General features: G+C 40.8%; 3 protein-coding genes, 2 long non-coding RNA genes and 1 other non-coding gene across 12 annotated transcripts; 3 read left to right on the forward strand and 3 right to left on the reverse strand.

The window, feature by feature from the left end:
* SAMD12 (sterile alpha motif domain containing 12) lies at positions 74,730-521,595 on the reverse strand. Of its 6 annotated transcripts, XM_018058373.1 has the most exons (7): positions 521,444-521,574; positions 501,175-501,378; positions 472,178-472,356; positions 326,418-326,547; positions 269,690-269,830; positions 243,027-243,115; positions 74,730-83,162 (listed from the first exon to the last, which is right to left on the reverse strand). In XM_018058373.1, the coding sequence occupies exons 1-7, from the start codon at positions 521,454-521,456 to the stop codon at positions 83,130-83,132; spliced, it is 789 nt and encodes a 262-aa protein (XP_017913862.1). In that variant the 5' UTR covers positions 521,457-521,574; the 3' UTR covers positions 74,730-83,129. The 6 variants fall into 6 exon arrangements, with proteins under 6 accessions (XP_017913862.1, XP_017913864.1, XP_005689191.1 ...); XM_018058375.1 differs by lacking the exon at positions 501,175-501,378; XM_005689134.3 differs by lacking the exon at positions 243,027-243,115.
* Positions 253,758-253,830, reverse strand: TRNAG-CCC. The gene has a single exon. It is a non-coding gene; the product is annotated as a tRNA-Gly (tRNA).
* On the forward strand, positions 281,684-291,185 carry LOC102182150. 2 transcript variants are annotated; one of them, XR_001296523.2, is made up of 3 exons: positions 281,684-281,771; positions 284,760-284,918; positions 290,038-291,185. It is a non-coding gene; the product is annotated as an uncharacterized LOC102182150 (long non-coding RNA). The 2 variants fall into 2 exon arrangements; XR_001296522.2 differs by lacking the exon at positions 290,038-291,185 and adding an exon at positions 285,675-285,714.
* Positions 521,770-844,882, forward strand: LOC106502867. Its single transcript, XR_001919135.1, has 4 exons — positions 521,770-521,903; positions 696,673-696,818; positions 819,493-819,608; positions 844,789-844,882. It is a non-coding gene; the product is annotated as an uncharacterized LOC106502867 (long non-coding RNA).
* TNFRSF11B (TNF receptor superfamily member 11b) lies at positions 838,124-867,659 on the reverse strand. The gene is made up of 5 exons (XM_005689133.3): positions 867,421-867,659; positions 848,691-849,060; positions 844,670-844,864; positions 841,076-841,300; positions 838,124-839,346 (listed from the first exon to the last, which is right to left on the reverse strand). The coding sequence occupies exons 1-5, from the start codon at positions 867,448-867,450 to the stop codon at positions 838,958-838,960; spliced, it is 1,209 nt and encodes a 402-aa protein (XP_005689190.2). The 5' UTR covers positions 867,451-867,659; the 3' UTR covers positions 838,124-838,957.
* On the forward strand, positions 962,471-1,039,573 carry COLEC10 (collectin subfamily member 10). Its single transcript, XM_005689132.3, has 7 exons — positions 962,471-962,567; positions 996,036-996,303; positions 1,024,353-1,024,424; positions 1,026,078-1,026,149; positions 1,034,755-1,034,808; positions 1,036,529-1,036,624; positions 1,039,043-1,039,573. Exons 2-7 carry the CDS (start codon positions 996,156-996,158, stop codon positions 1,039,432-1,039,434), a joined length of 834 nt encoding a protein of 277 aa, XP_005689189.1. The 5' UTR covers positions 962,471-962,567; positions 996,036-996,155; the 3' UTR covers positions 1,039,435-1,039,573.

Consider the following 1,125,109-nt stretch of genomic DNA (forward strand, 5'->3'; position numbering starts at 1 on the left):
GAATCCACAGTATAAAAATAGGGTGTCAGATCTCCTTCTAATGGGGGAGATAATAAAATAACAAGTAAATAAATAAGCAAGACAATTTGAGATAGTTCTACAGAGAACATAGAGGATAATTAAATGGCATAGATCAAGATGAGGAGAGGCAAACAGGCTCACTTTAAATAAGATGCTTAAGAGGGATAAATCAGAAGCTTGGGATGAAAACACACACTGTTATATATATAAGATAGATAACTAACAGGGACCTACTGGATAACATAGGGAACTCTACTCAAAATTCTGTGATAACCTATATAAGAAAAGAATCTTAAAAAGAATGAATATATGTCTATGTGGTGGCTCAGTTGATAAAGATTCTGCAATGCAGAGAAGCAGATCTGATCCCTGGTCCGGAAGATCCCCTGGAGGAGAGCATGGCAACCCATTCCAGTATTCTTGCCTGGAGAATTCCATGGACAGAGGAGCCTGGCAGGCTCCAGCCCACAGGGTTAAAGTCAGACACGACTGAGCAGCTAACACTTCACTGCATCACTTTGCTGTACACCTTAAACTAACAAAACACTGTAAATCAACTTTACTCAGATAAAATAGGAACTTCCCTGGCGGTTCAGTGGTTAAGACTTTGCCTTCCTATGTAGGGAGTGCTGGTCCAAAAAGATCCTACATGCCTTGTGGCCAAAAAAAAAAAAAAAAAAACGCAAAACAGAAAACAGAAAAAATATTGTAACAAATTCAATAAACACTTTAAAAATTTAACACCACTACAGAAAAATAAACTTGTGCACATTCTCCCTAAACAAATACATAGAATTGTGCATACACTCCTTTAAATAAAAAAGACTTTAAATAAAATAAAATATAGGATGATTGGTGAGGTGCTAACATTTCAGCTGATGTCCAGCTGATGAGGAAAGAGCCCTGGGAAGAGCATACCAGGAAAAGGGTCTGACCAGTACATCGTCCTGAGGCAGAAGTGAGTCTGAGGAGCTACACCAGAGGTTTTCAAACTTCAGCAGGCAACAGAATCCCTAGATGGTCTGGTTCAAACACAGATCGCTGGGGCCCTCCCGCAGAACTTATGATTCAGTAGAGTTTGGGTATGGCCCAAGAATTTGCATTTCTAGCCACTACGCAGAAGATGCTGATGCTGCTGGTTTAGGAACCACACTTTGAGAACCATTGAGTTAGAGCATCAGGTGAAAGGCTACTGTTTCTGGAGTATGCTGAGTGCAAGGAAGAGGACAGGAGGGAGAGAGAGAAGATGCAGGCACTTTTACACGCCCTGGTGCTGCAGGTCGGGCAAAGTACTGGGATTTTCTTTTCGGTGGAATGGATAAGTCCTGGAGGATTTTAAGCAGGGGCGTGATATGATCTGATTTCCATTTTTAACAGCTCCCTCTCACTGATAGTAGAGCAAAAATGGAAGCAGGAAGTCAAGTTTATACTGTTGTCTTCAGTTGCTAAGTTGTGTCCCATTCTTTGCAACCCCATGATCTGCAGCATGCCAGACTTCCCTGGCCTTCACTATCTCCTGGAGTTTGCTCAGATTCATGTCCATTTTTCTCAACTCTTTATTCCTTACAGTAACAACTGGAAGCCAGGATGGCAAGCCAGGAGAGAAGGGAAACTTAAGTCCTGTCTTCATAGTACAGAAACAATGACAAGAGTCAAGCCAATAAGCCAAGTTGGTGGATACTTGGCCTGCGATTGCTTATGAGGCAAGATAGTCTGTATTAGTGTTTATCAGAACTGCACATTTAAATTGAGAATTTCCTCTATGATCTTAACTCTAGTGCTTGACATGGTTCAAGTCATTTACATTTATACTTATCTGTGTCGTCCATGTGTATTTCACAGCGTGAAACTGTCAGCTGTTTTCCGTGACAGGACATCCTCCCGTTGGTGAGTGTTTTCTGAGGAAGAAATGGTGACAAAGAAGTTACCCTTACCTCAGTTAGCCTTCCCTCAGTCTGGATGCCATTCTAGGGGCCTTGTGAAAGTTTTACTGACCCCTGGTGGAAGCACAAGCTCCACCCTGCTGGCTTGTCTTGGTAGCTTCTGTTTTCCTTCCCAAGGAATTGTTTCATTCCTCTAACAATTCATGCTCCACACAGCCCAAACTCCAGGAGGAGAAACAGACATGGAAAGAAAGAATCACAATAAAACCGGCTGCATGGTATAATTTACCAGAGGAGGAAGTTGCTACATTTGTGTGGGTCCCTATTAACATTTGAACATCCATTTATAGATGAGTAACTGAGAGAAAATGAGAAATGGAAATGTCAACTATCGAAGGTGATGAAATCAGGAAGACACCCACAATTCAAGCCAATTTTCCCCACTAGATTGTACTATTCTTTGTTATGCAATAGTCTGTCAACGTTCCCTTCACTTAGGGGAAAAAAAATATTAAACTTCTGATAGCCAGTGGAATCAAGTTTGTCTTCTATCTATCAACTGAAAAATGTGTATCCTCTTGCACTTATATACGACCCTTGGTGCATAATTATTGATGACTGCAGTGATAACTGAGAGACTCTGCAGGATCTTAAAAGTACGTGCTAACTCACTCGAGGGAGGCTAGATTATGTCTAGTCCTATTTCAGTGATTCAAATGCAGTTCATGACTATCAAAATCATTTAAAGTTGGTGGTCCATGTATCGTGTATGGGTAACTAGTTATTAGCATGGTGATAATATGGACTGAAGTTGGTGGTCCATGTATCATGTATGGGTAACTAGTTATTAGCATGGTGATAATATGGACTGTAAAGCTAGTTATTTGAGTGATGCTTCAAGGTCGTTATTTGATCAAATTTGCTCTATTTCCATGAATCGTACTTCTTGAGGTCTGAGGAGGAAACCTCTAAGCCTGTAGCCTTTCAGGAAGCCTGTAGCCTTTCTAAATAGATTAAAATACCCACATACATCTACCAAAGTCTGCATGGCTGGGGACTGACCTCTCGCCTGGATAAACTGTCACTCTGAAAAGTTGTAATCTAAACAAACAAAGTGAAAGTGAAGTCGCTCAGTCGTGTCTGACTCTTTGCAACCCCATGAACTGTAGCCTACCAGGCTTCTCAGTCCATGGGGTTTTCCAGGCAAGAATACTGGAGTGGGCTGCCATTTTCTTCTCCAGGGGATCTTCCCCACCCAGGTCTCCTGCATTGCAGGCAGATGCTTTACCCTCTGAGCCATCAGAGAAGCGGAAACAAACAAAAATCATTCCTCAAATTGTAAACTGTCCACCTAGTTAAAGCTATGGTTTTTTCAGTAGTCAGGTACGGATGTGAGAGTTGACTATAAAGAAAGCTGAGTGTCAAAGAATTGATGCTTTTGAACTTTGGTGTTGGAGAAGACTCTTGAGAGTCCCTTGGACAGCAAGGAGATCCAGCCAGTCAGTCCTAAAGGAAATCAGTCCTGAATATTCTTTGGAAGTACTGATGCTGAAGCTGAAACTCCAATACTTTGGCCACTTGATGCGAAGAACTGACTCATTTGAAAAGACTCTGATGCTGGGAAAGATTGAAGGCGGGAGGAGAAGGGGATGACAGGATGAGATGGTTAGTTGGCATCATCGACTCAATGGACACAAGTTTAAGTAAGCTCTGGGAGTTGGTGATGGACAGGGAGGCCTGGTATGCTGCAGTCCATGGGGTCACAAAGAGTTGGACACGACTGAGCGACTGACTGATACATAGTGTTCGGTCTACCCAAGTACATCAACTTCCCAACAAATCTCTCTCTACTTCTCTCTTTAGACACCTTTATTCTTCATTTCCCAAAGACATCCCCTTGTGGAAGTGCAGACAGCTTGGGAACACTAAGAAAAAAGGTATGAAGAAGACTCGTATTTAAATATATTTCAATATATTTATATGTAAATTTCAGCATAGGCTTTGTCTCATTGAAAATCTGAATATTTAAATGTCACAAATGCAAAAGCAGACTAAAAATATACATTCTGGCTTTAATTAAGCCTTGAGAAGGGAATTGCCTACAGAAGCATTCTCACTTTTCCTAACTGTTCTCTTCTACCCAAGAAGGAGCCTGCCCTCATTGAAGGCCCAATAATTCCTTATCACACAGGAAAAATGCAGACTTTAGTCCTGTTTAAGACTGGATAAGCCTGACTCCTATCTTGTTCTTTGAGGCCTGTGGAGGCTTGTTGTTAATAGGAACCCCTGGTCAAAGATTGCTCCAGGTGCAATGCAAACAGGCCCCAGTGCTTTGTAAAACTGCTCCCCATCTCAGTTATTGTCCCTCCCACCCTGACAACTTGTCCATCTAAGTTCAGATATGACCTGTCACCTGCTCCTTGGCTTGTCTGATCTTAGAATCCCTTGCAACAGGAGTTGCCAATGGCTACAAATTATAAGCCATCCTGGGGAGGATGATGCTTATCCTTTAGGGGCTTAGGAAGAGACCAACAAACAGGTTTTGGAGAATGAGAACACTCACATCAATTGGAGGGGGTGGGACACTTTGTGGCTGTCCTGACCACCTGGCTTCTGAACAACACACCCCAGGGTGCGGGAGAAGGGCCCCCATGAATGACCTACCACTGTCTATTACCAGCAGGGTTGTCATTTCGTGGCTATCAGAGACCTTTCTGATATTTCCCGGTCTGGTTATGGTGTCATATAGCTGTTCAGCTGTGTACACTTCCATCTGTGCAGAATATTTACCTAATGAGCTGCATTCCATTGGGGGCAAGAGAGTTGAGTGGTTAAACCCAGGAGGTTCAGAGACTGACCATCTGAGTTCCATCATAATACTTTTACTTCACACTGGCTGCGACTTGAGGCAAGTTGATTACGGGCTCTAAGCCTCAGTCTCCCCCTCTGCTCTCCCCAATGACAATAACTACTTCAGATGTATATGAAGTAATGCATATAAAACATTTAATAGAGCAACCAGCACCTAGGAGGAGGTGCTTAGTAAATGCCTAATAATATAATGGCCTCCTACTCTCCATCTCTTCCGGGCTCTCCAGCAACCCCTTAGAATTAAAGTGACTTGGTTTCACAATCGGTGTTTCAGCAGTTCTGTCTTCCAGAATTTGAATTAATGCCCTTTGTGATTAAGATTGGCATTTCAGCAAATCATGCTGAAGTGTTACAGTGGCTGCAAAGGGACATGTCCATTCATTCATTTATCCATCAATAACAAATATTTATTGAAAGCCTACTATGTCTCAGGGAGGGCACTGGGCATGGGCCATGTGAATACAACAGACCAAATGTTACCTGGGAGAGACCGTGGAGTCTACTCAGGGAGACTCACAAATAAATAAACCAATGAAGCAAGGGCCAGATTCTAGTGGTGCTCAGGGTATGAAAAGCATGTTGAAACGGAGGCATTATTTAAATAGAGTGACCAGGCAGTGAGAGCAGAGACAGGGAGACATGTGAGCAGAGACATGAAGGCTAAGAAGGAGCCTGTGTTGCAAGGAGGTGGGGTAGGAAGCTTTCAGAGCAAAGGAAGAGCAGATGCTGACACCCGAAGGTCAGATGAACTGGGCTGCCTTATTGGGAGCAGAAAACCGGACGGAGTGGCTACAGCCTTGTGAGTAAGACACCAGGCCCTGCATTTAAGCAGCTGCTATCTAAGGAGGCTGTTGGTGATGATAGGTTTGCCAGTTCTCCACATAGAAAGGAAGCTGGAGAGACTCAGAAAAACTGAGACAAGGCATTGGGGGCAATCAAGCCCATATCCCTCCAGGTACCCCATTTATCAAGTTTCTCCTTAATCCCTCCATCCACTGATGGGCTCCAGAATCAAGCCCAACATTTTTATTTATTTTAAATTATTTTTGGCTGTACTCGGTCTTTGCTGTTGCTCGCAGACTTAGTTGCTTCACGGCATGTAGGATTTTCCCAGACCAGGAATCAAACCTGTGTCCCATGCATTGCAAGGCAGATTCTTAACCTCTGGACCACATGGGAAGCCCAAGCCCAGCATTTTAACTTTACATTGTGTTTATTTTTTTCTATGCCTATCTCCTGGGACAAGAGTCCCAAGAAAAGTCAACCTATGTCTTATTCATCTTCGTAACTCCAGCATCTAGCACAATGCCTCACTCTTGGTTGGTGCCTTATGAATATTTGTTGATGAGTCACCACTAAATGTATTGTACTTGATGTTGCCAGGCAATGTACTAGGTGCTTTAAATATATTAATTCAACTAATCCTCTTTACACCACCTAAAGGTATATACTATCGTTAGTAACAGTTTACAGAAGAAATGAAGACACAGAGAGGTTAAGTAAGCCGCTCACGCTCTTACAGCTAGGATGGAGTTGAGCTAGGATTTGAATCCAAGTAGTCTGGCTCCAAAGCCTCTACTCTTAGTCACATGCAGTGCTTCTCAAACTACCTTGTGTGAACGTCACCTGGAAAATATGTGAAAATAGACATTCCAGGGCCCCACTTGCAGAGTTTTTAATTCAATAGTTCTATTAGTTATCTATTGCTGTGTAACAAATTACCCCAAGATTAGAGGCTTATAACAACAAATATTTATCATCTCCAGTTTCTGTGAACCAGCAGTCTAGGCTCAGCTTAATCAGGTTCTCTGGCTCAGGGACTTTCAAAGTCTCCTCTAATCAGGGTGTCAGGGAGAGCTGATGCTATTTCAAGGCTTGACTAAGGCAGATCCTGTTCTCTGCTCACTCATGCGGCTGTTGGTGGACCTTCAGTCATTACTGGCTGTTAACCTGAGATATTAGTTTCTTGCCCCAGAGCCCTCCCCAAAAGGATGTTTAAAATAGGGCAGCTGGCTTCCCTCACAGCAAGTGAGAGAGTGAGAGAATATCTAAGACCATCCCCATGTCTTTCTATATCTTCATCTAGGAATTGACATCTTTCTGCCTAGTCTTAGAGATTACCTCCTGTGTGAATATGGGGTGGGACCCAAGAATTTATATTTCTATCAAGTTCTCAAGTGATGATGACAGTGATGCTGCCAGTAGGGGACCACACTTTGAGTAACACCATTACACTATAGTAGAAGGAAGGGAGGGATGGAAGAAGGAAGGAAGGAAAGAAGGGAAGGAGGGAGGGAAGAGAGAGAGGAGGAAGAAGGAAACCCAGGAAACAGTCCTTGACTGGATCACATATTGTATTTACACAGGGCCTTTCTCCACCCTGGCCCATCCTGACCACCACCTGTACACCCGAGGCTCCTATCAAAAACTGTCAAGAAGGTAACTGTGAACCTAGAAAACCAGACGTCCCCTCTGTCACTCCTTGGAAAAGCATGACTTGACCCCAGGTTGATACATCCTGTCTTCCACTTCCCGTAAGTCTACCCTCTAGGCAATACAGAATAGTTCCCTGATGGCCCCTAACCCTGCCTAGTGACTTATAACCTCATGGAGCAAAGCGGGGGGTTAATTTCAGGAGATTCTCTTTCCTGCCCCCTGCTTTTGAGAAGGATTGAACTTGAAGTGCTCCTGCTGCTGCGGTTAGACAGGACTTTCTGGTTGGTCTTCCCTCTGAGCATCTTCTTCCCCTTCCTGACCATGGTGGTGCTGGACCCCCTGCTGCCTAGTAGTGGAGAGAGGGAAGGGTGGCTCTGGAAGGCTGGCCCCAGCTCTCTCTCTTGCTGGCAACTCCAGAAGCTTCGTGCAGCACGCTTCTCCTTCCCCAGCAGGAAGGAGGAGTGTTTGTTGGAGCTGAACAGCTGCTCAGGGTGCAGGGAGGCGAATGTTACTAAATATATGTTCTCGTTGTACATTGGTGTGTCAAGAAAAATTATATCTCCATGTTCTCCACTTGGGTGTTCTTTAAAAAAATAAAAAAACAAACTCCTTACCACGAGCACAGTGTACCTCTTAACTCCTGCCCAACAACCTGACTGAATAATTCAGTTGCTGTCTAATTTATTTTTTCCCCCACACCCTTCAATTAAAGTCCCCTTGTCACATTCTGGGAGCTTCTGGTACATTCTACCAGTCCCACTCCACATGCCACTTGGCTCTTTGGGTGTCTTCTCCTTCCAGGCTTGTTTCCAAGCATTTCTCAGGGTGGAATTCAGAGTAACATGCTTGAGATTGCCAGGGAAGAAGGATCTTTAAAATGTGGGCAAGTTATCATGGTGTTGGGCTTCCCTGGTGACTCAGGTGGTAAAGAATCTGTTTGCAGTGTGGGAGACTGGGGTTCAATCCCTGGGTGGGGAGGATGCCCTGGAGAAGGAAATGGCAACCCACTCCAGTATTCTTGCCTGGAGGATCCCATGAGCAGAAGAGCCTGGTGGGCTACAGTCCATGGGGTCGCAAAGAGTGCAACATGACTGAGTGACTAACATTTTCACTTTCATACTTATCATGGTATTAGTGCTGTCTGTCCTTTTTGTCTAAATCATAAATCAATTTCTAGAAAGCTACAAATGTATCATATGTACTACATATATGTGCATGTGTAGCATATGTGTGTGTGCAGAAGTAGGGCCTTAAGTCAAATCATTACTATTAAGCTGTGTGTGGGTGTGTTAGTCACTCAGTTGTGTCCAACTCTTTGCAACTCCATGAACTATAGCCCACCAGGCTTCCCTGTCCATGGGATTCTTCAGGCCAGAATACTGGAGTGGGTTGCCATTTCCTCCTCCAGGGGATCTTCCCAACCCAGGGATCAAACCCAGGTCTCCTGCATTGCAGGGGATGCTTAATTATCTGAACCACAAGGGAAGCAATATTATGTTGACTGTGCTGTTTTTATGAGTAAGTTCAGTTACTGATTTGAATGCAGCACTGAGATCCTCCCTTTAATTGGAAAGAAACTGATGTGCACCAGTTGGTCTTATTAATCTAAGGTGGGAAATTGCTTTTTAAATGTATGAGGCCCAGGCTCCTAAATATTCTCTTAGTCACCAATATGGAATTGACCTAGACTCACAATTATTCCTGTTATTCCCTTTATTCCCTTCAAACCAATCTTTACCTCTTCTTTCCTTTACTTACACTGAAAGCCAGAATTCTCCAACCTACCCAGCATCTAATTGTGTGCAATAAACTTTTGTTGAATGAATGGCTAAGAGATAAACCCATATTCTCAAGACAAGCTAATTAAAATAAAATGGAGTAGATATATGGTTTAAATCAAGTCTTGCTTTAAGACCAACTACTTTACTGAAATCTGAAAATGGATCACTTCGGCTTGCTAAAGCTGTGGAAGAGAACTGCATGGAATGAAAGGCTCCCTTTACTGAATCCCCTCTGTGTGAAGTTGATCATTTCATCTGGCGTCAAGCATTGCTGTCCATGTCTCTATAGTTTTGCTGCTCCTATCTTATTGCATCTGTTGACTGAGACACTAGAAGTTTCAGAAGGACTGTTAACTTCATAAGGACAAGGATGATCTATTTTTCGCCTCTGTTTCCTGCACACCTCACACAGTACCTGCCACACTGTTAAGTGTGCATAAAATTCATATGGAATGAATGAGGGAAAGAGTGAATGAATCCCTAACTTAATGTAATTTTACCAAGAGGGTTGGAAAGATAAAATAAAATTTTAGGTCAAAGGTTTGGAAACAAGTACGTCTTAGAAATCAATCATCAGCCTGGTAAATCATCTTTGAAATGATACAGGCCACTAGCAGGATGGGATTTTCTTTATGATAAATTGATTTTCATTCACTTTTCAGTGCTTATAATCAGTGAAATGAGGCACACATCTAGAATTGCTGTCTTATTTCTCTAAGCCTATTGAGTCTTATTCTCAGTAGGTTTACTACTGTCTAGGTCAGAGATCCAACCAGTCCATTCTGAAGGAGATCAGCCTTGGGTGTTCTTTGTAAGGAATGATGCTAAAGCTGCAACTCCAGTACTTTGGCCACCTCATGCAAAGAGTTGACTCATTGGAAAAGACTCTGATACTGGGAGGGATTGGGGGAAGGAGGAGAAGGGGACGACAGAGGATGAGATGGCTGGTTGGCATCACTGACTCGATGGGCGCGAGCCTGAGTGAACTCTGGGAGTTGGTGATGGACAGAGAGGCCTGGCGTGCTGCAATTTATAGGGTCACAAATAGTCAGACACGACTAAGCAACTGAACTGAACTGAGGTCTTGTTTTCAAGACTGCACCCAAGTATTCATTTGGCTCTATGGAGTGGTCATTAACTGTCCCAGAATGAATGTCCCTAGAGTAATGAAGTGGCCCCATGGCCAAGCAGCCAACATCAAGTTTTGCAACTCAGCCATCTTCTTGGCCCCTTCCCAAGTCTCCTGTGGGGGAAGGGCTTGGAGGCAAGCTGCCAAGACCCAAGGCTGAGTCCTTGGGAACCTGTGTGCCTCTTCTGGCTTCACGGCCAGTGTCGTCAATAAACTGTTTCCCACTCTAAACCTTTTAAAATAAAGGTTTCCCTTGCTGGAGACATGATGAGATGAAATTTACTATAAAACCATGCTGCCAGAGAAAACCAGTTTTACCCTTTAAAAGCTGGAATGATTGCTTCCCCAAGGAACTCTGAAGTCTGAGAGTGATTCAGTGGCATTGATATCACTCATGAAAGAAAAGGGAGCCTTTTTTCCACTTCCCCTTTCTCTTCCAACAACAGGTATGTGTCCGGCCCCTCACAATGTGAGCACAATGTCATTGGCAGAAGGGATCTCATTCTAGGTATTTGTCTTTCTGCAGGGGCTACTCCAGGGACCGACAGGCAAACAATCAATGATTTATCTTTTAAAGTTTCTCACTTTGTGGCTGAAATGATTATAAAGAGCAAATTTTTGCAAAGATTAACAGAATATAATAAACGTGGGGGAGGGGTTATACTTTTTCTTTCTTTGGCTAGTTTCTTTTTAAATTTATTTACTTTTAATTGGAGGATAATTGCTTTACAATATTGTGTTGGTTTCTGCCATCCATCAACAAGAATCAGGCTCAGATATACATATGCCACCTCCGTCTTGAACCTCCCTCCAAACTCCCACCCCATCCCACCCCTCTAAGTGGTCACAGAGCACCAGTTCAAGTTCCCTGCATCATACAACCAATTCCCACGGGCTGTCTGTTTTACATATGGTAATGTATATGCTTCCCCGCTCCTCTCTCAATTTGTCCCTCTCCTTGCGCCACTATGTCCTCAAGTTTGTTCCTTGGCTAGTTTCTGATATAAGAAACAGCACAGGCAAACTCAAAAGTGCTTTAAATAAAATGTCTTTCCCTTAGCTTCTCACTTAACTGGTGGTCTAGAAATTGGCTTTGGTTGGTGATGCAGGTTAATAGTGTCAGTAAGAATCCAGGGGGCAGAAAGAGGAAAACAACCAATCACACGAAAGGAAACCCCATAGGTGCTTCAGCTGATTTTTCAGCAGAAACTTTACAGGCCAGAGGGAGTGGAAGGATATATTTAAAGTATTACAAGGGAAAAATCTTACAACCTAAATTCCTCTACCAGGCAAGGTTACCACTCAGAATTGAAAGATCAAGAGTTCCCCAGAAACAGAAAACCTAAAGGAGTTCAACACCACTAAACTGGCCCTCCAAGAAATGCTAGAGTCTTCTTTTAGTAGAATAAAAAGGCCACAACTAAATAAGAGAACATATAAAAGGAAAAATCATGCTGGTAGAGGCAAATAGCGAAAGTAGTGGATCAGCTTCTTAAAAAACCTACAATGCGGGTTAAAAGACAAAAGTAGTGTAGTCAATTATAACTACAGTGAGTAATTAAGGGTACACAAAATATAAAGTATGATATTAAAAATATGAAACATTGGGAGGAGGAGTGAAAATATAGTGCTTTTAAAATGTCTTCAAACTTAAGCAACTGGTAGCTTAAAATTGCAGACTACACATACAGGTTGCCATAGAAGAACCTCATGGTAACCACAAACCAAAAACTTACAATGGATACACAAAAAGTAAAGGCCTTCATCCATGGCTCAATGGTAAAGAATCTGCCTGCCAAAGCAGGAGATGCAGGTTTGATCCCTGGCTCAGGAAGATCTCCTAGAGGAGGAAAAGGTGACCCACTTTCCAGTATTTTCATCTGGGAAATCCCATGGACAGAGGAGCCTGAAGGGCTACAATCCATAGGGTCACAAAGAGTTGGACACAACTGAGCACACACACACAAAGAAAAAACAATCCCCCCAGGCTCCTCAGTCCATAGGATTCTCCAGGCCAGAAATACTGGAGCAGGTTGCTATTCTCTTCTCTAGGGGCCCTTCCCAACCCAGGGCTCCAACCTTCATCTCTCCCATCTCCTGCACTGGCAGGCAGGCTCTTTGTCTCTAGTGCTGCCTGGGAAGCCCAGTAATACTAAAGGGATCCACCAAACCACAGGGAAAGGAACCAAGAACAGTACGTGTGTGTTACCATATATACAGTCATACACACACAAAATGAAATATTACTCAGTCATAAAAATAATGAAATCTTGCTGTTTGCAGCAACGTTGATGGAACTGGAGGGTGTCATGCCAAGTGAAAAATGTCAGAGAAAAGAAAATACCTATGATTTCACTTATGCATGGAATGTTAAAAACAAAACAAACAAAACATAACAAAAACAGACTCATAGATACAGAGAACAAACTGGTAGTTGCCACAGGGGAGGGAGGTCGGGCTGCGGGGGTGGCAGATGACAGAGGCGAAAGAGATTAAGAAGTATGGACTCACCGTTAATAAAAATAAATAAGTTGTGGGGATATCACATACACACGTGGAATACTGCCTGTATTGTGGTGATCATTTCATAACATATAAAAATATTCAATCACTATGTTGTGTACCTGAAAGGATTATAATGCTGTATGTTAATTATAACTCAATTTTAAAAAAGAACTCAGGGTTCCCATTTTTCCATCTACTTTTCTATCAGTAAAGTCAGCAATAACGCTATAATATGGCTACACCTGGTGGCTCAGATGGTAAAGAATCTGCCTGTAATGCACAAGACCCAGGTTCAATCCCTGGGTCAGGAAGATCCCCTGGAGAAGAGAATGACTACCCACTGCAGTATTCTTGCCTAGAGAATTCCACAGACAGAGGAACATGGCGGGCTACAGTCCATGGGGTCACAAAGAGTTGGACACGACTAACTAACACATGGCTACACCAGCTCTAGGCATCTGTCCTCACATAACCCCACCGAAAGCAGGAAGAAAGAGGAGCCACACCAGCTTTTGGCCATGCCACTCTCCTTCTAATTAAAGAGGAAAAGTACCACGGAACACCCCTTCCCCAGCATCTTTTTACATTTCATTGACCAGACGTGAGTCAGTGCTATAAATCACCAGCAAAAGAGAATGCAATGACCGCGACTGGCTGCATTAGTCTGGGTTCTCCCAAGAAAGGGAATCAGTAGAGGAAAAATATGTTCATATGTATACGTCTGTGTGATATAATTATATGTATATAAAGAGATTTATTATAAGGTACTGGTTCATGTGCCGATGGAAGCTGACAAGTCCTAAGCTCCACCGTCGGCAAGCTGGAGGCTCAGGCTCAGAAGAACTGATGCTGTAAGGTCCAGTCTCAGCACAAGTGTGAGTTAGAAACAGAAGAACACTGATGTCCTAGCTCTGCAACACTCAGGAAAGAGATCTTCGTAGTCTAGGCAGGCTACTGGATTGGATGAAACTCATCCACACTGAGGGGGGCAATCTGCTTCACGAAATCAACTGATTCAAGTGTTAAATCTCATCCAGAAGCACCCTCACAGACACATTCAGTTTAACCAAACATCTGGGCACCCCATGGCCGAGTCGACACAAAATTAGCCACCGCTGTGGCTTAGATTAAGAGTAATCCATCAGGGCTGAGCCTACTCTTCCTAGCAAGTCACTGCTCAATAGACAGACAATATTTGGAGTGTGTTAGCAAGACAAAAGATGGGATATTGGCTAGGCCACAGGTTGTTTCTTTGCAGGTGTTTATGTGTTTATGAAAATTAAGCTTTTAAAAGTGGGTTAACAACAAACTCCAAAAAAATGTGGGTGATAGTCATATGACTGTCTCTCTGGGGCAGTACAAAACTATATATATATATATATATATATATATATATACACACAGACACATATATATATAATTCTACACACATATTATTGTAGAAAATCCTAAAAGTGTAGATAAGTGAAGAAGTGATAAAAATGATCTGAAATCCCATTATCAAGTGACAACCAGTGTTAAAATTTCCATATACATATACTTCTAACATTTTCCTATTCATATTAACACATTTTTAGAGAAAAGCGAGATCATACTGAACAACACTATTTTGCAATGGAAATTCTCTCCTGCAATATACTTCGCACATATTGACTTATTCCATATTGACTTACACAGTTCTACTGCATGATTTTTTTTTGGTTATACAGTTGTTCCACATTTTGCTTAAGCAATCCCCTATTGGACATTTAACTTATAAAGATATTTCTATATAAAAAGGGGTCCTGTTCAGAATGTTGCAATACTCAGAGTTTTCCCATCCTTCAGTGAGGGCTTCCATATATAGCAGTGCCCCTGGTGCCAGCAACTGGGGAATGCACAGTCCTAGAGTGTACTTCTCATTTCTTTGAATCCCTTCTTCTTTAGTGTGATATTAGTTGTGTGTGAATTGCTCCTGTCCTCAACTAGCGTTTTCAGAGCATTAAGAGGATTCAAGACCCATTCTCCATACTGCTCCATACTAACTTTGGAGGCAATGGCAGCGGAACCTGGAAAATGTGACACTGTTAGCAGGGTTCACAGAGCGTTTCTAAAACATGTACTTTCAGAAATCTGGATGGCATCCTCTAAGACCTGAATGACAAATGTCTGTTCCAAAGCCAGAGCAATATTTGCTACATTCAACAGCTCGTTGGACTTCTTTCTGGAACCAGCCTAAATTCTCCTCTTCGGTCACAACCACTGGAGCCAAATGTTATTAATCTTAGGAGCTTTTCGTGGGTAGATTTACTTACATGTATTTTCATTACCAAAACTATAGTTAATGTGTGGGTGATTTTACAATGTGACCAGGTGGTGGTGAGTATGTGGCTTCCCCGATGGCTCAGTGGTAAAGAATCCACCTGCCAATGCAGGAAACTTGGGTTTGATCCTTAGGTAGGGAAGATCCCCTGGAGGAGGAAATGGCAACCCATTCCAGAATGCTTGCCTGGACAATTCCATGGACAGAGGAGCCTGGCACCTTACAGTCTATGGGTCACAAAGAGTCAGACACAACTGAGCATGGCTGCATGTTGGCCAGTATGCATTTATTATGTGTTTTGGGGTGAGAGAGATTACATAACCATGAATAATATTGTATATATCACATTAATTAATCAGAACTATATAATTTTATCTGAATAATTTCCACATTGACAAAATTGGCATTTTCATCACCTATTTATTACATTCTCTCATTTTCTAATGTTATTTTTCTTCCTAAGATTTCTTATGAATATTAAAATAGGGTCCTAGAAGTCAAGACCCAGCTCAGTGCCCCATGTAGAAAGCACGTGATAAAGGACTTTTCCCTTTTCACTTTTGTATGATGTTCTAGTTTACAAAGCATTTTGATGTACATTATTCATTTGGTTTTCTTGACCCTGAGAGGGAGGTGACACAGTCTACATCCATTCTGCTTATGAGAAAGCATTTAAATCTAGCTATCAGTCCTACTTCCTTTTATAGATCACAAATTATTTCAAGACAAATGACTTCTCTGTGCTTCTTTCTCTCAAATAGCTCAACAAGTCAGGGTTCAATGAATGACACAAGGAAACAATGAGAATGTTTCTTTCCCATCGAAATCCACCTTAAAACAGGGTGGTCATTTTTTTTGCCTCCAGAAATTTTGCTGCTGATAGAGAAAGACAAAATACCTTTTCTAATGTGAATTTATGGAATGATTGTCTGTCCCATAAAAAATTATTCTCCAGCTTGGAGCAATTAAAGTGGTCTCTCTCCTCTCCAAATTAATGTAATTAATACTACAGTCTTTGTTGTTTATCATGTCTTGATAATATCACAAGGGAATGAAAATATTGGCTCTTTTATCCCTTTAAATAGCTGAGATGAAACTGTTGGAGCTCTAATGTTACAACAGCTGTTTCTCATGTCCGGGAATATAATTGGTTGGTACTGAGGCTATTTAAATTGTAAGAAATTGACTTTGGTTTTATGCTTACCTACTTCTGGTGAAGGGAGAGATGGGAAATGTTAGCTTTCTCCTGTAAAGAAAAGACAAAACCTTCCCCTCAATGAGATGGAAGCTTCCAGGTCTCATCTCTGTAATTTTCTTTACAAGTGCACCGTCTCCGGGTTTGCTGGATAACACGGCTGGGAAAGCAGGACCATTCTAGCTTTCCTCCTAATTAGCTCCCAGCCCAACACAGCTGGTCGAAACGCATCAGGGCTTTCCCACGAGGGCCTCTTTCTGGAAGTAACTGTAAAGTGGTCTGGTCTCCCGTGGCAAATTCAGTGTGGGATTGGAGACCATGATGATTCCAAATGATCTGCAGAAGGGAGATTCTTTTGATCTGAATACCCTTATTGCTTGGGAACGTGGTTCTTAAAGCGTTGTCCCGGATCAGCACCATCAGCATCACCTAGGAACTGGATGTCCACGCAGATTCCCAAGCCCACCCTAGTCCTACTGAATCAGAAATCTGAGAGAGAGTGGACACAGAAATCTATGACTTAACAAGTTTTCCAGGTGATTTTGATATACACTAAACTGAGGCCCACTGGCTCAGAGGACAACCAAGGTTTCCTCGTGTGCATCAGTCTACTCCTAGCTTATTTATTGCTTAACCTCCATCGATATGTTAAAGAATAGAGCCTCTGGCAAGTACACACTCCTATATACCAGCCCCCAGAGAGTAAGCTCACCCCCTCACTGTTGCTCTTTTCCGCATTTGTTTCTGGAGTTGTAGGGCCCTGCCTCTCAATCTGTACTGGACACACGAATCACACAGAGATCTTGTTAAAATGCAGATTCCAATTCAGCATGTCTATAGAGTGGGGCCCGAGAGTCTGCATTTCTAACAAGCTCCCTAGTGATGGTGCTGCTGGTCCAGAGACCACACAGGTATGACTGGAGAAGTGACTGGAGGACCTGGCAGTCTAATCGTGAAATCAAGTGCACCCTGGCACAAATGACAAAGGACCCTACAGGACCTGCCAGTTGGTCTGTACAAAGTGAGAGACCCAAACAGTATTATAAGAGGTTACCAGGTTGGATCTTTTTAAAAATAATTTTTCAATTAAAAAAAATTTCTTTTGGCTGCGCTGGGTCTTCGTTGCTGCCCGAAGGCTTTCTCTAGTTGCAGTGTTCAGGGCTTCTCATTGTGGTGGCTTCTCTTGTCGCGAAGCACAGGCTCTAGGGCTTGTGGGCTTAGTAGTTGCACGTGCTCAGTTGCTTCGTGGCATGTGGGATCTTCCTACACCAGGTGACCCCTGCAGTACAAGGAGGATTCCTAACCATTGGACCACGAGGGAAGCCCCAGGTTCCATCTTGAAGGGGCTTAGACAAAGATCTTTCTTACTATTGGAGAAAAGTTGTTTGTATCTACTTTCTTCCTCTTTGTGTTCTCAGAACCCTCACGTTTTCTTCCCCCTGGCCTCCTACAGAATACCTTCCTCCCTCCTTTCCCTCCCACTCCCCACAACCTTTGTTCACCTGCCCAATATTCTCACTCTGAAGCTGCTTTCAGAGTGTTGATGCTCCCATCAATTCTCATGAACCAAAAGGCTAGAACCAGTACCAAAACCACAGAATGAGATCTAGCGGGAAAGTCACAAGGGGACTCTAAGCGGAAGATGGAACTTCACTACTGAGAGAACTTTTCCAGTTGCAAAACCAGATATTCGCCACTGCGTTCTGATTTCCCTGGTGTTCTCTAACCAATGAGCTATAGCCTCTCCATCCTTTAGGCTTTCTCCTTAGACTGGAAAGAAATCAAGTACGTGTTGGATATTTCCAGCAGCTTCCAGACTGGTTAAAGTTTCCTTTAACCTTTGAAAATGACTTCGAAGTTTCCCCTTGAGAAAACCTGGTGGGATGCACAGCTGGTATCTTCACTCCTGGAGCTGGGTCCCTAGCCCAGCTGCAGCTATGTAAATTGGGGGAGGGGGAGCCACTTTGACGTCTGCTGTGAAATAATGTCAGGAGACCTGAGATGTGAAATTTAGAATAAAACTGTGATCAAGTCGGCAAAGAAGACAACCTAGGGCTTCCTGTTTGGACAAATTCCAAGGCAGTTTCTTTCTGCCTCCTCTTCCCTGTCCATTTCTTTGGTAATAGGGGTTCTTCCTCCACTAGAATGTGCACCCCCATTTCCCAATAGTGCTTGTCACTGCACTACAGACACTGGGTTATGCAGACAGTAGGAGCAGTATCAGCTTAAACTGAAGAAGAGTGCTGTGTTCTTACGCTCTACAAGTTAGCACAGGGCCCTCCAACAAATACAAATACACCGGAGGGAATTAAAACGACACCAAGGCTTACACTGATCAGAATGGCCATCATTAAAAAGCCTACAAATAACAAATGCTGGAGAGGATGTGGTGAAAAGGGAACCCACCTACACTGTAGGTGCCCACTGTTGGTGGGCATTAAACTGGTGCAGCCCCTATGGGAACAGTACGGAAATGCCTCAAAAAATTAAAACTAGAGATTCATGTGATCCAGCCATCCCACTCCTGGGTGTATATATACAGACAAAATTATAATTCAGAAAGACACATGCATTGCAGCACTATGCACAACAGCCAGGGCATGGAAGCACCTAAATGCCCATCAACAGAGCAGTGGATAAAGATGTGGTGCATATATTCAATGGAATATCACTCAGCCATAAAAAGGAACGAACCAATGCCACTTGCAATAGCATAGATGGACCTAGAGGTTATCACACTGAATGAAGTAGTCAGAAAGACAAATACCATATAATGTCACGTGTGGAATCTTATATGCAGAATCTAAATATGACACAAACTCTTGAAGCAGAAAGAGACATATAGACATAGAAGACAGACTTGTTGCCTAGGGGTGACGGGGAAGGGATGGACTGGGAGTTTGGGACTGGTGGATACAACTATTATATATAGAATGAATAAACAACAAGCTCCTACTGTAGAGCACAAGGAACTATATCCAGTATCCTGTGATAAATCATAATGGAAAATTGCAAGAATGTATATATATATTTTTTTACATATGTAAAATGTATGTATATGTGGAGCTTTTTTTTCCATTTTGTGAAGATTAGAGAGGAAAATTAAGTATCAATATTAGGCAGAATGAATCAACATGAAGAGGTATGGGATAGACATCTGCTTGGAATGGAGGAAACAGAAATAGGGTGAGGATGGAAGTCAAACTTGATTTGAGCCTTAAATGATAAGGAAGGAGGCAGCCTGGAGTGGGGATAAGAACATGGATCTTAGAGTGTGTTTCCTGATTACCCAATGGCAGGTAAGTGACTTGGGCCAGGTGTAGTCAGTGAACATCCAAGTGAAACAGTGTATAGCCGCACCATGAGGGTCAGAAAATAAGCACAAGGAACAGTAACGTTTCTAGATATTTCAAGCAGAATAGGACTTAAAGTAGTGAGGAAAGTGGTTACAAAATTGCAGGAAGACAGGCAGGAACTTGAAACAGGGGCCACCTCTAGGCCTCAAGGCTTCTCTTCCATCTGCCACCTCCAATTCAGGAGCTGCAGAAGAGCACGCTCACATCCCAGCTACTCCACAGCCTCAAATCTCATTCCCAGACCAGCTTCCCTGGTCACAGCACAAGCTCCCATGTGATGATCGTGTGCATCAACCAACGCCAGCCCTGGAGAGAATGGTACTTCTCCCTTCCACTTTCTAATCTCATGAGAGGACATCTCCTGGAAGAATCCCCCACTGCATCTAGACTTAACAGCAAGGAGAGACTGGGGAATGTGAAGTGAAGTCTCTCAGTCTTGTCCAACTCTGCGAACGCATGGACTGTAGCCTACCAGGCTCCTCCATCCATGGGATTCTCCAGGCAAGAATACTGGAGTGGGTTGCCATTTCCTTTTCCAGGGGATCTTCCCGATCCAGGGATCGAAACCGGGTCTCCCACGTTGCAGGCAGACGCTTTAACCTCTGAGCCACCAGGGAAGCCCTTTAGCTTTCTGCATGTGTGACAGAAGGTGAACTGGAGACAGAGGTGGTAGACATGGATGCTAACAATATCTAGCACAGCTATCAAGCGCAGTGCAGAGAATCAAGAAATGCCAGTCTGCATTAGAGGAACAAGTCAGGGTGGGTGAAGTCGACCTAGAGACTGGTGTCAGGGTTTTGGCCGATGAGGAAAAAAGTATTTTCTTTAAGCTGAAGGGAACTCCAGTGATGGAAGGGAAGGACTGTCACAAGGACCTAGCCGAGAAAGGAAACATAACTGTGTATTTCTTCCATTCAGCCAATGAAAACTAACAGTAGTTTTCCTTTCTCTCTGGCTATGATTGTGAAAATAATATCACAGCTTGCTCATTCCCCAAGGCTGAGCCCCACATCTTCCTCCTGCTTATCCACCAAAAGGCTGAAGCCAGTTTTCCATTAGCTCTCTTTCAAGTTCTATCAGCTGGGACCTTCCCCTTCCTGCTCAGCCCCCTAGGGTGATAAGCACATTTTCCAGCAGCTCTGGAGTCATGGTTGCTTACAGAGACGGTGCCAATCTAAACAAGGCAGCTGGAAGGCGCTGCCTCCAAGCTTTCCTTCCCTCCTTCCAGCTGAAACCACAGGGGCTTCTGACCCTCATGACCAGCAGACATGAGCTGAAGCAAGACAAGTAAGTGTCATTTCTCCAGGGAGGAGCACAGAGTGATCAGAATAGGCCTGGTTCTATTCTTCCAAGAACTTGGACACCCTCGAAAAAGACACACGTGAAGTACAGGGATAAACGATAACGGAAGTGGAAGTACAGACAGGACAATGTACTGTAACATCAGAGTGCAGCCAGAATGTTTTCAACCTTTCACTGCAACATATCCTCCCCCAAATCAGGGAATTTGCCTGCCTGACGTATTGCTCCGTTTCCCTGTGCTAGGACAGCACTTGGAATGGAATAGGCAAGACCCTTGCTGAGATGGAGGGCCATGTTGTGTTGCAGAGAAGTTGTTTTTAGTTGCTAACTCATCTCCAGCTCTTTGCGACCCCATGGACTGCAGCATTGCACGTTCCCCTGTCCATCACCAACTCCCAGAGCTTGCTCAAATTCATGTCCATCGCGTCAGTGATGCCATCCAACTATCTCTTCCTCTGTCATCCCTTTCTCCTCCTGCTCTCAATCTTTCCCAGAACAGGATCTTTTCCAATGAGCTAGCTCTTCACAGGCAGAGAAGTTAGCACTCAGCAAATAGTCTGGCACTCAGCATTTGCTCCCCTGCATTCTGTAGCCTCTTTTGCAGTCTGGTTGGTCTCTATAGTTAGTTCTGGCCAATAGGCTGTGGCCACCTGATGCAAACAGCTGACGCATTTGAAAAGACTCTGATGCTGTGAAAGATTGAAGGCAGGAGGAGAAGGGGATGACAGAGGATGAGATGGTTGGGTGGCATCACCGACTCAATGGACATGAGTTTGAGCAAACTCTGGGAGACGGTGAAGGACAGGGAAGCCTGGCATGCTGCAGTCCATGGGGTTACAAAGAGTTGGACATGATTTGGCCACTCAACAACAACAACAAAATAGGCTGTGAGTGGAAAAGACACCTGTCATGTCCAAGTCAGGGCAATTAAAAGTTCTGAGCTTTCTCCATTTTTCATTTCCTTCCCTGTGGCAATCTTGGAAACCAAGTCTTGATTCCAGTGCAGAAAAAACTCTGACCCTCTGAGTCTCTGGAGACCTCCCCCAGCCTCACTGGTCTGCATCAGATTTTACATGAGTGAGAAATAAAGTTCTATGAGATTAACTTACTGAGGTTTCACACCTTTTCTGTTACTGAAGCATAGCCTAGACTATCCTGGCTAATAGACATTGAGTCACTCATATATTAATTCAGCAGATATAACTGAGCACGCCAGTGTTTGCCACAGGGGCAAGAATAAATTTAGATATTGGCATAAAATATAGGAAGCTATAGAATCAAATTCTAAGAGATTGTGAAATTCAACAGACATTGTCAACACTCACCTGTCTCAGGTTTTATGGAAGTCTTGGGATTTCAATAGCTACTTGTATAATGGAACAGAAATAGTAATTTGAGACTGCCATATGCTTAGAGAAGACTCAAAAAGAAAAACAACTTTTTAACATATTTATGTGTCTTACATTCTACAAAGGCTGTCACATTATCCTATTAGGTTCTTCTCCATAATCCTGGCAGAGTAACAGGTTAAGTACTGTTGTTCCTTTTTTGCCATGGTTTTGGAAAATGAAGTGTAGGCATGGGGAGGGCCAGATAGCTCATTTGTAACAGAATCTAGTCTCAAGCCAAGGTTGTCAGTTTTGAAGTCAATATTCTATACACCAAACTGCCTTCCAACAGTCTGATATTGAACTTTCCATGATGCAAAAATACAAGTGCAGAAACTGAGATGTAGCTTAAAGGGACAAGAATGAGGTCCAAAGAACCCTGGTGAATGGTTTTTATATACAAAGTCAGAATGTTAGTTCTGATTCACTGGGTAATAGGAACCATATGGATCCTAAATGGAGCATCATCACAGTTAATTTATCTCTGCTAAGCCACCTGACTCCATGACAATTACTAAGGATGTGAGCAAGAACGAAAAGACCAGAAAGACAGTCAGATGTAGAGAGCCAAGCCCACAGAGAAGAATAAAGGAGGCTGAGGAGGAGTCCTGGTCCTGGTCATCCTTTGTGACTAGTTTCTGGAAATTTGGGGGAAATATCCTGTCTCTGGGACAATTCTCAATGGCATATGTCCTAGGACGACACCCCAGCTTGTCTTACCATGAAGCAACACCTCTTTAGGCTCAGCTGCTGATAGTCACACAAATCTTGTGGTAGTGGTTGTGGTGGTTTAGTTGCTAAATCACGACTGACTTTTGTGACCCCATGGACTGTAGCCAACCAGGCGCCTCTGACCATGGGATTTCCCAGGCAAGAATACTGGAGTGGGTTGCCATTTCTTTCTCCAGGGGATTTTCCTGACCCAAGGATTGAACCCAGGTCTCCTGCACTGCAGGCAGATTCCTTACCGACTGAGCCACTAGGAAGTCCCAACTGTACATTGATTCTCACTGTACACTTGGAAGTTTTAGAAACACATGAAAACCTTGGCATCTGCTTAGGAAAGTGTGTGCAGGTCAGCTGCAGAGGGAGGCCATGCCTCTCTCCCAGGTCTTTGGATTTCTCGTTTCTGCTGCCAAAATTAAGAAATGCTAGAAGCATTTGTTAGAATGCTAGAAGCAGACTCTGACTATTCAACAATGTATAAGCCATGGACTGAAATGGCATTAACCTTTACAGAATCAACCTCAGCATTAATTCTCCATTCAAATCCTAATTGTATTTCTAGGCACAGTCTATTTTGGCAACATTGCTTATATTCCTCTAGAACTTTCCTCTTGCCTTATGTCATCTCATGTCTCTCAATCCTTTACATCCTAACTCAAGTTTCTCTTCTGGAGACCTCCTGACCACCCTTACCCACTTTCAACCTTACATTTATCCATTCAATTCACATCTACCGGGCTCTCGCTTTATTGGATAAATTGTGCTAGACTCTAGGATCCCTATGGGGGACTTATATTCATGGACTAGATTTCAGACCACAGTGTCTGCTTCCTGCTCTTTGTTTCTACAACAAATTCAAGTACTCCTATATAGGTTCTTACTGCTGACACGAGTGTTTGGCTATCTTTGCACAGGTAAGTTCTTTGATGGCACAGACCACTCATGTCTTGTGCATTTCTGATTCCTGCAGTGTCAGGCAAAGAAGTGGGCTACAGGATGAAAATATCGATTGATGTATATGAGTGACCTAACCAGTCCATCCTAAAGGAAATCAGTCCCAAATAATCAGTGGAAGGACTGATGCTGAAGCTGAAGCTCCAATACTTTGGCCACCTGATGCAAATAACTGACTCATTTGAAAAGACCCTGATGCTGGAAAGATTGAGGGCAGGAGGAGAAGGAGACAACAGAGGATGAGATGGCTGGATGGCATCACCGACTCAATGGACATGAGTTTGAGTAGATTCTGGGAGTTGGCAATGGACAGGGAGGCGTGGTGTGCTGTAGTCCGTGGGGTTGCAAAGAGTTGGACACAACTGAGCGACTGAACTGAACTGAAGTAATTAATATTATCCAGGGTCATCTAGTTTGCAGGAGAGAGACAAGAGAGAGGAGAGTGAGGGAAGAGCAGGCATGTCTCAGCCCAGTCTGCCTAAAGCACAGATCCAGAGATTTGTTTGAATCATGAATAATCCAACACAGGCATGGCCCAGCACCTGTTAATTGTCAGTCTTATTAAGGAAGTATGACAGAGAACCTCTTTTGGTTGAATAATTTACCTTATACTACTTGCTTAAGTTTACCCCTGGACATGACACTGTGAAACACAGGACACTTTAAAAAAATTAATTCTCAAAGGTTGACTTGAGTTGTGTGTTTTGGGAGAACAGTCAAGACCAGTGACTACCTGTGTATCTGATATGGGGAATTACCCGGGCTGGGAAGAACCAACGGACACATAGTACCTAAGTGTTCAGATCGCCTTCCTTTCAGATAATGTGTGTTGCAGAACTTATTTACAAAGTTAGTTATATAGGCTCCCAAGTCAATTTGCATAAAATATTATCCCACAAAAGTGAAAAATCTTTGACTATGAAATGAGGATTCTTTTTAAAGCCAGATGAGAACTTCTCAGTGGGTAAAGAATCTGCCCGCAATGCAGGAGACTCGGGTTTAATCTCTGGGTCAAGAAGATCCCCTGGAGGAGGAAATGGCAACCCACTCCAGTATTCTTGCCTGGGAAATCCCATGGCCAGAGGAGCCTGGTGGGCTACAGCAGAAGGGGTCACAAAGAGTCAGACATGACTGAGCACGGGCACAAAACAAGAGAACTTTAGGGTTGAACCCATCCCAAATGCTCACTTCACACATAAGGAAACTGAAGCATAGATAACCTAAATGACTTGCCAAAGACCATACAATCTGAAGTGGAATTAAAGTGTAGTGCCTGTGATGCCCTGGTGGAATTCCCTGGTGGACTTCCCTGGTGGTTCAGACGGTAAAGTGTCTGCCTGCAATGCGGGAGACCGAGGTTCAATCCCTGGGTCAGGAACATCTCCTGGAGTAGGAAATGGCAACCCAGTCCAGTATTCTTGCCTGGAAAATCCCATGGACGGAGAACACTGGTAGGTTACAGTCCATGGTGTCACAAAGATTCAGACACAACTGAGCGACTTCACTTTCACTTTGTGATGCCCAGGGCTTCCCTGATAGCTCAGTTGGTAAAGAATCTGCCTGCAATTCAGGAGATCCCGGTTTGATTCCTGGGTTGGGAAGATCCACTGGAGAAGGGATAGGCCACCCACCCCAGCATTCTTGGGCTTCCCTGGTGGCTCAGCTGGTAAAGAATCCGCCTGCAATGCAGGAGGCCTGGGTTTGATACCTGAGTTGGGAAGATCCCCTGGAGAAGGGAAAGGCTACCCACTCCAGTATTCTGACCTAGAGAATTCCATGGACTATATAGTTCATGGGGTCACAAAGAATCCGACACAACTGAGCACCTTTCACTTTCACTTTTGTGATGCTAATCTGGGTCTTTTATGCCGGTGAGTCACAGAGTCCTGTTAGGAAGTAGCATCTGCTGGCAAAGTGGGCCCTAGCTGCCTCCTTCTCTCTGTCATTATCACTACCCAGGCTGAGGGAGGTCAGTGGTGCTCTTTTAGTGTGGAGTGTAGACCTAAGAATCTTTAGCAAGGAGGGTCTAAAGCAAACCTACAAGAATTCATCTCCAACTTTCCAGACAAGAGAGGCAAGACGGGATCAAACAGAGAGGAAAGGATGTAGAGTCCAGAACTGGAGACAATACCCTCAAGTGCGAGGCAGGCAGAAGGCAGGAAAGCATGGGAGGACCGAGGTCTCTGCACAGACATTTCCCAGATCCCCTGACCTAGATTAAAGCCCCTAGCTTTATGTTCCCTTATGTTTGTTTCCCATGGCTGATAAAAAAAATTTATCACCAACTTGCTGGCTGAAAACAACAGCAACGAGTTCTCACAGTTCTAGAGGCCAGAATAATCTCCAGACTGTTGGCAGGGTCCATTCAGGGCCCAATCAGATAAACCAGAGCTGTCTTTTCATTTCAAGATCCTGGGCCTAAGCACATTAGCAAAGACCCCCTCCTTTTGTCCCCCTCAAGCAAAGTCACATTCACAGACACCAGGGATTTGACACGGATGTCTCGGGGCGGGGGCAGTTTCTGGCCCACCACAGTCCTTCACCCAGTTTCTTGTTTTTTATAATCTCCACCCCCCACTGTGAAGGTCCAGAAGGACATAAGCCTTGTCTGCTTTATTCACCACTGCCGCCAAAGCACCTGCCATAGTAGATACTTAATAAATGTTTGGAAAATACAAGAAAGGAAAGAAGGAAGGGGGAGGGGAAGAAAGGGAGAGAGGGAGGAAAAATCAGAAGAGGAAAGGGTGAGTAAAGAAGAGAAGCAGAGAATCAGAGAGAGAGCAGAGAGAAAGCAGAAGAGAGGAAACAGGATCTCCAAATCTCACTACTAATTCTTATACGATGGAAAATAAGGAAGAGTTTTTAGATGATGAAGGTCAAAATTAGTAAGTGATGAAGCTTGCATTTCATTTGAAATGCACTGCTTTCCAATACAAAGCAGCTCCTACAGATGCTGGGGGTTAAGTTAGGGTCAATTCAGTTCAGTCGCTCAGTCATGTCCGACTCTTTGCGACCCCATGGACAGCAGCATTCCAGGTTTCCCTGTCCATCACCAACTCCCAGAGCTTGCTCAAACTCATGTCCACTGAGTCAGTGATGCCATCCGACCACCTCATCCTCTGTCATCCCCTTCTCCTCCTGCCTTCAATCTTTCCCAGCATCAGGGTCTTTTCCAGTGAGTCAGTTTTTCACATCAGATGGCCAAAGTACTGGAGTTTCAGCTTCAGTTTAGGTTAGGGTGGGAGGGATGAGATACAAAGAAGTGCCTGGTGTGCTGTCCTCAAGCAGTTCATAGTCTACGAGGGAGCTGCTTCCTGGATACAGATTGCAGTGTGCCAGGCGCCAGGAAAAGAGGGTCCAGGTTTTGAAAAATGTTTAGTGCTTTTGGATTTTATTTTACAGATTAACACTGAGACAGGGTTTCCAGGCATATTATTTAAAATTAGCTATTTTTATAGTAAATAATAATTTTATAGCTATTGTGTAATTTCAAATACAAATATCTATTATGACTCATACTCCACTACTGCAGACCATGAGATCCTCTTAAGGAGTAATTTACATTTAGCATTAATCCAATCGTTGGAAAATGTCCACTTCAAAAGGCACAATTATGCCATTCCTACAATGCATTTCATGAATGAATTGGGGTCTTCAAATCAGAATGTTCTTGACTGTTTACTGGCATTTGTGAATTACATAAGATCAAGATATCATTTAAAGTTAACCATTATCTTGAGCATTCATTCATTCATTCAATTCTTCCCAAATTATTTACTGAGACCCTATTGTGAGTTGTTATGGAAGCTGGAGATACAACTTGAATAAGAATATGGCCCTTCCCTTTAAAAAGTTCATCATCTCTCTTAGGTTCCCCAGAAAACAGATGCATTGATCAATTGAGGAGTGCAAGAGGTTTATTGGAGAGCAACACCATAAAAGTGAGGGTGAGGAGGTGAGGTTGCGGAGGGAACATTTTCAGCCCCAAAGCAGACATGACATGTGTGAGAGGAAAGATGAAAGAAGTATGATGAGGCAGCGAGCACCTCAGACCACCATGCAGATCTGACAAAGTTGGCCAACTCAGAGCTTTCCCACTGAAGGAGCTCGGAGTTGGCCTCAGTGCCGCTATTATGCTCAGTCATTGGCTGGGGCTGCCGGAAAAGATCATGGTCTCAGCTTGAAAGCTGGGGCAGATCCTGAAGGCATTAACAGCTGGAGGCTGTCAGCTAACTGCACTCCTTGCAGTTAAATAGCAAGCTCTTTCTTGAAGGGAGATCAAAGTGATGCAACCCCACGGCTGCCACATAATGTGACTGGGGAGAAGGCAAATAAACAGGCAATTTAAATCCAGTAAGGGTAATGACAGGGTGCCATGGGAGCTTAAAGAGGGGGCATCAAACTTGGGCTTGGGAACAGAACCACTTCCAAGAAGATGTAGTTTAAAAGGCGATGCCGGCATTATAAGTGGGAGTAGCCAAACAAAGGGAGTAGGGATGGGTACAGAGTGTTCAACGCAGGGAATCATGGTGTGCAGAGCTTTGTGGGGGAGAAAGCCTGACATATTTGGGGAAATGGCAAGACCTTCTACTGTATGATTTTAGTATCACATTGGAGGGACAGTGAAGCAAGAGATAAAGCTGAAGAAGTAAACAAGGGGTAAATAATTAATGACCCTGCCTACCATGCTAAGGAATTTGGGCAGGACAACAACATGCAAAGTGGTCTGTGATTTGAACACTCAGTGACCAACAATTTTCCCCATTAACCTTCCTAGAGAATCTTGAAGACTCCATGCTTCAATTCTCTAGATTTAGGCTCTAGTGAGCCTTATGAAAAGGCAACTATGTTACCAGTGAAGAAGCATATAATTCATTGTCACCCATGGTCATTTTTGTTCCACGTTTTTATCCAAGGCCACTTAGTCCATGCCCCATGAGGAGAGAAAGCACAGGCTGATGGGGGTGTGATTAAAGAAATAAAAAGTTTATAGCCACATAACTCTTCATGGCATCAGAGCAAGAATGCAAAGAATCATTTTGGGTTCCCAGATTCAGAAAGGGGGACAGAGGAGAGCCAAGAATGTGTTTTGCCTACTTCTAATTTAGAAAGCTATGTTTTGTTGTTGTTGTTGTTTTTTAAATAAGCCCTGAGATTTCACTGCTGTGATTCTATTCTGAGGAATAATCATAAATTTAAAGTTTTATAAAGTTTTCTAATGGCAGTAATAATGGCTAATATCTACATGGTTTCTGTCATTACCATGCTGTTTCACAGTTGATTTTATATAATATTCAGAATAACCATTTTGTCTTTAAGAAGTCAGAACTCTTAATTATGCTTGTTTCCTATCAGATAATTAAAGTTCTGAGTGGTGAACATGTCTGTGGTTACATAGTTATTGTATACGAAGAGGTTAAACAAATTATTTTTTTAAAATAATAAATAGTCTATAGGAAACTATTAAATAAATCTTGGGTATGTGTATAAAAAGAAATAGTAAGTAGTTATTAAAAAGATAATTTCAAATTATCTTTCATGACATTAACAAATACTTACGGTATCAGTTCAGTTCAGTTGTTCAGTCATGTCCGACTCTTTGCATCCCCATGAACTGAAACACACCAAGCCTCCCTGTCCATCACCAGCTCCCTTGAGTTCACTCAGGCTCACGTCCATCGAGTCAGTGATACCATTCAGCCATCTCATCCTCTGTCATCCCCTTCTCCTCCTGCCCCCAACCCCTCCCAGCATCACAGTCTTTTCCAATGAGTCAACTCTTCGCATGAGGTGGCCAAAGTTTTAGAGTTTCAGCTTTATCATCATTCCTTCCAAAGAAATCCCAGGGCTGATCTCCAGAATGGACTGGCTGGATCTCCTTGCAGTCCAAGGGACTCTCAAGAGTCTTCTCCAACACCACAGTTCAAAAGCATCAATTCATCGGCACTCAGCCTTCTTCACAGTCCAACTCTCACATCCATACATGACCCCTGGAAAAACCATAGCTTTGCCTAGACGGACCTTTGTTGGCAAAGTAATGTCTCTGCTTTTGAATATGCTGTCTAGGTTGGTCATAACTTTTCTTCCAAGGAGTAAGCGTCTTTTAGTTTCATGGCTGCAGTCACCATCTGCAGTGATTTTGGAGCCCCCAAAAATAAAGTCTGACACTGTTTCCACTGTTTCCCCATCTATTTGTCATGAAGTGATGGGACCAGATGCCATGATCTTCGTTTTCTGAATGTTGAGCTTTAAGCCAACTTTTTCATTCTCTTCTTTCACTTTCATCAAGAGGCTTTTCAGTTCCTCTTCACTTTCTGCCATAAGGGTGGTGTCATCTGCATATCTGAGGTTATTGATATTTCTCCTGGCAATCTTGATTCCAGCTTGTGCTCCTTCCAGCCCAGCATTTCTCATGATGTGCTCTGCATATAAGTTAAATAAGCAGGGTGACAATATACAGCCTTGACGTACTCCTTTTCCTATTTGGAACCAGTCTGTTGTTCCATGTCCAGTTCTAACTGTTGCTTCCTGACCTGCATACAGATTTCTCAGGAGGCAGGTCAGGTGGTCTGGTATTCTCATCTCTTGAAGAATTTTCCACAGTTTCTTGTGATCCACATAGTCAAAGGCTTTGACATAGTCAATAAAGCACAAGTAGATGTTTTTCTGGAACTCTCTTGCTTTTTCAGTGATCCAGCAGATGTTGGCAATTTGATCTCTGGTTCTTCTGCCTTTTCTAAAACCAGCTTGAACATGTGAAAGTTCTCTATTCATGTACTGTTGAAGCCTGACTTGGAGAATTTTGAGCATCACTTTGCTAGTGTGTGAGATGAGTACAATTGTGCATTAATTTGAGCATTCTTTGGCATTGCCTTTCTTTGGGATTGGAATGAAAACTGACCTTTTCCAGTTCTGTGGCCACTGCTGAGTTTTCCAGATTTGCTGGCATATTGAGTGCAGCACTTTCACAGCATCATCTTCCAGGATTGGAAATAGCTCAATTGGAATTCCATCACCTCCACTAGCTTTGTTTGTAGTGATGCTTTCTAAGGCCCACTTGACTTCACATTCCAGGATGTCTGGCTCTAGATTAGTGATCACACCACCACATCGTGATTATCTTTTTTTTGTACATTTCTGTGTATTCTTGCCACCTCTTCTTAATATCTTCTGCTTCTGTTAGGTCCATACCATTTCTGTCCTTTATCGAGCCCATCTTTGCATGAAATGTTCCCTTGGTATCTGTGATTTTCTTGAAGAGATCTCTGTTTTTTCCTACTCTGTTGTTTTCCTCTATTTCTTTGCATTGATCACTGAAGAAGGCTTTCTTATCTCTTCTTGCTGTTCTTTGAAACTCTGCATTCAGGTGCTTATATCTTTCCTTTTCTCCTTTGCTTTTTGCTTCTCTTCTTTTCACAACTATTTGTAAGGCCTCCCCAGACAGCCATTTTGCTTTTTTGCCTTTCTTTTCCATGGGGATGGTCTTGATCCCTGCCTCCTGTACAATGTCATGAACCTCCATCCCTAGTTCATCAGGCACTCTATCTATCAGATCTAGTCCCTTAAATCCATTTCTCACTTCCACTGTATAATCATAAGGGATTTGATTAGGTCATACCTGAATGGTTTAGTGGTTTTCCCTACTTTCTTCAATTTAAGTCTGAATTTGGCAATAAGGAGTTAATGATTTGAGCTACAGTCAGCTCCCAGTCTTGTTTTTGTTGACTATATAGAGCTTCTCCATCTTTGGCTGCAAAGAATATAATCAGTCTGATTTCTGTGTTGACCATCTGGTGATGTCCACGTGTAGAGTCCTCTCTTGTGTTGTTGGAAGAGGGTGTTTGCTATGACCAGTGCACATAGCGCGGCCGAGAGGAGCTGCCCCACATCCGAGGTCAGGGGCAGAAGCTGGGAGGACCCCATACCCGAAGGGCTGTGGCCAAGAGGAGTTACCCCACGTCCGAGGCCAGGGATGGCGGCCGGGAGGAGCAACCCCTTGTCCAAGGAGCGGTGGCTGCCCGGGTGCAGGAGGGCCTAGAGGAGCTACTCCACGTTCAAGGTCAGGAGGGGAGGTGGTGAGGTGTTACCCCTCGTCCAAGGTAAGAAGCAGCGGCTGCGCTTTGCTGGAGCAGCCTTAAAGAGATACCCCATGTCCAAGGTAAGAGAAACCCAAGTAAGACGGTAGGTGTTGCAAGAGGGCATCAGAGGACAGACACACTGAAACCATACCCACAGAAATCTAGTCAATCTAATCACACTAGGACCATAGCCTTGTCTAACTCAATGAAACTAAGCCATGCCCATGGGACCACCCAAGATGGGTGGGTCATGGTGGAGAGGTCTGACAGAATGTGGTCCACTGGAGAAGGGAATGGCAAACCACTTCAGTATTCTTGCCTTGAGAAATCCATGAACAGTATGAAAAGGCAAAATGATAGGTTACTGAAAGAGGAACTCCCCAGGTCAGTAGGTGCTCAATATGCTACTGGAGATCAGTGGAGAAATAACTCCAGAAAGAATGAAGGGATCGAGCCAAAGCAAAAACAATACCCAGTTGTGGATATGACTGGTGATAGAATCAAGGTCTGATGCTGTAAAGAGCAATATTGCACAGGAACCTGGAATGTCAGGTCCATGAATCAAGGCAAATTGGAAGTGGTCAAACAAGAGATGGCAAGAGTGAACATTGACATTCTAGGAATCAGCGAACTAAAATGGACTGGAATGGGTGAATTTAACTCAGATGACCATTATACCTACTGCTGTGGCCAGGAATCCCTCAGAAGAAATGAAGTAGCCATCATGGTCAACAAAAGAGTCCGAAATGCAGTACTTGGATGCAATCTCAAAAATGACAGAATGATCTCTGTTTGTTTCCAAGGCAAACCATTCAATACCACAGTAATCCAAGTCTATGCCCCAACCAGTAATGCTGAAGAAGCTGAAGTTGAACAGTTCTATGAAGACCTACAAGACCTTTTAGAACTAACACCCAAAAAAGATGTCCTTTTCATTATAGGGGACTGGAATGCAAAAGTAGGAAGTCAAGAAACAGCTGGAGTAACAGGCAAATTTGGCCTTGGAATACAGAATGAAGCAGGGCAAAGACTAAAAGAGTTTTGCCAAGAAAATGCACTTATGGTATAGTTTTTAGTGAAAAAAAGTGGAACACAAAATTGTACATACAATACGATTTTCCTAGGAAACCACAAACAAAATGGAAAAACCCACAGAATGGAAGAAAATATTTGTAAATGATGTTACCAACAAGGGCTTAATTTCCAAGATACAAAAATAGCACATACAACTCAACAACAACAAAAAATCAAAACAGTAACAACAGAAAAACAATGAAAAAAAAATGGACAGAAGACCTAAATAGACAACTCTCCAAAGAAAAAATACAGATGGTCAATAGGTACATGAAAAGATGCTCGACATTGCTAAATATTAGAGAAATGCAAATCAAAACTACAAAGAACCACCATATACCAGTCAGGATGGCCATCGTTGAAAGGTTTACAAATAATAAATGCTGGAGAGAGTATGGAGGAAAGGGAACCTTTCTACACTGTTGGTGGGGTAAGCTGGTGCAGCCACTAGGGAAAATAGCATGGATGTTCCTCAGAAAACTAAAAATAGAATTACCAGATGATCCAGCAATCCCACTCCTGAACATATACCTGGACAATACTATAATTCAAAAACATATATGCACCACTACATTCAACACTGTAAATACAACACTATAAATGAATTATACATCAATAAAAATATTAAAACAATATGATCTTTTTAGAAAACAGCTTTGCTGAGGTGTAATTTATACACTGCAAAATTAACCAATTTAAGTGTACAATTTAATGATTTTTAGAAAATCTTCAGAGTTATGCAAACATTACCACAATCTACTTTTAGAATATGTCCATCATTCTCTGCAAACCTCTGCATAAAAAAATCCCTATGCTTGCTGGCACTTAATCCCTATTCCTACCCTGAGTCATAGTCAAGTTTAATATATTTTCTTCTCTACAGATCTGTCATTTTTGAACACTTCATATAGAAATTAAATCATATAATACATTGCACCAAGCTTTTACTTAGCATAAGGTTTTTGAGGTTTAGCCATGTTGTAACACGAATTAGAATTTATTTTTATGTCCCAAATAGCATCCCATTGTATGGTTATAACACATTTTATTTATCCACTCACCAGTTGGTGGACATTTCTTTATTTAAATTTTTATTGGCGTATAGCTGCTTTATACTGTTGCGTTAGTTTCTGCTGTACAGCAAAGTGAACCAGCTACACATTTACATATATCCCCTTTCTTTTGGATTTCCTTCCCATTTAGGTCACCACAGAGCACTGAATAGAGTCCTCTGTGCTATACAGCAGGGGCTTCCCAGGTGGCTCAGTGGTGAAGAATCCGTTTGCCAAGTAAGAGTCACAGGTTCGATCCCTGGGTCAAGAAGATGTCAAGAAGCGTGGAACGGCAACCCACCCCAGTCTTCTTGCCTGGGAAATCCCATGGACAGTGGAGCCTGGCAGGCTACAGTCCATGCGGTTGCACAGAGTCTGATGTGACTTAGCAACTCAACAGCAGCATCAGTGCTATAGAGTATATTTTCAATTAGCTATCTATTAGATACATAGTATCAATAGTGTACATATGTCAACCACAATTTCTACTCTTTGGCAATTATGAATAATGTTACTATGAATGTTTGTGTGGAAGTCTTTGTGTGGACATGTGCTTTGTTTCTTTTTCTTGTTTTGGCTTTTGAGTAGATGCTTCAGTGTGGAATTTCTGGGTAATATGGGAAATATGTCTTTAACTTTTTATGAAAGCACAAACTAGTTTTCAATGTGGGTGTTTCATTTTACATACCCACCATCAACGGAAGAGCATTCCAGTTTCACCACATTCTCACCAACACTTGTAACTCTCTGTATTTTTATTATAGCCATTCTAGTAGATTTGAAGTGATAGATCCTTATTGTTTCGATCTGAATTACCCTAAAGACTAATGATATTGAATTTTAACATAAGTATTTGCCATGTTCAGTTCAGTCACTCAGTCCTGTCCAACTCTTTGCAACACCATGGACTGCAGCACACCAGGCTTCCCTATCCATCACCAGCTCCTGGAACTTACTCAAACTCATGTCCATCAAGTTGATGATGCCATCCAACCATCTCATCCTCTGTCGTCCTCTTCTCTTCCTACCTTCAATCTTTCCCAGACTTAGGGTCTTTTAAAATGAGTCGGCTCTTTGTAGCATGTGGCCAAAGTATTGGAGTTTCAACTTTAGCATCAGTCCTTCCAATGAACACCCAGGACTGATCTCCTTTAGGATGGACTGGTTGGATCTCCTTGCAGTCCAAGGCACTCTTGAGAGTCTTTTCTAATACCACAGTCCAAAAGCATCAATTCTTTGGCATTCAACTTTCTTTATAATCCAACTCTCACAGCCATACATGACTACTGGAAAAACCATAGCTTTCACAAGATGGACCTTTGTTGGCAAAGTAATGTCTCTGCTTTTTAATATGCTGTCTAGGTTGGTAATACTTTTCTTTCAAGGAGCAAGAATCTTTTAATTTCATGGCTGTAGTCACCATCAGCAGTAATTTTGGAGCCCAAGAAAATAAAGTCTCTCACTCTTTCCATTATTTCCCCATCTACTCGCCATGAAGTGATGGGACTGTATGCCATGCATGATCTTACATGATTTCCCATGTACATATCTTCAAAACGTTTCCCCGTTTTTACTGTTTGTTTTCTTATAGTTGAATTTTGACTGTTCTGTATATCTTGTGGGTACAAGTCCTTTATTAGATAGGGATTTGCTAATCTTTCCTTTCAGTTTATGGCTTGATATTATCCTTCTTCAGCAGAGTCTGCCAAAGGGTAGACCTTCTTAATTTTGATTAAGTACAATATAATAATTTTTCCTTCTATGGATTATACTTTTTGTGACATCTAAGAAATCTCTGCTTAATCCATGGTTCTAAAGATTTTCTGTTTTAGTTTAGAAGTCTCAAAGTTTAAGTTTTACCTTAAACCCATTATCTATTCTTAGTTAAGATATTTTTGTATATAATGTGAAGTATGAACTGAAGTTCATTTTTTTATTTTTTGCATATTGATAGCCAATTGTTCCAGTGTCATTTATTGAAAGGATTATAGGAAAGACTAGAGATCTCTTCAAGAAAATTAGAGACACCAAGGGAATATTTCAAGCAAAGATGGGCACAATAAAGGACAGAAATGGTATGGACCTAACAGAAGCAGAAGATATTAAGAAGAGATGGCAAGAATACACAGAAGAACTGCACGAAAAAGATCTTCATGACCCAGATAATCACGAGATGGTGTGATCACTCACCTAAAGCCAGACATCCTGGAATGTGAAGTCAAGTGGGCCTTAGGAAGCATCACTATGAACAAAGTTAGTGGAGGTGATGGAATTCCAATTGAGCTATTTCAAATCCTGGAAGATGATGCTGTGAAAGTGCTGCACTCAATATGCCAGCAAATCTGGAAAACTCAGCAGTGGCCACAGAACTGGAAAAGGTCAGTTTTCATTCCAATCCCAAAGAAAGGCAATGCCAAAGAATGCTCAAATTAATGCACAATTGTACTCATCTCACACACTAGCAAAGTGATGCTCAAAATTCTCCAAGTCAGGCTTCAACAGTACATGAATAGAGAACTTTCACATGTTCAAGCTGGTTTTAGAACAAGGCAGAGGAACCAGAGATCAAATTGCCAGCATCTGCTGGATCACTGAAAAAGCAAGAGAGTTCCAGAAAAACATCTACTTGTGCTTTATTGACTATGCCAAAGCCTTTGACTTGTGGATCACAACAAACTGTGGAAAATTCTTCAAGAGATGAGAATACCAGACCACCTGACCTGCCTCCTGAGAAATCTGTATGCAGGTCAGGAAGCAACAGTTAGAACTGGACATGGAACAACAGACTGGTTCCAAATAGGAAAAGGAGTACGTCAAGGCTGTATATTGTCATTCTGCTTATTTAACTTATATGTAGAGTATATCATGAGAATCATTGGGCTGGATGAAGCACAAGCTGGAATCAAGATTGCCAGGAGAAATATCAATAAGATTAGATATGCAGATGACATCACCCTTATGGCAGAAAGTAATGAAGAACTAAAGAGCCTCTTGATGAAATTAAAAGAGAGTGAAAAAGCTGGCTTAAAGCTCAACATTCAAAACACTAAGATCATGGCGTCTGGTCCCATCACTTCATGGCAAATAGATGGGGAAACAATGGAAACAGTAAGACTATTTTCTTGGGCTCCAAAATCACTGCAGATGGTGACTGCAGCCACGAAATTAAAAGATCCTTGCTCCTTGGAAGAAAAGCTATGACCAACCTAGACAGCATATTAAAAAGCAGAGACATTACTTTGCCAACAAAGGCCTGTCTAGTCAAAGCTTTGGTTATTCCAGTAGTCACATATGGCTGTGAGAGTTGGATTATAAAGAAAGCCAAGTGCCGAAGAATTGATGCTTTTGGATTGTGGTGTTAGAGAAGACTCTTGAGAGTGCCTTGGACTGCAAGGAGATCTAACCAGTCCATCCTAAAGGAAACTAGTCCTGATATTTATTGGAAGGACTGATGCTGAAGCTCCCATACTTTGGCCACCTGATGTGAAGAACTAACTCATTGGAAAAGACCTTGATGCTGGGAAAGATCGAAGGTGGGAGGAGGAGACGACAGAGGATGAAATGGTTGGATGGCGTCACCAACTCAATGGACACAAGTTTGAGCAAGCCCAGGGAACTGATGATGGACAGGGATGCCTGGCGTGCTGCAATGGGGTCGCAGTGAGTTGGACACAACTGAGCGACTGAACTGATAGCTCTCAGTGGAATCGCCTTTCCCTCTTCATTGCAAATCGATTGACCGTGTGTGTATAGGTCTATTTCTGGACTCTGTTCTGTACCACTGATCTATGAGTTCATTTTGTCTCTAATACCACACTGTCTTGATGACTTATCCTAGGAATTTTCAACTGAATGGATTTCATTCCTCCAGGAGCAAAGTGCATACCTGAAATTGCACACTTGCTGGAATTCTTCCCTTTCCTGTCCTGCTTTCTCCAGGCCCTTCCTGGTTTCTGCTGGGTCTACAACTTAGTGAGTTCACATTCACACAAACTTTTTTTTTTTTTAATCTATGTCTTTTGAGGGAAGCCTAATCTACAAAAATGTACAAAAAGAGTATAGGCCCTAGAGCATTGTTTTTACTCAATAAATGTTAGCTATTATGACTATTGTTAATTTTCCTCATCTTGTATTTCGGGGGGAATCCTTTCATGGATGTGAGAAATTATGCCATTTTGCATTTTTGCTTTGGGCAGGCTATAACCTTATGGTATTATTTAACTATCTTAGTATAATATTTATACTTAGTAACTAAGCATAATACTATCTTTGATTAGTATTACAAAAGTGGTGTGTGTTCATTCGTTTTTTTTTCCATTTATTTACTTTTTTTTGGACAGATAATTGCTTTAAATTGTTGTATTAGTTTTTGAACAACAACGTGAATCAGCTATAAGTACACATATAGCCCCTTCCTCTATAGTCTCTCTCCCACCATTCTAATCAACTAATGTGGCTGTCTTTTCTTTAACTTTTGAAATCACAAATCTAAATTGCAAAGATTAGAGTTCAGCAGAAGGATGTATTGTTCCATAAAAATCAAGAACCACCACCAACTTGGAGTGGTCATGGCAAATACAAAATAACAGATTAAGATTTTGAAGTATCAAAAGTCAATGCCAGGCTTGCTTGGTGGTTCAGTGGTTAAGAATCCACCTGCCAACGCAGAAGACATGGGTTCAAGCCCTGTCCAGGAAGGCTCCACATGCTGCACAGCAACCCACCCATGAGCCACAACTCCTGAGCCCTTGCTCTGGAGCCCAAGAGACACACCTACTGAAGCCTGTGTGCTGTTGAGCCAATGCTCTGCAACAAGAGAAACCACCACAATGGGAAGCCCATGCACTACAACTAGAAAGTAGTCCCACTTGCCACAACTAGAGAAAAGCCTGCAGAGAAACAGTCCCAGCACAGCTAAAAAGAAATACAAATAAAATTATATATTAAAAAGTCAATGCCAAAGTTACAAGACAGGGAGTCCCAGAGGTGGCTGGGAAATCCAAGGCGAGCACAGACCCTCTGTAACTGTGCAATGGAAACTAATCCAACCTTGTGGTATCTAACCTGGCACCTTCTCAAAGACCCAAGAGTACAGGGGTCACACTTAGCACCAGTTCCGATGTAAAGACCAGTCCAATTTTGGTCTTTACAACCTAGGAGAGATGTAACAAAGTAGAAAAGGTTTCAGAAAAGAGCAAAGAACAGTCACATAATTGGCAAATTGAACCTCTGAGGAAAGGTTAAATGAATTTGGATTGTTTACTCAGAAAAAGCAAGGCCAAAGGTTTACTTAATGCTCATCTTCAAGAATTTAAAGTTGGCATCTGACCCATATAGTCTACTTCTGCAGAAGAGGAAACAAGTTCCCCCCACAGCCTGTTCCGTAAATAAGTTAAGAGTTAGGATGGAATAAAAAACTGAGATTCAAAACAGCACTAATTTTTTGATTCGGGAGTAATTAAGGTTTGCAAAAAGTCCAACACTAAGCTTGGAATTTCTGTTTCTAGTGATCTGAGAAACACAAGCACAATGCCATTCATGAGCAGAAGTAGATGGTTTTCAAGTGGTGGTGGAAAATCCGTGAAGGGTCCCATCACTAATATGACTAGATCTGTTTAACCTCAGCAGTTGCTGTGCAAGCTGCTGTTCAGACCAGTGGGTACAAGCTGGGGGCTCTGCCAGCCTGCTTCAACCTCAGGCTGGCTGAAGAGAAGCTGAGAGGATCACCGCCAAGAGCCATGTTTTCCACTCACTGGCTGTGTCAGTTTTCACTGCATAACCTCCCTAAACTGTGTTAGTCACTCAGTCGTGTCTGACTCTTAGCGACCCCATGGACTGTAGCCCGCCAGGCTCCTCTGTCCATGGGATTCTCCAGGCTAGAATACTGGAGTGGGTAGCCATTCCCTTCTCCAGGGGATCTTCTCGACCCAGGGATTGAACCCAGGTCTCCTGACTTGCAGGCAGATTCATTACTGTCTGAGCCACAAGGGAAGCCCCTCACCACGTAACAGAACACACCAAAACTCAGTGGCATAGAGACTTCCTTGGTGGTTCAGGAAGTCCAATGCAGAGGACATGGGTTCAATCCCTGGTGGGGGAGCTAAGATCTTGCATGTTTCACAGCCAACAAAACAAACCCGCATGAAACAGAAGCAATGTTATAACAAATCCAATAAAGACTTTAAATATGGTCTGCATTCAAAAAAAGATCCTAAAAAAACCCTAGTGACATGAAACTATTTCCTCATGTGGGTCTGGGTGGCTAAACTCCACGCTGTGGACTGGCTCTGCTTCATAAACGGGTGAATGGGAAAAAGTGACTCAGGGAAAAGGACTCCTGATGGTGATGGGCGAAGTACAAAGGAGCAAGCAAGCCCTACTCCTCAAGCATGTTTTAGACCCTTGCTTGCATCCCATCTACTAACATGTCATTAGGTAAACTCAGAGCCAAGAGGAAGGAAAGCATACCGTGTCTTCTGTGGGAGGCACAGCAAAGATACATGATCAAGGGTGTGGATACCAAAAGGAGAAAAGGATTGGAGTCAATAATGCTATCTACCTCTTGGGGAGAGGAGAAAGGTCAATTTACACAGGGTGCTTCTGGAAGCTTAGGTATTAAGGTGCTGGTCATAACCAGAGCGGCTCATGCTCAGGTGTATTCTCGCTTACCTTGGCTGAACTAAGCTTCATTCTTCACATGGTCACAGAAACGAGCTCCCTTGTTATTGCTTTAGAAGAGGGATGACTAAAGGCAAGACCATGAACCAAGGATTATAGGCTAGAGTGACATCTCTGTTTCCCATCATCCAAATCTCTCTAATGCATAAATTCATTCACCACCTCCTATATTTTTAATCTGAATCAATGATATCGAAGTCTACCCAGTCATTCAATTCAGAAACCCAAATTTCACTGTTGGTCCTCCTTCTCCTTCAACCCTTCATACAGTTTAACTCCCTTTAATCTACATCTGAAATGACACAATCCCCCACTCTCCCTGCTATCGTCCTCACTGAGAGGTTCATTGTCTCTCACTTGGATAACGGTCACCCTACTTGTTCCACCTGCCACTGTCCTTCACCTCTTGGTCTGCCTACTACATTGCAGTCTATTTCCTCTGAAAAATACAAAAACAGATGTCAAAACCTGCTTAAACAAAAAGCTGAAGGATAGATTTTTTTTTTTTTAAGGACAAATTCCAACACCTCTATCATGGCATTCAAGGACCTCCAAAACCTTGCTCCCTTTCCTGCTTCATCCCATCTCAAGTCACCTGTATTCCAGTCACACCTGGGGGCCACACAGTCTTCAAACATGCCATTCACAACGATGAATTACTGTATGTTTCTGGCATTCCCTACGTTTGGAATGCCCTTCCTCTGCCAGACCAAATTTCTAGCCATCATCATCAATATCACTGTCCTCTCAGAATTCACCAGTCTCTTTTCTGTGTTCCCATGGTGCTCTGTTCATCATGTTACTCTAGTGCAGACCTCATATAAACATGCATGTATTGATTACTTACAGAAACCCCAGGAAGAAAAAAGTGCATCAATAATGCCCACACAATGCAGAAACTTCTTTTAGAAAGCACTTAGCCTGGAAGTTGTTCTTTCCCTACCTGAGACCTAGGGTGTTCTACAGAACCCCTTACATCAGTAAATTTCAGGACTGACAAGGAATCTATGTAGCTGGAACAGACAGTAGTGCAGAGTGGACACTGGAGAATAGTGAGCATCCTATAGTCCAGCACCGCACACATTTGTGCAACAGCAAATTGAGAACAACAAAAGGTTGGGTGGTACTGAAATATAATGACATATAGTGAAGTCTTAAGTGAAGACTAAGTGCTTGAACCTTGAGAGCAATGACAGAAGGAGGTAATAATTGTCGGTAACAGTATGTCAGCCTTGGAATAAAAAACTAAGCAAATGGTCTCACAAGTGACCAGTTTTGAACCCACCAAAGGAACTGAGCAGACAGATATGGAAGAACTGGAGAGAAGCTGAGAAGAACTAGACCCTACATGATGGTGACGTCCCTTTGGGCAACACTGTTAGCAAGACTGCTCATATGCTAATTAAATTTTAGTTGGCTCTGCATATTAGTTACAGCTTAGTTATTAAACTTTAATACTGCATATGTATGTATAATCAACATGCATATATTTATTAGTATTTAGTAAATTACATCAAATCTGCTTTAGCTTGTAGGTCCAACCTGATTAATCTTTTTCACTGATTTTTATTAAGTCCTGGGTAGAAAGCTGTTGCATTTTACCACAGTTAGAATGGACTCAACTCTAAACTAGAATAAGAGTGTAATGGTCAGGACTTCTCTGGTGGCCTGGTGGTAAGGAATCTATCTGCCTGCCAATGCAGAAGACTCGGGCTCAATCCCTGATCTGGGAAGATCCCACATGCTGGGGAGCAACTAAGCCCGTGTGCCTTAAGTATTGAGTCTGTGCTCTAGAGCCCAGGAGCTGCAACTACTTAGCCGACATGTTGCAACTATTGAAGCCTATGTGCCCTCGGGCCTGCGCTCCCCAGCAAGAGAAGCCACAGCAATGAGAAGCCCCCCCACCACAACTAGATGGTAGCCCCTGCTCACCGTAACTGGAGAAAAGCCCCACACAGCAAGGAAGACCAGCACAGCCATAAACAAACAAACTTAAGAAAGAATCTCATGGTCAGAACACACAGGACAGATACCTCGTTACAGAATGGGGTGGCTGAACAAGGTATTTCCTTGTTGAGTGGGCCACAAGGAATGATAGTTCCCCTAATACAGTATCTTAAAGTTCTTTCTAGATCTATTTAATTATGAGAGCTGCAAAACCAGGCATCACATTGTATCCACTGTAGTGCTGAGTCTGGTATGCCACAGGTACTCAGCCAGTGCTAACTGATCTAAATTACACTAGTACCAGAAAGATGCCCACTGATGCACCCTGTCAGAGCTGAAAATGGATGTGCTTCAAGGAAGGTGATGCCAGGCTCCTCCTTGGACCAAAGCCTCAGGGAGTTGCTGTGTTGCTACGGCTAGTGAATGGAGTGTGGGCTGGGGAGGGTGCTTGTGGCCAAGAATTCATTACTTTTTCACAACACACCTTAGCACATTTCTAGTCTGTCTGGCTTCTGGGAGGATGAATAATGAAAATGAAATGGTACATGTCCAAATCAGCAATGTCCACGCACAAAGAGCTGAATAGGGTGAAGCAGCCTGGAATATTTACTCTGGTTTCAGATATTTTTTTCTCCCTTCTTATTCTTTAGTTAATCCACCTAGCTGAGCAAAATTGTGTGTCACAAGCATAGAAACAAATCCACGCATTTCTATCCAGCACCAAATACTTTTTGTGTCTTAAAGCATGCTTCCCCCCCCATAATATATAGTGTTAATACATGGTTTATTTTCTGCCTTATATAATGAAAAATCTCAAAGTCACTGTCCTGTTTTAGTAGAGGGCAAGGGGAGCTATAAAATGGGGCTAAATTCGCATGGAATTAGCTGAGGGAAAAATTCACTGTTTCTGTCATTCCAGCTCAAGCAGGGTCGCTCTGCAGCTCAGTGACCATAAAAAGACTCACTGATAGCAACTCTGTTCATGGCAGTGGCATTTGATGTGGCAGTAATAATAATACACCATCAATTACACGAAAACTCCAAACTAAACGTTTGCGATATGAGATAACGTCAGATTGTATCAGTGAGAACATTTGGCCTAATATCACTCGCTTGGACCCAAAAGTCTTTCAGCCAACATGTTTTAAGATGTGAATGCCATTTTCTGCAGGTGGAAGGACAGAGTTGAGATGTCCTTTTGTGTTTCAGGGGTTTGCCGGAGGAACACTGGCTAGCAAGGCTCCTCGTGGGGCAGAGCACTGGATGTTTTGAAAGGGCCCTAGGGATGAACAAGAAGAGGAAATGCTTGTATTCAGTAATTTTTAAGTAGCTTAAAGTAAATTAAAAACAAATACTACTATATCTATCAATTCCTACATTTCCCAGAATATCCAGATTGGGAGTGTATATTTCAATTTAAGAAACATTTATTTGCACCCATCATGTCCAAAGGCACTGTGTTAGACATTCATGGTAATACAGAGATAAAATTACCATACAGAAGAGGCGGAGTATATATGCAAATTACTATAAAATATGGCAAAATGCTGGGAGAAGAGATGAAAAATGCTTTGCTAATGCGTTTTCAGTAGAAAGGCAGAATACTAAGTGGAGGGAAGGAGCAAGGATTCAAGTAGCCATCAGTCATCTGCTCTTTACAGACATCCGTATTTGAAATGAATGAATGAATGAATCAGTGATGTAGTTTGTCAGATAAGCTGAGAGATCACTATGGATTTTAATCCACAGGTATGGGGAGACGAAGACATTCAAGAAGGAGGGAAAAAAATATAGGCAAGACACAGCAGCAAGAAAATTCACTGTGATACTGGGGAAAAATGTGGTTTGGTATGATTGAAAGAGGTTTCACAGGGCAGGCGTGGCTACGTACACTGAAGTCATGCTTTGTCAGGACTACAAAATTGAGATTAAAATCTTTTATTTAATTCAGGGATAGCATTTAAAACTGGCAAATGGTGTGATTTGAATAGGACTGTGGGAAGACGAATGTATTCTTAGAGTGAAGTACTGATACATAGTTTTGGACCAGAGAGATTTGGCCTCCAAAATTAGTCCCACTAGTTATAAACTGAACAATTCTGTGCATGTTACTTAACCTATGTCCCAGATTCCTCATTAGTAAAATGGGGATAAGTCCACCTTGAATGTACAAATCCATAGACCTGAAGAATGCCAACTCCAGAATAAAGCTATCTTAAGCAAGGGAAGGTTGGAAATTGATCTGGGGAAGAAGATACAAAGGGAATTTTCACATCTGCTAAAGCAAATATGGCCAAAATTTAGCACTGTCCATTTTAGTTGTTGAGAATATTTACATTACTTTGAACAGTTCTAAATGTTTTAAATACTTCATAGGTAAATAAGCCCAACTCACAGCCATGGTTGCTGGATATAACACTTATCAATACAGCAAGGGTTCATAAATGAAAGTTATTTCATTGTTGTTTTTACAATATTACAATGAGGTCAGTGGAATAGGAAATATGAATGAAAGAGAACAGAATAGAATCTGTAGAATAAAGTCATGGGACATGGAGGACATCTCTGTATAGCTAAGATGGAAGAAGTGGGACCAGATTTGTCTTCCTACTTAAAATAACTGAGATAATGGACAAATACATGAAACAAAGTTTTTCAAGGCAGTGGATATCAGACAACAAAGGGCAGTGTTCTCAGAAAGATGGCAAACATATGAGGTGAACCCTATGATGGCCCCAGTTTATTGCTTGGAGAGCAGTTCCAGGCCTTGCAGCAAGAAAAGAAAAAGAACTCAGGTGGATCCCAATGGTCTTCTTGAGTTGAGGAGACAAACAGGTGGGTATAGGGAGGTCAAACTCCCAGGGACCTAGAGTTTTCGTGGAAGGAAATACATGAGAAGAGAGGACTCTGGGTTCTGCAGAGGACATCTCTTACATATTCAGCTGAGTAACGATTGGTGCCTATTCATAATGAAAGCTATCCAAGGCTGGGAAAAGAACCATCCAAGAGGATCAGAGGGTACAGTCCATAAGATCTCAGACAGGACCAGGAAGATTTCACGCTCACATCAGCAAGAGTAGAAAATATTGTAATTCACAAGGCATAAAGCAGGGTACTCAGCAGGGTTTTACTTCACTAGTAGAAAAAATTAATCCTGGACTAAGTGCTGCTCTGGTTCTGCCTAACAAAACTTTATAGCAAGACTCAAAAGGATCAAACTGTTTCCACTTTCCAAGTAACTTAACCATATTCTAGAACAAGCTCACAAATATTTATGGGAATATAAAAATACACAAAACCCAACAAGATAAAACTCACAATAGTTAGAGATTAATCTAACAAAAGATGAATAATACCTGTATACTGAAAACTACAAAATGCTGCTGTGGTTCATTTAAGCAGACAGGATAAATGGAGAGATATACTTGTGGAGCTGAAGGCTTGGTATTACAATACATCCGTTTTCTCCAATCTGTGATCTACAGATTCAATAAATTCCACTCAAAATCCATACAATTTGTATGGAAATTAAGTGGCCCGAGAATAGCCAATTCTTTCCAAATGAAGAACAAACTTTACATTTCCTGGTCTCAAGACTTATCATGAAGTTACAATAATCAAGATATGTTATAATGACATCCTTGTAGACAAATTGATCAGTGGTATGAAATAGAGAGTCTAGAAACGAAGAAAGATCCACACATATATGATGAATTGATTTCAACAAAGCAGAGAAAGGGTTTTGTTAGAATTTCCCACAAATGTGGGTGCAGAACAATATACTATCCATATGCAAAAGAAAAAAGGAATTTTGATCTACATCTCAAGCTATACATAAAAATTGACTGAATATAGATCACAGACCTAAAATGTGAAGCCTGTAACCATACCACTTCAGGAAGGAAAAATAGGAGAAAATCTTTGCTACCCTAGATTAAGCAACGATTTCTCAGATACAATACCAAAAGCACAATCTATAAAAGAAAAATAATTGGACTTCATCAAAACTATGAACTTCTCTTCAAAAGACACCATGATGAGAATGAAAAGGCAAGTCACAGACTAGAAGGAAATATTTGCAAATCATAAATCTGACAAAGCACTTGTATCCAGGATATATATAAAGAGCCCCCCAATGTAATAATATTAATAACAGTCTATTTCTCTCACAAGTAAATTAACATTTTAGCAAAAGACTAAACAGATGCTTCACAAAAGAACACAATGGCAAACAATCATAGGAAAAGATCAATATCATTCTAAAATGTGCCAAGTAACCTTTAGTAATAGAAAGCAGATAGCTGCCTGGGCTGGGGAGGGGACAGTTGGGAAGGGGAGCCTGAGACATTTTTTGTTATAGTTCTGTTCACTGTCTTGTGTGTTTCATGGATATATACATATGTCCAAATTTATCACATTAGACACTTTAGGTAAAGCTTATTGTATGTAATGTCAATTGTACTTCCGTGAAAGTATTAGCATAGTTATGGAGACTGCTCTCTAATTAGCAGGAAATGGAGAAAAACAAAGGTAACTCCAAGATAATGTCGACGATTCAACTCTAAGTGACTCCATAAGAGATAAGAGAGTGGGGAAGAAACAGAAGGCTGGAGGGTAACAATGGATTCTTTTGGGACATGTCGACTTGGGAGATCCTGATGGGGATGTACAGGTGGAATACATTGGTGGAATCTTGGTTTAGACTTTTTGAGAGTCTTGGGCAACAGGTAAAGAAGGCAGAGATGGTTTTAAAAAGTGATTATTGAATTCCTGCAAATGGACAAGGTTGCTAAGGGAAAGTGCGTGGAACTTTGAGGAATTTCTACAGCTATGGGGAAGAGGATGAAAAAAGAGTAACTGTGACATGGAAGCCATGGTTGGTAAGGGAGGAAATGCAGTATTAACTGAGGTCACAAATTCAAGGCCTGAGAGGCATTCAAAGATTAAACAGTCTCCATATCAACTGCATCGTTAAAGTTGAAGAGGTGGTGGTTTAGTCACTGCATCATAGCTGACTCTTGTGACCCCATGGACTATATATAGCCCACCAGGCTCCTCTGTCCATGAGATTTTCCAGGCGAGAATACTGGAGTGGGTTGCCATTTCCTTCTCCAGGGGATCTTCCCAACCCAGGGACTGAATGCAGGTCTCTGGTACTGCAGGCGGATTCTTTACCAACTGAGCCACTAAGTTATTGGCATCTGGGTTCGAGAAACAGAAAAAAAACCCCAAACCCCTGCTTTATGGGTTATAGAGACCAGAATCTGCCTTTGCGGGATTAAATACTGAATGGGCTTAAATAAACAGGCAGGCATAACCTTCCTTATTTTTTAAGAATACAGACGACAAGGAGTTTGTGGAGATGCTGGGTTGATGAAAGTATTTTTTCCTAGAGTTTGGATAGAGTATGTTTTTAGAGGGGGAAAGCAGCAGCAGGAGAGACCGCAGATCTAAACCAAGATAAGAGAGATACCAGAGCTGTTTCTTATATTCGGCTACACCCAGAAGCACTTGGGAGAGTTCTGCAGCCACAGGATGCCTTGGTGAGTCAAATCAGAGTATCTAGGTGGAAAAGGAGGTGTTCCTTTTCCTAACCTCTATCTATGGGACAGGTCTCACCTTAGTCCCTCACTGCTGTTGTAGTCTCTGTCCTGTCCTACTCTTTTAGACCTCATGGACTGTACCCTGCCAGGCTCCTCTGTTCTTGGGGATTTCCCAGGCAAGAATACTGGAGTGGGTGGCCATTTTAGTCCCTTATACTTTACTATGGATACATTTGGGTCAGGGAACATTTGTTCTTTGTCTCATAATTAAATCCTGTAAGTATGGAAGTGAAAGGTCTTATTTGATGTTAAAGTAATAGCAGGCATCAGTAGATAGGTGTGGGGGAGGCGGGGATGCGAGGGGTACATTCAACTGCTCTTGAATCTCACCCCTTCTGCTGCTGCTGCTCCTAAGCCGCTTCAGTCGTGTCCGACTCTGTGCGACCCCATAGATGGCAGCCAACCAGGCTCCCCCATCCCTCGGATTCTCTAGGCAAGAACACTGGAGTGGGTTGCCATTTCCTTCTCCAATGCATGAAAGTGAAAAGTGAAAGTGAAGTCGCTCAGTCGTGTCTGACTCTTCACGACCCCATGGACTGCAGCCCACCAGGCTCCTCCACCCATGAGATTTTCCAGGCAAGAGTACTGGAGTGGGGTGCCATTGCCTTCTCCGCACCCCTTCTGCAAGGGAAGCCAATCCCGAAGGAACTAAACTCATTCGGGGTCACTGAGTCATGGGGTGCAAGGGGAGAGAGGAGGAGCCTTTTCTTCCCTCCAGGGCTGCTGTCTTATCTGCTCCGCGTCCAGGTTGCCGCTAGCGACCACACCGCTAACTCAGCTCTCTCCTGCTCCTCCAGGCTCCTCCCCTTGCCTCCTGGCTCTCCTCCACGCTGCCCCAGGTCCGGTGGCGCATGCTCACTGCTCCTCCCTCCTCAGGCCCACCTGGGCTCCTGTCAGTTTCTCGCTCCACTCACGTTTCCCCACCCCCACTCCTGAGGTCCCAGGTGGTTCCCATCAGCGATGTTAGCTGCAGGTGTCTGGGCTCCAGGGAAGAGGGTCTGGCAGGGAAGTGGGCGAAACGAAATGGGGCCTGGCCGGGGAATAACTGGGAGCCCAGGTCATCAACAGGTTCGGGTGTGCTGGCAGATGGGGAGGGGGAAGGTAAGCCCTAAGTGTAGAAAAGTGTTGGCATTAATGGTTGTTTAGTTGCTAGGTCTGTCCAACTCTTCCGCAATCCTGTGGACTGTAGCCGGCCAGGATCCTCTGTCCACGGGACTTCCGGAGCAAGAATACTGGAGTAGTTGCCATTTCCCTTCTCCAGGGGATCTTCCCGACCCAGAGATCTAACCTGCATCTCCTGCATTGCGGGAGGATTCTTTACCACTGAGCCACCGGGGAAACCCCTGGCATTAATTTACAGGTCCTGGGATACCTAACTAAGAGTGAAGGAAAACCTAAAAGCTTTGTTTTTGCTGGAAATGCACTCCTAATTGTATTGTTTATAGTCTTCCCCCAGTCACCACTTATCTGTTAAGTACAAAATATAATAAAGTTAATTTATCAGAAAAAGGAAAAGAATATCAAACCTGAGGGGCTTATATTATCTCAAGGCAAGAAGCAAAAGCGTGGGTAGGAGATATGAGGAGGGGAATGGGTGCCTGCTTCCAAATGTTACCTGGCCACTCTTGGCCCAGAACCAAAGGCTCTTCTTTGTGTAAGGAGCAGGAGGAGGAGGAGGAGGGAGACGAGACACTTTCTAGAGCTCTAACGCAGTTGGCTACCACATGTAATTATTATTTGGGGTCAAAGTCAATGTCAGTGTGGAGAAATATGAGCCCTTCCAAGAGAGTGTGTAATTTTAAAGCATCTCTTTTTGTCCATTCTCTGGATTTTGAAAGTCATCCCAGCCAGTTTCTGCTTCAACCATAACAAGGTGAGAGCCATCAGGAAGGCCCGGCCACCCACCCCACTGTCAAGGGTCACCCCAAGCAATAATACTGTGCAGTTCAACACTGGTCCCTTCTCTCCAGCCTGCAGAGGGGCAGATTGTGTATCAAAAAGACTCCAGCTACTGTGATCTTTTGTATTTTCTTCAGTTAGATCAGTTCAGTCGCTCAGTGGTGTCCGACTCTTTGCGACCCCATGGACGACAACACACCAGGCCTCCCTGTCCATCACCAGCACCTGGAATTTACTCAAACTCATGTCCATTGAGACGGTGATGCCATCCAATCATCTCATCCTCTGTCGTCCCCTTCTCCTCCCGCCCTCAAATCTTTCCCAGCATCAGGGTCTTTTCAAATGAGTCTGTTCTTTGCATCAGGTAGCCAAAGTATTGGAGTTTCAACTTCAGCATCAGTCCTTCCAATGAATATTCAGGATTGATTTCCTTTAGGATGGACTGGTTGGATCTCCTTGCAGTCCAAGGGACTCTCAAGAGTCTTCTCCAACACCACAGTTCAAAGCAGTTCAAATTCTTCGGCACTCAGCTTTCTTTACAGTCCAACTCACATCCATACATGACTACCAGAAAAACCATAGTTTGACTGACAGACCTTTGTTGGCAAAGTCATGTCACTGCTTTTTAATACACTGTCTATTCTACTTTCTGGTTTTGGTTACTTCTTAAGCTCTTCTAAGACTGTGAGCTGGTGTTTTTTATTGTCAACAGGTGACTGCTGCCTTGCTGAGATGCAGAATGGTATGGGGTAGGGACGGTAGGCTTTAACCGGGACAGGCTAGGGTTCAAAACTGTGTTCTCCCTCTTACAAGCTGCGGGAAAGTGTTTTCATTAAGTTCCAGGTTTTTATCTATAAAATTAGAAATACATAATGCCTATTTTTGTGTTTGTGCATATATGAAAACTAGAGACTTTCTCTCTATCATCTATCCGTCTTCTATCCATCTATCATCTCTTTATCTATCATCAATCATTCTAACTATCCCCTGATGGAGGATTTGAAGCATAGTGACATCGTAGGTACACAGTACATACTAGCTGTTATTATTTTCTTCTTTCATGCTTTTAAATTTGTTTAAAATCTTTGACATCAGTAGTTCTCAAAATATGCTCCCCAAATCAGAAGTATCACTATCATCTGAGAACATGTTAGAAAGGCAAATGATCTTAGACCTACTGGATCTGAAACTCTGGGAGGTGGGGCCCAGTGATTTGTGACTAACCGAGTTCCCTAGGTGATCCTGATGCACCCTAAAGTATGAGAACCACTGTTCTAGATGACTGGGCTTGTGAAAGGAAATGGGTAATGAGGGAAGGCTTTTTCTTGCGCTTTGGAATTCTCAGCTGTGTTTTAGACAGCTGAAGTTTCCGCCGTATAGACCCAGCCATAGTATACACTATGCTACCCAATTCTTTATCGTTAAACATGGCATTGATGAAGCACTTGCTTTAGGCAAGGTATAGGTTTTAACCAATGGATTTTGATGCCTTTTGTGATTCTCTGTTTCACTTGGATTACTTGTATTTCCAGACTGATTTTCATGCTCTCTGAGAGCAGGGCCTTCCATGACATTCATGTCTGCCACTTTGCCAAATACATTATTGCCACCTGCTTGCTAACTGATTGGGTCTGATGGACTTTTCATCTTTTTTAGAAATGGCAAAGTTATAAATAATGAAACAATACTTACTCCTTTTGCCTTTCATGGTTTGAAGCATAATAATAAATGACACAGTCAGGTCCATGGTGTTTTGTATTTTTTTTAAAACACACTCTTCATCCTTCTCTTAAATCCTTGTTCTCTCTTTGCCTTTGGTTTTGTCCTTGAAAGATGTCCACTGGTATAGCATCTTGGCTTCTGGGTTGGTATGCTGGGTTTCTCAACTTTATCCGATTTCAGTTCCGTGCAATAAATAATAGGCATTTAAGCTAGAGTTTTAGCTATGAATAGCTTCTCTCCTCATAACTTCATCTTATATTTATTGCTTAAAATGATAGATTGAAAGTCATCACCTAGCAACTGGCACATTTTTCTCTTGTGGTCTAGTTACTTGTAATGATTGACTATTGCGATCGCTCCACTGGCTCGTCCTGGTCAAAAATGGATGTAACGGGTCTATAAATAGAGGTCCATTTACATACTCCTAGGCTTATCAGTGCAACTTACTGAAATGAGTTCATTTGTACAGAATACTCTGACTATCAATTTACTTCTCCCATCTTCAAAAGGAGTAGCCAATTTGAGCCTATCTAGGATTTTGTACTTCCAGGACTTTATTAGTTCTGTTATCTCAAACCCCAGATCTCCTGTTGGAGGCTGGCTTTTGTGTCTCATTGAAGAAAGCAACTAAAAAACCAAAAGCCAGAAAGAACACAAACTTGTTTCTATCGCTTCATGTTCATTTCTCGTACAGCACTCTGTCACAAAAAATTAATGCTTTGTACTTTAAAAGAGCCTTTCATCCCCAAACCTCAAAGAACCTTATAAATAAGTAAGCCTGATTATCTGCATTTACAGGTTGGGAATGATGCACAAAGCTGTTAAAAGTGCATTGTGCATCGTTGCCAAACTGAGGAAGAGGCTCATTTTAATTAAATGCATGTGAAATTGGTTGATTTGGTGTTTTAAAATATTTATGCTAGGTTCCACTATACCTCAACAGACCATGGATATTAACAAATTGACAATAAGAGTAAGCCCAAATTCCTCTGGTCCTTCCTTCCTTCCTTCCTTCTACATAATTCAAGATCTCAGCTTCCTGTAAAGCCCTTCGTGTGTATCTGGGGGTCCCAGAAGAGGACATCTCTTCTGTGCTCACAGAGCAATGGCCTCCTCTGCTTCTCTGAGCATCACTTTCCAATCAGGTGCCAGAATGCAGTTCTCCTCCGTGGCCTACCAGACACCTTCACAGAGTTAACCATCCCTCCTAGGTGCCCAAGTTGCACAGGGTCCAGTAACCTCCAATGATGCGGGAAAGAAGGGCCTCTTCTCTTCATATCATGTTCTGGGGCATCAGGAGCACCAGTGTTTTAAAAGTGGTTTTTCTTTTCAAGGGAAACAGAATCACTTCTTACTTTTCCTCATGGAGAATCAGGCTCAGAGATGTGACCTGATGACAACAAATATCACATTGGACTCAGAACCTTCCATCTTTCATGCTCTTATCTGATGTTGAGGTTCTATAAACATTTTATATTCAACTCTAGAGCCCTGAGGCCTGATTATATCAGGCCAGGTCCCAGAGAATAGGAACTGCTTTTCTCTTGCCCAGGGATCAACCGTGCTGACTGCCCAGCAACGTGGATGTGGAAAGACAGAGCTTGGACTCTAACGTAGAACCTCAGCATCAGACAGGCTGTGACCCTCGTGGATCAAGATAGCAGGAGCACTCTCCACTCACGTGGGAACACAGACAAAGTGTGAACACTGTACGAACTACAAACATAACCAATCACCTTAATTAGAGGAGGGGGATGGTATGAGAAAGTGGGGCAAGTCTATGATTGGGTATCTAAATAAATCTTATTTATAATGACGGAGCCATGGGGTGAGACCTAGCTGTAACTGGTAAGAAGTTTTGTCTCACTTCCCAACAGGATTAACCCACAGCCAAGCCTCTCGCATCTTCAATGCTTTCCCAGATTACCCACTGCCAGCCCAAATCCTAGAAATAAATCCTCTCTTGCATCCCCTTCTAAGACTCCCAATGTTCTCCAGGGTGTGTGTGCATTCTCGTCCATTACAAACAGCAGTAAACACAATTGAGCAATCACAGCCATGTTCCTGGAGTTCTGTGATGGAGGGCATTGACATCTAAGTGGACGCAAGGACTCCCTTCCCCTTTGGTGTCTGCTTGGCTTTGACCAATGGGAGGAACCAGTAGAAAATGGAGGTTAAGAGGAGAATGAGGTAAAGGTAGTTATTCTCCCAATACCTGCCCCCACCCCTGCCAGGTGTCCTCTCTTTCTGTATTCCAGTGACCACACAGTCTTGTCCTGAGACATTGCACCAGGTCTTATTGGTTTCCCTAATGCCACACCTTTGTACATAGCATCTTTATTAAGAGCTTTTCAACTATTCAGTTTGAGAGTGCTGTCATTTATTTTTCCTGGGACCAAAGCTGCTTACTGGATTCTCCTCTTTACACTCTGACCCTTTTATCTTACACTGCGTTCTTCCTGAGATACTCCTTTGTTCTGTTGCACACAGACCTCTGGTTCATCTGCTTCACCAGTTTGCCTGGTACGTCCCCAGGATCATGCTCTGACAAGTTATCCTTTTTGCTGCTCCACCTTACTTAATGAAAAGGTTTAGGAAAGACCTTCTGAAATTACTAAATTTCAAGATCAGCTGACTGGCAGGTCATTCCTTTCCTTTTCTGAATGCTAAGTCAGAAAACTGCACACCAGTTGTGAAAATCAAGTCCCAGAGAAAGGATTATAAAGACATCCGTAAGTAGAATAAACCCATTTTTGTTATTGAAAAGGATATTAGGCAAACCCATCCATGGCTCTAACCATGAATTATCTAAGAAAATGATCAACCTTAATTAACATATTCAAAAATGTTAAGCATCTTAACACTTTTTTGTTTTCCTTTTAAAACCAGTAACAGGTTGACTATAAAGCCCAGAGTACACAGTAGACAAATTTTCTTTTGAGGAAACCATTCCATGAGGAAATGTAGATTCTAACACAGTATTGTAAGTTTCAGCACACTATTCATTCTCCTTGTGACTTAGTTTGGCTTTATTATTGTTTTATCAAAAATGATACATTCCTTTTAAATAGGTGATTTTGAAAAGCTTTCCTGCAGATGCAGTTGTTTCCAAATTACATGTTGAGGCTACGTTTCTTTGTTCCTGTAGGAATACATCTTCACTCCCATCATGTAAGTTAGTATGAAAATCAGATTTGCTTAAAGGAAATTGTTTTATAGCCATGCTTCAGGAACATGTGGAGTCCTTCAGTCAGACACAGCGCTGTTATCAGCAGAATCCTGTGGCCCCCAAGGGCTCTTTCAGAGAGACCTAGGGATAGTTCTAGGTGGCTTTTGAAGAGGCAATATGTTTAGTTGCAACATTTTAATTGCAATTTTAAAAGGACTTCTCTGGTGGTCCGGAGGCTATGACTCATGCTTCCAGTGCAGGGGGCCTGGGTTCAATCCCTGTCAGGGAACTAGATCCCACATGCTGCAGCTAAGAGTTTGCATGCCGCAACTAAAGATCATTTAGTTGTGACCCACAACATTTCACAACTAAGGCCGTGTGCAGCCAAATAAGTAATTATTAAAACCAAAAAGGGATGAAGAAGAAATAAAGGAATTCCTTCCTCCTATGTGTTACCGCCAGGAACAATCTTCACTTAAATAAACATATTATCTAGTTAAAGTAAATGTAGATATTATGGAGATTAAATTTTTACATGAATTGGAAAAGACCCTGATGCTGAGAAAGATTGAGGATAGGAGGAGAAAGGGGTGGCAGAGGATGAGAGGGTTGGATGGCGTCATCAACTCAATGGACATGAGTTTGAGCAAACTTGAGGAGATAGTGAAGGTGGTGAAGACTCCTGGCATGTTGCAGTCCATGGGGTCGCAGAGAGTTGAACACAACTGAGTAACTGAACAACAACAACAATAAAATGTCAAATTTAAACTCATGCAATTTTTAATTAAATTTAAAATTAAATTTTAATCCATGTAATTTTTAATGCAATTTTCTTTTTCATTAAAGTAAATGGGAACTTCAAGGAAATTTCATGTTTTTAGTGGGTTGTTTCCACACTCTCATACCCCGAGGGAACATTTAGACTTTTGTATCTGCTAGTAGGCAGTATCTACAAGTTTTACAGAGGGTGATCAGTTCATCTGAGATTTGGAAATGTACAAGTGAATTACTGTGTGAGGCAAGTTTTTTAAGCCTCAGTTTTCTCATCTGGGGAAACAAGTATACACTGAGCTTAAATTCTTCTTGTGAAGATTAAATGCTCCACATATTGAAAGAAACGTGGAACTTAGCACAGTTCCAGGCCCAATATATCCTACTATTACTATTATTATACTTATTGCTGATATATTAATTTAAAAATTAATATTCCTTATAAAACATGGAGTGGGGCTCAAAGTCACCTTTAAGATGTCATATTCTATGGGTAAATGTATACTTTGCAAATTCTGTCTCCTAGGAATACATCAGATATTTCCCAAACAATAAGACAGATCGATTTAATTAATGGTAACTTTTGGAGGAGTATGGAAGGCATGCTAGTATAAAAACCAACCCAAACCTCACATTTCTGGTTAATTGGTTAAGACAACTCAATGGGGGAAGTAATCTCTTTAACAATCGGTTCTAAGACAGTGAAACAGCCACACTCAAGACAATGATGTTGGGCTCTGCCCTTCACACCAGACACACATATGACTCAAAATGGATCACAGACCTAAATGTAGGTGGTAAAAAACTCTTTGAAGATAACATGGGAGTAAATCTCCATGACCTTAGGTTAGGCAACAGTATTTAGGATAGGACAGCTATGTTGTTGTTTAGTCATCAAGTTGTGTTGGACTTTTGGTGACCCATGAACCATAGCCTGCAAGACTCCTCTGTCCATGGGATTTTCCAAACAAGAATACTGGAGTTGGTTGCCATGTCCTTCCCCAGGGATCAAACCCCCATCTCCTGCATTGCAGGTGGATTCCTTACCGTTGAGCCACTGGGGAAGGACCTTAGGTTAGGTAACAGTATCTAGGATGAGACAGTTATTATGAGATAGTAAATAAATAAATACGTAGGTCTCTGCCTCCTGTTCCTGGCCCAGAGCTTCTAAAACTCTTGAAATTTCCTAAGTGATAAGAGCGCTAGAAGTGTCTTTTGTTTTAATGTCTGGTCTTTGACCCTCATTCCTGACCCAGAGCTCCTAAGTCCCTTGGAATTTCCTGGGTAGCAGAAGCATCTTTTGTTCTCATGAGACAATACTTGGTGAATTTCTGGGTGGGAGTTGGTCACCAAAAGACCAAACCATGATTACAAGCTTGGAGATTTCAGTCCCCACCCCTATCCTCTAGGAAGGTGAGAAGGGGCTGGAAACTGAGTTAATGATCAATCACGCCTATGTGATGAAACCATCACAAAAATCCCCAAAGTACAGCATCCCCAAAGAAGCACCTGGAGAGCTTCCAGGTGTGTGCACACATTTGTGTGCAGTGAGGGTGACATACCTCGTCTAAAAGAGGACAGAAGCTTCTGTGCTAAGGACTCTCCCAGACCTTGCCCTACATACAGCTTCATCTGTATCTTTTTATCATGTCCTTTAATAATAAACAACTTCCCTGGTGGCTCAGAGGTTAAAGCATCTGCCTGTGTCTGCCTGCAAGGCAGGAGAGCTGGGTTCCATCCCTGGGTTGGGAAGATCCCCTGGAGAAGGAAATGGCAACCCACTCCAGTATTCTTGCCTGGAGAATCCCATGGACGGAGGAGCCTGGTGGGCTACAGTCCACAGGGTTGCAAAGAGTTGGACACGACTGAGTGACTTCACTTTCACTTTAATAATAAACCAGCAAATGTAAGTTTGTTTTTTTTTTCTGAGTTTTATGAGCTTCTGTAGCAAATTAATCAGACCCAAGGAAGGGGTTGGGGGAACCTCCCATTATGGCCAATTGGGCAGAAGCATAGGAAACCAGCTGGATTTGAGACAGTCACCTTAAGTGGGGGCAGTCTTGGGGGACTGAGCTCTTGGCTCGCGGGATCCGACCATCTCTTCGGGTAGGTCATGTCAGAACTGAGTTGAACTGTAGGATACTCAGCTAGTGTTAGAGATGGTTTGGTGTGGGGAAAACCCCACACACATCTGGTGTTAGAAGTGTTGTGAGTGTGGTAGTCATATGAAAAAATCACAGTGGGAAGAGTGAAGTGAGTTTTTCCAAGTCAACCATGAAACTGTGCAAGTAACTATACCAAAATTTAAAACTTCTGTGCTACAAATGATACTATCAAGAAAATAAAAAAGCAACAGACAGAAGGAGAGGAAATATTTGCAAATCATATCTCTGATAAGGCACTTGTATCCAAGATATAGAAACAAGACTTACTGCTCAATGAGAAGACAAATAACCAAATTAAAAAATGGTCTAAGGACTACTATATAGAACAGGGAAGCAGCCTGGATGGGAGGGGAATTTGGGGGAGAATGGAGACATGCATATGCATGGCTGAGTCCCTTCACTGTTCACTTGAAACTATTGGCTATACCCTAATACAAAATAAAAAATTTTTAAAAAATTAGTCTAAGGATACAAAGAGACATTTCTCTAGATAAGATATACATATGACAAACAAGCAGGTGAGAAGATGCTCACTAACATTTTTAGCCATTATGAAAATACAATTCAAAACCACAATGAGATACCATTCTGTACCTACTAGGATGACTGTAATGAAAAATTCACACAATAACAAGGGCGGTGAAAGCATGGAGAGACTGCAGCTCTCACACATTGCTAACAGGAGTGTAAAAGCGTTCAGTCACTTTGGAAAACAGTCTGTCAGTGCCTCAAAAAGTTAAACATATAGTTACTATATGACCCAGAAATTTCAGCCCTCAGTATAAACCCAAGAGAAATAAAAAAGTATATCCATCCAAAAGCTTGTAGAGGAATGTTGTAGAACAGCATTATTCATAACCACCAAAAGTGGAAAACAACGAAAATATCCATCAGCTGATGGGTGGATAAACAAAATGTTGTATATTCATACGGTGAAATATTTGGCAATAAAAATGGAGTGCTGATACATGCTATGACATGAGTAAACTTTGAAAACATCATGCTATGTGAACTAAGTCAGTTACAAAAGATTACATATTGCATTATTTCATTCATATGAAATGTCCAGGATAGGCAGATTTACAGGAACAGAAGGTAGATTTTTGGTTGTAAGGGGCTTGGGGGAAGAGAAGGTTTGGAGTGAGAGGAGTGACTACTGAGGGATGCAGAGTTCTTTTTTGGGGTGATGAACACGTTTTAAAATTATGTTGTGCTAAATGGTTGCATAGCCCTGGGAATATAGTTTAAAACATTGGAACTGTCTGCTTAAAATAGGTGTTATGGTATAGCAACTGCATCTTCGTAAGGCTTTTTAAAAAGAAAGGGAAAAATTCCCAAACAGATCTTGAATGCAGATTTTCTAGTCAGTTTCTTCAGCATCGATTTCTAAAATATAAAATGTATATGTGATTATTGCATTGGTTTAGCTTGACACTATATTGTACAGCCAAATCCACAGGCATGTTTGAACAAATTGGAGACCAAATTGAAAATTTGGATGTGTGTGTAATTATGAGTTGAACCTTGATCAAAAGGCATTTTAGTCTAATTAGAGTTACCATTGTTTTTTTTTTTTTTTTTAACTGGAGGATTGTTGCTTGACAATCTTGTGTTGGTTTCTGCTGTATAACAACTCAAATCGGTTATAACTATATATAAATATGCATATTTAATATATATATCCTTCCCTCTAGAGCCTCCCTCCCAACACCCCCATCCGACTCCTCCAGGTCATCACAGAGCACCAGGCTGAACTCCCTTTGTTTTACAGCAGCCTCCCATTGGCTATCTATTTTACACATGGTTATGTCAATGTTATTTTCTCAATTTGTCCCACCCTCTTCTTCTGCTGCTGTGTCCAGAGTCCATTCCCTATGTCTGTGTCTCCATTCCTTCCCTGCAGACAGGTTTATTAGTACCGTTTTTCTAGATTCCATATATATGCATTAATATATGATATTTGTTTTTTTCTGACTGACTTTCACCATTGGATTTTTAAGTACCAGCTTCTAGAATTAAGTTTCCTGTTCCTTACATGAGATAGGAGTGACTTATTTCAACCAGCCCCTTTTCCTACTGGACAAGTGATACAGTGTTGACTCATGGTTAAAAGTACAAACTCCTAACTGAACAACACTCTTCCTTGCAATGCTCAGATATTTTTTTTCTCAGGTTTTCCTTCTGTTCAAGTATTGATTGAGGCAGGCCTCTGTGCAGCTTGCAAGGTGTTGGGCATTGTCAGGGTGCAATGTTAGAGCTCTGGGGCCACCCACTGACTGTCTTTTCAGAGGTGAAGGTGCAGAAGGTCAAGCTGGTGGATTAAAGAACAGAAGTACTTGCTTTAAAGGACCCAGAGGCTTAGCTCAAAATCAGTGCCCCTACAACCTCCATCTCAAAGACAAAATAAGTTGTCATTGTACATTACAAACCTCTATCTTTTAGAGAAGTAATCTGTTTTCTGTGGCAGACTTTTGGGATGTGATTTTGACATATATATGTATCTGTATACATATAAATATGTAACTCATTTGGCAATTAAAAATGTTGTAATTCTTGGTTAGTAATGGTAATATTTTTAGATGGTATGATGTATAGCAAAAAGGGCGAATTGTTTCGAGTCAGGAAGACAGGGTTTAAATCTTAGTTCTGCATAACCTTGGGCAAGTCTTGTGATCCTTCCTGTATTTTGGCCCCCTTGTCTGTTGACAGGCTAATCATTTTACCTGTTTATAGGATTTACCTGACGGTTTCAATGGGGCAATGTTTGCCAAAGTGATCTGATGAAATGGAAAGAGCTCAAGTATAGGATGCGTGCATGCTAAGTCGCTTCAGTCGTGTCTGACTCTTTGCAAACCTATGGACTGTAGCCCACCATGCTCCTCTGTCCATGGGATTCTCCAGGCAAGAATACTGGAGTGGGTTGCCATGCCTTCCTTCAGAGGATCTTTCCAACCCAGGGATTAAACTCGTGCTTCCTATGGCTCCTGCATTGCAGGCAGATTCTTTACCATGAAGCGACCAAGAAGTCCAAGAATAGGGTATTCACCTTTATAATCAATCACATTAGGACTCTCAGAAAACTTAATAGTTACAATAATATTATTTAATATGTAGTGAAATTCAAATTTTCCTTATCTGTCCCCCCCACTGCCCCCCAATCCATTATAGCTTTTTGTTGTTGTTTGTGTGGGGGTGGGTGGGGTGGGGAGAGTGGTTACCTGGGTGATTAAAAAAAGACTTTCCTACTTAGGTGGCATTTGAGGGAAAAACAGAATATTGAGAAAGAAATAGCTACATGATGATCTGGTAAGAGAGGATTCTAGGTATGGAAAATAGCAAGGCAGGAGGCCCTTTCAGAAGCCCAGGTGGTAGATATTCATGCCAGTTTATACGCTGCCATCTGGTGCAAACACACTGCCATACACTTTCCCCCAAACCTCTCTTACCCACTGTTGGTTTGCTGAATTCAAACTTTCATAAATCAGAAAATTTGAAACCATCACCTGGATGCACTTCTTGTAATCCTGCAATCTTGTTTTGACCATCCAGTTGTGTTCAGTCAATTCTATGAATCTTTTCTTATTTTTTTAATCTTCTTATTTTATAAGTGGAAGATGAAACAATCCATCTTCTGAGACTAGAGTTAAGATGTATAAGTACCATCAGTGTAATGTAGCTAAGACTTGAATTGATATTAATAATGTCAAATTAATTGTCAATAATGATCAAACTTATTTCAGGCCAAACAACTCCACATTCCATTGAGAAAGAAAAGAAGAAAATTTAAGGTCATATACACAGTTTCAGAACTATTTCCTGAAAAAGTGAAGGGCAGTTAAGAATGATATACGACGTTTTCTTTCTTTTGCATGGGCTTCCCAGGTGGCGCTAACAATAAAGATTCCACCTGCGATCCAAGAGACATAAGAGACATGGGTTCAATCCTTGGGTTGAGAAAATCCTCTGGAGGAGGGCATGGCAGCCCACTCCAGTATTCTTGCCTGGAGATTCCCATGGACAGAGGGGCCTGGTGAGCTACAGTCCATATTGTTGCAAAGAGTTGGACACAACTGAAGTGACTTAGCATGCACAGACCATCTCCTAGGGCCTAATGTATGATTTTCCAAACAGTTGAGATTTTTTTTTACACATTTCTCATATTGAACTAGCCAGAATAACTAATGCTAAGTGCCACAGCAGACAACTCCTGAAATCTTGGCTTGTGCAGTACTGTTCTATTTCTTGCACATATAAAGTCTGATGCAGGTGGAGCATCTCTTTGTAGCCTCACCATCTGGCATGTGTGGCCTCCAAAGTGGCCTTGGATGCTTGGCAGAGAAGGACAGAAGGAGGCAGTCTGACTGTTCATTGCTACTGCCAGGAGCTCGGGGGAATATCATCACTTCTGCTGCCAGTTCTCAAGTGCCAGTCCATCCTGTGATGGGCAATAGAGGGGAGTCCTGGGAATAACTGGTCAGAATCAGTGCTGTCTCCACAGATGTTCTGTGTGAAAGCAGGGAATCTCTAGCTTGAAGTCTTCAGGGACACCTGATATGACTGGCCATCTAGTTGGTGTGATGTTTACAGTAAGAGAAGCGAAGACATCAAAAGCCCTGTTTTTTCTTAGCACTCCCTTCTGGAAATCTGCCTTTTCTCCTGTCCTTCAGCCTCAGGTTTCCTCCTCTAATTCTGAAGACACTAGGGCTTGCTGGGTGATGCTGGTGGTAAAGAACCTGCCTGCCAGTGCACGAGATGGAAGAGACATGGATTTGATCCCTGTGGCAGGAAGATGCCCTGGAGGAGGGCATGGCAACCCACTTCAGTACTCTTTCTCTGGAGACTCCCAAGGACAGAGGAGCATGGTGGGCTACAGTCCCTAGGGCTGCAAAGAGTCGGACATGACTGGAGGCAATTTAGCACACACACAGTATATATATATATATATATATATATACAACTGATTTTGTGCCCTCCATGGTGGCTCAGCAAATAAAGAATCTGCCTGCAATGCAGGAGACGTGAGTTTGATCCTTGGATCAGGAAGATCCCGTAGAGAAGGAAATGGCACCCCATTCCAGTACTCTTGCCTGGGAAATCCCAGGGACAGAGGAGCCTGTTGGGCTACAGTCCATGGGGTCACAAAGAGTTGGACACGACTGAGCAACTAACACTTTCACTTCACTTTTGGCCTCAGGTTTCCTCCTCTACATTTTGAAGACCAACTCCTTACTAGTGTAGGGCAGAGGTGAAAGAGGAAGTCAAGTTTTGGTTTAAGCCAGAAGAGGCAAGAGTGGGAGGATATGGTTTACAGTCTGGCTCAAGCAGTTAGGGGTCAGGTAAGAGTTTGGCATCAAAACTGTGGGTACAGATAAGGTAAGGATGGACTTGGATGATGCCTAATGCACTCAGATTCCTGCTACCGCATAAGACCACATGGCAGCATCTGGACAGCACAGACCAGCATCTCCCATCACCACCTGCTGTTGTCCATAAAGAGAAAATCATGTGACAAATCACGTTAAGAACTAAATTCAGAAACACAATTTGTGGCTGCAAAGCACTGTTGCATTGGAGGTTCAGCCCAGTGCCTGGCAGCCTGAAGGTGTTGTTCTCAGCTGGGCTCAGCTCTGGACAGTTTACAGACTAGACGATAACAAATGGCCTCCAAGTCAGCCCCCATCTCCATGGCTCTTGAGGGGAAGTTGGGTGCGGAAATGGCCCTTTGGACAGGGTGCCAGCCAGCTTCGTTAGCCTTCTGTGTTTGAATCTATTGCTGTTTCTCTTGGGATCAGCTGAGGAATGGGAATATATGTCTCCTTCTCACTCATGGCTGCTGGTGGGGGAGAGACTGGCCAGAAATGTTTACTATCTACATTTGCTTCTTTGTAGCTCTTGAGGAATATATGACTGAGCTACAGAAGGTGAGAGACAAAGGTCTGGAGTCATACAGGCCTAAAAGGTAAACCTCAAAAGTAACTACGTACATGGCCCATTCCCCCAATGTGAGTCACTCAGTCATGTCCGACTCTGTGTGACCCCATGGACTGTAGCCCGCCAGGCTCCTCTGTCCATGGGATTCTCCAGGCAAGAATACTGGAGTGGGTTGCCATTTCCTTCTCTAGGAGATCTTCCTGACTCAAGGATTGAACCCTGGTTTCCCACATTGCAGGCAGATTATTTTTTTACCGTCTGAGCTACCAGGGAGGTCCCCTATGCCCCCAGACCAGTCCCTAACTATAGACAGAGCCATGGGACTCATCCTGGCTAGTGAGCGATGACTCATCATATTCCTTTGCTCTTTGGGCCTACTGTCTGAAAGTTTCTAGTATCTAAAAGACTTGGAGAGTTATTGCAAGAATTAAATATACAGTGCATTCAAGTGCCTGCCGTATTACAAGCACTCCAAACATGACTGTTGTCATAACAGGTTGGTTGCTAGGCGGCTCTAGTCATGAGTAGATAATCTTGCTTAGTCCTTATTCTCAATCCTCTAGGCAGCCTGCAGATTTGATGAGCTCATAAACAGAAATCACATGACTTTTGGCCACACAGAATTTTTTTTCCACCTGGTTGCACATAGTTGCTGTGCCCTTTGCTGCCTTTGATGGACGTGATAAGAAGCTGCTGGATGTGAAAATCTTTATTGCATATGCTATAATGTTAGCTGCTCAGTTGTGTCTGACTCTGTGCAAGCCCGTAGACTATAGCCCTCCAGGCTCCTCTGTCCATGGAATTCTCCAGGCAAGAATCCTGGAGTGTGTTGCCACGCCCTCCTCCAGGCGATCTTCCTGATCCAGAGATCCAACCCAGGTATCCTGCATTGCAGGCAGATCCTTTACCATCTGAGCCATCGGGATGTGCTATAGGAACATTGTCTATAGCTTCACTCAGGGTCCTATCAAGAAATATGCACTAAGAGATTTTTCTCAGACTCAGGTGGGAAGGAAAACTTGACTTCCCCCAAGGTGTTCCTTCTCCAGTTTTTTCGGTCTTATCATCAGAGAAGACCGAACTCATACTCCCAGGGGTTGGAGGCATAACCCTGAGAAGTATGAGCACAATTTCTGTTTTATGTTAAAAATTCATGTGATGTTTATATTCTTCTCCACTAGACATCCATGTTTAGTTTTAGGGATGTTGTAAATCTTATATCAGCTTATATGCTTGCCTCTGATGTTGACATGAAATTTATGGCTCCTCTTTAATAATGACGGCCAACGTAGATGGACTTCAGCCTACATCCTTGTCTTGATCTTCTAGTTACTGTGCAATTTCTCCGGTTCTGATTTTAGTTTATTTATAACTTTCTATTTTATGGTATATTTTCTTGTGAATTGGCTCAACTACTTTGTGGATATAAATGGGTTATGAATAAATAAAAGCATTCATATAAACCTTAAGAAAAAAGACTTGACAAGCTTGAAATAATTCCATCTGAGGACACAGACTATGTTCTTGGTTTCCTACAAACAGACATCTCACCCCCAACCTCAGTTGAATTGAACAAAAAGAAGGTGTTTAAAATTTTAATAGAAACAACACAAAAAAGCATAGCTAGTATTCTTGTTATCTACAGAAAATCAAAAGTCCTAATTTGAAGAGAATACATTAATAGTGATTTCAGAGGACAGATGTTGGAATCAGCATTTGAAAGAGTGGGTCCACTTCCTTCCTCGGTTTACCAAAGGCAGTAAAGAAAAATATTTTTAACCGCAGTGCTCATTATATTTTCAGCTTCACACATTGGGACAGAAACCATGCGATAGTCATATATATCTTTATGACAGAGATCCAAAACTAAGTTATCTGGTCTTTTGGGGACCCTTAGAAATAGTGAGAGGCTCAAAAAATGCAGAATGAGGACTGCAAATCTGATGCCTGTTTATCTCCTTGTCTCCCCTCCCAAACAACAGCCTCCATGAGGACTGGACCTTGTCTGCACAATTTCCTGGTGTATTCCCAGGGTCCACCATGGTGTTTCCCACGGGAGACACTCAGTAACTGCTTGTGGAATGAGTCATGACTATCTCCCTCCTGTGAGAAGACGTTTGCTGTTTACTAAAGGCCAAAACGTTGCTGGCTTTATTGCTTCTGCTATCATCTCACCTTCACCAAGTAAATTCTGTTTTGTTACTTAAGGGAAGCATTCCTAAAATGCAATGAGGTTCAGAAGGCCCTTGAACCTCTTGAAAATGTATGTAAAGATTTGTATGTTGGGTACACTTTTGGACAAGAGCATCCATGGTTTTCAGAAGTTTCAAAAGAACTTGTGACTTTGAAGATGTCAAGGACAATTGATGTGAGGGATTAGTCATTTAGTACTCAATTAATGTGTATAGTACATGCTCTATTAATGTGTGTATATTCTAATGGTTGAGATTTTGTGTTTCCCGGTCAGAAAGAGCTGAGTCAGTTATGCAGTCTGACCTAAGAATTTAATCCCTTTAAATTCTCTTAATTACTTCACTTGTGAAATGGGAAAAATAATACCTAACACTATTGTGAGGATTCAATGACATAACATGTAGAATGGTCCACCCATGGCAAGCACTCAGTTAATGGAGCTATTATTTTTGTTAGGGTCAGTCAATTAAACTGTATTTCCGAGACTATTATCACATACTCATCTGGACCGATTCTCAAGATAACAATTTTTGTTCTCTAAAATGAAATAAAATGTATCTTTTTAAAAAGATTATTCTGTTTTCACGTACCATGGAATGATTTTGGAATGTCATGGAGAAAAGCACAGAGGGAAAACAGGGAAAGGATTTATCTGTCTTGTGCAGCATCAATGAGGAAGTCAAGATGGACGAAGCAGAATTGGGTCTTTGTTAGAAACATTTCCAGCTTCTTCCTCCTTCCCTCCCACCTTCATTTCTATCACTGTACTATGCATACACCAAAGCACTTTGAGAAATATAGTCAAGTTAGTGTACACCTTTATGAATGCTTCTCTAAAATACAGCTTTGGATTCAGCCTCTCTCTAAATCCACTAATTTAATTTTTGAACAGAGTATCATCAAAGGAATCATACTAAAGTGGCAAGTTTGATACACTTTTTTTTTTCTAATTCTTTGAAAGACTGCGTTTTCCCCCCTAGTTCCCATTGTGTCCAAGAATAATTTTTTAAAAAGATTTTTGGTGTAACCAATAAAAACCAGCACCTGTTCATGTCAGTGAGGTGACTACCTGTAGTCTATGTGCTCCTGCAATTGCTCAAATTATGGTCCAATTTGTTTCCTTTGAAAACCTCCCAGAACATTTGTGAGACAAAACCAGGTAATATAAAAAGTCTTCTTTAATCTTGATAAGGAAGCCAAGGTACAGTGGAGTGGAGCCTCTAGATATTTTTGTATTCTTATTTTTAAAAGCAAAATTTTGAGATAATGTGGTACAAATTACAGTCATACTTAAAAGGTTGTGCTACAAAGGGATATTAGAGCCCATCTATTCCAAACTGCTAATATTTCAAAATTAAAAAATTAAAATCCAGGGACTTCCCTGGTGGTCCAATAACTAAGACTCTACATTCCCAATGCAGGGAGCCTGGGTTTGATTCCTGTTCTGGGAACTGGATCTCACATGGCGAAACTAAAAATCTGTATGCTACAACGAACATCTATTACCTGGCACAGCCAAATAAATAAAAATGTGACTTGGCCAAAGTCACATTATTGTTTTCCCCTTTTCCCTTATGTTAGTGGCAGGGCTAGGATGTGATAGGCTTATAGGTTGATTAGGTAGCACTTGCTTCACAATTCAGTCAGTTCAGTTCAGTCGCTCAGTTGTGTCTGACTCTTTGCCACTCCATGAACCGCAGCACGCCAGGCCTCCCTGTCTATCACCAACTCCCGGAGTTTACTCAAACTCATGTCCATTGAGTCAGTGATGCCATCCAGCCATCTCATCCTCTGTTGCCTCCTTCTCCTCCTGCCTTCAATCTTTCCCAGCATCAGGGTCATTTCAAATGAGTCAGCTCTTCGCATCAGGTGGCCAAAGTCTTGTTGTTCTAACTGTCACTTCACAATTAATTAATAGAAACAGGCACATTCTTATCCCATTTTCTGGCCCTTAGATGTCTATCACCTTCTAGCAGGCCCATCTTTTGCATCACTTATTTCCTGAGGGACTTTATAGTCATCTGGTCAAGATAACACATTGTCACCAAACTAATGATTGATTTAAAGCAGCATTTCCCCATGTGCTTCTTCTATGCACCATTCGTTAGTACTCTCTGGGGACAAATAGCTGATGCTTGAATGAATTTTGAAAATGTTGGGCTGAACAAATATATATATATTATATATATATATATATATATTTGCAATCTATAACCTGCAATCCTTCTCAGAGCCTTTAATATGTTAACCTGCATCATGTGTGTCTAAGAGTGGGGTAAATATATCATGTTTTCAGAGCTTACTCAACATGGAGCATTCTTGCCTCTCTCCTTAATCCAGTATCTGAGAATGAGTGAGGCTTAAGTTATCATCCTTCTAGAGATATTTGCATTTTTCATATGGGATTTTTATCCCTTATTATTTGTTGAGCTCCTTATTTTCTGTGTCTTAGGATGTAAGATCTTTAAGGCAGGGAGAACGTCCTTCATCTCTAAGTCACCAACACTTAACCCAATACCAGGCACTGTTCCTGGTACACAGAACAAATAGCACAAGATCCATCTATGATTGCTCAATGAATAAACAAAAAATGATTTCAAACTCCCTACAGCTTGCTTTCTGGAGATAGAATTTGAGCTATCTAAGGCAACTAACCACATTAGCCATCTGTTACTCTTCATCTTTTGGATCATCTATGTTACAGTTCTGGGGCAAGACTTATTAAGAAAACTCAATAAAGAAAATTATTAAGGAAAAATATTGCATTATCACATCCTCTATCTTTCTTTGATCACTAAAGAAAAGCGAATGTTTACCAGCTTCTGTGAGGTACAATGAGGGTAGTAGGCATAGGAAAACAGAGCTGGGAAAGCAAACATGGGAAGAGTACAGGGATAAGCAATGGGACTTAGAACAATGCAAATGGAAGGAAAGAGAGTTTAGTGGGAGACCAGAACCAGAAGGAGAAGGAAAGGGTCAGGGTTCAGTCTATTCCCAAAGAAAAGCAATGTCAAAGAATGCTCAAACTACCACATAATTGCAGTCATCTCACACACTAGCAAAGTAATTCTCCAAATTCTCCAAGAAAGGCTTCACAGTATGTGAACCATGAACTTCCAGATGTTCAAGCTGGATTTAGAAAAGGCAGAGGAACCGTAAATCAAATTGCCAACATCCATTGGATCATTGAAAAAGCGAGAGAGTTCCAGAAAAACATGTACTTCCGCTTTATTGACTATGCCAAATCCTTTGACTGTGTAGATCACAACCAACTGTGGAAAATTCTTCAACAGATGGGAATACCAGACCACCTGACCTGCCTCCTGAGAAACCTGTATGCTGGTCAGGAAGCAACAGTTAGAACTGGACATGGAATAATAGACTGGTTCCAAATTGGAAAAGGAGTATGTCAAGGCTATATATTGTCACCCTGCTTATTTAACTTTTATGCAGAGCACATCATGAGAAACGCTGAGCTGGATGGAGCACAAGCTGGAATCAAGATTGCTGGAGGAAATATCAATAACCTCAGATATGCAGATGACACCTCATGGCAGAAAGTGAAGAACTAAAGAGCCTCTTGATGAAAGTGAAAGAGGACAGTGAAAAAGTGGGCTTAAAGCTCAACATTCAGAAAACTAAGATGATGGCATCTGGTCCCATCACTTCATGGCAAATAGATGGGGAAACAATGGAAACAGTGACAGACTTTATTTTTGGGGGGGCTCCAAAATCACTGCAGATGGTGACTGCAGCCATGAAATTAAAAGACACGTGTTCCTTGCAAGAAACCTTGACAGCCTAGACAACCTAGACAGCATATTAAAAAGCAGAGACATCACTTTGACAACAATGGTCAGTCTAGTCAAAACTATGGTTTTTCCAGTAGTCACATATGGATGTGAGAGTTGGACTATAAAGAAAGCTGAACCCTGAACAATTGATGTTTTTGAACTGTGGTGTTGGAGAAGACTCTTGAGAGTCCCTTGGACTGCAAAGAGATCCAACTAGTCCATCCTAAAGGAAATCAGTCCTGAATATTCATTGGAAGGGCTGATGCTGAAGCGGAAGCTCCAATACTTTGGCCACCTAATGAGAAGAACTGACTCATTTGAAAAGACCCTGATGCTGGGAAAGATTGAAGGCAGGAGGAGAAGGGGGCAACAGAGGATTAGATGGTTGGATGGCATTACTGACTCAGTGGATATGAGTTTGAGTAAACTCCAGGAGTTGGTGATGTACAGGGAGGCCTGTCCTGTGGCAGTCCATGGTGTCGCAAAGAATCGGACATGACTGAGCGACTGAACTGAGAACCAGAGGAGTCTGGTGGCTGGTAGAGTTCTTGGTTGAGGGGCAGAGGAGGGACAATCAGGTCTAAGGAAGGGAAGCACCTGTTTTGGATGGAAGAGGAGGATGGCATACATGGGAAAAAGGACTTTTAAGATATTTTCTGTATAACACATAACCACACTCTGACTCACAGTTTCTGCTTTGGGAGCTTCATGAAGGGCAAAATAAAATCTGGAAATGTGTTTGTTTACAGTTTTATTCCACTGTTGGACTTCCCTCTAGAGATTGGGCAATGGGAGACCTAATTATATTATGTTTAAAACTAACAAAAACACATGAGAGAAAAATGGGAATCTATCAAGTGGTCCATTTCTCATGAGAAGGGGGACATCTTCTCTTGCGAAACAACTGTATACACTTCTCATTATCCACTCCCTCTTTACATCTCCCCAGTTGCTTGCAAAAACAAAAGAGCGTGGTTGGAAAGGCACTTTAAAGCTTATTCTTCTGGTTGATTTCATCAATGTACGTACAAAATCATGAAAAATAACGGAAAGCTATTTTACAATGCACGCATATCTATATATCATAAAAATAGATTTATGTAAAAGAGAAAGTATTAACATTCCTAATGATCTTATAATCACCAGAAGAAGACTCCTTACCTGTAGACTGCTTTCTCTGGAACAAAAGACCTAGCACAGCAGAATACATTTACTAGGTCCTCTGAAGGGATTTTATATGATTCTGAATCATTCTAAGTTAACACATAATTCTTTTAATTATATTTTATTGATGGATAATTGCTTTACAAAGTTCTGCTGTTTTCTGTCAGACCTCAACATGGATCAGCCATATGTATACATATGTCCCCTCCCTTTTGAACCTCCCTCCCATCTCCCGACCCATCCCACTGCTCTAGGTTGATACAGAGCCCCTGTCTGAGTTTGCTGAGCCATACAGCAAATTCCAGTGGGCTCTCTATTTTACATGGTAATGTAAGTTTCCATGTTACTGTTTCCATACATCCTCCCCTCTCCCCATGTCCATAAGTCTATTCTCTATGTCTGTTTCTCCATTGCTGCCCTATAAATAAATTCTTCAGAACCATTTTTTCTAGATTCTGTATATTTGTGTTAGAGTACAATATTTATCTTCCTCTTTCTGACTCACTTCACTCTGTATAATAGGTTCTAGATTCATCCACCTCATTAGAACAGACTCAAATGCGTTCCTTTTCATGGCTGAGTAATATTCCACTGTGTATCTATACCACAACTTCTTTATCCATTCATCTGTCGATGGACATCTAGGTTGCTTCTATGTTCTAGCCATTGTAAATAGTGCTGCAATGAACAATGGGATACGTGTGTCTCTTTCAATTTTTGTTTCCTCAGGGTATATGCCTAGGAGTGGGATTGCTGGGTCATATAACACATAATTCTGACAGTGAACTTCTCATGACATAACTATCCTTTTAATTAGAGTATAGTTGCCTTACAATGTTGTGTTAGTTTCTGCTGTACAGCAAAGTGAATCAGCTTTATGTACACATATATCCCCTCTTTTTTGGATTTCCTTCCCATTCAGGTCACCATTCTTGCCTGGAGAATCCCATGGATGGAGTAGCATGGCAGGCTACAGTCCATGGGGTCGCAAAGAGTGGGACATGACTGAGCAACTTCACTCACTCACTCACTCACTCACTCAGGTCACCACAGAGCAGAGCAGAGTTCCCTGTGCTATGCAGTAGGTTCTCATTAGTTATCTACTTTATACTTAGTATCAGTAGTATATATATGTCAATCCCAATCTCCCAATTCATCCCACCCCTACTTCTCCTTTGGTATCCATATGTTTGTTCTCTATGTCTGTTACAGTTTTATTTCACAGTTGCTATGACCCTATTTTTGCTTGGTAAATAAAATCATCTATACCAGTTTTTTTCAGATTCCCTTTAAGTACTTAAGTGTTAGTTGCTCAGTCATGTTGAACTCTTTGTGATCCTATAGACTGCAGCCTGCCAGGCTCCTCTGTCCATGGGATTTTCCAGGCAAGAATACTGGAGTGGGTAGCCAGTCCCTTCTCCAGGGGGTATTCCTAACACCAGGATTGAACCCGAGCCTCCTGCATTGCAGGTTGATTCTTTACCATCTGAGCCATCAGGAAGCCCTAGATTCTATGTGTATGTGTTAACATACAGTATTTGTTTTTCTCTTTCTCACTTACTTCCCTCTGTATGATAGTGTCTGCCCTTGGTTCAAATATGGCCACCACATTTACCCAGGCAAGCATGAGTTCCTGAAATGCAGAGATGGCAGAAAGCTTTCTTTGTACTGGCAAAGTGGTACTTAGGGGAATGTGCATATTTCTGGCTTGGGTTACCTAAAGCTACCTAGGTAACCTGCTATCATTCACCCAACTCTGAAAACATCCACCTCTGAAAACATGTCTGGCTTTCGTCTTTTATTACCATGAGTTCATTTGCTTAATGAAGAGCTCGTGGCAGTTGGTAGGCTCAGCAGAAAGGAAGGAAATAAGGTGGGAAGAATTAGGAACCAAGTTTAATCCTAACATTGTTAAGCAACTATTATATACCAAGAGATGGAGATACAGATACAAATAAGATGAGTGTCCTACCCCACAGAGAGGGAAAAGAAGGGAGAAAGGTGAACTAGGTTAGAGATTGAGATGGAAAAAGGGAGAGAGAAGGAGATAGATAGAGGTGTTGGAAGGTAAGGCAGAGAAAGGCATCAGGAGAAGCACACAGAAAGGGAGCAATAAATTAAAGTCAGAGAACTTAGCGACAGAGGAAAAGGAAGGAAATTATGAGGAATGGACCAAAAAAAGAAAAGGAAAAAATAGCCAAAAATGATCCAAGAAAAGTCAGGACAGAGAGGAGGTGGGGTTTGTAGGGGTCTAGTTTTACATCTTCTGAAGAAGTTCACTGACAAAAAACATGCCCCATTTTCCATGTTCTTCACTTGTGTGAATAGAAAGTGGGAGAAAATTGTGCCTTTAGAGTTATAGGGTGTGTAGACAGCTTTGGAAGTTTTATATATTGGGCTTCCCTGGTGGCTCAGACGGTAAAGCGTCTGCCCACAATGCGGGAGACCTGGGTTCGATCCCTGGGTCGGGAAGATCCCTGGAGAAGGAAATGGCAACCAATTCCAGTACTCTTGCCTGGAAAATTCCATGGACAGAGGAATCTTGTAAACTACAGTCCACGGGGTCGCAAAGAGTTGGGCACGACTGAGCGACATCACTTCACTTCACTTCACTTCATATATGGTCAGTAAACTAAAATAGAAGGTTCTCACACATTTTGTTTTTGGAAACCTTTTCTGAGGAAAACAAAAACCCTCAAATCCCCTCAAACACTAGATTCTTTGTAAACATGTAATAATGAAAAAAAAAAAGGCGGGGAGTGTTTCCTTTCTTTTTCATGTGATTTACATGGTCCTTTTTCCTTTTGGGGAAGGAAGTGTGTCTAATATCAACTGAGGCAATTTATCATATTCAGCAAAGTCATAGTGGCTGTAAGTACTCATTACAATGTTTCCTTGAGAAAGGGAAGGGTGAAAATGGGAGTTTGGAGCAGATAAAATGGTCTATTGTTTATATTTGGTGTATTGTATTGCTCAGTGGATTTTTTTGAGGAAAAAAAAAGTTGGTGTCTTTTAAATACATGGTTGAGAGTGGAGTATATCTAGATGTTTGCTGAACTAGAGAAGTGCCCTTGTATCCCGATCTCTTAGGCAGGTGTTACTTGAAGGCATCTCAATTGATAAAATACAGATAGCTGACACTTGGTCATCACCTGAGAGAGACGGAGATAGAGGTGCTGGGGGATGCTGTCAATCACGCAATGATAAGCACTTAAGACTCTCTGGGGTGAAAGTTAATCGACAGGCCAGGATCTGTCGTGCCATCTCTTTCCGGGGTGTTAGCGTATCTGCGGAGGAACAGACCTGTGTCTTTTACCCAGCTGTGCTCCACATGAAAGTGTTCAACAGTAATAGCCATCATGCTGGTGGGATTTGGTGCTGGGGGAATTCTGTGTGCTGGGAGCTGGAGGGAGGCCACCAATTCATTCCACATATGTTATTTCTCCAGGAAACACAGCATAATTGAGGACAATTTTCCACCATGAATTGCATCATTAGCTAACACAGAGAAAGTGAAATGCTGTTAAATTTCTTTTTTTCTTCTGCAAAGCTGATGAGCTGAAGAAAATAGAAATGAAAAGTTTAATGTAATTTTTTTTCCCAAGGATATAGGTTGAAAATCAGAATCAAAACACTTTTACACGGTAATAGAAATCCCACATTTTAATACATTGCCATGCACATAAGGAATCAAGTAATGCTGAATACAAAATAGTCAAATATACAAAAATGATAAAGCAGATTTTCAAGCCTGATAGAGATCATGCTCACAGATACAAGGGGGCAAAAATCTGTAGTTTCATTTCTATCAATTTAGAAAGAATCATGCCCCCACCCCGAAACTCTTTTTGAGGACAACCCAGAACACAGGGAAACATTATAAGAAAAATGTAAAGAAGACCCAAAGGGAATTGGCAAGTTGATAGCTGCTTAAGATATGGAAATTGGTAGTTCAAAATTGCGGTGTGCAATAATTCTTGTGTTTAGAGAAAGAAGTTTCTAAACATTGTATGCCCTGGGAACTCAGGGAACTAAAATGAACATCCAACAGAAAAGGCACTCTTATTTTACTACATAACCAGCTTGTGTCCTCCTTAAGTCTAGTCTTGGGAATTTTCTAGGGTGCATAGAGGGAAAAAAAAACAACAACCCACAGTTGCGGGCAATGAATAAGGAAAATATTTAATTAACCACTCTTAGGGGACTAAGAGATTTCAGACTGCTGGTTTAACTACTCACTTAAGGAAGCTATAAAAATGTCTCCCATCTACGTAGGCTTTTGTGTTATGAAATGTGCTTTTATAGCCATGTTTGCTAGTGTTTGTAAAATAGTGAACTTTCTTTTTTTTTTTTTTGGTCAGAATTTTTCCCACTCGTGCAACTGAAAGCACTCCTTTTATATTCGGTTCACATGGTGTGATTTTTCTTCCTCTTCCTTTCCTAGCACAAAGACACCAGCTCATCTAGGAAGTTCGATGTGGCTGTTTCCTGTGACCAGCAATTCATCAACTTCATTGGCTTTTTTTAACCTGAGGGTTGGCAATCTTCACCTGCGCTCAGCCCAGCCCGCACTCTCTCCCTCAGCTCGGTCACAGCGCTCTAAACCTTTGAGAGGTGGAGATAAACGGTCACCCTGGCCATAGGTTCTGCAGACCAGCCCCCATGTATTGTGTGTGCATACAAAATGCTTGAGTTACCTTTACCTTTTTTATACGTTGTACCAAAACATCTACTGAAGTTTCTTCCTAAGTAGCATTCCTTCAAATAATTTGGTAGCTTCCCCAAAACGTTGATTGGTACTTTCTTACCATTTCACTTTTTAGCATCCCAGAATGGACTCAGTAAAAACAGCTATGAGAGAAAGGCATAATACAAGGGAAAGGAACTCACTGATGAAAGCCCACAGCCCTGCTCACCATGATGAATACACAGACATTGGTGATACAGAACAGCTTCTCCCCTTAGCTCAATTTGGCCTCCAAACAACCCTGTCTGCTAAGGCAGAACAGGTAACATCCCAGACAGATGAGCAAAGGCCCAGAGAGATGAGCAATTTCTCTTGAATGCAAGTATTCTTGAATTCGAAACGGTTTCCCCTTTATCAGAGCAGTGCCACTCTCCACAGAATCCTAAGAATATTCAAGTACAGAAACAACAGTTCAATATTTTCTTTTCTCGGGTATTTTTGATGGATAATATATAATTGATTTACAAGATTGATCTTTTCTAAAATTTTGTGTACAGCTGTTTAATTTGGTACCTAACACTATCAAATAGCTGGACTACCTGGAACTACAGCAGGTGTGATGGAGCGACACCAGAATGACAGTGGAACTCGTTTCAAAGCATTCGCGCTCCCTTGGCTTTTCAGCAGATGAGTCTGTGTCTCACGACTGAGACAGGGCAGGGTCAAGAAGCTGGCTCTATTCAGCTCTCTGAAATAGGAACTTCCACTTGTTAAATCACGGTCTTCTCAAACCTGGCCACATAAGGATAGTGTTTTTCGACTGGGGAAGGAGAAGTAGAGGTGTTGGAATCGCTCAGAGCCCCTGAGAACCTTCTAATTCTCTTTGAGTGAATTTAAGCAAGTGGAACCCAGACTACCCCAAGTGGGAGGTCCACACTCACTCAGCAAAGAGGCTACTGCTTTTCGAAAGAGAAGGGTGATGTGATGGGAGAGTGAGATTATGATGAAAAAGACAAAGGTTCCAGCGTTCAAATGTGAATCCTACCCCCTTGCATGCTCCCATTTCTCTTTAAGGTTTCCACCTATAAACAGGGTCCTTTTGATGTGAAAAAGAACCTGGTTATGGGCTTCAAAACTTCTGCAGCTGGTACACAGGGAAATATTTCTGGTCTTTTCTCAAATGTCTTAAGTGGGAATTGGTGTAAAAGTGAAGGTGTTAGTTGCTCAGTTGTTTCCGATTCTTTGAGACCCCATGGACTGTAGCCCACCAGGTTCCTCTGTCCATGGGGTTCTCCAGGCAAGAATAGTGAAGTGGGTTGCCATTCCCTTCTCCAGGGGATTGTTCCGACCCAGGGATCAAACCCTGGTCTCTTGCACTGCAGGCAGATTCTTTATTGTCTAGGCTTGCTCAAAAGCTGTGACAGAGTGAGTGGGAAGTGACCAATGCAAACATATAAATGCAGTTGACTGTGGCTTAAAAAAACACTGAAAATAGATATAAAGAATTAGAATTGATTTAAGGAATCATATCAAGGACCAAGGCGGTCCTCAAAATTCAAACTGCGTTTTTGGAATTGTGCTTGAACAGAGTCTATTCAGAAGGGGTCTTTATAACACGTGTGCTACTTAAGAGGGAGGCCGGGCTGCCCACTGAGGAGATGGGAGAAGACCAGGGTATGCTTGTGGATTGGGACAGAAGCGACCATCAGGGTATTTAATGGCAGGTGATTTTCTTCAAGCTTATGTCACAAAATCAATACCCCTTCCTCTGAGAGAAGCAATGATCTAAATAACATGTCTCATTTTAGAATTTTCTTGTGAGTAAAGCATTTGAATATATTTTCATCGGAATTGGGGGGTGGGTGGTGGTGATTAAATACAACCACATGAGACAGATCTGTGGGCTTTGGCACATCCACCCAGCCTAGAATTCCACCTGTAGTAGCTGTGTATGCTAATGTGCCAAGGCCACGTGAAGGCAACCTATTCATTTCCTTTGATCCAAATGGCTGAAATTTAAAAGGCTATAAACAATGCAGAAGGCAACCAGCCTTAAAGATTTTAGGTGTTAGTATCTCCAACTTTGGCTTAATTTAACAGTCTCCTTGTTTACATCAAATGGCTGTTTCAATCACTGTCCTTTAGGCAAAAAGGCCTGGCTTTAAGAGCCTTTCTAAGGCTTCCGTAAATGTTGGACGTTTGCAAAACAAGACAACAGTGAAACAAACAATGAAACCCCACACCACTGGCTCCCACAGCTGAAAAAGATATTGTATAATCAGAAGTAATGTTTAAATATCTATAACTTCAGCCAGTCACCTGCAATTCAATGCAAGTCATATGGTTACTTTGAAATTTTATGAGGCCTGAGCTGTTGGTGCCTGCTAGTGCTTGATATAATTGCAGAAGGGAACCTCTGAAGTAAGGATGCTTGGGGCTCTGCAAGGTTTTAAATAGCCCTATATGTGGCAATGGAAACTCCAGATTTACAGTGCCTTCTGTGCCCCTTTTCTGCTGTTCTGTGTCCCTTTTCTGCTGTTCTGTGTTGGTAATTTCTCAGTCTGTGCTGCTGAGTCAGTCAGGGTTAGTCGTTCAGTCGTTTCCAACTCTGCGACCCCACGGATGGTAGCCCGCCAGGCTTCTCTGTCCATGGAATTCTCCAGTTGAGCAAGATGTCTAAAACCAGTCCCTACTCAGCGGCACATCTATCTGTCACAGGCAAATTTCACCCTGAAAAGGCCAGATCTTAGTGCTTGCCGCACTTGCCCAGAATTTTCCCTGCAGAGCCAAGACGATGGTCTGAGGAAGCCAGGGTGCCATGCTCCTAGCCATCTTCCCAATGAGCTCTCCAGGGAAGACTCTATTTCATGCTTTTCATTAAGGGCTGGTGTAACCTCCTTGGCTAATTTTTCCTTAAGCTTACCGCAGGTGGTTCACCTTCAAAAGAAGGCTCCCCATCTCCTTCCTGGAGTAAGTCACCAGAGCAAAACCATGCAAAAACAGTTCTCTTTGACCTTGAAGCTGTGTCTCAGAGCCAGGAATATTTCACATTGATAAAGCAGAACTCACAAGCGAGTTCCCTGGCTACGGGATGAGATGCACATCTCAGGAGACTAAGGAGAAGGACCTGCTTGTCTTTGAAAATGAGTCCCCGGCTGTGTCCTGAGCAGTGCATCTCGTGGGCTGTCCTCTCTTGTGATCACACGGCCCTTGTTTTGATTATCAGCACTGACCTGCCATCACCACCACCAGCCCCCCACCTCACCCCCAGATCAGAATCCTTGTCCCAGTGTTGTTTGGGCAACTAGCTTTCACCAAGATCAAACTTAAGAAGGAATTCTTAGTCAGTCCTGGGGAAAAAAGGTGACAACTATGATTCTCTGTTTGAGTTCTTTATAGAATACTTGAAATCTACCCAAGGAACCATGTGAAAAGAAGAAAGAGATTAAAAGGGGAAAAAAAAAAACAACACAAAAAAGCAAGAAAGTGAGGTGGAGGGGGTGTGGGAGAGGTGAATAAAAACAGCCTTTAAGGCATAGAAGAACTGATGTCTTTTTAAAGATTAAGTTTTTAAAAAGAGACGACAGGCAGCTTGAAGTCTAGTTGTCAAGTAACAAAATTACTCTAAAGAATGCAGAGGAAAGCATCACAAAGAATGAAGCTGCTAAGCACAGGAAGAGGAGGTTTTGGTAAGAGAAAGTACTAAGGGGGTCTTGAAAACTTTTCTTCCATTAGACTTGTATTGTTCCTATCCCAAAACAATTACGTGACATTTGCAGACAAAGAAAGCCTTTGTAAGAAACAAGGGAGTGCATCTATTAGAGGTTTTAACCCTTCGTTTATATTCTCACGTAAGGTTGATATTCCTTTCCCTTTGAAGGTTAAAAAAGAGGCTTAATTCCCCCAGAACGAAGGACTATTCACCTGTCTGGGCAACTGAGAAAGGACTCTGGAGGGAATCCGGGTTATTTCTCTGTAATCTGGAGGTAGAAGTGGATGGCGCAGTTACACACCTCACAGAGCCTAAGCAGGGAATCAGACATGCCATTACCCACAAGAAAGCTGATAGTGTCTCTGTCCCCCAGCTGCGTCTTAAACTACTCGGGTGATGTGCTTTTTACCCTAGCAGAACCACCGATGCTCTGCATATTTAAATTCAGTTCTGGAGCCCGAACTGAGCTTATCCGCCTTGGCACCCCCAGAGAGTCTGTTTATTCGTTTCTGTTCATTCCCAAAAGTGCTTTTCCTATGTGAGTGTAGGGGCCAGACTTTTAATAAAAGGTGCAGCGCAAGTTCAAGTAAGAGGAAAAGTTAACGCATCAACAGTTTACAGCCCTTAGACATCAAAGCCTTCATAGTCTTCCTTCCCATTTCCTGCCTCCTACTAAACAAAACTCGACAGAGCCATCTCTGGGAGGTAAAATGTCCTACACGCCATCTTGGGAAGAAGGTACAACACAGCAGGAAGTAGCCACGGGTAACTGTGGGTCAGCACAGAACAAAGAATCCCAACGCTGAGAAGGAAATCGTTTCTCCAGTTTTGCTGGTTTAGGTCATGACTGTTCTGGTTTTAAGCCACATTTCCAACACCATGCCCTCAAATGATTTCAAACAGAGGTTGACAGTTTGGAAAACAGTAGCAGTTCATATGCAAATATGTGGTACGTGCCAGGAATTAAGGCATTTTTAGAGAAGCCATCTTCAATGGGGCTCTTTCACTGTCTCCATCTTTGCCCTCTCTTATTTCCACCTTCACCCACTATCTTTAAATAACCGTCCAGTACACTTTGACTCAAAAGAAAAGGGCTAGACAACTCTACTTATTTACGTGTTCATAACATATTTTGCAAAAGCCAAAGTAAGGATGAATCACCACCATTTAATGAATATCTATCTGCTCCATAAAGCATGTTCGGTTTTCCAAGGGTGTTAACAGTCATTAACGTTCCCAGCTAAACCAATGCATCCCCAGCTACAGTATCTCAGCACCTGGCAGTAGCTCTGTTGAGTTCCTCAGGCCCAATTCTGTATCCCCAGGACTAGTTATAGAACTGGGCTTCCAGAGATGTCAGCATAATGACGAATGGCTGTTTCTGTACAGGGATGGGAATATAGGTGACCAGGGTGGATATCAGGAGAAGCAACTGAAACTTGCTTTGGGAAGCGCTCATCAGCTAAATTTGGTTGCTGGAAGGGTTGGCGGTACATAATGGGTGCAAATACGTGGGCTGATGCTGTCCAATACCTCCCCCTCTGCCGCCTGCTTCCTCAGTCACGGGAACTGTGTGCAACCGTCTCCCCTACATTGCTCTGGAGGGGTGAATGCTGTCTGAATCCAGTTTTCACTGTGGAAAAGGTGGGGTTGGGATAGTGTTTGGGAGGAGGAGATATAAGGGCAGGGAGAGTCTACCTTGTAAACCATAGTGCCCCAGCTCAATGCTTGGCTCATAGCAGATGCTCAATAGACACTTGATTTCTAAAGAAAGGAAGAAACAAAGACTGGAGTGAGCTCTGCTGTTGGAATCGAACCTCAGGAGACGGGTGGTGGAGACTGAGGTGTCCAGGGGCATTGGCAGCCAGGCTTTGGCCTCTTCATTTTGGATCTGTAAAGAATTATAGTGTTGGTCCTGATGCTGACCCACCAAAGGGCCAGATCTTGGCGGTGACCGAAGCTCCTGTGCGTTCCCTCTTGGAAGCCCCCTTCTTTGGCACCACAGCCTGCAGGCTCACAGTGAGGCATCTGGCCCGGTGACTCACCCGAATCACCTTTGGATCTCCCTCCTTCCCTGTCAAGCTTCCAAATCTCAGGCAGGACGTTTTCTAATGGGCTGTGCATTTCCTGATACCCCCAGGGGAGGAAAGATGTGGGGAGAACAGACAATGAGTGTGTGTCTGGTGACCCTCTAAAATGCCAAGCTTGCTTGTGCTGGCTGGGTCCCAGGGTTGTTACATGTATTTAAAGAAAAGTCTCCTATGCCTGCGAGCCACAGACTGGGACTGTGGGCACACAGAACATACTTGGCTGAGTTTCTGATTCAGTCAACTTTACATTTTCAGGGGGAAAAAATGCCTAAAGCATGATATAGGGTCAGTCAACATGAACATTCCTCTAATTCCTAAAGACAAGCAATAACCAGGCTGACTGGCATCCAAGGACTGTGCTTTGTTGTAAAACATGGTTAAAAATATTAGTTATGGGTATAATTCCAGATAGGATTAAAAAGGACTAGTAGGTTCTCTTCTGAGGAAGAAACCTAGTGTGTGGTTGGAAACTCTTGCTTCCCTAGACATGCAAGGGGTCACGCTATTTTTTCCTCTTCAGAGAACTGAGATCAACACTTTGACCTAAAGCGTTTTCCAAAGTGTTAAAGTCACACCCCTTTATTCTGCTGTCCTCACTATCAATGCACCATAGTCTAAGATGAAAATATGGCCATTTCCCCCCACTTTTGGTGAAAGAACTCTTCTATAGAAAGAGAGACTATGTACACTGGCCAATTAGAAAGAAGCCTCCTGTGTTTGAGTGCGTGGATGTGCTTGTGCTAAGTTGTGCCCAAGAAGAAGAAAGAAGAGGAAATGACCACCATTCCCCAGGCCCACCTTTATCTCCCTTTGGTGCTGTAAGAAATCCAGTAAAGTGTCAAGAGATTAAGTCTAACAGTACTGTGGCCATATTTACCAACCTGTCCCAAACTATGGGGTATATGTTGAGAGTGGAGTCTTGCCTTGGACAGTCTGAGCCAAATAGGACAAAATTTATAAGAAAGAAGAAAAGACTTGTCTTCTCACATGTACTGAACGTGCTGATGCGTTTCGGTGTAGGGTTATCATGTAAAGTGCTGAAGAGTTGGACAGACTACCTTTAGACACCATAACTAACACAATCGAGACATATTTATATTCCTACCAGGGCATAATATTGTGAACACTTCCACTGAGATTGCAGGACTGCTGTAATTTTTTTTTTTCTAACACATCATGCCATCTGCACATATAATAAAATAATCCAGTAGTTGCCATGCTCAAACAGGACCTGTAGTGAAGGGCACAGACAGCTCCCCAAAGGGAGCCTCAGTTATGCACAGTGATGAAAACTGGAAGCAATTTTCCAGCTAATGGTCTGCCAATGACCACTTGGAACAAGTTGGCACTGTATATTATGCACCTCATTTAAAAATCCAGAGCAAACTAAGATTTTCCAAAGCCCGTAATCTTGACTGAATGGGTGGCTTCTCAGTTAATCTGGTTAATCTGTCAATGCTCCAAGGATATCTTCTGGCAGTGCCATGAGTTAGTCTTTCTGTGAGGAACAGGCCATGTTCGTATTGACTGGCAGGACAGCAGCTTGGAAGGCTAACTGCATTTATGGAGAACCCTCGGCTGAGGCTGTAAGAGGAAAAAGAAGAAAACATGATAAATTTCTTTATATTCCCATATTCTGGTATGTAGCAATAATCATATTCAAACAAACTTCAACATCCTTAGGTCAAAGAGAAAGCTCTAGTGGAGGTAATGGTGATTCAGCTTCAAGGCAAATACAGTGATGGGCTGTATTCTTGGAACGTCCTTCCTTTTCTTTTCCCCAGAGCGTGGAAGATATCTGTCTCAGGAACACGCGAACTTGAATGCAAGGAAGGGGAAAACCAGATCCTTGGAACTGGCATTTGGCCCTATGACAGGGCTGCGGTTTGGGAACCCATGCTGTATACTGTGGGGTTTCATGCATTTACTTGATCTGGAAGATCAGATTGGGAATGGTGTGGAAACATTTCAGGGGGCGTAATGTGTATAGTTGGTAGCCGGGGGCACTTCATTCTGCACTAAGAAGCTTTCCCAGGATAAAACCCAGAAGGAAACATTGGAAGCAGTATGGGTGGAGGTCCTGCCTTCGTTAGTTGAAAAGGCAGACTGGCTGAGTAGGTTAGCGATTAGGTAGAGAAAGTTATTAAAACCTGAGCAGATTGAACTACTTGAATGGCAAACGTGCTCTTGACCTTGGCAATGCTGGTACAGATATATTTGTCTAATTTTTCAAACTTCATTTTCTAATTGCCTTTTATCTCAGTACTCCCTACAGATCTTATACCATATACACAGGTTTTCACTAATTAGTTAATAAAAGAGCACAATTGAATATTTTGCTCAGAAAAATATTTTGGTATTAGCTTAATTTAATACCCCAAACTATTGGGCAATGGAGAGAAATCAAAAGTTCTTACTGTTAAAAAAAAAAAAAATCCTAGGCTTTAAAACAGGCTTTTCAAAACATGAGAGAATGTACAGTTTATAAGTAAATGTTTCATTCAAACTTATGATTTTTGAGACAAAAGGTGCTCTTTCAGTGTATTAAATATAAAACAATATATACTACTGATAAGACTGTAATGAAAGTAGAATATTAATATATTGCTGGTGGCATTGTAAGCTAGAAAAATAATGTCAATTTATTTAAAAAATATTAAAAATTCACATTCATTGACTCTGTTCCCATTCTAGGAGTGCATCCTAAGGAAATACTTTTTAAAAAATGAAAGAAGTTATATGCACAAATGTGCAACCCAGAGGTTATTTATAATAGTGGAAAATGTAGAAAGCAACCAGTTTCCTATTGTTAAAAATTTAGGTTAAGTAAATTATAGTACATTAATAAGATGAACGATTACATGGCCATTAAAGTAATAATGATGATGATGCTGTGGCAAAGTGGTGAGCAGGTGCGATAGACCACAATACAAAGCTTATGTCCACACGGCTCTATTTAAAGTGGATAACCAGCAAGGACCTACTGTAGAGCACAGTGAACTCTGCTCAGTGTTAACTCCGCTCATGTACCAACCTACATGGGAAAAGAATTTGGAAAAACCAAACACCACAACAGACACAAGTATATGTATAACTGAATCACTTTGCTGTACACCTGAAAATATCACATTGTTAATCAACTCTGCTGCTGCTAAGTCGCTTCAATCGTGTCCGACTCTGTGTGACCCCATAGACAGCAGCCCAACAGGCTCCTCCCGTCCCTGGGATTCTCAACTCTACTTCAAAATAAAAAGTTAAAAAAAACTTACATATATGTATAGAAAAGGAATGTAGGGAAAAGTGAAGGCTTTAGGACTTTGATTTATTGTTGTCATGATGTTTTACAAAAGAACAAAAAAATTCAGTTCACAAGGGTGCAACTTTGATCCATAAGCCTTGGCTAACTAAAGCATCCACAGTTATTTTCATTCACTAATACTACTAAGAAAAGAAATATTTATAATTTGATTAAGAGACAACATTCTAGCATTATTAAAGGGGGTTAGAAACTGATGCAAGTAAAAATCTTTTATCCAAGTCAATCCTTAAAGGAACTGTATAGCTGGAATGTACAGAAGGAAATGGCAAACCATTCCAGTATTCTTGCCTGGAGAATCCCATGGATGGAGGAGGCTGGTGGGCTACAGTCCATGAGGTTTCAAAGAGTCAGACACAACTGAAGCGGCTTAGCACGCATGCAAGCACACACGCGTAGCTGAAATAGAAGATTTCTAGGAATCTGACATTACATGGTATCACTCAGACTTTTGCTAAAATCAGCTCTGGAAAATGTGTGACCTTGAAAAAGAATTATTAACATAAATTTAATGCATCCATCTCTCCTCCTAAATTTTTGACGGTGCTACCACATCTTATTGTGTGCCTTCCTAATGCAAAGTGCTGTGCCACATATACAGAACATGCTTAATAAATGGTTGTGAAATAATGAGGAAGAAAGTGATGTTGGAGAAGGAGAGGTTTTTCTCTTTTTTAGGGCTTACTTCAATATCTAATTTTACTGGAGACTTAATCCTGTGGTTGGGGCTGCAAATGAGTGGGAATTGTGTCTGTATATTTCTCAAATCTAAGGACTACTTGGGCTTCCCAGGTGGCACAGTAAAGAATCTGCCTGCCAATGCAGGAGATGTGGGTCCGGTCCCTGGGTGGGGAAGATCCCCTGGAGGAGGGCATAGCAACCCACTGCAGTATTCTCGCTTGGAGAATCCCATGGACAGAGGGGCCTGGCGGGCTCCAGTCATGGAGTTGCAAAGAGTAGCAACTCTTTGCACATGAGGACTCATGCACATGAGGACTACTCAAGGAACATGTGCATCCCAGAAATGACCATGTGTGGATCTGCAACTAGTGAACAGTAAGAAGCTCCTGAGTCTTTTTCTCAACATTACTATTGAATGGTTTAGGCATCCTGGGAGCTATTTCCTTCCTTAGTGCAATAGCTTCAGAGTCCAGCATGAGCAGGGCCACATCAGAGTCCAGTGACTGAAGAGCATGAGTTACTGAATCAGGCAGATCTGGTTGATATCCCAGGCCATCACTTAGCAACTACAGGATATTGAACACGTGAGTTTCTCCAAACCTCAACATCCTTACCTTTAAAATTGTGATCATGATTCCCACCTCACTGGGTTGATGTAATGCGGAAATGGGTTCACAGCAAAAGTTCTTTGCATGGTGTTTGGTGAACAGTCAATATCTGCTAAGTGATGGGTGCTTATTATTATTACTACTGAAACTTCTCAAAATTCCCTTGAGAAACTAGAGATACGATTAGGTCAGTGTACTAATGCCACAGCTAGCGGTCAGGAAGCAGAAACAACATGGCCCCGAGGCCAAACCTTTGCCCCCTCCAGTGATGGGTAACATTCCCCTCACCTGCCAAGGCCCCAGTGAGTGCAGCTGCCTTCCTCTCTCACCCAGATTAGTGCCGATGCCAACAGTGTTGTGATAAGGACAGTTTATAACAGACACTTGAAAGGCAGGAAGACGCTGGCTCTGGAAACAAAGGCCAGCCTGGAGAGGATTCAAGAACGTGCCTGGGACTGAGAGTGTCCAGTGTCCCCTCCCCCTACTCCAGCTGCAAGGGAGTGTTCGGGAAAAAGAAAAGACGGTGTGTGTGGGCAGCCCCGTCCCTCACGGGTTGGAGAAGAAAGAAGACTTCGTCTCTTAAAAGGGTTGTTCAGTGTCTTCCATTCAACCAGAAGGGCCATATCTTCTATCTGAAAGTGTCTCTCCTATGGCTCATGTTTGAGGACTTCAGGGTGGGCCTGAATGCACTCTGACAATTTATAGCAGTTGTGAGATGCACCGTCCAAAGGAGGGAGACCCAGAATTGCCTCCACAACAATCAATAAGAAGCAGAACTGGGCTTCCCTGGTGGCTCAGTGGTAAAGAATTCACCTGCCAATGCAGGAGACACAGGTTCAATCCCTAGTTCTGGAAGATCCCATATGCCTTGGAGCAACCAAGCCCATGTGCCACAACTACCGAGCTGGTGCTCTAGCGCCGGGGAGCCGCCGCCGCTGAGCCCATGTGCTGCAGCTGCTGAAGCCTGCTTACCCGGGAGCCTGTGCTTGGCGACAGAAGCCTCCACAATGAGACACTGGTGCAGTGCAACTAGAAAGTAGCCCCTGCTCGCTGCAACTAGAGAAAAGCCTGCACAGCAATGAAGACCCAGCTTAGCCAAAAACAAATAAATAGGGATCTTCCTGCCCTGGGGATCGAACCTGCACCTCTCAGGTCCTCTGCATTGGCAGGTGGGCTCTTTACCACTAGCGCCACCTGGGAAGCCCAAATAAATCAATAAAATCATGAAAAAAAAAAGAAGCAGCAGAACTAATATTCACAGCTATGATGGCCAGCTAAGATTTTATAGGCACTCACTGAGTCACCACTGCCATCTTCAAGGGCTGAATTGCATTATCCTCACAACACACCTAGAAAAAATGAGGCTAGGTTCATTAACTTGTCACAGCCATCCTGCTGAAGTGCCCAGAGCTGAGGCTGGAAAGCAGATCTGTTCTCACCACAATGCTTTCCTGACTCAATAGGAAACATGTATTAGGAAAGCGAGTTGCCAAACTCCAACAGGAATGCAGGAGACAAAGCAAGTAGCTGTGTCTTTATAAAAGCTGCTGCTACTGCTGCTAAGTCACGTCAGTCGTGTCCGACTCTGTGAGACCCACAGACGGCACCCAACAGGCTCCTCTGTCCCTGGGATTCTCCAGGCAAGAACACTGGAGTGGGTTGCCATTTCCTTCTCCAATGCATGAAAGTGGAAAGTGAAAACTGAAAGGGAAATCGCTCAGTCGTGTCCGACTCTTAGCGACTCCATGGACTGCAGCCCACCAGGCTCCTCCATCCATGGGATTCTCCAGGCAAGAGTACTGGAGTGGGGTGCCATTGCCTTCTCCCTTTATAAAAGAATGTTCATCAAATGTGACTCCTACACATAAAGAGCCCTAAATAAGAGGTTTGGCCTAGAGAAAGCACATTTCTGTCTCACAGTCTAAAGCTGTCCTATGTTTAGAGCAGTGGTTCTCAACTGGGTGCAATTTCTCTCCCATTTGGCAATGTCAGGAGACATTTCTGGTTGTCATACTGCCAGCATCTAATGGGTAGAAGCCAGGGACCCTGCTAAACATCCTGGGATGCATAGGACAGACCCTCACTTCAAAGAATTATCCAGCTCAAAATATCAATAGCACTGAAGCTGGTTTAGAGGGTACAGGTCCTTGTTTATCTTCTATTCCTGGTTGTGAGTCAAATATATCACTCCCCAAATAGGCCAAGATAAAAACCAACTTAAGTGTGCCTCTTGTGTGTACAGGAAATAAGGCTAATTTCAAACCTCACTCCCCTCTTCTCTTCATCATTTGCTCATTTTATTTGATTTTATATTCAATGTAATCAAAACCTCTGACACTAAATCATTTCTAACTTTTAGAACCCTCACAGGCATACTATTATAAGAATCAAGATGGGATGTTTTAAACAGGTATGCTCAATTAATTAATCAGTAGGTATGGAAGGAGTTAGGAGATAAAAGAAGGACAAAGAAGGATTTATGTGGCAATAAAACTCAACTCTGCTCACCAGCCCTCTGGTGGGAGAAGTCACATGTGCTCTCAGCTCCACTGGTTTCATTTCTGCAACTACCAGCCCTCTTGATGGTTTGAGGAGGGGGGTATTCACCTCCTGAGAATGTGATGAAGAAATCAGCGCTACCTCTGTCTGGATGAAGATGGAGGTCAGAATCTCAGACAAGATGAGTATCAGGAGGGCAGAGGACTTGGGTTCAGGGCAATAAAACAGATGACACACACAAACTAGTCTGTAACTTCTCAAAACCCTTCGTAAACTGGAGTCCATAATGACTCTGTGATGGTTAATTTTATGCATCAACCTGACTGGGCCATGGGGTGGCCAGAGAGTTGATTAAACATTATTCCGGGTGTGTCTGGGAGGGTGTTTCTGGATGAGATTAACATTTGAATCAGTGGACTGAGTCAAGCAAGTTGCTCTCCCTAATGTGGGTGGTCAGTATCCAGTCAGCTGAAGACCTGAGTAGAATAAAAGGTTGCTTTAGGGAGAATTCATTCTCTATGCTGGCTTTTGAGTTGAGATATCTGTGTTTTCCTGCCTTTGCACTGGGCTTGAACTGAAATTTATACCGTCAGCTCTTCTGGATCTTCAGCTACCTGACTACAGATCCTTGGCTTTCTCAGGCTCCAAAATTGTGTAAGCCATTCTTTGCAATATCTATCTATTTGTTTCCTATCTCTCTTTCTATTATCTCTCCCTCTCCCTCTAGATAGATGGATCTATAGATAGATATACAGATATATCTCCTATTGGAGACCAATATCTCCTATTGATCCTGTTTCTCTGGATAACATCAACTAACTCAGAGTCAATAGACCACAATGACCACAGCAGTAAAAAACTATCCTTAACTAAGTAGTCTGTGTCAAGCATTGTGATAAGAGCCTGTTCCATTTTGCAGCAACTTGAGGAGGTAGATCCCATGACCTCCATTTACAGATAAAGAGGCAGGCTTGGGGAGATAAAGGACCTTAGAGAAGCTGTAGCCTTCAGGCCAGGCTACAACCCTCAACCTGATTATGACATGTCCGGGGCCCACTGATGCCACAAGTGCTAAGAAGACACACGAGGGCCCAAAGCCCCATGGGAAGACCTTTAGGCAATCATTTACACCGAGGTGGGGTAGGAAGGCCTTGGTTTCCACCTTCTATCCTTTCAGCCCTCAATTTTATTTTATTGTTTCCATTAGAATGTGAAGGACTCTGGATACTGTAAGGTCTGGTGCAGGCTTTGCTGTCATAATCAGCTTGGGTTGCTGCCTCTCTGTACAGAGTTCGAGGGTTCCTAAGATGAGTGACATTAGATACACACACACACATACCGAGAGGAAGAATGCACTTGTGCACAAGCTGTCCCTTTCCTTTTCCTCAGCACTAAGGGAAAAAAACACCCCACTGACACTATATTCACCCCCTTCCTCCTCTACTATAAATGAAACTGCTAGTCTACACAATGAGGCTTAAACATCTCTCAGAAATCAGCTCCAGTTCCTGTGGGTTAAGCTGAGTCTCTGAATTCCAGGGTGATAAGAACGTGGCCATTTTAGTCTGAGGTTCTCAAACTTAACTGCATCTGACTCATCTCAAGGAGCTTTTACAATTTTTATTTTGTCCAGCCTATCTCCAATTTCCTCTGATTTAGAGTGTCCAAAGGGAAGTCTAGTAATCTATTTAACAAGCAGCTTGGTTATTCTCACGAAGCCAGCCTGGCACAAATCCATGGGCACCCCTACATCTTCTCCTCAGTACTTAAATAGTAGTTATTTGTCTTTCAGACAGAGAAAAGTGTGCAGACTGTGGGGGAAATTTGCTTTATAGTCTTGCTCACTTCATGAAATAAAATACCAAGAGTCCTGGATATAATATAGTGCAGTGATCCAAATACTGAGTTTTAGAGTGAGGCAGACAGGAGAGGCAAGACCTGAGCAAGCCATCCAATCCATCCAAAGCCCCAGGTCCATCTTCCCAGTATTGTTTAGTTTCTACAAGCCTATTCATGCATCAGCTACTTAATTAAGCAGACAAGCAACATTTGTTCCACTGAACATTTAGTAAGATACCCGCCTCCCCCCTTCCCTTGGAGGGTGCAGGGCTTGGAGAGTTTCCTGTCTCATTATACTTATCATACTGTATTAGAATCACCTGATGATGTGTCTGCCTAATGCTTCTCCAACTTCACTGTGCTTGGAAATTCCCTGGACAGCATGGTAAAACCCAGATTTGGGGCCCTGAGTGGAAAAAAATCTGATTCAGTAGGTTTGGAGTGGGTTTGTAAATGTGCATTTCTACCAAACTTGCAGGGCACACCCACATCACCCGAGGACCACTCTTCTACGCATCACTACTCCGAACCCCAAGCTTCTTTGGAAAAAGAGTAAATCTTTTATTACTTTTTTAAATTGATTTTTAACTGAAGGATAATTGCTTTACACTATCGTGTTGGTTTCTGCCATACATCAACATGAATCACCATAGGTATACATATGCCCCTTTCTCCTGAACCTCCCTATCACTTCCCACTCCATCCCAACCTCTAGGTCACAAGGGGACACAAGCTACATAAAAGTGAACGAAATGTGCCAAGGACAATGATCAATGTCACTGTACAGACTCTAAGAGGGGAAGGGAATTTTAGAACAGTGCTTCTCAAATTTTAATGTGTCTAGGAGTCACCAGGGTATCTTGATAAAATGCAGATCAAGCGTGTCTAACAAGTTCTCAGGTGATACTAGTGCTGCAGGCCTGTGCCCTCCACTTTGAATAGCAAGTCTGTTGAGGTTCTTCATCTAGAATAGCACCATCCAAAGGAGCTTCTGCAATGATGGACATGTTCTTTGTTGTTCAGTTTCTCAGTTATGTTGGATTCTGCAACCCCATGGGCTGCAGCACACCCGTCCCTGCAGCACTTACTTCCCTGTCCTTCACTATCTCCTGGAGTTTGTGCAGACTCTTGTCCATTGAGTTGGTGATGCCATCCAACCATCTCTTCCGTCGTCCCCTTCTCCTCCTGCCCTCAATCTTCCCCAGTATCAAGGTCTTTTCCAGTGAGTTAGCGCTTCACATCAGGTGGCCAAAAATATTGGAGCTTCAGTTTCAGCATCAGTCCTTCCAACGAATATTCAGAGTTGATTTCCTTTAGAATTGACTGGTTTGATCTCCTTGCTGTCCAGGGGACTCTTAAGAGTCTTTTCTAGCACCACAGGTTTATCCAGTATGGCAGCCATTAAACACATGTGGCTATTTGACCTCTTGACATGTGGCTAGTGTCTCCATAAAATTAATTTTAATTCATTTAAATTTACTTTCTTTTAAAGACTCTGCAAATATCTACTTTAATTTTTAAAATTTTCTGGCCACGAGGCATGTAGGATCTTACTTCCCCAACCAGGTACTGAACCCTCACTCCCTGCACTGAAAGTACAGTCTTAACCACTGGACTACCAGGGAAGTCCCAACTCGTTTAAATTTAAATGGTCACACGTACCTAGTGGCTACTAAACTAGACAGCTGCTTTGTGGCATTAGAAACTGAGAGTGAGCGATTTAGTATAAAGGGGGTTTCAGAAAGAAGAAACCTAAAAAGCAAGGTGAGGTCACAATACTTTTACCCATATCATAACTTTTATTTTGACTGCCACCCTCTTCCCTTTCTGCTGTCTGAAGGGAGGGCTCAAGGCTCCCCTCTGCTCTCCATCATGTTCCCAGGGTCTCTCTCTAAACAAAACAGTAATTAGGAAAGGTTTTATAAACGCTCTAAAGTATAGAAGATTATCTTGTTTACATAAACTCTTTTAAGTTGGCAAAACCAAGCAAGAAGTCTTAGGAGAAATAGTTCCTTTGTGATGGGCCCTTTCACCCTGGGGTATGTCTAGCAGGATTCTGAAGACAGGCTCCAAGGTTACTTCTCTGCTGTGGGTTTTGGCCCTTTGGCCTGGAACATATGGGCAAATGCAAACAGTCCAGGCATTCTAGAAAACTTCACAAGGAAAGACAGCTCAGTTCATGTTGAGTTCCCTCAAAGGAGAAAACGCTGAGGGTGGGTAAAGGGTAGGGTTTCATTTAGTCTGAACTGGACTTGTTGGCTCTGGGGATGTTACAGTCTACATTACAGTTAACGAGGTTTGAGGATCTTCCTTGGGCTGGTGAGTACTAATTTCCATTGAGGAAAAAGTTATGAGACTTGAATGTTTTAATGATAATAGATAATTTCTCTGGGTTGGCAGAGCTACAAAGCATGTTGCTACGAAACTGTGTGGATGGGGGCTATTTCTTTTGTGTACACAGTTTCCCCTTAAAGAATCCACTTGGCATGAGTTGCAGTCCTGCTCAGGGACCCTTGTGATTAATTGCTTGAACTGGCTGGTGGCCATCAGCAGAATCTTGCAATTTACCAAGTTCTACACAGAATTATGAAACTGAAGGTTTAATGGGATTTCAGGTAATAGAGCCCAGATGTCTGAGACTATGATGTTTGAAATTATATCGCATACCAGGCTGTAGGGCTGCAACCTTATTTATTTCTTGCTTAGTAAATTTCCGTTTCCATCTTTATTCCATCTTGGACCAGTCAAACAGAGAGCCCTCATCTTGACATACTTCATCTAGAGAAGTCACTCACGCACACCCACCTGTAACAAACAGCCTGAAAATACATGAACACCCCACCTTCCTGTCCAGGCTCTTGGGATTATGTTTCACCCAAGGACATCATAATTAACAGCCTTATCTCCACCCTGCCGCTATGCAGAGCTTGACTTCCAAATTGCTTTCACACATTTAGTCGTATTTTATTTTGTCAGGGCCCAGGAGAAGTGGTCCGGAACGTGTATTATCACCCTTTGGGTGAGGAAACCAAGGTACACAGAAGAGAAGAGATGATCACAGTTAATGTTTGTGGAACACTTACCTGGCAAGAAGTACTGTTCTCATAGGTGACAGAGCATCATTTCCTTTAAACCTTTTAACGCCTTTGAGATGATGTGATTATCAACTCCAGTTTGCTAACTTTGATAACTCCATTATCAATCCAGAAAACTAAGGCACAGTGGTTGGGTCACACTGAGGACAATGGATGGAGACAGGATGGAAGCTGGTACCCTAGACTCTGCCTCCTCCCTAAGGAAATAGCACCATAGGTAAGATCTGGAGTCTGCTGGTGCTTATGTGGCATTCACTCCATATCATTTGCAAGACGGAAGACAAATCCTCAGCACATTTTTCTAAAAGAGAAGCCCCCTGGACCCTGATTCCCCGGTCTCCTCCGGAGCAATGCCACCTCCTGAGTGTTCTAAGGAGAGCAAGGAGATTCTGTTTAATGGCACCAATTCAAGAAGAACACTTGGCCCAATATTCCAGGCCCTTTACAATTACACTTTAGCCCATTCTTCCAGACATATCCACCCTGCATTCCAGGCATAGTAACTGATGGAATTTGTCCCATCCTGCCCTTCCTTGGTTTACATGGTCCTTCCTTCCATCCTCATCCTCCTGCCCCGATTCTCCTGTTCCTATTGGGCCAGCTCACAGGCCACTTCAACATGGCCTTACATATTCTCATAAAGCATCTATCTTCCTGTTCAGAACCTCTGCAAGATTTTGTTGAATGAACAAACAAAAGGAATGAACATCATTTTTGGATTGCTCTACCAGGCACTATGTGAGACACCAGAGACATGAAGATGAATAATCCTTGTCATTGCCCTCAGGAAGCTTCTCGTCTATGGAGAGATCTGTACACAGGAAAACCACTATCATATAACATCCTGGATAATATTACAGAAGGAAGGGTGCTCATCACTGTTAACAGATATGGCTGGGAATTCTGCCCAAGACTCACCCACCCTCCTGCTTAGGGAAACTTCACATGTGAAGGGCTTGTATTTTATGCATCTTTCATCTTTCATCTTTCAGTTGAAGACTGCTGAGCATGCAGCAGTCTCTAAACTAAGCAACTATGTGGTGGTGGTCTAGCAGTTATCCCTATTTTCTTCAATGTAGGTCTGAATCTGGCAATAAGGAGTTCATGATTTGAGATATGCAGATGACACCACCCTTATGGCAGAAAGTGAAGAAGAACTAAAGAGCCTCTTGATGAAAGTGAAAGAGGAGAGTGAAAAGAGTTGGCTTAAAGCTCAACATTCAGAAAACGAAGATCATGGCATCCGGTCCCATCACTTCATGGGAAATAGATGGGGAAACAGTGGAAACAGTGTCAGACTTTATTTTGGGGGGGCTCCAAAATCATTGCAGATGGTGATTGCAGCCATGAAATTAAAAGACACTTACTCCTTGGAAGGAAAGTTATGACCAACCTAGATAGCATATGGAAAAGCAGAGACATTACTTTGCCGACTAAGGTCCGTCTAGTCAAGGCTATGGTTTTTCCAGTAGTCATATATGGATGTGAGAGTTGAACTATAAAGAAAGCTGAGCGCTGAAGAATTGATGCTTTCGAACTGTGGTGTTGGAGAAGACTCTTGAGAGTCCCTTGGACTGCAAGGAGATCCAACCAGTCCATCCTAAAGGAGATCAGTCCTGGGTATCCACTGGAAGGACTGATGTTGAAGTTGAAACTCCAATACTTTGGCCACCTGATGTGAAGAGCTGACTCATTTGAAAAGACCCTGATGCTGGGAACGATTGAGGGCAGGAGGAGAAGGGGACAACAGTATGAGATGGTTGGATGGCATCACTGACTCAATGGACATGGGTTTGGGTAGACTCTGGCAGTTGGTGATGTACAGGGAGGCCTGGTGTGCTGCGGTTCATGGGGCCTCAAAGTGTCAGACACAACTGAGCAACTGAATTGAACTGAACTGTTCTGAGCCGCAATCAGCTCCTGGTCTTGTTTTTGCTGACTGTATATAGAGCTTCTCCATCTTTGACTGCAAAGAATATAATCAATCTGATTTCAGTACTGACCATCTGGTGATGTCAATGTGTAGCGTTTTCTCTTGTGTTGTTGGAAGAAGATGTATGACCAGTGTGTTCTCTTGACAAAACTCTGTTACTCTTTTCCCTGCTTCATTTTGTACTCCAAGGCTGAACTTGCCTGTTACTCTAGGTATCTCTTGACTTTCTACTTTTGCATTCCTGTCTCCTATAATGAAAAGGAAATATCTTTGGGGCATTAGTTCTAGAAGGTCTTGTAGGTCTTCATAGAACCGTTCAACTTCAGCTTCTTCAGCATTACTGGTTGAAGCACAGACTTGGATTACTGTCATATTGAATGGTTTGCCTTGGAAACGAAAAGAGATCATTCTGTCGTTTTTGAGACTGCATCCAAGTACTGCATTTTGGACTCTTCTGTTGACTATGAGTGCTACTCCATTTCTTCTAAGGAATTCTTGCCCATAGTAGTAGATATAATGGTTATCTGAGCTAAATTCACCCATTCCAGTCCATTTTAGTTCACTGATTCCTAAAATGTCAATGTTCACTCTTGCAATCTCCGTTTAACCACTTCCAAAATATCTTGATTCATGAACCTAATATTCGAGGTTCCTATGCAATATTGCTCTTTACAGCATCAAACTTGACTTCTATCACCAGTCACATCCACAACTGGGTGTTGTTTTTGCTTTGGCTCCATCTCTTCATTCTTTCTGGAGTTAGTTCTCCACTGATCTCCAGTAGCATATTGGGCACCTGCTGACCTGGGGACTTCATTTTACAATTTCCTATCTTTTTGCCTTTTCATATTATTCATGGGGTTCTCGAGGCAAGAATACTGAAGTGGTTTTCTATTTCCTTTTCCAGTGGATCACATTTTGTCAGAACTCTCCACCATGACCCATCTGTCTTGGGTGGCCCTACATGGGATGGCTCATAATTTCATTGAGTTAGACAAGGCAGTGGTCCCTGTGATCAGTTTGATTAGTTTTCTGTGACTATGGTTTTTACTCTGTATGCCCTCTGATGGATAAGGATAAGAGGCTTACAGAAGCTTCCTGATGGGAGAGACTGACTGAGGGGAAAACTGGGTGTTGTTCTGATGGGCAGGGCCATGCTCAGGAAATATTTAATCCAATTTTCTGTTGAAGGGCAGGGCTGTGTTCCCTCCCTGTTGTTTGATCTGAGGCCAAACTATGGTGGAGGTAATGAAGATAATGGTGATCTGCTTTAAAAGTTCCTGGGCACGTAATTTTCAAAATTCAGACTTAAATTGAAGAAAGTAGGGAAAACCACTAGACATTCAGGTATGATCTAAATCAAATCCCTTATGATTATACAGTAGAAGTGACAAATTAATTCAAGGGATTAGATCTGATAGAGTGCCTGAGATCTATGGAGGTTCATAACATTATATAGGAGAAAGTGATCAAGACCATTCCCAAGAAAAAGAAATGCAAAAAGGCAAAATGGTTGTCTGAGGAGGTCTTACAAATAGCTGAGAAAAGAAGGGAAGAGAAAGGCAAAGGAAAAAAGGAAAGATATGCCTATTTGAATGAAGAGTTCCAAAGAAAAGCAACGAGAAATAAGAAAGCCTTCCTCAGCGATCAATGCAAAGATATAGAGGAAAACAATAGAATAGGAAAGACTAGAGATCTCTTCAGGAAAATTAGAGATACCAAGGGAACATTTCATGCAAAGATGGGCTCAATAAAGGACAGAAATGGTAGGGACCTAACAGAAGCAGAAGATATTAAGAAGAGGTGGCAACAATACACAGAAGTGTACAAAAAAGATCTTCATGACCCAGATAATCACAATGGTGTGATCACTCACCTAGAGCCAGACATCCTGGAATGTGAAGTCAAGTGGGCCTTAGGAAGCATCACTATGAACAAAGCTAGTGGAGGTGATGGAATTCCAGTTGAACTATTTGAAATCCTAAACAATGATGCTATGAAAGTGCTACACTCAATATGCCAGCAAATTTGGAAAACTTAGCAGTGGCCACAGGACTGGAAAAGGTCAGTTTTCATCCCAATCCCAAAGAAAGGCAATGCCAAAGAATGTTCAAACTACCACACAATTGTACTCATCTCACATGCTAGCAAAGTAATGCTCAAAATTCTCCAAGAGAGGCTTCAACAGTACCTGAACCATGAACTTCCAGATATTCTAGCTGGATTTAGAAAAGGCAGAGGAACCAGAGATCAAATTGCCAACATCCATTGGGTCATCGAACAAACAAAATAGTTCCAGAAAAACGTGTACTTCTGCTTTATTGACTATGCCAAAGCCTTTGACTGTGTGGATCACAACAAACTGTGGAACATTCTTCAAGAGATGGGAATACCAGACCACCTTACTTGCCTCCTGAGAAATCTGTATGCAGGTCAGGAAGCAAGTTAGAACTGGACATGGAACAACACACTGGTTCCAAATAGGGAAAGGAGTACGTCAAGGCTGTATATTGTCATTCTGCTTATTTAACTTATATGCAGACTACATCATGTGAAATGCTGGGCTGGATGAAGCACAAAGTGGAATTAAGATTGCCAGGAGAAATATAAATAACCTTAGATATGCAGATGACACCACCCTCATCACAGAAAGTGAAGAAGAGCTAAAGAGCCTCTTGATGAAAGTGAAAGAGGAGAGTGAAAAAGTTGACTTAAAGCTCAACATTCAGAAAACTAAGATCATGACATCTGGTCCCATCACTTTATGGGAAATAGATGGGGAAACAGTGGAAACACTGACAGACCTTATTTTTCTGGGCTCCAAAATCACTGCAGCTGGTGACTGCAGCCATGAAATTAAAAGATGCTTGCTCCTTGGAAGAAAAGCTGACCAACCTAGATAGCACATTAAAAAGCAGAGACATTACTTTGCCAACAAAGGCCTGTCTAGTCAAAGCTATGATGTTTCCAGTAGTCACATACGGATGTCAGAGTTGGACTATAAAGAAAGGTGAGCACTGAAGAATTGATGTTTTTGAACTGTGGTATTGGAGAAGACTCTTGAGAGTCCCTTGGACTGCAAAGAGATCAAACCAGTCCATCCTAAAGGAAATCAGCCCTGAATATTCTTTGGAAGGACTGATGTTGAAGTTGAAACTCCAATACTTTGGCCACCTGATGTGAAGAGCTGACTCATTTGAAAAGACCCTGATGCTGGAAAAGATTTAAGGCAGGAGGAGAAGGGAATGACAGAGGATGAAATGGTTGGATGGCATCACCGACTCAATGGTGATGAGCTCCAGGAGTAAGCTCCCAGGAGTTGGTGATTGAGGGAAGCCTGGTGTGCTGCAGTGCATAGGGTTGCAAAGAGTTGGACATGACTGAGTGACTGAACTGAAGTTATATGACAGTGACACCTAATGAAAGACTGCCATAGAAGAGATGGAGTCTCTCTCATTAGGGTAGGAGGGGCCCTTAAACTGCTTCCTCTCTGTCTGTTCAGTGGAAATGCAGATGAGGGCGGCAGGCCCTTGCTGACCACTATGGTAGCCCCACAAGGAGCTGGCCCAGATAGGATGGGATAGAGGAAGCTTCCCATGTCTCCTTAGGGTCTCCTTGCTCCTTAGAGCAAGCAGCAGCCCAAACCATAGCTCTTGCCTGTAAGGTGCCAGGGGATGCTTGATGTACTGCCTTAAAAAGATAGTTTGGGCATGTGGTATCTGCCCCACATTACTACTAGGCATACTAACTTGGAGAATTTAAGAGTTGGGAAATTGTTCTTTAAAAGTCACTATTTCAGAGCGTTAATTCCTGATTGCTTATTGGTGGTGGCTTAGTCATTAAGTCGTGTCTGACTCTATGTGATCCCAAGGTCTGTAGCCTGTCAGAGTGCTCTCTATGGGATTTCCCAGACAAGAATACTGGAGTGGGTAGCCATTCCCTTCTCCAGGGGATCTTCTTGACCCAGGGATTGAACCCGGGTCTCCTGCATCGCAGGCAGATTTTTTATCAATGGAGTCACCAGGAAATGTGACCCCTTATAAAACTCTCTGCACGAATGGGCTTTTTATTAGTTATTCTTCTCAACAGGACTGTGCGGGGATCCTGGGCAGGGGCCCAGCCCTGTGGAAGGCGCTCTCTTGAGAGGAGGAGGTTGGTTTGTGGGGCACTGTAGCGGCACCACGTTCATGTTTGTGAAGTGTACTGGAGATGGCAGTGGAATGGCTGTCATCACACAACATTTAGTATCTTTCTAGAACTACCCACCTGTGTTGCTCTACAATTTTAAGGAATCACTGTGGGGTAATGAACATCAGTGATTATTCCACTCGCTAGTCTTAAGACTGGTCAAGTTATTTAACCTCTCTAAGCCAAGGTTCCTTCATCTGTAAAAGGAGGGAATTCATGTGTGGTTTACAGATGGTTTTGTGAGAACTACTATATTTCATTGAATCCAAAATGCATTTTTTTTTTAATGTATCATGGACAAGGGCTTCCTTGCTAGCTCAGCTGGTAAAGAATCTGCCTGCAATGCAGGGGACTCCGGTTTGATTGCTGGGTTGGGAAGATCCCCTGGAGAGGGGACAGGCTACCCACTCCAGTATTCACAGGCTTCTGTGGTGGCTCAGACAGTAAAGAATCTGCCTGCAATGAGGGAGACCTGGGTACAATCCCTGGGTTGGGAAGATCCCCCAGAGGAGGGCATGGCAACCCACTCCAATATTCTTGCCTGGAGAATCCCATGGACCCAGGAGCCTGGCAGGCTACAGACCATGGGGTCGCAAAAAAGCAGACATGACTGAGCGACTAAGGCTATATCGTGGACAAAGGAAGGAGAAGAAAACACTGCTCATGGAACTATGAGATAATGCTTTTTTTTTTTTTTGACAGTCATGAACAACGCATGATATTTAGTTTCTTTGGTATTTCTTTCATTTGCTCTGAAGAACCTGGCAATTTCTGTAGTTTTAGGTGCAAGCTTTATGTATGACAGGCATTCCTTCTGCATGCATCTTAGTAATAAAGTCAACACACCTTCATCTACTTGTGGCATCTTCCTTTAGGCAGTGTAAAGCTCACGATTACTGCTTTGCAGAAAGATATGAAATTGAGGTCATTATCCCAATGTCAAACATTTGCCTCACTAATGGTGTTCTAGTTCCATGACTTTCAGCATTCAGGATAAATTTTTGCTTCAATGCCAAATTATAGTGTAATATTTCTGAAGACATTTTAAAATAGCAATTAAACTCAACAGGTGAAGTGCTAATAGTATATATAACTTGAGTGAGATGATAAAAATATCAACAGTCAGCCAAGTTCATGTAGCCAAGACTGCCATATGACCTACAGTGATTATAATGTAAAAAGTACAATTCAGAAGTGTTAATAGTACACCTCAGAAGCAAAGAAATACAGGAAATAAAATAACATATATTATGGGTATTGTGCCTAACAGATGCTCAACAAATTTCAAACTCCTTTCCATTTAATAACAGGGAATGGTGAATCTCAAAAGAGCGCAGGGAGGATAAGCCTCATATGGTAGCAAAGAGAGAAAATACTGGATTGAAATACGACTTGGGATAAAATTTACATTGTAGGAACTAAAAACTATGAGTTATCTCCATGGAAATCAAAGTATTTTGATTTCTGAGTGAGAGACAGCTGCAAATTCTCATCACAGCCCCTCTTCCTAACTCCTGTTGGGGTATTTTTTTCCTACTCCTTAAAATCTGGGCCAGGCCAGTGACTGCTTTGTCTAACAGAATATGGCAGAAATGGCACCATGTTATAAGTAAGCCAAGGGGCTACATGGAAAGGCCCACATGGAGGAGAACTGAGGTTCCCAGCTGACACCCCAACTGAGGAACTAGCCACCTGCCTTGACTAACTTGCTAGCCATTGGAGTGTGCCATCTTGGATGTAGATCTCAGCCCCAGCTGATAACATGTGGGGTGAAAAGATGAGCTCCTTGTTGGGTCACCCAAACTGCAAAATCATAGCCAATTAGTGACTTTTGTTGCTGTGGGCCTCTAAGACTGGGACTTGACTTATACACACTACTTACTACATACAAAACAAGTGACTATGGCCCTACTGTATAGCACAGGGAACTCTATACTCTGTAATGAACTATATGGGAAAAGAATCTAAAAAAGGATGGATATATGTATACGCATAGCTGATTCACTTTGTTGTACACCTGAAACTAACAACATTGTGAATCAACTACATACACTCCAATAAAAATTTTAAAAAAAATGCGGTGGTTTTTTAATGCAGCAACAGGTAGCTGGAATTCACTACCTTGTTAATTTTCACAGATACTCTAAGAAGGTCTGTTCAAGAACCTTAAAGAAGCAGGACCTGGAAGTCAATCTAGATTTTTTGATTACTGGACTGAGGCTTGTGCATAATTAGTCTATACACTGGGGTTACTGGGGATGAGCAGGACTTGGAGGGTTCTGGTGGTCTTACTGCTCAGTTCTCATCTAACCATATGACAAGAGAGGTATAGGGCTTAAAATTCAACTCATTGTTTTTCTTGAGATCTGTAGATTATAAATGAAAATTTTAAGAAAGTCCTTTCTCCTCACCTTCAAGGAATTTCTTCCATCACTGGAAATCCTTAAAAGAGCTGAGTTCTGCTGGGCCCAGGAAAGAAATGGGCTTCCCAGGTGGTGCTAGCGGTAAAGAACCCACCTGTCAATGTAGGAGATCTAAGAGACTTGCGTTCTATCCCTGGGTCAGGAAGATCCCCAGGAGAAGGACATGGAAACCCACTCCAGTATTCTTGCCTGGAAAACTGAGGAGCCTGCTGGGCTACAGTTCATGGGGTTGCAAAGAGCTGGACATGACTGAAGTGACTCAGCACATACGCATGCAGGAAAGAAATAGAGAAGAGTTAAGAAATACTCAAAAGGGGGAAAGTTTCAGTCCGCCCCCCCTCCCCCAACACACACACAATCTTAAACGCTTCTTGGAATTTGGAGCAGAGTTCACGAATTAGATGCAAACGTGCTTGTGAAATTCCCAAGCTTTTTTAGATATCCAGTGGTGGCCTCAAGGAATAGTATCTTAGTGGAAACAAGCAAGAGTCACTAGGGACTCATTCATCTCAGTCATGGGTTATTTAGAGTGAAATCTGAAGAAGACGTAGATTACCTTGTTGACAGACTAACACACAGAATGGAATCAGTCATGTCTTTGTGACAGAAAGGCTCCACGTTGAGACAGAAGTCTGGCTGACCATGATGTTACTTTAGACAGCAATCAAATGTATTTCACATCGCTGTTAATTTTCTATGCTAGGATGTCAAGATCTTTTGTCTCAACAGCTCACGGCCTGTATGCTGAGGCTATGGTTTCTGTAGCGTTAGAACCGACGCTAAGAGTGTGTGCCCTTGGTAAAGATGTCTGTGTCTCAAGAGGCAAGGCTGTCAAGCATTTTCTTTTGCAGTGCAATGTTCAACTGAAGAGGCTTAAAGAGACAGATCTTTGTCCTAAGGAAAGTCCAGATATCACTGAAGCAGGAAGCCTTTTAATAAGACATATGTGAAGGATGCTATCTAACATGAGTATGGATGTTAGAAACTTGTCTATTTTGGAAATTAAGAAGGGGAAGGAAAGTCAGCTTGGTGTCAAACTCAATACAAATTGCTGGTGTTTATCTGTGCTTTAAAGTGATAGCACTCATGAAATTGTCATTCTTTCCCATGACTTGCTGGTTGATGACAAAGCTACCATTTCTTAATGAAATTGGTTGTGCAGGAGACAGGGTCTTACAGCATTTGGACATAATAGATTAGAGTAGAAAGTGCAGTGGAACAATAGCTAGAGATGGAGGTGGAGATTAGACAGGACCCAGTACTTAAATGAGAGGTTTAACAAGCTATTACCGCAGTTGTTAGATGTAAGGAGAACTTATTTGAAGGACTAAAAAAATCTGAGTAGAGTGAGTAAGCTATAAACATTGGAATGTTTATAGCATGTATATTTTGGAATTATGATTTTCCCTGGATATATGGCCAGGAGTGGGGTTGACTGAACAACAACAAAAATGGTAGCTCTATTTTGAGTTTCTTAAGAAACCTCCACACTGTTCTCCATAGTGGCTGCACCAATTTATATTCCCACCAACAGTGTAAGAGAATTCTCTTTTCTCCACACCCTAACATTTATTGTTTGTAGATTTATTATGGTCATTCTGACTAGTGTGAGGTGAAACCTCATCGTAGTTTTTTTTATAGCACTATTTATTAATAGCCAGGACATGGAAAGCAACCTAAATGTCCACTGAACAGAGGAATGGATAATGAAAATGTGGCCTATATATACAATGAAATATTATTCAGCCATAAGAAGGAATGAAATTGTGTGATTTGTAGAGACCTGGATGGACCTCAAGTCTGTCCTACAGAGTGAAGTAAGTCAGAAAGAGAACAAACAAATATTGTATATTAGTGCATACACGTGGAATCTAGAAAAATGGTACAGATGAACCTATTTGCAAAGCAGAAAGACACACACAGGCATAGAGGACAAATGTACAGATACCAAGGGGGGATAAGAGGGTGGGATGAATTGGGAGGCTGGGTTTGACATATATACACTAGTATGCATGAAACAGATAACTAATGAGAACCTAAAAATAAAAGAAATAAGCAAACTAGAGAAATACAACTTCTCTACAAATGAAAAATCTGTTACTTTCAAACATAAAACCGAAGTTACAGTCAAATTCCTCTCTTTCAAAAGCTTGTGTCTGGCCATTCCAGTAATCTAGAACAGGTGCCGGAAAACTAGAGCACCTATACGGAAAATCCAGCCTACCCCCTGTTTTTATAAATCAGGTTTCATTGGAATGACCACACCCATCCATTTATGTGTCTATGGTTACTTTCAAATTACAGTGGAAGAGTTGAGTTGCTACAGAGATCATATAATCCACAAAGCCAAAAATGTTTACTGTGGTTCTTCACACACACAAGTTTGCTGACAGCTGATATAGAATACCAAAAATAAATTTAGTACTAGTGAAAAGGCTTTAAGAAGATTCTATATTGCAAGGGAAAAAGCTGTTATGAAGTGCTCTCTATTCCATGGACGTACAGGAAACACCCTTTCATCCACACTCAAACAAGTTCCATGAAGTAAATCAGGATACAGCGTAGTGGGGACCCACACATGGTACCATTTAGTAGGATTTGGCAGAGGGCTGAAGAAACAGAAAATGTACTGAATTGCAACAGTCTGGGGGCATTTAACATAGGGATACATGTACCATAGCTTAATAGGTGCAAAGTTTTTATTGTTTTTCAATCACTAAGTCATGTCTGACTCTTCACGATCCCATGAAATGTAGCACACCAGGCTTCCCTGTTCTTCACCACCACCTGGAGTTTGCTCAAATTCACGTCCATTGAATAAGAGATGCCATCCAACAATCTTGTCCTCTGTCACTCCCTTCTTCTCTTGCCCTCAATCTTTCCCAGCCTCAGAGTCTTTTCCAGTGAGTTGGCTCTCCACATCAGGTGGCCAAAGTATTGGAGTTTCAGCTTCAGCATCAGTTCTTTAAACTAATATTCAGGGCTGATTTTCTTTGGGATTGGCTGGTTTGATCTCCTTACTGTCCAAGGGACTCTCAAGAGTCTTCTCAGCTCCGCCACAGTTTGAAAGCATCGGTTCTTCAGTGCTCAGCCTTCTTTATGGTCCAACTCTAACATCCATAGGTGACTACTGGAAAAACCATAACTGACTACACGGACCTTTCTCAGCAAAGTATACTGTTTGCACATTCTATATTAGATTTTCCTCTTCCAGTGCTTGCTCTCAGCATTCATTGTTCAGACTTTGCATAAGTTTTATTCTTCTGCTCTAACCTATTCAAATGCTCTCATCACATGAGTCTGCCCGGCAGAACTGTGTGTCTTGTTCATCAGCACACACGTGAATATTCACTATGGGCAAGAGATTTTGCTAGATTCTGAAGGGGACTCAGGGCTGGGTAAGGGAATTTTTGCCCACAGAGTACATCACATGTTAGGGAGGAAAGATAATATACGTATGTAGTTGACCCTTGAACAACATGGGTTTAAACTTTGTGGGTCCACTTACATGTGGTTATTTTTCAATAAATAATACAGTCAGCATTCCATATCTCTGGATTCCACATCCAAGGATATGGAGGGCCAACTATGGAACAGGAACACCTGAGGATTTTCGTATCAGTGGCAGGTTCTGAAGCCAATCCCCCACAGATACAGAGGGATGGCCATGGAATGATGACAGTATAAATAAAGTATTAGTTGATGCAAAAAAAAAAAGTGATCACTGTTGCATAAATTGAGAGAGTGGAATTTGAACCAGATCTTGAAAGAAATGAGAAAAGAGTGGAAAAAGCACTACAGGAAGTTAGTGATGGACAATTGCTTTCCAAGACCCTCTAGGGGTGTTCCTCACAAGGTAAGTTCCAGGGTACGAGGCTGTATCTGGGGCTTTTTATCATCACTCCAAATTCCACCTGTGCCTTCCACAACATCTCTCACAAACAAACTCTCCTTTGATTTTGGGGGCATGCTACTCCTAATACCCTGAATACTCACTGGAAGAACTGATGCTGAAGCTGAAGCTCCAATACTTTGGCCACCTGATTCAAAGAGCCGACTTATTGGAAAAGATCCTAAGGTTGGGAAAGATTGAGGGCAGGAGAAAGGGGTGACAGAGGATGAGATGGTTGGATGGCATCACTGACTCAATGGACATGAGTTTGAGCAAACTCTGGGAGATGGTAAAGGACAGGAAAGGCTGGTGTGCTGCAGTCCATGGGGTCACAAAGAGTCGGACACAACTCAGCAACTGAACAACAACAATTCCTAATACCCAGTAAAGTTTTCTGTCCTCTCTTGCTTAGCCCAATTCTCTATATTATTTGAGGTCCAGCTTCTCCATGGGGCCTCACAGGGGGCTCTGTTCCGTGGGGCTTGGTCCCACATGCTCTTGCAATGCAGGACTCCCATGCAGCACACAACAAACACAGCTTACAGCCAAGTTCTGCAGGACCAAAGCTGATCCATCCTCAATAGGACAAGCATACCAGTCACAGGCTTGGGTGTTAAACTGCTGTAGAGTATGCCTCGATACTTATCCTCAAGTTATCGACTTACTCCACTGTGGATTAGTCATACACAGCTTACAGCCTAGCCCTGGTCTGTGGCTCACACTTACTTACTTACTCACTCATTTATTTCACAGTATCAGTCTCAGTTGTGGCACACAGGATCTTTGATCTTCATCGAGGCATGCAGATCTTTAGCTATGGCATGAAAACTCTTAGTTGCAGTATGTGGGATCTAGTTCCCCAACCAGGGATCAAACCTGTACCCCCTGTATTGAGAGGGTGGAGTCTTAGCCATTGAACCACTGGGAAAGTCCCGTGCAGTTCACACTTTAAATAGTGCTGCTCCAGTCTAACTTCATCTGTTTTCACAAATCTTTAAAGCACTTATCTTTTTAGGGACTGAAAACTGGTGGCATGTAGGTCAAATTTTAATTTGACATGCAAAAATGAAGAGGAATATACTTCTTTGAAAAATTGGTAGTTGTGGCATCATTGTCCCATATTCTGAAAGGACAATAGTTGGCTGGAGCTGAGCAGAGTTATCTCCTGAGATGTGCCACGAACTCCCCAGCCCTCCAAAGTCCCATCACACTCCTGACTGTTCCCAGGACAGCATACTTCTCTGTTTTGGGCTTGCCTGAGCCCTACAGGCATTTGTGTTGGCCACACTGGTCTATGATGTGCATTTTCCCACTTTAATTATATTAGTATATGCCCTAATTGCTTGCTATGTGTTTGTCTTGTATTCACATCAAGATGCAAATTTCTGGAGGGGGAGAGACTGCGCCCCTTATCTCTTCTCAGTCTCTCTCAGTAGACAGCACAGTGCTATGCGCACAACAAGCTCATGCTTAATAAATACTTTTAGAAAAACAGAATAAACACAGATCTATTCTGTCTAGGTTATAAATCTACAGCACAAATCTGAAATCAAATATGCAAGGCAATTTGCATTCTCTTGTGGAGGAAAGGCATCTACATATTCTTTGACACTTTCTCTCAAGAGAGGTGGCATCTATTTCCCTTTTCTTGAATCTGGGTTGGCCTCTGTCTGCTTTGAACAGTGGAGAATGGGATCATGATGCTATGCCAGGTCTAGGACTGGCCTGTAAGAAGCGGGCAGCTTGGTCTGTTAAATCTCACCACACTATAGGAAAGACCACATGGAGAAGCCTTGAGAATCTATGGAAAGAGGAAAGCTGAACCCAGTCTTCCAGCTAACCCTCCAAAGCACCAGGTACACAAGTAAATCTGTCTTCGACCAACCCTGCCACCATCTGAATGCCACATAGGAACCACATTCAATGCCATGTGAGGTCGAAAAGCAGCCTAGCTGAGCCCTGCCCCAGTTCCCAACACTCAAATGTGTAAGATATAATGAAACGATAGTTGTTTTATTATAAACCACTAAGTTTTGGGTATAGTTTGTTACATAGCACTAGAGAAATGAAACAGAATCATCCTGATTTCCACTATTTATCTGGTAGCATTCTTATAATCAGAATTCTAGTCCTCATCTGGTGACAGTAATGGCATATATTAAAAGTGATCATGCTTGTCTGGCCCTCTGAGTAAATGGCTGAGGCTACTCATCGCTGGAGGGACTGGCCTGGGAGTTCTGCTGTTGAGAGAATCGGGGTCTTGTGATGCACACACCACTTTGAGTGAGTACTTGGGTTACGTGTAATTCCACCATCACATCCTTCAGCAATGGACATGGTGAATAATACCTTCTTCTCTACAGCAATTCTGCTGGGCTATTAATTTTTTATTTTATATTTTAGAAAGCTGCCTATCCATTGTTTTGATCTACATGAATAATCTGACCATGGTTCTGTATTTTACGGCATTATCTAATAGTCTAACCATCTATGACTATCAGGTTGTGGAATATGAGATTTGATAGCCTCTAAGAAATGTTTCCTTTCAATTGCCAGATCCCTGAAATCTAAAGGTCCTTAAGAAGCATACATTTAAAAGAAAATCTTACATCCTTCCCAAGAGTCTGTTTTTAGTTTGTCACTACATTTTTCTTCTCCCATTCTCATCATGCTGTAAAATCAGTTTCTCAAAGAACTGTTCACAGCTATTCTCATGGGTTTCCCAATTTCCTGTTACACACCTTAGGAACCAATTGGCCATAATCATGATTCAAGCACAGAGAGACAAGATCTAAGCTTGGTCGAAGTTGCAAAGGTAATGGAAACAGTTAATTCATCCATTCCTGGTAATTTATACCCACGAAACAAACAAACAAACAGATCAAAGTCTTCCCAAAGAACACCTTTTCCATATTTTGATGTGGTCACTCTACAATTATGTAAATAGAGATTATGCAAATATGCAAAACTTGTTCTATGACAAGGGTTTAAAAAGCAGGAGGGACATAGTGTACACAGTGAAAAGAAGACACATTGTTGACTATGATGATATAAAGGCCTCTGGAATTATCTGCACATGATTTCCTACAAAAACCCCCAACCAAGCGGGAAAACTTCCTGAAGTTAACCTGAGGGCAAAGAAGTGCTCATTAGAAACTAGAAAGTCACAGTGAAAAGAAATAAATGAAGAAAATATGTTTTGCAGCATTCTTTACTATAGCCAGGACATGGAAGCAAATTTTATGTCCACTGACAGGTGAATGGATAAAGAAGATGTGATATGTCTATACAATGGACTATTGTTCAGCCACAAAAAGGAATGAAACCTAGAGATGTGGGTGGATCTAGAGACATCATAAAGGGTGAAGTAAGTGAGAAACAGAAAAATATATGTATATTAATGCATACATGTGAAATCTAGCAAAAAAGTATAGATGATATTATTTACAAAACTGAAATAGAGACAAAGATATAGAGAATAAATGCTAGGACACCAAGGGAGGAAAGTGGGGGGTGGGAGGAACTGGAGATTGGGATTGACGTATATACACTATTAATAATACTATGTATAAAACGGATAACTACTGAGAACATACTGAATAGCTCAGGGAACTCTACTCAGCACTGTGTAGTGATCTAGTTCAGTTCAGTTCAGTTCAGTCGCTCAGTCGTGTCCGACTCTTTGCGACCCCATGAATCGCAGCACGCCAGGCCTCCCTGTCCATCACCAACTCCCAGAGTTCACTCAGACTCACATCCATTGAGTCAGTGAGGACATCCAGCCATCTCATCCTCTGTCTTCCCCTTCTCCTCCTGCCCCCAATCCCTCCCAGCATCAGAGTCTTTTCCAATGAGTCAACTCTTCCCATGAGGTGGCCAAAGTACTGGAGTTTCAGCTTCAGCGTCATTCCTTCCAAAGAAATCCCAGGGCTGATCTCCTTCAGAATGGACTGGTTGGATCTCCTTGCAGTCCCAGGGACTCTCGCATCTTCTCCAACACCACAGTTCAAAAGCATCAATTCTTCGGCTCTCAGCCTTCTTCACAGTCCAACTCTCACATCCATACATGGCTACTGGAAAAACCATAACCTTGACTAGACGGACCTTAGTCGGCAAAGTATCTAAATGGGAAGGAAATCCAAAAAAGAGGGACTATGTATACATACAGCTGATTCACTTTGCTGTGCAGCAGAAACTGACACAACTGTGGTAAAGCAACTATACTCCCATAAAATTTAATTTTAAAGAAACAAAATATTTTTGTCTCCCTTACTATGTGTTTATGAAGTAACATCAATTCAAATCTATATTAACTAAAACAATCTCTGCCCACAAGTGGGTCACAATCTGGCAGGGAGGGAGGTAGAAAGAGAAGCTATTAATAACTATATTCCAGTGGGAGACATGCCATGTGAGTGGCATAGAAAACATAAAGAATAATTAATTACATCCAGGGAGTGGGAAGAGGCTTTAAGTTGAATCTGCACTATGAGTAGGGTATCTCCTTGCATAGCTAGAGGACCAGCACTGCTGGAAGAGTTTTGCTTTAGCTACGGTATGGAAGAAACAAGGAACACACTTGTTTCCAGAAGAGTAAGATGTGAAAACAATATCAGATATGGCTGAGTCATAGGATGAGTTAATTGAGTTGGAGGAGGCTTGCAACCTCATCTAATGTTTGGAGCCGGATCATGAAGAGACATGTATGCTCAGCTAATGTGTTTAGATTTTATCATGTAGGTGATGAGTGGTTAGGAACCTCTGTAAAGCAGAGACTGTGCCATGATCATATATATGGTTTAGAAACAGCGTTCTGTACTAGCACTGCTGACAAGGTAATCATGTATTTTTCACAGTTGCCCTTTTACATTTGTTGGAGGGATTATTTCGTTACAACTAATTAGAGAACTGCGGTGCTGGAGAAGACTCTTGAGAGTCCCTTGGACAGTAAGGAGGTCAAACCAGTCAGTCTTGAAGAAAATCAACCCTGAATACTCACTGGAAGGACTGATGCTGAAGCTGAAGCTCCAATACTTTGGCCACCTGACACGAAGAGCTGACTCATTGCAAAAGACCTTGATGATGGGAAAGACTGAATTTAGGAGGAGAAGGGGGCGACAGAAGATCAGATGGTCAGATGGCATCACTGACTGGATGGACATGAGTTTGAGTAAGCTCTGGGAGACAGTGAAGGACAGGGAAGCCTGGCATGCTGCAGTCCATGGGGTCACGAGTCAGACACAGCTTAGTGACTGAACAACAAAATTAGAGAACAGAGGGCCATGCAGGCAAGGTCCATGCTCGCTTTTGCCCAGGACAGGCTCCCTAGCATCCAGCACAATGTCTGGTACATGGCAGAGGTTCAATGATGGCATTTTGGGGTAAAGACTCTTTTCAATCTGGGTGATTATTTTTAAAGTCTTTATTAAATTTGTTACAATATTCTTCTGTTTTATGTTTTGTTTTCTTGGTCACAGTACATATGGGATCCCAGCTCCCTGACCAGGGATTGAACTCACCAGTGTCCTACACTGGAAAGTGAAGTTTTAACCACTGGACTGCCAGGGAAGCCCCAATGATGACTTGTTGAATGAATCAAACTACTGAGTATTAGCACAGGTCAAGTAAGAGATGACAAAGGCCTGAAGCAGAGCAGTACCAGTAACAATGGACAAGACAGAAGAGTTTTGACAGACATTTCAGAAATGAAAATCCTGAGTTACCTAAGAGATACAGCAGGAGAAAGAGTGGGTGTTCAACGGAGACGGCAAAGTTTCTAGAGTGGATGACTGAAGTAGAACAGTTATTAAAAAATAAGGGGGAATAGGAATGGGCTTTTCTTTCTTTTTTTTTCCTCTGAGAAGATATTGAATTTGCCTCTCACTATGTATTTGAGAAGCCTACAGGACATCCGCGTAGAGATATCACAGGGAGCAGGAGGCAGAAACTCACAGTGGGAAAGACTGAGAAGCCAAAGGATTTGTCCTAGGGCATGTCCTGAGTGTCTCTTAACTCAGGTTTCTAACTTATTAAATGGAAAGTATAAGAATCTCTGTTATAGGGACTTCCTTGGTGGCCTAAGGAAGACTGGGTCACCAGCTTCATCTAATGATTAAGTCTTGGGTCACAAAACTCTTCATCTAATGATTAAGAATCCACCTTCTACTATGTTGCAATTATCTTCCAGTTAAAACTTTTTTTTAAAAGTCCATTAAAATATGAAAAAAACACATATCAGAAAATATGCTAGGCTATTTATATTACTACTTATCTTCACAGTAATCTTGGAACTTAAATCCTGTCATCTCCATTTTATACACAAAGGTCACAAAAGAATCTGTCTTCTAGTGCAGGGGACTCAGGTTCAATCCCTGATCCAGGAACTAAGATCCCACATGCCACAGGGCAACTCAGCCTTTGCACCACAACTAAGACTCAGCCAAATAAATAAATATTAAGGAAAAAAAAGTCTCTGCAATTACTCAGGATGATTTTACACTCATCTAAAACTTATGAGAAAGTATATTTTTAAAAACGTATTTTTAAAGTGTAGAGAGCTTTAAAGAATAGTGTATGCCCAATAGAGCTGTGTGTGTACTAAGTCGCTTTAGTAGTGTCTGACTCTGTGACCCCATGGACTGTAGGCCGCCAAGCTCCTCTGTCCATGGGATTCTCCAGGCAAGAATTCTGGAGTGGGCTGCATGCCCTCCTCCAGGGAATCTTCCCGACTCAGAGACTGAACCTGAGTCTCTTATATCTTCTGCACTAGCAGGCAGATCTTTACCAATAGCACCACCTGGGAAGTCCCTAACAGAGCCCATTCTTGTTCAGTCTCTAAATCATGTCAGACTCTTTGCGACCCCATGGACTGCAGCCAGTCAGGCTCCTGTGTTCAGGCTTCCCTGTCCTTCACTATCTCCTGGAGTTTGCTCAAATTCATGTCCAGAACCTAGTACTAATCAATTCAACATCATGAGTTTAATGTCTATGGGCCACTTGACTTGTTAAACTACAAATAAGTCCCCCTCTTTTGGGCAGCAGCCTTGTGCATGAGTTTGATAGCAGAGTAGTCTAGGCATGTCATTAATAGTAGAAAAGTCTCTCTTCCTATGTTTTCTACTGAAAGTCACATCTTCCAATGTAGACAGAATGAGATATTACTATGAAGATTAAAAGACGCTTACTCCTTGGAAGAAAAGTTATCACCAACCTAGACAGCATATTAAAAAGCAGAGACATTATTTTGCCAACAAAGGTCTGTCTAGTCAAGGTTATGGTTTTTCTAGTAGTCATGTATGGATGTGAGAGTTGGACTACAAAGAAAGGTGAGCACCAAAGAATTGATGCTTGTGAACTGTGGTGTTGGAGAAGACTCTTGAGAGTCCCTTGGACTGCAAGGAGATCCAACCAGTCCATCCTAAAGGAGATCAGTCCTGGGTGTTCACTGGAAGGACTGATGTTGAAGTTGAAACTCCAATACTTTGGCCACCTGATGCAAAGAGCTGACTCATTTGAAAAGACCCTGATGCTGGGAAAGATTGAAGGTGGGAGGAGAAAGGAACGACAGAGGATGAGATGGTTGGATGGCATCACCAACTCAATGGACATGAGTTTGAGTAAGCTCTGGGAGTTGGCAATGGACAGGGAGGCTTGGCATGCTGCAGTCCATGGGGTTGCAAAGAGTTGGACACGATTGAGTGATTGAACTCAACTGATGAAGATTAAGGTTGCTAGTAATAAAACTCATGCTCATATAAATGGATTCTTTTGACAGGCTCTGGAATCTTGTCTTTTATCAGAAAGTCAGACACATCTTTTATTTTAACATACCCTTGCTTCTAAAGTTGCCACTTTCTTCTTCAGCCAACATCCAGGACTTCAGCCCCGCATCCCAGGCCCATGGCTTCAGTGACTAATTCAAGGATGGGTGAGTCACTTTCCTGCTACTTCCCATAGCTCCTGGATTTCCCCTAGAAGACACCAACCCACTGAGTCTCCACAAGCTGAAAACATCTCAGGATTTTGACTTTGGGTCAGTTCTAAGTTTCCGTCAGAGTATGACGGAGATGAACAGATAAGGGTTCTCAGTTCAGATGACTGACTTCAAGATTTCTAACACCAGACAGTCTGGCAACTCTGTCCTGACACGGAGGTAGATTTGCTTCTGTCCCCAAAATGAACCTTAAGCGTGGATTCCTTGTGGGATGGAAAAGTTGAGTCTCTGAGAACAATCAATAGGGCTATATCTTTTGCCCGTCTCAAGTTCTTTGATGTGATATAAAAGCAATAATGTGCCTGGGAATGAACTCATAAACAGTTATTCATTTTATAGCATAATAAAAGTACGGCAAGATTGAATTGGGATTTAGGCAAAGAATTGGGTTGGCAGTAAGGAGATCTGATTTTTCTTGCCAACTTGCTCACTGTATCATCATTAGTAAATCAGCAGGTGGCTCCTGACCTCAGTTTTTCCACTAGTGAAACATGAATAGGATTGGCACAGTACAGTAGATAAACATAGAGTGATAATTATTGCAATATAACTATGTGTTAGGCTCTTGTCTTGAATTTAGGTAAGAGCAATGAACAGAACAGAAAAAAAGAATGTTTGCATTCATAGAACTCATAGTCTAGTGAGGGGAAAGACAATAGACAATACACGTAATAAGTGAATTATTTTGTATGCTGGAAATTGATAGGTGCTATAGGGAAGGGCCTCTCTGGTGGTTCAGTGGCAAAGAATCAGCTTCCAATGCAGGAGATATGGGTTCGATCCTTGGTCTGGGGAGATTCCCTAGAGAAAGAAATGGCAACCCACTTCAGTATTCCTGCCTGGGAAATCCCATGGACAGAGGAGCCAGGCAGGCTTCAGTCCATGGTGTCGCACAGTCAGACATGACTTTGAGACTAAACAACAACAACAATGTATTAAAGAAAAAAAAAAGAGTGGCTAAAGGTGTATTTGGAGCCACAGAGTGGATGGAAGTGTTGCAGGCTCTGGAGAAGTCTGGATTCTAGCTTTGGCTAGTGATTCCCTCAAATTCATAACAAGTATATTATAATATGCTCAGGTCATAGGTTGTCGTGATGATTCAATGAAGGAAGGGAAGAAAAAGTTCTTGCATCCAAGTGTTACTATTATTATCCTTAATTTCTAATCTCAAATACTTTGATTCCAGAATTGAGATTCTCAGATAACAAATTGCTATAAAGAGCAATATTTTAAAATTACAAAGAAAACCAAGGATATAGTTTAGCCCAGGTGGTTTGCTTCATGATATGGCCAATTATGGAAATAAAAGTGATGCTTGCTAAAACAGGAGTATATCTGAGGTTCACACAGGACAGACATCTGCAGGCTACAGTTTAGTTTCAAGAGTAAAAACAAAGCAAAGCAAAACAAAAACATAAAAAGGATTTATCCATTTTAAAACAAGGCTTTTACATTTTATAACAGGTTTCACAAGCCTCCGGAGGCTGGCTCTTTGGAGAATGACACACCTGAACAGTAATCAGAAGAGGTAAAATCACCTCCTCTGGGCATTGACGTGAACAGATTTCAGTTTTCCTTTGTCATGCCAGGAAGAGAGTGCTTCTGGCAGAGGTGTGAATTTCGGTGCCTCACTCGCAGAACTGCTGACCTCTGTGGGAAATCTTTCAGTCCTCTGATGTTACTTATTGTTGAGCAAACAGTATTTTGGGTTTCTATTGGTTTCCATCCATTTTTATTCAATGACATTATCCTTGCTCACCTATTAACAGATATTTCTCAACTGAGATTTGTTGAAAGGGCAGAGGATGGGAGAAAGCATCTATTGGAATGACCAAAAGATTTTGTTGCTTCCCTCCTGCCCTTTGCTTGTAGAGGTCATAAAATCATTCATGGGAGAAGACTTTTTATTAGGAAACAGTAAAAGTAGCTCTCCTTGATCTCCATCCTATATTAGGTAAATGATACATATCTTGAGGCTAATACTACCAAGAATCCAGTTCTCTTTTTCTCCCTCCCTGCCTCCCTCTCTCCTTCCTTCTCTCTCTCCATCCTTCCCCATATGTTAAATGTTTGTTATGTTCCAGGTGCTACGCAGTCACAGACATAAAACTTAAGAGCTTATAGCTCCAGGGAGAGAGCCCTCTGCCTCTGAACATGAGGCCGCCTTGGCCACAACTTAAAAGAAGGTCACTCCATTAACTTGACAGAGAACTTGGCCTGGCTCCCCAAGTGCCACCGGGGAAGTGGGGCTGCCAGGGCTCTCACAGCTGCCGGATGCCAGGGAAGATCCGGAAGCCATCGGGGAGCGAGTGGGCCTGGTGCCCTGCTGGGGGCAGCAGGATCATTAAGTTCACTAACTGCTTGCAGGGGAACAGGGTTAATGGGCCAGAACCTTCCTGGAGCTCAACTAAGTCCCCCCAAGAGCATGTTGAATGATGTAGGAAAGTTTATTTCAACTCTGCAAAACTTTGGGAAGGGACTCCTGAGAAGGAAGTAGGGCCCAGATGTGGAAAGATAGGATTAAACAGTCCCTGTCTTCAAAGAACTTCCAGTTCAAGTCATATACATCAAGGACAAGTTCAGGGCAGGGGAGCCAGTACTTGACATCTAGCTCACTAAAACACTGAAGCATGTCTGTAAGAGGAGATGATAAACTGAAGTCAGAGAAATGACTTGGCTAAAGATGTAGTGAATTATAGCCTGTTTAGTCTAAAGAGTAACCGCAATCACATGTTCAGGCTTTCTCGGCACTGGGTCTCCAGGTACAGACTTGACTCAGCAGATTTCCGGGTCCCAGGATTTTATGTGTGCAGTAAGAAGACAGAAGAGTTCAGGCATAAGGAATGCTTACTCTGTGTCTGGTGCTGTCCAAAGTGCTGGTGTGTACCAAGTGTTTCATACTTATGTGTGTGTGTGAGTCACTTGGTTGTGCCCAACTTTGCAACTCCATGGACTGTAGCCCACTAGCCTCCGCCGTCCATGGGATTCCCCAAGCAAGAATACTGGAGTGGGTTGCCATTCCCTTCTCTAGGGGACCTTTCCAACCCTGGGATTGAACCCGGGTCTCCTGCATTGCAGGCAGATTCTTTACTGTCTGAGCCACCAGGTTAGCCTTTATTATTTCATTTAAGCATTTTCCAGGCGGCACTAGTGGTAAAGAATTCACCTGTCAATGTAGGAGATGCAAGAGATGTGGGTTCAATTCCTGGGTTGGGAAGATTTCCCTGGAGAAGGAAATGGCAACTTGCTCCAATATTCTTGCCTGAAAAATTCCAAGGTCAGAGGAGCTTGATGGGCTATAGTCCATGGGGTTGCAAAGAGTTGGACTGAGCATGCATACATATTACATATCTCATTTAATTCTCACAAACCATCTGTACAGGAGGCACCATCATTGTCCTCATTTAACACTTGAGGAAACCAAGGAATAAGGAATTTATAGAAGAATTCATATGCTCAAGAACTTGATGAATCAAGATTCCAGTCTTCTCTACCTGACAACTGTGCTCTTCTTACTACACTGCTGCCTGGGACAAGCTCTTTCCCTTTTGGGCATAGTGATGATTGATAGCAAGTAAATATTTCAGCAATGGAAATTCTAGAATACGGATAAATAATTACAGGAGAAGATCTAAACCAAATGCATCAGAAGGATTCTGTCCTTTTCAGAAAGCCAAGCAAGCCCTTTATGGAAAGCAGGCTGGCCCTTGTATATTTTTAAAAATCTCAACCTTGAAAAACCTTCTATCCATCCATCTACCCAAGAAACAAATATTTAAGGAGGATCTATTCTATGCTTTGTACTGTGTAGGTTGCTGGGGATATAAAGTTAAGTTTATATATAGTCCTTGCCCTCAGGCAGGTCATCACAGCGATGGAGGGAGAAGTCTCACAAAAAAGCAATTAGAATCCAGTGATATCCATGTTGTAACTGAGGTAGAAGCAACATGCTATGGCCAACTTCGGGAAGTCAAGAACTTTTAGAGGAGGTGACATGTAAGCTGAGGATAAGAGCTGCTTAAAGGAACATGACAGTTTTAAATATGTGTATGTGTAAAAACTGAGGAACAGTGAACTGGTCAATGAATGGAATATTCCAGGAACAATGGGAAGAACTTGGGTTTTCCTCCTTCGTGGGGCACACATGGAAGCCTGACACTGGGTAAGCCACTCTGGCTTTCTGAGACACTTCCTCATATATTAGACAAGAATATTAATACATAGTCTACCTCTAACTCATAGGGATGTGACTGAACAATTATGAAGCTTAAGAAGAACATCTTATTAATATAATTATTGTGATGATAAATAAATTTATCTCCTCCAATCCCCAACTGTCCCTCATGCTACAAGCATAAGTCTCAACCTTAAGGGAAAGAAAGATGACCCATGACTAATAAATAAGACTAAAGAAACATGTATGTCTTGTACCAGGAAACGTCCAGATTGTTTTCTCCCTGAATTGTTTATGTGTTCCGAAAGTCTATATCATACCTTATCATTAACTAGGGCTCACTTTGGTTTTTACATTTGGCCTTTTCTTCCCCTCCTAATTTCACACTGGATCTGTAGACCTGCCCTTCCTACGTCCCCAGGCACCATTTTCATTATTTTTGCTTCTATGGTGTTGACCAGGATGACTAAAAGAGTGAAAATCCACAACGAACTCTAGAAACTTAATGAGTTAACTCGGGGTGGGTTCTGAAGCTCAGCTGAACATATCAGGATGAAAGCATTCAGAAAATAAACTCCCATACCCTCTCTCTGGCTTCCCCTTCATTACAGACATTAGTTCATCTAGGGTTCCCCTATGGGAAGACCTCCCTGGAATAAGAGAATACGCACAGCTGCCCTCCTATGACCAGTAACGACTGTCATCTGAAGTTTCGAGCCAGAGCCCAATTATCTACATTCATTGCATCAGAGGCTTTGATTCCTACTAGTTATGGGGTACAGAAACACACTACTTCCTCCTGGGATGAGGAGGAATATGAATCTTTCATATAGGAAAGGGGTTAAAAAAAGAGAACTGAGAGTAACTGGTCTGGAAAATAAGTGTTTTTGGTAGTTGCCTAGATATATCTGAAAAGCTGCTAAGGAGACAAAGGATGAGTAACAGGAGTTGGAGGGCAAGGAAGCTAATGGTGCCCTCTGTCTAATGAGGGCCTTTGTGGGCCAGATACTACACTAAGCACTTTACTTGAAATAATCGTTCCATCCTCACAACAACTCTATGATACAGACACTATTCTTTTCACAGCTTTAGAGATGAAGAATAAAGAGGCTAAACAACTCACCCAGGGGACTGCAGCCAGTAAGTGATGGAAGCAGGATTCTAATCCCAGACAGAAGTATCAGACACATGGCTTCCTGGACCAGCTACATGTAAGGATCATTCAAACAACTGGTTCCTAAACAACCCAGAGGAATCAGAATTTCTGGAGATGCCATCAGGGACTACATAGCTTCCCAAAAGTGTCCATGGCACTTCTGAGTACAGCCAGGTTTGAGCACCTCTGGAAGACACATGCTCTGTATGACCTGGAGGGATAGATACCAATTCTGGGATAGTGCAAGGAGCCAGGTTTTGGCTCAGTGAAAGGCAGGAGTTTCTAACAGGGATGACCTGGAGATGGCAGAGGCCACATTGGCAGTGAGTGTGCTTCCTCCATAGTGGGGCTAGATGATCACTCAGCACAATATAAATATGGGGATTCTTAAGTCTTTTCCAATCACTCATTCAACTGATATTCAGTGAACATAAACTACGATCCTCCCTTAGTATCTGTGTGCGATTGGTTTCAGAACCCCTGCAGATACCAAAATCCATGGATGCTCGAGTCCCTTAGGTAAAATGGTGTAGAGTACTCAGCCCTCCATAACTACAGGTGTGTGAATTCACAGATGCGGGACCTGTGGATATGGAGGGCTTACTGTCTATGTTGCCTGTTGTGCCAGGCACATCATTCTACTAGCGAAAACTGAAGGCAATCTATTGATAGGTTTCTACCTGCCTCTCTGGCCATTGGTAGCTGATAGATTTTTAAAATCTGAAATAGCTGGGAGAAGGTGCTCCTGCACTATAGTTCAGAATACACTAAGGAGGTGTCTTCTTACCCAAGTCTTTTCACTTGTTGACCCATTTATTTGCTTAGCAACAACTTATTGATTGGATACTTATTGATGACTACTTACCCACCCAAATTTATGTTCTGCCTTCCAGGAGTAGCTGCCTAGCCAGGGATTATGTGTCCTAGCACTCCTTGCAATTAGGTGTGGCTAGGTGACTAAGTTCTTGCCAATAGACCATGAACAACAATGATGTACACAGCTCTAGACCAGGTCCATAAAAGCCTCCTGTGAGGCATTCCTTCGTGCTTTTTCCTTTTGGCTGGATTGAACAGAGAAAACCTCCAGGGAGTCTTTAAAAACCACTTATTGATGATGGAAGAACCTCTGCTGGTCTGGGTTATTGAATGACTACATGGATGAGGGCCATCCTATGTACCTGACAAACCTGCCTAGGATCATTATTCATGCAAGAATAAAAGTCTGTGGTGTTGGAAGTTTCATTCATTTCTTTGGTTGACGTGTTATGGCAATTAGCCTACCCTTGTACAGGTCTGTGAACAAGACAATCTTGGTCTGTATCTCAGAATTTGCAGCTCTGTTTGGGGAGACAAGTTACAATCAAGGTGTGACAAGGCAAGCTCCCCATAGTAGCACATAACAAGGGCATCTAAATCATTACCCTGAGGGATCAGAGAAATGCCATCCAGTTTGACTTGTTGTTGTTTAGTTGCTAAGTTGTGTCCGACTATTGCAACCCCATGGACTGTAGCCCACCAGGCTCCTCTGTCCATGGATTTCCCTGGCAAGAATACTGGAGTGGGCTGCCATTTCCTTCTTCAGGGGATCTTCACAACCCAGGGATCGAACCCATGTCTCCTGCATTGACAGATGGATTCTTTACCCCTGAGCCACCAGGGAAGTCCATCCAAGCTGAGACCTAGAGGGTGAACCAGAGGTCATCAGAACAGGAAGGAGGAAGGATGATCCCATCAGAGCAAAGTCTGGGGCAAGAAAGAGCATGGGGTGTTTGAAGAAATGGGACAGGTTGAGTAGGGCTGGAGAGTGTCAGAGGACAAAGTTGGGGAGTGGAAAGTTGCTGGAGAATTCAGGTCGTTTGATGGAAGAAGAGTGTTGTGTCCCTTTCTGTATACTGGGCTCAGAGGTCCCCATTTCATGGGAAGGGTACCTTCTAAGACACTGTGCTGTAGAGTTCCCCTTTCTCATTTCTGCTTAGCAAGGAAGCCCAAAGCGTGCGTTTGCCTGAGTGCATGTACGCACGTGTGCATGCACGTTGGGGTGAGAAGGAGAGACAAAGGGAAAGAAGATGAATTTAGTCGATTCAGTCATTTTTGAACTGAGTCATATCAGAGCTCCAAGACAGGGGAGGGTGTTGCCTCTCAGGGTGTCACCAGCCCATGCTGGATGAAGGCCACCACACCAGGAGATTTGTGCAGTGGGATCACCAGCTCTGGCAGGCTTAACAGAAATGAAGAGTACCAGCCCAATTCCAGTTTAAACAGACAATACTGAAACCCTGCCAGGAAGAATCTGAGCAATATTTTGCAAACTTTAATAATGGCTCAGAGAAACCGATCAGAGCATTTGGCTTGGCCGTGCATTATTGCTTAGCAGGACTTGTGTAATAGCAGAGAGGAATAAATCTATTTTTTTCCCCCATTTGCAGAGAATAATATTTTTCTTCCTCCCAAACTGAGAGGAATTCGGTCAAGCCTAAATGTATTTGTTTTGTTCCTTATTTCAACTTCTCTATATATCACCCACAGGGTTTTGGCATCCACTATTAAGGTAGTCGGTTTACTGCCTGCAATATCTTCTCTTAATGGAAACTGTATTCTAGAAACCGGAACCTTCATTTGTAGCATTGTTGTCCCACTTGCCAGGTACTAGCCATGAGAATTAGTTAGAAGGTTTCTTGGGATATGCCGAGCAGTGGGAGAGCTGCATAATTATGCTTTTTCTGGGATAAGAGAAATTGACAGTTTTCTGGATCCATGTAGTAGAAAGAGCATGGGATGGTTTTGGAATCTGAAATAAGGTCAAATCCCAGATCTACAACTCACGAACTGGGTGACTTTGAAGAAGTTGTGTAAGAATTCTGGGCTTCAGTTTTCCCTCACCTGTAGAATGAAGATATCCCAGAAAGACTGAAGGCAGGAGGAGAAGGGGGTGACAGACGACGAGATGGTTGGATGACATCACCGACTCGATGCACATGAGTCTAAGCAAACTCCAGGAGATAATGAAGGGCTTGTGTGCTGCCATTCATGGGTCACAAAGAGTCCATGACTGAGTGACTGAACAACAGTTAGGCTTTCAGGAAAATTAGAAAAATTAGAGGAGACAAAGTGTGTCAAATGCCTGGGATCCTACCTGTCTTTTTGGGAGAATCCTATCAAATGGCACCTGTCACCTCTTTTTCCCCCTCCAAAATGGAGAGAAGAGGACATGAAGCCCTAGACTGAGCACAGAGGCTTGTTTCCAGGTTAGCAGATGAATAAAGAGAAAGGTGAGTTCATTAGTTAAGGACTTCCCCTAGGGAGAAGGGAATCTGAAGAGTCCAAAGGACAAGAGTGTGCTGTGTGCTGTGCTTAGTCAGTCAGTCATGTCCAACTCTTTGCAACCCCATGGACTGCAGCCTTCCAGGCTCCTCTATCCATGGGGATTCTCCAGGCAAGAACACTGAAGTGGGTTGCCATGTCCTCCTCCAGGGAATCTTCCCAACCCAGGGACTGAACCCAGGTCTCCCGCATTGCAGGCAGATTCTTTACTGTCTGAGCTACCAGGGAAGCCCAAGAATACTGGAGTGGGTAGCCTATCCCTTCTCCAGGGGATCTTCCTGTCTAGTAATCGAATCGGGGTCTCCTGCATTGCAGGCAGATTTTTTTACTGTCTGAGCCACCAGGGAAGGAGATCCAAGCAAATAAGAGCCTTCTAGAAAATAGCAACCTAGCGATTAATGGAACTGGGTCCCTCCCAGCACTGTTAGAATTTAGCCCAACTTCACGATAAATTCAGCCTCACTTTGGGAATAACATTAAAGAAAGATGGACAGAGACCTTTTTAAAAAAAACAATCTTAAATACTTTATGAAGAAAACAGAACTAGGAAAAAATCGTGGGGGAGGAAGTCAGAGAGAATTATTTTTCTTTAGGTGAGACTGGTGGTTCCCCAATTGTTTTGGGTGAGGTGTCTGTACATGAAAGGCATTCATGGAACATTCTTTCTCATTCATTAGTCTTTACTGGAATTCTATTTCCTTACAAGTCTTTCCCTGACTACCCCTCAAAGGAAGCATTGTCTGTCTACTTTCTTACCTTACTTTTATTTGTCGTAACATTTATCATCCTCTGAAATTACACAAATTGATTTGGTTTTGTGTTCATAACTTGTCTCCTCTAGCGAAATGGACCTGTGATGGCAGGTTTTCTATCTCACTTGCTACAGTGCAGGATGCCTGATACGGAAATACTTACTGAATGAAGCAATGACCAATGTAATACATATTGTATACAGGGACTGCTGCTTTTATTTTTAGAGGTTAGGAGGACAATTAAGTAAAGATGAAATTTAATTACTGCTATAAAATAAGACATTAAAAATAGATCATTCCTCAGCAAATATAGCCCACTTTTTCTTGATTTATAAATACTTAAGAAGCAGAATTGATTTTTATCCACTTTCTCTACATCAGTATCCACAAAAAAATTCAATGTTTGGCCACTAAATCCCAAGTTATGTTTAGATAAATATGCTTAGGTTTTAGATTCATCTTATTTCTTAGCAGTCAGAAGGTATTATCCAAATAAGCGGTCATTTCTACCATCATTTCCCTTCAAATCTGCTCAACTGTCTCAGAAGTATTAAACCTTACATTTTAGGGTCAGCAAGATGCTACTCTCAACCTAGTAACAAGTAACATATGCGTTATAAACTCTTTAAAGAAATGAGATCATCATAAAATCTACTTTATCACATGTGTCCTGGTATCTGCAGGGTTTGCACATTTTGACAAAGGAAGAATCATTTCCCATGGGAAATCGTAAGTCTTACTACAAAGTGAAAGGTATCTTAGCAGTGGCAATGATATAGCTTTATAAGACACTTCACACTTCAGAGTGACCTTTGTTTCAGTCTCAGTTGTTGGGGTCATACTTGAAGAGTGGACAGGGAGGTGGGGAGCGTACAGATACAAGACTATCCCGACCGGCAATTAGTGCTGTGACAGTCCACCTGGGAAACAGGCAAATAACCATGCAGGACTCACAACTCGTCCGGGACTGTCTTCGTCCTCTATGGAATGTGCTGAATGCTCTAAGACAGTGGTCCCCAACCTTCCGGCACCAGGGACCCATTTTGTGGAAGGCAATTTTTCCATGAACCAGGGATGGTGGGATGGTTTTGGCTTGATTGAAGCACATTGCATTTATTAAGCACTTTATTTCTATCATGGTGGCTCAGATGGGAAAGTGTCTCTTGCAATGTGGGAGACCAGAGTACAATCCCTGGGTTGGGAAGATCCCCTGGAGAAGGAAATGGTAACCCACTCCAGTACTCTTGCCTGGAAAATCCCATAGACAGAGGAGCCTGGTAGGCTATATTCCATAGGGTCGCAAAGAGTTGGACATGACTGAGCGACTTCACTTTTACTTTCTTTCACTTATTTCTATTATTATTACATCAGCCCCACCTGAGATCATTAGGCATCAGATTCTGTCTGCTCTAAGACATGCCTTCCTTTATGTGCTCCAAAAAGGACCAAGAAGAGTTTGTGCTGGGAAGACGATGTAACAGGAACTGCACACCACTGACTCTGGAGGAGGTGCTCTCCACTGTGAGCCACGTGACCTACTACAGACCAATCCCCTTCCAGCCCCTGCAAGCTTGCCAGCACTGGGACCTACTTTCCAGGGTTCCGGTGACAGGAAATAAGCTGAAGGTGCAGGTACTTAATGATAGCCTCGATCAATGTTAGCGGTCCTGAAAAGCTGTTTGGTGATCACTTCATACCCTTAACCGATTCCTGCACAAATTCCTCACTGCAAGGAAATCTGTTTTATTAAAAAACTGGAGCAGAAAAGCCCCACTGAGGAGCGGGGTCCCATTTGTGAGAGAGAGAGGCCTGCAGCAGGGACTAGAGGCAGCGGCAGCCACACCTTCACAGCATTACAGCAATTACACCCTGCGTTATTAAACTCTGTGGTATCCAGTTCAACTGGTGAAATAATAAGAATTAAATACAGCCCAAATAGTAGCACTTTCCCTCATCCGTGAGAGTGGCACTCAACAATGAAGTTTCTCTAGCTAAATTACCAAGTTCAAGCCCTAATTTTAGGACGGGGCAATGCTGAAACAGTTGATTACTGCATCTAAGATTATGTGTGTTCTTATGAACTGTTGAAATTGATGAAATAAAAATAAAATGGTAGATTATTACAGACACACTTATGGGGGAAACCCTTGTCTGGGCTGACTTAGAGTGGTTCTGCATCGCTATATGAAAAACTTCTTGAGAAGTGATTACAACTCAAGTCTACAGAAGGCACTGCAAACAGTATCCATCTTCTGTAAGAGATTTGATATAGGGAGTGAACTGAACAATTTCCTTCATTATCAAGCTTGATCCTTAAGATGAAAACATACACTTTTGGGAGACTGAGAGCTCCCTTTGTGACTGACTTCCATGAAAAAAAAAAAAAAAAAAAAAAACAACAGGACTTCTCTGGTGGTCCAGTGGTTAAGAATCTGCCTGCCAATGCAGGGGACACAGGTTCGATCCCTGGTCTGGGAAAATACCACATGCTGCAGGGGAACATAGCCCGTGTGCCACAGCTATTGAGCTTGCGCTCTAGGGCCGATGCTCCACAGCTAGAGAAGCCACCACAACGAGAAGCTCACACACTGCAGCTAGAGAGTAGCCCCGGCTCGCTGCAGCGAGAGAAAGCCTGCATGCAACAGCTAAGGCCCACCACAGCCAAAACAACAACAACAAAACCCCGTGACAACAGTGGTTCACTGCACAGAACTAACAGGGAGACCACACAAAGTCAGAAGCTTACCCTCCTGACTTCTAGTCAATTTCTGAGGTCAGAGGACACAGAAGATTGGTACCTATGCTTTGGCATCAAGACAGATTCCACAGCTCTGTCACTTTAAGCTGTGTATTTTCAGACAGTTTCTTGCCTACCAGAAGCCATACTTTCCCTGTCAGTAAATTTAGGATGGTAGTCACAGAATCTTTTTCATAGGGTTGGTGTCAGGCTCTGGGTTAAATGCTTAGATGAATTATTCCATTCAGTCCTCCCACTGACTCCACTGAAAAGGCTCTGAAAATGGTAGCCACTTTCCATGATTCCACTCTGCCTCTGCAACTTAAAAACTTTGTGGTCCTGGGCAAATTACTTAAATTCTCGGGACAGCTGTTGCTTTATATGGAAAAAGACAATGACTAATAATATATGTACTTAGCGGAATTGTTGGAATAAGTTACGTACTCTTGTTTAGTCACTAAGTCATGTCTGGCTCTTTGTGACCCCATGGACTGTTGCCCACCACGTATCGGTTCAAATCCCAGCTCTGGAAACACTAGTTTAGGCTGTTTCCTCGTCTATAAGATGGGGATAATAATAACACCCCAATCTATAGGACTACTGAGAAAGTCACCTGAGATCAAACATCTGGTATCAGCCGTGCTTGGCACACAGTCAAGGATCATACATGCTAGGCAAGCTAATATTATTTATCTCAAGTTTTGGCATTCCAGTATCAGAATGTACTCTAAGAAGTAAATCAAATAAAAAGAAAGATTGTGCATATAAGAGATGTTACACAATCAAAAAAGAAATGATTCAAAGGAACATACTTACAGAACGGAAGCAGACTCACAGACTTAGAGAACCAACTTATGGTTCCTGGAGTGAAAGACAGGAGGAAGGGATAGTTAGGAAGTTTGGAATGGACATGCACACACTGCATATTTTAAATGGATAACCAACAAGGACCTACCGTATAGCACAGATAACTCTGCTCAATGTTACGTGGCAGCCTAGATGGGAGTGGGGTTTGGAGGCGTATGGATACATGTACAGGTATGGCAGAGTCCCTCTGCTATCTACTTGAAACTCTCACAACATTGTTAATTAACTATACCCCAATATAAAATAAAAGTAAAAAAAAAAATGTACTCTAGCCTGCTAGGATTTTCCTTTCTCTTTTTTTTTTCTGGTAACATATGCATAACATAAAGTTTATCATGTTAACTATTTTAAATGTCTTATTCAGTGGCATTAAGTATATCCACATGGTTGAACAGCCATAGTTTCCTCTTATTTTGTGTGTAAAGCCCTTGAGACTCTGAATCACATCTTATGACTTGCCCAAAGTCACACTGAACCCTGGAACCTGTATATTTCATCCCTCTAGCGTTCCCTAGATTTTGGAAGGATCTCTTCTTTCTCTCATGTGAACAAGTTTTAGAATGAGCAGCAAACCTGGGCATTGACTTAGAGCATTCATTCCATCAACATGGAAAGAATAAATGCAAAATGAAATAAACAAATATTCCATAAATATTTCTTTGAGCAACTACCATGGAAAAGGCATGCAAGAAATATGACAGAAGAATCTGTTATTCCTTATAACAGCCTCATTTGGCATTTGGTTGGTAGCACTGTAAGTCTTCAGGCTTCCCTGGTGGCTCAGTGCTAAAGAACCCACCTGCCAATACAAGAGATGTGGGTCTGATCCCTGAGTTGGGAAGATCCGCTGGAGAAGGAAATGGCAACCCGTTCCAGTATTCTTGCCTGGGAAATCCCATGGCCAGAGGAGCCTAGTGGACTGCAGTCCATGAGGTGGTTGCAAAAGAGTCTGACATGACTTAGCAACTAAATAATAACTGTAAGTTTTCAGTCTATAAATGAGGCCATGGAGGTCCAGAGAGGGTTGCTAATATATCCAAGCCCACAGAGTTGGTAAATAGTGAAGATACTTTGGGTGAATCTGGTGACAAGGCTTGTTAAGTTCTTTTAGGGGTAAATTTTTTTTTTCCCTTGAGTCATAATAACATACTATCCACATAGGGGAGTAAACTTTTTGTTACCATGGGAAGAAGAAACAGAGTCTTCTCTGAAATAAGGGTACCTGAAGTGAAAGAGGAATTAGGTCTCATGTTCACAGACTGAGAACATTCTTAAATTATCACACCAGGGTATTCTTATGCCTTGGGGATGGGAATGTTGTTGTTGGTGTGTAATTTGTAACATAGGAATGGATAACTCACAAAATTTGAGATTTATCTTTGGAGTTACACAGTTCTAGATTTGCATTCCAGCCTGGCCAGTTAGTTTTGCAGCCGTGGGCAACTCATTCCACATCTCTCAGCCTCAATTTCTGCATCCACAAAATGGAGATAATAATAATACTAATGCCCACGTTTTTCTTTTTTTTTCCCCCAGAATAAATAAAATGGTGCTTGTTAAACACAGTGCCTGGCGCACAGCAAGCAGTCAGTATCTAGAAGCTATAATCATTATCACTATAAAACGTTTGGGGAGCTCATTTGGGCAAATATTTGAAATACTGATTCTTCTTAAAGTACTGGCTATAAGCCCTTGTCAACTGGATTATGCAGAAGAAATCTTTTTACGAGGAAAACATGCTCAGAGAACACAGGTTTTGCCTGCTATTGCCTGTGGTGCTGAAGGACATGCCAAGATTAAAAAGCCAGAACCAACCAGCAGCCAACCAAGCTCTTCTCTCCTTGTCCACAAAATGCTGATGAAGAGCATTCTGTAATACAATTAAGCTTACATTGAAGAATGAGTCCTCCATCAGCCCATCATTCAATCACCTTTTCCTTAACCAGCAAGAGTCGAGGACTTGGCTTCACCTTTCCCTGCACACAATCACCTAAACTTACGCTCATGAGTCCCACCCCTGGGATAGTATTCACTGATTTTAGGGGCCAAAGTCCAATATTTCTCTTGAACATGTCTTTTTATGGTCTGCACGGAGGTCAAAGGGAACTACACACTCATTTTCTAACAGGGTATTTTCTGATGTGAGAATGGCCAGAAACTTTTGTCTGCTTCCCATTCTTCCTATCCAAGTTTCTGTTCTTTTTGGCACAATGGTTCATCCCATCGCTAACCTGAGGGCAGGTTTAGGAGATGATTCACCTTGAAAACCATAATTTGTCTGCCATCACCACCTTCAGAACAGGACTCATTAAGGAAACTTATATCCCATGACAGTGTTCAAAGAAAAGAGTGACCCCTGCCACACTGATACCTCTTTTTTTTTTTTTTTTTTTTTTGAGGAAAGGATCATCTGGCTTACTTCTTAGACAAAAATGAAAGGTCAACCCAGACTTATGAAAACATTATGTTTTGATGTGACCTTTCATCAGATTATGAACAATTTTCTCATGGAGAAGTTTAAGATGACTGCATTTTGTTGGAAACGATCTTGACTCCTAAGTGCTATGGGGAGATATTGATAGGGAACAAGAGCCTTGACTGTAGACCTTGGCATGGCCACCGATTAGCTATGTGAACTTGGGCAGGTCAGTACACCTCTCTAAGTCAATTCAGTTTCTTCATTCATACGGGGAAAATAATATCTGTTTCACCTAGCTTTCAGGATTTTCATAAAGATCATATATATGCTGCTACTGCTGCTAAGTCGCTTCAGTCGTGTCGACTCTGTGCCAACCCTATAGACAGCAGCCCATCAGGCTCCTCCATCCTGGGATTCTCCAGGCAAGAACACTGGAGTGGGTTGCCATTTCCTTCTCCAATGCATGAAAATGAAAAGTGAAAAGGAAGTCGCTCAGTCGTGTCCGACTCTTTGCGACCCCAAGGACTGCAGCCCACCAGGCTCCTCCGTCCATGGGAGTTTCCAGGCAAGAGTACTGGGGTGGGTTGCCAGTGCCTTCTCTGATATATATATATATATATATCAACATAATATATATACACATATATATATATATCAACATAAGCCACATATATATAGCAACTCAGATTCCCAGTGTCAAATGAAAGAAAAGAAAAAAAAACTATGGTATCTATAACCCTGTATCATTTGTATGAATTACAAACATTCTCACTGAAAACAATAGTAGATGTTAATTATATGTCAAACATTGTAGTTTTTGCTTAAGTGGGAGGAGATAGAGAGAACTTTGAGAGAGCTGAAAAAATTGCATGCTATAAACCAAGTAGTACAGTTAATTCAGCTCTGCGCAGCCGAGATTCAGAAAGAAAACCGGAAGCCCAAACTCTGATTCGTTTTCGTAAAATCAGTTTATCCAGATGTACATATATGTCTGAAGGATCAAACACATTTGCAATGAAATATTAACAGCGGTTATTTCTTAGTGCTGGAACAGCATATGACTTTCACTTTCTTCTTTTGCTTATCTGCGTAGTCTAGACTTTCTAGACAATGGACACACATTCCTTTTGTATGAAGGAAAACAACTTTACTTACAAGTCCTAAGGGGATGTGTCATGTTTTTCTAGCTTAATAACCTGTACCCATGCCCACAGTGTGGAGCTTTGAAGGCTCGGGTCCCTGAAACATGACCTGAAGTTCTTGTTTCTGGTTGCGCTTCTCATGAAAATGGAAAGGGGCAAAACTTTAAAGAGCTGAGCACAAGGCAGTTGCATTTACCAAGAGAAAGAATTCTGCATGAAGAAAGAGAGAGAAGGCACACTGGGCAGGCATTTTCTTTCCTTGGCTCCCCAAGAAACTCAAGAGTATACAGTTAAAAACATTTTCTCTAATGTGGACACAGTGGGGGAAGGGGAGGGCGGGATGAATTGGGAGACTAGCATTGGCATACATACACTATCACGTGTAAAACAGATGGCCAGTGCAAAGCTGCTGTATACACAGGGAGCACAACTCTGTGCTCTGTGATGACCTCGATAGGTGGGATGGGGATGGCAGGCAGGGAGGCTTCAGAGGGAGGAGATATATGCATACATATAGTTGAACCACTTTGTTGTACAGCAGAAACTTAAGACAATATTGTAAAGCAATTATACTCCAAGAAAACATACAAACAAAAACATTGTCTCCAAGAGTTACCAGGCTTTTTCCTCTATTAGAAATCCATTGGCAAAGAACACATAAAATATCTGTCCTCTTCCCATTCAGGTATCAAATGAAGCCACTGACTTCTGTCTTTAATCACTGGAATTTGAAAACAATTGCAGTCCTTTCCATGGGGTGGCCCTTTCTGAACATTTTGCAGGGGAAAAAAAAAATCCATTCACACACACACACATATGATGGATGTGTTATTGTAATGATTATTGATAGCTGGCATTAAAATTCCTCTGAGAGAAGGAACAATTTCTGTTTGCTGAAAATTTGGGGGATTTCCCTGGTGGTCCAGTGGTTAAGACTTTGAGCTGCCAATGCATGGGGCATGGGTTTGATCCCTGGTCAAGGAACTAAGATCCCACATGTTGCATGGTGTGGTCAAAAAAGGTAAAAACAATTTTTTTTTTTTGAGGAGGGGGGGATGAACAGTGTGGATGGAGACAAGCAGTCAAAACCACAAAAGTTGATGATAAAATGCCCTGAAGGATATATATATATAGTGGGAGAAATCCTGTTTTGTTCTCCAAAGGAAAGTGTAGCAAAAACTCACAAAGGGGAAGAAACAGAATATATGGAGAGGAGTCAAGAGGAAGTTTAAAAGTCTGAAGAAATAACCAGATAATAGCCTGATGCAGGTTTTTATAACCAGGGATGTCCACTGATAAGTCTGAAGTTGTGTGAGGTCAATGAACAACTTCTCTTCCTGGCCTATTCCCTATTTCCAGTAAGGCTTATTTATGGGAATAGGGATGGTGCTGAGTTTCCTATCAGAGAGGCCGTGTGTGTGGAAGCCAGAGCCCAGAGCACCCCGAAGACACCTGAGACTCCTCAGACCCCACTTCCACAACAATCCTACCTGGAACTTCAGAGGGATCACAGGTGGCAAGCTGTTTATTTTTGGCTTTACCAAGGAAACAAATCCAAGGCATGTCAAAGTAGGAAGACGACTTCCTTTGAGGGGAACTGGACAAATGACCAAAGACGGCTAAGGAGTCTCACTTTTCTACTCTCAGACACTGTGAGGCAGAATGAGTTTTCAGAGGAGCTTCTCCAGTCCCAGTGAGCTGGTTTAATAGCCTGGTTCCCCTGTAGATTTTTACTATGGAACTTAGAATACTAGGTATATACCAGTAATGCACTCTGGATGCTAAGACAGAGCGGGGATTGAGTTCCCTGAGTCATACAGTAAATTTCCTCTGGCTAGGTAGTTTACATATGGTAGTGTATATATTCCCATGCTACTGTCTCCATTCATTCCACCTTCCCCCTCCCTTCCCTTCCCTGGGTCTGTAAGTCTGTTTTCTATGTGTCTCCATTGCTGCCCTGCAAATAGGTTCATCAGTACCGTCTTTCTAGATCCCATATATATGCATTTATATGTGATATTTGTTTTTCTCTTTCTGACTTACTTCTCTAGGTTCATCCATCTCATTGGAACTGACTCAAATGTGTTCCTTTTTATGGCTGACAGCTTATCTTTTTTTAACCCTTATTGTGATCCGAGGAGGTGAGGAGGATTATCCCTCACTTTGCAGAGGAGGGAGCTGAGCTCACAGAGGTTAAGTCACTTGCCCAACATTTCAAAGAGTTAAGAAGAAGTGATGATGGCTCCAGGCTTTGACCCTGACCTGTTTGCAAAGTCTAGTCTCTTTCTACTTCTGTTATCCTTTCTCTTCTGAAGGAATAATCAAAAGATATATAGGAGCTACCTTCTGGGAATACTTAATGAAAAAGGGCTGACTGACAAACCATTCTCTTTTGATGTTTCCATCATTTCTGGTGATATGTTCGTGCACTTATCACAGAATCTTCCACTTGTAAGGGAAGCCTCAGAGAGCCTCTAAACCAGAAGATCTTTTTGGAATTGGGGTGGGTGTGAATGGGGTTGAAGCTGAATTTTGACTGAGAAAAAAATAACCCAGGATAAGGGCACTGGGAATCCACTTCAGGCAGGAGAATTCATATAGGGAAAGGCTGAGAAGTAGCTGGAGGAGGCAGTCAGAGTGGAGGTGGAATCTGCAGGGCTAAAGCAAGGAGTATGCACAAACATGGGCATGGGTAGATGTGTTTTCAGTTCCAGGCAGGCTCAGCTCCCTTCTGCTAAGCCAATGAGTATTCATCATCGACTCTGCATGTATCAAGCACGGTGCTACATGCTGGGAACCCAAAGATAAATATAGCAGGGCACGTGTGACCATTAGGAGCTTGGTCTAATTGGAAAGTAGAGTGGATCCTGTTGATGGCCTTCAAAATATTCTTCATACCTTCCCCCTTCCTACAAGGACCTGAGCTTTCCAACCTTGGTGTTGTGCCATGCTAAGTCGCTTCAGTCAGGTCCAGCTCTTTGTGATCCTATGGATTGTAGCCACCAGGCTCCTCTGTCCATGGGATTTCCCAGGCAAGAATGCTGGAGTGGGTTGCCATTTCCTACTCCCGATCTTCCCAACCCAGGATAGAATCTCTCTCTCTTACATCTCCTGCACTGGCAGGTGGATTCTTTGCCACTGGTGCCACCTGGGAAGCCCCCTTCCAGGCTTGGAGTCTCAACAAATCATCACAGTCCTATCTCCTTTGTAGCCATGATTGGTTTGGTGACGGCGCCATTCTTTCACTGACTCAATCTGAGAAAGTGCAGAGCTTCTGTCTTCTCACAAGGGGAAGAGAAGTATCAACTAGGAAACTTGTACTAGGAGTTGTGGCAATCATTATGATACCATGAGGGATTAGTCTGAAGGAAAATCCAGGAAGACTGGGTCAAGAGAAATACAAAAGTGAAGCCTAGTGATCCCATGAACCTCTGTATCAAACTATACCTGAAGCCTCTGTACCTCTTTCATTTATGTGAACCAATATAATCTAGTCTGAGATGGATTTTCTGTAATATGCAGCAAAAAGTATAATCATTTAAGGAGATTTAAAAATAGATCATTACAACATCAATTGGTTGAATGCTAGAATAAAAATATAAACAGTGGTGAGGCATAGACCCCACCTCTGGGATAGAGGGAAGGATTTCTAAGGAAATAATAATTTAACTGAGCTTTGAAGGCTGAACTAGAGCTAGGTGGGAAAGGGGTATCAGGTAGTGGGAACAGGATGAAAACAGGCACAAAGGAATGAACTATTATGATATTTGTGAGGAGCTTCAAAGAGTTTGGTATCACTAGATGTTAAAGTGCAAAGCTTGGCTGGCTGGCAGCATCACTGGGGAGAACTCTGGGTTTCACTCAACAGTGAAAAGGAGATAAGGTTTTAGGCAAAGGAGTGATATGTTCAGATTTACATGTGGCTATACAATGGAGGATGCAAACTGGGAGACTGGGATTGACATCTACATACTATTGATATTACGTATAAAATAGATAACTACTGAGAACCTACTGCATAGCTCAAGAAACTCGACTCAATGCTGTGGTGATCTAAATGGGAAGGAAATCCAAAAATGAGGGGATATATGTATACATATAGCTAATTCACTTTGCTGTATAGTAGAAACTAACACAACATTGTAAAGCAACTATACTCCAATAAAAACATTTTTTAAATGGAGGATACAATTAAAGAAGATAAGGAACTCAGCGGGTATTGATTCAATCACATTCATTCACTGTGCCAAATGGTGCTAGGCACTCACATACAATGAACAATAATTATGGAAAAGAGACACAGGAGCTTAAGGTTGGTTGGAATTATTACAGAAGTTCAGGTGAGAGAGCCTAAGAGGCAGAATGGGACAGTGGCTCTGGAGATGGGTGGATAGGGACATTTCACCAAGGGAAGACATGAAATATATATCCAGTAAGAACTGTGTTTTACTCACCGTAAATACGGTCTCATGATTAATTGCTTTCCAAATGACTCATTGTTTTCCTACAAAATCACTGCAGATGGTGACTGCAGCCATGAAATTAAAAGACGCTACTCCTTGGAAGGAAAGTTATGACCAACCTAGATAGCATATTAAAAAGCAGAGACATTACTTTGCCAACAAAGGTCAGTCTAGTCAAGGCTATGGTTTTTCCAGTAGTCATGTATGGATGTGAGAGTTGGACTGTGAAGAAAGCTGAGCGCCAAAGAATTGATGCTTTTGAACTGTGGTGTTGGAGAAGACTCTTGAGAGTCCCTTGGACTGCAAGGAGATCCAACCAGTCCATTCTGAAGGAGATCGGTCCTGGGTGTTCTTTGGAAGGAGATGTTAAAGCTGAAACTCCAATACTCCAATACTTTGATGAGAAGAGCTGACTCAATGGAAAAGACTCTGATGCTGGGAGGGATTGGGGGCAGGAGGAGAAGGGGATGACAGAGGATGAGATGGCTAGATGGCATCACTGACTCGATGGACATGAGTTGGAGTAAACTCCGAGAGTTGGTGATGGACAGGGAGGCCTAGTGTGCTGTGATTCATGGGGTCGCAAAGAGTTGGACACGGCTGAGCAACTGAACTGAACTGAACTGAACATGGAAAGCTACTATTTCATTTCTGTTCATAATACAGGGATCACATGGTATGATTTCCACAGTGAATATTTCTATCTTGATTAAGCCACATGGAATTCTGTTCTTACTCTTGGCTACTGCTGTATGAACTTTGGCTCCAACTACTAAGAAACTTAAGAACAAATAGTCCAGGATCAGACTTGTGGCCAACACTGATGGATTTGTGGTGGCTTCCAGAGGGTGGTGTTGAGAAGAAGGCTGGATCAGATTGATTTTTGATGCCTGCCCTGGGCATGGAAAGGATCCGATGGCAATCATGACTGTTTATCTGCTAACCTGGCCTTAGTCCCCTCTTCGTTTTGGCCATTATCTGATAAAACAGTTAGTGAGTAGGTGACTATTTTATAAAAAAAAAAAAAATCAGAAGATGAACACCCTCTTCTGAAAACAAGTGCAATAAATGGAAACCAATTAAAATATGATTGGTGCCAAATGACCAAAAGCACTAGAAAGCTTTCTTGCTAAAATACTCTCTTAACTTAATATATATTTCTCCTTAAAATAGTCAGCTCACTAAAACAAATCCATTTTAAGATAAATACAGCTAGGAGCACCTCTTTATTCATGAGAATCTGTTCATGCTCAAGAACCATCCGCTGAGTGGAATTGCCCCTATTGTCAAAATACCACTTGAACTGACAATTATTTCATTTTCTTAAATAAAAGGGAGTAGATATGTATGTCTGTAGGTACACACACACATAATTTTCTTCCATTGCAGTTTTTGTTCTCATAAATCACTTTGGATATCCTACACAATAGTACTTTGTGAAAGATATTTTTATTTCAGAAAGCAGGAAAGATAATTTTAATGACAGGTAGCCTCTCCTCAACAAAAGACATGCAGTAATGCCAGGATTTCTTGATACTGTCTGTAAGATACTAGGCTCACTTTGCTCTTATTTTAAGCAGCAGCTTAGGGACCTCCCTGGTGGTCCAGTGTTAAGACTCCACACTCCCAATGTAGCGGGGTTCGATCCCTGGTTGGGGATCTATATCCCACATGCCACAACTGAAGATCCTACATGCCGTAACAAAGATCAAAGATTCCAGAATATCCTGCATGCTGTAACTAAGAGACAACACAGCCAAACAAACAAATATTAAAACAAAAACACACCAGCTTAGTCCCTTAGAATAATCTGAGATGAAATGCAAACTTTGAAAAGGATTATTTTTCAAGGATACCATGAACTTCTGATGGAGTCTTGGGGGGAAGGCTTTAGAGGTCCAGCATGATGTTGGTCTCATCACTAACTGGGTGACTGGGAGCAGGCACTGCTGATGAGGGCACCCCCACACTCCAGGTTTTGGGATGAGAGGATGGATGGAAGATAAGCTGAGCAAATGTCCCCCAGTCTCTTACTCTGAGCTGAGTTTCTGGCTTTTGGGACAGAAGGACAGCCAGTCTGGCTGACTAGGAATTTCCCAGATCGTGTGAGGAGGCTGGTCTGTGTGGGTGGGCACAGCACACCAGCACGTGGCCGCACACGATCCAGCTGTTTGACCCATGCGACGTGCAGGAGGCCGAGGGAAGGAAACAGCATGGAGCTGGAATGTGATGCGTTTGAATCCTGGGTCATCAAGTACCATCTTAAGTGAGTTATGAAACTCTTTTGAGACTCACTTCCCTAATATTTAGAATGGGAAAAAGTAGAGGGCTATGAAAGGATGAAATAGAATATTTTATATCAAGTACCTAAAACAGTAGACTTCCCTGATGACTCAGATGGTAAAGAATCTGCTTGTATGCAGTGGGCACTCAATCATTGGGAACAACCTAAACCTGTTCAGTTTGTTGAATCCGCTCAAATATCCCAAGGCTTAGAGTATGAAATGCTGAGCTAAACAAAGGGATCAAAAGTCACCCAGCTGTTTTCTCTTGCCAAGCTGGGATGACTTTTAGAGAGTCAAAGACAGGCTCTCCCCTCCCCAGCTCTATAATATTTACCATGTGCCAACTACTGATTTAAGTACTTCTCACTCAGTCCTCACAACCTTATTATTATGGCCATCGTTTAAAATGCACAGGGACTTTCCTGGTGGTCCAGAGGTTAAGAATCCACCTGCCAATGCAGGGGACACGGTTTGATCCCTGGTCCAGGAAGATCCCATGCCACAGAGCAACTAAGCCCGTGTGCCGCGACTACCGAGCCTGAGCTCTAGAGCCCACCGGCCGCAACCAGGGAAGCCACGGCAATGGGAAGCCCGAGCAGAATGACTAGAGAGCAACCTCGCTCGCCAAGGCTAGAGAAAGCCTGCGAGCAGCCACGAAGACCAAGCACAGCCAAAAATCAATAAATAAAATAAAGTGCATAAAATGCATACACACAGGTTGAGTAACTTAAAGTGAAGTGAAAATGAAAGTCGCTCAGTCATGTCTGACTCTTTGTGACCCCCATGGAATTCTCTAGGCCAGAATACTGAAGTGGGTAGCCTTTCCCTTCTCCAGGGGATCTTCCCAACCAAGGGATCGAACCCAGGTGAGTAACTTAACCCTAAGATAAACTACCTCTTCTTATAGTTGCTGTCACAGATATGTGCACAGGGTCTCACTGAGCCAGACACAAGAAAGAGTGGTTAGGTGGTGGCGGCTGAGTGGCAGAAATCAGAAAGGGCTTCATGGAGGAAGTGATCTAGGATTATTCCTTAAAGCCTTTGGATTTGGTCTTAAAATGATACTTAATCCAGGTGCATTCTGCAGTTATGTTTAAGAAGCTGAGCAGCCACCTATAACACAGAGGGGCCCCAGGTGTTTTGAATGACAGTAGGGTCCCCGCTGCTACAATCCGGGCATCAAAGCCAGTCTTACTTTGGTTATAAATAAGGCGATTATCTGGCTTGAAACGAGGTGGCAGAAGTAATCTTGCACCAGGGGCTTCTTGTCTATCTATTGTTCCATAGATCATTGTACCCGTCCCCCTTCCTTCTCTGTGAGCACTGAAAACCTTTTGCTTTTTGGCTACTTCTGCTTTAGAAGTTCTATTCCCAACTACTTTCTTGGAATGGAAATTTAATCTTCAAAACTGTTCTGCACTGCTGGCCCCGGAATTAAAAGCAAGCACCTTCAATGGGGAAATTAAATTTATTTGATATACCTGTACATGTATAAAATTGGATCCAGCGCCCACTGGGTTTGCAGCCGCACACAAAATGCTTTTGGCTATACTCTGAACCTAATACCTAATTCGTAGCTGAAAGGGGGCCAACCTCAAAGACCTTGTCTCGCACTGATCCCAAGCAAGGTGATCATTAGCCGAGAGCGGGCATCATTTTCCGGTAGAGCTCTCCCCATGTGCGTGGTGTAATCGACAGCCAAGGAGCCTTCCTTGGGGAGCTAAATATTCAGTTGACTGACTTTTCATTAAAAAAAAAAAAAAGGAAAGGGATACCCAAGCGGAAAGACACTTCAATTATAAATATCTATATTTCATTTTACACTCTCCTTTCTGAAGCTTCCAAGTCAGGCTCTGGCTGAGTGCAGCAGAGGGCAGAACCCAAGGTCTGCATTTGCCTATGTCTTGGCTTTAAGAGCAGGCTGTGTAAAATAAGCTTGGTCCTTCTCAAACCCTCTCCATGTTCTGCAATTTAGCTGCTATGGAAACTGTCATTGTGTTTTCCTCCCTAAGTTCATCTAGGACAACTATGTATCTATTAAGATGAAGACTGGGTTTCTCTTTCTTTTTTTTAGCATATCATTTTTATTTATTTATTTACTTATGTTAATTGGAGACTAATTACTTTACAATATTGTAGTGATTTTTGCCATACATTGACATGAATCAGCCATAGGTGTACGTCTATGGGTTTCTTGGTGGCTCAGTGGTGAAGAATCTGCCTGCTGATGCAGGAGATGTGAGTTCGATCCCTTTGTCAAAGAAGATCCCCTGGAGAAGGAAACGGCAACCCACTCTAGTATTCTTGCCTAGGAAGTCCCATAGACAGAGAAGCCTGGCGGGCTATAGTCCATGGGGTCGCAAAAGTGAAAGTGAAGTTGCTCAGTTGTGTCCAACTCTTTGAGACCCCATGGACTGTAGCCTACCAGGTTCCTCCATTTCCGTGGGATTTTCCAGGCAAGAATACTGGAGTGAGTTGCCATTTCCTTCTCTAGGGAATCTTCCCGACCCAGGGTTTGAACCCGGGTCTCCTGCAATGTAGGCAGATGCTTTACCGTCGCAAAGAGTCAGACAAAACTTAGTGACTGAACAACAAATAACAGCAAGACTGGGCGAAATGCACAGCAAATAGGACCGAGTCAGTGCGGGTGGCCAGGAGGCCTGTGCTGATCCTCAGAGGGCCAGGACGGAGGCAGGGGCTCCATCAGATGATCTGGTCTGATTCTGTCCAGTTACAAACAAGAGCTCCCACCACAGTCCACAGAGGCTGGCTGACTTGTGCGAGGTCCCATAGCTGGCTAAGGGCTGAGCTAGGAGACGCCTGTCTTTTCTCTTTACCTGGCCCAGTCATCATCCAACTTTACTGTCCAGTTCCAGTCCAGTACCATTCTCGCTTCCTTTATTGGCTCTTTTTGCTCCTTCTCTCTAATTTTTATTTATTTGGTTGTGCTGGATCCCAGGTGTGGCATGCAGGAAAGCCTGGGCCGCCTACATTGGGAGTGTGGAGTCTTAGCCACTGGATCCCCAGGGAAGTCCTCTGTTTCTTCTCTTTCCTCCTCTTTTAATTTTTCATGTTTCTTTCTTCTTCCCTCCCTCCTTTCTCTCACTTTTCCTTTCTTTTATTTTCTCCTCTTTTCCCTATCTTCTTCCTTCTTAGACATCTTCTCCCCACCCCATCTTCCTTTCTTTTACCAAAGGCTGATTAATTGCCCAACATGGGTGAGTGGATTGGCCTGGGCCCTGGGCGCACACTGGTGGCTTGAGTAGTCCCATGCCCCATGGAGCTGTAATCTGAGCCTCTGGAGGTACAAGGCACATCCTGCCTTTATCCTCTGTTCTGCCCATCCCTGCAGGAGTCCCGGGCTGGTAGGAATTCCTAAAAAATTTGGCAACTGGGGTGAGGAGAGTATGGCAGTGTTGCTGAGAATTGAACAGGGATGCCATGTGGTGAGAAGCTGAATACAGGCTTGTCATGTGGCTTTGATGATGGAGAGCGGGCAGCCATCGGGGAGGTGAGCCCTTGGCCACTGTAGCTGCTCTGGTGAGAGATGGGACTCTCCCGGATACTCCTTCGGAAACCACCTGCAGATACACACATCTAAACATATCTAAGCTTTTGTCCAAACTGAGTAGGGTTGGGCGGTGGCTGGTGTTTTCGATGAGAATCCTTGTGGAAAGGCACAGGACTGTGAGCTCTCTCATTGTGAGGTACAATCTCAGGTAAGTACATGTGATGGTTAATCTTATGTGTCAACTTAATAGGGTCACCAGATAGCTGGTTAAACTGTTTCTAGGTGTGTCAGTGGGGGTGCTTCTGGATGAGATGAACATTGGAATCAGTGGGGTGGAGTAAAGCAGATTGCCCTCCCCAGTGTGGGTCATTGTTTAGTCACTCATTCGGGTCTAACTCTTTGTAGGTCCATGGACTATAACCCACCAGGCTCCTCTGTCCATGGGATTTCCCAGGCAAGAATACTGGAGTGGGTGGCCATTTCCTCCCCCAGGGGATCCTCGCACCCAAGGATCAAACCCACATCTTGCACACTGCAGGTGGATTCTTTACCACTGAGCCATCAGGGGAGATCCCCCAGGGTGGGTGCGCCTTAGCTAATCTATCAAACGCCTGAGTGAGAAAGCATTCTCTCTCTCTGACTGTCTTTGAGCTGGGACATCACTCTCTTCCTACTTTTGGATTTCACACTTGGACTGACCGAGCTCTCATGGTTCTCAGGCCTTTTGGACTTGGAGTGGAAATAAGTTCTCCTTTGTCTCGAGCTTGCAGACAACAGAACATGAATTTCTCAGCCTCCATAATCATGTGGGTCAGTTCCTTACAGCTAACAGTATGTGTATACGTATGTATCCATCCACCTTGATCTCTTTCTTTTTCCTACAGTTTCTGTTCCTCTGTTTCTCCAGATAACCTGGACTGACACATTATGTTTGTAAATTCTGAGTAACAGGACTCAGTTTTCTCAATGCCAAAACGGAAACAGTGGCAAGACATATTTTATCCCATTTCTGTGCAAATGGTTTAAATTATCTACAGTAAACTATAAACTATCATGTTCTGTATTGTTACTTTTAAATAGAATGCCCTACTTGTTTTTGTAGGTATGAAGACATGTTTTTCGTCTCTTATGGTCAAGCTGCCTTGTAAACAGCTGGTCCCTAATTTATCTTTGGTGTCACTGCTGGTGACAGCAGGTATTTGGGGAAGTTTATGCTCCTGATGTTGCTGCTGCTGAGATGAGAACGTATAATGGTGATGTACTCACATACTCTGACATTTAGCATGTATTCAGCTGGTTAGCAAACAAATGAATTAACCAACTGGCCTATCCCCCAACCAAGGCCAGGCCCCAGGAAAGGAAGATAAATTGATCAATGCATATGACACAAATAGGCAACAGAGAGATGAGCCACATGAAATCAAAACCCACTTACCCTTGGACTTCTCTGGTGGCTAAGAGTCCACCTGCCAATGCAGGGGACCTGGGTTTGATCCCTGGTCTGGGAAAATGCCACGTGTCCTGAAGGAACTAAGCCCATGCGCCACAACTACTGTGCCCACACGCTGCAACTACTGACGCTTGTGTGCGTTAAGCCTGTGTTCCACAACAAGAGAAGCCACCACAATGAGCAGCCGAAGCAGTACAAGTGGAGAGTGGCCTTCAGTCTCCTTAACTAGAGAAAAACACACACAGCAACGAAGACCCAGGGCAACCAAAAATAAACAAAAACCCACTTCTATTTAATTCCAAAATAGTTATCAAGTGTCTGCTATGACCCAGGAAGAAAATGCTCAGAATGGGAAACACAACACTTGGGCTGACAGTTTATAACTATCCTTTCAGTGAAAAAGTTCTTGCATTTCAGTCTTGTTAAAAGGTTCCATTGTACCCAAGAAAATTGTCTCAAACACTTCTTAGAAGCAGGTGAAGTTTAAATGACAATGACAACCACCATCACAACAATGATAATGCTTAAGCCACAGACGCCTGCAAATAAAATAGATTCCATCTATGGGAAAATTGGCCACATCTGTTGTAGATAAAAGATGAACGATGTAGAGGACGGTTTCGGGAACACGGGCCAGAAACCACTCATTTGAGAATATAACTTAAGTTCTGAAAAATCATTCTAGAATCAATCCCCTACACGTCAAGTATTAGTTTGCAGTGACTCTTTCCACCCTGGGGTTTGCAGGCTGGGGTTGACAGGAGGGTGAAAAACAGTTGCAAAAAATGGCAGAGATGTAACACTCAATCTTCCCAATAGCTGCTATCAGCACTGCAGCCTCCTTGTTGGAAAAAAGAAAGTTCCAGAGACTATGACTCAGGCCCCACGGGAAGAGACGTGAGCTGTTGGAAGGGATTGAAGTAACACCCCCCATGTCATCGTCCATTTTGCCACATCAGGCTCTTTGGAGACAATAATTAATAATACTTATCTAAATTGTTTCCATTCCCTCTGTCCTGAGGGCTCACTCCCTCCTCCTCCATCCTCCCGCCCCATTTCTTCCCAAGACATGAGTTCTAAGAGTCCCTTTGCTTCCTCCTGATCACATCACACAATAAGCCTTTCAAACACACCAGTGCCCACTGTAGGGCGGTGCTGTTCCTCCAGCTTTCTAGCACACAACCCAGAGCTGGTCTTTCCTTAGTCTCTCTGGCCGTGTTTTCCCATCTTTCTAGGGTTCCTCTCACGCTCTGAGATCTGCCCTTTGTTCCTCTCCCAGACTGACTTCAGAGGCGATGATCGACAATGGGTGATTCTCTCCCCCTGTTCGTGCTCATCACCTCCCCCAAACTGAAGTCTCCTGGAGGCAGTCCTAGAGACCAGGTGGCTCTATGTCTTCCCTTTGATTTCTCATATTTCTTCCCAATATCTCCCTGAACATTCTCTCAATCTTGGTTATCATCCTCAGTACTTCTGAGTCGATGTCTCTGGAATGCTGACATCCACATAGATGTTAATAATCTTACAGAATCACTTTCAAATTGAGCGCTTAAACCACATTATTGTGATGAAACCAATACAGATGGAGGAAAATCCAAATATGCCCGAATCTTTAAAGAGCCAGGTGTGCACCATCTCCTTTATTTCTCTTCTTCCTAAGGATGATCATTCATGCTCCATCCCCATGGGGGGAAAAAAAATTAGCAGAGAAAGAAAGAAAAAAGAACAAAATGAAGTTACCTTAAATCTTATTGTCCAGAAAAAGCTATTGTTAACCGCTTAAGATCTATTGTTTCAGAATTTTTCTCAATGTAGTGAATATAAAATAAATAACTGTACATATACACATGTACACACATATTTACTTATAATATACAAAAGTTATTCTTCATAACTAGTGTACACATATGTGGTTACAAGTTATATTTTAACAACTATTCATATTTGCCATGAGAAGACATTTCCTCATCAAAACTATTTCTGGTGTTCCATTTTCTAGGTTAGATCTCAAAAGTTAATTTAACCTATGAAACATAAGAAGAACTTTAATATAAAAGGGACAAAACAGAAAACCTATTTTCAAATTGAGTTTTGCCAGTTTCAAATAAAGTCCTGCGACAGGTCCAGTTTCAGGCCACAGTGGGCAAGACTAATGGGGATGAAGTCCCCATCTCCTTATGTTTAAAATAAAGATAATTCAGATCTGAAAGGTTTGTAAAAATTCTCCTAAATCACCTATATGAAAATGGCCAGCCCCTCATTATCCCATCTTTAAAAATAAAAATACTAGTTCAATGACCCAAAGGCTTGTAAAAATTCTCTTAAATCACATACATAAAAGTGACCAGAGCCTAGCAAGTTCTCAATAAATAATTACAAAATGGGCCGCAGGGCCTCTTTAACTCAGTTTATTTGCATAAGAGTTATTCTTTCTAGCCCCAGAACCCACTGTCCAATGAGTCATTTAGGTGACCTTGGATTCAAGGAGAATTCAACCCAGAATTCAGCAGTGACATAGCTCTCACCTCTATACCCCTCATCCTCATTTCCTAACAGGTCCCTAATGCTGAGCCCTGCCTAAGCTGAATTCATGGCACATCACCCTCCTGTTTGCTCAGACTCCAGACACAACTGGCTTCAAGAAAGGGCCCCAGATCTTGTGTGATCATCTCATTAGAAAAGGCACTTTGCTGCTCTTTGTTATGAATGTTGACAAAACAAAGTGAAGTCCCCACCATGCTCCAAAGTCACCCTGTAACTCCTGCTGTATTCTGCGGAGGCTAAATGCCAGAGAAGTGATACCTTTCACCCAGAGCAGCCCATGATTTAATCAGGCGCCTTCTGCATGGCTGAAAGTCACCATAATAAAAAGAACCATTAACCCAGCCCAATTAACCTATCTGAAATATCACAAGACTGCAGAACCCAAGAGACACACAGATATTTTTTCTGACTAATGTTGCCTTTTTGAAAATACAAACATGTGGTTACTATGCTCTAAGAATTTCTTTATCTTTCAAGGACAGGCTATTTTCTTGTCTCTGGCCAGGTCAGATTGTCTTGACTTCTTTAACAGAATGCCTCACTGCAATGACCAGATGAAATCTGCAAGTATAAGTCACAGCATCCCTGGGTTCATCCCATGCAGGGATTAGCTCAGATTCCAGGCCATGCCCTGTGGTGATCATGCTACCAGCAGTGACCTCAGGTTTCACAGTCCCTGGGGAAATTGGTCATCTTGGCCTCCTTTCTCAAGGATCTGCCTAGTTCAGAATCACCATCTGAAAACCTGTCACCCATGGGGAATGTCAAGACCAGACATAGCCTTGAGGGAATGCAGTGAGTCAAATGCTGTTTTTTCTTCCCAGTGTTCAGAGTCTTACTGGACATGGATCCCTTTTTAAAATTACGTACAGAGCCATTTTTAAATGGAATGATTTTCTCCAACCTTGCACACCATTCAGCTAGGAGTTCCCCGACAGGTTGTTTTATTCTGGTGTGAGGGATTATTCCTTGCTACAGTGGACAGAAATAGCCTAACTACCTGGGCAAACTGTGGTTAGAGATCACTGAGGTTCTATCCACTGACAGATTCTATCCACTGGTGGCAGGGGGACACCGAGAGTCGGAACCTTTCTTCCTGTCCAGTGAAAAACACAAGCATTTGCAATGGAGGGAAGAAGAGGAGGTAGATTCTCTCTGTGAGCTGGAATCTGCTGGGCCATTCCCAGTCTGCAAACTTAAAAGAAGAACCACACAGAACAGGAAACAGAATGCTGGTTAGTCATTTTATTTCCCCGCCCCCCTCTAGAACATCTGCACTCCTCTCTATCTGTGACCTGAAAGATTAGCCTGTGATTTCATTTCTTCACCTGGATTTTTGAAGTCTCTGACTTGTCATACCTTCCATGTGTTTTCTTCATGCTGATAACTGGGAAGTGAGGTTTGTTCTTGTTTAGTCTCTTAAGCTGTGTCAGTCTTTTAGGCTGTCTCTGACTCTTTGCGATCCTATGGACGATGAGGCTCCTTTGTCCACGGAATTCTCCAGGCAAGAATGCTGGTGTGGGATGTCATTCCCTTCCCCAGGGGATCTTCCCGACCCAGGAATTGAACCTGTCTCCTGCATTGGCAGAAGGATTCTTTACCACTGAGCCAGAAGTGAGTTTATATCCTTGTTATTCATTCCTATGTTTCCCTCCATAAACATTTTTTGAGAACCTACTAAGTGTCTGGTAATACGTCACTATCCTAGGTGCTAACACGAGACTTATTTAAAATATCAAGGAACATCTTATTGGCTGACATCACGCCAGGCTCTGGGCATCTTCTTAGATGACATAAATGATATATGATCTCCTTGTGTAATTTCTCAATGGATGTAAGAGTGAGGAGGGTGGTGAGACTGGAAAAAACCTGTCTTCTGAAATGCTTGTACCCAATTGAAAGGAATGTTTGAACTACCATCAGGTATTTTTCATCCTTCTCTTATTTCTTTCTAAAATCAGGATATGGGAAAGTTGATGTGGGTAATATCATGGCCATATTAACAGCAGTTGTGATATCACCATGTGACCCGGCAAGTATCCCTAAGGGGAGAAGCACTGGGAAGTGAAGAATAAGAGAGCCTCTGCGTGGCTCTTCCCAGGTGGCGCTAATAGTAAAGAACCCACCTGCCAGTGGAGGAGACATAAGAGAGGCGGTTTCCATCCCCGGGTAGGGAAGATCCCCTGGAGGAGGGCATGGCAACCCACTCCAGTATTCTTGCCTGGAGAATCTCATGGATGAAAGAAGCTGGCAAAGAATTGGAGACAACTGAAGTGAATTAGCACACAGCACACCACATGGCTCAAACAAACCAAGTCCATCTGCCAGGCTCCTGTACATCCAAACCCAGGCAGCGAGTTGATCCTAGTATTAGATACATTCTATGAAATCTGACTAGCTGTTGTTAAAATCCTCAGCAGATCAGAGACAGCAAATTAGTACACTTTGATGTTTATGGGAAAATGACAGCTGTCAACTTCACAGGAAGAGACAGAGGGAAAATCAAAAGCAAATACAGATACTTGTCTATGAAAACGGGAGAGTAGGGATGCGGGGACATAACTATCATGTCTCAAAGATGGGATGCCAGTAAGGTAGTGGAGCAACCCAGAAGCCCATGTTTAACAGGCCAGGGACGTGATCAATGTATTTGAGAAAAATCGCTATCTAAAATGTCTAAGATCAAAAAAGAATGATGAATGCAGTGTTTCTCAACCAGGAGATGGCCTTGCCCTCTAGAGGACACTGGGCAAAGTCTGGAGACATTTTTTGGTTATTGCAATTAGTGGTGGGGGGTGCCAGTGAGCAGAAGTCAAAGATGCTGTAAAACATCTTATAATGCAAGGACAGCCACGCTGTCCCCAACACACACACACAGGGAAATATTCTGACTCCCAGTGTACACAGTACCAAGATTGAGAAACTCTTGTTTAATGCAACAGATTTAATTATTTGAAAAATTCATTTATGTAGCCCATCTCAGTTGCTAGTGATGCAGGAGAAGGAGACACGTTAACTGTCAAGACTTTTTATACCTATGCAGGCACCTTTGATCGTCACAATAATCTTAAGAGAAAGCTGAGGAAGAGAGTACAATCTCCACTTTAGAGACAAGAAAGCTGAGACACAGAAGGTTAATGATGCTTTCGGTGATGAATAGATATCTAGGCTCCTCATCTTGTGCTTGTTGCACAAAACCACTGTCTTTTGTGGTGGTTTAGTTGCTGAGCCCTGGCCAGCTCTTTGCAAAACCAGGGACTGTAGCTCACCAGGCTCTTCTGTCCATGGGATTTTCCAGGCAAGACCAGTGGAGTGGGTTGCCATTTCCTTCTCCAGGGGATCTCCCCAACCCGGAGATTACACCCTAGTCTGCTGCACTGCAGACAGATTCTTTACCGCTGAGCTCAGAGGTGTTGCAGTCAACATGCCAGCAAATTTGGAAAACTCAGCAGTGGCCACAGGACTAAGTCCTGAAAGTGAAAATGAAAGGTTAGCTTTCATTTCAATCCCAAAGAAAGGCAATGCCAAAGAATGCTCAAACTACTGCACAATTGTACTCATCTCACACGCTAGCAAAGTAATGCTCAAAATTCTCCAAGTCAGGCTTTAACAGTACGTGAACCGTGAACTTCTAGATGTTCAAGTTGGATTAGAAAAGGCAGAGGAATCAGAGATCAAACTGCCAACATCCACTGGATCATGGAAAAAGCAAGAGAGTTCCAGGAAAAACATCTACTTCTGTTTTATTAACTATGCCAAAGCCTTTGACTGTGTGGATCACAACAAACTGTGGAAAATTCTTCAGGAGATGGGAATACCAGACTACCTTACCTGTCCCCTGAGAAATCTGTATGCAAGTCAGGAAGCAACAGTTAGAACTGGACATGAAACAACAGATTGGTTCAAAATTGGGAAAGGAGTACGTCAAGACTGTATATTATCACCCTGCTTATTTAACTTATATACAGAGAACATCATGAGAAACGCTGGGATAGATGAAGCACAAGCTGGAATCAAGACTGCTGGGAGAAATATCAATAACCTCAGATATGCAGATGATACCACACTTACGGCAGAAAGTGAAGAACTAAAGAGACTCTTGATGAAAGTGAAAAAATTGGCTTAAAACTCAACATTCAGAAAACTAAGATCATGGCATCTGGTCCCATCACTTCATGGCAATTAAATGGGGAAACAATGGAAACAGTAAGAGACTTTATTTTGGGGGGCTCCAAAATTACTGCAGATGGTGACTGCAGCCATGAAATTAAAAGACACTTACTCCTTGGAAGAAAAGCTATGACCAACCTAGACAGCATATTAAAAAGCAGAGACATTACTTTGCCAACAAATGTCCATCTAGTCAAAGCTATGGTTTTTCCAGTAGTCCTGTATGGATGTGAGTTGGACTGTGAAGAAAGCTGAGCACTGAAGAACTGATGCTTTGGAGTGGTGTTGGAGAAGACTCTTGAGAGTCCCTTGGACTGCAAGGAGATCCAACCAGTCCATCCTAAAGGAAATCAGTCCTGAATATTCATTGGAAGGACTGATGCTGAAGCTGAAGCTCCAATACTTTGGCCACCTGATGTGAAGAACTGGCTCACTGGAAAAGACCCTGATGCTGGGAAAGACTGAAGGAAGGAGGAGAAGCAGACCACAGAGGGTGAGATGGTTGGATGGCATCACTGACTCGATGGACATGAGTTTGAGTGAGCTCCGGGAGTTGGCGATGGACAGGGAAGCCTGGCGTGCTGCAGTCCATGGGGTTGCAAAGAATTGGACATGACTGAGTGGCTGATCTGAACTGAGCTCAGAAAGCGAGAATCAAAACAGTACTACTTGCTGTGTGTGTGGTGTGCTCAGCTGTGTCCAACTCTGTGACCCCATGGACTGTAGGCCCCGTCAGGCTCCTCTGTTCACAAATCTTCCTAGCCAAGAATACTGAAGTGGGTTGCCATTTCCTACTCTGGGGGATATTTCCAGGGATTGAACCCAGGTCTCCTGGCGGTAAAGGCCAATTCTTTACCACTGTGCCACCTGACTAATGGGTATCAAATTTAATTTTAATAAATCAAAACAAAGTCATGGGACTTAGGTCAAATACAACAGGTCTTTTGTTCTCTTGCTTATTGTTCTCCAAAGAGCTTCTGAGTGGGGAACAGATGCCAAGCACTGTTCCAGTGGCTGCACACTCAGCGGTGAACACAACTGACACCTCTCATGAAGCTGGCAGGTGAGAACATCTTACACTTGCTCACTAAACACTTGGTGGTAGGTCTGGATAAGATTCTCCAACAATCCAAGCAAAGCCTTGCAAAATTCCAAATCCTTTCCCTGTGTCCTATATACCTTGCTCTGGAGTCACGCTGATGATCTGTAAACAAGATTTGTATATTTCTGCCTTTTTCTCTTCCTCTGCCTGCCCTTGACATCCAGAAAACTTACATTCATTCTTTGAGATCCAGAATAAATTTTCCCTAATAGCAGAGCTGGTAGCTTTGTCCTCTGGGCTCTCACATTATTTTGTAAGTTTCAGGAGCATGTTAATTACAATGAATGCTGACATTTACCTGCTCTTGTGTCAGCCTTCTACCATTAGACTGAGTGTCTTGAGGGAGGTCACAGTGGTGCTGGATTCTTCCCTTTGCCATTTCCAGCACCTTCTCCACCTTGCTCTGAGACCTGGGAGACTGACCTTTGTGAACTGCACAAATGAGCTCCCTTTTTCTCTGGCTTTAGGAGGGATCTGCCAATGGGCAGCACCAGCAGGAGTTTCAGGGGAGAGCAGAGAAGTGACCTTGGAATTCATCTTCTTCAGCTCTCTCCCCAGCAGGTCATTCTGATCAACTATAGCTCATTGCATCTCCCAGGGGTAGCCCAGTCATACTGGCCTCTCTCCAGGTTCCAGGGCTTACTCCTTCCCTTGTTCATTGAGGCCAAGAGGTGGTAAATATCTCCCCACTGTCACAATGCCCCTGGGACTGCACCATTCCTTGTGACTTTATCTAAACCCAATCCATTCATCTGCAATTAGCCCCTTTTCAAACCTCTCCTAAAATTATAGAAGTTAATTGAGCCATCTCCCTCCTTTTTATAATATTCTTACTATAACAGGAAACTGGCTCAAAGAGGATGCTCAAGAGATGTTTACTAAAAGTGTAAATGAAGGAATACAGATGTTACCAAATTTTTTTACTGGAAGTCTTAGAATCTTTGATTTATTAAAAAAAAAAAAAGCTGCCTTCCTCAAAGGCTTCACTTTCTTCAGAAACAGTGAATTATTTTTTTTGATCTTGACTAGACACAGTATCACTTATTAGCACTGCTGTTCTTTGTCACTTTACAGGAGATAGAAACAAAAGTGACGTCTATACTCTCCCTAGAGCATCCAACAATTCTTCCTCTGAACTCTTCATTACAACCTCAAACACAAAACAAAATCAAAGCATGAAACTTCTGTCCTGACCCACAAGCCCTGGTCAGAAAGTTTCTACCTCTGAGGATACACATAATAACAGCTGGGTAGACAAGAGAGGGAAAAATAAATAAATTCAATGAGACTCTCACATTTCAGCAAAAGTTTTCACCCAAAGTGAATATGACACATGAAATGAGCATCAGCCTCAAAGATCTTCTTTTGGAACCTCATTGGTAGCTGTGTTTTCTAACTTAGCAAGTGCCTCCTGCTGTTAATGTGAAAACTGGTTTCAGCTTAATTTGGCAACCCAGAAAACATATTATTTTTTGTAGCTATTATCATCCATATTTAGCCCTTTACCATGCTGTCAGTGACTTGGAGAGTTAATAGTAATTATAACTTTTGACTATTTATAAAATATTTGTAGTAAGTGACAGGTCTTATACTGCAAACTTCTCAAAGGTTATCTTTTTAAAAACTATTTATTTATTTATCTGGCTGCATCAGGTCTTAGTTGCATCATGTGGGATCTTTTGTGCAGTGCACCGACTGCCTAGTTGTACCAATTAGGCTTAGTTGGTTAGAGCCATGTGGAATCTTAGTTCCCCGACCAGGGATCGAACTCAAGATCCCTGTATAGCAAGGTGGATCCTGAACCACACGACCACCAGGGAAGCCCTGGCAAATGTTATCTTTATGACAGTACTACAAGGCAAGTACTATCCTGCCATTCTACGGACAGCAAAGCTGAGTCTGGGGAAGGCTGCTGCAGAGATGGGATTTCATTTCAAGCACGAGGACTTAGGAGCCACACAGTGGAAACTGCCCTTCTCTGAATAACATACACTCACCCCTAGCAGCAGAGATACACATGTGGATACACAGGTACTTTTGAAGTTTCAATCCACCAGTCTGTTAGGGAGACTAAGTCCCTTAGTTCTGAGAGTGGGTTTGGAATAATGCCAAAAAAGAGGTAAGGAGAAAAAGAATATAAAATACTTTAATTTTAAAAATCTATGAATAATAAACGCTGGAGGATAAAGAACCCGGCCCCCCGACATTGTTGGTGGGAATGTATTAAGTCATTGGTGCAGTCACTGAGGGTCCTTAACAATTAAAAACAGAGCCACTATATGATCTAGCAATCCCACTCCTAGGCACAGATCCATATAAAACTATCATTCAAAAAGATATATGCACCCCAGTGTTTACAGTAGCACTATTTACAATAGTTAAGACATAGAAGCAACCTAAATAACCACTGACAGATGAATGGATAAAGAGGATGTGGTGTGTGTACACACATACACACACAGAAATATTACTCAACCATCAAAAAGAATGAAATAATGCCATTTGCAGCAACATGGGTGGACCCAGAATTATCATATTAAGTGAAGTCAGATCAAGAAAGACAAATATATGATATCACTTACATGTGGAATCTAAAAAATATGATACAAATGAACTTATTTACAAAACATAAATAGACTCACAGACATAAAAAGCAAACTTATGATTACCAAAAGGGATAGTGGGTAGGGGAGAGATAAATTAGGAGTTTGGGATTAACATAAATACACGACTCTCTCTCTCTCTCTTTATATATATATACACATACATATATATACATATAAACTGTTTGGCACAGGGAATTATACTCAATATATAATAATCTACAATGGAAAAGTATCTGAAAAAGAATATATATATATGTATATAAATATACAACTGAATCACTTTGCTCTATACTTGAAACTAACAGAACCTTGTAAATTACAATTTAAAAATTAAAAAAAGAAATTCTTTATTTTTAAATTTCCAAAGACAAACTGATTTCTACATGGCAGTAAAACCCATTTATACCCCTGTTAATAGTCTAAGAATCTTCCCCTCTAAGAGAGAGAAAGCCCAAGGCCCACATTAGCTTGACTGTCTCTTTAAATGTTACCCAGCACCTAATATATTACAAAGACACTACAATGCAGAACAGATGGAAGAACATAAAGCAGATGCAGATCTGAAGTCTAAATAGAGACGAACAATTCTTCAGTTAAAACAAGAAAACGAGGTGGCAGCACAGACGACATGGAGAAAGAGGCAGTTTACAGCCGAGAGAAGTTACTGGGAAACACACAAGTTATCACAGCTGAGGAAGCAAAAAGATGCTATCTTGGCATTTGAAATGACATCCCCTGATGTCTTCCTGGCGCACCAAACAGGCTTCTGTGGGATACTCAGGAGGAGAGCTAAAGGAGACCTAAAGCCTTTAAAGCCTTGGGTAGGCAAAATGGTTGGATACAAACTATCCAGGGGTTTCAACGGACTTCCAGAATCGAATTCATTTATCATGAGTATTTTCCATACCAGGAGGAGGAACCCAAATAATCATAACCAAAGATTAGGTGGAGAAGAGATGTGATTTCTCCTGACCGGTTTTTAACTTAGTTTCATTTTAATGTTTTTTAAAGATTCTTTTGGATGTAGACCATTTTTGAAGTCTTTACTGAATTTGTTACACTATTCTTTCTTTTACATTTTTGGTTTTCTGGCCCAGAGGTATGTGGGATCTTAGCTCCCTGGCCAAGGATTGAACCCGCACTCCCCCTGCATTGGAAGGCGAAGTCTTAACCACTGGGCCGCCGGGGAAGTACCTAGTTTTAATTTTAACACTTTTGTTTTATGGACATTTCTAAACACACATAGAAGTAGCGAGAACAGTGCTATGAACCCACGTGAACCACCACCCAGGATTGGTTACCATCGACGTCTGTCGCTCTTGCTTCGTCTCTTATTCCCTCTCCACTTATTTTTCTTGGTATTGTAAAGCAGTCTTGATAAAGCGCTTTTTTCTTAGTTTCCCTGTAAAAAGGTGCCTACTTCCTATAATTGATTGTGGGAAGAACAGCTGCCAAGTGTTAAGCACAGAATTCTTCAGAAATACTAGTCAACCAGTGATCATTTTAATTCTTACATGTGGACACATGAAAACAATGGCAGAGGGTGTGGAATGATGAGACTCTCACTGTTAATGCAGGAGTGGAACAAAACAGGACAGGAAAATTGGTGCTTTTAGGCCTCCGGCATTGTTTCAAACATTAGCTTTTGGGAAATGTGAAACCCTTCAGACATGCATTTAACCAAAGTCACAGAATTCTGTTCAGATGCACAGAGACATGTATTCCAGAAAAAAGAAAAAAAAAAGTTATCGAATTAATCCACATCTTTCAGAGCTGGCTTCTTATTGCAGTATTATCCTAAATGCTACCAAAAGATGGAGTGGGGAAAGACATGACTTCCGGCTTCTAGAAGCTAAGACTTCCACGGTAAGGACAGAGCAACTTCAGGAGAAAGCACCCAGCAACCATAAAGAGGAGCATATGTGAAGATAGAAGGGAAGAATTTTCTGTGGAAATGCTTAGGAGATACAGGGTAATTGTTCCTACTCAGAGTGAAGTGGGGAGCCAGGGCTCTGCCTGTGAGGCAGGGGAGGTGAGAATGGAGCTGGCCCGCTCAGTCCAGGTGCTGACAAGCAAACGCATAAACAATCCTTAAAAGGCTCACAATAAGTGAAAATGCAAGCGACCACTCCTCTCCTAAGCCCTGAGGACATGGTTTTCATCATGTAATGTGAGACTTCCTGTACTCTGTAAAAAGCTAAAGCCATCTTCCCTTGCCATGGAAAGAACGCTACATGTAGTTGTTTCCTAACATAAGTTTCAATTTTATTTTCCATTTCAGTCCAACTTTCGACACAACCTTCTAGTTAGCTCTCTCTCCAGAAGGCTAACGGTTCCTGGGTAACTACCCCCGTAGTTCTCTTGGTGTCTCTGCTGCCCTTTGAGGTGTCCCTAGTACAGACACTGACTGACATGTACTCTTTCACCTCCTGTTCCTCCCAAGTTCCGTTAAAGGGTAACGTGCAAATCCTGGACTTCCGGCTCTCTTTTACAAACTTCTCCTCACGGTTCTGTTTAATGACGTAAATACCATATTGGAGTAGTCTTTTGGTTTCTAACACTGGAGAAGGAAGATAAAATTGTTTTCAAAGAAAATATTCTGCAAGCCTTGGTGACCCATCACAAAGTCTCCGAGACATTCCTAGTTGGTGGTTTTCTAAAGCTGGTTAGGACCTGTGCTAGAGTGAAGAGACCACTGTGGCCGTATGCACTTGAGTGGAACAGGTGAAGGCAGAAGGCCTGGGGATGAGAGAAAAGAAAGCAAATGCATGAGAATGGGCTAGGGACTACCTAGTGCCCTGACATGGGTGTGTGTCCCCAGGCTGACTCTGAGACACACTGCTGTTTACCTTCCCCTCAGCTTTTCCTCCCTGGCTGGGGAACTGCTGGGGAAGGGGATGCTGCTGAAATTGTATGGACCCGACAGCATCGCAAGGCGAGGACTTAATTTGAGACATAACTCCTTTGTAGAAAGGAATGAACCACCTACAGAATAAGGTTAATTCTGCAGTACTTCCTCTGACCTCTACTATATTGCTCCTCACATGGCCACTGCAAGTTTTACTATCCTGCAAAGAGCAGGGCTCAGGTAATGCTGCCCAGTTACTGCCAATGGTGATCACCTGAGGGAGTGGAAATGGCCTGCAAGGAGGCACTTAGATCATGAGGACATCCTGAATTTAGTTATCCTGGCGCTCTCATCACTACTAAACTTGCTACGTATTCCCAACTCTCCTTTGGACTTAGACGTCTTAAAAATGTCCACAACTGGCTCATTGATTAGGACTTGGCCAGACAGCTCCAGGTGGCTAATTGGTAAAGCATTATCTCAAAAAGGATCTGTCTTTAATTATAGGCATTTGACATCTTTATGTAGGTTGTAGGAGATATTAAATACATTTCAACTAGACATCCATTGAAGCCATATGGCAGCCCTGAATAAGTAGAGCAAATTGGGCATAACGGAGCATTATTTATTTATTTCAGGATGGCAAGACAAACTATTAATGGCACATTTTACAAGTTGGGGCTAGAAATTTAGGAGTCTAGGTAGTAGGGAAGATATCTTTTAAGGATGGGTGGAGGATGATATAAGGGCAGACAGAACCCAAAGAGCAGGGGTGAGAAACCGATTCTCAGACTCCAAGAGGAAAATCAAAGACATAAAAGGGTGCAATGATTACGTGTCCTTGTTTTCACCCAGGAAGTCAGCTGGAACTGGAGGCCCTCTCTTTGGGTCCATTTAGTCATTTAATTCAACACTTACTTAGAATCTATTAGTAGAGCAAGTGATATGGATCAGACCCGTTAAGAGGTTCATGGACACTTAAGTGGTCTGTGAATGGGCATCTGGGACTCTGACCTCCTAAAGTGCATGTAAAATCTGTACACAAGAATTTGTCTGAAAAAGAAGTCCATAGCTTTCATGAAACTAAAGGCCTCAGACCAAAAAAAAGCTTAAATACTATGTAGCTCCCTATCAAAGACTGCAAGGAATTTTACAATGCAAGAGACTAAGGTAAGTGAGTGTGACTGCCCCTTCACTGACCCCATATTTTTAAACTTTTAAAGAGGCATAGATTCTATTTATCCAGAAAAAGGTAGGTAAGGAGACCCATAAACTCCAGAGCATTGATGTCTTACAATGCTTTGAATCTCAGAAAATAATTTTTACTATCGGCAAGATCAAAAAATGTCCTAAAGAAACACAACCAAAAATGGAAGATAAATAAAAGCAGTTAGAAATGAGATATTCTGAGAAGGCTGAGGCCACCTGGTTCCTATTATTCCTAAGTGAGGGGACATCATTTCATCAGCTTGAGACACAGGCATCACTTCAACAGCATGTGGGCAGAGTGGTTTGCTGCGGAAGATGTCCAGCAAAAGATGTGTACTCAAAGAGTAGAACGCTTTTTGCTCCACACTCTTGGCTGTTGAGACAAAAGTCCAACTTGTCTTTTCAGCACGTACTTCCATCCTACTTTTGTTAATCAGTTTGGAATCTATATATAATGTGTGTGTTAGTTTCTAAGTCATGTCGGATTCTTTGTGACCCCACGGGCTGTAGCCTGCCAGGCTCCTCTGTTTGTGGAGTTCTCCTGGCAGGAATACTGTGGTGGGTTGCCATTCCCTTCTCCAGGGGATCTTCTCAACCCAGGGATCAAACCCAGGTCTCCTGCACTGCAGGTAGATTCTTTTCCATCTGAGCCACCAGGGATATATATGATATAAAGATGTTTAAATCACAATTGTCGAGGCCTAATTTAAGGAACTGAATAGCTCTACGAGATCTGCTATAGTGACTGCCTTGGTGGCCCAGTGGTTAGGATTTGAGTTCCCAGTGCAGGTGGCCAAGATCCCTGGTCAGGGAACGAGATCCCCCTGTGCAACTAAGGGCCTGCAGGCGGCAAAGAGGACCTCATGCAGCAAAAGAGAAACAAAAAAAATCGTATGGTATTCCTCTTCCCTGCCTCCTTTCCCAGCTGATTATTTTGGCATTCACCTGGATATCTCTAGATGATCTACTTACAATGCTACTGAATTGTTTTTCAAATTTTAAAAAAGTCAATTTCCCACTTAGCTCTCCTCTCTCCGTAAACTTCCGTCACTCTTGTTACCCTTCCTATCACCCCTTAATCCCCATATAGGACTTTGCACTCAGTCAGTATTCACCGTTTTCATTATCACACTATTTAAATGCCATACAAAACTGAGGAGGGCGTAAACTACTATCACAGTTTCTTTCCTGTATGACTACTGTTTTCCTGAAAGGTAGCAATTATATCGTGTTTTTCAGTTTGTTTGGTTTTCTAAATACTTGTCACTACTCAGCCTCAAACTCTACCACTTTTTGAAATACCCTCTGAAGATGTTTCACACTTCAGGTACTCTATCAATTTCATCTTTTTGGAGAAGAGGCTCCTGAATGTTTGCTCTTAACTGTGTCTGAGGTAGTCCATTTCCAGAAACCGTTTTTACCCTTTTCAGGGATAAGGCTTCAGTCATTAGCTAGGGTAGGGGGCATGGCAGTCTTCTGCCTATAAGGAGAGGTAGAGGGGCTCTGGGGATCTGATTATTTCTCAAAGTTTCCATTGATCTTTAATTAGCCCAGATACTAATATCTCAGACTGCTAATAGATTTGCCATGTGTCCATTTGCTTTCCAGCTCCCAACATTTGCGAACTGTCATCTTCTCTTTTCCTTTCCATGTCTTAATGGATTTATGCACTAACATGTTTCTTTGGTGGTGTTTTTCTTTTTTTAAGCAGGAAACAAATGTAGAAGTGTGTATCTACTCTGCTTTCTCTATTTTTAAGAGTGTTTTAGAAATCAATATTATAGAAAGCCCAGGAAAATACTTTAAGTAGGCATCAACAGATATTATAAGACAATAGCCAACGTATGCTTATCTGTAACTTACAGGTGACAAAAAATGAGGCCCATTCTGCTTCAAGTCAGTCATTTGCTGGGCTAATATAAATATTGAACACCTTATGCCCCTGTCCCCTTTCACTTAACCTTCCTGATTTTAGGCTTCTGTGGAGCTTTGCCTTCTTGATAATCTATGGCTGCTGTCAGGTCCCAAATACCTGAGAACTGCCTCGGGCAATCAATACCTCTGTCATGCTCTATTACAGCTGATCAATATGGACAAGGATGCAATGAGGTGGAAGCAAGATGTTTTATTCAATCAAGTTTTGGGTCTCTTTTATTGACCCCAGTATTTTGGGAGTGTTTATAAAACTTCTATACTCCTCTCATTTGGTTTATTTCAGTTAGCACATTTTTTTTCTTTTTGTTTGTTTGCGTAAAAACCCTGCACATTCCTCCTTTCAAAGTTGCAGAGTCACCCATCAGCATGAACAGGTCTGGATCCTAGCTGCATCTCTGTCCCTGTTTGTGTGATTTGGGGTAAATAAGGCCACAATGGGGTTTCCCTCGTAGTTCAGTCAGTAAAGAATCTGCCTGCAATGCAGGAGACCTGGGTTCGATTCCTGGGTTGGGAAGATCCCTGGGAGAAGGAAATGGTCACCCACTCCAGTATTCTTGCCTGGAGAATCCCAGGGACAGAGGAGCCTGGCAGGCTACAGTCCATGGGGTTGCAAGAGCCAGACACGACTTGGTGACTAAAACCACCACCACCACTCCCACAGTAGGCATCTCTCATCTATGCAGTGGGAGTTGTTAAGACTCACCAACTGGTATTTCAATGTCAGCTGGTGTCAGCAGACACATTTAGCATGGTTGGCACAATAAAGAATTTCTTTGGATGTTCATAGCAGTGCTATTTACAATAGCCAGGACATGGAAGCAACCTAAATGCCCATCAACAGAGGGATGGATAAAGAAGATATATATATACACACATATATATACACACACACATATAAAAATGTATATATAAATGTATATATATATATATACACAGTGTGATATGTACGTATATATATGTATAATGCAATATTACTCAACCAAAAGGAGGAACAAAATTGGATCATTTGTAGAGACATGGATAGACCTAGAGCCTGTCATAAAGAGTGAAGTATGTCAGAAAGACAGAAACAAATAAATATTCTATATTAACGCATATATGTGGAACCTGGAAAAATTACATAGATGATCTCATTTGCAAACAGAAACAGAATCACAGATGTAGAGAACAAATGTATGGATACCAAGAGGGAAGGAAGGGGAGGTTGGAGGAACTGGGAGATTGGGATTGACACACATCCACTATTGATATTATGTATAAAATAGATGACTAATGAGAACCTACTGCAGAGCACAGGGAACTCTGCCCTGTGGTGATCTATGGCTGATTCATTTTGCTGTACAGTAGAAACCAACCGGAGAAGGCAATGGCACCCCACTCCAGTACTCTTGCCTGGAAAATCCCATGGACAGAGGAGCATGGTAGGCTGCTGTCCATGGGGTCGCTAAGAGTCAGACTGAGCGACTTCTCTTTCACTACTCACTTTCATGCATTGGAGAAGGAAATGGCAACCCACTCCAGTGTTCTTGCCTGGAGAATCCCAGGGACAGCGGAGCCTGGTGGGCTGCTGTCTATGGGGTCACACAGAGCTGGACACAACTAAAGCGACTTAGCAGCAGCAACTAACACCACATTGTAAAGCAACTATACTCCAATAAAAATTAATTAAAGAAATAAAGATGAGAAAAACGTACCCTTCAAAAACTTTTTCTTTTAGAATGTGAGTGCCTTAAGCGGGAATATTGGTGGGAGAAGGGGAAAGAACTCCACAGTTCTCTGCAGTCATCTCTACTTCCTACTATGGCAACATCACTAGGCTGCTTCACAAATTGCTATGAATTTTCTACTCCTTAAGTATATTTGTTTTCTTTTATTTTTTGCACCATGACTATTCTCTCATACCCCCTTTAGCACTAACCTCCTTTGAGTTTATGGACACTGCAAATAACGTTAGTTGAAACACCCCAGAATCCTGGGGCGGCAGAGGTAACTAGCTCTGCAACCAGATAAAATCAGCAGGAGTCTGTTAAGAAATCAAGCAGCTTTCCTCTCCTGCTATATGTTTGTGGTTTTTTTCTTTGATCAATGCCCAAGAACAAGCTGACTCCTCTATATATTTCCATTTCCTGAGTGGACATTAGTGTCAGCAATATCATTACCACCCACGTTCTTTTCTCCTTTCTCACTCTGTGTATGCCATATTTAGATTATGAATTCCCAGAGGGTAGGCTGGTCTTGTTTGAGTTTGTTCATCTTTCTTTTTTAAATGTTTATTTGTATTCCAATTTTGCATTGTACACATAGCACATTAAATGGAAACATTCCTCATTCTTATCTGGTCTCTTTTCAAGAGGTTAGGGAATCACAGAACATACTGTGTGCTGAATTAGTGCTTTTCTGGAGCTTGGCCATTAAAAGGAAAATTAATGACACATATGAGATAGTCTTTCTTAGCAGTCTCCTCTGAACATCCTTGACAATCCGCTAGATCATACACTTGATCTTATAATCCAAAAGACAACAACAGTGACATATTTCTTGGATTAAAGAGAAAAAGAACACATTGCAAACCAACAGAGAACAAATAAGGATAAAGGAGAGATAAGATAAATTATTTATATAGTAAGCAGGCCAAGCGGTCACTGCATCAGCTGAATATAATTATTAGGTAAATGGGGCTCATAGGAGCTTAAAGTTTAAACCACATGGAGCAGGAGTAAGTTATCATATCCCTAATTATTAAACTGAGAAACCATGGTTCATTGGTTGGAATTCTGGGAATGACTTGAATGCAAGGAAAGAGTATGAAAGAGGGATTGCAATGAAAATGATTTTTTTTATTTCAGGGTAAGAACCTGTGATGACTGACTGGACAAAGAAGATGGAAAAATAATCAACCTGCGCGAAAAGGAGGTCTGCAGCTCTGAGAGAAGAGGACCCTAAGGGTGAAGACTTCAGGAAGGCCCTGTGATGAGCTTCTATACCAGGTAATGGTCACTACTGAACAGATGCTAATACATGGTAGACTGTAAAGAATCCAGTAAACATTCAGGACCCCTTCACCCTCAGCAAAAACTGTCACAGGCGATGCAGACACACAGATGGGAAAACAGAGAACCTGCCTCAAGGAATGTGTCCTATTGAAACAGGGCTGTGCACCATGCAAATGGGTATAGCCTTGGAGGTCGGTACACACGTCTCCGGAAGATCATCAAAGGGAAATGAACAAGGGCCTGGATCCATGGCACTCAGAATGACTGTGATGTATTCAATGCTCACACTGCATGCAACATTTTCTTGGAACCCTACATATGCTATTCTATTTCAGAAAAACAATCAATAATGGTTAACATGTACTTGGTACTTATAAAATCCAGGCTGATAATCGGTTTGTTTAACGTGCATCGGCCTGGGCTGAGGCAGGTATTATATTTTCTGCTTCGCAGATGAGGAAGTACCTTGGGAATTTAAGGAATCTGCAAATGACCGAATGAGCATGTAGTTATGAATACTGTATGACATGGGTCTATGGCTGTAAGAAGTGAAAGTGTGGGTTTAAAAGAATGTGAAGAAAAATAATGGAGGAGAATTTGGCCACAACCAAATAAACACAAAGGACAATAGCTAGATGATTACCATGTGAGGTGTCTTATATGTAAATTGGCAAGTTTCCAGAACTGATGCCTTTGATAGGGTCGTTTTTGCTGTTTAGTCCCTAAGTCATGTTCAACTCTTTTGCAACCCCATGGACTGCAGCCCACCAGGCTCCTCTATCCGTGGGACTTCCCAGGCAAGAATGCTGGAGTGGGTTGCCATTTCCCTTTTCAGGGGAGCAAACCTGCCTCTCCTGCATTGGCAGGCAGATTCTTCCTTTGATAGGGTAATAGGACGCTATATCAAAGAATGTGTAGTCCATCCACATTCATATAATTTTTTGTTTTATACATTATGAAATATAGTACAGACAATACAAAATGTAGTCTAATAACAAACACCTGAGCACCTCTTGAAAGCTAAGATACAGAAAACTGTACACAAGCCCTTCCCTAAGCTCATCTCCTCTGCTCCCCTCAGATGTAACCAAAATTCTGAATTTTAGTTCCTTATTTTTCTTTATAGTTTATATATGTATTTTGTACACACTGCTATATTTAAAATAGATAACCAACAAGGACCTACTGTATAGCACAGGGAACTCTGCTCAATAGTCTGTAATAACCTAAACGGGAAAAGAATTTGAAAAAGAATAGATACAGGTATCAATATATGTATAACTGAATCACTCAGCTGTATATTTGAAACTAACTTATCAATTATACTCCAATATAAAAGAAACATTAAAAAATTAACAAAAAGAACAGTGTTTAGCATATAAAAATACATGAGAGTTTGCCCGTTTCTAAATTTTATGCACACTTCATGTAAATGGAATGATACTAATATATGCATTCTTCTGTGATTAGTTTTGTTCAACACTACTTACCCATGTGAAGACACAAAGATAAGGTCCATTGGTTTACTTGATGTGATAGAAGGGCATTATATGAAGATGCCAAGACTGTTTAACAATCCAAGTCAAGGGATAGCTGGGGAATTTCTAGTTTTATGCTATTGAAATCAAAACTGTTCGGAACATTCTGGCGCCTGTCTCCTGGTATATGAATTACTCACTAAGCCACATTTCTCTAGAACCTCCAAAGCTGTTTTGAATACATGTAGTGATAGCTAGCCTCCTCATTATGCTGCTGATTTTAAAGGGGCTTTCAAAAGTACTTCACCATTAAATATGATGTTTGCCATAAGTTTTTTTTTTTTTTTTTTGTAGATATATTGGGTTGGCCAAAAAGTTTGTTTGGCTCTTTCTGTTACCTTTTATGGAAAAGTCTGAACAAACCTAACTGGCCAACCCAATATATTATCAGATTAAGAAAGTTCCATTCTATTCCTAGTTTGCTGAGAATTTGTATCATGAATGAACTGTAAAATTTTACTGAATGATTTTTGATATGTATTGAGATGATATATGATGTTTTCTACTCAGCTGACATGACACATCACATTCAATAACTTTCTAACAATGGACTAACCCTGGGAGAGGATGAGGGCAGGAGGAGAAGGTGCGACAGAGGATGAGATGGCTGGATGGCATCACCAACTCAAAGGACATGAGCTTGAGCAAGCTCCAGGAGATGGTGAAGGACAGGGAAGCCTGGCGTGCTGCAGCCCAAGGGTCACAAAGAGTCAGACACGACTGAGCAACGGAACGGCAACAATAACTGTGCTTCCAGGGATAAACCAAATTTATGATACATCTTTTAAAAATCTTATTTTGGTTTGCTAATATTCTTTTTACCCGTTACTATTCTAGATATTTGAATTGTGTGTAATTTATTATCTTATACTGTCTGTGTCAAGTTTGGATCCATGGTTAATATTGGTCTTGTAGAAAAAGTCTGGGATTATTCCCTCCTCCTTTCACTATTGCCTAAAATATTTTATGTATTTTGGAATCTAATATTTGGCATAACTCATAAGTAAAATTTTGTCTAGTGTTTTCCAGTAGAAAAAACTTCACTGATTTAATTTTACTCATGATGAGATCCAGAGAAGGCAATGGCACCCCACTCCAGTACTCTTGCCTGGGAAATCCCATGGACGGAGGAGCCTCGTAGGCTACAGTCCATGGAGTTGCTAAGAGTCGGACACAACTAAGCGACTTCACTTTCACTTTTCACTTTCATGCATTGGAAAAGGAAATGGCAACCCACTCCAGTGTTCTTGCCTGGAGAATCCCAGGGACAGAGGAGCCTGGTGGGCTTCTGTCTATGGGGTTACACAGAGTCGGACATGACTGAAGCGACTTAGCAGCAGCAGCAGCAGCAGCATGATGAGATCATTCAGGTTTTTTATTTTTTTCACAAATTAGTTTTGATTATTTATATTTTTAGATCATCCATTTGACCTAAACTTTCAAATTTATCTGCATAAAGAAGTTTATAATTTTGCCTTATCTAATTAACTTCTTGTGCATTTGTAATTACTTTATATCTGTTATTTATACAATATTTTTGTGTGATCAGCCTCATTATTTCAAAGAGTAATGATGATCTCTATTGGTATTTTCTATTTTTTTTTTTTAATCTCAATTTCCCTGCTGGTATTTCTGGGTTTACACTGCTGCTCTTTTTCAAATTTTTCAGTTGATGATTCACTCAGTACATTTTTTTTCCTAATATAAGCATTCAGGCTATAAATTTTTCTTTAAGTATTACTTTAGCTTCTTGTCACATATTTTCTGAAGTATTTATATTATCACCTAATTTACATAGTTTCCATTATGATTTATTCTTTGATCCACAGGTAATTTAAAAGTGGGCTTTAAAACTTACACACACATGTATTTACCTTTTTACAACTGATTTATTTATGTGTGATCAAATGGATTCTTTAACATTTGTAGAGACTTTGTGTATGCCCTAGTGTATGATTAATGTTTTATGAATTTTCTGGGTCTCTCTCAAAGGAATTTCTACTCTCTGGCTGTTGGAAGACTGTTCTATATGAGTCCTTTCAGTCAAGCTTATTTGTTGTGTTGTTCTAGTTTTCTATATTCTATTAAAAGCAATAAGTAAAAATTTCTTACTATGATGTGGCGTTGTATATTTCTCAGTAATTCTATCAGTTTGTCTTTACGATTTGAAGCTATACTATTCATTACATAAAAGTTCAACATTATTACAGGTTTCTGATGAATGTTAACTTTTAAGAAAATTCAGTATACCTCCATATCTCTAGCATAATATTTTTTGGCTTTAGTTCTGTTTTTGTTTGATATTATTATTATATTAATGAAAGTTTCATTTAGGCTAATGTCTGCCTGGAATATCTTTTTCTCATCTTTAGTTTCAACCATTCAGTGTCTCTTCTAAACAACACATAGCTGGATTCTGTCTGATAGTGTGTGTGTGTGTTTATCTAGTTGGATAACTACTGACTTTTAGTAGGGAAGGATAATATAATCACATTGGTTTCGGCTACTGAAATAACTAGATTCATTTCCCCAACTTTATTTTGTGGCATCTGTTCCAGTCTTTCTATACTTTCACTATTATCATTTTTCTTTCTTGACTTCTTGAGGATTTTTGAGGTTTTTCTCTCTCTTCACAGTTTTTCTTCCACAAGCTTAGAAATTAGACTTTATGCAGTCTCTACCATTTGGAGTTGTGGAAAGCAAGACTTCTGTGTGTAGGCTTTATTTTTCCTAATTCACCTATGGAGAATGTTTGGACTTTGCGGTTTTGGCTCTTTGTGAGGGACATCTGATTCAACTTCCCAATATGCTCAGCTCTGGTCCACCTTTCTTCACAAGTTCATAGCTCTAAACTAGACCACAAGTGCCAGCTCCAGGACTTGCTCACTCCTGTGAAGTAGAGCTTTCTGGATGTTTCTTGACTTTGTATCTCTATATCTATCAGTCTATCATCATCTAGCATGCTTAAATGCAGACTGGGAAGGCTTTTCTCTAAATATCTGGTCATTCATCTAGCTAGAAATGAAATCCCAGGCTTTGGTTCCAACACACTCATTCCCTTATGTTGGTTTGACAGGTTTATGCAGGCCTAGCACAATAGGGATAAACAAATAGATTTGACTTGAATGTCTCCTATAAAATTTGCAGAATTCTACTCACAATGATATTATTTAGGGATCAAGGAAACAAAAAGGATTAACTCTAATGAGATGCTTTCCCTTCCACTATGTATACTATTTTTAATACTCACTTTATTTAATCCTTATCATGACTCCATTGGAGAGTTTTTATTCAGTGCAGTTCAGTTCAGTTCAGTCGCTCAGTTGTGTCTGACTCTTTGCGACCCCATGAATCGCAGCACGCCAGGCCTCCCTGTCCATCACCATCTCCCGGAGTTCACTCAGACTCATGTCCATTGAGTCAGTGATGCCATCCAGCCATCTCATCCTCTGTAGTCCCCTTCTTCTCCTGCCCCCAATCCCTCCCAGCATCAGAGTCTTTTCCAATGAGTCAACTCTTCCCATGAGGTGGCCAAAGTACTGGAGTTTCAGCTTCAGCATCATTCCTTCCAAAGAAGTCCCAGGGTTGATCTCCTTCAGAATGGACTGGTTGGATCTCCTTACAGTCCAAGGGACTCTCAAGAGTCTTCTCCAACACCACAGTTCAAAAGCATTAATTCTTCGGCGCTCAGCCTTCTTCACAGTCCAACTCTCACATCCATACATGACCACAGGAAAAACCATAGCCTTGACTAGATGGACCTTAGTCGGCAAAGTAATGTCTCTGCTTTTGAATATGCTATCTAGGTTGCTCATAACTTTTTTTCCAAGGAGTAAGCATCTTTTAATTTCATGGCTTCAGTCACCATCTTCAGTGATTTTGGAGCCCCCCAAAATAAAGTCTGACACTGTTTCCACTGTTTCCCCATCTATTTCCCATGAAGTGATGGGACCGGATGCCATGATCTTCATTTTCTGAATGTTGAGCTTTAAGCCAACTTTGTCGCTCTCCTCTTTCACTTTCATCAAGAGGCTTTTTAGCTCCTCTTCACTTTCTGCCATAAGGGTGGTGTCATCTGCATATCTGAGGTTATTGATATTTCTCCTGGTAATCTTGATTCCAGCTTGTGTTTCTTCCAGTCCAGCGTTTCTCATGATGTACTCTGCATAGAAGTTAAATAAGCAGGCTGACTATATACAGCCTTGACGTAGTCCTTTTCCTATTTGGAACCAGTCTGTTGTTCCATGTCCAGTTCTAACTGTTGCTTCCTGACCTGCATACTGATTTCTCAAGAGGCAGGTCAGGTGGCCTGGTATTCCCATCTCTTTCAGAATTTTCCACAGTTTATTGTGATCCACACAGTCAAAGGCTTTGGCATAGTCAATAAAGCAGAAATAGATGTTTTTCTGGAACTCTCTTGCTTTTTCCATGATCCAGTGGATGTTGGCAATTTGATCTCTGGTTCCTCTGCCTTTTCTAAAACCAGCTTGAACATCAGGGAGTTCACGGTTCATGTATTGCTGAAGCCTGGCTTGGAGAATTTTGAGCATAACTTTACTAGCATGTGAGATGAGTGCAATTGTGCGGTAGTTTGAGCATTCTTTGGCATTGCCTTTCTTTGGAAATGGAATGAAAACTGACATTTTCCAGTTCTGTGGCCACTGCTGAGTTTTCCAAATTTGCTGGCATATTGAGTGCAGCACTTTCACAGCATCATCTTTCAGGATTTGAAACAGCTCAACTGGAATTCCATCACCTTTGTTCATAGTACCCTCATTTTATAGATGAGGTACCTGAGACCACATTTTGAGATTATTAAATTACTGAATTGGGATTCAAACTCTTGCTTATTGAATCCCAGAGTCCATTGCTTTTATCCTGACTCTTACTACGTTTTCCCCAAATAAAGAGCTCTGAGAGATTCTTTCCAGAACTGGTAAAAACAATTCTGGTTAGTTTTACACTGGTAATTTTCAAAGCAAACAATGCAGCTATTTACCCTGCATTTGTTGGAACTCTGCTAATTGCTAGCACTCATTCTGTTAGCAAACGTGGTATTTATTGACTCCAGAAAGAGACCAGATTGTGGGAAAGCAAACAGTGATAACATAAACAAATGCTTTCAAAGCAAACCTTTGTTTGGGTCCTAATGTCAAGCAATTTTTAATTACCATTTTTACTTTTGACCAAATATCTCATAATTCATACTCTTCAAGCCTCTGAGGGTAATTAAGCCTTCCATAAAATCTCTTGATGTTGGTTCCCATTCTAATTCTCATTAAACACGTATCTGTTTATGCAAGAGCCCACGTAGTTCTGCAGGCTAAGCCTAAAGTATTATTGGAGGCAACCTTGCCAAATCTAATGCCATAGATAAACTAATCTTATTTAATTTCAGTGCTTTATCACTGTGGAATTTAGCACAGGCAAAGAGCTGAGGAAAAGGCTCTCTTTTTCTGTCTTTCCACAAGTCCCCCTTTTTCCTAGCTGAATTTGAATGTCTAAAGTGGATCCAAGAAAGTTCCAGCATGCAGGCAGCATAGAGAACAAAGCATAAAGATGCTACATGGGCCCATTTTCATTGATCAATGGCTGTCTTACCAGTGGAACAGAACCATTTCTACTCAAAACCAGGTGGAAAGCAACATATCCAGAAAAAGCTTACTCTCAAACCATAAGAAAGAAAAGAAATTATTAGTCAGTCATGTCTGACTCTTTGTGATCCCATGGACTGGCTCCTCTGTCCATGGAATTCTCCAGGCAAGAATACTGGAGTGGGTAGCCATTCCCTTCTCCAGGGGATCTTCCTAACCCAGGGACTGAACTCTGGTCTCCTGCATTACAGACAAATTCTTTACTCTCTGAGCCACCAGGGAAGGCCTCAAGTCATATGGAAAGGAGTTAAAGTTTGGATCACTATAATTTAGAGTTCAGTGATCACAAATGCAAAACTATGTCCGGCAAGTTTTCTATTCTGAGGTTTCATACATGATCAAAGAGACAAACATGGCAGTATAAACTGAAGGAAAGCCAAAGTACATTGTTTTCATCATATATGGCCAAGTGTATTTGCAAAGTGGCTCATAAGATGTCACATCCCAGGTTATAAAAGGATCTAAACCCTTTCTTGTTCAAGATTTGCTCCCAAATACAACTTAGAGGAAAAAAGGTACTAGCACACTCTCCCAGTGGGTGGCTCTAGCTTTCTTATTAAAATGAAAAGGGTGTGTTTACATAATCTGGGCATTCAGGAAAAAAAATTACGCAATTCTGTGTAATTTTCCCCAAAGAGTTGAAATTGAACAAAAATCAACTGCACATCTGGGTCTGTGGCTGCTTCAGCCTCCAGTGCAAAAATGAAGATGAATTCCAAGGGATCAAAAAGCTCAAAAGTGCTCACCCCTGACAATTTTTTCCCTCCATGTGATGGAAAGTATAATAACTATTTTTCTGAAATACAAATTACAATCAGCTGGTGTTAGTGTTATTATTTTAAGACCTACTGATCAGACCAATAGCCCTTTATTACCAACTGAGTACACATGCAAAGAAAAATATCCTAACACCTTCCCTTGCTTTTAACTGGAAAGGAAATCTAGATCAAACGGGGGTGTGCCTTTGTGTATTTTAATATTAGGCAATAATCATACATGAGCATCATCTTATTAATGCTTATGATTAACTCTAATAAGAAATGGTTACATGAGAAGTGATGCAAACACTGTATCTTTTTAAATGATTTTAATCACTCATTTTTGGTTCACATTTGGATTATGCTTTGACCTGTAGCCAAGGCTATGGCTATCAGACACAAAGCTGAAATGGTTCATTCTCCCACCACTTCCTTGTTCTGACACTGCGGCATGCATTGTCAGTGCTTTAAGTAAAAATTCTATTTTAATAGTGTAACCTGGACATGCATATTTGATGCATTTTGCTGATTTCCAGCATAATTCTATTCTCCCTGTGTGTCTGAGATTTGTTTCATTTTGGGGGCAGCCAGGGGGAAATGACAGCTTGGTCCTATGGCATTCATTTCCCCAAAGAGGTAGTTGGTAAAGCAAACAACTAGAGCACAGACAACCACATATTTAAACACACAGACACACGTGACAACCTTGGCAAATTTCATATCTGCCAGTGATTCCCTCCTAAATGACACCACTGAGATTCTCAGTTGACCTTTGTAGTTTGTCTCCCTGGCCACATGGCACTGGGCCGTCTTGTTAATTTCATGATGGCAATGCAGGGAGCATAATAAATGCTTCTAGGTTTAATTCTGCTGTGAGTGCCCAGATCAACCATGAAATCAATAGTGTTAACGTTTTCTTTAGCTCAACAAGGAATACCAAAAGCAAATCCCTTTGTAAATGATAGCACAATGTCGTCATTCTTAGTCAAAATATACCTTTCACTCCAGTCCTTATGATGTTAAACAAACCCAAAACATTTTCCTAGTGCCATTTTGTAGCCAAGCAACTCAGAGAGGATTGCACTCACTCAAAGTGCACTGAGCTGCACTGTCCACTCTAATGCTATAAGGGCAGAGATAAATGAATTTGGGATGGAATCATGGATAATATTGTCATCATTGATACTGAAACCATGCAACTCAGATTGGGACTTGAATCCACGGTCTTTTAATTGAGAACACACACCTGGTCTTAGGACCTAAGGAAGCTCAGGTTCTTGATGTCTCATTGCAGAAAGAATTCAATGAGAGACAAAGTGATAGGTAAGAAGTGGGTTTATCTAGAAAGAAACATAAGAAAGAGTGTGAGTCATCTCAGAAGGTAAGAGACCCTGAAATATAGCATGGTTGGTTTTTATGAGCTGGGTAATTTCATAAGCTAACGAGTAGGAGGATTATTCCAACTGTCTCAGGGAAGAGGGGAGCATTTCTAGGAATTGGGCCACTGCCACTTTTGGCATTTTATGGTTAGCTCTAAACTGTCACGGTGCTAGTGGGTATGTCATTAGCTAATGTTGGGGGCTTCACAGGTGGCTCATCAGTAAAGAATCTGCCTGCCAAGCAGGAGATTTGGATTTGATCCCTGGGGTTGGGAAGATCCCCTGGAAAAGGAAATGGCAACCCACTCCAGTATTCTTGCCTGGGAAACCCCATGGACAGAAGAGCCTGGTGAGCTATAGTCCATAGGGTCGCAAAGAACTGGACTTGACTTAGCGACTGCTGCTGCTGGTGCTGCTGCTGCTGCTAAGTCACTTCAGTCATGTCCAACTCTGTGTGATCCCATAGACAGCAGCCCACCAGGCTCTGCCGTCCCTGGGATTCTCCAGGCAAGAACACTGGAGTGGGTTGCCATTTCCTTCTCCAATGCATGAAAGTGAAAAGTGAAAGTGAAGTCACTCAGTCGTATCCAACTCTCAGTGACCCCATGGACTGCAGCCACCAGGCTCCTCCATCCATGGGATTTTCCAGGCAAGAGTACTGGAGTGGGGTGCCATTGCCTTCTCTACTTAGCGAGTAAGCAACAACAATTACAATGAACATATAATGAAGCTCAAGGTCTTTTGGCATCTTGGATCTAGTTGGTCCTAGCCAGTTTTTGTCATGTCCTATGGTTATATTATTCTTTTAAAGGTTGTGCCCTGTCCATCTTCCCTCCTGTTTCAATACCTCCTGGCGATTTGGTGATTACAGCTCTCAATATAAATATGGTGACAGCCAGGATGATGATATTTAATGACCCTGAGGGGACTGTGACCCTGGCCTTAGGAGAAAGAAAACAGATTTCCTTCCAAAAGCCTACTCCAAGCAGCAGCAGAAGGGAAAGAAAAGGCTTAAGCATTCTTCAGAAATGAGGAGAAACTGGTTTGAACCTAGCTTCTAGGGAACACACATAAATGGTGACAGGAGGTAATTTTCTCATTAGGCAACTGAGACTTATCTCAACTGTATGACTATATATGTATTGTGCCCCAAGCACTTTGGTGGGAGAGGTTCTCTAGAAATAACAGTTCTTAATAATTGCCAGCTATGTCAGCCACCTGCACAGCGGCAGGTGGTTCCACGCTTTTAGTTTAAGTGGCACCAGTGTACATTCAGGAGCCCCGAGTGGAAACTGCAAGGCTGCCCTGCTTTTGGCCTGTGGTAGTGATCATATCCTCAGCATAGTCTCAGCAGCACCTTATGTGTACCTGGACACCTTACAGTGTTCAAACTCAACATATTCTCTAAATTCAATTTCAGAAGCTGGCAGTGGTGCTAGTAGGGCAAATATAATTTTTCCAACAGATATGGCAGTTGAAGTACATGTTCTCTTAAGGCCAGGAAAGCAGGTTAGTCTAGAATCAAAAGGGTCCTAAGAGAACTCATTTCAGCCTCTAATTTCACAGATTAGGAAATGGAGAATGAGAAAGGTGACATGGTGAGTTAGTAAGAGAGAAAGAATTGAGGTTCCTGGAGACCTGGAATCCAGTGTTCTTTAAAAATGCAGCATCAGAGAAGCCCCTTGTTCAAGGGCCTACCTGTGTGTAGTGGTGGTGGGCTTAGGGGTGAAAATGCTATGTGACAGTAACTGCTTCTAACACGCTCACTGTTTTATTGTTAGTTCCTAGCACGGAACCTGTGACAGGTAAACAATACATGCCCATGCAGGAGAGGCAAGAAACATGGGTTCGATCATCAGAAGATCCCCTAGAGTAGGGAATGACTACCTACTCCAGTATAATTGCCTGGAGAATCCCATGGACAGAGGAGCCTGGTGGGCTACAGTCCATGGGATCACAAAGAGTCAGACACGATTGAGCTTACATGTATCCTAAAAGACACTAGACATTTTAAGGAACCGCTGATATTTGGCATAAAGGGATAAGCTCTAGACCGGAGAGAAAAGGGGATATGCCATCTACATGGCAGTTGTTTCTGTAAACATGATACAGATACATCTAGAAATAGTTTAGAAACCCGCACTGGGTGGCCATCCGGCCCCAAAGAAGCTGGCAGGGTTCTGAGGAGCTTTAGTCATGCTGGCCTTATATGTAGATGCCTTTAGTGTGACTCAGCAGACCCCTTACTGAGTATGGCTCCAGGGATGGTTACAAACCCTTCCCCAGTTTCTACACCCACACCTCCTCTATCCTCCCTAAGATGCACTCATCATGCATTTTTCTACATGAAAGGCTATGGGTCTCACTGAGTGGCGGGCGGTGGGGTGGGTGGGTGGGTGGTGCAGTGTCATTTCAAACTCTATCTCCTCTCCCACCATCTAGTACAGAAAGCCACAAGTTATGCACAGGAGTTGCATGCTTCAGGTGTTTTTGGCAGAAGCAAAGCCAACACCAGAAAGACTTTACTGACTCTGTTTTAAGTCAAGTTATTTAGACAGGGGTAACCACCTGACCTGCCTCTTGAGAAATCTGTATGCAGGTCAGGAAGCAACAGTTAGAACTGGACATGGAAAAACAGACTGGTTCCAAATAGGAAAAGGACTACGTCAAGGCTGTATATTATCACCCTGCTTATTTAACTTCTATGCAGAGTACATCATGAGAAACGCTGGGTTGGAAGAAACATAAGCTGGAATCAAGATTGCCAGGAGAAATACCAATAACCTCAGATATGCAGATGACACTACCCTTATGGCGGAAAGTGAAGAGGGACTAAAAAGCCTCTTGATGAAAGTGAAAGAGGAGAGTGAAAAAGTTGGCTTAAAGCTCAACATTCAGAAAACGAAGATCATGGCATCCAGTCCCATCACTTCATGGGAAATAGATGGGGAAACAGTGGAAACAGTGTCAGACTTTATTTTGGGGGGCTCCAAAATCACTGCAGATGGTGATTGCAGCCATGAAATTAAAAGACGCTTACTCCTTGGAAGAAAAGTTATGAGCAACCTAGATAGCATATTCAAAAGCAGAGACATTACTTTGCCGACTAAGGTCCGTCTAGTCAAGGCTATGGTTTTTCCAGTAGTCATGTATGGATGTGAGAGTTGGACTGTGAAGAAGGCTGAGTGCCGAAGAATTGATGCTTTTGAACTGTGGTGTTGGAGAAGACTCTTGAGAGTCCCTTGGACTGCAAGGAGATCCAACCAGTCCATTCTGAAGGAGATCAACCCTGGGACTTCTTTGGAAGGAATGATGCTGAAGCTGAAACTCCAGTACTTTGGCCACCTCATGGGAAGAGTTGACTCATTGGACAAGACTTTGATGCTTGGAGGGATTGGGGGCAGGAGGAGAAGGGGAGTACAGAGGAAGAGATGGCTGGATGGCATCACTGACACAATGGACATGAGTCTGAGTGAACTCCGGGAGTTGGTGATGGGCAGGGAGGCCTGGCGTGCTGCGATTCATGGGGTCGCAAGAGTTAGACATGGCTGAGCGACTGAACTGAACTGAACTGAACCAACTAGGAGCTGAGTGACACCGGATGGTAATAGCATGATTTGCCTTGATTACAGTTTATCAGGTCCTTTCACTTCCATTTTCTGTTTTTAAAAAAATATTATTTATTTGTTTTTGGCTGTGCTGGGTCTTTTTATTTATTTATTTTAAAAAATTAATTTATTTATTTTAATTGGAGGCCTTTTTTTTTTTTTAATTTTAAAATCTTTAATTCTTACATGCGTTCCCAAACATGAACCCCCCTCCCACCTCCCTCCCCATAACATCTCTCTGGGCCTTATAGTTGCTCAGAGGCTTTTTCTACTTGCAGAGAGTGGGCACTATTCTCTAGTTGTGGTGCAGGGGCTTCTCATTGCAATGGCTTCTCTTGTTGCAGACCACGCACTCCAGGGCACATGGACTCAGTAGCTGCAGCTCCCAGGCTCTACAGCACACGAGCTTAGTTGCCCCATAGCATGTGGGATCTTCCTGGACCCGGGACTGAACCCATGTCCCTTGCAATGGCAGGTGGATTCTTAACCACTGGATTACCAGGGAAGTCTTCACTTCCATTTTCTTATATGACCATCTCACCTCTGGGGTGTAAGTAAAAACAGTTCTTTTTTTTTTTTTTTTTTCCAGAGAGGAAGTCAATGTTTAAACTGGCTTTATTACATGTTCAATGTTAGCTGTCTTGGAGAAACCTACACTGTGCATATGTGTGCTTAGTCTGATTCTTTGAAACCCCACAGACCATAGCTCACCAGGTTTCTCTGTCCATGGGATTTTCCAGGCAAGAATACTGGAGTGGGCTGCTATTTCCTATTCCAAGGGATCTTCCCAACCTAGGGACTGAACCCGCATCTCCTGCATTGCAAGTGAATTCTTTACTGCTGAGCCACTGGGGAAGTCAAAACTTGTACTGGGGGCTTCTATTGGGTTGGCCAAGAAGTCTGTTTAGGTTTTTCATGGAAGAATCTGAACAAACTTCTTGGCCAACCCAATAATACTGCTGCTGCTAAGTCACTTCAGTCATGTCTGACTCTGTGCGGCCCCATAGACGGCAGCCCACCAGGCTCCCCCATCCCTCGGATTCTCCAGGCAAGAACACTGGAGTGGGTTGTCATTTCCTTCTCCAATGCATGAAGTGAAAAGTGAAAGTGAAGTCACTCAGTCGTGTCCATCTCTTAGCAATCCCGTGGACTGCAGCCCACCAGGCTCCTCCGTCCACGGAATTTTCCAGGCAAGAGTACTTAAGTGGGGTGCCATTGCCTTCTCCAATAATACTAAGTTCATTGTTCTTCCCATTTTCCTAAGGGCATAAGGTTCAAGGTGGGCAAAGGCTGTCTCTCCCTTTGATGTGTTCTATACAGGCTAGGGAAGGTTGTCTGCTGAGCAGATTAAAAGCTGGGCCCTGGCAGCTGCCTATTTCTTCGATCAGCTCAAGAGCTTTCCTCCAAAGAAAGGGAAGCTTCTGTGTAAACCCAACCTGCCAGTCTCCTACGATTTATTTCTCTTGCCTTTCACATGTACAATATTTTGCTCGAAGCCTCCAGAAGTTGTCGAAGTTGAAATTCCAATTAACCCTGGCAGTAAGTGCTGTAACTATAGGAGAGTTTTTTATTCTTTATGAAATGAGAATGAACCTCTAATGTTTTGAGAATCTGCCAAAACTGGAGAGGGATCAGGATTTAGATGCTTCAGTCGACACCACCCAGTTGTTCCCTCTAGAAATTCAATGCGGGTTTTCAAAGCAAATATGACTATTTTTTATCGTGTGAGCTACTTTCATTAGCTGTGGTTCCCTGAACATTTATTTCACTTTTACATTAGCCAGATACATATTTTTATTTAAAAAATTTTTCCTTTTGGCCTATCATTTCAGCCCAAATTAGGTATCAGGTAGAAGGAACTGGACAATTGCTCTCATGGATTTTTTACAAACAATAAAAATTCCAAAGGGCCCAGAGGTATCACAACTAAAATCTACTTCTAAGTATGGCTGCATGTGGAATTTCACTTTATCCTGATACTTGGCTGGGAGTCATGGGAAAAAGTACACAGTACTCCTTCTCTGGTGCTTTTAGAGACAATGTTATCTTTGGGTAAAAATAAGATATTGCCTTCTAGGCTCATTTAGAATTCATTTCTGATATCAGAATGGTACCAGGTATGCAAAGTATTTAAAATACAAAGTAAGAGATTCTTATTCTCTAGGTGTTTATGAGCGAGTTTTGGAAGAGTACATTTATAGCCCAGGTATTCTATTCCCATATCCGTACTCATAAAAGATGCTGCTAACCTGTCACCATTCTTCTCACAGGTAAGTGGCCTTGTAATCGTTGTCTAATCAGCCACACCCAATCTGAACTGGCGTGTGAAATGAAGCTGTTGGCCACAGCTGAACTGACACTAACTAACCTGAACCTGAGTAAGAACCTCAAGTACTGAACTCTAGGGAAGGGAGGCACATCTTAGACTCCAGTGATGAGCCTTCTGCGAAGAGAAAGGGTTTCCCCTGGCACTTGTTTGTACGGCTAGAAGTTGGAGAGATTGGGGTCAGGGGAGGTTAGAAACAGAATGAATAAAGACTTCAAATAGCCAATGTATAAACAGAGGAGATGAATATGGAATGTGTACATAAATACGGAACAGAGCTTGTCCTGGGGTTGGAGAGTAGGGTTTTCCTCTCACTGTCTGGGAGTTTGACTCAGAAAATTCTCCTATTACAGAATGTTTCCATTCATAAATTCCAACATGGAGACACAGTGGCTTCTGGTCTGTAGATGCCTGCAGGCACCCTAAAGTAAAATGTGTCACATTCTGGAAGGTGTGTGAGTTTATTTTCAAAGAATAAAGATGACAATGAGTCATAGACTTCATGCCAAGAAAATGGGCAACACATACGTGACTTTAAAAGACTGCTAAACCTCTTATCCACCAAAGATTATTAAATGAAGCCTTTCCAAATATACATCTTTAGACTCATTATGGGCAACCCTGATGATCACTTTTTGCCCCCTTTATGATAAAATGAAGAAAGCTCCAGTTTCTTGCCTTTCTTAAAGAAAGATGAAACAATAAGCTAATCTCTTCATGTTTAGTAGTTAAGGTGTGCTGCGTACGTGGCTTGAGACAGAACTGGCTAGCATGACCTCATAACTTTCCCTCAAGCAATATCATTCCACAAAATTTCACACGACATTGGACAAGAATCAGCATATCCTGTTTTGAACATCTGCACAATTAGATTGACAAGTGAGTGATTCTGATTGCCTGATGTATCCCTGTTCCCTCCAATCTTCATCCATAAGGAATTTGAAATAATCCCACTTACACTATTTAGACCAAAATGGAACATCAAAGTTACCTGGAAATGATGTCATAAAAATTCATTAAATTCTCATACAATTGCCAGAGGTGACATATGGATACTCACATAACTGTTTTTAGAAATCAGGCTATAGGAGAATCTTGGAGAAACAGTAGACAAAAATTCATCTGTTGTTGGGAACTACATGATCCCCAGCAGAGATAAATGATCTAGCCCATGTTCCCTCTAAATGTCATATTCTATTCTACTCAGGCAGGTTCCTGCTGATTCCTTATTCAGTTTCTCTGCTCTTAGCCATGTTTGTTCAGGAATGGTCACAAGAAAGAGCCTGAACTATTGGCTGAAGGCATGGATTTTTGGACTGGCTCTCCAAACTCTGAGTGTTTTGTAAATCCATTTTGCCCAAAATGTGTTGTGGGTACTCAAGTCTTGAATCAACCTTTCATGAGAGAACCAATAGTCTTCTTATTATGGTGATCATATTAACATCAGGGAGGACACAGAATTTTTTTTTTTTAAAGAATTAGGTAAGCAGAAAAACCATAAAACAATTTGAAGGTTTATTGTATTTAATGACCTCTGAATGTTGCCTTTAAAAGAAAAGAAACAAATGCTATTTCCTCGGGTTACTGGGTTATCAAACAGATTTTCTTAAAACCCCGTTCCTTTTTCTGTCCTGTTACTGATAAAGAGGATAGTAGAAATGGCCAGTCTTGAAAGACAGTGGGGCTTAGTTTCGATACCAGATATTCCCATTTCTAACTTGATAAGGGTGAAAGAAGGGAGTGAACAAGTTGGCTTAAAACTCAACATTGAAAAAACTAAGATCATGGTATCTGGTACCATCACTTCATGGCAAACAGAAAGGGAAAAAGTGGAAGCACTGAGAGATTTTATTTTCTTGGGCTCCAAAAATCACTGTGGACAGTGACTACAGCCATGTAATTAAAAGATGCTTGCTCCTTGGAAGGAAAGCTATGACAAACCTAGACAGTATATCAAAAGGCAGAGACATCACTTGGCCAACAAAGATCTCTGTAGTCAAAGCCATGGTTTTGCTGGTGGTCATGTACAGATGTAAGAACTGGACCATAAAGAAGGCTGAGCACCATAGAATCAATGTTTCAAATTATGGTGCTGGAAAAGACTGTTGAGAGTCCCTTCGACTGTAAGGAGATCAAGCCACTCAATCCTAAAGGAAATCAACTCTGAATATTCATTAGAAGGACTGATGCTGAAGCTCCAATACTTTACCCACCTGATGTGTAGAGCCAACTCATTGGAAAAGACCCTGATGCTGGGAAAGACTGAAGGCAAAAGGAGAAGAGGGTGGCAGAGGATGAGATGGTTGGATGGCATCACCAACTCAATGGGCATGAATTTGAGCAAACTCTGGGAGATAGTGAAGGACAGGGGAGCCTGATGTGCTGCAGTCCAGGGGGTGGCAAAGAGTTGGACATGACTTAGTGACTGAACAACAAACTACATGTTAGTAAACAATTTGCTTAAACTTGTTCAGCCTTGGCTTTCTTGTAAGCTAGGAATAAAAGTTTACCAATTTCACAGAGTTACTGCAGGGACTGAATGGATCCTAGTTCCATACCTGGCACAGAGTGGGTGTACAAATCAGTAGCTATTACTATTAGAAAATTATTATAAAAATCTGATCCTGTGAGAATCTGTGTTTGATACTTGGAGAAAGACAGCACAGCTGGTTGTATTACTGGTGCTCGAGTTCGGTCGGTGGGGAGAAGCATATGTTAGACAGCTGTGTTAGACTCTTCTGAATGAGATGCAGTTAGGAAGGGCAATTTTTCTTGTCTTTTTTTTTGCGGGGGGCATTCAGTTCATCTTAGTGTGGTTTCCTGTCTCCCATCAATCTCTCCTCTGAAAACCATCCAACCTCTTTTTTCTTTCTAGTATCTTTAAGAAAAATAATAAAGGCCAACACTACCACACCCTTATTCCATTGAGATGACAGCATGTTCTTCCGTTACCCCTAAGGGGATATCTCATAACCTGGCAAGGTTCTCTCTCTCCTTTTAACTGGGAAGTCAGAGTGGTGGGACCAGGAAGCTGTGAGTAAGAAACGTATGGCTCCAAGGAGGAAGGAAGAAAGGATGCATGAAAGTCGGTTGGATTTGTGACTTTTTCTTTTAATAAACACTGTTTCATTATTATTAAATTTTGGGGGCTGTGCCTATAGTTCTTCCATGGTAAAGAATCTGTCTGCAATATGGGAGACCTGCATTCAATTCCTGGATCAGGAAGCTTCCTTGGAGAAGGGAAGGGCAACCCACTCCAGTGTTCTTGCCTGGAGAATTCCCTGGACAGAGGAGCCTGGCAGGCTATGGGGTCACAAAGAGTTGGACATGACTAGTGACTAAACTACCACGTGGCATGTGGGATCCTTAGTTCCCCTGCACTGGAAGCACAGACAGTTAATCACTGGACTGCCAGGGAAGTCCCATATTTGTGTCTCTTGATCAACAACTACGTACCAGAAGAACTAGACACATTCCCCTGAGGGAGCTTGGAGAAGTCAGACTGAGGATTCATAGCCCCAGTGCCCTTCAGATCATCTATACTTAGATCAAAATTTGGTTTCTCTGGTGGATATTTCATCTGGAATTACCAATCTGTACCCACCATGTCAAATATAGCTAGGAAGGTAGCCTGGTCTCACGTACCTGAAAGAGGTCACTTTTTTTACCCCCCACTCAACTGTAATACTGAGTTGTTCTGAGGATTAATTAAGATAACACATGTGAAGCATTTTCAGTGCCTGGGATATAAGGAACCATTAGCAAACTTAGGGCTTTCCAGGTGGCTCAGGAGTAAAAATCCATCTGCCAAGCAGGAGATGCAGGTTCTATTACTGGGTCGGGAATATTCCCCTGGAGAAGGAAATGGCAACCCACTGTAGTATTCTTGCCTGGGAAATTCCATGCACAGAGAAGTTTGGTGGGCTACAGTTCAGGAGAACGAAAAGGCTGGGACTCCAGTGAGCGACTAAAGAGCAGATACCAGCAAACTTAGTCCTTGGAAACTAACGAGCTAGGAAGAACGCTCTCTATGTCAACAACAAAATGAGAAATGAGAAGACAACGCAAAGAGCTAAGGTCAGGAAAAGGAAAGAGCTTTCTGATGGAGACGGTTGGAACAGTGCTGGGAGATAGAGGAAACCCCAAAAGTGACATTCATCACCTCTCCCTCCCTCCCAAGGTACTTGGTACCCAGGTTTTATTAATCTGTTTAACTCATGGTATTACTTTGTAATAGAGAGTAAAGAAAGAGAGAACTATGGGCTTATCTGTAGGGATTTGTCTTATTTCACGGTTTGAAAGTGCAAGTCGCTCAGTCGTGTCAGACTCTGCGATCCCATGGACTATACAGTCCATGGAATTCTCTAGGCAAGAATACTGGAGTCGGTAGCCTATCCCTTCTCCAGCAGATCTTCCTGATCCAGGAATCAAACTGGGGTCTCCTGCATTGCAGATGGATTCTGTACCAACTGAGCTATCAGGGAAGCCTGTTTGATTTTCTGTTATTGCCGTTTACCCTTCTTATTTATTTTCCTTATTGTCCTCAGGAGATATTAAGAAAGTGTAGACCTGCATGAAACTATGACTGGTGGGCTTTCAAGAACTTGGTGGTTCATGGGAAAGCCCCTCATAAATCATGTGCCCTGTACAGTCACATTCTTCCCACCATTCATCTGGTTTTAGCCCCAAAAGGAAGAAAAATAACATGGGAAACTGCCACTTTTCCAGATTGTTTAACTTAAATGCCATGTTTTTCGTAGAAATTAATTTGCCACTGAAAGCAACATTGTCACAAGCAGCCAAGGACTGACTGTCCTGAAGACCAAGCTTGGGCCTCTGAGCAGTAGTAAATTGTCTTAGCATAAAAAAAACGTAAATGATGATAAACGATGCTAATAATAATAGCTACTAATTATGATGCCAGTTCCTGTGCTAAAACTTTTACAGACATTATCTTTAATCCTCAAAACAATGCTGCAAGGTAGATATTATCCTCATTTCAAAAATGCAAAGATTGAGGCTTAGAGACATTAATTAACATGCAAAGGTCACAGTTAGCTTCCAGTAGTGCTTCTAGAAGTGCTGGTCCACAAGACAAAGCTTTTTTCATGCCATCTGTCTGTGATGACCTTCAGAAAGCCAGATATTTTCAAAGTCGTGAAAATTCAGATTTTCATTGCTTTGGACCCTCTTCTCCATCATTTTTTTTTTTTTTCCTTCTGGAATTGAAATTTGCAACCATTGGGGACTAGGACTTTAAGGCAGTGATTTCAGATTTCTTGAAGACCATCATAAACTATAATTAGCTGGTAATAATTAGCAAGAAACGAATGCTTCTTAAAAAAGCATTCATTCACTTAAAATGATTTTTAATTTTATAATGACTAGTATGTAATTATAGCAGAATAGAGCTATTTAGTTAGAAAAAATAACTTCAAAGATGAGAGCCCATTTAGTGTTTATTTGCTTGGGGTTTTAATTACTTTGAAAACTACCATAACTTTGTATATGATCACTAACAGCATTCAATAGCAGCTTGGAGGGAAGCAGAGGCCATCTTTTTTTTTGTTTTTTCAAGCTCCATTAACATGAGGGAAATAAATAATAAATGATAAATACCAGAGGCACGTATTCACTGTGTTGTCATTATTATTTATTTTCCTGCTCTGTTGCCAGTTTAGGTCTCTTATGCAAGAAAAATGAAAACCAAACATGTCCTTCCGGTTATTTGCAAAACGAGGCCAATGGAATGGGACCCGTGAGGAACACTAAATAGGGTACTGTTTTCGTGTACTATATTAGGAAGTCCTGGTATCTTCAATTTGGTTTCATTACATTTTCAATCCAAGTGTGTGTCGATTCATCTTCTCTGTTTTCCATAGTTAAGATTTATGCACTTTATCAATCACCCCACGACAGTCATCTCAGCGGTTTCATTTAGCAGAATAAACCAGTCAAACCCCGTCAGACTTCTGCGGCTGTCACACAGCAAAGTTTGGATTCCTGGCAATTTGAATTACTCTTGCCAATATGAGATTTTTCAGAGCGATCCATCTTAGGGCCATGTAATCTATCACATCTCCCTCTGCTCTTTTCCTAATTGATAGGTTGAGAGAGAGACACCCGCTAGACCTTGCAAATGTCTCTCTGAAGCAGCCTCAGGATAGAGGTTCCTTGGCGGCAGCAGCTTGAAATGGCAGGCAGTTAAATGTCCCGTTCTCCAAATGTAATTTGGATGCTATGAGGGGCCTGTGGGGCACCCAGTGAGCCCACCTTTTCTAAAAAAGCTTCCATAGGCAATGTGTTCGCTGCATGCTCAGGTGGTCTGAAAAGACAATGGTGCCAGGTGTGAAGGGCCGGTCATTCACTATGGCTTCTGAACTTACAGTAGTGGTAACTGGATTCAGGGGTGGCTAACGCTCCCTTAAGTGGCTGACACCAATTCTCATTCTTAGCCACACTGCGTTTTTTTAATGTTATCACTTTTCTGAAGCCAACTGTACTCTCCCTAAAGTTCTGAAAGGATACAGTTTCAAACATATTTAGTATGGACTCAAATAGTTGGGGCTTCCCAGGTGGTGCTAGGGGTAAAGAACCCACCTGCCAATGCAGGAGATATACATGGGTTCGATGCCTGGGTTGGAAAGATCCCCTGGAGGAACGCAAGGCAACCCACTCCAGTATTCTTGTCTAGAGAATCCTATAAACGGAGGAGAACATACTCTTTTTTTTTTTTGAGTTCTCAACAGCACATCTGAGTTGCTTACCAGCTTGCTTGGAGATATGGTGTACAGAGTTTGATTCCAAATTTAGCTCTCATCAGAAAGAAGCAACCTTGGGACCTCCCTGGTGTTCCAATGGCTAAGTCTCTGCTCCCCACGCAGGGGACCCAGGTTGGATCCCTGGTCAGGGAACTAGATCCCACATGCCACAACAAAGAGTTCATATGTTGTAAGGCTCGGAGAACTGCACTCTGAAAATACATTCTCAGTATTTGCTCAAAGCCTTCCAGTTCCTTCACATTATGCTGCAACATAAGACACCACATGCCACACCTAAGACCTGGTGCAGTCAAATTAATAAATAAACATTTTTTTAAAAAAAGAAAGAAGTAATCCTAACACAATTATTCTTTGAAGAGAGGTGTCTTCTGAGCTTTCCTAGGTCTTACTGTTAATTTGATAAAATATAAGTGTTTGTGGGAGGCAAGTTTCATAGTAAATGACTCAAATAGGGAAGATACAATGACTTGGAAGTTCTTACAGAGGATCAACTGAGCAGAAGTATGGCCCTTGTAGAACAGCATGGCCCATGAGACCAAAATAAAAAATGACCAGTTTGATATTAAGAGAATTTAATGAGAAAGCCAGAGAAGAAAATGGGTTACTACAGTGCAATTTTTACAGACTTTCAAATGCAGCTGTGCTTCTAAAATCTTGGAATTATTAGCACTCAAAATTCCTCAGGCTCGCAAGTTTATCAAGCAGCAGGGTGTTTAGCAAAAAAGAGGACTAGACTGAAAAATCAACCAACGTGTATCTTAGCCTTGACCTTGCACTAAGCTGTACAGTCTCAGGCTGAACCATTAAACCCACCAGACAACAAAGAGACTGGAACAGAAAGCGGGTGACAACTAGTCACCCTCAAGAGTGGCAACTCCTGGCACTTTTTTCCAACCAAATCATAAGAGTTTCCAGGGCCTCCTGGCACTATTTTTGCTTCTCAGAAAAAGTCTAACAGAAATCACACATCTACCCATGGTAAGATAACACTGGAAAATTAAAATGTCACATTTATTTTTTTAAATCATATGAACTGAAAGGGCAAACAGTAGTTAGTTGTTATTCTATGCTAAGGCAATACTCTAATTGGAGGATTGTGTTTTTGCTTAGTGGGAAATCTAATTAATTGCTATTTAATAAGTGTAAATTGTAAAGGGGATCTTTCAAAAATTAAAACTCAGAGGGAAAAATAAGTTTTAATGGAAACCTGAGGGTGGCCAGTTTAGAAATGGTTTAACAGAAATCCCTTCCAGTTTAGGACTCTTATTACTCCAACTCTATAGAGATTAAAATTGCTTTTTTTTTTTAGTTTTTTCCCCAGTATCTTTCGAGTTTTAGCACAGAACAGGTTTTATTTACTAAACCCATAGCTTTAAAACTCCCTTTCCATTCAATTCTATATATACCTGCAGCAAGGGAATTTTAACCAAACCTCACAATTTCCTTGGCTTACACAGTCCTCGCTTCACTGGCCTAATTATTTTAATGAGCAGTTTAACTGAAATGCTGGCTTACATTTATATTTCAATTTATTTGTGTACAGTTCTTAGTACAATGAAAACCTTGAAAGTCTTTCCTCTTCGTGACAGTGTTTCACTGTGTTTAGTTGTTAGGAACACTAACACATAAACTAACTTCATTTTATTTCTATGCATACATCTTCTCTTTTATCTTTCTTTCTTTTTTTTTGCATATTAACAATGGAAAAAAAGATACTAAAGTTCGATCATTTTGGTTGCGTAGATGAAAAGAGAATCTACCCAAGGCCTGCAGGAGAGCCTAGATCAGGCTAGCAGGAATAAAAAAAACTAGCATCATTCCAAGTCACTTGAGCCATGTCTGACTCTTTGTGATCTCACAGACTGTAGCCCACCAGGCTCCTCTGTCCACAGGATTCTCCAGGCTAAGAATAACTGGACTGGATTGCTGTGTCCTTCTCCAGGGGATCTTCCCGACTCAGATTGAATCCACATTTCTTATGTGTCCTGCATTGGCAGGTAGGTTCTTAACCACTAGTACCACCTAGAAAGCCCGCAGCAGCATTCCTTGGGTCAGCCATATAGCCTAGGGTGCTTGGGTATTCCCACTCTATTTGTTCCCATCATTTGGCAAACAATTTTCTCAAACAGGAACAAAACAGGAAGTGGGAGGGGGGGGAAACTGACATGTAAAATCACTTACTAATCCTAGTCCCCGGGGAATGGAAAACAGAATTCCCCTCATGGTCTAATTATTCTTTGGTATCTTTAATGAAACCAAATCATAAGAGTTTCCAGCATCTGGCTGATGTTTCAGAGGCCTGATTTCCACGTGTTCTTGGCTCTGAAAGGAAATATATGCTATACTTCCTGAAGTCTCCTTATGATCATCTATTTACCCTTTAGTTCCCAGAAAAATCTTTGTCATTTTTCTAACGTGGAAGGAAACATTTAGAGGAACAGAAAAGGTCTATATAAACTGTCATGTGTTTTGCCTGCTTGAAATCAAAATAGCGTGACTTCAGAGTTTGGTTTTTCAGCAGCTGACTCTTTAGTGACAGCCTGTCCTGGATCCTATGCATGACCCTGCTTTACCAGGCAAGAGTCTCTTTTCATCTGTGCTCCTGCATGTGGGTATATAAAAGGAGGAAACTGCTACAGAGTGCTGCTTTAGAAACTGAATTCTATTATTGCCTACTATAAACTGTGGCAAACCAGAATCAGGCGATTTTGGTAAACCTAATAAAACACATTCTGGAATCCTTGTCTCAAAAGCTATATTAACTGATTCACAGGAATAAAACAGCAAGAATATAATAATAGCTACTTCTATTACTATTAGGCCAGGCTAGACGTCAATCTTCATTCCACTGGGGGGAAAAACAAACAAGCCTTTGCAAATCGGGCATTATTTCATTTTACTTATGCACAGTTTGAAACTCAGAAACATTAAGCACCTTCCCCAAGACCCCATAGGTGCTGATGGCAGAGCCAGCCAGCCAGCCAGCCAGCTGAATGTCTTCCAGGTACCCTAAGGATTCTGCAGACCAATTCCCCTCTTTACACACATGAGATGCTGACATTTAGCCATAAGGTGTTTAGACATGGTAAAATAGTTTGAAATGCTAAGGATCTGTATACATCCAATTCTGAAGATTCATGATCGCTGATGCGAATGTTACTTTGTGGGCCAGAAAAAAAGTCTGTTTTGCTCACTGTAATAGTGGCACAGTTGTTTAGCCGCTAAGTCACATTGGCCTCTGCGACCCCATCGGCTGCGGCTCACCAGGCTCTTCTGTCCATGGGATTTCCCAGGCAAGAATACTGGAGTTGTTTGCCAGTTCCTCCTCCAGGGGATCTTCCTGACCCAGAACACGCATGTCCTGCACTGGCAGGTGGATTCTTTATCACTGAGCCACCTGGGAAGTCCAGTGGTGGCACAGACTAGGCATCTAATCCATATTTGTGAATGAAAAGACAACATAGAAAACTGAAAACTGAAAATACAGAAGTCAATTTATATTTGGTTTGGAAATACATGTTCTCCTCAGCAGATTTATCTTCTTAGGAAATAACTCCTTGAGCATTACCATAGTCACTTTGCTTTTTTTTTCTTTTTTTTTTTTTTAACACTTTAGTGAAAATCAGAGCCAGATGTGTGCTGCTAGAAGCCAGATGAAGATGTGAAATGCAAACCACCCCCATGCACAGTCAGATCATAGATCCCAACTGTGGCATTTCCTACCCGTGGGGCTCCAAGCCCGTCCTTCCAAGCAATCCCCAACCCCCTTCACAACCAGTCAACTGGCCCACTGGGGTCCCCATGCTGGACGAGATGTGGAAGGGAGAGGAGAAGGGGCATCGGATGCCAGTGAGAAATGGTGTGCCACTCTGTCTTCAGACACAAGCTAGCTCTATAGACTACTCTCCCACTTGATTTCCTAGGCATTGAAGGCCCATCTGAAAGCTGATGGTTTGCTGGTCAGTCATTAAGTCATGTCTGACTCTTTGCAGCCCCATGGACTGCAGCCCGCCAGGCTTCCCTGTCCTTCACCCTCTCCCAGAATTTGCTCAAACTCAAGCCCATCAAGGTGGTGATGCAATCCAATCATCTCATCCTCTGTCGACTGTTCTCCTCTTGCCCTCAATCTTTCCCAGCATCAGGGTCTTTTCCAATGAGTCAGCTCCAAAGAACTGGAGCTCCAGCAGCAGTCCTTCCATTGAATATTCTGGGTTGATTTCCTTTAGAATTGACTGGTTTCATCTCCATGCTGTCCAAGGCAGTCTCATGAGTCTTCTCCAATACCACAGTTCGAAAGCTGATGGTTAATCCATGCTAAAGTAAGAGCAGTGCAATCTATTCGGTTGAACAGAACTCGGTCTCAGTTTGGGGCATCCTTGCGGCTCAATCTGAGGGTGGGTTGCTTTCATGTCAGACACGTCTGCCAGCCAGGTTAGGTGGGATGAGCTGCAGTTGGGGACGTGAGCAGAGCCTGCTGTGCAGCATCCAAGAGAAAAGCTCTTCCTTCCGGACTGACAGCCAGCAATGCCATTTTCTTGTTCAATGAGTGCAAATCTTTTCATTTCTACCCCAAAGCGTGAGAGCCTGGCTATACATTTTGACTCTCCCCTGAGCTGAGCAGACTGAAAAGACTGACACGGGTTTAACAGACACAATCAACTTAGGTGGGCCCCGCAGTCGGCAAATGGAACATAAAGTTAATTGTTTCACTAGCGGAAAGAAGAAATTCAGAGGCTTTCCTCGCTGGTAGGGCTTGGCGGGCTTCAGGCACCCTCATGCTCAGCAGAAATTACCAGTAGTTACATGTCAGGAGGGCCTATTTCTGAAAGGTTTTTTCCAATGTGACATTAATAATTTATGAATAGGCCAGTACACAAAACTGTATTTGTAAGAAGGACTGAGAGGTAAGATAAACAGGAACTTAACTTCTTAATAAAAATGGAAGGATGAAAAAGACCAAAGGAAAAAAAAAAAAGCATTTGTGGGTAATATGTAGAGTATAAATATTTTCTTGGGTCTATCCCAAGAATCAGAAAAAAAGAATCAAGTAGGATCATGCCATAAAAGGTGATGCTTTGTGTGTTCTTTCTCTTCTGATCTACCCTGTGAGCATTTTGGCTGGGTCTGAGTACATTAAATCTGATTAGAGGTTGTTTTTAAAATTGTTTCAATTCATCTGGTTAAGGAAGGCTGAGATGCATTCTAGTCTATCTTGTGTATGCTCAACAAAGAATTGTCAGCAAAGTTTGCAATGTGGGAACTTTATTATGTAACTGTGAGAGAGAGCAAGAAGAAGCACCCAGATTTAGTTTGCAGTTTTCGCAGTTGGGAAAAAAGGAAAAAGACTTCTTTTCTTTAATGGAAAGTTGGGAAAACTGGGCAAACACATCATCTAGACACAAAAGAAATGGAGTTTGTCTAGGTCAATTTTGGGCATATTGATTCACTTAGACTTCTCCATCAATTAGATACAACATAACATGAAATAAAGAGAGAATTGGATTCCTCTAATCAGCTGAATTACAAGGTCAGAGCTCTAAATTATTGCTTTGTTGTTGGAGCAGCAAATTATTGGTGAAAGGGATATTTTTATTTCTATGCATTCATTTAATCTCCGTATTTATATGCTTTTCTAATAGCCATCAGAAAAATGCTGTGATGCAAATATATGTTGCAGTTTACTATACATAGATTACATTTTTCATCACTCTAAATCTTACAGATGTTTTGAAGCTCTGAAAGAACACTCTACTTGCTGGAAAATAAAACCATATCCAAACTGGACAATCAAATCTCAACAGATAGCAAAGATGCAAAATTCCACCTAGGAATTATCATTGCTAGGTACTTGATTTAGAAAATCTATAGCAGCTTTTATTAAATAAAATCCAAAGTAAGAAAATAAATGTAAAACCCAGCATACAATGGACTATGCTGTACTGAGTTGCTTAGTTGTGTCTGACTCTTTGCTACCCCATGGACTGTAGCCTGCGAGGCTCCTCTGTCCTTGGAGATCCTCCAGGCAAGAATACTGGAGTGGGTTGTCATGCCCTCCTCTAGGGGATCTTCTCAACCCAGGTCTCCCACATTGCAGGGGGATTCTTTACCATCTGAGCCACCAGGGAAGCCCAAGAATACTGGAGTGGGTAGCCTATCCCTTCTCCAGGGGATCGTCCTGACCCAGGGATTGAATCAGCCTATCCCTTCTCCAGGGGATCGTCCTGACCCAGGGATTGAATCAGCCTATCCCTTCTCCAGGGGATCTGCCTGACCCAGGGATTGAACTGTGGTCTTCTGCATTGCATGTGGATTCTTTACCAGATGAGCTAACAGGGAAACCCATACAATGGATTGCTGCTGCTGTTGCTGCTGCTGCTGCTGCTGCTAAGTTGCTTCAGTCGTGTCCAACTCTGTGCGACCCCACAGACGGCAGCCCACCAGGCTCCCCCGTCCCTGGGATTCTCCAGGCAAGAACACTGGAGTGGGTTGCCATTTCCTTCTCCAATGCATGAAAATGAAAAGTGAAAGTGAAGTCGCTCAGTCGTGTCTGACTTGTAGCAACCCCATGAACTGCAGCCTACCAGGCTTCTCCATCCACGGGATTTTCCAGGCAAGAGTACTGGAGTGGGTTGCCATTGCCTTCTCCGATACAATGGACTACTTACTACTAATAGTAACTCCAGCTGTCACTTATTGAGCATTTACCAAGCAGTTCACATCAGGCTCAGAGGTTAAAGCGTCCTCCTGCAATGCGGGAGACCTGGGTTTGATCCCTGGGTTGGGAAGATCCCTTGGAGAAGGAAATGGCAACCCACCAGTATTCTTGCCTGAAGAATCCCATGGATGGAGGAGCTGATGGGCTACAGTCCACAGGGTCACAAAGAGTCGGACATGACTGAGCATTTGCTTATTTATAGTGTCACATTAGGTCAGGCGCTAAGGGGGATCCACTGAAAGAGAAGACCAAGTTCTGGCTCTTAATGAACTCAATACATAAGTAATAAAAGAAAAAAAACAGGGGGAAAATAACCATAATGGAGCACTTGTATGGGCCAGATCAAACCAGTCAATCCTAAAGGAAATAAACCCTGAATATTCATTGGAAGGATTGATGCTGAACCTGAAGCTCTGATACTTTGGCCATCTGATGCAAAGAGCCAACTCACTGGAAAAGACACTGATGACTGAAAAAGACTGAGGGCTCCAGAGAAGGGGTAACAGAGGATGAGATGGTTGGAGATCACCAACTCAATGGACATCAGCTCTGAGAGATGGTGAAGGACAGAGAAGCCTGGCATGCTGCAGTCCATGAGACTGCAAAGAGTCAACCAAACAACCAACAATGGGCTAAACATAAAGCAAACAGCTATACTTATATGGTTTATCTTTATAATACATCTACCAGGTAGGTGTTACCAAGTCCTTCCTGCTGGTAAGGGTCAATGAGTCTCTCCCTTATCACATAGCAAAGAACTACAAAGATCTTATCCAGCATCATCTCTCAACACTCTCTACTCCCAAGAGTTTCTTAGCACCTGTTTTTTTCTGTTTCTCCAATGCATGGTGCTTTTATTTTTTGTCTTTGAACTTGTATTCAAAATGTTCCCTTTACCTCCATATGTCATTGAAATACCTCTTCCTCAGAGAAGGAAGCCATCCTTGATTACTCAGGCCAAGTAAGCCTGTTACATGCCTGTACTTAATGACAAAATTCGTAATTTCCCATTTATTTGTAGGCACATTTGATCAATCTCTCTCTATCTCATACACTAGACTATAAATTCCCTGAGGGCACAGAGCCAAGGTGAGAAGTGAAGCTTGCTCCTTTTTCAATGCCATTTGACCTCTACTGTGTATTTGTCCATTGCATTATTCAAAAGCATTTGCCATCTTGTGTTGTTCTACAAAAGAAGGTAAACAAAGCTTTGGTCTTAAGGCCCAATTATGAAGTGTTGGTTTGTTCATTCATTCATTTATATTTTCATCATGTATTCATTTATTCAGTTAACATTTGTTGACCACCTAGCTGTGCTAGAGACTCTTCTAGGTGTCTGGAACACAATGAATAAAACAGAGAAGAATCCTTAGGATGCATGACATTCTAGTCAAAAATACGCTTGGTCTATCATCTTGATCTAATTTGTAAGTGTCTGCTCTGTATAACCCTGTATGTATAAGATTGTATGACAGATTGACATGCAGACTAATGGACTTTTAATTCATATGAACATATTAAATAGGAAGTCCATAAAATGATGAGTTAGTGAGAAGCCTTCCATACTAGATATAGTCAAATGATTGCAGTGCTTTTCCAGACCACGTATTTATTCTGTTCACGTTCTTGTGGCTCCACGGGAAACTGGAATGCCATTCATCTATTTATTTTGGACTGTATCACGTCTCAGTTGCAGCATGTAGAATGTTTCATTGCAGTGTGTGGGCTCTTCGTTGTGGCACCCAGGCTTAGTCGTCCTGTGGGATCTTAGTTCCCCGACTAGGGATCGAACCCATGTCCCCTCATTGGAAGGCCGATTCCTAACTGCTGGATCACCAGGGAAGATCCCTGGAATGCCTTTTGGACAGTTCCTGTCATGGATGGTTTAAAACCACAAAAGAAAACTAAGGTCATCACTCTGCAGTTGTTCTGCACTTTGTCCCTAACTTGATGATACAGCTGGTCCTAAGAATATCCGAAAACATGACTTGGACTCTGACGGTCATTCAAACATAAGAGTCACCCAAATGTTTAAGCCATGGCCATGTCACTGGTGTAAGGAAACCACCTTTGAAAGTGACAGATGTCACAGAGACAGCATACATTAGATGTACGAGCTTTGGTGTGTTCATTTAAAAAGCAAAGAGAAGAAATATAAATGGTTAGTAAATAATCAGATAGGAAAGCAATTCGACGTTATCAGTAAGATAAAAGCAAATAAAAATCGCTTGTCATTTTAAAGCTAATTTGAAAATATTTAAAAGAAAATAGAATACCTACTTTGTGAGACTTTAACGAGAAGGGAAACATTTTACATTTTTGATGGGAGGGTAAATTTGTATATATTTTCAGAAGGGCAGCTTGTTCATACAGGCATGTAATATGAATTCTTTAAAGTATGCATATATCCTTCTTATAATTTCACATGGGAAAAATAACTTTAATAATATGCTAATTTTTATTGTAATAATACACAGACAGAAAAAGTCAAATCCAGCACTTATAACTGAAAACAGCATCCATCTGTCCATTTCTGCCCATCTTAGTGAACTTCTTGCCAGACATAACCACTTTTCACATTTTAGCGCTTTCTTGTAGCATTTACATCAATTGTTTATACACTTTTATGAAGGGATTTCCTTGCAGAGAATCAAGGAACAGATTTTTGGTAGATGTGTTTCTAGATCTACTCTAGAAATATTATCACATTATGTGTACAAGACTTAGTCGGCCTGTCTTTATAGAAATAACAAGAAAATCAGATGCAACATTTGTTCAGATTGTTTGAATAAATGATAGCCTAAATGTATAACAGCATATGAAGTATCTAAGTACTGTAGATGACATGGCAATAAATATATAAGAAATTCTCTTTAGATAGAGGCTGGCACTCTTCTGAATTTCAAAATTCTCAACAAATGTATGTCTACTTATCATCAGGACAACGAACACCATTTTAAAATGTGATACTTTTATATTTTGTCATCTTGAGGCTTTGATTTCATGTAACGTCGTGTGGTGTAGTATACCAGGAAAGGGTGGAGGGAAGTATATATATATATATACATTTTTTAGGTGAAGTCCTACTCAATATTCAGATCTAAGTTAACTTGTCTCACTCTCCAGGAAACTTCCTTACCAGTCAGTCTAGGTCAGGGAAGTGCACATTTTTAAACAGCATATTTGGAAAAAGTCTTTGCTTTTGGTTTAATTCTGTCTGTGAGAGATATTCTTAGGGCCAATGATACAACATGTACATGAAAAAGAAGAGAGTTAGACTAAAATCCACTTCAGTCATGAAGTGTGCTGTGTGTAGAGGTGTGGGCAGGAGAACTGACAAATAAATGGGATACCATAGCCTGGCAGATACAAAGCAGGCAGATGGCCAAATTCTCCAAGGTTTGTGGGGCAGGATGGGGTGATGCACATGTGGCAGAGTCCAGAGGCGGGGGTCAGATTCATCAAAATAACCCCAGCAATGGGGTAAAGGAACTGGGATCTTCTGGGGGGGCTTCCAAGGCTTATAACCACGAAGAAAGGCCCATGAACCTTAACTCTGAAGACGCCTGAGGGGAATTCTGCTCTAGTCAAGTCAGTAAACCAGACCGGGAAAGACAAATACATGATATTGCTTATAGGTGGAATCTAAATTAAAAAAAAAAAAAAAGATACAAATGAACTTATGTACAGAACAGAAATAGACCCACAGACAAACAAAAAACAAACTTTTGGTTATCAAAGAGGAAAGGAGGGGAGGGACAAATTAGGACTTTGGGATTAACATATACACCATACTATACATAAAGTAAATAACAGACAAGGACTTATTGTATAGCACAGAGAACTATACTCAATATGTTGTAATAACCTGTAAGGCAAAAGAAGCTCAAAAAGAATAGTTGTGTGTGTGTGTGTGTGTGTAGATAACTGAATCACTTTGCTGTACACCTGAAATTAACACAACATTATCCAGCTATACTTCAATTACAGTTCTCATGAAAATAAAAAAAGAACACGTCCCTGGTGGTCCAGTTGTTAAGAACACACCTGCCAATGCTGGGGACATGGGTTCGAACCTTAGCCTGGGAAGATTTCACGTGCTGTGAAGCAACAGAGCCCATGCCGTGTGCCACAACTGCTGAGCCTGTGCTCTACAACAAGGGAAGCCACCGCAATGAGGAGCCCACACTCTGCAACAAGAGAGCAGATCCCACTTGCCGCAACTAGAGAAAGCCTACACGCAGCAGTGAAGACCTAGCACAGCCAAAAATAAAATAAAAACTAAAAACATGAATCAGACTGCCTAAAAGAGATTCTGGGATGACTTCACTGGCAGAACAAAGTAGAAGAGAAACAGAGGCAGGCAAGGCAGAGCTGTCCAGTAATGAGATTTGAACGAGAAGAAAAGGGCCTTGGTCTCCTTCAATAGGAAGCAAAGGATGGGCAGGTAGAACCATTCGGAAAGTGTAAGAATATTCAGAGTCCAAGGAGCTGGCAGTTGGAAAAACTCAGATGAAAGATCATCATCCCAGAATGCATCTAAGTGGCTTTAGGAGAAGTTTGGAAGGATTAGCAACAATCTTTGTGGCCTACAGACCCATGGCTGTAAGCTAAGTACACATGTGTGTACTCAGTCACTCAGTCGTGTCAGACTCTTTGCGACCCCATGGACTATAGCCCATCAGGCTCCTCTGTCCATGGGGATTCTCCAGACAAGAATACTGGAGTAGGTTGCCTTGCCTTCCTCCAGGAGATCTTTCCAACCCAGGGACTGAACCCAGGTCTCCCACACTGCAGGTGGATTCTTTACCATCTAAGCCACCAGGGAAGTCTCAAGTACATACAGGTCAATTCAAATAGATTTTGGGGGGATGGGGAGAGTAGATGGTAGATTGATCCAGCCTCTCAAGTTTGCATAGTTGCCTCAGAGCTGGGCAACTGGTTCATCTCGTGATCATGTGAAAGTCATGCACATTAGGATGAGTTAGACAATGCTGCCCAAACCTCGCTGACTGGATAAACTGACAAGAAAGGCTTCTTCTTCTTTCACATGCCAGTTTTATGTGAGCAAGGCTGTTTTCCTTCACCAGTAACTCACAGATCTAGGGACCCTCCATCTTGGCAGGCCACCATCTTCAATATATAGTCTCCACTGTTGCCCAGGAAAGGACAGAGAGAGTGGAGGACCATGTGGGAAATGGTGTGGCCCGATTAGGAGATGTCATATACGAGCCGCTGGGCTGCAGCCAGTCATTTGGTCCTAATGTAAGTACAATACAAGCAGAGCTGGGAAACGCAGTGCTTCTGTGTCCTCAGGAGAACTGGGGTCACAATGGTTCTCAACGTGTTGTTCGAGATCAACAGAATCAGAACTAACTGGGATTTTGTCAGAAAAGAAAACTCAGGCTCCACTGAAGACTGACTGAATCTGTAGTTCAGATTCAGTGTATTTTGACCAGCTCTTCAAGTAATTCTAACAGATACTAAAGTTGGAGACTCACTGGTGAAGGAGATTAGATAGACAGTCTCTTTCTTTCTTTTTTTGCTAATTTTAAAATGTTACAGATTACAGACAGACAGTGCATCTTCACATAACTATATATGCCTCTGAGCATTTATATACGTACTCTGCTGGGAATTAAAATTACAGTTTCTACAACATGCAAATTTAAACATATTTTGGGCTTCCCTGATAGCTCAGTTGGTAAAGAATCTGCCAGAAATGCAGAAGACCCCAGTTTGATTCCTGGGTTGGGACGATCCTCTGGAGAAGGGATAGGCTACCTATTCTAGTATTCTTGGGGTTCCCCGGTGGCTCAGTTGGTAAAAGAATCTGCCTGCAACGTGGGAGACCTGGGTTTGATCCCTGGGTTGGGAAGAACCCCTAGAGAAGGGAATGGCTACCCACTCCAGTATTCTGGCCTGGAGAATTCCATAGACTGTGTAGTCCATGGGGTCATAAAGAGTCAGACAATGACTGAGCGACTTTCACTTTCACTGTGGAGAACAATATGGAACTTCCTTTAAAAAAAACCTAAATGTACAACTACCATATGACCCAGCAATCCCACTACTGGGGATATATCATGTGAGGAAACCAAAATTCAAAATGACACACGGACCCCAATGTTCACGGCAGCACTAGTTACAACAGCCAGAACATGGAAGCAACCTAAATGTCCAGCATGTGTTTCTGAGTGTTCATTTACGGAGTCAAATAATTTTATGCACTTGTAGGCAGGCATTTATTTACTTAAAAGTTAAAACATGTCTGACAGTGGTTGAATCATTTGCAGAAACTCAAAACAAACAAGCCAGAGTAGAAATGCTAATGATAAATCAGAGCAGGATCAGATAAGACTGACATGGGAATGAAACCCTGGGAAAAGAATGACATAAAAACCCTTAAGAGAAAGAGAAACTTAGGGAATGCAAAGAGTGAGAAGTGATGGGACCACGGACGTGAAGAATTAGCAAGCTGTAATCAAGGTGGAGGACCCTTAGCATGTGCAATGTGTACAAGCGTGAACACTGCCAAGAGGGAAAACATGAATAAAAATACAGAAAGATGTAATGGAAGCGGCTCTGTTGACCCACGGACAGAAACATTTTCTTTGTTATTAATTGCTCACTAGATGTATGCCATGCAAAGCTGAAAGCTACAAATACAAAAGCAGCTTAGTCGTTTCTGCCCATAAATGTCCCCTAGCATGAATCACTGACCAGTATTTAATCTCAGACACCTACAAGATGCTTCAAAAGGTGGGATACAGAATTCATTAAGTGTTGTATCTTAAAACAATGAGATTGTTCATTTGTTTCTAATAATCATATGCATAAACGGATTGCATTCATATTTCATGAAAACTTAGGACTTACTAGAATTGCCATAATGAGAGTAGACATTTTTGTCTTTTAACCAGTTTTTCAATTATAAAAGCAATGCAGGCTCATGGACAAAAACGATCCATGCAGATGGTCACAAAATGAAAACACTTTCTTCCATGATTCTACACTTCTTATTTAAAATTTATTTTTAATTGGAAAATAATTACTTCACAATATTGTGACGGTTTCTGCCATACATCAATATCAGTTTCTGGACATACCCACTGCCACTAGTTCCTTACATTATCCTTAGAGAATTTTTCTACAAGTAGAGAGTCCTTAACCTGCATCTTAGGAATATATTATTTAAAACAGGTACCTTAGCTGCCAAAAAGAAGGCAAAGACAACACAAATAGAAAATGACAGTGGAAGTTGAGAAAATTTTTAAAAGATCAAATGAAGAGCAAGAGAAAAATAAGCACAGGAAAACATTAATGTTGGAATACGGTAAAGCTCTTCACAATATTTTCCAGTGCCATAGAGTTGAGCATTTTTGCTGGGGTGGATTCAAAGGACAAAAGATCAGAGAAGAAAAAATTAAACCTGTACATTATTTATGGAAGCCAGAGGAGGGGAAACTGAATGGCTTCCAGGGAAGAACTGGGACTATCCTTAGTTGTTCTTAAATTTCTCAGGTCATATTGTGTAGTGTAAATGGCAGTGTCTTGACTCTGTAGCCACATTCATCTAGTCTTATGCTCCTTAATTTATTTTTAATGTCTTTGTCGAGGATCTACTATATGACATTAGCTCTGATCTCAAAGAGCTTATGGCAGAGCTAGAAAAAACACAATGAGCAGAGATGAAACATTTGGGGAGTAAGAGTTGGTATATAAAAAGAGATAGATTGACTATAATTAAGTGGCAGCATGCACTTAATTAAATTCAAGCCATAATCCACGTTCTGATCTTAAAAGTCTCCTACAACTTCTCACTTCCCACTGTAACTAATATCTGGAGTTCAGCTCAGTCCACTTATGTAATTTATCAATGACTATATTTCCATTCTCAAACAGAACTCTGCTATTGTTGAAATGTGTATACGGTTGTGTGTTTAAAAATACCTGCTTGATTTTGGGGGAGGGAGGGTGAATTTGATTACATCTAGTGATTGATTCTTCTAACTTAATTCCTCTGGGAAAATATGTCACAGGATCATAAACTCCAGAGAGAGAAGCCCGAGAAATCAACAAGGTCAATCCCTTGCCACCAGGTGGGATGGAACTTCTGACTGATTTCCTAGCCAAAGAGTCACGGTGACATCCGTATGCATCTTTTCTTTCTGCATATATTGAATCAAAGAACAACCAGGCATCTGGTACTAAGCATTATAAAGTCATATGTGATGCTCACTAATACAAAACGCCTGGACGGAAATGAAGTTAATACATATGGCATTCAATTTACAAATGAAGACTCATTCATCATCAAAGATCCAGAATGCTCACTGCCATGACATAAGAAAGAACTTAGGAGGAATATCTGTTTTCCTTTGTGTATCATCCCCCTCAACACAGCAACTAAGAGGAAGACATGTGTGTATTTCCTGGACTTGATCTGGGGCCTATAGCACATTTCACAAAGGCATTCAAGGGCCCGATGTCTTTCAGACAAGACTGTTAGCCAGTTTTATATCATAGACAACTTATATTGTGGAGTCTTTAAAAGAGTATTACTTATGCATTATACCAAAGCCATAAACATCACTGGAGGTTCTTAAAAAAATTACATCAATAGACCAAATAGAAGACAGCTTTGGAATGGAATCCTGTGGTTGTACCCCATACACCATACAGTTTTCTTTTCCAGGAGGAAGAACAGGCAGCTTGTTCTCCATCACCTCATAGATCTGATTTGAGGAGATACTGACAAGAGAACTTTTTACAAGAATTTTATGGTTAACAAAGTCAATGAGGAAACAGAATCCTCCTATGTCTTCAACGTTGGCAGTACCTTTCTTAGGATGTCAAAGAGAAAGTTTCTTTCCCTTCTGATTTTGACCTTTTCTACTTGGCAGATGTTGATTTTTTCCCCTTCTGCCTGTGTTTCTAATGGAGCTTGAAATTAACATGGTTTTTTTGTTTCTCTCCTAATTTGTGTGCCGCCATCATCAATGTTGTCAGCATAGTTCTGGGAATAGGGTTTGTTTACTGCTTCTGTTGAGCCAGCAAATGGAGAAATGCAGAAAAGACTGTTCTGCACACCCCCTTTCAGGGTAGAGTCCCTTTTCATTCACAGACACAGCCTTTACTAAGCAGCCAGTAACCTTTCTGAGTGCAGAAGCCAACAACAATTCTCAGTGCTTATTCTCAATGACGCCGCTGAGCTGTTTCAGACAGAGCTGGGTATACCCTGACCCCAGACGCTCCTTGTTAACAGGTAACACAGAGACTGAACGGTTCCCCATATATTCCCATCTCCAAAGATCCCTTGTAGGCTTTTTGGGTTCTCACTTCTTTTCCTACTCCTTTGTGAGATTACCCATTTCCGTATCTTCAGATATATGTGATATATATATATATGGAACATCTGAAGATTTGTGTGTGTATATATATAGTATTTGTGTGTATATATAATATATATATATATATAGTACTTGTTTGCTAAGTCACTTCAATCATGTCCAACTCTTTGGAACCCTATAGACTGTAGCCTGCTGGCCTCCTCTGTGCATGGGATTCTCCAAGCAAGAATACTAGAGTGGGTTGCCATGCCCTCCTTCAGGGAATCTTACTGACCCTGGGATTGAACCCATGTCTCTTGCATCTCCTGTATTGGCAGGTGGTTTCTTTACCATCTGGGAACCCCCATACATATTTCAGCAGAGTACAGTATTTTGTTTCCAAAATTTTCATCCAGAAATAATGCCTAGCCAGGTAACACTTATTGGCAGTTTATCCTGGTCCACAACTTGGTTTGGTGCTATTCCAGGCACCCATTTGCTTTCTGGTCCATACGTCACTCTTCTTTGCTTACTCTCTTGGCATGAAATTACAGTTCCCAGACAGTCCCTGCCTCCTGGCTTCCAGACAGTTCTTGACAATGTGAGGCATGAGAAGGAGACTGGGGGCGAAAGCGGGGAAGGCCAGCACATTCCTGGGTCACTTTGTTTCTGGGGGCATCTGGGGCAGTGACTGTCATCTCATGGCTCCAGTTCCCACTGGACTGCCCACTGGGGTTCCAAGTTCTGCCAGGCACCTCTGAGCTCTGAACTCTGCCTCCTCCTGTGTGCCCCAGCCCTGGGAAAGCTTTCCACTGCTCTTAACCTCTGGGTTGTCTCACTTTTGCACTTGTTCTGCCAATTCTATTAAGTTCTCTATTCTAAATATACCCCGAGTGGTTTCTGGCTTCCTGACCAGAATCTGAATGATAACCATTCCACTGGGAAAAGAAGGTCCGAATTTTCTTCGCATGTAGAATGGACGGCAGTGACTCCTAGCTGTGCTCAATGTGTCATCCATTTAGTAGAATATTTAGGGACTTCCCTGCTGGTCCTATGGTTAAGACTCTGTTGTGCTTTCTATGTAGGGAGTGCGGGTTTGATTCCTGGTCAGGGAACTAAGAACCTACACACCACAGAGCACATCCAAAATACTAAAAACCTGAATATTCAGCAGGGATTCTGCTTCTAAGCCAGACTTGTAGTTTGCTGTGGCCATGTGAACGAGTCCTGGCCACAGTGATGTGATCAGATGAGTGGTGTGGCAGAGTCTAAACTTTTCTTTACAAGTTAGCTGCTCTGTCCTCACTCTACCTTCTTCCCCTCTTCCTGTGGTTTGGAGCATGGATGGAACCACTGGCATTCTATCTTGGAACATGAGGATGTGGGCCAAATTTGGGAGAGAGCAGGACCAAAAGACACAGGAGCCCGAGTCCTTGAGAACTTTGCAGAGAAAAACCAGCATCCCAAGTATGCTCTGCCTCCCTCTGCAGTTTTACATGAGAAGCAAAGAAAATTCTCTTTCCTCTAAGCTTCTGCTCTTTCCAATCTCTTTGCAGCCAATTTGAGTTCCAAACCAATTCAGGACCCAAATCATGAGCTCAGTGTCTGTCCCAGACTGCTGATTAATTTTCTTATACCTTTCCTTAACAAATTAAAGCAAGGTCCTTGATCCTCTGACCTTATTCCAAGTTTCGGCCTCCTCCTGTTTATACTTAGAATTGACCTACTCTCATCTACAAAGCTTCCAAAGATTCTATTCCCTTTAACAGCTTCTGCTCTGCTTATTAAGTTTTCTCTGGAAGGGAGGAGTTGGGGGGTCAAAGCCAGCTACTTACTGAGCCTATATCCAACCTAGAAAATGATTAGAGTCTGGATGTTAGAGAATTTTTAATTAAAAGCCTGGGAACATTGTTCCTCAGGTATTAATAAAGCCAGCAAAATGGAAAATCAGCATGGCTCAACACCACAAGACACACTGTTAGTGTCCTGGTCTCATGGCCCCTCTTCCTGGAGCCAATGGGCTGTAACTGTACCTAATGGCTGCCAAGTACAGATAAATCTTACCTATACTTCACCCAAGCGGGTGTCAATTAGAAATACGGACTTCTAGGATGGTAGTTCCAAAACTTTATTGTGCATGACAATCACTGGGGGGAATTTGTCTGAAGTGAAGATTTCCACCCTTCTGCTCATGATTTAGTTGGACTGGGGTGGGGGAAGGGTCACGAACTTGCCTGATGGAAAGGACCCCAGGTGTCTCTACAGTACCTGGTCTATGAACCACATGAGGAGAGATTGTGCCCCTGGGAACTGATGAAGGCTACAACATTGCCACAAGTGTAGAGTTGTCATCAGCTGGGGGTTGGGCTGGGCCACATGAAATGATGCCTACCACATTCCAGGAACTCCGCTAGGTATCTTCCAGAAACCATCTAGTTCATGCTTTTGATGACCTGTATAACTATCATTACTACACTTGTTTTGCAGTAAGCAACCTGAAGTGCAGAGAACTTAACTTGCCTAAAGTTTCAAAGTGGATTCAAAGCTGGGTGTGTGTTGGAGCTAAGTCTACTGGTTCCTCTCGTTTTGCTCCACACCCTTCCCAATCATGCTTTGTATTTCCAGACACTGATCTGGGCGGACTGTATCACAGGGTCCTCTGGCTTCTGGTTGGGTTGCTGCTGCTGCTGCTAAGTCACTTCAGTTGTGTCTGACTCTGTGTGACCCCATAGATGGCAGCCCACCAGGCTCCCCCGTCCCTGGGATTGTCCAGGCAAGACACTGGAGTGGGTTTTCATTTCCTTCTCCAATGCATGAAAGTGAAAAGTGAAAGGGAAGTCGCTCAGTCATGTCCAACTCTTCGCGACACCATGGACCGCAGCCTACCAGGCTCCTCTGTCCATGGGATTTTCCAGGGAAGAGTACCGGAGTGGGGTGCCATCGCCTTCGTTGGGTTGAGTCCTGCCAATAGGAAGTGCTAGAAGAAGACTGCTGAGGAAGGAGGAAGGGAGTTCAGGGCACTGATTCCCCAGCCTCCCTCACTGCAGTCTCCAGGGGTGAATCTTTTAACCAAAGGCCACAGCTCTTGTCAGTGGCTCTTGTCCCATGACTGTCCCCTCCTAAGTCCCTGTAACTATTCCCTCTTTTTGCCTTTTTCAGCCTGAGGCTGATCACTGGCACCCTTCCTCTTTTTCTCTCTAATTGGGAAGAGTGAGTTTGTTGAGGGCAGGGTCGATATCTTTTTATCTTTGTACACACAGCATTTAGAATAGTGCCTGTTTCCTGGTAACACAGTAGAAAAATGTTAGTGCATGTTGACATGAATAAGCACTTTACTAGTCCAACAATGTGCTAAATATTCTCTATTAACTCATTTAGTTCCTGTTATTATTTTTTTTCTTTTTTAAGAACAGATTTTTTTTTTAAAGAAAGCTATTGGATGTTTCTTCTAGAAAAATGAAAACTTTCATTTGTGCAGAAATCTGTACACTAATGTTCCTAGCACCCTTATTTGCAATAGCCCAAGACTGGAAATAATCTGTATATTCTCCCTTGACTACAAAGTTAAACAAATTGTGGGACATTCATCCACGGTATATGAGGCAGCAATAAAAAAGGACATACTCTTCACCCATGGCAACAAGTCAGATACATCTCAAGGCTCAGTGGGGGAAAAAAAAAAAACAATCTCAAGAGGTTATATACTCTGTGATTCCAAGTAAGTAAGATTATTGAAGTACCTAAATGACAGAGATAGGAGGAGGAGGAAATAGAGACTGCCAGGGGTTAGCATGGACAGTGGAGATAGATGTGGCTATATTACAGCACAGAGGATCTGTGCTGATGGAACAGCTCTGCATCTCAACTGTAGTAGTGGTTACACAAAGCTCAGTGTGTATGTGTGTGTGCATACTCAGTCATGTCTGACTCTTTGTGACTCCTGGACTGTAGCCTGCCAGATTCCTATGTCCATGGGATTTCTCAGGCAAGGACCCTGGAATGGGTTGCCATTTCCTGCTCCAGGGGATCTTCTTGACCTAGGATTGAACCCACGTCTCTTACATCTCCTGCAATGGCAGGCAGATTCTTTACCACTGAGTCACCAACACAAAGCTACACCAGTGATAAAATCACGCACATACATACACACACACACACCCATACCCATACACTTGCATGCTTGTAAAACTGTTGGACTGTACCAATGTCCCTTTTCTAGTTTTGATATTGTACTATGGTTATCAAGGTTTTAGTAATGTGGAGTGAGAGGTAAAGGGTACATAGAACCTCCTTGTACATTTTTTTTCTGCTGCTTCCTCTGAATCTATAATTATTTAAAAATAAAAAGTTGAAAAAGAAAACTGGCATATTTTATGTCTTCATGTTTTCATTGACAATAGAGTTTCACTATTCTACTTTTAAGATGATATTTAGATTTTATTTTATTCTACAGAATGTATGAGCCACATAGTCTAGTGGAGACAGAGAAAAATGTATAGATGTCAAGCCTTTACCTGTTCCTGTCAATTTTAAGTTAATGGGGATCATGAGAGCTGGAATAGGGACATTTGAATTGACTGAATTGCATTCCCCCATCCCCAAATTCATATTTTGAAGTCCTAACCCTTAGGACTTCAGAATGTGACCACTTTGGGAAATAGTATCTTAAAGAGGTAATTCAGTTAAAATGAGGCCTTTAGGGAGGGCCCTAATCTATTATGATTGATACCCTTATAAAGAGAGAACATTTGGACAGAGACACATAGAAGGAAGGGCTTTCCCAATGGCTCAGTGGTAAAGAATCTGCCTGCAATGCAGAAGACACAGGAGAAGCAGGTTCAATCCCTGGCTCAGGAAGATTCTCTAGAGGAGGGCATGGCTACCCACTCCAGTATTCTTGCCTGGAGAATCCCATGGACAGAGGAGCCTGGTGGGCTACAGTCTGTAGCGTCCCAAAGAGTCAGACGTGAATGAAGTGATTGAGCACACACACATACCAAAGTAAGAGAATACAGGGAAAAGCCGACCATCTCCAAGCCATGAAGGAGCTCTCAGAAGAAATCAATACTACTTATACCTTGATCTCAGACGTCCAGCTTCCAGAATTATGAGGAAATAAGATCTCTTGTTTAAGCCAGCCAGTATTTGGTTTCTTGTGATAATAGCACTGGCAATCTAACACAACATACCCTACCCTCCTGGGCGAATCCACTTCTAATGTGTATCAATGCAAACATTTAGTTTTGTTCACCCACATACATATCTAACGTAATCTGGAGCAGAACTCAGTACTGAGCAGCCCCAAACTGGAAGCTATCCAAATACCCATGAGCTGCAGAATGCAGAAATAATTTGTGATGGACTACATGTTGACCAATTTAGAGCAGTGAAAATAAACCATCTAAAACTGCAGTTAGGACTTCTCTGGTGGGCCAGTGGTTCAGAATGCGCCTGCCAAGGCGGGGGACCCAGTGTGATCCCTGGTCCAGGGTGGGGCAACTAATTAAGCGCATGCACAACAGCTACTGAGCCTGTGCTCTGGAGCCCTTGAGCTGCGGCCTCTGAGCCCACGCACTGCGACCACCGAAGCCCGAATGTCCCAGAGCCTGTGCTCTGCAACAACAGAAGCCACTGCAGTGAGAAGCCTGCCCAGCACAGCTAGAGAGCAGCCCCCACTTGCCACAACTGGAGAAAGCCCCGAGAAGCAACGAAGACCCAGCGCAGCCATAGAGAAACAAATAATGAGCATGTTAAAAACAACTGTAAACAACAGTCTGAATGCACGATCCACAATGCTGAATGAAGCCATACACCAAGAGTACATGATGAGTGAGTCTATTTATATGACGAGCAAAAACAGACGAGGCTTTTCTTTACTGTTAGAATTAAGACTTGTGTTACCCTTGGGGGGTACCCACTGGAGGGCAGCATAAGCAGGACTTTTGGGATACTAGCCATGTTTTATTTCTTTATCTGGATGTTAGTTTCAGGGGTGTGCTGACTTTGAGAAAACTCTGTGAGCAGTTAACATGCATGGTCGTTTCTATATGTATGTGTGTACAGGCTAAGTCGCTTCAGTCCTGTCTGACTTTTTGTGACCCTAAGGACCATAGCCTGCCAGGCTCATCTGTCCATCGCAAAAATATTGGAATGGGTTGCCATGCCCTCCTCCAGGGGATCTTCCTGACCCAGAGATTGAACCCATGTCTCTTGCGTCTCCTGCATTGGGAGGGAGTTTCTTTACCACTCGCGACATGTGCGGCAGGCTCTATGTGCATACTTCAATTGAAAAATTTTAGACAGAGGTTTTCTATGAAAAAGCTGGGCAGCGTCCCTGATATTCTAATTTGCCTCTATTTGCTTGAGGGGAGAGAGACAGGAGTGGCTGCTTTCTGATTCCAAGTCTGGTGAGGTGGCTTCAAGGAACTCTCAAACATCCTGACATATGTTTCTGGGATCTCAGGGGACAGAGAGAGACATCTAAAGAGCCAGAACCTGCGGCTTGCTAACTGCTCTGGTGGCAGACTAAACAAAAGATTTTAATGTCAGAGACAGTCTGTCCTCGTTTGTCTGTGCAAGGACTACACCCCCATTCCCCCTGGAAGAGAACCTGGGCCCCCCTGCATGAGAGAGTTGGTGTGGAGTCACTAAGATCTCCTCAAAGAAAGAGTCCACTTAAAAAGGGAAAACACCACTCAAGCCAAGAAGCTGATGTGCTGCTGAAATAGCATCAGGTGAAGAAATAGAAGCTTGTAGAAGGACACAGATGCATTTGCCCTCATCAAAAGAAACACAATGAGCCACCTCCAGCAGTGTGGGGAGCAGGGTAGTGTCCTGAGAGGAACACATCAAAGAGGAAACACTTGCCAGCCCTCATGAGCAAGGGTCTGCTTATGGTAGTATTTGTCACGTAAGAACTTTTGTGACCACCGTGCCTCTCTCAACCTGTTCTCATCAGGAAAAGGTGAGAAACCCCTAGTCAGCAAGGGAATGAGCTGCATGTGACACTGGATACAGGAATGTAGCCTATATTCTTTTTTCAACACGTTCCACACTAGGAAAGAGAGGAAACCCATTAAAATTGGAATTTCAAGTCGTAACTCAGTCATCAGACTTCTAGTGGAAGTTGTGGCCTTGGGAAAGATAGTTAAAAGTCACAGAGCACATCTTAAAAGTTCTCATCACAAGAAAAAAAAAATTTGTAACTATGTGTGGTGACAGATGCTAACCAGACTTACTGTGATCATTTCACAATAAAGGCATGGATCTAATCATGTTGTGCATCTGAACTAATATAATATTCTATGTCAATGATATCACAATAAAATAAAATAAAAACCATAGGACTTCCCTGGTGGCACAGTGAATAGGAATCTGCCTGCCAATGCAGGGGACATGAGTTCGATCCCTGATGCAGGAAGGTTCATGTGCCTCGAAGCAATAAAGCCCACTGGTCACAACTACTGAAGCCTGCGTGCCTAGAGCCTTCATACCACAGCTAGAGAGTAGCCCCTGCACTCCACAACTAGAGAAAGCCCACACATAGCAGTGAAGACCCAGTGTGACCAAAATTTTTTAAAAAATTAATAAAAAAATAAAAACCACAGAGTAATTTTCAAGGGGTCAAAAACTGATATGATACTCATAAAACTTATACCAAGAATATGTTTTTCTCTCCCAGTGGTTCACATCATCGTTGGGCTGTATCAACCCCACTTCCTCAATAACTGACCAATAGGAACTGTTGGTTCAGTAGAAGTAGGAGTGAGGGAGGGGAAGCAATTGAGGGCGACCCTAAGGTTTTGATCTTGGGCGATCAGAAGAGACTGATATCCACAGTCAAAATACAGATGCAGGAGAAAAGCTCAGGCTTGGTGTGGAGGCGGTATATGACTTCATCCTTAATGTGCTGGGTGGGAGGGTACGGTGTGAAAATGGTCTTTGGACAGCTGGGAACTTAGAGGGAATGAAACTCAGAAGAAATGGCTGGGGCTGGACTTGTCAGTGGACAGGTGCAGTTGAGGGCTTGGGAGTAGGTGTGGCTCCCCGAGAAGAGGAACATTATTTTCTAAGGAGTGATTAGTGGCTGCTGCTGCTGCTAAGTCACTTCAGTCGTGTCCGACTCTGTGCGACACCAGAGACAGCAGCCCACCAGGCTTCCTGTCCCTGGGATTCTCCAGGCAAGAACATTGGAGTGGGTTGCCATTTCCTTCTCCAATGCATGAAAGTGAAAAGTGAAAGTGAAGTCGCTCAGTCGTGTCCGATTCTAGCGACCCCATGGACTGCAGCCTACCAGGCTCCTCCGTCCATGGGATTTTCCAGGTAAAAGTACTGGAGTGGGGTGCCATTGATTAGTGGAGTTGCTGGTAAAGACACTGCCACATGTGTAAGGAAAAGAGAAGAGTGATTTTCCTGAAGGTGACTTAACAGAGTCCCCCGAAGAAAAATGGGATCAACAGTGGCAAAATTCTACAGATTTCAGGGAAAAGGGATACTGAAAAGTGTTTGCTTAACCTCAGAGGATGCCAGTGATCTTACCATTTTGGGAAAAGAAGTTGGGCATGAGAGCCAGGACACAGTGGATGGCAGAACAAATGAGATGGGAGAAAGTATAGACAATCTGTACAGACTGCACTAGAAACCTAGTTATGTAGGGAAGGAGGGCAAAAGTTTAAACTGCCAGATTCAAAAACTCATGTCCCCCTGTCATTTGAAAAACAACATCTGGTGGCAGGGGACATGGGTTCCATCCCAGGTCCAGGAAGATTTCACATGCCGTGGAGCAACTAAGCCCCTTAGTCACAACTACTGAGCCCACAAGCCGTAACTACTGAAGACCGCATGCCTACAGCCTGTGCTCCGTAACGAGAGAAGCCACTGCAAGGGGAAGCCCACGCATTGTGACAAAGAGTAGCCCCACTCACCACAACTAGAGAAAGCCTGTGCAAGGCAATGGAAGACCCAGTACAACCAGAAATAAATAAATAGCTTAAACACAGACAAACAAAAAACACCTACTCAAGTGTTTCTTTATCAATGCATTAAATGAGAGGATTTATTGGCCAGAAGCATAACTAACACAATTTGAGAGTGGTGATGAGAGCAAATGCTATTTCAAGGTAACTTCAACCGGTATGTGATTAAAAATCACATGTGATTCTGGTAACAAAGTCACAAGAACTGTTAAGAATAGTGAAGTTTTATACTTATGTTCATAATAGAAGGAAATGTTAAATTTCAATAAAGTATAATTTATATACTGAATTCAGCAGAAGGCTAAGTATAATTTTATTTGATTAAAATGTATATACAATATTTATGCAATTTATTCCACATGAAAAGAGTATATATATCTCTAAATTCTTCAGTCCTAAACATATTATTTATATTTGTCACATATTGTTGAACAACAATATATATTATATATTTCCAAATTCATGAACCCCCAATTCATGAATCCCATCCATGGTTCCTTGGAGGAGGAAGAGTTCCTGAGATGTAAGGTTAAGAATCTTTCACTAAGGGAAGAGAGGGATTTTGTCTTGAAGGAGAGGAAATCTGTTTATGATAGAGTGGAAAGTTTCGAGTTTTCAGCATTATAATGGGATAACGGCGTGAAACAAGATTATGGAGGTAGCTAGGCTCCTTGAGTGTATCTCTTGACCTCCTGTTTATTAACTGTGTGATGTTAAGCATTTAACTCCTTTACACCTCAGTTCCCTTATCAATAAAATGGGATGATCAGTAGTAACCCACCTCACAGGTCGTTATGAGGGTTACATAAGGAATGCTTCAGCCAGTATTACACCCTCCGCTCACTCAGTATCTCTCAGCAGACATGACCCCTTCAGTTCTTGGAACATGTCACATTCTCTCTTGATCAGAATCACTGTGTATGCTGTTTGTCTGTTTGTAAGACACTCCCCACTGTCCTCCACATGACTGACTCCTTCATCCTCTGGGATTCAATTTAAATGCTACCTCCTTAGAAAGCCTTTCCCAGAAGCCTATGAGTCCTATCTGAAATAGGACTCCCATCATTATTGTCTGTCTCAGCATTTTTGGTACAAATTTGTAACTGTTTTGTTAGCTGCTGTCTCTTATGAGCTCTGTAATGGCTGGAGTTGTCTCTCTCTTGATCCTCTCTCTAGCCCTGTACCCACCACCAGGTAAGTTTTCCATGCTGCTGCTGCTGCTGCTGCTGCTAAGTCACCTCAGTCGTGTCCGACTCTGTGCGACCCCATAGATGGCAGCCCACCAGGCTCCGCCGTCCCTGGGATTCTCCAGGCAAGAACACTGGAGTGGGTTGCCATTTCCTTCTCCAATGCATGCAAGTGAAAAGTGAAAGTGAAGTAGCTCAGTTGTGTCTGACTCTTAGTGGACCCATGGACTGTAGCCTACCAGACTCCTCCATCCATGGGATTTTCCAGGCAAGAGTACTGGAGTGGGGGTGCCATTGTCTTCTCTGAAGTTCTCCATAAAAATCATTAAATCAGCCAAAAGATATGGAGCAACTGAAGATACAAGGGAGATCCCCCAGCTGTATTCATGCTTGCAGATTGTGCTTCAACTTTTGATGTGGGTATGGATTTTACTAGTCTATTCTTATCTTGTCCTGGAACTGCTGGAAAGAAAGACATATTGCTTGCAGTAAAATGTTTATAAGGCAGCATTTAGTCTTTCTTCTAACACTAGGAGTATCCCCTCTCTGGTCAAGGCTGCACCAATAAAACAAGAGAAGAATAACAAATTCTGGGCTGTGCTAGGACGGTTCATGTTTCTGCAGCCAGTGCACAGGGCAGCTATAGGGAAGCCACTGGCTTCCCCAGAGCCAGCCTTTTGCTCTCATTCTAGTTCTAGGCAATGTGAAGTGATGAAAGAGATATTGATCTAGGCTTCAGGAGCCAGACTTCTAGTTCTGATAGTTCATGTTTAATTGGGGGATTTCGAGATCAACCTCTTTGAGCCTTAGTTTTTTTCATCTAACAAATGACAATTTAAAGATATCTGCTGTGGGACAGGCTGTTAGCTATGCCCACAAGTCCATTCTTCCCTTCACTCTGAGCACAAGACTAGGCTATAATTCCAAACTACCCTTGAGGCTGGTGTGGTCATGTGATTAAGCTCCTGCTGATAGGATGTAAGCACAAGTGATGTCTATCACCTCTGTTTCCTGCTCAAGGCCCTTTACTTCCAGATTGGAATAATAAAGATTGGAGCAGTATCAACATCAGAAATGGTATATTAAAGATGGCAGGGGCTTTCCTGGTGGCTCAGATAGTGAAGAATCTGCCTGTAATGCAGGAGACTTGGGTTCAATCCCTGGGTCAGGAAGATCCTCTGGAGAAGAGAACAGCTACTCAGTCCAGTATTCTTGCCTGGAGAATTTCATGGACAGAGGAGCCTGGTGGGCTACAGTCCATGGGGTTGCAAAGAGCCAGACTTGACTGAGCGACTAACACTCACAAAGATGGCAGAATGGCTGTTAGCTCTGGCCCGTAAATCCCTGTGTGGAATAGTCATCCCTTGACTTGCAACCTTCAGCTAGGATGTTAAATAAGAGACAACGAAGCCACTAACTCTTTGGAATATATTTGTTAGAGCAGCTATTGTTTCTCCAATACATGTCCTATCTATAGAGTTGTGAAAGATGGTAGTTCTGATGTATAAGGAAGAGCTTAAGGAGGTAGAAAATGCTATTAAATTCTGTCATTATTTTTCTTCTAGCTTATTTATTTATTTAGATTGGATTCAATCCAAATTATTTATTTGGATTTATTTATTTGCATCATATCTTAGTTGCGTCACGAGGGATCTTTCATTGCGGCACACGCACTCTCTAGTTGTGGCCCAAGGACTCAATGGTTTCGGCACGCGGGCTTAGTTGCTCTGCGGCATGTAGGGTCTAGTTCCCTCACCAGGGATAGAACACATGTCCCCTCCATTGCCAGGCAGATTCTTGAGTGCTGGACCACCAGGGAAGTCCCTTCTTCTAGCTTTTTTGAAATATAGATGACACATCACACTGTGTAAGCTCAAGGTATACAATGTGAGGATTTGATACACATATATACTGCAAATCATCTTTTTAATACAGAGAAAACAAGTGCATATCAGAGTGCCTGACATATAGTTGATATTTCGTGTTTACTTTTTGAAGGAGTGACTGAACATGTTGCTGATGAAAAGCCTGAGATTAAAAAAAAGTCTATACAACACAAAAACACATGAAAAATATTTGTTTGCTCAGGGAAAACTTTTAACTGGTTCATTTGTGCTCATAAAAGTAAAGCAAAAACCTCCTGGATATGTGCTTTTTTCAAAGAAGATTGTTTCTCTTTTTAATACTTTTTCCATCAACAATAAATTATAAAATATTAAAGGACATTTTGAAATAAGAAAAATATACCCTAATCACACCACCCAAACACACTCTTTCATTTTTACCCATTGCCTTAGACCTTTTATCTATATGCATGTCTATTTTTCATAGCTGCAAATCTGTTTCTTCTTTTTCTTATTTTTAAAATAAACTTTAATTTGTACTCAGTAAGGAAAGCACAGGCTTGGTAATTCTCCAGAAGTGATTCCAACAAAGAACCACCTAATATTTCTAACAGTTCCAATTTAATTTTGCCAGGGGGGGTTCCATTCTTATTAAAAAGCATACCAGGGACAGGAGGTGAGTTTCATAAGAAAGTACACAGGAGTGTTAATTTCTCAGTACAATTAGGGTTATAAGGTTATAGATGTCACAATCTACTTCCTTTTAAGAGTTTATTTTGTGGGTCTTACAAAAATTGTATGAAGGGCAAATGAGTACATATGGGTCTTATTTAAGGGTATAAATGAATTCACAGATTAATTCCACAAATGTTTCTTGAGTGCCCACTATGTGTTAGGCAGAATGTGGACCATACTGAGTAAGAGGCACTCTTTACCCTTGGAAATGTTAAATAATGAACGAAAGACAAGAAGATACATTTCAGTGAGCACAGAGGAGGAGGCAAGGCCATCACATGGAGGAAATGAGACCTGATGCTGGGCCAGGAAGCCAGGCAGACAAATGGGTAGAAGGAAGTTCAGGTTGGCTAGACACATGAACCAGAAAGAGTGAAGCTCACAAGACGGCAGGTTATTCTACCTGACGAGCACACTGGGGGTGAGTGGATGAGAAAGGAGAAGCAAGCAGAGGTCAGATCACGAAGAGGAAGGAGACAAGCTTCACCATAGCAGTGACGATGTTTGCTTAGCATGCCTAGGCCAGTGCTCAGCCCTACATACATTCATATGTTCCATCTGTATTTGTGGAATGAATCAAGCCACATCATAGTATCCAGTTGATCATTTCTGGTCTTAGTCTGGATTCTGGTTGTAAAGGAAGAGTATACCCAGCTGGGAAGGGACAGCTATTCTTCTCTCCTCAAAGACTACATTTACGATGGCCCTATGGCCATGCCAAGTATGCTAAGGACCACTACTCACTTCTCAAGGCAGAACACTGCTTCACTATCGTTGATCCTGAACTGCCTGATGCACAACAGCATGGGTCATGCACACTGAGCCCTCATCTGAGAAATGGCCCCTGATTTCAACTTCATTTTTCAACGACATCAGGAATGTCACAAATGTAGCTTCTTAAGACATGCTTGCAAAAGCAGATGTATAAATGCCATTTCCAACTCTTATTCCTAGAAGCAAAGAATCAGGGTGGGTGGCGAGAGAGATGGAGAAGTCACAGCAGAAACAAGGGAAGGCTGAGGGAAGACTTCAAATTGTTTCTTTATTCTTGATTCTAGGTTTTTTTTTTTTAATGCCTCTTAGTTGAAATTGAGCATTAATGATGTAAAGTTGCCAGGGATCTTACTCTCTAGGGAGAGGAATAGTTTAATAAACCAGATCTAGCAATATTGAATTCTTTGGAGGCAAAAACAGATTTGACTCACAAGAGCCCAGCAGGGTGGCTGACTTTGGAAACATTTTGCTACCGCTCTGCTGGGCACACTAAGAAAGCCTGGTGCTGGCTGACTCCATGGGGGGAGCATACAGATTCAGTGGCTGAAGAGTGATGTGAAATTAAAGACAGAATGAAATGTGTGATCTTATTTAATCACATCTGGTGCTTCAATTTCTCAATAACAGCACCCTGTTCCACTGTGTCAAACTGGAGAATGACAAAAATATATATATGACTTATAGCTAGAAGATGGATTAACTCTCGAATGCCTGCCAATCCATTTCAGGGATCTAAAATGCAAATGACAACTGAGTTTTTCTTATAAAGAATTTGGGAGCAATTACCCCTGAATCGGCATGAAGTTACCATAAACTGAGGAGTATGCGGTGAAATGTCACCTTCTGTAAGAGACCCAAAACTCACGGTCCCAGCTAGGTGACGACTTGAAGAACATTTGCTGTGCAGCCGCTAAGTCACATCCGACTCTGTGACCCCATGGACTGCAGCATGTCCGGTTCCTCTGTCCTTCACTGACTTCTGGAGTTTGCTAAAATTCCTGTTCATTGAATCAGTGATGCTATCTAACCATCTCATCCTCTGCTGCCTCCTTCTCCTTTTACTTTCAATCTTTCCCAGCATCAGGGTCACCAAGTAAAAGAACCATTTCAGCCTCTTTTAGGAGTTTACTAAGATATGAATCTCTACTGGAATTGCTATTTAAATCATCCCACCCCCCACAGCCCCATCCAACTCTCTCACAAAGAAGCTGCTACATTATGGCGACTGGAGGTTTATACTGAGTAGTGGACACAATACACCATGCCATTCTGCAGGACCAGGATGCTTCCTTGGCTAGTCAGATACTTATACTTCATGGCAAGCGAGGTCCTAAAGGTTAGTCAGGTGTTTCATCTAACATAAAAATAGTTATTGCAGTTAAATGCTAAATTCTTCTGAGGTTGGGGGGGGGGATGCCTTCTACATGATGCCATTTAGCAGCAGAAAGTAAATGCTTCGGTATAATTAGCTTACCATAGCTGGTTTTCCATCCCATTTACAGATAAGCAAATCAAAAAGGAAAACAACTTAACAATAGCTCTCTTGGTCCCTTCCATGGAGTGAGCACGTAGTGGCATGCAAACATGTATATGAGTGATCCCAAAGAGGCAGGCAGTTCAGAGAAGATTTGTTCAAGAGACTGACTCAGTGAAGGGCATCATGTAGGGAGTACATGAACAGATAGTCCAGAATTCTAATGTCATGAATTTTTCAGAGGCACGGACTTTCAATATTTTTTAAAATGAACTCCTACCCTGAGAAAACCATAATTCAAAAAGACACAAGTACTCCAGTGTTCACTGCAGCACTATTTACAACAGCCAGGACCCGGAAGCAACCTAAGTGTCCATCGACAGATGAATGAATAGAGACGACGTGGAACATATACACAGTGGCATACTACTCAGCCAGAAAAGGAATGAAACGGGGTCACCGGTAGAGATGTGGATGGACCCAGAGTCTGTCACACGGAGTGACTTGAGTTGGAAAGGGAATATCGTTTATTAATGCATGAAGCTGGAATCTAGAAAAATTACACACATGACCTTAGTTCCAGGGCAGGAATAGAGACACAGACATAGAGGATGGGCATTCGGACACAGTGAGGGAAGAGGAGGGTAGGATGAATTAGCAGGTTTGGCTTGACATAAATACACTGTGTGTGTTAGGTGCTCAGTCATGACTGGCTCTTTGCAACCCCATGGACTATAGCTCACCAGGCTCCTTAGTTCATGGAATACCCAGGCAAGAATACTGGAGTGGGTTGCCATGCCCTCCTCCAGGGGATCTTTCCAACCAGGCATCAAACTTTGGTCTCCTGCATTGCAGGCAGATTCTTTATTGCCTGAGCCATGAGGGAAGCCCCATAAATACCTTACTATGTGTAAAATAGATGACTGTTTTAGCTATACAAGGAACTGCTGTATGGCACAGGGAGCTCAGCTTGGTGCTCCGAAGTTACCTAGATGGCTGAGATGGGGAGAGAGGTGGGAGGGAGGGCCAAGAAGCAGGGGTTGTATGTGTGTATATAACTGATTCATTTCATTGTACGGCAGAAACTAACACAACATTGTAAAGCAATTATATGCCAATTTAAAAAAAGTAACTTCTCCTGCCAGAGATCTGAGTAACTGAAGGCTCTCCTGGTTCCTCTCCTGTTTATGAAAGTCGAGTTTGTGAGCCATCTTGGCAGCATATACATTACAGTCTACTGCAATCTTTTGATCGCCTAAGACTGAAGGCCACTTGAGGGCAGAAAAGCTGGTTTGCTCATCTTTGTCATCCATTTCCAAAGCATATGACGCAGCAGCTCCACAGCATAGGTTCTCAATAAACAGGTGTGAACGGGACCATTCGCCATTCCAGGTAGCCTTATGCTGGAGAGTGATCAGTCATTTCCCAGTTTATGGAAAAACAAGAGATAAAATGCCACTAGAGGGGGTTAAAGGCTGGAGGGTAATCAAGTAGTGTTATATTAAAATTAACTTTCTGATTTTATAAAGATCTGCTAGGTGGGCCCTTTATAGACACTGAATGAGAATTTATAAAAACAAAAGGTTGATGAAAAGCAAAGACCCATTCATTTTGTCATGTGGTATATATATTTCTTTAGACCCTTGAAGAGCTGAAGCAGTTTTGGCAGTTCCTGGCCCCACCCTTTTGTTTGCAGAAGGACAGACAAATCTGACTGGTGATGGCGGGCCATGGCAAGAAGCATGGGGGCTGCCTCAAGATAGTGACACGTCCTTTTCAGAAGACGCATCTTCAACTTGAAAAGTTGTGAACGCCAGAGATTTTAAGGCTTGCCAGATCTATTTTCAATGTCCAATATGTAGAGTGAGAGTGACATATTTTATCCATTTACAGAGTCTTACGGATACTATAGACTTTAAACAAATCTGTAATAATACAGGATATGATTAGTATAATATGTTAATCATTCCATGTTATATTTTGGATTAAAATAAGCTGGTCCGCTCTGTTTACCTTCTTCTTAGTAGACAAAGCAATGGCTATGACCATGCTTCTCCCTCTTCGTGAAACCCTTTGGAGACCTGCCCTTCCTTTTGGAATAAAACCAAAATCCTGACCATGGCTTACACGGTCCTGAAGTGTGATGCCCTCATCTCTGACAACCGTCCACCTGTCTCACTAAGCCCTCCTGCTAGTTTCTTCAGTTTACCGAGTTCTCCTCAGACCCTGGGCTCTTCTACAGGCTACACCTCTTGTAAAGTTTCCTCTCCCCACTTCTTTGTTTGATTAACTTGTTTATTCTTTGGTCACTCCTTCTGAAATCCTTTCCCTGACCCTGTAGCCTCGGTTTTCCCTTATACACTATTACACAGTCACTTCTTCACAACTGTCCTTTCTTAGTTATTTGTGCCATTTTTTCTTTACTGTCTATATTCTGTCCTATATTTTAAGGGTCAGAACAGCAGTGAAAATGTATGCCTTATTCATTGCTATGTCCTTAGCACCTGGTCCAGTTCAAAACAGGTGCTCAACAAATAATCACTGAATGATTGAAAGTATCTTTCAACTAGAGCTGACTATAGGTTTGAAGCATTGGGCACTGTGATGGAGTGGATGGAGGTGGGCTTTGGACAGAGAATATAGCTTCAAAAAGAGGGACACGTCATTTCAACTCCCTGAGCCTCACTGTCCTTGTCTGATGGCATAATGGCATGAACCCTGCCTTTGAAGGAAGTGAATACATGCAGTGTTACTTGACAATGATGTTCCGTATTAATCATGGTCATACTACTGCTAATATTACCCTGTGTTATGGTTCTAGCCATTATTCCTGTTTCTGGAGGAAAAGTCTCACATGAAAGCAAGTTTCCCCACCTTCCTCCTTTCAGAAATCCAAAGAGAAGCAGGAGTAGGGAACTGCCTTGTCTTGGTGCAAAATCAGGTTGCCTAAAAAGCCATTCATTAGTATCTAGAAAACTCAAACTGAGGGAAGGCATACAAATTCTCATTCTATGAGTTGATCATAGTTGTTTGGGAACAAGTGGAAGGCATTTTGGGAAAGTCAAACAACATCACTAAGCATCACTAGATTAGGAAGCCTGGCAACACGGGTGGTGGCTGGAAGGAACATGGTCCTATGTGAAGCCCCCTTCCCCATGACAGACACAGGGCCCTCCAAGCCACAGTGGGCTGAAAGTGGGGACAGCTGAAGGGTCATCCTTAGGTATTTCCTCTCTTACATGGCTTATTTTTACTTTTAATTTTTTAAATTATGAAGTGTCATTCATGAAAAGGAGTTATGACAATTATTGAGATTAGATTTAATATATTACTGAAATTATTAAATTCCCAGGTAACTCAGTGGTAAAGAATCTGCCTGACAACGCAAGAGATGTGGGTTTGATTCCTGGGTCAGAAGATCCCCTGGAGAAAGAAATGGCAACCCATTCCAGTATTCTTGCCTAGAGAATCCCATGGACAGAGAAGCCTGGTGGGTTACAGCCCATGGGATCAAAAAAGAGTTGAACATGACTTTAGATTACATACAAGGAGTTATTAAGCTACATTAAAACTTTAAATGCACAAACATTTAAAATCATTGTAATTAAAAAATCAGTGTTACTATTAAAAATAACCATAAAACAAATACTCAGGCATCACCTACTGATTTTAGCAAGTAGAATGTTAGCAGTGAGTTCAAATGTCTGGAGGGTCTTATCCCAGCTCCCTCTCCTCCCCTTCACCTGTGATCATCTATACTTGGGTTCATTGTTCACTTGCTTTTTAAAAAATACCTCTACCTCTACCACCTGTATACATATCTCTAAGTAATGTATTGCTAAGCTCTGCCTGTTTGGAAAGAGATGTGAATCAATCATACCGCATGGCTTCCATTAGACCCTTGTTCAACTTTGTTTCTGACATTTATCCACACTGAGGCATGTGGCTAATTAGAATTTACTTTCCATTGTGCAAACAGCAAAATTTATTAACCATAACTGCAGATGGATATTGGGCTTATTTCTAGTTTGGGGCTATTATTTGACTTTTTGGTGCACTTACTCCAACATCCAGGGGAAGGGTTCTGGAGGCAGGGCAGTCTGCTGGAAGTGGAGAGAGTCCATTTTATGGAACACTGTGGAATATGCTGCTGCTGCTAAGTCGCTTCAGTCGTGTCCGACTCTTCGTGACCCCATCGATGGCAGCCCACCAGCCTCCTCTGTCCCTGGGATTCTCCAGGCAAGACCACTGGAGTGGGTTGCCATTTCCTTCTCCAATGCATGAAAGTGAAAAGTGAAAGTGCAGTGTGGGAGAATAATGCCTATGGTCCAACCACTCAGAACTCCTGTGAAGTGGGGATTGTAACCTGTCAGCAATGTGGTCATTCCTAAAGAAACAGGACAAACATTCTGGAACTAGATAGGATACTGCTCCAATTCATGTAAGTTCTACCCAGATGTAAATTCTATCACATGATTAGACAATTCACCAGAGGTATTAGATGCAGCCACACTAGGCAAACAGAATAGTGAGGAGGGTGAAGTCTACCCAAGATACGGAGAAACCGGTCTTGACACACGAGGTCCCAAACATGTAGCAATGCTGAGTAAGGCAAAGTTCTCTTGCTGGGTCTACCCATGAAATTGGCTCCTTTCCATTCTCCCGAGGCAAGTGAATGACAAAACTTATTATGTAAATGCACCTCAAGTTAAGAGTGCCTGGGAATGCAGAGAAGTTACCCAAGGTACCAATGAAGAGTAAGTCATCAAATAGGCTCCCACCAGGGCATTAAAAAATGGTTCCACACCACAGACCATAAACATGATCTAAACCCAAGGAAATAAACATAACATATGAGGGAAGAATAGACTGGAAAAAATTCACCACAAGAGAAAGACAAAAGTTTAAGAGTAACTATCTTGTATTCTCAAGGTAATTATTCAGAATACAAACTTGGTAAAGGAAAGGTCATAAGGCAACAAATGGAGATAAAAAGGGATTTTATGAAAAGAATTGTTGTTTAGTTGCTAAGTTGTGTCTGACTCTTTGAGACCCCATGGATTGTAGCCTGACAGGCTTCTCTGTCCAAGAGGTTTTCCGGGCAAGAATATGAGTGAGTTGCCATTTCTTTCTCTAGGGGATCTTCTCAACAAGGATCAAACCCATGTCTCCTGTACTGCAGGCACATTCTTTCCTGAAAAGAATACAAGTAAGCAAATAATTCCACTGTAGAATTTAAAACTGCTAAAAAGCAGTGAAGAGGAGAATTGTTCCTGAATTAAATGGAATTAGACTAGTGGAATAGGCCAGTGGTTCCAAACCTATATGATCACAGAAGGGGGAGGATACTTAAAATACATATTCCTAGGGTTACATATAGGAGATTTTGATTGAGTGGGCCTTTGGTGAAGCTAAGGAATCTGTACTTCAAAAATACCCTGAAATGATTCAGAAAATCAATCTGGTTTAGTAACTATTAAGGTGAGACACTCACCAGAATTTTAGATTTAGCCAGAATTCAGAGAAAGAGAGAGAGAGAAAAAATCAGGTACACAGTATATATAGCTATGCACAACAAGAATAAATGAGGAAGCAATCAGAACCAATCTGAGAGAATCCATTTCAAAAATGTATACTGCCCTAAACAAAGTGAAAATATAATGTATAAAATGGGAGAAAACATTTGCAAACCCTATATCTGATAAGGGGTTAATAGCCAAAACATAAAGAATTCATACAACTCAATAGAAAAAACAAACAAACAAAAAACACCCAGTTTAAAAATGGGCTATGGACCTGAAAAGACATTTCTCTAAGGAAGATATACGAAAGAACAAAAGACGCATGAGAAGATGTTCAGCATCACTAGGCATTGTTGTTGCCTAGTTGCTAAGTCATGTCCAACTCTCTTGTAACCCTGTGGACTGTTGCCTGCCAGGTTCTTCTGTCCATGGGATTCTCCAGGCAAGAATACTGGAGTGGGTTGCCATTTCCTTCTCCGGCAGATCTTCCCCAACTGGGATTGAACCTGCGTTTCCTGCATTAGCAGGCAGATTCTTTACTGCTGAGCCACCAGGGAAGTCTCACTAATCATTAGGGAAATGCAAATTAAAACGACAATGAGATTATCACTTCATTACCCATTAGAATGGCCATCATCAAAAAGACAAGTGATAACAAATATTGGTGTGGATATAAAGAAAAGGGAATCCTTGCGCACAATGAGTGGGACTATAAATTGGGAGAGTTGCTATGGAAAAACAGGATAAAGCCTCCTTAGAAATTAAAAGTACCATATGATCTAGCAATTCTGCTTTTGCAAAAATGTATCCATCCAAGGATGGAGGGATAAAGAAACTGTGGTAAATATAAACATTGGAATATTAGTGTGCTAGTCGCTCAGTCGTATTCGACTCTCTGCGATCCCATGAACTGTAGCCCTCCAGGCTTTTTTGTCTATGGGATTCTCCAAGCAAGAATACTGGAGTGGGTTGCCATTTCCTTCTCCAATGCATGAAAGTGAAAAGTGAAAGTGAAGTCGCTCAGTCCTGTCTGACTCTTCGAGACCCCATGGACTACAGCCTACCAGGCTCCACCGTCCATGGGATTTTCCAGGCAAGAGTGCTGGAGTGGGATACCAGTGCCTTCTCCGTTTGAGCTATATGGAAGCCCATTTATTCAGCTATAAAAAGAGGAAACATGACTGTTGTGATGGCACAGATGGAACCTGAAGGCACTATGTGAAGTGAAATAGGCATACAGAGAAAGGCAGATACTCTGTGATTTTACTTACATGTAGAATCAAAAACAGAGAAAGAGAAAAAATCATAGAGAAGAGATCAGAACTATGGTTATCAGCAGTAGAGGCTGGAAGGAAAGGGATTTGGAAGAAGATGGTCAAAAGGGATGAACTAGAAGTTAAAAGATAAGTAAGTTCTAGGGACGGGGGAGCCTGGTGGGCTGCCGTCTATGGGGTCGCACAGAGTCGGACACGACTGAAGCGACTTAGCAGCAGCAGCAGCAGCGGGGATGTAATATACAACATGATTATAGCTAACACTGCTGTATGATATACAAGAAAGCTAAGAGAGTAAACCCTAAGTGTTCTCATCATAAGGAGAAAATCTTTTTCTTTTCTTATTGTATCTATATGAAAAAAGTGGATTTTTATTGAACCAATGTGGAAATCATTTACAATATATGTATTGATAGATCCCCTGGAGGAGGGAATGGCAACCCACTTCAGTATTGTTGCCTGGAAAATCCCATGCACAGAGGGCTAAGCCCATGGGGTTGCAAAGAGTAGGACATGACTGAAGGGAATGCACGCACTCGCACACACACACACACACACACACACACACTGATACATCAAACCATCATGCGTGTGCCTTAAACTTACACAGATGATGTATGTCAATGATTTCTCAATAAAATTAAGCTAGTAGAAAGGGTAATAAAATGGATAAATGTAAACTCCCCAAAAATGGATAGTGAACAAAAATCTGAGATGGCAAAAAAAAAAAAAAAAAAAAACCCTCTAGTTAAAGTTTTACTGTGGGCTCTGTGCAAACTGAGAAACATTTACGTCCACTGAATATCAAGATTTTTTTTTTTAAAGAAACTTCCTCAAATCCAGGGAAAAGAAATATATCCTGTATACAAGAAAAAGATATCAGTTGAATCTGTCTCTGTGTTTTTCAGGGAGAATGGTTACTTCCCAAATTCTATCAGTAAGAAAGGAAGGCAAGGAGAAGACGTTTTCAGCCAGGAAAAGGCTTTAGAATGCTGATGTGTTCTGTCTTCCCAGGTGGTGCTAGTGGTAAAGAACCCACCTGCCAACGAAGGAGAGGTAAAAGATGCAAGTTCGATCCCTGGGTAGGGCAGATCCCCTAGAGAAGGGCATGGCAACCCACTCCAGTATTCTTGCCTAGGAAATCCCGTGGACAGAGGAGCCTGGCGGACTACAGCCCATAGCGTCGCGAGTCAAACATGCCTGCAGCGACTTGGCACGCATGCGTGCGTTCTCTCTGGTAACTGAGCTGAACCAGCAGTGCGGACGCTGAGGAAAGCAAACGTTGTTGAATAGCATTGTTTCTAAGGAGAATGTAAACGCGATCTCAATCTTGAAGCAAGAGGTCCCATTATGTGACAATCAATAGCTTAACCATTGCGAACTGAGATAAAAAACTTGGAGTAACAAAAACTGGGAGGAAGGGTGGTATGGGTTGGAGCCGGAGGAAGGAAAAGTGTGAGCATTTTTCATCTGTACATGGGGGTGAGTCAATAGATATTGTTTCATTTTTGACATTAATAGTTGAGAAACAGAGGTTTAGAACATAGATTTTAAACACATGTCAGTAGTATTTTAAAAAATCTGATGGTAACAGTCAAAAGAATTTTAAACAATTTCCATTACCTTCCAGATTCCTGGAATGGGATGGGGAGAGTGGGAGGGAATCAAAGAAAAACTCATAACATAGAGCAAAACTCGTCACTGTCATATTTTTTTAAAAAGGGGAAGAAACAAAAGAAACCCCCCCAAACTGAAATCAAATGTTAACTAAGAGAACAGAATAACAAATAATCGGCTTTTATAAATATACATATTTATGAAAGTCTAAAAATATGTGCACCAAAATGGTAACAGTTGTTCCTGCATGGTGGGTTTAGAGTAACTTTAACTTTTAAATTTTTGACTAATTTAAAAAAAATTTTCTGGCAGCAATTACATATTATGTATGCGATTAAAAATAAAACGTACACCGAATATTCCTCTTCATTCATCTGAATGAACACTGATCACGAAGCCGCTCATTAAAACTAGAAATGGCCAGCCTGGCTGCAATGGCTGAGATTGGCATTTGCTGTGATTATGCAACTTGTTTCACTAATTTGACTCATTTCCCCAAACAGGATGCACAGGTGGCGTTCATTTATTTAGTCACAACACTAATTACTCTTTACAACTGTGCTCTTCCCTGGTTTTCTCAGTATAACCGTTGCAGTAGTAGCAAAGCACCCTTGGGTGCTTGCTTGTGTGTGTGCTAAAGGTGTGGGACCTTGGCTGCTAGCCCAGCGAGACTGGGTCCTCAGCTGTGCGGCAGGCCCTGTGAGGCTATTAGGTTCTCTTGTTATATGTTAGCTCCTTAGCACCATACACCTTTTTTTTTTTTTTAAGATTTTTTTTCTTTTAATGCAGACCATTTTTAAAGGCTTTCTTGAATTTGTTAGAACACTGCTTCTGCATTATGTTTGTTTTTTTACACCCCCAAGGCATGTGGGATGATTTTAGCTCCCTGACTAGGGATTGAACCTGCTCCCCCTGCATTGGGAGGGGAAGTATTATTCACTGATCTGCCAGAGAAATCCCAGCACCGTTCACTTTTATCTGCCTTCCAGTCTCTGCCGTCATATTTGCCCCCACCACAAAACTTAGCCCCACCGGTAAAAGTCCCTCAGTTGTGTCCAGCTCTTTGTGACCCCAGGGACTGTAGCCCGCCAGACTTCTCTCTCCATGGAATTCTCCAGGCCAGAATACTGGAGTGGGTAGCCGTCCCTTCTCCAGGGGATCTTCCCATCCCAGGGATCAAACCCAGGTATCCCACATTGCAGGCAGATGCTTTACCGTCTAAGCCACCAGGGAAGCCCAGGAATACTGGAGTGGGTAGCCTATCCCTTCTCTAGGGGATCTTCCTGACCCAGGGATTGAAATGGATTCTTCTGCATTGCAGGCAGATTATTCAGCTGAGCTACCTTACTTGTGGCCATACTGAGCAAGTCCTTTCTTGAATCTGGCTGCCATGCCCAGAACGCTTTGTTACGTTAGGGCTGCTCCGAGGGTCCACGGCCTCCTTTGCCTATCCCCTTAATTCCCTGTATATTGTGATTGCTTTTAGTTGTCTGTTCGGCTGAGGAAATGTCTCTCTCACCACATGGGATGCCTGCAGGCAGGGAAATATGGTGTTTGCATCCAGCAGGAGCACAGTGCCTAAAAGGTAGAAAGTGCTCAGCAGACGCTTCTGTGTGGAAAGCTCCTCTGAGCTGCTTCCCTTCAGCCTCTTCCCTTGCTCATACCTCGCTTTATTACATCTCATGAGAACCTGAAACTGAGTCCCCCTAAAACTGAGTTCCCTTTGAAACTTCATTCCCTTTCTTGTCCTGTTCCCCTCAGGACTGAGGGATATCAAAGAAAAGGTTGTGGCGGGGAGGGGGGGGACTGAAAACTAGCAAGACCTTGTGGGGACCAGTCTCCCCATTTCCCACTTTCCTTCTGTGACATTCTCTGACTTCCAAAGAGCAGACTCAAGCAGTTAATGATTAGAACAACAGTCACAGGCTTTCAAGTTCACCCTGAAGGGATAAAGTTAACAATCTGATGCCCTTCCCCGCAAAACCCAGCAGAGGATGGTGATTTCATGCTGACCACAAGCACACACCTCCCAGACTGGTTGGAATGATTGAGATTCCTGAGACATCACCCATTTACCTCACTACCTACCAATCAGGAAAAGGACCAGGAGCTGATCACCTACCCTGAGACTCTCACCTCTAACACTGGCTTTAAAACCCCAGAAAGCCATCGAAAGTTTGGGTATTTTGAGCATGAGTTGCTCACTCTCCTTACTTGGTAAATAAATGCCATATTTTCCTTCACCACATCCCGGTGTCGGTAGATGGGTGAGTGAAGCCAAGTTTGGTTCGGTAACAATTTTAGGATCTAAGAAGCAGTGTTTGGCAAAGCATGTTCCCTGAGCTTGTGAGCTCCACAGAGCCACTCTCCCAGTGCACAGATGAGATTTCTATGCAACAAAATAAGCTGGCAAGAGTTCAACAGCAGGGTGGCTGTGGCCGGCTCCACCCTCACAGAAGAGTCCAGCTAGCTTGTGCTTCCATCCCTCCATCTCCTACCCGAAGCTCCATCCTCCTCTGGAAAGAAGCTGGCATCAGGCTTGTTCAGCTTTGTTCATCGTGATCACAAGTGGGTCTCTCCTGACAGAGAGGGAAGGTTCACAAAAGCCTGACACTGAAACTGAATACTCCCAAGTTGAAGAGTGACATCATCCAGCCTTGTCTTTAGAATATCATCAGTGATAATCCTTTTGTTTTACAACTTACAAGTGAAGGACAAAATAAAGTGCCTTATGGTCAGGCTGGGTAGAGGGAGTCCTGAAAACAGCGGACCACACTCAAAAGGCATCTGAGTCACTAGCAGCTCAAGAGACCCTCTGAAGAACTGGGGTTTATGCATTTTACTTGCCTCTCACCTCCTCTCTGATCACTGGCCCCCCCTTGACTTCTACTAGGTCACCTCTACTCAAATCACACTGTACTCAGCATCCAAATAGCCCATCACTATGCCTCTGGTGAGTGTCCCATTCCTTCATGCCCATTCTGCAAATCAACAGTCATCCTTCAAGATGGTGCCCAAATGCCAACTCTTCTGCAAAGCACTGTTTTTTAAAAATAATTTCATTTATTCATTCATTTATTATTGGCTGTGCTGGGTCTTTGTTGCCGACAGGCTTTTCTCTAGTTGTGGTAAGCAGGTTTCTCATTGCAGTGGCTTCTCTTTTTAAAGAGCATGGGCTCTAGGGTGCACAGGCTTCAGTAGTTGTGGCTTCTGGGCTCTAGAGCACAGGCTCAGCAGTTGTGGCCCATGGGCAGCTCAATGGAACATGGGATCTTCCCAGATTAGGGACTGAACCTGTGTCTCCTGCATTGGCAGGTGGATTCTTTACTGCTGAGCCTCCAGGGAAGCCCTGTAAAGCATCCTTGAATGATTTTGGCCACAGTTAGACATAGAAACATGGTACTGGGGCAGCCATTAGTACTATGCTATTGCATTAGAATTGATCTGTGTTTATATTTCCATTTATGTTTTTATTCAACAACCAGATATTGGCTAAGTGACATGAGTGGGTGAGCTCTTTGAGGATAGAACCTGCTCCTGTCATCCCTGTGACCCTAGACCTCAGCTCTGCACCTGTGTAAGTTATGAGCACAGCCTGTAAAAATGATGAAAAGATAAAGCCTAGCTCTTTGATATTCAGGAATGACTAGGCTCATTATAACAGAGAGGAGCCCACCTTTGTATCTAACATATGTAAGGAAGATAACACAGTTTTACTTTTTTAAAAAATAAATTACTCTGTTAGGAATTTCTTCTCAAATCCACTTTGAACTGCACCTCCCATAATTTGAGTCTCCCCTTGATCCTCCCTTGCCTTGAAAATGACAAAATGTTGCTCTCCATTACTATTCCAATATTTGAAAATTATTCTAAAATTTTCTCAGCTAGTCCCAACTAACAAAAATATGTGATGTTAAGTCCAGGTTTGATGCAGGATACAGGATGCTTGGGGCTGGTGCACTGGGATGACCCAGAGGGATGGTACAGGAGGGAGGTGGGACACCCGTGGCGGATTCATGTTGATATATGGCAAAACCAATACAATGTTGTAAAGTAATTAGCCTCCAATTAAAATAAATAAATTTAAATTAAAAAAAGAAATTTCCAACATATAAATACAGGATCTTTCTACACTTCTGAAGATCTTAATTTCCCTTAGTTATCTTTCATCATTTCCATTGTGGAGGTTTTCCACATCTTTGTTCAACATTTTTCCAATAAATTTATTATTAAAAAAAAAGAATCTAAATTAACTTTATTCTTATACAGCCCAGTTTTCAAGCCTAGATATCCTTGACAAATACCTTTCTCCTGGGGACTGAAAGTCTTTGCATCACATGTCACTGTTGTGGGACCAAAAGCTTCCTAGGTTCGGTAAAGGCACAGCCTTAGTTACAGGAAGAGACTTCCTACATCTAAGAAGAGTGTACGGGCCTCAGAGACCCTTTACCTATTGTGTGACATTCTTGACGGGGCTGTTAGGGCCCTTGTGGTTGTCTTGTCCATTTTCCTCCAGGCTTTCCCTCCCCTTTCTTTTGTGCACGTGACTTTGCAACTCTGCACTATGACACGTTTCCCTGATCTGCTAATACCAAGGGGTTTGAGGTTGTTTTTCCAAGTAATTGTCTTTCTGAAACACCTGAGGGGCTGGCCACAAGTTACTTTGTCCTGAATCCCAAGTGTTAATATAATGTCAAGGAGGACCTGCCAGAAGATTCTCAGCGATTACTGTCCCACAACTTAGTGTGTTATAGATTGAAATGCGTCTCCCCCAGATTAATATATCAAAGTTCGAATTCCCATCAGGTCAGAGTGTGAGACCTGATTTGGTGGTGTAGATGGAATGATGTAAAAGATGAGGCCACACTGGAGCAGTGCAGCCCCCGATCCAAAATGACTGATGTTCTTAAAACGGGAAAACTGGGAGAGAGGCGTGTGAAGACTGGCGTTATCCTGCCATACAAGAAGCTACCAGAGAGGTAGGAGAGAGGCCCCGAACAGAGCTTTCCTGATGCCTTCATGTGGATATTTGTTGTTCTAAGCTACCCAGTTTGGGGAACTTTGTTTAACTCATCATGGGATATACTACCTGCTTGCTTAGTTTATCTGGCTATTCTGAAGGAGGCAAGAATGTTTCCCTTTACAGTTTATATCGAGTGTTCAAGTTATGCTATGTCCTATGTACTCCCCTGGGAATGATTAGACTTGGACATTGTCCTCGGCCCTGAGGAGGACAGCAGTGAGACTGTAGCAGGAGGGACTGGCTGGGATGAGGAGGAAGAGAGAAGGAACAGCACATAGATCTCCACTCCCTCAAAACCTCCTAATATATGCAGACTGGTGTGTATTTGTGTATTACAAATTAGTTACGGTTTGGCAAGATCAATAATCTGCTGAGAATCACACACCCAGAGAGTAACTGCACAGACACTGGAATCCAGCTCTGTCCGACTCCAAAGGCATACCAGGATTTTCCTTCTGGGGAAGGAAACTGAACATTAGGATGTTACCAAAGAAAACTGCCCACTATCATTTTCTTATCTTGTATGGGTAGGTTGTGATTGTTTTATCTGAAGTCAAGCATTTGGACAAAAACAATCTTTCCAAGTTCTTTTTGGGTCTACGATATTTTGTTGCTGTTCAGTTGCTTAGTCGTGTCCGACTCTTTGCAATGCCAAGGACCGCGGCACGTGAACCTTCAGTGTCTTTCACTATCTCTCAGCGTTTGCTCAAATGCATGTCCATTGAGTCGGTGATGCTATCTAACCATCTCATCCCCTAGGAAGCTTATGGCTACAGAACAGTCTTCATGAATGGAGGAAGAAGGAACCTCATGCTTCAGAAATTTTTTCCATGTAGTCCTCATTTGAGAGTTCAGCTCTCTGGACTAAGGGACAAGACTATGCAACCAAGAGGGTCCGTAGTCGTTGCTGGCTTGGGACCAGTAATCCATGTTACGTGCTAGTTTTGCCTTAACACACCAGGGTCTCTTCCATGTTTTGAGTCCCAAGGAACTGAGTGATTTCAGACCTCAGAAGCAGAGAGACCAAGCATGCTATCTTGATATGCTTTCTTTAACCTCATTTCACCTTCTAGTCACCTCCTGCAGATTAAGCAATAAAACTTTTTATTCACTACTCATCTAAAGACAGGGAGGGATCTTGGGCCATAAGAGTCCAGACTTAAACAAAATCACCAGGGATGGAGGGTCACACAGGAAACACTCATCACAGTTAAGAGCAATGCACAGACCAATGGAAAGTGGTAAAACTTAAAAGAATAGAAACAAAACTAGCAAGCAGGCTCTACTTTCAGAAATATGAAAGTTCTTCCCCTTTGAAACTGGAGCTCTCCAGTTAGAACTGCTGATGAGGTTCACGGGTCAGTGCCACGGTAATTACAAGCTAATCACCACTTACTAGCAACGGTTTCTGTAGTTGCTCTTTAATCTAAAAAGAAAAACTTTACTTTTTATAATTGTACCTAATTATCAAGACAGTGAGTTTGTGATTACTTTGGATTCCAATGATGGGATGATGAAAAAGCTACGCTTTAAAACAGAAAGTGGCCCTTGATAAAGATGACATTTTCTTCTCAAAGCATTAAGATATGGATATTTTTAAACTGTGAAGGATGGGAAAGACTTTGGGTTGCAGTGTTGTTGTTTTTACCTTTCCTTGTGGGATTTCTGCTTGAAGGAGCTCAGAGTCTACCGAAGACAGAAAATTAACTACTGCTTAGGTATTATACCAGGTTCTACTAACAAACAGAAAGTCATTTCCACCTGTGGGGATCAGCCTCCCTGGGCTAGAACACAAGTCTACTGCTTGGAAATTAACCAGATCCTGGCATCACCCTATGACAAATTCCTGACATCCTTGTGGTCTTGCTATGTAACACAAACAAAAAGAAGTCTTTCAAAACTCCAATACATGGTAAGCACCATTCCATACAATGTTGATCACATCAATATATTGTCACTGATACTCAAGCTCCCCAGGAGAGTAAAGAACAAGAAGTCACTTATCTTTAAACAAAGGTCTTTGCCTCCTCTATCTCCCACCTCCCAAAGTCCTCGGTATAAAGAAAGAAAAAGAGAAAAAAGGCATGAGCTGACACTTTGCCAAACTGACTTGGGGTGGAAAACAAAAGGCAATTCCTCAAAGCCCCTGTGGGCCAGGCTGATGAAAATCAGTGACTTCCTCATCACTCTTCACACACAAAACAACTCTGGTGTTTGCCCTGAACTTTTCAGCTCCGGCTACAGCTCTGAGGGGTAGTGTGATGAAGCAGTCTTGCTGCTGCCTCTGCAGTCTCTGTCAGCAAAGCCTGATGGAACGATGCATTAGTGATTCTGCTCCTGCTTTTCTGACAGGTCCCTGAGGGGGCTTCTAAGTAATTGTGCCTGGCCTCCCACAGCTCTAATGGGACATACCTCCCTTCTTCCTCCTCCCACCAAAGCTAAGACCTCAGCCCAGCACGGGGAAGCTGTCTATTTAGGGTGAGTGGTTGGGCAGCCTCCTGCCCTATTCTGGGCTCTTCTGAACCGTGTTTCCTTGAAGCTTGTCATTCCATCAGGATATGGGTATAACAGCAGCTCGATACAGACAGAACGATGTTTCTGAATAAAAGAATGTGCTACCTAGGAGGCATAACCAGTATTTAATTTGCTGCCTGTGTGCGATAGACTGTGAGCTCCTCAAGGGCAGGGGCTGTGTCTCATTTGTCTTTGTAGCCTCAGTGACTAACATACGTTCATTTGTTCATTCATTTACTCAAAGCTATTTACTGAGAGCTGAAGATACAAGACGAGAAAGGCACAGGCTTCTGCAAAGCATTAGATACTTCTTTTGCCCCACAGGCTGGACTGCCATGGAATAAATACATCTTCTAACATGTTACAAGAGACAAAAATATCCCTCAAAATAAGTAATACAAAAGTAGAGCTATCTTACTCCTATGCTCCTCGAATGTCAAAGATGAACAGGACCTGCTTTTACCGATAAGGAAAGCAACTCTCAGAAAGAACTGACCAATCCTTGATCTTGCACTTTCTTCACCTTGAGCAAGGTGGTCCATGGAAGATAAAGTACTTCAAGCAGAAATTTCCATTGCTCCCTGCAGCCCTCCTGCCTGCAGAGCCCAATTTTGTCATGTATATACATTTATTTTTAATATTCTAATTTTCAAAAGTTCACATAACTTGAGGAGATCTCCAGACTGGTTTAAACAAGGATTGAGAACCAATGCCCACAAGAGCCAGAATGTAAAATGGCTTTAAGAAAGTAAGGCCAGGGGAAAGAATGAAGGTGAGGAGAGAGCAAGGAAGAAATACAGGCTCTTGTTTCAGTTCTTTGCTCCAAATAGATGGCTTGAGCCAAGGAGTTTCCTCTTGCCCATGCTTTTGTTGGGTAGGCATTCAAAAAGGGCTCAGCTGGGTGGTCCATCCCCTTATGGGGGTGGAGGGTACATTTCCAACATGGCTTCTTCAGTCACGTGTCTGGCATCTGGGGGATCCTTTTTTGGGGGGTGGGGTGTGCCACACAGGGCTTGTAGGATCTTAGTTCCCAGACCAGGGATTGAACCCACACTCTTGGCTGTGAAAGCTTGGAGTCCTAAGCACTGGACCATCAGGGAATTCCTTCCTGGGTGCTCCCTGACCTTTATTTTTCTCCACTGAAGTCTCTTCTAGGACATCTTCCTGTGGCTTGGGCTCCGCACAGCACGGTGATCTCAGGGCAGGTGCACTTGTTATGTGGCTACACTTGGACAAGTGTGGGAACTACATACTGCCAGTTTCTGCCACATCATAATGGTCAGAGCACTCACTCAGCCTTCAAGGGGAGGATACCCAAGCACCACCTCTCAGTAAGAGGAATGTTAGAAAATCTCCAAATGTCTTTAGTGTGCCCTCAGTCTGTTTCAAAGAATGGCCACTAGGTACCAGGCTGTTGCACTGGTGGACTGAGGTCCCATATGAAATAGTTAAAAAATTTTAAGTAGAAGATGGAAATTTATATTTAAAATATAAATACTTCAAATTATTAATTCAACTTTATGAATTAATTCAAATTAATTACTGAAATTAATTCACATTTTCTGAAAAACTCTGTTGTCAAATATGCATGTTGGCAGATTCTGGCTGTGCCCAACACTATGCACCCTGGGCTTCAGGCACTAAAAGAAATTCTTATAAAGGAGCTTTCAGAAAATGCTGACATGTATTTGGATATTTTCTGCCTATAACTGAAAATAAAGATCTTAAGGGCGTTTTATCATCTTTGACAACAGAATTTTACTGAAAACACACCAGTAGGTAAATGAGGGATCTTTCTATGTAACTCTATCATGATCCACAAGAGAAAACCGAATGTCTCCTATTCTGAGAATTCCCTTCTCCCATGTCTATCTTGGTCAAAACACAGTTTGATGAAATGTAGAGTGATTTCCATTTCTTGTTGAATTTGATTCAGAACCAGAGATACAAGATATGATGGTGGTAATGACTTCATGTCTCAAAGGAAAGAAAAACAAAAAGTTCGGAAACTAAATAAGAAGTCACTGATATAAACGGTCCAAGTTCCATATGAGCACTTTTTAAACTTCAGTGACTGACTCACCTTCTGAGTCAGGAGAATCAGGGGATGTTGTAAGACACAGCATTTTGAGTCAAAACTCCAGATGATTCTGAGAGAGGTAGCCCCTGAACCACACTGTGAAAGTCGCTCAGTTGTGTCTGACTCTTTGCGACCCCATGGACTGTACAGTCCATGGAATTCTCCAGGCCAGAATACTGGAGTGGGTAGCCTTTCCTTTCTCCAGGAGCTCTTCCCAACCTTGGGTCCAAACTCAGGTCTCCTTCATTGCGGGTAGATTCTTTACTAGCTGAACCACAAGGGAAGCCCTAACCACATTGCTAGTACTCAGTTATGAGGGAAGGTTTTTGAGAGAGAGCTGGGCATAGCTAAAGTATGAATCATGACCACCCCCCCCCTTTTTTTAACGCTTAAAATATGATTTTAATGGCCTTCTCAATGAACACAACCATTCATACAGTTCAATTTCAAATGTCTAATTACATAGTTAATGAGGTTATTCATTTTTGTCAGATCAGTAACCTGGTGCCTTATTTGCTTAAAAGGGATTGAGCAATCTATTAACTCCAACAACAAGGAAATGTGCAATTGAAATCTAGCGTTGTTCATGCATGATTATTGTCTCAACAGGCAGAAATCTGTTGTGAACAAAGCTGGAGATCAGCAAAGCCCAGATTTAATTAGATGAAGAACCAAAGGTGCACTGCAGTTCGCCGAGAAAGTAAAATGTGCATCTATCAAGGGTGGTTCTAAACACTGAAAGGTCTTGATTTCTAGATTGATGAATCACACCTCCTTTTATGAGCTGGTAGCTGTGGCAGTAATGGGGCCAAGAGAAGAACGTGGGCTCCATCTGCCTGACTCAGTGGGGAAAATGTGCTTGGAGTAGCAGGTAGGGTTTCTAAGCCTGGATTGGCAGTTGCTGGCTAACTTAGCTCAGGGAAGTCATCCCTTCCTTGTGGCTTCCATTTCCTCTTCTGTACGATGCGGAGGGCCGGCTTGGGTTATAACAATGGTGAGCACAACTGTCCACGTGCCATACCTGAGAAGGAGCCTGCTCACCCAGACCACCTTGCTCTCCACTCAGCCCTGGTCTCCTAGTCCTCCTCTGTTTAGCCCTGTCCCCACCCGCTCCCAACCTCACCCCACTCCAATCCTCTACTCAGCCACATCCAACAGAATGGAGCAACACCTGGGCTGAGACCAAATCTGTAGCCCTGGCAGAGGATTTCTGAGGTCTCCTCCTGGTTGCATGCAAATTAGGGTTTGGGAGGGAGAATCAGGTGAAAAGAAACCACAAAGGGTAGTTTTGGAGGAGGAAAAATATTTTCAGGGGCAGGAATTGTCCTGGAATAGAAACATGCAATCTGAGAAGGGGGAGAGGGGAGCACACAGCTTGCCAGCGAATTTTAGACCCATCCTGGTTATCATGGTGATGGAGGTCTAGGTATAGTCATCTTCAGTGAATTCTAGCAGGACAATTGGCTTTGGGGAAGGCAGGGCTGGGATTAGGGTGAGCAAACTCACGGATAGACACATGCATGAACCTGGGCGTGGGGGCCTCCCTTATATTTTGCACCAGGCTCCTCACGCACCTCACCCTAGTCCCAGCCCTGAAGAATTGCAATATAGGATGATGGCGCTGCAGGCTTCTGTGAAGTTGTCACCTATTTCACAGACCCCTGGGGGCTGAGTGGGAGTGGGTCTTGCAGGAGGGGAAATACAGACGGATCAGCTCAGGGTAGGCCAGGACTTCCACAGATCTGATTTACTAAAGGGCATTTGGTATTAAGGGGAAAGGCTTTGGATCTATGTTGGGTTAGCTATGCAACTGCGGTCAAGTTACTTAACCTGTTTAAGTCTCAGCGTTCAAGTCTTTCAAATGAGAGTAAGATGGTCTTCTAAGCAGGAAGGCTGTGAAGATAGGGAAGGCATACATGCACCTGGCACACAGTACTCCATCATTACATGGAAAGTCTTCTTTCCAGCCTCCATTCTACCCTGAGTGTCGGGAAATGAAACAAAACAGGGACAGCAAGCTTCTTGCCAAAAATGGATGTGGAAATGCACGTCCTTGGGCAGAGGAAGCCTCGCAGGTCTTGACACGCATTGTTGGCTTTCTGAGTCACCACTGCTTTCTCTTGTAGCACCTCCCATCCTCCCATCCTGCTCAGGTTGGATTTGATCGGAGGTGGATGGTACAATGCCAGGATCTCGCCCACTAGGAAAATTCTCCCAGTGCTGCTCCGAGGCCAGGATTCCAGGAAAAACCTTTACAAAATCTGTGTCATAGGCCTGCTTAGTAAGAATTACAGCTACCACTTAGTTATGTGATCAGCGTGTGCATGGCCCCTGCTAGGAATCTATGAACATTATCCACATCAGCCCTTCCTCATATCAGTCTACAGATGAGGAAATAGAAGCAAACATGTTTCATGACTATAGACATGGACTAGGAACTCAGTCTGTTCCTGAGTTCTTAATCACTATTTGCTACTGAAGCATCATCACTCTGGAAATGCAAAGAACCCAAGAAGAGTTCGTTATGTGCAGAGAGTTTGAAGAGGCAGAGAAGAATCAGCACTTGAGTGTGAAAAACAGTGTAACAATATAAAGCAGCTCAGACAGTCAGCTCCTTGGGGCAGGGACTTTGTTTTATTCTTTTTTTGTATCTCCATTTTCGAGTGCATTGAATGGCTCTTAGCAGGAGCTTAACCACTGTGGATATGGATGTATAAGGAGATAAAATAAGGATATGGATGTATAAGGAGATAAAATAATCATGTGACGGCATATACTACAGATAAGAGATAGTGGTGGGAATTCAGGGAGGTCCACAGTGGTGCAATGGAGAGGGCCAGCTTCATGGAGCACTCTGTGAGCTGGGATTTGGAGAGGTCAAAAAGATCAAAGAGGATACAAGAAACACATAAATGAAGGCATGATCCAGCGTGAGCATAGAGCATTGGGACTATAAGGAGGACCAACTGCTTAGTCCAGTTGCCAAACAGCCTGCGAAACCAATAACTGACTGGTTCTTGGTATAGAACTGTATGTTATCTAGAAACAGGTCAACCATGGCTGTGAGAACAAGGTCAAAGGCAAACAGTGTAGGCAGGTCTAGACATACAATATAGGGAAGTGAGCTGGAGCAGGCTGGCCTACAGGAAGTACAGTTCCCCACCCATGGTGGAGGATATGCAAATATAACTTCTGGAAGCTGTGAAAAACACCAGGAGGACAAGTCAGCCATGAAGAATGTGAGGAGGAAGGGCATCAGAGACAGGGCTGGAAGGAACACATGCTGGGGCTGATCACCCTCTTCAGATGGGTTTTCATGCACCAGAGCAGCCTACCTGCTCTCGGGAGACCCTGGGCACATCTGTTTATTCTCTAAAATGAACTCAAGGAAATTGTATTTACCAAGGGATAAGCCCACAGGCTCAGCCATGAGGCTCAAAAAGCCTCCGTTTACTAGAGTCGTCTAACTAGATATATAAAACAATTCCTATGCACCAATATAATTTGACATGATACATTTCATACAAATGCTAATATAATATTTATCTATATAAACAATTTCATCCTGGGCTAAAGAGCTAAGGCTAAAAAATGGGAGAACACTGGGGCTTCCCTGGTGGCTCAGTGGTAAAGAATCTGCCTGCAATGCAGATGTGGTTTGACTGCTGGTCCAAGAAGATCCCACATGCCATGGAGCAACTGAGCCCATGACACGATGACTGAGTTAGTGCTCTAGAGCCTGTGAGCTGAAACTACTGAAGCCCACATGCCTAGAGCCCGTGCTCCGCAACAGGGGAAGCCACTGCAACGAGAAGGCTGCGCACCGCAACTGGAGTAGTCCCTGCTCGCCGAAACTAGAGAAAGACCCAGCACAGCCGTAAATAAATCAAGGAAGCGAATCTTTTAAAAAAAAAATGGGAGAACTTCAAAGATGGTTTCATCCTTATCCCGGCCACCCAAATGTGCCAAAAATGTGATGAAATTGTAGCCAGCCAGCTGTGTTCTGTCACTGTTTAGTTCATCTGGGTGTCCCAGCCAGGAAGGAAATCATTACTTGGTAATGTGGGCCTCAGGAACCCTAACATTTCCCAGAGGGGTGATGCGGGGTGATCGCCACCTCTAACTTGTGGGGGTAAGGATGTGAACAGCTCATCCTTACCCACACCGTACACTGTGGACCCCCAGTGGGCCATGTGTTGTTAAAAGGCATCGTGAATAAAACTCTTTCCTGGTTGTGACAGGGATCCTTATGAACATCTCAGGTTTGCTGATTCACTAGGGGGACCAGCAGGACTCAGCAAAGAGTTGGGCTCACAGCTAAGATGTATCACGACAAAGGGATGCAGAGCAAGATCTGCAAAGGGAAAGGGCCCCAGGACGAAGTCTGGAGGAAACCAGCACAAGTTTCTGAGTATCCTGTCCCCAGGGAGGCACACAGGATGCATTTAATCCCTCCAGCTATCATTTGTGACAACACGTGTGAAGTGGTATCTACCAGGGATGCTCATTAGGGAGTCATCACCTAGAGTTTCTTTTTTTTTTATCAGGATCTGGTTACACAGGCATCCTCAGCCTGGCATGTACCAAATTTCTAGACTCCTGGAAGGAAAGCAAGTACTCAGCATGAATGATCTTGTATGGACAATTTAGTCACATGGGCACATGGGCCATTCTGACCAAAAGGCAGTGGGAACTCTCCTGAAATCCATTCGGGGCCAACCTCGCAAGAAAAGCAGTTTCAGTCTTGTTATGCTAATTTCCTCCATACAATAATCTTATTCAGTCTAGAAAACTGTATGTCAGGGCCACCTGTGGGAGGTTAATAATACACATTAGCACATGAAAGTGCTTTGAGAAGTACTATAGCGTAAAAGACTGGCTTTAAATTTTAACCAACATTTTCCAAACCTATTTGGTCATTATCCTTTAAAAAATACAGTGCTTATTACATCCTTTCGGATACTAGCATTCTACAGAGTATGATTTGGGAAATACCTGCACTAAGTGTGTGAACCTGAATTACTTCTCTGGCTTCGGCTTTCACCATTTATTAAACACACTCATAACAACAGCTGGCACTTATATTGCTCTGACTGTGTGTTAAGAGCTTTTTTATACAATAACTCATTTAATCTAATAAGAGGTTGGATGAGGGAACCTCTAAGTGGGGTGAAGCAGCGTAGTTGGGGGAGACGGTGAAGACACTCAATCACTGCCCAAGATCACGCCCCAGCTTTGCCAGTTACCAGCTGTAGGACAAGTTCCTCAACCTTGATGTGCCTTGGTTTCTTTACCTCTGAAATGAGAAAGTGCTTAATATACAAGAAGTGCTGCACATGTGGTTGCTGATTTTTTTTTTAAGTAAATGAATTTCTTTCCAGCTCAAGCAGCTTTGATAATTTGCTCTATGCTGTGAACCACAGAGGGGCACCGAAAATAGACTCTTGTGGCTTTAGGGACTAAGGGATGGGACAGTCAGATTAAGGTGGCCTGAGGGAACAAGAAAAGCCCTGGGTGGAGCTTGCTCCAGGTCCCAGGAAGCCGTGACACCCACGGCCAGTCAAAGCCAAGGCTCATGCCAGGGAGTAGACACAGACCATCACCGGCGAACAGGCACTATTTCCTGATTGTCTAGGACTGAGGCCAACAACATAAGTGATCTGCTTTTGACTGTAAATAAAGCAAGACTCCAAACAGCCTTCAATTAAACCTGGTGATTTTATCCATATGGTGGAAGAAAGGGACCTTGCAAGAAAATCCCCTCTGAATCAAGACTCAGACAGATCTACATGGTGGAAAAGAGAACAGGGAAGGATGCCAAATTGAAAAATGACAAACTGCCACCAGGAAAAAGCCAATTTTTAAATATGCCTTAACACTTTTTTCTCTCTCCCATCTCAAGCTACCTCCAATTGAGGAATGTTCTATAGAACTGAATAATCCTTCATCGAGATATATGGAGAGTCAGCAGTGTCATTCTGGAATGTGAAGGACAGTGATATATTTTGTAGTGAGTCGACAGTCACAGGTGGGTGTAGAGACTGGGAGGAGAAGACCCCTCAGCATGCTTGGGTGTGCTAAAACTGTTGCTTAAATAAAGAATTTTGCAAGGACTTGGTGAGGAAATTACGTTATTATCTCTTTGAGCCAAGCCGATGATTGTCATACCCCTGATTGTTTACACAGATAATTCCTTGTGGCCATGCTCCTAGGACTCATCCCTCTCTCTCTTTTTTTGCAGGATCCAGAACATTCCACACACTTTCACTGTGCCATCCATACCTGTCAATTCCTAATTAACACTGACCTCAGTGCTTGGCTCACCATTTAGGTCCAAAAAACCTGTGTTGAATAAATGAAGTCATTTATTCACAGATCTGTCTATTTGCAGTATCCAGTGTTGGCCTCCTTGTCTAGCAACATCTGATGGGTCAAAGCCTGTTTATTTCTGAATCCTGCGTTCTACAAATGTCTATTAGATGAGTGAATACATACATGCCTCAATTTAGGGATTCAGTGGACACACACAGAAGGGCTAATTGTATTCTGGTTACCTCAAAATGGATCTTCTTACTTCTGGGATGCAAGCTTTGTAAAACATGCAAAGATTGGTATCTGGATTCTTAAATGTGGTACTTAAAATAGCCATATTCTCTATGGGAATCCTGCCTACTTCTCAAGAGCTAGCCCTTTCCGCTTTTACTTTTCTTGCTGTCATTCCTAGTTCTGATTTTTTTTTACTTTACTCTCTTTAATCACATCCCATCACCTCCCTGACATCTCTGTGTGACAATCTCTTATGTCAAGAACACAATCTGTTCTTTCTTGCCATGTTGGAAAGAAGTCTTCAAAGCTCACTTTTTCCCCCATGACTTCGTCTTTAGTAGCTATATGCTTCTTCCTCTAAATATTAATGAGAAAAGATTTAAATCTGGTAAATTTATATCCCTGTCATTGACTAAGTAAAATGGAGTACTTACTGTGGTCAACACCTTTTAGGGTGTCTGTCCGTCTCACAATGACCCCAGGGGATGTCTTTAGACAGCTAGGGAGACAGATTACAATCCTTTTGTTCACTGTTGTTGACTGGATCAAAGGTGGGTGAGTGAGGCTTCCTGTTCAGGGAATATGGAATTGGGTTGGGGTAGGGCAGAAGATAACTGGGGAAAGAAAGGTGAGAAATGGAGAGCGCTTGAGAGAGTTCGGAAGGCTTTAGTCATAGTGAACTTGAAAGAGGGAGGCATCGTCTGTTATTCTGTGACTTCAGTTGCAGAGATGCTGTGATTAGAAAATGAGGTCAATAGAAAAGGAGAAATGAGAGAGAGGAGAGACAGATAGAGGGAGAAAGAGAGAGCGAGCAGGCTATTGTCTAGATCCCAGTTCATAGTTCTGCTGAGTTGGCCAAAAAGGTTATTGCAGTTTTTCTGTAAGATGTTATGGAAAACCCAGAATGACCTTTTTTTTTAAACATTAAATGTTTTTATGAAATCATTTAAAAATAATAAACCCATTACATCTTAATCTGTTTTATGAAATAAATATTTTCCAAATTAAAAAATCAGTGAAGAGTGACATTCCTTTACACTTTTTTCAAATTTTCTTAATATCTGGCATACTTAAAAAAATAATTCTCAAGTCTTTTTTTGCTTTTTTTTGTAGTTCATTGACTTTTAATCGATATAATTTTTTCTTCTAAAAACACACACAAATTAGAAATATAAAAATTGGTACCTAATCTATATTTTTTTCTATGCTGCTTCTCCTCTATCCTCAATTTTTAGCATTTTATTGTTATCAATATCTCATAATTTTTTCTTTGAAAATTTTTAGTGGCAGCATGGTATAGTCATGTGGATAACTGATGGAAATACTTCTCTACTTTTTGTTTGCTTATTTTTGCTTTCTTTTAAAAATTTATTTATTTTTGATTGGAGGATAATTGCTTTATAATTATTGTGCTGGTTTCTGCCATACATCAACAGGAATCAGCCACAGGTATACATGTGTCCCCTTCCCTTTGAACTTCCCTCCCTCCTTCCACCCAAGAGCTAGGCTGTCACAGTGCTGGTTTGAGCTCCTTGCATCATCCAGCAAATTCCCACCGGCTATCTGTTTTACATAAGGTAATGCATATGTTTCCATGCTACTCTCTCAATTTGTTCCATCCTCTCCTTCCCCTACCGCGTCCACAAGCTGAATGACCTTTTTGACCAACCTAATATTTCTACCCAAGGCCCTGTTTCCTGACTCTTGGCTCTGAAGCCCAGTCAAAGACTTCTTACCTATGTGTATTACCAAGCCCTGTTGTTCTACTGAAGCCACTTTTGGCTTTCTGTTCTTTGCAACCACAAGAATCCTAACTCATCTAATGGGAAAACTGATTACAAATAGGATTGTCAACAATAACTCTTACATGCATTCAACATTGTGCATGCTTACGAACTGCTTATTATTATTAATACCTACTACAAGCAAGTACAAGAGCAAAGCTGCTGAAGCAGCCATCCAAAGAACTAATAACTGGGCAGCAGCTGAAGGTTAAAAAGCAAACCAGGGAAAGGGAGTGGGTTTCCTGAAACGATAACTTATATGAGAAGTCATCATCAGATCACTAGCAATGACTTAGTTTACTAGAGTCCCTGAGGGTCGGATGATTATAGATCAGGAGGAGAGCAGCAGGAAGTGTTATCAGGAGAAAATAAAACAATGAAACAGATGGATTTCTGTGTTTAAGATGAAGATTACAAGAGCACAAAATACTGGCTCTGCTCAGGTGGTTCCGAAAAAAAAGAAACGGCCTCTGTCTTCATGGTGCCTAAGAAATCTACTTCACTCTTACAGATGCCAATACAGCATTACGCAACTGTCAATTTAATGACGGAAGTGCCACCAAAGATTCATATTAAACAGAAACCAAACGTAATAGACAATGGGGAAAAGTGGGGACCTGAACTAACTAACCATGTTTGAGGAAATAATTGAGGCAATAAAAAGATCAATAGGAAATCAGGCCATTCTCCAGGATGTAAGGATCTCTCAGGGGAATGTTTTAAAAGACGAGCATTTTATGAACTCATCCCATTTTTAGCACACTAAGAGATGTAACTCAGGTCACTGTTATCACTGCAGAAATGGATACAAAACGAGACTCCAGGGAACTGCAGAGCTAGTGCATGTATGCGTGCTTAGCTGTGTGCGACCCCATGGACGGTAGCCCACCAGGCTCTTCTGCCCATGACAAGAATACTGGAATGGGTTGCCATCTGGCTGATAAAAACGAACTTGGTCACACTGCTCTCTACTCAATGTAGCCTTGCAGATATATCAAGAACAACAGAAACATTGTTCCAGGTCAGAAAAATTCAGTAACTATGTTGCTTCAGAAAATTTGGAAAACTGAGGGGTGCAAAGAAAATAAAAAGCACCCTCAAACAACCATCCAGAGATACCACTTAAAATTTTGGTGCATTTCTTTCCAGTTTTCTTTTTTTCCCTATAAGATACACTCACATATCTACTGTGTATACACTAAAAATAACATTTTAAACATCCTGCATATGCTATTTTCATATTCTTCATTTAATGTCTGGTGAGAACTTTGTCTTGTCATTGCATATAATTTCAACACTGTACACATTCAATTATATGGTTTTGTCATAGTTTAACCAACACATTAGATATTTATATAGTTTCTACTTTACCATTTGCTATGGACTAAATGTTTGTGTCTTCCCAAAATTCATACGCTGAAGCTCTAATCCCTAATGTGAACGTATTAGGAAGCTGGGGCTTTGGGGAGGAAAAATGAGATCATGAGGCTGGAGCCCTCATGAATGGGATTAGTGCCCTTGAACATGAGCCGTGAGAGAGCTTGCTTTTTTCCCCTCTCTGCTACCTCCAACACTGCTACCTGCTACCCCCAATTATGCAAGGATGCAGCAAGGAAGAAACTGTCTGCAAACCAGGAGAGTTCTCGCCAGGAACCGAATCAGCTATCACCTTGGTATTGGACTTCCCAGTCTCCAGAACGATGAGAAATAAATTTTTGTTGTTTAAGTCACCCAGTCTATGGTATTTTTGCTTTAGCAGCACAAACTAAGCCACTACTTTTTTAAACATTAAAAAAAAGAGAGTGTTGTTTATTTCCACCTCCTTTCCCTGTCCCTTCCCCATGATCCATTCTCACCTTTTCTGTCTGGTCCTGCTCTGGGAGGCTGACTCCTGTGGACTGCATTACCTGTGATCTCATGCCATCTTGCTTCTGGCTGTTTTTATCTAGTGAGGGACCAGCAGGAGGCAACAGGTAAGAGGTTTGGCTATTCTCTCATTCCCTCCCTGCTCGGATTGATTGTTCTGCCCAGGCTACACCACTCTGCTATGGAGTCTGCAGTCAGCTGACCCCTCTCCCATGGCTACAGCTCTCTGAAGACTCTGTGAACACAGTTTCTCCCTTTGCTCCTTCTGGCTTCTGCTTCTGTTAACCCCTGGGTGACTAAACACCCTCATGGTTTCCTTTAACCTCTGCTAAGTAATTGCTTATTTTAAAAAACTAAAAATTATTTGGCAGTGCTGGGTCTTAGGTGTGGCATGTCCAGTCTGATTCCCTGACTAGGGATTGAACCTGGGTCCCCTGTAATGGGAGTGTGGAGTCTTAGCCACTGGACTACCAGGGAGGTCTCAGTAAATGCTTCTTAGTTATCTTTAGATTCTCATCTGATATGTATTGAGTTTCAGTGAACATCTAGTATACTATGTGGTATACCTCTGTGGAATTCCTTTGTTTATAGAAAGCATAACAAAATCAATGCTACGTTATCTCTGTTTCAAATATGGGAGGCTTCACGCAGGTGAAATACTTATATCAAATGTAAAATAGAAGAATGATCTAGACTCAGGAACCTCTTCTTTGATACTTTCAGAAAGTCTCACTCATCTGATTTCCCTCAATGCTTTTCCCTCTGTGATGTTCACAAAGCACTCACTTTCCCCTCCCTCAAAGCCTCTGCTCGTGCTGTTACCCCAGATAGAGTGGCCCTCCAGTTTCCTCCCTACTTCTAAGCTCAGGCTGGAGTCTTCCTTCCTTCCTGAATTCTTGGAGCCCACAGCCATCTCTCCTTAGAATTTCTGGAACTGCACTGTTCAATATGGTAGCTAGTAGCCACATATGGCTGCTTACATGTAAATTAAAATGAAATTAGAAATTCAGCCCCTGAGTCATGCTAACCATATTTCAAATGCTCAATAGCCACAGGTGGTCAGTAGCTACTGTAGTGAGCAATTGAATCTAGAATATTTCCATCATGTGAGAAAGCTCTATCGGACACAGCTATCCTAGAACACTTAATTATGCATGACTCCACTGGTGCTGCTGTGCTGTGTGATCAGTTGGGTCCGACTCTCTGCAACCCCATGGACTGTAGCCCACCCAGCTCTTCTGTCCATGGGATTCTCCAGGAAAGAATACTGGAGTAGGTTGCCATTTCCTACTCCAGGGGATCTTCCCGATCCAGGAATTAAACCTGTATCTCTTCCATCTCCTGCATTGGCAGGCTGATTCTTTACTACTGCACCACCTGGGAAGCCCCATGTATGACTCCAATGAGTATTAAATTATAAATACTCTTGTATTGTTTTTGAGTTGCAGAGTCAATGAAATACAGGGAAGAATCTTCACTCTGAGTCCAAACAGCACTGGGCACACAGGAGATGCTTAGCAGATGTGCCTGCTGACCTGAATAAGGACTGTTACTATTTCTCAGTGGAACATTAAAACACAAGGAACTATTAACAATGGAATCTAGGGAATAGCAATGGTAGAGTATGGACAGTTTGCTGGTAGTTGTGGTAGGGATTCTTCTGGTCCCGCAATGATAAAGGCAAAAACTCTATGTTTTGTAAAATGTTCTCATAAAGAACCTCTAAACATTAGGAATGATTCTTTAACAAGTTATATATCCTGACCAAATGAAATCATCAAAAGGACCCAAATGCATAGTTATCTTTAGAAGCTTCTAAACCACTCTCCAGACTTGTTCACAGACAATGAAAACCTGTCTTTAGGTACTGCTATAGTAATGATTGTCATTCTGATTGACAAAGAGCTGGCCAATGTCAGAAGCAATTTAATGGCAGTGTATATATCCTATACAATGTCCAATCTCTTATCTCATTGGCTTGAGATGATTGTTGACCTTTAACAGAAATTCAGTGTTTGAGTGATTAGGACAGTCTTATAAAACACATACCTCATCTTTTTACTCATCTCTGCTAAGAATGTCTTCTTAGATGTGTGTTCATTTCCTATCTACCATTTATTCAGATCTCTGACAAATCTTTGCAAAACTCTGTTTGAACCCTATAGCAACCCTGTGAGCTAGATATTTTTGTTCTCATTCGACAGCAGAGAAACTTACCTTCAGAAAGGATCTGACGTTGCCTCCTAGGTGATGGGGGACAGAGCTGGGGTCATAACCTAGATTCTCTGACTCTGAGGTTCATTCTTGGGGCCACTTTGCAATCCTTTATCCTACAGCAACAGAAGTAATGCTGGGGTCGGGGGTGGGGAGCTGGCCGAGGACAGGGCATGATGGACAGCCTCCTAATGTCACTCCATGATTTCTCTCCTCAGTGTCCTCTCTCATCCCTCTCAAAGCCCTTTGTGATCTTCATTTGAACAACTATTATCAGAAGAGACTCAAGATGGGTGACCCAGTCAGGGAAGCACACCCGGCATTCTGGGAGTACGCCCCTGCAGTTCTCTTATTTGATGTAAAACAAGACCTGCTGTAAGTAAAGGTCAGGAAGGCTTTGCGGTCAAGTGACTGCACCCCTCCCCCTTCCCCCAGCATCCTGCTGCTGCTGCTGCTGCTGCTACTGCTGCTAAGTCGCTTCGGTCGTGTCCAACTCTGTGCAACCCCATAGACGGCAGCCCACCAGGCTCCCCCGTCCCTGGGATTCTCCAGGCAAGAACACTGGAGGGGGTTGCCTTTTCCCTTCTCCACTGCATGAAAGTGAAAAGTGAAAGTGAAGTCACTGAGTCGTGTCCAACTCTTAGCGACCCCATGGACTGCAGCCTACCAGGCTCCTCCGTCCATGGGATTTTCCAGGCAAGAGTACTGGAGTGGGGTGTCATTGCCTTCTCCATCCCCCAGAATCCTGGACACATGTATTCTGATGATTCCTAAACCTACAGGTTTGTGCCAATCCTTCACTGGAGCACCACACTCAAGACACCTGCTTTCTAATGTGTATCAAAGGCACTTCAGACTTTACAAGCTCCAAACCGACCCCTTCACGTTTCAGTCCATCCTCCGCCTCACACTCCCCCTTCCAGGCTCCTCCACCTGCCCAGAAGCTCAGGACAGGAACCCGGACTCACTCTGCAGTCTCCCTCAGTCACACCCAGTCCATCACCAAGTCCTGTTGAGCCCACCTGCAAACAGAGCCATCCTTGTCTCATTCATCTCAGTGGCCACCACCCGAGTTGTAACCATCACCTGCCTGCCCTCACCTGGATTTCTGCAAAAGTCACCGACCTTCCCAGTTCCATCCCGCCCTTCTCCAAGCCATTTTCCCCCACAGCTGCCAGCATGATCTTTTACAAATGTAAATGAGATCTCATAGCTCCTCTGCTTAAAATCCTTTAATGGCTTCTCACTTTACTTATGGAGACACTATTCCAGATCCTCACTGTGGTTCCGAGGCCCTGCAGGATTGGGCCCCTGCTGGGTCTGGGCCATGTGACGAGCTCTGTGGTCTGGTCTGTGGTCTATGTTCAGTTTCTAGGTAATGTAACCTCCATTATGCTCCAAAATTTGGCACATGTTTTCCCATTAGCCTGCTTGTTCTTCCTCTGCTCTACCCAGCAACCCTTATTTCTCCTTCTTGTCACCACTTAAATGTCACTGTTACTCCCCAGCCTAACGTAGAGCCATTCTTCACATTTTCAATGATTTCGTCATTACCCTTGATGAAATTTCATAGCGTACACACAGGCAGATACACACACACACACACACACACACACGCACACACACACACACACACACCCCTCATTTCCTGTGGGCAGGACCCCAGAGAGGGATGTGCTACCTGAACAATGCTGCAGGGGGCAGTGCAGCTCCCTTGGAAATGCCTCCCTGGTATTGGACAATGGCGGCCATGCTTCTGAATCTGAGTCTCATATAACTCTCACCATAGACTGTTTCCAATAACCACTGGCCAACTTTGTGATATTCCTATTGGCTTTCATTAGGTCCTTTGAAGGCAAATTTGAGTCCCTACAGAAAGCAAATTTGAAACCTTAAAAGTCAGTGTGAGGGGAGGGGAGGGAGGGAGGCTCCAGAGGTAGGGGGGAGATATATATATATATAGTTATGTCAACACACTATTGTAAGACAGTTATTCTCCAATTAAAAAAATTAAAATTTACATTATTAGAAAAAGTCCATGTGAGTCTCTACAGAACTTGAACTGTTATATGTGCAATGATGTACTTTTTTTTTTTTTTAACTGCAGTTCCAACACTCTCCCTTGCATGTCTTTTCTTCATGTGATTATGGTCAAAACTGGTCACCAGACAACAAAATTAATGGTAGAAAGAGGCCAGAGCAGAATAAATATAAGCAAGGAGCACAGTAAACTTAGACTATGAAGAAAGATTGCTGATTGGTTGAAAATGTTCCAGAGTAGTAGCCCCATGCTCATGGGCTGAGTGTACACTGAGGTGAGCTCTAGCAGCCGACTGCATGACTATAGAGTGGGGGAGTTCAGAGAATGGATAAGATACCGGTTAGTAACTATATTAGATAGTTATAAGTCTAAACAATTTTTTTAAAAAAGGAAACATTTAAGAAAGAAGTAGTTATAATGAATCAGTGCTGCTGGGGATGGCATTAAATGAGATGTGACTATATTTACAGGCAGCCTTCTTTCTTTTCTCACATCCACCTCCCTTTGAGGTTCTAAAATCAACTGGGTCATTTGTAGAGACGTGGATGAACCTAGAGTCTATCACACAGAGTGAAGTCAAGTCAGAAAGAGAAAAACAAGCATCATGTATTAGCACATATATATGGAACCTAGAAAAACGGTACTGATGAACCTATTTGTAGGGCAGGAATAGAGAAGCAGATGGAGAGAATGGATGTGTGGACCCAAGGTGGGGGTTAGGAGAGGGTGTGATGGATTGGGAGAGTAGCACTCACATATTTAACTACTGTATATAAAATCAATAGCGAGTGGGAAGCTGCTGAATAACATAGGGAGCTCAGCTTCATGCTCCATGATGACCTAGGCTGGTGGGTGGGGGGTTGGGGGGGAGTTTCAAGACAGAGGGGATATATGTATACACATCGCTGATTCACTTTGTTGTACAGCAGAAACACAGACAACATTGTAAAGTGATTATACTCCAATACAAATAACATAAAATCACCTAGGGCAGGACCATTTCTGCTCTATTCTGAACTGTAACTCTAGTACCTGGCATGGAACAAGGCACAAAGGAATAATGAAATATATTCACAGGGTATTGCATTATTTGAAAAAGTCAATGTGAGTATCTACAGAACTTGAATTGTTATATGTGCAATGATGTATTTTTTTTTTTTAAACTGCAGTTCCAACACTCTCCCTTGCATGTCTTTTTTTCATGCCATTATGGTTTAAACTGCACACTTAGCATGGTGTCTAAGAGTGGGCTTTGAAGAAAGCCTGTTCAAATCCTTGCCCTGTCACTTCTGAAACTGGGATCTGGTTCAAGTCTCTTCAATTCTCTGTGCCTCAGTTATTTTATCCACTATGCAGGGAAAATAACAGCTTCCATCTTAAGAGTCTCATAGTTGTTGAAAGGATACAACAGTATAAACAGAGTTTAAAACAGAGCTGATACATAATAAATATATAATAAAGGATAGTGATTATTGCTGTTGTTGCTAGTCACCCTGGCCTAACCTGGGACTAAGGATTCTGGATTTGTGGATCAATTTTAATATGACTCTAAGAAGTTAGAAGTCTAAGTCTTTGAAACACTCACTGGACTGAAGGATCCTTGAAGGCAGGGTTGTCTTGAATCAGTACAGTATTTAGCATCCAATACGTGCTCAGTAAATGTCTATCCAATTGAATACTCTATGAGCTACATTACAGGGTCTGGGATGGTGCTCCTAAGCTGAAGCCATTCTCCTACCTTTGTAAACACCCAGTCACTTTTTTCTCTTCACTTGGGCAGTAGGATTTCTGCCACGGTCAACACTTTCCACACCCATATCAAGGGACAAAGAAGTCAACTCTTTCTCAACCTTTCCCTTCTAAGCCTAGGGCTTGAATGGAATAGGCTCCCCAGAGTCTGAGCAAGAATTATTTCAATTATCTATACTGTCACAACACTTATTATCTACCAGGGAGTATTTTAAGGATGAGGAAACTCGAGTACTGCAGTCCCTAATCCCAGTGCTGGTTGAATTCAACAGACTGACTTCCAGCCCAAATGTCTCTCACATTAGAAGCTGCCAAGTTGTCAAAATTTCTGCTCTTATTATGATGCAGAGAAGAAAACAATTGACTTCAAGATTAACATTATGCCTATTCCATTAAGGAGTAACTTGTTAAGCTGTTGGAAACTCAATGGTCAAGCCCTTTAAACCCAGTTTTGTGTTCAAATTTAGGTAAAAAAACAAAACCCCCGAGACTCCAGATGGAGTCAAAGCCTGTTTATAGTTCAGCAGGGAAAATGGCAATATGTGTCATGAAGGACACAATTATTTTTAATCACAGAGCTACTCTTTATACCCATAGGGATTTTTGTCACCAAGGATGGGTGATTAAAGAGTTCGTTATCTGTAGCTGTGAGATCACCAGAAAGTCTAAATAAAAGTCTGTCAGTGCCAGGTGGGCATCAGCACCCTTTCCCATCCTTTCAATCAGATGGAGAACTGCTTTAACTGTACTTGTTTCTTCCTGGTAAGAACTTAAGGTAACATTTATCCCCTTTGGTATGTGTTCTGGAAAAGCAGATGAGAACTCTTAAGAACCAGTGCATCAGTCTGCTAGGAAAGGGGACATGATTCTCTCATGCCAGAAAGACTCTAGTGAGTCTTCTGCAGCTGGCCTACTTGTCCAGCTCCAAGGACTGCATTATTCATCACTGAGTCCTAATACCTAGCCTGACACATAATAGGCACTCCACAAAAGTTGTTGAACTAGTGAATGAATAAGTATGTTCATTCCGTTTTCATATCGTAAAGCACCTATTATAATGTTGAGTGTGTGCTAAGTCATGATTGACTTTTTACAAACTCATGGACTGTAGCATGTCAGGCTCCTCTGTCCATGGGATTTCCCAGGCAAGAATACTGGACTGGATTGCCATCTCCTTCTCCAGGAGATTTCCCCCATCTAGGGATCAAACTCACATCTCCTCCATTGGCAGGCAGATTCCTTACCACTGAGCCACCTGGGTAGCTCATTATAAACTGTGTCTATTATAATGTTAGACACAGTCTATACTCAGTAGGTAATCTAACCCAAAATCTGATGGGAAAGATTGGGTAGAATTTAAACTTTGCATCATCCATTAGCATTTTGAAAAGGCCAGTAGATGGCCAGATGGTCAAAACATGACCTCTGACACGTTCTTAAGGTCTGAAGCGACTGTGGTGATGGGTAATCCTCCCTTTCCTGCTCGAGCAGGACACACGTGTGTGTACAAACATAATCAAATATGGCTCCTCTGATGACCGTGGCTTGAGGAAACAGCCATTCGCACATCTGCTAATTGCAGCTTTGTTCGTGCAGCTTTCATGGGGAGGAGGAACCATTTGTGAACCTCTTAAACTGGCACAAGACACTTTTCAGTTCATTCTGTGAGCAAATGTGATGTGCCCGAGACCCTGCTAAGAAAGTCCAGCCCAAAGAACTAGATAAATAAATATAAATGGATTCATTTGACTCAGTGACATGTTCATTTAATTAAAGCACAAAATCAGCTCTAAAACAAATGGTTATCCCTGGCAAAGAAGCAGAAACTGGTCTTTAGTTAATACATTTCTAATGGTTCTTCTGCAGGCTGAGAGGGGTCTCCAGTGAAGAAATGGAGAGTGGAGAGAAGCTGGGGAGAATAAAAGAGGGAAAGGGAAGAGGAAGCAAAAAAGATAACGCATATCTAAACTTTTAGAAACGGAGAATTAGAGGCCATTTATTTTTGCCTAAGTAAGGTCAAATCCTGCTAGATCAAAATTATTATAGTAAAACTCTTCGTGCAGCAAAACGGATATCTAAGCCTCAAGAGAGGATCAATTAATTAAAAAGATTACAAAAACAATTTTAGATCAGTGAAACTCTTCCTGCTATTATTTCATCTATTCCTCCCTTCCATAGTGTGGTCTGAATTTTAGGGACCCAAATGGCAAAAGTCAAATTTTCCAATAATTAGCAGTAATAAATACCCACATACCTAGCTTATAGCAAACATGAACTCATCACGACCAAACAACATAATAGAAATGGGACAAACTGGAAAGCATAGTCAAATGCTTCTCATGTATTTTCAGACCCTCTGTATGCGAACCTCATCAATGTTCCATGGTTTTTAGTGCTAAACATTTGCTTTACTTCTCTGATATAACTTGGAAAGACTGAGTCTTCTGATATAAACATCAAAGCTCCATCACCTCTTACGAAGTAGACACTTGAAACCTTTGAGGTCACTGTTAATAATTTTCTGTGCACTCCTTTATGCCGAATCAATTTCAATTAAATCAATTAAAATGGCAACTGGCAATCAATTTAAATTTCACATCATTGATCTAATAAGATTAAGATTACTAAGGATATTTGAGGGACATCAGGAAATGCTGGGTTGGCATCTCTGCTTCATTATGATGTCAAGTTGGGAGATGAGCAAATTTGATTTCTTAGTGCTCCCAGATCTCAGGTATGCAAGAGACAGCCCAGCAAAACGACACCCTCCCTTTCCTAGCAGCCCTAAATCATGGAAAATGGGGGATGGAGAGTGATAACCAGGTGTGATAAGCAAGCTATTAAGAAAAATCTTTTATTTGAACAGCCTCAAGCATTAATGTTTAAAAGTGCATTGGCACTGAGAGTTTTTTATAGAAGAAAAATAACTGCATCTTTGAAAGAAGAGATACTTCACAGCAGGCAGGTAGGTTGGAAAGAAAGGGCATTGGTTTTGGAGACAACTAGTTATCTTACCCACTGGGGTGATTAATTTTACATGTCAACTTGACTGAGCCACAGGGTGCTCAGATATTTGTCAAATGTTATTTTGAGTGTGTCTGTGAGGGTGTTTTTGGATGAGATTAACATTTGAATAGGTAGAGGAATAAAGCAGATTGCTCTCTCCAGTGTGGGTGGGCCTCAACCAATCAGTCAAAGACTTGCACAGAACAAAAAGGTTAATGCCCCCCTCAAGTAAAAGTGAACCCCTCCTGCCTGTCTTGTCTCCCGGCCTTTGCACTTGAACTGTAACACTGGCTCTTCTTGGGTTTTCAGCCTGCCAATATTTGGACTGGAATGACACCAGTGGCTGTCCTGGGTCCCCAGCTTTCTGACTGTAGATCTTGGCCCCCATAATCATGAGAGCTAGTTCCTAATGGACACTCAGTTAATCAATTCACTGCCCCACCTCTCTTTCCCTGCCTATGCTTGTATCTCCTATATAATATTTTATATGTATCTCCTATTGGTTCTGTTTCTCTGAAGAATCCTTGCATCTACTAGTTTTAATTGTGTAGCATTGCAGCTCTCTGGGCCTCAGTTTCTTTATCTGTAATATGGGTTTCATGACAACTACCTTGCAAAGTTATTGTATGAACTAAATATGGAATTTAAAATGCCAAATGTGCAAATAGGTGCACAATCAGTATTAGCTCCAGATTTGCCCTTTGTGATAACATTGGTAACCTGTGCCTTTGAAATAAAAACAGCATCTAATGGTAATATTAAGTATTCATGATTTTGAAAATGACTGTCAAATGATGAAACCTCCGTGGTTTCCAATATAAACACCTAAAGTGTTCTTGCTGGAGATGAGACACGTACTTTTCTTTGTCTTTTCCTCTCTTGTAGCTTTACTGGAGGTCCTACCACTATAGCTTTGCCCTGATACCTGTCACATGCAAGAGGTAGTGGAGGTGCTGTGTAAATTACCTTCTGTCTTGCCCTGCAGGACTGACTGTCCAGGAGAGTTTGTCTCATTTCTCCTGGGGAATACAGGATGTGGGATTGCAGTGGTGCTGTCTCCTGAGAACTGTGGAGAAAGGGCCGCTTAGATCTTGGGGACCTCACCTACAAGGCTGGGGGATCTGTTAGATGGGCTCCCTTCCATGTGGGTTTTAAGGTGCGATACCCTCCTGCACTCCAAGGGCTGATGCCTCTCTCTGAGTTCACCCAGGTATGACAAGCAGACTCATTAAGCCCAAAGGGAGATTTACTCTGATGCTATGGGAGAGATGGGTGCCTGGAGTACTCTGTGTGCTGAACCTACACAGTGCCCCCAACCTTTCATTAGTGTCAGACTCATATGGGGGTGAAGCTATCTAAACTACTAACACTTGGGCTGGAGAGCCTGACATGACAGTTTCAGAGTAAGGTCTCGAAATCTACATTTTGAAGAAGCCTGCCCAGATACTTCTGCAACAGGGAGGTCATGGATTTGGGGGAGCAGACTGGGGTGCAGAAGAGAGAATGATGCTACTGTACAATCCTCTCATTCACTGGTTCTTGATCTACCATCCCAGGTAGCCTGGTCTCTTGAGTTGCTTTTTAAAAAAATATTATTTGTTTGGTTATGCTGGGTTGTAGTTGCAGCACACGGGATCTTTGATCTTTGTTACAGCATGTGGGATCTTTAATTGTGGCATGCAACCTGTTAGTTATGGCACGTGGGATCTAGTTCCTTGACCAGGGATTGAACCTGGGCCCTCTGCATTGGGAGCACAGAGTCTTAGCCACTGGACCACCAGGGAAGTCTCTAGTCTCTCAAGCTGATTCCTCTTCACCCTCACTGCCACCACCCTCGCTCAGGATATCATCATCCCCTGCACAGATCAATGCAACAGCTTCCGGACTGGATGTTTCGTCCTTCTCCAGTGCCTCTTCTCATCTTTTGATATACAGATCTGATCAGCATAGTCTCCAGTCTAAAACCCTTCAGTGTCTCCTCATTGTCTCTAAATTCCTTCTGTTGAGTCACTCAGTCGTGTCTGACTCTTTGTGACCCCATGGACTACAGCACGCCAGGCTTCCCTGTCCATCACCAACTCCCAGAGCTTACTCAAACTCACGTCCATTGAATCAGTGATGCCATCCAACCGTCTCATCCTCTGTCATCCCCTTCTCCTGCCTTCAACTGATCCTTCCCAGCATCAGGGTCTTTTCAAATGAGTCAGTTCTTCGTATCAGGTGGCTGAAGTACTGGGGTTTCAGCTTCAGCATCAGTCCTTCCAATGAATATTCAGGACTGATTTCCTTTAGGATTGACTGGTTTGATCTCCTTGCAGTCCAAGGGACTCTCAAGACTCTTGAGAGTCCCTTGGAACTTAAGGGGACTTGGAAATTCCTTAAGGGGCTCAAACAAACAAGGCATTCACATTCATGACTGGGTCCCTTTTCAGCCTGGCTTCCTGCTGGCTGATCCCTTCTCCCTCTCTCTCCACCTGTAATCATACTAGCCTTCCTTGTGTTCCTGGAATGCACCAAGCTTTCTCTCCAACCTTGACCTTAGAAGAGGCTATTCCCTCTCCCTGAGACACCTTCCCAATTCCCATTTGCCCTAGTTTACTGCCTCTTCCTCTTTGAGATCTCAGCTTCTTGAGGGAGGTTTTCCTGATCTTCAGAGTCAGGGAATTCCCTCCCCAAAGTGTAACTAATGTTCCCTTTCACATCACCTGTTATGTTACTATGATTCTTTCTCTGATGAGTGCCTTCCTCATTAAAAGGCTTCCCTGGTGGCTCAGAGGTTAAAGTGTCTGCCTGCAATGCGGGAGACCCGGGTTCGATCCCTGGGTTGGGAAGATCCTCTGGAGAAGGAAATGGCAGCCAACTCCAGTATTCTTGCCTGGAGAATCCCATGGATGGAGGAGCCTGGTAGGCTACAGTCCACGGGGTCGCAAAGAGTCGGACACGACTGAGCGACTTCCCTTTCACTTTTCACTTCACTTTCCTCATTAAAACACAAAATCCATGTATGGGAGAACCATGTCTATCATGTCTACTGAATTTCACCAACACTCAGTAAAGGCAGACACATAGCAGACACTCAGTAGTAATGATTTGTTAGTAAATAACTTCTCCAAAGTTCTTATCATCTTAGCAATTTTCTATCTGCTTGATGATTAAAGAGAAAATAAACACACTCTGCTAATTATAGCACCCAGTTCAGTTCAGAGGGCACTTACTCTCGGAATCTTTCCTGACACATTCCTTCCAAATCAGATGACCTTCCTACAAGGTCCTAGAATTCTACATTTAAATTTACCTCTGGTACTCCTCATATCTATTTTGCTTGACTTCAAGGTCAAGAAATGTCATATTCATCCCTGTATCCCTAACACATAGATAAAGTGCTGGGTACATGGTAGGATCTCAATAAACTTGTTTTTAGATGAATTACTGGATGATTGTATAACTGCGACTAGAAAGGGTTAAACAAACAAAAAAGAGATACAAAGAATGGAGGGGCTATTGCAAGGAAGAACAAAAGATTTTAATTCTTGGTTGGGGCACAAGGCTGGGCCATTCACAGTACATGTATGTATGTGGGGCCTTCTAGAACTGGCATGTAGAAACTTGGTTGTAAGGAGAACCTTGAACATCTACACTGTGTAGAACTTAACTCCAGGCACTGAGAATTGGTTGCCCCAAAGAAAAAAGCCACAGCAAAAGTAATATATCATATATAATACGAGGGACAGAAATCCTAAAGCATTTAGATGGCATATTTTCTCTCTTTCTTCTTAAAAAAATCCAACATGACTGCATGCATCCTTGCCAATGGCTTTGATTTTCTCATATCAGGTCCACGTGCCATTGTCCTTCTCAAGTGCCTTTCTAAAAACCCATAGGAGAGTTGAATACCATACAGCTCAGATTTCAGGATCCAGACTCCCCACCAAAGAAATGGACCAATGTCAGTTGTGGAAAACCCACATATCACCTTCGCTGCAATATCAGTCACTGAAGGTTCTTCAAACCATGAGGTGACATAACAGCGCAATCTCATGGCCATCTTGAATTGTCCAAACAAGAAACACCAACTATATTTTTGATTTCATTTAGAACATTTAATGCAAAGGGGTCAATGGCAAAGGATTTCAAGGTTGATGATTTTTTCAGAGACAGACATGAAGCATTTGGAATCTGTGGGGGTTTCCTAATGGGAACGGGAACTCTTTACCATGCAAAAGATACCATAAGACACAGAGTTGTAGGGAAGTAATGAAAAGAATAATTCCTGGCAGAATGTGTCCAAACTAGAAAGATATGTGAACACTTCCACCATCTACTAGTTAGAGGGGCCATCAGGGCACTCAGAACAAGCAGATATTTTTCAGCCATGAAGACTACAAGAGACTGGAATCAAGGGTCCATTTCAAGCCTCAAACAAAACACTTTCTTGAATGGCCACAATGAACTTCAGAATGAAAATGAAATGGGAGTGGACATGAGCCAGGATGCACGTGTCACTATGCTAACTCCTACCGATGAACTGATGCGAGAGCTTAATGATCCCCCAAAGAAGTCTGTGTTTAGGAAACTAAACATAAAGCTCATACCAAGGAGAATTTCTCTGAAGGCACAAAGACCTGGTACAATTAGAAATATTCCTAATTGCAGACTATGTGAAACAGGGTGTGAAGATCCTAAAATCTGTTGAAGGTAAAGCCCAAGAAGGCAGCAGGTTGAAGAAAGACTGTCTTGGAAACCGGGAAGGGCATGCCGTTGGTAGGGCATGATCAAACAACACTGAAGGAAGGAGAGGCAACGGAAGACTCCAGTGGGACAAAGGACTAATTCACGAGCAATCCTATCAAATTACTCATTCAATGTCCTCACATACTGTGAGCCCCTGGACAATTAACTGGGTTTTATGAGAAAAGGTTCATGCTATGGTCAGTTGAGTGTCACTGAGGAGAATGTTGAAGACTTGAATATATGAGGTACAACTCAGTGTATGTGGTGGGGGCGGGGGGTGCTTATGTATTTAAGAGTCCTCACCAAAGGTATATACATTTAAGAGCCATAGCCACTGCCACCGTACTAATCAAATCAAGACAACGAGAGCACAAAGGAATACAATTTGGGGCAATTTTGCCCATGGATAATGCAAAATGGCTATGTAGCGACTCTCTTTTATTACAAACCCATTTAAAAAATGATACTGTATTCACTCTTTTGAGAAGATGACACTGAAAATGAAATAAGAGCTGGTAAATAAGGAGAAAAGGGCAACAATTACACTTAAATCAGCAAAACACATTTAAACAGAGGCTTCACTCTCTGTGAGACACGGTGCTGGGAGATAGGAGAGCACAGCAAAACCAGATGACAACTGAGGGGGCCTATGGTCTGCAGGGGAGACAAAGACACCCATGCGCCCGTGCTGAGGCCAAGCTTCCGCTCCTGCCTCATGCCAGCTCATGTCCCTCTGTCAAAACTTTCATCCTTTGAGATCAAGCTCTTCTCCCTGCATTTCTTCTCAAGGTTATTAATGCCTTATTCACACGATCACCTAAGTGAAGAAGACTCAGAGTCACCTGTACTCCTCCTGTCCCCTCCCAACTCACATGTAATCAGTGAGCAAACCCTCTGAATTCTGTCTGTAAAATGGCTTTCCAGTCAGTCCCTGCTTCACCCCCATCCTTTATCACTGTGTTAAACCACCTCCCTTTGGCCCCTTCCCAGGCCATTAGAATAACCTACTAGTTATGCTTTGCTCTCTAGTCTCTGCCCTCCCCCATTCATTCCCCTTTAATTAACTTCCAACTTCTATCGACAGAGTTACTCCTTCAGCAAATCTCCCTTACCCTCTATTCCCAGATGAGGTTATGTTCCAGTTCTGTGCCATCACTGCACATCTATGCGTCTCTGCCACGGCACATATAACCTATCCTTATGGCTAGACTGGGTGCTCCTTTAATCCCTAGTGTCTACCACAGAGCCTGTTGCTCATTGGAAGAACAGGATGGAAGAACAAACAGATATTCAACAGACACTGTATAATGAATAGATTATTGGTATGAACAGTGCACTTAGAGAGGACAGAGAGATTGGTTCTACCTGAGAGATAAGGTAAGGCTTCTCAGAAGAGGTGATGTCTCATCCTGGCTTGGTCTTTTTTATTATACCATATTCATAACAACTTGGTGAAATAGATTCTGTCCCCATTTTTACAACTAAGGAAACTTAATCTCTGACAAGTAACTTGCCCAAAGTTAATACACCTATGATATGCTTTATAATGGATTTCTTTTTTTTATTATTTTATTTTTATTTTTATATAATGGATTTATATGGAATACTAAAGAGTTTGGATTTTATTCCTTAGGCAACTGGGAGTCATCAATTTTTTTTTTTTAGGAGGGAAATAATGTCATCAGATATATATTTAAATTAACTCTGGCCACTGAAGTTGGAAGTTAAAGGAGAATGAATGGGGCAAGGGAGAGACTAGAGAGCAAAATCATAACTAGTAGGTTATTCTAATGGCCTGGGAAAAAGCCAAAGGGAGGTGATTTAACACACTGACAAGGATGAGGGTGAGGCAGAGACTGACTAGAAAGCCATTTTACAAACAGAATTCAGAGGGTTTGCTCACTGATTACATGTGAGTGGGGAGGGGACGGGAGGAGTACAGGTGACTCCAAGCCTTCTTCACTCTGGTGATGGTGTGAATAAGGCATTAATAACCTTGAGAAGAAAGATAGGGAGGAGAACTGGATGGAGACCTGGTGGGAAAGACAACTGGGTTGACTTTGGATATTTTAAATTTGAGATGCCAGTGGACTACTCATCAGAGGTTCACATCTTTTAAGGATATTAATGTAAGGAACTGAAGCTTCATAGCAGTCTAAGATGTATTTGAAAGTAACTTTGAAGTAGGGGATGGTTAAAGCAATGGGAGTGGGCGAGGCTCTCTATACAGCATGCAAAAGGAGAAGAACCAAGAGGACTTCCTCCAGGGGGCATCAACATTTGGGGAGTGGTAGAGGGAGGCGGCAAGCCCCCCACCTGAGAAGGAGCCATTAGAAACCAAAGGGGAGAACCAAGGGGTCACTATCATGCTCATGGAATAGATGAGCACTAAGGAGGAAAAACGTAACGCTATCCAATGATGATACAGATGAGCCAGTTATGAAGAGACCTGATATGTGACCATCAGGTTCATAGCACCATGACACAGCTGAAATTAGACATGGAGAAGCCTGGAAATTAAATAGAATAGACTGAGAGATACCAGAAAGAGCCATCAAACATAGCTCATGTACACATAACAAGGAATCTGATTCACATTTTCTCTTCTAGGAGCTGCAAATATTACTGGATTTTATTCCTTAGTAAAGAGGCAAAGGAAGCTTTTTTCAGGGACAACCGGGGAAAACCATACCCTACTGCCTGTACATAGATGCTAGAATTTTTAAATTGAATTAACGAGTGAACTGTAAACACATTTGACCTAAACCTACCTTAGACAATTTATTAGGAACTCCCAGAAAGCAGGGCCCTCTTACAGTAATAGTGGCTCCAGGAAGTGCTAGGGAGGACATTTGCAGAGATGCAGTGACTTTCAGAAAACTCCAATATTTTATATGTATTAAAGTCAGTCTCTACTGCTGTTCTGTTTTGATTATCCTAAGAATACTGGCCTAGCAGTTCTTACCAAGTTAAACGTGTTGTATGCAACCCAGCAATCACTTCTAGGTACTTTTCTAATGAATGAAAACTGATGTTTATACAAAAACCTGTATGTGCACGCTTTTATTTATCCTTTTTAAAGATTTTATCTTGATATGGACCATTTTTAAAGTCTTTATTGAATGTGTTACAATATTACTTCTGCTGGTATGTTTTGGTTTTCTGCACTGCAAGGCATATGGGATCTTAGTTCCCCGACCAGGGATCGAATCCACACCCCCTGCACTGCAAGGTGAACTCTTAACCACTGGACTGCCAGAGAAGTCACTGTGAAGGCTTACCAGCGTTATTAGTATTTGCCCAGATTGGAAACAATTTACATGTCCTTCACCTGGGGAATGGATAAATAACTGTGGTATATCCATCCAACTCAATGCTAAAAAGTGAGCGTGAATGAACAGTGACACACACCCTCAGCTTTGGTACGGTTCAGTGCATCATAGCAAGTGAACGAAGCCAGACTTTATGAGTCCCATGACATGACATTCTGTAAAGGGCAAAACTAAGAACAGAAAACCCATCAGTGGCTTCCAGATGCTGGAGGTAATGAGAAGCGTTGACAACATGGGGGTAGCAGGGAGAGTATTTTCTGGAGTTATAAAACTGTTATATCTTGACTGTGGTGGCGGTTGTTATATAACCACATGTATTTATTAAAACTTGCAGAACTGTACATTAAAAATGGTGATTTTACTGTATGTAAATTACACCTTATTAGAAACAATGAGAAAAAAGAATACCAGCCTGGGAATTAAGAGAACTGGGATCTAGTTTCAGTTTTGCCACTGACTAGCTGGGTAACCACAGACCATCCTCTAACCGTCTTTGGGTCTTGGTGCTCAAAATTGTAAAATGAGATTGGAAATTTTCTCAAAAAGTCTACTGATGTGCTCTAACAAAGACTCCTTTCTTTAAGCAAGGTGGTGGACCAGATGGCCTATTCCAATTCAGATGGCCTACTTTAGTTGCTAAAGTATCGTTGTGGGGGTGACTGGACTAAAATACTCAGTCTGTACACATGGTTCTGAAAAGTCTTCTTGGCTTAGGGAGTAGTGTTTCTAATTTGCGTTGTTCCATAAGATGGAGCTTTGGGCAAGTCCATCTGGTCATGTAATTCTCAACTAAAATTTGACACATATATTTTTGACAATGTGGAAAAAGCCCTTTGGGAAACACTAATGTTTAATGAGCTATAACTGGCCTTGGTAAACAATCATACTCTTATTTTTTTTTTCCATTTTGCAGGCACCAATTAAAAAGGCCTTTGAAGACTGGCAGCATTTACTGTCTTCATTTGCCTTATCCTCCAGCAGGAACATCGCTTTCTACTGCTTAAATTTACCCAACCTTCACAGTTACTGTTACATTTTTATATTATCCATGTATCTATAGCCAAGAAAGACACTGAAAAGGGCACTGCAGGAGTGGTTCTACCCTACAGTGTTCCTGGGGTTGAGGGAAGCAATTACAGCTCAAAGGGGAAGATATTAAGAATAAAACTGTAATCTTGATGATGATGTTAAAAGTTTACACTTTTGACCTTGTGAAGCAGGGGTCCACAAACTATGAACTAGAAATTGTGCTTGTAAATAAAGTTTTATTGGTGCACTACTATGCCCCATTCACTTCAGACTGTCTGTGGTTGCTCTCCCATGACGGGTGGGGGCGGGGTTTTACAACAGACATTCTATGGCCTATAAAGACTAAAATACCTACTATCTAGCTCTTCCCAGGATAAGTCTGCCAGCCCACTTTCATAGACTATGCCATGAACTGTGCTATATAGTTTTCACATAAAATCTCATGCAATCCTCATATCATTGCTGTGAAATAGGAATAACTCACTGGACAGATCAGAGGTGATATAGTGTAATGGATAGTTTGCTGTGAAGTCAGACAGACCTGTAGGAGGCTTTTTACTAGCTGTCCGAAACTGCATCTATTATTTATATTCTCTGACCTCAGTTTCCCCACAAGTAAATTGAAGCTAACGACAGTACTGATTATGCTAGGGTAAATGTCAAGGGTTGATGTGACAATTAGTGCATTGCTTTGCATATAGTAAATATTTAATACTCATCAGCTATATGAGAAACAGCTTTTAGTATCCCTGGGTGTTTTTCTTCCTAGAAATATCCTGTAATAAAGAGCTAAGGATGCCCCCTGTAAGTTTGATTATAGATTAATTTGGTGGATCCCAGAATAATTTGCACCACTCTGTGTATTACATAAAGTACCTTTTTTTTCCTTGTCTCTCATGCATCGAGCATAATAAATAACATAATGATATTATTTCCTGCTCTGTACTGCATTTCACAAAAGACAGCTGGAGGTGCCCTGATATGGCTGAGTTTCCTGCAGGAACATGGAAGCAAGCAAGACCACCAGATGAATAGCCTGGCCACTCCACAGAAGACCAAAAGGCTGCAGGAGGGAAGGAAGCACCTCAAAGGCACCAAAGGGAACGAGAGTAAAGCAGGGCCAAACACTGATTATGTTGCTGGCAAATATCAGGCAGTTACAGGGCCATTGTGAATAAAGGCAGGGCAGTTAGAGACCAGCATTTTAGCTGAAGGATGGTTTTGGCTTTAGATAATGAGCTGCTTCAGGAATTTTTGTCACAATTCATTGAAAGAGCCCATAAATGGATGTATTTACTATGAGTCCACCATACACATTTTTAAAGCACCTTACAGTTTTTCTCTCTGGTCAGCATGCAGAAGAGGGGCAGGAAGAAAAAGGAGGGCAGAAACGTCATCTCTCCTGTGCTCAGATAACCTACAGTGACAGGCCGGAGCCCTCCTGGTCTATTTGTGACGATTTTGGCCATATTACTGTCATGGGGCTCCTGGTGGCTAAGTGACAGTGACTGGTATAGAAGAAAAGTTTCAGGCAAATTTTAAAACATCAGTTAAAAGTTAGAAAATTAGCCTTAATTATCTATTAGTTTACTTCCTCTAGAAACAGGGTAGAATGAGCTTTCAGATGGATGTATCTAATTTGGAGGTCTGATTACAAACTGGAGTAACTGATTTCTGTATAATTTCTACATCCAAAAGGATGTTGTTTCCTTGAGAGGAAATCTTTAGAGTCCATTCATTTGTTTCATTTTGGAGTTGATTTCCAAGTTTGTGGCAGGTTCTTTTGAATGCCTCTAGTGGGCATTCAAGACTTCATCCTTGGAGAACTGGGTTCCTCTTTAGAAATGGCAGCCCAATATTTAGCTATAGATCTTGTAAATAAAGTGGGTAATCAAGCATGGAGAAACATGGTGGGTCCAAGATAAAGCTTGGAAAAAAATAAATAATCCAATTATAAAATAAGTAAAGCATCTATAATAGATGTTTACCCAGAGAAGATACACAAATGGCCAGTAAGAACTTGAAAAGGTGTCCAATATCATTAGCTATCAGGGAAATACAAATCAATATCACAGTGACATTCTACTTTACACATATTAGAATGGTTATAATAAAAAAGACATACAATAACAAGTGTTGGCAACTATGTGGAGAAACTGAGACCCTCATAGACTGCTTGTGGGAATATAAAAGGGTACAGGTTGCTCTGGAAAACAGTCTGGCAGCTCCTGTAATGGTTACACATGGGAGTTACCTTATGACTCTAAAATTCCATGCCCAGGTATATAACCAAGAGAAATGAAAAGAAGTCTATACAAAATGTTGCACAAGAATGTTCAAAACAATATTATAGAAAATATCCAAGATTCATAAACAATCCAAGTGTCCAACTGATGAATGAATAAATCAAACGTGGTACACTCATATGATGAAATACAATTTGGCAATTAAAAAAAAAAGAAATATTGACACACACTTACAACATGAGTGAACCTTAGGAACATTATTCTAAGTGAAAGTAGCCAATTGCAGAAGACCACGTATTGGATTATTCCATTCATAGGCAAGGTCTAGAACAGGCAAATAGAAAGCAGATTAATGGTTTTTAAAAGCTGCTGGTTGGGAGCATTGGGAAGAAATGGGGAATGACTATTAGTGGGTATTGGGTTTCTTTCTGGCGTGATGAAAATGTTTCAAAATTAATTGTGGTGATGGGTGCACAACTCTGTGACTGTACTAAAAAATCATTGAATTTACACTTTAAGTAGTTAAACTGTATATTCTGTGAACTCAATATTCTGTAGGTTATCTCAATAAAGCATAGTATAAAAATAAAGCTTTGATATAAATTAAGGAGGTTGATTTAATTTTGTGGCTTCTATTGCGGACCACCAACTATGTACTGTGCTTACTGTCATACTGCCCTGAGTGACATATATATTTGAGCTCATTTAATTCTCATAACACCCTATGAGGTGAGTAGATTTACTGATCTCACTTTTCAGAGATCAGGAAATTGGAAACCAGACAGATTAAGTAACTTCCATGAAATAACACACCAGTAAGTGTTGGGGCCGAGATTGAAAATTCAGGCCTGTGTGAAATTCACGGTTTCTCCTTGTTTCTTTTAAAATATTTTAAACAGTTAATATGAACATATTTCAAGACACAAAATGACTTAAAGAGCATAAATCCTGTATCTCCCTTCTTTCCTGTCGCGCAGGTAAGAGTCTGTATTAGCTTCTTATGTATCATTTCCTTATGCACATAAAGCACATATGCATATTTCTCCCTCTTTCATTTGCAAATGCAGCATCCTCTCGCTCCACCTTGCTCTGCACCTTGCTTTTTCTACTTCATTCAGCATCTCCAGATCCTTCCATATCATTAGTCTTCAATCTCGTGTTTATAACTTCCGAGAACACAACATTGCCCCGATGTACCACAGCGTATTTATCTGGCCTCCCAATGGTGGACACTCAGGTTCTTCCTAAACTTTTGCTACTCTGTTAAAGCTTATGTTTTGAAATTGCCTTCCAAAGCATGAAGGAAACACTGAAGAAACTCAATCAATTGTGAATTAAGTAATCATCCTCACAAACTGGCTCCTTTGAAGGCAACAATCCTCATTTAAATGTGTTCAGTTCAGTTCAGTCGCTCAGTCGTGTCTGACTCTTTGCGACCCCATGAATCGCTGAATCGCAGCACGCCAGGCCTCCCTGTCCATCACCATCTCCCGGAGTTCACTCAGACTCATGTCCATCGAGTCCGTGATGCAATCCAGCAATTTCATCCTCGGCCGTCCCCTTCTCCTCCTGCCCCCAATCTCTCCCAGCATCAGAGTCTTTTCCAATGAGTCAACTCTTCCCATGAGGTGGCCAAAGTACTGGAGTTTCAGCTTTAGCATCATTCCTTCCAAAGAAGTCCCAGGGCTGATCTCGTTCAGAATGGACTGGTTGGATCTCCTTGCAGTCCAAGGGACTCTCAAGAGTCTTCTCCAACACCACACTTCAAAAGCATTAATTCTTCGGTGCTCAGCCTTCTTCACAGTCCAACTCTCACATCCATACATGACCACTGGAAAAACCATAGCCTTGACTAGACAGACCTTAGTCGGCAAAGTAATGTCTCTGCTTTTGAATATGCTATCTAGGTTGGTCATAACTTTTCTTCCAAGGAGTAAGCATTTTTTAATTTCATGGCTGCAGTCACCATCTACAGTGATTTTGGAGCCCAGAAAAATAAAGCCTGACACTGTTTCCACTGTTTCTCCATCTATTTCCCATGAAGTGAAGGGACCGGATGCCATGATCTTCGTTTTCTGAATGTTGAGCTTTAAGCCAGCATTTTTGCTCTCCTCTTTCACTTTCATCAAGAGGCTTTTTAGCTCCTTTTCACTTTCTGCCATAAGGGTGGTGTCATCTGCATATCTCAGGTTATTCATATTTCTCCCGGCAATCTTGATTCCAGCTTGTGTTTCTTCCAGTCCAGCGTTTCTCATGATGTACTCTGCATAGAAGTTAAATAAGCAGGGTGACAACATACAGCCTTGACATACTCCTTTTCCTATTTGGAACCAGTCTGTTTTTCCATGTCCAGTTCTAACTGTTACTTCCTGACCTGCATATAGGTTTCTCAAGAGGCAGGTCAGGTGGTCTGGTATTCCCATCTCTTTCAGAATTTTCCACAGTTTATTGTGATCCACACAGTCAAAGGCTTTGGCATAGTCAATAAAGCAGAAATAGATGTTTTTCTGGAACTCTCTTGCTTTTTCCATGATTCAGCGGATGTTGGCAACTTGATCTCTGGTTCCTCTGCCTTTTCTAAAACCAGCTTGAACATCAGGGAGTTCACGGTTCACGTATTGCTGAAGCCTGGCTTGGAGATTTTTGAGCATTACTTTACTAGCATGTGAGATGAATGCAATTGTGTGGTAGTTTGAGCATTCTTTGGCATTGCCTTTCTTTGGAACTGGAATGAAAACTGACCTTTTCCAGTTCTGTGGCCACTGCTGAGTTTTCCAAATTTGTTGGCATATTGAGTGCAGCACTTTCATAGCATCATCTTTCAGGATTTGAAACAGCTCAACTGGAATTCCATCACCTCCACTAGCTTTGTTCGTAGTGATGCTTTCCAAGGCCCACTTGACTTCACTTTCCAAGATGTCTGGCTCTAGATTAGTGATCACATCATCATGATTATCTGGGTTGTGAAGATCTTTTTTGTACAGTTCTTCCATGTATTCTTGCCACCTCTTCTTAATATCTTCTGCTTCTGTTAGGTCCATACCATTTCTGTCCTTTATCAAGCCCATCTTTGCATGAAATGTTCCCTTGGTATCTCTAATTTTCTTGAAGAGATCTCTAGTCTTTCCCATTCTCTTGTTTCCCTCTATTTCTTTGCATTGATCGCTGAGGAAGGCTTTCTTATCTCTTCTTGTTACTCTTTGGAACTCTGCATTCAGATGCTTATATCTTTCCTTTTCTCCTTTGCTTTTCGCCTCTCTTCTTTTCACAGCTATTTGTAAGGCCTCCCCAGACAGCCATTTTGCTTTTTTACATTTCTTTTCCATATGTTAGTAGGAAAATATTTCTTAAAAACAAAAATAAATTGCATTACACTGGAATCATAGTCCCATGTGAGCTGAGAAAGACAGTGTATCTCTAGAGACTGGAGAGGTGAGTTACACTCTTTCAAGGGAAAGTGCAGGGATTTCCCAAAATGAAGGAATGTTCTAAGACATCTGTTTATACCTATCTAGCATCTTATTTCCAGTGATGAATATTTTCAGAGATGAGGGATCAAATATTCAATACTGAATCACATTATCACTTGCCTGGTACATTTTTATATGATATGCAAGTTAAGTCACTCAGTTCACCTGGGTGGAATGGAGTTACAATTCTTATTATAGCAAACCTAGACCCACAATGTTTTAAGGCAACCCTAGCTGATTTTAGAACTTCTATTATGAATCATGACTTGTCAATTTCTGTTTCCCTTTTCTTTTTTTAAAGAAATCATCCTTTCAATAAGGCATGGATTTTCAAAGGCCATTCGACATAAAATGAGTTTGAACATTAACATGGAAAGGACAAGCAATAAAAAAAAGTAATAGGAGTGCAGACAAAATTTCCAAGAGCTAGAGAACATGATCTCTTCTTCTAAAGGGAATGAAATGAAAGAATTCTAAAGGCACTGCTTTTCAAAGTGAAAGAAAATGACAACTGAATCGAAAAGGCTGAACTCCGCATTACCTTCCCAGAACACAAACATATATTTAGCTTAATAGAGTTGAGTACTATCTCAGGAAAAATCTTATATATTATGCATCTAGGGCAATGAAAGCTGTAGAAAATGATTTTGCAGAGCAAACACATGGCAGACTGTAAGTAGCAGAGGCAAAAAAAAGAGAAAAGTCCAAAGGTACACTTGATGAGCTCAGGTCTCATTCTGTGTCTCACCCCAGGAGGAGAACAGCAGAGCGGAGGAAACGCCAGATGCTGAACAGAACCGGGCAGGGCGGCACTGTGACTGGAGCTGAAATGGTGTGTGTTTTCTGATTACAAATGTAGTACGGATTTATACTTGCAGATTGGAAAAATTTAGAAAAATAAAAAGCAACAGAATCACCCACGGTGTCACTCCCCATGGAAAACCATTATCAAAATAATGGCTAAACCATTTTCAACTCTTTTCCTATGTGCATATAAAAATATGTCTTTACAAAATTGGGCTTATATTATAAATGAAACTTTATATGTGACCTTTCCCCCTTCTACCTATTACTTTGAGTACTTTCCCATGTTTTCATATATTCCTTGAAGATATAATTCCAACGACTCCATTATATTGTATCTTCTCAGCTTATGTAGAATTATCTGATTCTCCCTGTATGGCTGAACTTCTAGGTTGTTTTTAATCTCTCAGTTTTATACATAGCACTGCAATGGACATTCCTCTGATAAATCTTTGAATCTCTCTGTACTTCTTAAGAAAAACTTAAAAGTATATCACTAAGTTGGATTCACATGTAAGTCACTTAGTGTACCTGTTAACTGTAAATTTACCACTGAAAGTCTCTGGAGACCAAAGCAGATAATGCACACCAAATAAACAATATATTTCCATATTACCTGAAGCCTGTATCTATCCTTCTAGAACGGTCATCTTTCAGGCAGTACTTTACTTCCTCTAGGCAAACAGACTATTACTGGGTTAATCTAAATGCAATAACATGAAACTTGGCTGACCCAGATTTCTTCAATATCAGTATGCATGCAATTACAATATTCTACAGGTTGAAAAATACCCAAGGCTCTCAAAAATACATATTTTATCATTCTTTCATCCAAAATGGTATACAATGAGCATTAAAATAAAACAGGGTCATAGCTGATGGCGGTTGATAGCAACCAGATCTTACCTAGACATATGAACTTACATATAACGTGCCTTAAAGTTTTCTTCAAGACTCAACTTTATTCTGTCACTTCTAGGTACAGGGCTTTTAAACGCTTTCAACAAACTGAAATTATTAATGATTCTTCTTTAGAACTATATGGTTGCAATATTCCAGTTTTAAATTCTCCATAGTCTATTTAAAATTTTATTCTATTTGCTTTTCAAAATGATAAATAGGGTTTGCAAAATTCCTAGAAAGTGTGTGTATACATACATATGTACATACATATATACGTGGTGTTGTTGTTTAGTCGCTAACTCATGTCTGAGTCTTTTGTGACCCCATGGACTGTAGCCTGTCAGGCTCCTCTGTCCATGGGATTCCGCAGGTAAGAATACTGGAGTGGGTTTGCCATTTCCTTCTCCAGGGGATCTTCCCGACCCAGGGATGGAAACTGCATCTCCTGCTTTGGCAGGCAGATTCTTTACCACTGAGCCACCTGGGAAGCCCCCACATGTATTTATACACACACACACACACACACACACACACATATATACACACACACGGACGGAGACATACCTCTAAAATGTTTTTCTCCCATTAGTCAGTGAAAAGCGAAGTAAAGCAAAACACAATAAAAATGCCACTTTTATCAGGGCCATATGAACCACAGTGTCGCTCAAATCCCAAGGCCCCTGCAGAATGGGAAGTTAGACTCAAATAGCGGGGCAGCACTGTGCAGCTGTGCCAGGTGCACACTGTGCAAATCTAGGGGGTGCAACGGTACCCTGATCTATGTTACTGGTACTCTCTGGGGCTTGTGCAGTGCACAACCTCTATAGCTGGATGTGATGGAAGACCTTGAAATTAGCTCAGATAATTCTGTTTGTTTATCCATTACTCATCTCTACCTCCTTCCCCCTAGTGAGCTATGAAAAAGAGAAATTTTAGGAGGGGAGTGACCTTTAAATCTGTATAGGTTTTTTTTTTTTTTTTAAGTGAAAGAATTGTGCAAAAAAACACACACCCCAAACCCCAAAACAAAACAATTGCGTTTTTCCCCAGCTCCCCTCTGTCACCATGGTAAGGGTTTCTTTCCTCCCGCCTCTCCTTGCATCCACCCACTAGACAGCAGCAGGGTACCTTGCGTGAGTAACTGTAGGTTTCTGACTTCTTCTCGCACCTTCAGCTGGAGCACCTGTTGCAAGATGAGCTGCCGGAGGTTCTCCTGGGCGATCCCCATTCGTTCAAGCTTTTTGTCTGTAAGTCTCAGCAGGGCTCGCCCTGCAGGGTTTCAAGAAATAAAAGGAAAAGCAGATGAACAACGCTGGAAAAGGATTTCCGTCTTCCTCTGGGCTGACCTTGCCCTAACAGAAGTCTCCATCTAAACACAGACACTTTAGAATAGAGGGTCCTCCTGTGTGCCTGCTGACAGGAATGGATAGGCAGGATGGAAAAAAAATCCACAAATTTAAAAAAGCACTTCAATTTTTATCTAGTTATTGGCAATCCCCGACTGACCCACGCATTGAGTTAAATAGAACAGCAACATTTTAACCTGGGTATTTGGGTCACGGATTGCACGTTTCCATAGAAACAATGCTCTCTGTTGGTGATGGGTTCTGAGGCTCGCCTATAGGAACCCGTGCCACTGACGAGCAGCCTGAAGAGTTAGATGCTCTAACCGTGGTTATAGGGAAACTCCAGCAATGATTAACCAGGTTACAACAATGTCTCTGTGAAACACGCATTTAATGTTCCAGGTCCCATCGGCAAGCACCCACCTCCTGTGCTGTACCCCTGGTGCTGGGCTGGAGTTTCATCTTTGGCTGGTGGGACCTATGCTACTGCTGTTTTAGTCACTGACCCCATGGACTGAAGCTCGCCAGGCTCCTCTGTCCATAACATTTCCCCGATATCGGAGTGGCTTGCCTTTTCCTTCTCCGGGGGATCTTCCCGACCCAGGGATCGAACTTGCATCTCCAGTATTGGCAGGTGGAATTTTCACCACTAAGCCACCAGGGAAGCCTGGTGGGAACTATGCCTTAGCTCAATCACTGGTCTAAGGTGAGGGTCCAGCAGGGCTGAGCGTGGGCATCGAAAACACTACAAAACAAGGAGCCTCGGGTGTGAGTGCCCTCAGAAAAGACACCCTGGGCCCTGGGTAGCCTGGAATAGTGTTGGTTAGTATAAGTCACTCAGTCATGTCTGACTCTTTGAGATCCCATGGCCTGTAGCCCACCGGCTCCTCTGTCCATGGAATTCTCCAGGCAAGAATATTGGAGTAGGTAGCCATTCTCTTCTCCAGGGGATCTTCCCAACCCAGGGATCAAACCCAGGTCTTCTGCGTTGCAGGTGGACTCTTAACCATCTGAACCACCAGGGCAGCGTGGCACAGACTCCTTTCAATCCCTTTCTTTTTCTGGTGTGTGGGTAGGGTCCTGCATGCTTCTCTTGCTACTGTGATTTCTATCAAGTTCTCCAACTCTCTCCACTCTGCCTGCTCTGGAATAAGCACACTTTCCTTGGAGAGTTTGTGTAAGAAATAAAGGGAATGACTATTGCTAAATGCCACAGCACCCCCCTGTGCTCCTCAACACCCCCAGTCACCAGACTTGCAGGTCTTCTTTCACTTTAACTGATGATGAATAGACACAGTCTACCAGTGATTAAAGGTAAGTCTTTGGGTACACTTTGCTAGAAAAAGAAATCCAACAGCCCAAAAGTAGGGTTAATGGGCATTTTTTTTTTTTTCCCCTGAGGAATAGCAAAACCTAAGTGTCTTCTGAGTAGAGACAGGTGAATGGAGAGAAACAGTTAGGAGCAACCTGTGCTGTTCATGCCTCTCTTTACCTTCCTTGAATCTTCGCTAAATGCATCAGTCAGAGGAAGTTAGATTCCATGCTGCAGTAACAGGTAGGCCCAAAATATCAGTGGCTACAATGACGTTTATTTCCTGCCTATTCTCATGTCAACTGCAAGTCCATCTATTTTGAAAACTGCTGATCACTGCATCAGAGGAGAAAGAGATGTGCTGGAAGGTCTCAGAGCAACAGTGAAATGCTCAGCCTGGAGTTACTGACAAATCTTTGGCCAGAAGTAATCACAGGAACTTCCCCACCCACCAAGGGTCCATACCTGAACTGTGCTTCCATCATGCACCAGGCAGAAGTGGGGGGAAGAGACACATTTGATGGGGAGAACTGATGAGAACCACACCAGCACTGACTTGGCCCCAGACGGGTGCCTGGCAAGGAAGTGAGTGCAGGAGGTTGTGGAGGTGGGTGGTGGTCTGAAGCCTCAATAAAATCTGCACAAGGAAGAGGAAGGAGAGGTGGGGGAAGGGGAACCCCAGGAAGCTTAGCAAGAGCGGGCAGGTCATTGCAGCCATGAGAAAGGAGGCAAGGGACACACACACACACACACACGCTCTCAAGCAATCGTGTCTGTCTACTGTAATGGGCAGACAGATGCCCTTTTGGCCAAAGATGTCCACGTCCTCATCTCTGGGACCTGTGAGTTTGTTACTTTATATGACCAAAGGGACACTGCAAATGTGACTTCATTAAGGATCTTGAGATGGTAGAGTATCTGACATTATCCATGTGGGTCCAATCTAACCATGTGGGTCCTTATAAGTGAAAGAGGGAGACAGGAGAGCCAGAGAGGGGAGAGATGTGATAACAGAAGCAGGCACGGGAGTGATACGGCCATGAGCCAAGGAACTGAGCTTCTACACGGTGGAAAAGGCAAGAGCATGGATTCTTTCCCACACCCTCCAGAAGGAATGTGGCTCCTTCTTGATTTCTGCTCCTGAAGACCTATTTTAGACTTCTGATCCCTACAAATCTAAGATAATAAATTTGTGTCATTTTAAGTCACTAAGTCTCCAGTAATTTTTTACAGTAGCAATTGGTCTTGTGACTGGAACTCAACGTTTTGGAGAAGTCAACTCATGGCTTTAGATTTCCTTTCCAATTTCTTTCTTAATTTCTGGGCACTGGCACACTCCAAGGTGGAGAGCTAAGGAGTGGTAAGTCTAAGTCCCAGGCTTCTAGGACAGCCCTGCCTTCAAATATTCTGCTATCAGACCTTGGTCTTGAAATTTCATTCGTTAAACACATAATGGGACTTGGGTATCATTTATGTGGCTATTGGCCTCCAAATAGCAGGAATCTAGTGCTTTATACAAGCCTTCAACCAACAATGAATATTGCTTTTTTTTTTTTTTTTAAGGCAAACTAGGGGACTTTCCTGGTCGTCCAGTGGTTAAGACTCCACTTTCCAACACAGGGAGCTTGGGTTGGATTCCTGATTGGGAAACTAAGACACCACATGCTACCCAGTGCAGCAGGGGGCACCTCCAATCAGAAAAAAAGGCTGGTTAAAAAACGAAACACACAATTCAGATTATCCAAATCCCTTCCACCAGCAGATTATAGATAGCATCTCCCTTTCTGTTCCTCATTATTTGGGCTGTGGTTTCACAAGCTGGAATGTTCTGCTGAGGTGTTGGTAGGGCAAAGGAGAACTTTGGTCCGGAGAGGCTGGCTGGTCCATCATTAGTGCTAGGAAGTCAAAGGGAGGGTTTTATTCTAGTGCACATGGCTCAGTTTCTTTAAAAGATGCTCCCATCTAAGAAATTCCAATTTCAACATTTCCATTAATGCATCTGACATGTCAAAGTGTGGATACAGAAGCCCAATCAGAATGTTATCTCATCAGTTCTGAATGGGTAAGTTACAAAACTCTTACAATAGTCTGTGCATTTCACACTATGTGGTACAAACAATTATACCTATCAACATTTCACCTCTTACATGCTTGGCTGTTCAAGTTATTCTATCAAACCCTGAGACCATAAATGTTCTTGCTGTTGTTATTTTTTTTTCTTGTTTCCAATGATAGAAAGGAAAATTGACAAAAGCTGAAGAATATTTAAAGCATGAGAGTTTTTCCTAATTCTTACTACCATACTTTAGTTGTGCTTTATCTTCCTTGGTAAGAAAATAAAAGTCTTAGACTACAGGAGAGAGATTAAGGGAAATTATATAAGAGAATTTCCTGATAAAATATCTTCTGGAAAAGATCATGATATGTACACCAAGGAATTTAGGAACAAAGTCTGATTTGCTGACATCCCTGGATGGTTTTTACGGAACCATTCAAGTCTGTGGTTCCAAAAACTCTTGACAAGTATTAGATATTTTACAGGAGCAAATGCCTGGGCAGCCTCCTCACCAAACACCTCCTGCTGATCACAAAATAGAGTGTCTAAACAAGGGTGAGTCATGGGAGTGATAAGGAGTCAACAATCATCAATTATATCTCATTTTTTGGCAATTTATATTGTCACTTTTTGTTGCTTATCATAAAAATCCAACTGTTAATTTCACAAACATTTTTTGAGCACTGACTGTGTCCTTGTGACTTTGCTATTCACTCTGGGGATAATGAGGAAGAAGACAGTCAGGGTCACTCCTGAAGCTTTCAGATTGATATGCAAGGCAGATAACGATCAATGTTCACAGGTGTGTCAATGTTAAGAAAGGGCAAATATGAGAGCCCAGACTGGGTGAGCTAAACTAGTCTTATCAGGGAGCTATCAGTGAGTAGGGTATATTTAACCTGGACTTAGGGAGTAAGTAATAAGAGTAAGTAAGTCAGACCAAGACCACTGGATAAAGCCAAGAGTTTTTAAAGAATCCAAAAACCACGTAGATGGGTTTCCCTGGTGGTTCAGTGGTAAAGATTCTGCCTGCCAAGCAGGAGATGCGGGTTTGATCACTGGGTCAGGAAAATCCCTGGAGAAGGAAATGGCAACCCACTCCAGTATTCTGGCCTAGGAAATCCCACAGACAGAGGGTCTTGGAGGGCTATAGTCCATGGAGGCTCAAAGAGTCGGACATGACTTAGCGACTAAACAGCATCTAGATGAACGAGGAGGCTGCTATTACAGACAGAAATTAGAGGAGTGCTATATGGCAACCCACTCCAGTGCTCTTGCCTGGAGAATTCCAGGGACGGCGGAGCCTGGTGGGCTGCCGTCTATGGGGTCGCAAAGAGCTGGACACGACTGAGGTGACTTAGCAGCATTATGACCTTTCTAGTCCTGCCGTTTCTCACAGAGTGTCTTGACTGACCACATGGCTCTGTGGTCAGTTGCCTACACAGGGAGGGATCAAGGAGAGAGAAGTCTTCTGAGGACCTCCTTGGTGGTCCAGTGGCTAAGACTCTTCATTCTCAATGCATGGAGCCTGGGTTTGATCCTAGGTCAGGCAGGGAACTAGACCGCATATGCCACAACTAAGACCTGTCACATCCAAATAAATAAATAAATATTATTTTTAAAGTGGGGGAGAGAGAGAAAAGTCAACCCAATTTCAAAAAGGAAGCATCACCTAAATTTTCTGATACTCCAACTGATGCCAAATGGCATTTTGGTGATCCAGACTGTTGCGCCTTTCACAGACTCATAGATTGGAGTTGGAAGAAGCTTAAAAGCCTCTATATTAATCATTCTCGTGCCTTTTACCTCTTTCCTTTATGAAGTACTTACTGAGCACCATCTATGCCTGACCCTACTCTGGGTATTGGAGCTGCAGGGAAGCTTACCACTCCTGCCCGAGGAAGACAATGCACATAAACCTACGTATGAGGGCAGACAGGGCCCCCTACTGGAAGGATGGTGCTATTGCAGTTAAGGTGTTAAAGGGGTCTCTCTCAAGAGGTGACCTTGGAACACACAGAAGTGTCGAGGCAAATAGAGGAATGTCAGGAAGGCTAGCGTCACTAGGGCAGAGAAGGCAAGAGAAGTGAACCTAGGAAACGAGGTCCAAGGGAAGGCAGGGGCCAGATCACACAGGGCCTTCCAGGCTTTGGTGAGGTCTCCTGACTTTATACTCAGTGGGGACAGTTTTGAGTAAGGGATGAACTGGGCATTAATCTCATATATACAAAGACTCCCTTGAGTTACTACGTGGGGAATGAACTGGGAGTGGGGAGTAAGTGAGGAGCAATGGCAAGAGCCAGCACATGACCAGGGCTGTCAAAACAGGAAGCGGGGATGCCTCACTCTAGGGTGGAGGTAAGGACATAGTAAGTAGTAGAATTCTCGGGACTTCCTTGGTGGCCCAGCAGTTAAGACTTCACCTCCTGATGCAAGGGGTGCAGGTTCAGTCCCTGGTTGGGGAGCTAAGATCTCCCAAGCCTCTAGCCGAAAAAATCAAAACGTAAGACAGAAACAATATTGTAACAAAGTCAACAAAGTCTTTTAAAAATGATTTAAAAATTAACTTTAAAAAGTAGAATTTTGAATTAGGATATCTACAAGTGGGGTATGAAAGAACAGCAGACATCAGAGATAAACTCAGGCTTCAAGCTGAGTCACCAATGGCTGGGGGCGCCATTTAGGGCAGGAAGTTGAGTCACTGCCCCCAGAGAGGATGTCCTAAAGGGAGGAAATCATGGTAGTATTAGTGCTATTCTTATTCTTCTTATTTTTTTTTTTTTGAGAGCATTTGGGATTTAGAGAAGTGATGAAAAGTATGGATTAAACAAAGGAGGACAGTTAAAATATTCTTTCCTACCCACAGTGTTTTCATTCATTCAATACTCTCCTCAGTCCCAAAGCTCTAAGGTGGTTGGGGTCAGGTAAGCTCACGCACATTCTAGTGGAATTTAGAGAAATCAGAGGGACCTCTTATGAGCCAAGGTCTGTACTGCTGAACCCTAACAATGGTTTTGGGTGCTAAAACTGTTTCCTAGAACCCCTTTCAGAAGTTCCAGCCAGGGAATATTCCAAGAGGAAGTTCACCCAGCAGAAACGTGGATCTGATGCTCTGCTAGCAATCTTGGAAAATCAGAATTTTGCCCCAACTGAAGCTTAAGCATTACACAGAAGCTGCAATGTGTGTGGGCTAATACAATGCCTGCTCCATAAGAATAAGAATCTTTCCTGTCAGGCTCTCCACATCACACGTGCCTCAGTGTTGCCATGGGCTGGTACGCAGTAACGATCGAGATATATTTATCGAACGATGTCCTCAGAGTCACTAAATGCATGTTGTCTTCGTTACTCACATACTGATGATCTCAAGGTTGTTAAATTAAGTGGCTTTTCTGCTGCAAGAGTCATTGTTGGACATCAACAATGAGAAATTGAACGTAATAGAGGGAGGTGGTGGCCTTTTATTGGGGTCGAATACAGAAACACCTGCCAAGTTGAAAGGCGTAGAGAACTTGGGAATAAATGACCACTTCACCTTCCTACAAGCTTGAACATGAAAGTGTTAGTGGCTCAGTCATGTCTGACTCTTTGTGACCCCATGGACTATAGCCCACCAGGCTCCTCTGTCCATGGAGTTCTCCAGGCAAGAATACTGGAGTGGGTAGCCATTCCCTTCTCCAGGGAATCTTCCCGATCCAGGGATTGAACCTGGGTCTCCTGCATTGCAGGTAGATTCTTTACTATCTGAGCCACCAGGGAAGCCCTCCTATAGGCTTCACAAAAGACAAATGCCTTTTTCTGCTTTTCAATAAGCACCAAGTGAGACTGCAAGCTTTGCTGAGCAGATGGGGAGCAGGAATGGGAAAGTGACAATAGACTTGGGGAGTGGTGTCCTAGTTTCCCATAGTTGCCCTAACACATTACAAATAAAGGGTTCCAAACAATAGAAATTCACTCCTCATAGTTTAGAAGCTAGAGTTCAACTTTGGTGTCACTGGGCTGAAATCTAGATGTTAGCAGGACCACAACCCCCTCTGGAGGCTGTAGGGGAGGATTCCTTCTTTGATGCTTCTAGCTTCTGCTGGCAGTCAGGGTCCCTTTGCTTGTGGCCACATTGTTCTAATCTCTGCCTCTATCTTCACATTACCTTGTCCTCTTCTGTGTGTATAATCTCGTCCTGCCTCTCTTATAAGGAGGCCTGTGATCTGCTTTGTGTGTGTGTATTAGTCGCTCAGTCATGTCCAGCTGTTTGCGACCCCATGGACTGTAACCTGCCAGGCTCCTCTGTCCATGGCATTTTCCAGCAAGAATACTGGAGTGGGTTGCCATTCCCTTCTCTGACGCAGGGATCGAACCTGGATCTCCCACATTGAAGACAGATTCTTTACTGTCTGAGCCATCAGGGAAGCCTGTGATTTACTTTAGGGTCCATTTAAATAATCCTGGAAAAACCTCTTCCTGGGAAGACCCTTAACATAATTCCATCTACAAAGAGTCCCTTTCCCTGCTGCTGCTGCTGCTAAGTTGCTTCAGTTGTGTCTGACTCTGTGCGACCCCATAGACGGCAGCCCACCAGGCTCCCCTGTCACTGGGATTCTCCAGGCAAGAACACTGGAGTGGGTTGCCATTTCCTTCTCCAATGCATGAAAGTGAAAAATGAAAGCGAAGGCGCTCAGTCGTGTCTGACTCTTAGCGACCCCATGGACTGCAGCCCACCAGGCTCCTCCGTCCATGGGATTTTCCAGGCAAGAGTACTGGAGTGGGGTGCCACTGCCTTCCCCAGTCCCTTTCCCTAATAAGGTAACATTCACAGATTCCAGGGCTTAGGACCTGTGTCTCTGAATGACCATTATTCAGTCTGTTTTAAGTTGGAAGGAATCTCTGAGAGTTCTGAATATGGCAAAGGGTTCATTGTGCTTCCCATGAGGAAATGAGGCTCAGAGAATGTACTTGACTAAAACCACACAGGAAATGGGAGGAGACTTGTGTCTAGACACGTGTCTGGTCTGGTGTCTAGATTAGGTGACCCCTATCTTCTGTTCAGGGAACTATAGCAGAAGCCCTGGCACAGCTTTCAAAGATGACTGACTGCATGTTGCAAGGCCTGATGGGAATTTCAGGTAAGCAGGAGCGGGCCGAGGATGCGGCTTCAGCTCCGACCCTATTGGAAAGTCTTGATGCACCTACAAGTGAGCAGGGGATGCCACTTTTCCTGCAGAATGAACGACGGGGCCTCTTTTCTTGCAGAAATAGAGGTCACTGAACAGCTCCCCAAACAAACAGCCATTTGCGCATGGGGCTAGCTCCAAATCTGATGCTGGTAAAAATGACACGTAAGGTGGATGCCCCTGGATCTACCCCAGTCCTGGATGGGCCAAAGTAACAGAGTGACGGGGGCTGGGCAGACCACCAGGGACCACAGCCTGAACCCATGTTTCTGCAGTCTCACCATGGCTCCAAAGTCACAATTTCTGGAATAACGATACGATACAAGGAGAGAAGCATAAACACAAAAGTGTGGGATTATGAGCTAAATGGTACAGATAAAGGCTCCGGAAAGTACATGTGAGTCTTAATCACCTCAGCTCTACCACAGGGCTAAAAATGACCCTATTTCAGGAGGTGACTGTGAGGATCAAATGACAAATACCAGCACGTGCCCTTTGCCAACGGGACCCACCATGACGATGCCATGTGGGTACTACCTGGGTACCATGGTTCTCTGGCTCCCTGAGGATGCTTCCCCCTGGTTCCTTCCACTCCCCGTCACAGTAATAGCAACATTAAACACTGTTCCAAGGGCTTTACATGGATTACCTCATTTTCAACAACTCTCTGAAGATACTATTATTATCCATAATCAATTAAAAGCTACTAAACATAGCTAAAGGTCACATGTTTACTAAGCTGCAGATCTAGGAGACAAGAATATGTAGAGGCCGTGCTCTTTAACTACCTCTGTAAACTGCCACCCAGGAGCTCTTTACATAGCCTGACACTTCTGCCAATTTTCAGGCAGGAAAGGCAAGGGTCAGGAAGTGATTACTGCGCCTGAGGCAAGCAGTAGGAACACGGGAATAACCTCACGATGCACTAGGCTGAGATCACCCTTCCACTCACCTTGCAGTGGAGAACGACAGGGGAACGAGGGGTCTTCAAGGGGAGACGTGAAACAGCTTCATCCCTTCTTCCTCATAGGTCTATGTCTGTACCAGGGATTGAACACATCTCATCTTTTGCTTTTGGTGGGGAGTGCTGTTCCTCCTTACCTGGTCGGGCTTTTTGTGTGCATGCCAAGTCCCTTCTGTTGTGTCTGACTCTTTGTGACCCTATGGACAGTAGCCTGCCAGGCTCCTCTGTCCATGGGATTCTCCAGGTAAGAATACTGGAGTGGGTTCCTATGCCCTCCTCCAGGGGATTTTTCTGAGCCAGGGATTGAACCCGCATCTCTTCTGTCTGCTGCCTTGGCAGACAGGTTCTTTACCACTAGTGCCTCCTGGGAAGCCCTGGGAGGGCTTTCACCAAGTTAAAAAGTCCCTGCAGGACTTTTCAAGTACTGCGTCATTTTCTTATGTTTACCTTTTATTTTCTGATCCCTTCCCACCTCCCGTTATGTAAGATAGTTTAAATCACCTAGCTAGAGCCTGGCTCGATGGAGGCACTGAACAAATTTCTTAAATTAATGCTGGGTGTGTGACCCAGACAGGGCCAATAACATTTACTAGAATGATTATGATTTCTAAATAGGGATGTTCTCTGTCTTTCTTAGATTATGTCCCAAGGGGCAAAATAAGCTTAGACTTGCTGTCAGCGGCTGTCTCTACCACCATATGGAGAGAATATGCTGGAGAGTTAAGCCAACAGAGAGAGAAGAGCTGAGAAGAAGAAAGGGAGGTGGTGAGAGCAGAGAACGAGAGGGAGGTAGATAAGATAACATTATTTGATTTCCTGAATACAGCCCTGCCTGAAGTCAGATATTCCTGGGTTTCTCCTTGATAAAAGTCAATATCGAGGGGGAGAGGGTGGGGAGCAAGCTGACCTCATGTACTGCATGTACTCAGGAGAATCTTGACTTTCAGAGTCAAGCTTATCTGCAATTCTCGGTTGACCTGCGTCCTGGCCTGCTTATCACCATTTCAAGAAAGTCCATCAGGAGGTAGGTGAGGAAGAATAATCAGAACCTATGGTAACTTATTTTCAAAAAGTTAATTATTGGCAAATTTTGGTATTTTAATTATGATACCTTACAAATTATGTGGAATATACCTTAAGACCAACTGCATACGTCTGTATGTTAGATGCACCTGGGTTCACCTCCTTATCCAATTACACCAGAGGTTATGGACTCAAATGTTGTCAGGATAACATAACTGTGTGAAGAGGAACCCTCTATGGGACAACTGGGACTAGGTGGATGACAGTGGAGGTCAGTCTGGCTTTTTCCCCCTAAAATGTGCAATTCTGATACATTTTTGTTATGCTAGAATACAGGCTGAGTGTTGTTACTTCTATTTTTAAGTTAGGAATGGAAAATCCAGAAGTTTCATGAAAACTCCTAATTTAAAATTTGCCCCACCTCATATTATAATCCAAACAAAGCATGTAGATGGGTCATATCTGACACATAAATTGCCACTTTCAATAGCTAACTTTTACCCTTTGTTCCCTCACATAGTGTTGAAAAAGATTCTTGAGGGTCCCTTAGACAGCAAGGAGATCAAACCAGTCAATCCTAAAAGAAATCAACCCTGAAATTCACTGAAAGGACCGATGCTGTAGCCAAAGCTCTGAAACTTTGCCCACCTGATGCAAAGAGCTGACTCCTTGGAAAAGACCCTGATTCTGGGAAAGATTGAAGGCAGGAGAGGAAGGGGACGACAGAGGATGAGATTGTTGGATGGCATCACTGACTCAACGGACATGATTTTGAGCAAACTCCAGGAGATGGTGAAGGACAGGAAGCCAGGCGTGTTGCAGTTCATGGGGTCGCAAAGAGTCGGACATGAGAGAGCAACTGAGCAAAAGCAACAGTCCCCATATCCCACCCACTGGCAGTGGAAAGGTATTCAGGCAGCCTTGCCTTCAGGATTTCGACTGAGTCCAGGGTTTGAGATTCCATTCTGTGGGATCTATTCTAGATTATCAGCTAACGAGACCAAGGGTGGCTGACGACTAGTCTGAACTGGCTCTTTGTATTTTTATAACCTAATGGGTAGTGCAAACCTATCTTCTCAGGTAACCGCTAACCCAGGTCCCGATCAGTACCAGAGTGAACAGGACTCTGAGGTCAGCCAACCCATTGCCTCACTTCTGGCAAGAAGGGGCACAAAACCTTCCAAGACCAGTAAGTCCCCTCCCATTTCTACCTGAGAACACAGCCCACTGCCAAGCCCAGTCACTTGCTTGGCTACATTCGGAATGATTAGCAGTAAATTAAAGACCGCTTCCCTGTGTTGAGGAAGAGAAGGGTTATTGGACATTTGCACTATGGTCACTGTAAGTAATTTACCATACTGATGGGGACTGTATGTTGATTTTTTAAAACAGTCTTAGATAAAAAAGAGTTTTCTCTTTTAATTTTTTAAAATTTATTTATTTATTTATTTTTACTGAAGTACAATTGATTTACAGCGTTGTTGTCAGTTTCTGCTATATAGCAAAGTGACTTAGTTATATATATTCTTTTCCTTTGTGGTTTAATCCCAGGATAAGATGACTGTTTTAGATAACCTAGGCTTTTGGTTGAATAAATTCAGGTGCCGATGATGTTTAAAGGAGGAAATGAAAATAATGCTAATACCCAGCCAAAATATTAATATAAATGTAAGAAATTATAGTGCTTTTCAAACAGAGGGAAAATGTGGCCTGTGCACTATTTTTCGGCTCTCTAACAAGGCATAGACAGCTTCCAAACAGTAAATTAAAGGTTAAATCCTTGTATGTTGTTGGCAGGACACACAGTTACCAAATCCTCTCCAAAAATTAATTTAAGAAACCTTAAACATTTTGTTTGGGGATTCTGTTTTAGACCCTGGGAAGACTCAGTAATTACTTCCCTTGTATCTGAGAGCAGATTTTTCAAGTGAGGAAGTATAGTATCAACTTATCCAAGACTATGGTTGAAGATTTATGATATCATAAATCGCCTGCAAGGTTTTTTCTGCTTTGGCTAGGTAGACCAGACCTGTTGGTGCATTTGCTTTTATTTGTCAGTGTTTGTATGCATTGCTTTGGGGATTCTCAGGTAATCGAATGTCACTAGGTGAGCAACCCACTGTGCATTAGGCATCTTTCAAAATTAATTATCAGGAAGCACGTGAGATATTGACAGTCTCCCCTCCCCTGTGGTATTCCACTCATGGCCATAAATCCGACATGTACAGAGCCTGAAGAGGTGGGTGCTAGGCTTGCAGGTCTCTCTGCACAGGTTCATCCCAACCAGTGACCCAATGCCAAAGGAATGTTAAAAAAAGTTTCAAAGCTTTTTTTTTTTTTTTTTTTAACATCTCTTTGGCTGCACCAGGCATTAGTTGCAGCATGGGGGATCTCGTTCCCTGCTGCTGCTGCTGCTACTGCTGCTGCTGCTACTAAGTCTCTTCAGTCATGTCTGACCCTGTGCGACCCCAGAGATGGCAGCCCACCAGGCTCCCCCGTCCCTGGGATTCTCCAGGCAAGAACACTGGAGTGGGTTGCCATTTCCTTCTCCAATGCATGAAAGTGAAAAGTGAAAGTGAAGTGGCTCAGTCGTGTCCAACTCCAAGCGATCCCATGGACTGCAGCCCACCAGGCTCCTCCGTCCATGGGATTTTCCAGGCAAGAGTACTGGAGTGGGGTGCCATTGCCTTCTCCAAGGGATCAAACCTGGGCGCTCGCATTGGAAGTGCGGAGTCTTGACTGGACTGCCACAAGTCCTAACACAAAGCAACTATGTGATAAAAACCTATAGCAAGAACCATGAATCTACTAGGAAAGCTTTGGTGAAAAAGAAAGAGGTCTTGGGTCTGGAATTGAAAGTTAGGGTTGGCTTGACCAGTTACTTGCTCCATGGTTACTATTGTGATGACTCACCTTTCTAGGCCTCAGTTTCTTCACTTGTAAATCTGGGGATGAAATGATACCCTCTGCCCCATACTGTGCTGATTAAGCACTCAGTGAAGTCAGTAGAATAGAGACTGTCATTGCCATTTCTAGGAAACAGACCAAAAGAAATGTAAGATCCTAGAGGGAAGGGTGTAGTTCACTCCGAAACTATGATGGAAGCACCTGAAAGAATGACTTCCCGATGGTGACACTGGGAATCCTTTCTCAGGATGTTGGGGCAAAAGGGAAAAGAAAATTTGACTTAGTAGGTCCCAAATTTCAAAAGTCATTAATATGACAAGCAAGTACAGTGGATCTTATTTGCTTGACCTTGTCTATTTGGGAGCTATTGACATTTGAGGCTCAGCACTTCCAGTGGCTCAGTGGTAAAGAATGTGGCTGCAGCGCAGGAGACATGGGTTTGATTCCTGGGTTGGGAAGATTCCCTGGAGAAGGAAATGGCAACTCACTCCAGTGTTCTTGCCTGGGAAATCCCATGGACAGAAGAGCCTGGTGGAATACAGTCCATGGAGCTGCAAATAGTTGGACACAACTGAGCAACAACATCAACAACAAATTCCCTGTTGTAGGGCTGTCCCGTGCACTGCATGAAGTTTAGCCTAGAGGCCAGCAGCACCTATTCCCACCTGTGGTGGTCAAAAGTGTCTTCAGATTTTTGACAAATGCCTGCTGGAGGGCAAAACTGTCCTTGATTGAGAACCACTAATGTAGATGTTCACTTTCAACTAATTGATTCTCAGAATGCTTATCCAAGACACAAAGTCATCTTCAGCTTTGGAGGTTCCACAGGACTTGGGCAGATAAGGAGGCAAACCAACACAAAACATTGTTTTGAAAAAGCACCTACTATGTGTCAGGCACATTCCCATCCATCGCCCCATGGAGTCCATAAGTCACACTGGGAAGCCTCCTTTTCTCCATTTTAAGGATGCAGAAACAAGCTCATGGAGATTAAATGCCAAAGCATACAACTAGAAGAACAAGGATTCCAGTTCAGTTCTACCAGGAAAAATTTCCATGCATTGGGGCTTGATGGCCCTCAGAGCCCCTAACCACAACATTTCAAGTGAGGTTTAACTGAGACAATTACAAAAGTGAAATCAGATTCCTCTGTTTGATAAGTGATGAAAATTTGAGGAAAGCAAGACTATAAAAATTGACTGATACTGTTTGGCATTGCTTCAATGTTGAAGAGACAATAAAAAAATGCACATGTACATAGTGTTCCTTTCTGTCCTCCAAGAGGGAGTAAAAGTAAGGTCATCAAGCTTAAAGTCCAAAATTTGATGTCAACAAATTATACCACTAAAAGTTATACTGGAATAAGATAAGCAGCACAATCAGATTCTCTGTAACGTTTCTTGTATTTCTGTCTCCCTACAGGTTCTGTTTCCTCATGTCTTCCCTCCCCCCATCCCCTTCTTGACTGTTGGGCTTTGAGGGTTGGCTAAAGTCTTAACCTCTCCCAGACTCCCCTGAGAATCTACAGGTAAAACATCCGGTGATGTTACAGAGATGTCTTTTCCCCTACTTAAAGCACAGGTACATCTTGTCATTTTTCTGTTGCTAACATTCAGAATAGTGTTTAATAAACTAGTGATATAGTATTTGGAGAGAGTCAAAATGAACTTTGTCATTGGAAACTCAAGTTGGAGGGCATGGCAGACCCTAAGGCCACCAGTCCCATGTTGCAATTTCCTGTATATTTGAATTGGCTGCTTCCCCATGTCTACAGTGCCAGCACCCTGACTTTGCAATTGCAGGCTTGCAACAGCCCCCGGTAGTCCAGGCGAGTGTTGGTGCTAAGGATTGCGGAACTTGAAACATGGATGGATGGATGATAGCTTTATTTTCTTCCTTCTCTCATCTGCAGGATTACAAAGCTGGACAGGAGGAAGGTGGAAAGAAAAGAGTGAGAAGAGAAGGGAGAGGGCTCGTGTTAGGATGAGTGAGATCACTCCTGAAGACTGGCAGCACAGGGGAAGGGGGAGCTGGATGATTCAGACAGCAGGGACCAATGGCTTTATGACGGTCAAGGGCATGTCTGTGGAGTCAGATGCTTGGGTGCAAAACAGATCTCCACCAATAACATGCCATGCTACCTTAAGCAAGTTACTTAATCTGATTTAAGACTTCATTTACCCACCTTCCTAATGGGTGGGATAACAGCACCTCTGTTATAGAAATATTTATGAAGATTAAATGAGATGATATAAAGAAAGCACTGTGCCTGGTACATAATAATCTTTCTTTTTTTAAAAGAAATATTTTTATTTATTTGACTGTGCTGGATCTCAGTTGTAGCACTCAGGATCTTCTGCCGCATGTGGGATCTAGTTTCCTGACCAGGGATTAAACCTGGGCCCCCTGCATTGGGAGTGCAGAAGCTTAGCCACTGGATCACTAGGGAAGTCCCCCAATGAGCTTTCAATGCAAATTAGCCATGGATGATGATGACAACCAGTCCTAAGACTAAGGATTTGCTATAGGTGAGTCTCTGATGAGCCCCTCTGCTCAGGTGAAATGTACCATACAACCAACTTACACAGTACAGCCAATTATTACATCAATACCTGCACTGTACACTCCTTCACTCACTGTTACTCTCAGCCACTTGAGCTTGATGGCTCAAGTCACTTAGCTGTCCTTATTTTCCTTTCTTATAATTCCATTATTACAGGATGTGTACCTCATATATTTAATCTCAAATTGAGCCCCCTTTAAAGAACTTTAAATGTTGTAATGAGACATTTCAAGAATTATTTGGAAAGAAAGCAAAGCAATGCCCACTTGGGTTTTATACAATAGCCTCATATGAGGGCCAGTGTTTTGGGACCAAAATGCCACATACAAGGCATCTGATCTCAAAAAGTTTCAAATCACTGTCGTAGAAAACACTTTGCTTACTGTGCGTACAAATAAAGACATGCTATAACCAATCAAAGAGATTGTAAATGATAATAAAAATAGACTCCGAAAACTAGGAAAAAAACTGAAGGAAAAAGTGAGATTCTTTGGTAAAATTTTTTGTTCTGACTTATATTTGGCAATAAAATACTTTATTTAAACCTTAGTTAACTCATTCTTTTAGCAATAAGGGAATGACTTAGTTTAATGTTGTATTTTCATTTTTGGGGGGGAGGAAAGCAACCTGAACTTGAGTAGAAAGCTTGGGTTAGAATCTCTGCCCTTCTACCCACTAGTCCTATGAAATGGAGCTTACTTAAGGTGACTATGTCACAGTTTCCTCATCTGTAAAGTGGGAATATTGACTTTTTCAACTTTGAGCTTTCTAGGTGAAAGTTAAATTAGGTAGAAAATCCAGGTGGTGCCAGTGGTAAAGAATCCACTTGCCAATGCAAGAGACACAGGTTCGATAGCTAGGTCAGGAAGATCCCCTGGAGGAAGGCATGGCAACCCACTCCAGTATTCTTGCCTGGAGAATCCCATGGACAGAGGAGCCTGGCGGGCTACAGTCCATGGGGTCTCACAGCGTTGGGCATGACTGAGTGCACACGCGCTGCACTCACTGCATGGTACTGGACTCAGTATACTTCTTCATTATTACAACAGAGATTTCATAAAGGAATGCCTTGTTTCTACCATTACACTTATTATATTATAGTATTATCATGCATTTGTTCACATGCCTGTCTTCACTTCCAAATTCTGCACTCTTTATAAAGAGAATGTGAGTTTCATTTAACTGAGCAGCTCCAGTGCTCAGCACTTGATAGGTGTTCAATAAAGTTTTGATGGATTAATGGCCCTGTAAGAAAAGGAAAAGAGATGGTATCATCCCCATTTTTGAAGGTTAGAAGAAACAAAAAACGAGGCCCAGAAAAGTGAAGAGACCTGCCCAAAGTCACATGCCTAATACTAGCAGAGCAGAGATTAGAGCCAAAACATCTGATTCAAATTCACACTGTGTCTAGAAAGGTCATGCCTTCAGCTAATAAACAATAATCTAACGCAGCCATGAGGCTAGATGCTGGGCACAAGCGGTGAATACAGTGGTTTCTGTACCCACAGAGCTGAAATTTAGCGAGGGAGGAACACTAAGATCTGAAGGATGAGAAAGACTGGTGAAGAGTACAGAGAAAGAGGTTGAAGGCAGAAGAAAAAATATATGCAAATATTCTCCACAGACTATTACTTTCAGTAAAGGCAAGAAGGCCAGAGAGTGGAGGTGGCCTTGTGAGGAGGGTGGAGACCAATGGCCTGAGATGAGGACAGACAAAGTTAAGATCATTCTTGGTCTTGGAGGCAAAAGAAGGATCCCATTACTTATTCTAAGTGTGATAGGAAATCAAAATACAGTTTTAAGCAGGGCAGTGATAGGATGCTATTTGTATTTAAAAACTCACTGTTTGGCTATTAAAAAAATGTCCCAGTTGAAGGTCAAGGTGACATCTGGAGGTAGAGAAGCTAGCTGGGGGACTAGAGCTCTAGTTGAGTCCATAGATGATGGTGGCTTCTACTAGAAGGTGATTATGGAGATGCAGAGAGAGGAGATATTTGGAATGTAGAATCAAAAGGATTTGGTGATGGATTAGGTATTTGAGGCAAGAGAGAAACAGATGCCAAGGATCATCTCGGGTTTCTGGATGGGTCAATAAAATAAATAAATTGGTTAATAAAATAAAAGAAAGGGTAATTACTGACATGGAGAATACTGAGTTAAGAAGTCAGAAGAGAGAAATTAATACTTCTGGTTAGGATGTGGAATAAATCTGAACTGCCTATGCCTATGAGATATTTACCAGTAAAGTGGGTGTGGAAGTGTACAAGCTGGAGCTGCAAAGAGCAGTCAGGTCTGGAGTTTAGCTTGGGAGCCAAGATCATAGAGATGACATATAAACCTATCATCAAAGAGAAAGGGAGATTAACAGAGGAGAAGCGCTAAGGCTCGTCCTTTGAGGACCTCTAGCATTAAGTGGGTAGATCAGTAAAACAGGCCAACAGGGACACACTGCTAAATGAGTGCTTAGAGACAGGGAAAACAAAATCTGGGAGAACAAGATATCAGAAGGAATGTGGTTTAAGAAAGAGACAAGACATTTGTGATGGACACTGAGGAGCCCAACCAGGTGTAGTAACTGCATATTTTGTAATGGAAGGTTCTTAAGACATGGAATCCCTCACATACAGAATGTATGGAAGGGTGGAGTCCAAGACACCAGGTCATTCAACCACGGAGCTCCTCGCCTAGGTGAGGTATCTTTTGTTTGACCCCAGATAAAGGTGAAGGAGTTACATGGAAATGGGTCAGTGAACCTCTGACATAGTCATTTTTACCAACAATAAAAACATTACCAATAAAATCAAGTGGACAATTATGGGCTGGGTATAAATGTTAATAATTTCTCATTCTTTAATTTATTCTTTGGGACAGTCCTCTGGATAGGTTTAATTGCTATCCCTATTTTAAAAATGAGGAAAACAGGGCTTGAGAATTTTAGTGACATAATCACATGGAGGGCAAGAGACAGCAGAATGTTGAATGATTATTTTTCCAATTCCACAGGTCATCATCACTGCCCATTTTGCCGCCTGGTTTGTCTCTTTATTTGAACGAAGCCTTGGAATAGGAAGAGAATCTCTTTTAAAAAATATTTGAATTTCCAGACCTCATTAGAGTATACTTGCTACATAGCAGGGCATCAATTAGTGGTTGATGGAAGGGTGGGAGAAAAGGAAAGAACAGAGGAAGAAAAACAAGAGAAAAGCCGAGACCAGATAACTCAGGTCAAATCAATTTCTGACAATGATCGGTTCTAACGGATGGGAGACTCCATGCCGTGTCACTTAGATACTGAAGAACTCCCCAGGTGGGAGTGACTGTTGCTTGAAGCCCTTCTGGGTGATGTCCTGGGCTGAAAAGAGTCACGCTGCCCAAGGTCATGACCCTGTTTCTGAGAGCAGGCCAGAAGCGGCGACTGGTGGGCGGGTGGGAACAAGAAGGCACAGGTGTAAAGGTCCAGCCCCCAGCTACCGCTGCCCTGGTCTGGATTAATTCCAAAGGTCAATCCCTGCTCCAAAGCTGGTTGAGGTCTTGTGATGACTGAATCGCAGCCTGAATCCTGCATCTTTTGCTTTCCTAGCAGGTGGGAAGTAGGACACCACCCAATAAACTCCCAACACTCAGATCTCCTTCTCTAAGCCTGCTTTCTGGGGAAGCCCTAAGCTCTGACACGGACTCAGTAGGCAAAGTGGTGCCTGATAGAGTCTCTGACAAAACAAACTTGACATGTTGCCTGAGTTTAAACCAGCCCAGGTGCTTCACTGCCCCAGCCAGGATGCCCTGAGGTCACCCATCTCCATTGTAAGTAAGTGTGTGTGCAGGGGATCAAAAGGAATAGTGGCCTCTGCAATACATAATTAGTAAGATAAATCTGCTGCTAAAAATTGTGTGTGTACATTATCTATTGATTTTATAAGTGTCTCCTTTTCCATAAAACACTGTGGGCACTATGTAATAATAGCACACTCTGTATTTGATCACTATGTAAATCCTAAGTACATATGCATATATGCATATACATACATATATTTTCATACACACATAAATATCTATGTATAATCTATCTGTTATGTGCTTGATGTGAATTATTTCATTTGAGTCTTATATACAAGCATAATTACTTCTCTTATTTTTCAGATGAGAAAATTTAGCCCAGAGATGTTAAAGATTATGACAAAGACCTCCTGGCAAGAAGAACTGATGTTTTGGGTCAAATCTGGCACTATGAGACTTCAAAAAAACTAATTAATTAAACTGGCTGAGCTGGGTTTTAGTTGCTATAGTTTCTTGAGTTGCAGCAAGTGGGATCTAGTTCCCTGACCAGGGATCAAACCTGGTCCCTCTTCATGGGAGTGAGGACTCTTAGCCGCTGGACCACCAGGGAAGCGTCAAGCCTATGCTTTTAGTCCCTATACCACACTGAACATTGATTTGGGCAAATTTATTGTAAAAAGCTGTGACTTTAACAAGAGAAAAACAAGAACAGACAGAGACTCAAGGATCCCTTATTTTACAAATTTAGATGTTGTATACTGGGTTTCCTTAAATCACAAGACACCAGATACACAAATCAAATTCACAAACAATAAAGCCATGGGGGAAATGTATCATTGTCCTTTGCCTCTAGCGGAAGCTACATCTTCTCAGCAACTTAAGTGAGCTTGCTTTTCACAAGTGAAATGTTTCCCTTTGTATGCAGACTAATGGAGCATTGCAGAATACATGCTTTCAGCTACAAAAATCTGTAAATCAACACACACACTCCACCACGTTGTGGCCATGAGAACACACACCCTCAAAAGCCAGGAGACAGCTTCTGTCAAAGGAAGAGCTGAATACTGATCAGCCCATAAAAACAGAACTGAGACTGAAGAAACATCTTATACCTGATAAATCCACTGCTATCATAACATCAACAGCTTGGAGTCAACAAAAACTATATTGGTTAAATTAAGTCTTCTACATAAAGATGTCAAATGTTACAACCTCACTATTACAGTGAAGAATAGCTCCAAAATGTGTCTAAACTGATGATTTAGATGATTCTATCCTTAGATAGGACTTTATAGAATCGACAGTCCTAAAACCATATATCTCTACTCTAGCATCAAATTTCTATTGGTTTGGGCTATATCTTCCTTGCCATGTCGTCCCAATGCTAGCCATTTGGACCATTTTCACATCTTGCTTCTAACATAAAGAACACAAATGTCTGCAGTGACTATCCCTAGATTTCTTCCTTAATCATACAGTGCTAAGAAGTCTGGACACAGTTGAAAGTTGAATCTGTAACAGTTCTTTCAGATTTTTTTTTTTTTTGATAGTAAAACAATAGTCTTCTAGGCTTCCTTTATTTAGAGTCCTGTATATTTTTTGGATCAGATTATTACAGCTGTAGGCTCTCTTTAAATTACCGAAATGTTAAAAAATCATAAGGACACAGAAGTCAGCCCTGATGAGAATTCACCTTTTAAATGAACTAAGCCATGAGATTCATCGATAGGATCATACCCACACACACACCTTTTGGGGACACGGGGAATGCTCAAATAGCCGCTAAATGTGCCTTCAGATTTAACCTTGAGATTTGATTTTCAGAACGTCTTTTCATCACTTACGAATGTAGCCACATGATTTTTCAATCCAGCTTGTAAGATGAAAGTAAGCCTTTCGTAAGCATGATTTACATTTCCTGTATTTATTCCTTATAAATGATATTTTAAGCCCAATATTCTGATTTATGAAGCTCCATATCCTTGTCTTTTCAGAAGAAAAAAGGCACATGTGTCCACGATTAGATTCTAAACAATCCAGTGGCTTTAATTGTGAAAAACCTACGCAACACAGGGAAGTTTGAGGAGAAGAAAATCAGATGCCTACAAAAAGAAATAATTCAGTATTACAAAGTCATTGAAATTAAGAAATGGAAGAGACTTGTCAAATCAAAGCTTGCAATTGACACCCAGATTTAATATGTCAGGGATGTTGGGTCACCAGAGGTGCCTCCAATCTTTTGATAAAGTGGAGAAACTGAGAAAGAACATTTAAAGAGCAGGGCCCTTAATCAAAGGCAAGTCCTTATAGATCAAAATATCAGAGAGAAACATGTAAGATGCAGAGGAGAGGCAAATGGAGAAATGACAGTGAAACATCAAGCAGATAACACTTTATTTGAAAGTTTTCTAGATAGAGATGTGAGTTCTGTGTGGTTTCCGTGCTGACGGTGTCCAGGGGTTGGCTCATAAGGGAACTGTTAAAGCCAGAAGAGCCAGAGGGGTCAAAGGATGAAGGATATTATTGTGTGTAAAACCCCAACCTTTCATCTATGGAATGTAACCTAATCCTTAGAAATCTCCTGTTCTGTTTTCCTTCTAGTAAAGAGCAATGGCTCACAGTAAACATTCTTCTGAATATATGTGCATTGGGGAGAGAGGAGATTTGAAAGTAGGTGTCCTGGGCTGACAAAGCATAAACAATAAGGAGCAGATGCTAGCATTTACCCAAATAATCAGAGCAGAATTATCTAAAAATTATCTAAAAAATTTAAGCATCTTTAGATTTTACCATATGACCATTGAAAAGACACATTTTTTGTAAGGCCTGGTCTTGTCTGTCTTTCACTGTTGTCCTCTGCTTAAAAAACAAACAAAAAAAAACTGATAGTAGGAACTAGTTGCTACAAGTCATTTAAAAAGAAGAAGCCTGCAAGAAAACAGTGAAATGGGGTAAAAAGAACTTGCTGGTGAGCAATCTCTAAAATTTATCAGAATCCCTGTTGAGAGTCCGCCCATACACCCTGCACTCGGAATTGGGTACACAGCCTCTTTCCTGATTTATTGCATCTCTCCACACATTGGAGAGACGAGACCAGCATCTGCCATGTAGGAAACACCGCATCTCCGCGCCAGCCTGCCAACTCCTGTAACACAACTCTAGAGTTCAAAAGGATTTGTTCATTTCAACCAGTCTGCTGTTGCAACAGGGCAAATGAAAACAAGGGTAAAGAGACAAAATAGGTCCTAACCTGTTGAGCAAATTGGGCTCTCAACTCTTAGTAACAACAGGGAATAAAGTCTGCTGTACATTCATGCTACATATACACATGCTCTTACGTGTATGTGTGCAGTAATGAGGTGCGGTTTCTTTGTTTTCTAATTAAGATGTGTATAGCAGAATGGTTAAGTGTAGTTGTTTCCACTCATATAGATATATCAAGACATCAAGTCAAGCACCTTAAATATGTATAACTTTTATTTGCCAATTATAACTGAATAAACATGGAAAGAGAAAGAGTAGGAGTTCTGGAGTCAGATCGCCTGGGTTTAAATTCTAGTTGTTTCACTTATCTGCTTGATCAATTTGAACAACATTTTAAGTCCTTTTATCCTCAGTTTCTACATGTGTTTTTTAAAAAGGATAATAATAGTTATTTAATAAATTTGTCTTTGGACAGAATGATGCTAAAGCTGAAACTCCAGTACTTTGGCCACCTCATGCCAAGAGCTGACTCATTGGAAAAGACTCTGAGGCTGGGAGGATTGGGGGCAGGAGGAGAAGGGGACGGCAGAGGATGAGACAGCTGGATGGCATCACCAACTCGATGGATGTAAGTTTGAGTGAACTTCGGGAGTGATGATGGACAAAGAGGCCTGGCGTGCTGCGATTCATGGGGTCGCAAAGAGTTGGACACAACTGAGCAACTGAACTGAACTGAACTGAATAAAGTTGTCCTGAGAATTGAGAATTAAGTGAGATGATATACACATATACTAAATACCTGCCATGCAAGCTCTTGTAAGAGCTGCCATTAGTAAATTAAAAACAACAACAAAAGTAGTTTATAAAAATGAGTTGTGAATATTTGGAGGGTGTGACCTTAATGGGTCAACTTCAAATACTGGCACTGACATGCCTCTCATGACGTAATATAATAAAGTGTGGAAGTAAATCAGAGGAGCAGGGATGCTCTGAACTGGTAAGCCAACAACAGCACCATCCTCTTACAAAAGCTTATAACTTGAATTAAAAAAGCCATGGGATAATCAATGACAAAAATGTTTACATGCATTTTGAATAGAGATAATATATTGCATTTGGTCTTCAGCAATATGATAGGCCTTGGCATGGTGTGTTTTGTCTGATTGATTGAATTTTGGTACTTGTCCTGTTTTGCGTTCTCTGAGTTCCTTGGATGTATGGTTTGATGCCTGCACTAACTCTTGATAATTCTCCGTCTCCCAAAGAAAATTCAAATATTTCCTTGACCTCATTCTCTTTTCCCTCTGGAATTCAAATTACCCATACATGATCATCTGATATGAGTGATCATCTAATATCAGTGGTGACTGTGATTTCCTGAGGCTGTCCTGATTTTTGGGTACCTCAACTGCTTGCCTTGCAATACAGTCAACATAGATTTAACCCAATTTCTACATTACCATTTGAGATCTCTGTCATTCTAATCTGTATGCAGTGGTTTACATACAATCTGTAACATCTATAGAAGTTACTAAGTGAGTTTGGTACACATTTGGTACACAGTTCGAGGACAGGAATTCTGATTCAGTGGATCAGGGTTGAAGCCAGGAGTATCATCCTGAATAAAGTTGAGGTAGGTGATTTGCAGGTTATATTTAGAGAAACATCAGCTCAACAAATCTCTGACTGTGGCACTCCAATAAGCTCTGGAAGATTAATGGCCTTCTGCTTGAACCTATGCTTTTATTCATTCATCTTAAAATCGTCCTGGTTTTAGATTAAGAATAAGCTTTTCTTATCAGCCCTGGGAGTTCTTTGGAAGGAATGATGCTAAAGCTGAAACTCCAGTACTTTGGCCACCTCATGCGAAGAGTTGACTCATTGCAAAAGACTCTGATGCTGGGAGGGATTGGGGGCAGGAGGAGAAGGGGACGACAGAGGATGAGATGGCTGGATGGCATCACTGACTCGATGGATGTGAGTCTGAGTGAACTCCAGGAATTGGTAATGGACAGGGAGGCCTGGTGTGCTGCGATTCACGGAGTCGCAAAGAGTTGGACATGACTGAGCGACTGAACTGAACTGAACAGCTCTCCTACGATGGCTAAAATTGAAAGCACTGACAACTACAAGTGTTGACAAGGATGTGGAAAAACCTGACTTATCATGAAACGCTTGTCAAAGTGTAAAGTAGAATGACCACTTTTTTTTGGTTTGTTTGTTTGTTTGTTTTTAGAATGATCACTTTTGAAAACTTTGGAGTATCTATTCAGGCTCAAAGACCCAGGAATTCCATTTCTTGGTATGGAAATGAGTGATTCTTTCTATCAAAATACGTGTACAAGAATATTCTTAGAAGCTTTATTCAAAATAGCCCCAAATTGGAAATTATCCAATGTCCCTAAGCAATGAAACAGAGAAATTAGGAGATATTCATACAATTAAATATCATGCCTGGTGCCTCAGCAGGAAAGAATCCACCTGCTTTGCAGAAGTGGCAGGTGAGGTTTGATCCCTAGGTTGGGAAGATCCCCTGGAGAGGTAAATGGCAACCCGCTTCAGTATTCTTGCCTGGAGAATCCCATGAGGAGACTGGTGGGCTACAGTCCACGGGATTGCAAAAGAGTTGGAGATGACTGAGTGACTGAGCGTACACAGCAGTGAACAACAGATTACAGTTACACTCAGCAACACGGAAGAACCGCACAGAGAAAATATTAAGTGAAAAAAGCCAGACACAGAGAATTTTAAGAATTAATAAATCTAATGTATGACGGTAGAGGCCAGAACAATGGTTCACTCTGAAGATAGCTAGGAGGCAGCAGAGGGACACTGCTGGGATGACAGAAACAATCTAAGATGAGTGAGGTTTATGGGAGTATATATGCATCTATGTAAAAATGTATTGAGCTGTACATTTAAGATTTGTGTGCTGACTATATGTAAGTTACACCAGAAAAACAGCAAGAAAGAAAGAGAAAGAGAGAAAAGAAAGAGTAGCAGCTGGGAGGTAGGGAGAAAAAGATATACCACTTTGCCTCAGAATTAGAAAATCTGGAAAACAATTCTGAAAGCCCTTTGGTCTTTGTCACTAATGACTTCACAGATTTTATTACATTCTTTCTCAGCCAGCATGTTCCAGACTATAAAGAAAGCTAGATGGAGTAAATATTTCCTGTTAATAAATATTAACAATCGATGGAAATCACATGTGCAAAAAGATAAGTCCTGCTGGCTTCTTTTTGGTCTTGGCTATATGGTCCGTCACAAAATATGTTTTCCATGGGTAAATACTACAAGGTTCAGTGATTTCAGGAGGCTGGAGAATGTTGGTTTAACTAGGTTATATAAAGCTGGATTAAACCAGATTTAAGTATTTCCCTCTGACGAGAAAAGAGTCTTAAAGAAGAAAAATATACAAGGCCTTCCGTGAAATGCCTGGCTCCAATATTTCTTACAAGGCAATTAGGTTAAAATAAACACTGTGCATTCCTCAAGGAAAATAAATCACAAAATGATAAAATAAACTCAGAGGGGAAAATGTTGAAGGGAGAAGAGGGAGGTCAGCCCTGTATTTTTGCATTCATTACACTAGGAAGGACAATGTATGAACAAAAACCACAACTTTATTTTTAAAATTCTCTAATTTTTAAAATAATCAACTAGGAATTTCCTCCCTGCCTCACTGACAAATGCCACTGGAGGGACAGGCAGTGAGGTGGGTCTGAGTGATTGCTGGCAAGACTTTTCTATCGCTGCCTCCAGATTATTACTCTCATTTCAGTTCAGTTGCTCAGTCATGTCTGACTGTTTGTGACCCCATGCATGGACTGCAGCATGCCAGGCTTCCCTGTCCATTACCAACTCCCAGAGCTTGCTCAAACTCATGTCCACTGAGCCACCCAAACATCTCATCCTCTGCCGTTCCCTTCTCCTCCTGCCCTCAATCTTTCCTAGCATCAGGGTCTTTTCCAATGAGTCAATTCTTTGCATCAGGTGGTCAAAGTATTGGAGTTTCAGCTTCAGCAGCAGTCCTTTGAATGAATATAAAGGACTAATTTCCTTTAGGATTGAACAGTTTGATCTCCTTGCAGTCCAGGGGACTCTCAAGAGTCTTCTCCAACACCACAGGTTCAAAAGCATCAGTTCTTCTGTGATCAGCCTTCTTTATGGTCCAACTCTCACATCCATAGATGAGTACTGGAAAAACCATAACTTTGACTAGATGGACCTCTGTTGGCAAAGCAATGTCTCTGCTTTTTAATACGCTGTCTAGGTTGGTCATAGCTTTTCTTCCAAAAGAAACAAAAAGGAACAAGCGTCTTTTAATTTCATTGCTGCAGTCACCACCTGCAGCAATTTTGGAGCCCCCATGCCTCAAAAGTCTCTCACTGTTTCCATTCTTGTTCCTTCTATTTACCATGAAGTGATGGGACCGGATGCCATGATCTTAGTTTTTTGAATGCTGCGTTTTAAGCCAGCTTTTTCACTCTCCTCTTTCACTTTCATCAAGAAGCTCTTTAGTTCTTCACTGATTATTACTCCACTCTCATAAAAGATCCTTTTGCTTTGGTGTCTACACCCTCCTCCAGTTTCCTCTTTACTTCTCTTGTCGTCATTCATCTTCTCAATCATCCACATCCCTTGAGGAACATGGCACATGGATTTCAGACTAATTTTTCCATCAAATCCTACTCTCTACCATACAACTGAATCTACTACCTACTATTATCCTACTTCAGACACTCACCATTAGAGCCACTCTCTGGACTTTGGTATCACTGTGAATTATTCACGCTCTTCAAGTTCAACCTTCATCACCAACCTCCTCTCTGCCCAGCTGTCCTCTCCCTCTGGCTATTCTATCCTTCAGCCTTGCTGCTGCTGCTGCTGCTGCTAAGTTGCTTCAGCTGTGTCTGACTCTGTGCGACCCCATAGATGGCTGCCACCAGGCTTCCCCATCCCTGGGATTTTCCAGGCAAGAGTAATGGAGTGGGTTGCCATTGCCTTCTCCGATCCTTCAGCCTTATGCACATTCAAAAGCCTTCTACTCTTTTCCCCACATCTATAAATTCCTATGTGAGTTCACTTTCTTATTCCAGTTCTATAGTCAGTTGCATACAGACTCCATTGACAATATCCTCAAATTCATCATAGACCAACTAAGCATCAATCAAAGACCACATAAACCATCTGTCTTATTAACCTACACATTACTTTGGAGAAGTTGTGCCAGTGTGGCAGAGAAGGCAATGGCAACCCACTCTAGTACTCTTGCCTGGAAAATCCCATGGACAGAGGAGCCAGGTAGGCTGCAGTCCATGGGGTTGCTAAGAGTCGGACATGACTGAGCGACTTCACTTTCACTTTTCACTTTCATGCATTGGAGAAGGAAAAGGCAACCCACTCCAGTGCTCTTGCTGGAGAATCCCAGGGATGGGCAAGCCCGGTGGGCTGCCGTCTATGGGGTCGCACAGAGTCGGACAAGACTGAAGCGACTTAGCAGCAGCAGCAGCAGCACCAGTGTGGACCACAGCCACCACAAGCCAAGTCGCGGTTTCCATCCTCACCTGGATCCTCAGACCTGCTCAAGAGTCATGTGAATACATACCACTTCTATTCCAAGTTTGTCAGTATCCTAAATTTCCCTATCAGCCACTACCTACCATCACTTTAGAAGGGCTCTGCTTTGTAATATCTGGGGGTTGACAGAAGAGAACTCCTCCAGTTTTTCTACTCTAAAATCAACCAACAGACTCTGCTTTGGGTTGGAGGTAGACAGGACAGTCAGATTTTTACCTTCCACCTTCCTAAAAAAGGATTCTTGAAGAATCGCAGTCATCAACTGTCTTTTTTTTTTTTTTTTCCAGCTTAATAGGCTGCTTTGTAGCAACTCTATTTTATAAAGTAGTATTCTTATTGGATTTTCTATGCTTACTGCCTTTAGTTTGGAAAGCCTCATTATTTGCTGACTTAAAAGAAAGTCCACTTACTTAATCATCAAGAATTCTTTTATTCCAAGCAAAGATCAAAAGGCCATAGTGGCTCAAAGCAACACAGGTAAAGCCCATGAGTAAGAATTTAAAAAATTTAATCCCAGCACGGTTACTGATGTTCTAGGTGGCATTAAGTGAGAAATTTCAACTCAGTATGCCTTCATTCTCAAAAAGAACAAAAAAGATATTAACATTGCCAACTTAGCTCAGTTAATTGTTCAAGAGAATTAAATGATTTATGAGGCTACTATGAAACATAAAACCCAAGACACCAAGAAGTTACAAATGCGAAGCGTGCAGAAAGGAGGAAAAATTGTTAATCTCCACTGATACAGAGTGTTAATTTTTCAAATCAGTCTCCACTGGGTATGCATTTTATAGAAAAATAAGTTCCAATCTTCCATAATGTTTTGACTACATCACTGAGGTAATGAGCTGTTGGAAAAAACAGAGATTTCTGCAATTTACTTTCTGTCGCAGATACAGCAATTTTATGTTCTTTCAACTTTGTGTCCATCCCTACTTTGTGACAGACTTTTTCTTTTATTAATGCACCTTCTGTTCACTGAATGTCCTCTGATAAAGTGAACTGCTTTCACTACAGTATGTCTGTACCCTAGGGGGTGTTCCAGGTGACTCACTAGGGTGTGGGGGCTTCTCAGGTGGCTCAATAATAAAGAACCCACCTGCCAAGCAGGTGGGCTCGATTCTTGGGCTGGGGAGATCCTCTGGAGAAGGAAATGGCAACCCACTCCAGTGCTGTTGCTGAAAATCCCGTGGACAGAGGAGCCTAGTGGGCTACAGTTCATGGGGTTACAAAGAGTCAGATATGACTTAGTGACTAAACAACAACAACAAAGAAAAAGACTACATATTCATAATTTTTTAACCTAAAAAATAAGGCTCCATTATTTGGAAGGTTATTGTGTATTTAAAGTACTCACAGCAGAAAAGTGGGAATTCCATAGGCTTGGGGAGGTAGCAGCATTTTCCACTCCACTGGATCCTGATCAGGGTACTATGACATATTATTTTAACTCAAGTGACTTACACAAAATAGACAAGAATGTTAAACAAGTCTTGAAATGGTGACGCTGACATTTTACTTCAATGAAAATCATTTACTAGCTTCAATATGAGATAAAAGCAACAGTAATATGCTATTCTAGAACAGGTGAAGGTTTCAGCTACACCTGATTTAGATAAGATGTTGAACCTTGTGCCTAAGGTTGATATCAGAATGGGATGGGTCTTCGGATGGGTGGGGCTCATGAGTGCCTGCATGTGTGCTAAGTCACTTCAGTTGTGTCCAACTTCTTGGACTTTTTTTCGACCTTATGAACCGTAGCCTTCCAGGCTCATCTGTCTATGGCATTCTCCAAGTAAGAATACTGGAGTTGGTTGCCATGCCCTCCTCCTGACCTAGGGGCTGAACCCACATCTCTCATGTCTCTTGCATTGGCAGGTGGGTTCTTTACCCCTAGTGCCACCTGGGAAGCCCAGGGCTTATGAATGAAAGTGAAAGTCGCTCAGTCGTGTCCAACTCTTTGCAACCCCATGAACTATACAGTCCATGGAATTCCCCAGGCCAGAATACTGGAGTGGGTAGCCTTTCCCTTCTCCAGGGGATCTTCCCAACCCAGGGATCATATTGTGGGCAGATTCTTTACCGGCTGAGCCACAAGGGCTTATGAGAGTTGAGTATAATTCACACATGGGAAAAATGTAGATAATTTGTTGTTTGTGGAATAACCATGGTGGTTTCCAAACATGTCTGCAAATTCTTTCATATTCTTCCCATAAAGTCTGTGTCCCCACTCCTGGAATCTGGGAGGTGCTGTGTCTGCTCTGACCTACTGAGCTCAGCAGACCTTACTGTGTGGTCAGAAAAGGCCATGTGGTTCCTGCCCTAGCTCTTTTGGGAGGCTGACTGTGGGAAAAGCTTGCACCATGAAAGGATTTTGAGTCTCCCTCAGACCTCATCAAGCTGGAACAAAGTACAATTAAAAGTCCAGCTGAGCCCAGACTTCTAGCCAAGACATCAGGCATATGAGCAAAGCTGCCCTGGATCATCCAGAACAGTCTATCTACCAGATGAATACCACTGACATCACGACGATCAGAAGACTAGGTCAGCTAAGCTCTCCCTGAATTCTTAATCCATAGAACCTGTGAAGTCTAATAAATTGTGTTTAAGCGACTAAGTTTTGGAATATTTCGTTGAGCAACAATAGATAACTGCAACAGATCGCTGTGTATATCTACGATACACTGCATAGTGGGGTGGGAGGGGGTGGCCCTGTGACTTGTTTTGGTCAAGGGAATGCTAGCAACTGTTTCGCAAGCAGAAGAATGGATAGCATTTGTAAGATTGGGGTTCTCTTCTCTTGCACCTCCATCACTGCCATGAGAAGATGTGCCCAGGCCAGCCTGCTGGCAGGTGAGAGGCATGGCAGCAGGGCAGAGGCTCCATTTGTCCCTGTCATCCTGGTTAAGTCTGTTCCACACAAACCAACAGCCAACTGGCTCACAGACAAGTGGATGAGCCCAGCCAAGCCCGGAAGGACCACTCATCAAATCTACCCTAAATCACTAGGCTGTGAACTAGTGAGCTCAATAAATATTTGTCGTAACCCACCCCTTGAGAGGGTACGTGCGTATTATGTACATTTAATAGCAATACAGAATCAATACAACAAGGATTTTTATTTCAAGGCACTTTCCTAATAAAAACCACTCTGTTTCTAAACATTCAGTTTTGTGCACTGTCCCTAGAACACTTGGCATATTCAAACTACTATTTTTTTCTGATGATGCTCTTTCCCCCTTTTCTGGCTCTCCTAATCCTACATATTCTTAACAGTCTAGCTTAAATTCTGGAACTCTGGAATCAATTTAGTCCACTCCATCCCACCACAGCTTCACCTCTGGATTCCTAGAGAATTCACCTTCTGTACCATCTTCTTGACAGTGAACTGTATATTGCTTCGTGATGTTACTTAACTCACAGGTAGGGAGACTGAAACTCAAAAGTACTTTAGGATCTCTGAGGGTGGTATCTTGTGTCCTACTGCTTCTCACCCTTCTTCCCAGCCCTCCAGCACATAATCTAGTTTCATGCATGCAATAGGTGTTAAATGAATACAGGAAGAGAGCAAAGAATGTGCCATAGCTTTTGAAAGGGTCTTAGACAGCTAGAAACAGTGTAATGTATATTTTATAACATTGCTTAGAGTCATTTTTTAGAACTTCAGATTTGAAAGAATAATAGAATACTTTATGGAAGATAATTGAGCAATTTGGTCAGGGCCGTGGGGTGGATCTGCTGAAATCTTGAATGTTTTCAGTGATTCGGAGGCTTTATGCGCAAAAAGGTAAGAAACAATTGCCATTAGGCTTAACTATCTGCCAAATGACTGCTCATAATGGCATAGTTTTATTTCCCAACTTGGAGGGTTTGCAAGTCATTAATAAACTGAGCAACATTCACCAGGTGTTTGGTTAAAGCCTGCTTATATAAAGCATTTACAAATATTTATATTCTACAGAAATCCTCCCACTGTATTCAGAGTTAAAACAGAAAACAGAAGAATCATTTCCCTCTAAATGATTGTATTTTTCACAAAAGGGCATTATATTTCCAAAAATCCTAAAGAGAAGTGCTACTCTGCATCTTCTCTTTGTCTCAACTTTCTCCCCAGGGAAATTACCTCAGAAGAAAATGGGGAGGCTGAATTAGAGCAAATAATCACCCACCAAAAATCACAGTTTAGGGACAGTGTGTTATATCTCAATTTTTTTCATTAAAAAAAAAAAAAGGAACAAGAGGAAATAACCTTTTGGCATCTGTTTGGAGAAAAATTTAGTTTTCTCTATACCCTATCTATTTAATCTCTAAGTAGAGGTTAAACAAAGTTACTAATTTATCTTTCCTCTTATTTTTGAAAAAGGAATCTTTGTGGGATTTACCCAGTCCTTATATTCAGGCATTAAAAATGAGAATAAAAACATAATCCACACTGAAATAGATCTGTGTTGAAGGGACAGGGTTTGGAGGTGGGGTGAGGAATAACTCCTGAGATCTACTAAAGAATGAGAGTAATCCCTTTCATATTAACCGTAAAAAGAAGGCATCACTTATATGGCAGTATGAAATGACAGGTGTGAATAATCCTATAGAAAATTTTCTAATTAAAAGGACATGTCTAAGACTCAATTGTCATTGCTTTCTTGAGCCAGTTGGGGCCAAGACTGACCACACTTGTAAGGTATGTGTGTCCTACATACCACAGGGCATTTAACATTGAAGCCAATTAATTTATGACTAAATTAATTTACAATTTGATAGAAGTTTTAGAAACTTCTATCATTGGCTGTATGTCACACTGGCTGTATGTCACTTCCTTTATGTCAATTAAAACAGAAAAACTTGCATATCAAAGGGAGACTCCTACCAGGACTAAGTGGAGGTAAAAGGAGCTACCTACCAAAAGTCAAGAGGAACTCATGAGCTTACCACAGTTAACTTGTGTGGAAGCTCCCCCTTGAGGAGCTCAAAACAACTGCACAATTCAACTGAAAAATTACATGGCCAACTGCAAAGTTCAGCTGAAAGATTCCATCACCAGCTCTTGTCTTTCAGAAGAAACGGCTACCCACTCCTTTAGGAGAAAACAAAAAAATCCTTGACAAACATGTCTGAAAAAGACTATTTTTCAAAAGGTTTCAATGTTCGTTTTTGGCTTCCACGCAAGACATTTTATTGTTTCACTGGTATCTCCAAAGTGAAATAAGACAAATACTTTGGCCACCTGATATGAAGAGCCAACTCACTGGAAAAGAGCCTGATGCTGGGAAAGATTGAGAGCAGGAAGAGAAGGGGGTGACAGAGGATGAGATGGTTAGATGGCATCACTGATTCAATTGACATGAGTTTGAGCAAGCTCTGGGAGATAATGAAGGATAGGGAAGCCTGGCGTACTGCAGTCCATGGGGTCACAGAGAGTCGGACATGACTTAGTGACTGAACAACAAATATATATAACACAAGGGTACCTCCTGTCACCAGCCAAGACCTATCTCCTTTGACAAACTTGAGAAAATACCACTATAAAAATGAAGATAATGCTGTTCTAAAGTAGCATTTTTCTGTGTGTAGACTGTTACCAATGATTAGTTGCTTTGGGTTCTGAGAATGACATGGGGAAGAAAACACACTTCTTGACAAATAGCTACAATTAACTGGAAAACATTCTATCTGGCTGAATGAGAATTTGGAGAGTCTGCTTTTGGTTCAAGATGTGGTGGTTGTTTAGTATCTAAGTTGTGTCTGACTCTTGGAGACGCCATGGACTGTAGCCAGTCAGGCTCCTCTGTTTATGGGATTTCCCAGGCAAGAATACTTGAGTGGGTTGTCATTTCCTTCTCCAAGGGATCCTCCCAACCCAGGGATAGAACCCATGTCCCCTGCATTGCAGGTGGATTCTTTACTGCTGAGCCATTAGAGAAGCACACCATAAAGGCAACTCTTGGAAGGTTTTGAAAGACTTGGAAGGAATGAAGCAATTTTGTGGTAGCCTCAGGTCTTCAGTAAGCATTCTTCTCTAGGATCAACAGGCTCCTTTCCCAAGTCTGTTTTAAGAATGCTCTAACCAATCTGCCCACATAAGACAAAGAAGTAAACCTCCAGGGCACGCTGCACAGTAGAAGTGGCAACTCACAAGTCAGAATCTGCCCATTTCAGGCTAGAACTAAAAGGGCTTTATCAGACTAACAATGCCTGGGGCCTCAGGTGACTCAGAGATCTTCCATTAACCCTGTCTCAACGTTTGGATTTATCGTGGGTGGTTTTCCTTCTTCCTTTTAAAGTTTTTGGAGACATTTCCCTCAACACAATGAAGACAGACATAAATTTCAGGATTCTAAGAGGAGAATAGGGTTTTCTTTCTATCCTATCAGGGCAGCTCACTGCCAATAATAGTTTAATAGTTCCTACTGAAGTGAAAGCAGGGAGGCAATTTGCAATATGCATTGTCCATCTAAGTCCCAGTAAGATGGCATTAAATGCTGGGTGTAGGGAAAGACACAGAGAAAATGTGGTATGAAGTGTTGAGCTTCATAATCTTATTATTGTTAACTGTGTTACCTATTCTTATTAACCATAATTGTCAGAAGTTAATCAGATCCAGTAAAGAATTTAGGCCAAGAGGCATTAAATGTTTTATTCAGGGCATGTTACTCAAATTCTGGCAAAGAGTAATCAATGACACTAGGCTTTTACTTCAGTCTATCTTTAACATGCCCCAGGGAATCAGCTGGAATCAAGGAAATCTTTAAACTTGGGCAGAATCAAATGACAAAGACATGGTTTCATCTAAAATAACATTTAGGCTGTTGAACTGAATGTTGCAGCTGCCAAAATTCCAGATCGAAGGAATTGTCCTATGTGAGAAAAACTGAACCATTTTGTGGTTTACAGTTTCATTCATTTTGGGTTGGTTAGCCTGACTAGTACCACCTGGGAAAACTAACACAATGGAATCAGGGAATAATCCTTCAACCTCATCTAACCCCATTAACTTTTCACATTTTTTCCCCCCTCAAAATCTGTTTTTCATCCCATCTTTTTCATCCCTCAAGCCCAGCTCACATCTATAGTTACTTGAAGAGTAAAAACCTGTGTATTAGCCTACCAAGCTCCTCTGTCCATGGAATTCTCCAGGCAAGAATAGTGGAATGGATTGCCATGTCCTTTTCCAGAGGATTATACAGTACACAAATATAATTTTGATGATTCCATTAACTTCATGCATTTTGATCTTTCAAAGTCTTCTGGATTATCAAAGGTGTTTTCCTTCGACCAATCTCAGAAATGAACTGCAGCAGATAAGTTTCTAAATGTCATCTTTCTAGGGATTTTTTTCCCTAAATGAAGCTAAAGGAATTAGGTTAATAGGAGATGTTGTGAATATAGGTGTTTTCATGGAAGAAGATCCAGTACTCCAGAAAACCACAGATACTAAATTCTTTCTCTAAAGGAGCCCAGCTTTCTTCCCACTATGGGCTTGTGTCTCCATTCTGCTAGTGCTGGCCATCTAGTAACTGCTCAGCAAATGTTTATTGAGCAAATTAATGAGCACTAATTTAAAGATAATTAAACAATTATCAGGTAATGAATGATTTGTAAATTAGCAATTTGTAATAAATTACAAATTATTTTGTTAATCAGTGAATAATTAAACTTCAATAGAGAGAACAATAAAATATTCAGGAAGTAAATAAACTGCTAGAATAAAAAAGGAAGATTCCTCTAACAATTAAAGGTCCAAACTAAAGAATATTTGCAACAGAAAATAAATATTATTTTCAAACACTGTTAAGATATAAATGGGCCCTGAAACAAAATTAGATAAATTAGTGAGTAGTGCAATTCACCATGCCATTTTGCATAATAACCTGTTATTAATGAAGATTTCTTAAATATTCAACTGCTAAACACCCGATTTAGAATCTTATGGTTAACACACACTTGAGAGGTTTTCTGTTTAAACTCCACTGTTTTGCAGATGAAGAATTGGAGCCCCATTTCAGTGTATGACCTACCTGAGTTTACTTGGCTAGCACATAGCTGTCTTTCTTTTGGGTCAGTTTTCTCTTCTATCTCTTCTGCCTGCCATTAACTCAATCTTTATTTCTTCACTGCCTACCATGTGTCATTTTGATGGACTGGGTCAGTCTTGTGAATTAAGAGGTAGTGGCTTCCCAATAAATGAGAGTATAATTGTAATTGTTATCCTTTTAAACTATGACGTTTCAAAGATAGGAGCTATAGCATCCATTATCTTCTGAACAGAACCTGGTTTTTCCCTTAGTGGTTCATACAATAATCATTTATATTGATACTGCTTCCAAGCAGAGAGTAGAATTCATTTCCTAGTCTTCCTTTTTTAATGTACTAAGAAAATCTAACTGAAATGTGCATAGCCAGAGGTGATAAAGAGGGAAAGACACAGACTACAAAAACTTGCAAAAGCAAGCCAGCTAATTTCTTAAATAAAAAGCAGAAAAAAATGACAAGTAGAGTTTTCCAATCAGGAAGCAGGTTTTGCCAGTGTGTGATCAGTAGAACATACATTTTTTCCCCATAGTTTCAAGTCCATCTGTCCCTGACATTTTACTAATTATCTCAGAATAGTTTCACTATAATTTCCCTTTCTCTACTAGTTCTAGTTAAAGGTAACAATATCTTTTGGTGAATAATACCTTTGGTATTAAAAGATCTTGAACAGCTATGCTTGGGCTACACAGATTAGAGCTCTTGATCTGCTAATAGTTTGCATGCTCTATAGCATATAATAGCATAGAATGTTCTATAATATCCAAATAAGACCCTACACAGGATTTACTTAACAAGGGCAAAATGAGGGGATTAGAAGGCAATGGCACCCCACTCCAGTACTCTTGCCTGGAAAATCCCATGGACGGAGGAGCCTGATAGGCTGCAGTCCATGGGGTCGCTGAGAGTTGGACACAACTCAGTGACTTCACTTTCACTTTTCACTTTCATGCATTGGAGAAGGAAAAGGCAACCCACTCCAGTGCTCTTGCCTGGAGAATCCCAGGGACGGCGGAGCCTGGGGGGCTGCCGTCTATGGGGTCGCACAGAGTAGGACACGACTGAAGCGACTTAGCAGCAGCAGCAGCAGGAAGGTGAAATTAACTTGGACTGGAGCAAAAAAATGTAGTCTTTGGTGTCAGAGTTGAGCACTGCCATCTACTGGCTATGTGGTTTGGGTCATTTTTCTTTTCTTAGTTTTATATTCCTCGTCTGAAAAGAGATCCCCATTAATACTGTATCAACAGGGTTCTGAGGTTAGATGATATGTATGAAATATCCCTTTATAAATTGTAAGTGTGATATGAATAACAGTGGGAAATTTCTTATGAGTAACAAAATCTACACTATTTGGGGGACATCCTCAGAATAGTTAGCTGAACACATTTAAGCCACAGCTTAGAGAAACAAATAGCCTCCCCTTTATATTCTACTGGGCACTTTCTGTCTGTATCCACCCAGCTGTAACTGCATTCTTTCCTCTGTACTCTACGTTTGTTGAGACTAATCTTTTACCTAAACTTAGTAGGGGGCCTCCCTGGTGGCTCAGAAGGTCAAGAATCTGCCTGCAATGCAGGAGACCCAGGATTGATCCATGGGTTGGGAAGAGTCCCTGGAGAAGGGAAAGGCTACCCCCTCCAGTATTCTTGCCTGGAGAATTTCACGGACAGAGGAGCCTGGTGGACTACAGTCCATGGGATCACAAAGAGTTGGACACGACGGAGTGACTAACACTTTTACTTTAAACTTAGTGGGCGCATATTTTGCAAAACCAGAAGTACCTACATCTTGTCCTCCTTTTTCTCTGTGCTCATCTGATCTTCACTGTGAATTTACCATCCTATGGCAGGTTGGAGTTAAGATCCTTCCAAAATGACACCAGCTGTCTCTTCTAGAAATGCTCAGCATCCCCTGAAAGATTTATAAAGGTGGTCACGGTGGCAACATGCAACCTTCTGAAACTCTCATGGTGTATATTTTCCCTGGGAGGAACTGTAATACCCTCCTGCCTCGTGTTACCTTCTGGGAACCAACCACTGGGGGACACTGAAAATTTAATGAATTTAAGAAAAGCTGTAAGCTTCCCCTTCGGAGCAGCCCTGAGGAAGAAGGAAACTGACAGAAAGAAAAACATTCAAAGAAATTACGCTGTCCTCAAGGGTGATTTCTATAGAGGACAATAACAGCAATTTGGAGATGGAGTATTTTTCTGCTTCCTGTTTACCTCTGGAGCTGATTTCACTTACTGTGCTGGCAACAACCAGGGCTATGATGAAGGAATCTGATTGACTGGATCAGAGGTACCAATGCTAGTGAAAGAAAATGTGACTCCCAACTGCACAACCGAGAGCTACTGACATGGAGATTAAGGGCCTTGGGAGTGTAGTGTTTTGCAGGCACCTCTGTGTATGTTGGCTGAGCAGGTAAAGAATCTGCCTGCAATGCAGGAGGCACAAGTTCGATCCCTGGGTCTGGAAGATCCCCTGGAGGAGGAAATGGCAGTATTCACTCCAGTATTCTTGCCTGAAAAATCCCGCGGACAGAGGAGCCTAGCGGGCTACCATCCATGGGGTCACAGAGTTGGACACGACGGAGCGACGGAGTCAACATCAAGTCATCATCAACTTCTGTGTGAGTATGAGAAAGGAGAATTTAGAATACAACTAAGAATATACGTCAGGCAGAGAGAGAGAAGGGAGGATGAGGTGTTGAAGGAGAAGCGTATGAGAACAATTTATCTGGAAAGTGGAGACATGCACAACATCCAGAGAATGACCACTAACAGCCGAAGAAAATATTCTGCATTCAACAACTGACATAGAACTGCACTTGCCATATATTTTTAAGTGGAAAACGGAAAATTATTCCACTCTCTGAGGTATAAGGCCATTTCTTATAAATGTGTGTGCAGAAACAACAATCTGAAAGGATACACATCAAAATGTACCAGTGATTATTTCTGGATGTTGGAATTAAAGCAGTATTTCACTGAGTTGGTCAAAAAATTGGCTCCAGTTTTTCCATACGATGTTATGGAAGAACTCTAATGAACATTTTGGTGAATCTAATACATACTTTCCTTTTTGTGTACACATTTTTAAATTTTTCTATATTGTATATAACAAAAAGGAAAAAGGTAATACATGTTTTTTTAAAACTATGACTTCTACATTTCTTTTATAACCATCACTAAGAAAACATATTTGAGCAGAGGAAGGAAGAGGTTAGAATAGGGGTCTGCTGGTTACAGCCTGTGTAAATAAAGTTTTATTGGAACACAGTCACCTCATTCATTTACATGCTGCACAGGCAGAGTTCAGTACTTGTGAGAAGACCATCTAGCCTGAAAAACCAAATGGCCCTTCACAAAAAAAGTTTTCCAACTCCTGGGTCCAAAGAGTTCTTTCCTTGATATTGTATTATCCATTGCATCCTATTAGTAGGTGAGCTTGAGAGAGTTGGAACCTCCCTGTCCATTTTGCCCATATATAAAGAGAAGGATAACTCTCTTTATAATCACTAATGCATAAAAAGTATTTAACACTGTCCCCTGCGTATTAGAATATTCTCAAAAGTATTACCTATTATTGACTACTTCCTTTATAGCAGATACATCATTCCACTATTATGAGAAACCTAATACAATTGCCAATTTTGTTGGTCAAAACTGCTCCATATTGGCAATTCCAGTCACCCACTTTCTCATTTCTTTTAATTATAATCTCTGATATAGTATCAATGTCATTAAGGTAGTTTGGGGTTTGCTAATTTGCCATAAAGGGCTGGGATTCAATCTAGCAGTATTGCACCCAAGTCCAGACATGCAGATGACAGAATCCAAAACACTTTATTTGTATTATGCCTTGTTATTTGGGCAACACAGGCAAACCAGCACTAAACATCGCTATGGTGTGACAGATTCTGCATTCCTGCCCTGCTGCCCTAAACAGAAGCTTTTCAGACAAAGGACATTCTTTCCACCCTACAAGATAACACCTGTCTCTTGCATTTCAGTGGGCCCAGCAAGCTTCCACGACATGGTGACAACCAGTCTTGGCACTGAGCAGAAAGCCAGACACAGCCTGCCAAAATATCCTTGGGAAGACCTGTCTGAAGGAAATATGGGACTCTGAATTCTGCAAAATGTTGAGAGTCTGTCATTCAAGTACACTTAAAGATGGCATTTGGGGGCTTTGTACACATTTTGAATAGGAGTTCTTTAAAAAAGTAAAGTGGGGCTTCTCTAAGAATGAGATGGGAAGAGAGACTTGATTATCCATGGAATGTAATTATAAGACATTGCAGATAGGAAAGGATAGGATAAACTTCATGAAAAGGAGGCAAATCAGGAAACTGAAGGACTAACCAAAGTATTCTTATCAACAGAAATGAAGAACAGCTTTAAGTTCAGGGCTCAGCCTATCAAAGGAAGAATAAACTCAATTTAATCCAATCAACACTTATTAAATTCCTATTTTATGTCAGGCACTGGGTTAACACAGCTAGAGATGGTAAGATAAATCAGATGTTCTTTCTACCCTAGGGGAGTTTCTGGGCTGATGGAAAGGAGATAAACATGTAACCAAATGATGTCTTATAAATTAACAGTAATAGCTGTCATTCGCTGTTGAAAAAAAAGAAGTAAAGAAAATATAGGATGGAAAAATTAATTCTGCTTGGTCCAGGGAAGGAAGGGAAGAGAGGAAAAATCTGAATTAGGTCTTGAAAATTACTAAAAGCTCACTAGGTAAATATATTGCAACAAGAATTAGTGTGGTCTACCGCAGTTGTAGAATCGGTGGACACAAGGAATGACTCAAATGAAATCGAGGAGCATTTATGCCAAGCTTAAGAGTTTGGATATTATCCAGTAGCTTTTGTTTATATACATATATAATACATGGGTTGGTTAGTTCACTTCAGTTGTGTCCGACTTTTTGAGACCCTATGGACTGTAGACCACCAGCCTCTTTTGTCCATGGGATTCTCCAGGCAAGAATACTGGAGTGGGTTGCCGTGCCATTCTCCAGGGGATCTTCCCAACCCAGGGATCTAACCCGCATCTCTTATGTCTCCTGCATTGGCAGGCAGGTTCTTTACCATTAGTGCCACCTGGGAAGCGCACACATCTACATCTACACACACACACATCTACAAATACATGCATACATGCACAAACATATATATACATGCGTGCATGCTCAGTCATGTCTGACTAGCTGCAACTCCATGGACCTCAGCCCACCAGGCTCCTCTGTCCATGGATTTTTTCCAGGCAAGAATACTAGAGTGGGTTGCCGTTTCCTTCTCTAGGGGATCTTCCTGACCCAGGGATGGAACTCACATATCCTGCACTGGTAGGCAGATTCTTTACAACTGTGCCACCTGGGAAGCTTGTGTCTACATATATACACACACACACACACACACACACACACATATATATATATACACACACACATACACGGGGAGTGTGTATGCAATGTCAATGCAGAAGTGACCTGGTCCAGTCTGGTGTGAAATGACAAAAGATGGTTTCCCAGAGAGCCATAAAGTTGGATCATAGGAGATTGCTTAGGAGAAAGACAGAAATCCTACACCACAGAGATGGGAGTAAGAATAGCAAAGAGGGGGTGTAGATAGGATACAGCATGTTTTCAAATTGAAAGTGGAGGCAGAAATCTGAAGACCAAGAAGGAAGGGAAAAACAGATGAATAAGATTCTCCTCTGGGGAGGAGAAAGGGCATGTGGGCAGAAAGAAGAGCATGGTTAGGGTACAGGCCTTGGGATTTTTTTTCCCCTTAGAGACATAAGGGAAACAGTTATGGAGGGGTAAAAGTGCAGATAATATTGCAGGGAGGGATATTGAGACAATTCATCACTACTGATCTCTATGCTACTAAGAGAAATAGTGGGGATGAGGGCTTTGTGGAAAGGGAGTTAGGTATGAAACCACCTCTGGCAACCAGAAAGGGAAAAAGCTAGAGATTGGTGAAAGACTTATCCAACAGCTTCAGAATCCACCTGGGCCAACAAGTCATACCTCGGTGATGTCACTCATCTGTGCATTTGATTTTTTTCCAGTAGTGCTTTGAGCTTATCATTTCACTCATCATTAAAGATGCTATACCACTGACGGGTGTTGAATGACACTCGAGAGGAAAATCTAATTTCCCTAACCTGACACTCAAGCCTTCTCTAGTGCAGCTCTCAATCTACTCCTCTGATCTATCTACTCCTCCACCATTTTTCTCCTCAGAATTCAGAAATCCAAATGTTTGCAGGCTTAGGCAGGTTTAACACAAGTGTTAAAAGGCATGGTCCGAGGCAATAGGGAGTAGTGAGGTTTGTGGCTCAAAAGTTGTCATATTTTCTTTTCAAATTCTATCAGGATAAAACCAAATATACACAGTTTGATGTTTCAGGCACTTTTTCTTCTAAAATTTCATACAAATGAGCTCAGTCTCCTCCAAGTAGAGTTTCTAATAAACCACAAATAAGAGTTCCTTCTCAAATTCTCTTTGGTACTAATTCCTAAGTTTATTTTCTGTATCACTCACTTGTACTTGTATGGTGCTATCTTTATAGCATAGAGGTCAAAACATGAGCTTTGGATTCATATGGCCCTGGCTTTAAACCTTGACTTTGCCACTTTTAAGCTTGCATGACATAAGATACCAAGTTTTCCAAGTCTCATTTTTTCTCATTTGTAAATCAGGAATAACAATACCTTATGGGGTTATCATGAAGATAAAATACATGCAAAATACTTACTAGAGTGCCTGGCATGCAAACACCCAAATATTTTTAATAATGAATGGTTGTCCCCAACACAGTAATTTTCTTAATTATCAAGAATCAAATTTTCTAAACTCTTTACTCTCTGAGTTACTAGAGAAATGTACTGAGAGGATTTGATGCTAAGTATTCACTTGGGAGATAAGTTGATATTTATTTTAAAATGTATGGGGTGAAGTAAAATTTTGGTAGACTGGGAAATTGAAGCTGATAGTTTTTAGGGCCATAATTATACAGTGAAAACAATAAATATACACACACATATATTATATACAATATACACACACATATGGGGCTTCCCTGGTAGCTCGGACAGTAAAGAATCTGCCTACAATGCAGGAGACCCAGGTTCGATACCTGAGTAAGGAAGATACCCTGGAGAAGGGAATGGCTACCTACTCTAGTATTCTTGCTGGAGAATCCTATGGACAGAGGAGCTTGGAGGGCAACAGTTCATGGGGCCACCAAGAGTTGGACACGACTAAGCAACTAATACTTTCACTTAACACACACACACATGTATTTCATCATTCTCTACCATTTGCAAAGTAGTTTCTATACTCTCCTTTGCATCTTACAAACCTTTGTATGGAGTTCATTCAGCTACATATCTACAACAACAATAGCAATAATAACTAACACCAACTTTGTAAGGTCAGAGAGGTTAAACAGACTTGGCCAAGGCAACTCAACAGTGGAGGGGACTCCTTGTTTTCTCTAATCTTTCATAACTTTCCAAGATCTGAAGGTTGTCAGGGGCATTAAACCCTTAACAGCTACATCACCCTAAAGTAACTATGGGAATTGGAAATTATACCTAATGAAACTCTGCAAGAGGAACACCAGAGTGCCAATACGAATGGTCTAGAATGATGCTGGCCAAGACCTCTTGAGGACAATCACATTTCGTCTAAACATTTCCATAAGCTTTTAAAAATTAATAGAATCAGTCCCGCATGTGGGCTTCAGTTTCTCTCCATTAATAATGTACAGGATCATGCTTATCACTGTAAACAATGCCATTGAAGGAGGAGAGTCATTGGTCCACTTAGCAGATGGCCTCTAAAAGGGCATAATTTCCAATCCCCCAATAGCGTGCAGCGACAGAGGCTTGGCCCATAAAACTGGGCTCCATGCAGATGGGAAATCTGACTTGACAAGAAGGGAGTACACATATATGAATTTTCAAACAAGGATTGGGAGCAAAAACAAGGGGAGGGGATCTCCAATTTTGCAATCTGACTTCAGCATGTTCCCAAAACACACAAAGTAAAAAGGAAAACAAGACAGCATAATTAATAAAACCATCAGGAAAAAAGGAATCAAATGGATACAGAAGCTGAAAAGCAAACAGGGACTTCTCAGGACAGATTAAGTACTTCATCAACTTAATTTCTCTGACAGGGTAAAAAGCTCAGTGTTCAAAGTAAGGGGCAATGGAAGTTAGACCTTGGATCACAGTTGATTTAGTATAATGTAGTGACATTCTTATAGGGAACTGGAAAGGTGGAATAAAGAAAAGGAAGAGAAGGAAAAGCTGGATCTGGTGGAAAGAGTTAAGAACTATGAGATTGAGTTGGTGGCTACAAAACCTTCACTCTACTCCTGGAACTGGAAGTGGAAAAACACGCTCACTGAAAGGGAGTCTTGTCCGTTTCAGGTCCCCACTCTGATTATTTCTAAGTGAGGCAACCTGTTAGACTCTCCCTAAGAATGGGTCTCTTGTTCTTCCACAGTGATGTGACCTAGCTTGTAACATTTCCCGGTAATCCAAAAATCTGTGTGCCCTTGCACAGATCGGCTTAGCTCTGGGCTTCTGTTTACACAGGTGAATAGGAGGATGGAGGAGGAGTCTTCTAGTCTGATAACATGGAACTGATGGTATCCTGCTTTTCTAGTGGTAAGCATGAAATGCTTCTCACTCACTAAACATGGGCCAATAATGAGAAGGATGGCAGGTAACATTTACTGAGCTCCCACCCCGTGCCAGGCACTGTTGTAAGTATGTTTTCACTCCTCTCATCTCCCAACAAGCCTGTGTGGGAGATCCTGCTGATGTTCAGGGCTCAGTTTGAGTCACCCACTGAAGTCTGGGGCTCACTTCCTCACCTGTAACAGCTTGCAAGATAGAGAGCTACTAACTTGCCAGTTATAGGTGCCTGACAGGCAGACAGTTCTCAGCAGAGCCCCTTGCACATAGAAAACCTCCAAAAAGCAGTAGACAGTATTTAAGATGTCAGGAGTTTTCTCTTTTTTAAAAACAATTTTAGCACCAAAAACATTTTATATTGGGGTATAGCCAATTAACGATGTGGTAGTCACAGGTGAACAGCAAAGGGACTCAGCCATACATATACATGTATCCATTCTCCCCCAAACTCTCCTCCCATCCAGGCTGGTACATAACACTGAGCAGAGTTCCATGTGCTATACAATAGGTCTTTGTTGGTTATCCATTTTAAATATAGCAGTCTCCACATGACCTTCCCAAAGTCCCTAAATACACCTCCCTGCCCCCACAACCATTAATTCACTAAGTCTGTGAGTTTCTTTCTGTTTTGTAAGTTCATTTGTGTAATTTCTTTTTAGATTCCACGTGTAAGGGGCGTCATATGATTTTTTTCCATCTCTGTCCGACTTAACAATGGGTTTTCTAAAGCAGAATTACTACTTTGGTAAGAAGATTCCTCCTGGCTGGTACCAGCATGTCTCAGGTCTCAGAAGCCTTTGGTGTAGGTCTGTTATCTGGTGCTGGCTGGGAAGAGGGTATCTTGTGAGTAAGAAGGGCACTGGTGTAAGGATTTAAAACACTAGTTCCTGACTCCAGCTCCCCATTTCCTGGACGTGGGACCTAGGCAAGCCTTCTCCTTGAGTCTGTTTCCGAAACTATGAAACCTATAAAGATGGTAAGGGGAGGGGGAAGGTCATCCAAGAGAGAACCGGTAGCAATAACAGCCCTCCCACCTGTGAGAGGAGTCTGGATTATAATAATTCCACAGAGGGCAGTCAGTAGATGAAACAAGAGCAGCAGTATACGGGCAGTATTTAAGTTTATGCTGCTGTTTTTTTTTTTTTTTTTTTTTTTAAGAATATTCCTTCTGTTCTCTTTCTGATCTGTGAAACAACAAATACTTCATTTGGTGACAACTTCTACTCTTATCCTGCCAAACACCACCTCTGATATTAAACAAATGATGTATTTAGAATATCAAAAAACGTCCCCCAAGAGCAATAGTTTCTTTAAGCTAGCTTACAAAGCAGTGCTGATCTGTGATGAAAGTGGGAGAAATAAAAAACAATGTATGTTTTTCTTAAAGTAAAATGTACTTCATTTTTATCTAAACCATGAGGTTTTTGTTGCTGTAGTTAAACTTCCTTTGGTTTATAAAATGGTGGTGAGAGTAGTTTTTAATTGAAAAAAATTATGGAAAGCTATGACAAACCTAGACAGCGTCTTAAAAAGCAGAGACATCACTTTGCCTACAAAGGTCCATATAGTCAAAGCTATGGTTTTTCCAGTAGGCATGTACGGATGTGAGAGTTCCATAAAGAAGGCTAAGCACCAAAGAATTAATGCTTTCGAGTTCTGGTGTTGGAGAAGACGCTTGAGAATCCCCCAGACAGGAAGGAGATCAAACCAGTCAATACTAAAGGAAGTAAACTCTGAATATTCTGGGCTTCTGTTCTGGATGCTGAAGGTCCAATACTTTGGCCACCTGATGCGAAGAGCCAAGTGGCTCTTCTCATTGGAAAAGATCCTGATGTTGGGAAAGACTGAAGGCAAAAGGAGAAGGGGATGGAAGAGAATGAGATGGTCAGATAGCATCACTGACCCAATGGACACGGATTTGAGCAAACTCTGGGAGATAGTAAAAGACAGGGAAGCCTCGCACACTGTAGTCCCTGGGGTTGCAAAGAGTCAGACACAACTTAGCAACTGAACAACAAATTAATGAGTAAAATATAAAAGTACCAACTATCTGCTATTGCAACAAATACTTTGTGAAATTTAACTCATCTGTGAAATACAAGCGTCTTGGACACACAGATGTAGACTCAATAAGAATCTCGATACAAGAGAACTGCTCTTTCTTCATCCGCAGTGTAATCTCCCAACAACTGGTAAAACTATACCTTTCTATATAAGAATGTTCTGGTATCTGATTATTCTTCCAGTGAAAAATGCATAGAGTGGATTTGCAAACTCAATCTCATTACATATAACTATATATTATTATTATAGACCAATGAATATAAAACCATATCTACCTTTAACATAAATGATCCTATAACCAGTATGTAATAATACAGGATGACATTTCATTTTTTCCTTTTAAAAACAGTATGTTCATTTCAGAAAAGCTGGAAAACACACAAGCTTTTAAAAACTAACTTTGAGATTTAACTTATTTATGATACATTTCACATACTTGAGGTGCCAAATAGATAACTCTGACAAATATACAGAGCATTTTCAACAGCATATAAAGTTTCTTTGCTCCTTTTTATAATCAGTCTCCCCTCTGGCATCCTCCTGGCCAGAAGTAACCACTGACTTCACTCCATCACTGTAGTTCATTTTGTTGTTTTAAAGTCTCATATGATTGGAATCACACTGTATTTGTCCTTTTCTTTCTAATGTCTTTCACTGAGTACAACGTGAGATTCATACATGTTGTCATAGGTATCAGTAGTTGGTTCCTTTGTATGATACTGTATTATTTCTGGTGTGAATATATCAAAATCTGTTTATTCAGCTTACTCTTGAAGACTTAAGTCATTTAAAATTTTTGTCTGAGTAATGCTGTTCTGAATATGAGCAGACTGGAATTTTTATGAACATATGTTTCCAATTCTCTTGAGTAAATATCTCTGAGTAGAACGGCAGGATCATCTAATAAGTGTATGATTAACCATCTAAGAAATTCAGCTTTTGCATCAGGTGGCACCGTATTTACTCACAACAGTGTACAAGAGACCCAGTTGTTTCATATCTTCAGCAACACTTGGTATTGCCAGTCCTTCAGATTTTAGCCATTCTACTGGGATTAAAGTGATATCTCACTGGGTTCTACTTCCATCTTCCTAATAACACTGCTGAGCATATTTTCACATGCCTATTGGCCATTCTTTTACTTTCCTTGGGAAGGATCCAATTTTTTTGACCTTTATTATCGGGTCATCTCTGTTCCAGCTAAGCAGTCTTTGGGGGCCTATAGCTCTAGCATGTGCCTTTCTCTCTAAATTATAGGATGGAGATCTCACTTGTGACATCAGCCTTTTGGGTCCAAAAATACCCTTGCTGGTTTTCAGTTTTTCCAGCGTTTTTTTTTTTTTTTTTTTCGGTTGCACTATATGACTTGTGAAATGCTAGTTCCCCAAGCAGAGATTGAACTTGGATGCTTGGCAGCGAGAGCTTACTGTCCTAACCACTACACCACCAGGGAACTCTGTGTGTCCAGCTTCTCTTGTGGTAAGGATCAAACTGATGACATCCAAGTTCTTTGCATATCAGAGCTGATATTTATGCATCTCATGAGATGATCATATGACTTCATTTACACTTAATATGCTTGATATGATGAAAAACACGGATTTTAAAAAACAGAATCAACCTTGCACTCCTATACACACATGACCATAATATACTATCCTTTTTGTCTACTGTGAAGTTCAACCTGCTTCTATTTTCTCAAGGTTTGTATGTTTATATTCATGAAGGATATTGGTCTGTACCATACCATTCTTGTAATATCTTTGTCAGATTTTGGTATCAGGATTAATCTGGTCAAATAAAATCAGTTTGGAAGTACGCCCCCTTTTCTCTATTTTCTGAAAGAATTTGTGAAGGTTTGGTTGTTAATTCTTGACTGTCTTAATTCACTGGAAAAAGACTTCTGTGCTTGAAGCTTTCTCTATGGGAAGTTCTAATTTAAAGTTTAACTTATAAAGAGATCTGGGGCTATTTAAATTTTCTAGTTTTCTCGAGTCAGATTTGTTAAGTTATAGTTTTTAAGAAATTAGTTCTTTTCATCTACATTGTTAAGGATATGGGCACAAACCTGTTCATAATATTTTCTGCTCTTTTAATCATGTAGAAGGTTTAGTGGTATCTCAATTTGTCACTTGATTCTATCTCCCCACCCCCACCCTTGTTCACTCTATCTAGACATTTATCAATTTTTGTTGAAAAGAATCAACTTTACCTTTGTTAATTTTCTCTATTGTGTGTGTTTCCTGTCTTACTGACTTTAGCTCTTTGAGATTAGTATTCTTCCTAACTTCTTAAGATAAAATTTTAATTCACTGACTTCAAGTCTTCTTTCTTTTCTAATACAGGCATTTCATGCAATAATTTCCTGCTAAGTTCTATGAGGCTGTACCACAAAAACATTAGATATATTAATCTTTCTATTGAGTTGGCCAAAAAGTTCATTTGGGTTTTTCCATAACATCTTACAGAAAAACTCAAATGAACATTTTGGCCAACCTGATACTATCATTTAGTTCAAAATATTTTCTATTTTCTTTTGTGATCCCCCCCTCCTTTTCCCATGTGGTTACATGGTTGTGCAATAAGTTTCTAAATGTTTACTTCTTAATTATTTTGGTACTGATTTCTAACTTAATTCTGTTTTGGTCAGATAATGCACCCTGTGCCACTACAGTTTAATAAACTTAATTTACATTTCACTCTAAATTAATAAATTTAAATTTCATGTTAAATTACAAAAATGAAAATTTACAAAATTGACTGAGACTGATTTGTGCCCAGACATGTAGTCCATCATGGTGAATAAGTCTCTTGAACTGCAAGGGTGTAACATTCTAAAGTTATTGGGTATAGTATTCTGCCTTGCATGCAGTAGTGGTCATAGAAACCTTATAAAACAAGTGAGTTTACTATGATGTAACAAATAAATGAAATGAGTATTAATAGAAATGGACTGGTCAAGGGGCTAGAATGAAACTAGAGTTGACCCCTGAACAATGAGGGCGGTTAATCTACCTGTAATATACATATATATATACAGTCAGCCCTTTGCATGTATTGTTTCCCTGCATCCGAGGATTCAATGGACAATGTGGTACTGTTGCCACTGAAAAATATCTGCGTGTAAGTTGACCTGTACAGTTCAAACCCACTTTGTTCAAGGGTCAACTGTATTTTGAGAGAAAGGAAGTCACCAGCGTAGCTAAAGACGAGAGGATGACTACAGCTGAGAAAGCAGATATCCAGAGGTCACAAGGGGAGTCTCACGAAAGTAGAGTCGGAGAAGGTTGTAGAAGGGAACAGGAACCTGCTTTCTGTAACAAGAGGCAGAAGACAGATGGGATAGAGGGTAAACAGTTTTAGGGAAGTTCCATTAGACAATGTGAAACTTCTCAGTAGAGCAGCAACAAGACCTTTACTAGAAGAAAAGTCTTCTACTTACTTTCTTCTTTATGAAGAAAGGATGTGGGAGGAGGCATTTGGGGATGGCCACTCAATAGACCACTGTGATGAAGAAAAGGCCAGGGGAAGGTACCATGGCTCCATGAAGGCCTGGCATGAGAATCTGTATTGAGGGCCTTATTCCTCAAATGTTTCCAACCCAGGAACCTAAATGGGATGGGTTTCAGCTAAACTTTCACAGAACTTACTAATGATTAAAATGTTCAAGTATCAACTCAACATTACACGTCCTATCACGGCATTCATCCTGGGAGCTACAGGATGGGTTACTGAACCCAGATGAGGAAGAGTAAGAAAAGCTTTTGTAGGAGGTAGTATCTGAACTAAAGCTGGAAAGGAAGCTGGAATCATCCGGAGAAAGGGGTGTGTTCTTCTGAAGACCTAAATGACATTCTCAGAAAAGCTTTATTAGGAATGAAGCTGATATTTTGATCTCCATTAATATTTTTCATTGAAAAGGGCATTTTTAAACTGACCCTACAAAACTTCAGATGACTTCTGAAGTCCCTTTCAAAATTCAGAAGTCTATTATCCTGAATCATCAAGACAATCAAACTCAGCCCCCCTGGTTTAAGAATGCTGAGGAATACAGAGGTAACATTACTAAGCTTTCTATCAAAGAAGAGTAAGTGCTGTTATTGGAAAATTAATTTACGGGAAACTCATGCCCTGATGATGTCAAAACTTTACAATGAAGAAATAAAATGTTGCTTGAGATTCAATTAAAAAAATGTAGAGCAATTCACACCAAAGAGAAATATAACATACAAACATGCAAAAGTAGAACACACTACCCAGAGCAAAATCTAATAAAGATGAGAAAATGTGTGGATACACATGAGGCTGTGTGGTGGTTCAACAAGCCCACATTTTACTGGGATATACGGGGCTCTACAAAGTACTATTCTCACAGGTACAGCATGTAAAATAATCACTCCACTTCTTTAGACACTTGTTAACTGCATACCCCATTGGCCTGGATGGGTAACTAACAATAATGAAAGACTAGGAAGACCACGGCAGAAGGTTAGCAAATGCACGGAGTCTATAACCTAAAGGTCTGGGCTTCCCTTGTGGCTCAGCTGGTAAAGAATCCACCTGCAATATGGGAGATCTGGGTTTGATCCCTGGGTTGGGAAGATCCCTTGGAGAAGAGAAAGGCTATGCACTCCAGTATTCTGGCCTGGAGAATTCCGTGGACTGTAGAGTCCATGGGGTCACAAATAATCAGACACAACTGAGTGACTTTCACTTTCACTTCACTTTCTTTTATTCAATAGCAGAAGAAGAACTGCCAAGTTTCAGGATGCTACATCCCAGGGGAATATTCTGCAAAGGGGGATGAGGTACAAATGGGCAGTGGCTGGGGCACAAAAAGAACCAGAAATAGTCACTGATTTTGGAGGAGGCCATTGAGAAATATGACAAATCAATACTGACCATCTGTAGGAGACATTTACATAGTAAGCATTTATTCCTGCAGGCATCTAAAGGATTCCCAGCACTGTTCCATGAAGCAGGTCATGTGGAAAGCTTTTACACATTTAAAACAGTTTTTACAAACACACTGTGTATTTTGGGGCACTCTGAGTGCCTCACCCATGAAAATAGGTCTTTAAAGTTGGCAAGAGGAAAGACCCCTTTACAGATGGAGGGCTTGATGCTAAAAGAAATGAGTTGCCTTTAGCGACCACCACAGGAAGAATTCTAGGCACAGCTAGAGGCTGAAATCACCTCAAACCTGAAAAGATTGTTAACTGTGCTTAAAAGAGAATCTGCAAGTTGCCTGTGAGCTTACACCTGGTCCCAGTTGAGCTTCCTCATCAGCATTCCAAGCCCTGCCTCGGAAAGCTGGGGAAAAGAATCTTGCAAGCACAGGAAAATAGACAAATTTCTTTCCTTCAAGCCTAATCTGATGATTTAAATCTATCCGGTCTAACGCCTCTCAGGTGTTCTAACCATCTTATGCCTGTTAAGAGCGCTTCTGCAGGGAGTTACTACCACTAGCAGCGTCTCTTCTGATTAAACACATCTGCCACAAAATAGCAGGTGCCTTCTGGACATAGTGAAATTCGCAGAAATCCTAATAGGAAATTTGCAAAAGGTTTTGAATGCTGGTGTGTGAAAACATATTTAAGTTTTCTCAGACTTTGGAGAAACTGGATGGTGCAGTGTAGGAGAAGTTTGTTTAAAATTTAATGTCTTTTAAATAAAGGCAGTCCTTTGAGCCTCTGATCCACCAGGAAAGCCCCCATGGACTGTAGCCTAGCAGGCTTCTCTGTCCACGGGATTTTCCAGGCAAGAGTACTGGAGTGGAGTGCCATAGAGTGGAGTTGTTGGCTAAAATCAAATTTTAAAAATGAAACAATTAACAAGGTTAAAGGATAATTTTCAAAAGTATTAAAAGCATGACCTTCCTGAAACACAAAAATCAACACATGTTTAAGATTCTGTGAAAATTGAAAAGATATTACAATGAACTCAAAGGGAATCCAAACAGCAGACACATTTTTAGATCAAGAGTGATGTGAATGTGTAAAGGAGTGGCAAAATTCACCTTTCCCACAGTCGACTGTGAAGTCAATTGCACCTCTGTGGGACAGAATTTATACACCTACAACAGGAATTATTTTATACTGTTATCAGTTTCCTGCAACTTACAGAGTTGTAAAACAGCTTTGTAGAATCAGAATTAGATAACCTGGAATGATGTGCTATTGAGGATGCATAGTTTTCTATGGAGGCACAATTTTTTTCCCTACACAGATCACTGCTCATTTTATTTATTGCTATATTCCCGAAACCTGGAACAGGGTAGATGCTCCATAAATACTTGCTAAACAGATAAATGTCTACTATGTATCAGGCATAAAGCTAAAGCCTTCACATGCATCATCCTCTTTAATCTTTCCAACAACCTTTTAAGATAAACATTATTCTCATATTACTAACTTGAAACTAGCTTGTGTAGCGTTGCACAGTTATTACTTGTCAGAGGTCGAGGGGTGGAGAGCAGGGGCAGAGGCAGGTGGAGAAGGAGGATTTGCCTCAGGATTGTAATCAGAAAGCCCGTCTTTTTTTTTTCTTCCTTATTCTTTCTTCTATTCAATACATCCTTTAAATTTATTATTATGGTATCATGTGCCTCTAAATTAGGGGATTGTTTATGGGCTTCCCTGGTGGCTCAGAGGTTAAAGCGTCTGCCTCCAATGTGGGAGATCCAGGTTCGATCCCTGGGTCGGGAAGATCCCCTGGAGAAAGAAATGGCAATCCACTCCAGTACTCTTGCCTGGAAAATCCCATGGACAGAGAAGCCTGGTAGGCTACAGTCCATGGGGTCACAAAGAGTCCGACAGGACTGAGCGACTTCACTTTCACTTTCACTTATATATAACAGAGATATAGACATGATTCCTTGATGAGCTTGATACTGGAGATCCTGGCTTTAAGAAAGTAAATGAACAGCATTATTCAGGAGAATCTAAGCATAAGTAAGAGACATATGAACATCTTTATTGTGGTCTTGCAGACAAGAACAGAATATTCCCAGCCCAGATCCCAACCCCCATCCTTAGGTGCTGATTACAATTTTTAGGATAATAAAGATGGATAAATTCAATAGTGTTTGTGTATAGTTTGTTTTCACAGAAAGCAGAGCAGCACTGAGGAAGACAGCAGTGGCTAACATTTACTGTGTGATTACTATGACCATAAAGTTCTTTCACAGCAACACTTTTGAGGCAGGTACTACCATCAGCTCCTGCTTATGGATAAAGAAAGCCAGAGTATACCAAGTCACCTTCACAGAATCACACCGCTAAGCTGCAAGTCTGGGCACTGACCTGGGACATTTAACTACTGCCCAATCCTCACTCTAAGACTCTCTACAGACTGCATCAGTTGAGGTTTTCTCTGCCGTCATGCCTTGATTTTTCACAACCCTCTTTGCCTAGGTTTACCGGAGTCTACAAGGGCACGAAGATTCCTGGAGCTTCCAGCACCACAGGTCTGGAAACTGCAGGCTGGCTGAAGTCCTGAGAGCTATCTTCTGGCCACTTGGCACCTGTGATCATTTGGGTAGTTTACATTCACCCTTGGAGAGGCAGGGTCAGCAATCAGGGGACAAAAGTAGTCTGTCTCAAACAGATGAATGTCAGAAAGATGTGTGCCAAATGTTAATCTGAAACCATTCTAAGTCCCCCAGTAGTCCCCTGCTTTCTTTTCTTCCCAGAAAACAGGCTGCCCTCAGGATGAAGCAGTAGTATGGTTTTAGACACATCCAGATGAGTTTTGACATGAAGAATAGGTATGCAGGTGTCACTAAATGGTTAGTGGTTTATTATGCCATTTAATTTAATCTTCACGACTCCCTGAAACAGGTATTATTGTTATTATCTCCACTTAGGAGATGAAGAAGTGAGGCTGAATAACTTGCCTAGGTTAAAGAGTTTGCCCAAGATCCCAAGAAGGTTGGCATCTACCAATACCAGAGGTATCTGTGGAGACCAAAAGCAATATGACAGCTATTCGCAACACGCCACTTAGCATAAAGCTTTCGGAAGTGGTACCATTTACTCCATAATCATTGAAGCATGAGATCTTTATTTCTGAGGGGTATAATGCTCACCCTCTTCAAACCATTGTAAATGCTTACCCTTCCCTCAAGAGGATCACAGGATTCCTACCCCTAATAAAAGGTAACACTACTCTCAAATACATAACGAAAAAGGCATTGCTATTACTATCAAACAAACATTAAGAAAGACCTTCTCTGGTGGCCCAGTCGGTAAAGAATCTGCCTGTGATGCAGGAGATCTGGGTTCGACCCCTGGGTCAGGAAGATCCTCTGGAGAAAGGCATGGTAACCCACTCCAGTATTCTTGCCTGGATAATCCCATGGACAGAGAAGCCTGGAGGGCTACAGATCTGGACTGAAATCGGGACTTGTCAACTTTATCCCCTCTGAGGCACAGTTTTGGTGCACAGAACATGTTCCTCTGTCCTTTCATTACAGAGTTTGAAAAGAGAAGGGTGGGAGGAATGGGTGAGGCCTGCAGAAGACCCCCTGACCCTGATGAGCATCCCTGTAGACCCACCAGCTTCCTCTCACCCACCCCATTCTTCAGGTGAGCGCCACGATCCTACAGGCTTTTACAGTTCATTATACTGTCATATTTCCTGCTGTCAAGTGCCTCTCGACCTCCACATCCAATACTTAAAGCCCCTTGATCTAAACGGAGGCTTAATTATTGCTTTGAAGGTATTCATCTCAGGGGCAGTGAGTTAGTATTATTATACTCACTCCAGAATTTTCCCATTCAGAAATCTTTTCTACTGAAAACATCTACCTACGGATCTTGTAACCAAGCTCATTTGAAAGGCTTCCTCCCTTTCTTTTCTCAAGGACTGCAACACTCTTATTTTCTCTAGAATCCTCCCACCCCTTAACCCTGATTACCACATACATTTATATTGGACACTCAAAACCCATGGCTTCCTGTAATAACCGCATTTGCTTGTTAAGTTGCAGTGGCGTGCCCAGATCTGGAACAACTTAAAGTAAACCCAGGCCAGAAAATTTCAGCAGGAAGATGCTTTTTCATTGTGAGGGTGTGGGAAAGGCCATCGAGCTGGGTAGAGGGACTGAGTTATTTCGGATACTGCATACTTTACCAGTTATGTCGTGCTGTTTGAATGACTCACTGTAGATCTGATACTGATTCGGACAATGTTTCTTCAGCCACTTGCAGACATCCTGCTGGGTCCACAGGGCCACTGGTTTTGACAGCTTCACTGTAGCCGACTACAAATAAAGAAGGAAAAGAAGGTCTGTTAACGCCAGTCCCATGCCTAGAGAGGCACTACTGTTAAGAAGTGCTGTAGTGTGGTAAAGCAGGGGTCCCCAACCTCCGGACCACAAAGCAGTATGTCCTGTCAGATCAGCAGGAGCATTAGCTTAAAAACAAAGTGCACAATACATGTAATATGCTTGAATCATTCAGAAACCATCCCCGCCCAACCCTGGTCTGTAGGAAAATTATCTTCCATGAAATGGGTCCCTGGTATCAAAAACATTGGGGATCACTGTCAAAGCTACAGGCTGGAGTCCCTGAAGATGAATATCTGACTCTTGTCCTCCTTTAATGGTCTTCATACCCCTGAAAACTAGGAAGAAAAGGTCCAGGTGGAGAAAGCCATGACAACTACACCTATTCTCGAGTTCTGTTGGGAAAAGTCCCCAGGAAGCAGTGTTTTCTGATAACTACTCCAACAACAAGACAACTGGATTGCTAAGTAATTGATTAAATTTTGGGGGTGAAACAGCTGCCCCCAAATGGCTTCTCTGCATATTTTAAGGCAGTGTCGATTTTTCACTATCCTCCAATATCTCTAGGACCTAGGATAATGGTCCCAGCAGGTGCTAATACTTATTTTAGGAACATTATAGGATTTAGATACTTGCATACTAAGAAGTATGCAAGTGGGCCTGGGAGCTCTGGATGTAGGGCAGTCCTGTAAAGTCTAGGAATTAATTATGCATAGTAGGTAAGGGAAAAAGTCAATTCCATCAGCATGTGGGGATGGTAATAAGATAATGGCTGTAGCAAGACTTCATGTAGAAGCCAACCAGCTGAGGTCTTTTATTGTTCACTGGATCTTTCAGGGAGGTTTATGAAACAAAACACAGAGGTGGACCAATGGCAGGTTACAAGTACATTCATTCATTAACAATCATCAATGGTGTTAGAGGCTCATCTTCCTCACAGACCCCAGGAACTTGGTTGAGGGGAGACGGAAGCTTAACCAGCTATAGCTTTTTTTTTTTAATCATTCTGAATCACTGTTTGCATTCTGGATCAGGATTTTAATATAGGTGGTTCTTTAAAGGATGCTGGATGGTACACAGACCTGGCCTTAAATATTACTGACATGTCTTTCATTTCCCTTTATACTTTCAGGTTATGGCAAGGGGAGAGCCTTGATTTTGTATAAGTGTTATTTAATATATTTAATATCTTACAACACACACTGACATGATCTTTGACAAAAATAGGGCTTCCTTCAGCCTCAGAACTGTCATCAGAAATCAGAATTTTCATCTAGCACATAATAACCACTCTGCTTTTTTTTTTTATATTTAAGGTTACCCTAAATCTTTTCTTTTAAAACAAATTTGAGTTAAAAAAAAAACCCTAGATCATAATTTACAATTGCCAAGATACAGAAGCAGATTAATGGATAAAGAAGATGTGTATACATATATACACATACACAGAAACAGACAGACACACACATATACATACAATGGAATACTACTCAGTCATAAAAAACAACGAAATTTTGCCATTTGTAGCAACACAGATAGACATTGAGGGCATTATGCTAAGTGAAATAAGTCAGAAAGAGAAAGACAAATACTTTCCCTTATCACCAGATATCACTTATAGGTAGAATCTAAAAATAAAACAAACTAGTGACTGTAACGATAAAGCAGCAGACTCACAGATGTGGAGCACAAACTAGTAGTTACCAGCGGGGACAGAAAAGAGGGCAGGAGCAATACAGGGGCAGGGGAGTAAGAGGTACAAACCAATAGGCATAAAATAAGATACAAGGATATATTGTACAATATGGGGGATGTAGCCAATATTTTATAATAACTATAGGAGAATAATCCCTAAAAATTGTGAATCACTCTATTATACACCTGTAACTTTGAAGAAAGCTGAGTGCCGAAGAAATGATGCTTTTGAACTGTGGTGTTGGAGAAGACTCTTGAGAGTCCCTTGGACTACAAGGAGACCCAACCAGTCCATTCTAAAGGAGGTTGGTCCTGGGTGTTCTTTGGAAGGAATGATGCTAAAGCTGAAACTCCAGTACTTTGGCCACCTCATGCGAAGAGTTGACTCATTGGAAAAGACTCTGATGCTGGGAGGGATTGGGGGCAGGAGGAGAAGGGGACAACAGAGGATGAGATGGCTGGATGGCATCACTAACTCGATGGACGTGAGTTTGAGTGAACTCCGGGAGTTGGTGATGGACAGGGGGAACTGGCGTGCTTCAGTTCATGGGGTCGCAAAGAGTCAGACACGACTGAGCGACTGAACTGAACTTATGATATTGTACATCAATTTACTTCAATAAAAAACAGGTCAATTTCAAGAAAAAAATTAAGGAAACAATAATACAGATGCTAACAGTGAAAACAGAGGATAATTCAAGTGTAGAAAACTGTTCAGCTGTTCTGTTGTATTAGTATATTTCCAATTGCATGATTCTTTGGGCCATCACTTATAAAATAATCACACACACAAAAATCAATGTTTGCTCTGTGCTGTGGTAAGTTTTTTCTCTCACTCTTTAGAGTGGCAGATTCCATTTTTCCAAAGATGATTCTACATGTGCACACATATGCACATACACACATACATATCTGCTCTTCATTTATTGTGACTGGCATTCCTCCACTGATATTTGGGGTTGATATTCCCTCCCCCTGAACTCTGACAGGGATCATAGGGAGCTGGGCCATGGAATATAGTGGGATTGATTCTGTCTGTGACTTCTGAGACTACATCATGAAAGAGATACAGCTTCCACCTGGCTCACCCTCTCTGGCACTCATCCCTTTGAAACCCAGACACCATACTGTGAGGAAGCCCTGACCACATGAAGAGACCAGACATAGGAGTTTTGGTCAGTCCCTCAGCATGAGATCTCAGCTGACAGCCACCACTAACTTACCAACCATCAGACAAGTGAGTAGACAAGCTGCAGATTATTCCAGCCACCAGGATTCAAATCTTTTAGTTCAAACTCCCAGATACCCTGGTGCAGAAACAAATCAATCACTGGCCCATATAATCCACAAAGAACATTACCGCACTGTGCTGGGGTAATGGCAACCTTGGCAACTGAAACACTCAGAACAGAACTGTGACAACTGAGCTTCCCAGAGAGCCCTGAACTTCACAGATGCTCTATAGAGCCATAATGAACTAATGACACCATTCTCACCGAGTCTCAAGGCACAGCCCTGCCTTGCTACTTAATCAGCCGGATTGGAAGTCCAGCCCTCTCTGCTCTAGCTCCACTGTGTGCTGCTCAGGTGGCTCCTAACTAATCTCATCTGCCTCTTCCTTCCACTCCACAGCCTCTGGTCGCAGGCAGGAAGCCCTTTTGCCTCCAATCACGGTGTACAACCAGATCAATTATTTTCCTAATTTTGATAGATAGAAGGGCTTCCGGCCTGGATAGAGCAAATGCTTTGTTGTTCAGTTTTTTCCTTTCCGCCCCTCATCGCCTTTCCCTCACATGATTAAGAAACCAGAGAAGATTTGGCTCTTTTAGTTAGAAATGCACTTCCCACCATGTTTCACAAGTCAGCACCTCTGAATCTGGCTCCTTGCTGCTCTAAAAAGTTTCCTTCAGATTAGCTGAATGAGTTCATAGCTGACACATCATTGCCCTGAAACCCCTAGCAAGTTTCTTGCAAGTAAAGCTAATCAAATCTTTTGAAAACGCCTATAAACCAGTCACAGAAGGCTGTAAATTAGGAAGGGAGAGGCAGGAGGGTAAAACTGCTTACACATCAATATACCAAACTTCCTGGGAGGTTATTCTTTCACTTGCTCATTTCCTAGGGAATGAAGTACCCTCAGCACCAAGACAAGCCCTATTAAATGGAGATTCAGGAGGAGATGAATCCAAACATCTCAAGTCGATGCAGAATACACCCTTACCAGCCGACCATGTATGCTTGTGTGATAACTTGCCTTTTATTATAAATCCAGGTGCACTGAGGCTAACACTCCAGGTGCAGCCTTGATTTGCCTTCACTCTTTGTTCTTGTTGTTTAGTAACTAAGTCACGTTTGACTCTTTGTGACCCCCTGGACTGTAGCCTGCTAGATTCTTCTGTCCGTGGGACTGCCCAGTCAAGAATACTGGAGTGGGTTACCCTTTCCTTCTCCAGGGGATTTTCCCAATGCAGGGACTGAACCCACAGCTCCTCAGTGGCAGGCTAATTCCTTACCACTGAGCCACCAGGGAAGCCCACACTCTCCTCTTACTCTGCAGTAATTTGGTATTAGATGGTAAAGCTTAGGTGGTAAAGCTTCAGGCATGTATTTTTAGGATTATATGAGCCTATGGGGATATGCCCCCCTGTAAACAGGCGTAACAGATATGATGGGGAGGGACAGAGATTCCTACCATTAATAAGCCCTGTTTGTCTCTTACTCGGAAAGTGATGTAAGTATTGGCCCCATTTATCAACTGACTCTCAGCCTTGGCTCTAATCTGAACTTGTTATTAGTTGGCTACACGTTAACTTGTGAAGAGCCGTTGTGACCCCCACTGCCCCGGTCTGCAGCTGCTTTCTCTATTCTCAGAGCAGATTTTCACTTGTTTTGCTTCAACTTGTCCTGGTGTAGCCCTGTCAACTTCCACCCCTCCTCCATTATGATGCCCCCAACAGCAGCCAAGCTTGGGGAGTCAGTGCCATCACCTGATTTCTTTAAAGGGCTTAGACTTTATCTCTCTGTGCAATTTGGAACGACAAACATGCGTCAAACTCACATCAGTCTATTCAATAATCAGACTATCTCACCGGGAGGTGTAGAGCTGTCCACTCTTCATGGTGTTACTTCCTTGCCCCTCCCATTCAACAGGCATGCCTCTCTCTACACCCAACATGAGATAATTTTCTTGAATATGGTGTATTTCCCCTCACAGTAAGAGTCTAAACCAAAATAATAGTTCATAAAACAAAGAGAGTATTTCATATTTATTAGCAAGTAATTTTTAAAAAAATCTTGCCCGAGGCAAACATTAGAAAAAACACCTGTCCTATTTCTTTCTCCATGCTCAGGAGGTCTGCTGCATCTGATTTCCAGCCCTGGAGACAATTTTGGTTTATTCTGTGGCCCTGAAAGAGGCCGGAGGCAGTTTGTTATCTTAACCCCTATGCACTGGACACCATGCAGAATTCCAGGCATTTTCTTTCTGAATTGGTCCTGGCCTTTCTATGGACAATGTGAATGTGCATTTCAGACGACTTCACTTTCTGTTTTACAGACACCTCACTTTATGTAAAAGACACATGACATTTCTGAAAGTCCTTTAAAAGGACTTTAAAGGAAAGTTGTCTGCAAATTATTTTTTGCAAGAAATTCCCATTTTAATTTTGCTTTAATCCATAATTTCAACTATATTTTCTAGTAGTTTCTGATTTGCATTTAATTGGAAAGGATTCTTTTGTTTTTTTTTTAAGAAATTTATTTATTGGCTGTGCTGGGTCTCCGTTGCTGCATGGGCTTTCTCTAGTTGTGGTGAGTGGGGGTTACTCTCTAGTTGGGCTTTTCATTGTGGTGGCTTTTCTTGTTGCAAAGCATGGACTTTAGAGCATGCAGTCTTCACTAGTTGCGGCACATGGGCCTAGTTGCCCCATGGCACGAGGGATCTTCCTGGACCAGGGATCGAACCCATATCCTCTGAATTGGCAGACAGACTCTTAACCACAGGGCCTCCAGGGAAGTTCTAGAAAAAATTCTGAAGTTATATGTTGTTTAAGGTAAACTTGTGGCATTTCTGCTAAGTAATAAAAAATGTTTTAAAGGAGCTTGATATTGAAAGAACATATTACAAAATATTTTAAAGCTAAATTTTATCTTATAATTCAGTTATCCATTATTTGTTTTGCAATATAAATTCTTTTTATGTTTTTAATTTACTAGGTTTCAATTTATAAGAGAACGCTGAAATTTTAAGCCCCCGATGGCTGTGCAAACTCTTAATGAGTTCGGCTCACATGAAGCCCAGGGGGTTGACTGGAAAAAGTAGAGAAGGCAAAGACTATTTACTGCCATTGGCAGGACAAAGAAAGCTTTATGGCCAAATATCAGAAAGTGGTCAACATACTTGCTTATAATGAGATGCTGCAGGTATTTGTAAGCTCGCATATTGCTTCTGCCTCTCTTACCATCTTGTAATGTATTTTCTTTAGTTTCAGGTCTTCTCTTTTATTGTCTTCCATTGTGTAATCTTATTCAAGATTAGAGAAAGGAAGGAAGAGAGGGGAGGAGGGATGAACACGTATACTCACACAATAACCCATTAATGTCTGTCCTAGCAGTTTTTATGCTCATTTACCAAAAAAGGGTCTTTAACTATCAAGAAGGATGGGCTAGTTTACAGAATACTTGGCATTTAAATTAAGTAATTTTTAAGTACTAATAATGCCCTCTTTGGCCACCTTCACTCTTTTAAGGGAAAAATGTGACTAGACACATTTTAAAAGGTTATCTCTTCTATTATATTTTATTCCCCGGGTAGTTTATGAGATCCACTTGGTCCTTCTCAGGTTTAAACCAAAATATTTTATGGTGAATGAAGCTCTTAAACATCTTGCCACCCCAAGAGAAGATATCTCACTGCTGGAAAGTTTCCAGGTAAAAGTTAAACACTTTTCCTCTTGAATGAAGGAAAGATTCATTTCATTCACATTTTCCAACATTGACTGCTGCTTCAGTTATCACCTGGATCACTGTATGCTTCCTAATTGTGGTGCTCATCTCTTGTGAGCAGTGTAGCACCTCTAACTAGCAGTAGCAGCTATGCAGCTTCAGTCCTTTTTCCAAGTATACAGCATGGCATTGATTAATTCCTACAACAGTTCTTCATCAGGCATCTGTTTCAGAGCTTTTACTTTCCATTCTCCTCCATCAGGTATTGCAGCTTGTTAGTATTTCCTTCAAAAGGTAGTGTCCTAAATGTGGTGACTAAAAAAATGGAATGTGTTATTAAGCCTAAACCTTCATTATTACTGAGTCATATCAATGACTTATACTGAACTTAGGGGAAAGTTCTAAAACTTGGCATCTTCTTTAAATGAATTTCTGTCAAATTAGCACTCTCTGACCCTGAAGCAGATTTTTTATCAACATTAATTTCATAGGTTACAGTCCATCATTTGAGATCCTTATTAAATAGGGCATTTGGTTATTCTCCCATATCTGCACCATCCATGTAAAAAAAGGTCTTTGAGGTCCTCAATAACTTTAAAAAATATAGGAGGGTCCTGGAATTAAAAGCTTGAGAATCACTATTTTAAGGCATCATCATGGTGGTGGTGCCATTAAAGAAAAAAAAAGAAAAAGAAAAAGATGTTTGGCCTGCCATAGTTGTTTTCCCTTAACTTGTCCATATTAAATTTCTGATGGCTTTGTTTCCTTCCAAAATGCTCTGAACTACAGAAACTGAAAATCTGAAGGAATCTAAATGGTAGGTTCAAGATTAAACCCAAGGCAAGAGTCCAATCCAGTTTAAGACATCTGAAATGGTGACCAGATAGGATCAGGATGGATATATCAAGGGTGTGTGTGTGTGTGTGTATAAAGAACCACTTGAATACATAAAGGTCAAATGTCAATCCTGTACCTAAAAATAATTACTACATTTTTCTTTTCTCTTTTTTTTTGAAGCTGCACAGATCTAGAGAAACCTAGACCTGAGGAAATGGCAATCTAGATTCAAGATTCTCTCTGAAAGTTTGCAGCTTTAGACAATGTGTCCTGTGAAAGATGCTATTATTTCATGTCGATAAGCAATAGTCTTTTGTATCAAATATATCAAATGGTCTTTTGTATCAAAGCCAAAGTCAGACCTCCATCATCTTTCTCACTGCTTTTTGAGTTTTACTTTTGGAGCAATTCAAGACAAATTTCACTACCTGCTAGACTTATTTCCAGTTCACACATCACACTGGGGCTCTCCATGGGATCACATGTCTTTTTTTTTTTTTTTTTAAACTTTGGTATATGATGAATCCCAAATCATATCTCCAGGCCTAACTTCTCTTCAAACTGTATAACTTGATGACTTCACATTTCTATTTGCATATCTAGGAAACATTTTTCTTTTTTTGATATGTTGAATTTTTGTTTATTCAAGAAATATTTATAAAACATTTATTACATGCTTGGCCTGTTCTAGTCAATGGGAATAGAGTACTACACAATTGTTTTTTTCTTAACCACACAGAGTTTATGTGTTTATATCTAACCTGATCCCCACCTCTTCCCTCCTTTCCCTCCACAATTCTTTGTTTGTTAGGAAACAGTCTAATTCATCTTCTCCAAAAATGACTTCCTGTTCTTCCTCCCCAGACTGCTGTCTACAGCTCATCTGAGAGAGATGGCCTGCTTCCTGTTGCTGAAATTCCGAATCTTGGATTCATCATGGATGCCTTTCTTTCATAGTCCATGTCTCATCTACTGGGAAAACTTGAGGGGTCTACTTTCCATTAAATGCAGACTCCACTTCTCTTTTCATCACCAACACTGTTACAGTCATGATTAGAAACACTATTATGTCACATCTAGATTACTTCAGCAAGGTACCCAGTGCACCTAGCAGAGCATTTTGTTTCCCCCCTGCCCTTATTTTAAATCTTTACAATGTTCTACGCAACCTTGAGCAATCTGAGCACCTAAATCTGTGACGCCACCTTCATTACTTTTTTCTAAAATATGCGCTTCCACTACGCTTTATTGCTGTTACTCACACATGCCAACTATACTCACTCCTTGTTTTGCCTAAAATGGCCTTCTCCCAGACACCTACACACAGCTATTCCCTCACTTCCTTCAACCTTTGTTCCAATACTACCTTTCCAATATGTCCTGCCCAATCTCCCCTAATTAAAAATGTAGCACTCTCCCCTAGCTTCCAGAACTCATTACCTTGTTCCACTGCTTCCATGACCATAGCAAGTACCAGCGTTAACTTTGTCTTTTGTTTATTATCAGTTTCTTTCCACCAGCTTGCAGCCTCCTCAAGGGCAAAGATCTTTTTTATTTCACAAAGAATCCCACACTTCAGAACAGTGCCTGGCACACAGCACTGATAATTTGTGGAAGGAATGAAAGAAAGGTCTGTCTATCATATATCACAGCTCCTATATCCTTGAGTGTCAGAAAACTGGTTCAAGTCCCAGCTGTGCTCTTGACATTCCCAGGTTGGGAGTAAACAGGCATTCCTCCGATTAGATTTCTCTCATAGTGAGCCAAAAATGCAGAGGCAGTCTGGCACTATAATTCTTAGCAAGATAGCTCACATCTCTGATCCTCTTTTTTTTTTTTAAATCATTTTTGAATGATACAAAGAGTGATGTAATGAAAGAACTTGGCATGTGGAATCAGGCAGACCTGGATGGAAGGCCAGCTCTGGCAATCACTAGCACTGTGACCTTGGGCAGGTCACCGAATCTTTCTAAACATGCTCCTCAACATGCTGGATACAATTCCAATCTTGTCCTTGGTGGAAGGATGAGAAATAGTTGATCTAAATGCTTAAAAGTGTCTTCATACACTATGTTCTCAGGAGAGTTATGGTCACATCTCTTGAAGGGCACCAGGACACCTGCCTACTGGATTCTCAGGCCTGATGCAGGGAAGCAATAGTGCGGTGGACACAGTCAGTCTTCGGGATGTGGCTGACTTGAGCTCAGTTACAGGCGTTAGGAGTACTAAGCAGAGATCCAAAGGAAAACAGCTGGTATGAAACGAGGAAGACAAAAAGGCACTGATGGAAAAGGTAGAAATAGGAGCAGGGAGCGAGCAAGCAAATGCAGAAGAAGGAAAGAAAGGAAAGATGAAAAAATAAGGTACCCAATTAGGAGACATGAGGAAACGGTCCTCCTTATTCAGGCTGGCTCTGCTGCAACCACACAAATTTCACCTCATGCCTTCCAACAATAGGTCATGCCATTGGTTTTTATCCGACTCAGTCAGCTCTTCCGTGTCTCCAGGGATAGTCAGACAGAAAGCATCCTAATTTCACACCAAAGATAAATCCCCAATTCCCCAGGCACCTAAATATTGACCAAGGCACATCATCCAGATGTGTAGACTCTACTGCTCACAAGCTGTGAAGCGGATGCTTGCATTCAATGCTGGTTAAGATCTGCTGCAGCCCATGTGTGGGATACTGGGTATGTCTCAGGGTTTCTAACAATAAAACCTCATGGAGGGAATACACAGACGTATGCAGGCAGTCAACAGGAAACGAGATCCCTCTGGCGTCCTGGATGGCTTTGACTAGCAATGCCTGCCTTTCCTATCAGCCCAGATTGTTGCACCTGTCAAGAGGAACACGAAGGGAGAGGATCACTCTGTCCTTTGTGCGTGCTCATAGTATGGAGGGAAACCCATCAGTTATCTGCCCAGATGAGCACACCCTATGGGCAGGTGCAAGGAGCCAGGGCACATGTGTACTCCAAGCACGTACCTGATGGGCAAACCCCTGCAAGAACGCTGCATGAACAGAAGCACAAATCAAACAGGAAGCATAAAAATGGTTGTTGATCATCCTTGTTTCACATTTTTATGACAATTCCTTTGGAACAACAACGTGGTACATTGATAACAAAAATGTCCTCAGTGCAAAAAAACAAAAAAGACCCTTTGCAACATGACCCAGGGTCCTTAGATTCCCAAGGTAGCACCTATTTCTTTATCCATCTCTTAAATATATGGGTAGGAGAAAAGGGAGCCTGGTGACTTGCTCTGATCAGAAGAACAAGGCAGAGCTGATGACAGATGAGGTCAAGAGATCTTTTGCACTTGGGCCTTCTTCTTGCTCCTCTGAAATTGCTAGAACAGGCCTGGTTAAATTGGACCAAATTGGGCTTGAGAAAGTGGCAGAGGAGATTAATGCCATTCTAGACATAATACTAGGCACAGTTTTATAACAGCATATGGGAGCAAGAATTGTTTTAAGTGCTTTAGATAAATCATCTTTAATCTTTCCAAAAACCTACAATCTTTCCAACAATCCACAAAGTAACTATTATTTTCAGTTTATAAAGAAACAGGCTTAGAGGGGTGAAGTAACTCATCCAAGGTCACACTGCTAGTGAATTCAAACTCCGTTCTTACTCCATGAACATAGTGGGAAATGAGGATTATATCATGTTGGCCTGATGGATGCAGGGACAAAAAGGTGTGACATCTTACTGAGGTGCCCAGTGCTAGACTGCTTCCTTAACTGAATCAATGAAGATAAATCTGAGCTGCCTTTGTCCTGAGTATGGCAAACTTAGAGCTGGAATTGGCACCAGTCATAAGACCCCTAGTCCAGGGCTCTTTATCCTTATTATGGAAGGAGGCACATTTTTTTTGTACTATATGGGGAGGAAGGCAAGGCTCATCTCTGTCTCTCAACTACATCCCCAATAAAATGTGGATAAAAACATCTCTCTCCATCTTGCAAAGCTGTTGTGATGACCAAATGAAATAATCAAAAGGCTAAGTGTTCACTTTGGATGAATATACAGAAAAAGAGAGGGCTGGTGGGTCTCGGGAAGTTGAGGGCACCATGCTGTTGGCACTCAGGAGGAAACAAAAGCCCTAAGAGAATGTTGCTCTAGCTATATTCAGCAGGGACAGGATGGGGACTTGGGTTTGGAAACCTTAAAATCTCTACAATCTGTTAGGGTCAGAGCCAGTCTATGTAAAGCTTCTAATACTGGTGTTATCAGGCTTTAAAAGTCAAGCCTATATAAAGGATTGTCATTCTCCAGGCCCATGACTTCTCAGTGGCAGAATGATTTGTAAGTTCAACTGAGCCACATGAAACTTAGTTCAATGAGGGCCATTACAGACTAAGTGTCTGCATCTCCAACACATATGTTGAAGCCCTAACCCTCAGTGTGACTGTATTCGGAGGCAGAGACTTTACGGGAGTAATTAAGGTTAAATGAGGTCATATGGTGGGGTCTTGATCCCATAGGATTACTGTCCTTAGAGAAAAAGAGACATCAGAGAACTCTTTGTAGCTCTCTCCAGGGTGTGGACACAGCAAGAAGGTGGCCCATTTCCAAGCCAGGAAGAGAGCTCTCAACAGAATCTGCATGCTGGCATTCTGATCTTAGACTTTCAGCCTCTAGAACTGTGACAACAGAAAGTTCTCTTATTTAAGCTACTCAATTTGATGGTGTTTTATTATGGCAGCCCAAGCTGACTAATACAGGGGTGAATTCTAGTTCAGATAAACTGGCCAGATGGACAAAATAATCTGATAATCAAAGGCTGATAGAGCTCTGAAAACCTTAGTACGTAAAAGGGAAGAGAATAAAATAGAGTAACATGCATTTTATCATAAAAGCAAAAATACATTTTTCTTGTATATGTACATTTACCTTTTAAGTACTTTCATATAATTAAAGAAAATTTTACTTCAGATTGATCTCATCAACACAATTACCTTTATTGTCATAAACTATTTTCCCCACAAACCATGTCTACGCACATATTTTTACCATATTTCCCTCTGAACAAAAAATCATGTACTTTCACTAACTTACCAATTTAGGTCATTTTTATGCCTCTATAGTCAATCCTGTCTATTTTTAACCTTCTTGTTGCTATCAAGGAAAGTATGCATTTTTTTTTTTTTAAAGAAGCTATACAAAAGAGCTTACACTGAGAAACAAAAGTTCCATGTCTTCTCACTGGAAACTATTAGTTCTTCGAAGTTGAACACACACACAGCCTAACTTAAATATCTCCCTTCTCCAATCCCAGTTGCAATTTCCAGGGGCAATCTCTTAATGATTCCTCTTTTCAGTCTCTTTAACTTACCAAACTTAGAGAATTATCTGTAGATTTCTCCATGAGAAGGATGAGAAATTCACACACATAATGCTAATGTCCCGCTTCCTTCTCCTTGGTTTACTCTTTGTATTAATAACTTTAGCTTTTAATTGGTTATCTTTGTAGCCTTGATATATTTAAATATAGGATTTTCCAAATAAGCCCCTTTACATTTTTTCTGTGGTTGTTCGTTTCTTCTTCCTACATTTTCAATACTTGCTCACCTCCTTCCAAGAGCCACCTCCATCATCCACAATATTATTTTTATATTGTCATGGTTAATGGTGGATATTCCGCCCTACAACCTCTATCTGGTCTGCCACATTATGACTGTAGACAGATTCAAAGTTAAAAAAATCAGTAAGCAGCATTTACCCTATTATGACTGTGTAAATACTGTTCAAATGTTGAGCCAATTAGTCTGGTTTGGATTTTTTCCTTCTGTCACATTCTCAGCATTCCAATGTCATATTTGCTGAGAATCTCAAAGAAGCTTCCCAACATGAAAACCAAATAGACTTTCTTTTCTTATATGCCAACAGTTGCTTAAACTCATTCCACAATTTCGTTTGCTGTTTCCACATATCATCCATACAGTCATCAACATTAAGGGCCAATAAAATATGGTTCCATGGGCCGGTCCATCCACTACCTGTTTCTGTATGGTCCACAATCTAATTAATAATAGTTTTTATTTTTAAATAGTTAAAATAACCAAAGAATAGTAATATTTTATGATGAGTAAAAGTTATGGGAAACTCAAACTTCAGTGTCCATCAAGTTTTATAGGAACTTGGCTATGCCTATCTGCCCTCAGGCTACAAAACTAGAGTGAATGATTTTGACAGAGACCAAATGGCTTGCAAAGTTGAAAATATTTACTATCTGGATCTTCACAGAAAAAAGTTTGCCAACCCTTGTTCTACACATGGGGAGAGATTTTAAAAATAAATTTTAAAATTTATTTCAAAAATTGCATTGTAATTTCCATGGGCTGACTTATTATCAGATATGTACCTTTTTCACAGCATCCAGGACTTAAAAAAAAAAAGAATGCATTTTATATGGATGCAGTATGTTTCTGAATATCTCTGAGGATATAAGAAGAATTTTTAAAAGGATTTTATTATTCAAAAGTTCTCTTTGTACATATTTGACTTTATCTGTAGGTTTCCTGCAAATATCTGGTTTATATCTTAATCTCCTAATGAAAAAAAAAAAAAAAAGAGGCAATGGAGACTAGACAGGGATTTCTGTGCATTTACACTGGGTGTGATGCCTGAGTAACCTATTCCTCAAAATGATCCCCAAATGCCAGAATGAAGATGACCTCACTCGCGAGTGCTAATACCCATACAATATGCTCCAGTTCATCCCACACACTTAAAAAAGTTAACTTTTAAGAGACATACTATTTCTTTGCTTGAGGCATAGACACCTGGTCATTAGGCTTTCTTTCTACAAGCAGGAATGGGCAAGGAAAAGACTGATGAACATTGCTTTACTGACCCCTTTTTTTATGTCCTGTTTCTCACTCCTGTCCACAAGTCTAGAACCTCTGAGATTTTACAGTGAAACTCACTGGTGTCTCTCCCGCCTTCCTTTCTCATTGTTATTGCCATCAATGTTTATATTCCCCTACTGTTATTTTCTTTTTTAATAACTTTTTATTTTGTATTGGGTTATAGCCAGTTAACAATGTTGGGATAGTTTCAGGTGAACAGCTTCCCTCTGGCTCAGATGGGAAAGAATCTGCCCACAAGGAGGGAAACCCAGGTTCGATCCCTGGGTCAGGAGGATCCTCTGGAGAAGGAAATGGCAAACCACTCCAGTATTCTTGCCTGGAGAATTCCATGGACAGAGGAGCCTGGTGGGCTACAATCTATGAGGTCACAAAGAGTTGGACACAGCTGAGAGACTAACACTTTCACAATTGATTAATAATGCTGTGATAGTTTCAGGTGAACAGCAAAGGGACTCAGCCATACATATATATGGATCCATTCTCCCCCACCCATTCCCCTCCAGGCTGCCACATAACATTGAGCAGAGATTCATGGTATTTAGCAGGAAGAAGACACAGACATCTGTGCTCAGTTTATGGTCAGTACAAATGATTGCCATATTTACTTATTTCTAAAAATTGTTATACTATTTTATACATGCAAAAGAGTATATGGTCACATATAGGCACACACACTTGTGTTCCAATGAAAAGCTAACAACGGAGAAATGGAATCATTTTTCCATTAATAGACAATTTATATTGTTCCTGAGTTTTCTGCCACAATATATTTTGAAAACCCAATCTCCCCCTCCCCTACCTCCAGCTATTGCCCCATTTGTCCATTCTCTCCACAGAAAGACAGAAAGAATTGTCTAGGGCAACCGTCTGTTTCAGCACCGCATGCCGTTGACCTTGTTGGGCTTCCCTCCCTCCTTCTCCAAGTGAATATGCCCTTGTCACGGCCACTGAGGCATCCGGGTGGCCAGGTCCAGTATCACTTCTTCCAACAGCACACCTCCCTTCATGTGGGCCCTCGGTTGCATCTGACACCACGAGACAAACTGTGATGGTGAAATACTTCCTTCTCCTGGTTTCCATACATCTCACTCTGATGGTTTGCTTTCTCTCTCTCCAGTTACTTCTCTTTTTGCAAGCTGCTTCTTCTCTAGATGGATGGATAGATGGTGTGCTCAGGTGCTCAGTCATGTCCAACTCTTTGCATCCCCATGGACTGTACCTCATCAGACTCTTATGTCCATGGAATTTTGCAGGCAAGGATACTGGAGTGGGTTGCCATTTTCTACTCCAGGGGATCTTCCCGACCCAGGGATCGAACCCGTGTCTCTTGTGTCTCTTGCTTCTCCTCTAACTCACTCCTAAGTGGTCTGTTCTGGAATTGATCCTAGAGCCACTTCTGTTCTCGACGTGCACTCTCACCGGTGGTCATTTCAAGTCCTGTTGGCTTTAAATACTGTCTATAAGTCAGTGATACCGAAGTTTTATACTTCTTCCTCAGTATCTCTAACTTCAACTTATTTAGACAAGTCACCTATTTTATGTCTCACTTGGATGTCCAACAGGAGTTTTAAATGCAACACATCCTAAAACGAATTCACAGTTTCCCTCAATTCTGTTTTTCTGCCACTGTTTCGACATCCTGGAAGATAAGACCCAAAGCCCAGTAATCATTCTTTCATTCCTTACCTTTCCCTCACCCTTCTTCTAATACACAAATATACATGATCCATACCAGGACTACGGAATCTGCATGAAAATTGTGTCTGGGATCCTTCTACTTAAAGTTTACTTCTTCCAGCCCCCAAAGGTAACCATTTGTCACCTAGACTACAGCAATAATTTCTGTCTCATTTCCCAGCTTCCACACTTGCTGTCTATAATCTATTGTCCATAGCTCAATAAGGATAAACTCTTAAGTGTGTAAATCTGATTGAGTTCTTCTGAATCTTCTGATTATCTTCTGCTTCCACTTATAATAAAATCCAAACTTCATCCTCCAGCCTGAAAAGCCCTTTCCTGGGCTCCAATTCTTCTCCAAAGCTATCTCCAGTTCTTACTTGCCTTGGCCTTAATGTTCTAAGATCAAGACATTCTCACCTTTTTTCTGTTCCTCCAACACACGAAGCCCATCCCCGCTCTAGAGTAAGCACCAAAGCCTAGCCATTTTCTCAGCTCTGCTCCTGACTAGCACTGGCTTGTCATTCAGATCTCAGTTTTAACGTCACTTCCTCAGGGCTGACTTCCTTGAGCATCAGTTCATAACTAATTCCCCAAACATTTTAATGTATTATAGTCCTTGTTATCTAATAATTTTCCATTTACTTGTCTACTACTATACTCTCTGCACCTAGCACTTGGCACACAGTAAATATTCTTTAGATGACAAATAAATGAAACAGTTAATATAGGTCTACCTCCAGAGTCTGCACTGATTCTCGATTATGATGATGTAAAAATTCTAAAATGAGAATACAGAATTACACTTTATCTCTTTGTGTCTTTGTGCAAGTTAAAAAAATATATTTTTTAGTGCAGCTTTAAGATCACAGCAAAGTTGTGATTTTGGGCTCCAAAATCACTGCAGGTGGTGACTGAAGCCATGAAATTAAAAGACGCTTGCTCTTTGGAAGAAAAGCTATGACCAACCTAGACAGCATATTAAAAAGCAGAGATATTACTTTGCCAACAAATGTCCATCTAGTCAAAGCTATGGTTTTTCCAGTAGTCATGTATGGATGTGAGAATTGGACTATAAAGAAAGCTGAGTATCGAAGAATTGATGCTTTTGAACTGTGGTGTTGGAGAAGACTCTTGAGGGTCTTGGCTTGCAAGGAGATCCAACCAGTCCATCCTAAAGGAAATCAGACCTGAATATTCATTGGAAGGACTCATGTTGAAGCTGAAACTCCAATACTTTGGCTATCTGATGCGAAGAACAGACTCATCTGAAAAGACCCTGATGCTGGGAAAGATTGAGGGCGGGAGGAGAAGGGGACGACAGAGGATGAGATGATTGGATGGCATCACTGACGTGATGGACATGAGTTTGAGTAAGCTTCGGGATTTGGTATTGAACAGGGAAGCCTGGCATGCTGCAGTGCATGGGGTCACAAAGAGCTGGACACGACTGAGCGACTGAACTGAACTAAAGTTGAGTGGCAGGTACAGAGATTATTCACATACTTCTGCCCACGCACATGCACAATCTCTCCCATTAGCATTATTCACCATTAGAGAGGTACATTTGTTACAACTGATGATCCTACATTGATACATCATCATCCAAAGTGTCCACGGTTTACATTAGGATTCACTCTAGGTGTTACACGTTTTTTGTATGTGTTTGGACAGATGGATAATGATAGCTATTCACCATTATGCTACCATAAAGGATAGTTTTGTTGCTTTAAAAATCTTCTGTGCTTAGCCTGTTCATTCCTGCCTCTTCCCTAACCCCTGACAACCAGTGATCTTTTATACTATCTCCATAATTTTGACTTTCCATAATGCCACAGTTGAAATTATACAGTATGTAGCCTTTTCAGGTTAGCTTCTTTCACTGAGTAATTTAAGTGTCCTCCATTGAGTCTCCAATTCATCAATGACAGGTCAGGTGTCCCTAGCCCAGTGCTGGTCCGCATGGACACTCATGCTCTGGTGAGATGTGCTGCTGCTGCTGCTGCTACTAAGTCGCTTCAGTCGTGTCCGACTCTGTGCGACCCCATGGATGGCAGCCCACCAGGCTCCTCGGTCCATGGAATTTTCCAGGCAAGAGTACTGGAGCGGGGTGCCATTGCCTTCTCCGGGTGAGATGTGAGTCTCTGTATTTGCCTGTTAGTCTCTCTAAGCAAGGAGGCAGGAGTTTGCTCTGTGACCTCACTTCTCTTGTGGATCTAGGAAGAGTTATTGATTTTTCAGAGTGTCCAGCTTTCTCTTGTTATTAGGATAGAGGGATGACTTCCAAGCTTCTTACATGCTGGATCAGAAATCAGTCTTCCTTGTGCCATTTGCTGATCCAGTTTGATGGGAGAGAAAGGTTTTTGTGTAAGACAAAGGGGCACGATGAAGCAAGCTGCCAAGCAACAGCAATCTTGGATATCTGAATTTGAAAATCATGAGGGTTCTGTCCTCATTCTTTCATTCATATGCATTTACTGGTCACCTTATTAGCACCTTGCATTGTATATTACGTGTGGGTTACTGAGCACTGACCGACACAGTGGAGACGTTCACAGTGTACTTCATATTCGCACATGAGTCTGAAAGGCCAAAGGTTAGATAAGGGAGGTTGGATGACACCGTGAACAGGCACTCAGCTCTGTTCAAATGAAATTCCAGAGACCTAGAGTTGTATCTTGGCTTTTCCATACACTGGCTTTTTAATTTTGAGCAGGTGGTAATTTCTTTATGCCTCTGCTATGGTGACTTTTAAAGACACTTGCTCCTTGCAAGGAAAGCTATGGCAAATCTAGACAGAGTATTAAAAAGCAAAGACACCACTTTGTTGAAAAACGTCCATCTAGTCAAAGCTATGATTTTTTCCAGTACTCATGTACAGATGTGAGACTTGGACCATAAAGAATGGTGATCACTGAAGAATTGATGCTTTCTAACTGTAGTGCTGGAGAACACTCTTGAGAGCACCTTGAACTGCCAGGAGATCAAACCAGTCAATCCTAAAGGAAATCAGCCTGGGAAGGATTGATGCTGAAGCGCCAATACTTTGGCCACCTGATATGAAGAGCCAACTCATTGGAAAAGACTCTGATGCTGGGAAAGATTGAGGGCAAAAGGAGAAGTGGGAGGCAGAGGATGAGATGGCTACTTAGCATCACCAACTCAATGGATGTGAATTTGAGCAAACTCTGGGAGATAGCGAAGGACAGGGAAGGCTGGTGTGCTGCAGTCCACAGGTTGCAAAGAGTTGGACATGACATAGCAACTGAACACACATGGTGACTTTGATGAGAAAATAAACTCAAAACATGTCATTTATTGTTACTCTTGATGATTAATAATTATTAATAACTGATAGCCTCTACCATTACTGTTATTTTCTTTTTTGCTTCTAGTGTTGCTATATCTACTCTTCCTTCTATGGCTACTCTAACTATTGCTACGGAAGTGTAGGTCACATGCAAATCAGAATTAAGCATGTTTTTAGAAACACTCACTGACAGCTGTGTAATAAACCAGTGTTTGTTATTTCTCAGTGGCCTAATTTACCCAGATCTACTAGAAGGAAAAAAATGCAAAGGATTTGATGATTGCCATTCCATAACCTCTTCCAAAAACAGCATGAAAAGGTAAGAAACATGGCATTGGATCCTGTTGATTTCTTACATCCTGGCATGAATCAGGCAGCTTTATTTACAAGAGAAATAAAGGCCAGAGAAGAGTAGGCCAACCTTCTCTCTGACCACAAAGAGCCAATTAAACACAAACCGAAGCTTCCAATCAGCACACACACGTCTTGACCGAGAGGAGCATTTTCATTTGTTGTCTTTCCTCCAGTCTGTCTTGCCTCTTTGGTCCTTGTGGCTGTCGGATCTTCTCTAGTGAGGATCATTTCAGGGGCATAAATAGAAATCTGGAATCTCACTGAGCAAGGCTCACTCAGCACATGAATGTTATTTGTGAAAATGAAATCTGGGATATTACAGAAGTGCTTAACAAATCCAAAACAGGAAAAACTCTTCCACTCACCAAGCATCATCCAGTCTGTAGGAAGGAGTAATGACACTAAAAGGTATGCCAAAAATGCCATTTCATTCCTTACCTAAAATCGCATTTCCCCATAAATCATCGAAAACCCTCTTTCAAATGTTTGCTTTTTGTCTCCTGTTTATTCCCTTTTAATAAGTTCCTCTTTTCACTTTTTACTCCATTTCCAATTTTTCTCTTGAATTTACACAGGTAGTTAAATTAAGAAAAAAAAAAAGACCTTCATTCTCTGCCTTTGCATGCTCATTATTTTCCATTTATTTTCTGGGGTCTAATTCTGATCTTTTAGCCATGTGGAATTCTGAGCAGGTGCAAAAAGAGGCTGGAGGTTCAAAGGTATTGGCAGCATTTCTTGACCTCTTTGATTTGAAACCACATTATCTTAATAATAAAAATATCTGGGTTACACATTGGATATACAGACCAGAGAGAATTGAGTGCAGGACATTTTTCTGATCTTTCAAAGAAAAGCCCAGAAAAGGATTCCAAACTAATTTTCCACTGATTCTCTGTTCCTCCATTACATTATTTTTCTGTACCTTTTATACATCAGTGGAGTCCTTCAGAGTCATTTAGAATTATTGATTACAAAGCAGCAAAAATCTTTCATATGGCAAGCAGGGTGAATCCAGCCTCCCTCGCAGCTACCCTTTCAATCATATTATTCTACTCATCAAATGTATTTCACTCCCTGATTCTTTTTAGAGTCAAACTAGTTTTCAAGTTAGTATTACTCATTGAAAAGTGACCATATAAAAAGTTTGAAATCTGTAGATTTAATGTGCCCAACACTTAATTTCATGCTCTGTTTGTCCCATTGTTCAAAGCAAATAGTAGTTAAGTTTTCAGCTCTCTCTCTCTCTCTGTGTTTATTCAGTTCATGGCTCCAGCTTTTTACAGTATTAATATATTACTTTAAAAAAGTCTCCTACACAGGAAAGGCGTCAAATAATAATTTATAATTGTTATGTGATAACACTGGCTTTGTAGTTCCTCTTTGCAAAGTGGCTTGATTTCCATAGTTAACATATGCAGTGGCACTTCTACATTTTACCTTACTTTCTACTTTAAATAAGTCAACCCTACACCCAAATGACAGAGGACTGAGCAGAAGGTCAGTACTGAAAGCAGGGAAAATGGCTCTGCATATTGTAATTCAAATTATTTAAAAGCCACTTAAAACAAGCAAACAATTATCAATGATATTGGATGACTGTTTTCTGTCAGATGCATACCAAGGTTTTTAAATAAGCTGCTAAGTAGCCTCTCCTAACTCTCAGAGTTCAAAAGAAGAGAATTTCAGCATGAGGAATTTTTAATATCAGGCAGAAGACCAATGGCTAGCTAACTTTTTTTTTTTAACTTTACAATACTGTATTGGTTTTGCCATACAACAACATGAATCCACCACGGGTGTACATGAGTTCCCAATCCTGAACCCCCTTCCCACCTCCCTCCCCATACCATCTCTCTGGGTCATCCCAGTGCACCAGCCCCAAGCATCCTGTATCCTGCATCAAACATAGACTGGAGATTCATTTCATATATGATATTATGCATGTTTCAATGCCATTCTCCCAAATCATCTCACCCTCTCCCTTTCCCACAGAGTCCAAAAGACTGTTCTATACATCTGTGTCTCTTTTGCTGTCTTGCATACAGGGTTATCATTACCATCTTTCTAAATTACATATGTATCTGTTAGTATACTGTGAAGTTAAAGTTAAGTTGTTCAGTCGTGTCCGACTCTTTGCAACCCCATGGACTGTAGCCCACCAGGCTCCTCCGTCCATGGGATTCTCCAGGCAAGAATCCTGGAGTGGGTTGCCATTTCCTTCTCCAGGGGATCTTCCCGACCCAGGGATCAAATCCAGGTCTCCCACATTACAGGTGGGACACTTTAACCTCTGAGCCACCAGGGAAGCCCTCGTATACTGTACTGGTGTTTTTCTTTCTGGCTTACTTCACTCTGTATAATTGGCTCCAGTTTCATCCACCTCATTAGAACTGATTCAAATGAATTCTTTTTAATGGCTGAGTAATACTCTATGGTGTATATGTACCACAGCTTTCTTACCCATTCATCTGCTGATGGACATCTAGGTTGCTTCCATGTCCTGGCTATTATAAACAGTGCTGCGATGAACATTGGGGTACACGTGTCTCTTCCAATTCTGGTTTCTTCGGTGTGTATGCCCAGCAGTGGGATTGCTGGGTCATAAGGCAGTTCTATTTCCAGTTTTTTAAGGAATCTCCACACTGTTCTCCATAGTGGCTGTACTAGTTTGCATTCCCACCAACAGTGTAAGAGGGTTCCCTTTACTCCACACCCTCTCCAGCATTTATTGCTTGTAGACTTTTTAAAAGAATAGCTAGAAGATTCTATTCCCTCATGAAATATCTAATCAAGTATCCACTACATGCAAAGTGCTCTGAGATAGGCTAGTGAGAAAGAACAAAAGGACCCCTGCCTGCAAATGGTTTACATTCTAGCATAAAAGACACACTCAAGTCAGCACTGAATTGTGATGAGAGACGTGAGGATAAAGCTGGGTGAAGAGAGAACGTGGGATCAGGGCTGTGAAAGCACAGTAAGGATGTCTATGTCAGCTGGGGGAACGGGTGCAGTTTATTTCCCAACAACTGGTCACTAAAATAAAAACTGATATTTTGAAAAACATTAACACATATAAACCTCAATACAAGACTATGAAAATTAACATTGGTGTTACAACATTGATTTTATTGAAAAGTGTTTCCTTTCCAATAGAACTGTGTTTTCTAGTAATAACATGGCCTCCAATCTGCTCTGAAGTCTCATATGCTGTTGTTGTTGTGTAGTCACTAATGCGTGTCCAACTCTGCATGACCCTATGGGAGGTAGCCCGCCGGGCTCCTTGTGCATGAGATCCCCCAGGCAAGAATACTGGAATGGGTTACTATTTCCTTCTCCAGGGGATCTTCCTGACCCAAGGACTGAACCTGTGTCTCCTGCATTGGCAGGCAGATTCTTTACCACTGAGCCACCTGGGAAGCCTCCCCCCCCGCCCCGCCCCTTATGATACTGACTCTCACAAATGCTCCATCCCCATGAACTATGTTTTATTTGCATTGTTCTATAACCACAGAATTGCACTGTCCAATAGGCGCACAGAACATTGTACTGTTTGATGGACCAGGTATAAAAACAGAAACTAATAATCAACAGCCCATCCTTAAATGGAGGTAAGATTCATTTATTCAACATTTACTAAGCACTTACGAGGGGGAGTAAAGAATCTGCCCGCAATTCAGAAAACACAGGTTCAATCCCTGGGTCAGGACGATCCCCTGGAGAAGGGGATAGCAACCTATTCCAGTATTCTTGCCTGGGAAATCCCATGCACGGAGGAGCTTGGCGGGCTATAGTCCATGGGCTTGCAAAAGAGTTGGACACGACTGAGTGACTAGACAACAACAAAAAGCAAGTGTTATATACCAGGCACTATTCCATCTGCTGGGGACACAGAGATGAAAAACGAGGGCTTGAAGCCAAGGGTTTCAAAAGAGACAGAAATATAAGTGGGTAAGAGCAGTATATGGTAGCAGCGATGGGTTGGCCAAAAAGCTCATTTGCAAGATCTTACAAAAACCTTGAACATACTTTTTGGCCAACCCAATCCAAGGGAAAAGAAGTGCAGCAGTTGAGGTGGGCACCTGTGGGAATACAACCAGTCTGTAGCCCAAGCGAGTGAAGGTGAAATGCAGTCAGAGGGAGGGAAGAGTCAACAGCAGGCAGTTTCAGGACAGGGACACATGAGGATATCAATGAGATGGAAAGAAGAAACTAAAAGGCTGGGAAATTTGAGAGTATGGGAAAGGAAGACTATCAGTGAAGAAGGAGAATAGGAGAGGAGTTGGGAAGACCATGAATGACGCAGCCACAGAGAGTGACACGGTGAGGTTCTCACACGTGGTGGGGACACTCGCGTGCACACACTTACGCATTCTCTCAAGCTGTGCTGTGCTGGGTGCTGGTGAAGCAACAGCAAAGGAGACCCATTTCTATGGTCACATCGGGCAAACTTGACATGATTGGTACCCAACAAAACATCCCAGGCTCATTACCTATCATGGCCCCAGAACTACTTCCCCAGCCACATACTCTATTTCCCCTGCCCCGTCTCTGCACATTAAGTTTTATCTTGCTAGGGTGTTACTTTCACTTGACCTGAAGAATTCTTGCACACCTTTTTAAGCCCCAGGTCAAATGCAACCTCACTGGGAGGACCTCCCCAATACTCGCTCTCCTTGTTCCCATAGTTGTTGGTAACATTCTTTCATTAGAGTCCCTTTTCCTGTGGGGTTTAATTATCTGTCTATACATCTGTGCCTACACACAACTGTGAGCACTTCAAGGGCACTCATACTTCTGCCCATCATTTCTACCCTTCATTGGCTCCCCCACAAGGCCTGCCATATAAGAGGTGTTGATTGTATACATGTTGGGTTTTACGTAATTTATTATTCAAGCAGTCATTTAACAAAGGCTCAGATACCTGAGACAGAGACATTATACCATGGCTGTTTTATTTTTAAAAGGTATACACGGTGGGCTTCCCCAGTGGTCCAGTGATTAAGAATCTGCCTTGCAATGCAAGGGATACTGGTTTGGTCCCTGGTATAGGAAGATCCCACATGCGGCAGAGCAACTAAGGCTGCACACCACAACTATTGAGCCTGCACTCTAGAGTGTGCGAACTGCAACTGCTGAGCCCACGCAATGCAACTACGGAAGCCTGCACCTACAGCCTGTGCCCCCACGACGTGAGAAGCCACTGCAATGAGAAGCCCGCAGGGTGTAATGAAGAGCAGCCCCCACTCGCCACAACTAGAGAGAGCCCATGTGCAGCAACGAAGACTCAGCACAACCAATGAGTAAGTAAATAAACCTTAAAAAAAAAAAAAGTATACATGGTAATTCTTGAATGCACATTTTCTGTAACAATTCAAAGAGGATAGATGTATAAAGAGTCACCCACTCTTTTATACTATTTTCCCAACTCCATTCTCAGCAGAGTTAGCAACTATCATCACTTTGAGGTATAGCCTTGCATGCATTCTCTTTCCTATGTGTTTTATACCTACATACAAAATAGGAAAAATGGTTTTCTGTGATCCCTGCCCATCCCTATTTTCTACTTAACAGTAGATTTTTGAAGTATTTTCCACCCTAAAACATACAGATGTGGTGGTGGTTGCTAAGTCATGCCCAACTCTTGTGACCCCATGGACTGTAGCCTGCGAGGCTCCTCTGTCCATGGGATTCTCCAGGCAAGAATACTGGAGTGGGTTGCCATTTCCTTCTCCAGGGGATCCTTCCCAACCCAGGAATCAAACCCAAGTCCCCTGCATTGCAGGCAGATTCTTTACTGACTGAGCTATGAGGGAAGCCAGATTCGCTTCTTTATTTTCAAAAACTTACAGTGTTCACTAATAAACATAGACATGTAGAGGAAAACCTTAAGTTCTTACCCAAGAAATATGCAAATATTGAGAAAATGGATAATATTCATGGAGAAATGTGCTTTCTCAGACTAGCTTTGTCTTTTTGAAGTGGAAATTAGTGTGTTTCTAAACGTTTACAAAGTGCAATTCCACTTCAAGTTCTGTCTTGAAGAAGCAGACACGTGTGTATAAATATATACGTATAAATGTATAAATGTGCCTGTGTGTAGCTATGGTATTTGTACAGTGAAAACTTGGAAGCATCCTCATATGTGCATAAGGGTTTAATAAATTATGGAATACCTGCATATTGGTTTGTGACTCTTGGCTCTGAGGTATTGAAAGAATCTAACTTCACTCTGGTCCCATGTCTGTCCCTTCCTAAGGCTGCTTTATTTCAAATCTCTCTCATTTCTAATATTTTCAAATACCATAATTCAGGGCTATGTGTGCATCTGATAATAGAGTCCCTTTAGAGACATCACTTATTTCCAGAGATTTTAATAGCCTTGTCTTGATTTTCTTCCCACACAAAGTGAAGGATGTGGTTATTCTGGTAAACTAGTAGAAGCCTCTCCTTCATTCTGACACCAAATCTGAATTTGACAAGGTAATAGTTTTTGCCTTATTATTGATAATAGGCATGTGTTGACTGTTAGCTACATTTAAGGCACTGTGGAAGGGATAGTGATAAAAACACAAAGATCCACCAATTTCACACACACCGGATACTCTGGTTGTGCCAATGATGGATCACTGAAAAGGTAATAGGTAGAATGTTCGCATGTCTGTCCATCCATCCACCCACCCACCCATCCATCTTCTGGCTAGAATGATATAGTAAAAGGTGGATTAAATAGAACCCTCCACAAAATCAAACAAGAAAGAAGAAAACAGAGAAAGAAAAGACAAACACAAACCTGGCACCATGGCTGAAAATAAGGACAATGAGAAATGAGAACAATTTTCAAACTCAGAAGCAGATAGCCCAAAACACCACTTGGAAATACAGAAGGTGATTGCTGGTTACCTCCAAATGCCAGGATAAAAGGTTAAGCTCTGTAAGAAATAAATGAAAATGGGAAGAAAGTGTTGAGTCTAAAGAGCATCTTCAATTAGTATAGGGTATGGACGGCTCCTATACAGACTAACACACTGGAAATTCACAGGTGGTGGCACAAAAGTAGAACCTTGAACCTAGACAGATTCACAGAGCAGTTACAGCAACGGGGGAGGCACCCACGCAGGAGGCAGCAAGGTGCTAGGTGTTGGTGGCACATAGCGGCCCAGGTAGGCGCTAGTTTTAATTTCTTAAAATCTATTTGAATTGGAGGATAGTTACTTTACAATATTGTGACGGTTTTTGTCATACATCAGTATGAATTGGCCATAGGCGTATATGTGTAGGCCAGCTGGTCTAGAAAAGAGCCATTTACCCGGGAATCACAGGGAGAAACGGCACATGTGAACACCATGTGGGAAGGCGAGCAGGTGGTGAAATGGGCGGGAGAAGCAGGGCTGCCCGCCTGACAGGTGGAAGCTGCCTGGCAAGGGCTCAAAGAACGTGGACTCTGGGAGGCCACACTGGGCACCCTAACCTCGCAGGAATCAGAGGACAAATCGGAAAATCCAACGAAGGAGAAGAGAATGGTAATCCTATTTATGACCAGTACCAGGGTACAATATGGGGCCATGTCACAGCCATAAGGATCAAACCCAGAGAAGTCCCTGTGGCCAGACCTGATCCTGGAGGAGGATTCCTTAAATTCCCCCTTGATTAACGACCACTCAGCATGTCATACCCTCAGCCTGGGGTAGAATCCGTAAGTGCGGTCACATGGCTTCAGCTGTGGGCATCAGAGGGATTCCAGGGCCGGGGGCCAGCCGAGTCATCATGCTCAATTACTGGGTTTGGCAGGTGGAGGAGGGAAAAGTGTGGTTTTGGAAACACTGCTGGAATTATAAGGCCTTAATTAGATTACTGGATCACCCTCTGACTAGCAATGAATGTCCTTGGGGAGGTCGTTTAATCTCTTTGTGAGACTATGTCTGAGTTTCCACATAGAAAAAAAATGAAAATCATATTTCAGAGGCAGCTTACAGGAGTAGCTTTAAAGAGCCCACAGTGATACTAAAAGGATTAGGATTACAGTGGATCCTTCATTTATATACTGCCCTTCACCCTCTGGCCTTGCAAAAAATAGAGGAAACCTGGGAGAAGTCCCCTCAAATAACCACTGCAAAGGAATGCACTAGTGTTACGTCTGTGATAGGCGAAGAAATTAACTTTGCTGAACCCAAATGAGTTGTGTTGTAAGACAGATTACTATTTAATACGACTGAGCTATTTATCTTGAAGAAGCCTGCAGAGAGAAATAGGGACAAAGAGACTCAGGATTTCCACCAGCCCGTGGAGTTGAATCAGAAACACTACAGAGAACACTTCAGAGAAAAGATGGCTCCAGAAAAAAGGGGCTTCTAAGGCTGACAACAGTTAGAACCAGGGAAAGAATCAGATAAAGTAAAGAGAGCTGTTTATATTTGGTAACGTGGTATTAACTGAAAATCTAACCAGTAGAATGTTGACTGTTCAGCTAAGAATAAAAGTTTTCTTCCAAAAGTTTCCAAATGCAAATCAGGAAGGAAAAAAAGAAAGATGTTTGAAAGTGGAGTAAAGGATACACAGAAACAATTCTGTTTAGTATTAGCTGACCTCTTTATTTTGAGCTAATACAGCACCTGTTACAGTCTTCTGGGGGGCTGCCCTGCTAAGCTTTGGAGGCAACATTTGCAAACGGCATTACCTAAAACTGGAGCTGCTGCTGCTAAGTCGCTTCAGTCGTGTTCGACTCTGTGCGACCCCATCGACAGAAGCCCACCAGGCTCCCCCGTCCCTGGGATTCTCCAGGCAAGAACAATGGAGTGGGTTGCCATTTCCTTCTCCAATGCATGAAAGTGAAAAGTGAAAGGGAAGTCACTCAGTTGTGTCCGACTCAGGCTCCTCCATCCGTGGGATTTTCTAGGCAAGAGTATTGGAGTGGGGTGCCGTTGCCTTCTCCGAAAACTGGAGCTAGTAAGAATCAATTATAAATGGAAACTGCAGCACCATGGATAGACATAGAGAGCATTGTACTAAGTAAAGCAGAGAAAGAAAACACTGCCTCACTTATATGTGCAATCTAAAAATTAATACAAATGAATCTACTTACAAAACAGAAACAACTCAAAGACATAGAAAAAATACAAAGGGAAAAGGGATGGTGGGGGGAGGGGATAAATTAGGAATATGAGATTAATGGCTATTCACTACTATATATAAAATAGATAACTAACAAGGATTTACTGTATAACATAGGAGACAATATTCAATATTTTATAACCTATAATCAAAAAGAATCTAAAAATATACATATGCAGTTATATCTGTATATAACTGAATCACTCTGCTATACACCTGAAACACACTGTTTCTGCTATACACCTGAAACACACTGTTGAAATTATTTTAGTACAGTTATTACATATTGTATAGTTACAAACAGTATAGTTATTACATATTACAAACATATTGTATATATGTATTATATGTACAATGCAGTTGATTTTCAATTAAGAATTAAAAAATAAAATGAACAAAAAGTGAAGTGGCTCAGTCATGTCTGACTCTTTGCAACCCTATGGATTGTAGCCTGCGAGGCTTCTCTCTGCCCATGAGATTTTCCAGGCAAGAATACTGGAATGTGTTGCCATTTCCTTCTCCAAAATGAAAACAAAAGCAAAAACAAATAAATGGAGATTTATCTCACCATAAGAAAGGGTTTGGAAACACCCCGAAGTCCTAATAAGATAACCTGGAGTTTCCCAAGGAAATTACAGATAGAAAGTAGTGGATGTTATGCTTTGCCGTATTGCCTTCACACAGAACGGTTTGGTCTTTATGGAGTGAAAGAAAAGGTCAAATGCGTGGTTGTCAATGTATCTGGTACGACTCGGTGGAGAGGGTTCTCAACATCCTTTGCTACAACACTGGATGAAAATTAGAATAACCAGAAGAATTTTTAAAAGAGCAATGTCTGAGAGCCATTCTAATCAAATAAAACTGGAATCTTTGAGGGGCATATTGTGGAAGCAATGATCATACGTCATAGCCTGCACTGAAAGTTGATGCACACAGTTGACCCTCGAACATCATGGGTTTGAATTGCACGGGTCCACTGACACACAGATTTTTTTTTTTTTCAATACATACTATAGCACTAAGTGATCAGCAGACGGCTGAATCCACAGATGTGGATGCAGATACACAGGGCCCACCATATTTCTGACTGTGTGAAGGGTAACACTCTTAACTCCCACATGGCTCAATGGTTAACTGCATACCTTCAGATGAGCGAGTGGAACTCATAAAACTTGATGGCTTTCTAATGTGATGACTCAACTTCCTTTGCTCTAGCACCATGATTAATAAGCACCTTCTTACAGTTATCTCATTTTCTAGGTTGATTCTTGCTATAGAGGCTAAAAAATGTGATCTGCTGACCTAAGGCATCCGTCTGCCTGCCAGCCAGTCAGTTATTTTTAAATCAATTAAAGCAACTTATTTGTCAATTTTCTTGTTATTTTGAAGACCCCTATAAAACTTCCAGAATCTGTTTAACTAGAGATAAAGGGATATACATAGCTTCAGATATATACAAAACAGAGGCTAAGACCTGGATCCCGCCTGACTCTCGGGAGAGTGTGTGAAGCCTCATCAGTGTCACAGAACTTTAACAGCAGTTATTGTATTTCAAAAAGGATAATTAACTCCTATTTTTCATTACAGCAAAATAATAACTACATACAAAAAAGCTGTTAGGGATGCATTCTTGACAACCTTGGTCTTTTGCATCTAGAGAGACCAACATCCTTGTTTGCCTGGGACCAGGGAGGTTCTTGGGCTTCCCTGGTGGTTCAGCTGGTAAAGAATCTGCCTTCAATGTGGGAGACCTGGGTTTGATCCCTGGATCTGGAAGATCCCCTGGAGGAGGGAAAGGCTACTCACTCTAGTTTTCTGGCATGGAAAATTCCATGGACTGTACAGTCCATGGTGTTGGAAAGAGTTGGACACAACTGAGCAACTTTCACTTTCTCTCAAGGAGGTTCTTGGAAGCTGGGATTTTCAGCTTAAAAACTGAGACAGTCCTGGGGAAACTAACCCTTAGGGGTTCCTAGAACTTAAGACTTTCAGTGCTAAGTCTGGGATGAGTTGGTGTCTGTGCATACCCATAGTTTTCTAAGATGGATTAACTTTATTAAAAAAGTGTCACTGATCCTTTAGTGGTAGCTAAAGGGGAACAATCAAATTAGAGGAGAAATCACAAATGTTTTGTCTCACAATCAAATTAGAGGAGAAATCGCAAATGTGCTGTCTCACATCCTCACACCAACAACGAGAAACCAGCACACACTCCATCACACAGCCCAAGTCAACACCTAGCACAGTGTGTCTTTAGATGAAATCTTGATATAGGATTGAAGAGTCACAGCTCAGGCACTGGAAACATGGAAAGAGTAATCAGGAGTCTCAACACAGGTCTGAGAGCTTAGAGAACATGGAAAGAGTTCTCAGTCCAGGGTAGCCAGTTGGTTCCATGTCATAGAAGCAGAAGCCAACCTTGAACCATGTGACCACTGCTAACATTTGTTGAATACTTAGTCTAAGAATTCATGCCTGACTCTTTGCAAACCCATGGACATAGTCCACCAGGCTCCTGCGTCCACAGGATTCTCCAGGCAAGAATACTGGAGTGGGTTGCTATTTCCTTCTCCAAGGGATCTTCCCAACCCGAGCCAGGGATCAAACCTGGGTCTCCTACAATGCAGGTGGATTTTCTGCCATCTGAGCCACAAGGGACGCCAAGACATTTACAAAGACTATGTAGCTTAATCGCAACTTATGAAAGAAATCCACTTACCATCTTCATTTTATATATGAGAAAACTGCAGCTGTAGGTATGAGTTTTATTCACCCATGTGTTTCCTCCATTTCCAGTCCATTGTAGGCACACAATGAATCCCACAAAATATATATTATTAGCCACACACGCACACAAAAGTTTCAGTGTGGGAAGTACTTTAAAGGATAAAGTCTTTTGCTTTTTCAGGTATTCTGCAAAATGGCTGATGTCTATTTAAGCAGGTTTGTAATGGAGCATCCTTTACAAATTACTTAAAATAAAGATAAGAAGGGAGAAGGATTCAGATTAAAATTATTAACCCAACACTCAAGTAAAATGAAACTACAGATGATACGTTCTGGCTAGCAGTAATTGGGGGAGAGAGAGGGAAAGGAAAAACAGAGTGTCTGTGTTAGGAAGGAAAATTAAACTGAAAATTAGATTCCCTGCCCACAAATTTTTTGACGAAACTTAAAGGAAATTAATCAACCACTTTACACTTGCTTTGCTGATCACAGAAGGACTCTGACTCCACTTGACATAAGCAAATAAAGATGGTAACACTTGACATGTAATTCTTGGCTCACTTAATTGGATTGCTTCACGAACCATTTTCAGTAATCAATGGTTCCTAGTAGGAATCACCAGAGAAGATACTATGCTGTTGGGGAGAGAAAATGACAAAACTGCATTTTCTTGAGCTATGTATTCAGAGACAATGCCCAATATCAAATGCTTCTGACCCCTGCCTATAGTTCCTTGTCCCCATGGCTGCTTCTGAGCTCCTTTGGACTCTTACAGCCGCTTACAGCCTGGGGATCCTAAGGTCAAACTGCCCAGGCTCAAACCAGCACTCAGCAGCTATACGACTTGCTGTGGTTCATTTTTGTACCACTCTGTTTTCTGGTCTGTAAAGAGGGAATCACTGTATCTGCCTCCCAGGGTTGTTGAAGGATTAAGTGATGCAATCCATTTAGTGTGCTTGGAATAATGTCGACTACATGGAAACATTTGTAGGAAGGTTCATTACTATTTTCATTACTGTTTTGTTGTTTGTATTTCCAAAGCTGTGCTATCTCTACTTGGAAGTTAGGGTCTCTGATTCGGGTTCAGTTAGAAAAGTGGGAGAGCCATCTCTTGTGCTTCCCTGCAGAGGGACACGTGGTCGTGAATTTTGCTACAATGCCAACTCAGTGTAAAGTTGTTTAGTCGCCAAGTTGTGTCTGACTGTTTGTGACCCCATAGACTGCAGCACCCCAGGCTCCCCTGTCCTCCACTATTTCCCAGAGTTTGCTCAAATTCATGTCCATTGAGTTGGTGATGCCATCCAACCATTGCATCCTCTGTCATCCCCTTCTCCTCCTGCCTTCAATCTTTCTCAGCATCAGGGTCTTTTCCAGTGAGCTGGCTCTTCACATCAGGTGACCAAAGAAATGGAGCTTCAGCTTCAGCATCAGTCCTTCTAGTGCATATTCAAGGTTGATCTCCTTTAGGATTGACTGGTTGGCTCTCCTTGCAGTCCAAGGGACTCTCAAGAGTCTTCTCCAACACCGCAGTTCGAAAGCATCAATTCTTCGTCACTCAGCTTTCTTTAGTCCAACATGACTAATGGAAAAACCATATCACTATATGAAGCAGTGAAAAGTAGGTAACCTCAAGGTATCTAGACTGCAGGCACTCCCGTTATGGGCTTGTTGGACACACCATCTAGTACAGCCCTGCACTCTGCGGCTCCTGGCAACTGCAAACCTGTGGGCAGTTGGGCACAGGCCAAAGAGCCAGTTGGTAAGGATCTATTTGAATCCTGCTCCACCAATTATGGTCTGAGACAACAATGCAGAGTAGATGGTTCTTGATCTATTTATGACCCAGTGTCAATCTATTTATGACTCCGGTTGCTAATCAGACTACACTTTCCATCACCCTGAGGGTCTTTTAAGTCAAGAGCAGCCCAACAGGCCACCAAACTTGTGGGTTTCTGAGTCTCATTTCTAAGGAAGGGAGTCAGTATGTCACTATGCCGCCGGTCACTTTATCTACCCACTGGGAGATGGAGACCTGTTTCAAGCCAGCACGTCTTACTCTGAAAATCTCACTGCTGTAAACCACAACTCTCATTTTGTGGCAAGTGATATGATAGAGTATCAACAGTACTGATGTGGAAATGAACAATGACAAATAACACAGTACCCTAGCACAGGAAGTGTGCACACACACACGCATACTCCTAGGCCCCATACTCCTAGGCCAGACTTCTGGCCTAGGAAGTATTAAACAGTGGTGGATGATGGGCAAACAGCTGCAGTGATGAGACCGAAAAGTATATCACACCATCTTTGGCAGATACACCAGGCAGTAACATGAACTAGCCAGGAGGGCTGGGTCTTTGCCAACCGCCTCTGAAAACCAGCCCATCTTCACATGCTCACAAAACCCCCAGCACTGTTGGCAGCAGCATCCTCCTTAAAAATGCCAGAATGCCTTCTTTCCTCTACCCTGCTTTTGTTTCCATTGGCTCAGAAATGCCTTTGGAAAATATCTCCCTGCAAAGGGAGATCCAAGGAGCCACGCGGCGCTTCCCAGGGCTTTGCTGATATGAAACAATAGTCTATTTCTAAGCTGAATGCTTTTAGTTGGTTCAGGGTTGGTTTTGTAACTGTCTCATTCCCTCCACCCTCCTCTCTTTGCTTCAGAAGCACCTGGCAAAACGCTGGGCAGAGAGCAGTTCAGGCACGTTGAAGTCAAATGTAGCTTCACTGCAGGAACAGACTAGATGTTTTCCTCCAGTTTCAGCCCTGTTATTAAGCTTCTGATGAACATTCTCCCACAACTAGAGGGATATGTAGGACTCGGTGGCCTAACCATGGGTGGTGTATCATTCTTGTCATTGGGCAGAGAAGTCAGGGGCGGAAGGCAATGGCCACACCAAGCAGACAAAGGGAAGCGGCTGATCCTGCGACTTCCCTGGCAGTTCAGCGGTTAAGACTTCACCTCCCAATGCAAGGGGTGAGGGCTTGATCTCACGTTGGGGAGCTAAGATGGTAAAGCGTCTGCCTACAATGCGGGAGATCCAGGTTCGATCCCTGGGTCGGGAAGATCCCCTGGAGAAAGAAATGGCAATCCACTCCAGTACTCTTGCCTGGAAAATCCCATGGACACAGTCCACAGGGTTGCAAAGAGTCGGACATGACTGAGCGACTTCACTGGGGAGCTAAGATCGCATAGGCCTTGTGGTCAAAACACCAAAATATAAAACAGAAGGGATATTGTAACAAATCCAATAAAGCCTTTACAAAATGGTCCACTTAGAAAAAAAAAAAGTCATTAAAAACATCGGCTGTACCAATGAGATGCAAGGTGAAAGTGGTCATCCAGTCTGAGGTTGCAGCTACATCACACCATTTAGGATTCTGCTGCACTGCAGGTCACCAATACACTCTTCTCCCTGCCTCTGTCTACGCTGTTCTTCCTGGGATGCCAGGGCCTGACGCATGTCTCCCCAGCCACTAGGCTGGCCAGACTCCCTCTTCTATCCTCCCATCACACAGCAGCCAGAAGTCCACCTCATCCCCCGACCTTTGAAAACTGCCTACACTGTCTAGATGCCCTCAGAACTGACTGCCTGGTTGTGCACATTTCTGTGGCTCTGTCTGATCCACGAGAGGGAGAAGCCTTGCAGTGTGGCGATCATGACTGCTCTCATTCTTGCTCTGCAAGACTGTCAGAAGAACCGTATAGTGTTTAAGCGTTATCTCCTCCCTTTTATACCTGGGAGAAAAAAAGTTCCTGGAGATTCAGTTTGCTCATTCTGACACACTGCTGGTTTGCTTTTCTTTGTGGACAGTTAGGCAAGAATAGCTAAAATATAAGTAGGGCCACTCTTTACTCCTCCACAAACAGTACACATTTGTCACCCACAAGTGTACACACTTGCATTGACAGGCACGTGCTACAATTTTTGTATTTTTATTTAGCACTAGTTGTAACTGAAGTTACATTTGAAAACAAGCCAAATGTCCAATGACAGGGAAGCATTTTAATAAATTATGGTAAATGGGTGGAATGGAATATCCTTTATTGGTTAAGAAAAGAGATAAAATCACATATACTGACATGAAGATTTCTCAGTGCTGAGAAGAGTGCCTCTAAGATAGACCACAAGTATGAAAAACAAATTATAAAACTATATATAGTATGTTTCATTTATGCTGAAGAGCTATTTATACATATGTAAATGAGAAAAGAAACAGTGGTATGGAGATATATCACTTTTTACTTTATATTTCACTTTTTAAAAATAAACAGTGGGTTTGTGTTCACGTATTACCTATGCAATTGAAAAAATGAACATGGGAAAAGATATTAGAACATAAGGGGGGAAAAAGGTTGCTTAGATGTTGATTGAAAAGCAGGAGTTGGACTTTAATTTTGGAAGCTCCCTCTGGAGTTGGCAGACCCAGATCCTGGCTCTGGTTGTCAGTGCTGACCTGGAAAACCTTAGCAGAATCACCCAACTTTCAGAAGGCTTGCACCTGATTCTTTAGACAGAAAGTGGGAAACTGATGTCTGTCCTTCAAGGCACTTGTATGTCATAGCCCCTTAAAGATTAATGTGTGTGAGCATGTGCACGCCCAATTGTGTCCAGCTCTTTGTGACCCCATGGACTGTAGCCCGCCAGGCTCCTCTGTCCATGGGATTCTTCAGGCAAGAATACTGGAGTGATAGCCATTCCCTTCTGCAGGAGATCTTTCAGACCCAGGGACTGAACCCGTATCTCTTTTATCTCCTGCATTTGCAAGTGAATTCTTTACCCCTAGCACCACCTGGGAAGCCCCAAAGACTATAAAGGGCAACCCAAACACTGAAAATACTATTTATCACTGTGACTGTTATTCCCATAAAGAACTCACAGTGTTTCACACAGGTAAGACACATACTATAAATTAGAAAAATGAATGACTATGAGAAGATGTAAATTCAGTCTTCTGCGTTAGCTCTTTTCAAAGAGTTCTTTCAGTCTTTCCGGGCTATCTCACTGGGAGAAAGTAAGCAAAAGGGTCTGAATCCCTATTTCATCTGATCTAAGATGCCACTGATTTTAAGATGTGCATTTATTTTAGGTACCACCAAGACAGAAAAAGAAAGATGCTAAATAAACTGTCACACAATGATGCCGGCTTTTTAGAAATGTGATAATGTGAAAGGAGATGTGAATACGGTATCTAAATGAGAGGCTTTGGGCAAATTAGCTGATCAATTATACACTGTGTCTCTCAAGTGAAATTACTAATTTAATAATAAGGCATGGTGCTCGCCTACCAGTGATGTGTTGTGGTGCCTTTTCCCTTTTGGATGTGCTGGCCACAGCATTTTTTTTTTTAATGTTTTAAAAATTATAGAGAATAGATAATTACTAGTGAATGCTGACCTTTTCCTTATTATGAGTAATTATGCTATTAAAAGCATCATTTGGACCTTAATTTGGTATACAAATTATTCAATTACCTAATCTGCAGTTGTAAGGACTTTTAGCAGCCACCATTTTGGGGGAGAGCAGAAGGGCACTCAGTCCTGGGCAATTTTAACTAGCACTATGTTGCAAAAATTTTAGTTGCATCCAAATAGTATTGAAGTAGTGGCTGACCTGATCCTTTCATTGAAATGTTACATGGTACCAAACTATAACCAATATGTTACCACTGATAGCATCTGTGAGAAGAAACCTGATTTTAAAAAATACCTTCACAAAGCCAAAATTGAAACGTCATTAAAAAATGAAGCCAGAGGTTAAGCAAAAATAAATCTTCCTTAAGATGTTCAGACTTGGTGTCCATAAAATCTGCCCCTCGTCCTAAAGTATCTATGTGCTGCTTTTGTTTTGGGTTAGTACCAGTGATGACTGCAGAGATGGTGGTAGAGACAAGGGTGGTGATAGCAGGAGTAACCAGGTACCAGTATCTTTCCCAAAGCAGGATGGTAGACTTACCAAAATGACCTTTATTGCCTAAAGATACTGGAGTATAAACAAAAACCCCGAAGTGAATTTCAAGCCCTGTTTTGTCACAGCTATAGAGTCACTGGAAAACCATTGTTGCAATTTCCTCATGCGTAAAATGTGAATAATATAAAGCACCTTTTAGATTATTGTAAGGATGGTGGTGATAACTCTCAAGAGGCTGTCATACAGATGAGTTTCAATAAGAGGAAAGAAGAGGAGGAGGAATTATTGTACTTACTCTGTGGTTTTCCATGTAATGCCCTAACAGAATAAAGTAGCTGATCATAGTAAAAGAACCTGTATTGCTTTCTGATTCAGAACAATAAGATGATTCGGAAAATTTTACAAATTCCAATCTTATCCACAGCTATTGTCTTACAGTAGATTTTGATAGGGACCAAAGATGAAAAAAAAAATGCTTAAAATAGAATAATTGGTCCCAAGAGGAGTTCTGGATATTTCCTATTTTTCCATCTGGCTGCTCTTAGTCCTTCCCTGAACTCCAAGGATACACCCTTATACACTGATCTCTTGCTTCCAGTAGGTGTGAGGGGAGACACTAGGAGAAAATGAGAGGGTGGGGCAGGCAGAGGACAGGGTCTCTTGCTGCCTGATTCTGAGCAGTCTTGGCAGTGGCTGGACCTTTCTCAGGTGGCCCTATCCATGTCTTCAGCTCACACCTCTCAAGAGTCTTTTCCTTAACATTTATTCTTAAAAACTCAAGTTGAGTATGCCATCTGTTTCCTCCTTTGTCAATGGAGAGTCCAAAACGAGAATATTCTGTCCATTCATTCTGTACTTATAAGCTCAGCAGAGACCTTAAAACCCTGTGGTCCCAGAGACCCTAATTTTATAGATGAGGAAACTCACAAAGCTATAAAAGCCACTGATGTTTTTGAGTCTTTGATTCTCTGCCTTCCTGGCTCTGTCATTCCCATGTTTCAGACCTTCCAGTTAAAGGCCCCACTCCCAATTAAGGCATATGAGATCCTTTGAAATCTGGCTCCTACTTCTTTCTCCAAGTTAATACCTCACCCCTCACTCACTACATGTTAACTAATTATGCCAAACTAACCGTGATTCTCAAACAAGGCACACAGCTTCACACACACTGCTTCTTCTAGCTGGAAGGTACTGTTCTCACCTCGTTTCCTGGCTAACCCTTACTCATTGCTTGAGATACAGCTAGGATATCATACCCTCCAGAATTCTCACCACCCCATGCCAAGTCTCCGCTATACTTATACACTACTTCATACTTCTATCCAAACACATTCAAAATCTGTGATGAAATTGTTGACTCATTTGGCTGTATCCTTACCCAAAATGACTAGTCAGTTGAAAGAACTGTATTTTTATTCCCAGACTAACAACGTAATCATGATTGTCACCAACGTTGTTGTCATAGTCATATTTGTCATTAGCATTGCATTCAGTCAACAGGTTCCTAAATAGTGCTTGTTATGTGTCAAACATTGTTCTTTGTGGTTTTGAGATATTCATTCATTTACTGCTGCCATCAACTCAATGGTACAAATGATAATTTCACCCTCATTTTACAGTTGTAGTGGCTGAGGCATAGAATAATAAAGTAAGCTGAACAGACTATAGAACTAGTAGGTTGCAGGGCTAGGACTGAAATCTAGGCATTCTATGTCTTACATTTCTACTCTTAATATGTCTATATTTCTTTATTAAGGGGCACTTAATAAAGGTTTGTTGGATTATTTAATAAATGCTAGTTATCAAACTGGATACTGGGAATATATGCCTAAGTCTGGTTAGAGAAGACTTTTGGGAAAATCCCATTTGAGACCAAAGAACCATTAATCTCCATGTGATTGTCTTCCCTTCTTGGGAGAAGCAGATGGGACTGAGTTAACACCCATCCTTCTGAAACTATTTCAAAACATTGCAAAATGAGAAATACTCCCAAACTCATTCTATGAAGCCACCATCACCCTGATACGAAAACCAGACAAAAATATCACAAAAAGGAAAATTACTAGCCAAATCCCCAATGAACATAGATGCAAAAATCCTCAACAAAATACTAGCAAACCAAATCTAACATTAAACTGACCACACACCATGATCAAGTGGGATTTATTCCAGGGATGCAAAGATGTCAATCTCCACAAATCAATCAATGTGATACATCACACTAACAAGTTGAAGAATAAAAATCATATGATCACTCAATATTTGCAGAAAAAATTTTTGATAAAATTCAACGCCCATATAGAGTAAAAACTCTCCAGAAAATAGGAACAGAGGGAATATACCTCAACATAATAAAGGCTGTATAGGACAAATCCACAGGTAACATGATCCTCAACAATAACAAGCTGAAATCATTCCCTCTAAGATCAGGAACAGGACAAGGATGCTCATTCTCATCACTTATATTCAATACAGTTTTTTAAGTCTTAGTCACAGCAATCAGAGAAGGAAAAAAAAATCCAACTGAAAAGGAAGAAGTAAAACTGTCACTGTTTGCAGATGACATAATACACAGAAAATCCTAAAGATATCCCTAGAAAACTACAAGCGCTCATCAATGAATTCAGTAAAGTTGCAAGATACAAAATTAATATAGAGAAATATGCTGTACTTCTACACAGTAACAGTGTAATATCAGAGAAAGAAATTAAGGAAAGAATCCCACTCACCATCACATCAAAAAGAATAAAATACTTAGGAATAAACTACCTAAAGAGGCAAAACCTGTACTTTAAGAACTGTAAGACACTAATGAAAGAAATTGAAGATGTCACAAACAGATGGAAAAATACTCTGAGTTCTTGGATTGGAAGAATCAATCTGTTAAACTGACCATACTACCCAAGGTGAACTACAGATTCAGTGCAGTGTGGGCAATTTCTCAGGATTTTTCTGCACTCTACTTTTTAGGGAATATAGACAGAATGCTTAGCTTTTGGATTTTTTCTGTCCCTTGGTGTCTGAATTTTCATCTTATGATGATAGAGAGTCCAGGTTGAGTCTAGCCCAGAAAGACAAGACATCTTTAATTCTACCAAACCCCTTAACAATTCTAAAGCTCCCAGACTGCACTTTAGTCCTCTTCACGGCTGACTTTATCATCCTGCATGTATGTAGAACCAGACAGGCATCTTGTGGAGGGCCTTCAAGTGGGAGGAAGGCTAAAGATGCCTAGCACGGTTCCAACCCAGTTCAACAAATCGGAACAGGTGGCTCTAGGAACAAGACAATACTAAGCCTGTTCTTAAAAATTACTAAAAATAAATACTAAAATTATTCATGCCTTTATTTGCATCCTGGCAGCTCCAAATATCAAAGATTCTGCCAAGAAACCTCAGTGCTCAGAAAATGACATTTGTTCCTCTAGCACAGCGGTTCTATGCCAGTTCTTGAGCAATGCTCGAAGCTTCTTCCCAGTTGCTGGCAAGGACTACCAACACAAGACTTCTAGAGAACCTGCCACTGGTTCCCACCCAGACACATTCAGCAGTCTTGTGCCTGCTCGCTTCAGCAGCCTTCTCTCATCATTTGGATGAGCTCTAGCCCCAAGGTGCAGCACAGTCTGAGTCTGTGGTCTGTTTGATGCCCAGTTCAAGACAGCTGTCTCATAACCTGCAACAGCAGCATCTGCTTATCGTCTAAGACACAGTAGGAAGTGTTAGTTGCTCAATCGTGTCTGATTGCTCATGAGCCATGGACTGTAGCCCACCAGGCCCCTTTGTCCATGGAATTCTCCAGGCAAGAATACTGGAGTGGGTTGCCATTTCCTTCTCTAGGGAATCTTCCGACCCAGGGATCGAACATTATAGGGGCTACTACATTATAGGCAGATTCTTTACTGGGGCTACTACATTATAGGCAGATTCTTTACTTCAACCCAGAGACACTCTACTCAAATTACTTTCTTTTCCCTATTTTGATCTTGTGTCTCTCATTTTCCTAGTCTTTCCCCTTTATATGCATGGCTAAGAAGACCCTTTCGTCTGAATAACAGTAGAAATTCTGTCAGTCTTCCCACGTGGTGCATGCCAATGCAGGAGACACAGGAGACGCAGTTCTGATCCCTGAGTCGAGAAAATCCCCTGCAGGAGGCAATGTGACCCACTCCAGTATTCTCGCCTGGAGAATCCCATGGACAGAGAAGCTTGGAGGGCTCTAGTCCATAGGGTCGCAAAGAGTTGGACATGACTGAAGCCACTTAGCACACACTCACGCAAGGCTTAGAGAACACTAGTAACAGGATCAGTTCAGTGGCTCAGTCACGTCCAACACTTTGCGACCCCAGGGACTGCAGCATGCCAGTATTCCCTGTCCATCACCAACCCTTGGAGCTTACTCAAACTCATGTCCATAGAGTTGGTGATGCCATCCAACCATCTCAACCTCTACTGTCCCTTTCTCCTCCTCCTGTGTAACAGGATACACACAAGGATTTATTCTATAATTTATTCCTGGGTCAATTCTGTCATACTGGTTCTAGGGATCCAAAATTCTGATAAGGAGGCGTTAATATAACCTACTAGGATAGAATAGATCAAGTTCTGTGACTCATTATGGTCTGTAGTGACCTCCCAAAGAGACAAGAGAGTGGATACAGCCCTGGAAAGCACACAGAAAGTTCTCAACACTGGCACCACCATTTGTAGCTGTATGACCTCTTAGCTTCAAGTTGCCTCAAACTGTGTATCAGAGATGAAACTGTGTATATCTCATGAAGTGATGATTAACTGAGATGGTTTTTAAAAATCACATGGTATAGCATAGTAGTTAGTACTTGGTTCAACTCTCTTCTCAATAATTATCTGATTCTAAAGTTAAAAAGAACCAGACAGTATTCTTAGCACATAGCATCATCACACAGATGCCAGTTCATCAAAAACCTGGGAACCTATTAAGAATTAATATATGTTCAATAATACTGGCTGTCTCCAGTTCTCAGTAGGCCTTCATTCTTATTCTAGTCATCATCCAATTACTAAAATATAAATCCTTTCCTATCCCATTAATTTAATAAACTTTTTTTTTTAAGACAGTAAGCTCAATGACCACCAGAAAATTAATTCCTTTGAGCCTTAGATAATTAGCATGATGGCCTGGCCAATGTATTTTCTTCCAACAGTGTTCCCCTTCAAGGAAAGCCGTTGTTCCAGTTTTGACCGGGACTGGAGGGGAGCCCTGAACTATATAGGTTTAACTGCAGTATCATCAACCAGCCAAAGACAAAGGAAAACAAAGCGACCCAGGAAAGGGCAACATGGCTTTGTGGAGTGCAATTGCATTTCCTTCAGCCACAAAGTAATGGACCTGGATGGAGCATAAGCCCCCCAAAGCTACAGTATATACGGATTTTATTTAAAACATATAAGGCACTTTACAAGTAGTCATTAACCCTCACAGCAATGCTAAGAGGTGCCACAACGATTCCCATTTCATGCCTATGGCACTTGAGGCTCAACAAACTTAACTCCTAACATTACAGCCTGCATACGGTACAACCTGATTCCAACCCAGGCAGCCTAGCCCAAGAATCTCTGCTGTTAGCCATGACTCCGGACTGACTCTCCACGCCACTTGTGTGTGAGTCTCTTCCTAATGACCAGTTGCTTCAGGCAGTGTCTGTCACCCTCAGTCCCCAAAAGTAGACAGATCTACTTTTCACAATTCTGACTCTCCAGCAGCGAGGAGGAGCTCTAAGAGCTCATTAGGAGAGAGCGGACACTCCATTATTTGATATTAAGCTACCCCAGCCATGACAATATGTCAGAGTGACTCAAGGACAGTGTCAGCAATTTCCTCCGCCACACCTGGGAAACCAATTTCAAGACAAATGGATTTGGTAGGTCATTTTCCCTCAGTCACTTAATGAGCAGTGCACAGTCAACATATCTCCAGGACTTCCCTTGGTCAACACTGTGGGGTGGCTCCCCACGTCCCTCAGAGTAAAAGTCAAAAGTCCTTATAGTGGACCCCGGGACTGTCCTCGTCTGTCTCTGCGTCTTGGTCTCACAATGACATGTGGCCAGTCACCCTGCGCTCGCTGCCCTCCAACCACTCTGGCGTCTGACTTGCCAGGCAGGCAGTGCCTCAGAACCTTGGCACAAGCTGCTCTCCTCATCCAGGGAGCTCTTCCCTGATGTCCTCATGGCTCGCTCTTCAAGTGTTTGCTCAACTGTGACCCTCTCAGTGAAGCCTTCTCTGACAATGACCCTACTGGCCAGAACTTCTTCCTTCCTCTCTTTTGCCCCCATAATATCACCATCGTCTTCTATAACTGCTCCCAGAAACTAAGTCCTTACAAAGGTAGGTATTTTTTATCATTCTGTGTTCACTGTCACATCCCCACACACGACCACTGCGGCATCCCCCTAACATGATCACCAGGGCACCCCTACACAGCCTCACAGCACCTCTTCCGCTGCTGTTATCCAAATGATCTCCCCAAAACAGTATAGAAGAGAAGGAAGGTAGAAGGGAGAGAAGTATAACCCCCTACCAGAGTCATATTTGGATTCAACCGCAAGGTCACCAGAGAACATGAACAACAGCACCCCCCTACACACACACAAATCTTAAAAAATAATTCAGCATACGCTTTTGAAAACTTAAACGTCAGCAGAGGTAATGATTTTCTAGACAAGCAGAAGCAGTGGTTCTCGCGCCAGGCCCACTTCTGCAGGAGAGGATGCTGGGCTGGATGACTGGTGCTGTGGAGCTGGGCAGCATGTGTGCCATGGGTCCTTGGTCAGGGACAGTGGCAGATGAGCAGCATCATGAGGAAATCAAGTCACACACAAGAGAAGTAATCCCCCTGGGCAGCGTGAAGGGTGGCCTTAAATGCAGGCATTCAGTGTCAGGACTCACTATCACCAGTATCAAGAGCAAAGCTAACCAATCACTAAATAACCCAATGCATTAAATATGGTAATAGAGGTACAAACTGTTGCAACAGCCTCTGGGTTCCCTCACACTGTCCTGGGCCCCCTCCAAAGCAATATCCACAGAAGCAATCAGAGTGACTTAAAAATGGCAATCAAAAGGTGCAAGCCTCAGCCATCTCACTTACTTTCATTACCTTTCAGATCTAGATCCCTGACCTGCAAGATTCCATGTGGTCACCCCCAGGGACCACTTGGGTTCTGCTCTCAGAGCTCTCCTCCAAGCCCACAGGGCCTCAGTTGGGTTGGCCATCCCCAGTTCCATGAGAGTCTTTATGCCTCCCTATGTGCAGTCCACTCGACCCACCCTGGGCTTCCTCATCTTATTTCTCCCCCATTAATATCAACACAATGATTTTTTCTCATCTTGCAAGTTCTCCTTTGAACATCACTTCCTCAGTGCAGCCCTAACTACACAGTTTAAAGTCTATTGTTCTTCACTCAGAGCACTCTGTTCTTTCTAGTCTTTAAAGTAATCTGTAATTAAGTACTCAACAGTTTACATCACTGTATAAGCTCCTTGAAAACTGGGGCTAGTTCTAAGTTGACCCTTTGAATACTGAACACCTAGCACATAGCAAGAGGTTGAAAAAGATGAATAGCTAGCTGGCTAGGTGGTTGGCCTGTCTGGAAGGAAGGAAAGGTAGGGAAGAGGAAAAGAAGGAAGAAAGAAATAGGTTTTAGGGGATAAAGGAATGCTAAGGAAAAAACCTAATTCTCCATAGGAATAGGAAGTAAGTTCCTAACAGGCCTTGCAGAGGAGCGTCACTCTGAACCATTTCTACCAAAGAACTGAAGTCAAAAACTTAGCCAGCCCTCTGCGATAGAGGGTATAAGACTAAGAGATAAACTACTATGTATAAAATAAGCTACCAGGATACACCACACAATACAGGGAATATCATCAGTATTTTATAGTAACTTTAAATGAAGTATAAGCTATAAGAATTTTGCACTAAGTTGTACACTTGAAACTAACAGTATATTGTAGATGAACTATACTTCAATTAAAAAAGTGATTTTTTTTGGCTCAAGTTGTGTGGTTTGTAGAAATAATACATTAGAATTGTAATTTTATTTCAATCTAGAAGTTAATTTTGAAGCAAACTGTTAGGATGATATAGATTTGAGATGAATTTCACAATATTTAATAACATTTATTTTTTAGAAGCTATCTCATTATGATTACTCTGATTGTTAACAGTATTACTACATAATTGGCTAGCAATCTGTAGTCAGCAAATGCATACCCTTTGCCATCATTAATAATAACATTTTTGCTCCAGTTCATTAATGATTCTAAATGATTCTACAAATTTGTGGATGAGACTGACTTACATTAATGGGGGGAAGACAGAGCTACAAAAAGGGCTACATCAAATACGATGTGCTGTGTGCTAAGTCGCTTTAGTTGCGTCTGACTCTTTGCAACACTATGGACTGTAGCACACCAGGTTCTTCTGTCCATGGGATTCTGCAGGAAAGAATACTGGGATGGGTTGCCATGCTCTCCTCCAGGGGATCTTCTTGACCCAGGGATCAAACTCGCATTTCTTATGTCTCCTACATGGGCAGGTGGGTTCTTTACCACTAGTGCCACCTGGGAAGCCCCAAATATAATAAAGTTCCAAAATATACAGCTCAGACAATAAGTCAAACAGGTAGCCAGAAAGAAGAGAGATCCGAGAAGTTTCCATAGACAAAGCAAGATCTACAGTGCGCCTTGGAAGACACGTAGAGATCTGCTTACTTGGAGCCAGGCAATGTCCCAAGAGTTACATACATTGCTGCTGTTGTATAGTTGCTAAGTCGTGTCCAACTCTTTGTGACCCCATAGACTGTAGCTCCTCTGTCCATGGGATTTCATAGGCGAGAATACTGGAATGGGTGGCCATTTCCTTTTCTATGGGAACTTTCCGACCCAGGGATAAGAATTACAAATATAAATTCATTTAATTCCCCCCACAACTCTGTGAGGTAGATCAGTTATTGTTTCCATCACAAGTGAGGGAAGATCATGTAGCTAATTACTAGAAGAACAGGGATTTAAATCCAGGCAGTCACACCCCTCCAAGAAGGATGCCCAATAACACGTGTTAAATGACCATCCATCTTTTTCATTCCCCAAAATCATCATCAGTAGAAATCCTTTTCATTAAAAAGGTACAGTATCCCATAGCTTCAAAGGCATGAAATGAGCATTCTATGCAGCTAAATGATACCCACCATCCGAAAGCAAACACTGTCAGTCATGTCAATTTCCTCTCTAGAATAAAGACGACTTTCTGAGGCAAAGATATCTTAAAAACTAGTCACAACACATGTCACTTCTTACACTTTCAACTCCCACTGTTTATTAATGCTGAACAGCTACCAAATCAAAGATAAGGAAAACAGATATGTTTCTTTGCTTGCTTTAAAACTGCCCAACAATCAGTAATTCAGGTAATCCATAAAGTTAACCTCATGTGTGCATGCTCAATCATGTCTGACTCTGTGATCCCTTAGACTGTAGTCTACTAGATTCTTCTGTTCATGGAATTCTCCAGGCAAGAAGACTGGAGTTGGTTGCCATTTCCTTTTCTGGAGAACTTTCCAGCTCAGGGTTTGAACCCATGTCTCCTACATCTGCATTAGCAGGCAGATTCTTTACCATTGCACCACCTGGGAAGCCCCTGAGTTCACTTCACCTTTTATTACATCAGAATGTAATAAAAAAACATTCAGATACTTCTGCAGAAGGAGTCTAAGAAGGACCACCAGAAAGTTTGCTCTGTAGTGAACAGAGTTTTCATTGACTCTTGAGTGTTATTCCCAGGGAAAGCACAATGATGAGAAGGTAAATATATTTCACATTCAGTAAAACTGGCAATTAGAGGGCAATGCAGCAAAGTAATTTTAACATCTGATCTTTGTCATCCATCTCAATCTAAAAAAAAAAAAATTCAGGTACAAATATAATCGTGCTAGTTTTATGCAGAATATGATGAACTTCATGAATAAATTATTAGAGAGACATGGGAGAAATAAAAGAGCATTAAACAAAATTATTTAATAAAGTAATAACCATGTCAGAAAGCACATCTGCTATTTGTAACAATCAAGACAATAACTGGGAGTGTTTGAGGTTAAAACACAAAACCATCAGCAACATCTTAGTAATTCACTGCACTTGACATTTTAAGGAGACACTATTTTGCATTTGCACGCAATTTTTAATGGAGAAACATACCACTTAGATTTGCAAATTGAAAGGGACTGACATTATAAGAACTTAGTCTTAAATCACTTTTTACATTTATTGCTCTGCTTATGTCATCTAACGTGGTCATTTACAATTTGCTTTAACAAATAAGAACTTCTGTCAATCATTCAACTCTTGCCATATTGAGACCAAGATTGCCATCTAGTGAATGTCATTATAACATTTTATTTAATGGTCAGTGGCCAACTTTGATTTTCTGTCTCAGTGATGAGATTTGGCTACTACAACTCGTATCTAGATCATTAATATTAACAAGTTTCCTAAATACCTAATAATATTAATAATTCTGTTTTAGCAAAGAAAAATGACCTACATTCAAGAATATATGCAATTAAAACAGGCAACATGAAAGAAACTCCTATTTTTGAGGGTCTTTGAAAGTTCAGACGGGTGTGGCAGGATCTTTTGAATACTAATTCTTAAAACAACTCCATATTGTAATTCTTACCCCCATTTCATAGATGATAAGACTGAGGTGCAGAGAGACGGGCCTGTCGAAGGTCACCAGATAGATTCAAAGCCAGGTTCATTCATTCAGCAAATATATCCTGAGTGCCAACTCTGGGTCAAGGACTGTTCTCAGTACTGAGGACACAACAGGAAACAAAACAGAGAAAGTGCCTAGCTGCACGGACGTTCATTCTGGTGGGGATAAACAGTTATCATGTAATGTAATACCACGGCATGTGCTATGAGGAAAAGGGAAGGGGCAGTAATGAGGGTGGGAGATGATCTCTAGAAAGGAACAGGTGAGCGGAGACTTCAGCGATGTAAGTCATGAGGATGAAGTGGTGTGATTACTGGGAGAATGTATTGAAGTATGTCAGGCAAGAGAATTCCCAACTGATCCACGATATTTTGTTTTTATTATTGAGACATATTTGACATGCAATATTGTATAAGTTTAAGGCACACACATGTTGATTTGACACATTTATATATTGATCTGCAATATTCTATTACACGTAAGCTGTGTGTGCTCATTCATTCAGTTGTGTCCAACTCTTTGCAACCCCATGGACCATAGCTTGCCAGGCTCCGTTCTCCATGGAATTTTCCAGTGAAGAATACTGGAGTGGGAGTGTAAGCTGCCATTTCCCACTCCAGGGCACGTTCCCAACCTAGGGATCAAACCTGTGGCTCTTGCGTCTCCTGCATTAGGAGGTGGTTTCTTTACCACTGCGCTACCTGGGAGGCCCCAACAAGTAGGTTACATCTGTATTATTGGTACAGCTTTATCATCAAATATCACTGTCTCCTTAGGAAGGAAAACACATTAGTTGAGACAGCAGTTGAAATTCTCTTTCAAAATCAACAGTTAATTCCTCCTGTGGAGCTTTGCTTCTTTCTGGCTGTTAAGACACGTCTGCCAACTCTTGAGTGCTCTCCTTTAAGAGGGGCAAAAGACGGCAAGGGAACAACAGTCACCCTTTGTCTTTGGCGGAGTGGTTACAGACTCTAAAAATGCCACTTCTTTCTTTCCTTCCTCTCTTCCTCTCAGTCCTTCACTTAACAACAATCTATAGAATATGTATGCTGGGCGCTGGGAATATGGAGACCAAGGAAACCAGACATCAGTCCCTGGTCCTACAGGGCTTGCATGCTCTTAGATCTGCTCAAAGCTGCTGATCGTGGCCCTGGCCTCCCTGCATGCAATCTGCCCCTGGGTTGTCTCCAACTGCATCAGCACAATCTGTAGAGCCAAACCTTGGCTTCTCAATTGGACTGTTGTTCTGCCAAGTGTTCCTTCGCCAGCACAGTTTCTCTGTTACTTTGGTTCACGTAGCGCACAGGGTCAGCAGTGAGGAGATGAATGCAGCGGCTTCTTAATCAGGCAGGACCAAATGACCCCGGGCCCAAGATATCCACTAACATTTTAAGTAAACGAGACGAGCTGCTTTGCAGACACCTCCTCTTTCACCACATCAATTACCCTGGGGGAGATCATAGCAGGTTGGCCAAAATGTTTTTTTTGGTTTTTCCATGGTATGTTAAAACCCATGTTTTGGAAAGGCCCAAATGAACTTTTCGGCCAACCCAATAGATTAAAACAATTCCCACCAAAGCTGCAATGACTTATTAGATACACAGAGGTGAGGGTAGGGTACAGAAGGAAGAAGAAGAAACTAAATTGAGTGGCTAGATGAGGAGAGAAGCAGAGAGGACAAAGGAACCAGAATAAAGTGAACCTCCCTTATTCCAATTTTTCAAAGTTAAAACCTCCTGAAACAGATTCTTCCTTCTACTCCCTTTTCTTTATCCTGGGTTATGATGTGTGGGTTGTGGAAGTTGGGGGGCAGAATACAACAATGCATATGTATTTTACATACACGTATTGTACACCAAATAATTCTGCCTTGAGTTAGGCAATGTTTATGAAATTTCTTGCGTAGGTCCAGCAGCTAAAAGACAGAAACAATTTTGGATTTTCTGATTCTCTTTTTAAACTAGCCAAACATCATTAAAATTACCTAATACTGGGTATGGTAAATCCAAATTTAGCTGACTGGTTTCTGTCCTCTATCTTCTCATCTGTGAAACCACACTTATATATCACAGAGTCACTAGAGAATGGGATTAAAGAATACTTTATCAGTGTGCTGGTAGGAAACAGATGACACAAGGGGTAAATGAAGAGAATTTAGTGTTTCAGCTGAATACATTGACCACCTGATGTGAAGAACTGACTCACTGGAAAAGACCCTGATGCTGGGAAAGACTGAGGGTAGAAGGAGGTAACAGAGGATGAGATGGTTGGATGGCATCACCAACTCAATGGATGCAAGTTTGAGCAAACTCCAAGAGATATTTGGAGGCAGGAAAGCCTGGAATGCTGCAGTCCATAGGGTCACAAAGAGGTAGACATGACTTAGCAACTGAACAACAAGGTTCGGTAGGCAGAATAAAGGCCATCAAAGATACTAACATTCTAATCCCTGGAAACCTGGAACTGGGGTAAAAGGAACTTTGCTGGATTGATTGATGTTAAAACCTTGAGAAGGAGAAATTATCCTAAACTACCCGAGTAGGCCAATCTTAAAAGTGGAACACAGTGGCAGAAGACGGGGTCAGAGATATTGGCTACAAGGACTCAATCTGCTGTTGCTGGCTTTGAAGATGGAGGAAGGGGCCATAAGTCAAGGAATGTGGGTACCTCTAGGAGCCAGAAAAGATAAGGCAGTGGGAGGCAGATACTACCTCTAGGGCTGAAGGGGAGAGAGCTGCTAATGCAGCCTGAAGAGACCTGAGCCAAATGAGAGGTACTGCCCAATGGGAGCCACGGCCTCAGGTAGCAGACTGTAGCTGCTGTCAATCAAAGCTTGGTATGGGGGGAGAAGAGAAATAAACACTTCAACCTCACTCTTCTCCTGCCCTTTGGTCTCCTGCTGGTGTTTCCCAACTGGAAGTCAGAGGTCAAGGGAGCCTGGGTGATGTGGTCCTACCAGGGTCTGAGTAGGGTGAAGATGGGTGAGGCTGGATCCATGAGGTAAACAGAATACCCAGTACCAAATGCACATGAGGACCTGGTATGCTGTAGGCTCTCCCACTCAGGCAACCCACTCTACCACTCTGGGTTGTTAGCGGCTCTAGCCTTTTGATATTATCATTCTCTGGCTATTTGATACAACTGTGATACAGCACATATTATGAGACCTGGCTGCAAATATCCTCTGGGAAATGTATCTGATTCAAAAGACTATGAGTTTTGTGAAGGGGAGTTGAAGGGAAGGTACACTAAGTTTAATGAATAAGCAGAGAATAAGGTCCAGAAGGGGCTGGAAGACAATCCCGGCCACAACCCAGCATGTATCAAGGGTACCTTCATCTATTTCAGAGTTCACCTAGATGCTTCTGCCATGCAGGCTGGGAGTGGCCAACCATGTGGTCGTTTAGCAAAAAGGAAGAACTCCAAGTCTAGATGCTTCGTGTGGCTTCTGGGAGCCCTGAAAGGAAGGAGTGAAGCTTTACTGTGCTTTAACCTAATATGCATTACGCCTTATGCTAGACATTTTCACAAATATTATTTTATTCTACTTGTTCAAATGAACTTCTGAGGCAAGTATTACTGGTCCTCCTTTAGAGAAGAAAATAAAACTAAAAAATGAAAAATAACTTGGTTAGAGATAGTGTGTGATAGAACTGAGATTTGACAGTAATCTTTCCTAAGTCCAGGCTTCTCTGGTAGTTCAGTTGGTAAAGAATCCACCTGCAAAGCAGGAGACCCTGGTTTGATTCCTGAGTTGGGAAGATCTGCTGGAGAAGGGAAGACTACTCACTCCAGTATTCTTGGTCTTCCCTGGTGGCTCAGCTGGTAAAGACTCTGCCTGCAATGCAGGACACTTGGGTTCAATCCCTGGGTTGGGAAGATCCCCTGGAGAAGGGAAAGACTACCCACTCCAGTGTTCTGGCCTGGAGAATTTTATAGACTGTATATCCATGGGGTTGCAAAGAGTTGAAGACGACTGAGCAACTTTCAAAGTCCACTCTTCTGTTCATTTTAACACAGTCTAGCATGGCTTCAAATCATGGCTTCATAACCTATCAAATGCATCATGACTTTCTAGTCTTTCAGTCTAATTAATTTTACATAATATAATATATTGTTACCCTGCAACACCAAAATATTGACTATGAAGTTCAATAATGCAGCTGATGAATTACAATGAATGTATGTTTATTCCCATAAGTAAGCATAGTAAAAAGGGGTTTCTAGTATCAAAAGCATCAAGTCAGCACACAAAAACTATCAAGAATATCTAATGTGCATTCACAATTACCGTCAATAATCATGACCTTTATACCCCAAATATATTGTGTTCCAAAAGATACAGTTATAAAGGATGGATTGCATACGTGCTCCATTCATTCACTTTACTATTATTTTTTTTTAATGACAGGATACATGATCTAAAGTGCTTGAAATTTATAATAATAAATACTTAAAAATAAATTTAACCAAGGAAGTGAAAGAGCTCTACACTGAAGCTAGGAAACATTAAAAACAAATTGAAGGCAACATAATAAAAAATTATCCCATGTTTATGGATCGGAAGAATTAAAGTTGTTAAGATATCCACACTACACAAAGCCATCAACAGATTCAATGCACTCTCTAGCAATATTAGAATGACATTTTAAAAAGATGTTTAAAAAACCCTAAAATTTATATGGAACCACCAAAGACTCAAATAGCAAAGCAATCCTGAGAAAGAACAACAAAGAGAGAGGCATCACACTTCCTGATCACAAACTATATTATAAAGCTTCAGTAAACAAAACGGTATGGTACTTATATGAAATCAGATACATAGACTGATGGGGCAGAATCTGGAGAACAGAGATAAACCCATACAGGCATGGTTAACTAATACTTGACAAAGGGGCCAAGAATACTCAGTGAAAAATATAGTCCCTTCAATAAATGATGCTGAGAAAACTGGATATTCATGGGTAAAAGAATGAAACTAGACCCCCGTCTTACACTACTAACAAAAATTAACTTAAAGTGAATTAAAGACTTAAGCGTAAGATCAAAACCCATAAAACTCCTAGGAGAAAACATAAGAAAAATGCTCCTTGATATGGGTCTTGGCAATTACTTTCTGGATATGTCACTTAAAACACAAGGAAGAAAAAAATATAAACAAGTGAGACTACATCAAGCTAAAAAACTTATGCACAGGCAAGCAAATCAAAAAGTCAGCCTTTCAAATGGGAAAAATATCTGCAAGCCATGTACTTGATAAGGGGTTAACATTCAAAATCTATAAAGAACTCATACAAATTAATAGCAAAATCATCATCCGATTAAAAAATAGGAAAAGAACCATTTTCCCAAAGAAGATATATTAATAGCCAAAAGGTACATGAAAAGATGCTCAATATCGCTAATCATTAGAGCAATGCAAATCAGAAACACAATGAGATATCAACTGACACTTGGGAGGATGTCTATTTTTAATAAGAGATAACATATGCTGGCAAGGATGTGGAGAAAAGGGAACCCTTGTGCACTGTTAGTAGGACAGTAAAATGGTATAGCCATTTTGGAAGAGTATGGAAGCTCTTCAAAAAATTAAAATTTACACTGCCATGGAAGTGTGAAAGTGTTAGTCCCTCAGTTATGGCTGACTCTTTGCAACCCCATGGACGGTAGCCCACCAGGATCCTCTGTCCATGCAATTTTCCAGGCAAGAATACTGCAGCAAGTAGCCATTTCCTTCTCCAGGGGATCTTCCTGACCCAGGGATCGAACCTGGCTCTCCTGCATTGCAGCAGATTCTTTACCATCTGAGCTACTATATGAACCAGCAATTCCACTTTCAGGAATATATCCAGAGGAAATGAAATATTATGCTGAAGAGATATCTGCATCTTCATGTTCACAGAAGCATTATTTACAATAGCTAAGAAATGGAAACAACCCAAGTGTCCATCAACAGATGAATGGATAATGAAACTATGGTATACATAGACATCAAATATTAGCCAAACATAAGAAGGAGGAAATCTTGCCATTTGTACCAAGGATGGATCTTGAGGGCATTATTGGAAGTGAAATAAGTCAAAGAAAAATATGATCTCATATGTGGAATACAAAAACAGAACAAAACCCTCAAACATATAGAAAGAAAGATCAGATTTATGGCTCACAGATTAGGGTGGAGGGGGAGGGGAAATTGGAGGAAGGTGGTTTAAAGGTATAACCTCCCAGCTATAAAATAAATAAGCACTAGGACTATAACTTACATCTTGATGACTACATTTAACACTGCTGTATGGTATACAGGAAAGTTGTTAAGAGAGTACATCCTAAAAGCTCTCATCACAGAGAAAACATTTTTCACTGTTTTTTTTTTTTCTTGGGGGGGTATCTTATATGAGATAATAAATGTTAACTATATTTATCATGGTAATGATTTCATGATAAACATAAGTGAAATAATTACTCTATAAACCTCAAACTTATGCAGTGCTGTATTATCATATCTCAACAAAACTGGAAACAAAATTTAAAAGAATATGGTCTTTGAAGACAGGTGCTTCATACAATGTATCCAGTATACTGGACAATACTGGACAATACTCCCACAGGACTCAGAATCACAACACAGAATATTGAGGTATATAGTGTGTGTGTGTGTGTGTGTGTGTTAGCCACTCAGTTGTGTCCGATTCTTTGCAATCCCATGGACTGTAGCCCGTCAGGCTCCTCTGTCCATGGGGATTCTCCAGGCAAGAATACTGGAGTGGGCTGCCTTTCCCTTCTCCAGGGGATCTTCCCAACCCAGGGATCGAACCCGGGTCTCCCGTGTTGCAGGCAGATTCTTTACCCCTGAGCCACCAGGGAAGTCACACAAACAGTAAGATAGGCTAGTACAAATTGTATAATGCAATAATTTTTTTACATATGTATACACCACCCAATCACAACCTAGATGGAGACAGTGGCAAGCTCTATCACCCATGAAGGTTTCTCTTATGTCCCTTGCTTAACCAGAACTTGTCGCATATTACCCTTTCCCCCAGTCTCCAGCCCTCGGGGGGCCTGCTATTCTGGTGCTTCTCCTCCATCTCTTAGTTCCACCTTCTCTTGAACGACACATCACTGAGATAATACAGTAGGCACTCTGGCACCTGACTTCTTTCGTTTAGCATGAAGTCTGTGATTTTATTCATATTGTTACATGCATCAGCCATTCACTCCTTTTTTAATGCTGTGTAGAAAGTATACCATTGTTGGTTTTAGTTCTTTCTTCCCTTCTCGGATTGACAGACACCTAGGTTATTTTCAGTTTGTAGCTATTTTGAATAAAGATACTATGACACGAAACTTTGTTTGGACATATTTCCATTTTCTTGGGCAAATACCTAAGAGTAGAATCCCAGAGTCACAGGAGTTGCTTATTTAACTTCATAAAAAACAAAGACACATCCCTCCCTAACATCCTCCCCCCAAAAAAGAAAACCCGCCTAACACTTTTTTGAAGAGGTTGCAGCAATTCACACTTTAGCAACAGTGAGTAAAAGAGGAGTTAACTCCACTTTCCAGCCAAACCCTGGTATTGGCAGTTGTTTCAGTTACAGAGATTCTGGTAAGAAGGTCATAATGTCTCATTTTGTTTTTAATATGCATTTCTTCAGTTAGTAATGATGCTGAGCTTTCAAAAATTTTCTCCAAGATTATGAAGACATTCCCTTTGCACAGAACTTTTAAAACAGTAGAAGAGACAAACCTTCCACTGCCAGCAATTTCAGCCACATGCCTCCTCTCAAATTTCTTCTGCACCAGCTATAAAACATGGACTTCTTCCCCTTTAAAGATCTCCAGAGAAACCACCTTGACAAATTTCCTTCAGTGATCGGTTCCGGTGCTTTAAAACCCTTCCTATCAGGATATTTTTTTCTTTGCATCAACTGGAAATTACAATCCTGTTCATGTGATGGATTTATAATGCCTTTAATTCTCACATTAAAAACGAATTTAAAACATTTTTAGCTCATAATGTCCTTCTGTTCTAAGCACAGTTGTAATGGTTTTTGCTTTATTGTGCTTTTTTAATATTAGCTTCATCTTCTGTTTGACTCATGGAAAGGAAGTAACATGATTTAACTGTTCAAAACATCACGTCAATTGTTAGTATTAGGATACTGAGGTCCTGGTGAACACTGAGGTGGTGGATGGGAGGGAATGGAGGCAGCTCTGTTGTCCAGAAACATCCTAGAAGTTTCAGATTAATACAGTGAAGAAATGGTCCTTTTCCATACCATTACTATGCACCGACTCTGCCTATGTTTCTTCCTTGCAAAGTTTTTTGTTTGTTTATTTTTGAGTAAAATGTTTTAAGTCCTAACTAGTTCTTCATTTTCTAAAATGGGAGTCTGATATTGCTGATGTAGTAAATCATTATTATAAGCTAACATTTTACAACTACTCAGATATGAGAGTCATTCAACTTTTCTATTTAAGATGCTAATCAACTTCACTTAAGATGAACTGGAGGGGGGCAACCCATTTATTGAGATTTGGTTCCCATGTTCTTGGTAATTAGTTTATAATTGTGGACCATGTCTATCATTTTCCTAAACCTTAAACCAGCCACTTGCAGAAATTGAAAGTAAAACCATCAAGCGTTGTGTGTTGATAAAAGATGGTTTCATTTTCATCTTTTAACTCCCTAAAGGACAGGGAAACCAGAGAGAAAGCAAAATATCAGAGGAAAGTGGATGAAACTGTGTTCAAGGAATCACAATGAAGCTAGGATGATTTTTTAAAAACGGAAATCTGAGTCAGGACTAGCTTCACCTAGAATTACCAAAAAATTCCAAACATGCTTTTTCTTCTCTCTTCCCTCTATTCCTTTCCCTCTCCTCATAAAAGTCTGAAGGCTTGTCACTCAGGGCCACTATGTAAGCTCTTCTTGAGGTCCTTAGGATCTGACCCGAGGATCAGTGTGGCCAGCATCCTCAATCACCCTTCAAGGCCACAGCCAAGTCCCTGGGAGCAGGAAGGAACAGGAAATGAAGAAGGTGGGCATGCCCCCAGCTGCCTCCTAGAGAAATCTCCCAGGAATTTACATCCCCTTGACCAAAACTTGGCAACATGGCCACAAAGAGCTGCAAATTAGGCTAGGAAATGAAGCTTTTGCTCTGGGCATGCAGTCATGCCCAGATAAAAAATTATGTTAATATTAAACAAAGGAAAAATTAGTACAGGAGGAAACCTGGTAGGTGCTGCTGGACCAACCACATCTTTCTATAAAGTAAAGGCAACCACCACATTCCCCTTGCCCCAGCAACATACCACGGCCCTTAATATGATCCACAAGATTTTTTACTGTCTAGCCCTTGACTATCCTCTTTCGTCACTTGCCCCATTCTTCTCCATGTTCTAGTTACATTTTACTTCCATTCCTGAAATAAGTGAGTTTTGCTTTTTCCACTTTCCAGGTTCTTAGGAAACTCTTCTCTCATTGCCTCTTCATCTTCACTTGAGTCACTCTTTCTCATCCTATAAGAATCTGCTTAAATGTCATCTCTTTTGGGACACTAAGCTCTCCTGAGTGTCTTCCCTTGCTTTATCCTACTAGAACACCATAGCATAAGGCTTATCTCTCATGCAATTTCTTATTTAATGTCTTTCTCACTCATCCAATTCCAAAAGCCATGAAGGCAGGGACCCCATCTATTTTGTTCATCGTTGCATTCCTGGTACCCAGTACACTATTTTTATTTTACAGATAAAAGTTACAGACAATAAAATGCATTCAGTTCAGTTCAGTTCAGTCGCTCAGTTGTGTCCGACTCTGCGACCCAATGAATCGCAGCACGCCAGGCCTCCCTGTTCATCACCATCTCCCGGAGTTCACTCAGACTCACGTCCATCGAGTCCGTGATGCCATCCAGCCATCTCATCCTCGGTCGTCCCCTTCTCCTCCTGCCCCCAATCCCTCCTAGCATCAGAGTCTTTTCCAGTGAGTCAACTCTTCGCATGAGGTGGCCAAAGTACTGGAGTTTCAGCTTTAGCATCATTCCTTCCAAAGAAATCCCAGGGCTGATCTCCTTCAGAATGGACTGGTTGGATCTCCTTGCAGTCCAAGGGACTCACCTTAAATATACAGTTGATGAGCTTTGAGAAGCATGTTCACCTTGTAATCAACATTGTTGTTGTTAGTTACTAAGTCATGTCTGACTCTTTGTGACCCCATGGACTGCAGCATGCCAGGTTCCTCCTTCCACTATCTCCCAGAGTTTGATCAGGTTCAAATCCACTGAGTCGGTGATGCTATCTAACCATCTCATCCTCTGCTGCCCACTTCTCCTTCTGCCTTCAATTTTTCCCAACATCGGGGTCTTTTCCAATGAGTCAGCTCTTCTCATCAGGTGTTGATACTTCAGCTTCAGCATAACCAATACCCTAATCAGATATATGACAATTCCATTCCCCCAGGAAATTCCCTCATGTCCTCTTCCAATTAGTTCCAAACCCTTACAGCATCTTCTATTTTCTATCACCATAGGTGGTTTTTGCCTGTTTTCATACCTCATTTAAATGGAATCATACAGTCTGTTTGCTTTTGGGTCTGGTTTCTTTCAACACAATAAGATTCAGTCATGTTGATGCGAGTACAAGTAATCTGTTCTCTTTTAATGTTGCAGAGAGCCATTATCAACCATAATTTGTTGATCCACTCTCTGCTGATGGACATTTAAGTTATTTACACTTTCAGAGTATTATGGATAAAACTGCTATGAATATTCATGTAGAATTATTTACAGGGCCATATGTCTTAATTTCTCTTGGAAATACTTAGGAGTAGAATTCTGAGTCATTGGGCAAGTATGTATTTAACTTTATATTTACTGTGTTTAGGTTTGAGATGCTGCTGACAGTTTTTGGAAGGTAGTTGCAACATTGTATATTTCCACTCACACTGAAAGAGAGTTCTGATTGCTCCACACCCTCAGTGACTTGATGTTGCTAATTTTGGAAGTTTTGACTATTCTAGGAGTATGACATTGTTTCTCACTGTGGTTCTAATTTATATGCCCCTAATGACAATATGGAACAGGGCAGACCTGGGTTTGATCCCTGGGTCAGGAAGACCCCCTGGAGAAGGAAATGGCACCCCGCTCCAGTATTCTTGCCTGGAAAATCCCATGGACGGAGGAACCTGGTGGGCTGCAGTCCATGGGGTCACTAAGAGTCGGACACGACTGAGCAACTTCACTTTCACTTCTCACTTTCATGCATTGGAGAAGGAAATGGCAACCCACTCCAGTGTTCTTGCCTGGAGAATCCCAGGGACGGGGGAGCCTGGTGGGCTACTGTCTATGGGGTCGCACAGAGTCGGACACGACTGAAGCGACTTAGCAGCAGCAGTAGCATTGACAATATCGAACAGGGCAGACCTGGGTTTGATCCCTGGGTCAGGAAGATCCCCTGGAGAAGGAAATGACAACCCACTCCAGTATTCTTGCCTGGAGAATCCCATGGACAGAGGAGCCTGGTGGGCTACAGTCCACGGGGTCACAGAGTCGGACACGATTGAGCCACTTAACTTTAACTAACTAACTAATGACAATATATTTTCCTGGGCTTATCAGCGACTTTGATAATTTTTTTTCTTTTGTGAAGTGTCTAAGTTTTAGACAATTTAAAAAGTAGGGCTGTTTTCTTTTTTAATTTGATCTGTATGACTTTACCTATTCAGAATACAGGTCACTTGTCAGATACATGCATCACATATATTCCTCCCAGTCTATGCACACACAATGTTTAATGGTAAGAATTAATATATTTTGAATTTTAACAAATAAAGAGTATATACCTAATGTGTACTACAGTTTTTGGTATTAGTTTTATTCTATTTTCTGTATAACTTTAAGTACATAAAGGTTTATTTTCACAGGCCTCAGGAAATGGGTAGAAATCACAGGACAGTCTCTTTCCCCACCAAAAAAAGTTGCATATTTTGGTAAAGTGTTTGTCCTATAGAAGTAAACTGAAATTTGCATTCGCAAGGCTGTGCAAGATTTTTAATGCATGCAACATGTTTTGCTATATGTATACACGGAAATGATCACCACAATCAAACTAATTAACATATTTACCACATCCCATAATGTACGGTGAAAACGTTGGAGATCTATTTTTTTGGCAAATTTCCAGTATATAATACATTATTACTAAGTATAGTCACCATGCTGTACATTTGAGCTCCAGGATTTATTCATCTTATAACTGAAAGTTTGTATCCTTTGATCAATACCTTACATTTCCCCCCACCTGCTAGCCTCTGGTAACCACTACTTTTCAACACTTTTATTCTAGATTCCACATGTAGGTGAGATCATGCAATATCTGTCTTTTACTTATTTCTTTTTGCAAAATGTCCACCAGATTCATCCATGTTGTCACAAATAGCAGGGTTTTCTTCTTTTATAACACTGAATGATATATGTACATATATATCAATACATAACACACAATGGAATATGTATATTCACATTTTCTTTATCCATTCCCATCTATCCATAGACACATAGATTGTTTCCGTGTCTTTGCTACTGTGAATAATACTGCAATGAACGCAGGAGTACAGATATCTTATCAAGATAGTGATTTTTATTTCCTTTGGATATATTACCAGAAATGAGGCTGCTGGATCAAAATTACTTTCTTAAACATATCAAAAGCCAAAAGAAAGAGTGATGTGCGTCAAGTCTTATCATATCTTAAAGGTCTGAGTCATAGATTAGAGTAATATACTACACTAAAATGCAATTCAGTGCAGAAGACATCTGGATATACCAGCATATTCAAAGGAGGAGAGAAAAAATAGAAAAACAGAAGAGGAATTCAATTGGAAAACCTAACACCAGTGATTTGTTAGTAGTCAATGGAGCTAATGTACTGGCTTGAATATTTATGCTGACACTGGACAGTCCAGAAAAACATCATTTCAAGCAGAAAATAAAGAATATTTGCTACCCAGCTGACCATGGGAGAAACTTGAAGGTCATCTTAGAATTCTCCCTCTCCTTCATCGCTTATCCAGTTGATCACCATGCTAACTGTACTAATTTTCTCTCAAATTGCTTACTCTTTTCCACTCTCACTGATATGACTTCAGATCCTCATCAGCTCTTACAAGCAAAAACCTCTTAATGTTTTCTCCCATCCTCTTTTTGCTGCTGCTCATTTCCTGTGATTCTATTAAACAAAGCCCAGGATCCAGGGCATCAAATGAAACACATCACCTGCCTCTCCTGCCAAACAAGAGGCCCCAGAGGTGTCCATGTTCTAATCCCTGAAATTTGTGAGTGTCTTCCCTTCCATGGCGAAAGGGATTCTGCAGGCACTTTGTGACTTAGGTGGAGGGAGATGATCTGGGTTATCCAGCCGTGTTCCACGTAGTAACAGGGGTCCTTTTATGGGGGAGGCAGGAGTATAGAGCAGAAGACACTTGGAGGTGATTTACCGCTGGCTTTGAAGATGGTGGGAGGGGTTGTGAGGCAGGGAGTACAGGAGTCCTCTAGAAGCTGGAAAAGAGAAAGTAATAGACCCTCCCTAGAACCTCGAGAAGGAACACAGCCCTGACAGCATGTTGATTTTAGACCTTGAGATTTCTTTATTCCAGACTTACGACCAAACAACAACAGCAACAACAAATTACTCCCACTACAGGAAGATAGTAAACTTGTGTTGTTTTAAGCCACTATTTGTGGCTATCTGTTGCAACAGCAATAGGTAACTAATCCTATAGCTTTACCTGCCTTTATTTTATAAGCACCAGTGTAGCTATGTGTTAGCCATGTCATGCATGTCCATGAAATCTCATTCCATCTGTTGGACTGTGGGGTAGAAACTCCATGAAGGCAGGCAAACATATATTTTAAAAATGTAAGAATTAAAGATTTTAAAATTTAAGAAAAATAAAAATAAAAAATAAAACATTTTAAATCTTAAAAAAAAAAATAAATAAAATAATAAAAAAAATAAAATAAAATAAAAAAATTTTTATTGGAGTATAGTTGCTTTACAATGTTGTGTTAGTTTCAGATGTATAGCAAAGTGAATCAGTTATACATATATTTATTTTTTGTTTTTAGATTCTTTTCTCCAATAGGCCATTACAGAGTATTGAGCAGAGTTCCCTGTTCTATACAGTAGGTTCACATTAGATATTTATTTTATAAATAGTGCTGTGTATATGTCAATCCAAATCTTCCAATTTATTCCCTCCTACCCTAAACCCCTGGTAACCATAAGTCAAACATATTTATTGAATGAATCAGTAAAGGGCTTCAGGCCTCTACACACGGTGTTTCCTCAGTCTTGAATGCCTTTTTCTTATTCACCTGGTTAATTCCTATGCAATCAAATTCACTGCCTCTGTTCTTGGTTTTCCTCTAAGGAACTGGTTGGCCTTTTCTGGCTGGTGCTCCCAGAAAAGACTCTTTCATTTCTTTATCTCAATTATTTGTGTGCATGGCTGACTACAAGTTCATAAGGACAAAAACCACCTCCTTCTTCTGAGTGCTCAGGACATGTCACACAAAGCCGATACAATAAATGTCTGTAAATGGATGCCTTCCACTAATGGCAACCCACTTCGGTATTCTTGCCTGGGAAATCCAATGGACAGAGGAGCCTGGTGGGCTACAGCCCATGGGGGTTGCAGAGAGTCTGACATGACTGAGCAACTAAACACATTCACTCACTGCCAATCATATATGGTGAGAACAGGGGTTACCAGTGCTGCAGTCCCCCATTTGTGTCACCACGAAGAAATTACAGAGACTTCCCTAGGCTGCTTTTCTGTAGGCCGAGGATATGACACTACATACATTATAGAGCTATTCTAAGAATCACGTGTGTAAATGTCCATAAAGAAGATGGAGCACCTGACAAGTACCTGACAGGCAGTGAATGTTGGTTTACTGTAATTATCCTCATCACTTTGTCGCTGCTGTTCAGTTGTTAAGTCACGTCTCACCCTTTGTGACCCCATGGACTGCAGCACGCCAAGCTTCTCTGTCCTCCACTATCTCCCAGAGTTTGCTGAAACTCATGTCCATTGAGTTGGTGATGCTATCTAATCATCTCATCTTCTGCTGTCCCTTTCTCCTTTAGCTGTCAATCTTTCTTAGCATCAGGGCCCTTTCCATTGAGGCAGCTCTTTGCATCAGGTGGCCAAACGATTGGAGCTTCAGCTTCAGCCGCAGTCCTTCCAACGAATATTTAGGGATTTCCTTTAGGATTGACTGGTATGATCTCCTCGCAGTCCAAGGGACTCTCAAGAGTCTTCTCCAATACCACAGTTCAAAAGCATCAATTCTTCTGGGCTCAGCCTTCTTGTCACTAACAGAGGATGTTAAAGACTGTGGGGTGAACTTAAACAATATGTATAAAATAGGAAGAGATCCAAATGTGTCAACAGATTGTCACGGGATGTGCCCCCGTGGTTAGAGGACTGACCTGGCACTTGGGTATCCAGCAAGCCATCCAGCACAGGAGAACTCCACATTCCAAAGCTTCAGTGGGTATAATCAGTGTAATATCAACATTCATATTCTCTCCTAGCCCCCCCCCCAAAGTGGTTCCAAATAAACTGACTCTGTGAAATATTTTTCTTCCAAGTTCAGCTGGGTATGATATTGACATGATCACTTTAACTAAGAAACAAATCTGTACACAGTGACCAACTGAAAACTGGGTAAGAAATTTCAATATCAACAAGAAAATAATCTTCAAAGACTTGTAGGTATTTCTGGCCAGTTATTTATTTTATCTCTTTCTCTCTTTATAATGGTTATGAGAATGGGACCTGGATCCTGCTGCCTGGTTGAAGCCACAGTTACTGATACTCAAATACTCAGCAATACAGTTTCTTCAGGTGTAAAACAGAGCTAGCACTGACTTCTTAGGGTTTTAGCAAGAATTAAGTGACGTAATAAATACAAGGCACTCAGGGAAAATGCCTGACACATTTAGGCACTCATTAAAAGTTAACTCTTACCATCATTAATTAGTATGCTATCAAATAATACAATGTGTTATATCAAGGGTATCAGACAGGCTATCTATTTTGGACTTAAGAGACTAGAAAACATGTTTATTAAGAATTATAAGCATTTGGGAGTATGTATTTCCTCTGAAAAAGGTGACTTTCTGAGGCCCCATATACTTAATCGAGAGCTTTCAAGTGCTTAGATACATAAAAAAAGGCTGAACTCTATGTAAGAAATTCGTTAAGAAATGCTAATGAACTACGAAATGTTAGAGGAGACATCAATTAGACTTTAAGACCAGAATGAAGTTTTCAAAGACAGAAACAGATGGAGATGATGAAAGAAAGGAATGAAGAAGATGGCAGAGGAGTAGGTGGATGTGGAGTACATCTCTCTCCATGGATACATCAGGAATGCACCTTCAGACCATAAGTGCCTGCAGAACACCAGCTGAGAGCGGACAGGAGTACCTGACCAGCGGAAAAGAATATACAGAACCATGCAACACCACAAAGGAAGGAGGGGGAAACAGGAGTCTTAGTAGGACTTGACCTGCCCTCAGAGGGTGGGGAACTGAAGCAGGGGTCTGATCCCCACATCAGGGCAACTGTCTGAGTCAGAGGAGAAACTTTAAGGCTGAGGGTGAAACAGCTGATCTGTGGCAGCCTAACTGTAATGAGAATCAGACAGTTCTTGCCGCAGCCATACATACCCTGGACAGGGACGCAGGTCCCCTGGAAGGTACAGTGGCTGAGAGCTGAAATTTAGGGATTGTGGAGCAATCCCAGGGCAAGCGCTGCTGTTGACTGTGGAGAGATGAGTGGAGAGGACATGAGAGAGGAGACTGTGGTGGGAAATGCGTGCAGAAGAAAGCCAGGCAGCCAAGGAAGCAAGGTGAGACTGCCGAGTCACACATGGGGGTGGAGCTATCACTTAGCTCTCTCTCCCCAAATGCCAGCGTCTGCAGCTGAACAATAGAGAGGCTGGCCCATCAAACGCCTGATGCACTGAACTACAGCGTAGGACCCCACCTAGGGTGCTCCTTTAAGTGCCTAACCTGCTGATCTACAGAGTAGGACTCCAGCCAAGGGGGGCCCCTCTGAGTTAGTGCCTGACACACTGAACAACAAAGAAGGACCCCAGGCAAGGGAGCCCTCTAAGTGCCCAAATGGGCAGAGCTATGGAGAAAGACTGGCCAAAGAGGCCTTCTGATCACCAGCTACAAGAGGCTTGAAAAAAGGCTCTGATAGGGCCAGAACTCCTGTGGCAGAGGCAGTCCATGTCCCTGCACTCTTGGTGCCACCAGGGTCCCCGCAAGCAAAGCAGCTGTGACACCTTCATGCTCAGCTCCCACTGGGAGTCACCACAGTGAGTCTTGCATCTATGCATGCACGGTTGCTTCGGCAGTGTCCAGCTCTTTGCAACCCTGCAGACTGTGGCCTGCCAGGCTTCTCTGACAGGAAGAGGGGTTCTCCAGGCAAGTATACTGGAGTGTATTGGCCATTACTAGTTGTCATACCCTTCTAGGGCACTATATTTCCTGCTGCCAGAACCTGGTGCTGCCAGAACCCCTGTAACCCAAGCAGCTGCACCACCTCCACACCTGGCCCTCACAGGGGCAAAACCAAGCCCTCCAGGGCAGCCTCAGGAGCAAACCCCAGTGGACTAAGTTACTAGACCTAATCAGTGAATTTAGAAAAGTTGCAGGATACAAAATTAATACACAGAAATCACTTGCATTTCTATATACTAACAATGAAAAATCAGAAAGAGAAATTAAGGAATCCATGCCATTCACCATTGCAACAAAAAGAAATATCTAGGAATAAACTTACCTAAGGAGACAAAAGAACTGTACACAGAAAATTATAAGACACTGGTGAGAGAAATCGAAGACAGCATAAACAGATGCAGAGATTATTCCATGTTACTGGGCAGGAAGAATCAATATTGTGAAAACAACTCTACTGCCAAATGCAATCTACAGATTCAACATGATTCCTATCAAATTACTAATGGCATTTTTCACAGAACTAGAACAAAAAGTTTCACAATTCATATGGAAACACAAAAGACCCTGAATAGCCAAAACAGTCTTGAGAGAGAGGAATGGAGCTGGAGGAATCAACATTCCTGACATCAGATTATACTACAAAGCTACAGTCATCAAGACAGTATGGTAGTGGCACAAAAACAGAAATATAGACCAATGCAACAAGATAGAAAGCCCAGTAATAAATCCATGCATCTATGGGTACCTTATTTTTGACAAAGGAGGCAAGAATATGCAATGGGGCAAAGACAGCCTCTTCAATAAATGGTGCTGGGAAAACTGGACAGCTGCATGTAAAAGAATGAAATTAGAACAGTTCCTAACACCATATAACAAGATAAACTCAAAATGGATTAAAGACCTAAATAAAATACCAGAAAATATAAAACTCTTAGAGGAATACATAGGCAAAACACTCAACATAAATCAAAGCAAGATCCTCTATGACCCACCTCCTAGAGTAACAGAAATAAAAGACAAAAGTAAAAAGTGGGACCTGATTAAACTTAAAAACTTTTTCACAGCAAAGGAAACTATAGGCAAGGTGAAAAGACAACCCTCAGGATGGGAGAAAATAATAGCAAATGAAACAACTGGCAAAGGATTAATTTCCAAAACACACAAGCAGCTCATACAACTCAATGCCAGAAAAACACACAACCCAATCAAAAAGTGGGAAAAAGACCTAAACAGACATTTCTCCAAAGAAGACACATAGATGGCTAACAAACACATGAAAAGATGCTCAACATAGCTCATTATTAGAGAAATGCAAATCAAAACCACAATGAGGTATCACCTCAAAATGGTCAGAATAGCCATCATCAAAAAAGTCTACACACAATAAATGCTAGAGAGGGAGTGGAGAAAAGCTCTTGCACTGTTGGTGGGAATGTAAATTGATACAGCCACTATGGAAGATGATATGGAGATTCCTTAAAAAAACTAGGAACAAAGCCACCATATGACCCAGCAATCGCACTCCTAGGCATATACCCCGAGGAAACCAAAATTGAAAAAGACACATGTATCCCACTGTTCACTGCAGCACTATTTATAATGGCTAGAACATGGAAGCAACCTAGATGTCCATCAGCAAATGAATGGATAAAGAAGTTGTGGTACATATACACAATGGAATATTATTCAGCCATAAAAAGGAATGCATTTGAGTCAGTTCTGATGAGGTGGCTGAACCTAGAACCTATTATACAGAGTGAAGTGAGTCAGAAAGAGAAAGATCAATATCATATTCTAACACCTATATACGGAATCTAGAAGAATGGTACTGAAGAGCTTATTTACAGGGAGAAACAGACAAGCAGAATAGGTAGACTTATGGATGTGGGTAGAGGGCAGGAGAGGGTGAGATGTCTGGAGAGAGTAACATGGAAACTTACATTACCATATATAAAATAGATAGCCAATGGGAATTTGCTGTATGTCTCAGGAAACTCAAACAGGGGCTCTGTGTCAACCTATAGGGGTGGGATGGGGAGGGAGATGGGAGGAAGGTTCAAAATGGAGAGGATATATGTATACCTATGCCTGATTTATGCTGCGGTCTGACAGAAAAGAGCAAAATTCTGTAAAGCAATTATCCTTCAACAAAAAATCTTTTTTAAAAAAGAAAGGAATGATGTTAGGAAGCTGGAAGATTGAAACAGAGGAGTAATTAAACAGACCAAGTGGGAACCAATAATTACTGCACTGAAATAATGAGGGGCAGAGCTATAGCCAAGTGCATCACAGTGAACCTGGACACCCTTCCCAGACCCAGCAGCTTCTGATGCCAGCTGAGACAACTGCCTTTGCAGCCCACTTAGGGTTTCAATGACTATTGATCACAGACATTGACTCTTTACGCAGCTATAAGCTACTCCCTGGCTTCCCAGGTGGCGCTAGTGGTAAAGGACCCAACTAAGACACAAGAGACTCAGGTTCCATTCCTGGGTAGGGAAGGTCCCTGGAGGAGGGCATGGCAACCCACTCAAGTATTCTTGCCTGGAGAATCCCATGGACAGAGGAACCTGGAGAGCTACAGTCTATGGGGTTGCAAAGAGTCAAAGCGACTTAGCATGTATGCATGCTACTCCCTGGAATATGGGCTCATTAGCATGGTACATAAAAGGTAAAGACATCGTTTTCAATGAAATATTAAAAACTTAAAACTAATCTGTTTTATTTAAATTCTGCTTGAGAGTCTTGTATCTTGTGTTTTGTCCCAACCTTCCTAGAGGTACATGGCAGGTGTTGGGAATATCACCAAACCAAGCTGGGGGATTCCTGCTCTGAATTTCTAGTAACATTCACAACTTCATCCCTTCTTTCTGCCTCCAAAACCTATGATGCTAGATGTTTTGTGCTAATATAGATCTCCTTTGTTTTGTTGTTTAGTTGCCAAGTTGTGTCTGACTCTCTTGTGAGCCCATGGACTGAACCCCACTAGGCTCCTCTGCCCATGGGATTTTCCACGCAAGAATATTGGAGTGGATTGCCATTTCCTTCTCCAGGGGATCTTCTTGACCCAGGGGTTGAACTCGTGTCTCTTGCGTCTCCTGTGCTGGCAGGCAGATTCTTTACCACCGAGTCACAGATCTCCTACCCAAACTGAATTCCTGGGAAAAGGTTGGTCTTTACACCTGGTATTCCCATGGCTTACAGAGTTCAACATGTAGAAATGATGTTGCTAAAACATCTTGATAGGAAGAACAAGCCCCAAGGATTTATTTTAAACAGAATTATGTCTATTTATTCATTTATTCCATGGGGTTGCAAAGAGTTGGACATGACTGAGTGACTTTCACTTTCACTCATTTATTCATTCAACAAATACAGACAGGGCTCCAAAGAGGTGTGAGGTATAAAGTAGAAATGGTTGATTTAACTTGGAAAGGAGGTGAAACACCCTCACTCTGAGAATCTAGAGCCTTGTATTACCACATGAATTGGGCACATGCTTTATGACCCTGCCAAGTTCAAGTGGTTTGACACCCCTTCACTCCCCAGTGAACACACACTGGCTCATATACAAAACGATCTGATAGAGGCTGTACCACTCAGTATAGGGTAGGTTATATAGCAACGACTCCCAAATTCAAGAGACTTAACAATGAATGTTTACTTTCTAATCATACTACAAGTCAAGTACAGCAGCTCAGCTCATCAGAGATGCTCAGGAACCCAGGGTGATGGAGACCTCATCCTAGCATGGTTTCCATGATGACCACACAGTGGAAGAGACCATTTGGTCTGAAACTGTCCATTACATCCTCCAGCCTGAAAGTGGCAACCATCGCTTCCACTCAGTCTCCCTGGCTGGAACCACTCAACCAGATGGGAAGCAGAAAGTTCACTCTCCATGTGTCCAGAAGGAGAGGTGAACCAAATATTGTTAACTAGGAGTAGTGATTTAACACAAGTGGCTTGCGATAAGGAGGGAGAGGAAGTGTGGAAATACGAAAAGGACAATTAACTTGATCTAGTCCCACCTCCATGATTGATTAGCCCCCTGTCTACAAAGTCACTTAACTTCCCTAAAATTAGATGGCAATCACCTCTCTCCTTCCTACAGTTTCTACAGTTTCAGTGAAGCAGTGGGCTCCTAAAAACACTCTGAAAGCAGACATACTCTAGAAATGTAGAATGGTGCTGAATATGAGTTTCACAAGTCCAAGGAGGACATGGTTGGCCAGTGCTTGAGAAAAACTGGTAAACACTAGAGGCTGCCAAGAGATCAGCATGGATAAAAACACAAATGACTTATGAATCTTGGCCACAGATTCCAAGGACAAGAGCGTCACGGATTCTTTCCTATTGGTAAAGAAAAGAAAGGGCTTCCCTGCAATGCAGGAGACGCCGCTTCGATCCCTGGGTTGGGAAGATCCCCTGGAGGAAGAAATGGCAACCCACTTCAGTATTCTTGCCTGGGAAGTACCATGGACAGAGGAGCCTGGCAGGCTACAGTCCATGGGATTGCAAAAGAGTCACACACAACTTTGCAACTAAACAACAACAATGCAAATAAAAGGATGCTGACCCTCCTTGACCTCTGAGTCTCCTCAAAAGAATCAATCAACATATGTGATGAGAAGAACATCTGGAGCACAGGGACGGTCTCCATTCAGGAAAGTCATTCCTGATTCTTCTAGCCAAAACCACACAGTCTTTCCTTTAGGTTGAGAATACAATTATCTGACCTTCTTTTCATATTTATTTTGTTCTTACTTGGATTAGAGTCAGTGGTAGTCTTTTTCCCTGACCCCCGCCCAATTCGAGGTCACTACATGTTAGACTCTCAGCTCATTCACCTCCATTACTGCCTAGCATGGTGATCTGTATCCAGCAAATGTGGATGGGGTGCCTCTCTAGCCACTTTTTCTGTCATTTCCATTTTCTCTGGAAAGGGCTTTCTCAAATAGCCCTTAACTGATGAGGATTTGATACCTTAGAGCCAGTCTAGCATGATCACGTTTTCTTGATGTGAACCTTCCTTTTACTCATCTTCCCTTTATTCAAACTTTCAAAACTGTCAGTCTTCCATCCCATTCTCTGATGTCTTGCATTCTACGAAACTAGCTGTTCATCACAGCTGCCTAGGAAGCTTTCTGAAATATGCATACACATTCCTCATCCCCACAAGATCTATTATATCATCATTTTCTGGATGTGCCCTCGGAATCCATCCAGTTTGGAACTGGCCCTCTGAGTGACATCTGGGAAGCACCTTTACAGTGGGCTTCCCTGGTGGCTTAAATGGTAAAGAGTCTGCCTGCAATGCAGAAGACCTGGGTTCGATCCCTGGGTTGGGAAGATCCCTTGGAGAAAGGAATGGCTACCCACTCCAGTATTGTTGCCTCGAGAATCCCCATGGACAGAGGAGCCTGGCTGGCTACAATCCTTAGGGTTCCAGAGAGTAGGACACAGCTGAGCCGACTAACACTTTCACTCTACAGTGTGTCTTCCTGGGTGATATGTGGTACCTCCCATAGACTACAAGTTTATTAGCAGAAACTTACACTACTTAGTCTAATGCAGTGCTTCTCAAAAATGCATATAAATCATCTATAGCCTGCAGGAGATTTATCAGTCACTGTTAAAATCCAGACTGATTCAGCAGGTCTGGGGTTCAGTCCACGCTTATGCATTTCTAACAAACCTCCAGGCTGTTGGTGGAGAGATCATACTTTTAACCATTCTGTTACTTTGCTTATTGAGAGGCTATTTTAAAACAGCATCTTCCAGGGACTGCTATGCAAAAGCAATCTTTTATTAGCTTGAATATTTACATTAAGTTTTTAACACTGCTTATTATAAAGTCAGCCAATTCTAAAGGCTAGCAAAGCTGTTTGATGAAAGCAAAATTTGAACTCATGGGTTATGTAAGACAAATGCATAATATTAGCATGTGTATTTAGTTTATTTTTGCATGTTTCCTGATGAATGCCCTGATTCATAGAGACAAAAATAATCATCATCATTTACAACTATTTAGCAGCCTGTTTATAATCTTAGGTTAGGTGTCAATGAAACAAATGACAGGCAAAGCTTTTCTCTCTATTATCTGCAAGTCAAGGCAAGTTAAAGTACTAATGATCTACAGTGTATTCATCTGGAATACCTTGAAGGGTATATTTTCATTACAGTGTTCAATGAGTGAAAATGTATATAAAACTGAACTCAAGAGGAAGGCAGTTTAAAAACCACACCTTGATCCTAATAAGTGGATTCTGTAGGCTTTTTCAGCATCAAGTTATGGCCTCTGCAGAGGATGAATTTGAAAATAGGGGAAAGGCTAAGAATAGCATCACTTAAAGTTCTCTTAAGTGGTAAACTGAGAGGAGCACCTTTGTCTGATTTTCTATGCCAGGCCAAGCACATAGGCCTGGTTTCTGGGAAGTTTCAGGATAAGGATTCTTTCCCCCTCTTCTCTTGGTAAAGTTCATGATAAAACAATACATTTGTCAGAGCAAACCACTAATGTGACAAGCACTATAAATAACCACAAAGAGCAGAGAATGCTTGTGTGTGAGGCAGAAATATTAAAAGAAGCATCAAGGTAACAATTTTTTATGCTCAGTGGATGGTTCTGCCTCAATATTAAAGAGCTCAGTGGCTTTTAATGATGAAAAAATTATGCAAACATTAAAAAACAATTTTATATAATTATTTGGAGTTTGCTTTCATTTTACAAACAGCAATTTAAAATAAATCCATTAATGCTGTCTGTGGGGATTTCTTGCAAGTAAAAGGAAATGTATCAACGTACTGTCATTTGGTTTAATACTAGAAATAATCGCTCTTTCCAGTAGTGCATTATAAAAGGAAATTAAGAAACTTATGTGATTACTTCTGTGGCTGGGACATTAATGACTTCTGAGTATTTAGTGAGTAGAGTTCTTTCATGGAAAAGTTTTAGAGTCATCTTTCCATTTAACAAATATTTATGCATAGGATAACTGTGCTTAAGACTCCCTTCCCACTAGCCAACAGCACTTCTTAGGCTCAACTCATCAATGCCTCCTTTTCACCCTCTAGAATGAGGTCAAAATTCATCCACAAAGCGTGAAAAGTCCATTGAGAGTTGGCTATTTGTTTCAAGACGTCATCTTTCATCACTTGAAAAAGTTGAGAATAGACCGCGTTCCAAGGCTAGTCATTCAGTCAGATATCAAGCGCCACCTGGTGGTGGGAGGGGGAATCACAATACTGCCACCATCTCCCTCCTCTCATTCTCTGGAGTCAATCCTTCACCGTGATTACCACCTCTATTTTCTGCCACAGATAAAATCCAGTTAAAATAATTGCCTGGAGCAGGACTAAAAGAGAAAATAAACACAAAATGGTTGCCTAAGGTGATTTTGTAGCCTGAGAGGAGCAGTGATACTAACTTTGCAAGTTGGCCATAGTGGGTGGGTTATACCTCAAACCTCCTTATTTAAGTTTATTTGGGGGGTTATCAAAACTTAAGTTCTCAAAAACAGTGTCTTAGATTAACCATCCCATAGAAATGGCCTTCGTCACATTATTTCCTTGGCTCATCTAGATCCTCTGCAACTATTAAATCAGTCTCTCCCTAACCCCTCATTCTGTTTTTCTTTTTTTTTTCTTCTGTTACCATAATTCACCATGCCTTCATCTATATTCTGAGGTCACAGTTGAGTGGGAAGGAAAGGTTGTTACCTACAATGCAGTCACGCACCAACCTTCATAAACCCGTGGCAAAACAACACACGCCTGTCTGTGATCTGCCTTTTCCAGACCAGGCATTACAAAGAAGCCCAGATGAGAGCAACACAGTAATAATGGCTAGATTTTCTTTAATGAGTACATACCTAGTGCCAGGTCCATCTAACCCTTAAAACACTATAAGGCCCACCATAAGGGAATGGTGACTTGGCTGTTAATCATTCTGTCTATTCTCTCAAAATATACACAGCTGGTGAGACCACACGGGCAGCAGGGTGTGCCTTGACTTGCTATTTCCAAAAGGCTTGGGTTGATACTGCGAAAACTCAGGGCTTATCAGAGGATGTAGTGGTTTGAATAGCACACACTCCACCTCCCCTGCAAAAGCTAAGTCCATGTCCCAAATTCCTGGAAACTGTGAATGTATTTTTGCTTCCATGTGACTTGTATCATCACCACATTATATTTTTTTCCTTTTTTGGGTAGGAAATGCTTTTCTGTATTATTGTTAAATATGGGGCACTTAGGGGCACACAGCAAGTCCTCAAACAATACATACTATTTTCAACCAAATTTCTGGGAGCAATCAAAAAGGTAGGCAGAGCATGACAGAGGTGGAGATATGAATAAAATAGATAAATGTATTTTCTCCAAACTCATTTCATTCTTCAACTTTGAACATGGTTCCAGGCCCAGGCAACATTAAAAATGGAACTCTAATGGTACAAAGTGATCGAAAGTCTGCTATCATACCATCGTGATGGATCAAATTTCTTATGAAATCTGCTCTGTAATAACATTTCATATTCTTAATAATGCTCTGGCCTAAATATTGAGGGGGAGTTGCCACTTGGGAAGCAAGTGCATGATAAAAGAAAAATACCAAGAATACTAGCCCTCTTCCTTTATGTTTCAATAATTGTCTGGTAAGGACTTCCCTGCTGGCTCAGTGGTAAAGAATCCACCTGCCAATGCAAGAGACACAGGTTTGATCCCTGGTTCAGGAAGATCCCAGATGCTGCGGAGCAGTTAAGCCCATGTGCCACAGCTACTGTGCTTTAGAGCCTGGGAGCTGCAGCTATTGAGCCTACGTGCTGCAACTGTTGAAGCCCATGTGCTCTAGAGCCCGTGCTCAGCAACAAGAGAAGCCACAGCAATGAGGAACCTACACACTGCAACTAGAGAGTAGCCCCCTTTGGCCACAAGCAGAGAAAAGATCGTGCAGCAGTGAAGACCCAGTACAGCCATAAATAAAATAAATAATTGTCTGGTAAAGCACTCCTTTCTTGGGTGATTGTGAACTGACCCTCCAGAAGGTATGAAAAGATCACAAATATAGAGACGTGTACATCTCTTTGTTTCTCTATTGCTATTTTATAAATGTCAAATAATCGCTTAAAACTTTAGAAGTTCTTGTATGAATGAATTTGGGCAACTAACCAAAGTTTAATAAGATCTAACCCTCCGGGACTGATTCACAGCTGAAACAGTCACCTTGTCTATTGTGATTAAACCCATAGGCTACACCGCATCGTGGCTGGGACAACAGCAGGGAGGGGGCCTGCACCTGAACTTCAGCAAAATCACTGGAGGGTGTCAGAAATCACTTCCCAAGGAACAGAAATTGTACTGTGTCTTCATGAAATGGGCTTGACTCTTGGAGGGCAAGAATGAATACATCTATACATGGTCTGTTCTTGAAATGGCTCTATTTCTGAAATGTAGAAATACGTGACTTAATAAAAATCCAGTTTGTAACTTCTTTGACTTCTGGCCTTAACATGTCTTAAATATTCAAGAGTCACTATTATTTATCTTAGATGTTAAATCTTGATAGAAAGGTGATGTTTGAGAATACATTATTATACCCTAAAGTAACAATATATGTAGTTACTGTATAACAAATTATTTCAATAATTTGGAATAACATTGGGAGATAGAGATAATATTAAGGGTGAGAATTATCTGTGCAAGTGAAAGAAGTTATACATACATACACACACAAATATACAGTTGACCCTTGAATAACATGGGTTTGAACTGTGGGTCTACATATATGTGTGTATTTTTCAATAGTAAGTGCTACACTATTTATTATATGTTTGGTTGAATCCACGGAGGGGGAGGACCAACTATACATTACAGGCATTTAACAATTCTTCACAGAGTTCCTGTCAAAAGCTTCCTTGGATCAACAGTTAAAAAGGCTAATAACCCCAACTTGTTCAAGAGTCAACTGTACACGATTTTTCCCTTTTCATACTCCTACATTTTAGCGGGACAGCGACTCTTCTATATGTGTGTTAGGTTAGTACTTTACAATTACTAATCTTTTATAACTGTGGTTCTCAATTTTTACTTCACATAAAAACCTCCTGGGAGGCTTGGTGATCAGCACTCGTCTCACCAAAAAAAATTCTTCCCCAAGAAGGCTTAGGGTGGGGTGCAGGAGCCTTCACTGACAAGCATGTCATGCGACTCTGGTCCAGACCACATTAACAAGGAGGAATTTCATTCAATTGTTCAATATCACAATCTTTTTTTTTTTTTTGAGAAAGAGAACTATACTTATCTATGGAGGTTAACTTTCATAATCACTTTATAGCAAATAGATGGGGAAAAAATGGAAACAGTGACAGATTTTATTTTCTTGGGCTCCAAAATCACTGCAGACTGTGACTGCAGCCATGAAATAAAAGACACTTGCTCCTTGGAATAAAAGCTATGACCAACCTAGACAGCATGTTAAAAAGCAGAGATATCACTTTGCCAACAAAGGTCCATATAGTCAAAGCTATGATTTTTCCAGTAGTCATGTATGGATGTGAGAGTGGGACCATAAAGAAGGCTGAGTGGCAAAGAATTGATGTTTTCAAATTGTGGTGCTGGAGAAGATTCTTGAGAGTCCCTAGAACAGCAAGATCAAACCAGTCAATCCTAAGGGAAATCAACCTGAGTATTCATTGGAAGGACTGATGCTGGAGCTGAAGCTCCAATACTTTGGCCACCTGATGCAAAGAGCCGACTCATTGGAAAAGACCCAAAACTGGGAAAGACTGAAGGCAGAAGAAGAAGGTGACAGAGGATGAGAAGGTTGGATGGCATCTCTAACTCAAAGGACAGGAGATAGTGAAGGGCAGGGAAGCCTGGTGTGCTGCAATCCATGGGGTCCCAAAGAGTCATACGCAGCTTAGTGAATGAACAACAACTGTTATAATATTCCATTACTGCCTATAAAGTATATATAAAATTTGACCTTGAACTTTGAGTAAAAGATTCCTCTAGACAATTCAAGGAAGAGTCACTCATACAATAAAGTGAGAGTGCCCCTTCCTTCCATTATGCATATACCTTTGCTTCGCCAGAGTCAGCAGACAAAGGGGTGTCATGCTGGACAGCACCTACTGGTCAAGTTTAGATATTACAGTCTAGCTCTGCTGCTGCTCTGCTAAGTCGCTTCAGTCGTGTCCGACTCTGTGCGACCCCATAGATGGCAGCCCACCAGGCTCCTGTGTCCTTGGGATTCTCCGGGCAAGAATACTGGAGTGGGTTGCCATTGCCTTCTCCAATGCATGAAAGTGAAAAGTGAAAGTGAAGTCACTCAGCCGTGCCCGACTCTTAGCGGCCTCACGGACTGCAGCCTACTAGGCTCCTCCGTCCATGGGATTTTCCAGGCAAGAGTACTGGAGTGGGGTGCCATTGCCTTCTCCGACAGTCTAGCTCTGTGAGGCACTAAATGCCCCAAACCCCTCTAACCACTCCAAAAAACCCCCCAAAGCAGCAGCGGGCGCAGGAGAGCACTATTTCTTCATTTAACAATTCTTCAGAGTTCCTGTCAAAAGCCGTCTTGGATCAACACTTAAAAACTCTAATAACTCAAAATATTCAGTAGATAGAATGCAAAGAAAGTGTCAACGTGGTTACTTTTCTATGGATTCTAACGTTATCAAAGTTTGAAATTCTTCTTGAAAGTCAAGTTGAAAGGTATTAACACCACCACTGTCATTTAAAAAATAAACTGACTGTGACAGCCTGGGATATTATATTTTTCTTCACAAAGAACCTACTGGAATTCAAATATTATCACTGACAACTCATCTAGAACTGTAGAAGGAATTTGAACCATCAACAAAAGGGATGTCTTAGTGCAACAGATTCACTGAATTAGAAAAGAATAAATAAATAAATATAAAAACTCAAAAGCTGCAGAGATTAATTTAATTTGGTTGCTTCCCTGGAAAGCACTCAGAATGATGGAAATAGGAAAGTGAAAAAAAAAAAAAAAAAGATTGATTCCTATTTAGAGGAACTGACAGCAATTGAAATTGAAATGTTCATATGAAAGAGAAAGCCATTAAAAACTGTAGGTGATTTGACAATTCCACCTTTGTCCCCCACAGTTTACGGTGTTATTTTAAGCAGCGTAATATGCAGTGTCTAGCAGGTCAATTGACAAATTTAGAAATCTCTGGATAGTAAAAAAAAAAAAAAAAAAAAAGAGTGCCTGAATAGACGTTTTGTGGATTGGAAAATCTGGGTAGATTTGATAATGCAAACTTCAGAGCAGTGTTTGCTGAACCTCTGCTGCGTCAATTATCATGGCAGGGCCCTAGCAACTCTATAGTTCCGGTTGAAGAGGCACTTTCTTTCTTAAAGCTTAACATTTCTGCTTCAATAGCAAGTTCTAAACTAAAGGGGAAAAAAGACAATTTCGAATATTTCTCAACACAATGCAACACAAAATTCACAACAGAATGAAGGTCTGTACTGGGCTTGACAACATCATAAAGATCAGTTAGTAGCAAATTAAACAGACACAATTTGGTTGTATTCATAGTTTAAAGCATTCACCACTGTGACGTCTTGAAAAGTATCCATTTATTGAGCAAAAGCACACAACAGTGACAAATTCACATCTGTATCAAACAAAGCTTTGGCCTCTTTGCAACCACTTGTTGCTACTTGCAGGACAGACATACAAAGCAAACTTGTATGTATTCCTGTTTATCAGTGATATTGAGACTCCAATCCTAAGTGAGAAAATCACAGTTGAACCTTTCTAAGAGAACAAAGTACTGCAGTGGACTTCTTTTGTCTTCCAATTCTGCATCCATTCCCCTTCATCAGGAACTAGGAACTCCAGTTTCCCTGGAGGCACCTACAATCAGCGTGGTTCCTCAACTCTGAAGATGTTGGCAAGAATTCCCAAGAAAGAGACACCCGTCTACTGGACCTGACCTGGGGACTGTATACATGCAGAGGCCCTGCTGTAGAGCCAAGAGAGAAAACGGAGGCCTGAAAGAGGAGATTCCTGACACTGAGCTCTGGATCCGCCAGGTCTGGCTCCCATCGGCTTTTCCAGTGTTGCGCTATGTTGTGCTTAGTCGCTCAGTCATGTCTGACTCTTCGTGACCCCATGAACTCTAGCCCGCCAGGCTCCTCTGTCCATGGGGATTCTCCAGGCACGAATACTGGAGTAGGTCACCATGCCCTCCTCCAGGGGATCCTCCCAACCCAGGGATCGAACCTAGGTCTCCTGCACTGCAGGCAGATTCTGCTCCGTCTGAGCCACCAGAAAAGCCCAGTGTTGTGTCATGAGTCCATACGTATTGATCCCATCATTTGACTGATTAACTGCATAAGACAGTATAAGGTACTTTACTATCACTTAGAATTGAACAAATCCCAGAGAAAGTAAACAATTCACATTTCACTGAAACATCAGGTTCTCAGTAAACAATATTTTTATGAGACTACAATAAAGGGTAATTAAACCACCAGGCTGTTGGCAGAAACACTGAGTCTTTCAGCACAGCGCTGAAATACTCAGCATGGTAACGAGTTCCTTACGATCTAGTTTCCCAATGAAATGGTCCAGAAGATTGTTCTCGGCTTCCTAAGATCTCCCTATACTGGTCTAACCATATCCAAACCTACCCTACCCTTTCATGCCTCTTTGATACTGCTTGTCATTCCCTTGTTTCGGAATGTATTCCCAAAATCTCTTCCCCACTGTTCCACTTATAGACTATCCTTTACAGCCAGGTTTAAGCAACATCTCCTCCATGAAGCTTCAAAGAAGTCTTCCAGTCAGATATAATTATTCCCTTCTCTACAAAGCTCTTATATCAAGCAATGCATGTGTAAAACCTTCCGGACACTTTGGGGGAGTATATAAAGTCAGTTATTTTTAACATGATTGAGCACTCTTATCATTTTTTTTCTTGCACTTGTATTGTATGTGTGTGTCTTCTTCATTTGACTCTTAACTGCTTGAAGGCAGGAACTGGTTTTATCTCTCTGCCTTGTTGACTGGGCATAATTAACACTAATAGTATTCATGTAGTTCAGACGTGCACTAGTCATTTTATTTTTCTCTTGCAAAAGCAGAGCCCATGAAAATTTTAAAATCTGCCAATCCCAAATGCAGTTAGCCCAAGGAGAAGGAAATTTAAATATTTTACAAATAAAGTATATAAATAATCCAGGAGTGAAAAATCTTAAAGGAAGAAGAACTCTGAGTACATCTATTAAAACATATTAAAGGATGTAGGATGCGGGACAAGCTGTGGGGATTATAAATGGCTAACAGAGCTCACAAGGTTCCTGTGAAGCTGTAAAATTACATCTACCCTGCTTTAAGAGGATGCTTCCCAAAACACCTCCCCCTGTCACAAATCTCACAAAATCCCACGGGCAGAGGAGCCTGGTGGGCTGCAGTCCATGGGGTTGCTAAGAGTCGGACACGACTGAGCATCTTCACTTTCACTTTTCGCTTTCATTCATTGGAGAAGGAAACAGCAACCCACTCCAGTGTTCTTGCCTGGAGAATCCCAGAGACAGGGGAGCCTGCTGGGCTGCTGTCTATGCGGTTGCACAGAGTCAGACACAACTGAAGTGACTTAGTAGCATACATGTTTTAGAATAAAGACCAGGTCAAAGCCAGCAGAATCAGCTATAGAAAGGATAGAACTTGGCTGCTCCAGAGAGAAAAGAAGAGCCTCTACGCCAAAAACCTCAAGTGCAGAGGTATTTGGAGTATTTGGAGAGAGGCATTTGGTGGAGTCGGGGAAGGGCTGCTGAACTTCAAATTTATGGGGCTGTCTGGTATGGAGTGTTTAAAGCCAGGCAGCTTCTGCAAGTCACATAATATTTAAAGCTAGTTTTTAAGCCCCATATTACTTTCTAATTTCTGATCACAGAGGGCCCTAAAATGAGTCATGGGACCACAGCAGGAATTTTAAACACATGTGTAGTACTGTGTGGGCTTTCCAGGTGGCTCAGTGGGTAAAGAATCCACCTGCCATGCAGGAGACCAAGAGACATGGGTTCCATCCCTGGGTTGGGAAGATCCAGTGGAGGAGGGCATGGCAATCCACCCGAGTATTCTTGACTGGAGAATTCCATGGACAGAGAAGCCTGGTGGGCTACAGTCCACAGGGTCACAAAGAGTTGGACATGACTGAGCGTGCATGCACACACACACACACACACACACACACACACACACACACACACAGGCACACAGTGCTGTATATTTACCAAGTGCTTTTGTATCCATGTTTTCAGTTCCTCCACAGAACAAATGTGGAGAAAGGTATGATGATGCCCATTTTCAGACTAACTTTATAGCAGGCTCTGGACAAGGCAGAAGGGAGTCCCATGAGTCATTCATTTCCTCACTGCCATTCATTCACAGCAAATATTCATTGAGCACCAACTATAAGCCAGGCATTCTCATTCCACGCTCTCTTCAAGGCTTTAAGATGAGGAAGGCTAACAAATCAAAGATGTCTTCTACTCCTTCTGTCTTTAACATATTCAGAGTGGATCACCAACTGTGCAGGCTGACCACCTGAATCACTGGCTGTTTTCTCCACATGAAATGCTGATTTAGTCAATTTAAGGAAATTAGCTATATGGACAATTGTAGGTTATAAGAACCTTTGGTAATCACCATTCTACTCTGTTACTGTGAGCCTGACTTAAAAAAAATTCATAAATAAGATCATGTGATGGGACTTCCCTGGTGGGCAAGTGGTTCACCTTTCAATGCAGGGGATGAGGGTTCAACCTCTGGTAGGGAGTTGAGATCCCATGTGCCTTGTAGCCAAAAAAACAAAACATAAAATAGAAGTAATATGTTAAGAAATTTAATAAAGACTTACAAATGGTTCACATAAAAAAATCTTTAAAAAAAACTGGTATTTCTATTTTTTGTGACTAGTTAATTTCATTCTTCATAAAGTCCTCCAGATTTATTCATGTTATTTCATACACAGGATTTCCTTCTTTTTAAAGACTGAACGATACTCTATGTACATTTAATACTGATTTCTCCAACATTTTCTTATCTCTTATATATACCCTCTATCTTCTTGGTATTACTTATACACTTTACAGCGTACTATTATGTATTGGTTTAAACATGACTTTACAATTGCTTTTGAGTTATTAATATTTTGCTTCTGCTGGTTTTGCTGTGGTGAGGACATCCTACTTTTGTAAAACTGTTTTGGACAAAAGTTTTATGTTGTTTATAGGATGCTGCTGACATGAAGCATGTACAATTGCTCAGTGCAGGGAATCCTAGGCATTCTGGGAATATAGAAAGTTGTCCTTGGTACAGAAAGACAGCTTAGTTCTTAACAGCCCAAAGATTTCATTTTTCCTTCCCTGGACCATAAATTTTATGGTTCAAAATATCTTTTCACTTTGACTCACTTTTCCTTAAACCTCATCTGTGGCTCTTTGCTACTGTTGATGTTTTTCTTTCAGTTCAGTCACTCAGTTGTGTCTGACTCTTTGTGATCCCATGAATTGCAGCACTCCACGCCTCCCTGTCCATCACCAACTCCCGGAGTTCACTTAAACTCACATCCATCGAGTCGGTGATGCCATCCAGCCATCTCATCCTCTGTCATCCCCTTCTCCTCCTGCCCCCAATCCCTCCCAGCATCAGAGTCTTTTCCAATGAGTCAACTCTTCACATGAGGGGGCCAAAGTACTGGAGTTTCAGCTTTAGCATCATTCCTTCCAAAGAACACCCAGGACTGATTTCCTTTAGAATGGACTGGTTGGATCTCCTTGCAGTCCAAGGGACTCTCAAGAGTCTTCTCCAACACCACAGTTCAAATGTGTCAATTCTTCGGTGCTCAGCTTTCTTCACAGTCCAACTCTCACATCCATACATCAGTTCAGTTCAGTTTAGTCGCTCAGTCATGTCCGACTCTTTGTGACCCCATACATGACCACTGGAAAAACCATTCAAACAAAATATTGGTATCCTCTGTCCATGGGATTCTCCAGGCAAGAATACTAGAGGGGTAGCCATTTTCTTCTCCAGGGGATTTTCCCAATTCAGGGATGGAACCCGGGTCTCCCACATTGCAGGCAGATTCTTTGCTGTCTGAGCCACCAGAGAAGCCCACTTTTTCATAGTTCTACAAGTTACAAATTCCAAGACAGTTCAAGGAAGTCTAGAGCTTTCTAAGGCTGACTTATTTTCTTTATATGGGTGAATATCTCTCTCAGCAAATAATCAGTGGGAAGAAACCATTTTTGTTTTTGAATACTTCCTAGCTCAAAGAGGGCACTAGACATACTAGTTACCCAGGGGAACCAACGAGCTGGGGGGCAAAGGGCAAGATTGTCTGAAGTGAGACCAAACACGTAGAAACCTAAATCACTTCCGGTGCACAGACAGATGCCGATACACAGTGGTTACATCAAATGCTCTGGAGTCAGGTTCAAGGGCCAGTCACAGGTCTAGCACTTACTCAGCTGATTGACTGGGGAAATGACTCAACTGCTCAATATCTTCATTTCCTCATTTGTAAAGTGGGGCTAATAACAGTACCAACCCCTTAGGGCTACAGAATGGATGAAAGGTTATGACAATAATGTCTAGCAACAGTTCCTGGCACATGGTGAGTGACTGAGAAATACTTAAGACCTCAAATGGAAGGGAAGTAGATCACACCCATAAAGGCATTCTATAGAAATTCCAGATGATGTTTCATCCAGGTGCTTGCAGAGCACAGGATTATTAACAAACCACCAGGGACCATTGTGTGTGCTGGGTGCCTGCCCAACAGGATATGAAAAGTCACAGAAAGCAACACGATCAGTCACACACACATCGGGTGGTTTCCAGAGGAAATGTGACAAGACATTTGAGATTATTATAAAATCAACCAGGATTTATTTGTAATAGCTTTTAAATGGGTGAGTTTATAAGAATTATTTTAGTTACAACTCCATCTAATTTAAATTGGCTGATATCTACCTATTCATCCTTGAAATGGGTCACGGGAGGGAGGTGATTAAGACACACAAAACTAGGAAATATGATTTTCATTCATGGTTGAATCTGGGGCTGGAAATGATGCCATTCAGGTTCTGTTTCTCTCCTCCTTTCCAACAGGCAAAGATGGTGGTCAAGTAACTCCAGACTCACTTCCTACCAGCTTAGCAACCCCGAGGAAAAGAGGGCAGTTATCTTCAATAGCTTTGGCAAAAATGTCTTACATGGATTCCCAACTGGCCTGGTCTGGATCAAATGTCCATATCTGAACTAATCACTGTGGTCAAAGATATAGGAAACTACCAGGCTTAAGTCATATGCCTGCCACCATGGGCTCCACCAAACAACATGGAACAGGTTCCCAACAGGATTGCGGACCTGTCATACTACAGACAGATAAGCTTTCCATATAGTCTCAATAGCTCCGAGGCCAAAACTTGCATCCTGATAAATTAGAAAAATAGCCTCTTTTACCCCATCCCTTCTTCCAGTATGTGCCCTATGCCTGAAGGGTTACAGAATGACAAAATGTACTTAGCACTGTATTTCAAGCATTTAGCACAGTGCTTGTCTGACGTTCCCTAAGTTATGAATAAACTGTTGTTGTGCTCAACTGGGGGTAAAGGAAAATCACCCACTGACACAAGAGCCTGTCACCCTTCTCTGCCCTTACTAGATAACACACACACAGAACACTCCTTGGAGTGATGCTTTTTCATACTCCGCTGTCCCACCATCATGCTGAGCACCTCTGGCCTCTTGAAGAAAGGCTTCAGGAAGCGTGCTCCGAGCATCATCAGCACCACCAGGTCTCCTCAGGGCTTCTGAGCTGGGATTCACGTTCCTGGAATGCACAGCTCTGTCTTTTTATCTCAGTATCCCCAGTGTCAGGCCCAAGGGCCTAGTATACAGCGTGTGTTCGATAAATGTTTGTGAAAGGAATGGATGAGCTTTTGTTTTTAAATTTCTTTATTTTTGGCTGTGATGGGTCTTCGTTGCTGTGCGAAGGCTTCCTCTAGCTGCAGCCAGCGGGGCTACTCTTCGTTGAGATGTGGGAGCTCTGGAGTGCTGGCTCAGTAGTCGTGGTGCATGGGCTTAGTTGCCCTGCGGCATGTGGGATCTTCCTGGACCAGGGATTGAAGCCATGTCCCTGCATTGGCCGGCAGATTCTTAGCCACTTGACCATCAGGGAAGCCCCCAGATGACCTCTTAAAGAAGGGAACTTGGAAATGGGGGGCGGGGTTTATAATGGTGGCTCTGGACAACAGAGCTAGGTTGCAGAGGCAGGAGAGCTGGAAATGCAGAAAACAATCAGTAGAGAGGAACAAAGGTCAACAGTCTGGGTCTGAGGTCCAGCCTGTTTAAACCAACAGACAAGCAAGCCCATCATGTGGGAATGGCAGAAATCCAACTGCAGGATGGCACTGCTCTGCCTCCTCATCAGACTCTCAGTGGCTAAGCATCTTCCCAGAGGTTTCCAGGGGTTCTCCACACACCCCTAAGTTAATCTCACCATCCCTACTAAACCCTAGGGAACTCCTCCAGTGACAGTCTGCACATAATATGAGCTACCACTTACTGAGCACCTATCGTGTACCAGGCATTTTGCCAGACACTTGACATCTTTAGTTACAACGTTGTTTAGTTGATAAGTCATGTCTGACTCTTTGGTGACCCCCATGGACTGCAGCCTGCCATGTGATTTCCTAGACAAGAATACTGGAGCGGGTTGCCATTTCCTTCTCCAGAAGATCTTCCCGACACAGGGATCGAACCCACATCTCCTGCTTGGCAGGGGATTCTTTACCACTGAGCCACCTGGAAAGCCCCTTAGTTACATTAGTGAAAGTCACTCAGTCATGTCCGACTCTTTGGTAATGGACTATACAGTCCATGGAATTCTCCAGGCCAGAATATGGAGTGGGTAGCCTTTCCCTTCTCCAGGGTATCTTCCCAACCTAGGAATCGAACCCAAGTCTCCCACATTGCAGGTGAATTCTTTACCAGCTGAGCCACCAGGGAAGCCCAAGAACATTGGAGTGAGTAGCTTATCCCTTCTCCAGGGATCTTCCTGACCCAGGAATTGAACCAGGGTCTCCTGCATTCCCGGTGGATTCTTTACCAACTGAGCTATTAGCGAAGCCCAATCATATTAGTCATTAATAAAGTTATATATATATAAAGTTATATAATAAAGTTATTAGTTATGTTAGTCGTTTATAAAGAAGAGTTTAAATAGCTAAAGCTTAAGAATGAGCATCAGTGACAGAATTTCAGTGCAAGTCTCGATGAAATTCTTATACTCTTTCCCCTATACAAAAATCTAAAGTCCTCTGGGACTGTTTTCCTAATCAACCTAGTGCAAAGGACTTATGTCCATTCTAAAATACATTAATCAGTTTTATTCTTTTTGATGATTTATGGAGGCACAGTGGCTGTACATTTGCTTTCAAGTGCCATACCCTATTTGATGATTTTACATGAGCTGAGAGACTGCTGATGCCAGTTGGGTATGCATCCCTGTGATAATACGGTTCTGCCTAAAGATGATCTGCTTTATGGTATGGCCTGAGTGAACATGCTCCAATTACAAAAAGGAGCAAGAAGTCCACAGAGTGTCTGAAGCTGTGAACTTTTAAAATTAGGACTTGCTTTTACTGGTCACAACTAAATAAAGTGACTAACTTGTACTCTGTGTATTCTAGATAATATGATTAATAAAGCCACAGCTACATCATTTGTGCTTGAATTATCAGTATATTTAAGTTCACAGTACTGAAAAACATGTAATAATTATGTTGGTACTTCTATGAGTTATAATTGCCTCTTGTATGATTACTGATAATTTCAGGTAATTGTCAGCAATGTGAAAAACTCAAAAATTTTCTTTGGTCCCACACTAGTTATTCCTGTAGGGAAGGAATTGGCTGAGAGGGGAGTTGAGGAAGGAGAGGGTGGGCATTCCAAGTTTGATTTGCTTGGTTTATTCTCTAAAATAAAAGCATTGCTAGAATCGAATGACTTAATTACATCATATGACAACCATAGGCTGACACACACCACCAGCTTCTAGCAAAGAAAAAATATGTACAAAAATTCCTTTTCATCTTGCAATTCCTGACTTTTCAGGAAGCGTAGTCGATTTAAATCATGTGGAAAGCCTACCTGAATGTTTTTACATCTGAAATGCTGGAACTGGCAGGCATGGTGAGAGATCACACTTGCATGGTTGTGAGATACCTCAAAACATGGTCATTCCTACTGTCAAGGAAAGAAAAAGCACCCCAACACAATGCAAGACCATGTTTCTCCACACTATTAGGATAAGGATAGAAGGAGCTTTTTTTTTTTTTTAAAGGGATCATTTTAAAATATAAAGGCTCAGGGGCATCTATACATGGACACGTTCCCTTCCAGGGAACTTACACTAATTATCTGTATCTAAAAACATAAAACCTATTTGTGAAGATTCAGGCTCTTAATGGTTAAATGTTAACAGATAAAGGACTAGCTATCCAGGAAACCAGATGGCTTGTGCTTCTCTTTTGGAAGACTCATCAATAAGATGACTAAAGATGATCACTTACATCTTTGCTTTATCCAAATATCAAAAGGTCAGAGTGGCTCGATTTACTGTTTCTTAGACAAACTTTTTTTCATTGATTTAGAAAGGAGAAGAGCAAAAAGATAGTAAAACTCCAATCAGCCTGAGAGAAAGGTTAAAGCCATTCTTTTTTATATCCATTCTGGGTAGCAATCCATAAAAAATAATTAGGGCAAGGGTAAACCTATTAGGTAGCACAGATTCACCATCGGGCTCGTCAATCTGAATTTGCCCAGGCACTAAAGATTAGCTGGACTCCAGGTATAATTTGAAAGTATATTAAGTGTATACATATACATTTCTCTTCCTTCATGTCCTCGCGTCTGCTGCCTGACTCCTCCCTTTTCATCTTAACTAGCATCATGGTGCATGTTGATCTCAAAATTGTCGTTTTCCCCCTCTCCATTTTATTTGTCACATTGTCCAATTTTTCACGTTTCCAAACATCCATCATGCAGGTGTTATCTCTACCCAGCACTCACTGTCTGTCACATTTCCCTTGATCCTCCCTTTGAGCTAAGCTTCTTTAACACCAGCTGCCATGTCTACCTCCTTCATCCCTGTGCTGAGCAGAGGGGGCTTAGCACAGGGGCCCCGACTCTCAGAGGCTGGTTATGTGAGGCAGAGGATTTTGTATTAGAGGCCTGTCAGAGCAGGCCTGAAGGAGGACACATTTGAAAGCATCTTTCTTATTGAGAGATAAGGATTCTCTGTCACTTTATTCTTCTATTCCCGCTTTTACCTTCCACACGACGTCCATATTTATCCTTTAGCCGCCTGCATATGCGACAGTGTTATTGCTGATACTGTTATATGATCAGATACACACACATATGGCTGGAGTGAGTGATACATGACCTTCAGCCCCTTCTGTGCTTAATACACACATCTGGGCTCCATACCACACCAGGCTGCCCCGATCATCTCTGTCCAAGGTCCTGATTTTCCTTAATGGTACTAATAATGCTAAGTGATAAGGCCGAGAATTTATTAGGCTTCTTTCTTGCCAGGTAATTAAATTCATATCCTTGTCACCACCTCATTTAGTTGGCATTCAGTCAAATCCAGAAGCTACAGAGCAAAGGAAGAGAAGCCTCCCCATTCATTGTGTGCCTGGGTGGAGGGGGGAGAGGGTATTTTTTGCTGAGATTTTCCAAACTCACTTTGGATTACTCAATAGTGGAATCTTACACTGACTGACAATATGTGTTTGTTAACAGGAAATTCATCATCCCAAGGAAGTACTGGTTCCTTAAGAAAGCCTATAACCTCTACGGTAGCCAACATAGTGCAGTTCGCCCGGTATTCCCCAGGTTACAAAGTCTCGGGGATGAGAACTGTGTCCTCCCCTCAGTCTGATATGATCACAGTATTCTGCACTGTGGTGGCCACTCTGAAAACTATTAATTGTCTGAGGAAAAGAGAGAGGGGGAAGGGAAGAACTAAGAGAACCCAGACACATCATCCAAATATTTCAGTGTCTGCTGTAGTTTCCACTCCTAACAGCCTGGTGGGCAGAGGGAGTTTTTCAGCAGTCTTATGGGAGACTTAAGCGTATGAATGTTTTCAGTAACTTGAAAACCCGTGCCTCAAACTACATTCCCACACCAGACAACTGATACTAAGTTCAGCACTCAATAATCATCTTCCGTCAGCAAACATGAGCTTTAATGGTTTCCATCAAAGGGGAACAGAAAGGAATCATTTCAAAAGACACTCTTCTACAAAATTGCTGTGAACTTTTAATCTATTTGTGACAACTACAGATTAAGGAATTTCATATCCAGCTTAATTGTAAGCCTTGTCAGCAGGACTTTCCTGATTTGTTATACTGAGAAACAAATGTATCGTCAGACGGGAAACGAATCTGAACAAAATCAACACAACTTAATGGAAAAAATAATTTTTAAGGTTTTTAATTTATGTAAAGGCTTTTCTTTACACGAATAATAATAAAAACAAGACACTGAGTTGGTCTTGAGGGAATATATAAAGCAAGTAGTCATGAGAAGCCATCCCAAGACAGATGATGCTGGTGTAAACACATTTTATACATACCCACACAACAAATTTTGCTTAGCTGTCTTTACTTAATAAAATACACAGTGTTCCGGGATGTTTTGGTCCTTGGAGGTCATTCTGATACGTGATATTTCTCTAGCTGAAAATGCAATTTTATCTGGCTTTACAAAAGGTACTCTTAGATAGATATCTAACTCATAAAACAGATTTTGTACCTGAAAAGAGTTGGCCCAGTTGAACCGAGAGTGGCACAACATGTTTGCTCTGTGATGTACCAAAGTTTTAAAATTAGCTTTGGGAACCTCAGACTTTTCAGAGCTTGCTGACTCGGCACATGGTTTATTGAAGACTGTGAGGAGGGGAAGTGGATGGTGGTGGTGGGGTGCTCTCTCAACCTCCTGTGGAAATGGAAGTTATTATTTGCCTGTGGACAAAAGACACAAGTCTACCAAGAGGTCCAGACTTCAAATAGTCCATCAAACAGAAAGCAAGCACCAAGGTCAGGGTAGCTGAAACGGAAGCAATTAACATCAGTTCTCAGCATCCACTATAACAGTGTGTTGGTTCCCCCCTTTTCACGGCTGTCCGGTTTATCTTAATGAAACACATATGTCATCACAGAGGACCCCCCCCCCCGGGCTTACAGAATAAAGCTAAGCTTCCTACATGGAATACTTTGCTTCTCTCTCATTTGGTTGGCTATATCTGCCTGGCAAAGCCACAACCTTAGATAAATTCAACTCTGTCTACACAATACCCTCAGCTTCCCAGCTGAATAAGGATGGAGAATAAAACTCCACTCTAGTGACTGGCTACCACTGAAATTCAAGGCCAGTAACTTAAGAGGACCTTAGTGTTTCTGGGCATCTCCAATATGTGTCCCTCATCTAATCAGTCACTCACTCCCTTCCAGTGTCTGCTGTCCATCCTCACTGTTGAATGGAATTCTAATTCTCATTTCTGAGACCAGAGGAGCCGGCAGAACAGAGCTCCCCAATCCTTCCCCATCATCTTTCCACTTGCCCATCTTGTCTCTGAGCTCATTTGCTTTGTCTTCTCTCTTGTAACTCTGGGACCTAATTGAAATCAAGCCTTTGATTTAAACACTCGACCTCACACCCTCGTGCCTACTTCAAGACATTACTCAGCCTGTGTCTCCTCTCCTTCCACTTCAGTTCCCCTTTCTATAGGAGATCAACCCCATCAGGATAGAAATATCTTTCTCTATTTCTACCCCATGTCCCCACATCTACCTCCTATTCCCATTGCATCTCTCTTTCCCTCCTTTAGAGTAAAAAGTTTCAATACTGTTGTCCTTGCTCTTGTTCTCCAAATCCGGTGGGTTCATTCTTTCCTGAATTCACTCTCACCAGGCTTTTTAGCCCCACCACCCCACTGAGACAGCTCTATTAGGTCACCAGTGACCGATTCCATGTGCCCAAATGCTACAGCCAGTTCTCAGTCATCAAAGTCAATTTATCAGGTACATTTGATTCCACTCTCCTTCTTTCTAGAAGCACTTTGTTTTAGCGTCCAGGACATTACTCACCTCCTTTCCTTCCCACCTCACTGCTTGCTCTTTCTGACTCCTTACTGTTTCTTCCTAGTCTCCCTGATTTCTAAATATTGGAAGCCCCAGCATCCAGTCCTTGCAGCTCTGTAGAACTCTCTCTTCCTAAGAAGACTCATCCAGTCTCAAGGCTTTAAATAGTGCTTATACATGAACACCTCCCATAGCCTGGACTTCTCCCCTGAACTTCAGGCTCTCTACTGAAGCTGTCTGCTCACCGCCTCCAACTGAACATGTCTGAAGGAGGATTCCTGATTTTCATCCTTCCCAGCAAGCCTATTCCTCCTGTAGTTCCATTCAGTGAACAATTACGAACCTCTAACTGCTCTGCTCAAAAACTTTGAGTTGATCTGAACTGATTCTTTTCTCTTATGCATACACTTACGTGTGATCCATCATCAAAACACGTGGGTCAATCTTCATAATATACCAAGTGTCTGACTACTTCTCACCATTGCCCCTGTTTCCCTGTTGGTCTCCCCCTTTTTCTCTCCTGGGTTATTAGGACAGCTTCCCAAGTGGTATTTCTGCTTCCCTCCTGAGTCCCCCACAGTCTATTCTCAACACAGCAGGTGTGGCCCATTGTAAGTCAGTCAGAGGCTAATAAACCCAATGATGGGGCTTTCCCTGAAACATGGGCTTGTTCCCTGATTTGGGAAGATCCCATATGTCACGGGGTAACTAAGCCTGTATGCCACAACTACTGAGCTTGTGCTCTAGAGCCCAGGAGCCACCATTATTGAGCCCTTGAGTTGCAACTACTGAGCCACTTGTGCCGTAGAGACAAGGCTCGAAAACAAGAGGAGCCACTGCAATGAAAAGCCCACACGCCACAACTAAAGAGTAATCCTCAGAGCAGTGAAGACCCAGTGCCACCAGACAAATAGTAACAGCTTAAAAAACCAGTGATGCTTTACCACCTCACCCAGAATGAAAACAAAGATGCTCACCATGGGTACCCAAGCTCTACATGAACTACAGTTTCCACTGATTCTCCACTCTTGTCTCATCATTTCATTTTTCTTATTTTCAAGCCACCCAGGCTCCTTGCTGTTTCTCCAGTCCATCAAGAGTGCTTGGTATCAAGGTCTTTGTATTACGTTCCCTCTGTTGAAGTGTTTTCCCCAGGGATCCACTTGGCCAGATCCTGCGTTCTCTTCAGGTTAACTTGTTAGAGAGGCCTTCCCTGGCTGCCCCTTGTTATCCCTCAATCTACCCTCCCCAGTCCATATACCCTTTTCTCTTTATCCTGCTTTATTGTACTTTTCAATGGCAATTACCTGGAGAAGGAAATGGCAACCCACTCCAGTATTCTTGCCTGGAAAATTCCATGGACAGAGGAGCCTGGCAGACTACAGTCCATGGGACTGCAAAAAGTCAGCCAAGACTGAGCGATTGAGCACAGCAGATGGCAGTTATCAGCTTTTAAATTATACATTTACTCGTTTGTTCACTGACTAAAATCCTTACTAGAATGGAAGCTCCTGCGCCATAAACAAGGACTATTTTGCACTAGTCTGTGTTCCCAACATGCAGAGCAGTGCCTGATCCATAGCAAAAGTTTAATAAATAGGAGCTGAATAAACACCAGCCATTTCCAATACTGTGTCTCCAGCACACCAAACCATGTCTTTCCCAATGATTCCACACTTCATTTCCCATGTACTCTGTGTTATTTGGTGTCAGTGAAACACTTGCCCTGACTCCTTGCCCAAGGAATGAGCACCTTAAGGTATCTGATGTGTCACAGATATCTTTGAAACCTGCCCTGCTTCAACCCACCTCTCCTGTACTCCCCAAAGAGTTCGGCACAAAACAGCTCTGTCCCTAGTTAGGTTCACAATGACTTGTTCATATGTTCTGAGCAACACTGCCCAAGAAACTGCTAGCCTGACTCCAAAGGACGAGGCTGACAAACATCTGCTCTGGGCCACAGCTTGCTGACATCAAAGTTCCTAAATTTTTATGTTAGCAGTTTTTAAATATTGAAGAATCTAATTGCATTTTATTGTAATTATCTTGCTTTTCTGTGTCCTGCACAAGACTGGATATAAGGACCATGTCTTATCTGCCCCAAAGGCTAGTAAAATTTGAGTGTGTGGAGACTGAATGAACCCTATCAACTGATAATAAGGAACCCTGGAAGCCCAGGAGCATCATGATGTTTTATCCGGGTTACTTCATTTAAACCTCTGAACAACCATAAGAGGAAGAAACGATGAGTGCCCTTCACATTCGTGGAACCCCAGGCTTAAACAAGTGAAATAATTTTGCCCAAGGTCAATGGGCAGAGCCCTGAACTATTTATTTAACCTCTGCCATTTGGTCCACGACATTATGTGGTCCCAGAAGTGTCACCAGGAACACTAGGGAAGAGTCCCCAAACTGGCCACAGATCAGAATCACCCATGACCCCTGAAACGCTGCGGAATCTTTGGTTTTACCCCCAAAATTCTGTTTTGGTTACTCTGGGATGAAGCCCAGAATCTGAATTTCAATAGGCATCCAGGTAATTCTGACACAGCCAATTCACTAACCAGATAAGATAGCCAACAGGAAACAAACAGCACATCAAATGGGAAGATGAGGAGGAATTTAATGAAGGGACTACTTATAATAGTGTGGGCAGGGATCAGGTGGAGCAGAACACCAGCAGAGAGTTGTTAAACCTCCAGGCTGAAAGCGACAAGGTGAGGGAACAGCTGCCCAAAGTTTATAGAATTGCTATAGTTGCTAGAGAAGACAGCCTGGCAGGAGCGCAGATGGTCAGTCAAGGCCAAAGGTGGTTAGGAGACAGAGATCAAATAGATGGCCAATGAGAATTTGCTATGTGATTCAGGAAACTCAAACCAGGGCTCTGTAACAAGCTAGAGGGGTGGGATGGGGAGGGAGATTCCAAAGGACAGGACATAGGTATACCTATGGCCGATTCATGTTGATGTCTGGCAGAAACCAACACAATACTGCACAGAAATTATCCTTTAATTAAAACATTAAAACATGGCAAAAAAATAAGTTATATAAAAAAGGAGTCCATACCCGAGCAAAGAGGAGGAAAAAGAGAGGTATACTTGTCTGGAGGACTAAAAGGAAAAGTTTTTATGTCAGGCATTTGAAGATCAGATTCCTATTGCAAAGAAACACTGATCCAGTAATTGCACTGTGAATCTCCGACACATCTACCATCTGCTGATGCCACCCAAATGTCTTTCTTTAAAAAAAAATTTTATTTATTTTTAGCTGGAGGATAATTGCTTTACAATATTGTGCTGGTTTCTGCCATACACCATGAATCAGCCATAGGTATACATATGTCCCCTCCCTCGTGAACCTCCCTCCCACCTCCCACCCCATCCCACCCCTCTACATTGTCATAGAGCACCGGATTTGGGCTCCCTGTGTCATGTAGCAAATTCCCACCGGCTATTTTACATATGGCAACATATATGTTTCTGTGCTATTCTTTCAATTTGTCCCACCCTCTCCTCCTCCCCTCACTGTGTCCACAAGTCTGTTGTTGATGTCGTATGTTACCACATATATGTGGAATCTAGAAAGATGGTACTGATGAGCCTATTTGCAGGGCAGCAATGGAGATGCAAATGACTTCCTCAGATGCCTCCTTCGCTCTCGGCTCCAAACACAGGTAACCACACTTGCCTACTGAATACTCATATATCCATGAATCAGGGATGCCTCACATTCCCCACGCCCTGCACATGGGACCAAAGCATCCTGTATCTTCCAGTGTTCCTACGCAGGAAAAGAGGCCCCCACCCCCAGACTCCTGACCAGAAGCTAGGGATTCATCTCTAACTCTTCCCTCTCCCTTCCTTCCAATCAGCCGATGGCAAATCCTTTATTCCCTGCTTGATCTTTCAAATCCATCCCTTTCTATTTTTTTCCACTGCCACTGTCATTGTTTGAGGCAACACCGTTCTCTTCTTGGATCATTGCAGGAGCCTCATAATTGGTCTCCCTGCTTCACACTAGTCTCTTCGGAGCTGCCAAAGCATTCTTTTCAAAATACAAACTGATCCTATTTCTCCCAGGCTTCTCCTTCGACAGTAGCTCCCCACAACATACAGGTGATGTGCAGACACCAACTGTGGATATAATGTGGTTTATTCCCATTTTTTGCAGTTTTGATAGTGGAGAGGAGAAACTATTGATTTTTGCATATTTATGTGGATCAAGTGTTCGTTAATTCTAACACTAATATCAATCTATCATGAATTTTCTAGGCATAGACTTTTATAATAAGCACAGGTGATAAAGTATTCTTTTTCTACTATTTATACCAATTTTTACATTTTCATTCCTCCAAAACAATTCTGTTAATACTACTGGTGATGGTAGCCACCCTTGTCTAGTTCCTGATTTTATCTAAAATGATTTGAATGTTTTACAATTTAAGTTTCATTAGCTACTGAATTCTGTTCTTTGTAAACAGTCTTTACTTATGAAATGCTCACATCCTCTTAACTTTCACTTTAAGTAAGAATATCTGCTGAAGTTTAGGAACTGCAGTTAGAAGCATTTTAATCACGGCTTTCCTTTAATCTATATCCAAAATGAATTATACTGATAGATTTCCTAAAACTGAGAATCTTTCTGTTCCTGGAAAAGAGTTTACCTAGTTACAGCATATTACTCATAGTCACAATGCTGGATTATTTGGTATTTATAATCACATGATATAGATATGCAGATAGATGTATAGCTATAGTTATATCATGATACACACGTGTAGACATATAGACATGTTCCTTATATATATTTTAAATCATATTTTGCTATTTGTGTTAGGCTATTTCTCTTTATAGCCTGGGATAGTATAGTAACATCAGGATTAACTGCTTTTTTAAGTTTTGGAATAATTCTTTATTAGTATAGCTAATGTACAATATTACATAATTACAAATGTACAATACAATCATTCACAATTTTTTAAAGCTAGAATTATTCCATTCTAGTAATAAAGTATTGGCTATATTCTGTTTTGTATATCCTTATGTTAATAGCTTGTACCCATCAATTCCCTACCCCATTATTGCCCCCCAACTTTCATCTCCCCACTGTAACCAAGAGTTTGTCCCCTATATCTGAGTCTGTGTCTTTTTTGTTATATTCACTAGCTAAGCCAGACAGACAAAGACAAATACTGTATGATATCACTTATATGTGGAAACTTCTGATATATAGACAACTTAGCTATATAATGGCCTGTTTCTCATGCCTTCTATTTAAAAGTCAGGAGACCTTTTGCTACATTTCTAATATCTTCTATGATAATTACGAAAGCTTTCCTCTTCCCAAGAAAATGTATAAGCTTTCTGGTTTAAACTTAATTTTGAATTTGTTGTTCAGTTGTCCAGTCGTGTCCAACTCTTTGCAACTCCACGGACTGCAGCACTCCAGGCCTCTCTGTGAATTTGTATCCAGTTGAATTCATTCCTGTTGGTACACATGCCTGCAAGTTTGATGAATGCGCGGAGTCACGTACTCACCACGACCGGGGTCTGACTTCCTGCTTCCTCTGGACAGACAGGCGTGCTGAGTCTAAGGCACGCTACGGGGCATACTTCTGTGTAACTGGGGCTGCCCTCGGGCAATGTGGTGAAAGGTAAGAGAGAAACAGTAACGGGGTGATTCCCCCCCATGGCTCTTTGGACTGGGTTTGTTGTGGGGAGGGGTTGCTTTTTCTGATTCTTCTGACCAAAGACCATTTTCTCTCAAGGTTTTAGGTACCTGCACCTCTGCTGAGGCCACCCTTGGAGTGAGGATAGGGCTGAGAGAGAAAAAGAAACAAGGAAAAGAGAGATTTCCCCCACTCTTTGGTTTGCAGGAGGCCCCCTTTCCTGGTCAGAAACAGGGGGTTTCTCTCTTAACTTGTAGTTGTGGACACTCTCTGCAAAGTTCAGATTTCAGCCAGGCAGGGGCGAAACAGGAAAACCATGAGCCTTACCGCTGTGCCGGCAGTTCAAGTTCTGACTCCCTCCCCGTGTGTGTGTACTATTTACTGTTGAAGCCTCGGGCAGCTTCTTTTGGTTTCCAGAACGTCTGGTTGTAACCACTGGAAGCAATAAACTGGGTAGGGCTTCTCAGAGTAGGCCAGCCCCAGATATGACCTGTAATTTGCATCCTAAACATTTCTTTTGGGCTCTCAAATTTACTGTCCCAAGGGTTTACTCTGTATCCTTTTACAAGTCTTCTAATTTGTTCTCTATCTGTGGTTTTATCTCCTTTCTTGCTCCTAATTACACACATTTTTGCTGTCTCTCTCTTTTTCTCCACTACAATCAAGAAGAGGTTATCGATTTTATTGGTCTTTTCAAAGCACTGGATTTTGGACTCACTTAACTTTTCTACAAGTTATTATTTTCTGCTTCACCAATTTAAGTCTTTATCTTTACTACTCTTTCCCAGGTTTTATTTTTATGTTCTCTTTCTAAATTCTTAAGACACATTTGAAGTTCCTTTCTTTTACTTTGTAAATATTGATATCTAAAGCAATAATACACTTCCTTGAGTTCAGCTTTTGATACATCCCATAAGATTTTGGTATAAGATTTTTCTCCTTTTTAGATTGTTTTTGAGGTAGTTCGCAATTCAAGTGTTGACTTCTATTTTGATCCAAGATTAATTCAGGAGAATTTAATTAATATAATTAAGATAGTTTAGGTCACTTTATTATTTATTTCCTTTTTAAACTTGTTTTTAATTATTAGATTAAATAAGAGAACATTGTCTATGAAAATTTTGGGTATAATATTCTTGAAAGTATAATATGGACATACAAAAATACACTCCCCCTTCCCTTTCACAGAATTCAAAGTTAAATATATGTAATTTTATTTATTATAACATAGTTTATCTGATCTAGGTGATTTTGAAAAATATATAGCAAGATTATACACTTAAATTGAACTAATATCAAGTTCCTTGGCATTTTAATAAGTTCTGCTTTTTATTTTTCAGTCTTATTTGATGCTTTTATGCTTACGACTAACAGATCTTCCTTTTATATTGTGCCTATAAGTAATGTCCTTATTTATCCTGTTCACTGCTTTTAACCTCAGATTCCTATAAGTTTTATATTAAATTACAACCTCTATTTTTCTTGGTATCTCTTTGCACATTCCTGTAATTTAAACCACTTTTCAGCTCCTTGATTTAAAAGGGCTTCGTGTTGCTGGATTTTGTTTACTGAATCTGTATAAAATAAGGGAAGTTGTCATGTTCATCATAAGCCACTGATATACTTAATTTTATTCTTTGCATCTTCATTGTTTTCTGTTTATTTTGGGCTTCCCAGGTGGTGCAAGTGGTAAAGAATCCACCTGTCAGTGCAGAAGATATGAGAGACAGGGGTTCTGTCCCTGGGTCGGGAAGATCCCCTGGAGGAGGGTATAACAACGCAATCCAGTATTCTCGCCTAGAGAATCCCATGGACAAAGGAGTCTGGTGGGCTACAGACCACAGGGTCACAAAGAGTCAGACATGACTAAAGCAACTTAGCATGCACCCAGCATTCTTTGTATCTTCATTGTTTTCTATTTGTTTCCTTTTACTTGTTTTTCTTGGCTTAATCAAGTTACCACTCACTGCCTCCCCCCACAGGCACTCCACTCAAGTTCGGCTTTTCTTGACACTATTAGGAAAAACTGAACATGGGCTTTTTATTTTATAACATTAAGGCATTTTTTAAAACTAATTTTGTTAGGTGTGATAATGATATCGTGGCTATGCCTTAAAAAAAAAAAAAAAAGCCCTTACTGATTATAGAAACATCCTGGAATATTTTCCAGTAAAATGATAGAATGCCTTTGTTTACAGTACCCTGATGTCAGGAGACAGAAGAGTTGGAGCAATACGTAAAACTAGGCATTTGTTGAAACTAGGTGTTGGGTACCTGGGGTCCATTTTACCCCCTTTTCCCTATTTTGAGTATGTTTCAGAATTTCATATAAAAAAAACTAAATTCATATTTTTTATTTACACAAAAGCTTGTTATGTTATTACTGGATTTCCTGAATGTTTGTATCATTGTTTTGCATTAATGTTACTGGCATCTTATCAACTTCCATAGCACTCGTTCAGGAGTGAGCAAAGTTCTTCTGTATATGGACTGTCATTTGTTGGCCCCTACAGGAGTTAGCTGCTACCGATTATGAGTGTTTTCCATATCTTTCTTCTCTCTGGATTCTGGGCCCCTTTTAGGTTATTATTATTTTGCCTCTTCCTGGCTCTATTCATCCCTGAGATTCAGGTTCAGCTACTGAGGCCCTCACACAGTAATCTGGTAAGAGGTCAAAGGCACATGGACCAGCAATGGCTGGGTCGGCAGTTGCCATTGCTAAGTGTGGGGGACATTTCCCTGCCCATATCCAGTTCCTGCCATCTCTTGCACAGAAAGAATTACATTCCCCTTCAACCCCTAAGGTTACCTATACCCACATGACTTGTTCTACCCAATGAAAATACGTGTCACTTAGGAGAGATAACACTGAAGGGTCAGTGTGCAATTACTCATCTTTTCCCTCCTCCTGCACTAGTAACTACCGACTTTCCAGATGGTGGTGCCTCAGTCAGCTGGGGTTCCTGATGTGGAGATACCTCCGATGATGGGCAACTGACATATAATTTGAAAAAGAAAATTGCTGTCCTTTTGTCACTGAGGTTTAGGAGACTTTTCTTTTTCACAGATTAAACTGAGGCTGCCAGGACTAATACAGCATGCCAAGGAAGTACATTTTTTTCCTTGAGTCCCTCAGCTGGAGAAGCCAGCATTCTCCTACTCACACAGAAAGGAGAAGCTCAACCTATGTATTCTCATTCCTCAGCCTGGGTCCCTGGGGGTCAGAAGGTCCTCCAAGAGGTCCTTCCAGGGGGTGGTGCTGCCCTTAGTCCCAGAGTCCACAGCACTCTGCAGACCAGGTCTTTCAAGGAAGCAGGGTGTCCTGATACTCCCAAGGGCTGTCTGCTACTACGTGGTTCCCAACTTGGCCTTCTGGCTCTGGACTGCATCAGGTCTCCAAGAGCTCCTGCCTCACCTGTAACTGCTCCATCCAGGACAGAGGCAAGGCAACTGGGTTGCAACTAGGAAGCATGGGGGCAGGGACCTGATTCTGTGTAACCATTTTTCCAGATAAATCCCAAGGTCAAGTTTACAAAGTCCTTCTAATCTAGCTCCTATCTTCATTCTCCTATCATCCTTCTCAGTTTTCTATCCATCTGACTCCAGGCTTTTGCCACGTGGCAGTCTCTACTATGCATTCTGCCTTCTTTACTACAATAGTGCCATTTGCTTACTCTTCCTACCTACTCACATTCCTGGAGAAGGAAATGGCAACCCACTCTAGTATTCTTGCCTGGGAAACGCCAGGGACAGAGGAGCCTGGCGAGCTATAGCCCATGGGGTTGCAAAGAGTTGGACATGACTGAAGCGACTTACAGGAGCTCACATCCAGCCCCCTCACAAATCTATCAGCATTATTCTCAGTTCCATGGTTCTTGCTCAATGCTCCCCTACTCTTGTATGCCTCCAACATGAGAATACTTATGCTATGGTGTGATTGATCGTTTATTTTATAGCCAAACTTGGCATGGTGTCTAGCCCATGAATGAATGCACCTTGTCTTTGATTTCTTCAGAACTCTACAATCTAGTCATGAAGACACAGGTAGATAAGACATTCTAACACACACATGCAGAAACAAAGAACACACATGAGTGTGTGTTGGTGGTAGAGTGGTGAGCATAGCTGCCTTCCGAAGAAAGAACACACAGGAAAGAGTGGATTTATTTTGCTTTCATTGTTGTGTGCTCAGTAGCTCAGTTGCGTCCAACTCTTTGCAACCTCATGGACTGTAGCCCCCCAGGCTCCTAGGTCGGTTAGATTTTCCAGGTAGGAATACTGGAGTGGGTTGTCATTTCATCCTCCAGGAGATCTTCCTGACCCAGGGATCAAACCCATGTCTCCTGCTTCTTCTGTGTTGCAGGCAGACACTCCTTACCACTGAGCCACCTGATAAGCCATCTTATTTTGCTTGGGGAGGAGGCTAAAAGTTATCAGAAAATGCAGCTTAACAAAAGAAAATTAACAACTTAATTGTAACATGCCCAACATGAAGTGATGAAGTCATGGTAGAAATTTGTGGCAAGCATAAGTGACATAATTTACTGTATACCTGTCTTCTAAAAAAGGAATCAAGACAGATTAAAATAAAAGGTACAATAAAACTTTAAAACAGGGATAAAAGACAAGAACCAACTCATAAAAGGGAGCAAGGAGATAGAAAGGACTAACTGTACCAAAAACTCTTGGATAAGTTGAAAAATAATGATGACAAAAGTAGGATAGATAAGCACTTTAGTCTGCATCAAACTCTGATACGACAATAGGAAAGGGATGCTCTCATTCTAGGAAATAGTACAGTGTCTAGGCACAGACATTACTAAAGTAGATAAACAAATCCAATAACTGTTGGAAATCTCTCCTAAGACTGCCAGAACCCTAGCCCCTAGTCTGGACTGATCAAGCAATCTTCTGATGGGCCGCCAATACTTGCACCAGGTGCCTCTATCCTGGGAAATTAATGATTTTGCATTCTGGTTCAGAATCAGTCTCTTCTATGCTTGACTAGTATAAGTCAACAACCCAGAACCTCTTCAACTCTGCTTAAACCAAGAATGTATGGCTTCTAAAACCTTGAAACATCAAAGCCAGACTATGCCTTTATCATTTTAACAATTAAAGAAGTCACAAATGAAGTGAACAAAAGCAAACACAGGTGGAAACAAGCATAAGTCGTGGGGTTCTGGCTGTGTCCTCAGCCCTGAACATGTTCTTCCTAAATGTTTGCTATTCCCCTCATCACCATTGGGAATATCACACTGCTTCATATCTTCTGATTCAAATTCTTCCTATTCCCTAATTATTACTTTAAATCCCAACTTTCCTATGACTTTCTCTAAGATTCCAGCTCATTCTGATCATCTATAATCTCACTACTGCACAGAGTTAAGTAGACAACCCCTGCACAAATCTAGGAGATTGTGCAATGCCCAACCTACACGACCAAATGCATCAGCCCTGCCAACTGCCCATGCACTTTTATTTGTACGTTTCATTTAACAGATTAATTAATTTCCTTTTGCAAATCCACATTTCAGGAGAATCTGTTTGATCTTCAGAGGCAGGTTGGAAGGTCCTTACAGATAAGTTCGCCCCAGGACATACAGAAGGCATTAACCGAATATTTCTTAGTTTATGCAATTCTTACTCATTCTGCCAAAGAATTAACAGCAGAAAAATGCTAATAGATATCAAAGACTTATTATGCACCAAGCAAGTAATGTAGGCAAGTAATGTAGAACAATGAACACTTCATAAACTGTTAATCAAACTATTCTTTAGTAAGGCTTCTGTTTAAGTTATTTTTAGCTCAGTCAGTAAAGAATCTGCCTGCAGTGCAGGAGACCTGGGTTTGATCCCTGTGTCAGGAAGATCCCCTGGAAAAGGAAATGGCAAACTACTCCAGTGTCCTTGCCTAGAAAATCCCATGGACAGAGGAGCCTGGTGGGCTGCAGTCAATGGGGTTGCAAAGAGTCTGACATGACTGAGCGACTAACACTTATAAACTGTGTATACCCTTTGACCCAGCAATTCTACTTTTAGGAACCCATCAAGAAATCAATTGTACACAAAAATTCATGTACAAAGATTCTTGTTTAAAAACATTTTGTTGTAAGGAAAAAATTAAAAACAACCTATTAATAGAGTAGTTAAATTATGGTATATTCATTAGAGTGACAAATTGGAAATGCTTCACCTAAAATAGTTAAATATCACAATAATACAGAAAGTGTGGCTATCACTCTTCATCTCTACATTGAAACATTACACAAAGGCCCCTACTGTCAAATTGGTATGACCCTTCCTTTTTCTATTTTCTCATAAATATACACAAATATAAGTACCTTTTATATAAATTAACCATACTGTATTTGTGATTCCATGATTCAGTTTTTTTTTTACTTAACAAGAGATCTTGGAGAGCTATCAATATTTCCATAGTCTCGTTTTTGGATCTCCCTCATTCTTTTGAATCTCTACATCATATTCCATAAAATTACTGAATATACTATGATTGATTTGGCTATCCTCTTATTGATGGGATTTAGTGTGTTTCTAATTTTTCATTCTAATGATAGATACCATAATGTAACTACTCCCATTGATAAAGATTGGCTCTCATTTTTTTCTATACAGCAAAACATTCTGAAATAAGAGTCCTGATACATACATTATTGTGCGCAATTGAATTCTTGATGGGATTCCCAGAAGTAGAATTGCTGAGTCGAAAGGCATACACATTTTATATCTTAGAATTAATGCCAAAATAACAAACAGAGCCTTCACTAAAAAAAAAAAAAAAAAAACTTCCACTCATTGTGTATGAAAGTGGTCATTGTTCCACATCACTTTTTTTTTTTTTAATGTTTGCTAATCCAATGCAAGGGCATCTCATTTAAAAAATGAATTTTTTGATTCATGAAGTTGAGTCTTTCTATAAGTTTATTGTGACATGAAAATTTCTTCTCTGAGTTGCCTATTTATGTGACTTATTTTACTGATTTGTTGTGGATATTTGTTTTACAGAACATGTTACGAATATTAACTGAATGTCTGCTTTTTATGCTACAAATGTCTTCACACTGTCACCTATGTTTACCTATGTTCACAGTGATTTCTTTTGTATTTCAAAATATTTTATGATGCCTAAGAAAATCTTTCTCCTACATTGTCTTCTGAAATTTTTAAAACTTTATCATAATCGCCCTTTAATCTATCTGGAATTTATTTTTGTGTATGTTATAAAGTAAGCATCTATTTATTTGTTTTCTTTCTTTCTCCTGAAATGTCATTATCTTCATTAGGCAAATAACAAAACTAATTCACAAAGGTTAAAGAAGTACACTGATACTTCAGAGATGGCAAGTGGCTTTACTGGGTTGTATTAATAAACCTGTTTGCCTCTTTCTACCAAACCAAGCCATCTCTCAAGAGTAAAGCACAGTGCATTCCACACAAAAACATTATTACACTCAGAAAAAAATAGTCTAAAAATGTCACTCATGTCTGCTGCACCACTTTATCAGCAAGAGGTGCGTTGGCATTGCTGATCATATATAGAGATATCTGCCAAGGTCTCCTCTGCATTTGCTCAGAGATGGAATCACGAAGTCCAAGAATAGAATTCCATTATTATTCAGCACCAGCTAACTGCTACCATGAAAATGAGGATGCCTCAGATCGACATTTTCTCAAAAGACAATTCTATGTTCTCCTGGCTGGCATGGAAGCTGAGTGATAATAAACACAGAAGTGTAGGGTTGATAGTCTACCTAAGACTCGGAAGGCTTAACTATTCTGACTCCAGCTATAACCATCCATTCCCAGAGAATCCTGCCCAGCTGCAAACTACATGGAGAGCTGGCTTTAGCACCTTCCATCTCATTTATCTCATGGATTAAGAGTAGCAACCCTGGACTGACTTCTCAGCTACAATGAATTCCTCTGTGTCTGGGAATACCCCCCATATTGCCTGACACAGAGCCACAGGATCCCAGGGAACCTAGGGTCTGCAGCACCACTGATCTGCCAGAGGGACATTACTAACTCATACTGGCCAAACTCTCGCTCTCCCAGCATTCAAAGTGGGAATGAAGGAGTTAAGCCAGCCTCATTTCATGGCTGAAACTGGACAGTATAAGCTTGGAGCTGTGCATGGCCACAGGCTGCCACATCCAGTGGGAAATTGAGTAATCATCTGCAGGGCCAAAAAAAGTGAATTGAATATTATAGTATTATAATACATAATATAATATATAGTATTACAAAGGAAGAGAGACGAGAGCTGGAGATGGAAAACCACTGGGTTTCTAATGACTTTCTGGCTGGGACCATGCATTCACCAAATATTTACTTTGCACCTAGTGTGTGCCAGATGTCATTTTAGATGACGGAGGACTAGAAGATACAGTTTATTGTTACAGTACCTTCTCCTTTTTTTGCGTAGCTAACTGACAAGAATTTCTGTTTCTTGTAACCAGAGACCTATAACTAATACGGGCCCACAAATGCAAGAATCCTCTATCTGTGGGATGCCTTATGCTCTCGACTGTTCCAGGTGTCGGCTCCACTTATTAGGCACTCAGCCCATCTACCCTGTCTCATGAATAATTTTATAAACCTCTTCCATCACCTTAAGGTGACTCCAAGTTCTTCCAGCATAGTGGTTCTCAACCACCATGACATAGGTCCCCAAGGTATTGTGATCAGCAGTGAGGTAGGTCATTACTAATTTTAATGTTATAATGAAGTGCTAAAGTTGGGGAGTGCTTTACGATTGTCCCCACCCTCTGAGCAGATTCAAGGTCATCTGTAATAAAGTCTGCTTCACTTGTCTTCCCACGTGCTTTCTTGTGGAAGAGGAATCTGATAAAGCCAGCATTCGGGGAATTGTGCATAACCCCTGGGATATACACAGAGATCTGTTAGTTATGTGAAAATCACCCTCACTGTTTGTCAAGGTAGATAAAAAGTTAAGAATCACAAAGACTGTGCCATTCACAGAGTTCTAAACATATCACAGGAGCTCCATAAGCCACTGCAGTTTCTATTGCCAGTGCTGCAGAAAGGAGCCTTTCTATTCCTTAAGCCTGCACCACCGCTACTGGCCATACAGTCAGTGTCCACGTGTACTCTAGGCCTTAGCTATGAAAACTATTTATCTCAGCCCAGAATACATACAAAGCTTGAGTAAAGTCAAAGAATGAGGTCTAACAAAGGTAAAGATGATGCAGTTAACATGTTGGCTTCTGGTTGCATTCTTTTCTCATAGGAAATACTCCTTTCTCAGCCCATGGCATCCTGGTAGGCCAGTGATGGGCTTCCCAGGTGGTCCCAGTGGTAAAGAATCCATCTGCCAATGCAGGAGATGCGAGTTCAATCCCTGGGTTGGGAAGACCCCCTACATGAGGAAGTGGCAACCCACTCCAGTATTCTTGCCTGGGAAATCTGATGCACTAAGGAGCCTGGAGGGCTACAGTCCACAGGGTCACAAAAGAGCCGGATGTGGCCTAGTGACTAAACAACAAGGCCAGTGATTGGTCCAGACATGAGCAAGCGATTAGGGAGACTGAAATGATAGAATAGGGGTCTTCTTAAATCTCAACTAACAGAAGCCTATAAGCCTAGAGATACAAGGACCTGTCTTTCCGAGAGCAAGGAGCCAACCCAGAGAAAACAGGTGTACGAGTATGACTTCCTTAAATCCTGTGACCCAGGAAAGCAGATACCTATTAAGCTCACTTTGCTGATGAACTAGAACTCCTAATTGTCCAAAGTCATTTCAGTTTATGTCTTTCTGGTTTGCCCTTCTCCAAGCAGGTATATAATATTTTACACAAATCTGTAGCCAATCTGAAAATGCCTCTCCATGAGACCTTGTTTGGCCAAACAAGATGACACCATTTTGAGTGTCACTGACTTGTATTTAAGTGCATTCAAGCTTGGCGTCAACTGAACCTCATCTGTAAAGGACCTGATAATAAGTACTTGAGGCTTTACAGGACACAAAGTCTGTCAAACTCCTCAAAATTGCCACTATAGTGTGAAAGCAATCACAGACAATATGTAAATGACCATGTGTGGCTGTGTTCCAATAAAACTTTATTTATAAAATAAGCAGTGGGAGAATGCAGCACTTGGTTGTGATAAGAGTTTCCTGTTTTCAGCTATAAGTCACCATGCAGTTAGATTGTCAATTCCCTATTGACAAATTCCATATGTTAAAATTCTTTATGTTGTTTTATTATTTCCCCATGACTAAATACACACACACACACACACACACACACACACACACACACACTCTTCAGTAACTGACAAAATGCCAGATCCAAAGCACACAAATATACTAACTGACCAAATTAATAAAGGTGTTAACTCATGATTTTGAATACTTTTATTTTTGAAGATGAATATCTTCATCTTATACAATATCTTCAAATGTCAAATATCTCATTTACAATAAAGCAAAGAAAGTGAAGGTGAGCGGGCACTGCTAGATGGTGGGCATAGGCCCACTGAAAAGGGGCAGAGTCCAGTTTACCCATGTTACCCCGCATAAGGTTGAAAGAATTATTGAGCTAGTGAGAAACAGTCTCCTTCAGCTGCATGGATTGTAAGTGTCAGGACATCCAGACAATAGCAAGAAAATGATACATCAAAAAGATATTTTCCTTGAGTTCTGTAAAGATGATCAGATCACCTCATTCTCATTGGGAAAACAGGTACACCTATTGCCATTAATTTTCAAAAAGGCATTTGTCTTAAAAATTAAGCCTGGTGGGCTGCCGTCTATGGGGTCGCAGAGTCGGACATGACTGAAGTGACTTAGCAGCAGCAGCAGCATGAACAATTAAATGCTTTAAATATAAATTAAAAATATTTCTGAGATGATAATATTTGCTACAAACTTAGTCCTTAACATACTGCACTAAAAAACATAGTACAATTTTACATATACCTTTTAAAGTTGTGGTTTGTAGGGGAGTATGTTTTTAAAGTCATCTGGAGAAGAAGGCAGAACTTTGATTTCAACTTTCAACACCACTGTATGGAAATACCAGGGTGCTGTCCCAAGTCTTGCAGAATTAGGAAACCAGAGAACAAAGAAAGGCAATTTTATGACAATCACTTTTATGAGGTTACTTAAAATAATGTCCAAGCGAAAGTTAATTTCTAAGCCTATACACATATAGTTATGATAGGTTGCCTGTAATCCTCATTTAACCAAATGAATTTTATTTCTATGATAAGGAATAATTTGCCCTTGAAGGACAAGCTAGTCCTGTGCATAATATATAAAACAGAACCATGGACTTCTCAAGGTTGTCTGTATTTTCTTTTTGCCTATGCTCCTCTCTGGCATCAAAGCTTGTCCCTAGTCTATGTCAAAACACCCAGGCATCTTTGCATTCGATTAGTGACATGGAAGACAAAATTAGAGAAAAAAGAAGTGAAGAGGTGAAGGAAGGAGGGAAGGGCCAAAAGAGAGAAAGAAAGAAAAGAGGGAAGCAAGGCAATGTACATCCTGGTTACTACAACTGGAAGATGAGCAAGGTCTGGGGGATCTAATATACAGAATGGTGACTGGAGTGAACAACTCTGTATTATATACTTGAAAGTTGCCTAAGAGTAGCTCTTAAATGTTCTCGCCACAAAAAAGAAATGGTAATTATGGGGTGTGATAGAGGGTGTTGGCTAACCCTAAGATGTTAATCATTTTACAATATATAAAGGTACCAAATGAATATGTTGTACTCCTTAAACTTACACAACATTATACGCCAATTATAGCTCAATAGGGATGCCCATGTGGCCCATGGGTAAAGAATCCTCCTGCCAATTCAGGAGACGTGAGAGATGTGGGTTTGATTCCTGGGAAGGGAAGATCCCCTAAAGGAGGAAACGGCAACCCACTCCAGTATTCTTGCCTGGAAAATCCCATGGACAGAAGAGCCTGGTGGGCTGCAGTCCCTGTGGGGTTGCAAAGAGTCAGATATGACTGAGTAACTAAGCACAGCACATAGCTCAATAAATCTAGGGGAAAGACACTGTATGATACACCTGAAGGATGCTAAGAGAACAGATCCTAAATGTTCTCAGCACACATGAAAAAAACAAAAATAAAAAAGGTAACTATGGGAGGGGATGGATGTGTTAACTAATCTTAGTGTAGTAATGATTTTACAATATATACATACATATATCAAATCATCATATGGTATATCTCAGACTTATACAATGTTATAGATTATATATATATATATATATAATATAATATTTTAAAGAGGGAAAGCAGATGAAAAAAGGTAAAAGAGAAAAAAGAATTAACCAGTAAAATGGGCTCACTTTGATGGTGAGAATCCCATAGTGTATACAGAAGTAGAAACAGAATGTTATACACACAAAACCTATAATGTTATAAATCGTTATGATCTCAGTTTAAAGAAAAACCACAAACAGCCTAAGAATGAAGGGGAAAAGGGCTATACTTGTAGGCCTAGGAAAAAAAAAATCAAAAACGCTTGTCCCTTGTTTTGGACATTCCCAGAGTTTATGCATTTAGTCCTAAGCTCACCACCTTTCACACTCATGACACCAATTACACCTCTATGTGTATAACTTCCAAATCTCTATCACTATAACCTTTCCTGGCCTCTCATTTGGAGTCTGACATCACCCTTTAGGAGACCTACCTTCATGTCAAATCCCAATGGGAAAAAACAGTAACTCACCTTCTCCTTCAGCAAGCTCCCGTTTCCCATGCCTCTATTTCAGTTCATAGTGGAAACCTCAGGAGTCTTGACTCCATATCCCTCAACAACAAAGACTCTTCCTTCACAAGATATTTTTGCATCCATTCCTCACTTTCCCTTCCTTCTAACAACATTCAAAATCTTAGGTACTCATCAACTTCTAGGATGGTCTTCATAATCCTCCTTCAACACTTTACTGCCAGCATCTCCCCACTGCAAGCCACTGGGACTAAATGACTATTTACTCCATTAGTCTCCTGTTCAGAAAAATCCACTGGGGGCCCATCTACCTAGAGAACAGAGTCTAAGCTGTTGGATCTGGTATCAGAGCTCTGTCACCATCTGTTTGGTTCTAATCAGTTTATGTAGTGTCCTCGGGCTATGTCATTCTTTTAAAGGTTGTGCCCCACCCCCTTCCCTCTTGTTTCAGAAGTGAAAGTGAACTGGCTCAGTCCTGTCCAACTCTTTGCAACCCCATGGACTGTAGTCCTGTCCAACTCTTTGCAACCCCATAGACTGTTGCCTACCACGCTTCTCCGTCCATGGGATTTTCCAGGCAAGACTACTGGAGTGGGTTGCCATTTCCTTCTCAAGGAGATCTTCCCAACCCAGGGATCGAACGCGGGTCTCCCGCATTGTAGGCAGACGCTTTACTGTCTAAGCCACCAGGGAAGTCCTTGTTTCAGAAAAACCACAAATAGGTATTTGCCCTCCTCTGGCCTCCTCATCCTCATTCCTGACTAATAACGTGGACAAAAGTCAGTCCGTAGTTTTCACCTGACTACTCCACTTTTTCCTCAACACATCCTGCAATGTTGCCCCCTAACTGTTCTAATCACTCACTCATTTTGGAACTACTAAGAAGAAAGGATGGGGAAAAGGTTAGATTTACTGAGAACATGCTTCATGCCAGGTATTGTACTACTGTTGTTGTTGAGTCGCTAAGTTGTGTCCCACTCTTTGCAACCCCATGGACTGTATCCTATGGGATTTCCTAGGCAAGAATACTAGAGTGGGTTGCCATTTCCTTCTCCAGGGGATCTTCCTGGCCAAGGGATCAAACCCATGTCTCCTGTACTGGCAGGTGAATTCTTTAGCACTGAGCCATGATGAAAGTGAAAGTGGAGAGTGAAAAAGTTGGCTTAAAGCTCAACATTCAGAAAATGAAGATCATGGCATCCAGTCCATTCACTTCATGGGAAATAGATGGGGAAACAGTGGAAACAGTGTCAGACTTTATTTTTTTGGGCTCCAAAATCACTGCAGATGGTGACTTCAGCCATGAAATTAAAAGACACTTAATGCTTGGAAGAAAAGTTATGACCAACCTAGATAGCATATGAAAAAGCAGAGACGTTACTTTGCCGACTAAGGTCCGTCTAAGGTCCATCAAGGCTATGATTTTTCCAGTGGTCATGTATGGATGTGAGAGTTGGACTGTGAAGAAGGCTGAGCACAGAAGAATTGATGCTTTTGAACTGTGGTGTTGGAGAAGACTCTTGAGAGTCCCTTGGACTGCAAGGAGATCCAACCAGTCCATTCTGAAGGAGATCAACCCTGGGATTTCCTTGGAAGGAATGATGCTAAAGCTGAAACTCTAGTACTTTGGCCACCTCATGAGAAGAGTTGACTCATTGGAAAAGACTCTGATGCTAGGAGGGATTGGGGACAGGAGGAGAAGGGGACGACCAAGGATGAGATGGCTGGATGGCATCACGGACTCGATGGACGTGAGTCTGAGTGAACTCCGAGAGATGGTGATGAACAGGGAGGCCTGGTGTGCTGCGATTCATAGGGCCGCAAAGAGTCAGACACGACTGAGCGACTGAACTGAACTGAGCCACCAGAGAAGCCTAGGCATTGTACTAGATGCTTTCATATATAATGAAGAGAAGGAATGAAGAGAAAAAAAAAAAAAACAGAAAAAGGTGGAGTGGAGTGGGGACCAGAAGTTGAAAGAAAGCCAACAGAAGGTGAATGAGGACCTTGATTCCCAAATTGTTTCATGCTGGCTGTGACAGACCTCCCGAGGGCAACTGATCAATGAAGATGCCCAAGTATTAGTCATACAGTCATAAATCTCTAGGCTGAGATAAAGCTCTAAACTATACAAATACATATGCACAGGCACACATATACAAACTGACACGCAAGCTTTTAAATAAGCAGCTCAGGTAATTCTACGTAGCACACAAGTATTTACATATTCTAGGTGATGGTATCTACTACTTCTTTTAGAGCCCATACTTTCTCTCCTATGTATGTTGACACACTATTATTTTGATATTGTGCAGGACCCTGTGGTGTTCCTGGGCACAAGAGCCTGTCTGTGTCCCCATTTCTTCCTTAAAGAAGTAGGCCTCATTCAGCTTCCATGACCTTCCCTGAGTTCCAGCAAGCAGATTCAAATAGTTGCTAATTAGGGAAGGGAGAAGATAGATGCAGAGACAAGGAAGGAACAGTCAAAATAAACAATACTGCAGCCTTGGAGCAGGGTCCTGGTTCCCCCTCAAGGGATACACAAGCCGTTTTATAGATACTGAAACCTCCTTCAGGTGGGAGAAGTTAACTGTATCCTGCCCACAAGCGTACAGACCCCAGACTGGTTGGACCTACAAGATCGATGACGCTGACTCCCACTTACCTCACCACCAACCAGTGAGAAGGATGTCCATGAGCTGATCACACCCTCTTTGAATCATTACTATAAAATGCCTCACTGCTCCCTCCAGGTCAGGACACACAGGCTTTTTTGGTTTGTTTGTTTAATATATATCTTTTGGTCACATCACACAGCATGTGGGATCTTAGTTCTCCAACCAGGGATTGAACCTGCGTCCCCTGCATGGGTAGCACAGAATCTTAAACCACCGGACCACTAGGGAAGTCCAAGGGACACAATTTTGAGGGCGTGAGCCTGCTGTGGCCCTCTTTGCCTGGCAACTGTGATGAGATGGGAAGCAGACATAACAAAGAGACTCACCCATGACTTAGGTGCTCAGGGAAGGCTCTTGGGCCAAGGAATGGTTAAGGTGAGACTTTAACAATAATGAGTAGCACTGAGTTATCAAAGCAAGAGGTGGGAGGAGGAGGAGGTTTCTGTAAATCCCAGCCCTGACAGGAAAAATTCTCAATCAGAATCACAGGACATCAGATAACTTGTCCCAGCAGCCCACACCTACTTTCTCCATATGATTCCCACCAGCTCTTAAAGTGTCCAGAGGAGGCCCACTGGGAGAGAAAGCTTAAATCTGCAGGCTGTCAAAGGAACAGATGAATGGATCTGCTTGAGGGCCAAGCGGCAATGGAGCAATAAATCCGCCCTATAAAATACTTCAAATTTAAATGTGTAATCATTCCTATTTCTACAGAGGAATTTTTTTTTTTAAGAAGGCAAATGAAATCACAACGTTAGTCTAAGTGGCAAGCCCCTCTACACCCCCACCACATCTCTCCATTTAGTCAGCGCAACTTGTAACCATTTGGGAATGGCTTTATCATCCAAGGTGATGTCACCAGCCTCAGCAGCTCAGCAATATGGGGTGGGACAGAAGGAATGCATTACACAGACTCAGTGGGAAGCCAGCCCAGCAAGCTCTTGGCGCCTGGAGTAGAACAGAAGGCCACATCGGTCTGCTTTACAGTAGGCTTCCAGCTAACACAAAAGCAAACTTAGGCATTTCATTAGGGGTACAAAGTTTTCCCTCATCCAAGATTACTGAAAATCATTTTTCTTCTCTTTGCCTTTTTTAAAATGGCAAGAGCCATATTGAAAAAGAATATTTATAGGATATGCAGATTCTTACTTAGGATTCATTTGGAATTTAAAAAGAAAAGAAAATAGAAACCCTGAGCCAGGAAACAAGAAAGTGCAGAGATGGCAAATATTCCAGAATCTAATCCATGACCACTGCAAGATTAGCTCAGGCTTGTCACCTGGATCTGGGGAGACAAAAGGAAAACGTCTTCTCCAGGGACTTCCTGATTGAAATATTAGAAAACACCCAAGATCTACTGAAAGCCTTTTGGACAGCCTATTTCCTGTACTTGGAATGCCCACTCCCAATTTGTCAGTCAGTCAAGAATGACTGCACTGAGGCTTTCCCTGGTGTTCCCATGGCAGAGGTGATCTTCCACCTCTGTTATCCCAAACCTGGTCCCTGGTACGTACTTTCCCTACTGCAGATAGGATAGTGGGTTACGGTGACTCATTTACACTCCTGATGCTACCACACTAGACTATAAGCTACCAAGGGCCAAAGCCACATCCACTCACCCAAGGATTCCTGTACCTGGTACAGTACTTGGCAGGCTATACTCATGCAAGTGGAGCAAAGTGTTAATGAAGCATCTATGCTGCTCTCTGCTACAAGAACTGTGGTCTTTCTGGGTCTCATGAAAAGCATCATGATACCACATCAACTTAGATTCATAGGTTAATACTGTATATTGCATACAGCCCACGTTGGGAACAATTCTAATGTTTTTCCATATAAATCTAAAATATGTATTTTCTTAATACTTTTCACTAAAATGATTCCCTTTGTTACTTTTCACCTTGTTCTAAGCAACAATCAGGAAACCATGATTATGTGTGCAAATCTTATTTGGTTCAAACACACAGTAAAATATTCAAATTATTAAACTGAGCACTGTTCATCTGTACACCACCTCCAATCCTCCAGCATGTGGTAATAAGAGTGGGACATTTACCTCCCCCTTAAGAAATTCTCGGAGAAGGCAATGGCATCCCACTCCAGTACTCTTGCCTGGAAAATCCCATGGACAGAGGAGCCTGGTGGGCTGCAGTTCATGGGGTCGCGACTGAGCGACTTCACTTTCGCTTTTCACTTTCATGCATTGGAGAAGGAAATGGCAACCCACTCCACTGTTCTTGCCTGGAAAATCCCAGGGACAGGGGAGCCTGGTGGGCTGCCGTCTATGGGGTCACACAGAGTCAGACATGACTGAAGCGACTTAGCAGCAGCAGCAGCAGTAAGAAATTCTAGATTAATAAAATATTCAAGCAGAAAAGGTCACATAGATTGCCAAGCCCGAACAATCCATAAGGAGATAAGGAAACCGAAGCTCAGGAGAGTTTTTTTCTTTCTTTCTTAACAGATAAAGTTAGTGAGTGGCAGCGACTGGACAAACATCCAGGGCCCCAGGGCCCATTTTAGTCTTTTTGCTCTGACAACTGGGACAAATAAGCAGAAGAGATGAAAGCTTTCAAACATCCAAAGCATTTTTGCAAATATTTTCAAGATATTTTAAAACATGGCCTTTAATTTAAAAGACTGAAAGAAAAGTTCTAGTGGGATAAAGGACACATTCTTTTTCTTTTTCTTCCTAGTATCCTAATAACTTACGAAGTGGTCACAGTACTTTAACAGTGGAAAAAAAAGTGCAGCCTCTATAATGGTTAATTTTATGTGTCAACCTGACTGAGTCATGGTGCCCATATTATTGGCCAACTAACATTCCAGTTGTTTCTATGAGGGTGTTTTCGATGAGATTTACATCTGAGTCAGTAAAACTGAGTAAAGCAGATTGTGCTCCCTGATGTAAATGGTCAGTTCCACCAACCTATTGGCTAAAGGCCAGAACAACAAAGAAACAAAGTTGAACAGAATAACAAAGCTGACCCTCTTGGGTAAAAGAACCCCTTTTCCATCTGACTGCTCTGAACTGGCTCATCAGTCTTCCTGCCTTGAGACTCAAACGGAAACACTGGCTCTTTCTGAATGCTGAGATCACCAGTTTGTGGACAGGCACTATATCAGCAGATCCTGGGTCTCCAGTTTTCTGACAGCAGACAATTGGGAAGTTCTCAGCCTCTATCACTTCATGGCAAACAGATGGGGAAAAAGAAACAGTGACAGACTTTATTTTCTTGGGCTCCAAAATCATTATGGACAGTGACTGCAGCCATGAAATCAAAAGACACTTCCTCGTTGGAAGGAAAGTTATGACAAACATGGACAGTGTATTAAAAAGCAGAGACATCACTTTGCCAACAAAGGTCCGTAGAGTCAAAGCTATGGTTTTTCCAGTAGTCACGTGCAGATGTGAGGACTGGACCGTAAAGAAGTCTGAGTGCTGAAGAATTGATGCTTTCAAATTGTGGTGCTGGAGAACACTCTTAAGAGTCCCTTGGACAGCAAAGAGATCAAACCACTCAATCCTAAAGAAAATCAACCCTGAATATTCATTGGAAGGACTGATGCTGAAGCTGAAGCTCCAATACTTTGGCCACCTGATGCAAAGAGCTGTCTCACTGGAAAAGACCCTGATGCTGGGAAAGACCAAAGGCAAAAGGAGAAGGGGGTGACAGAGAGTGAGATGGTTAGATAATATCACTCACTCAAGTGACGTGAATTGAGCAAACTCTGGGAAATAGTGAAGAATGTGGAAACTTAGTGGGCTGCAGCCTATGGGTCACAGGGAGTCAGACATGGCTTAGTGACTGAACAGCCTCCATAACCATGTGATCTGATTCCTTACATTAATCATGTGTACACACACATACACACACACACACACACACACGGGATGTGGCAGGGATCAGGGAAAAGCCAGGCACCAGTACCGAGTGCTGACAGTGCAGAAACGACCAACAAACAGATTTTAAGCTAAGATTGCTAAGGACACTTATTTAAGAATAATTACTCAAATCACTACCTGGAGGGCCACAGAATGCCAAAAAAATCAAAAAGGCCTGTGACTACAAACCTAACCAGTGAAATGTAGGAGGCGTGCAGACAAATTTGAATTTATTTCAGTTTCTTACCATCACTCACTGCTTAACCCTTTTGAATTTGGCTTCTCCATCCATTACTCAAGGTACCTCTTACTCTTATTAGAAATGCTGTTTCTTAGCCTCATCTTTCCATTTCAGCAGCATTTGCCACTCTTGGAGAAGGAAATGGCAACCCACTCCAGTACTCTTGCCTGGAGAATCCCATGGAGGGAGGAGCCTGGTAGGCGACACACCATGGGGTCACAAAGAGTCGGACATGACTGAGCGACTTCACTTTCACTTTGCCACTCTTAATTCACTCCTGTGGAACTTTTCTTCTTGGGTCCTTTTTCTTCTCAACCATAAAGGTGTACTATGCTCCTTTCTCTTATTTTGGGGGCATCTCATCTTCTGTCATGACTTGAACTATCCTCTTTGGTTAAATCCTACATTTCTGTTTGGCTCTAATCTTAAATTCTGTGCTACCCAGGGTAACTACTACCAATTTTCTCCAGATTCCAGCAGTACTGTCCAAAATAGAACTGATAATCTTGCATACTCTCTGTAACGACCCTTGAACAACTCAGGTTTGAACTGCAGGGGTCCTCTTATATGCCTATTTTTAAAATAAATACTACAGTACTACATGATCCATGGTTGTCTGAATCTGCCATTGTGGAATCATGGAGACTGACTGTAAAGTTATCCCCTCTTCTCAACTCTGGAGGAGTGGAGCCCCTCACTCTCATCCCATCCCCATTGTTTAAGAGTCCACTGTACTTGCCTTCCCCTCTGACTTCCTTACTCCTTTAAAAGGCACTTCATCTGCTCAGCCACTTGAGCTGGAAACCACAGCTTTATCTCTGGTTCTGCCCTCTCCCTTTCCCCGCATATCCAGTCAGTAAGCTCAGAATATTCTCTTAAATAAAATCTCCTGAATTGTTCTCTCCATTCCCATTCATGTTCCTGTATTATTGCTGCATTCTCCCATCCGGTCGCCTTTTTTCTAACCATTTTTGCTGCTCCTTAATTTTATATTACCAAAGCATTGGTTTTATGTCTTACTACTATTGTTTCTGGAGAAGGAAATGGCAACCCACTCCAGTATTCTTGCCTGGAGAATTCCATGGACAGAGGAGCCTGGTGGGTTATAGTCCATGGGGTCACAAAGAGTCGGACACAACTGAGAGACTAACACACACACACACACAACCAACCAACCAACCTGTTGGTTCTGTTTCTCTGGAGAACCCAAAGAAACCCTCTGTGATGTAGGCGGGCCTCACCAACCAACTGAAGGCCCTATGAGCAATGACTGAGGTTTCCCAAAGAAGAAGAAATACTGCCTCAAAACTGCAATACACAAACCCTGCCTGAGTTTCCAGTCTGCATCCTGCCTCGTGAATTTTGAACTTGCCAGGCCCTACAGTCATGAGCCATTTCCTTACACTATCTGTCTCAGATGTGTAAGTGGGTAGGCAGGCAGATGCCTAGTTAAGTAGCTAGGTAAAAGATATGTGGATGAATAGATTCATGTCTCCTGGAGAAGGAAATGGCAACCCACTCCAGTATTCTTGCCTGGGAAATCCCATGGACAGAGAAGCCGGGTGGGCTACAGTCCATGGAGTCACAAAGAATAAAATGTGACTGAAGTGACTGAGCATGCCAACTTATATCTATATAATCAATGGGTTCTGTCCAGAGAACTAATACACCATATTTTTCCAGGTTTGTGCATTTGTAAGAGGCTCAAGTCAAACCGAATGATGACCCATCAGGGATCTGGGTAAAAAAGGAAAAAAAAATCACTAATTCAACAATGACAAAAGTGAGACATTCATCTGTTTGTTAACACAGCAAATCTGAGAATTAAGAAAAATAAGCAACACGGTAACTACACAGATCGATTAATGATAAATTCGTTTCAATTACAACTTTCTCAGCACGTGCGGAAGAATTCTTTTCCTGATGTTGTTTATCTTTACACTTGATTTCCATTCTTAGTTTTGTTTAAAGCACTAACAACTAAGACGTTCTTACCTAAGTTTCACAGTTTGCTTATGGTACTTTTGTCTCTTTGAGTGGGTGTCAAAAAAGAAATATAGTAAATTTCCTAAAATATTTCCCTAAAACAACACTATTCCTCCTCTTCTTTCCCCTGCCCCACTCTCAGTGATGCCAGTGGGTTTCTTCTGGTGTATCACTGTGTATTATAAACTACAAGCTTGTCTTTCTCCACACTATCACAGGGACACTTGATACAAAGCCTTTTCTTAATGAATCAAACAACTAAATGAATTCTACAGCCCACATTGACGATATTTAAAAATATTAAAATCATAAAATATGTAGATCTTCTACCCTGCAAATCAGCACACTGTACATTCCCCCCATCCAACTAATAACACAGTGTGCCAGTGAAGGGCAGATCAGCTCTGTTATATGTTTATCATTGTATTTCCTGAACAGAGAAACAAACCATAAGAACAAGTTTGAAAAAAAAAAGAGAATGAAAAGTTTGTCACTATGTCCAAATCTTTGCAACCCCATGGACTGTATACCACCAGGCTCCTCTATCCAAGGGATTTCCCTAGCAAGAATACTGGAGTGGCTAGTCATTCCCTACTCCAGGGAATATTCCTGATCAGGATTGAACCCGTGTCTCCTTCTTGGCAGGCAGATTCTTCACCACTGAGCCACCTGAGAAGACCAGTTAGCTACAATTAGCTCGACTATGCAATGCAACCTCCTTCTCACTGCAACATGAAATTGGGCAAGGGTTATGCCTGGATCCTTGAACATCAGGTCAACTTACTGTGTAGTAAAGTGATTTTTAAATGATTTTGGGGACACAATTACCAATCCTTGATATTTGGGGATTTTCAGTGAGCACCTAGTCATTACTTATGTTCTACTAAATTGGTTTAGAAAAAAAAATGAAGAAATCACATCCTGGGAATGGGGAACTAGAAAATGTCAGAGTAAGATGATTATGTACAGAGCACTGAGTCACAAGTACAGAATTTAGATTTGGGGTCCTCAGTCTTATGCCTTGTTAGGATTCTTATCTAAGTGGAAGGAATAGAAATCTACCAGTCACCTTACAGAGGAATATTAATGATTTAAATGGAAAACCATTCCATTTAGAATATGATTTTTTATATTCTCAAAGACTCAAGGTTCATCCCTTTGAAACTGTCGCTCCCATACCTCTAAGCATAGTATTCTAGAATTGCTTTTAATGAGAAATTTCAAGCATAGTGAAAACCACCTTGTAAGACCTGGTCCCCTCTCTTGCTTCCTCCAATATGTACACACGTCACTGACCAGTTGGCAAAGATTTATGTACCCATAAATATATTTTTACATTCTTAAACTTGATATTGCCATGCTGCATATATTCTTCTATAATTTGATTCTTACTCATCAAGACCTATGCATTTTGAGCTTTAGATACTTCTAGACCAATCATTGCAGAAGGCAATGGCACCCCACTCCAGTACTCTTGCCTGGGAAATCCCATGGACAGAGGAGCCTGGTAGGCTGCAGTCCATGGGGTCGCTAAGAGTCGGGCACGACTGAGCGACTTTACCTTCGCTTTTCACCTTCATGCATTGGAGAAGGAAATGGCAACCCACTCCAATATTCTTGCCTGGAGAATCCCAAAGACAGTGGGCCCCCGTTTATGGGGTCGCACAGAATAGGACACGACTGAAGTGACTTAGCAGCAGACCAGTCATTTACAATTATGTTTAGTATTCCCTGTATGAACAAAATTCATTTATCCGGTCTTCCACTTCTGAATATTTAGGTTATTTTTTGTATTATAAACAATCCTATAATTAACACTCATGAAATGTCTTTCACATTTTCTATACAAGGATATAAGATGCAACCTCTAGGTTATAGCATGTGTGCCTTAACTCTGTCACCTTAGCTTAATTTACAGATAGAGTGTGTACTCCTCGTTAGTCCAAGGTTCTAACTCTATCTACTATATCAAGATTTTTTACTGTGTTGTTTATATTTTCTACATCCTTTCTAATATTGGTCCACCTAGGCTCTCAATTCCTAAGAAAAGCTAAAGCTCTCTTCTCTGACGTTCAATCTGTCAATTTCTGCATTCAATGTATTTATCTATTTTGAGGCTATTTTATTAGGTGCATGCAATTTTGATATTACTGGTGAACTCTTCCTTCTATCATTATACCATGACAAGGATGACTGCCAGACAATCTTGGAAGGGAATTGCTGTAAATGGTCTGTCCCATATGAGTGATCAGCAGTTGTGAAACTGAGCTAATACTCAATGAAGTTGATCAGGTTTGAGAGAGAAATAAGCCCATACTGCTCACTCTCCAATCAGATGTGTCAGGAACAGAGGTGACAATCTAATTGACATCTGTACAACCATAATTTAGTTGGGCCTCAAACCAGGAGATGGAAGAGAGTTATTTACTGATCCCTTATTATCTCAGAGACTCCCTCCAGAAGAGATTTTAGTTCTGGGATTTGTCCCAAGGCTATTACTGGCACAAAGCTAATTTGGGGATTAATTTCTCAGCTGGCAGCTCCTGGAACACATGGGAATTACAAATATAAATTCCAAATTCACAGGAAGCCAGGTATATAAATTCAAGTTTTTCTAGGAAGACTTTTCTTTCCCTACCCAGAACCCACATGAAGACAGAGACATTTTCTTTTGCTTTCCTTTTCTAATGGGAAGACCCTTAGACTACTCTTGCTCAGAAAATGTTGCCTTTTTAGATTTCTTATTTTATGTGGGGTGGGGGAGCAGCTCGAACTTTCTCACTCCCTAATTCCACATGAGTTTTAAAACCCAAGTGTCAACCTTCAACCAAGGGCATCACAGTGTTGTGCCAGATTCTCATCTCCCGGTTTTGGTTTCCTTTTTATTTCTAGCATCTGGTGGTTTCCTTTAACTTCCTTAGATGCTCTGCCATGCATTGTATAGGATTTCTGGTATATTTCATGTAGCATTTCTTGCTATTTATAATGAGAGGGCTCTCAGGTTATCTACCGTGCCATTCTGCTAGAATTAGAAGGGGTAACACACAAAAGGCACTTCAAGCAGAACCCAATGCGTGATAACTGCTAACAGGTGTTTGCTGAAATTAAAAACATTCTCTCCTCTCCATTTCTTTGCATTCAAGTAATGTAACACACATAGAAATTATAGTGGCATACTTATGAATGATTACACAAAACCATGCCTTTTAATATATTCTTTGCAGCCAAAGATGGAGAAGCTCTATACTGTCAGCAAAAACAAGACCAGGAGCTGACTATGGCTCAGATCATGAACTCCTTATTACCAAATTCAGACTCAAATTGAAGAAAGTAGGGAAAACCACTAGACCATTCAGGTACGACCTAAATCAAATCCCTTATGATTATACAGTGGAAGTGAGAAATAGATTTAAGGGCCTAGATCTGATAGATAAGAGTGCCTGATGAACTATGGACTGAGGTTCGTGACATTGTACAGGAAACAGGGATCAAGACCATCCCCATGGAAAAGAAATGCAGAAAAGCAAAATGGCTGTCTGAGGAGGCCTTATAAATAACTGTGAAAAGAAGAGAAGTGAAAAGCAAAGGAGAAAAGGAAAGATATAAGCATCTGAATGCAGAGTTCCAAAGAATAGCAAGAAGAGATAAGAAAGTGTTCCTCAGCGATCAATGCAAAGAAATAGAGGAAAACAACAGAATGGGAAAGACTAGAGATCTCTTCAAGAAAATTAGAGATACCAAGGGAACATTTCATGCAAAGATGGGCTCGATAAAGAACAGAAATGGTATGGACCTAACAGAAGCAGAAGATATTAAGAAGAGGTGGCAAGAATACACAGAACTGTGCAAAAAAGAGCTTCACAACCTAGATAATCACAATGGTGTGATCACTCACCTAGAGCCAGACATCCTGGAATGTGAAGTCAAGTGGGCCTTAGAAAGCATCACTATGAACAAAGCTAGTGAAGGTGATGGAATTCCAGTGGAGCTATTTTAAACCCTGAAAGATGATGCTATGAAAGTGCTGCACTCAAGATGCCAGCAAATTTGGAAAACTCAGCAGTGGCCACAGGACTGGAAAAGGTCGGTTTTCATTCCAATCCCAATAAAGGCAATGCCAAAGAATGCTCAAAGTACCACACAATTCTACTCATCTCACATGCTAGTAAAGTAATGCTCAAAATTCTCCAAGCCAGGCTTCAGCAATTCGTGAACTGTGAACTTCCACATGTTCAAGCTGGTTTTAGAAAAGGCAGAGGAACCAGAGATCAAATTGCCAACATCCACTGGCTCATTGAAAAAGCAAGAAAGTTTCAGAAAAATATCTCTTTCTGCTTTATTGACTATGCCAAAGCCTTTGACTGTGTGGATCACAATAAACTGTGGAAAATTCTTCAAGAGATGGGAATACCAGACCACCTAACCTGCCTCTTGAGAAATCTGTATGCAGGTCAGGAAGCAACAGTTAGAACTGGACATGGAACAATAGACTGGTTCCAAATAGGAAAAGGAGTATGTCAAAGCTGGATATTGTCACCCTGCTTATTTAACTTATATGCAGAGTGCATCATGAGAAATGCTGGGCTGGAAGAAGCACAAGCTGGAATCAAGATTGCTGGGAGAAATATCAACAACCTCAGATATGCAGATGATACCACCCTTATGGCAGAAAGTGCAGAAGAACTAAAAAGCCTCTTGATGAAAGTGAAAGAGAAGAGTGAAAATGTTGGCTTAAAGCTCAACATTCAGAAAACGAAGATCATGGTATATGGTCCCATCACTTCATGTGAAATAGATGGGGAAACAGTGGAAACAGTGTCAGACTTAATTTTTTTGGGCTCCAAAATAACTGCAGATGGTGACTGTAGCCATGAACTTAAAAGATGCTAACTCCTTGGAAGTAAAGTTATGACCAACTAGATAGCACATTTAAAAGCAGAGACATTACTTTGCTAACAAAAGTCTGTCTAGTCAAGGCTATGGTTTTTCCTGTGGTCATATATGGATGCAAGAGTTGAACTGTGAAGAAAGCTGAGTGCCAAAGAACTGATGCTTTTGAACTGTGGTGTTGGAGAAGATTCTTGAGAGTCCTTTGGACTGCAAGGAGATCCAACCAGTCCATCCTAAAGGAGATCAGTCCTGGGTGTTCATTGGAAGGAATAATGCTGAAGCTGAAATTCCAATACTCATACGAAGAGTTGACTCACTGGAAAAGACTCTGATGCTGGGAGGGATTAGGGGCAGGAGGAAAATGGGATGACAGAGGATGAGATGGCTGGATGGCATCACGGATTCAATGGACATGAGTCTGAGTGAACTCCGTGAGTTGGTGATGGACAGGGAGGCCTGGCTTGCTGCAATTCATGGTGTCACAAAGAGTCGGATATGACTGAGCGACTGAACTGAACATTTCTGTAAAGTAAACCTAGTGGGTTTTTAAAATTGCACTTTAAATTGATTATGTGCTTTTTGTTAAGGGAGGGCTCCAGTAAACAATGCATTTTTATTTTAAAGCACAAATTGAATAAATCCTCAAAAAGCAATCATATAAACTAATGACACATTATCAACTGTGAATTAAAGTCAATACTATTCAGAAAGTGAGTGCTTTTTTAACAATTATCCTACATATTTATGGTGAAATAGGGGTCAACAAACTAAAATTCAAGTTGGGGAAGCATCCCCTCATTTGCTCAGGGCCTCAGCTGTGGAATCACATGACTGTATATACTGTTATAATTTGTAAAATTTGCTAAGGTGATGTATCTTACCCATAGTAACTTAAGATAACTGGCCCCTACTTTTCCTTCCGCCTTCCTATTGGGCGGTCTTAGAAAATCCACTGATATGTTGGGGATCCTGCTAAGGGGAAGTTGAGCCAGAACCAACTTAAGCTTGAGTTTAGTAATAGGTATTTATATAGTCTATATGCTATCATATGGTCAACGGTGCTTCCATGTATAGCTAAGTTACTATTAGCTGTCTCAGCGTAGTATGACTTCTAAGAATATTTTTCTCACCTGCATGGACTCAGAATCATTTGGTGCTGGAAGCACAAGTGTAGTGAAAGAAGCAAGCTTTGAAATGTAATAAAGCAAGGTGCCAGTCTGAAAATTTCTTTGACTATTTAGACATGGGAAGCTGAAAGCTGAGAATCTAGCTCTTACACCAAGTCAAGAGACCTACGGAACAGACTTGACAATATGACATAAACACGCCTTTTTTTCCCTTTGTGTAGGAATCTTAGCAAATAGATTCTATCATGATTCCTATCTTAGGGCTCAAACCTATAGTATTACTACAACCAGTGGTAAGTATATTTATATGAGAGATCATATGATACCAACTCCAGGATACACTATCCCAAGAAATTTTGGTGAAACCCACTAGAGGAAATAATGAATTATCTTTCTATATTTGCTATAGAAAATACTACAAAAATTAGTGTTCTAGGGAGAGACAGTCAATGAACAAGCAGTCAAAAAAGGAAAAAAGTATTATGTATCAATTAATAAAATTTTATTTTTTGGATTTTGCAACGTTTGTGATATTTATCAGCTCTTTCAGATTTATAACTTTTGTGTTTTATTACTCTAAAGTTGAACCATAAGAAGACTGAGCATCAGAGAATTGACACTTTCAAACTGTGGTACTGGAGAAGATTCTTGAGAGTCCCTTAGACAGCAAGGAGATCAAACGAGTCAGTCCTAAAGGAAATCAACCCTGTATATTCATTTGAAGGACTGGGCTGAAGCTGAAGCTTCAACAGTTTGGCCACTTGATGCGAAGAGCTGACTCACTGAAAAGAGCCTGATGCTGGGAAAGATTGAGGGGAAGAGGGGAAGGGGGTGAGATGGTTGGATGGCATCACTGACGCAATGGACATGAGTTTGAACAATTTCAGGGAGATAGTGAAGGACAGGGAAGTCTGGGGTGCTGCAGTTCATGGGGTCCTGAAGAACTGAACACAACTTAGCAACTGAACAACGATAAGAGATTCTAAAATTATAATCATACTCTATTGATTTTTGTACTTGAAAGTTTTGTAGCTAAAGTTTCAAAACTAAGTATCAGACCCCACAAAATCTATTGCAGGACAAAAACAAAAATCAATTAGACTAAAAGTGAAAATTTAAGAAGACATTTGATGAAACAATGAGATTTGAGGGCCAGTTTTATAAAAATTTAAACTTTTGATACTGCATAGCAAATAAATCCTTTTATTCATCCATTTAGTATGAGCAAATTTTTAAAGGAAAGGAAATTTCTATATTTTAAGCTATACTTGCATTGCTCCTCTGTAGGATTAATTTAAAATAGGAATTAAAACCATTTATAAAATCTCAAACTTTAACTCTGGGGTTATGATCATGATCTTAAAACTGCCTTCCTTAATAAAAGACGCCAAGTATTAAATTAAAACTCTTAACCTGACTTGAAGCAAAAAACAAACGAACAAAAAAATTAGTGTATTAAAGTTTATGGCTCATGGGACTATCTAATTAACAAATTTTGTTCAGAAAGCTATAAAATGTTAAGAATAAATTCCTACTCAGTCTACAAATTTAGAAACTGATACTCAGTAATCAAGTGTAAGAGACAATTTAGAAAAATATTAAATAATGCAAGTGTGCACCATTTCTAAAAACAAATCCCTTTCCTAAAAATGACAAGATGGGGACTTCCCTGGTGGTCCAGGGGTTAATGACTTTGCCCTCCAAATGCAGGGGGTGCAGGTTCGATCCCTGATTGGGAAGGTAAGATCCTACATGCTTCATGGCCAAGAGGCTCCCCCAAACCATAAAACAGAAGCAATACTGTGACAAATTCAATAAACACTTATGAAAAATTACAAGATGGGTGAGAAACAGGCTTGACATCTAAAATAATAACACAGATTCGATTTTTTTCCTCCTTGATTTTCATGTCAAAGACTTATACGTTGCCAAAGAAGGGATGTAGCCTTTCCTTGTTCTGTCCCTTCTGATGTAACTGCAGTGCGTCCTGGGGGACTGTGCACCAGGCACTTGCAAATGAAGGAAGCGGGCTCAGGAGAGCTGTCAGGCCTGGAGGTCAGGCCGGCTGGTCATCTGCACAGACACTGCTGAGGGGGAAATGGTAAGAAAACCAGAAAGAGGCTGATGACAGTCTTGGAAATCACTCTATATGAGGGATAACGCTAAAAAAATAAAAATAAAGACTGTTGTAATCATGGCTTGTGTAAATATAGAGAAAACTGGTACATACATTTAGCCAATAGCATTTTATAGAAGGAGAAAATAACAACAACAAAAAAAAAGATAAAGCTAAGGGAGCCAGTCATTTCCAGAAAACTCGAGAGTTTAAAAGTGAGAGGATGAATTTAAAAGTGAGCAGACTTTCATAAGTTCGGTGGTAGATTCACCAGTGTTAATTTTACTATTAGTCATACATACATATTTTAAAGAGTGGAAATGCACGCATGAGCCTGCTGCTACTGCTGCTAAGTCGCTTCAGTCGTGTCCGACTCTGTGTGACGCCATAGACAGCAGCCCACCAGGCTCCCTTGTCCCTGGGATTCTCCAGGCAAGAACACTGGAGTGGGAACACTTTATAAACAATCACTAAGATTGTTATTGTTTTATTTTGAGATATAGTTGATTTAAAATATGTAAGTTTTAGGTGTACAACATAACAATTTGCAGTTTTTAAAGATTATACCCCATTTGTGGTTAGTATAAAGTACTGGCTGTATTCTCTGTGCTGTACAATCTAGCCATGTAGTTTTATTTTATACATAATAGTTTGTACCTCTTAATCCTCTACCTCTCTATCTCACCTCTCCTCCCACTGGTAACCACTAGACTGTTCTTTCTATGAGTCTTTTGTTATATATATTCACTAGTTGGCTTTTTTAGATTCCAGATAAAAGTGGTAATGTATAGTATTTGTCTTTCTCTGACTTATTTCACTTAGTATAATACCCTCCAAGTCCACCCATGTTGTGGCAGATTTTCATTCCAATCTCATTAATAGCCATCACTGTCCAGGCCCCAAGTATAAAGCTAAAGGCCATCTCCCACCTTGCTCTAACTGAGGGATGGCTCCAAAGAGATCTTCTCCAGGAGAAAGGTGGAGAAACCCTTAAAATACTGAAAATAACCAACCCCTATACAACTTGAAGTTTCTCATAAATATCTGGAGTATTGAATAAAGTCCCAAAGCAAAAAAGGCCATGATGGAGTGACAGGATGAAAAATCTGACTCCTAATTTCATCTCTGAAACATTTTTGCAGGCTTCTGCAAACCACCCCTTTTCTTTGCCCATCAGTTTTCTCACCAGTAAAAATGAGAAGGCTGGATGATTCCGAACATTCATGCTGATTATGGCTACTCCTTTCCCCTATATTTTCTGGGGCTTGCCATCAAGGCACACAAGCCTTGTGTTTCCTGAGAAGCTGCTGCAAACTGTGGGGTTCCACTGGGGACCATCCTCAACAAAATGGTGGCATTGGCTAGAAACTGTCATGACTCACTGAAGTACATTAATAAACACTACTGCAAATAACTTCCCTGAGCTCAACCCCAGTTGTTGCCAATAAATATTAGCCAAGTTAAGCCCAAGAGGGAAAGGGGTCATTCAAGGAGAAGCACTAGGTTCTTAAAGTTGATGTATAAATGGTGAGAGACATAGCATATATTTGTGTTCTGGAAGGAAAAAGAGGGCAGCGTTTCCAAAACGAAGTAATTGCTTCAGTGGATTAAACCGCATACATGCATACAGACGCACACAAATAACACTGGAAAAAAGCAACAATTAAGCCCAACAGGTACAGCACTGAGCACTCAGTGATACATTCGAGAAGAAACCATGAGCTAAAGGAAGTCACAGCAACAATGTGAGATGGGAACGGTTGCTAGCTGCTGTCAATTACAAACACGAAATGGGGCACTGGGAAGACGTGCCCCATAATGTCCTGATGCTGGTAACAATTGCCGGGGCCCAGGAGAAAAGCTTTAAAATCTTCAAACAGCAGTATAACTTTAGTTCGGTTGTTCAAAGTGAAAAGGGCACTAAGAGTCTCCATCTGTTGAAAAGAAAGTCATGATCGATACTGACTCTAGAGGATTAACTGAGCCCACCTATCTTTGTCAGGGTTTGCACTTGGCTTGACGTTCAACAAGATGCCTGCTTGTGAGAAGCTTAGGTTTGGGACAAACATTATTACATTGTTCTCAGATGCCACCTGGATTAAACTGATTAGGCTAGGCTTATGCTGCAGAGGGGCTTCCTTAGTGGCGCAGTGGTTAAGAATCTGCCTGCAATGCAGGAGACACGGGTCCGATCTCTAGGTTGGGAAGATCCCCGGGAGAAGGAAATGGCAACCCACTACAGTATTCTTGCCTGGAGAATCCCATGGACAGAGGAGCCTGGTGGACTACAGTCCATGGGGTCACAGAGTTGGACATGACTTAGCGACTAAACGAAAACACATGCCGCACTAACAAACATTCCTCAAACTCTTGGGACACAATGAAAATTTATTTCTTGCTTATACAAAGTCAGCTCCAAGTCAGCTCCTGGGCAGTCTCTGTGGTGACCTGGTAATCAAAGTTTCTTTGACTCTGTGCTGTGCCATCTGACCTGGTGGTTACCACACTCGCCGAAAGGGAGTTGGAAGTTTGCATCAGAATATTTGCTAGCCCCAGTCCATTAGGACAGTGTGTTTCTCTTACAGGCCACTGTCTGGAACTAGGCATTCTGGGAGACCAGCAAGTACAGTCTTACTGGAGCCCACAAGGAGAGATGTGGATGTTGGTGAACGTAAGTGACAACTATAATGATGGAACTAATAAAGAGCAGAGACTCTCACATCCCTACAGAAAGTTAAGATGCCTTCAAAGCTTAAAAACAACCTGCTATTCATCCTCCCAACCCCTACTCCTTTTCCAACTGGCCATGCAATGCACTGGCCTCCTTCCACCAAATGCGTGAAACAGTCAATAGTAGGCAAACATGACGAAGGGTGGGGCAGCTTAAAAAAAAAAAAAAGCTGAAAAAAGTGAAGATGATCTACTTCTACCCAGGTGCTTTTAGGCTATGTCATTACCCTCCAAACTGAAGAGCCTAATCCTTAGGCTCAAAATTCAATAATGACAGGACAAGGCTAACAGTCCAAGTAGCAGCACAGAGTCACGGAAACCACAGAGATATCACCTTTTAGAAGTCAGAACTTCTGAAATATCCCTGAGTTTCTACATATGTGATCCCTCTGCAACACACACAGAGTACACACCACAATATGACACACATGACCGCTGACCTATAGCTGTAGCCCAGATCACCCTTGGAAACTGGACTTGCAAGGTTAATGACTTACTTGACATTTTCTTTTGGATGTAACTCTGAAATTGTAAAATTAATTATGGTCAAAAAGAAACTTCTGATTTCACCTCAAATCTTCCCCTATTAACATCTTCTTTCCTTGACTTTTTTTTTTTTTTTTCCATCTTACTAAATAACACCAGTGTCTGGTTAGCTGCTCAAACCAGGAACTTAGTCATCATCGTCACTTCTCCTTTGCCTCATGGATTATACCTAATCTCATTTTATCACTTCTGTCTCCAAAATAAACTCCAGATTTGCCCAGTTCTCTCCATTTCTATCGGTATCACCAGCTCTCACCTCCATGAACTCCAGTATCCACATTCTAGTCTATTTCTCCTCTTGCTCGCTTCCTACCAACCCTCTGCGGAACAGATGGGGTCGTCTCTTTGTAAGCCCCTCCCCTACCTGAAACCTTCCATCAATTTCTCCATCACACAAAATATAAGGTTCAGGCAAAACCACAGGATCCCTAAGATCATCTTGAGTCCCCGTATACCCGCTACATAGGTCTCTTTCCTTTCCTCAGGAGGAGACATACCTCCCTACCTCAGGGCCCTTGTACAAGCTGACTCTGGTTCAGAAGCGTTCTCAGTTGCATCTTTTGGCAAGGCTGCTCCTTTCTAACACTTAGATTTCATTTCAGAACGCACCCTTTCTCCCTTTCCTCCTTCAGTCCCCTAACCTCACCTCCGTCTTCATTTTCTGTCTCAGTTTCTCAGACCTCAGCTGGTTTCCTTCCAAATATATACCAGAACTTGTGCCATAGTACATGTCTGAGATCCAGTTTCCACCTCTATCTTATTCAATACACTATCACCAGGGAAGGGGTCTAACAGATACTTTGAATGTTGAATGATATGTGCACTTTAAGGAGATAAGTCATTTTCACTAAATAAGAGAGGGCTTACTATACTTTTTATACTATGTCAGTGTCCTTTACACTGAAGGTCACAAACTTAAACTCCCTATAGAAGCCTGGCAGGAAACCTCATGAATGAAGACAGCCAGGCATAGGCAGAACCAAAGTAGAGAGACTATTCATCACAAAGGGGCAGCTGCTGACAACTCCAGCTGGTACCAATTTAGGCTTATCATTTCCAGATTTTTAAAAAATTTTCAAGAGAAGCGGGAAATCTGGAGTATTTAAAGGGAGAATGTTAGGGTTTTTCCACCGCGGAAGATTAATTTAAACCTTAAGTATGTGTGGGCAAACAAAACTTGTTGGTAGACCCAATATGGCTGCAGGCAGCCAATTCAAAACTTCTGCTGAAAAAAGTTATTTTCTCTAGTCCATCTTGCCAAAATGTTTTCCAAGGATAACGATGATACGAAGAACAACAATAGAAGCAAACGTAACAGCATGCTTACTATATGCCAGGAGCCATTTTGAGCATTTTATATATAAATTCCAATGATACGATCAACCACCCAAAGAGGTAGGCACTATGATTATCCCCACTGGACAGATGAAGACACTGAGGCAGAGAAAGAATAAGAAACTGGCCCCAGGTTATACAGCTAGCAAGTAGCAGGGTAGACTGGGATTGGATCCAATGTCCCAGGTCAGTGTCCTTCACTATTTTATATCAAGAGCAATCAAAATGTTGAAATCACATATCCTCGATTTAAAAAAAGTTCTGCTTGATAACAAATCCAAGCTTTGGTGCATTTCTTTCTTCCATCTGGGTTCCACTGGTGGCTCAGATGGTAAAGAATCCACCTGCAATGCAGGAGACCTGGGTTTGATCCCTGGGTTGGGAAAATTCCCTGGAGGAGGAAATGGCAACCCACTCCAGTATTCTTGCCTGGAGACTCCCATGGACAGAGGAGCCTGGAAGGCTACAGTCCATGGGGTCCTAAAGAGTCAAGACATGACTAAGTGACTAACACTTTTACTTTCTCTTCTGTGTGTTACAGTTCTGGCTACCTCTGCTGCTGCTGCTGCTGCTGCTAAGTCGCTTCAGTTGTGTCCAACTCTGTGCAACCCCATAGATGGCAGCCCACCCGGCTCCCCCGTCCCTGGGATTCTTCAGGCAAGAACACTGGAGTGGGTTGCCATTTCTGGCTACCTCTAAGTTGTTACTATTATTCAGGGCATCGATAGGATTAACCCTCATTTGTCTATTTAGTACAACATGAGAAAAGGTTGGTATCAGATTTCTCCCTGAAAAAGATTACACAATGTGCAAGTTAGACATGAGTGCATGTATGAGCTAAACTACTAAATTATAAAAAGAATAGGGAAGCAATGAACTTCAGCTTTTGGTGACATTTGGCCAAAATTCTATAAGGATTTGGCTTCAGCCTTGGTTTTTGGCAGGCCAAGTAGCCAAATGCCATTTTGGCTCTAGTTTTGGCAACCTTGAGCTTGTGCAAAATAATGATCATTTGGTCATGTGGGTTACTTACACCTCTGACCATCACTACACTGCTGGTGACAGATAGGGATGCTCCTTAGGGCTTATTATTGCTATAGGAAAATTCCCTTTCCAATAAACGTAGGTATTTACATGTAATTAAGCTAATCTCCTGGCTTGTTTTTATATTAAAAGTTAGTCAGGTGAAACTTAAATGCACATTGATTACATGAATTCATTTACATAAGAAATAATTGTGTCCCTATAACATACCAAACATAGTTTGCCATTTTAGGGATAGATCAAAAAAACAAATCAGGTCCCTGCCCTCACACAATTTACATTTGGAGGGATGACATAAAATAATAATACATGTAATAGTTAAGAAGATGATACACTGTTTTAGAACGTCATCGGTATATTGAGTGTGGGAATGAGAATAACGAAAGAGTCAAGGATCAGAAGCACCGGGAAAGAGTTCGCTATTTAAACACAACAGCCCAGCAAGCATCACTGGTTGAATAAAGGTTTTGGGAAGATGGAGGAGAGAGTCTTGGGCATCCTGAGAAAATGAAGCTGCAGGCAGAGGGAACAGCAGTACAAGGGTTCCCAGGTGGGAAGATACCCGGTTTAATCCAGAAAAGCAGCCTGAACATGAAGAGTGTAGCAGCAGATGACATGAGTGACTTACCAGGGAACAGATCACGCAGAGCCCAGGAGGACACGGAAAGGACTCTGGCTTTTAATTCGAGGAAAATGGGGAGCAATGAGAGGTGTTTGAGCTGAGGAACAACATGATCTGACGGGCATGTGAATGAGATCATTCCAGCTACTGAATTGAAATTCCTGCTTTACAGTACTGTGAAAACATTTTTTAAGACAGAAAACCACAGGGATGGCAATAAAATTCAGCTTGATCTTGAGAACACTTAACAAGTATCTTTTTTAAAATACAATCCTAAACTTTCATTTATGGGACTGTTTCAATGAAACTGCCTCATGAGCTACAACCAACATGGCAAGCCCAAGAGTTGAAGTCTTCATTTCAGTCAGTTTTCAGTGGAGAGGATGAAAGATCAATGACTTGGTAATATCATCATTAGCACAACCTGCAGGAGCACAGCTTGACCAAAACATCTGTTGCTCCTCCACTGATCTCAGTTGAAAAGAGTGTATTTTCAGTATCACAAATGCGTACTACAAAACCCACAGGAGTCAATAGCTGTGACTCTGCCTGTGATACCACTGTGATACCACTGCACTACAATGGCAATTAAAAAAAAAATCTGCTTGGTATAAATTTAAGTTGTAATAAATAGGTATTCTTATTAGTATTTCAGGTTTATCCTTGTATGCCAGACATTTTTTCTAGGATGAAGATATTCAACTTCAGCCAAATAGTGACTGGATACTTGGTCATTTGGCATTTGACCAAAATGCACATTTGGTATATATTCTGAACCAAATGTTTGTGGCCCCTCCTCAATTCACAGGCTGAAGCTCTTACCCCCAATGTGATGGTATCTGGAAGCAGCGCCTTTAGGAGATAATTAGGTGTAGATGAGGTCATGAGGATGGGGGCCCCATGATAGCATCAGCATCATTTTCAGAAGAGAAAGACAGACTAGAGCTCATTTTTTCTCCATGTGAGGATATCGGCAGAATGCTTCCATTAGCAAGTCAAGAAGAGGGCCCTCGCCTGGAACCAAACTGACATCTAGATCTTAGACTTCCCAGCCTCCAAAACCATGAGAAATACATGTCTATAATTAAAGCTACCTAGTCTATGTTAAGGCGATGGCACCCCACTCCAGTACTCTTGCCTGGAAAAATCCCATGGACAGAGGAGCCTGGTGGGCTGCAGTCCATGGGGTCGCCAAGAGTCGTACACGACTGAGCGACTTCACTTTCACTTTTCACTTTCTTGAATTGGAGAAGGAACTGGCAACCCATTCCAGTGTTCTTGCCTGGAGAATCCCAGGGATGGGGGAGCCTGGTGGGCTGCCGTCTATGGGGTTGCCCAGAGTCAGACAAGACTGAAGTGACTTAGCAGTAGCTAAGTCTTAGCAGTCTAGTATAACTACTAGTTATACGACTACTACTAAGTCTATGTTATAAACTATGTTATTGTGCTATAGCATCCCAAGCTGCTATAACAAAATATGTATGGTCACCTGAAAACTATTTCTCAGTCATGAATCCCTGGCAATAATGATCAAAGTGTTGTCTGATACCTGGTGGTCTGATTCTCAATTTAAGACTTCCTGATCATTTAAGGAGAAGCCGCTTTCTTTTATCATCTGATTATGACTTCAAGGCAAAGGGGGAAAAGTTAGGGGAGTCATCTGATGACTGAGGATTATGAAGAGAGCTGTGGGTGGGGGTGGAATCTTGGCCAACACTGGAGGGAGCAGAGGGACTGATGTGCAGGTTGGAGACTTTTTAACTAAGTCAAGTTTGGAATGCCAACCACAGACCACAAACAGGTATTTCCCTAGCCTAAGGGACAAGCTAGAACTGTGAAGAAGAAAGGTAACTAAAGAGCTATGGATGCAACTCTTGCTTGTCCTGTGGACAATGTTCCACTTGCACCCACCATCCAGAAAAGCATCCTCTGCCACTAACAGTTATTACAGCAAGATGGATCCTCCTGCTCGCCTCTACAGAGACTAAAGATAGTACAGTGGAGTGAGTGAAACTCACTCAGTTGTGTCCGAATCTTTGTGACCCCATGGACTACATGGTCCATGAAATTCTCCAGGCCAGAATACTGTAGTGGGTAGCCTTTCCCTTCTCCAGGGGATCTTCCCAACCCAGGGATCAAACCCAGGCTCCCGCATTGCAGGCAGACTTTTTACCAGCTGAGCCACAAGGGAAGCCCAAGAGTACTGGACTGGGTAGTGTATCCTTTCTCCAGTGGATCTTCCCAACCCAGGAATTGAACTGGGGTCTCCTGCATTGCAGGTGGATTCTTTACCAACAGCTATCAGGGAAGCCCAAAGATAAACATTATGGGGCAAAAGAAAGGAAGACCCAGAGGCAAGGAACTTCTGGGTCACATCAACTAGCATTTCGTTTATCAGAAGTGCATTCTTTAAGATGCGCTGGACACTGAAGCAGGCACTGATGCTGTACCAGTGAATAAGACAGAGAAGACCACTGCTGTCAAGGAGTGTACATGTTACTGGAGAGACAGAAAATAAACAGGATGATTTCAGACAGGAAGAAGCTCCATGAAAGACACACCATGATATCAGAAAGCGTGACTGGAGTGGTCAGGCCTCTCTGCAGAGAAACATCTGAGCTGGGACCTATGTGACAGGGAATCAAGGTGCAAAGACCAAGGAGGTAAATACAGGCAGACATGATGGAGGGTACCAACACGCTCAAGAGAGAGCAGGACTTTGGCATACTCCAGAAACAGAAAGACAAGTATGTCTGGAGCTCAGATGACCAGAGGAAAATCTGATATGAGGTGAGATTGGGGAGGCCAAGCAAAGCCTGAATGTCTTGGATTCTCACTGTAGGAATGAGTCTGGATTTTTACTTTAAGTGAAAAGGATGCTAAGAAGGTGTGTGGTATCCTTTAATTCAAGATCGCTGTGCGGGAAGAGGACCACAGGAGGGCAGGAGTGAAGTGGAAGCAAGTCAAGAGATAGTGAGATGGGTCCGGGTGATAGCAGCGGATGTGGGAACATGAGTAGATTTCAGAATAAGCAGTAGGGGGAGAATGAACATGATGTGTTGATGGATAATCTATCTCTGAACAACAGAACTGCCTCTACAATTCACATTTTTTTCTACATAATGCAACATACTGTTTTTTCAACTCAATCATTATTACAAAATCATTCTCTTTTCTCAGTGTATGAGTGATATCTTGCTGCCTGCTAAGTCACTTCAATCGTGTCTGACTCTTTGCAACCCTATGGACTGTAGCTTGCCAGGCTCCTCTGTCCATGGGAATCTCCAGGCAAGACTACTGGAGTGGGTTGCCATGCCCTCCTCCTGAGGATCTTCCTGACCCAAGGACTGAACCTGCATCTTTTCCATCTCCTGCATTGGCAGGTGGGTTCTTTACCACTAGCGCCACCTGGGAAGCCCCATGAAAGATAACAGGGCAGTTTAAAATGATGTATTACTTATTACCATGCTTTTTCCTGTTACAACTATTAACTTTTAGCAAGTTATACCCAAATAGAACATAAGTGTTAGCCATTTGTATATTTATAGAGAAGAAAGAAGAGAAGGCAGGGCGTTCTTATAAAATGACTTAAGGTGTCCCTTCCCCACACACCCTCTCCTAACATTTATTTGTCCAGATCGTGGGTGTACAGTGTCTAAAACCGACCTGTCCAGTGCCTCCCATTGGCTGAGGTGCAGCTGAGACATCATGGAGCAGGGAAGACACACAGGCGTGCTCCTACACACAGGTCCACCTGTAGGCATCTCAACGAAATGCATCTACTTCTGCAAAGTCACATGGGGACTGCAACACCCACCATGAAGAACCAGTTACTATCTGGCTTTTTATAGCCAAAGTTTGCAAATCGCATGGTCACCTGAGTCCAAGTAGTCATAGTTCAAAAGCAACTATGATGTAGGATACCAGGAAAAGCCAAAATATACTTGAAAATCGTATGCAACAATACACATTTTATAAAAATGTTTTAGCATCTGTCTCTGTGTGCAGGGAGAGAGAGGGTCAAAGGGGGAAAAGTGTATGTATATGTTCAGAGATGCTGTCCGTCTGGTGAACTACAATGTCCCTCACTTGGAACAAGCATCAGCCCTCAAGCTATAGGTACAGACAAAGGTCCAACCTTGCTTTCTTCTACCACCTTCTGCTCTTCCTCTTACTTGGCCTTACGCTTCTCACAACTTCTCTTTTATCTTCTTCTTGAGTTCTTCACTTGGCAGAGTTGACCAGGGCTCTCAGATGCCTCTAGGCTTATCCAACGTCACCAATCAAGGACTTGGAGTCTCTTCAACACAGCCACAGAAGCAGACCACTGCTGTCACGAGTGCCTCTTATGTTTGTCTTTTTCTTAGGTTCAAATTACACACTTGCCTTTTTATAAATGCAGGCAATTCTGAAATTTCTCAATCAGTTCTGACAGGCATGACTCTGTAACTGCGGTCATGGTTGAAAAGTTTACATATTGACCCCCAGCATTTCAGACTCGAAAAGAAAAGCATTTGGGCAGAGTACTATCAGACAAGCCACCCCTAGAACTCACCCTTTCTTCCAGAAGACTATCTTTACTGTGTCAAATTGTCAATGGAATTGTAACTGGGCTCTGATCCACCCACTGACAGGAGCTCCACTTCCCCTGAGGCCAACTTTCCATTCTATCCTCAAACGGCATGCACTGCAGTCTGGGTACACAAGAAAAGGAATACCAACCAAGTGGCTGCAAGCACCTGTTGTTTCGTATAGAGTGGCAAGCTCTGGCCATGTGTCAGAATTATGATGTTTTAGGTCAGGCTGCACCGCTACTAGCCTCAAGATTTTGAGAAGGCATGTCATCTCATCACCACCTATGCAATAAATTAGGTAGTCGGATGCTCCCTAAGGCCTTGATTGATTATTCCATGAAACTATGGCTCCAATGCATACTCCATTGTCACACTTTTCAGAGCTCAACACTTCAGTTGTAAATGCTTACCTTTTCAAATACGGGTTGACTGCAGTTTCTCCTGAGATCTTTCCAAGTGTTCAGTGCATGTGCAGGAGGGGCCTGGAACTCACCCGGCATGAAGTCATTTTGGCTTATCTCTCTTGTTCTGACCCCTGACAATTCTTAACTAGGTATGTGGTCATAATGTTTCTCATGCATTATGTCCTTTCCTATCACTGGTGACAGTATATTGGGTTGGCAGCCTCTTTTGGAGACATTCTTACTCCCCAAGCCAAGAAATACAGATAGCCAAGAATTAGATCATTCTATCCCCAAATTGCTGTAGGCCTTCTCAGAGGCAGCTGAGCAATGTGATTTGATCAAGGTTAAGTACAATCCCCCCTTCATCTTTAACCCAAGACAGAACTCTCGGAGCTTTCTGTTTCAATCCCAGATTATGCTTCCTTTCCCACTCTAACAAACATCCACCAGCTGCCCTACAGTCAGCTCTCATTTATCCACCTGTGGCTTATCCCAAGCACCGGGCTTTCTCCTCTTTCCGCCTCCAGCACCAAACTCCAGGCCAGCTCCTTTAACTCTGTGCCAAGGAAATACAAACTAAATCTAATATTAGCCTAATGAGAAAAGGCTATCTGCTGCCAAAGATTCACATAATGCAGCCCAGAGCCAAATGTGGGCAATTATTCACTGCTTTGGATGCTGGCACTGCTTCTCCCTTATATAATATAGCAATCAGGATCTACTGCATTTCCCCCCAAGAAAGAAAGAATACCTGCAGTGTTTTAACCTCTTCGTCTCATTGGCCTGATTCTCCGAATAACAGATTCTCTTCTTTCCAAATAAATCAATCATTTGTACATTTAATGTTAAAGAGATGAACAAAATCCTGGTTTTACAGTCATTATACTTAGATTTCAATTTCTTGTTCCTCTACTTTTTAGCCAGAAGCTAAGTTTTGCAAGTCATTCTTAGTTTTCTCAGCTGCAAGATGGAGATTTTATAAATAAAAACATAGGAGTCAATCACATCTAAACAAGAGACACACAGAAAGCCATCAAGACTCTCAATCATTATTCTGATTCACTGCTTTACATGCTCTGGTGAATCAGCATTGCTGGTATGAAAAAATAAAGATTAACTTTATGAAACCCTTACTTTATAGGCATGAAAACACAGGGCAAGTTTCTTCGTAAGCACCTAGAAGATCAAGTCTAGAAGTCAAGAGTTTCGACTTCCCAATGCTGTATTTAGGCCACTTGTTTGAGGACACAGTCCAGAATTTCAAGGTGGGGAACAGCCAGCATGCTATCTACCAATGGGCTGATCTTAGTCCAGATCCCGAGTTGCTATGGAAACGCAAATTCCAACCATCAGACAATTGAGGGCTATAACCTTCAAATCAGACTCCCCTTTCCACATTTTTTCTCATGATTGAAGCACATGTGCCCCCAGGCCCAAGGACAAGGGTCAGAGAAAATGTTCACACAATTCCATCTGTTCATTTTACTCTTATAACCAGAAAACTTCAATGGCTTCCACAGATCAGAGCAGCCTGTCCAATAGAACTTTCTGTGATGTTCTATGTCTGTGCTAGCCAAGACACTGATTCTCAAGGCATCTATACTCTCTGGATTCGCAAGTCCTCACTGGCATTTAGGACTCCCATTGATAAATACCTTTTGCAAATTCACACATCAAGTGTATCTGTTTTTGTTTTCCCAACTAGACCCTCTGCTACCCAGTAATAAGGCTTAAAAGTGAGCTTGGTTCTCTATTGATTTCCATTTCATTTCTCTTTCATTTAAGACAGCCAATGACATGGATAACCATCTTTCTAGAATTACAGCTCTAGTCTTTTGAGTCATTGAGGGCAAGGGTCCCCAAATCACATTTAAGATAAAGAAACAGAAAGATGCTTTTTCCAAGGATGTGTAGACAGAGAGATTTTTTAATTATAAAAGCAATATGAATTTCACAGTCAAGATGGTAAATTACACTTATGCTATACAATCCCCTCTCAGTCTCGATACTAGAAAATATATTTTAAAATTTATATATTGCCATACTTGAAATCAAGGAAGAGATATCTTTAGGTGCCAAGAGCTCATAGCAGTGAGGAATGATGAAGCTCAAGACGCCTCCTGGAGATCTGGAATAGGAACTGGTTTCAAAGCTTCGCCTGGCTAGACTTGGAATGGCAGAGCCCACAGGCATGACAGGGAGATGGAACCAGGCTCCATTGTGAAGCTGCAGATGAGACAGCACATCTGGGGGGACTTTATTTGCATAATCAGTAGCAAAGACAACATCAGATTGAGACATAATTAAACACCTGGTCAAAGCTGCTACCTCCCAAACAGTTCAGGAAGAGACAAACACAAAAGCACCTCATCAGTGCATGCTTCAACAGCACACAGACTACAAAAGCACCTCAACACATGGCATATTTCCCAAGACAACTCTTTTCCTTGGCAAATGATTCAGCAAGAATTTGGACCCATGGGAGGAAAGACAATACCCTCAAAGGTAGAACACCAACTCAACAAATAGGAAGAGTCACAGCTGAGCTGCTTAAGTTAATGGGCAACCTGAAAAGAGCTTTAAATAAATATGCTTAAAAGAGTTCGGTTCAGTTCACTTGCTCAGTCATGTCCGACTCTTTGTGACCCCATGAACTGCAGAACGCCAGGCTCCATCACCAACTCCTGGGATTTACTCAAACACATGTCCATCGAGTCAGTAATGCCATCCAACCATCTCATCCTCTGTCATTCCCTTTTCCTCCTGCCTTCAATCTTTCCCAGCATCAGGGTCTTTTCAAATGAATCCGTTCTTCGCATCAAGTGGCCAAAATATTGGAGTTTCAGCTTCAGCATCAGTCCTTCCAATGAATATTCAGGACTGATTTCCTTTATGCTTAAAAGAGTACATATATTAAAAAGAAACTCCAATGAGTGTAAAAGAAGAAAAATTTCCCCATAATCTCAGCTCTAGATATACACTGTCTCCTGAGAAATCTGTATGCAGGTCAAGAAGCAACCGTTAGAACTAGACATGTAACAAGAACTGGTTCAAAATTGGGAAAGGGGTACGTCAAAGCTGTATATTGTCACCCGGCTTATTTAACTTAAATGCAGAGTACATCATGTGAAATGCCAGGCTGGATTAACCACAAGTTGGAATCAAGATTGCAGGAAGAAATGTTAATAACCTCAGATATGCAGATGACATCACCCTAATGGCAAAAAGCTAAGAGGAACTAAAGAGCCTCTTGATGAAAGTAAAAGAGGAGAGCAAAAAAGCTGGCTTAAAACCCCACACTCAAAAAACTAATACGGCATCTGGTCCCATCAGCATATAGCAAATAGATGGGGAAACAATGCAAACTGTGACAGACTTTATTTCCTTGAGCTCCAAAATCACTGCAGATAGTGACTGCAGCCACTAAATTAAAAGACGTTTGCTCCTTGGATGAAAAGCTATGACAAACCTAGACAGCATATTAAAACATAGAGACATTATTTTGCCAACAAAGGTCTATATAATCAAAGCTATGATTTTTCCAGCAGTCATGTACGGATGTGAGAGTTGGACCATAAAGAAGGCTGAGCACCAAAGAATTGATGTTTTTGAACTGTGGTGCTGGAGAAGACTCTTGAGAGTCCCTTAGACAGCAAGGAGATCAAACCAGTTAATCCTAAAGGAAATCAACCCTGAATATTCTTTGGATAGACTGATGCTAAAGGTGAAGCTCCAACACTTTGGCCACCTGATACTAAGAGACAACTCACTGGAAAAGATCCTGATCCTGGGAACGACTGAGGGCAGGAGGAGAAGGGGACAACAGAGGACGAGATAGTTGGATGGCATCAACTACTTAATGGACGTCAGTTTGAACACTCTGGGAGATAGGGAAAGACAGGGAAGCTTGCTGTGCTGTAGTCCATAGGGTCTCAAGGAGTCATACATGACTTAACTATCAGCCTTAAAATGGAACACATTTGAGTCAGTTCTAATGAGGTAGATGAACCTAGAGTCTATTATACAGAGTGAAGTTAAAAAGAGAAAAACAAATATTGTATATTAACACATACATACGGAATCTAGAAAAAATGGTACTGATGAACCTATGTGCAGGGCAGCAATGGAGATTCAAACAGAGAGCAGACTTGTGGAACAGTAGGGGAAGGAGAGGGTGGGACAAATTGAGAGAATAGCACAGAAACATATATATTACCATACGTAAAATAGCCAGTGGGAATTTGCTACATGACACAGGGAGCTCAAACCCAGCACTCTGTGCAAACCTAGAGGGATGGGATCAGGTAGGAGGAGGCAGGAGGTTCAAGAGGAAGGGGACACATGTATACCTAAGGCTGAGTCACGGTGATGTATGGCAGAAAACAATACAATACTATAGAACAATTATAAATAAAAATAATTTAAAAATAAAATTTTGAAATAAATTAAAACCATTTAAAAATAAATAAATTAAAAACAGTTATGGAATGAAGTCTTTCAGACTTGGTGATGCCTTTTTACGGGGAAAATATATTTATAGGAAAATGGGAACATGTTACACACTGTGCAGGAACCAGCCCGTCTTCCTCTCCTGTACTGTAACAGCAGCGCACTCATTTGCTTGCATAAACACTGCCATAGATTGAAAATCTGTGTTCCCCTAGAATGCACACCCTAACCCGCAATGTGATAGTATTAGGAGGAGGAATCTTTGGGAGGACAGAGCCCTCACGAATGGGATCAGTGCCCCCATGAGAGAGATTCCAGAGAGATCCTTGGTCCCTTTCCACCATGTGAGGGCTCAGTGAGCTGATGGATGTCTATGACCTGGGTAACAAAGCTCTTATCAGACACTCCAGCAGGTGGTACCTTGACCTTGAACTTCCCAGCCTTCAGAACTATGAGAAACAAATGTCTATTGCTTATAAACCATCCAGTTTCTTTAATTTTTATTGGAGTATAGTTTCTGGTCGCTCAGATGGTAAAGAATCTGCCTGCATTGTGGGAGACATGGATTCAATCCCTGGGTCAGGAAGATTCCTTGGAGAAGGGAATGGCTACCCACTCTAGGATTCTTGCTTGGACAATTCATGGACAGAGGAGCCTGGTGGGCTACTGTCCCTGGGGTTGCAAAGAGTTGAACACGATGGAGTGACTAAAACTTTCCTTTTGTAGTTGCTTTATAATGCTATGTTAGTTTCTGCTGTACAGCAAAGTTAATCAGTTATATGTATACATATATCCCCTCTTTAGATTTCCTTCCCATTTAGGTCACTGAAAAGCACTGAGTAGAGTTCCCTGTGCTATGCAGTAGGTCCTCATTAGTGATCTATTTTATACATAGTATCAATAGTGTATATATGTCAATCCCAATCTCCCAATTCATCCCCTAGTCTTCCCCTCTTAGGGGCCATATGTTTGTTCTCTACGTCTGTCTCTATTTCTGCCTTGCAAATAAGGCCTCTATAGTATTTTTCTAGATTCCACATGTATGTGTTAATATACAATAATTGTTTTCCTCTTTCTGACTGACTTCACTCTGTGTGATGGTCTCTAGGTCCATCCACATCTCTACAAATGATTCCACTTCATTCTTTTATACAGCTGAATAATATTATAAGCCACCCAGTTTAAGGTGTATAATAGCACTCTGAACAAACTAAGGTAAATATACATAGGTCTTCGCCACCCTTAAAAAGATAGAATTCTGTTCAATTCCATGAATACACAATCTCTTTGGCCTAAGTTTTATGAATGAACATTATTTTCATATTATAGATATCGCTAGAGTGAATATTCTCCTGCAGCCATCTTTGCACATCTGGGTAATTATTTCCTTAGGACAAGTTCCTAGAGAGGACATTACTGGCTCAAAACTTACACTCATTGAAAATTTTGGTAACTCTGTCCTCCAGAAAATCTGTACTGATTTGCATTTCTGAGTGGCTTCACATGATGCATCTGTAGCTAGAGGTTTTTTAAGGTAAGTGTAGAGTAGGTCAAGTTACCAGAGATTCAATTATTTACCTAAGGAAAAAGGATGACTCACAACTCCAATAACCCTTGGAGTGCAACCGAAAGGCACATCTCAGTGTGTCCATACACGCACAGAACATGTTCACACTGTCGGTGGTACAGAATCTCTGGGGTATGTGACGCTACAGGTCTGCAGTAATCCTTATTTTTATTTTTGCCCCTGCTCCCCAGCAACCACCACTGTCATCAAGTCCTCCATGAAAAAATAAATACTTTGTAACAAGAGCTCCTAGTCGGTCACTCCTAAACATGTCATTGTGAAGACATTCAGAATTCCCTTTCAACTCAGTTTGGGGGTTTCACTATAGACAACCTGGAAAAACTCAGACGAATCTGCCTTGCAACTCGAGTCTAAACCTGAGGAAAGGTTCATTATAGATGACTGCATTCTCGATGAAGCAGGTTTTCAGCAAAGCAAATGTAAAGTGAACTAGAGGCAAAAAGCACTGACATGAAAACTGGTTTTACTACCACATCACACATTCCAGATAATTCAGAAGTTATCAAATCCTATCAGGTTTGAATCCAACTTCTTATATCATCGAATCTGTTCTGCAAATAAAAGAGAATCTGGAAAAGTTGAATTAAATTAATTAAACTAAATTTGAATTAAAATCAGGCAATTGTCAATTAATTTGTTTTCTTTTCCTCCACTGTAATGTTTAATATTTTATGCATCTCTGAAAAGATCCTACTCAAATAAACCATTTATCTTCCTAGTTAAAGAAGACCTTTAAGACATTTTTTTCTCACTCTTTCAAGATGGAACCAACCACTGGCTGACCAGATTTAATGTCAAAATAGGGCTTACTTATTCCCAGCTCCTCTCACATAACAATAACCAACGAGTTTTCTATGAGTTGTAATTTCTCTCAGCTAGAATGTGCAAAATCTCTGCAATATCTCCCTTGCTAATTGTTCCCCATTCCCTACAACACAGATACACACACACTCTTTTGTCATCAGTTTTTAATTATCTGCACTAAAGTAATTGGTAATTATCCAAAAGTACAGACAAGGTAGAAAAATTCACATCTGATCTTGGAAGGCTTTTTTTTTTTTTTTTCTTTTTTACGGGAGTGGGAGGGAGTTATTGTATGACAGCCAAGCAACCTTTCTACTTGAGGCTTTTCTTGGGGGACTGCAACATCTGCTTTCCAAGGCATGCATATATTCATCCCCTCAACAAGCATTTGAAAGGAAGTCTCTTGGAAGAAAATACCATAGCAAGATGAGGTCTCTCAATTTCCAAGGGGCAAACTAACATACACCCCCAAAAGAAGCATCTTCACTGGTTTCAGACAAAAATCCATACAGTGCCAGTTCCATGATGGAGAACCTTTGAAAGAGGCTGCTCTTACTAAATAATCATCTATCCTTTAAACTCCCAGTTTACATCTATATTAAACACTGAAAGACTGAAGAATACTGCAACAAAATAGAGCAATTATATCTTTAACCAGGGTCCTGTTTACTACTGTCTACGTGACAGAATTGTTACAGAAACCTAATAAGCCAGTATGTCAAAGTTCTTCCAACAGTACCTGGAATACATGTATATATTTCATAAAATATCACTTGTTACTGTGATGGTCAGCAAAATCCCCTCATACTCATGCAGCCAACTGAGCCTTTTACAAAATACTTGTACATATACAGTATTCAACCTGACGGAGATGATAGCGTTTCTGGTACCCATTCTATAGGTGAAGAATCTGGGGCTTCAAAAGTCATATGACTTGTCCAATATTAGCAAATGATCAATTAAGCTTGGTAAACAGATTGTTAAGTCCAGGCACTCATCCCTATAGCTCATCCTATACCATCCTCAGAGCCTCATGCTCTAAGACTGACCACAAATGTGCTTTGATTTCACTCTAAAGGTGAGGAAGTCACTATTTTCATTCTTATTACTTGCAATCGAGGAGCAGTGTTTTTTGAATCACCAACAATAATTAATGAAAGTACTGTCAGTTCTTCCCTGGGGCTGGACCACAAAATACAGAAGCTGCAGCTTCAGAATCTCTTTACCTTATTGGAGTATCACCTACCTTAGTTGTCTCGGCTTCTGTCTGCAGTCTCTTGGGGGTTCCTTTTTGGTCAAGCACCTTCTGGAAAGTTTTATTTTTAATGGATTGAGACTCAACACCTTCACCTTCAATTTGTAGTTTAATACTTTCACCATGGGCAGGGTGATCAATACCCCGTGGATTCAAACCGCAGTGGAGAGCTAGGAAAGAGGAAAGAAATCTAACTCAGAAAACAGATCCTATAAGGAAGGTGTCCATGAAAGACAATACTTCATTTGGTCTACATGGGAAGAAACAAGACATTTCCAAGTTGAGGGGTGGAACCATAACTATAGGAAATAATCTGGGGAAGAGGGACCACGGTACGATAGCAAATCCCAAGCTCGGAAGTCAGAAAGACGGCAGCACAAATGCAGGAAGCATCAGTTTCAAGAAGTTCGACCTTGAGCAAGTGACTAATCCTCATGTTACAGATGATAATACCAAATCAGGCAACTTAGGCACTGCCTCCCACACATGCAGTTACTTCAACCCCTGCAGTTTAGTGTGTATCTATGCTTCCATCTGGAACACTGTTCATTCATTCCTTCCAGCTTCTGAATCTTCCCTATTCTTTGAGCATCCACTCAGTATTCAACAAATATGTATTGAGCAAATAGTAAAAAGTCAAGCAGGTATTTTGTTCCTAGCTCTCACTTCTCCCTTAACAAGTCCCATCCCTTCCCATCATTTCTGATACAATCAATCTGCCCATGACACTCAAATCTTACATCCAGCCCAGAGAGACCTCTTTTTTTTTTTTTTCTGACAGGTGTGTACTTGCTTTTTAATTTATTCTAATTGGAGGATAACTACTTTACAATATTGTGATGGTTTTGCCATCCATCAACATGAATTGGCAACAGGTTACATGTGTTCCCCTCATCCTGTACCCTCCTCCCACCACCCTCCCCACTGTATCCCTCTGGGTTGTCCCAGAGCACGAGCTTTGAGTGCCCTGCTTCATGCATCAGACTTGCACTGGTCATCTCTTTTACATATAAAATGAAGGTGAGCATGATGCATGTGCTGGGAACTGAACCCGGTCTCCCACGTGGGAGGTGAGAATTCCACCACTGAACCAGCAATGGCCCTGTCGCATACAGCCCAGAAAGGCCTCTCTTACAAGCTTCAGACGTAAGTAAGACTGTCACTCATCCCAATGTCAGTATATCAGAGATCTCACATTTAACATGTTCACACTGAACCTTGATTTTTCTACCCCCAAATATTCCCCTTCTCCAGTCACTACAGAGAAGCTCAAGAGTCCTCCTTGATACCACTCTCCCTATAAGTCAGTACATCACTTCCACCTTTTACCAGGGCCAGTGAGTGCTGCACTCAAGATGATGCTCCCATCCACCTCCCTCACCCTATCTCCACTGCCATGACTCTGGTCCACGCTACCCACCTGTCTCACCTAGACTGACCGCCCCACTGCTCCTCCTCCCTGGATGCCCACAATCTCATTAAAAGATGTATAGGTCAGTTCACAAGACTCTTCTGCTACAAAACAGAGACTCACTGGCTTAGAGAACAAACTTATGGTTACCTGGGTTGGGAGGGATAGTTAGGGAGTTTGGGGTTGACATGTACACACTGCTTTATTTAAAATAATCAAAGATCTACTGTATAAAAAACGTAGAGGGGACAAGAGAATAAGATAGATGATACTGGCCATGCATTGATAATTCTTGAAGCTAACTGATAGATTCATGGGGATTTATTTCACTACTTCTACTTTTGTGTATATAAGAAAGTTAAACAAACAAACAAATACGCAAACTTTCTAATGCCTTCATTGTACACCCAGAGCATTCAAAAGTCTTTAACGTGGGCAACAAGGCTATGACATTATCTGTTTCTTTCTACCTCTCCAATTTCCTCACCCACTACAGTATCCCTGGTCCACTCCACCTGTACCACCCACTTCCTTGTCTCTTCCTTGAACACTCCATGCCTTCTGGACTTTGCATATTATGTTTCTTTGTCTGAACAGTTCTTCCCCATTCTTCAGCTAACTGATACTCATCAGTCAGGTTTTGGCTTAAATACCAACTCTTCAGACACACCTTTCCTTAATCCCCTCCCTCATTCTCCCCCTCCCCCACCCCACATTAGATCACCTGCCTGGAATGACAAGTATTCAAGAAACATTGCACGAATCTTAAAAAACTCACCGTACAATGGTCCCTATGCACGTGACCTTATTTATACCACTTTATAATCTTATTTCTTTGTTTGGCTGTGCGGGGTCTTCCTTGCTGCACAGGCTTTTTCTAGCTGCAGTGAGTGGGGGCTACTCTCTAGTTGCGGTGCACGGGCTTCTCCCCGCAGTGGCTTCTCTTGTTGCGGAGCATGGGCATGCAGCCTTCAGCAGCTACGGCACACATCTCAGTAGCTGCCGCTCCTGCGCTCTGGAGTACAGGCTCAATAGCTGTGGCTCATGGGCTTAGTTGCTCTGCTGCATGTGGGATCTTCCAGGATCAGGGATTGAACCTGTGTCTCCTGCATTGACAGGCAGCTTCTTTACCACTGAGCCACCAAGGAAGCCCTATTTATACCATTTTATCTAAAAAATTATCTGAAATTCTTTTCTAGTCTTTTAAGTCTCCTAAAACAAGGCCCAGCCTATTTCACGGTACATTGTAGGCACTCATGTATTAGTTCATGCCTCTTCCCTCGGGTTTTGTGATGGATCTCAAATAATCTTCATGAAAAACCCTGATACATAATTATATTCATTTCACAGACAACGGAAATGAGGCTCAAAGGGTTATAATCATAAAAAGTCACACAGTGTCTGCTGAAGGTCACAAAGATTATGTATCATTTAGGTTGCAGATGATTTCAAGTTTCAGATGAACAAACTCAAAATAGATTAAGCAGTGAAGAAAATCATTAACTTTCAGGAGAGGAAGTCCAGTAATGGGAAAAGTTCTGTGTTAGCTGATTTCCCAGTTCAATAGGGCCATCAAGACCCTTTTCACTTCTCTGTTCTACCATCCATAACATCACCTTAAGCCTGGGTCCCCCATGGCACTACAGCTATAAGATTCTAGTTCACATCTAGCAATAGAGACAGCTTGGCTGACCATAGTTTTCCTTCCTCAATCCTCCTCCAAACTTGGGTTTTTCTCATTGGTCCAAAGTGAATCACACACATTCAATAGTGAACTAAAACACTGGTCGTGGAGGCAGGATTACCCTTAAACCACCTAAGGTCAAGTCCCCAAACCATATCGCTGTTACTCAACAAGGAGGGGTGGAATGGCTGCTGGAGAACCAAGCACAATACCCAGTTCAGGCAGTCGAATAAAAAGAACGCAACCTATGAGAGCATGAGGCTAATTACTGTTAATAACAATCAGCTTCTCCATCTCTAAAGATCAGCCTACTTACAGTGAATTTTCAATTAAATATACTAAAACTGTGATTATTAAAAAGAGGTGAGCTTGTGTAGGGAGATGGGGGATTTAGACATTAATGAGAAAAGAAAAAAAAAATGTGTATCTTTGTTCATACTCAAGCTGATGAGAAAAGAAAAAAAAAAATGTGTATCTTTGTTCATACTCAAGCATGATTCCCAGTTGTTTCCTGCCTTGAAATTCACATCCTGAGGAATATCACTGAGCTGCTGGGAGCTTCCAGTATCTCCCGTCCTCCTCTGCTATCACCTCCCCACTCAGACTGTCATACTTCCCTCACTCTTGCTCATGTTGGTCCCTCCTCCTAGAAAGAGGTTCTACCCCACCCAAATCCTACTTCCTTCTTTGGGGCATGAACTCCTATTCAGCTCACGTGTCTGTTCCAATGTCTTCACAAAGTCTTCTATGAGCTCTGGCATCGTGGGCTTCATCTCCTCCCTGTCTGAGGATGTCTGTCTAATTGATCTGTCTCATTGCTGAAAACTGCCAGCTCTATCTTCACTGCCCAGTCCAGAATCTGGCACATAACAGGCAGCGGAGAAACATCTGTTCAGCTGCTGAATGAACCAGCAATCGCCTATCTTTACACAAACACGCCTTACATCAAAATGCCTCTCTTCTCTGCTAGTAAATACTGAGTGTACAGAATGTAAGATCTCTATAGAAATGAGGTGGGATATGGCATTTTGACTTTCTATGCATGTTGCCTTCTTCATACACAGTTTTAATCCTTCATAACTGTTCCCTCTTCACTTACAAATCCAGTAGCCGATTTATGTTTCTGTGCTTGGGTATATTTACTTAAAACTGTTCCTGACAGGCTTTGTTTTCTTTTCCCTGAAATTTCATGTCCCTAATATTTACAAATCAAGCCACTTTCAAATGGCCTCTTGTATGCCGTGACCTCCATCTCTTTGTTTATCATGTAAAAGGTGTCCCCATTTGCTTTCTCTTTTCTGTCCTCATTATGACCCTTTCTTGTTTTCGCTAAAGTTCTTTACTCAGTTTAATGGGCTCAGTTGCTCACAGGTCAGCTTTGAGACCTTACTGTTTCCTGGATCTCCCTAACCTCACAGTCTTGTGGCTTGTGGATTTTTATTTATTGTATTAATACTGCAGGAGGCTTGCAGTCTTTACCTGAAGTGCTGCCACTGCGGCTTTACAGTTGCTAACAGTGAGCTCTTAAAATGAGTTAAACACCAGATTTTTACAGATGTTGCTCTTTTAAAAAGCTAGAGAAGGGACTTCTCTGGCAGTCCAGTGGTTAAGGTTTTTCCTTCTAAAGCAAGGGCTGTGGCTTTGATCCCTAGTGGGGGAGATAAAATCCCACATGCCTTGAGGCCAAAAATCCAAAACATAAAACAAAAGCAATATTGTAACAAATTCAATAAAGACTTTAAAAATGGTCCACACCCAAAAGAGGAAAAATCTTAAAAAAGCTAGAGAAAATTCATGCAAATACCCAAGTTTTAGCATTGTTTTGAGATGCCAATTTGAAGGCATCATCTCTTTTTCACATGCAAAAATCCACTCCCTCAGAAATGGAAACCCTCGTGTGTTGCTGGTGGTAACGTAAAATGGGACAGTTTGTGTGGAACACTGTATGATGATTCTTCAAAAATAAAAAATTAAAATACAAAATACTATTTGATCCAGCAATCTCAACAAAAGTAGGGATTTGAATAGGCATTTGTCTATCCATGTTTAGAGCAGCATTATTCATAATAGCCAAAAGGTGGAAAGAACCCAGGTGTCCATTGATGGATGAATGGACAAACATAATGTGATATATATGTGCCACAGAATATTATCCAGTCTTAAAAAGGAATGAAATTCTGATACATGCTACAATAAGGGTGAAACTTGAAAACATTATGTGAAGTGAAAGAAGCCAGTCACAAAAGGACAAGTATTGTGTGAGTCTATTTCATTCTGAGAGACAAAGTGCAACAGTGGTTACCAGAGGCTGGAGGAGAGAGGACTGGGATTTATTGCTTAGTATGAAATTTCAGCTTGGGTTGATGAGAAAGTTCTGGAGATAGACAGTGGTGATGGTTGCACAACGATATAAACATATCTAATGCCACTGACTCACACTCAACAATGGTTATGGTAACCAATTCTGTTATTTCTACAGTAAAATATTAAAACCAAAATGTACTACCTCTACTTTCACCTCCCTATCGCCTCCCAAAGCAGAAAGTTCCAAAAATATTTTTAGTCTTCTTTCAATCATCTAATTGTGCTTTTCAGGTATGTTTCTTTTTCAAAAAAAAAAAAAAAAAATAGACACGATAGCTCAGTGATATCCAATTTCTTTCAAATGTTCCTGAAATGGGCGCGGTCTCCAGAAAGGACCCCAGCCTGACCAGCAAAAGACATGCTTCACTCGCTGGAAGTGAGCCTGGGCCATCCTGATCCTGACCTCCGAGGGATCCCATTCCAGCGGGACTTCGGTCACAGTAACAAACTCTGCCTAAGCGCCAGGCATCATTTCATCTTGAGATGATTCAAGAGGAGCCGAGGGACGTGCTGGCCTCCCGACACTCATTTGTAAGAACAAGTGGATCTATTTGTCAAGGAGTTACACAGCTGCCCAGTCCTTTTAATTCCCACCCATGTGACACTCTCCCTTGTCTCCTTACAACTCATTCAAGTTGAATGGTCCTTTATTCCCAGCATCACTGAGAAGAGAGATGCTGTGCAAACACCGTCAGTGGTGCTGCTCTGGCTTCTGCACCTACGTTTGTACCAACTCATAGATGCTGCTTGGAACTCTCGAGATGTCTTATGCTTCTCTGCTTTGCCAGAATTGATCTTTTCCCATAATATACTCTTCCCTTTCCTTAAATACTAAATGCTCTTTCTTCTTTTCCCTGTGAAGCCTTAATTGACTTTGCATTCATTCATATCTTTCTAAGCAATGTTGACAATACATCTTTTTCTTATTAGATCTTGTGTGAGTATACACCGTGCATTCCAAGTGTTTATTAACATGTCTGCTTACCCTATAACTAGAAGCCCCATGAAGCAAGGGACTTCTTACTGAGTTTTACAAACCCAGTGCCCAGCCACCTGACTACTGTACAGTTACCCTAAAACAATAAGATTGATCCAATAAGACGCTTACAGAATAGGCAGAGGTATGATGGAAAAGATGCTGATCCAATCCTACTGTCATTCCCTTCTGCTAAGTAGTTCACATCTTTATTTTTCAAAGGAAGATTGGGATTGACATGTATACACTATCATGTGTAAAACAGCTAGCTAGTGAGAAACTGCTATATACCACAGGGAGCTCAGCTCGGTGCTCTGTGATGATCTAGATGGGTGGGATGGTGGGGTGAGAGGTCCAAGAGGGAGGGGATATAGGTATACCTATAGCTGATTCACTTCACTGTATAGTAGAACATTGTAAAGCAACTACAATCCCATTAAAAAAAAAAAAAAAACTTTAAAAACAAAAACAACAAAAAAGAGCAAATAAAAGTTCTTCCAACATAACCGGATAACTCAAGCTATGGAAAATCACAGAACCCTAGAGCTCCCAAACCTGCTGTTTTGCTTGACTGCTTTCTGCAGAACAGAAACTGCATTATTCATCTGCATACCTGCAAACTAAACAGTTGACATGTTTGGCACCTCATAAATGTTGCTAAATGAACACATGACCTTATGACACAAATATTAATATACTCCAATCCTCAGCCTGAGCTATTAAAATTGAGATAGACTGTTTACAATTTCATGTCTATTTCTTGCTATTAGCTAAAGTTCTTGGAGGACATGGCCCTTGTTTCATACCTCTCATGTATAATAAACACATACCAGACACTCTCCAAGTACCTGTTTAATTAAGGGAAGTGCCTCATGCATTATATTTCGGATTCAAATTCAGCAGAACTCTACCCTCTAGAAGTCACCCAGGCATCACAAAAGGCTGCTTGCTCTCTGTAGCAGACACTTCCAGTTGGCTAAACATTCCCAGTGCTCTCCTCCGTGGCCATCTCCCACAACATGGCTTAAAGTCAAAACTCAATTTCCCAGCTTCCCTTGCAGCTACAAGTGGCTGCTAACAGATTCCTACCTACAGGACCTAAGCAGGCATTTGATGGGTAAAGACACAGTTCTGGAACTGACAAAAGAGAACAGATGTGGATACCATCCTTTCCCTCCCTCTGTCTCGAATGCTGATGTGTTCTCTAGAGCTGCTACAGAGCTTCCGTGACAACAGGGCTCCAAACGTAAGTGAAAGTCAAGAGGCTAGTGGCCACATTGGCTCTGCCACCATAGGGCTACCCAACTATTTTCACAGTTGCCTCCCTCCGGACTTGGTGCTCTGACAGAGAAATAATCCCTTCTTGTTAAGTCACTTTGAATCAAGTATCCTCTAACTATCTGATGATCCATTCCAAACTGACACATGATTCCATTTTAACTAGTTACATATGGTTGCTTAGCTCTTCCTTAAGGAGGAAAAAAAAAAAAAAGAACACTGAAATCCTAGCAAAAGATTCCAGTTTGGGTTGCATAACTCCCATTGACTTAGAAAGCTCCATAAGTATAGTAATACCTTAGCAAGGAAGGTGTACATTAAGAATACACTGTTCATATTGTTATGAAGAAAATTATCATCAGAAGTAGATAAATCCAGGTCTTCCACTGTGGAGACCTGAGGCAAAACTCTTACTCAAAAGCGGGACTCTGGTATCCACAATATTCATAAGAACTTCTGTATGAATGAATGTGTTCCTGGGAGTCAGGTCACTAACATTTTAACATGAGAATATAGCGATGTCTCAGGAAAGAAGTTTGGGTTAAGCTAGTGGATACAGAGCACAGTGGCTATTTGGGCCAAGGAACCTGTCCAGTGGACATCCCCTAGGGCAGGGGTCAGCAAATTCCAGCCCATGGGCCAAATCCACTCTGCCACCTGTTTTCATATGCCTTGTGATCTGAGAATAATTTTTACATTTTTTAATGGTTGGGAGAAAAAAAAAATAACCTAAAGGACTATTTTGTGACCTGAAAAGAATATATGGAATTCAAATGTCAGTGTTCATCAAGTTTTACTGAAACACAGCCATCCTTAATTATTTGTATATTATCTATGACCACTTTTCTGCTATAATGGCAAAAGTGAGTAGTGGTAACAAAGACCAGGCATGCATGCTTAGTCTCTCAGTTGTCCAATTCTTTGCATCTCCACGGACTGTAGTCTGCCAGGTTCCTCTGTCTCTGGGAATTTCCAGGCAAGAATACTGGAGTGGGCTGTCATTCCCTTCTCCAGGGGATCTTCCTGACCCAGGAATTGAACCTCAGTCTCCTGCATTGTAGGTGGATTTTTTACTGTCTGAGTCACAGGGAAGTCACCAGAGATCATATGGCCTGCAAAGACTAAAATATCTGCCAGCTGGCCCTTTACAAAAATAAGTCTGCTGAGTGAGCCCTCAGCAGTGAGTCTGCTGAGTAGAACCACGTTCTGGAGACCCCAGGGTCTTTCACTTTATCATTAAAAAGTGCCCCAAACTCATGGATCTTTGGGGAACTCACCTCTGACTTATTCTGCACTCCCCCACTCCCAGGCAATTTAGATAAACTAAATCATGTTTGATTTTATCATTTGGGTCAGACTATGAGGAGACAGAATAGGATTTCCAAACCTCTCCTTGGTCAGTTCAATGTGGTTCTGCAAACATATGCCAAAACTTAACATGTTTTAGATACAGTCTGAAATACTTTGTTCACTATCAAAAAGAACAAAGTAAAACATAAACTTCTAAATGGGTAACAGAGGCATTAGAAGAGGGCATGTCCATTCCTAGCCAGCCTGGAAGGGACCAGTTAACAGATGGACCCCTTCCTCTGAACAAGAAGAGACTGGAGAGAAAGAAGGCACTCTGCTGATGAGGAGGAGGGGAAACCAGCAAGGACTGTGGACGGCCGGATGCCCAAAACACACTGTACTGGCCTCAGGAGTCTGCCCTACGGTAGATGGTAGCCTTGACAACTGCCTTGTGGCTGCCACAGTGGAACCTGGGTGAGTGTCGGTCCCAGCCAGGTGTTCAGGCCATGTGCAGCTGTGTCGGGACGCCATCTCCTCTGAGCCACGTGAAGAACACTCATGCTGACTCAATGTGTCCACAGAGATGATGTCCCCTTTGTAAAACAGATTAAGAGAATCTCATTTCCCCAAGAGTACTTAACTGTGGCAACCACAGCAAGTATTCACCCTTCCTACCCACGATATCTGGACTAAACACAGCAGAAATTCAGATAATGCTTAACTTACACATTTCACCATCAGGACAGTGGGGGGAAGGCTTTGGACAACCTCCATTAACTGTTATTTCATGAGGAGAATACAAAGGCAGACAAACTCAGAAGTTCTGTGAAGCTTTAGAGGACTCAGGTATCAGACTGAAAGAAAACAGGTGGTTTACAATGGTGACCAAAACATTTTTATCCATGATACTATAAGAAGATTTCATGCCATGAACCAGTGCCCAAACAGCTGTATCTATGTACATGAACTGAACCAATTTTTCATAAAACAGTATTTTCCTTTACTACATGTAATCTACTATGATTTTTTTTCTCAAAAATTTGTAAGGTAGTACCTCTTGGATGCTTCTGAGAAAAGAGAAGAGACACACACTTTTCTCAATTTTCTCTACTAAGGAAAAACAAAAATCCCGAGCATTATGTACAAAGCAAATGTAAGACTGACTTTGAAAGGTGAAGAGGAGTTAGACTATCTAGGGACCTTGGATCTCAAGGAAAGACATGGAGGTGAGTTTCCTAGGCTCTCTCTTTGCCTCATATATTCCAGACTTGGAGCTGAAGAAGCTGAAACCTGGAGGTGTCAAAGGGCACCACCAAAAAGTAAGATAATAAGAGCCTGTGCTCTGTAGACAAAGGACCATGACAAGGGCAGCCTAGCAAGATGGAAACTTCTAGATAGTAATTGCTCTACTCTAATATCACAGTAAAAATGTAACTCAACCACTCATATCAGCAAAGGAGAAGCCCAACTTCCACCCTGACCTGGGCTATAATAAGGTATTCCAAAATCTCCAGTGGGTCATAGAAGGCTAAGTAAGGAGCCCAGACCTTCATCTCTGTTGGTTGGTAATAGGGTTACTTCCACACCCCTACAATGTCATCTGAGAAGTGTGAAGGTTTCACTTCCACCCCCAACAAGGAGACAGTCCCTCCTTTCTGGGGTGATGTCAGAGCAAGCCTGATGGTGAGCCTGGGCTTTCATCACACTGTTTATCATCAGTGATAAACAGCAAAGAGGCCCCATCCCCCAGCATTCAACTTAGGCAGAATGAGGAACCTGAATTTCTAACTCTACTTGGCTAGAGTGGTGTTAAAGAAAAGCAGTTAAAACAGAAGGCTGAAGTAAGAAAGATTCAGTCTCATGGAATTCCCTGGTGGCTCAGATGGTAAAGAATCTGCTGCAATGCAGGAGATCCAGGCTTGATCCCTGGGTTGGGAAGAGCCCCTGGAGAAGGGAATGGCTACCCACTCCAGTATTCTTGCCTGGAGAATTCCATGGACAGAGGAGCCTGGTGGGCTACAGTCCATGGGGGCACAAAGAATCAGGCACAGCTGAGCAACTAACATTTCCCTTCAGTGTCTCATAACATAAAATGAAAATGTCCAAGTTCTGATTGAACAGAAAAATCACACATAACCAAGAAGCAGGAGGACCTCAAACTGAATGGGGAATGATCAGTCCATAGATGCCAATACCAAGATTACAGATCTCAGAATTATTTGACAAAAATTTAAAAGTGGGCCATGTTAAAAATCTTCAGTGAGTAATTAAACCTGTCTCTCTCTCTCACACACACACACACCCAGAGAACTTCAGCCAAGAAAATCTCAAAAAAAGAAAATAAGAGACAAAGAAGAAAAATGGAAATATCATGACTAAATAATATTCAAAATAAAAAGCTCAGTGGACACATTCAAGTGCTGAGTGGAGGAGACAAAGATTTCATTGTAAAGAGTCAAGGGAATTTCCTTGGCAGTGCAAGTGTTCTACATCTTGCTTCAGTTACACAACACGATGTGAGTATCAATACTCAGTGACCTGAACACTTAAAATACTTGCTTTCTATTGGATATTCATTGGAAGGACTGATGCTGAAGCTGAAGTTCCAATACTTTGGCCACCTGATGCAAAGAGCCGACTCATTAGAGAAGACACTGATGCTGGGAAAGATTGAAGGCAGGAGAAGGGGGCGACAGAGGATGAGATGATTTGATGGCATCAATGACTCAATGGACATGGGTTTGAGCAAACTTCAGGAGATAATGAAGGACAGGGAAGCCCAGTGTGCTGCAGTCCATGAGGCTGCAAAGAGTTGGACTCGACTGAGCAACTGAATGACAACAGCATACTGAATATAAAGTAATCTTTAAAATGTAACAAAACACAAACGCTGCTGCTGCTAAGTTGCTTCAGTCTTATCTGACTCTGTGAAACCCCACAGACGGCAGCCCATCAGGCTCCCCCATCCCTGGGATTCTCCAGGCAAGAACACTGGAGTGGGTTGCCATTTCCTTCTCCAATGCATGAAAGTGAAAAGTGAAAGTGAAGTCACTCAGTTGTGTCCGACTCTTAGTGACCCCATGGACTGCAACCTACCAGGCTCCTCTGTCCATGGGATTTTCCAGGCAAGAGTACTGGAGTGGCCATTACTGAAATGCCATTGCTTTCACCAAATACAAAGACTAGAGACACTTAGATATTTACAAATGTTTTGGGGTTTGTTTTGTCTTTCATTTTTATTTTGTTAAGACTTTTTTATGTGGACTATTTTTAAGTCTTTATTGAGTTTGTAACAATATCGCTTCTTGTTTTATGATGTGTTTTTTTGGCCACAAAGCATGTGGGATCTTAGCTGCCCACTGAACTCACATTCCCTGCACTGAAAAGCAGTCTTAACCACTGGACTGCCAGTGAAGTCCCTACAAATGTTTCTGAATCCTGTGTTTTTATTCACATCCCTCCCCTCTATTCAGCTACAAGTTGATGCAAGCCCAAGGTCTATACTTACTAACTGTATATATTTCATCATAGCCAAGTTATATCACTTCTTTCCCATGAAATGGAAATACTAATACGACCTTATTACTCAGCCACACATTGTTACTGTATTGACAACATGAGATGGCACATATGGGAAACCCGACACTTAGCGCATAGTCAGTGAGCATCCACACTCCATTTACATCCTTCTGTCGTCCATCAAAACAGAGGAATATTTGGCATTAACAATTTTAACAACTGTTAAACAAGCAAAATGGTATCGTGTAACCTTAAAGGATAAACACATTACAGACGTGAAAAGTAGGAGCCCTAAGTGAAAAGGGAAAACTAAAATGAAATTTTAAAAAAAGGTGAAGCAAAGCCAGAAGAAAAAAATGACAGTTTTTCAAATATATAAACAACCTTGGTTAGAGTTGAGGAATGAGGACAGACATAAAAATAAAAGCAAATTGCTGCACCTTGAAACATATGCTCTAAAGGTGAGCTGATGGCTGTCTGTCAAACCAAGCTAATGAACTGAAAGTGTCTGATTGTTTAAAAAGTCTTTACATAGTACAATCTGGTATTTTGAGAAGGGAGGAGGAAGTATAATAATGTAGAATTAACATATGGAGGATGTTGCATTTTCTATCACTAAGGTATTTTTTAGGAGAAGGAGGGAATTAGAAATCAGGAGAGAAAGACTTGACCCACTTAAGGCCACCATGAAAATGGCTAAGGTAAAAATGAAAACAAGAACTCTTTCACATGACATACAATGCTGTTCCCACCACACCATGATACTATGGGGAATAAGAGGTTTTTCTTTTTCTCTCTACATCTTAATTAACCCTTAGTCAATAAAACCATTAACTTTGAGTCAAATAAACCCGGCCCTACCACTGACCAGGTGGTAGGCTTTGGACAACTTACTTTGCATTAAGTTGTCTTATCTATAAAATTGGAACAACCATAACTTTTCTACAATGGTTTAGAAGGGTTAGATGAAATGTATTTAAAGTGTTTAGTCAACGCTTGGCATTTTGCTAAATGCCTCACAGACGGTAACCACTGCAATCATTACTTCCTTCAGTCTCATTAATATCATCTTTGTGATACTGATTTCTTCTAAAGCAAAGAACAGGACCACAAATACACACAACTCCACTAAAAAGAAAGGGGTGACTGGTTGGTGTGGCTAGGAAGGGGAGAAGAGGACAAAAGGTCAGATAGAGGCTTCAGAGAAGAAAAGCAACTTTAAAATTCTCTTGCAAGGGTCACCCCACAAGTGAAGTGAAAAAAGAATATTTCAGGAAGAAACATCAGTTTTCTGTAAAATCACAGAAACATGAAAAAGGCCTGATAGGTTCTGGTTTGACTTGACGAATGTGGGTGTTCTCCTTCCCCAAGGGGGTGGAGCCAGATCAACTTGGCAGACAATTCTGTTTGCTTATTTTCTCTATTCATAGTAATGCTCAGGCTAAAGGAACACTCAAGTTTAAAACAAGTCCCATCCCTCATTTCACCTGATCTTCACAAATGTATATACGCTATCTATAGGTGCATGTATGTATGGATTGGTGTCTGTGTACAAGTACATGTAAGTCAAAAATCACATTACCTAAACGATCAAAGAAGAGCTATACCAGTGGAAGAAACAGACGATTGTAATTTAAAGATTGAGAATCAGCATTTTCAACACTTGTGATAGGGCTTCCCTGGTGGCTCAGTGTGTAAAGAATCCACTACCAATGGAGGAGATACAAGTTTGATCCCTGGTCCGGGAAAGATCATACATGCCGCAGAACAACGAAGGCCTTGTGCTACAACTGTTCACACTGTGCTCTTAGAGCCTGAGAGCCTCAACTATTGAGCCCATGCGCTGAAAAAACTGAAGACCACATGCCTTACAGCCTGTGTCCTACAATGAGAGAAGCCTCTGCAATGGGAAGCCTGTGCACAACAACAGAGAATAGTTACTGCTCTCTGCAACTAGAGGAAAGCCCATGTAGCAACGAGGACCCAGCACAGCCAGAAACAAACAATTACATTTAAAAAATAATTAATTTAAAAAATTGTGGTGATCTGAGGACTAAAAGTAGCTCAAAAGTCAATAGAGCCTTTAAAAGGCATATCATTTCCTGGAGACTAATTTTTTAAAAAAATGCTCATGTTCAAGTTTCTCAAGTTTACTAAGAAAATTGATAAGATGCCATCCAAATTAGCACCACAAAGTGTAGCTCAATAATCCTTGGTCAATCCTTTGAAGCCACACAGTCCAACACAGGAGTCAACAGCTGCATGTGGCTATTTTAATTATATTTAAGAACAGATGAAATTTAGTTCCTCTGTCACACCAGCCACATTTCCATTGCTCATCAACCATGTGCTGCTGTGGCTACCATATCAGAGAGTGCAGATTACTGAACATTTCCATCATTATAGCACGTTCCAGTGGCTAGTACAAACTTGAAAAAAAATCAGTGTCTTTCTTCCCAATGCTGAAATCAAACTGTTTTGTTCTATAAATGTTACTTGAAAAGGAACTGAAAAAACAAGAATTTGGAAATGATTTCTGGCTTTTCTATATTTGTTTCAGTGATTTAAATAACCATATCTACAACACCTTCTAGAACTAACACCAAAAAAAGATGTCCTTTGCATCACAGAGGGCTGGAATGCAAAAGTAGGAAGTCAAGAGAAACCTGGAATAACAGGCAAGTTTGGCCCTAGAGTACAAAATGAAGTAGGGCAAAGCCAACAGTTTTGCCAAGAGAAAACGCTGGTCATAGCAAACACTCTTTTTCAACAACCTAAGAGATGACTCTACACATGGACATCATCAGACCATCAATACCAAAATCAGACTGATTTTGTTCTTTGGAGCCAAAGATGGAGAAGATCTATACATTAGCAAAAACAAGACCTGGAGCTGACTGTGGCTCAAACCATCAGCACCTGATTGCAAAATTCAGGCTTAAATAGAAGTAGGGAAAAACACTAGGCCATTCAGGTATGACCTAAATCAAATCCCTTATACAGCAGAGGTGACAAATAGATTCAAGGAATTAGATTTGATGAAGTACCTGAAGAACTACAGAAGGAGGTTTGTAACACTGTACAGGAGGCAGTGACCAAAACCATCCGAAAGAAAAGGATGTAAGAAGGTAAAGCAGTTGTCTGAGGAGGTTTTACAAATTGCTGGGGAGAGAAGAGAAGCAAAAGATAAAGGAGAAAAAGAAAGATATGTCCAAATGAAGGCAGGGTTCCAGATAATAGCAAGGATAATAAGAAGGTCTTATTCAAAGAATGATGCAAAGAAATGGAGGAAAACAATAGAATGGGAAAGACTAGAGACCTCTTCAAGAAAATTGGAGATATCAAGGGAACATTTCATGCAAGGATAGGCAAAATAAAGGAGAGAAATGGTAAGGAACTTAGAGAAGCAGAAGAGATTAAGATGAGGGGGGCAAGAATACACAGAACTGTACAATAAAGGTCTCAATGACCCAGATAACCATGATAGTATGATTACTCACCTAGAGCCAGACACCCTTGAGAACAAAGCTAGTGGAGGTGATGGAATTCCAGCCAAGCTATTTCAAATCCTCAAAGATGATGCTGTTAAAGTACTGCACTCAATATGTCAGCAAACTTGGAAAACTCAGTAGTGGTCAAAGGATTGGAAAAAGTCAGTTTTCATTGCAATACCAAAGAATGTTCAAACTACCATAGAACTGTACTCATTTCACATGCTAGAAAGGTTATGCTCCAAATCCTTCAAGCTAAGTTTCAGCAGTAAGTGAACCAAGAGATTTCAGATGTACAAGCTGGGTTTTGAAGCGGCAGAGGAACCAGAGATCAAATTGCCAACATTCCTTGGAGCATGGAGAAAGCAAGGGAATTCCAGAAAAACATCTACTTCTGCTTCACTGACTATAAAGTCTTTGAGTGTGTGGATCACAACAAACTGTGTAAAATTCTTGAAGTGGGAGTACCAGACCCCCTACTGGTCTTCTGAGAAACCTGTATGAGGGTCAGGAAGCAATGACTAGAGCTGGACATGGAACAAGAACTTGGTTCAAAACTGGGAAAAAGAGTATGGCAAGGTGTATATTGTCACCCTTTTTATTTAACTTATATGCAGAGTACATAATGAGAAACACTGGGCTGAATGAATCACAAGCTGGGATCAAGACTGCTGTGAGAATATCAATAATCTCAGAAATGCAGATGATATCACTCTAAGAGCAGAAAGTGAAGAAGAACTAAAGAGCCTCTTGATGAGGGTTTGAGAGAGTGAAAGCTGGCTTAAAATTCAACATTTAAAAAACTAAGATCATGGCATCCAGTCTCATCACTTCACGGCAAGTAAAAGGGGAAAAGTGGACACAGTGACAAATTTTATTTTCCTGGGCTCCAAAATTACTGCCGACAGTGACTGCAGCCATGAAATTAAAAGATGCTTGCTCCTTGGAAGGAAAGCTATGACAAACCTTCTGGGCCATAAATCTAACCTTGATAAATTCAAAAAAATTGAAATCATTCCAAGCATCTTTTCTGACCATAATGCATTAAGATTAGATCTCAATTACAGGAGAAAAACTATTAAAAATCCCAACATATGGAGGCTGAACAACACGCTTCTGAATAACCAACAAATCACAGAAGAAATCAAAAAAGAAATCAAATTATGCATAGAAATGAATGAAAATGAAAACACAACAACCCAAAACCTGTGGGACACTATAAAAGCAGTGCTTAGAGGAAAGTTCATAGCAATACAGGCATACCTCAAGAAACAAGAAAAAAGTCAAATAAATAACCTAACTCTACACCTAAAGCAACTAGAAAAGGAAGAAATGGAGAACCCCAGGGTTAGTAGAAGGAAAGAAATCTTAAAAATTAGGGCAGAAATAAATGCAAAAGAAACAAAAGAGACCATAGCAAAAATCAACAAAGCCAAAAACTGGTTCTTTGAAAAGATAAATAAAATTGACAAACCATTAGCTAGACTCATCAAGAAACAAAGAGAGAAAAATCAAATCAATAAAATTAGAAATGAAAATGGAGAGATCACAACAGACAACACAGAAATACAAAGGATCATAAGAGACTACTATCAGCAATTATATGCCAATAAAATGGACAATGTGGAAGAAGTGGACGAATTCTTAGAAAAGTACAACTTTCCAAAACTGAACCAGGAAGAAATAGAAAATCTTAACAGACCCACCACAAGCGTGGAAATTGAAACTGTAATCAGAAATCTTCCAGCAAACAAAAGCCCAGGTCCAGACGGCTTCACAGCTGAATTCTACCAAAAATTTCAAGAATAGCTAACACCTATCCTACTGAAGCTCTTCCAGAAAATTGCAGAGGAAGGTAAACTTCCAAACTCATTCTATGAGGCCACCATCACCCTAATACCAAAACCTGACAAAGACGCCACAGAAAAAGAAAACTACAGGCCAATATCACTGATGAACATAGATGCAAAAATCCTCAACAAAATTCTAGCAATCAGAATCCAAAACACATTAAAAAGATCATACACCATGACCAAGTGGGCTTTATCCCAGGGATGCAAGGATTCTTCAATATCTGCAAATCAATCAATGTAATTCACCACATTAACAAATTGAAAAATAAAAGCCATATGATTATCTCAATAGATGCAGAGAAGGCCTTTGACAAAATTCAACATCCATTTATGATAAAAACTCTTCAGAAAGCAGGAATAGAAGGAACATACCTCAACATAATAAAAGCTATATATGACAAACCCACAGCAAACATTATCCTCAATGGTGAAAAATTGAAAGCATTTCCCCTAAAGTCAGGAACAAGACAAAGGTGCCCACTTTCACCGCTACTATTCAACATAGTTCTGGAAGTTTTGGCCACAGCAATCAGAGCAGAAAAAGAAATAAACGGAATCCAACTTGGAAATGAAGAAGTAAAACTCTCACTGTTTGCAGATGACATGATCCTCTACATAGAAAACCCTAAAGACTCCACCAGAAAATTACTAGAGCTAATCAATGAATATAGTAAAGTTGCAGGATATAAAATCAACACTCAGTAATCCCTTGCATTCCTATACACTAATAATGAGAAAGTAGAAAAATAAATTAAGGAAACAATTCCATTCACCATCGCAATGAAAAGAATAAAATTCTTAGGAATATACTTACCTAAAGAAACTAAAGACCTATATATAGAAAACTATAAAACACTGATGAAAGAAATCAAAGAGGACACTAATAGATGGAGAAATATACCATGTTCATGGGCTGGAAGAATCAATATAGTGAAAATGAGTATACTACCCAAAGCGATCTACAGATTCAATGCAATCCCTATGAAGCTACCAGCGGCATTTTTCACAGAACTAGAACAAATAATTTCAAGATTTGTATGGAAATACAAAAAACCTCGAGTAGCCAAAGCAATCTTGAGAAAGAAAAATGGAACTGGAGGAATCAACGTGCCTGACTTCAGGCTCTACTACAAAGCCACAGTCATTAAGACAGTATGGTACTGGCACAAAGACAGAAATATACATCAATGGAACAAAATAGAAAGCCCAGAGACAAATCCACACACCTATGGACACCTTATCTTCAACAAAGGAGGCAAGAATATACAATGGATTAAAGACAATCTCTTTACCAAGTGGTGCTGGGAAAACTGGTCAGCCACTTGTAAAAGAATGAAACTAGATCACTTTCTAAGACCACACACAAAAATAAACTCAAAATGGATTAAAGATCTAAATGTAATACCAGAAACTCTAAAATTCCTAGAGGAGAACATAGGCAAAACACTCTCCGACATAATCACAGCAGGATCCTCTATGATCCACCTCCCAGAATTCTGGAAATAAAAGCAAAAATAAACAAATGGGATCTAATTAAAATTAAAAGCAGAAGCACAACAAAGGAAACTATAAGGTGAAAAGACAGCCTTCTGAATGGGAGAAAACAATAGCAACTGACAAACAACTAATCTCAAAAATATACAAGCAACTTATGCAGCTCAACTCCAGAAAAATAAACTACCCAATCAAAAAATGGGCCAAAGAACTAAATAGGCATTTCTCCAAAGAAGACATACAGATGGCTAACAAACACATGAAAAGATGCTCAACATCACTCATTACCAGAGAAATGCAAATCAAGACCACAATGAGGTACCACTTCACACCAGTCAGAATGGCTGCGATCCAAAAGTCTACAAGCAATAAATGCTGAAGAGGGTGTGGAGAAAAGGGAACCCTCTTACACTGTTGGTGGGAATGCAAACTAGTAAAGCCACTATGGAAAACAGTGTGGAGATTCCTTAAAAAATTGCAAATAGAGCTGCCTTATGACCTAGCAATCCCACTGCTGGGCATACACACTGAGGAAACCAGAACTGAAAGAGACACATGTACCCCAATGTTCATTGCAGCACTGTTTATAATAGCCAGGACATGGAAACCACCTAGATGTCCACCAGCAGATGAATGGGTAAGAAAGCTGTGGTACATATACACAATGGAGTATTACTCAGCCATTAAAAAGAATACATTTGAATCAGTTCTAATGAGATGGATGAAACTGGAGCCGATTATACAGAGTGAAGTAAGCCAGAAAGAAAAACACCAATACAGTATACTGACACATATATACGGAATTTAGAAAGATGGTAATGATGACCCTGTATGCGAGACAGCAAAAGAGACACAGATGTATAGAACGGACTTTTGGACTCTGAGGGAGAGGGCGGGATGATTTGGGAGAATGGCATTGAAACATGTATACTATCATGTAAGAAACAAAGTGCCAGTCTATGTTCGATACAGGATACAGGATGCTTGGGGCTGGTGCATGAGGATGATCCAGAGAGATGATATGGGGTGGGAGGTGGGAGGGAGATTCAGGATTGGGAGCTTGTATACACCCGTGGTGGATTCATGTCAATGTATGGCAAAACCAATACAGTATTGTAAAGTAAAATAAAGTAAAAAAAAAAAAAAAGCAGAGACATTACTTTGCCAACAAAGGTCTATATAGTCAAAGGTATAATTTTTTCCAGTAGTCCTGTACAGATGTAGGGGCTGGACCATAAAGAAGGTTAAGCATTGAAGAACTGATGCTTTTGAACTGTGGTGTTGGAAAAGAGTCTTGAGAGTCCTTTGGACCACAAGGAGATCAAACCAGTCAATTCTAAAGGAAATCAACCCTGAATATTCACTGGAAGTACTGCTGCTGAAGCTCCAATACTTTGGTCACCTGATGCGAACAGCTGACTCACTGGAAAAGACCCTGATGCTGGGAAAGATTGAGGGCAGGAGGAGAAGTGGGCAGCAAAAGATGAGATGATTAGATAGCATCATCAACTCAACGGACATGAATTTGAGTAAACTCTGGGAGACAGTGGAGGACAGAGGAGCCTGGTGTGCTACAGTCCCTGGGGTTACAGAGTCAGACACATCCTAGCGACTGGACAACAAACCTATATTTTAAGGATAAGAAAATGATGAAATATAATGCCATAATTTGGAATTTTGTAAAATTTTTGCTCGTTGAGGATGAAGATCCCTTGTAACCTGTCTATTGTCCTTTCATACACATTTCAGATAGACTTTTATGAAAGTGATGTGCTTGTTTGGATACTTTAGACAACTGTCAGATGTTTGAAACATCTACTCCCCAACTCTGCTCTGTTGTCACAATCCATTTTTGTTGTTGTTGCTGTTATTGCTGTTATAAGCTTTTAGAGACCCAAGATATCTGAGAAAGACAAAGATAAATTAGGAATCAGAGATAATTCAGCTCTGGCAAAGCTCACAGTGTACTAAAATAGTGGCTCCCAAATGCCTACCCAGAGAAGAGAAATATATGTGATGTAAATGTCTTTGGTTCTCAATGAAAACAGACTCAGGAGTTTTCCACTGATCATGTTTCCAGTATAAAGCCGTGTCCTTCATTTTGATATTGTTTTCCCTGAATTTCCTGATGTCAACTGTGTATCTTTTATGAAATTAGGTAAGATTTTGTGAGTACCTCTGTGCTGTGAGTTTGCTAAGTCGCCTCGGTCATGTTCGATTCTTTTGTAACCCTATGGACTGTAGCCCACCAGGCTCCTCTGTCCATGAGACTCTCCAGCAAGAATACTGGAGTGGATTGCCATGCCCTCTTCCAGGGGATCTTCCCAACCCAGGGATTGAACCTGCGTCTCTTATGTCTCCTGCATTGGCAGTCAGATTCTTTACCACTGGTGCACCTGGGAAAACCAAGTACCTCTGAATCTGTGCACATAAGTTTTAATGTTAACAAAGAAGTTACAGGAACTCAGCATCCCCATTTAAAAAAATTACTTGTCTATGAAAACTAGAAGATTGAACATTTCTATGATAATGACCATAAATAAGCATTCCAACAGTTATTTGCAGATGATAAGACACGGTGGGAATAAACACTGCTGAAGTAATGATGAGAGGCTTCCAAAATGAGAAGGAATAATTATTTCCAGCTACCACCACTATCTCCTCTAAAACAGGCAAGGCTTCACAGGAACTTGGAATTTTAGACTGGGTTTGAAGAGGTGAGGTTTGTACTCAGATCAGGAGAAGGCATCTAAGCAGAAGGACCAAGTAGGAGACTGGGACTGACATATGCCCAGTACTATATATAAAATAGATAAACTAATAAGAGCCTGCTGTATAGCACAGAGAACTCAATTCAATACTCTGCAATGGCCTATATGGGGAAAGAAAAAAAGAGTGGATATATGTATGAAAATGAAAGTGAAAGTTAAGCCGCTCAGTCATGTCTGATTCTTTGCGACCCTGTGGACTGTAGCCCACCAGGCTTCTCCGTCCATGGGATTCTCCAGGCAAGAATACTGGAGTGGGTTGCTATTTCCTTCTCCAGGGGATCTTCCTGAACCAGGGATGGAACACAGGTCTCCCACATTGCAGGCAGACATTTTAACCTCTGAACCACCAGGGAAGCCTTGGATAGATGTATAATTAATTCCCTTTGTGGTATACCTGAAACTAACACAATACTGCAAATCAAGTATAAACCAATAATTAAAAAAAAATAAAAAATAAAAAGTGCAGATTAGGGAAGTCTGAAGCATTTACAAGAAGGAACAAATCTTTTAAAACCTAAATGAAAAAAAAATCATGAAGATGAGACAGGATAATCTGGGAGCAGATTATAATGAGAGAGTGATGTCTTGAATATTAGGATAAAAGGTAATATTTTTCACTAAACAGTTGGAAAAGCAAGATTTTGAGCAGGGAGAAATTTAGCTAATATGTTTCAGGAAAATGGATGACTATGATGAGATCATTCACATGTTGATATGCATATGGCCTTCAGATACAGTTCAAAGGTGAAAGAGTCACTCAGTCATGTCTCACTGTTTGTGACCCAACGGACTGTAGCCGAACAGGCTCCTCTGTGCATGGAATTCTCCAGGCAAGAATACCTGAGTGAGTAGCTATTCCCTTCTCCAGGGGATCTTATCTACCCAGGAATCAAACCTGGGTCTCCCTCATTGCAGGCAGATTCTTTACCACCTGAGTCAAAGATACAGTTTAAGTCTTATTAAAACCCTCTCCCCTATCCCAGCACATACTTGTATTACTTCATCTGAACTCCCAAAGCTTTCTTTCATGATTCAGGGCAGTATGCTACCACTTCAGGTCACCGCTCGAAAGTTAGGCATCAAATGGATCATGTTGCTAGTTATCAACATCATTACCTTTGTTGCTTTCAGTACTGGGCTCACCATAAGGACTAGGAACAATGCCTGCTGGTAGAAGTCAACACATACTCCACTGCTCTTACGTTCCCACCTGTGAGCCCTACCATTGAGCACTGGTGAGTGTGCATGATGTAGACATGTAAGCACACACACGCACACTGCCCTAGGAGACAATGATGACAAAACCACAAGTGAATCGCAGCGAGTGCGAGTGAGTATTTGAGAAAGGATTTATATCCCCACTTAGCTCTTCAAATCAGACAATGCTTCTAAAATAATTTAGCAGTGTCTTCACTGATTGGTCTAGCTCTTCTTGGCTGGTATACAAACAAAAACAATGCTAAAGAATACTCTCTGAAAGATTAGCAATTCATTTTATGGTGGTATAAATTATTTCTAAAGATGCTTCTAGTCAGTTCTCAGTATGACAGCAATTAAAACATTGTAAACACCAACTGTTACACTATCTCAGTCTCTCCTTAAGATTAGAGAGGAGAAGGGAGTGGGGATCAAGCACATAAAGTTCAGTTCACAGAAACTTATCAATCCAACTGTTTGCCTTCTTGGCTGCTGCTATTAAAAACCACGAGAAAAAAGGTACTGCTCTATGTTCGTACTTTCCAATTTCAGTGGAATCCTCAAGCTTTGCCCCACCTTCAACCAGCCTACTCATTCCTCCCAAAAGTCTACTGACATGCTCGTCTCGCCCTATATAATAATCTTTCCTCAACTCTGTTGTGAATATATTGACAAACTTCTCTTTTCCCACTTCCAGACATTAGATTGTTACATAGTACACTGTTGTTTCTAATTTAGGTCAACCTACATGGGCACTTTCCTAAGCACTTAACACTGCTAGGGTGGATTAGATTGCCTTAGTTGTTGTGTCCAACTCTTCTGTGACCTCATGGACTACAGCCCACCAGGCTCCTCTGTGCATGGGATTTTTCACACAAGAATGCTGGAGTGGGTTGTCATTTCCTTCTCCAAGCACTCATGCTGCTAGGGTGGATCAGATTACTGCTTGATAAACATTCGCTCTCCTACCCTCGGAGCAGAATACGTTCCTATACGATGACTCTGGTCTTGACCATGTGAGTTCATTTGGCCAGCGGCTGTGAGTGTAGGAGATATGAGCAACAGAGTTCAGCATGCTATGAAGTTTGCTTGGCTTCACATGCACCTGTCATAAGCAGGGAAAGGACATGCCTAGAGGCAACTGCTCTTTCAAACTTCGCCCTAGGATGAGACACACAGAGTAGAACGGATCCCAGCCTCTCTTAGCCGAGAGGTAGACAGACCTAGAGAAGGTGGCAGGTGCCAGACCCACAGGAGTCTGAAAGCCACAGTAGGATTCTGCTCTTTATCCCAAGGCCAGTGGGGACCTTTCAGGATGCAGCTTCTAGGAAAAGTCTTCTCCCTCCCATCCAGGTGCTGTTTGAGGTCCCTTTAATTCCCATGTTGTTATGGAAGCACAACTGTGCTGTTACACAGCACAATGATTGTTTATGCCTTTACCACAACACCAATGCCAACTTCTCTCCTTACAATGGTAACTCTAATTCAGGCAGGAGACAGTAGTGACTAAGCTCTGGGAACGTCAATGAGAGTTTAGAGGCACCGATATTTGCCTCGATGGGTTTCACCCGCTTTGAACACGTAACCTAAACATTTCTGCAACAGGATAAGAGAAAGACATCCAGAGCGAGGGGAGCAATCCACAAGAGCCATGCCTATCTAGGAGCAGATTCTGAAGGCTGGCTCTGTGGGCAGCAGAAGGGAATCTGAGAAGCAGCTGGTGCTGGAGGAGGTGGCTCTGCCAGCTGATACTAAAATAAACCGGGGACTAGCAGGCATTTCATCAGCCATCAACCCTCTGCCCCTTTGTGCACGGCTGACTCCTTGCTATTCAGGCCTCCACTTCAGCAGCATCTTCTCGGTGAAGACATTCCTGACCACAAAATCTAAATGGCTTCCCAGGCAAACACCACCCCATCACTCCATTTCGATTCTCAAACACATAGCACTAGGTGCTCTCTGATACAGAATTGTGGATGTGTTTACTGCCCAACTCCAGAAGTAAAAAAATAAGTCATGAGACAAAGGAGCCTTGCCTGTGTCATCGTTATAACCCTAGCACAGGGCCTGGTTCATGCAGCAGCATTCGGTGAATAACTGTTAAATGAGTAAGTGAATGAATGAATGGGCTTGTCCTCTTTTACACACCTCCTTGTCCCTGGTATTTGTTTTCCTCTGCAAGACTGCTTCAAATGTTCCTTTTTAACAGGAATCTTCAAAGTCCATAAACGTATGCCAGGTTTAACATGTATGTATGTCTCTATTTTTCTGGGTAAAGAAACACTAGTTATCATCAGAGAATGAAAAGATCAGTACCTGCTGTGGACTGAATTGTGACCCCCCTACACAAACACACACAAATTCATATGCTAATGTTTTAAGCCCCAATGTAACTATATTGGGAAACAGGACCTTTAAAGAGGTAATCAAGGTAAAATGAGGCAATGAAGGTGAGCCCTAATCCAACATAACTGGTGCCCTTATTTAAAAACAACAACAACAACAAAAAAAAACCAACAAAAAAAACAACTACCCTTTACTTGAGTAAGTAGGTAGGCTATATTCCTTACATACATCACCCAAATTTGGCTGGATGATGGATGATAGAATCACCTCATTTATTCATTCCCCAAATCTGGATGGACAACAGAATTGTTCCCATTTCATAGACCAGTAAATGAAGTCAGGATCTAAGCCCAGTCAATGGGTCACCTTAGCTACACATTACAGTCACTTGGAGAACTTGTTAAATCATTCTTACTTAGCCAACCAGAAAGAGCTCCCAAGTTCATTGGTCCTCGAAGAGCCCAGGCATCTTGTCCTTCTAATGAAGAGCCAGAATTAAGAACCCCTGAAAAAGGCAATCACAATTCCCAGATCTTGTGATAGTCTGCCTCTCCAGGTACTCATTGCAACTACTACTGCATGACTGTCAAAGGGCTCCTGCTCATGGCATGCTCAGTGAATCTTGGTTATTTTGTCCCAGTCCACCTCCATCCTGTTTCCACAACAGCCCAATATTTCCTTGGGGATTATGCCCTCCCCTCCTCTTCCCACTCCTTATGGTTCAGGGGGGATGTCGCCAATTCCTGAGCTCAAGCACAGGCACTGGCCCTAAACCCCTCAGCACGGTCCCTTGATCACATGACCTCTGTTGTCCAATCAGAGAGACCTCTGCACTTGTGAGGGATAAGATGTGTCCACAGGAGGCTATGAGGCAGGAACTGCTATGGCAGTCCTGACCTCCCAAGATGAAAGCCACCATGTGAACAGGGCTACCACAGCAGAGGAGCCAAAAGAGAAACAGATTTCAGGTGACATAACTAGAAACCTAGCCTTGGGAAAGGTTTCATCCAGATCTGCACCCAGGCTTCTTAGTTGGGGGAGCCAGTATAAAGCCTCTTTGTACTCAAGCCTGGTTGAGTTAGGCTGGGTTTTCTAAGGCTGAAATTCATATCACATGCGTCACATCAAACACACTCCTATTCTCACGACTACAAGGGTCTTCAGATGTCAGTGGAGTGGTTTTTGAACTGTGTGTTAGGTAAAGAACTGGGATTTTTATCCTAAGTTCAACAGGGTGCCTCTTGAGGGTTTTAAGCAAGCAAACTGCCATTTCAAATTTTTTCTAAAAAGTTATCCTGTATCTCTGTATGCAACACATTTGGGAGACTCAAAACTAGAATGAGAAACCCTAAGATTAAGGCTCTTGGGTTCTCCAGGTGAGAAGAGATGAAGACCTAAGTTAGGACAAAGGTAGTGAAAATGAGAGGGCATGTGTTTGTAAATTATTTAGATCAGGGGTTGATTAGCTTTTACTGTCAAGGGTCTGGATAGTAAATATTTACAGCTTTGCTAACCAGACAGTGTTGCAATTGCCCAACTCTGCCACAGCAGTACAAAAGTGAATGTTGCTCAGTCATGTCCGACTCTTTGCGACCCAGTGGACTACATAGTCCATGGAATTCTCCAGGCCAGAGTACTGGAGTGGTTAGCTGTTCCCTCCTCCAGGGGATCTTCCCAACTCAGCGATCAAACCCAGGTCCCCTGCATTGCAGGCAGATTTTTTACCAGCTAAATCACCAGGGAAGCCCAAGAATACAGGAGTGGGTAGCCTATCCCTTCTCCAGCAGATCTTCCCAACCCAGGAATCAAACCGGGGTCTCCTGCATCACAGGTGGATTCTTTCCCAGCTGAGCCACCAGGGAAGCTGCAATAAATCCATAAACTAATGAGCATAACTCTGTCCTAGGATGGTCGTTTGCCAGACCCTGACTTAGATAGTAAAATGGGTCAAACCTGGTAACTGACTAGATGTGAAGGAAGAGGAAAAGGAAGAGTCAAGTTGCTGGGTTTCTGCATCTTTATATTCTCAGTGTTTGGTCTCAGGATCATAAACTCATTGAGTCAGAGGAGGAGAGAAACTTATTAAAATTACATGGTTTAACCACCTCATTTTATTGGTTATGATATTGAGGGTAGGTGCCTCTGATGCAGCAACTAGTTAGCAGTGAAGGCAGAGCCAGAATTCCCAACTGGCTTCAGCAGTGCCTCTACTGCACTCAACTGTTCTTTTCCGTGCCTTTTCCAAGGGAAAAGATAAAGGTTTCCCTCTCTGCCTTGAGACCACCATGTTATATGTAATAAAAATTATTGTCTATTTAATAAGCAATGCTAGGCATCTATCATGTGTTCTAGGGCCACTGAGAGACTGCCTCCCATCTGGAAACCTTAAAAATCTTATCTTTGTTTCACACATTTTCCCCAAGCCATTTTTGTGCTTCTGACTTTTTTCTTTTTTAAAGATCTGATACTTTTTTAAAAAAGGGTTGTGAAACATACATCACACTTCTTTGCTCTAAGGATTATTCACTTTCTAATCTGAACAATGTTTTATGTTAAAAGCATATAAAGAATTTATTCAAGCCAAGAACTAAAGCACTGCTTATTCAGCCTCATGACAAGAAAAGAATAAATCACAGACATGTATTATCAGAATATAACCACAGTTGACTCCAATTGAAGACCAAAAAAATCTACTATGAGGCAAGTAAAATGCCTTATGCCTGCTATGCAAAACCAAAAACCATACAAAGAAAAAGCCTAGAAGAAAATAGGCCAAATACTGACCGTGGCTGTCTTTCAAAGTTAGGTCCCTGGATAATATTTTTTTCTTTCTACTTTCCAAAGGGTATATGTAATAAATGTGTAATTATAATTATTTTAAAAGGTTAAATTGACTGGTAAGGAAATGCTTCTATGTTGCATTTTTTTAAATTCTTGAATTTCTAATAGTATCTTTCTCTAGGATAGTAACAGAATATAGCTAATTATGTAAAAAAAAATTTTAAACCTTCAGGCTTGCAACAAACTATGCTTTTAGGTCTTTGTAACTGGATAAATAATTTTTTTAAATAAAGCTTTGTTAACTGGGTAATTTATTTTCCTTCATAGATAGTGAATGATTCTTCTTTATGTAATTCCAGACACCACACTCTCCCCATTATGACCCTGTTTCCCTGTACAGTACCCCTTTTTTTTTTTCCTCTCATCTCCTGACAAACCCAACATGGTTGGCTGACTGAGTCTAAGTTCAAGCTTTTCTGAAAGATTATCTTTAAACATGGACTCACTGCCCTCAGGGGAGAGGTCTTGCTCACCTCCTTCTTCTTTCAGGGAGTCTTGACCTACTGGCGGCTCCCTGAGACTGGGAACCCAGATGTTCAGACAGACGACAAAGGCGTCGCCACAGAGCACGTGGTCATGCCAACAGGCGAGTCCTCTGGGTTCCACAGTTGGCTCTTCCAGAGAGGCCAGCTCAGCATCACCCAGCTCTCCTCCATTTCCACCCCAATGATGAAGAACTGGTGGGAAGACACAGAGGACAAGCGAGGAGAAAAAGCTAGGTCAGAACGGAAAGAGGCAGCTGTGGGAGACCCATGGGGATGTCTCTCTAAGTTCAAAAAGACCCAATCAGCAGAAAGGAGCAGATGGGCAAGTCTCTAGGAAGCAGTCAGCAGAACGTGTGCTTAAATCAAGTTCCAAAATGCCGCCATCTGAACACACAAGGGTCTGCAGGTTCCTAAGAGGAGCAGCTTTGTGATCTGAGCCAGCACTTTTCCACTCACCTTTTCCAGGCTGACTTATAGCTGGCTGCCACTTCAACAACCACCCCTGGTCTCAAATATAAAATACACTTTTACTCCAAGAAGTTCCATAAACAGAACACTCTCTCTTTCAGGGTTGCCTCTATTAATATGTTAGTTTGCCTGACTGCTTTTGTCAAATTTGAGTGATTATATGTACACTAGAGCACTAGGATGGAAGTTACGAAACTTAAGGCTTTCTTCTCACCCCATTGTACACTGTTCGAAGTGCCTGATGTGCTGAGAAAAATATGAATTCAGACAACAATTGTTTTCTGAGCACCTACTATGCACCAGCTATTCTTTTAGGAACTCACACACACACACAGGTTATAATCGTAGTGGAAGAAAATTTCTGGTTAAAAGCATCCTCTTTGGAAATGGGTATTCACAGAAAATCTACGCTTAGATTGCCAACTTTTTTAAAAATAATAAAATATACCTAGATAATGGAAGTTAATTGGTGACAAGGCTTATACTCAGCAATCAGATACTAGAGTTTGAATACTGGGTCTTCTGAGTAATTAACCAGCCCAGCCCAATTAAAAACAAACCAACACCTACAACAACAACAACAAAAAAACCCTAGAAGTCCTGACATAAGATGACCCACTCCCTTGTCCTAAAAAATATTCAGCCAATTCATCTTACAATGAAAACCATGACTGACAGACCCAATTCAAAGAGATCTTCCTAATTTTTAGCATGGGCTATTTAAATATAAGGAAAGCCTAATATCTACAAACATCTGACAATATCCAATCAAAAAAGACCAGAATGAATAGAAAGAAAAGTGCACTGGAAGAAATATAGAGTGAAATAAATTTCAGTTGAAAAAATAAAAATGTTGGCATTAATATCCTCAATAAAATATAAAAAGATTACATCCACAAAACAAGATTAGGATGCTATAAAAACTTCAGAAAACTAAAAAAAAAATCTCTTTGAAAAGTTAAAAATGATAGTAGAAATTATAAGTGCCATAGAAGTTTGAAAGATAAAATTAATCTACCAGAAAACAGAACAAAAAGAACAGAGGCGAGAAAAAGGAAACACAGATTTCAAAAATAAAAACCAGTCCAGGAAATTTATCATCTCAAAAATAGCAGCCAGAGAAATAAAGAACAGAATGAATTGGATAAAAGGAAATCAAATAAATAATTCAAAAAACTTCTCAGAAATGAATGACATGAGTTTCTACTTTGAAAAACCACTAAGTACACAATGCAATGGATAGAAATAGACTCACACCAAAGCATATTCTCATCAAGTTTCTCAGCACTAGAAATAGAAAAGATTTAATAATTTCAAAAAAATGTGTATTTCATACCAATGATCAAGAATGGTGAGGCTTCAGATTTCTCAAAACCAGGACTGGAAACTAGAAAATATTAGAGGCTTCAACATTGGGAGGGAAGGCAATGTTCAACTTATTTTTAAAAGCCTAATCAATTTATCAATTAAATACAAGCACAGAATATATACCTCATCAGATACGAAGTTCTCAAAAGTATGTTTCCCATGTACCTTTTCTCAGGAGGTAACAGGGGGATGGGGTCCATCAGAACGAAGGCGGAAACAAAGTAAGAGATAGATCTAGGGTCCTAGAAGAGGGAATATAACGCCAAGAAAGGCAACCCAAGGAGACTGGCGAAAGGAAACCCAAACACGGCAGCTCTAAAGCAAGTCTAGAGATGGACTTCCTTAAAACCGGCCAGAACTCTTTGGGGAAATTTTTCTTCAATGAGAAGAGATTGACAGAATACCATATGAATGCATGGAGCAGAGCTTTAACAAACAAATTTTTGTTTGGAATTAGTGATAAGTTTATAGGACATTAAGAAAACAATACCTCATTTTAAGCAATTTTTTAAAGGAAATAACTCATTTTGAAATTAAGCTAACAAAACTAATAAAATCCCGTTTATAAAGTGCTTAATATACTTCCTTGCACGTAGTAAGTAGTCAAAGAATTTAGACACTATGATGATGTTCTTAAATATACATACATATACAAGCTTCATTCTGTTTCTTTTACTAAGTAGCCTCATACAGATACTTAACCAAAGCGTGTTTCCTCATATGCAAAGTGGGGATACATATATTGTAGCAGGCATTATAAAAAATGATTATAAGCCACAATCCTTGGTGTATAGTAAACCCTTAATAAATGGCAGAGAATATCTGTCTATATTCACTTATTAAAAAAAAAATGGGCATGACTCACTATCTGAAAATGTAACCCTAATTTACAAGTATCTAACACTTAGAGGGCTTCCCAGGTGACTCAGTGGTAAAGAATCTGCCTTAAATGCAGGAGACGTGGGCTCGATCCCTGGGTTGAGAAGATCCCCTGGAGGATGAAATGGCAACCCACTCCAGTATTCTTGCCTGGAAAATTCCATGGACAGAAGAGCCTGGACTATTTGTCCATGGGATGGCAAACAGCTGGACAAGACTGAGCATTCAGGCAGCACTTGGAGGACACAGTTACGTAGTAGCTGAATATAAAAATAACAGTGATTCTGAATGTTTACATGATCAAAGATTTTAGAACGTTAAGAATAAAGATGGCTGAACATCCTCCATAGGATAAACAAGAATATACCAATGAGACATTAGGGCAGTGGTCCTCAACCTTTTTGGCACCAGGGACTGGTTTTGTGAAAGGCAATTTTTCCACAGACTGGGGTTGGGGGGGATGGTTTCCAGATGATTCAAGTGCATTACATTTATCGTGTCCTTTACTTCTATTATAATTACATCAGCTCAGATCAACAAGCATTAGATCTTGGAGGTTGGGGACCACTACATTAGGGAATAACTAGATAGACAGATTTAGGAGACCAAGATGAAACTTCAGAAGCAAAGGTAGAAAACCTTGTTAAAAGAACATTTTTAAGAATAAAAGGAAATGAAGTGAAGTCACTCAGTCGTGTCCGACTCTTTGCGACCCAATGGACTGTAGCCTACCAGGCTCCTCTGTCCATGGGATTTTCCAGGCAATATTACTAGAGTGGATTGCCATTTCCTTCTCCAGGGGATCTTCCCCACCCAGGGATCGAACCTGGGTCTCCTGCATTGAAGGTAGATTCTTTACCATCTGAGTCACCAGAGAAGACTGAAACACATACACCTTCCATTATAAAACGTATTTTCTATGGTTGTGACCTTGACAATAACCATCAGCAAATTACAGGACTAGCGCTGTGATGATACCTTGAGAAATGTGGACAGTTACATATCTGTTGCCCTGTCAAGAGCTCTAATCATTGTCCTCAGTAGTGCTGCAACTGAAGAGAATGAAACTGAGCATCATGCTTACAGACATTTTTTAAGAACAGAAGGGGGCAGAAGAGAGAAGGCAATGGCAACCCACTCCAGTACTCTTGCCTGGAAAATCCCATGGATGAAGGAACCTGGTAGGCTGCAGTCCATGGTGTCGCTAAGAGTCGGACACGACTGAGCGACTTCACTTTCCTGCATTGGAGAAGGAAATGGCAACCCACTCCAGTGTTCTTGCCTGGAGAAATCCCAGGGACAGTGGAGCCTGGTGGGCTGCCGTCTATGGGGTTGCACAGTCAGACATGAATGAAGCAACAGCAGCAGCAGCAAGGGGGCAGAATAAAATTACACCAGGTACAGTCAATTACCTACATAAAGTCAAGGAAGAAATATAAACTCTCCCAGGGTGATCTACTGGGTGTATCACGGTGGCCTCCTTGTTTAATAGCAACAGAATGGGCACTGAAGTCATCTGAATTGGTGGTTGAATTCTTGATCCATCATTTACCAGCTGGTCACCCTGTTTGTTTAACCTATACTCTGAGCACATCATGAGAAATGCCAAACTGAATGAGTTACAAGCTGGAATCAAGATAGATGGGAAAAACACCAACAACCTCAGATATGCAGATGATTCCACTCTAATGGCAGAAAGCAGAGAGGAACTAAAGAGCCTCTTGCTGAGGCTGAAGGAGAGTGAAAGAGCTAGCTTAAAACTAAGATCATGGCATCTGGTCCCATTCAGTTCAGTTGCTCAGTCGTGTCCAACTCTTTGCAACCCCATGAATTGCAGCATGCCAGGTCTCCCTCTCCATCACCAACTCCTGGAGTTGACTCAAACTCACATCCATCGAGTCTGTGATGCCATCCAGCCATCTCATCCTCTGTCATCCCCTTCTTCTCCTCCTGCCCCCAATCCCTCCCAGCATCAGTCTTTTCCAATGAGTCAACTCTTCGCATGAGGTGGCCAAAGTACTGGAGTTTCAGCTTTAGCATCATTCCTTCCAAAGAACACCCAAGACTGATCTCCTTCAGAATGGACTGGTTGGATCTCCTTGCAGTCCAAGGGACTCTCAAGAGTCTTCTCCAACCTCATGGCAAATAAAAGGGGAGAAGGTGGAAGCAGTGACAGATTTCCTCTTCTTGGGCTCTAAGATCACTGAGGATAGTGACTGCAGCCATGAAATCAGAAGACGATTGCTTCTTGGCAGGAAAGCTATGACAAACCTAGATGGTGTGTTGAAAAGCAGAGATATTAGTCTGCTGAGAAAGGTCTGTAGAGTCAAGGCTATGGTCTTCCCAGTGGTCACATACGGTTGTGAGAGCCAAAGAATTGATGCCTTGGAACTGTGGTGCTGGAGAAGATTCCTGAAAGTCCCTTGGACAGCAAGGAGATCAAAGCAATGAGTCTTGAGGGAAATCAACCCTGAATACTAGTTGGAAGCACTAATGGTGAAGCTGAAGCTCCAGTATTTTGGTCATCTGATGTGAACAGCCAACTTAGTAGAAAAGACCCTGATGCTGGGAAAGATTGAGGGCAGGAGTAGAAGGGGGTGACACTGGATGAGATGGTTGGATGACATCACCAACTCAATGGACATGAGTTTGAGGAAACTCTAGGAGATAGAGAAGGACAGGGCAGCCTGGCATACTGCAGTCCAGGAGGTCACAGAGTCAGACACAACTGGGTGACTGAACAATGCACAACAATGATTTGGGGGAAGTTATTTAATCTGTCTGGGCTTTAATTTTGTTATGTACGAAATGAATATTAACTACCATCTTGTAGGGTTACTGGAACAGTCAGAGGATTTAAGACTACCAGTATGGCCTGGACCCCAATCCATCAGTAAAGTCCTTGTCTATTAACAACCAATAACAGCTATATCAGTATATGTTGGCTGAGCAGCAGTCCCAGCTGCTAATATCAGCAAGTGCCTAATAAATGCTAACTATTCTTATTCTTAGTTTCTTATTCCTGTTTTCATATTTTTTTCTTTCTAGGGTAAATAGGAAAATTTTTCATACCTGAAAAGTGTTTGTTTAAATATTACTTTCATATGACTATTTAGAAGATACAGTTATAGTGAATCAATAAAATACTAGGAGAGAGAAAGAGAAACTTATCACTTGAGCCAAGGATTAGAGGCCTCCAGGGAAGTCCATGACTTCAGGTTCCATTCTGGCTGCCTTCACTCATAATTGAAGAAAATTCTTGCTCCCTTTTAGAGTATCCCACTTCAAAGTAGGCACTGTACCATCCCTTCCAAATCATGGCAGCAAACAGAGGCCATAATAAAAAAGACTTGAGACGCTGGGTTCTAAATCTGAGCTCCGTCACTAATGCGTTATGGGGCCCTGGGCAAGAGGGCCTTCGCATCCTAATTTATGAAACGGGAACAGGAGCACCTGGTCCAGCTGCCAGTAGGTCAGCTGTGGCTCCAATGAGGCTGTACTCAGGAAGGCAAGCCAGAGCAGTAGGATTGCAATGATGAAGGCCTTGGGGTGAGCCCCAGCAAACGTGCTGTGCCAAAGCCAAGCAACTGAATTTCAGTTAAGAAACCCTGGCCAGGCAAAGCAGGTCAGAGGGAGGCAGGAGCTTCGTGGGTTTGTAGAGAGGCACTTAGCAAGCAATAGACGGAACATTAGCTGGGGAAAAGCACTCTCCCTTATCATTAGAATCAGGGACAATGGCCTCAGCACCCTGGAAACCTAAATCTTAAGGCCTTTAAAAGCAGAAAGGAGGCAGGAGATGGAAGGAAATGGAGATGATGTTCCCATCTTGGCAAAACCGAACAGTTGGCCAAGTTTATTTTCAGCACCTTTTCACCTTTTTTCTTTTCACCTTTCTGACATCACTCCTACTTGCTGCTATTTTCCTGAAACCCTGAAACCAGGCTGCAGAATGAGGGTGCCCTTGCGGTACCTGCTGGCTGGCCTCTACACCCAACCCCTGCTCCACAGGCAAGCACCCTCCACCCACCCCCACAAAGCCTAACCTCTCCAGAAGAGGACTCATGTTCTGAAAATTATCCCCTCTCAACATTTGAGAATTCAAAGTCCTCGATTCCATCCTTGTCCTACCTGGAATTAGTTATTACAAAATAAACTCAGGCATGAAATGGTTACTGTCCCACTGACAATGTCAGTGGATGTCCTTAGAGATCATCCTTTAAAAAAACTTCATTGATATAACTGACATAACAGTATATTAGTAGGTGATCATTTAAGTCTCATAATTTAAAAAATTCTGAAGATGATAATGTCTGAATCCAGTATTCCCCAAAGTGTCCTAACTAGGAAACCTGGAATGAACATCTTTTTAAGACTTTCTTTCTTTCTTTTTTTTTTTTATGTGGGCCATTCTTACAGTCTTTATTGAATTTGTTATAATATTGCTTCTGTTTTAGGGTTTGGTTTTTTTGGCTGCGAGGCACGTGGGAGCTTAGCTCCCTGACCAGGAACCAAATCCACACCCCCTGCATTAGACGGTGAAGTCTTATCCACTGGATCACCAGGGAAGTCACAAACATCTTCTGTTTTTAACCAAACTGCAGTTTTACCATGAACTAGTTGAGTGACCACAAGCAAGTCACTTAACATCTCTGCACCTCTTTTGTTATTTGTAAATAGGGATGATGATGGTACCTACCTCACAAGAGTCATGTGAAGGTTAATGAATTAACATGTGATAAGTTGAGAACAGTGCCTATCACAGTACAGGTAGTAATATCTTTAACAGTCATGTGTTTTATTTTATAGTTATAACATTCCTTACCTGTACCAACCACCCTTTCCAGAAAGAACGCCTTCTCCAAGACATAATATATCTAAACTCTTGCTGGTGCTGATGGCCCTTGCTCTAGAGGTTACCCCTTTTATCCTTTGTATCTTCAAAATCTCCCTTTCCACTGGGTCAATTCACACACAAACTAGAAACACTCTCAAATATTTCATAGCTTAAATATATATATATATATATATCTTGCTTTGAACTGCTTCCCACCTACATGAGACCCCCTTGTTTTCCTTCTTCCAACTTTTCACAATATTTACAACTCCCTTGACCTTGATCTCTCCCTTTCCATAATTACCCCCTTTCCTTTCCACTTTCACACTTCTTTCCATTTCTTGATGATACATTTGAATCAAGAGTAGCTTCCTCAACACCTCCAAAGTATTAGAATGTGGACTTGCTTCCCCATTTCATCAGAATGCTTTAAATTTTTGCCAAACCACTGGGTGCTTCCCAGCACATGTCTTGCTGGCTGTCTTAGTTCATCACGTGATGCTGAGACTCTCCACTCTGAAATGGTACCCCTCCTTCCACTGACTGCTTCTCCCCATCTCCTTCAGCCTCCTCTTCCTCATCCTGTCCCTTAAACTGCTGGTACTGGTGATCCTGCTCAGCACACATGAAATCTCCCTGACTTACCCACCTACTCTCTTGCCTTAGACATGCACATAGAAGGATGTGCAAAGTGAACGTGTGGAAGAAAGACCTTCTAGGTGGGGAGACCAGCATAAACAATATGGTAGGGAGTCAGCACACAGCTGATCCCTGGGCCCCTCAAGTATCAGGGAAGGTTCCTAAGGGAAAGGAGCGGAGATGAGCCTGAAGCAGGAGGGCAGTGACAGTCTGGAAAGGTCGCTGACTGCTAAGGAGTTTGGGCTTGATTTTACTGGCAGTAGAGTGTCCCTGAAGAGTTGGGAGCACTTACGTTGCTGCCCACCCTATAACTACACAATCTCAAATCCTATTCCTCCCCGCCCACCCCCAGCTCTGAAATGTTTCTCACATCTGTTCCTCTGTTCCTTTCTTCCCCCTTATCTTATTACTTTAGCTTCTTTGGTTTTTCAATTTCTCCAGGCTGTGATCAAACTTTCCATAGAAGTTAAGTTTTAAAAAAACAGATGAACAATAAAACAAACAAACAGAAAAACGCCCTTTAAGAACATCTTCTGGGGAGTCAAGGGCAGTGAGAGGCCCTTTGCTGTGGGCATGGCGGCTCCTCTGATTGAAAGCAGAGCCCCCTACACTGCCCACTCTGCCCAAGTCTATATCTTCTTTTTTTTTTTTTAAAGATACATTCACAAACCAAGCCTTGAATCTGAAGCAATCATAAGCCCCATAAAGGAAAGGTTGGTGGCCTTACATTCTTTTATATCACCCAGTGAGTGCTATTCGCAGAGCTGAGTTTATCACCAGTGCACAATGAATTTTTATTATCCAAATAGGAATTCACACTCATTTGTGCTGGGTACATAAGTGAATCTGGAAACCCACAGGGATAAACAGCAGCAACAAAAACCCTAAGACCTCAGGCTCTTACACAGAAGGAAACTAAAGTGCAGAGAGCCGAGATCAAGACAAACATCTCATTAGAGATTTGATCTAAAAACCTGGAAGAGTTTTCCCTACTGTAGAGCCCAAATAAGCAATGTTTTGTTTATTACACTGTTTTATTCTTCCCCTTAAATTATCAACATTTCCAACAAACAGCTAGTAAAGTAGAGCCAAACTACCAAACTGAAACAAAATCAGAAAGCAACACAGGACTGTGAAAAAGCTTCCCTGGTGGCTCAGTTGGTAAAGAATCTGCCTGCAATGCAGGAGGCCTGGGTTCAATTCCTGGGTGGGGAAGATCCCCTGGAGAAGGAACAGCTATCCCCTCCAGTATTCTGGCCTGGAGAATTCCATGGACTACATAGTCCAAAGGGTCGCAAAGAGTCAGACACAACTGAGCGATTTTCAGTCTCACTGGAACATGGCAAAGTTGGCAACAAAGCCCAGTCCCACCACCAATTAGCTGTGTGGCCTTGGAGAAATTTCTTATCTTCTCTGAACCTAAAGTCTCTCACCTATGGGCTGGGAAATCAACTATCTCATTGCATTATGAAAACTAATGTCTGGAGAAGACTCTTGAGAGTCTTTTGGACATCAAGGAGATCAAACCAATAAATCCTAAGGGAAATCAACCCTGAATATTCACTGGAAGGACTGATGCTGAAGCTCCAATACTTTGGTCATCTGATGCAAAGAACTGACTTATTGGGAAAGACCCTGATGCTGGGAAAGATTGAAGGCAGGCGGAGAGGGGAGTGACAGAGGATGAGATGGTTGGATGGCATCACTGACTCAACAGACATGTTGAGCAAACTCAGGAGATGGCAAAGGACAGGAAAGCCTGTGTGCTGCAGTCCATGGGTCGCAGAGTCAGACAAGACTTTGCAACTGAACAACATTGGGAGAGTGGCCATCAAGAGGCTGGCTTAGAGTAACCAGTAGTAACTAATGAAAAGACATTAATCTTTCTGTTTAGTAAACAAATAGTTGTATGCTTTCTATGTGACAGACATAGTTACTGGTACTAGAGATTAATCAGAATATATTTTTAAAAAGTAAAATGGCTGTTCTAAAGAAGATCTAAATAAAGATAAAGAAGATCTTTATTCCCTGGAGAACAGAATGACAGCCCCAGTCCCCTTTCCCAAGAAAAATACAATATCCATGTACATATTGTGCATATGGTTTAAGGGGGTCAAGGATTCCATGAGACCTTCAGTCCCCTCTTGTGATTTTAGATTAAGATTTAGATTAAGAATCTTGCCCCCACACCAGCATCTCCAAATATACTTACTAAGAATGACTCAGGCCATGCATTAGATTCAAAGCCCCATTTCTGACTCAAAAAAATACCATCCAAGGGAGGAGAGGAGGAACGTGGATGTTATCAAGTGCCCCAGAGGAATCTCATTACTAAGGAAACACTATCTAGGCAGATTGGTCTTCAGAACACTTGTTTTTCCTAAGCTTATCCACGGTATTACAGCACTATAAATCAAATTCTGCTAGAGACTGGCATACATTGGGTCCTCAGTAAATATCTATGAGTGTAAAATGAAGACTATTTCACTTCTAAGCTATAGGAAGTAAATGCTAAGTAAGTAAGTAAGTGAAGTCGCTCAGTCATGTCCAACTCTTTGCGACCCCGTGGACTGTAGCCTACCAGGCTTCTCCGTCCATGGGATTCTCCAGGCAAGAATACTGGAGTGGGTTACCATTTCCTTCTCCAGGGGATCTTCTGGACCTTGGGATCTAACCTGGGTCTCCCGTATTGGAGGCAGACACTTTAACCTCTGAGCCACTAGGGAAGATGAAGTAAATGCTATACTCACCTAAATTTCCAAGATGCCTTAACACCAAAGGGCAATCCTATAGTTTATTCAGGCAGATTTAATTTAAAACTTTTTTTTCACTGTGGTTATCTCAGAGAGCAGAAAACAAACAGAAAGCAAAAACTAAGGCATCACAGAGTACCGACACACACCTGGTTCTAACCTCAGAGACGGAAGGAAAAAAAGGGTGATGACTCAGCCAAGACCAGGAAGTAGATGTCCATTTCTTGGCTACTGGTTGCTCTCTTTCCTCCAGCTGTAAACCACTGTCATCATGGGGGAAATAAGCAACTCAACAAAATTAAGTGCAACGTTCATCTATTGAAGCCTGGTTAATATTAAATTTTCACCTCTATGTAATACACAGGCACCTTCTCAAAAACAAACACAAAAACCCTAAATTAACATTTTACAACCTCCAACAGGGTAGCACTACATTAAGGCAACCATGTATCATACAAATTCTGGGCTATCCCAAACTCAAATCCCCCAAAGACCACTGGGAAATTCTGAAAATCCTAATGCATCCATACCAAAATTATAACTCCAAAACCATGTTTTGCAGTTGGAAGCAATTCTGTGGGAAAGCCCTCCATCTAATTTGTGGCTGAGCAAAATCTGGTCTTTGCAGGTGAATCAAGCACTGCTCCCACTGTATAAAGGGAGAGCTCATGAAAGACCCAATTTTCAATCAGATCACACACAGCCACACTTAAAATTTAAATCACTAGAGATTGAATCAATTAACCTTTTCTTAGGCTTCATAAAATGGAGTCCTTGGCTCCACCGGAAGCTCCCTTTGGCAGGCAAGATCAATTCCTTCCAGGGATAGGAAGTAACATTTTCCTGCTCCAAGTTCAACTCATCTATGGCCTCTCAAGCATGTTCTTCCCCAATTTTCCTCCAAAGGGAAGCCCTCCCTCATTGGGGCTCCATTCCTTATCTGGTTTTCCACAATAACAACAACCAAAACAAAACAACAAACAAATATCCAGAACTTGATGGCAAATTCCTGTTGCTTTTTATTATAAAGGGAATTAAACAGCTTTCTTTTGGATGTAAAACCAGTGACGTTTCCAGGCCAAATCCATCCTTGAAGTCTGGACTAAACTGATACATGTTTGCCATTGCTTTACTTGTCTGTTCTTCCATAATATAGTTCAGGGACCTCACTTCTGGAAAACTGTTTCCTTCTAATTGTCCCCATTAATGTAATTCTCTTATTCTTGTGAGGTCCTCATTATAAGCAGATGATTAATAGAGAAAAAAATCCAAATTGAGAAAAATACATATGAGACAGTAACTCTAGAGAGCAGTTTGGCAGTGTCTTATACAGTTAAAACACACACGGGCTCAAATTCTACTTGGAGCTATTCATACAAGAGAAATAACAATGTTTACACAAAAACCTATATGCAGCTGCTAACAGTCATTTATTCATAATTGCCCCAAACTGGAAACAATCTAAATATATAATTGGTAAATAAACTGTGGTACATCCATTCAATGGAATGCTTGCTATTCACCAATTAAAAGGGCTGAATGATGAATTTCAAATGCATTATACTAAATGAAAGAATTCAGACTCAAATGGCAACATAGTATATGATATCATTTTATCATAGTATATGATATTTTATATAACCTGGAAAAGGCAAAAGTATAAAGACAACTCAGAACAGTATGCTAATCAGAGACTGTGAACAAAGTGCAAAGTGAACAAGAATTCTTTTCCGGGTGTAGGAACTGAACTTGATTTTCTTCATGGTTACAAGACTGAATAAATTGTATGTGTTTGTCAAAACTCAAAGAACTACAAAAGGTAAATTTTACTGAATGTAAATTATACCTAAATAATCTGAACTTTAAACTTTTAAAAGTACTAATGTAGAAAGAGAGGGAAGGAAACACAGAGTCAAGTTTCAAAAATTAAGAATCGAACAGTTTGAATGCTACTTGGAGAGAGAAATGGAGATGTTTATCTCCAGTTTAGTCAACTTAGATTAAAATTTTAAGTATCTGTTAATTCTTAGAATTTTTAAAAAATCAAAATTTTTTTGTTATATAGCTCCTCCAACAAGATTCATGTCTGCAAGCCAAAACATTTTTCATTTTATGTTTGACTTTTCACAGCCCATTTATAAAGGAGATCATTTTCTCCCCAAAGTATTTCAGGGCATCATTTTTCACCAGAGACTTCTCTTAATCCTTATTTGGTCTAATTCTTTCCTTGGTTCCTACCAAATCAGCATGGTAGGTCAATTTTCCCTTGTTTAATGGTTACCTGGCCTAACTAAGCCAGATCTTAATTGGGTCACAGCTGTCTCATTCTGTCAGTTTTCCAATGTTACTTTCACAGAGTCCATGAATTTTCTTCCTCTTTTGCATGATCCGAAATTTCTCTTTGCAGTCAATTTGCATGCACAATTGTATAACTAAGCAATTATCAGACTAAGAGAGCCCAACCTACAAAACTGTGGGTGTTGAGTGGAAAGTAAATTTTTGGTGGAGAGAGATTAAGTGTTGAGTCTATTATATTTTGTTGGTGTTATCCCAACTCTGAGGATCTGCAAGCCTTCATTAGCAGCTAATACACAGACAGTGTAATACCACTGGGCTATAAAAATGACTTCTGGACAGAATAGCACCAAACACCTTCCAGAGCATCAACAGCAGCTGAGGAACAAAGGAACTGAACCAGCTGGTTCCTCCCAGCACCAGGTGCCCTGGGAAAAAGGCTGCAAAGAGAAGGCAGTGAGGCAGCCCCCGTCACCCAACAACCACCACCCCTGTGTGCTCTTCCCTTGGGAGGCAAGCTATACGAGCAGCTTCTTGCACCCACACTTTAGAAAAATCAGACTAAATATAGCCGAGTGTGTTCGCATGAGCCAGCTCTGAGCTGGTAGTGCTGTGACATCCACATCAGAAAATTGCGGAGGAATCAGGAGAGCACTTTTCCTAGCTCACTCTTGTGACAAAAGGACCACAGGCAAGATCCAACTGGGCTGCGGGGAGTGCTAGAGGTCTGGCCAAGCGGATAATGCAGCCCATAGAAAAAGGAATGTACCAGACGTGGCAGGCGCATGCCCGTTCACTACCGTGCCCATAGAGGGCTAAACAGCCACAAAGCTAGAACTTGGTGGGGGGAGCGCCGTTAGGGAACACACATCCCACTCACAGCCCTCTGTTCTATGTCCTTCCCCCACCCCCCAATCATGAGTATTGTGTTCCAAAGCTCACTCAAAGGCGGTCCCCTTGGTTAGGTCATCCCATCCCATCCAGCTCTGAACTAAATGCTCTGTCTGTTCTCAGACCTCCCACGTTACGTTGCTTGTACTTTTATTTAGCACTTGTATCATTCAGCTTTCATCTGAATCCGTCTCCAGCCAAGTGGACACAGGGGAAGGCTAAGCTTTCTTCTTTATGGACTCCCCCCCAAATTTAGTAGAGTTCCTTGCACACAGGCAGTGTTCTCCAGCTTATTAACAGCAAATGCCCAATGCGAGAGAAAGAGAGTCCGCAATTTTCTCCTCTTTCTCCTAATTCACCAAATGTACAATGTCTGATGCTTACTCCCCAGGGAACAGGAACAGGTTTTGGATCCCTGGCTGCCCCTCCCGTAATGTGTCCCCAGGGCATCTACTGTGACTCACTCAGCATGTGGATGGAACACAGCTTCACTGGCTACATGTTATCACATATTCCATATGTCTTCACCTTTTCAGCACCAGCCCTGGTTCCTTCTGGCCTAAGTGCACAGCAAGACAGAAGAGAAAGAAGGGTGGCCTGAAAGGAATTAGCAAGGGTGGGGCCAGGTAAGAGTAGGATTAGACTGAAGTCCTGTCCAACCAGTTAGAGATCAGGAGAAGAGCTGGGAGCGGCAGGAAGTCAGGCTAGGGCTCCCACCTCTCCCTCATGCACCGTCACTGGACAGGAGCTTTCCATGATGGGCTTCCATTCATCACTCTCAAGTCCTAAAACAGAGTGATTGGTTAAGCTGCTGCTGCAGGAAAGTCTTATCTTGTGGGATACAGAACAAAATAAATATTAAGAAAAGACAGAAAAAAAAAAAAAAAAGGCCCTTGGTGAAAAGTGAAATGCAGGAGACTTGAGTAGCAAGTAGCTGAACACTGACACGGATGCTACGCAGAGTCACAATGGAAGCCGGTTGACGGTTGCACTGCCTTTACAGCGTCCACTTTTGCAGATGAACGCAGCTAAGGGTTCTCCTTGGGGAGAACATGTGGCCTACTGCAGAAATCAGATGCACCCATAAGCTCACCCATTCTTTCAGTCTGCCACTCATTCATTCACCCAAACTCACAGAGAGTCTATCATGGGTCAGGCAAAAAGCCCCACCAAGGAGACGTGCACAAAAACCATGTTCCCCACATGGAAATGCAGCTAGAAAAACTGGAGGTGGGCTAGCACCCAGATAGCCATCTTCCTCCTTGATTCCTGTGCCATGGGGGGCAGTCCAAGAGGAAAGCACTGCAGGTCTCTCTCCACTCTCGACGGGCTCTCCTCTGGTGAGGAGAAAACAAGTAGACACATGCAAGCCTGTGAAAGGGAGCAAGGCATCCGTAGTTGGGGCCTGTCTCTCTCTGGGTCCTAGGTTCTTGCTGCAGGAGCCCATCTCCTCTCTGCAGTCCAAGCTGCCAATGTCACAGAGACAGGCGTTCCTGTAAGGGGTAAACTCTCTGCTCGGGTGCTGCTGCTGCTGCTAAGTTGCTTCAGTCGTGTCCAACTCTGTGTGACCCCACAGACAGCAGCCCACCAGGCTCCGCTGTCCCTGGGATTCTCCAGGCAAGAACACTGGAGTGGGTTGCCATTTCCTTCTCCAATGCAGGAAAGCGAAAAGTGAAAGTGAAGTCGCTCAGTCGTGTCCGACTCTTAGTGACCCCATGGACTACAGCCTATCAGGCTCCTCCATCCATGGGATTTTCCAGGCAAGAGTACTGGAGTGGGTTGCCATTTCCACTTTACCATCCAGCTCAAAGTCAGAAGAAAATAACTCCTGTACCCTTCTAATCAAGACAATGTCTTTATCTCAAATTGTGATTGTGACTCAGTTCAGGGCCAGCAGGGTACAGTCACTTTTCGTGACTACTTCTCTTTGCCAAGAAGTTCCAACTATCTTGTTTCTTCCTCTTTCCCCAGCCACTGTTAGGATTACTTATCCTTACAATATTTTGGTGATGGGCAGTTTTGTTACTCTTTCACAGGAGAAAAACTATAGAATGTGAGCACTGAATGACTAATCAGAGGCTATCTGATAAGTGAGCTTGTTCATTTTAGATGGAAAATGCAGAGCCCCTAGCCCATTGTCATTTACAGCACACAGCCTTCTATTGGAAATCTTTTTGGAAGGGTGGTGAATATTGGGACTCACCTTTCTGCCATGGAAGAGGAACTATTATTTTATTAGATCTGGAATAGAAACACTATATATATATCGTATTTCTCCATTCCACTTTTCTTATACAGCTGAGGATGATGCAGGGAAAGGAAATGGGGACCAAGGTAGGAAAAGTTTTCTTTTGCTCCGAAGCATTTATATTGGGTTGGCCAAAAAGTGCGTTCACTTTTTTTCCATAACACTGTATGGAAAAACCTGAATGAATTTTGGGGCTAACCCAATACTTCACTCAAAAAAAAGTTACTAAGGTCCGCCAAAGTGCCAGGTACCAATCTTGGAATACAGAAGTGGATACAACACTATGCCAGATGAATCTACTTTTTCCCTCTGCCTACAACTCATGTTAGAAAAGTGTCTCAGTGGATACAACTGTCTCCACAGTCTCCATGGAGAATGAATTACTCTTGGTTTCTGCAGGTTACGTCCTTTCTAGAGGTCCTCGTTCTCCAGCTTAATGGAGTAATTTCTTACAACATGTTTTTAAGAGGGAAATGGATGCCAAAACAATCTCAATCTGAATGCAGACCATAACATATTCTGTGGCTGGAAAGCACAGCTTTAAATTGCCCACAGGTATAAGACTTGGATCATAACCAGGTTAGGGACTATACCTAGGATGTTGTAATTAATTTAAAGAAAACCTAACTCAGGATAGCCATAAAATAACACAGGCAGCATCTCTTTTTCAATGTAAACTCAAAGCTACAGGTTCAACAAAATGAATGAGCCACTTAATTGCTCTTAACACTTTTACAAGTTCAAGCTTTACTTAAGAAAACAGGTTACACACTGCAAGAAAAAAACACCACCTTCTAATTTGTTACTAATTACAAAAACTGACATGAATAAGTAAAAATTCAGGGTAGAAAACAGGTTCCAAACAGCACTGCTTTTTGAAAGAAGGATGGTAATATAAATAACAGTTACGGAGAATCCACCTTCTGGGTACCCTTAATAAGCCCTTTTCTTTAATACTCACAACTTTAGTAGTACCTAAACAGTAGTGTGCCTATTTTTTCCAGATGCAGAAACTAAATCTCAGATGTTAAGTAACATGTATTATATTTCCTATACCATTCCCACTGATGAAATTCCTTATTCTCAGTGTTTCTCAGTGAACTTGGGAAAACTGGTTGTTCCCTGGTCTTGGGTTGGGAATTTTGTATGAAAAGGCCATGCAAGACAGGACATTTAGCATTGCTGGCCCATGGGCACAAAATATCAAGCCAGACCCTGCATTATCTCAAACATGCCCTAGGCAGAAATAGCCCTCTCAGATGAAAACCACTGCTCTAGAAGAGACTTTGAGCATCGGAAGACTAAAGAGAGGGGGCACTTCCTTTAAAAGCCTCCCTATCTTCAAACCTCTCAGAAATCCTCAGAAAATTCCATGTACCCTTAGGGAGTCAGTTACAAAAGCTCCACGGATTTATTTCCCATGTATTTCATGAGTATTTGTTGAATACCTATCATGGGTCAGGTAGCATACTACAGCCTGGGAGTATAAAATGTCAAAAGCATACGGTCTCTGCTCCTAAGGGGTTGCAGTTTCACTAGAGTCCAGTGAGAGACATGAACTAAGGCAAGTGTTAGGATGGATAGAAGCACAGGTGCTAAGGGAACAGAATGCTACAGGCACTTCCCAGACTGGGCAGACCACTCAGAAGGCAGAGGGAAAGGAGGGCTAAGACAAGCTCCCAGAGGAGTTTACCCTGTGCCTTGAAAGGCCAAGTGAGAGTAGCCAGGAAGGGCCAAGTTCAAACCAAGAAGCTCGCCTTTGTAAAGACCAGAGACAGGAATATTTGCAGCCAAAGTTTAAAACGTTCCCTTTATTCTTCAAGTTGAAGCTCCTTGTGATTCCAGCTCAGGATCTCCTGTTTACTAGACAGCCACTTTAACCAAACAAGGCACTAGAAAATAAAATAAGCTCTCCACAGTCCAGGCATACTTCCTTTCAAAGCCTTTGTTTTTGTAAGGTCTGGCTTCACTGGTATAATAACCCATCAGACAAGAAATATGACTAATTCTATACTTCTTCCAGCAAGCAGGAAATTGTTTTCAAGTATACTCTGGACTGGCAACCAGTGGGAGTGCCCTTCACTTGAGGACACAGAAGAGTGGGGAAGAGAAGATATCATGTCATCTGAGGGGTGAATAGAGAGGGTGCCAGTAGGTCAGCCTGCCCTTGGCCTCAGCTCAGTGAACTTTATCTTGGTGTTTTTTTTTCCTTTTCATCTAAAGTCTTGTCTCAGTTACCATCAACTGTAACAATGCAAAAAGTCAGATTCTCACTCTACTATTCATTTGCATGGAAAAGAAAGCTGGTTATTTTTTTAAAATCACATATATGATTTGTTGTTATTTAGAAGCTAAGTTGTGCAACTCTTTGTGACCCCATGGACTGTAGGACACCAGGCTCCTCTGTCCATGGGATTTTCCCAGGCCAGAAAACTGGATGGAGTGGGTTGTCATTTCCTTCTCCAGAGGATCATGTATGTGTGTGTGTGTTGTGTTATATATTTATTATTTTTTTTTTTTATAATATTTGTGTGTGTGTGTGTGTATAAACTTATAATTTTATAAATAATTTAAAAGCCAAATATACACATTAAAAGGTAGATAGAAGTGCCCAGCTGGGGAAATCTTCAAACCTCAGACAGTCCAAAAGAAGTCTTCTAAGTTAATGGATGTTGATTACAGGAGCTGGGGTGTTGCTTCTTCAAGTTGCTAAGTAACTAACAAGAGTAATCTAACAAGAGTCAGAGTAGCTCAGTTGCTCTCACCTGGGGTGGGTTAGGGAGGGGAGAAGGACGCCAGTAAGCTCTCATGGTTTCTTCTTGCCTCCGGCCTCCAAGGAGCAGGCTCATTTCCCCTTGGCAAGGAGCCTGCCACAGCTGGCAAGCATGCCCTCTTTCCAACACCCATTTCCTCTAGGACCTGAGCCACACTCAGGAACCACAATTCTGGAGATGATCGGATGCTCCCCTTTAGTCTCACGCTCATTTCACTTCATCATTCAGACACAGTTTGGCTACTAGTGCGACATCAGAAACCCGTCTGGCCCACACATTTCACCCAGAAAGCACCCTCCGCAAAAAAGCCAGTCTTCCAAGGTTAGAGAATCTGAACGAAAACTTGGGATTCCATACAAACCGCCCATCCCGGCTTTCAACCGGGAAGTTCAAAGGAAGCAGCCAAAGGCCAAAGCCAAAGGCCAAAATTATATGAGGAAAGAAGGTGGGCTTCAAAGAAGAGGATTCACCCCAATCGAAGAGGTTGATTGCCCTCATCCCTGACTGATTGTTTCTGTAAACTCTGACAGCCTCGGGAGGGTTGTATGAACGGAGGCAGGTGTAGAGACACCTCCACCCTCTGGGTACATCCACTGCTGTCGTTCCTGGGTACACACGACGTGGGGCCCTCGACCCAGTAGCAGTCCATGCTTCCCCATGACGCACCTGGTGAGGGTCCTTTCCCACGTGCGGGCGGGGAGAGCGGGGGTGGGCAAAGCGAGCATCTACCAGCTGTGAGGCCAAGGAGCTGGCTCCGGTGTATGGGGTGGGAGGTGGGGAGCATCAAAAAGGGCACCTCGGGGCTGAAATCTCAAGGCGATCTCTCGGGCTTTCCCCCATTTCCAGCACATCGTTTCGCATTAGGGACACTCTTCGCCTCCAACCCTAGAGTCCTGCGCAATCGACTTGTATTTCTGAAGCAACTGAATAAAGCGCCCACTGGCCTTCCGTGGCTCAGGTGAGTGCCAAGAAGAGGTGTCAAGAGGAAAGGGCCCGCTCGCCACCACCCCCTTTCCTTTCCTCCCCAGGTTCCCCAAGCTTCAGCGGGGATGTGTGTATTGGGGTGCGCGCGTTAAGAGGGAGCTTAAAATGCCCAAGCGTCCCTTACCTTCCACAGCCATTCTCTCAGAGCTTCCCTAACGCATGCATAATTTTCTTGGCGGAGATACTCCTCCTGCCCCGCGATCCCACCCCCTCCTCGCGTTTTCGCCTAAATATTCTGCGCTCATCTGTTCCAGGACCAACCTGCCGCGGTCACGCAAAGCGAGGCTGCCGGCTCCGGGCTCGGCGCAGAGCAGCCTGGGGACTGTAGTTTCGTCTCTTCCCACCGACCCGGGAGAGCACCCCGAGTCCTCCGTGGGGGGCGGCCCCGCCCCCACAGTGGGATGGCAGCTCCGGTATAATCCGACCCAGGCAGAGAAATCCCTCTGGGTGCGGGGCTCTCATGGGTGGACCCGGGGGCCCCGGGGAGGCGGGGACTACATTTCCCAAGATGTCGCGCGCGGGGTTTCGTTCCGCGCCAGGAGTAGAGACCCGTGATTGAGATCGTCCCTGTCGATTAGAAGAGGGTAAGCACCTGGCAGGGCTCTTGCGGGAGGCAGGAGGCGGCGGGGTTTGAGGTGTGACCTTCTGGGTTTGTCGCTGACCCACTTGGCCACCTAATTAGTGAGGTTATCAGAGTCACCGGCCAGGTGTGTTTTTCCGCCTGGGCCAGAGCGCCGCTGTGTTGGGTGCGGTTGAAACTTGTTCCTCTAAGACCCGGGAGGTGGGTTAGGGAGAGTCTTGCTGGGTGATAGGACTGTGTTCTGATCCTCCAGGCGGTTCAGGTGGCTAAGCAGCGTAGGGATGGGAGATGGCTTGAGAATTCCGAACAGGCATCTCCCCAAGGGGTTATTGGGAACAAAATCTAGGAACCAGGATTCCACCTGAGCATGTCAGATGTTGGAAACTACTTGGATTCCAAAAGTGGAGGCTTTCAGCTTGGCTGGCCTGGGAGCCCTTTGGCTGTCTGTTGATAAAGTCTAGTAATTAAAACCATCTCCTGCGGAGAAGGCAATGGCACCCCACTCCAGTACTCTTGCCTGGAAAATCCCATGGACGGAGGAGCCTGGTGGACTGCCGTCCATAGGGTCGCGAAGAGTCGGACACGACTGAGCGACTTCACTTTCACGTTTCACTTCCACGCATTGGAGAAGGAAATGGCAACCCACTCCAGTGTTCTTGCCTGGAGAATCTCAGGGACGGGGGAGCCTGGTGGGCTGCCGTCTATAGGGTCGCACAGAGTCGGACACGACTGAAGCGACTTAGCAGCAGTAGCAGCAGTGCGTTCTTTCAACTTAGGCAAGTGTGTCCCGACTCCAGGTGCTGGAGGACAGGAAAAAGAATCACGCGGGAGGCAGTAGAATTCCGGAGTTGGTAAATACGATAAAAATAAAGTTTCCAGACTTTTTTCTTTCCCCTTCATGTGAAAATACATATGCTTTTATCGAGGTAAGGGCATATCGCTTGCATTGGGAACCAATCTGACTCAGGACTCTAGTAAGATTTTTAAAGGCTCATTGTTAATTGGCTATACCCCAATACAAAATTTAAAAAATAAATAAATAAAGTTTGAAATAAAAGAAAAGACCTTGAGCTCAGAATTGCATATGGCACTGTTTCCTCCCAGCCCCTAGATGATCTGCCCCAGCCCTATATTTAATTTTTAATTACTCTGGGAAATAACTTTAAGGAAATACAGGGATCCGATTCTTCCTGTCATGATGACTACTTAGATTTTCTTTGTCCCTCCCCTCTTGGTCATAATTTTTTTTTAACTGAGCATTTTTGTTTGTGGGTGTGTACGTGCACACCTGGTTTTATGGTCACTGAGTATATGCTTAGTCCTCCTATTGGGTAACATGGTTGTGTCTGGGCACTTTTAAAAATACCTGTGTGTAACCAGTAAATGCTCTTGATGATACTTTTTAACTCAGTTCATAGAGCTGTATTCAAGTCAAATACAAGCCTACCATCCTTGATACAGTAGAAAGAGTCCTGTTCAGGGCAAAATAATTTTTCCAAAAAAAAAATAATAATAATTTTTCCAACCTGACGTGCAGGTCAGCATTCTAAAGTCCAGAAGGAACTAACACACTAGTGCTTCTCTTCCAAGTATATAACTGTTAAGTCTTTCCTTAGATTGAATGAATGGTAAAGAAAGCCGTGGGATAGGTAGTATCAACAGTTCTTAGCCTTGTCTGTACTTTCACCTTTTACAAACACACATTCTTAGTCTCACCTTAATCTCACAGAGTTAGGGTTCCTGAGAGTTGGGGCAGGGACACTTAAGTTTTGAAAACCCACAGGAGATTCTGACCGGCAGTGAGGGTGCACATCATTGGTCTGTTTTCAAGCTTTTAAGGATCTGGTTGATATTAAAAAGTAAAAGTCACTGAAATCCATTTTTAATTTAAAAATTTCATTTCAGCTCCAGTTGTTAAGGTATTTCCCCACTGATGTGCATTTCAGTTTGAGTTTCCTTTTTAGCATAAATGTAAATAAGATGTGAAGAAATCATTAGTTTAGCCACAAGAAATAGCCAGTATTTACCTTTTTAAATCCTACAAATACAGCAGTTTCATGTGGTTCCGCCTGATAAAGGGGAAGCAGTAGTTAAGCAGGGATTTTCAGTTTTGGCTGAATATTAATATTACCTGTGAACCTTGGGAAACAAAAACGGTTCCCACTAGAATGGTCCTCCCCAAAAAGAAAATACCAACTCTTGGCAAGATTGTGAAGCAGTAAGGACTCATATGTACTACTGGCGTTGTGCGAATTGATACAACCACTTGGGAAAAACCATTTGGCATATTAAGCTGAATATATCCTTAGCCAGTGACCCAGCAGATCCACTCCTAGGTGTGTACCAGACTGATGTGCATACGCATCTTTCTCCGAAAGACATAAGGAACCGTTCTTGGCTATAGGACTGTTAGGACGTATAGCACTATTCATGGCCGTGTTCATTATTTTTGTAATAACTACAGACTGGAAGCACCCAAATGTTCATCAACAATAGGTTGGATAAATTAATTTATATGGTATCCAGTATAGTGTGTGTGTGTGCGTGCGTGCTCAGTTGCTCAGTCATGTCTGACTCTTTTCGACCCCAGGGACTGTAGCCCGCCAGGCTCCTCTGTCCTTGGGATTTTCCAGGCAAGAACACTGGAGTGGCTTGCCAGTTCCTCCTCCAGGGAAATCTTCCTGACTCAGGAATCAAATCCATTTCTGTTACATCTCTTGCATTAGCAGGCAAGTTCTTCACTAGTGCCACCTGGGAAGCCCCATTTTATTAGTTAGATGCAGGTTATTCAAGGGGAGAGGGTTAGTCAAGATCATGAATTCCAGGTGAAGGGAATCATTGGAGGTCCTCTTAGAGGCTACTTATCACAACACACAGAATATCTGGCTTTTTTTGTTCAATAATCAGAAGTACATATTATGTGATTCCATTTATACAAAGTTCAAAACATATATAAAACTAATCTATGGCATTAGGACCACGAGGGCCTCTAGGGTACCTAGGGATATTCTGATTGTTTAGGTGTGTGCTGTTCACTTGCATATAATGTTTGTGAAAATGTATAGAGCTGTATATGTATGATTTGTAGAACTCTTCCACAGAATGTGTTTTCTACTCTAAGTCTTTAAAAGAATAACCTGCTTAGATTTAACTAATTGATAAATGATCTGTTTATCAGCCACTCTGTCTATGCCTTCTCATCCTTTGCCACAGCAAAGTGATAGTTCCATTCCATTTAGCAAGTATGGTTTGAGCACCTACTGTGTGCCAGGCACTTGTCTGGACTCATGTGATACACGAGAGACTGGATTTCTGGAAATGGCCCTCAAGAGTCTGTGCTGTAATCCCTGAACCTGGGAATGTGGTGACAGTCCTCCTGTCATTGTGAGGAGGCACAGTAGGGGCTTCCCAGGTGGCTTGTGGGAGAACCTGCCTGCCAATGCACGCAATGTGGATTTGATCCCTCGGTTGGGAAGATCCCCTGGAAGAGGGCATGGCAACCCATTCCTGTATTCGTGCCTGGAGAATCCCATGGACAGAGGAGCCTGGTGGGCTGCAGTCCATGGGTCTCAAAGAGTTGGACATGACTGAGCATGCGATCACGCATGCAGGAGGCCCAGTTGACCTTAAAAAGGAAAGATTATCCAGGTGGTCCTAGTCTAATCAAGGAGTTTTCTCCAGCTGGAAGCAAGAGACGGCAGGAGGGGAACTCACAGTGACTCTAGGCATGAAAAGTACTCAACACTCTGGTTACTTATTTGAAGGTAAAGAGGGCCCCAGCAGGCAGCCAGCAAGGGCACATGGACCTCAGCCCTGGAGTCCTAAGAAACTGAATTCTACCAACAACCTGGGTGAGTCTGGAAATGGACTCTTTCCCAGAGACTTCCGATAAACTTCCAAACTACCAGACGCCTTGATTTAGGTCTTGTAAAACCTGAGCAGAGAACACAGGTGTGTCCCCTCAACTGTCTGCACTATAGAACTGTGGGCCAATAAACCAGCCTGTTTTAAGCTGCTAAATTTACCTATTTTGTGTTATGTGAGTTTAGTTTGTTATGCAACAGTAGAAGCAAACACAGGGCACATCCTGTTAAAGAAGGCAGTTATCGTCCCATTTTGTGGGTGGAGACAGACTGAAAAAATGATAATAATACCAAGGCTAACAAAGTTCATCAGAATCTCTGGAGGTAGGACTCCCATACCCCGTGCTGTTTTTCTTTTTTTCAAGTACTCTAGGAGATTCTAATCTGTAGCTTCTATTGCACAATCCGTTAAAGGGATAGAGACCAAAATGTCTGGATAAGAAGTAAACAGGGGACTTGGCATCCTCCTCTATTAACTGCTTTGTTAACCCATCACTGAATCTTTTTTTTAAAAACTTTTTATTTTATACTGGAGTAGAGATGATTAGCAGAGAAGGCAGTGGCACCCCACTCCAGTACTCTTGCCTGGAAAATCCCATGGGTGGAGGAGCCTGGTAGGCTGCAGTCTATGGGGTTGCTAAGAATCGGACACGACTGAGCAACTTCACTTTCACTTTTCACTTTCATGCATTGGAGAAGGAAATGGCAACCCAATCCAGTACTGTTGCCTGGAGAATCCCAGGGAAGGGGGAGCCTGGTGGGCTGCCGTCTATGGGGTTGCACAGAGTCAGACGCAACTGAAGCGACTCAGCAGCAGCAGCAGCAGCAGCAGCAGCAGCATAGATGATTAGCAATGTTGTGATAGTTTCAGGTGGACACCAAAGGGACTCAGCCATCCTTGTACATGTATCCATTCTCCCTCAGAGTCCCCTCCCAACCAGGCTGCCACATAACATTGAGCAGTTCCCTGTGCTGTACAGCAGGACCTTGTTGGTTATCCATTTTAAATATCACAGAGCATCACTGAGTCGTGTTGCACCTTCTTGAGTGCTGGCTTCCTCTCCATGCCCTCCGCTTCATTTAAGTAGTATCAGTGTCTTGACTCTTCCATGGGGACAGGAATGGACTCTAGTTCTGCTTACCTTTGATGTTCCAGCCACCGGCACTCTGGCACATAATGAATATTTAATACATGTATTATGCAGCTATAAATAATACCTGACTGAAGGAGTTTGTGAATAAGCTACCTAATGATGATTAGGTCTCCATTTTCCCCTGTGAAACTGCAAGTTCCTACTTGATTTTTGTTTGTTTTAATTTCCATACTCTTAGAAGTAGACATTTTCATCAGTTCAAAAATGCATATTGTGTATTAATGCAAGTGTGTGGACTCCAGAAAAATAGTACAGATGAACCTATTTGCAGGGCAGGGTTAGAGACATGGATACAGAGGATGGATTTGTGGACACAGTGGGGGTCGGGGAGGGTGGGACAAAATGGGAGGGTAGCACTGACACGTACGCACTACCGTTCAAAACAGATAGCTGGTGCGGACCTGCCCGAAAGCTCGCGAAGCCCAGCTCCGTGCTCCGCTGAGGACCCGGAGGGTGGGGCAGGGTGGGGTTGGGGGAGGCTCAGAAGGGGGAGATGTGTTCACATATAGCTGATTCACTTCACTGTACAGCAGAAACTAATACCACATTGTAAAGCAATTATACTCCTATTAAAAAGAAATTAATACCTTAGAGACAAGCTAATCCAAGCCCCCTCATTTCACAGTTAAGGCAGAAAAATGAAACTGTTTGCCCAGATCACATTGTGGCCAAACAAGTATTCACAACATAGGTCCAGACCAAGGCTCTGGACAGGAATGGGGCGGGAAAGATTTCTGTTGCTCTAGACTCAGCTTGGAGAAGGTGATGGCACTCCACTCCAGTACTCTTGCCTGGAAAATCCCGTGGGCGGAGGAGCCTGGTAGGTTGCAATCCATGGGGTCACTAAGAGTCGGACACAACTGGAGCGACTTCACTTTCACTTTTCACTTTCATGCATTGGAGAAGGAGATGGCAACCCACTCCAGTATTCTTGCCTGGAGAATCCCAGGGACGGGGGAGCCTGGTGGGCTGCCATCTATGGGGTCGCACAGAGTTGGGCACGACTGAAGCGACTTAGAAGCAACAGCAGCAGACTCAGCTTGGCTTGGTTTGCTGTCTTAGCTTTAAGTCAGAGAAGCTAGCGCCGCTGTGCTCCTCACTGCAGATTTGTGGGGAGATTGAAGGAGCCCTTCGCCAGGCTGAAAGGGGAAGCCGCTGTCATAGTAATGGCAGAGGAGCAAGAGGGCAAAGAAAAGCATGCAAGACATTAAGGTCCGGCTTAGCACTGGAGCACTGCCCTTTCTTCCCGGTGTCATTTGCCAAGGCGAGTCACGTGGCCAATCTCTTTTGAGGAAGTACACGAGGAAGCCATGGAATGGATGTGAGCTTAAGGAAGGATGAAGGATTGGGCTAAATCCTAAATCTCTACCATGACTGTGTATCCATCTCCTATGGCTGCTATGGGCAAGTTCTGTAAGCTGGGTGGCTTAAAATTTACTCTTGGTCCTGGAGGCTAGAGTTCTGAAGTAAGTCCAAGTGTTGGCAGGGCCATACTTCCTTTGAAGGCTCCAGGCATGCACCGTCTCTTGACTCTTCCTAGCTTCTCGTCTAGTTTGCTAGCAGTCTCTGAAGTTCTTGGCTTATTGCTTCAGCGCTTAATGGAGACAGATCTCCATTATCACTTGGTGGTCTTCTTCCTCGTGAATCTGTCTTGTGTCTCTAAATCTCTCCTATGAGGACACCAGTCATTGGATTTAGGGCTCACCCTAATCCAGTATGTGGAGAAGGAAATGGCAACCTGCTCCAGTATTCTTGCCTGAAGAATCTCATGGACAGAGAAGCCTGATGGGCTATAGTCCATGGGGTTGCAAAGAGTTAAACTTGACTGAGTGACTTTTACTCACTAATCCAGTATAAATTCAGCTTAATTTGATTACATCTACAAAGACCCCAATTTCAAGTAAGATCACATGAACAGGGACCTGGGGTTAGGAGTCCAACACATCTATTTCGGGGACACAATTCAACCCCCAGCAGACTGGAATTTCTTGTACCATTTTTTATAAACTAGAGCAGCTGTTCTCAAGGTCTCAGTCCTGGATGCAGGGCATGAGCATTATCCTGGGAGCTGGTTAATTAAGATTCTTGGGTTTCAGTTCAGACCTACCAGGACCCAGCAGTCCGTGATGTCACAAGTCTGCCAGGAGATTTCAATTTGTGCTAAAGTTTGAGAACCACCACCAAAGAAGACATTAGAACCCAGGCTTTGCAAAGAGGTAAATTTAGCCATTGTTCTTATTTTTTTAATTAATTATTTTTATTTATCGCTGTGCTGAGCCTTCGTTGCTGCACAGGAGCTCTCTGTAGTTGTGGTAACCAAGCGAGGCTACTCTCTAGTTGTGATGTGCAAGCATCTTGTTGCAGTGGCTTTTCTTGTTGCAGAACATGGGCTCTAGGTCATGGAGATTTCAGTAGTTGGAGTGCGTGGACCTAATTGCCCTGCAGCATGTTGTATCTTAGTTCCTGGGCCAGGGATCAAAGCCACGTTCCCTGTATTGGCAGGTAGATTCCCAACCACTGGACCACCAAGGAAGTCCCTAGCCATTGTTCTTAAGAGGGAGTAGGAAGTGGGACCCAATCTCAATTGGGTGCTAAAAGCAGCAGGTTTACCCAATTTATTGAGTAATAAGGATATAATTCTAAGGAATCTAGTCCTATTTGCCTCATGGAATAGTGGATTTGATAAAGCCCTGTACTTAGAGCCCAGAGTCATCATAATGAATCTTCATTTTCTGTGGGTGTGAAAAGAGATGGGAGGGGTCATCGGGGCTGGTTCCTGAATCTGGGATGAGCTTCACTGGGAAGAAAGTGAGAAAACGTAGCAAAGCTTTGAACAGTGTTCAGTACATTTGTGGAAATGATTATTACTGAAGACCTATTGCTGACTTCACAGTTCTATCTTCAGCCAGTTCTGGAAAACAGTGACCTCAGGACCCCATATGCACAGAGCTAAGAAAGAAAGATCCCACAGTTGAATATAGCGTTTCAGGCATGGAAAGTTAATTTACCAGAGAAGCCATGTATAATGTTCAACTAAATATGACAAAGAAGGCATCAGTTTAGATGGGGTTAGCATCTTAAGTCGGAAGAGGCAGTGGCACCCCACTCCAATACTCTTGCCTGGAAAATCCCATGGACGGAGGAGCCTGGTAGGCTGCAGTCCATGGGGTCGCTGAGTCGGACATGACTAAGCAACTTCACTCTCACTTTTCACTTTCATGCATTGGAGAAGGATATGGCAGCCCACTCCAGTGTTCTCGCCTGGAGAATCCCAGGGACGGGGGAGCCTGATGGGTTGCCGTCTATGTGGTCGCACAGAGTCGGACATGACTGAAGCGACTTAGCAGCAGCAGAATCTTAAGTTAAAGTGGAGAGTAAATATAAAAAAACAGGCAACTTTGCCCTTGAAAATGCCTTACATTGCTTTAAATATAGAAAACATATTGAAATCGTGTGTATATATATATATATATACACACACACACACATATACACATATATATATATTGGAGAAGGAAATGGCAACCCACTCCAGTGTTCTTGCCTGGAGAATCCCAGGGACGGGGGAGCCTCATGAGCTGCCATCTATGGGGTCTCACAGAGTCGGACACGACTGAAGCTACTTAGCAGCATACACATATATACACACACACATATATACATATATATATAAAATCCTGCAGAATAATTTCCTAGCTCAGCAAAATTGGAAAACATAAAGACTATTAAGCAAATGTCTGTAAATTTAAAATATTCTTTCTTTAAAATAACAATCAAATCCCTAGTTCTGAATGGGGTGATGGATAGAGGTTTCTGAACTCTAATATCTTAATATACTATTTGGTTTTGTGGGGATAAAATGAGAGAATTAAAGCTCCATCTTAGAAGAGAGGCAGTTCTCCAAAGAAATGGGAGTTTGGTTTAAAAGATTTAACCTGCCTACATGAAACAAACACTGATGGAGTGGTTATGATTTTCCAGAAATTCTTTTAAGTGCTTTAAGAACACTCTAGCATTCTGACTTTGCAGGCCATGTGCTTAACCACTATGCAAGCTCACAATTTTTCACATACTGTATTTCCACCATATGCAGTTGTGCAGAGTTTAGACCAAGGTCAAAACTTGGAACTGGGTACATTGATATCAGGTGTGGACCCAAAGGAGCCACCCCCATGTGTCTCCGTTCTTGAATGGTGGGCGAGTAACACGGACTAAACTTCTGAAGCCTTTTTATTTTTTAGTTTTATGCCTTCCTTATTTTCCCAAAGGCAGAAAATACAGCAGAGTAGTATGTTGTCGCAAAAGCAAAGAATGGGGTTGAGCCTTAGTGGTTAGAGATGAGAAAAGTCTATCCGTTGTCAGAGACTAAGAGTAGGAGGAATTCATGCAGTTGGAGGCCGATAAAAGGCACTGCAGGTGCTGATGACAGATTACTGTCCTCATAAACCTGAAGGTATGATCTAGGGCTCAATCCTCATGTCTGCCAAACTCAGAGAAGTTAAAGAAAAATGGGACATAGGAGATGATTTAGATTGCACCTGGGAGGGAAAGAATGAAGCACGCAAGATGTGCCTTGTGAGATAAGGCCAGTATTAGCATAGTGCAGATCCAGGCTCTGTCTTCTGCTGGCTTTTCCAGCCCACGGTAACTGTTGGAGAAGAATTTGGCTTTTGAAAGGTATTTCTTTTTTTTTTTTTAATGAGTTTTTATTTATTTCTTATTTTGCATGCTAAGTCACTTCATTCATGTCTGACTCTTTGCAGCCCCATGGACTGTAGTCTGCCAGGCTCCTCTTTCCGTGGGATTCTCCTGGCAAGAATACTGGAGTGGGTTGCCATGCCCTCTTTCAGAGGATCTTCCTGACCCAGGGATCGAACCCGCATCTCTTATGTCTCCTGCATTGGCAGGCAGGTTCTTTACCACTAGCACCATCTGGGAAGCCCCGATTTATTGTTTTGTTTATTTTTGGCTGTGCTGGGTCTTCATTGCTGCATGTGGGCTTTGCTCTAGTTGTGGCAGGAGGAGGCTACTCTCTAGATGTAGTGTGCAGGCTTCTCATTGTTACGCCTTCTTTTTGTTGCAGAGAACAGGTTCTGGGGCACGCGGTCTTCAGTCGTTGTGGGGTCTGGGGTCAGTAGTTGCGGCTCCCGGGCTCTCAAGCTCAGGCTCAGTAGTGGTGCCACGTGGGCTCTGTTGCTCCCTGGCATGTGGGAATCTTCCTGAACCAGGGATCTAACCCGTGTCTACTGCATTGCCAGGTGGATTCTTTATCACTGAGCCACCAGGGAAGCACCGAAAGGTATTTCTGTGAGGTCTAGTTTCATTCACGAGTCCCCAAAGCTAGAAATGGAATTTCATGGCGGTGGGGGAAACTGTCTGCTAATATTTGCCCCACAGTTTCAAATGTGAATGAGGCAGTGTCTATTAGGTGTTTTAATTGACACAGACTATATTTGTTAAGGCAATCTCTGCCTTCTTCTTATAGGCCTTCTATGGACCCTTGGGTGTCCTTCACTCTCATCCTCTAGGGTGGTCTTAGGCAAAAAGCGAAGGCAGGTACAATGTCTTCCTAAGGGCACGTTCCCCTACAGCGCTCCCTTTTGTGTGCTGGATGTTTTGTTGACTCTGTCTTTGGAGTAGACAAATTCTGGACCCTGGAAACAGAGATCTTAGTTGAAATCTGCCTTTCCCCACACCAGCTGAGTGATCTGAATAAAGTATTACTAATTAACATCTCCAACTTGGTTTTCTTATCTATGAAATGTATAACCACATATCCCCTTCAGGACTTAATTTTTTTAAATTTATTTTTATTTTATTTTACTTTTTAAGAATTAACTTTTATTGGAGTATACTTGTTTTACAATGTTGTGTTAGTTTCTACTGTACAGAAAAGTTAATCAGCTATATGTCATGTATATATAATATATATATATTGTATATATATATATATATATATATCTGTGCTGTATGTAGCTATATGCCCTTTTAGGTCACTAGGGAGTGTTGAGTAGAGTTCCCTGAGCTGCATGTTAGGTTCTCACTAGTTATCTATTTTATTCTGTGCTGTGGTTAGATGCTCAGTCACGTCCAGCTCTTTGCGACCGTATGGACTATAGCCTGCCAGGCTCCTCAGTCCATGGGGATTCTCCCAGCAAGAATACCAGAGTGGGTTGCCATCCCCTCCTCCAGGGGGTCTTCCTAACCCAAGGATCAACCCCAGGTCTCCTTCAGTGCAAGTGGATTCTTTACAGTCTGAGCCACCAGGCTTCCCAGATGGTGCTAATGCAGGAGACACAGGAGATGTGGGCTTGATCCCTGGGTCTAGAAGATCCCCTGGAGGAGGAAATGGCAACCCACTCTGGTATTCTTGCCTGAGAAATCCCAGGGACAGAGGAACCTGGCGGGCTATAGTCCATGGGGTCACAAAGAGTTGGACATGACTAAGCATGCGTGCCTGAAAACGCTGAAACCAATAGTGTATATATGACACATACATGTCGATCCCAGTCTCCTAATTCATTCCTCCCCCTCACCCCCTTGGTGTCCACACATCTGGTCTCTACATCTGTGTCTCTGTTTCTGCTTTGCAAATGTGATCATCTCTACCATTTTTTCTAGATTCCACCTATATGCATTAATATACAGTGTTTGTTTTCTCTTCCTGACTTCACTCTGTACGATAGTCTGTAGGCCCATCCACGTCTTTAAAAATGGCCCCAATTTTTTCCTTTTTGTGGTTGAGTAATATTCCATTGTTTATGTGTACCACATCTTCTTTTCAGGGCCTTTTGAGAGTAGGTTATCTACCTCTCTAACAGATTCACCTCAAACTTTATGGCTTAAAATTTAAAAAAAATTATCTCACCCAGTCTCTGTGGTTCAGAGAATCTGAGAACAGTTTAGCCAGGGGATTCAAGCTCAGAGTCTCTCTTGAGTTTGTAGTCAAGTTGCTGGTCAGGGCTGCAGTCATCTGAAGGCTTGGCTGGGGCTGGGGGGTCCACGGCTGTGGCAGCTCTTCACACACCTGGCACATCTATGCTGGCTATAGATGGGATGCCTCTGTACCTTGCAACATGGCCCTCTTCATGGGCCAACTGGACAGTCCGCACAGAGTGACAGTGGCTTCCCCTGGAGAGTGATCCCAGGAGGAAAGCACCTGGCTTTGGTGACCTCATCTTCGAACTCATACAGCATTGCTCTGGCCTAGTCTACATGCTAGAAGTGAGCCACTTAGTCTAGCCAGTGCTCAAGGGATGGAGAATTAGGCTCTCCATTTTAAAGGGAGTGTCTGAGAATTTCTGGACATATTCTAAATCACTATAAGAGGTAGCATAAGTAAAATTCCTGAAATAAGAGTTTAGTAAATGCCAAGACTTAAATAGTATCTTGTTCTTCTTTATCTCTGCAGTACCTACAATAGTGTTTTTCATATAGCAAGCATCCTAAGTAGTGAAATAACATTTATTACATAGTGAACTAAAGTTACTGCCTGCCTTGTGTCATGTTTTGTGCTAAACATTTTCAGTGGAATACCTCATTTCATTGTCACAATAATCCTGGGAAATGGATGCTACTCTGTTATTATTATCCCAGTTTTACAGATGGGAAAACAGAAGTATGCACAGAGAAATTTCAGAAATTTCTTGATTTGGGGGCTTCCCTGACAGTTCAGTGAATAAGACTCGCTGCTCCCAATGCCAGGGACTTGGGTTCAATCCCTGCTCAGGAAGCTAAGATCTCACATGCTGCAATGAAGCCCCAGTGCAGCCAATATAAATAGTCATCATAATAAAAAAGAAAAAGAAAAAGAAATTTCTTGGATGTTAACATATGGAGGAGTGTGATAGAGCCGGGAGTTAAAACTGTGAGTCTTCCTACAATTCAAGGCTTCTAAAACTATTCATGTGAAATATTCCCTCCTTTGAAATTTATTTGCCTTGCACTATTTTGAGAGTGGGTGAAATGATACTTGAATTGTGAAGCCTCTTTCTTGAAGCACTTCTCTCAGGTCTAGAATGCCATGAAAATTCCCAGCCAAGATTCAGAATGGGAAGCCCAGGAATTCCTCCCCCACACTCTTCCTTTCTTCAGTGTTGGATATAACACTCCCACACCCTCTTATTTCTTCTGTCCTAACCTTGAGGTTTCTCCTTGAAACTGATGTTTGAAGGTTCTAAGGTTAGATATAAGTTTGAAAACTGCAAAAGTGGATGATCTTAAAGATCCCTTCTTGCTCTAAAGTTATATAATGACATGAATCCTTCTGCCTATTCCTCATCCTTATAGAAGTTAGTGATCAAGTCTGGTCGGTTTTTCCTCAGCGACTACTCTCTTGACTCCTCTTCTCATCCTTAGCCACCATCTTCATTCTACACCAGATGAGAACTGGGATTGAAACATTATTCAGTTCAGTTCAGTCGCTCAGTCATGTCCGACTCTTTGCGACCCCATGAATCACAGCACGCCAGGCCTCCCTGTCCATCACCATCTCCCGGAGTTCACTCAAACTCACGTTCATCGAGTCGGTGATGCCATCCAGCCATCTCATCCTCGGTCGTCCCCTTCTCCTCCTGCCCCCAATCCCTCCCAGCATCAGAGTCTTTTCCAGTGAGTCAACTCTTCGCATGAGATGGCCAAAGTACTGGAGTTTCAGCTTTAGCATCATTCCTTCCAAGGAAATCCCAGGGTTGATCTCCTTCAGAATGGACTGGTTGGATCTCCTTGCATTCCCAGGGACTCTCAAGAGTCTTCTCCAACACCACACTTCAAAAGCATCAATTCTTCGGCACTCAGCCTTCTTCACAGTCCAACTCTCACATCCATACATGAGCACTGGAAAAACCATAGCCTTGACTAAATGGACTTTTGTTTGCAAAGTAATGTCTCTGCTTTTCAGTATGCTATCTAGATTGGTCATAACTTTCCTTCCAAGGAGTAAGCATCTTTTAATTTCATGGCTGCAATCACTATCTGCAGTGATTTTTGAGCCCCCCAAAATAAAGTCTGACACTGTTTCCACTGTTTCCCCATCTATTTCCCATGAAGTGATGGGACCGAATGCCATGATCTTAGTTTTCTGAATGTTGAGCTTTAAGCCAACTTTTTCACTCTCCTCTTTCACTTTCATCAAGAGGCTTTTTAGTTCCTCTTCACTTTCTGCCATAAGGATGGTGTCATCTGCGTATCTGAGGTTCTTGATATTTCTTCTGGCAATCTTGATTCCAGCTCGTGCTTCTTCCACCCCAGTGTTTCTCAGGATGTACTCTGCATAGAAGTTAAATAAGCAGGGTGACAATATACAGCCTTGACATAATCCTTTTCCTACTTGGAACCAGTCTGTTGTTCCATGTCCAGTTTTAACTGTTGCTTCCTGACCTGCATACAGATTTCTCAAGAGGCAGGTCAGGTGGTCTGCTATTCCCATCTCTTTCAGAATGTTCCACAGTTTATTGTGATCCACACAGTCAAAGGCTTTGGTGTAGTCAATAAAGCAGAAAGAGATGTTTTTCTGGAACTCGCTTGCTTTTTTGATGATCCAGTGAATGTTGGGAATTTGATCTCTGGTTCCTCTGCCTTTTGTAAAACCAGTGTGAACATCTGGAAGTTCACGGTTCAGGGCATTGTAGCTGTCTCTAAAGAACATTTCCAGTCATTGTCATTTCCAAACTATCTTGTGTCCACAGACCACATAAAGCTCCAAGAATATCCTTTTTGGTTGTGAAAACCTGTTGCTAAATAAATCCCTTCAGTTGGCTGTGTAGCAGTCCTCATACAGGACACCACAGATATTAGTACACATCAGTAGTTTTTGGAACGTATAGTCTTGAAGTTAAGTAGTGTTCTTTAGTGATAGAATTTCTTGAAGAGTTTGATATGCTAACATGTAGTGTGACTCTTCCTATTGTTGTTGCTCACTCAGTCACGTCCAAATCTTTGTGACCCCCATGGACTGCAGCACGCCAGGCTTCCCTGTCCTTCACTATCTCCTGGAGCTTGCTCAAACTCATGTCCATTGAGTTGGTGATGCTGTCCAACCATATCATCCTCTGTCACCCCCTTCTCCTCCTGCCTTCAATCTTACCCAGCATCAAGGTGTTTTCCAATGAGTCGGCTCTTCTCATCAGGTGGCCATAGTGTTAGAGCTTCAGCTTTAGCATCGGTCCTTCATTGAATGTTCAGGGTGAATTTCTGTTAAGATTTACTGGTTTGACCTCCTTGCTGTCTGAGGTACTCTCAAGAGTCTTCTCCAGTACCACAGTTCAAAAGCATCAATTCTTCAGTACTCAGCCTTTTTTATGGTCCAAATATCACATCTGTACATGACTACTGGAAAACCCTTAGCTACCTGAGAGAGAGATAATATAATTCAAAAGGTTGGCTCTTTTGAGCTTTTTATGAACTCAGGTGAGGGAACTCTCTTGGGTTGTCTATTTGAAAGCAGTTTCTTATCACCAGGCCACCTCCCTGAGACTTCTGACTTGGTAATAAGTCCCTACTTGCTGTACTACCTTCACACGTGAAATTCCAGAAAGCCATTCCTCAATAATTGTTGCTCTGTTTCTCCTTTACTGCCCAACCGTCAGCCTCCTCAGAGTCACCACTTCAGAATACCAAGAGGGGTGTGTGTGCTTGTATACATATGCATAACTTTCTTTACTAAAGAACGGGGTGATTTTATGAGAGAATTGCCTACAGAGGATCTTAGGATAGAGAAAGTACTCTGTATGATGCTGTAATGATATAGACCCTATGGACTGTAGCCTACCAGCTCCTCTGTCCATGGGATTCTCCAGGTAAGAATACTGGAGTGGGTTGCCATGCCCTAATCCAGGGGATCTTCCCAACCAGGGATCAAACCCAACTGTCTTATGTCCCCTGCATTGTCAGGCAGGTTTGGTTTGGTTTTGTTTTTAACCACTAGTGCCACCTGAGAAGCCCACACACCATTATACATTTACCCAAATCCACAGAATATACAGCACAGAGCAAACCCTAATGTAAACCATGAATTTTGGTGATGATAATGTGTCAGTAAAAGTTCATCATTGGTAACAGATGTACCACTCTGATAAGGGATGTTGATAATGGGGGAAGCTATGGGTGGGTGAAGGTGAGGGGTTATAAGAGTCCCTTGTACTTTCTGCTCAGTTTTTCTAAAACCTAAGGAATTACTGTCAGAGAAGGCGATGGAACCCCACTCCAGTGTTCTTGCCTGGAGAATCCCAGGGACGGCAGAGCCTGGTGGGCTGCCGTCTATGGGGTCGCACAGAGTCGGACACGACTGAAGTGACTTAGCAGCAGCAAGGAATTACTGTGCTTCATAGTGTGAAATTTTGGCTAGTTGTGTGTGTTGCCTACAACTGGACTGAAAAATAAAGTCTGCTTAAAAGGAAGAAATTTAAAACCAAGTAATAAACATAACTTCTTCAAGGTCCAGAAATTTATATGTGTGTGTGTGTGTGTGTGTGCACGCGCACACGTATGTGTGTATATTAACAAAGAAGTCACTCCTTAAGTGGGGCTTTCCCGTGTGGCTCAATGGTAAAGAATTCACCTTCCAATGCACAAGATGCAGAAGATATGAGTTTGATCCCTGGGTTGGGAAGATCTCCATGAGAAAGAAAGGGTAATCCACGCCAGTATTCTTGCCTGGATAATCCATGGGCAGAAGAGCCTGGTGGAGTATAGTCCATGGGGTTGCAAAAAGTCAGATACAGCTGAGGAACTGAGCATGTATGTATGCAACCCTTTACTAGGTGGGTCCTCTTTGAAAACAACCACAATTTCTAATCTGACTTCCCCGTTTCTGGTTTTGCCCCTCTATCCAAAACAGCCTTATCTTCCAGACTTCCCATTGAAATTCAATTCATTTTCTGGAAAACCGCAACTCCTACCCATTGAGTTCTTACAGAACCCATTGTGATTCCCCTCATTAAGATGTCCTTCCAAGTCCAAGTTACTGAGACCAAAGTAGCACCCTTGGGTTTTTATTTAGTCAGTCAGTGATTTCTTCTCACAACTCAGAAAGCCACAGAGTTGTATGGGGGAAAGGTGTTGAAGCTCTTTAGTTTTCAGCTTCGTTCAAGTGGGCATTTATCCTCCAAGCCATATTTCTTTGGGAGTTTTCCTAAAGATACACCTTTAAAAAACCTATCAGATATATTAGAACAACACATAGCTCACCTTAAAGTTATTTTAATTCTCAAGGAGAGCACAGCTCTTTTAAACTCTAATGAAAAGCAAAGTATTTTCTAACTGCTTTGAAATTTGCAATATAACTTGTTCGTCCATTGAAGGCAGTAAATTTTATCATGCAGACTAATAATGGACTCTTTTTATGCTTTACTTTGGAACTTCTGGATAAAGAAAGTAGCCATATGTCTCCGGAAGACTGCTGTCTTAGCTTTTGAAGGACCATTCAAGCAAGTAAATAGTTAGGCACTGTGCTGGACACTAGAAATGGAAACATGAATAATACAAGTCTCCTGACTTGAGAGTATGCCTTCAAAGACATTTATCCTTTCATTTGTTGAATGTCAAGTGCATCCTGAGCACCTACTGTGTGCCAGGTACTATATTGGGTGGTAGGGAATGTTTTAGACTGTGTTCCCTGGAGTCTCAAGGAGTGAGAGTTCTGAATTGTGTGTGAAAGTTTATTGGGGAATATTCTTGGGAGATGCACATGAAGGAAAGTAAGATGGGAGAATTGGACAAGGAGAAAAATGGATCTTCAGTGAAGTTACAGTGGCGGCCTCGTTCTATTCTACCAGGAGCTCTGGAGCTGAGATAACCCTTTAGAGATTTCCTAAAGTGGCTAGGAGGCCCAGCCTAGGTATGCCTATGTCAGCCAGTCAATGGTGGCCCAATGTCTATAAGAGGGTCTGTAACTGAGGGTCTGTAACTATAACCCAGTTTCTCTAAGACGGTCTATAACTATGGATATGTAGCTATCTGTAACCCTCCAGTATCTCTTGCTGCTGCTGCTGCTGCTGCTGCTAAGTCGCTTCAGTTGTGTCCGACTCTGTGCAACCCCATAGACAGCAGCCCAGCAGGCTCCCCCGTCCCTGGGATTCTCCAGGCAAGAACACTGAAGTGGGTTGCCATTTCCTTCTCCAATGCATGAAAGTGAAAAATGAAAGTGAAGTCGCTCAGTTGTGTCCGACTCTTCGCCACCCCATGGACTGCAGCCTTCCAGGCTCCTCCGCCCATGGGATTTTCCAGGCAAGGGTACTGGAGTGGGGTGCCTTCGCCTTCTCTGCCAGTATCTCTTAGAGGGTCTGTAATGATGGGTCTATAACTACGACCCAGTGTCTCTTAGAGGATCTGTAACTATATAAAACAAGCCAGTTTTCTGCAGCCTGGGGCAGTGGCCAGCAAGGGTCATGGCTTTGAGCCATCAGAAATTGACATCCCCAGCAACTGGGAGATGGGAAGTAACCTGAGTGGGAATACAACATCCACTATGGGATGGTTATAGCAGGAACAAGGATCTATCCATGCCCTCAGGGAGCTGATAGCCTCACTGATGAGCCACAGCAGCAAATAGGTGAGTGCAAGTGCAGATAGATTAGTACCAGAGGAAAATGCCTTGAAGACACAGGGAAAGCGCATCTCACCCAGTTTTAGGGGTCCTGAGCTGGATTCCCAGAAGAGATGGTGTCAGTGATGATGAAAGGAATTAGGCATGTGAAAGCAACAAGGGTGGGAACTGTTAGAAAAGAGTCTTCCCGATAAAGGGAACAGCAAGTACAAAGGGTGAGAACATGGCATGAGGGGACCTCACATGGTTAGGAAAGGCTGGAGTGGAGAGTGAATTAGAAGGAGTGGTGCACAGGGAGGCAAAGGTGCCAAGCAAGGGTTTGAACCTCAAGGTTGGACCTGAAGGAGCAGGGAGGCCAGGTCCCGCAGTTGAGGATTTTGCCCTGATTATTCCTGACAATCACAGTTTCCAGCAGGGAGTTATATGATGAAATGTGGACTATGGGAAGATCATCCTAGCTGCAGGGTGGAGAAAGGAATCCAGATAAAAGAACAACACGGGGGGCCTATGAGTGGCCGTGTAGATGGCTAATTCATTAATTTCTGGTAAAAAATGAGTGACTTAAAATAGAGGCATGTCAGGTGTGATGGAGAGAAATGGATGGATTTGAGAGATTTTAAGGAGGCAGAATCCATAAGACTTGACTGATTGGATATGGGCCTTCAGGGGAAAAAAGGAGTCAAACTCAGATTTGTTTTTGAGCCAGAGCAGGCTGGCAGTGGTGTGAAGGATGGATCTGCAAGAGTGTCAGACTGAAACAAGGGAGCCAATTAGAGCCATGATAAACAATGTATTTTTGTATAGGGACCCACTCAGGAAAAAAAGGAAAGAAGTTTATAACCGTACTCTTTGTTCAAATGAAAATAGCATTATAAAATTATGTGAAAATAATATTGTATGTTCTTATAATTTAAATTACCTTTGTTAGAAGAATATCAGTGAGAAAATTGGCCCTGCTTTTAGCCACTTAAATATATTAGTATCTGGGGCAAGTTTAGACATAGCACTAGGGAGACAGCTTGCCATTTTTTGGTTCATTTTTGTGTAGTGCGTTGGATCTCCAGAGAATATTCTAGAGTGTGTTCCTTTTCTATCCTTGATGCCACCCTGAAGGCAGGAATTATTGCCTTTCTGGAATAAAGAAGCAAAAATGGAGGCTCAGAGAAGTACAATGGCTTCACTAGGATGTGCATTCCATTCATTGCTGAGTTTCCTGAGGTTGCTGCCATTTCTTGCCATGCATCACACAAAGATAAAATCAGTGTGCCTGCTCCCTGCTTCTTTCAGCAATGTGTGTCTGTGGCTGCGGGATTGTCTGTCTGCTCAGGAGAGAGAAAATGAGCCAGATAAAGATGCCTTATTATCAGGGAGCCCCAACACCACCTCTTTCCGCCCAAGGTGCTGGCCACCTGAGCATTTTTGCCAACTGAACACATTCAGGCCACTTCTGAGAGCCCTGCTCTGGGCCATCCTATCAAATAGGCTTTGATTTTTGGCTACCTGGAGCACAGGACCTGGGCAGGACAGAGGTGATTTCTCCAAACGGAGATTCCTGTGCTGTGTAGGGTCCGAAAATCTGCCAGCCAATTAGACCTCGGTTTCTGGGTTGTATTTTGTAGCCAAATAAAGTAAATGTAGCTCAAAGAGCCCCATTTCCCAAATCAGTGATGCCATCACCTCCGGGGAAGATGACTCAGCCCTGAACTGGAGCAGAAGTAAGGAGAGGAGGAAGGGGAAGGGAGGGCAGTGGAGGAGAGGGGAGGGTTCTGTTTTGAAACTGCCCCTCAGGCATTGTGAAGCCAGGCATTCTCTGGCTACACAATAGCCTCCTTTTTGACAATCACAGAGTTAGGTTTCAACATACAATGAGGAAGGAGCTTGTTTCTTAATCTGGCGATTTAGAAATTAAAGATGTAATTAAGTATGATTATGGATAAGCTTGAAATATATATTCAGCCATTTCAGGTTTATTCATTAGTCTCTTTGCAAGCACTTGGTAACCCTCTTTTCCCCCTTGCTTTACTGAATTATAATTGATACATAACATTGTGTAAGTTTAAGGCATGCACGCTGTTGATTTGATATACTCATCTTTTGCAAAATGATTACCACCATCCTGTTAGCTAACACCTTCATCACATAATTACCATTCTGTTGTTGTGGTGAGAACATTTAAGATCTACACTCTTAGCACCTTTTAAGTATATAATACAGAATTATTAACTGTCATCACCATGTTATGCATTAAATTCCCCAGACTCATTTGTCCTGTAATGAAGTTTATCCCCTTTGACCAACATTTCCCCAGTTGTTCCCAGCTCTCAGCCCCTGGTAATCACAGGGATGTATCTACTCTCTGTTTCTATGAGTTTGGCATTTTTAGATTCTATATATAAGTGATATCACACAGTATTTATGTTTTCTCTGACTTATTTCATTTAGAATAATGCCCTCAAGGTCTATCCATGTTGTTGTAAATGGCAGTATTTCCTTCTGATAATTTATATATATATAAATATATAAATTATATATATAATTTATTATATTGTCATTCATTGTCATTCAGTCCCTAAGTTGTGTCTGACTCTTTGCAACCCCATGAACTGCAGCACCCCAGACTTCCCTGTCCTTCCCTTACTCCTGGAGTTTGCTCAAACTTGTATCCGTTGAGTCAGTGATACTATCCAACCATCTTGTCCTCTGTTGTCCCTTTCTCCTCTTACCCTCGACCTTTCCCAGCATCAGGGTCCTTTCCAATGAGTCAGCTCTTTGCGTCAGGTGGCCAAAGTATTAGAGCTTCAGCATCAGTCCTTCCAGTGAATATTCAGGATTAATTTCCTTTAGGAAACTGACTGGTACTATATATATATATATATATATATATATATATATATAAAATTTACTATATTATAATATTATATAATATATACAATTATATATAGTTTATATATATATATATTTTAGACAGAGAAACCATATCTTCTTTATTCATTTGTCTGCTGATGGACACTTAGGTTGTTTATTTCCCTACCTTGGCTGTTGTGAATAATGCTGTAATGGATGTGGGAAAAGCATTTTGTAGTCTTGATTGCTTTGCATGGTTAGTGCAGACTTTTTTTTTGTCATCTTCCTTACCACCTTCTCTGAAGTCAGTCTCTATCCGGAACAGCTTTAATCTACTTCTGGAGTCCCGCAATATTGTCCTTCAAATGCACAACAAATTGAGCAGAGAGCTGCCTTTAGCATGAGAAATGCTAGTTGTAGAAAAACTGAAGAATAGCTCTAATTTAGTTGTGAAAGTAATAGTAATAATGTAGATAGCCGCCATGGATTGAACACTTGTGTGTGTGTGTGCTCAGTTGTTCAGTTGTGTCCAACTCTTTGTGACCCCATGAACTGTAACCCACCGGGCTTCCTCTCTCCGTGGAATTTTCCAGTCAATTGAACATTTACTCTTAAATTCTGAACTAAGTGCTTTACACTCAGGGACTCAATGATAGGTCAGGATTCAAGTCTATTACAGCCTAAGGAGCTTGCAACTTCTACAGCAACAATTTAGGCATTGTGAAACCTTCCCTTCTTTCCTAGCCTTTATCTAGTTCTTTGAATTGTCCTCTTTCAGAGCTCAACATGCTGACTTGGTACCATCATCTGTATCCTCTGTGAAGTATGGAAGATGCCTCTTCTTACACTTTTATGCTTTTCACATGGGGGCATGAAAGTGCATTGCTTCAGGTTTGTTTTTTTTTCCCAGGCTGCCTCTACTCTTAATTTCTTCTGTCGCCCTGGAATCTTCCTTAAGGACATATCTCAGGCCAAGCCATCCTCTGAAGGCAGCAATTCTCAAGATTCCCCCGTCCTGGCCTGGACACATTCTTATAGGTGTAGGCATATTTTGACAAATATGGGCTGCCAATCCCTCTTCCACTCTGCTCTTCAGGCATGTGCAGCACTATAATAGGAATAATCTCGAACGAATTCTAATCCGTTCAATTTAAAAGCAGGCTCCTGTGAATCTTATTCCACAGAAATTGTGCGTGCAAAAAGTGTCACACCTGTATGTAGAAAATTCTAAAGGAACTACCAGAAAAAGTGACTGGAAATGATAAATGGGTTCATCGAGGTCGCAGGATACAAGATCGATTTACAAAAATCAATTGTAATTTTATACACTGGCAATGAGCTATCTGAAAATGAAATTCAGAAAACTATTCCATTCACAATCACAACCAAAAGAATAAAATGCTTAGGAATAAATTTAACAAAAGAAGTATAAGACTTGTTAACACTGGAAATGACACAATACTGGTGACAGGGATTAAAAATGACCTGAATAAGTGGAGAGACATTCTATATTCGTGAATTGGAAGATGTTAATTTTTGACAGTCACTAACCAAGTCCCAGCAGGTGTCCTTGCTAACCTCTCTGTTCTGCTCTCATGATAAGCCCTGTGCCCCCACTCTCCTGGGTTACCTCATTAGGTAGAATATGGGCTAGCCTTGGTTTTCTCCAGATGCAGACCTTTATGCTGTGAAAAGATTAAAAACTTTCAGTTAAAATTGGCTCTGCATCATATGTTATGGCCAAATGAACTAAATGTAGCTAAGTGAAGTCTCTATACATCCTGAGTAAGCAGATGTCATAACCATCCAGAATCAGAGTGCTTTGAAAAACATCATTAATCAAATGGAAGAACAACTACTGATTGGATTGAGAAAATGTTCATAGAGCACATATCTCAGAAGGGATTTATGTCAGTCGTTCAGTTGTGTCCTGCTCTTTGCAACCCCATGGACTGTAGCACGCCAGGCCTCCCTGTCCATCACCAACTCCCGGAGTTTACTCAAACTCATCTCCATTGAGTCGGTGATCCCATCCAGCCGTCTCATCCTCTGTCATCCCCTTCTCTTGCCCTCAGTCTTTCCCAGCATCAGGGTTTTTTCCAGTGAGTCAGTTCTTTGCATCAGGTGGCCAAATTATTGGAGTTTTAGCTTCAGCATCAGTCTACCCTTGTAGCTCAGTTTGTAAAGAATCTGCCTGCAATGCAAGAGATCTGGGTTCAATTCCTGGGTCGAGAAGATCCCCTGGAGAAGGAAATGGCAGCCCACTCCAATGTTCTTGCCTGGAGAATTCCATGGACAGAGGAGCCTAGTGGGTCGCAGACCATGGGTTTGTAAGAGTCGGACATGACTTAGTGACTAAATCACCAAGTACATGAAAAGATGCTGCACATCATTGGTCTTTAGGGAGATAGAGATTAAAACCGCAGTGAAATCCCACTTCCTATACAATAGAATGACTAATAAAATGAAGATAAAACAAGTGGTGGGGAGGATGTGGAGAAGCTGGAACTCTTGCACATTGCTGTTAGAGATATAAAATGGTGCAACTGCTTTGGTACACAGTTTTTTTAGTATTTTACAACACTACCATATGGCCCAAAAATCCCACACCTATGTGTCTACTCAAGAAAAATCAAAATATGTACACAAAAAGCCTTCTAAGTGTTATAGCATTTTTATAGCACAAAAGCCCCAACCTACATTCAAATATCCATCAATTTGTGACTGCATAAATAGACTGTGGTCTGTCCATATTCTGGAATACTCTGCAGTAATAAAAATAATTGAAGTGTTTATATATGCTACAACACGGATGAGCCTCAAAAAGCTTATGCCAAGTGGAAGAAGATTAAATACTATGTAATTCTCTTGATATGAAATATCCAGAAGGCAAATCTACAGAGATAGAAAGCAGATCAGTGGTTGCCTGGAACTCAGATTGGGAGCAGGAACTGACTATAAACAGGCATGGGAGTGGGAAGGAGGGGTGGTCTATGCAGACCTGTTGGGGTGATGAAGATGTTTGACAACCAGATTGTGGTGATGTCTGTACATCTGTATAAATTTACTAAAAATCACTGACTTGTACTCTCACAATGGTTGGATTCTGTGAATCTTATACCTCAATAAAACTGTCAAATAAAAATAGCCAGCAGAGTTGGGAGTGGGAGGTATGGATAGAATAAGTTGGCAACATATTGATAATTTGGGGAGCTGGATGATGGATAATGAAGGCTCATTATGCTTTTCACTTGCTGTGTATATTTGAAATTTTCAAATAAATTTAAAAGAAATTATTAAAAAGGGAATGTCACACTTAATATTTTTAAGTGGAATGAAATCTGACCCAGTCTTTATATCCCAGCACTGGAGGAAAGTTAGTTCTGTCATCACGGACACCCTGACCAGGGTTTTTCATCAATCTGGCAGGGAGCGGGGGAGGCGGCTCCTGCAGTGCTCCAAAAAGTCTTCAGGCCAGCAAGGTCAGGGTGGAATGACCATTATCTGGTATGAGTGAACTTTAGCATAAGTTAGCAATGTCGCATATGTGCCAAATCTGGAATAGGCATCTCTTCTGAGCTCTGTGGCATCCATGTAGAGAACCCGGATCCTGGTCGTACCCCTCTGAGCTGTGTGCATTCATTCCCAAGGAGGAGCATGGCTCTTGGACAGGCCAGGGTGAACCACAAACCTACATCATCTTCTGGATTGTGGGAGTAACTCCAGGCTCACCCCACACTCTTATCTTAACCTCTTCCGTGGATTTAGTCTTTCACAATGGCTAGGACAGGAGTTCATCTTGTAGCCAGTATTTAGATTGTGCTAATGCATCTGAGGAGAAGGGGACAACAGAGGATGAGATGGCTGGATGGCATCACCGACTCGATGGACATAAGTTTGGGTAAACTCTGCGAGTTGATGATGGACAGGGAGGCCTGACATGCTGCAATTCATGGGGTCTCAAAGTGTTGGACATGACTGAGCAATGAACTGAACTGAACAAATGCATCTGAGGTATGAACTAACAATATATTCTTTGATTTAAATGTGTTTGTGTGCCTATATGTGTAAAATACAGAGAATGATACATGAGTAGCTCTCATCTTTTCAAATTCATCTTCAGCATGCAAGCTTTAGTGCATTTGTTAGGGGAACAGCTGACCAAAATCGCCCACCCTGGCCAGGCAACAGGAGGTCTTGGTAAGGAATGTGGAACTAACAAGCTACCACCAACTCGGAAAAAATCAGGAACAGTCAAAAGAGGGGAGATGCCAGTCCATATGTCCTGCCAACCTCCCAGAATCCTTCGCACTGGAATCCATCTTGACTAAGGGATGTGTTTGCCACCAGGAAGGACCCTGGGTCAGAATGCTTGGCCAGAGACAAACTGGAAAGTAACCCAATTACCATAAAACCCCAAATTTCAAGCCACGTGGCAGAGCAGTTCTCCTGGGTTCCCTTGTCCTGCTGTTCTCCGCCCAGGCTTCCTTTCCCAATAAAGTCTCTTGCTTGGTCAGCATGTGTCTCCTTGGGCAATTCATTTACAAGTGTTAGGCAAGAGCCTACTCTCAGACCTGGCAGGGTCCCCCTTCCTGCTGCACTTTCACTCCTTGAATCATTCACAAAACAAATGTTTTTTGAGCCCCTCTAGGTAACACTGGGCATCATTTGCCCCACTGGAAATATAACATCAAACAAAACCCACAAAGGCTCTGCTTTTATGCAACTTAGATTTCAGGGCTTTTAAGATCAAGTGTCATATGTGGGCTTCCCAGGTGGCACAGCAGTAAAGAATCTGCCTGCCAGTAGAAGCCACAGATATAAAGGTTCCATCCCTGGATTGGGAAGATCCCCTGGAAGAGGAAATGGCAACTGGCTCCAGTATTCTTGCTTGGAAAATCCCATGGACAGAGGAGCCTGATGGGCCACAGTCCATGGGGTTGCATAAAAGTCAGACATGACTGAGTGAGCCCAAGAATCACATGGTAATGCTGTTAAAATGTAGATTCTGATTCCATAGGTCTGGAGCTGCTTGAGATTAGCATTTCTAACCAACCCCCAGGTGAGGTGAATGCTGCTGGGACACAAAACACACTTTGAGTTGCCAGGTTCAAGGGTAGAAAGCAGGAAAATATGGCAAAATGCTGAGATTAAGTTTTCTGTATTGAATTATTTGCAATGAGCTTCCTGTCTATATTGACTGATGGTTATTGCCAGGCTCTGCCCTGAGGGACCGGACACTTCTTACTTGACCCCTAAGTGGATCATTTTTCTCTCCTGTGATGAGGACCACCCAGACCCAGCAGTGTACTCATACCACACCCTTCAACTCTCCTCAGGGTTTGTTCATACCCAGTGGCTTCTCTGATTAATTCTCAGGTCAGGACTTGTGTGTCAGAATTCCCTTTGGGATCAGATCCTGTTTTGCACTTCAAAGGCCCATCTGGCTGGTATCAAAGGTTTGTCTAGAACTTTGGAACTGAACTTGAGCCTTTCTGGCTTTATTTGTTCCCTCTTTCCTGTTTTCCACTTTTAGGTAACGGTGTTAATAAGGGGAGAATGGGGGGGAAAAAGATGAAAAATGTCCCTGTGTTCTGTTTATTTTATCTATTTTTGACTGTCCTGGGTCATTGTTGCCGTGTCGGCATTTCTTTAATTGTTGTGAGCGGGCAGTGCACAGGCTCTTGGTTGCAGTGTGCGGGCTTCTCGTTGAGGTGGATTCTCTTGTTGTAGACTCTGAGTTCCAGGGTATGTGGGCCTCAGTAGTTGCATCACATGGCTCAGTAGTTGCAGTCCCCCGGCTCTAGAGCACAGGCTCAATAGCTGTGGCTCACAGGCTCAGTTGCTGCATGGCATGTGGGACCTTTCTGGACCAAGGATCAAACCCGTGTCTCCTGAATTGACAGGCAGATTCTTTACCGCTGAGCCACCAGGGAAACCCTGTTTAAGTTTTTTTTATATGCCATATTTCCCTTGAAAGCAGTCTCTTTGTGTTTGTGTGAGTATTGCACAAAATGGGTTAATTCTCAGCTGGCCACCAGTTTAGTGTGGAGCACCTGCGTGAATCATTAAAATCCTGATTGTCCTGGGGTTTCTTGAAGTTGTTGTGGGGGTTAGGGAGATTGTGAGACTGTGCTGATAAAGATGTACCATGAACTCAGTATGTAGGAACAGGCTTCTAGGAAGACTTGCAAAAGGGACAGACTCTGAGGCTTATCTCCTTGCACTTTGATTTCTGCCCTTTCACCTCTCTCTTCTCTGTCTTTCTGGAACATGGCAAAGATCCTGGAGATTGAGTAGTGTCTTGCAACCATAAAACTGAGAAGCTTTGAACTTCCAATTTTGGAGCAGGGAGATAAAGAGCTCCTGGGACCTTGAGGGCATCTGTAGTGGTTACACTCTGGATTGTGTGCTAAATTGCTTCTGTCCTGTCCAACTCTTTGCGACCCTATGAACTATAGCCTACCAGGCTCCTCTGTCCATGGGATTTTCCAAGCAAGAATACTGGAGTAGGTTGTCATTTCCTCCTCTGGGGGATTTCCTGACCCAGGGATTGAATTAGCATCTCTTGCATCTCCTGCATTGGGAGGCAGGTTCATTACCACTCCTGTTTGATCTGGATGCAGGATTTCAACATGAGTTGAAATCCAGTCTCTTAAAATAAATATAGTAAGAAATTTGTATTTTGTTGTATGTGTAATTGAAAATCATCAGAGGACTTTGAGTAGAAGAGCTCTATGGTCTGATTTATGTTTGTAACAAACGGCCCTATCTACTCTATGGAGACTAGAGTATAGGTTTTACTGAGGATATCAATTAGATACTCATTGCAGTGATTATGAAGAGAGATGGCAGTAGCTTAGCCTAGGGTTATAGAGACAGTTTGCATGTACTTTATAATGTTTTTTACAAAAAGAAAACAAAACAATATACAGTAAGATAATACTAGTCAACATTTATTGAGTATCATTATGTGCCAAAACAGTGGCTGACTTTATTTTTTGGGGGCTCCAAAATCACTACAAACAGTGATTGCAGCCATGAAATTAAAAGGCGCTTACTTCTTGGAAGGAAAGTTATGACCAACCTAGACAGCATATTAAAAAACAGAGACATTACTTTGTCAACAAAGGTCTAGGCAAGGCTATGTTTTTTCCAGTGGTCATGTATGGATGTGAGAGTTGGACTAGAAAGAAAGCTGAGCACCGAAGAATTGATGCATTTGAACTGTGGTGTTGGAGAAGACTCTTGAGAGTCCATTGGACTACAAGGGGATCCAACCTGTCCATCCTAAAGGAGATCAGTCCTAGGTGTTCATTGAAAGGACTGATGTTGAAGTTGAACCTCCAATACTTTGGCCACCTGATGTGAAAAGCTGACTCATTTCAAAAGACCCTGATGCTGGGAAAGATTAAGGGCAGGAGGAGAAGGGGATGACAGAGGATGAGATGGTTGGATGGCATCACTGACTCAATGGACATGAGTTTGGGTAAACTCCCGGAGTTGGTGCTGGACAGGGAGGCCTGACATGCTGTGGTTCATGGGGTCACAAAGAGTCGGACATGACTGAGTGACTAAACTGAACTGATCTAATGTGCAAGATAAGATTCTAAGTATATTCTATAACTCACTCATTTAATCTTTACACTAGTCGTGTGAAGCAGGCATTAGTTTTACCTGCATTTTACGGCTAAGGAAACTAAGAAGTAAAAAGATAAGTCATTTTCTAGTAGGTGATGGAGGATCCTTTCCTTCATATGTGTGTGTTGGGGACGTGGGGGGTTTGTGTATGGGTTTGGGGGTGTAGTTATATATGAAGTCATTCTAGACGAAAAGGTTAGAAGAAAATATAGCAAACATTTTAGAAATTTTCCGTCTGCATGTTAGGCTTTCCCATATTTCTACAGTGCTATTTTTGATATAGGAAAATTATTAATATACAAAAAGTATTGTGGTTTAGAATTATGGTGTTTAGCAGTATATTTAATATCATGTCAGCTGTTTGTAAGCAAAGAGAGAAAGGGTCACTGTATAGTTCTCATGGGCAGAACAGAAGTGACATCAAGCTGAGCTGTGGAAAGTAAGCCATGGAACAGGTTAAGTTCCTAGACCTCTAGAGCATGACTGTAGCATCCTCATCCTAGCCCAGTCAACTGTCCACTAATCGATAATGTCTTCTAGGAACAGTCTCATTCCAATAACCAGACTTTTCAACTTTTCCAAACTCTGGCATTATAGGGAAGCAGCTCTTTAGCACACAGTGTGCCTGTTTGTTCAAATGTGCTCTCCATGTTTGGGTTCTCTGTGCCATGTTGGCTTTCTTTGAAGAATTTCCCTTGTCTGACATGACATCATTTAGTTTATTTATGCTGGAGAACCCTCGGGGAAATACTATACCTGTGTTATGTATGTGTGTATGTGGATATAAATTGTAGAACAGATCACTGGAAGGTGAATTTAAATTCCTGGTCCTCAAGCTGTTCAAAGATAAGCTATGCACCCTGGACTGGTGTCAGCAAATGAGCAGAGGGCAGTCCAAATTCAGCTGGGGAGTGGGGGACCCCCAGACAAGCTTTTAGACTCCAAATCCAATAAGTGTCAGGGGCTATTTTTTAACAATCTAGATTTTAGTGACTTCCCTGGCACTTCAGCAGTTAAGACTCTGTGCTTCCAGTGCAAGGGGGCACAGGTTTGATCCCTGGTTGGGGAACTAAGATCCTACATGCCACATGGTGCAACCAAAATATATATATTTAAAAAAAATCTAGATTCTAACCTCTCTGCAGGCAGCGAATGTTTGTTTCATTTCTTAAAATAGCCCAATCTGTCTAGTCTCAAATTCCTTTGCATGTCTACTATATGCCCAGTTTTTAGCACTAAACTACCTTTCAGTTCAATACCATGAATATAGTAGAAGAAAAAAATGCAACGTAAAATATGTCAAAAATAGAAAATAAGAAATAGTTAAAAAAAAAAAAAGGACTCAAAACTCAGAGAAGGAACAATTGATAAAAGAATATTCAGATACATATTTTTTTTTCCTGAGGGATTTGAGAATGTTGGAGTATATGCTCCATGTTTTCTTTATTCATTGGTTTTTAAATTAAACTTTTTATTTCATATTGGACTATATCTGATTAACCAGATTGTGATTGTTTCAGGTGAACAGCAAAGGGACTCAGCCGTACGTATATTTGTATCTATTCTCCCCCGAACTCCTCCCCCATCCAGGCTGTCACATAACATTGAGCAGAGTTCCCTGTGTGTACCGTGGGCCTTTGTTGGTAATCCATTGTAAATACAGTAGTGTGTACATGTTGATTTCAAACTCCCTAACTCTCCCTTCCCCTCATCCTTCCCACCTCCCACCCCCAGCAACCATAAGTTCCTTCTCTGTGAGTTTGTTCCTGTTTTGTAAGTTTAAGTTCATTTGTATCCTTTCATTTTAGATTCCACATATGTCATATGATACTTCTCTTTCTCTGTCTTATTTCTCTCAATATGACATTCTCTAGATTTATCCATGCTGCTGCACAGTGGCACTATTTCTTTCTTTTTCTGGCTGAGTACTATTCCCTTGTATATATGTCCCACAGCTTCCTTATCCATTCCTCCACTGATGGACACTTAGGTGGCTTCCATGTCTTGGCTGTTGTAAACCATGCTGCAGTGAACGTTGGTGTGCCTGTAATCTTTCGGGCAGTGTTTTCTCAGGATATATGTCCAGGAGTGGGAATGTAGGGTCATATGGTATATGCTGCTTGTTTTTACATAGAAAATTTGAAGGACATACAACCCATGATATACTAAGGAGCTCATATTAAAATTTTGGTTTCATTACATTTTCTGCCATCTCTGAGATTTGACCAATTGATAAGTGAAGGTAGCCATCAGATTAGGTAGTCATTATATGGACTGTCAGTGGAAAAGAAAATGATGATGAAGATAAAGTATTCATTATACAAGCAAGAAGACTATGAAAAGATTAGAATAAAGAGGCTTTTGAGTTGAATTGAATAAGAACCAGAAAAGGTTTATTTTTTTAATTTTTTTATTTTTTAAAGCTTTGAAATATACATGGGAGCTTAGTTTAAGCTGAATGACAATACCAATGTTTGGGTAAAACAAAGAGTACAGATTTCAATTGAGCAAGGCACTCCTTCCTAAATGGACTAATTCTGATAAATCACTAAGACATGGGCTGCTGGATTCTAAACAATGAATTTATACAAAAGGAAACAAAGCCACATAGACATTTTTATTGGAGATGTTCTCACTATGTCAGTACCAAGCTATAAAACAACCAAAGAACTGAGCATAATTACAGCCTCTCTCAACAGAACAAGGAGAATTGATTTGAGAAAAGCCCTATTGTAACTCACTGACTCAGGGGTTCCCCTAGGAGGACCATAAATCAGGTTCAAGGGCAGGGATCACGTCCATGCTGTGAAAAGCCTTGGGTCTGATTTGTATCAATGGATAGGAGTTTGGTTATCTCATGTAGGGCTTTCTTGGTGACTCAGATGCTAAAGAATCTGTCTGCCAGTGCAGAAGATGCAAGAGACTCAGGTTCTATCCCTAGGTTAGGAAAACCCCCTGGAGAAGGGAATAGCTACCCAGTCCAGTATTCTTGCCTGAAGAATTCCATGGACAGAGGAACCTGGCAGGCTACAGTCCATGGGGTCACAGAGTCGGACAACTGAGCGACTAACCCTATATCTTGAAAGCAACAGAAGAATGATCCTCAGTCCAGAGGCCAGTGGTTTGTGGTTTCATTCCCTGGTGGCTCAGAGGGTAAAGCATCTGCCTACAACGCAGGATACCCGGGTTCCATCCCTGGGTTGGGAAGATCCCCTGGAGAAGAAAATGGCAACCCACTCCAGTACTCTTGCCTGGAAAATCCCATGGTCTGAGAAGCCTGGTAGGCTACAGTCCATGGGGTCGCAAAGAGTCGGACACGACTGAGCGACTTCACTTCATAACTCATGAGATGCAGAATTGCCTTAGGGAAGGACACCAGCTTCTCTGAGCCAGTTTTCTTGTTTCCAAAATACGAGGCAATCTGATTCTCCTTCCTCTAAAACTTTGACTTGTATTCTTTGCTGCAAATCCAAGGCAGAATTGTAAAGTTTAATTGCTAACAAATGAAAAGTGAAAACCCAAATGTTGGAAGAGAGCCTTGCAGCCTGGTTTGATCATATTCCTCCTTGTCAAATATTTCCTTGAAGAACCCCTTCTTGTGTGAGGTTTATGTGTCTCTGCCCTGTTGAACTCGGGAGTGGCTATGTACCTTGTTTTCTTTAATGAAATACATATGTCATGTATGTAGTAATGTAGATGGAAGTAACGAGTCACTTCCAAGATGAACATTTTAGATTTATCATGTTTCTTCTCTCTGTCATGATGGCCACAGATTTATTGGAGATGGAGGATGTTCTGTCTACCTAAGTCTGGAATGACCAGTATTTGCAGCAATAATGATCATGCATTGTGAGCACAAAATAAACCTTTGTTTTAAGCCAGTGTAATTTGGGGGAATCATGTTCCTGCAGGAGACGCAGGTTCGAATCCTGGTCGGGGAACTAAGATTCTGCATACCACACAGCACGTCCCCCCCAAAAAGGTAAATAAAAATAAAATTTAAAAATCAATAAATAAAAGGTGTATAGTGAGTCTATGTAGCAGATACTAAAGGAGGCAGTGTCTGGAAAGGAAGGAGAAATTAGATCACATGGAAACTTGCAAGTCATATTTAAGGCTTAAGATTAATCTGAAGAGTCAATGGAAAATTCACTGAAGGGATTTAGGGAAGATGCTTCCTCTTCCTCTAATACCCTCCCCGCACAGCCCTTCATCTTATCCACCCAGCAGCCTCTTCTTTAACCTTGGACTTTATGGACCCTCCCTAGGCAGATATAGCTCCTTCCTCTCTGACTTACCATTTATGCATACATATCCCTAAACTCGTTTATTTTGTGTTTATTCACTTTCCTGCCTTTCCCACAACTGAAGACCTGGAAATCCCAAGGGCCGGGTCTTGTCTTTACCAGCTCTGTATGACAGAGTTCTAAGCTGACCCTCACGGCCCATGTGCTATACTGTATAATCTCCCCACCCCCTACCTGAGTGTGAGTGGAACCTGTGGCTAGGATTGGATATCACTTCTGCAATTAGGTCACTAACCAGTTAGTTGACTTGGTTATTGAGTTAATCAAACGGAAGATTATCCAGGACAAGCCAGACTGGCCTAGGAGCAAATAGCCAAGTTGTAAACTGCCTACTGGAATCACGTGGTAAGGATGTGTGTGACCTCTTATAGTGGAAATTAACTCTTCCAATAACCAGTGAGCCTGGACGAAGACCCCAAACCTCAGATTAGAATCACAGCTTCCCTGGTGGCTTAGATGGTAAAGAACCTGCTTGCAATGCTGGAGACCCAGGTTTGATCCCTGGGTCGAGAAGATCCCCTAGAGAAGGGAATGGGTACATACTCCAGTATTCTTGCCTGGAGAATTCCATGGACAGAGGGGCCTGGCGGGCTACAGTCCATGAGATCACAAAGAGTCAGACACGGCTCAGCGACTAATTCTAATTTCTAATGTAAATTTCTAATTTACATTACTAATTCTAACTTCTGATGTAAATAAAATGTAACATTGGGCTCCCCAGGTAGCCTTAGTGGTAAAGAATTCGCCTGCCAATGCAGGAGACATAAGAGATGTAGATTTAATCCCTGGCTTGGGAAGATCCCTTGGAGTAGGAAGTGGCCACCCACTCCAATATTCTTGCCTGGAAAGTCCCATGGTCAGAGGAGCCTGGCTGGTTACAGTCCATACGGTCACAGAGTTGGACATGACTGAAGTGACTTTGCACACCTGGCCCATACCTTGATTTCAGCTGGGTGAGATCTGAGTGGAGAATGCGGCTAACTTACACCTGGACTCCTGACCTGTGAAAACTGTGAGACAATACAATTGTGGTGTTTGCATTGCTGGGGTTGTGGTAATTTGTTATGCAGCAAGAACACAGCAGTGGAAAACTAATCCACAATGTGATTGTATGCCTGTAGGAAAGTAACCTACCTTCTCTGAACCTTATTTCCATCATCTGTGAAGTGAGCATGATAATTATATCCCCTGTTGTTGAATTCAAATAGATATTATATGCAGACTACCTAGTATCTTCCGAATGGATTAATTACTCTCTCTGTTGCCTCCGCCCCACCAGCCCCACTGTCTATGCCAGTGCTTTTCTGGAACGTTCTTCCCAGGTGTCCCTTCAAAAGCCAGCACAGGCATTCAGGCTGCCATAGGTATCATTTGCCCAGCAGCCTGTCCTAAGGGCCACTGTTCTGATGAAAATTACTATTGTAATGCATAACCATGAGGAATCCAGAACGAAATTGCTTTGGGAGCCTTTGTGTGATTAACATTTCAGCTGTTTATGGAGTCTTTTCCCTATCATTTCCTGTTTTAAAAAATTAATGGGCTGATCTCTTTATTATTGAAAAGCGAGCAGGGAAAATTCAGCTAGAGCATAAAGAAATAGTTCTGTATGATTCCAGTAAACATTTCTGAGTAGGAAGAATATTTGGGAGACTTTTTTTTTTTTAAATGCTCTTTTAATCCCTACAACTTTTTCTGTTGAAGTCACTTCTCCCAACCTCACCTCCTTGCTCACTGCTCATCCCTCCCATGATTTGGGGATGAAAGACATTTGAGTCGAGAACATTGTGACTCTATAATCAGGCCAGTGGTATTATGTTTGACAGGATTGTGAGATCCATCAAATCAGAGTTTTTGAGTCCAAAGACTCTTTGCAGGCCCTGTAGCTTGAATCTCTCATGTTCCAGATGAGAAAACTGAGGTTTGGGAGTTTAACTGGCCAAGAAGACACAGTTAATTAGTGACTAAAGTTTTCTCTGAAGGAAACCAAATCTCCTGACATAACTTTCCTCAAGTCTCTGCACTGATTACTTTTGTGATTTATGTATGGAAATTTAAACCCTCTCCTTTAGTATAGGCCCTATAGTGCAGGGGCTAGAGCACTGGTCTTGTGAATCAGGGGTCATGAGTTCACATCTTGCTGGGCCTGATGAGCAGTTCTCTTACTTTTGGGCTTCCTTGTGGTTCAGATGGTAAAAAAAAATCTGTCTGCAATGCGGGAGACCTGGGTTCAGTCCCTGGTTTGGGAAGATCCCCTGGAGGAGAACATGGCAACCCACTCCAGCATTCTTGCCTGGAGAATCCCCATGGACAGAGAAGCCTGGTGAGCTATCGTACATGGGGTTGCAAAGAGTCAGACATGACTGAGCCACTAAGCACTTTCAGTACAAGGATCAAATGCTTCCTTCTTTGTGAGCAGACAGTATGGTACAGACATCATTGTGGGCCCTGATGATCTGTAATGCGACTTATCAACTGAGCCTCCAGGGGGAATGGAAGGCTTTCTTAAGCCAGATGGAAAGATCCAATTCAATAAGAAGGAAAGATCTAGGTTAGATTTAAGGGGCAGAAATATCTCAGTTGCAGGAACTCTCAAGTGGGATTGAGAAATAATCCTTAGTGAGATCATCAGTGAGACTGTAGATTGTTTATTCCTCAGTCGGATGTAGGCATTAGTTCCTTGGTCTTACCCATTTTTCCTCTCTCTGCCATCCCAGTATCTTTTTGATGTGCTCATGTGCTCAACATGCACTCAGTTGCTTCAGTCATGACTGACTCTTTGCAAAGAGTCCCCGTAGACTATAGCCCACCAGACTCCTCTGTCCATTGGATTTCTCAGGCAATAATGAAGTGGGTTGCTATGTCTTTCTCCAGGAGATCTTCCTGACCCAGGGATCAAATCCACATCTCCTTTGGGGTTCCTGCATTGGCAGGTGAATTCTTTGCCACTGAGCCACCAGGGAAACCAATATTTCTGATGACTAGCATTTATATATCAAAACAGTCCGTGTTCTCTTTTTCCAAGAGGTAAAAAAATAAATTCTGTTCCAGGGTCTAATCAACCTGAGATTATAGTAAAGCTTTGGGCTGGGTGAAGCATTTCCTGTGTGTGCAGAGGAGTTACCACAGCACACCTGAGATTGCCATCCTTAGAAGGTTCTGCTTGCAGTATTGACCTGGGCTGGCATCTGGGAACTTGATTGCAGACAGATCCTTACATGGATGTTAAATGGCCCCTTAACTGACAAGAGTGGCTCACTGTGCCTAAACTGTTTGGACAAACAGTATCATTCAGGCTGAACACCTGCTTTCCTGCTGGGATTCTAGAATTTTGTTACCTGACAGGCAGTGGGTGCCTATGTGCCTACCTTCCAGTGAAAGTGTTGGTTATTGGGTCTTGAGTGATCTTCTGTGGTTACAGTATTTCATGTGTGCTGTAACAATCCACTGCTGGAGGAATGAAGCATGTCCTGTGACTGCCCGAAGATGGTCCCCTTGGGAGCTTGCATTTGGTTTTCTTCCTACGGTGTCTTACGTGCCCTTACCTGTGTTGACTTTGCTTTGTATTCCTTTCATTGTAATAAATATTAGCTGTGAGTTCAACTTTATACTGAGTCTTGTAATTCCTCCTAGCAGAAATTACAAACCCAACCTGGAGCAGATAATGAGTCTTCTCCTCCTTAGGGGTATATACTTAGGATCATCCTTTAGTATCCAGGGACACTGGTGCCAGGACCCCCATGGATACCAAAATCTGCAGATGCTCAAGTTCCTTTTATAAGATGGTGTAGTGCAGTCAGCCCTCCCTTTTCCCAGATTCCTAATGTGCAGAGTCAACCAAAATTCAGGCAAAATTCTGCTTGTGGTCGGTTAAATGCATGGAATCATGAATATGAAAGGGCCAACTGTATCTTATTTTATTTTTTTATTATTTTTATTTGAATACTATATTTTTATTCTTTTTAATTTATGTTTTAATTGGAGGAAAATTGCTTTACAATATTGTGTTGGTTTCTACATATAACAACCCAAATTTCCATGAAGTCAGAGCCTACTGCTCAAGTAGAAGCTAGGAGGGCCTTCAGAAAATAAAATAACTTCTCTATTGATTTTTTCCAGAAGATATTTTAATTTCTGAAAGGTCCGCCTAGCATCTACTTGAGCAGTAGGTTCTGACTTCATGGATCTCAAGTTTAAAAGCCAATATGAAGAATGACAATCTACTTAAAAATATTCAAGTATAATACCATATCTCTTTTATAACAATCATTTCCCTCTGGTTTTCCCATCTACCCCTCTCCAGATCCTGTATTTTTTTCTCTTTCAGTTTTCTCCTTTCTTTTTCTCCATTTTCTGTGGCTCTGTCTGTATTATCTTACATCTTGGGCGGTGAATTTCATGATACCAGAGACTATAAAAATAGCAGGATTAGCAGAAAAAAGAAACCAATACTAGTATATGGAGACTCCATTTTTTTTATTCAGAAATTTATTATTATTTGTCTTCTAATTAAATTGCTTAACATTTTTGTCCTTCTCTTTTCTAATTTCATAAATGGGACTGATATTACCTGTTCACCTTGCAAAGATACAGAGGGGAATCACATAATTTTTACGTAAGAATTTGAGAAATTTGAGGCACACAGAAATGTTGAAACCCTCCTGGAACCCTGCACAAGTGTATTTTATGAGAAACATAGGCTCTTTAACATGGGCCTTTTATCTCTTTATTCATAAAATGATAAAGAAGAGAATATAAGGATCCTTAATGAAAAAGGTCAATAGAAAAAGAAGATTAAAAGAAGGCTCGATTATTGACTTCAGCTATTCAAAGCACAGCCATGAAGAAGAAACAGTAGAATAACTTGTATGATTCCACAGAATATAGAGTCAGGACTAGTAGAAAAACAAAACAAAATGAAAACAAACAAACAAAGAAAACAACAAAAGAACAGAGGAAGAAGAGGAAAGACCTGGGTCAAGCACTGGAAAAGTATTATCAGGAAACACTAGTCATTGGGGCTGTTCAGGGTCAAGGTGAACCACAATATCTTGCATGTTGTATGTGGAATTAACATTGGATTCATGAATGAACTTCTTTTCTGAACCACTCTCACAATTTTTGCTCTACTGTTCTCTGTTCTACTATTTATTGAGCCTTTTCTTAATTGATTGACTCAATTTCTAAGATAAATTTATTTTAAAACAGTATTTTGCATATTTGATGTCTTGGTTATTTTACTTGGTGGGCATTAAAATACAAAAGCTACTTTAAAAAATTTGTCAGTGAACCCCAAACTAGATGGCTTCCAAGCCTGATATTACATGGACATTATTAAGCCAAATGAAAGGCAAAACTATAGCCCTGGAGCCCTGATTTATATCCTTATGAACCCTTTGGTCACTTGGCATCACACAGTCTTTCTTGAAAAGAAGGATGGGGCTGGATTTGTGGAGCTGAAAGCACCATCATGCCTCTTCCCAAGGAGAACCACTTGTGCATCTGCTCATCTCTCTCACACCCCACCAGGCCAATAGGTGCCATCCAGCATGAGAGCAAACTAGGATACGTGGTAGTCCTACTTTTTCCTCGCTCTTGCCGCCCTGGTTTTGCACCTCCCAAATAAAGCATCGGCACTCTACTTTTGCTCTGTTTTCTAGGATGCAGGCTTAGATCTCCCTTTGTTTCAAATGCACACTTAGTCTGCAGGAGTTATAATCCTGCCCTCCCCCTGCCCCAGTCATGATTGATTGATTAGAGCAAAGAAGGACACCTGACCCAGGATGTATCCATTTTATTCTAGCGGGAGTTTGGAATTTCAACCTGAGGATGATGTACAGTTTCTTGGGCTGATGTAGCAATGTACCAAAAACTGGGTGGCCCCTGAGGCCTAGCAGTGAATAATTTGTTACAGAGTCTGAGCAAAAAAGCATGTTGAAACTAAATATATATATTCAGTGAAGAATAAACCAGTGGCTGAAACAGAGGAAACCATAGTGCTAACATCTCAAGTATTATAATCAGCCAAAGCATGTGCCTGAAGCAAGTGACCTTTATCAACTGAGGCTATAGACAGATGTAGAAATTTTGTAATACCTTTTGATATCTTAAGTGTACCTTAGGTATATTATATAATAAAGGTTACTTACTGGAGAGATGAAAACCATGTTTAATGAGCAGTGCTTCAAAATAGCTTGATCAGACAGAAGTACTTCCTTCCCAGGGCCAAGTTCACATTTTGGCAGAACTTAAGTTCTTTTTTTATAGAGGCCCATATCATATCATATTTATTTTAACAAGGGTAATGGTACATTTTAGCTTATATATAATCATCATAAGGGTGCTTCCCTGGTGGCTCAGATGGTAAAGAATCTGCTCGCAATGCAGGAGACGTGGGTTTGATTCCTGGGTTGGGAAGATACCCTGGAGGAGGGCATGGCAACCCACTCTAGTATTCTTGCCTGGAGAATCCCTGTGGACAGAGGAGCATGACGGGCTACAGTCCATGGAGTTGCAAATAGTCGGACATGACTGAACAACTAAGCACAGCACAACACACAACCATCATAAGATTTAACTGTCGTTTAATAGTTAGCAAAAGGATGTATAATAAAGTCACTCAGTCATGTCCAACTCTTTGTGACCTCATGGACTGTATCCCTCCACGTTCCTCTATCCATGGAATTCTCCAGGCCAAAATAGTGGAGTGGGCAGCCATTTCCTTCTCCAGGGGATCTTCCGAACCCAGGTCTCCCACATTGCAGGTGGATTCTTTACCAGCTGAGCTTTACCACGGAATCTTTATCAGAAAGCTTCTTTACCAGGGAAGCCCAAGAATACTGGAATGGGTAGCCTATCCATTCTCCAGCAGATCTTCCCGACCCAGGAATCAAACTGGGGTCTCCTGCATTGCAGGTGGATTCTTTACGAGCTGAGCTACCAGGGAAGCCCTAACAAAAGGATACCTTCTGTATATATAATAATATCATTTATTAACCCATACTTTACAATTTTCTTTTTCTGTTTTAAAGCCAGTATTTTTTTTTTACCTTTTTTTTTGGGTGGATTTTGGAATTTTTATAGGCCTTAGGCATGATGCTTTTGGTTCTCAGTAGAAAAAAATGGCTGTCTTTGTATCTTAATCTTTTATAAAAATTTAACCATTCTGTAATTACATTTTCCTTAACAACTTCAAAAGATAATTAAGAAGTAATATAGTATTAAAACTGCTGCAGTATTTGCTCTCAAGAACTATCTAGAAATAAGCCTGTGTTTCTGTCACATGAATGGATTTGTATTTTAAAGCTACTGTTAGTAGCTTCTGAAATCCAGCCATCAGTTCAGTTCAGTCACTCAGTTGTGTCTGACTCTTTGCGACCCCATGAATCGCAGCACGCCAGGCCTCCCTGTCCATCACCAACTCCCGGAGTTCACTCAAACTCACGTCCATCGAGTCAGTGATGCCATCCAGCCATCTCATCCTCTGTCGTCCCCTTTTCCTTCCGCCCCCAATCCCTCCCAGCATCAGAGTCTCTTCCAGTGAGTCAACTCTTCGCATGAAGCAGTGCAATTTGGTTTATTTTATGTCAAAATGCTTGAAACTACATAAGCAGGCTGATGTCTGCTGTGCTTCTGAACACATTCAACTTTGAGTAATATATACCTATGCTCATGTTAAGTCAGCTAGCTATGAGATGTGGTTTGTCTAATTGCACTTTAAGACCACTTTGTGTAAGAATTGAATTGCCAGTCTATGTCTGATGCAGGGTGCAGCATGCTTGGGGCTGGTGCATGGGGATGACCCAGAGAGATCTTGTGGGGAGGGAGGTGGGAGGGGGGTTCATGTTTGGGAACGCATGTAAGAATTAAAGATTTTAAAATTAAAAAATAAATAAATAAATAAATTTTAAAAAAAAGTGCAATTAGGCAAACCACATCTCATAGTTAGCCGACTTAACATGAGCATCAGTATATCTTACTCAAACCTGAATGTGTTCAGAAGCACAGCAGACATCAGCCTGCTTATGTAGTTTCAAGCATTTTGACATAAACCAAAATGCACTACTTCCATGATAAGAAAATAAGAAGAAAATAACAGCTGCAGGTATTGTATTTCCTGCTTAAAACTAGAAAGCAATTAAAAATACTTCCATTTGCAAACATTTCTCCTTTCTCTGAATTAGGCTCATCCAAAGAGAAGACTTTGCTCAGAAGGACACACTCCACCAGTTCAATGCAGTCATTGGGTTGGCCAAAAAGTTCATTTGTGTTTTCTATAACATCTTATGGAAAAACCTGAACAAATTTCTTGGCCAATCCAATACATCAGCTAAACCTCACAGCATCTTTCAGGATTCAGCTCAGGGCCTAGCCTTGTGGAGTTTTCTCCTCTCTCAGACTTATTATAACACCTGTGTTTCATCTAGCTCATGGCTGGGTACCGTCTTGTATTATTTTCCAGCTGCTTTCTGTTGGAAAATACTTTCATACCTTCAGGAATAGTAAACTTGAAAAAGCATCTGTTAGCTGGTCTCTGAGTTAAGAAAGGAGCCCCACTAAACAGAAGCATTAATGCTGTGAATTGTCCTATGTACACTATCAAATAGTTGCCTTGTCTTTAATAGCTCAGGTGGCCACACTGTTCTTTCAGGCCTGCTGGTCTATATCCAAGTAAGTTGAATCCGTGTTTATTGATCTGGTCTGAACTAATTCTCCTCTTTTCCAAAGCTACCAATTATTGGTTGAATTCCAACTTTATTCAAAGTTCTATTTTCTCAAAGAGAAAAAGCATCTATAAAGTTTAGAATAAAGGGGCTGAATTAATGAACACAATTTTTAAAAAATAAATGAAGATATAAGTTTAATTCCCTAGGTTCCTTTTCCTCCTTAAATACCCCTTGCTGCATTGTAACGTAAAAAAATAAAAAAGCCATTAAAAAAAAAATCAAAGTATAGTTGATTTACAGCGTGGTGCTAGTTTCAGGTATGTGTTCGTGCCTAGTTGCTCAGTTGTGTCTGACTCTTTGTGACCCCATGGACTGTAGCTCACCAGGCTCCTTTGTCCATGGGATTTTTCAGAAAAGAATACTGGAGTGGATTGTCATTTCCTCCTCTAGGGGATCTTCCCTTACCCAGGGATTGAACCCAAGTCTCCTGTGTCTCCTGCATAGCAGGCAGATTCTTTACCTTCTGAGCCATGAGGTCTCATCAGTTTCAGGTATATAGCAAAGTGATCCATATTCCTGAATAAATACACTTCTAAATGTAAACTTTGGCGATGGACATTCGGTTTAGGTCAGTTCAGTCGCTCAGTTGTGTCTGACTCTTTGTGACCCCGTGAATCGCAGCACGCCAGGCCTCCCTGTCCATCACCAATTCCCAGAGTTCACTTAAACTCATGTCCATCGAGTCATTGATGCCATCCAGCCATCTCATCCTCTGTTGTCCCCTTCTCTTCCTGCCCCCAATCCCTCCCAGCATCAGAGGCTTTTCCAATGAGTCAACTCTTTGCATGAGGTAGCCAAAGTATTGGAGTTTCAGCTTTAGCATCAGTCCTTCCAAAGAACACCCAGGACTGATCTCCTTTAGAATGGACTGGTTGGATCTCCTTGCAGTCCAAGGGACTCTCAAGAGTCTTCTCCAACACCACACTTCAAAAGCATCAATTCTTCGGCACTCAGCTTTCTTCACAGTCCAACTCTCACATCCATACGTGACCACTGGAAAAACCATTGCCTTGACTAGATGGACCTTTGTTGGCAAAGTAATGTCTCTGCTTTTATATATGCTCTCTAGTTTGGTCATAACTGTTCTTCCAAAGAGTAAGCGTCTTATAATTTCATGGCTGCAATCACCATCTGCAGTGATTTTGGAGCCCGAAAAGATAAAGTCTGACACTGTTTCCACTGTTTCCCCATCTATTTCCCATGAAGTGATGGGACCAGATGCCATGATCTTCGTTTTCTGAATGTTGAGCTTTAAGCCAACTTTTTGACTCTCCTCTTTCACTTTCATCAAGAGGCTTTTTAGTTCCTCTTCACTTTCTGCCATAAAGCAATAATATTCTGTGCTGGTGAATTTAAATTAAGTGATGGAAGTTTAGGGAGGCACTCTCATGTGTAGTTTTGTGTTTTATGATCTTTAGAAACATTGACAGTATTTATCAGAAAAGTCTTGCAACTTTTCCCCAGAGACAGCTTGGAATAATGGTTAGTTCAAAGACCAGTACTTCTACACAGTCCCAGTGTGACTCCAGGAAATTGCTTAATCTTGCTGCCTGTTTTCTTACAGATAAAATAAGGATAACAATAGTACCCATGCCTTACATGGCTAAAATAAATAAGTCAATGTTATTAAATTAAGAGCAGTGTCTAACAAATCATATGGCCTAGATAGTCTTCTAAAATACTTTTTGAAAAAAAAAAATTAAATACTTTTTGACACAGTATTTGTGCTTACAGAAACTTTGAGAAAAAACTCAGAGATAAGAACCAGAATCTGGAATTAAGGATGAAAATTAAATACATTTAAAATATCAGACAAGATAGAAATGGTTAAATTCATAGGTTATATATGTATTTATATTACATAACCACTAAAAATTTGATTTTCGCAGAATGTGGAAATGGAAAAATTCTCAAATATAGTCTCACATATTAAAGGCAGTATGGAAAACAGTTTATATAAATTTTGTTCCTTATGCTATTAGAAGGCACATAGGAAAAGTGCCAGAGAAGGCAATGGCACCCCACTCCAGTACTCTTGCCTGGAAAATCCCATGGATGGAGGAGCCTGGTAGGCTACAGTCCATGGGGTCGCAAAGAGTCGGACACAACTGAGCGACCTCACTTTCACTTTTCACTTTCGTGCATTGGAGAAGGAAATGGCAACCCACTCCAGTGTTCTTGCCTGGAGAATCCCAGGGACGGGGGAGCCTGGTGGGCTGCCGTCTATGGGGTCGCACAGAGTCGGACACGACTGAAGCTACTTAGCAGCAGCAGCAGCAGGAAAAGTGCTAGAAGAAAATATCAAAGTAGTAATAGTGATGATCTCAAGACATTGAAATTAGAAATGATTTTTAAAATTTTGTTCTCTATCTTTTCCATAGCTTCAAAAATTTCCCCAAAATATGTGCTTCATTCTTATATTTAAACATAGCAGGAAAAGCATATTTAAAGTCACATGAAGGAAGGCAAAATTGAAAGGCTTTTTTTCCCCCTTGAACTGCTGTATAAACGTACAGAATGGGAATCTTGAATACTTGCAAAGAATAGCTTCTTTTAAAGAAAGAGATAGTTTGAAGGTCTAATTAACTAGTTTGAAGATCTAATTAACTATGTACTTCAGTATATATATATATGAAAATATATATATGGGTTTTTTTTTTTCATTCTTTTCCTCCTCAAAAAGAAGCTTAAGTGCTGATATTCCCCGGTTAGGAGGTAGAGCTAAAGCTGATGAATTTTGGATCAACTCAGCAATAACTCAAGTCAGGAGACCAGTGGGAACCAAAGGCAAGTTTCAGAGCAAAGAACCAAACAAACTACAGATTGATGACCTTGGGAGTTGGTACAGTAATTTGTAAAGGCTAAATGTTATTGCAAATCTGACAGCTGGAGACACCAAAACTCACTCCATCAACTGCCAGCCAAGTGACCCAGTTCCCTTGCAGCCTTGGGGAGTCACTTATTTCACCCAACAGACTCCCCTTCCTGTACGTGTGAGTTTTAAACTCAAATCCCCCAGTTTCTTAATGAAAATGTACCTTTGAATGTTTTGAGAATTTTTCTCCTCTCATTTCCTGGCTTAGAGAAAGAAGTCTGCCTTCATGTTGAATGTCCAAGGAATATTTACGACCTAAGCAATTCCTACCTGGATTTTCTTAAAATAATAAGAAAGGAAAAAAGGTGCTTGTAAACCTGCCCACCACATCAAAGAACATGTAGAAGTAACTGGGTAGTAACATATTAATTACTGATAGTAATGGCTGAGATATATTGCTTTTGTTTTTATGGTAGCTTTGTGACCATAATCTAGGGACCCTGGAGAAAGTTACATAGGAAACTGTTACAGTTGAGGACCTATCTTTTACAAAGGAGATAGGTGCAAGATACCTCCTCTGCCACTTTTAAAGGGAAAGTGATAATTGATAATTCCTTTCATTCAAAAGGAAACATTCTTAATTTACAACCTTTAAAAGAAATGGTCTTTATTATACTGCAGAGTATTCTAAGTGTGCATCATGGCTAATATTTTATGCATACATTTTTTCGGTTGAAGGCATTTGCCATAATTCAGCTTTAACAAACTCTGTTCTCAGCTGTAACTCAGAGCATGACATATATCCGTTGTCCAACTATAAATCTATGGTTGTTATTATACTTTTATGAATCTGATTCATGCAGGCAGCATTATCCATGCAACTTTAATTAAGGAGTTAGGAATTTCCCCATTTGAATTCCTAACGTTCTATACATTTTATTGTATCTTCTCCCAAGAGCCCCAAATGAGATATTTGGATTACAGATCCTTAGAAGAATAAAATCCATAAGCTCTAAATCAGGGGTGGATAAGTGGATTTGATCCAGCTTCAGAACTGACTTTGATGGTTCAAATTGCATTGAGTCTCTTAGGATTAGACTGATCATTAATATCTAAGTTTGAAATCTGTAGTTTTTTTGGTATTTGCTGTTTTCAGGATATTAAGATGCAGTCTCTTGTTGTTTGGATTCTTATTTCTGAGAAACACTCCAGTCTTTTACTTGGGTTCTTCTAAAGCCAAGATTCTGTTTAACTTGAAATTGATAGAACAAATTCAGGTGGGAAGCAGAGAGAAATCTACATTGGACCTATTACATTAGATGGTGTTACTTTTAATATAAAGGGCTTCCCAGGTGGCACAGTGGTACAGAATAAACTGCCAGTGCAGGAGATACAAGAGACGGGGGTTTGATCCCTGGGTTGGGAAGATCCCCTGGAGGAGGGCATGGCATCCCACTCCAGTAATCTTGCCTGGAGAATCCCATGGAGAGAGGAATCTGGTGGGCTGCAGTCTATGGTGTCGCAAAGTCGTACATGACTGAGCACACACGCACACACACACACAAGTACACACTTTTAAAATGATGAAATTGTGGATATTTATTTGTGCCTATACATAGATGATTTTACAGAAATGCGTAGAAATCGCACATCTCTAATTGGCATGTGTCTTTAGTTCGACTGCATGTTTAGACCTTGCATTCCCACCTCAGTCCTGACTTTCCATTCTAATGTTAAAAATACACACAGCATAACAATTATAATATTAGCTCTTAAATACCAGCCCTGGAGTAAGGTCACTCACTGAATGCTCATAACTAACCAGTGAGGTCATTGCTATGATTATCCACATTTTTCAGATGAGAAGACTGAGGCAATGAGAGGTTATGCAACTTGCCCAAGATCACAGAGTCAGAAAATGGAAGAGCTATGAATAGGAGCCCAGACAGATCTGGCTCTGAAATTCACAATCTTAAGCATTATTCTCTGCTGCCTGAACTGATGTAATTCTGTCAGCACACATTTATTGAGCATTTTCAAACAGCACTGCTCTGTCGTATCTGAGAACAGAAAACATTTAAGACTGTTTGACCTCAAAGAGCTTGCTGTTGGGTCACAAAACAGGAAGTGCACACATACTCTTAGGGAATATTTTGTTAATAACATATATTAAATGATTTCTCTGTGTCAGGTGGTTGCCATACTAATAGCTAAATCTGAATAATCACAGAAGGGGCTATTTTTAAATCTCTGTTTCACAAGAGAGTAAACTGGAGGTAAGTCACTGAAGTCCCACAGCCAGTAAGTAGCAGAGGTGAGATCTGAACTTAGACAGTCTTCATCCAGGGCCCCTGCTCCTAACCACTGTAGTCTACCCTGTAGTTGACTGGATGTGAACACACCTTCTAAATGGATGTGATGGGTAGTCGTGGAAGAGCGCGGTGAGAGCTTAGTGAGGGTGGGAAGGGTAGAGGGTCCAGTTAAGGAATTACTCAGCTAATTGATTAGCTCCATAATATAGATATATGTTATGAATTCATTTATTTGTTTTCGGCTGTGCTGGGGCTTTCTCTAGCTGCCATAAGCAGGGGCTGCTCTCTAGTTGCACAGGCTTCTCACTGTGGTGGCTTCTCTTGCTGTGAATCATGGGCTCTAGACCCACTGGCTTCACTAGTTGTGCTGCGTGGGTCTAGTTGCTCTGTGGCATGTGGGATCTTCCTGGACCAGGGATCGAACCTGTGTCCCCTGCATTGGCAGATGGGTTCTTAACCACTGGACCACCAGGGAAGTCCGACTCATTCAATATTTATTGGTTATCTTCATTGTCTCAAGCCACATTGAAATGCTTTTGGAACCAGTAGGCTCCCTTTGTTTCCAGGTCTCCGCACATTCCCTGCCAAGAATGTCCTTCAAGCCCTGCCACCCTCAGTGAAAGAGAAAGTGAAGTCGCTCAGTTGTGTCCGACTCTTTGTGACCCCGTGGACTGTAGCCCACCAGCCTCCTCCATCTGTGGGATTCTCCAGGCAAGAATACTGGAGTGGGTTGCCATTTCCTTCTCCAGGGGATCTTTCAACCAAGGGATTGAACCCGGCTCTCCAGCATTCCAGGCAGATGCTTTAACCTCTGAGCAACCAGGGAAGCCCTAAGTACCAACCTAAGTGCCACCCCCAATACCAACCCCCAAATCAGCCTCATCACTTCTACCATCTCTACTGCCTCAGCCATCGCTGTGTTGGGCTGATTCCTCTCAGCTTAAACCTCACGGCTTTTGGGAAGCCTTCTTGCCCTGCAAGAATGGGGTGGGTGCAGTCACATGTCAGCCCACTCCGTGAGAGCACCTGCCACACTGGGGCGTGGTTGCGGCTTTCCCTGTCGGTCCATCCGCTCATGCCCTGCTCTACTGCACCTTCCCCCAGCCCGCATTCCCTCACCCATCAGCAACAGCCTCTGAGCTTGTTGAGTCCTGGAACTGTGTCTTACTGCCTCCCAACACAATGCCTGACACATTGTAAGTGCTCTATAAAATTTTTTTGAATAAAAGACTGGGTTCTATGTGCCAAGCACACTACACATAAAGCCCATATTATGTGACAGCATTGACTAAACATTTATTTCCATGATCTCACTGAATTCTCATAATAATCCTCTCAGATAGAGAGTATGACTTTGGTTTTACAGAGGGCAGTTCTGAAGCTCTAGGACAGACAGTAAATAACATCCTCAAAGTCACCTAGTTAATGGGTAGTTGAAATTAGAAATTAAGTCTCTCTGACCCTAATCCTGCATTCTGGATGGACCAGTAGTTGCAACAGAGATTCCAAAGGTGAAGTGCAGTTCTAATGAAACACATGGATGATGCAAAGGAGTCAGAAATCATCTCTACTTGTGGTTGCTGGGGCAGACAGCAATATCATTGTGGCGGGGGTGGTAATACACAGGCTTGATCTTGAAGGATAAGTCTGTCTTCGTTTGGATGAGAACAAAGAGCAGGGTCAGGAGGTGCAAACATTGGGAATCTTGAGATCCCAGTCTCTTTCTTCAGGGAGTGGCGAGGAGGCTTCTCTCATAGGAGCAGAGGGACCAGGGGAAAAGCAGCCAGTGGTACCTGGATTGGAGTGTAGGGAGAGGAGCCAGGAGAAACTGGCAGCATTGGAGGAGCGACTAATGAATGTCCCCACCTTAATTCTAAGAGACTGAGTGCGAATTCCTAGGGAAAGTGTGGTCTTTATCAAACCCAGGAAAAGATGTTTAATTTTGTGTGATGTCAGCTGGGAAATCAGTTGACAAGTTGAGGGAAATAATTCCCTCTCTCTAATGCATGAGAAACGGGAATCCAAAGCCTTTTACTTTGTTAGTGAAAGTCAGAGTGTTCGTTGCCCAGTCATGTCTGACTCTTTGTGACCCCATGGACTATAGCCCGCCAGGCTCATCAGTCCATGAAATTCTCCAGGCAAGAATACTGGAGTAGGTTGCCATTCCCTTCTCCAGGGGATCTTCCTGACCCAGGGACTGAACCCAGGTTTCCTGCATTGCAAGCAGATTCTTTATCACCTGAGCCACTAGGATCTCTTCAAATCACATGCCATAGAGAGCAGAGTGGAGACCTGAAAGTGTGGAAGAGTAATTACCTGCTCTTTCTTCCCAGTTCCTTCCTGCAATGCCTACTGTATTAACTGTTGCTATTGTATTTGCTAGTTTTATTTATATGCTAGATATTGTTCTGGGCTTTCCCTGGTGGCTCAGCGGTAAAGAATTCACCTGCAGTGCAGGAGACACAGGAGACTTAGGTTCAGTCTCTCTGGATTAGGAAGATCCCCTGGAGGAAGGCAAGGCAGCCCACTCCAGTTTTCTTGTTGGGAAAATCCCGTGGACTGAGGAACCTGGCGGGTTACAATCCATGGAGTCACAAAGAGTAGGACACAGCCAAAGTGACTGAGCACACAGAGGCTGTACTACACTTTCTTTTCCTTGCTTATTTTGTTTAGTCCTCTCCCATGAAAGGTTCTTTTTTTACCTTTTTTTTTTTTTTTTTGCTGCACTCGGTCTTCATTGCTTTGTGTGGGCTTTCTCTAGTTGCAGTGAGCAGAGCATATTCTTTTGATGCGGTGCCAGGACTTCTCACTGTGGTGGCTTCTCTTGTGGAACACAGGCTCCAGGCCTTACAGGCTTCAGTAGCCGCAGCTCCCAGGCTCTAGAGCACAGGCTCAATAGTTGTAGCATATGGGCTTAGTTGCTATGTGGCATGTGGGATCTTCCTGGACCAGGGATTGAACCTGTGTCTCCTGCACTGACATGAGGATTCTTTACCATCAAACCACCAGGGAGACCTGGCCCCCACCCTCGACCTCCACCCACAACCATGAAAGTTTCTATTCCTTCCACTTTCTAGATAAGAAAATAGAATATCGAAAAGGTTAGGTAACTTGTCTAATTCCATGGGTTATTCATAGCAGCCAAGAATTAACCCTTATATATCTGATATCAAGATCTAACCATCTTAACCAATATCACAGGTTAAAAACATAAGTATCAAATATTCAGTGCTTCCTCTGAGCCAAACGCTTTATGTAAATAATGGGTGAGATATGCACTCTTTCAAATCATTCATTCATTCATTCTGAAAGGGTGGAAGATTTGTCTAAAATGTACACGCTGTATTCTCTGCAGCAGTTCCTTCTCTTTGTTGTCCACTATCTCATTTTCTAATTTCAAATTTAGGAGGCATGAGATATGTTGATGATGTCTCTCAGTTATTAGAAATTCTCTTTTAGAATCTTCAAGTCCACAGTGAGAGTCTATGAGAACAACTCCATGCAAGAGCTTTAAAAAATAAATGTGTGGTGCCAGTGTACTCTCAGTCTCCTTTTAATGAGAAATGGACAGGTTATTACGCTATTACATGGTACATCCTATTCCTGGAAGCCATCTTAAGCTGTTCAGGATAATATATCTCTACACTACATCGGCCTCTTTGTTCCATAGATGCTATTTTTTAGAGTTTTATGAACAGCAAATGGCTCCTTAGGAGACCATTGTAATCGCTCAATCTGGATTTTCCAGCAGTCTTGGTGTAAGGATGATAGAATGCCCAGGGGGTAGTACCAATTTGAAAAGGATGATTAACTCCAGATTTCCCCCATCCTGGGGACATTGTGAGTGGCTGGATCAAAGTCTGATGTGTTCCAGATGATGTGCGAGGATGTACAAACATGCCGGCTTTCATTATAACAGAGACTGGGGACACAGGAGTGCATTATTCATTTGTTTAATCAACCAACAAGTATATAGCAAATGCTTATTCTGTATCAGGCACTGTTCGAGGTGCTGAGAATACAAAGTCTCCAACCTCGAGGAGTTTATATCTTCTGAGAGAAGGCGAGCAACAAGTAAATAAATAGTTTCGTTCAAATCAGGCAAAATATAACAAGATCAGGAAATAAGGAGTGTTATGGGCGAGACACGCTATTTTACGTAGAATAAGCAGACACAGGCCTCCCTAAGGTTCCATCTCAGCAGAGACCTGGCGGAAGTGATGGAGTAAGCCTGGTGGATGGCAGGAGAGGAGTGTCTCAGGCAACAAGGCAAGGTCCTGGAACAGGCATACATTTAAGGTGTAGGAGTATGGATGCCCTTGTGGCTGGAGCAAAGTGAGTAGCGGAGAGAGTGATGATAGATGTCATCAGGAAGAAGCAGGTGGGAGGCAGCGGAAGGCTGGGGTGTAGACCATCAAGACTCACATAAACCTTTGTAAAGAATTTAGATTTTCTGCTGTGTAAATTGAGAAACCACTGCAAGGGTTTGAGCAGAGGAGTGACATGATCTGGCTCACCTTTTAAAGTCTCTGTCTGCCTTTAAAATAAATGTAGAAGGAGAAGTAGACGGAGCAAAGCTATAGGTAGGAGGCTGTGTTAGTCCAGGTAAGAGATGCTGCTGCTTGGAACAGGATTGTTATGGAAGAGATGGTGAGTGGGGATCTAATTCTGGATATTTAGGAAGGAGAATTACCTGAATTTGCTGATAGGTTGAAAGTGAGAAAAAAAAGAGAAGAATCAAGATTTTTATTTCTGTACGCTGACAAGAGTAGGGGTATTATTTAGTGAGATTTCAGGAGAAATAGACTGGGGATGTGGGAGAATTATCTGTGTTTAGGACGTGTTCAGTGTGAAATGCTTGGTTGACATCCATGTGGAGTTATAGAGGAGGCATTTAGGTAGTAATTTTGAAGGTCAAGGGACAGATTTGGGCTGAAAGATTAAATCTGGGAGTCATGAGCTTGTAGTTAATCCATGAGTCTAGATGAAATCATGTAGGCAAGTGTTGGCAGGAAAATAAGTTTTTGTGTGGTCTCTTCAAAGGGCTCAGTTATTTTATCAACTTGGTATAAAATTTCACACATGTTGTATTTATCCCATCCCTTCAGAGGACACAATGCTTCCAGGCTCTTCCTCAAGTGATTTCAGGTTAAGTACCACTTAAGCTAACAGCAGTTTTTGTTTCTAAAGTTCTTAGAGACTTAACAGGGAACAGCCAAACAGACAGTGTGCCCTGTAGCATAACACAGCAGTTCTGAGCAGCTTTCTTGCACTATTATGAAATGTCAGTGTGGTAGAACCACACAGTGGTCAGAATGCCCATTCCTCCAAAGTATCTACCAGTGTCACAAATGTGTTACTGAATTCTTTTCGATGGGAATGGTAGCTACTGGTCGAGGTTCCAGAGCCATTTTGCCTTTTAATGTATAACTTCATGCTAAATGCATATTTAGTGTGTATGCGTGCATATTCAGTTGATTAGTCGTGTTTGACTCCTTATGACCCCATGGACTGTAGACCACCAGGCTCCTCTGTCCACAGGATTATACTGGCAAGAATACTGGAGTGGGGTACTATATCCTCCTCCAGGGGATCTCCCCAACCCAGGGATCAAATTGTCATCATGTGTGGCTATTACATTGGCAGATGGATTCTTTACTGTTGAGCCACCTGGGAAGCCCAAATGTATATTTGGGATGTATATTAAATGTATATTTAGCAGCAGCTTGAAAAGAGGAATCTGTATGCTGGTCAGGAAGCAACAGTTAGAACTGGACATGGAACAACAGACTGGTTCCAAGTAGGAAAAGGAGTACATCGAGGCTGTATATTGTCACCCTGCTTATTTAACTTCTATGCAGAGTACATCATGAGAAATGCTGGACTGGAAGAAGCACAAGCTGGAATCAAGACTGCTGGGAGAAATAGCAATAACCTCAGATATGCAGATGACACTACCCTTATGGCAGAAAGTGAAGAGGAACTAAAGAGCCTCTTGATGAAAGTGAAAGAGGAGAGTGAAAAAGTTGGCTTAAAGCTCAACATTCAGAAAATGAAGATCATGGCATCTGGTTCCATCACTTCATGGGAAATAGATGGGGAAACAGTGGAAACAGTGTCAGACTTTATTTTCGGGGGCTCCAAAATCACTGCAGATGGTGATTGCAGCCATGAAATTAAAAGACGCTTACTCCTTGGAAGAAAAGTTATGACCAACCTAGATAGTATATTCAAAAGCAGAGACATTACTTTGCCAACAAAGGTCCATCTAGTCAAGGCTATGGTTTTTCCAGTAGTCATGTATGGATGTGAGAGTTGGACTGTGAGGAAGGCTGAGTGCCGAAGAATTGATGCTTTTGAAGTGTGGTGTTGGAGAAGGCTCTTGAGAGTCCCTTGGACTGCAAGGAGATCCAACCAGTCCATTCTGAAGGAGATCAGCCCTGGGATTTCTTTGGAAGAAATGATGCTAAAGCTGAAGCTCCAGTACTTTGGTCACCTCATGCGAAGAGTTGACTCATTGGAAAAGACTCTGATGCTGGGAGGGATTGGGGGTAGGAGGAGGAAGGGACGACTGAGGATGAGATGGCTGGATGGCATCACTGATTCGATGAATGTGAATCTGAGTGAACTCTGGGAGTTGGTGATGGACAGGGAGACCTGGCGTGCTGCAATTCATGGGGTCGCAAAAAGTCGGACATGACTGAGCGACTGAACTGAACTGAACTGAAAAGAGGAGAGCTGAGGATTCTTTATTTAGGGGCATCCACTGGTGTCCCATACTAGGAAAGTCAAGAAAAGGAATGCAGAGGAAATCACAGCCCTGGAAGTGAATGGTAGATACATACCTATTTCACTGTAACTATTTTACATGAAGAAAAGATGCTGCAGTGGTTCTGAAAGGGAACATATGAACTATTTCTCCACAAAGTCCCATATGTGGGTTCTATTATGACATGGATGAGATTCAGATAGTTTTTTTTGGTTTGTTTGTTTTTGATTCAGGGTGTTTGTATCAGGAGGATGGGGACATACAGAGAAAGGTTGTACCCACTGGGATGGGGAAGGTCCATGCAGTGCCAAGAGCTGCCAGAGATTGAGGAAGGTCTAGCCAGGCAGGCATATAAGGGCTGGTGGACAAATAATGATCGATGGGCATGCAGTTGATGGATGGCATCACACCACAGAGGTGCTCTGACTTCACCAAAGCCTGGAAACAGAGGTATCAGAAGAACAAAACTAGCAGAAATCAAAACTGGGAGGTCTAGCCATTCGTAGCATTTAAGTAACTAGCCATAAGCCTGGGCCTGAGCCAGGACTCCAGTTTTAGGACATAGGAATAGAGACCTCTGGCCATGTGGGCTCTCAGCTCCTTGACCAGGAATTGAACCAGCACCTGCTGCATTGCAAAGTGAAGTTTTAATCACTGGACCACCAGAAAGTCTCAGAAGCTAAACTTTCTAATACAGTGATTTTCCAAAACTTCAAATAATTTTCCAAGTATGAAGGCTGAATTCCTTTGTAAGGCCTTCTGTGATATCTTTAACTTTCAGCTTAATTTAATGAAGACAGCTGTGATTTTAAAACAGAGTACATAATGGTAGGTACACAGAAATATTATAGATTTTTTTCATAAGTTCTTTTGAATGATACTGGCAGGGAACAGTAGAATAAGTTAAATTTGTTTTTTCCTTGAATTTGTGCCATGTGGTTATTGCCTTAATTTGGACTACAGTGTTGGTAAAGTGCTTAATTTTACCAGAATTAAATCTTGTTATTTTTTTTAACCTCCACAGTTGGTATAGCTGTTACAGTTGTAACTCGAAATAATTATTGACAATGATTTAATTTTAAACTGAAATATTATAAAATTAAACTACTCCTTAGTACACAATTATATTGTGAAAGATACTAAAACAATGTTCTTACACTTCCAGTAAAATATGTCCAGAATGCTAATTTTATTAATTTATATGAGCTTTATGGAGTGTGTAGGCTGTTTCTGCACTGAGAAATTTAAAGAACAAATTTAGATAACTATCATTAAGTACTTAATTTTTTTTTTTTACCATATATAGACAATTGAGGTTAAAATGAGGCTTTGATGAAAATGTTTAAGTATCTCAGTTTTTAACTTTATTCTGTGAAGGTAGACAAAATATACTTTGAGTATTTTGCTAAATTTATTTCTCAATTAACCATTTCATTTTTAAGAAAACAAATATATTAACATAAGCAAAGAGAAGAAAATAAAAATCATCTATGACCTCCGAATCTAGGGAAAATAACCAGAAGTGTGTAGGTAAATAATAGCTTATAGTTTTTAATGTGAAATATACAAAAGAAACATTCTTCTAGAGATTTTCAAAAAAAATGACCATATTTGTATAAGTTTTTAATAGAGAGTAATTTAATTGTGACCATTTGTGTGTCTCTCAGTGGCTGTGCCTTAAGTTAAAAGTTTTATTTTAGCTTGATTCTGATTTCTGATATTTCAATGATTTATTTAAACTAGATTCCTTGTTTTTTTTGTTTTTTTAAAAATAATCTCCAATTAACTGTAATTAACTTCTGGATCACCAGGGTAGAAACCGATTTTAAAAGTTATCAACTAACACAATATTGTAATGCAACTATACATCAATTAAAAAGAAAATAATAATGACCCTAGTTTTAACCCTTTTAGCTAGCCACCTCCTTCCAGTACAATATTTGACTTTTTCAGGGCAAAAAAAAATTTTTTTTTTAAGTAATTTAGTTGACTTCTGCTTCTGAGTCAGACCTCTTCTTCAGTATTTCTGCTGTATTTATCAACCCTAGCTAGACTTTATTGTTTTTATTAACAAAAGACTCACTTCTTTTACAGGATTTTCCATCTTGGAATAATTTTGCCTGCTTGAAAATATTTTTTTCTGTTGTTTTACAACCTATCTCCATTTGGTCTCTAGCCTTCAGAAGCATCAGAGAAAGTCTAATACTTCTTCTCCGTGACAGCAGCCCAAGCACAAAGTTAAACACAGCTATAAATCCCCCTGTCCTCTCGGTTTCTTTCCCTGTGTTTCCTCCTCTTTAGCATAAGTGCTGCACATTCCCTGAGGTCCTCTTTATATTTCAGTTTCAAAATACCTAGCAAACTATTTGGGGAACAGCAGATAACTTCACTCCATTATTATAGAAACTTATCAAGTTCAATAAGGAGTATTATTTAAGTTAGATACAAATTTGTCATGAAGAAGAGTTATAATATATATTTTTTTCCTAGAGAGGTAAAATTCGTTGAATTGCTATGTTGAAATTGGGCCATATAACTTACAATATTTATCTTTCAGTGATGTTTTATTGGGCTATTAAAACTCATATTTATTTCAATAAAATTGGATTTTTTAAAGGCCTACTTAGATTCATTTGGTATATTTATGGACCACCAGACATTGGCCATGGGATAATCCTGAAATTCTTAGCTCCTTAACTATCCCAGCACATTACTAATACAATAAATAATTTCACAAGTATCTAGTAGCAAGATATGGCTCTTTGAATACGCTGCGTTTAAAAGCAAAAAGCTGCAAATCTACATACCTAATTATACTGCATGATCATTTCTATCCCTAATTCCTTAATCAAAACAGTCATTAGCAATGCAAATAATAAAGGAAATTGGATTGTGAAGGAAATAAAGATTAGTGATTCTAAGATCAGAAAGCTCGTTTTAACAAGTCAGGTTGAAATTGGGCTCTATTTTATTATTTATTCAAATAAATAATGCAACTACCTTGTCATAAACCTTTTCAGTTTTAAGCACTCGGTATTTGTTTTCTTTGATGCAAATTTTGCATGTGTTAAAAAACAAAATTCATTTGAGTACATTTTAAAGTTCTGGTATTCAATGATTCATGAACCAGGAGGCATCTAATCTAGCAGATAAAGAGGAGGAGCTCCAAGGAACTGTACATAATGAAAGACTTATTAGGCAGAAGGGAGCGGAACGAGGAGTTTATACTAGACAAAAAAGTGGGGTGGTTATTGCAGGGTCACTTTTCTTTAGGGGATGGCAGATGTCTATCAGGCAGATTTTCTGACCAGTGCTGATCAGGTGATTCCTGATTGACTGGCTTAAGATTCCGTTTCTGGTATAGGGAATCTAGAAAGATGGTACAGAAGAATTTATTTGCAAGGCTGCACTGGAGAAACAGATATAGAGAACAGACTTACAGACACGGGGAGAGGGGTGGAGAGGGTGAGATGTATGGACAGAGTAACATGGAAAGTTACATTCAGTTCAGTCACTCAGTCGTGTCCGACTCTTTGCGACCCCATGAATTGCAGCACGTCATGCCTCCCTGTCCATCACCATCTCCCAGAGTTCACTCAGACTCACATCCATCGAGTCCGTGATGCCATCCAGCCATCTCATCCTCGGTCATCCCCTTCTCCTCCTGTCCCCAATCCCTCCCAGCATCAAAGTCTTTTCCAATGAGTCAACTCTTCATGTGAGGTGGCCAAAGTACTGGAGCTTCAGCTTTAGCATCATTCCTTCCAAGGAAATCCCAGGGTTGATCTCCTTCAGAATGGACTGGTTGGATCTCCTTGCAGTCCAAGGGACTCTCAAGAGTCTTCTCCAACACCACACTTCAAAAGCATCAATTCTTCTGCGCTCAGCCTTCCTCACAGTCCAACTCTCACATCCATCCATGACTACTGGAAAAACCATAGCCTTGACTAGACGGACCTTTGTTGGCAAAGTAATGTCTCTGCTTTTGAATATACTATCTAGGTTGGTCATAACTTTTCTTCCAAGGAGTAAGCGTCTTTTAATTTCATGGCTGCAATCACCATCTGCAGTGATTTTGGAGCCCCCCAAAATAAAGTCTGCCACTGTTTCCACTGTTTCCCCATCTATTTCCCATGAAGTGATGGGACCAGATGCCATGATCTTCGTTTTCTGAATGTTGAGCTTTAAGCCAACTTTTTCACTCTCCTCTTTCACTTTCATCAAGAGGCTTTTTAGCTCCTCTTCACTTTCTGCCATAACGGTAGTGTCATCTTGACGTACTCCTTTTCCTATTTGGAACAAGTCTGTTGTTCCATGTCCAGTTCTAACTGTTGCTTCCTGACCTGCATACAGGTGTCTCAAGAGGCAGGTCAGGTGGTCTGGTATTCCCATCTCTTTCAGAATTTTCCACAGTTTGTTGTGATCCACACAGTCAAAGGCTTTGGCATAGTCAATAAAACAGAAATAGATCTTTTTCTGGAACTTTCATGTTTTTTCCATGATCCAGCGGATGTTGGCAATTTGATCTCTGGTTCCTCTCCCTTTTCTAAAACCAGCTTGAACATCTGGAAGTTCATATTCATGTATTGCTTTAGCCTGGCTTGGAGAATTTTGAGCATTACTTTACTAGAGTGTGAGATGAGTGCAATTGTGCAGTAGTTTGAGCATTCTTTGGCATTGCCTTTCTTTGGGACTAGAATGAAAACTGACCTTTTCCAGTCCTGTAGCCACTGCTGAGTTTTCCAAATTTGCTGACATATTGAGTGCAGCACTTTCACAGCATCATCTTTCAGGATTTGAAACAGCTCAAGTGGAATTCCATCACCCCCACCAGCTTTGTTCATAGTGATGCTTTGTTCTTCTGTGTATTCTTGCCACCTCTTCTTAATATCTTCTGCTTCTGTTAGGTCCATACCATTTCTGTCCTTTATCGAGCCCATCTTTGCATGAAATGTTCCCTTGGTATCTCTAATTTTCTTGAAGAGATCTCTAGTCTTTCCCATTCTGTTCTTTTCCTCTATTTCTTTGCGTTGATCGCTGAGGAAGGCTTCCTTATCTCCCCTTGCTATTCTTTGGAACTTTGCATTCAGATGCTTATATCTTTCCTTTTCTCCTTTGCTTTTCTCCTCTCTTCTTTCACAGCTATTTGTAAGCCCTCCCCAGACAGCCATTTTGCTTTTTTGCATTTCTTTTCCATGGGGATGGTCTTGATCCCTGTCTCCTGTACAATGTCACGAACCTCAGTCCATAGTTCATCAGGCACTCTATCTATCAGATCTAGGCTCTTAAATCTATTTCTCACTTCCACTGTATAATCATAAGGGATTTGACTTAGGTCATACCTGAATGGTCTAGCAGTTTTCCCTGCTTTCTTCAATTTGAGTCTGAATTTGGTAATAAGGAGTTCATGATCTGAGCCACAGTCAGCTCCTGGTCTTGTTTTTGTTGACTGTATAGAGCTTCTCCATCTTTGGCTGCAAAGAATATTGTCAGTCTGATTTCGGTATTGACCATCTGGTGATGTCCATGTGTAGAGTCTTCTCTTGTGTTGTTGAAGAGGGTGTAAAATAGAAAGCCAATGGGAATTTGCTGTATGTCTCAAGGAACTCAAACAGCTCTGTATCAACCTAGAGGGGTGGAATGGGGAGGGAGATGGGAGGGAGGTTCAAGGAGGAGGAGACATACCTATGGCTGACTCATGTTGCGGTTTGGCAAAAAACAACAAAATTCTGTAAAGTAATTATCCTTCAATTAAAAAAAAAAATTCCACTCTGGAAAAGTTGAAACTATAATGAAATCTAGATTTGCTGATGTGGGGCTTAGCATAAGTGACTGTATTTGGGGCCTATTGTTTTGTTTATAATGCATGAAATCCATGGGTATCCAAGGGATTAAATTATTATGCATTTTAACAGAATGACTCACCCCAAGTCAGGGCAATGGTTTTTGAGTTTTCATTGTTAAATTGGTTTTAGGTCAATTCAGAAAGGTACTTCTGTCTTGGCTGTTTGTCTGGCTGGAGTCTCTGGAGTTCAAGAATTTCAACTATTCAACTGAAAGCAGTGCTTTCATGACCTCACATGGGTTCCAGTTAATTCATCGAAAAGAAGCAAAGCAGTACTTGGGAGAACTATAAATTAAATTAATTAAGCTTCCTACCAAGGCAAAGATTGGCAAAGAAGCTTGTGCCAGCTCCCACCTCTAGGACAGTCTGTGCCTTGGAGGCTGGTTAGGTTCACTTGGTCTGTGTCTACATAATGCAAAAAGCATCTCTGCTATTTAGATTTCTAGTTGGTACATATTAGGAATATAAATATTAATAAAAATGCCTACCCTTAAATATTACATGTCACAGTTAATATTCTGTACTCTCTGTCTAGATACCTGCTTTTCAATATTTGCTGTTAGAACTTTATTAATAAATTTGAAGCTTGTGTTTTCTCTGTGTGTGAGTTTAATCTCGAACACTATGTTCAAACTAATGAGGGAAAAAATATATGAGCCATTCATTTATTGATAAAAGACAGGAATGTAGCAGACACCCTACAGTTTTAGCAAGAGAAGATATTACTGAGATAAATGTTGTCTTAGACACAGTGTGCTTCATCTTCTGTTTAACATAGCAGAGGAATATTTCACTGTCTCTTGTGGGTACCAAGTTTCCCTATTATTGAAGAGCTACTTCAGCAAGCTATCAGAATGCTGAAGAGCTTCCTACATTGGTAGGAGACTCAGTGGCATGCATGCATGCTAAGTCACTTTAGTTGTGTCCGACTCTGCGACCTTATAAATCATAGCCCGCCAGGCTCCTCTGTCTCTGGGATTCCCAGGCAAGAATACTGGAGTGGGTTGCCATGCCCTCCTCCAGGGGATCTTCCCAACTCATGGAATGAACCCACATCTCTTAAGTCTCCTAGCAGCAGATTCTTTACCACTAGCACCATCTGGGAAGCCCAGACCCAGTGACAGTGGCTATCAACTTGGCCGCCCATTGCAAGCCCCTTGGGAACTTTACAAACTACTGATGTCTGTCTGGGTCCTAGCACAAGAGATTCTGAGCTGATTGATTTGTGTTTTTTTTTTTTTTTTTTTGAGCTGATTGATTTGGGGTAAGACTTTGGTCAATGGGAATTTTAAACATTTCTTAGGTGATTTTAATGGGCAGACACAATTGATAACAGCTGTTCTAAAGTCACTTCTGAGATTAGAAGTCACCTTTAATACAATTCTATAATTTAAAAATTTAATCCAGTTTCATGAGTTTTAAAATATGCTTCCTAAGAAAACCTTAGGTCTGCAAAATAATCTACATCAAGAAATTCTGTGATCAAATAAACTTGAGAAACGTTATATATCTTATCCTGCTCTAGGAGAAATTCCGTTTACCTTGATACATTCAAGACAATGGTAGAGGTACTTGTCTCATCTAGGGTTTCCCAGAATTTTAAACCAGGATTTATTTTTTATTTATTTTCTTTGGCCCCAGGCTGTGGCATGCAGGTTCTTACGCGACCATGGATCGAACCTGTACCCCCTACAAAGGAAGCATGGAATGTTAACTACTGGACACCATGGAAGTCCCAAAAGTCTCATTTAAAAAATCTATATTATTTTGCTTTTAATCACCTCTTTTTATATTAATTAGGGCTTCCCTGGTAGCTCAGCTGGTAAAGAATCCACCTGCAATGCAGGAGACCCCAGTTCGATTCCTGGGTTGAGAAGATCCTCAGGAGAAGAGAACGGCTACTCCAGTATCCTGGCCTGGAGAATTCCATGGGGTTGCAAAGAGTTGGATATGACTGAGTGACTTTCACTTTGACTATATATATATATGTTTTAGGCCACACCATGTGGCCTGCAGGATCTTAGTTCCCTGACCAGGTATTGAACCTGTGCCCCCTGCAGTGGAAACACAGAGTCTACCACTGCCAGGGAAGTCCCAGGATTCTCATCCTTTATAATAGCTGTTTTCATCTCCTGAAACTAGCATTCTTTGGTCTGTGCATTGGTCATGCTGCTTTGTGTTTTGGTGGTTTGTTTCTGAGTTCTGTGTTTAAAAGAAATCCCTGGCCTAGACGCTTATCTATACAGTACATCGCAAAATTCACCTAGCTCTTTTTGGTCACAAGATCTTATATTGGTAATTATTATATCTGTGTGGCTGTTGAATACAGTGCTTGTTGGTAAGAACCTCACTAGAGATACCTTGTTTCTGGGGCTATTCGTTGTAAACCTGGTGTTTATTAGTGCAAAGGGCCTGGTGTTAAGGTGATCCATCTTTAGTGTCCTACGTGACGAGCAGGGGAAGACTGCTGATCTTGTTTGAAAGTTACCATATTACCAGTGACCTAAATCTCCTTTAAATGGACTCCCTCTGCAGTTTAAGTCATGGATTCTTTGACTTAAAATGCTTCTCCCTTTCTTAAAATGCCTTAAAATTGTGAAAGCATTAGAGAAGGTGTTTCCTTGGCAGCGAGGAGAGCTGGAGGATTTGGGATGTGAAAAGAGTAGGAAATGGAGTGAGCAAGGTTTTGTGGAGATGCAGCCAAGAAGGGGGAGTTTTACTCACAAATGGGAGTTAGATTAAGGGGTTGACAAATTGGCCTTGAGGCTAGAGAAGGCAGTAGACATGTCATTTATCATTTCTCCTTGGATAGAAATGAAGATGTGACTGGAATACACACCAAAAAGTCAAACTACCCGTGCAGTTGACTTCACATCTCAGGTGTTGTCTTATTTGGTTTCTTGTCAGAATGCCAGCTTGGCCTCCTCCTGTGCTTGTTTTCTTTCCTCGGCTTCTGTAACCATGTATTTTCATTGCTTTTGCCTTATGGCTTTAATTCCTCCTTCTGGTCTCCCCTAGGTTGGTGATGACCCTCTAGCTTTTGCTCAGATGCTGGCCTGTGCCCACCCAATTCCATTATGATACTAGTTCCAGGTAATGAAATGGTTTTCTCTTAACCATATTAGCTTTATATTAAATATCTAAATCATATAGCTGTATAGTTACTGTAATCCCCTTGAGAGGAGGAAGTATGTTGCTTATGTGTGTCTCCCCATATCATGGCAGACACTTAACAGGATGTCAACAAATGTTTGTTAAGCTAAGTTGGCTGATTAATCCCATAAACACTCAGGAGTTCCAGTAACACAACAGGTGAGCAGTGGCTGACTGAGCCAGGCTTTATTTGTATTTACAGCTGCCCCCCATCACTTGCCTTGCTGCCTGAGCTCCATCTCCTGTCAGATCAGTGGCAGCATTAGATTCTCAAAGGAGCAGGAACCCTACTATAAACTATGCATGTAAGGGATCTAGGTTGCATGCTCCTTATGAGAATCATTCCAAAACATCCCCCCTCTCCCACTCCCACCCCTGGGGGAAATTGTCTTCCATGAAGCCAGTTCCTGGCGTCAAAAAGGTTGCCATGTGTGCTTAGTTGCTCAGGAGTGTTGATCTCCTAGCGATCCCATGGACTGTAGCCTGCCAGGCTCCTCTGTCCATGGGATTCTCCAGGCAAGAATACTGGAGTGAGTTGCTAGTCTTTTCTCCAGGGGGTCTTCCCTACCCAGGGATCAAACCCAGGTTTCCTGCCTTGCAGGTGGATTCTTTACTACCCGAGCCACCAGGGAAGCTTGAAAAGGTTAGGGACCACTGCAATAGGGAAATGGAATCAAGGCCATCAAGAAACATCACCAAAAGGAATATAACTTATGTTTTCTTTAATGCATACATACCTTTTATCACTGATAAATGTCACCAATGGAATTTATTAGTATTTATCATAGAAGATTTTTAAAATAAAGAAAGAAATAAAGAACATAAAAACAGTGCACAAACCCACCCCCCTAGAAGTAATAGTTGTAAATAATTCTGAGTGGTTCCTTTCAGATCTCTTTTTGTGCACAGGTAGGGGTCTACCCATGTACCTGAATTATACTTACAAGAGAATTTGGATCATGTTGAAAAAAATTATTTGTACCCTCTTACATTCAGTGTTATATTCTTTCACTTGACAAGTGTTTAGAGGGCTTAATATCATGTACCAGGTATTATTTTAAGTTCTAAGAATACATTCAGTTCAGTTCAGTTCAGTCCCTCAGTCGTGTCCGACTTTTTGTGACCCCATGAATTGCAGCACGCCAGGCCTCCCTGTCCATCACCAACTCCCAGAGTTCACTCAGACTCACGTCCATCAAGTCTGTGATGCCATCCAGCCATCTCATCCTCTGTTGTCCCCTTCTCCTCCTGCCCCCATCCCTCCCAGCATCAGAGTCTTTTCCAATGAGTCAACTCTTCACATGAGGGGGCCAAAGTACTGGAGTTTCAGCTTCAGCATCATTCCCTCCAGAGAAATCCCAGGGCTGATCTCCTTCAGAATGGACTGGTTGGATCTCCTTGCAGTCCAAGGGACTCTCAAGAGTCTTCTCCAACATCACAGTTCAAAAGCATCAATTCTTCGGCGCTCAGCTTTCTTCACAGTCCAACTCTCATTGATGAATGCTATCTTGAATGTTGTCCTGAAAACTTGATTTTTAATAAGTTACTAATATTTCATATTTTAGGTTAACTATGAAAGTGAAAGCTTTACTCACTTAATCGTATCTGACTCTTTGTGATCCCATGGACTGTAGCTGCCAGTCTCCTCTGTCCATGGAATTCTCCAGGCAAGAATACTGGAGTGGGTTGTCATTTCCTTATCCAGGGGATCTTCCCAACCTAACTTAACTATAATAATATGATATATATAGTACAATAATAAGTTAACTATAGTCCACTTAAATTTCTGACTGTTATCGTTTCACACTATTATTTTCATCTTGCAACAAGTACCCGTACTCATAAACCTGTGTTCTTCTCTGATCATTCACTTAAAAGGGTAGTTGTGGGTGCAGTGTGTGCATACTCAGTTGAGTCCAACTCTTTGCTACTCCATGGACTGTATACTGCCGGGCTCGTCTGTCCATGGAATTTTCCAGGCAGGAATACTGGAATGGGTAGCCATTTCCTACTCCAGGGGATCTTCCTGACCCAGCGATCAAATCCTCACCTCTGGCCTCTACTGCAATGGCAGGTGGATTCTTTACCACTGGCACCACCTGGGAAGCCCAAAGGGTAGTTATCAAATTATAAGGCATAAACTTTTTAAAAAAAGTTGTCTAGAGGGGCTTGTAATAATGATGTTCTCCAGGCAAGAGTACTGGGGTGGGTCGCTGTTCCCTTCTCCAGGAGATCTTCCCAACCCAGAGATTGAACCCAGGTCTCCCGCATTGCAGGTGGATTCTTTACCACCTGAGCTACAAGGGAAGCCTTAATAAACCCTCCCCCACCCAAATAGTTTAGAAGAGCACCCATCCTGCCTCTCTCACTGGTACTGACTTGTACTTCATTGCCTTTTCCAGGAGATCTGCTTGACCCAGGGATCAAACCTGTGTCCCCTGCTTGGCAGGTGGATCTTTACCACCGAGCCACCTCGGAAGCCCTGAGTCCCATAGTCTTCCCTCTACTCCCTGGATCCGAGGTTCCGCATTCGTGGGTTCAAAGGACCACAGTACTACTGTGTTGTACTATATGTATTTGTTGAAAAAGTTTGTGTGTAAGTGGCCCCTCGCAGTTCAAACCCATTTTTTTCCAAGGGTCAACTGTATTTTAGCCTCCTGGCAAAGATCCTGGGGTTTTCCAAATGGTCTTTTGCTGGTTGCCTTCTTCGGTTAAAATATTCAGTTCAGGTGCTCTCATTTAGTAGAGGTACATTAAGCAAAGCAGATGTTCGGTGAAAGTCAAGTGTCCTTCAAAGAGTAATAACAGCATCCCAGGGGCTCCCTTTGCATGTGAAGCCTTCTCTGAGTCTCAGCATAATAATTTGTTGGGCAAATCCCATCGCATCAATCTGCATGAAAAAGGAAAAATCCAGCTTAACCTAGATGAACATATCTGACAGTACTGTCCAATGTAGACTGCTATGTCTGTTTTCAGAATATTAATAGAAAAGGCCCAGGTGTTGTCAGACAAAAATTTTAATCCTAATCACTAATTCATAAAATGCTCAAATTTCTGAAGGCACATCATAAACTTATTGAAAAGAAGACATATCCAAGGACAAGAATGGATTTCTAAGTGTTAACACATTGCAATCTAAGTGGAATACTATTTAGTTTAATTAAAGGGAAAAAAAACAATTGTGTGTTTTTGAAAGAAATTTTGTATGTTTTACAAAAGTTTATTTGTTTATTTTTGTTTATTTATTTGGCTGTACTGGGTCTTAGTTGTGGCACGTGGGGTCTTTTTAGTTGAAGCATGCAGGATCTAGTTCCCTGACCAGGGATGGAACCCGGGCTCCTGCACTGAGAGCACAGAGTCTTAACTGCTGGACCACCAGGGAAGTCCCAGCTGTGTGTTTTTTTATTCCACCAATGAGGGTCACCATATCAAGGAAATTAAAGGGATTTCAGCTGGTTTCAAAAGCAAAGCATCTTTGTTTTGTTACAAAAGTGAATGACTCCATGTTTTGACTGACTTTTAAATTTATAGCTTTATTTGTTCTTTTCTTTCCATAGTTTGTCTCTTTGCTTCCCTTGAAGACACATGCCTTAGAATGTATATAACTTGGTTTGTTTGTTTTCCCATTGCTTCTGTCATGCAGTCTCCTGAAGTCAAAGATCTGATCTGCATAGAGTAAATTAAGGTTTTTCAACCTTAGCACGACTGGATAGATAGCTCTTTGTTGAGAAGGGCTGCCTTGTATGTTGTAGGACTTCTAGCAGCATCCATGGCCTCTGTTCACTAAATGCCAGCAGCACTGCTCTCCCCTAGTTTTGATAACCAAAAGTATTCCTCTCTGTACTTCACCTTCCATTGTCTACCCAACAGCCATGGTGGCCTTCCCTACAAATAAGATTGGGTCACTTCCCTCCTTGTAACATTCCCGTTGTTTCTCTTGGCACTGCGATGAAATATGAATTCCTTGCAGCATCCATCAAGTCCCTCCATGGTCCTACCCCTTCTTCCTGCCTTCACAGGCTACCCATGACCTCTCTTTCCTCTTCTACATTTATCCCGGTCAAAGTTACCACCTCAATGAGGCCTTCCCTGTCTACCAGAAATGTATCCCCTCTCTCCTTCTAGTCACGCTATCATCTGGTTTATTTTCTCTCCAAGCACTACTAAAACCCAAGATTGCCTGGTGTCTGTATTCATTTACTAATTTATTGTCTTTTCCCAAGCCCAGTAGAAAGTAAGTTCCAAGAGTACAAAAGCAATCTCTGTTTTGTTCATTACTTCTTGCCCGATGCCTACCACAAACCTGGTACTTTATAGGCATTGAAAAAAATATGCTAAGAATGAATGAATCAGGACTTCCCTAGTGGTCCAATGGCCCAGTGGCTAAGACTCTGTGCTCCCAATGCGGGGGGTCTGGGTTTGATCTTTAGTCAGGGAACTAAGTGCCACATGGCGCAACAAAGAGTTTGTATGCTGCAACTAAGAATCCCGCATGTCACACCAAAGATCAAAGAGCTTGTGTGCCCCAGTTAATATCTATAAATAAATAAAGAGAAATATTTTTAAGAAAAGAGAATAAATGAATAAGCAAATGGGTACAGATAGGCAAAACTAGTGACTAGATATATGTGTTTTCTTTTTCTATATTCAAATTTAACAATTCAGTAATATTTCAAATAGTCAAACAAGTACAGAGAATAAAGTTGGCCTCCTCATGTATCTGCTATCCAGATAATGAGGGCTTCTCAGGTGGCTCAGTGGTAAAGAATCTGCCTGTCAGTGAAGGAGATGCAGGAAGACATGGGTTTGATCCCTGGTTTGGGAAGATCCCCTGGAGGAGGGCATGGCAACCCACTCCTATGTTCTTGCCTGGGAGAATCCCATGGACAGAGGAGCCTGGTGGGCTACAGTCCATGGAGTTGAAAGAGTCAGACACAACCGAGCATCTAACACTTTCACTCCTGCCGTCAGGAAGCTCACAGTCTGGTAGGTGGCAGGCATGGACAAGGAGACCATTATAGATAGTCTGATAAGTGCCTTCAGTTTGAGATGAAGCATTAGGGACTAGGGACTAGAGAGACTTTGGATCAGAGCTGGAGTGTTACATGTTGGAAATCAGGGAACCCTGACTAGGGTTCCCTCAAAGAGCCCTCTGATATATTTTGGTAGAGAATCACTCCACGTGGTTAGTGAAAGGCACATGCTCGCATATGCTGCCTTGCCAAGTGAACAATAGCTTTTGGCAGTTGGCTATGTTTCATGGCCCCAAGAGCCTTCAGATTTGGAAGGTCTTCAGTTTCCTCATCTCTTTTGCTTTCCATTATTGCCTTGATGTATGTGCAACTCTTTAGAGTTCCCTGCTTCCAAAAAAGCTTCTGAGCCAGTAGGGGAAAAAAGCTTGTTTTGAAGAACTTCCAAACATTTGTGGATTGCCATCGTTTGCTTTGTCTCTGCTGCAGCTAGGCAAATAAGTACCATCTGATAGTAATATAATATTGATATTCTGCCCTCAGTGATGTGTTTGGTACAAATACTGTGCCTGAGCATTTCCTTTCAAGTATGGCACTGTTTCAAATGGGTACAATGGTATTTTCAGATATTTTCTGTAATTCACATAAACGTGGCTAGGGTATCAAGGTGTGGTTAAGTAAAGAGACTCCTATATGAGTACTTTGAAAAAGAAATTAGGAGAGAGAGTTTATGACCTAGTAAGGCCAGCTCATTAGTTCTTTGGTTGAATAGTTGCTCAATGTGGTTTAAATCTGTTGGGTGTGTTTCATGGAACAGCAACCAGGACAGTCAAGATTCCCATAATTATTACATTGCAATTATCCAAGAACTCAAAAAGCAAATATCTTTCAGATTAACTTAATATATGAGAGGCAACTCATACTCTTGTTGATTTGGGGAGGAGGTGGGTAGAAGCCATGCACACTTTCCCCACGTGTTTTCAATATGATTTAAAATATGTCAAAGCCATTGAGATGTTGTTAATTTGGGAAGACAGACACAGAGAGGAGCTCAGATGGAAGGAGTTGAGAGTTTTCTATTCCTCATCTGAAGATAACCGGGTCATCATCCCGAGAATAAGTCTCTTTACTCTCCTTCTGCTTCAGGTTTTAGCCATCCAAAGTAGAATGTGAGATTAAGAAAATGAACTTATTGTTGCCGGGGTGGGGGGAGGGAGAGTTAGGGAGTTTGGGAGGGTCATGTACACACTGCTGTACTCAAAACAGATAACCAACAAGGTCCTACACTATAGCACGTAGAACTCTACTCAATGTTATGTGCCAGCCTGGACAGAAGGAGAGTTTGGAGGAGAATGGATACATGTACATGTGTGGCTGTGTCCCTTCACTGTTCACCTGAAACCCACAACATTGTTAACTGGCTATGCCCCAATACAAAATAAAACGCTTCAAGTTTAAAAAACAAAACAAAGTAGAACGTGAGAGTGATTTTGCTTATTATTCCTTGATTCTCTCTCCTCTATCCCCACTTTTTTTCTTAACATTTTTGCTTCTGGTGGGTGGGTTAGTCACTCAGTTGTGTCCGACTCTTGTGACCCCATGGACTGTAGCCCGCCAGGCTCCTCTGTCCGTGGGATTCTCCAGGCAAGAATACTGGAGTGGGTTGCCATTTCCTTCTCCAGGGGATCTTCCCGACCCAGGAATCAAACCCAGGTCTCCTGCACTGCAGGCAGATTCTTTACCAGCTGAGCTATTGGCACACTAAGGTGGGTTTTTCCTTTGCTTTTGTTGTTGTTAGTTGAATTTATGCAGGCTTTTCTTTTCTTTTCTTTTTTTTAATGTGTATTGGAGTATAGTTGCTGTACAATGTTGTGTTAATTTCTGCTGTATAGCAAAGGGAATCAGCTGTACATATACATATATCCCCTCTGTTTTGGATTTCCTTCTCATTTAGGTCACCACATAGAAACTGAGTAGAGTTTCCTATGCTACATTGAGTAGGTCTCATTGCTTAGTAGCTCAGTAGTATCTGGCTCTTTGTGACACCATGGACTATAGCCCACCAGGCTTCTCTGTCCATGGAGTTTTTGAGGCAAGAGTACTGGGGTGGGTTGCCATTTCCTACTTCAAGTTTCTCATTAATTATCTATTTTATACATACTAATATATGTCAACCCCAATCTCCCAATTCATTCCACTCCCTCCGTGTTAGCCATAGTCTGTTCCCTACATCTGTGTCTCCATTTTGTTCAGGGTTTTCTTAAACCATTTTTATTATACCATACCTCCCCCAGAAGCAAAATAGTGACACTGTCTTCAAGGATGGAGTAGGGAGTCATCAGTAAGGAAGTTCTTCCCCAAGGCTTAAAGATATCCACTTTCTAGTCTGTTTCTACCCCTGTAGACACAAATGTCAAAATCCATATTGCTGGTGGCATTTGAAATGGTATATGCACAGTTCAGGAAGCATAACTGTTTATCCATTAATCACTCTGGGCTACCAGTCAAAATATTTTCTCTGCAAAAATGCCTTTCCTATTTTGTACCAATTAATATTGGATGAAACTCAAGAGTCACAGTTAATCTGTGGCAAAGCTTATATTTGCTGTCAGGCATGTAGACATGAAAAATGCTCAGTGCAATATTTTAATTAATAAAAATATGCTGAGAAGTGTATTTTTTCTGAAGTAGATTTTTATTACACTTCATTACATTTCCAAATTTAATGGACACATATATTATGTCCTGTCACCAAGGGAACCGCATCAAGACAGGCTTTTTATAGGCTGTTGGATGTAGCTGTAAAACTCTCACAAAGACAAAATTGTTTCTTGTAAGTTTAAAAGAAGCTGTGCTCATTTACTGTATGTATAATTTACTGCAGAGCTTGGGGCAATAGAGAAAGTCTTTATTTGATTTAGAGACTAACACTTCTTTTTATGAAGCTCTTAAGTTTTAATTATTTCAGGTCTACGTTCACGAAGATACAACTTGGCTATTATGAAAGTAAATTAAAAAAACACAAAAACTACATATAAATTAAAAAGACAAAACATTTTATAACTGTTTAAAAAGCAAAGACTTTTGAAAATAAAAGTTTCCAAACATACATAAAGGTAGGAACTGCAGTGAACCCTAGTGTCCACTTTCAATAACCATCAGCATTATCCGTACTTATTTTATCTGTAGCCTTCCCACCACCAATTTTATGGCTAAAGTATTTTAAAGAAAATCTCAGACATTATGTTATTTTACTATCAAATACTTTAATATGTGTCTTAAAAAAAAGAAAGGGGCAAGAAAAATGTCCACATAGTGAACAATTTTCTACATTCCATAAAAATATCATTAAACAATATGACAGAACAGAGATCAAGCATATAGGTCACATTGGGCTCATTTCAGTTGTTACCAAAAAAAAAAAAAAAAAAGATAAAGGATTTTCAGATTGCCCCCAAGAGCAACATCTGACTCTCCACTGTACCCAGGGATTGAACCCAGGTCTCCCACATTGTAGGCAGACGCTTTACCATCTGAGCTACAGAGCTCTCTAAAAGGGACATACCTAAAATTAAACAATTTCAAAGGTTAAAAGGCTGGGCAATTGCAATTAAAAAATCATAGATCAATGTAGGCAAAATAGGATGAAGATCAAAAATATTAAAAGGTATTTTATAATACTAAAGTCTGAAAATCACAAAGAAAATGCAAAATTATTATTACCCATTCCTCTAGTAACACAGCAATGACTTTCAAAAATCAGAAACTACTAGAGATGTGAAATAGAAATACACTAATAACAGAAATTTTTAACACACTTATCTCAATCCTAAGGAATCAGAGGAAAAAACACCAATAAAGATTGAGAAATTTCAACTAACATAATAAGGTGGAGCTAATAACTCTATTGAAGTTTGAACCCTGGTTAACAGAGGTTATGCATTCCTTTCATGTGAGAATCTTTAGGATTCAAATTACTGCAAGCTGATGGGGAAAAAAAATCATAGAGTTTGAACTATGACTTAACATTCTGCAGCCCTTTCAAAGTTAGAAAACATGTTCACTCTTTCCATTCAAAATTATTTATGCATTTTTTCATGTTCCATTCACATGGTTCCATCCCGAACAGGGACTTATTCCAGCTATTGATGGTTTTCCACATTAAAAGTCAGCATTGGTGCTGATTTTTGCATTAGGCAGAGCTTGAAATGTTTTCCTCAAATGTTTCCAACTTTAACCTGCAAGGAACTATCCAGTTTAGCCTCATATGAGCTTTTTTGCCTTTTTCTAAATGCTGGGAGAGTGCTATAAAATTTCACAAACATTTCAATTGTTTCCCAGTCTGTCACAGTGCCTGCGTGGCAAGTGCATGGTGCTTCTTAGATAAATGCAGGTCTCTTTGAACAAAAGTGAAAGATTTGTTCAAAATCATTACTTTCCTTCTTTGTTCAAAGATTCTTCTACTCCCAAGGGAAAATATATTTAGGATGTTACTTTTATAGCCCGAGGGCTTCCCTGATAGTTCAGTTGGTAAAGAATCCGCCTGCAATGCAGGAGACCCTGATTAATTCCTGGGTTGGGAAGATCCACTGGAGAAGGGATAAGCTGCCTACTCCAGTATTCTTAGGCGTCCTTTGTGGCTCAGCTGGTAAAGAATCCGCCTGCAATTTGCGAGACGTGGGTTTGATCCCTGGGTTGGGAAGATCCCCTGGGGAAGGGAAAGGCTACCCACTCCAGTATTCTGGCTTGGTCTGGCTTGGAGAATTCCATGGACCGTATAGTCCATGGGGTCACAAAGAGTCGGACACGACTGAGTCACTTTCATTTTCACTTTTTATAATCTGATTTCCCTAGAAATATAGCACTTGTTTAAATGTACAGTTGATCCTTGAACAACCTGGGGGTTAGGGGTGCCGACCCTCTGAGCTGTGGAAAATTCTCCTATAATTTATTGTAGTAGGCCCTTGTATCAGGATTCCTTCCTACCTACGATTCCTCCATATCAGCGGTTCCGTATCTGCAGATTCAACCAACCCTGGATCAAGTTAGTACTGTACTTACAGGTCTTCTTTACCTATTCACAGTAAATGGATTCATGCAGTTCAAGCCATGTTCAAGGTTCAACTGAACTACCTTTAGGATTTTTTCTGTCTATAAGGTATAGGTATGGCATTTTTTTCCTTCCAGTTTTTATAAGATAAATTGAATATGGGTGAGTGATGGAGCATGGTTTATATCACAGTGGCCAGTATTGGTTTTAATGGGATCACAGCGGGGACCAGTAATCTATAAAATGGTCAAAACAGTGTGCATGCATTATGACAAATGCAGAGGCATTCCAAGTCAGCGGCTGGCTGCTCTGCTGGCTTGGCATTTATTCATCTGTTTACTCTTGTGGGCCTTTTGTTTGTTTGTTTGTTTTAATAACTGGGGGTTTGTGAACTGCTGCAGGTGACATTTGCAAATACAGCAAAGTAACTATGAATGTGAATTTTGGGTGTCAAGTTGTTTTGGAAATTAGAACTGCTCACCAGCATTGTGACCACAGCAATTTACTTAGGTTTCTTATTTACCACCTGTAACATGGGAAGCATAGTACATTGGACCCTTGAATAACATGGGTTTGAACTGCACAGGTGGGTTTTTTTTTTTTTTTTCTCTCTCTTTTTCACCTAATAGGTACAACACAGTCTGGAGTTGACTCCAGGAATGTGGAACCCAGTATATTGAGGGGTGGCTATCAAGTTATACATGTATTAATATTTTTAATCATGTGAATGATGGACAGTTGGCACCCCAGCCTCCACATTGTTCAAAGGCCAGCTGTAATAATACCCAACTAATGGAGTTGTTGTGAGGTTTCAGCTGAAGAAATTGTTTTGAAATGCTCAGCATAGCACCTAAATACATTAAACATTCTATTGATGCTAACAGCTACACTAATAATTACTATAGTCTTTTAATAATTAATATTTAATTAATTGAAGAGAATGAGAAACTCTTTTGTTATAAAAGTGAAATGAGGTTTTAAAAATTTTATTTACCTTTGTGTGTGTGCTAACTGCTTTGTCATGTCCAACTCTTTGAGACTCTAGGCTCCTCTGTTCATGGGGATTTTCCAGGCAAGAATCCTAGAGTGGGTTGCCAGCCCTCCTCCAGGGGATATTCCCCACCCAGGGATCGAACCTGCATCTCTTTTGTCTCCTGCATTGGCAGGCAGTTACCACTAGTGCCACCTGGGAAACCCTTTATTAACTTTTTTTTTTTAAGTCGCTCAGTCGTGTCTGACTCTTTGCGACCCCGTGGATTGTAGCCTACCAGGCTCCTCCCTCCATGGGACTCTCCAGGCAGGAGTACTGGAGTGGGTTGCCGTTTCCTTCTCCAGGGGATCTTCCCAACCGAGGGATCGAACCTGGATCTCCCGCATTCCAGGCAGACACTTTAACCTCTGAGCCACCAGGGAAACCCTTTACTTGTAGTAAAAAACACATAACATAAAATTTACCATCTTAACCATTTTTAAGTGTACAATTCAGTAATGTTCAGTCAGATTATTATACAACAAAGCTGCAGAACTTATTCATCTTGAAACACTGAAGCTCCCTATCCATTAAACAAGGCTTTAAAAAAAAGCCAAAACTTTTTGTGCAAAATTGCAAAACATAGTCAAGAGAATTTTCATATATCCCATACCCAATTTCCCCTATTGTTAACATCTAACATTAGCATAGCTTCCCTGGTGGCTCAGTGGTAAAAAAAAAAAGAAAAAAAAAAATCCCCTGCCAATGCAGGAGACTCAGATTTGATCCCTGGGTCGGGAAGATCCCCTGGAGAAGGAAATGGCAACCCACTCCAGTATTCTTGCTTTGGAAAACCCATGGACAGAGAAGCCTGGTGGGCTACAGTCCATAGGGTCGCAAAAGAATTGCGCAGGACTTAGAGACTAAAAAAAAAATTAGTATGGTACATTTGCTACAAGTAATGATGTTGATACATGGTTATTAGTCCATACTGATTCAAATTTCCCTAGTTTTTTCCTAATGTTCCTTTTTCTCTTCCAAGACCCCGTCGAGGGTTCAGTATTATATTACATGTCTCTTTAGGTTCCTTTCACCGTGACAACTTCTCAGACTTTTGTTGTTTTTTATTACCATGACAGTTTTGAGGATTTTTGTATTTTATAGAATGCTCTTTATTTGGGAGCTGTCTGGAGTTTTGCTCATGATTAGACTTCAGGTAGAGGATAATCAATATGACATCTCCAGTCGGACAAGACTGAGCGACTGAACAGCATCTTTAATATAGATTGTCTGGCTAAGATAGCACTTGCCAGAATTTCCCTCTGTAAAGTTACAAATGTTTTAATTTGTAATTCCTTAATGATAAATGCTATTGAGAATCTTTCCATATGTTTTATTTTATTGGAGTACAATTGGTTTACAATGTTTTGTTTGTTTCAGGTTTACAGAAAAGTGATTCAGTGTGTGTGTGTGTATATATATATATATGCAAAGTGATTCAGTATGTATACATATATATATATACATACTGCATATGGGGGTGGTGGTTTAGTCCCTAAGTCAAGTCTGACTCTTTAGCAACCCCATGGACTGTAGCCCACCAGGCTCCTCTGTCCATGGGATTTCTCAGGCAAGAATATTGGAGTGGATTGCCGCTTCCTTCTCCAGGGGATCTGCCTGACACAGGGATCGAACCTGCATCTCCTATATTGGCAGGTGGATTCTTTAGCACTGAGCCACCTGAGAAGCCCATACTATATACGTGTGTGTGTGTGTGTGTGTGTGTGTGTGTGTAGTCTTTTTATACTCTTTTCTCATATAGGGTTTTCATATGCTGACTTTTATTCCATATATCATTTTTGGTGAAGAGTCTGTTCAGATCTCTTGTTCATTTTTAAAATGCTGGTTGCTAGTGTTGAATTGTAAGAATTTTTTGTATGTTTTGGGTACAAGTCCTTTGTCAGATGTGCATTTTCCAAATATTTTCCCCAAGACTCTAGCGTGCCTTTTCATTCTTTTAATAGCATCTTACGCAGAGCAGAAAGTTTTTATTTTAATAAACTCCAACTTCCCAATTTTTTCTTTCATGAATCATGCTTTTAGTGTTATATCTGAAAACTCACCACCAAACACAAGTTCACGTAGATTTTCTACTTTGCTCTTTTCTAGAAGTTTTATACTTTTGCATTTATTAGGGCTGTAATCCATTTTGAGGTCATTTTTGTGAAAGGTGTAAGGCCTGCGTATATAGGAGTTTTTGTTTGTTTATTTCGTTTGTTGCCTGTAAGCATCCAGTTGTTTTAGCACCACTTCTAAAAAGACTGTCTTCGCTCCATTCCATTGCCTTTGTCCTTTAGTTGTGCTCATTTAGTTCAAAATGCTTTTTCATTTCTCTTAGAACTTCTTCTTTGGTCCTTGTGTCATTTGGAAGTGTATTGTTTAACCTTCAAGTATTTGGGAAATTTTTCAGCTATATTTCTGTTCTTGGACTTATATTTTAATTCCATTGTGGGATAAGAACAGACTTTATATGATTTCTAGTCTTTCAAATGTGTAGAAGTATATTTTATGGCCCACCATGTGGTATAAAAGCTTTTTAAGAAAGATTTTATGTAAGTACTCTATTATTATTTTTTCCTCCCAGTAGAAAAATACACTTATAAAACATTTTCACTATTGAAAGACTTGTTGGAAAATTTTTTTTTATCCCTTCAAAACCCTCTGGCCTGTGTCTCCTTTCTTCAGTTGAAACAACTGGCTTTGTAATCGAGTGTCAATGGTGTTAGTAATAATTTTAGTAGAGGAAGCAGCTGCATTTATTAAACATCTTCTGTTTTCTAAGTCCTATGCTTTCCCTATATAATCTTGGTTCTTATAACAACCCTCTAGGATGGATGCCATTAATCCCTTCATGCTACAGAGGTGAGATAATAAACTTAGGTGCCTAGTTACCTATCTGACGGGGTTCCCTGGTGGCTTAGATGGTAAAGAATCGGCCTGCAATGTGGGAGACCTGGGTTTGATCCTGGGTTGGGAAGATCCCTTGGAGGAGGGCATGGCAACCCTCTCCAGTATTCTTGCCTAGAGAATTCCATGGACAGAGGAGCCTGGTAGTCTACTCCATGGGGTCGCAAAGAGTTGGACAGGACTGAGCAACTAAGCACAGCATACCTATCAGATAAGTGACAGAATTAGAATGTGGACCCTGGTCAGTCTGACTCTTGGGAGTGTTTATTCCCCTGTTATCCTGGAACTTTCTTTGACATTATCAGTACTTAAAATATTATATTCGTGTTTGTAAAGTTCTGTTTCTTTAATATTACCTCTTGAAACTTCCTTTATTAATTTGTTAAATTAAAGCTCAGCATTCAAAACACTAAAATCATGGCATCTGGTCCCATCATTTCATGGCAAATAGATGGGGAATAAGTGGAAACAGCGACAGAGTTTATTTTCTTGGGCTCCAAAATCATTGCGGACAGTGACTACAGTCACAAAATTAAAAGACGCTTACTCCTTGAAAGAAAACTATGACAAACCTAGATAGTGTATTCAGAAGCAGAGACATCACTATGCTGACAAAGATCTGTGTAGTCAAGGCTATGGTTTTTCCAGTAGTCATGTACAGATGTGACAGCTGGACCATAAAAAAGGCTGAGTGCTGAAGAACTGATGCTTTCAAATTGTGGTGCTGGAGAAGACTCATGATGGTCCCTTGGACTGCAAGGAGATCAAACCAGTCAATCCTAAAGGAAATGAACCCTAAATATTCATTGGAAGGACTAATGCTAAAGCTAAAGCTACCATACTTTGTCCACCTGATGCAAAGAGCTGACTCACTGGAAAAGACCCTCGGAAAAGATGCTCAGAAAGATTGGAGGCAAAAGGAGAAGAGGACAGCCGAGGATGAGATAGTTGGATGGCATCATCGACACAGTGGACATGAGTTTGAACAAACTCTGGGAGATGGTTAAAGGACAGGGAAGCCTGGTGTGCTTCAGTCCATGGGATTGCAAAGAGTCAAACACACCTTTGCAAATGAATAACAACAAATTATATTTGATCACTTAATACCTGCCAGGCCCTAGAGCAAACCAGACATGGTCCTGCCATAAAGAAGCTTGTGGTACAGTAAGGCAAGAGATATTCATCAAAGTTCTCAAAAAATAAATGTGAAATCATGTAATGTTGTAGCAGTGTATAACTGGTTGGACTTGATGTGTTGTAAACAGGAAGTGACATGATTTTTCTGTTTCTGCCTTGAAATGTTTTTTGATAGATTTGTTTCCTTATGCAAAGAAAGTATCTTTGGCATGTCCCAGAAGTTTTTAATTTAAATTTTTACAGGGATAGTTTTAGATTTAATAGAATTATAAGAAATGATACGGAGAGATCCCATGTACTCTTTTCCCAGTTTCCCCTAATGGAGACATTATATAAAACAATAGTATAACATTACTAATAGGATAATGGAATTGATAAAACCAGCTGATCTTACTTGTAATTCTCCAGGTTTACTTGTGCTTATATGTATATATGTGTATGTGTGTATGTATGTGTGTATATATGTGTGTATTTAATTCTTTGTAATTTTATCACATGTTTAGGTTCATGTATCTACCACTAGTGGAGAAGGAAATGGCAACCCTCTCCAGTATTCTGGCCTGGAAAATTCCATGGACAGAGGGGCCTGGTAGGCTACAGTCCATGGGGTCTCAAAGAGTTGGACAGACTGAGCGAGTTCACTTTCTTTCTTTCTGTAGTTACTTTTGGAGAAGGAAATGGCAACCCACTCCAGTGTTCTTGCCTGGAGAATTCCATGGACAGAGGGGCCTGTGTGGGCTACAGTCTATGGGATTGCAAAGAGTGGGACACGACTAAGGAACTAACACACACACACACACACACACACACACACATCTACCACTAGAGTCAGAAGTTTTATAGTGAGAAGTTCTATCACTACAAAGATCCTTTATGACACTATTTCATAACAACATCGGCCTTTCTCTGCTTTTTACCCCTATTTCCAACTCCTGAGAAACACTAACCTCCGTTTCTAAAATTTTGCCATTTAAAATATTATATAAGTGAAAATCTTACAACATGTATGCAATCTTATGGGACTGGCTCTTTTTAATGCAAGATAATTTTCTTGAGATTCTTCCAAGCTGTTGTATATAACAATAGCTTGTTTCTTTCTAATGACTGAGTAGTGTTCCATGGTATGTATATATCCAAATTCTGCCAACCATTCATCTATTGAAGGCAAGTAGACTTTTTCCAGTTTTTGGATGTGGCAGATAAAACTGGAATAAACAGTCATATACTGGTTTTAATGAGAACATAGTTTTCATTTCTCTGGGCTAAAGGCTCAGGAGCGTAATGACTGGATTGTATGGTAATTACACGTTTAGTTTTTGAGAAAACAGCCTTACTGTTTCTACAGTGGCAGTACCATTTTACATTCCTATCAGTATGAATGATCTAATTTTTCTTCATTCTTACCAGTATTTAGTGTTGTCACTGTTTTTTATTTTAGCCATTCTGATAGGTATGGAGTGATAGCTCTTCCTACTCTTAGTCTCCATTTTTCTGATCTAATGATGTTGAATGTGACTACAGTTTAGAAAGTGATGGTAAGTCCCTGGTGATGGTTCTAAGATTTTACTATACATAGGAGCTAACTGTGGCTCAGATCATGAACTCCTTATTGCCTAATTCAGACTTAAATTGAAGAAAGTGGGGGAAAACCACTAGACCATTCAGGTATGACCTAAATCAAATCCCTTATGATTATACAGTAGAAGTGAGACATAGATTTAAGGGACTAGATCTGATAGACAGAGTGCCTGATAAACTATGGATGGAGGTTTGTGACATTGTACAGGAGACAGGGATCAAGACCATCCCCAAGGAAAAGAAATGCAAAAAAGCAAAATGGCTGTCTGAGGAGGCCTTACAAATAGCTGTGAAAAAAAAGAGAAGTGAAAAGCAAAGGAGAAAAGGAAAGATATACCCATTTGAATGCAGAGTTCCAAAGAATAGCAAGGGGAGATAAGAAAGCCTTCCTCAGTGATCAACGCAAAGAAATAGAGGAAAACAGTAGAATGGGAAAGACTAGAGATCTCTTCAAGACAATTAGAGATACCAAGGGAACATTTCATGCAAAGATGGGCTTGATAAAGGACAGAAATGGTTTGGACCTAACAGAAGCAGAAGATATTGAGAAGAGGTGGCAAGAATCACAGAAGAACTGTACAAAAAAGATCTTCATGACCCAGATAATCACGATGGTGTGGTCACTCACCTAGAGCCAGACATCCTGAAACGTAAAGTCAAGTGGGCCTTAGGAAGCATCACTATGAACAAAGCTAGTGGAGGTGATGGAATTCCAGTTGAGCTGTTTCAAATCCTAAAAGATGATGCTGTAAAGTGCTGCACTCAGTATGCCAGCAAATTTGGAAAACTCAGCAGTGGCCATAGGACTGAAAAAGGTCAGTTTTCATTCCAATCCCAAAGAAAGGCAATGCCAAAGAATGCTCAAACTACTGCACAATTACACTCATCTCACATTCTAGTAAAGTAATGCTCAAAATTCTCCAAGCCAGGCTAGAGCAATACATGAACCGTGAACTTCCAGATGTTCAAGCTGGTTTTAGAAAAGGGAGAGGAACCAGAGATCAAATTGCCAACATCCACTGGATCATTGAATAAACAAGAGAGTCCAGAAAAACATCTATTTCTGCTTTATTGACTATGCCAAAGCCTTTGACTGTGTGAATCACAATAAACTGTGGAAAATTATGAAAGACATGGGAATACCAGACCACCTGACCTGCCTCTTGAGACACCTGTATGCAGGTCAGGAAGCGACAGTTAGAACTGGACATGGAACAACAGTTTGGTTCCAAATAGGAAAAGGAGTGCATCAAGGCTGTATATTGTCACCCTGCTTATTTAACTTCTATGCAGAGTACATCATGAGAAACGCTGGGCTGGAAGAAACACAAGCTGGAATCAAGATTGCCAGGAGAAATAGCAATAACCTCAGATATGAAGATGACACCACCCTTATGGCAGAAAGTGAAGAGGAACTAAAGAGCCTCTTGATGAAAGTGAAAGAGGAGAGTGAAAAAGCTGGCTTAAAGCTCAACATTCAGAAAGCAAAGATCATGGCATATGGTCCCATCCCCTCATGGGAAATAGATGGGGAAACAGTGGAAACAGTGGCAGACTTTGACTTTTTTGGGCTCCAAAATCACTGCAGATGGTGATTGCAGCCATGAAATTAAAAGACGCTTACTCCTTGGAAGGAAAGTTATGACCAACCTAGACAGCATATTAAAAAGCAGAGACATTACTTTGCCAACAAAGGTCCATCTATTCAAGGCTATGGTTTTTCCAGTAGTCATGTATGGATGTGAGAGTTGGACTATAAAGAAAGCTGAGCGACAAAGAATTGATACTTTTGAACTGTGGTGTTGGAGAAGACTCTTGAGAGTCCCTTGGACTGCAAGGAGATCCAACCAGTCCATTCTAAAGGAAATCAGTCCTGGGTGTTCATTGGAAGGACTGATGTTGAAGCTGAAACTCCAGCTTGGCCACCTGATGTGAAGAGCTGACTCCTTTGAAAAGATCCTGATGCTGGGAAAGATTGAGGGCAGGAGGAGAAGCTGATGACAAAGGATGAGACAGTTGGATGGTATCACCAACTCAATGGACATGAGTTTGGGTAGACTCCGGGAGTTGGTGCTGGACAGGGAGGCCTGGCATGCTGCAGTTCATGGGGTTGCAAAGAGTTGGATACGACTGAGCCACTGAACTGAACTGTATCCAAAAAAAAGTTAGCCTTCCACCATCTTATAGATACTGACAGAAGGAAAAATATCTCAGATCAGAGACAGAAGTTCTATTAGTCCTGACACATTAAACAGCAGGAGCTTCATGTTGCATTATTCCCCCTACCCATCACGTGAGTCTCACAGAGGCAACACAGAGAGGCCCAGTGGGGCTGAACACATGATGAGTTTGTGTCACTGTTGAGGAATCCTGAGCTTTGGGAATCTGAGCCTTTTAAAATGGGAAATAGAACTGCTTGACCTTTGTTCTGTATGGCATGCTTGCGTAGTCAGTCATGTCTGACTCTATGCAACCCATGGACTGTAGTTTGCCAGGCCCCTCAGTCCATGGGATTTTCCAGGCAAGAATACTGGAGTGGGTGGTCATTTCCTTCGGTCTAGATGTACATATTGTTTTCATTACACTGGCCAATACGTATGCAAACCTACCGTACAAGGAGACCTCATCTCTAACTTCCAGGACAATGCCCTATACAATAACCCTTGAAAAGATAGTCTGGAATGGAAGGGTAAGTACCTCTGCTTGTAAGAACTGAAGAAATTTGAGAGGTCTGTAGGGAATTGTCTCCCAACAGGATATGCAGCAAGGAAGTAGAAGAATTAGACGTGGGCCAGACTATGCAGGTCCTGTAAGCTATGGTGGAGTGGTGAGTGTTGGGTGTGTAGTCAGTGTAATACCAGATGCCTCCAGCTGTCCTGAACGTCAGCATGCACTTGCTTCTGTGTCTTTACATGTAGCATTTTCTCTGCCTAGTACATTGTTTCCCCTGCTTTCTTTCCTGAATCCCAGGTGATCTCCTCCTGATCCTCTCAGCTAGTTCTAGCCTTCTTCTCTGCCACTCAGCTTATCCATGTCCATGGTTTCTCCTACTTTCTGTATCAGATTAGGTGACCTAGGCATCTTACCAAATCCTACTATTTATTCATTGCTTCTGTGTCCCAGTGAATGAGAGGTCCTAACTCACACCCCGGTATACTGCAAGATGAATTTTGTTCTTCACCAGTTCCCACCTGCCAGATGGAGAACCAGCTCCCAGGCTCTAATTTTCTAACTTTCACCTGGTTTTTGAAACCAGAGCAGCTCTCTGGCCTTTATTGTTGCACAAAGTACATCTTTGGGTAGCTTCCCAACAGCTCGTTTTCCCTGGACAAGGAGGGTGCTCACGTGAGAGAATGAGAAGAGTAGCTGGGCAGTAAAAAAAAAGGGTGGGGGTGGGGGGGAATCATTCAAGGTCAAGGTCTTAGTGGTTTTTAATCCAGAATGTGTACAGATAGTAACTCAACCAAAGTAAAGGAAAAACCCAAACAAGCCCTACCTCCATCTGTTTACATAGTTATCATCAGAAACAGCCATCATTATGTACTTTATGCCTCTATCAGAAGTGCTTTATTTTTCTCTAGTTCCTTCATTTCCTTCTACATCTGTCTTCTTCAGATAGATGCACCTCTGTTCACTTGGCTAAAAATATAAAATTAAATGGCTGTGTTTGGGCATTGCCTAAATCTGTAAATTTACCCTCATTTTCATCAAGGCCTTGAAAGTAATAGGAAAGTCTAGGAGTATTAAAAGTTATAAATACTCATCCTCGTCAGAGCCTTCTAGGTATATTCCTTCAACCAGGCAACCAATTTTCAGTTCAGGTGACTATATTCATCTCTAAGCCAATTCAAACCAATTTAAGAAGTAGAATTTTATGAAATTTTTGTCATAAGCTTCACCAAAGGCCAATTATAAAACATTTACTTCATTTCCTTCTGTCATTGATTTTCTGATTTGTTGGCAAAAATCTATGACTTCAGTCTAATGTGAAATTTTCTTGGTAAGCCCATCTTATCTTTTGCTTATGCGCCCATTGTGTTCTAACTGTTTAAAGATTTTTCATCTTATTATATTTGTTTCATTATATTGCTAAGGTAGAGTCTCTGAATTATAATAGCTGGCTCAGCCATTGTTATCTGCTCTGTGGAATGATACCACATCTATCTTCCTCTAATCTCATGGTGTGTCTTGAGTGCTTTGTTTAAAGAGAATTATAAGCAATTCAATTGATGTTTGCTAATTTTCTTGTTATGCTAGGATGCATATCATCCAGACCAAATGTTTATGTTCACATTTACTCTAAATACTCCCCACCTGCATTTTGCCAATACTTATTTTTCAGTGCTTCCTTTATTCTCATTGAGCAAGTTTATTTTTCTAATTTGACTTGGTAAACAGGAATTGAAAAATGACTACAATCATTCAGCTAAGTTTAGAGTCATAATAATTTAGTATTCTCTCTTTTTGTTAACAGACCTGTCTACTGTAGAGTTTATATTTCTCCCTTGGTATAACTTGTTTAATGCTTTTTATTCCATTTTCTTTTCTTGCCTCTTAATAGCATTGATTTTAATCTGGATTTTTACTTACATGATCAGTTCTCAACATATCCCCTAACAGAGCAGGTATTTTTCATCTTTATTTCACTATCCATCTCTGTGGGACCATAAAGCAACTTACAGGCATTAATTTTTATGACATGGAGATCAAAGTTAAAAAAAAACTGTCAACAAAAATTACATAAATGACTGCAATCATTTGCCTTGATAAGAACTTGAGCTTTTAAATCCTGGCAGTTTTAAATTCTGTCTGTAAATATGAAAAATCTTCACTTGGCACAGATGGGGCATTGTAGGAAAACACTGTGCTTTTAATATGGTAAGTAATAGAAATCAGAGAAAAATGAAAGGGAAGAAATCCATCCACATGTAGATAGCATGACTGACACAGTTAGACCCTGTGATCTAAAAGTTAGAAAGTATACTGCATGGTGAGGGCCTTGAGAATTGGTTTTTAATAAAAAATATGTAGAGATTGATATACTCTCAATGTCTAGAATCTTTCTTTGAAAAGAAAAATCTCACCAGTTGTACACATGATCTATTACTTCTCAAAATGAGACTAATAAAGACGAAGATTGCCCAAGGGGGCCATACACACTGCCAGACAAACAAAGTGATCACGGCTAACAGAGTACAGTTGGCCAGAGTCTCTCCTCTGGTGGTTGTACTTGGCCTTCTCCCCAGACCATTGCATTTTGGATATGAGAATATGAATGTCTGGTCAGAGAGCTGCCAGCAGTTCAGCCGAGCTGTAGTATAGAGAATATAAATGTAGGCGCAGGGACCTTGAACCCCCACATTCTTTATTGGGAACCCAGTGAGAATCATCAAACATACTAAAGGAGAGTGTCACATGGTCAAAGAAGCTAACCCTTTTTTGACGCATGTTCCCACCCCCCAGACAAGTAAGATTTGGGGTTTCTGAATCAGAGTTCAATCAGCTAGGCAGAACCAGGAGTGTATAAACACACACACACACGCACATTTATTTTAGGAATTTGGCCATGTGCACTGGGGAGAGCTGGTTAAGTATTCTTCTAATGTTGTCGCTGCACCTGCTACTGGAGCTTGAAGTCCAAAGCTAAGGAAATCCTGAAGGGAAGATGGATATAAAGTGGGGTCAAGCAAGATGAAGCTGGGACCCACAAGCATGAGCTGGGGCCCTCCAGGATGGACTGACGTCCATGTCCACTCTTCTTACCTCTGATCTTGGTGGTGTGAATGCTCTACAGAAGCCAAGGCCCTTTGTCATAAGGTTAAAACCCCCATCCCTGGTCCATTTGTCAAAGATGCTTCTAATAAAGAGATTGACTCCATTTTTGTTTTAGCTGAGAGCATCCAATCCCCACCACACTCTTTCCCCTCTGCCCCACACCTGGGCAGGCTGATAAGAAAACTTGGATACTCCCTGCTTTGGTTCTTATGGGAAGTTAAAATCATATAAGCCTTAGCCTGTATGTAGAACCTATCACTCTAGCAGAGTTGGAGGATTTGGGGAAAGATGGAGAAGTTGCAGACCCAACCACTGTCTCAGGTCAGCAAAATGCTCTGTAACAGTGTGCTTGGGCTACATTGTTAGCCCTACAGAAGGACTGTCCTCCAGGTCTCTCATGAGAATCTACCTTGTGGTCCAGCCTAACCTGAAATATTCAGGAAAAGGAATGTTGGGAAATGTTCAGCCCAGCCAACTCAACACATTGCGAAGCCACTGTGGCTCCTCTTTGATTTCTTTCTTTTTTTCTGATAGCCGTAATCATCTGCTAACTGACATACCCTCATACATGATATACAGTTCTCAGCATCTTCCCTTTTCTCCTTAAATGAAATATTATTAAAGCATTTAGCATAAATTCTTGCACATGCATAACACTTGAAAGTTAGCTATTACTATTTTATTCTCACAGAAAATGACTTGAATTTATTGTCATTTTTCAGGGCTGACCATTTGCATCAAACTAAAGAAGGCTCTTGATTTCTCTGGCCTTGACAGGCTCTGAGGATAGGACTCAGAAAGTGTGGAAGGAATTTTCACCCATTTGGTGTCCTATGGTGGTACTGCCCCAGAGGAAAAGGTTTCTGATTCCTAACAGAAGCAGATTTCCAGTGCAAGAAGTCCATGGTATCCATGGGACCAGGTATCCACTGTCCATGTTAAGTGTGGTTTTCACTGGACCTGTAAATCTGTTGAATTTATTACATTCTCTTTCATCTCTTTCTTTTTTCAGAGTTAAAACAGTGTGTGTGTGTGTGTGTGTGTGTGTGTGTGTGTGTGTGTGCGCGCGCGCGCATGTGTGGATATAGCTCTGGTGCTTGTTTTTCTTAGGTCATTCATTCCTTTTTAACGGTTCTCCCTGCTGCCCTCTACTCTGGTTTTCCTGGTACAAGACTTACTGTACTTTGACTTTTTTTAAAAAAAGGATCCAGGCCTATTAATTTTCTCAAGTACGTTTCAAGAGTAAAACTAGAAGCTTGGAAAAGGGAAAGTAACGTGCAGAAAGTTTAATGAAAAATCAGCAGCAAAATAATCCCTTTGTTTAGCTGGTTTGCAATAGCAGGCAGGCTCAGCAATGTGGAGAAATACAAGTGTTATTTGTTAGAGGCTCTCTGTGATGCAGGTTGGGTTTTAGGAAAGCAGACTCTGAGATGAAGATCAGCATATAGGGCTTTTCTTAGTGCTCGTGGGGTCAACCTATGAAAGGAAAGAGAGAGAAACAGGATTATACAGAGAGAAACGCCAAGTTGAGATGTAGTCTCACTGGAAGCCTGAGCCATTCCTAAGGGGGTTCTGTTCTGAAGATGGCCTAGACCTTCAAAACTGTCCTTACTTGGGGTGGGAGAGCTCTCCCTTTATGCATGAATGCTAAGTCGTTCAGTTGTGTCCAGCTCTGCGACCTAATGGACTGTAGCCTGTCATGCTCCTCTGTCCATGGGGTTCTCCAGGCAAGAATACTGGAGTAGGTTGCCATTTCCTCCTCCAGAGAGTCTTCCAGACCCAGGGATCCAACCTGCATCTCCTATGTCTCCTGCATTGGCAGGTGGATTCTTTACCACTAGCGCCACCACCTGGGAAGCCCAAAAGTAAAGTGTTAGTCACTCAGTCGTGTCTGAATCTTTGCGACGCCATGGATCTGTAGCCCGCCAGGCTCCTCTGTCCATGGGATTCTCCAGGCTAGAATACTGGAGTGGGTTGCCATTCCCTTCTCCAGGGGATCTTCCCAACCCAGGGATCAAACCCAGGGCTATTGCATTGCGGCCAGATTCATTACCATCTGAGCCACCAGGGAAGCCCATTTATAGGCCTGTGTTAATCAGTCATTGGATGTGAGTTGTTCTGGGACAGGGAAAAGTTGCCTGACCTTGGGTGAGTGTCTCCCTTCAAGCTAAGGCACCCCTGGAGAACACTGGCAGTTGAGACCTGTCTGCCAACACCATTCCCAGCACTGGGCACTCAGACCTTGATTCCTGAAAAGGAATCTGAATGGTGCCTCACCGCATCTGATATACTCTGACAGAAGTGCTTATGGAAGGTCAATTTTTTAGAAATGCTTTCTTTCTGTCGTGCTATGGAATATTCTCCACTAACCCAATATCCAGTACCTATACCATTAATAGTTAAGGGAATAAAACCATAATAAAAGGTGCCTTTGATTTTTTTTATGAGTCTCATGGTCAATGTCATATTTTTCTTATAATGTCTTTATCTTATAGTCCTATAGCCGTGTCAGTATGTTATCCTTGAAAATTATTGAAAAAAAAAAAACATGACTTTTATAGACTTTGCCTGGGGGAAAAGACCATTTTCTGTTCTCTTAGTTGTACTTCTGATCCCAGTCAGGTTTGGATGAGCTCAGTGTATCTCTAGAGCCTGGATAGAGGAGACAAAAATAGCTGGAATAATCTTTCTTCTGCCCATCCGCCTGCCTCTTGTTCTGATCTCTGTTCTGTACCCTCTAAGGCTGGTCTTTGGGGGCTATATTTCCCCTCCACCCTTTCCAGCTTCTTCTCATTGGGCTCGGCCAGTGGGAGACAAGAGGAAGGGAATGAAGGGAGAAGAGGTTGGGGAATTTCTTCCCTGTCACTCCCGTGTGTCAGCACACCTCCTGTGCACTAGCTGTATCCTGGGATTGCAACCCAGCCAGGCAATCCCTCGTCTAGATTCAAGTGTGTGCATGCTCAGTTGCTTGAATCATGTCCAATTCTTTGTGACCTCATGGACTATAGCCTGCCAGGCTCCTCTGTCCATGGGGACTCTCCAGGCAAAATACTGAAGTGGGGAAGTGGGTTGCCATGCCCTCCTCCAGATCTTCCTGACACAGGGATTAAATCTGCATCTCCTACATTGCATGTGGATTCTTTATCACTGAGCCACCAGGGAAGTCCCCCTCTAGGTTTGAAGCTCTCTCTAAATCAGCTCTAAACTTGGGCCACCATGCACATGGTCAAATTGGCAATTATTTTCTCCATTTTTTTTTAACCATTACTAGCTTTGTTACATAGTTCCCAAGAGAAGTGCCACCAGAAATCTGGTCAATTAGATGTCAGTGTCACTCAGGATCAATACAACACCTGTGAGTTTTTATACTCGACCAGATATTTATGTTTTCTAATTAGGATCTGTAGTTGGTTGATGAGAGTGATAAACCCATAGGCAGTGTAGAGGGTTGGCTGTGGGTCCTGAGACAACAGTTTATCATCATTAGCAGAGTTGAAAAGGCAGCTACCAAGAAAACTTGGAAGATCTCCTGCAAAATGAGCGAGGACACCTGCCAAGGTCAAGTACTCTGACTTCTCCGCACCTTTTCTCTAGGCTGCCGGCAGCCAATTCTCCCGTAGTTTGTTCAGGTTGCACCTCGCCACCCCCCACCTGGCAACCTTCTTCACCCCTGTCTCCTGACAACAGCTGTTATTTAGTGACAGAGTGAATGATTGAGAAGAACACATATAACAGGGCATGTTAGGGACTCCTTTCTCCCCAGGGACGGAGGAGGCTGGTGGGCTGCCATCTATGGGGTCGCACAGAGTCAGACACGACTGAAGCTACTTAGCAGGAGCAGCAGCAGCCCCAGACAGAGGTTGCTAAATCTCTGAATTCTCTTGAACTGGAAGAATTAGGAGATTCTGATTGATTGAAAGAGTAACTGATTGAAGGATAGTTGATTTACAATATTGTGTTTGTTTCAGGTGTACAGCACAGTGATTCTTTTCTTTTTTTTTGCTGATTATATTCCATTGTAGGTTACTATAATATATTGCATATATATTATAGTATATAATATATACTGTGCTATACAATAAATCCTTGTTGCTTATCTATTTTATGTGTAATAGTATCTGTTAATCACATTTGCTTGTTTTTGTTCAGTTGCTAAGTTGTGTCTGACTCTTTGTGACCCCCATGGACTGCAAATGCCTATAGTGGGCAAATATTGAGTAGTTCTGGCACAGTTATAGAGGCAAGAGCTACCAAGACCTGGACCCTCTCCCCCTCTACTGACCACATATTCCTAAGATTCTTCTGTAATACCAGGAGGGGAAGGCGGCCAAAATCTTTGCTGAAATTGAATTTCTCTCCAACCAGGTAGATTGAGAGCTTTCCTGTAGCTGAGATTGTAAAGACTCTTCCTGTGATGCAGGAGACCCAGATTTGATCCCTGGGTCGGGAAGGTCCCCTGAAAAAGGGAATGGCAACCCACTCCAGCACTCTTGCCTGGAGAATCCCATGGGCAGAGGAGCCTGGTGGGTTATGGTCCATGGGGTCACAAAGAATCAGACATAACTGAGTGACTAACACTACTACCAGGCAGATTGAGACTTAGAGCAGATATAATCTGATTTAGAGAAATAAACAAGTGTGCTCTAAACGTGTATTCTACATGCTCTTCTGTTGATTTTCTCTGTCCTCTCTCAGCCTCGCTCTACGGTCTGCATGGCCGCATCCACAGGCTGACTTACTCTCTGGCTTTCATTGGGTCCACCCAGGGCCAGATTTAGGGTGAAAGGAGCAAGGTCCCCAGGGCCTTGGTGATGGCCCTCTTAAACTTTTTGCCTCATCTGGGCCCTTTATTTGCCAACAGGAATCAGGATGGAGGAGAGTGAAGTCAGGATGTTTGTTCCCCTGCCCTCACTGCTGGTTTGCTAAGGGCGGATTGTATTCCTCCACGGAGGCCAGTCGTTTCTGTCAGTGAAAAGTGTTAGTTGCTCAGTCATATCTGACACCTTGCAACTCCATGGACTGTAGCCCACCAGGTTCCTCTGACCATAGAATTCTCCAGGCAAGAATACTGGAGTGAGTAGCCATTCCCTTCTCCAGGGCAATCTTCTTGAACCAGGGATTGAATCCGGGTCTCCACACTGCAGACAAATTCTTTTTACCATCTGAGCCACCAGGGAAGCCCCGACTCCTCCAGAAAGTTCTTCTAGGATCCTCTAAGCATGGTCCTTTTACTCCTTTCAGAGCGTATGTGGGATGGGGTGACGTCAGGGAGGAGGACCTGGGGGTAAGAGCTGGCTCTCTGCTAGAGACCTAAGATTCTACTGTCTTCTGTTATTTCCTCAGGGGACTCCACTCTTCTTCATCACAACCCTGTAGTGCTGCATGCTTCCTTTTAGGGGTCTGAATCCTGCCCACACCTTTACAGATAGTCCCTTATTAAAGTCACCCATCTGCTTACCTAAATGGGCTTCTGTTTCTTGCTGGGACCCAATGTGATACAGCATGTAATTTGTCTTGATCCCTAGAGCCGTGGCCCAAAATTCAATTCCTTTATATTTATAAAAATTATGACCAACCTAGACAGATTGTTAAGTAGAGACATCACTTTGCTGACAAAGGTCTGTATAGTCAAAGCTATGGTTTTTCCAGTCATCATGTATAGACGTGGAAATTGGACAATAAAGAAGGCTGAGCATGCTTTTGAACTATGATGCTGAAGAATACTCTTGAGGGTCCCTTGGACTGCAAGGAGATCAAACCAGTCAATCTTAATGGAAATCAACCCTGAATACTCATTGGAAGGACTGATGCTGAAGCTGAAGCTCTTGGCCACCTGATGTGAAGAGCCGACTCACTGGAAAAGACCGTGATGTTGGGAAAGACTGAAGGCAAGAGGAGAAGGGGGAGACAGAGGATGAGATGGTTGGATGGCATCACTGACTCAATGGACATGAGTTTGAGCAAACCCAGGAGATAGTGAAGGATAGGGAAGCCTGGCATGCTGCACTTCATGGGGTTGCAAAGAGTCGGACATGACTGAGTGACTGAGCAACAACAATGAAATCATTTCCTTACCATTTGTCTTCCTTACTAGTTTTCTGGTTCCCTTAGTAGGCAGGGCCACTGAGTTGTCACCCACCTGTCTACAGAGCCTAGCAACGTGCTGAACATGTATTAGGTGCTCAATAATGCTTGCTGACTGATCTACTATCTTGGCAAAATCTAGGTCACAATATCTGGATATAAGAAAAAAGTCAAGGGTTATTGGATACCTGTCTGTCTGAATAAAAATCTTGCAATAAAGGAATAGATTGAGAAAGGAGAGGAATATCTGTCTTCTGTCCCTGAGTCTACAATGTATCTTGGATTTCCTTGAGCCCTTTAATTTTCCCTCTGTCATTTCTTGGCTATCAACACCCCTGTCTGGTGGATATGGCAAAACTGCTTTCAGTAAGCAAACTTCAGGGGAAAAAAAACAAAAAAGCATGATAAACACAGCACATGCTCATTTCTCCTTAATTGCCTGATCCTCCATCTGTTGGTCTAGGATAATATTGATAAAGGAATTAAAAGACACCACACCATCTCCTGAATCAAATGAGAACAGTCATTCTCAAATTACAGAGCATGACATTTTTATGTTTTGCAACATGAAGAGGAAAGAGCATTTAATTTATTTTAATGTGGTTAATTAGAAGCTAGATTAGATCCTCTAGTTAACTCATAGGTTCTTGACTTTTAAGACCAGACATTGTGTAGCATCTCATTTGCACAGTGGTAGCTGCTGCTGTTAATATTGGCTTGTGTCTAATTAACGGGGATGCTTACCTGGAATCCCAAATACAGAATCTATAAACTAAAAGTGAGAACTAATGTGATTTTAAGGAGGGAATTACTCTTAAGAGCCAGCTGCATGTTGCTTCAAACTAAGCACAACTTTGATGCTTGAATATGTCAACTCATTTTTATATGTGGGAGAAAGTTACTTTAAAGCCTAGCTACTTTCTCATGGTGAGACTAGATACAGTGATGGAAAATTTCAAACATGATAAAAACAACACTGTGGTCAGCACTTGAGGCAATTTCTATGGAGCCTGGGGAAATGGAAAAGCTACTTTCAGTCTGATCTTAGAGCTAAGACATGATGATGATTTCTGGATGGGTTCTCAAGTGGAAATTTTTGCTTCTCCAGGGAGGAGATTCACTGAATCACTGAACCTGATTTGGAGTTGATAATAAGCTACAACAAACAATTGCAAATTTCATTATAGTTTACATTACATGATCAGGAATGAGATTGGGCAAAGAAAATACTTCAGTGGCTTAGATTTTGGAGACTCTTGAAGACTTCAATACTGGAAGACCAGGGTAGTAAGATGTGAAGTTCGGTTTTCTTTTTAAGTGATTTTATGAGGTCTTAAAAAATACTTCAGCCACTTGCTTGGTAGACATTTGATCTTAAATTGGCACCCAGCCACAGTTGTGTTTATCAGATGCAGGTTTCATTTGAAGCTCAAATATTGGGAGAGAGTTTTCAGAAGGTCATCAAGTCTCCTGAAGGTCTGAGGTCTAAGTTTTCTCCCTAATTATATTTCACCCCCTCTATCCTTCCACTCCCCACCATTGCCCTTAATCTTATTCTGGAATTATTTGTTTTCCTCTGATTGAAATCATAAGTCGTATCATTGAATTGAGTCCAGACAGATCATGAAGTGAATATATAATATATTTTAGTTCACCTTGACTATCCTCCAAGTATGTTCAGACGATTGTTCTAGATTATTTGAAGGCATTTGATGGTATTTTGATTATTGCCCAATATTATTGTATGCTTTAAAAATGCACTGAAATATGTCTGTCTTTAATTAGCGCCTCTCTAATTCTTTCTTTATTTTTTAAAGAAACTATTTAACATGCTCTTCATTTCAAGCCCAATCATGTGAAGTTCTTTGTGATTCACCTTTTGCAGATAGGAAAAAAATGAGATTTTTAAGGTGGATCTGTAGCGCATCCGTAATTGGCTAGGAAATACTTAAAGGATTTAAGTGTGAAAAGCCTTTTCAGCTGAGCAGTAGAAAATCTAAATGCAAGCATCAGTATTTGTGCTTTAAATATGGCAGGTTGTGGGCTTCCCTAGTAGCTCAGCTGATAAAGAATCTTCCTGCAGTGCAGGAGACCCCAGTTTGATTCCTGGGATTGGGAAGATCCCCTGAAGAAAGGATAGGCTATCCACTCCAGTATTCATGGGCTTCCCTGGTGGCTCAGACTTTGAACAGTCTGCCCGCAATGTGGGAGACCTGGGTTTGATCCCTGGGTTGTGAAGATGCCCTGGAGGAGGGCATGGCAACCCACTTCAGTATTCTTGCCTGGAGAATCCCCATGGACAGAGAAGCCTGGCGGGCTATAGTCCAAGGGATCACAAAGGGCCGGATATGACTGAGCGACTAAGTACAGCGCATGGGAGGATGTGTGAGTTACATGACTCTGAGATCTGGGGAAAGTTTAAAAAGATAAACAATACAAGATAACTAATGAGAACCTACTGTACAGCCCAGGGCCCTGTATTCAGTGCTCTGTGGTGAGCTAAACAAGAAGGAAATCCATAAAAGAGGGATGTATGTAAATATTTAGCTGACTCACTTTGCTATACAGCAGAAACTAGCACAGTATTGTAAAGGAACTGTACTCAAATAAAAATTAATTTTAAAAGAAGCTTATATAGGAAGCCAATCTGTGAAACAAGTATCCATGTATTACACTTTGCCTAGAAGTTCTTCATTTTTGTTAAAAACCATGGAATCAAAATCAGTGTGTTCACAGAAGAAACTAGAATGTCAGGGATGTGTTAAGATGAAGATAGCCTTTTGTTGTCTCTGAGTTCCAAGAGTCATGCTGTATTAATAAAGTGGTGATCTGGCTTATAGCACAGAGAATTTTTAAAAATTATTTTATATATTTAGTGTTTTTTTTTTTTTTCCTTGGCTGTGCTGGTTCTTCTTTGCTGTGCGTGGACTTTCTCTAGTTATGGCAAGCAGGAGCTGTTCTTTGTTGTGGTGCGAGGGCTGCTCACTGCGGTGGCTTCTCTTGTTGTGGAGCTTGGGCTCTAGGGCGCAGGCTCAGTAGTTGTGATTTTATTTATAATATTTCATGACGGACATTTAAATTCTTATGTAACAAATTCTCCTAAAATGTTCCTTTGTGCTCTCTGCTGTTATGCTTCTAACATAAGCATAACAGAGCTTTTCGCTACAATTATCTGCTACCTAAGCTATTTTCTCTGGGTCTTCTTATATGACACTCTTTAACTCGGATTTCATTTTGATATATGTGTGAGATGAGTGTCTAACTTGACATATTTTCCTCCAAATAACTCATCTTCTTACCTCTAACCCCGACCACCTCTGCCCCAGGAGCTAGATCACAGGATAGATGATTCATTAAAAACGAAGAAGTAATTTTAAAAGATCGCCTCACTTAAGGCCCATCCTGCTAGAGAAGGGATGCCCACCTTGCTTTTGTCATTCAGAGATTCGCTGAATATAGCATTGAGTTTTCTGAAGAGAAAGCTTTTCAGGCTGTCCCCAAGCCCTCATTAATTCTAGACCAAAAATAGTGGAACTTGATTCCTTTGTGCTGCTGAATGTTATTTTCCTGGGATAAGATGTGATTTTTTTCTTTTGTTTTAATTCCCATCATCACCCATGATGCTCTTTTCAAAAGAGGGGGATAAAATTGACTTCCAGCTTCTGCTATGCCCTGGAATAGAAGCCATGCTTTTATGATAAATTGCACACACAAGAAAGGCAGCAGGACTTGCTTGTACTGAAATGAGAGTTGCTTCTGGCTCTGTTTAAATGACTTTGTTCCACATTTCTTTCTGAACTTTCAGACAAAAGTGATCATGAGAGTTTAATCTTGAGACTTGTGCCATCAGCTGTTTACTTTCCTTAGACTATTTTAATCCCTACAGGGCCTCAGTATCAGCCAGAGAAACAGCAGTTTCCTGGTAGTTCTTCCCTTGGGTGGAAATAGTCAGAGAGGAACACCCAAGGTTTGCCTTACCTTCCAGCTGTGATCCAGTGTATTTTCACCAGTTTGAAAAGACTGAGGGTGTAAGTAAAGCTTTGTTGTTGTTGTTCAGTCAATCAGTTGTGTCAGACTCTTTGCGACCCCATGGACTGCAGCATGCCAGCCTTCCTTACCCTTCATTAGCTCCTGGAGTTTGCTCAAACTCATGTCTATTGAGTCGATGGTGCCATCCAACCGTCTCATCCTCTGTCACCCACTTCTCTTCCTGCCCTCCAGCTTTCCTAGGATCACAGTCTTTTCCAACGCACTGAGTCTTTTCTGTATGATTGGGCTGTCGATATGATGTGGTAGTCACTATCGTGTAGATGCTGCTGCTCTGATTTCTCCATTTGTCTGGATTTCTACCCGCTGCTTCACTATAGAGGCCTGCCGCAGGCATCGAAGACCTTGCTATTAGACTTGTGCAAAATTGGATGTGTTGCCCACAGGTGTGGAACTCCTATGAACTAAGAATTCCTTCAGTAGAATCCTTGTTTGATGTAGGTAAAGAGTAGTGTGGCCAGAGGGAGTGGTGAGGTCCAACAATAGAGCTTTTCTTTTTTTAAGCATTAAAACCATTTTTCCCAAAGTCTTATGAAAATAATGCTTTTAATTACTACATGATGCTTTAGGATACAGATGATACCATATTTACATTTTAATTTAAGCTAAGTCAAACCTGACTCCCGGCCTCTTCTTGCCAGTATTGATAGAAAGGCCACCCTTTCCTCTTCTTTCTCCGTCCCTCTTATATTTGACAACAGTTCTAATGTAATTGTGTTTATGCTTCCCTGGTGGCCACTGACGCCTTGGCTGCTTGCCCTGACTCCACGGTCCATCAGATGAGAAAGGTTTATGCCCCTCCCACTTCCGTTTTTTCCATCTCAGTCACAGAGCATTTTTGCCAAGGTTACCAAGGCCATGTGCTTAACCCCAAGCCCTAATGAGCAACCACACTGCCAGCCCCTGATAAGGAATGGCTTACCTCAAAGAGACTGTGCTTTGAGAAAGGCATCTTTGTTGTCGTTTAGTTGCAAAGTCATGCCTGAATCTTTGCAACCCCATGGAGTGCAGCAAGCCAGGCTTCCCTGTCCCTCATTATCTCCTGGAGTTTGCTCAAACTCATGTCCATTGAATTGGTGATGCCATCCAACAATCTCATCCTCTGTCACTCTCTTCTCCTCCTGCCCTCAATCTTCCCCAGCATCTACCATCATTTTATTCAAATCCAGGAGATTTACTATCTCTCAGGAGCTTGGGAGTTTCCCTTGCCAATCTTCACTACATAACATCTCCATGATTTTCCTCTTTAGGTGATTCAAAGTAGTTTCAACATTAACTAGAGCTTTGGACATCAAACCCCTCCTCAGAAGGTATCATTAGGGTATAATCTCCCGCTCCTGGCTCTTGGTTGGGGGTGGGTGTCGGGGCAATGAGGGGAATGGAGGAAGGGATAGTAAATGCCTTTTTTCCTGCAACCTAAATGATTGGGGAATACAGACCTACAGAGCTAGGAAATAGGGCCTGACCACTCTCTTGAGATGTGTGACTAATAAAGTTTCGGCTCTGTTATCATAGACTAGCTGAGAAAAATCACTCACATTTAACTGTTTAAATAGGTAATAGTATTATATTAAGTTTTCAGCAGATCACAATGCTGCACTTCTATGACATGCGGAATGTCAAGACGCAGACGTGCTTAGTTGTAGATGCTGTAGTGCGAATGAGACAAGGTTTTGATGCTCTTCCTACTCAGCATCCTGCCAGTGTCTTAAGGGTTCCTGAGCTACCTTTTGGAGCCCTGGTGGGTCCGTGGATCCCAGTTTAAAAACCATTGCTCTGGAGTATAGTTGCCTTGTGGTGTTGTATTAGTTTCTGCTCTATAGCAAAGTGAATCAGCTATACATATACAGAAACCTATATCCTCTCTTTTTTAGATTTCTTCCCCATTTAGGTCACTACAGAGCACTGAGTAAGGTTCCCTGAGCTACGCAGTAGGTTCTTATCAGTTATCTATTTTACACATAGTATCAGTAGTGTATATATGCAGAGCCCAATCTCCCAATTCATCCCATCCTCCCTCCTCCCCCATTTCCTGCCTCTGTCTCTATACATTAGTTCTCTACGTCTGTGTCTGTTTCTCTTTTGCAAATAAGATCATCTATGCAATTTTTCTAAATGCTAAGTTTAAAAATATTTTTAAAAATTAACATTTACTGGAGTATAGTTACTGATATACCTATGGCTGATTCATGTTGATGTATGGCAGAAACCAGCACAATATTGTAAAGCAAGTATCCTCCAATTAAAAAAATCTTTTTAATGAAAAAACAAATAAATAAATAAAAGTTAAGGACTCAGATATGGGGAAGATGTAGTCTGAGAGCAATCGTGCTAAATGATAAAACAGAAAAGTATATTTACTTAAATATTTATGTATTGCTGATATGGTATGCAATTTAACACCGTTATTCAGATGTTAGAAATTAAATAAATAAAAACTGTTACTCTGATATGAAGATAACCTTTCTCCACCCCTATCATGACATTTTGGTCTAAGAATGTAAGAATGGCCGAAGAGGGATCTAGCCACCTTGGGTGCCCTTTGTAGGTGGGATATTTTAGAGGGAATGGAAGGTTTTGTCTGCAACATCCACTTTCTAAATAACATCTTCAAAGAATAAAAATGTTCTCTGAAGCATTTTCATTTCCCTTAACAGAGCATATACCTTCTCTAGTGTACTTACTATACATCAGACTGAGTTTATGCATAAGTGAAATTTATAGAGCACTTACTATGTGCCCAGTATTTTTTCCAGACACATCACATGTGGTATTTATTGTTTTTGCTTACAAATACTTAAATGTGCCAGACATCAGTCTAAGAACTCAATGAACATTAACTCATTCAGTTTTTGAAAGAATCTTTTAAATACGTAAATACTATTATTCATCCCCATTTTGCAGGTGGGGAAATTAAGGTATATATAGAGAAAAAGAATTTCCTGAAGTCACACCTACAGCCAGAAGCAAAATTAGATTGCAACTGTGACATTCTAGATCCAGAGTTAAGGTTCTTTACTTCTATACTATGTTTTCATGACACAAGGCAGCTCAGTTAGTCTCCTCAAAAAGGTAAGTAAAATTTTAATAGCTCCATTTTACCAATGATAAAACTGAGGCCCAAAGTATTTAAATAATTTGCTTGAACTCATACTACTGCTGAGGGAAAAAACATGGATTCAAATCCAGGTATCCAAAGTCCACAGCCTGTCTAAATAATCATAGTTAAATCTTCAAGAGGTGAATTTGTCAAGATCATGCTGCTGATAGAGCAGAGCCTGGAAACATACCTAGATCTGTCACTCAATTCTGTGCTAAGTAATTCACTGAATGTTTAATAAAGTATGTGTTTAAGTATTTTTGAAATCTATTGAAAATATCTTTCCTGGTTATAAGTAATGATAATATTAATGATAACTCATACTATGTTTTAGGCATTAGTATTAATTGAGATAATATATAGGTATTTATAAAAATCAATGAGTATATATAGAAGAGTATTTAGAGAAAAGCAAACATTGTTGCAAGTCCCACATTCTAGATAACCACAGTTAACATTCTGGTGAGAGTATTTACAGGTATCTTTCTCTGCAGATTTCATGCATTCACTGTATGTACAATCATACGATTTTAGGTAAGTGGAATCATATTCCAAACGCTATTTGTAACCTGCTTTTATCCATTCATTACTTCAGTCAAGATGTTTATTGAAAGCTTTAACACTTAGAAAGAATTTGCTTGAAACAATATTTTCCCATTTTGATGAACAGAAAGATTGATCTTTTATGAGCAATAAATTGTATTAATCAGCATGATCAAGGCTTCTGCACAGTAACAAATTCACCTCTACAACTCAGTGGCTTAATAAAATAAAGGATTACTTGCTCACACAGTTGACTGTGGATTCAGTGCAGCAAGGGGAGAGACTGCTTTTCATGGCTTCAGTTTAGAACACTGTTCTTGGTCCTCTAATCAGAACTAGCTACCTGGTGCCACCTGGCTTCAAGAAGACTGGGACATGTAACCTCTTCTGCATGTCTGGGGAAGATAAACCTGCTGCATAGCACAGGGAGTTTAATTCAGTACTCTGTAATGACCTAGATGGGTGGGGTTGGGAAGGAGTGAGGTCCAAAGGGAGGGACTATATGTATACATATAGCTGATTTCACATTGTTGTATAGCAGAAACTAGCACAATATTGTAAAGGAATGATGTGCCAATAAAAAGAAATTAGGGAGCTCTAGTAATATCCCTCTCATGTCAGGACTCTGCTCAGTTCAGTTCAGTCGCTCAGACGGGTCTGACTCTTTGTGACCCCATGGACTGCAGCACGCCAGGCTTCCTTGCCCATCACCAACTCCCGGAGCTTACTCAAACTCATGTCCATAGAGTCGGTGATCACATCCAACCATCCCATCCTCTGTCATCCCCTTCTCCTCCTGCCGTCAGTCTTTCCCAGCATCAGGGTCTTTTCAAATGAGTCAGTTATTTGCATCAGGTGGCCAAAGTATTGGACTTTCAGCTTCAGCATCAGTCCTTCCAATGAATACTCAGGACTGATTTCCTTCAGGGTGGACTGGTTGGATCTCCTTGCAGTCCAAGGGACTCTCAAGAGTCTTCTCCAACACCACAGTTCAAAAGCATCAATTCTTCAGTGCTCAGCTTTCTTTCTAGTCCAACTTTAACATCCATATCAGGACTACTGGAAAAACCATAGCTTTGACTAGACAGACCTTTGTAGGCAAAGTAATGTCTCCCATCTGCAGTGATTTTGGAGCTCCCAAAAATAAAGTCTCTCACTGTTTCCCCATCGATTTGCCATGAAGTGATGGGACCGGATGCCATGATCTTAGTTTTCTGAATGTTGAGCTTTAAGCCAACTTTCTGACTCTTCTCTTTCACTTTCATCAAGAGGCTCTTTAGTTCCTCTTCACTTTCTGCCATGAGGGTGGTGTCATCTGTGTATCTGAAGTTATTGATATTTCTCCTGGCAATCTTGATTCCAGCTTGTGCTTCATCTAGCCCAGCATTTCTCTTGATGTACTCTGCATATAAGTTAAATAAGCAGGGTGACAATATACAGCCTTGATGTACTCCTTTCCCTATTTGGAACCAGTTTGTTGTTTCATGTCCAGTTCAACTGTTGCTTCTTGACCTGCATACAGATTTTTCATAATGCAGATCAAATGGTCTGGTAGTCCCATCTCTTTCAGAATTTTTCAGTCTGTTGTGATCCACACAGTCAAAGGCTTTGGCATAGTCAATAAGGCAGAAGTAGATGCTTTTCTGGTATTCTCTTGATTTTTCGATGATCCAACGGATATTGGCAATTTGATCTCTGGTTCCTCTGCTATGTGGATGTAAATAATCCTTTCTTGATGGATAGTTATATAGTTACTATTGTTTCTCCATTATATATAAACAATGCTGTGATGAACATACTCAATATATATTATAGACTTGCATCCATTAATTTTCAATTTAAATTCCTAGACAAGGAATCACTGATTCAATAATAGAAAGATTCCAAATATTAATATCTCAAAATAGGTGATAGATAATCCCCATCCCTACACTTCTAAGTTTAACTATGAAACACAGGAACTTAAAGCCCAGCAAGTATGTATCCCAGATTCTCTTGAGTTAGGGATTTGTTTAGAATTCACAAATTAAGGAGGAGCCATGGTTCTCTGGGTCAGCTGAAGACTGACACAATACTACTGACTCAGTAATATAGGTTTTTTGTTTTTTTTTTTTTAGTAGTAGGGTTTTTAATTTATTTATTTTTGGCTGTGCTGGGTCTTTGTTGCTGTGAGGGCTTTTCTCCAGTCATGGAGAGCGGGGGGTATTCTCTAAGTTGCTGTGCATGGTTGCTTCTCCTGTTGCAGAGCACGGACTCTAGAGCACGTAGGCTCAGTAGTTGCAGTTTCCAGGCTCTAAAGCTTGGACACAATAGTTGCAGCACTGGAGCTTCATTGCTCCACACCTCGTGGGATCTTCCTAGACCAAGGATCGAACCTGTGTCTCCTGCAGTGGGAGGCAGGTCCTTTACCACTAAGCCACTAGGGAAGCCCAGTAGTTGAGTTCTGCCTGTGACTTCCTAACTCCTCAGCGAGGCTCTCAGAGTCTTCAGGCATGCTTCGGAGAACCACGTATTGCAGTGTGGCTGGGAGCCTGGTATATCAGGCGTGACATGTTTATGAGCCTCCACCTCTAGACTTCCTGAAAAGGGCCTTCGTGATCTACATGCTCCCAGACTCCCAGCTGTGTCATAAGCCTCAGGACAAGTGACTGCTGTTCTCCTAACTGCCCCTGGATTGATGACACACCTACTGCCAAATTGCTTTTCAGGAAATATGTACCAAAGAAACTCCCAACAACAGCAGTCCATCAGAGTGGCATGTCTTCACACTTGTGCCCTCACTACTCTCAGTATTTTTCAACATCAGCAAAAAAAAAAAATAGACCAAGCAAAGAAAATTCATCGTGATTTTTATTTACATTTCTTGGACTGAAACTATCGTATTTTGTTAGCCATTTTTTTTTCTTCCTTTGTGAACTGTGTATTAATGTCTTTGGTTATTAGATCTCCTCTTTTGATTAGTGTGCAGGCTAAGTCACTTCAGTTGTGTCTGACTCTGTGCAACCCCATGACTTTCGTCCACCAGGCTCCTCTGTCCGTGGGATTCTCCAGGCAAGAATACTGGAGTGGGTTGCCATGCCCTCATCCAAGGGATCTTCCTGACCCAGGGATAAAACCCATGTCTCCTGCATTGGTAGGCAGGTTCATTACCACTAGCATCACCTGGGAAAACTTTTTGGGTTAGCACCCTTTCTTAAATGCTCTCCTCTTTAACATCAGGCCTCTATTTGACACTGCTTCTTTTGTATTTCAAGGAGGAATCATTTGTTTCAGTATATTAGATTTGGAGAGAAAAACTCAAATGTGTTAGAGCAAATAACTATGTCTCCAAGTTAGAGAGTAGCTAGGTGTTCATCAGGATAGGATGAGTCATTGAACAGTCTGTCAGGGTGATTCCTTCTCTCTGTGCCTAGGAGGACAGCACCTTTAAATATGAAGAGCATCTTACAGTAGGAAGCATTTTAAATTAAAATAATTTTTAGAGCTTAATAATGGCATTAGGTTAATATATCTCCCTTTGTTTTCTCCATTCACTACCTGTCCTCTTTAGGTCCATATGTGTGGTGCATCACATCTTTGGCAAGGAAGAATGTAATGCTCTGCTGGGGAAGGAAGTTAGAGGGAGTAGGTTTATGCTTTATGGCTTTTGATCAACAGAGGATCACCAAAGGATCTTTGGTGTAGACTTTGTCTCAGAATCTGTGTCACTCAATTCTCTAGGAACCACTGCCAATCAAATAGATCTGTCACATAAGATATAGCCTCATCTCTGTTCCTAGGTCTGAATCACTCTCAACCACTTTATATTCCCTTCCAGTTCTTAATTCTCAATAAATTATGGCCATTTGGCCACAGTTCCCTGATATTTTTGCCTTGATTCCTCTGCTTAAAGTCTACCTTGATTATGACACTGGTTTCTCTCTCTAAATATATAGAGAGAGCACTTTCTGATGGGGGTCTTTTTTTTTTTTGATTGCCAGGACATTGTCATATTATTCAGTCTCATCTGGGAAAAAGGTCCTTTCTTTGCTCCTATAAGGCATTACATTCTAAACAGGAAAATGGCAAGTTTGTGGCATCTTTTTCACGTCCCTCATGGCAAATGGCAATGAAAAAAAAGACCACCATCAGAAAGTGCTCTCTCTCTCTATAGAGAGAGAGAAACCAGTGTCATAATCAAGGTAGACTTTAAGCAGAGGAATCAAGGCAAAAATATCAGGGAACTGTGGCCAAATGGTCATAATCTTTTCCCCAGATGAAACTGAATAATATGACAATGTCCTAGGGAAGAACATGGAGAAAGAAATGGCAACCCACTCCAGTGTTCTTGCCTGGAGAATCCCAGGAACGGGGGAGCCTGGTGGGCTGTCATCTATGGGGTTGCACAGAGTCGGACACAACTGAAGCGACTTAGAAGCAGCAGCAGGGAAGAACAAGACTTTCTAACGCAGGCTCTCTCCTCTCCAAATTCCTGGCAGATATTCTGTTTTAAGAAATCTATGCTAGCCATATTTTCTTTTTACACACTCTTAATAATAGGTCAGAAAGAAAAATAGACACACACACACACATATATATACAGTCTTTATTTTAATGTAACAATATATATTCATACAAAGAATATCACACAGTTGCAGAAAAGACCACCTAATGAATGGATGTGGGATATTCATTTTTTGGGGTTGGGTTGCATTTACCAGTCTGAGAATCATGTTGATGTATGTTATCCATCACGTGCTTTCTGACTGTTAATGTAACTTGTTTCAGAATGAAAATACATACTTGTGAGGGTTAATATTTATTGACTATTAAACATTTTACTGCAAAACCTCGTTCTCATGCATTTGTTGCTCATACAAGTTCTTTTTATATGAAAAGTAGAATATAATCATTCTTAAATTGTTTCAAAATGGGCCAGTCAAAAAGCAGAACACTTCAAAGTACAGATAGCAATTAATATCTTCAGTTTCTTTTAAAACAGGAATTGCACCCTCTAAATCTAGTTAGCTATTTTTGGAGCCGTCTTATTCAAGAATATCAAAATACTTTAAAACATATTATCCTTCCCTCTGAAAATGTATCTGTGTAGGACAAAATTTTCATACTGTTTTCAATTTAGAAATAACCTTGATACTGCTTGTGATAAGATAATCTGACCTATTAGTAGTTTTGCTCATATTAAAAATATACATCACCACCTGCAAGTGGGTTGTATTGTTCCCCACACCCCGCCATGTATACCTGGAACTTGTGATTGTGAACTTATTTTGAAAAAGGTTCCTTGAAGATGTGATTAATCTAAGGATCTTGAGATTAGGACAGCCCCAAATCCAATGATATGCATCCTTATAAAAAGAAGGGATGGCAGAGAGAAATAAAAATATGTCTTCCACATGAAGACAGTCTCAGAGATAGAAATTATGCAGACACAAGCCAAGGAACAACTAGGGCTGTCAACAGCTGCTAGAAGTTAGGAGAGAGGTGTGGATTCTCCTAGCTGCTTGATTTTGGACTTCCAGCCTCTAGAACTGTTGGAAAATAACTTTCTGTTGTTTTCAGACTCCACATTTGGGTAATTTGTTACAGCAGCCTATTCTTTCCTTTATTCTCCCTTCTCTTCGTTTCTACTTTCCTTTCTTCTTTCCTTATCTTTTGATTCACTTAACAAACCTTTGTGTGCCTATAAGTGATAGGACAGTCCTACTGTGTAGTCTAGAGAAATTGGAAATATAACAATTATAAAAGGCACAGCTACCTTGTCTTAAAAGCATTTATTTTACTACATTGTTAGCATTTCTATTGTACAGTCTTTCTTGCTTTTCTCTTATCATGAGTTCTTGTGGCCTTTTCTACATTGACCTCAGTAACTGAGCATGCTTCTGACAAATGTCACTTTAAATGTGAATATTAAATTATTTGACTTTGTTTGTGCCAAGCATTGTTCTGGAAAAGTTGAACTGGTTCTCAATAGTGATCATACTCCCCAGCAAAGGCACTGGCTAGTCTTGGGAATGGGAGCCTTTGTCTGCACCCACCCTGGTGCACTCCATACTTTCAGGGCTCTGGGGATCCAGCACCAGCCACTGTGGCCCTGTGTCCAGGTCTCCCTTCTCCCACTCTGCCCACCTTGAAATGCCCTCCATCTCCCTTCCCTTTCCTCACCAAAGCTTCTATTCCCTCAGTTCCTATGTTCTTTTTCAAAAAATAGATATCAAAGTTTTATTTAATATAGATTTTTCTGTTTTGTTTTGACTTTTAATTGGAGAATAATTGCTTTACAGTGGTGTGTTGATTTCTGCCATCAACAATGTGAATCAGCCGTTAAGTATAAATATGTCCCCTCTCTCTGGAGCCTCTGTCCTCACCCTCCTCAGCTGCCATGTTCTTTGTACTTTCCACCTCACCCCAACTTCCTGTTACAGCCTACACATATTACATGATCTGGGTGTCATCTTCTACCATGCCTTGCTCACTAGGTGTCAGATGCACCAGTTTCTTTGATGTTTCTCCAAGATTCCAGTTATACTCCTGCCTCAGTGCACAGGAAGGTTCTTCCTGAAGCAGTCACATGGTTCATTCTCTCCCTTCATTCAAATCTCTGCTTTTAAATGTTATTTCTTCAGAGAGAACTCTGATCACCCTACTCCCTAGGCTACTTTATTTCTCCTCATTGCACTTTACTGGAAGTTAGACCATATGTTTACAAGTCTAGTTTTTCCTGATTTAGAATGTAGGTTTCAGGAAGAGAGACTCCATCTGCTGTGGGTCTAGTCTCTGGAACTACATCTGGCACGTAGTAGGCATCCATATTTGTGAGTGAGGGAATAAATGAAGTGAGAGCCAGCTACTGGGATGAAGCAGTGAAATCCAAAGATAGTTGTTGCCCCTCCTTATAACACAGATGCATGGTAGTGGCGTCTTTCCAGTGACTTTTTAAAAATATGCATTATAACAAGCATTTACAGTGTGTAAAGTGCTTTCAAAAATCCAAGTACCATACTGCTTAAAACAGCCCCCATTTTTATAGCTAAAGAAACAGATTCAGTGAGACTAATTGACTTAGCAGCTAAGGGCACACAACTTAAGAAAGGCAGAGCTAGAATTCAAACCTTGGTTTCCAGATTTCAAATCCAAGACATTAAGAACCGTCAGCACCACCACCACCACAGCAAGCCCCGAAAGTCTGTACATGACAGTCTCTCTCTCAATGACGGAGGCCTTCCTATACTGTGTTGATGGGGGTTGAAGATAGTATTTCATGTGATGTTGGTCTGATTATCACTAAGTCATCATATAGGCAGCCATTTATTTCTTCAATGCTTAAAGCATGCTCCTAATGATTGAGCGCAAGTGCTTACACTTTCTAAGGCTGATGATGTCACTGCATCTTCCGTGGGTATATTTCCACCATCATGTCATTGTCTTGCTTATGAACAACAGGAGTGGAAATGAATATGAATAAGAGCAGCAGTTAACATCCCCTGACCACCTGCCATATGCCAGAGACTTTGCATCCATTACTTCTAATCCTTAAAACCACCCTGAGATATTACTTTCTGCATCTTATGATCAAGAAAACAGACCTGGAGGGATAAGGAAGCTCTTCCAAAGTCACAGTAACAAAGTGCATGGCTATTATTTTAATCCCAGTCTTGACTCTAAGGATGGACTCCTAGCCATTGTGTTGGGGTTTCAGTCTTTTAGAAGAAGAGTCAATATCAGTCACTGTGGATGCCTGAACAATACAAGTATTCATACCAACAATTCCTGACAACCACAACCTCATAGTCAATGGCAAAATTTTTCATTTTCATTTTCATTCGAGTGAAAAGTATACATTTTACCTGAACATGCATACTTCATGCTTAATGAATATTTCTTAAAGTTTCTCTAGTGATTATAATTTGAGGAGCTGGCTGCAAAAAGATAAACCATATATCAGTTTATAGATTAAAATTCTCCTAATTTTTCTCCAAATTGCATAAAACATAAATCATCTTATTGAGTATGTGGAGGTTTCAGAGAATAAATATACTTTGGCCTAAAATCATCATGAACTGGTTCAATAAAACTTGTCCAGAGAAATGTTTTGATTTTTACTGTTGCTCAGGCTTTGCTCATATCAGATAAAGGACTTAAGATGTCTATAATTAGATCTCAGTCCTGTTATTGGATCTCTGTTTTTTTTTTTTTTTAATCTGAAGTAAGAGCCTGTGCATAAGCAGGAAGAGGAGCCTGAATAAACAGAAGCAGAGAGCATCATAGTGGGGTTTGACAGTGAAGAGTTGAGGTACACCAATATACATATTGGATGTTTGGCAATTTGGGGGTATTATGTTCCCAGAACAAAATAGCAGGAATTGAAGCTGACCAGCTTCCGGGTCATTGTTCTCATGATCCATGTTTTCAGGGCTTGTGGTCATCATTTTGGTCACCAACCATACCAATCTTGGGGAAAGATACACATATCACATGGGTATTATACCTGAGAAAGAGCAGAGTGGGGGCTTCTTCCATCTTCTCCTCTTTGTCTTCACAACTCAAGCTGATCTGCCTCTTTCCTTTCACCTCCTTTTTATTGAGTGTCATAAGGTGTTCTTTTCTAAAATTCGAGTAATTTTAAATTTTATTTATTTTACTTTTTGGCCATGCCATGTGGCATGTAGGATCTTGGTTCTCTGACCAGAGATCTTAGTTCACCTACAGGGATCTTAGTTCTCTCACCAAGGATTCAACCAATGCCCCTTGCAGTGGAAGCACGAAGTCTTAACCCCTGTACCTTGAAGGAAGTCCCATATGTTCTTAATTTTATGGAAACATTTGAGTTGCTGCTGCTGCTGCTGCTGCTGCTAAGTTGCTTTAGTTGTGTCTGACTCTGTGTGACCCCATAGATGGCAGCCCACCAGTCTCCCCTGTCCCTGGGATTCTCCAGGCAAGAATACTGGAGTGGGTTGCCATTTCCTTCTCCAATGCATGAAAGTGAAGTCGCTCAGTCCTGTGCGACTCCTAGCACCCCATGGACTGCAGCCTACCAGGCTCCTCCGCCCATGGGATTTTCCAGGCAAGAGTACTGGAGTGGGTTGCCATTGCCTTCTCTGAACATTTGAGTTACAGAGTATCAAAATAAATTATCCTATCTTATGATTCCTGGACTTTGTATAATATTTTTATAGTAAAAATATAGCTAACCTTACAGGAATTTCCCTTTAGACTAAATTTTACCTTGGAGTTATAAAATACAGGGTTAGTAGAGATGAAGTAAGTTGTACACTATTTCTGATGTTCTGCTTTCCTTTGCTAGCTTGAATGACCTTGCATTTGAAATTTTTTTGCAAATAGATTTTTTTTGATGTAGACCATTTGTAAACTCTTTATTGAATTTGTTGCAATATTGCTTCTGTGCTATATTTTGGTTTTTTGTCCATGAGGCTTGTGGGATCTTAGCTCCCCGACCAGGGACTGAACCCACATGACCTGTACTGGAAGGTGAAGTCTTAACCACCAGACCACCAGGGAAGTCCTTGAATTGCTCTTTTTGTGTGTTAATGTAAGTACTCTTTGCTACTAGGGTGTGAAGCATATCAAATCAGTGTCATCAAAGAACTCCAGCTATATGTGTTCCAGCCCTAGAGATGGACTGTTAGTTGATTGTAGTCAGGACTTTCCATTTCCTTCCTTAAGATCTTAGAAGTCATTTAGGAAATGGGTAACATTTATCTCTTTCCAGATGCAAAAGTGAAATATTTAGATCAGACCTGTCTAATAAAGGGCTTCCCTGGAGGCTCTGATGGTTAAGTATCTGCCTGCAATGCGGGAGACCCAAGTTCGATCCCTGGTTTGGGAAGGTCCCCTAGGAGAAGGGAATGGTTAACCCACTCCAGTATTCTTGCCTGGAGAATTCCATGGACAGTGCAACCTGGCGGGCTATGTGTAGTCCATATAGTCTCAAAGAGTCGTTTAATAAAACTTTTTCAGTGATGGGAATGCACAATATCTGTGCCGTTCCTATACAATGGCCACTAATTACATGTGCTTAGTGAGCACTTAAAATGTAGCTAGTGTGACTGAGGAACTGAATTTTTAATTTAATATAATTTATTCCTAATGTATTCAATTTAAGTTTAAATAGCTACATTTCTGGCTAGCAGCTCCTCTTAGTGCTGGTTTAGATTGTTATTCCCATGAGCATGTATGTTCCAAGACCAATAATTGGAACTCTCAATTATTAGTGAATGGCCAAATCTAGTTTTTGCCAATGAAGATACATCATGAAGGCAGTTTCTTGAAAACTATGTCTGCTTCTTTGTAGGACTCTTGGATAGGTCTGTTACTCCAGGTTATCTTCATTTTCATCTTGATTGCAAGGGTGGGTGTATAAGTCTCCAAGTGTGTGATTTCAGTGGTGATTTGCCATTAGAAACTCTTCTAGACTGAAATTTACTTACACCTGAGCTTTTTAATCAATATGCTTTCCACTTATCTGATTTGGAATCTCTTCACGTAATGATTATATTCTGTGAATTACCAACAAAAGTTTTCTGCAGAAAATAAGTAAGCAGCCTTCTCAAGGTCACGGTTTTTTCAAACAAAAGAAAGATATTGCTGTTTGGAATCAAATGGAAATTTGGTGTGTTAGTTTTCAGGGCTTCCCCAGGTATTTCTGGTTCACTCCCATCTGGCTAAGTACTTCCAAGCTGTGCTACAATCAGATGGGGCCATGTGATCATTCTGGCCAATGAATTACAGGAAGTTCTGCATGCCACTTTGGGGTCAAGTATTTAATTGTTGATGCAAGATACTGCAGAACTCTTTTTCCTTCAACACAGCAATTGGCAATCTTCAAGAAGGTGCCTGTTCCATCAACTTGGGACCCTGGATGACTAAGATGAGCAGAGACTTCTTGAAAACTTGCAAGATATACATGATATGGAAAAGATATATGATATGGTTAAGAAACAAATCTTTGGTATTTGCTGTCAGCAGACTGATACATGTCTAAGTAAGGTTGTGAATAGTTCAAAATAGCAGTAAAACATGAGAGGGATGAACTATCTGAAGTTGAAATCAACCAATTTCACCTTTGTCAAAACCTGCATGACACTAGATGAGGACATCAAGAAGGCTTGGAAACCTCGGGGAATCAGGCAATTTGTGGAGCCTTGGATAAAGTGCTTTTTAATAAACAAGTATCCATGCAGTTTTTATCTGTAGAGTGAAAAAGGTGCTTTTGGGGGGTCCAGTAGTTTCAGAATAAATTATTCCCATGTTAAAGGATCATGCAGAACATCCCTTGATCTGTGGCCAACATCAGTTGAAGAGAGTATGCTGAGCACGTGGGGTTATGTTTTGATCTGTATTTCTTAGTTTTGAAGAGGAAACAGTGACGGAAAGAAGATAAATAGCTTGAGGCAGGATGTTGGCAAAGATATATGCTTAATTTCATACAATTACTGTTTCTTATCCTGAAGCCTAGGCTTGAAATTTGTGTAACAGTTCTTATATTAGGAAATCTAATAAACTCTAATAGATATTATGTTGATAATACCAGGCTTTTTGGGTCTTCAACCCCGTTTTATTAATAAGATCTCTTAAAAGAATCACATAAACTATTTTTTCAATTTTAAAAAACCTTATAAAAATTATTATGAGCTAATTCAGTTCTTCAGGTCCCACACGCTCTTAATGATTAATTAAAGCAGTGATATTAATTAATAATAATTAGTATTAATTATTATAATTCCATTACTAATAGTGCCAATTATAGCAACAACAATAGTAATTAATAGCTTCTATTTTAATGATCTTTCTATTCCTCTGGCAATATAGTAAACACTGTACTCAAATTATCTCATTTAATGCTCTCAACACTCTATTTTATATTTTACAGAAAAGAAAAGAGTTTCTAAAGTTTGGGGAACTTGATGCAGGCTCAATAGCTGATACGTAGCAGAACTCTTACTTGAAATTTGAGTTGTGTGACTCCAAAGACTATTTTCTTTTCTTTTTTTAAATTTAAAATGCAATATTTATTTGTTTATGCTATTACATTGCTTCTTTCTCAAATTGAAGTTCATATATTGGCTTTTTAAAAAAATATAAATTTATTTATTTAATTGGAGGTTAATTACTTTACAATATTGTATTGGTTTTGCCATACATCAACATGAATCCACCACAGGTATACACATGTTCCCCATCCTGAACCCCCTTCCCTTCTCCCTCCTCGTACCATCCCTCTGGATCATCTCAGTGCACCAGCCCCAAGCATCCAGTATCATGCATCGAACCTGGAATAGCAATTCATTTCATACATGATGTTATACATGTTTCAATGCCATTCTCCCAAATCATCCCACCCTCTCCCTCTCCCACAGAGTCCAAAAGACTGTTCTATACATCTGTGTTTCTTTGCTGTCTCACATACAGGGTTATCATTACCATCTTTCTAAATTCCATATATATGTGTTGAGTGAAGTGAGTGAAGTCGCTCAGTCGTGTCCGACTCTTTGCGACCCCACAGACTGTAGCCTATCAGGCTCCTCTGTCCATGGGATTTTCCAAGCAAGAGTGCTGGAGTGGATTGCCATTTCCTTCTCTAGGGGATCTTCCCAACCCAGGAATCCGACCCAGGTCTCCTGCATTGCAGACAGACGCTTTACCCTCTGAGCCACCAGGGAAGCCCTTATATGTGTTAGTATACTGTATTGGTGTTTAAGCTGTAGTACATATACACAATGGAGTATTACTCAGCCATTAAAAAGAATACATTTGAATCCATTCTAATGAGGTGGATGAAACTGGAGCCTATTATACAGAGTGAAGTAAGCCAGAAAGAAAATATATATGCGTTAGTATACTGTATTGGTATTAATGGCTGAGTAATACTCCATTGTGTATATGTACCACAGCTTTCTTATCCATTCATCTGCTGGTGGACATCTAGGTTGCTTCCATGTCCTGGCTATTATAAACAGTGCTGCAATGAACATTGGGGTATACGTGTCTCTTTCAATTCTGATTTCCTCAGTGTGTATGCCCAGCAGTGGAATTCCTGGGTCATAAGGCAGTTCTATTCCAGTTTTTTAAGGAATCTCTGCACTGTTCTCCATAGTGGCTGTACTAGTTTACATTCCCACCAACAGTGTAAGAGGGTTCCCTTTTCTCCACACCCTCTCCAGAATTTATTGCCTGTAGACTTTTGGATCACAGCCATGAAATGGTACCTCATTGTGGTTTTGATTTGCATTTCTCTGATAATGAGTGATGTTGAGCATCTTTTCATGTGTTTGTTAGCCTTCTGTATGTCTTCTCTGGAGAAATGTCAATTTAGTTCTTTGGCCCATTTTTTGATTGGGTTGTTTATTTTTCTGGAATTGAGCTGCATGAGTGCTTGTATATTTTTGAGATTAGTTGTTTGTCAATTGCCTCATTTGCTATTATTTTCTCCTATTCTGAAGGCTGTCTTTTCACCTTGCTTATAGTTTCCTTTGTTGTGCAGAAGCTTGTAAGTTTAATTAGGTCCCATTTGTTTATTTTTGCTTTTATTTCCAATATTCTGGAAGGTGGGTCATAGAGGATCCTGCTGTGATGTGTGTCGGAGAGTGTTATCCTAAATGGTGAAAAATTGAAAGCATTTCCCCCAAAGTCAGGAAGAAGACAAGGGTGCCCACTTTCACCACTACTATTCAACATAGTTTTGGAAGTTTTGGCCACAGCAATCATAGCAGAAAAAGAAATAAAAGGAATCCAAATTGGAAAAGAAGAAGTAAAACTCTCACTGTTTGCAGATGGCATGATCCTCTACATAGAAAACCCTAAAGATGCCACCAGAAAATTACTAGAGCTAATCAATGAATATAGTAAAGTTTCAGGATATAAAATCAACACACAGAAATCCCTTGCATTCCTATACACTAATAATGAGAAAATAGAAAGAGAAATTAAGGAAACAATTCCATTCACCATTGCAATGAAAAGAATAAAATACTTAGGAATATATCTACCTAAAGAAACTAAAGACCTATATATAGAAAACTATAAAACACTAGTGAAAGAAATCAAACAGAACACTAATAGATGGAGAAATATACCATGTTCATGGATCAGAAGAATCAATATAGTGAAAATGAGTATACTACCCAAAGCAATTTATACGTTCAATGCAATCCCTATCAAGCTACCAATGGTATTTTTCACAGAGCTAGAACAAATAATTTCACAATTTGTGTGGAAATACAAAAAACCTTGAATAGCCCAAGCAATCTTGAGAAAGAAGAATGGAACTGGAGGAATCAACCTGCCTGACTTCAGGCTCTACTACAAAGCCACAGTCATCAAGACAGTATGGTACTGGCACAAAGACAGAAATATAGATCAATGGAACAAAATAGAAAGCCCAGAGATAAATCCATGCACCTATGGACACCTTATCTTTGACAAAGGAGGCAAGAATGGACAGTGGATTAAAGACAATCTCTTTAACAAGTGGTGCTGGGAAAACTGGTCAACTGCTTGTAAAAGAATGAAACCAGAACACTTTCTAACACCATACACAAAAATAAACTCAAAATGGATTAAAGATCTAAACATAAGACCAGAAACTCTAAAATTCCTAGAGGAGAACATAGGCAAAACACCCTCCAAAGATTATTTTCATAATATAATATAATGTACAGTTTTTTTCTGGACTAAGCTTTAGTTGGCTCAGATGGTTAAAAATCTGCCTGCAATGCAGGAGACGCAGGTTCGATCCCTTGGTTGGGAAGATTCCCCTGGAGGAGGGAACGGCAACCCACTCCAGGATTCTTGCCTGTAGTATCCCACGGACCAAGGAGCCTGGTAGGCTATAGTCCCTGGGGTCACAAAGAGTCAGACACAACTGAGCAACTAACACACACACAGAAGCTTTAGAATGTTAGCTTTAATATAGTCTGTACCTCAGTTGTATTTGGTTAAACTTTTTATTCTAAAGCATTACCCATTAAAAATAATTAAGAAAATAATCTTTAAAAAAATTTAAATTTCATACCTCAGATGAATTCTTTGATGGCCTGTTATCTTTTAAAGGTATAATGCTTAGGGAAAATGTGAAAGCCAAAGCAAAAATAACAAACATAAGTTATACAGTAATTTTTTTTTAATGAAAAGGAATGCCAAGGCCACAGCTTATTTATTATCTATTACCCTGTGGAGCCTTCAAAGGAGGCATGGTGCATCAGACTGGGATAGGCTTGTCTGGCAATTTCTACTGCTTCGTATGCCATGTTCAATTCACATCTAATGGACAGCACACAGGTAAGCTGATTTTTTGCACTGCCTCTGAGCAATTAAGAGAACTGGGCAAGTTTCTACACCTTCTTGGAAGTCATTTTACTTATTTGTAAAGTGCAGGTGTGGACTGAGGTGACTCTAAGCTCATTCCATTACTAGCTGTCTCTTATATCCTGACATCATGAAAAATTTTGTTTCTGATAGATTCATGGGTTGGTCAACCAAGAATTTTCCTGGGGTACTAATTGATAAGACATATGTGGCAGATTCAGAGTGTTAATGTAGCTCTTCAGGAACTACAGTTCCCAGAATTCCCTTGTGTACAGCTCTGGGCTGGGGTGAGCCACAAAAGATGTTTCACACAAGATTTGGAAGGTGGAAGGAATAGCAATATTCAGTTTATGCTCAGGATGGTACGAAGTGTTGTTGCATCCCAGGCGAGTTGTTATCTATCTGCTGACACTTCTTTAAAAATATGTATTTTTTAAATTGGAGGCTAATTGCTTTTGAATGTTGTGTTGGTTTCTGCTGTACAACACTGTGAATCAACCATAAGGATACACATGCCCCCTCTCTCTTGAACCTCCCTTCCACTTCCACCGCTTCCCACCCTTCTGGCGCCACATCCAGTGCTGCAGCCAGACCACTCTCAGCTTCTCTGACTCCTGGGTCAGGGGGAGATTTAGCTGCATGAAAACAGGCACCAGCTTCTCTTTCAAATCATTCCCGTCGTCCATGTCGGAGGCTCAGTGGCAGTGCCACTCTGATGCAGTTTTGCAGCCGTTCTCCTGTGTCCCAGCCCATTCCTGTAAGGATCTTTTTCAGCTTACTTGCCTCACTTCTCATCCTTCTTCTGTTCCCAAATGCATTGGCTGTTCCCCCTTGCTGCAGAAGCCATAGCTCAATAGATTCTTTAACTCACATTTGTTTAAGATTAAACCCCTTCTGTAAGTCTCTTATTATATAAATCTCCTAATGGCCCTGTTTCTCTGACCTAGCTCTGACTAACACAAGTTGCAGAAACATCTCAGGGAAGGTAATTTGATCAAGAAAGGGGAATCTAGTGGAATTCTTAGAGAAATGTTTATCATTGGAAGGATTTTTTGTTCAGCCATTTGTGGGACTTTAGTGGGAGAACTGAGACAACAATCAGTATTGACTAAGTTGCCCTTGAAAAAAGAGGTGGGGGTCTAGTTCAGTTCAGGGCTTTTGTTTTTGAGAGGGAAAGCATATTAGGGAGCCAGGATGAAATTGACTAGAAGGCAACAGAGAATGAGGCTGTTATTAGTGGTGTTGCTACCATGTTTCCCCAAGCAGAGCTCACAATCACCTGTAAACACATATTAAAACCTATTTAAATTATTAGGCTACCTGATACAACACCATGCCTTAACGTGGCTTTGAAAACCATGGGCCATTTCTATTCCACCCATGCCCTAAGTTATGTGGTGCCACTTCAAAAATGGCACGTTCTGCAACCATCAACAAAAATGATTCCCTCTTTCACTTGGAGTGTTAAAATAAGTAATCAGTATCACTCCTGCTGCTGCTGCTGCTGCTGCTGCTGCTGCTAAGTCGCTTCAGTCGTGTTCGACTCTGTGCGACCCCATAGATGGCAGCCCACTAGGCTCCCCCGTCCCTGGGATTCTCCAGGCAAGAACACTGGAGTGGGTTGCCATTTCCCTCTCCAATGCATGAAAGTGAAAAGTGAAAGTGAAGTCGTTTAGTTGTGTCTGACTCTTAGTGACCCCAGGGACTGCGGCCTACCAGGTTCTTCCATCCATGGGATTTTCCAGGCGAGAGTACTGGAGTGCGGTGCCAGGGCCTTCTGCAAATCAGTGTTAATACCCCATCCTAAATCAATTTCTGTCATTTCAAACAACTTATGTTTTTCTTTACTAGTTAGAGGCACAGTAGGCTATTTGGCACCTCACGTATAAGCAAACATTGCTTCTTGGTTTGAGTGACTGTCATAAGTTTCAAATTCCCAGAAAATAATGTAGGAATTGTGAGATTCAGGCATCCCTGACTGCATGGTGCCATCTAATTCAATTTATTCTTTTTTTCTGTCACCGATAGAATATAAAAGAAGCTTCAAAAGCCTGTGGAGGAGGAAAACTCACAAATTTAATCTTAGTAACATATATTAAAAATGAACAGAAGGATGGTGAATCATGATAGAGATGTGAGCACTCATTTTCTGTGTGATCGAAGGAGTGTTGACCCTCAGGGGTGTATGGCCATCAAAGACAGCCAGAGTCATCTCACAACACTTCACAAGCACCATGTGTGTGTGTGATCAGTCTTGTCTGACTCTTTGCAACCCCATGGACTGTAGCCTGCCAGATGCCTTTGCCCATGGAATTTTCCAGGCAAGAATACTTGAGTGGGTTGCCATTTCCTACCTTCCTGACCCAAGGATCGAACTTGTGTCTCTTGAATCTCCTGCATTGGCAGACAGATTCTTTACCACTGCACAAATGCTATGCACAGGCAGAAGTAGTGTTGTCTGCAAAAGCTGAAGTGGGCCCTCTTCTTTCTTTCTCAGTTTTTCTAGAGTTTTCCTTTGTTAATAGGCTGAATCAAACCTTCTAAGTATCTCCCTCAGCCCATTCATCAAATGTGGGAAAAAACATAAAAGGAACAGAAAAGCAAAGCGTAGTATGTTGTCGTCCACTAAGTGTACTGTTTAATAAACATTCTTATTTTCCATGCATCGTATTTGCATCTGATGTCTCCTGTGGTAAATTTTTATGTCAACTTGGCTAGGCTGTAGTGCCTGGTTGTTTTCCAAATATCAATGAAGATTGCTCTAAAGGTGTTTTTTTAAAAGATGTGATTCACATTTAAATCTGTCGAATTTAAGGAAAGCAAACGGTACTGGTGATGTGGATGGGCCTCATCCAATCAGTTGAAGGTTGTAAGATCAAACATTGAGTTCCTGTGGAGGAAGGAATTCTGCCTCCAGGCTGCCTTTGGACTCAAGGCTGCAACATCAGCTCTTGTCAGAGTTTTCAGCCTGTCAGCCTGTTCCACAGCTTTTGGACTTAGCCCCTGCGTCTTGTAAGCCAGTTCCTTAAAATAAGTCTCCTTGTCTCTCTTTCTCTCTGCCTCTCCCTCTTTTTCTATGTGTGTGTATGTGTGTGCATTCCAAGTCACTTCAGTGATATCCAACACTGTGTGACCCTGTGGACTGTAGCACGCCAGGTTCCTCTGTCCATGGAATTCTCCAGGTAAGAATACTGGAGTGGGTTGCCATGCCTTCCTCCAAGGGATCTTCTGGACCCAGGGATCAAACCCAAGTCTCCAACACTGCAGGCAGTTTCTTTACCAGCTGAGCTACCAGGGAAGCCCTTTTTTATGTGTGTGTGTGTGCATATATATATATGTGTGTGTGTGTGTGTGTATATATGTGTGTGTGTGTGTATACACATTTATGTGTGTATGTGTGTGTGTGTTTGCCAAGTCACTTCAGTTGTGTGCAACTCTCTGCAACCACAAGGGCTGTAGCCCACCAGGCTCCTCTGTCCATGGGGGATTCTCCAGGCAAGAATACTGGAGTGGGTTGCCATGCCCTCCTCCAGGGGGTCTTCCCAACCCAGGGACTGAACCTGTGTCTCAGGTCTCCTGCATTGGCAGGTGAGTTTTTACCACTGTGCCTGGGAAGCCCTTATGTGTGTGCATCCATCTGTATATCTGTATACCTACCTAGTTATCTATCTGGATATGTACATCCTGTTTCTCTGGAGAACCCTGACTAATATCACACATTTTAAACAACTTTATTAGAAAGATAAATAAGAACATGAGTTTTTGTATCAAAAACTTCTAGGGATTTGAATTCTAGCTTTGCAACTTATTAACCTTCTAACCTTTGAGAAATTTTTTTAAAGCCTCTGTAATCTTCATTTTTTAACAGCTGTAAAAATAGGAATTATAAAATAATAACATATCAGACTCTGTGTGCCCGACACTGTTAAATGCCTCACACACATTACTTGATATTCACAGCTGTCTGAAGCAGGGAAGTGATGTGGACACATTTGCATCTCATCAAGTTTCTCTCTACAGGTCCGAGGCTCTGTGGTGGGAGAAACAAATCCCCCACGTGTCCATGTACTCTTCATTCTACCAGTTTGGGGCTTTGGTAGTTTCTCCTGATTGGACTCAGGTCCAAACTTTAACATTTATTAAAAGATTTACCCAAGCTTATTAAACAGATGTCACCATCATCAATACAAAAATGGCAAATAAAGCTCATTTACTTTCCTGTGAAGCTGACAGATTGTAGAATCCCCTCATATTATCCAGTGGATAGGCTCTGGCTACATCTGGGGTTGAAGATGCTTCAGGCTGTTTTCTCTGTAGGATCAATGAGATTTTTTTGACAATACATGCTGATGAATCCAAAATGTGGCCAATAACCCTTTGTAGTTTCTCTCAATGCAAACATAAGAAACAAATACCATACATTAACACATACATGTGGAATCAGGAAGAATGGTACAGATGAACCTATTAGCTGGGCAGGAGCAGAGATGCAGACACAGGGAGTGGATGTGTGGCCATGGTAGGGAGGCAATGAACTGGGAGATGAGGACTGATGTCTGTGCACTGCCATATGCAAAATGACTAGCTAGTGGGAAGCTGCTGTATAGCACGGGGAGCTCAGCTCCGTGCTCTCTGATGACCTAGAGGGGTGGGATGGGGAGTGGCAGGGAGCTCAAGAGGGAGCAGATATATGGGCTTATATAGCTAATTCACTTCATTGTACAACACTGTAAAGCAGCTATACCCCAATTAAAAAATATTTTAGATGACTGGTGCTGCTGCTACTGCTGCTAAGTTGCTTCAATCATGTCCGACTCTGTGCGACCCCAGAGATGGCAGCCCACCAGGCTCCTCTGTCCCTGGGATTCTCCAGGCAAGAACACTGGAGTGGGTTGCCATTTCCTCCTTCAATGCATGAAAGTGAAAAGTGAAGGTGAAGTCGCTCAGTTGTGTCCGACTCTTAGCGACTCCATCGACTGCAGCCTTCCAGGCTCCTCTGTCCATGGGATTTTCCAGGCAAGAGTACTGGAGTGGGGTGCCATTAGATGACTGAGCCAATTTCTTTTCACTGTGTTAGTACCCATTTCTCTTATTCGCAGGGCACTGAAAATTGGTGAATCATTTGCCTCCTTTATGTCCAAAAGTTTGTGCTTTCTGTGAATATTCCAAGATCCTAAAGGACCTCAAGAGAAATTTTAAAGGGATAGTGTTAAGTGAGAAGTAAACATTGTGTCTTCATATAAGTGCACTGATCTTCTTTTTTTTTTTTTCTGTTAAATCTACTATCTTCACTTCTACTATTCTTCACTTCTATTTTAAATTTTTATGCATAGAGCTGGGTGATATACCAGAGTTATTGTTTAGCTTTTATTCTTATGTAATATTTTCACTTCCTAGACATCCCTTCTAATCTCCAAATTGCCTTAAAACCAAAACCAAATTGCCTAAAACCCAAGTCTTGAATAATAGCTGTCCTCCAAGTTCTCTCTGTATTTTTGGTGTTAGGTTAAATGCATTATATGCAATTGTGTGTGTGTGTGTGTGTGTGTGTGTGTGTGTGTGTGTTAGTCATTCAGTTGTGTCTGACTCTTTACAACCCCATGGACTGTAGCTTGCCAGGCTCCATTGTCCATGGGATTCTCCAAGCAAGAATACTGGTGTGGGTTGCCATTTCCTTCTCCAAGGGATCTTCCCCACCCAGGGATCAAACCCAGGTCTCCTGCATTGCAGGCAGATTCTTTACTGCCTGAGCCACTGGAGAAGCCCATTATATGCATTATCTCAATCAATTCCAAAATTTTTTCTGTTGGGACTCTTAACTCATATTGGAGCTCATTTAAATTCGTGCTTAAGAATGCCACTCAGTTCCCCCAGGTCAGGCTGCTATGGAGTGGTGGAGCTGGGTGCTACTAGAGTTGCCTTGCCTGTGAGCTGGAGACCCAGCGGGGCCCTGAAGTTTGCATCCCCTCCGGCAGTCCCGCATCAGTGCCTGCTCAGGAGGAAGGATGAAAGCCCAGCTCCCTTACCTCGGGTTGGGAATGATTCTGAAGCTTAACTTCCACCCCAGAGCTCCTCTTTGTGTTTGTTTTTTCCTTTTTCCTGAGTTTCACCACTATGCTTGGCTTCCAGCGCTTCCCTGTTTTACATCTTTTGATCTCTTATGAGTCTTTCCTGTGACTCCATCCTTAAATGACCACTTGTATGAGAATCCTTCCTTAGGGTCTGATACTGGGTACCCTGGACCTATGGTACCAACCCAGGGTTGTTGATATCAAAACTTCTTTTCTTCTGTATCCAACTTGAGCCTCAGCCTAAAAAGTGCCAGTTATTCTTCTATATAAGAGAAAATTCTGATTATGAGCAAGGATAATTACATACACAGTGTGTACACATTCATTCACTTGCCAAATATTTATTAAGTTCTTACTGCACACGGGTCTGGTCTAGGTACTGAGGATACTATGTCAAACAGAACAGCAGGTAGGTCTCATGAATTTACCTTGTAATAGTAACTTATATGCAGAGTACATCATGAGAAACACTGGGCTGGATGAAGCACAAGCTGGAATCAAGATTGCTGGGAGAAATATCAATAATCTCAGATATGCAGATGACACCACCCTTATGGCAGAAAGTGAAGAGGAATGAACTAAAGAGCCTCTTGATGAAGGTGAAAGAGGAGAGTGAAAAAATTGGCTTAAAACTCAACATTCAAAAAACTAAGATCATGGCATCTGGTCCCATCACTTCATGGCAAATAGATTGGGAAACAATGGAAACAGTGACAGACTTTATTTTCTTGGCTCCAGATGGTGACTACAGCCATGAAATTAAAAGACGCTTGCTCCTTGGAAAAAAACTATGACAAACCTAAACAGCATATTGAAAGACAGAGGCATCACTTTGCCGACAAAGGTCCACGTAGTCAAAGCTATAATTTTTCCAGTAGTCATGTATGAATGTGAGAATTGGGTGTAAAGAAGGCTGAGCACTGAAGAACTGATGCTTTCAAATTGTGATGCTGGAGAAGACTCCTGAGAGTCCCTTGGACTGCAAGGAGATCAGTAAATCTTAAAAGAAATCAACTCTGAATATTCATTGGAAGGACTGATGCTAAAGCTGAAGCTCCAATACTTTGGCCACCTGATGCAAAGAGCTGACTCATTGGAAAAGACCATGTTGCTGGGAAAGATTGAAGGCAGGAGGGGAAAGGGAGGACAGAGGATGAGATGGTTGAATGGCATTACTAACTCAATGGGCATGGGTTTGAGCAAACTCCGGGAGACAGTCAAGGACAGGGAAGCCTTGCATGCTGCAGTCCAGTTCAAAGAGTCAGACACAACTTATTGACTGAACAACAATAATTATCAATAATGATAAGTGATATGAAGCAAAGAAAACAAAGGGACGGACTGATTTCAATAGGGTGATCAGGGAAGGAGCGTTGAAGTGAGATGGTGATGTCCTCAATGAGAGCTGAGTAAAAAGAAGTTGCTGGTGGCGTGACATTCTGACATCCTGCAGAGGAAGAAGCCAATCCCCCTCCTAAGTGGAAGCTAGATTTGGAGAGTTGGAAGAACACAGAGAAGGCCAGAGTGGCTAGAGTATAAAGAGGGAGGGAAAGAGAGAAAGGTAAGAGAATAAAGAAGAGCTAGAGGCCAGATGGTAGAAAGCATGTAAGCCGTGGGACAGCATCTAGGTTCTATTCTCTGTCACCCCTGGAGGTTTGTATTTTAAAGAGATCACTCCAGCTGCACAGCTGAGAGTTGAGGATAGAAGGGCAAGAATCGACACAATGACCATTTAGCACGTGATGGCTATACTTCCCAAGGAATATAATCGTCAATCTGGTTAAGATGGTCCCTGTGGATATGGAGAGACATGAACAGATTTGGCTTTTGAGATCCAGCTGCTAAGACATGGAGATGGATTGGATGTGATGAGTGAGGGCATTAGAAGTATAGGATAACTTCATCCATTTAGGGGGTGAGTGATTGAGTGGATGTGTGGTCATTTAATAAGAGGGGGGAGCTGGGGCTTTGGGGACAGGATAAATCACATTCATACAATGTAGAAATCTAGTACTTATTGAATCCTTTAGTTTTGTAAAATGTGAAATTTATCTTGGTTCCCATGGCCTTTAATGAAGAAATTTATGTTGGTTAATGGCAGCCGTTGCCTTTGGTAGTGAATGTGTTGCTTCTGTAATGAATAGGGTCCTTTCAAGAAGTTCAGTTGTATTCTACTACGGAGGTGCTCTCTCTGGGAAAGTCCTCCCAGCGGTTGTGAATTCTATTCCCAATCACACATGGTCCCATTCTTTGCCCTGCAAAGAAATGGCAACACCCATTGAAGTCAGCCATAGGAATTTGGCTTTCACGGCCGTGAATTGTGCAGTTCCATGAATCCTGAAGATAAGAGTCGGAAAAAAAAAAAAAAAAAAAGAGCGAATTGAGCAGAAGTGCCTGGCTCTTGCTTCAAGGGTGAGCTTGTGTCAACATTTCTTAAGCATGATTCTTACTCTTAAACCTTGGAGAATGGCTTTTGTAATGAGAAAAGAATTCCCCTGTCCCCTCCCTCAATGTCAATGTTTATGCTTCAGTCATTTGGCTTGTAAGAAACATCTGCTTTTCTTTAAAGGGAAAGACTTTATTTTAATTGTCAGTATCTGAGAGGAGATTTCACTTCTTATAGGACTTGATATCAGCCCGTAACAGGCTTCGCAAGGTAGAATCACACTGTCTGAGTTGATGAAGTTTGACTTTTAGGCTTTTGGTGATGGAGTCCCCCTGGGTGAGGAGGTTAGTAGTCTGTAATCCCATTTCCTCAGAGTATGATTCTCACTTGGAAGTGAAGTCGCTCAGTCGTGTCCAACTCTTTGTGACCCCATGGACTGTAGCCTACCAGGCTCCTCCCTCCATGGGATTCTCCAGGCAAGAACTGGAGTGGGTTACCATTTCCTTCTCCAGGGGATCTTCCCGACCCAGGGATCGAACCCGTGTCTCCAGCATTCCAGGCAGATGCTTTAACCTCTGAGCCACCAGGGAAGTCTTGGAAGTCTTCCATTGAAAAAAACATTTCTATAATTCTTCAGCTTTTCCAGTGTAAAGATGTGTGTGTGTGTGTTGAAGCTAGATTGAGAAAGCTTGTTTTTCATTTGTTCAGAGAAAGCTTTTGATTTCAAACAAGGGTCACCTGATTAGCGCACGGTGGTCTATGCTGTAATGTCAGCACCAGGCCAGCAGATGGCAGTCACACCACACTGCGCTTTGGCATTAGGCGCAGCATTAGAAGCCAGGAGTTTGCCCAGTTCACAGAGGGAGGGTCTGATACACTCTGCGCCTTGGGAGGAGGCGGAATGTACATGGAGACTATTTCCAGGGAATCCACTACATAAGTCTATAAATTTGGCCTTGACGCTGAGGATATACTTAGTTGGAAAAGGAAATAAAACTGAGTTAAAACACACACACACACACACACACACACACACACACACACACACACACACACCCCTTCTTAAATAAATCTGTCAAAATGAGCTATGAGGTGAACATCCCAAGGTCTTGGACTCATTTTGGGCTTGCTTTTACTGTTACATGGATCAATATAATCATAGTTGAGGAGCTGGCATGAAAACATAATGGCCAAGAGAAAAAGGCTGGGAAGAACTGCAGAAATATTTTATTTTGGGGAGGATTAGCTGAGCTCTGGGTGGCTGGAGAGGGTAGGGAAAAATAGAAGAAACTTGGAAGAGAAATTAGAAATTTTAGAACTTTACCTTCTTCTATAGAGAGGGCATTGCCGAAGAAATTCTGTGTGGAAGAACACTGCTTTTTCTCCAGCTAGAAGGGAGACATTGCATGTAATTGCTGTTATACCAGCTTTAACATATTCGTGCTTTCTGGAATTCCTATCCTCCCAACCTAGCTGGTCTGGGTCATTCTTCCATTCCCACTGGTTAAATGGTTGCCTCTCTTTTTTTCTAGAAGGTGTGCCAGCTTTGGGACGGATGTAGGGGTTACATGGCATCGGGAGGACCTTCCTATTTCTCCACCTGCAGTATGGCTTCTGTATCTGAGGAAAAACCACATTTTGTCTCTGTTTATATTTGGTTTGTTTTTGGGGGGTGTCTCACCAAGAAAGGTGGAGAAGGCAATAACAACCAACTCCAGTACTCTTGCCTGAAAAATCCCATGGATGGAGGAGCCTGGTAGGCTGCAGTCCATGGAGTCGCTAAGAGTCGGACACGACTGAGCGACTTCATTTTCACTTTTCACTTTTATACATTGGAGAAGGAAATGGCAACCCACTCCAGTGTTCTTGCCTGGAGAATCCCAGGGACGGGGGAGCCCGGTGGGCTGCCGTCTATGGGGTCGCACAGAGTCGAACACGACTGAAGCGACTTAGCAGCAGCAGCACCAAGAAAGATGTGGGACCAGAGCCCTCTTTAAGGAAGATAGACACATCCAGAGTTAGGAAGAAGCCTTGAATCTCATAGCAATGACTACATAGGTCAGGGATTTCTGCATAGATTTCTTTTCCCATAGAGCTATTGAAACGAGGACTGTTGTTTCTGATACAAATTTTAAAAGAGATCGTAGAATACTTACTGACAAAGCTATCCACAAATCGTCATAAAAATGGTACAGATTTAAGCATGAAGGCATCCGTAAGAGGCATGAGCAGCCTCCTGGCTCGACGTTCTAAGTTGGTTGAGGGTTTGCTTATTCTCCATTTCAGTAAGTGGAAAGTGACATGATAATCATCTGTATTTGATCAAAGATTGGAATACACCCTCCGCTTGGGCTACAGACAATCAGGGGTGCATTACCTGTAAAGAATTTAAAAGCGTAACCACACTGACTCAGCTTTGTCTGCGTTTAAATTACCACCATGCCTAGCAGTTCTTAAGCACCGTCAGGGGAAAAAAGAGTATTTTTCTGGTCTACTTTACAAGCATTTGCCGTGATCACCGCTGAGTTTTCAATAACATATATTTATGTTTCAAGTGAGCACGTTTCCATCTCCTCTTTAATAAACATTGGGTTATATACGAACGTTAATTCAGAGAACGCCCAGCTCTGCAGGTGGCCTCTGACACATGTGGACTCAGCCCCCAAGTTCATTTCCAGAAGAAATTCCTAATGGTTTATACTCCTTGGAGCTTCCTCCTTTAGCAGTTTGTATTTCTAACTCCCATGGTGCTATATATTTCTGCATTTAAACAGTGCATTTGAAATCAACAAAGATAGCAGTATGTGATTTTTGTTCCTGATTATATATTTTCTAGTGTGAAGAAACCAGCCATAAAAATATTTGCACACAGCCAGAATCAATTTAATGATGTACTGATAACAGCAAGTTCCAAACTTTCCCCTGAAGATTGGTGCACAGAAATGGTGAGAAAGGCTTTTCTCTATGCCAGATGTAAGGGATTTGGACATTTACCTAGAAAAATGAATCAAATTCTATGAAAAATACCCAGAGAAATAACAAAAGATGCTCATCTTACATTGTTGGAAAAATAACAAGGCAATGTTTAAATATCCTAATCATTTCCACCAAGTTCTAGACATTAATCCTAAAGCAAAAGAAAAACTTAGAAGTTTTTACTAAATATAATAGAAATGTAAGATGGATTCCTGATGAAAGTATTTTAGTGGAACTTTTTTGACTGTAAAAAATTTGGAATAATTCAAATTGACACCAAAAAAAGACGTGGACAGTACACATTTTCTGAAATTTATTTTGAAATGGTATTTTTATGAAACTTTGCCCCATTTTAGATTAAATTTTCTTAGCTGTTTTATGTCTCTTGTTTCACGTGAAAGAAATTTTATGACGTTAAATGTGTTCTTCCATCAACTATCAGTGAACACAGATTGACCGAAACAGTCTGCATTGTCTTGAACATAAATATGTGAAAAAAAAAAATGACTTTGACAAAATCATTGACAAATCTGCAGAATGTTAAAGCTAGAAAACCAGGAACTGTAATTCACTGGGACTATTAGTCCTTACTACAATAGATCAGTGTGTAGGTATACATTTTTTCCCTTTAAAAATATGCAGTGCAGTTAAAATGACTAATCCATTACCTGTTTCCTTAAGTTTCTTTTTTGTTGTTGTTTCCATTTAAAAAATCGAAGAAATTATGTATGTATCGTAAGACCTGATGGCTGGCTTTTCATCTTATAATGCACGTGCCTGCCTTAAGCTTTGATTGCTGAGGCATCCATTTCAAAGTTGGCTATCTAGAATAAACACAAGCCGGCCATACAGCTGGATGAAGAGCCCGGTCACCTCCCCACACTGAGGTTCCTCTGTTTCAGAGTTAATTTCAGGAACCGACCATTTGGACTACATGTTTTTTCTCTTCCTGTGCTTTAAATTCCAGCTCTCATGTTTTAAATTCACCAGTAAAGAATTGAGTCTAGGAATCAGACACTCAGTCATGTCCTAGTCTTTGTGACCCCACGGACTGGAGCCAACCAGGCTCCTCTGTCCATAGGATTCTCCAGGCCAGAATACTGGAGTGGGTTGCCATTCCCTTCTGCAGGGTCTCTTCCTGACCCGAGAATCAAACCTGTGTCTCTTGCACTGCAGGCAGATTCTTTACGGGCCCCTAGGGAAGCCTCTGAAGCCACCAATAAAAGCAAAATCCCAGGCCAGATTTGCTCTTTTCTTTCTCTCTCTCCTCCTTCCCCCTCCCCTTTCCCTCCCTCCCCTACCCACTCCCCACACCCTGCAGCAAACTCTCTGTGTGGTCCCAGGTGAATAATAAACCTCTTTTTTTCTAGTTTTCTGATCCTTTTTTCTGAGGACATCTCACAGTCTTAATAAGAACCACAAGAGATGATCCAACTACAGTATTGGTTATGGATAAGCTGAGATCATCACAAAACAATATAAACGGTTCTCTAAAATGAAAAATTAATTCTATTTCCATTTTGGACCATTATTATTTTTTCATTTTGTGTTGTGTTACTCCAAATAATTTTCTTATGTCAAGGAAGAGGGTATTTAAAAATGATCCCCTATGTCAAATATGCTAGAATTTACTGTGGAAATATTTCCAGCTTTGCATTTTTCAGTTCAGTTTAGTTCAGTCACTTAGTCATGTCCGACTCTTTGCAACCCCATGGATCGCAGCACGCCAGGCCTCCCTATGCATCACCAACTCCCAGAGTCCACCTAAAACCATGTCCATTGAGTCAATGATGCCATCCAGCCAGCTCATCCTCTGTCGTCCCCTTTTCCTCCTGCCCTCAATCTTTCCCAGCATCAGGGTCTTTTCAAATGAGTCCACTCTTCTCATCAGGGGGCAAAAGTATTGGAGATTCAGCTTCAACATCAGTCCTTCCAATGAACACCCAGGACTGATCTCCTTTAAGATGGACTGGCTGGATCTTCTTGCAGTCCAAGGGACTCTCAAGAGTCTTCTCCAACACCACAGTTCAAAAGCATCAATTCTTCAGTGCTCAGCTTTCTTTCTAGTCCAACTCTAACATCCATACGTGACCACTGGAAAACCATAGCCTTGACTAGACAGACCTTTGTTGGCAGAGTAATATCTCTGCTTTTTAATATGCTGTCAATTCTGGTCATAATTTTCCTTCCAAAGAGCAAGTGTCTTTTAATTTCATGGCTGCAGTCACCATCTGCAGTGGTTTTGGAGCCAAAAAAATAAAGTCAGCCGTTTCCACTGTTTCCCTATCTGTTTGCCATGAAGTGATGGGACCAGATGCCATGATCTTCGTTTTCTGAATGTTGAGCTTTAAGCCAACTTTTTCGCTCTCCTCTTTCACTTTCATCAAGATGCTTTTTAGTTCTTCTTCACTTTCTGCCATAAGGGTGGTGTCATCTGCATATCTGAGGTTATTGATATTTCTCCCAGCAATCTTGATTCCAGCTTGTGCTTCTTCCAGCCCAGCGTTTCTCATGATGTACTCTGCATAGAAGTTAAATAAGCAGGGTGACAATATACAGCCTTGACATACTCCTTTTCCTATTTGGAACCAGTCTGTTGTTCCATGTCCAGTTCTGACTGTTGCTTCCTGGCCTGCATACAGATTTCTCAAGAGACAGGTGAGGTGGTCTGATATTCCAATCTCTTTCAGAATTTTCCACAGTTTATTGTGATCCACACAGTCAAAGGCTTTGGCATAGTCAATAAAGCAGAAATAGATGTTTTTCTGGAACTCTCTTGCTTTTTCGATGATCCAGCAGATATTGGCAATTTGATCTCTGGTTCCTCTCCCTTTTCCAAAGCCAGCTTGAACATCTGGAAGTTCACGGTTCATGTATTGCTGAAGCCTGGCTTGGAGAATTTTGAGCATTACTTTACTAGCATGTGAGATGAGTGCTGTTGTGCGGTAGTTTGAGCATTCTTTGGCATTGCCTTTCTTTGAGATTGGAATGAAAACGGACCTTTTCCAGTCCTGTGGCCACTGCTGAGTTTTCCAAATTTGCTGGCATACTGAGTGCAGCACTTCCAGAGCATCATCTTTTAGGATTGGAAATAGCTCAACTGGAATTCCATCACCTCCACTAGCTTTGTTCATAGTGATGCTTCCTGAGGCCCACTTGACTTCACTTTCCAGGATGTCTGGCTCTAGGTGAGTGATCACACCATCGTGATTACCTGGGTCATGAAGATCTCTTTTGTACAGTTCTTCTGTGTATTCTTGCCACCTCTTCTTAGTATCTTCTTCTTCTGTAAGGTCCATACCATTTATGTCCTTTATTGAGGGCATCTTTGCATGAAATGTTCCCTTGGTATCTCTAATTTTGTGAAGAGATCTCTGGTCTTTCCCATTCTATTATTTTCCTCTATTTCTTTGCACTGATCACTGAGGAAGGCTTTTTTTAAAAATCTCTTTGTTATTCTTTGGAGCTCTGCCTTCAAATGGGAATATCTTTCCTTTTCTCCTTTGCTTTTCGCTTCTCTTCTTTTCACAGCTATTTGTAAGGCCTCCTCAGACAGCCATTTTGCTTCTTTGCATTTCTTTTCCTTGAGGATGGTCTTGCTCCCTATCTCCTGTACAATGTCACAAACCTCCGTCCATAGTTCATCAGGCACTCTGTCTATCAGATCTAGGCCCTTAAATCTATTTCTCACTTCCACTGTATAATCATAAGGGATTTGATTTAGGTCATACCTGAATGGTCTAGTGGTTTTCCACCCTTCTGTTTAAGTCTGAATTTGGCAATAAAGAGTTAATGATCTAATCGCAGTCAGCTCCCGGTCTTGTTTTTGCTGACTGTATAGAGCTTCTCCATCTTTGGCTGCAAAGAATATAATCAATCTGATTTTGGTATTGACCATCTGGTGAAGTCTATGTGTAGAGTCTTCTCTTGTGTTGTTTGAAGAGGGTGTTTTCTATGACCAGTGCATTCTCTTGGCAAAACTCTTAGCCTTTGCCCTGCTTCATTCTGCATTCCAAGGCCAAATTTGCCTGTTATTCCAGGTGTTTCTTGACTTCCTACTTTTGCATTCCAGTCCCCTATAATAAAAAGGACATCTTTTTTGGGCGTTAGTTCTAAAAGGTCTTGTAGGTCTTCATAGAATCGTTCAACTTCAGATTCTTCAGTGTTACTGGTTGGGGCATAGACTTGAATTACTATGATATTGAATGGGTTGCCTTGGAAATGAACAGAGATCATTCTGTCGTTTTGGAGATTGTATCCAAGTACTGCATTTTGGACTCTTTTGTTGACTGTGATGGCTACTCCATTTCTTCTAAGGGATTCCTGCCCGCAGTAGTAAATATAATGGCCGTCTGAATTAAATTCATCTATTCTAGTCCATTTTAGTTTGCTGATTCCTAGAATGTTGACGTTCACTCTTGCCATCTCCTGTTTGACCACTTCTAATTTACCTTGATTCATAGGAACATTCCAGGTTCCCATGCAGTATTGCTCTTGACAGCATCAGACTTTGCTTCTATCACTAGTCACATACACAACTGAGTATTGTTTTTGCATTGGCTCTGTCCATTCATTCTTTCTGGAGTTATTTCTCCACTGATCTCCAGTAGCATGCTGGGCACTACTGACCTGGGGAGTTCCTCTTTCAGTATCCTATCTTTTTGCCTTTTCATACTGTTCATGGTGTTCTCAAGGAAGAATATGAAGTGGTTTGCCATTCCCTTCTCCAGTGGACTACATTTTGTCAGACCTCTCCACCATGACCCATCCATCTAGGGTGGCCCTATATGGCATGTCTTAGTTTCACTGAGTTAGACCAGGCTGTAGTCCACGTGGTCAGGTTGGCTAGTTTTCTGTGATTGTGGTTTCAGTTTGTCTGCTGTCTGATGCCCTCTCTCAGCGTCTACTGTCTTACTGGGTTTCTCTTACCTTGGACGTGGGGTATCTTCACGGCTGCTCCAGCAATTCACAGCTGCTGCTCCTTACCTTTGATATAGGGTATCTCCGCACAGCCACCGCTCCTGACCTTGGATGTAGGGTATCTCCTCCAGGAGATATTGCATTTTTATGTACTTTAAATTATTTTCTCCTGGAACAAGTCTGAAATTGTTAATTCAATTTATTGGGTTGACCCAAAGCATCCACATGATGTTCTGAAAAACCCCAACAAACATTTGGCCAACCCAGTACTTCTGATCACTTTAAACACACTCAGTGTCAACTCTTCACACTGTTGTCTAAGCAAATTATGGGTAAAATATCCTTCTGTAAGCATAAGTTTTATCCCAAGCTTTCTTCTACATATGATATGATCTTATAATTTTTTCCTTTATTCTATTAATATGGAATATAACATTGATTTTCAAAATGTTAAGCTAAATTTGCCTTCCTAAAATAAACTCTGCTCTCTTGTGTTGTATAATCTTTATAGCTAGGTTATTTATATTATTTAAATAAGTGAAATGACTGGACTTATTTTTATTATAATGTTCTGTCTGTTATCAAGTTCATGTCAGTTGCATGAAATGAACTGGAATGTGTTTGCTTGCTTTTCTATTCTCTGCAAGAGTTTTGTGTAAGATTGGTCAGATTTTTTGCTTGAAGATTTGATGTAATTCTCAGTAATTCCATGTGTACCTGGAGTCTTTGGTTTCATATGGAAAAATTTTAATTATGGTTTCAATTTCTCTAACAGGTATAAAACTGTTATTTGTCAGATAAACGAGATTTGGGACAAGTGTATACTAAAAAATGATCAGTTACTTTTCTAAAATTCAGATTTAACCACATCCTATACTTTTCTGGTGATCCTATAATGTCCTCATTATATTTTGAATGTCTGAACAAGTAACAATGGTCTGCTTTCATCTCCATTAGCTATTATCTGTGCCTTTTTTATCTCTTTTCTCTTGATTAGTCTCATTAGAGGTTTATCAATTTAATTAGTCTTTCCAAAGAGCTGACCTTTGGGCCATTTATTGTCTTTACTGTATATTTTCACTCCCATTAATTTCTACCCCTGTTTATTTTCCTACTTTCTCTGTTTCACATTTAGTTTGCACCTCTGACTTCTTGGGATGATCATTTGATCTTTGATTTTGAGCTTTTTTCTTTTTTGTTATAGGAACACAAATTTCTATCTATGATTTTAAATCAGTTCTCAGTCTCAGGGACTTGAATTTTATTTTGCAAGTGATAAAGAGCCTCCAGTTTTATGCACAGGAATGATAACTCTATATTTGCTTTGCTGTGTGCCACTTGCTGTGTTTTCAAGGAGATCATTCAGGGAGGCAGAAGACTAGAAGTAGAAGGGCATATGGCTGAGGATAGAATATTGAGGGGCAGTCTTCAGGAAAGGGGCGGTCAAAGGACACAGAGTCACTGTTATTAGAGAGAAGGGGCAGACAGAGAAGAAAGAGCTTCTGGTTTATCCTGAGTTAATGAAAATGAGTTGAGGCAACAGAGACTAAGTGGAGGGGATTTTTCCAAGTTCCTCGTTATTCCCCAAGTCATATTTCTTCTGAAGATTTCCCTGGATGTTGGATAGTTGTTTTTGTTTAGTTGCTAAGTCATGTCCAATTCTTTTGTAACCCTGTGGACTGTAACCCACCAGGCTCCTCTGTCCATGGGATTTCCCCGGCAAGAATACTGGAGTGGGCTGCCATGCCCTCCTCCAGGGGAGCTTAGGAACCAAATCTGTGCCTCCTGCACTGGCAGGCGGATTCTTTACCCCTGAGCCCCAAGGGGAGTCCAGATTTTGGATGTATATCTAAAATATGTATCCAAATATATATATATATGTACACTATATGTATTATTTATAATACATATATAACATAACAGAATATATAACAGACCTCTAAAACAAAGGACACATTTACTAACTGTCTTACATAGGGTTACACAGCACACCAGCACTTGGGCTTCCCAGGCATAATTAAGCTCCACCTACAACCCTCAGACCAAAGACCCTGTTGACATACATAGAGCATCAGTGATGACCATCCTGAGGTCTTCCTCAGTTGGCCCATCAGGGGAAGTCGTGAACCTGAAGCCAGCACTACCCCCATCCTCTCATTTTGTCTATCTGATTTAATTAGGTAGATGCTACAAAATGTCTTTAGCGACTAGGTGAAAGGTAGCTTATAAGTAAACATCAGTTTTCACTTTAGTTGGAGATGATAAAAGATAAAGTGACTTACGTAATTTAAGAGAGAATAGTAGCATTGAATACAAACCAAGTCAGATTCTGTATTGATTTTTTTTTTTTTTTTTTTACTGAAAGAGAAAAATGTTTGGCTAGAAATAAAACTTTAGTGGCTTGTTTATCGATAAGACACACCATTTTTTTCTCAGGTATACTAAATTTTTTTTCCGCACAAAATTAATAATGTCTAGATGTACTTTTGTAATTTTAATTTTTATATTAGGGTATAACTGATTTACAATGCATTAGTTTCTGGTGTACAACAAAAGTGATTCAGTTATACATATACATACACATTATTTTTCAGACTCTTTTTGTATATAGTTTATTACAGAGTACTGAGTAGCATTCTCTGTGTTATACAGTAAGTCCTGTTGATTATTTTATAATAGCAGTATATATATGTTAATCCCAACCTCCTTATCTATCTCTCTCTCCTACCATTTTTCCCCTTTAGTAACTATAAATTTCAAGCCAACTTTTTCACCCTCCTCTTTCACTTTCATCAAGAGGCTTTTTAGTTCCTCTTCACTTTCTGCCATAAGGGTGGTATCATCTGCATATCTGAGGTTATTGATATTTCTCCCAGCAATCTTGATTCCAGCTTCTGCTTCTTCCAGTCCAGCATTTCTCATGATGTTCTCTGCATAGAAGTTAAATAAGCAGGGTGACAATATACAGCCTTGACATACTCCTTTTCCTATTTGGAACCAGTCTGTTGTTCCATGTCCAGTTCTAACTGTTGCTTCCTGACCTGCATACAGATTTCTCAAGAGGCAGGTCAGGTGGTCTGCTATTCCCATCTCTTTCAGAATTTTCCACAGTTTATTGTGATCCACACTGTCAAAGGCTTTGGCATAATCAATAAAGCAGACATAGATGTTTTTCTGGAACTCTCTTGCTTTTTTGATGATCCAGCGGATGTTGGCAATTTGATCTCTGGTTCCTCTGCATTTTCTAAAACCAGCCATGGGAAATAGCTGGGTAAACAGTGGAAACAGTGAGGGACTTTATTTTTGGGGGGCTCCAAATTCACTGCAGATGGTGATTGCAGCCATGAAATTAAAAGACGCTTACTCCTTGGAAGGAAAGTTATGACCAATCTAGATAGCATATTCAAAAGCAGAGACATTACTTTTCCAACAAAGGTCTGTCTAGTCAAGGCTATGGTTTTTCCACTAGTCATGTATGGGTGTGAGAGTTGGACTGTGAAGAAAGCTGAGTGCTGAAGAATTGATGCTTTTGAACTGTGGTGTTGGAGAAGACTCTTGAGGGTTCCTTGGACTGCAAGGAGATCCAACCAGTCCATCCTAAAGGAGACCAGTCCTGGGTGTTCATTGGAAGGACTGATGTTGAAGCTGAAATTCCAGTACTTTGGCCACCTCATGCGAAGAGCTGACTCATTGGAAAAGACTCTGTTGCTGGGAGGGATTGGGGGCAGGAGGACAAGGGGACGGCAGAGGATGAGACGGCTGGATGGCATCACCGACTCGATCGATGGATAAGCGTTTGAGTGAACTCTGGGAGTTGGTGATGGACAGAGAGGCCTGGCGTGCTGTGATTCATGGGGTCGCAAAGAGTCGGACCTGACTGAGTGACTGAACTGAAGTGAACTGAACCATAAATTTGGTTTCTAATACTGTCAGTCTTTTTCTGTTTTGTAAATAAGTTCATTTGCAACATTTTTAAGATTCCACATATAAATGATGCCATGATATCCGTCTTAGTCTGACTTACTTCACTGAATATGATAATCTCTAGGTCCATCCATGTTGCTACAAAGGACATTTCTCATTCTCTTTTATGACTAATATTCCATTGTATATATGTCCCACATCTTCTTTATCCACTCCTTTGTTGATGGACACTTAGGTTGCTTCCATGTCTTGGCTATTGTAATAGTGCTGTGATGAACATTGGGGTTCATTTTTCTTTATAGTTTTCCTCGAATATATGCCCAGGAGGAGATTGCTGTATTGTATGGTAGCTCTCGGAGAAGGCAATGGCACCCCACTCCAGTACTCTTGCTTGGAAAATCCCATGGACGGAGGAGCCTGGTGGGCTGCAGTCCATGGGGTCACTAGGAGTCGGACACGACTGACTGACTTCACTTTGACTTGTCACTTTCATGCTTTGGAGAAGGAAATAGCAACCCACTCCAGTGTTCTTGCCTGGAGAATCCCAGGGGCAGGGGAGCCTGGTGGGCTGCTGTCTGTGGGGTCGCACAGAGTCGGACATGACTGAAGCGACTTAGCAGCAGCAGCAGCAGCATGGTAGCTCTGTTTTTAGTGTTTTAGGGAACCTCCTTACTGTTCTCCTTAGTGGCTGTACCAATATATATTCTCACCAACAGTGTAGGAGGATTCTCTTTTCTCCACACCCTGTCTAGCATTTACTATTTGCAGATATTTCGATGATAGCCATTGTAACCGGTATAATGTGATACCTCATTGCAGTTTTGATTTGCATTTCTCTGAAAACTAGTGATGGTAAGCATCCTTTCATGTACTTTCTGGTCATCTGTATGTCTTCTTTGGAGAAATGTCTCTTTAGATCTTTTGCCCATTTGTTTTTAATTGAACTTATTTTCTGTTTTTTGAGCTGTTTGTATATTTTGGAAATTAGTCCTTTGTTGGTCACATCTTTTGTAGATATTTCCTATTCTGTGGGTTTTGTTTTGTTTTGCTAATGGTTTCCTTTGTTGTATAAAAGCTTTTAAGTTTAATTAGGTTCCATTTGTTTATTTTTGTTTTTATTTTCATTATTCTGGGAGGTGAATCCAAAAATATACAGCTGTGATTTATGTCAAAGAGTGTTCTGCCAATGTTTTCCTCTAAGAGTTTTATAGAATCTGGTCTTACATTTAGATCTTTAATCCATTTTTAGTTTATCTTTGTATATGGTATTAGAGAATATTCAAATTTCAGTCTTTTACATGTAGCTGTCCAGTTTTCCCAGCACCACCTATTGAAGAGACCGTCTTCTCCGTTGTATATTCTTGCCTCCTTTGTCATAGATTAATTGTAGATGTATCTTTTTTGAATAGCCATATTTAGAAACCAACAGGAGGAGATATCAAGAGGAGTGGAACCTAGTGATTCTCCACGAATGAGCTGCAATTTATAAATGTGCTTTTACCCTACCAAATTCCAGTGTCTAAAGTTCTTGCCACTGTCTCTTTCCTGGCACGTTGGAAAGAAGCCTATGGTTTATTTCCCTTTTTGCCATTGGTTGTTGAGTCTCACCATGTGCAGGGTTGCTCAGCTGACTTGTCTGTGGGAAGGGGAAAAATGTCCTTTTCAAAGGAATCAACTTTTGTGGTTACAAATTTGGGGTTTGAATAGACATTGGCCAGTTTCTTCTGAAATCTGAAACTTCCTTGAAATTCTCACCACCATGTTAATTTGTAGAAAATTGAGATATTTAAAAAGTGGTGCCCCTCCATAAAATAAATAAATAAATTTTCAAATCACATAACACCATTGTATATACACACTATGTGATATATTACGGTTTAAATTTTAATGACAAGGAATAGCTTCTTTAGATTTAGCACTAAGATATGGGATTGAGTGTGATTACAGGATCAAGAAATAGATACTTTCCTTGTCCATAACCAGTTTCAACTCTGTATTATTTTTAATATCAATACAAGCAAGCTAACACACAAACCTAGGTTCCTTTGACTACCCTTTTGTGTTAAATGTAAAATCTCTCACCAGGAACTTAGTAGAGGAACTCAGAGAGTCACAGAATTATTGAGCTGCCTGTAATGATTTCACTGTCATGATTTACTTTTTTATTTTTATTTTTTATCACTGCATCTCTCTGTCCATGTATTGCTGAGGGTGAAGCTGTGTTTTTGGTGAATAATCTATCCCCAGGATGGGAGAGGATATACAACTGTCTATGCATTTATCTGGGGCTTTGCAGGTGATGCTAGTAGTAAAGAACCCACCTGCCAATGCAGGTGATGTGAGCGACGCAAGTCTAAAAAGTCTTAATGCCTGGTTGAGCTAGAGATACATGAGATGAAATATCTACCTTTGTAATGGGAATAGAAAGAGAAGAGATAAAGCACAGGGTGAAATACAGAGGGCCAGGATAAGAGCAGTGACAATGAAGAGGGAGAGATATATTAAACTGCTTTTAGGAGAAAAAAGGCACAGAAGTGAAGCGTTTGGTTTTTGAGTCCTCGTATCCCTATACTTCTACTTCCTAGGGCCCTAGTTCAATCATTTGTGCCAGTCCAAGTTTTTTAAAGTTCTCAGAATCTTACTTTCCTCATTTGTAAAATGGGATAATAGTACCTACCTCATTGGGTTTTTGTATGGTGTAAATGAGATAGTTAAAAAAGTTATCAGCGTCCAGTGCTTTGAACATAGTAATTCATGTTTCCTATGAGTTAACCGATACAGGTTGGCTATTTTACTGGCAGGATTCTCCAGAGAAACAGAACCAACAAGATAGATATTATTGTATTTATTATAAGGAATTGACTCATGCAGTCTGGAGACTCAGAAGATTCAAGATCTTCTGGAGACCCAGCAGAGTGGTCGAATAGTTCCTGTGTGAGTCTGAAGACCTGAAAACCAAGTGAGCTGGCTGCGTAAGTTTCAGTCCAGTGCAGGAGAGATCGACCTACCTTGAAAACAGAGAGAGCGAATCCTCCCTCCCCTGTCTTTCATTCTCTTCTGGTCCCCCATAGATTGGGGGCAGCCCACCCACATATGGAAGGGCAATCCACTTTACTCAGTGTGCCTCTTCAAATGTCTATCTCACCCATAAACACCCCACACGTGCACTTAGAATGGTGTTTAAATCAGTGTCTCGGCACTTCATGGCTCAGTCAAGCTGACACATAGAACTGATCACCACAGCTATTATAATTACTACAGCCACATAGCCTCCCATTTAAATCCCATTACTGCATTTTTCTATCTGTAAAACTTTGGTAAAGTTGCTTAATATCTGGCTAAATTAGTCATCATTGTTGTTCTATCGCTAAGTCATGTCCGACTCATTACGATGCCATGGACTGCAGCACGCAAGGCTTACCCATCCTTCACTGCCTCCTGGAGCTTGCTCAAACTCACGTCCATTATGTTGGTGATGCCATCCAACCATCTCATCCTCATTTGACATACATCCAATCAGAGCAGATTTCTTTGGGGTTGCCTGGGAATAACATAATCTTTCCTCCTTCCACCCTCCTCTTTAAAGCTATATTCATCCTTTATAAAATGTGCATCTCTACTTTCACATACCAGGAAAGATCATTGGTGCTATTTCCAATGAGCTTTAACCTATGTAAAAATGCTGGGATACGTCTTGAAAGCTGGCTCTCTTCCTTCCACCACAAACACTTTGTTTTATTTTTTTAATATAAATTTATTTATTTTAATTGGAGGTTATACTTTACAATATTGTATTGGTTTTGCCATACATCAACATGAATCTGCCACAGGTATACACATGTTCCCCATCCTGAACCCCCTCTCTCCTCCCTCCCCATTCCATCCCTCTGGGTCGTCCCAGTGCAGCAGCCCCAAGCATCCAGTATCCTCCACTGAACCTGGACTGGCGATTCGTTTCATATATGATATTATACATGTTTCAATGCCATTCTCCCAAATCATCCCACCCTCTCCCTCTCCCACAGTGTCCAAAAGACTTCTATACATCTGTGTCTCTTTTGCTATCTCGCATACAGGGTTATCATTATCATCTTTCTAAGTTCCATATATATGCATTAGTATACTGTATATGTTTCACTGTCTCACTATTTAAATGTCACTCATGTCTCACTACTAGACACAAGCCCACATGGACTCATTGTATGTTTGTAACTCACATAATATTTTTATCAGTTGTGTTTCATTATATTACAAGTCTTCTAAGAATACAGACACTTTCAGATGTTGCTAAGGAGAGTGTGAATTGCTTTAACCAGCCTTTTCCAGAAAATAATGTATGTATTCTTTGACCTGGGCATCTCATTTTGGGAAACATATCCTGTAGATAACAATAGCCTCTGAGATGCAAAGCTATGGTTAATGATATTTCCTATATTGTTATTTGCAGTGACAATAGAAGTGGAAACAGATGGAATAGAAGGAAAATTGACTAAATTATAGTATTCCATAATAGAGATTATAATGACCAGAGGGATGTCCATGACATTTTATTAAAAACAAAAGCAAGCAATGGATCCATACGCATAATATGACCCCATGTTTAGGGCATAATTAAAATATTTTATTTGTAGTTTATATCTTTGCATGAACATATATATTTATTTCAAAGATATATGTATTGATCATAGAGGAAGGGGTGGAATAATTCACATCAAACTATTAACATTGATTACTTGAGGGTTGATGGAGTAAAAATGAGGTAGAGTGAGATTGTTAATCTTTTCCTTATATCCTTGAGTATTCTTATATTTCATTATTAGAACAAACTTGCATTATTTTTTAATTGAAAAATAACCCCGATAAATGAAAGGAAAAATAAACCTTTCACTATTATCTCATGAAATGATAAACCATCTATTTTGGAACAAGCCATAATAGACATAATGAGAATGATGTGATAATTAGCAAGACTTGGATAAATAATCTTAACTTTGGAGTCAGAAGATGCTGGCAGTGACTGGTCTCCCTGACAGAATTTGAGAAACTGGGCTTGCTACCTGCTTTAAAATGTCATCACTCCTAGAGTGTCTTCTGGGCCTTCACCTGTGCTTTTGAACTTGATTACTGTGTGGGGTGACCTATCAGAGAGTTCACACACTGGCAGGGCTTAGATTATTGATTTTATTTAAACAATATTTATTTAATGAAACTCATAATAATAGTATTAAATTAATACTATTCAAATAATATTTAAATAATATTAACAAGTATGAAGTGAAAGTGAAGTCGCTCAGTTGTGTCTGACTCTTTGCGACCCTGTGGACTGTAGCCTACCAAGCTCCTCCATCCTTGGGATTTTCCAGGTAAGAGTACTGGAGTGGGTTGCCATTTCCTACTCCAATTAACAAGTATGAGTGTCAATAGTTTATCATACATGCATGCTTGGTTGCTAAGTCATGTGTGACTCTTTGCAACCCCAAAGACTATAGCCCTCCAGACTTTTCTGTCCATGGGGTTTTCCAGGCAAGAATACTGTAGTGCGTTGCCATTTCCTCCTTTGGGGATCTTTCTAACCCAGGGATTGAACTTGAGTCTCCTGTGTCTCCTGCATTGACAGAAACCCTTGGGCTTCCCAGATGGCTTAGTGGTAAAGAAACTGCCTGCCAAGCAGGAGATGTGGGTACAGTTTCTGTGTTGGGAAGATCCCCTGGAAAAGGAAACAGAAACCCCCTCTAGTATTCTTGCCTGGGAAGTCCCATGGATGGAGGAGCCTGGTGGGCTACAGTCCATGGGGTCACAAAGAGTTGGACATGACTTAGCAGCTAAACAACAATAATTTAATAATGTTAAGAAATTATTAACAATAATTTGTATTATTTTAATAAATTTATAACAAAGTTATCAACAATTTATCTATTGTTAAATTATTAATAATTAAATTAACAAATCCATTAGCCTCCTAAAAGAGCAGAAATGACATGCAAACAGCTAAGTGTAGACCAGGTAGTAGTCATGGGAGAAAAGCCCTAGAAAGATCCCCAAATCACAGCAATGCCCCATTCTGCTGGAAGTCTTCTGTCAGGAGTGGGTTGGAGGTGGTACTGGAAAGTCATAGGTGCTCTTAGAACATAGGAAAAGACAGGAGGACATGTGAAAGAATGGTAGAGGCCCTCTAACCCTTGAGGGAAACCGCCCAGCTTAGGGAATGAAAATTGGGCGAGGGAAGAAGAGAAAGTAGTGGAGTTGAAAGAGAAGGTGGTAAACAATGTGTTTGGACAGCCAAATCAGTGTGATACTTTGCAGTGACAGGTGAGTAGAGAAGATGATGAATGCCAGGAGGTCTGGAAGGGCCAGGAAGGACATGGGAGGTCATCCAAAACAAATAACGCTTCATTTGATGTTTGCTTATCATTGGCCTTGCTTGTATTTAGTCTCATTCACCAGCCGAGTCAATTCCGAGGGCTAATTTATAAAGCGAGGAAGTATGAATTATCTTCATTTACATAATCACTTTTCATAACCAAGATGTCTTAAGCATCCAGAAGGTTTAATGTGTCTCTGCATGCATAATGGCATCAAATGATATATTTGGATTTCTCCTTTGAAAGGTTTCATTCTCCTTTGGCAAAGCAGAGCTTCTTGAATGAAGGGAAAGAACTGCTGCTCATCAGAAAATTATAGTAAAAATATAAGGGACAGAAGTCAGTGTTGTAATAAGGACAAGAGACCCACAAGAAGACCAGAAAATCTAATTGGTTTGAGATAACATGAAGCAGCTTTAACATCTTGTATAAACTATTTAAATACTCTTGGTCTTTATGGTCTACATACATCTGTAAGAGGGAAACTGAGGAGATCTATGATTTCTGTGGTCTTGTGTGTTACAAAATTCCCTAGGCCAGGAATTCTTTTGAAACTGATTCACAGACTTGGAGGGAGTGATGGGAAATAAAGATATAGACTTCAAAGTTATAGAAAATTAATAGTTAAGAGGAGTCTCACTAACCCAGGTACAAACTCTAGCTCTAACATATGTTAGCAGGTAACCTCGAGAAAGTTTCTTTGTGCTTATGCCCCCCTAAATAAAACTGAGGATAAGAACAAGTCTCTAGCAATCAACATGGTGATTTAAATGAGATAATATGTATTAATGTGCTTTACAACACCTGATAAGCTGCAAGTGTTCGGATGGGGTAGAAAATAAAATGAAACATTTCAGTTCATGTAAGAGACAAGCTTTTCTTTTTTCTTTTTTAGGTAGTGATTTTCCCCTCCAGATGGAAAAAAAAAAAAACAGGATTGTGAGCATCTTGGCCATAAAAACACAAGTAAATATGGTAGTGATTTAGCAATACACAGTAAACAGACCATTTCACAGCAGGAAGGAAGGAAGGAAGGATCGAGAGTCGAGCAAACAAAAAAGGAATAATATCCAGACAGGGAACTAACCAACTCAATGGCTAAAAATACTGTGGGATCATCAAGGAAAGTGAGTTGTTCCTTGGGTCACAAACCCTGTGATTTATCAAACCTAGCATATTCCCCTTCAGGAATGTTCTGTAGTGACCCCGTGATTATTCCACTTCCGGGGCTACCCTGCATTTCCTAGCCTCACTGGGGCTACTAATTGGACCCTGTGCAAGTTTGGCTGTGACTGTCGTGAGTGAGAGAAATGACCTAGGCCAACATCACCACCGTCACATGAGACCTCAGGCTTAAAATCTTGTTACGTGCTCATAGCACCTGCCCCTTCATAGCCCTGTCATGGGCTGACACCAAGAGAGTATAAACCCTTCCACGTGCAGTATTTAACTCATTGTGAGAAAAATGAAGATTTCAGAAAGGGCAACAGCGTATGTACCTGCAAACAAACTTTGGGCATGGAAATATGTGACCTGCCAATGTTTTAGCCAAAACAGACAAGCAGCCAGTACATGCCCATTGTCTTCTTCTTGTCTTATGTGCTGAAATAAGCCATGTCCCTGCCCGTGGTGAGCTTACAGACCAGCAGTGACACACAGGAAACCATCTTTGGAAGGAAAGGGTGACCCAGTGGTGACAAGCTGAGATCATTGATATACATTCCTGTCTCCCAGAAGTCCACAAGCTGATGAGAGGGACAGAAGTAAAAGGGGAATGGTTCTATAATATACAGGTTATAAGGATTGATACAACTGGGCAGGATGGAGACAATGAATATATAGACGATACCTACTGGAACATTCTCCTATGTGCCCCTGGGGTGCAGTGGGAGAACATCTAGCCAACTTAAGAAATGTCATTGAAATTCTAGGAGAAAAGATTGGGTACCAGGGTGGAATCAAATTGCTTTCTCCGCTTTTTCTTTTCTTTTCTTTTTTTTTTTTTTTGCACTTTGGAGCATAGACCACATTCCCCCCTCCCCCCCCCTGATTTTTGCCTCATTATTCTGATAGTTTTTTTGGTTGAAGTTGGCATGAGTGAAATTATGAAGGCATTGCACAAAAGCATCCCTGAATTGTCTGAGCTCAAAATTTATCTCAGAAAAATTCTGTTCAAAATGATGGTTTTTTATGGTGGCTTTATTCTATCATCATTAACCATCTTGGACCAGCAGGTCTGGCCTTCTGTCTTGACCTGGTGTGCCCTCAATCGAGACAAAGGATTAGAGACACAGAGTTGAGACAGCTCTGTGTCAGAGGCCCCGGGAGTGTCCCTGTATGAGCCATCACATGGGGGTGCACATGAAGGAGCAGTGAGGAGAGGAAAGCCCTGCCTTTTCGGTAAAGGGCACATTTGGTCTTTTCCAACCACAGCAGAGGACAAGGCAGGTTTCCTGGAAGCAGCTCAGGGGAGGGAAAAGGAAAATTAGAAGGCTTCATCTGAAAAGTTGGGGCTAACCTTGAATTCCTAATTGCCGCAGGTCTTAGAAGCATGTCTGTCTGTGGTATACCAGCCTTCAGTTGGGTGGCTCCTGGATCATGTCTCCTTAGTCAACCCGGCTGATGGCATCAGCACCATCAGCTTCCTTCCAGGAAAGCAGTGCCCATCCTCTGGTTTTCTGCTGAGTTGGTCTGGCCCTACTTAAGAGGAAAATAATTGGTATTCTTTACTCCTATGTTGGGCAGTCATTTCCCTTTGAGCCACCCTTCACATCAGGGCCAGCCCTCTGCCAAAGTAGGCACTAGGACAGTTTGTTTTTAAGCACTTCATTTTTTTCTCCTGGTGCCCGTCACTCATCCTCTCCTTCTTCCCTTGGCCCCAATTTTTGGGACTCTTCCTGTTTTCCTGTGACTGTCAGAGGTAACTGTGGCCTCATCACTGTGGTACCTGCGCTCAGACTGCAAACTCTGTCTCCTTTTGGTATTGTCCATGTGCTTTAGAAGTCCTTTGTCTCATTGTGCCATGCGCCAGACACTATGTCAGACGCCATGGCTGTAACAATAAACAAGACATGGTGCTCATGCTTATGGAGCACACTGTTTTCATGAGGCAGACAAGAATATCTGTGTCGCCACAAAGATGCAGAGTCATGAGACAGCAGAAAACACTGGAAGAAATGTCACTGTGGCAGAGCATGGCGACCCCTAACTACACTCTAGAGTTTATTCTGGATAGGCCACTAAACAAGCGTGCTGTAAACACAGGGGCGAGTGTGAGCACTCCCTGTAGGAAGCCCATGGGAATGTTATTCAAGAAGATATCAAGATCAGATTTGTAATTTAGAAAAGTCTCTTTTCTAGGTAGATTCAGGGAAGAGGACTACCTAGTCCTATTTATGTCAGAAATCCAGATGAGAGATGGAGCAGCCTAGATTGAAATAGTGGGAGTGTGGGTAGGGAAGAGGAGACAGATTTGGGAGGTGTTTAGGAAATAGAAATTGTACATTTTGGTGATTGCTTGTGCCATTGTATGGGAAGATGGTGAGGGAGACAGAAGCATCTAGAATGACTCTATAAAGAGTGTGACAGAGGCTAGGGTGCCTTCCCAGAGATGTGGAATGCACAAAGTGTTGTTGATTGAAGACTCTTATTTTGATGGTAGCGGGTGTAGATAAGGCTTAACCCAAGCTCAAACACTTTTTTACAGTCTGCGTGTCATTTTCATACCAAAGTGGCATCTGATTGGTCTTATTAAGTTAAAATATCTTTTTAAAATTACATCCCTAGGGAATTTTGTTAATGCCGGCAGTTTTAGAGACCATTGTAAAGCAATGGAAGAAACGTCATTTCGGGGCTGCAGGGCACGGTGGGACTGCCCGGAATCAAATTTCTATCATCTGGGTCTCTGCTCACTGTGTTTCCATGTGATCCTACCCTCCCTACACAGTTAATTTTTCTCTGACTTAAAAATTTTTTCTAATTTCTATATGCTCTATTCTTTAATTCATTCTTTTATCCCTCCCGGTTCCATCATTGCCAAAACCCTGTCCTCTGTACAAAGTGTACTGGCTACAGCACAAGAGACCTCCCAGTTATGTGTACTTGTAATCTAAAAGGAAAAGAACGAAGATTTCTTTCCCATGAACTCAGGATGCAGATAATCTCATTGCTGCCACAGAAGACATTTTGGAAGAGGGGTGATTAATAAACCAGTAAACATTCCCCAATCCTTGCTATTTCTCAGACACATAAGCTCAATGGTGTTGAGAGAGCTTAAGGAAGGAAGATACTTGAGAAATAAGAAAAAATACTTTAATCTTTAAATATTTAAATTATTTAAGCTCCATGCCCCCTAGTTCCTTCATTTCTATCAATGCAGCTCTTAAACATATTCTTTGTTTTTCTTCCCTATTTCTTGACCTGTGGGTGTCAAGTGAAAGACTTGAATCTCCCATGCTCCTACTCCCACAATAGTTATATTTTGTTAGGATGTGGAGGAAGAGTTGGACTATAAAGAAAGCTGAGCACCAAAGAATTGATGCTTTTGAACTGTGGTGTTGGAGAAGACTCTTGAGAGTCCCTTGGACTGTAACGAGATCCAACCAGTCAATCCTAAAGGAAATCAGTCCTGAATGTTCATTGGAGGGACTGATGCTGAAGCTGAAACTCCAATGCTTTGGCCACCTGATGCAAATAACTGACTTATTTGAAAAGACCCTGATGCTTTGAAAGACTGAAGGTGGGAGGAGAAGGGGACAACAGAGGATGAGATGGTTGGATGGCATCACCAACTCAATGGACATGAGTTTGGCTAAACTCTGGGAGTTGGGGATGGACAGGGAGGCCTGGTGTGCTACAGTCCATGGGCTCACAAAGAGTCGGACATGACTGAGCAACTGAACTGAACTGAAGGAAGAGAAAGAGCAATAGACTCTCCTGAGGAGTCACAGAAGGAATAGTGATGCCTATGAATAGAAAAATGTTGTTTAATAAACACTGAACTGGAAATCGTGGAACCAGAAACAAGCACAGAACCAGAAATCCTGCAGTTTTTGTAGCTTAAACATGATAGACAAATACTTTCACCATTCATATGATTGGGCATCTAGCTACCTAGTGCCCTTCATTTTGCGGTGGGAAAGAGCACGTCTATCTGTTACGCAATGTGGACCTAGGAAGTGGTTTTGGATTGGTTTGGCTTCTTTGAGATGGTTTTGGATAAGACTTTGTTATGAAAGCTAAACACAAGTTATGATTGCATGCTATAAGAATGCCCCAGATCCATTGGCTGTTCAGGCTCCTAAACCCACACTGAAATCCTGTAGAGCCATTGTTGTCAGAGGCAATTTAGGAAGAACAGGACAAGAGTTAGCTCCTGGAAAATAAGAAAATGACTTTGGGACTTGATTCTGAGGATGAGCAATGCAATTGCTACGATAGTGGATAGTGCTCAGTTCCACTTGGCAGAGGCACCTCCCGTGAATGAGTTTGTCCAAGTAACATGCCAGGACCCCTACCAATTCAGTGACATAATAGGGGGTAAGCATAGGAGAGAAAGTCTCAACACATTCCAGTAAAGTTAAAGGTAGGGGAGAGATGTCACATTTGTTTACTGGCATTTTACATCCTAAATAGAAAAACAGTGAATTGCTAGACTTATGTAGAAACATGAAATTCAGTAGTCAATGATAGTTGAAAATGGAGTGGGAGAAAGAGGAAGACATATTCATTTGCAGGAAAATTTTGTAGAAATTGCTTGTTCTTCTTAAATTCTACCAGAATTATCATGACAAATAAAATAAGACTGTTTTTCTTGAGTGCAATGACCATTGTATCCTCAGTAAGCGAGACATTTTCTGGTATATAGCAGGTGCTCAATAAATGTCTGCTGACTGAATGAATATATGATCCAATGCTTACATTTATAGACAGACATCCACATATCACATCCATAAGACTTCTATTGTGATACCTAAGTAATATAAATTTTGTCTACCTATTATCTGTAACAAAAAGTCAGTGAAGTTTTTCTATAAAAGGTCAGATAGCCAAACTTTTAACTTTTTCAGGCTAAGAGGCAAAATTGGGATTATGTAGGTACCTCTATAATACAAGGGAAAACAAATGTCCATTATATTTTACTGATGAAATTAAAAATACAATAATAATCAAGTGCACTTGTTTGTAACAGAATGACAAAGGTGGAATTCTTTTGGAGTAAGACTTCATTTATTTGATATCCTTGTCATCATAATGTTTTGCAAATGTCCATTTGTTAATGTTGATGTGTCATGAGATTTTAATTAGTTCATACAGAGTTTGAATTTTATATAATTTTTACCTGTCACTAAATATTAATTGTCTTTGATTATATTTTCATGCCTTCTAGAAGTGAAGAAGGGCATTCTTCACTCTCAGGCCATAGAAACACAAGTGGCCCATGGGCTGCACTTTGCTAACCCCTGATCTATATCTACTGGTTTTGAAAAGCAGTTTATTTATTTATTTTAAAACCTATCATCGAAAGTTACACTTGAAAATTTGCATCTAATTACATTGTTTGCAATCTATCACAAAACAGAAAAATCCCTACATGTGAGAGTTTTTTCTTTGTTGTTTTTGTTTTTTAATACTTTTGTGTGAGTATCATACTGAGAACCATTCCCAAAATAATTCATTTTGATATCCTCTTGGCTAACCTGATAGCTTCACTCCAAAACTGAGTATGATTCTTGGCTAGACTGGACTAGAGGACAAGGACTTAAGAACTTCCTATCCTGGGATAAAAATACAGTGATGAGGACAGAACCCTCAGGAACTGCCAAGTCCTCTAAATGCCCAAATTTGAAGTTATTTTGTATGTTGTCCTTTTGGTCGGAAATGCTTCAGATGCTTTTGTGCCTTGTAAGCCTTGCTCCCCACTGTCACTTCCAGGCTGTTCCTCCTTCTTCCTCCCTGAAAACCCCAGATTCTTTGAAGTGCATGTCTTTGCCTTTATCATCCCTCACCCTGCCTTGTAGCTCTATGTCTCTGCTTCCAAATGTCTTCTCCTCCTTCATCGTGTCCTCATCTTTTAGCCTCATCTATTTCTCTGTAAATCACCACATAATATAGTGCTGAAGGACAGAGAATCTAGAGTCATACTGACTTGGTTCAAAGCCTGGCTCTTTCAGGCTTGTCTTGTTCCTCGTCCTTTAAACTATGAAATGGGTGTAAAAATAATACCTACCTTGTAAGGATGTTGTGAGGATTAAATGAGATTTAGAAAAATAATAAATGATTAGAACAATGCCTGTCGTAGAGTGAACACTCAGTGGTTTCAGAACCTTCATCATCATTGGAAGGTATCTGGTTCTTGTTAGTGTTGTTAAACCTCTGAATTAAGGACCCCTGGAACAGCCCAGGGTCTAGATAACTGAGATAACTTCCAAATTGTTTAAAATTCTCTCAATTGGGTCTCTGGGGCTTGCAGTGGAAAGAATGATGATCCAGATGTCTCTATTCTTATTTATTTGATCTCTTGTTTTTAGTAGCTTTTATCGTTGTTGACCTGTTTCTCCTTCCTGAAACATATTTTTCTTTAGACTTCTGTGACTCAGTCCCCCTCTTTTCCTACCACCTAACACACTATACCTTGAGCTACTTTCTATTGGCTCTTTCTTCCCTGGCACTCTAAATTTTGATGTGACACAGGGCTCTATCTTTATCTTTCTTGGTTTATTTATCCACAGTGTCTCCCTAGGGTACGAATTTAGTGCAAATATATCTGTAAACGGAAAACTCTCATTTTTCTGTCTCTGTCCTAGTCCCCTTCCTGACTTGCAGATTTATTCACTTAACTGCATACTTGACCTTTCCATTTGGCTGTCTAATAGGCGTACTAATCGTAACATGGGCAAAACAAAAGTATCATCCCATGCCCCATCCATCTACTGTATCTGGTCTCTTATAAGGTTTTGCTATCTCAGTAAATGTCATTTCCACATAGCCTGTCATACAGGCCAGAAATCGAAGATTTTGGGGTTTTGATTCTTTTCTTCACAGTCTACATACAACCTTGTATGTTTTTTCACCAAAATGTGCCCTGGGTGTGACCACTGTGCACAAATCTCACGGCTAAAACCTGAGTTCAAGTCTCCACCCTCTCCGGTCTATTTTTCTACAGTGAACTCCAGCCTCACTGATCTCCATGCCTTCATGTGGGCTCTTCATTCAGAACCATTATTCTAGAATACAAATCAGATCTCATCATTTCCCAGATAAAAATATCCAATAACTTCCTATTAAAAATGTCAAACTCCTGCCTTTACCTGTTAAGCTCTACAGGATCAAGAGGATGCTGCCCTCTCAAAGCCCCTGTCTATTTTTCAACTCAGCTACTGAGATCCAGCTACTCTGGCTTTCTTTTTGCCCTATAAACAGATCAGCCTTGTTCCATTCTCAGAGTCTTTGTTAAACTCAACATTCAAAAAACCAAGATCATGGCATCTGGTCCCATCACTTCATGGCAAATAGATAGACAGGGAAACAATGGAAATGGTGAGAGACTTTATTTTCTTGGGCTCCAAAATCACTGCAGATGGTGACTGCAGCCATGAAGTTAAAAGATGCTTGCTCCTTTTAACTAGGTCAAGAAAAGCTATGACCAACCTAGACAGCATATTAAAAAGCAGAGAGACATTACTTTACCAACAAAGGTCCATCTAGTCAAAGCTATGGTTTTTTTAGTAGTCATGTATTGGACCATAAAGAAAGCTGAGTGCCAAAAAATTGATGCTTTTGAACTATGGTGTTGAAGAAGACTCTCTAAGAGTCCCTTGGACTGCAAGAAGATCAAACCAGTCAATCCTAAAGAAAATCAATCCTGAATATTCATTGGAAGTACTGGTGCTGAAGCTCCAATACTTTGGTCACCTGATGCGAACAACTGATTCATTGGAAAAGACCCTGATGCTGGGAAAGACTGAAGGCAGGAGGAGAAGGGGACGACAGAGGATGAGATGATTGGATCACGAACTTGATGGCCATGAGTTTGAGCAAACTCTGGGAGTTGGTGATGGACAGAGAAGCCTGGCATGCTGCAACCCATGGGGTCGCAAAGAGTTGGATACAACTGAGTGACTGAACTGAACTGAATTGAGCAGAGTCTTTGTACTTGATCTTCTTTCTCTTTGGAATAATCCTTTTCCCCACCTCCTTGCCTCCCACCCCACCCAGATTTCTGTTTAGCTGCCTTTGACTTATCATTCAGAACTAAATACACATCTCCTGCTAAGAGAGATCGTCTCTGAAGACACTAAATAACCCAGCATCCACATTCACTTGCTGCTACTAGTTTCCTGTTTTAATGTCATCATATGTATTAATAGTAAAACATAAATTGGGCTTCTTAGGTGGCACTGGTGGTAAAGAACTGACCTGCCAGTGCAGGACACTTAGAGTTGCAGGTTCAATCCCTGGGTCAGGAATATCCCCTGGAGAAGGAAATGGCAACCCACTCCAGTATTCTTGCCCGGAGAATCCCATGGACAGAGGAGCCTGGCGGACTATAATCCATAGGGTCACAAAGAGCCAGACATGACTGAAATGACTTAGCACACATGCATGCGTGCACTCAAAACATAAATTATCTGTTTATTTGTTTTACATAAAAATATGGTCTATTTTTCCAGTGAAGATAGAAGCTTCTCAGGTGGAAGACTCTTGTTTAACTGTATCCCTGGTGTCTATTAATACTTGGAGTCTTGGCGTCAGATTTAAGCCCTTGCTCTTAGTTGCTAGGACTCCAACTCTGCTGAGATCGTAAGTGTCTGTTGTTGCCTTTGCTTTCATTCATCCAGCTGAGATCAAGGCAAATACTACTACTGTTACCATTATTTACCATTTTTTATTTCGGAGAATCTTTGTTTGTTCTTTTCTGCCTTCTTCTCTTTGGAAGTAGATGTTTGGAACTCACTGAAACTTTGAAGCTGGTTTTGTATAGGTTGGAACATCAGCCATGGTTTTAGGCAGATATTTTCACCTCTCTTTCTCTCAGTTTCCTCTTATATGAAATGGTGATGATCTTTCCTATTTTTCAGTTTTATTTTATGTAATAAGCGAATTTCACTGCATAAAGATAGTAACCAATATCACTACTCGTATTCTTTATTCATTATGTCTTATTATCTTAAGAGTATGGATGCCAGAGAGATTGGCCGTTGATCCTATCTGTGGACTTCAAGTTCCACTGGCATCAACCTGGTCCTGTGAGATACTGTGCATCACCCTTCCATGAGCAATGGCTTTCTCTGTGCCACCTTCATTTCTTCTGGCTGGAAACAGATACAATGGAATGGACAAAAACACAGTGAACAGTCCCAGATACTTATTTCTTGGGTTGTGTTGAACAGCTTACACTTTTGCTGTTGTTTAGTCACTAAATCTTGTCTGATTCTGCGACCCCATGGACTATAGCCTGACACGCTTCTCTGTCCATGGGGTTTTCTAGACGAGAAAACTGAAGTGGATTGCCATTTCCTTTTCCAAAGTTACACTTTAATTTCTTTTAATTGCTTAACTTTTGTTTTCCTCATCTACATAATGAGAATAATAATTGTAGGCCTTGCATCATGGTTTTTATAGTGAACATCTCTGAGTTTGCTTTATGAGAATAGTCTTCAATTTTCTGGGATCTTCCTCCCAGTTCCACTTCCATTTCTTGTCATCCACTTTTTTTTTTTTTTTTAGTAATAGAGTTAATTAACCCAGAGGAGTGAACAAGATGAACAGAACTTTCTTTGCCAGGATTTTTTGAATTGATGAGTGCAAAGAGAATATCTTTCCAGGGACAGACATTTTAAGATATAACTCTTTGGAGCCATTGGTAGCCCAGTTCCCTCCCAAAGGCAAAAACTTGTCTGCAATAAGAAGGAATAAGTGATACATGCAGAGAGAGCAGAGAGACCCAGAAAAAGACTTGAACTTTGAGTTGCTGATTCTTAGTATTCCTGAAGCCACGCTGCCTTTGTGACTTTCGTTCATTTGGTCTGCTTGTTTAAACTTTGGAATTTGGAATTTAAATTTGGAATTGAGGCAAACTTTATCCTTTTTCACCCACATGAGTTGGAGTCTTATTTCTGACACTTGCAAACAGAGGATCCAGAGAATCATCCAGCCTGTGGCCTTTTGTAAGTTGTGAACCTTCTCTGAGGCTTGGTTTCCTCAGCTATGTATGCATATATGTGTTACTCGCTCAGTTGTGTCTGACTCTTTGTGACCCCATGGACTGTAGCACTCCAGGCTCCTCTGTCTGTGGAATTCTCCAGGCGAGAATACTAGAGTGAGTAGCTTTCCCTTCTCCAAGGAATTTTCCCAACCTAGGGATCAAACCCAGGTCTCCTGCATTGCAGGTGGATTCTTTACCATCTGAGTCACCGGGAAACTTTTCCTCAGCTATAAAGGGCACAATAGTTACTTTTATTTGAACACCTAACGTGGTGTCTGGCACATGATTGGTCGTTCATATTAAGTAACTATTAGCATTATTAACAATGTACTGCTGTCAGTGATAGAATCTGACTCAATCTTCTCTCTTGCATTCTGTCTTATGAACAGGCCTTCAGAGGAAAACAGACTGAATGGTATGCAAGAAGTACCATAAAGCAGAAATCTTACAGAGACTTCTGGAAAGCTCACACCATAGTCAAGCTAGGGAATTAATGGAATTTGGAATAGATGAGTAATGAGAAGAGAGATTAGATTAGCAAGGCTGGTATAGTCAGGATTTCTCAAAGAGTTCCAACTACATAGTCTCCAGGGTACCAATTGAAATAATCTTGGTCACTTTTTTAAGTAAAACTTTTGATTGTTACTCTGAAAGCAGTTATTTTCTTATTTTACACATGCTATTTACAGAAATAATAGGAGACATAAAATGAGGGAAATGTTAGAAAATAGAGTAAGAGTTATGAGCCAGCTGTTCTAGAGGTAAGGAATATAAACATGGAACCACTTCCACCTCCTTCATAGGAAGACAAGTTGTGATAAAATATTAGTTTCAGTGTAACATAGGCAATCACTCCACGCTTTTTAAAAATTTAATGAACTTTATTTTTAGAGCAGTTGGAGGTTCACAGCAAAATAGAACAGAAAGTACAGGGAGTTCTCATATTACATACAACCTCCCCTTTATCCATGTGTGGTATCAGAGTGAGGTATTGGTTACAACCTTCCACCACTTGGTAATATGCAGTTAAGTTGCCTCCATGTCTTCATGGTTCGATTGATCATTTCTTTTTAGGACTAAATAGCATTGTATTGTCTGGATATGGCACCATTTATTCATTTTCTTACTGAGGGGCATCTTGGATATTTCCAAATTTTAGCAATTGTGAATAAAGCTACCATGAACCTCCATGTGCAGGTTTGTGTGGACATAAATTGTAGATTCATTTGGGTTAATATTAAGAAGCATGATTGCTGGATCTTTTGATAAGAAAGAGTGTGGTTTTGTAAGAAACTGCCAAACTATTTCCCAAGGGGTTATATAATTTTTCACTCCCAATAGCAATGAATGAGACTTTCTATTGCTCCAAATCCTTGCCAGCATGTTATTTTCACTGTTCTGGATTTTGGCCATTCTGATAGATATGCAGTGGTATCCCATTTTTAATTAGCATTTCCCTGATAACATGGAATGTGGAACATCTTTTCATACACTTATTTTCCATCCATATGTCTTCTTTGATGAAGTGTCTTTTCAGGTCTCTGTGCCACTTTTAAAATCAGGCTGTTTGTTTTCTTATTATTGAGTCTTAAGAGTTCTTTGTATGTTTTGGATAATAGTCCTTTATCAGATGTGACTTTTGCAAATATATTTTTTTTTCCTATTCTATGACTTGTCTTCTCATTTTCTTGAAGTTATCGTATTAATCTGTTTTGAAATTGAAAATATGATTATTTATTTTGATGCACTCGCATTGACATGCCTTGCATTTAAGAACATCTCAAGACCACATGTGATCTTCATGATGCTCCATCATCCACCTCTGATTCTGTGGACAATTGTTTACAGGCCATCTCATGACAGAATTACTGAGGTAATCCAGACAGCTGTTGCTGTCTCTCTCCCTCAAGATATTTTCCAAAATTAGAGAAGGCAGAAATACCTTCATGATAAATTACAATATAGCCTTAACTGATATCAAACAGGACTATTATAGCACCTATTTAAAAAATCTTTATCAACATAGTACAAGTATGAAATAAATTGACTGTATCTCCTCCTGCTGCAAAAAAAGAGAATGCAAGCATCTTACTTTATGTGATAACCTTGTTGTATTTTCTAGGAGTGAACTTAAGAAGCAGTGGGGGTCAATTGACTTCTTCCATAAGGAGCAACTCAGCATAAAATTTTGTTCATTGTAATTGCTAAACATTCAGTTTTAAATATCCCCAGGCAAGAAGTCAATTTATTGTGTCTTTTATAGGGATTCAGTCACTCTTGGACCACAAGTGGATTTATATCTAATTCAAGCATTCATTTTGCTCCTTAATTCATCCTGATGGCTCCTGAGAATCTAATCCTTAAAATGAGATGTTTTCTTGTTTATGTATTGATGTTCTTTATAGATGAGGCCAACAGTGGTCTCACACACACAGCTACTATGAGCTAAACCATTAGCAAGGCTAAGCCTTTTTATTTCACATTGCCTGGTACTGTATTGTGGGGTTTCAAAAAAAATATGCTTGCTTGGAAGATCAAACCTCTGCTTTGGGAAAAAAAAAAAAACACACCTAACTTTATCCTTAGACCTCTCTGCTGTTCTCTCTTCACTGTTATAATGAAATTTTAATGCATGGCATATTTCCATTGTTACCTCAGCTGCCAGGAAACAGAATACCATGCACTGCCTGTGATAGAAACTGATTATTTTACTTGGCCTTTACTTGGCCATAGCCTGGGGACAAACCTCAATTGCCTCTGTGTCCTTTGGATAATTTTTTATTGCTATTTGTTATCACGAGCATGCTTAATTTTTAGTTGATTTAAATGATTTCTGAAGACATTCCTGGGCATTCAATAACTTCTGTCAACAGAAGTTCTTGAGCTCTGGGCAAGTTATTGAGTTGTCTCTCAGCTTGAAACCCACCCTTTTATATTCAGCTTTGTGATGCTGTCTGTGGCTAGAACTATGAAAATCACAATTTGGTTCTGCCAGCAGGCTCCATGTAGACTTCACCAGTAGGGAGAGACAGAGGGAGATCACAAGTGTTGAAGAGGAAGAAAGGATATCCTCCTTCTTCCCTAGCTTCTTGGGGGCTTCCTGTCTGCTCTCTGTTCCCAGTAGCTTCACCCAAGCATGACTTCTCCATCCCATTGCAGTTGTTCCTTCTCAAAGCAACAGCTGGATCCAGTGTGCCACTAGTTCTTCCAGCATGAGCAGAGCCCGTTTCATCATTTATCATCTTCCCAGGCCAACCTTCAACAGTTCTTCTTCAAAGGTCTGGGTCCCAAGCCTACCAGGTCACTCTGAGCTCAGAGGCACCAGCCATGAGATCCCTCTTCTCAGAGCCCCAAGTTTCAGCTCCACAAGGACTCTCTCCTAGGTTTCTGCATTTTAGAATTTCCAGCATCTTCCTTATCCCTGTGACTAAGCGGTGGTGTTTGCTTCCTGCTCTAGTGACTTATGGGACACTCGAGAGTTTTCTTTGTACCGTTCTGGTACCTACTTAACAAGCTCACAGTACTTAGCACTTCCTGATACTAAATTTCCTGTCATCAAATAACTGATGTAACTTCTGATTCCCAGTTGACTCCTCTAATGCAGATACTAACCTGGATCAAACATAGTTCTATGTGCCAGGAAACAGTCATTCCCCACATAAATCTACTGCCTTCACAGAACTGATCTTATATAGTTAGACATGCAACACACATAAATACTTATTATGATGAGTATTTTTTCACAATTATTAAAACAAATACAGCCAAGTAAGGGCTTCCCAGGTGGTGCTAGTGGTAAAGAACCTGCAATGTTCATCGCAGCACTGTTTATAATAGCCAGGACATGGAAGCAACCTAGATCCCCATCAGCAGACGAATGGATAAAAAAGCTGTGGTACATATACACAATGGGATATTACTCAGCCATTAAAAAGAATCAGTTCTAATGAGGTGGATGAAATTGGAGCCTATTATACAGAGTGAAGTAAGCCAGAAAGAAAAACACTGATACAGTATGCTAACACATATATATGGAATTTAGAAAGATGGTAACAATAACCCTGTATGAGAGACAGCAAAAGAGACACAGATGTATAGAACAGTCTTTTGGACTCTGTGGGAGAGGGCAAGGGTGGGATGGTTTGGGAGAATGGCATTGAAACATGTATATTATCATATGTGAAATGAATCGCCAGTCCAGGTTCAATCCATGATACAGGGTTGTCGGGGCTGGTGCACTGGGATGACCCAGAGGGATGGGATGGGGAGTTCATGTTGGGGAACACATGTACACTCGTGGCAGATTCATGTCAGTGTATGGCAAAACCACTACAATATTATAAAGTAATTAGCCTCGAATTAAAATAAATAAATTAAAAAACAAAGAGGACCTGCCTGACAATGCAGGAGACGTAGAGACGTAGGTTTGATACCTGAGTGGGGAAAATCCCTTGGAGGAGGACGTGACAACTCACTCTGGTGTTCTTACCTGGAGAATCCCATGGACAGGAGCGTTGTGATCCATAGGGTCCATAAGATTGCAAAGACTTGGACACAACTGAAGCAACTTAGCATGCACAAATTCAGCCAAGTAAAGGGGAAGAGAGTGTCAGGAAGGGGATGCTATTGTATTGTGTGGGATGGTAGAGAAAAGGCCTCTCTGGGCAGGTGACATTTGAGCAGATTTGAAGGAAGCATAGGATCAGTTATATAGCTATGTGGAGCAAGACAGCATCAGTTCAGTTCAGTTCAGTTCAGTCGCTCAGTCATGTCCAACTCTTTGCGACCCCATGAATCGCAGCACGCCAGGCCTCTCTGTCCATCACCATCTCCCGGAGTTCACTCAGAGTCGCGTCCATCGAGTCAGTGATGCCATCCAGCCATCTCATCCTTGGTCGTCCCCTTCTCCTCCTGCCCCCAGTCCCTCCCAGCATCAAAGTCTTTTCCAATGAGTCAACTCTTCACATGAGGTGGCCAAAGTGCTGGAGTTTCAGCTTTAGCATCATTCCTTCCAAAGAAATCCCAGGGTTGATCTCCTTCAGAATGGACTGGTTGGATCTCCTTGCAGTCCAAGAGACTCTCAAGAATCTTCTCCAACACCATAGTTCAAAAGCATCAATTCTTTGGTGCTCAGCCTTCATCACAGTCCAACTCTCACATCCATATATGACCACAGGAAAAACCATAGCCTTGACTAGATGGACCTTAGTTGGCAAAGTAATGTCTCTGCTTTTGAATATGCTATCTAGGTTGCTCATAACTTTTCTTCCAAGGAGTAAGCGTCTTTTAATTTCATGGCTGCAATCACCATCTGCAGTGATTTTGGAGCCCCCCAAAATGAAGTCTGATACTGTTTCCACTGTTTCTCCATCTATTTCCCATGGAGTGATGGAACCAGATGCTATGATCTTCATTTTCTGAATGTTGAGCTTTAAGCCAACTTTTTCACTCTCCTCTTTTACTTTCATCAAGGGGCTTTTTAGTTCCTCTTCACTTTCTGCCATGAGGGTGATGTCATCAGCACATCTGAGGTTATTGATATTTCTCCCGGCAATCTTGATTCCAGCTTGTGTTTCTTCCAGTCCAATGTTTCTCATGATGTACTCTGCATATAAGTTAAATATGCAAGAGAGCATAGGATATGCAAATGCCCTGGGAGCGATGCATACTTACTATAATCAGGAAATGGAAAGACCAGTGTGTTTCTAGTAAAGAGTATGCATGCTCAGTCACTCAGTCAAAGAGAGCAAGTGGAAAAGTGATAGGAGATAAAAGCAGAAAGGAGGCGGGAGGCCAGAAGACCAGGTCCAGCAGGGCCTGGTAAGGATTTTGACTTTTTATCCTATTAAAATGGTAAGCAGCTAGAGGATTTCAAATATAGGAGGCACAAGCTAGTCCTCAATGATCAAAACCTTTTTCAGCATCTACTTTTTGCTAGGCATTTTTCAAAAAGCAAGTAATAGAGCAGTGAACAAAACCGGTTTATTCCTGCCCTTCTGATGGCAGAGACAGAGATGGAGCTCCCACATCCAGAGAGGATATGTCTGCTGGTCAGTGCTGTGCAGAAGAGTAGAGCAGGGAGAGGGTGTAGGGAGTATCTTGAGGAGCAAAGCCTGATGGGAGCAAGGGAAGGTAGGAAGGCCAGAAGTGAAGTGAAGTGAAGTCGCTCAGTCGTGTCCGACTCTTTGCGGACCCCATGGACTATAGCCTGCCAGGCTCCTCTGTCCATGGGATTCTCCAGGCAAGAGTACTGGAGTGGGTTACCATTTCCTTCTCCAGGTTATCTTCCCGACCCAGGGATCGAACCCGGGTCTCCCGCATTGGAGGCAGATGCTTTAACCCCTGAGCCACCAGGGAAGCCCAGGGAGGAGGCAATTGCAATACGCCAGGCAGGAGTTGACAGTGACTTGCACTGTCTTCTTTTGGGATTTGCCCATGCCAGTCCCCCTCGAGACCTTATTTACCTGACGAGCTCCTTCCCCTCCTCCTTCAAAGCATGGCTGATAGTTCCCCTATTCATAGAAGCTTTCCTGTTTTCTAGAGATGAGTTTAGCCATCTCTCCTATGAGCAAAACCCCAAGGCTGCCTTGATCTTCTACAGTTAATCAGACATATAGAAAGCTGTGAACACCCTTGTGGTAATCAAAACTCTACATGTTTAGTCATGTCATTAACTCTGTTTTGGCTTCAGAGCCCTTGGTTGAGGAAAGAGTTGAGGAAATGTCACTTTATACCAAAGACACAAAACTAGAGGACCCAGAGCAGTAGAGATGCTTGGCAGGCATTATACCATCCAGTGAATACTTGTCATGGACACTCCTCAATATGTTCACATTTAGAAGCAACCTTATAATAATGAAAAACATTTCAAATTGAATATATATATATGTATGTGTATATATATATATATTTTTTTTTTTTTGCTCTGGAACCTAGTGCTTTGCCATTATGGCCTTAAAATACCCTTATTTTCTCAAGATTTTAATTATGCTCACTTTTCTTAAGGTCTTTTTTTTTACTCCTTGATTGTAAACATACAACCACTTTTAATCCACAGCTCATAGCATGCTGTAGAAAGAGCTATTTGCTTCTTCTATTAAAACAACATGCAAAATATATCACATGTTCATTTCCCGAAATATGGAATGAATTTCTTTAAACCTTGGAAACACTCCACTTCCATGAAATAAATTCTCCCCAGACTGGTAAATTCCCTGAGATTATCATAACAGACTGAAGTCGAATTGAGAAGGGATTTCTATTTTGAGAGAATAGTGCTTTTGGCAGTCAGCAAAGCCTTCTCTAGACATCTTTTTGAGGACGGGATAACTCATCTGAATTCATCATAGCCAGAAATAAGGATTCTTGGTGCCTGATGTAGGTGCATTACCGGAAGGATGGTAAGTCTGGCTTAGTATTGCTTGCACGAATTATTTATGGTTGGCACTCTCCATGTGTTAAAAAACAAAAAAACAAAAAAAACTCGTCATGTTTGGTTAAATGTTCCTGTCTTGCTTTTCATTGTTTATTTGAAGTCTACCTTCAAAATGCTCAAATTAAGGTTGTTGTTGGACAGACCTCTATCTGAAATCCAGGAAATAGTTTTCCTTTTGGCCCCAGTTAGAAGCCACATCATGTATATTAATGCAGTTTTCTCATTCTAGATGACTTGTTGTTTCTCTGTTGCAGCCAGGCTTTTATTAACATGCTTAAACCAATAAATCCTCATCTGTACTGGAGTGAGCTAATTGTGTCGTATAATGAAGAAGGCTGAATTTCATTTGTCAAATTTATGTTCGCACACAGCCTGCCTCATTGAATGCAGACCAGCTTAAGGAGGAGGCATGTATCCAAAAAAACTACACTGATTGAGTACTCCCCCAAAACATCTTTCCTTGCTGATGACGTTTTAAGAACTTAATTCTGTACATTTCATTTTTGGTGAAAGTATGCAAACTCTTCCTATTAAAATATTTATAAATTTACTTAATGATATGTCATTCTTTTTAACATTTTTTATTGGAGTAGAGTTGATTTACAGTGTTGTGTTAGTTTCAGGTGTACAGCAAAGTGAATCATTTATGTATACATACATATATGTGTATGTACATCCATTCTTTTTAGATTCTTTTCCCATATTCTTCTCTACTTTTATAGAGTATAGATTAGAGTTCACTGTGCTATACAGTAGGTTCTTATTGGTGATTTAGTTGCTAAGTCATTTCCATCTCTTGTGACCCCATGGACTGTAGCCTGCCAGACTCCTCTGTCCATGGGATTCTCCAGGCAAGAATACTGGAGTGGGTTGCCATTTCCTTCTCCAGGGTTCTTATTAGTTATCTTTTTTGTATATAATACTGTGTGTATGTCAGTCCCAATCTCTCAATTTATCCCTTCCCACCTTTACCCCTCGGTAACCATAAGTTTGTTTTCTGCATCTGTTATTTTCTGATGATTAGAATGCTTATCTTGCCCACAAACTCTTTCTTATATGAAAAATATCTCACTGTTATCTTATTTTACTTCTCCTTAGAATGACTGCTCTGTTCTTCTTCACTAGGCTAAATCCTCTTCTCTTTTCAATCTAACTGAAATCTTACCTTGCAACCTTACCTCATTTGGGCAGAATATTGTGCAGATCATGGCAATTTCACTACTAAGTTATGTTGTGTGCTCTTAGTGGAATTAATACAAGTACATATTTCCTGGATATCAAAGATTCATCCACCTATAAGAATGACTTTAATTTATTGTTGTCTTAATGGAAATTTTAGGACAATGGAAATTTTAGGACATTGAAATTGAGTTCTATCTGTTTGCTTTGACAACAATCCTGAGATTATTATAGAAGACATTGGTTTCTTTGGCTTTTTCAGAAGTTATTTACCTTTATTCAGGTAATAGCACTCTGATGTACCTTGGGGGTCCTTCCAGTGATTCCTCTAGATGCCTCCTTCCGAACATATAACTGATTGGAATAAATTAGGTTGAGTTTGTAAACTCTTGTTCCACCTGTTAGCTCAGAGAAGTCTTCATTGCATTAGAGTTGGGGGTGTAAGGATATTACCCTTGAATTCTGGGGGCCATTGTGATGAGAAAGCATACTTGAAAATTAAGCCGTTTCAGAAGAAAGAGGCATATGAGAAAGATTATGTCTCTCAGGCATATATCAGACTTCCTGACAATATCAAGTACCTGAATCCAAGTGTGCCAGAAGCTAGAGACTCCTAGGTTTTTAATAAATAGTCAAGAAATTTCTTTTATTTCTTATTTGTGTTGTTATTTATACAAATTTGGGTTGTTTCAATATTTGCAGTTGAAAGAGCTCAATATTTGAGTCTTGATTTTATAATTGAAGAAATTAAGCTGAAAGAGATTTAGACAGCTGCGGAGCTGATAGTAAATGAAACTGAAATTGCTAGTCAGGTATATCTGCCTTTCTGGGCCATTCTCTGTCTGCTCTGCCATATTCTATTACAATTTTCTGGTATGTTTTGGCTCCCATGTTGATGTATTTTGACTCCTCCAAAATTATTTACTTATTTAGATGTATAAAGTCCATGACTTGCGGTTGTAACATTTTTTCCTAGTATTTTGGAGGAAGAGAATATGAGGGACACTGAAACTTTTGTGTTCTGAGTATTTATAATAGAAGTTCCATTAATACCCATTGCATTTTCTGGTGTTTAATATTCATTGTATGTGGTCTTTCTTTGGGTTCAGAGAACCTTGGTTGAAGTCAAAGTAATTCTTATTCATAGAGCAACTTACTAGTCTTTGAGTCCGTGTTACTCCAGTGTCTGTTGTCCACAATCCCTGTCTCCGTCAAGCAGTGTTATTTTCAGAAGCACAAAGACATTGAGTTGGACCATCACAAGGACACATATATTGGAAATACTGGGAAAATTGTGACTATTCTTAGGCTGGATCCAGAAACAGGGTTGAGAGAAACATCTAAATTTCATTCTTGGAATTGTCACTGCATTTCAGGGTGGCCTTGGACAAAGTTATTTTTCTAGGTTTCTCCAAAAGGCAGAGAATAAGGGTGGGAGAGGAATAACCAAACATTTCCAAAAGAATACATTTTTTTTTCTTTTTGCAATGTTAAGTACTACAGTCCCATTTTCCTGAAATTACTGTAAACGCACAGGCCAGATCTCAGAGAGAGCCTTTTGAAATTCCAAAAATAGTTATTTTCATTTATAGCTGGAAGAACAAAAACAAGAGCAAAACAAATAGAAAACAGGCTGGGTGTACTCACAAAGCTCCAGGCAGGTGGGTCCTTCTGGTCAGTGTCACTTCCTAAGACCTAATTAGCTAGTCTGCCTTGGTGGCATTTTCAGAAAGGAAACTGGAATCCTTGCCTGTAAATGTCCCCGTTAGCTCAGGGTATGTGTTTTCATTGGCCCTTGGAGAAGACTCAAGTTCTATTATGGTTTTGTTGATGGCTAACAGTGTTCTTGGCGCGGAACGAGATATAGAAGAAGGTACCAGATCCGCCCAAAGGCGTTTGCAACCTGAGTTAGTAAAACAAATAACTCGCTATTAGTCTTGACCTTGCTGGAAATTGGGCTTAAATATCAGTAGTACTAAATTCCGGAGAATTTTTATTTGCGCCCCTCTGGGATGGGCAGGAATGACATTGTGGAGTAACTGTATTGCCTGGTATGCTTCCTTTCATCCATTTTTGGCATGTCTGTATTTCTTCCATACTCCAGGGCTTTTTCCATGGCTGAGTCAACCGCATACGTGGTCTTAGCATCCATTTGCTTGGATGTAATATTCATCTTCACTTTAGTTCATTATACTTAACTCTCATTTTTCTCCATCTACTGTGTGTGGCAGAAAAAGTATTGGCCCAGATAAACCTTAAGTAGTTTTTTTTTTACATGGGAACATTTTTTTCTTATATATATTTGTGTGAACATTCATGACACTTCAAACAAAGCAGTGAATGAGTGTGAAGACCCTATTAGACAGCAGTTGCAATTTATCCAACATCCTCGGCCCATGTAGTTTTTCTTTTTTTTTCCCATATTGTTAGGGAAAGAATATATTACACCTCAGACTTCCTGGTGTTTGTACCTTTGGAAAGGGTGGGTGAAACAGAAGAAATAGTGGGGGAAAGTGGAGAATCACTGGTGGGGCAGAGCTTGGAAAAAGGAGGCAGGCAATTAATAATTCGAAAGCCCATTTTTTTCAAATAAGCTGGTCTCAGGTTATTGCCAAAGAGAAGGATATATGAGGAAGAATAAATAAAAAGAGCTGTTTAAAGAGTTAAGCAGGGTTTCCCTGGTGGTCCAGTGGTTAAGAACTCACTTTGTGATATATGGGACACTGGTTTGATCCCTGGTCCAGGAAGATCCCACATGCTGTGGGTCAGCTAAGCCCATGCACTGCAACTACTGAAGGCCAGGAGCCCTAGAGCCCATGCTTTGCAACCAGAGAAGCCGCTGCAGTGAGAGGCCTGCTCAGTGCAACCGGGAGTAGCTGCCTCTCACCACCGCTAGAGGAGGCCCACATAGCAGCGAAGACCCAGCACAGCGAAAAATAAAATAATTAATTGTTAATTAAGGTTTCAAAAGAGTTAAGCAGATTGTGGATCTTGCTGCTAGTTCATATATATAACTCCTGCTTATAAGCCATCCAAAGTCTGCTGGGTTTGGTTCAGTTCAGTTGCTCAGTCATGTCCAACTCTTTGCGACCCCATGGACTACAGCACCCCAGGCCTCCCTGTCCATCACCAACTCCCGGAGTTTACTCAAACTCATGTCCATTGAGTTGGTGATGCCATCCAATCATCTCATCCTCTGTTATCCCCTTCTCCCACCTTCAATCTTTCCCAGCATCAGGGTCTTTTCCATGGAGTCAGTTCTTCGCATCAGGTGGCCAAAGTATTGGAGTTTCAAGCTTCAACATGAGTCCTTCCAATGAACACCCAGGACTGATCTCCTTTAGGATGGACTGGTTGGATCTCATCGCAGTCCAAGGGACTCTCAAGAGTCTTCTCCAACACCACAGTTCAAAAGCATCAATTCTTCAGTGCTCAGCTTTCTTTATAGTCCAACTCTCACATCCATACATGACTACTGGAAAAACCATAGCTTTGACTAGACAGACCTTTGTTGGCTAAGTAATGTCTCTGCTTTTCAATATGCTGTCTAGGTTGGTCATAATTTTTCTTCCAAGGAGTAAGCGTCTTTTAATTTCATGGCTGCAACCACCATCTGCAGTGATTTTGGAGCCCCTCAAAATAAAATCTCTCACTGTTTCCACTGTTTCCCCATCTATTTGCCATGAAGTGATAGGACCAGATGCCGTGATCTTAGTTTTCTGAATGTTGAATTTTAAGCCATCTTTTCCACTCTCCTCTTTCACTTTCAACAAGAGTTTGGTATATAAAGCTAATTGAAATCTGCTGCTTAGGATTAATCTACATCAATGAAACAAATGGACTATGGCCACATGCATTAAATCTTATTATTTTTTTAAACTATTCCCATCTTAGAATTTTCATCAAACTTAAATACACCTTTAATAATCACTTTAGAATGTAAACTCTCACCTGTTTAAAAAAATTGGGGATGGATTATTTGAAATAGAATCAATGGAGCAAGGGATATGAACATTTTCATACTTGATATACTCTTTAAAGTTTTCAGAATTATAATTAATTCAAATTTTCATTGGCTAAATTTTCATTATTGAAATTAATTTACATTTTCACTTGAATGAATTGTATAATTCTATGTTGAACAGAAGAAGCCAGACACAAGAGACTAGAGATTGATAACTCTATTTCAGTGAAGTTCAAAAGCAGGCAGTTCATCTATGGTGTTGGCACTCTGCATAGTGTAACCCTTGGTGCGGTGGTGCCTGAAAGATGAAGGCACTCTGGGATGTTTGAAATGTTCTATTTCTTGGTCAGGATGATAGTTGTATGGGTGTGCACCCCTTGTGAAAATTTATCAAGCTGTAACCTTGAAATTTGTGTATTTTTCCAGTCTATATTTTCCACTTAATTTTAAAAAGATTACTTAAAATTTGTTTATGTCTGTTAGAGATGTTTGCATGTGTAATATGTGCCATTTGGAGCCACTTCGGCTAAATAGTTGAATTTGCTTGTTTTTAAAATTAGTAGCTGTTATTTGACTTCTGGGAAATATTTGTTATATAAATGATTTCCAGTTAATAAAAGGAGTCAGTATGTCTTGGGCAGTAGCCTGATGGATACCTAAGGATTATGGTTGATAGGCGCCCTTATCATAATCAAAGGCAGTTAAGCCAAGAGCAGAGTGCTGTTCGTGTGTGAGCACTCAGCCCTGTCTGTGAGTTCAGAAGGAGAGCAGTGAGACTGGATGATGGCGCTTTTGTGGGGGATTAAAGATGGTCTGTATGTCATTGTTCCTCCGCTCCTGAGATGCGTGGCCGCTTCTGTGACCCTCCTTCACTCCATGGCCCACTTCTGTCTGCCTGTCCTTTCTACGTGTTCTCTCCCCCCACTTCCTCTCTCTGTCTCTCTCTCTCACACACACACAAGGAAAGCAGACCTTTAAAAGACTATGGTGGACCTGGTGTATAAGAGAGCAGAAAGAGAAGAAATAAGACCCAGCCATAAGAGAGAGGAGGAGGAAAACAAAAGGGGAAAGTGAAAGAAATCACGACAGATGTATTAGGAGCAACTGAATAAACTTTAAACAAAGCCCAGCTAATAATGGCAAAATTGGAGGGGCTTTACACAATTCTATTTTTTATTAATTGACTAATTGATTTTAATTGGGGGATAATTACTTTACAATATTGTGATTTTTTTTGACATACATCAATATGAACCAGCCATAGGCATACATGTGTCCCCTCCCTCTTGAGCCCCCTTCGACCTCCCTCCCCACCCCATCCCTTCAGGTTATCACAGAGTACCAGCTTAGGGTGCCCAGTATCATATTTTTAAAAAATGTTCAAAATATACTTAGTATATGCTAGGCGCTGCCTCTATGCTACATGCCCTATATAATTCCATTTAATTCTGTTCTTATAACTTTGAGAACTCAGGAGGATTTTGAACACAGTATGTCAGATTCCAGTCTACACACACTGTTATTCACTAAACTAAACCCTCTTATTCAGAGCCCTTTCAGTCGGAATAATAATGCAATATATAGGGATTTTATTTATTTTAGATATTTGTTTATTCTCAAGGACCTTTATTTCATATTTTATTTTTAAAAACATTATTGTGGTAAGAACATGTAACTTGAGATATACCCTTTTAACAAATTCTTGAGTGTGAAATACATTCCTGTTGGCTAGAGTGCAAAGTTGTATGGCAAGTCTCTAGAATGTATTCATCTTGCTTAACAGAAACATTATGCCCACTGACTAGTCACTCCCCATTTCGCTCTTCCCTCAGTCATTGGTAACCATCATTCTGCTACTTGATTCTATGAATTTGGTTATTTTGGAGACCACACAAAAATGGAACCATGCAGTGTTTATCTTTCTGTGACTGGCTTATGTCATTTACCATAATGCCCTCAAGGGTCATTCATGCTGTCACATATTGCAGAATTTTATTTTTTTAAAGCTGGATACTATTTTATATGTGTAAATATCACTTTTTCTTTATCCATTTGGCTGTCAGTGGATATTTAGGTTGTCTCCACAACTTAGTTATTGTGAATAACGCTGTGAATATTGTATTAATATCGCTTTCAGATCCTGATTTCAGTTCTTTGGGATAGATACCCAAAAGCGGGATTTCTGGATCACATGATTGTTTTGCTATTAATTTTTTGAGGAACTCTAATACTGTTTTCCATAGTGGCTGTGCCATGTTGCATTCCTACAACAGTGAACAAGGGTTTCAACTTCTTCCTACTTATACATTTGTCTTCATCAACATATTTCATCTTAAATGATTTGTTTTTGTTCCTTCTGATCGATTTGTGCATGTGGCCACATGTGGTTCCCTGTGCCCATTGGTATCTGCTACTTGTTACTGGCTGTGACCCTATCGTTTGGGCTCTAACCAGTGTTATCCTACGGCTGGGCAGGACTGCACGGAGCCACTCCAGGCTGCGTGGACCCTCTGGCCACTCTGGTCTGGACTCATTCCGCCTTACCATCTATCCTCCTCAGCAGGGCTTATCTGGAACTTTACCAGCTCCCAAGGGTAAAGATAGGTCACTGGTCAGATGACCATGTGCCTTTAACTGTTGACCTTGATCTGTGTGTACTGGGTTTGAGGGAGGATTCTTGTGGCTTCTTTTTACTCCTGGTTTATATTTAAGCAAAGATTAGATTTGCTACACTCGTCTCACTGACACATGAAAGGTTGGGTGTGCATGATTAGATAGTATGCCACAAAACCAATGGACTATAGAAGTCAATTGGGCCAAATATATGTGATCAAATGGAGCATTCACATTTAAATGGCTGTAAGTTTTGTAAAGGTCAGTTAAAGGATCATCGCAAGTATTTGAGTATCCATGACCTGCAAGCATTGGGTTGGCCAAAATATTCATTTGAGTTTTTCCATAACATCTTACCCAATATTATGCCAGGTCATTTTGGGAATACAGAGGTGTGATGTCAAGGCTGGAATGCAGAAACAACTGAATCAGATTGTCAAATATTGTGCTAAGAAACAAACTGTGGTGAGGGCCAAGAGGCATGTGAAAAGATGCTCAGTATCACTAATTATTAAGGAAATGCAAATCAAAACTAAATGAGATATCAGTTCACACTGGTTAGAATGGCCATCATCAAAAATCTACAAATAAATTCTGGAAAGGGTGTGGGAGAAAGGGAACCCTCCTGCATTGTTAAGTGGGAATGTAAATTGGTACAGTCACTATGGAGGCTCCTTAAAAAACTAAATAGAACTACCATATGATCCAGCAATTCAACTCCAAGGCATATCTCTGAAGAAAACCATAATTTGAAAAGATATGTGCACCCCAGTGTTCACTGCAGCACTACTTATAGTAGCCAGGACATGGAAGCAACCTAAATGTCCAGCAGCAGAGGGATGGATAAAGAAGATGAAGCACATACATACAATAGCATATTACTCAGCCATAAAAATGAACAAATAATGCCATTTGCAGCAACATGGATGGAACTAGAGATTGTCACACTGAGTGAAGTAAGTCAGAAAGACAAATATTGTATTAAACCATTTATATGTGGAATCTAAAAAAAAAAAGGTACAAATGAACTTATCTGCAAAACAGAAATAGAGTTACAGATGTAAAAAATAAACTTACGGTTGCCAGGCGGTAAGAGGGGGAAGGATAAATTGGAAGATTGAGATTGACACATATATACTACTATATATAAAATAGATAAATAATAAAGACCTGTTGTTTAGCACAGGGAACTCTACTCAATACTCTGTAATGGTCTACATGGGAAAAGAATCTAAAGAAGAATGGATATAAGTATATGTGTAACAGATTCATTTTACTGGACACCTGAAAGTTACACAAAATTATAAGTCAACTATACTCCAGTAAAATTTTTAAAAATTTCTATGCATTGTCAATAGCAAATGCTGAGTATCTTTATTAAATAAAGTGAAAATACTACAAAAAGAAAAAAAGTGTGCTGAATGAAGATGATTAGGAAAAGGAGCTTAGCATGGGCACATACTAAGATGGGATACATGGTCACTTGAATGTACAGATAAAATGATCTACACAAATGATCCCTTCTATGTCTTTGCAGATCAGATATAACGATAATTGGTGGTTTGTGTAGAGTATGTCTTCACTGACCAAATAAATTATGGCAAGCTAGTTTAAGAAAATATATGTAGATTTCTCTACAGTAGGATCTTAGCTTTTTTTGAATGATACTTTCTAAACTCCAAGAGAGAGAGATGAGTTTTCTGACATCCCACATGTTTTGCCCCTCAAAAACATTTTTATATGAGATATCTTCCAGAATTAGTTTTTAGAAAGTCTAGAGACAATAGTTTGACATTTTCCAAGTCATCTGCCTGTCATTTCATGTTTTTCTTTCTTTCAAGTCTGAAGGAGAAAATCCAGGTAGCACAATGTAGTGGAAAAGTGACTGGAGAGTAGCCCAAGCTCTAGGCTTATCACTCACGGTTGTTTTGGTTTCACCTGCTAGGAAGATAAACCCACCCCTGCTTTCCTAAAGAAAAGTGAACCTAACTTGAGACTTCTTGACCCAGAATCTGCACCAGTCAAAACATTTCAGGTTTTCTAAGTTAGGGAAGAAATACAGGTGCAAAAACTCTTTAGGTGCATTCTCTACATGCATTTTTCTCTTTTTCTCAAAATACTCAGCTCTGAGCATTTATCTTCTGCCTCATTTTGTGTTTGCCCAGAAAAACCCCATTAGTGGAATAGATCACTGTTGTAAGAGCTCTAAAGGGACGTGTCAGTTCAAGTCTTCCATCTTACACATGAAGAATATGAACTTTCTTTGGAGAGTGACCTTCTCTTGGGGTGTAGTAGTAGTTAGAATCATAAAGTCACCGGATTCAGAGTCTGTGCCACTTCCTATAGTGGCACACAGCAACCCTAGGAGATCTCCGAGGGCTGAATCCCTTGACACAAGGCTAACCTATGGGAAATGCCCAGGGGAAATTCGTCAGTTTCACCCAGATCCTCCTACTCTTCTCAGACTACTCAACTTAAATATAGTTACTCTTATCTCTTGGGGAAAAATATTGAACACAAGCCATAGGATTCAAAAACTCCATCGGTCTGTTAGGGATTTACCTAATTGTCCCAGAATGACAGTCCCCCTCCCCCTCCCAAACACAAACAAAAAACCCCTATTAACAGATGTTAGATTCCATTCTCTCAAGGGTCCCAGGAAATGATTGAATTTAACACTTGAGGGTTTCAGAATAAGTGCTGGGGAAAATGCATGGTGTCCGTAAACCTCAAGCAATTTAGCTGTGGCTGCCGAGGCATCCACAGAAAGAGGTTTTCAATTGGTATATTTATACTTTCTTTACTTAGTATTGATTCTAAATAAGGATAAAACCCACCCTTGATGGGAAGCCTATGAGTAAGAACAGATGAATTAAAGTTTGTTTTATCTTCCCACTTTCCTTCTGCTGTAGCCAAAAAAAGCCTTCCTTTTAGAGGCAAACGGGATGTATTCTAGCGGCAGCCGCCACTGCTTTCAGAACAGCTAAAGGATGAAGTGGTAGGATGGCCTAGGGCAACAAAAGTTCTGGGTCCTGGTGCAAGTCCAGGGTTAGAGAAACATTTTGTCTATAAAACTGGGGGAAATAGACCATCTTGAAGGCCCACAGTCCTATGAACTTTCTCTGTGACATGCTGTGTATTGATGCCCAAGCCTGCCACTTTCTAAATCCTGTATTCCTCTTAAAACACCTGCTTTGGAGTCATTGATAAAGCAAGTGCTCTCTCTCTCCCTTCCTTAGGTCTTGCACCAGACAAATTTCACCTTATGTATTTGCTTATTGATTATTTGTAGGATTGAGAATAATCTGTGGGTAATTTGCCTTATGTCAGAAAATGAGTGGCGAGAAATGAATGACCAAGGTATGATTATATAGACATTATCTGCTCATAGTTGTGTGTGCGTGTGTATGTGTGTTATATGTTGTTGTTGCTAAGTTGTATCTGACTCTTTTGCAACCCAATGGACATAGCCCACCAGACTCTGTCCATTCTCCAGGCAAAAATACTGGAGTGGGTTGTCATTTCCTTCTCCAAGGGATCTTCCCTACCCAGGGATCGAGCCTGTGTCTGTTGCATTGGCAGGTGGACTGTTTGCCACTGAGCCACCAGGGAAGCCCATATGTGTTACTGTAAAACATCATTAAGTCAAACCCACTCAAATGGGAATTGTGATGATTCTACGAAACAAAGATAGCGTCCAAGTTCATCTGTTTCAGGTATGCAGTAAAGTTGGTGAATATGTGGAGATTGTGTCCATACTTTAAAGAACAGTCTTTTCTGACACTCCAGTCATTCTACCCCTACCTAGATAGAGTCCGCACCTACCTGTAGCCTGTTTTTTAAGTTTGAGCACACAGCTACTCTACCCTGTGAAGCGACATTGCTAGGGCTTGACTGATATGGTTTTACATCCTGAAATTCCCTTCATCTCCTCCTATTGCCCCTTATCTTACATGGTTTATTTAAGATGTCCTGATTAAGGTCAACCCTCATTCTCTACCATTCAAATTCACTATTTTCTTTCCCAGAGTTTCAGAGTTCAGGAGTTCCATGATAATTTTCTCATGCCTCTAATAGAGTACTTATTTCATTCTGCCTGATACTATATTAAGATATTGAAAGAGGAATAATAACAAAATAGAAAAAGAACAGGCTTTGGAAAACTCTGGCTGAAAAATGTTAGGCAAGTTATTGAATCTGTTTACATCTTAGTTTTCTTCTCTCTAAAATGAGCATAATAATGACCTTGCCATTTTTTGTCATCATAAAATGAGCTAATAGATATAAACAGCCTTGCACCATGCTTATTGGGTGGTGGGTAATAATTATAGACTTATTATCAATAAGAATGACATAGAAATTTTATCTTTCTATCATTTTTGTAATGTTTTCATTTTTGGAAAACTGTGTCTGTTTCAAAAATATTTGTTGAAGAAAGAAATAACTCCCTTGGCATGTTTTAAATTCCTGTTATCCTTAGAGAGCTGCTACAAAATTTCATGCAATCTACTCAATGAATAAAGAATAGAATTGTTCAATAATGTAAGCAGAGGTGTGATGATACAATGACATGATTGTTCCAGGCTATTTCATTTATTCACCAACATAGCAGTCCCATGGGACAACACTTGGGACTCACATTAAGTTTATCTTGAGAATTTTCTGTGCACTAGGCTCTGTACTTGGAGGACAGCAGTGGTCAGCAATAGCAATTGGTAATTACTGATCATCAGTAATTTTACCTGGGCCTAGACATAGGGTTTTAGATTAATTATTAGAAGCAATACCAACAATGATTTTATGAGGAAGATAGTAATAGTGTCTTCAGTTTACAAAATTGAAAGTCCAAAGAGGTGAAATAACTAATCCAAGTTTATGGAGATAGAATGGCCGACACTGTACTCAGACTCAGGCACGTGACTCACCAGACCCACTGTTCCTGCTCTGTCAGGTAAGACTTTATCCTCAGGCAGTTTCCACTCTAATCAAATAAAGGCAATTGCTGTAATGTAATACACTGTCCAGTCCGAGCTGATTCAGAGCACAGAGGAGATGCCATCAGAAAAGCAGTGGGCTTGCTAGGCATTCTGACTCCCCAGGTCCCCCAGTTACTTCCTCTGTTAGACTTGGAAACCTCTTGGCTCGTTACTGGTGGGTTTTCCCCTCACTTTCTCATAGAACTGCTGTGATTCATTTAGCTGGAGGTTTCAGCTGTGAGGGAAAGTACCAGTCTTTGGTCCTGTTACTCATTGGCTATGTAGAGGAGTTACATGCGGTCACTCAAAGACATCAAACATATGCTGCTTCTGACATCTGAACTCAATGACCCCTCTGCTATCTCTAGTTCCTCTGAAAAACAGTTCTGCAAACGCGGCAGTAACTTTTCTCAGAATACTTTCTGCATGGACTTTGATTCTTTCGAGTGTGGGTCTGGGAAAAACCAGAGAAAAGATAAATTACTATAGCAGCAGCAGGCTGGCCAGACTTGTTCACATTCTATGTGTACAATAGCTATTCTCAGAGTCACTTAAAGAAACCGTCAGGATTCCAAGGAGAAGGAATGATCAAATACATATATACACTATTATGTATAAAATAGGGAGAAGGCAATGGCACCCTATTCCAGTACTCTTGCCTGGAAAATCTCATGGACGGAGGAGCCTGGTGGGCTGCAGTCCATGGGGTCGCTGGGAGTCAGACACCACTGAGTGACTTCCCTTTCACTTTTCACTTTCATGCATTGGAGAAAGAAATGGCAACCCACTCCAGTGTTCTTGCCTGGAGAATCCCAGGGACAGGGGAGCCTGGTGAGCTGCTGTCTATAGGGTCGCACAGAGTCGGACACGGCTGAAGCGACTTAGCAGCAGCAGCAGCAATGAGAACCTCCTATATAACACAGTGAACTCTATTCAATGCTCTATGGTGACATAGAGGGGATATATGTATATGTGTAGCTGAGTCACTTTGCTGTACAGCAGAAATTAGCACAACATTGTAAAGCAGCTAAATTGTAGTTTAAAAAAAGCCTCTTGAAAAGTAAACAAATAGTTTTCTTTCTCTCAGCTGTCGGGGACGAGACTAGACATTGCCCCTTTCTAGTGACTCATGTTAAGTTCTTTACACACAAGTTTTCCTTGGATTAAGACTTTTAACTTTTTGTAACATTCCTTTGTTTGTACCTTGTCTTAGGGGCTGCCTACCTGATTAATGAATACATTCATACCTAATTGCCATTTGACAGAGGGAAAGTTAGTTCTTATACAAAGAGATGGAAGGAAGGAATCCAAAACACAGATGGAAACAAGCTAAGGCATGCTGGAAGGCATTATTAACCAAAGGAAGAATACAGTTGGGGAAAAGGGAGATAGGAAAGAATAAGGCAAAGTCCCTTTTCCCTTGAGCTGTTTCGATTATCTTGTTGATAAATATTACAACCATTCATTCATTCTTTATTTAGCCTTCACTCTCCTCCAGACACTCCAGTATTCTTGCCAGGAAGATTCCATGGACGGAAGAGCCTTGCTGGGCTATAGTCCATGGGGTCGCGATGAGTCGGACACCACTGAGCATGCATGCTGCTTCTCCAGACAGAGTACCAGGCAGTCACCAAGAGAAAAACAAAGAGGAAGGAAACTTGGTGCCTCCTTCAGGTTCACAGTCTAGCAGTGGACACATGCATGCATGACTAGGTTACAGAAAGGCTGATTTTACAAAGTGTAGAAGTGTACACAGTGGCTTAGAGTCATGAAACCGGTGTCCATAAAGCGGAATAGGAAATGGAGAGGCAGGCATGCCTAGGAGTCTGGGAGGAAGTTCACCTCCTGCTAGGTGGAGTTGCCTTCAGTGCTGTATACTTGCCTACATCTTGGGAAAACCTGCAGGCAGTCCCTTGGCCTCCTGGGAATTTATGTAACATGTTTTGCTAAGTATGTCCGAGGCAGGGGTGTGCAGGGAGATAATGAGAATCTAGCAATTAGAGCTAAATATTTTGTATTTTTTATGTGCCAGACACCATACTAGTCTATTTAATGATCTTGGCAACCCTACAAGTGCTTTTATTTTTTTTTTAATTTTCTTTTATTTTTTTATTGTTTTTTTATTTTATTTTTTTAAATTTTAAAATCTTTAATTCTTACATGCATTCCCAAACATGAACCCCCCTCCCACCTCCCTCCTCATAACATCTCTCTGGGTCATCCCCATGATTTATTATTTCCATTTTACAGATAAAGGAACTGATGCCGAAGGAGGTTCAGTAATATGCTCACGGACACACAAGTGACATGTCAGAGCTGCGATTGCCTTCAGTAGTCCAGTTTTAAGTCCAAAGCCTTAATCGTTCTTTCTGGATACCCAGTACCTTATAATGCAGGTAAGTGGAATCTCCATTTGCAAGAAGCTCTAAAAGAATATACCATGATAGGGATCCAGAGGGATCTGTGGCAATGCTAACTGTTAGAAAGTGAAGCATGTACCATCCTGGGATAGACACAGTCCTTTGGTTTGGGGAGATAGGGGAAGCCAAGTGAGAAAGACAAGCATCACTAGTGGTTGGAAGCAGGTGTATGGTTAAAAGGACTTGGAATAGGATAGTGTCTTCACAGTGATACAAAAACTGAGTTTTGCGTACTATTTATGGACCCATTTTGAAGGAAGGATGTGGTGATGTGCTTTGAGCCTAAAATCTCTTGTTCTCTGTTCAGCCAGACAGATATCTTTCATCATTTTAGTGTTCAGATTCAATATTGGTATCTGTTGAATAGGAAAACAGTAGTCACTTTTTTGGTTCAATGGATGAGTTTAAATAAATATTTTTGTTTTGTCTGTGGGAAGCTGTAATGAAATGGAACTAGCCTTCCAAGTGCAAGTTGCAATATGTAATTAGGTAGATAAACATGGCTGTAGAAGTTCGAACTGCATGAACCTTTAGCAAAAAGCCGAGAAAAGGATATTATAGATGTCTATTGGTGAGGATATAACTCTGACTGTGGCCCGATGAGCAATGTTTCCTTGATGATAGCTTTGCCTCTTAGCTTTAGTAAATATGTGACTTTGTTTAAGTGCCCTGAAAGAGTGTGTTTTCAGTTGAAGATAGTCATTATTCATTTTAGCTTTGGGCATCAGAACTAGAAGGCTATGATGTAAAACCTATTATTCATTTAAGATTTCTTAAGGAGCATCTTGACTTCAGGTAGAAAAGAAACACAATTAGGGTGAAAAACAGAAATCTGATTCTAATATTTTATACACAAGATTTGGATCTTTCTTGAAATGAGGGAGAGTCTGATAAAAACGTGGTTTCTTTCTACCCTGTGTCTCCTCCAGCCTTTTTATTGAACTGAGTCATAGAGTGTTCACTCTAGCCAGCTTTCTGCTTGGTATTTTGTCCCTTTGAGCCTTCTAGTCACCCATTAATCATTTTTTTGTGTTTTAACGTGTTTTATGTAGTTGGCATGTGCTTCACAGGTAACTTAGAAAATAATGGTGCAATAGCAACTTAGCAGCAGCAGCAACACCTTTGCACAAATATCTTAAGGAATTGTGAGTAGGCTTCTGGGAGATAAATTGAAAAGTAAGATTACTGGGCCAAAATATAAATGCATTTGAATGTGATGAACAGTATGGAATCACGTGAAAAGGCTGTTTGTTCTCTTGCATCAAGTGCCGAGTGTCCGTTTTCCTGCATTTTTGTTATTATTAGGTATGCTTTTTTAATTATTGTATATCTGATAGGTGAAAATGTCATGTTAGTGTTGTTTTAATTATTTCTAGTTCCTTGATAACCACAAAGATGAATATCTTTCAATATTTATTGATGATTTGCTCTCTTTTTTTTAACTGTCTATTCAAATTCTTTGTGCATTTTCCCTAGTGATTTCAATACGTTATTCTTAGACTTGTAAGAGCTGTAAATATTGTGAGTGTTGATATTTTTTGTAAATATTTTCCCCCACTTTTCTTTATTTTTTGAAGAATCTTTATAGGCCTTTTGGCTGAGATCGCAGACGGTAAAGTGTCTGTCTACGATGTGGGAGACTCAGATTCGATCCCTAGGTTGGGAAGATTCCTTGGAGAAGGAAATGGCAATCCACTCCAGTACTATTGCCTGGAAAATCCCATGGACAGAGGAGCCTGGTAGGCTACAGTCCATGGGGTCGCAAAGAGTCGGAAACGACTGAGCGACTTCACATTCACATTTATGATATTTTTCAAAGTAACTAATTTGAAAGATTTAGTAAAATCTATCAATGTTTGTATATGCAGCCTTTGAGTTTTGTGTCTTACTTAAAAAGACTTTGGGGTGTGTGTGTGTGTGTGTGTGTGTGTGTGTGTGTGTGTGTGTGTGTGTCTAGGCCTCCCTGGTGGCTCAGCAGGTAAAGAATCTGCCTGCAGTTCTGGAGATGCAGGAGATGTGCTTTCGATCCCTGGGTCAGGAAGACCCTATGAAGGAGGGCGTGGCAACCCATTCTAGTATTCTTGCCTGGAGAATCCTGTGGACAGAGGAGCTTGGGGGGCTACAGCCCATAGGGTCGCAAAGTCAGACAGGACTGAAGTGACTGAGCATACAGCACAGTGCTTTCTGTTCATAAATCAGTGCAAAATTTGTTAATAGTCTTATTAGAAGCTTTTTCCTTCTGCTGCTTTTTGAAGCTTCTGTTATATATTTGATTCTTTCATTTGTGTATATAATGAAATAAATAGCTAATTTTTTCAAATAGATGTCTACTTTTTCTATCTGCATTTTAAGTAGCAAGCAATTTTACCTCCAAATTGAGCTATCACCTCTATCACATAATAAACTCTCATACACACACACACACACACACACACACACACACACACACATATATGTTTATTTCCAGACTTTTATATTCTGTTTCAATTAGTCAATTCCTGTTAGTCACCTCAATGTTTTAACAACTGTCAGTTTGCATTTTGATTTGGTACATTGAGTTTTGTCTATGTTGATACAGAATATTTTGGCTATTCTTGGAATCTGCTCTTTTGATGACTTTGGGAAGAGCTATTCAACATCCTTTTGAAAACTCTCAGTGGAGTTTTGATGGAAACCACATAGTACATGTAGACCCACTAGAGAAAGAAGAGTCGTCTTTCCAAGCAAGGGTGTCTCCTGGCACAGGACGTCTGCCCGCATGGTATCATGAACTGCTGCCTCTAAAATGTTTGCATTGCTTAACACTCCCAAAGTTAACACAGAAGGAAAAAATTTCCTTCTTTCTCTTAATGAATGTTAAGTTGAAACCCTGCTTTATTTCATCTGCAAAATGAAACTAAGATCCTAGGATGTCTGCCTGGGTGAGTTCCGGGCATGACATTTGAGAAGCTTTGCCATCTGGCTTTAGAGGTGATTCATAGTGGGGTTCCTGCAGGATGTTAAAATGTTGGAAAAATTATGAAAACCCGGGACTAGATTATTTAGATGAAATTTATTACATGTTCAATGAAGATCAGTTTTTATTGGACCGTATAACTTTTATCTAAAGCTGTGTACACATGACTTAGAGGGTACCACTCAATTCAGTTAATTCTCATTAAGGAAAATTATCAGTATAATTTGATAAGACAACCTGCAAATGTGTTATTTGACATTATATAAACCAAAATTATTAGATAAATGAATAAACATTCCCCTTTTCATTTTCTCTCCTTCCTTCCAACAATGCCTTGTTTTATTTTTAAAAGATTGGAGAAAATTGATCCATTCTCCACAGTGGTGGTAGTGTTGTTTAGTTGCTGAGTCGTGTCTGACTCTTTTGTGACCCCATGGACTGTAACCCACCAGGCTTCTCTGACCATGGGATTTCCTTGGCAAGAATACTTGAGTGGGTTGCCATTTCCTTCTCCAGGGAATCTCCCGACCCAGGAATCAAACTTGTGTCTCCGGCATTGACAGGCAGATTCTTCACCACTGAGCCACCTGGGAAGCCCCTTCTAAAGTATAGTTTTTATTTATTATAACATTGTGAATTGTACAAATTGAAGGCAAATATGAATGTTCAAACAATTTGAGTAAATAAATTTTGTATATCCATAAAACATCATTATTATACAGCATTTTAAAAAAAATTTATTTTTGGCTGTGCTGAGTTTTCATCACTGTGTGCGAGCTTTCTTTAGTTGCAATGTGCAGGCTTCTTGTAGCAGTGGTTTCTCTGGTTGCACAGCAAAGGCTCTAAGGTGTGCAGACCTCAGTAGTTGCAACCCATGTGGGCTCAGCAGTTGCGGCTTGTGGGCACCAGAGTGCAGGTTCAGTAGTTGGCACATGGGCTTAGTTGCCCCACGGCATGTGGAATCTTCCCGAACCAGGGATGAAACTCATATCCTCTGCATTGGCAGGCGGGTTCTTTACCACTGGACTACCAGGGAAGTCACTATACAACATTTGAAACATCATGATAGACCTTGTAGTATGTGTGGCATGAAAGGTTGAAGATAAATTATTGAACAGAGCTGGATCAATCTGTTGGGAGCATACAGAATATGGTCCATTTTTGTTTAAAATAATTTATAAACATTTCTATTAAACACACAGACATATCTAAAGAAATATGAAAAATAAGCACTGAACCTTGGATTTGGGAAATATACAATTATAATTCTATCTTATACATGTTTATATCACTTAAACATTTTATAATGAGCATACACAAGTTCTGTGGGCTTCCCAGGTGGCACTAGTGGTAAAGAACCCGCCTGCCAATGCAGGGAACATAAGAGACATGGGTTTGATCCCTGGGTTGGGAAGATCCCCTGCAGGAAGGCATGGAAAACCACTCCAGAATTCTTGCCTGGAGAATCCCAATGGACAGAGAAGCCTGCAGGGCTAGAGTCCATAGGGTCGCACAGAATCAGACACGACTTAAATGATTTAGCCCGCATGCACACAATAAAAATTTTCATTTGGAAAACATAGTTTTTAGATTAGTTACTAATGGTTTTACTTCCTATAATAACCTTTTCTTATAGTCATAGATTATTGAGAGTTGATTATGCCTCAGAAATCATGTTTTATTCTACTATAACACTATCTGTAGATACTATCTGTAGATGGAGAAGCTCTATACAGTCAGCAAAAAAAAAAAAAAAAAGACCAGGAGCTGACTGTGGCTCAGATCATGAACTCCTTATTGCAAAATTCAGACTTAAATTGAAGAAAGTAGGGAAAACCTCTAGGTCATTCAGGTGTGACCTAACTCAAATCCCTTATGATTATGCAGTGGAAGTAACAAATAGATTCAAGGGATTAGATATGAGAGATAGAGTCCCTGAGGACTCTATCTCATATTCCAGGAACTATGGTTGGAGGTTCATGACATTGTACAAGAGGCAGTGATCAAGACCATCCCCAAGAAAAAGAAATACAAAAAGTCAAAATGGTTGTATGAAGAGGCCTTACAAATAACTGAGAAAAGAAGCTAAAGGCAAAGGAGAAAAGAAAAGATATACACATTTGAATGCAGAATTCCAAAGAATAGCAAGGAGAGACAAGAAAGCCTTCCTCAGCGATCAGTCCAAAGAAATAGAGGAAAACAATAGAATGGGAAAGACTAGGAAGCTCTTCAAGAAAATTAGAGACACCAAGGGAACATTTCATGCAAAGATGAGCACAATAAATGGTCCAGATGTGGTATGGACCTAACAAAAGCAGAAGATATTAAGAAGAGGTGGCAAGAATACACAGAACTATACAAAAAAAGATCTTCATGCCCCAAATAACCATGATGATGTGATCACTGGACTAGGGACAGACATCCTGGAATGTGAAGTCAAGTGGGCCTTAGGAAGCATCACTACGAACAAAGCTAGTGGAGGGGATGGAATTCCAGTTGAGCTATTTCAAATCCTAAAAGATGATGCTGTGAAAGTGCTGCAGTCAATATGCCAGCAAATGTGGAAAACTCAGCAGTGTCCACAGGACTGGAAAAGATCAGTTTTCATTACAGTCCCAAAGAAAGGCAATGCCAAAATCTGTTAAACTACCACACAATTGCACTCATCTCACACTCTAGCGAAGTAATGCTCAAAATTCTCCAGCGAGGCTTCAATAGTTCATGAACTGTGAACTTCCAGATGTTCAAATTGGATTTAGAAAAAGCAGAGGAACCAAATCAAATTGCCAACATCTGTTGGGTCATAGAAAAAGCAAGAGAGTTCCAGGAAAATATCTACTTTTGCTTTATTGACTACGTCAAAACCTTTGAGTGTTTGGATCACAACAAACAGTGGAAAATTCTAAAAGAGATGGGAGTACCAGACCACCTGACTTGCCTCTTGAGTAATCTGTATGCAGGTCAAGAAACAACAGTTAGAACTGGACATGGAGCAACAGACTGTTTCAAAATTGGGAAAAGAGTACGTCAAGGCCGTATATTGTCACTCTGCTTATTTAACTTATATGCAGAGTACATCATGTGAAATGCCATCCTGGATGAAGCACAAAATTGCCAGGAGAAATGTCAATAACCTCAGATACACAGATGACATCACCCTTATGGCAGAAAGCAAAGAAGAACTAAAGAGCCTCTTGATGAAAGTGAATGAGGAGAGTGAAAAAGTTGCCTTAAAACTCAACATTCAGAAAACTAAGGTCATGGCATCTGGTTCCATCACTTCATGGCAAATAGATAGGGAAATAATGGAAACAGTGAGGATTTATTTTTTAGGGCTCCAAAATCACTTTAGCAATGAAATTAAAAGACTCCTCCTTGGAAGAAAATCTGTGACCAACCTAGATAGCATATTATAAAGCAGACACATTACTTTGCCAACAAAGGTCCATCTAGTCAAAGCTATAGTTTTTCCAGTAGCCATATATAGATGTGAGAGTTGGACTAGGTCAGCACCAAAGAATTAATGCTTTTGGGCTATGGTGTTGGAGAAGACTCGTGAGAGTCCTTGGACTGCAAGGCAATCAAACCAGACAATCCTAAAGGAAATTGGTCCTGAATATTCATTGGAAGGACTGATGTTGAAGGTGAAGCTCCAATACTTTGGCCACCTGATGCAAAGAACTGACTCCTTGGAAAATACCCTGATGATGGGAAAGATTGAAGGCAGGAGGAGAAGGGAATGACAGAGGATGAGTTGGTTGGATGGCATCACCGACTCAATAGACATGAGTTTGAGCAAGCTTCAGTAGTTGGTGAAAGACAAGGAAGCCTAGAGTGCTCAGTCCATGGGTGTGCAAAGAATCGGACATGACTGAGGAACTAAACTGAACGGATCTGTAGATACAACTCAGGGATGTTAACCTCATTACAATTTCTTGAAAGATTACTAAGTGCCATCCACTAAACTGTGTGTATCAGATTGCATCATTTAATCTTCAGAGCATTCCCCTGGGCTAGGTATTGTTGCCATTCTAAAGGTAATCATAACTGAATTTCAGAGAATGTGAGTCATTTGCCAGAGTTCTTCAGCCAATTAATCAGCATAGTACAGAATGAAACTTTAGCTTCTGATTCCAACTATGGCTTCCCCCATATGGAAATTCATAAACACAAGCTAGAGACACTGTTTGGAATTCAAGGCCACAGCCTTCCCATGTGCCTTTTTATTTTTATTTTTTTATTTTTATTGTTTTATTTTTATTGTTTTTATTGTTTTATTTTATTTTTATTTTTATTGTTGAGCTTTAACGCTTTCTTTTTTGATTAACTTAGTAAGACTGCCCAATCATCAGAAGGGGTAAAGTTGATATCATGGAAAATCACTGTTTGCTTAGGTCTATAGCCTTCAGATCTGTTGTCTTGATGAAAACTAAAGCCAATTATTATCATCTTTCTTTAGAGAGTGTGTTAGTTAACTCAGACTATGTAACAAAGTGCAACAGACTAGGTGGCTTAAAAACTAGTAATGTCTTCTCTCCCAGTTCTGGAGACCAGAAGTCCAAGTTCAAGGTCTCAACAGGGTTGCTTCCTTCTGAGAACTCTGCTGCTGCTGCTGCTAAGTCGCTTCAGTCGTGTCCAACTCTGGGCGACCCCATAGATGGCAGCCCACCAGGCTCCCCTGTCCCTGGGATTCTCCAGGCAAGAACACTAGAGTGGGTTGCCATTCCCTTCTCCAATGCATGAAAGTGAAGTCGCTCAGTCGTGTCTGACTCCTAGCGACCCCATGGACTGCAGCCTACCAGGCTCCTCGGTCCATGGGATTTTCCAGGCAAGAGTACTGGAGTGGGGTGCCATCGCCTTCCCCATCTGAGAACTCTGAGAGACGGTCAATTCCATGCCTCTCTCCGAGCTTTTGGTGTTTTGCTGACATTCTTTGGAGCTCTTTGTCTTGTGTAAGCATCATCCTGATCTCTGCCTTCATTGTCACACGTCTCTCTCCCTGTGTGGCTGTCTGTGTCCAAATTTCCCTTGTTTATAAAGACATCAGTTATATTGGACCAAGGCCTCACTCTGTTCCAGTATGCCCTCATCTTTACTAATTACATCTGTCATGTTCAAAGCAAAGTCATATTCTGAGATATAGAGGTTGGGACTTTCAAATATAAATTTCAGGGGACACAGTTAAGTCTGTAACAGAGAGGAGCTTCTTTCTCCCTGGACCCGAGGAACATGCTGAGGGATGCTCTCTTTACATTTATCAGCTGGAAACCCTCTGCACTGTCTGTGGCTGAGAGCACCACTGTTCTGTGTGAAAGTCCTTCAATATTCTTCTCTGTTTTCCTTCACTGTTTAGACACTTTGAAGAAGACATTTTATTTGAGCTTCTTGTTTATATGCAGTGTTCTCCTAGGCAACTTGATGCTCGCTTTGCATGGTTGCTTGGGAGGTGCTGTACACTTTAGTTTGCCAGGCTTTGGGGTAAAAATGACTTCATTTTCTGGAACCATCCCATTCATACCTCTGAAGAAATGTAGACCTCTGTATGCAAAGCGTTATATTTACTGGGGCTTCATACATTTCTGAGGCAGGACCCTCATCTTAAAAATTTATAATGTCAAACCTATATATATATATATTTCTTCCCCCCCCCCCGAGATGCAGCCTCTTCAGTTCAATTCAGTTCAGTGGCTCAGTCGTGTCCAACTCTTTGCGACCCCATGAATCGCAGCACGCCAGGCCTCCCTGTCCATCACCAACTCCCGGAGTTCACTCAGACTCACGTCCATCGAGTCCGTGATGCCATCCAGCCATCTCATCCTCTGTTGTCCCCTTCTCCTCCTGCCCCCAATCCCTCCCAGCATCAAAGTCTTTTCCAATGAGTCAACTCTTCACATGAGGTGGCCATCTGAGATGCAGCCTCTTAGAGTAACATAAAAAGTAACCAGAAGTTTTAGATTGAAATTAGCACTAGTCAGTAATTTCTTGTACCTAAACCAAAAAACCCATGAATTTCAGATCAGGTTTTTCACTTAGACGTAGCTATAAGGGTGTTAAAAAAAAAAAAAGAAAACCACATGTGGCAGATACTCCTAGTTTTCTGCATATTCCTCCTTTCTGCTTTCAATTAATGCAACCCAGTTTTTAGTAGAGAAGCAACCCTCTCTACTTTCCTCTGTGGAATTTCTGGTAGCCAAGCCTCTCCTGGTCATATGACCTAGTTTTAGCTAATGAAGTGTGAGCAAAAGTCTACTGGCTAGAGCTTTTGGAGGAGCTGTAGTTTTTTTGTTTTTCCTTCCCAAACTGTGGCAATGTCATTCTCATAATTTTAAGATGATTAAAAGGTACTTCATCTGAGCAGTGGGCAGAAGAATGACAGAAACATAAAGAACTACATTTATGTGCAGCTAAGAAAGTGGAAAGAGTTTGTTGTTCATGAGTAGCTGCTCCAGCCCTGAACTACCTTTCTCTGGACCTTATTACATAAGAAAAATAAACTCGTATTTAGTTAATATGCTGTAACTGGATTTTGGACACATGGGTTGAGTTCAGTCCTGACTGATGCATCAACCATGTCATGTTGGACAGTATAGTGCCACCAGCTTGAAAATGCTTCTGCTGTTTCCAGGGGAAGCTCCCAATAAAGGGATGTCACTATCAGAGTGGTGACTACTAGGTTTTCCAATTGATAACAATGACGACAGCCTCTAGAAATCTGGCCCTTAGCAGCATCTCTGGGAAGCAGGGGATCTTTGAATTTCTTGTTAAATCTTTAGTGTCTCTCACACATCTCCAGCAGGCTACAAGACAGATGCTGGGCATCTGTTAAAAGATCAGCTCGAGGTGTTTCTTCAAGAGCTCATGGAGAGTATGTTCCTGTTGCTATTATAATTCCTGCTACCACTTATGTTAGTTGGATATCACAGAGGTCTTTGGAAGAAAAAGTCTCTTAAGAGAACTTTCTGAAAGCACTGGGAATTGCCCTAAGAAAATAAACTGTAGTCCCAAGTGGCATTATAATTTTAGTGTTTATCTAGTCAATTTTGCATTTTCCTGAACCCAAAACATTTCCTAATTCATGTAAGTGGGAACTCATAGCCCTTAGCTGTTTGTCACTTTTCTGGAACTTTGGAAATTAAAATAGTTAGCAGATTTGACAAGAAACCCATTTTCTTCTTATAGCTGCCCCTTGAGATGTAAGGGCACGGTTGGCAGGGGGTGGGGAAGGAGGAGTTAGATGTGACTACTCATGGTCCTGAGGTAGCAGACTTACTCTTCAGAGTGATGAGATTGTGCTGAAAGTAGACAGTGGTGATGATTGCATAACTTTGTGAGCGTACCAGCAATCACTGAATTGTATACTTTAAAGGGTGAATCATATGGTATGTTAATTACAGCACAATGAAGTTGTTATTTTAAAAACAAAGGTAAGAATATTCCAGAGCCGCTGAATGAGAACTTTATAATATGACATATGTTCCTAATATGATTCTAATTCAAATCCCAGTTTAAGAACCCCTACTGTGGCACATGTTCTACCCCTGAGGGATGGAACTCCGTACACATACACACACATGGACACACATGTGCGTGTGTGTGTGCTCAGTCAGGTCTAACTTTTTGCAACGCCATGGACTGTAGCCCGCCAGGCTCTTCTGTCCATGGAATTCTCCAGGCAAGAATACTGGAGTGGGTTGCCATTTCCTACCCAAGGGGATCTTCCTGACCCAGGAATCGAACTCCCATCTCTTGGGTCTCCTGCATTGATAGGCAGATTCTTTATCACTCCATTGAAGCCCACTTAACTGAAGTCTGTATAATACACCAACTACAATGCTAGGGTTCTTTTAAATGCCTTTGCTTTCTTGACTGGTCCCAACCTGTAGCCTCATGTCCTGTAAATAGGATATTGTGGAACATAGTCTAGTAACCATCGAGTGTGGCCATGAAATATTGCCCATGAAAGATTTATTTCTACTTTTCCACCTTTCAACTTCTTAATCCACTGCTCACGAGATGTTATTTTACTTCATCAGAATTTGAGTTGAAATTTGAGAAAAAAATAACAGAAATGTCCAAAGGTAAAGTGTCTATTACTGTCGTGAGCTTTCTAAATTATGAGACCTTCAGAGAAAGTGTAATAACTTTGTGAAGCTGGCTATTAGACTATGTCTTATTCATCTTTGAAACCCAAATACTTATGTGACATAAACTTGATGATCACTGACTCTTTTCAAATAGACTATTTCTATCATGAGGGAAAACCTCAGACATCCTCTTAACTAACTCCTTTCTTTCCCCCTTCCCAAATTAAATGACTTGTTCAAGGTCTCTTACCCTTTTAATTGGCAAGTTGAGGCTGGAACCAAGGTCTTGTGTCTTGGAAACTGATGCCATTCTTTCATCTTCATTCCAGTCATCAAAACACAGCATTGTTAAGCAATATTTCATGTAATGGTAAAAAAAATGTGCTGCAGGATTATGGACATTCTTGGTGATAAACCAGATCTTAAATTTGGAAGAATGTATAAGAAGGAGATTTTATATCAACAATTTGTGGCTTAGAATTTAGTATTTTTCTGTTGACTTCTTTATATTAACTGAATTTCCATGACTCCGTCCCCTTGGATTGCAGTTGTAATTATGTAGCAGTTAACATCTTCTCTGGGCCCAGCATATCCCATAATTAGCTGTGTTCTCTCCACAGTGTATGACTCAACGCTATGTGGTTCTTCTATATCAAAGGCAGGGTGGCCAGATTTTTTTTAACCACAATACTTGAGCATGTAGTGGCAGATGGCTGCACAACCCAAGTGCATCAGGTCCTTTTGAAGAGTAACCTCACCAAAAACAAGCAAACAAACAAACAAAACCAAACCCTGAGATTTATTTTTAAAATAAGGAAAGAACCTTCTTGGGGATGTTTCCAAACACTGCATCATTTAAAAAGAAAAGCATCTCCCTCTCTCTCTCCCTCTCTCTCTTTGGAAGAACTAAAATAGAAATAAATGAGTTAGAACTTTGAGGTCAGCCTTGATCAGGAAGGAGGGCACCTCTTGGTCTCTAATCAGAGGTCTACGGAAGTTTACTCGGTTGAGCTCGGGCACTGGGCATAATGTAGCTTGTAGTAGAAAGAGCATAGGACTAAGGATCAGCAGACCCAGTTTCTTCTTGGTTCTTCAGCTAATTAAGTATCTGAACCTTTCTGAGCTTTGGCGAATCCAAGTATCTGAGATCACTGCTCTAACACCACTTGTAAATGCAAGATCTTATATCATTAGGGCAGTCGAAAAAATAAAGCACTTCAGGCTCCCTCTGTACAAACACATTCATCTACATCATTAATATATATCTCCCTGTAAAGAACCCTAGGGAAGAAAAGGTCTCAGTAGCTGCCCTGGTAAACTTATTACAGGCTTAGTGAAACTCACCATTGGGAGTTCCTTATTATATTCAGAATAACATATCAGGATGTAGAATATTTTATTCACCAGAATTCCGTAGGGAAAAACAACTCTTATTTGTGGGGGAAAGCACTTGGAATGGAAGGCTGGACCCAGTGGGTATAAATATGAGCTTTCCTGCTCTGGGTGACTTAAGGGAACAGATTTTCTTGCCCCTCCCCAGAGGGAGGGTGTTAGAAGAGGGAAGAGAGGATGGGGCTCATACAATGATTAGGTTGCTCCATGATGTGTGAGGTGACACTGCCCCATTACCCTCAACAGTTGAATTTTCTCAAGAGTGCATAATGCTGCTGATGTATGTATGTGAATATTGGAAGAGAGAAAGAAGTTGCGAAGGAACCCTATTTTACACTCACCTTAATTCTGACTAGTATCAAGCTTGGGTATAGGAAGGAAGCAAAGAGAAATTAGAGAAAACCAAACTTGGGGACTGGCAGAAATATTTACAGAGCTCTGGATTTCCAGGTCTATTGAATTGGACTTCAGACCAAAGTCGACAGGTCTTTAAAAAGACCTGCACGTACCAGCTAACACCTATGATCGGTGTACGTCCCACATTCCAGGTACTGTGCCAAATGCTATATGTGTATTGCATACGTGCATGTAGAGATATGTTTTCATCATTAAAGAACCCTGTGAGATGGATAATTTTAAATTAATTTTATTGGAATGTAATTGATTTACAGTGTTGTGTTAGTTTCTGCTGTACAGCGAAGTGAATCAGTTATACGTGTATACTTAGCCACTCTTTCTTAGATTCTTTCCCCATGTAGGTCATTACAGAATATTGAATAGAGTTCCCTGTGGTATACAGTAGGTTCTTAATAGTTATCTATTTTACAGATAGTAGTGTGAATATGGCAATCCCAATCTCTCAGTTTATCCCTCCCCTCCCCTTATCCTCTGGCAACCATAGTTTGTTATTTCCTACACCTGTGACTCTATTTCTGTTTTGTAAATAAGTTCATTTGTACCACATTTTTATGAGACTGATACAGTGCTGGCTGTACTATAAGGGCAGACTATAACACATTTTTAGATTTCTCATTAAGTGATATCGTATACTTGCTTTTCTCTGTCTGACCTACTTCACTCAGTATGACAGTCTCTAGGTCCATCCACATCACTGTGAATGGCATTGTTTTGTTCTTTTTTATGGCCGAATGATATTCCATTATTACTATCCCAGTTTCACACTTGGAGAAACAAAGACCCAGAAAGGTTACATAAATTGTCCAAGGTCACACAGATGTGAAATGTAATTTAGATTCCAAATATGCTCAAACATTTGTGTATTAATTATTCATGACTATAAAAATGTGTCAAGCAGTTTCTCTACTAGACATCAGAGGGGGTACAAAGATGATCCTAAAGTGAATCTTGCCACAGTGTATTTATTTTTATAGTCTAATAGTGGCTACAGGATGAGGACGGAACCATGCTATTGAGACAAAATAAAGCATGGGCCGGGTGAGAGGTTTCAATGCTGACAATTTCAGAGGGTCAAAGGTCGAATTCTTCCCGGCCCTTGGTGCAGTCAGCCTTTTCTCTTGTGGTGCTGAAGAATAGAAGTTTTATGTATATGTATCATCAGTTATGACAAGGATCCACCTCTTCATTAGTGTCAATACTTCTGGCAGTCTCTGTTGAAAAGCCTTGAGCTGTGGTCTGTGGTCTGCTCAGAAAGCATGCCGCATTTCACCCTGTACATTCCCCATTTGGTGTTTTTCCTCTCCTCCCATTCCTACCCCTGGTTCTTGTTTTTCTCTCATCTTCTTCCTTATCTCTCCCTCCTCTAGCTACCACATGTACACATTCCCTTCCCAATCCTGCCCTGAAGAGATCTTAATGACCTATTTTCCCAGCAAAGTAGATCTCTTTAAGGGAGAGAGTGCTTGTTTTGGAATTCTTTTTTTATTGCCAAGACAGATCTTTCTTCATGTAGAATTTTTTTCATGAGTTTCTAGACCTACCTGAGCCTTCCGGTCCTTAGCTGTCCCCTACTGTCTGAGGCTTCTCTGAAATTTCCATTCCCCAGCCCTTTTCCTTGATCTTAACCATCTTGATATTCTATTGCTCATTAGCTCATGATTCCTCTAAATATTTGATGAGCGTGTATGAGTAGTATGATAAACTCGAATCAACCAAGTATTTCATGTGCAGCTTTCTTAAAAATTGGGAAGAAGAACCTACAGGTGGCCTGCAGGTTGCTTTTTATTTGATTTTTCCTATTTCATCAATTCTAAAGTAAAGTTCACTTTCCTGGGGAAAAAAGGGGCCCTTATATCAAAGTGATGTTATAAAAAACAGTTTTGAATGTTAGAGCTAGTACTGGCCCTAAAGTCAAAGAAATTGTATAATCTCAGCTCTACTACTTCATAGTTCTCTGATTAGACAAAATTATATTCAACCACTCTGGGTCTATTTCCTTACCTGTAAATTGAGATGATAAAACTGTACCTATTCGATAAAGTTTATTGTAATGGTCAACTAAGATAAATATGTATTCAGAACATAGTAGGTGCTTAATAAATGGAGGCAGTTGATTAGACTGACAATCTAAAGCATGTCTACTAAGGAAAGCAACTTTGGCAAAAATGTAAAAATTCTCGAGTTCCCACTTTCTCACTGACCTGTATGCACCAATATTGGAAAATAATACATGGGTTGGCTACCTTTTGGTTTAGCCTAGTTACAGTTCTATAGCTATATAATAGGACTGTTTATAGTTGAATTACAAAGTTAGAGAAGCATAAGGTTGGCATTCACAGCTCAAAAAACATCACACCGCTGGGTCTAGATTTTGTATCTCTGCAATCATTTCCTGAGAAGCCTTCCAACTATATGATTTCCCATAGTTGTAGGCTTTGTTATTGTTATTTAAGGACCCTTTTGGGCTTGTTATCAGTTCTGGCAACTGCCGCAAAAGTGACTACATGGTGAAGAGTGGGTTCAGTATGGAGGTTGGGGCTGTCTGGTTCCAGGGGCAAAGATTCTTTGTAACAACAAAGTAGACATATATCTTACCTGGAGTATAAGGTCTATGTGAGGAAGTAACTAGGGGTCCACAAAGAAAGTGGGCTCACAAGCTGAAGAATAATGATTCAATTAAAAAAAGAAACAAACACTTTCCTGTACAGTAAAGCTCCATGTTCATCACTGTCTTGTACATAAAAGACTATAACGTAAAACTCTTTTGAACCGGTTTTTCTAACTTCTGTTGGCTTGAGAAACCTGGTATGTTACATGAAAAGAATAAGATAAAGTGCTCAAGGAATAACAAGTAACTGCCATCATTTATTGAGAAATTATATTCCTCCTAATTATAAAAAGTAGATATTCTTTATTTCCATTTTACAAATGAATTTTGTGAGGTTTAGTGGTATTAAGTTATTTGCCCAAGGTTCAAGAACTAAGAAATTATTTTCAAGAATTCATCAGTTCAACAATATACACTAAGAATTGTTTAGTAATATAATTTGCCTTTTGTCCTAATAATTTCAAAAGACATTTTTTCAGAGATACATTTAGGAATGCTTAAATATGAAAGAATCCAGTTTGAAAAGCATGAATATTTCTTAAGGTTTTCCATACAACACAGCAATGGGTCAGGATAGCTTCTAAAATCCATTTCCATGGCAAAAAAAGAGGTTTTTTTTTTTTTTAATTCTACAAAACCCAATATCTCTTAAAAGCACGAGAAATTTACCTATGAAAGATACATATTCAGTCCTAGAATACTGGGAAGTCTTCAGCAAATTCAAGAGGAGGTAACACCTATTTTTCATAAGAAAATGCAATATGATTCTAGAACTTAGCTTGCTTGAGGGTGTGAAATCTTTTCTTTCTACATGTCAAAGCACTAATCACAGCGTTAGTGCTATGCCCTTCGATGAAATTTTATGGGGTGAATAAGACTTATACATAACAGACATCTCCAAAAGTCTTGTTTCCATGTCTTTTTATGATTAAAGCATTCTATTACAAAATAAACAAACAAACCTGAAACAGAACAAGGATAAACGCTTCTCCAAACATAAAACATAGGCTAGTAAATTGAGGAAAATGAGGTTATGATTATTTGAAATTTTACTGCATTGAAAGATGGTGACTCCCATTATTGACTAATGATCATTTAGCAAGATTTTCTACAGGTTAGTTCCTTTCCCATGATGGTTATTCCCATTTTATTGGCAAAGAAATGGAGGCTGATAAGTATTAGAGTGCCCCAAAACATACTGCAAGTTAAATAAATAGGCAAGCTTTAAGTCCTTTTACTTAACCAACTAGATCACCTCTAAACTTCACTCCTTCTGCTGCATTGTACTCTCTCTGGTGGTAAAAATCAGTCCTGAAGTTCAGGATAACTTCATTATACAGAGATTGAGCTTAGGTAAAGAACAGACTGGTTCCAAATAGGGAAAGAAGTATGCCAAGGCTGTAAATTGTCACCCTGCTTATTTAACTTATGTGCAGAATGCATCATGCACTATACTGGGCTGGATGAAGCATAAGCTGGAATCAGGATTGCTGGGAGAAATATCAATAACCTTGTGTATGCAGATGACACCACCCTTATGGCAGAAAACAAAGAAGAACTAAAGATCCGCTTGATGAAAGTGAAAGAGGAAAGTGAAAAAGTTGGCTTAAAACTGAACATTCAGAAAACTAAGATCATGGCATCTGGTCCCATCACTTCATGGAAAATAGATAGAGAAACAGTGGAAACAGTGAGGGACTTTATTTTTTGAGACTCCAAAATCACTGCAGATGGTGACTGCAGCCATGAAATTAAAAGACGCTTACTCCTTGGAAGAAAAATTATGACCAACCTAGACAGCATATTGAAAAGCAGAGACATTACTTTGCCAACAAAGGTCCATCTAGTCCAAGCTATGGTTTTTCCTGTGGTCATGTATGGATGTGAGAGTTGAACTATAAAGAAAGCTGAGCACCAAAGAATTGATGCTTTTGAATTGTAGTGTTGGAGAAGACTCTTGAGAGTCCCTTGGACTGCAAGGAGATGCAACCAGTCCATCCTAAAGAAGATCAGTCTTGAGTGTTCACTGGAAGGACTGATGTTGAAGCTGAAACTCCAATACTTTGGCCACCTAATGCAAAGAACTGACTCCATGGAAAAGACCCTGATGCTGGGAAATATTGAAGGTGGGAGGAGAAGGAGACGACAGAGGATGAGATGGTTGGATGGCATCACCGACTCAATGGACATGAGTTTGAGTAAACTCCGGGAGTTGGTGATGGACAGGGAGGCCTGGGGTGCTGCAGTCCACGGGGTAGCAAAGAGTCGGACACAACTGAGTGACTGAACTGAACTGAAAGAACACTCCTCTAGAGGAATCTGGATCAGCAGCACCAGCCCACAGAGGAGCTTTTTAGAAATTCAGAATCTTGTAACGCACCCCCTCCCTGCTACATCATAATCTACATTTAACATCAACTCTTGGCGATTTGTGTGTGGTATGAGGATGTTAGTCACTCAGTCGTGTCCGACTCTGTGCCACCCAATGGACTGTAGCCCACCAGGCTCCTCTGTCCATGAGATTCTCCAGGCAAGAATACTGGAGTGGGGTACCATTTCCTATTCCAAGGGATCTTCCCAAGGCAGGGATCAAACCTGGGTCTCCCATATTGCAAGCAGATCCTTTATAGTCTGAGCCATGAGAAAAGCTATGTGATCTGTGTATAGATTAGTGTTTATAAGCTCTGCCCTAGAAATATGCGTGCATGCGCATGCACACACACACGCAGCATCTCACAAGGTGTTTATTTAGAGGATAAAACAAAGTTGTGCCTTTTCAAATAAACCTCTTTCCATTCTTGGTAGTGAAAAATATTTGGACTGTTTTGATTTCTGTCAGGAATATGGCAGAAGATCAAGAATGTGTGCTTTGAAATCAACCACTAATTTATTCTGCCAGATTGCTTTTATGTTATCAGTGCTGAGGAAATTAAGCCTCGCCGGGACAGTTTCTCACTGGAGGCACTGACGTTCACAATCTTTCCTGTGGAAGAGGAAGCAGATGGGCCTGGACGAAGATATTATGCATTCGACTAGCAAAGCAAGGATCTTTCATGAGCTGCCCTGGAGCAAAGTGGGAAGAGTTCTGTGTTAATTTTTTAATGTCTTTTTAATTAAAAGTGTCAAGCCAGAGTCCCTGAGTTTCACAGAGGAGCCGAATTCTTCTGTTATTATCTTGAAATGAAAGCCAATTCAAAGAGCCATTTATTATGATTTTGCTTTTTTTTTTTTTTTCTGGTTTCCTTGTTTCCAGTTTTCCCTACTTTTGGTGCATTTCAAGGTGAAACCCAGCTAGTGTTATTTGTTAACTTTGCTCGCTTTGCATTAAGGTCATCTGGAACACAAAACAGATACCCACCTGCATCAGTCAACTGTGGCCACAGTAATACAGCATAATAGCACAAAACATGTGTGGCATTCAACAATAAGCATTTGTTCCTCATGCCATGTTTATAGAGGTGGGGGCTTGACTCAATCAGAAGGAGCGAGATGAGGGCAGCTTCCCGCTGAGGTCCATGGGTTTCTCATCTTCCTCCAGGGACCAACAGACTGGGCATGCTCATCTCACAGAGATGCAGAGGTGAAGAATGCAAGCAGAACCATACAAGATTTCTTATTGCTTCGTATCAGAACCAAACCCTACTGTCTCCAATGCTTTATGCTATTGACCAAAGCAGGCCATGTGGTGAAACACAAAGTCAGACGGCAAAGAGATTTATTCTACTTCATTTAAGAGAAGAAATACAGAAGCACATAGTAAAAGGTGTGGATGGAGGAAGAGGTGAAGAACAGGGGCTTTTGCTTCCATTTATACCATCTACCACACTGCCTGTCTCATTTTCTTGAGATTTCTGAAATTCAGAGATTCCTAGCCTCACATTCCTATTAACAGTAGGCATTCTGATACAGGTATCAGGATATATATTTCATGATTTCTTTTTCATATGCTGAAAAGGGACCTACTTAATGCTGTGAACTCGATTTATTTCTAGTCCTTTGTTATGCTCATAGTCAATGTGACATTATAGAAAACCATGTCATACTAATTACAAAATCATTTCAGTAACCCAATATTATGGACTTTTTCCTTCCCTGATAATATAGCCTTTTTGAGATGATCAGATTACACTGGAGAGAATTGCTGAGTGTAAATAGTGGTGAATTATTCAATTACCCATCATTAATCTATTGAACGATAACCTCAAGATAGAAAATTCAAGGAATTCTTCTATGTATTAAGAGCATTAAAATCCTCCTTTTCAACAACTCTTTCAGGTAAAATTTTTTTCTTTAATTTTATGCTTAAAGTACTATATGAAGAAAATGTCTTCCACAGTTTGGAGGAAAAGACTGGCCTAAAAGTAAAGCAGAATGGTTGTCTTAGGTGCGATGATTTGAGGTACCAATATTCCCTTCCTTTCCCAGTATCTAAAACATCACCTTAGAGTTACTCTTTGGGCTAAGATTTTATTCATTTTTCAGATATCTACCATCTGTGAGTGCCCAGCACCAGTGGATGAGATGGTTTCTTGGTGAAGAGCATGGCATCCCCAGAGCCTTTGGACGTGTAGTGATAGAGGATTGCAGGCCGAGGAAGCTTCCTGTTCTTATGTGTCCAGCACCCTAAGCTAATATTAAGGAGTTAAGTCCTTTATATTATAATTCAAGATAATAGAATAGGATAAAAACCTACAGTGCAAGGTCTATATGGTAGGAGAGTATTATTTCTAAATTCAGGAACCATACTTAGCTCTGAGGATTTGAAGAACACTTGTATAAATTAATGGAAAATAATGCACACTCATATGAAATTTTACAAGCATGAACCTCTTAAAATCCATTCATGAATTAAGAACCTAAAGATGACAATTTTTAGAGGTCCTTATTTCTCCTAAGTATTTCTCTTGAGCACAGAAAGCTACTCTCATTCCTGATGCCTTATAAGGAAATAATCTATAGAGATGTGACTCAATGCATTTATGAAGTCCAAGGGGATAAGAGTGACCAGATCCTGAGTCAAATAAAATAGGCAGGGAATTGATGTCTCAGTCATGCTGCTGGATATATTAAAACAAGTCAGGCTTCAGTTTATGATTACAATACTGATACATAAATGGTATTGATTGGCACCTGGTCTTAGGAATACTTGTCTGCCTGAGTTATGTTTTAAAGTCCTCCTCGCTGTGATACTTTGAATAGGTGGTTTAACATCATGCCTCCTTGATTTGGTTAATGGGCAAAGATGCTCATTGCAAGATGTGTCAGGACAAAGCGGATGTATGTCTGCAATTACCATGATGAGCCCTTCAGGAATTTCTGGTTGCACGCACTAGTTAATAGAGGAAAACAAAATGTGACCTAGAAGGCTATGTGGTCAAGTGAAAATGCTGTGGTTTGGGGGTCAGAAAGACCTGGGTTTGATTTCAGCTTCATCAATTGTTAACTCTATGATCTTAGGTTGGTTATTCAATTACATTGAGCCTCAGACACTTCATGTGTAGAATTGGGCTGAGAGTACCTGTTTCTCAGTTCTGTTGTAATGGTGCATATAAAGCACTTAGCTTCAGGCTTGATACAAAGAAGGTGCTCCATCTTTGTTCTCACCCTCCTTTAACATTCTAGACAAGTACTATCCAGTAATAGATTGGTTCTTTAATTAAACTGAAGGATGGGATGGGAGGGAGGGGGCATGGGTGTATCTATGGCTGATTCTTGTTGATGTATGACAGAAAACCACAAAATTCTGTAATTATCCTTCAATTAAAAATGTATATATATATATATATATATATAAGCACATCAATAAGATCTATATAGGACAGCCTATGTTGGACAGCCTATATTGGAAGCATCCAATGGGGGAATACTGAGAATGTGAGATGCCATGTAGCAGGAGCAGCAGGATTAAAGGAACTTGCCGTCAGCCTGAGGGGACCTCCCTAGGTTTTTTAATTTTTCTCCAGGGCCAGTCCTGAGATCTTCCCGTGTCTCCTCAAGATCTGCCTATTCCCAGCCTTTAATCCCAATTGGATGCTTCACATCGGTCCAAAAGGAAGGAAGTTGAAACATGACTGATTTTCTCCCCATGGTTTCCACTTTTATCTGCAGAGGACAGCTGTGTAACCTTCACTTTGGAGGTGTTTTAGAGGTAGGACTATACCTGAAGGAAGGAAAATTATATTTTCCCGGATTTCTCAACGTCAGCAGTATTGAGAGTATGAGCTGGGTCATTCTCTGTGCGCCATCACCTCTGTGCGCCATCACCTCTGTGATGGTCCTGTACACCCAACGGGAGCCTGTTTAGCCGCATCACTGTTCTCTACCCACTAGATGCCAGTAGTGCCCCCTGTTCCTGATTTGTGACAACCAAGACTGTCCACAGACACTGCCAAATGTTCCCTAGGGAGAAAAATGGCCCCCGGTTGAGAACCACTGTTGCAGTCCTGCCTTTTCTCCTATAAATGGCTGTTCATCTCATGACACTTTCTTTTCTTTACACTTTTTAAGTTTTCTTTATTTGATCATGTTCTAGTTTTACCATAAATGTCTGTTTTTTATGTTTAAATAAACCCATGGCTTCATATATAGGTGTTTTCATCTTTATTTATATTGTATAGATGTTTAACTAGAAACATAAAGGCAAGAAAATCCTGCTTAAATTGTCTTCAACTGGACTTTTAGTAAAGCAAGATCTTGAGCTAGAAAGGTATCTTTTGTGTGTGTGGTATATTATAGAGTTAAAACTTGAATCATTAAGGCCATTTTTAATGCTCTATTTGCTAGAAATTTAAGAGGTTAGACAATGACTTTTAGATTCTCCTGCCTCCTTTAATTTGATCTTGGACAAGCTAACTTTGGCTTCTGAGAATGAGGACAGTCTCTGCAGAGGAATTATTGGTCTCTGAAAGGCACCTCCATGCTACTCCATGGAGACTGAGGATAACATTGTTTTTTGGATCATGCCTGAAAGAGCATTTCAGACAGGCATGAAATGAGACCATGCATCTAGAGGATCTTGCGCTATATCTAGCGTGGTACTTGCTAATGAATATTGACTCTTTTATCAATACCATTATTTTGATCACCATCACTCCCCTGGTTAAACTCTAGTCCACTTTACAGATAAATTGTGTGAGTCTTTGTTGGCTTGTCTGCTTTTGTTTTCTTTATCTCTTTGAGCAGTAAATTCACACCTTACATTAGGTTATAATGGTGAATTTATTTTGAATAATTCAATTCATAATGCAAATGTAGAAGCTTTATGTGGTTCCATCCAGTTCATAAAGTTTATAGGAATACACTGAATAAACACTTGGAAATTAAATAGTCAAGACCCAAAAGGCATTTCTTATATCCTATCAATGGCCTTCAAGGATAGGCAGAAAATGTTAGCAGGAGCAGAGAGATAAAAACGAAAAAGTCATTATTGCTAATTGCTAGAATAGTCCTAGGTATTTCTGTGAACATCAGGGCAACAGTAGTTTCTTTTAAAGCATCCCCAAGGGAACCTTATGGGTTATGGTAGCTGGCATCTCCTCCAAACCCATGTTTTGCTTCTTTAAAAGGGCTCTGTCTTCTTTAAAGCCCTGGATTTCCCAGTTCTGTGTTGAGGCATTGTACTGGAAAATTAGGGTATTGGATCAGAGGTGGTAGAATCAGGTGCTAAGAGGTTATTATAACTCCTCATACTTAAATAGGATACGGTGGGAGCTGTGAGCCCCGAGGCATCACTGCTGAGTGAAGGGACCTGTGAGGAAGTCTGGATGTTAAAGTGCTTTCCTCTGGGCTTAAGGGAGGAAGGCAGTTGTAAGTGGGGAGAAGGGAAGAGGGTGGGGGACACAAAAAACTTGTTAACATATATTTCACCAGGACATAGAGAGGGTTTAACTGAAGCCATACATGTTGGAAGATGAGCAGTTTAGCCAGGGCAGTGTTGGTGATAAAAACTAATGGGCCTTCTCTGGCAGCCCAGCAGTTAAAGACTTCACCTTCCAATGCAGGGGGTGTGGGTTCGATCACTGATTGGGAAGCTTAGATCCCACATGCCTGGTGGCCAGAAAACCAAAAACATCAAACAGAACCAATTCAAAATAATGATAATGGTAACATAGTTGGTATTGCATAGCAAGTACCCTGCTAGACACAGTGCCAGGGACTCTACGTACATTCTGTGATTTCAACCTCACAGCAGTCCTCTGAGGACGATGACTAACTTTAATCGTGCAGATGAAGAAGCAGCAAGATGGGAGCCTGAAGAAACTGGTTCAAGTGGCAGAATTGCCCAGGGCTTGAACCTCCTCTCTACTGTGTGTCTCACAGTGTAGCACAGTGTTCAAGTTGATCTATAATTGGATTCTGGGAGGAGGGCCAAAGGATAACAGCCAGGATCAACAGCAGCGAACAAGTGTCATGGAAATGCTCACCAGAGGTTTGGTGGCAAGTCCTTTCTGACGAAACCCAAGGCTGTTCTGTGAAATCACATGGAGACTCCATACTCTCAAGACTAGCAGAATGGACAAGAGCATATCCTCTCTTCCCAGAAACATGTCTAGTGGCCTTGACACTGTAAAATTGGACCAATCTGGTTTGTATAGGATAATGTTTAGGTTCAAACCCACTCCTTACTGAAATGCTCCATGACTGTTTCCTCTATTCCTAAACATATCTGTCTTCCCTTTCATCTTCTATCTGGAACTGTGAGAATAGTTAATGGGAATGTGTTTGTGAGAAATTCTTTGATTCACTTTGGAAAAATTATGCAAATTCATAATGTAATAATCTGATTTGTACTACCCAGAGAGAGTTAACTGAAGAGGAAAATTAAATGATTATGGGCCTAAGTAGATGATTTATGAGGAAAGGCTACACAAGTTCTAACAAAACCAAAACCCCTATAAAGGTTGATATGCAAGAAAAATAATGCAGGCTGGGACAAAGGCTTCTAAGTAAGATTAACAGGCTGAAATTGCGCCCCCCCCAAAATTGTTTTGTCCCTTATGGCAAGTATCAAGACATTCAGATTAATGATATACTGAATACTTTTATAGAGGACCTTACACCCTCCAGTGTTAGAGGGCCTGAAAACAAATATGGTAACATCCAAAACATTTGGAAGTAAGGAGGGTAGAAGTGGTGGGATATAATGATTAATGGTTGGGGACCTTGCTAGATGAGGTCACTGACTGCTAAGGTTAATGGCAAATAGAGTTTATGTGACTCCCCTGTTTAGACTTAGAATGTAGTAAAACATACATTAAGAGTTAAGATGCCTCTTTGAGACCATTTATGATTTATAGGCTCAGATGTTAGCAATATATAATCTTAGACAAACGAGGGTAGAATATTTCCATAATACAAACTCTCATGAATGTTGGGCAATTCTGTACCAGTGTTAAGAGAAAGGCTGAATGTAAAACTTCCTTCAGGGAAGTAGTAAAACAATACTAGACAGGAACTTGTGATCTGGGTTGTTTTATAGCAAGTAGGCAAGGTGCCCTACTTGTCTTGAATAGTCTTTCTGCTGTACATGTGATTTGATGATAAAATTTACAGGGAGTTATTGACATTAGAAAAGAAGTGAGCATCGGATATGGAAGCAGAAGTTTCTCACTGTAGCAAGATGAAAGAATGCTCATGAAATAAATTTTAAAAGTATCAGCTCTTTGGGTCAAGATCTGAGATGACTCATTGCAACAACTATCTATTGAGAAGTTACCTGTGCTAGGAACAGAAAAGGGGGCAAAATGAATACTGGTGCTTAGGGTCTGGTGAAAAGATACAGATCAGTATTAAAAGTTATCCTTGAATAAAAGGCAGTATTATAAAAGGAAGGCCTACATGGGAGGGGGCTTCACTGGCAGCTCAGTGGTAAAGTGCAGGAGACTTGGGTTTGATCCCTGGTCAGCAAGATCCCCTGGAGAAGGAAATGGCAATCCATCTCAGTATTCTTGCTTGAGAAATCCCATGCACAGAGGAGCATGACAGATTGCAGTCCATGGGGTTGCCAAGATTCGTACATGACTTAGCAACTAAACCACCACTATCATTGATAATGGGTGGAAGGAATAAGTAGAAATTCATATGAAATGAGATAATTTACAGTTTTTCTTCAAATCCCTCAGGAGATGAGGAATAGGAAGCAAAAAAGGATTTACAATGAAAAACTTTCCCCAATTAATTTGCAGGGTAAGCAGACCGAGTGTTTGTGATCAGAGGCAGGCTGGCACTAGTCCAGATAGTCTTATGTCTCTAAGACTGGATTGTGCCCCTGGGCTTTTAAGACCAGAGATTTCCTGGAACCAGTTTTAAGTTATGCTGTTATAGTCTGTTTTCTGCTCTATTACATTGTAGTCTAAAGTAATTATTGGGTATAGTTGTGAAATGAGTTGGAAAAACTAGGGTCTCCTTTGTGTAGCAGGAGTAGTTTTGGCTCCTGGAAACTTCCAAGCCAAATAGAACACACAATTACTGAACCCACCATATCCCACGTTCAATATATAAGGGTCTTCCCTCCTTGAATGTTATAATCTCTTAAGCTAGGTTCATGGATTTATACACCTCTCCAAGGGGCATATAGCCCCAAAAGATTAAGAATCACCTAAGTGTATACTACATATTTTGTGCTTTTTTACTGCATTATTTTTAAAAATAACTATTATACTGTACTTCTTTTCACTATGTTGTTGTTATGGTTTAGTCTCTAAGTCATGTCTGGCTCTTTGCGACCCCATGAACTGTAACATGCCAGGCTTCTCTGTCCATGGAATTTCCCAGGCAAGAGTACTTGAGTGGATTGCCGTTTCTTTCTCCCGGGGATCTTGCCATCTAGGGATAAAACCTGAGTCTCCTGCATTGGCAGGCAGATTCTTTACCACCTTGCCACCAGGGAAGCCCTCTTTTCACTAGGTGTGTCCCTGCTCAGTCACTCATTCGTGTCCCACTCTTTGCAACCCTATGAACTGTAGCCCACCAGGATCCTCTATTCAAGGGATTTCCCAGGCAAACATACTACAGTGGTTTGCCATTTCCTCCTCCAGTGAATCTTCGTGACTCAGGAATCAAACCCACGGCTCCTGCGTTGGCAGGCCGATTCTTTACCGTTGAGCCACCTGGGAAGCTCCTTTTCACTGTGAACCATCTCAGATTCTCTTAGGTACAAGGGTTGTAGATGATGAATGAAAGTGGACAAATAGTGCTGAATGATGATTATTTAACTGACTTAAAATTGAATGTGAGTTCCTCAATTTAAACAGGAATAATTATATGACCCAGAAATTCCATACATATATATATATATCCATATATATATGTATATATGTATCCAAGAGAATTGAAAGCATGTGTTTAAACAAAAACCTATACAAAAATGTTATAGCAGCATTATGCATGCTACTTCAGAAGTGAAGATAACATAAATTTCCATCAGGGGCTGAGCAGATAAACAAAATGTGATATTTACATACAGTAAAATATGATTTAGCCTTAGAATGAACTGAGTAGATACATGCTACAGTATGGATGAACCTAGAAAATATTATTCTAAGTCAGATGTAGAAGGTCATTAGTGTTCACTTCAGTTCAGTTCAGTTCAGTTCAGTCACTTAGTTGTGTCCGACTCTTTGTGAGCCCATGAATCCTGTGACCCCAGGCCTCCCTGTCCATCACCAACTCCCGGAGTTCACTCAGACTCACGTCCATCGAGTCCGTGATGCCATCCAGCCATCTCATCCTCTGTTGTCCCCTTCTCCTCCTGCCCCCAATCCCTCCCAGCATCAGAGTCTTTTCCAATGAGTCAACTCTTCACATGAGGTGGCCAAAGTACTAGAGTTTCAGCTTTAGCATCATTCCTTCCAAAGAAATCCCAGGGCTGATCTCCTTCAAAATGGACTGGTTGGATCTCCTTGCAGTCCAAGGGACTCTCAAGAGTCTTCTCCAACACCACAGTTCAAAAGCATCAATTCACTTACATTTATGCAAAATGTCCAGAGTGGGCAAATCCCTGGACAAAATGTAGATTAATGGTTGCTAGATGCTGGAGAAAGGAGGGACATTGTCCTGTTACAATGAATGGGATTTCTTTGGTGGAGAGGACTGATGGAAATGTTCTAGAATTAGAAGTGACAGTTGTATATAAAAACTACTCAAGTGTGTGTTTTTAAATGGTAAATGTTTTAATTGAATTATATCTCAATAAAAATGAATGTGCTAAGTCAAAAAATAAAATAAAACTAAATTAAAAACCTGCATCTATGGTGGTATTCCAAGAAGCCCATGCATGTGTGTGCATGCTAAATCACTTCAGTCGTGTCTGACTCTTTGTGACGCCATGGACTATAGTCTGCCAGGCTCCTCTGTCCATGGGATTCTCCAGGCAGGAATACTGGAGTGGGTTGCCATGCCCTGCTCCAGGGGATCTTGTTGACCCAGGATTCAAATCCACCTCTCTTTCATCTCCTGTATTGGGAGGCGAGCTCTTTACCACTAGCGCCACCTGGGAAGCCCTCCAAGTATCTCCCATTTTCTCTCTGGAAGGGGCATGACCCCATCCATGCTTTCCCAGCTACTGCTTGGGAGTCTGGCTTCCCACCAGCCTGCATCTAGGGCTGAATGGGATCTTCCCCTTTGGGATACTAAAGAGCCTTGTCACACTCTCAGCTACTGGGAGTCACTAAAAAAAGACAAAGACAGCTTAGGCATTCATAGAGGTTTGAGAGACAGTCAGGAGCTTGGCTGGGCCGATTGAAGAGGTTCATCTATGCAGAACCAGTCTGTCAAGACTGGGAGAAACAGCTGTTTTATCTGATGCACAGAAACAAACACATTTAGTCCTGAGTTTCTTTCAGCTTAAACCCTCAAATTTAACCAGCCTATTAAGACCACAGGAGTTGGAAACAGAAATCTTTTCGTGTTATCAGTATCATCTGGGGATGCACCCTCAGTACTGATTTATACAGATGAGCGAGGGACACCAACAAATTAAAAATATTCCGACATGCTTCCATTGGAGTGCAGCCATAAACCAACGAAGCCACACTCCTGCCTCAGACCCCTTAACTCTAGTAATATAGGAGCCATTCGGAGACTTGCTGTATTGTGCATTTCAGTCCTGGCCACATAAGAGGTGATCAATTAACACTGGTCAGATGAATATATGAGCCAATACAGGATGAGAAAGGGGCTCTGTGATTCATGATTCATTGCAGCTTTTAAAATTTACAATGCCAACTTAATCATCTTCTTCATCTCTAATCAAGGCCTTTTAAAATTTACTCTTCATGTGCTTCACTAATGTGATAAAGGGTTAGCAGGAAAAACAAAGCAGAACTGGAGGGAATAAGTATGAATTTCTCTCCCTTCTAGCACAGAATAGTATTCCTCTGGCATTCCCAATAGATTAAAATCTTCTTTGAGGCAATGAGAAAGGCCAAGATAATTTAACTTTAATTTGGTCAGTCGTGGCTTTGCCAGATGAAGACATAGGCATTTGGTTCCTTAACCAGTTGTTGAACAGCCACTGACATACCTGTTAATTCATTCTTATTTCAAACAGGTGTTTCATATTTCTTTTAGAGGCAATCTCAATAAGAGACAAGGTACAAAGAGATAAGGTACAAAAAATGTTTATCTTGCTGATTGAAGCATGGTCTTTAAACATTAAACTGAAGTTTTTCTGTATCTGTAATGTTCTTCTTGAAAGCTCTATGTTGTTAAATTTCCACAAGGAAAAATACTGTCAACTTTTATGATGTCTGTCTTCTTAATTTTCTTAAGCTGTGTGAAATTGTATTTTCTGCTACTAATCTGAGTATTTAAGATCTAATTTCAATATTTAAAAATAATATGTTATAATTCTACTTCTTGACTTATCAAATTTAGATGCTACGTATTGATGCCCTTGGGCTTCTCAGGTAGCACTAATGGTTAAGAACCCTCCTGCCAATGCAGGAGACATAAGAGATGCAGGTTCTATCCTTGGTCAGGAAGATCCCCTGGAGGAGGAAAAGACAACCTGTTCCAGTGTTCTTGCCTAGAAAATTCCATGGTCAGAGGAGCCTGGGAGGCTACGGTCCATAGGGTCTTGAAGACATGCCTGGAGCGACTTGGCACACATGCATTGATTCCCTCTGTGAAAGATGAGAATGTAAATTCATGTAGTACTTGCATTTAAATTGTAGCTAAGTGCAGCATTTTAAAACACACAGCTGAATATAAAAGCTTTCTTTAGCTTTATTGCTACTTTTCTGGTTATAGAAGTCATACATGCTATAGTAAACATTTTGGTTTCCTGCCCAGAGCTCTTCTATTGGATCATTGCCTCTATCCTCCAGCTGCTGTGAGTGCTGGCTGCTAATGACCAATGCCCTGATCATGTGGTTATCCTCACTCCCAACACTCTAGGGGGCTACCATGCAGTGACTGAGAGTGCTCAGACCAAGGGACCAGCTGTATGGGAAAGTAGGTGTGACTATGGGTACATAACCATGGGCTCTCTGGTTCTACCTTATAACTCAGAATTCTGCTGCTCGCCTGACTGAATGGTATTTAGACAACTGAAGCAGCAGTTGATCCGCAAGCATAGAGAAAACACCATCCTTCTGGTAAATATATCAAAGTAATGGACTTCCCAACTCAGAGACCAAACCCATGTCTCCTACATTGCAGTCGGATTCTTTACAGCTGAGCCACTAGGGAAGTCCCAGTATTCTCTGTATGTATATACAGTCATTGAATCAATTCCCTGCTTTTCCTGATAATTAGATGTATAAGGGTTATGATAAAAAGCATTTGTACATACATCTTTGCACACATCCAGTTATTTTCATGGGATGCATTTTTAGAAGTGCAACTATTAGGTTAAAGTATATAATTTAAGGATTTTACTTCTTTCTGACAAATACCCTTCAGTGAGCTTTGTATGAGACTGACAGTTTTCCCACAGCTTTGCTGGCACGTGGACAGTGACATTTTAGTGCTCAATAAACCTATAGATTGATTAAAAAAAAAAACCTCTGTCTTTATTTAGACAGTGTGCCTGAAGAACTATGGATGGCGGTTCGTGACATTATACAGGCGGCAGTGATCAAGACCATCCCCAAGAAAAAGAAATGCAAAAAGGCAAGATGGTTGTCTGACGAGGCCTTACAAAGAGCTGAGAAAAGAAAAGATGCAAAAGGCAAAGGAGAAAAGGAAAGAGATACCCATTTGAATTCAGAGTTCCAAAGAACAGCAAGGAGAGATAAAGTCTTCCTCAGTGATCAATGCAAAGAAATAGAGGGAAACAATAGAATGGGAAAGATTAGAGATCTCTTCAAGAAAATTAGAGATATCAAAGAAACATTTCATGCTAAGATGGGCACAATAAAGGACAGAAATGGTATGGACCTAACAGAAGCAGAAGATATTAAGAGGTGGCAAGAATACACAGAAGAACTGTACAAAACAGATCTTCATGACCCAGATCACCACAATGGTGTGATTACTGGACTAGAGCCAGACATCCTGGAGTGCAATGTCAAGTGGGCCTTAGGAAGCAACACTATGAACAAAGCTAGTGCAGGTGATGGAATTCCAGCTGAGCTATTTCAAATCCTAGAAGATTATGTTGTGAAAGTGCTGCACTCGATATGCCAGAAAATCTGGAAAACTCAGCAATGTCCACAGGATTGGAAAAGGTCAGTTTTCATTCCAATCCCAAAGAAAGGCAATGCCAAAGAATGCTCAACCTTCCGCACAATTGCACTCATTTCACAGGCTAGCAAAGTAATGCTCAAAATTCTCCACGCCAGGCTTCAATAGTATGGGAACTGTGAACTTCCAGATGTTCAAACTGGTTTTAGAAAAGGCAAAGGAGCCAAAGATCAAATTGCCAACATCCACTGGATCATGGAAAAAGCAAGAGAGTTCCAGAAAAACATCTATTTCTGCTTTATTGACTATGCCAAAGCCTTTTACTGTGTGGATCACAAACAACTGGAAAATTCTTACAGAGGTGGGAATATCAGACCACCTGACCTGCCTCCTGAGAAATTTGTAAGCAGGTCAAGAAGCAACAGTTAGAACTGGTTCCAAACTGGGAAAGGAGTACGTCAAGGCTGTATATTGTCACCCTGCTTATTTAACTTATATGCAGAGTACATCTTGAGAAATCCTGGGCTGGATGAAATACATGCTGGAATCAAGATTCCTGGGAGAAATATCAATAACCTCAGACATTCAGATGACACCACCCTTATGGCATAAAGAGAAGAAGAACTAAAGAACCTCTTGATGAAAGTGAAAGAGGAAAGTGAAAAATTTGGCTTAAAGCTCAACATTCAGAAAACTAAAATCATGGTATCCCATCCCATCACTTCATGGCAAATAGATGGGGAAACAATGGAAACAGTGAGAGACTATTTTTAGAGGCTCCAAAATCACTGCAGATGGTGACTGCAGCCATGAAATTAAAAGATGTTTGCTCCTTGGAAGAAAAACTATGACCAACCTAGACAGCATATTAAAAAACAGAGACATTACTTTGCCAGCAACGGTCCATCTAGTCAAGGCTATGGTTTTTCCAGTGGTCATGTATGGATGTGAGAGTTGGACTAGAAAGAAAGAATTGATGCTTTTGAACTGTGGTGTTGGAGAAGACTATTGAGAGTCCCTTGGATGGCAAGGAGATCCAACGAGTCCATCCTAAAGGAAATCGATCCTGAATATTCATTGGAAGGACTGATGGTGAAGCTGAAACTCTAATACTTTGGCCACCTGATGCAAATAACTGACTCACTGGAAAAGACCCTGATGCTGGGAAAGATTGAAGGCAGGAGGATAAGAGGCTGACAGAGGATGAGATGGTTGAATGGCATCACCGACGCAATGACATGAGTTTGAGTAGGCTCTGGGAGTTGATGATGGTCAGGGAAGCAGGTTTGCTATAGTCAATGAGGTCGCAAAGAGTTGGAGATGACTGAGCGACTGAACTGAAGTGAACTGAAACCTATAGATTAGAACTGATAATTTAGAGTGAAAGTTTTAAAATGATCAACTGAATAGACTTTTAAAATTATGGGGTCACAAAGAGTTGGACACGACTGAGCTACTCAACTGAACTGAATCAATATTTGAAATGAATGCTTAAAATACAAAAATATTGAAACTATTAAGTCCTTACAGGTTTAGTGATTAAAATAACTTAATTGAATTTTTATAACCTAAGGAGGTACACTTTTTAAATTATTATTATCCAGTAAAACAGGGAACAGACCATCTGTGAAACAGACTGAACTGCTTTTATTTATACAGCTAGTTAGAGACAGTTTCGTCTGCCTGACCCCTAACGTCTGATTTTTCTACATGGCCTTCTATCTCTCACAGGTTATCTTAAAACTCCAAATATTATAGTATAAAAATAAAGTCAAGGGACTTCCCTGTTGGTTCCATGGCTAAGACTGTGCTCCCAATGCAAGGGGCCAGGTTTGATCTCTGGTCAGGGAACTAGATCCCACAGGCTGCAACTAAGACCCAGTGCAGCCAAATAAACATAAAAATAAAGTCAACAAAGAGAAAGATCTGATGAATGTTAATTAAGAGGCTGATAATATCTGAAATATTAATGGAAAGCGTCCCTATGTGACCTGTTAAACCTTTCTCTGTGTTGCCTGTTACCCTTTTCCATAAAGGTAATCATTGCTTTAGCAGATGCTCACCATCAAGAAGAAAAATGCAGACCCTAAGAAGGTAAAATCAAAAGGATATCATTCCTAATGTGACTTTAGCCCAGAGGGGCAGAGATTTCTTTTGCTTTCTCTTTTCTTTTTTTTCCCCTGCCTCAGTGGAAATTAAAAGGGGTTTGCTGCATTTCCTTGGCAGGTCTTTCCAAGAAGTTTTGAAGAGTAGGAGACCATTCTCTCCCCCCCAACCTCTTCTCTTTTTTTCCTGCTGGAGTTTGCTGAGCTGCAGTCGGTTGTATTTGCTGAGGCTGAGGCAGGAGTGAGCAGCAGGAGTACTGACAGAGTGGCATGCCACCTCCAGGCAGGAAAAGGGCAGAAGTTGTCCTCTGTTCCTGTGGCCTGCACATGCCAGGGAAGAAATCCAGATGAGGGAGCTGAAAATTGATAACTAAGTTGACTGCACACTGTCAACGAAGCACTAAGTATGGGAGCTGTGGGGACTAGACCACCCTAGCAATGGAGCAACCAAGATGGGGGTCCACTCTATTGGGGAAAAGGGTCAGTCTACATGAAATTCAAAGAATCTATAGCCTCAATATCAGTATTTCTGAGACACTTATCTAAGTTGCTTTTTTTATCTTGCCCTGCTCCAGCCAGTGAGATGGGAGAGGGTGAAGAACTGCCCTGTTAGCCGACTTAGAGCCTTGCCACTTTTCTAAATTGACTGATAAATCACCTGATGGCACCCAATTTACTGAAGCAGTGTGGATGTAGTTGCAGTAATAAGGTGTGGAGTGGGTGCAGTAAAGTGGAACATGCCCCAAAACAAATTATTTCATTTATAGAGATAGTTTTACCACTAAACGTCAGGTCTTGTCTATCCCCCTAATTTTAAAATATTTGATTGGTTCCAGATGGAATGGTAACATCTCAATACAAAATTTGGCAAAAGTGAAGTAATTTCATGTTATTTTATGTGGGACATTCAAGCAGAGGATGGAGGGGAGGGCAATTGAAGATATGAGTCAAAGCTTGGTTATGTCACATGAATTTTCATTGAACATTGGCTGTATGATTCAAATGCTCACTTGATAATGTTCTTTTTGCAACAGTTTTAATCAGTGTAAAAATTGTTGTATTGTAATAGATGCTTTGGGGGGAATAACAGCAACCCCAGGTCTTCTAGCTGGAATTGACCCCAGATCTTATAGCTGGAATTGAGACAGAATTTTATTGACCCATCACCTAAAACCATAACTTTACCCACAATCCAATATTTGAAAAGAGACGGGAAGTTTCATAAGCTTCCATGCCACAGCGCACTCAACATTTGATTCTATTCATAGATGAGGTAGAGAAATAGAGAGGAAGAGGTGCTATTTATGGAATCCTAACAAGGAAAGGATTCCTGCCTGAAGAGACCCAATTTGGTTTAGCAAATTTACAGACAAGTTTGAACATGTAATAGTCTGGGTCATCTAAAGACTATGGGATTCGTCCAATTCACATGATAAGTTATGAGAAAGTGTATTTGTCCACATGCATTTTTACAGGTATGATTGACTGTAACATTTGGATATGAGAAATGTTCATTTTCTTTGAGTGAATTATATTTAGGCCTAACTTCTTTTTCATCAAGGCAAAAAGAGAGTCCATCTCATTATTTTGGAGGAAAGGAGGAGCAAGTGAGAGATAGATGGAGAGTATTTTCTATCTTTGGATGATACAATAATCCAAAAGAAGTACAGCTAGCTAAGAAATGGGTTAAGGGTCTGGTCTTTATTTCAGGAGGCCTTTATTTCCCCTGATATAAGGAGAAATCAACATTGCTGACTTTCTACACAGCAGGCAGAATGAAGCAAATACTATTCTCTTGATATTTAAGGGACTTAATATCCCAGTGAGGAAAATGAGATTCAAACATGTGACTAGATAATGTAAAAGTAACTAATTGAATAACTCAAAATATAAGGGCTTTGAGGGTGCAAAAAAGTAATCACCTTCTAGATGAGTTGGTTAGATTGGACTGGACAAGATAGGTCTGTGGCATGAAGTAAAGGTTAATGTGAGGTTTTTGAAAATTAATTTTTAAATTTAGTTTAATTTAATATTTTAAATTTAATTTTAATTTGATTTTTAATTTAAATACTTTACTTTTTATTGCTTTACAGTGTTGTGTTAGTTTCTGCTATAGAGCGAAGTGAATCAGACATGCATATACATATATCCCCTCTTTTTTAGATTTCCTTCCCGTTTAGATCACCACAGAGCATTGAGTGGCGTTCCCTGGGCTATAAAGTAGGTTCCCTTTAGTTATCTATTTGAGGCATAGTAGTGCATATATGTCAAACCCAGTCTCCAGATTCATCCTATCCCCTCCTTCCCCCCTCGGTATCCGTGTGTTTGTACTCTATGTCTGTGTCTCTACTTCTTTGTGAATAAGATCATCTGTACTATTTTTCTAGATTCCACATGTATGTGTTAATATATACAATACTTGTTTTCCCCTAATGTCAGTTTTTAAGGCAGGATGATGTGATATGTTATTTGTTCTCTTGAAGTGAACAAGAAGTACTTTTCCCCTTTCCTAGCCTAAGAATGCAGACAGACTTTCTGATTCTAGCAGAGGCTTTGGCCTTGGCCCAAGAAACAGAGTTTTCCAGACCTCTAGAAGCAATTCCCTTCACACTCTTATATTCTTTTATTAGGGATGTGGAGGCTCACTGAAGGAGCGAGGAGGGAGGCTGAACTTGGAGGCTGTATGTTCAGTGACATAAGTCAGAGAGAGAAAGACAAATACTGGATAATATCACTTATATGTGGAGTCTAAAAAACACAACAGACTAGCAGATATAACAAAAAAGAAACAGATTCACAGATATTGAGAACAAACCAGTGGTTACCAGCAGGGAGAGGGAAAGGGGGAGGGGCAATATAGGGGTAGGGAATTAAAAGGTACAAGCTACAAGGGTATATTATAGAACTTAGGGAATGTATCCAATATTTATAATGACTATAAATGGAGTATGGCCTTCAAAAAATTGTGAATCACTATATTATACACCTGTAACTTATATAATATTATACATCAACTATACTTCAATTTTAAAAAAAGAAAAGACCCAGGGAGAGATGGAAAAAGCTTCTCAAGACCAGAAAACTATGGGGGTTTTGAAGTTTTGAGAAGTCCTGGCCCCTTGCTACATTCTATGCAGTGTGCTAGATGAGGTGCGTCTCCAGATGCTATGAAGGAGGCTCTGAATCCTTGAAGGCAACAGTGAGGGCTGGTGAAAGACAGCTGTTAGGAAGGGCACCTCTGATCTTGTCTTTCTTCCCCAGTGCTAGTCCCTGACTTGGCAGGTGTCAGATAGAGCACTTCTGAACTTGGACTTGAAACACGTGACATGGGACTGGAAAATGGGAAGCCCAGAGCCCCTCATCTCATCCGCCTTTCCAGACAAACTCTGCAATGGGGAGTGGACTATTTCTGCTGACAAAAAAGCAAGGGAAGGGTCCTCTGCACATCCTGCGAAGAGAAAGTGACTCAGTTGTGTCCGACTCTTTGTAACCCCATGGACTATAGAGTCCATGGGATTCTCCATGCCAGAATACTGGAGTGGGTAGCCTTTCCCTTCTCCAGGGATAGCCAGGGATCCAACCCAGGTCTCCTGTATTGCAGGCAGATTCTTTACCAGCTGAGCTATGCTTTTTTCCCAGCCAGTTTCAGGGAAACCTGAAGGTGATGGAGCTCAGATCCCTGACTCCTATACTGCCAACAGCAACATGGGTATAACCAAACTGGAAAGATCTGGATTGGCAGGAGTGGGGAGGGATGAAAGTTATCAGAAGAATAAAACAAGATTCCATTTCAATTGTGTCTCTGGGGATTATGCATGACAGGCTTTAGAAATCCAGAGGATTGTAGACACAAGTGGAGATTTCAAGGAAAGGGTACCTGGACTGTCCTCTTTCCAATTTCTTCAACGCCTGCCTCTATTTCTAAGTGGAAAACTGAAAAGAGGCAGATGTCAGAGAGACAGTCAGGCAATAACTAGCTTATTCACAACTGCAAGGCTGCAAAGAGAATTGCTGAAACCTCAGCCATCCCTTGGTTCAGGTAAAGCATTTTTAGGATGAAATGGAAAATCAAAACTCTATTTGAAGAAATTAGCTTTGAGAATTGAAAGTAAAAGTGGACTGGCTATTTCTGAGAGATAAAAAGATAGCTTATGGTTATGAGGCTGTGACTAAGGCCAGGGCAAGAGGAGCGATTTGATCTGATATCCCATAGCCCCAGGCGTGAGGACTGACTGGTACCTCCATTTCCACTTTTACACATACTAACCTTGTTGAGCTCTAGTCGAAAGGAAAAACCTCAGTCTGGATGAAACACTTTTTAACTGTGTCTAATTGTCCCCACTTAGGTTGAACATGGCTTTGTCTTCTTGGTTATAAATCTTGACACACTTAGAATCATCTGGATTCTTTCTAACTCAGCATTCCAGACCAATGTATCTCTGGCGCTGGACCCAAATGCCAGGCTAGGCAACTCCAAAGTGAGGGTACAGTTGAGGCCAAATACTAACTCATCCCATCTTTCTCCAGTATCATCACTCCTACCTTCTGGAATCCCAGCCTCCAGTGACTACCAACTATCTAAATGATAGTTTTTGCAGATATCAGTAGTTTTTTTTTTTATAATAAAAGAACAAAAGACAGATTAAAGGATACAACGTATTGGGTGTGAGTAAATGGGACCTTTGTACTTTCTGCTCAGTTTCGCTATGAAACTAAAACTGCTCTAAAAAATAAAATTTATTAAATGCATTTCTTAAAATCTTGAAACTAGGATTGTCAGTTTGGCCTACCATAACAGATATCCCATAAACTGGGTGGCTTATAAACCACGGAATTTATTTCAAACAATTCTGGAGGCTGAGAGGTCGAAAATCGGGGTACTGGGAGATCCTGTGCCTGGTGAAGGCCTGCTTCCTAGACAGCCTTTTTTTTTTTTTTTTGTAACCTCACATGGCATAAGGACTGAGGGATGTCTCTGGAGTCTCTCATTGTTAAATTTATTTATTTTTAATTGAGGGATAATTGCCTTACAATACTGTGTTGTTTTCTGCCATACATCCTATACATCTACATGAGCCAGCCATGGGTATATACATGTGTCCCCTCTCTCTGGAGCCTCCCTCCTGCCTCTCATCCCATTCCACCCCTCTAGGTTGTTACAGAGCCCCTGTGTCAAACAGCAAATTTCCATTGGCTATCTGTTTTACATATGGTAGTGTATATATTTCTATGCTACTCTCTCCATTCGTCCCACCCTCTGGAGTCACTTTATAAGGGCCATTCATGAGAGCTCTGCCCTCATGACCTAATCACTGGGCCCACCTTCTAATGCCATCACCTTGGAGATTAGGATTTCAACATACGAATTTTTGGAAGGCAAACATTCAGCTCATTGCATCCCATCCCTGTCTCCTCCAAATGTATATCCTTCTCACATGCAAAATATATTCAGTAGCCTTAAAAGTCTTAACCTTCCAGCATCAACTCTAAATTTCGGTGTTATATAAATATCAAAATCAGGTATGGGTCAGACTCCAGGTGGATTCATCCTGAGGCAGTTCCCCTTCAGCTGTGAGCCTGTGAAATCAAGTTTTGTACTTCCAAAGCACAATGGTGGGACAGGCACAGGCCAGATATCCTCATTCCAAAAGGCAAGAAGAGAGGAGTTACAGATCCTGAGCAAATTGGAAACCTTAAGATGTAAGAATCTTCTTTGATTTTTTGTCCTGCTCACCAACTGTGCTGGGGCAGAGGTCCCACCTTCTAGACTGAAGTGTGGGTCCCCAGCTTTGCTCTGCAGGGCTTTCGCCCTTAAGCCTCCAGGTTGCCCTGCCCTCCCAGCTTTGGGAGGCCCCATACTCCTGACTTTGCTGACACGAACCCCACCATAGCTCTCACAGGTTGGATGTAGTCCTGAAACTGCACAACACAAGTTGGGACTTGAACCCCACTACCTTTTAAGTCACACACCTGGTCTTAGGACCTAGTTCAGGTTCTTTTTGCCTTAGTGCAGAAAGAATGCCGTGAGAGACGAAGTGATAAGTAAGAAGTGGATTTATTAAGAGAGATACATATTCCATAAATAGAATGCAGTTCATCTGAAAAGGCAAGAGTGGTCCTAGGAGAAGCACACTCCACAGATAGAGGGTGGACCATCTCAGAAGGTGAGAGGTCCCCAAATATGCAGTGGTTGGTATTTAGCTAGGTAATTTCATAGGCTAATGAGTGGGGGTTTTATTTCAACTATTTTGGCGAAGGGGCAGGGATTTTCAGGAATTGGGCCACTGCCCACTTTTTTGGCCTTTAACGGTTGGCCTTGGAACTGTCATGGCACCTGTGGCTGTGTCATTTAACATATGCTGATGCATTACAATGAGCATATAATGAGACCTAGGGTTCACTGAAAGTTGAATTTTCAGCCATCTTGGGCCTAATGGGTTCTGACCAGTTATGTCATATCATCAAAGCTATATCATTCTTTGAATGGTTGTGTATCTCTGCCCCCTTTCCTCTGGGTTCAGTCCTGTGCCTGTGGCTTTCCTGGACTGGAGTTGCCTGCTGATGGTTCTACTGTTGCGGGGTCTGGGAGATGACCTTGCCCCCAGGTTCTACTGGGCACCACTCTAGTGGGGTGCTCTCTGTGGTAGCCCCACTCCTACAGTGTTTTTGTGCCTGGATGGCACACCTGTGGCTCTGAGACACTATTTTCCTTGCAAATCTAGGTTGAGGTAGCCACGTCCCCTGCTTCCCAGGTGACTACACTCTGTGCCAGTGGAGAAGAAGACCCAGAAATCTGAGAACTGTTTTGCCCATTAGAAGCCAGAGCAGTTATATACGTTTATATACATTTTATTTATATAGTATATATAAATTATATAAAAGTTACATAAATTTTGAAACAGAGGGCTCAGTTCAGTTCAGTTCAGTCGCTCAGTCGTGTCTGACTCTTTGCAACCCCATGAATCGCAGCACACCAGGCCTCCCTGTCCATCACCAACTCCCGGAGTTCACTCAGATTCATGTCCATCAAGTCAGTGATGCCATCCAGCCATCTCATCCCCTGTCGTCCCCTTCTTCTCCTGCCCCCAATCCCTCCCAGCATCAGAGTCTTTTCCAATGAGTCAACTCTTCGCATGAGGTGGCCAAAGTACTGGAGTTTCAGCTTTAGCATCATTCCTCCCAAAGAAATCCCAGGGTTGATCTCCTTCAGAATGGACTGGTTGGATCTCCTTGCAGTCCAAGGGACTCTCAGGAGTCTTCTCCAACACCACACTTCAAAAGCATCAATTCTTCGGCGCTCAGCCTTCTTCACAGTCCAACTCTCATATCCATACATGACTACTGTAAAAACCATAGCCTTGACTAGACGGACCTTAGTCGGCAAAGTAATGTCTCTGCTTTTGAATATGCTATCTAGGTTGGTCATAACTTTTCTTCCAAGGAGTAAGCATCTTTTAATTTCATGGCTGCAGTCACTATCTGCAGTGATTTTGGAGCCCAAAAAAATAAAGTCTGACACTGGACATTAAATTATGTGGTACTGACAGTTTCCAAAATCCAGTTCTAGCCATCTTTATGGCCCCTTACAAGATCAAGAAGGAATGTTATACTTTAAGGAATTGTCTAGTTGGTGCTAGAAGAGTGATTATGGTTTATGGTCGAGCAGGTATTTCTGCTGATGGGGGAGTTTGGTCGATGCATAGGGCATGCGATGCATGGTAGAGGGGAGAGAGGAGACAAAAGGACAGAGAAAATTCTTTATGTTTAAGTTTTTATTATCTTGCCATAAAATATTAATTTTATTTAACACAGGCCAAAGAGCATGGAGGCCCCGCAGGCACTGGTGGCCCTTCTTTTGAAATTGTTTTCATGAGCTTTGGATCACCTTGGGGAGAAGCAGGGGTCATTCTTCCAGTGAACCATAGCTCCTGGCTTCTGATAAGGCTTTCTGCTTTCTGCCTTATCAGATGGTGGTTTGGCCCCATTGTGAAAGTTGTTTCTCAGTAGACCGTCTCAGTTTTACAATATGGACAGGCTGAGAATGTTCTGTACCTTTACGCTTCTGTTCTTTCTGATGAACAATTCCATCTTTAAACCACCTCTCTCTTCCCCCATTTTACTATAAGCAGTCAAGAGCAAAACAGTCTGCTCCTTCACGTTTTCCTTAGATATTTCCTCAGCCAAATACTCTATTTTATTGCTCAATTGTGATGATGAAAGCTCAGCTTCTCCGTACACTGGTGCCGAACCAAATCTCAAAGGTGAGTTTTGGGTGAAGTAGGGAAGAAAGTGAAGTCGCTCAGTTGTATCTGACGCTTTGCGACCCCATGGACTGTAGTCTACCAGGCTCCTCTGTCCATGGGATTTTCCAGGCAAGGGTACTGGAGTGGGTTGCCATTTCCTTCTCCAGGTGATCGTCCCAACCCAGGGATCAAACCCGGGTCTCCCACATTGCAGGCAGACGCTTTACCATCTGAGCCACCAGGGAACATTTATTACTTTGCTAGGCAAAGGGGGACACAGTGGACCCCTGCCTCCAAAAAAACTGTGTGTCCCAACTTGGAGAGGATAGTGAGAGTTTTTATAGTAATGGTTCAAAGAGGGCATGACCAGCTTGTGGGCATTCTTCTGATGGGTTGGTGGTGAGTAAGTAGGAGCCAGCATCGTCAGCTTTCAGGTCCAACTGCTCTGGGGTCTACCTGCTTGTGGCAACATGCCATTTTAAATCATTAACGTCTCCAATCTGGAGGGGGTTTCAGTATCTGCAAAATAGGTCAAAGGTATTGTCATGTGTTTACATTGGTGGGGAACAAGGACCTTGCCCCAAGGCTGCTCTTGACTGTTTCTCCCTGATCTCATATCCCCTCCCTTCTCTAGTTAGCAACTGCTTGAATCTACCCATTGGAACTCAGGGAAGGTCATGGAGGCTGAATGAAGGCTATTTCCTGTAATCAAAGAAATGCAGAATACAGAAAGGCTTTGTGCCCAGGAGCCCCACCGGGCCCTTCTCAGTATCAACCTTCACTGTTCAGTATCATTTGCTCTCAAGTGTAATGTTATCATGAAAGCAAGACTTAAGAACCAGGCAGAAAAACTATCAATTTACAGGAGAGATTTAATCCAAGTGTACAAACAAGATCCTGATGGTAAAGTAAGCCCATCTTCTGGTTTGTATTAGAGACAGAGTCTTTACTGAGGTAATTAAGTTAAAATGAGGCCTAATCCAAGGACTAGTGTCCTCACAGGAAGAGGAGATTAGGACAGACAAAGAGACTTGAGGAACAGAAAGGTGGAAGGCAGCCATCTGCAAGCCAGAGAGAGAGGTCTCGGGGAAAATCAGACCTTTCTCCAAGCCTCTAGGACTGTGAGAAAAGAAGTTTCTGTTGGTACTCCATCCTGTCTGTGATTTTCGTTATGGCTGCTCTACCAAAATAATATAATTTCAAATTTCTATAGATAGGTTTTTCAGCTCACAGAGCTCTGTTTCTTGAAGTGCATATATCCAAGTATAGGTCTTGTAGAAAGCGCGACCTTATTTACAACCACCCCTCCTATATTCGCTGAATACATCTTTCTGGTCCAGAATCCTTTCCCTTTGTGTATCTGGGACCCTTGATCCCAGATCCCAAAGGGGAATTATTTCCTCTCTGAAGAAACGTTCTACTAAGAATTCCTGATGTCTTAGGCTCCCTCGTCATTTCCTTTATTTCTCCCCCAGTAGTGGAGTGAGTTATCTGATTGATGAATTTGGAGGGAAAGAGGATATGTGTATCTCACCTCCTTCCTTCCTCATTGTCATGGAAGGCAGTCTGCCTTCAGAAAGCATATAGCCTAGTCCGTTAATTGGAGGCACCCCTGCTTGGAGAGGCTAATGATTATCCAGGGCTGTGCGTGACAGAGTGGGTAACAGCAAGCCCATTGTTACTGCACCCCTTTCCCAGTTATTGCTGTGTGGCAAACCATCCAAAAACTTAGTGGCATATCAACAGAGGAATGGATAAAGGAGACGTGGCACGTATATACAATGGAATATTACTCAGCCATAAAAAGCAACGAAATTGTGCCATTTGCTGAGACATGGGTGGACCTAGAGACTGTCTTATAGAGTGAAGTAAGTCAGAAAGAGAAACACAAACATCACATAGTAACACATACATATGGAATCTAGAAAACTGGTACAGATGCATCTATTTGCAAAGCAGAAATAGAGACACAGATGTAGAGAACAAGTGTATGGACACCAAGGGGGGAAAAGGAAATGGGGATGAATTGGGAGATTGGAATTGACACATACATTATAGATACTATGTATAAAATAGGTAACTAATGAGAACCTATTCTATATTAATAGCATAGAGAAACCCTACTCAATGCTCTGTGGTGATGAAGAGGACATATATGTATACAAATAGTAATTCACTTTGCTGTGCAGCATAAACTAACACAACACTGTAAACCAACTAAGCTCCAATTAAAAAAAATCTTCGTGATGTAAAACAGCATTTTTATTAAGTTCATAAGTTTTTGGGTTGGAAATTTGGACAGGATGCAGCAAGGATGACCTGTATCTGCTCTGTGATGACTAGAGCCTAAGGTTAGCTGAAATAGCTGGGTTTGGCTCATCTGGTTTGACTGGAGCCATTTGTTTTGGACTTTGATTCTGGCCATCATCTGGGGTCTTCAGTGTTTCTCCATCAGGGCTAGAATGTTCAAGGTTTTCACTGACTTATCTTTGCCTGGGCTGCGATGGTTGAAACAACTAGAGCTACCTAGGCAAATCTGCTCCTCCACAAGGAGGTTAGCTTGGGCTGCCTCACACTGTGGTGGTCTCAGAGTAGTGAATTTCTCTGAGATATTATGGCTGACTTTTCCCAGAGTGGACATTCCAAGAGACCAAAGTGGAAAGTGGAAGGCCTCTTCTGATCTAGTCTTGAAAGTGACACGGCATCATGCTTGGGGCTGGTGCATGGTGATGACCCAGAGAGATGTTATGGGGAGGGAGGTGGGAGGGGGGTTCATGTTTGGGAACGCATGTACACCCGTGGTGGATTCATGTCAATGTATGGCAAAACCAATACAGTATTATAAAGTAAAATAAAGTAAAAATAAAAATAAAAAAAAGAAAGTGACACGGCATCATTTTGGATGTAATCTGTTGCTTACAGTTGAGTCCCAGAGCCACCCAGGCTTTAATAGGCAAGGGATGGCTGCACCAGTTAATACTGGGAGGTGATCAAAGGTGGGTGGGAGGGGTGCCTTTTTTAAGAAATTAACTACCACAGTGCTTAAGCTATATTCTTAAATAGGTAATTAAGGTGCTACTGGCATCTTCCTCTGCCTTATTCCTTTGTTATACTTTCTGCTTGCTTCAAAACTGAGACCAGGAAAATTGAAATATTTTTTACTGATCTTCCCGTACATCAACAACAGCTATCATCTGTCCTTGCAATATGGTTTGTATCAGAAATATCCTAATTATAGGCAACATTCAAAAACGCTCTGCTTGCATGTAAATAGGAGGATGTAAATAGATGCTTGGGGATTGGGATGTTGTGTAACACCATGTGTTAGACACAAATTGGCATCACCTCTTAGTCAAGAAATAAATTCTAAAGACAGAAAAGGATTTTGAAAATGTGATTGCTAAAACATCCTTGTCATTGTCATTCCCAAATTCAAATTTAATTCTTTCTCCTTGTAGCCAAATGGCTGTTGGGGCTACAAGGCAGTTAGAGCATGGAGGATGTGAATGAGAGCATTTTTGCAGGAGTTTCTATGCTTTGGACATAAAAGAGCCTGGGTGCAACACAGATAAGCACTGTGGTGAGTTTGAACCAGATCTGGATCCTGAGAGGCTGGGTCAATGTTGGTCTGTTATTAATTATCGCAGAGGAAAAACTGAACCGATGAGCTGAGTCCACCCAACTCCCATGACTGAAAGGTTTCGAGAGACTAAGGAACAGCTAAGTTTCCTCATGTAATTACATGGGAGTCATAAAACCTGCTGGCTACATCTAACTCCCATGGGAGCAGAGTCCACTGTGCCGCTTAGGATAGTCCAGTGGCTGGTCCCAAATAAGCAGACAGAAAAAATATACACTGGACGGTTCCCACTGCCCAGAGAGAGAAAGAACAAGACCATCAGGAGAGGCAACCCCTGCCCTTCCAAGACCTGGTGGGTGATCTGTATGCAACTTGAATAATAAAATTTAAAGAAGCTAAGAAGTTTTGTTGCCGCAGAGAAGTGATTCTGTCAACTAAGTGACATAATATTTTAAGTAAAATATCAGTGGATAAATTGAAGGAGAGCTAGTCCTTACAGAGATTTAAATTAGATTTTGGGAAGATCAAGTGGAGGAAATTTTCTGAGACTACTTAGTCAAACTACAAAGAGATAGAATTCAAGAGAAAAAGATGGCTCTTTAAAAAGAGTCACAGGAGACACAACATGCAAATAATACGAGTTCCAGAAGGGAAAACAAGAAGATTGTGCAGAAAGGCAATAATTAAACAAATAAAAGAAGAAAAATGTCTTCAACTGAAGAAAGACCTGAATGGACAGTGAGGTTTACTGAGGCAAGTTTTATTAAACTCCTAAAGTCCAAGGATAAAGAAAAAATGTCTAGGCCTCCTGGTAGAAAGAACAAGTTTGCTGAAGACTAATTTAAAAATTCAGGTTGGTAATAGACTTCTTATGTGCAGAACCAGGAGTTGCCACCCACAGAATGACATCTACAGATTACTTAGAAAAAAGAAGTGCACTCATGGATTCTGTAAGCAGCCACAATGCAGTTCCATTAACATGATGAAATAAATACATTTATAGGTACAAAAGGATACAACATATACGTTATCCACGTTTTCTATAGGAGGAATTTTCTGGAGAATGGACCACAACAAACAGCAAATAACTCAAAACACAGATTGGAATGAGGTGTTTGAGAGGTGGTAGGGGAGAAGCTGAATCTATGAGTGGAAATAGGAAGAACGGAGCATCTACAAGTCTCATCCTAAGAGGTGCAAGGGAGATGGAGGGCTGCAGTGGAGGAATGGGCTTCCCAGGTGGCGCTAGCGGTAAAGAAGCCACTTGCCAATGCAGGAGACAAGAGACGTGGGTTCGATCCCTGGATTGGAAAGATCCCCTAGAGGGCGGCATGATGACTCACTTCAGTATTCTTGCCTGGAGAATCCTGTGGACAGAGAAGCCTGGCGGCTATAGTTCACGGAGTTGCAAAGATTTGGATACGACTGAAGTGACTGAACACACACAAGCATGCAGTAGAAGAATAGAGCACTTGATGAGGGGTTTTGAGCTAAAATTAGAGTTGATAGAGAAATAATGGCTTTAACTGGAACTGCCAGGAAAGGGGAGAATACTGTTAGTACCCAAAGTATAGTGAAAGTGAAGTCGCTCAGTCGTGTCCGACTCTGCGACCCCATGGACTGTAGCCTACCAGGCTCCTCCCTCCATGGGATTCTCCAGGCAAGAGTACTAGAGTGGGTTGCCATTTCCTTCTCCAGGGGATCTTCCCGACCCAGGGATCGAACCCGGGTCTCGAGCATTGCAGGCAGACGCTTGACCATCTGAGCCACCAGGGAAGCCTCAAAGTATAGTAGAAATCCCATATTAATAAGCAGTTCTACCTGTAAATAAGCTACAAGTATAAAAAGGAAAGATGTCAACATAAATTAACAGAGTAAGATGAAAGATATAAAAAATATATATATTGTGATTTTTTTTTTTTTGAACTGTGCCACAGGCCACGTGGTATCTTAGTTTTCCAACAAGGGATAGAACCCATGCCCCCTGCACCACTGGGTCACAGGGAAGCCCCCTACATATTGTGTTAATTATGTTATTTTTCCCAAATTAATGGTTTATTTCCACCTGTAACACTAGCAAAGGAGTCCAAAATAGACTGACATACAAGGATATAGTTTAAAGGTCACAAAGAAAGATGTGAAGTATGTACACTGAGGAAGGGAAAGGGGTTTTTTTTCATATCAACCTTTTCCTACTTTGCAGTTTCTGAATGGTAGCAATGAAACATTTTCCTCCAATTTAATTTAGTATGAAGGAATACAATTTTTACGATCAACCATTTGACCTTAAGTGTAAAGCATAAGAGATTTTGGCTGCATTAAAAAAATAACCCAAAATTTGATGAACTAAAGTACCAAAGATGTATTACGTTGTAGTTTATGTGGGTGAGGAATTTTGGAGCAGCTTAGCTGAATGGTAATGGCCCTCTTGTTACTCATTACCCTCTCATTACTTCTTATTACCATATGAGTCTTTTATAAGGTTGAGGACATTGGTGGGACCTGATACTTAATCTGAAGGTTTAAGTGGGCCAGAGGACTCACTTGCAAGATGGTTCATTTTCACATGGCTATTGGCTGGAACCTAGTTTTTTACCTGACACCTTCAGGGCAGCCCTCTACATGTATAAAGTCATTTGAACCTGTGTTGCCTGCCTTATTTGAATAGATTAGTGGATCCTCCAGAATATCTGCTTTATTTGTGAAGGGCTGCACTTTCCAGGCAAGGTATTCTTTGGACTTCTTAAAAGTTGAAGAGAAGATAGAGCTTCATTGATTTTTAGAAATAGATTGTGTGACTGTTTTGATTTCTGATTGCTAATAAATTGTTATATGATTAATTTTACCTTACCCTCTATGTATGTGGAGAAGTTAACATTTAGTTTTTATTCACCTTTAATTATTGGAGATTATTAGTATTAATTTTAAAAATCCAGATAATTATAATGAAAAAGTAGTTAATGAATGTGAAATAATCATTTATTCTCAAATACCCTCAAAACTAAATATATCATTCTAAATGGTCAAATATTAAAATTGTTTTAATTAAAACAAAAGCAAAATTTTGGAGAAGTTATGAAAATGTTTCTTTTACTGATGAAGTGTTGTATAGCTAGAAAATCAACAAGTACATCATCTACGGAATAGTATTGTAATAAGAACTAATAGGTAAATTATGTAAAATAACTGGATATACAATAACTATATAAAAAGCAGTGGGTTTTCTCTGTGATAATGGTAACCAGAAATAAAAGTAAGAAAATATTCTATTTGTAATGGTTAAAAAAATGATAAAGTTCTTAGAAATGAATTTAAGAAGAAAGGCATCAGAACTTAATAGGAAAGTTTAGCAGAAAACTTAGAGGAAAAAATTGGTTCCTATTGAGAGACATAAAAGGGTATTCATGCAATTAGAAAGACATATCATGGTTTTAAATGGTAACATTAAGTAAATAAAAACATCAATGCTTCCAAAATAATATTAATTCCAATTACAATTGTAAGAAGAGTTTTTGGTAATTTCATAAAAGATGTTCTTGGTGGTGGTGGTTTACTTGCTAAGTCATGTCCAATTCTTGCAACTCCATGGACTGTAACCCACCAGGTTCTTCTGTCTATGGGATTCCCCATGCAAGAATACTGGAGTGGGTTGCCATTTCCTTTTCCAAAAGATGGTCTTATGGAAAAATAAGTAACAAACATAGCTTTAAAAAGGTATGAAAAATAAATGTCATGATAAGGATATTACCTTGCCAGACATAAGCTACTGTAGAATTTATTTTGGCATTTAAATAGATAAATAGATTGTTGGAACAAAATAGAGATTTGAAAAAGTAAGCTGTAATATTTATGAATTTTGGATATATAGTAATATTGGCACTCTGTTTCACTGGGGGAAAAGATAGTTTATTCAGAACAGTTGACATTTAAATTCCAGCTGAATTAAAGACTTTAAAAAATTGCTTTAAAGAAATAAATGAGAATCTTAGAAGAAAATCTAAGAAGTTACACACGCTGCCTATGTATGAGAGAGAATTTTTAAATCAGGACAGAAAATTCAGATAGTAAAAAAGACACATTAAACATATATAAATATGACAGAAGATACCAAAGTCAATGGGTAGATGATAGATTTGTAAAATGTGTTTGCAGATACACAAATTCAGGTGACAGCTTAAAATTTATAGGACACAGAGAATATATAGAATCTGAACTGACCTGAAGCATAACTCGCTAGAATTTTGAACAAAGGCTCTAAATAGGAAATTCTTAGAATCACAAAACTATGTGATTAAATCATTAAATTCACAATTAATTGAATCTGAATATAGAAAAGGATGTGAAAGGTGTAAAGAAGTAAAAAATAAAGAGAAAAATAAGCACTGAACAAAAAATTTCCCAAAATATTTGATATGAACCTCTATGTATGAAAATTTTAATGGATGTGAATATATGTGTAAAATCTTTAGAAAATAGATCAAATTAGATCTATATCTACAGGTACTAGGCATTTTACATATATATAACTGAGTGGAAAAAGTCCACATTTTATAGAAATATTTATACTATAATTCTGTTTTGTTAAAAAATAATAATGATAGCAATCCTATGGACATACATATGTGCATGTACAAATTTGATGGAGAAAATGGTTTGAAAGAACACACATGAATCTAGTTACTCTGTGTGTGTGTATGTGTATGTGTGTGAGTGGCAGGGGAGTTTTATTCAGAGTGGTAGCAGACAACAGATTTGCTCATCTGTTTTTTATAGTGTTGTTTTCACACATTATAAGAATGTATTACTCGGAATATTTGAAAAACATCAAATGCTGAAAATGCAAATATATATATAAATCAGTTTCCCATGCTATATTAAAATAATAAACTGTTAATTACAAAATGGGATTCTAAATCATTGTATAAAGTGAAAATTGGGTATTGACAGAATTCTGTCAGTATAAAAAGTTCTGATATCACTCATGAAATACATAATACTTGATTTTTAGCATCCAAACATAAAATACTTTGCATGTTAAAGTTTGCAAATGAAACATCCTAGGGAAGAACAAAGGACAGTCTCTTTGCAGGTGTCTGAACAGGGAACCACTCTGCTGTCATATAACTATCAGAACCGTGGGGGTGAAGAAGGATGAATGCAGAATTCTCAAGTATTCTTTTCTTGCTGTGATGTTTACTCCATTCAGGCGCAATATCAAGTTTCTAAACCACAATGCATGCATTTATCAGGAGGATAAAAATAAATAGTCAAATCACATTTTTAGAATAGTTTAATTTCTAAGATTACTTCGAAAGTTATATGATCTTAATGGCTTTATATAATTATAATGTGACAGCTCCAACCTAGCTAACAATCAAATTAAATCTGACTACATATCAAGTTGTTTAATTGAAATCTGCATTTTATAAAAAGAAAAGTTCAGGAGTTTCAAGTAATTTATACAAAGACACATAGGTAATACAGAGCAAGAGGAATTTGTTACCATATCTGCCTGAAACCTAGGCTCAGTCTAAATAGTTCTCCACTTACACCAACCTGCAGTGGAAAGTCTAGAGAAAACTAGCAAAGCAACTCACAAATCCGATTTGTGATTTCACCAGGTGAAAAACAGAAAATTGAGAGACAAGGAGGACAGAAGGCATGCATTGGTATTTCTGGGCGTGCATGAGGATCAGAGGTGGGATGTTGATGTAGGCTAAGTATATGGAAGAGGTGAGAGGAAATTGACTTGGCCCAGGGAAATCGAATTGGCTTGGAACTGAGAATCGTGGGTGACTTAAAAACTGCAGTGGCCTCCAACCAGTAATTTGCACTTCATCCTACCTTTCTTTCTTGTCCAAAGGGAGGAAAAAGCCTTGAAGAACAGGAGTAGGAGGGAGAAGAAAGGAAGGGCTGGTGGGAGGTTAAGCCTAGGTCGGTTTCCTTCCTGACCTCACCCACGTTCTCCCACTCTTCCTGTCTGCACTCACTCTCTGCCTAGGCAGAGGCTGCTAAGTCAAGCTGGGTTTCAAGGAGGCTTTGGAGGAAACTTAAGGCTTAAGATGGAGCAACACCTCCAGGGTGACTGTTAGGGAATTTGTGGCTGAATTCCTGGGAGGCAGTTGTAACTCCCCTTGAGTTACAGGGGCAGACACCCTTAAGGGGTAGTGTCCTTTAAATGGCAAGTGAATGGATGGGTCAGAGTATGACCATAATCTTATTTGTCCTGCAGAATGTAAATGTTTGTAACTTGAAATCACAGAAATTCGTCTTGGGAGCTCCAAGGAACTCAGGTTTTTTTTTGTCTCAACACAGAATTCATCGAGAGGTGAAGTGATAGATAAGAAGTGATTTATTAGAATAGGACGCTTCTGAGGTTTACAGGCAGGCAGGCGAGAGGTTGCCACCCTGAGAACTTAGTGGGCTATAGTTTTATAATCAAAGGAAAACTCGGGAAGGGGAGAAGACCACCTTCTTCCTCATTCTTGAGTAGACATCAAGCTTCCATCATCAGCTCCATTCCACATTGGGTGGATTGAGGGTGGAGTGTAGTTTTCTTGACCTTATATGGTCAAAGTGGGACCGTCGTGGTGCAATGGAAGTGAGCAAAAAGTCAAAAACATATCCTACAATATGATAAATCATTTCATGTTTTAGCATAATGTCACATTTTCCTTATATTTTTGTTTTTAGAAGCATGTCTCAGGAATCATTAACTTACCTCACTGGGCAGGATGTGGGTCTCGTTTCACCTTGTTTTATTGTTTTAGGGCATGTCTCACACTTCCGTTGCATAGTTTTGTTGCTAAGCAAGCCTGCTTGGTTTTGTTGTTAGGCAAGCCTGCTTTCTTGAGTGATCACTAACTTACAGGGGTCTCTCATACTTTTGTTTTTTACTTCTTATCCCTTGGTGGTGGTGGTTTAGTCACTAAGTCATGTCCGACTCTTGTGACCCCATGGACTATAGCCCGCAGGCTCTCTGTCCATGGGATTTCCCAGGCAAGAATACTGGAGTGAGTTGTCATTTCCTCCTCCAGAGATTTTCCTGATCCGGGGATCAAACTCAAATCTCCTGCATTTCAGGCAGATTCTTTACACCTGAGCGACCAGGGAAGCCACTTACTGCCCCTTAGTGAGATTAGCTATTTAATCACCTACTTTGTACCTTTATTCTATTCCCATCAATTTAGCAATTATTCGATTCTCTGAACACCAACTGTGTGTCTGACAATTCAATTCTGTTCTGACACTAATTGTCTGGAATTAGCATTAGACTTCGCAGATCTAAAGGCTTTATCACAAAGACCATTCCCACTTCAGAGGCCAGTGGCAAGCATCAGATCCCAGGTTACCAGCACTTCTGTCTGACTTGGCTACAAATTCAAGGGTTCCCTCAAGCCCCTCCTAAGGTTTGACAATTTCCTAGGACAGTGCAACTAGGTTTTCCTGGTGGTTCAGATAGTAAAGAGTCTGCCTGCAATGCTGGAGACCGAGATTCGATCTCTGAGTTGTGACAACCCCCTGGAGAAGGTAATGGCTACCCACTCCAGTATTCTTGCCTGGAGAATTCCATGGATAGAGGAGGCTGGTGGGCTACAGTCCATGGGCTCGCAAAAAGTCACACACAACTGAGCAACTAACACTTTAGGGTAACTCACAGAACTCAAGACAGTATTTTACATACTATTACTGGGTTATTATAAAGGATACAACTCAGAAAGAGCCCAGTGGAGAAGATGCAGAGATCAGGGGAGGAGGGAAGGGGCGTGGAGCTTCCACCTCTTCCTGAACATCCTACCCCTAGCACCTTGATGTGTTTGTTCACCAACCTTGAAGCTCTCTGAATCCCACTGTTGAGGGGTTTTCATGGAGTTTCATTATATAAGGCATGATTGATTAATAATTGGCCATGGATGATTGAATGCAATCTCTATCTAGCCTCTTATCTTTTCCTGGAGGACAGGGGATGGGGTCCAAAGTTCGAATCCTATAATTATGCCTTGGTCTTTTGAGGCAGCAGTCCCCATTGTGAAACTGTCTAGGGACCCCTCCAGAGTCACCTTATTAGCATAAACTCAGCTGTGGTTGAAAGAGGCTTGCTTGGATACCAAAAGACACTCTTATCTCTTAGGAAATTCCAAGGGTCTTGGGAGCTCTGGGCCAGGAACTGAAGATAAAGGACCAAATATTTCCCATTATACCGTAGTGACATATTTTAGTATTAAAAATTGAACTGAATGAGGAGGGCTACAACTTTTCTTTGTTATATTGTTTGATAACCTATCTCCAAATAAGGTTACATTTTAATATACTGGGTATTAGAACATATGAATCTGAAGGGAACGCAATTCAGCCCGTAGCACCCTCATTGCTATGCTTTGGCATTTCATGTGAGATTGACAACTTTTGAAGCAGTCACCATGGGCTGTTATGGAGGGTTTGGTATGGAGGGGTAAATGATACTTGACATGGACTAAACATTCATGTCCATAGAGAGTGTGAACACTCTAAGGAGAAAGCACCTTAAATTATCCTTTTCACTGGAAAGTTCCTTCTTGGACACACCATTCTGCCTGGTCGTCTTCTTCTATTCTCAGCTCGGCGTCCCTTCCACCAACCCCCACAGTTTGACTTCATCCTCCCACATCCCTTGTTGTTCACAGATGTTGATTTGGCCCTACTATTTTTCATCAATCCTACTCATATTTTCAGAATATTGGAACAGGGTTATCTTTAGTGGTGTCTTTCTCAAATACCAATATCTTTCAGCCGGGAAGACAGATTTGTTCTGTTCTATTTCTCTGTTGTGTTTTAAAATGATGGTCTATTTTTATCCAGAGCCCAAGCCACACTTTAGCACAGACAAGTAAGAATTTCAGAGGGTGGGATCTTGATTTTTTTTTCAGCTCTCCAGGTGATTCTGAGCCATAGAGTTAAGAACCACGGGTCTAATACAGCAACATGAGGAATGGCAGGGTGGTGGAGGGTTGGCAGGGCATACTGTTCCAAATAAAAGATGCATATACGTTTCCCCAAAGCAGGTATGAATTCTTAGAGACAGTATGATCTAAAGACACATTATGACAAACATATTTTCTTAATTGGAAAGTGATTTAAACAGTTGTTCCTACATTCAGTGGATACAACATCTTATCTCATTGCAAAAAGAAGTTCTAATTTCTGTTTCAAATTGGATTCCTGATTATAGACTGTACCCTGATAGCTTTTGGTACATGAGAGGAAAACCAAGTTCAGAAGTAATTACCCTTCGCTGCACAAAAAGTTTACTGGGCTTTAAAAATTAAAATATTTTCATTACTTTTTTTGGCTATTTGAATTTCACTTTTGAATCAAATTATAACATTTACATAATTTAAGGGGCTAAATCATTCTAGAATTGTTTATTAAGAAAATAGCACCTTTGTTGGTTGTTTTTTTTAGATTCCACATGTAAGTTAAATTATCTTCTTGTTTTTCTCCTAGTTTCTTTGTTTAGGTCTTGAGCTGCTCCCTTTAAAAAAAAATTATATTTTTTGTTAGTTTTTAGAATTCAAAGAACATGAAATCAACCACCTTGAAGTTTACATTTCAGTGACATTTAGTGCGTTCACAGAGTTGTATAGCTATTACCATCATCCTGTTCCATCTTCATCATCCCAAAAGGGAACCCATCGCCTACTGACCTGTCTCATTACTTTTTGGTAAGATCAAATGCTGCATTAGCTCTATTGCTGTGTAACAGATGAGTCTGATACATAGCACCGTACATCAGTTTCGTTTATTGTCTCATAGTTTCTGGGGGTCGGAAATATAGACATACCTTAGACTTTAGTACAGGGTTTCTCACAGGCTATAATCATTGTGTTGGGGGCTCTAGTCATGTCAAGGCATAACTGGAGGAGGGTGGATTTCCAAGTTCACTCACATGGCTGTTGGCAGGATTCAGTTCCCTGCAAACTACTGGATTGGAGGTCCTAATTCCTTGCTGGTTATGGTCGAGAAGCCAACTTCAGTTCCTTACCACATGAGCCTCTCTACATGGATGCTCACATCAGGATAACTGGTTCCATCAGAGCTAGGAAGTCAGAAAAGAGTAGAGGACTCTGAGAGAGAGAGAGAGAAAAGGAGAGAAAGAGAGAAGGGGCTAGGGAGAGAGACAGATCTGACATGACAGGAGTCTGTTTATAACCAGCTTTGGAAGTGACATACCATCTCTTGTGCTGTACGTACCCTGTTTGTTAGAAGCAGTAGCTAAGTCCCACCCACAGTCAATGGAGAGGGTTACACAAGGGCGTGAATTACAACCACCAAGAAGTGGGGACGGAGGCCGTCTCAGAACTGCTCTCCATGTTTTGGTATGGTTTTCTCAAGACATTTTGATGGCAAATCTGGCTTCTCCAGATATAATGGTGGCAACTTAAGGATCTGTTATCTAATTCTGAGTCAGAAGTAACTTAAGAAAAGAAATAGTGGCTTGGATTTATTTATATTTTTGGCCTGATAGGTAGTACCAAGACATATTGTAATCATCATAATAAAAATTCATTGATCATTGATGTGTTTTATATATACATAAAATCTCATTTAATCATCACAAAACACTTCAAGGTACCAGATGTTACCACTACACTGACTATAACAAGAAAAATCCATATATAATAAGATAGGTACTATTATTATCTCCATTTTTTAAACAGAGGAAAATGAAGCTTAGAAACTTGTCTGAAGTTAAGGGAGAAAGTGGGTAGCAGGTTCTAGATTTAAGCCTAGCTGCACCAACTCCAAAATATGTTCTCTTATCTGCCATAGTATCTAACATATGGTATTTTGAGTTAGTTATAAGTAGTGTGAATACCACTGGTCCAATATCTTTTCCCTTATCTTCCTCTAATAATAATATAAAATCCACCTGTCTCATTTTACATGTTTCCCCACTTTATGTTATGGGAAAGAACAGTGTCCCATACACATTACTTTTTCTGAATGCCTAAAACATGATGAACATTTTAAAAATATTTACTTTGGTTTTCTAGAACTATGTGCATAGGGAAATGGGTTGGTCTGCAATCTAACATTCTTTCTTTGCTTTGGCAAGAAGCAATGGTTTTCAAGTCTTCTGGCAAGTGTAATGAATATTTTTTTTAAAGAAAATATTATCCTGGAGCTACCTGAATCTATTATGTGTGGTAAGATTCCACATTGCTTCCCAGTTGTTTTTCTACTTCTCCAAGGATTTGGCTTTTCTGCATTTTTTGTTAGTCAGGCGGGTGGGGGGGGGGGAACTATGTCTCTCTGCCTTTATTTCTCACATCATAAAACCCATATGCACTGGGGATAACTGCTAAAGAGATGGGTCTTCCAGTATCACCAGTGGGTAAAACACTGAGAATTACCCCAGTGCGCAGTGTGCATATATGATGACTTTTCCTTTTTTTTTTTTTACAATTAGGAGATGTAAATTTGGCTAAAGAACAGAGAAATTCTTAGTTAGTGGTTAGAGTCATGGAGGGAGGTTGAGGCAGAAGTGATGTTTAATTTTTGCAAGGATTGCTGGTGAAAGTAAAGAAGTTAGAAGGCTGATGCTTCAGTGAGAGAATTTCTCCAGCAGTGACTGAAACCCTAGGTGTTCTCCATAGGCTAGGAACTGAGCAGTCAAGGGGGTTACATATGATGTCAGCTAGTTAAACACACCTCCCCGCAGTTGAATTTTGGGAAGATGGTGTATTATAGTTCTCAGTGAGCTCTAGGCCCTGGGTGACAGAGCCAACTGGGCCCACGGTTTGTAGTTTTTGACTTGAGAGTGGGAAAAGCCTTGATCGACAGAACAAGCAAAACTATAGGAAACAAAGGAAGTACAAACAGATTGCATTTACTGAAGGAAACAGGTATGCTACAGGCAGGAAACCACGTAAGTCCCTAACCACACATTAGTCACAATTGCATGGTTCTCCATTGCCTGTAAGGTATGAAGACATTCCTTTAATAGTCAATGCAATGTCTTTTGTGTGTCTCTGTCTTAAAGGAAATATCTGCTCATGACGACCAGAAATAAAATGTGAATAAAGGTTATAAGCTAACATATTCTCAAGTATTAAATTGTGTGTGAATTAATTAAGTGTGACTAAAATTATGACATGAGATCTGATTTAAGGTTGGCCTCAGCACCAGTTGGAATGAGATGAAGGTTTGCTGCAGCATATTATTCCAATTTCACCATCTTTACTTCAAACCCGACATGTTCCATGGCCTTGCCTCTGAGTTAAAATCCATTTAGCAGACTCTTGAGCTGTCAATTTGCTCAAGGTGTCTTTTTCAATATATTTTCTCTGCTTTGAGTAGCCTTCCTTTCTTTTCCCTAAGACCACTTTGCTTTATTAACATTTCTTAATCCAGTAATTCAAAAACCTGGTAACACCTCTATTGAATTCCTCATAGGCTGCTCAGTTGAAATGATTGCATTCCTTCCAAATACTCCATGCAAATATCTACCACTGTATTTATCATATGTTATTATAATTTCTTATTTCTCTGTTTACCCCTTCCAAATATGCTTTGCCTTATTCTTCTTCATGTAGAGAAAAATAAGTGGTGTTGAAAGGCTACAGACTGAAATAAGTCCCTTTTCTGAACAGGACTGGTTTCAGAGAAATGAGCACAGGATCACATAACTGACTCATGTTAAATCATCTAAGAAGCCAGACATAAAAGGCCACCCATTGTATGGCTGCATTTATACAAAATATCTGGAATAGGCAAATCCATGGAGACAGAAAACAGATTAGTGGTTATGAAAGGCTGGGGGAAAGAAATGGGGAGTAATTGCTTAATGAGTATGGGGTTTCCATTCAAGGTGATGAAAAATTCTGTAACCAGAAAAATTCTGTAACCAGATAGTGATAATGGCTACACAACATTGCAAATGCTCTTAATGCCACTGAATTGTACCCTTTGTTACAATGATAAATTTTATGTGTGTATTTTGCCACAATTAAAAGAATAAAATAGAAAAGAAAAATAAATGACTATACAAATATATTTTAAAGAAGCAATAAAATCAATTCCCATATATCCCTGTGTTTCTAAGTCTTCTGATCAGAGTGTCCTCAGTTCCTTTGCCTCTCCAGATTCTTATCCTTGACCTTTTAGGATGCTGTGATGTGAATCCATAACTTATAGACTCTCCACTATAGTTTTATTCTATATTGAGGTCCCCATAATGGGGGAAAAAAGATAGGATTTTCATACAAAGAAAATGCAAATAAATATTATCAGAACCAGGTAACTTATCAGGAATGGCAGGTAGTGTTTTTCTCCCTTTATATACAAAACTGTTTTAATTCACATAGTAAAAATAGCTGTTTGAAGAAGAGCAATAGTAAAATATCAATAACCTCAGATATGCAGATGACGCCACCCTTATGGCAGAAAGTGAAGAACTAAAGAGCCTCTTGATGAAAGTGAAAGAGGAGAGTGAAAAAGTTGGCTTAAAGCTCAACATTCAGAAAACTAAGATCATGGCATCTGGTCCCATCACTTCATGGCAAATAGATGGGGAAACAGTGGAAACAGTGGCTGACATTATTTTGGGGGGGCTCCAAAATCACTGCAGGTGGTGATTGCAGCCATGAAATTAAAAGACGCTTACTCCTTGGAAGGAAAGTTATGACCAACCTAGACAGCATATTCAAAAGCAGAGGCATTACTTTGCCAACAAAGGTCCATCTAGTCAAGGCTATGGTTTTTCCAGTGGTCATGTATGGATGTGAGAGTTGGACTGTGAAGAAAGCTGAGCACAGCAGAATTGATGCTTTTGAACTGAGGTGTTGGAGAGTCCCTTGGACTGCAAGGAGATCCAGCCAATCCATCCTAAAGGAAATCAGTCCTGGGTGTTCATTGGAAGGACTGATGTTGAAGCTGAAACTCCAATATTTTGGCCACCTGATGTGAAGAGCTGACTCATTTAAAAAGACCCTGATGTTGGGAAAGATTGAGGAAAGGAGGAGAAGCGGACAACAGAGGATGAGATGGTTAGATGGCATCACCGACTTAATGAACATGAGTTTGAGTAAACTCTGGGAGTTGGTGATGGACAGGGAGGCCTGGCATGCTGCGACTCATGGGGTCACAAAGAGTCAGACACGACTGAGCGACTGAACTGAACTGAACTGAATAATAAAATAATAGGACAAGTATATAAAGTAAAAAATAAAAATCATTTAATAAAGTGTCCTCTGATGGAGACAAAGCTATATATAACCAAACTGTGATTTTGTTTTCCTTTTCTGGGTGCACAAACCACATTCCCCAGACTCTTGTGTAGCTGGGGAAGGACTGTGTAAGTGTGTTCTGTCCAATGAGATTTCAGTGGCAGTAATGTAACCCACTTCTAGGGTTGGCTATAAAATCCCCATGTAGTCATCATGCTATCTTTCTTTTCTGCAATGATTTTAGAAGTGACATGTATGAGATTAAGTAGAACCATAAGTTAGAAGGAATCTGGATCCCTATGTCCCTACTTGAAAGGTGAGCTGCCAAGAGAGCCAGGCAACTTGCATAAGATCATGATATTAATAAAAGGAAACTTGAGTTGCTATTGCATTAAGCTTCTTGGATAGAGGGCCTATTTGTTATCTTAACATAACCTCACCTATTCTGACTCATTTATTTCTCAATCTTACTCAACAAGGTAACTAACTATATATCCAATTTTTCAATCAACATATAGAATATTTCTGTCAAGTCTTCTTATACTTTAAGGTAGATCCCAGATGAAGTTTAGGAAGCCATGTGTTTTTCTAGGGAAAAAACATGCTAGGAAGCCATGTTTTTTTCTTAAACCAAGTAAGGGAATCCCTTTCTTCTCACTAGGCATTTGCTTAGGAATGGATATGCAATTGATTCTGGTCAAGGGAAAATGAGAATTCCTACAGAAGATTTCTTGGAAAGGTGTTTTTATATGCTATAAACAGGTAGCTCTTCATATTTTTCTAAACACTGTTAAAAATTTTGATTTGTGATACCATATCATATCAAGACAAGTTATTTTGACAACAAAGTTTACATGCCAGAGGAAAAAGATGGGAGCAACTATTGTCCTTTATATTGCTGACCAAATAAATTAACCAGTACTCAAGATCCACTTCTTATTAAAATTTTGGCACATGAGATAATAAAACTTTCTTATTTTTTAGCTACTTTGAAATGTTTTTATGTTACTTGCAATCAAAAGCATCCTAAGACAGATTGATATTTGTCTCCTGTGATTTTAATATTTCAAATAATATTGCAGCAAATATCCTCTGCATTTATCATTGTCTATGTAGTTTATTTCAAGGTCAAGGAGCATAAGCACCTAAATTTTAGTAGATAATACCATAATACCATATTTTTCTCCAAAAATATTTCCTTCCTTTTGGCTTTTAAGTTTTCCAATCTGGATATCAATAATCTATTTAATTTTGCTAATCTGATAAGCAAAATAATAACTCATTGTTTTACTTTATATTTCTTTTGTCAGTAATTGAGTTGAACATTATGGGCTTAATGGCTATTTCTAGGGCTTTGATAAGTTGTCTTTTCAAATCTTTTGACCATTTTCCATTGACATTTGTATTTTTCTTATTAATAGGAACTCTAAATAAAAGTATGATTATTAGCCCTTGCATTACAAATATTTTTTCCAGTCTGTTGATTATCTTTAATGTTACTTTGAACATCTGTTCCTATATAGGAATTTAACATCATTATCTCACCACTCAAACCACTCAAATTGAATGCCTTCCAAATTTTTACATCTTAAAATCCCAGGTGTTATTCTCAGGTTTTTTTTTTTTTTTTCCCCCAAAAGGACCAAGAAATATTTAAAGTGCAAATAGCTTAAATTTTAAATGACAAGATACTTAGAGGGCTAGGGTATAGGGACAAATGCTTTTACAATTTCATTTTATATATAATTGATTTTCCTTTAACGATATCTTAAAGAAAGGGAATATATGTTGTTGAGTACTTACTGTATGCAAGATATTTCCCTAAGGACTTTACATGTGACTTGTTTTTCAATTTTAATCCTCTTGACAATCCTATAAATTGGTTTTTAGTATTACTGTTTCAAGAGAAGCTAAATTAATAGCTTGCCCATGGTCACATGGCCAGTAAACAGTAGATCTGTGTTATGGGTCTCAGTCCTATTCGTTTCTTAAAACTTCCTTTAACCAAGGGGCTATACTTTTGCTGAGAAATGCAGACACTGGATAAGCATGTATAACAAAATTCATATTTCTCCCTTTGCACTTCTCCTTATGATACACTTTCTTTTATCTGGGAGCGAAGAATGAAAACAGCAGATCTATGTGACTGAAACACTATTCTTTTTTTCATTGTACCATGATGCCTATCTTTGAGCTTAAAAAAGAAGTGGGATATTTTTATTTTGTTTTTAACTTGTTTGTATGAACTGCTCATCGACAGAATGGAATCAAGTACCAACATTAACAGGAAGAACTTTCATGGTCCTTGTTGGCAGGGTTCATATGTTTTGGAGACATTGATAAACTGGGTGGTGGCTTTGTTTCATTTATCACCAGGCCTTATTTTTTAGGGACTTACCTTGCTGAATCCCTCCTGTTTAAACAGTCACTTCCTCCTGTCTCAGCTGGCTGTCTTTGATGTCTAGTACTGTCTGGTATTATTTTTAAGATGAGATTGTGGGAAGAAAAGAGGAAATGTGTCTGCATATTGCACCCACCTCTGATCCAGGAGAGCTTTTCTACTTTTGAGTTGTACTCTGCCAGGGGTTTAAGCTTCTTTGCATACTAATCCCAATCTGAACCCGGTCTGATAGCCTTTTCTTAAATAAACATTCAGCATAGCCAAAATAAAAGAACCTTTAATTCCAGGACTTTAATTCAGGGCTTTTAAGTCTTGAAAATAGGATCTGCAAAAACCCTAATCAAAGTGGCTAATCTTAAGAGCACCACTTTTTGAAAAAATTTATCAAAGTGGTTGGAGTATCATTGAATGGACTTAAGCAGGTGACTGAAATAGCCCAGATAGTGTTTTCTGTACACGTAAAGTGGAGGCATTGAAGCGGCGTCCCCACAGTTTCTTCTGCTGCTCAGTCTCATTCTCGAACATCAGAGCCACCCTAGACAAAAGCAGGAAGCTGCCTGAGCTGGTCTTACATGCTTTATCTTCCCGTCACATTTTGTTTTCCCCTCTGAGCACTCTACCTTGTAGATGTTTGTATCTTGCCCCATGAAGGTTTTAGCATCTCTGATTCTGGGTTCTCTTGCCCCAGTTCTCTCAGACATTATCTCTTGTTCTCAAAATTGCTGTATTTATGGTCTCCTAAGGCCTTTCTCCCAAGGGCTTCCCTGGTGGCTCAGATGGTAAAGTGTCTGCCGGCAGTGCAGAAGACCCGAGTTCAATCCCTGGATTGGAAAGATCTCCTGGAGAAGGAAATGGCAACCCACTCCAGTACTCTAGCCTGGAAAATCCCATGGACGGAGGAGCCTGGTAGGCTACAGTCCATGGGATCACAAAGAGTCGGACACGACTGAGCAACTTCACTTTCAAGGCCTTTCTCCTTGGCATGAAAATGATGTATTAACTAGTCAGTTAATGTGGGTTACCTTGTCTTTTATTTTAGTTGATTAATTATTTATTTATTTTTGGTTGTGCTTGCCAGGCCTTTGTTGCTGTACAGGCTTTTCTCTAGTTGAAGAGAGCAGAGCCTAATTTCTAGTTGCAGTCTGTGGGTTTCTCATTGCAGTGGTTTCTCTCTTTTGCAGAGCTCAGGCTCTCAGGTGCAGTGACTTCCGTAGATGTGGTGCCTGGGCTCAGTAGTGGCAGCTCCCAGGCTCTCAAGCAAGGCTCAGTAGCTGTGGCATGTGGGCTACGTGGCATGGAGGATCTTCCTGGATCAGGGTGGAACCCATGTCTCCTGGACTGGCAGGTGGAATCTTTACCGCTGAGCCACCAGGGATGCCCAGTTGTTTGAATTCTAACAAGGACTTTCAATAAACAAAATATATTTATTCCAAATATGTGACCCTAAAGTGGAAACTATATACACGTTGGCTGGGCCAGTGGGAAAGCTTGAGGGTGTAGGTGGATATAGAGCTCTTCTCAGAAATCTCTAGCAAACAGCCACTTGATCTGTCTTGATTAACAGAACATAAATGCTCTATGTTCCTGATGTCCTTGAAGAGACTAAATGGCCTTGATGTCCTTTTTCCTTTTGTAAAGCTCAGTATGATCCTTTTTTTAAACAAAGAGCTTATACCCTTTTAAGGGGGACCTGGAATTTCCCAGGTGGCACTAGTGGTAATGAATCCAGCTGCCAGTGCAGGAGACACAGAGATACGAGTTCAATCCCTGGGTAGGGTAGATCCCCAGGAGAAGAGAATGGCAACCCACTCCAGTATTCTGGCCTGTAAAATTCATGGACACACGAACCTGGTGGGCTGCAGTCCATGGGGTCACAAAGAGTCAGACACAGCTGAGCACACACACACCCAAGGGGGACAAGAAGACTAAAGCCTCCTATTCATCCACAAAAGCATAGAGCCCAGTCAGTGTCAGCTATTTCCTATGATAACTCCATTAGGCAGTAGGGCAGACAGGACCTGACAAAATCACCGTGGCCTCTCTCTTCATTTTAAGATTCCTAAGTTTTAGTCATTGCTTATGGAGACATATTCTTTTCCTGAAGAGAATTTTGAGTTCTCTGTGGTCCGGGCTTAGGCATTTTACTTCTTTTTATGCTCCACGGTGTCCAGCACATGCAGGGAACATAGAATTGCTTAATGAATACTTGCTGACATATCATCTCTCTGGAGAAGAGACCAAAACAGCTATATAGTTATTACCTCATTTTTCTAGGATAAAGCACCCTTTGAAAATATCAATAGCATCAGTATCTTTGTTTTGCAGAGAGAGGAAAGTGAAAGCTGAAATGACTTGTCTTATGTCACAACTGGAGAGTGTGACAGTTAGGATTAGAACTAAATTTGGACAAGTAGCTAAAGCAGAAAGTACCAGATCTTCTGTGAACCCTCTGCTGCCCTTCATGTCCTCATGAGCAAGTTTAGAGCAAAGGGAAAGAATAGAGGAGGCCCTGAGCATGTGGACTGCTTTCTTAGGAGAATACAACCAGACAGTTGTAGATATGCTGGATGCTGGTGTAGTGGAGATAAAATGATGGGCTTTTGCTTTGTCCTTAAAGGTGCCATCCAGTGTCTTAGCTGTCTACCTTAGACACCCTTGTTATGTTTCACCATCTCAGATTTTGAAGTGATGTAGGCAAAGGCATGCCCCAGATTTGCAACTTGCTAGTTGACAGATCTTAGAAAAGGTACAAGGTAAAGATTCCAGTGGACACAGGGGTAGGGGGAGGGTGGAGTGATTTGGGAGAGTAGAATTCGCATATATACATGAACTTTGCTGTGCTTTGCTTCGGAGAAGGCAATGGCACCCCACTCCAGTACTCTTGCCTGGAAAATCCCATGGACAGAGGAGCCTGGTAGGCTGCAGTCCACGGGGTCGCGAAGAGTTGGACACAACTGAGCGACTTCACTTTCACTTTTCTCTCTCATGCATTGGAGAAGGAAATGGCAACCCACTCCAGTGTTCTTGCCTGGAGAATCCCAGGGACAGGGGAGCCTGCTGGGCTGCTGTTTATGGGGTCGCACAGAGTCGGACACGACTGAAGCGATTTAGCAGCAGCAGTGCTTTGCTTAGTTCCTCAGTAGTGTCTGACTGTTTGCAAACCCATGGACTGCAGACCACCAGGCATTTCCGTCCATGGGATTCTCCAGGCAAGAATACTGGAATCGGTAGCCATGCCCTCCTCCAGGGGATCTTCCCAACCCAGGTCTCCTGCACTGCAGACAGATTCTTTACCATCTGAACCACCAGGGAAGCCCAAGAAAACTGAAGTGGGTAGCCTATCCCTTCTCCAGGGGATCTTCCAGACCTAGAAATTGAACTGGGGTCTCCTTCATTGCAGGTGGATTCTTTACAAGCTGAGCTACCAGGGGAGCCCATATATACACTACCATGTGCAAAATAAATAGCTAATAGGAACCTGCTGCATAGCAGAGGGAGCTCAGCTCTGTGCTCTCTGATGACCTGGGGGTACGATGGGGGTGGGGAAGGAGGCTCAAGAGGAAAGGGATATATGTATACATAAAGCTGATTCACCTCATTGTACAGCAGAAACTAATACAACAATAGAAAGCAATTGCAGTCCAACTAAAAAATAAATTTTAAAAGAAAAGATTCCAGAGCTATTCCTGTTGCCTGCAAAGCCCTACATTATAGGGCTCCTGGCAGCCTCTCTTCTAGCCCTATGGTCCTCCTTGCCATTTCCTTACCACATCAAGCGTGTTTTGTCTCAGGGCCTTTATACATGCTGCCCCCTCTCCCTGGAATTCTCTTCCTTCAGAGAGTTGCAGTTCTGGTCCCTCACTCCACTTGGGTTTCTGTACCTTCTCAACGACACTGGGCTTTCCTAATAGTCCAATCTCAAGTACTGTCTCTGAGTTATCATATGTAAAGCAAGAATACTCATCACACTTTCCTAACCTTTAAAAGCTAATATAAGGGAAAGCTCATGGTAAACTTTAAAGTAACATATAAATATAAAGAGTTTTGGTTGTTTTTATAACTCTAAGAGACCTGGAAGAACATTTTACTCAGGGCTTTAAATTTAAATGTTGATTAATTTGTTTTTCTAAATTGGATTGACCTTTTGAAGAAACTTTTAATTGATTTTTTTCTTTCCTTTTTAAGGATTACAGTCATGATACATTCAGTCAGCACTCTGTATCTGTGATTTCTGCATCCACAGATTAAATGGACAGTGAATCAAAATATATACATATATATAAATTCCAGAAAGTTCCAAAAAACAGAACTTGAATTTGTTGCATGCTGGCAGCTATTTATGTAACATTTACATTGTATTAGGTATTATATATAATCTAGAGGTGCTTTAAAGTATATGGGAGGATGAGTGTAGGTTATATGCAAATATAATACTATATCATTTTTATATAAAGGACTTGAGTATCCATGAATTTTGGTATCTGCAGAAGTACTGAAACCAGTCCCCCATGGATACTGAGAGACAACTGTGTATGATGACTCATAGTGATGATCAGATTATATATATATATAAAAGGCAGAGGAACCAGAGATCAAATTGTCAACATCCGCTGGATCATCGAAAAAGCAAGAGAGCTCCAGAAAAACATCTATTTCTGCTTTATTGACTATGCCAAAGCCTTTGACTGTGTGGATCACAATAAACTGTGGAAAATTCTTCAAGAGATGGGAATACAGACCACCTAACCTGTCTCTTGAGAAATCTGTATGCAGGCCAGGAAGCAACAGTTAGAACTGGACATGGAACAACAGACTGGTTCCAAATAGGAAAAGGAGTATGTCAAGGCTGTATATTGTCACCCTGCTTATTTAACTTCTATGGAGAGTACATCATGAGAAACGCTGGACTGGAAGAAACACAAGCTGAAATCAAGATGGCCGGGAGAAATCTCAATAACCTCAGATATGCAGATGACACCACCCTTATGGAAGAAAGTGAAGAGGAGCTAAAAAGCCTCTTGATGAAAGTGAAAGAGGAGAGTGAAAAAGTTGGCTTAAAGCTCAACATTCAAAAAACGAAGATCATGGCATCCGGTCCCATCATGGGAAATAGATGGGGAAACAGTGGAAACAGTGTCAGACTTTGTTTTTTGGGGCTCCAAAATCACTGCAGATGGTGATTGCAGCCATGAAATTAAAAGACGCTTACTCCTTGGAAGAAAAGTTATGACCAACCTAGATAGCATATTCAAAAGCATAGACATTACTTTGCCGACTAAGGTCCATCTAGTCAAGGCTATGGTTTTTCCAGTAGTCATGTATGGATGTGAAGAAGGCTGAGCGCCGAAGAACTGATGCTTTTGAACTGTGGTGTTGGAGAAGACTCCTGAGAGTCCCTTGGACTGCAAGGAGATCCAACCAGTCCATTCTGAGGGAGATCAACCCTGGGATTTCTTTGGAAGGAATGATGCTAAAGCTGAAACTCCAGTACTTTGGCCACCTCATGCGAAGAGTTGACTCATTGGAAAAGACTCTGATGCTGGGAGGGATTGGGGGCAGGAGGAGAAGGGGACAACAGAGGATGAGATGGCTGGATGGCATCACTGACTTGATGGCCGTGAGTCTGAGTGAACTCCGGGAGATGGTGATGGACAGGAAGGCCTGGCGTGCTGCGATTCATGGGGTTGCAAAGAGTCAGACACGACTGAGTGACTGAACTGAACTGAATATAATATATAATTTTTGTGCTTCTCCACAATAGATCTAGATCAGCTCATTGTTCAAAATGATCTGTTCATTGCTTCTGTTGTCTGATTTCATTAGTCTTCAGACCTCAAATTTATGACTCTAGCTGCCTTTTAAAACAGGGAATTTTTCCACTCTCACACAATCAGCAAGTTAGGACTCTTTTTAGGTGGAAGATAATAAGCTTCATTTCAGACATAGAATCTATGATGTGTTGGTGCAACTTCCAAATAAAAATCCTTACTGGGTTTTGCTGAGGAAAAGTATAGGCAAAAGGAGAAGGGGATGGCAGAGGATGAAATGGTTGGATGGCATCACTGACTCAGTGGTCATGAATTTAAGCAAATTCTGGAAGATAGTGGAGGATAGAGTTTCCTGGTGTGCTGCAGTCCATGGGGTCACAAAGAATCACACATGACTTAGTGAGTGAACAACAGCAACTAGTGGAGTAGGAAGAAGTTCGCAAGAGTTACTAGATGTCATCTCAATGGAGATACAAAGGTTAAAGGTGAAAACTGGCCATTCTGCAATGCAAATTCAATATTAAAACAGCAAATTGGAATGACACAGTAGTGCCAAGTGCTTACTATATGCAGGTAGTGCATTGTGGCTTTAATGTATTGTTTCACTTAGTTTTTGTAATAATTGTATGAATAAGTGCTGACTTTATTCCCATTTTTAGTTGAGGTATCCAAGGTGTAATGAAATAAATTAATTTGTAAGAGCTCACAGAGCTAGTGAAAATAGGAGCTGGAATTTAAACCTAGGTTTTCTAACATGAAAGCCAAAGCTTTTAGTCACTATATCAGACTGTAGGGTGTGTAATTTATTCAATGAAAATGAAAAACCTATTCTCAGCAGGAAGGCTATTCCCCAGCAATGCATTACTTGAGGAACCCGTGAGTCCTTGAAATGATTCCAGTTTTTCAGTTACAGACCTCATTTTACCACTGCTTCCTTTTACCCAGTTTCACAAATATTTTAGTTTTTACAAATTAAAGGTTTGTGGCCAGCCTGCATTGAGCAAGTCCCTCTATGTCATTTTTCCAACAATATTTGCTCACTTTGTGTCTCTGTGTCACATCTCAGTAATCTTGGAATATTTCAAACATTATTGATATTATTATATTTGTTATAATGATCTGTGATCAATGATCTTTGATTTTACTGTTATGACTCGCAGAAGATCCCGATGATGGATAGCGTATTTTAGCAATGAAGTGTTCTTTAGTTAAGATATGTACATTGTTCTTTTAGCATAATGCAGCTGTGCATTAATAGAGCACAGTTAAACATAACTTTTGTATGCACTGGTAAACCAAAAATTCATGTGACTTACTTTATTGCAGTATTCACTTTGTTGTGGTGGTCTGGAACTGACTCCACAATATCTCGAAGATATGCCTGTACTTGGCTCTGTCAGAGTAGACTCCAAATCTAAAGAAAGATTTCATATTTTCTATTTATACATGGGGTATTCATAACATGTCCTTTAGGCAAAACCTGTCCCTCTTTCTTTAGAGTGCCAGGGAAATTGCATGTGACATAGTCTTTTATGTTGAGTCACTTTTATCTCTGTAAGTATTGAGATATGTATTATATGAGTTTTTGTAGCTCCTTGAAAAAATATAATGTGCATATTATAAATGAACTGAAATAGTTCCTGGCATGAAAGTAAAAAAATGATGAATGAAACCTAGTGTGATTTGCCTATAATTGTGCTCCTCTGTGTCTGTCTCATGTCCTTTTCTCCACTTCATTCCAAACAGGTCTAGCACAGAACAAATAGCATGCTAAATCATACTAAATAATTCAGCACAGCACTTGCGGATGTTTCCGGGGGAATGTGTATTAAAGATGATGGTAATCTTCGTACAGAGGAGAAAGATCAGAGAGTTTTTATAGGTTTGGGAAATATATTTAGACATCCATTTATAGTCTTTGCTTTGTTTCTTTTAAAGATATTTTTTTTTCTTTCAAGCTTTTGAGTGTAATATAGGAGGAGTGAGCATATGACCTTTCTTTTAGTTTCTATTAGAAATTCAAGGGACTGACACCACACTGAAGAGTTTAGCAACAGGGGAGTTGCTGTGGTTAGACCGTGTCACTGGGGTTTGAAACACATACATATCCTTGGACAGCAAGGATATCAAACCAGTCAATCCTAAAGGAAATCCAAAATATTCATGGGAAGAACTGATGCAGAAGCTCCAATACTTTGTCCACCAAATGCAAAGAACTGACTGGTTAGAAAAGACACTGATGCTGGGAAAGATTGAGGGCAGGAGGAGAAGAGGGTGACAGAGGATGAGATGGTTGCATGGTATCACTGACTCAATGGACACGAGTTTGAGCAAACTCCGGGAGACACTGAAGAACAGGGAAGCCTGGCGTGCTGAAGTCCATGGGGTCACAAAGAGTCAGACAACTGAGTGACTGAACAGCAACACCAGAGGAGGGAGACCTGAGGCAGGGCTGGGAATTCTCACAGGCCAACAGCAACAGACAAGAGTCATCCAGTATCCAACTTTGTACTTGGTTAGAGTTTATCGTCAAGTCTCCAATTCTTGCCAGGTAGGACTGCCAAGAATAAAGCAGGTTTGAATCACTAGGTATATTATCATGATGGAGATGAGACCCAGACAGAAGCAGAAAGAAGGGCAGTTTTCAAAACCAAGGCAGGGCTGCTGCTGCTGCTGCTGCTAAGTCGCTTCAGTCATGTCCGACTCTGTGCGACCCCATGGATGGCAGCCCACCAGGCTCCCCCATCCCTGGGATTCTCCAGGTAAGAACGCTGGAGTGGGTTGCCCTTTCCTTCTCCAATGCATGAAAGTGAAAAGTGAAAGTGAAGCCGCTCAGTTGTGTCCGACTAGTAGCGACCCCCTTGGACTGCAGCCTACCAGGCTCCTCTGTCCATGGGATTTTCCAGGCAAGAGTACTGGAGTAGGGTGCCATTGCCTTCTTCTAAGGCAGGGCTAAATTCTCAGTATTTAGCTGGAGTTTTTTAAGTACCTCCTGTTTCCTATCACTGCAAAAGGTCAGTGAGACAATTCTGTAGGTGGTGTCAGAGATCCAGGCGCAAAACTCCATCTCATCCTCTGGTTTGCAGTTCTCCAGTAAGATCACAGCTCCTGTTGGGTGGCCAGTCTCTTATAGTGACAACATTTGTTCTTGTTTCTAATAGTGGCTCTGTCAAATACTGACTCCCCCAAGTATTAGCAAAATAATCTGTTGATAAAGCAAAGCTGAATGTTTTGCTTATCACAGTAAGACAGACCACTTTGATAAGAGTCTTAGCAGCAACTCGCAAGAGAGAGAACAAAGTCAGATAGTGGGTTGGCCCAAATGTTCATTCGGATTTTTCATACCATCATATGGTAAAACTCAAAAGAAGTTTTTGGCCAATCCAATATATATGAGATTTTAAAGGTCTGATTTAAGGTGGAATTTTCAGCATAAGGACTTGATTAGCATGGGGCAAAACTCATAATATAATAGTTTGAGATTGGTAGATACCATGAGATGAGGGTTTTCAGTTGAGTTAAGTAATGAACAACTGCTTGATAAACTTGGTGGAGCTGTTATCTTAAGAACGAAAGATTTACTCAAGTGAGGATAAGACAAGCTGTGTGGTAGTAAGGTGAATGGACTTTCGGGAAGTTCCTAAAACAAGCAATAAAGTTATTTGAAACTTCATCTTCCTGAGCTGGAGTTGCCAGAAATAGCCAAGTCATGCTAATATAGACTGTGAGCTATGTGGGTGTATCTGGTTTTAGTTTTCAGCTCCCACCTTCTCAAGCTTTTCAAGGATGGTAAAGGCTCCACACTGGTCCTAGCCACATCCAAGTGCTTCAGCATCCTGTGGTTGGGTTTCCTTCCCAAACTGCACCCTTGTCAATAATCTATCAAACTTGTTTCAACTAACCCATTTGACTGTGCTATCTGTTTCTTATTGGGACCCTAATTGATAAAGACAATGATGACTTGGATAAACATTTATTCACTTGTATATACATATTAACACAGTAAATCTCACAGATTTTCTCTGTTGCCCATTATTAATCAATCACCTAGTCAGTTCAGGGCTTCCATGATATCTCAGTTGGTAAAGAATCTGCCTGCAATGCAGGAGACCCCAGTCCGATTCCTGGCTCAGGAAGATCCCCTGGAGAAGGGACAGGCTCCCCACTTCAGTATTCTTGGGCTTCCCTTGTGGCTCAGCTGGTAAAGAATCCGCCTGCGATGCGGGAGACCTGGGTTTGATCCCTGGGTTGAGAAGATCCCCTGGAGAAGGGAAAGGCTACCCACTCCAGGATTCTGGCCTGGAGAATTCCATGGACTGTATAGTCCATGGTGTCACAAAGAGTCAGACACGACTGAACAACTTTCACTTGTCAGTTCAAGTCAATCTGATAGCAGTTTGTTCACTGAACAGCAAACCTCAGTGGAGAAAAGCAGCCTCACTGGTCAGGTTGGGGTAAGCCCGGGAATAAATATCCAGTGTTTCTGAGCTCTCACCTTCCCGTCTCCTGCCAGCATCTCCCCTTTTTCACATCCATCTGGGAACCAGAGGGCACAGCAGCTCAGGACACAGCTCCTAGATCCAGAGAAGGGTAGCAAAGGGTGAAACACAGATCTGGAGAGAAAAAGGAGACCATTAATCACACTGGAGCCAGAAATAAAAATCAATACAAATCCAATATGGTGCAAACTACATCCTTAAAAGATGAGATATGGGACTTCCCTGGTGGTTCAGTGGTTAAGACCTCACTTTCCAATGCAGGCAGTGCAAGTTCAATCCCTGGTTGGGGAGCGAAGATCTCACATGCCCGTGTCTGAAAAAAAAACAAATCATAAAGCAGAAGCAGTATTGTAATAAATTCAATAAAGACTTTAAAATGGTCCACATCAAAACCAAAAACTAGATCTGTGAAAACTGACCTAGAAAAACTGGACTTTCTAGAAATACAGTCAAGTAACATTTTAAAATCTGATTTCAAGTTCAAAAATAAGAAAATCACATATGGTGAAAGTTACCCTGGAAATTCCCTAAATTGCCTACCAATACAGAGTACAAAGATTCCTGTGCAATAATGTGTATGTATAACTGGCTACTATATGCAGCATACCATTCCACAGAAGGACCTTAATCAGTAAGTAATTCAAATGTTTACAATACACAATTTTGTGAAAATTTCAAATTGTTCTCTCCTTTCTATTTTCTACCTAAGATTTTAAACAATTTTCCTAATTTTGGTCAGTGTTTCTCTAAAACCTTCAAATAGTTTTTGTTTTTGTTTTTTTTTTTAAAAAGAAAAAAGAAAAACTCCATTTTGAAATACTTTGCAATTTAAGGAAAATGTTTATGAAATTACAAAGAACAACTATATAACCTTTACACAGAGTTACTACTTTTGAATATTTTGCCACATTGTCTTTTTTATTGTCTTTGCCACACACATACCCATAAACACACAAACCTACACACACACACACACACAGACACACACAGATTTTTTCTGAACCATTTGAGGGAAGAATTGCATCCATCATGATTCTTTATCACTTAATACTTCAGTGTGTATTTCCCAAGAATAGATTGTTTTCTTACATAACCACAGTCTAGTTTTAAATTTCAGGAAAATTTCTTATTGCTGCACTGATTTTGTAAAATGTATAGTCCATTTAAAGTTTCATCAGTTATCTCAAGAATATCATTCATAGCAGTTTTTCTTCCAGTACAGAATCTAGTCCAGGGTTGAGTATTATACCTAGTTTTCGTGTTTGTTTTTTTAAAATCTTATTTAATTTGAGATGGTTCCTTAGCCTTTCTTTTTGCCATTCCTGACCTTGATATTTTGAAGTTTACAGGCCACTTATTTTACAGACAGCCCTTCAATTTGGTTTACCCTGTATTTTCTCATAATATGATTCTGAGCATGTACTTTTTTTATGTGATTTCCCAATAAATGATGTCATGTGCTTCTTACGCTATCATATGTGTAGACACATGATGTCTGGTTGCCCTTTATTCCTGATGGTAATTTCCATCACTTGGTTAATTTTCCATCACATCATTTTGCTTGTCCACTGCATAGTAAATTGTACTTCTTATAAATTATAATTGGTAGGGAGATATTTTGAGATGATGTTAATAACTTGTTTCTCATCAGTACTCACCTTGCCCACATCTCAATTCCTTAATTTCTGATTGGAAAAATCACTGCTCAATTCTATCCCCATCATGTATAGAAAGTTTTAATGTGTGAAATCCCTTGGGGTGGATTTTCAAAATCACTGAAACTCTTAGATGTATTTTAAATTTTGGCCAAGCTGACTGAATTCATGTAAATTAAATGTGGGGCTGTCGAACTCCTATTATAATAACCATAAAAGAAAAGTCCTCCGGGTAGAAGCTATAATCAGTCACATTTGATATGGACAAAATGAGTGACCAGTAAATCAGATATACAGTGTACAGTTTACAGAAAAATGATCTTGATGAATATAATTTCAGTTAAGTAAACATAAAAATGTTTTAACTGTGCTGAATAGCAAATCCAATCATAAATTAAACCACAATAGTAAATTAAACTAGCATAATGATATTTACCCTACAGAGTTCTTGCTTGACAGAAATTTTTCAGTAGTGTTATAATTATGAATAAAATGTTTGCATTGATAAAAATGGAACCCAGAGGCCCATGGCATTGAAAAACTGAGGTTAAAATGTCAAAGAGAGACAATAGAGCTCTTATTCATTTAGAAGATTGTTCATATGGCTTCATTTTGGTGTGATGTCCACAACCCTTCATTTTGTTTTTCTACCTTCGTACTCACAAAATCAACTTGTGAGTTGGAATTTTTTTCTGCTCTACCTAGCATAGTGAAACAACTGTGGACCTGGTCATACTGTGAGACAGGCCATGAGGCTCAGCCTAACCCAGAGAAAGCCTTACTGTTAGGAGAGAACTGAAAACTGAAATCCATAAATCTATCTTTTCTCATCTCAGCAAAATGAAAAAAAGATCTGGGTTTTCTTTCTCATGTGATGTATTTTGTCAAAATTCCCCTCATTTTAATTTTTCCAACAATCGAAGCACTTGGTTTAGGGCAAAGAAATATAAATTGATAGAGAGTGACTTAACTAGGAAATGCAAATCAATAGCAGCTTCCTTATACAGGAACTTCTTGGTCTGAAATGTTTAGCAAGATGTTATTTGTTCTAAAAATGTGGCTTTAATAAATGATAGCCTGTAGTGATGCTTTTTACATTTCAAAGAACTATACAGCGATATTTCATAATATTTCATTTATCTCAGGGCACAACCAACTAAAACTTTTTCATGCATCCTATAGCTATGATAAAGAGGCAATAGAGAAGTAAATAAATCAGATTAGAATAGCAGTAAAGAAAAAAGAAGGCACTGTCTAGGATGAGTTAATACATAATACGTAGGTAATATAGATATCCTGTATTTCCTATCAATAAATCTCTAATGAGAATTGATGCATAAAATGATCATTCAGAAGAACTTTATGTAACTTTTGAGTGAAAATATGAAGGTTATTTTTGTACTTGGTCTTGTGTTGATATTCTGATAATTTTCTGATAAGAAAACAAAAATTCTGAGTCAGGAAAATTGAGTTCTTTAGCTTAATTAGTTGCTATAACTAGTTAGAGAGAAAAAAAATCATTAAACTGAAAACAGACCTTTAGATTATGATCCTGAATATACCATTTCTAGCTGTTCGGCACTGAGGTCATCATTTATGGAGTGGTGGTTTTGTCTTCCCACGTTCTCATTGTCTCTGATCCTACCCTGTGCTGATCATGTGCCAGTGGTTTGTTGTTGTTATTTAGTCACTAAGTCGTGTCTGACTCTCTTGCTACTCCATGGACTACAGTCCTCTGTCCATGGGTTTTTGCAGGCAAGAATAATGGAGCGGGTTGCCATTTCCTTCTCCAGGGGATCTTCGCAACCTGGGGATGGAAAACGTGTCTCCTGCATTAACTGGCGGGTTCTTTACTACTGAGCCACCAGGAAACCTGTACTTCCTGGATTACCCCCATGTTTATATGACTCTTCTTCTATGCCAACAGTTGACTTGGACCCAACCTCACCAATTAAGGTCCTTCTCTAGGGTTTGGCTTGGCCCAGAGTGAGCATCTCAGCAGTAGTTGAAGCTCTATGATATATAACTTAGCTGTCAGTAGCCGTGTTTCCCTGCTTCTGCATACTGCCAGTCTGCAGTGAGAGGGAATAAGGCTAATGCACAGAAAGGAACAGTGGCAAAAACAAGCCTGGTAAAGTTCATGTCTCTGGTCCAGTTGTTCCTGATACCTCTCTTCTTCCCTGCACGTCCAGAGACTGGGTTGTTCCACCCTTACTTGGCTTTTGCCTTTTTAAGTTGGATATTATCTCATTTAGATCTGGTTGGAATATTAAGCTCCCACTTTCATGACCCATAATCAAAGCCCTGGATGTAATTTTGTATTGTTATGTTATTTTTTTAAAAGATGACTTTCCAGGTTGTATAAGTTTAATGCCCTCATAAACCTGGACTCACTTTTGATCCTAATCAGCACAACTTAACTTCCCTAATTTTCAGTTAACTGATTTGTAGAAGATGGGAAATCAATCTTAAATGTCACTAAAATTCTGAGCCTCTGCTACTGTATAACTTCCCTCATTTTTACAACCATTGGGAAATGGCTCTTTTTATTCAAACTTACACTGAGACTGTGATGAAGTGTCATTGATTAGTAACAGGGAGAATTTTGAGGAGGAAGTGACCAAGAGTACTGGAAACTTGAGGGGATTTCAGGTAAAATTCTACCTGTCAATTACCCCTCTGGAACAGACAAAGGGTCTCAATACTGAAGGGACAATTGCTGAAATGAAAATTCTAGGTATTATACGTTGGGAATTTTTTTCATTAAAATATCATACTTCCTCCCTGGCAACTAGATGATACTTGGAAGTTTTGTGGTCTAGTATTTGATTCTTGCTTTTTTTCCTATTTTATTCACATTAACATATTAAAAATGTAACACTCTTCAGATATATTGAGTATACTGTAATTAGTTTACTATAAGAAGGATTTTATTATCAAGAGAAAAGCTTTTTTTTATCATTGTTTTAGATCCTGCTGTCCAGCTATCGACACTAAATTTTTGCATGTGGTTCTGGTGGCCTCTTTTTCTTACTATATAATACATCTCTACATTTTCTGGTTCTAAATGTAATTGTAGTTTTTCCATTAATTTACTCACTTTAAAAAAAGTTTAATAGTATAGTTGATTTACAATGTTGCGTTACCTTCAAGTGTACAGCAAAGTGAATTAATTATACAAATATGTCTCAATATAGCCACTCTTTAAGATTCTTTTTTAAAAAAGAACTTAGAGTTAAATTTGAAAAGATAGTAATTAGCTAAAAGTTTTTTTTAACTTTAAAATTGATATATGGGGTAATAAAACATAGGTTTAATTGGATATGATTTATTACTCTCATTGTCATGTCCAGTATGCAAGTCACAAGTTGAGTACTCTGTTCAGAATAAGGAGTTAAACAGGGCCAATTTTACATATATGTGAAACGAGCCAAGGTTAAGATTATCTGATAGAACTAATTACTAAGAATCCAAGGTGAGTGGAAGAAAATGTCTGCCTAACCCAAGAAGCTGAGATTTGAACTTGGAGGGGCAGGAATGGAGCAAATGGAGAAGGGTTGGTATTTAGAAATGACAAAGATCCAGCAGGATAGCACAGACAGTAACGGAAACCCAATGTAATGTGTGTGACATTGAGGGGAGGCAGGCAGGCTGTGACCCAAATGTCTGTCAGTGCATGTGAGCCAGAAAACCTAATAGACGGCAGAGCAAAATATTCATTTGATGGAATGTCCAGTAAACAGAGAGCCAACCAGTAAGGGTCCTGACTTCTAGGATCAGAGGAGCAAGTAGGGAGGTTGGTCCTGATGATCTGGGCTAGCTTAGGATCCCAGTCCTGGAAGCCTAAGCTTGAGCAGCCAGAAGCCACTCCACTTCCTCTAAGTCATTCTTCATACACCACTTCAGATCACGGCTACTATTTAATCATACTCTTTCCCAGTTTAATCATACTCTTTCCCAGTTTAAACATTTAATGACCTCTGTTGCCCAAATTCCTTAGCATGACCCCAGAAGTTTCTCATGAACTGAGTTATGCCTTCCTCACCAGTTTCATTGCCTGTTCTCTATATTCTGATTTGCTGTTTATTGTTCAGTCACTAAGTTGTGTCCAACTCTTTGCAGCCTTGCATCAGGCCAGGCTGTATATATACATGTGCATGTCTAGTTATAGAGTTATATCTCTCATATATATATATATTCTAATACATCGAGCTATTATGATTTCTAAAGAGTAACTCTACTTCATGCATATACTTTATGCATATGCTATCAACTCTGATTTTACTTTGAAAAACTTTACTTGTCCTTCAAGTCTTAACTTAAGCAGCACTTCCTTTATGAATCCTTTGCTCATTCTCTCAGTTGAATTGGTCCCTATTATCCTTGTACATTCTCACATTATAGTTGCACTGAATTGTGTGGAAATTTTATTTTACATTACTGTCTCTTATACTTAATACCACCTCATTGTGGATAGATTTCATGTATTAGTCATTAACCCTAATCTTTAATGTTGTGTCTGGCCCTTATTGGACCATCAATGATTATTGAACAAATAACAAGACAGGTCTTCAATTAATAAATCTGAAGCATCAGGTGGAGGTTTGAGACAAAATAAATAAAGCAAGATCTAGTTATAGAGTGGTATTTGTTCTCTTCTTCTATACCAAACCCCAGTTATTTACTGGCTCTTCTCTAACTTCTCAAAATTATTTTGGGGAAAAAAATAAGGTCATAGGTAAAAATACAAATCAAAAGTGGTATGCAAAGCAAAATCTTAAGTGTTGAACACCTGCCACTAAAAATGGCAATATTATTAGACCATGTCAAACATTGACTATATTGATATTTGAAATAGTATCTATAAATATAAATACATATGAAATATACACATAAATATATAGCTATTGTATATGATTTAAAAGTGTATGTCTAGTAACTTCAATCACATGGATAAATTATGTGAACATATTGAACACCAAGAAAATACTTTGCTAGTAAATTGTTTCATCCCTCAGGACACAGCTGGAGATCTTAAAGAGAAACTTTTGTTGAGCTTTGCAGAGAACTTTGCAGTGATGGTAGCTTAGCCAAAGGCATTGTTTTTCTTCTGAGAAATGAAAGATGCTTATCTAATTTTGTTCCTCAATCTTTCCCCACTCAAATAACCTCACCCTGTGTTTCAGTCGGTTTGATTAGAGAAACACAACTTCACTGAAATATATGCAAATATCTCAATAAAAGATTTATTATGGTAGCTTGGCCCCTGGCACAACTGTGCAACATGGTTAAACCATTATGTGAGATGCTTTCTTCTGGGTCTGATGGTGGAGCCAGAAATCCTCAGGTTGGAAATTAAAAAGGAAGATGGGTGTGAAATGAGGGAAGTGAGCTCAAGTGGGTACCTGGGAAGCTGACTGAGACCAGGAGGACAGGATGAAATCTGTGACGCTCTCCTGCCTGACCAACATGGTGGTCTTTACACCAGCAACGTTGATGATGGGGTATCTTGCAGGGAAAGCTAGTTCCCTTCATCACGGATCTAAATCTGCACAGGGCACAAGAGCCAGAGAAGCCAAATGAGACTCTGGAAGGGGGAGTTATGGGAGGGTATTTTACCCCAAGATGCTCATCAAGCAATAAGCAACAGTGTGTGTAGACTGCAAGGAGCCTTAGTGTCTGCTTTGACCTTCTGAAGATAAAAACTGTGGCTGATACTTCATTGCTAACCAGGAACTATGCAGAGAAGGCAATTTTGAAGAAACTTAGTTCTATTTAAGCTAAATTGACATAGTATAAATGCACCACGTTCTGAATGATTGTGTAAAATTCCATCTCTGTGCCTTTTATTTTTCTTAACCTAACCTGTTCTTAACCTGTATCCTTGGGATAAAATCCTCTCCCCAGATATCCTAACTCTCCCTGCCAAAACTGAGCTTTATTTGCTGTTCAATAGATGAATGAATTCAGCTCACTGTATCAATTTTCCAGTGCAATGTTTAACTTTTATTTGTTTCGTAATGGGTTCCCAGAACTAGTAATCACACTCAACCCACACTGTCTAGCAGAAACTTGTTTAAAATGAATTCTGGTTTAATGCTTTTTCCATGTTACTCGGAAACACAGTTCTTGCTTTTTTTCCTAATTTCTCCTGCAGCTGAGTCTTTTGTTTTACAAATGTGGGTAGATCCGTATTATAATGAAAACCTGAAATGGATTAGTGAGGCATCCTGGATATTGGAAAAATGAATTTATTGTTTAAAATCAAAGTAATTTTTTCCCAGTCCACCTTTGAAGGGGAATATGGAAAGTTATGCTATTAGAAATAATTTACTCATTTGTATATTTTATACAGATTGAGTATCTTTGCTTTAAACTTGGCTTTCATATGGAGATTATAAAGTGCTTTGTCAGATTTGCAAACACATTTTGAAAGCTTAACCTTGACTAATGCATCACACAGATGTTCCCCCTTTTTTTCTAGTTCCACATGATAGAAGCAAAAGTGGAATACCCATAGGAACTGGTAAATTAATGGTGCTGGGTCATGAAAAGTTGATGAGATAGGGACCAAGGAGGATGTAGTTGCAAAGACCTAAAGCCATCATGACGCAGCATCTCTAGGCCAAGTGAGTACTGTAGTATCCTATAGAAGGTAAGAACCTCCTGAAAAAAAGAGCATCAAAACTGATGGGCAGCTGTTGGCGGCAGGATGACCCAGTCCTCTGTAGTCTTGGCAGAATCTCCTCTTGAAGGGTAAGGAAAGACAGAGGGAGTACCAAGAAGCTCTGGAACAAGGAGGAAATAAACAGTTCAGATACAGCACCTGGAAAACTCTGGTGCTCAGAGATAGCCAGTTAGAAGCAGGCTAGCAGCACTTATAGGGGAGAGAGGTAAGGAAGCAACTGTGTTCCACCATGTTCCCAAAGGACCTCAGTCTTGTCTGCATACAGTCATCTTGCAACACTCACAGACCACTTCACCATCACCAAGCCCAAAACCAGACCCATTATATACAAGTAATCTTTGGGCTAGTCTTGAAATGGCAACCCACTCCAGTACTCTTGCCTGGAAAATCCATGGACAGAGGAGCGTGGTGCGCTAGAGTCCATGGGGTCACAAAGAGTCGGAAATGACTGAGCGACTTCACTTTCACTGTATACCTAGAATCTATCTTTGAGCCATTTTGCTGAGATCTCAAATGCACAAAGACCCTTTGGTTGGCATTATGAAGAACATAAGAAGTAGATGATAGGGTGTAAGATAATAGCAATTTCACTGAAATATTGTTAACAGAATTTATTTCCAAAATTGTTCTCTGGATGCTGCCATTTATAAAATGAACACAAGAATTTCTTCAGAGGTTGCTCATTCCACAACTATTTATTGAGCATGTACTAGGAACAAATGCTAAGGAGATACCAGGTAGAAAAACCCCAAGGCCTCATGGACCCTGTATTGTAGTAACCTTGCCACCTGTTCGTCCTTTTTCCCATTCCCCAAGGTAGTGGATCCAAACCCATTTAGCATTTACAACTCTAACTCTCCCCATCTTTGTCTCATATCCTTCACCCTTAGTACGTAACTTTATACATAACTTCACAAAAGAAATGGAAGACAACAATGCAGTTTTCCCTCTACCACCCTGTAGAGTATCTGGCCTCATTCCCTTTCTTTCTGCTTCAGAAGACTGGGCAATAATTTTGGAACATTCCCCGGGGATTAAGAGGCCAAGGTGCTACAAATATGCAAGTCTCTTATGGATGTTTCTTTGCAACACTGAGAACACCTGGTATATTGCCTAATCCAGGAATGCCTTCATTTGCTGACACACCCCATAGTTTTAGCATGCCCTCAAAGCATCCACTGCCTTTGACTAACTCACTCAGTTCAGTTCAGTTCAGTCAGTTCAGTCACTCAGTCGTGTCAGACTCTTCGCAACCCCATGAATCGCAGCACACCAGGCCTCCCTGTCCATCACCATCTCCCAGAGTTCACTCAGACTCACGTCCATCGAGTCAGTGATCCCATCCAACCATCTCATACCCTGCCATCCCCTTCTCCTCCTGCCCCCAACCCCTCCCAGCATCAGAGTCTTTTCCAATGAGTCAACTCTTCGCATGAGGTGGCCAAAGTGCTGGAGTTTCAGCTTTAGCATCATTCCTTCCAAAGAATTCCCAGGGTTGATCTCCTTCAGAATGGACTGGTTGGATCTCCTTGTAGTCCAAGGGACTCTCAAGAGTCTTCTCCAAACCACAGTTCAAATGCATCAATTCTTCGGAGCTCAGCCTTCTTCACAGTCCAACTCTCACATCCATACATGACCACAGGAAAAACCATAGCCTTGACTAGGCGGTCCTTAGTCGGCAAAGTAATGTCTCTGCTCTTGAATATACTGTCTAGGTTGGTCATAGCTTTTCTTCCAAGGAGTAAGCATCTTTTAATTTTATGGCTACGGTCACCATCTGCAGTGATTTTGGAGCCCCCAAAAAATAAAGTCTGACACTGTTTCCAGTGTTTCCCCATCTATTTCCCATGAAGTGATGGGACCGGATGCCATGATGTTCATTCTCTGATTGTTGAGCTTTAAGCCAACTATTTCACTCTCCACTTTCAATTTCATCAAGAGGCTTTTAGGTTCCTCTTCACATTCTGCCATAAGGGTGATGTCATCTGCATATCTGAGGTGATTGATATTTCTCCTGGCAATCTTGATTCCAGCTTGTGCTTCTTCCAGTCCAGTGTTTCTCATGATGTACTCTGCATAGAAGTTAAATAAGCAGGGTGACAATATACAGCCTTGACGTACTCCTTTTCCTATTTGGAACCAGTCTGTTGTTCCATGTCCAGTTCTAACTGTTGCTTCCTGACCTGCATACAGATTTCTCAAGAGGCAGGTTAGGTGGTCTGGTATGCCCAGCTCTTGAAGAATTTTCCACAGTTTATTGTGAGCCACACAGTCAAAGGCTTTGGCATCGTCAAGAAAGCAGGAATAGATGTTTTTCTGGAACTCTCTTGCTTTTTCAATGATCCAGCGGATGTTGACAATTTGATCTCTGGTTCCTCTGCCTTTTCTAAAACCAGCTTGAACATCAGGAAGTTCACAGTTCATGTATTGCTGAAGTCTGGCTTGGAGAATTTTGAGCATTACTTTACTAGCATGTGAGATGAGTGCAACTGTGCAGAAGTTTGAGCATCCTTTGGCATTGCTTTCCTTTGGAATTGGAATGAAAACTGACCTTTTTCAGTCCTGTGGCCACTGCTGAGTTTTCCACATTTGCTGGCATATTAAGTGCAGCACTTTCACAGCATCATCTTTCAGGATTTGAAACAGCTCAACTGGAATTCCATCACCTCCACTGGCTTTGTTCGTAGTGATGCTTTCTAAGCACCACTTCACATTCAGGGTGTCTGGTTCTAAATGAGTGATCACATTATCATGATTATCTGGGTCATGAAGATCTTTTTTGTACAGTTCTTCTGTGTATTCTTGCCACCTCTTCTTAATATCTTCTGCTTTTGTTAGGTCCAGACCATTTCTGTCCTTTATCGAGCCCATCTTGGCATGATGTGTTCCCTTGGTATCTCTAATTTTCTTGAGAGATCTCTAGTCTTTCCCATTCTGTTCTTTTCCTCTATTTCTTTGCATTCTTTGCATTGCATTCTTCAGTAAGAAGCCTTTCTTATCTCTTCTTGCTATTATTTGGAACTCTGCATTCAGATGCTTGTATCTTTCCTTTTCTCCTTTGCTTTTCACATCCTGTCTTTTCACAGGTATTTGTAAGGCCTCCCCAGACAGCCATTTTGCTTTTTTGCATTTCTTTTCTGTGGGGATGATCTTGATCCCTGTCTCCTGGACAGTGTCACGAACCTCATTCCATAGTTCATCATGCACTCTATCTATCAGATCTAGGCCCTTAAATCTATTTCTCACTTCCACTGTATAATCATAAGGGATTTGACTTAGGTCATACCTGAATGGTCTAGCGGTTTTCCCTACTTTCTTCAATTTGAGTCTGAATTTGGTAATAAGGAGTTCATGATCTGAGCCACAGTCAGCTCCTGGTCTTGTTTTTGTTGACTGTATAGAGCTTCTCCATCTTTGGCTGCAGAGAAAAGAATCAATCTGATTTTGGTGTTGACCATCTGATGATATCCATGTGTAGAGTCTTCTCTTGTGTTGTTGGAAGAGGGTGTGTGCTATGACCAGTGCATTTTCTTGGCAAAACTGTATTAGTCTTTGCCCTGCTTCATTCTTCATTCCAAGGCCAAATTTGCCTGTTACTCCAGGTGTTTCTTGACTTCCTACTTTTGCATTCCAGTCCCCTATAATGAAAAGGACAACTTTTGGGGGTGTTAGTTCTAAAAGGTCTTGTAGGTCTTCACAGAACCATTCAACTTCAGCTTCTTCAGTGTTACTGGTTGGGGCATAGACTTGGATAACTGTGATATTGAATGGTTTGCCTTGGAGACGAACAGAGATCATTCTGTCATTTTTGAGATTGCATCTAAGTACTGCATTTCGGACTCTTTTGTTGACCATGATGGCTACTCCATTTCTTCTGAGGGATTCCTGCCTGCAGTATTAGATATAATCTTATTTAGCATATGCAATTGCTTCTTACAATGAATCTTTTATTAGTTGTTAGTTAGCAAGTCCTATGGGGCTTCCCAGGTGGCACTAGTGGTAAAGAACCCACCTGCCAATGCAGGAGACATAAGAGACTTGGGTTTTATCCCTGAGTTGGGAAGATCTCCCAGAGAGAACATGGCTATCCACTCCAGTATTCTTGCCTGGAAAATCCTATGGAAAGAGGCCCCTGGTGGACACAACTGAGCCAATTTAGCATAGCAAGTCCTATAGAAGAAGAGTTATGGGATTATAAATACTAGTGTTATTAAGAAAGAGAGTGTCCACAAAAACTTCCCTTTTAGTTTGTGAGTTGCAGAGATGCCAAGAGCTCAGTATAAAAAATAGAGCTTTCATAAATACTAGATAACCTGACATAGAGTGATAAAGTCAAAAGACAGTGGACCTTGGAACAGAAAATCCTTAGTTTGCATTCCAGTTCTACTACATAGTAGCTATGTGACTTTTGTAAAAGCTATTTAATACCTGTAGAACCAAGTTTTATCACTTATGAAATGAAGATAAAAAAGATAAAAATCTTCTCACAGTTATTGTAAAGAGTAGATGAGATAGTATACCTGACATATCCAGGACTTGATTTGGGTTTAATGGCAACTGATTCAATATGAAAGGCCACTTTTCCTTTTTTTTTCTTTTTGTAAATTTATTTAATTGGAGGCTAATTACTTTACAATATTGTATTAGTTTTTGCCATACATTCACATGAATCTGCCGTGGGTGTACATGTGTCCCCCACCCTGAATCCCCCTCCCCCCTCCCTCCCCATCCCACCCCTCAGCATTGTCTCAGTGCACCATCCCTGAGCACCTTGTCTCATGCATTGAACCTGGACTAGCAATCTATTTCACATATGGTAATATACATGTTTCAATGCTATTCTCTCAAATCACCCCACCCTTGCCTTCTCCCACAGAATCCAAAATCTGTTCTTTACATCTGTGTCTCTTTTGCTGTCTCATATATAGGGTCATTGTTATCATCTTTCTAAATTCTGTATATATGCATTAATATGCTGTATCGGTGTTTTTCTTTCTGACTCACTTCACTCTGTATAATAGGCTCCAGAACTGATTCAAATGCATTCTTTTTAATAGCTGAATAATATTCCATTGTGTATATGTACCACAGCTTTCATATGCCAATGGACATCTAGGTTGCTTCCATGTCCTAGCTATTGTAAACAGTGCTGTGATGAACATTGGGGTACACGTGTCTCTTTCAATTCTGATTTCCTCAGTGTTTATGCCCAATAGTGGAATTGCTGGATTGTATGGAAGTTCTGTTTCCAGTTTTTTAAGGAATCTCCATACTGTTCTCCATAGTGGCTGTACTAGTTTGCATTTCCACCAACAGTGTAAGAGGGTTCCTTTTTCTCTGCACTCTCTCCAGCATTTATTGTTTGTAGACTTTTTGATAGCAGCCATTCTGAGCAGAGTGAGATGATACCTCATTGTGGTTTTGATTTGCATTTCTCTGATAATGAGTGATGTTGCGCATCTTTTCATGTGTTTATTAGCCATCTGTATGCCTTCTTTGGAGAAATGTCTGTTTAGTTCTTGAGCCCATTTTTTGATTGGGTCATTTGTTTTTCTGGAATTGAGCTGCAAGAGCTGCTTGAATCTTTTTGAGATTAATTCTTTGCCAGTTGCTTTGTTTGCTATTATTTTCTCCCATTCTGAAGGCTATCTTTTCACCTTGCTTATAGTTTCCTTTGTTGTGCAGAAGCTTTTAAGTTTAATTAGGTAAGTCCCATTTGTTTATTTTTGCTTTTATTTCCAATACTCTGGGAGGTGGGTCATAGAGGATCCTGCTGTGATTTATGTCAGAGTGTGTTTTGCCTATGTTTTCCTCTAGGAGTTCTATAGTTTCTGGCCTTACATTTAGATCTTTAATCCATTTTGAGTTTATTTTTGTGTATGGTGTTAGAAAGTGTTCTAGTTTCATTTTACAAGCGGTTAACCAGTTTTCCCAGCACCACTTGTTAAAAAGATTGTCTTTTCTCCATTGTATATTCTTGCTCCTTTGTCAAAGATAAGGTGTCCATAGGTGTGTGGATTTATCTCTGGGCTTTCTATTTTGTTCCATTGATCTATATTTCTGTCTTTGTGCCAGTACCATACTGTCTTGATGACTGTAGCTTTGTAGTAGAGCCTGAAGTCAGGCAGGTTGATTCCTCCAGTTCCATTCTTCTTTCTCAAGAGTGCTTTGGCAATTCGAGGTTTTTTTGTATTTCCATAAAAAATTGTGAAATTATTTGTTTTAATTCTCTGAAAAATATCATTGGTAGCTTGATAGAGAGTGCATTGAATCTATAGATTGCTTTGGGTAGCATACTCATTTTCACTATATTGATTCTTCTGATCCATGAACATAGTATATTTCTCTATCTATTTGTGTCATCTTTGATTTCTTTCATCAGTGTTTTATAGTTTTCCATATATAGGTCTTTTGTTTCTTTACATAGATTAATTCCTAAGTATTTTATTATTTTCATTGCAATGGTTAATGGGATTGTTTCCTTAATTTCTCTTTCTGTTTTCTCATTGTTAGTGTATAGGAATGCAAGGGATTTCTGTGTCTTAATTTTTTATCCTGCAACTTTACTATATTCATTGATTAGCTCTAGTAATTTTCTGATGGTGTCTTCAGGGTTTTCTATGTAGAGGATCATGTCATCTGCAAACAGTGAGAATTTTGCTTCTTCTTTTCCAATCTGGATTCCTTTTATTCCTTTTTCTTCTCTGATTGCTGTCATGAAAGAGAAAAATCTACAACCCAGATTACTATACACAGCAAGGATCTCATTCAAATATGAAGGATAAATCAAAAGCTTTACAGACAAGCAAAAGCTGAGAGAATTCAGCACCACCAAACCGAATTTTCAACAAATACTAGACGATCTTCTCTAGACAGAAAACACAGAAAAGGTTTATAAACTTGAACCCAAAACAGCAAGGTAAATGGCAACAAGATCATACTTATCAATAATTACCTTAAATGTAAATAGGTTGAATGACCCAAGCAAAAGACATAAACTGGCTGAATGGATACAAAAACAAGACCCCCACATATGGTGTCTACAGACTGAATGTGAAGGGCTGGAAAAAGATATTTCACGCAAATAGAGACCAAAAGAAATGGAGTAGCAATACTCATATCAGATAAAATAGACTTTGAAATAAAGGCTGTGAAAAGAGACAAAGAAGGACATTACATAATGATCAAAGGATCAATCTAAGAAGAAGATATAACAATTATAAATATATATGCACCCAACATAGCACCACAATATGTAAGGCAAATGCTAACAAAGCATGGAAAGGGAAATTAACAGTAACACAATAATAGTGAGATACTTTAGTACCCCACTCACACCTATGGATAGATCAACTAAACTGAAAATTAGCAAGGAAACACAAGCTTTAAATGATACAATGGACTAGTTAGACCTAATTGATATCTATAAGACATTTCACCCTAAAACAATGAATTTCACCTTTCTCTCAAGTGCACGTGGAACATTCTCCAGGATAGATCACATCCTGGGCCATAAATCTAGCCTAGGTAAATTTAAACAAAATTTAAAATCATTCCAAGCATCTTTTCTTTCTTTAAAAAAATTTATTTATTTATTTATTTATTTACTTAACAATACTGTATTGGTTTTGCCATACATCAACATTAATCTGCCATGGGTGTACATAAGTTCCCATTCCTGAACCCCCCTCTGACCTCCCTCCCCATACCATCCCTCTGGGTTATCCCAGTGCACCAGCCCCAAGCATCCTGTATCCTGTATCGAACCTAGACTAGTGATTCTTTTCTTATATGATATTATACATGTTTCAATGCCATTCTCCCAAATCATCCCACCCTCTCCCTCTCCCACAGAGTCAAAAAGTCTGTTCTGTACATCTGCGTCTCTTTTGCTGTCTCGCATACAGGGTTATCATTACCATCTTTCTAAATTCCATATATATGTGTTAGTATACTCTATTGGTGTTTTTCTTTCTGGCTTACTTCACTCTGTATAATTGGCTCCAGTTTCATCCACCTCATTAGAACTGATTCAAATGTATTCTTTTTGATGGCTGAGTAATACTCCATTGTGTATATGTACCACAGCTTTCTTATCCATTCATCTGCTGGTGGACATCTAGGTTGCTTTCATGTCCTGGCTATTATAAACAGTGCTGCAATGAACATTGGGGTACATGTGTCTCTTTCAATTCTGGTTTCCTCGGTGTGTATGCCCAGCAGTTGGATTGCTGGGTCATAAGTCAGTTCTATTTCCAGTTTTTTAAGGAATCTCCACACTGTTTCCCATAGTGGCTGTACTAGTTTGCATTCCCATCAACAGTGTAAGAAGGTTCCCTTTTCTCCACACCCTCTCCAGAATTTATTGCCTGTAGACTTTTGGATGGCAGCCATTCTGACTGGTGTGAAATTGTACCTCACTAGGGTCTTGATTTGCATTTCTCTGATAATGAGTGATGTTGAGCATCTTTTCATGTGTTTGTTAGCCATCTGTATGTCTTCTTTGGAGAAATGTCTATTTAGTTCTTTGGCCCATTTTTTGATTGGGTCGTTTATTTTTCTGGAATTGAGTTGCAGGAGTTGCTTGTATATTTTTGAGATTAGTTGTTCGTCAGTTGCTTCATTTGCTATTATTTTCTCCCATTCTGAAGGCTATCTTTTCACCTTGCTTATAGTTTCCTTTGTTGTGCAGAAGCTTTTAAGTTTAATTAGGCCCCATTTGTTTATTTTTGCTTTTATTTCCAGTATTCTGGAAGGTGGATCATAGAGGATCCTGCTTTGATTTATGTCGGAGAGTGTTTTGCCTATGTTCTCCTCTAGAAGTTTTATAGTTTCTGGTCTTACATTTAGATCTTTAATCCATTTTGAGTTTATTTTTGTGTATGGTGTTAGAAAGTGTTCTAGCTTCATTCTTTTACAAGTGGTTAACCAGTTTTCCCAGCACCACTTGTTAAAGAGACTGTCTTTAATCCATGGTATATTCTTGCCTCCTTTGTCGAAGATAAGGTGTCCATAGGTGTGTGGATTTATCTCTGGGCTTTCTATTTTGTTCCATTGATCTATATTTCTGTCTTTGTGCCAGTACCATACTGTCTTGATGACTGTAGCTTTGTAGTATAGCCTGAAGTCAGGTAGGTTGATTCCTCCAGTTCCATTCTTCTTTCTCAAGATTGCCAAGCATCTTTTCTGATCACACTATGCTAAGATTAGATATCAGCTACAGAAAAAAAAGAAACCTACTAAAAATACAAACATATGGAGGCTAAACAACACACTTCTGAATAACCAACAAATCACTGAAAAAATCAAAAAAGAAATAAAAATATGCATAGAAATAGATGAAAATGAAAACACAACAACCCAAAACCTATGGGATTCAGTAAAAGCAGTGCTAAGGGGAAGCTTCATAGCAATACAAGCTTACCTCAAGAAACAAGAGAAAAATAAAATAAATAACCTAACTTTACAGCTAAAGCAACTAGAAAAAGAAGAAATCCAAGGGTTAGTAGAAAGAAAGAAATCATAAAAATTAGTGCAGAAATAAATGAAAGAGAAAGAAAGGAGGCTACAGCAAAAATCAGCAAAACTAAAAGCTGGTTTTATAAGAAGATAAATAAAATATACAAACCATTAGCCAGACTCATCAAGAAAAAAAGGGAGATGAATCAAATCAACAGAGTTAGAAATGAAAATGGAGAAATCACAACAGACAACACAGAAATACAAAGGATCATAAGAGACTACTGTCAGCAACTATATGCCAATAAAATGGACAACTTAGAAGAAATGGACACATTCTTAGAAAAGTATAACCTTCCAAAACTGAACCAGTAAGAAATAGAAAATCTTAACAGACCCATCACAAGCACAAAAATCAAAACTGTAGTCAAAAATCTTCCAACAAACAAAAGCCCAGCACCAGATAGCTTCACAGGTGAATTCTACCAAAAATTTAGAGAAGAGCTAACATCTATCCTATTCAAACTCTTTCAGAAAATTGCAGAGGAAGGTAAACTGATAAACTCATTCTATGAGGCCATCATCACCCTAATACCAAAACCAGACAAAGGTGCCACACAAAAAAAAGAAGAAAAAAGGAAAAAGAAAACTACAGGCCAATATCACCGATGAACATAGATGCAAAAATCCTCAACAAAATTATAGCAAACAGAATCCAACAGCATATTAAAAAGATCATACATCATGACCAAGTGGGCTTTATCCCAGGGATGCAAGGATTCTTCAATATTCACAAATCAATCAATGTGATACACTACATTAACAAATTGAAAGATAAAAACCATATGATTATCTCAATAGAGAAAGACTTTGACAAAATTCAACATCCATTTATGATAAAAACTTTCTAGAAAGCAGGCATAGAAGGAACATACTTCAACATAATAAAAGCCATATATGATAAACCCACAGCAAACATTATCCTCAATGGTGAAAAATTGAAGGCATTTCCCCTAAAGTCAGGAACAAGACAAGGGTTCCCACTCTCACCACTACTATGCAACATAGTTTAAAAAAGGCCAGTTTTCTTTAGAATTCCTTTTCCCCCTCACTCCCAGCCTCATTTGTTTGGGTCATAACTCTGTCGTTGAGATGCAGCTGATGACTGGAGTTTCCCAGAGGAACTGACCAAATACTAATGTTCCCGAATGGTTAATCCACTTTGAGACAGTAGGAATTTGGGACTGTTGGGTTGAGAGGTGGGTCTTACCTATCTGAGGCAAGTTTTTGACACAATTTTGAGTAACAGAAATCCAATAAACCTTTTCTCAACAGAAGGCTTATCCTACCTCTAAACAAATTGTATTTATGAAGAGTCCCTTTTTTTATACTGTCTTGACCAAAATTGAGATGATCCATTAGTAACAGGAATTAAAAGTAGAATATTGAGTGTATCCTTCCATTTTCTGCCAATAGAAATCCTGCTACTTTGTTAGTAAGACAAATGCTGGAGCAGAAACACTGATCAAGAAACTTCTAGCTTCAGAAACTGACACAACATTGTAAAGGAATTTTCCTTCAATTAAAAAATAAATTAAGGACATGGAAGCAACCTAGATGTCCATCAACAGACAAATGGATAAGAAAGCTGTGGTACATATACAGAGTGGAATATTACTCAGGCATTATAAAGAATACATTTGAATCAGTTCTAATGAGGTGGATGAAACTGGAGCCTATTATACAGAGTGAAGTAAGCCAGAAAGGAAAATACCAATACAGTATACTGACACATATATATGGAATTTAGAAAGATGGTAATAATAACCCTGTATGCAAGACAACAAAAGAGACACTGATGTATAGAACAGTCTTCTGGACTCTGGCTAGGGTGGGAAGATCTGAGAGAATAGCATTTAAACATGTATATTATCATATGAAATAGATCACCAGTCCAGGTTCGATGCATGAGACAGGGTGCTCAAGGCTGGTGCACTGGGATGATCCAGAGGGATGGGATGAGGAGGGGGGTGGGAGGAGGGTGTAGGATGAGGAAAATCATGTAAATCCATGGCTGATTCATATCAATGTATGACAAAAGCCACTACAATATCGTAAAGTAATTAGCCTCCAACTAAAATAAATAAATTTTTAAAAATAAATAAATAAATTTTAAAAAGGAGAAAACCAAATATAGCATTATATTAAAACTAATAGCAATAACAAGCTCTCAACTACACTAAAAAGGATTAGTACAAGGATATATAAAAAAAGATTTTTTAATAAACTGGAAGAAGTATAAAAGTTAAGCAAAATCAAGTATTTCACACCAACAAAAGTATTTTTTGTTACTAACACAAAGCAGTATTATACTTAAGAAGCCTCTTTGAAATGTCTATTGCTTTCATAAACCTGAAAACTGTCACTAAAGGATATTGTGTACATAGAGATTAAGAAGTATACATGAGCAGTTAATATTTTACCTTTAAAATAAAAATCCTTATTTCCAACAGCTCAGTGTTTAAATATCACTAAAAAGAATGGGTAGTAAAAGTAAAGTAACTGTATTTAAAACATTAATTCCATTGTGTACTCTCTGATTATGTTTCTACTTGGACTTATACAGAGTCAGCAAATTTGAGACATGGTGAAAAACTAGTCTTATCAGACATACATAGAAAGCATTTTTAATCCTCTTTAATAATGTGCTTCAAAAAAAAAAAAAAAAGAAATGAAATGTCTTAACAACAACACTAAAGAAACTTCTGCCTTCAGATTCATTTAGATATATTCACAAGATTTTGGTTAACGTGGGAGTTCTTGTCCTCCTAGATGAACTTGCTGATTCATTTGGTGGAATCTTATCCATCTTCCTTAGTGAAGAGAAATAGGATCATTTGCACAGGATACAGCAGAGACCGGAGCCCCACATTTGTTTTAATCTCTGGTGATGCACTGTGCAACAATCAAAAAATGCCCTATCTTTATTTTTTAGAATTGGCTTGATATTTGCCAGTTTAATGATGGATTAATATGGGAGTTGAATGAAAGCGAGAAATGGAAAACATTCTCAGAGGAAGCTTTAAAAAAAAAGAAAATGTTGTTTTAATATATGATCATTAGCTGCTATTAATGAATCTGTTCAGTTGATGAGGTGCCACTGTTTAACTATCTGAATTACTGAAGGGATAGAATTTGGCGGAGGGGCTTCTCCCCGCCTCCCCGCCGCCCCTTACTTCAGAGTTTACTGTTTCTACCAACAATTCATATTTCCTTAGTCTTAGCGAAACACTGGTATTAAATGATAATGGCATTGATGATCCTTAGACGCATCTCTTTCTTTTCCTAGGACTTATCTGTTTATTACAAGATGAGAATAAGAAGTGAAGTAAATATGTTACTTATTAATTCAAATTTACAAACTTTTCTTTTTGAGTGTTTATTATCCATCAGGCACTGAACTAAGTATTGGATATGAAAAGATGAATGTCATCATTTCTGTACTGGTAGGTTTCAGAGTTTAATAGGAGAAAAAGTCAGTTTGTCGTAGAAGTCAGTACACTTTGAGCCATGTTTTAGGGCAGATTTCCTAAAAGCACAGCCTGAGATGGGAGCCCTTGTGCAAGTGGTTTACCAATCAAGTGTTTGAGGAGAAACTTATAAAGAAGTGAAGGAAGCAGATTAGGACAGGGGAAGAAGCTAAGCAGCGGTGTGGGTTTGGCTAAGTCTAGTTTCAGCCTGATCTCTAGGAGAGCTCTGGAGTCTGAATGACAGCAGAGATTTGTCCTACCTTGAGTCAAAGGACTGGGCTTTTGTACCTTTGAATCATCCAATCATTTGATGAGGGCACTGCTCATAGGCATTTCTGGGTTTCTATCAGTCAAACACAATTCTCTGGAGAAAGGTAACTACAGGCCCTTAGCAGCCAAGATTCACAGAAGCTGGAGGAGGGCATGGCAACCCACTCCAGTATTCTTGCCTGGAGAATCCCATAGACAGAGAAGCCTAGTGGGCTTCAGTCCATAGTGTCGCAAAAAGTTGGACATGACTGAAGTTACTTAGCATGAATGCACAGAAGACTAAGTGCAGTGATTCAGCAAAGACAAGCAGGGAAAGGAGTCATCTGCCACTGAGTAAGAAAATGAGTATAACATGGCTTTAGATCCCAGTGAGTCATAGCCTCTTTGTGTAGACTGACATTACACAATTATAGTATAGTATGACAAGTATAATCATAAAAGCTTGTACAGGGTAATGTGCACAGGAGAGTGATTACCTGGTTACATGTTCATTGACACTTTAATCTCATTGCAGAAAATACTGGAGGTTTTTTTTAAAAAGCTATATCTTTCTGATGTTAAAGAGTATAGTCATGCAGTATGGTACTGGCACAAAGATAGAAATACAGATCAGTGGAACGAAATAGAAAGCCCAGAGATAAATCCATGCAGCTATGGACACCTTATCTTTGACAAAGGAGGCAAAAATATACAATGGAAAAAAGACATCTCTTTAACAAGCGGTGCTGGGAAAACTGGTCAACCACCTGTAAAAGAATGAAACTAGGACACTTTCTAACACCATACACAAAAATAAACTCAAAATGGATAAAGATCTAAATGTAAGGCCAGAAACTATAGAACTCCTAGAGGAAAACATAGGCAGAACACTCTCTGATGTAAATCACAGCAAGATCCTCCATGACCCACCTCCTAGGGTAATGGAAATGAAAGCTAAAATAAACAAATGGGACCTACCTAATTAAACTTAAAAGCTTTTGCACAACAAAGGAAACTGTAAGCAAGATGAATAGACAGCCTTCAGAATGGGAGAAAATAATAGCAAACAAAACAACTGGCAAAGAATTAATCTCAAAAAGATTCAAGCAGCTCCTGCAGCTCAATTCCAGAAAAATAAATGACCCAATCAAAAAATGGGCCCAAGAACTAAACAGACATTTCTCCAAAGAAGACATATAGATGGCTAACAAACACATGAAAAGATGCCCAATATCACTCATTATCAGAGAAATGCAAATCAAAACCATAATGAGGTATCATATTACACCAGTCAGAATGGCTGCTATCAAAAAGTCTACAAAAAATAGATGCTGGAGAGGGTGTGGAGAAAAGGGAACCTTCTTACATTGTTGGTGGAAATGCAAACTAGTACAGCCACTATGGAGAACAGTGTGGAGATTCCTTAAAAAATTAGAAACAGAACTACCATATGACCACAATAATATATAGGCTTCCCCAGTGGCTCAGTGGTAAAGAATCTCTTTGCAATGCAGAAGTTGCAGGAGACACAAGTTTGATCTCTGGATCAGGAAGATCCCATGGAGGAAGGCATGGTAACCCATTCTAGTATTCTTTGCTGGAAAATTCCAAGGACAGAGGAACGTGGCAGGCTACAGTCCATAAGGCTGCAAGAGTCAGATGCAACTGAGCAACTGAGCATGGAGGCTTAATATTATATACATTATATTAAATGAAACTTTAAGAAAGGAATAAGATGGAAACTGGTCATTACAACCTAACGATAAAACCTTTTCCAAGAAAGTAAACTCGTGATGATAGTATTTTTCTTTTGAAACTAGAAAGAAAGATGTCAATATGGATATAATGTTACCAGTATTAGTCAACTTTTGTTGAGAGACATGGATACATTTTTGTTTAATAATGGACTTGGCCAAGTTAAATGATTAAGGTATGTTTTCATAAAACCTTTTTCCAAAGGTAGTCTACAACATCCAGTGATGTTTTCTTTTAGTGACACATTGTTTCACTTGATACATTTTGGAATTAATGTTAGCTGTAAGTTTGTAGAACTTCCAGAGAAAATAGGCCTAACCCAGAACTGGGAACATCTCTGATTGAATCCAGGTTTTCATTTCTTGTCTTCTATTACTCCAAAATTTTATTTAGTTCTGGTGGCAATAAATAAATCTATGTTTCAGTGTACTTATCTGATGCACTGCCCACTTGAATATTTGTATTTAAAGAACACAATAGAATTAAATGAGATTTCTTTGCATGTGTGATTAAGTGTCAGTTTCTATGGTTTGCTGATTCATTTGAAATCCTGGTACACAGTGCTTAACTTAGCAATTGAGAAATTGAAAGACCATTTATTGAATTGTGTTCATTATTACTGGAGATTTTCATATTTCATATCCTTTTTAATGATCTTCCCAAGATTTTCACACAAGTTAAATTCATAACCTAAAAATGTATGTTTCATTTAAAAACAAAAAATTTGAAAGAAAATAGATTTTCTGTGACCCCATAATTACCTTCCATATTTGCTCTTTTGTATGTGTGAATGTTTTAAAAATTTGCTGGTTCATCTGACATTCCATTTAAGAAACAAAGTTACATAGTCTGAATATCATGTTCATTCATCATTGTTTGATGACTTGAGTGATAGATGACCATAGAGAGAGGAAATTTCTTATGAAATGTAAGGGAAGAGAAAAAGAAACAAATACATATACACTCACACACACACTCATGGGTAAATGGCCTGATTTAAGTAATATCTGAAGCTTGCCATCAATTGGACTTTCATAAAAGTTTCTGAAACAAAGCTACATTAGGAAGTATTGGCAATTTATGTCTTTCTAAATTTTGTTATTATTGCTTATTCTTTCCTGAGAGAAGAAAATACTTAAGATCTTAATTAATTATAACAGGACAGACAGATAGGAAAATTTATCATTTTATTTCCATAACTTTTGTCTTATATTACATACCTCCCCTAGGGGTAAGTAAACAGTTTAAATTTGGGGAGCTATGCTTTTCAAGACTGTGTCTCTGTAGGCAAAGTGGAAAGTTTAAAGTAAGCATTTAAGTAATTTACAAGAGAGATAGAAAAAATTTTTACAAAGACATTCTTTTAGCCAAACTATTAAATCCCTGATTAACCTTCTTGGATATTTACTGATGTCCATTTCACTTGCAATGCTTAGACTCAACTTTGTGGCCTTTTGAGGAAAAAAATTCCTTTGTGGTTCCAAATTAAATTAAATAAGAATAGGCTTTGAATTTGGCTGTTTCTCTTTTGTATCTCTGTATTTTAATTTAGGAGAAAGCAAGCATTTGGAGGAGCTTTCACTTCTCTTGGTTAGCAAGCATTTGGAGGAGATTTCACTTCTCTTGTGTTGGTCATCCATGGTTGGTTCGGTCCTTTAGGGATTCACAGTGTAGCTTGTAAAGTTCATTCTGGTAGCATCACCCTGCCTACTCTCAATCCATGTGATTCAGATATGGCAGTACTCCCTTTTTTTACCCCCTCACCCATCCCAGTCCCCTGGGGGAGGTCATATGACTCAGAAAGAAAGTAAAAGTCAAGTTGCTCAGTCTTGTCCTACTCTTTGCAATCTCATGGACCGTAGCCCACCAGGCTTCTCCGTCCATGGACTTTTCCAGGCAAGATTACTAGAGTGGGTTGCCATTTCCTTCTCCAGGGGATCTTCCCAACCCAGGGATCAAACCCAGGTCTCCTGCATTGCAGGCAGATGCTTTACCATCTGAGCCTCCAGGGAAGCCCCATATGACCCAGGTTAACCACCAAAACATGTCATCCTCATGGCCAGGATGGGCTCATGATCTGAAACTGAGCCAAACCATAGATATTCTTGTCCTTGCAACTAGACTATTCAATTAACATAGTTATCTTTTGAACAACACAAGTTTGAACTGTGTGGGTCCACTTATACATGGATTTTTCAATAGTAAATATGATCATTTTACATGATCTGCAGTTGGTTGAATCTGTGGATGCAGAACTGCAGATGCAGAGGAATTGTGGATGAGAAGGGCTGACTGTAAGTTATATGCAGATTTGCATCGGTGCAGAGGGTTAGCGCCCGTAACCCACATGTTGTTCAAGGGTCAGTTTTCCTTTCTTAGAGTAAAGAGTAAAAGAAATTTCTCTTTTCTCTTGGTTTTAATTCCTATAAATTGAAAAGCCAAATGAAAAGACATTTTCTCAGTCTCATTCCACTATTAAAAAAATAGTGTGTCAGGAACCATGGTCACATTTGGTTCATCTAAATTATCTAAAATAATGTCCATGATGACTCCCTGAGGTAGATACTTCTCTTATCCCTATTTACTCATAAGAACCTGAAACTTGGACGTACTAAGTAGCTTTTTAAAGGTCACATGCTAATAAGTAAATTGTCTGTCTTGATTGTCTGCCTTGAAGCCACTCAGTCTGATCTGAAACTCATGCTGTTAACCACTGCACATTGTCTCTGATAAGTCTAGAGAGCAGAAGGAAAGCCTACATTAAGTTATTTTTGCAACATCAAAATAAAATGCATTTGGAACAGAGGGATGAAGGAGAAGTGGGAGAAATATATGATAGAAAACCAAATAATCAGAGGGGCTGTATTCTGTTCAGCTATTGGAGATTCAGATCTGAACATCTAGAATGGTCATGGTACAGAAGTGGGTAACTCTCAATTATCTGAATCCTGGCTGAGGACCTGCCAGGCAAAATCTACAACTTGAAGCAGCCTGGTGGCATCACATAACATTCAGAGTGAAAGCCATAGTCTAGAGTATTCTGAGGTTTGCTAGAACTAAGTATGAATCTGGTTTGATACCCTGTTGCTTCATATGTTTGTCGATTAATTAATTTCTTTGTATTTAGTCAGTCATCCTTTCGATTTTTATTGAACACCTACTACATGCCAGGAATTAGATACCTGGCCTATGCTGCTGCTGCTAAGTCGCTTCAGTCGTGTCCGACTCTGTGCAACCCCATAGACGGCAGCCCACCAGGCTCTGCCGTCCTTGGGATTCTCCAGGCAAGAACACTGGAGTGGATTGCCATTTCCTTCTCCAATGCATGAAAGTGAAAGTGAAAATGAAGTGGCTCGGTCGTATCTGACTCTTCACGACCCCATAGACTGCAGCCTACCAGGCTCCTCTGTCCATGGGATTTTCCAGGCAAGAGTACTGGAGTGGGGTGCCATTGCCTTCTCCTACCTGGCGTATATCAAAGCCTATATCTGCTTTTAAGGAACTCCTAAGAAAAGGCAATGGCACCCCACTCTAGTACTCTTGCCTGGAAAATCCCATGGACAGAGGAGCCTGGTAGGCTAGAGTGCATGAGGTTGCTAAGTCAGACACAACTGAGCGGTTTCACTTTCACTTTTCAGTTTCATGCATTGGAGAAGGAAATGGCAACCCACTCTGGTGTTCTTGCCTTGAGAATCCCAGGGACGGGGGAGCCTGGTGGGAGGCCGTCTATGGGGTCGCATGAGTTGGGCACGACTGAAGTGACTTAGCAGCAGCATTTTAGAACAAGGAATAGAAGAGTTAAAAAGAAATTATAGTGAAGCAATAAGTGTTCAATAAATTTCTAAGTTTCTTTTAGAAAAAAGAAAGGAAGAAGAGAAAGTGTATTAGAGTAGATTTAGTAACTGGTCCTATTTTGTAACATACAGTTGAGCCAAGGTAGACACTTCTAATATTTACTTTTAATAATTTAATTTATGTAATTATGGATAAATTTAATTCTGGAAATATTCCAAGATGCCCTTCTCTCCTGGGGAACACAAGTTTTATAAATAGCAATCTTCCTCTCTTAAGGTGGCAGGGAACCATCTTAATTCTTCAGTACCTCTGCTAGAAGCTACATATAAAGAATTTTATGCCAAAATACTGTGATATACTTGGGAAAAATACAAGAAATTAGATCCACATGAGATCCAATTAATTACTGGGTGTATGATATTGTGCAAATTATTGAACATTTCCCAACATTAGTTTCTGTAACTGTAACAAGGGGAAGAGTATATGAAGTTTAAATGAATTAATAAATATGAAGTGTACCTCACGTTAGTAGTCACTCGATCACAAATGTTAGTCTTCTTCCCTTGGTTTTTTCCCCATGGTCTCACAGTTTCCCTTTTCTCATTTATCAAACTGAGATAATAAAGTTTACTTGCAAGACTGAGCATTCACTGAGAGAATATAAGTGAAAAATAAATAAATAAATGTTTGCTGCTGCTGCTGCTGCTGCTAAGTCACTTCAGTCGTGTCTGACTCTGTGCAACCACCAGGCTCCCCTGTCCCTGGGATTCTCCAGGCAAGAACACTGGAGTGGGTTGCCATTTCCTTCTCCAATGCATGCAAGTGAAAAGTGAAAGTGAAGTGGCTCAGTCGTGTCTGACTCTTCGTGACCCCATGGGTTGCAGCCTACCAGGAAACTCCATCCATGGGATTTTCCAGGCAAGAGTACTAGAGTGGAGTGCCATTTGGGACATAGTAATTACTCAATAATTATATATAAAATTTTCCTGATATTTCTCTTGCGTACTTAACAATATACATGATTTACAATCTTCATTGGCAGAAATATTTCTCTGACACATTCTAAGAAGAAAATTTACACATATCTGAATTATATTCTTGACTCAGGGTCAATTATAACTTGCTTCAGTTCAGTTCAGTCGCTCAGTCATGTCCAACTCTTTGCGACCCCACGGACTGCAGCACGCTAGGCCTCCCAGTCCACCACCAACTCCCGGAGTTTACTCAAACTCATGTCCATTGAGTTGGTGATGCCATCCAACCATCTCATCCTCTGTCATCCCCTTCTTCTCCCGCCTTCAGTCTTTCTCAGCATTAAGGAAGGCAAAATAGAAACTTAAAGCAGGAAGCAGGTCACAAAGACATACAATGTATAATGGAACTAGTCAAGACTTTAGGTAAGATTATATATATTTATACCCTTAATGGCTTCTTTAACATTATCCTAATCTTACCACAAATAAAAGCAATGCATTGGAATCATAGATGGTTCAAGGAAAACCATTGCCTTATTAGTACTGTGGAAATAGTACTTTAGAAATAAAATTGTTATTCATTTATCACATATATGTTTATAATAATTGGTCTGAACCTTGTGGCTGATAATCTGGTTATGTAGAAGCCCACTCATTTCTATGAAGTAGTTTCCTACTCTAAGTCGATTCTATTTTCGTTTATATCAGAATGATGAATAATGCAATGTGGAACTGTTTTTTTTCTGATTTAATACCAGCATAGGAACTCTTCTCTGGAATAATACCTAATTAAAATTCACTGTTGCAGATGTGGGTTGTGGACCTGGTCAAAAGGCATAAACTCCCAACCTACTTTCTGATTGTTTTAGTAGAAGATTTCCAGGCATTATTTTGAATGATCCCAACCATGCATTGCAGGTAATGAGGAAAGCACAATTTCATACCTAGATCCTTAACTCCTTGACTTCTATTGATTATAGCATTATTTTCCATTTGATGAGCTGGAACTTCCCCTCAGATTAGAAAGAAGACAGCCCTTTACAGTTTATAAGCACAGCTCTGTTAGGAGTGAGAAATAATAGCACAGAGTTTGATTTTTTATAGTCAATTTTATTTCTACTTTAAAGAACAAATTATTTTTCATTACGTTTGTAAGCAGAGGCAGAATTGCTCTTGCTAAAAGTTAAAGTATGAACAGTCTCAGCAAGGATAATTGAAATCTACACATTTAAATCTATTCTATTTTATTTTTTCCAAATAGATATTAGCCCTTACTATATTCAAAACAGTATGCTCAATGCATATATGTTGGATTAAGTGTGTTATCCATTATTCAGATTGGTCCCTCAGCATTAAATAGTATCTCCTGATTTTATGCAGTTAAACCATTTAACTAGTCATAGATAACTTTGATTTCCTTCTTGTCTTCTTTTTGTTACCCATAAAGTTTTAGAGTCACACTACATTCTCAGAATATATCTGTCTAAGTAAAACCTAGTTTTGTGAGGGAAATCTCCTATAAAGGGTCTAAGAGTATATCCAAGAGCCAAATGGGAATGTTTTCTGCTTCAGTTCAGTTCATTTCAGTCGCTCAGTCGTGTCTGACTCTTTGCGACCTCATGAATCGCAGCACGCCAGGCCTCCCTGTCCATCACCAACTCCCGGAGTTCACTCAGACTCACGACCATCGAGTTGGTGATGCCATCCAGCCACCTCATCCTTGGCCGTCCCCTTCTCCTCCTGCCCCCAATCCCTCCCAGCATCACAGTCTTTTCCAGTGAGTCAACTCTTCCCATGAGGTGGCCAAAGTACTGGAGCTTCAGCTTTAGCATCTCCTTCCAAAGAAAACCCAGGACTGGTCTCCTTTAGGATGGACTGGTTGGATCTCCTTGCAGTCCAAGGGACTCTCAAGAGTCTTCTCCAACACCACAATTCAAAAGCATCAATTCTTCGGTGCTCAGGTTTCTTCACAGTCCAACTCTCACATCCATACATGACTACTGGAAAAACCATAGCCTTGACTAGACTGACCTTTGTTGGCAAAGTAATATCTCTGATTTTGAATATGCTATCTAGGTTGGTCATAACTTTCCTTCCAAGGAGTAAGTGTCCTTTAATTTCATGGCTGAAGTCACCATCTGCAGTGATTTTGGAGCCCCCCAAAATAAAGCCTGACACTGTTTCCACTGTTTCCCCATCTATCTCCCATGAAGTGTTGGGACCAGATGCCATGATCTTCATTTTCTGAATGTTGAGCTTTAAACCAACTCTTTCACTCTCCTCTTTCACTTTCATCAGGAGGCTTTTTAGTTCCTCTTCACTTTCTGCCATAAGGGTGGTGTCATCTGCATATCTGAGGTTATTGATATTTCTCCTGGCAATCTTGATTCCAGCTTGTGCTTCCTCCAGCCCAGCGTTTCTCATGATGTACTCTGCACCTAGTCTCTTTTGTTCCTCAGGAGTTTTAAAACTGACTAGTGTGGCAGGTAGGTTCTAAGATGTCTCCCAAAGATTCTTATCTCCTTCTCATTCACATCCTTTTAGAGTCCCTACCCATTGAATGTGGGCTTATCTAGTGACTTGTTTCTAACTAATCCCTAGAATAGGGGAAAGATGTTGGGATGTCATTTTTGTGATTAGGTCACATAAAATTATGACTTCCATCTTGCTAGCAGAATCTCTGTTGCCATTTCAGTTTGCATACTGACATCTTAGGAAAGGTCATGTGGCAAGGAACTGAGGTATACTTCTAACCAACAGCCAACTGGGAACAGAGGTCTGCAGTCCAATTACCCTTGAGAAACTAGATTTTGCCAATAAGCCTGTGACCTTGGAATTGGATCCTTTCTCATTCAAGCCTTCAGATGAGAAAACAGCCCTGGACAAATGTCTTGGCTGAAGCCTGTGAAAGACCCTGAAACAGACAACCGAACCAAGCTGTGCCTAAATTCCTGACCCACAGAAGCTGTGAGATAATAAATTTTTTTAAGCTGCTAAATGTGTTCTAATTTGTGATGTAGCAATAGATAACTAATGTGATTAGATAATTTTCAAACCTTTGAATTTTCATCAGTCCTACCACTAACTTAACTGACAAATTACTTGGTTTTACTTTACCTAATCTTTATTTTGCTTTTATGAGAACACAAATACTATAGTAAAATGACCACAAGACTAAATGAGCATAAATTTATTCCTAGAGCCTCTATTGTCTTCTGTCCCAGGTCAGGTATTAAAGTCTGGTTGTCTGATACTATCCATTATGGAAGACTTGTTGCTTGTTTTACACTTAATCCCTTGGACCCTCTGTGCTTTTTTTCACAAAATGAAAATAATAGGGCTACCTTCTGTTGAAGTCTGCATTTCATTGAATGCTTTATATTCAACATCAGCTTTAATCTTCAAATCTTATTTTGTGTGCAGAGAATCTCTAAGACAAAGAAAAAAAAATAAAAGTATACTATTGAGTGATGTCAGTAAGATGGCGGAACAGAAAGCTCTGGATTCTTCATTTACCCAACATCCTAATTCAACCATGACACGATGACAAAAATCTCTTTGTGAGACATCCAGAAACTGGTTCAAAGCTTTGTGTAACCTGGTGTGTGTGTGCACTCACTTGCTCATGTAACCTTAGCAAGCAGGAAACTAGGGACATTGAAGTCAGTAAGGAAATCTGAGACACCCTCTGTGTATAATTTGCACCCCCAGCATAGCACTATATGATCAGAAGGAAATCCCCAAGACCTCTGCCTTTTTCAGGGAAAGGAATGAATTGAACCTGACACCTAATGACCCAGCTTCTCTGGGGGCTTCCCAGAAACCTGGCTTCTATATTGCTTGTCTCAGGGTGTTGATGGAACCTGAAATACTCCAGTGGTTTAGTTGCTAAGTCATGTATAACTCATGGCGACCGCATGAACTGTAGCCTGCCAGACCTCTCTGTCCATGGGATTTCCCAGGCAAGAATACTGGAGTTGGGTTGCCCTTTCCTTCTCCAGCCACCTTCAGACCATTGAGACTAGAGATGGTGTTTTAGGCTAGTAATTATTTTGGCCTTCTCCCAGATCAGCACAGAGTGAGCAGAGGAAAAATACCAGCTCCAAATTTCTCCTTGTGGAAAGGAAAATCACACATCCGAAACACCAAGTTTTCAGGAGACATCCACGAGGAGTGACTTCTGTCTTGTCTATCTTAGACCACTAAGAAGACCTGGCATACTCCTGTCTGGGAGCAGAGTTGGCAATCTGTAGAGCCCCTCCACCCAGCTCAGCATGGGGCAATATGGTTTTTCTGTGTCAAAAATACATAAAGTTGTAATTCTGATAGCTTTACTGGTAAGTTGTACTGGTACAGTAAATTTACTGGTAAAAGTGAAAGTCGCTCAGTCATGTCTGGCTCTTTGCAGCCCCATGGACCACACAGTCCATGGAATTCTCCAGGTCAAAATACTGGAGTGGGTAGCCTTTCCCTTCTCCAGGGGATCTTCCCAACCCAGGTCTCCCACATTGCAGGTAGATTCTTTACCAGCTGAGCCACAAGGGAAGCCCAAGAATACTGGAGTGAGTAGCCTATCCCTTCTCCAAGGGATCTTCCCAACCCAGGATTCAAACCAGGGTCTCCTGCATTGCAGGCAGATTCTTTACCAACTGAGCTATCAGGGATTTGCTTCCCCTCCAGTAATATAGGAAAGTGGCTGTTGCCTCATATTCTGGATAACTTATATATCAACAACTTTTTAAAGTATTTCATAATGTGATGGGTGAAAACAGTGCCTCACTGGAAGTTTATTTGCACTTATTTTCTAGTAAGGATGAACAAAACTGCATATGATTAGTGTTTTTTTTCTATAAATCCTTAAAATTTTTTATTATTTTTTTTCTTGGTGATTTATGGCCACTTATTAGGAAGATTGGCCCTTGTTTTCTTAGATATAAGTTGAAAATAGGTTTTCTCATTTTGCCCTTGAGAATTTTTATTTTAATTATTATAAGTTTTCCCATGCCAAAATCTTTCACTGTCAAATTTTCACACATTTTGTTTTGTTAAAAGTGAGAGTGCTAGTTGTTCAGTTGTGTCTCACTCTTTGCAACCCGTAGACTATAAGCCACCAGGCTCCTCTGTCCATAGAATTCTCCAAGCAAGAATACTGGAGTGAGTTGCCATTCATTCTCCAGGGGATCTTCCCAACCCAGGGATGGAACCTGGGTCTCCTGCATTGCAGACGGATTCTTTACCATCTGAGCCACGAGGAATGTTTTTAATGTGTTTGGGGAGACATTTACAACTCAGACATCGTATATCAAAAATTGCTACCATGGTTTCTTCTCCTTTTTATGATTTTTTTTTTAGTTATATTATTGATCCAATTAGACTTTTTTTTCAGATGGTCATCCAGTTATTCTGATACCATGGATTGAATAAACTTTCTGTTCTTCACTGATTTTACATGTTATCTTTTCCATGTACTTAATCTCCACATACAGTTGGGATTGTTTTTTGAGTTACGTTTTTGTTCTTTGTATCTATCAATTCATGTATCTATAATATATTCTGTAAATTATTTTGCCTTATACAACATTTTAACATCTTTTAAGCTTGCCCCTTCTCAATATTCTTCTTTTGTAGAATTACCTTGGATAACCTTAGTTATCCTTTACATTGACTTTGTTTTTTTTTTTTTCTTTTAGTTTTTCTTTTTTTTTTATTAATTTTTTTTTAATTTTAAAATCTTTAATTCTTACATGCGTTCCCAAACATGAACCCCCCTCCCACCTCCCTCCCACAGCATCTCTCTGGGTCATCCCCATGCACCAGCCCCATGCATGCTGCACCCTGCGTCAGACATAGACTGGCGATTCAATTCTTACATGATAGTTAGGACAAATTCTTAGAAAAGTACAATTTTCCAAAACTGAACCAGGAAGAAATAGAAAAATCTTAACAGACCCATCACAAGCACGGAAATTGAAACTGTAATCAGAAATCTTCCAGCAAACAAAAGCGCAGATCCAGACGGCTTCACAGCTGAATTCTACCAAAAATTTCGAGAAGAGCTAACACCTATCCTACTCAAACTCTTCCAGAAAATTGCAGAGGAAGGTAAACTTCCAAACTCATTCTATGAGGCCACCATCACCCTAATACCAAAACCTGACAAAGACGCACAAAAAAAGAAAACTACAGCAATATCACTGATGAACATAGATGCAAAAATCCTCAACAAAATTCTAGCAATCAGAATCCAACAACACATTAAAAAGATCATACACCATGACCAAATGGGCTTTATCCCAGGGATGCAAGGATTCTTCAATATCTGCAAATCAATCAATGTAATTCACCACATTAACAAATTGAAAAATAAAAGCCATATGATTATCTCAATAGATGCAGAGAAGGCCTTTGACAAAATTCAACATCCATTTATGATAAAAACTCTCCAGAAAGCAGGAATAGAAGGAACATACCTCAACATAATAAAAGCTATATATGACAAACCCACAGCAAACATTATCCTCAATGGTGAAAAATTGAAAGCATTTCCCCTAAAGTCAGGAACAAGACAAGGGTGTCCACTTTCACCGCTACTATTCAACATAGTTCTGGAAGTTTTGGCCACAGCAATCAGAGCAGAAAAAGAAATAAAAGGAATCCAAATTAGAAAAGAAGAAGTAAAACTCTCACTGTTTACATTGACTTTGAAATCAGCTTTTTGTTTCACAAATAAATGAGTTGCTATTTTTGGTAAAATTGCACCAGACTTATAGGTTGATTTGGAAAGAATTGGCTTTATAAAGTTGTCAGATTTTTCCATCTAAGATCACTGTATGCCTTGACATTTGCTCAAGTCTCTTTTTTGTCTCTCTGAAGAAATTCTCAGTTTTGTTTAGATAGTAAAGACTACTGGTAAGCTGGCGTTCCTGGTGGCTCAGATGGTAAAGAATCTGCCTGCAATATGGGAGACCTGGGTTCGATCCCTGGGTCAGGAAGATCCTCTGGAGAAGGAAATGGCAACCCACTCCATATTCTTGCCTGGAGAATTTCATGGGCAGAGGAGCCTGGCGAGCTACTTGTGTCCAAGGGGTCACAAAGAGTTGGACATGACTGAGCAACTAACACAAACTGTTATCTAAGCTTTTTTTTTTGTTCCTATTGTGAATCAAGTGATTTTTCTTTAAAACAACTAATTTTAATTCTATCTAGGAAGGCTACTAATTTTTAGATATGAAATTTGTGCCCAAACTTCTTGCCAAATTACTTATCTGTAATAGAAAAATTACAAAAAATCTTTCAAGAAATTGAAAAAATTATTTTTAAATTGTATTCAGTTTTTCAAATATACAGTAAAATAATAAATACTCCTTCTTTCTAGTTTTTTTCTTAACTGTATTGAATTATACATCTAGAATTGAAGTTAAATAGCAGTGCTAACCATTTTTATTTATCTGGAATAAGTGACAAATATGAGACTATTCAAGTAAAATAAATCTTTTATTATTCTAATTGAGAATTTTATCTTATGGATTTAATTTGCATTAATGTTATTACTGTCACTTTTTGGCTTTTTTTTTTTCTTTTCAATTTTTCTTTTGGACTTCCAATATATTGGAAGTTGGTCATATTGATCAGTTGATGAAACATTAACATTTGTGAGCTGTGGGAACTCCCTCTTATTTTAAAAAATTATTTATTCCCATGTATCACTATATTCCATGTTTTTCTTTTCTTTCCACAATAAGTTACCATCCTTGATACGAGCTGCTTTAGTTTTGTTGTAGGTGTTGTTGCAAAATATGTATTGTGTGTATGTATTATTAGCTTTCATAAATGGTTTTGTATCATCTATCTCATTAAGTACTGTGTTTCTGCTGCTGCTAAGACCCATCATATTGCTATATGAAAATCTCCTCTGTAATTTCTGTTGTCATACTGAATTTCCTGGGGTTCGTGAATTAGGTTTCGTCTCTTAATGCTCTAGCTGATGGTTGCCTCTGATTCCCTGCCAAAGTCTTACTTGCTCCTATGGAGACTGTGTAAGAATTTCTTTGGATTATTCACTCAGGATCTTAGGTTCTGTGATGTACTCATATGCAGCCAGTAATGCTAGGTGGCTTCTCAGAATGGTATCACCAGTCTGTATTCCTGTCAGCAGAGCACAAGAGGTCATATTCTCCCACAATCCCTACCACTTGCTTATATGAAATGTGTTTTCTATATGCTGATTCCTTGCACTTTAATTTCTCCTGTGTAATGATTGGTCGTATATGTTTTTCCAAAGTCTTCATTTTCTAATCTATCATATATATTCTTTATAAAAATGATACCATACAATTTCATGTTATTGCTAGGTAAGATTCTTAATATATTATTTGCATTTGAAGCTGATGAAGTTCTCTCAAGCTTTACAATTTTGTGATTAAAAAAAAAGTTTTAAAAAGATGACATCAGTTTTAAAAAGATTACATCCCTTTTTGTAGCAAGGGTTTTACTTGTAAATTTCCCACAAGCTGCCTGTCTAAATAAAACAGGAAGTGTCTAAAAATTCTAAGGAAAAAAAAAAAAACTAGGATAGGGATGAGTGGGAAGTCAAGGTAGGCACAGCTATTATTTCAGAAATATATTTACTCACTCATTTAATAAACATCTACAAATTGTATTATGTGCTGGACACTATAATGAAAGCTGATGATACACAGATGAGTAAGACAGTCACCTCCCTTAGAAAACACATGTCCAGTGGAAGAGAGAGGCATGTACAAACAAATGATCTGCAAATATAACTACAGAAACATTAGCAAAGCACAGAGGACAGAAGTTTCTTCCATTTTATGACTCAGATTTTCCAGCCTTAAATTAATGTGTTTATTATAATGATGACAAATTTTCAGAGTCATATTAGGGAAGAAATAGAGAAAAAATAGAGTTGAATCCATTGATTGTTGGATTTGGTCAACAAAATATTTATTGAATGACTCATTTTATCTTGTACCAGGTATCAGGGATACAAAGGTGAGCAAGTGGTAAATGATAACCCTCAGAGGACAAAAGGAGCAGAAGCAGTATATCACTATGATTCTTAGGTCACAGTGATCCAGAATGTTTATAGTTGCTCAGTCATGTCTGACTCTTTGCGACCCCATGGCCTGAAGTCCTCCAGGCCTCTCTGTCCATGGGATTTCCCAGGCAAGAATACACATTCCTTAATCATCTGTGCTGAATGTCAGAGATCATAATAGTGTATATATATGGGAGTAAGCATTTTAATTTTGTGATATTGGCTACATAATGCTGATTCCATCTTGTCTTACTAAGAACAAAGATGCATTAAAAAGAATAAATCTTTCCATAGACTGGTGGTTCTTCTTGCATACATAGAGACCGAGACCTCTTCAGGATGTCCTTGGGCAGAGATGTAATAAACAAAGTTGGTCTTCTCCACTATTAAAGGCTGAGATGGGTACAAACAGATTTATGGTATGTGACAGCAGAGCAGAGGTCAGTTGTGAAAAGTCTATGAAGTCATAAAAACTAGAGGTGATGTAGATTTAAAAATTAGATACCAGTCATTTTGTTTCTAAGGCAGTGATGTGGTCCTTTGAAGCCCAGAGTTTCTAGGGAAGAGCAATTTTTGAACATTTTTTTCTTTAAATCCTCCTCCATTCTGTTCTTCCTTCATTATGTAGCATTCCAAGGTTTATGTAGGACTGACTCCATCCCTAGATCAACTGGAATATTCCTATCCTCTTTACCCTATTGAGTGGTTCATTGGCAGCTTGAGAAGCCTGCATGGATGAGCTGCAGTTTGAAGATGGAATAGAATTTGGATAAGTGGAGAACAAAACACGGGCAATAGTGAAGAAACAGGAATATGTAAGGTTTGCTCAGGAAGTGTGAGCAAACCTTCTTAACACCTAAAGCCACCTAGGTGATTAAATTCGGTCCTTTCATTCAGTTGGCTATTACTAAATGGTACATAGTACTGTATCAATAGACAGGCTTCAACAAACAAAGTTGTCTCAAGATTGAGAAACTTCACTATCAAGAAAAACTCACTGATTTTAGAACTAAAAAGACCTAGGACATAATCTTGAACAATCCGTTCATTTTCAGGTACAGAAACTGGAGCCCAGAGAGCTTAAGGGGATGGAAGCAGTAAAACATGAAGGGAAAAGTACAAGTTGTAAGAATCATTTAAACGCTCTTTCTTTAATTTCCAGCACTGGAAAAGTTGCAGGAATGACACAAGAAACTTGTAATTTGGGGAAAGGGCATGTACGGAGCACCAGACACAAAATAGATACCAAATAAATATTCCCTTTCATTTTTGTTCTTCCCTTTATTGATAGTAATTAGTCATGCTAAGACAGAATTAGAAATAACTTTACCTGGACTCCCAAGAAAGTTCCTCCCACACAGCACAGCAGTCCTTTGTTACAAATACCATAAGGAACCACAGAGGGCTCTGCTAAGTCACTTCAGTCATGTCAGACTTTTTGCAATCTATGGATTACAGCCTGCCAGGCTCCTCTGCCCAAGGGATTCTCCAGGCAAGGAACTAGAGTGGGTTGCCATTTCCTTCTCCAACAGAAGCCTCTCAATTCAGTCACTCAGTTGTATCTGACTCTTTGTGACCCCATGGATAGCAACACACCAGGCTTCGCTGTCCATCACCAACCCCTAGAGTTTACTCAAACTCATGCCCATGAAGTTGTTGATGCCATCCAACCATCTCATCCTCTGTTGTCCCCTTTTCCTCCCACCTTCAATCTTTTCCAGCATCAGGGTCTTTTCCAAGGAGTCAGTTCTTCACATCAGGTGGCCAAAGTATGGAAGTTTCAGCTTCAGCATCAATCCTTCCGATGAATATTCAGGACTGATTTCCTTTAGGATGGACTGGTTGGATCTCCTTGCAGTCCAAGGGACTCTCAAGAGTCTTCTCCAACACCACAGTTGAAAAGCACCAATTCTTTGGTGCTCAGCTTTCTTTATTTTCCAACGGTTACATCCATACATGACTACTGGAAAAACTGTAGCTTTGACTAGATGGACCTTTGACAGAAAAGTAATGTCTCTGCTTTATAATATACTGTCTAGGTTGGTCATAGCTTTTCTTCCAAGGAGCAATGGCTACAGTCACCATCTGCAGTGATTTTGGAGCACCCGGAAATAAAGTCTCTCATTGTTTCCATTGTTTCCCCATCTATTTGCCATGAAGTGATGGAACTGGATGCCAAGATCTTAGTTTTCTGAATGTTGAGTTGTAAGCCAGCTTTTTCACTCTCCTCTTTCACTTTCATCAAGAGGCTCTTTAATTCTTCTTTGCTTTCTGCTATAAGGGTGGCATCATCTGCATATCTGAGATTATTGATATTTCTCTGGGTTATTATCTTCATTACCTCCACCATAGCTTGGTCTCCAGGTCAAACAACAGGGAGGGAACAGAGCCCTGCCCATCAAGAGAAAATGGATTAAAGATTTACTAAGTCAATCAAGGCTATGGCCACCTCATGCAAGTACTTTGGCCACCTCATGCAAAGAGTTGACTCATTGGAAAAGACTCTGATGCTGGGAGGGATTGGGAGCAGGAGGAGAAGGGGACGGCCGAGGATGAGATGGCTGGATGGCATCACTGACTCAATGGACATGAGTCTGGGTGAACTCTGGGAGTTGGTGATGGACAGGGAGGCCTGGCGTGCTGCAATTCATGGGGTCGCAAAGAGTCGGACATGACTGAGCGACTGAACTGAACTGAACTGAACTGAGCATGGCCCCACCCATCAGAACAAGATCCAGTTTCCCCCACAGTCAGTCTTTCCCATCATAAAGCTTCCATAAGCCTCTTATCCTTATCCCTCAGAAGGCATACAGAGTGAAAACCACAAACACAGAAAACTAATCAAATGATGACATGGACCACAGCTTTGTCTAACTCAGTGAAACTATGAGCCATACCATGTAGGACCAGCCAAGATGGACGGGTCATGGTGGAGAGTTCTGACAAAACGTGGTCCACTGGAGAAGGCAATGGCAAACCACTTCAGTATTCTTGCCTTGAGAACCCAATGAACAGTATGAAAAGGCAAAAAGATAGGACACTGAAAGATGAACTCCCCAGGTTGGTAGGTGCCCAATATGCTACTGGAGAAGAGTGGAAAAGAATGAAGAGATGGAGCAAAAGCAAAAGCAATGCCCAGGTGTGGATGTGACTGGTGATGGAAGTAAAGTCCAAAGCTATAAAGACCAATATTGCATAGGAACCTGGAATGTTAGGTCCATGAATAAAGGTAAATTAGAAATGGTTAAACAGGAGGTGGATGGCAAGGGTGAACATAGACATTTTAGGAATCAGTGAACCAAAATGGACTGGAATGGGTGAATTTAATTCAGATGACCATTATATCTACTACTGTGGGCAAGAATTCCTTAGAAGAAATGGATTAGCCCTCATAGTTAACAAAAGAGTCCAAAATGCAATACTTTGGTACAATCTCAAAATGACAGAGTGATCTCTGTTTGTTTCCAAGGCAGACCATTCAATATCACAGTAATCCAAGTCTATGCCACAACCACTAATGCTGAAGAAGTTGAAATTGAATGGCTCTATGAAGACCTACAAAGCCTTCCAGAACTAACACCTGAAAAAGATGTTCTTTTCATCATAGGGGACTGGAATGCAAAAGTAGAAGTCAAGAGATACCTGGAGTAACAGGCAAATTTCACCTTGGAGTACAAAACAAAGCACGGCAAAGACTAATAGAGTTTTGCCAAGAGAACGCACTGGTCATAGCACACACTCTCTTCCAACAACACAAGAGAAGACTCTACACATGGACATCATGAGTTGGTCAATACAGAAATCAGAGTGATTATATTCTTTGCAGCCAAAGATGGAGACGCTCTATACAGTCAGCAAAAAAGAGACTCGGAGTTGACTGTGGCTCAGATCATGAATTCCTTATTGCCAAATTCAGACTTAAATTGAGGAAAGTAGGGAAAGCCACTAGACCATTCAGGTATGACCTAAATCAAATCCCTTACAATTATACAGTGGACATAACAATAAATTCAAAGGATTAGATATGATAGACAGAGTGCCTGAAGAACTATGGATGGAGGTTCGTGACATTATACAGGAAGCAGTGATCCAGACCATTCCCAATAAAAAAGAAATGCAAAAAGGCAAAATGCTTGTCTGAGGAGCCCTTACAAATAGCTGAGAAAAGAAGAGAAGCAAGAAGCAAAGGAGAAAAGGAAAGATATACCCATTTGAATGCAGAGTTCAAAAGAATAGCAAGGAGAGATAAGAAAGCCTTCCTGGGTGGTCAATGCAAAGAAATATAGGAAACAATAGAATGGGGAAGACTAGGGATCTCTTCAAGAAAATTAGAGATACCGAGAACATTTCATGCAAAGATGGGCACAGTAAAGGACAGAAATGGTATGGACCTGACAGAAGCAGAAGATATTGAGAAGAGGTGGCAAGAACACAGAAGAACTATACAAAAAAGATTTTCATGACCCAGATAACCAGGATTATATGATCACTCACATAGTACGAGACATCTTGAAATGCGAAGTCAAGTGGAGGCATCACTACAAACAAAGCTAGTGGAGGAGATGGAATTCCAGTTGAGCTGTTTCAAATCCTGAAAGATAATGCTGTGAAAGTGCTGCAGTCAATATGCCAGCAAATGTGGAAAACTCAGCAGTGGCCACAGGTCTGGAAAAGGTCAGTTTTCACTCCAGTCCCAAAGAAGGGCAATGCCAAAGAATGTTCAGACTACCACAAAATTGCTCTCATCTCATACACTAGCAAATAATGCTCAAAATTCCCCAAGCAAGGCTCCAACAGTATATGAACTGAGAAGTTCCAGATGTTCAAGCTGGATTTAGAAAAGGCAGAGGAATCAGAAATTGAATTGCTGATATCCATTACATCATAAAAAAGTAAGAGAATTCCAGAAAAAAACATTTATTTCTTCTTTATTGATTACGCCAATGCCTTTGACTGTGTGGATCACAACAAACTGTGGAAAATTCTTCAAGAGATGGGAATACCAGACCTTACCTTACCTCCCTCCTGGTCAAGAAGCAACAGATAGAACCAGACATGGAAAAACAGACTGGATCTAAATTGGGAAAGGAGTACTTCAAGGCTGTATATTGTCACCATGCTTATTTAACTTATATGCAGAGTACATCATGCAAAATTCTGTGCTGGATGAAGCACAAGCTGGAATCAAGATTGCTGGGAGAAATATCAATAACCTCAGATACGCAGATGACACCACTCTTATGGCAGAAAGTGAAGAGGAATGAAAGAATCTCTTAATGAAAGTGAAAGAGGAGAGTGAAAAAGCTGGCTTACAACTCAGCATTCAGAAAGCTAAGATCAAGGCATCCAGCCCCATCACTTCATGGCAAATAGATGTGGAAACAATGGAAACAGTGAGACACTTTATTTTCCTGGTCTCCAAAATCAATGCATGTGGTGACTGCAGCCATGAAATTAAAAAATGTTTGCCTCTTGGAAGAAAAGCTATGACCAACCTAGACAGCATATTAAAAAGCAGAAACATTACTTTGCTGACAAATGTCCATCTAGTCAAAGCTATGTTTAAAAACAAAACAAAACAAAACAAAACAAAGCTATGGTTTTTCCAGTAGTCATGTATGGATGTGAGAGTTGGACCATAAAGCATACTGAGCAATGAAGAATTGACGCTTTTCAACTGTGGTGTTGGAAAAGAGTCTTGCGAGTCCCTTGGACAGAAAGGAGATCCAACCAGTCCATCCTAAAGGAGATCAGTCCTGAATACTCATTGGAAGGACTGATGCTGAAGCTGAAACTCCAATACTTTGACCACCTGATGCAAAGAACTGACTCCTTGGAAAAGACGCTGATGCTGTGAAAGATTGAAAGCAGGAGGAAAAGGGGACAACAGAGGAGAGATTGTTGGATGGCATTACCGACTACATGGACTTGAGTTTGAGTAAGCTCTGGGAGTTGGTGATGGACACGGAGGCATGGTGTGCTGCAGTCCATGCTGTCGCAAAGAGTCAGACAGGACTGAAGGACTGAAATGAACTGATATCTGGCCAGAAAGGACCAAGGCAATTCAACCAATCCGAGTATGTCAGGAGCATACCTCAGGTTTATCTAGAAAAGCAATGGATCCTGCCTAGGGGTAGAGGATGAATAATTCCTTTACTAACAAATGGTACAAGGGGCTTACTGCACTGCTTATAAATCTTGGTTGCATATCAGAATTATCTGTGGAGTATATGAAAGATATGGAAACCTGGTTCCTATCCTAGAATTATGGAAACAGGAATTGGGAGAGGAAGCGCAGGCATATGGTTGGATATGATGATAAGTTTGAAGGGGTTGGGAAGCCCTGGTCTATTTTGTGCCAGGTATTTGCAGAACATTGAAAATACAGGCATGAATGAAACATAACTGGTTCTATTCCTGCATTAGAAGACAAGACTCTGTCCTAGAAAAAGTGATAATCAGGTGGGAGAGACAGGCAAGGGAAGATAAACAATCCACCAGATAAGAGTTAAGACAGAGATAAGCACAAAGTCAGAACACAGAGATGGGGAAGTCCTACTCAGTCTTGGGAAAGGGAAGAAGCTTCCTAGAGGATGTCATGTTTGTTTTTTAACTTTTTATTTTATATTGGAATATAATCAGGTAACAATATTGTGTTAGTTTCAGCTGTACAACAAAGTGATTCTGTTATACATACACATGTGTTTATTATTTTTCATATTGCAAAACAGAAACAAACTCACAGGCTTAGAGAACAAAACTTAGAGCTACGGGAGGGGGGCGGGGGGAAAGGTGGGGGAAGGGATAGTTAGGGAGTTGGGGTTTGACATGTTACACACTGTTATATTTAAAATGGATAGCCAACAAGGACCTACTCTGTAGCACAGGAAACTCTGTATATTCTATAACAATTGGGGAAATAATTTAGAAAAGGATGTCACCTTGGAAGCGAAATACAAAGGATGTGTAGGTGTCTCCTAAATGAAGGAGGTTTGGAAGAATATCCCCAAGCAGAGAATTGAGCCTCCAGCACCCACGGAACTTCACAGGCAGGTCAGATGATTCCTGGGAGAAGCCTCAGTGCAAAAGATTAGGGCACTTAAAAGTGAAAGTCACTCAGCTGAGTCAGACTCCTTGCAACCCCATGGACGGTATAGCCCATGGAATTCTCCAGGCCAGAATACTGGAGTGGGTAGCCTTTCCCTTCTCTGGAGGATCTTCCCAACCCAGGAATCAAACTTGCATTTCCTGCATTTCAGGCAGATTCTTTACCAACTGAGCTATCAGATAAGCCTAGGGCTTAAACGTGGGCCAGGGGTTTTAGGTGCGCCTGAGTTGGATGCTGTGATGCTGATCTGTTGCATCACTGACTTATAGCTGTTTCCTAGGCCATTTTCATTTCTTCCGACTGGACATTTACTGGATGCCTTTGTACCCATGAGACAGTCATAAAAAGAACTGGTAATAGAAATACACTAGAGGGGCAACACATTCCCTGGCCAAGTTCAGTGTGACAGAAGCAAAGCATTCGGGGAGAGATGGTGACCACGGACAAAGCTGGGAGAAAGGTGTACACCAAGCTGAGAACAGGATTCTTATGCTCTGCAGGAGTCTAGATTTCATCTAGTTGGCCATGGGGAACCCTAGTTATTCTGTGCAGGGCAGTGACAGAGTCTGATTTAATTTTCTGGAAAAGTCATTCTAAGTATATGCAGATTTTCTTTCTCCAACAGAATTAAGTATACATAATGGGAATCCTATCTTGGCCTTTTTGTTGTTGTTGTTTTTCTTGCTTTGGGGGATTTTGTTTATTTCACCAACAGTGCTTAGCAGAGTCAGAGACACATGAAGAAGTGAATAGTTAATAGATTCGTTAATTGATTGGGAGGCACCAACTCTTACTTGAGTTAATATAGTGGACCTAACAGAAGCAGAAGATATTAAGAAGAGGTGGCAAGAATACACAGAAGAACTGTACAAAAAAGAACTTCATGACCCAGATAATCATGATAATGTGATCACTAATCTAGAGCCAGACATCTTGGAATGTGAAGTCAAGTGGGCCTTAGAAAGCATCACTACGAATAAAGCTAGTGGAGGTGACGGAATTCCAGTTGAGCTATTTCAAATCCTGAAAGATGATGCTGTGAAAGTGCTGCACCCAATATGCCAGCAAATGTGGAACACTCAGCAGTGGCCACAGGACTGGAAAAGGTCAGTTTTCATTCCAATCCCAAAGAAAGGCAATGCCAAAGAATGCTCAAACTACCGCACAATTGCACTCATCTCACATGCTAGTAAAGTAATGCTCAAAATTCTCCAAGCCAGGCTTCAGCAATACATGAACCGTGAACTCCCTGATGTTCAAGCTGGTTTTAGAAAAGGCAGAGGAACCAGAGATCAAATTGCCAACATCCACTGGATCATGGAAAAAGCAAGAGAGTTCCAGAAAAACATCTATTTCTGCTTTGTTGACTATGCCAAAGCCTTTGACTGTGTGGATCACAATAAACTGTGGAAAATTCTGAAAGAGATGGGAATACCAGACCACCTAACCTGCCTCTTGAGAAATCTGTATGCAGGTCAGGAAGCAACAGTTAGAACTGGGCATGGAACAACAGACTGGTTCCAAATAGGAAAAGGAGTACATCAAGGCTGTATATTGTCACCCTGCTTATTTAACTTGTATGCAGAGTACATCATGAGAAACGCTAGGCTGGAAGAAACACAAGCTGAAATCAAGATTGCCAGGAGAAATGTCAATAACCTCAGATATGCAGATGACACCATCCTTATGGCAGAAAGTGTAGAGGAGCTAAAGAGCTTCTTGATGAAAGTGAAAGAGGAGATTGAAAACGTTGGCTTAAAGCTTGACATTCAGAAAAATAAGGTCATGGCATCCGGTCCCATCACTTCATGGGAAATAGATGGGGAAACAGTGGAAACAGTGTCAGACTTTATTTTTTTGGGCTCCAGAATCACTGCAGATGGTGTTTGCAGCCATGAAATTAAAAGATGCTTACTCCCTGGAAGAAAAGTTATGACCAACCTAGATAGTATATTCAAGAGCAGAGACATTACTTTGCCAACTAAGGTCTGTCTAGTCAAGGCTATGGTTTTTCCTGTGATCACGTATGGATGTGAGAGTTGGACTGCGAAGAAGGCTGAGCGCTGAAGAATTGATGCTTTTGAACTGTGATATTGGAGAAGACCCTTGAGAGTCCCTTGGACTGCAAGGAGATCCACCAGTCCATTCTGAAGGAGATCAGCCCTGGGATTTCTTTGGAAGGAATGATGCTGAAGCTGAAACTCCAGTACTTTGGCCACCTCATGCAAAGAGTTGACTCATTGGAAAAGACTCTGATACTGGGAGGGATTGGGGGCAGGAGGAGAAGGGGACGACCAAGGATGAGATGGCTAAATGGCATCACGGACTCGATGGATGTCTGACTGAACTCCAGGAAATGGTGATGAACAGGGAGGCCTGGCGTGCTGCGATTCATGGGGTCGCAAAAGGTCGGACACAACTGAGCGACTGAACTGAACTGAACTGGATACTATATCCTATGTGGTGTCTGATAGTTAAAGATGGCGAGCAATCTTTTTTCTTTGTTTCTTTCTTTGGCTGCATTGGTTCTTAGTTGCAGCAGGTGGGGTCTTTGATCTTTGTTGCAGCATGCAGGATCTTGAGTTGTGATAGCTTATGGTGAATGCTGTCAGATTTGTGATCTCCAAAGAAGATTCAGCTTCGAGATCAGGGGCCAGGCTTGATTAGTCAGAGCTTTTGTGTGGCAGAAGGACAGAAAAAGCTTCTGACATAGACATCAGAAGGGGGACAGAGTGCCCCTCCCACTAGTCTTAGCAAGGGAGCTCTATACTTTTTCAGTTGATCATTACAGTAAATCAAAAGACTATCTCAAGGTTGTAAGGGTCTTACCAGACCCACTCTCACAATTTACACTTTAAGATGACAGGATTTGAACTAATAATAGAAAGATCTTACCAGACTCACTCCCAAAGATATCAGGATTAGTCAGAAGGTTCCTAAGAAGAAGAAACAGTCCTCAAGCAGGATACATTGTTGTTATATAATCCTTGAAGGTAAAGGTGAAAGTGAAGTCGCTCAGTCATGTCTAGCTCTTTGCAACCCCACAGACTGTAGCCTACCAGGCTCTTCTACCCATGGGATTTTCCAGGCAAGAGTACTGGAGTGGGTTGCCATTTCCTTCTCCAGAGGATCTACAGAGTTTAAGATGAGTTGTTTTGTTGTGTAATCATCAGCTCTGGGCTTAAAGAAAAAAAAAAATTATGTGACTAAGACTAAGGAATGTAGAAAAAAGTTTGTCCTTTTCTTCTCCTTGAGAGCCCCAGACCCTTTTCTCTTTCTCAGGGACCCCAGACTTCTTGTCAACCTACCTAAGAATCAACTCTCTCAGTTGCATCATGTGGGATCTAGTTACCTGACCAAGGATTGAACCCGGACTCCCTGCATTGGGAGCATGGAGTCTTAGCCAACGGACCACCAGGGAAGTCCCTAAAGGTCTCAGGCAATCTTAAATTCTGCTTCTTAATTTTAACATGCACACAAATTACCTGGGATCTTGTTAAAGTGGAGATTCTGATTCATCATGTCTTGGGTGGGGCCTGACAGTCTGCATTTCTTTTGCTGATGATCTGCATTCTCACAGTTTGAGTGGTGGCGCTCTTAACATTCAGTTGTGTTGCCTGATTTGTAGATGGTCGAAAGGTGGATTCATCTGTGAACAGTGGAACTTTCTACAGGGATGGTGGAAATGGAGAAGCTTTACCATGAGAGAGTAAGACTCCTTGGCTGAGACACCTAGGGCCCCTTGGGACTGGTCTGGAAGGCAGTGTCATAACTATGAGGCCACTAGGGTGGACCTTGTTGTTATTTACCTTTAAGGGAATTTCTGATGCTGCCACCAGTTTCTTCCTCACACCACCAAGTATTGAGTTCAGCTAGAAAATCCATTAGTAACAGTGGAGTTGATAATAGAACAGCAGATAAAGTCAGAGAGCTCTGAAAACAGCATGCTCTCAGTGTGAAATTTGTTTAGACCTATATAGAATAGAGTCTTTTCATAGAAAGTTTCAAGTTTGAAATTTGATTATGGGCCAGTTCATCATTGCTTAATGTTCTCCTCTTTTTCTTTGTTCACTTACTCATTGTCATGTAATGACAACCTGGATGTCCCTGAGTCTTCACTGTCTTATAGGTATAAAAGACAGTCGCATAGGTTAGGCTGCAGTTTGCTCCCTTGATGTTATTCATTATTATGAACAGGTGCTTGGTCTCTATTTTAAGTCCCCCTGATTTTTCTACTGGTTCTCAGAGAAGCCCCAGGCCTTGTCTTCTCTCATTTCCAGTGTTTATGTGGGCCATTGCCTGCCTTTCCATCATTCAGCAATAGACCCCAATGGCTGCTCCATCTCAGTTCCTCATGACACCACCCACTCCATGCTGGCTGTGGCCTCCGCATCCTTGGACTGAAGCCTCCAGCCCCCTTATGAGCCTCATCTGGGAAGTATCAAGAGTAGTAGCAAAGACAATTGTCTCTATAGACAGAACCCCACATCTCAGATGTGTGATTTGGGCAAGTTGTTTAACCACTCTAAACCTTAAATTTCTTCCCTGTAAAATGAGAATAACTAGATTTCTATAATCTCAGGATTTTGAGAAAATAAGGTAATCCCCTTAAGCTCTCAACACTTCATTCCTGGCACATAGAAAATTCTCAATAAATGCTCACCATTATTCTCACCACTTCTCTCTGTATTGTTATGATACTGGTTTGGACAAGCTTCATTTTTATTTCACCACAGCACAGCTTAGACCAGTTGATAAGGTTTCCATGACATGGCTGATGTCTCAGGGATAACTGAAGGGGATTAAAATCTGGGAAAGTACTATTGCTCTTTAATACAAAGGCCCAGAGATAATACAACCAAGTGCATTCTTCTTCTGTAGTCCCTTCCAAGTGCCTCCTTGCATTCCTACTGGTGACTGTCTTTCTGGGTCAGAAGATTTCCTCCCTGCACATTCAGAAGAGTGTCCTTGAGCCTATCTAGACTCCTTTGAGTTCAGACTCAGAGGTCAATTTTGCATTCTCGGGTTCATTTTCTTTTCTACTCCTTTAGAAGGGAAGCTTTTTCCTACTCAGGAGTATCACCTTACCTTGAAATGAGGACCAATGTCTCTTTCCCTTCCCAGTCTTGCTCCAGGATTCACTTTCTTTTTTTGTGCGATGGATAAGCCAACCCTGGATCAGTCATTATTCAGTCTCTATAAGGTTCATGTGGTGATAATCACTCATAATAATAATAACAATAGCAGTTAAATTTTCTCATGTTTCCTTCACCCTTCTGCCCCTGAAATATTTGTAAAATATGTTTCTTTTTTTTAAGGAACCTCTATACTGTTCTTCATGATGGTTGTATCAATTTACTTTCACACCAGCAGTGTAGCAGGGTTCTCTTCTCTCCACATCCTCTCTAGCATTTATTGTTTATAGATTTTTTTGATGATTGCCATTCTGACCAGTGTGAAGAGATACCTCAGTGTGGTTTTGATTTGCATTTCACTAAATATTAATAACCAGAGTAGGAAATGGCAACCCACTCTGGTATTCTTGCCTGGAAAATTCCACGGACAGAGGAGCATGATGGGCTACAGTCCATGGCATCATAAAGAGTTGGACACGACTGAGCAACTGAGCACAGCACAATATTAGTAATTAGTGATGTTGAGCATCTTTTCATATGCCTCTTGGCCTAATACAGTATTAGAAAGCAAACTATACACCAGTTTAAAAAAAAAAGACAAAATGGGAAAAAGGACACTAGTTATTTGAATTTAAATGTTTCACAATATGGTACTCTAACAAACTGTAAAGTCAAAATATATAGAGAGTCAAAAAATTAAGTAAAATACCATATGTTTCACCCTTAAAAAAGTAAAAAAAAAAGGTCTTCTTATTTCACTTTCTGCTTCAAAGTAGTTGTTGTCCACCCCCATCCCTGGCACTTAGGATACAAAATATATATTAACACATGAGGCTCTTTGTATGTGCTGGTCTTCTGAAATGCCCTCTGCTCCTTTGCTTTCTCAGAAAAGAGCACTCAACCTTCACGGCCAAGCTTAAACCTGACTTCCTCTCTGGATTCTTTCTAGAACCTGGCACCCATGTCCCCAGACATCAACCAGGTTCCCTGCTCCAGGCCCCAATGACAGTCTGTACATTTCTTCACCACCTCACGTCATACAATACTTCACTTCCAGTTCTGCCTCCCTCTTTTAAAGGGAGCTCTATTAAAGCACAATCTCTAATCACATGAGTGGCCAGTGAATTTACCTTTAATTTATTGAGTTCTTTTTCATCTACTTTTTTCTCTGATCCTTACTGAAGGTCTGCGAGATACGTAGGGCAAGTATTGCATGATCTCTGCTTTATAATATGAGAAAAAGAGTCCATAGCCACCCCATCTATGTGAGGGAAAAGGGAAGTAAACAGAGCCTGAGTTCTTTGGACTTTAATTCCATTGCCCCCTTTCACTACTTTTTATTGCTTCCTTTGAACAGAAACCAAACCTTGGTAGGAAAACGATAAGGTCCCCAGGAAGACAAGACCTGGACCCAGGAAGGGGAGATGGCAACATGCAGAGAAACCACACCTGCAGAATTACGAGGACTCAAAGGTAAGACGGAGTTGCGTGTGATGAGAGCCCTGGGTGTACTCTTTGCTGACTGGCTTTCAGACCTGAGGGAAGCCGCTCTTTGACTCAAACAAAGTGGATAGGAATGAGAGTGGGAGACACCACAGCAGTTTACACTTAGAATCCGGTCTCTAGCATCGCCTTGCAGAGTGTCCATCATTCCTTTTCAGCCACCCTCTGGATTGCTCTAAGTGACCAATAATTTTGTTAAAGTCTTCAACTGCTGGTAAGAGTCCTTTTTAGAGCTAAAAGCAAAACAAACAAACATGAAGCCCTACGGAGCTGAGAATAAGCTCTGGAGAGAGTGAGAGCATTGGAAATAGTTACTGGCATGAGGAAGGAGATCACAATGTGCCTTGTCTCCAACCCCAGGAGCTTGTCTCCTCAGCCACTCGCAAGTGCTGCGGCCGGTCTGAGCTTGGTGGGAGTTGGGGGGAGGGGGGTGCGGGGGAGGGGGTGGTTCAGGGGAGACGCCCGGGACAGGAGGGCTCAGAGCTATTTCAGACTCAAGGCCAACAGCCACGGAGACCTTGAGTTACGTCACCAAAACTGTCTGGACTTGAGGGCCCTGAAGCCAAATGCGGTTTCCAGAAAAAGGATCCGCCGCACATTTGGAAGCCCATCAACCGAATGTTGTCTCATCACTCTTATGCTTGAGATCTTTTCATTTGTGAAGAGCATATTATTTTGCTTAATTATGGGCTTTGAGGAGATGGCATAGAACAGCGGAAAAAGCATGAGCTGGGAGTCAGGAAGACCTGGGTCTGAATCATGGCTCTGCGGTCCACCGGCTGCCGGGCTCTGACTGGGGGCACCTCAGTCTCCTCGTTGTGAACTGAGAACATTCTTGTAATAACTACCCATCTCACAGGAGAGTTGTTAGGTTTAGATGGTTAATGTGTGTCGAGAGTCATATCGTGCCGCCGTTCAGATATTTAACGATCAGCAGCTACAATGAAGAAAGTGTCTTTTAACATAGTGACATTTGGCAAATGAGATTTCATTTTCACTCCAGAGGCGTGTATATGGTGGTGTGTTTTCTATATATATATGACTTCCTTCTGCTTGCAAAATGCTGTTTATATGAAATTACATTTCCCAGAAAGGTAGTACTGCTATTATTCAGTATCAAAATACCTCTCCAAATTCACATTTCCTAGGAAGTTGTCTCAGATGGAGCCTATTGGTGCCCTACTGATGCTTTTTGTTTTTTTTTTCCAGAACCTGGATATTTCACTTTTTTATTAATTTTATTGGAGTATAGTTGTTTACAATGTTGTGTTAGTTTCTACTGTATAGCAAAGTGAATCAGCCATATGTGTACATTTATCCTGTCTTTTCTTGATTTCCTCCCGTTTAGGTCACCACAGATCACTGAGTAGAATTCCCTGTACTGTATAGTAGGTTCTCATTAGTTATATTTTATACACAGTATCAATAGTGCATATATGTCAGTCCTAATTCCTCTGACCCCTTTTCCCCCAAATGTGTCCATATGTTCGTTCTTTACATCTGTGTCTCTATTTCTGCCTTGCAAGTAAGATCATCTATACCATTTTTCTAGATCACACATATATGCATTAATATATGATATTTGTTTTTCTCTATCTGACTTACCTCACTCTGTATGACAGAGTGATAATTCATTTTAAAATATTTATAGTTTATTTTGGAATCATCTATGGCATGACTGATTATCCTTTTCTTTAAAAAGGGTCACATTCAGAAAGGAGGTAAGATCAGAAGCCTTTATCTGCAAAACTCAGTCATTTACTACCTGATACTTGTCTCTCTATCTCAAGTATGGGGGTAATTATTTGACCTATGTGTTTTACAGTTTTTTTGTATTTTTTCCCCTGGCGGGGGAAAAATCAAACGAACTCATAAATGGGAAAGAATTTTAAAATTATAAAAGATATAAAAATTTAATTTATGATGTGATTTTTGCTATAGATCCCTTTGAGCATATAGGAAAATTCTCTGTGCCAAGGCCACCTCACTGATGCTATTGACTGCTTCATGCCTGGGTGTCACCTTGAGGTTACTTAGCACCTCTCTTTGCCACCGGATGTTAGGAGATTGAGTAACTTTCTTGAGTAATTGTTTCCTCTGACTCACATTCCTTGGAGTCCCCATAGTGACAGTGTACCACCTAGGGTGAGCAAGGAATTTCCTCTCTATGGTTGTTTAAGGACTAGCCCCAAATTTTCAACTTAGTCTTTGTTTAACACGTCTTCCAATACTACCTACCTGAGTAGCCACAGAACGAATCTGTGCAGAAGCCAGATTCGGGCTTGCTCATATGTATTTTGAGTATATTTTCTGGGAAGCACAGAGTCTCCACTTCCCCTAATGAGATTCTCTTTAATGAGATACTCATGTCTCCTTAAGGACCTAATTAAGGTGGAAGATCATAGTTACTACATGTCACTTATTGTTGTTTTGTTGTTACTTAGTTGCGAAGTTGTATCTGACTGTTTTGTGACCCCATGAACTGTAGCCTGCCAGGCTCCTCTGTCCATGGGATTTCCCAGGCAAGAATACTGGAGTGGGTTGCCATTTCCTTCTCCAGGGGATCTTCCCAACTCAGGGAAGGAACCCACATCTCCAGCATTGGGAAGCAAATTCTTTACCACTGAGCTGCCAGGGAAGCTAGTAAGTGCCAATAAATAATCCAGAGATAGTTATAGGTGTACTTGACTATCTTCTTTTCCTTACGTTACCTATTTCTTGTTTCTTCTTTTTTTAACCCCTTCCCTCTTTTATTCTCCCTGTACTACATTGTCTCCCAATCAATAGACTCACTATGGCATTCTTAGGTATATGTTACTACTTGCATTAGAAGTACAGTCAGTGCCCTGTGGAGGGTTCTGCATCCACTAATTCAACCAACTGCGATTTTTTTCAAGATTTTATTTTTTGTGATGTGGACCATTTTTAAAGTCTTTATTGAATTTGTTACAATGTTGCTTCTGTTTTATGTTTTGTTTTTTTTTTTTTGGCCACGAGGTTTGTGGGTATTTCCAACCAGTCCCTTCTAAAGGAGATCAACCCTGGGTGTTCTTTGGAAGGAATGATGCTAAAGCTGAAACTGCAATACTTTGGCCACCTCATGCGAAGAGTTGACTCATTGGAAAAACTCTGATGCTGGGAGGGATTGGGGGCAGGAGGAAAAGGGGACGACAGAGGATGAGATGGCTGGATGGCATCACTGACTCGATGGATGTGAGTCTGAGTGAACTCTGGGAGTTGGTGATGGACAAGGAGGCCTGGCATGCTGAGATTCATGGGGTTGCAAAGAGTCGGACATGACTGAGCAACTGAACTGAACTGAACTGACCTAGCTCCCCAACCAGGGATAAAATTCACACCCCTTGCATTAGAAGGCAAAGTCCTAACCACTGGATCACCAGGGAAGTCCCCCAGGTGTGATTTTAATCTGTATTTGGCTGAATCCACTGCACTGTTGGTTGAATTCATGGATGCAGACCCACAGATACCAAAGGGTAAATGTGCTATGCCATATTATGTTTATAAGGGATTTGAAGAGCCTTGGATTTTGACATCTGTGGGGTTCCTGGAAGCAATCTCCTGTGGCTACTGATATGTGACTATACCCAGAGCACAACTGTAGACTCTTAGTCCAGGTTCTAGATTCTCATCCCTTGCTGTGTATTGCTATTACCTGGAAAACTAGAAAACCCTGATGCCTTGGTCCCAGTTGAGTTTGCATCTCTAGGGGGGTAGACCCTGGGCCTGGTATTTTTAAAAAGCTTCCAAAATGATTCTAACATGCATCCAGATTATCCTGGTTAAAGATACTTGGAAAGCGAAGATATGACAAAGCTATACTAAAAATAAAATAAGATTTATGGCTTGAAGAGCTGCAATCATGTGGTTTGGCCACACTTGCTTGTTTCCTATCCATCAAATAACAAGTGTTTTTTTTGAGGACCACAAAAAGAGGGGCTGGTCATGCCCAGGCAAACCCTGTAGCTTGTAGTTTCCGAGATAAGGTGAATGGCCATGAAACACTCTTAGAGCTAGTATTGGTTGGGAACACACTCTGAGTCATGTGCTACACTAGACACTTTTCATGCATTATATCATTCAATGTTCTTAACAGCCCTGTAAGGTATTATTATTCTTCCCAGTTTCCGAATAAAGAAACATATAGATACCAGGTGATTGCTTAAATAGCTCAAGAGCTGGCCACTAATTAGAAGTGAAGCCAAAAAACTTGAATTTGACTGCTGTCTTCTTTTTAAGTTCACTGCAGCAGTAATTCCCAATCTTGGCTGCCTTATTAGAGCCATTGGAGGAGCTTTGTGGAAAAAAAGCAAAAAAGAATCCTTTGCTCAGGTTAACACCTGGACCAGTTTAATCCATGTCTCTTTAAGACTGGGATCCAGACATTAATAGTTTTTAAAGTATCACAAGTGACTCAAATGAAGTGAAGTGAAAGTTGCTCAGTCATGTCACACTCTTTGTGACCCCATGGACTATTCTGTCCATGGAATTCTCCAGGTCAGAATACTGGAGTGGGTAGCCTTTCCCTTCTCCAGGGGATTTTCCCAGCCCAGGGATCCAACCCAGGTCTCCCTCATTGCAGGCAGATTCTTTACCAGCTGAAGCACAAGGGAAGCCCGCAAGTGACTCAAATTACTGCTAGTTACTGGAGTGTTTAGCAGAGATTGATCTGATAGTTTTGTGAAAGAAGGATTGAAGTCAGCGAAGCAGTTACTAGGCAGATCATTCAGGAAGCTGGACAACTTAGGCTTCTTTGGATCTGAATTCTGAGTGGCAATGCTGGTAGTAGAAATGGAAAGGAGGGAATGAATCCAGGAAACCTGGAAAAGAAAACCAGCTCTAGGGAAATTAACCTACCTGAGAAGGGCAAAGGAAACACAGAGTCAAAGACAACTTCAGGTTTTTAAGTGTGGCAGGCTTAAAGGGTGGTTGATGGTGCCCATGGCAGAATTGAGATGCTAGGAAAGAAAACAAGTTTGAAGAGTAGGGTCAGGTAAGGTAGGGTATATAATAAAGAATTTTATGGCCTTTGTCCCAGGAGACTAAATCTTTGTACTGTCCTAACTGATGAAGAGTATCATTTTTATGCTTATAATGGGTTGCCCAAGAAGTTCATTTGAGTTTTTCCTTACCATCTTACCAAAAACCCAATAAACTTTTGGCCAACCCAATATAATCACAAATGTTAGGCTCCTAGATAATTTTAGCATAGAGGCTGGTTGTAAGATCAACCAACCATGTTGATTAGTGTTGTGACTTTGAGCTATCTTGACCTCTGGGACGTGGAAGAGGGCTGGAAACTGAGTTCAGTCAATCCTGCTCATGTAATGAAACCCCGATAAAAACTCTGGACACTGGAGCTGCCTAGCTGGTAAACACCTTATTCATGTGCTCAGAGGGTGATGCATCTGATTCCACATGGAGAAGGCATGGTCCTCCCAGGACTCTTGTAGATCATGCCCCTAAGAGTATTCTTTATAATAAACTATGATCATAAGTATAGTTCTTTCCTGAGTTCTGTAAGTTATTCTGGCAAATTATCAAGCCTGAGGAGGTTGTAGGAACCCATTCTTCATAGCCAGTGAGAAGTGTGAGTGGCCTGGGGACTCCCTAAAACGTGTGGCTAGTGGATGCCTCTGAAGCCAGTTCAGTCTTGTGGAGGACCTTTCCCCATAATCTATGAGGTCTGTGCTACCTCTGGCTAGTTAACATGAGAACTGAATTTCAAGACTTCCTTGGTGATCCAGTGGTTAAGAATCTGCCTGCTAATGCAGGAGACATGTGTTCGATCCCTGGTCCAAGAAGATTCACACACTGCAGAGCAACTAAGCCCATGTGCCACAACTCCTGAAGCCTGCCCGCCTAAAGCCCATGCTCTGTGATAAGAGAAGCCACCACAATGAGAAGCGTGCACACCACAACCAGAGAGTAGCCCGCGCTTGCTGCAACTAAAGAGAAAGCCCAAGCACCAAAGACCCGGTGCAGCCCAAAATCAATCAATCAATTGAAAAAGAATTTCTGTTCACCTACTTGGGCTGAAAACAGAATAAGTAGACACAAACACGACATAAATATCTGTGGCCAAACTCAAAATTGCATGAAACCAGTTTGCCCTCCACACTAGGGCAAGAAAATGCAGGAAATACTAAATACAGCTTTTAAATGCCCACTTCTTGATTCTTAACTGACTGCTCTCTGACTTCCCCAAATCTCTTTGGATCAGTATGATAAAATGAAATATCAAGAGTTTGAAAGACAAAATGGAGCTTAAAATCTATCTCCGTTACTCCCTTGCTATGAAATAGTGGGCATATAACTTATTCTCTTTTGGCCCTGGCCCTTTATCATTCGAATGGGAATATTAAGGGCTAATTTGTAAAGCCGTTAAGGGAATGAGCATAAAAAGATAAGATCTTGGCAAATGACAGATGCCCAGTGATTGCTATTTTCTTCTGTCCTTTAAGATTATTTCCAATTGGAATCATTCTTTGAGAGAGATTTTCCTTTACCCAGATTCATCAAAAGGAAGTCAGAGTGATTGATGTGGCTTCCCTGATCACTCAAAGACCTGTCTGACTTTGTGGCAATAGGCTAACTCAGCCTGTCAGCTGCCAGTGACTGGGTAGAGTTTTGTCTTAAAGAGAGTGTTCCCATAATTGTCCACCATCTCTGCTGAACACGTGAACAGAGAACATCTCCAGGGTATTTGCATCTACTCTCTCCATGGTGCCTGCAGTGGCGTGTATGGTATTTCTCACAAACCATCTGAGTTGCAGGCATTCTGTGTCTGTACTCTGCACGGCAGCGCTGTCATAAGCAGTCCAAAACTTCAGTGAAGCCCAGAAAGCCTAGGGCTCAAAATAAAAGCCAGGCCTATGGATACCTATGTGTCTCCTTAACAGCCTTCTCTTGACCAGCCTCTCTTCCATTTTGGGGGTGAAGTGGTTACAACTCTGAACCAAATCATCAGCATAGTTTTCTGGAGGAATGATCCTTTCTCATTTCCCTGGTCGAATGATTTCATTTCCCTGATCAAAATGATCACAGAGAATGATTGGGACCCATCCTTTGTGTGGAGTTTTAAAAAACACTTGTTTGCTCTGCCATGTACTGATAGAAATTTGCATGGGATATCCAGATAAGTTTCTAAGGTTTTAGTCTATGGATTATGCAGACAGAGAGGCTGAGCCCTAAAACAATCACACTGCTTAAGAGAAGAGACAGGATTTATTTATTTTTTACACAAATATTCGTAGAAGCTTTATTCTAATAGTCTCAAACTGAAAACAAGATGCGGAACCTATAAGATCTTATTTTTTTTTAACACAATCACACAAGGGAAAACAACCTTTTAATATTCAACACTTCATGCATTCTACTACACCTATTCAAACATCCTTCAGTTAGTCAAGAAATGAACTAAAAGTAAGAACACAAGATGACAGATGGTACAAAATTAGTGTGCACTAACTAAAACAAGATTGAGGGCAAGAGGAGAAAGGGGTGACAGAGAGTGAGATGGTTGGATGGCATCACCGACTTCATGGACCTGAGCTTGAGCAAACTCCAAGAGATAGCGAAGGACAGGGAAGCCTGGCGTGCTGCAGTCCATGGGGTTGCAAAGAGTTGGAGGTGCAAGTTAGCAACTGAGTTTAGTTGCTAAACTGAACAACAATCACTAAGACAAAATGAATAATTCCATTGAAGTAAATACCGTCATCATACATATTATTAAAGTGTTGGATATAATTCCTAAAATATTAGATGCACACAGTGAATATTAAAATATTTAAAATCAGGTGTGTCTTAAAGCCCCTTCCCTTTACTGAAGGTTTATTAACTCATGTGGGCCTGCTTCTGAGAAAGATGGCTACTTATTTTGAAGTGGAATCATCTCTTATATTTATCCTCAGATTCCATCAAGTTTTATTCTTTATAGAAAGTTTATTATGAAATTCTTTATTCTCTAAATGTGGCTTAGTCAATAGGGGCTATTTTCAATAATCAAGAAAAGATGTAGTACCAGTTATACCCAAGTGTGAGTGTGCAGGCTGTAGGGCGTTTTAATACCCAGTTTCAACTTCATAGTTTGGGTTTAAACAAATTTATTCTGGAGGCTTTAGCAAAGCTTGTTTCTCTTGCCATCTCCTCTTAGTGAGCAAATCCTGGATGCTTTCCTCACCACGAGTGCTTAATGGCAGAATACATCATGTCATCATCCAAGGCAGAGTTTTTTGAGTGGCATATTCTCCTGGCAGGAGGAAAAAATCTGATCCAGGTGCCACAAAAAAACAGATGGAATTTTCCATGCAAAACTATTAGTCTTGGATTGCTGGCTAGTGAATTTTGTTTTTCAAAAGTATGACTTTGGGCTCTTACTGTCATCCTATTTCAGGAGTGACGTTTGGCATCTTGAGCTAAAATCCAAAGGTGTAATCGAGATAGATCAGTGGTAGGAAGTAGAGGACTTGGGGTAGCTGTGACACACCCAGTCCATGTAGTAGGTTATAATAGAGGTCTCAATTTTAAAAATGGTGGATGTCAAGGGAAGTCAGCTGCTAGGGCTGTGAGGACTTAGTAAAATGATATAACAAGTGGATTAGGGAGAGTTAATGAATTAGGTTGTTGAGATTTAATGAGATGATGTCTGCTATGGGCTTAAGCTTAGGGCTGTGTTCCTAGCAAGTTCTTAAAGGGCATTTCCTGTGAGTTCTAAGGTCATTGTAGAAACAATAGCAAATTGAGGATAGATCAAGGATTTCCTGGCTTTTGGCTTTATAGAACATCATTTTCTCATCTTAGTTTTTAATTATTTTTTATTGAAGTATAGCTGCTTTACAGTGTTGTGTTACTATCTGCTGTACAGTAAAGTGAATAAGTTATATGTTTTTATATATCCACTCTTTTTTTTATTTCCTTTCCATTCAGGTCACCACAGAGCATTCGGCAGAGTTCCCAGCGCTATTCAGCAGGTTCTCGTTAGTTATCTATTTTATGCGTAGTAGTGTCTATATGTCGATCCCTGTCTCCCAATTCATCCCACCCTCCCTCCCCCGACTTGGTAACTGTAAGTTTTTTCTCTACATTTGTGACTCTGTTTCTGCTTTGCAAATAAGTTCATCTGTTCCATTTTTCTAGGTTCCACATATAAGGGATATTATATGATATTTGTTTGTCTCTTTCTGATTTACTTCACTTCATAACATTGTTTTCTAAGAACCTAAATGGACACAAATCTTGGGATAACAGGAAAGCATGTCACAAACGATAGAGATTATTATTACTATTGCTGTTGTTATTATCACCATTAACATCAGTATCAAGAGGTAGTTGAACTGTCCTTTGATAAGTGAAATGATAGATACCTACACAGTGATTAAATGCACTCAGAGAGGGAAAGCTAGTTGTTTCCCATGTCATCAGAGAAGCACAAAGTTAAAGGAGCATTGTAGTGGAGTTCTGAGTCTTAGGAGCTCTGAGTTCTTCCAGCTGTGCAATTTGATTGGAATCCTTAACAGTTAGAATACAGTCATTTCCAAAATTGCCCAATAAGAATTCTAGCATCAGCTCCTAACCCACGGAATCAAAGTCATCCTGAAAGTGTGCTGGGAATGTGTATTCTGAATAAACATCTCACGTGATGCTTATGATTAGATTATTTCTGATAAACACTGGGTTAGAACAATCTAGAAGGGCCCACCTGCTCTAAAATTCTAAGAGTTTCTATTAAGGAAACCTTTTTTCCCAGTTGCAATTTCAGAGTGAAAGCTCTTAAGTCCTGCAATTGTGTTCTGTTGGCAGGGTGGGTCCATGTGTATATGTTGTAGGGAAGTCACTAAGCAATAAGATTACTTTTAAAATAATTAAATTCGAGGTCATCATTCCCTAGGATGGTTTAGAAATGACTGGACCACGACACGAGAGGTGAACAGATGACCTCGTGTTGTCTCTTAGAAACCTATGATTCCGCAAGGATGACACGGGTTTCATGCATGATCTGTCCTGTTTACCCTCTCTTGTCTGAAATCAGTGAGTCACGAAAAACCAAAATTGCTACAGAAATGTCAATTTGGAAGACGTCTTTGTGTTAGTTAGAAGGATTTTTGTGGAAATATGACTTAAGATTTTGTGTCTCAAAAGATGAGGTAGAATTTCCCTGGAAAAAGACTCAAGAGAACCCAAGGAAATGGGAGATTTATTTTGTATTAAATACTTGGAAAAAGCCAAGAATCTCAACCCATTAGTCATAACCAAGTGTCCAGTGATGGTGCTGTTCCTCTGATGACTCTTGGAAAGATGGAAGATGCTTTAATGTGACCTCCTCTTCCATTCTGGGCTCCCAGCCCTCGTCTGTGTTGTCTATTTACTTCATGGCTGAAATTGTTCTAATAGTCAACCCTTCTGCTTTCATTGTCTCTAGCCTATTTCTGCTCCAATCCATTCTCTACGCTCCTGCCAGAATAATCTTGTAATGCTACCTTGCAAACATCAATACCTTTCTTAAAACCTCAATGGCTCCTATTGTGTTTATATGTAAATATTATAAAACTAAAGATTCTCGCGAAGAGTCGGATACGACTGAGCGGCTAAACTGAACTGAACTGAAAGATTCTCAGATGGATAAATACTCCTAGTCATTACTGTTAGCTCCTCAAATCCAAACAAATTTGTCCAGTGTTTAGGGACCTAAATAAGGACTCCTGCTTATGAATGACAGAAACTGGCTTGAGGGAGAAGGAAAAGTCAATGGTTTACAAAACTAAATATCAGGAAGAAAAAATGTAGCTAGAACCAGAGACTTAAATATCATTAGGATTCTCTGCCTATCTTTTCTCCTTAGTTCTCTCTGTTAGCTTCTGCCAGCTTAAAAAGGGTACAACATGAGAGTTTCGAGTTAAGTTTTATTTGGGGCAAAATGAGGATTATAGTCTGGGAGACAGCTTCTTAGATATCTCTGAGAAACTGTTCCAAAGAGGCAGTGGGAGGTCAGCATATATGTGGTTTTGGTGAAGGGGGAGTATATACAATCAAGCACATATTTTTTACCAAAGACTTCTTCTAGTCTCATAAAGTTTACTGCTAGTCACCAGGAGCAGACAACACCATGAAGGATTTTAGCGCTTTTCTAGACATGAGGAGATACGAGAACTGGACTCATAAAATCATCTCTTGAAAATATCTGACTATCTGAAGACTTGTTCTGCCAGTGTTTTCCAGAGCACAGAGTGCCTTATTTCTTCTCTCCAGCCTGAACTCCTTTCCAGGGGGTGTTGAAAGTCAGCATCTGCAGCAGCACTTGATTTAATCCTTGTAGAGATAGATGGCAAGTGCTCATGCAAATGCTAATTTGTAGTTGACACTCCCTTTCTCTGTGACCTCTAGTGGCTTTAGGTTTACATTTTTATAGTTATTTCATTGGACAGAAAAAAATATTCAAGTCATTTCAAATTACAAATCCTGAAGAAGATATATCTTTTTGAATACCTTGGGATAGCAATGGGGAAGCGTAGAGGTTGAAAGAGAAGGAATTAATATCAGCCCCCATTGGAACTACATGTAGAGTTAGGGGTAGGGTGGGAGAGAGCAGTTCCTTAAAAGAAGGAGGTGCTTATCAGACTAAAATGAAGATTTGGGGGTAAATCAAGCAATTTTTTCTAGTGCTAGCACATTGAGGGTTAAAATAAACTTCTATGAACATATTTAATGCTTCTCTTTGAATTTTTATATAAAATGACGTAAGTATAGACAATGTTTCTTCAACACGTTATGTATCTTTTGGCCTCTATGACTTTCACAGTACAATTTCTTATATCTCATATATCCTACCTTTTCTCTCTGCTTAGATGTGGCTACGTGACCTAACTGAAGTTACTGTTTCTTCTTGGCTTTCTTTGGGCTTCAAAGGTGACATGTGATGACTATGCTATGTTTATACAGTTCAGTTGGCACTTAGTGTATCCTGTCTGGTATTAACAGTTACTCTTTCATGCATATATCCTGTCTTCCCTAATAGATTATAACCATCCTCAGAACAGATATATTTAAACTCAGTTATAGATGATTACTGCTGGCTATTATTACTGCTAAATCCCTACTTTATGGTTTCCTAGATGTGAAGAGAGAGGAATTTGTCAAACAACAGCAAGAAGGTCAAAGAATGAGAATACAGTTGCTTTCAGTATCAACAACTTATATTAATTGAACTGATAACACCCACTGTTATGAACTTTGATCAAGGAAAGAGCATGGTAGAAGTTTATTCCTCAGTGAGTTTGGGTATCAATTTAGGAAAGGCTATCCACTCCAGTATTCTGGCCTGGAGAACTTCATGGACTGTATAGTCCATGGGATCATAAAGAGTCGGACACGACTGAACATCTTTTACTAACTTAGGAAACATCTTCAAATGTTCTCAGTATTTCGAAAGGAGCTAGTTCCAGGGCTAGTTCCATGGGCTTCCCATGTGTCTCTGTGGTAAAGAATCTGCCTGCCAATGCAGCAGATCCAGGGGATTTGGTTCCATCCCTGAGTTGGGAAGATCTCCCAGAGTAGGAAATGGCAACCTGCTCCAGTATTCTTGCCTGGAAGATTCCATGGGCAGAGGGCCCTGACAAGGTACAGTCCATGGGGTTGCAAAGAGCTGGATGTGACTGAGCACGCATGCACTTCCAGGGCTATTTCTGCACTGGTAAGGAAGAGTGTGGAGTTCTCTGTCTTTAAAGTCCTTTTTTTCACACTCATCTCTATACCTGAATGTAAATACCTCTCTGTTTGACAGGGACAGTTTCAAAATTAGCAAATTAAAACAACCTAAGTCTACACTCTTGAGAGTAGTGATGGCCTGCAACTTGTGTAAACCTGGGTATAAAGTATATTGTGTTGAGTACTCTAATTTGGAACTCAAATATTTTTTCAATAAGTTAACACATTAGATTTTCCTCATATGAATAAAATACTGAATGTATCCTATTGAATTAGAGGCTTAATAAAATAGATAGGATAGAAAAACAGTTTTGTAGATTAAAACTTCAAGGAAATTTTTCATGACATGTGTAGAATAAGTATTTCAAAATTGTTCCTTGGCCTGAATCTTTTTTCCCCCATTATACTAATTCATTAAAACTGCTTCACAACTTGTGTAAGTTTCTACATGGACAAGAGGAGATAGTGGGACTGCACTCACAAGGATAGTTTTAATTCCCATCCAGTCTTTCACATCAAGTCTTTAAACAACAAAATTGACCAAGTTTTGACTTCCTCCTGGGAAGAATGTGTAGAGCTGAAGGATGTAGAGAGCTGGAGTGAGTGACATTCTCAAACTTACGATGAAAAGGAACCAAACTAAATTCAAATCTCAGACTTAAAAAAAAAAAAATTTTGGATGTACAACACCAAGAGTGAACTCTAAGGCAAACTATGGACTTTGGGGGATAATGATGTGTCCTGATAGCTAAGGAAAGGGAACAGGAGAAGGGAAAAGTCTATTCTTGGGACAAAGCACAGAATTAAGTACTGAACCCAGAACTGCAACCAGGGAGCGGCAAGAAAACCGAGAAGGCCATACACCCCAGGGACACAGCTATGTTTACAGGCCTTAATGAGAACACCACCAGCTGTGGGCTTCCCTGGTGGTCCATGGTTAGGAATCTGCCTGCCAATGCAGGGGACATGGGTTCAATCCCTAGTCCAGGAAGATCCCACATAACCATGGGACGGCTAAGCCTGTGTGTCACCACTACTGAAACCCTAGAGCCCATGCTCTGCAACAAGAGAGGCCACTGCAATGAGAAGCCTGCACATTGCAATGAAGAGTAGCCCCTGCTCACTGCACCTAGAGAAAGCACAGCAGCCAAGACCCAGTGCAGCCAAAAATAAATAAATAAAAATAAGGAAAAACAACAACAACAACAACAACACGGTAATGGTACCTCCCACCCTGCACTGTGAAACTACGACACTTCAAATAACAACAGGAAAAATACTTCTGGGCAAGGGTTTTTAGAGGAATAAGAATGTGCACAGAGAACCAGTTTGAGGCACAAGCTAAAGGGAACAATAGGAACTCAGGATCCTACAGCCATTGCTTTGATGTACATCAGCCACCTTAGAAATAGGTATCTATAGAGATTTGAAATCTGTGTTTCATGGCGTGTAATCTAGCAATAACAACAACAAATCACAAAACTAGTGCAGTTACTAACTGGATTAATGGAAAGGCTTCCTTTACAATTTGAGCAGAAGGAAAACAGTGCCCATGACAGTGGAACTGGAGAGGTTAATTTTAAAAGTGCACCAAGAACTTATACAAGTCAACATCTAAAAAAACCAATCAGTTAAAAAATGGACAGAGAACCTGGATAGATGTTTTTCCAAAAAAGACATACAGATGGCCAATAGACACATGAAAAGATGCTCAACATTAATAATCATCAGGGAAATGAAAATCAAAACTTCAAAGAGTTTTGATAGCCAGTCAGAATAGCTATCGTCAAGAGAACAAATAACAAGTTTTGAGGATGTGAGGAAAGGGAACCCTTGTGCATTATTGGTGAGAATGTAAATTGGTGCAGCCACTATGCAAAGAAGTATGCAAAAAATTAAAAATAGAACTACAATGCAATGCATCAATCTCACTTCTGGATAGTTTTCTGAAGAAAACAAAAACACCAATATGAAAAGATACACGCACCATATGCTTATCACAGCATAGTTTAAAATAGCCAATCTATAGAAGCAACCTAAATGCTGTCCATAGATGAATGAATAAAGAGGATGTGGTGTATATATGCAATTAAATATTATTCAGCCATAAAGAAGAATGGAATCATACCATTTGTGACAACATGGATGAGCCTAGAGGATAATATTCTAAGCGAATTAAAACAGAGAAAGACAAATGTCATATGATTTCACTTATACGTGTCATCTAAAATACAAAATAAATGAACAAACAAAAAAATAGAAGCAGAGTCATAGACACAGAGAACTAACAAGTGGTTGCCAGAGGGAGAAGTATGGGGATGAATAAAACAGGTGAGGGAGGCTAAGAGGTCAAATTTCCAGTTACCAAACAAATGAGTCACAGGGATGAAGTATACAATATTAATAATGTGATATCTTTGTATGGTGATAGATGATAACTAGACTTATCATGGTGATCATTTTGTAATTTGCAGAAATATCCAATTTCTATGTTGTATACCAGAATTAATATCATGTTGTAAGTTAACTGTAATTCAGAAAGAAACACAGAAATTCACAGGAAAAGAGATCAGATTTGTGGCTACCAGAAGCATGGGGTAAGAGGTAGGGGGACAGGGAATTGCTTGAAAATGGTCAAAAGGTAGAAACTTCCAATTATAAATAAGTACTAGGGATATAGGTCTAACCTGATATCTCAGTTGGTAAAGAATCTCCCTGCAATGCAGGAGATCCCTGTTCAACTGCTGGATCAGGAAGATCCCCTGGAGAAGGGATAGGCTACCCAGTCCAGTATTCTTGGGCTTCCCTGGTGGCTCAGAGGGTAAGGAATCTGCCTGCAATGGGGGAGACCTGGGTTGGATCCCTGGATTGGGAAGATCCCCTGGAGGAGGGCACGGCAACCCACTCCAGTATTCTTGCCTGAAGAATCCCCATGGAAAGAGGAGACTGGCAGGCTGTAGTCCGTGGGGTTGCAAAGAGTCAGACATGACTGAGCGACTAAGCACACACAGAACTGGGAATGCAATGCACAATATGATTAAATAATTAACACTACTGTATATTGTATATGCAAGTTGTTGAGAGAGTAAATCCTAGGAGTTCTCATCACAAGAAAAAATATTTTTTCCCTTTTATTTTGTATCTATGTGAGATTATGTGTGTTCACTACACTTGTGATAATCATTTCATGATGTATAAGTCAAATCATTATGCTGTACACCCTAAACTTAAAGAAAATAAAGACTGTGTGGTATTGGTGAAAAGACAGACTGATAGATAAATGGAATAGAATGGAGTCCAGCAATATACCCACAGAAATATAATCAACTGATTTGTAACAAAGACACAAAGGCAATTAAATAAAGAAATGCTAGTCTTTTCAACAGATCCTATAGGAACAAGTGAATGATCATATATCTGAAAAAAAAGGGACTTCAACATATGTGTCACATTTTATACAAAAATTCACTTTTATCAAGGTTCATATCAACAGTAGTCATGCTGATATCATTTGCCCCTGGTATGATGTAAGAAGGACAATTACCTATGTGATATTCTTCCCCCAAATCCATAATATCATCTGCTCATGAGAAAACAGACAGACTGAAATTAAGGTGTATTTTACAAAATAGCTTACTGGAGATATTTTATATAATATTTTCAATGATTCTGTAGGTCTAAAATTATTTCAAAATAAAAAGTTAAAAAAAAGAGAGAAACTGACATGAATTTACATATTATATTTCCCTTGGAGGAGAAGCTTGAGGCAGACTCAACCCAAAGGAGCAGGCAGGGAGTCCAATCAAATTAGCACTTAAAGGATTTATACTTGATGCCATTAAACTTCCAAACGTTTCTTAAACTTAACTGATATGTATGAGGCCATTTCATTTTCTGTGCACAAGAACTTTGGTGGAAGAACTGGCGCTTCTGAAGGCAACAAGCTGGCTGTTAGTTAACCCCTGTCTTCCTACTTATGCCTTCAGCACTTAATTTCCACATTTTCCACTCCCAGGATTGCAGCTTGGAACTCTAATTCTCCAGGCTTGAGCCTCTTGACTTTACCTCTGCCATTTATTTCCCCAGATTTATTAGCTTGTGTGACATTTAGCAGGATCTACCCTTCTGTTAAGGGCTTCCCTGGTGGCTCAGTGGTAAAGAATCCATCTGCCAGTGCAGGAGATGTGGGTTCAGTCCCTGGGTCGGGAAGATCCCCTGGAGAAGGAAACGGCAACCCACTCCAATATTCTTGCCTGGGAAATCCCATGAACAGAGGAGCCCGATGGGTTACAGTCCATGGGATCACGAAAAAGTTCAACACAACTTAGTGACTAAACAACAATAACCCTTCTGTCAAAGCAGCCATAATGATCTGATTTCACAAAGGTAAGGTTGACCTACATTAAGGTTTCACTTGTAATGTAGGTGTTGCATTCTAAATCTTAGTAAAGTGCCAGAAAGAGATATGCAGACTATGAAAGGATGAGGTGTGGACCCCATTCACAGTGATATCCCCTTCTTGGGAACTGAAGCTGATGAAGACAGACCCTCACTGGCCATGTATTTACACCAGTCCCTATTTGAACAACCAGAGTGTCTCTGCTAAGAATTAGAAATTTGAACTAAAAGATACAGAAATATAAGACTAAGAAAGTGTAGGAACTTCTGCCACCCAGGGGCTCAGAGATTTCTTAATTCTACTGTTTCTGAGGCTTAGATACAACCTGTAATAGTACCTATGGCTGTTGTGGCAAATTACCACAAACTGGATGACTTAAAACAACAGATGTGAATTCTCTCATAGTCCTGGAGGCCAGAACTCCAAACTCAGGATGTTAGCAAGGGCGTACTCCCTACAGAGGCTCTCAGGGAGAAAGTGTTCCTCTCTTCCCTAGCTTACGGCTGTTTGGCTTGAAACCACATCACTCCCATCTCTGCCTCTGACTGCACATTGTCTTTCTTTCTGTCTTTCTGCTCTGTGTCTCTTATGAAGACATTTGCCACTGCATGCAGGTCCCACTTGGATAATCAAGGATGATTTTCTCATCTCAAGACAACTTAATTACATGTACCAAGAAAGATGATTTTTCTAAAGCACATTGACAGATTCTGGAGAATATGGTATAAACATAGTTTGAGGTGGGAGTACCATTCAACCAAATACATCTCCCTTCCGTTTAATGTTTTCTTAAATTAAATAGTGCCAGTTTCTACCGCATGCCTGCTTGCTCAGTTACTTCAGTCATGTCGGACTTTGTGATCCTATGGACTGTAGCCCACAAGGCTCCTTTGCTCATGGGATTCTCTAGGTTAAGAATACTGGAATGGGTTGCCATGCCCTCCTCCAAGGGATCTTCCTGGCCCAGGGATCAAACCCACATCTCCTGTGTCTCCTGCATTGGCAGGCAGCTTCTTTACCCACTGAGCCACCTGGGAAGCCCACACGTTTTTATCACTGGCAACCAAAAGAACTTATGTAGTTTGGTCTCTTGATGCTAGTGGCAGCAGTTATAAGTGGCTTGTGTCATCTGTTTATTAAACTTGACTTCAGAAATTCTTCAACTTACGTGTAGTAAAAACTACATTGGAGCATGTTAAAAATGCAGGTTTCTGCCCTCCTCCCTAGAGTTTCTCAAAAAATTGGCCCAGGAATCTGCATTTTTAACAGTGTTCCCAAATGGTCCTGATGATGAAAGAAAGGGAAAATTGTGAACCTCGGATCCATTCATGTCCCATTCAAATAAAAGCAAGAGGAGAAGCAATGAAAAATAATTTGAAAACTTTAATTAATGATGTTGTTTATGTAGTAAAAACATAAAATCTTTTAAATAAGGTACATTCAATTTCTCAGAGCATCTAATATTCAGATAACTTATATTTCATACACTTTCCAACATTAAACAATTGACTACATAATGTATTTTCTAAAAAATGGTATTACACCTTATACAGGTAAAAGTATATTACAAAAATACTCTACACAGGAAGAATGGCAGTACCTATTAGGAAATGCTACAAACATTCTGTTAAAAATATATATTTTTATCTCTTTTGTGTATCATAATAATAAACAGAATATATATATTTTTCTTTCTAAAATTAAGTCTTACACAGTTTCCCTTCAGGATGGTAATATGTACAAACCTTATATCTGAATGAATATAAATAGCAAATACTATAATAGTGTTACAGATATATTAGTAACTTTTACAGAAAACAAATGGCTTTTAAATAAAAGCCTCTAGTACAGCTGAAATCTCAAAGCTATTTAAATTAGACATTCTGATATTTAGTAAGACACAATGGAGTCTCATTTCTTATTTCCAGTTGAATTACTGCAAGCAGTAACAAGAGAAAATAGAGTCAGTAGATACTGGACCAGATGCGTCAGCTGGATAAACAATTTGGGGTTTATTATACTTTGGGGGAGAGATAAGCGTTCTTTCTCCACACCATAGTTTCTTTTGGGCCCTGGGGTCAAAGCCAGTCCTTGGTGATGAGAAAGAAATCATTGTTCCCTCCTCAAGAGCCTGAGAAACAGTCTACTCATTTATTAGATCTGGTCCATGGTGAGAAAACGGCTCTGTGACCATTTCCGGTTATAAGCAGCTTATCTTTAACGACTGGACCTGGTTTCCTATCATTTCTAAAAATAGCTTCCGATATAACCTGTACATGGTGAAGCTGTGAAGGAACCGGATGGTCTTCTTCAGACTCTGAATGACAGTCTTGGGGAAGTGGTGCGTCTTCAAGTGCTTTAGGGCGTGCAGCAGGCCCTTGCGGGTGTCCTGGTCGCCATTTTTTATCCTCCACAGGCTGAGCAGCTTCAGGAGTTGCTCACTTGATTTGCACGTCTTCACTGTTTTCTCAACGTCTTCTGTCGTCACTTTCTTCCCCGGCAAGCTTTCCATCAACTTTAGAAGCTGCTCAAAGGTGAGGTTCATGTGTCCAATATGCCTCCTCACGCTGTTTTCACAGAGGTCGATATCTGAATGAAGCGAAAACACAGAGACATTCATTCACATAGTCTATCTAAAGCTGCTATAGAACCACCCCGAGGCAAAAGGGAGTTCCGCAGCATTTCATAATTTAAAGGCTGACCTCCTCCTTTCCTTTGAGGGAGGGCTCAAGTCACGCTAGTTATTTCTGAGAACTGAGTTCAATATTATTTTGTGTTACGATAGAATAATATGCTTTCTGTATTCTCTGCCTCTACCACAGCTTTGTGAAAAGCCCACATTTGGAAAATAACAGTAAGAAACTAGAGACACATTGCTCTCAGTTTTCTAAGAAAATCTGAAGCAATGAAAAGCGTAACATTTTAGAAAAAATACAGTTAGCTATTTTGTAATATAAACTTTCATTAATTGATACCAATATATGTGCTATTTGAAAAATTAGTTGCTTCAAATAGTCTTTAATAAATAGCACCAGAGGATTATCAGCACACAGGAGATCTGAAAATCCAATAATTCGATGCCAAAGAACAGTAGGATACAGATGACCTACAGAATATTTTGGTAATGAGCTAGGACATAAACATAGATGGAGTAAGTAATGTTTCTGTTGATAGCATGAGTCATTTAGTATCTGTCAGACCTAAGGCAAGTCCCCTCATCTTTCTGGGCTAAAATGTCTTCATTTATAAAACAGGGAATTCGGTCCCATCCAATTCTAACTGTCTCTGTTTCCCTACTTCCCTTCCTTTCTGCCTCAGGGCTAATTATACTTTCAAAGAATGCATTTTGTTTGCCAAAAACAGAAGACAAGTTTACTCTGCACAAGTGAAAGCATTCAACTGTCCTAAAATCTGTTGCCTCAGTTTCAGATGTTTGAGGCTTTAGAGTTGTGTAGGATTCCTCAATCATTTAACTACACATGAAGAGCAGAATGGATTTCTCATTAACATTGCATCATGAAAGGCACCTCCCCCAACCATTTTTTTCCAGAATGTCCAATGCTAATTCAAGTCAGAACTTTCTCTTCTGTGTATCCCAAAGCTTATAGTACACTCTGGATGAAACTTACTTCCTTTTCCCTTCTGTATTTATTCACTCCCATCATAATACACACACACACACACACACACACACACACACACACACACACACAGTTTCGAAAGGAGATTCTTTACAAAACTAAAACATGAGAGTACTTGGATTTAAATAGCGCTTTTCTCCAAGAAGCTCAAACACTTTAAAGAACTTATCTCATTAATCCTCATGACATGTGCTATTAAAATGGTAATTTTAAAATAGACTGTATTGTGAGGATTAATGAGAGGATACCTAGACACTTAGAGGCTCTCTGGAGAGAATTACCAGATAAATACTACATAGTTTCTCGGTAGAATTGTGAGGTAAGATCTAAAATAGTTAAAGAACTTCTAGATATATCAGACAGGATGCTCGTACAGCTGCTAAGGGATCCAGAGTCAGATTTCCTGAGGTTTATTCCTGCATTTGAAATGTATTTTCCCTCCTTCTAGAGAGACAATTGAAAAATTGGAGAGTAGAGAAGGTGAAAATAAAACCCCGCATGACTGATCTAGGAACAGCTTCTCCTCTATCATTTGAAAACTATTTCAGTCCAACAATAATTGCCAAAGGGAAACAGCATCCACACAACTAAACCAACAGGTACATAGTCTCATTTCTGTTGTATGATGAGCAGGTGTTCTGATTTCTGTTTGAGTTGTTTAGTTCAGGCTACCATACCTTGGATGATCTTCTTGACCATATCTTGATCTTTGTTTTGATGCTTCCATAACTTCAGCAGCTGGAAAGTCTGTTCTCGTGAGTTGTGTCGCTGTTTTATCCTCTCTACGCTCTCTGCATTTACTTTGGTGCCAGGCAGATTGTCTACTAGGACACTGAGCCAGTTCGGGGTAAGCTTTGTAGGAACAGCAAACCTGAAGAACGCCTCCTCACACAGGGTCATGTCTAAAAGGAAGGTGGGAAGATTAACTAATAATTAACTAATAATTAAGAAGATTAACTAATAATTTGGGCTTCCCTGGTAGCTCAGATGGTAAAGAATCTGCCTGCAATGCAGGAAGCCTGGGTTCAATCCCTCAGTAGGGAAGATCCCCTGGAGAAGGGAATGGCAACCTACTACATTATTCTTGCCTGGGAAAATCCCAGGGACAGAAGAGCCTGTTGGTCTACAGTCCATGGCATCACAAAGAGTGGGACATGATTAAGTGACTCACACTTTCACTTTCACTCAATAATTGGATTCTTGGAAATCTAGTGGATAATAATAATAAGAAGAAGAAGAAGAAGGAAAGGGAGAGGGAGATAGAGAAAAAAAGGACAAAAACCAACAAGGTTGTGTTTTCCAGAATATTGCATGTTAAAATAAAAAATTTTAATAAAATCAACCTTCTATTGCCTGGTGTTAGTGGCAGATTGGTTCCAAATAGGAAAAGGAGTACGTCAAGGCTGTTTATTGTCACCCTGCTTATTTAACTTATATGCAGAGTACATCATGAGAAATGCTAGGCTGGAAGAAGCACAAGCTGGAATCAAGATTGCTGGGAGAAATATCAGTAACCTCAGATATGCAGATGACACCACCCTTATGGCAAAAAGTGAAGACGAACTAAAAAGCCTCTTGATGAAAGTGAAAGAGGAGAGTCAAAAATTTGGCTTAAAGCTCAACATTCAGAAAACAAAGATCATGGCATCCGGTCCCATCACTTCATGGGAAATAGATGGGGAAACAGTGGAAACAGTGTCAGACTTTATTTTTTGGGGCTCCAAAATCACTGCAGATGGTGACTGCAGCCATGAAATTAAAAGACGCTTACTCCCTGGAAGAAAAGTTATGACCAACCTAGATAGCATATTCAAAATCAGAGACATTACTTTGCCAACAAAGGTCCATCTAGTCAAAGCTATGGTTTTTCTAGTAGTCATGTATGGATGTGAGAGTTGGACTGTGAAGAAAGCTGAGCGCTGAAGAATGGATGCTTTTGAAGTGTGGTGTTGGAGAAGACTCTTGAGAGTCCCTTGGACTGCAAGGAGATCCAACCAGTCCATTCTGAAGGAGATCAGCCCTGGGATTTCTTTGGAGGGAATGGTGCTGAAGCTGAAACTCCAGTACTTTGGCCACCTCATGGGAAGTTTGACTCATTGGAAAAGACTCTGATGCTGGGAGGGATTGGGGGCAGGAGGAGAAGGGGACGACAGAGGATGAGATGGCTGGATGGCATCACTGACTCGATGGACGTGAAGCTGAGTGAACTCCGGGAGTTGGTGATGGACAGGGAGGCCTGGCGTGCTGCGACTCATGGGGTCGCAAACAGTCGGACACGACTGAGCGACTGAACTGAACTGAACTGAACTGAATGGCAGATTGCCAATCCAGCTCGGTCCAATGAAATATTCTTTTAGAATATTTTGGAGGGGAAGAGTTTACAAAATGTCTAATAAGAATATAGTATTGCTATAAAAAATTACAGCAAAAATTCTATTACTTAGTATAATATTAACATATCTTAATGTAACTATTAAAAATTCTGTTGCAGGTTTACCTAATATCTAAAAGTTACTTCAAGACCAATGTCAAATCATTGTCTTTAAGAAAGCCTGAAAAGTAACCTGAAATAGCATATTATTTTCTGCACACACACATACACATAGTACCTTTGGGAACTAGGATGGATACAGAAGTATAAGCACACATTAAGTGGGAAAATAATCAAACACAAAAACTTGTCATTTAGAAAAAAGGTCCAATAAGCTGAGTGTCTGGGTAGCATTAGTCTGTCCTAGGGATTAAGAGTGTCTTTGGATTCATTAGGTCTGGGTTTGAATCCTTACTCTGCCATTCAAGTTCATACAGTAACTTGAACAAACTTCACAGTGTTTTTGTAAAGATTAAAACCCATATAGCAAAAGTGTCTGGCAAATAGTAAGTGTTCAAGGAGTGATAGAAATAAAATTATAAATGGATTAAAGAGAATGTTAAAGTTAGAGGTCACTCCTTTTACCATCCCTCCTCACATTCCATCATTTAATAAGAAAGCAGACAGCATGAATGACTTAGCTAAGATTTTTATAAAACAGAAAAAATGTTGGAACCAGGCTTAAATCTTAAATCTCCCAATCCACGTTGCTATGTTTTGTATACGTCTGCTGCTGCTGCTGCTAAGTAGCTTCAGTCGTGTCCGACTCTGTGCGACCCCATAGACGGCAGCCCACCAGGCTCCCCCGTCCCTGGGATTCTCCAGGCAAGAACACTGGAGTGGGCTGCCATTTCCTTCTCCAATGCATGAAAGTGAAAAGTGAAAGTGAAGTCACTCAGTCGTGTCCGACTCTTAGTGACCCCATGGACTGCAGCCCACCAGGCTCCTCCGTCCATGGGATTTTCCAGGCAAGAGTACTGGAGTGGGGTGTTTATATACATCTATGTTGCACAAAAAGATGTTTAAAGAGAGTCAAGCTGATTAAATACTAAAAGGTCAGTTATCCTTGGTGTGATGAGTCCTTGGTAGGAGGTCTGTCATTAGTGTGGTGGCAGGAGTGACAAGATGAGGACACCTACCTGATTAGCATCATCACCGACATGGGGTACACTCAGATACCTTGAACTTGGAGTTAGTGACCCTTCCTGAATAGAGTTTAAGACATATACAGGAACTCAGTACTTCTGTGCAATAGATGCAGCAATACCACAGGTAACAAAGCCAGTATTGCCTTTCTAATTTGTCATCTATTTATATCACCATGGCTCAGATGGTAAAGACTCCGCCTGCAATGTGGGAGACCTGGGTTTGATCCCTGGGTCAGGAAGATCCCCTGGAGAAGGAAATGGCAACCCACTCCAGGATTCTTGCCTGGAAAATCCCATGGACAGAGGAGCCTGGAGGGCTGGGATGGTCCATGGCATCGCAAAGAATTGGCACAACTGAGCAACTAACACAATCCAGTCCAAGTACTCTCAAGTACTTGGTTTCTTAGTTGCCAATTTATACTTTGGCTAATAATACAGATGTGTTTAAAAGTGATAAAAAATGCATAGCTTAAAAACATTCTGCAACTTGGACTCTGATAATGTGACCTTCAACACAATCTTACTCCACCCCTTTTCTGTGGGTAACGTGATTCAAGTGTGAGCACTATAATAGGAAGATGGAGACTTTTTGAAAGATATTTGAGTTGTGGCTTTAGCAATGATGCACAGAGAAAAGTCTTAGTTGGTTAAAATTCAAGAAAGGGGAAATATAAGTTTAACTAAGAAGGACCAGAGGGTCTTGTATTCATCCCAGAGGTGGTACGAAGATTGATATTTTGAAACATAATTACCTATTCCACATTTGTGAGTCGATGATTCGCTGCTACCAGAACATATATTGTCATGCGTTGCATTTCCTTTCTGAGTTAGAAGGAGCCCAAATGCACTGCAATTCGTGTGTTTTCTACAGGGCGCTTTGGATGATGTCTCATTCGAGAAGAACCCATCTGGACATCTTTTGCAAACTGTATTTCGCTCCGGGGTTCCTACAAAAATATCAAGCCATTTAGCACATTCTTCTCAAGTACTCTCGCAGCAGAAACCATCTTAACAGAGTTGGGGTAAGACTTTTCACTTGGTTTTTACTGCTACTATTATGTTGCAGGAAACTTCAGGCATTTTCATTTTTCACTTCATTAGACAGAACAAAACTTTTACAGTGAACCCCTTAGGCATTCTTTCCTCCTTGCAATACAAACACAAATGTCTTCTATTGTTACCTACAAAGTACATAATGGGAGAGGAAAGAAAAGAAGGGTAGGATGTTCAATTAGTCCTGCCTGTGCTGAAGTTGTCAGGAAGATCTTGTTGTCAGCCATATTCTCCACACAATTATCCCTGGAAAATCATGACGATAACTGCTGTGTAACCGCTGTAATATCATTCTTTGAAATCAGTACCCGTGGTATGCCACATCGTTAAATCCCAATCGCTTCCTACGGAATTTCTTTCATTCCTGAATCCTAATTGTGAAGCAATTCGTAAGTGTGCTAACCCCAAGAAGTAAAAATTTACAACATTATAATAAACTTTTGAAGGTGGCAATAAAGTTAACTGTGGACTCAAGCGTAAGCCTGCAGTTATATAATAAATGGAAGATGATATACCATTTGCTTAAATGGTTGGTTTAAAAAGGGCACAGTCGTTAAAATTTCAGGCAAGGGTGACTGAAAGGGCATTTTCCTTCATAGTGGAAAGATACTTGATAAATTTGGGGAAATCATTGGCAGGAAAACTTGAACCAGTCAACAACCCAAGATGCTCTTAAAAATAAACATCTTTAAAACCCTTGACTGTATGCCTGAGTAGATCATACATTATAGTGTATTTGCATATGAAAATACCTCCATCTAGTGTAAGCTAGTTGAACAGATTTAGACTCTAGTGTTCAAATGTAGCTTTTACAGGGCAATTCTGGCTGACACAAGGTACCAAATACTAAAGAGACAAATAAAAGTTAAAGAAAGTTAATAAAATTCATTTATTAAAACATTTAACCTCCCATCTCATTGTATTCTCTACCAAAAAGGGGAAAAAGAGCACAGTGAATTTGGTTTTATTTTCACCTCTGGCTTCTTTCTTTTCTAAAGGGTTTGCTGATGCATTGACCAGTAAAAATGACAAAAGGATGGCAGAAAAAAAGAAAAGGGGAGACCAAGCATGAAATTTTAACATGTTAAATGCCATTTCCAGGGTTGCAGTGACATCATCTTAGGAACCACCTTACAAAGAGGTCTCTCTTTTTTTTTTTAGTACTTTCTTTCTACACTCGTCTCCTTAAAGGGGATCCAACCCCATACCAAATTCTACAGTATCATAAGCAGAGGTATTTGGGCATGGACTGCATGGTATTATTTTATTGTGAATATTCTGGGAATAAATGGTCTTAGACACCTGGACCCAAATCTGCCTTTGTCAACTGCACAAAGAAGAGTCTTGTCATTCTTCACATACGTGTTGATGGCTTGGGTGTTCTTCTGCATTCCAATGAGAAGGTGATAGGCACAGGACATTCTTCCAGGTGATTTAGCCTTTAAAGTTCCTTACCAAGAGGAATGCAAGAATTATAGAAGGAAAGTTTCTTAATATATGTGGAGGCTTTATGTAATGACCTTTCTGAAAATGACTTCCCTCTCTCACGATTGGTAGAACTTCTTATAAAAGGATGTATGCATCTAAGTAAATGATTTTGCCGTATTAATGTCAAGAGAAACACCCAAAGTATAATCTGGCAGGCAAAACGTGAAACAGAATGGCAAGAGGAATTTTGCTTTTCAGTTGAGAATTCACCGCGCTAGGCATAAACAATTATATAAGAATTATACAACTAATAGAACTAACTACAGTTGATCCCTGAACCCAACCTCCTTGCACTGGAAAATCCCATTATAAATTTATAGTCAGCCTTCTATAGCCAGAGTTTTGCATTCACAGATTCACGCAGCTGGGATCAGGTATTACTGTAGTATTATTGAAAAAAATGTGCATTGAAGTGGACCTGCGAGGTTCAAACCTATGTTATGTTGTTCAAGGGTTAGCTGTAAAATCTGAAGAGGAGGCAATCTGACTTCAAAACAACAGAGAATGAGTATTAAATACTCTTTAGACTAAAATTGCAGAATCTTGCCTTCCCTTTGGTCTGGAAACCTTTTATATTTTAGGCAGAGAGAGGTGAGAAAATAAATAAACCTCTGTGTACCTTTGTGCTAAGACTTCTGTTGCCTGCTTACTTCATTCTACAAACAGATTTTCATGCTTATATGAGTAAAATTCTTACTATTTCCATTATTTTTCAAAACTTTCTAGTTTCCAAACTGCAATGCCCTGCTTAATGAATTTTCCTACATATATGAATTACTGAATTGAATTAAATGCATTTGTTTCTGTTGGATGGGCTTCTCCCTCTACAACTTGGGTTAGCTTTTGAGTCCCAAATTGTCATCCAGTAAAAATTAGGAAGTGTCACCAATTTATCCCTCAAAGACTTATACTAGGAGCATTTTAAAGAACTGTCATGCAATTTGCACCTTCTATGACTGGTTTTATAAAATTCACAACTTGGGACACTTAATAGTTTAGTTTTTGAATATATTTAATTCATGTCCAACTCTTTGTGACCCCATGGACTGTAGCCTACCAGGCTCTTCCGTCCATGGGATTTTCCAGGCAAGAATACTGGAGTGGGTTGCCATTTCCTCCTCCAGAAACCTAAAATGTTGATAATAATTTAGACTCTATATTGCTACTTCTGAAAGTCAAAATAGTTACAAGTAATTCACATCCTCTAACAGTTGTCAACTAGGGGTGATTTGGCCATCCAGGGGACACTTTAGTGGAAAAAGTACTATTTTAGTGGCTAAAGACCAGGGATGCTGCTAAACATGTTACAATGCACAGGACTGCTGCCCACAAAAAGAATTATTTAGCCCCCAAAGTTAGTAGTGCTGAGACTGAGAAACACTGCTTCAAATTGAATAATTGGAATCTATACCCATACTGCTTTCTCCAGAAAAGTGAGTGAATACTCTTAATTTTTCCAGGCCAGGAGAACATGCAGACTATACTGAAACTTCATGAATGTAGCAAACAAAAAAAGGGGGGGGGATTGCAGCTTTAAAAAATTCAGTGCAAACTGGGCTTAATCTCTGCTCTTCAAAATGCAAAAAGAGAAAGTACTTTGTTTGTAGACAAGTACTTACTCTTGGCTTGCCAGTCTGTTTTGTCTAAGATAAAGAATCAGCTTCACAGAAGAGATGCTGCTATGGCTGTTATCCTCCCAGACACTCAACTCCCCTGCCAAAGGAAGAACTAGCTTCATTTTTAATAATGAGCTGCACTTCCCCTAGCCATTCTCACTTTTTATATAATTAATTATAACTGCTCACTGTTTGCACGCCAGAGCCTCATTAATATCAGCATAATTACTCTCTTGATAACAATTAACATTTCTGATGTTTGTCCAAAAGCACTGCACTCTGAGGCTGTCCATGCCAAAGTGAAACACAGACATATAGATCAGCTATGAATGGTGCAATGAAGAGTGTGTCCCTTTAAGAAAGAGCAATCCATCATGCATCTCATTAGAGAGTGATTTGCTGCATTTGAGATTTGTCGCTAAATTGGCCCATCGTGGCAAAGTGCTCCTCTGAGGAATGGTTCTTTGGCAGCCATCCAGACGCATAGTACATACCTAGCAGATTCCATTACCTTTGTAATTTGCTATCCTGTAATGTCATCAGGACCAACTTGTTCCCTTAAACTTCCCCCACTACCTGACTCTGTGCGATGTTAATGAACTTGGCTGGTACATACCCGGGTGTAGCACTCCAAACCCAGGGGGACAGCTCCTGTGCTTCAAGCAGAACTCCAGCTCCAGATAGCGCCCCTCCTCACATTCACACACGCGGTTATGGGTGCGACTGCACTCCTGCTTGACGTACTGCAGTTCCTTGCACACTGGGCTGCAGTACAGACACTCGTCACTGGTGTGCCAGGTGTCCGTGTAGTGGTGGTCGGGACAAGGGGCACACACGGTCTTCCGCCTTGCCGTGCAGGGCTGCTTCAGGAAGGTGCCAGGAGGACATTTGTCACACATCAGCTGACGAGAGCTCTCGGGGTCATAATGAAGGTACTTTGGAGGAAAGGTTTCCTGGGTAGTCCATTTAATGGAGATGTCTAGGAACTAGAAGAAGAAAGGGAAATAGTGGTATGTTCGCATGGAAATGGGGTGATTCTGTGCAAAAGCATCATTAACCTCAGTCCTTTACTACCTGGAACCTCGTGCTCTTCCTGCCTACGGAGCTAGGGCCACAGAAAACATGTTCAGAAGCCATAACTCTTGCCTCTAAGTAGATTAATCTCCAAGACCATGATGGCAGTACCAGCAAAGTATATTAGGAAAACATAGCTCATAGATAGCTGCAGTGGAAAGCTCATCAGGGTAGAAATTATTACACTTAGATGCACAGCTAAATAGCCTGTGTGCCTTGAGTAATACTTTATCTCCCTGGGTTTTAGGATAATCATTAGATTAGTGAGTTGGGTGAACTAGTGAGTTAGCTGAACTAGATTCTCAGGATAGCTATACCAGGATCCCTAGACTCCTTGATAAAAATGTAGATTCCTGGAATTTATATTCCTAAAAATCCTGATTCTACAGATGTGAAGTTGGGACTGAGTATTTTAAAATGTCCTGCAATGATTCCCAACTGTAGAACCCATACACAATAAATATTATTTCACTTATTCACTTGTTGATAGTTATGTACCAGGCTCTATTCTGGGTATTTCGGATACAGCAGTGAATAAAATAGTCAACAAACTCTGTCTTATGGACTTTATTTTAATAACAAATTCTACATAGATTATGTGTTAGAAGATGACTGTTGTAAAAAGGTGAGCAAGTAAAAGATTGGAAATATGGAGGGGAAGGTGGAGAAATTACAATCTTTATATCGGGTGGTGGTCACAGTAGTATATTTAAGACCAGATATTTCTCTTTTAGTTTTCCTGTTCTAAGATGTAATGATTTCACATGTATGTAAACAGTTGGTGATTGTACTCACTCTGGTCATTCATTCACGCATGCAGCAGATATGTACTGCATGCTTACCAGAAATATGCTGATGAGAAGATGTAATCTTTGTGCAGCTGGTAATCTGCTGGAAAAGTATTAAAATTGTAAGGCTGATTTTTCCTCCAGAATATCAGTGCAGTCTTGAATCTTATAGGTGAGTGATGTCTAGAAAATGAAATGATCACCTCTCTTAAGGTTAATTGGGGAAAACTTGAGGGAGCAGGCAGAGTTTCAAAAGTTTCTATCCATTATGGCCGAAGAGGTGTGTGCATAGTAGAGAGACAGTTTTGTGGGCCAGAATCCTGCTTGGAAGGTGGCTCCAAATGAGTATGCTATCTACTTGTATTCTAGATCTCTAAAGGTCTTCAAGGGAACACTGAAGTAGTTCTTCACACTAATTAAAAGAAAAAGTGTTGTTTCTGTGTAGGGGTTGTTTGTTTGGCTTTTATTGTTAGTTTTTGGTACAGGGATCAACACTGACTATTTTCAGGCTTTTGGGAAGCGACAGGCCAAACACAATAATTTTTTCTAAACTCTCTTCTTTGCAGAACTCAGCAAATCTCACAGAAACCCTTTGACCTGGGGGAAAGTGTGCCAAGTAGGAAAATAGCACTCCTTTTTGAATGAGGAACGACAGAGGTAAAGAAATGCTTTTTTATAAGCATTTGGGCATTTTAATAAGCAATAGAATCCACCTGCCAATACAGGAGATGCCTAAGATGTGGGTTCGATCCCTGGGTTGGAAAGATCCCCTGGAGAAGGAAATGGCAACCCATTCGACTGTTCTTGCCTGGAAAATTCCATGGACAGAGGAGCCTGGTGGGCTACAGTCCATGGGGTTGTAAAGAGTGGGACACAACTGAGCATGCATAAATGCATGCCCTCATTTCTTATTGGGATACGACTAGCAACAAGGCTGTTTGGACCTAATATGAGCTGATAAACCAGAATTGAAGAATAAAATATCTTACCTACGGCCACAGACCTTTTAACGGAGAGCAGTTTTCAGAGTGCTATAATGTAAAGGACCCCTAACCTACAAAAGATAGACTACAGTGGAAAATTGGGGCTGCCATGATATTTTCAAGACACTTTCATGACCCAATGGTTTTGGGGAAAAGGATGTTCTTGAATTCCCCTGGGGCTTTTTATTGGCTCAGATAAAGTGGGTCAACAGTAGGAGAAAGAAATGGACCAGTAATGAGTGGAAGCTCTGGTTTGGTCTGTATCTTTCAGAAATCTATTCATTCAACCTATGTCTCTTGACCACCCACTGTGTACCAGGTATTGTAGAAGATCTTAGTATTTGGTGACCCACAGAACAATGATGCTCTTCAGACTGCTCACAGTCTAGCAAGAAGACAACGATCAATCTTTTGAAGGAAATGAAGCAAGATGAACTAACTTTGTTGCTACTTGGTCATTCTAATAATATTGTACTATATTTTTTAAAGGCCCTTTGTGTGGGTTTAGCTCAAATATTTCTAATGTCTTCAACACTAGGGAATGAAGTATTCCTGATGCAACTTAAAAAGACGCATGAAAGCAATGAGAAATGTTTTTATTTTTTTCTCTGTCTTGATGTTCACTTTCGATTTCCTGAAAAGCCACTTTTGAGGGTTCTGTTTTCTCAACAGGGCCACCTCAGAGGTCCAGAGGGACATATTTGTCTTGCTTACTGCGGCTGAGTGAGCCCCATCCTGGTAGGGCTGGCAGTCCTGAAACTTAACCCTGCCTGATTTCCCATCATCCTGCCCTTCCCATGACAACACAGCTCATTTATCTATTAGCTGACTCTTTTCTCTCATACCAAGAAGTGAAGAGGATGAAAGGGGAAAACCCCACAGATGGTGCATGTGTTCCTCACTAGAAGCAGCCACACAAATACAAGATCTGACCAAGAATATTGATGCAATTTGTATCTTTCTAGGCAATTGGACATGACACTGTTGGTTTTCTGAAACCATGCTTAAGAAATTAGTTGCCATTTCTTCAAAATACAGGGAAGCTGAGATGAAAGGAATCCACAGAGGAAAAAAAATAATAAATTAGGTTGACTTAAGGATTAGAGAGCAATTATAATAGTGAAGATCATTTCCCCTAGGCTACTGCATGGAATTATCATATATATTTTTAAAAATCGGAAAGCCTTAAGGAACTGCAGACTTGTTTTCAGCAAATTCTATGGGGCCTCTGTGATTTATTTGAAAATTTTCCACTTTGGTAAAGAGACAGAACTCTGTGTGGCCAAAATTGGATGCTTAGCTCTCCATCTCTGGTTAGCCTCAATCCCCGCATGGAATTTCTGGAACCAATTCTTGACAGAGGATTGGCAAAATTAATAAACCTCTTCATCTCAATCCCCTCTCTCACTTTCTTCTGCATTTTCTAGAAAAGCAATGAAAAGGAGGACAGTCCATCTTAACACTGGCTCTGGGTCCTTTGCCAGCTGATAGCATTTAAAGTCTAAGAAGAGTACAAAAGTAATTTCTGTGTGAAGTGCATAAACACTGATAAATATCTGCAAAAGCTAGGACTCATGCAAGGGGTCTCTGCAGAAGCCGAAGTGTCCTATATAAGAGTGTCCTATATTATAGTTTCCTGTAAAAGAAGCTGCTTTTTCATGTTTAACTTTTTTTTAAATTAGAGGATAATTGATTTACAACATTGTGTTTTTTTCTGCTGTTCATCAACATGAATCAGCCACAGATATACATATGACCCCTCCCTCCTGAACCTCCCTCCCATCGCCCTCCCCATCCCTCCCCATCCCACCCCTCTATGTTGTCACAGAGCACTGGATTGAGCTCCCTGTGTCACACAGCAAATTTCCACTGGCTGTCTATTTTACATGTGATAATGATAAAGAAACATTAAAATGGAATTTTCTCTCCATCTTTTCTTTCTTCCTCTTCCCATTCTATATCTGTCCACCAGCTACAAAAGTACAAAAGTAAATGAGGAACCATCCCAGGTCACAGTAATTAGTGGAAGCAGAATTAAAACCCAGAGCATGTGCCATAGAATAGTATATTTTGACCAAATCCAAAACATTGCATAGCCCTAACATGCTAGTTTTTCATTCAGACTCAAGAGCATAATGTTAGGAGATCACAGAAGTGAGATCACCCAATGCCTTCCTGAAGTCCAGATGAATGGATGATATTTCTTTCTTTGTGCTAAGACTAGCACCTGTTCAAGGTAACTGATATGGAAATTTCTTAGATGACATGTGATTTCAGTATAGCTGACTACCGGTATCTGCTGCTTCTTAAAGGATATAGGAATATACTTCCTCCATCAGGTTTATTTTTGCATGATGCAATGTAGTCAATCCCCTGCTATTGAGCTTGCTCTCTGGTATGAAGAACCACGAGTGACCCAGTGGGTTTCCGTTTATGGAAAATTCATTAAAAGGAGCCCACACAAAGCTTGAAATAACTACTTGGTTTGGGAGTTCCTTTTGTGATCCCTCGTCATGATCTTTGCCACAAAGAACTATTTGAGGACTACCAGAGTTAGCTAAACTTCTGGTCAATTTGGAAACCATGATATTTTACAGTTCATCTTAGCCAAGAAAAGAAACATTCAGGATATATACCACAGTGAGTTTCCTAAAGATCTCTTGTTGTATAAACTACAAAGCTTATTAAAAAAAAAAAAAAACTCTTTTGCTATGAAGTTTAGCTTATTTAACTTTCTATAGTCTTATGGTATAATGGGGCTTCCCTGGAGGCTCAGACAATAAAGAATTCACCTGCGATGCGGGAGATCTGGCTTCGATCCCTGGGCTGGGAAGATCCCCTGGAGGAGGGCATGGCAACCCACTCTAGTATTCTTGCCTGGAGAATCCCATGAACAGAAAAGCCTGGAGGGCTGCAGTCCATGGGATAGCAGAGTCGGACACGACTGAACTATTAAGCATACACATGGTATAATGGCCTCTTCCCTATTTCCTCCAATCCTTAAATTATTTATTTATTCATTCATTCAGCAAACACTTATTGAAACAATTACTATGCTCAGGAAATATTGCTAAGCAATAGAGCCGAGTAAGTTAATGTTTGTTTCCTAGGAGAATTCATCCAAAAGCATCTGTTGGTGTAAAAAGTCACAAATCACTGCAAAACAATGAGAGGGAAAACAGAGGAAAAAAAGGATCAAGAAAAGACTCAATAGAGAAACAGGTCAGAAATGAGAAGCTGAAATTAGGTAGCAGTAAGGAGGAGAGAAAAGATAAATATTATATATTAGCTGATTGCCCATGGAGGGAGGTACTAGAAAGAGTAAAGGAGGACATGCCCGTGAATTATGACTATTAGGTATGTGGTGTTGCTGTTAATTACTGACAGCAGGAGAGAGAAGCAGTTATGGAGGAAGACAATGAATTTGGTTCTGGGTCTTCCAACAATGAGACTCAAGTGGTGATGTCGAGTAGACACTTAAATATATGTATCAGGTATTCAGGATAGAAATGCAGCTGAAGACACAGGTTTAAAGGGATGAAAGTTCAATCCCTGGGTCAGGAAGATCCCCTGGAGGAGGGCATGACAACCCTCTCCAGTATTCTTGCCTAGAGAATCCCATGGGCAGAGGAGCGTGGTGGGCTACAATCCATAGGATTGCAAAGAGTTGGACATGACTGAAGTGACTTAGCACAAGGTTATGAGCACATAAATGGTTCCAGAAACAGAAAAGTAGGATGGCATTACCCAATATTTTATACATAAACAAAAAAATATTAAAATATAACCTTGGGACTTTACAAACATTTGCAAGATAAGATGAAAAAAAGAAGGAAAAAACTGTAGGGATATTACGGAAAGTTTCAAGAAAAATGCTAAATGGATGATGAATAATAAGGTATGAAAAATGTACAGCGTTTAGATCCATTAGATTGATATGAACTAACCAGATCTCTTTGCTGGGAACCTGTATATTAGAGTTCCAAATTCAGTTCAACCACCAGCTTAATAACGCTTGGCCATTATCTTAGCTCTAAAAAGAGATAATTCTTATTTCGTCTATTCCTATACAATTGTTTTCAGTTGAGTAAAGGGATACAAATAAACTTGGTAAAGAATAAGATTCCAGACAAGAATGACTCATGACTACATATGCTAATTACACAGGAGGTGGGAAATAGGGAACATTTTGAATCAGATTCAATTTTGGAGACATTTTGAAGTCTCTTGTTCAGTAGGAAGTCACAAACCTAAAATGTGCCACAGTCAGTTATTTATCCTATTCTTAAGTTGTCTCCAGAAAAAGCATCTCTGACTCGTTTTTAAAATCAGTTCAAGTATCTTCCCAAATTATATCATTGATTTGGTCGAAAGGCAGTTCCACAGATTTGCTTAAAGGGCCCAGATAGAAAAGGATTTGTTTCCATATACCTTAAATGTTTAGCATGGTATCTTACAGGCTTCCCAGGTGGCGCCAGTGGTAAAGAACCCGCCTGCCATGCAGGCGTTGTAAGAGATGTGGGTTCAACCCCTGGGTTGGGAAGATTCCCTGGAGGAGGGCATGGCAACCACTCCATTATTCTTGCCTAGAGAACCCCATGGACAGAGGAGCCTGCGGGTTACAGTCGCAAAGACCCAGACACGACTGAAGCGACTTAGCAAGCAGCATGCATAGTGTCTTAGGGCTTCCCTGGTGGCTCAGAGGGTAAAGAATCAGTCTGTAATGCAGTAGACCTGGATTCAGTCCCTGGATCAGAAAGTACCCTGGAGAAGGGAATGGCTACCCACTCCAGTATTCTTGTCGGGAGAATCCCATGGACTGAGGAGACTGGCAGGCTACAGTCCATGAGTCACAAAGAGTTGGACATGATCGAGTGACTGACACTTTCACTGCTTTTTTCATGGTGTCTTATACACAGCAAGTATTCAATATATATTTTATTCAATCCAGTAGATATTGAATACCTACTATGTATAATTAGGATTGCTGGTGATTCTATAGACAGACACAGAGCCTCCAGGGAAAGGATGCATTTTCAAGGACAAGCACAAAATCTGTAACTTGCTCATCTGTAAAATGATAGTGATGACAAAATTTGCCTAAAGGAAGTTTTTTTTTTTTTTTTTCTAAGCATCTTTCATTTTGCTTGGCATTTTGCGTGGATCGTTCTGCTTGTGTTTAGCTTCTGTTTTGAAGGTAAATGTGGGGAAGGCAGGTGGCTCATTTGAGAGGTTTATCTGCTGCTGCCATTCCTCTACCTGAGGGTCTGCCGCTGCTTAATCATTTCCAGAACAGCCAGGACGAGGTCTCTAGGTAAGGATGCAGAGCAAATGCATTAAATCTATTCATCTATTAGGAACTTATGTGCTGCCAACAGCTTTTGCTACATAAACAAGAGAAAGGAAACAGGAACAATTATGATTTATTAGACGAATCGCTGGGCCAGATTTTACACTCTTTGCTTCCCTTGAGGCTGAAGAATTGTCTCTAGGTACAACTTAACTTTAAATGCGTTTTGTTGTTGTTCCTTTCAAGAACTTTCCCTTTAGTTGTTTGTTTGGAGGCTTTTAGAATTAATTAGCAGTACCTTGTTTATGTCTGGAATCTACCAGAATTGTCAGAAAAGATTTGCTTCTGATGCTTTTGCTGCTTCAGAGTTTTACAGATAATTAACATTTGCTAGATTAACAAATAAATGAGAAAAATCTCTAAGAACTTGTGATGCAAGTAAATACGTCAAACTTTCCAAGGCAAAGTGTGGACATCTCCCGCATTTTGAATCTCAGATCTTAATATTTCTTCTCTTTGCTTATTTGTTTAGTTGTTCACTCAGTTGTGTCCAGCTCTTTGCAATCTCCTGGACTGTAGCCCATCAGGCTCCTCTGTCCATGGGATTTTTCAGGCAAGAATACTGGAGTGGGTTGCCATGTAATTCTCCACAGGATCTTCCTGACCCAGAGACCGAATTCATGTCTCCTGTGTCTCCTGCATTGCAGGCGAATTTTTACCTGCTGGGCCATAATCACCAGATTTGGGATATAACATCCATTTTGAAAATTTCAACTCAACAACAGAGCTGGCCACAATTTTCCTTATAATTATACCCATTCAAGCCCACCAGTCAAGCACAAGGGCGACATCCCAAGTTCAGAATTTTCCAGCTACAGAGTCCCTGGCACTTTGAACTTAGAATTGGCAATACATTTTAGTACGTTGATATTTTTGAACATCAATTATTACTTCCCATTTTATTTCTACCTTTCCTTGAAGACAATACCTTGTTCACATCATCTTATGAATTAATCTGGTTGGTGATGATTTAGATTGAAGCTCAGTCAATATATGGTTAAGGGCATCTGAAGAGAGAAATTTAGAAAAGAACAGCCATGGTGGTTAGGAAATGAAATAGAAACTAGAAATGGAAATAGAATAAAACAGGATGTGACTTAAACATGTAGATGTTTATCATGTGCCTACAACAGTGTGAAACATCCTCTTGGAAGTACTAGATGCTATGGTGAATAATAATAGCATACTATATTATAATATCATTACATAGTAAGCTGTATACTTCACTTGTCATCCACCACTCCAATCATCTCTGAGGTGATAGTATTATCCCCATTTTGTAGATGAAGAGACTGAGCCTCAGAGAAGTTGGGTGATTGCTCAAAAGTCACAGAGCTAGTATACATTCAAGATAGGATTCAAATCTAATCCTGTCTGAACCTAAGCCTTTAACTATTGACTCTTCTCACTAGGGACCTGCAGTGTTAGGAAGGAGACAGGCATTTAAGTGATCACCTATGACACCAAGTAGAACTCTGGAAGGTCTATATTTTGTCCATCTGTCCATACAGCCATCCATGCCTTATCCTATATCTATTCATCTATCTATCTAAGATTTACATCATTTTATCCCAGTGAATAAATTCCTCGCTCTTCTGTCCTGAAATGCAGTAGTTCACACAACTTCTCTAGAAGATGGTCCTGTGGGACTGAGCAGTCAGTTACACTTTATACAAAATAGCAGCTTCTCAGTCAGTCATGCACCCCTTTAAATTTGTCTTCCTTTTTTGCTTACTCTTTTGCTAACCCCTGCTTCCCTAGAATTGCTCTTTCTAATAAGGAGCTAAACTATAAAGTGTTTGCCTCATGTTCTCTATCCTAAAGGGTCTGGACTTAGAACTCAAGCCCAGTAAGGAAGCTGGGATATTTAATTTCATCAAAAAAGAAAAAAAAAAAAACCACAGTGGCCTCCTCTAGCTGAAGGAGGAGGTGAAAAAAGCATTTAAAAAATCCATTGGGATCACTTTGCCCAAGGATATGACTCTGAGTCCCATCCCAGGACGTTTGTATGTCCAGCAGAGAAAAGAACTCTGGTTGAGGGAACTCAGAGGCTTTCTTCTGCTTTATGGGTATTTTTCACTGGACTCCACTGCTAGATTTCAGCTCCTATTAGACAGAAAAAAAAAAAAAAAATCCTCAGCTAGGTCACCTTAGGGAAAATTACTTCACTTCTCTGAACCTTGGTTTCCTTGCCTGTAAAACAGATTCCAGTCTCTGCATCAGAAGGTTTTTGTGAAAATGAAGGCTTATTAGCATTGTCCTCTGTCCAGGACCTAGGATCTTATAAAAATTAATATCTGGAACAAGGTTGGTTTGCTGGGAAAGAAAATGTTGGGAGTCATATACAGGCAATGAGGTGCTCTAATGTAGAAGTGACTTGTATTATTTAGACTCACAAATCTGCCAGAGTGATCACATCCACCTCCTTCCTCACCAGAGAAAGCTGGAAGGTACAATCTTACCATGTTTCTGGAAGACAGGACCACGGAGAAGGCTTACAAACAGCAGGAATAGCTACATCATTGTTCAGTAAACATCACTCATACTTTCTAGCTGACCCATTATTTTAGCACAATCTCATTGATTTTTTCCCCTTTTACTGGATATTAGTTGGGCTTCCCTGATGGCTCCCATGGTAAAGCATCTTTCTGCCATGTGGGAGACCCAGGTTCGATTCCTGGGTCAGGAAGATTCCCTGGAGAAGGAAATGGCAATCCACTCCAGCACTCTTGCCTGGAAAATCCCATGGACGGAGGAGCCTGATAGGCTACAGTCCATGGGGTCGCAGAGAGTCGGACACGACTGAGCGACTTCACTTTCACTTACTGGATATGAAGAGACAGGAAATACAATGTGGGAACAGAGGATTCTGTCTCTCAGCCCATGTAGTATTCATTCTCCAGGGCATCTTCCTGACCCAGGAATTGAACCCAGGACTCCCCCATTCCAGGTAGATTCTTTACCATCTAGCCATCAGGGAAGCCCAATATAGTAGTATTCCACCACAGTATTAATGGTCATGCCAACCTACCCATTAACACGCTTATTTCACCTGAAGGTGAAATGCTTCCTTGTGAATACAAATTCAAAGAAAACTCTGCTCAAAGAGGCTAAAGAGATTGCTAGTGACCATAATTATATCTCTGTAGTAAGTCCTGAGGGAATAGGGCTTCTAAGTAGGATATGAAAACATGCACATGAACGGCTTCTGTGCCAGCTAAAGACAAAAAGGTCTGGTTTCCATTTTTTTTTAATAGTTTTTAGCTTAAAAGAATAATCTGAACCTAAAACACAGAAGTCTTACTTCTTAAAAGTAGGTAACATTTCAAAAAGCTGCTTCCTCTTTTGATCTCCTTGACTTAAACAGAATTTCTTATCAATGAAACCAGTTGAGGAACTTTGACAATTACAACAAAGTAGATTTTTAAAAATTTTCTTTAGTATGCTTTTTTTCATAGATAACTAAGTCCATTTGCTTTTTGTATGTCTGGCATATTAAATAGTATCAATATGTAATAAAACATTTTAATTTATTTTTAATGACAAAAGCGTAAATTTTTTTTTTTTTTTTCCACTGTGCAACCCGCTTCAGTGCCTGCAGCCTACTGGTAGAGGCCAAGCAATGGTTCGGGCCGGGTTTGCTCTGGCATGGGACACTATGAAGAGGCCCGGGGGATGAGCCAAAAGCGTAAAATTATAGCAACCCTTCCAGATATCATCTGGTACAACACACCTATTTTAAAGGTGAGCAAAGTAAGACCCAGAGAAATGAAGTCACAGGCTGGACCTCAGAGTCTAAGGCAAAACTGAAGAATGAGATCTCTTGCTTCTTGACTGCTGTTGTGGAGGTCTTACTATCATTCCACCTCACAGATGACTTCCTAAATTACTTTTGTTGGTGGTGATGATGGTGGTATGGATGCCAGAGGGAATTTAAGAATAGGACCTTGATATCCATATTTTCTAAGAATGAAATACATTTTTTAACAAGAAAGTAATATTACATGGCAATAGAGGTTTAGGGATCAAAGACCAGAGAAGAAGATTGAATTTACCAAAGGCAGTCACAAAGCTTAGATGAATTACTGTCTTTTAAATCTATATTCATCTTGACACTGATTTTTCTGTTTTATAGTTGATTATTTAAGAGGCTGTTATAGAAAATGCTTCCAAGGTACAGACTAAATGGAGGTGAAGAATCCTAAGGCTACTCTTTTTAATTGTATAGAAGATGACTTGAGGAAATTAATGTTTTTCACCATATTAAAACTATGATAAAAAGAGGTGGATTTTTAAAAAAAATCTCAATAGAAAAGTAATAAATCAGAACTTTGGGGAGCACATTACTTTTTTAGAAGGGCTCCAGAAATGACATTGCATTTCCTCCTGTGTCCTCTATCCATTTATGGTCTGGCTGATTCAGGTGCTTCTGAGAAACTGGGGTTGAAAAAAAACTACCCAAGCACCTGGGAAGTTATGTCACCTTGTAGTTGAAAGAAACCATTTTAGTGTGTCTGTAGACTGTTCTGGCCTTTGGAGCATTCATTTAGCAAGGCCAGGTAAATGTGAGAGGGAGTGTGTACCCCACAGCTTCTTACCTAATGTGTTGTAACACTATTCTTATCCCTTACAACTGTCTAAAAGAATTCTTTTTTTAGACTTTCTATGCTAGTTACCCCAAAATAAATATTCTGTGGTAGTGAGTTCCTAAAACTAATTACATGTCACATAAAAATACCATGTGTATTTCAAGTTGGCTATACCTCACTCCTTCTTCTTGCATGGATAGTTTACAGATGTTGCTAGGATTTCCGATTGACTAGTTCCTGCTCTTGTGGGTTGCGAAGTTTTATTTTGATTTTTGTTTTCTTTTCTAAACATGGCTGCTAGTACTGTTCATATGTGCATATTTTTTTTAACCTATCAGTATCAGAAATGCACTCTGGAGCTGTCTCCTGCCCTCCTCTCTTGTCCTGTGAAATCCTCCCTTCCTATGGCTTTCAAAACCCATTCTCTGCTCATGACCCAGATTTTCTGATCTCCAGTCCAGGCTTCTCTGAACTTTTTGAATCCAAATGCCTATTTGACATCTCCATTGGGATATTTTAAGAATGTATCACATTTATCAAACCAAAAAATGAACATTGATGGGAAGGTCAGAAAGGGGATTCAGCTAAGGTTAGGTAGCACCTGCAAAGGTCGGTATATTAGTCTGGTTCATTGTTGTTGCTCTCTTAAGAATGGACCTCCATGAAGGTATTGTACCTTCACAGTAGAAATGGACAAAAATAAGTAGGAAAAATACTGGTCAGGTGGGTAGGGCGTTATATTTATATTTTGAAAGAGATCAAAGCTGACATGAGAATGTGAAATCTCTGACAGTAAGCTACATTTTGTTGGAATATCCATGGAAACTGCTGGTACATTATACAAACACCCCAGCAAATCTCATCGTAGCTCCTTTGACTCAGCAAACACACATTTAGTGTCAGGCACTGTGGAGACTTGGAGGCTATAAATATGAATTGGAAGAAAATCTCTGTTTGCAAAGAGTTCATATTGTGTTTACCACAGGGGTCGTGCCATCCCCTAGAAGTTCTGGAAATTTGTGTGGGATTTTCTCTTGTCACAGTTTCTGTGTGCTGCTAGATGCCCCACTGACCAAGAATAATCCCTTGTTCCACACACTTTCTTTTTCTTGGCCGTGCCATTTGGCATATGGGATCTTAGTTCCCCAATCAGGGACTGAACTTTCAACCCCTGTGTTGGAAGCACAGAGTCTTCACCACCAGACCACCAGGGAAATCCCACACATACTTTCAAATGTCCTACTGATGATGGTATAAGTGATCTAAGCTTAAAAAATATATATTTATGATTATATGAGCCTGGATTAAAACTCCATATATATATATATATACACACACAAACACATGTATATATACACATGTGTGTATATAATAAAAACACACATGTGTGTGTGTGTGTGTGTGTGTGTGTGTGTGTATGCACACATATGGGCTTCCCAGGTGGCACAGTGGTAAAGAGTCCACCTGTCCATGCAGGAGAAGCAAGAAGAGTGGATTTGATCCCTGGGTCAAGAAGATCCTCTGAAGTATGAAATGGCAACCCATTCCAGTACTCTGGCCTGGAAAATTCCATGGACAGAGGAGCCTGGTGGGCTAAAGTCCAAGGGGTCGCACACAACTGAGCGACTGAGCGTGCACACACACACATACATACATATATATATGTATATATACACACACACATATGTAGACCTATGTGTGTGTTGTAAGATTTTTATGCCTATTGATTTTCAAGGAATTTAACAACATAAAATTTGATAGCGGGTTGTGCATGCAAGCATGCTAAGTCGCTTCAGTCATGTATGACTCTTTGCCACCCTATGGACTGTACTTTGCCAGGCTCCTCTATCCATGGGGATTCTCCAGGTGGGTTGCCATGCCCTCCTCCAGGGGATCTTCCCAACCCAGGGATCGAACTTGCGTCTCTTAGTCTCCTGCATTGGCAGGTGGGTTCTTTACCACTAGGGCTATCTGGGAAGCCTGAAAGAGGGTTGTATTTTGTTTAAAACTTTAGTGAGATTTGTTTACCACTTCAAATAATCACAGCCCAAAGCCAACATCAATCATGGTTTTGAACCCCATGTGCTCTTGTCTATTTCTCATGGCCTGTTCATGACAGTTCTACATAAAGATGCTAATGTATCATTACTTCATTAAATCTTCTAGTGAAGCTTATTTCATTATAAATCATTTTCTTTTTATTTCTCCTTCATAGTATAGTTATGCCAGTATATTTATTTGAGAAAATTCTGTATGTAAGTAAAAATATAAGCACTCTCAATTTCATTTCAGGAGAGCCAGGGAGTCGTTGCAGCTGCTGCTGCTGCTAAGTCATTTCAGTTGTGTCTGACCCTGTGCGACCCCATAGATGGCAGCCCACCAAGCTCCACCGTCCCTGGGATTGTCCAGGCAAGAACACTGGAGAGGGTTGCCGTTTCCTTCTCCAGTGCATGAACGTGAAAAGTGAAAGTGAAGTTGCTCAGTTGTGTCTGACTCTTCACGGCCCCATGGACTGCAGCCTACCAGGCTCCTCCATCCATGGGATTTTCCAGGCAAGAGTACTGGAGTGGGGTGCCATTGCCTTCTCCGAGGGAGTTGTTACAAAGGATTTATTTAATAAGCGCATGGAAGAAGTCTGATCTGATGGAGAACTGCTGCTCCATAAGGTAAGATACACAGGTACACCGATAATGTTGGCATCTCCGCTCCATAGTAACAACATTAGGGGCAACCAGGCATCGTTAGGCAAGACTTTGAAGAATGTAAACATAATTTTTTTTTTTAATAAAAGTACTCTTTCTCTGCAATATACTTCACCATGCTTTTTTTCTTGGGCTGCAAAGAAAAGACTCAGGTTGAATGAAGTACTTCTGGTCAATGAGATACTGAAGGTAATGCTTCTCACAGAAAGCCTTCATGGAAAGGGAACATGCAGGCAGGGAGGCGGAGGGTTGCTTAGAGCAAGACCCAGCTGGAAAGTGAGTGGATAGGAGGACAAGAATATTTGAGTGTGTTTAGTGCCCCTTTGAGAGACTCTGCAATACCTCTCCTTCTAAACTATGTAGATAAAACATCTGTCACAGAACGCCTTCTTCCCTGACCAACGGTATCTGACAACTGTGGTTTTAACCTAAGAAATAAAATTAAAAGCCAGATTGAAATTGGGAATAAGAAGTACAATTAAAGGCCAGATAGAAATTAGGAATTGTGCTGAGAGTTCATGGGTGATAGAGGCCAGAGAGGTTGCTGGAGACAGAAGTACAGGACTGCTGCGGAGTGTATGTTAGATTCTCCTAGAAACTTTAGAGTTATCATTCTCTTAAACAAACAAAAAGGCTAGACAGATACACTCAACCACTGGGGGAGGGCAAGGAAACCAAAATAAACATAAGGAGAACCAATGTATCAGGCAGTTGTCCTGAAAAAAAAATTCACTACCTCCAAATGCTTCACCCCACCCCCCACCCCAAGTCCTAGTATCTTAACATTAATTTAGACCTTAGCTTTGAGAAGGCCAGTGGCTAGTTCTGGAGCTCCTTGATGGGAAGTTTCATCCACCAGGGAAAATCTAAGACTCGACTAGGATGTTCCCAAAGCATCAGGAGGCTCCTTGAGCAACCATGAAAGAAATGACGTGGTGATGTAACCACCTCACCTTGCAGAGTAGGTCTCTAACTACATGAATGAGCATTTCAGAAAGCCCATGACTATGGCATTAGTCCTCATGACCACACCCTTTCTGTGTTGCCTACCAGCATATCCTCTGCTGTCACAAAAAGAATCTAGTATTCTAGTTTGCCTCACAATTTTATCTTCTTCCACTTCTTAAATTCAGGATGCCTTGATTTTATCTCCAAATATGGAACATTTGGAGTGTATAATGAGAATAATAAACATTCTATTGCCCCTGCAAGGTAATAGTTGGTGGCCATCTCTCCCCCATCTCTGAGCATCATCAGCACTTTGTTTACATAATTCACTTGGGTCTAGAATGTTGACTAGAAGCTAGTGTTAGTGGAATAGGAACTCTATATTATGTGTGGCTATCTTGCATGTGTGCATATTACTATCTCTATTTTATAGAAAACTAAAACACAAGAGAGATATAAATTGCCCACCATCTTTTATCAAGTAAAATACTGGTATTTGAATTTTGAATTTTGACCCCAAATAACCAAACTCATAACCACTGCCAGCAGCTGCCTTTATAATGTCTTGGAAGGCAGGATCTTGTATATTCCCAAGTCACCTCGTACTTCCCCTTTTGTTATTCTCATTTAGACATTCCAGTACCTGCTTTCTCCATTTTGCCGTGCGGTCCATGAGGACAGAAATGGTGCCCATGTTTTCCATCCTATGTCTAGTATCCAGTGGCCTGCCTGGTACAAAGGACTAAATAGCAGTAATGCTTCCAGTCCTTAGCACTACCTCCTGGTGTTTATGAAAGGGCATCTGGACTCGCCATATGTAACTGCAAAGTATCTTTTATCACTTATTTATAAAATAAAATCAATCTCAGAAGCTACAGAAGGGAAAGGGAGCACATTCCTATTTGAAGTATTTACTAGGTTCAAGACATAATAAAAGGTTTCTTTTCTGATAATGCTGTAACATCTGCAGTTAGTATTATCTACATACATATCTACATCCTTATACAGACCAGATATCAAAACATTTGTCTACTTATTATTTTGGAACACTTAGAATACTGGAGTGAGTGGGTAGGCATTCCCTTCTCCAGGGGATCTTCCTGACCCAGGGATCAAAACCAGATCTCCTGCGTTGCACGCAGATTCTTTACCATCTGAGCCACCAGGGAAGCCCATTATTAGGTATACATATTATTTAATGGAAATTCTGAAATTTAAAAGTTACTGATAATATGTTTATTATTAATCAAATCTTTGCCAGCATACAAAAGGCTAGGAAGACTAAAAGTGTCCGCATATTATAGCAGAATTATTTATACTAGCCAAAACCTATAATGATTAAGTCGCTTGTGGTGTAGCCATGCAATGGAATATTATACAGCACTGAAAATGGATGGGCATTTGTACATCCAATACTGGAGATGATCCACAGTAGAACCTCAAGTGATAGCAGCCAGACACAAAAAAGTACATAAAGTTCATTTACTCATGGATGGTATTATAAGTCAGAATGTTGATTCCTCTGGCCGTGACTGGCATGGTGATAGGGATGAAGCCCAGGAAGCTTCTGGGGTCCTGGTAATGTGATGGTGTCTGAGCTGGGTGCTGGCTTACAAGTATTCACTTTGGGAAACTTAATTAGGTTCTTATGATTTGTGCAATTCTTTATATGTGTCCTTTTTAAATAAGGGTTCACTTTTCTAAAAGTTCTCCATATTAGTGAAGTTATATATATAAAATATATACCCACATATATACAAATATATATATACACATATATGTATACATAGTACCTATACATATGATTAGCTTGCTTAAATGTGACCTCTTATTAATCTACCTTTCCTTTAGTGACTTTGCTGTTTATTTACTTATTTATGTGTGTGTATCCCAAGATCTAATTGGAGGACTTCCTAGGCTTCCATTCACTCTTAGTGGGTTGGACATTCACATTCAAGCAGTTACTGCAACAACTTTCAAAACACATATGCGGCTTAAATATGGATTTTCCTGTCCTTTCATGAATGTCTGATTCATATCTCAATGCAGTCTACATTTTACTGACATAAAGGAAATAAATCATTGGTCATAGAATAATCTACATAGAAATCTTATTAACTTGATTGGTCAAAATGTAAATTTAAGTAAAAGAAGCTAAAAATTACAGACATTCCTTTCTTTTCCAAATTTCCTTTCTTTTTCCAAATTTAAAATAACTTTTAGCTCTATTGAGTGCAGAACCTCAATTATTTAAATCTATTTTATAACCTAATTAACATTATCTCACCAGTATTTTCCACATTACATTGAAATGTCCCATTTTAATAATAAAATGTGATTAAAATGTTAAACTGCACAATAAGAACTATGTGTGTATGTATGATCTTTTCTCTGGTGCCAATTATTCAAAATTTCCTATAATATTTGCTTAAGTGGCAAATAAGCCTAATGATGTCATATTCACTGCATCCAAACTTTATTCTAATTACAGTAGTTTTAAGAATTATTATTCTTAGCATTAAGAATAATCTCCCAAATTATTTTGATAGTATTATTACCACTAATAATAATTAATAATAAGGATGCCCAAGTTAAGCAAAGATGGTATGGAGCCATCTGAGATGAAGAAAGCCAATAAATAAAATGGATAAAAAATCATTCCAATAAAAATGGTCCAGAGCTCTTCTTCATAAACCCAGCAGGAACTTTCCAGTGTAAAGGGACACCCTAGGAGAAGCACAATCAGCTTGAAAGAGGTCTCCTGTTCCAACCTGACCCCAGATCTCTCCTGGGAAAGGGAGCAAGTTGAGCTTTGTCCCCATCAACAGGCGGGCAGGTCGGGAGATCAGGAGGCGAGGAGCCTCCGCGGTCGCCCAGAGCACCGCTGCCGGCGTCCCGGGCCAGGAACTTACCACGAGCGCGCAGCACAGCAACTTGTTCATTGTGGTCCCCGGGAAACCTCAGGCGCTCGGAGGCGGCGGCTGCGGGGCGAGCGCTACGGTGCGTCTCGGCTGCCCGTGCACTCATCACTTTATATATAGTGTCCCGGCAACAGGAAGTATCGGCTTGGCTTTGATCATTCATTCCCTATCTGGACCAAACTTTGCACCTTTCTTTTTTAGGAACCTTGGGCGGGAGTCGGGCGGGGAGTTGGGGCGGGGGGGGGGGCGGGGGAGAGGGGGATGGGAAGACGGGAGGGGAGGTGCGAAACGCTCCAGGGTTAACACTTTCAGCGCCAGGGCGGAAAGAAGTGGCACGAGCGGTGGGAGTAGGGGGTGGGGCGGGGATGTCTGGCCCCTGGGAGGCGGAAAAAAAAAAAAAAAAAAAAAAGCTGCAGAACAAGGCAGCTGCTGTCTCCGTGCGGCTCTGAGGTTTCCTGGCCCCTTCCCGCCAGCGGCCGGCCTCCTGGCAGCCGCGACCAGTGGTGGGAGGACTGGGCGCACGCTGGGCAGTCGCTTTGCTGGGCTCCTCCACCCTGTAGGATCCAGCCAAGATCTCTGCGCAGCCTGCAGTGCGCCCCAGACACTACACCCTACTCCCGTCTGACCCGCTTCTCAGGGGTTCTGAGATCCCCAATAACAAGTATTCTCATTCACGAGCTGCGCTCAGAGGCTCTTGTTAGAGTTTGCAGTCATTTATCTCCAAGGTTGCACAGATGGAGAAGAAACTTCTCTAATTTATGTCTGGTTCGAAAGCCGATGACTTTTCCCACTCACTTTTTATTGCCTGGGGTAGTTTCAGCCAGAGAGAATCAGCAGAGGACAAACTTCTTGCCTAGGACAGAAAAAACACCACTGTAGGATTTGCCACTATCCTGAACTGAACTGATCGTCTTTATCAACACCATCATCATCCAAAGGTTTTTGGTACCTACTGAACTTCTGAAGTTGCCTCTTCCAGGTCTTTCTTTGCCCCCAAGCTTTTGGTGGAAGTTGGCTCTGCCTAAAGGGTTCGTGGCTCCCCCATCCACTCCCACCAGCTGCTTTTGTGAGAGTTGGACCCCATGACTTTTAAAGGGTAGACCCCTTCTGAGGTCCTGCAGTTTGCTGATTTGTTTTTAGGTTGCCACCAGAGCTCTTCACTTACAGAAGCTGGAAAAAAAAAAAAAATCACTGCAAAGCCAGCCTCCCCATTAGGGCCACGTGCTCAGTTCTCCTCTCCTGAGAAGGTCAGTTTCTGCTTTTCTCCAGAGTTCATGGAGAGGGAGATGAAGGTGATTCTCTCAGGCTCAAACTATCCCATGCAATAAAAAGTGGCCCCCAGGAGCAAGTATTAGCAGCAGGGATCAGAGTATCTGCGCTTTCAAACCAACATCTTTCCACCAGAAGGTCAAAGTGGATCCATAGACAGAGTAGAAAATATTTAGAGGGAGCAAGTTCAGCTCTTCTACTCCGACTGTGAAGTACAGAAGACAGAGTGTCTTACTCAGCTTTCTCTCTCCACAGCATGATGGTTTCTTAAGTGAGCTAGTGAGTGAACAAAGGTCAGTGCATACTGACCAAATGGTTTAACTCCAGCCCTGCCCCTCAGCTTCTGAACTTCAGCTTTGACATCCACAGTCTGAGCTACTAGCACTTAGACTGACCATGGGACTCAGGTAAATTTAAATGTTAGTTGTAAAATACTAAGTAAATGGCAGTATTATTGTCTTTATGAGGTGATGCCTACCTGGGATACTGCCTGAAGGCATTTTTCTTGAACTGTCGTATAATGCTCACATGCAGGAGTCACACTCTGGAGAAAACTGATCAAGGACTGAATCCTGCAGTCTTAACCCTGGGAAAGTGCTTATGACTCTCTATCGTCTATCAATTAAGAATAGTAGTTATTACAGAAATGTGGCATGGAACAAATGAAAGTATTTTGAAAAGTAATGCATAAATTAGATTAGTAATGCATAAATGAGGTTAATCACTAACCATGAGCAGTCAATAAGTAAATGCATATAAGATAACCTAGCACATTGCCTGGATAGGAAATGTTTACTAAATTATAGCTATGATTGTTCACAGGCAGTACATATAAGATACCAGGCTTTAGAGCCAGACTTGAAACCCAGATCTCCTGCGCTCTGGCTCTATTACCTCAGGCAGATTTTAACTAACCTATTTGTATTTCTGTTTGATTTCTTTATTGGTGTCGTGACGATAAAAATCATACTACCCTCACAGGGATTAAATCAGCTGAAACGTGTAAAGTGCTCATCGTACTGTTTAACATGTAGTAAGGGTTCACTAAGTCTAGCTATTATTGTTATACTTATCTGAGGTGCTCTTAGGGACATTTATACAAGCACTAGGTGAGTCTGGACTCTAAGCTTCTGGGAGCAGCAATCATTTATTTTCTTATGATATTTCTTGAAACTTTTAGCTCCGCATCTGGCCTCCCTATAACTATTTGATGAATAATGGCAATAGAGGTGGTGATGGTGATTTTGGTGTGTGTGTGTGTGCGTGTGTGTGTGTGTGTGTGTGTGTGTGTGTGTGTGTGTTTTGGGGGAGGGAGGAGAGGAAGTGTAATTAGCTGTCATCTTGAGAAAAGCCAGGGCCCCATTTTTATAGAGTCACAGAGTAGACAGTGTATTGACTGTGCCCCTTTCGGGACCTGACTGTGGGCTGTTTATTAATCACCCACTGACAGGAAACAGACACTCTGAGTTTGCAGTCACGTCATTTGTTATATTCCTGGAGTAGTCTGGCCGATCCCCCTGGCTCTTCCCATGGGACCCACTACAGTGAGCAGCAGGCCCTGAACACTTGGAGGCTAGAGTCCATCTTCAGTCTAGATTGGACAGGACCCGGGGATTCAGAACTGAATCCATGGGACGATGTCTGAACACTCGCTTGGCAGACAGACTACATCCATCTTCCCATGACAGATCCTTCCTTGGCATGGGCCAAGGGTGACATGAAACAGAGTGTCTGGTAAATTTAACCTTCTCTTTCTGATCACCAGAGATGTGTGATACTGACTGTAGGTGACACCTCATCAGATAGCCATCATCTTCTCTTCCCTGAACTGTTTTGGGTTTGGTCCCATGTTGAACACATTTTCATTGCGCACATTTCTGATTGTCCCTGCTTCCATTTCAGCCACTGGTATGGCCTTAAGAAATGGTGTCTGAATATTGGGGACCCCCTTGAGAAAAATACTTACCTCTTTTTAACACAACAGCCAAGCACCTGCTATAGGAGGCCATTTATAATCATTGTTATAACAGAAATGCCTGAAACTCAGGACAGGGATTGATTTGGTCCTTTGGGAGACAAGACAAACTGATGGGTTCCCTAGAGACTGATTGAATGCCTAGAACATCTTACACATAAGCTCCCACATATAGAAACTGGAAACACAAGTTCTAAGGTTGTGTATGGGAAAGGTTATTAGTAGAAGAACAAGAACTCATTCCTTCTTGTTTCACTGTTACTAAATCTTTTTCTGGTTTCATAGGAGATGGAACAGAAAGAGGAGAAATAGGTAGTTATCCTATTGATTTTATTTCATTAAAGTTTGCCCATTTCTTCATTAACAATACAATTTTAATTATTAATGTTCTAGACTCCCAGGGACAGAGGAGCCTAGTGGGCTGCCGTCTATGGGGTTGCACAGAGTCAGACATGACTGATGCGATTTAGCAGCAGCAGCAGCAGCAGACAAAACATTAATTTTAACTATTAATGTTTTATTACTGGACTGGATTGTCATGCCCTCCTCCAGGGGATCTTCCCAACCATGGCAATCAACTCCAGTATTCTTGCCTGGAGAATCCCGTTGACAGAGAAGCCTGGTTACAGTCCACAGGGCTACAGTCCATAGGGTTGCAAAGAGCCGGACACAACTGAAGCGGTTAAGCACAGCACATTAATGTTTTAAGGTGTTACAAGCTCTGTGTGAAAATGGATATGTACTTGCTTTAAAAATAGTGTACAAGGGAACTCTGGTCAAAGTTATGTAGCAGCCTGGAGGGGAGAGGAGTTTGGGGGAGAATGGATGCCTGTATATGTGTGGCTGAGTCCCTCTGCTATCCACCTAAAACTGTCATTAACATTGTTCATTGGCTATACTCCAATACAAAATAAAAAGTTTAAAAAAAAAGCATCCAGAAAGGCAAGGTTATATATAGCTGAAGCACTTTCTGCTTCAGTAGGTCACCCATTTCTTAAAGATCTGCAAGTATTAGACCAGGAGTCATTAAGGGCTGGTTACGGTTTCCCACTCAGTAGTAGTATGATTCCAACATTGTCAGTCATTTGTTAAAATAACCCTTTCATTGAAAGCTGGCATAAATCAATCACACAAACATGTAAATATTCAAATCTATAAGTACATGGAAAGAAATAACAATAGGAGCTACTGGGCCAGTGTGATTGTAAGCCACATCTCACATATGTTAACTAGCAGTGAGAAGATAGCCCTTGGACAGGGAGAACAGTGTTAGCAGACCTTGAGGTAAGAGGAAGTGAGGTGTGATTTCCAGGAACTAGAGGAAGTCCGGTGTGGCAGAGAGCAAGATGTTGCCTGGGCTGGAAGAGGCTGCAAAGGAGAGTGGACAGTGGTCAGGCTGCAAAGTATAATTGATTCTATTCTTCCTCCAAACATTGATAGGAAGCACTGGAGGCTTTAAGCATGAGAGTGACATGATCATTATAGCTTCTGTGGGGTAGAAATTCTCTGAACTTCACCCTGCCAACCTCAGGGTCATATCCAAGCATAGTGCACAATAGAAAGCCTTCTCAAATTAAGAAAATCACAGCATAAATGGAAAAGTATTTTTATTAACTTAATTAAATTTAAGCTTTTTTAAATGCCTGCCTACGGTAAAAATTTAAATAGTATTAATACATATACCATGGAGGGTAAATTTCCATTTTGCTTCAGACCTCCACTGCCCATTTATAGAAGCTTCTACTATCAATGGTTTTTATATGATTGTTCAGATCATATAAAGACACATATTTATGGATAGATATCCTGTTGCTGCACTAATGATAAAGAATCTGCCTGCCATTGCAGGAGACACAAGAAACATGAGTTTGATCCCTTGGTCTGGAAGGTCCCCTGGAGAAGGGTATGGCAACCCACTCCAGCATTCTCGTCTGGAGACTCCCATGGACAGGGGACTCTGCCTGGCAGGCTACAGTCCATGGGGTCACAAAAGAGTCAGACACGACTGAGCGACTAAACAGCTACAAATTCTTAATATTAATCTCACCACTTGGTGTGTGCTTGGGGCAAGAAGGAATACCTAAAATAAGTGACTACTACTCTCTGTACCGCATGTCACGTAGCTCTGGAGGGAGGACTCTAAGTGGGAAGTCTGGTGTTTCAAGCTCTATGAAGAAAGCTATCTCATTTATGATTCAGGGCTCAGCAACTTCTGCTAGCCCTCCAAGAGAAGTGCAAGCTGGGAAATTTGCCTCAGTCAGCTCGGGCTGCCCTATCAAAATACCGTAGACTGGGTGGCTTTAACAGCAGACATTTACTTCTCACAGTTTTGGAGGCTGAAAGTTTGAGATTGAGGTGGAGGTGAGTTTGAGATTGAGATGGATATTGAGTTTGAGATTATGGTGAGACCTTTTTTCCTGGCTTTCAGGTGATCAGCGTCTCGCCGTGTGGAAGCATGACCTCTTCTCTGTGTGTGTTCAGAGGGAGAGAGGCCTCTTTTCCTATTTTTATGAAGTGAGCAGTTCTATAGATTCCACCTTTATGACCTAGTTTAAACTTGTTTCCCTCCTAGAAGCCCTATCTCAAATAGAGTTGCCCTGAGGGTTAGGAGTTCAAGATATGAATTTAAGGGGGAACACAATTCAATCCATAGCAGCACATTTCTATTCCCCTCTTTTAGGGTATATAAGCTCATGCTTAATTTTCAAGGGAATTTAGACTTTTGCAGTACTTGCTAGAGTGCTCAATAAATGCCATGAATATAGAACTGTAAAGTCATAGTTTTTCTTACCCTCAAATTTCTTTTTGCCTCCTTTTTGGGATTCTCTTTCTCCTACTCAATTTAAGAAAATAACTTCCATAGTTCAGGCAGTTTCGTTTTATGTCTGTATTTCCTTCTGAATGCATCACCTGATTGCAGATTCTGGTTTCCCTAACTGAATGAGGTTGGCAAGATACTAGCAGGGGAAAATTTTGTACATTCTTTGATAAAAGTTCTTAATAGAGGGAATTCCCTGGTGGTCCAGTGGTTAAGTCTCCATGCTCCCAATACAGGGGCCCTGGGTTTGATCCCTGATCAGGGAACTAGATCCCACGTGCCACACTAAGAGTTCACATACTGAAACTAAAAGATTTCATATGCTGCAACTAAGCCCTGGTGCAGCAAAATAAACAAGGTTTTGAAAAAGTTCTTAATAGATGAGCTGAATTACGTTACATAGCATAGCATACCCTGCCCTCTTAAACAGAGAAAAGGGTGAGTCAAGCCTTTCTGCACAGGTGACACCCATCACAATTTTCTCTTTGAAATTATTGTCAAGAATGGTGCCAAATTCATGGTGACACTCAGTGGGGAATTTGGGGGAAGAGAGAAAGGCATTTCAATAGACCAAAGCATGGTGTCTGTTGTTCCTCTTCAGCTAGAGAAGTGACATGCCTGTCTGCCAATACTCCCAGTTACTTCACCCAGGATTTCCTGAAACTTAGATACCATCTAGTGTCTACTCAGGCCCATGAAACAGGTTCCCTAATTACACAGGGATGTACATCCAAACAACCACTCACCTGAAGGCTTCTGAACAAATACGTGTGATGTCTTCCTATCAGATGAATGTAGCCAACCTACACAGTTTCCTCTTCTAAGGTCCTTCAGGAAATTTGGTCATCTCTAGTGTCAGTTCAAAGATTCTGCCCCTCTCCCAACCCCAGTGCATTTTGTTTGCACCTGGCAAATGAAAATAAGACAGATAAGAATCCTTAGAACTATTTTCTCAGTAGTCAGTTAGGGGTTTCTGCCTGGGAAAGTCCCCTTCTTTAACTAAAACAAACCTTTATAAACAAAGATTTTGATGTAATAATTTTCAGAGAAACTAACCTGCAAGATAAAATTGCTTCCTGAAATGAGAGTTTACCTAGAAAAGGCTTAGCCTAAAGGAATATCTCTAAGTGACTGTTAAGCTAAAGAGGGAAATTAAGTTGTTTAATATCCAGCTGAAGGACACTATTAATGTGACAGGTTTCAGTACAAATAAAGTACTATATCATTTATTTATTCAACAAACAAGTGATAAAGTATTTAATACTTAGTGGGTACCAGATGCTGTACCCCCAATATAAACAGAAATAGTTAACCACACTTCTGAAGCTTTCAGTCAGGTTGGGGAGAGACAGTAATGAAATAAACTGGGGAATAAACTCTTTGAATGTGATAAGCCAGTTTCAGAAAGTGATAAGAGGGTTGAAGTCCATAATACAAGTTAGCATAATGGTGCTTGCCTAGAAAGGGGCTACATTAGCTGAGTTTCTTAGGGAAAAGCTCTTTAAAGAAGCAACTTCTTTTATTTATTAATTTTTTAATTGGGGAATCATTGCTTTACCATATGCTGGTGAATGAGTCATAAATACATATATATATATGTATATATATATACATATATATATATATAGCATGCATATGCATGCTAAGTCACTTCAGTCATGTCTGACTCTTTGCGACCCTAAGGACTGTAGCCAGCCCGGCTCCTCTGTCCGTAGGATTCATCAGAAAGAATACTGGAATGGATGGCCTTGCCCTCCTCTAGGGGATCTTCCAGATCAAAAGATCAAACCCACCTCTCTTTATGTCTACCTGCCTTGGCAGGTGTGTTCTTTACAACTGGTGCTACCTGGGAAGCATATATATATATATATATATATACACCCTCCTTTTTGAGCCTGCCTGCCCACTCCCATTCCACCCCTCCAGGTCATCACAAGATGCCAGGATGGGCACCCTGTGCTATACAGCAGCCTCCCACTACTTCTCTGGTGTACTTACACATGGTAGAGTATGTATGTCGATGCTACTTCCTCAATTTGTCCCACCCTCTCCCCCACTGTGTCTGCATGTCCATTCTTTATGTCTGTGTCGCCATTCTTTCCCTGCCAATAGGTTCATCAGCACCATTTTTATAGATTCCATATATATATGCATTAATACATGATAGCTGTTTTTCTCTTTCTGACTTACTTCACTGTGTATAATAGCTCTAGGTTCACCCACCTCATTGGAACTGACTCAAACTCATTCCTTTTATAGCTGATAATGGTCCATTGTATATATGTAGTTCATCTTCTTTATCCATCCATCTGTTGATGGACATCTGGGGTGCTTCCATGTCTTGGCTATTGTAAATAGTGCTGCAGAGATCATTGGAGGACATATGTCTCTTTGAATTGTGGTTTTCTCAGAATGTACATGACTGAAGCAACTTAGCAGCAGCAGCAGCAGCAGCAAGATGTATAACGCCTGATCAGACAATGGGATGATGAGCACATTGTGTATTCTGGGAGCGGGGGTGAGGGATCAAAGTCTTCCAGGTAGAGCAAAGAGCAAGTGTGGTGACCCAGATGAGAAATGTGACTGAGCTAAAGCCAAGGGAGTAAGAGAGAGATTTAAACCATATGTGCTCAGATTGATGGACAGGGCTAGACCATGCAGGGGCCAGTGGCAAGATGTAGCAACAATGCCTCCATCAGGCAAACAAATATTCTTAACATCTGAGGTAGATTAATTCAGGGATCAAATTTAGGGCATTGATACTGAAAATATTTTACTTCTAAATATTTTGTTGTTTTTGATGCTATTGCAAAAGCAATTTCCTTCTTAATTTCTGTTTCAGAGAGTTTATTGTTAGTATATAAAATGCCACTGATTTTGTGTGCTGATTCTGCATCCTTCAGTTTTGCTGAATTTATTCATTAGTTCTAACAGCTATTTGATGGAGTCTTTAGGGTTTTCTGTATATAATATCATGCCATCTGGAAGCAAAGATCATTTTATACTTCTTCCTTTCCAATTTGAATGCCTTTTATTTATATTTGTTGCCTAATTGTGGTACTTTTGGTACTAAGTCGAATAGAAGTGATGAGCATGGGCATCCTTGTTTTGTTTCTGATCTTAGAGGAAAGACTTAACCTTTCACTCTTGAGTATAACAACTGATACAAAAGAAATACAAATGATCATAAAAAGCTACTATGAACAATTTATTCCAACCAACTGAACGAACTTGAAGAAATAAAAGATCTTAGAAACACAACCCATCAAGACTAAAATTAGGAAAATGGAAAATCTGAACAGACCAGTTACCAGGAAGAAGATTAAATCAGTAATCAAAAATCTTCCAACAGATAGCAGCCCAGGGCCAGATGGTTTCACAGGTGAATTCTGCCAAATATTTAAAGAAAAAATAATACTAGTCCTTCTCCAACTCATCCAAAACTTTGAAGTGAAAGGAGCACTTTGAAACTCTTTTTATGAGGCTGGCATTACCCTGAAATCAAAGCCAGACAACATTACAGAAAAAGAAAATTACTGGCCAATATCCCTGATGAATACAGATGCAAAAACCCTCAACAAAATACTAGCAGACCAAATTCAACAGCACATTAAAAGGATCCAACATGATTAGGTGGGATTTATCCCTGAGTTGTAAGGATGCCTCAACATATGCAAGTCAATAAATATGATACAGGGCATAACAGAGTGAGAGGGATAAAAATTATATGATCATTTCAATAGATGCAGAAAAAAAGTTTGACAAAATTCAATATCCTTTCATAATAAGAACTCTTGGTATCTTAGGTATAGAAGGAACATGCATGCGTTCTTGCTTCATTTATGTCCAACTCTAGGTGACCCCATGGACTGTAACCTGCCAGGCTCCCCTGTCCATGGGATTTTCCAGGCAAGAATACTAGAGTGGAATGTCGTTTCCTTCTCTAGGGGATCTTCCCTACCCAGGGATCAAACTCTCCTCTCTTGCATTTCCTGCATTGGCAGGCAGATTCTTTACCAGTGTGCCACCTAAGAATCCCCATAGAAGGACTATACCTCAGCATAATAAAGGTCACATATGACAATGTCAGTGCTTAAGGTACTCAGTGATCCTAAAAATAAAGGACAAAGAATTGGCTACATTCTGTATTCCTACGAAGGTCTATAGAGGGTGTTAAAATATTTTAGTCAAATGTTTCTCCACATATTTTTCATTATTATTCCCAAAGGAGAAATTTTTAAGTTGATATAACTTAATTTAAGGAGAGAAATTAAACACTAAGGCATAAGATGTTTTCAGGTGAGGTTGTGCTTTGGAAGAACCTGAATCCCTTGCAATATTTCAGGCTTTTTTTTTTTTTTTTCACCCTTCCCCACCAAATAAATTTTGCCACTTGCGGAACATATGTCTCCCACTGAGAATACATGCTTTAGCCAATGCCCTGATGAAATACCCATAATTTCAGCACTGAGAGCCCATTTTACCACCATTATGTAGAGTAAGAAGTCTTTGGTATTGCGGGAAGATGGACAGAACTGAATTCCTGGAGTGTGGACCTTCTGTTGAAATGCTAATTCACTTTCTGCCAAGTGGGAGTCCTGGTTAAGTCAACTGCCTACATGCACAGGGTAGATTAACATGACTAATGTGTATATGACACATTATATACATGCAGTGCCAAAATATTCTACAATAAATTTCAGACACACAGGAATTCAGAACAAGGGAGTGGCAGAGAAAGAGCTGTGTATGGGGAATAGCTTAGACAATAATAGGAGAGACAGGATAGGATATGACTCTGGAGGAATGGTAACATGTGTAAGTGAAAAATCATTTCATTTACAAATTGTGTCACTATAGTTCCTCCTCCTCCTCCTGTATGTGAAGTGAAATGGTCTTTGAAGGTTCATATTGCTGTAGGTACCACATGGTAGTCAATAAGAATTATGTAGTCAGACATGACTTATTGACAGGATAACAACAACTGAAAAAGTGTATAACAATAACTAAAAATACTATACAAAGAAATATAGTAAAAGCTCAATAGATAAATTAAAATAGAATAATTACATGATTATTTAACTATTAATAAACATTATAAAAACAGTCCATGGGGTCGCTGAGGGTTGGACACGACTGAGCGACTTCACTTTCACTTTTCACTTTCATTCATTGGAGAAGGAAATGGCAACCCACTCGAGTGTTCTTGCCTGGAGAATCCCAGGGATGGGGGAGCCTGGTGGGCTGCCGTCTGTGAGGTCACACACAGTCGGACACAACTGACGTGACTCAGCAGAACCTGAGAACAGTCAGGGTTACCTTTTGGGTCCTAGTGAGAAAGACATGGCAATCCAGGCCAGTATTCTTGCCTGGAGAACTCCATGGACAGAGGAGCCTGGCAGGCTACAATCCATAGGGTCGCACAGAGTCAGACATGACTGAAGCGGCTGAGCACATTAACTGTTACGATTTTTTTTTTTTTTCTCTCTTAAAAGACATGTTGCTTCTGAGTTCAGTAGAGGCAAAGATACACTTGGTATTGTAAATTAGGACATTAGAAAGGATTTTGAACTGTGGTGTTCCAAATCAAAAGGACCCATGAGGCCTGAGCGAGACCGTGAGGGAAGGGGCAGCAGGAGGGGCAGGGAAGAGACAGGCCTCCCCGCTTATCCTCTGTTTTAACTCCTCTCCGAAATAACTAGGTAACAGATAATAATATTTGGCGAGTTGTTTTGCAGATGTGAAATCCCACCGCACCCCCAACCAAATAGAAGACATTAACTTTTTGATGACCATGAACACATAGCCTCAGCCCTCATGGAGCTTAAGGACTAATAACTTTAACCCCTGTGACACCAGTCTTACCTCACCATCAGCCAGTCAGAGACTTGTGCACCAGCTGGCCCTATAGACCCCTCTTCTTCCCTGCCACCTGGCTTTTAAAAGTGTTTTGCTGAAACCCTTCAGAGAGCTCAGGGGTTTTTAGGGCTTGAGCCACCCATCTCCTTGCATTGCCCTTCAGTAAACCTTTTTCTGCACCAAACTCTGACATTTCAGTTTGTTTGGCTTAACTATGTGTGAGGTACAGGTACTCACATTAACAGTGGAACCAAAAGTTGGCCCTAGACACAGAGATATCACTTTGCCCACAAAGGTCTGTGTAGTCAAAGCTATGGTTTTTCCAGTAGTCATGTATGGATATGAGAGTTGGACCACAAAGAAGGCTGAGCACCAAAAAACTGATGTTTTCTCATTGTGTGCTGGAGAAGACTCTTGAGAGTCCTTTGGAGAGCAAGATCAAATCAGTCAATGCTAAAGGAAATCAACCCTGAATATTCATTGGAAGAACTGATGCTGAAGCTGAAGCTCCAATACTTTGGCCACCTGATGCGAAGAAATGACTAATTGGAAAAGACCCTGAGGATGGGAAAAATTGAAGGCAGGAGGAGAAGGGGATGACAGAGGATGAGATGGTTGGATGGCATCACTGACTCAACGGACATAACTCAGGGAGATGGTGAAGGACAGGGAAGCCTGATGTTCTGCAGTCTATCAGATTGCAAAGAGTCAGACATGACTTAGCGACTAAACACCAATAACAGAGATCATGACTGAGTGGATCCAACTCCACTCACTGTGCAACAGGAGAAAGCCTTCTTGGCAGGAGTAGGCTCATGGCTGGGGCTTTCAAATTCATGAGAGCTGTGGGTCTTCCAGGCAAAAAAAATATGTATAAACACATGAATTTTGCATTCAGTTTCAGAAGGTTCATAGCCTGTGACTCCAGGAGGGAAACCGATTTGGAATATGATGAAACATTTTGCGGCTCCATTTTAAAGAGATGTTTGTACCTTGGTTAGTAATAATATTGTTGTATCATCGTTTGTCATGTTTCAATATTTATGTTTCCTGGGTTCTCGTCTAGGTTACCCATCCTGAATTTTCAATATTACATAAATGAAGCTTGTTTTCTTCTCCCTAGTGCATCACTGTCCTGACCGAGTCTATAAATGGGCTTCCCCTCTGACACTGTGTACTTGCAGCTCAGCTCACATCTCAGTGTAGCTGATTCTGTTTGGCAGGTGTGGGCTGTGTGATTGAGTCATTGGAGGAGCTCAAAGAGGTATTTGTTAGCAGGAGCAGGGAACAGTGACTGATTCAGTAGCTCCCTGGGCTCCAAACAACCTGGTACTTACCACAGTTTACATCTGAAGGAAGCCCTGCTGCTGCTTCAGTGGTTGTGAGGTGCTGGGGAGATGAAAGGAACACAAAAGCAGAAGTCCCAAGGGGCAGGCACCGTGGGAAGTGTAGAAGAGGGGGTTTTTGTGGCTTTTCCTTTAAACTCAAGTAAGATAAGGTCTAGGGGTGTGTGAATGCGTGTGTGTGTGCGCACACATGTGGGCTCAGTTGTTCAGTCATGTCCTGCTCTTTGTGACCCCATGGACTGTAGCCCATGGGATTTTTCCTCTGTCCATGGGATTTTTCAGGCATGAATAATGGAGTGGGTTGCTATTTCCTCCTCTAGGGGATCTTCCTGACTTAGGGATGAAACTCGAGTCTGCTGTGTCTCCTGAATTGCAAAGAATAAAGATCAGTTTCGCAGCCAAAGTAGTCATTTTAGATGAAAAGCAATAGAGCAGAGTGTAGCTATGTTTCTGTTGCAGGAAGGCAGACCCCTTCCAGGGCTCGAAACTGGGCTCTTGTCTAACACTCGGAAATGAATTGTCCGAGGAGATACACGTGCTGAAAAAGCAAGTGATTTTATTGGGAAAGGGCACCCGGATGGAGAGCAGTAGGGTAAGGGAACCCAGGAGAACTGCTCTGCCACGTGACTCACAGTCTCAGGTTTTATGGTGATGGGATTTGTTTCCGGGTTGTCTTTGGCCAATCATTCTAATTCAGAGTCTTTCCTGGTGGCACACGCATCGCTCAGCCAAGATGGATGCTAGCGAGAGGGATTCTGGGAAGTGGACGGACACACGGTGTCTCCTTTAGACCTTTCCCAAACTCTTCTGGTTGGTGGTGGCTTGTTAGTTCTGTATTCCTTATCAGGATCTCCTGTCATAAAACAACTCACGCAAATGGTTACTATGGTGCCTGGCCAGAGTGGGCGGTTTCAATCAGTGTGCTTTCCCTAACACTTCATTTCTCTGGGTCTCAACTTCTTTCATCTATACAGTGGAGAAGCTGTAACAGTATTAGGAGTGTTTTGAGTAGTAAATAGGGATATATATGTAAGAACAATGCCTGGCAAGCAGTAAGCTTTCCACAAACATCAGTACCTCTGTCATCAAATTCACTGATGTATTACTTTAAAATGATTGTAACAGGTGCTATGTGGACATGGATGTCTAGGCCATTGAATGGAGAGATTTTATAGTTTCAAAGACTGTTTATGCTACAGTTACCACCTATTTAAAAGTATAAACTGGATATTTAAAGCAGAAAACCTCCCAGCATCCATGGCAGTCAAATCGGGGAGGGGTGGAGGGAAGCCAACTGAACGTGGATATCCAGGTGTCTTTCTTGCCTTCTGGGAGTTTATTGCCTCATCTCTTTAACAGAGCTTGGCCTATACTGTTACACATGCTTTTAAAAAATTACAAAAAAGAAGTGGCACAGGAGGTCAGAAGGCATAAAGACAGTATGGCAGAAACCACTACAATATTGTAAAGTAATTAACCTCCAATTAAAAAAAAAAAAAAAAATCTGCCTGCAATGCGGGAGGCCTGGGTTCGATCTCTGGGTTGGGAAGATCCCCTGGAGGAGGGCCTGGCAACCCACTCCAGTATTCTTGCCTGGAGAATCCCCACAGACAAAGGAGCCTGGCATGCTGCAGTCCATGGGGTCGCAAAGAGTGACATCACTGAGGGACTAAGCCCAGCAGTATGGTGTGAAGTCCTTAGGAGTTTAGGCTGAGAAATGGAGTATTTCCTGCCGTATTAATAAACAAGGATGTCGGGGTCTTCAGCCATTCCAGCCCTCCAGGGCGCACAGAAGGAGAAGTCTATCTGCAGGTCTGGCAGCCACTCCCTCCTGGGAGCCCGCGGAACTGAGATGCATATGAAAGGAATGATTTCAGCGAGCCCAGACTCTTGCATCTTCCCATAAATAGAAAAGTGCTAAACTCCTTCACTTGGGGTATCTGGCTTCTTTTCATTAACAATAATCTCTTGATGTTCCGGCTACCTGCCCTTTGTTACAAAATTTCTGTATGAGCTGGCTCCTCCCCTTGTCTCCTTAGAGCAGTTCTCTCAAGGCTACTTAAGATGCGGCCTGCTGGGCTTAAGTCCTAAAAATTTCCTCCGAATAAAACATAACTCTCAACTCTTAGGTTGTGGCTCTATTTTAAGTACATAGGAAGGATACATTGAAATGGGATTGATGAAGGTCTGGCTCCTGGCAAGTCTTCCTAAAAGTGAAGGGTTTTGAGAAATAAACAGGCCTTTCAGAGACAGAGATGAGAAGGAAATTGGTTCCAGGCAGAAAAAACAAGGCTACTGGAGGCCCAGATGTTGGGTAGGAGTGGATGTGTGTTGGTGGTGGTGGTGGCTTCCCTGGTGGCTCAGACAATAAAAGAATCTGCCTGCAATGTGGGAGACCCAGGTTCCATCCCTGGGTCAGGAAGATTCCCTGGAGAGGGGAATGGCAACCCACTCCAGTATTCTTGCCTGGAGAACACTATGGATAGAGGAGCCTGGTGGGCTACAGTCCATGGTGTCACAAAGAGTTGGACACAGCTGAGCACGCGCACACACACTACCTATATTGTCACACTCTCTTTAAATATATCTCTTATTTTATCATATAACCCATAAGACAATCCAAAATTTTATAGTTCTTTTTAAAAATTCTTTTTATTTATTTGTGTGTTTGTTTATTTTTGGCCACACAGCGGCTTGCTCAATCTTAGTTCCCCAAGTAGGGATTGATCCCAGGCCTTGGCAGTAAGGTCATGGCAGAGTCCTAACCACTGGATCACCAGGCAATACCTTGTACAGTTTTTTTTTTAAATCAAGAGAGCATCATGAGATCATTTAATCATTTAACCTTTGACCAATAACTGAGAAGTAGGTAAGTTAAAATATAGTTAACATTTCTATTAGAAAATTAGAAAATATAAGAAAGTAGCACTCAGAGAGGACCAGTGACCAATCCAAAGTGACAGAGTTAGCAAGAAATAGGCTCAAAATTAAAGCAGGAGCTTGAACTGTAGATTCAAAACTTCTGTGCTCCATTATATTTTACTGTTTCTGCTTAATTCAAGCTTTTGTCCATCATTTGATGGTAAGCATCTGTAGATTAAAGGGTGTTTTTTCTTTAAAAACATAATTTTATTTATTTATCTTTGTCTGTGCTGGGTCTCCGTCTCTGTGCAGGCTTTTCTCTCAGCAGAGAGTTGGAACTACTCTCTAGTTGTGGTGACAGGCTTCACTACGATGGCTCTCTTGTTGCAGAGTGCAGGCTCTAGGGTGCTCTGCCTTCAGAAGTTACGGCATGGGGTCTCAGCAGTTGCGAGTCCCCAGCTCTAGAGCACAGACTTAATAGCTGTGGGGCACCGGCTTCGTTGCTCTACTACATGTGGAATCTTCCCAGATCGGGGATCGAACCCATGTCTCCTCACTGGCAGGCAGAATCTTTCCCACTGAGCCACCAGGGAAGCTCTAAAAGAGATTTTCAACTGTTACCAGAACAGTTCCTTGTTTGATTATTTGAGGCCTATGGGTAGGTACCAAGATGGAAGATTACAAGTGACTCATCTGATACGGAAGCTGGCTCTGTCTCCATAAAGCTAAAACTAGTCAACAGAATCACAGGACCCTGCCATGGCTGATGTGGCTGCGAGACATGTTGCACCTTGTTGATTTTTTGGCCTGCCTTTCTCTCCTCCCTTCTTCCCGTCCCTTCACTCCCAGGCTAGAGGAGCAGAGGGAGCCTAACATCGGAGTGCTACCTTTTCTGGCTGGCTACCCATCTGCGTCAATATGGTGTTGGCTTTGGCACCTTGGTGGTTGGACTCGAGACCATCTTTGGGCAGTTGAGATGATTTCTTTCTAATGGTTTCTTGACCCACAAAGTCGGGAGTAGGTTATTCTTGCTTAGAGAGACCTCAACGTTTCAATGGGGAGTTTCGTTTTGGACATTTTTTAATGCCCTGCTCAGTTCACAAGTAATTTTTTAAAAAAAGCACTAAATCATTTCCAAAGAAATGACTTTGCCAGTTGGCATGTCAGCTTGTGGGCCTAGAGCTGAACTCATGCTCTCCAAGCCACACTTGTAGGGAGGAGGCAGACAAGTCAGTCAGCCCTCTGTTGTTTTGCATTACCTAAGAGCCAGCCCTTCCGCAGAGCAGTGTGTGTGAAAGTGTTGAGAAACATTTGCAGTCTCTTTAGAACCTCATAAAGTTAATAGCTTTCCATGGAAGGGACTGTTGGAGTAGCAAGTCCAAGACAAACTGGATGAGTAACTACCTATAGTAGAGATTAACTAGCTGGCTGGGAAAAGCCAAGATGAGTAAAGACCTACTTTTTCCATGGGATGTACCTATGTATTCCAAGGAGCAGTAATCTCTGAATCTATTGCTCATAGACAAATCTCTGAATCTATTGCTTATAGACAAAACTCATAAAAGTTTTGTTGACTGAATAGATGAATGCCTAATGTGTATATCACAAAGGCTTTTATAAAAACTTTTCTTGGAAGGCCCTTTTCCCAACATAAATATATTTGTTCTTAATTTGCTCAACAGATATTGTAAGAAACTTTTAGGTTCTAAGCATTGTATTCTGGATAGATACAAATAAATCAGGGTTCACATGTTCAAGGAATTTACAACCTAGTAAGGAAGACAGATAAGTGACAAGTTGAAACAGAAGGTGCTAAAGGCGAGCACAGAGTGTAATGGGAGGTCATCGGGATAGCTGTGGTCGGGGCTGGGGAAGCCCAGAGCTGGCAAATCAAGGCAAGGGTCCAACAGTTAAAAGAAACAAATAGGATATCAACTAGAATTCAGTTGAAGAGTTACTGAGTAAAATGATAAAAAAATACCATCATTTATTGAGTCTCCTTTCAGTTTAGGGTCTTTTTATATACATTATCTGAAATTCGGAGGTTATATTAAATAATCTCTAAGGTGTCATTGCGCTTTTAACATTTAAATTCCATAATTATCAGCCCATTTTGACAAACAGTTATTGAGGAGATATGATGTGCTAAACTGCTAAACTTGCTGCAGAGTACTGGAGGAATTAAGATGAAAGAAGAGAAAGAAATAATCCATTCATTTAAGATGCTTACACTCTTGAGGAGACGATTGATGGCTTCAATATAACGGAACAAATAATTCCCTCTGCTTCTGAGCTTTCAGCTACTATCATTGTCCTTCCCAAGAGTGAGCAGAGATTCTCTTAGTAAAGACATTTAATTCTACCTGCCACCAACAGATGGAGCAGGTGGTTACATCAGCCAGACATGTTGCATTGCATTTGAGAGCTAGTGAATGAGGGAGCTTTGAAAACCTAAGTAAGAAAATGAGCATTTGTATGCCAGAGTAACATGGGAATTGAAAGTAAGGATCATTTTGTTCCACACGGATGGTGATGGGACATAGGAGGTGCTGTGGAGTGGGTCAGAGATGCTACTGAGGGAAGTTTAATAGAGCATTAATGTGTCAGTTAAAGTTTGAAGCAGGTATATTAGTTGGGAGGAATTGGGGCTTCCCTGGTGGCCTAGACCATAAAGAATCTGCCTGCAGTGCAGGAGACCTGGGATCGAAAGGGAACGTCTACCAACTCCAGTATTCTGGCCTGGAAATTCCATGGACAGAGGAGCCTGGCAGGCTACATACAGTCCATGGGTCACAAAGAGTCAGACGTGACTGAGTGACTTTCTCTTTCACTTTTTCTTTCATACTAGTTGGGATGGCTTCAGTTACAAAATACAGATTACCCAAAGATGGATTTGGGTAAGAAATGTAATGAAGATAGATTTGATAAGAAATGCAATTATTATTCCACATAATACAAATTGCAGGAGCAGGGAAATTCCAGGTTTAATGCAATGGCTCAAAGTAGCATTGAGAATGCAATCTCTTTCTTTCTTTTGTGCTTGGTCTTTTTCTCAGGATATTGGTTTCTGGTCTTTAGCTTTCTCCCTCATGATTGCAAGATGGCTGCTTAATCCCTCAGCATTTTTTAAAACAACAGTATCTTAAAAAAAACTGAAAGGGGGCAGCTTTTCTCAAAATCCGTTTAATCAGAGAGAAGAGCCGTGTTTTTCTTGCCCTGTTTCCTCTGTTTCTTACCCAGTCTCAGCAAACTTCTCTTCAGTTTGCAGTGGCCACGACTGGCGCTCCAAACGCAAGGGAGGCTGGGAGAATACGTACCTGGTGTTTTCAGTCTCCATGTCGGATGGCAGATTCTGTCTGCTGGGAGGAGGTGTGTGTGTGAGGGAGGAAGCAGGGAATGGTGTGGATGCCAGGTAAGCTTCCAACACTGTCTTCAAAACAGGAAAAAAAGAAGTGGAGAGTTATTAATGGATCTCCAACTCAGGCCCTGGCACAGCCTTTTGCTTTCAGAATTATAGGCATTCAATTGATATTTGTTGATTGTGGGATTATTGTCATAGAAATGGAAAATCAATGTTAAGTCCTGCAACTGAGTAGTAAAATCAGTTATTCTTTCCAAGCCATGACTTGATGAAAAAAAAATTTTTAATTTTGTCACTTGAATGGGTGACTGTTGATATTTCTACTAGGTTGCTAAATTAAATACTAATTCAACATCAAGAGAGATAGTGGTGTTTTTTTTTTTTTAATGCCTAATTTAGCAACAGTTATATAATTTAAAAGCAAATCAGGGAAAAATCTGTATTCAATGGAAAAAGACCACATCGTAAGAATTGAAATTTACTAAAAATACCATGTGTGGGGCTCTAATGAAAAAAACAGAGTGTAAGATGGCCCCAGGGCTATGGAAAAAATTTAATATGTCCTAATGATATACTTAGTGTCTGTTGTTTACACATGGAAACTCACAACAAGGAAGCAAAATTAGGACACCAAATTAGGACATTAAAAAAAATCAACTCTGTGTACAAACAGATATCAACATTTTTTAAAGCTTCCTTTATAAAGAAATGATCCTCCAATTAAAAAAAAATTCCTTTGCCTTTCTCACAAGTATAAATAGAACAAAAAGCCAAAAAGTTGTCTTCTGACTTTAACAACAAGAACATTAAATAGAGAATGAAAGAAGGCACAAGTCATTGTGTTGGTGGGTTGTAGATTATTTTAAATAATTCATATGAAATAATGCAGATAGACTGCAAAATTAGTCTGAGCATGTCAAACACACTGATCCTTTGAAATGACTTCTCACCATGTCTTTTTAAGCCAGCTAAACCCTTTTGCAGAATTGTGAGAGCTTGTCTGGAGAACAGAAAGCATTAAAGATGAATAAAATATATGGGGTTATTTCCCATTGCTCTTTCCTGGAAGCAGTTGCTCCATTTTTAAATGACTGGGACTATTTAGCTCTAACCACAATGTATTTCCAGTGGAGGGTTTTTTTTTTTTTTCCTTCATCTAGAGTTTTATTCTTTTGCTCCACTCCACCCTAATTTTCTTCTCATGAATGCAAAGGCATGTTATAACTCAGGAAAAGGGGCTGCAAAGTATCATAGGTGGTTGATTCATCTTTAAATCTTTCATGGGGTTTGCTGTGATGTGTCAAGCAAGGTACCACATTTCTGCTGTAAAGTCTTCTTTCCATCTAGACTAGATTCACAATCTTTCTGAAGTTGTTAGATACTTTGGTTGACCAGTTTTCTAACACCACTTGGAGTTCCTGTATTTGTACAAGTCCTTGGAGATAATGATGCAATTTCTGCCCTTTTTTCAGTGTCTAATAAGACCTGATGCAGTGTTCTTCCTCAGGAGTCCAGGTTAGAGTTACAGAGGGAGCTTTTACCTACCCCCAGGCATCTACTTGCCTTAGTGCACAAAATCAGAAGCTCTACAGTTGGGCTTGTCAAAAACATACCTGAAAATTCTTTTTTTTTTGAGTTATTCTGATGTATAGATCTGGTTCAAACCATCAGACTATTGGAAATCATAAATTTACTCTCAAAAAAAAAAAAAAAAAGAGAGAGAGAAAACAAAAAGAAAAGAAATAGCAAAACAAAGGCTACATAGACAACCCTTGAACCTGATTAGAGGGATAGCTAACCAATATGGCAAAACTGGGAACTGGCAGAGTATCACGGTCAAGAGACCAACTCTTTGGATTCAAATTTCTGCTCTGCTGTGTGACCTACATCAAATTAAGTCACCACTCTGAACCTAAGTTTATTCCCCTTATAATCAGTATAATAATAATGCCTGTAGTATTTTAGGGATTTAATTATGTATTACATATAAGATTAAAAACTTATAAAGTATTTGCTGATACATCAACATAAAACAGTTATTCAGACAATGTCAACTCTTTATTATCTCAGGCTGCTCAGGGGCTCAGATTAGAAGTTAATATCTTTGATTTTAAAAATGAAAACATGAGTAATTATAAATAAAAGCATTTTTGTTTAATGGATAGACTATTTTAAAGCCTGAGATCCATAGTGGGATTTTGTTTTAGGTCCTAGGTATTATAAATTTTGGCTCCATATTTAATTTAATTATATTAGCATTTAGAATGCCAGAGCCCCTTTTAATTGTATTGGTAAAACCGTAAGGTATTATAAGGAGAAGGCCATGGCAACCCACTCCAGTACTCTTGCCTGGAAAATCCCAAGCTTAGAGGAGCCTGGTAGGCTGCAGTCCATGGGATCACAAAGAGTCGGACATGACTGAAGCGACTTAGCAGCAGCAGCAGCAGCAGCAGCAGCAGCAGCAGCAGCAGCAGCAAGGTATTATAAAATGACATCTAGAAATTGCTGTTTTGATTAATTAAAGATGTTTTGTTTTTTTTTCTGGTGGGTCACGAATAGTTTGGGCTGCACCATCCAACAAAAAGATTAAGAATGCATTTAGTGCTTCAACAAGAAGGCAGGAGAATAAAATGGCAATTCTTAAAATTTGGGGAAATATTTCAAAACAAGCATTCAGTAGTCATCATAAAGTTAGATAATCTTAGTTCCTATTTTGTGCTTTAGAGGTGTTTTAAGTTACAAATGGGAGTGGGGCACAATAATCTTTAATAATCTTTTCAGTGCTTGAGAGTATCTTGTTCTTAGTCTGGTTCTGAGTCAAACTCCCTTCTGGGGATGTGAGAATTCCACGTGAGTGATTTCTTTAGACAATGCCCTCTCAGTAATGCCATTTCAAGGTGAGGTCAGTAGAAATACTGTAACAAAAATGTTTGCTCTTATCCCTACATGTATGGCATAGACATTGAGCCATCTAGTTCATCCAAGAGACAGGAATCATCTGATACATAAGTTCTCCTTCAGTAGCTCTGGTTTACTGTTAGACAGCTTTGCTAACTTTATAATAGACTGTAAGGTCCACATACAACAGGACCAGGTGGACTCCACGGTTCTTAGTATCAGTAGTTGTGGCTTGCAATTTCTAGAGTGCAGACTCAGTGGTTGTGCTGCATGGGCTTGGATGTTCTGAGGCATGTGGAGTCTTCCCAGACCAGAAATAGAACCCACGTCCTCTGCATTGGTAGAGTCTTATCCACTGCACCACCTGGGAAGTCCAGTTCCTAGTATCAATATCAGCAATGAATGCATTCCAGAATTTTAGAATTGTGAAGCGTCTTATGGTGAGACAAAAAATAGTCCCTTGAAGATGTTCACATATGAATATGTTAACCTGACAAGGTGGAAGGGACTTTACAACTTTAATTAAATTAAGGATCCTGAAATGAGGAAATGATGCTGGATTGTTGGGTGGGCCTAATCTAATCATGGTGGTGCTTTAGTCACCAAGTCATATCTGACTCTTGCAACCGCATGGACTGTAGCCCCCCAGGCTCCTCGGTCCATGGGATTTTCAAGGCAAGAATAGGTTGCCATTTATTTCTCCAGGGCATCTTCCTGACCCAGGGATTGAACCCGTGTCTTCTACACTGCAGGCAGCCTCTTGCATTGCAGGTGGATTCTTTACCACTGAGCCACCAGGAAAGCCTGTCTAATCATAAAGAGCCATAAGTGAAAGGCAAGAGGATCAAAGTGGGTAGAAGGAATTGTGACAGTATAAGCGGAGATTGGAGTGATGGAGCCAGGAGCCAAGTAATGCCAGCATCTTCTAAAACCTGATAGAAGCAAGAAACTGATTCTCCCCTGGAATCTCTAAAAGAAACCAGCCCTGATGATATGTAGATTTTAGCCCTATAAGACTCAATTTCAAACTTGTGACCTCCAGAACCATGTGATATAAATTCGTGGGATTTTTAAGCCACCAACTTGTGGTAATACATTACAGCAATTATACGCAAGTAATACTGACGTCATAGAATCATCACATTCCATTTTAAAAAATTGTTTGTTGTTGCACTGGGTCTTCATCGCTGTACTCGGTCTTTCTCTAGTTGCAGTGAGCGGTGGTTAGTCTTCCTTGCAGTGGACAGACTTCTCATTGTGGTGGCTTTTCTTATTCTGGAGCACAGGCTTCAGCAGTTGCAGCGCCTGGGCTCATTATTTGCAGCTCCTGGGCTCTAGAGCCAGGCTCAGTAGTTGTGGTGCAGGGGCTTAGCTGCTCCATCACACGTGCAATCTTCCCAGATCAGGGATCAAACCTGAGTCCCCTGTATTGGCAGGTAGACTCTTATCCACTGCACCACCAGGAAAGTCCCTTTTTTTTTTTTTTTTTTTTCATTGAGTGATATAAGGCCCAGAGAGCTTGGTCATTCACTCCTGTAACAATTTATTGAACTTGAACTTCTAGCATGTGCCAGGCACTGTGAGCAACAAGGCATATAATCCATGCTATGCCTTTCTGAACTTTTCTCCCAGGACCCTGGGGTTTAGACTCTGGAGTGGAGAGACCCCCCCAAAAAAAAGATAGTTGGAGTTGATGAATACTGATGATAGTAGGTCTGAACCCCAGAATTGTACTCTTTCTATTCCTTCCAAGGACTTGGAAATTTGCTTTTCTTTTGATTTTTTGAACTGCCTAGGACATACAAATTCCTTCATCTACACAAGCTGGCTAGAGTGTGTTTCTGTGGCTTTTATGCCCACTCTAATATGTTACCTAAATAAATAGCTGACAGTCGTGTCCTCTGATTATATCAAAGGTCTGTTGATAGTGTTTTAAGACCAACAATTTACTTTTAGCAAGCTCACTTGATTCTGCAGAAATAGTCTAAAGGCCATCAGTCCACTGATGTTTCATCCCCAAGAAGCTAAATTCACATCCTAATCTCAGTATTTGAGAAATATTTTTCTCTATGTGGAAAGAAAAATATGAACCACAGACTGAATTTGCAGTTCTCTAATGTCTGAGCTGCTCAAGTGTATTATGGAAAGAGTAGTTTGATTGTAAATATGAATTTCATAATAATTTCAAGAATATTATATACCACCAGCAAGTAAGAAAATTACCATTGCTGGATAACCTCTAAAAAACTAGCCATGGAAGGGATGATGGCAGCTGTATAATGGCTTGAGTAAGTAGCTATCATCCTCCTTGAGGAATAGCAAGTTCTTCAATAAAGAGAGAGCTTCCCAGGTGGCACAATTTGTAAAGAATCTGCCTGCCAGTGAAGGAGATGCAGATTCGATCCCTGGATAGGGAAGGTCCCCTGAAGTAGGAAATGGCAACCCACTCCAGTATTCTCGCCTGGGAAATCCCATGCACAGAAGAGCCTAGCAGGTTATAGTCCTTGGGGTCACAAAGAGTGGACACAACTAAGTATGCATGTATGCAACAAAGAGAAGGGATAAGTTGGAAAGCAGAGGTAACTGCCTACAGGGATTAAGGTCTATCAGGTGTAGCCTAATGATTTCATGCATAGACGCTTGATGAATCTGGTTCTAGACACCCTGAGAATTTCACTGTGTCTCCCCTTAGAGAGCTTGCCAGGCTCTGATGATAGCAAGATTCAACAGGTTGGTTACGTGATTGAAGTTGAAAGCCAGGTTCCACCCTTTGAGTTGCCTCTGTTGTCCCCTTCTCCTCCTGCCTTCAATCTTTCCCAGCATCAGGGTCTTTTCCAATGAGTCAGTTCTTTGCATCAGGTGGCCAAAATATTGGAGTTTCAGTTTCATCTTCAGTCCTTCCATGAATATTCAGGACTGAGTTCCTTTAGGATTGATCTCCTTGAAGTCCAAGAGACTCTCAAGAGTCTTCTCCAACACCACAGTTCAAAAGCACAATTCTTCAGCACTCAGCTTTCTTTATAGTCCAACTCTCACATCCATACATGACTACTGGAAAAACCATTGCTTTGACTAGACGGACCTTTGTTGGCAAATTAACGTCTCTGCTTTTTAATATGCTGTCTAGCTTGGTCATAGCTTTTCTTTCAAGGAGCAAGAGTCTTTTAATTTCATGGCTGCAGTCATCATCTGCAGTGATTTTGGAGCCCCCCAAAACTAAAGTCTGTCACTGATTCCATTGTTTCCCCATCTATTTGCCATGAAATAATAGGACCAGATGCCATGACCTTAGTTTTTTGAATGTTGAGTTTTAAGCCAGCTTTTTCATTTTCCTCTTTCACTTTCATCAAGAGGCTCTTTAATTCTTCTTCGCTTTCTGCCATAGGGGTGGTATCATCTGCATATCTGAAGTTATTAATATTTCTCAATCTTGATTCCAGCTTGTGCTTCGTCCAGCCTGGCATTTTGCATGATGTACTCTGCATATAAGTTAAACAAGCAGGGTGACAAGATGCTTCCCAGGCTCAATATCATGGTGAAGAGGGAGACAGAGTCCTTGACTTCATGGAGTTCACAATTATGCTGAGCCTGCTATCCTTCCAAAATGGAGAAAAACCACTCATACAGGGACAGAAAGGCAATGAACCATTATCCCTACCCAAGAACCAAAGATCAGATGGGTACAGTGGGTGTAACCTGGTTGACATTGGTTCTGGGCAGCCTGGAGGTGTGATTCCTGCAGGGCTGTGGCACCTTCATTAGTGCTTCTGCTCTGAGTTCCCTGACCCATTATGCTACAATTACACCCAACAAAACGGCCCTCTTATGGAAATGATGGGACTTCTTCCACCTGCACTACAGAAGATGCAGGAGATGTGAGTTTAATCCCTGCATCAGGAAGATGCCCTGGAGGAGGGCGTGGCTACGCCCTCCAGTATTCTTGCCTGGAAAATTCCGTGGACAGAGAAGCCTGGCGGGTTTCAGTCCATAGAGTCGCAAAGAGTCGGACATGACTGAAGTGACTAAGCACACACACACAGCCTCATTCAGTCACATGAACTCACACTCTACCTAGCCCACCCCCCCCCCCCCCCCCCCCCGTCCCCTGAGACCAAAATAAAGCCGAATGTTTCCCATCCTGGTCTACCATCCATCCACTCGGGGTGTGTTAGACCCACCTGCGTATGCTGTTGCTAAGTCGCTTCAGTCGTGTCCGACCCTGTGCAACCCCATAGACGGCAGCTTACCAGGCAGCCTTAGGTTAACTTTCTGAAGAAGCTGAGAAGCAACCAATCAAAAGGCTATTTATTTCACTCCCTTTCTGGAAACGAATGACAGTTTTGGGAAGCATGGTGATGATTCTCAGTGGGTTCCTGGCAGCAGGCATGAGCTCTGTGATGTGGGGCCTCTTTCCACCAAGGTGGGAAGGCAGAGGTCCCTGTTGCAGTTCTGTGTGCTCCCACATGAGAAGGAGTGTTGGCAGTTCAGGACTTTGAACATCAAGGAGGAACACCGCTGCACACTGAATCCAGCAGTCAGCACCTTGGGCTGGGCAGAGATGCCCCAGTCCTGGATGCTACCTAGCAGAGTGCACTTCTTGGCTCCTCACCAAGAGAGGGAGTGGGAAGGACTCTACAGTAGCTGTTGATGAGCCGCTTCTTTATGCCCAGGAGTGGTTTGAAATGAAACACATAGTTTTTCTGTGTTCTTGGAGTAGCTTAAGCAGGACTGATTGTGTAGGGAGTAAAAACATCATCTGGGAATTCATGTTGCTTCATTATGACATGTGGGATCTTAGTTCTCCAGCCAGGGATCAAACCTGTACCCCTGCAATGGAAGCTCAGAGTCTTAACCACTGGACTGCCAGGGAAGTTCCAATCCTGAATGAATTGTGTGGTCTCTCTGAGACCCAGTTTTCTTACCTGTGAAATTGAAATACTGACATCTTATAGGTGGTCAATAATTAATGTATGTTAAGCAGTGTCTGGGGCCAAGTCGACTTTCATTATGTGTTCACACCTTTTTCCTTCTAAAGCGAGCATGACTGACTACTTCCTTTTGCTCCTTTATCTCTGGGAGAAAGCATTATATGTCTTTGAGGGTTACAGTGCCCTTTCCATGCATCATATACTGCATCCATCATTTATTTTCTTTATCCTCCCAATAATTTTATGAGTGAGAACTACAGTGATGCCAATCTTATAGATAAAGTAAAGCACAAAGAAATTAAGCATCTTGGTTAATGATCACAAAGATAGTACTTGTCACAGGTATGACTTGTGCTCAAGTACTGGACCCAAAGCCTCTTCGCTTTACAATCTTTGATCTTTCTTGGAGATTTGCATGGAGTCTGACTGTGTTGTGGCCAAAGATTAAGCCATGTTTAGCATTATCTCTGTCTACAGGGTGGCTTCCCAGGTGGCTCAATTGTAGAGAATTTGCCTGCCAATGCAGGAGACTCAGGAGCCATGGGCTCAATCCCTCGGTTGAGAAGATCCCCTGGAGAAGGGAATGGCAACCCACTCCAGTATTCTTGCCTGGAAAATTCCATGGACAGAGGAGTCTGATGGGCTACAGTTCATGGAGTCCCGAAGAGCTGGACATGATTGAGCAACTGAGTATGCCCACATGCTGTCTACTGGTCTTTCTGTTTCCATTGTTATCAGAAACAACTTGATATAAGGTCAACTTCAGCCATGTTGAGCCTTCATTTGGGAAGGAGCAGCTGCATAAGTGTTAGGCTGAGTGTGGCCCCCTTTTTCTGTAGGACTGGAATACCACATTTTAATTTTGGTAAGGTCTCAATTGTTTAGTCACTAAGTTCCCCAGGTATGTGGAAAACTATGGCCTGCCTTTCACCTAATTCAATGTCATTTTGCTTCACTCTTTATGTTCCTAGAGAGGCCTTTCTGGATTGTACTATCTAAAACAGCACTTCTTTTATTGCTTTCTGCCTCCTTACTCTTTTTTATTTTTATTTTCAATACTGTTTTTTTAACCATATGAAATGTTATATACTACATTTAATTGTCTGTTTTTCACTACTGGAATGAAAACTCTGTGGAGTAAATACTGTCTGTTCTGTTCATGCAGTATATGTAAAATGACCCATTTAGTTAAATAAAGGGGAAGTTTGTTAGGACAATAGGTGATGGTGGCTCAGATGGTAAAGAGTCTGCCTGCAATCCGGGAGACCCGGGTTCTATCCTTGGGTCAGGAAGATCCCCTGGAGAAGGAAATGGTAACCTAGTCCAGTATTCTTGCCTGGAAAATCCCGAGGATGGAGGAGCCTGGCAGACTACAGTCCATGGGATCTCAAAGAGTTGGACATGACTGGGTGACTTCACTGTTGTTAGGACAAATACAAACTCTACAGAAAGAAGAAAAAAAGAGAGTGCATATTTCTTCTAATGACTATCCTGTAATCATCAAAAAGAGTAGACCAAAGTATTACCATATTCTGATCACTGCAGAAAGGTGTGTGTGTACGTGTGTTAGTTGCTCAGTCACGTCCAACTCTTTGTGACCCCATGCTTGTAACTTGTCCAACTACTCTGTCCACGGAATTCTCCAGGCAAAAATACTGGAGTGGGTAGCCATTCCTTTCTCCAGGGGATCTTCCTGACCCAGGGATGGAACCCAGGTTTCCTGCATTGCAGGCAGATTCTTTACCATCTGAGCCTCCAGGGAAGCCTGCAGAGAGGTGCTGAGTTCAGTTCAGTTCAGTTCAGTTCAGTCGCTCAGTCGTGTCCAACTCTTTGCGACCCCATGAATCGCAGCACGCCAGGCCTCCCTGTTCATCACCATTTCCCGGAGTTCACTCAGACTCATGTCCATCGAGTCCGTGATGCCATCCAGCCATCTCATCCTCGGTCGTCCCTTTCTCCTACTGCCCTCAATCCCTCCCAGCATCAGAGTCCTTTCCAATGAGTCAACTCTTTACGTGAGGTGGCCAAAGTACTGGAGTTTCAGCTTCAGCATCATTCCCTCCAAAGAAATTCCAGGGTTGATCTCCTTCAGAATGGACTGTATCTTCCTTTAATTAAGATGAGAATTCCTTTAAGGACTTTCATTTCCCTTTACTGGTATCTCATTAAGCAACTTTTCTATCACTCAGTCAGTTTTCTAATTACCTTGTTCCTAGGCAGGACTGTGAATGCAGAGCTATTGGGCACAAGCAATCTGATCACTAGAGTTGTTCATTCCCACTGAATCAGTATCTCCCTTTTGTATCTCCCTTAGTAATCAGTAAAGTGATGTTCTTGTTTATAAAGAAACATCGGAGCTAAAATTTAGGTAAACTCACAAAATCAGGTTTATGAACCTGGAAAGCCAAGGTCTCAGCTCTCCACTGTGATTTTCCTCCAACAGGTGGCAGCCGTGATGAAGCACATCTGGAAAGATTACCCAACCTTATCCATGACTCTCCTCTGCAATCCAGCGAGGCATATACATTTTGAGACTAGTTAGATTCAAGTTCATATTGGTTTAGATGTAGCAATTGTGGATCTTCATAATTAACCTAAATGAGCTTAAGGTTTATAGAGTTTTACTGGGAGAAAAGGGAGACATTGCTATAGCATTGACCACACAATTTACATTTAATGGACAGATTTTCATTTTGTGAAATGCAGCAATACAAAGCAAAAATGCTGCAGACATTTTCCTCTCAGTAGCTCCCTAATAAAGCTTAAACTGGCCAACTTCCATGCCCTTCAGGACTCCAGAAATACAAACAGGAAATTAACATTTCCATAGCAATAACAATTCTATAATAAAAGCTGAGGCAAAACAATAAAGCAGTAGGTCAGGATAAAAGCAATTTACCTTTCATTAACATGCTAACACTATATTGGAATAAAGTTTAAATATTAAAATGAAAGTGTAGAATTAGAGTAACATTTATAATCAAATGACTGTTTTTTTTTTTTTTTCATTTTTAGGCATGGCTTCCCTCTTGTCTTATAGCAAGGTGTGAACTTATAGAGCATTTCTAAATTCCCTCAACTTGTAAGTTCTGTTGTGTCATCCATTAATAATTTTGCCCAAGCAAGGCTTTATTTCAGGCATAAATGTTCTTTTCAAAGAAAAGATGATTCTTGTATGATTTGTCATACTGGTTATTTGCTAATATTCACTCCATTATGGTGAGAAGCCATATACACTAACGTGTTAGTCACTCAGTCGTGTCCGACTCTCTGTGACCCCACGAACTGTAGCCCCCCAGGTTCTTCTGTCCATGGAATACTCCAGGCCAGAATACTGGAATGGGCTGCCATTTCCATCTCCATATACACTAATGAGTGTAATGAAAAGAGTAGCAAGTCAAATCTTCTTTGATCTGATTCTTCAGACATCCCTAGTAAGCCAAGCGGGTGACAGTTTGTCCTTTGGGCATAGACATAGCCTAGAAATGGTAAAAGTTCCTTGAGTTTCCTGTACTTGGACCTTTCCTTTCCAAACTATTGAACATTCCTTTCCTCTAACTATGAAAGATGATGTGGTGGCTTTCTAAGACAGTGAAAAGATATTCAACACTGTGCAGAGGAAGGATGAACTGAAGGCCAAGAGGAGAGAAAAGGTACATTCCCTGGTTGAGATGAGTGACCAGGAGATAGGGTGTTTAGGTCCACAAACCATGAAGTTGCTACTGTAATCTTGAGCTGTGCAAGCCTCTATGGCCTTCTGTTCCTATCAACTGATGGACTTATAAAGTAGATAAAGTTGCTAACAGTTGGAACATTGATACAGAAAATTAGAATCCCTTTTCCTGTGATGGAATCTATTTTTTATCAATTATCTTTTATTGTTTAAGGAATACATATTCGGTTTCTTTAAATGGTCTAAGTGCCTTAATAGTAGTTTCTAAATCTTCTACTTTAAAATTGTGTTGAGCACCAAATAAGATCCAAGTAAATTCTCTTCCATAAATGATTCTTTATCCTCTTTTCTTTTCTCACTTTACCTCTTATTCCTGAAATGTGATTTTGATGTGGGACAGGCATGCTGATTTTGAAATAGTTGCAACCCTGAACATAGCAGTTTATACAGAATCCATAGAAAATATCTCTTTCTAGATCTATGTACTAGCGCTAGAATGTCATCCCTTTATTGGGTTGACAAGTGTGTTTTAATAAGTTATAGTACCGATGAGACAGAAACGTGAGCTCCTCAACTTAAATAAATGCAAGCCTGAGAGCCAGAAATTACTCCCTTGTGCCCCTAGTTGTGATAAATTTGTGTATTCATACTTAAAACCGAAAAATTACTTTTCTTAACATAATCCTAAGGGGGTTAATATTAGCGAATATTATGCCAATCTCAATGCCTGTAATTGTAGTGTACTGAACACTTACAGGAAATTGTGTAAGAATTTGCTTAAATGGAATGCTGCCCTCTTATGGTTACACAAATCCTTCTAGAGCCAAACATAAAATTGTAGTCTCAAGTTAGGGCAGTTAATAGAGGGGTTTAATTAGTGGAAAGACCGCAAAAAATGTAAGCCACACTTGGATTTTACACACTACAAATTAGAGTGGCATAGAGGTGACTCATTGCAAGTTCATATACCTAGGTAACATAGAGCCAAGGATAGAACCCAGTTTATTGCTTTTCTCCTTATTTTAATAATGCACATTTGAACATAATTTTAATTTCTACTTTCATAATTCAGATATTTCAATGGAAATCACAAACATCAATTTTATCAAAGGAATGAAAATAAGATTAATTATAATAAATCAAGATGATGTCAACACTTTCTAAACATTAGAGCACTTCAGCATCTTATCAATTCAGAAAATTTGGAAACTTCTCAAATACCAAACTTAAAAACTTCCAGTTTTCAGGACATTTTATTTATATTCTTCCAATATCATTCTTATCATCTGAGGAGTCCACAGAACCAGTTTACTACATATCTAAAATGTGGATGTCTGTCAAATACTAGATAAAAGCATTTTATTTTTCCTAAAAATTTCCATCTTTCACAGGATAACTATTTGCATTTTTATTTTTGTTCTCAAGGATGGTTTTTATTTGAATCAGCTTTATTAAGGTATAATCTACCTACTAAATTATATAGACTTTAGTGTACAGTTGAATGAGTTTTGATAAATACCTATAATAATGTAAGCATCAAGATATAGAGCACACACATATAGATACAGAACATATATTAATGTATCACCCAAGAAAGTTTCCTTGTGCTTCATTTCAGCCATTCTCCCCATTCTGGTCCCAGGCAACCATGTATCTGTTTTCTGTCTTCTCTGTAAAGATTAGATGTGATTTACACAGACCCTCATATATAAGAACTTATAAAGTAGATACGCTTTCATGTCTGGCTTCTTTCTTTCAGCATAATGGTTTAATTTTCATCATTGTTGTTTTGTTTATCAGTATTTTCTTCCTGTTTATGGTTGAGTTGTATTTCATAGTATGGATGTACCACAATATTCATCTTCTCACTATCTATTGGATATTTGGGTCGTTTCTAGGTTTTTTAATCTTTACTAAAAAAATACTGCTGTGAAAATTCATGTAGAAGTCATAGTGTGGTCAGATGTTTTCATTTCTCTTAGGTAAATACCTAGAAGTACAATTGTTGGCTCATATAAAGTGTATGTCTAACTTTGTAGGACACCACTACACTGTCATTCAAAGTGACCATATGATTTTACATTTCCACCAGAACTATATGAGAGTTCTAGTTGCTTCAAATTCTTGCCACCACTTGGTGGCATCAGTATTTTTAATTTGAGCTATTCTCGCGGTTGCTAGGCATCTCATTTCAGTAAGAGTTTTGATTTGCATAATCAAAATCTAATGATGGATCATTTTAAACCTTTTTTCATGTGCCTATTAACCGTTCAAATACATGATTAAATCTTTTGGGCATTAAAAAAATTAATTTGCAGCTTGTATTCGAGTCGTAAGTATGCTTTATATATTCTAGATGCCAATCTTTTTTCAGGTATATGTATTGTCAATATTTTTTCTCTCAGCCTGGTTTGCCTTTTCTTTATCTTTTCGGCCATGCAGAATGGCATCTGGGATCTTAGTTACCCAACCAGGGATCAAACGTGCGCCCCCTGCATGAAGAGCGGCATCTGAACATATCAGTTCAGTTCAGTTCAGTCGCTCAGTGTGTCCAACTCTTTGCAACCCCATGAATCCCAGCATGCCAGGCCTCCCTATCACCAACTCTGGAGTTCACTCAGACTCGCTTCCATCGAGATGGAAGTGATGCCATCCAGCCATCTCATCCTCTGTCGTCCCCTTCTCCTCCTGCCCCCAATCCCTCCCAGCATCAGAATCCTTTCCAATGAGTCAACTCTTCACATGAGGTGGCCAAAGTACTGGAGTTTCAGCTGTAGCATCAGTCCTTCCAAAGAAATCCCAGGGTTGATCTCCTTCAGAATGGACTGGTTGGATCTCCTTGCAGTCGAAGGGACTCTCAAGAGTCTTCTCCAACACCACAGTTCAAAAGCATCAATTCTTCAGCACTCAGCCTTCTTCACAGTCCAACTCTCACATCCATACATGACTACTGGAAAAACCAGAGCCTTGACGAGACGGACCTTAGTTGGCAAAGTAATGTCTCTGCTTTTGAATATGCTATCTAGGTTGGTCATAACTTTTCTTCCAAGGAGTAAGCGTCTTTTAATTTCATGACTGCAATCACCATCTGCAGTGATTTTGGAGCCCCCCAAAATAAAAGTCTGCCGCTGTTTCCCCATCTATTTCCCGTGGAGTGACGGGACCGGATGCCATGATCTTTGTTTTCTGAATGTTGAGCTTTAAGCCAACTTTTTCACTCTCCTCTTTCACTTTCATCAAGAGGCTTTTTAGTTCCTCTTCACTTTCTGCCATAAGGCTGGTGTCATCTGCATATCTGAGGTTATTGATATTTCTCCCGGCAATCTTGATTCCAGCTGTTTCTTCCAGTCCAGTGTATCTCATGATGTACTCTGCATATAAGTTAAATAACCAGGGCAACAATATGCAGCCTTGATGTACTCCTTTTCCTATTTGGAACCAGTCTGTTGTTCCATGTCCAGTTCTGACTATAGCTTCCTGGCCTGCATACAGATTTCTCAAGAGGCAGGTCAGGTGGTCTGGTATTCCCATCTCTTTCAGAATTTTCCACAGTTTATTGTGATCCACACAGTCAAAGGCTCTGGCAGTCAATAATGCAGAAATAGATGTTTTCTTGGAACTCTCTTGCTTTTTCCATGATCCAGCAGATGTTGGAAATTTGATCTCTGGTTTCTCTGCCTTTTCTAAAACCAGCTTGAACATCAGGGAGTTCACGGTTCACGTATTGCTGAAGCCTGACTTGGAGAATTTTGAGCATTACTTTACTAGCGTGTGAGATGAGTGCAATTGTGTGGTAGTTTGAGCACTCTTTGGCACTGCCTTTCTTTGGGATTGGAATGAAAACTGACCTTTTCCAGTCCTGTGGCCACTGCTGAGTTTTCCACATTTGCTGGCATATTGAGTGCAGCACTTTCATAGCATCATCTTTCAGGATTTGAAATAGCTCTACTGGAATTCCATCACCTCCACCAGCTTTGTTTGTAGTGATGCTTTCTAAGGCCCACTTAACTTCACATTCCAGAATGTCTGCCTCTAGATGAGTGATCACACCATCGTGATTATCCGGGTCGTGAAGATCTTTTTTGTACAGTTCTTCCATGTATTCTTGCCACCTCTTCTTAATATCTTCTGCTTCTCTTAGATCCAGATGATTTCTGTCCTTTATCGAGCCCATCTTTGCATGAAATATTCTCTTGGTATCTCTAATTTTCTTGAAGAGATCTCTAGTCTTTCCCATTCTGTTGTTTTCCTCTATTTCTTTGCATCGATCCCTGATGAAGGCTTTCTTATCTCTTCTTGCTATTCTTTGGAACTCTGCATTCAGATGCTTATATCTTCCCTTTTCTCCTTGGCTTTTCACCTCTCTTCTTTTCACAGCTATTTGTAAGGCCTCCCCAGACAACCATTTTGCTTTTTTGCATTTCTTTTCCATGGGGATGGTCTTGATCCCTATCTCCTGTACAATGTCACAAACCTCATTCCATAGTTCATCAGGCACTCTGTCTATTAGATCTAGGCCCTTAAATCTATTTCTGACTTCCACTGTATAATCATAAGGGATTTGATTTAGGTCATACCTGAATGGTCTAGTGGTTTTCCCTACTTTCTTCATATTAAGTCTGAATTTGGTAGTAAGGAGTTCATGCTCTGAGCCACAGTCAGCTCCCAGTCTTGTTTTTGTTAACTGTATAGAGCTTCTCCATCTTTGGCTGCAAAGAATATAATCAATCTGATTTCGGTGTTGACCATCTGGTGATGTCCATGTGTAGAGTCTTCTCTTGTGTTGTTGGAAGAGGGTGTTTGCTATGACCAGCGCATTTTCTTGGCAAAACTCTATTAGTCTTTGCCTGCTTCATTCCGCATTCCAAGGCCAAGTTTGCCTGTTACTCCAGGTGTTTCTTGACTTCCTACTTTTGCATTCCAGTCCCCTATAATGAGAAAGACATCTTTTTTGGGTGTTAGTTCTAAAAGGTCTTGTAGGTCTTCATAAAACCGTTCAACTTCAGCTTCTTCAGCATTACTGGTTGGGGCATAGACTTGGATAACTGTGATATGAATGGTTTGCCTTGGAGACGAACAGAGATGATTCTGTCATTTTTGAGACTACATCCAAGTACTGCATTTCGGACTCTTTTGTTGACTATGATGGCTACTCCATTTCTTCTGAGGGATTCCTGCCCACAGTAGTAGATAAAATGGTCATCTGAGTTAAATTCACCCATTCCAGTCCATTTTAGTTCGCTGATTCCCAGAATGTCAACGTTCACTCTTGCCATCTCTTGTTTGACCACTTCGAATTTGCCTTAATTCATGGACCTGACATTCCAGGTTCCTATGCAATATTGCTCTTTACAGCATGGGACCTTGCTTCTATCACTAGTCACATCCACAACTGGGTATTGTTTTTGCTTTGGCTCCATCCCTTCATTCTTTCTGGAGTTATTTCTCCACTGACCTCCAGTAGCATATTGGGCACCTGCTGACCTGGGGAGTACCTCTTTCAGTATCCTATCATTTTGCCTTTTCATACTGTTCATGGTGTTCTCAAGGCAAGAATACTGAAGTGGTTTGCCATTCCCTTCTCCAGTGGACCACATTCTGTCAAACCTCTCCACCATGACCCGCCCATCTAGGGTTGCCCCGCAGGCATGGCTTAGTTTCATTGAGTTAGACAAGGCTGTGGTCCTAGTGTGATTAGATTGACTAGATTTCTGTGAGTATGGTTTCAGTGTGTCTTCCCTCTGATGCCCTCTTGCAACACCTACCATCTTACTTGGCTTTCTCTTACCTTGGGCGTGGGGTATCTCTTCATCGCTGCTCCAGCAAAGCACAGCCGCTGCTCCTTACCTTGGACGAGGGGTATCTCCTCCTTCCGCCCTTCCTGACCTTCAAAGTGAGATGGCTCCTCTAGGCCCGTATATCAAATAATAGTTAAGAAGTTCCATGTGCTGTAGGCCTGAACCTTGGAGGACAAAATTCAGCCTTGGAACCTTTGTCCTTTCTTGTCAGAACAGATAATAACATTTGTTTTGGTGAGGTTTCCCAAACCTTGTGACTTGAGTGCAAGAACAAAGTATCTGACGCCAAGATGTTTGCAACAATAACCCCCCTTCACCACCCCCTGCACTGCCATCTTCCCTATAAAAGTGCTTTGCTGAAAGTTTTCGGGAGGAGTTTTGGGATTTTAAGGCTTGAGCCACCAGTCTCCTTGCATGGCCCTGCAATAAACCTTTCTCTGCTCCAAACTCTGATGTTTTGGAATTGTTTTTGGCCTCACTGTGCGTCAGGCACATGGACTTACATTAGATAACAATGGGACTGCTTGTGGAACTGCTTCTGGAGAGTGGAAAAAAGAAGACCCGCACATATATATTCTAAGTGGAACTTTAGAACTCCATGTATGTAAAAAGAAAAAATCCCAAAAGCATCCAGAGAGAAAAATAGGGGACTTACAAAGGAACAAGAAAGATTGATATAGAATCCTCATTTTTAAAACTGGGTCCAGAAAACAGTTAAGCAGTATCTTCAGTATGCTGAGAAAAAAGATTATGAGCCTTGAATTTAATGCCCAGACCAATTATCATTCACATAAATGGAAAAATAATGACAGAGGAAGACATGCCTAGACTTGGAATATTTATCACTGCAGACTCTATCTGAAATGTTTATTAAAGTTATATTTCAACAAACTTTAAAAAAAACTTCAAGCTGCATTTCATCAGAAACATTTATAAGCAACACCAGTAAAACGTTTTCTTCAGAATAATAGTGCTCTCATTTCAGCTCTAAGAGGTAGAGCTTAGAAGTCAACATTTCTGCCCTTATAACAAGAAAAAGCTGAACAAACTAAAAATCAGCCAGTTTTCTTGGACCAATTAAAGAACCAGGGTCACATGGCAAACACCAGAGTCAGATATGACAGACTATTAGAGAATTTTAAATAACTACATTAAAGGTTCTAATGGAAAAAGTAGACAGCATGAAGGAACAGGTAGATAATGTGAGCACAGAGATGACTCGCCCAGGAAAGAATCAAATGAAAATGCTACAAATAAAAAACAAAGTAACAAAAGTGAAGAATGTGTTTGATGGGTTGATTACTAGACTGGACAGGACTGAGGAAAGGATCAGTGAAGTTGAAAATAGTTCAAATTTCCCAAACTGAAATACAAAGAGAGAAAAATAATGAACAAAACAGAGCAGTATACATAAAAGAGAATGCATCAAACAATATCAAAAGATGCAACATACCCATAACTGGAATATCAGAAGCAGAAGAAAAAGGGAATGGAGAAGAAGAGACACTTGAAGTAATGATGCTCAACAGGTTTTTAAAATTAGTTGTTGTTGTTCAGTCACTCAGTCATGTCCGACTCTTTGCAACCCCATGGACTGTGGCACACCAGGCTTCCCTGTCCATCACCAACTCCTGAAGCTTGCACAAACTCATGTCCAGTGAGTTGGTGATGCCATCCAATCATCTCATCCTCTGTTGTCCCCTTCTGCTCCTGCCTTCAATCTTTCCCAGCATCAGGGTCTTTTCCAGTGAGTCAGTTCTTTGCATCAGGTGGCCAAAGTATTGGAGTTTCAGCTTCAGCATCAGTCCTTCCAATGAATATTCAGGACTGATTTCCTTTAGGATGGACTGGTTGGATCTCCTTGCAGTCCAAGGGACTCTCAAGAGTCTTTTCCAACTTCACAGCTCAAAAGCATCAATTCTTGGGTGTTCAGCCTTTTTTTATGTTCCAGCTGTCACACCCATACATGACTACTGGAAAAACCATAGCTTTGACCATACAGATCTTTGTTGGCAAAGTAATGTCTCTGCTTTTTAATATGCTGTCTAGGTTGGTCATAACTTTTCTTCCAAGGAACAAGCATCTTTTAATTTTATGGCTACAGTAACCATTTTAAATTTTCATGGCTGCAGTAACAATTTTAAAATTAGTAACCAATATCAAACCACAGATTCAGGAATATTAGAATACCAAGCAGGATAAACACCAAAAACACCTTCATACATGGGCATAGTATATTTAAGCTGCAGAACACTAAAGGCAAAGAAAATCTTGGAGCAACGAGTAAAATCATAATCTTGAAAATTCTCAGATTGTATCAGTGTGCTAGTAGCATGTGACAAAGGATAAAATGTAAGCAAAATTTTTCTTCTCTTATACATAAGGCATATACACAGACTAGCTCTAGGTAGTAATAGATTTCATATACTCTCTATTACTTCAGAGATACTGCCTCAAGATTCAGTTCCAGGCCACCACAATAAAGCGAATATGACAATAAAATAAGTCACATGAATTTTTTGGTTTCTCAGTGCATGTGAAAGTTACCTTTATATTATACTGATATACTGTAATTCATTAAGTATGGCATAGCATTATGTCTAAAAAAACACTGAACATACCTTATTTCAATAATGAAATAATGCTGTTGGCAAAATGTTGCTGACAGACTTGATCAATGTAAGGTTGCCATAAACCTTCAATCTATTAAAAAAGAACAAAACATGCAATGTCTCTGAAGCACAATGAAGCAAAGTGCAATAATAGGAGATATGTCTGTACATACTATAAAACGGTGAGGACAGCAACAGTATGGGAGTTAGAAAGAGGACATAAAATTTTTGAAACACTAGAGGGAAATGATAGATTAAAAAAGAAAAACATATCAGCAAAATTATACCTACACTGAAGAATTTAAGATCATTAAAAAGAACATGATGTCTGACTCTTTGGGACCCCATGGACTATACAGTCCATGGAATTCTCCAGGTCTGGAGTGGGTAGCATTTCCCTTCTCCAGGGGATCTTTGCAACCCAGGGATCAAACCCAGGTCTCCTGCATTGCAGGCAAATATACCAAAAAAACTGAGAAGAATATAATCCTAGGAGGAGGAAGAGAATTGAAGTGGGAAAGAGAGAAAAAATGTTTTTTCTTACCTATGTTGTATACATACACACACACATATACATATGTGTGTATATATATATACTTGTGTAGAATGTATATAGTCTGGAATATGATTTTTTAAAACTACCAATCTTTCTGTGTAGATCCTGTCTTAATATTGAAGAATGGAGGATAGGTCTGAATTTCTCCTACTGCACTGTTAATTGAAGGGCACAATTAACATGGAGAACTCTATAAGAATACAAATTATTTCTCTCCACAAAGCCTTCAAATGTCATGTTAGGAGATAGTGCTTCAAAGGGAAATAATTTGTTCCTAGAACACAATTTTTCATTTAAACACAATCTTCATTTTGAAGAGAAAACAAATAGACACAATATAACCCAGCTGGCCTTATGCCCACTTATGTCCCACAAGTGCCATGTAAAACCATGAAAGGAACCACATCAAGGCAGATTAGACCACTGAGAACTTCAAGGAAATCACATCTGCCACACATGATTTATCTGTGGACCTTTGTTAGAAAAAGCAAGCCAAGTGACCCAGGGCTAATGGGAACAGTCATCAAATTGGAAGTTATCTTCTGAAATGAAGTGAAGAACCAAGAATCTTGAAAAAGTCTGCAAAGGTCATCAACTTCATAGACATGGGGCTTGCTTTCTTTTAGGGAATAATTTAAAAAAAAAAAGCATAATGCTATTCATTGTGCTTAAAGGCATTTTTATCCTCACAAATTGGACAACCTTTTATTCTCTCCTTTCAGCCCAAGGAAGAGCTGCTTAATTAGTTTGTTTTTATTTTTACAAACTAATGGGCTTACCTGGTGGTTCAGTGGTAAAGAATTTGCCTGCCAATGCAGGAGACATGGGTTCAATCCCTAGGTCAGGAAAATCCCCTTGAGAAGGAAATGGCAACCCACTCCGGTATTGTTGCCTGAGAAATCCCATCGACAAAGGAGCCTGGCAGGTTACACTCGGGTTGTGAAAGAGTTGGACGTGACTTAGTGAGTAAACAACAAATTATAATAAACTTTTTTAGCATTTAAAATATTTCTGAAACATCTCATATATCATTTACAATCTAGAAGTCAGTGTTGTGTAGTATGTTAGGAAAATGAGCTACAAAGCCACACTGCCTGAAAAAGCACCCCAGCTATGACACTTACTGTTCTAGTGAAATTCATCAAATATATACCTCCCTGTGTCTTGATTACCTCAGCATGAGAATCGTGAACTAGAGCACATTTCATCCTTGTTGTAAGGATTGAGTGAGATACAATAAACATATTTCTCACAGCCCTCCTTGGAACAAATTAACACCAATGAAGAATAGTTGTTAAAATCCTCATATCAACCTCATGAGGTAGATCCTCATGCTACAGACAAGAATGCTCAGACCTTGAGAGGGAAAGCAACTGGTCCAAGATTTTACAAATGGTAGGTGGAAACGGTGGAGACAGAGTGCAAATCCAGTTCATTCTGACTACAAAACCCCTGCTCTCAGCGCTCATTAAAATAGATTATTTTGTAACTTTTTCGTATCACAGTCTTTTGCCTTTACACTTGGATATAAACTCAAGAAAGTCAAAATTAGCTGTACCTTCTAGTTGTAGATTTTCCTGTGTGGCCCAGATCAGTACCCTGGAAATACATGGGCAAAAGTTGGCGAAAAAGAGAAAATTGACACTTATAAAGTACTGAAGAAATGTCTGCCAAGAACTAGGGCCAGATACTGAAATAAATTTCATCCATATTTAATCTTTCCAACAATCTCAAGGGGCAAGTGTTAATATCCCTGTTTTACAGATGTTATACAGATGTTGTTGAGAGGATAAATTTTTCTTTCCTCAGACTGTATTTTCTTTGTGGAATGCACACAGTAAATGAGAGCAAGACCTTAAAGCCAAATCAAGCTTGGTAAGAAGCTTAGTTCAGCTACTTACTGAAGTGTGTTATTTGGAGTTATAAAACTTCTCGGAGATTCATCTGTAAAATGCAGATAGCACATACAACCTCTATCAAGGGGTAATTGCATTAAATAAGGCAATATGCATAAAGCCCACTATAGAATCACTGTAAGCAGTTAATAAATGTTAGTTATTGTTATTACTGTTGTTACACTATTAATATGAGTTTCAGTAGAGTCAACTGAAGTGAAAGGACCTTTATTCAACTTTACCCTGACCGTCAGTGTCTGTTTTAAAATGAGAAATATCCTCTTTAAAATGAGAAAGCTTTGGAGGTCAATTACACAGGTAATTGAATCAGTTTAAACAACTCCACTGGGCAGAACCTGTCCAAAATAATCATTGTTTCAGTAAAACAGTTGATAGGACTATTTTAAATAAAACAGTAAAAATATTACTTCCTGACAGAAGTATTACCTATAGGTTTATAGAAATAGGCAGCCTGTGGACTGCAGATAGAAATTGTATGCAGCAAGCATTTCCTCTGAAGCTAAAGGATATGACCTTAGAAAGGACAATGCAGCCAAATTTATTGAGACTTTATCATCATTTGTTGGTTGCACTTCAGATGTCCAAAATCCCTTGGGGTAGAAAACTTCACACATAATATTTTTATTTTAGAAACTATGATAAACTCTGTTTTATCCAGAATGATCAGTAAATTGAGAGTGCTAGTTATAATCAAATAATATTTGTCAAATATCCTAAGTTAATTAAAAGCTAGAATATTCAATCAAATATTATACTGTCAGTAGTAAACATAGCAGTCAACTTTCAGCAAGTAAAATGCTTTCTTTTGACTGTTATGAAACTGCTTTAGAATCTTAGTGTGTCCCAGTGTTATCATTAGAAAGCTTAACTGTTATGATAACATAAAATTTCAGTGTAAAGTAAGGAAGATTTTCTCACACTGAGCAGTTCCAAAATGAGATGGGTAACACTAGAATTTTGAGGATTCCGTTTGCAGGGAGATTTAAACAAAGGCTGCAGGACTGCTTGCCTGGAATGTTGCAAACCAGATGTTGACATGGAGCGAGGAGTTCCAGAATTGATGTTTCCCACAGCTGATTATCTTCATTTTCTAGAACTGTGATAGGAAAGTACCACCAGTTGGGTGGCTTAAACAGCAGCAGTTTATTTTGTCCAATTCCAGATGGAGGTGTCATCAGAGTGGATTTCTCCTGGGGCCTCTGTGGCTTGTAAATCATCTCCTGTGTCTTCACGTGGTCTCTTCACTGTATGTTTGTGTCCTGTTCTGATCTATTTTCATAAGGACATCAATCGTATTGAATAAGAGGTCACCCTAATGGCCTCATTTCACTTCAAAACCTCTTTAAAGACCCTGTCTCCACATAGTCATCTTCTGAGATACTGTTTGCTTGGTTGGTTTAGTCGCTAAGTCGTGTCCAACTCTTGCTACCCCAGGGACTATAGCCTGCCAGGCTCCTCTGCCCATGGGATTCTCCAGGCAAGAATACTGGAGTGGGTTGCCATTTTGGAGTGATGATTTCAATAACTGAATTTGGGGGATACACAATTCAGTCCCTAACACTGGTTTTGTAAGAGAATCACTTGGGGACTTTGTCAAGGATTCTGAGTTCTTTAGAACCACTCTTGAAGATTGGAAGGTCAAGGAAATTGCATTTTTAGCAAGGATCCAGTAGGCATTGGTTTGGTGTTCATTTGTTTGCTTGTTTGTTTTTAAGTAGCATAAGATATATCTCAAGCTTGCTCAACTAAAATAGAGAACTCCTTAGATTACACATAGCAGCCATGAAATTAAAAGAGCCTTACTCCTTGGAAGAAAAGTTATGACCAACCTAGATAGCATATTCAAAAGCAGGGACATTACTTTGCCAACTAAGGTCCGTCTAGTCAAGGCTATGGTTTTTCCAGTGTTCATGTATGGATGTGAGAGTTGGACTGTGAAGAAAGCTGAGAGCCAAAAAATTGATGCTTTTGAACTGTCGTGTTGGAGAAGACTCTTGAGAGTCCCTTGGACTTCAAGGAGATCCAACCAGTCCATTCTGAAGGAGATCAGCCCTGGGTATTCTTTGGAAGGATGATGCTAAAGCTGAAACTCCAGTACTTTGGCCACCTCATGCAAAGAGTTGACTCGGAAAAGACTCTGATGCTGGGAGGGATTGGGGGCAGGAGGAGAAGGGGACAACAGAGGATGAGATGGCTGGATGGCATCACCGACTCGATGGATGTGAGTCTGAGTGAACTCCGGGGATTGGTGATGGACAGGGAGGCCTGGCGTGCTGTGATTCATGGGGTCACAAAGAGTCGGACATGACTGAGCAACTGAACTGAACTGAACTAGCTTACACAACTGAACATTTCAAGACTAAAGTTTCTTTTCCTAGATCAAGAAGCTAAATGACACTATAGTATAAATAATGCTTTAGCAGCCTCACTGTCCTTTCTACATTTCTTCCATCTGTTTTCTCAGTGTCACCTCCATTTCTCAGTTCCCTGGTGGTTGGAAGATGGCTTGACCAAGCCCTCATGTCTTCAGAGGTTCATGTTTAGCAGAATTGAGGGTAAATCTGGTTAACTTTTTACAATACAATACCTAATACAAAAGATACAAAGTATATAATTATACAAATCATAATTCAAAGTTTACTTTTGTAAGAGATTATTAATGCTGATAGTGTTGACTTAGTGCTTAAGCATTAACCTGTATGCTGACTGCATCATATGTGCATTTATATTCACATTAGGTGCAGTGATTCTCACCATCATACAGAGAGGAAAACTGAGTCTCCCAGAGGCTATTTCTTGCCCAAGGTGTCAGAGTGAATAAAAGAGACAGAGCTGGAATTCACATTTCAACACTGTGGTTTTCAAATTCTCACTTCTAAATGCCATATTCTGCTGCTCATTTATGTGCTAATTATGGGTTTTAGCACTTTTTTTCTTAAAATTGATTAATTTTCATTAAACATTTTCCTTATAAACTTTTTTCCTTTTAATTTTACTGAGTAATCCCTGACCGCCCTGTGTAAGTTGAGTGTCTATAGCATTGTGACTTGACTGACTTTTATTGTGAAAAATTAATCACCATAAGTTTTATCAGCCATCAGCTCACATAGATACAAGGAAAGTTTTTTCTTGGTGAAGAGAACTTTTAGAATTGATTCTCCTGGTGGTTTCCAAATGCACCATCCAGTAGGGCGACTTAGCATCAGTAAATGTTACTTTACGTCCTGGAGTTAGCTCTCTCCATCAGAGCTGCACTACCTGAAATGTCAAAAGTTTTGATGATAAAAGGAAAACATATTCTTTATCCTACTCATCCTTATGTACTAAAAAGACCATTTGTCGGCCTGTCATTTACAAAGTTGTCATCCAAACTTTCTTAGCCCTCGCCACAGGAACCTTTATAAGGTGACAACGTCTTAATTCAATTTAGTATAGGCAAATAGAAAAACAGTAGTCCAGAAATGCTTCTTAACTCCCCTACTGAAGCTGTGAGTCCCACCTGATAACTACCAGCTTGACAAGATAACCAACTTGCAGACGGCAAAAAAAAAAACAAAAAAAAGAAAATAAAAAAACAGCATTCACTGTGAGTTGTCCTTATTCAGCTAAGTACGTTTATTTCACTGTTGGACTGTAGCAAAGTGTTGGTAGGTCTTTCCCTGGAATGTGGGCAAGATGCCTATGTCCTGTTGCTGAGAAAATGCATATAAATGCCCAAGCCTGTTTAGTGGTCTTTACCAAAAATAGCTTGGCCTTTTGACTCACCCAGGCTGCCGGTAAACTGTTTTTTTTTCCCCCTCTCCATAGATACACTAAATCTAGTAACATCACGTCAGTGCATTCCAAATTGGAGGCAACACTGACTTTGTTTTAGTTTGGGAATCCTTATTATTCGTTCATAAGTTGGATCAGAGAACACTGGGAGAAGAAGGATCTAACAGATATTCAGCCTTCAGTCCAGCCTCGTAGATTTATAGATAAGAAGCAGAAGCCCAGAAAGGTTAAGTGACCCACACAAGCACACATTGCTGGTAAGTGGCAGACCCAAAATAACTCTGGGCTGCTAATGCGTGAAGCAGTCTGTTTTCTGCCAGGGTCTCAGCCGGAGATTTCATGGGTGGGTTGTGCCAGGTCCCCCTCAAGAGCAGTTTGGGGGAGTGATGGCAAGATATGAGTCTTGTCTGCCCTTGTATTTACAGAATTTTCATTTGGTCATGTGCTGCTTTCGCAAGAAGGAATTTGAGAATCAAATAATACAAAAACCAGGAAAGCAAATAGATATTCTGATGCTCAAACTTGACCATGGGTGGCTTTTTAACAGGGCCTTTAGGGAAAGCTAGTTTGCATTAGCAAGCTTCTCTGAGGTCTTTCGATGCCCCTCAGTCATTCCTGTGGCTCAGGTGTCTAAGCCTCACACCTTCCCAGGTGGTCCAAGTGCACTGTTTTGTACAGAGAAAGGATCCCAACAGTCTGCTCTTTACCCAGTGATCAAAACTTCTGTTTCTCCGTATGCTTTGAGAGCTGGGCCAAAGTTTCATTTTCATAGAGATCTTTTCTTTTCTCTCTCAGATCTTCCTCTCGTCTGCTTGAATTTCAGGATAGGCTTTCGTTGTGTTTTGTTTTCCACTGAAAAGGGTATAAATTACTTCTATTTTATTCAATCTGATAGTCCTGTCTGTAACGTGACGGTGGGATTTGCAGTTACAAGATGAAATCTGATCACACTAAAGAAGGGCTTCCCTGGTGGCCCAGCAAAGAATCTGCATGCAATGCAGGAGACCAGGGTTCAATCCCTAGATCAGGAAGATCCCCTGGAGAAGGAAACGGCAACCCACTCCAGGATTCTTGCCTGGACAATCCTATGGACAGAGGAGCCTGGAGGGCTATAGTCAATGGGGTCACAAGAGTCGAACTCGAATTAGTGACGAAACCACCACCACTAGCAAAGATGGCAAGTATGCCTTTGCTGAGTAGCTATTAAATTTCTCTTTAAACAAATATCCAGAATATAATAAAACCTGAATAATAACTGTTTCAGTTTAAAAGGGAGTAAATCGGGCACAGATCATGGAGCAGCACTTATTGTGGATGCCAGTTTTACAAGTGAGGAAAGCGATCCTCAGAAAATAAGGAATGTGGGTCAGGTACAAAGCTAGGAAGTGAAAAAATAGGAATTTAGAGCTTTATTTATATCTGAGGCTCACTAGGGGTCTTGTTCTTTCCATTTTGCCAGGCAGCCAGTCTCTATAACCATTTGACTGTCAAACTGTTTGACTTTTTAATGGGAATATTAAAATCTGTTGTGAAGTGTTTTAACATTCATTATGTCCTTTGCTCTTTCTAAAGCTTTGAAAGGAAACTAGATGTTACTTTACCCATTTGAAAAGAACGATACCTGAGGGTATGTTGCTGTTTCTTTTCTTTTCTTTCTTTTTTTGTTTGCATTAGCAAAATGGCAAAATAGAAAGACCCTGAATTCATCTCTCAGGAGAACAGCCAGATCACATCTGCAGAATAACCATATAAGAAAAAGACCAAAACCTACTAGAAAAGATCTACAACTGAAGACATAAAGAAAGAACCCAAATGACATGAGGTTTCCCACCATCCCTATATTGAGATGCAACTGCCAAATAAAATTGTACAATATTGAAAAATAAAATTAAATTTAAAAAAAGATACCTGAGCTTCAGAGAAGTTAGTTGACTTACCCAAAATTGACTGCCCGGAAGCAACTAATATGGGGCTCAAATCAAAGTCTTGTAAGTCTACAAAGTGAATAGTGAAAAGCATTGGCAAAGTGGGCTCAAGAGACCCAGGCTCAAGTTCAAACTATTCATTCCACTTATTTGAAGTATATCCCAGACAGATTACTTATATCTGTGATATTCAGTTTCTAGCTGTCTGCTAAGTGGGACTGAAATAACACCCTGTGGCTGGATTGTTATGAAATAAATCTGAAATATCTTTTCTGACTAAAAAGTAATTTATATGTGCTATGAGTAAAATCATTTAAAAAGTTATAGCTTTTACAGCTTAAGAGTTCAAACTTTAAAACAATATTAAAAGTTAAGAGACTATAACCAAATACAAAATAAAAAGATTTTTAAAAGTTAATAGATCCATTTATGATGTGACTGTGGAAATTCTCTTTTGCTCATAAAGGTTATTTAATCAGTTTGATCCTCACAAGTAGGTGCTCATTTAATTATTTTGGCCATTTTCTCTTCTAACTTGATAATCTATAAGATAATTAGAAATGCTCAGTGTCTGTTACCTCCAGGATATCTGTGTAAGCTATAATTATGAAAATACATCTTAAGCAGATTTCTAGATCCTGAAAAGTAATACAGTTCATACCCTAGTCCTTTTTCTTCTTTCCTTTCTAGTAATTAGGGGCTATTTGAGGGAGAAAAACCGTGATGTGGATGAGTAAAAGATGACATTTTTGAAAGGCTAATGGAGGCAGATTTTTAAAGGAGGCTCTGTATATAATACATGAGATTATGTTCATTTATCAGCAAAAATCTAGTTGAGAGAATCAAAGCAATACTTGTCTAAGAGTTCATTTCTTCTTCAAATTAATCACTATCACATTTTTCTTAAGCCTTTACTTTTAAAATGACATTTTCAGTAAGCTGAGGAATATAAACATTCTAATACCTTTCACACAGCTTTTTTCCTGCATTGTAATTGACAATTTTAAAAAACAAGATGAATGCATTCAAAACAAAGAACAAAACAAGGGTGTACATTTGATTTTAGTTACTCTCTGCTGCACTTGGTAATAAAATGCCCAGTTGGAATTGGTCTTCCCTCTTCCTGCAGGGTGACATCTTTAACCCAAAGGAACCAGTGGTTTTTGTGGGAATTGAGATGGGAACAAATGCTTATTAAGCACCAGTAATATGTTAGACACTAATCCTCATGATGATGCTGTGAGTTAGATATTAGGGTCCTCAGTTTTAGTTGAGAAAATACACTCAAAAGTTTGTTTTTCTTCAAATGCCACGACAGGCTGATGAAGACCAACTCTGAGTGATTCTAAATCTGCTGTCTACTCTAGGCTTTGTAAGGAAATCTCTCTGTAGGCTCTGCCTTTTTCATACCCCTTTCTCCTTCATTGGTCATGCTTTATAACTGGTGAGTGTCTGTGTGTCTTCTGCCTTATGGAAACTCTCAAGTGTTAATGTACCAGGTTTCATGGTTTGTAAAGTTATATACAGTAGACTAAAGCACAGATAAGTGCAGCTTCTCAGTCAAGGGGTATTAAGGAAATCTTTTGGATGGCAATCAAATAGAGGTGTTGGTATTAACAAGTGAAAAACGACCTGTTCTATTTCATATAATAAAATCAGTTCATCACAATGTCTACCAAGGCAAAGCACTGAGGACTAGTACTGGAATGTTCAGCAGACTAGCAATCAAGAACTGTTTTTTTCCAGGTATGAATTTGCCAATTATAAATCGTGGGAGTCAATTAACCTCATGATTTTCAACTATAAGATAAAAATTATAGTCTTTCTGCCACCTCATAAGATTGATTTAAAGATAAAATGAGACATTGTAGGTAAAAATTGTTTGTATTCCTATAAAACTGTAAGAATTTAAAAGGAATCAGTTATATTTTCCTTTTTCTTATATTCCCCAACAGGAGTAAATATTCCAGTTTTTCCCATTGTGGATAGACTTAAACCCCATGTATGTATTTAATAACTAACACCTACCCTAAGTGTCTATTCAGTTGACTCCATTCTTATATATGATAGAAGGGACAGATTGCTTTTGGTCATGTGTAGAGGAGCCATGAAACCATCATCCAGGCTGAAAAAAAAAAGATTAATTAAATACAAAAGCTCATGAATAAAAGTCCTTGAAATGCCAAGTGATTGTGATATTCTTGTAAATATGATCTTGAGATGAAAATTTAAGAACTTGGTTTTGTTTGGCTTAATTGTGTTTTCTAAATAATATCCCATCCCTGATATAACTAATATGTATTGTTGTGTTTGAATTTATTGAGTGCTTCCTGTTTGTCAGGCACTAGGCTAAGTGCTTTGGTTGCATTATCATTTAATTTTCATAAGAACTCCAGACATTAAGTAATGTTACCAATTGAGGCATAAATGCATTAAGTAATTTTCCCAAGGTTACACAGTAAGACATATACAAGATACATACAAGATTATGGAAATGATTTCCCTTTTGCCATTCATTTGTTTATTCATCGAGATTAATTGCAGTACTTTGTATGAGGAGAATTGGCATTTAGATGACATTTGAAGCCATGGGAATAGTTAAAATCGCCTCAGGACTTGTATTCTAGAGAACAGACAAAGGCTGAGGACAGAGCCCTAGGGGTTTCCTATACTTATAGATGTAAAAAAAGAGAAGGAGCCAGTAAAGGAAACTGAGAAAGAATGTCCCAAGAAAGGAGAAAAAACACTGTATAAATATGGTCTCAAAAACCTTGAAAATGAAATTAAGAGATAAGATTAGTGAGATTTGTTGACTCCTACTGAGATGTTGAGAAAAGGGGGAACAGAAAATTTGCCATTGACTTTGGTAAAATGTAAGATGTTAGTGACCTTGAAAAAAGTTATTTCAGTTAATGATTATTCAGTTACAGTCAGACTAGGAACAAATACAATGTGAGGAAGAGGAAGCAATGAGTACAAAAGGTTCTTTAAAATGGAGCAGATACCAAAATGAAAACTGAAAAGAATTATGGGGTCTTTTTAAAAGATGAATATTAAGGAATGAAAGAGAGTTAGTCGCTCAGTTGTGTCTGACTCTTTGCGACCCCATGGACTGTAACCCACTAGGCTCCCCTGCCTGTCCATGGAATTCTTCAGGCCAGAATATTGGAGTGGATTGCCATTTCATTCTCCAGAGGAACTTCCCAACCCAAGGATTGAACCCAGGTCTCCTACATTTTAAATGTAGGAGATTCTTTACCATCTGAACCACCAGGAAAACCCATGAGCTACCAGGAAATTTGTGGGCAAATATGAATGATCCTGTGGTGAGGAAGAAAATGATGTGCAGTAAAGAAAGGGAATATTGTGGCCTCCAGAGCATCAGAGGAGGGGAAGGCCTTCTATGAGAGCAGGATACTTGATCCATTAAAACAGGAAGAAGACAGTGGCAAAAGAGGCAAACGGAAGGAAGTGCTTGCCTCAGAGAGAAGAAGATGAAATTGTTTCTTTCCTGATTGTTTTGGGGGAAATTATCCTGCAATGTTTTCAGCTAAGAATGAGATGGAGGAAAGGGTGGCTATCAGAAAAGGGTGGTAGAGTGGAGAATGGGAAAGTAATTTTTCTGGAGAAGTGTGGTAGGATTATCAGGCATTGCAGAGTTCATAAATTAAAATGAGGTCTATCAGCATACCTGTGTCCTCTCTTCCAACAACATATAGCCTCTTAGGTGCAAGCACAGAGCAATAGGATAGCTGAGTTTAATCAAGCTTGAGTTTCACCCAGCAAAAAAATGGCACAGTACGATAAAGAGGAGGAGAAAGTGATTTAAGAGTATTCGCAAGGAAGTGAAAGCACTTCTGAAGATGAGATCTAAGCAGGGAAAGAGCACAATGCAGAAGAGGGTGATGGATGTTTTTAAAAGTGATAAGGGAAGGACTTTCCCAGCATCCCAGGGGTTAAGACTCTGCCTTCAAATGTGGTTGGGCAGAGTTGCGGGGCACAGGTTTAATCTCTGATTGGGGTACTAAGATCCCACATGCCCATGGGTGCAGCTGAAAAAATGTTTTATAAAGAAGAGGTGAAGGAAAGTAATGGAGATCTGGTTCATTGTGTATATTAAGAGTAAGTGAATTGGAATCATAGGACATTTCCAAGATGGCCCAGTTATTTGGCAGAAGGGATGTGCATATGAATGTAATTGAGATGGGGTATAGACCGCTGTGATGGATAGATATGCCACACAAGTGTATGTTCCTCAGTTCCTTGTCTCGTCACAACAAAGAGTTGCAGTGACGGACATTAAAGCCCCCTCGGCGTCTCAGGTCTTGGATAGACCGTGTTATAGCTCTCAGGTCTCGAATGGACCGTGTTATCGCTGTTAGACAAATCCGTGTTACAGCTCAGTGTTACAGCTCTATTTTATTTAGAAGATAGCAGGAGAATCCATCTTCGAGGCGTGAGGACATGTTGATCCAAAGACATGAGGAGAAGAGCGCCCCAGCACGCTGTGGGCGGGGGGGGGGGAGGGGGGTGGTGGGGGGGGGGGGAGAGAGAGCTAGCTTTGGCTCCTCTATTTATATGTTTATCTCTCCCTGGGCCTGTCCTGTGTAAATTGGGCCAGCCAGGAGTGTTGTTTGTTTTACCTGAGGTCCTCACTCTGGTCCTCGGCCCTTCTTTTGTTCTATTTTCACGGGCTTTTCCCTTCCTTGTCTTTTAGCCGCCGCCATTTTGGACTCCTTTTCCCGACTCTGCCTACCTAACAGATAGAAATGCTGAGGCTGTTAAGAATGACTGAAGGAAGTGTGGTGGAGAGGAAGGTAGTGGGCTTGGTGGTGAAGCCAGTCATGGATACAGAGAGAGTGCTGGAGACCACGACAAGTTCACGTGACATTCACGCGGGTGAATTCACACAGGATATGAGAAGTTAACAAAAGAGCGGAAGAGTCATGGCCTGCAGATCACTGTGATGACGGGGAGAGCCCCGCTCTTCCTGTCAGCCCGGAGCCTGAGTGAATATGGGAGAATAAAAAGCTTCCATGTGAATGAGGCACAGGGGTCTCAGGTTTCCTGGGGGATACTCTTAAGTCAGAATGCATTAGGTGATGCGGTTGAGGCTTTTAATAATTAGTATCATAGTAGAAAAATTTGGACAGGAAATGAGGAGTAGGTCATTGAAAGGAAAGCACAAATTTCAATAAGAGTACAGTATGCAGATGACACCACCCTTATGGCAGAAAATGAAGAGGAACTAAAAAGCCTCTTGATGAAAGTGAAAGAGGAGAGTGAAAAAGTTGGCTTAAAGCTCAACATTCAGTAAACGAAGATCATGGCATCTGGTCCCATCAGTTCATGGGAAATAGATGGGGAAACAGTGGAAACAGTGTCAGACTTTATTTTTGAGGGGCTCCAAAATCACTGAAGATGGTGACTGCAGCCATGAAATTAAAAGATACTTATTCCTTGGAAGGAAAGTTATGACCAACCTAGATAGCACATTAAAAAGCAGAGATATTACTTTGCCAACAAAGGTCCGTCTAGTCAAGGCTATGGTTTTTCCAGTAGTCATGTATGGATGTGAGAGTTGGACTGTGAAGAAAGTCGAGCACCGAAGAATTGATGCTTTTGAACTGTGGTATTGGAGAAGACTCCTGAGAGTCCCTTGGACTGCAAGGAGATCCAACCAGTCCATCCTAAAGGAGATCAGTCCTGGGTGTTCATTGGAAGGACTGATGCTGAAGCTGAAACTCCAATACTTTGGCCACCTCATGCGAAGAGTTGACTCATTGGAAAAGACTCTGATGCTGGGAGGGATTGGGAGCAGGAGGAGAAGGGGATGACAGAGGATGAGATTGTTGGATGGCATCCCTGACTCGATGGACATGAGTTAGAGTGAACTCTGGGGGATGGTGATGGGCAGGGAGGCCTGGCGTACTATGATTCGTGGGGTCACAAAGAGTCTGACACGACTGAGCGACTGAACTGAACTGAAAGGAAATAGAAACAACAGGCTGATATTTGGCCTGGTGATCAGGCAAATGGTATCCTAAAACAAGGTTGGTTACGTTTTGCCTAGAGGCTAAATCCCGGTTGTGCCTTTGTAGATTGAAGAGGGGAGAGGAAGGAGAGGGAAAAGTGACTCTAATGGTTTAGCTACTGCCTTGACAGAAAGCCCTGCTCTGGCCAAATGGAACAGTAGAATGGAGATTGAATATTGTAGTGATCCAAAACAATGGACCAAATGCCATGGAGTGAAACAGCATCGAGTGATGCAGGAGCTACTGTAAGCTTATAAAAAGTTAAAGTGTTAGTTACTCAGTGCTGTCTGACTCTTTTTGACCCCATGGTCTATAGCCCACCAGGGTCCTCTGTTCATGGAATTCTTCAGGCAAGAATACTGGAGTGGGTAGCCATTCCCTTCAACAGAGGATCTTCCTACCCCAAGTATTGAGCCCAGGTCTCCTACACTGAAGGCAGTTTATTTACCATCTGAACCACCAGGGAAACCCTATAAATGGGTGCTCAAAAAGTATATGTTAACTGAACTAGTGTTCCTTGATAAGTAAGGCTTGCAAGACCTATTGTTTCTTTGAATTCTTTCCACCCTAAATCTGGTTGGAATCCCTGATGGCTCAGACAGAAAACTATCTGCCTGCAGTGAGAGAGATCTGGGTTCGATCCCTGAGTTGGGAAGATCCCTTGGAGAAGGAAAAGGCAACTCACTCCAGTACTCTTGCCTAGGAAATTCCATGGATGGAGGAGCCTGGTGGGCCACAGTCCATGGGGTCACAAAGTGTTGGACAGGACTGACTGACTTCACGTTCACTTTCTACTCCACTTTTACTGAGCCTGAACCAGTAATTCTTTCAGTGAGTGAAGTGAAATCGCTCAGTCGTGTCCGACTCTTTGTGACCCCGTGGACTGTAGCCCACCAGGCTCCTCTGTCCATGGGATTCTCCAGGCAAGAATACTGGAGTGGGTTGCCATTTCCTTCTCCAGGGGAATCTTCCCAACCCAGGGATTGAACCCGGGGCTCCCGCATTGCAGGCAGACGCTTTAACCTCTGAGCTACCAGGGAAGCCCAATTCTTTCAGTAAAAGTGATTATTTAATATTACATTGTTTTGTTTCCAAATTTAAAGTAGGCAGTGGAGATAACCAGTTACAGTTTTTAAAAATGGAAACTTGGAATCATTACAACTCCTCTATGGTTTTAGCATTCATAATTTACAGTTTATGACACCAAAGATTGAGCATTTGTGTTTTTGTAGAGGTAAAGATCAAAACCATATTGAATTTAACAATCACTTTCATCCTAAAATTTTTCTTTTCATGCTCACAAGTATAAGCTTAGTTCTATTACTCTGTGCCTTACAAAGCAAGGATCAATGAATAATGAAGTTGATCTTATGTATATAGGTAACTTGGGAAAAAGTAAGTCTGGTTATAGTCCCATTTCATAAATATCAATATTCAATTATATATTCGATATGATTGTATGAATGTGCCTGTGTATGCTTTTTAGTGTATGTATTCATAAAGTTTTAGTACTTTTTATTAAGTATATTCTTTAAATTGATGAATTTCATTAATTTAATAGAAAAATCTTTAAATATATTAATAAAACATCACTAGCCTATTTCTTGAAATAGTTGTATCACAATAATATAACTTAAACATTTCCTAATGAAATACCTAAAAACATTTGGTTATTAAAAGATATGTTTCAGAATTCCCTGGTGGCCCAAAGTTTAGGACTCTGAACTTTAACTGCTGAGGGCCTGGGTTCAATCCCTGGTCAGGGAACTAATATCCCTCAAACCACAGAGCATGACCCCCCACCAAAAAATATATTTCATGTTACTAGAAGAAACTTTTTAAATTTTATTTTTCTTGAAGTTTTTTTTATGTGGACCTTTTAAAGTCTTTATTTATTACAATATTGCTTCTTTATTTTTCTTGGCCTCAAGGCGTGTGGGATCGTAGCATTAAGATATTAAATATTACCTGTGCTCAAAAGGAACTGAACAACCATGGTTAGAGGCTGACACCCAAATTCTCAAAATATTTAACCAATCACTTAATGGACCGGAATAAATGGGATCATGTAGACCAAATTTTCTGGATGATGGCATTTTATTTACAAGGCTTGAATGTTCTGTTCCAGTGACCAAATGCCTTCAAGTCTCTTCAAGTTCTTATCTAGTTAATTACATTGCTTCACAAAGGAATCTCATTAAAAGGGCCAGTAGGGTTTACCCAGGATAGTTAGAAAGGGAATCCAGTAGTATTGGGCGAAAGCTTTGTGGAAATTGTTGGCCAAAAAGTATTACCTGGCTAGTATCAGAAAGTAAAGCCAGAAATAAATGAATGGTTTTAGATTATTGAGAGAGAGATGAGACTGAGAAACTGGAAACTTTAATGATGTTAAAGAAAGTACTTTATTGGAATTAGAGAAAATTAGAAAGTTGTGGTTGGAGAGAGAATTCAAGCAAAGGGATTTGAATCAGCTTTGAGGAATTGTCTCAAAACAATGGGGATCCAGATGAGTAACGTGAATCACTAAAGATAACTTTGAACATCATTGCAAAACCCTGGACTTTTGAAACCCTCTAAATCTGGCTTTAATTCCCTACTCTTCCACTGAGTAACTGAGTAACTTTGGATGAGTTAGGGCAGGAAACTTCTTTCCATAATCATATGTGATTTAATTTTATCTTCATTGACTTAGTTCCAATTGAACTTACACTTTGCAAAGAGAAATATTCTTGCTACTACAGAGAGAATATCATTACTATTTTAGTGACTGAAATGTATAAACATTCAGGAAAGCTCTTTGTGTGGCCAGTTAGAATGGAGAGAAGTCGAAGTCTTTACCAGATTGTTTTTCAACTACTTGTAAATAAGTTGTGCACGAATGCTCAGTCATGTCCGACTCTTTGTGATCCCATGGAGTGAAGCCCACCAGACTCCTCTGTTCATAAGAATACTAGAGTAGGTTGCCATATCCTAATCCAGGGAATCTTCCCGACCAGGGGATCAAACCTGCATCTCCTGCAATGCAAGCAGATTCTTTACCTGCTGAGCCACTTTGAAATTGTGCTTGATAAGAGAGCTGTGTTTCAGTGTGATGTGAGAATTCAAAGTCAGGAACCACGTAAATGTAAATTGCGTGCAGAATAAATTATACTCTATATCAGGTTCAAGCTCACTGGTTTTAATACTTTTCTGAAATACTTGGTTGGGTCCTAAATGGCACAATTATTTCCAAAAAGTAAGAAGTATTTCTCTTTTTGATAGAGTCTCATATCATTGTCCCAAAATGATTTCAGCATAAACAGAATGAGTATGTGATTGGCATCCCTGAGCATAGGATGAATTAACTGGATGTCCTTTTTAGGATGCTTGGAAAGCAAGAGGATATCATTTAGAGGGATCTGGATTTTTATCTTCTCTTTTCTAGTTTGATCTTGGTTGTGCCACTTAACCCATATCCTTACCTCTAAAATTGAGATGATAATACCAAGCAAGTTGCCCAGATTCTCTGCCTTTTTCACACTGTGGCACACATTAAAATTTGTAACATTGATTAGCACACTAAGACAAATGGATGAGGACAGAGAATACTAACTTGGGGTTTCCCAGCTATGGTAAGCGTCTAGCCTCCTTGAAGGGATCAATGTACCATATATACAACTAGGAGGACTGGATAATATAGATATCAACACTTCTGAGAATGAAATCGGACACATTAATAATAACACCCGGATTGGTACCCTAGGCAGAAAATGAAATGTGGGTGTGTCTGTTAGTCACGCAGTTGTGTCCGACTCTTTGTGACTCCATGGACTGTAGCCCTCCAGGCTCCTGTATCCACAGGATTCTCTAGGCAATAATCCTGGAGTGGGTTGCCATGCCCTTCTCCAGGGGATCTTCCTGACCCAGGGATTTAACCCAGGTCTTCTGCATTGCAGGCAGATTCTTTACTGTTTGAGCTACCTGGAAGGAGGACACTGAAATATTACTGGGAGATTGAAATATTACTCAAGTATGAAACTGAAATATTATTGGGAAAACCAGAACATTTGTTCAACCAAACTATAACCCATCACAGCAAGTAGCCTACTTTTAGGGAAGTTCTAGACTCAAATGATAGCTGATATATTAACCACTCAAAAGTGGTTAGCTGTAATTGTTATTTACAGGAAAACTAAGTGTGGAGAAGTTTTCTGATCCTTAGGGAAATAGTTTTTTCCAAATGAAGTACTGGTTCAGCATTGATACCCACCATCTATTCTAGTAACTTCAGCTATATGATCAAGGAAAACACGAGTAAAAATCCCAAGAATCCTCTTAATGTATCACCTTTCCTAGTATCACAGACCGAAGTTGCTTTAGTTCCAGTCTTCTCCCTTTTCCTTTCCAGTTGCCAAGATTTATCCTTGAAAGTTACTACAGGAATGAATAGCAATCTCTCTGCAACTGAAGTTTTTATTCTGAATATACCATCTATGGGCTATTCATTCCCCACCTTACTCAGCCCAGGGTCTCACTCTTGAACTCCATACTGATATTCCCAATTATCTTCTGAATGTATAAATCTAAATTTCTAACCCATTCTTCAAACTCTATGTATCTAAAGTGAACTGTATATATCCAGTGCTTCACCCACACCAACCAACTTTTCCCTAGTCTATGCTTCTAACTTGTGTATAGCACCATTAATGGGCCCCTCCCTCAGTGAAACCAGTCAGCTTGGTGCTGATTGATTGCATCAAACCTCTTCCACCCTGGAGGGAGAGATGGTTTATTTTTCCTGGAATTATCATATATAAGGATATGGGCTTGCCTTTTCTGCCTTCAGTGCTACAACTAGTAATAAAACTAAAGGCTTACAAAATGCTTAAAATACCATCATAACTGTGGGATCTATTTAACTTATTTCAGATTCAATCATCAAGAAGGCTACTAGAATAGTGGAAATGCTTATTAAACACTCAACTAATGTGCCAGCTCAGTAATATTGCCCTCAGGGTTTCAGCATTATCGTCAGAATAGAGTAAATATATTGAGTCAAGGATCAAGAGATGCTGCTGGGTCCACAACAGGTAAAATACATGAATCCAAGAAGCAATAGATTTACATAAAATAGGTGCTGTTTTTTGAAATTCACATGTAAAATTTGTGCTTGGACTCTGATGAACTTGAGGAACTATTTTCCTAAAGGATTTACCTCCAAAGGAAAAAAAGAAGAGTTCTACTCTTTGTGAAGCTAGAGTGACACTTTAGTCACTCTGGTATCTTCATGCTAGTGAACCAGCAAGTGAGAAAATGATTATAGCACTGGTGTGGGTAACTGATCATGATTTCCATGAGGAGCTAGCATTGTTACTATACAGAGGAGGTAAGTTGGAACATTTATTAACCGGAATATTTACTTGGGGTTCTGTACCCACTGATTATGATGAATGGGCCAGTGTATGTCATGTCAGGCCATGACCTAGCAAAGGCATGAGCCCTAAGTCCTCAGGAGTCTCTAGACCATATCATTAGGCAAGCAACCTTGACTACTAGGAAAGATCACTAGGCCAACCAAATACAGGCTAAGGGTGAGGAAAATATTCAATGGATATTGTATCAATTTTCTCAGGCTGCTATAATCAAATCCAGAGACTGAGTGGCTTAAACACCAGAAGTGTGTTTCTCCCAGTTCCAGAAGCTGGGAAATTCAAGATCAAGGTGGTGGTCCATGTGGTTCCTGGTGAGAGCTGTCCTTCTGGCTTGCAGATGGTTTCCTTCTCATTGTGTGCTCACCTGGCCTTTCCTTGGTGCAGGTGATGAAAGAGGGGGAGAGAGCAAGCTCCTTCGTTTCTCTTAATTATAATCCTACTGGATTAGGGCCTAACCCTGTGACTTCATTTAACCTTACTTGTAGAGGCCTTATCTCCAAATACAGTCACATTGAGGCCTAGGGATTCAGTGCATACATTTTGGGGTGATGTAAGCATTCATAACAGATAGTATATGAGTAACAAAATAAATTAAAATCATGTGCTTCGGTACCAGTTACAGCAGCAGGAACTGGAGCTAGTACCCTTAATCTTCTTTTAATAACTAACTACCTTTGAAATGGAACTTTGTCCTGGATTGGACTAATGGAAGGCCAAAGTGGATCTGAGTAATATGAGGTGGATGGTCCTGGAAGAGGATGCTATTGGACATCTTTTGTGCACAACTTCAAATCTTCTTAGAGCAGTTATGAGACACATAAGTCTTCAGGCCTCAGGGTCAAGTGACATGTTGCTTCTATCAGTAGCCAATTAGAAGATGCAACCTCATGCTGGCTTCTCTTCCTTTTCTGTTTCGCTTTCCCGTGTGCTCACTTTTGCTTTGGGGAATCACTTTCTAAATACAGAATCTTCACTCAAGAATTTGTCTTAGGGAGAACTCTTGCTGAGACATCCAGTTTTCCCAAGATAAGTACAGCACTAAGCAAAGGAACTGATGGATGATATGGACCCACTAAATATTTATGTAACAAATACTGGTCTCTGGACCTGCCATGTTCTTTCTTTGGGTCTGTCTGGATCTTTGCTCAGGAATTTCTTTCTAACCCAAACACCTCCATCAGATTTATCATCTGTAAAACTCCTGCTCATTTTTCAAATCTTACCTTATTTGCAACTCTGCAATGTAAACTCCCTGAATTCTTATAAGAAACATAATGCAATTTGAGCACCAAACAATTTGATCTGTGGAAATACTGAGAGTACATTTCCCAGTCTGCATTGCAAGGAGCTAGGACCATGTGACTGAGTTCTCATCAGGGAAATGTGATCAGAAGTGATAAAACTGATTTACAACCCTAGCCACAAAACCTTATGCATAATTTTACATTTTCTGTTTTTGTCTATGCAGTTATAAGTGAAGGATCAAAGATGACAAAACTGTAAGTTGGAAGCAACCTGGCTCCTAGTTTATCACTTGGGAGAGAGTTGCGTAGAAGTATCACCAAACCACACTGAAATTTACTTGAGTGAAAAGTAAATTTGTGTTAAGCCCCTAGGATATTAGTCTTTATTTCTATTAATACTTCAGTACAGCCAACCACACCATCAGTAATATATTCCAGACAGACATACAGAGTTCCTCTATGTTCCTACTGAACTCAGATATATCTGTATCAAATAAGTAAATATCAATTGTAATAGTTTCATTTCATTTCTACCCACTTGACTGTAGCCTTTCTGGATTCTCTAATGTTGGTACTGCCTTGTGCATTTACTGATTGGATGGATGCAGAAGGGCATATGGGTTTGCTCAGTATGGTTCTAGGAGAAAAGTTTTTGGAAATTATTGGGAGATATATTTTGATTGACTAGGAAGAAAAGTTTCTAAAATTTTTAGCTCTGGAACAAAGAGTTTTTAAAAGGGCTGCATTTAGAGGGGATGAGAAATTTATCATCGACATAAATTTAAAGACCAGTTGTCCAAACTATTCAGCTCACTAGTGAATTAAATCCAGGGAAGTCAAAGGACTTGCCCAAAGCATATTTTCAACAGAACTGGAAGTAAAATTGAATTTCTTACCTTTGATGCCAGTTTTTTTTTTCCTTCTTACATTAACATTCAGAGAGTTTGAGGAACTAGAAATATCAAATTTGTATTAGATCTGAGTTCAAATCCTGAAAATTGAATAATTATGTGTTTTTTGGTTAATTAATCTGGCTCAAGAAAGTTTTCTCCTTTATAAAAATGGGGTACGATATCTTCGAAGATTTTAATGAGATTTTGTTAAATGCAGATCTTGATACAAGGTTGCAATTATTATGATCATATTTATTAAATTTTAGCAATTATAAGAATCTTCTTATCAAGTTTATTATTTGCGCTTTACCAGTATGGTACTAAGTACATTTCAGCTACGTTATAGGTCAGAGAGGTTTTGGTAGCTAAACTGAAACCATTAATCTTATGGGAAAATGCAGTTCAAAATGCAAACCAATGAATTCTAAGTGAATTATGGAACACAATAATTTTTTTAAACTGAGAACTCTTTGGGAAGATATTTTTATGATAATGTGACTCAAGTCAATTGCAAGCAGTGTGAGTAGAAGAGGTATGGGAAAGAGTGCCTCTGGGAACTCATTGAGGAGGCTGGAAAGTCCCAGAATGCCATCCCCTTTCTTAATTTCCTATGTTCCCAGTTTACTCTGAATTAGTATTCTTCATAATTTCCATGAAAATGAGTAATCTAGTAAATGTAATTCTGTAGGGTCAGGGAAGAGCTCAATTGACTGAATCGTTATCAAAAGAGTAAATTTTTGTCACTGAGATTCAGCTTGTGCTTAAGTTTTGGGTCTGTGATAGCTCAGAGGTTTGCATTTGTTCAGGGAGATAATCTTTCCAGAAAACTGGATGCCTGGGCAATAGTGGGTGTCTCATGGGAGGCATTAAGACAGATGTGTGTGTGATGATCTTACACAACTATATAATAAATCCTGGCTGTGTCTTTTAATATCTTTGTGATCTTGAGAAAGTTACTTCAACATTCTGAGCCTCAGTTTCTTCCTGTAAAATGCCCACCTCCATTGAATTGTGATGGTTAAATATCTGGCACATAATAGGTGCTCGACATTTCCTCCCTCCCTGCCTTCCTCCATTTTTTCCTTCCTTTCTTCCTACCTAATTAAGCAAGAGTGAAAAGAAATGGTGTCAGTTTGTAAAATCTAATTAGCAAACTCATTGAGCACTAACTTGGAATTCCTGAATACAAACACACACAGAGTTCCAATAGCCTCCTTAGGGTAGTGCCTTTCATACCCTGATATATGCTCCTGCCAACATTCAACCTTAAAATTCACCTTTGACGTTATTTCAATAAAACACAGACAAGCAAGGGAGGGAGGGAGGGAGGGAGGGGGCACCACTGGCTCAGAACCTCCCATGCAGATCCCTTCCCCCTTAAGAACAGATTAGTGGGCAGCTAGAATAAAGACTATAGAAAGGACAGATTCAGGGGGCACAGCACAAATGGGGATCTGACTTTGATTTCCTGCTCTATTCCTTTGAAAAGTTGAGTAAATCACCTTTGATTTGCTTATCTGTGGATTAAGGATTAAACTCACTTCAAGAAGGCTGTGCTATGGCTCTTGGTTGATGATTATAAAGTAGTTTAACAACTTACTCAGAAATGAAGTAAAGAAAGCTTAGCTTTTCAGTGGTATCTTTATCAAAGTAAAAAAAAAAAAAAAGTAACTCTAGGGCATATAGTATGTGCTAGGGAGTAATCTAATCCTCACAACTACCTTATGATATAGGCATGCTATCATTCTACCATTACAAATGAAACCGAGGCATAAAAAGTTTAAGTAACATGTCCAAGGATGGCTGTGTTGAAATCTGATTCCAGGAAATTGGCCCCCAGAGATTTTGTGCTTAACCATTATGCTCTACTGTTGAATTTGGCAAGTGGGTTTAGCAACTCTTAATTAAGAGGTAACTCATCTCAAGAAAATGTACTGCATTTTTTGAGAAATTTTTGTTGCATATTGTATCTGTGGTAAAGTCTTATTTGACATGGCAGAGTGTAAAATTGGCCAAATATTTCTCAAGATGTTGGGAAATTTTCCCATATTTTATAGTTATATATCCTTCTTTTGCCAAGATAAATCCCATAGAAGAGGTGTCTTCTACATAAGGTATGAGAACCCCAGAGGTGTGCACAAAGAAATTCTTGGAAGTACAAAAAGAAATACTAGATCATTTATTTTATCTCATTTCTTTATTGTTAATTATTTTAATAAGCAATATATTATTTTAATAAGCAATATATTATTATTACAGGAATTCTTCTACATGATTTATAAACTCATATTATACTTATACTGGAGATTAATCCTCAATAATATCTTTTCTGATGGAGAAGATATAACAACAAGTTTGGAGGCCCTAAAATTTAGGAAAATAACCTTTAATGTGTTACTGCGGTGAATCAATTTATGCTTTCACAGGATCATTTAAGTTATCTTCTCAACAATCACTGGATTTATGAGTAATATCAAAACTACCAATATGTCTGTGGTATTCACCATAATACAAAGTTTCTCAGATTTCTACTATAGGATCTAATGCATACTAAACTCTCAAAGAATACTGAAGGAAGGAAGAAAGAGAAAGGGAGGGAAGAAGGAGGAAGAGAGGAAAAGAGAAAGGGGAAGGTGACTTCTTTTTATGCAATATTTTATCTTTAAGATCATAGATTTTGTAAACAGTCTTGATCTTTTCCCCACAGCTAGGAAACTCTTTTCATAAGAAACACAGATTATTCTTGGGTTCACCCTATCACAATGTTAATCTTAAACTGAACAAATTTGGGGTTTGCTGAGAATTCAGGTAAGCATTTGCACACTGCTGAGTATATGGAACTTAGCAGACACTCAACAAATTTCTATTTAGACAATAAAAGTTTATCTCCTATTTCAGTTCAGTTCAGTCCCTCAGTCATGTCCGACTCTGCAATTCCATGGACCGCAGCACGCCAGGCCTCCTTGTCCACCACCAACTCCCGGGGCTTACTCAACCTCATGTCCATCTAGTTGGTGATGCCATCCAACTGTCTCATCCTCTGTCGTCCCCTTCTCCTCCTGCCTTCAATCTCTCCCAGCATCAGGGTCTTTTCCAATGAGTCCGTTCTTTGCATCAGGTGGCCAAAGTATTGGAGCTTCAGCTTTAGTATCAATCCTTCCAAAGAATATTCAGAATTGATTTCCTTTAAGATTGACTGGTTTGATCTCCTTGCAGTCCAAGGGACTCTCAAGAGTCTTCTCCACTACCACAGTTCAAAAGCATCAGTTCTTTGGTGCTCAGCCTTCTTGATGGTCCAACTCTCACATTCATACATGACTTTGACTATACAGATCTTTGTAAGCAAAGTAATGTCTCTGCTTTTTAATATGCTTTCTAGGTTGGTCATAGTTTTTCTTCCAAGGAGCAAGCGTCTTTTAATTTCATGAATGCAATCACCATCTGCAGTGATTTTAGAGCCTGAAAAAATGAAGTCTGTCACTGATTCCATTGTTTTCCCATCTATTTGCTATAAAGTGATGGGACCAGGTGTCATGATCTTCATTTCTTGAATGTTGAATTGTGGGAGCCAACAATTAGCTCTTTCACTTTCATTAAGAGGCTCTTTAGTTCCTCTTCACTTTCTCCATTAGAGTGGTGTCATCTGCATGCCTGAGGTTATTGATATTTCTCCCAGCAATCTTGATTCCAGCTTGTGCTTTGTCCAGCTTGGCGTTTTGCATGGTGTACTCTGCATATAAGTGAAATAAGTAGGGTGACAGTATTCAGCCTTGATGTACTCCTTTCCCAATTTGGAACCAGTCTGTTGTTCCATGTCCGGTTCTAACTATTGCTTCTTGCCCTGCATACAGATTTCTCAGGAGGCAGGGTTAGGAGGTTTGGTATTCCCATTTCTTTAAGAATTTTCCAGAGTTTGTTGTGATCCACACAGTCAAAGGCTGGCATAGTCAATAAAACAGAAGTAGATGTTTTCTGGAACTCCCTTGTTTTGTTGATGATCCAGCAGATGTTGGCAATTGGATCTCTGGTTCTTCTGCCTTCTCTAAATCCTGTTTGAATATCTGGAAGTTCTCAGTTCATGTACTGTTGAAGCCTGGCTTGGAGAATTTTGAGCATTACTTTGCTAGCATGTGAGATGAGTATAATTGTGTGGTAGTTTGAACATTCTTTGACTTTGCCTTTCTTTGGAATTGGAATGAAAATTGACCTTTTTAGTCCTGTAACCAATGCTGAGTTTTCCAAATTTGCTGACATATTGAGTGCAGCACTTTCACAGCATCATCTTTTAGGATTTGAAATAGATCAGCTGGAATTCCATCCCCTCCACTAGCTTTGTTCATAGTGATGCTTCTTAAGGCCCACTTGACTTCACGGTCCAGGATGTCTGACTCAAGGTGAGTGATCACACCATCATGGTTATCTGGGTCATTAAGATCTTTTCTGTATAGTTCTGTGTATTCTTTCCTCCTCTTCTTAATATCTTCTGCTTCTGTTATGTCCATACCATTTCTATCCTTTATTGTGCCCATCTTTGCATGAAATGTTCCCTTGGTTTCTCTAATTTTCTTGAAGAGATCTCCAGTCTTTCCCATTCTATTATTTTCCTCTATTTCTTCGCATTGTTCACGGAAGAAGGTTTCCATTTCCCTCCTTGCTATTGTTTGGAATCTGCATTCAGTTGGGTTTATCTTTCCTTATCTCCTTTGCCTTTCACTTCTCTCTTTCCTCAGCTATTTGTAAGGGCTCCTCAGACAACCATTTTGCATTTTTAATTTTCTTTTTCTTGGAGATGGTCTTGATCACTGCCTTTCATACAATGTTATGAGCCCCGTCCATAGTTCTTCAACCTCTGTGTCTATCAGATCTAATCCCTTGAATTTATTTGTCACTTCCATTGTATAATTGTAAGGGATTTGATTTAGGTCTTACCTGAATGGCCTAGTGGTTTTCACTACTTTCTTCAATTTAAGTCTGAATTTTGCAATAAGGAGTTCATGATCTGAGCCAAATCAGCTCCTGGTCTTGTTTTTCCTGACTGTATATAACTTCTACATCTTTGGCTGCAAAGAATATAATCAATCTGATTTCAGTATTGACCATCGGTTATGTCCATGTGTAGAGTCATTGCTCATGTTGTTGGAAGAGGATGTTTACTATAACCACTATGATCTCTTGGCAAAACTTTGTTAGCCTTTGCCCTGGTTCATTTTGTACTCCAAGGCCAAACTTGCCTGTTACTCCAGGTATCTCTTGACTTTCTACATTTGTATTCCAGTCCCCAGTAATGAAAAGGACATCTATTTTTGGTGTTAGGTTTTAGAAGGTCTTGTAGGTATTTATAGAACTGTTCAACTTTAGCTTCTTCAGCATTAGTGGTTGGGGCATGGACTTGGATTACTGTGATATTGAATGGTTTGCCTTGGAAACAAATAGAGATCATTTTGTCATTTTTGAGATTGTACTGCAATTAGGACTCTCTTTACAGATGAGGAAATGAAGACCAGAGCAAGTAAGTAACTTGCCCAGTGTCACACAGTGAGCGGCAGTAGCAAGATGCACCCACACATAACCTGGCTTTAAAACCCTTGCTCTGAAGTCACTACACTACTACGCAAGAACTCTCCCATCTCTTCCCTCTCATATTTTAAACTTCTTTCCCCCTTTAAAGATACCTTGGAGTTTCACTGTATTATACTTATGTTGGGCTTTGCAAGCTGAAGAGGAGAGGAAATGCCATGGGAGTTTTCCCAGAGTACTAAGAAAAAATTAGTTAAAGCCAGTACCACTGGGGCAGCAGCCTAGAGTGACAGGCTGCGATGGTGCAGGAACGGCCGAGAGGAGCTACCCTGTGTCCAAGGTCAGGGGCGGCGGCCTAGAGGAGCTACCCCGCATCCGAGGTCAGTGGCAGCCGGGAGGAGACACCCCGCGTCCGAGATCAGGGGTGGACAGGAGACGCCACCTCGTGCCTGAGAACAGGGGCGGTGACCTTGAGGAACGACCTTGAGCCCGAGGCCAGGGGCAGCAGCTGGGAGGAGCCACCCACACCCGAGGCCAGGGCTGGCAGCCTGGAGGAGCAACCCGAGGAGTGGTGGCTGTGCAGGCAAAGGAGGGCCTAGAGGAGCTATCCCACGTTGAAGGTCAGGAACGTCGGCGGTAAGGAGATACCCCTCATCCAAGGTAAAGAGCAGCAGCTGTGCTTTGCTGGAGCAGCGGTGAAGAGATACCCCACACCAAGGTAAGAGAAACCCAAGTAAGATGGTAAGTGTTGCAAGAGGGCATCAGAGGGCAGACACACTGACACCATACTCACAGAAATCTAGTCAATCTGATCATACTAGGACCACAGCCTTGTCTAACTCAATGAAACCAAGCCATGCCTGTGGGACAACCCAAGACAGATGGGTCATGGTGGAGAGGCCTGACAGAATGTGGTCCACTGGAGAAGGGAATGGCAAACCACTTCAGTATTCTTGCCTTGAGAACCCTATGAACAGTAGGAAAAGGCAAAATGATAGGATACCAAAAGAGGAACTCCCTAGGTCATTAGGTGCCCAATATGCTACTGGAGATCAGTGGAGGAAATAACTCCAGAAAGAATGAAGGGATGGAGCCAAAGCAAAAACAATACCCAGTTGTGGATGTGACTGGTGATAGAAGCAAGATCTGATGCTGTAAAGAGCAATATTGCATAGGAACCTGGAATGTCAGGTCCATGAATCAAGGCAAATTGGAAGTGGTCAAACAAGAGATGGTAAGGGTGAATGTTGACATTCTAGGAATCAGCGAACTAAAATTGACTGGAATGGGTGAATTTAACTCAGATGACCATTACATCTACTACTGCGGGCAGGAATCCCTCAGAAGAAATGGAGTAGTTATCATGGTCAACAAAAAAGTCCGAAATGCAGTACTTGGATGCAATCTCAAAAACGGCAGAATGATCTCTGTTTGTTTCCAAGGCAAACCATTCAATATCGCAGTTATCTAAGTCTATGCCCCAACCAGTAATGCTGAAGAAACTGAAGTTGAACGGTTTTATGAAGACCTACAAGACCTTTTAGAACTAACACCCAAAAAAGATGTCCTTTTCAATATAGGGGACTGGAATGCAAAAGTAGGAAGTCAAGAAACACCTGGAGTAACAGGCAAATTTGGCCTTGGAATGTGGAATGAAGCAGGGCAAAGACTAATAGAGTTTTGCCAAGAAAATGCGCTGGTCATAGCAAACACCCTCTTCCAACAACACAAGAGAAGACTCTACACATGGACATCACCAGATGGTCAACACCGAAATCAGATTGATTATATTCTTTGCAGCCAAAGATGGAGAAGCTCTATACAGTCAACAAAAACAAGACCAGGAGCTGACTGTGGCTCAGATCATGAACTCCTTATTGCCAAATTCAGACTTAAATTGAAGAAAGTAGGGAAAACCACTAGACCATTCAGGTATGACCTAAATCAAATCCCTTATGATTATACAGTGGAAGTGAGAAACAGATTTAAGGGTTTAGATCTGATAGATAGAGTGCCTGATGAACTATGGAATGAGGTTTGTGACACTGTACAGGAGACAGGGATCAAGACCATCCCCATGGAAAAGAAATGCAAAAAAGCAAAATGGCTGTCTGGGGAGGCCTTACAAATAGCTGTGAAAAGAAGAGAGGTGAAAAGCCAAGGAGAAAAGGGAAGATATAAGCATCTGAATGCAGAGTTCCAAAGAATAGCAAGAAGAGATAAGAAAACATTCTTCAGCGATCGATGCAAAGAAATAGAGGAAAACAACAGAATGGGAAAGACTAGAGATCTCTTCCAGAAAATTAGAGATATCAAGGGAACATTTCATGCAAAGATGGGCTTGACAAAGGACAGAAATGGTCTGGACCTAACAGAAGCAGAAGAAATTAAGAAGAGGGGGCAAGAATACACGGAAGAACTGTACAAAAATGATCTTCACGACCCAGATAATCATGATGATGTGATCACTCATCTAGAGCCAGACATCTTGAACTGTGAAGTCAAGTGGGCCTTAGAAAGCATCACTACGAATAAAGCTAGTGGAGGTGATGGAATTCCAGTTGAGCTATTTCAAATCCTGAAAGATGATGCTGTGAAAGTGCTGCACTCAAACTGCCAGCAAGTTTGGAAAACTCAGCAGTGGCCACAGGACTGGAAAAGGTCAGTTTTCATTCCAATCCCTAAGAAAGGTAATGCCAAAGAATGCTCAAACTACCGCACAATTGCACTCATCTCACATGCTAGTAAAGTAATGTTCAAAATTCTCCAAGCCAGACTTCAGCAATACGTGAACCGTGAACTCCCTGATGTTCAAGCTGGTTTTAGAAAAGGCAGAGGAACCAGAGATCAAATTGCCAACATCCACTGGATCATGGAAAAAGCAAGAGAGTTTCAGAAAAACATCTATTTCTGCTTTATTGACTATGCCAAAGCCTTTGACTGTGTGGATCACAATAAACTGTGGAAAATTGTTCAAGAGATGGGAATACCAGACCACCTGACCTGCCTCTTGAGAAATCTGTATGCAGGTCAGGAATCAACAGTTAGAACTGGACATGGAACAACAGACTGTTTCCAAATAGGAAAAGGAGTATGTCAAGGCTGTATATTGTCACCCTGCTTATTTAACTTATATGCAGAGTACATCATGAGAAACTCCGGACTGGAAGAAACACAAGCTGGAATCAAGATTGCCAGGAGAAATATCAGTAACCTCAGATATGCAGATGACACCACCCTTATGGCAGAAAGGAAGAGGAGCTAAAAAGCCTCTTGATGAAAGTGAAAGAGGAGAGTGAAAAAGTTGGTTTAAAGCTCAACATTCAGAAAATGAAGATCATGGCATCTGGTCCCATCACTTACTGGGAAATAGATGGGGAAACAGTAGAAACAGTGGCAGACTTTATTTTTTGGGGCTCCAAAATCACTGCAGATGGTGACTGCAGCCATGAAATTAAAAGACGCTTACTCCTTGGAAGAAAAGTTATGACCAACCTAGATAGCATGTGAAAATGCAGAGACATTGCTTTGCTGACTAAGGTCCGTCTAGTGAAGGCTATGGTTTTTCCTGTGGTCATGTATGGCTGTGAGAGCTGGACTGTGAAGAAAGCTGAGCGCCGAAGAATTGATGCGTTTGAACTGTAGTGTTGGAGAAGACTCTTGAAGATCCCTTGGACCGCAAGGAGATCCAACCAGTCCATTCTGAAGGAGATCAGCCCTGGGATTTCTTTGGAAGGAATGATGCTAAAGCTGAAGCTCCAGTACTTTGGCCACCTCATGCGAAGAGTTGACTCATTGGAAAAGACTCTGATGCTGGGAGGGATTAGGGGCAGGAGGAGAAGGGGACGACAGAGGATGAGATGGCTGGATGGCCTCACGGACCTGATGGACGTGAGTCTGAGTGAACTCCGGGAGATGGTGATGGACAGCGAGGCCTGGCGTGCTGCGATTCTTGGGGTTACAAAGAGTCAGACACGGCTGAGCGACTGAACTGAACTGAATCATGGTAATGCACATCTTATGTTGTTTTAACACTTCAGTTATCAAAGTAATCATAAAAAATACTTTTATATTGAACATTTAATACTTCCAAAATATTTTCCGATTTCTGACAAGGAAAGATTTTGATGTAAGGTCTAGCCATAGTCACAAAGCTAAGGAATGAATGTATATCCTCCAATGTTTGGTCTTGGACCCTATAAATAATTTATTGAGCTGATACCCTTTTGCAACAGGCAATTTAGTTGAGTAATTGCTCTCTATAGAAATAACAATTCCTTGAAGTTTTACTGAGCCAGATTGGCAAGTAGGGTCCACAGTAGCTATGACTTTTTGGTGGTTATCAGCTGTGTTGAGAGGGATGCTGAGGCTCTGTCAAAATAAATGATTGATTAGTCATGGCTTTCACTGGTACATGTATAGTGATTGAGGGAAAATTTTCAGCTATTCACTGGACCTCTTACTGAGATTTATTTTTTAGAATTTGTTCTCTTATTTGTTGCATCTCCCAAACAGAGTTATCCCTTTGGTGATTTTACAACCCTATAGTCATACTTCTGTGATTTTCTATTAATAGCTGTATAAATATCTAATGATATTTTTCTCATTCTCACTCTTGAAATCAGAGACCTTGTGTATCTGGGTATTTCTTCAGTCTGACACAAATCCTGGCAGATTGTTGGACTTAATACATTGTTACTGAAGGATTTATGGCTAAAAGTGATTTTGTGGGGATGAGCATGATTAGTCGTCTATTTGAGAAAACAGATTTCTGTGAAAGCCATCTTGAACTGATACAGAGTTAAGGAGATTTTCCTCTGACCTGTCTCTTAAGATGTAAATGACTTACCTCATGACCACTGGGGCTTTTGAAAGCCATTAGTATTCTAAGAGAGGACAGAAGTGTTCTGAAGTTGCTCCCTCTAACTGACCTACTATACTTTGTTTGGAATTAAACTCCTGTGTTTCCTGCAAACTTCATCAGTTCTCCACAGACATGAAAAGAAATCGTTTCCACTGAGCCATCTTGCTAGGAGACCTTTACTAAAATTGTCCTGAAGAAGAAATTATTCTTCACCCTTGGGGTCACTTGGTAGCTAAAACAGACTTCTCCTTTTTCTTTTAATCTGTTCTACTTCACTGCCTTCTTTTTCTGTGTGTTCTTGAAGGTATTGCCTTATTTACTTTGATGGTTTCTCAACTAATTGAATACAGCAGTGAGTCCTTTCTTCCTTGACTCTTTTGGATGTTTCTATTTCCCCAGGGGGAAGGGTCCCCATCAGATAGCTTGACTTTGAGCTACTTACATATTGAAACTACTTTAAAAGTTATTGTAATCTATGAGGCTGTTAAAAGTTTGCACATTTGGCTGAAACAGAGAGTGCTAGAGTGATACCAGCCTTGGCTTGTGATGGTAGATTTCCTAATTCGTAGGTAGGGGGAATAGTCCCTAAAAACAAAAGGATGGATGTATCTTGTGGCTTCATATTTGGGTCTCTGTGTGTTGTGGTCAAAAGGGTCCTAATATGATTTAAAATAATAATTAATAATAAATGGTGAACTTATTTGCAAAGCAGAAATAGAGACATATACAGAGAGAACAAATGTATGGATACCAAGGAGGGAAAACGCAGGGATGAGCTGGGAGGTTGGGATCAACATGTATACACTATTATGTATAAAATAGATAACTAATGAGAACCTACTGTATAGCACTGGGAACTCTACTCAGCGCTCTGTGGTAACCTAAATGGGAAGGAAACCCAGAAAAGAGGGGAGGTATGTACACATATAGCTGATTCACTTTGCTGTACAGCAGAAACTAACACAACACTGCAAAGAAACTCACCTCCAACAAAACTTAAACAACAACAACAAAAGCAGCTAAGAAAATACTTGCATAAAGATAAAGAGCATGAGCTAAGTCCAAGTGAGACAGAAACTCTACTGAAGAGAAAGAAGTAATTGTCTTAGAACCAAATCCTCACCTCTGACACAGAGATGACTTGTTTCTGACCCCATAGTTACCAAATATTTTCTGATACTTTCATATGTGTGTGCTTGTGTATAGACACACATAACCCACAGAAAAGGAATATCTTCCATAATCAGTCAAAATAGTATATATTTTGCGTCTCCGTTTCCTCCATCCTCATCTACCTAATCCATTGTATGAAATACTTTCAAACACATTTTCATCATGATAAGGATTTTATTTGACAAACTATAAAATCCTAAGAAAAGATTCCCACTCCCTTCTCCTTGGGCACAGTGACCGGTACCCTGTGACTCTCCAGGGCTCAGGATTTTCCAAGAGTCTATGTTTAGCATGCAGTATGAGTAATGAATCATAGTGTCCACCTGTCAGTGTCATAAACAGATGGTATAAATATGCTTGCATAATGTGACTCAAAACACATCTCCAGTTTTAGCTGGAGTTCAAACAGTATTCGCAGTTCCAAGAAACCTGTGGCTTGCGACTTCCGGGTCAGTGGGAGGAGAATGCCGGAAAAGGGAAAGTGGGTTCCCTGTTGTCCGTCTGGACAGCCTGTCAGCACAGTGCCAGGGCCCCCGGGAGATGGTCAGGTGAGAGAGGAGTGACAGGAAAGCCTGTTTTCCATTTGCTCCTGAAGCCATTCATTTTAAGGACTCCCAAGAAATTGGTCCTTGGAGCCTATGGGAACGGGTGGCATCATACAGGCTCCTCCCTCTTCCTGGAAGGTCTTTCCCTCCTTTCCACCCCCTCCTGGTTTTTTCTTTTCTTTTCCTTTTTTTTCCCTTGCCGCCCCGTTTGTTTCTACTCTCACTCATCAGGTCCCAGCTTCAAAGTTTTTTCCTGCTTGAGGGGAGGTCTTTCCAACCTGAGGACACACAGATGACACACAGGAGGGGGATCCTCAAGGGCAGGCATGGTGCTGCCTCCTACATTGACGAGTGCCTGACACTGGGCGCAGGCAGTGCTTGGCATTGAATACTTAACGTTCATTTGAAGGCTTAACCCAAGAAGCAAACTATTGATAAAGCTAAGCAGCCCAGTTAAAATTCCAGGACCATGGTATCTGACTTCTTAAAAAGTGATGAGAATTTACCTTGGGGCGGGGGGGGGGGGGGTTGGAAAGAAAGAGTAAAGGAAACTGAGTCATCATTGATCTGGGAGGTTTCATTCATTCCTCACTGTGTCTCTCTTACAATACAGAAATCAGGTATGCTGTCCTCTTCGAAGTCTTGTCTGACCTCCCGAGACAGCAGTAGCCTTCCGTTCTATGATCACACAGCGCTGGTTGATAGTCTGGCTTCTTTATGTCCTTTTATCCTACCATATAGGTCTTCTGGATAGCGCTAGAGGTAAAGAAGATGCCTGCTTATGCAGGAGATGAGGGTTCGATCCCTGGGCTGGCAAGATCCCTTGGAGTAGGAAATGACAACCCATTCCAGTGTTCTTGCCTGGAGAATCCCATGGACAGAGGAGCCTGGCGAGCTACAGTCCGTGGGATCACAAAGAGTCAGATACGACTGAGCAACTGCACACACACACTAGGTCACTAGCTACTTGAAGTCCTGAACTGGGTGTCTGGTTCTTTTGCCTCATGCCTCATTCTACCTTTCCTAGGATCTGGCATATTACTTAGCACAGGGTAAGCACTCAGATTTGCTGAAATGATTAAATGTTGGTGCAAAACATAGAACATTTATTGATTTAACCAACAGTCAATAAATATTTATTGAGAACCCAGCTGTTTACCAGGCACTGTTTTCAGTGCTTGGAATACATGAATTAAAAATTCCCTACTCAAATAAACATTTTAGAAGGTTTTAACTTTTTCAAAAACTACAATAATGGTTTCTAGGTTTATTTTATAACTGTGTTTACCTAAGAGATACACACAGATACCTAGTACAAGTTGCTAGATTATTGTTGTTTAGCCTCTCAGTCATGTCCGACTCTTTGCGACACTATGGACTGCAGCATGCCAGGCTTCCCTGTCCTTCACCATCTCCCAGAGATTGTTAAATACTAGGTGTTAAACTCCAAGATTGTGATTAAGAGTTAAGCTTAACAGTATCTCTTCTGTTATGGGAGAACCTAGTACCCTGAAGCTGTGCAGTCACAATACAAAACGGGAGCTAAGTTAGCCAATAGTGTTAGTGCTAGTTGCTCAGTTGTGCACGACTCTTCGTGACACTATGGACTGGAACCTGCCAGGCTCCTCTGTCCATGGGATTTTCCAGGCAAAATATATTGGAGTGGGTTGCCATTTCCTTCCCAAAGTTAGCAAATAATTTCTGTATTTACCAATGTTACCTTGGGCATGGATGTCAGTATAGCAGTAAACATTCTTTTCACTTTTTCATTATGAGTGAAGTGAAGTCGCTCAGTCATGTCCGACTCTTTATGATCCCATAGACCATAGTCTACCAGGCTTCTCTGTCCATGGGATTTTCCAGGCAAGAGTACCGCAGTGGGTTGCCATTTCCTTCTCCAGGGGATCTTCCTGACCCAGGGTTCGAACCCAGCTCTCCTGCATTGCAGGCAGATGCTTTACCCTTCATTATAAGCATCCTATAAAGATCTGAAGGTTGAAAGACTAGCGATCTTGAACTGGTTCCAAAAATTGTACTTAATTAAATTTTATTTTTAAAAAGCACATAGTCGGAGAAGGCAATAGCAACCCACTGCAGTACTCTTGCTTGGAAAATCCCATGGATGGAGGAGCCTGGTAGGCTGCAGTCCATGGGGTCATGAAGAGTCAGACACGACTGAGCGACTTCACTTTCACTTTTCACTTTCATGCATTGGAGAAGGAAATGGCAACCCACTCCGGTGTTCTTGCCTGGAGAATCCCAGGGATGGGGGAGCCTGGTGGGCTGCCATCTATGGGGTCTCACAGAGTTGGACACGACTGAAGCGACTTAGCAGTAGCAGAAGTAGCAGTCTTTCTTAAGAGAATAATCTTTTTGAGTACGTTTAAATCAAATTCACCTAGGAACAGATATTTTGGTAGGTTTTTTTAAGCTAGAATCATTAAAAATGCACAAGAATCTCAGGCTGTGCAATCTTTATCTTTTCTAATGATGCTACTTTTGTTGTAGAGTGTTTAAACAACTAGGGCTTGCTCATTATCAGTCATTTTGACATTGCAGATGATATACAGAATGTAGCAATTCATGTCAATTATTATCCACAGTCATACTTCATTTCTGAGCTAGTAAGCAAAAATTTTAGAAGCAAACTTTCAATGTTAATTGGAAAATCAATAAACTTCAGATGGAATGAACTTTGTGCCTTCTATTTCCCCAATTTTAGAAGCTGCCTCAATTTAAATCCATGGTGTTAGCCCCATTAATATTGTTTTGGGGACAGGCAGATGGTGACTTTTTATTCTTCTATCCTGTCAAGGGAACATGGATCACATTATTTCCAGATTTATACCAACAGGACTTAACATTTCATGAAGGACTTCGCAGCACTGCAGACTTCACAAACAGGTCCTCTCCTTTGTCCCTGCAGATGAAGTACTGTAGCAATTATATCTAAGATGGGGACTCTCCAAGGAGTATGTGTGCTCAATCACTCAGTCATGTCTGACTCTTTGCAACCCCGTGGACTGTAGCCCACCAGGCTTCTCTGTCCATGGGATTTGCCAGGCATGAATACCGGAATGGGTTGCTTTTACCATCTCTAGGGGATCTTCCTGGCCCAGGGATAGATCCTGTGTCTCTTGCATCTCCTGTATTGGCAGGCAGAATCTTTATCACTAGTACCACCTGCGATGCACCTAGGGAGTTTAGGGGCAGGAAATGAATGTCCTCTACAATCAAAACATAGGGTCTGGAGGAATTACTCCTTTTTGAGCTGGTGAAGGCTGAAGGCTTCCATCTGGAAGGAAATGGAATAGACAGAGTTTGGTCCTGGGTGAGTCTGCACCTCAGGTCAAGGCCTTAGAGATCCCACAGACTTGTTGAACACCACCCCCTTATGTTCCTGGAAAGACCCATCCTTAATAAGATTGTGAAATAACATTGTTCTTTTCTGGTCTACTTTCTCTTTCTAGATCCATCAATGCAACATAGTAGAAAAATGACTAGAGTTAAATTCTGAACCCAGTTTTGAGCCTAGCTCTGTCATTTACCAGTGATATGACCTGGGGAAATCAATATACATATTATGAGACAATATGTTTCTCTGTACTATGCAGCCAACAACACATAATCCATCAGTTGCTGGGAGGATTACATAGGTGGATGCATGTAAAACAGCTCAGTCCACTGAGAAGCACTCTCTATACTTGATTATTATTACCCTTAAAGCTGGCTTTGGGACAAAAATGGGCAAGACCATCTCATGATTAGTGTTGCTCCCTCTGACAATCATCTTGCTCAAATGCCAAGATTCCTCTCACTTCTGTCCCAGCAACACTCAAATAGAATATCTTGATATTTTGGAGAAAAATAAGAGCTGTAACTGTCAGAACTATGATGGAATTGTCAACAGCCTCATAAATTGATCAGCCTCATAAATTAGATCAGCCTCATAAATTGTGAACCGAGTACAGGTTCTGTTTGTTCTGACAATTTAATCGCTGGCCAGGTTTTTTTAACGAGAGCAAATGAAAAACAAAACAGAACAAAAAACTCCATGTATCCGACTTCCATACAGTCAGGGCTCTCCTACAGTCAAGCAGTTATAACCCCTTAAACTTTTTATTTCCCATCTAAATCTGGGTGGGATGAAACAGCAAAGATACAAGAATCTAGGTGAAATGTTAGTGTTATATAAAAACTATTTCAGGGACTTCCCTGGCAGTCCAGTGTATAAGACTCTGCTCTTCCAATGCAGGGGCCGCAGGTTCGATTCCTGGTTAGGGAACTGAGATCTCACATGCTTCATGGTGCTGCCAAATTTTTTATCTTTTAATTAAATTAAAAAAAAATTAGCACTAAGAAGAAGAAACTGCTTGAGGTAGGGAAGTTAAAGCAGGGTTTGCCTTTCATTCAGGGTATTGACATTGGGAAAAGCGGACCACTTTTTTCACACCCCATGTCCAATCTCTCAGGACATTCTTTTGTCTCCTCCTTCAAAATAGATCTAAAATGTGGTCAAGTGGGAACTTCTTCCCACCTCCTCTTCTTCCACCCTCATGTGAACTATAATCACCTATTGCCTGGATTATTGTAGTAGCCTCCTAACCAGTCCTTCTCACTGTGGCTTCTTCCTCAGTCTGTTCCCAACTCAGCAGTCAGAGTCATCTTTCTAAAAAGCAAGAAGGATCCTAACATTCTTCTGTTAAAAACCCTCTAATGTATTGTAAAGCAATTATCCTTCAATTAAAAATAAATACATGTTTTTAAGAAGTACATGAATAGAGGCGTAATGCAAGTCAGTGATTGACTAGGGCTAAAGAAAAAGAAAAGCACTCCAGTGGCTTACATCTCAGAACAGCACTCCAATGACTTATATCTCACTGAGTAAATGCCCAAATCCTGAAAGTGTCAGGAGACTCTCCTTACCCAACTTCTGTTTCTGTGATATTATCCCCTATTAGCTTTCCCTTGCTCGCTCTCGATTCCTTGATCTTCCTCCTGTTCACTAGGTACTTCCTGCTTGAGGACCTTTGCACTGGCCATCTGCTCCACCACAGGCAACCGCTGTCATCTATGCTCTTCCCCCAGACACCCACCTTGCACTTGAACATGCTTCAAACCTTTTCCTAAATACTGTTGTCTCAAGAAAGTCCATCCAACCACCCTATCTATTTAAAATCGCAAACTGCACACCCGCTTCCTTCTTCTTAGTACTGCTGATCCTGCTATATGTTTTTCTGTAGCACTTATCACCATGTAGTATGCCATATATTTTACTTGTTTATTCTGTTTATTATTTATTGCCTGTCTTCCACCCATTTCTCCCATTATCAACTCCAAGAATGCAAAGATTTATGTCTATTTGTTTCATTTATGTATCCCATTTGGAGAATAAATAAACGGATGATCTTCCTGACCAGATATTCTTGAGGGTGGTATTTTTGAGGGACACTTCAGAGACAAGCAGAGAGCTGGGAAAAGAGTATTTTTTAAATGGGAGGAAACAAGTGATTGAGTTATAGAAAGAGAATGGTGGAATAGAATTTAATGCACAGAAATAAAACTGAGATGATATATTCCAGAGGGTGATTTAAAACCCCCAGTTTCTACACATTTTACTATTCAGCTTAGTTCTCTCTTTGTGACTTCTGTGAAAATTGGATAATATTCTGGTTTTAAATTTTAGTTGTGTGGAAAGAATAGATAACATTTAGTGAAACAAAGCAATGATGTTTCTATTAGAATGTATATCTCAATCATTATGTCTTTCAGCAAAAGCAACATCCCATTCTGTATTTATCTTTCAATCAAGTAATTTGATGTCAAGACATTTGGTGAAAGCTGCAGTTACAGACCTTCATTTGAAGTTGGAGGAATAGCTATTTGAGAGGCAGGAGCAGGATTTTTGCTGCTGCTTTTGTTTTAAGAGAGAATGTGACAGTCGTGTACTCCCAGCTGCTTTCATCCAGAGCCAGACACTGAAGGTCAAAACCTCACATGGATGCATATTCCTTCCAGAAGTCTCATTTGTCAGAAACATGCCAAGCTGGGAGGTGAAGAGTGTATAGCACAGTTCAGATGTTAAATTTGTGTTGCTATGAGAAAAAAACTGTGACTCTTTCAAGCTTCCATTTCAAGAAAGTGTTTTAAACTTTGTGTTTTCATGCCTCTGGTTGGGTAGGGGACTGTATTATTAGCTTTTGAGAAAAGACAGAGTTGACAATTACCAACCAGTTATTTCTCACCCATTCCTAGAATATCCTTTGGGACCTTGAGTCTCACCTTTTATGAAGAAAGGCTTCAAGAATTGGAAAAGATAGAAGTGGAATAAATTAGGAAAAAAACATTTTAAAATTATTTTTAAAGCTTCCATAGAAATTGGGCTTCCCTTGTGGCTCAGAGAGTAAAGAATCTGCCTGCAATGCAACAGACCAAGGTTCAGTCCATGAGTTGAGAAGATCCTCTGGAGAAAGAAGTGGCAGCCCACTCCAGTATTCTTGCCTGGAGAATTCCACGGCCACCTGGTGGGCTACAGTTCATGGGGTCTCAGAATCAGACACGACTTAGCAACTTTCACTTTTTGAAATTGGGGGAGATGGCATTTTACTTGTTTTCTTTAATAGGGAGGCCCTTTATGGGGCCTAGATTATCTGAGTGATCACAAATGGGAATGGCTACATAGATTGGGATGCTGGTCACTGATTATTAAGGCTCAACCCTTAGGGGAGAATCACCTCCTCTTCCAACACACAAACACACATACACACACACACAATGTGCACACATACACATCTATAATGTTGTACAGTCACCTGGTTTTAAGGGTAGTGGGCAGAGTGTCCATCACTGAATATCCTAGATGGCATGAGACTGCCAATGTTCTTGTATTATTTTTGTATTACACTGAGGAGGAGGTGTCCTACTGAAGCCTGGTTACATTTTCTTACTCTTTTCAGAAACACGGAGGGTGAGAACAGGCCATCTGATTTATTGAAAGAGAATAATATTAAATTTCTTGCTAAGAGGTTTGGAGATTAAAAGCTCTACCTGCTAAAATGGTTTAAAAGGGAAATTGAGGGAGGATTTTAGAATGTATCAATTAAGAGTTCTCACACTACTCTCTTTTTTTTTTAAGCCACAAGAAATCTGGGCAAGACCATTGACACATAATCTCTCAGCCCAGTTACAGTGAGTTACAGTAAGCTGGGATTATCATAACTAACAGCAAAGATCCCACTTTCTGTAAGATATCCATACAACTTCAATAACATATATTTGCGTCTACATAGTACCATGTCTCAGAGCTCAGTTTCCATTTCAAAGCTTCAGGGTCTATTCCTTCCAGAACATGGAAATTGGGAGGTCATGCATTTGATCTTTGCTTCCCAGAGCTAAATGGAGAGAAAGTGATACCGAAGTATCTGGCAATTCAATCCACTGAGTGGAAAATCTGAAATGTTCCAGGCTTCAGCATTTTGTTTTCAGATTTACCACAGAGATTATTTTTTAAAGTTTTAGCTGCTATTGCCTCTATGACATAACGCTTGGTACTGCACACTGCCTAGAATAAATGAGCACAAACATCAGCATTTAAACATGGTTTCTGTGCTCTGTGGGTTCGTGGGAACTACTTTCTGTGGTTATTTCCCCAGGCCACCCACCCCTGTGGCCTTAGGTCAGGAACTTCTTACCTGAAACTTGGCTTCCAAAAAATCGACAAATACCGGCACCAGGCACAAAGTGACCAACCACGCGGCTTGACCACATCACAGTGTGGGATTTGAGGATTCAGTTTTGGGAACCTCCAGTTCTTGAGAAAGGAGAAGATGTGATGTGAATGACTGTTCATAGAACCTCAGATGTTTGTTTAAGATTCATTGTTGTTGCTGTTCAGTCACTAAGTCGTGTCCTACTCTTTGTGACCCTATGGACTGTAGCCCAGCAGGCTACTCTGTCCATGGGGTTTTCCAAGCAAGAATACTGGAGCGGATTGCCTATTTTGTACTCCAGGGGATCTTCCCAATCCAGGGATCGAACCCATGTCTCCTGCGTCTCCTGCATTGGCAGGCGGATTCCTTACCACTGTGCCACCTTATTACAAATGATATTACTCCAGGATCCCTGTGCTTTCACAGCAGACTTAGACCCAGCTCAGTCTTCACAGATGAACAGTGTTAGAAAACACCAAGTCTCCATCCTGGCTCCCTTGAAAGCCAATCTCCTTGAGAGCATATTTTACAAGAACTCCTTGACCTTATGTTCTTCTATCTCATTCTCTCATCATCCTGTTCTTTCCATAACACAGTAATATAGTTCATGCTTGCATCATGTCATGTCAACAGACTTCACTTGGATTGCTCAAACTATCCCATTGCCAGAGTCAGTGGACACTTGTCAGTCCTTATTCCATTTAGTCTCTCTTCAGTGCTTGACGTAGTTGACTAGTTCCTATTTCTAGTCAACTAGAAATGGTCTCCTCTCTTGATTTTGATAATACGTAGTTCAGCATATTCTCAATTCTCTTCTTCTCAAGAATAATTTTATTGAATGATTTTCTGCATCATGAAGTAATACAAAAAGTAGAAGTCATAATGTGTTCATTTATTAATAATTTTTTTGCAGTCCTGGACATTGCCCTATGATCTTTGATTTTGCAGAGGTACATAGAAAAGTGTTTTAAACCATGGCTATTACAACCAGTCCAATTGAATTCCAGTGCTATCCCTGTCATTCGGTGGCTGTTTAGAAGAGAGTCCTGAGAGGATACTCTGAGATGAAGATCAGTGTAGGATGTTTATTAAGGAGTGCTCTTGAGATCAAAGCTGTGGGTGTTAAGGAGGGAAGCAGCATTGGACAAAAAGAGAAGTAGAGCTATGTAGACTCCTATCAATCTAGACTCATGGAGTTGTCTGAAGCTGATCGCACATGCTAGCAAAGTAATGCTCAAAATTCTCCAAGCGACACTTCAACAGTACATGAACCAAGAACTTCCAGATGTTCAAGTTGGATTTAGAAAAGGCAGAAGAAACAGAGATCAAGTTGCCAACATCTGTTGGATCATAGAAAAAACAAGGAAGTTCCAGGAAAAAAATCTGCTTCTGCTTTATTGACTAAAGTCTTTGACTGTGTGGATTACAACAAACTGAAAAATTCTTCAAGAGATGGCAATACCAGACCACCTTACCTGCCTCCTGAGAAATCTGCATGCAAGTCAAGAAGCAATAGTTAGAACTGGACATGGAACAACAGACTGGTTCCAAGTTGGGAAAGGAGTACATCAAGGCTGTATGTTGTTACCCTGATTATTTAACTTATTTGCAGAGTACGTCACTCGACATGTCAGGCTGGATGAAGCACAAGCTGGAATCAAGATTGCTGGGAGAAATATCAGAAACTTCAGATATGCAGATGACCACACCCTTATGGAATAAAGTGAAGAGGAGCTAAAAAGAGCCTCTTGATGAAAGTGAAAGAAGAGAGTGAAAAAGCTGGCTTAAAACTCAACATTAAAAAAACTAAGATCATGGCATCCAGTCCCATCACTTCATGGCAAATAGATGGGGAAACAATGGAAACAGTAAGAGACTTTATTTTCTTGGACTCCAAAATCACTGCAGATGGTGACTGGAGTCTGAAATTAAAAGATGCTTGCTCCTTGGAAGAAAAACTATGACAAATCTAGACAGCATATTAAAATGCAGAGATGTTACTTTGCCTACAAAGGTCCATCTAGCCAAAGCTATTTTTTTTCCAGTAGTCATGTATGGATGTGAGAGTTGGACCATAAAGAAAGCTGAGCACCAAAGAATTGATATTTTTGAACTGTGGTGTTGGAGAAGACTCTTGAAAGCCCTTTGATCTCTCAAGGAGAGTCAAACCAGTCAATCCTAAAGGAAATCAATCCAAAATATTCATTGGAAGGACTGATGCTGAAGCTGAAGCTCCAATGCTTTGGCCACCTGATGCAAAGAACTGACTCATTTGAAAAGACCCTGATGCTGGGAAAGATTGAGGGCAGGAGGAGAAGGGAAAGATAGAGGAAGAGATGGTTTGATGACATCACTGACATGAGTTTGAGCAAGCTTTTGGAGTTGGTGGTGGACAGGGAAGCCTGGTGTGCTTCAGTCCATGGGGTCACTAAGAGTCAGACAGGACTGAGCGACTGATCTGAACTGAACTGGTATGGGCTTTCAGAACTTTGTCAAGCTTGGAAGGGGCTTTGCAACCCTGTTTCTACCAATTATTGGTTGTAGGCTTCCCCTGTGCTGTGTGCTGTGCTTAGTTGCTCAGTTGCGTTCAACTCTTTGGGACCTCTGCCAGGCTTTTCTGTCTGTGGGGATTCTCCAGGCAAGAATACTGGAGTGGATTGCCATGCCCTCTTCCAGGGGATCTTCCCAAACCAGGGAAGATCAAACCCATGTCTCCCGCCTTGCAGGCAGATTCTTTACCATCTGAGCCACGAGGGAAGCCTAGTCCTCCCCTGGGGAAGATATTATGGCTTTGGTTGATACGGCTTTCTTAGAATGGGACTGGGAGCTGAGGGCTGTTCAGTAGCAATACTGCCAGCCATTATAGCCATGTGTTCTGTTCCTAAAGGGAACAGGAAGTCTTGGCATAGCCTCACAGTTTGCATTACAGTAACTCTATATCCTTAGGGAAGTTATTTAAATTTTCTATGTCTTACTTTCTATAGCTATAATGGAAATAATGATAGTACCTACCACATGTTTTTGTGATGGTTTAAAATTATATCTGGCACATAGTAAGTGCCTGGTAAAATCAGGTATTGTTTAAAATTCAATAGCCACTCAAGACAGCTAAAGAAATAAATGTGCTACAGGGCTAAACTCAATAGATTGCCAGACTGTAAGTGTGCCCACATTCAATCCATGAATTCTACTGATCTTTTGTTTTAAATATCCTACTAGTGATGTGTTCTCCAGCCCCAACAATGTTCCTTCCCTAGTTCAGATCCTTATTTGCTGTTGTCTAGACGTGAACTTCCTGATATTCAAGCTGGTTTTAGAAAAGGCAGAGGAACCAGAGATCAAATTGCCAACATCTGCTGGATCATGGAAAAAGCAAGAGAGTTCCAGAAAAACATCTATTTCTGCTTTATTGACTACGCCAGAGCCTTTGACTGTGTGGATCACAATAAACTGGAAAACTCTGAAAGAGAAGGGAATACCAGACCATCTGACTTGCCTCTTGAGAAATCTGTATGCAGGTGAGGAAGCAACAGTTAGAACTAGAAATGGAACAACAGACTGGTTCCAATCAGGAAAAGGAGTACGTCAAGGCTGTATATTGTCACCCTGCTTTTTTAACTTATATGCAGAGTACGTCATGAGAAACGCTAGACTAGAGGAAACACAAGCTGGAATCAAGATTGTCGGGAGAAATACCAATCACCTCAGATATGCAGATGACACCACCCTTATGGCAGAGTGTGAAGAGGAACTAAAAAGCTTCTTGATGAAAGTGAAAGTGGAGAATGAAAAAGTTGGCTTAAAGCTCAACATTCAGAAAACGAAGATCATGGCATCTGGTCCCATCATTTCATGGGAAATAGATGGGGAAACAGTAGAAACAGTGGCAGACTTTTATTTTTTGGGGCTCCAAAATCACGGCAGATGGTGACTGCAGCCATGAAATTAAAAGACGCTTACTCCTTGGAAGAAAAGTTATGACCAACCTAGATAGCATATTCAAAAGCAGAGACATTACTTTGCCGACTAAGGTCCGTCTAGTCAAGGCTATGGTTTTTCCTGTGGTCACGTATGGATGTGAGTGTTGGACTGTGAAGAAGGCTGAGCACCGAAGACTTGATGCTTTTGAACTGTGGTGTTGGAGAAGACTCTTGAGAGTCCCTTGGACTGCAAGGAGATCCAACCAGTCCATTCTGAAGGAGACCATCCCTGGGTGTTCTTTGGAAGGAATAATGCTAAAGCTGAAACTCCAAAACTTTGGCCACCTCATGCAAAGAGTTGACTCATTGGAAAAGACTCTGATGCTGGGAGGGATTGGGGGCAGGAGGAGAAGGGGACGACAGAGGATGAGATGGCTGGACGGCATCACTGCCTCAATGGACGTGAGTCTGAGTGAACTCCAGGAGTTGGTGATGGACAGGGAGGCCTGGCGTGCTGCGATTCATGGGGTCGCAAAGATTGGGATACGACTGAGTAACTGAACTGGAGACTGATATCTTTGCTCTCAATCTTTCTCCTTCTTAAGCAATCCTTTAGAGATGGATAATGATCTTTTATACAAATTCAAATACAATTATTTGAATTATCATAAAATCCCATTTCCAATAAGATGAAGTATAAGTTTCTTAGACAATCGCATTGTCTATTGCCACTCCCTTACATGTAGCTCTGGCTTCCCTGCTGGCTGAGACAGTAAAGAATCTGCCTGCAATGCAGGAGACCTGGCTTCTATCCTTGGGTCAGGAAGCTCCCCAAGAGGAGAAGGCAGGATAACATAGAGGAGAGAAAGTACTTAACACTATTGTCCATAGTGTCATATGATGAGGCCTGAAATTGGACAGTCCTCGGTTTAAATCCGAATTCAACCCTTATTAGTGAAGTGATCTTGGACCAGTTATACCCCTGATTCCCTCGGCTTACCCTGGAAGTTCCTTGTCAAGATTAAATAAGAAAATGTGTACAAAATACACCAAGTATGTACACAGTATTAATAGATATGAGTATTAATGTGGTTATCTGCATGTCTCCTCCATTTAATTATAAGCCCCTCAAGAGAAGGAGCTTGTCTTATGCATCTTGGTTTCCATGACATCTAAGAAAGTGTCTGGCGCATTAAATGAATAACTGCTGGATACATGGCTAAGGCAAAAGTTTGATACATATCATATATCATACTGAAATTTCACAGTAGTGTAAAGGACAGACTTTTGGAAAAAGTGAAATGTCAAGTGTATGACACAGAAACTTAAGGAGTTGTTATCTCTATTTTAAAATGAGAATGCTCCACAATCTTCTTTTTGAGAAAGTGAAGGTCATTTCAAAGGTCAATTCATATGTGGTCTTGTCACCTCAGATAGGTAAACATTTTTTTTTCCTGATGACAGGAATAAAAGTCACAGTAACTAATTATTGGTAGTATGGTATTCATTCATTCATTCATTCAAAAATTACTTGAATGTTAATAATACTAGGTACAAACAATAAAAGACAGACAAAGACAAATCTCTGTGCATCAGTTTCTATCACTAAGATAAACATAATAATAGTAGTTCCTTCACTGGGGTTATTGGGAGAATCAAGTAAGTCAATATGTGTAATGAGCCTAGAATAAGTCTTAGCACAAAGCAGTACTTATTATATAATTGTTTTGAAATTTTTGAGAAAATACGGTCCTTTACATCTATTCATTGCCAGAAAACTCTGAGCATGTGAAGGCATGCTTGTGAAATTGACCATACTTCATATTAAATACAATGACTACCCTACCACTCATGCACAATTCTGAGTTATTGTGTATAAAAGTATTTATAATTATTTTATCCTGTATTTTATATGAAGATTTCAAAATTCCACTGATGACTCTGGGATGGAAGGATGGAAGTTGTGAGAGAGCATCGCATCATGTTGTGTTCTAATCATCACAGATGGAAACCATATTTAAAGGTCCAGTGTATTCTTTGGAAAGAAAGACAGAGGGTGGTGCCAGTGTTGCATCATATTCCAGACCAGATTAAAGGTCTCTGGAGTTGTGGTTGTGCACACCCTGTTTTATGGTTGTGAGAAGTCACGCCGCAGCCAATGGTACATGGAGCTTCATCCAGCATTCCATCTCTAAAATATGTAAACCAAATGCAATATCACGTAGCAATAGCTGATTATCAATCACAAGGGTCTGGGAGGTTCTCATTCATTAAAACTAATCAGTTGAGTGCTCACTCTCTGCCAGATATTAGGATAGACAGGAAGGTACCAATAAAAAGAAAACACCCTCTAGCCAGGAAATTTCCAATTAGTGGAGGAGCAAGACAAGTAAAAAATTCCAAAACAGTATAATAATAGAGGCATATGAAATTCACAGCAATGAGACCTGGGGAGTAAGGTCTGTCAAATACAGAGGAAGCTGCCTTCAGGGAGGAATAACCTGAGTTTTGAATGGTAAAAAGAAGTTAATCATCAAACTAGATAGTGTCATGAGAAGAGCATGATTAGAAGAAAGGCTGGAAATCTTGGCATGTTAGGGAAACTACAAGTATTTCAGCATTTGAGGTCAAAATCGTTGGGAATTGAGGTTGAAGAGGGCTTTTTTGTCTTGTGTGTCTTGTGGGAGAGTTTAGGCTTTATTCTGTGGACAGTTGGAGTCCATGCATGTTTTTTGACAAAACAGAAACATGATCTTTGTTTTGTTTGTTTTGTTTTAGAGTGATATCTCTGGCTGTAGCATGGAAAATGGGGAGTGGGGAGCAATAGGAGATTCTTAAATAATTCAAATGATAAATGATGAGGGTCAACATTTACGTCATTGTGATGAAGACGGAGCAATGGGGTAGACTATATACGGATAAGAGTAATAAGACTCACAGGACTAAGTCACTGATTAGCTTGAAGTGTTGGATGAAAATGTAGAAAAGTAGTAGTTGAAAAAGATCATGCAACATTGTACATCAACTGCATACCAATTAAAATTAATTTAAAAAGGAAAAGATCACCATATTTCTGACATAGCAAATCAATTAGTGAATAGTGATGCTGATGACTGTCATGGGACATGCAGTTGAAGGAGATGGTTAAAGTAGATAAGAGCAAAACCATTTACAGAGGGACTTCCCATTCTCATGTGTCTTACTGCAGACCTTTTCTCCTTGATCAGTTAGAAGTTAATCCAAAAGAAGGGTAGACAGGAAGAAAAATTATGTATTACATATATGTTATGTTATGTGCATGCATGCTCAGTCACCTCAGTCTGACTCTTTGCAATACCTTGGACTATAGTCCACCAGACTCCTTTGTCCATGGGATCCTCCAAGAGTAAAAATACTAGAATGGGCTGCCATGCCTCCTCCGGGGGTTCGACCCAGGGCTCAAACCTGCATCTTCTGCATTGCAGGTGGATTCTTTACCCACTGAGCCACCTGGAAAGCCCATATTATGTTATACTTGACCTTAATTAAACTTACAATGACAATTGAGCATTCATAGAGGGTAAATGTAACTTAAAAACCCGTATGTGTATCACATCTTAGAGAGTAGACTTTGACTTCAGAGCGTTACATTAATGATGATGATGATGACATATTTACTTGGCACTTACCGTGTATCAAGCACTGTATTAACCTCTTCACAGTCATCACAGAACAAGCCTCTAAGACAAGTACCATTGTTCCCACTTTACAGATGGGGAAATTTGAGATTTAGAGAGTTTGCTTGCCCACTGTTAAGACGCTAGCCAGGATTCAAAATAAAGTCCTCTGGTGTTGTGGGATGAGCAGAGGGTCAGGAATTCAGAAATTTGGTTTAGAGTCCTAATTTAGCTATTTATTGGCAAGGCAGTAGTCATGCCACCCTTTGTTGTAAAATATGAGTTGAGGGATGGATTGCTAGGGCAGGGAGAAATTGGAAAAGTTGAAATTAAAGACCTCTGTAGCCCCTTCCAGCTTTGTGTTCTGTGGTTTGGACTGTCTAATGGGGTATTCATCCTGAGAGTGACTCTGAGCTCAAAGGATATGGTAACTGATCTACACAACCTACCGAGAGGGCAGGCACGTCGCCAAAAGGAACGCATGCCATTGCTCAGTCAGTGTGGCCATTGGTTTAATCCTTGCATTTATTAAAAGCCCTTTCCAAGATTCCCGTGGCTATGGTTTCGTACTCAGCCTGAGGCATTACTTGGATTATTGCCCTTTTGTTTATAGGCAAAGCAGTGAGAGGAGTTTCTCTGGAAAAGGAAAATCTCATTCTCTTGTAAACAAAGGTCTTCTCGGCCATAGTCTATGTTTAAAAACAATTCAGAAAGGAATTTTTTTTTTATATTTCAATATTTTATTCTGATCATATCTTGTGTTGAAGTATATTACACAGAAAGATATTTTTGTTCATTATTTTGTACTAACTGAGAGAGAAAACTGTACTCAGTATCTCCTAGTCTCTTATACTCTGTCCAGCTAGTAATATCATCTTTTTCTTAATCTTTATTCTATATTGAGGTATAGCTGATTAACAATGTTGTTATAGTTTCAGGTGAATAGTGAAGGGACTCAGTCGTACATATACATGTATCCATTCTCCCCTGAACTGCCCTCCCGTCCAGGCTGCCACATAACACTGGGCAGAGTTCCCTGTGCTCTACAGTAGGTCCTTGTTGGTTATCCATTTTAAACATAGACATGTGTACATGTCTATCCAAACTCCCTGACTGTCCCTCCCCACCCCCCACCCCCCACCTTGGCAACCGTAAGTTCATTTTCTAAGTCTGTGAGTCTCCAGAAAGGGACTTTTTGTGATGCATTTGCTTGAATTTTGTCACCTCTCTTTCACTTTGTAGTTCTGTTGCCCAAATATGGGACAATAAAAACCCCCTCTAAGTAGAGGTTTGGAGAGTCTGAATATTTCCAGAAAAACCCATGGAAGGGTCTTTTTCAAGCCACAGATAGGGGCAGAAAAGTAGGTGAGTAGAAATATCAGAAGTTTCTAACTTTGTTTTTTTTAACTTTGGGATATGAACTGCTGATTCATTTTGGTAGCAGGAAAGTCCTACTAAACTACAGTAGTACTAAGCCCTAACTACAAAGTTAGGGCTTCCCAAGTGGCATAGTGGTAAATAATCTGCCTGTCAATGCAGGAGATGCAAGAATTGCCTGTTGGATCATTGGATTGGGAAGATCTGTTGGGGTAGGAAATGGCAACTGACTCTAGTACTCTTGCCTGGAAAACTCCATGGACAGAGGAGTCTGGCAAGCTACAGTCCATGGGATTGCAAAGAACTGGACACGATTGAGTAACTGAGCATGCAAAAAAAAAAGTTAATCCTACTCTTGGGGTTTAGAATAAAAGACATGTACATTGAAAACAAGCACTGGCTCTGCCATTTATTAGCTATGTCAATCCCAGATAATATGCCTGAACTTCCACTTCTCATTTGTAAAATAGGAATCGAAATCTTTGCTTCAAAGATTACCATGAAGTTGAAAGGCAATAATACATGTAATGTACTTAGTCCAGTGCGTGCCTATAGTTTAATAGATGAGAACTAACTGCACTATTCAAAAATAGCAAAGACTAGTATTTTGAGTTCAGTTCAGTTCAGTCGCTCAGTCGTGTCCAACTCTTTGTGACTCCATGAACTGCAGCACACCAGGCCTCCCTGTCTATTACCAACTGCCAGAGTCTACCCAAACCCATGTCCATTGAGTCATTGATGCCATCCAACCATCTCATACTCTGTCGTCCCTTCTCCTCCTGCCCCCAATCCCTCCCAGCATCAGGGTCTTTTCAAATGAGTCAGCTTTTTGCATCAGGTGGCCAAAGTATTGGAGTTTCAGCTTCAACATCAGTCCTATCAATGAACACCCAGGACTGATCTCCTTTAGGATGGACTGGCTGGATCTCCTTGCAGTCCAAGGGGCTCTCAAGAGTCTTCTCCAGCACCACAGTTCAAAGGCATCAATTCTTCGGTGCTCAGCTTTCTTAACAGTCCAACTCTCACAGAGTTTGAAGAATGCTAATAATATAGTATTCCCTGTTCATTGGGCAAGATCTCCTACAAAATATTTGCTTTAACCTTGTTTATTTAGCCTCTTTACAGCACACATGTGTAACAATCACAGCAGATACTGTGTCAATAAGCAAGCAGAATGGAAAATAATTAATGTAATGTGCTTGCATGCATGGAAGTCTCTATCAGAAATTATAATGCTCAAGATCTGTATTCTCCTAGAATGAAATTAAAGCTCACAATGGCATTGTATGTGCATTAGCTATTACTTTGTACTTTCAGGAATATCTGCTATCTCTAGTTTGCTGTGATTGTTTTTGAAAAGCAGAAACAGGAAGAAGAGATATGAAACTGTGCTGGATTAATAAGAGTGCCCGAGGCATGGACAGAATATTATTGTACTTCACACGAAAATGGGGTGACCCAGCTGAGCTCAGATATCAAACCTATCTGTACCCAGGAGGATGTTAATTTTCATTGAAAACTCTTGGATAGATGCCAATAAATTCTGGGAAAAGGAAATAATATTATACAGATTACTTCTCTGAGATCTTTGATGTTCAGAGAGAAACACTTTTTGAAAAGACAATTATTTTCTCCTTTGGCTCATCTTTGAGGATTGCTGCAGCTGGGTCATTTTGTACCCAAAGACCACCACAAAGTTCAGAGAGTGTAGGAGGGGCCTTCCCATTAAATCTTTGGTCAACCATTCACATTTTCCAAAAGTTAGTTGACAATTACAAGGTTTGGGGACTTTCAGTTATAATTGTATTGCAAAAATAATAAGAGAGGAACCAGGCAGAGGTTATGTTAAAAGGCCCTTGGTGGCTGTCAAGGACATGTGGTTCAGCCTTTGAAGTCAGTTTCAATAGATTTTCATTTGAAATAAGTGGAGTAAAATGTTGCCATTTCAGATTTCACAAGTGATATTGTTTAATGTACTGATGTTGTTTCTTGTAAATTTGTTTTAGAGAGTTATTTTATTTCCTCTGACTACTATTTCAGAACTCCTCTATTAAGCGAAGGAAAACAGGTGGTTGAAATTACATCTCTATTTCTATTTTATGTTACTTAAAAAAAATTAATTCAAGCCCTTTTTTTAAAAAAAAAATAAAACAGATACAGAAAGCTAAACGAATGTGAAGTAACCGTCTTGTCTTCCTAGTCTCTCTTCATATCCCTCTCAAAATTTCTTTTTGTATACGTCCAAAAAAATACAAAGCCAAATTTTACGTGTAGACCCACTTAGGTAGCAGATGCACTATATTGTGTATTTTACCCAAATAGAAATATAAAATACCACAGAGTACTTTGATTTCTCTCTTAACATTTCTTGGAGACATTTCAATATTACTATATATAGATCTTTACATTCTTTTTAATATTTGCAAGTCATTCTATTGTTTGAATGTACCATAATATAGCTAACCAGTGATTTCTGTATCTTGCTATTACAAATACTGCTGCAATGGACAAGGCAAATTCCTTACATGGCATTTCTTGGGTCAGTGCATCTTAAATTTTGACAGATTAATAAAGTTCCTGCTAAGAGTATGTGTGAGTGCTTGTTTTAGGCAGGTATTCTATTGTCTGTGTGTGTCATCCTCTATACCAGGTTGAGGGTGTGGTATCAATCGATGTAAGCAAAATAAGTAAATAAAGAATAGAAACTTGGATACAACAAAGGTGTTAGTCAGGGTCCCAGCAGGGAACAGAACACCCACTCAAATGAGAATAATTTAAGGATGAGTCATTTACAAAGAACTTTTTGTAATGATGCAAGTGGATAGACGGGAAACCCACGGAATCATGCAGTAATCTGCAGGTGGTAAATAGTGGCTGAGATACAACCTCTGAGGCATATTGGGGACAGGAGGGAGCAGATATTGGACTTAAGGGAAGTAACATAGAGAAGTTCACCTTGAGAGAAGTTGTACATGGCCGTATGTTGAGGGCCAAGGCATTGTGAGGGTCCCCTTTTCCAATGTTTCCTGGGGGTGGGGGGGTCCCATTGGCTTAGCAAAGCAGAAGCCAAAATCCCTGCTCTTCACTGGGGTCCATACCAGTCAATTTCACAAGGCAAACAGGATGGTTATAAAGGATGAAGAATACAGCAGCTTCCCACTACCTATCTATTTTATATATGGTAGTGTATACATGTCAAGGAAGCTCAGCATGGTGCTCTGTGATGATCTAGAGGGATGGAGTTAGGGGCGTGGGAGGGAGGCTCTAGAGGAAGGGGGTATGTGTATACTTAGACCCGGGTTCGATCCTTGGGTTGGGAAGATCCCCTGGAGAAGGAAATGGCAACCCACTCCAGTATTCTTGCCTGGAGAATCCCATGGACAGAGGAGCCTGGTGGGCTACAGTCTGTGGGGTCGCAAAGAGTCGGACACGACTGAGCGCCTTCACTCACTCACTCATTCATAGCTGATTGCTGTTGTTGCACAGCAGACATGAACACAACCCTGTAAAGCAATTATATTCCAGTTAAAAAATATCCTATGACAAACCTTAAAGGCAAAGAATATTAAAAAAAGAATGGATACATATATATATATATAACCAAATCACTTTGCTGTATAACAGGAATTAACAATTGTAAACAACGTAAGTTGAACAATTATAAATTACAATGAACAACTGTAAATTATTTACAGCATTGTTAAAATTAACAATTGTAAAAATTTACGACATTGTAAATCAACTATACTACAATAAAAATAAATTTACAAAAGAGTGAAAAATAGATCTGAATAGGGAAAAAAATTAAAATCACCCCAACATAAAGATGATTTCTATCACAACTGATTTCCAGAATGACTCATCCCAAACCAGATAGGACCTATACAACCTCAGCACATATCTAGGGGCAGAGTCTGTTTTCTGTACAGTGTATCTCCTTATTAACCAAATATTTTATTTTGTGAGTCATCTGTGGGGAGGAACCATATCTAATTTATTCATCACACTTTTAGCAGAACCCAGAACAGTGCCTGGCACAGATGAAGCACTTAATAATTAGTAGTTGGGCAAATAAATGCCAGAAAAAAGTTTCTTATTTCTGAACTTGACATTGTATAATGTTATTTAAGCCAGCTTCTTCATTTTCATTTCCTAAGACTGGTGGTGGGAAATTGTCTTCTAGAGAATGGTGGGGCTCTCCTACTTTCATGAGAGGCCAGCCCTAGAATTGAAGTCATACCAGCTTGGTTCTTCCAAGGGACTTGCCTATATGGTGAGTTCCAGGGTACAGAATTTCACTCATACACAGAGCATGTGTGTGTGTGCACAGTTGCTCAGTTGTGTCTGACTCTTTGCCACCCTATGGACTGTAGCCTGCCAGGCTCCTCTGTCCACAGGATTTTCTAGGCAAGAATACTGGAGTGGGTTGCCATGCCCTCCTCCAGGGGATTCTCCCCACCCAGCGATCAAACCCGCATCTCCTCTGTCTCTTGCACTGCAGGCAGATTCTTCACCAGATGAGCCATCAGGGAAGCCCACACAGCATAGTTGACGGGAATAATTACAGACATATAAACAGCATTCGAGGTGATGGGAGGTTTCTATTCCTACTCTTTCCAAAGTGTTTTTTCCCCTTCTGGTTTATTGAGATTAAATTGACAAACAAAATTGTGTATATTTAGCAAGTACAATGAGACGACTTGGGACATTGTTACCACAGTCAAATTAACTGACACAATTCATCACCTTCCATAGTTACTATAGTTACTACAATGTACATTAGATCCTCAGTCTGCAAAGGGTTCTGAACTCTCAATTGATCACCTCAAACATCTGTTCACAGTATGAACTTCCTTGGTAGAGATTTCTTTTGCCAGTGCTAGATTATTATTTTTGGAAATCTTTGAATCTAATTGACATTCATTCCATTAAAGCAGTGATCACATTGAACTGTATTTTTTTCCTCTTGAATGACTGTATTAAATATAAATTTTGTTGTCTAGCTGCCTGAAGTTTCAGACCCTGTCTTTTTCATTATGAAATCCACAACATGAATCTCGGCACTTAATAGATGCTCGATAATTAGAAGCTGAATTTATTCAGGTCAACGTTCTGCTTTCCTTTTTTAGGCTCTCCTGGATATATCCCTAGACTTGGAGATACACCAAGAAAGTTGATTCTCACTCTTTTCTGCTACTGAACAGAGAGCATGAAAATGACCGTGGTAAGACTTGGGCTTTAATATGAGACCAACCGGAGCTCACATCACAGTTTTGCCATTTCTAGCTTGATAACCTTGAGTTATCAACTTCTTGAGTTATTCAACTTCTCTGAGGTTGCTGAGAATGTAATAGGTTTATGTACACAGTACATTCACTGACATGAAGGAAATACTAGCTTCCCTGCTTCTATCACTCTCTTTTCCCTTAAGGGTACCAAAAACTATGCTCTGGTTAAAGTCAAAGGAAGGGACTGTGGATTCAAATAGGGGCATTTAAAGACCTTGCAATTTTAGAAAAATTCATGGCATGATGGGAATCAACATTCTTCCATTAAACTTTACTTTCCATGAGATGTGGAAACTTAATCCTAGTACTGATTAATTTTCTGTATTTATTTTTTGGCCACACTACATGGCATGAGGGATCTTAGTTCCCCAATCAGGATTCGAACCCATGCTCCCTGCAGTGGAAGCTCAGGCCTTAACCACTGGACCACCAGGGAAGTCCCAATCTGAGTACTACATTAAATGAACAACTGAACAAAATACCATAGCAATTTATGTACATTCACTCCCCTCTTTTCTACATAAGCTGGTAAACTTGTTTTAGAAATGTATAATATTTCAATCAATGGATGTTTGTGTTGAAATGATAGTGTTACAACCTCATCCTCATTCATTCGTGAATCTTGTGATCCATCTTTGTGGGTCTTTAGATTAATCATTGATATTTTGTTCTTGAGTTAACCTGTCCACACAATTTAATAAACACACCAGGATTATTTCCCAACCTTATCAGATGCTGCTACATTAGCTTTCTTCAAGTTCTTTTCAGTTTTACATGACCATATAAGTATTATGCATAAAACTATAACATGAAAAATATAGTATACATTAAAATTAGATAAAATGACACTATATGTAAAATTAAATATGTGCAATTGTACCAGTCTTACTAATAGCATTAAATTATATAACCCAAATTCTGTTTCTAAAGGCTCAGGAGTCTCTGTGTGGCAATGCATAGCAGTGGCCCCCTGTCCCTCTTCACCTTAATTGCCCCTTTCCTCACCATGTCTCTCTGAAGCCTTTATTCCAGTCATGGAGACAGAACCTTCTTTTTGCTTCACCAAGGCTTTCTTTTTAAATTCTGGAACATGCACTTCCTTCTGTTTATTTCTATTGTGCCCCAACTTCCAATTCCCCTCACACCCCCAGGGTCAGTTCCCTCTGCTCACCCTTCAGTTTTCCACTTGAAACAGCTTCTTCTACAGAGGCCATTCCTGACCCCTCCTAGGGTCGCTCACCCTGCCAGGTCATCCTTGGCACACTGCCCTTCCAATGGGTGGTGCTTTTCCTATGTCAATGTTAATGCTGGTTTAACTTTCTTTTTAATTTTATGTAACCTTTATTCTATACTGGAGTATAGTTGATTTACAATGTTGTGTTAGTTTCAGGTGTACAGCAAAGTGATTCAGTTATACAAATACATGTGATTTAACTTCCTGACTCTTTCTTCGTGTTATGCGACCTCAGAGGAAAGGGCCTGTGCGTTGTCTTATTTCTTGCTATGTAGCTGTTGTCTGGCATAGTGCATGATCCATGTGTTCCTGCATGTTACATCACTTCATTCGTGTCTGATTCTTGGCGACCCCGTGGACTATAGCCCCCTAGGCTCCTCTGTCCATGGGATTTCCCAGGCAAGAATACTGGAGTGGGTAGCCATTCCCATCTCCAGAGGATCTTCCCAACTCAGGGAACTATTCCAGGTCTCCTGCATTGCAGGCAGATTCTTTACCAATTTTACTCACCTCTATATCTGTGAAACAAGAGGTGGGGTTAATGGACTTCTAAGAAATCTTCTGCCTCTGACCCAGGCAATATATATAATATTAAACTATCCAATGAATGGATTCTACTATTTTCTTCCTGGTAAATTGTTTTTCTTTATGATAACTCCAAGTCATGATGCATAAAGCACCAGAAAGAAGAAAGCAGATACCAACCACGAAAATTACATCATTAGTTAGGCTTGATTCTTAAATTAGCTATTTTTTTGTTTTTGTTTTGGGGGACCTAACATAGCAATAGTCTTAAAAGCAGACATTCTTGAAGGAGAAAAAGATGTTCTCAGTTCCTTAATATCTCATTGGCACATCAAGGTGATAGATTAAACAATGTGAAGTGAAGTTCGGGATATGATCTAAGGGAAGAGCAAAAGCCCATTCATCCTAGAGCATGTGGGGAGAAAGAAGAAGGTCAACAGGAAGCATGTAGTGAAATACATACACTGTGGGTCTCTTGTCATTGTCGTTTAGTCGCTAAGCCATGTCTGACTCTTTTGTGACCCCATGAACTGTAACCCGCCAGGCTCCTCTATCCATGGGATTCTCCAGGCAAGAATACTGGGGTGGGTGGCCATTGTCTACTCCAGGGGATCTTCCCAACTCAGGGATTGAACCCGAGTCTCTTGTGTATCTTGTGTCTTCCCAGCCCAGGGATAGAGCCTGAGTCTCTTATGTATCTGCATTGGCAGGCAGCTTCCTTACCACTGAGTCAGCAAGGAAGCCATGCTGTGGGTCTCTGCTTCGTTTAAATCCCAAACAAAAATTTCCATACTGATAAGGGATATATTAGTCATATCTTTAGCAGGAAGATGTACATTCAAAGCTTTGAGCAAAGAAAGTTTGATGAAAGGACTATTTACAGAGAGGTATGGACAGAATGAAAGAAACCAGTAAGAGATGAAGAAGCACCAAGGATTATCAACAGAGGGGAAGCAGCAGAAAGGGGAGCTGGGTTTTGGGATCCACAAGACGAAGAGTTTTAACTGCATGCAAGAGAGTCATTCAAGAGGAGCTGTGACTATTGATACAAGAGAGAGCCAGTGTCAGACTTCATCCCTACAGGGGAGTGTGAAGGGAACACCTCTACTTCTCTCCCTCCCCACCTCCTGAACTCCAGCTGATGATGCTCAGCGATTTGGCAAATTCAAACCCAGAAACTAGAGGTCAAGTGAGACTCTAATCTGGTCTAAAAGGGACAGTGGGATTCCTCCCCCCGCCCCCCAGGAAAAAATAACAGGGACAAATGGAGAATAACTAACACAGAATAATTTCCAGACACATGGGGTTGTACTGTGTGTGCCTGGACATAGCTTGTGAAACTTCACAGTTAGTTTGGCACCATGTTGAAGGGGCATGCAAATCCTTGTCTGAGAGTGGACTTCTATGGAACTCGGCCCCTAACATGGATGGAGCTGGGTCTTAAACCTATTTGTCTTACTCCCAAGCCCATGCTATTATCTGGTGCCAACTATTTTTGGCTCCTGTTGTCAGATCCTCAGCAGAGAATCTGCTGAAGCAGCACTTCTTTTTTCCAGTCTGATCTCCAAATGATGGAGTACCATTTCATTCTTGTAGGAAAATCTGAAGGTGTATTTTTTTTTTAAATGGCATTTCCTTCAGTACATCTGTTCAGTAGCAAAACACAATAAGAATGCATTTTCATCAATTTGATGAAATGGATCCAAGACTAAAAGAATACCACCAAATAGAATTTGCCAAATGTTAATGAATTTGAAATCTTCCTTTTCCTAAACTATGCTAACTGGGTTCAAATTTTTACCTTGCCTCTTACTTACAATATGACTTTGGCAAACTGTTTGAATTCTTTGTATGTCATTTTCTGTACCTGTGAGATTGAGGTGAAATAAGATAGCTGTTAGGAATCAATATTTTCATGTACCTAAAGTCCTTTCAAGAGTGATTGGTATATATTAAAGATTAAAGGGACTTTCCTGGTCTTCTAGTGGTTAAGAATCTGCCTGCCAATGCAGGGGACACAAGTTCAATCCCTGCTCTGGGCAGATCCCACAAAGCGCAGGGCAACTAAGCCTGTGCACTGCAACTACTGAAGCCCTTGCCCCAAAGCCTGTGCTCTGCGACAAGAGAAGCCACGGCAATGGAAACCTAGGCACCGCACCAGAGAGCAGCCCTCGCTCTCCACTACTAGGAGAAAAGCCCATGAGGCAGCAAAGACCCAGCACGACCAAAAATAAATAAATGAAGTTATAAGAAAAAACAACTGTGACTCCTAGCTAAATCCACATTTCGAGAAAAAATGATTAAAGACTCAGTAAATGTTATTATTACATCTCTTAACAATAACACCTTGTGCTTTTTATTCAGCAAACTTTTAGTGGACACCCACTCTACAGGGAAGACCTATAAAAAATGGTTGTTGTACTTAACATCATGACTTGGTAGGAAAAACAGACTAGTTAATATAAGGAACTGCATGGCAATTCAGAGAGAGTCATAGAGGTCTGGGTTACACTAACTACCATTACTGACTGGTGTTGTCACAAATTCAAACTGGCAAGACAATCATTGAGATGTGAAATAGGCAAGAAGGGAAAACCAAGCTTTGTGATCAATATGACAGTCATTCCTTATTTGTGATACGTTTGAACTTTTGTTTTTTTTTTTTTAAGGTTTTAACGTTTTAAAAAGTCTTTTCAAGAAATAACCCTGGTTTTATGGAATTGTCATGAGGGCAGCCACTCAAAGACACAAGCTCAGTTGCTAGCACTACAACTTGCTGGCTGTGTGATGCTGGACCATCCTCTCTAGCATCCTTGTCTGAAAAATGAACCTAGCATCCACCCTTTTGTGCTGCCCCCATAAAACACCATTAGGATCAAATAAGCTAAACGCATGCGCTAGTAAGAGTGTTAGAAACATGAGATTTCATGCAAATGTAAAGAAGAAAGTTGTTATCCCATGATATACCCTGAGATGACACTATAGTTGTTAAAGACACAGGGTTTGGATTTCAGATACTGTTTCTGTTTAGTCACTAAACAGTCTTTCATACCACTAAAAAGCTTTAGTCTTTTATGCCCCCGTGGACTGTAGCCTGCCATGCCCACCTGTCCATGGGATTTCCCAGGCAAGAATACTGGAGTAGGTGGTAATTTCCTTCTCCAAGGGCTCTTCTTGGCCCACCTATCGAACCCACATTTCCCACCTCTCCTGCATTAGCAGGCAGATTCTTTACCACTGAGCCACCAGGGAAGCCTTGGATTTCAGATATACTTGTGTTTGAATCCTGGCTTTGCCACTTACTAGCTGTGCAAACTTGACTGAGTAATTAATCTTTCAGACCCTCATTTTATGTAATGGATCATTTTGAGACTTCTTTGAGATTGTGTGTAGAAAATATTTAGCACATTATTAATATCAAAGCTCAATAAGCTCTTTAAAAAACTATTCTTTATACTGCAGCTTGGGTAGGAATGCATCATAGTAATCAAATGAAGAAGCAATCTTTCACCTAAAATTTATAACTAAGAGTCATAACAGAAGAGAGAAACTATCTGTATTTGTATTCGTGTCCCAGGGTCAGCAAGATGACTTGAGGAAGTTTTGAAATGTTAGAATTCAGACAAGCAATATGGAAAGTCAAAACAATATACCAAATTGTGCCTGTGGCATATGCAGAAGGTAGATAAAGCTTATCACTTCTAATTTAAAAGGGGAGATTTATTAAACTATATAAGGATCTAGAATTTGTGATAAATTTTGTTTCTGTTTCTTATCCAACCACTTTTATGTTTTTAATAATTTACACCTCTGAAGTTACATGGACCATGTAACACTTTTATCACCCAGACTTTCAAAAGACACAAAGACTTGCAGACACCCAAAAACAATAGCAGGAAGCCAGAGAATTTACCTAAAAATTGAAGGTGAGTCAAATAGGAAAAGTCTTTGTAACCAAGAGCAACCAGACAGCGTCTAATGTGACTTTCCCACATGAAAGACTGTTATAACAAAAAACCCCACCAGTATCCTAAGCCGTAGAGTTTTGCTAAACACACACATGAAAAAAACATTTCCTGTCTGTACTGAACTACCAAGTTGCTGTGACATTATGTGTCTGGGTATGACTTTCAATATAGATAAACAATCTTGCTCTTTTTCAGAGATAACATTACCAAGAGTATATTCCAGACTCAAATTCTGTTTGTTTTCTTATTCAATATTTGTTGAAACTTCATATTATTTTCATAATTGGCCTCTATTTTCATATATGTATATGGAAATGCAAATAGAAATTTGGGGGGCATAGAAATCCTAGACCATTAGGGCTAGAGGAAGACTTAATAGTAACTTGCATGTGTGCTAAGTCACTTCAGTCGTGTCCAACTCTTTGTGACCCTATGGACTGTAGCCCACCAGGCTCCTCTGTCCAAAGGAAGAGGATTCCAAGGGAAGCGAGTCTCTAGGCAAGAATGATGGAGTGAGTTTCCATGCCCTTCTCCAGGCGACCTTCCCAACCCAGGGTCAAACCTGCATCTCTTATGTCTGCTGCCTAGGCAGGCAGGTTCTTTACCACTAGAGCCGCCTGGGAAGCCCCATAGTGACTTAGTCAGATGCAAATACTGAACCCAAGAGAGGATGATGATTCTTTGAAAGCCTCACACTTAGAAGTGAGACCACCATATCTTCTTTTTCCTTTTACCTTTCCACTATATAATGCTGCCTTTCAAAATAAGTCAACAAAAACAAGTCTTCAGAAAAAAGTTAAAATAGAACAAATACCTGTACAGGGGAGTTTTCACTATTGTGGATATTGGAAACACTCAAACTAGGGAGATCACATATCCTAGTTTGTCCAGAGTAGTTCAGTGTGCATCTGTTGTCCTGTTGTAATAATCAAGAGTCCCCCATTTGCTCTCATAAATGAGTGATTTAGAAAATAATTTCTACGGTCACCTTAATGAAGGCAGAAGTTTTTTGCTGAATGTAGAGGGTCACATTTTACTTGCAAAGAACCTGAAGGTACATTCTAACTTGGCCTTCCATAAGGAAGCATACACAAACTATTTCAAGTGTTTGGGATTGAAAAGAGGGTGGGGGATGGGAAATACTGTGTACTTGAAAATGAGCAAGGTCACACACAATGGCCGTAGTGAAGCTGTGCTCAGTCGCTCAGTTGCGTCTGACTCTTTCGACCCCATGGACTGTAGTCCACCAGGCTCCTCTCCATGGAATTTTCCATACAAGAATACTGTAGCGGGTTGCCATTTCCTACTCCAGAGGATCTTTCCAACCTAGGGACTGAACCTGCATTTCCTGCATCTTTCGCAGGTGGATTCTTTACCACTGAGCCACCTGGAAAGCCCAGAGTAGAACTAACCACTACCAGAAAGACCCAAGCATGTACATGTAGCTTTGCAAGATGTCTTCAGTGAGAATTTTGGTTCTGGTTTTATTTTTGTTTTTAACAAACAAAACGAACATACATGAAAAAGTAATAATAAAAAAAAAAGTAGTAAAGCTATGCTGTGACTGAAAAAACACAGCTGAGAAAACACATTGAGACCCAAACTCATGTTTCAGCAAAATGTAACTTGAGCCTTATTACTCTAAATCTCTGCATCTTATCATCTCCATTATTTATAAAGTAAAATGATTCGATGAGACTATCTTTGTTTCTTTCCAGCTCCAATTTTAGACTCCCGTGGATTTGTTAATTAGCTTCCATGATTTTATCATTTCTCAGGAAAAATTATTACTCACACAGCCACCCCCGCCTCCACCATCACCATCACCAATTTGCCTCAAGCTCTTGATGAAATTTCCTCAGAAATTTCAGAAAGTGAGAACCACAAAGAATTTCTCCTCCTGGAATTTTCCTTGGGCATAAATACAACTTTATACACCCTAACAACTTAAGGTCATGTTGGTAGGCCTTTGTTTCAGATTTCACCTTCCAATACAGAGAGTGAAAGCTTGATCCCTGGTAGGTGAGCAAAGATTCCACATACCTCACAGACAAAAAAAATAACATGTAAACAACAGAATTTGTTATTGTAACAAATTCAATGAAGACTTTTACAATGATACGCACAAAAGAAAAAAATAATCTTAAAAACAGCAACAACATAAAACAACGTAAGTTCAGAACAATAGGGGTCCATCTCTCCATCCCAGTGTTCTGGGATGTCATTGCACGTTTCGTGTTTTTATCTTTTTAGCTCAGCGGCAAACGGAGGCTCTGCCTGTATACATGGAGTGGATAAAATGTGGCATGACCAATCGGCTCAACTCTGCTTTTTCTCCCCAGTTGGTTAGAATTTGGCCCAGCAACTCATGATGACAATAGGGAAAACTGAAACAATAGGATTAGATACGCTATAACCTCATTTGATGGCATGAATAGACCCAGCTTCATTTTTTCCGAACTCCATTGTTGAGTTTTAATGAGAAGTCCAAAGGTCAATTACTTTTTGACCGCCTGTATGAAGAGAAAACTGATAGCCGGGAAAGTTGATTGTATCATTCACTCTGCACACACAGCAAATTGGTTTTCTATTTATGGAGAATGTTTTTAATTAGTGTTTGAATCGTGCATTAAAACTGGGCGACTATAAATAGTTAACAACTGTGATATTTTATACCTCAAAATTAAAAACTACCCCCCCCAACCTCAGTTTGCTCAGTTTGATGAATTCTAACCCATAGCTCTCTGTTTACATGTTTGCTATTTTGGTTCTGTGTAATTCTAGAAATAACTAGTTTCAGACAGTTATGGTTTAGTGAACGCAGGGAATTGCTTTTGCTAAAATTATTGTTGCTTGTTTCTAAAACTCCTTCAGAATAAATCTACAGGCTTCGGAAAAGCAAAAGTTATTTCCAATGACACATACTATTTGCTGAAAATTTACGGTAGATTGACTCATGCATCTTTGCATTGTACTTAGATTAAAATACTATAGCTTTGGTTGAGGTGCAGATGTGTCAGTGGCCTCTCTGTGGCTTAACAGTTTGTTTTGATAGGACGTAGAAAGTTTACCTAATTATAGGAGGCTCATTATTGGTTCTGAAGGAGGAAAAAAGTCATCTCAACATTGATTTCTTCTGGAAATGAATCATGCAGTTGTATAACTTTTAGCACCACTGTCTGTCTCCATCTGTGATCTTCTTTTTTTTCTTTTAGTTAATGTGAAGTTTGTCATTTCAAATAATGTCTGATGTCTGGCCCCAAGCTATTTGTAGATTTATCCTACCCAACATGTGTCACTCATCTTTGTTTAGATTCTGCAGCCTTCATTCTGGCAAACTTTTCATTTTAGCCTTGCTTTTGCTTTGTTCATGGCTCTGTACAGATTATAATGGACTCTTTCAGAAAGAGTATGATTAATGGTGATTATCATAAGTCCATTGATGTACAGTAAATTGGAATTCTTGACATAAATTTATCATTCAGATTAAATATTAGCCTCATCTTATTTCAACAGTTACTTTGCCCATATTTTATATTGGCCAACCCATCCTTTTAATGGTACCACTTAAAGAAACAATAGACAGTTCGAACTATTCACTCAACACATCCAGTCTCTATATTGAAGCTAGAGATGTTGGAATTCTTCTAAACATGAAAGATGCCTTGATTTTCAAACAATTGTAATTTTACAATTAGACTTCCTTAGTTTTGTGTGGTATTGTATCTGTTTTATTGTGGCTTTGTTGTTGTTCAGTTGCTAAGTCATATCGGACTCTTTGCAACCTTATGGACTGTAGCACTCCAGGCTCCTTTGTCCTCCTAGTGAAATGAAAGTCACTCCAAGTGAAGAGTACAACTCTTTGCAACCTCACTTAGTCGTGTCCGACTCTTTGCAACCCATAGACTGCCAGGCTCCTCTGTCCATGGGATTCTCCAGGAAAGAATACTGGAGTGGGTTGCCATTCCCTTCTTCAGGAGATCTTCCTGACCCAGGGATCAAACCTGGGTCTCCTGCATTGCAGGCCGATTCTTTACCGCCTGAACCACTATGGTGTAGGGCCTCCCAGAGTGTGCTCAAATTCATGTCCGTTGAATTGGTGATGCTATCTAGCCATCTCATCCTCTGCCACCCTCTTCTCCTTTATCTGTGGCTTCCCTGGTGGCTCAGATGGTAAAGAATCTGCCTGCAATGCAGGATACCCAAGTTATATCCCTGGATTGGGAAGATCCCCTGGAGAAGGTTATGAATGTTGTTGCTTATTTAGAAATAAATTTTATTTCATTTAGACCTGCTCTTGAGCCATAGACTGTCTTGTTATGGCCTTATGAGTTAGCCAATGGCTTTATCACACATTGAACCATAGAATTTTCTTCCCCACCTTTAGCTTTCATGTGAAGTAACCAGCATGAACTTGCATGTCAAGAATTCAGCGAAGAACGTGATGAGATCTTGGGAAGAGCATTCCCTTAGGAAACCTTAGCTTAGCTGACTTAGTTCTAAGTAATCTGGTTCTTCTACTTTGGACTTTACTCAAAAATGTGTTTGGGGAGGAATATATATATACACACATTATTAATGGGTACCTTTTCAAAAGAGACAGTACATCATTATCACAAAGAAGCAACCACTTTCAAATAAAAGAATAGATGGAGCAGTGTACAAGGTCAACATCTTGGTTCCATCTGAGCCTTGGTGAAACTGGTTTACCACTTCGGCTCTGTTACCACATGGGCAATGGATCAGGCAGCTAGAGAAGCATGGACTCGTTTCAGCTGTGGAAGCTCAGGGCGTGACTCCAAGCCAGAAGTGTGGCCACGGCCAGCTGTCTCGAGCCTCTGTGTGTGCTCAGTAACCAAGAGTATGTTACAACATGTGCTGTGTCACACCCAGCCCATAGCCTTCCAGATCAAGTTAAGAGAGTCTTTCTTGCGCTGATGCACCAGCAAGGAAGCTTCATTTGAATTATAGGGATCAGGAAGCACAAAGGCAGAGAGACTAAAGTTCAAAGTGAAATTTGGACTTTCACTTTCCAGCTTTTAATAGTGGCATATCTACCTTTGTCTTTTTAGAGGACTAATATACATGTAATATTCAGATGCAGGTTTTTCAACAACCCACGCCCACCATCAGCTGGAATGGAGATGTTTCTTCTCTGAAAAATGTGCAAATAAGGATATATATTTACTCTTTTAAACATAACCCCCCCCCAAGAGATATTGTTTTATTTCTGAACTAAAGCACTCTAGTTTTCTACATTTTTCTATAGGAATGTGATTACATAGCATAAAGAAAAACTAAAAACTAATAGGAGAAAACAGATGGCCTTGAAAGTCCAATGTCAAAGGTGTCATGCCAATTACAGTGAAAATCCAATTAATAAAACACAGCTCTCAGCAATAATGCAAATAAGTGGAAAGTCTGAATTACCCTCTTATTTAAAAAGCATGTTGGAAAAACAAGCTTATCTCATAGATGTTAGCAAAATATGATTTTCAAGATAAATTCTAGAGTTGGAACAAATTTAATCTATCTCCATACATAAAACTGTCTATTGTGGAATGAGTCATCATTCCACACGGTAACTCCTAATGCTCAATACTCAATCATCAAAAAAGAGATAATTTTAAAAAACATCCTTATTTACTAAGCCACATGAACAGCATAATCGAATTTTTAAAGTTTGGATTGTTTTTCTAAATTGGTTTTTTAACAAAGAGATAGTCTCAAGTTCAAAGGCTAAGTCTTACTGTACTATCTCCAGTGCTTAGGCAAGTACATGGCAGAGTCAGTACTCATAAATTCTTGACGAATCAAAGGAATTTTCTTTTAACACCAATTATAGGAGCTGTATAATTGGCCCTGAAGAAGAAACAAAAAAGCCATCTCAGCATTGATTGCATCTGGAAAAGAACCATGCTATAACTTCTAGCACTCCTGTCTGTCTCCATCAATGATCCGAAAATTCAATTATCTAAAAATTCAGTTTCCTCCATTTTTCAGAAATACACTGTCAGTGTGGTTGAATTAGCTTTTGCTTGGAGAGACAAACTGGCTTTCAAGGCTGAAGTTGCAGCTCTGAAACTGCCTGTACTCGTAGTTCAAATGATGATTACTAGCCATGAAACCTTGGGCAAGCCACTTAACTTCTAAGTACCTGCTTCTTGGTAAGAATAGTGCATATCTACTTGGCTTTTTGTTAGCATCTAGTTCATACATGTAAAGCACTTCTAAAAGTGAATGTTCCCCAGCACTGCGTAAGTCTTAGCTATTTTATTTTGGTGGATTACTAAAAGGAAAGCATTCTATTTCAAATCTCTTGTCACATAATTTCTAAGAATTTCTATGGTAATCAGAGCATAACTGATTTTCTTTTTAATATTTTACTGGATGTCAAGAAAAAATAAGAAAGTTTACTTGGCCTGTGAAGTACTGATTTAATTATAAACTCACCATTGGGAATGCAAACTAGTACAGCCACTATGGAGAACAGTGTGGCGATTCCTTAAAAAATTGCAAATAGAACTGCCTTATTGACCCAGCAATCCCACTTCTGGGCATACACACTGAGGAAACCAGAATTGAAAGAGACACGTGTACCCCTGTGTTCATCGCAGCACTGTTTATAGTAGCCAGGACATGGAAACAACCTAGATGTCCATCAGCAGATTAATGGATAAGAAAGCTGTGGTACATATACACAATGGAGTATTACTCAGCCATTTAAAAGAATACATTTGAATCAGTTCTAATGAGGTGGATGAAACAGGAGCCTATTATACAGAGTCAGAAAGAAGTCAGAAAGAAAAACACCAATACAGTATACTAACACATATATATGGAATTTAAAAGATGGTAATGATAATCCTGTATGCGAGACAGCAAAAGAGACACAGATGTATAGAACGGACTTTTGGACTCTGTGGGAGAGGGAGAGGGCAGGATGATTTGGGAGAATGGCATTGAAACATGTATACTACCAGGTAAGAAACGAATCGCCAGTCTATGTTCGATACAGGATGCTTGGGGCTGGTGCATGGGGATGATCCAGAGAGATGGTATGGGAACAGAGGTGGGAGGGGGGTTCAGGATTGGGAACTCATGTACACCCATGGCGGATTCATGTCAATGTATGGCAAAACCAATACAGTATTGTAAAGCAAAATAAAGTAAAAATTAAAATTAAAAAAAATAAGAATAAACTCACCATTATCTCTTAAAATCATTTTATGGCAGCCTTAAAGTGATACGATTTCTTCAGAAGTTAGTAAAGAGGTTTTCTATCCAAGAGGAGTTTAGAAATCATGAGATAGAGGATGCAAGAAGGAATATAGACACACTGGTGGCTCAGATGGTAAAGAATCCACCTGAAAAGTGGGAGACCTGGGTTCAGGGTTCAGTCCCTGGTTGGGAAGGTCCCCTGGAGGAGGGAATGGCAACCCACTCTAGTATTCTTGCCTGGAGAATCCTCACAGACAGAGGAGCCTGGCAGTCTATAGTCCATGGGGTTGCAAAGAGTTGGATATGACTGAGCAACTTAGCACACACATAGTCTGATTAAACGTCTGGATGTCTGTGTTATTCCTTCGGAAAAACATTTTATAATTTTTAGTGTGATAATTTATATTACTCTAATATAACAGCTTATACTTTTTAAGACAATGGAAAATAAATTGTTGTATGACTCTAAGACCCATGTGGAAAATAAAATTTTTTTGAGATAAAAAGACAATAAATCAGTTCATATCCAGGTCACTAAATACCAAGCAATCCTTTGCCACTATGGAAGTATATCTGAGTGGTTCTATCCTGGATTTACTGACTTGCTTATAAAATGGGAAAAACAGGACCAAGTCAGGAGCTTGCTGCCTATGTTGGTCAGGTAGCTGTGATCTTTCCATCACTCTTACAGTGATTCAGTCAAGCAAATTAATTTTTCGTATATCTAAAATATTCTGAGTCCCATTACCAACAAGAAAGGTTAAAGTATCAATAAGTAGTTGGGCTAAAGATGAAACAGAGCAAGAGTGAGAGCTAATTGCTTTTTCAAAATGAATAAATCTTACTTCCATCCTTTTTTCAGAGCTTAAGTGTTTGAGTGAAACACCCATGTCCTTTAAAGCTGTAGACTGAAACCCATTTTCAAGTTGGAGGGATAAGGGCTGCAAGATTTTAAAAATTTTTTTCATTTACTTATGGATGATAAGAGTCTGTAATGAAATCTAGAGTTTAATTAATTATTAAAAATGAAGTAGGAATAAAAGCACAGTTCAGTTCAGTTCAATTGCTCAGTCGTGTCTGACTCTGCAACTCCACTGACTGCAGCACGCCAGGCCTCCCTGTCCATCACCAGCTCCCAGAGTTTACCGGAACTCATGTCCATTGAGTTGGTGATGCCATCCAACCATCTCATCCTCTGTCATCCCCTTTTCCTCCTGCCCTCAATCTTTTCCAGCATCAGGGTCTTTCCAATGAGTTAGTTCTTCACATCAGGTGGCCAAAGTATTGGAGTTTCAATTTCAACATCAGTCTTTCCAATGAACACCCAGGACTGATCTCTTTTAGGATGGACTGGTTGGATCTCCTTGCAGTCCAAGAGACACTCAAAAGTCTTCTCCAACACCGCAGTTCAAAAACATCAATTCTTCAGTACTCAGCTTTCTTTATAGTCCAACTCTCACATCCATAGCATAAATTATAAGTAATGTAACTCATTCATTGCTCTTTCCAGATTACTGTTTTAAGTGGTACTTGGATTACTGAAACATTTTCCCTTTTTAGTGATGTAGTGAGAAAAGCACCTAGATAGCAAATCAGATCTGAATTCAAATCCTTGTTATGTCCCACCCACCCATCTGGCTGAAAGCAAGCCTCTTGACCTTCCTGAGCCTTTGTTACTCCACTTATAAAATCAGATTTTTAAGAGGAAGATAGAGATCATGAGCCTAATGAAACTGTTGTCCATGTTTTACAATATCAATTAAAGAATCCAACTCAGAAATTCTGGGCCTTGATCACAAGCAAAAGTGCCTGGCACACAGATGGAGTGAAATAAATGTTCATTTGAAGGTTCACAATGCTTGAATAAATAGATGAATGTACAGTAGATAATACATTCAATGGACATGAACTTGAGAAAACTCTGAGAGATAGTGGAGGACAGGGAGCCCTGGCATGCTGAAGTCCATGGGGTCACAGAGTCAGACTCGACTGAGGGACTGACATCATAGTAGATAAAACAGTGACATTTATTCTCCAGCCTGACCAGAAAAAAAAAAAAAAAAAGATAATAATAGTAGAAGCGGCAAAATAACCCTCCTTTTAGACCATGATTACATTATATAAGTTGTCAGTTTCTCTAACGTATAACATGTACATTGCTCAATATATGGAAGCAATACGGCAAACTGTAAAGGTACATGTTCTGAATCCAGTGGCAGAGCAGGAAATGCTCTGGCTCAGCCCAAGTGCAGCTTTTAGATCTTGTACTTGAATCCCATCTCTGCACATCAATGGCTAAGTGATATTAAGCAAGTCACTTAAATACTCTGTGCCTCAGTTTTGTCACATGTCAAATGAGAAAGGTAACAGTATTATTTTAGTGTTCTAAGCATCAAAAGAGATAACAAAAGTATTCAGTACTCCCCAAAATCAAGACCTTTCTGGGGTAACTTTGTCATTCTTTGAAGAGCTGATGGGAAATATACTAGGATGGCAACGTTGCTATAATTATTTCCATCTACATTATCGAAACAATTGAAGTTTCTCATTCTTAGCCAAAGTTCATTTGGCTTGGCTTAAGCCAACATATTCCTAGCAACATTCCACAGTTTTAGCTTAGACCTAGCAAAATGGATGCATTTTTTAAATAGGAAGTCAGAAGTCAGACAAATTATGGAAATAGTAGCAACAGGTCTGTGCATATACTGATCTCTCATAGAGGTCATATTAATGTCACTTAGTTATAATTCTGGGCATTCCCGGTGGCTCAGTGGTAAAAAATCTGCCTGTAAGGCAGGAGACACAGGAGATGCAGGTTCAAGCTCTGAGTCAGAAAGATACCCTGGAGAAAGAAATGGTAACCAACTGCAGTATTTTAGCCTGGGAAATCCCATGGACAGAGGAGCCTGGCAGGCTACAGTCCATGGGGCTGCAACGAGTCAGGCACGACTAAGAACACATGCAACTAGGTGTAATCCTGAGAGCTCCTTACAAGTCTTCTCTGCCAGGTGAGTATTTTAAGTTAAAAAAAAACAAGTCTTTCCATTATTCAAGGCATTATATCATTAAATTTCTAAAGTTCCAAGGCTATCATTTGGACCTTAATTTCTAAGATCTGAACTAGAGTTCTGGTTGAGGTACTTATTGGTTAAACAAATTTATTATGTCTCCTAAAGTCTCTCTGAGTCTTGTTTACTCACAGAGTTAATAAGATTCTCTGTTTAATATAATATCTGTGGAACAAATTACAAATAGAAAATCAAGCCAGTGCTCTCTCCCAAGGTCAGTTGATGTTATTTTTGTGTCTATTTCATTTTCAGAGGAGAGAAAAATAAATATGGCAATGTTGTCATCCTGCTGTATTTTCTATCAATTTTAATTTAATTGAAAAAAATGTTGCTGGTGGTGGTATGTATCTTTAAAAAGGACATTTTATTTTAGATTATTGGGAGAATTTAGTGGAAGGCACACAGTGAGAAAGCAAAAAATATCTGCAAAATGCAACAAAAAAATGGTTTTGGAGAAACTTTGGCAGCCCAAGAAGGAGGGAGAGTGAGGATACATAGAACCAAGATGAGAAGATCAGAGGCAAATTTCTTTTTAATTAATTTATTTTTATTTATCTGGTTGCACGAGGTCTTAATTGTAGCTTATGGGAACTCAGGCCCCCTCTATTGGAAACACAGAGTCTTAACTACTGGACCAACACAGGGCAGTCCCTCAAAGGTAAATTTCTAGAGGAAAATATAGAGAAGAAAATGCTGGAGAGAAGGTGACAAAGGGGAAATTCCTAGTATGTTATTGGCTAGAGAATTTTGAAGATGAGTCCCTTATACTCAAGTTTAAGTTGTTTGATGTGCTCAAAAATACCCTCTTTTATCCTCAGGGCTTGGGTATTCTTGCCTGGAGAATCCCATGGAAAGAGGACCCTAGCAGGCTGTAGTCCACAGGCTGCAGAAGAGTCAAGCATGACGTAGGGACTAAAGAACAAAAGCAGTTGTTCTCAGCAGGTGTTTTGCAGTCAACAGTCAGAACCCTGCCTCCATCACTTTCCCCTGAAACCTTAGGTAAGTTACTCAACCCTTCTAAAGTCACTTCCCTACTTGGAAAGTGCAGTAATTGCCAACCACACAGGACAGCAGGTCGGAGAAGGCAATGACAACCTACTCCAGTACTCCTGCCTGGAAAATCCCATGGATGGAGGAGCCTGGTGGGCTGCAGTCCATGGGGTCGCTAAGAGTCGGGCACGATTGAGCGACTTCACTTTCGCTTTCACTTTCATGCATTGGAGAAGGAAATGGCAACCCACTCCAGTGTTCTTGCCTGGAGAATCCCAGGGACGGGGGAGCCTGGTGAATCCCAGGGACGGGGGAGCCTGGTGGGCTGCCGTCTATGGGGTCGCACAGAGTCGGACACGACTGAAGCGACTCAGCAGCAGCAGCAGCAGCAGCAGCAGCAGCAGGACTGCAGGTAGTATAACATGAGATTAAACTCCCTCAAGTGATGGATTGCACACACTTGAACTTAAACAATGGTGTATAGTCTTTCCTTCAGTCTCAATTTAGTTGATTGACTTGAAATAATTTAAGAATGCAACTTGTGAATGTGACTTTTTTTGGTCAGGGAAACTCTTCCCTAGCAATAGATTGTCAACAAGTCATATGACAACGCTTGTATTTTAAACTAAATGTACTAAACATATTCATAGAAGCAGCATGCGACAGACAAGGAGCCACTTAACAGAAATACCATAGACCTGGGGTTGAAGTATTGAAACAAAACCAAAATTGAGTTGAGTTCAATGGTGTGGCCCAGATATCATAACACATTAACCTATGTACATGTTCCCATGGTGTCAGGAAGCACACACAGCATTATTTCTGGGAGTCCCTAAATTCTGACTGCTGTTTTCTCTGATATAGTCTGCCTGAAATTAACTTGTTTAAAAATATTATAGCAACAATGCAGGATACAGGATGCTTGGGGCTGGTGCACTGGGATGACCCAGAGGGATGGTATGGGGAGGGAGGTGGGGGTGGGGGGGTTCAGGATTGGGAACACGTGTACACCCATGGTGGATTCATGCTGATGTAAGGCAAAACCAATACAATATTGTAAAGTAATTAGCCTCTAATTCAAATGAATACATTTAAATTAAAAAAATATTATAGCAAAAAAATGCTCACTTTCAAGCAACATCTTTCCCTGGTGTTGTATATATTATGACATGTCCTTGTGAGATTTTTCAATCCTGTGGAATACAAAGTAATAGGGGTAAAAGACTTCTGTATCTACGCCTGTTATGAGACAGACATTTGGAGTTCATTTATGGGAACTTAGAAAAGGAAAGATATTTGCTTGACCACTAAATTTAGACCTCCTCAGAAGTATTTCATGAAAATATGTGCTGAAAATTGTATATGATGTAAGTGACCAAATTTCATAATGTAAAATCTCTGAAATATAAACAGACCATTAAAAAAGGAACATATCATTTATTAGGCACATGTTTCCCAGCAGAGCTGAAGTAAATATTTATCTCTATAATGCAGGAAATATTTTTCCCAGGAATGGGTGATATTCTGGAATTCATCAGTTTAACAAATGCCTGATGGTCTCTCTTGACTTCTCCGTATTGAATGTCAAGCAAATAGAGCAGGTCAACCAGATGCTCTTTAGTCTGTATGGAGAGCTTGTTGCTGTGGCTTCTCAGAAGCAAAGGGCAAAAGAAGTGGTCAACAGCAATTACCCTGAAGAATGTTCATCCCTGACCTCTATACGCAGCGATGAGAGAGGCAAAGATGCCCTTTAGTAATTCAGCCTGTATCTGTTTAGTGCCTGTCTCCAGGGAACTCAGGTACAATGAACCTTTGTTTGACCCATCTCCATAAGCAGGGCATGGATCTTGGTCTCCACATTTGAGAAATATGATGTGGCACAAGAGATCATCTTTCCAGAGACAAAATCTGTAATAAAATTGAAAGTTGGGTCCAGGCTTTTTAAATGTCAAGTCACCATTCTTGTTTAACACAGTTTCTGTTAGAAATATTCAGTCTAATCATCTATTTTTCCTAGAGAGCATAAAGCAATTTAAAAGAGATCATGTATTTGAGCTAACTACAAAAAAAAAAAAGCCTTGTCAAAAAGGAAAAAGAAGTGCATAAAGTATTAATTTCCCTTTCATACTGCCAAAAGAATGAAAGAATCTCTGTTATAAAATCCGAACCTTCTTCTTTCATATGGATTTGACAAGCTACCAAATTCCATTGATTCTTCCTTTATTCTACATTGACTATCTGACCTCATCCCCTCTGATGACTTTAATTACAACCTATATGTGGATGACTTTCAAAGCTGTACCTCTGGCTGAGATTTCTTTTGGACCATTCAAGACGTTACCTTGAATATTCCACAAGGATGTTGAACTAACATACTCAAAATTTAATGTCATCTTTTCTTGAAATTTGCATTTCTTGTCTCAGTAAATGACATCACTTCCAATTGTTCAAACCAGTAACCTGGGAATTTCTCTGACCCCTTCCTCTCCCTTGCCCTCCATTTCCAAGCAGTATGTCTTGTTATCTTCACTTTCTTTTTAAAATCCATTTGCTTCACTGTATATCCATTCTTGCTTCCAAAGCCCTGATCTACCTAATCAAACTATTTGATCTCTTAGCCTCCCTTGCTGATAGCATGGGGACATAATCCTGGCCAATGAGCTGTAAGAGGATTTCACCACAGAAGTTCTCCGGGATAATTCTTTGGAAAGATGACTATCGAGCTGTCTAATTATCTCAGCCCCTGGTCTACAGTCTTCCCCTTTATCCTGCCTAGAATGTAGGTGCAATGTTTGAAATTATGGCAGCTTTTTTGTGACAATGAGGAGAAAAGCCACATGAAAATACAGTGAAGCCAGAAAGTAGAAGTCTTGGTCCCTGATGATAGCATGGTTCTACTATGTGATTAGTAAGATTAGGATTCTCTGCTTTCAGATTTCTTAGTATTTGAGGGGCGAGGGGGACAATAACAACAACAAGCAAACTGAAAAACCCATCTCCTATCTTGTTAAGCAAATAAACCATTGTTTCTTGGTTTCTATTAATGAAGGTCTACCTCTGACATATCTCTCATATTCTGATTCTCAGATCCAGCAGCAACATCCCCTTTCTTAAAATCTTTCTTGCACGTTCACTGCCTTTAGTATCTTTTCCAAACTCCTAAGCAACACCTACAATGTCCTTTGGATCTAGTCCTTACCTTCAGCTTGAGCCTCATCCATCCAATCAAGTTCCAAACTCTAGCTTCAGTCAACTACTTTCAGTTCCCCACATCTTTCTATCTCTCAACCAAGTCTTGGCATATACTACTCTGTCTATGCAAGCTATTTTCATTTTATCCCGTCTCAGCTTTATTTGAGGAGAAGGCAATGGCACCCCACTCCAGTACTCTTGCCTGGAAAATCCCAGGGACGGAGGAGCCTGGTGGGCTGCAGTCCATGGGGTCGCTAAGAGTCGGACACGACTAAAGCGACTTAGCAGCAGCAGCAGCTTTATTTGTCTAATTCCAATAAGGTTTCCAAAACCTGCTTAGGAAACATCAACTAAAGGAAACTTTTCTAATCTACCAAACTTAAGTCAAGTCCCTCGCATCTAAGTCTCCATGACAACTGGATACCTGGTGTTTTTCCCTATCAGAATGGGAAAAAAATTAAGAAATAACTTAAATTGGCAAGTATTTTTAAACTTCTCTGCCTTCCTCAAAAGATAATGAATTCCCTAAGGAAAACTGTGCCTTATGGGCACAGATATTAAACTATAATATTTGATAAATAATTCCAGATATTATACTATAGTATCTGATAAATAATACACAGCTGTTGAATCAGAAGGTGAATAAATGCATTTGTGTCACACGTATCTATCATTAAAACTCAAACCCCTATCATTATGTGCCCATATAATTATCCATTCTAATTCATCCAATATTATTCAAGAAATTGCTGTGTATAATTAATCACAGAACAAAATAATGAAAATCAGAAACTTGCCTTGAGACACATTAGAACCAGAAGAAGGTATTGATCTCTAAGTAAATGGTTGGGGATATTCATGCTCTTTAGTGTAATTAATTTTTGTAATTAAGTTTATACTCAGATTTATTTAAATAATAGAATTTAGTACTTTGTAATATATTAAGTTTTTTCTTTTCTCTGGTTACTGTTTTTTATTGATTGCTTTGATTGAAAAAGCCTCACATAAAGACACTCTTTAGGTGCTAACATGGCAGCAGTCTTAAGATTGATGACTTACTGAATCTACCAGAACTGATTTCCAAAGTGGAGGCAGAGGCAAATTTTTCTAATTGATGGATTCTAGGCTTACAAACACTTCTTGAGAATTAAAACATTTCAAGAATTTCGAAGGTAATTTTAACATTAGTTGTTTTTCATTTCTGTGTGATTTTTTTTAAGCTTTAGGGAGGTATAAATTATATACCATACTATTAGCCAATTGTAAGTGAAGAGTTGGAATTTTTAGTGTGTTTATATAGTTGTGCAACTGTAACTGTGATACAATTTTATAACAGAGCCATCACTTCCCAAAGTTCCATTGTGCCCATGTGAAATCAATTCCTGCTTCCACCCCCGGCCTCAGGCAACTACCCATCTGCTTTCTATCTTGAAAATCTTGCCAATCCTAGAAATTTCATGTAAAAGGAATAATATAATATGTAGGAATTTTTGTCTGGTTTCCTCTGCTTGCATGCTCAGTCACTAATTCATGTCCAACCCTTTGCAACATCATGAACTGTAATCCACCAGGCTCCTCTGTGGAATTTCTCAAGCATGAATACTGGAATGGGTTGCCATTCCCTTTACCAGGGATCTTCCAGACCCAAGGATAAAACCCATGTCTCCTGCATTGGCAGGCAGGCTGTTTACCATTGAGCCACCAGGGAAGCCCCTGGTTTCCTCTCCTTAAGGATCATTTGGAGAGGCACCATCATCTACATTGTTACATGTATCAGTAGTTTGTTCCTGACATTATTGATCCATTATATGCATACACTACTTGATGGACAAAATCTATCCACTGCTTGATGGACATTTGTCTTGTTTCCAATTTTTGATTATTATGAATAACACTGTTATGAACATTCATGTACAAGTATTAGTGTGGACATATATTTTAATTTCTGTTGGAAATCTGTCCAAGAGTTGAATTGCTAGCTTATATTTTAAGTTTACATTTAACTTTTAAAGAATCCGCCAAACTGTTTTCCAAAGTGACTGTACCATTTTAAATCCCTACCAGTAAAGAATGAGGGTTCCAGTTTATTACATCCTAGCCAACACTTAACTATCACTTGGTTTATTATTACGACTAGTCTAATCTGTGGCTAATGATATCTCATTGGAACTTAAGGAGTAATGACATTGGGCATCTTTCCATACCTATATTAGCTATTTACTGTCTTTGTAGAAATGTCAGTTCAGTTCAGTCACTCAGCTGTGTCTTACTCTTTGCGACCCCATGGTCTGCAGCACGCCAGGCTTCCCTCTCCATCACCATCTCCTAGAGTTTGCACAAACTCATGTCCATCGAGTCGGTGATGATGTTTGTTCAGCTATTTAGCTCATGCTTTTTTATTTAGTCAGTTGCATTTTATTATTCAGGTTTTTACAAGTCCTTTATTGAATATATGATTTGCAAATACTTTCTTCCAATCTGTGACTTGTCTATTGATTCTTAATGATGTCTATGTATGCTTAAGTACAAATGTTTTAAATTTGAAAGTAATACAATTATCAATTTTTTGTGGGCCATGGCTTTGGTGTAATATCTAAGAAATTTTTGCCTAACTCAAGGTCACAAAGATCTTATTTTATGTTTTCTTCTATAAGTTTTATAGTTTTGTCCCTTATATTGCAGTTTTTGATCCATTTTGAGTTAATTTTTGAGTACAATGTGAGATGCGGTTCTAAGTTCTTTTTGTGTAGCAATTCAATTTTCCCTGCAGCATCATTTGTTAAAAAATACTATCGCTTTCCTCACTGAATTGCCTTGGTACTTTGCTAACAATCAGTGTGAAGATTTATTTCTGTACTCATTAGTTGGTTACATTAATGTAAAAGTATGTTTTCACATACATTGCTCCGTATTAAGTCTGTCTGTGGCAGCAAAGTTGCTGGATTTGGGGGACTTCCTTTTACTGATAAATCTACGGTGCTCACAATCTTATATAGAGGAAAGATGGATTTGGCATCACACATGAAGGACTCGTACGTTCATTTTCTTATACAAAGCTATGACAGTTTTTCAAGAATAAATGTTTCTACACTTATTATCTGCTTTGGTCAAATTTTAGAACTATGAAATAGTTTATTTTTAATAATTTTGCTTAGTTTCATGCATGTTATGTGAAAAGCATGCTCTACTCTCTTCCTGTAGCCATATCCTCCCCAAGACTAATTTTTAGGGGAAAGAATATGCTCATTGAGTCTCATCTTAGGATACCTGCCTGAAAGAGTTGCTTGAAACTATATGATAAGGTAATCTTTGGAGTATCTGAGTCCATATGGCAGCTTGCATCTACGTATTTATGCTCTATTTCCTCCAGAATGTCGCCAAAATAGCAATAATGGAATACAGATAGTAATAATAATCTATTATGGTAAATACTACAGAAGAGAAGAAGCAATAGAAAAGTGACTACAGATAACACAGAGCAGTGAATGCAGAAAGGCTCAAATTAAGGACATACTACTGAAATCTCAGTAGATAAAGTCTAAAGAAATGCTTCTAAAATGAAAACAATATTCTGTACAAAGAGTAGACAATTTGAATGACATCAAGCTTCTTAATAGCAATACTGGAAGCTAGAAGAAAGTAGAATGATGTTTTTACATGTCATGGTGAAATTACTTCCAACCCAGAATTCTATACCCAGCCAAAATACAACATAATTTGGAGATAGAATTATTACATTTTCAGACATGCAGCATCTGAAAAGTGTATCTACAGCTTCATTCTTTTTCAGGAAAATACAACACAAGGTGAAGGATAAAACCAAGAAAAAAAAATGTGGATACAGGAAAAGAAGTGGTTCTTAGACAATGAAGAATAGTCCCCAAATGAAATCTCTACCTCAAGCCTAAATAACATTCAGTCCAGATGATACAAGTAACTTGAGGCATTTCTAAGAAAAGCAGAGGAAGAAGTATTTCTAATAAAAGTAGTGGAAACTAGTTGAACATTTTACACTTTACACAGAACTGACAAATCTCAAAGAATGAGTAGTTATTATAGGGTCAGTACATAGAAAGCCATGTGAAAGAAAACAACACCATTATTAAATAGTGTGAAAACAAAATTAGTTCAGGAAACAAAATGTCATCATACTGCACTATGTGATTCAGCTATGAATAATTGTTACAGTCATGATAACACACTGAATATTGTATTAAATGATAATATTAAATTATAAAAAGAAATAAATGAAACATATATGGAAGAAGATGCAGGACTAGGGATGAAAGAGAAAGAAATCTCCACTTTCCAATTAAATCAATTTAATTGAAAAAATAAAACTCAAGAATATCAGTATAAATTTTTTGCTTAAAAATAGAGAAGAGATAAAAGAAGAAGAAATGACTATAATTATGTCCTCACAGGAGCAAGAATAAAGAATAGGGCAGGAATAGCAAGAGGCTTGTGTTTTATCTCATAAACCTATTAAAACAATTTGACTTTTTAAAAAATATGCTTCTATAAATATGAGACTTAAAATATTTTTAAAAATTTATGAATGTCTGTTAGCATTTTGCTTTCTAAATATGTCATTTTGAAAGCCATTCTATTAACTTCTATTTTTTACAAACTTCAAACAATTAAATTAACTTACAAGAGAGAATTTTAAGCAAATAAGATGCTTATATGGGAATGGACAAAGACCAAACCAAGACCAGAGTTGAGTTATGTGAGCTGGTCAGGAAATTCCTTCAGGAGGTGAGGTTGTCATTTTGTTGTTCTCCTGTTTTAACTAGTAAAATGCTTCGGCCTTGGGATATGCTTGTTTCATATTCTGCTTTTCATTTCCCTCCAGACAGCATCTAAGCTGGATGCACAATAATTAAAATGCACAAGAACAGATGTTACACATTCTCTGTCAGGCACCAAGTAAATATATAGTATGTCATTCCTTCCCAGTAACTGGGAATGAATATCACAAGAATGGTATCTTAGTTTCCTAGGCCTGCTATAACAAGCTAACACAGAGTTGGTGTCTTAAAATAACACAAATTTATTATCTCACAAATATGAAGGTCAGAAGTATGAAACTGAGGCTCGGCAGGCCTGAGCTCCTTCTGAAGGCTCTAGGCGAACAGTGGTTCCTAGATTCTTTTGGTTTTAGGTAGCTCCAGGGGTTCCTGAGCTGGTGGCTGCATAGCTTCAACCTCTGCCTCTGTCCTCATGTGAACTTCTCCTTTTGTCCCTGTGTCTCCCCTGAGTGTCTCTTATAAAGACATTTGTTATTGGATTTAAGGACCACCCAGACAGTCCAGATAATTTGCTTCCCTGGTGGCTCAGACAGTAAAGAATCTGCCTGCAATGCAGGAGACCTGGGTTCCCTCCTTGGGTTGGAAAGATCCCTTGGAGAAGGAAATGGCAACCCACTCCAGAATTCTCGCCTGGAGAATTCCATGGACAGAGGAGCCTGGTGGGCTACAGTCTATGAGGTCGCAAAGAGTTGGACATGACTAACACAACACGTGGATAATCCAGATAATTCATCTTGAGGTCCTTAGCTTAATTACATCTGCAAAGCCCCTTTTGCCAACTAAGATCACATTCACAGGGTTGGGACATTGAAATGTGCACATATTTTTTATGGGGTCACCATTCACCATGAAAAATGAGTAGAAGAAAGGGAAGGGAGTGAAATACCACTTGTTATTCACTTTAGTGGTATGTCATTTTGGACAATAATAAATCTTAAACCTACAATTTCAAGTGCCTTGGGAAATGGAAGATGAAAAATTAAGGAAAATGTTGAATCACAGGACAATTTCATAAATGAGTCATTAATTCTTGTCTTTTTAGATTTATTATTGTGTGTGTGTATGCGTGTGTGTGTATGTGTGCGTGCACACACGTGCACACACACACACTTGGTCTTGTTCAACTCTTTGAGGCCCTGTGGACTATAGCTTGCCAGGCTCCTCTGTCCATGGAGTTTTCCAGACAAGAATATTGGAGTAAGTTGCCATGTCATCTTCCAGGAGATCTTTCTGACTCAAGGATTGAACTCGCATCCCTTGTTTCTCCTGCAGTGGTAGGTGGATTCTTTACCACTAGCTCCATCTAACCTCTTCTAATTTTATATGAACTGAAAACTTGATTGATTTATTATTTATTTCAGAATTATGTTTTAAAGAAAAGGCAGAGTTGACTTGTACTTCAACTTCTGACTTAATTTTCTAAATCATGGAGAATTACTTCTTATATCTCAATATTTTTCAAGCAAGCAACAGATATTTTTCACGAGAAATACGTTTAATATCATCTGATGACTTCCTTTCATTTATTCAATCCTTTCTCCCCTTTTAAAATTTCTGTCATTCATTCATTCCATATTTACTGGGTTATCGGGGAACCTGCACAAAATTTTTAAACAATAGTGACAGGCTCACAACTTTCAATGTGGTTGAAATGGGCTCACAAATGTGGTTTCATTAGTACCTTCTTTACATTATTTTTTTTCTTCATTGACAGATTTCATAGTAAATTATTCTAGATTCCATTTCTCACTCATCACACCATTTAATTTTTAACAGCACTCTGCTTTAAGCACTGTTTAAAACTCTTAAGGAGAACTAATACAGCATGTTTTTAGATGCTGAGGGTAAGTAAGCAGGAGAATTATATGTCAATAAAGTTGTGTTATTATAGTTTTCTTATGATTGTGACTTTTCAATAATGACTTTCCCAGTGGTCATAGGACTCCTTGTCATTCCTTTTCTCTCATCTTGATGAAATCTCTCTACCAAGTGATCTCTTTCATTCATAAGGTGCTATTTATAAATTATTGACCTCTAAATCCCATGGGTTATCTCAGCCTTCATCTTATGCTTCCATGCATTCATTGGGACCAATTATACACCTAGACTTTCTTGTCCTTTGGCTTCCTTGACATTTTGCTCCCTCTGTGATCTATTTGCTAACCCTCATTTCACCTTCTGAACCCCTGAACTTAGAATCTCTTGGCATTCATACTCTTGAACTTCTTTTCTCACTTAAAATTCCACTTTTATCTATAATCTCCATTCTTTTCACTCTCCAATTGAAATGTCAAATTCTAGACTTTCTCCTGGAATCATAACCTGCATTCCAAAATGCCTGCCTTGTGATCTCCATCCTGTTATTTCCCTGACCTTTAAACTTACCCACCCTCATTATTTTCCTTTCAGAATTATTTTTTCCATAACCAGGCTTTCTTAGTGGCAATAGTGTTTTTCTTGTCATCCAGATTAAAACTGAAAAGTGTTTTTTAAGATCACATTTCTTGGTAAATCATAGCTAAAAGTAGAGCAGTCCTCTCTAGTCTATGAAAGTCCTCTTCTTTGAATATCCATCTATTTATAATCTCCCATATTTATCAGTGAGGGGAAAAGGGAACTATAATTTCCAAGCCAGATTAGAAAGAAATCAATCTGGAGACCATAGTCTCCATGAGAAAGAACAGAACAATGTGATGCCAATATATGAATTATTTTTAAAAAATTTCTCTTTGCCTCTTATTCTCACCATTCAGTGAGTTACCAAGTCAAGTACATTCATCTTCTATAAGATCAAAAAGAATAAGAACACAGTTTGAGCTTTAAAGATGTTTATCACAATATTATAATGTTAGAAAGTTTCAATTCCCAACAATAGGGCATTGATTGACTAAATCACATTTTATATATAGGATGTGTGATGAATAATTGGAAATAATTCAAATTTTGATATGATAGTCTATTCATAAATATGGAAAGATATGCACTGGTGAGTTTAAAAAAAAATGTTGGAAAGAAGCAGGAATAGGGCATTCAAGGAAAAATACTAAGGACTATTGCTTTAAACGGTTACCAGTGGATCTCTGTATATAGATGTAATGAATGCATTTTCATTGTGTGCCAGGCAGTACTTAAAAAAGAAATGAAATAAGTGAAATAGATTTAGAATAGTCTAAATAGCTTAAAGAACACCTATTTTCAAAGAATCATAGAATTCAGAAAGTACATTAAATATCAAGTCCCCACTCACTTTATATGTCTTGAGGCAACTGCAGTTGAGTGATTTTCTCTGTGTCATACATCTGGATGTGACAGATGTGAAATTTGAGGCTTCTAACGTCATTCTATTAATTCCATTTTCCTATCACAGTTAACTTGACAAATGCATCCACTTTGGACATTTTAAGCATGTATGAAAATGAATGCACTTTCAAATCTTGAGAATATTCAGCTTTATGGAATGAAAATAGCATTTTAAAGCAAGAATTTTTAGACATAATTTGTATTTGAACTTCTTTTGTACCCTTTTCAATGGGGACTATTAGGATTCTCCAGAGAAATAGAACCAACAGGATATATCTTTATCTATCTATGTCTTCTCTGTATCTTTGTGTTTATATCTATATCTGTCTGTATATATCTGTATTGTTGTTGTTTTAGTTGCTAAGTCCAACTCTTTGTGACCCCATGGACTGTAGCCTGCCAAGCTCCTCTGTACATGGAATTTCTCCAAACCATTTCCTCCTTCAGGGGCTCTTCCCAACACAGGGACTGAACCCATGTCTCCTGCTTGGCAGATGGATTCTTTACCATTGAGCCACCTGGGAAGCCCCTATACATCAGTTCAGTTCAGTCACTCAGTCATGTCTGACCCTTTGCAACCCCATGGACTGCAGCACACCAGGCCTCCCTGTCATCACCAACTCCCAGAGTTTACTCAAACGCATGTCCATTGAGTCAGTGATGCCATCTAACCATCTCATCCTCTGTCATCCCCTTCTCCAGCCTTCAAACTTTCTGAGCATCAGGTTCTTTTCAAATGAGTCAGTTCTTCTCATCAAGTGGCCAAAGTATTGGAGTTTTGGCTTCAGCATCAGTCCTTCCAATGAATATTCAGGGCTGATTTCCTTTAGGATGGGCTGGTTGGATCTTCTTGCCGTCCAAAGGACTCCCAAGAGTCTTCTCCAACACCACAATTCAAAAACATCAATTCTTCAGCGCTCAACTTTCTTTATAGTCCAACTCTCACATTCATAAATGACTACTGGAAAAACCATAGCCTTGACTAGATGGACCTTTGTTGGCAAAGTAATGTCTCTGCTTTCTAATATGCTGTCTAGGTTGGTCATAACTTTTCTTCCAAGGAGCAAGCATCTTTTCATTTCATGAATGTAGTCACCATCTGCAATGGAGCCCCGCCCCAAAAAAGTCTCTGTTTCCCCATCTATTTCCCATGAAGTGATGGGACCAGATGCCATGATCTTTGTTTTCTGAATGTTGAGTTTTAAGACAACTTTTTCAGTCTCCTTTTTCACTTTCATCAAGAGGCTCTTTAGTTCTTCTTCACTTTCTGCCATAAGGGTGGTGTTATCTGCATATCTGAGGTTATTGATATTTCTCCTGACATTCTTGATTCCAGCTTGTGCTTCATCCAGTCCAGCATTTCTCATGATGTATTCTGCTTAGAAGTGAAATAAGCAGGATGACAATATACAGCCTTGACATACTCCTTTCTCTATTTGGAACCAGTCTGTTGTTCCATGTCCAGTTCTAACTGTTGCTTCCTGACCTGCATACAGATTTCTCAGGAGGCAGGTTAGGTGGTCTGGTATGCCCATCTCTTTCAGAATTTTCCACAGTTTATTGTGATCCACATAGTCAAAGGATTTGTCATAGTCAATAAAGCAGAAGTAGATGGTTTTCTGGAACTCTCTTGCTTTTTTGATGTTCCAACGGATGTTGGCAATTTAATCTCTGGTTCCTTTGCTTTTTCTGAAACCAGCTTGAAAATCTGGAAGTTCACAGTTCACATACCGTAGAAGCCTGGCTTGGAGAATTTTGAGCATTATTTTACTAGTGTGTGAGATGAGCGTAATTGTGCGGTAGTTTGAGTGTTCTTTAGCATTGCCTTTCTTTGGGATTGGAATGAAAACTGACCTTTTCTAGATCTGTGGACACTGCTGAGTTTTCCGGATTTGCTGGCATATTGAGTGCGGCACTTTCACAGCATCATCTTTCAGGATTTGAAATAGCTCAACTGGATTTGCATCACCTCCACTAGCTTTGTTCATAGTGATGCTTTCTAAGGCCCACTTGACTTCACATTCCAGGATGTCTGGCTCTAGGTGAGTGATCACACCATCGTGATTATCTTGGTCGTGAAGATCTTTTTTGTACAGTTCTTCTGTGTATTCTTGCCACCTCTTCTTAGTATCTTCTGCTTCTGTTAGTCCAGACCATTTCTTTCCTTTATTGAGACCATTTTTGCACGGAATGTTCCCTTGGTATCTCTAATTTTCTTGAAGAAATCTCTAGTCTTTCCCATTCTATTGTTTTCCTCTATTTCTTTGCATTGATCACTGAGGAAGGCTTTCTTGTCTCTCCTTGCTATTCTTTGGAACTCTGCATTCAAATGGGTATATCTTTCCTTTTCTCCTTTGCCTTTAGCTTCTCTTCTTTTCACAGCTATTTGTAAGGCCTCCTCAGACAAGTATTTTGCTGTTTTGCATTTCTTTTCCTTGGGGATGGTCTTGATCCCTGTCTCCTGTACAATGTCACGAACCTCCATCCATAGTTCTTCAGGCACTCTATCAGATCTAATCCCTTGAATCTATTTCTCACCTCCACTGTATAATCATAGGGATTGATTTAGGTCATACCTGAATGGTCTAGTGGTTTTCCCTACTTTCTTCAATTTAAGTCTGAATTTGGCAATGAGGAGTTCATGATCTGAGCCACAGTCTGCTCCCGGTCTTGTTTTTGCTGACTGAATAGAGCTTCTCCATCTTTGGCTGCAAAGAATATAATCAATCTGATTTCGGTATTGACCATCTGGTGATGTCCTTTGTAGTCTTCTATTGTGTTGTTGGAAGAGGGCGTTTGCTATGACCAATACGTTTTCTTGGCAAAACTCTATGAGACTTTGCCCTGCTTCATTCTGTACATTCTTCAGCGTATACCTCTGTATATGCCTATATCTATAGATATGCATATCTATACCTCAAGAAAGAGATCTATTAGATGAAACTGGCTTACATGATTGTGAAGGATGTGAAGTCTCATGATCTGCCTGGAGACCCGGGAAAGCTAGTGGCATAGGTTCAGGCTAAGCCCAAAGACCTTAAGAATTGAGGAAGACAATCATATAAATACCTGTCCCAGTCCAAAGGCCCTGGAATCAGCATAAATGATGCTGTAAGTTCTAGCCCAAGTGTAGGCCAACACCCGTCCCAGTTCTGGCACTCAGGCAGAGAGCAGATTCTTCCTTTCCCTGTCTTTTTGTTGTACTCAGGCACTCAAAGAATTGGATGAGAGCCCCTTTTTGGGGGAGGCCAAACTGCTTTACTCAGTCTACCAGTTCAAATGCTAAGCTCACCTGGAAACATTCTCACAGACATGCCCACAAAATGTATAGCCAAGGGTCTGGCCCCCATGATCCAGTCGACTCCTAAAAGCAACCATCACAGAGACCTTGGGAAAACTGCTTAACTTTTCTGAGCTGCAAAACAAGGGAGTTACTATCTATTCCACAGGGCTATCTTCAGGTTTAAAGAAAATAAGCAAGTTAAGAGACCAAGGCTATCTTTGCACATAATGACTATTCAAACAATGCCAGTTCCTTTCCCTCCATTTCCTTGTATGACTTATGAAAAGATAAGTCTAGTCATACTACTAGTATTTTGTTATGCGTTGAATTGAGTCTCCTCAGGCCAAAAAAAAAAAAATCCTATGTTGAAGTCTTACCCCCAAGATCTCATACTGTAGTGCCTTGAGGCACTACCAGGGGCTCTGAGAGAGCCTGCATCTGATCCTCTCTTGGTGTCTTCAGAAGATACATGCTTTGCCAATGCCTTGAACTCAGATTTCTAGCCTCCAGAATTGTTGTTTAGTTGCTCAGTTGTATCTGATTCTTTGTGACCGTATGGACTGCAACCCATCAGGCTCCTATGTCCATCAGATTTCCCAGGCAAGAATACTGGAGTGGGTTGCCATTTCCTTCTTTTAATAAAATTGTCATGTTGCACACTCATGCATTTTTATGTACTATGATTTGGCAACCCTTAACATATCATTGCTTAGAAGGCTATGGCATCCCACTCTAGTACTCTTGCCTGGAAAATCCCATGGACAGAGGAGCCTGGTAGGCTGCAATCCATGGGGTTGCTAGGAGTTGGACACCTGAGCGACTTCACTTTCACTTTTCACTTTCATGCATTGGAGAAGGAATTGGCAACCCACTCCACTATTCTTGCCTGGAGAATCCCAGGGACAGGGGAACCTGGTGGGCTGCCGGCTGTGGGGTCGCACAGAGTCGGACACAACTGAAGTGACTTAGCAGCAGCAGCAACATATCATTGACTCAGTGGTAAAGAATCTGCCTGCCAATGCAGGAGACACAAGTTTGATCCCTGAGTCAGGAAGATCCCCTGGAGAAGGAAATGGCAACTCACCCCAGTATTCTTTCCTGGGAAATCCCATGGACAGAGGATCCTGGAGGACTACAGTCCATGGGGTTACAGAAGAGTCAAACATGACTTAGCTACTAAGCAACAACAATATATCATTAGGCAATTGATGTCCCTTCCCCCTTTGGCCACATCTTTTAAACAAAGCTTTGTCCACATTTCACAGTATTTCTTTAAGACAGTGTACCAGAAGGCCAGTTACTAGAGCAAAGGCTATATATATTTTTAACATTCTTGATACTTCTTGCCTAATTGCCTTGCAGTAAGTGGTGTTCTTTCCTTTGGGGTTTAACCCCAAGACAATTCTCTGTAGCAAGAGAAGGAAATAAGCTTATGGAGAGCAGTAAGTGTATTAGTGTTCAACTGCCACCAGAAGCAGGTAATGAATATTTCCTTGTTAAAAATCTCAAAGCCATGCACAATGATTATATAATATGTAGGTAATTCACAAAATCTCTGGCTCAGTCTTTCTGGAACCCCAACATTTAAGTGCAATGTGGGCATTAAATTATCCATTCATGTACTGAGCCAAAGGTGTATCTGTTCTATTCTCTGGAGTGTTTCTACTGACCTGCACACTTGAGTGTTTAGTTCAGAGATAATTTTCAATAAACTCTTGTCACTTGAAAGTAAACAGTCTGGAAAATGTACAGCTCATTTGGAACACTGAGAAAATAAACAACCTAAGATATGCTTCCTTCCTGTCTTTACAGCCCTTTTTGGAATGTGTGTTCCAGATATTTCCCTTTCTTCCCCAAAGAAGAAGTTTTCATTAAAAATCGAACTGTTTATTTGGCACTTTGGGGCAGCCCTTTTTTGAGGAAACCGCAGCAATGGGTGGCTTTGGAGCCCGAGTTCGAAGAAACCAGTGCATTCTCCTGGTGCTCTTTCTTTTGCAAATTCAGAGTCTGGGTCTGGACCTCGACAGTCGTCCTACGACTGAAGTCTGTGCCACACACACCATTTCACCAGGACCCAAAGGTGAGGAAAGAAAAAAAGTGAAAATTTCCCATCTAATACGTAAGCTCTCTTACTTCCTCGCTCAGTGCCACTCTAGCTCCCACTTTCTCTACTCTCCCCCCTAGAGTTCTACTTTTCTTCAATTTTAGGAAAATCAATGTCCTGGTACTTCCCTGATGTTAAGTAAGAGAACCTGGGGAGGGAGTGGAAGCCGGGATGTGATAGAATTCACCTGGGACAGGGCGCTATTCCGCCTTCCATGCAGCTCCCGGGGGGATACACAGACGCAACGTTGACTGTCAGGATTCCTTTTGTTAATAACATCTCTATTCTTGGACTGTTTTTACTCCAACTGTTTTCTCATACTGATTCTGGTAAAGCTACTAGACAAAAGCTCAGTAAACTTTAATTCTTTCATACATTTCATAAATTAATGGACTTCTGGGTTCCAATGAAGGGGGGTCCATCAAGAATTGGAGGTGGCAGTAAGAAAAAAAAATGCCAAAAAAGGAAAATGGCACTGTCATCTCAGCATATTGTTTTTATTTCTTCCATGTCTTTTAAACTTGTGCCCCCTATTAATCATATTTTTCTACAGTCATAAAGTGTGTGGTCCATTTTGAGCGGTGTTGGATAACAGAAAAAATTGCTTTAGTGAGACATGGACCAGGCTAAAAATTTCTGTTTCATTTCTTTCTAGCTACATGCTCTTTAACAAAAGGTTTAACTCTCTGAACCTAGGCTCTTTCATATTAGGGGTGGGGGAAAGTGTTATCATCCTCTCCATTCACCACTGGGAAAATGATTAAATAAAGTAATATTTGCAAAAAATATTTAATGTCTGGAACATAGTAGTTGCATAACAAACATCAGACATGTTTCCCCTTTTTCTTGTAGCCTGCTTTTTCCAAATAGCATTTATTGTAAATGTTGAAAGATCAGTAAGTTTATAATTATACTTCTATGTTCTTCAAAACCAAATAACCCCCTCCAAAAAAAATAAATAAATAAAAATAAAACAAATACAGGATTGGAGGTGGTATAGAAATAAGCATTTCTTTATTTGCAAGTGGAGACTTTAGGGCTAAGAGCCTTCAGCAGAAGGATGATAGAATATTGGATTTTTTTTTTTTTTCAAGTAGGGCCAAGGTCCAAATGCACTTCAAGCAACTGGTTGATTAAAAAAATGCTCCTGTTTTCTTGGTTTCAGCTCTGACCCTTTTGTTCTGGAAGTGGTCACTGCAGTACAGATCGGTGCTCCTTCATTAGTAATTCATGCTGTTTCTCCAGGCTAGAGGGTGGAAGAATTGCAGCTGCTTAAAATTTTAAGTTGGAAAAAAGGTCTTAAACACACACACACAACAGAAAAACATTGCCCTGTGCTTGTCAGTGATTTAAATGTGTATTGCTTAAAATGCATTTTTCTTAATCAGTGAGTTAACTTCCTCCTAAGATTGCAATCTAAGTTTTAACCTTTGATACCATAAAATAAATGCAAGGAAGAACAATGAGACCTTGGGGCTTCCAAATAATTTCTTGGGTGAATAAATGAATAATGCCAGGGTCAATGTTTAGAAAAGAAAGTTTCAGTCAGAAACAAAGTATTAACTTAAAACCATTACTGGACTTTTCACAGAATAGAGGAAACTGTATGATTCTAGGGTGTTCATGGAAAATGCTAAAAAATTAAAATTTTGCTGTCCCTTCAAAGGAAGAATCCATTTGAGAATAGAACTGTTAAGCAGTTTTCCTTACAGAGAAACTGCAACTTTCAAACTGGAGGAAGAATGGACAAAGTATTGTCAAAATAATGTCTAAAAGACAGTGTACTCCAATTCAATGATTCTAGTCATTTCAACTCAGCCAACATATACTGAATGTGCTAAGCACTATTTTATGTACAAGAGATGCATATATATATATATATATATATGCTTTCCTGATGCCTCAGATGGTAAAGAATCTGCCTGCAATGCAGGAGACCTGGGTTCAATTCCTGGGTTGGGAGGATCCCTTGGAGAAGGGCATGGCAACTCACTCCAGTTGAATTCCATGGACAGAGGAGCCTAGTGGGCTACAGTCCATGGGACTGCAAATAGTCAGACACAGCTGAGCAGCTAACACTTTTACATTTTTCATATATATATATATATACACATATATATATCAGTGTCATGAGCAATGAAACGGTAAATAATTTAGGAGGGAAAGCAGAGAGCAATTAATACGTGTTGAATACCAGCATAGTGTCCACATGAATTTTCCAACTCTCATTTTTTAATTTAACACAAAACTTTTCCCTTCCCATTAGCAACTCTCTTAAGATTCCAAACAGTGGAAACCCCTTTAACTCTCTTCCTGAGTGTGTGTAGAAATTATGAGATGATTACAAGTAAGAATGTGACAAAAGGAAGAAGTGAGTGCTCCCAGGGAAGAAAGACTTGGAAAGGACCCCTTAAGAACCCTGGATTCCAGAACTAAGTCTGTTATGGACTTGGTACAATTTCTTCCCCTAGAGCCCAGGGACCTGGCATCAAATGGATTCCACGTTTCTTATTAAAGTGACTCCAACATTCTGGAGCATACTGAATACCTACTAAGTCCCAGACATCAGTGAAGTGAAGTTGCTCAGTCGTGTCCGACTCTTGGCAGCCTACCAGGCCCCTCTGTCCATGGGATTTTCCATGCAAGAGTACTGGAGTGGGGTGCCATTGCCTTCTGCAGGGCATCTTCCCGACCCAGAGATTGAACCCGGGTTTGCTGCATAGTAGGCAGACGCTTTACCATCTGAGCCACCAGGGAACCCAGGCATCACGTACAATGCTAAAGGCTTCAAGCTAAGGAAAAACCTTGTACCTACATTTCAAACTGGTGTTAGATTAAAAACTCTTGGGGTCAGGACCCACGTAACTCATTTTTTCTTTGCAAATTGCCTCTATGTGCACAACACGTATAGCATCAAGAGCCTATTCATCACTGCCCTCCCTCTGCTCTGTGCCCTGTGCTAGACATTGTGGATACCCCAAAACACAAAAATGATTTTTGTCTTTCCTCAAGATATAGACTGGCATCCACCCTACCTCATCCTCTTATGAACATGATGATGGCCCTCCCCACCCCTGAATAAGGCAGATTTATATATTTATCTCTACAAAATGATAAAAAGAAAGTTTGATGGCTAAGTAAACATTTTAAAGAACTAGATTATTGCTCTTGTTCAAAATATTTTTCCTAAAAGCAAGCTGGTCTATGTTTTTCTTCATGGCTAATCATCTCAATACCATATTTATCAGCACTGTGCTCAGAAACTTCTAAATACTCTGAGAACCAGACAATAAAAGGAACTTTCCCTAGATTAATTTAGGAGACTTGGAATTAAAGAAAAATATATAGAATGGCAAACAGGAAATTGTTAATGCTAATCTGTCATATAGTATGTTGTTTAACACAGAGACACCATTTTTTCTTGCACTATTTCACAAACTTGACTTAGTGGAAAACATTGGATTGTACCTGCTTGATCTTCATTCAGGATGGTATCACATCTGTCTATACTTTAGTTTCTTTATTTGCAAAATGAGCTTCATGGCAGACATGTTTTAAGAATAACATCAGATAATCAGTGTGATTAAACTGTATCGGCATCATGAATAAATACTTAACAAATTCTGTTTTTTTTTTTTTTCCCTCTTCTTCCTATTCAGCTAAGTCCATTGAACAGCAGTTTTGAGAATGAGTATTTCTCTAGTCATCAAAAATTATTTGTTGAAAGCCATTTTTATTTTTCTTTCTGCACCTTAAATTTATTATTTTATGCTGCTTAGTAGAAAAACATTCTTTTTTCCCCCAACGTTGGTGGTTTCCTTAAACAATTTATGTGAAATTCTGACCTCTAGTGGTTTTACTTCAAAACAGCAATGACAAGAAATTTTAATAAGAAATGTTAAAAAAAGAAACGTAACACCACTAAGAAATATTTGGGTGATAAGTAAGTCCTGACTGACTCTTTTTGACGCCATGGACTGTAGCATGCCAGGCTTCCTTGTCCTTCACTATCTTTTTTAATTTTTACAGTTGTCCTGTGTGCCTGTGTTTAGTCGCTCAGCCATGTCCAACTCTTGCGACCCCATAGACTGTAGCTGCCAGGCTCCTCTGTCCATGGATTCTCCAGGCAAGAATACTGGAGTGAGTTGCCATTTCCTTCTCCAGGGGATCTTCCCAACCCAGGAATCGAACCTGGGTCTCCTGTATTGCAGGCTGATTCTTTACTGACTGAGCTATGAGGGAAGCCCTATAATTGCCCTATGTGGTAGCAATTATTTTAAACCTAAGGATAAGGAAATACTCTCAATGAGGTCAAGTGGAGTTTCCAAGGTCTTCCACTTAGATGTTATAGTCATGCAATTTGAGCTTGACCCCTGACCTTCTGATATGGGTCCATGGTCATTCTGTGACGTCTACTTGTTTCTATTAGAATAATGTTTGAAAATACAGCCCACTGACCCCTTTTTGATAAGAAATGAATAGGACACTGCCTCAGAACATGGAGTTTATACAACCTCACAGGCCAGCATTGTACTGTACTGCATGCTCAGTGTGATGACTCGCCTCTCTGATAATGAACTCCATCACTTCATTTGTCTGTTTAGAAATGATATTTGGAATGGTATTTTACCCTACTGCTTATTTTGGCTTTTAGCTTAGGAGGCTTTTCTTTCAATGACATTTGTGTGTATGTGTGTCTATGTGGACTCAGAGGTCCTTTGAGATCCATCTGGCTTCTCCCAACTTCTCCCACCTCAAACTACTTGCCCACTTGTTTGCTGCAGCCTTCCTTGCTTTGTCTCTCATTCCCAACCCAGGATCTTTGCACTGATGTTCCTTTTGTCTGACCCAAACTTGCCCCAAATCTTCCCAAGGAGAGTTCCTTCTCATTTTCAGTTTTAGCTCCAGTGCCATCTGCGCAGTAGGGCCCTGCCTGAAGACCCCTCCACTCTCTGCCATAGTTTCCAAGACATTTTATTATTTTCACAGACTGATTGCTATTTATATACATACTATCAGTCCTACAATGCAAGTTTCATGAATGCAGAGACCCTAGAAGAATTCCTGACACACAGTGATGGCTCAATAAATAATTTTGATGCAATTGTTTTGTAGTGGCTAAGTCGTGTTCAGCTCATTTGCAACCCTTTGAACTGTAGCCTGTCAGGCTCCTCTGTCCATGGGATTTCCCAGTCAATAATTTTGGAGTGGGTTGCCGTTTCCTACTCCAGAGGATCTTCCCGATCCAGGGATTGAACCTGAGCCGCTTGTGTGTCTCCTGCATTGGCAGGCAGATTCTTTACCACTGAGTCACTGGGGCTTCCCTTTTGACCCAATGAATGAACCCAAATTTTCCAAGATCCCCTGACAGTTCCTTGTAAATACTTTCCAGAGATATTCTGCAGATACCCCCATAAGTTGTGCAATGCTTAAAAAAAACAAAAAACAAAAAAAACTGCTCTTGGAAGGCGCTGTCATTTCACCCCTTCAGTGCTTAAAGAACTTTCCCACCAGTGGCCACTGTAAGCACAGCAGTGCGCAGCTCCCCTGGTGCCCCTGTGTTGGCCTGGCCTGACCACTAACTCAGTGACACTTCACTCGGTAAGGAAGGCTTCCCTTTGCTTCTGAGAACACTGCAACTTTACAAGTAATGATCATCACTCCACACTTGTGGCCTGTGATGAACTCATGCAGCCAAGAAAGGCTCTCTCCTCTTCAGTCTGACTGTAATGGCCATCTCAGTCCCTGTGGCAATAGTAATACTAGCGTACATTGAGCAGATGCCACTGGCCAGGCGCTGCTTGAATGCTTTCCAGCCATTTTTAAGTTAAACTCTTTCAATAGACTTTGAGAGAGGAGACACAATTCTCATTTGAGAGATGAAGAAACTGAGATTCAAAACTATTAAGTCACTAGCCTAAGGTCACACAGTTGGAAGGTGGTGGGTTGGAACTCAATTCAATCCCAATTGGACTCCACGCTCCAGTCATAGGGCTAAACCATCTAATCAGCTGGAGGGGTCCCAACCGACATCAGAGGATTTTAGAGGGCAGGATGAAATAGCTATTATACTTAAGTTTTGGCTTAAAAATCCTATCCATCCCTATGGAACCCATGCGTGGGTGGACAAGAGAACTAATCTTTGAGTGCCAGACACTACAAGATCACATGGCTTTGCCAGTATGTAAACCTCTTTCTTTGGGATAATTTCTTTCTCAGCAAACCCCTTACCTCTAGGATTTGGACTTCATCTGGCCAATCACTATTTTTCTGAACATGGCCCTGGATCCCAGCAATTGACACACGAGTTATTTTTCTAGAATGTTTTCAGTTTCCAAACAGATGGCCAGTATGCCCAGCAGTATCTGGGTCACTTTCACACTCTGATTGGAAGTGTAACTACCTTTTAAAGTAACTGTACCTTTTAAAGTAATTCCAGATTACTTAATTTAATCCCTGTTATTTTCACATTTGTGAAAACTGAAGCCCAGAGACATAAAATAACTTGTTCTAAGTCACACAGTTGCTCATTGATGGCAGAGCTAACAGTCATCTTCCAGATTCCCAACCAGTAAACATTGTTCCATTTCACCATGTTATATCATTGTCCTCACGTTTTGTCATCCTCATTAGGCATGAAATGATCCTTTCCTTGGAGTTATAAATTAACATTAGAAAAGGAGGTCAATGTATAAACATGGTACAGAATTGTTTTAGCTCGGTCACCTTGATACAGATTAAACTGCTGAGTTCTTTCTGGTGACTTTATCAGATAGGTTAAGCAAGTAGGTATTTTCCTAAAACCTTTATATTAATTATATTAATTCACTAGAGTCTTTCATTAAGAGTGTTAATATGTATGCTATGCATGAGGACGGACCAAAATTTTAAGTGGCTTGGCTATTTCAACTTTATATTCCAGTATATGGGTGTTCTGAACCATTCTTTCCCCTCTCCTTTTCCCTTTGAATAGATGTCAAGAAAAGAGTTCAAGGTTAGGTCAGGACAGGAAGAATAAAACTTTAGTCAATCAAAGTGTGGACGAAGATGAGTCAGTAGGTAATGACAAAAAAAAATTGTTTCATTTAATAAAGTTTTATGCATGACCTATGCCATTTTTTCCTACAACTTGCCTACATAATAATTTGGCTATATATCAATCATTCCTAGGGACTGTAGTAATAGAAACTCACATGTTGATAAAGATCATGCACTTTGAAGATAGAATATATGGTTTTTGAATTTGACCTCTGTCACTTTCGTATCTGGAGTTCCCTGGTGACTCAGTGGTAAAGAACCTGCCTGCCAATGCAGGACAGATTTGATTACTGGGTCAGGAAAAGCCCCTGGAGAAAGAAATGACAACCCACTCCAGTATTCTTGCCTGGGAAATTGCATGGACAGAGGAGCCTGGCAGGCTACAGTCCATGGGGTGGCAAACAACAGCAAACAACATTCATCAGCCTCGGTGTCCCTGTTTTCTAAATGGAGATAATTATATTGCCAATCTCAAATTCTTAATCTGAAAATTAAGACATGTTTAGCATAGACCTTAGCTATCATTTTTTTTTTCATGAACTTCCACAGCTCAACATTCAGAAAACTAAGATCATGGCACCTGGTCCCATCACTTCATGGGAAATAGATGGGGAAACAGTGGAAACAGTGGCAGACTTTATTTTGAGGGGCTCCAAAATTACTGCAGATGGTGACTGCAGCCATGAAATCAAAAGACGCTTACTCCTTGGAAGGAAAGTTATGACCAACCTAGACAGCATATTAAAAAGCAGAGACATTACTTTGCCAACAAAGGTCCATATAGTCAAAACTATGGTTTTTCCAGTAGTCATGTATGGATGTGAGAGTTGGACTATAAAGAAAGCTGAATGCTGAAGAATTGATGGTTTTGAACTGTGGTGTTGGAGAAGACCCTTGAGAGTCCCTTGGACTGATTGCAAGGAGATCCAACCAGTCCATCCTAAAGGAGATCAGTCCTGGGTGTTCATTGTTGGGACTGATGCTGAAGCCGAAACTCCAATACTTTGGCCACCTGATGCAAAGAACTGACTCACTTGAAGAGACCCTGATGCTGGGAAAGATTGAAAGCTGAAGGAGAAGGGGACAACAGAGGATGAGATGGTTGGATGGCAACACCGACTCAATGGACATGAGTTTGAGTAAACTCCAGGAGCTGGTGATGGACAGGAAGGCCTGGCATGCTGCAGTTCATGGGGTCCCAAAGAGTCAGACACAACTGAGTGACTGAACTGAACTGAACTGAACCGAACCACTGCTGTTACTAGTCACCATAAGCCTCTCCCCACATCCCTAAACAAAGGCTCATAGGTGGTAACTTTGGTTCTACAGACAGAAATCTACCAGGGAAAAGGACCCACTTCTGCTGCTTACTGCCATTTCCTGCCTATTTTAGTCTCACTGCAAAGTAAACTTTTATTTATCAGAAGTTCACAAACGAGTCCACCATTTCTCTTTGTTAATGTGGCTTCTTTTTCCTAACTCTCCAGCTGAACCTGGGGCTTCTTATCAATTAAATAGGAATAATAGTGTAAATACTCCCTAGGAATGTAGTAGGATTAAATGAATAAAGACATAAAAAGCCAAGCGTCAGTCTTTTATCTGTAAGATGGGTTGATAATGGCATGACTGCTTCATAGGACTGTGATGAGGAGAAACGAGTTAAGCCACATAAAGCACTTAGCACTATTGATATTCCTGGATTTTTCTTCTTTTTTTTGCCTTTAAGAACCATTTTCCTATAGCCACAGTCTCCACCCTGGGAAGGCACTTCCGTTGGTCTTAGGTCATTATCCATATATATCCAACTTTTTATTTGTACTTATGAAATTCTACTTCTGGGCACTTTCTAATTCTGTTAGAAATGGTTATATTTGATACCTTCACATCTTTACAGGATATTCCAACTGATAACCAGTCTGTCTGATTTTTGTACTGGTATTTGATCTGCAATATTCTATAATTTTCTAGAATTCTTTAAATTATACTTTACCATTTTCTCTACTCTTTTATGAAAGAGTTATAAATATATGTGGTTAAAATCTGACACTCAGAGACTCAAGTGAAGTAGCATCTGAATAATTTAATTGTTCAAATTTTTTATCATGGCTATTCTTGATCTAAAAACATTATTTCAAGTCTCTTGAAAATACTTGTATCTGTGAAATGAATTATATGAATATGAGTTTTTAGAATTCACAAAGTTTTATCCATTATTTTGCTTTGGCTCCACTGACATGCTATAGGAATCATTATCTCTATTTAAAGAGAAGGAAACTAAGGTTATGATCCTTTTGAAGGTCATTTATTTGACATATCACCAAGGATGGGTGTACATATAAGACATTACAATATCAGTTGCAGTAAAAAAAATAATTTACATGGTGTGTTCTTGTTGACTTAAAAAGTATTCACAATGTAAAAGTTGAGAGCTATGTTTTATTCGGTGGGAATTTTTAGGACCTCAAGCCAGGGAGGGAGCATCTCAAGTAACCTTTAAAGAACTGCTCTGAGGAGGTGATGGGGGCAGTCAGGTTATATAGAAGTTTTGCAAGGAAGGGCAGGTAGTCTGAACATCAAAAGACTATTGTTAATTAAAGGAAAACCAGATATCTCAAGTTAAGAAATTTATCTTTTCAGAAACTGTTCCTTTGATATGCATCTCAGCTACCTGGGGCCAGTGTTCTTTGTTTTCATATCTGGAGTGAAAACTCATCCTGAGATGAGTTTTCTTAAGGAGTGGCTGTAGTCACAGTTAAGTTCAATTCAGTCGCTCAGTCGTGTCTGACTCTTTGGGACCCCATGAACTGCAGCAGGCCAGTCTTCCCTGTCCAACACCAACACCCGAAGCCTACTCAAACTCATGTCCATCGCGTCAGTGATGGCATCCAACCATCTCATTCTCTGTTGTCCCCTTCTCCTCCAGCCTTCAATCTTTCCCAGCATCAGGGTCTCTTCAAGTGAGTCAGTTCTTTGCATCAGGTGGCCAAAGTATTGGAGTTTCAGCTTCAGCATCAGTGCTTCCAGTGAATATTCAGGGCTAATTTCCTTTAGGATGGACTGGTTGGATCTTCTTGCAGTCTCATGAGTCTTCTCCTACACCACAGTTCAAAAGCATCAATTCTTCAGCACTTAGCTTTCTTTATAGTCCAACTCTCACATCCATACATGACCACTGGAAAAACCATAGGCTTAACTAGATGGACCGTTGTTGGCAAAGTAATTTCTCTGCTTTTTAATATGCTGTCTAGGTTGGTCATAATTTTTCTTCCAAGGAGCAAGTGTCTTTTAATTTCATGAATGCAGTCACTATCTGCAGTGATTTTGGAGCCTCCCCATCAAAATAAAGTCTCTCACCACTTCCATTGTTTCCCCACCTATTTGCCATGAAGTGATGGGGCCAGATGCCATGATCTTAGTTTTCTGAATGTTGAGTTTTAAGCCAACTTTTTCATTCTCCTCTTTCATTTACATCAAGAGGCTCTTTAGTTCTTCTTTGCTTTCTGCCATAAGGGTAGTGTCATCTGCATATCTGAGGTTATTGATATTTCTCCTGGGATTCTTGATTCCAGCTTGTGCTTCCTCCAGCCCAACGTTTCTCATGATGTACTCTGCATATAAGTGAAATAAGCAGGGTGACAATATACAGCCTTGATGTACTCCTTTCCTGATTTGGAACCAGTCTGTTGTTCCTTGTCCAGTTCTAACTGTTGCTTCCTGATCTGTTTACAGATTTCTCAAGAGGAAGGTTAGGTGGTCTGGTATTCCAATCTCTTTCAGAATTTTCCACAATTTATTGTGATCCACACAGTCAAAGGCTTTGGCAAAGTCAATAAAGCAGAAATAGATGTTTTTCTGGAACTCTCTTGCTTTTTTAATGATCCAGTGGATGTTGCCAATTTTATCTCTGGTTCTTCTGCCTTTTCTAAACCCATCTTGACCATCTAGAAGTTCACAGTTCATGTACTGTTGAAGCCTGGCTTAGAGAATTTTGAGCATTGCTTTGCTAGCGAGTGAGATGAGTGCAATTGTACAATAATTTGAACATTCTTTGGCATTGCCCTTCTTGGGGATTGGAATGAAAACTGACCTTTTCCAGTCCTGTGGACATTGCTGAGTTCTCCAGATTTGTTGGCATATTGAGTGCAGCACTTTCACAGCATCATCTTTTAGGATTTGAAATAGCTCAACTGGAATTCCATCTCTTCCACTAGCTTTGTTCACAGTGATGCTTCCTAAAGCCCACTTGACTTCGCATTCCAAGATGTCTGGCTCTAGGTGAGTGATCACACTGTCATGGTTATCTGGGTCATGAAGATCTTCTTTGGTATAGTTCTGTGTATTTTTGTTACCTCTTCTTAATATCTTCTGCTTTTGTTAGGTCCATACCATTTTGGTCCTTTATTGTGCCCATCTTTGCATGAAGTGTTCCCTTGGTATCCCTAATTTTCTTGAAGAGATCTCTAGTCTTTCCCATTCTATTGTTTTCCTCTATTTCTTTGCATTGATCTCTGAGGAAGGCTTTCTTCTCTCTCCTGGCTATTCTTTGGAACTCTGCATTCAAATGGGTATATCTTTCCTTTTCTCTTTTGCCTTTAGCTTCTCTTCTTTTCACAGCTATTTGTAAGGCCTCCTCAGATAAGAATTTGCCTTTTTGCATTTCTTTTCCTTGAGGATGATCTTGATCACTGCCTGTACAGTGTACATAGTTCTTTGGGCACTCTATCAGATCTAATCCCTTGAATCTATTTCTCACTTCTACTGTATAGTCATAAGGGGTTTGATTTAGGTCATACCTGAATGGTCTATTGGTTTTCCCTGCTTTCTTCAATTTAAGTCTGAATTTTCCAATAAGGAGTTCATGATCTGAACCACAGTCTGCTCCCAGTCTTGTTTTTGCTGACTATTTAGAGCTTTTCCATCTTTGGCTGCAAAGAATGTAAGCAATCTGGTTTGAGTATTGGCTGAAGTCTGGTGGCTGCTAAATGGCAGGTATTCTTTCCTTCCTGAGTTCCCTCAGGGCTCACCATCAGTGGTGACTTGCAATCAGTGGTGACTTGCAATCAGTGGTGACTTGCAATCGCTGTTGACTGTAACATCCTTTCTTTACTGATATGGGTGGAAATATCCCTTTTCTCATTCTGCCTGGCCTCAGATGAACAGATATCTAGAAAAAGATTTTGTTATTCAGAGCTATGACAAAGTCATCTCTCTTTCATCAGACCACATGCTGAGTGACCATATGACCAGACAACCAAAAGGAAGAGGCCCATATGTCCAGTAGGAAGTTGGGAGATGGAGTGAGGCAGCAAGTGTGACAATGTGCAACAGACCAAAATGAAAGTCCCCGGAGACTGGGAGGCTTTGATATACCAAAAAGGAGGGTCTCTCGATCTATTTTTATCAGTGTTGCCCTAGCACTTAGGGAGCAAGTCTGGACAATGTGAGCAATGATCTCGGGGCAAAGCCAGTGCTGGACCATAGACAGAGACCAAACACACTGAAAGAAAGCTCACACAGAGTGTGCAAAGGCGAGGGATATGACCTGCTTTCCTAGATGAGAGTACTCCTACGGGGACATTATACTTGCATTAAAATGGGCCACTCTTATTAATATATATTCCCAGGCAGCACAGTGGTAAAGAATATACCTGCCAATGCAGGAAGTGCAAGAGACTCAGGTTCAGTCCCTGGATTGGGAAGATCCCCCAGAGTAGGAAATGGCAACCCACTCCAGTATTCTTGCCTGGAAAATCCTGTGGACAGAGGAACAGGTAGTCTGTAGTCCTTAGGGCTGCAAAAAAAATGCCAGACATGACTGAGCACACACACACACTTATCGTATATATATGTGTATGTATACGTATACATATATATACGTACACACACATATATACGTACATATACATATATATACACATACATATGTACATATATATGTATGTGTATATATATATATATAAACATATACATGTATATATATTGAGAAATAAAATATTGCCTGCCATATCAGTAAACAAAAGATGTCATAGTCATCAGTGATAGCAGCCACTTCCGAGGGTCAACCAGTGAGCCCTGAGGAAACTCAGAAAGGAAATGAAGAATGCCTTTCATCTAGCAGCCATCAGGGGGCTTCCCAGGAGGCACTAGTGGTAAAGAACCTGCCTGCCCATGCAGGAGACGTAAGAGACATGGAATCGAACTTTGGATCCGGAAGATCCCCTGGAGGAGGGCATGGCAACCCACTCCAGTAATCATGCCTGGAGAATCCCATACACAGAGGAGACTGGCAGGCTCTGGTCCATAGGGTCACAAAGAGTGAGACACAACTGAAGTGATTTAGCATAGCAAACAGTAGCGATCAGACTGTAGCCACTCCCTACATGAGCCCTGAGAAAACCCAGGAGGTGAAAACACAGGATACTGGCCCAGATAACTGAGGTACACATCAAAGAAACTATTTCAGTGAGCCCAGACTCTTGTATCCACCCATACATTAAAGAAAAAAAAAAAAATTGAATTCCATGGGATATCTAGTTGGTTTTTTTAACTAACAGTAATCTTTTGTTCCAACTAACTGCCCTTTGTTGCAAAGCTCTTATATATCCTAGCTCCCTGCTCACTTCTTGAAGCAGTTCTCTCAAACTTACTTGAGATATACCTTCCTCTTGGACTTGAAGTACTAAAAATTTCCGCTGAATAAAGCATAACTCAGTTTTTAGGTTGTACATATTTTTTTAGTTGACAATATCTAGATCTATATCATCCTCTTCTGATGATCATGGGGAGCAATACTACCATGTTGGTGTTATTCTGGTGTTGCTCAACCATACAAAAATGGCACATTTTTCTGCTCCCTCTTTCTGACTGACTAATATTGTAAGTCTCAACAGATGAGCATGTGCAAAACTAAAATGTCCAGCATTCATGGCAGCCAAGGTGTTTCTGCATCTTCCTGAAAAGTTTTTTTTTTTTTTTTACTGGGAACAGAATCTACGAAAATACTTAATTCCATTACCCATCCTTCTTCACCCCTTTCTGTCTTACTTTTTGAAATTAGAAATATGAGTAGGGGTGGGAGGTTAGGATACAGTACTCTGCCTTGTCAAAAAAAATATCACAATGTAACAAAATGATTGATTCAATTTTCTGGTCATCAGAGACCTAGTCTGAGAGAAGTGGTATCCAGTGGAGGGGGAGTTAAGTGTTATTCTACCTCCATTTAGGTAAATAAGACTGATATTTTAATAAAGTAGAAGACAGAATTATTTTCCCTATCCTAGCTCCAATGACTTCTATGTAAATATTCATATGCTTCATTATGTTTTGTTAATCTAATTTCCGTTGTACTTTGGGTTTTCTTTTTTTTCTTCTCTCTCTCCTCTTTTTCTTTTAAGTTTTCACAGCTGTTCTGTAGAAGTAGTGATATTTATCAGGTCTGACCAATGAAATGATAGTTTAAACCTAAGGAGCCGATGGAAGTTTTTGAGTAGGAAAATGACATAAATTACATCCTGTTTTTCAGGCAGATAAATCTCTTGGAAGGGGTAACAATAGATTGAAGGATGTGAGAAGGTCCTGGTGGAACATAAATTAAAAAGAAAGCATACATTAGAGCTGTTGGGAGAGGGTGAAGGGGGTGTATATTTCAAAAGAAAATTGGCAGATTATACTGAGTTCCAAACTCTCTTTGAGTTGCCTGTGAACATCCAGATGTAAACGTGCAATAGGCAGTTGAAAATAGAGATCCTAAATAATTTTTAGGCATTTCCTCTCTATAGAAGCTAATCATACGACCTACAGTCTTTATTTTTAGTTATTATCTTTTTGTTAACCAAGTTCGTGCACCCGACCCACAGTGCAGCCAAACAAACTGAAATGTTTGGAAGCTGACAAATATTTCCTGCAGGGCCATGCAAGGAGATGAGGTTCCTCATGACCCAGAAAGCCTCGTGCTCCCAGAAGGGTTTCAGCAAAGCATTTTTGAAAGCTGGGTGAGGTGTGTTGGTGGTGGGGTCCACAGGGTACTTGACCTGCTTGTGTACCAGTCTCTGATTGGCTGATGGTGAGGTAACATGGTGGTGTAACAGGGATTAATTTTATAGTCTTTAGGCTCTAGGAGGCCTGGGGACTATGTGCTCATGGTCAAGTAGTGAACATCTTCATTTGGTGGGGGTTTTCACATCTGCAAAAAAACTCAGGAAATGTGCATCAGATACCATTATCTAGGTACTTCAGAGAGGAGCTAAAGCAAAGGATATAGGTAGAGGAAGGCCTGTCCTAGGAAGGCCCAGTGGGTCCTGCTCAGTAACTTTTGTTTTTTTTCAGTGAGAGTCAGCAGGGAGGACTGCCTTTCTCATAGACAATTTGGATATCCATGGATTGGGCTGTTCATTTATATAATAACAGAGTTATTACTTATACAGAGTATTACTGTGTAATTAGTTATTACTAACAGAGTAACTCACACAAACTCTTTTTCTTTAAATTTGCTTCCGCCCCCATTATGTGCTGGAATGAACTTTAGACAAAATATTGTTATGTTGCATCTATAGGGTTTGTAAACATTTCAATACCAGAAGCACAGATCTCTGGAAGCAAAAATACATATCACTCAGGGCATGGGAAACCAGCACAACCAAGGTGTGAGCTGAGAAGGACATTGCTTCCCGTTGGCTTCTCTTCGTATTGCTCTAATTTCTTTTTCTTGTTTTTCACATTTTTTTTGAGGGGGGTTCTTATTCTATTTTATTTTTTCTAATTTGAAGTATAGTTGATTTACAATGTTGTGCTAATTTCAGGTTAGTTTCAAAGTAATTCAGTTTTATATATGTATATATGTACATATATATATAAATGATATATAAATATATGCATATTTTCAGATTTTTTTTCCTTATAGGTAATTACAAAATTTGTATCCCTCTAATTTTTCTAGTGGCTAGAAATTCTAGGCACCTATCATAATGCACTGGGTTGACCAAACAAAACTTTCATTTAAGCGTTTGCATAACATCTTATGGAAAAACCCAATGATGTTTTTTGCCAACCCAATAATATTTCTCAAGTACTCACTGCATTCCAGTACCATGTGGCCCTTGCAGGTATCATCACTTTGCTCATCTCCACAACACTCTGAGGAAGATATTTTACTCTTCCGATTTACTGATGAGGAAACCGAGGCTGAAAGAGTTGATGCGGGTTGCTAAGTTCTCACAGCCTGTGAGTGCCAATCCCCCATGCCCTGTTCTTCACCACTGCATTGCGTTGTGGGTCACCACGCAGTCTAGACAGATTGGATACACCCTCCTTGCATTTATTTCTACTGACTTGGCTATGAGTACGTTTAAGTATTGAATGTATGTTCAGGCAGAAGAAAATCTGTCCCACAAAGCTTAATATTGTATTTGACATTAAGGATAATGTTAGTTGCTGTTGTTTTCCTCCTTGTTACTCAGACATGCAGTGACTGCAAAAGACTTGAAGGTTCCAAGGAGGAAATCTTTTTAAGGTAAGTAAGCCTGAACAAAGAGTAGGTGCTTTGTATTTCAAATAAGAAAGATTGTAGGATTCTTGAGATTCTCCTTTTACTTTGCTAGGTTATACACGGGTGAGGTGAAGGAGAAAGGAATTTTATGGGTCCCTGGAGTTGATGAAACACAGTAAAGAGACTGGTTGACGTCGTGGCCACGCATATTAACATTCTGGCTTGGCCCATAGTAAGCACCCAATAAACATTAGCCACTATCATTATTAACGTTGATATCATTAGTAGATAAGTTCATACAATATGCATGCGTGCTCAGTTCCTTCAGTCATGTCTGACTCTTTACCACCCTATGGACTGTAGCCCACCAGGCCGCTCTGTTCATGGGATTCTCCAGGCAAGGATACTAGAATGGGTTACCCTACTCTCCTCCAGGGGGTCTTCCTGATGGAGGGATCGAACTGGCATTTCCTGCTCTGCAGGAGGATTCTTTATCACTGAGCCATCAGGGAAGCCCCTAGTACATTAACAGTATCTCCTTAAGGACTTCCCAGGTGGCTCAGATGATAAAGAATCTACCTGCAATGCAGGAGATCTGGGTTCAGTCCCTGGGTTGGGATGATCCCCTGACAAAGGGAATGGTTACCTATTCCGGTATTACCTTGCAATTGTTTAATGTATTAATAGAGAAAAAGCACTTCCATTTTATTTATTTGATAGATTATCTTGTCATCAGAGGAAAGAGCAGTATAGATGAATAAAAGCCAAGTCTCTTTTGTTGTTGTTGATCAGTCACCAGGTCGTGCCTAATCCTTTATCAACCCCATCGACTGTAGCCCACCAGGCTCCTCTGTCCATAGGATTTCCCAGGCAAGAACAGTGGAGTCATTTGCTATTTCCTTCTCCAGGGGATCTTCCCAACCCAGAGATCGAACCCATGTCTTGTACATCTCCTGTGTCTCCTGCATTTCAGACAGATTCTTTACTGCTAAGCCATCAGGGAAGGCCCTAGTCTCCTCACCCCTACATCATTGTTAGTTGCCAACAAAATACACAGTAATTTCCCTTTTATAACTCTCATGACACTTTCAGGACCTTGCTCGGTGCCTTCTTCCTACTAAACTTTTACTCTTAGATCATGTTTTGTCTGAGGCAGTGTTGTATCCTTAGGATCCAGCCCAGAACTTGGGAACTGGTAGAAACTCAATAAATATGTGTTCAAGCAATGAATGAGTGAGCACATTGTGCACTTCTAAACAGCTCTTGAGAACAAAGTGTAATGTCTGCCCCTATCACAAAGAACTTACACTCTTAATTTAAATAACAATGCATTTAAAAATAATACTTCAGGGCAGCAATTAGAAAGTAGTAACAAGGAACCAGATGGTGAGTTTCCAAGGAAATAATTCCATCAATAAATTCAGAGAATTTAGAATTTAATTTGAGACAAGACTTATGGGTAGGATTTATAAAAGGAGAAAAGGCCAAGATTCCTTTGTATTATTTGCGATTTATTTTTTTAATTGCAAGAGTAATTCAAGCTCGTTGTAACATATAACATGTATAAATGTGTATAAAATAAAGATGTATGAAGAAAAAGCTAATGATCTCTCTTTTTACTATGGCTTCCTTTTCAGATCCAAGTCTCCCATGTAACCATCATTAATAGCTTGATATTAACACTTTTCTCTGTATTTGTTCTGTTTATTTGTTCTTTCTTCTGAATCGGATCGTATGCATCTGACTTTCCAAGAGGCATTCTTTAGATAATAGAACATGGAGTTCACTCCTTAATTCAGGGATCTTTCATTGTTTTTAGTAGTTGCATAACATTCCTCATATTTTCATGATGATAAATTTTCAGATTGTTAGTGGCTTTTTGTTTTTACCACTACAGGCATATATACATATATACATTTGTTCTTATAGTTATTCCCATAAAATAGGTTTCCTATCCCTGGTGGTTCAAATGGTGAACAATCTGCCTACAATGCAGGAGACTCGGGTTTGATCCCTGGGTCAGGAAGATCCCCCGGAGAAGGAAATGGCAACCCACTCCAGTATTCTTGCCTGGAGAATTCCATGGACAGAGGAGCCTGGTGGGCTATAATCCATGGGGTCGCAAAGAGTCAGACGTAACTGAGCAACTAACACTTTCATTTTTCTTTCAAGGTAGACTGTGTGGATTTTTTATTTTAATCATCATTGATAGATTATTTTCCAAAAGTGTAACAATTTATGTTACCAAAAACAATGACAGTGTTTTCTCTTTCTGGCATCTTCAGATACAATTATTCTTTTGAAATTATTACTAAATCTGATGGCAAAATACGATACAGACATTTACACAGATATATGTTTTTCTGACTAATAGTGAATCTGGACATTTTCATTCATTATTTGCTGTTAATATTTTTAGATTATCTTTTAATCTTTTAATTTCATTTATTGTCTTTTTTTGGAAACTGATTTGCAAAAGCTTTTTGTATGATAAAATATTAATCATTTTTTATATCTTAGTGTTTGATTTTTTTCCTTATCTATCATTTTTGTTGGTAAAATTTATATATGTATGTGGCATCTTTTATCATATAAAAACTTAAAATTTCTCATATACTCATATGAGTCTTTTATTTTATAACTTTTCCCTAGGAGATGAATTTCAAATAGAGAGAAAGACATGTGCCTTTCAATGGAGACACACATTGAAAGACATTTTCATGAACAGTGAACAGACACATTGGGCAGGAATAAAAGGTTATACAGGTCAGTGTCAAAAAATAATGCCAGAAAGTTCCACTCTTGCCAGCGTGTTAAAGTCCAAACACTAGACTAATTAATTTGGACCTGACCTAGAAACACAGAGGAACTGCTGAAATGTTTTGAATAGGGCAGTTTTATAATGAAAATGTGATTTTACAAAGATTAAGTTTGCATGGTGGTTTTAAAGACTGAAGTTCAGTGTCAAAGAAACCAGTATTTCAACAACTATGTATTGAACAGACACAGTGCTAGGCACTTGGAATCACCAGTGAATAAAAGACTGGAGACCATTTAGGGCTCAGTTGCAAGGGTCAGTGTGTGAGGATAGGAAGAGGTAAAATAATGGCAGTAGAAACAGAAGGAAAAAGAAAGGATGGATGTGAGAAAAAATAAGCATCAAGATGGGAGATAGGAAGGAGGAACGAGGACTTCCCTGGTGGTCTAGTGGCTAAGACTCTGTGCCCTCAGTGCAGGGGACTGGGGTTCCATCCCTGGTCAGGGAACTAAATCCTGCATAACTGTGATTTATTAATAGTTTGCTAGGGCTGCAATAACAAAATACCACGAACTGGGTTGCTTGAGCAACAGAAATTTATTGTCTTACCATTCTGGAGACTGGAAGTCCAAGGACAAAGAGTTGTCAGGTTTAGTCTCTTTTAGCCAAGACCCCTTTCATTGGCTTACAGATGGCTGTCTTCTCACTGTGTCCTTACATAGCCTTGTCAGGTATGAGCATAAGTAACCCTAATATTCTTTTGTGTGTTCAAGTTTCTCTTCTCATAAGGACACCAGTCAGATTGGATTGACTGCCCTAAAAGCCACGATTTAAGTGAACCACCTTTTTAAAGGCTTTATCTCCAAATCTAGTCCCATTCTAAAGTGCTAGTGTAGGGCCTGAACACATGGATTCTGGGGTTATGGTTGCTGTTCGGTCTCTAAGTTATGCCCAACTCTTTGTGACTGCATGGACTGCACCACACCAGGCTCTTCTGTTCTCTACTATCTCCCACAGTTTGCTCAAATTCATGTCATCACTTCATGGGAAATAGATGGGGAAACAGTGGAAATAGTGGCAGACTTTATTTTGGGGGGCTCCAAAATCACTGTAGATGGTGATTGCATTCATGAAATTAAAAGATGCTTACTCCTTGGAAGGAAAGTTACGACCAACTTAGACAGCATATTGAAAAGCAGAGACATTACTTTGCCAACAAAGGTCTGTCTAGTCAAGGCTGTGGTTTTTCCAGTGGTCATGTATGGATGTGAGAGTTGGACTGTGAAGAAAGCTGAGCACCGAAGAATTGATGCTTTTGAAGTGTGATGTTGGAGAAGACTCTTGAGAGTCCCTTGGACTGCGAGGAGATCCAACCAGTTCATTCTAAAGAAGATCAGTCCTGGGTGTTCTTTGGAAGGACTGATGCTAAAGCTGAAACTCCAATACTTTGGCCACCTGATGCGAAGAGTTGACTCACTGGAAAAGACTCTGATGCTGGGAGGGACTGGGGGCAGGAGGAGAAGGGGATGACAGAGGATGAGATGGCTGGATGGCATCACTGCCTCGATGGACGTGAGTTTGAGTGAACTTCGGGAGTTGGTGATGGGCAGGGAGGCCTGCCGTGCTGCGATTCATGGGGTTGCAAAGAGTTGGACACGACTGAGCAACTGAACTGAACTGATGTCCGTTGAGTTGCTGATGCTATCTAACTGTCTCATCTTCTGCTGCCCGCTTGTTTTGCCTTCAATTTTTCCCACCATAAGGGTCTTTTCCAATGAGTTGGCTCTTCGCATCAGGTAGCCAAAGTATCAGAGCTTCAGCTTCAGCATCAGTCCTTCCAATGATTATTCAGGGGTGATTTCCTTTAGGACTGACTGTTTTGCTCTCCTTGCAGTCCAAGGGACTCAAGAGTCTTCTCCAAGACCACAATTTGAAAGCATCAGTTCCTCAGTGCTCAGACTTAATTTTGGAGAAAGGGTACAATTCAGCCCATAACAGACTATGAAACTCCTGTTCTATCCATTGCATCAAGCTTCTGGAGTAAACCTGAATGATGGTCGCATTGCTACATTCAACTTGAACAGACTTATGGTTCTTAAGACCGAGTCCCTTGAAAATTTCACCTTGATCAAAAGCTGTTACCTTTCATGTAAGATTCTCCCTGGGATAGCTTTTCTCCTTGAAGGCATGCAGTTTCCTGAACATGGTTCTTTTGTAACCATATTCCTCCTCTGGACAGGTACAAGCAATATTTTATGAATGTTTTAGTATTTATGTATTTATTTGTCTGCATTCAGGTCTTTGTTGCGGCAAGCAGGATATTCAATGTGGCGCATCAATTTTCTATTTGTGGTGTACAGGCTGTTTCTCTGTGGCATGTGGGATCTTAGTTGCCCACCAAGGATCGAACCCATATGCCTTGCATTGCAAGGCAGATTCTTAACCACTGGACCAGCAGGGAGGTTCCTGTGGACATTTTAAATGAGTTAGGAAAGGTGTTGGCTGTTTACAGGAGTGATCTTATTTCATGCACATTCATCATAAGGAGGTGACGTAATGTTAGGGAAGTATCTCAGAAAAATATCTTAGAGAACCTGTGTGCTACCACCGTCTCTTTACTAATCATGGAGAAACATATTGTTTATTGTTCTTAAACAAGGTTGACCAAGGTCAGGATCCCCCTTATCCACAGATAGCATGCCTCCCGGTCGTGAAGATGGGAAAAATAATGTTTTTTTAGAAATCATACCTGCTCATTTTTTTATGCTTTCATTACAAAAAAAAAATATGAAGAAAATTGCCCCTTAGAATCTCAAATGAAGAAAGAGTGCTGTGATAAAAAATGTCACCATAGGTCTGTAATCTCACTCCACTATCCCGCAGTGCTATCTCTGGGGGAATCAGCAAGTCATGTCTGGTTTTAAATTAAAGATAATCTTTAATTTCCTTTAATAATAATCTTTAATATTATCTTTAATCTTGTCCTTAAAAAATATATATATATATATATATAAAGATAATCTTCTCTTATTGCTCCAATTAACCAATTGGTACCAGTTCGAGTATAAGACCATTTAGACCAGGGGTCCCCAATCTCTGAGATCTAATGCCTGATGATCTGAGGTGGAGCTGATGTCATAATATTAGGAATAAATGTAATGCCCTTGAATCATCCTGAAACCAGAAGAAGGACTGTGAATGTCCCTCATCCCTACTCCCATCATATATAACATTATTCTGGCAGTAGTGGAAAAAGTACAAAACTTCCTGTGAATTTTCTTTAACATTTCCAAAACCAATTCTCTAATTTTTAATAATTACTTCCTTTGAGCAGGGGGTAATGGCCTAGGCTCAGCTATTTCATTTCAAACTAGAATTTAATTTTAAAAGACCTTTTGCTTGTTGGGAAAAAAGAAATTGTACCTAAAGAAAAATTGCTTAGCTGTGTGCTCTGCTGGAATTCTGCTGGAGAGATTACCGCAGCAAGCTGGTGGCCTGGGGCGGGGGGCTGAAACAAATCATTTTTGTAAAATTGAAATGAGTTCATTACAGTTGATAGCTTTTCATTTAATTTTTAAATGTAAAGTGGCTATTTTTAAAAGAAGGAAAGTAAGTCTAAATTGCCCTACTAATCCAATGAAATATTGCCAAGAGGATAAAAGCAGACAACTGTGAGCCATGTGGGGATCCTTTCCAAAGCTGGCTTTTATGCTTCTCTTCTGTTCTCATTAAAACAAGTCCCAAAGATCAAATGAAGCTGGGGCCCAAGCTCCAGGCAAGGGGACAAGTTGTTTACTCCATTGCAGCAGCAGCCCTCTCACCACCAGGCCGGGATTCAGGCACACAGGTCAAAAGGATGATAATCCTATTTTCACCCTCCCAGGTCTCTATCAGCAACCACCAGAGAGCAGCAGATGACTAAGTCATTCACCTGGCTGCCTCTGGTTAAGGACTTGCTTGAAAATGAATGGGAAAGCTTACAAGAAGGCAGAGAGGAGGAATAATCATGGCACTAATAATTCCTATTAGTGTGGTTTTATGATTCAGAAAAACACACACGTGCCTGCATTTGATCTTGCCTTTTGGTGAGCCAGACGTGCATCTTTGGTCCCATTGTACAGAATTGTTGTTTAGTCACCAAGTCACGTGCAACTCTTTTGCCAGTGCAGGGACTATAGCCTGCCAGGCTCCTCTGTCCATGAGATTCTCCAGGCAAGAATACTGGAGTGGGTTGCCATTTCCTTCTCCATGGGATTTTCCCAACTCAGGAATCGAACCAGCATCTCCTGCATCTCTTGCATTGCTGCTGGTGCTGCTAAGTCTCTTCAGTCGTGTCCGACTCTGTGTGACCCCATAGATGGCAGCCCACCGGGCTCCACCGTCCCTGGGATTCTCCAGGCAAGAACACTGGAGTGGGTTGTCGTTACCTTCTCCCTCCTGCATTGACAGATGGATTATTCACCACTGAGCCATTGTTTCGGAATAACAATTCCCAGACCCAGAAATGTTAAAACAGAAATTTGTTCCCAATCATACACATTGTTCAGAACATTGATTTTGAAGGCATTTTCCCTGGTTTGAATTCTGGCTTTATTACTTATGATCAATGTGACTTTGGGAAGTTATTAAACCTCTTTTTGACCTCATTTTCTCTTCTGTAAAAGGGAGATATCCATCTCAGAGGTTGTTGTGGAGCTCAAATGACAGGATGCAGGTCCAGGACTAGGAACTCTTTGGTGCTTAATATTCAATAAACATTATCACTGTATTTGTAAAATATTTCACGGCTCATAAAACATACCCAGTATATTTATTAAGCTCCAGAGTCAAGCACTTTGCTAAGTTTTGGGGGAGGTAGAAAAATCACTCAAGACCCCAGGGATCCCACAGGTCACAGATGAGTATAAAGGATAAACAGATAAACACACAGCATGGATAAACAGACTCATAGAAGGTGGTACTTTAAGGAGAATTTAGTACAGCCTGAGAGAGTCAGAGAGAGCTTCCTGAAGGAAATACTTACCTAATTTTACCTAAACTAAAACTCTGAAAAGGGTATTATTGTGGCATTCTGCAAATGAGTGAAACAAGGTCCAAGGTCAAGGGCTTCCAGAGGTCCCTCAGCTCGTGAGTGGCAGGGCCAGATCTCACTTATAGTAAATTACCTCAAGGATACATTCCCTACGAATTAAGTCACTAAGACATTGAGCTGGGTTTTTTCCCCCACTCTCTTTCTTACTTTAAGAGGAACAAAAACTCACTTTCTGCATCTCCCCTTTTCTCCTTGAAAAATCTGGTACAGCATCAAGTTCTATAAAATCCACAGTCTGCTAAGAATTGCACAATCCTAGAGTGGAAGGGACAATTGTTTTTAGTAGGGATCCAAAGGAATTTGGGAGCAGGAGGAGAAGGGGACGACAGAGGATGAGATGGCTGGATGGCATCACTGACTCGAAGGACGTGAGTTTGAGTGAACTCCGGGAGTTGGTGATGGACAGGGAGGCCTGGAGTGCTGCAATTCATGGGGTCGCAAAGAGTCAGACAGGAGTGAGCGACTGAACTGAACTGAACTGAGAGGGGCAGAGATAGACGTATTGTTGAATCCTAGTTCTGCCACTACAAGTTCTGTGGCAATAGGGTAACAACTTAGTCTCAGTGAGTCTCAGTTTTTCCATCCATAAAATGGAGCAGTAATCCTTTCTATGTCCTATAATTGCTGTGATGGGCACATTAGCACAGGGCTGGCACACATTATAATTGCTCAGTAAACACTCACTAATAACTTTAGCTGGAGAAATGCCATCTAGTTCATCCACGTCACGTCGCTGACCTGATCACACTAATCATCTGTGAATTTTTTTCTGAAAGCCTTCCCCTGAAGGAGATACTAGAGTTTCATGTGTTCAGGGTTCCAGTGCCTGACCAGTCCCACGATCTAGAAATCTAACCTGTTCCATACTTTGCTATGCTTTCATTTAAACATTCTGTTCTCGGAAAAAAAATTAGAGAATGGCTGATTGTGCTTTTTCTGGATAAGTGAATGTCTCAACATTCTCTCTCCCACACTAATCTAATCTAATCCCAGGAATTTCATTTTCGTATTTTGAAGTCTCTTATCTACCACTTTGCACTGGAGATAACCAGGACTCTTTCCTGTCCTGAGATTGCTGTGGTGATAAGGCAGGTAGCTGGTCTTAATAATATTGTGGGTTGTGCTTTTTATTTTCAAAGCACATTCACATGCCTTCCTTGTTGATCCTAATACACTGGGAGAGTTGGGGAGGACGGTGATTATCTCCACTAGGGGAGGACGGTGATTTCTCCACTTGAAGGGTGGGGAAACTGAAGTATAAAGGAAAGAACAAAAGCCACCACCACTGCTAAGCATCATTACATTCTGGGTCTTTTTAAATTTTTTTGTTATATACTGGAGTATAGTTGATTAACAATGTTGTGTTAGTTTCAGGTGTATGCAATGTTTCAGTCTTTTCTGCATTTTTGTTGTTTAGTTGCTAAATTGTGTCTGACTCTGTTTCTGCCCCATGGACTGTAGCCTGCCAGCTTCCTCTGTCCATGGGATTTTCTAGGCAAGGGTACTGGAGTGGGTGGCCATTTCCTTCTCCAGGGGATCTTCCCAACCCAGGGATCTAATCTGCATTTCCTGAACTGGCAGACAGATTCTTTACTGTTGACTACCAGGGAAGCCCTTCTTTTACACATAGTATCTTACTTAAATTTTTCAGGAGCCTTCTTTACTAGATATTATTAGTTCCATTTATAGAAGACAAAAATGAGGCTCATAAAATGAGCCTCACATATTCAACTTTCTCCAGGTACTGAATACTAGAGCTGAGAAACTCCAGATTGATCTCACACCAAAGCCAATAAGCTCAATCATTGACTTTTGCAAATTTGCTTGACCTATCAGTGACTAACACGACATAAAGTCAGGATTCCTGGGTCACAGTTTAGGACACCTTCCATCAAACCACTCATTTAGTCCTTGTTGACTGGTGAACTGCTAGAGCTAGACCCACCTATGACTAGAATAGTCACTGCTCACAGTGACCTGCTTTGCAGCTATTCCCCACTCCCAGTGAGTTTTCTGTTCTTACCTTTTAGGTCCATGCCTATGATTTGGGGATTCTCAAGCATCTGTGATTCTCAAGTCAGACAGCAATAAATACATATGGGCTTTCCAGATGGACACAACTGAGCATGGACACATACACACATATTATACAATTAATGTATACTTAATATATATACATTCTGAAAATGAAGATCATGGCATCTTGTCCCATCACTTCATGGGAAATAGATGGGGAAACAGTAGAAACAGTGGCAGACTTTATTTTTTTGGGCTCCAAAATCGCTGCAGATGGTGATTGCAGCCATGAAATTAAAAGACGCTTACTCCTTGGAAGGAAAGTTATGACCAACCTAGACAGCATATTAAAAAGCAGAGATATTACTTTGCCAACAAAGGTCCATCTAGTCAAAGCTATGGTTTTTCCAGTGGTCATGTATGGATGTGAGAGTTGGACTGTGAATAAAGTTGAGTGCTGAAGAATTGATGCTTTTGAACTGTGGTGTTGGAGAAGACTCTTGAGAGTCCCTTGGACTGCAAGGAGATCCAACCGGTCCCTCCTAAAGGAGATCAGTCCTGGGTGTTCTTTGGAAGGACTGATGCTAAAGCTGAAACTCCAATACTTTGGCCACCTCATACAAAGAGCTGACTCATTAGAAAAGACCCTGATGCTGGGAGGGATTGGGGGCAGGAGGAGAAGGGGATGACAGAGGATGAGATGGCTGGATGGCATCACTGACTCAATGGACATGAGTTTAAGTGAACTCTGGGAGTTGGTGATGGACAGGGAGGCCTGGCGTGCTGCAATTCATGGGGTCGCAAAGCGTTGGACTTGACTAAGTGACTGAACTGAACTTAATATATATATTTATACACATAATACACTGATATGCATGTATATGGATGTATATACATTCACGTGCTTCCAGAATTTGCCAAATTCTCCAGCAAGAATAAAGATTTGTCAGGCCAAGCAAACTTCTTAGGGTTTTACCAACAAGGATATTTCTTTAAATACCAAGTTGGATGTGTGTTGGTTTGCAATTTGGGGAGTTTCCTCAGTGAAATCTGAACATGTCCCCATACACGGAGGGCAAGGAGTGAAAAAGAAAGGCAGGCCACTCCAAATTGGTAGGTGGAATGTTTCATAAACAAAGAAAGCCTCAAGATTAGTCTTGAGCAGCCTTAAGACAAGTAGATCTCTGCACTCACCCACCAGAATCTTAAAGGTTTATTTACATAGATGCCTTAACTGGGCTCAGTCATATTTTCAGCCTAGGTGGTTTCAACATGTTATTGTCTCAAGGCTGCTTCCTTGAAATGGCTTCAGCTATGCAAACAGGCTCGAACGTACATTCCACGGACAAGTGAGAGGGTGAGGAGCTAGGGTCTAGCTTGCTGGTCAACCAACAGTCACCTCCTCTTGATTACCTCCTCCAACAACAAGGGAAAAGTGAAAGAAAAAAGTTAATGGGAATCTCTTCTCTTTCTCTGAGTGTCTAGTTCTCGTGTGCCTATTGGGCATAATCGCCTTGAAACTGTAAGGCAAGCACTGAGCTGAGAGATGAATTCTAACCATGTTCAGTTTCTCCTGGGGAATCTGTGCTTATGTTACCATTTGAGCTGCTCCACTCATTCATTTTTCATTTCAAAAGGAGATGATGGTGAAAAAGGAGATCCAGGAGAGGAGGGAAAGCTTGGCAAAGTGGGACGCATGGGGCCAAAAGGTAGGTGACACGATGTGACTTTGACACTTTTCTCTATACAGGATTTGGCCTGGAAGTTTAACAGCTTCCATAACACCCTCTGCTCCAAAGAGTTATGAAATATATTTCACATGTGAATTTAGTCACCACCAGACAGTTCCCTGGTGGCTCAGAGGTTAAAGCATCTGCCTGGAATGTGGGAGACCTGGGTTCGATCCCTGGGTTGGGTAGATCCCCTGGAGAAGGAAATGGCAACCCACTCCAGTGCTCTTGCCTGGAGAATCCCATGGAGGGAGAAGCCTGGTAGGCTACAGTCCATGGGGTCGCAAAGAGTCGGACACGACTGAGCGACTTCACACACCAGAGAGTTCCCATGAGATTGCTTGTCAGCAAGACTTGGACACAGTGCTCAGGCTGCACCGTTAGGGCCAATGAAAGAGGAACACCCTGGGAATTCTGGAGCGTAGCAGTCTCTGGGAACATCTGAGAAACCATTAGTGCCAGAAACACAGCTTTGTTCATCGCTGTGTCTCTTCTCAGAAGCCACACCAAGCAACTCTGGTTTAGAGTGTGAGGAGGAAGATAAGAAAGAACAGAAAGAACTGTCTGATCCATTGATTTACTCAGTTTTCCCCGAGATCTCCCAGTAAGTGGTGGGGTATTTATGGGAGAGGCACAAGCAATGAAAATGAGATTAACACAAAGGATTTTTGTGCATGTTTTCATCACAAGGCAAGACTTAACCTTGACCAAATACAGCTTCTGCATTATGATGTCTAAGTGTGTGTGTCCTGAACGCTAGAACCGTTCCTCGCAACTGCTGCAAGGTGGTGGCCCTGGATCACTGATTTTCATATCTTCAGTAATTTAAAGAGAAGCAGACTCATAGGCTTTTGCGGCTTCAATTTGAGAAATGCTGACTTAAACTCTTCTTAGTCTGAAAATAGGCTTCCCTGGTGCTGCCGGTGGTAATGTAGGGAATGCAGGTGCCAATGCAGGAAATGTAAGAGACACGAGTTGGATCCCTGGATTGGGAAGAAATATGTACAATCAACTGCAGAATTATTCTCGCATATAGACACCTTTACAACTGGTAAACATTTTTTAGATGATCACAGATTAAAAACCCAAGTTAATAACAATTTTGTAGGAACTCAGGAATTCCTGATCATATATGTATATATTTTAAATAAAAATATGGTGGAACAATCTTTGATGTCCCTTTGATTGCTAGGTTTTATGATTGTGCATTCGCTCCCTTTTTTAAAAATGTCAAATTTTGTTTTAAGGTAGTGAGGAAATAGAACCCCAGAGTGAAGCTAAAATGGATCTCAGGAGGAATAGAATTTGAATAAAATACAAGAATTCTTTCACTCAGCCTCTTAGCTGACCTTTGGATTAAACATCCTCTGCTTGAGTTCCTTAGAAATATTGCATCTGCAAGCATTTTAATATCATCACACCCAGGACTGTCATACTCACTCACACTTTAATTTTAGTGCATACATTATAATGCTATTAAAATAGGTGATATAGCAAAGAATATATATTATATATCACAGATAGAAGAATGCACTTTTAAGTATTTCCTTCGAGTAAATATCATATATTAGGCATATCATTAAAAGTAAGATAAAACCTTAAGATATAAAGATGACACATTTTGCTTTTCAGGAGTTAAGGGAGAACTGGGTGATGCAGGAGATCAAGGCAATATTGGCAAGACTGGGCCCATTGGAAAGAAGGGTAAGCTGTATTTTACCATTCTCCAGTAGCAATTTAAAGCAGATGGAACCTACCTTTGATCTATTTTGAAATGTTCTGTATCACAAAAATGACCCTTTTCCTTTCTTTTAAAATACGAGTTCTCTCTTCCGAGCTTGGCTGTTTCTTCCATATGTAAGCAATGTGTCTTTACAAAAAAGCCTTGAGCAAAATTCAATTGAAATTCAAGGACAGAGTCAAACATAACATTCAGTTAAACTGTACATAGAACTGTCTCCTGGGACCTCCTGGTTATAATCCTTTATACGGTTAAAATGGGTGTCATGACCATGAAGCACACTCGGTGTAGAAAACAATTATTCATAAAAATCAAGATAGCCAAGAACAGTATAATATTGTATTTTAATTGGAGTGGAATAATAATAATTCTGTGTCTGAGATCTGTTAACAGAGTAGGAATCTGAAGTGTATATATCTACATCCTTTCGTTTTCACTCATATTTTGATCCTGCACATTCCTGCATCACTATTATGTAAAACAGAGGTGGCCTTCTCTTTATTATCTCAGCACTCTTTATCTTCTTTTCCTAAAGCCCCGCAATGGTAGCAGGTTCTTACTGCTTCTGATATTTAGCAGTTCATACAGACATTGTACTATTGGTTTGAAGATGCAGAGTGATCACTTTTTACTTGGATACACAATTTGCTTGAACCTACCAACTGCTCCAGTGGAGATGAATTGCATCAGAGGAGTATTTTAAGCATATACTTGCAATGCTTGAACTCATACGATAGTAGTAAGAGGTGGCTACGAAACTATACCTTAGTACAGTATTTACTCCAGTTAAATTTATACAGTTATGATTTAATACTGAATCATTATGTTTGTTTGCATTTCTCACAGCTGGAAATGGCACCACGTATGGTCTGTGATTGTGTATGGAAGTTTTGATAAATATTAACTTTCTATAATCAATTTGTATATATTTTATGGTAAAAATGATAAAATAGACTACTATCTATTTAATGCATATATTTTATATATTCATGACATACCTTTTTCTTAATTTTTTTGGTGTTTCTAGTCTATACAGTTAATCTCTGAGTTTTTTCAAATTGTTGCAAATCTCCAAAAGCTTCCCACCAATGGACCACATGTTATGTAGTTTGTGTATATTTTTACTTTATATATTTAAAAAGAGTGAGATTTTTTCAGCCCTGCTGCACTGACTTTTGATCTGTGAGGTGATACTGTCCCCACTGGAATGCATGGATTAAGAGTACTGTCTCCTTTTGCTCTTTCCCAAAGATGTCAAGGTGTCTTCTCCTGCCCTCTGCCTTTACTCAGACAATTTTCTACCCCTACACACCACTTTGTGCATCACTGTCAGTCAAAATACCACTCATTCTTTGAAACCATGAAAAAAATAGACTTCTTGATAAAGCTTTTCCTGAACCCCTCCTTTCTTTTGTGCTCCCAGCCTGAGCTTGATCATCCATTAAGGTATGAACATCTTCTACCTGGATTATTTGGTCTGCCATACAGCAGAGTATTTAAGCTCTTGAGGTTTGAAATCAGAATGATTGGGTTTCAATCCTGACTCAGGGTCTTTGTTGTATATATTTGACCTTGTGTACATTTCTTAATCTATCTGTGCTTCAGTTCCCTCATGGACAAAATAAAGACAATTACAGCCTAAAAACCAAAAAAGAGTCCTGTCTTCTGATCCAGCTTTTCTCCATCATACTTCTCCTTGTATTAGTTTTTGGAGTAGATACAAGTATTTTGGGAGCTAGTTAAGAAGAACTTGAATAGGGGAAATATTTCATTTGGACTTAATGGAATATATCTCTGTAGTTTGTAGTCACTTCCACATACAGTTAAGTTCCTGCTAATAATTCTGATGTAGGAATAGCTTCCAGGAATACTTCTACCACCTACTGGGCAGATGTATCCAAAGTCATGATGGAAAAGTACAGGGGCAGAGGTCAGATCATCATAGGAATATGTCCAGGGCATCCAGCCCAAGAAATGTGTAGGCTGTGCAAAAGAAACAGGGTATAACATGTACCAGGCAGAGTTCATCGATGGAAAAAACTTTCAAATCTAACAGCTCATATATGAACAAGAGTTTACAGAGGTATTTTCAAAGTTTGACAATATTCTTGATTTGCATACACCATCAACAACAAGTTGTGAAGGTGAGAAAAATCACTTACATTATTTATAACAAAGAAAAAAATCAGATTTCTGCTACAGGCTATGAGAGATTCACCTGCATGAATCTTTCTGCTAAGAATGACTAGGTGAGTCAAAAACAAACAAACATATTTGAAGGCATGAGAGGGCAACCAAATTGAATAGACTTTAGGGGCTGTGATCTGGAGAAGAAGGGGACCACACTAATCCATTTTTCCTCATTTATAGATTCACATGTGAGGCAGCATTAAAGGACTAAGAGACTTGAACAGAAAGCTGCTCAGACTTAATTGGTGTTCAAAGTCTGCCAGAGATGAGTGGCCCAGGAAATGGGCCACTTTTATTTTTCATTTCAAAAATAAAAACCTCTAATTAGAACTTAGGAAATTCTGAATAAAATAGTCAAACACATGCCCATTCATTTTTTTTTTAATCTTAGCAAACTGAAAATCAAGGGGAACATTTAATATGAAAAGGAAGAGCATCAATGAAAACTTATTTAAAAATCATACTTGGTAGTGAAATATTGAACACTGCTCTCCTGATAATGGAAATGAGATAAGTATAGCCCTCATCAAGTCTAGTCAACATTATAGAAGAGGTTTTAGCCAGAGCAAAAATGCCAGAATAAGAGATAAGAATCACAATAGTTGGAAATGGAGAAAAAAGAGGGTGATTATTTCCTAATCATGTAACATACCCAGGAAATTCAAAAGAATCTACAGATAAGTTATTTGTATTGTTTTTTAAAGATAGTGCAACGGTAAGAATCCGCCTGCCAATGCAGGAGTTGAAGGAGATGCAAGTTCAATCCCTAGTGAAAAAGATCCCCTGGATGAGGGCATGACAACCCACTCCAGTATCCTTGCTTCAAGAATCCCAGGGACAGAGGAGCCTGGTGGGAGTCGGACATGACTAAACATGCAGGCAGGGCTTTAACTTACAAAAATCAATCTTTGTTTCCAAGTACTAGAAACAATTCTAAAAACTGGAATTAAAAAGATTCCCTTTATTATAGCAAATATCTAGAAATAAATCTAACAAAAGACATATAAGCTCTCTACAACAAACACTACATGATTATAATAAAAGAAATTAAAGATTATCTAAGGAGATGGAAGTAAAGCTACATTCATAGATTGGGAGACTCAATATTGTTAAGATGTCCCAAATTTGATCTGTAGTTTCAATCTTCTCTCAATTAACATCCCAGAAGTAGTTCTCTTGGTCTCTGATAAACCAATTCAAAATTTATATGGAAATGAAAAGGACCATGGATACCCAAAGACTATCTTGAAAAATAAAAACCAAAGTGAAAGATTTAAATCAAATAAATGTTAGAAATTAATGTTTAATAAATTTAAGCATTTATTATAAAGCTAAACAGTTAAGATAATGTTGATTTAGTGCAGAGACGAATAGACCAGTGGAAAGAAATAAACAATGCAGAAACAGACCCCAAACTTGAGTTATGAAAAGGTGATATTTTTGAATGGGAAATGAGACGTCTATCAATAAATATTGCTAGGTCAAGTGGATGAATAAGAATGCAGCCAAACGTACACGGCACATTGTATGTGAAAAGAACAATTATAGGTGCACACAATCCATTTATTAATTAAAATGTTACATTTTAAGTGAATTTTGTAATGTTGCACTTGACTACTTTTCTTTTTTTTTTCTTTCCCTTTTTTTTTTTTCTTTTTTTACTTTACAATACTGTATTGGTTTTGCCATACATTGACATGAATCCACCACAGGTGTACATGAGTTCCCAACCCTGAAACCCCCTCCCACCTCCCTCCCCATATCATCTCTCTGGGTCATCCCAGTGCACCAGCCCCAAGCATCCTGTATCCTATATCGAACCTAGACTAATTTCTTGTCTTATAATGTGTTCATTTTTATAAGTACTTTTCAATTTGGAATTTGGTATTTTTTTAAAAAAAGTCTCCTCAAATTGTATAAGCTTTGGATAAAATCATCATGAATCTGCCTCTGGTTATATCAGCTTCACTTAACAAATGGTTAAGGGATGGAAAGGTGTAACTAGAGTATGGGATGTTGGACTTCAAGATTTCTGAGATGCAATCACATTATATAAGGTTAAGATCTCAAGTATTTCCCTGGAGATGAGCAGAAGAGGAGGGGGAGACTAAGTTATTGCAGTGAACACATCCAGAATTCAAGACCCTCATTTTTCAGTGAATTTTTCTAGATGTCGAACTTTCCTAGATTTAGATATGTCAAATCTAGATGAGACTCCAACCAGGAGAGTTGAAGTTCATGACTTTGAGCCAAGTCTTAATCCTTCCATAGAGTAAGACTAGATTGCTCTTGAAGAGAGGGTGGTAAACAACAGAGACAGGGGAAGGTCGAAAACTGTACTATGTTATCTGAGCCTCAAAATGGATGAAGTTCCAAACACTGGAGAAGCAGAAGTCTGGAATGGGTAGGGTTAACCAGCCTTATCTTCTTCAGGCTGATTCCTTATTCAAAATCTTATGCTTATGCACCTAGAGTATACCTATCACTTTATTACTACTATGCCTTATTAACTTGTCTGTGTCATTCAACAGGGTATGAATTTCTGGAGGAAATGAATGGAAGCTATATCAGATCTATTTGTTTAAATACATATAAGTTTTATTTGGGAAATCCTGCTTTTTAATCATTTTATTCTAATGTCTACTATAATAGAGAAACTTTCTAAATGTTTATTGCTTTAAGAATGAAAAAATAAATGATATATGTCATTTCCTATGATGTGACTCTCTTTTCTACTCTTTATTTCTGTTAGCTACTACTTTCCCTTAACATCAGTTTTCAACACTGGCTAAGTTTTTTTTCTCCTCCAGAGATATGCCTTGAAAATTTATGAGCATGTCCTGGAATGTTTTTGAAAATGGAGGTTCCATGTTCTGGCTCACCTGGATTAATTTCATCTTTAATCTGTACTTTGAAATTTATTGGCCTTATTTTTTCACTGGTCCTTCTAAATTTTTCACTGACTCAGATTAATCTCAACTTTCTGGGCTGACCTTAATGTTATCACTTGAATGGAGAAGATAGCTTTCTGGATGTCAATATTTCATTTCAGGAATAGCAAAGGATGATTTAGTATAGGTAAATTCAATCTCATAGCAAAATAGATGCTTTTATTTAAGGTCAATAATCCTTTTACAGTGAAAGTATTGTGGTGTTTTGTTTGTTTAAATGCAGCCTCTGATTCTTCAACCTTAAGACAGTTAATACAGAGGTATTCTCACTTATGGGTCAAAAATTAACTTTTATATGTGGCTTTCAACCAGATTTCATTTTGGGGAAATAGACACAATGAGCTCACATCCACCATGAACTGGCTAACTACTTGGCATGCTTTCCTTTCCTGAAGCTCTGATTTAGTGCGTGGAAGCAAACATTGGTTAAATACCCTTTAAAGTCAAGCACAGATCTAATCCCATGACATTGTCTAATTTATCCTTCTTATGACTTTAGGCACCATCATTCGACTTTAAAAATGAAGAAATGGAAATTTAAAGGAATTAAGCAACTGGTCCATGTTTAGCTAGTAAGACGCAGAGTCAGCATTCAAACCCTGGTTGTTCAGACTTCTGTGGTTTTTCACTTCACCATACTGTTTTGACTTTCCCATCTTTAAAAAAAAAAAAAAGGAAAGGAATTCATGTCAAAATACTGGATAGCAGTCACCGTGCTTACATCTTCTCAGAAAAAAAATCCATGTATCAATTCAAGAATCTATTCTCCACATTGTTAATATCCAGTTAAAGGCTACTGCTTCAAAGAAGCCTTCCTTTCCTACTCTGATCCACAGTCATCTTTGCCTTCTCTGAATACCTACCAGGCATTTCTTTCATTTCTCTCTGTTAGGGAGTAATAGTGCTCGTGTCTCATCTCCTTGGCCTCTTATGTGCGCTTTGTTTTCCTTAAAAACCTAACATTTTGGTCATGCTGCACAGCTTGTGGGATCCTACTTCTTCAACTAGGGATTGAACCAGCACCCTCAGCAGTGAAAGCATGGAGTCCCAACCACTGGACTACCAGCAAAGTTCTCCAAAAGCCTATAATTTTCTAAAGCAAATACTTTATGTATACTTTAAAAATGTTTATTATTGGACTTAGACCAGAACTAGGATCATAGCAGAACTAGAATCGGTTTTCAACTCATGTTGAATTGAAAGAGATTCACATATAAAGAAAATAAACTATTTTTAAATTAAAATATGAAGCCAGATTCATATGATCTTCCAAGTCCATATTGTTTTTGGTGATGATAAGACTTACATTACTTTCAACATTTTACAGCTCTTTTTGAAGACTTTGCTTCCCTTCATTATATTGCTGGTTAAATTATTTGAAAAGTACCACAAACGGGGGAGTCAGAAGTGGTTGGGTTTTAATAGCAGCACTGCTTTTGAATTGTTGGATGTCCTGAGTCATTTATTTTGCCTTCCTGACTCTCAAGTTCTTCAGTTGTTAGAATAAAGATAATGATAGCACCTAGCTGATTGGATTTCATATAACAATACCTCTAAAGTATCCAAACAACACTTGACAAATGATTGGCACTCAGCAAACATATATTCCCTTTCTTCCATTAACATTGTCTCAAATCTAGTCTGATCTTTTCCAGTTTACACATAAGGGAAATGAGGAGTTTTCAGGACACAGATCCGATGTGTCCGGATCAATCTTCCCTATCAGGATGCTTGGCATACTTTTAGTCTTCTTTCCCAACTACATCTCTGCTGTACGGAGTCTACCACCTGGCTCCCACCTCCACCTGCTGAAACTCCAGCACCATCTCCTCAGGAGAGCCTTCCTCCTTTCTTCCAGCTGGAGCACTATCTCTACCAGCTCCCTCTAACATTGGACAGAGTATGTTATCCCTGTTCATGGCATCTCTTACAATATTTATCACATTCCATTGTCATAGATTTCACCATGGTCTCATTTCATCTAAGCCCAAGGTTCAGAGACATTCCACTGCATACTCAAACTTTTATCCTTTTATCTGGGGAGCTCCTAAAGGTCTGGTATCGCTGTAAAGAAAAGCATCCATGCGGGCCAATTAGGAAATGCTCAGCAAATCCTTGGTGCCCTGGTCAGCATGAATTTCTGGATGATCAATGATCAACACACAGAGGACTCTTAATGAAAAGTGATCAGCAAAGACAGAATAGCTAATGGACAGGCAATATGGGGAATCCTTTGGGTTTTCCCTTTTTGTTGGGAAAGGAAGGAATTAGGCAGAACCTCAGTGCTGACTCCATTCCCCTTTACATTGTCCCCTCCGTTGTTTACCCAATTCCTAGCCATATCATTGTCCTACAAGAGTAAACCTCATACTCTTCTTTAGCCTGTATGACTATCATCCTGTATTAATCCCCCTGAATTTTTTCTTATTCTTTTTCCAGATCTCCATTGAAGCATAAGCTCTATTTTACTTCTATCAGGATCTTCTCTTTTGATTCCCCCGAAGTTCAGCCAAACATTTCCTCTCATAAATCAAAAGCTTTTGCTTTCAATTATTGTGTCTGATGTGGACTTCAAGAGCCTATTTTGAAGTTGAAAAAAGTCAACTTTTTTTTCTCTCTGCTTTAACAATTCTGATTCTCAAATTTATTTTGTTGATGTCTCTGACTAAGAAAAAGGTCACATACAGAAAAGAGCAGAAAGGAAAATTATCAAGGTTGATATTTCAGAATAATATTTTTGACACAACTTTATATTATCAGTATTTGCATACATCACATCTCTTCCAAAAAGCATAAAACTCTTTCAAGCCAAAAGTTTAATCTTGTCTCTCTTTATATCTTTTCAAAGTACCAAGCAAATGTTTTGTCTTTCATAGAGTAAGTAAATAGTATGTATTTGTTGAATTAAATTGAAAAGGCACAATACATGTTTTTGAAAATCCAAGGGCAAAGCCACATGGAAGAATTTAGGGGCATAATATAATAAATACCCAGACACTGCGTTATGCTAATCAATTGATTCAGATATGTAAATCAACAGAACTTTAAAAATCAAAAACATGCAGAATATTGTATTAGCTGTGCCTAGAAGGCCACATTATAAAAACATGTTCATGGGATAAATGACACAAAATTAAATGTTTATACATTCAGCTGGAATTCTGTATTCCATCTAATTAAATTATGACTTTTTTGATTAGTTATACCTGTGCAGCCAACTCAAAACCAAATTATTTTTATAATATTAGTAAATATTATTTGGAGATATTACAAATGAAGTTTAAAACCTCTTTCTTCTTATTTTAGGTATGTAATATATTGTCTGCCTGATATAATTGCATTTCATTATGTTTTATGCATTTAATTCTACTCATTAATAGTACTATTTTATTTAGTTGTTCTTTTCATGGCTATTGTTTTTCTTCAGGTGACAAAGGGGAAAAGGGTTTGCCTGGAATACCTGGGGGAAAAGGCAAAGCAGGTATAATATGCTCATTTTTTTCTTTTTTAAATTAATTTTTATTGTAGTGTGGTTGCTTTACAATGTTGTGTTAGTTTCTACTGTACAGCAAAATGAACCAGCCACATCTTCTTTTTCCATTCCTCTGTTGATAGATATTCAGGTTGCTTTTCTTTTTAATTTTTAACATCATTACAAAACTATTTGTCTCAAAAATAAATATATTTAATAGAAGAACAATAGTCTGTTCAGTGTGATTAACCTCCTTTTCCTTGGGCCAGAGGAAAGGAAGGAAGGAAATTCTGCTCTGTCTCTAGTGATGACTTTTCAGGCCCTAAGGAACGGGTGGAAGGAAGGTGGTTCATTCCACCTCTGCCACGCTTGCTTGAGGTAGCAAATCTTGTGCATCAAGAGGAAAATCCACAAGGGCCTCAGCAATAGGACCAGCAATAGGTTCAGCCTTTCACCAGAGTCTCAACCAAACACTGGCCAAGCATTTTGTCACCTGCAAACTGGCCTGATGGAGAGAGTCCTGGCAGCTACAGAACATGCGTCAGTGGCCCGGAAACCTCTCTCTGATACTGAGAGGAGGACTCTTTCCAGTGCTCGATGCAGGGAAAGAAAGTAGCTCGTTCCTGGTGAGCTTCAATTATTTCTATCCATAAAGGTGTGAGTGCATGTGCGCTTAGTTGCTCAGTCGTATGAGACTCTTTGTGACCCCATGGACTGTAGCCTGCCAACCTTCTCTGTCCACGGGATTTTTCCAGCAAGAATACTGGAGTGGGTTGCCATTTCCTCCTCCAGGGGATCTTCCCAACCCAAGGGATCAAACCTGCATCTCTTGCATCTCCTTCATTGGCAAGTGGATTCTCTACCACTGAGCCCCCTGGGAAGCCCTTATCCATGAAGATGTAGAGAAGCCTAATTCTAAGAACTGTCTTAAATTCCTTATATTTAACTGTGAAAATGGATAAATAAAGCCACAGATTTTTTTCCCCCTTTGGCTAGTAAAATTCATTTTGCTTTTCATCCATCGGAGAAAAAAGCAAATGGAAATCTTGACATGAAGCATCCTTTAAATAGGAAAAAAGAAGCATTTGAACTTTACATCATTTTCCTTACAGTTTTTTCTCTGCCACATTATCAGTAGATGATTGAAAAGGTAAATGAGTGAAGGGGAATTAGTGGCAGAAATTAAAATCATAGTTAATCCACAAATGGGACAACTTGCTCTTAAAGTTATAAGATGAATCTAGTCACAATATTTAAACTTAGTCCTTGAAACATTAAGCCATACTCCAAATGGATAATCAGAATTAACATTAATTTCGTCATGAAAGGTTTCTCCCAGCTAACAATACAGTAACACAAGAGAAAACTAGAAATATGTTTTTAAAATGCTGTAAAGATTTTATTCTGAGACTGTAGAGGTACATTCTGTGTTCAACAAAAATGCCAAATGGTTCCCAATATGTGAGCAGGGGTTTGTCATATTTACTATTCTTTTAAAAAAAACTGGTTTAGAACTCTCTGTTAACTCCTTCAAATTATTGTAAAAGATATATTCAGAATTCCTGTATATTGGAAACCTTGTCTTTAATAAAAGACGAAAAGCATCGCCATTCACAGAAAGACATAACTAGACTAGAAAAAGACAGTAAATATTAGGAAGAGAGCAGTTGCCTTTCTTATCCATTCTTCATGGGCATCAACGTGAATTGACAGTTTTGTCATTTAAAAGGTACTGTTTGTGATTGTGGAAGATACCGAAAAGTTGTTGGACAACTAGACATCAGTGTGGCTCGCCTTAAGACTTCAATGAAGTTTGTTAAGAATGGTGAGTCTATTCTCGTTTGCTTTGTGCTATTTATCCATGAATCTATCTCTTTCAACATGGCAATTCTGGGATTTTCCTGGATGTCTAGTGGTTAGGGCTATTCCCTTCCATTGCAGGGGGCATGGTTTCTTTCTCTGGCTGAGGAACCAAGATCTTGAATGTCACATGACCTAAATAAATAAATAAATGAATACAAATTTAAAAATAAAATAATCTCTTTTTTAAAGAAACAAAACAAACAAACCACTGCAATTCCAATATCCCTAGCAGAAACTAACTTAGTTTGGGCAAAGGATTGTTGAGATAGTGCCACCAGTTTATAGATCTCCTAGAATCCTGATTATCCACTTACTCTAGTATACTTCAGGTCCTGTGGACATACATATGTGCATTCCTATCGGTATGAAAGGGGATCTTAGTGAGAGAGGGGATGGGAGAAAAGGCAGAGTTTGAGTAGCTGGGCCTTAAGAAAAAAGAGAAAACAAGATCCCAACAACCAGCATCTTAAAAGACAAAAATAGTAATGAAAACAGTAGCTACTTTGTTGATTACTTGCAATAATACTAATTTTCATGCTTAGAGTGAAGTTTAGAGAGATTACCTTGCCCATAGATACATGCTAATGAGTAGTGGAGGAAGGATTTGAATACAAGTTTCACTGACTCCTTATGCATTTCTCTAAACTGGGCAATAGTCCATGTTAGCCATTTTTGTTTTCTCTCGTATTTCCCTGGGATGGTTAGCAGTAAAACCCTTAAAGTGGGGCTTCTGTGCTCTCTCCTGAGACAGTATGAATCAGGGAGCTGTTCCAGTTGCTCTTACAACTACTTGCACTTTGTTGTACTTTTATTTATTGGGTTGGCCAAAAAGTTCATCCGAGGTTTTCCGTACAATGGTACAGAAATATTATAATCCAGTCATATTTATTTACATGAGTAGAGGCACACAAATGCTATTTTGTGTCCATCCTCATCTTGTAATACTAGAGGCATAGCAAAGGCTTGATATTAATTAACCGTCAGTTATAACTCTGGTTATAACCTGTACAGATGCTGCCTCTGACCTGACTTCGACCCCAATAAATAAACCAAACTCCAGAAGTTTAACATAGCGCTATAGTTCTTAACATTTGAGTACTCATAGTTTTATTTATAAATTTAAACTTATAGGCCCTGAAGTATATATATACATATATATGTGTGTGTGTTTGGACCGAAAAGCCCAAAACATACATAGCGTATTATGATCTTGGGATGATACTGACTCCCCAATTCTGTCTTGAATCTTTCTCAGAAGCTCAGTCTACTTTATATACTTGAAGTGAAATATGTGTCGTTCAGTTTGCTAAGTCCTGTCCAATTCCTTGCGACCCCATGGACTGCAGCACACCAGTCTTCCCTGTCCTTCACTATTCCCTGGAGCTTGTGCAAATTCACGTCCATGGGTTCATTGATATCATCCAACCATCTCATTCTCTATGGCCTGCTTCTCCTCTTGTCTTCAATCTTTCCCTTTATCAGGGTCTTTTCCAATGAGTCAGCTCTTCACATCAGGTGGTCAAAGTATTAGAGCTTCAGCTTCAGCATCAGTCCTTCCAATGAATATTCAGGACTGATTTCCTTTAGGATTGACTGATTTGATCTCCTTGCAGTCCGGGAGTGAAGTATAGACCATCTAAATTGATGCACATATTCACAGTCTGGGAATCTGGCCAGAAGTAGATGAAATTCTGTATTATTTCTGTATCAGTCCAATAAGCCTTTACCACTATCCTGCACTGTTGCAGGCACTGAGACTACAGAGTGACAAGGACATGGTCTTGGGCCTTAAGATGTTCACAAGCTTAAGAGATACACAATTAGGCTAAAATGTGTCAAGTGCTGTGAAGTGAAGGGGTCCATGGAAGCAGGGGAGAAAGTGCAACAGCACCTGTCTCTGTCCAGGTGCACTGGAAAGGCTCTTATAGGAGAAAGCATTTTGACGGAAATCTGAAGGATGGATAGGAATTTGCCAGATAAAGCACTAAGAAGACTTTCTAGGCATGAAAGGCATGGAAGGGGAAGAGAGAAGGGAGTGCTCATGGAACTGTAAGGGTGGCAAAAGCATACACTAGAGGGGGGGAAAAGTGTCTGAGATGAGCTGGGTGACAGTTCGTATAACACATCTGTGTCCAAACAGCTCTCTGCTTCACGTAGTGTGGGAAGTAAAGGAGGAAAGACAGGGGAGGGCCAATGACAGGAGTTGGTTCTCCATCAGACAGCGACAAAGGCAGACAAAACACTGAAGCAGTGCCTAACTCATGATAGGCAAAAGAATAGTTAAATCTTGAATCAATTAATTTAAATCTAGCAATATTATATACTTGGCTTCTCTCTGTTTGAGACAGATAATCACGTTCTTCTTTTCCTCACTGCGAAGTCATAGCAGGGATTAGGGAAACCGAAGAGAAATTCTACTACCTCGTGCAGGAGGAGAAGAGCTACAGGGAATCCCTGACCCACTGCCGCGCCCGGGGGGGAATGCTGGCCATGCCCAAGGACGAAGCTGCCAACACGCTGCTGGCTGACTACGTCTCCAAGAGTGGCTTCTTCCGGGTGTTCATCGGCGTGAACGACCTTGAGAGGGAGGGTCAGTATGTGTTCACAGATAACACTCCCCTGCAGAACTACAGCAACTGGAAGGAGGGTGAGCCCAGCGACCCCTATGGCCACGAGGACTGTGTGGAGATGCTGAGCTCAGGGAGATGGAATGACACCGAGTGCCATCTTACCATGTACTTTGTCTGTGAATTCGTCAAGAAGAAAAAGTAACTTCCCTCTCCCTACACATTCGTCATTTCCCTGTGACTATCGCCGCTGTTATTTTTATCCATCCTTTTCTAATTACACTAAATTCATTCTGACTCCAGGCAAGTGAGAAATGGTAGACTAAATTTTGGAATCTTCATCACCATGCTTATCCATGATGATTTTGATCATTTTCATAAATGGTATGTTATTGATTCAGTAGCTTACCAGGTTAGGGGTCCCAAGAGAGAACTTGAATCACTTGTTGTATAGGAGATGCTTGTCTACTTCTCAAATGGAATGCTCTCTTGACATTTGCTCTGTTGACTCTCTCCAAGGCCCTAAACCACTGTCTATATGGCCCAGTGAATGATGAATTGGACAGTGGATTGATGACTAGGCTCAAAGCCAGATATATGAGAAGGCTTCATTTGGTAATGTCAAGGTATTATCTGTCTTTGAATCCAAGGTCCCCAGTTCTTTGACCAGTCACCCACCATGGCCATAGCCACACTTGCAAGGTCCTCTGTTTGCACAGACATAGAAATACTTTAACCTTGAACCTCCGTATGAGGACCTTCTAGCCTAGCGACCGATTCTAGGCCATATGGAATCATGTAGTTAAAATTTATGCTTCTGATTGACAGCCTTCACTGAAGTATACCAAACAGGAGCCACCTTTCTGTACACTGAAAATTTAATCCCAGGCCTCCAGATATTAACCCTCTGATCTGAGGAAAAGGGAACTCTAGAAATTGAAAAGATAAAAAGAGAAAAAAACATTGTATATTAACGCACGTATGTGGAATCTAGGAAAATGGTACAGATGAACCTATTTGCAGGGCAGGAGTAGAGATGCAGATGCGGTGAGCAGTCATGTGGAAGTGGGGAAGAGGGAGTGAGGGTGGATTGGGAGATGTGGATTGGCGTATCTGCAGTGCCATGTGCAAAACACAGAGCTGGCGGGAAGCAGCTGTGTAGTACAGGGAGCTCGGCGCGGTGCTCTGCGGCGCGGTGCTCTGCGGCGCGGTGCTCTGCGGCGCGGTGCTCTGCGGCGCGGTGCTCTGCGGCGCGGTGCTCTGCGGCGCGGTGCTCTGCCGCGACGTGGAAAGGTGATGGGGGAGAGGGAGGGGGTTCCAAACGGTGAGGGATATATGTATACGTATAGCTGATGCACTTGGTGGTATAGCAAAAACTAACACAACATTGCAAAGCAACTGTACAGCCCCGCCCAAAAAAGAACCCTCCCCAAAGAGAAAAGGTTAGTTCCCAAACAATATTCTTTATAATCTTGTGCTAAGATGACCTCCTTCTATTAATATGTCTCCATTTTTTCCTCATCTTAGGTTTATCCATAGCAACTTTCCTTCTCTTGGGCATGGAGAAGGAGGGAAAGAGTTTGTGAAGCCTTCAGAGAACTCTGGAAACTTCACAATACTAGTAACATCATGTCTCTAAGGTCTTTGTCTGCCTCTAATATATCACTCATGGTGACATTTCATGGCAGGTGCTTTATTCTGTGTAACTGTATGTTGCAAAAATCTCACATCAGCGGTGCTTTCCTATGATATCATAAGATGTCATTTCCTATGATGTCATTTCCTATGACATTTCTCCTATGACATCACAACAATGTGTCAAGTATGGCATTTGGAGTATGCCTAAGACTCACCTATATTATAATACTAAACTGGTAAAATTCTACTTTGAACTGCAGATCAAACCTCAAAGCAGCTCTCATTTGAAATTTAAAAATCAAAGTTCAGCCAAACCCTAGATTATCCCCTTGTAAACTGCTGCTCCAGTTATAGTTTGTGACATATAATTAGAGTGTTTAAAATGCTGGCAAAACAGTTAATGAAGTAAGAGAAACAGATCAACAACATATGTTCACCTTAAACCATCTGTTCATGATTTCACCCATGACTAACTGGTTATGAGAATGGATTTAATTAGGTTATTTCCGTGAATGTTTCAAGGGTCACAAACTCAGGTCCTACAGGGGCCACACAGATGACATAAATAAATGAAGTGGTACAGGAGGGGACCCTGATGCACTGAACACAGATTGCCCTCCTAAAGAAATCAGCTGCTTCTTAGTCGTTGCTATTTTTGCCATGAAGGACTCAGTGCCACTACATGATCTGATATTTAAGAGAAGTCAGAAAGCTGGAAATTTGTGAGATAGTTTTCTATTTTTAAAAGTTGGTGACTCATGATTCTTAATCTAAATTCTAAGTCATATAAAACAGACCTTCTCACCTCTGAACAAAAGTTCTGAAGGTTCTAACTATATAATAGGTCATTAGGACACAGTGATGTCAAAGTCAAGGTCTCCCATTTATACCACATTCAATTCAGCTCCAAAGTCAAGGCCAGCCATTTATACCACATTCAGTTCAGCTCAATAACAGGAATTTGGTCAATGTTTATCATTCATCAGGTTAATCAACTAGTTATGGATTCAGACTTTTGAGAACATGGCATATTTTAAAGGCAGAGCAATTAAATCAGAATTACAAAGCAAGACATCAGATCAAAGTCAGGATCCTTGGGTAGAATGCCAGCCAAGAGCTCAAGGAACAAGAGTCTAAAAATACTTTGGTAGGTAAGTTTATTTGCTAAGTTGAGTCCAACTCGTGTGACCCCCATGGACTATGTAGCCCGGCAGGCTTCTCTGTCCATGGGATTCTCCAGGCAAGAATACTGGAGTGGGTTGCCATGTCCTCCTCCAGGGGATCTTCCTGACCCAGGGATCAAACCTGGGTCTCCTGTATTGCAGGCAGACTCTCTACCGAATGATCCACCAGGGATGACTTCCAGGATGAGAAAATAGAGAACAGACACCAAACATTGCCGACAGGCAGCTCACATTGGGACCCATATTCAGAGTTGTTCTAAGCTCCCCTAAGTGTGAATATTAATTATGTGTACTGTCAATGCTATTCTTATTTCTCTTATGATCTTTGTAATAATAACAACATTTCTCTTAATGACTCATCTTTGCTGCCAATGTTTCCAAGAGAAGATGACAGAGTTTCAGTGAATAGGATTTATCCTGCAATCTTGCCTGGGAGAAATTTCGAAGACACCATGCACTTGATTAGATTTGCAGTGAAACTTACTTTGTGCTTACAAAATAAATGCCCTCACATATTTATTTTCCAAGTAATCCTGATAAACTCTAAGTATGAAGGGCAGACATTTTTAATGCCATCTTCCCAAAGAGAATGCTGAGGTCCAAGGAAGCTAAGCAATTTACCAAAATTAATATGTGAGAAAAGCAGAACTCCAGCCTGCTGATTAAAATCTCAATCCAGTGTTCTCTCCTGATTTTACTCTTATTTTGAATGGAATTTCATCCATGATTCTCTTGTGATAACAGAGGCTCAGATAATCTCTCTTGATTACTTTCCAAAGTTAAAGATCAGGGCTAATTAACAGAGATGCTGGGAATTCAGAAATGTGTGTTACAAATATGGTCCTCACATGTTGCTCTTTAAATCTGAGAATGTCTACACATATCATCAATGTTGAAGAGATGACAGGGCAGCATCACGATAGTCTTGCGGATAACTTACAGGGATAGCGATAGGGAAAGCAAAACAAATATATTAAAGGCATGATACAAATGTATTTAGAAAATAGAAACAGACTGATGGACTTAGAGAATGAACTTATGGTTGCCAGGGTGGGGACAGGATAGAGGGAGGGACAGTTAGGGAGTTTGGGGTGGACAGATACACAATGCTCTATTTAAAATGGATAACCAACAAGGACCTACTTACTGTATAGCAAAGGGAACTCTGCTCAAGTTATGTGGCACCCAGAATGAGAGAGGAGCTTGGGGGAGAATGGATACATGTATATGTATGGCTGAGTCTCTTTGCTGTTCACCTGAACTGTCACAACGTTGTTAATCGGCTATACTCCAATATAAAAATATAAAATGAGCAAGTAACTGTTTGTCCCATAAAATAATTCAGTAGAGCATTTCCTTAAATAGCATTTAAAATAAATTTCATTCTCAAAAGTTAACTGTTTATTCAACTTTTTAGGAATATAGCTGGGCATTTCCCAAGGATGACACAAAGGTTCCAGGGGATGAAAATTAACAATTTATTTACAGATGCACAACGCTGCCTTCTCAAAGCAACACATTCTATAACTAGGCAAGAGGAAAGAGCTTATGTACAGAGTCATCGCCTAAACACAATAAAAAGGTATACATCCTGTGTTGAGACACATATGACAAACATTGATTACACTTTGGATAATTCACCCATAAAAATACTGGTATTAAAAAATGTATTTTTTCCTGCTAAGATGTATGTTGCCCAAATATGAACTGCTTTGGTTGTTATTAACCGATTAATTTTCAGCTCTCTGGATTGCATACCTGGAGACGTGAAACATCTATGGAATAAGAAAAGGTAACAAAATAGCAGTATCCACTGCAGTTGCCGCAGTTACGGTGTACACACATTTTTTTATATGAGACTTTCTTTTACTACCCCCCAACAGACGGCCATAAAGTCCATATCCGAAGGGTTTTAGTAATTTGCTAACCCCATTTGAATTCTTTTTCTTACCGTGAACTAAAATACTTCCCTCTGATGTCCATCTGTCTTTCTGCTGTTTATAACTCTGAAAGGCCTGGCCCTGAGACAAGCTAGGGCAGGCTCTTAATGAAAATACAAGTCAGGGCAGGAGAACTGCTCACTGTAGCACTGGTTACTAAGGTGAATATCAAGTTTTGCACATTTCTCTAAACCTAGATGTTATGCCCTACACTCAGTGAATTTAGATTTTGTTGGTGAGGCATTAGAGGCACAGATAAAGAGTAGAACTGAGATTCAAAATCACGTGAGCATTTCAATTATAAATAATCTATTTATTGGACTGGCTAAATAGTTCTTTTGGGTTTTTCTGTAAGATGTTACAAAAACCCTGAATGAGCTTCTTGGCCAACCCAGTTTAGCAGAAGGTATGTGGTGGACAGGGTTAAAGCCCAAGGGAAGAGGCTATTAAGAGGTCAGTGGTTTGGTAACACCTAATTGAGTGGGTTCAAGGCAGGTGTCCAATGCCAGTGGGATGAAGTCCAGATGTGTTAAAACATACATGGTGAACAATCGATTTAGGTGGAGTATAGAGCTCACTAACTCATTAATTCACCAAATACACTTAACGAGTTTTTACTATGATATGAGGGCTAGAGACACCATGAAAATGAAGACAGATCAGATTTCCAGCCTCATGAACAGAACTCTCCTCTGGCTCATTGAACATCAAGGCTACCATACTAAAGCCAAAAAGTTAATCCATTGTTGGGGATGGAATATATAAACCTATTCTATCTTTACTCCTACTTCCTCTTCAATGTAACACCTCTTCAAAATTATACTGAAACAAGTCAGACAAGGAAACTTTTTTGATAAAAGCACTGCAGTACCATTTCTTGAAGAGCAACATTAACATATTTCTTCACATACATTTTTACATTCCTGTAGGCTGACTAATTTTGATGTGAACAAGAAGTTCCTGCATCATTGGGTATACCCACCCACACCACTTCTTTACAAGACAGAATACATCCTTGTGTCTGTGCTTGGATGAACATTGACCCCTGATAAATGTTCCTCCACAATATTTTCTTCTGGTGACCTACATCAAAATTCAATGAAACCCAGATTTGCCACAGATTGTCACTTTCATGATAAAGGCAGGTAGGAAGAAGGGAGAAGTGAATCAGACATTTTATAATTTATTAAAACGTGACTATGTGAATTTATTAATTCAAGGTAATAAATTAATTACCTTGAATTAATCATCATGTTGGCATTTGCAACTGGAAAATAAGACAGATCAAACTGTGTCCATACAATTTTAAAATATATAACACTTTGGCTGATGTATTTTTCACTTTAAAACCCTTCAGTTCAGTTCAGTTCAGTCGTTCAGTTGTGTCCAACTCTTCGAGACCCCATGAATCGCAGCACGCCAGGCCTCCCTATCCATCACCAACTCCCAGAGTTCAGACTCACGTCCATCGAGTCAGTGATGCCATCCAGCCATCTCATCCTCTATCGTTCCCTTCTCCTCCCTCCCCCAATCCCTCCCAGCATCAGAGTGTTTTCCAACGAGTCAACTCTTCACATGAGGTGGCCAAAGTATTGGAGTTTCAGCTTCAACATCATTCTCTCCAAAGAAATCCCAGGGCTGATCTTCAGAATGGACCGGCTGGATCTCCTTGCAGTCCAAGGGACTCTCAAGTGTCTTCTCCAACACCACAGTTCAAAAGCATCAATTCTTCGGCGCTCAGCTTTCTTCACAGTCCAACTCTCACATCCATGCATGACTACTGGAAAAACCATAGCCTTGACTAGATGGACTTTTGTTGGCAAAGTAATGTCTGCTTTTCAATATGCTATCTAGGTTGGTCATAACTTTCCTTCCAAGGAGTAAGCATCTTTTAATTTCATGGCTGCAGTCACCATCTGCAGTGATTTTGGAGCCCAAAAAAATTAAGTCTGCCACTGTTTCCACTGTTTCCCCATCTATTTCCCATAAAGTAATGGTACCAGATGCCATGATCTTCATTTTCTGAATGAGCTTTAAGCCAACTTTTTCATTCTCCACTTTCACTTTCATCAAGAGGCTTTTTAGTTCTTCTTCAATTTCTGCCATAAGGGTGGTATCATCTGCATATCTGAGATTACTGATATTTCTCCTGGCAATCTTGATTCCAGTTTGTGCTTTTTCCAGCCCAGCGTTTCTCATGATGTACTCTGCATAGAAGTTAAATAAGCAGAGTGACAATATACAGCCTTGACATATTCCTTTTCCTATTTGGAACCAGTCTCACACAGGCTACTTTATCAAGAGTTAAGTAAGCCTTATTCTTTGTGCAAATCTGGTTGTGGGCTTTTGGGGGAGGTGGTGGAGATGAAGATTGTCTACAACCCATCCCCTAATACATTTATAGGATGTCAGTTGGGAAGAGTAATCATAAGCTCTATCACAATATGTGAAAAGCCAAGATACAGAAACATTTCCTAAGTCTTGAGAAAATGAGATAAGTGGAGACATAATTACAAAACACATTCAATTTAAATCCAATAAAATCTAGGTTAATATTTTTACTAAGAAGTATAGAAGAATGGGATGGGAGTGGGGTGGGAGGGAGGCTCAAAAGGGAGGGGATATATATGTATACATATGGCTAATTCATGATGCTGCACAGCAAAAACTAACACAACACTTTAAACACATTATTAATATATTCCAATAAAAAGACTAATAGATAAAGAACTATAGCACACATAATGGATAATTGTGGGAGACTTTCTTAGGAGATCACAATTTCATATGCATATTTCCTGAATCAACTCAGAGAAGATGATTCTGAAGAAATCTTACCAGAAGAAGTATATGTATTTTTACACATAGATGTTTTCTGGAAATGTTTATGTTTAAAATAATAATATGTTTCAGAATATGTTTCCCCAAGCTCCCTGATTTTTCTGATCTTATCTTTGATTCTGCAGACATTGGTACATTTCAGGGACTCAATCTCCAGGAAGAATGAAGATTTTTGTACAGGCACTTACAAGCCCCAGAGTTCTCTCATCCACAAAACCAAGATATTATCTTTGCCCTAAAGGACCTTAGGACTTAACGAATAGAATGAGCCAACACAGGAAGCTATTTCTAACACAGTCCAAAATACTGGTCTCTACATTTGAGAAAAAGGAAACCCGAAAATACATTGTGAGACACTGGAGTGAAATATCAAAACACACATTTTTTTGAGAAGCTTGAAAATATTTTTCTGGGTTTTCTAACCCTAAACACCCTTGCACAGAGAGATTTTATTAAAAGTGTAGGGCGGGGAATAAATATATATGTTTGTGTTTCCATCTTTGAAAGTGTAAAAGAAAAAAATTCCTAAGCTCTTTTTTCTTCATATAATTTCCTATATTATTGGGGGTGGGATGGAGCATTACATGACTTTTCCTTTTAAAATGTTGTGTTTTAAGTTTTCCTCATTCTTACATTTTCAAAAATTCAAGAGCTCAGGACTTCCCTCGTGGTCCAGTGGTTGAGAACCTGCCTGCCAATGCAGGGCACACAGGTTCGATTCCTGGCCTGGGAAAATCCCATATGCCAAGGGGCAAGTGAGCCCATGTGCCACAACTACTGAAGCCTGCACACCCGGTAGCCCATGCTACACAACAAGAGAAGCTGCTGCATTGAGAAGCCCGAGCGCCACAGCTAGGGAAAGCCCACACACAGCAACAAAGAAGCCCAGCACAGCCAAAAAGAAATTTAGAAAAATTCAACAGCTCAGTATGAACTAATATCCAGGTCTCACCAATTCATGCCTGTATGAATTATCAAGATGGTAGGCACAGAGTGAAATTGTGCAAGAAAAAAAAAAATGGACGTATTCCTTTGATCATCACAAAGCCTCAGGTCCATTTGGACAGAAATAACATGATATCTGGATCCTGGTATGTAAACTTCTTCCACTGGAAATCTTTACTGTCAAACTTTATAATCACTCCTAAATAATTTGCATACTTGGGATTCTGAAATCTTACATTTAACATAGTCATGATGGCTTATTAATTTCTGAGAACTCCCAGGCAGAGTTGTTGGAAAACATCCTCACCCTTGGCAGAAGTATAATTATCATATAGTTACCAGGATGAGAATTCCTTAGTTCCTTGATTCTTAATTTGGCTTCTTCCATTGACACCCAGTGATGAAGAGTAAAAGGCAATTCCACTTTATTTTGTGCAAAGATCACTGGAAGTAACCCCACCTTCATTAGGTTTCTGTGCTCAGCATCCATAAGAGATCTTTGGATAAACATTTGATCTAGAGAATCTCCTTCCCATCAAGTTCAATAAAGTCCACTTCACCTCACCAGAACCAGACACATCAATTCTAACTGGTATCACAGCTTCGGGAAATATTTGTCCTAGAAGAATGCCATTTTTACTGATATATGGTGTAGCTTGGGGTCACAAACACTTCTCACCATGCTCCTATTGGATGACCTCAGCTGAGGCTATTTGGCGTAGTAAAAGATAATGTGGGAAATACTCAATGGCAAGCAGCAGAAGAACCTAAGACTCACTGGACTTTAAAAACCTCAAGGAATTAAACCTTTGAGACTTTGTCATATTTTATCATTTTCTGTATCTCAGCTCTTCCAGGGCTTCTCAGAAGTCTCGTGTTTAAAATCAAGTACCTCTAACTTCAAGATCTTTTGTGGGCATTGAGGTTTCTGGGAACGGTCCTGTGACCCACATAATCAGCAGCTTCCCGCACTGTCATTTTTGAAGACAGAGCTTCTGGTTTCCGTCTCTGTGTTCACATTCTCAGCATTCCATCTTTCTGCTAAACTTGATCTCTCCAACTATCCTAGGACAATAAGGAAGAGTTAGTCTCTCATCTACCTCCTTTTGAAAGAATTTATGTTGATAGCAGCATAAATTCTTTTTTTCTCATTAACTGACTATGCAAAATAAGACTTTGATTCTTTTACCACCCGGTATTAGGCTTAGCCTTAACCTATTCTGACACGATGAAATGCTGTTTTCTCCTTGTTTCTTTTTCTCCCCTATAAGCTATTCGATCAATTTTACCATCCAGCTCATGATGCTAAAGGTCTTAAACCTAGATCAAAGAAATCGAGGATGAATTCAAGGACTGAAGAAAAAAAATCATCAGTGCTTTATTAATTAGCAAGAGTGTTATCCACCAAATTACACATCTGAACAAGTTTCCTTTTTTCTCACTAAGATTCACTCAAAATACTGGTAATACTCAGCACCCCACGTGAGGAAAGTAATGTGCTATGAGAAGTCCTGAGCAAATCAAGCTTCCTTCTCTTCAAAAGACCTTGTCAGAAACAATTTATGCTATTATATGACAATAATTCTGCAAATCAGCAAGCCATACCATATATGCTTAAAGAGTAGGTTCCAGAATTTGAAATTCTATGCTGGCAATTTTAAAAGTTCACTTTACTTGAGTCTGTATCATAGCACATAGACATTTCCCATTCACGTTATTTTAGAGACTTTTCATGGGCATTCCTGACCAGAGTTCCCCACAGCTATCCTGGACATACAGGTGGGATTTGAAGGTACAGAAATGAGGTGGGTTGCTTTGGGTTACAATGCTGAGTGAGGAGACCAGATAACCCAAACCTGAGATCTGAGTTATTCTAATATTTAAAGGTTAGGGAGAAGGATAGGGGTAGGTTTCTTAAGATACGTTGTTAAAGAGTAGACAGAAAATAGTAGTAGACTCAGGAACATTTCAAGAAGGGAGCGTCAACTTTATTCAAAGTCTATGAGAGTTCAAAGACAAACCATTAAAAAGCACCTGTTGGACTTGTCAACATGAAGTCCTAAAAGAACTTAGCAAAAGAAATCTCAATAGAATAAGAGAATCAGGAGATAAAGTAGAGATGGGTTTAGGGGGTAATGGACTGTGAAGAAGTAGAGATGATATGTGTGTGTGCATGCTGAGTCGTTCCAGTCATGTCCAATTCTTTGTGACCCCGTGGACTGTAGCCTGCCAGGCTCCTCCGTCCATGGGATTCTCCAGGCAAGAATACTGGAGTGGGTTGCCCTTTCCTCCTCTAAGGGATATTCCTGACCCAGCAATCGAACCTTCATCTTCTATGTCTCCTATGTTGGCAGGCAGGTTCTTTACCACTAGTACTACCTGAGAAGCCCCAGAGGTGGTATATACAGGTAATATTTTTTCAGGAAGTTTTCCAGTAGAAGAGAGTTGAAACAATCAAATCAAGAATGGAAACTGGACATTATCAATCAAAATAATAGTACAATACTAACTAAAGTAATTTGAATGCTATGTTAAGCATTTTACATGTGGTTTCAATTTAATCCACAAATCAGCCCTATATGGCGCATGCTGTTACCATCTCCATTTTACCGTGAGTAAATGGAGGCCCAGAGATGACAGAGCATCCCTAAGGTCACCCCACTAGGATTTCATTGCAGGCAATTCAGTCCAGTGCTTTCATTGCTAAATCACTGCACTGTTCCGTCTTACCACGTAATTGGCATATTTGGAAAGTCCAGAGTTTCTGCTCTGGCCTGGCTAGTTAGGTTTCAGATAAAACCTTCACAAATCAGTTTTTCTGGGCATGTTGTCAGTGTGTATAACACACGTGTTGATGGATGTGTGGAGAAGAGGAAAAACTGTACAAAAATACTCCTGTTTTACAACAGCTCCATCAGTCACGAATTGGTTTGGAACTTAGGAACATATTGTCTGTACCTCAAAAAGAACAAATGGATATTTCAGGAGTTTTGGAGACTACTCTTTTTTTTTTTTTCTGTCCTTCAGAAGGCGAGGAAAATTACTGCCTCACATAAAGGAAGTGACTCTAATAGAGACAGAGCGTTCCAGGGGGATCTGGTGGAAAACACTTAAATTCAAACATGATGAAGTTCCTGAAAGAACCTTAAGAAGCAACTGCTTTGACCTACAGGAGGGAAATGACGTAACTAGGGTTCGCTGGGCTGGAGTGATGTGACTGTGGGATGCAGTGTGGCAGGAAGATGGAGTGCTCAGGAGTCATCTTAAAGGACACTGTGAGTGCCACTGGAGGGAAGCAAGGGCATGTGGGTCCCCCCTAGTGAGGATGTCTAGTCATTTTGGGGGATTCTGAAAGCATTCGGGTCCCACTGCTGTAGAAATGGTATTCTAGCCTGGAAAAACCTATTCCCTGCCTTCCTCTTGTATTACTGTGATGTATATAGTGGGACAGGACTTCCCAGGTGGTTCACTGGTAAAGACTCTGCCTGCCAATGCAAGAGATGTGGCACTGATACTTGGATTGAGATGATCCCCTGGAGAAAGAAATGGCAACCCACTCCAGTATTCTTGCCTGGAAAATTCCATGGACAGAGGAGCCTGGCGGACTACAGTCCATGGGTTTTCAACAGCTGGACATGCCCTAGCGACTAAGCAACAACATGTTTGCTCAATAGCTACTTTATAAAGGGCCAGTTCAGGAAGAGAGTTCAAGGTCTCTTGGTATTCTTTGGTCCTACTGTGTTCAGAGCAGTATTTTAGAAACAAGGAGTGTTTTATTCAGGGTCCTTATGGGAAAGAGATGGAGCATGTAAATAAGGTAATTGAGAAGACTTGAAAAGGGGAACTTTTACAAAGGTGTAGGCAGAGTTAAGACTGAAGTGACTGAGCATGCATGCATATGGGCAGTTAGGAGAAAGCACCAACAGGTGATGAAACATGGGGGGCAGTGTTCACCATGCCTGCAGGGCCAATGTGAGGAATGGGTTACCAGACCTGGAGAGAGCTCATGGGAGAGCGATCCAAGAGGAACTGTGGCTTAGATGTAGGAAAGCAACCTTCTGCCAGGTGGGGAGGGAAACCAACAGATCATTAGCTGGCTAGCATCTCCTACTGCTCCCTATTAACCTACAAGTGCTTCCCATTGCTAATCCCAACCAGAAACCAGGGTAAAGGATCAGCTGTTGTAGGCTAAAAAATTCAACCTCTCTAGACTCTGACCATGGTGGAGCCAAGTAAAGATGGAGTTGAAAGGCAAACAAAATAATCCATCAGAGAGACCAGAGTCCAAGCTCTCTTAGCAAGCGGAGGCTGACAATGCCTATTAGGGCATCGAGAAACCAGGATATGATAAGGAATTTGGAAGGCCATTAAAATTAGAAAGGCAGCAAGCAATGGAGAGCCAGGATTAATAGAAATAGTCCTGACAAAGCATCAGAATACAGAGATGAGTAGAATGGTAGATACCAGATGTGAGGCAATGGGACTTGAACCCAGGATGAAACAGGAAAGTTTCAGTGAAAGTTAGAAGGTGAGGCTAGGAGACACTCTCTAAAATGGTAGAGTTGCTTATAGGGAGTTTTCACAAAATGTTTACAGATTTATTTTTAGGAGAAGAAAAAACTGCTAAGTCTACAGAGCTGGTTTTGGCACATGCAAAGAGGACTAAAAGATATTCCTAAGTTTAGGAGTTTCTAAATCACCAATGCAAAAGGGTCAGATGTAATTCAAGTATGTCATCCATATCCACATATTCTATCATCTCACATCTTTAAGCACACTCTTGTGATCCCCAATCCTTGAGAGCTTTAAAAAAAAGTTTCCGAAAGATCCTGAAATTCTTTGCTATCATGGGCATCATACTTAAGGAATAAAAATGTGTATATACAGTTTTATGTTTAAATTCTTCAAAAAGTCACCAATAAATTGGTTATCATGAGTCTATTTTAATTCTAATTGTAACAACACATAAAGTAAGACTCAAATTTTATTCTCAATCCGTCAACTCAATCAAGCAAAAGTCATTTGTGCAAAGAGTGTGTTTCCCCATTCTCTCTGCACACTACTTCTGGGCTTAGAGCTCTCTTTTTGTACTGCTTCAGGCCAGAATATTTTTTTGACTTTTTATTTTATATTGGCATATACTCAATTAGCCATGGTGTGACAGTTTCAAGTGCACTGCAAAGTGACCCAGCCATACACATATGTGGGTTTCCCAGGTGGCACAGTGGTACAGAATCAGCCCGGCAATGCAGAAGACAAAGGTTCAATCCCTGGGTCAGGAAGATCCCCTGGAGAAGGAAATGGCAACCTATTCCAGTATTCTTGCCTGAGAAAATCCCATGGACGGAGGAGCGTGACAGTCTACATACAGTCCATGAGATTGCAAAGAGTCAGACATGACTGGGTGACTGAGCATACATACACATACATGTACCAACTCTCCCCCAAACCCCTCTCCCACCCACATGCTATGCTGCCATATAGCATTGAGCAGAGTTCCCTTTGCTATACAGTAGATCCCTCTTGGTTATCCATTTTAAACACAGCAGTGCGTACATGTCAATGCCAAGGCCAGAATATTTTAACAGCAAGAAAGAGCAACTCAACTCAGACCGACTGAAGCAGGGGAAGAAAGTGGGAAACACAGATTGCTAGATTGTGATTCATCTGGATCCAAGTCCTGAAAGGACTCTGCCTTTTCTGGGTGCTTGTCTTTCTGTCCTTACAGACTCTCATGCCTTGATGGAATGCTGGCCACTTGTCAGCCTCCTGTAGACTCTCATTCTTCCTCTTCACTGACCTCAGCGAAAATACAGTGTGTCCTGCTGGCTGTGACACAAGATCCCATTATTGTCCCCACAGAGCTTGGTGTTGGTCTGTCCTGGCACTAAGGCAGGAGAACAGGTGGGATGGGGAAGGAGTAAGTAACAATTCCAGTAACTCATGGAATCTCTCTCTTTCCATGTCATCTCCCTATCTAGAAATGCATCCATCTTTGTATGGAGTAATACTGTTTTGCATAGTGTTGATTAGACTTGAAGGCCTGAATAGGAAGAAGGGAAAGAAATAAAGAGGGATAAAGGACTTAGGTGTGCCATTACTCCACCTTCATTTTGCCCAGGAGACATCATCCATCACAATCAACCCCAATTACTTGTAAGGAACATGCATCCTTGAAAGTCCTAGACCTGAATTTTGCTCTCGTATCCAGTGAGTTAAGACCAGTGGGATTTTTGATATAAATATCTAAGGAGGCACCAATATCCATACTGCTAAATTGTAAATTGCCTCCTACAGCCATTCCCCCCTTCTGTTCATCCTCGCCTCCCAGTTTCTCAGTTAACTAAGGCAGGCAGGCTTGTCTCTGCCAAGTGATTCAGCCCATGGAAGCTGAAGTTTGCCAATGTTGCAAAAATAAATTTATTTGCACTTCCATATCTCATCTCAAAAATGCATCTCAATGCTGCCATCTCATCTACAATACAGTATGTTTATTCTAATATAAAACAATGTGCCTACTGGCTGTTTCAGGCAGTAGAGAAAAACAGACCATATTTCTCCTTTGCACTGGACCTCTTTGGCACACTGCTTGAAATATCTTGGTCCAATAAGCAGGGCTGTATTACTGCCTCACACAGAAACCCAACTTGGGTAAGACCATGGGGGTGTGATTGCCAGCTGGAAATCAATTTGATTGTGCAGGATCACTTTCACACTCACTGAAATTTTAATTGCCCTGAGTATTTTTACAATTACCAGACATTTCCTAAATGAAGAACTAGCAATTATGGCAATGACCATGAGGTATTTCAGGGTTTCATTATGTTCATGGTGATCCTATGTATCTATTTTTTTAAATCAAGTTGACATTTTCAAGGTGAGAAAGGCTTTTTCTGTGACTGAAAAAGAACATATGGCTGCTAAGTTGACACATTATACCTGGCAATTTGACAGCACCATCAGTCAATCTGAGAATCTAAAGTTGTTCCAGCTACAAGAGTAAGTGCATGTGTGGTCTTTTATTTTGCTGACCTACCACTCTTTCTGGTCCGACAGGGAATACATTTGACCATTGATCTTTAGCACCTCTGTTTCTATCACTGGGGAAGCTCCTTCTTGTTCATGGTTCTCCTTGGCCTGTACTGATGCAGGTGTTAAAGACCATGCCTTCTTTCGGGGTTGAATAGCTTCTGATGCTTGCGTGCGTGCATGCTAAGTCGTTCATGTCCCACTCTTTGCTATCCTATGGACTGTAGCCTCTGTAGGTTTCTCTGTCCATGGATTCTCCAGGCAAGAATGCTGAAGTGGGTTTCCATGCCCTCCTCCAGGTGATCTTCCCGACCTAGGGATTGAACCTGCATCTCTTATATCTCCTGCTTTGTCAGTGGGTTCCTTACCACTAGCACCACCTGAAGCCCATTTGAAGCTTGACTCTTCTTCCAAAGTTTGGGACCAAAGGATTGTTTTAGGTCTCATCCAAAGGAATTTTTAAAGCCAGAGTTGTGATCTCTTCAGGAACGCAATTCCTTTAAAAATCAGTAGTCTTCTCCTCTTCTTGCTCTAGGTTCCATGTGCCAGCAACCACACGCACAATTCTCTGATAGGAAGAATTTTCAAACCTGATGTATTTCTCTGCTTGCTTGCTCTGTGCCTGTCCCATTCCTTCTCTTGGAGACTCTCTGGGGCAGTGCTTGGAAAGTCTACAGTCGGTGTGTATGCCCAGCAGTGGGATTGCTGGGTCATAAGGCAGTTCTATTGGCAATTTTTTAAGGAATCTACACACCGAGGAAACCAGAATTGAAAGAGACACATGTAACCCAATGTTCATCACATCACTGTTTATAATAGCCAGGACATGGAAACAACCTAGATGTCCATCAGCAGATGAATAGATAAGAAAGCTGTGGTACATATACACAATGGAGTATTACTCAGCTGTTAAAAAGAATACATTTGAATCAGTTTTAATGAGATGGATGAAACTGGAGCCGATTATACAGAGTGAAGTAAGCCAGAAAGAAAAACACCAATACAGTATACTAACACATATATATGGAATTTAGAAAGATGGCAATGACGACCCTGTATGCAAGATAGCAAAAAAGACACAGATGTGTATAACGGACTTTTGGACTCTGTGAGAGAGGGAGAGGGTGGGATGATTTGGGAGAATGGCATTGAAACATGTATACTATCATGTAAGAATCGAATCGCCAGTCTATGTCTGATGCAGGATACAGCATGCTTGGGGCTGGTGCACGGTGATGACCCAGAGAGATGTTGTGGGGAGGGAGGTGGGAGGGGGGTTCATGTTTGGGAACGCATGTACACCTGTGGTGGATTCATGTCAATGTATGGCAAAACCAGTACAGTATTATAAAGTAAAATAAAGTAAAAATTAAAATTAAAAAAATTAAAATGGCAAAAAAAAAAGAAAGTCTACAGTCTTCATCTGTCGTTTCCCAGATTACTTTATTTCAACTGAGAAGTTTTATTAAACCTTTTCTTGAACGTCTTCTAACATCACATATCTTTTTTTTTTTTTTTTTACAGTCCAGGTCTTCTGTCTTTTCTACACCCATCACGCCGTGAATTCATATGGATGGATAGACTCCAACTTGAACTCAAGTTCCTTTCCATTGGTTCTCATGAAGTGTGCTTCTCTGGGTAGGGCAGGCTGGCGCTTCAGTTGGACCAAAGTACCTTTCTCTTTAGCTTCCTTCTTTCTCTGATCATCTTCCTTCACACGTTTCAGGAATTTTTCTCTGCTCTTAGAGTGCTTAATAGCCTTGAAAGGCACATTAATTCTCTTGGCAGGAAACTTGCTCTTGACTTGATTGTTGACAATGTCAACAGCACGCTGGGTGACATTGCGGACTCTTCTAGTTTTGCCACGGTAACACTTGTCAGACGTTCCTTCTGGAAGTGTCCATTCCCTGATATCTACAATATCACCTTTCTTGTAGGTTCGCCTGTATATAGCCAAAGGAACAACTCCAAGTTTTCTAGAAGGCCTAGAGAACGTGCAGCAGGAACGCCTTTCCCTTTGTGTTGGTCATTTTGGCAAATTACTAAAAGATGGCAATTCTGAAAAGAATTGAGAATTAAAAGAAAGGAGCATCTTCTTTAATTTTTGGACGCCTTCTGACATGGCAAGAACTCAATTTCTGCATGCTACTCTCTTCAATTCTACTTACATACTGGCTAGTTCCTGTCAGATTTTTTTGCGTAATAACCTGGCCAAAGGCAGCCAGTAATAACCAATAGACACTAGTGTTCTCATCTTATGCATCCATTTCTCCTAAAGCTAACAAGTTAAAGGCGCTTATTCTGTCTCTGGAGTTACTAGAAGCACAGTTTTTTTTTTTTTTTTTTTTCCCACCTGCTCTTCTACAGTATAAATAGAATAGCTAGTTTCTCATAATCCCAGCCTGTGACATGGATCTTCTTGAGGCCTAATAATGAAGCCAATGTCACATATTATAACTTATTTAAAGTGGTCTGATTCAAAATGCCAATTCCTTTACTGGTCAGGATATATCGAGGTATGTCTAAGTATATGCACTCTCAAATCTTAGGGGTTTAATGCAACGAATGTTTATTTCTCATTCATATGACCCTTAAAAATAGACTGGGCAGTACTTCTCCATCTCTTGGTGGCCCTATGTAGAACCACTAGCTTCCTAGTTGCCACAAAGGAGAGAGAAGTCTGAAAGACTGCAGAAAATTACTTTAAAGGCCATGCCTGGAAGGAAGTTCATATCATTATTGCCTACATTCTTCTAGCTAGAACTCAGTCATTTTGCCCTATCTAGTTGTAGGGCAATCTAGCAAATGAAGCCTTTCTGTGTGTTGAAAGAGGAAAATGTAGTAAACACATACCATTTTCTCTGCTGCCTGCGAATACAAACTGGTAGTTAAGTATAATGACCCTGATTTTACTGTGCATTGTCATGGGACATTAAGCAAGTTGCTTAACCTCCATGTGCTTCAGTTTCTTTCCGTGTAAAATGGGGATTGTGAAAGGGTAACTACATCAGAGGGTCATAGGTTTATACACATAAAGTAATTAGAGCAAGCCTGGCATACAGTAAGTGCTGTGTAAGGTTATATAAGTGTTACATAGCAAGCTGTTGAAGTGTCAGTACAGAGCACACCAAGATAATTATCAAAGAGCCATTTTATAATAAGTTGATTTGACTAGAAAGACAGATATTTAAAAATCCCAGCCCATGTGGCTCTAAGGCCAAAATAACACATGCCTCTCATTCTGTGTCCTATTATTTTAGCTCATTTCAATTTTGCAGGATTTGTTTTAGATTGTGTATTGAGCCAATAGGATGAGACACTAGTGAAAATTCTTCAGATGGGCCTAATTTGATACTCATGTAAGAAATACTCCTCCTGAAGGCTGTAGAGGAAATATCTGATTAATAACTGCCAAAGTCACCAGGAATCGAATGTGAATGAGAAAATATTGTCTTTTATTTATAAAACAGTGTATTTACCAAAAGTTAATAAGCAGTTCTTATGTGCTAGATATGGAGTTAAACAAAAAAGCTCTAAATAATTGATTTTCCACCTGGTGGTAGAAGATTGTGTGCCTGTGGAGTAGAATTCATTATTATCTACATTTTAATAAATTAGAAGTTGGAGTTTGAAAAGGTGCTGTAGATGCTCTACTTTTCTTCACTAGCACAGGAAATGAAGTGAAGATCTGCATCCAGGAGATTTCGTGCCAGCACCCAGATTCTTTATCCTCCTCCAGCATATCAGTCAAGGTGCTGGCGGGAAACCGCTAGTACACTCAAAGTGGATAAGTCAAGGTGAGTTTTCAAAAGGGACTCTATGGACTTCCCTGGTGGCCCAGTGATTGAGAATCTGCCTGCCAATGCAGAGGACACAGGTTTGAACCCCGGTCCAAGAATTAAGATCTCATGTGGCAGGGCGACTAAGCCTCTGGTCAACAACTACTGAAGCCAGCATGCCTAGAGCCTGCGCTCGACCACAAGAGAAGCCACCACAATGAGAAGCCTGCACACCACAGCAAAGAGCAGCCCCCACTCTCTGCAACTAGAGGAAAGCCCTCATGCAGCAATGAGGACCCAGTGCAGCCAAAGATTTAAAAATGAATACTTTTTTTAATGTTCAGAAAAAAAAGGAACTACTAACAAAATTGGGGGCAAAGTGTGGGGAAACAAAGTACATTAGGGCTGGTAAAAATTGAGCACAGTTCCCACCTACAGGTCTGAATGGAAAGAATACAAAATAACTATGGGAAGTGAGAGAGAGGAGCCTACCTATAAGAGAATAAGAACTTAGGCCCGTCATCAGATGAATGGGTAAAGAAGATGTATGTGTATACAATGGAATATTACTCAGCCATAAAAAATAATGACGTAATGCCATTTGCAGCAGCATTAATGGACAAGAGATTATCATACTAAGTGAAGTAAGTCAGAGAAAGGGAAAAATGTGAGCAGAAGGATAAACCAGGAGCTTGAGATGAACACAGGCACACAAATATATATAAGGTGAATAACCAACAAGACATGCTGTATAGCACAGGAAACTACTCAATATTCTGTGATAACCTATATGAGAAAAGAATCTAAAAAAGAATGAATATATATATATATATATATATGTATAACTGAATCACTTTGTTGTACACTTGAAACTAACACAACATTGTGAATCTATATGCCCCAAAAAATTAAAATAAAAAAAAATGAGAACTGAGTTCCAGGGACGTATGAAACCCAATGTGACCCCACAGGGAAGGGTCAAGGGCCATAAATACTCAATGTCTCCCTCCCTTGGATCTCCTGCCAGTGTTTCTCACTCACCCAAAGCACTTGGAAGCTGGAGAGAGGCTGTGCAGCCTCTGGGATAAAATAAGAAGTTGGAAAAAGAAGAAAGAGAGTGAATTAGAAGGAAGCATGTGAAGATACTCCAAGTGGAAAATGAAGGAAAATGATTCTGAAGTGGCAACCAAGGTAGTCACCACAGCCGCTTTCATTAAGGGTACAGTCACCTATTTATACAGCAATCTTTCTGGGAAGTTATGCTAGTCAAGAATTTACAGTGGATTTAACTTAATCTTCATAGAAACAGTCCTCTTTTACTGTAAGTATTACCTCTGTTCATTAATATTGAATTATTTTATTATAGTAATGTGACCTGGCAAAACACGTTTGGAAACAAACACACTTGCCTCTTAGTAAGCACACATATTAACAGGTGATAATTGAAGCAAGCAGGCTAAGCCAGATGTCCACTCTCTGCAAGAATTCAGTGCAATGGGTCATTGTAATTTATCAAGTGATGAAGTACATCAGTGAAACCAGCAAATAGGATTGGTAAGGCAAGGAAGAGAGCTTCTAGTTGCTAAGCTTCTGGTTGTTTTACTCTGATATCTTAAATGGAGAAACATTTGTCTGGCTAGAATATTTCAAGTCATTTTATCTAGTCTTTTCTCACAATATCAACAATCTTCAGTTTCTTATCAAAGCTGTCAATGATGGTTAATTTCTGTGCAATTCTCATGTCTGAAAATTTCATGGATCAGCATCTCCTCCAACTGCCTGTTTGGTCCATTTTAACAGCCTAGTTTTGCAGGCAATGTCAATGATTAATGAATCCTGTGTGGTGAACCAGCAGCTTGCTTGGTATCTCTGACCTGGGTACTTTAAAACTCATTACTGGTACCTACTGAAGCTTTTCTAATGGATTTAAAATAGACTGCACTGCTGTTAACATGATTCTGCTCTTACGTGATCTAGATTTTCATGTTCCTTGTTTGTGTGTTGCAACTTGTCATTGTTAGGCACTATTAACAGACATGCTTAAAAAAGAAGTCAACCTACACTCAGGGTAACAATTTACCATATATCATTTAGATAAAGTTACATGTCTAAACAATGGGCTTTTGACACATGATAGCACTTCTTTGATGTAGAATTTTTGTGTCTAATATGACAAATAAAGCCAGGTCTATAAGAAAATAGTGTGCTGGAATGCTCCCTATAATGGATATTGATTATTTGCTCAGTATTTCTTTTTCCAAGTGGCTGTAGCAGGGACTGGTAAACATGTTACTCTATCTCTGTCCCTCTGTGGGTGAGAACATGCTCTAAGCTGGCCAAGCAAATAAACTTCTTTTCCTAATCACTGTGATTGATTCAAGAATGTGGCTCAAGCACAAGCCAACCACTTTTTGTTGAGATTTAACATATGGATGATGGAAGATATGAAGTATCTTTCTTCCTCTGGTATTACAAATAATAAAGGTGATGGAAACTGGAGTTATCACAGACATCTTTCCTTTTTCTAATGGAGGAAGCCACCTACACTAGGAAAGAGTGGGAATAACTCATAAAGATAGTCACTTAATTTAGCACATAAAAATATATTATTACCAATTCTTTCTCTGATATAAAGTATAAAAGCTAGAGTCTTCCTGCATTCCAATTTGACTATTTATGCTAATTTGGATTTCAGTCTTTGAGACTTTAGATCCCTCTTGGCTTAGGAAGATCAGAGAAACCTGATAAATATCCCACAAATACTGCCTTCTATAAAGGATGAAAATTGGGGTTAACAGAAGAAAGAGAAATGAATGTGAATGACCAGGAAGAAACAAAAAAAGAAGGGGAAAAAATAAAATTATAAGCCATAAGCAAGAGGACATCAAATCTGGATTGAAAACCAAATTGTGATCAAACTTGGTGGTTTCTTAAAGAATTAAAATAGAGGAACCTGACAGTAGATTCCTTGGCTCTCGAAGCTGTGCTTAATTTGCCAGCTATTTTGAATTCTCAACAAGTAGAATTTCTTCCCATCCCACCCTACTCACTCTTTCTCTCTTTTTCATTTTTATGTATTTCACTGTGCCCTACATATAGCGGTAGTCTCATGTTTGATGTTAAAGTAATAATAATGTGTGTGATATGTAAACACACACATATGCAAACACACAGAGAATAAGAAAGTATATGGTATAAAGAAGGAAGGGGATTGTTGGTTAATGATTTAAAAATAGAAAATTCTAACTGTATTTGTATACTTGAGGATGTAGCAAAGTGAGTGAGAGTAAGAAAAAGATCAAGACAAAAACTTTGACACAAAAATTTCAGACTAATGGAAGTCTTAAATTTCAAATTCTGAAATTTCAACTATAAAAGAATTTCAATATAAAGGCTGAAAATTATTTCAGTAAATATTCAGTTCACACTATATTCCATGGTACTTCCAAATAACATGAACCAAATGGTTTCTGTAAAGAAAATTAGTGCCTTCAAGAAAACAAATGATTGACAAAATTTATATTTACAGAATGCTCTTTAGATAATAATCATGTCCTATGCAAAACCAGGGACCAATTTTGTTTATTTTTGTCTTTTTTCAACATCTATCCCAGCGTTGCACATAGCAGATGCTCAAAAAAAGGCTTATTGAAAGAATGACTGTTACCCTTGCAAAAACTTAAATGACTGGTTGCCTGGCTATAGAGGTATACCTATGCATGAAATATGCAGAGTACATCATGAGAAACGCTGGACTGAAAGAAACACAAGCTGGAATCAAGATTGCCGGGAGAAATATCAATAACCTCAGATATGCAGATGACACCACCCTTATGGCAGAGAGTGAAGAGGAACTAAAGAGCCTCTTGATGAAAGTGAAAGTGGAGAGTGAAAAAGTTGGCTTAAAGCTCAACATTCAGAAAACAAAGATCATGGCATCTGGTCCCATCACTTACTGGGAAATAGATGGGGAAACAGTGGAAACAGTGTCAGAATTTATTTTTTTGGGGCTCCCAAATCACTGCAGATGGTGACTGCAGCCATGAAATTAAAAAACACTTACTCCTTGGAAGAAAAGTTATGACCAACCTAGATAGTATATTCAAAAGCAGAGACATTACTTTGCCGACTAAGGTCCATTTAGTCAAGGCTATGGCTTTTCCTGTGGTCATGTATGGATGTGAGAGTTGGACTGTGAAGAAAGCTGAGCACTGAAGAATTGATGCTTTTGAACTGTGGTGTTGGAGAAGACTCTTGAGAGTCCCTTGGACTGCAAGGAGATCCAACCAGTCCATTCTGAAGGAGATCAACCCTGGGATTTCTTTGGAAGGAATGATGCTGAAGCTGAAGCTCCAGTACTTTGGCCACCTCATGCGAAGAGTTGACTCATTGGAAAAGACTCTGATGCTGGGAGGGATTGGGGGCAGGAGAAGAAGGGGACGACCGAGGATGAGATGGCTGGATGGCATCACGGACTCGATGGACGTGAGTCTGAGTGAACTCCGGGAGATGGTGATGGACAGGGAGGCCTGGCGTGCTGTGATTCATGGAGTCGCAAAGAGTTGGACATGACTGAGCGACTGAATTGAACTGAACTGATGCATGAATATATAGATAAATATACCAGGAAACAATTATTCCCTGGTTGTTTAATTATAGATAGAAACCTTTGTTCTTTGCAAAGATATTTATTGTCTTTAATTTAATTGGGTTAAAAAGATAATCTCTGCCTTGAAGAGGGATGTAGATTCTTTGGAAAATACAATACACTTTATGATATCTAAGATTTGTTTATGTTTGCAGTATTGATCAACATAGCACTTTTAAATGTCAGATAAAACTGAAACATAAAATTTTATAACATCACATTTATTACCTACTTTAATTTAAAAGTTATTGTAGTTTGTAAACTTAAAGTACATAATTTTACTTCTCTTAATTATTTTCTGTTTTAAAAGGGCAAAAATCTTTGTCTTTAAAAGAGATAAAATATGACCTGCCAAAATTTATAGTCAATTTGTGGAATCAATCTGAAATTAAAGAATATATTTCAGAATTTTACATTCAGAACTAAATTTCTAATTTCATTCAATGCACTGATCGTTCCAGAGTAATATTTACTACTGAGGAATTTGTGCCTAAATTTCTTTCATTAACTTTGTACACCTGATTTTGTAAATAACTTGGTTCAAAATCTTTATTTATTCTAAGCTATTAAATGTATGATTACCAGGATAATTCCACTGCTCACAAAGGTCTGGTTTTAAAATAATTTAGGCAAAATGAGCAAAAGTTTACTTATTTAGGATATATAGTCTGAGAAACTATTATTAAAATGAATTAAATAGCTCACTTTATTCATTGCCTGAAGACTAAAATATCAGTGGATGACAGTTATACCTTCCCATAGTATTTCCCCAAACATAATTAACCAAACTTGGAATCTTTTGTTTAATAAACTCACTGCTAGACTCTAAACCCTATCAGAGTAGGGATGTATTAGCACTGTTCTCCACTTGATGTCCAATGCACACAAAAGCATCTGCCACATAATAACCCAATAAATATCAGTTGAAAAGAACAGAATGGAAAGATAAAGTCACACAGAAGTCCTTCCAACCACTTATTGAAAGTATAATGAGACATTTCAACATGCAAAAGAAATTAAAAATATATCAAAGAAAATTAACTAAAATCTTTTATATATTTCATACATGTGTTTGATTTTGATATTGATATATAAGTATGTATTGCATGTATCTGTTTTGATGTCATTTCTAGATTGTAATAGACTTTGAATGCTGAGAATATAATAAAAATAATAGCAATAATAGTATAGATAAATGTTTATCAAGCCCTTACTATGTACCAGAAGCTGTGTGCTTGACATGTATGAATTCATTTAATCCTCGCAACTGCTCTACTAGGTAAGTAAAATTTTATCCCCTTTTACAGAGAAAGAAACAGTCTAATTCTATAGGCACTATAAAACAAATGGAAAACAATGTCATCTTTACAGGTCGACCAGCTTCTCATATGACTGTGGGGGGGCGGGGTGGGAAGGAGAGAGAAGAAAGAAAGGTAGTTAATTAGTTCCTGATCAATCCTATTAAGTACACATCAATAAAGACCACTCAGCTATAAGCTAGGTTATGTCACCTAATGCAGGAAGAAAAGGCAGTTTAATCGGGTGAAGTTGTACAGTATATATACTGCAATATGTTCCATAGGTCACTCATCCTTTTTCACTTCAGGCTTGCTTATTGTATTGCACAGAGTAGGCAGAGTAAACAGAATGACTAAGTAAACAGCAAATGGCAAATTGTACTGTTATTCTGAGACTTTGTGTATACTAAAGATTCCACAGAATCAAGCTAAATTTAGCAATCAGTTCAGTTCAGTTCAGTTCAGTCACTCAGCCGTGTCCGACTCTTTGAGACCCCATGAACCACAGCATGCCAGGCCTCCCTGTCCATCACCAACTCCCAGAGTCCACCCAAACTCATGTCCACTGAGTGGTGATGCCATCCAACCATCTCATCCTCTGTCATCCCCTTCTCCTCCTGCCTTCAATCTTTCCCAGCATCAGAGCTTTTCAAATGAGTCAGCTCTTCACATCAGGTGGCCAAAGTATTGGAGTTTCAGCTTCAGCATCAGTCCTTCCAATGAACACCCAGGACTGATCTCCTTTAGGATGGACTGGTTGGATCTCCTTGCAGTCCAAGGGACTCTCAAGAGTCTTCTCCAACACTACAGTTCAAAAGCATCAATTCTTCTGTGCTCAGCTTTCTTCACAGTCCAACTCTCACATCCATACCTGATGTGAGAAAAACCATAGCCTTGACAAGATGAACCTTAGTTGGCAAAGTAATGTCTTTGCTTTCGACTATGTTGTCTAAGTTGGTCATAACTTTCCTTCCAAGGAGTAAGCGTCTTTTAATTTCATGGCTGCAATCACCATCTGTAGTGATTTTGGAGCCCAGAACAAATGGAAAATAAAAGGTCTTATCACAGGGCAAGATAATGCAAGGTGGATCTTTCCATTGCTCTTTATGAAGTGGAAACCAAGTTTATCTTGCTGTAAAATTGAAATTATGTCCTGAGATGCCTAACAAGCTGAAGAAGTTTTATCGATGCTGCAAGTCTGTCTGCACAGCTTTGTATGCAGCTTGGAGAGAGAGTAACATTTAGATAGTGAATGTAATTTATGTCTGCATTTCTATTCCTGCTCGGCAAACAGGCTCATCTGTACCATCTTTCTAGATTCCACACATATTTGTTCAAATACGATATATTTCTCTTTCTGACTTACTTTACTCTGTATGACAGGGGAGGAAGAGGAGGGTAAGACATCTTGGGAGATTAGGACTGACATGTTTACACTACCATGTGTAAAACAGATAGCTAGTGGGAAGCTGCTGTATAGCGCAGGGAGCTCAGCTCAGGGCTCTGTGATGACCTAGAAAGGTGGGATGGGGCTGGTGGGAAGGAGGTTACAGAGGGAGTGAGACAGGGAGGGGATATATGTATGTGCTGTCCTTAGTCGCTCAGTCATGTCTGACTCTTTGCAACCCCATGGACTGTAGCCCGCCAGGCTGTCCATGGAGATTCTCCCAGCAAAAACACAGGAGTGACTTACCATGCCCTCCTCAGATATATGTATCAGTTCAGTCGCTCAGTCATGTCTGACTCTCTGCAACCCCATGGATTGCAGCATGTCAGGCTTCCCTGTCCATCACCAACACCCGGAGCTTTCTCAAACTCATGCCCATCGCATCGGTGATGCCATCCAACCATCTCATCCTCTGTCATCCCCTTCTCCTCCTGCCTTCAATCTTTCCCAGCATCAGGGGCTTTTCAAATGAGTCAGTTCTTCGCATCAGGTAGCAAAATTATTGGAGTTTCAGCTTCAGCATCAGTCCTCCCAATGAATATTCAGGACTGATCTCCTTTAGGATGGACTGTTTGGATCTCCTTGTAGTCCAAGGAACTTTCAACAGTCTTTTCCAACACCACAGTTCAAAATATGTATACATATGGCTAATTCATTTCATTGTACAGCAAAAACTAACACAACATTGTAAAGCAATTATACTTCATAAAAATGTAATTTATACATATATATTTAAATGTGTGTTTATATTAAAAATTCATATTTATGTAAAATACAATTTATTGATCTCTTTACATAAGCCAGGTATCACATAGAGTACTTTTCATTGAATTATCCCATGTACTGTTCCTAACTGCTCTTTGATGGTGTTATCACTTCCTCACCAGGAGGGTGAGAAAGGGGAAGTTAATAACCTATCCCAGGTTACACAGAGCAAATGCTAGAGCTTCACCTGAACACAGGCGGATTGACTCTAGCACCCATAAGGTTTCAGTGCTCTGTAAACTCTTTGGAAGTGTTAGTCGCTCAGTTGTGTCCGACTCTTTGCGACCCCATGGACTACAGCGCGCTAGGCTTCTCTGTCCATGGGATTCTGCAGGCAAGAATACTGGAGTGGGTTGCCATGCCCTTCTCCAGGGGATCTTCCTGACCTAGACATCGAACCCAGATCTTCTGCATCATAGGCAGACTCTTTACTGCTTGAGCTACTTGGGAAGCCCAAACTCTTTGGAAGCCGGGTTGCATTTGATAAGGGCACACGAGCAACTGGCCCAAATGCAATTACTGTAAATCTTGAGGTGGAAGTAGAGAAATACGTCAGCAGGTTACTACTGACTTTGGTCAGGCTTGAGCTAGTAAGAGGCCAGACTGAGGCTGTGTGTGATCATGGGTCTGAAAAGGAAGAGGCAGAGGCGAGAGCTATTTAGGAGTCTGCTTGGCCAGAACTTAGCATCCATTAGATGTAATGGTAAAGGGACAAAGAAGAGAATCCTTAGGTTCCTGGTTAAGTGATGAGAAATGTGTCCCCCAAATGCATGAAGATTTAGGAAAGTGGTTTGTTAATTATGTCTAGTAGGAAAATGTTGAATTTGAGGTAATTGCCTTCAGTTGGAGATACTCAGAAGGCAGATAACTATGTAGGAGTGAAACTCGGAGAGATTAACCCTATAGAAAAAGATAATGGGAATTGTTAGCTTGGGGGTGAGGCATCACACAGTAGGAAAAAAAGATAGGAAATCAAGGAGAAGAAGCCTAGAAATAACCAGATTTAAAGAGTTCCATCATGCTTCCCAAGACCAAAGCTTGACTTCTTCAAGAGATTCTTTAATATTTAATCTTAATTACTGATCAATTTCCATGCTAATAAATTGTTTGTATTCCAATAAACATTATTTGAATAAAATAATAACTAAATACAATAACAATTTTAAAGTAAAGCTATATTATATAAATAAGCAATTAAATATAAATATGACAAAATAAAGTACAATATATATAGACATATAACATAATATAAATAAACAAATTTAGTATAATTAGTGCTATTAATAAATAACACATAAATAAAATAAATATAAAATAGAACCCAAAAATGACAGTCTAACCATAGATCTGCTGTTTGTGTGATTGCACTACTTATTAAATGATCTTATTATAAAAATGAATAGAGAAAATATTGGAAATGTAAAGAAACAAAAAAATCAATGATTTTACCACTTGACAGTCACCTTTGTTTATAAATCAGCTTATTTACTTCTAGTAATTTATTTGTGGAAAGCATAAAGTATGCTCACATTATTTAAAATAAAATTAGAATAATGCTGTATATTTACTTTGTGTTATTATTTTGATTTGCTTATTAATGTAAAACTATGATACAGTAAAATTCACTCATTTAAAAGCACAATTCATTGAGTTTTGGCTTGTGAGTATACCCACGTGCCCAATAAGGTATGGAATGCTCTGTCACCCCAGAAGCCTTCCTCATGTTTCTTTCCAATCAATGCCTTCAACTCATGGCAACCCCTGTTTTGATTTTTATGGCCATGGATTACTTTTGCCTATTCTAGAACTTTCTATAAATGGAAGCCTGCAGAATGTATTCTTTTTTGTCCCACTTCTTATGATACCACAATATTTTGGAGACTTATCCATGTAACTGTGTATATAAATAGTTTACATTACTGATTAATATCATAATTTGCTTATCCATTCAACTACTGATAAATATTCAAAGTGTTTTTAGCTTGAGGCTATTATGAAAAAACCCTTCTCTGATCATGTTTTACAAATTTCATAAACGTATGTTTTCACTTCTGCTTTTCAGAACTCTAAAATAATAAATTTATGTTGCTTCTTGGTCCCGAATTTGTTACCAAAGCATTAACAACTTTTCTTTTACATATTTTCAGAATTGGCTTATTCTAACAGCCCATAGCACATCAAAACCTCTCTAAATGCATTCCAAATTGCCACCAAAAACTCAGATTAATTTAATTAAAATTCCCAAGTATGAGTACCTTGAGTCAGACATGTCTTTAAATACAGAATTCTTATATAAAAGAACAAAAAAGATGTGTATATGTATGTGTGCTGGGAGGCAGGCATCCAAAGCTACTAGCAAGTCTATTTCTGTCTTAACAAGACACCTATTATTGACACAACTATTTCCAATAATTCAAGAATATCTGCCACTATGAAATGTGTTCATTTTTGTAAAAGTTAGGATACAGTTGACATGGTGAGAAATTGCTTATTCCACCACTCTTCAGAGAAATCTGAGCAGCACTGGAAGCGCCGCCTTCTGCTGACAGTGAACACCGCTCCTGTTACTTAGCACCCCACACCTAATCCTCTCATGTGACAGTTTTCATTTATTTCCACTCTTAAATGCTGTGAAGAGATGACCCACAAACATCTCTGCATTGTTCCTTTTCCCATTTACACTCAAACTTTACCTGTGTGCACGTGTGTAATTATTATTTCCATTGAATCAACAACATGATTGGTCATGCTTAATGATACATGATTAATCATTAGATTAAAAGAGGTTTTTGATCTCAAAGGCCAACACAAGTAGTAAGGTACATGGCCTTGATCCAAGACTTCTTTATATATATATTGTGTATTTTTACTTCCTCATGTCAAGAAACAGGTAATGCTTTACCAAGAATGTAGATGAACTGGTTTGATTGGTTTTATTTATTTTTAAAACATTTAATGAAAAGAAGCAGGAAGCAAATGTTTTCTTTAATTTTGGGTTTCATTCAAATCTACATATCTAATGCTTCAGTTAAACATTGAAAAATACATTCAAGAATGATTTAATAGGAAAAAAGTGGGTTTAAAATTTAACTTTGTTATAACAACACACAAAACTCTGGCTCTAAAAATTTAGTTTTATTACCAAGAGATTGCATCCTGGTTCATAAAATTTTCTGTGTCAGTCTTGAAACTGGAAATTTCTCACATTTCCGCCCCCCAAGATAAATTTTATAAAGCATAGATTATAGTCATTTTCCTTTTTTAGGGGAATCTAAGAGTCAGGGGCCTGGAGGAAGAAAGGCAGCTTACATTGTGGTGTCACTCTCCTTTTTTATTTTCTAGACAAATCACCACTGAGTTAAATCAATGTGTATAAAGTACCTATTGTGGACATTAATATTAAATGTCAAGAATAAAGTGAATAAGACACAGTTCCAGCTTGAAACATGCCTTTCAAAGGACAAATAAAAGTCTAGATATATTTTAAGATCTGTTTTTTTTTTAGTTTCAAGATCAGCAGATTCAATTTTAATTGCTTTTAGTGATTTTAGGTTCTTGCTGGGGAATTATAAATTTAAACAATATATATCTATATGTAAAAATAACACTGAGGCTTCCCTGGTGGCTCAGTGGTAAAGAACACACCTGCCAATGCAGGAGATTCAGATTTGATCCCTGGGTCAGGAAGATCCCCTGGAGAAGGAAAGGGCAACCTACTCCAGTATTCTTGCCTGGGAAATCCCATGGACAGTGGTGCCTAGTGGGCTGCAGTCCGTGGGGTCACCAAAGAGTTGGTCATGACTTAGTGAGTAAACCAAACAAAAACAAGGACAACACGCCCCCTCCCCCCCCACCTCCTACTCCAAAGGCCATAATTAACCAGATTCCTTAAAGGGTGAACAACTCTACCAGGTTTTCCCAAGGAAACTTCAGTCTTAAAACTGAAATCCCTGTCAGTCCCAAGCCAGCTGAGCCATGTGGTCACGCTTCTTACACATGACCAGGTTCAAGTTAGCCAAATTTTTAAAAATATGCCTTGTTTTTCTCATGTATGCCCAGCACTCTGCTAGGAATAGTATATGAACTAATTAGTGCTCAAACCAAGAGTTTGATCTTTTGACAAGGAGTTAAGTAATACACTTTATTTATCTCACTATTTGAAAAAGCAACAAGAAAGTTCGATGCCTTATATTATTTAAATAATAAAGAAAAGCAAACCTTCAGATCTTTCAGTTCTCAGTTACAATCCCTCCAGCAATCATTTCACTTCGTAGCATCACATTTTAGCCTAATGTACTAGAAACGTCAGTGAACAGAAACAATTTATAATTAACTTTGAGTTATTTCATACTGGGGCCTTATATTTATATTTTTAAGTGACAATGTGAATGAATACCTGTTTTTAAACTAATTTAGATTAAATTCTTCAGGACATGAGGGAAAGATATTATACCATTTGCTTTTTCAAACATGCTACCGTTAAAGAAGTTCAGAACCTAGAACAAACACGTTAACTGAATCCAAGAATGGTATGTTTTCCATTCATATAACTAAGATGAAAACTGGGAAGCCATCATTTGGCTGTCAAAGTTGAACAATTTTATTCACTGATACTGCTAACTAAATGAACTGAGTCTCTGTTTCAATTTGGCCACTCAAGATCTCTATTTCAATTTGGCCACAGAAGATTTCATATTTATATATTTTTTATACTTATATATATATTTTAAATCATGCTTTTCAAAACTTAACAGATTTTGAGATTATTTAGTACACTGAATTTAATCATGATAAAATTATATTAGCCAAAATAGAATCCTCAAATCTTTGAATAGTCACTTATGATTACGGTAGGTTCTCATTTAAGAATTGCTAAGGAAAAACGCTATGCAAAACAATTTTATTCACTAAGATATCAAAGTTATTATTAAAAAATAAAATGATATTTGTTTATTCCCAGGCTGGGATAGAGTATCTGTGCTTGATTGTCTCAGAGACGTCTCAAATTTAGCATGTCTTAAAAGGAACTGTTGACTTGAGGGAATTCCCTAGTGGGCCAGAAGTTTGAACTTCAAGCTTCCCTCTGTAGGGGGCATGGGTTGATCCCTGAACAGGGAACTAAGATCCTGCATGCCTGTACATCACAGTCCAAGGGGAGGGGGTGCAGAGAACAAAATCATAATTGAAGAACATAAAGAAAAGATTGCTAACTTGATTTGGTTATTTCCCAAATCTTTTCCGCTTCCTCCTCCTGTCCTCTCCTCAACTCTCTAAATAGTGTGACCACCCTACCAGTGAATCAGCCACGATTCTAGGTTGTAAGCATGAGTCCTTTTTATTTCACGCCACTAAGTCCTCTTTATCCTGTCATAAGTACGTGTGGAATCTATGTCTTTCTCTCCATCTTCGCTCCACCTATCTTAGCCCAGACCACCATTGCTTCTTTCTTGGATCACTCAACAGCCCCCTAACCAGATCCTCTCCCTCTTACTCACTCTAAATCCATTCAACATTGAAAGTAAACTTAAAACACACCTTGGGGGTCACTTATCTGTTTCAAAACCCAGCAATAGCTTCCTGTGGCACTTGGAAGAAAATCTGAATTTCTAACCCTGGCCCTGAAATACTCCGACTGATCTGGCTTTGCCTATTCTTTCAGATTCATTTTCTGCTCATCTTCTCATTTTCTTCCCCCACCTTCATTTTCTGCTGCTCATTGACTCACTGCTGGCTTTATCTCCATGGTTCTTTGTTGTTGTTCAGTTGCTAAGTTGTGTCCGATACTTTGAGACACCATGGTCTGCAGCATGCCAGACTTCCAGACTTCCTTGTCCTTCTTTATCTCCCAGAGTTTGCTCAAAACGCATGTCCATTGAGGTGGTGATGTCATCCAATCTTGTCCTCTGTCATCCCTTTCCCCTGCCTTCAATCTTTCCCAGCATTGGGGTCTTTTCTAATGAGTCGGCTCTTTGCATCAAGTAGTCAAAGTATTGGAGTTTCAGCTTCAGCATCAGTCCTTCCAAAGAATATTCAAGGTTGATTTTCTAAAGGAGTGAATACTCTAGTCTATTCAGTCTGTTTTAATGAAAACACCATGGATTGGGTAGTATGTGAACAGCAGAAATTTATTTCTCCCAGTCCTGGAGGCTGGAAACCCAGTATCAAGGCCCCCATAGAGTCTGTGTTAGGTGAGGGTCTACTTCCTTATTCAAATACAGCTGTTTTCACCATAGAAAGGATGAGTAAAATCCCTGGGGTCTTTGTTAAGGGCCCAATTTCATTCATGAGGGCTTCACCCTCATGACCTAATCACCTTCCAAAGGTTCCCTGCCTCTTAATATCATCACATTGAGGGTTAGGTATCAACATATGAATTTAGGGACAGACATATTCAATCTACAGTAGGTTCTGCAAAGAAGCTTTAGGCTTTAGGATCCTCACACAAACATTCCATCTTCTGCCAAAGATTCCCCATCTTCTTGCATTGTCGAAATGTCATCTCCTCAGAGGTGCCTTCCCTGACCTCTCTACTTAGACTATTACCAAGTCCAAGCTTGCTCTGCTCACCACAAGGTAAGTCAATGAATTGGAGATGAGGTGTTGGGATCAGGAGGGACTTTATTCTGGAGACAGCTGATCGAAATGATGACAGGCTAGCACCTCAAAATAACCATCTTGTTGGAGCCTAACATGTCTGATTCTTTTATGGATCAGGTGGGGAGGTAAGGAAACAAAATTTAAAAAACCATTTAATTCCTGCAATCATCTCCTAGAATGACAAGCCTCAGGTAGGGGAATGTGTTAGTTCCACTTCCTTTCAGTCATTTCATGGGTGGTGGGAAATGAAATATTCCCTGTCATATCAACAAAGTTTCCATATCTATCTGTCATTCTGGCTTCCCCAAATGTGAATTTCTGGGCAGCACTGGTAAGCTGCTGAGGAGAGGCAGGGCGATGCACCATTTGTCACACAGAGGATTCACATTCCTTCACAGGTAGGCAGGGTCAGGCTATATCCCTGAGGTAGGCCATTGTTGTTCCTGTTGCTCACTCACCCAGTTATATCCTACTTTTTGCGAACCCATGGACTGGAGCACACCAGGCCACCCTGTGCCTCACCATCTCCAGGAGTTTGCCAGAATTTGTGTTCATTGCATTGGTGATGCCATTCAGCCATCTCATCCTCTGACTCCCTCTTCTCCTTCTGCCTTCAATCTTTCCCAGCATCAGGGACTTTTCCAATGAGTCATCTGTTCGCCTCAGATGACCATTATGCATGCTTATAATAACAAAAGGAATTAAAATCACAGAAGTAGATCCAGTATAAATTCAAAATTAACCCTTCCAGGTTACAAGAATGGGAGAGTTACTTTATACTTTATTATAACTTGTAATCAATTGCCAATTTGCCTCTGAACTGTGTTTGGTGTCTTCCCACCATCAAAAGGTAAGCTGCATGAAGCCAGAGGCTGGTGTCTTGTCCGCTTTCTTTTTCTAGTACCTAGAGTGAGGTCTTGGAGAAGGCAACGGCACCCCACTCCAGTACTCTTGCCTGGAAAATCCCAAAGATGGAGGAGCCTGGTAGGCTGCAGTCCATGGGGTCGCTAAGAGTCAGTCACGACTGAGCGACTTCACTTTCACTTTTCACTTTCATGCACTGGAGAAGGAAATGACAACCCACTCTAGCGTTCTTGCCTGGAGAATCCCAGGGAAGAGGGAGCCTGGTGGGCTGCCGTCTATGGGGTCGCACAGAGTCGAACACAACTGAAGCGACTTAGCAGAAGCAGCAGCCGCAGCACAGCAGCTGAGTGAGGTCTGTGACAAAGTGAGTGTCAAATTAGTGTCTGTTGCAGAGTAGGTGATTTTTTGTTAATGAAGGTTACACACTTTAGGTTATAGATAATTTCATCCTACTGAGAGATCAATCGGAGAAGGCAATGGCACCCCACTCCAGTACTCCTGCCTGGAAAATCCCATGAACGGATGAGCCTGGAAGGCTGCAGTCCATGGGGTCGCTGAGGGTCGGACACGACTGAGTGACTTCACTTTCACTTTTCACTTTCATGCATTGGAGAAGGAAATGGCAACCCACTCCAGTACTCTTGCCTGGAGAATCCCAGGGACAGGGGAGCTTGGTGGGCTGCCGTCTATGGGGTCGCACAGAGTTGGACACAACTGAATCGACTTAACAGCAGCAGCAGCAGCAGCAGCAGAGAGATCAATACTATTCATAGCAATATTTTGCAGATAAGAAAACTGAAAATTAACATTTCTGGTGGTATTTCTTTCCTGGATGGTCACGTGGGTAGAAAGTGGTGACATTAGAATCAAGCCACCTCAGTCTACTCAGTTAACCAGGTTATTCCTGGCCCTGAGACTCTGTGAGAACTACAGCTTCTGAGGAGCTGAAGCAAATCAAATGTGAGCCCTAAAGAGTCTTCTTTTACATAATTAAGAATTATAAAAATTGTGGTTTCTATTATTTTCCCATTCTCTCTGCATTTCTTAGCTGGAATTCTTCCATTACAAAGGGAGCTTAAGATTACATGTGTTTCATATATATCTTGTTGTGAGTAATTGAAATTACTAAACAATGTGGATTCTGAAACTTGGATAGGACTTTTGAATACACTTAACAAAAACTGTTCTGAGTATAACAGAGGGAGGAAATGGATTCTTCTGATTTCCCTCCCTGCCATTGTTTGTCAGGACTCTTTTCTAGGCAATAGAGCAATTCATATTATCTTGAAGGAGGAAACAGAACAGGCTCTATCATGAAAGCAGGACTCCATCTTGGGCCAGACTGTGGACTTTGAGCTATATGCTCAGTACCTATGGAAATGACATACCAACTGGAAAACCAGGCCCGCAGAAGGAAGAGCCCCAGGGCTCATACCTAGACTCTCCATCACCTAAAAGAATTCCCTAATTATCTATGTAACCATATAGAATCATGCATTTTATTATGCTTATTGGGGTGGCAAGAATACACAAAAGAACTGTACAAAAAAGATCTTCATGACCCAGATAAACATGATGGTGTGATCACTCACCTAGAGACAGACACCCTGGAATGTGAAGTCAAGTGGGTCTTAGGAAGCATCACTACGAACAAAGCTAGTGGAGGTGATGGAATTCCAGTTGAGCTATTTCAAATCCTGAAAGATGATGCTGTGAGAGTGCTGCACTTAATATGCCAGCAAATTTGGAAAACTCAGCAGTGGCCACAGGACTGGAAAAGGTTAGTTTTCATTCAAATCCCAATGAAAGACAATGCCAAAGAATGCTCAAACTACTACACAATTGCACTCATCTCATGCACTAGTAAAGAAATGCTCAAAATCCTCCAAGCCAGGCTTCAGCAATACGTGAGCCGTGAACTTCCAGATGTTCAAGCTGGTTTCAGAAAAGGCAGAGGAGCCAGAGATCAAATTGCCAACATCCACTGGATCATCGTAAAAGCAAGAGAGTTCCAGGAAAAACATCTATTTCTGCTTTATTGACTATACCAAAGCCTTTGACTGTGTGGATCACAAGAAACTGTGGAAAATTCTGAATGGGAATACCAGACCACCTGACCTGCCTCTTGAGACACCTGTATCCAGGTCAGAAAGCAACAGTTAGAACTGGACATGAAACAACAGACTGGTTCCAAATAGGAAAAGGAGTATATCAAGGCTACATATCACCCTGCTTATTTAACTTATATGCAGAGTACATCATGAGAAACACTGGGCTGGAGGAAGCACAAGCTGGAATCAACATTGCTGGGAGAAATATCAATAACCTCAGATATGCAGAGGACACCGCCCTTATGGCAGAAAGTGAAGAGGAACTAAAAAGCCTCTTGATGAAAGTGAAAGAAGAGAGTGAAAAAGTTGGCTTAAAGCTCAACATTCAGAAAACGAAGATCATGGAATCTGGTCCCATCACTTCATGGCAAATCAATGGGGAAACAGTAGCAACAGTGTCAGACTTTATTTTGGGGGGTTCCAAAATCACTGCAGATGGTGATTTCAGCCATGAAATTAAAAGATGTTTATTCCTTGGAAGGAAAGTTATGACCAAGATATACAGCTTATTTAGAAAGCAGAGACATTACTTTGTCAACACAGGTCCATCTAGTAAAGGCTATGGTTTTTCCAGTGGTCATGTATGGATGTGAGAGTTGGACTATAAAGAAAACTGAGCTCTGAAGAATTGATGCTTTTGAACTGTAGTCTTGGAGAAGACTCTTGAGAGTCTCTTGGACTGCAAGGAGATCCAACCAGTCCATCTTAAAAGAGATCAGTCCTGGCTATTCATTGGAAGGACTGATGTTGAAGCTGAAACTCCAATATTTGGCCACCTGAAGCAAAGAGCTGACTCATTTTAAAAGCCCTTGATGCTGGGAAAGATTGAGGACAGGAGGAGAAGGGGACGACAGAAGATGAGATGGTTGGATGACATCACCGACTCAATGGACATGAGTTTGGGTGTACTCTGGGAGTTGGTGATGGACAGAGAGGCCTGGTGTGCTGTGGTTCATGGGGTCGCAAAGAGTTGGACACAACTGAGCAATTGAACTGAACTGATTGGGGTATGCTGCTGCTGCTAAGTTGCTTCAGTAGTGTCCAACTCTCTGCAACCCCATAGACAGCAGCCTACCAGGCTCCTCTGTTGCCATTTCCTTCTCCAATGCATGAAAGTGAAAATTGAAAGTGAAGTCACTCAGTCGTGTCCGACTCTTCAGGACCCCGTGGACGGCAACCTACCAGGCTCCTCCGTCCATGGGATTTTCCAGGGAAGATGACTGGAGTAGGTTGCCATTGCCTTCTCCAAATTGGGGTATGACCACAGGCCTATTGACAATTGTCCACTGTTAACTACCTAGATTTAAGGCATATGAATCACAGGTTAACTTTGATTGTATCTTTCTTTTTCCTTTGTTCAGACTAATTTCAGGGAATTTGGGGAGGCGGGTTTGTCCAGATATACTTACGGTATATAAGGGTTTCACAAAAATTGGTTGGAATCCTTGGCTAAGAGGAGACTCTGCCTTGGGCCCACTGGTGTAATAAACTGCACTCCACTATCTGCATTGTCCTTCTGAGTGAGTTTGTTTCCTGGAATGCATGGCTACTACAATCTCACAAGCTCAGTAACAAGAGAGATCATGCATTTTCTATTAGCAAAAGGCACAGTTCTTAAAAAATTCCCTCCAGGGCTGTTATATTAAAATATCATACATTTTTGTGTTGAAGTCTTAGGAATGATGGTTTTAATGTGATTTTAGCAATCATTGGTAGAAACTCTACAAGCTAAAACTTCCCAAAACACTAAAAGTGATTCACTCATCCACTCACCCACACAAACTTCCACTCTATTCTTCATACCCTTTCTGGATGGTCTCAAAAAATAAATCTGTGGACAATATTATTGAGACAAAAATAAGGGAGAGATTTCTTTCCCATCTAAATCCTATTATCCTGTCCATGAAAAGTGAATGTGTTACTCGCCCAGTCATGTCAGACTTTTTACGAACCCATGGACTGTAGCCTGAGAGGATCCTCTGTCCATGGAATTCTCCAGGCAAGAATACTGGAGTGGTTAGCCATTTTCTTCTCCAGGTTGTCTTACTGACCCAGGGATTGAACCTGGGTCTCTTGCATTGCAGGCACATTCTTTACTGTCTGAGCAACTATAGAAGCCTATCATATTCACCAAGTAACATAAAAAGGCAGAGCCAAGCAATGAACATAAAGACAGCTCACCAAAAATCCAGATGAGCCAGCTGGCTATAAGCCATGGATCACGGAGAGCCAGTTAACATCAGAGATCACTCAGGAGAGAAAAGAGGAACAATAGAAAGAAAAAAAAAAAGAAAAGAAAATGTCAAGATTCAGAGAGAAGAACAGACAAATGGCTGTCACTATCACATGGTTTGGGATTGATGTCTGCATACAAGGGGGCTTGTCAGAGATTTGCTTAGAAAGAACTGAGGATATAAGGGAAATCCTGATTCTCCTGGCTGATAGGTAAATAGAAAGAGATACGAAAGGAGATCCTAGGTTTTGATTATGGAATTTTTAGCATGGGGACCAGTTCTTTCATAGGTCTACAATGATTGATGTACTGAATACAAACTCTTTGCATAACAAAAACAATCTGCTAGGGAACAAGTTATGGTAATAAAAAGAGAGAATTGAGCCACATGCCAAGTAGAGAGAGCTACTTGGTGTTATCTCTAGAGAGAAAACTTTCTCAACATAAAACATAGTGAATTTTCCCATGGTACACAAAATCTAATGAAGTTTTTTAACCCTTAAGGTTCCAGCCCCTTTCTTACTGCCTTGAGTAAATTAGTATCTAGAGGGGAGCCCTTATTGTATTCAGAACAAAGGCTACAAAATCTGAAGGAGGGAGGACCAAGATATAGAGGTAGCATTATTGTTCTCAAAGAAACAGGAAATAGCATACTTGGTATTTGTTTTCTTTTCCTGAATGGATGGAACCTTTGGCCAAAGTGACTAAGAGAATATGTAAAACACCCTCAGGGACTCCCAGAAAAGATGGGAGAGTTCAAGGTCCTGAAAGGGGAATGGGACAAAAGAAAATATGTTTGTTTTTTACAGTTAATGTGACCACATTAGCACCTCACAGACTGCTGTGGTCTAGGAAAATAATGAACCGCAATAGTGTACAAGCAGATAAAAAATGTAAATCCCCTGCCATAAAGAATATTATACTTCAAGAGGAGGGGTATGGAATGACAAAAATAAAAGGAATTTATTAATGTTTCATAACACACAGAGGAATTGATGCATACTGAAAGGCAAGTATCCTCAATATTAAAGAGAATAAACAAGATAAAGATGTGTGTGTGTTGTGATGGGAAATAAACCAAGTATGCCACCTTTCCTAGTGTTATCTTCTTTAGTTTCATTCCTATTCATTTTGATTTTATGGTATGCCATGCTAAGACCCTGAACTCTCTTGCTTTTTGTCCTTTGATTGCTCCTTCATGGCAAGTAGCCAACCAACAGCCAAGAACCTAGCTATCACTTTTGTGACTGCACTTAGGGTGATGAGGGTCCTCCCTGGTAGCTCAGCAGGAAAGAATCTGCCAGCCAAGGTAGGAGACACAGGTTCAATCCCTGGGTTGGGAAGATCCCCTGGTGGAAGAAATGGCAACCCACTCCAGTATTCTTGTCTGCGAAGTCCCACAGACAAAGAAGCCTGGCAGGCGACAGTCCATGCAGTCCCAAAGAGTCAGACACAACTTAGCAACGAAACAACAACAACAAACCAGGTTGATGAGTATTCCTGGGGAAAATCCCACTATTGGGCAAACTGACATCCTTATCAGTATATACTCAGCATTCTCAACTGAGCCCTTAGAATGGATTGAAAACTCTACCCTATTATGATATTAATTGTGCACACCTCACAATAGCTCTTTTTCTATTCTTTTTAAGCATTTCTTGTCTGCTTATCCTCACTCCTTCTCAGCAGATGATCTCAAGTAATTTTCCAAATTATCCAAAAAAGAGAAGCCATCAGATGAAATCTGTCTCAACTTCCAGTCTAGAAATCTATAAATATTTGTCCACTCCACAGTTGTTCTCCTTTAATCATATTAACAACCGTTGAGGAACCTAGCATGTTTAGTCATCTCCATCATTTGTCAAATATATGCACTTGTTCTATACATGTATGTATGTATGTATGTATGCATGTAGTATGTATGTATTCCACCATCAAGACTAACAACGCTTCTAGTTACTGTCCTAATTCTTTTCCTTTCCACAACAAAATTTCAGAGTTGTCTATATTCACTCTCTTTGGTTTCTCTTTTCATTCCCCACTTAATCTTCTTCTTTTACCATTTCACTAAAATTGTTCTTACCTGGTCACTAATAATTTAAACATTACTTGAAAGTATTCTTTTAAAAGTAAACATTACCAAAGTATACTTTTCAGTCCTCATTTCCTCTTATCTCTTAGCCTCATTCAACAGAGACATTTTGTCTTTCCTGAAACCATCATTTCCTTTGGATACCTCTGCTTTTGATTTTTTCTTCTATTTCTCTGATCACACGCAACCTTTCTGTTCAGACATTGTACAGCATCCAAAGCTCTACTTTCCCAGAAAAATATTCCTACTCCTGCTCTTTTTCATGATCATGCATGAGAATATGTATTTATCCTTGATCCCTACCTTCTCTTTATCACACCGCACAGCCAGTTTTCCATTTCTACCTCTAAAATAGCCCCCTGAATCCATCTCCTTTCTTCCATCTCTGGTGGCACCACCCTAATATATATCTCCATTATCTTTTGTCTGAAATTACAATAAATGTACAGTAGTTTTCTAATTGGTCTCCTACTTCTAATATTGCAGGATCCATGATCCATTATCATCATAGTCATAGGATCTCTTGAAAACCATAATTATAATTCATTAATTTCCTCTATTAAGGTCCTTTATTGACTTTCTATTGTCTTCAGGATAAAGCCCAAACTACTTAATATTCTTTTAAGACCTTGCAATAATTGGCCTAGACTTACTCCTTGCTTTTCTCATACAGTTGTCTTCTTTTCAACTCAGTTAAGCTTTCTTGAGACCCTTGGACACATGAAGCTTTTGTCCTGAGTCATCACACAGCCAGTTGCTTGGGGCTCTTGCTCTTCTTTCCTGTGCGAACACACTCATTCAGTTCCAGATTAACGATTGCCTCCTCAGGGAAATTTTTCCTCACCATCACCACTTCCTTGGATCAGATTCTATATATGCCTACAACATATGCTATCAGGGCTCAAAAATATTTGACTTTGTAATTCTCTTCCAGTTCATGAGCACCTGAGAGCTACTGAAACTTGATGTGATTCAGGAGCAGTGGAAGACTATTAACCTTAGCATTTGTCCATGGCCGGTCTCAATAAAAGGAGCTATGGTAGGTGAAAGTGGAAAACTCTCTACCACCCATCTGTCAAAAAAGGCCCTGGCAATTTGTGTCATGGCCAATTCTGTAACAATTTTCAGTTTCTCCTTTTATTGAGATGTGGTAGCTAGGCAACTTAAATAACATTTGGAATCCAACCCACAAATATCTTATTCCAAGACAGGACAAAGTGCCAACCCTGGTTGGTTTCCCTTGAGAGACACTTTTCCTGAGGCCATGAATGCAGGCCAGATGTCTGGAAAAAAAATTTTTTTATATAAATACCTATACTTAAGCATGCGCAAGTATGATGCTTTATTGACTTAATTTTGTGACACAGCGTTTGGTACAATATATGAAAGGCTTGGATTTTCCTACTTTAAGATGAGTCCACATGTGAATAATTTTCCTGTTAAAATGGTATTTATTGAAAAGTTGACTGCATATTGCAACACTGTAAATTAAGCAAAACAAGCAGTTATTTCAAGGGGACTTTTCCAAGCACGAAATTCTTGCTGCCAAATTTGTCCTGTAAATAACAAATTTAAAAGAAGAAATAAAGTAAATGTCTTGTGCATATATACTTGAAGAAAAAGGCTTCAACTGACATTATCTGATTTTAAGATGGAAGCAACTATTGCAACAGGATTATTCAGAAAACCCATTATCTTCTCATAGATTCAAATTAACTGAAGATTGAACATACGTACTAAGGGATTCTCTGAATGTCACCATCATTAATATGATTGAGTTAATATAGATTTTGAAGATTAATAATGGCTGCTCAATGCTTTGTGTGCGCTCAGTTGCTCAGTCGACTCTTTGCGACCTCATGGACTTTAGCCCACCAGGCTCCTCTGTTCATGGGATTATCCCAGCAGGAATACTGGAGTGGGTTGCCATTCCCTCCTCCAGGGAATCTTCCCAACCCAGGTATCAAACCCAGGTCTCCAGTGTCTTCTGCATTGGCTGGTAGATTCTTTACCACCGAGCCACCTGGGAAGCCACTTAAAGTTTTGGGCCCTTCAAAAATCTCTAGTGTAAAGTGACTCCTTCCTTTTATTTTTTCCACTTGTGAATTTGTGTATAAAACCATAACAAGAAAATGTTAAACCTAATGTTAGTCATTCCTGATACAAACAGTGTTTTAACACATAATTAAAACTTTCCATTTGGAGAAAAGAAGTGATATGCTGAACTGGTTGACTAGAGAAGAATTTTTTCTAGTTGTTTATTTTAGAACCCAGATGATCAACTATTTTTCTAATCTTTTTTCTTGCCTGAAATTATAAGCAATGTAAACTTTCCTTAATACGTTTGATTGATCCAGAAAAATGCTTTAGTTCAATGAAGCGTGTAATATTTTGTTCTGTCCCAAATCTATTCATCAATTAAAACAAAACAATCTCATTATCCTATGCTATTATCCTTTCTCTCAAATGAATTTTTAGCCTAGGATATGCTCAATAGAGCAAACATATTGCAATAAAAATAATAGCTACATATCTCTCAGATTCAAAAAAATACATATTCACTAAGAATATATACATATATAAACCTCTAAAATGTAATAAAACCTCTTTAAAATGGGAAACTATCCAAATATTTAAATACAAATTAAATTGTTAATTTATCCTTTTTCAAGCTCATTTTAACGATTCTCTGTCCTTTGCAATTTCACACAAATCAGCTTGTAAATTTATTTTCAAATGATCCTACCATGGTTCTAATTGGGATGATTTTGACTCTGGATCACTTTATGGGAGGTTGACATTACATTCTTTAACCTATTTGTACAAAAATAACAACCAAAAGTTCTACTCTACTTTAGCACAGTTCAGCTGTTTGTAGAATAAATAGATTTTGCTAAATCAGTTTAACACAGACAAATAGTAATAGTTAAAAAACTGGGGCATGTCTGTCAGTTATCTGACAGCAGAATCAGAGCCAAGAACAGTTTAGTGTCAGGTCATAGAGAAACTGCCTGAATGGATTTTGGCATTTAATTTCTGAATGATTAAGAATTTCAGTCCTCTGCCAATTATGCAGTATCATGCTTGGAAAACAGGAGACTGCCTTAAGAGGAAGTTGTTACTGTCATTTGTAAGATATCTTAGGCAGCTCATTCAAGGACTGCTGATGCTGCTAAGTCACTTCAGCCATGTCTGACTCTGTGCAACCCCATAGACGGAAGCTCCTCTGTCCCTAGAATTCTCCAGGCAAGAATGCTGGAGTGGGTTGCCATTTCCTTATCCAATGCATGAAAGTGAAAAGTGAAAGTGAAGTCGCTCAGTCGTGTCCAACTCTTAGCGACCCCATGGACTGCAATCTACCAGGCTCCTCCGGCCATGGGATTTTTCCAGGCAAGAGTATGGGAGTGGGTTGCCATTGCCTTCTACCCATTCAAGGACAGATAAGGTCTTTTGCTGTGAAGCAGATGTATCATACTGGAAAGCAAAATGGTGACAAGAAACAAAAACAAATGAATATTAAAAAACTAGGAATAAAATCACCATATGACCCAGCAATCCCACCCTTAGGCATATACCCTGAGGAAACCAAAATTGAAAGAGACACATGTATCCCATTGTTCACTGCAGCACTATTTACAATAGCTAGATCATGGAGGCAACCTAGATGTCCATTGACAGATGAATGGATGAAGTTGTGGTATACATTCCATTGAAGTACGCAATGGAATATTACTCAGCCATAAAAAGGAATGCATTTGAGTCAGTTCTAATGAGGTGGATGAACCTAGAACCTATTATACAGAGTGAAGTGAGTCAGAAGGAGAAAGATAAATACCATATTCTAACATATAGATATGAAATCTAGAAAAATGGTACTGAAGAATTTATTTATGGAGCAACAGTGGAGAGACAGACATGGAAAATAGGCTTATGGACATGGGGTGGGAGGAGGGTGAGATGTATAGAAAGAGTAACATGGAAACACATTGCTGCTGCTGCTAAGTCGCTTCAGTCGTGTCCCACTCTGTGCGACCCCATAGATGGCAGCCCACCAGGCTCCCCCATCCCTGGGATTCTCCAGGCAAGAACACTGGAGTGGGTTGCCATTTCCTTCTCCAATGAATGAAAGGGAAGTCCCTCAGTCGTGTTCGACTCTTCGGGACCCCATGGACTGCAGCCCACCAGGCTCCTCCATCCATGGGATTTTCCAGGCAAGAGTACTGGAGTAGGGTGCCATTGCCTTCTCCATTACCATATGTAAAGTAGATGGCCAGTGGGAATTTGCTGTATGGCTCAGGAAACTCAAACAGGGGCTCTGTATCAACCTAGAGGGTTGGGATCGGGAGGGAGATGGGAGGGAGTTTCAAAAGGGAGGGGATATATGTATACCTATGGCTGATTCATGTTGAGGTTTGACAGAAAACAGCCAAATTCTGTAAAGCAATTGTCCTTCAATAAAAAATAAATTAATTAAAAAAAAAGAATAAACACAACAAAATGAAAAACAGACTCTTAGATACAGAAAACAACCTGGTGTGCTAGAGGAGAGGGCCTTGGGAGGTTGAGGGAGATAAGTAAAGGGAATCATGAGGTACAAACTTCCTGTTTTAAATAAATAAGTCACAGGATGTAATATACAGCATCAAAGATGTGGTCGATTGGAAAAGGAAATGACAACCTGCCCCAGTATTCTCACCTGGGAAATCCCATTGACAGAGGAGAATGGCATGCTACACTCCACAGAGTCCCAAAGACTCAGACGTGACTGAGCAACTGAACATTCCCTCACACATGCTGATAATACTGTAATAACTTTGTGTGAGGAGGGATGATTACTAGACTTATCCTACCATTTTATAAAGTATTTAAATTTTGAATCACTATGTTGTACATCTGAAACTAACATAAAATTGTATGCCAGCTGTACTTTAACTTTTTTAAAAAAAAGGATGAGGATCCTGACTCTCTCATATACCACTTCCATGTGTAATCTTGGACAAGCATTTAATGTTCTAGTCTCAATTTTATAATTCTTAAAAAGGCTATGATACCTACTTCAAATGATTTGCAGTAAGATTCCTATAAGATTATAAATGAGAACATGCTTTCTGTTATAAAGGATATGCATCTAAGAATGGTGATTATTATTTTCCATACAGTAGTCCTTGCCATATTATTAATGAATCTATGACTTTTCATGTTGAGTTCTACAGAGCTTACACTGTTTTCCTCTTGATGGTAGGTATGAGAGAATCTGAGAACTGTTAAAATAATAAAGTGCATTTATCTCATCTGCAATGAGATGGCTTTGGGTCCAACCTTTGAACTCTCATGTATCATCTACATTAGGCTAAACCTTGCAAGATTAAATACATTGGACAATTTATTGTGCTTATAGTTTTGTCTTTCTTCATGTAAGATGTGCATATTCTGAAGTGTTACATATTTAACTATTTTCGAAAGAGATTTTATTGATTAAAGAAATGCTGTGGTAAATCTTTTGCAGAATAAAGAATCCCTTCACTGTAGAAAAATGATGGTCTTGTAAATTTAGGCTTTTGCATGCCTAATATTCTAAAAGTGGGAACATAACTTCACTATGACTTTTTCCCTTGACTTGAGAGCCTCTCTCATGATCTAGAAGGAACTACATTGAACCAAGAGACAATACACATGGAGAATTAGAACTCCGTCATTTGAGTATTGTCTCTCTTCTCAATGAAATTATTAGGTTAGGTGGGATAACATTCTGTCCATATCCATATCATCCATTTAACAGCAAGCACTCTTTTCCTTTGAAAGTGGAGTCACAGTCACCTTTGATTGGCGTATCTTTGTATCTGTATCTGAGCATCAGTGTCTGTATAATAAATATTGTATGTCTATTGTTTAGTCTCTTTTGCGACCCCATGGTCTGTAGCTCACTAGGCTCCTCCGTCCGCGATCTTTCCTAGGCAAGAATACTGGCATGGGTTGCCATTTCTTTCTCCAGGGCATCTTCCTCACCCATGGATTGAACCTGCTTCTCCTGCTTTGCTAGGTAGATTCTTCACCACTGCACCACCTGGGAAGCCCTCACTCCCAGACCCATAGGCTAAGGTCAGTCTGTGAGTGTTGTCACTCATGTTTTATTGACTCATCTTGATCATTCTGTGTGGCTGGGAGTGGCAGCTACCATTTCAGCTAGATGGCTGAAAATAGATAAATATTATCTCCCAGAGGGGAAATAAAGAAGGAGAAATAATTTCCAGAAGGAAGAAAAGATGACTGGACAGACGAGGCAATGATAACTCATTGGGGTAGATATCTATTTTGCATGTCATCTTCAGATCTATTGGTTTTCCTGTATTATCCATTAACCCTTGCTTTTAGCTTGTATCAAAGGTCTCTTAAGTTTGAGGTGACTACAGGAAAAGAAAATTAACCTGAAAAAATTTTGTAGAAGAATTATCACTTTTTGAGCACCAGCTAAGTTCCAAAAATGTCTTCTATAATCTTTCATTCCTTCCCCAACAAATCCTAAAGTGAGGCATCTCCAGTCTCCATTCCCAGGCAAATAAATTAATACTCAAGGATAATATTCTTGCCTGGAAAATCTCATGGATGGAGGAGCCTGGTAGGCTGCAGTCCATGGGGTCCCGAAGAGTTGGACACGACTGAGCGACTTCACTTTCACTTTTCACTTTCATGCATTGGAGAAGGAAATGCAACTCACTCCAGTGTTCTTGCTTGGAGAATCCCAGCGACGGGGGAGCCTGGTGGGCTGCCATCTATGGGGTCGCACAGAGTCGGACACAACTGAAGCGACTTAGCAGCAGCAGCTAGGATAATAAAGCTGCTTCAAGATAACAAAACTAGTAAGGCCTAAGCTGGAATTGAAGACCTATAAATATTCAGTTGGACTTCCCAGGTGGCACTAGTGGTAAAGAACCCACCTGCCCCGACACAGGAGAGGCAGGTTCTTTACCTGGGTGAAAAAGATCCCTCGGCAGAGGGCACACAACCCATTCCAGTATTCTTGCCTGGAGAATCCCATGGACAGAGGAGCCTGGTGGGCTGTAGTCCCTAAGGTCACAAAGAGTAGGACACAACTGAAGTACTTAGCACAACAGCACAGCATATATTCAGTTGGAAAAAGGAAAATGGAGAGGGGCTGCTGTAGATTCAATTCATGATGATATTTGCAAGGAAGTAGCATTTGGTGTTCAAGCCTCATCTTTTTACACATCTGTCATGGGTTAGTCCAAGAATAACTCTGGCCACGTTACTGGATCATGCACACGTACATGTTACATGTACAGGAAGTATAAACACATAATTGCTTTTCTTTCTTTTCTCTAAGATCCGATTTACTCATCATCACAGCATTCAGATGGAAAGCTGAGATCAGGGTGTAGACCTAGAGAAATGAGGCCTAAAAGACTTGCTGTCCTGCTGATGATAGCTCATGCTAAAGGCTTTCTCAGGGCATTTCCTGATAAGAAAACTCTACTGGGACTTGGCAGAAAGTCTTTACAAAGTAAACAATGCTTTTTCCCCCCTAGAATATCCCTTTGGCATAATGTTTTCTTGAATCCCTGGAGGTGTTAGCCTGCTCTTGGAGGATTCCTAGATCTTGGGTTCCTATCAAATGCCATCAAATCCCAATCAGGGCTTCCCTCGTGATTCAGCTGGTAAGGAATCTGCCTGCAATGCAGGAGACCTGGGTTCAATCCCTGGGTTGGGAAGATCCCCTGGAGAAGGGAAAGGCTACCCACTCCAGTATTCTGGCCTGGAGAATTCCATGGACTGTATAGTTCATGGGGTTGCGAAGAGTTGGACACGACTGAGTGACTTTCACTTTACACTCCTACAGCTATACGCATGGGCTTCCCTGGTGACTCCAACAGAGTTAACTTGCTCTTGGCATTGCACTCTGTATTCTTTCAAATGTATATTTAATTTATAATAAAATTGTAAGAAAACATGCCCTGGAACATTGTAAAGTTTTTCCCTACCTAGTTTCCAAGCCTGCAGTTCCAACCAAATCTGAAGAGTCAATTTGGTTATTAAAAGAGCTCTTAAATGGAAAAATATTGCTCAATTAAACAGTAATATGCAAAGAAATGGCTCTAATGTGAACAATTTCTTAATTTTATTCCTGAATTTGGGTACATTCTATTTTAACATAGAACTCAAATTACACTACGTTTTCATTTTACCTTCCAATGTTTTTTGCTACATACTTCACATCTCTATCATTTAGCCAGGCAAAATGTCATCTACAACCAATATCATTTTAGTTATGGTCTAAACCCACAGCCATGGCTCAGATGGTAAAGCGTCTGTCTACAAGGCGGGAGACCTGGGTTTGATCCCTGGGTCAGGAAGATCCCCTGGAGAAGGAAATAGTAACCCACTCCAGTACTATTACCTGGAAAATCCCATGGATGAAGGAGCCTGGTAGGCTACAGTCCATGGGGTCACAAAGAGTCAGACACGACTGAGCCACTTCACTTCATCTTCAACTAACATGTAAATGAATGTATAGACATTCAGGGAAATGTTTTTATATTATGCTTAAATTATTAACTTATTTAATCCTAACTGAGACCATCTGGGAAAGATTGAGGGCAGGAGGAGAAGGGGATGACAGAGGCTGAGATGGTTAGATGGCATCACCAACTCAATGGACATGGGTTTGGGTGGACTCCGGGAGTTGGTGATGTGTTGAACTGAACTGAGACCATCTTGGCGGCTGATATTATTATCTCTGTTATGCAAATGAGGAAACGAAGTGGTTGAACCATCTGGTCGAGGAAGGCAACCTTCTAAATAGTGGAGCAGCGATGTGAACTGACAAGGTTTGTCTCAGCTTTCCTAGGCTTCGTTGATTTCACTGCCACTCATCCTTGATCCATTGTAAATATGAGGCAGTTTCTTCCTCATCCTCGGTGCAATATTTTTAACAGTTCATTGATCTCCTAGACATTCATTTAATATTCAGTAATTAAATATAATTAATCATTTGTCAACCAAGGTCCATATAGTCAAAGTTATGGTTTTTCCAGTAGTCACAAACAGGTATGAGAGTTGGACCATAAAGAAGATTGTTCAGTTCAGTTCAGTTCAGTCACTCAGTCGTGTCAGACTCTGCAACCCCATGGACTGTAGCATGTCAGGCCTCCCTGTCCAGCACCAACTCCTGGAGTTTATGTCCATTGAGTTGGTGATGCCATCCAACCATCTCATCCTCTGTTGTCCCCTTTTCCTCCTGCCCTCAATCTTTCCTGGCATCAGGGTCTTTTTAAATAAGTTAGTTCTTCGCATCAGGTGACCAAAGAAGATTGAGTACCATAGAATTGATGCTTTTGAACTGTGATGCTGGAGAAGACTCTTGAGAGTCCCTTGGACAGCAAGGACATCAAACCAGTCAATCCTAAAGGAAATTAACCCTGAATATTCTTTGGAAAGACTGATGCTGAAGCTGAAGCTTTAATACTTTGATCACCTAATGCAAAGAGCCCACTCATTGGAAGAGACCCTGATGTTGGGAATGGATGAGGGCATGAGGAGATGAGGGCAATAGAGGATGAGATGGTTGGATGGCACCATCAATTCAATGGACATGAGTTTGAGCAAACTGAGGGAGACAGTGAAGGATAGGGAGGCCTGACGTGCCGCAGTTCATAGGGTCGCAAAGTTGGACATGATTTAGTGACTGAACAATAACAATTAATTATGAAAGGCACTAAGCCAGGCATTGCTGGGGCTGGAGATCAACAAGACCCAAGCTCTACCCTCGTGGAGTTTAAATTCTAGTCTGGTAACAGATGCAAACACCCCAACATGCAGAATTTTAGGAAATAGATTTTTTTTTTAAATACCACATGAGAGGCATGTTTTAAATGCGATGGGATTTAACAGAAAAAGGAGGGTACATCTAGGGGGAGGTAAGATGACATCACCGAGAACTGGCCACTGGGCAGCTTTTTGAGCCTCAAGGGTGGGGACGATTTCGGCATGAAAGAGTGGGACTGCCAGAAGAGGATGTTCCAGGATCAAGAGCAGAAAAGTGGGAATGTACTGGAGCGTTCAACAAATTGTGAAGTGTCCAGTTCAATTTGGAATGTGTAAGAAGGTTGTGAGAGGTAAAATCCGAAGACTGGATTAGAAGCCAGATGATAAGGGGCTGAAATTCCAGTCTAAGTCTTAACTCCAGTCTGCAGTTGGGTACACATATGTTCTATGTTAACTAAACTGATAAATTCATTCTTCATGAACACTGCTATATGCAACCAAGGTTACTGAATTTAGAGTAATCGGTTGGCTAAAAAACATAAAAATAAAAAGGAAATCAGTATAAGGAGCTACTGCTACACTGACACTTATCTTTCATGAAATATCCTCATCATTACTTACCTAGAGATGATCTAGGTCTTTTGTTGCAATCAGTTAATCTTCAGTGCTTTGTCTATTTTAGGAGATAAGGACAAGGTACTCTTGGAAGAAATTTCTTTTTATATTACTAGTCTCCTTAAATGTAATCTTACTTTGAAATAAAAAACAGTTCTTAATATATGGTGCTAGAAAAAAAAATGTATGTAAACAGACAGAATAATCTAAACTCAACAAACATTGGGACTGTTTGCTTTAGGTATTGTGATTTATTTGGTATTTCAGCCTTCAGTCTTTAGAACTGAAGGATTCTTTTGCTAGCCAGTCCTAAGCTTATTAGTACTTTTGATGAGATCTGTAATCAGAAAACAGAATTCAGTGATGGTTAGATCAGAAAGAAATCTGCATCAGTGGCAGGAGTTCCCTACAGAATATACTTATTGGGAACACATATTAAAAAGGATGAGACTCAAAAGCCTTGAAGCACGAAAACTCTTATGATATATTTTTAATTAGCATCATTGATTTCAAATAATCCAATAGTCCAGAGAAAACCAGAAGGTCACAGGGTTTGAATTACTTAGAAAAGAATAAATATAGATTCAGATTATTTAAAAAAAAATCTTAGAATGTATATGGAACTCTGGTAAATCAACAAGATGATAGGCATGGGTGGGAAGTGGTGGGAAGAGGCAAAAACAAAAACACACAATATGCAGAAGAGGAGCCCCAGGTGGATCATAAGCATCTGAAGACATGCTTCAGCCCACTAGTGCTGTGAGTAATGCAACCTAAAATGCTAATAGGAACTATTTTATATCCACTGGGTTGGTAAAAATGAAAAAGTTAGATAATTCCAAATGAAGCTATCACTTCAAGAAAGGAAACAGGGACTCACAGGCCCTATTTGTTGGAGCACATTGCAGTATAGTTTGAAGGGAAATCTGACAGCACCATGGAATTGAATTTGTAACCTAATTTATTGGTACCCTTCCCAGAGACAAAAGTCATCCATAGTTCCATAAGGGAATGTGTAGCAGGAAACTGAAGGCAACTTGGGTATCCATCACCAGGTGCAAAGGGATGCCACGCAAGAGTTAAAAGCAATGCCCGGGAGACATATCTGTATATTAAAAACATAATGTTGAGTGAAAAATAGAGAAAAAAAATGTATCTCACCAAACAACACTAGGAGTTTCATAGACACAAATATATCTGAAAATATAAGCTAATGTACTCAAAAAGGTACAAAAGAGGATAGGTAGGAAATATTAGTGGAGATCAGAAATAATGGGAAAATTTTAAAGTAATATTTTAAAAAGTAAAGTCTCATAGACCAGTAATGAGAGGGTGCCACGAATTGTGCAAGAGATCCAGAGAGGGATGGAAGGGAGGAAGGAAGGGAGAGAGAGGGAGGGAAAACTGAGGTACAGTTATAAGGAAATGATACTTTCATTTCATGCAACTAGTTTGTATTGAATGCTAAGTATCAGGCCTTGTATAGTACCACTTCTTCAATGAACAGGGTAGAAACTAAATATTCAAAAGATTGTTTTTCTTTATAGTAATCACGTTGCAAAACTACATACTCATTTTTTCAAGTTGTTATTGCTCAGAATATTTGTGGAATTGCCATACTTTGAAATCTGATGCTTTCCAAGCATATTTGAATGTCATCAAGAAAAATAAAAATAAAAAGACATTTCATTACTTTGTACTCACACTTTGTTTATATATACATATGTATATACATACATATATTTTGTGTGTATATTTATAAGTATATATATATATATAGTATCACCTCATGCAAAGAGTTGACTCATTGGAAAAGACTCTGATGCTGGGAGGGATTAGGGGCAGGAGGAGAAGGGGACGACAGAGGATGAGGTGGCTGGATGGCATCACTGACTCGATGGACGTGAGTTTGAGTGAACTCCAGGAGTTGGTGATGGACAGGGAGGCCTGGCGTGCTGAGATTCATGGGGTCGCAAAGAGTCCAACACAACTGAGCGACTGAACTGAACTGATATATAGTACAACCTACCTTGACTATTCATCTTACATATAAAACGTGACTCTGTATAACTTTTACCAGGTTCAAAAAAACTTAAATCCTTTCCCAAATGATGAAGATTTGCCACTCTCTACAAGTGCCTGTATGGGCTTCCTAGGCAGCTCAGAGGTAAAGAATACTCCTGCCAGTGCAGGAGATGCAGGTTTGATCCCCGGGTGGGGAAGATATCCTGAAGAAGGAAATGACAACCCGCTTCAGTATTATGGACTGGAAAATCCCATGGACAGAGGAGACTGGCAGGCTATAGTCCATAGCGTTGCAAAGGATCAGACATGACTTAGTGACTAAACAACAGCAGCAGCAGCAAGAGAATGTGTGACTGACTCTAAAGTGGTATATAAACAGCAGTGTGTGTGTGTGTGTGTGTGTGTGTGTGTTTAGTGGGTGGCCATTTCCTATTCCCAGGGATTGAACTCGGATCTCTTGTGTCTCCTGTACGGGCAGGCAGATTCTTTACCACTTCGCCAGTAGCATTGTTGAAATGTCTTTGCCTACTTACTCACCCTGACCGGAAGGCGATTACTTTAAGGGAAAACACTCTTTTACCTGCTACTTTTTTGTGAAAGTGAAAGCGTTGATCACTCAGTTGTGTCAGACTCTTTGGGACCCCATGGACTGTAGTCCGTCAGGCTCCTCTGTACATGGGGTTCTCCAGGCAAGAATACAGGAGTAGGGTTGCCATTCCCTTCTCCACAGGATCTTCCCAATTCGGATCAAACCTAAGTCTCCCACTTTGGAGGCAGATTCTTTACCATCTGAGCCACCTATGTCTACTTTAAAAAATGTGCAGAAATACAAAGAAAGTTATTCTAATTTACTTTTGTCTTTATTCTTATTCTTTTAGTCCTGAATTTGCTCATTCTTTAAATAAATGTTTGTTGAGTTATTGTATGAGGGTCTGTGCTGTGTGCTGAAGATAAAACAAAAAATAAATAATTGCTCCTGCCTAAGGTAATTCAAAGCCTGGCAGTTTTGCTTTAATAGTTTGTGGATTTGTGTAAATATCCATGTGGATTCAAGTGACTTAAGCCAAATTCCTGGCAAAAGTTGAACTCTTCTATTTAAATTAAACTGCTTTATATTCTAGTGAGCTTCAACTCTCCACTGAAGGAAAACAATAGGAAAGGAAGATAAGCAGTGCTTCCCACACTTCTTTGGATTCCTGTTTGGGAGAATGTCAGGACACAAGAAGAAATATCTAAATGTCTAGTGCCTGACTGTGCTCAGCTCTTCAAAGGGCTATCGAAGAGAGGCATCTTGCTGCCAATTCTGTTTTCAGCCACCAGGTGTGTCAAATTCCGATTACCCTTCGAGCATGGAGCCTGTTTACATACTCCATTCCCTTCCAAAATGTATTCTTTTATTTTTGAGAAAGCCACACTGTTGAGATGCTCTTTTCTAATCCTGTAGACTTGGATGGTATTTCAGACCTTCACACATGGCCTCAGTCCTGTGAGCGATGCTGTCAATTAACCTCCAAACTTCAGAGGCATAAGCCAATGACAATTGATTTTAGATCAGCAGAAGACTCCACTTTACCTGGTAATTTTAGGACTGTACCATCTGGGGGTCAGCAGCACACAGGGAGACATTTGAGAATGGATGAAGAAAGGAACCATTTATAAGATGGGTGAGGGAAACTACTCACTCTACTCAGAGCTTGAGAAAATAACTCCTGCTGAACACTGAACCGACCATGGCTCTGCTGTCTGGTATCTGCCCCCGTTACTGACTTCATTTTTCTGGCACCTCTTTGCTGCCCTTGTTATCTTGTGGATCGTTTGAAGCAAATTCTATTGCTGCATATTGAATGCCCTACACTCAACAGTGCCTGGCATATGACAGGAGTTCTATACACACGCATTGCATGCCCACTGAATGAATGATCTGGCACTTGTGTTTTGAGATACACACAGAATAATTACACGATACATATTTACCAAACTCATTCATTCGAGTGAATTCCTGAGCGGGGACTTGGGTCCATGGAAGCACACCTCTGACTAAGTTCTTTTCACCCAGCCTCCAGGTATACATGTTCACAGCCAGTCCTTCTGACTTTTGATGGCCTCCAGGAGAAGAGGTTGAATAATAGCAGTCAATCAACAGCTCTAGCTGTTTGCAGCAACTCTCAATCTGTTTCATAAATAGCTGGCTTTCAACAAACCCATATCTGACAAAATTGAATCAAAAGTTCCATTTAACCTGTGGTGTTGCCCATAGAGTAAATGAGGGTCCTGAGTGCCCCTCACTGTCTGTCTCGTTTCTGGAATGATAAAGAAGGAAATTGCAAGTAGACACTGCAATGCGAGTTTGAACACCAGTGCTTCCTCAATCATAAAAAGGATATTACTCCTTGTTAAAGCACACCACGAGATGAAACAGCAGATTCCTTTACCTTTGGTGTCATTCATTTGCCTTGTAAACTGTTTCTCTTGATATTTAGAAAGTCAACTAAATACAACAGAAAAAAATCTTAGACATTTATATCTTCAAAGGTTTGCAATGAGACACATAGCAGTGTAGGGAACAAGGTATAAGGAAGGTTGAGAAGTGCTTGCAAACGAGACTCTCAACCAGGGCTGAACATTCTTGCAAATGAGATGTTCAGCTAAGAATCCTCTGTTTGTTCCCGTGGGAAAAGAACATTTCTTGCACACAAGGATGTTTCTCTGATTCCTCAAAAGGAACAGACCCAGGGACAAAACGGATTCTAAGTTGATAAGGAAGTTCCCCAAAACAAAGTCTTAGCTGCAGTAAATAAGTTAAGGTAAAGGTTATCTCGCCCCGCGCCTGCACACTGTATAGTCGCTGAATTATGGTGTTTGGCAACTTGCCCTGTAGATTGTTGTGCAAGGGATATAAAATAAAGCAGCTGTAAGAAGCAAGGTGTTAAAGTAAAAAGATTCAAACCACTCTGCAGTGTTGGTGTTTCATTCCGTCGCTAGCATCTGGCGCCCAACGTGGGGCACGATGGAACCGAAAGGATAAGCACCCCGGGGCGAAGCGCTGAAAGGGGGACTTTCGAGAAAAAGAAAAATAAGAGAAAAAGAACAGAAAAAAGAGAAAAGAAAAATAAAAAATTATGGGGAATTCCCCGTCTTTAAAGTCATAATATATGGAGCTGGTTAAGGGGCTCCTGCATTGTATAGGAATTAAAATGTCTCCTCGCCGCTTGAGTGAGTTGTTCTGTCTTATAGAGCAGCATTGCTATTGGTTTCAATATCAAACAGAAGTAGAGCTGAATTTGAAGGAATGGAAAGTGGTGCAGGAGTTAAGAAGGCAGCATCAAAAAGGCAATGTGATTCCTTTAAGGCTGTGGACTCTATGTAGCGCTATAACGCAGGCTTTCAAATTAATGGCTGCTGACAGTGAGGCTGCCTCATGTTATCTCAAGAAGGGGGCTTCACCTCGGCCTCCGCCCAAACCTCCGGATGATAGTAAAGACTTATCCACCCAGATAGAGATGTGAGTTCTGGGGAGGATTCAGATTCTGTAGAGGCAATGACTACTGCCTTTTGGAAGGTTTTATCAAATAAAAAACGAACTTCCAAGGCTGTTAACCCTTCTGCACCACCTTACGCATCCCTATTTCCAGTAGCTGCCGACAAGGATGAGGTAGGGAGAGAGAGTCAATGGTTTTGGAAGTACAGGACAAAGTATATTTTGGGAAATGCTTATTAATGACTCTCATCCTTTAATGTCACTGATTATTGAAGATAAACAGTTTGAAGGATTAGTGGATACAGGAGCAGATGTTTCGGTTATTTCTCTCCAGCAGTGGCCTAATGACTGGAAAAAAGAAAAAAGTCCTCTTGTTTTAACAGGCTTAGGATCTATAGCAAATGTGTGGAGAAGCGCTCAACCTTTGTCATGCCAATTGTCTAATGGAAAGAAAGTATTTATTTCTTTTTACATTGTTAATATACCTATTAATATCTGGGGAAGGGATCTTTTATTTTCTTTAGGAACAACGCTCACCATCTTGTTGGAAAACTTATAGCCACTGCTCAGATTCCTCGAGCTCTCCCATTGAAATAGTTAACTGATGTTCCTAAATGGGTTGAGCAGTGGCCGCTTCCAAAAGTGAAGCTCGAGGCTTTAGAACAATTAGTAGAAGAACAGCTTCAATCTGGCCATATTAAACCTTCCACGTCTCCTTGGAATTCTCCTGTTTTTGTCATTAAAAAAAAAAATCTGGTAAATGGAGAATGTTGACTGATTTAAGGGAAGTTAACAAATGTATAGAACTTATGGGGGCTTTGCATTTAGGTCTCCCTTCTCCTGCCTTGATTCCACAGAATTGGTCTTTGATGGTTTTAGATTTGAAGGATTGCTTTTTTACTATTCCTTTGCAAATAAAAGAGAAATAAATTTGCTTTTGCTATTCCAGTGTATAATCATGGGCAGTGTCAGGTAACCTTACTATATAGACGGGAAACTTTACTTTAAATATTAATGATCCTCAAGGGCCATTTCAAGTTCATTTGCATATTAATAAATCTTACTCTGCTATAGCATGTGTAAAATTTCCTTATTCTTTACTGTATGGGCAATGGATTTGGAATGAAATTTTGGGAAATATATCATGTTCTGATTGTAACTTGACTCAATGTATAAACTGTTCCTGGTGGGAAAATGTTGAAAACAAGATGGTCCATTCCAGTAATCACTCTTCGGTCACTGTGAAAGCACGGGCTGACTCTGGTTGCCTGCGAATCTCACTCGGCCGTGGTCGGACTCTTATGCTGTCGCTCCTCTTATGAACACTGTGCAAACTCTTCTCCATCGATCCCGAAGAATGCTTGGCATTGTCATCGCATCAATTCTCGCCACTTCAGTAACAGCAACAGCAACTGTAGCAGGTCTTGCTTTGCATCAGGGCATACAGACTGCTGATTCTGTCAGGGAGTGGCATACGGATGCTCATTTATTGTGGCAACAACAGCATGATTTGGACAGCTCAATTGGCTACTGATGTATTGAATTTACAACACACTGTTTCCTGGTTAGGAGATCAAGTGACTGTGTTAGCTACAAAGAGTGTGTTAGAATGTGATTGGAACTCATCTCACCTATGTGTAACCCCTGTTCCCTTTAATATGAGTGAGGGTTGGGAAAAGGTGAAAAGGTCTTTAGTGGGACACCAGAATTTAACTGCTGAAATTATGGAATTGGAACAAACTATATTGTCAACTTTTAGTAAGACACTGCCTGATATTCTTGGTTCTGATATACTGAAGAGTCTCCAAGAAGGATTAGATAACCTTAATCCTTTAGGGCATGTATCTACATTGTTAACAACATCCTTTGTATATACTTTGTTAATTGTTGCTTTATGTTTTATTGCTTTTATAGTCTACCTGCGCTGGCAAAAAGGGAAACAATTGAAAGAAGAAGCTTTTCATATTCAAGCGCTTATTCAGCACCTGCAAGAAAAGAAAGGGGAAGTTGTAGGGAACAAGGTATAAGGAAGGTTGAGAAGTGCTTGCAAACGAGACTCTCAAACAAGGCTGAACATTCTTGCAAACAAGATGTTCAGCTAAGAATCCTCTGTTTGTTCCTGTGGGAAAAGAACATTTCTTGCACACAAGGATGTTTCTCTGATTCCTCAAAAGGAACAGACCCAGGGACAAAATGGATTCTAAGTTGATAAGGAAGTCCCCCAAAACAAAGTCTTAGCTGCAGTAAATAAGTTAAGGTAAACGTTATCTCGCCCCGCGCCTGCGCACTGTATAGTCGCTGAATTATGGTGTTTGGCAACTTGCCCTGTAGATTGTTGTGCAAGGGATATAAAATAAAGCAGCTGTAAGAAGCAAGGAGTTGAAGTAAAAAGATTCAAACCACTCTGCAGTGTTGGTGTTTCATTCCGTCGCCAGCATAGCAGCATCATGTTAGTCTCAGAAGACTAGATTAACAGCCCTTTTATTTTATTTTTTTTTTTTAAATTTTAAAATCTTTAATTCTTACATGCGTTCCAAACATGAACCCCCCTCCCACCTCCCTCCCCACAACATCTCTCTGGGTCATCCCCATGCACCTGCCCCAAGCAAGCACAAAACCCCCGAGTTCTGAATTAGCACACTCAAGCTGCCAGTAAGACAATGATATATCTACCATTGTTATTATTTAAAACCCATTAATTATATTTTTGCTAGACCTTGTTTGATTTTGCAAAATGATAACTCTCAGGAAATTGTCCACAATATAAAAATATGAAATTTATTTATTGTAAGTCAGACAAAGAAAGACATATACTATACAGTATCACTTATTTGGGAACTCTAAAAAGTCAATAGCATAGAAACAAGCTAGAATTGTAGTCACCAGGGGCTGAGGTTAGGGAGAATGGAGAGATGTTAGTCAAAGGGTACAAAATTTTGATTATATAATGAATAGACTCTTGAGATCTAATATATAACATGGTAGCTAGAGTTAATAATACTGTACTGTACACTTGAAATTTGCTAAGAGACTTGATCTTAAATGTTCTCACCATGAAAATAAAAAAGGTACCTCTATGATGTGATGGATGTGTTAATTTGATTGTGGTAATCATTTCACAATTATACATATATCAAATCACCACACTGTACACTTTCAATTTGTGCAATTTTATTTGTCAATTATACCTTAATAAGTCTGGGACACAAATAAACATATCAAGTAAAATTATCCTAAAAAAATTATTGATGTTGACACAATAGTAGTTTACATTTCTTTTTGTTGATGTTGTTCAGTTGCTAAGTGGTGTCTGACTCTTTGTGACCCTGTGGACTACAGGACACCAGGTTTCCTCGTCTTCCACTGTCTCCAGGAGTTTGCTCATTTACATTTCTTACTTTCACCCTAATAGATGAGTACTTCAAGAAGTTTTGTATGCAATTATTTTATTTTCAAACAGACCTGTTCTCTTTGCCTCCTCTTTTCTCTGAACTTTCTGAACTTTATAAACTTACAGGTTTATAAAATGTCGGTTTATGGCAATAAATATTAGCTCCTATGCTTGCAGAAAACTAGAACTCACTGTTTTGAAGGAGGAGGTTAGCAGCAGCATTATGTCTTTTTCGCCAATAGTGGGGCTCACTGTGCTCAGGTGTACTAGGTAATCCTTACCCCTCCCTAACATGCCAGGACTCAGAGACACCCATCCCAGCAAGGGCAGGAGGTCACACACATGTTTCTCATATGCTACCTGGTGCTACCAGTGTTCCCACCACGTGCTGCTTCTCAAAGGCAATGGAGGGTGGGCTTTGGAGTCACACTGAGCTTGAATCCCTGCACTGCCACTCTCAAGAAACACGGCTCTGGGCAAGGTACTTCAACTTTCTGTCTCAATTTCCTTGTCTGTAAAGTGAGAATAAAATAGCATCTACTTGCAGTGCTGTTGCCAGGATTGCTTAGCAAATTCCTGCAAAACACTTGACGAGATCCAGGTTTCTGGTCTTTATCTTAGGTGTTTGCTCACATTCCATAATTGATTGTAGCTTTTAAATTTACAGAGCAAGGAAATACAGGAAAAGTGACTTCTAGCAGTGGGTCTCCCTCACCCATGTGTTCTGGCTTTTCTGATTAGGAAACAGCAAGAGGGGGCAACTGGACTCAGGCCCAGCCACTGAGACTTAAAAAAACCTCTTTTCCTTAATGTGTAAATTCAACAGTCTTTATTAAGAACCTAATATGTTGGGTCACATGATTTGCATTTCTCTGATAATTAGTGGCTTGGTGGTAAAGAATCTACCTCCCAATGCAGGAGACACGGGATACATGGGTTCTATCCCTGGACTGGGAAGATTCCCTGGAGGAGGAAATGGCAACTTACTCCAGTATTCTTGCCTGGAAAATTCCATGGACAGAGGAACCTGGCAGGCGGCAGACTCACAAAGAGTTGGGCATGACTGAGCAACTAAGCACACATGAAGCATGACCATTAGTATGTTGAGCATCATTTCATGTGCCACTGCACAACTTCAAATCAGTTTTCCTCAAGAGCCACTGATATTCCAGTATGTGCTTTATTAGCACTAAAATTGCTTTGGATTCTTTTTGTTGTTGTTAGGAAAATTTTTGTTCACATTCAGTTCATTCTTTTATTTATATACAAGTGTTTACTGAATATCTACTATCTTTCAGGTGCTCCTAGTATGGGGTTGACAGGCAGTTCTTGTCCCTTAAACATCCACAGCTTTGTGGGAGAGAAAAATTAGTGTTTAGGTAATTACCACACACTGTGACTTATTTATTTATTACTGCAATAGGAATAAACACAGGGTACTATAGACACGTGTGGTGAAGAGAACAGTTGGTTTAGTCTTAGGGGATTCGGGGTCACTTTCTGGAAGAAGTGACTCTCAAACTAGGATATAGAGCACAAGCAGGAGTCTAAAGATAAACAGAGTAGAGCAGAAAAATATTACATGTAGTATGAATACCACTTATAAGGATGTGGAGAGAACATAGGATACTACTGGAATCTTAAATAGTTTAATTCAGCTTTAAGCTAGTGGGCGGGAGGTGAAGAAGTGACTGATGAGGCCACAGAGCACGATAAGGATAGATTGTGAAGGTTTATCCGTCATATTAAGGAGTTTGGAGTTTATTCTTGGGGCACCAGTGTGGGAAGGAGGGGAGGCTGGGTCACTGAGGGTTATAACCAAGGGAAGAGCATCATCAGAATTTAATTTTAGAACAACTTTTTGTAGTGGAAAGTTTTCTTCTTCAAACTCTGTCCTCCCTTTGAAAGACCACCCTCAACAACACACTATGTAAGTAAAGACAGTAGATTTGCTTTGCAAAAACATCTTCAAGATGATCCCTCCATCTCTCCATCCCAGCAGTTGCACATGGATACATGCACAGTTTCCACCAGACTGTCATCTCCTCCTAGAAGAAAGTTCATTGACCATCGAGATAAAGTCAAATGACCACAAGCAGAAACAGATCAGGATTCTTTTTTAAGCATGAAGTTATCTTAATTCAAAATAGAAAATATCCCTCCGTCATCCTGTCCTAACAGGACTTTCCAGCTAGAACTTGCTTCTGAAAGTTAGCAACGATTTAAATCCACCACCTCCCCCAACGAATCCCCAGCCCTGTGTCAGCATTGGTCTGTCTCTCCTGCCTCTCATTCCCTTTCAAGCTGCATGTATTGCTGGCCTTTACTTGCTCTCATCATTCACCCCTTGTCACCAGCCCAGGTGAAAGTAAATAGGGAAGATCATCACTGAAAAGAAGCAAGAGGGACTGGTGTTTGCAGAGCACCTGTTCAAGGCATGTTAGATATTTCCTGATCCCTTCACTACATTCGTTTTGTTCTTAGCAACCCCGTGAGGCAGGTAAAGTCCTTACACTGCACGTTAGAGATTGGACTGCACGGTGATTCATTTCTCCTTTCACAGTGCGGGACACTGGGGCACTGGGCTAGAAGTTCAGGGTCACAGGGTGTGGTGGGGAGGGATTTGAGGTCAGATTCTTTCAGCTCGTGCCTTTCCAACTACATCATAAACAGGGCTCCACTCCTGTGATTGAGGTCTTTAGTTACTGATGCCAGTGCTCACACAGCTTGCCAAGTTTCTGGTTCCCTGGCTTTGCTTCCGTGTGGCATTCTCAGTTTATGACTGCCTACCCGTTCAGACTTTGGAGGCCTCATATTAATTTGCCCTCGGGGGTCTAGCCTCCTGAGTCCTGATTGCTCACCTGGGTATACCTTGCTTCCTCCTTGGGTTATGCCCAACTCTGGGCTACCCAGATTCCAGCGTTTTACCTCCTCTCTGTCCCCTCAAACCCCCACCTGCCAAGCACCACCCAGGCGGAACCCAGTTTCCTCCAGATCACCAAGCATCTAGAGGGCTCTCCAACCCAAGGCCTGCCAGTCCTTTTCATCTCACCCCTAACAAGAGACATCCTTAGAAACATCTCTGTTTCCACCAGCTCCTACCATTGAGCATGTAGAAGAAACATTGCCTTATTTTTCTAAATTAAGTTGTAAACAGCTTTGTGATGTGACATTGAAGCTCTCTGTTTTGATCAAGGACTTAGGATATGATTAGACCCAGTTACTTCTTACAAGCTGAATACCCAGACAGTAAAATCTGGTTTATGTATAAATTTGACCCAAGAAGATATTTACAGTATCACAAGGCTATGAGATCTCTGAATGGCCATTTAGCCTGCCTTTTATCTTCAGGTAAGAACATGCTAAAGTTTATGGGTGAGGTGACAGGGAGGGAAGAAGAGAATGTGAATCACGTTTCTACAAAAAAATCTTCAGGGGATCATCTGTTTAGGACATCCTTCACCTCAAGCCATTCATACTGGAGATTTAAGGAACCAGATTTAAGAAAGAGTTTCAGTTACAAAAAAAAAAAAATTAGTTTGAATGACTTTTATAAAGGGAGAAAGTCTTTCCAGTGGCATTTGCCCAAGATGTAAAATTCAGTATGTAATGGCCAAAACTAGAAAGCATAGTTTTGGTTCACTATATTTTTTAAGGATGGATAACTTTTTAACTAATAATAATTTGTTTTCTGATCCAAGATATCAATCATGAAATCTCATGCTTCAGGCTACAGAATAACTGCTGCAGAGAACAGAGTTAAAATTTGTGTTTCAGAATAGAGTTTTGCCTGTGTTTAAACAAGACAGAGAGAGAAAGAGAAAAAGAGAGTGTGCCGCAGTGCACGCTGGGTAAACCCACATCTTGCTTCCCTGGAGCCCTCGCTGAACCACTTCGATTTCCCAACCATGGTGCGCTGACTTTGAAACAGAGGTGACATAGCTTTAACCACAGTATACAAAGCCCCAGTTTTTGCCAATCCTTTCAAAGTCTTTCCTTTATTTGCCAAGATTAACCTCCTACTTCTTATTAAAACAGAGGCATTGCTCTGCTGGTTAATATAAAGAAAACAATACAATACTTGGGCCAGTACATGACATTTTGAGGTAATGGAAATCTTATTTAAAACTAGCCATCATGAACTCAGAGCAGTGCACGCAGTCTGTCAGATGGCATTACATGGAATCCATGTTTAATTTAGATTTATTGTAATAATCACGATAATTTAACACATAGGAAGTTCATTGGTTCTTTTTTTTTCACTTTAATATTGCATTCAAACTAAAACACTGAAGCAAAACAACAGACAAAAAACACTGTAATATTGGGATTTGAACTTTACAGCCCTGAAAGTGAAAGCTCAGTCGTGTCCAACTCTTTGTGACCCCATGGACTGTAACCTACCAGGCTCCTCCGTCCATGGGATTTTTCAGGCAATAATACTGGAGTGGGTTGCCATTTCCTTCTCCAGGAGATCTTCCCCACCCAGGGATCGAACCCGGGTCTCCCACATTGTAGACAGACGCTTTACCGTCTGAGCCACCAGGGAAGTCTTTGATAGCCCTGGATGGCATAAAATGAGTAGTTTAATCTGAGTTTCCATTGGAGAGATTAAAGTAGGAAATATAAAAAAGTAAAAATAATGATATTGACCTCTTCAGGTTAATGTCAGGATTTAAAGAATTAGGCAGTATCTAGAATATAAAAATTTTTAGCAAATGACATTTTATCCTTATTACCAGTTCAATGTCTTCATCCTATTTGCACTTGGATTTAGGAATTAAAAGAAATACCTACTCTATTTCCACCTAAAAATACATATTTTTATGGGTAGCATATCCAGTAATATGCTATCAGTATATTACTGGATATATCCAGTAATGGGCTTCCCCTGTGGCTCAGCTGGCAAAGAATCTGCCCGAAATGCGAGAGACCTGGGTTCGATCCCTGGGTTGGGAAGATCCCGTGGAGAAGGTAAAGGTTACCCACTCCAGTATTCTTGTTGCAGGAAACGGGACCCCTTCCAGGGCCTGAAACTGGGCTCTTCACTCAGAAATGAATTGTCTGAGGAGACACATCTGCTGACAAAGCAAGAGATTTTATTGGGAAAGGGCAGCCGGGTGAAGAGCTGTAGGGTAGGGGAACCCAGGAGAACAGCTCTGTCACAGGGCTTGCAGTCTCGGGTTTTATGGTGATGGGATTAGTGTCCAGGTTGTCTTTAGCCAATCATTCTGACTCAGAGTACTTCCTGGTGGTGCATACCTTGTTCAGCCAAGACGGATGCCAGAGAGAAGGATTCTGGGAGGTGGTCAGACATGTGGTGTCTCCTTTTGACCTTTCCAGAACTCTTCCAGTTGGTGGTGGCTTATTAGTTCCATGTTCCTTACCAGAACCTCCTGTCGTAAAACAACTCATGCAAATGGTTGCTATGGTGCCTGGCCAGTGTGGGTGGTTTCAATCAGTGTGCTTCTGTTAACATTCTGGCCTGGAGAATTCCCATAGACTGTATAGACCAAGGGGTCACAAAAAGAGTCAGACACGACCGAGTGGCTTTCACTTTCACTTATCCAGTAAGGCTCCTATTTTTGTAGCCTCAATATAGAAATTCATGAATAGATTGCTTATCAGTATGTAGATACTTAAGAAGGAAACACTCTTGTGACATTGAAATTGGACTCCTTGGCTGAAGGTAAGGTTTCTAGGCCCTTGCTATTCAAACTGAGGTCAGAGGCTCAGCAGCAACACTGGTATCTAAGAGCCTGTCAAAAATTTAGAATCTCAGACATTATCCAGACTACTGAATCAGAAAATGTGTTGAGAAGGATTGCTCTGGTATAATGGTTCTCAGACATTAGAATGCACCAGAGCACCTGCTAAAACACAGATAACTGGGCCTCAATCCCAGAGCTTCTGATTCAGTAGGTCTACAGTGGGACTGAGATTTTGCAGCATTAATAAGATGATGCCCACATTGCTGGTTCAAAGAACCACACTATGATGACAACTAGGACATTCAGTAGAGACTCCAGGAGGGTTGTATTTGAGTTGTTAAGATTAAAGTTGAACTAGAATAAAAGCTACTCTAAACTCACTCTAGCAAGACTTACCAATAAGCCTGAAAAGTATCAAATCCATCTACAAGTAAGAACTACCTGCCACATGAAAAGGAAATGAAACAAAATCTAGACAATGATATAACACTTACAATATCCACCACTCAGCAAACATTAGTAGCCATGCCAAGAAGCAGAAATATGTAACCTATAAGCAGGTATCTATCAATTGAAACACAGAAATGATAAAGGGATGACATTAGCAGATAAAGGTGATGACATTAGCAGACAATAGCTACTGTAGATATGTTCAATATGCTCAAGGACCTAAGGTAAAACATAAACGTGAAAGAAGACAACTGGAAAATATATTCAGGAATTAAATGGAATTTCTAGAGATGAAAGATACAAATTAAAAATTCACCAAAACCCAAGAGAATTAAAAAAACATATCCACATGAAAAACTGCATACAAATGATCATAGGAACATTATTCTTCATAGATTCATTCATAGTAGACTCATTGAGTAGAAACAACTCAAATGCTTATCATCTAATAAATAAATGCACAATATGTGGTATATTTCCATTCAATGGAATAGCAACCAGTTATATAAACAAATGAAGCACTGATACTATGGGCTTCCCAGGTGGTGCTAGTGGTTAAGAATCTGCCTGCTAATGAAGGAGACACAAGAGATGCAGTTTCAATCCCTGGGTCGAAAAGATTTTCTGGAGTAGGAAATGGCCCCCTGCTCCAGTATTCTTGCCTGGAAAATCCTATGGACAGAGGAGCCTGACAGACTACAGTCCATGAGGCTGCAAAGAGCCAGATACAACTCACACACATACACACACACACACACACACACACACACACACTGATTCTATATACTACTACATGTTTGAAACTTGGCTATGTTATGCTAAATTAAAGAAGCCAGTTGCAAAGTTCATATTGATGATTCCATTTTCATCCAATGTCAGAATCGGTAAATATATACAGATGAGAAAATATAAATTAGTGGTTGTCTGGAGCTGGGCAGGAAGTGGGGAATGGAAGCTTAGGGGTATGAAATTTCTTTTTGAGACAATGAAAATGGTCTAAAAGTGATTGTGGTAATGATTGAAGGATTCTTTGAGTATACTAAGGACCATTCCATGGTAGACTTTAAGTAAAATGTGAGAGATATGATTTATACCTTAAGAAAGGTATTATATTAAAAATAGAGGAGCTTCCCTGGTGGCTCAGTGGTAAAGAATCCATCTGTCAATGAAGGAGACACAGGTTCGATCCCTGATCCTGGTAGATCCCACAGGCTGCGGGGCAGCTAAGCCCATGCACCACAGCTATTGCGTCTGTGCTCTAGAGCCTGGGAGCCACAACTAGTGAAGTCCAAGTGTCCAAGAGTCTGTTCTGAGCAACAAAAAAGTCCACTGCAATGAGAAGCCTGCACACTGCAACTAGAGGGTAGCCCCATTTGCTGCAACTAGACAAAGGCCCATGCAGCGAAGACCCAGCACAATAAAAAATAAACACAAAAATAAATACAATTTGAAAAAAAAGGAAAGAAAAACAGCATTAGGTTTCACACCTAGGAGGTAACTTGGAGAAGGCAATGGCACCCCACTCCAGTACTCTCGCCTGGAAAATCCATGGACGGAGGAGCCTGGTAGGCTGCAGTCCATGGGGTCGCTAAGAGTCAGACATGACTGAGCGATTTCACTTTCACTTTTTACTTTCAAGCATTGGAGAAGGAAATGGCAACCCACTCCAGTGTTCTTGCCTGGAGAATTCCAGGGACGGGGGAGCCTGGTGGGCTGCCGTCTATGGGGTGGCGCAGAGTCGGACACGACTGAAGTGACTTAGCAGCAGGAGGAGGTAACTAGTGACCTTGGCTTGAACAACTTCAATCTGAGTTGGGAGAGAGCCAAAATAAGGAATGTGTAAACAATGAGTATAGATCTCTCTCTTAAAAAGTCTAGCTGTAAAGAGGAAAAATAAAAATAAAAAGAACCCACAATATAACTCAGGGGAGTTTGAGCTGAAGGAAATGAAATAATAGGAGGGGAAAATATAAAAGAGTGGTTGTGGTTAAAAAAAAAAATTGACTGAGGAAGGTGTAAGAGGAGGTGGAATCTAGAGAAATAAAAGGGATTATCCTTCCATAAGAGACCACCACTCTATGGGAAGGAAGAAAAAAAATTAATGCTCTGCCTTTGGATTTGCCTTAATCTAAGGGCAGCAGTTGTTGGGCTGTCTAGCCGAAAAGACATTGCTCAGAGATCCCTAACTCTCTCCAGTATTGTAGTACTATCCATCTTGACACCTGATGCGGTGGTGGTGGTAGTGTGTTTGTCTATCTGTCTGTCTGTGGGTGATGGGGAAGACCACCTTTCTCAATGAGGTTCTACTGAGAAGAAAGTGAAAATTCCCACAAGGAAATCTTCATTCTGTTTTGAACGTACTGCATCCGTGAGGGATGCTCAAGCCAGATTTAGAGATTCTAAAACAAGGTTGCAGACTCAACTGCTACAGGACCAGGCAGTTAATAATGACACCCAATGTGTCTTAAGCAGCTATTATGTTCAGGCAACAGTCTAAACGATTTTAAAAAATGTGGACTCAGTGTTCCCAGATCATAAGAATTTTTTTTTTTCGAAGAGGAAGCTGAAATCTGAACTTGTAAATAAAATCTCACACTTTTTAAATGTTGGTGATTTGCTTTTGTTTACATATTTCATAGCAAACATGTCTATGGGCCAGTTACAACTCATGATACTCTAATGTGTGACCCCTGCTTTAAAGAGACCAATAGATTTCTAAGCCATCCAGTACATCCCTTCTTTAGCTTCATACAAAATATGAAGCTTGGTAAGGTCAGAAGTTTGATATGCCTACAAGTGGCATTTTTCAATGTATAATGTAAAGGGGAAATGTACACACATTAAGAAACAAGAAGCCAATAAAATATGCATCAACAAGAAAATCAAGTAATGCCACCCATGATGCAAAGAAAAGAGGAAGCCAGTTTGCAATAACAAACAACAGGAACAACAATGCTGGGCTACCGTTACTGACAAGGGTGTTGGGATGAGACATCATCTTCCAGAAGAGATAAATGTGACCTGGAAGAACAAATCTCTGGCTGTAAAAATCCTGTCCCACTTATATCAGGCATGCTGTCTGCAAGTAAGGGGCAAATCCATCACTACGTCCCAAGGTCACTGGAAGAAGTAAAAGTTAAGAGCAGTTATGTCTGGGCTGATAGATATATCTGATACAAATAGGTGCAGCCCTAAATACATACCTTCTTTAGCTTAAATAATCACTTAAAAACTGTATCAAACTTCCTCATAAGCAAATACAGCCTGAAATGTAAATGTTTCTGAAAACCTCGATCTCCAAATAGTTTAAAAATCAGTATAATTTTAATTTTTGCTACTTAGTAATAAGAGTGAATACTTTTCATCTGCTTTTTGGACTTTTTGTCCTTATTTTAGAAATCATCTCTCCTTACCCTTTCGTCTATTATGCCATTCATCTATTTAAAATACCATTTTGACTATCAAGTTAGCAATTTTTAAAAATGGCATCATATAATACCAGTTAGCATACAATGAAAAGGGCATTCTCATCCAGGATTGGTGAGAGTACATAACTCTTAGGGAAGAAATCTGATTAACGTATCAAGACAGTTTCATATCCTTTTGTTTAACCATATCACTTTTAAGAATACATGCTAAGAAATTCACCTGAAACATAAAAATATTTTACAAACAAAGATATTCAAAACATGAGGTATTTACAATAATGCAATACTGAAAATAGCTTACAAAGCCACAATAGGAAGAGTAACCTCCAATGAGTTTTCTAAATACTATGAAAAATGGTTATATTTCATAAAAGGAAAAAGAAGCTCTTGAGATGCTATTATCAGTACTGTGAAAATAAGCATCAAAAAGTGACTGCAATAAGCAAAAGAACTTTGAAAAATCTCAAACAGCATAGAAAAATGCTGGAAAATAAATCAAAGTAGCTGTTCTTGTTAAGAAATACAAACTCAATTATGAGTGTTAAAAAAAATGCTATAGCCTCTATGTGGTATGTAATTCAAAGGAAACATTAAATTTCCTTGATTGGTATAAAAAAAGTGATTGGAAAGAAAAAAATAAAAGTATTGCCTGATAGGATTATGAACGATTTTTTTTTTCTGCTCTAATACGTGTTCCGTAATGTATGCCCCATACTGCCTCCAAGTGAATGTGCATCATTTTTAGTCAAATACCTTTTCAGTCATGATTCCTGAGATGCCATCATTAGAATTGCAATTCTTTAGATATTGAGGCATTTGATAACCAAGACACCTATTAAGATGGCTTAATGATGGATGGATGGGCTGCCTGAGAAGTATCAGTGGAAAGTGGTAGGTGGTAGGTTACTTGTAGAAATTTTGTGTTAGAGGATGTATCATTTAAGGATCCTATATGCCATTGAGAAAAAGATACTTTAACTATTTTAAACATAAAATGGTTTTCTTAAAGGATACTGAGTAATTCACTAACTCTCCAGGAGAGTCCAATGATAAAGGTGGCAAGTGATGCACCCAAAATGACAGTGAAAATCATTCTAAATACATGATGAAGACACTTCTCCTGCCTCCATTGGTCCAGGTCACTGCCCTTTGCTTCCCATGATGAAAGCTTCCACTGCAGCCACAGCAAGTTCAATATTTATGCTATAGAAATGGTGACTCTCATCAGGATAGATTCTGTGGGGTCTCAGCTTCATGTTGACACTTGTTCTTTGTCAAAGTTGGAAATGAGAACATGTGATAGGTGGATAGATGGTATGTAACTTGCTTAATCCCAACTGCAAAGGACTTTAGAAAGCATCTAACATTGTTAACTTCCGTAATGGGAGATGGGCTCTTTTTCAAGGAAGGAAGAAGTCCTGAACTTTAGGAAGGAGATTCCTGTACTGTAGACAAAAACAAGGGCAAATGTCCGAAACAGAAGATGGACATTTGAGGGAACAGTTCATCCCGGTTCCCTGGACACCTAGCATGCATCCACAGAGGCAAAGGCTCAAGTCACGGCTTATCTGAGTCTTGACAGAAGAGCTTGTGCTTCCCCAGGTACACGAGGGGATGAAAGGTCTGTAGGAAATAGCTATGAGGCCATGGATCGCCTACCTTCCTATCTCCCTCCTTGCCTCCTGGGCTTCAGATGAAGTGTAAGACTTTTGCTCCAGTCTCTTCAGAACTGAGATGCAGCATAAAAAAAATACTTGCCAATTAGAATGGGCTCTTCAGCAACAGTGTATTTCACAACTTGGGTTTCATTCATCTGGCTCCTTTTGTTTCTATGTCATCGTTTCTCATGTGTGGGGCTTCCCTGGTGTCTCAGATGGTAAAGAATTTGCCTGCAATATAAGGGACTTTCATTTGATCTCTGGGTCAGGAAGATCCCCTGGAGAAGGAAATGGCAATCCACTCCAGTATTCTTGCCTGGGGAATCCCATGGACAGAGGAACCTGGTGGGCTGCAGTCCATTGGGTTACAAAAGAGTTGGACACAACTGAGAGAGTAACATTTTACTTTTTTTGATGTATGGGACAAAGACGGTTGTAGCTTACTCTTACAAAGACTTTTGGCTTACTCTTCTGATTGCTCTCTGTGTAAGCAATAAACTGTCTAATTCTAAAAGTGGTTCACTGTATCTTTATGAGTCAAATCACTTAGGCACCAGGCTTGGCTTTGCCTTGTGTTAAATGTGTGCACAACCTAAAACCTACTTGAAGAGAAGGAAATGAATTGACCCTTTTAACTGAAAACTGGATCCAAAAGCTCAAATTATGATGCAACTGAACAAAAACAGCAGTGTATAACTGAGTCACTTTGTGAAGAAATTAACACAACATTGTAAATTAAGTATAATTAAATAATTTTTTTTTAAAAAAGGATCTAGGTGGCAGAAAATTTGATGGTCTAGTCATAGTTTTGTTGATGGTGAAAATTAAATCCTGCTTTCTGTTGTTACTGGTGATGGTCTCTATGCCAGGAAGCACACATCAGATTGGGCAATTGTGGATCACATGGTCACTCCTGAGCCAAGGAATGTCAATCTTTATATGGATGACTGAAAGGCAGCTCCTTAAAAGCAAAATTAGGCTGCTGATAATAGGAGGAGGGACAACGGATGCCAAATGGTCCAGCAAGGACCTAGGTAGTAAGATGCTCAGGTAGCATCTGCCTCTTGCCCAGCTGCCAGGAGTCCCCATGTCTAGGAGCATGTATGTAAAACAGTGCTGCACAACCTCTTCACAGCCCATTTTCAAATACTTCTGTCTGCACTGAAAGGATTATAAGGCACCACCAAGGTTAAAGTGTCCAGTAATCACTACAACAGCAATCATCAAGACAGGATCAAAGGCACCAGAGGCCAACAAGAGCCCAAGGTTATCATACTCTTCCCTGGCCTGTTCTATAGGCTCCGGGCCATCTAGGAGAAGCTGTCTACTGCCTGGAAAGAGTTCCTTTTTATCCTCATAAGGCAGTTGTGTTTTGTCTCAGTAAAGAAACTTTTTGTGGGTTGATAGTAAGCTCCACATCTTCCTTCTTATTCACAGCTCTTCATCAAATTCCATGCCCTTGCTCAGCCCAAGGTGCCATCTGGCAGACCTGCTAAGACAACAGCACCTGTAAGGATGCCTCCTGGTATTCTTTGTGTGTGTTATGTGTAGGTGCTGCCCTGAGAATTCATTTACTCCACAATGTGGAATTTTGGTCAATTTTAGCTAAGCTGGAACTTGATTTCCTGGAGTCCCTCCCTTGTATAGTTCCAGGTCAAGATTGGTTACAGGAAAGATCTGAGTGAGATTTGGTGAGGCTGAAGTGAAGCAGCAGCCACTGTGCTCTGTCATCATTGGTTAGAGGTGATGAGTGGCAGGGGCAAAGGTGTTGGTAGTTTCCAGTTTATTCTTGATTCCCCCTCTTCCATGTCCAGCTCTCCATCCCAACTGCTGCCCCTGCTGACCAAAAGTGACCTCAGCCTAAGGTTACCAAATTCAGCAAATAAAGATACAGAGACATTGAGCTGAATTTGGATTTCATATAAGCAGCAATTTTTAAAAGGTGTTTTAAGTATGTCCCATGCAGTATTTGGGAATATTTGGACCCCCCAAATTATTTGTTGTTTATCTGAAATTCAAATTTAACTGGGCATTCTGCACTTTATAATTCTTAATATATAGGCCTACCTCCAGGGTCTCTCCTGAGAACTCACAGAGGCAGCAGTCACAAGAGCCAACAACCTCTATAGACTTCTACACAGTTGGAGGTGCCTAGCTTCTGGAAATCTGCTCATTCACCCAGGTCCAGAAAGCTGGTTAAAAACTTGTTCCTGACCTTTACTCCCCAGATTCTTCCCACAGTGTATAAGGTGGAGTTCCTGCAATGCAGCCTTTATTCAATACTCATTGGGTTCTACTTCCTGATTAAACACTAACACTCATTCTGACATCAGGAGGAAGGTGCTACTGTTATTCCTTTTCAACAGGAATAGAGACTGTGACACAAAGAGGTAAATGTACTTGCTCAAAGTGACACTCCTGATAAGCAGTGAAAAGTGAAAGTGTGTTAGTTGCTCAGCTGTGTCCAGCTCTTTGAATCCCATGGACTGGGGCCCGCCAGGCTCCTCTGTCCATGGAATTCTCCTGGCAAGAATACTGCAGTGGGTTGCCATGCTCTCCTCCAGGGTATCTTTCCAACCCAGGGATTGAACCCAAGTCTCCCGCATTACAGGTAGATCAGTTACCGTCTGAGCCACCAGGGAAGCCCATTATGAACATCTAGTATACATCATATATACATATAAATATAGACTATATAGCTTATATAACATAAAATGTGAATTTCAAATATTATGTTTCACATGCATGCAAACGATGTAACTAGTTACATACTAGTTACTGGATACTCAGATACTAGATACTCAGCTTATATAGAGTATTTAGCTACAAAACTTCATAGAAACTGATTTTTCAACCCTTTTCACTGTTGGGTATCAAAATGTCACTTGTGTGCAATTGAAAACATATATACACGTGTACATTTTCTCAAGAGTATACATTTGGTATTTTGACATCCATTAGTAACAACAGTTGAAAAATCAGTTTCTATAAAACTATAGAGCTAAACTGTCATTAAAACAAAAAGGAGTGAGTGAAACTGCTTTTAGGGTAATACTGGTGACTACTGGTGACTCCAAAGGAAAAAAAAAAAAAAAAAAAGACTGAGCTCATTAATGTTCAAATGAGGATGCCTTGGAATTGAGGTTAATAAGTTCTTGGCGTGGGAGGATCCCTGAGACAGTTTAAGGCTGTGAAACAAATTCAGTGTTTAGAACAAAATGATAGATAATTCTACTTAATGAGTACACAGCAGACTAATTATTGTAATGAAATATGTTTAATTAAAAAGATGTCTGCTTTCTAATGATTATACTGACTATAAACTAGTTTAGAAAACCCCGAAGGTTGATAAAGACAATACACATAAAGACTGCAGGGAACGTTTGCACAAGGAGGGTAAATATATGTGTTTATCATTGTAGTTTAAAGTTAACATTATAGCACTCCTAGGTTCTTTCTCTCTCTCTCTCTCTCTCTCTTTTGGCTGCTCTGTGCAGCATGTGGGATCTTAGTTCCCCAACCAGGAATTGAACCCATGCCCCCTGCAATGGAAGCATGAAGTCTTAACTACTCTATCACCAGGGAAGTCTCCTAGGCTCTTTTAATATAGTATTCCAGATTCTTTGAGGCAATGCTTAGCTCAACAGAGAAGAAAGTACTTGGAAATAAAGTTGTGGAAAAACCATTTTAATATATTTTAATATGAATTTGGAGAGAATACACTTTCATACACATTTGTAGAAAAATGTGAAATGCTAAGCAGTTTCATTCAGGATGTACATGTGTGCCTGAGTGCATGCTTAGTCGTTTCAGCTGTGTCTGACCCTTGTGACCCTATGGACTGTAGCCTGCCAGGCTCTCTCCAAGCAAGAATACTGGAGTGGGTTACCAGGCACTCCTCCAAGGGATATTCCTGACCCAAGGATCAAACCCGCATCTCCTGCATTACAGATGGATTCTTTACCGCTGAGCCACCGGGCAAGTCCTCATTCAGGATATCAGGGCTAACGTCCATTCATAGAATGAAAAGATCAACCAAGCCCTTACAGCTCCAATTTGTGGTGGGACTCAGGAATAAGGTCTGGAGAAGGAAATGGCAACCCACTCCAGTACTCTTGCCTGGAGAATCCCATGGAGAGAGGAGCCTGGTAGGCTACAGTCAATGGAGTCGCAAAGAATTGGACACGAGTGAGCAACTTCACTTCACTAGGAATAAGGTATAAAGCACATTTTCAGCACCACTGATGGTTCAGTGGACAGGGTGTACTCACTTAAAGCAGCTAGAGGAGAGTAGAAATGAAAGTTTCAATCCAAGGCTACAAAAACGCGACTGATTCTGCCTCTTGATTCCTATGAGCATATAATAGTGTGCGTATGAGTACGGGTAGTGTTATCATACAGACCTTCAAGAAAATTTAAGTGTGGGGGATAATCCATCATGATTCATTCTGGGCATTTCCTGTCCTGAAACCACCTGCTTCTCTTGCCTCTTTCTGAATGGTGGGATAGAAGCAGTATTGTTCTGGAAGCAAGGGTGTCCTGCTCATCAGAGCTGAGTCAAATTTTTAAGAAACTTGCAAGCTGCTTATTGTACACAGCCATCATTAAAATTTAACTTGTATAAGTGTACTGCTAAGTCGCTTCAGTCATGTCCGACTCTGTGCGACCCCATAGACGGCAGCCCATCAGGCTCTCCGACCCTGGGATTCTGCAGGCCAAGAATACTGGAGTGGGTTGCCATTTCCTTCTCCAATGTATGAAAATGAAAAGTGAAAGTGAAATCGCTCAGTCGTGCCCGATTCTTCGCGACCCCTTAGACTGCAGCCCACCAGGCTCCTCCATCCATGGGATTTTCCAGACAAGAGTACTGGAGTGGGGTGCCATTGCCTTCTCCATATAAGTGTACAGGTAGATAAATTATACTCAAAATACAGATAACAGATACTCAATAATACCTAATTATTTGGCTGTCTTTTGTTACCTAAGCTCTTGGGGTTATCTCCACCTATTAGATATGTACAAAGAATATACTACCTACTGCTGTACATCTCTTATAACTCCACTTTCAGTGATTTCATATTGGTAGTTTGAAATTGACCATGGTGGAAATATTTGCACCATGAAAATCAGCGTGCACTATAAATCGAAGCTCTCCTCTGCCCTGGAAGGAAATGGAGTCATGTCGAAAAAAGCCCGCTTTTGGAGGGTGGCGCTTGAGCTGCTGTGTGGAGCAGAGCAAAGTGGTAACCAGTGAGTCTGCAGAAGAAACCAGATGTGATCTAAACAGGTTGTCACTCTATAGAAGCTAGGTAGACAGAAATCAGGATCTTGGCTAGGAGCTATTGAGATGAGAACTTAGAAAAGCGAACAAAGCAAGAATCTGTAAAGAATTGGGTAGGGGGTGAAACTACAGAAACAGACTGATGTAAGAAGATTAGAAGGTTTTATAAGGCAGATCCTAGGCATGGACAGGGAAGATGCGTTTAAAGCCAGAACACTGATCTCTGCATTTACCCTACGTCACTTCAAACAAAACCCTTTTATTTTTTTCTGAAATTCTTTCTTCTTTCTATATTCTTAGTTTTTAAACCTTCAATGTTTGATCTCATATTAAAAAGGAAAGAAGCCAAATTTAAAAATTTACATAGATGTATACTTAACACTTTTAATACTAGAGCAAATGTTATATACACACACGTATATACCTCTCTACTCACATGTACCCCACAAACGGGTGAACTAGAAAGTATTCACTAGGAAAAACTATTAGATATAGAATTAGTAGCAAATATATAGGTTCCCAGTTGTTTATTCATTTAACAAGTCCAGATACATGACTTTGATGACCCTAAACCATGAGCTTGTAAGCTGCATGGAGAGCACTGGCTTTTACACATTTTTAACTTTTAAGTACTGGTTCTTCCTGGTATGATTCCATGATGTAGTGTGGCCGAAACTGAACTTCAACTGTATCCTACCCATTTAGCATTCACAAGATGTGGGATGTTTAGATCACGTCTGGTTTCTTCTGCAGACTCACGGGTTACCATTTGCCTTGGTGCTGGGATTCAGACCTTACAGTTCCAGTTAGATGATACACCACACTAGCAGTAGGACTTTCAACATCAAGGTTTATGCCTGGAAAAGCATCAGTCCTGCAAGTAAAGGTTGAAGTCCAAGCCTTGCTTTTGACTAGATTTGCTCAGCCGGAGAACTGAGCCACGGCAAGCTACCGGCAGTTTGCAGACAGTCAGATCCTTTTCTGGGAGGCTAGTCTGCAAGGGACTATTCTTGGACTCATTTATCCTTATTTCTCATTTAAGAACTGACTCATTGGAAAAGACCCTGATGCAGGAAAAGATTGAAGGCAGGAGGAGAAGGGGACAACAGAGGATGAGATGGTTGGATGGCATCACCAACTCAATGGACATGAGTTTGAACAAACTCCAGGAGATGGTGAAGGACAAGGAAGCTTGGCATGTTGCAATCCTCGAGGTCGCAAAGAGTCGGACAAAACTTAACGACTAAACAACAACATCAACTCATTGACATAAGCCTGGAATGTGAGAGGTTCTAGGAATGTAAAAGATAAGCTCATCAACACATCAATTAGTCACTGTTAGATGGAAATTCAAGGATATTTTTAAAGAAAAAAGGTCTTCGGCTACCTATTTCCTAATCATTCTGGTATATTTCATCCTCCTGCCAGAATGATTATTAGCAAATTAATACCCTTTTATCAACATCTAGAACATGAATAAAAGATTTATTTTTTTCCCAGAGTGCCAGCTGTTCCAAGGGAAAGAGGGCTGATTTATCATTGACGTCTGTCACGCGTGCTGGGTAGTAAGTACAACACATGCCAAATATTTGTCGTGTTATCTAACTTTTCTGTCAATTTTTTTCTCACTTCAAAAAATGTGTTTTTGTGTATATCTGTTTGTCTCCTTAGAAATCACAAGCTACTGATTTCTACTACGAGCTTTCAAAGGGCTATGCCTTCATATGTGTGGTAACTGGAGGAAAATTAGCTTAACAGGTGATATCTATCATTGGATAATTTTTTAGTAAAATCAGACCTGATTATGTCTAAGATTTGAAGAACATTGAAGGTACAAATTACCTGGGGAAAGATTGCATTCCCTTTCCTGCGTGATGAGGTACTCAATGCAAAATTGGCTATCCAAAATGGTTTTATTGTTTTTATTGTTGTTTTTTTTTTTTTTTTGTAAAATATTGGCAACACTACTCTTTTCTGTCTTTATAAATACCAATCCTTTTCTCTGTGGATTGTAAAGTCATTTTCTATTGGATAACTTTAAACAATTATCAAAATGAAGACCCAATATCAAATATGTGTGGTGTGTGTGTGTGTGTGTGTGCATTTTAAGTGTTAGTGTTAGTCACTCAGTAGTGTCTCTGACTCTTTACAACCCCATGACTCTAGCCTGCCAGGCCCCTCTGTCCATGGAATTCTCCAGGCAATAATACTGGAGTGGATAGCCATTCCCTTCTCCAGGGACTCTTCCCAACTCAGGGATCAAACCTGGGACTCCTGCATTGCAAGAAGGTTCTTTACCATCTGAGCCATAAAGGAAGCCCATATATGTATATAAATACACACATATACATCCTTTTTAAGAATAATTTCTATGATGTATTACTAATGATGTTTAATACTTACCAGGTACTTACTTTGTGATAGGTACTACAATAAATGATCCACGTATATTTTCCAATCTGTAGAATAATTCTGCCTCCCTATAGAAGTGTAGTTAAAAATATAGAGACGAGGGACTAATGATAATAAGAAACATTCTGTAAAATGTAAAATTAAAATGTTTTCTTCTAAGTTTAATAAATTTGTATACCTTCCACCACACTTAGCAAAATAATTGAGCACTCACTAAATATTTATCGGAACATCATATTTGTGAGCATTCTACAATTCGAAATCTTATCTTCTATTTCATCTTACCTCACAATAACCTAGAAGGTGGAGGAATACAGGAAAATAACCTCCATTTTATGGATGAGGAGGGAGCCTCAGGAAAGTTAATTGATTTGTTCAAGACAAGCAAGTCTCTTTGCTCAGAAGTTTCTAATTTTACTCCCTCACCCCACTGCTCTCTCATTCATTGTTGGATGGTTTCAACACTTAAGTGTCAGTTTATTCTTTACCTGAGTTATCTTTTTAAAGCTTGTGTTTCATAAGTTTAGTCCCACACCCTAACCTTGCACTGTGCTTATCGGGTCATTAGGATAAAGTTCATAGGCTTAAACATGACGTAGAAGGCTCTAGAAAGAAACCAAACCTTTACCTAACTCCCTGGCTTCATCTCAAAGTCCACTGATTTCACTCCATTTCTGAACACCAAGCTCCTCCTTGAATGAAGGTCCTCATACATGCTTTTCTACCCTTCGGTCAAGCCAGCTTTTATTTATCATTCGGGTTTATGATTAAGCCACTTAACTTTCCCCAGCTTCTCTCATTAGAAGACTCTTTGTTATTATCTTACATATGCTCAATATACAGAGAAAGCATTTATCAAGGTCTTTTTGGCTGAGCTGTGGAGGCACCAATTCCTTATTTAGTCAGTTTCCCAAAGTACAAGATATAGTGAGAAAGAAATCTTACTTCCATGGTGGAGTGCTAAAAGAAGACACATTCTCAGATTTCCTTTCATCTACAATGCAGATGAATGTGCTAGGTTTAGCAAATTAGATACACCTTCCAGGTTCAAATGAGAAGCTAATAACTCAAAGAAGCATAAACAAAAGAAGACTTTTTCCAGGACTTCCCTAGTGGTCCAGTGGCTAAGAATTCCCCTTGCAATGCAAGGGACACCAGTTCCATTCCTGGTCTTGGAAGATTACACATGCTACAGAGTAACTCGATCCATGGGCCACAACTACTGAGCCTGTGCTTTAGAGTCCGGAAACTGCAACTACTGAAGGCCTCATCCCTTCACAATAAGGGAAGCCACCTCAGCAAGAAGCCCATGCACCTCAACAAGAGAGTAGTTCCCCCTCTCTGCAGCTAGACAAAGTCCCTACGCAGCAACAAAGACCCAGCATAGCCAATAAATACATAAATAAATATTTTTTTAAAGGTTTATTCCAAAGTGGTGAGAGTGGCTGACATTCAGTTTTGAGGGATCACAGAGGCATCAACAGCTCTAGGGCTGATATAGAATCCTTGATCCAGTTCTGCCAATGTAAGCAGTGCCAAGTCATGGATTCCAGTGATTGGTGGAGTTGCAAGTAGTGCCCCCTCATTAGACTAGTTTTGTAGCTTAATTTGGGCCATGTGCATGGATGCTAAGTCACTTTAGTCATGTTCAACTCTTTGTGACCCTGTGGACCACAGCCTGACTGTCTCCTCAGTCCATGGGATTCTCCAGGCAAGAATACTGGAGTGGATTGCCATGCCCTTCTCCAGGGGATCTTCCCAACCCAGGGATCGGACTGGTCTTTTGCATTGCAGGAGGATTCTTTGCCATCTGAGCCACCAGGGAAACCACCCACCATTATTCCCATCCAGTTTCTGAGCTTGGCTTCCCAAATGTCCTGCCAAATCTATAAACTACCTCATGTCTTTTCATGTGCAATGTAGTAAATTACATTTCTGTTTAAGTCAGGTTCATTTTCTGCTGCTTGCAATTTAGAACCCTGAAAAGACATTTTTGCTTTTAATAGCCTTATGATTTAGATCAAAAAAAAGAACTGAAGGCATTGTGAAAGATGTGACTTTCAGGAAGAACCTTAAAATATAGATTCAAAGGTTGTAGAGGGATTATTTAAGGGGCTGGGCAATTGGAAGTATGAACAAAGACATAGAGGTTGGAGTAATCAGAGTTATGAGAAATTTGTGGTTTACCTAGAATTTAATATGTGTGTTAGTCTCTCAGTTGCGTCAGACTTTTTGCAGCCCCGTGGAGCCCGTGAGGCTTCTATGGGATTCTCCAGGCAAGAATACTGGAGTGGATTGCCATTTTGTTCTCCAAGAATTTAATGTATCCATCTATTATTGAGAGAGGAGTAATGAGATACCTGACTCTAATTGTGGATTTCTCTATTTCTCCTTGGATTCTATTATTTTTGCATCACTTATTTTCAAAACTCTGTTATTAAGTGCACAAATACTAGGAGTTTTTAAGTCCTCATAATAAACTGACTCTTCTATCATTATTAAATAACACTCTGGTAAATAACAGTTCTGGTAAAAAATTTTGGCATTGAAACCTATTTAGTATGATATTAACATAGCCCCCAAGTTGTCTTCTGATTGCTTTTATTATGATGTGCTTATTATATTATTGAAAGGAATTTTTCTGCAAATAGAATGTTAGGTTGACAGTTTTTCCTTTTTTCTCCTAGTAGTTTGTAAGTGCTGCTCTACTCCTCGCTTGCACTGTTTCCAATGAGAAGTTTGTTGCATTCTTTGTTTCCTCTGTATGTCATGTGTCTTTTTACTGGTTACTTTGAAAATTTTATTATTGTTTGTAAGAAATTTGAATAAGATGTGTTTTTCTTGTGGATTTTTTCATATTGTTAATTCCTGAGGTTCACTGAATGAATTAGATCTGTGGATATAGTTTAGCTAAAATTTGGAAATATTTCAGCTATTGTTTCTATAAAATTTTTTTCTCTCTTCTTCTTCTGAAACTGTAATTACAGGTATAGTAAAACATTTGCAAATATCCCACTACTCATTATGTTGTTCACTTTTTTAGTCTTTTTTTTTTTTGCTCTATATGTTTCCATTTTATTTTCTGTCCTCATTTTAACTGATATTTTCTTCTGTGTCTAACCCAGTGCTAATCCTCTTCAGAATTTCTTTTTTTTTCATCTCAGACATTGACACCATATTTAGAGGTTCAACTTGGGTCCTTTTTATATGACATACGCAATCTCACTCTATATTTTTTAAAATATGGAATACATTTACAATAACTGCCAATGTTTTTTCTACAATACAGTCATCTATATCATTTCTTGGTCTGTTGATTGTGGTTGATTGCTATCCTCATTATAATTCAAACTTTTTGCTTCTTTGCATGCCTGGTAATTTTTAATTGGATGCCAGACATTGTGAACCTTATCTTATTGGGTACTGGACATTTTGTATTCCTCAATATTTTTGCTTGGTCTGTGATTCAGCTAATTGAAAATGGCCTGAGCATTTTGAGGCTTTTTAAAAAACTTTGTAAGAGAAGACCAGAGCAGCCTGACGTCTAAGGTTGACTTTGTCCCAGTACTAAGGCAATGCTTATCAGAATACTCTATCCATGCATGCTCAGTCATGCAGTCATGTCTGACTCCTTTCAACCTCACTGACTGTAGCCTGTCGGCTCTTCTGTCCATGGGATTCTCCAGGCAAGGATAATGGAGTGGGTTGCCATTTTCTTCTCCAGGGGATCTTCCCGACCCAGGGATAGAACCTGTATCTCCTGCATTGGCAGGCAGATTCTATACCACTGAGCCATTAATTAGGCATATTTACACTCTGGATTGTGGACACATGAACTATTCCTGTCCCTGTGTGAATTCCTGAGATTAGTCCTCTGCTCCTTTGGAATGCGTCTTCCTTCGACTCAGATAAGTTACTCTTATTTGCTGATAAATATTTGTCTGAAGATGTAAGGGGACCCTTTGCTGACCTTAGAAGCATTTTCTATATGCAACTCTTTCCTCTTTCATGCGCTGTGAACTCGAGTTCTCTCTGCACCTCCCTCCCTTCAAATTCTCAGATGTACCACCTCAACTCATAGAGATAATAGAGACAGCTGTGCTTCACTGGGGTCTTTCTTCCCCTTTGCTGGAAAGTCAATAAGCTGAGAAAATCACAGGACTCCTGTCATTTCTTTCCCATCTCTATGGGCTCACTATTCTGCATGACTTGATATGCAACCTCTGAAAACCTGTGTTTCACATATTTTGTTTGGTATTTAGCTGTTTCAGCCAGGAAGGTAAATCCAGTCCTGGTTATTCTTCTGGGGGCAGAAGTCAAGCGCTGCTGTTTTGATGATGAGAGAAACTTGGATATCTTCATAGATGGAGAAAGATCAAGTGTAAAGTAGAAACTGAAAACTGAAGAGAAAGAAGAGAAAATTAATGGATTAATTCCCTAAATGAACTACAAACGGGAAATAATGAAAAGCTGAAATAGAGATAGAAATGCTTCTTTTGAAACAGGAAAATAGGAGGGAGAGTAATGGTTACAAAGCAGAGAAATATAGATGCAGAGTTCACGTGGTCAGCTGATATTACTTGAGCCCCTGTTATGTAATGTGAATAAAGCTCACCTACTTCCTGCATGGTGGGAGAGGCGATGGAGGAGGGACAGAGTGCAGTGTGGCTCCCAGCATGAATCCCCCAAGTCACTCTTTCCAAATCCTCATTCCTGAGCTTTCTTATTCTTGATAGAAGTGAGAGATGGGTGCCTTGTCTCCTGGTGCTTCCACTGAACTTTTCAATGTTTTGTATCCTGTTTCATAACACTAGCTAAGGAATATGAGACAAGCAATATCCATTTAGTGAAGCAAGAGTTTTAAGTGCAGTAAGCACAACAGGTTAGGGAAACACAGATGGGAGTCGATCCCACACAATCTTCAATAGCCGGAGAAATCCTGCCATAATGAATTGGCTCTTAGGACCCAAAGGAACTATCCTGAAAATAGTTATGGGGTAGAGGAGTAGTAAGAAGAAAGGCTGTTCCTCTAGAAGGAAGCAAATGTGTAAAGATCTGGTGGCAAGAGAATTTCTGGAACTGTAGGTGGATTAACAAAACTGGTGGAGGACAGAGAATGCATCAGAAGCTACATCCCAGAAAAACCTTGAATGCATTCTAGGGTATTTCAAATGGACCCTGAGATAGTAGAGAATCCTGAAGGAGTTTTAAGTAGAGGTGTGACTGCAATCAATTTTGTGTTTAGATATTATTCTGAGAGCAGTGTAGAAAATGCAAGAGAGGGAAAGATGACTATTAGAGAGAATAAGACGGTGGAACTGCCAGACCTTGTAACTGGTTAAATATGTGACTACCAAGGGAAACAAACCCTGCTGTTTATCTTGGATAACTGGATAGATGGATGGTCCTGTTTCTTGTGAAACAAGTATTACTGGTTAGAGATCCTAAAACTCCTTGTAAAGCAGGAGAAAGTAGGGAAGGTTGCAATGGCTTAAATTTGTTTTCATACTTTGAACATATTGTCTACTTGTGCCAAGCACAGAGTTGAGAGACAGTGAAAGAAGCTATGAGATAATAAGTGACAGAAGAGGGGGAGGGGCAGTGGAAGAAATTGACACCTCGGAATCCCTGACTAGATAACATGAATTAATAATGGAGACAAAAGTCTTAAGAGTAGAATCTGAGAGCAGATGCAGCTGATGGGCTGAACTCACACAGCAGAATATGTGGCAGTGTGGATAAATTTATAGTAAAGTACAAAATGGGAGGCAACATGTGAGATGAGCACAAGCATCTCTAAAATACTTTCCCATAAGCACAAGATGGAGAGGGAAGCCAGAAATGAGAGAATTAGGAGGGAGTGAAAGGCTGGAGGTCAGTGGACTGAGAAACAAAGAAGACTTAGATGGATAGATGTCAACCTTCAAGAAAACAGAGGAGTGAAATTTCAAGCAATAAGGTGGTCCAGGTGTGATACAGGTGTGGTTCAGCTCATTGAAGATAGCAAGAAATTGGAAGGCAAAAAATTGTTGAAAATGTCATGAATATGAAGGATAACATTCCAAAACACGGGGTCTAAAAGAAGTCTGTGAGCAAGGTAAAGGTCATGTTGAGGACCAGTAAACCAGGGAAATAGGATGCGGAAAAATAGAAAAGTGAAGCTGTGAAGAGCTCACAGTCAACTGTATGGAGGAAGAGAGGATGAGGGGCTGGGGTAAGATGAGTGCTTTTCTTTGACTC

This window comes from Capra hircus, chromosome 14 (assembly GCF_001704415.2).
Source record: "Capra hircus breed San Clemente chromosome 14, ASM170441v1, whole genome shotgun sequence".
In the NCBI taxonomy this organism is placed as follows: domain Eukaryota; kingdom Metazoa; phylum Chordata; class Mammalia; order Artiodactyla; family Bovidae; genus Capra; species Capra hircus.

Bases quoted from the DNA above. Each gene is read 5' to 3' on its own strand.
- SAMD12 (XM_018058373.1), bottom strand. The intron at 269,831-326,417 runs GTAAAGTATGCA...GAAACCCTGCAG, and splicing joins CAAACAGCACGACATAACTG to GGCGAGCCCTGCTGAGACTT. The intron at 243,116-269,689 runs GTACCCTGCTGC...GTCCCTCACTAG, and splicing joins CCTACAGTTACTCACGCAAG to ATAAAAACAGCCAGAAGCAA.
- TNFRSF11B (XM_005689133.3), bottom strand. From the start codon at position 867,450: ATGAACAAGTTGCTGTGCTGCGCGCTCGTG. The intron at 844,865-848,690 runs GTATGTACCAGC...ATATTTTTGTAG, and splicing joins GTTTGGAGTGCTACACCCGG to GAACCCCGGAGCGAAATACA. The intron at 839,347-841,075 runs GTATGGTAGCCT...CGCTTCATTCAG, and splicing joins GGTCAAGAAGATCATCCAAG to ATATCGACCTCTGTGAAAAC.
- COLEC10 (XM_005689132.3), top strand. From the start codon at position 996,156: ATGGGTGGCTTTGGAGCCCGAGTTCGAAGAAACCAGTGCATTCTCCTG. The intron at 996,304-1,024,352 runs GTGAGGAAAGAA...TCATTTCAAAAG, and splicing joins CATTTCACCAGGACCCAAAG to GAGATGATGGTGAAAAAGGA. The intron at 1,036,625-1,039,042 runs GTGAGTCTATTC...CTCACTGCGAAG, and splicing joins AATGAAGTTTGTTAAGAATG to TCATAGCAGGGATTAGGGAA.